General features: G+C 44.6%; 1 protein-coding gene across 1 annotated transcript; it reads right to left on the bottom strand.

Annotated features, from left to right (window-relative positions):
• Positions 1-187,427: 187,427 nt before the first annotated feature.
• Positions 187,428-1,077,238, bottom strand: RPH3A (rabphilin 3A). Its single transcript, XM_085633027.1, has 20 exons — positions 1,076,861-1,077,238; positions 864,866-864,966; positions 719,163-719,309; positions 560,892-561,024; positions 556,490-556,576; positions 531,384-531,549; positions 491,120-491,158; positions 437,317-437,487; positions 375,716-375,799; positions 336,939-336,998; positions 306,784-307,014; positions 298,598-298,677; positions 292,134-292,208; positions 271,121-271,230; positions 266,306-266,432; positions 257,341-257,397; positions 253,794-253,948; positions 237,121-237,202; positions 218,303-218,399; positions 187,428-191,779 (listed from the first exon to the last, which is right to left on the bottom strand). Exons 2-20 carry the CDS (start codon positions 864,940-864,942, stop codon positions 191,649-191,651), a joined length of 2,109 nt encoding a protein of 702 aa, XP_085489153.1. The 5' UTR covers positions 864,943-864,966; positions 1,076,861-1,077,238; the 3' UTR covers positions 187,428-191,648.
• Between the last annotated feature and the right edge of the window lie 76,195 nt (positions 1,077,239-1,153,433).

Below are 1,153,433 nucleotides of genomic sequence, written 5' to 3'. Positions count from 1 at the left end.
ACCCTCGAAGGCTCGGCTGAAATAGTTGACGTACTCCACCCAAGTTGTACCCGGGATCCGGGTGCAATCTCTGAACCTCTGGCGGTACATCTCAGGTGTGAGGCCGTAGCGGGTGAGGAGGGCAGCCTTCATGTGGTCGTAGGACGACATTTGGTGATCTGGGAGCTGCAGCAGGGCATCGCGGCCTTCGTTGACGAACCTCCCCCATAGTCCGGCTCCCCAATCACTCCGGTCGATCCGGTGGGAGGTCATGGCGATCTCGTAGGCTTTGAACCACTGTTGTAGGTCGTCTTCTCGAACATACTCTCGGACAACATCCTTGGGGATGTGGACTTTTTTCTCGGTTGCCCCCGGGGTGTGCGGTCGCTCAGGCATCCCCGGTTCTTTATTCTGTTTCCGAAGTTCTATTTCCGCCAGTTTGCGCTCGTGTTCGAGTGTTATTCTTTTTTCCTCAAGCTCTCTCTGTCTTTGCTTTTCTTCTCGCTCTTCTCGGAGCCGCAGATGCTCTAGATTTATTTTCTGCTCGGCTAACTTGAGTTCACCGTCCATCTTGAGTCGTGCCATTTCCAATTCGTGTAGTCTGGTTCTTTCTCTTTCCTGGATCTCCTCCTGCGAGAGGCCCGTTCCCCGCTCCTCGGGAGCCGTGGCGTTCCCCTCTGGTGCGACACTGTTTTGGTCGGAGGGTCCGGCGATCCCAGTTTCTGTCCACGACTCAAGGGCGTGCTTCAAATCATCTTTGGTACTCAGGCCGGTGGTAGCAATGCCTAGTTCCATGCAGAATTGTTTAAGTTCGCGGTGGCTATATTCTTCCAACTTATCCATTTGGAACTTTTCAGTGGAACCGCTATCTTTGGCTGACATCGTGGTTTTGTCGTGGGGTGAGCTACTCTCTGTACGATTACGCGTTGATTCGGATCCCGCCGCTGGCCACCAATGTTAGACGGACCGGGAGGGTCGGCCGAGGACAAGGGGAGAGGTCTCCGGGGAGAGCCGTCTCCAGCGATCGTACAGACAAATAACTTCCCCCCCACAGACAGATACCACACAAGGATAAGATTTAGCGTTCTTTATATGCACTTCTTAAGGTACGATGAAATGGTACAAGGAGGTCTGGACTCAGGGGTCCCCTCGATTAAGTCTCTCAAGATAGGAAAAAAGGGGTAGCGGGACAGTCTGTTTACCAGTCTGGTAGTTCGGATGATATGGTGGTTAGTTCACAATCCTCGAGCTTGGTGGTTTAGCTGGTACGGGCCGCGGCAGCGCCAGCAGGTCCCGGTGGAGATGGTCGAGGTACGGTCCGCGGCAGCGCCAGCAGGTCCCGGTGAAGGTGGTCGTTACAACGGTCCGCGGCAGCGCCAGCAGGTCCCGGTGAAGGTGGTCGTTACAACGGTCCGTGGCAGCGCCGGCAGGTCCCGACGAGGATGGATGTTGGAGAAGGCCGCGGCAGCACCAGCAGGCAGGACGATAGTTCGCAAGGTAGGGCTACGGCAGCGCCAGTAGTCCGTCAAGGCTGAGTTCTCTCGGTGTCTCTCGACTCCAGGATACAACTGCCCCCCTGCTCCGGAGCTGCCCCAGTTATAGGGCAGGCGCCCTTTGATGTCCGGACCCTCGCACTTGGAGGTCGGAGGGTCCGGGATGAAGGTGTCCAGACACCCAGCAGGGGGTGGAGCCAGCGCCTGGGGGAGCTGGAGGCGATCGGCACCTGGCGGGGGAGAGTCCTTGGCGCTTCGTTCTCCCATTGACCTGCCAAGTGGTCCGCTCACCTCCTGGGTGGATGGTGGTGCCGGGATGTCGGGGCCGGCCAGGCCCAGGGTTAGGGTCGGATGGAGGCCACGGGGCCTCGTGGCGCAGGGCCCAAGATGGCGGCTTGACCCGGCCGGGGGAGCCGGTGGTGGCTTGGGTCCGTGATACATGGAGGTCCGAGGGCAGGAATTCCGTCGGGAGACGGGGTGCTGGTGATTCTCGTGGGTCACGCCTGGTGGGCCTGGGCTGGGGCCCTGTCATGCGGGGAGGGAGCCAGCCCTTCGTGTGGCCTGTCCAACAGGAGTGGAATGGGGGACAGGTGAGGTCTGCAGGGCAGGGGGTGGGGACACGGTCCCCACATCAGTGGCACCAACTGTCTGACCAGGTGTGGAGGAGCAAGTGCTAGGGGGGATGTCCGTAGCATTTTGGGGATGGTGTATCTGTGTGTGGGGGAACCCAGGGCAGGGAGTGGCGGGGGAACCTCTGGAGTGGTGGCCTGGGGGATGGAGGACTTGGACTTTGCCTTGGAGCTGCGTGCTGGTGGGGGGGTCTTGCTCTTCTTGTGCCGGGGGGACTTGCGGGTGGGCGTCTCGGTCTGAGTGCACCTGGGGGAGGGTGTCCGGGTGTGAGGGGCACTCCCTTCTGTGTGTGGAGACTTCCTCTTCCCCTTGTAATCAGGATCTGCTGGGTCGGTGGGGTAGAGGCCAAGGTCACAGAGGAAGAGCTTCTGGGGGGATGGGGATGCAGGTGTGACAAGGGAAGGGGGCTGGGAGGGAGAGGTCTCGGAGGACTGTGGAGTGGTTGTGGATGACTGTGTGTGTGTCAGCAAACCAGCCCCTGTGAGTGTGGAATCAGCCCCCTGTGCTAGCTTGTGTGCACATCTAGCCCTTGGTTTGGGGGTTTCTGTGCTTTGGACAGGTAGTGTGCTAGGAATTGTGGGTGCTGCAGGGGTAGGAGGGGTGTGGGACTGTTGGAGGAGGGACACTGCTGCCGTCAGGGAGGAGGCCACGGAATGGTTGGTCCTCTGTAGGGTAGACATGCCCGAGGAAATGCCCTCCATGAATGACACCAGTTGTGTCAACAGACCTGTGTGTGCATGGAGGACCTTCAGCATCGACGTCTGCCCTACATGCATCTGTCTAAGTAAGTCCACAGACTCCTCACTTAGGGCAGCAGGGGACAAAGGGGCAGGGGGTGCGGTGCCTGGCACCAAGGAGACATGCTCACGAACACGGAAGCCCACAGGGACCTCTGGGATGGGAGCCGATGGGAGGGGGGTGGTGGTGGTGGCAGTGGCGGAGACAGCCTCACTAGCTGGGGTTTGGTGGTTGCTGACACCCGCCTCCACAGGGGAGTCATCCTCAGAGCTGCTGTGGCCTTCAGCTGGGGGGGATGGTGCTGACGACTCCTCTGTGTGGCTCAAATCGACCTCTGTGCCACTGGGTCCACCTGACTCCTCTCCTTCTGTCCCTGTAAGGCTCTGTGGCTCCTCCTGGTCCATGGAGCTGTCCCCTCCTGTGGCCGTGGATGTATCTGGATAGGAATAGGCACCTGCACCGACTGCACACACCACAGTGAGTACATCACATCAGCGGGCAATTCCTGGCATCATCAGCTGAACACAGCTCAAAGTGCCAACACTGTTTAGAATAAGACAATTGTCATTTTCAACATCAACCATGGCACACATATCCCTCCTTGACTTGCACACATATGTCTGTTGCATGTTGGATGCTAATACCCCAATGTGCCAACATGCACCACCCACACATTAGTTGTACATGCAAGTGAACATGTAGGAGTATGTCACTAGACCCACAGCACATCTCTTGCGACTGACTCAGCACAGGTGTCCGGATGAAGGGATGGGCAGAGACTCATTTCACATGCTTGGGATGCATGCCAGCAACACACACTATGATGTACTCATGTCCTGATGGGCAAGGCCACAATGGGGTGCATGGTGCACACTTGAACACAACGCAGGCTCACTCATAGCAAGTTCAATGCCATGGCACTGGGATGCCCTGAACGTCAGTCAACACTGTCTCCTGTCACAGGGGCAGGGCATCCAGACAACAACAATATGCACTGACTCACAATCCTAGCTCAGGGGCAAATCTGACTCTGCAGATGATTGGCGGACGTGCCCATCCCATGCAAACAACATATCCAGAACCCAAAAGACCCCACATCATGAAAATCAGACATATGAGTCTCAGCAAACACAAATCCATGTACATTAACACATCACAGTCTGCCATGCATATAACCCAGCTGCATGAGGGACAGAGTTGCATAGACCATTGTGCGCTGTCGATATGTCACACAGGTCTTGTCTAACACAGTCACATTGCAGAGGTCATCCTGACCCTCTGAATCATGGACACCCCAGTTGTACGTAGCAACAAGCCACACCCTAATGACACAAAGGCACACACCTGAGGGCACATGTCACGAAGCACAACCTGCAATTTCACACACAGGAGTGGGATTACAGAGTGTTTCTGAATGCCCTTGAGGGGGCAGGACTGGGCAGGACTAAGTGAACCAGTGTTTTGACCCGGACAGTAGTCAGGTGGCTAAGCAATTGTGGCATACTTGCTATACCTACTCCTGATGCCCAAAAATTGGACTACGCTGCTGCATGGTTTTGTATTGAATACCCCAGAAACATGTTGTGAGTCAGACCAGCAATTGGTACACATCTCAAGGGCAAACACAGTTCACATGTCAGATCTCAGGCATTGTGTAAACAATTGACCCACCCAAGAAGCACACAACAGAGTCACGGAAACTGATGCTGACTGGTACCTGATACATAGCTGACTGCAGGGACACAGTGCCCTAGTGACACAAGCAAAAGACTGAGGGGCCACACCTGTGGAACAGATGAGGAGGGTGCATCACACAGATGAGGGACCTGATTTGGGGACCACAAGACCTACGTAATGTGGAAGTGTGACCCGGACAAAAGACTGCTATTTGCATGTCAGACATAGTACACAGATCAGGCATGAACTTACCCCCTTCCTGCTGTTGTCTGGCCTTCAGCTGCCTATCCAGGTCCGGGAAGACCACCGCCAGTATCCGGAGCATGTGGGGAGTCAGGGTCCGGTGTCCGCCCCTCCTGCATGGAGGTGACAGCTTCAGCTGGACTCTAGCTATCCTCCAGGTCCAGCCCCGAAGGTCCTGCCACCTCTTCTGGCAGTTGCGGATACGGCGCTTGTAGACCCCCACAGAACGAACAGCCTGGGCGATGGCCAGCCAGATCTCCTGCTTCTGGTGGGCATAAACCTGTGAGGAGGACAAAGTGAAAAGTACATTAACACACATGCCCCAGATTTGTGCAGCACACAATTAGATATACATGTCATCATCACAAAGGGAAATCAATTACACAGGTAGTGCAACCCTGGGGAATGATAACTCACATGCATGTCTAACATGTTAACAATGCCTGGATAGTTTAAGCTGGCAAAAATGCACTTTAGCAGCAGGAAAACTATTCAGTACATGTACCTACACACTTTGGGGGATGAAAGTAGTCAGTGAGAATGCTTGCCACTGCTGTACACACTGCTAGTACTGCTAGTCAGACAACATGCATAATTAGGAAGGTAGTGGACTGCACACTCACCTGTTTCCCTGGTGTCCCATAGAGCTTTCTGTACTCTGGAAGGAGCCCGTCCAGCAGGGACTGGTTCTCCTCCTCAGTGAAGGCTGGGGCCCTCTCCAGTGTATGTGCCATAGCAGGAGCCAGAGGATGCATAGACAGCAGCAGTGGTAGCAGGGATGTGGTCCAGTAGCATGTAGTGCAGGCAAGTGAGCTCCCTGGGGTCCAGCCAGCCTTATATCTGTGCTGCAGAGGCAGACTCTGTGCCATGTGTCCAAAGTGATAGGTCCAACACGGTTGCATTCTATGAATCTGGCCAATCCATTCAAAAGTACGACTCGTACACGCCTTCCGCATCATTCAAATCTTCACCTTCATGGAACACTTGAAATTGCAACATTGTTGTAGGCATCCAACTGAATTTCCAGTGCACAACTCGTACGAATTTTGAATCCGCATCCATCTCCATGACAGTGCTGAGCCAATGGGTGCGCCCGGCTCGTTCAACTGACTGTACAACGTGTATTTTGAATGTACACATGCACCCGTCTCCATACGATTCAATGGCCAAGGCGTACGCCTGTCTCGGACCATGCCTGTCCAACGCGTATGCATGATAGTCACCCGCGTCAGTCCTCATTGCATTCAATGACAAGGCGTACGCACGGCACAGACATGAGCCGTGCAATGCGTACACATTGTCACCCGCGTCGGACCTCATTGCATTCAATAACAAGGCGTACGCACGGCTCGGACATGACCCGTGCAATGCGTACGCATTGTCACCCGCGTCGGACCTTATTGCATTCAATGACAAGGCATACGCACGGCTCGGACATGACCCGTGCAATGCGTACGCATTGTCACCCGCGTCGGACCTCATTGCATTCCATGACATGGCGTACGCACGGCTCGGACATGACCCGTGCAATGCGTACGCATTGTCACCCATGTCGGACCTCATTGCATTCAATGACAAGGCGTACGCACGGCTCGGACATGACCCGTGCAATGCGTACGCATTGTCACCCGCGTCGGACCTAATTGCATTCAATGACACGGCGTACGCACGGCTCGGACATGACCCGTGCAATGCGTACGCATTGTCAGCCGCGTCGGACCGCATTAGTGTGACTATTAGACGGATGCAACACACATATACTGGCCATGGACACCTGCACACACCTGCCACACTATAGCATTGGCCACACAGTGTCCCATGGCATGTGAGGCTGCATTCCCTGGGTGTTTGAGGGGGCCACAGCAGTTTTATTGTCTGGCACTTTGTGCAGCCACTCCCAGGCTGTTATCTTGTACATGGGGGGAAGAGTCCTTTGTGTGTTGTGCACATTAGCACTGTGATGTGCAATTGGACAGTAATTGGCATGAGTGAAGGCCACAGTGTTAGGTTGGATATGTTTGGGGCATGTCACATACACCCTGAGTCCTGGGGGTGATGGCATGTACGTCACAGTGAGACCTGTAGCCCCAATACTGATGTGCACCCACAGTCTGTGTGCATGTTGTGTCTCAGACGTGTTTGATCACATGTTACCAATGGGTGACAGTCTCCACATCCATGTGGTATATGCATCATCCTTGATTGGGTGTGTGTCTAAGAGACGTACATGTAGGGCCGGCATGAACAACAGTGGCCACTACCTGTGGGACTTACACTTGCCTTGTGGTGTGTACGTGCTACGCCATGTCCATTGCTGTGTTAATGTGGCAATACAGTGAGCCTGGGTTTCTGCATGTCAAAGATCTGTGATGCCTGGGAGACATAAGTCCTCATTAGTCACTGGGGTGTTTTTTTTTAACGTTGCAGCAGCACATAGGTTGGGTGACACAGCCAGATGAGTAGCCCATTGCACTACATGGCACTCATGTGGACATGTGGAATTGAGATGTGAGGTGGTGGTCTTGTAGGTGACATATGTGTCCATGACCAACAGCACACACCTCAGTACATTGTGTAATGTCATGAACTAGCATGTGAGAGTGATTATGGTCATGGCCACATGGGGGGATGTACTGACAATCTTCCTTTGTGCATCTCTGTATTTCAGGGCACCAGCTGTCCATCATCCGTTCCCAGACCTTGCAACCATGCAGGAACGAGACAGCATCAGACGGTACTGCTTCACCAGGCCACTGATTGAGGAGTTGGCGGAGCAGTTGGCGCCACATCTGATACCTGGCCGGACATACCCTACAGCACTGACCCCAGAGGTGAAGGTGATGGCAGCCCTGCACTTCTTTGCTACTGGTACCTTCCAGTACACTGTGGCTACTGCTGGTGGGATGTCGCAAACGGTGTTTAGTCGGGTGCTACGCGATGACTTGGAGGGGATGTTGCATTTCCTCGACCTGTATATCAAGTTCCCTAGCCAAGAGGAACTCCCTGAAATTAAGGATGCCTTTTATACACTGGGGAGGATGCCGAACGTCATTGGATCCATTGACGGGACACATGTTGCCCGGATACCACCACAGGCACATGAGCAGGCATACCGTAACAGGAAGCACTACCATTCAATCAATGCTCTGGTGGTCTGTCTTGTTGACATGTTGATCACACATGTGTGTGCACGGTTCCCTGGTTTTGCGCACGATGCCTACATTATGAGGAGTAGTCACATTGCAACGCTGATGTCACAGATGCCAGCTCAGCGTGCCTGGCTTGTCGGTGTGTACTGACTGTTTCTCATTGTGTGTGTTTGTCAGTGTTGTATTCTGCACTCCTACAAAACTCATCTACTTGTTCATTTTTGTGTGTGTAGGTGACTCCGGATACCCCAACATGCCGTGGTTGCTGACACCCCTCAGGAACCCTGTGACACCAGCCGATCTGCGCTACAATGAGGCACATGGTCGGAGCAGGAGGGTGATTGAGCGGACATTCGGCCTCCTGAAAAGCCGCTTTCGCTGCCTGGACAAGACCGGAGGGGCCCTCCCATATGAGCCTGCAAAGGTGTGCAAAATAATACTGGTCTTCTGCATGCTACACAACATGGTGGTGCGGAAGGAGGTGCCTCTCATCCAGGATGAGGATGACGACGACCAACGTCCGTCACCTGTGGAGGATACCGGCCTGGGCCAAGATGCCAGTGATGATGAAGATGATGGTGACGTCCGCTCCCAGCTCATCAACAACTTCTTCACCTGAAAGTGAGTTTCCTGGGTTGTTATGTGAATGTATGGAGGTAGCCAAGAATGTGTTGAGCCAGCTCTGTTGCTGTCTGAGTGTGTCTGTGTGCCACTTGACTGGATGCGTGCTGTGATGTGTCCATTCAGCGGGTGTGTACTCCACAATAGGGTAGTACTGCTAACTAGTGTTTGTGTAGGTGTTTTGCAACATGTTTTGTGCATGTGTATTGCATTTCTCTCCTGTTCGTCTGTGCTTTTGACTGTATCTTGTCTGTCCTTCCCAGGGTCCTTTGCCTGTTGTGTGGTCAACACTGACGCCCAACACCCAGAAGCCAACACCAGTGTTGAAGTTGACAATTCCCATCAACTGATGTACCACACATCCCTGGACTTCCATTCTCCAACACATTGTGAGCGTGTGTCCACTGTTACGTAGAATTACCGTGCAACTATTGTGGAATAAACGTGTTGCTGATGTGTAATGAACCTGTGCTATGCTTTGTTATGTGCGTTGTCTGTCTTCCCACATCTGAGTGACATCTGCTTACCTCACCTGTGGACTTGTTACCACTGACTGTGCTTGGTGTTGTGTCTGTGCATGTCAATGTGTTTCAGGTCAACATCATTGTGTGTGATGAGTAACATGGCCATGGTGAGCATGTTTTGTGTTGCCATAGTGGTGTGTCTCCCTCACATGTGTCACATCCCCATGACTGACCTAACGTTGGTCTCATTGTTGCAGTATTTGGCATGCACTGTGTTGTGTAGCAGATCGACTTCGACCTGAACATGACAAGTTTGAATCACAACAGAGGCAAGTATGGTGTACTGGTGAGTTTATTTACAAACGTGTGTGAGTGAGGTGCACAGGATGGTGGGTGCTGTACAGTGGTTTGGGAATCCAAAGTTCACATTGGAGTTGGAAGTGCTGGTAGATGAAATGTCCAGAGTAAAGTCCACAGTCGTCTTCTACATTGGCCCAACATGAACCCTCCATGTCATGTGGGCAAGTTGTGTGCGATTGGACAAGGTGAACGGGTTGCGCACAAAGAACATTGTCCAGAACAGGTTTAGAGGCCCTGGGGGATGTGCTGGGACATCTGCCTCTCACGTGTCCTTCTTCGGATGACCCCTCTTCTTCCGGGGGGGGGATCCTCATGTGCAGGCCTCTGCGGTGCAGGGGACTCTCCGCCAGAGTCCTCCTCCCTCCCTGTGGCGCTGGCAGATGGTGTTGCGACAGATGTTGTGGGCACACAGGGGGGTGGGGACAGGTTGGTGTTGATCTGATGGAGGCATTGTAGTATGTCCTGATGCACTGCAGTAAGGGCTTCCCACTTTGCCTCCATGCAGGCATGGTGGGCGACCTGCTCATGTTGCATGTCCTTGAGGATCCCCACTACCTGGCCAAATGCTCCGGTGCTATCCTGGTATGCATCTATGATGCGTGCCAGTTGGGGGTCATCATGCAGTCCAGACCCCTCTGCAAGGCGTGACCTGTGCCTCCCACCCCTCCCAGCACCCCTCTCCATACGGGCAGGACCAGCGGCGGTATGCACAGGTGACCCTGGTACCCCTTGGGTGGGGTTGCTGGTGGTGTTGGCTGTAGCTTCCGGGGGGTCCTGTGTCCCTGTGCTGTGGGTGTTGGTTGTCCTTGGTTTGTCCGTGTTGGCGGGGGTGGCCTGTCGGTGTCCAGATGGTGGAGGCGTGGATACAGGGGGGGGCAGATGTTGCTGCTGCTGGTGCTGCATGATGGCTCACACCGGAGGGGTGAGGTTGGTCATCGTCATCCGAAGAGGACAGTGAGAGAGTCAGACCAGAGAGCTCAGTGTCCAACAGAGTCTGGGACTGGGTATCCTCGTCATTTGTCACTGGGTGCCCAGCACGACCTGTGTTTGGAAGAGACACACAATGTGATTTATGTTTCTACATGCATTGTTGGTTTACAAACATGACATTTTCTACTTTTCTAACAGATGCCTGCCTGTACACTGCTTTTTCCCAGCTTGTCACAGACAGAGTTTGATCTTGTTGTTGGCCATTTGCCAACATGGCCTTGTGCTCCCCACAACAGAGCCCAGTGTCAGACATCTTGTCAGTCCCTTCCCACTTCCTGTGAGGCGAGTATGTTTCAGGTTGATTTTGCTGGGCCATGTGGGTGGGTGTAGTTTGTCTGTGACTGCGAGTACCATCATACTCTTGGCTACACCCCCCTTCCCAGCATGCCCATGCTTCCTCCCTCTTGACTCTACTTCCCTGTGAGGGGGTGTGACAGCAATGGCAAGATGGCTGACTGTGAAATCCTGGTGTTTGTTTGGCTAGCAGGCCCAGCATGGCCTTGTGCTCCCCACAACAGAGCCCAGTGTCAGACATCTTGTCAGTCCCTTCCCACTCCCTGTGAGGCGAGTATGTTTCAGGTTGATCTTGCTGGGCCATGTGAGTGGGTGTGGGTTGTCTGTGACTGCGAGTCCACGCATACTCTTGGCTACACCCCCCTTCCCAGCATGCCCATGCTTCCTCCCTCTTGACTCTGCTTCCCTGTGAGGGGGTGTGACAGCAATGGCAAGATGGCTGACTGTGAAATCCTGGTGTTTGTTTGGCTACAAGTCTCAAGTGAGCCCCTGTGCTTCACACAGCAGCACCCAGTACGGGGTATCTTTTGCTGATATTTGAATGAGGTGTGTGTCAATGCATTTTACCCGGTGAGTTGTGTGGAGTTTGTGTTGGGGGGGTAACTCCCCATGCTGATTAGTATGGTCAGGGCTGTCAGTCCTCCTTTCCATCATGACATGTGCTTCCATTGTAGGACGTGCAAGTTGTCTTTCAGGATGTCAGTCAGTGGTGTCCTGCTTCTGATTTGCGCACATGCCCTAGCAGGGCCTTGTGCTCCCCACAGCAGGACCCAGTGTCAGCCATCTTGTCAGTCATTTTCCACTCCCTGTGATGTGGGCATGTTTCAGAGAGGTCTTGATGGATGGGCCAATCAGGAGGGGGAGCATAATCTGTGACTACAGGCCCCATCATGCTTTTGTCTACACTCACTTCACCTGCCTCCCCACTATTCCTTCCTGACAGTCAGCTGCACTGTGAGGTGGTGTGTTTGTGGTGGCAAACTGTCTGGCTGGATGTATTTGGCTTAGTGCCAGTGGCTTGCTCTATGTGGTTGTAGGTTGGTGCATGTCATGACACAGTCCCCCGGCACTATGAGATGGCAGGTATTGTGTTTGTGTGACTGGCATACACATCTTGGGTTGATTATCTATTGGTTAGTGTAGGTTTGCTTGGGGTGCATGGTTTCACTGTCCCCTTGCCACACAATCTTGGGTATGTTGTTTGTGTACTCACCAGTCTCTGGGATGTCTGTTAGGCCATGGACGCTCTCTGGTGGTAGGATGTCCCGCACCTTCTCCTCCCAGGTCCTGAAGTAGACTGGTTTGGCAGGAGGGCCACCGCCGGTGCGCTGACTCAAGGCGTGATATTTCTCGATGAGCTTCTTGACCCTCCTGCGCACGTCATACCACCTGTTCTGGATATCGTCCTTTGTGCACAACGTTGGTGCTTGTGGGTTCACCTTGTCCACAATCCTCGCCCACATCTTGGTTTTCTGTGAGATGGGGGTCCTTTGAACCAATGTACCAAACAAATGTAGCTCTACTCTGATGATCTCGTCTACCAGCACTTCTAACTCACTATCTGTGAACTTTGGATTCTTCTTTGGGGCATGGTGATGGGGGTGGTGAGGGATGTGTGTGTGAGGGTGCAAGTGAGGGTGGTTTGGTGTTGGTTTTGCTGTGTGTATGTGTGTGTGCTTTTGTATGGGGTGCTGATGGTGTGTGAGTTGTGTGATGGGTGAGTTGTGAGTGTGTCTGTGGTTGCTGTGTACTGGTGTTTGCTGCTGGCTGTGTCTCCTGTTTGCAAGGGATGATGGTAGTGATTGTAGTCCTTTATATAGTTGGAGTTCTGGGTGTGTCTTTGTCCTATTAATTTGTGTTTGGTATTTATTGGCTTAGTCATTGCTTGTTTGGTCCTTTTTTTGTGTTTTTTCCTTTGTGTCTTGTAGGCATGTAGGAGACGTTCATGTGATGGAAACGGACGCTGCTGTTGTCTCGTGCGGGCTTCTCCGCCTTGTTCACGCTGCCTGTCTTCTGTGTTTGGTAGGCGTCGTTCGCGGTGGTCTCTATTGCTTGTGTGCCGGGATATCTGTGCGTGTCAATCGTACGGCTTGGTCTCCGTGCGAGTCGGTCTGGTTTTACACGCATTGCATCGTACTGAGTTAATCGTACATCGTGGGTACGGGTCGGTCGGGTTGATTCCGGGTTTGTGTCGGTCGGTGAAAATCGTGTCGATTTTCCGGCCGGATCACTATTTTCCCTCCGGCTCGGTCGTACGCCTTGTATGCCATACGTGTCGGTTGTAATTCACTCGCGTTGCATCGTACTGCACGGGTCGTACGGCGCTGGTACGTGTCGGTCGGTATTCGGTCCGGGGCCATGTCGGTCGGTTCGTTTTGCGTCCGGAATCGGAATCGGCCGCAAAGTGAGCAAATAGTACATTTCTATTTATTTTGAAAAATCTCTGTAACATCAATAATTCTAACGGATGAAAAAACAGAGTTCAACCAGTTGTTGTGCCGCAATTTTGAATACTGTTCAAGCGCAAGAAGACTAGTGGCCATGCTTACAACAGACTTATATCCATAAGTCCAATAGAGACAGATTAGTCAACAACCATCACTGAGACCTCCTAAAGCAATAACAGTTTATTAATTTGTAGAAACAATAATGATTGACATCCTACATCTCTATCTACTGACTTTATTCCATTCAATTGAATCATTTAATCCCAGTTGGTCAGCTTTCTCAGAAAAAAAACCGTGCTTCTTTTATGGCTAGTATGTTGTCCAAACAGTCATTGGCGGCTATTACTCTTTCCAACACAACCCACTTTAATGCTCTACAGTTGTGTTTTTGTTCAGAGAAATGCTGCACCAACTGTGTAGTCAGTTTCCCTGCTCTTTCTTGTTTCCCATAAATTCAGACTGGTCGCGCTGCCCTTCGGTTAAGGGGCCTCATTTTGCCCACACAACAGCAGGTAGAGAACTGAGCAAACTCCTGATTAGCCACAACATGGAACATACCATGGATATGATGGCTATGGGAAGTGATGGCTCCCTTCCCCCTACCTTTAAAGGTAGAGGGTGCTCGTCAATTATTGACTATTTTTTGGTGTCTAGATCCCTTAAGCGCATGGTCATAGCGGTTGGAATAGAGTAGAATCCATTCAGTGATCACAATCCCCTAATAATGAAATTACAGTATCAGGCAGCAGCCAAGATAGGCACAGTGGTCGGGGTTCATGAGAGGGCAACAGACCAAGGAAGGCGGCTCAGGTGGGCCAAGATTGAGGGTGCAGCATTCTATAGAGATCTGATTGACCAAGGGAAACAACCAATTGAAGATTGTCTTGATCTAGCAGCTGAGGGTCCTCAACTATTGTGTGCATTTGGGAAGATCACCAGCCTGGTGGATAAGCTTTTGACCACACGATCTGTAAAAAGAACCCCAATTCAACCGAAATGGTTTGATAGTGATTGCTCTCGTGCACTCAGAGAGTTAAAAAGCTGTTTAAAACAAAAGCCCAGGAATAAAGATAGGGTTACTGAGTGTAGAGCAAAATACAAGGCTGCAACTAAAAGAAGGAAATTAGCTTTACAGGGGGAAGTGTGGGCTGACTTAAGGGAAGCGGCTGAATCCAGGGATCTTTCTAAATTTTGGAGTATTATTAACAAACCCTGCTTTCATGAAAGCCACACACCAGAAATTAGTGCAAACATCCTCCCGGAGCAGTGGGTCGCACACTTTAAGAGTTTGTACAATCACGAGAAGACGACCACTGTCATTGCGGAGGATGTCACACTACAGACCCAGATGGTCGAGTTCACCTTAGCTGAAATTACCACAGGAATCGAGGGCCTATCAAAAAATAAGGCTCCAGGCCCCGATGGGGTTCCCCCTGACTTGTTTATCAGCAAAGTGGAGTTGTGGGCCCCCTTAATGACCAGGGTAATAAATGCAGCAATTATGTTTGGCCTGCCGCGATCATGGTCAACTGCTACCATTATTACCATCTTCAAGAAGGGTAACAGGGATAACCCCCAGTGCTACCGGCCCATTTCTCTCATCGATGTCTCCGCCAAGATCTTGGGAAGGGTAATCCTTAACAGACTAATTGAATGGACCGAGGACAATAACATTGTCTCGGACATCCAATATGGATTTAGATCTGGGAGATCCACTAGTGATCAATGTCTCAATTTATACATGCTAGTCGCCAAGTACACCATAACAAGTAACGAATCCATTTATTTAGGATTCATGGATTTGGCGGCTGCCTTTGATCATGTAAATAGGGAGAAATTGTGGCTAATGATGACCCAACTTGGTATTGATCAGGGACTGATCACCATTCTTAGGGAGTTACACAGAGACACCACAGCTAGGGTACGCTATAACAACAAAGGGGGCCTTACTGAAGCTTTTGGGTGCTCAAGCGGGGTAAGACAAGGGTGCATTCTTGCGCCCTTTTTATTTTCCCTTTATATTAATAAGTTAGAGCAGACCCTGATTGCTTTAAACACTGATTGCCCGAGAATCGGAACGCGTCAAATACCAGTTTTACTATATGCTGATGACGCTGTATTGTTAGCCCGCACCCCGAAAAGCTTACAGATTTTAATCGATGGCTTCGTGAAGTTCATGGGATCCCTAGACCTCTCAGTAAATTTGGGCAAATCATTCGTGATGAGGGCAGGGAAAAAATCATGGACCACATTTATACATAGAATTGGGTCCCACACACTGGAAAGAGTACAACTCTTCTCCTACCTAGGGATATTGTTTGATGAGAGATTAAAGTTTACATCCCTGGTAGGAGAGAGATGTGGGAAACTGATATCTTCAAATGGCGCAGTGACCAGCTATGGGCGCAGACTAGGTAGATGGTCCCCAGAACAAGTATTGCATTTGTATAACTCCATCTGTTGTTCTAAAGTTCTGTATGGAGCTGAAGTTTGGGGCTTTGTAAACACCACAAAACTACAGCGGGAGGAAAACAAAATACTGCGGTCCATACTTAAAATCCCGCAGAGTACCCCAGCGATCATCGCCCATAGAGAGCTAGGGAGACCATATATTGAAGACACGGTCAAGCTCAGACCGATCCTGGCGTGGCTCAATATTTGGTTAAACACAGAAGCTAAGTTAAGCAGACTAATACTGAGCGACTGTCTAGGAAGAGAGAAATGCATGAAGATACCCTGGTTCAAATATGTTATGGTTACTTTAGAGAAGTTGGGTCACTTAGAACTTTTCACCAACCCATCAGTGATTAGAGCCCAGGACAAATTAATGGTAAAAAGTCTGTTTGCGGCCCAAAGGAATACAACCAGAATGATGGAAGAAGGGTCCAAGAGGTCAGTGAATTTGCACAGTCAGATCAAGATCACAGTGGGAATGGAACCCTATCTCTGTTTATTGTATAATGCACAGGATAGATTTTTAATATCCCGTTTTAGGCTCAATCTTTTACCTTATTTATTGGCGGGCCCACCAGGGTACACGGTACCGATTGAGCAGAAGGGTGCCTGCGGCTGCGACAATCGGTCTCCGCAGGACACCCTTCATTTTGTACTTTTTTGTTCTTATTATTCAACACCCAGGCGAAGTTTTTTAATTGATATTCTGAAAAGGGCTAAATTGACTCAGGCATACTCAGCATTATTGTTCTTACAAAGGGCAGCTGACCCACTGACTCTGTGTTGTATACTGAACTTTATCAAAATAGCACTGAGACTAAGATTAACTAAAGATCAGGTTTAAACTGCGTCCGTTTAGAAGTGGTGTTTCTGCTAGGTGAGACGACTGTTTTATTCTGTTTTATCTTTATCAAATGTTCTTCTTGATTGATTTAATTGCTTTTTTTTAAAAAAAATGAATGAGATTCTGTATTGTGCACACGTGCTTTTATGGTGTTTTTAACATCCGAATAAAGAACTATTGATTGATTGATTGAGTTGTGAGTGTGTCTGTGGTTGCTGTGTACTGGTGTTTGCTGCTGGCTGTGTCTCCTGTTTGCAAGGGATGATGGTAGTGATTGTAGTCCTTTATATAGTTGGAGTTCTGGGTGTGTCTTTGTCCAATTAATTTGTGTTTGGTATTTATTGGCTTAGTCATTGCTTGTTTGGTCCTTTTTTTGTGTTTTTTCCTTTGTGTCTTGTAGGCATGTAGGAGACGTTCATGTGATGGAAACGGACGCTGCTGTTGTCTCGTGCGGGCTTCTCCGCCTCGTTCACGCTGCCTGTCTTCTGTGTTTGGTAGGCGTCGTTCGCGGTGGTCTCTATTGCTTGTGTGCCGGGATGTCTGTGCGTGTCAATCGTACGGCTTGGTCTCCGTGCGAGTCGGTCTGGTTTTACATGCATTGCATCGTACTGAGTTAATCGTACATCGTGGGTACGGGTCGGTCGGGTTGATTCCGGGTTTGTGTCGGTCGGTGAAAATCGTGTCGATTTTCCGGCCGGATCACTATTTTCCCTCCGGCTCGGTCGTACGGCTTGTATTCCATACGTGTCGGTTGTAATTCACTCGCGTTGCATCGTACTGCACGGGTCGTACGGCGCTGGTACGTGTCGGTCGGTATTCGGTCCGGGGCCATGTCGGTCGGTTCGTTTTGCGTCCGGAATCGGAATCGGCCGCAAAGTGAGCAAATAGTACATTTCTATTTATTTTGAAAAATCTCTGTAACATCAATAATTCTAACGGATGAAAAAACAGAGTTCAACCAGTTGTTGTGCCGCAATTTTGAATACTGTTCAAGCGCAAGAAGACTAGTGGCCATGCTTACAACAGACTTATATCCATAAGTCCAATAGAGACCCATTAGTCAACAACCATCACTGAGACCTCCTAAAGCAATAACAGTTTATTAATTTGTAGAAACAATAATGATTGACATCCTACATCTCTATCTACTGACTTTATTCCATTCAATTAAATCATTTAATCCCAGTTGGTCAGCTTTCTCAGAAAAAAAAACGTGCTTCTTTTATGGCTAGTATGTTGTCCAAACAGTCATTGGCGGCTATTACTCTTTCCAACACAACCCACTTTAATGCTCTACAGTTGTGTTTTTGTTCAGAGAAATGCTGCACCAACTGTGTAGTCAGTTTCCCTGCTTTAATGGTACTCTAATGCTCCTGAATGCAGACCTTAATTTTTCGGGTGGTTAAACCAATGCAACGTAGCTCGCACTGGCATGTGAGTCTGTATATCACATTCATCGTATTACAATTGGTGAACTTGTTTAAATGCCAAGTCTTTCGACTCCTTAATTGCACACTACTGGTCTTCTCAGTCAGTTCACATACAGAACAACTACCACATGGGTAGTGTCTGGACGGCATAGATGTACTTTTAAGTTTTTGCATAGGACGTGTATGCACCAATTTATCTTTCAAATTGCATGCACGTTTTAATGCAAACCTGGGCTGTGGCATTTTAAACTCGGCAGTGGACAGCAATGGCCAATGTGTCCTCATCACTTAGCAAATTTTTCAAGCTAGGGGGTCGAAAGTCCAGACGACTGGCAAGCAATCGTCAGATTGTTTCACATTCCTTTCCAAGAGGGCGTCGCGACTCGCGGGGAGTGTTACGGGCTCTTTTACGTGCTCTATTGACTACCCTTTTGGGGTAAGCCCTCTGTATCAGTTTGTCTGCAAGGTCTTCAGATTGCTGCATGAATGCATTTACAGTGGAACAATTTCTTCAAAATCTTAAAAACTGACCTACAGGTAAATTGTCCCATAAAGCTCTCGGGTAGATTGACTGATAATGCAATAACTAATTTCTGTCCGTGGACTACTGATGCACCAATGTACAAAGTTTGTTGTCCATCACTGAAATGTCCAGGTCAAGGTAGACTGCTCGTTCATTGCTTTTTGTCCATGTAAATTTAAGACAAACATCTAACCCATTCAGCCATTCCAAAAACTCGAGAAGAAGACTCTGAGCACCAGTCCAAATGCACAGCACATCGTTAATATACTTCTTCCAGAGGCAAATGTGTCTCTGGAAGGGGTTTGACGGATGGTATATATAGTGCTCTTCAAACTGGCTCACATCTATGCAGGCATAAGTCTCCAAGTAGGTATGTGACTGGCTGCAAGAATCCTTCACTAGGTCTATAAGTGGGTGCATAAGTCTCTGAGTAGGTATATGAATGGGCAAATGAGTCTTTGAGTGAGTTTGTGATTGGGTGTATACATAAGTCTCTGACTGGGTATGTGAGTGGGTGTGTGAGTGTCTCTGTGGGCATGTGAATGAGTATGTGAGTCTGTGAGTGGATCTATGAGTGGGTCCATAAGTGTCTGAATGGGTCTGTCTATCAGTGGGTGTGTGAGTGAAAGCATAAGTGTCTCAGTGCGTCTGTGAGCCAGTGAATAAGTGCCTGATTGGGTCTGTGACTAGGTGCATGAGTCACTGAGTGGGTCTGTGAGTGGGTATATAAGTCTCTGACTATGTATGTGAATAGGCGCATGAGTGTCTAAGTGCATCTGTAAGTGGGTGCATGAGCGCTGAATTCTTATCTGAGTACACACATGGGTTTCTGACTGAGTGTGAGTGGGTGCATTAATATCTGAGTGGGCATGTGAGTGCATGTATCAGTGTCTAAGTAGATATGAGAGTAGGTACATTAGTCTGTAACTGCGAACAGCGAGGGTGTGTATATAGGTTTCTTGTGCTATATTTCCACCAATATTTGCGATGTTGCCGCGATAGTCGTGACTACCCCACGACGGTACAAGGAGGCCACACTGGCAGTGGCAACAAAGCCACAAATATCACACACAGATTAAAAAAAAGCAATTTTTTAAACATAACATCTCCCTTACACCCCCATTTCCCAAATACGGGGTCAGAGTATCTCCACCCTGACCCCTTATGTTAGCTTTGACACACATTTTCAGCACCAGGAACCGTTCCTGATTGATAAAATGGCAGGCACAGTTTTCTATTCTGGTTGAGCCCAACCAATCACCGCATTCCCAATGGTGCACGCTTTTGCGATTCACCGCAAAATCATCACAAAATATCTGCAACCATCACAAAATCCCTATGAAATATCCACAGCCAGAGATATCACCATAAGGTTCGGCTCTAATTTCTTAAAAACTACTGAACGGAATTTCTAGGATTGTTTAAATTGTATTTCCTAACTGTAACCTACAATAGGTCAGTGAGTCTGTGTGAGAGTGTCTGAGTGGGTCTGACAGTGGATGCGTGAGAGTGGGTCTGGGAGTGGCTGAATACGTGCCCCATTGGGTTTGTGAGTGGGTGTGTGAGTGTTTGAGTGGGTCTGTGAGTGGGTGTTTCATTCTCTGACAGTGTCTGAGTGGGTGTATGAGTGTCTAAGTGAGTCTGTGTGTTTCTGTATGGGTCTCTGCGTGAGTGCATGAGACTATGGGTGGGTCTCTCAGTGACTGCATGAAAGTCTGAGTGAATCTGTGAGTGGATGTGTCAGTCTTTGAGTGGGTTTGTGAGTGGGTGTGTGAATATTTGAGTGGGTCAGTGAGTGGGTGCATGAGTGTCTGACTGGGTCTGTGAGTGGGTACATGAGTCTCTGAGTTGGTCTGTGAGTGCATATGGGAGTCTATGAGTAGTCTGTCAGTGGGCGCATCTGTTTTTGAGTGGGTGTGTGACTGAGTGCATACGTTTCTGAGTGGGCCTGTGAGTGAGTGCATCAGTGACTGAGTGGGCCTGTGAGTGGGTGTCACAGTTTCTGGCAGGTTCCCTGTGTGGCCGCATGAGTCTCTCAGCAGGTCTCTGAGTGGGTGTATTAGTTTCTGAGTGAGTCTGTGAGTGACCACATCAAATTATCAATTGATCTTTGAGTGAGTGTTTAAGTGTCTGCATAGGTCTCTGAGCGAGTGCATGAGAACATGAGTGGGTCTTTGAGTTGGTTCATGAGAGTCTCACTGGATGCATCACTTTCTGAGTGGGTGTGTGAATCTCTGAGTGGGTCTGTGAATTGATGCATGAGTGTCTCAGTTGGTCTGTGAGTGGATCCATGAGTCTCTTATTGGGTCTGTGAGTAGGAGTTTCTGAGTAAGTCTGTGAGTGGTGAAAGTCAGAGTAGGTTTGTGGGTGGGTGTGTGAGTCTCTGAGTGAGACTTTGAGTGGGTGCATATGTTTCAGAGTGGGTCTTTGAGTGGGTGTGTGAGTATATCGCTGGGTCTGTGAGTAGGTGCATCAGTGTCTCAGATGGTCTTTCAGTGGGTGTGTCCATCCCTGACTGGGTGCGTGAGTCTCTGAGTGAGCCTGTTAGTGGGTACATCTGTGTCTCAGTGGGTCTGTGAGTGGGTGTCTGAGTCTCTGATAGGATCTGTGAGTGGACACATGTCTGTATGGATCTCTGAGTGAGTGCATGAGTGTCTGAGTGCATCTGTTAGCGGATGTGTCAGTCTCTTTGTGGGTCTGTCAGTTGGTGTGTGAATCTTTGAGTGGGTCTGTGAGTGGCTGCATGACTGTCTGACTGGGTGTGAGTGTGTACATGGGTCTCTGAGTACATCTGTGAGTCATGCATGAGGCTCTGACTGGGTCTGTCACTGGGCATGTCCATCTCTGAGTGGGTGGCTGACTAGGTGTGTGAGTGCCTAAGTGAAACCGAGGGTGTGTGTATAATTGTATATATATTCACTTAAAAAACCATAGGTTTCACACATGTTATAGTTAGCTGGACATTTCACTCGTAAAAACCCAATGAAATTCCCCCGTTATAGTTACTGCAGGCAACTATAACTCACGCGACCGCAATCCTCTGCTGATGACGTCAGATATTACATCACTGTATTTAGACACTTATTTACCCATGGTTTTTCAGCGTTCCTAGCAGTGTGTATGTGCCCTGAATGTGTATCTCTGACCACAGGGGAGGAGACGCAGCGTCCGCCTTTGGGTTTGAGCACCGTGCGAGCCAGCTGAACTACCACCCCCAGGAGCCTGAGGGGCAGCAACGAGCAGCGAGGTCCCGCCCCCTGACATTCGGGGCCAGTACTTCTTCACCTTGCGCCTCCCGCTTCGCGGGAAACGCAGCGTCCGCCTTTGGGTTTGAGCACCGTGCGAGCCAGCTGAACTACCAGCCCCAGGAGCCTGAGGGGCAGCAACGAGCAGCGAGGTCCCGCCCCCTGACATTCGGGGCCAGTACTTCTTCACCTCGCGCCTCCCGCTTCGCGGGAGACGCAGCGTCCGCCTTTGGGTTTGAGCACCGTGCGAGCCAGCTGAACTACCAGCCCCAGGAGCCTGAGGGGCAGCAACGAGCAGCGAGGTCCCGCCCCCTGACATTCGGGGCCAGTACTTCTTCACCTTGCGCCTCCCGCTTCGCGGGAGACGCAGCGTCCGCCTTTGGGTTTGAGCACCGTGCGAGCCAGCTGAACTACCAGCCCCAGGAGCCTGAGGGGCAGCAACGAGCAGCGAGGTCCCGCCCCCTGACATTCGGGGCCAGTACTTCTTCACCTCGCGCCTCCCGCTTCGCGGGAGACACAGCGTCCGCCTTTGGGTTTGAGCACCGTGCGAGCCAGCTGAACTACCAGCCCCAGGAGCCTGAGGGGCAGCAACGAGCAGCGAGGTCCCGCCCCCTGACATTCGGGGCCAGTACTTCTTCACCTAGCGCCTCCCACTTCGCGGGACGCGCGCTGGTGTGCGTCGGGCGAAGCCCGGGCAAAGGGCGGGCCGTCATCGGCCGTCCAAGGCCGGTAAAGGCTGGGCCGGGCCCCCCTCTGTCATTTCCGATTTGGTCACCTCAAGTAAGTGACCCCAAAATCACGTGTTTGTACCTATACAATGTTTTGTCCCAGTCCCATTGTTCTATCCTGTTATATTTCTTCTAGGGTTTTGTGAGTTACTATTCATATTCCCCATTCCAGTCAGTTAGTCTTTTTTGTTTCTAAATACCACGATACATGCCTCCAATGGGTAAAACCCCCCTGGTAAAAAAGACCACCAATGGAACTCTGGACCACTTTGTTATTAGGACACTTCCTGACCCAGATTGGGAGGACTCTCTCGCTGCGCGGCGAGCTGACAGACGCCGCTCGATTGAGCATATTAAGACCATGCGTATGTCTCAACAACCAAGCACGTCAGTTCATGATGGGTCACATATAACTCCATCAGCTTGTGAACCCTCTAGCAGTGAAAGCACTCCACTGCTTCTACGGGACAGATCTCAACTGATATACTCTATTACGGACCATATTGTTGATTCTATTAACGAATTAAGCGACATTATCTCTACCTCTTCCCGTGACCTTGTTTCACCCGTTAAGTCCCGGGCGTCTACCTCGTCACCTGTGGTAGTGATTCCCCAAAAAAAGAAACATACTCGGAAGCACAACCCGGATCCCCCCCAAGGTCCCCCACCAACAAAAAGAAGGAGAAAGTTAGGAGGTAGAACTCCAAGGGGTAAATTAAGTAGGCTCATGCAAACTTCACATCAAAATCTTGACCCTGTTAACATTCCCGCATTATTTACCCCGCAACTGCACATGACATCTCCTTTGCCTATCCCTCAATCCTCTTTATCTAAGGACATCCCCACTATCAACATCACTGGGTCCATTGAGCAAATAGTTCGATCTTTTATTCTCCCAGTAATAGAGAGATTGAATACTATCACTCTCCAATTAGGGTCCCTAGAAGAGCTAGTTAGGGAGAACATAGTAGCAAATAAGGCCCAATTCAACAATGTTTCATTATCTGTTCCCCTGGTAACGGTAACACCGACCACCCCACCTGTTATCTCGAAGAAAGGGATATTACCATCTTTGACATCTGTTCCATCAAAGCTCCCTTTTGCCCCCGTGGAAAAAAGTTGTGACATAAATAAGAATCGACTTTGCCCTCCCCAAAAGGGAGAGGTAAAAAACGTTAAACCTTCTATCCCAAAACCTTCCTTGCTAAATGCGTCTTGTATATCACGTCCATCTTTTGAATCCAGGGCAAACACACAAGTGGGTGGGAACTCTACAAACTTAAATTCGGCTCCTGTTCCAGGTAACCATTCAAAACTTGATGTAAGGAGAGAGCCTAGGACTAGGTTAGTTGACCTCCCCCCTGAAGCGGCTCCATATGTAGTCATTCTGACAGGTGTTACGCCTTTAGAAGAAGGCAAGACGGAAGATTTTTACCAACTAAAAAACAAAGTCCTCTTTTGGCTCAGTCAAAATCGGCCACCCCCTCTGTATTTGAATGGCGCAATCATCCATGTCAGGCGACTGCCTTGGCTGGGCTGTCGAACGAAAAACCTATTCGGTGACACTATTATTGTTAATTTCTCAGACCGAAGAACTGTAAGATACATTCTAGATGAATTTCAGGAAATTGGGTCAGGGGGTATCATGACACGTGATCTGTTATTTTTTTACCCTAGATCAGCTGTAGAACTTACACCTAATCTGGGACTTTTAACTAATTACCCTAACGAGCGTTCTAGGTTTAGCCGTAATAACTGTTTGTTTCACACCGATCCTTTTAACGGTTGTAATCCATTTTACGGCCCCAAACTCTTACAAGCTCCCTATAGATTTGACCATTCATCAGGTCTGGACACAAATGATTGACTGGTTCAATCTTTGCAGTCTTTAGTTTGTCCGAACTGTCCACTTCCCGAAGAAGAAAACCAAGTACTCCAACTTTCTTCTTTTAGCAGGCCTACGGAGGACCATCAACCCACACCTCAGGGTATATTGAACATTCAATTAGATTCAGGCTCCCCAAAGAGTATGACAAAACCCTCGGGCGGCGTTACTCTATTTGCGGGGGGTTCGGTCAACCCTGCCCTTTTCTCCAAAACCAAATTTCTAGGCGACGATATCCTATCCGGAGGGGGCCCGGTTAATTCTGTCCTTAATCCTGACCTTTCTCTCACATTAATTTTCTGGAACGTTGCAGGCTTACGCTCTAAGGCAGACAATCCATCATGGTTCTCTGTCATTAGGGAGCATAATATTGTTTGCCTGCAAGAAACGTGGTTGACTGCTCCCATTCATCTGCAAGGATACAAAACCTTCAACTCATCTGCCCAACCTTCTTCATGTGGGAGAGCGAAAGGTGGCCTGGTAATATATTTCTCAAATGAACTCCCAACCTTAGATACTAAAATCATTAATAGCAATCCCTATTCCCAGATCCTTATGATAACACTCAGTAAAATACAGTTGTTCTATATAGTTAACTTCTATAACAATTTGACCCCAAAGGACATACTCCCAGTCCTGGAAAATATCTATTGACTCTTATCAGAGGAGCGTCTTAAATATTCTAACATTAGTATTACCATAGTCTGGGGTGGAGACTTCAATCTTAATCTCTGCAAGGGAGGCGACATAAACATCTGTGGTATTGTGGACGACTTGGGTTTTAATGTAACGCATTTCCCTCATACCAAACTAGGGAACTTTCTGACTGAGATAATATTCAACTTAGATCTAGGTTTTACTAACGATCTTGCTTCTCCCCCAGTTCCTTTCACTTCCACATTCAATGGCAGGGGATTATCTAGTCTGATTGACTATGTTTTGGTTTCACAAGCTTCCAAAGACCAGCTACATAGCGTTCGAACAGGTACCGATCCCAGCAGTGATCACTTTCCCAATACTCTCGCTATCACTATTCCGGATATGCTAGTACCATCCACTAAGCAAACTCTCTTAACACAAGAAACTTTAAGGGTAAATAAGCCGAACGGGTATGCAATTAAATGGAGCAAAGTTGATGCTGATAAGATTACCTCAGCAGTCCTGAGTCGCATACTCCCACACATCGAAACGTGCTTAAATTCACATTCTCTCCCTGATCAGGTACTGGCTAGCTTTTCTCTTATCACTTCTGAAATAAAGAGAGAGTTGTTCCGTAAAATTTCGGGCGTTAATCAAACAAAAAAGGGTTGGTTTAATCCCGCAACAAGACGCGCCTATCTCTCACTAAAGAAAGCCTTGACTAACACCGTAAGGGATAAAGTGGAAGTGATAAGATTAAGAAAATGCTATAAGCAAGCACTCAAATCCTGTAAGATAGACATCAAGAAGGAATTATGGGCCAAGTTACATCAGAGTTGTTCTCTTAAGGATTCGGCCTCCTTCTGGAAAATAGTAAGAACACCTTTTCTAACCGACCAACAAGAGATCCCTAGGATCGAGGTAGCAGTGGGTGAGGCAGCCTGGGTTGGTCATTTTTCAAGGATTTTTGGTATTTCGGAGGATTCTATGTCAGAGCCCCCTTCAGATAGCTTAGGGATGTTGACTACCCAAAACTATAGTAGACCACCCCTCTCCCCTAATGTTAACCTTTATTTTGACCATGATGAGGTACTTATGGCACTGCAGGCTTCCAAATGTGGTAAAGCCCCAGGCCCTGATGGGGTTCCCGTGGACCTATTTAAAAATAACTTAGAATTATGGTCCCCTATTCTCACTAAGGTCTTCGAAGCAGCAACTAAAATCAGCCCACCAGAGTCCTGGACAACTTCCATTCTTCTTCCTATTTTTAAGAAGGGCGACCGTAATAGTCCTGCCTGTTACCGTCCCATCTCCCTCTTGGACTCTACTGGGAAGGTGATGGGTCGGTTACTTTTAAAAGACTCCAGGATTGGGCTGAAAGTAATCAAGTGGTTTCTGACCTTCAGTATGGCTTCCGAGAGGGACTTGGGACGGTGGAGCAGGCATTAAACCTTTCTTTATTGATAGGTAAATACGTATGGGCCAAAAAGGGGAGGTTGCACTTAGCCTACGTCGATTTATCAGCGGCTTTTGATTGCGTCTCCCATAGTAAATTATGGAAACTCCTTTTGGCTATGGGGGTTGATCCTCCCTTGGTGAGCTTTATTCGGAATCTTTATACAGGGGCCTCAGCAAAAGTACGGTATGGTTCGGGGGGGAAGTTACAACATCATTCCCAGTACTCAAGGGTGTCAGACAGGGATGCGTACTGGCACCCTTTCTTTTTAATTTATATACAAATGGCTTAGAGGCTGCGATGTTGGTTGGAAGCCAGGACCTGCCCATGATTGATCACCGTCCAATACCCGCGTTGCTTTACGCGGATGACGCGGTGATCATGGCCAGGACCCCACGCCAACTCCAACTTCTCCTCGATAGATATTGTGACTTCATGGCAGCCCTTGATCTAAAAGTAAACATAAAGAAGACGTTTGCCATGCATCTGGGGAAACGCCTTAGACTTTCTGGCAGTATCCGGATAAATAATACCACTCTGGAGACCGCAACTTCATACCCCTATTTAGGTATTCAGATAGACAATACCTCTAGTTGGGGTTCTACCCTCCTGGCCAGAAAGCTGGTGCTCCTCAGAACTACAACAGCTTTGGTCACATTTGCGCAAAAACTAGGCCAGCGCCCCTCCCGGGAGTTGATTCAGATCTACAGGGCCAAGTGCCGCCCAGTGGCAATGTATGGGGCCGGGGTTTGGGGTCACGTTAACTCGGAAATTATCCAAAAAATAGAAAATGCTTTTTTGCGGTACCTTTTGGCCGCTCCCAATAGTTCGCCAACTTATGGTTGCCATATGGAGTTGGGGGAGGATTATATTTCTGATCTTATTGCAATCCAACCAATTCTTTTATGGCATCGACTATGGGTTACTTTAGAATGTAAACTGACTCGTTTGCTTATTTCTGACTGTCTCACTCTGGAAGGTTGGAAAAATATCCCGTGGCTGCTGTATGTCCATAAATTCCTGAGAGATGTAAACCTGGAATCTCTTTTCATGCTCCCTGAGTCCTTAGCAGATATTTCACGCAAAAAGCTGAAAACCGCGTGCCTATCCCATTTACGTGAGCTTCGCTTAACATCTGAGATTTTAAAGCCTACAAATTTCCATCTAGCCGCGGTACAAGTCTCATTTGGGATTCAGCCATATTTACTATCCAGTGCTAATCATTATGAAAAATATCTTTTAACACGATTCAGGTTTAATACTTTTCACCGGTTGTTAACTTTCCCGAAGACAAAAGATTGGTCTAGTAAACTAACTCCTTGTCCATGTGATGGGCAATCAGAACAATCGCTATTGCACGTAGTCCTCTTCTGTAGTTACTATGAATTTCCACGCCAAAAGTGGATTTTACCTTTATTAAAATTCATAGGCCTACGCCAGTGTCGCCCGGCCCTCCTTGCGTTACAATGTTTGGACACTGAGTACAGCATCTTACCAACAGCCAGTTTTTTAAAAGCTTGTGTTAAATATCGTGCAAACTATGACCTTTCTTAAATCGCCAGATTGTAATTGTGATTAAGACTGAAAGAAATAATGTGTTATATACTAGTTGTTGGTACAATCCACGTATAAGAACCTTTTTATGATCTATATGAATTCCCATGATTTTAAAGATTTGTTTTTAACTTTTGTATACTTTTATGGACACAAAATTTGTATCCGAATAAAGTTTTAATTGATTGATTGATTGATATTTACCCATGTCTTCTTCCATTAATCTTTAGCTATACATATATTACAAATATTTATTTTTCAGAAAGACACATATGCCATCAGTGATGTATTATCTGACGTCATCAGCCGAGGATTGCGGTCGCGTGAGTTATAGTTGCCTGCAGTAACTATAACGGGGGAATTTCATTGGTTTTTTATGAGTGAAATGTCCAGCTAACTATAACATGTGTGAAACCTATGGTTTTTTAAGTGAATTTGCAAGGTTTTTTAAATGCTAATTCGTAACTATAACGTGTGTGAAACCTATGGTTTTTTCAGTGAATTTGTACGGTTTTTTAAATGCTAAGTTATGTTTTTATTTTATTTTTTATTTTTCAGGTTTTACACCGTACGCGCAGACATATATTTTTTTTTTCTGAAGAAAGAGAGTTGGGTCGCACTCACTAGGGGTTTAAGATAATACCTTTTATTTTCTTATTTTTACAGGGCGAAAGGCAAATCGTCGCGTTTCGGTCTACACAGAGACCTTGCTCACGATAATAATTACGATGTTCAAACCAGCCAATTAAATACATTGTATCTGCAGTTAGGTCATTTCCTAACTAGCATTTTGGGAGATGTAGTGATATTCCACCAAATTTTTCAGTTTTCAATTTTTTTTGTGTAAAGTGGCAAATGAAAAAAATAACAAAAATAATGTGATAGTGTGTAATTAAGTGAAATGGACATAGATTGTTTCATTTGTCCGGATCCTTGATACTATTTTGTATTTAGCTTAGATTCATTTTACAATTTTATAATTTCAATTAATTCATTGATATAACTTCTGCCCACAGATTTCGCCCTCCATTGTTTTTTTTTGTGTCATTAACTATTTTTTGCTGTTTTGTTCATTTACGCTTGAAAGGATCAATTTTAAAGTCTCTCATGTAAAAAAAACATAGTTTGTGGTTTCTTTTGTAAAAATATACACAAATAATGGGAAGCAAGTTTCATAGTTTATAAATGTATGTACAGTTCTCCGCTTTGGTTCAATTGTTGCAGGGATTCGGCACATACACAGAACTATACACAGGAAACCAGGACCTTGGTGTGTAGTGGTGTACCAAAAACCCCACCTCGGTGCCCAGAACCCCAATCCGACTAGCTATAGTGTCTCCTTCATTCTCTGTACTACAGCGAAGCTACCAATGATTAGACATCCTACTAGAACATGTCACTCCGACCCTCTCAGGAATCATGGGAAGAAGAACACTCTTTCGTTCAAACACATTGTCCACAATGTGAATATATAGAGACACCGTATAGTTTAAAATGTTTACTTTAACGAATGTGCAGTACACGAGCCAATACTAGCAGCAGAATGTATAAAAACAATATAATCAGCATTGTCACAATTCCATAAAGCACAAAAGGGGAAACCATGTTATAATGACAGTGGAGACAGGACTACAGTGCCTTACCACCCTCCCCGTGCTAAGAGCTAGTTTATTATAATTATAGAAGACCTCAAAGCTTTGTCAGGGGGACCCCATACCTCCAAGTTTAAATGCAAGGATTTACATCCCCGGACAAAGACAGCTCTTGTTCGTTGGAATGATTTTCTCCAAGTGCCTCTTCATGCATGTAATGCCATATTAAAAGCACCCGAGTTTCAGTAGTGCAGCTGCGTTCCATGTTATGTCAATGGGTGTGAGACTGACCAAAGTGAATCAACAACATACATTGTTTTTCGACCTTGAACACGCTGTGCCGACGAGGAGCACAGTGTACAGCTAGATGTGTGAAAGGCAGACAGTTCTCATGTGAAAAAGCGCAAACAAGAACAGAACCATGTAGGAAGGCGTGCAAAAAGCAGCAAATGGCGGCCAAGCCTATACTAACTTATGCTAACTTTAGCACTGTCCGCATTTAATCCCATGTCCTCACTGCACCCTCCCCTGGTCATGCCGTCAGACAGAGGTTTACGGAACACAGAGTTCAATCATGTGTGAGCAAGAATCAAGAGCATCTATATCGACGTGACCTCAAATTTAGTCAAAGAGAATCAATTTGAAAATCTTGCACAAATTGCTGAGAAAGGAAGGAAAAAAAAATCTTGTAAAATGGTAATACATACAAAACAAAAAAAAGTTTCAGCAGATGATGGACGCCAGCCAAGTTAATCCATCAGAGTGTATTAGCAGTAAGTTGCAACAGCTTCCAAGAGGAAGTCATTGTTATCGTCATATAAAAGAGACGCCATCCAATCAAGTAAATAGAACGAACATATGTGTTCTTCAATGATGGGTGCCTGCAGCACCATCAGAGGACAACTTGCGTGATACTTGATGTAATTCTGTTGGAGGTAATTCTGTGCAGCCGCACAGATATCCCATTGAGCCAAAACTCCAAGTGCAGCCATAATACCAACACCAAAACACTCTTGCTCATGGGACACTAAGGGACTCATTAGCAGATCAAAATCCGGTGCAGGAGATATCGTATTGGAGAGGCAAAGATCCAATGCCCATTCAAATGAACATTCCAAGCAGCTGAAGACTGGCTGCACACAAGTGTAGTATGCAAAACGAAAGGATAATCCATAAGCCACGCTGAATGGGGCCAGGGGCAGAGTACCATAGCATTCAATCATATGGCTACAAAGCATTTGCAGTCGGTCTGGGCTGTGCAGGGCCACAGGAGGAGCAGCCATTTTGCAGCAGGCAAATCAACAGCAGAACTCCATCAGCTAAGACAAGTAATAGTTGCAACCCACTGAAGACGATGGAAAAAATAAAATGAATAAATGACAGTATCACACCGAATATAGTTTGGAAAGAAGTCACAAGGCCAGAGCACAGAACTTCAGAAAAATGGGCCAAGCCTGTAGTATGAGAGGCATTAAAAATGGTATGAATTAACGCACTGAAATGCAGTGGGAGGTCAGTATTAAGGAGGGCTTGCACCTCTGTCCGGGTGTTAGCTACATGAAGGACGAATGTCTCCCGGGCAGATGTGAGCGAAACTTATGCCTTCAAAGACGGAATGGAAGGCCAAATCGAGTTATTGAGCCGCCCGTGTGGGGGTGGAAAAAGTACATTTTTACAACAAATGACACGTTGTGACACTGTCACAATGCAGGGGCGTAACAAAGGCCCCCGCAGCCCCCGTGCTTCGGGGGGCCCCCGCGCTCCAGGGGCCCCCTTCGCCAACCAAACAAGCACACATCACTGCGCCCCTGATATTGATATGTTTAGGTTATGTAACTTACGTTACGCTTGCCATCATTGCACCTCGTAAATGCCTCCGCCCTCCGCGCACTTCACCATTAGGGTGGGTCTGTCATTGTCATGCGCATTGCACAATTAAAAGTGCGCGCATGGACGGTGAGGCATCAATCAATCCGAGACGGCTGAGACGGCTGAGATGGTGCGGCGACTGCGGCCATGATTTAATTATTTCTAGCCCCTGACTAGCTTTACCCGGTCTTCTGATGCTTGCGCCTTCCACTGAAGCTGCAGGCAAGGCCTCAGATGAGTCACAGAGGGTGGGGTGGGTTCTGGGCTGGGCAGCATACTGGACATCACATGCTTCATGGGGCAGGGCGTAAAATGTAATATAGGTCCACAGCCCCCGTGTTCCAGCCTCTATTTATGTGAGGGGCTCCATCGGCGCAGTAATTGTAGCCCACACAGGCAGCAGTGCACTATTCATGAGGTAACTGGTGCAACCAACGCCAGCGAGAGACGCAGGCGTTGGTTGCACCAGTTCCCTCATAACAGTCCTGCCTCCTAAATTAAATGGTGTGTCATGCCGCGTGTGGTAGGTACAGGTGACCTGAGCTCCCAGGCCCAGCTGCAAGGTTGTTGAAGGCAACTGCCTCGAGCCCAGAGATCTCTACTGAAAGAGGTCAATGTCATCATGTATGTCTTCTCGGCACCCTGAGTTTTGCATGAGCCAATGTACCACTTTGGACCTTATTTAAAATGACCACAAACCGGGTGCAAGACAGAGGCAAATGTATATCAGGCTCCTTTCTATTCCAGTTAGCCAGGGGGGGTTTACAGTCTCTGTGCCCAGATTAATAATTTACAGGTGTGGATTAGTGCTACTGCAAGGGGTTTGTTCTGCACAATCTTTACCATTTAGCCCGTCAAAACCCTGTTAACTTTTTTAGGAGCAGCCCTTTTATTTACCACTCATGCCGGAAATGGGGCTGATGACTGACGTTGAACTTGGTCTGTGTGTTGTTCAACCAGAGTTAATTCCGTTTTAATTGCTTCCATTTCCGTAGGAATGTATGATGTGATAGACAGTGTTGCTTGGAGGGCATTTGAAGGGACACCTTTTGCAGAACCAGCTTTCCTTTTTCCCATTCTCGCTCGTTATTGACAGGGCTATTGCACTGGTGAACACGATAGCCAGGGACCGCCTCCTAGGGCCCTGAGAATGTTGGTTTTGGCAGTCTGTCTCTGACAACACAGTCACTGAGCTTCCTCATCTGAATGGATTTACTGAGAACAACATCAGTGTTGGAGAGATGGATACTCATAGAACCAGCTGTAGGAAAGACAGAGGACAACAGGTGAGTATGATATACTAGCCGGAGATAAGTCATATAAAGTACAAGCATTGGGAGGCTTACCAGTTTGGGCAGTAGGTATTGCTGTGCTGAGCCTTGTGCAGACCGGAATACTAGCTGAGGGTCCCAGGAGCCAGTGCAAACCAAGGCGGTCATCACCAGATGCATGGGCATAACAAAGGCCCCCGCGGTGTGGGGGGGCGAGCTCCAGGGGCTGCCCAAGCGCACAGCCACTCACAGACCAGGTATGAGCTCTGGGACCTAGTTTTAAAGTTAAACTCGTCCCTCAATGCTCATAAATTTCAAGGTGCATGCTGCGCACAGTGCAGCTGTGTTGTCGTCAGCCTCAGGGTGGGGCATCAGGTGGACAGGCCTGGGCTTACTGAATTGTCATGCGCAGTCAGTGTAAACTGTACGTGCGGATGCGGTGGGTTCGAGTCCGACACTGGGACCGAAATGTAATTGCCAGCCTGTGCCTGCCACCGAAGCTGCAAGTCTCAGGTGAGTCGGTGAGAGATGATACGACTAGACAACTGGTAGTAGTATTACTAGTCCAGTCGTTCACTATATTGTGTTCAGTTCAGTGGTCGAAGTGGGTGGGCATGGCGTGCCCCTAATTCTTTAATTTAATGTGATCCGTTCCCCTACTTTTTTATTTTCAAAATGCGTCCCAGAATGCCATAAATAGCCAAGGCCTGCTGGTGTTATACTATTCAGGATCGGTCAGACGTTGTAGCTTGACATTGTCCACTGAGACGTATTTGTTTTCCTTGCGACCAGGAAGCAGTGGTAAAATGACTGTACGAGTTCCCTTCACGTCAAGCACTGGGACAGGTGCATGATAAGAGGGGCCAAACTCTTTTTGTTCTCCACCTTCTCTCGGACCAGGTCTCCAACTTTGGGTAGCCAGCTGACTACCGGAATCTGCAGTGCTGCATCAGTGGCAGAGGGTAAATGTTCCTTTGCAAGACTGTCTCGGGTCTCTTGTAGGTTCTGTAACATAGAAGAATGATTATCTACGTCAAAGGATGTGGCAGCCGCCGCCATGTCTAGACCATCAAGGTCTGGCACAAACATTTTCATGCCAAAGAGCATTTCGTATGGGGTCCGCCCACCCAGAGATCTTCTAGAAAGATTATTAAGTGCACGTTGTACGCTATACAAATGGGCGAACCAGTTCCTGCCAGTACCTAACACCCTAGCTGTCAAGGATTTCTTAAAGTCACGGTTCATTTGCTCCACAACTGAGTTGCCCTCAGTCCTGTATCGAGACGAAAATTTGACCTGCACCCCCAAAGACCTCATGGCATCCTTGTACACCTTAGAGGTGAACATGGTACCCTGGTGTGAATAAAAGGTGCCACATGCAAAAATTCCCACAAAGACATGCAAATCCCTGATGACAGTTTGTGCGTCAACACTGCGTTTTGGCCAGACCCAAAGAAAATGTGTGCATGAATCAACTGCAAATAAGATGAATTTATAAGCAGTATCAGAAGAAAATGGACCGCAGTGATCTAGATAAACACATCCAAAAGGTGTATCAGAAATGCACAGCTGCGTTTGTGGGGGCTGTGTTACCGTAGATGGTTTAATCTGCTGACAAATGTCACCTGAAAGCACATAATTACGAGTTTGTTTATATAAACCACGCCACCAGTAACGCTGCTGTAAGATAGACACTCCAGCATGCGCCGAAGCCATGCCTTCGTGTGCGGCGGTTATCAGAGATAGTCTGCGGTCTGCGTTGTGAATCAACCTGTCACCAACGTCATGAATTCTCACATAAGGAACCTTATCAGGACTTAAATATTAAGAGTATTTTGAAGGGAAACTGTGCGGGTAATTGACACCCTTCTCTGTAGCAGCTATTGCTGCCAATATGTCATTATCAATCTAATTCATGGATCTTGTAACTGCTGCAACCGAACACGTGGCTACTGACGATTTAGCTGCTTCATCAGCTAAACTATTGCCTACCGCGTGCACTCCTACGCGCTTGTGGCCAAGAGTATGAATCACATGTGTGAGAGGCAGATGTTCTTTAAGATCTGCGACTCGAACCCAAAGCACTTTATGCTTAATTGCACTGCCTTTAGAATCATAATAGTCATTTTGAAACCAAAAGAATAAGTTGTCATTGAAAGACTGAACACAATAGTCACAATGAACACTAAGTCTCTAAGTCTCTCTGCTTCTGGTCGCCAGTCTCGCCCAGCACTGGGATGCTCCCGGGTAGCCATGCGCTATACAAGTATCTTTTTCATTTCATTTCAATAGCAAGAATCACTTATAATTAAAGTAGTCACATTCATGTGTAAACTCCAGTGCAAGCACCAGAGCGCACAGCTCTTCTAATTGGGCGGTGCAGTCACCTAGTGCCTGTGTGTGTACAACACTGGACTTGAACTCTCCGTTCACTATGGCACTTGCCACAGTCGCGCATGCTGCTGAATAAGAATGATTCGACCTGGTCGCCGGTTGCACGGAACCGTCGGTGTAAATGATCCAATGGTACTCCTCCAAGGGACGCATAGACAGAGGAGCAGGATGATCAAATTCATACTGTAAAAACTCCTGTGTTTGCAGTGAGGAGTCGAAGATAAAGGTGACATCTGGAGATGTCAACAAAGTAGCCCATTGTATCCAACGTGGATGCAAAGCCTTGGAGTTTGGTACACTCGCTTTTGTCACTGCTTCTAGAGCAGGATATGGTGTCACAACCAAAATGCGTTTTCCCTGCGCCAGTGCGAGTTCCTTCAGGATCGCCATCTGGACAGCTGTCAACACTTTTTCAACAGTGGAAAACCGCAGTTCAGCTGAAGTGTACAAATGTGATTTGTAAGCAATAGGCACTGTGTCACCTTCATTAAAAGTCAAGTAGGTGAAACCCACCACGCCTGGCACTATAAGTATCACCAGGTTTGTGTGGTTATCACATGTCAACAAGTATTTAGATTCAAGAAGATCAGACTGCAAAGATTACAGGATAGCTGAATTTTCCGCAAGCCAGCAGGCTTTAGAAAATGTAGGTTGTATCAAAGCATACAATGGCCTGATACGCTGGGCATATTCGGTAATGTAAGTTCGATCGAAATGTAAAAATCACAGCAAAGACTGTCGTTTTTTCAGGGTTGTAGGAGGGCGCAAACGTGTGCATTTCTCCAAGAAGTGAGGTGCCAAGCCTCTACCTTCATTATTGAGCTTGTAGCCCAAGAACAACACTGTGTACTCTGCAATGTGTGATTTTGCAAAGTTTAATTTATAGCCTTAGTCCACAAATAAAACTATGATGCGGTCCACGCGACAAAGATGCAGCTATAATTAGTCGTCCATGAGATAAATATCATCAACGTACGAGTATGTATCAGAGTCTATGCCGTCTAACAAAGAGACGACATGGGCGGTGAATACGCCCGGGCTATTTTTATAGCCCATGGCCAAATGCCAGAATTGTTTTTGATTTCCGCCGGCGGTAAAAGTGGTCCATTGACTGCTTTCAGGGGACAGGTTGTGATTGAAAAAGCTTTTGGAAATATCAAGCGTAGTTTTATATCTTTTAGAAACAAGGCTATCTACTAGAGCAGAACTATGGGTATTCTGAACCATAAAGATGCGACAATGAGAGTTCAAATGCCGGTAATCCAAAACTAAGCGGTACGACCCATCGGATTTGGTTATGGTAAAAAGAGGGTTTTTCATCGGTGACACACATGTATCAATCACTCCTTGATACTCTAATTGATCTAGAATCTCAGAAACGGGGGCCTTTGCTTCCCGCCGGAGGGGATACTGGGGTTGTGGCTATGGCATAGACCATAATGGTATCTCATGCGGGGGAGAATCTTTATCCCAGCCCACCTGAGTGCGGCACAGAACCGGTCCAAGCACCAAAGCCCACTCTTCTGCAAAAGCCGCCGCCTGCTCCTTGGAGACGTTATGTGAAAAACTTGGGAGTATAACCTTCTCTCCCAACGGTGCTGCCAGAACAAAAGGCGGGGACCAATCTGCCTCTGCCAACAAAATGTCACGAGAAGAAGTCAGGTTTTCCAAAAAAATCCCTTTAATTACATGCTGTATGTCACCTTCAATTATAAGAACTATATCATATAATCTGTCAGGGGGAGCCACTCTGGTGTGAGCCGTTTCAACTGTGATGAAAGTTTCAGTTGGTGTCGCCTCCAGAAATGGATGCTGTGATTGCCGCACTATGGTAACTGTCTAGCAGCGTTACTGCCCATGATAGGTTGAGGAGCTGGATCCTCAATGTCTGTGGCATATCTCGCTGTTAAAGCAGCAACTTTCTTTTTCTGAAACTGTGGGCGTTGACTAGGAAAATCGTCTTTCTTCTGTTTTCCGTCAATCTGACGAGGTTGCTCACGTCCTTGCGGGGCACCTTGACCTCTGCCGCGTTCCTGGTGTTCCCTGCCACCAGCCTGTGAGCCTGATGTTTCCTGTGAAGAACGAGGAGCACGCTGATCAGGAACCTGAAACCTGTCAGCATACCTAATTCTAGCGCGGTTGCGCAAATCATAATTGCGCTCAGAAGACTCAGGTACCGGTGACGCTGCGCGCGACCCTTGTTTCTCTTGTTGCTTCCCCTGCTTTTTATTGTTCCAAATCTTTTTAGGAAAGATAGGATGGTCGTCTTTAGTAGACTGCGTTGTCTGTGTTTGCTGTTGTGCTGGTATTCTAGCAAAAGGCTTATGTTACATAGGCCACATGTAATTCTGTGTATATTTCTTTAATTAGTCTTACTGTATTGCTAGTCACTGCATGATGATATGTTGTTCTTTCAATGGGGTTCTACATTCTGTGTGGAGCTTCAGTGAAGGAAATAGGCAGTTAAGGCATTACAGCTTGGGAGATGAAACGAAGAAGATGATTTTATAATGCTGCCAATAAAGGATTATCTTTATTCAATTTTATGGAGTAAATCAACCTATTAACAGCTTAACACCCAAACTATTGCGTCCAATGGTCTTAAAAGCATCTGCAATAATGTTTGGTAATTCGCTGGGTTTCTCTTCCGCTGGGACAAGGCGCAAAGCGTTAGACACTTGAAAGTTAACTGCATCTCCCTTGACGTTAGCAAGGATCAGATCAGCAAATACGTCAAACACTCCAACTAACCTTATACCCAACTCCACAGCCACCTCCGGGCCGTGCTCATCCTGAACACGCTCAATCACAGATGGGAGCACAGTCATAGAAGGTGTGCCAAAACACTTTGCATACACCGCCACGAACACTTTACCCCAATTTTCACAATCGGCGACTTCGGGTATTAAGTCTTTCTGCAAACTAATTGTTAAAATCCTGTGTTTTTCCACAGGAGTGGTATTCGGAAATACCGCTTCCAGCTGGTCAAATTTCTCAGCAAGCCAGTAAGGTAAATCATCCTTATTCTGTGGACACTTGCCCATAACCGACTTAATCATGACAGGACTAATAGTCAGTCCACTAGGTCCAGCTGGATGCGCAGCAACCTCAGATGCTCCCACCTGGAGATTGCGTGAGACGTATTGTCCAAGAGCCCTATGCACCTCAATTAAGCAGCTGTGCAAGACACGCAGTTCATCTACTGGGACTGCTAGATAACGTGGATGTGGTGTGTACCCGGACAATTCTGGCCAGGTGGCCCCTGGAATTGATAAAGGGCCTAAACGTACCGGAGTCACTGAGTGGGGTAGGGCGCCATTAAACCAAATACGGTGTTGCCATGCTGAATCGGAACTTCAAGAGTTCTATAAGGCCTATATACATTAGGTGTTGCAGTGTGAGTTTATACATGGAACAAATTATCCTCTCCATTCACTGCAGGAAAGAGTAAAACACCTCAAAGTGGAAAGCTGGATCAGCTCCAACCACAAAAATAAGTGCGATTCCCGCGTCACGGACTCCATAAGTAGTCAAATGACGACGGAGCGGAGTGCGGCTATGTGCCGCAATATCGACATCAGACATAAGGACTAAGAAAGAACAGCAACTCAATCTGTGGCAGCGCAATAGGGTAGTAATTCAAAAGAAGAATAAAACCATTTAAATGTATCAAACTTGAAAAACCTATAAAAACATCAATATACGTAGGTTAAGCCGTCACAGCTGTTTTTCCGGAAAACAGAAGTGAGGGTATCGGGGACAAGTGCAAGTACTACTAAAGTGCCTCGTACATAAGTACCAGACCAAACATTGGGTGTGCCATTTTGCAGGGATTCTGCACATACACAGAACTATGTGCAGGAAACCAGGACCTCGGTGTGTAGTGGTGTACCAAAAAACCCACCTTGGTGCCCAGAACCCCAATCCGACTAGCTATAGTGTCTCATTCGTTCTCCGTACTACAGCGAAGCTACCAATGATTAGACATCCTAGAACATGTCACTCCGCACCTCTCAGGAATCATGGGAAGAAGAACACTCTTTCGTTCAAACACTCATACTTGTCCACAACGTGAATATATAGAGACACCGTATAGTTAAAATGTTTATTTTAACTAACCTGCTCTATAATGCAGTACACGAGCCAATACTAGCAGCAGAATGCATAAAAACAATATAATCAGCATTGTTACAATTCAATAAAGCACAAAAGGGGAAACCATGTTATAATGACAAATGGAGACGGGACTACAGTGCCTTACCACCCTCCCTGTGCTAAGAGCTAGTTTATTATAATTATAGAAGACCTCTAGGCTTTGTCAGGGGGACCCCATACCTCCAAGTTTAGATGCAAGGATTTACATCCCCGGACAAAGACAGCTCTTGTTCGTTGGAATTATTTTTTCCAAGTGCCTCTTCATGCATGTAATGCCATATTAAAAGCACCTGAGTTTCAGTAGTGCAGCTGTGTTCCATGCTATGTCTATGGGCGTGGGACTGGCCAAAGTGAATAAACAGCATACATTGTTTTTCGACTTTGAACACGCTGTGCCGACGAGGAGCACAGTGTACAGCTAGATGTGTGAAAGGCAGACAGTTCTCATGTGAAAAAGCGCAAGCAGAGTGTTTACGAGAACAGAGCCATGTAGGAACGCATGCAAGAAGCGGCAAATGGCGGCCAAGCCTATACTAACTTATGCTAACTTTAGCAATGTCCGTAGTTAATTCCATGTCCTCACTACACAATCCATATGAAGTGAATGTTCTCAAGTTAAGAATCTGTCGTGATTCCCTTTGACATAGTTTCCTCTCCATGGTTCCACCACGATCACTCCTCGCTACTGTTTTTATTGCATAAAATCTCAACAATTTCCAATCGCCTCTGTGATGTAGTTCCATATGTTTTACTACTGCATTTCCTCAATCTTTATTAATAGTAGCACGGATGTGTTCCAAAATCTGTGTTTTGAGCTTGCAGATTGTGCTCCCTACATATTTCAGGGGGCAGGGACATTCCATCACATAGACTACAAATTGACTTTTGCACATGATTAACTCTTTGATTTGCCACATTCTGTTATTTGCCATTTTTATTTCTGTTGTTTGTTTAGCTATTTGGCACACTTTACAATTGTAACATTTCATGAATCCTTTGGTTTTTAACCACTGATTTGGTTTATTTATCTTTGTTTGAAAATGACTATGGATTAACTGGTCTTTCGAATTTCCTGATCTCCAGAATGTTACATTTGGGTGTTTACCCATGATTTTACCCACTGTAGAGTCCAATTGGAGTATCACCGAGTTTCTTCTCAGTATTTCCTTAATTTCCTTTGATTCTCTTGAGTAATCCATGATTAGTCTAATTATTTCAGAGTCTTTTTTTTCTTTTGTCGGTTTCGTTTTTAATGTTTCTTCTCTCGTTTTTTTATTTGATTTCATACAGCATTTGTTTATTATACCTTTATTGTAACCTGTTTGTTTAAATCTCCTTGATGTTACTGTACTATGTTTATTCCGGCGGAAAGCCGGGAGATCTCTTGCTGCATTCTCTCTTTCTCTGTTGTGGGGGACTCGGTTCTTACCTTTGGGGCAGTGGAGTAGTCTGCTGCTGCTCTTGGGGTCACGCCGCTCTTCCCCTGCCTTCCTCCTGCTGTGCTCTCCGGGCGACCCTCTCACTGCCGATTCGAGCAGCGGGACAGACGCACTGGTACGGCGGCCATCTTTGGTGAGGCAGGCTTGCTAGTCGGCGGACTAGGCTTGCTGCCTCACGGGCGGGAAGTATAAAGTAAGACGGGGATGGCTCCGCGCAGCGGACGCGTACAGCGGATGCGCCTTTCCCGCGCCAAAGGAGCGCCTAAGGAAAGCCCGTCTGCGCCCGTCAGCGTCCCGGATGCGGACAGAGGCAGACGGGTTGGGGACCCAGAGAGACTTTGCCATGGGGGAATCAAAGAGTACACCGCCCTACAGCTACTAGCTTTAAGACCGCGTAGTAATAGTGGCTGCAGTGTCCATGACCTCTCTGTTCGGGGTAATTATCCTTGCATTGGTTGTTGGTGGTCATTGAAGGGTGGGTGGACGGAGACAGACTTCACAAAGCCTAGCCAACATGTTATCGCAACAACGGTGCTGAGCTCAGCTGAACGTTTTTTCAGCTGCGCCCTTCTGAACACTCGGTCTGCGAGCAAACATGCTCAGGATCTGTTTAAATTTCTCTCTGATTTTAAGCCCGCCTGCCTTTTCCTTACGGAAACGTGGCTTGGCGAAGCATCAGGCCCAGATGTAGTAAATGCCCTGCCCTCTAATTACTTTATACTAAGGAAAGACCGGAGCAAAGGCAAAGGAGGGGGAGTGGCACTGGTGATTGACCGACGCTTTGAGTGTTCCATCATACCCACTGATGACATTCGTGGGGTTGAAGCATTGGGTTTTTGTCTAACACTTTCACCCGCTCAATCTTGCGCGGGTTTGTTGGTTTACAGACCCCAAGGCCCTGTTGGATCATTTAACGAGGAGTTGGACGCAGTGATCTCGGTTATGAGCGTTCAATTTAAGCATTTCATTCTTCTGGACGATTTTAACGTTCACTTTGATAATGCGGATGCTGCAGACACTATCAAAATTTTAGATATTACCACTCCTCTGGGCCTATCACCCTACATAGTGTCGCCAACTCACAACAAAGGGCATACATTGGATCAGATTTTCTCCACCTCCTCTGTTACAGTTGCGCCCCCCCTTCCTGTGTTATGGTCCGACCACCTTCTGGTGACTTTTAATATCCAGTCTAAAATTACTATGACTAGTAGAGGTGACGGATGTCAACCCCGGATGTCGCGTCCTTTCCATCGAGTAACACCGGAAATGATCGATCAGTATCGGCTAACCCACCCCTGCTCTTTTACGGGTGATTTAGAATTGGACCTAGCCCGTTTTCAAGCATGGCTTGTGCAGTGTTTAGAGGATTTGGCCCCGCCGAGGCGGTCTTATAAGAAATCCTCGCGAGCGTCTGTCCCTTGGTTCATGCATGTGCTTAATTCCAGCAGAAGGCTTTGTAAGAAAGCCGAAAGAGCATGGCGAGCAAACTACCTGGATCCTTTGAGGGAGGCCTATAGGTGTTGCACCAAGGCCTATCATAAGGAAATGTATCTGGCCAAAAAAGCCTACTTTGCTCAAAGTATTGAGGAGGCCGCCAACACCAGCAAAGAAATCTTCGCGATTGTGAAAGAATTCACATCACCAGCTGCCATCACTCCTAAGTGCTCTTTTTCGGAACCTTGGATTCTGCAATTAGCCAGTTTTTTTGCCAATAAAATCAAGAGCATTCAGGCTACTTTTCCATCTTTTGTGCTGGGGGAAGTGCCCTGTCCTGAAACCCAGTCCGTTGTATCTGACCCGGGAATGCCCAGTTTGATGAGTTTTCCACCTATTGAACCTCAAGTCTCACTGGAACTTCTCTCTAAAATGAGATCCGGCTCTCCACTGGACCCCTGTCCCGCGAAGTTTCTAGCTAAAGTGGCTCATGCTATTAACCCTATGGTTAACCCAATTTTAAACTGCTCACTGGAAACAGGTATAGTGCCGCCTGCCTGGAAACAGGCGATGGTCATTCCTCTTCTGAAGAAGCCTTCCCTGGACCATGCCATTCATGCTAATTACCGACCTATCTCTTTCCTCCCTGCCCTGGCTAAAGTGGCAGAAAAGCACGTTCAGTCCGTCCTCTCACATTTTGTTGAGTCCCATGGTGTTTTGCACTATACCCAATCCGGCTTCCGTGCGAATATGAGCACGGAGACGGCTCTGCTGGAGGTGGTTGAGGCCATTAAGGAAGTTCAGGACTCCGGGGGGAAGGCACTGCTGGTGCTGCTTGATCTCTCGGCGGCGTTTGACACCGTTCCTCACGATCGCCTATTGGTGCGTCTTGCGAAGATTGGTGTTGGAGGAACGATGTTCAAATGGTTCAAGTCCTTTCTGACCAACCGACAATAGACAGTCTGGGCTCCTCCGTACTCCGCGGCAGTGCCGCCTCTGGAAGTGGGAGTTCCTCAAGGGTCAATATTAAGCCAGACTCTCTTTAATATCTATATGTCCTCTTAGGCGGCGCTGGTTGAGTCTTTTGGTGTCCAGATTGTCTCATATGCTGATGACACCCAGCTCCTTTTCACATGTGGAAAAGATATGGACTTCAACGGAGATCGCATTAAAAGCTGTCTGGGTGCGGTTTTTACCTGGTTCCAATGCAATCAGCTTAAATGCAACTCGGATAAATCCGAGGTTCTTTTCTTCGGTTGTCCTCCGGATCCATGTTGGATGTCCTGGTGGCCGGCGGATATGTTTCCCCCTTCCGACGTGGCCTCGGTGGCTAAAAATCTCGGTGTTAAGATGGACAACTGTCTTACTTTTAAACCACAGATTATGAGCCTAGTTGGTCAATGCTTTGGGATTCTAAAAATGCTAAGAAAACTTCTTCCTTTCCTTTCCATCGCCCATAGGAAAATTATGGTGCAGGCCATGATAGGATCTAGGCTGGACTATGCCAATGTCCTTTATCTGGGTCTTCCGAAGCTCCTTCTCTCACGCCTGCAGGTTGTGCAGAACTCGGCCGCGCGGGCAATCTTTGGCCTTGGCCACCGCTCCCACGCTACGGGACTGCTGCAGTCTCTTCACTGGCTGCCTATTCAGAGGCGCATTGAATTTAAGGCGCTCACTATGGCATTTAAGACCCTTTATGGCACCGGTCCCCTCTATTTGAGGAAGAGGATCGGTTTTCATCTGCCGGCCAGAGCCCTGCGTTCTGCGTCACTGTCTCTCACCACGGTCCCGGCAATTAGGCGCGCCCGGATCAGAGGGCGGTCCTTTAAATATCTTGCGCCCCGAGCCTGGAATGCCCTCCCACTGTCCTTAAGAAAGAGTGAGAGCTTGATGGCCTTCAGAAAGAAGCTCAAAACATGGCTGTTTGGCCAATACGTTTTCTCTCCCCTGTTGGAGCTCTACGGTTATGGGTCTGACAGCGCCGGGACACTCTGCTTGAGTAGCTGAGCGCTTAACAAAACCCCAGATAACATAACATAACATAACATTCATCCTCCTCCGAGCAGATTCGCCGAATTCTTAAAAATTTGCCATATGGTATGTTCTGGATGAGTCATGGTTGGTGAAATCTTTCCGCATTGAGTGCGGCATTTGTTGCTGTCAATTTAAGGTGCAGACTTGTCTGGATTTGATTATCTTTTATATAGATTTCTGTGTCCCGGAATATCACTCTTTCTTTACTGATGGTATTAGTGAATTTAAATTTAGCTGCTGTCGAATTTAACATTTTGAAATATTCCTGGAACTCTGTCTCTCTTCCGTCCCAGATGATTAAAAGATCATCGATAAATCGAAGGCACATCACTGTCTTGTTTACAAAATCATCATTTTTTGTGTGCAATTTGTTGTTCCCACCTCCCCTTCGCTAAACATGCGTAGCTGGGGCTAAAAGAAAACCCCATCGCGGTTCCTTTATTCTGCCTGTAGATTTCTTCTCCAAATAGAAAGATGTTTTCAGTTAAACATATTGGGATCATTTCCAGTAACATTTCGTTATGCTCGGTATAATGTATGTTCCTTTCTTTTAGGAAGAACTCACAAGCTCTGACTCCTATGTTGTTCTCTATGTTTGTATACAAAGTTGCCATGTCCATTGTGATGAGTCTGTATGATTACTGCCATGGTATTCCCTGTAGGCGTCGCAGTAGGTCACTCGTATCCTTAATATATGAGTTTAGACTTGAGACGAATGGCATTAAGAAGTAGTCGATATAGTTTGCAATTGGTTCCAAGAGTGAACCTTTGGCCGAAATGATCGGTCGGCCTGGTGGTTTTATCAGATCCTTATGCAATTTTGGTAGGAAATACATGGTTGCTGTAATTGGAAAATCTGTTAAGTATTTCCTTTGGTCGTCATCGAGAAGATTTGATGAGAGACACTTCATCAGTTTTTGATCTAAGTCCCTTTTCAAATTTATTGTAGGGTTGTCTTCCAATTTTTGGTAGTATTCAGTACTTAATTGTCAGTGTGCCTCTGTCACATAATCATTTTGATCCCAGATGACGATGTTCCCGCCTTTGTCGGCCATCTTGATTACTATTTATCCTGAGTCAAGTTAAAAAGGGCTTCCCTCTCTTGTTTCGTTAGATTATCAGAATATTTCATTTTTTGAGTTTGTAGATATCTTGAATTACTGCCTCGTGGAAAATGTCCATTTTATTTCCCCGTGTTAATGGAGGGTAAACACGTGAATTTGGTCTCTTTCCACTTAAGCCAGCTCCCATTTGGGAGCAGGCCGTTTGTAAGGTTATATTGTCACTCTTTTGTTCCGCATCCAGATTGATCAATGTTAGTAGGTTGTTAGACTCTTTTGCCATTAATGTAGACACTGGTTTTGTGATTTGTTTTGTATATTCCTGCATTTCCCTATTTTCTGTATATATATATATATATATATATATATATCTCAAAACCATTGACGCGGCACTCAGGGAGGGAAATTTCAAAAATGTGTTTATTCACAGCTCAACCAACGCGTTTCAGCCTTCACGGCTTTGCTCACGGTCAGTGAGTCCTTTCTCTGTTGCACTATATATATGCCCATGTGGCCTTAATGTGGCATTGTGGGAGTTGTACTGCATTGAAATTGCATAGTTATACTTTAACATGAAATGTGACATTACATAAAAATAATACGAAATTGTTTGGTACTATACCTCGATTTACAAACCCTCCAATGAATGATTACCCTGTAAATAACAGCAACATTTTACTTTTTCTCATGTTAAAGTATAACTATGCAATTTCAATGCACTACAATTCTCACAATGCCACATTGAGGCCACATGGGCGTATATATAGTGCAACAGAGAAAGGACTCACTGACCGTGAGCAAAGCCGTGAAGGCTGAAACGCGTTGGTTGAGCTGTGAATAAACAAATTGTTTAAATTTCCCTCCCTGAGTGCCGCGTCAATGGTTTTGAGAGGTGTTTCGTGGCCAGGATCCGGCCCGTACGCGGAGCACCCGCTGTGAGCGTGCACCAGAATTTGGGATCACTTTGCTGAAAATATATATATATATATATAAATATATATATAAAGCAAAAAACAAGACATCTCTGCACTTCCAGGTCGGCGAACAGAGACGACACGAATCCCAGGAATCAAGCACAGGTAAGTGGTTACAAATCTGACGCGTTTCGGGCCGTTGCCCTTGCTCACTATTTTTTTTAAATATGCTTTAGAAAACACCCCGTGATGTAATAAACAGAAACAAAACAATATGCACGAGCTGTTTGTGTTACAAATCAGTTAGTCTGTTTTCCAAATGGTCAAAAGTCATATTTAAATCTTGCCGGTTATTGCAAGAAAAAAGCATATTAAAATCCAAAACCATAAATGGTTTATGCGCGCAAATGCAAATGAACCCAAATGAAATAGTTTTATAAATAGGGATACAACAAATGGCAAACAAAATACTTGAACATTTTGTAATTCCTATATAAATATTTGAACTATTAGGCAATGCATAAAAATATACCCATAGTGGTCAATTATATTTTAGGCAGAAGGGCAATATGACGCATATTTTGGTGCAAATAATGCACAGGTAAATGTGCAACACTGAATGGAACTATATGTGCAATATCCTGCAATCAATATATAGATGTGCAAATACCGCTTAAAGCTGTTATGTACATCAAAATAACATCTTTTCAAATGTGCAACTTACGCACATTTTTCAAACCAGCATTTTTGAATATCCCTATGTACATACAGCATGGTTCTAATGTGCAAATTAAGCAAACAATTTGTAAACATGTGAAACATGTGCAAATTAATGCAAAATTTTTAAAACCACATACAGTTTTGTGCCAATATCGCCTCATATACAGCCAAAATTATTGATATAATTCCCTATGAACAAGTTCTAATTAGATGTGCTGATAACCACTATATGTAAACAAGATTTGGGTTTGTTAAAACCATTGTTTGCCTGACCACCTGTATTTTACTGATGTAACTTTATGAAAATGAATGAACCTTAGTCCTATCATCAGCTTTTTAGACGTGCAAACGTAGTGTGTAAACAGAAAAAAATCCCATAAAGAAAAATTGGTAATTAAAAAATTGATTTTTTGTCTATGTTTATGTTAAAAAATACGACGACGCAGCAGGGAGGCAGCTTAAGAAGTCATGATCAGTGATAAATTCTCAGAAAGCAACCAATGTATATGTACAATATTGTAATTCTGTATTTATAAGAAATTATACAGATCCTCTGTCGTGTTTAGTCCAATTGGGAATTTGCTGTATAGTTCTAAAATTATTTTGGATTCCATCCTTCTCAGCATCTTGTCTCTGTCCCCACCTCTGCGTGGTTTGGGAACTGCAGCTATTACGAAATAACTAAGACACTGCAAATCATTCTTGTGTGTTAGCTTAAAGTGTCTTGCGACTGGATATGAGCTGTCATTATTCACGATTGCTCGAAGATGCTGGAGGATTCTGACATGCACCTGCAGCTTGGTGCAGCCCACGTATTTTAGGCCGCAGGTGCATGTCAGAACATAGACAGCATATTCAGTTCTACAATTGTAAATCCCTTTGATGTTAATCATTTGTGGACTAAAAGGGGTGGCATCTTGGGTGGTGTTGGTTCCAAACTTGCAAGCCCTGCAGCTGGAACATTTTACAAACCCCAGCCGGGGTTGTAGCCACATTTGATCTTTACTGAGTTCTGGAAAACTTTTAGTGATTTGAGTTCTCATAGAGGGCCCTTTCCTATATGTGATGGTTGGGGTGGAGGGGAGCCTTGGAGCCATCACTCCATCAGTTAATAGTATGGGCCAGCTTTTTGTTATAATGGCTCTGATCTTCCTTTCTTGGCGATTATAGGTTGTTATAAATCTAGGAACAGATTCATTGTCTTTTTTATCAGGATTAATACCATTCGCCTCTTTTTCTCTTAAAAGTGAATCTCTGGGCTTGGCATTCATTTTATTGACTGCCTGATTTAGGATAATGTCCTTGTACCCTCTCTATTTAAATCTCGTAAGGGCCCGAGTTGTACATATGGCTAAATCTTCTTCGGTGCTGTAAATACGTTTAAGCCTTAACAGCTCACCGTAGGGAATATTGTTGATGACATGTTTCGGATGAGCACTGCTGGCATGTAGTATGGGATTGCCAGCAGTGCTCTTCCTATGGAGGGTCGTAGCTATTTGTCCCTCACGGATAAAGATGGTTACATCTAGGAAGTCTACCTGTTGTCTGTTTATATTGCATGTACATTTTAAATTTTCATGATTTACATTGATCTTATCAACAAATTCAATGGCAGTTTTCTCATCTCCTCTCCATATAATAAAAACGTCATCAATATATCGCATCCATTTTAAAACATGATCAGTAAAAACGCAATTGTGAGTGCGCTTGAGGACCTGCTCCTCCCACCGTATATATATATATATATATATATATATATATATATATATATACATTTTTCAGTGATATTTGCGAATTTGTCATGACGTATATTCACAAATTTATTGAGATGTTACAGGGCGGGCTGCACTGATGGTCGCAGCGAATGTCGCAAGCAGAAAATATCACTCATAAGGGGTTCCCCAAGCACCCCTTTATTCCTCTTATGGGGTCAGGGCAACGGCAACCTGACCGCTCATACAACTTTCTACCATTTGTTTTGCACCCCAGAGACATAAAATAGAGGCCGCAACTCTCTGCTCAAGGTGCAGCTAGCCAATCATGGTATTCCTATTGGTGCGCGCATTCTCAATTAATCACAAAATCGTCACAAATTAGCCAGGATCACAGATATTCAAATTTGATTTCCTTAAATTCCTCAACAACTACTAAATGGATTTATACAAAATATCAGAAAGCGTAATCTGTGAACCACAATCGACCTTCCTGCCAAATTTGGTGTAATTCTGTCCAGCAGTTCAGGCTGCAGTCGTGTCTAAAGCTCCAATGGGACTTAACATGGGAAACGCACTTTTTTTGGTCCCCATTTGTAATCAGCCCCCACTTGATGGATTACCCTGAAACTTTCTATGTGCAACAAGAATCAGTGGCACCGGTTTTTGGCAAACGTTTGTGAAGACTCATCAAATGGTGCCAAAGATATAGGCATGTCAAAAAATGCTTTTTCTATGGAAACACGGTCCTAACTATAACTACCTACTTTATGTATGTTTATGTGTGTGTGTGTGTGTGTGTGTATATATATATATATTCACTGAAAAAACCATAGGTTTCACACACGTTATAGTTAGGAATTAGCATTTAAAAAACCTTAGAAATTCAGTGAAAAAACCATAGGTTTCACACATGTTATAGTTAGCTGGACATTTTACTCGTAAAAAACCAATGAAATTGCCCCGTTATAGTTAGTTCAGCTAACTATAACTCACGCGCCCGCAATGCACTGCTGATGACGTCACATATTACATCACTCATGACATGGTCAGTGACATCACTCATGACATCACTGATGACATCTCAAATGACATCACTGATGACCTCACTGATGACATCATCCAGTGAATGTGTGTTTTTCTGAAAATTAAATATGTTTTATATATGTATATCTCAAGGTCGATGGAAGAATAAATGGGTATATAAGTGTCTAAATGGATGATTTGTTTTTAAAAAATTGATTGTGTAACTGACTGATTAAGTGTATCTCTCACTTTGTGTATAAGTGGCTGCATGGGTTGGTGAGTAGCTACATGGGTGTCTATATAGGTTAGTAGTTGTTTTTTTGAGTATCAGTCTGAGTGTCTGTATGGTTCGGTGGGGGGTATTACGTAGTGCATAGGTGCATGAATGAGTGACTCACTGTTTGTATGTGTTGAAGACAGCATGTGTGCAGGACTGTATGGGTGGATGAGTGTGTGTATGGGTGTGTTAGTGAGTGAATGACTGTCCCAATAGTGTCTTCAGGAGTAACTACATATGTTTTAAACTAGTATATGTGACTATTGGTGTATATATGTGAGTATATGTGAGAGGGAGAGATTGAAAGAGTTCCTGTATGAATAAGTATGTGTTTCTATAAGTGATTGTTTAAAAGACTAAGTATGTGTAAGTTTCCGTAGAAGTAAGTGTGGTGGTGTGTGTATAACTGTATATGCAGGTGAATGTATGTTTGATTCTTTATTAGCATGAGTGACTATGTGTGTGAGTAACTCTATGGATGAGTGGCATTATGTAACAGGATGTATAGGTGTATGAGTACATATGATGAGTGAGTACATGTATGAGTGACTGTATAGGACTGTTGGTGAATGAGTGGATGTGTATGTGGATCTTAGAATTACTGAAGAGGTTGTTGTAACTGGTATTGGTATGTCCATTGTTTTGAAAATTTTAGTCTCTATTTTTGAATGTGTGTATCAAAGCTTATATTAAGGTGAGAGGAGGTCTGCCACTCTATCACAAGGATGATGTCATCAGTGAGGTCATCAGTGATGTCATTTGAGATGTCATCAGTGATGTCATGAGTGATGTCACTGACCATGTCATGAGTGATGTAATATGTGACGTCATCAGCAGTGCATTGCGGGCGCGTGAGTTATAGTTAGCTGAACTAACTATAACGGGGCAATTTCATTGGTTTTTTACGAGTAAAATGTCCAGCTAACTATAACATGTGTGAAACCTATGGTTTTTTCACTGAATTTCTAAGGTTTTTTAAATGCTAATTCCTAACTATAACGTGTGTGAAACCTATGGTTTTTTCAGTGAATTTCTAAGGTTTTTTAAATGCTAATTCCTAACTATAACGTGTGTGAAACCCATGGTTTTTTCAGTGAATTTGCAAGGTTTTTTAAATGCTAATTCCTAACTATAACGTGTGTGTAACCCATGGTTTTTTCAGTGAATTTGCAAGGTTTTTTAAATGCTATTTTTTTTTTTTATTCTTCATTTTTTTCAAACATATTTTTAATTTAATTTTCTTTCATTTTATAAAGACTATGCTTAAATTTTTAAAATCCTTAAATATTTTTTTTTAATATATTTTTTAAAATAAACGTAAAATTTATTACCAGATTTATTTATTTTTTTTTTTGTTTTTTTTATAGTACGCGTACCGTAAGCTCACGGTAAGCGTACGGTTTACGCAACGTCCGTAATCTATCTACGCTGCTTGCGTATAGTTACGCACTTTGCGTAGCCGCGCGTACTGCGCGTGGGACGCGTGCGTGCTTACGCCACACGCGCACGTTACGCGGAAGTGCCGGGGAGTGACTGTTATGCGCATGCGCGCAAGCGCGTGTCTTTTTTACGCGCACGCGTACTTTTTGCCGTAAGCGTACCGTAAGCGTACCGTAAGCGTACGGTAGGTCATGTGATCTTGAAACACAACTTTTGATTGGTTGAAACTACTTTCAGTTCTAGAACTCTCCTACACCACACCCATTCCCCTCATTTCTGCTTGTGATCCCTTGGGAGAAGGAGCTGGTTTGTCTTTGGGATACGATGGCAGAACAGCAGAGCTCTTCTGAGAGTGAGGCTAGCACCAGCAGCACTGTCTTGAGGCAGAGATCGAGGAAACAAAAGCCTTCTTATGTTTGGGATTATTTTACTTTTCCAGAAGGCCAGCAAAAGGTGAATGCACCCTTAGTTACTTGCAAGCTGTGTAAGCGTGTACTTTCTAGAGGTAATCCTAACAGGAAGTATTCCTTTGGGAATCACACCATGAAGAGACACCTCCAGGATGTACACAGAAGGACACATGGTCATCTTTTTGGAGGTAACTCTTCAGAAAGACGAGCCAGTACATCCACAGCAGCTCAGCCTGGACCATCATCTGCAGGGCTGACTCCTTCTTCTGCAGGTCAGGTGAGCCCTTCATCTGTGGGGGGAGAATCTCCTTTTGCTGGCCCTCTGGAAATGAACCTTCGATTTCGGAAGGTTGATATTCATTGCACATTTTGTAAAGGTCTAATTTGTCATAGGGAGACCAGTGTTTCCCTAGTGAACAACAAAATAGATCAGCACATTTGTAGCTTTGAATGATTTTCCCATGCTTCCTTTCCTCTGTCCCTGCATGAACACAACGGTTCTTTTAAGAGCCAACCTTATCTTTCATCTTTTTTTTACATATGTTTTTTAAAACCTTTTTTTTTTTTTTTTTTACCGTACGCGTACGGTGCGCGTACCTTTTTTTTATTTTTTTTAAAAAACACTAAAAATCAATTATCACATTAGAAGGTCCATGAGAGACTACAATTATTATTATTGACTTACCATACTCACTCAAAAAATATTTATTCATTTGTTTTTTTAAAAAATAGTTTTAAAAATGGTTGTAGTTTTCGAAAATTTTCTATATCGATCTGAAAAAAAAGAAAAAAGTATTAATATTTTTTTAACAATTTATAATACAGTATACATATTTACATTTTTTTCAAAAAAATATTTTTGCCTTATTTTTGCTGTTTTCAGAATATATTGCATTTCACTATAAATTGTGAAAGCAATTTCATTCATCATTTTACAGCGGGCAAAAAAAAATAACAATCTCAAAGATTGTATTAAAAAAGCCCAGAATCTCTTCTCACTTAAACTTATCATTACAGAAATGCATATTATTCTAAAAAAATATCATCTAAAAACAATACTTATTTCTTTAAAATACCGTCTGATATGTTTGTTTCAGAAGTATAATCACAATATTATATCTCAAATAACTCCAAAATACATCTGATTTCATTTCCTTTAGGCCAAATAGTATTTTTTTTTTTTTTTTTGGAATAAATTTCCAAGGGAAATCCATTAAAATTCTAAAGTTTAATCTGTCCAGATCTCACCGATTCTCTGTAACATTTTGGTTCACGAAAATTTTTTGAATAATTTATTTAGTCCACAATAGAATTGCTTACTTTTCCACATGGCCAAATAGTAATTTTTTAAATCATTTTTGAAAAAATTTCCAATGGCAGTCCAATAGCATTCCAAAATTTAAAATGTGCAGAAGTTACCGATTATCTATAAATTATTGGTTTTTCAAAATTGCATTAAAAATTAAAAAAGTCCACATTACAATTGGTTATCTTTCCTTTAGGCCAAATGATAATTTTAAAAATATTTTTTCTACAAAATTGCAATGGTAATCCAGTAAAATGGTAAAATTATTTTGTCCAGATCTTGCCAAGTCTCTCTAAAATTTAGGTTTCAGGAAGATTAGATAGGAATTTGCTAAATCAAAAGGCAAACGTTGTTTGAAAATCAATTGGGAATCATTACACAGTGTCCAGCCTTTTTCACATTTTAGATAAACTGTGTAATGTCCAGAAGTAACAGTAGGTCCATCATGGAAAATTATTGCAACAGTTACAAAAGTTTTTCCTGAAATTGATAATTGCTGTCCTGTAAACTTCTTTATTAAAGTATCCAATTTTGAACCCTCAGCTCTACATTGTTGCATCATTAAAATTACATACTGTCCGTATTCCCTTAAAATTAATGTTGAAAACATGTCAGAATTACACTCACCACATTTCATGCTATGATTAGCATCTTTAACTAATTTTGCAAAAGTGACTGTTTTACTCTCTGGCAATGTCAAATAAATAAACCTTTCATTATCAACAATAGAGCCACATATATTATAACAATTATCACAACTATGTTCCCATTTATAAGAGAGACCAAAAAAAATGTCAATGGGAACTCCTTCTTCTTCCACTACCTGAAGAAAATACATCAAAAATTCGTGTGCATCTTGCTGTTCATTTTGAGAAAACTGTGTTCGTCCTGAACATACATCTAAAAGTTTTCTAATATCAGTAGCACTTTCTATTTGAGTTTTATCTTTACTCCGCTTTTGAAAAAGGAGACTCAGCTCTGAACAGAATCTTTTTCCCTGATTTACTATTATCTGCTCTTGCAAACTTTCCAGATAAAATGCAACATTCAGCACTACATTAGCGTAGCAGTTGACACCAGAGCTATTTTCAAAATGACATCCTACAACCTGTTCTTCATTGTCCTTTTTCTTTTTGCTTGCAATTACATCACTCCTCTTTTTTTTCCTCTTCTCTATATCTTCATTACAGATATTCTCATTTCTCCTTTTACGAGAAACTACACGTTTCTCCAACACAGGATACTGACCTAAATGAGGAGCATAGCTTCTTCTTAATCTATTATACTCCTTTACACAGTTTGTATCAGCACTAACTTTTGAGTCATCAAAGTCTATCATGAATAAACCTGATAATGTTTTGACTCGTGACAAAGCTACATATGCCATACCTTCTTTGAACACAGTTGAACCAATGTTCACAAATGCACAATCTACAGTCAATCCTTGAGACTTGTGGATAGTTACAGCATATGCTAGAGAAAACGGAAACTGCTTCCTACGTACATATAAGTCTTTCACAAGCATAAAACGAACTGTACAACGACAAATATCTTTAACTTCATCTATCTGATCAAATTTTATCTGTAAACATTCAATTCCTTCTTTTTTCTGATAATTAATAAAACCCACAACTCTTCCCATCGCTCCATTCACTAAGCCTTTCTCAACATCCAAATTTCTCCTTAAAAATACTCTACAGTTCATGCAAACATATAGATTTTTTTCTAATCCTGCTGTTTTGGAGATGTTCTTCTCTAGTGAGTCCAATTTATTTTTCAGTTTGCCTGTTACTGTGACAGTAATTCTTCCATCCTCAATTTTGTCCACTGCTTCCAATTTCCTGATCTCTTCCTTTTCCAATTTCAAAAGCTCCTCATTAAATATTGAGCATTCACGTAGAGTTGGCATTAAGCAGATGACACTTTTGTTTTCTGCAATATTCTTGTATATTTTCTCTGCAACTATTTCTTCCTTTGGAAATAAATTATGTAGCAGCCGACTCTGTAATGCTTTTTTCCCAACTTCTGTGAGTAGTCCAATTCTGATATCTTTCAGAATACTTCCATATTCTTCATCGTTTGCTTGCCTCATATTAGTTGTAAGTTCCTTGTACTCAAAGAAGGACCAAATATTTGTATTACCAATGCTTCCCAATGACTTCTTCGTGTCTTCATGTGTCACAGTATTAAACACTGGTTGTCCTTTAACTGGAGTAAGTTGCAAAAGATCCCCAAAAACTATGACGTGTTTTCCACCAAATAACACGTCATAGTCTGTCTTCAAAATTTGCTGCATTCTTAAATGCACAAAGGCAAGCATTAAGTTTGATACCATGCTCACCTCATCAATAATGAGAACTTGCATCTTCTTCAATACTCTTGAAACTGAGGAGGAGCCTAGCGCGCAACCAAGATGGCCGCGTAGGTGCGAGGCTCCCGAGGACCTCCGCGACCTCCTGAATTAATCCTGGCGATATCCTGTCCTTGTTGAGGGGACTGTGTCGGTGAACCCGAGCTGAGGCGCCACCCGTTTTTTGGGCTCGAATCGGACCCCGAACACCGGTGGGAGCATCGATTGAAGGTTGCGGCCTTCTCCTCGCCGGCCCCCCGGATTGGAGTAGTGGGGCGATCCGGGGACGAAGTGAATAACAGCGGCGAGCGGGGCTGGGCGACTCGCGTACCCCGCACTTTCACTTTCGCTTTTGCGCCCTCCTTGCCTCAGGCGGGGTCGGGCTGCGGAGCGGGGTGCGGTGGTGTTGCCTTGTCCAGGTGCCCGGCTGACCCGCCGGCGGTGGGTTGACCCGCGGCCCGGTGGTCGCCCCCGCCCCCCCCCCCTGACACCCGTGATTTGGTGTGGCGGCCCGTTTGGAGATCTTGGCACGACGGTGGAAGGGCCAGCATGTCCACCAAACAAGATGGCGACCGGGCGAAGATGAAGACAACCCGCCGTGGCACGGCGCACCAGGCCAATAGTATGGATCGCTACACGCTCCAGAAGGGTTCTCCGGAGACATCGCGGTCATCCCTGGTGGGCCCGACGGAGGCGCCTGCCCAACCGGTGGATCTGACCCTCCGGGACGTCATGGGCGCCATCGCAGAGATGAAGGCCTCAGTGGACCAGCGTTTCGATACCTTGGCGCAAAAAATTGACTCGGTCCTGGTGGATGTGGGCCTTGTGAGGGCAGACTTGTCAAAAACGAACGACCGAGTTGACTCCCTGGCCCACACCACAACGAGCCTCACTACGGACGTGGTGGCCCTCCAGAAGGAGGTGCGCCGGCTTGGCCAGGCGAGCGCCCTGATGGACCGGCGACTGGAGGATTCCGAGGGTCGGGCCCGGAGGAACAATGTTCGCATTATTGGTGTGCCGGAGGGCCGAGAGGCGGAGGCGGCAGATCTCTTCGTGGAAGAACTGATCCTGACCCATCTCCAGCCCCGGGGGCTGAGTAAGCTTTTTGCGGTGGAGCGTGCCCACCGGGTCCCTGGGGGCCGCCCTAAGACCGGTGCACCGCCGCGGCCTATTATTGCCCGGATTTTTAATTTCCGGGACAGAGACGCCATCCTCCAGACCTCCAGGCAACAGGGACCGGTCAGGCTGGATAACATGGATGTACACTTCTACCCAGACTTTACTCCGGCGGTCCAGAAGCAGCGACAGAGCTTTCTTGGTATTAAACGTCGCCTAAGGGGCCTAAACCTCAAGTACTCAATGCTCTTTCCGGCTAAGCTGAGGGTGGAGGTGGATGGCCGTACGCACTTCTTCGACCGGCCCGAGGCGGCTGGGGACTGGTTAGATACTTTGCCTGGAGATCGGGGTGGGGGGGGCGCGGCTGGCGGGGAGGGCCCGCCGGATCAGAATTGAGGGGTGACTGTATAGGCCTTGCTCTGGATATTGTTCCTTTACCATATATTGCTTTCGTATGTTCCCCTCCCATGGAGGTCGGGTGGGGTCTGCTGGGGGCTTCCCTCCTCCTCGGGGGGACTAGTTAGTACTTAGCTATGGGGCGACAGGCACACTGCACTTTGGGGGGGCTGTCTGGGCTCATGCAGGGGTGCAGGGAGGGGGGAGTTCTGTTGGGACCGGGGGGTGGGGGGGGTGTGTTGTTTGTTAGCACCGCAAGGCAAACCCGCAACTGTTTTGTTGTTTTTAAGATGCTCGGTGGGGGGCGACCGATTGTTTTGACGTATGATGGGGGGTAGGGATTTGATTGTGTTGTCATGGAATGTTAACGGCCTGGGGGATAGGATTAAGCGTGGTGTGGTCCTGCAGTATTTAAAACGTATTTCTCCAGATGTTGTCTTCCTGCAGGAGACACACCTTATAGGTAACACCTTTCATGCAATGAATCGGCGGGGATATCGTTTGGCGGCCCACTCCGGCTTCACTTCGGGCTCGCGGGGGGTGGGTATTATGGTCAAGAACTCGCTCCCGTTGGAGATTGACGAGGTGCGCCATGATGAGAGGGGACGCTACACTGTTCTGGTGGGGCGAATGGAGGGTAGAGTGTTTATCTTTATATCAGTGTACGTCCCGCCTGGGTTACAAGCCACTACATTTGCGGACCTGGGGCGCCTCCTTTTGGACCTTCCGGGTGGCCTGTTGGTGGTTGGAGGGGACTTTAACGCGGTTGCCTCTGGGTCTATGGATCGCCATCCCCCTAGGGACCTCCCCCGGGCACAGGCGTGGCTGCCCGGCCTTTTAGACACGCTGGGCCTGGTGGATTGCTGGCGCTTAAAGCATCCCGTATTGCAACAGTACACCTTCCACTCGGGGGCCCATGGTAGCCTCTCGCGGCTTAATTACATCCTTGTCCCGGCGGCCCAGGCAGGGAGGGTGGGGGAGGTGCGCCATCTGGCACGGGGTATCTCAGACCACTCCCCATTGTTGTTGCATTTCGATGTCTTCCCGAGGGGGGATGGCAGGGTGGCCCCGATCAATGCATGGTATTTGCGCGACCCCACCATTCGTGCCGACTTGATCAAATCCTTACAGCGCTATTTCGATGAGAATGTGGGGTCGGTCCCGTCTGCCATCTCCCTGTGGGAGGCTTTCAAGGTGGTTCTTAGAGGGGAGGCCCTCTCCTTTATTTCCAATGCCCGGCGGCGCGAGCGGGAGGAGGTGACCCGGGTTGAGGCCGAGATTGCAGAACTGGAGGGTGACCTGGGGAGCGGGGTAACAGACGCCAAGTTGCATGCTTTGCACTTAAAGCAGGCGGCCTATCGGGCCCTCGTCACGGAGGCGGCCAGGGGCCTCAGTAGAGAGCAGCAGGGGCGATTGTATGATGTGGGTGACAAGGCTGGCAAATTGATTGCGTGGTTGGACAAGAGGGAAAGAGCGAGCCGCGTGGTGCCTCTGATTGAGAGCGTGGATGGTGTGTGCGTCACTGAGCCGGAAGCCATTGTCTCCTGCTTCGCGGATTATTTCCGCGAAGTCTACTCCCCGGTTTCTCCCTGCTCGGAGGAAGATTCCCATGCCTTGCTTCGGGACATCGCACTGCCCTCCCTTACGGTGGAGGACAGGGATTCGCTGGATGCCCCGCCCACCTCGGACGAAATTGCCTCGGCTATTCGCTCGGTTGCATCCGGCAAGGCCATGGGCCCCAATGGTATTCCCATTGAGCTATACAAGCTACGCCCGGATGTGTTGGCGCCCCACCTGCGCGCGATGTTCCTTGCGGCCCACTCGCAGGGCTCCCTCCCGCCGGACCAGCGTCTGGCTACAATTGTGGTGATCCATAAGGAGGGGAAGCCCCGTGAGCGGGTCACATCCTATAGGCCGATTTCGCTTCTGAACGCGGAGCCCAAAATCCTCGCCAAGGTGTTGGCCAACCGGTTGGTTGGCGTGGTGGGCGATTTGGTCCACCAAGACCAATCGGGCTTTATACCACACCGCAACACGGCGCTTAATCTGCGGCGCTTACACGGGGTGCTCGCGCGTGTCCCATTTGTGCGGGAGCCGGCCATCTTGGCGTCCTTGGACGCCACCATGGCGTTTGATACGCTCGAATGGCCATATATTTGGGCGATGCTGGCGAGGTTTGGGTTCGGCCCGGGTTTCGTCAGCTGGGTCAAATTGCTATATTCGGGCCCGTTGGCGCAGGTGGTGGTGAATGGGCGAGTATCTGCCCCATTTGCGCTGGGGCGGGGCACGCGACAGGGTTGTCCCCTGTCGCCTCTCCTGTTCGCCCTGGCCATGGAGCCCCTGGCGGAGTGGTTGCGGTGGCACCCTTCTATCCGTGGTCTCCGCTGGACCCCCGAGCATGAGGACCGCGTGTCCCTCTATGCTGACGATATCCTTTTGTATCTCGCCTCCCCGCGCAAGTCACTGATCGTCCTGGTTGATGTCTTGCGCTCCTTCGGTCGCAACTCAGGCCTGGTCATCAACTGGGCGAAATCCTGTGTCTATGTGCTCTCCGGGGAGGCCCCGGTCTTGCCACGGGACTGTCCGATCCAGATTGCCTCCCAGGGTTTCCGGTACCTGGGTATATATATCACTCTTGACCCGGAGGCCCGCTATGAGCGGAACTTGCTGCCCCCCCTCCAGCGTCTGAGGGAGGACGTGGTGCGCTGGCGGCGTCTGCCGCTCTCGCCGCTCGGCCGAGCGGCCTTATTTAAAATGATGTCCCTGCCGCGCTTCCTCTACGCCCTCCAGAATACCATGGACCTGGTCCCGGCACGCTACTTTCGCGAGGTGGAGGGCCTCCAGCGGCGCCTGTTCTGGGACGGGAGGCCGCGTATTGCTCTGGCTAAATTGACGCTCCCGTGGTACGATGGAGGGGTCGCCCTCCCGGACATCAAACGGTATTACTGGGCCTCCCAACTAGCTGCAATTAATCATGGCCTTTACGGGCCCGCCCTGAACCCGGCATTTGAGATGGACAGGACGCTTCTGCCCGGTGGCGATTATAATCGAGCGCTCTACTCTGGCGCGCCCGACTCCCGTTTGACGGGACCGACGCGTGTCATGGTGCGTGTCTGGCACGCGGCTAATGCAGCTATGGGGTGGAAGGACCGTTTGACCCGAGCGTCTCCGCTGTATGCATCTGAGAGGTTGGGCTCCCTGTGGACGTCGAAGGGCTTCGAGAAATGGGACACGATCGGAATCAGCACGGTGGGAGATCTCTGGACGAGGGGGGGATTCAAAACTTTTGAGACGCTGCAGGCGGAGTTTCAGCTGCAGGGCAGTGAGTACTTTCGGTACCTACAGGTCCGCCATGCGCTGGGCTCCGTCTTCCCGGATGTTGCATCCATTCCGGAGTCTTCCCCCCTGGAGGACAGAGTGCTAGATGGCCATGTCCCGGACAGCACGATCTCCCTCATATACAAAAAATTGATTAACGATAGATCGTGTCTGCTGACTAGTCTCCGCGAGGCTTGGGTTGCCGACGGGCTGGAGCTGGACGACGAGGATTGGATCTCCGCGGTGGCCTCTCCGAAAGAGGTGGCCATCCCGGCTCGCCTTCGTTTCGTCCAGCTCAAGATCCTTCACCGGGTCTACGTGACGGGGCCAAGGCTTTTACGTATGGGTTTTGCCGGTGATGGAATGTGTAAGCGTGGCTGTGGTGCGTTGGCGACTTTCATGCATATACTGTGGGAGTGCCCGAAGGTGGAGCGATTCTGGCGTGGTGTGCATGAGGTTCTAAGAATGGTTACGCGTGTCGCGCTGCTGCCTGAAGCGAGGAGATGCTTGCTGAATGTCTGGGAACCAAATGACTATTCGGTCCCGCAGGCGCGGTGGGTGACTCTGGGATACATGATAGCCAAGCGTGATATTGCCCAATTGTGGGGATCCCAGAGGCCCCCTGCGGTGTCGGCCTGGAAAGAGCATATGGATTGGTGTATGTTTCGTGAAAAGGTGGTGTATGTGGCGAGGGGTAAGCCTGGGGCGTGGATGAAACTCTGGGGCCCCTGGAACGCCTACCGCGGGGGTATTTGTGAGCCGCCGCTGCTACCGGCGGCCTCGCCGGCTCCGTCTCCCTAGATGGCGCCCCTCCCTTGGCCGCGGGCGCGCGGTCCCCCAGTCCCTGATCTACTCCCGTCCCCCTCTTCAGAATTTTGCTGCTGGTTTGGATCCCCCACTTATGGAGCACGTGTTGTCACTTTGGATCGAGGGTTGCCTTGCGGTTGTGGTTTGTTTATGTTGTTTTGCGTCAAGAAAATGGAACCGTACTGTGGGCATGGAGCTGTGAGGCCTGCACCATTGATCACTCCTGTCTTCCTACTGTGCACCGCTGAGACAGCTTTTTGCTGTATGTATGTAATATGCTTTTGATGCTCTAGCGGCCGGCCGTGTGGTTGTAGGCCCATACCTGTAACTTCTATAAACTGCAATAAACGGTTTCAAAAAAAAAAAAAAAAAAAAAAAAAAAATACTCTTGAAACTTCCAAGGATGCTTCTCCAGTTAGCTTGTTGAATTGTATTTTGTTCTCATGCTCCACTGGTAACATTAGCAAACGATGTAAGGTGATTCCTTTTATGTTATATGCTGCTAACCCAGTTGGAGCAGTAACCACACAAGACAAAGTAGAATCCGTTTTTTGCTTTAGGTAGCTTCTGATGACTTTAATTAGGAAACTTTTTCCAGTGCCAGCTTGTCCGCTTACATACATCCTGATTGGATGAAATGATGTGCATGAGCACTCTTTTTTTATATGTAGAAATCCATGATCAATTTTGTTTTTGATCTCTTCATAAATGTGTTGCTGCTCTTGATTCAGTTGTCTTTCCAAATTTTGTAAGTCTATAAATTCTTCTTGAGCTTGATTCATAGCCGTTTCCACTTCATTCATGGCTATTGATGCTTCATTTTCAACGATTGGTTGTCCTAGGGGATCTTGACTGTATGTTCCTGAACTTTGGCTGTCCTGAGAACTGTCTCTAGCTATTTCTGCTGCAATTGTAGTTTCCTGTTCAATTTCTTCATTTAACATTTGCAGATAAGTTGAGAATGTACTGCATTGTATGCTGTCTTTGCAAGCATTAAAAGAATCTTCATAGCTCTGGAATTCTCCCAGTAGTTCATCCTCTGTACGCCATGGTTTAAACAACTGTAAAAGAGCCAAGTAGTAAAATTCTTTCTTGTCGGTTGTGTCGCAACTCAGCTTCCGGTGATTTATCAAACTTCCTTTGGTTTGCTTCACCAAACATCCTTCTTCACCAACAACTTTATATTTTCCACTGTTGATGTCTTCTGCAGCTTTCCGTGAATAAATGTAGTTCTGCAGCACTTCATAGAGACACATGTTCTCCAGATGATGACTTCTCTTGGGATAATATGTGTCCAACATGTTTGTTTTCAATATATCTGTACTTTCTGGGTCATTCTCGGCCAAATATTCAATTTCTCCAACAGATTTCAGTACCCGATTTCTCATTGCTGCAAGGCCTAAACTTGCCCAAATTATTCTTCTTGACTTCGAGTAGAGACTTGCAGAAGATAACCTATCTGAACATTCGTAGGATCCAATTTCTCGATGCGATAACATCTTCAAACTGAAACTGTACAGCTTCTTACTGACAGTCTTCTCGTGAGAAATCTCTTCCCACATTTCCTTCAATTCTGTTTTTTCTGATTTCGTAATGTAAGACGTTACATATCGTGCAACAGCAATGGAATTGTCAGCTACATACTGTATATCCATGTTAGCGTTCCACATGGATAAAATGACTGGGTTGTAGTCATTTATATTTTTTGATTCTTCTTTTCTTTTAAGGTTGTAGGTATTCTTAGGTGATTTTCTTGTGATAGTATGTCTCACAGCTGACATAAAACTGTTGACTCTTCCATTTGAAAGAACAGGTCTAGGAAATCCAAATCGACATTTAGTGTAGTATTTTTCTTTGCTCTTGTATTTCCGTCGACAGTATTTTCCACACCGATGACTTTGGAAACGTAGAACTTGCTCCTTTAACTTGTTCTCTTCTTTGCTTTTTGGTATACCACATGTTGCATATTCTTCAATGTAAGATAACACTGCTTCATCACTATCTGTTCCAAACTTTGGGGCATCCTTGATCCACAGCAGCATATGAATATGAGGAGCACCTCTTGCCTGGTACTCTTTTCTCCAAAAGAAATCCACTACTTCTCCAAGGGGTGGATTTTTTTTATTGCAGATGAAGGACATCATAGCCTCAAATCTATGATTGAAATATCTGCAAACATTAACCGGATCCAATGAGCACAGTTCTCCTGCTGTCTTGTATTCGATGTTTTTAATGTTTGAATTGGCCTCTCGTAGAAAATCCAGTAAATCATCCCAAGCGTACTCGGCACAGCTTAGGGTAAGGAACCATGTTGGTGTTCCTAAATTGCGTAACATGCATTTTAGTTCACCATGGCGTCGGTACCAATATTCATTTGTCCCACGCTGACAAGCCATCAGATTGATCAGTTGTGTTTCCAAATGATCATCTCGGTGCTGCACTTTCTCCATAAAATCCTTAGCAGACACATTTTGTAAATGTACTCCACTTTTTAAAATGTGATTTACTGCATAAGACAGTGCAGACAAGTCGCTTTCAAATAAAAGATGGAACAAATAAGGAATACTTTGTCGAAATCTGGGATCTTCAGCATATAGTCTTGTAGTCCGATACTCTGAAGCTGGAATCTGTTCTGGACGTTCATCGTATCGTCCTCCTTTTCCTTTAGGAAACAGCTGGGGAAAACATCGAGCTTCCAAGCTCTCCTCCCATACACTCACGGGATTTCCTTTTGCTTTCTTCATCTGAAAGAGATCAATATTGTCTCCCATAACTTCTTTCGAATGGAGAGGATGTATGCTAAAATGTTCATAAATTTCTTCTTCCTTTGACTTGTCCACTTTTTCAATTTGTCCAGTTGGTGTTTCTGTGTGTTCTTGAAAATCTTCTTCTTCTTCTTCTTCTTCTATATAAATTGATTCATACCATTTGTTATTTTTTTTCAAATACAAATTTGCTCTTTGTACTTTCCGCACATCTACCAGCTCCTGCCAAATCTTCTTATTCTTTGTAGGTACACCATTAACCAGAATAATTAATGGTTCAGTTTCCAAAGTATCCGCATCAATAGTTTCCATATTTTTTTTCAAATCCAAGGGCAAATACACCACTCTACCTTTTAAACCTCTCAGTAAATCTGAAGGAGGTAATTTACCAGTTTTGGGCTCCATACGTACTATGGTCTGGAACGGATGAACACATTGAATGAGTATAGACTCATATGTATTTAATTCAGAAAGTTCAGCAGGAATAGCATCCAATTCTAAATTATTATGTACAGCTCTGGTCGGCATTCTATTTTCCTCTAACTTGTTGTAACAGTATTTACAAATACGCTGATCTTCACCCAATTCAAAACAATTTTCAAGAAATAATTTGTGGCAAAATCCATCCACTTATAATTATCTTCATTTTCACTCTTTCTGTAGAGATCAACATTCCTAGTTTGTTTTCTATAATGAGTTCTGCGGCAACAAATACAAGTAACATTTGGTCTTTCATTAGAGACTATTGCAAATTTTGTTATGCGATCATTAAATGTGTTACTTACAGAGGGTTCTACATTCTCTTCCACTTCTGCCTCATTTACTGTGTCCTTCTCTGCACTGTTTTGTTCAGGACCAAAGTAACAAAACTGAATTTCATCAACAACCTTCTCTACATCTGATACCGTTCCTCGGAACAGAGCCCTATTCAATTGATTTAACTTTATTGCTGGACTTTTGGCAAAATACAACCGTCTCACAAACTTTCTCATTTCAGTATGATGAACAGCCAGCATCCTAAAATGATGGAAAACACTATTGCACACTTTTCTAGATAGACAAGCAAGAGAATGACCCTGCAAACCAGTATTCTCTCTCACTCTGCATGGATCCAGACTTTGAAGCACCTTAATCTTTTGTTTTACACTTTTTTTACTATATTCTCTTAGAAACTCTCGAAATCTGTCAATAGATTCCTGACGCACAGTGCAAATACTACTACAATTCCAAGTGTACACTGGGGCTTTAGGACGTCTCCCCATTGCCTCATCTGCCATCACTTGTACCTCATCTCTTGGAACCATTATCTCCTTCTCCATTATGCAACCATTTTTTACTTCGTATGAACGACCTCTGGTGTCAACTGCATGCAGCAAACTATTACTTTGAAAATAGCTCTCTTCATTAAAAAAAGGTTCACTACTTGAACTATGCATCCACTTTCCTAAAAACACTTTACAAAAGTTTGTTCTGTTCACTACTCTTTTGCTTTTGCTTTGTGATTTCAGTACATTAACCATTTTATCTAATGTACGCATCCTATTCAAAATTAATATGAATAGTTTCCTTTTTAATTCTAATGCTTTTGCTGCAATGGCTTCAATTTCTTTTTTTCTCTTGTAATATTTTGCCTTTTGCTTATATTTCTTTACATCCTTTATCAAATTGGACATAACTCTTCTCTGAAACATTTTTCTACGTATCTCTTTAAACGCTGTTTTTCTGTTTATGTTAAACTTTTCAATTGCAGAAGGTATATTTGCATTAACTAAATTCTCAATTTTTTGCTGTTCTCTATGTTTTGTTACATTTTTCCGAGGACAGACATTTTGTACATTTTTCTTTGTTTTGAATATTTTGTTAAGAAATTGTTTTTTCTGCTTACCAGAAGATTTTTTCTTTTTCCCAACATGAGCATCTTCTACTAACTTTGGTCCTCCAGTTGTCTTCAAATATAGTTTTTTTTTTAGCGTTTTTTGAGCTCGAGATTTTGTAGGCATCTTAAATTTTGTTCACTGTTCTTCAGCAATACCTGAAAAAAACTAAAAAAAAAATCCTTTATTGTATTTAAATATATTACTACATTTGTTTTCACAATAGTCATAAAACAAAATTTCTTTGCCAATTTGAATGCACACAAACTGCTCTTTTTTTTGGGCAAGTGAAAATCTCTTTTACAAACTGTCACATTATGAAACCACTTTTCAGATTTTTTAAAAAGCCCATGCCCACAGTGCTACACTCCAGCAAGGGCAACCAGCCTTAGTGAAGCTCAATGTATTTGCATTACAGACTGAAACCTGAAAACCCCACTCGCTTGTAAATACTTTGCATGACTATACACGGCAAGCACATGGGTGTGTGCTAAGACTCTGCTTCTTCCCCCAAAAATTCGCTCCCCCTTTCCATCTAATGCAACTGTGAAATCACCAGAGCAAGACGCAATAAATCTCTGCCTATAATTCCTCTATGCACACAGAGTCATGTTTTCACATTAGTCCCAAAACGAAATTTCTTTGCCATTTTGAAAGCACACTTACTGCTCTTTTTTTTTCGGGCCGAGTGAAAATCACTTTTACAGACTGACACATTATGAAACCTTTTTTAAAAATTTATTTAATTGCACATGTCCAAGCTGTTTTTTTTTCAGACCACCACCATGTGTATTCTCTGTGTCTGCCTACACTCTAGCAAGGGCAACCAGCCTTATTGATGCTGAATGTATTTGCATTACAGACTTAAACCTGAAAACCCCACTGGCTTCTAAATACTGTGCATGACTATACATGGCAAGCACATGGGTGTGTGCTAAGCCTCTGCTTCTTCCCCAAAAAATTTGCTCCCCCTTTCCATCTAATGCAACTGTGAAATCACCAGAGCAAGACGCAATAAATCTCTGCCTATAATTCCTCTATGCACACAGAGTCATGTTTTCACATTAGTCCCAAAACGAAATTTCTTTGCCATTTTGAAAGCACACTTACTGCTCTTTTTTTTTCGGGCCGAGTGAAAATCACTTTTACAGACTGACACATTATGAAACCTTTTTTAAAAATTTATTTAATTGCACATGTCCAAGCTGTTTTTTTTTCAGACCACCACCATGTGTATTCTCTGTGTCTGCCTACACTCCAGCAAGGGCAACCAGCCTTAGTGATGCTGAATGTATTTGCATTACAGACTTAAACCTGAAAACCCGACTGGCTTCTAAATACTGTGCATGACTATACACGGCAAGCACATGGGTGTGTGCTAAGCCTGTGCTTCTTCCCCCAAAAATTCGCTCCCCCTTTCCATCTAATGCAACTGTGAAATCACCAGAGCAAGACGCAATAAATCTCTGCCTATAATTCCTCTATGCACACAGAGTCATGTTTTCACATTAGTCCCAAAACGAAATTTCTTTGCCAATTTGAAAGCACACTTACTGCTCTTTTTTTTTCGGGCCAAGTGAAAATCTCTTTTTACAATTTGAAATCACTTTTACAGACTGACACATTATGAAACCACTTTTTTTTCTTTTATTTAAATGCACATGTCCAATCTGTTTTTTCAGACCACCACCATGTGCATTCTCTGTGACTGCCTACACTCCACCAAGGGCAACCAGCCTTAGTGATGCTGAATGTATTTGCATTACAGACTTAAACCTGAAAACCCCACTGGCTTCTAAATACTGTGCATGACTATACATGGCAAGCACATGGGTGTGTGCTAAGCCTCTGCTTCTTCCCCCAAAAATTCGCTCCCCCTTTCCATCTAATGCAACTGTGAAATCACCAGAGCAAGACGCAATAAATCTCTGCCTATAATTCCTCTATGCACACAGAGTCATGTTTTCACATTAGTCCTAAAACGAAATTTCTTTGCCAATTTGAAAGCACACTTACTGCTCTTTTTTTTTAGGGCCAAGTGAAAATCTCTTTTTACAATTTGAAATCACTTTTACAGACTGACACATTATGAAACCACTATTTTTGATTTATTTAATTGCACGTGTACAAACTGTTTTTTTTTTCAGACCACCACCATGTGCATTCTCTGTGACTGCCTGCACTCCACCAAGGGCAACCAGCCTTAGTGATGCTGAATGTATTTGCATTACAGACTTAAACCTGAAAACCCCACTGGCTTCTAAATACTGTGCATGACTATACATGGCAAGCACATGGGTGTGTGCTAAGCCTTTGCTTCTTCCCCCAAAAATTCGCTCCCCCTTTCCATCTAATGCAACTGTGAAATCACCAGAGCAAGACGCAATAAATCTCTGCCTATAATTCCTCTATGCACACAGAGTCATGTTTTCACATTAGTCCTAAAACGAAATTTCTTTGCCAATTTGAAAGCACACTTACTGCTCTTTTTTTTTCGGGCCAAGTGAAAATCTCTTTTTACAATTTGAAATCACTTTTACAGACTGACACATTATGAAACCACTATTTTTGATTTATTTAATTGCACGTGTCCAAGCTGTTTTTTTTTCAGACCACCACCATGTGCATTCTCTGTGACTGCCTACACTCCACCAAGGGCAACCAGCCTTAGTGATGCTGAATGTATTTGCATTACAGACTTAAACCTGAAAACCCCACTGGCTTCTAAATACTGTGCATGACTATACATGGCAAGCACATGGGTGTGTGCTAAGCCTCTGCTTCTTCCCCAAAAAATTTGCTCCCCCTTTCCATCTAATGCAACTGTGAAATCACCAGAGCAAGACGCAATAAATCTCTGCCTATAATTCCTCTATGCACACAGAGTCATGTTTTCACATTAGTCCCAAAACGAAATTTCTTTGCCATTTTGAAAGCACACTTACTGCTCTTTTTTTTTCGGGCCGAGTGAAAATCACTTTTACAGACTGACACATTATGAAACCTTTTTTTAAAAATTTATTTAATTGCACATGTCCAAGCTGTTTTTTTTTCAGACCACCACCATGTGTATTCTCTGTGTCTGCCTACACTCCAGCAAGGGCAACCAGCCTTAGTGATGCTGAATGTATTTGCATTACAGACTTAAACCTGAAAACCCCACTGGCTTCTAAATACTGTGCATGACTATACACGGCAAGCACATGGGTGTGTGCTAAGCCTCTGCTTCTTCCCCCAAAAATTCGCTCCCCCTTTCCATCTAATGCAACTGTGAAATCACCAGAGCAAGACGCAATAAATCTCTGCCTATAATTCCTCTATGCACACAGAGTCATGTTTTCACATTAGTCCTAAAACGAAATTTCTTTGCCAATTTGAAAGCACACTTACTGCTCTTTTTTTTTCGGGCCAAGTGAAAATCTCTTTTTACAATTTGAAATCACTTTTACAGACTGACACATTATGAAACCACTTTTTTTTCTTTTATTTAAATGCACATGTCCAAGCTGTTTTTTCAGACCACCACCATGTGCATTCTCTGTGACTGCCTACACTCCACCAAGGGCAACCAGCCTTAGTGATGCTGAATGTATTTGCATTACAGACTTAAACCTGAAAACCCCACTGGCTTCTAAATACTGTGCATGACTATACATGGCAAGCACATGGGTGTGTGCTAAGCCTCTGCTTCTTCCCCCAAAAATTCGCTCCCCCTTTCCATCTAATGCAACTGTGAAATCACCAGAGCAAGACGCAATAAATCTCTGCCTATAATTCCTCTATGCACACAGAGTCATGTTTTCACATTAGTCCTAAAACGAAATTTCTTTGCCAATTTGAAAGCACACTTACTGCTCTTTTTTTTTAGGGCCAAGTGAAAATCTCTTTTTACAATTTGAAATCACTTTTACAGACTGACACATTATGAAACCACTATTTTTGATTTATTTAATTGCACGTGTACAAACTGTTTTTTTTTTCAGACCACCACCATGTGCATTCTCTGTGACTGCCTACACTCCACCAAGGGCAACCAGCCTTAGTGATGCTGAATGTATTTGCATTACAGACTTAAACCTGAAAACCCCACTGGCTTCTAAATACTGTGCATGACTATACATGGCAAGCACATGGGTGTGTGCTAAGCCTCTGCTTCTTCCCCCAAAAATTCGCTCCCCCTTTCCATCTAATGCAACTGTGAAATCACCAGAGCAAGACGCAATAAATCTCTGCCTATAATTCCTCTATGCACACAGAGTCATGTTTTCACATTAGTCCTAAAACGAAATTTCTTTGCCAATTTGAAAGCACACTTACTGCTCTTTTTTTTTAGGGCCAAGTGAAAATCTCTTTTTACAATTTGAAATCACTTTTACAGACTGACACATTATGAAACCACTATTTTTGATTTATTTAATTGCACGTGTCCAAGCTGTTTTTTTTTCAGACCAACACCATGTGTATTCTCTGTGTCTGCCTACACTCCAGCAAGGGCAACCAGCCTTAGTGATGCTGAATGTATTTGCATTACAGACTTAAACCTGAAAACCCCAGTGGCTTCTAAATACTGTGCATGACTATACATGGCAAGCACATGGGTGTGTGCTAAGCCTCTGCTTCTTCCCCAAAAAATTCGCTCCCCCTTTCCATCTAATGCAACTGTGAAATCACCAGAGCAAGACGCAATAAATCTCTGCCTATAATTCTTCTATGCACACAGAGTCATGTTTTCACATTAGTCCCAAAACGAAATTTCTTTGCCAATTTGAAAGCACACTTACTGCTCTTTTTTTTTCGGGCCAAGTGAAAATCTCTTTTTACAATTTGAAATCACTTTTACAGACTGACACATTATGAAACCACTATTTTTGATTTATTTAATTGCACGTGTCCAAGCTGTTTTTTTTTCAGACCACCACCATGTGCATTCTCTGTGACTGCCTACACTCCACCAAGGGCAACCAGCCTTAGTGATGCTGAATGTATTTGCATTACAGACTTAAACCTGAAAACCCCACTGGCTTCTAAATACTGTGCATGACTATACATGGCAAGCACATGGGTGTGTGCTAAGCCTCTGCTTCTTCCCCAAAAAATTCGCTCCCCCTTTCCATCTAATGCAACTGTGAAATCACCAGAGCAAGACGCAATAAATCTCTGCCTATAATTCTTCTATGCACACAGAGTCATGTTTTCACATTAGTCCCAAAACGAAATTTCTTTGCCAATTTGAAAGCACACTTACTGCTCTTTTTTTTTTCGGGGCAAGTGTAAATCACTTTTACACACTGTCACATTATGAAACCACCATGTGTAACTACAACAAAAACAATTCCCATTTCTATTATTCATTTCTTAAGTTACCACATACATCCCCTCTCAAACTCTAAACTCACCTTTAAAATTAGTTAGTTGTGAAAGAAATGTGACACTCAAACAGCAGATTATCAGAGCCAGGATCTCTGTTGTGTTCACCTCTCTCCTCTCAGCAGAACCAGATAATGGCATACTTTCCCTCTATTTTTCCACACATATACATGTAAGTTTCAAATCTCAGTGCTTCCCCCTTTTTTTCAAATGTAATCACACATTTCTATTGGTTGAAAACCAACCCTTTTCCAAAAGTACCCTGCCCCCAACTTGACTTCTGCCTAGTACCCTTCCTCCAACTTGACTTCTGCCTGCTACCATAGCAACAGCTCATGGAACACTGCTGTGTGCAGTTAGGTCAGAAGTTCGACACACAATGTTTCAATTCCACAGAGCAAGAGTGCTTGACTTTTCAAACCTTACAGCAAATCCATAGTACTGTTCTTTGGTTACACATTTTTTTGTACCAATACAAAACATGCTTCTATTAATTTTCACATACAGCTTAGTTTTTATTCTAGAATGGTATGAAACAGCCAATCAGTTCTTTTTGTTTTAAAAAAATATGTATGCCTCCATTTCCAAACTGTCTTTCTTTTCATATTGCCATTCTACTGAAAGACACCTCCTGAGTGCATCCAGTTCTCCTTTGAAGATGTTCACAGTGTGGATTGTAGGGCACAGCTATGTCTTCTGGAGTGAAAAGTTTGCAGAGAAAACAGATATGGTGAGAGACCTTGCTTTGCCAAATGTAGACATTAAATGGATTGGTCAGAGAGGGTTAAAGTGGCACCAATTGATGCCATTGGTGAAATCCTTCATTCAAATCCAACACCCTGACCTCATAATAGTGCACTGTGGTGGCAATGACCTAGGCACTTTGACTGGGGTAGGTCTGGAAATGCTTATGAAGGACACCTTTGCACAACTGTTTACACTTTTCCCTAAAACTGCCTTTGTGTTTTCCAACATATGCCAAAGGCAAAAATGGAACTGGTCCAATCATTTCTGTCCACAGATTGACAAAGCAAGAAAGCACGTCAACAAATCTGTTTCTGCTTTCCTCCGTGACTATGGTATGGGTGCCATTTACCACAACAACTTGCGTTATGACATGCAAGACATTTATAGAGGAGATGGTGTGCACTTCAATGATGAAGGGAACAGAGTCTTCCTTTTGAACCTTAGACTCTGCATCGGTACTTACTTGTAGGTACCACTTAAAAAATGACTTCATAAACACAACAGTTCTTTTTAGAGCTCCCTAATATCTAAACTCTTAAATCTGCTTTTCATTTATTTTTTTTTATTTTTTTTACCGTACGCTTACCGTAAGCTTACCGTACGCGTACCCCGTGATTTTTTTTAAAATCAATAAATGTTTTTTTTGTACTTTTCTGTCCTTCTTTGACCCCCTTACAAATGTTAGGGGGTCTGTAACTCTCCTCATTGCCCCCTTTCCTTGTTTTCACTCTTTTTTTTCAGAGTGAAATACACAAAATGGCGGCCGCCGCTTCCTGGTTTCAGCCGATTCGAATGTTTACTAAGATCTAACAGCCAATCAGAATCGCGCTCGCGCACGCCGCCGTACGCTTACCGTAAGCGTACGGTAAGCGTACCGTAAGCGGACTCAGATATATATATTGATTTAAAGGCTATTTTCTCAGAATCTACTGAACAGATTTACACCAAACCTACAAAAGGCACTTCCTTGACCTAGGGACTACCTCTCTGCCAAATTTTGAGTAATTCTGTTCAGCCGTTCGGGCTGTAGCTCGTTCTAAAGGTCCTATGGAAAAATGCATGGGAAAAACGCGTTTTGGGACCCCCCTTTTATCTCTGCCCCCGCTTGACGGATACCCCCGAGACTTTCAGGGTAGGAGCGGAGCGTAGCGCCCCACCTATTTTGAGAAATTCGCGAGGATTCGTCGACCGGCGCCAAAGTTATTCAAAATAGAATGTTGAGGTTTTCCTATGGAAACGTGGTCCTAACTATAACTACCTACTGGCGACCGCCAGTAGGTAATATATATATATATATATATATATATATATATATATATATATATATATATATATTTATATATATGTTTATATATATATTGAATGGAGGTGCACTGAACATAGAAACAAAGTCCAAAATTATTTTAAGCTTTTCTTTGTTTAATTTTTATTTCAAGTAGATAGATACAAAAAACCACAGCCAACGCGTTTCGTTCCTTTCAAGATATAGTTTCTTAACGGAACTTCTTCAGGGCTGTAATAAGAAAATAGAAAAAATATATATATATAATACAATCATTAAAACTGACGGACATACACATATATTTACATACATTTAAAACCACTTTTAGTGTCTTTTCTATCAATCCCGTTATACCAAGATTAGATTTGTATTTACAAATTATGTACACATTTTTCATTTTTCTTTGTTATGCACGTCCATTTGTACTACATAAACATGGAGATTCCAAAATTTCATGGTTGACTATTATAAGAGAAAGGAGCTCCAATGTATCAACACAGTATTCAAAGACTCCGTATGACATGATTTGGATAGTCTCGACAATCTTTCATTTTCCATCTATTTAACTAAAGATGAAACTCATAATGTTCTAGCTATCATCTTACCTCAAAGTGACAGCAGATTAAATGCAGGTTTTGGAGTTTCAAATATTGAAGAGTAGGTAGTTAATTCAACTTTTAATTGTAACTTGTCCAGAGATCAGAAGATATTCTAAAGGAGAAAGTGTGACACGAAGACCAAATTCAGAACAATCTAGATTAATTATTATGATGTTTAAGAGTTGAGCGGAGAAGAGAGGACATGGATAAAGTCTCACCGGATAGGTCGTGGAGGGTCTGTTTAAAATTACAATACCATTCGTTGAAATGTACAATTTTTAGATCCATTTGAATGTTGATTTACCCCGATTCATATTGAGAATCTAAAACAAGATGCAGAATAAAAACTTAATATATAAAAAAAGAAACACATGAAAATTATTAATATGTTAGTTACTTTTAGTTTAAGATGTTGGGGGTGCACTGCTTCAGGTGCATAATAGGCTCAACGATTTATGCTAATACTTTTATGACAAGAGTTGATTCATAAATATAAGAGCTATTTGTAGGAGTTTCTAATTCCAGAGGGCCTCATAAATAGCCGAACTGCTTAATATGAAAAAGATTGTCAAGAGAGGAGAACATTTGGGTAATGTTCTCCTCTCTTGACAATCTTTTTCATATTAAGCAGTTCGGCTATTTATTCGGCCCTCTGGAATTAGAAACTCCTACAAATAGCTCTTATATTTATGAATCAACTCTTGTCATAAAAGTATTAGCATAAATCGTTGAGCCTATTATGCACCTGAAGCAGTGCACCCCCAACATCTTAAACTAAAAGTAACTAACATATTAATAATTTTCATGTGTTTCTTTTTTTATATATTAAGTTTTTATTCTGCATCTTGTTAGATTCTCAATATGAATCGGGGTAAATCAACATTCAAATGGATCTAAAAATTGTACATTTCAACGAATGGTATTGTAATTTTAAACAGACCCTCCACGACCTATCCGGTGAGACTTTATCCATGTCCTCTCTTCTCCGCTCAACTCTTAAACATCATAATAATTAATCTAGATTGTTCTGAATTTGGTCTTCGTGTCACACTTTCTCCTTTAGAATATCTTCTGATCTCTGGACAAGTTACAATTAAAAGTTGAATTAACTACCTACTCTTCAATATTTGAAACTCCAAAACCTGCATTTAATCTGCTGTCACTTTGAGGTAAGATGATAGCTAGAACATTATGAGTTTCATCTTTAGTTAAATAGATGGAAAATGAAAGATTGTCGAGACTATCCAAATCATGTCATACGGAGTCTTTGAATACTGTGTTGATACATTAGAGCTCCTTTCTCTTATAATAGTCAACCATGAAATTTTGGAATCTCCATGTTTATGTAGTACAAATGGACGTGCATAACAAAGAAAAATGAAAAATGTGTACATAATTTGTAAATACAAATCTAATCTTGGTATAACGGGATTGATAGAAAAGACACTAAAAGTGGTTTTAAATGTATGTAAATATATGTGTATGTCCGTCAGTTTTAATGATTGTATTATATATATATATTTTTTCTATTTTCTTATTACAGCCCTGAAGAAGTTCCGTTAAGAAACTATATCTTGAAAGGAACGAAACGCGTTGGCTGTGGTTTTTTGTATCTATCTACTTGAAATAAAAATTAAACAAAGAAAAGCTTAAAATAATTTTGGACTTTGTTTCTATGTTCAGTGCACCTCCATTCAATGTAAATTTTCTGTCAGGATTTCGTACTGAGGCATCACTAGGTGAATGGTGCTGGAGAGTTTGTGCACTAACAGCCTGACAAGGCAGCAGCTTATTGGAAGTGAGGTGCTACCATTTGAGTCCGTCACCTTTTGTTAGTTTGGATATGTTTATATATATACATTAATATATGTTCATACCGCACATATGCTGTTGTGAAGTGCCCTCCACAAAATCAAGTATGAGACAGCAGATGTCTGTGGTTTTCTGATAATTCTTGAAATATTAGTGATTGTTTCTACCAGACAGATGATTCGAGGTTAATATCATCATGGATGTTGATTCATCCCAAAAGGAGGGGGTAGAATTTGTGATATCACACATCCTTTGACCTTTGATGACAACACAGGGTTGATCTCTTGTGCCATCCTTCATTCAACAGAGTTCTATTTGCTGATAAGGGGCTACAGAAAGGGAAGTACATGTGAGCCATAGACAGTAGCTAGGGCCCTTAGACTCCGTTTTTACTGTCTGATCCTTACACTGTCTTCATGACTCTGAGACCAGAGGCAGCGGGCTGGGTTTCAATGAGAAGAGCAAGCCAAGTTCCTCAGGGAACTGGAATCATTCAGTACACCAACTGGAATCATGCAGTACAGCAACTCAAATCATCCAGTATGCCAATAGATACACACACTTATTATGGAGGAACAGAATATAAAGCAATTTGCAAGCACTGAGTCAGTAATAGCCTGCTTACCTACCCAACTGAGTAATCTATCTATTTTTTATACAACGTTATTTGTGATACCAATGTCATAGAAAAAATATAGTTGTAAACTCTTTTCCTATCATGGTCAGTCATTGTAAATTGTAAAGCATTTAAAGCAATGTGTTCAGCTTGCAGTCACACATGTTAAAACAGGCAGCTGCCTTCCAGACCACTTAGACGTCCAGGAACACAACTGAAATCTGTAAGAAAGTCCATTCTTCGGTTGGATTCTGGAGCTCAAGAGTTAATTTACTACAGTGTTAATGTTAACAGTTGCAGGTAGGAGGTAGTCAGTGTGTCATTGCATAAGAGGATGAATCTAGCAAGGATTTAGTCTGGTCTACTCTAAAGGGACATGCCAGAACTAAGCTAGCAGAGCTCAGCATCTGAGTTATTGCTGTTTTTAATTTCCGGAAGAAAAGAAATACAGCTACCTGTTAATCAAAAAACAGCTGGTAATTATGCTATACATGGTTACAAATTATGTTGGGACTTGCCCTCTCTGCAAGGTCACCCCCAAACATTTTGCCTTCACGCCTCTTGTTTTGATTAATATGTACTAGACCATTGCCAACCAGTGTTTAAATGCTTGTGCTTACTCCCTAAAACATGGTATAATTGGCTTACACCCAATTGGCACATTTAATTAATGTATAAGTCCCCAGTACAGTGGTAATACTTGCACCCAAGGCCTGTAAATTTAATGCTGCTAGTGGGCCTTTTTAAACATGTCTCAGGCCTGCCATTGCAGCCTGTGCACAGTTTTAAATTGCCATTTCAGCCTGCCAAAATAAACCTTTTGCCAATCCTAAACCTTTTTGAACACATACAAGTCACCCGTAGGGTAGGCCCTAAACAGCCTGTGGGGCACAGTGAAGTGCATTTAAAATCTTGGGCATGTACTTTTAAGTTCAGCATGTCCTGGAAGTGAAAAACCCTTGCATTTGTTTTTCACTAGTGCAAGGCCTGCCTCTCCCATAGGATAATACTGGGTTACCTTATTATGTTTAATAAGCGATGCATTTTGATTGGGAGCTGGTAGGAATATCATTAAAATCCTCTTTAATGGTAAAGTAAAATTGTAAGTCACAGTTCTGAAAATACTACTTTTGGAAAGCTGCAAAAACAACAGTTGATGGACAGAATGCCGAACAATGTCATACATTCACCCCAGTACAGAGATCTGGGCCTAAATCCATTGCTTTTTGCTCACCATGCCATTCCAGTTTGAACCCCGCCATATGCAAATCAGTCTTGACCCTGTGCCTCATGGGAACAGTACAGCCCGAACTGCCAAGCCAGGTCCTCCCTGGACTGGAAACAAGCATCCTAGGACCGGTTTTGGGGTTTCACCCCTCTTCAGCCAGGATAGCTTGATTCCAGTGGCATGGAGAGCACGGGACCCACGTCTGAGCATATTCGTCCCACTCGGGGTGACAAATGCAAAAACAACAGTTGATGGACAGAATGCAGAACAATGTCATACATTCACTCCAGTACAGAGATCTGGGCCTATATCCATCGTTTTTTTGCTCACCATGCCATTCCAGTTTGGACCCAGCCATATGCAAATCAGTCTTAACCCTGTGCCACATGGGAACAGTCCAGCCCGAACTGCCAAGCCAGGTGCTCCCTGGACTGGAAACAAGCATCCTAGGACCGGTTTCGGGGTTTCACCCCTCTTCAGCCAGGATAGCTTGATTCCAGTGGCATGAAGAGCATAGGACATGTTCTAGCATACCCGTCCCACTCGGGGTGACAAATGCAAAAACAACAGTTGATGGACAGAATGCAGAACAATGTCATACATTCACCCCAGTACAGAGATCTGGGCCTAAATCCATTGTTTTTTTCTCACCATGCCATTCCAGTTGGAACCCAGCCACATGCAAATCAGTCTTGACCCTGTGCCTCATGGGAACAGTCCAGCCCGAACTGCCAAGCCAGGTGCTCCCTGGACTGGAAACAAGCATCCTAGGACCGGTTTCGGGGTTTCACCCCTCTTCAGCCAGCTTAGCTTGATTCCAGTGGCATAGAGAGCACGGGACTCACGTCTGAGCATACCCGTCCCACTCAGGGTGACAAATGCAATCAAGCATTTGCAATGCAATAGGTCTCGCATTACTTAAAGTTTGAGCTATTGGTGTTGCAAGTAATAAAGCAACGCCACTAGCTCAAACTTCCAGTAATGCGAGACCTATTGTATTGCAAATGCTTGTTTCTTTCTGGGCCAGGCAAGGTGAAGCAACCCAGAAAGGTTGCGGACAGCAATACGGAAAGGCGGTGGGAAGCAAAAACCATGGCACGGAAAGCAACATAGAATGCCGGGTTGAATGATGCAACACCGAAGGTAGGTAGGTCGGAAGCAACACCGAAGGTAGGTAGAGCGGAAGCAGCATGGAGGGTGGGGAACATGAATAGCAACATGGAGGATGAGGTACACAGATAGCAACACAAGAGGCAAGAGCAGAAGCAACACAGGGGGCAAGAGCGGAAGCAACACAGAGAGCGGGAAAAAGTATACAACATGGGCAGCATGAAGAGAAAAGTACCACACAGGCTAAAGAGCAGGGCGACAAAACAAAGAAGGGGCATTAACACATGAGGGTGGGTGCAATACATAGGGGGTGGGAGAAAAGTACACATACAAGAGCTGAGTGAGAGCATTACGGAGCACAGAGGGCTAGAGAAGTACATGAGGGAGACAGCTGGAAAACACTTGCACTGTCATTGAAGACTTATACAGAAAGATAAAATTAGTGCCTGGAAATTTAACAGTGAAAGGACACGAGTAATGAGGACATGATCCAGGGTTGGGCGAAGAACAGAAGGCAAGTCAACACAAGCTAATGAATACAAAGTAAACAAATGAGAGTGAGGCCAAAAAAGCAAACCGTGGGTAAGCAATGGCGAGCTCTAAGCTCACGGTAAGAGGACAATAGATCTTTTCGCACACAGCTTGAAGTGACTAGTAGGCACGACCTAAAAAAAAGCAATTGTAGGGCCATTAGGGGATTACATGGGATGTGAACAATCACTAAATGAGGAGGGCATCGCAATACAGACTATCGACTAAAGAAAGACGAGTGATAACTCGGAGCACAAACACGAAATTAAAGTATACAGACCTAGATGCACACGCCTTGCTCTTAAAGTAGGGAGAACAGAGGACAACAACATTGAGCTAATAAAAAGGAAGAGAAAAACGAAGGCACAGACCACCTACACTGTAAATATACATTAAAAGGGGAAGTCCAGCATCGCTTACCCTACGCTGAAGGTAAAGAGGGTTAAGGGAAAACACAAGACTCACTAATGAGAAAGTAAAATTCAAAAACAATTGTATCAAAGACGACCTCACTGCGGATATACAATTTACCTCCCCTCGAAAGGAGGTTAGGATAAATGTCTACAGGTAGCAGGAGCAATGATGCTGATGGTCCTAGAGACATAATGATCACCCGGCATCGGAAGCAGGAAGAGGACCAATACAGCGGTGCACTGAAACACCCTGCTCCATCTCCCTATCGCCTCTGCTGTCATCGTCCTAATACTCCTAGCAGCCATAGTTGAATGTACTTCCGGCTTCGAAAACCCAGTTCCGGAAACAACCCAGCTTCTGTTGCTCTCTGGTGAGTAGGCTGAACACAAGCTCGTCTTTTGTTTCAATGAGCACTCTGCTCTTTCGTCCCTTTTCTATGTCAAGAACCGAGGAACTACATGGAAATAAAGAGACCCTGGAAACAGACAAGCTCTGAAGGCACAGTTTTCTTTTTGACTAGTCTGCGATGCGGGCGTCCATCTTCCATTGGAGTAGATTTATACTAACTACCACCAAGCTTCACATAGAAATTAAACTTTCCAAAGACTTTTTTTCTATGTGCCAAATTATATATGTTATAAATAATTATAATTGTGATTATAATGTGTATTTTACGATTCTTGATCTTCTTTAAAATCGAGCCCATATAATTTACACGGTGCGTACATTTTCAGAAACAACTACTTTAGCGATTGTTTTGAATTAAAAACGTCGCAAGCAAATAGGTGTCATTGTGGCTTAGGTTACATTAGAGTAACAAGCAAAAGAGAAAGCAGCTCCATATCCGGGCCGGGGAGGAGACCTGCCAGGGAGAGGGCTGCCTGTGCATGCGCTGTACCTGTAACTTTCGCGTGTTCTGCGGCTCGTGCCCAGTGGCGGCATGTGCGGACTTCAAAACCGCCGGACTTTAATGAGTGCTGCGCGACTCGTGCTTCCCAGGGAGGTGGCCGCCAAAGTGCCCAAGGCAAAAAAAAAAAACACAGTACAGGAAGTCCGACGGGAGCCCACCCCGCCTTCGTGAATGGTGCATGGTGCAGCCAAAGCAGGATTTCAGGCGGGCGCCTGTGAGCAAAATGGAGCCCCACGTGTTGCTGCAGTGACCGGCAGGAACAGCAGAGGAGCAGCGCAGAGTCCCAACAAGAGCTGGTAAGTGCTTGGAGCGCACGTGCGCATTTGAAAAAAAAAGAAATTGCATGAGACTGCTCAGGACGGAAGAGGACAGGAGATGTGCACACCGCGTGGCTGTACGTGCGCGTACACCAACTCAAATCCGCCAAAGCCTGCGCGTGTCCATCTCCTGTACCACTTCCAAGGCAAGTCAGCAACAATAGACCTTGCTGGCGACAGCAGCGCTTCACGCTGCGTTCGCCAGGCGAGACCTAAAAACAACGGTTGATGGACAGAATGCAGAACAATGTCATACATTCACCCCCGTACAGAGATCTGGGCCTAAATCCATTGTTTTTTTGCTCACCATGCCATTCCAGTTTGAACCCAGCCATATGCAAATCAGTCTTGACCCTGTACCTCATGGGAATACTCCAGCCCGAACTGACAAGCCAGGTCCTCCCTGGACTGGAAACAAGCATCCTAGGACCGGTTCCGGGGTTTCACCCCTCTTCAGCCAGGATAGCTTGATTCCAGTTGCATGGAGAGCACGGGACTCACTTCTGAGCATACCCGTCCCACTCGGGGTGACAAATGCAAAAACAACAGTTGATGGACAGAATGCAAAACAATGTCATACATTCACCCCAGTACAGTGATCTGGGCCTATATCCATCGTTTTTTTGCTCACCATGCCTTTCCAGTTTGAATCCAGCCATATGCAAATCAGTCTTGACCTTGTGCCTCATGGGAAGAGTCCAGCCCGAACTGCCAAGCCAGGTCCTCCCTGGACTGGAAACAAGCATCCTAGGACCGGTTTCGGGGTTTCACCCCGCTTCAGCCAGAATAGCTTGATTCCAGTGGCATGGAGAGCACGAGACTCACGTCTGAGCATACCCCTCCTACTCGAGGTGACAAATGCAAAAACAACAGTTGATGGACAGAATGCAGAACAATGTCATACATTAACCCCAGTACAGAGATCTGAGTCTAAATCCATTGTTTCTTTGCTCAACATGCCATTCCAGTTTGAATCCACTCATATGCAAATCAGTCTTGACCCTGTGCCTCATGGGAACAGTCCAGCCCGAACTGCCACTCCAGGTCCTCCCTGGACTGGAAACAAGCATCCTAGGACCAGATTCAGGGTCACCCCTCTTCAGCCACCATAGCTTGATTCCAGTGGCATAGAGAGCACGGGACTCATGTCTGAGCATACCCGTCCCACTCAGGGTGACAAATGCAAAAACAACAGTTGATGGATAGACTGCAGAACAATGTCATACATTCACCCCAGTACAGAGATCTGGGCCTAAATCCATTGTTTTTTTGCTCACCATGCCATTCCAGTTTGAACCCAGCCATATGCAAATCAGTCTTGACCCTGTACCTCATGGGAATACTCCAGTCCGAACTGCCAAGCCAGGTCCTCCCTGGACTGGAAACAAGCATCCTAGGACCAGTTTCGGGGTTTCACCCCTCTAAAAACCAGGATAGCTTGATTCCAGTGGCATGGAGAGCATGGAACTCACGTCTGAACATAACCGTCCAACTCGGGGTGACAAATGCAAAAACAACAGTTGATGGACAGAAGGCAGAACAATGTCATACATTCACCCCAGTACAGAGATATGGGCCTAAATCCATCGTCTTTTTGCTCACTATGCGTTTCCAGTTTGAATCCAGCCATATGCAAATCAGTCTTGACCCTGTGCCTCATGGGAACAGTCCAGCCTGAACTGCCAAGCCAGGTGCTCCCTGGACTGGAAACAAGCATCCTAGGACCGGTTTCGGGGTTTCACCCCTCTTCAGGCGGGATAGCTTGATTCCAGTGGCATGGAGAGCACGTGACTCACGTCTGAGCACACCCATCCCACTCGGGGTGACAAATGCAAAAACAACAGTTGATGGACAGAATGCTGAACAATGTCATACATTCACCCCAGTACAGAGATCTGGGCCTAAATCCATTGTTTTTTTGCTCACCATGCCATTCCAGTTTGAACCCAGCCATATGCAAATCAGTCTTCACCCTGTACCTCATGGGAATACTCCAGCCCGAACTGACAAGCCAGGTCCTCCCTGGACTGGAAACAAGCATCCTAGGACCGGTTCCGGGGTTTCACCCCTCTTCAGCCAGATGGCTTGATTCCAGATGCATGGAGAGCATGGGACTCACTTCTGAGCATACCTGTCCCACTCTGGGTGACAAATGCAAAAACAACAGTTGATGGACAGAATGCAAAACAATGTCATACATTCACCCCAGTACAGAGATCTGGGTCTAAATCCACCGGGGCAGATTTACAAGCCCCTTGTGACACATTTACGCCACCGTTGCGTCACTTCTGTGACGCAGCGGCGGCGTAAACCATGCGCCATGTTGCGCCTTATTTACAACGTGACGCATCTAGGGAGATGCGTCACGTTGTAACGCCCTGTGCCACATTAAACCTGCGTCAGGATTAATGTATGCAGGGTGGGCGTTCCGTTGGAAAAAGCCTCAGAAAAGTAACGCAGCGAAATCTACAAGATTTCCGCTGCGTCAAATCCCTGCGCCTGCTTGAAGCAGGCGTAAGGCATGACGCAGCATGTTAGGTATGGGCAGCCCCTGCGCATTGCTGGAGTTACGTTGTGCTTGCGACACGACTCCAGCAATGCGCCGCCCTTACGCCATCAGATGCGTCACGCATCTGTTTATCCTTGTGCCACGATGCGCCGCATCGTAAATGCGGGTCATCTGTGGTGGCGCAATGGTAAACTTGCATGATGCATCTTACCTGGCGCATCCCTGCTGATATGCAGGGATGCGCCAGTCCTTGTAAATCTGCCCCATCGTTTTTTTGCTCAACATGCCATTCAGTTTGAACCCTGCCATATGCAAATCAGTCTGTACTGGGTTGGTGGAGTGAGCTAAAAAATTATGATGGATTAAATGCAGATCAGTTGACTGGGGGTGAGTGTTTGATTTGGTCAAGCGCTCCGTCCATCATCCCCTTTGGTATCGCTTTGTTCGCCCTAAGATGGCAGCCCAGACGTGGGTCCCTTGCTCACTTTGCCACTGGATTCAAGATAGCCTGGCTGATGAGGGTTATGAACCCGAAACCGGTCCCAGGATGCTTGGCTTGGCAGTTCGGTCTGGACTGTTCCCATGAGGCCCACGGTCAGACTGATTTACATATGGCCATGTCTGAACTGGGGTGGTGGAGTGAGCTAAAGAATGATGATGGATTAAACACAGATCTGTTCACTGAGGGTGAGTGTTTGATTTGCTCAAGCGCTCCGTCCATCATCCTCTTTGGTATCGTGTTGTTTGCCCTAAGATGGCAGGGTATGCCCAGACGTGGGTCCCTTGCTCACTTTGCCACTGGATTCAAGATAGCCTGGCTGATGAGGGTTATGAACCTGAAACCGGTCCCAGGATGCTTGTTTCTGGTCCAGGGAAGACACGGCTTGGCAGTTCGGTCTGCACTGGTCCCATGAGGCACAGTGTCAGACTGATTTGCATATGGCCATGTCTGAACTGGGGGGGTGGAGTGAGCGAAAGAATGATGATGGATTAAACCCAGATCAATTTGACTGGGGGTGAGTGTTTGATTTGCTCAAGCGCTCCATCCATCATCCCCTTTGTTATCGTTTTGTTCGCCCTAAGATGGCAGGGTATGCCCAGACGTGGGTCCCTTGCTCACTTTGCCACTGGATTCAAGATAGCCTGGCTGATGAGAGTTATGATCCCGAAACTGGTCCCAGGATGCTTGTTTCTGGTTCAGGGAAGACATGGCTTGGCAGTTCGGTCTGGACTGTTCCCATGAGGCACAGGGTGAGACTGATTTGCATATGGCCATGTCTGAACTGGGGTGGTGGAGTGAGCTAAAGAATGATGATGGATTAAACCCAGATCAGTTGACTGGGGGTGAGTGTTTGATTTGCTCTAGCGCTCCGTCCATCATCCCCTTTGGTATCGCTTTGTTTGCCCTAAGATGGCAGGGTCTGCCCAGACGTGGGTCCCGTGCTCACTTTGCCACTGGATTCAAGATAGCCTGGCTGATCAGGGTTCTGAACCCGAAACCGGACCCAGGATGCTTATTTCCGGTCCAGGGAAGACATGGCTTGGAAGTTCGGTCTGGACTGTTCCCATGAGGCACAGGGTCAGACTGATTTGCATATGGCCATGTCTGAACTGGGGTGGTGGAGTGAGCTAAAGAATGATGATGGATTAAACCCAGATCCGTTGACTGGCGTGAGTGTTTGATTTGCTCAAGCGCTCCATCCATCATCCCCTTTGGTATCTCTTTGCTCGCCCTAAGATGGCAGGGTATGCCCAGACGTGGGTCCCTTGCTCCATTTGCCACTGGATTCAAGATAGCCTGGCTGTTGAAGGTTATGAACCCGAAATCGGTCCCAGGATGCTTGTTTCCGGTCCAGGGAAGACATGGCTTGGCAGTTCGGTCTGGACTGTTCCCAAGAGGCACAAGGTCAGACTGATTTGCATATGGCCATGTCTGAACTGGGGTGGTGGAGTGAGCTAAAGAATGATGATGGATTAAACCCAGATCAGTTGACTGTGGGTGTGTGTTTGATTTGCTCAAGTGCTCCGTCCGTCATCCCCTTTGGTATCACTTTTGGAAAGCTGGCATTTCCTTGTCCTAACCGTTTGGTGACTGCAGCCTATATCTTGGGTCACATGACTAGGTGTAGCTGGCAGTTGGCCTTTGCATACTCCTCCCTGACAGCATTACGAAGGGGGACTGGGTGTTGGCATGATGGCCCATCCTGACCTAATGGGAGATGCAGAGCTGTCACCTACCACACTAGTACTTCAAAAGGGCTACCTCAGCATACTAACAAAGCATTTCACACTATTTTATTGTCAACCCATTCCCCTTGGAGCCAGGGCAGAGGAAAAAAGGGATTTCCAGAACTAGATGGGGGTAGGTCTAGAGGTTTATCCCAATTCAAAGCTGGCAATAGGTATATCTCCTTGACCCTCAGACCAACTCTTCAGATCACTTCTGGACCTGTGGAAGACTCCGAAGAAGGACTTCTCTGCTGCCCAGATGCTGGAAGGACAACCCTGCTGCAATGCTGCAAGAAGGACTGCTCTGCTACCTGAAGAAGGAAGACTGAACATGTTCCTTGAACCCAGAACCACCAGAGTGGCTCAGAGGGTTAGTTGACTGGCCTCCTATTCTAAGCTACAGGAACATAACATAAGCTCCAGAGACTTGTTCGGCATCTGCCCAGCTGCCGAGACACAACTGGACCTGCCAGTGCCCTGCTGCTGGCTTCTGCTAAAGTGAATTCCCATCCCCAAGAGGGGACCCCACGATTTGGATGTTTGACTGGCATCAGAGTTTACTCCTCCTTGCCCAAATAGGGGTGCCCTCAGATCTGACACAATTTGAAGCTTTGCAGCATCTCGCAGTTCCTGATCAGCAGCCTTATCGGAACCAATGCAGGGCAAGGCATCTCGATGTAGGACCATGCTTTGCTGCATCCCCAACCTCCTGGTCAGCAGCCCCATCGAAACTGATGCAACTCAATGCAGCGCAATGCATGACCTCTCATCTCAGTCAAAGTACAACCAGATACATTGCCCAGTGGGCCAAACTCTATCATGTAACAGGCCGTGCTCACCACGGCTTGACCGTGTGACTTTGTCCCGTTCAAACGCTACCAGATAACCCTATTTGGCGCTTTGTGCTTTTTGGTGCTACTCTTCCCTAAGAATTTTAAATTACATATCTCCAGTCCTACTGATTGGATTTTTGTCATTCTGGTTTCATTTCATTTATTAAAATCTAACCTATATTTCTAGATTCATGTGTGATTTTTCTTGTGATGTGTTTTTACTTTGTTACTGATTGAATGCTACATCAGTACTTAACACATTGAAACTGATAGAGTGGAGATCTCGTATCTGCATTTTTACCCAATTGTAGGGGTGCATCATAATCACGAGTAGCGCGCACCAGCTTATAATCAGGTTTTGTGTAAATGTGAGTGTTAGAATTGTGAACCGTGTTAGCGTATTATGTGACGTATTAAGTTTATTGACAGTTAATATGAAGAGTTAATGTAGGAATTAAATGTACCTAACATGAAGAAACTATGATGTGCAGACTGATTTCACTTATGTGCTAGAAGTGTTTGACAAAAATTATATTTTTTCATAATTAGGTATATGTGTTAGTTAAAATGCAGATCTAATGATGCACCTTGTAATGTTTAAATAATGTATTCTTATGTTAGCTAAAGTCGTAGGCCTGAAATGCAGACCGCTGATAACTGTCGCTTTAGAATTAACATCCTGAATTGCATGTGCTCTGTTATCTTTTTCACTTTTTTTTATTTCAGGTGGAAAGGCGTTCTTTTAGGAAGAGTAATGCCTTTGTTTTAGCAGCTAGGCAAGGAGAAAATAAGTTACAATCGGGTGACTTCGGCCGATAAAGAAAATACATTTATTTCACATGGGAGAAGGCATGGGAATCAAGGACGAATTATTGAAAAGGATGTACATGGAGAACACCGTGGAAAGGTACGCTTGTGACTGTACTCATTGTGGAATACATGCAAATCTGTGCATCATGGGAAAACTACCTGCGGATAACAAACTGTTGGAACATCTTTCTTGCCTTTCGAGAGGGAGCATCCTGACGGTGGAGAGACTTCTTAGGAAGACTACATGACTAACACCTTTCTCCTCTTGACCTTAATTGCCTATCCATTAATGAAGAGATGTCATCTTAGCGATAGTGTAGGGATAGATTTGATGATTTCCATTTGCCAGTCCTCAATGCAGGGGAATTTCGACTCCTAATCATCTATGTTTTCTTTCTTGAATTAATTGTTTTACACGTTTCATCGTCTGAATTGGGTGCGCAGATTCGGCTTTATGCTGTTTCCTTTGTATTTCTATAATCTCGTGTTGAGGTGCGTTTATGTTCAACTATTCTTGGCCTTGTAATAAATCCAACTAATCTTCCTAAATTTTCCTGTGGTGATTATGTATCAGTAGTCAGCGTTTCTAAATTGACAGTGTTCTAATGATTTTCTCCCCTTCACACATTTATGCTGCTAAAAAGATTCAAAGAAGTGTGACTATAGAGAGATTCAGAGCGACTGGAATTGGCCCTTTCACATCTAAGGTAAGCCTTACTGCTTTTATACCAAGCTACCAGCAGGTTAAGTACAGGTTAATTTAGTGACTATTTGTGGTTAACCCTGACAAGCATTGTGGTTGTTGCTTGAGTAGGGTTTGACCCTTCCTTATCCAATACCCAAATTGGCATAAATGGAAACTGGAATCTTCTTGTTACTAATCTATCTAAGTCTGCTTCTGAAATAGTTTGTTTGTTAGGTAGAGGAAAGCCAATAAATCTTGCATAACAAGCATTGGTAAAGCCAATAGGTCTAGCCTATAAGAGAGTTATTGGCTTTGTAGCATTACCAAGTAAAATATAACGGTATGACATTGCCAGTGCGGGATGCGTCATAGTTTTTTTTTTTAATGCTGGTGGGGCGCGAGAGGAAGTATGTGTGGTGGGGCAACATGGACAATGGAGGGTGGGAGAGAGGAATGATGCAAGCAACAACATGGACAACAACGGGAGGGAGGGTAATGGTAATTATAATTGCATCTGAAACTGAATTTTCTTCAAGGCTGTAATTATGGACTTGGACTTGAGGAATGTTCAGCTGCAAAACACAGTGCAGAAGAGAGGGAAAGGGACTCTTTAAGGAGACCACAGCACTTGTGTAAGATAGCGTGGTAGGTTAAGCCCCTGCTACTGTGATCTGTGTACAACCTGCAAGTCATTGCTTTGAATACTAGTAGATCTGCACAGCTTTCTGTTGTTGCGAAACTAATTATGATTGGTTTGAAGTAACAGTAATCAAGCGCAAACACTATTTACAGTGATATGAACTTCCAAGCTATTTTGATTTGACGATATAACTTTTGTCAGTGCTTCAATTTGAGCTAGCGGTTGCTGGTGGGGCCCACCGGCACTCGTTTTGGGACCTATGTGGCCCACCTGCATTTATTTTTCCATATCAGACATTCCCCGAGAGCTGCAGAGGCGAAAACACGCAAAGGGGATAGAAGAGGGAAGAGATGGTGGAAAATATGTCAACAAGGGAGAAAGCAGGAGTCTGCAAGACTGAGATACAGGGGCAGGGAGCATCTGGCAGTGGATTAAAGAGGCCTGAGGTGGATTCCAGACTAGACAGCCTTGGTATTGGGCCAGGGGACATTTAATAACACAGCCGCTGTCTTTTGAGCAGCGCTTTGGACACCAACACTCATTATGTTACAAAATGAGCACCAACTCTTGTAGTTTGTAGTAATGGTTTTGGAAAGGTCTTCTCACACTATTAACTCTGAAACTGAGCTTTTCTATTAGAAATGAAACTGTTCCTTGTGTAATAAATAATTTTACGGTGGTATCTTGTGGGGGAGAAGGTCACAACTAAGTGCATTCAGATTTGAAGACGTGTTCCAAGAGTTCAACAAAGGGTGCTGCTGTCTAGCGATGATAGGACCTTTGGAAGCTGGTGCACATAGTAGTCATACGCCTGCCCCTTAAGATTCCATCCTTGCACTTTCATCAGCAAAGATGAAAGGCATGGTTGACATTAACAGGGATGAAAAAGCCATGCTCACCTTACCCACCCCACATTAGGGAGTGACCCTAGTTATCTAGTCAGAGGCAATTAACCGCAGAGCTGTCTCTCAAGTAAACCAGACACACCAAGATTAGATGCCCAGACCCTCAAGCATCTACCAAGGAGTTTTTAGTAAATAGCTCAAGAGCAGGGTAGCTATTTTTAACATGAACGTTTCAAAGCAGACTCTGCCTTTCATCCTTTTGAAGTCAATGATATCAGTAAGCTTGAGTTTTGTAAAGAAGAGGTTGCAGGGCTGCAGCTCAATCCAGAGAACTAGACTGCTTAGCAGATTTATGTCCGCGCTTTATAGACCTGTGCGCGATGCGATTGCTTTGTATCCCCCTCAACAGCAACAGCCTGCCATCTTTCTGCAGTCAATAAAACAAGACTTTGAGACAGCCATTTCATTCAGTTTTATAAACCTGCATTTATGAATAAGTGATACATTGTCAGTCAACCTCCCATCCTCCACACTTCTAAGAGCTGCATTTTTGTCAGCAAATGGCTCCCCTTCTCAGTAGGGGGCCACAGACCAGACAGCAGGACCCAATGCTGGTTAGACAGGGCGATTGCAAAGCGACCAAAGTGTCTCCGGCCATGGGTGACACACCGGGGTGGCTCCTCCACTAGGCTCCACTTGCACTGCAAGAAAGCAGAAGTGGTTGGTTGGGGCGGGTCTGCTCTAGGGCAGGGTAGGAGTGGCTTGCCCACTGCTGAGGGCGCTGACTGTTTGGTCGGCCCCAGGGCCGACCAAATCAGTCATACGCACTATGCCCTTTCTCCATGTAGGCTGCCTGGGTGGTCGGCGTCCCGACCAATCACAACTTTGCCATTGCAGTATTGTGATTGCTTTGGGGAGGGGAGGGCTTCCTGTTCCTGCTGGAGGCAGGACAGCAGGAGAGCAGGTCAGAAGCAGAGATGGCGTGGGATCACGGAAGGTAAGTATATTTTAATTTTACATTAACCCCCCGCGTGCGAACCCCTGCAAGAACCCCCGCGCAACCCCCTTTGCCCCCCGACCCACGAGTCATGCCGGCCGCGACTGGCGACACATCTGGCCAGCATTCGATTTACACCCCACAACACACCGCATGCTGGGGTTTTTAACCCCATACCTGTAGTGTTGAAAACAAAACTGTCCAGCACCAGGGAGAGATATGTTTTATGGCATGGGCAAAGTGGGTTCTGGCCCAGGGCCACTCCGTTTCGGGGGTAGGGGGTTCCGTGATAGAACTAGCTCTGTTCTGCAGAAAGTCTTGCCCTGATGAACTTGAATAATTCTTTAATAAATTGCTTTAAATACTGTTTTCTTTAAATTTACTTTTGTGGTGTGTGATGTGTTAGAGTCTATCACAGACATTCTGCTGGGAAATGTTGCGTTAATATTTCATGCAACTTCCAAAAATACGTCTAGCCTAGAGCTCCCAAAATTCTTACGGAAATCCCTGGTCAGGGAAGTCTGCTGTCTAATGTTTCCTCCATTGAGTGCTCTGCTACCCAATGACAACGATTTTGCTGCCACTAACCAAAGATATGTCCTTGCGAAGTGCAAGTTCCTCACGTGCACAAAACGCATTCGATAGGCAGCGGCATTAACCTCATCATTCGGTCGGAGAGCTTTGAGGGCGCCCGTGCCGTGGCTTGGGCGAGTGGGCCGCTGGATCGCGAGCGGGGCCGTTTGATCGTGTGGTGAACGAGGGCTTGTTTGCGGAGCCCCTGCTCCGGCACTGGGTGGGGTGGGCGAGATGGGCTGCTTGACGCGTGCGTTCGATGGCCCTGGGGAGCGCCCACGTGTTGAGAGGTGCAGCTTTCGAATGCCTGCGCGGTCGCTTCTGTGTTGCTTGGGCGAGTGGAACCGCCAGTGCGCTGCCTCGGACGTTGGATCACGGCGCCCCTGCTCTGGTACTGGGCGGGGCTGGGCGGATTATACTGGTCAATGCGCGCGCTCGGTTGCCTTGGAATGCGCCCACATGTTACGCTATGCAGTCCTTTTTAAATGCCCGCGCGAGCACGGTAATTAATAGTGAAAGGAACTCGCGCATGCAGAGGCGGGGTGTTTGCTTGCTGTTCTGACTAGGTTCGTTGTGCCTAACCCGGCGGCGAAGCCTGTGTGAGGCAAGACAGCACCAGCGCTCCAAGCAGCATTTTGCGAATAGGATTACTGTTTCTGCCCCAAGCACAGGGAACAAATGCTTCCAACCTATGCTAGTGGGGACTGCGCCTTAGCTCGGGGAGAAAGGGTGGTGGGGCACGCGAGGAGGCTGGGCGCCACACTGCCAGATCAGGTGGTTCAGTGGATTAATGTGCCCATGCAGGGCCCTGTGCCGACCTTAGGGGCACAGGTCCAAGGCCCGGCGGGGCCTCTCAGCCTTTCATCTAACCGCGGCCGATAGAATGAGTAGGAGTCAGATTGGTTAACAATGAACATCTGTTATGCCGCGTCAAGATATCCGCTTGGGGTGAACGTGTTCCCCCCTTCCATGCCTCACATTTGTTTGTTTTACAGCAGCCTTGAGTGGAAGGATTAGAGTTGGACGAGGAGCCCAGAGGGACTCTTGTGAGCTGCATTACCGCTGGCACGACTGCTGGTCAGCACGCCCATCGCCCGTGCCCCGCTATTTGTTGAGTAAGTACGGGTCGGGTGGGGGCCAGAGCCGGTTCCCCGGGCCAGGGCGTGTGACGAGAGCACCATGGGGGGAGCAAGCGTGTGGTTTAAAAATGTGTTTTCCTTCTCCTTCCAGATTGGGAGGCACACGCTTTGAATCAGATGGATAGTCAGGGATCCCCACCGCTTTTTACGATGAGGTCCCAAGTCGAGGAGACCCAGACAGGCATCTCCAAGGATGCACGGATTGCTGATTTACTCGACTTGGCCAAGACCAAGGGATTGGCTTGGGCCACCGAACTCTTGGGAACCAACAACCCCGCAGACTCTGGAATCGCCAGTGAGGTCCTGCCCGGAGAGCGGGAGCACAGTGACGAAGCAGGCCCCTCTAGGTCCAAGAGGATACGTCGCCCCACAGTCAAAGACTTTCCGGCGGAGCAACCGCCGGCGAGGGGCAAGGTCGCTGCCCCCCTCCCCGGGCCGCAACCCCGCTCCAGGTGCCCCTGGCTTTGGGAGCTGGACCATCGCCAGCACCTCCCAGCTCCCCTCACCCGGTGGCTTTCGCAAAATCGGAAGACCTCGGTAAGCTCTCTGACACTTTGAGGAGCTTCATGTCTGAGCTCAGAGCGGGCTTAATGCTGGCCAGACCGCCCGCGGGTGCCGGGCCCATCGCTCCCACACTACCCGGGAGGTCACGGTGCCAGCAGCGTTCACACAAGTTTGGGGGGAGGTGGGCAGCCCGTCCAGCGCTACCTTGGCTTAGGGGGGAGGACTGGCACCCGCAATCCCTCTGCCCTTGGGAGGACAGCACACAGTTGTGGGGGTTCCCCCGGCGACGACTCCCCCCGCAGCAGACACAATGTCAGACTTGGCGCCGAACATACCCAACCTACCCAAGGTGGTCCCACCGGTGGGGCCACCAGCAGTGCTAACCCTCGCAGTGGTGACTAAGCCCTTGGTAACTACTGCACCGCTATTATCTGGCCGCTGCCCCCTGGGGTGGCAAGTCCCCTTGGCAGCCAAGGAGGGTATCTGGCGTAGGGAGTTTATTGATATTTTCACTCTACTTATGCATGGGGCTGAGGGGGTGGACACCAGGAAGATGGGCGCCAAGGAGGATGACAAGAAGGTGCGCTTCCAAAACTGGCCCGAAAAGAACATTGTCACATGGGGCCAAGTCTTCGCCATACTGGCAGCGGTAATAATGGAAAGGTTCCCAGACCAAGGGCCAGGGCTATTTCAGTATGCGAGTGTCATCACGGAGGAGGCCGCTAAGAGTGGGGGCATGGGCTGGTACCGGTATGACTGCGACTTTAGGAAAAAGAGGGCAATCTGTCCGGAACTAGAGTGGGATCAGCTGGAGGTCAGGTTTTGGGTCATGCATATGGGTAAGCACGCTGTAGAAGCGGCAGCCAAGCCAAGCACCTCCAATAGTGACAAGAACAAAGAGACTAAGCAGGAGGGGAAGGTGCAGACAAGGAAACCCTTTCAGGGTGGCCAGGGGGGGGCGTAAGCCGGGCTTTAGATCACAGTCCAACGGCACCTGCAGGCTGTTCAACGCCTGGTCATGTTAATGGGGCAAGGCGTGCCGGTTCGCCCATAACTGCAGTAAGTGTGGGGCCTCCCACTCTGCCGCCTCCTGCTCCAAGCGAGACAGCCCGGGCCAACCCACAGCCAGACAGGACAAGAGAGCACCGTCAGGTCCGAGTCCCCCCCCACAACACCCAGTCCCCCCCTTGCTGCCCAGTGGTAACGCAGCCCCCAGCGAACTGGCCCTTGCCCCTCACGACCAGGGCAAAGGCCCCTCCCCCATTAGCATTGCCAACCTCCTTCCCCTTCTCCATGGGTACCACAATAGCAAAGACGGTACCCTCATTGCGGAAGGATTTGTGGAAGGTTTCCGCATCCCATACCAAGGCCCCCTAGTGAGCAGGGATGCGGAGAACCTCATATCCGCAAGGGACCACCCCAAGATAGTCCTGGCCAAAATATTGAAGGAGGCGGCCCTGGGCAGGGTGGCGGGTCCGTTCAGCAACCCTCCCCTGCTGCATTTCGTAATCTCCCCCTTAGGGGTAGTGCCAAAGAAAGAGCCTAGAGCTTTCAGGTTGATACAGCACTTGTCGTACCCGGAGGGGGATTCAGCAAATTTTTGGCTGGAGGAAGGGAGGTGTTCGGTGTCCTACTGCTCCCTAGACCTCGCAATAGACATGATCAGGAGGGCAGGCAAGGGAGCGTGGTTGGCCAAATCAGACATAGAGTCGGCATTCAGACTGCTGCGGGTCCACCCCGAGAGCCAACACCTCCTGGGCTTCAAGTGGCAGGGCAAAGTTTTCTATGACAGATGCATGCCCATGGGCTGCTCAGTGTCTTGCGCGTACTTCAAGGCTTTCAGCTCCTTCCTTCAATGGGCCCTAATGAGCAGGTATGGGGTAGAGGGAGTGACCCACTACCTGTACGATTTCCTGTTCATCGGGGGGCTGACACGCAGGAGTGTGCCAGAACACTGCAGTGTTTCCAAGACTTGGCAAAACACTTGGGTGTGCCTCTAGCTCCGGGCAAGACAGAGGGTCCGGCGCAGGTCTTGATATTTTTAGGCATCGAGTCGGACACGGTTAAGGGCGAGTCCAGACTCCCTGCGGATAAGGTACAGGCCCTGAGTCAGGCTATTCACATTTTGCTCGAGAGGGACAAGGCTACCCTGGGTGACATCCAATGCCTGTTAGGAAGATTTAACTTTGCAGCCAGGGTCATCCCCATGGGGAGGGTTTTTGCTCGACGATTAGCAAGGGCCACAGCGGGGGTGAAAAAGAAGCACCATTGGGTCAAGCTAGGTACAGGTTTGAAGCAGGACCTCACCGTGTGGGGCGACTTCCTCTCCCAGTTTAATGGAACGGTGATATGGCGGGAACCTTGGGTGGACAGTCAGGAGCTGTGCCTATTCACGGATGCCTCTGGTAGGGAGGGCTTTGGGGCAATCCTGGGTAAAAACTGGTGTGCTCAGGAGTGGCCCAACGTGTGGCGCAGGCGCAAGATCACAAAGAACATCACGGTACTTGAGCTGTTCCCCATCGTAGTTGCTTTGCACCTCTGGCCCGAAACCCTGTCGGACAGAAAGGTCCTATTCTGGTCTGACAACATGGCGGTCGTCCAGGCCATCAATGGGCAGACAGCTAGGTGCCGTCTGGAACTATGCCTGTTGAGGGAACTGGTTAGGATCTGCCTGCGCGCCAATGTGGAATTCAGGGCTAGGCACATTGAAGGTGTAAAAAATGTGGCAGCTGATGCTCTTTCTCGTTTTCAGTGGCTCCGCTTTAGGGAGGCCTGGCCGTGGGCGAGAGCACAGATGACCCCATTCCCGGCGCGCCTCTGGAGGATCCTGCAGTGGGACAGCGACTGAGAACCATGGGGGAGAGAGCACTGGCCCCAGGCACCAGGAAACGTTATGGCACACACATGGCCACCTTCAGGACTGTGTCCCTTGCGCTGGGCATTTCAGGTGCAACAATGGAGAGGAGAGTCAGAGCATTTGTGGTGTGGGCAAGGGAGCAGGGAAAAAGCCACTCATGGGTGGGTAGCCATCTGGCGGCGGTGAGCCACGATACCAGGCTGTCAGGGGGGGCAGACCCAACCAATTCTTTTGCCATAAGGGCTGCCCTAAAGGGGTGGGCTAGGGACGAGCCCAGGGTGCCGGACAACAGGGTCCCCATTGATTTTAACATCCTCAGGGGCATGTTGGGCGCGCTGGAGGGGGTCACCTATTCAACATATGAGGCCACCCTTTTCTCTGCTGCTTTCTGCTTGGCCTTTTTCAGCGCATTCCGTATTAGTGAGCTGGCGGCCAGGTCCAAGACTGACAATTCAAGGGATGCCTTAGCCATCTCAGACGTGTCCATCACGGACTCCCTGACCATTCAGCTCAGGAGGTCAAAGACCGATCAGACTGGGCGTGGGATTGACGTGGTTCTCAGGCCCCTTGGGGACCCCAGGTTTTGCCCGGTCCACTGGGTCAAGGAGCTCTTGGTGTGTCGCGCCCCCCCCCCCCGCCCCGGGCTACCTGCTGGTACATATGGACCAGGCCCCGGTGACCAGATATCAGATAGAAAGAATGATCAGGGCCAGCTTGTCCAGGGCAGGTTTGGACCAGCCGGAGAAGAGATACTCCGGCCACTCATTTAGGATTGGGGCAGCCACGGCAGCTCACACGGCAGGCTTGGAGCCCGCCAGGGTGAAAAAGGTGGGGCGGTGGGAGTCAGACTGCTACAAACGGTATGTTCGCCCGTGACGTGTTTTGCTAATTCTTTTGTGTGCAGTGATTTGTAGTGGCATTCATTATTGCGTGTATAATTTACAGTTTTATTAAATGACCAGGAGTGTAAACCGTGTCTCTTGTTTTACTAGGGCGACTGGTGTGGGTGATCGGGCATTCATTTATCTCCAGGGTGGCACAATGGGCGTCGCACCGGAACTGGATGAGGCACTTCCCACAGACACATTTTGAGTGGATGGGTTTCCCTGGCATGAGATGGTTTGAGCTCCGGAACAAGCTGGAGCAGAGACTGGTCGCACAGGGTTTACCCCCCCACACCTTAGTGATTCACTTGGGGGGGAATGATCTCATTGCCCTGGGTAGGAGGCTTCTGCTGCAAGCCATGAAAAGAGACCTAGGGGAGATCTGCAAGCACGTAGGGCAGTGCGAGGTCCTCTGGTCAGCGATTATCCCCCACAGAACCTGGCGGGGGGCCAAATCAGCAGGTGCAGTAGAGGATTCCAGGAGGCGCCTTAACGGCGCAATGCGGAAGTTTACAGACCAAAGGGGCTTAGGTTTTATAAGGCATGAGATGATCAAAGAAAATATGAAGGGGTACTTTGATAGAGATGGGGTGCACCTGTCGCCAGTGGGCATGGATCTATTTCTCCTAGACTTGAGCGAGGTGTTAGAGATGAGGGGTTGCAGGTAGGCTACTGTGTGGTGGGGGACCCTGGCGGCGACGGGGGCCACCTCTAGGGCTGTGGCGGAGTTACAGGGCGATCTGGAAGCAGGCCGGTACCAAGGGTACCTCTGCCCGGCACCATAGGGGGTGCCTGAGCCAAATCCGAGGAGCCTCAGGGGAGGGTCCTGGAAGCCGTGTCGGCGCCCCGCTAGCCCTGAGGGCGGTTGTGGGCCTGAACAACCAGGGGTTTGCTATGCGACGCTCTGCCCCGGAAGGGACGTGCGTAGAAGTTACCAACGGCACGTGATTCTGTAAGAGAATCACCTGGACGGCAGCAAAGGCGGGGTTTGCCCCAGTGCTGCCCGGCTCATCAGGCGGGCAGGCGGCCCAGTTGGTTACCTGCCCTTGGATCGCCCGTGAGATAACCCACTCATTACATATTGAAGTATGTAATAAACCTGCAGCAATTTTCACCCAACCTAACAGTCTGTGTGTGTGTTATTCTGGGTATGTATTCTGGGGGAGGGGGGACTGAGGGGTGCCAATGGCGATACTATGCCACCGACCGCGGCCCCCGCAGGGGGCCACTAGAGCGGTCGGTGCCCTAGTGTCGCCTGGGCACCGGTCACCCCTCCCCGCCCCCCCTCCAGGGGGCGGGGACGCCGGCCGGTGTCTCCCTCCTCTCTCTCCCACCCTGAAGTGACGCAAGGGGTTGTCACTTCCGGGCCTCTTTGGCGAGGGGGAGGCTATATAGCCTCCCCCCACCTTGCTGGCGACCTCTTTTCGCCTCGCACGCCGCATCCCTCCCTACCGCTTACCCGGCGTGGTGGTCAGGTGGGGGTGAGAACATTGTAATGTTTATTTTTTCGTTGCAGGCGGAGTTACAGGGCGATCTGGAAGCAGGCCGGTACCAAGGGTACCTCTGTGCGGCACCATAGGGGGTGCCTGAGCCAAATCCGAGGAGCCTCAGGGGAGGGTCCTGGAAGCCATGTCGACGCCCCGCTAGTCCTGCGGGCGGTTGTGGGCCTGAACAACCGGGGGTTTGCTATGCGACGCTCCGCCCCGGAAGGGGCGTGAGTAGAAGTTACCAACGGCACGTGATCCTGTAAGAGAATCACCTGGACGGCAGCAAAGGCGGGGTTCACCCCAGTGCTGCCCGGCTCATCAGGCAGGCAGGCGGCCCAGTTGGTTGCCTGCCCTTTGATCGCCCGTAAGATAACCCACTCATTACATATTGGAGTATGTAATAAACCTGCAGCAATTTTTACCCAACCTAACAGTCTGTGTGTGTGTTATTCTGGGGGAGGGGGGACTGAGGGGTGCCAATGGCGATACTATGAACGAGGCACAGAGAGGCAGCCAGATCAGGCAATTTGGCGTTGAAGTGACAGTCCGCAAGTTGATGCCATGGGCGTGCGGTGCACACGAGTGTCACTCACACACGGACACTAAGACATGAATGAGCAGCAACAGCGGTAAGAGGGAGGATGGGGGTAGGCAACAACGGAAGGACGAGGGCAAGTGAGTGGATGAGGGCCAGCAACAACATGACAAAAATGGAAGGAGGGAAAGCGTGGGGCAAGCAACATGGACGGGGCAGGGAGGGACACAGAGGGAGAAGTACAGGAGGGTGCTAGCTGAATAAGACGGACTCTGATAAAGTACTTAAACACAAAGAAAAACGTAGTGCCTGAAAAAAAACTGACCAATAAAAAGCAAGCAAATGAGAGTGAGTATGAAGACAACCAATGGTAAATAATGTGTGGACCCAAGCCCACAGATAGAAAACAAAATGGCTCAAAGATGTGCTGTTTAGGAGAGACTTTAAAACGAAATGCTCACCTTTTTCTTAACACTTCACTTTGTGCTATGGTGAAGAGCTCAGATACATTTTCAGTTTATCAACATATCTAGATTGGCCTATATTTTCCAAATATTCATCCTCCTGTGATTTTGCCCGTTTTGGTGCTACATCGTGCTACGTTTTCCCGAGAAACACATCTATAGTGTCAGATTCCTTCAACATGTCGTGCACGAAGACGGTGAATGAAAGCCTTTGTGCAGTACTCTTATATTGCTCCCGAATTATTTTTTATTTTGCTCCAGTTTGGGGGTCACCTGTACATCCAAATCAGACCCTATGTTGATCCATTAAGCAGACAGCACCAACATTGTGGATTTATTGCTTTTATGATATTCATCCCAAGGAGTAGAGAAGAAACACTTCATCCTTAGTTCTGTGCAGTTTAAAAAAAAGTTAACAAGCATTGGCATAGCCAATAGGTCTCGCCTTTGGAACCGTATACGTGTTTGCCATTCAACACTTGATGTTGTTGCACCAAGGATATTCTGCTGCATACCTAAATAGTTATAAGGTCCCAAAGGTGAGACCTATTGGCTATGCCAATGCTTGTTCTTTATCTGGCTTTCCACATTTGGCAAGCAAGTTCCTCACACTAACACAGAAACAATAGAAATGTCACACAAAAGAAACCAGAAAACCTGGCAGCTGTGAGCATATCAATAAGTGCTGCTACTGCACTGCGTTTCAGTATTACAAAAAAAAACAACTAGCATTGATTGCTATTGAGCGGCATCACAAAGCTGAACTCCCTCTGGAAGCACTAGTGATTTCTTTATGCTACTGTGTTTTCCTCCTGAAAGCCCCTCTGAGCTCAGGAATACCCCAGGAACCGGATATGCCCAGTGACTCCACTTTAAACAAACCCCTAACCCCCACATTCAGAGCATCTCCACGATTCACCTGAGAAGCACCCCTGAAAGTTTTGCATGTGCTCAATGCTGGTAAACAGAGCGCACCGGGGTGGCCATCTTGGAATGGGCGGAAGTGTGTGGGATCACTACAAGTGAAGTTTTCAGCACATCTCTGCCCAGCCTGTCCATACTCATAGCAAAACGGCGTGTCTAGAACAGTCAGAGGGCCACCCACTCGCACGCATCAGTCATTAGCTATTGGCAGGTAGTGACTCCTTCTACACATACCACCACCGCCCATTTCATGATGGCCACCGTTAAACATCCATATTCCATTCTTCGTTCACATTAGAGTTTTTTCTGCGGCGGCCACTATCCGGCGCTTCTGTATAGAACCTCCGTGTAAGTCTTGGTTTTCTCCGTGTTTACGTCTGTTCCACTATGTTGCTTGGATCACAGCCCATAGCCTGTCTTCTTTTTCGCTGACAGCAGCGCAGACGCCACTATGATGGCGGCTAATCTGCGCCATGACGTTGAATCGATCGATGAGGTATTGTCAATAGAGTAGTCAGTAGGAGCGCTGGGCTTCAGCTGGAGGAGGCTGGGTGGGGGTGGAAGGGGAAACCTCCCGGAACATCAAGGGTGCCGGCGCCTGCTGAGCAGCAGGAAGGGGCGCTAGAACGTCAGCTACGAGGTGAGTGTGAAAAAGCCTCCATGTAGCTCTGGCGCAGGCAGCCAGCCAGCCGAGGGGCATGCTGTAGTCTATGCTGTACCCTTCATTTATTCTGACAGACTATCGGAGAGAGCTGAAGCTAAGCACATACCCGGTATGATGTGACTGACCTTCAGATAGCACCCAGTTCCTTAAATGGCAATATAAAAGTGCAGATGTTTATTATCTCTGAACGGCTGTATGTTCCTGAGCTGTGCCTGTGCTCTCCCATTAAATGTGTTGCACATCTGATGACAAGTGCTACTCTAACACTTGAGTTAAAGTTGTGCAGCACCTGTCCATTTAAAGTACTGACGTTGATAGCAAAACAGCAATAAACAAAAAAGCCAATAGTATCGCTCTTTGGACCTATAGGATTTGCCAATGCTATGTAGCATTGACAACAAGTGCGCGCGCCGCGAGCGCGCGCGATGGCAAAAGTAGGCTGGCGAGTGGTGTGCGATGCGGTGCTGAAAGCTGACGGAAGCGCGCGTGCACTCTCGTGTGAACGCAAGCGCTAGGCCAGCCAGCAGCACTTTGAAAACTCACCTACAAAATGTCTCTCTGAGCAGGGCATGCGCGCTGACTCAGCGAGACCTAAAAAGGGTTCAACCCATGCATGTTTCATCCCTTCCCGAGCAATGCTGTGTTCTTTGTCAAGGCTGCCCTTGCAATAGAGATCAAATACATCAGCTGCTGTAACCTTTTCCATAGCAGGGTTACCATGAGGGCTTATGGTGCCCTGGGCACAGAAATCTTTTGAGGCTCTCATCCAGAATGATGATGGAGCTCATAACAAATCATGAGGGATTTTGATGTGATAATACAGTGCGGTGTGGTATATGCCAGGTACAATATTAGCACTTTACTCAGAGGTGAGATTGCTTATATTTAGGGCTTCCAGTTATATGGTATTTATTTTTGGGGAATTACCATTTGTATTCATACATATTTATTTTTTGCTAATGTTATCTGTATTTATAAATATTTATTTTGGATTTTGTGAAAAAATGAAGTTGAAACTAGTATATTTACACATTTATGTAGCCAATAAATGTTCATTTAAGCTTGAACGGCTGATAGGTTTCAATTATTTGAACACCAACAGAAGATAAATCAATGCACTAACATGAAAACATGAACTTTTCAGTATCAAGGTTGTGCATATCTGCTGCTGTTTAAGGCTCTTTACTAACATTCCCTTCTGCTTTTTTAACCCTTTACCTGTAAATCTGTACAGCTATTGGCCCGGCAGTCATGACTGACAGCATTTAGAATCACTTAAAAAAAAGAATTTCCATTTTTAGTAATAATTAAAAATAAATACATAGAATGAAAGAAATGTTTTGCTGTGCGTATTTATCTGTAAAAATCGAAAACAGGGAACCTTACTTATATTACACTGGCCATCAGTGCATGATTTCCTACTAATTAAGAATACATTTTGTAGACTTTGCATTGTTTTAATAGATAGATGCTGCTACCTCCAAATTATGAAGAAAAAAAAAGAAAATGACACCTGAAACAAAATCTGTTTACGCACCTTTTGAGATTATGAAATGGGAGTTGAAGTAGGAATATAGAGACTCAGGCAGAATAAAGACGAGCTTCTTACATAAGAGCCCCCATAAATGTTGGGCCCCTGGGCAATTGTCCAAATGCCCATGCGTTAATACATCACTGCTCAATCGGATTCAGTTCATTAGAGTGTAATATACTTCACAAAACCAACAAGGGAACAGCACAACGCTACACTCACAACAAAGTGTGTGTGGCGCACCTCTCTCAAGGCATCACACCTACCCTCCCAAAGTAAGGCTGATATGCGAGCTACTAGCTCTCACGATGTGCACTTCCACTACCCCCGCTGTTCCCAAGGGGCAATCCCAATGATCAATATAGACTTTACCCCACTGTGGATTGCACCACCCAATACAAATATCCCCAAAAAAACAATAAGTTGATGAATGTCCATCCAATAGTTGTCTGATTCCAAATTTTCTTTATTCTTCTTTAGTTATGCAAAAACACCGGGCAGCCAACGCGTTTTGTTCTTGTAAAAAGAAATTCTTCAGGGCAATTCTTCTGGAGGTGATTATAAACTAATGGTAGAACTCGTGTCCAAAGGTGTCTCAATTGCAAATTTCTCCTGGCACTCCTTTTATTTCAAGACACCTCTAGCGTCCTTACCGATTATTGTGCCTATAGCTTCAAAGTTATTTCAAATGTTCCAACAATGTATCTCGATAAGCCGTGACACGGGCACAGTAGCCAATTACTAGGAAGAAGTCACAAGACCATTGGAACACTTGAAATAACTTTGAAGCACAATAATCGGTAAGGACGCTAGAGGTGTCTTGAAATAAAAGAAGTGCCAGGAGAAATTTGCAATTGAAAATTTGGACACGAGTTCTACCATTAGTTTATAATCACCTCCAGAAAAATTGCCCTGATGACTTTCTTTTTACAAGAACGAAACGCGTTGGCTGCCCGGTGTTTTTGCATAACTAAAGAAGAATAAAGAAAATTTGGAATCCGACAACTATTGGATGAACATTCATCAATTTATTGTTTTTTTGGGGATATTTGTATTGGGTGGTGCAATCCACAGTGGGCTAAAGAGTCTAATATACTTATAATCAGAAGCAAACTTTGTCACTCCACAGTGCAATAATAGTCACTGCAATTTTTACATGAATCAAATGATGCCAAGGAACTTAACTCTGTTCTAAGGGAAACCTAATCATTGCCTCAGGTGTCAATTTGATAGCTACGCTTCAACTAAAACACCACCTGAAACCAAGTCCACCGTGGTGATCTGAGGTACTCAATGTTAAATTAACAGTGATACGCATGGCATGCTTGAAAATCCCCAAATGCTTTACAAGAAATTGAAAACCCTGACAAAATTCTATAAGCAGTCCATCAACATCTACTTGAGCCAAGGATCTTAGAGAATACATTGATTCAGCCTTCAATTCAGCTAAATAGCTTCTTCATTACATCCACTGTAATATTACACCTTACAACAAATCCTTACCTTGCCACCAGGAGATAAATGAAACACATTTTTAATCTTCAACGATAATATTGCATCTATTAGAGACCTGTCCTTATTGGTAACACCTTCTCTGAAAAAAAACATGCCTGAGAAGCTTTTAACTTTATTTCTACCAAGGAACTTACTTTGACCATCATACATCTCAAACACATCAGCTCTCGCTACCCATCCTGGAGAACATCAACTTCGACCCCAAACTATAGAACTTTCTCGAATCTACCCTGGTCCAGTAAAACCAGTGGGAAATGTGTATCCTTACAACTCCTTGACTGCAAAGAGCAGGTACTTTCAGACCATCAATCTGACTTCTGTTTCAGGTGTAGCACTGAGACACCACTCAAAAAACCTTAGATGATGTCCTTCACATATTGGATTGAGGGGCTCTTTTTCTTGTGGTACCCTGTGTCTCTGCAGCATTAGATACAGTAGATTAAAATAGAGCTATCTTGCATCTTTAAACACTGCATGACCTTTCAAGGCCAGGTTATGAGGTAGCTCTCCTCTTTTCTAACCAGTCACACTCAGTTGGTGAAGACTGAAAGCTGTTTTTTCAAAAGTTAAAATGTCTGTGTTGTTCCTGACAGCTGTATCTTGTACCCCAGGTTAACCAATTGTCCAAAGAATTGGAGATCTCCCTACACCCATGTGTGTGTATAGCACCCAAATCTTTCTGAAAATGTCCTCCATCACAGTTATTCTCATCCTGAATACCACTCTCACCAAATTTCAAGCATGGATGGTCAACAGCCTTTTGATATTTAACCCCCAGAATCAATCAATCAATCAATCAATCAGGGGGTTTAAAGCACGCTACTCACCCGTGATAGTCTCAAGGTGCTGGGGGAGGGGGTGCAGCTCCAGATCAGCTGAAGAGCCAGGTCTTGAGGCTCTTCCTGAAGGCGTGCAGAGTAAGGGAGCATCTGATGCTGACTGGGAGTTCATTCCAGGCTTTGGCTGCGATGTAGGAGAAGGCCCTTCCACCCGCTCTGATTCTACAGATGCGCGGGGTTTCTGCCAGGGCAAGGTCAGCAGAGCGAAAGTTCCTTATGGGTACATGGAAGGAGACTCTTTCTTTGAGGTATTTGAGCCCACAGTTGTGGAGGGATTTGTAGGCTTTGGTGAGTATCTCTTTTTTCGATGGGGATCCAGTGGAGGTCTCGCAGGTGTTGGGTGATGTGCTCATGCCGTGGGATGCCGAGGACGAGTCTGGCTGTGGTGTTCTGGATGGTCTGGAGTTTGCATAGCAGGGATTTGTTGATTACAGCGTAGAGGGCGTTTCTGTAGTCCAGTCTGCTTGTTATGAGTGCGTGGGTGATGGTCTTTCTGGCTTCAGAGGGGATCCACTTGAAGGTCTTGTGGAGAATGCAGAGGGTGTTGAAACAGGTGGAGGCGACGGCATTGATCTGTCGGGTCATGGTGAGGGAGGAGTCAAGTATGATGCAGAGGTTTCGGGTGTGGACCATAGGGGTTGGGCGGGTGCCCAGTGCAGAGGGCCACCAGGATTTTCCCTTGCGGAGGGGGAGGGTCCGAGGATTAGGATTCTGTCTTCTCCGAGGTGAGTTTCAGACAGCTGCTGCTCATCCAAGCTGCGATGTCTTTCATTCCTTCTTGGAAGCTGAGTCTGGTGGTTTCGGGGTCCTTCATGAGGGCGAGGATGAGCTGGGAGTCGCCGGCGCAGGATACAATGCTGAGTCTGTGCTGTCTGACGATGGCAGTGAGGGGGGGCATGTAGATGTTGAAGAGCGTGGGACTGAGCGATGATCCTTGTGGTACACCACAGTTGATCTCTGTGGGTTTGGAGAGGAAAGGCAGGCGTCTGATCCTTTGGGTTCTTCCAGCGAGGAAGGAGCAGAGCAAGTCGAGGATGGTTTCCTGTATACTGGTGTCATGGAGGCTGGCTGCGAGGGTGCAGTCGGAGGCGGTGTAGAAAACTGCAGAGAGGTCGAGTAGGATGAGGGCTGCAGTGTGGCCTTGGTCGAGGAGCATGCGGATGTCGTCTGTGGCAGTCTCAGAGGGCGGTCTCGGTGCTGTGGTCGCTGCAGAATCCGGATTGGGAGGGGTCGATATGGAGTTCTTTTCGATGAAGTATGTCAGCTGCATGTTGACAATCTTCTCGGTGAATTTGGCAGCAAAGGGAAGGATAGAGATGGGTCTGCAGAGGGTTTCTTGAATAGGAGCTTAACTTCTGCGTGTTTCCAGTCATCTGAGAAGGTGCCGGATTCAAAGGTGGTGTTAATGGTGCATTGTGCCTGGGGCGAAATGGTGGAGATGGCTCTGTGCAAGATGTGCGGAGGGTAGGGGTCCTTGGGGGCTCCTGAGTGGGTGCTCTTCATGGTAGTGGTGGTCTCTACGGTGGTGACTGGGGTCCAGGTGGTGATGGTGGGCCGGCTATCATTGCTGGAGGGAAGGGTGGTTTCCAGAGTCTGCTCGCTGAAGTTGTAGCACAGGGATTTGATTTTCAGGTGGAAGTAGGAGCCAAGCTTGTTGCAGAGGTCTTGGGAGGGAGTGACGTCTCTGGCTTCGCTGTGGGGCTTGGTTAATTGCTGGATGATGTTGAGGAGTAGTTTGATTGAGTTGCTGGAGTTGGTGAGGTTTTTGTTATGGATGAAGGTCTTCTTTGTGGATCTTATGTGTTGGTCGTAGTCTGTCATGGCGTTCTTGTAGATGGTCAGGTCTTCCATGATTTAGTTGTTTCTCCATCATTTTTTGAGACGTCTGCAATCTCGGGGGTCAGTGGTGTACCAGGTGGCCTTCAGGGGACATTGTCTGTTGGTGGTGCAGAGGGGTGTGCGCTTGTCTGCGCAGTCGGTGATCCAGTGGTGTAGCTCATTGGCTGCAGAGTTGGCGTCGGTCGAGGCAGGTGGGTCGTGGCTGAGGGTGGAGTTGACGTGCTCATCTGTGACCTAGCTCCTGTTCCTTCGTGAAGGTCGAGCAGTGGGTTTGGGAGCGGTGGCGGTGTTGAAAGCAAAGTGTACACAGTGGTGGACCATCCAGAGAGGCTGCGTTGTGTGGCTGAAATGGATGTTGTTCCCACCTACGAAGATGGGGTTGAGAGTGTGTCCTGCCTTGTGGGTAAGGGTGGTGATGAGCTGTTTCAGTCCGATGTTGGCGAGGTTGTCCAGGAGGGCGGTGGAGTTGGGGTCGCTGAGGTTGTCGAGGTGGAAGTTCAAGTCTCCGATGAGTATGTAGTCCATGGAGGTGATGGCGTAGGGTGCGACGAGGTCGGCAATAGTAGTGGCGAAAAGAGCACAGGCTGGGAGGTCTGTAGGCAAGGGTGCAACGAAGAATGCTTCTAGGACTGGTCTGGACCTGGAAGTGAAGGTGTTTGGTGGTGGTAGAGGAGTCGCCCGTGGTGGAGGTGGAGAGTCAGAGGGAGCTCTTGTGTTGTGTAATGGCAAGTCCTCCTCCTGGATGGTTGGGGCGGTCCTTCCTCTGTATATTGTAGCCATCAGGAATGGCGGTGGCGATGTCGAGGCTGGAGGAGGCATTCGTCCAGGTTTCCGTGAAAAAGGCGACGTCTGGCGAGAGGGTGTCGAGGAGGTCCCAGATCTCTACGGCATGTCTGTGCAGGAAGCGCATGTTGAGGAGGATGCACTTCAGCGCTTCCGTGGTGTTGGAGTCTGGCGTGGGGGCAGTGGCCGTGGTGGTGGCGAGGGTGGTGAAGGTTCAGCAGCAGTGGCAGCAGGAGAACTGCCCATGGGTGGACTTTGGCGTGTACAGCTGGCAGTTGTTGTTCCTTCGGGGTTGAGTGCGAGAAGGGCAGCTGAATCATACCGGTAGGTGGCCGGGGGACCAGGGTCTCTGGCGCTGGTTGTGGTCGGTTGTGGACAGGCGCAGACAGCCTTGCCTTTGGCACGCATTTGGCACACCAGTGGTGCACCCGCTGCACACGTCCACTGTTGCTATTAAATAGGGGAAGGGGAGGGAAGCGCAGCTGGGAGGCGGGAGCGGGAAACCGGCAGGGGGGAGGGGCCACGGGGGTAGCAGTGGCGAAAAACGGGCATGGAGGGCGCAAACAGGAAAAGCGGATTAGGGGGCAAGAGGAAATTAAATGAAACTAAGGCAAATAAAATACAGAAGACACAACAAAAGGACACAGGGACACCAGGCAGACTCAAACCCCTACCAGCAGAGAGGTAGAAGGGGCAGTGGTGGAGGCACAGTCAGCGTAGCTGCACGGGCGGAGAGCTGGGTCACTGACCAGGGGGTGAGAGGTCCTGCTCAGACATCCGTGCAGCGGCCGCGATTAAATAGGGGAAGGGGGAGGGAAGTGCAGCTGGGAGGCGGGAGTGGGAAACCAGCAGGGGGGAGGGGCCAGGGAAGCAGCAGCAGCAAAAAACAGGCACAGAGGGCGCGAATAGGAGAAGAGGATCAGGGATCAAAAGAAAATTAAATTAAACAAAGGCAAATAAAATACAGAAGAGACCACAAAAGAACACAGGGACACCAGGCAGACTCGAACCTCTACCAGCAGAGAGGTAGAAGGGGCAGAGGCACAGTCAGAGGAGCTGCACGGGTGGAGAGCTGGGTCACTGACCAGGAGGTCAGAGGATGAGGAGGAGGAGGAGGAGGAGGAGATCAGTGGTCCTGAACACCAAGTTCCTTCCTATTACCCTAAAACAAGAATAAAAAGGACCCTTTTGCCTTGACAAACTTAAAGCAATAGACTTCTCCCCACCAAAACTGAAGGTTTTAGGCTTTAATCTGGAGTTGCTATTCCATTGGAACATCACAAAAACAATGATGCATAATCTGCTTTATTCAATTTCAATGTTCTCAAAACCAGGGATCACATCCACAACTAAATCCAAGGAGACATGCAACGCCCTTGGTTTTACTAATAATTTCCAGACTCCATTTTTTTTCATAGCTCTAGTTCAGCAGTGTGAATTACTGATTGCAGATTGCTGAAATCCTTGTTACTCGTGATCTTAACTTGCTTGTATTTATTGATACATGATTTAATAAAACATCCCATTCTATTATGGATATTCTTCTCTTGACTGAGTGATTACTCCATTATAAATCATGATCTGGAGGATAGTTGTGGTGAAGGCCTAACAACATTACACAATAATTCTGTTCAGCACAGGAAAATAGTTAATGCATCTTACCCTCTCCCCTTCCAATGCTTGAAATAAAATGTAAATAGAAAGATTATTTTCCCATTATACTCAATGTTATCTATCACCCTCCTGGAGATAACTCAACCTATATCATTTTACTTATTTATTCATCTGTCTACGGTCATTTGTTGAACAAAGTTGTCACTCCACAGAGTATCTCTTGATGGTAAGAAAGCATAGAAACAAATATGACTATATGAGAATCTGGACATTACCATTCAGTGCAAAGCGAGGTTTGGATGGCCTTCCTAAACTTGATTATGTATGCCAGCACAAGAATATCTGGAGTGATTTTGATCCAAAAATTGAGAATGCAGTAGTGGCTTGTAACACATTGGTTTACTGGTTAACTGGGGTGTGAGCCCTGGTCAAGCAGCAACCACAATCCTAGTCAGTGTAAGGCACAATCAAACCCCAAATTAACCTGTGCTTCCCCTCTGGTAGCTTGGCACAGAGCAATCAGGCTTAACTTGAAGGCAATGTGTAAAGTATTTGTGCTAATATCAAAGGGAGAGAGAGGAACATGAAAGCCAGTTCACTTCCCCTGAAAATAAATAGGTAATCAACAAGAACCAGCCTGTGAATGACAGCGTTATAAGTGTTTCTCAAGTAGAGGAAACATCTGTTTCTTATGAAAGCCCTCACCCACTAACCTAGTTGGTGGCATGCTTCATCATCGGGCCCCACCCAGGGCACCGAGTGTGCCCAGGGTATGCTATGACGCCTACTTGAGAAACACTTATACCGCTTTCATTCACAGGCTAGCTCTTGTTGATTACCTAACGTATTTGTAGAACACTAACAGTAAAACAGTGAAAACATCACACAAAAAGATCCACATTAGAAAAATATAGTAGATTTTAATACATAAAACAAGACAAAAATAAAAAAAATCTAATCAGGGAAACCAGAGATATTGAATTTAAATGTTTTAAGGTAAAATAGCGCCAAAAAGCAGAAAGCGCTAACAAGGGATATCCGGTCGTGCCGGTCTGGGACAAAATGACAAATTCAGGCTGACTGCGATATAGAGCGGGCCTGCTGCAGGGACCCAGGTAGAAGAAAGTACCTTAAATCCTGGTTGCAGAACATTGTGTGGATCCGAGGCAATGAAGCGTTGTTTAGTTGAAGAGATGTTTCGGTTCTGAGATGCGATGATGCTGGGGTGTGAGGTCCTGTTATGTCTCTATCGAACATCCCATCAGATGGGGCATGCAATTTGAAGTCTGGGCAGTGAGGATGCAGCCTCGCAGCTGGCAATGCGTCGGTTTGGAAGAGCTGCAAGACTGCGATGCAGAGGCCGGCGTCATAGTCAAGCTGCCACCAACGAAAGATACAAGCACCTGAATCAGGTATGCGCCACACTATCAGCGCTGCATCGGTATGAAGATACGAGGGTGATGCAGACCTTCTGTGCCAGGCATAATCCACGCAGCAGCGATGTGTCGGTTCTGCTCGAGGAAGGACCGCTGAGCTGAGGAGATGCGTTGGGTTGGCTATAGAAAGTGCCGCTCAGCAGTTAAGATACATCGGTTCTGCTGGTAAACACCTGAGGCCCACTTCCAAAGGTCCAGGACTTGGGTGGCACCAATTACAGTGACAATACATTGGTCATTAGGCCTATTGTTTGGTGACAGGACACAGCCTATTCAGCTGTAAGTGGGGCAGCACTCAGCTCCACCCCCCAATCCTGCCAGTTGGTGGCCCATTGAGGCACACCTAATCCCACTATTTTGTGGCTGTCTGGGAGAAATTTACAAAGTCTGTCATCTACACACACTCATGTGGCCCAAGACAGGCTGCGGGCACAAAAGGGCTAGGGGCAAGACAGTAACTTTCGAAAAGTGGCAGCTTCAAAATTGTAATGAAAAATCTGACTTTATCTTAAAAAAGGGTTTCTCATTACAATTCTATAGGTACCAAATATGACATATCTACCTTCTCATATTTAGGAATTACAGTTAATTCAATTTAATAAGATATCCCTAATGTCATCCTATGGCAGAGGTAGGCCTCACAGTAGTAAAATACAAATCTAGGAGTTTTTCACTACCTGTGCATGTAAAACTTGAAAGTACATGCCCCCCCCATTTTTTTTTAATCACACAGCACCTTACCCTATGGGCTACCTAGGGCCTACCTTAGAGGTGACTTATATGGGAAAAAAGGGGAGTTTATGGCTTGGCAAGGGGGTTTAAATGCCAAATCAGGGCTACTTAAGTGGGTGGCACAATAGGGGCTGCAGGCCAACTAGTAGCATTTCATTTACAGGCCCTGAGTATATGATATACCACTCTACAAGGTACTTACAAGTAAATTAAACATACAAAACAGATTTATGCCAATAATACCATGCATTAGGGAGAGAGCGCAAGCATTTTAGCACTCGTAGCAGTCCTAATGCCAACAAAAATGAATTCAGCAAAAAGGTGGATCTAAAAGACAAAACATTTGGGAATGGTCCTGCAGAGAAGGACATTTACAAAATGAACCCCCTCCATCCTAAATCCAGGTGAGACTAATCAATACTTTAATAGACGTCCCTGCTTAGGTGATAGAACATGGACAATGGCCCTCCACTGTAGGGGTACTTATCAATTCTATGTCACTCTGAACTCAGTTGGACCCCTCTGTCTATATTCTCCTGAGCCACTGAACTGACGTCATCTTTGGAGCCCACCTGTAAAGCACCTAACAATAACTTGCACACAGATGCACACCAGTAGGCAGATAGTACCACCATGGCCAACAAAGCGATGCAGCCTGTTTCCCCATTGGATCAGACTTCTGTCCTCAACCCAAGGAAGACTCTACCCATAAGGACAGCAGCCAACAGAGGCCACTGATGGGTATCAATAGCAAGAGCCGGGTCCCACTCCTCCTTGGGATCTCTGACCTCTGAGGTTTCTCAGAGGTTGGGGCAGCAGCCGCAGGTGTTAGTCATCCTTTTTCAATTCTCCTCCTCACCAGTCCACGGTTGGTATCCTGAGACTGGTCACTCAGTCCAGGATCAATAGTCTGAGGCTGAACAGGAGTCAGGGTGAGTCCTTCCTTCAATGCCCCTTCATCTGTGCCTTTGTATCCTCCATTGGGAAGTGGTATGCCCAGATGTCTGAGCCTTCATGGCACCCTGCTTTAGGGAGAGAGCACAAGCAAAAAGGTGGAGGGAAAAGGCAAAATGTTTAGGGTTGACCTTGCAGAGAGGGCCATTTCAAACAGGGTCCTGGAGCAACTAACAAACCAATTCAATCTCTTGTACACCAAAGTTTTTCTCAGTGACTTCAACCTCATGGCAGTGACATTAACAAACTTCGGTTAATATCTTCATAAAGTTCCTCAGTAGAATTGGCCTTACCGATCATGGTTAAAAAACTGAAAACTTCAAGGGTCTACTCTGGACTTCAAAATTGCTGAGGATGGTTTGATTTAATTTGGTTATCCATTTCCAGTAGCCTGGTCTGATCACCAAATCATCCAGTTCTCAGTGGTGTTCAAGCATAATCAAATCTTTGGTCAAATAAATAAGGAATTAATCTAAACATCAACATCCAAAATCAGGATCTTAATTTCTTTGCAGGGGCTTTGAACTCCTTGATCTCCTGTGAATCCCAATAGTGATGCAAATACATCCGCTTCCAATTTTAATTAATGTATAATGAGGATTTTCAGGATGTAGCCCGTTAAGCAAAATAAACACAAAAAGCAAAATGCCCAACCTGTCTGCTCCTAGATTATCCAACGATCTCTTTGAAGAAAGAAATTCCTGAATATTGAAACATAAGTGGACACAATCACCTTCCTCATTCAATCCGAAACACATTAGGGCAACTAGAAACACTTGAAGTGAAATATTTTCAAATTTACAAGAAGGAGGAAGAGTATCTTTCACAGCTTTAACTACATGAAAAGATATGTTGGTCAATTCTTCACATAATTGATTTTTGATATGAAGATGAAGAGAATAGAGCAAGAAGACACAACACTGGATTTCGCAATTGAGAGTGCTTACAATACTTAAGGCATGGATAGCCGGGCCTTTACTCAATCTGTCTTCAGCCTCATTTTGAGACTTAAGGTGAAATTGAAAATAGGAGTCAGGAGATCACACTAGGTGTGATCCAGAAGACATGGAGAGACAGCTAAACCTAGAGATATTGTGCCTAAAAGGAAACTTTTGCCATCTTTGCAGAAGGATGACATTATGAGAAGGGTTAGGAAATTCTTCCCAGTAAATGTTGGGAGCAATACACTGATCCTTTTCAGGACCTTGCAGAGAGAACCCTAGAAAAATACAAACCACTGACTGATGTCAGAACATTTGACTTATATGGCGATTTGCATAAGGAGTGTTGTCACATTCACATGGATCAGAAAAGTCTTAAAGTACTGGACAAACAAACACTGAGGGTGGAGGAGGTCACTGAAAGGACAAACCGATCATGATGCAGAGATAGAAGATATTTCCCGAAAGACAATTGCCAACTTACCAAGCTCAGGAGAAGACTAAGCCACCAACTATTTGACTGTGGCCATGGACATTCTCAACAATGCACTGATTACTTGGGATCAGCTGCCTGCGCCTCATATCTGGTGGCCAGTGGTAGGCCGTAGGTAGGTTTGTCTCACTGCAATTGTAGTGATTCTTATTGTTTTTTGTAATTGTATTGCCTTATTTGTATGCTGTTTCTTCCTCCTTGTTCCCCGTTTCTAACTCTGTGCTCTGTGCCCTTTGCCTTCTGTTCCCTTTGTAATTGTATTTCCTAATTGTCTAGTGCTTCTTCCCCCTCTTTTTTTCTGTGCCCTGTGCCCTTTTGCCTTCTGTTCCTTCACCGTTCCTGCCACCGTTTTCCCGCCGCTGCATCCCCTGTGGCCCCGCTCGCCCATTCGTCCGCTCCCTCCTCCCAGCTGCCTCCTCCCTCCCACCTCCCCTTCTTATGGCGGCCGCTGCACAGCCATGCCGCTGGCGTGCTGAAGGCGCGTGTAAGGCAAGCCCATCTGTGCCCATCCGCGCCTGGACCGCGCCCAGCGCCAGAACCCCTGGCCCCCGCGAACGCCACGATGCCCGACACCGCTACAATGCCAGCACCCTCCACGCACTCAACACCGGACGGTCACACACCTGCTTCCTGGCCGCCCCAAAGTGCAACCAAGGACCCTTCACCTGCAGGAACTGCAGCTTCACCAGCATCCGATCTGCCAAGCCACCCACCGTGAAGGAAAACAACCACCTCAGATGCATCCTTCTTAACACCCGCTCCGCCTGCAAACACGCCGTTGAACTCTGGGACCTACTCGACTCAACCTCCCCAGACATCGCCTTCCTGACGGAGACCTGGCTGAACCCCTCCTCGGCACCCGACATCCCCATAGCCATCCCGAACAGCTACAAGATCACCCGCAGGGACCGCACCAACGGAGTAGGAGGAGGAATCGCCATCGTCCACAGGAACACTTTTAGAGTCTCGACCAACACCGACAACACCCTCAGCACCGCCGAACACATGCACTTCCAGTTCCACACCGAGCCCAACACCACCCTCAGAGGAACCCTTGTCTACAGACCCCCCGGACCCCAACCACAGTTCAACGACTCCATCGCCGACTTCGTCAGTACACATGCCCTCGCCTCTACAGACTACATCCTTCTCGGGGACCTGAACTTCCACCTCGAGAACAACAACAACCGCAACTCCACCACCCTGATTGACAACCTCGCCAACCTCGGACTCAGACAACTCATCACAACGCTCACCCACACCGCAGGCCACACGCTTGACCCCATCTTCTCTGCAAGCTCCCATGTTTCCTTCAACCACACCACCGAACTCTACTGGACCGACCATCACTGCATCCACTTCACCATCCAGAAACCCACCATGCACTACCGCACCCAACAGACCCCCCGCCGCTGCTAGAGCAAAGTCACCGAAGACCAGCTAACCATCACCCTCGCCTGGAGACCACCCGCCGACCCCACCGACCCCGACTCCGCCGCCCACAACCTCAGACAATGGATCGCTGACTGCGCCAACACCCTCGCCCCAATCAAGAAACCCTCCAACAGACACACCAGCAAGAAAGCCAGCTGGTTCACTGAAGACCTCCAGGCCTCCAAGCAAACCTGCCGAAAGCTAAAGAAGAAATGGCACAGTGAACAGACACTGGACAGCTACGCAGCCCACAAGAACACCACCCGCAGACACCATCACCTCATCAGATCCGCCTAAAGGGCCTCCTTCAAAGACCGCCTAGACAACAACACACACAACAGCAAAGAGCTCTTCAACATCGTGAGGGAACTCTCCAACCCCAACTCCAACACCAATAACATCCCACCTTCGCAAGACCTGTGCGACTCCCTTGCCACCTTCTTCCATCGCAAGATCACAGACATCCATGACAGCTTCAACGCCATGACCGTCCCGACAACCACTGAGACCTCTGTCCCCACGGCCACCATCCGCACCGACCCCCTGCTCTCCTGTACCAACATAAACGATGACGACACCATCAAAATCATGAACACTATCCACTCCGGATCTCTGTCAGACCCATGCCATCACCACACCTTCAACAAAGCCAGCACCACCATCGCACCCCACCTCCAGAAAGCCATCAACATCTCCTTTGAGACAGCGACCTTCCCAGAGAGCTGGAAGCACGCCGAGATCAACGCCTTACTCAAAAAACCCAAGGCTGACCCCAAGGACCTCAAGAACTTCCAGCCCATCTCCCTGCTCCCGGTCCCGGCGAAGGTCATCGAGAAGACCGTCAACAGGCAACTGACCCGCTACATCGAGGAGAACAGCATCCTAGACCCGTCGTAGTCCGGGTTCCGCAGCAACCACAGCACCGAAACTGCCCCCATCGCTGCCACCGATGACATCAGGGCCCTGCTGGACAACAAAGAAACCACGGCCCTCATCCTCCTGGACCTGTCAGTCACCTTCGACACCATCTGCCACCGCACCCTACGCACACGCCTCCACGACGCTGGGATCCGAGACAAGGCTCTGGACTGGACCACCTCCTTCCTCTCCGGCAGAACCCAGAGCGTCCGCCTCCCCCTTTTTGCTCCGAAGCCACCGAGATCATCTGCGGCATACCCCAGGGCTCATCCCTCAGCCCGACATTGTTCAACATCTACATGGCACCGCTCGCCCACGTCGCCCGACTACACGACCTTAATTTCATCTCCTACGCCAACTACACCCAGCTGATCCTCTCCCTCACCAAGGACCCCCTCACCGCCAAAACCAACCTCCACAAAGGAATGAAAGCCATCGCCGAGTGGATGAAGAACAGCCGACTGAAGCTAAACTCGGACAAGACGGAAGTCTTCATCCTCGGCTCCACCCCCTCGGCCTGGGATGGCTCCTGGTGGCCGACCACACTGGGAACAGCTCCAACACCCACTGACCACGCACGCAACCTAGGGTTCATCCTAGACTCCACTCTCTCCATGACAAAGCAGGTCAATGCCGTTTCGTCCTCCTGCTTCAACACCCTCTGCATGCTCCGCAAGATCTACAGGTGGATCCCCACTGAAACAAGAAGAACGGTCCCCCAGGCCCTCATCAGCAGCAGGTTGTACTACGGAAACACCCTCTACGCAGGAGCCTCGGCCAAACTCCTGAAACGACTTTAACGCATCCAAAACACCTCTGCACGCCTGATCCTCGACATCCCTCGCCGCAGCCACATCACACCTCTCCTGAGAGACCTGCATTGGCTCCCCGTCAACAAGAGGATCACCTTCAAGCTCCTCACCCATGCACACAAGGCACTCCACAACACCGGAACAGCATACCTCAACAGACAACTCAGCTTCTACACCCCCAACCGCCAGCTCCGCTCCACTGACCTCGCCCTCACCACAGTCCCCCGCATCCAAAGAGCGACCTCCGGCGGCAGATGGTTCTCCCACCTCGCTGCCAAGACCTGGAACTCCCTCCCCATCCCCCTACGGCAGACCCAGGACCTGCTTTCCTTCAGAAAAATCCTCAAGCCCTGGCTATTCAAGCAGTAGCAGCACCCCCCCCCCCAGCACCTTGAGACCCTCACGGGTAAGCAGTGCACTTTACAAATGTTCTTATTGATTGATTGATTGATAGGTACCACATGGGACAAGTCATGTTCTAGGTAGTTTGTGTAGGCTGACAGTTGGGGCCCTGAATCTTCCACAGCAAGATAAGTGGAATTCAAGCCGGATTGAGGGCTGATTTTCACTCGTTTTGGTTGATGTGTTACCTTTGTTTTGTTGTTGGAGTGATGATTTCTGTGTTCTCTGGATTGGGATGGCATGAGGGTAGGATCAAGCATGAGGATACATATGACAATGTAATGAGTTTATCATTCACTGTTCTTTTACTTAATGATATGGGACTTAATTCCCCATTTAAAAGGGCAAGGATTCAGATTTATTTGGCATCTGAAAAAGCAGAACTTGTATCGATACAATAATTCCACTTGTTCAGTGGTGATTCGAATAGATTCAGAAACACGAGTCACAGAGCCCAGGTTTCTGTTTCTGCATCCTTTAAAACTTGTGGTGTGGCAGGTCTGACTTCAAGGTATTTTATCTTAGTTATATTAGAAATATTGACACAGAGAGAGGGATGGTATGTTATTGTAAAAGGGGGTGCTGTGATAAAATGGGTTGATTCTAATAATTGTCACCATCTAAACTTGCAACCAGGAGCAAGAACAATTGTTTGAGAAAGCTTTAGGTATAGTGATCAGATTAACTGAAGCTGTATGTATCCTGCTAAGAGAATAATATAGTAATGGATGGGATGGATAAATCAATTGCTTAATGGGAGGGTAGGGAGGTCCACTACTGAGGTGTCAGCAGAGGTTAAATGAGAGGCTCAAGTAACTAGGAATATTGAATTTCAACTAAGTAAACAAACAGGAGAGAAAGAGACTTCACTTTCTGTTCCCTGGTTCATTATACACACTTAAGAATAGACATACTTTTTCTATCAGGAAATATAATGATACAAGTGAGGAAAGTGGAAATAGGTTAAGTCATGGTATTTGACCACACACCTAAATGTTTGATGAGTACATGAAAAAAGAGAAATCTGAGACTAGGCAGGTATGTTCTTCTGGTTGCAGCTAATAGGGCAGAGTAAGTAACATTTATTGCAGTTAATACAAACCAAATATTGCAGTAAAGGATATAATTCAGGACAGTTTAAAATCAAGCAGAGGCCCTATTTCATCATTTGGCAGATACATTCCCCGAAAAAGCTAAAATCCAGTCCAAAGGTCTGGGCCCATAAGTTCAAGACCTGTTATAAAGTCACAATCCGATGGTTCTTTTTCGCAGCATGAAAGTGTAAAGGGGAGCTAAATCATTTGGAGACCAATCAATCAGTCAATAGATCTCTTGGACACATAGTAACTACGGATGACTACTTAAGGTTAGTTTGATTTATTACAAAGCCAAACATAACTGAACATGAACTCAAATTTACGTATCCAATTTAGACAATGTAGCATAAGCAACACAATTAGTTCAAGAAGTAAAATACAGAAGATCAGAAAGCATGAGCCCAAGTTTCCCTGCCTCGAATGGTTGGTGAGTGAAAAGCATTAAATCCACCCCTACTCTAACACTAAATTGACATCCTTAGCTAAGCATTTTCAGAAAGAAGGATAAAAAGGTGTCAGCATGTGGAGTCTTCCTAAGAAGTTCTCCATGATCAATAGGTCAAGTAGCATAAAGCTACAGAGCTGGTACCATGATGCTCTCGCTCTGAAGACAAAAAGTGGGCACTTTCCCTACTCCCAACAAGTTATTCGTAGGTAGCATTCTGTAGATTCAATGGGAGTCATGCCATCTGCTCTGGGTAATGACCTGAAGGTGATTTGCATGGGACTATGGTGTTCTTTCCTTGATACAATTTTTCCTTTGTTCCCAGGCCTTCTCCTGTGTGAAGCAGAACGACCTTCCTTTATCGACTCAACCCACACGATACCTAACTAATAAAACTAAGACATTATTCTTACTACTAAGAGCTCTTCTTCACCTCCAACAGAAACTGTGAGAAAGAACAAATTCCACAGCACACATGAAATTTAAACTGTTAATTCTAAAGCAAGAGTTTTTGGGGAACTGAATTTGAGGTATGCAACATTCAGCTAACATAAGAAAGCACCACACAAGCTTCACAAATTCACAAAACATTAAGGCCCTTTCAATTATTGCATTTACCCACATATGAAATGACACAATTAATATGCATGTTGAATACATAAACAATAGTCACTTGCACAACACGAGTTCATGTAAACATTTTCCTGCTAGTTACATACATTTTCTACATTCATTCTCCAGACTACTTTTCAATGGCCTACAATACATCACGTTTCCATGTTAATGCATTTCATGATTCTAACACTTTACGTTGATACAACAAAGAATTATATGCAGGCGTGGTCTACATGTGATTATAATGTACCCCTACAAATAAAATGTGGTTTCCACTCTATCAGTTTCCCCTCTGATGACGATGAGTCATCATAAAACACTCCAAAATCCCTGCAGAATAGACCAATCTAAACAGATGTCGTAGCTAATCTCCTCTGTCTCAACTCATCCAATCTCTTCAAATTCTCATAATGAATGTCCTGCAGTCTTTCCACCCTTCTCTTTCTTTCCCTTAAGGATTTTCCACGTGCCTCGCCCTGTGCCATTTGTATGCTCTTATCATCCCTATCAAGATAATAACACAGATGACAACAATTATCGGCTTCATGATGTAAGGAATCCGCTTCCTAAGTTTGCAATCCAACTTCCAACTGCGCCAATCCTTTTCCAATCTTATCCCAAACTCCCTCAACTGCCAAATCTTGTATCTCATGATGTATATCAGTGATATTGTTTACATATGCCCTCAGATATTTACTTCTATTGGTGATATAAGTACAACACTGATGGACCTTCAGCTTTCAACAGACTCTGACTTCCTTTGCAAGTAACAATCGCCCTTATTGAAACCATTTCCCCATCTATAAATAACAACGACTGAGCTGTGTTGACTGATAACTAATCCACAATGGTAGACAACTTTCTAATCTTGATGTCTTTCAAAACCACTCCTAAACTCAGGGGCCCATTAGGATGGCGGGTGGATCGCCCCCACCGGGCCGGCAGTAGTCACCGCTGGCCCCGCTGGGGCGATCTGCCCGCCATCCTTGCCTGATTGACCTCCTGCCATATTAGTATGGCTGGGGGAGTCCATGGCAGACGGAAAGACCGTCCGCCGCTTTTCCCCCGGTCGACGAAAAAAAGGCATGATATGGTGGCGGTGTCTGCAAGACACCGCCATCCATATCATGATGTTGGCGGAGATGTGCCTTTCCACGGCCGCAACGCATGCGGTTTTTGCTTTTGGGGGTCTGTTGCGGGCCCACAGAGTGTTTGGGGGGTGGGAGGTGCACATGGGGGGTACCTATGGTACCCCCCTACATTGACAATGCACAATGTGCATCCACAGCATTGTGGCGGGCGGTGGTGTGAGCACAGCCCGCCACAATGTTGTGGAAGGGGGATGCCACCACCATGGTGGAGGTGGTATGCTAATGGTCACAGCGGGACCGCCGCACCTCTGGCGGATGGTCCCGTTCACCGTTACGTGGCGGGCAGATTTTGTCCGCCCGCCATCGTAATAAACCCCAATGTATCAAAACTCCAAATATATCTCCCACAACCTACCCAGTCCACGTTTCTCCCTACTGTTTGATTTTCCTTCTAAACCCTGCAAATTCTCCACATGATATATATTTGGAAAAACGACTGCCACATAACAAGTACCATACCAATTGCTCGGGAGTTGAACATATGCATTCTTGCCACAACCAAAATACACTCCTGGCACCATTCTTACGGACTCTTGCAGAAACGTCTTCCATGGTCTATTGACTAGAAAGATATGGTCACACACAAACTGTCTCAAAAATACAGTATCATAGTGACTGTGGACTTGACGAATGCAAAGCCTGCCTCGTTGTTCCCAATCTAAAGCTATAGATCATGCTGCATGGTACACCGCAACTCTCTGTATTCAAGGTTAAGTTAGGAACTGCTGCTAGGTTTGTATCGCTGCTGCTATTAATGTGCCTATATATCACTGAGGGATAGGATTTTAACTTTACTTTCTCGTAATCTTTTTAATTGCCAATGACAAGAAACTTTACTTTTTAATAATTTTGTACAAACATCAGTTGTTCCGCACTACTCCTATCCAGCCCCACTCACCTGTGTCTTGTTTGTGGTTGGGTGGGTTTCCTGTGTCCCGGGTCCGCCGCAAGCAGTTTTTGGCTCGATTGATGCGGTGGGAAACAGGATATTCAAGACACTTCCGGTCTCGGAGAGGGGAGGCAAACACCTGCAGTTAGAGCTCTAGTGTCTCATAAAGGACTTCTACCTAAACCTCATGAAAACGCGGGGGTGCACCGCTGGCATGCCGAAGGCGCATCAAAGGCAAGCCCCTCTGCATCCGTCCGCATCTGGACTGTGCCTGGAGCCCAGAACCCTGGATCTTGTGCTAGGAAACAGGTAGTCCGCATTAGCTACTCTAGAGAAATCCTGCTTAAGGTCATGGAAACTGGGAATACTCTGCCCTTGCGCTACAATGCCCACTGATAACCTCTTTGACCAGCATCAACAGCAATGCGTCTCTTGTGGCTACAGTCCAAACACCAGGATGTGTAGGGTCATTAAACCCTCCAGAAACCTCAGTAACTCCTGCCCCGAAGGAATGACATAGTGGCCTTTGTTTAAACACCTGTTCCCTCATCAAACACAAGTTGGAGTTTGCTATTCTTTTAGCAAAATTGGAACCTGATTGGGTCCTTATTACTGAAACCTGGGTCAACAACGCATCTGGGCCAGACCTAGCAGATGCAATCCTGGCTAATTACACTATCCAGAGGATAGACAGGGTGGGACGTACGGGCGGAGGCCTGGCTATTGTTTTTAAATCTTATCATAAATGTCTGATAAAATCAGACTTTAATCTACACACCTGCGAAGTCCTCCATTTCAAACGTATTACCTCAGCCACCTGTTGTTTGGTAGGCTACTGATCTACAGGCCCCCAGGCCCCAGACCTCCGTTCCTCATGGAACTTAAACGTCTGCTTGAACCTTTTTTAGCGGAAAGATGGTTGACCATCGTGGGTGATTTTAATTTTCATTTAGAAGAGGCGAACAGCCAAGATACAAGCACCCTTCTAGCAACCCTTGCTAATTTTGGAATGTCACAAATAGTATTAGCCCCTGCACATAAGGCAGGCCACACTCTGGATGGGATATTAAACAATGACACCAGAGTAGTTTATCAAAAATTCATTCCTATCTGTTGGTCAGATCACAGCGCAGTTGCCTTCGAGTTTGCCCTCCTCTCGGCAACCAGAAATAACAGAATTCCTCGCCCTATGGCTAAATCCAGAAACTGGAAAGGAGTCTCAGCCGAGACTCTAGCCAGAACATTAAACAGCATACCCTATGTAATCCAAGATGACCATGATAGCGGGGTGGAGGCCTTTGCCGTATGGCTGGAGACTGTAGCCAATAAACGTGCTCCTCTGAAGACAATCGTTCATAGAAGACGCTTCCCTTCGGTACCTTGGTATAATGATAGACTCAGGGTGCTCAAACAAGTATGTCGTCGTCAAGAACGAGCATGGAGAAAATCGCTAGATGAACAGGAAAGAATGGCTTATAAAAGGGATATTAAAGAATATAAGCTTGCATTAATGGAAGAAAAATCCAAGTATTATACCCACAAAATCGAAAATGCCCCCTCCTCTAAAGAATTCTTCAAGCTAGTGCAATTGCTCTTGGACACGCATCACAATACGGAGCCAGAGAGCTCTCAAGTATTTTGTAACTAACTAGCAACTTTCTTCCATTCCAAGATTATGGACATTTACACAGATTTTTGTCTAACTACTACTATGCCTACACAGCCAATTTTACTACCAGTTGGCCTCTGCCCACATCTAAAGGGCGGCTGTCAGATATAACCCAAGAGACTAAAGGTCTCTCAGTGTTCCCTCTACTCTCTCTCGAGCTGGCTTAACAATACCTTCTGAAAAAAATTTCAGGATCACCCATTGATGCCTGCCCTCCAGCAGTCCTTCACATGGTGGCAAATACTATAGCAAATCCACTCTGTAAAGTAATGAACAATGCAATTCTATCTGGATCCTACCCTCATTGCTGGAACCACGCCATCATCAGGCCTCTTTTTAAAAAAAAAATCTGGATAGCACTGATAGTAAGAACTACCGTCCGATCTCTCTGCTTCCTATTCCAGCAAAGATTTTGGAAATACACCTTAATACCCACCTGATGCATACTGTGTAATTGCAACACTGGTTGGATGACTCCCAGTTTGGTTTCAGGAAACAGCATGGGACAGAGACTGCTCTAATCTCAGCCACGGACTGTATTAGGCGTCGAGTTGACGAGGGACAAGGGGTAACGCTGATACTCCTGGACCTATTAGCAGCATTTGATACCATCTCTCCCACCCTGTTGTTGAATAGGCTCCAAGGCCATGGCATCTCTTGTCAAGCACTAGTTCTCTTGTCCTCTTTCCTCAAGGATAAATCCCAAAGGGTGAAGTTTCAGCATTTCTATTTAGAAGCTTTCTCCTTGCCCTGTGGTGTGCCCCAGGGCTCATCTCTGAGCCCGACTCTTTTTAATCTTTATGTAGCACCCTTAGATACAATAATCCACTCTTCTGGATTGGAGGTAGTGTCATATGCAGATGACACACAGATCATAGTGTCAATCCCCAAAAAATGAAGCTCAATAGCAGAGAATGTCTCTAGTTGCATGACCAAAGTTGGCAGAGTGGATGTCATGTAATTTTCTAAAACTTAATAGGGACAAGACGGAAGTAATGATCTTTGGCCCAGGAACACTTAGCTGGAACAGCAATTGCTGGCCACACTCCTTGGGAACATGACCTATCCTGGGGAAAAGGGACAAGAATCTTGGAATATTGATGGACACAGAACTTAACTTTATTGCCCAAATAAATCGTACCACAACTACCTGCACATGGATTATCAGGATGCTCAAGAAAATCTTCCCATTCATTCAACAGTCCGCTCGCAAGCGGGTTGCCCTTGCCTTGGTAATGTCCAGACTCGACAATTGTAACTCACTGTATCTGGACTCAAATACGAACACACAGCACAGACTCCAGGTTATGCAGAATGCGTTGGAGAGACTGGTCCTGGGCATACCCATGGGACAGTCCGCTGCAAAGGGACTGGAGTCCCTACATTGGCTCACAATTAATAAATGCATTAGATTTAAATCTCTCTGCATGGTCCATGATGCCCTTCACCTACAATACCCTGCAAGATTGAAAACTAAGTTTGTCCGGTATCTCCCATCCAGACCCCTTTGTTCTTCGCTACTACTACAGCTCACGGTACCAAGAACTAAAAGAAAAAGATGGGGTGATAGAGCATTTTCTGCGGCTGCGAGTAAACTCTGGAACACCCTTCCAATAAACATAAGAGCCATTCCCCATCTCCTTCCCTTCAGAAAGGCTCTTAAGACATGGTTATTCCCCTTATAGTTATCTTCTTATGGACTATGAGCTGGTGTTTCCAGATGGTGATCTATAGCGCCTTGACGTCTTTTTGGTAATTGCTGCACTTTATAAATTTAAATTCAAATCAAATCAAATCATAGGACCAGAACTCCCTTTAGCCTTGTGAGCTAATTACTCCTTGGTCCACTCGAGTTTTGTCCTTGTTATTCTACTTGATCTATGAATTTCTTCTCTATGTCTGTTAATATGCATGTTAGGTTATGTCTATGCATGTAAGCAGTGTACGTGCAACATACTTCTCCATTCTTTCTATTTTCTTATAGTAATCATATTTGTTCAGGTGTTTATAGACTGGTTTTTCTGAGAACACCACATCATAATTTGAGAAGCAATACTAGCAATGGCCTTTTCCATAAAACATACTAAGGAGTAAACTACAGCTAATGCCATAAGTCAAGGGAGGGATGATGGTAGCAAAACCCACCTCAACCAAAGCAGGTAATTGCATGCATACGTAACAATCTCTCACCCCATAGTATCAACGTACTCATACAGCAGCTTGGCATAAGCATTCAGTGTGTAATCTCATTTAGACAAATCTACATGAAGAAAGCGAATAGTTTGCTCTATTAAGCCTTTTTCGGATCCTAATCTACCTTCTTTTGAGGCTGCAGTGGTAGGTGTGGCTGTCCCATGCACCCCCAATCCATTTTCCTCAGCCTTGTGTGCACTTAAAATGGACTCAGTAATGACCACAGCTATTACTATGATTACTCCTACAATGAGTGTACCTAAAATACATTTGTGCCTACATACAGTCAATGACAGAAGGGCATTAGCTTCAATTCCAGGACCTCTCAGCAAGATCTTGAAATTCAGAATTGAAATCTCGAACCTCGATCTCCCCAGCATTTGTAACCAGATAAGTCAACTCAAGAGAGGAATGTCTCTGACACCGCACTCAAGCTCTCCTGGGCCTTCTAGCACTTCATGTGGCTTGCTCAGATTCACTCAGATCAGACTCCGAAGATTCACTTATTGGTGCAAATTTTCTTTTGGACGCAAGTCTCAGGTTTCTCCTTCTCTGTCTCACAGGCCACGTTTAACCTGCAGTATCTTTCTTCCTTATCTGCACACAACCATTTTCCACACCAGTTTCTTCTGCTGAGTCAGATGCTATTCCACTCGCAACATTACCATCTCACTCAGAGTCTATACCAGAGTCATGTGTAACTTGACCCCCCTCAGATTGATCTGGTGTGTACCCAGCCTCTTCATGAACCTCTACAGCTTGGCTTGTCCTCTCCAGTGGCCCCTCAGTCACGGCTGGAAATACTTCTGGGAGAGTAGCTGTTTCATTGGAGGGACCTGTGACTTGGGTATGGGAAGTGTGAACCCAGTTCCAGGCCCACGCCACCCAGAGTCACGTGTTTTCTGATGAGCACCCAGTCCTCTGGACTCAGGTTGTGGCAGAGGTCTTTTGATGTCTGTGTAGTCGCTGCTTCAACCTGATGAGACACAGAATGAACCACAGCATCCAATCCGTTACAGTAATCAAGGACCACAGCAGGCAAGCGCATTGCTCTTCCCAATAGTATCTCATGTGGTGAGAACCCAGTTCTCCTGCCAAGAATGCTGTACAAATGCAGTAGAATTAAAGGCAATCCATCAAGCCACTTCAGAGATGTCGAAGCATGCGCTTTAGCCAATCTCGCTTTAAGGTGCCGTTGATCAGCTTCACCATGCCTGATGCCTCTGGTCTACAATGCAGTCTTTGATCCACATTCAAAGCGGTGCACGACAACTTCATGACTTCTTTATGAAACTGTGTTCCTCTATCCGATTCTAATGTAGTTGGAAATCTGAATCTAGGAATGAGTTCCCTGAACAATAACTTTGCTACTGTGAGACTATTGCACCTTCTAGTTGGATAAGCTTCCACCCATAAAAAAAAGATGAGCACAACAACCAGGATGTATCTCAACCCATTACACACAGGCATTTCAACAAAATCCATTTGGATCTGATTGAAGGGACCCCTTGATCTGCCAATGTGACTCAAGGCAACAACAGTCTTCTTCCCAGCATTCATTTGTTGGCATGTACCACATCAATGACATACTGCTTCTGCAATCACTCAAAACCATGTCTGTCGAAAAAAATCTCACCACTGCGTCTCTTCCTATATGAGCTGCTCCATGAATTTGCCTTGCCATCGGGTGTAACTGATCATCTGGTAATACTGCCCTGCCATCAACTGAAGCCCATATGTCACTTTCTCCTTTTTCACAACCTGATCAGATCCAACCAGCTTGCTCCTTGTCTGTGGCTTCCATCTGCAAATGTCTGACTTCATCCCATGTGTCTGCAACAGCTAGCATCACACTCATTTTGGTCTTCTCTGCACTCTCGCCAGTATATTCCATAATGAAAACACATGCATGTGTGGCGCAAAAAGGAGCAACTTCATCTGTGTATCTATTCCCTGTTGTAAAAAAATCATCTCCCCTTCCATGGCCTGTGCACTTAATGACAGTCACTTCTCTTGGCAATTGCAAAGCTTCCAGCAGTTGTCTCATATAATCTCCATTCCTGATCGGAGAACCTGATGACATTAGGAAACCTCTCTGCGACCATAGCTGTCCAAAGTCATGAACCACACCAGCTCATATCTTGTCATCCACGTCTGCTTCTACATATGGTCCACTCTGTTCTGCCTCTAAGACTGCACCAAGTGTACAATCTGCCTCCCCCTCAGGCACAATCATAAGAATGGGTCTGAATCAAATCTCTCCGGGGATTCCATCAAGGGCATCTGATGGAAGGTTTGATTGCCCTGTGAGATTCTCGGAGGTTGGGGCACTTGCACTAACTGGTTCTGATTCCCTCCACTAGCGTTAAGCGATCTTGGCCTAGTCACTGTCAGTAACTGATTTGCTCCACCTGTCACCTGCAAGAGTTCTCCTTCCTGCATCAAATTCGCAGAATTTAAATGACACTTGCACTTCCAATGCCTGATCTTCTGACAAAAATGACAAGCAGTGGTCCTTTTCAGGGTTGTAACGTCTATCCTTGTCTTAGGATCTATGGGGACACCCCTTCCTCTTTCTTGTCCCATTGACCCTGCAACCAAAATCAGCTAAAAATGGAAAGCAAGCTCCTATTCCCATTCTTAAAGATCTTCACCCAAGATACTCGGTGAGCTTGACCCTGTGGATGGTTTGGTGAATGAGGTGGGCATTAATGGCTGGAAGACCCACACATGGCATTGCTGGCTATACAACCCTAGTAGAGTGGGCATGCCTTTTGCCAAAAGAGGTTATATTACATTTTGGGGAATGTGGCCTTGTTTGCCAGTAGGCAAGACAAGCACCACACTTTAGCCCGGGTGGAGGTCAATGGTAGGATATCCACTGTAGATGTAGGGGTTCTGGAAGAACAAAGAGTGGCTTGCTTTCTCAGAGCTAACCGCTTTAAAGTGATTTGATACCTGGACTGATTGTATATGTACAAAAAAAATGAATGTGTCCTCATGTAATGTAACTCGTGTTATGTAAAGCACTCTGATACCCATTCGGGTCAAGTTCGCGCTATATAAAACTCCAAAAAATAAAATAAATGTGACTTGGACGCCTCCTGCAACATTCCCTTCACTACAAGCTACCGCTCACACTATTGCCTGTACTTGCTTTTCCGTCTTAGCATTCCGCATTTGAATCAGTATCAATTTCTCCTTTATCCGCCAATGCATTGAATCCCCCTCATCACTCCAGTACCTGGTGTTCCGTGAGATTTCATTTACAGATTTGTTTTTTCAGCAGATTAAATGCTGTTGGATCATGATGCTGATCTCTGGCCTCAGTCCAGTCACAAATTTGGACACAAATTGTCCCATGTCTTTAGGGTCGAGTGTGTCTAACCCACTGTACTGCTTAAAGGCTTGAAGTAGCCTTTTGTAATAAGCATGTACTGACTCTTTAGGTTCCTGGGTTGGTTGATGTATCTTAACCCAAGAGATTTCTTGGACTACAAACATGTGATCACCTGATCGTACTTTTTCATAACCAGTGGCGAAGGATCAAGGGTTACTGGGTCCCTCTCCAGCTCAGCGGCAGGCCACTCAATAGGGATCTTACACGCAGTCCATAGATCACTAGGAACCACAATTTCAAACAAGGTATTAAGTCAATCCACAACACCTTTGAGATTTTAACAGTGCGCTCAACCTGCTTATACCACTCAGCAGGTTTCTCCCTCAACCTGGGAAAATCATTTGGGAACGCAGCAAGGTCCCCCCCACCCCAGGGAAGATGTACATACCTTCCACTAGGCTCTTCTCATAATAGATATGCCTCAACTCGCTGCATGCCCCCTCCTGGAGGTGGTGTTTCTCCTGTCACCTTTCCCACACTCTTTTTCTTGGACCATCTTTTCTCCCAACTATCCAGCATGCTCTAAGCCCTCATGCATATAACCAACTCTCGGATATGCATTTTCAACCATTCTCTTCTCCTCCAGCTCCTGGTTGCTGTAAGTGAGCCTATGATTTCCCTGTATAGTTTTAATTCGAGACAAGTCTACTCCTTACCTCTGAGCGAACTCTGACAACTTCTCATGTGCCTGTCTTGCTCTTCGGGTGACATCCTTTGCAACAAATAACAGATCATCGGGCTCATAGGTCTCTATTCTCTCCAAAGGTACATTCCCAATGATGATCTCATCTACCTCAGCCTTCAGCCTCACCCCATCCAATAGTTTTGCCTTCACCGCAGCCTTGATGGTAACCCTGACTCGGTGTACTGCTCTGCCTCTCCTTACTGTTATTATGGTCTCTCAGCCAGGACTCCAAATCTGCAAAATCTAGGACATGCTGGCTTCCAGAGGCTCCCTGACTAGTGCCTGCTCCTAAGGTCACACCACTTGGTCCTCTTACTGGAGTTTTCCACATTTGTATATCTGAATTAGTGCATGCCAAGGGTATAGACCATATAGTGCTGGAGCCAATGCGTACTGCAGAAGGATCAGCTGTATCCACTAATGGAGTACTGGATTCAACAGGCACTAAAGAGGGACAATTCCCATGTATGCTTCCTGTTCTTCCCAATCAGTCCCTTCAGCCTTAATGGGCTGTCACTGACTAAGGCTTCCCACTGAGCTCGGATCATACACATGAACAACAGGAGCAATTGTAACCGATACTGTAATAGCTTTCGGTAACAGTGAAGCAGCGTTAGCACTATTCTTTTCAATGCCTCCCAAGGTGGACACTCTTCTCTCCCCTACTCCTACGGATATCCTTCCCATGACTCCTGAACCAGGACCCACTTGAGCTGCTGTACTTCCCACGCTCTCTGCACCTCCAGAATCTCACCCCCTTCTTCTGATTGTGGACTATAAGGTGGAGGACGCTCGGCTAACAACCCCTCCAACAAGTTGTCTTTGTTGTCACTACTGTCACTTCTGTCCTGGGATCATCCATCTCCTACCTGCACTGGGTACAACCTGTCTCCTTCTAAGGTATCCACTCTCCATTTCTTAAGCTGAGCATCCCACTGTGCGTCCTGATATGCCCTCACAGTTTTCCTCATCCTCCCTTGGTATTTCTCCCTCTGCTTAGCATGTGCTGCACGCATCCATGCCTCCAACGCTTCTAACTGTGTTGGTCTAGGCAAAGGTCACAGCGCAAGCATTGCTCCTCTTAACCGATGCAAAACATACAACCAAAATGAACCAAAACGTGGAAATGACAATTCACCCTCCTTTTCAGTGATTTTATGCCAATTTTGACGCCAAATTATAGTGTACAGCCCAACCTTTGTCGCCATAGAGTGTGCTGGAGTATCCTCGGATGCAGCCTCTTCACCCACTAGAATAACCACCCCTTCATCACCCCTGAAAAGATCCTTTAACACCCTAAAACATTGCATATTTTAAAATTGCAATTTGTGGATCAATAGATTACTACTGACCAATCTTTTTCAATCACAACTTTCCGATGACTGCTAACCAATCGCAACATTACACCAACTCCTCGTAGCGGCTCACCCTCCTTCACAATTTCACCATGTCCACTCACTCACACAATGTTATTAAATCTTTAATGGTTTGCCATCTAAAAGATTAATAGAATTCAAACACTCAAGAACATTCACACAGGATGACCTTCGACCAGTGCTGATCACCCAAATCAGTATAGTCAACCCCAGTACACAAGGTCCACTAGATGATTCCCATATGCCCCGTTCAAACAAAGTTCCCATCTCTTAAGAGGAACTGCTGATAACGTCTCACAACAACTCCTCAGTTATTCGGTCAGACAGTCTCAATCTCGGTGTCTTCTACACCTTTAATATATCCCAGGATCTTAGGCCACTTTGGGACCTGCAACTCAAATCTCAATCCTTGGACCACGGCTGGCCCGAAACCAGATACTTTCGACTCTCACTCCGACTCCGCAAGACATCACACAATCAAATAATTACCGCAATCTAACACACCACATACACCCTGTTAATACTCACTCCTCCGTCTGCCGCTGAACTCACTGCACCATCAAACTCTGTCAATCTCCACTGGATTCCGTCACCTTCTGTTCTCAATCATTGTGCTCTATTTCGGGGCTTTGGGGTTATAAATTCCACATATTCTAGACTATTCTAGATTCCCCCTTACTTCATGTGCGAATCATCCTACACTGCTAACAACTGAAAGGGCTGCCCCATTAAGTTCTAGCCCTGTTCTAAAGTCACAATCAGATGGTTCTTTTTCACAGCATAAAAGTGTAAAGGGGAGAAAAATAATTAGGAGACCAATCAATTAGTCAATAATTCTCTCTGATACATAGTAACCACGGGCGACTACTTAAGGTTAGTTTGATTTATTAAAAAGCAAAGACTAACTGAACAGAAAGACACCTCGATACTAGAGTATAGAAATACATAGGAATTAGCATGAAGACAAATCTGCGTATCCAATTTATACGATGGAGCATAAGCAACTCAATTAGTTTAGGAAGTAAAATATAGAAGATCAGAAAGCAAGAGCACAAGTTTCCCTGCATCGAGGGTTGGTGAGTGAAAAACATAAAATCTATCCCTACTATAAAACTAAAGTGACATCCTTAGTTAAGAATTTTCAGAGAGAAGGATAAAAAGGTGTCAGCTTGTGGAGTCTTCCTAAGAAGTCTCTCAACGATCAATGGGTCAAGTAGCAAAAACCTACAGATCCGGTATCATGATGTTCTCGCTCTGAAAGCAAAAAGAAGAAGTGGGCACTTTCCCTACTCCCAACAAGTTATTCGTAGGTAGCATTCCCAGGATCCAGTGCGAGGCACGCCATCTGCTCCGGGTACAGTCCTGAATGTGATTTCCCATGGGACAACTGTGTTTTTTCCTTGATACAATTTGCCCTTGGTTCCCAGGCCATCTCCTGTGTGAAGAACAACAACCTTCCTTTATTGACTCATCCCACGTGATTGTATCTTCTTCTCTCCTTGCATAACTAATAAAACAGATATTATTCTAACCTCCAAGGGCTCTTCTTCACCTGCAACACAAAACGTGAGAAAGAACGAATTATACAGCACACATGAAATTTAAACTGTAAATTCTAGAGAAAGTTTTCAAACGCACTGCATTTTAAGCCTACAAGATTCAGCTAACATAAGAAAGCATCACATAAGCTTCGCGAATTCACAAAATATTAAGGCACTTTCAATTAATGCATTTACCTACATATGAAATGACATGGTTAATATGCATATTGAATAAACAATAGTCAGTTGCACAAAACGAGTTCTTCATGTTAATGTTTCCTGCTAGTTACATTAATTTTCTATGTTAATTCTCCAGACTACTTTTCAATGGCCTACAATATATCACGTTTCCATGTTAATGCATTTCACGATTCTCACACTTTACGTTAATACAACAAAGGATTATATACGGGTGCGGTCTCCACGTGATTATAATGTACCCCTACAAATAAAATGCGGTTTCCACTCTATCACAGTGCAGACTGAAATAACAAGTCACAACAGTCACGGCAGTGATAACCTTCTATCTCACATTTTGCAACACGTTGATGAATAGTGCAGCAATTCTAGGTAACAAATCACTAAAGTGCTAAGTGCTGGTAAAGTCCTTTAAAAGCGACTTCTTGGGTGAGCCCTTTGGACTAAAGTGCTAGTAGGCAGCTGCATTATCTATAAAAGCAGATTAAAAAACATTATAAAATTAGACACTGCAAGTAAATAACTGATTAGCCCAGCCATTATGTAATACTTTCAGATGCTGCGGATCTAGCCCGGCTAACAGGGGCTGGCATTTTCTTGGGCAGCCGATAACGGGCTGTTGCCAGATAAAAGTCTCTTTTTTTCCCATGAATTTAATGGAATTGGCTGTCACCACAGGGAAGCAGCTATTCTATATTATAGTATGTTTCTTTTAGTATCTTTGCATTCGTTTTTTCGTATTCATTTGATGAGCTTTAAACTATGTTGAGCAATTGTAAATCAATCCAAAAAAAAGGAGGCATTCAATCATACAAAAAAATTTGCTTGCCACAAATTCTAATACCAAAATGAATAATCAACGGTCGTAGCCAGTATCGCGTTTGATTAAGAGACTGCAACAAATGCAGGGGAGGTGCAGTAATGTTTCTTGGTGAGACGAGCACAGTCTGCATATTCTCTGGGGCGAACTTACCACCCATTTTGGGAGCAAGTCTTGCGAAGAGCACAACCCAAGGCGTAATCAGTGGCGGCTGGTGACATTTGAAAGTGGTGGGCGTAACATTAGTGTTGTACTGCACTGTGGCGAGCGCGCATAGCGCGCACACCCAACCAATCTACGGGGGGTTTGGGGGTGTTCTCCCCACAAGAATTTTTTTTTAAAAGAGTGAACGAACAGTGCATTTTCAAGCAAATTTGAGGAAGCAGGAAGGTTAATAAAGCAATTAGTGCTGGGCCTAATACACATAGATCCATCACTGCATAAGAAAAGCTACTGGAGGCTGCGCAGTTGGTGAACAATTATTGCAGGTGGCTGAAATGACAATGTGTAACTGCAAATACCAAGAGCAGCTTTTGCAAATCTCCAGGTCTTATCTCTCCCAAATTCAGTCCCTCTCACACTTTTTTATCCATACATTTGCTGCAACGAAACAGCTTGTCAACCTAGAGTAGAGTAAATTTAGCAGCAGCGCAGTAGAACGGACCCTGTAAGTATGCATGGCCATATCACCTGAATGCAGAATACCAGCCACAGATTGCATGCTGGAAAAAAAGGGCACTTTTACAACCATAAATGCTCATTCAGAGACTAATTTGAGGCAGTGTTTGTCGGTGCTCGGCACCGGCACTTAATTATCAAAACTGTCTCTTAAGTCAATACCCCGCAAAATGGTGATATTAAAATATATGTGAGGTAAACAGTTTCGTAGAGAATTAGGCACTTCGATATACATTAACAATTCATAATACCAACAGGTGCAGGCCATTCTTACAGCTTTGAGCGGAGCACTGTAGCATACCCTCCGGAAACAGTGTTAGCACCTGGACTAACAGGCCTTAAACTACTTCGATGTTCCTTGAAGACCACATCAACGAGGCGCTTGTCCATCGCACGTCTGTCATTGTTTTGAAATAATGGGACTGAAACGCTCAGGGTGGCGTACATGACCGTGCAACCTTTAACTAAGTCTGCAGTCCTTTTCAACAACACACACGAGGCACGCGCGGCTTTTTGTTTGCTTCTAAGAGTGCCGGGTTCCCAATACATGCTGTGTTTCGTGCTAATATGGTGCTTTAGTGTTGTGGGAGTTTGTGTGAGTTTCTGTCTGCAAGTAACAATAGTATCGGTTAAAGTAAGTGTGTGGTAGATGTGCCTGGTGAACGGGAGAGGCACTGGTTGTGTGATATGGACTCGTGCGTGTGCACATGTGGTTGCGAAATAGGAACTGTTTGCACTGCCACAGACTTTGCAGGCTGCTCGTCGGCGGGTCTGAGCTCTTGAAATGTGTGATGCTCACACGTGTGTGCCCTGGTGGGTTTGTGTCTCCCAAAGGAATGTGCGTTGACGGGCGTGTTTCTGCACCACACATTTGCTAGCTGCAGGAGGATTTCAAACGCCACAACGTATAATATCCTATGTGAGGAAACCATTTACCTGAGGTTATTGCGGTATCAGATTGACTGGAAAAACGCATCAGTGCTTTGAATGGACGGGATTGCCTTGCTCATAAATACCATTAGTACTTTTCAGGTTTGAATGTGAGGTGCGTGTGAAGGAATGCCTCTGAGTGAAAGATGCCAGAAAGAGGCGAAAAGCAGAAACTCGGAACAGAAAGTGAAATTGCCTTGTAACAGTGAAGTCGCGCTGCTACACTCGTGAGGGTAGTGAGTCAGAAGAGATAACCGAGAGACCCCGATGTACAGTTGTGCGCAGTCTAGTAGTTGAGGGGGCGGAGTATCGGGAGGAAGGGGAAAAGGAGGAGCGACTGCTGGGGCAGTTAGAGTAGGGACGGCGAAGTGTGAGGAGAGAAATAAAGCTCCGTAGATAAAGACCACGGTGTCGGTCGTTATTGGGGGGGTAACACGACACGACAGCTGGCGACGAGGGTGGGATGAGCGGCATGCTCCCCTGAACCCCGAAGAAGAACGTGGTCTGTCCCCTGGGCGAGGCGCAGAGAAGAAGCGTGAAGGTAGCGCTGTCCACGTTGAAACCGGAGCCTGTGCCGGATCAAGTGCCCTAAGAAAGCGGGGCGAAAGCGAGACCCTGGCCCCTGCCCTGACCCCTGCTGCGTGGACTAGAGTGCAGCGTCGGTCGGAGGCGAAGAGTAATTCGCCGTGTGGAATTCAAGCCCCCCCCCCCACCCAGCGCGAAGCCAGAGACACGTGCGTGCCGGGAGAAGTGGCAGCAACAGCGTGCGCCTACCCTGGGGTGAATAAGGTCCCACGGAGCTGGTGAGTGAGGCCGCTGATGTAGCGTGATTCATGTGGGGAGGAATCCGAGGAACTGCTGAGCCTCGTGTCAAGCCCCGTGTGTGGTGCCGGTCCGGCGGCCATCTTTGAACCAGGTGGCTGCATTGGGACACCCCTCTGTGAAACAAGTAGGCGGCCATTTTGAAGTCAGGCACCCAGGAGATTAAACAAGCCTAGGCAAAAACAAGACAGAAACAAAGAAACAAACCCAAGCGAAGGCAAGAAAAGAATTAAACAAGCACAAGCAAAAGCAAGAAACGAAGAAACAAACCCAAGCAAAGGCAAGAAAGGAACTAAACAAACCCAAGCAAAGGCAGGAAAGAATTAAACAAGCACAAGCAAAGGCAAGAAACAAAGAAACAAACCCGAGAAAAGGCAAACTAAAAGAAAACAATCAAGCCCAAGTAAAGACAGGAGAGTAAACAAGAGAGGAATTGAACGAACGCAAGCGAATCACGATGTCAAACCAAGGATCGCCCACACGTCAAGAGGTGAAACCCATCGTGATGGGACTGTCACACTTGCGCCCTCCAGAGCCTCTGGCGCTCATGGTTGGGAGTAGCATGGGGCCTCGATGGGAGGAATGGATTGAAGATTTTGAAGACTACATCAAAGGCTCCAAGGTACTTGGTGATGAAGACCAACTAATAGCGCTCCACAACCTTGTGGGAAAAGACATCAGCAAAATGATCAAGGAGATTCCGGCTGCGGATGCAGGGACGTACGCCAAGGTACGGGAATGCATTGGACAAGAAATTTCTACACAAAAAGAACGTAGACTACGAGAGGTATGTGTTCCAGCGGGCGCACCAAGAAAAAGATGAGATGGTGAGTACATACATAACTCGACTACGCCGGCTAGCACGCCACTGCAACTTTGAAGCGTTTTCGACAGACGACGCCATCCGGTTGCGCGTCATCGACGGTTGTCAGTCTGAGACACTCCGAAGAAAACTGTTGAAGAAAAGTTACACCCTTGACGAAATCGAAGAAATGATGAGAGTGCACGATCAGGCTGAGGAGCAGGCCAAGACCATGGAAGCAGGGCGTACGGAACGCAGAGAACAGGTATGCCACGTGCGAGCTAGCCACTCCCGCCGAGGGTCCAGGGAGCGAGGGCGGCGCCCCCAGCCATCGTCGCGCCACCGTCATTCTGGACACCGTCGGCCGGAATCAAGGAGGAGAAGCAAGCGCCATGATCATGCGAGAAAGGCGCCAGCACGGAAATGCTACAGATGCGGGTATGACTTCCCGCATACCGGAGCGTGCCCAGCTATGGGACAGCAGTGCCGCACGTGTGGGCGGAGCAACCACTTTGAGGCCATGTGCGGCGAGTATCGCCGGGAGAAGGAAAAGAACACACACGGGACATCGCGAGGCAACACCCGCCAGCACCACGTGCGAGCGGTGCATGATGGCCCAAAGTCCTCGTCTAGATCCTCCCACTCCAGCAGGGAGTCGCAGACATCGTGATGGTCAAGGAGGTCACCATCTCGGGATTCCAGATCACCATCGGACGAACGAGAATATTTGATTGAATACGCAAATATGATTGCTGACCCAGATCAACTTAAGAAATACCCCCGACTGGACATCAGTGTTGGCGAGCATAACACAAAATTTGTAATGGACAGTGGTGCATCGCTGAACTACATCCCTGTGACAGAGTACAAGAAAATGAAACCTCGTCCTCAACTAAGTCCAGCACATGTCCGGGTTTACACCTGGATGTCCAGGAAGCCACTTCCTTGTCTCGGGAAGTTTTCAACCATGCTGAGACACCAAACGATATCAGTTCCTGCTGTGATACATGTCATAGAAGGGCCGGAGGCTGACTGTCTTCTTAGTTTGCCGACGGCCGAACGACTGTGGTTGGTGGAAATCCTGTATCGTGTCAGCAATGACAGTAACATTGTCCACAAGTTCCCAAAGCTGTTCATGGGACTTGGCAAAATGAACAGGGGCCAGATCCGTCTACACATCAATGACCAAGTCCAGCCGGTTGCCCAGCATCCTCGGAAGGTGCCGTTCCATCTCCAGCAGGCCGTGGAAGATGAACTGCAGGATCGGCTAACGGCTGAAATCATCGAACGGACGGAAGGTCCCACACCATGGGTGTCACCAGTGGTAATTGTTCCAAAGAAAGGGACTCCTGGAAAGGTGCGGTTGTGCGTGGACATGCGGATGCCCAACACCGCCATTGAGAGAGAGCGTCACCCAGGCCCCCACTTGAGTAACATGATAGCCGCGCTGAATGGTGCTCGAGTGTTTTCCAAGCTCGACCTCAACAAAGGGTACCATCAGTTGGAACTTCATGAGAGCTCTCGGTACATCACAACATTTGCAACGCATCTGGGGCTGTATCGATACAAAAGACTGAACTTTGGCATCTCCTCAGCCGCCGAAATATTTCAAGAGGCCATTCGCCAGACCATCCATCACATCCTCAACACACTGAACTACAGTGACGACATCTTGGTGTATGGGGCAAATGTCCAGGACCATGACACTGCCTTGGACCGAGTCTGCCATGCACTTCTGGAAGCGAACTTAACGCTTAACAAAGATAAATGTGAGTTTCACCAATGGAAGCTGAAGTTCTTTGGGCACGTCTTCTCGGGGGCCGGGATGAAGCCCGACCCTGATAAAGTGAGCACGTTAAATGACACCAAGAGCCCACGAGACGTCAGCGATGTGCGGTCCTTCCTGGGAATGGCGAGCTACTGCTCGAGGTACATCAAAGACTATGCCACCCTCAGCCACCCACTCCGAACACTGACCAAGCAAGGACAGCCATTCGAGTGGACTCGTGAGTGCGAGCAAGCCTTCCAGGAGATTAAACAGGCTGTGGGAGCAGCTGAGAGTCTGGCATACTTCAGTCCTGACCGCAAGACTGAAATAACGGTGGACGCAAGCCCTGTCGGCCTAGGTGCCATCCTAGCTCAATACGACAACGACACGGATCAACGCCACATAGTGGCCCATGCCAGCCGGAGTCTCTCCGACACGGAGAAGGCATACTCCCAACCAGAAAAGGAGAGTCTAGCGGTAGTGTGGGCCTGTGAACACTTTCACGTGTTCATATATGGAAAACATTTCACCATGGTGACGGATCACCAAGCGCTTGTCACCATCTTTGGGAATCCGCGCTCCAAAATGCCACCTCGCATTGAACGCTGGGGACTGCGTTTGCAAGAGTATACGTACACCATTGTACATAAGCCGGGAAAGTCAGCCAACCCGGCTGACTACATGTCGCGACACCCCAGGGCATCCCAGCTCTCCAGACCGTCTGTCGCCGAGGAATATATTCACTTTGTGGTGGATCAAGCGCGACCACCTTCTGTTCCTCTGGAGGTCATTCAACAAGCCACGTCGCAAGATGAAATGTTACAGAGGGTGATTCGCAGGGTACAGACACACCGATGGCGGCACGAAGAGCCCCAGGAAGGGAGTGATCCGACGACGCGCCAGGAACTGCAGGCGTTCAGAAACATGAGCGGAGAGCTATCTGTCACCGCAGAGGGTCTGCTATTAAGAGATCACCGAATTGTCATTCCCAGCCAACTGCGCCAAGGAGTCATTAACCTGGCTCACGAAAGTCATTGAGGCGTGGTTGCAACAAAGAGGGCTCTCCGAGAGCGTGTCTGGTTCCCGCTTCTTGATAGAATGGTGGAGCTCACCCTGAAGGATTGTCCGCAGTGTCAAGTGGTAGGGCACGGTGACCCTCCAGCCCCACTTCAGATGACGCCGCTACCACCTGGGGTATGGCACGAATTAGCCATGGACTTCTACGGCCCAATGCAATCGGGCAAGTATGTTCTCGTAGTAATTGATGAATACTCACGATTCCCCATCGCCCAGTTCGTGCCATCCACCAGCGCTGCCGCCACCATTAAAGTGTTGGACGAAGTCTTTGCAGCCTGGGGTGTGCCCAAGGAATTGAAAACAGACAATGGTCCACCTTTCAACGGACAGGAATTCAGTGACTTTGTGAAGTTAATGGACGTTCGACACCGGAGAATAACACCCCAATGGCCGCAAGCTAACGGCACCGTTGAAAGGTTTATGGCCACCCTAAAGAAGACATTCCAGCAAGCCACGCTTGATAAACGAGACTTGCAAACGGCTCTCAACGACGTGCTCCGATCATATCGAACAACACCCCATGCCACCACTGGCAAATGTCCGGCTACACTCATGCTGGGACGCCCCATTCGAACACGGATACCCACCTGGGAGGGAGCCCTGCGACCAGTGTCCCCAAGCCGCATCCATCAAGAAGTGATGATCGCTGACAGAGCCGGCAAGGAAAACATGAAGGCATATGCTGACTGCAGGAGACGAGCCAGATCTCTCTCCTTTCAGGAAGGGGACTGTGTTGTGGTCAAGCAAGAACAAGGAAGAAAGACAGACTGCAGGTTTAGAGCGGAGCCCTTAACAATCACTCGACAAAAAGGCACCATGCTGACTGTGGAATCAGAAAACCGGCGCATCACTCGGAACGTGTCTCACTTCCAAAATTGCAGTCCAGCCCTGCAAGAAGCACTTGCGTCGGGGCCAACGACGATTGGAACTGAGCGCTGTGAAGAACAAGGTGAGACTACCACAAATCAGGAATGGGACGATGGAGGCCCCTCCGGAAATGTAGCTGAAGGCCGGTCCCTCTGACCGCGACAGACAATCCAACGGTCCAAACGGTTAATAGAAGAATAAACTTGTGTCACATTGTTTTGTTAACAAAGGGGGAGATGTACAGTTGTGCGCAGTCTAGTAGTTGAGGGGGCGGAGTATCGGGAGGAAGGGGAAAAGGAGGAGCGACTGCTGGGGCAATTAGTTAGAGTAGGGACGGCGAAGTGTGAGGAGAGAAATGAAGCTCCGTAGATAAAGACCACGGTGTCGGTCGTTATTGGGGGGGGTAACACGACACGACACCCCTCTCCCACACACACACACACACACACAGACACACACACTCCGTACCATAACAACTCCCTCACAACCCTCACAAATACGGCAAGGACTCGGGTGCGGCCCTGGGACGCATTAGCATAAAAAGTACATTTTTGGGGAGGTGTAGTAGTCCTCGTAATAACCGCATTTACTGCAGTCGCTATGTCTCTGTTAGACGGCGACCTCAGAGGAGCCCGGAAAGGGGGTCCTGACTACCCTGAGACCCACCCTCAAAGTATCGTAGCCGGGCACTGGCGGGAGATTCCCCAGGGGGAGGACTCTCGCAACTAGGATCGTACTTCTGGCACCACACAACACAGAGGGACCACACTGGGTATTCTCAGAACAAGCTTTATCAAACAGGTATCACTGCAAATATGTACAAGGTGAGCACGGGCTCAAGAGTCTCGGAAAGGTAGGGGGTAGCGGGACTGTCTCTGGTAACGGTTCAAAGCAGGGACGTACCCGGCGCACAGCTCACAATCCTCGAGCTGGGGGATACGTGGTCGGAGTTGGGGTCCGGCGGGACCGTGAGAGTCTGGGGGAGCCGCGAGTCACTCAGCAGGGCTCAGGTACAAGTTCGGAGGTCTTACGATCTTCAGGGAACCGCGAGTCACTCAGCAGGGCTCAGGTACAAGTTCGGAGGTCTTACGATCTTCAGGGAGCCGCGAGTCACTCAGCAGGGCTCAGGTACAAGTTCGGAGGTCTTACGATCTTCAGGGAGCCGCGAGTCACTCAGCAGGGCTCAGGTGAGTTCCAGTTCCAGGAGCCGCGACCACGTCAGCAGGCTCTCGTTGTTCCAGCGTCGAATCTGCCGGACAGCCCCAGAGCACCCCTTGTTATAGTTCGACCCCTCTTTGATGTCCGGAGTCTGTGCAGGCAGGGGTCTTGTCACCTGGGGGTCGCTTGTCGGGATTTCCTGCTATAGTCTTTTGATCCTTTCAGGGCCGGGTCGGGAGGAGTCCCAGACACCAAGCAGGCGTGGAGCCAGCCCTCAGGGAGGCCGGAGGGCCGATCGAAACCCATCGTCCCGGGGGAGTTCAGAGGTGCGATAGAAACTGCTCCTCCCTCTCTCATCCCCTGGAAGCGTGATGTCCTCCAGCCGGAGTGGCGCCTCTATGCCCGGGTCGCGCTGGGGCCGGGCGGCCATCTTGGTGCATGAAGTGGGCACGCGGGCCCGGGGTGGCCGAAAGGGGAGAGGCCAGGGACGGAGATGTCCGGGTCGGTGCGTGTGTCCTGGTGGGGAGGTTCGGCCGGGCCGGGGGCTTGGGCTGTAGGTACCAGGTTTCGGTGGTGCGGGGGCACGGAGGGCCATTCTACGAGGCCGGGTCCAACACGCGTCCCCCCCAGCTGAAAGCCGGAGAGAACTGCCCATCAGCTTGGGGGGTTCTCTTCGCTGAGGCGGAAGAACCGGGAGAGGCCGTCAGCATTGGCGTGGTCCGTACCAGGGCGGTGTTCCACGGTGAAATCCATCCCCTGGAGGGAGATTGACCACCGCAGTAGCTTGGGGTTTTCTCCTCGCATCTGCATGAGCCAACGTAAGGGCCGATGGTCAGTTTGGACTCTGAAATGGGTGCCAAACAGGTAGGGTCGTAGCTTTTTGAGTGCCCAGACCACGGCAAAGGCTTCGCGCTCTATGGTGCTCCATCTTTGTTCTCGGGGCAACAGCCGCCGACTGAGGAAGGCGACGGGCTGGTCTAGGCCTTGGTCATTTACTTGGGACAGGACGGCCCCAATGCCATGCTCGGAGGCATCGGTTTGGACTATGAACTCCTTGGCGTAGTCGGGAGCCTGGAGGACGGGGGCAGTACACATGGCCCTTTTTAGGGCATCGAAAGCTTCCTGGCAGGCAGCCGTCCACTGCACTTTCTTTGGCTGTTTTTTAGACGTGAGTTCTGTGAGAGGGCCGACAAGGCTGCCATACCCCTGAATGAATCTTCGGTAGTAGCCCGTGAGTCCCAGAAAGGCTCGGACCTCCGTCTGGGTGATGGGTGGTTCCCAGGCCAGGATGGCGTCGATCTTTGGCTGTAGCGGGGCGACCTGGCCACTCCCGACCTGGTGCCCCAAGTAGAACACGGATCCTTGCCCGATCTGGCACTTGCTGGCTTTTACTGTGAGGCCTGCCTGGCGCAGGGCGATTAGCACCCTTCGGAGGTGCTGGAGGTGCTCACTCCACTCTGAACTGAAGACAGCGATGTCGTCCAGGTATGCCGCGCTGAACTGTTCTAGCCCGGCCAGGACTCTATTCACCAGTCGCTGGAAAGTGGCCGGGGCATTTTTCATCCCGAAGGGCATTACGCGGAAGCGGTAGTGCCCATCGGGGGTGGAGAAAGCGGACCGCTCTTTGGCCCCTTCGGTGAGCGCAATCTGCCAGTATCCGCAGGTGAGGTCGAATGTGCTGAGGAACCGGGCTGCCCCTAGTCGGTCAATGAGTTCGTCGGCTCGTGGAATGGGGTGGGCATCGGCTCGGGTAACGTCATTGAGCCCCCGGTAGTCCACGCAGAATCGGAGCTCGGGGGCGACACCGGGGGCCGCTGCCTTCGGGACCAGGACCACGGGGCTGGCCCAGGGACTGTCAGAGGGCTCGATCACCCCCAGGGTCAACATCTTCGAGACTTCCGCTTGAATGCAGGACCGGACCCGGTCAGGAACCCGGTAGGCTCGGTGTCTCACCGGCGGGCTGTCCCCGGTGTCCACATCATGAACACACCAGTTGGTGACCCGGGGGGTCAGGGAGAAGAGGTCAGAGAATTGTCTTAGGAGCTGGCGGCAGTCCGCTTGTTGCTGGGCAGTGAGGGCTGGGGAGAGGTTCACTCCTTCCACGGAGCCATCCTGCTCCTTGATACACAGGAGGTCCGGGAGGGGATCCGACTCATCTTCGGCCCCGTCATCGGTGGCCAGCAGGAGGCTCAGTTCTGTCCGCTGGAAGTGAGGCTTGAGGCGGTTCACGTGCAGGACCCGGAGGGGATCCCGAGGCGACTGGACGTCCACCAAGTAGGTGACTTGGCTCTTCTTCTCGACCACTTTGTAGGGCCCAGTCCATCGGTCCTGGAGAGCGCCAGGCTTCACTGGGGCCATGACCCACACCTGCTGGCCCGGCTGGAACTCGACCAGAGTAGCATTCTGGTCGTACCAGCGCTTCATTTCTTCTTGACTCGCCTCCAGGTTGGCCTCGGCCAGTTCTCGGAACCTCCTGGTCTGGTTCCGGAGGGCCAGGACATATTGGAACACATCTCGGGGGGTGGTCTGGGGTGCTGCCTCCCACCCTTCCTTAACTAAACTGAGGGGACCTCGGACGGGGTGCCCATAGAGTAATTCAAACGGGCTGAACCCTAAGGACTTCTGGGGGACCTCCCGGTAAGATAACAAGAGGCAGGGGAGCAGGACGTCCCACTTACGCCGGAGGGGCTCTTCTAGGCCAGCGATCATCCCTTTCAAAGTCCTATTAAACCTCTCTACTAGGCCGTTCCCTTGGGGATGGTACGGGGTGGTGAACTTATAGGACACCCCACATTGTTGCCACAGGGACGTCATATACCTGGATATAAAATTAGTGCCGCGATCGCTCACGACCTCGCGGGGGAAACCCACCCTGGAGAAGATCCCCATCAGGGCCCGGCCCACCACGGGGGCCGTAATGGTGCGTAGGGGAATAGCCTCTGGGTAGCGGGTGGCGTGGTCCACTAGGACCAAGATGAAACGGTGACCTTGGGATGTGGGGGGGTCCAGTGGCCCCACGATGTCGATCCCGACTCGTTCGAAGGGGGTACTGATGACCGGGAAGGGTTGGAGGGGAGCCTTGCACTTCCCCCCACTCTTCCCACTGGCTTGGCACGTGGGGCAGGACTTGCAGTGGGCCTCTACCGCTGCTTTCATTTTAGGCCAATAAAAATGGGTCACGAGACGGCTGTAGGTCTTGTCCTGACCCAGGTGACCGGCGAGGGGGACATCGTGGGCTAAGCCCAGGAGGAAATCCCGGAAGCGGAGAGGTACCACCAGTACCCGTCCGGATCCCAGCTCCACTGATTTCTGCTCACTATACAGGACGTTATTCTCCCAATAGATTCGGTGCGTTACGGTCTGGTCACCTGCGGCTTGGCCCTCGGCCTGGCGCCGCAGCCCGACCAGGGAAGGACAGGTGGCTTGCTCCCGGCAAAATTCTTCTCGGGTGGGCCCGCCCTCGTGGCGCCAATGGGCCAACTCGGGTAGATCCCCCAACTCGGGGACCGGACCGGGGCGGGGTCGGATGGTGCGGGTGCGTCGCGGGCGACGGACCCTTCCGATGGGGGAACGGGAGGACCCTCGGCGGGGACGGTGCTGGCTACTTTGACCGGGGTGCCCTCAATTTCTCTCCGGGGAGTGAGTCGGGCTGTCATAGATCGGGTGGTGGCACACACCCACTCGGGGAGTCCCATCATTCCTAGGTGGGCCTTGCGCTCTACGTGCTTCCAGGGAGAACTCTCCAGGTCGTTCCCTAAGAGGCAGTCGACCGGCTGGGAGGTTCTTACGGCCACCTTGAGTTTGCCTATCACCCCTCCCCACTCAAATGGCACCAGGGCCACCTGACACATACTTTCCCTATTGTCTGCAGATATTACGGGGCAAAAGACATTGGGGAGGATCTGCTCCTCGGGAACTAGGTGCCTGAGGACACCGGTGATACTGGCCCCGGTGTCCCGCAGGGCCTCTACCTGGTGGCCATTGATCTTGACGAGCTGCCCATATTTCTGTGTGTTGGACGGTAGGAGGCTACCAGGGATCATTTCCCTATCTCCCAGGGATACTAGGGCCATCGCGGCTGGTTCCCACTCCTCGGCTTCCTCAACCTCCTCCCCTAGGGCTACGTTGGCTATCTGTCTCGCAGGGGTGACTTGGGTGGCCATGGGGCACTCTGGGTCATTGGCGTAGTGCCCGGGTTTCTGGCAGCGGAAACATGTGACGGTCACCCGGTGTCCCCGTCTCCCAGGGGGCCCTGTTACTGGTGGGGGGGGCGCCGGGAAAGGTGGAGGTGGTGTCTTCGGGGGGCTAGGCTGGGACTCCCTCGGCCCTCCCTGGTTCCCTCCCCCTCTCTGGCGGGGTGGTCCCTGACTGGTTCGGGGGTACTCTCCTACCATGCCCCGGGAGACCCGGGTGTTGGTCCAGCGGTCGGCCTCCACGGCCAGCTTCCGGGGATCTGTGAGCTTGCTATCCAGCAGATGTTGGCGTAGCTCTACGAAGCAGTTCGCAGCCAGATGTTCCCATAACATGAGGTCAGTGAGTTCGGCAAGGGTGGTGACTTTGCTGCCCTTGACCCACCCATCGAAGGCCCGACTAAAAAAGTTTACATACTCCACCCAGGTGGTGCCCGGGATCTTCCTGCAGTCCCGGAACCGTTGGCGGTACATTTCTGGGGTGAGGCCGTATCTTGTGAGGAGAGCCTCTTTCATGTGGCTGTAGGAGGTCTGCAGGGAGAGGGGTAGGTCGAGCAGGGTGTCCCTTCCTTCGCTCAGAAACCGTCCCCACAACCCCGCCCCCCAGTCCTTCTGTGGAATCCGATGGGAGGTCATGGCGACCTCGTAGGCCCGAAACCATTGCTGAATGTCATCGTTTTTATAATATTCTTTGACCACATCCTTGGGGATGTGGACCTTCTGTTCCGCTGGGGGGGCCGTCTCTCGGTTCCCCGAGGGCCTCCCGTCCTCATTTCGGGCCTTGAGCTCGAGTTCCTTTAAGCTCCGTTCGTGCTCCAGTTGGAGCTTTCTTCCTTCGTGCTCCCGTTGGAGCTTCTTTTCTTCCAGTTCGCCTTGTACACGCATTTGCTCTACTGCTAGCTTCTTCTCCGCTAACTTCAATTCGCCCTCGATTTTGAGTTTGGCTAACTCGAGTTCATGACTGCGGCTTCTCTCTCTGTCCGCGAGCTCTTCCGGGGATAGGCCCCCGTCTGGTACGATGCCTCGCACCTGATTGCTACTGCTTTCATTTTGGGGGGGTTCGGCTTCGTCGGGGCGCTCCCCCGTGCCTTCCGGGCGGGAGGCCCCGGTCTCCACCCAAGTTTTCAGTGCTTTCTGCAAGTCTTCTTTAGTGTTGAGGCCAGTGGTAGCGATTTTAAGTTCTTTGCAAAATTGTTTTAGCTCTTTGTGTGTGTATTCTTCCAGATGCTCCACCTGGAACACTCTGTTGGCGTTGGTTTCTGCGGAGCTCGTGGCGCTTCCTTCTGCCATCTTTGTTGGTCGTGCGTCCGTCGTTTACTGTACGATCTCTAGGTGATGGGCCCGAATCCCGTCGCTTGACACCAATGTTAGACGGCGACCTCAGAGGAGCCCGGAAAGGGGGTCCTGACTACCCTGAGACCCACCCTCAAAGTATCGTAGCCGGGCACTGGCGGGAGATTCCCCAGGGGGAGGACTCTCGCAACTAGGATCGTACTTCTGGCACCACACGACACAGAGGGACCACACTGGGTATTCTCAGAACAAGCTTTATCAAACAGGTATCACTGCAAATATGTACAAGGTGAGCACGGGCTCAAGAGTCTCGGAAAGGTAGGGGGTAGCGGGACTGTCTCTGGTAACGGTTCAAAGCAGGGACGTACCCGGCGCACAGCTCACAATCCTCGAGCTGGGGGATACGTGGTCGGAGTTGGGGTCCGGCGGGACCGTGAGAGTCTGGGGGAGCCGCGAGTCACTCAGCAGGGCTCAGGTACAAGTTCGGAGGTCTTACGATCTTCAGGGAACCGCGAGTCACTCAGCAGGGCTCAGGTACAAGTTCGGAGGTCTTACGATCTTCAGGGAGCCGCGAGTCACTCAGCAGGGCTCAGGTACAAGTTCGGAGGTCTTACGATCTTCAGGGAGCCGCGAGTCACTCAGCAGGGCTCAGGTGAGTTCCAGTTCCAGGAGCCGCGACCACGTCAGCAGGCTCTCGTTGTTCCAGCGTCGAATCTGCCGGACAGCCCCAGAGCACCCCTTGTTATAGTTCGACCCCTCTTTGATGTCCGGAGTCTGTGCAGGCAGGGGTCTTGTCACCTGGGGGTCGCTTGTCGGGATTTCCTGCTATAGTCTTTTGATCCTTTCAGGGCCGGGTCGGGAGGAGTCCCAGACACCCAGCAGGCGTGGAGCCAGCCCTCAGGGAGGCCGGAGGGCCGATCGAAACCCATCGTCCCGGGGGAGTTCAGAGGTGCGATAGAAACTGCTCCTCCCTCTCTCATCCCCTGGAAGCGTGATGTCCTCCAGCCGGAGTGGCGCCTCTATGCCCGGGTCGCGCTGGGGCCGGGCGGCCATCTTGGTGCATGAAGTGGGCACGCGGGCCCGGGGTGGCCGAAAGGGGAGAGGCCAGGGACGGAGATGTCCGGGTCGGTGCGTGTGTCCTGGTGGGGAGGTTCGGCCGGGCCGGGGGCTTGGGCTGTAGGTACCAGGTTTCGGTGGTGCGGGGGCACGGAGGGCCATTCTACGAGGCCGGGTCCAACAGTCTCTCAGCTCATTTGCTGCTAGCCGTATAGTCGTCTTCCTTTCTTTCCACAAGATACCGTGATTCCCCTTGCCCTAGTTTTGAATATTGGTCACCGTTAAAACACACAAATAAATTCCAAGGACAGACCTCCTCTGTTCAAGATGGCATGGGAATCACTACCAGTCGCAATACTCGCGGATTACTTAAATTCAGAGACGCCGAGGGAGCTGCAGTCTCAGGCGGCTTGTGAGGCAACGCCCCAGCACCCTAATGGACGCACCGCCACCGGGCGGCTCCTCCGCTATGGCGGAGGAGCGTCGCTCTACTGCTTTTAAGCAGTGCACTGCAAAGGAAACATAAAATGGTTGCTTTGCAGGCACAGTTCTGCTCTCTGAGCAGGGCAGGGGAGGAGTGGTTTGCCCACTCCAAGTGCCCAATGACTGTTTGGTCAGCCCTCTCGGGCCACCCAAACCAGTGGTGCACTTTACCCGTTCTCCATGCAGGCTGCATTACAGCCTACGTGAACAAGCCCAGGCCCCCATTCCCTGGTTGAGCGTTGTGAGTGGTCAGTGGAGCCAGTGTGCTTACCAATCTCAATGCTGGTCAGGGGAGCCTTTTCTGTGCTTCTTGCCCCTCGGAGAGCAGGAGCAGAGACGACGGAACGGCGCAGCAATGTAAGTGTTTCGTTATTATTTATCTATTTTTTTACCATTCTACCCCCCACCGTCCCTCGCGACCCCCTCTCAATGCGCGTGCACCTGCCCAGCCACCCGCGAACCATGCTGACCGCCACTGGTAGGGAACCACCTGCTTTAGCAGCTTAAGTGAGGGCTCCCACTGGGCCTGATAAGCTGGTGAACTGGGCTCTCATCAACATTAATTAATTGTTTATGGACCTCTTATGTCTGCAGACACTGCTACCAAATACCATGCGACAGGGTTGTGAGCTTTCAGATGGCATGCTCAGGGAAGGGAACACATAATGAAAAAAAGTTAAATAGTAGAAAATACAGAGAGAGGAACACATTGGAAAACAATGAGCATGACAGAGAAAGATAGGAAAGAAAAAAGGAGGATGCGAGAAAAAAGCTGGGTAGATACAAAGGGAAAAATTAACAGATGGCAAAGGGTGACAGGAAGGAAGGAAACGTGAAGGTAAAGATGGAAGAAAGATGAAAGGTAGGATGAAAGTGTAAATGAATGACTGGATGGAGTGAGAGGAATGACTGGCGAAAGTGTGCACGGATGGGAGTACTGAAGAATGCACAGATGAAGAAGAGTGAATGAATGGATGGTTAAAAGATAGATGGATACATGAACATAGTGATGAGTGGATGGGTGAAAAAGATGGATGGGCAATGGGTGGGCATATGTAAAGGTGAAAGTATGTGCAGATGGATGGATGAATAGATAGAAAGATAAATGGACGGATAAATGGAAGTCGAGTGAAAGGAACTTTCTTAGGAAGCTTGAATTGGGTCGCTTTGCGCGCTTGGTCTGATTTGAGATATGTTTCAAGTGGGGTGTTTTAATTTTCTGGCTACTCCCTTGCATCTAGGTGTAAAATGATATGCAAGGGAGCACTGGTCTCCAGGCAGAAAGCTCATGAGAGCAAAATCTACTGCAAAATAGTTTAAAATGACTGTTGAACAAGCAAGTGAACAGCCTCTCTTTCCTTGGGGACAAAGAACAAATTTCAAAAATAATTGACACTTGGATGACGATTAACTCCTATAAGCGGTTACAGCACCAGAGCTGTCTGGCTGTAAGCTGCAAAAGCTGTACCCTACGCCCCTGCCTTGATGCATCCCCTTCCAGACATAAGCTTTTAGTGTTTCTGCTTCTGCGTCTCTCAAAAAGAATGAATACTTAATCAGCGAAGCCTTCCGGTCCAACTATTGTTCACGAAGAGCCTGAGCTTGTGATGCATTATTGAGGGACATGAAATAGCAATCAGTACACTTTGCTGTGCGAGACATTTAGGAAAGACCCTAATGTGTCAGGATATGCTATGGAGCTGAAAGTTAGTGCTGGGATGACTTATGCCTTAATAACCTGCAGCAAAGGTGTTATTGGTGGGCTGGACAACTTGTGAAAAAGCACCTTGAATGCATGAATCACTGTGGCCAACTTAGGTTTCAGTGCATTGAGTTGCAAAACGTGCGCGCCACATTCCTGCAGCCATAACCCCAGGTTCTTATAGCTGTTGCACCTCTTAATTGGCATCCCTCCCAAATGCCAAAACCCTTTCTTATTCACCTTTTTGCTAAACATTTAAATATTCATTTGATCAAAATGTACAGACATTTCATTTACTTTGCAACATGTATTCAAAATATTTAAAAGTCTCTGGATGCCTACACCAAGCTGATTAACCCTTTCGCCGCTAGGCCTCCACCCCCCGCCTTTTTTGTCTATTTGCGATAACCTTTTATCCACATAAGGTATCCACATCAAATCTGCGCCCTTTTTTTCCAATACCCTGAGGATTCTAAAGGTACCCAGGGTTTGTGGATTCCCCACTGGGGAACACAGAAAGTAGCCAAAATGAAACAAAATGTAGTTTAAAAAAAAAATAAAAAAAATGTTGCTGCAGAAAAAAGCACCTGTTTTCCCCGGTATATGGCATTACCAAAGGGCTTGTGGTGCTGAAATCCCCATCTTCTCAGCTTTCAGGGACAGACAGACTTTGGCCAGAAAACCAACATTTTCTATACAGTTTTGGTATTTTACTGGGACATAGCCTATTTTTCCTATTTTTTGTGCTTTCAGCCTCCTTCTAGTTAGTGGTAGAAATGGGTGTTAAACCAATAATGGATCCCAGAACGCTTTACATTTCTGAAAACTAGACGCAATTCTGAATTTAGCAAGGGGTCATTTGTGTAGATCCTACAAGGTTTTTTGATATAAACTGTTGAAAATAGAAAATATTGAAATTGAGTTGAAAAAAACAGACATTTGCGTCAATTCTTTCACCTGTAATTTCTTCTCAGTAGAGTAAATAACTGAGCTGCATCTTGCAGTGGTTTTTCATTGTGTACCTGGTATATAGCAATTCATTTGGTAAAATATGAAAAGTGGAGAATAGGTACGAAGGAAACCAATATATTTCCGAAATGGGAACAAAATATAGAGTTTAAAGGCAGTGTTTTTTTGCACATCTCTAAAATTTTGGGTACCCATACAAGTATGTGAATTAGAGGTCATTTTTCAAAATACTTCTTTTTTTTTACAAATTGTCTTACATATGGGAGGCAGAAATGCAAAGAAAGTCAATCGGTAATAACACTTGCTCTTCTCTTCTGTGTTCCCTTGAGTCTCGTGATAAAAACACTACCTCACTTATGTAGGTAGGTTAAGTGTCTGCAACAGGAAACGGCCCAAAACGCAATGTGGACACATGAAATTATTCCAGTGAAAAAGGACCCTTTTTTTGCAATGTGCCTAGCTGTGGATTTTGAACCCTAGCTCAGCCGCCACCTAGGGAAACCTAGCAAACCTATACATTTTTTAAAACTAGACACCCATGGGAATCCAGGATAGGTGACTTGTGTGGCTCTCACTTGGTTCTGTTACCCAGAAACCCTTGCAAATCTCAAACATTGTAAAAAAATAAAAAAAAACATTGTCATCACATTTCTGTGATGAAAAGTTCTGGAATCTGCGTGGATCCAGAAAATTCCACCCACCCTCCATTCCCCAAAGTCTCCCAATACATTTTTGTACCTCACTTGTGTGGGTAGGCCTACTGCCCGTGACAGGAAACAGTCCACAACGCAACGTGACACATCAAATTTTTACAGCGAAAACTGATCTTTTTTTTTCAAATTGTCTGGCTGTGGATTTTGAACCCTAGCTCAGCAAGCACCTTGGGAAACCTAGCAAACCTATACATTTATGAAAACTAGACACCCAGGGGAATCCAGGATGGGGTGACTTGTGTGGCTCTCACCAGGTTTTGTTATCCAGAATCCCTTGCAAATCTCAAACTTTCTAAAAGAAAAACACATTTTCATCACATTTCTGTGATGAAAAGTTCTGGAATCTACGTGGATCCAGAAAATTCCACCCACCCTCCATTCCCCAAAGTCTCCCAATAAAATGTTTACCTCACTTGTGTGGGTAGGCCTACTGCCCGTGACAGGAAACAGTCCACAACGCAACGTGACACATCACATGTTTACAGCGAAAACTGACCTTTTTTTTTCAAATTGTCTGGCTGTGGATTTTGAACCCTAGCTCAGCCGGCACCTAGGGAAACCTAGGAAACCTATACATTTATGAAAACTAGACACCCAGGGGAATCCAGCATGGGGTGACTTGTGTGCCTCTCACCGGGTTCTATTACCCAGAATCCCTTGCATATCTCAAACTTTCTAAAAGAAAAACACGTTTTTCTCGCATTTCTGTGTTGGAATGTTCTGGAATCTGCGTGGATCCACAGAATTCCACCAATCCGCATTCCTCAGCGTCTCCCAATAAAAATGATACCTCACTTGTGTGGGTATACCTAGTGCCCGCAACAGGAAACAGGCCAAAACGCAGCATGGACACACTACATTGTTACAGTGAAAACGGACCCTTTTTTTGCAAAGTGGCTGGGTGTGGATTCTGAACTCTAGCTCTGCCGGCACCTTAGGGAAACCTAGCAAATTTATACATTTTTTAGAACTAGACACCCAGGGGAATCCAGGATGGGGTGACTTCTGTGGCTCTCACTAGGTTCTGCTACCCAGAATAATTTGCAAACCTCAAACTTTGTCAAAAACTACACATTTTCCTCACATTTCTATGATGGAAAGTTCTAGGATCTGCGTGGATCCACAAACTTCCACCTACCCCGCATTTCCCAAACTCTCCCAATAAAAATAGTACCTCACTTGTGTGGGTGGGCCAAGAACCCGCACCAGACAAGAGCCCAAAACGTATTGTGGAAACATTAAAATTACCTATCACAAAATGGTCTGGTTTTGCAAGGTGTGGCACATGGGTTTTTGGCCCGGGGCTCTGTGGCCATCTAGGGAAACCTACAAAACCCACACATTTCTGAAAACTACCCACCCTGCTAATAAAAAGCACAACTACCGCTTTTGTTACTGGGGGCCAGTATTGCAGCACTGCTGCAAAACCAGCCTCCAGTGACAAAACCGCCCCCATGGCCAGAAAACTGCCTCGACCCCTCTGGCCCACCAGGGAAATGACCGGTGCCTCCTACGGCCAGGCCACACCTGCAGCCAATCGCCATCCATGCACAAAGGCAGTCAAGCACCAGTCCACATACACCGCCAGCCAAGCGCCACTCCACGCACACTACCAGGCAAGCACCAATCTACACACTCCATCATCAAGTGCGAGTCCACCCACACTATAAGCCAAGTGCAGGTCAACACACACCGCCAGCAAAATGCCAGCTAAAGGTTAGTACATGCAGACCGTCAGCCAAACTCCAGTTTATACACGCACAAACTCTCCCTGATTTCTAGTGGTTTTCTGCCCCCGCTTGGGTGCAGATGAGACTAAAAATATCACTGAAACAGCCAAAATGTGTGCCGAACAAAAAGGGAGTGACCCTTGCCTATGGGGATTCTCACTGGCATGCCCATAGAGATACCCCTGGTACCTAGTGGGCTTTCTGCCTCATCTGCCTCCTGTGGGGGCAGAAAGACTGTGGATTGTTTTGGGGGGGCATTGGCCAATTTGGGCAGCCCAACTCCAATATACATTAAAAAAAATCCCTCATGCTAGTGTGCTTTCTGCCCCCCGGGGTGTACCGGGGGCTATTGCTCACCCGCCTCAGAGGGGAGGCAGAAAGGCTGTGGCAATTGTTTGGGGGACTTGGGGCATTGGCATGCCCATTTTGGGCAACCCCATCCCTATGCATAAAAAAAATCCCTGGTGCTTAGTGGGCTTTCTGCCCCCCCAGGGGGCAGATCAGGGGCTATTGCACCCATCTGCCTCCTGGGTAATTTTTTGGGGTGGGGCCATTGGCATGCCCATTTTGGGCAGCCCCACCTATACCCATAATTAAAACAATCCTTGGTGCCTAGTGGGATTTCTGCCCCCGGGGGGCAGATCCGGGGCTATTGCCCCCCTCTACCGCCTAGGGCAGGTAGAAAAACTGTGGCAATGTTTTGGGGGTGGGGGCATTGGCATGCTCATTTTGGGCAGCCCCCATCCCTACGTATAAAAAAAACAATCCTTGGTGCCTAGTGAGCTTTCTGCCACCCCAGGGAGCAGTTCAGGGGCTATTGCACCATCTGCATTCCTGGGGGGCAGAAAGACTATGGAACATTTTAGGAGGGGCATTGGCATGCCCATTTTGATCAGCCCCCAACCCCATACACATAAAAAAATGAATCCCTGGTGCATGGTGGGCTTTCTGCCCCTCTGGGGGGGAGATCAGGAGCTATTGCCCCCATCTGCCTCCTGGTAGGGCAGAAGACTGTGGAATTTTGCAGAGGTGTGGGCAATAGCAACCCCATCTTGGGCAGCCCCGCCCCTAAATATGCCCTAATAATAAATCCCTGGTGCCTAGTACACTTTCTGCCCCCCCAGGGGGGCAGATTGAGGGGTATTGCCCCTATCTGCCCCCGGGGGAGCAAACAGACTGAATATGCCTAAATGTAATTGGGGGGAGCAAAGGCCCTTGCCCAAGGGGCTGCTCCCCCTCCCTGGTGTCCAGTGGGTGGATTCCTGCTTGAGGATCTACTAGGGAGGAGAGATTCTTCCCTTTCCAATGATACTTCTCCTGTCTTTCTACGTGCTCGGGGGGCTGAGATAGCCCCACGAGCACATAGAGAGTGAAACTGAAATGAGCGTATCGGCTCATTTCAGTTTCGGTTTCACTGAAATGACGTTAGCGTGACGTGTGTGCTGATCGTCATTTCAGGGAAACCAACTAAACAGCTTCTCCCAAGGCTGTTTAGGGGGAAAGTGCAAAAAGAACAATTCATGGACAGAATGCAGAACCATGTCATACATTCACCTCAGTACAGAGATCAGGGCCTAAATCCATCTTTTTTTTATGCTCCCCATGCCATTTTAGTTTGAACCCAGCCATATGTAAATCAGTATTGACCCTGCACCCAATGGGAACAGTCCAGTCCGAACTGCCAGGCCAGGTCCTCCCTGGAGTGGAAAGTAGCATCCTAAGAGCGATTTCGGGGTTTCACCCCTCATCACCCAGGATAGCTTGACTCCAGTGGCATGGAGAGCACGAGACTGATGGAGCAAGGTTTCACATCAAAAGACACTGGCTCGTATGCAATCCTCTCGAATAACATGTAATACTGTAACCAACTTGTCCGTGAGTACTAAAATTGCACCACATTTTACATAATCATATCTAGGGGAAGCTTTTCTATGTGCTGTCTTAATAAGTAACTCAAGTGTTCTAAAAATGGCCGCTAAAACGCGGGAAATCTTCTGCGCATACGTCAACCACATCACGTGGTGTGACATTCTTCTGTCGCTTGAGGGGGAATTTTTAAAGCTGCGCAGTAGTTTCTAAAATGGCCGCTTAAAATAACATACTAGTGCCCATGCCGAGCTGAAACTAACCTATGCACGTACTACTAAGCTATTAATGCGAAAGATGTATTAAGTAAATGGGGTTAGAGTAGAAGTAAGTGGTATACAGTAAATTCATTTAATTTTGTATTCTAACATGTCTTTCTTTGACTTTATTAATAATTCGCATTTGGGCCTTGGAGGGTGACTGATGTCCTCATCCTTTGTGGCAACCACGCATGCGTTTTACCTCCCTGTTCTCAAGTCCATGAAGTCATGGGACGACTGCCAAACCCAAAGCCTAGCAAGGACATGGGAACTCAACTTGCTGAACTCTACGCGAGGAAATTAAAAGAAACATTGTACCATAAATTTATCGATCAGAATATGAAATGGTTGTGGGAATAAAGCTTGTGGGTATTAAAATTAAGGGGAGGGGAGTTAGACAGTAGACTAAAGAAAAATATTGTATTTGGTAATGGTGTGATGTCCTCACCCCACTGCTTGGCCCAATCAAATTGCGGGGGCACATGGAATTGAAACATTTGGGGGTGGATCATACACTTGAATTTGGTATAACAGAGGTAAGTCATAGACAGTTAGACTCACTTGACACTTGATGCTGAGATGCTGATGCTATGCTGAGATGCTGCACGATTTGCTGCAATCTGACTGAAGAATCCTACACTAGGGAAAATTTGCGGAACAACCGAGGAGGCACATCTAGGAAGGGGTCTGGACGTGCCCGAGCCGGAGAGAGTAGCACCAGAGAGGGGTGTAACACTGGCGTTGCACTAGAAGAGGTCACCTTACCTTGTCCCGAACCTGTCCTGAATCCTTGACTCTTTGATGTCGGGGTCCTTACACCATTCTAGTTAAATATATCTGTAGGGTAAATGTTCCGTACTTGCTCTCTGTCCCTTCTCTCCTCAGGTGCTGTCATTGCAAGAACTTATTAATGCAAACTGATTATAAGCTAATTGTACTATTTCCCTGAGGGAGATTTCTGGCCTATCCATGTGTATTTGATTTGACTTACAAAATTATTAATTCAGATAAACTTTTAAAACTCCTTCTGAGTCTGTGGTTCTTTAAATCAAAAGATACATGCATTGTTGTATTTTCCTCCCTAATCTAATCTACCACTAGATCCTTTGACAGTACATTTTACTCAGGAGACAGGATTGGTAAGAATACTGGTGTAAAGGTTTCCTAGGGTAAATAACATTGATGGATAATTGCCAGCTCATGGTGTGTATGAATGTATATGGGCCCAAATGAGTGTTGTGTGTATGAATGTGCAGAGCTGGTAAACTCCGCTGCATCAGTTTTACTTGGTAGCAGAGGCATGGTTAGTACAGTTAGTTAGGTGAGGATTGTATTTGATTTTTTATTTTTTATTATTGATTTATGTCTTAACCAAAAACCCGTTATGTGCTGTTTTATGTTGTCTGGAAATTCCCGGGAATATTGAATAGCGGGTGGTGAATGGAAGCCACACTGCAGTGAGGTTATTGGTCTGGATCGAGAAAGTGCTGAAAGTTATGCAGGACCGGAAGCACTAAGTTAGGGAACATTTCTTGTATGCTATTGAGAATAATTTATAGCGAGGAGTTCGCTGGTGAAATTTGATATTATATCACCTAGAAAGGGTAATACTGAAGGAGTAGCAGGTTCTCTGAGGCGTGTGTGAAGAGTAAGCGGAAAGGTTTTACTTGTAGTGTGTGAAGAGCAAGCGTAAGGGTTTTACTCGTAGTGAAAGAAATCTTACTATTCTTTGAATTAGTGGGTCAGACACAATAGCGAATGTTTATACGTTGTTAATGAATGAAATTGTGTGAAAAGTTGGTGAGAAAATAAGTTTTCGCTTTAACTTGTAAAGGAGGGGTCAGTTGCGGGTGCTGAACTGACGTCACTGAGAGCCGAGCTGGGATTGGTTGAAACAGCGGGCGTGTAGTTGATGCGAAATTGTAAAGGAGGGGTCAGTAGTAAGGAGTGAAACTGACGTCACAGAAAATCCGTGCAAGCATTGGCTGAGCGAAGCGATTGGTACTCAGAATAGAAAACGCGCTGGTATTGGAGAAATTTTAGAAATTAAAGCAAGCTTTTGATTGGTTAACAAAATAGAAATTCTGAGAATAATAATAGATAGAAGAGTTTGTATGTATGATTCAACCTTAACAGGAACTCGAACAGATAGAAGATTATTAGGGTTTGCTTACGAGCAGTACCTTAACCAGCATAAGCACGCAATGTACGGAGAAAAGAGAAAAATTACTTTCATGCAAAAAGTTAAGAATTATTTCAAAAAGGACAAACACATTAAGAGTAGAGAGGGGATTCTCATTCCTCCTCCAAATATGCCTGCATCATACATGATGGTGGAGAGAGGCTATCATACTTGTGTGTGGTTGGAAAATTGGGTAAAATACACAAATGATGATGGTATATTAGCATTTCCTGAGTACAGAAGCTTTAATGGAAGAATACTGTACAATTTAGGAACGCGAATGAATGAGTTAGAACCCAGACCTAGATTGATTCAATATGAGGCTTTAGAAGAATGGGAAATGGAAGCCTTTGAACGTGACAGACCACAAAGTAACAGACATTTAAGCAAATATTACCCGAATTTTCCCCGAGAGACTAGAGATAGTCAAATGAAACAATGGAGACAGGCCATGGTGGCAGAAGGTTTATATCCTGTGTTAACATCAGGAGAGCAGATGGGAGGTAAATGTACAGAGAAGAGTAAGCACTTGACCATGATAGATAGCAGTGAAACAGAAGAAGGGTATTTAGAGGACGTATTGATGAAAAGTCCTCCACCCTATAATGATGGATTTAATAGAATGACCCCTAGTGCCCCGATGATAGGAACACCCTTGGTTCCACAGATAGTACATGACACAGCTGACAGGGTACTTCAAGAGAAAGAAAAGGAAGCAATAAATAAAAACAGAGATGAATTGATTCAGAGGATACCTCAGCTAAACACACATCCTGAAGCATTGACCATACCAGCTACAATAGGTCCAGTGGTTCCATTGAATGGAGAAAAATCAAATTGTCCTAAAGCTCCTGTAATGCCTACTCCAAGCATAGAACCTAGAAAAGAAAGGGTAATAATAGATGATCAAGCAAGTGAATGTGAATCAGTAATATCATTGATGGATTTGTCTATAAGAGAGCCAATAATGGAAACCCCGAAAAGAAACTTGCCCAGTTGTTCAAAGGAAGTTAGATTAGAAACATCATCAGGAACTAGAAGTGCCTCAAAAGTAACCCCAGAAGATATAGAGAGATGGTCTCAAGAAATAGAGAAGCCAAAGACACAGCCTAAAATATTAGACATTTTTAAATTGAGAGTAGAATTGGAAGAAATGGTGGGTGGAAATGTGGGTCTGGACAGGCTAAACACATACAGTGAAGAAGAATTACTGTTTATCTGTAGAAGTATTACATGAAATACCAAAGTATTCCATGAAAAGCTGACTCATTTGGCATCGAAAATGGGAATTGACATAGGGAAATCAAAGGTGTTGCAGAAACCATATAGAGCAGAATTCTCTGATAAAGATTTAGAAAATATGAATGTGTCTGGAAGAAAGTTGCAGATCAGGGAATTGTTATTTCTGTTACAAAAGTGGGGAGATCTTGAAAGATGGAGAGTGAGATGGGCAAAGAAAAAGGAAAAAGCACAGGTAAATCGAACATCTGAATATGTCATGAAAGAAACAGAAAAGGCTGAGAGGTTGTATCCAATGAGAGAAGTGCCCGGAGGGGGATACGTACATGTGCCATGGACTAGACAGGATATTTTGTCTTTTACGAACGATTTCCCATAATTGAGAGAAAAACCAGTAGAGTGGTGCAGACAAGTTGAGAGGTTTGTGAAAGTTTCAAAGGTTTTATTGAAGGATCTGGATGGTTTGTTTGATATAGTAGTACCTGCAGATCTGTGGACAGAATGTAAAATATTGTGGATTGGCCTAGTGAGGAATATCCAAGAGTTTCTAAAACAGGTGCCCCATCAGAAGATGTAATGAAAAAGTATCATCAGGTAATCACCTTTCTGAAAAGTAAAATTCCCCCGAAAGAAACTGATTGGGTAAAGATAGACAGAACAACTTAAGTAAAGGATGAGTCTGTACATGCCTACTATGAACGACTTTTACAGGTGGTCAAACAATATAGTGGGTTTGAAAGTTTGGAAAATAAAGACATGACTCATTTTGTGTACCGATTTGTGTCTGGGCTGAGTTTGGATATATCTCAAATGATTAAGCAGCACATGCTGTGCTGGCAGTCAAAGCCTATTGATGAGATTCTAAAATATGCAAAATATTTTGGGGACGAAATTGATAGCAAACGAAAAGCCTTAGAAGAAAAAGTAATGTGGGCTCAAGTGAAATTAGCCGAACAGCAAGAACTCCAATTAAATAAACAATCAGAATGACAATAATGGAGGAAAGCCACGGGGAAGATTACATCGGGAAGAGGCAAAGAAAAAATTCCCTTGTCACGGGTGCGGGAAGTTGGGACATTGGAAGAACGAGTGTAAAGCCATACAAGTTAATAATGCCCCGAATTAAAATTTAAATCCACAGACGCAGAATGAGGTGTTAATGAGTCATCAGCAACAGGGTATAGATCTTCAGAGTCAATTGCCACATGCCCCTAAATCAAATTTTGTGAGGCAAGCCAAGTACAGTGTGGACACCAGATTTCCAGAAGGAAGTGGTAAGAAAATGTTTATAACATCTCAATTTCTTTTGCAGAACCCACAGATTGATTATGATTGAGAATGACGGTGCCCGAGGGGGGAGGAAGGGAGTGCGTACTTGGCGCATCCCTACCGGTAGATCAGTCAGGGCCTTACATAGAGGGTAAAGTAAAGGGAAATGATATTACCTTCTTGTTAGATACTGGTGCTACCAGGTCTACTGTGAGAACAGCAGACATTCCTAACCTGCCCCTCTCGGGAGAAGAGATTCAAGTAGTAGGCATTTCAAATAAGCGGATTAGCACTCCAATCACAGAACCCATGGAAGTACGAATCGGAAAATTTAAAGAAATGCATAAATTCATGGTCTGTGATTCAAGCCCTGTAAACTTGCTTGGAAGAGACCTGTTGTGGAAAATGAACTATATTTTGCACACCGAATGGGGAATACAAACCCCAGATGAAGATGGAGTTTACAAGTTCATGTTAGCTAAACAGGGAACAGAAGTAAATGAATTATATATTCAATGATCTCTTAAAAATCTGTCGATCTGTGAAGTCGGGTTCTCCGCGGGACCCTACTACACCAAAACATTTAGCGGATAGCCTAGTGGTATTGGAACCTTACATTAGACATCTATTAGACGTGTCCTTCAGCACCAAGACCGTGCCGAAAGACTGGAAAAAGGCGGTGGTTCTACCCCTTAGGAAGAAACCCAATATCAGTTTTGATAAACTAGAGAACCTCCTACCCTACCTGGCCAAAGTGGCCGAAAAAATGGTCAATCTGCAATTGATGGATTTCGTGGATAAGTCTGCCTTATTACACGATACTCAATTTGGCTTCCGTCCCCGCCATTCAACGGAATCCGCGCTCCTGATGGCCGTGGAGATCTTACGCCAGGGGGTGGATGAGGGTCATACTATGGCTCTCATCCTATTGGATCTGAGTGCAGCATTCGACACTGTAGCTCACACCACCTTGCTACAGTGTCTGAATGGTGGAGGAATATCTGGAGCTGCACTTCAATGGATCCAATCGTTCCTGACTGGGAGAAGCTTCCAGATCCGCCAGGGTGACTACTACTCCAGGGACATAGGATTGGGCCAGGGCATTCCCCAGGGATCTTCCCTGAGCCCCACCCTTTTTAATCTCTATGTTTCCCCAGTGGCTCCGATTGCTATGGGCCATGGGCTGCAAATTGTGTCCTACGCAGACGACACGCAACGGGTCATCTCCCTCTCACGCGCGCCCGGCCTTGTCATGGACAGTTTCAGGGCTTGCATGCAAGATCTTGCAACCTGGATGTCCACTAATTGTCTTAAATTAAATGGCAACAAGACCGAGGTACTCGTGGTGGGGAGGAGCCCATCTGTTTGGTCGTCGGCGTGGTGGCCCCCATGCCTAGGTGAGGTCCCTACACCCCATCAAGAAGTCAGAAACCTTGGAGTCTGGCTTGATACCGACCTGTCTTTTGGACCCCAGATAGACCGGGTGGCGGGTGTCTGTTTTAGCGTTCTAAAAAGTCTACGGAAGGTCCTAGCTCTCCTCCCCACGTCCGCCCATAGAACGCTGGTGTACGCCCTCGTCACATCGCGTCTAGACTACGGCAACCTACTGTATTTGAAAGCATCCTGTAAGGCAATAAATCGCCTTCAGGTGTTACAGAATGCGGCAGCCCGTCTCATTTTAAAATTCCCCAAAAGATCGGCCCCCAAGGCAGCCCTTCAGACCCTCCACTGGCTGCCAGTAAGGAGCAGAGTTGAATTTAAAGCCCTTTGTACTTGTTATCGCATCCTCAAGGGGAAGGCGCCTGCACCACTCCAGAACCTAGTCATCAGGCATGTACCATCACGCACTTTGCGCTCCTCATATGGAGGCCTATTAAAGGTCCCTAGGGTGAGAAGGGCCCGAATGGGAGGAAGATCCTTTCGGTATTTGGTGGCGAAGAGCTGGAATGCTCTTCCTCTTAACCTTCGCATGGATCCATCTGAATCTAGTTTTCCGAGGAAACTAAAAACACATCTATTCTCTAGATAATCCGGGCCCACTCCTCATTTCTGTCTCTGAGTCTTTCAGTTTCAGCGCGGGGACACGCTTCCGAGCGTAACCAAGCGCTTTATAAAACTCCCTTAATAATAATGATAATGATGACCAAAATTAATTACCTGCAGAAGTCAAATTGACTGTAAATGCAGAAATATGGGATTTTACTGGAAGAGAGATAGGATTAATGGCAAATGTAGATCCCGTAAAAGTGACTGTGAAGGAAGGTGCTGTTTACCCGAACACCTGACAATACAAAATGAGTCCAAGAGGAAAGGCAGGTGTCACAGCAGAAAAGAGCGATTGGTCGAACAAGGCAATCTGAAGGAAATAATGAGCAGCCCGTGTAATTCACCCATAATTGGCATTAAGAAACATAATGGAAAATACAGGGTGGTTCAAGACCTCAGGAAAATTAACAAAATTGTTGTACCATGCTGCACAGTACTGCCTAATCCAGCTGTGATTCTTTATCAGATACCATGGAAAGCAGGATGGTTCACAGTGATTGATTTATGTCATGCATTATTTTCCATTCCACTGCATCCAGATAGCCAGTTTTTATTTTCGTTTAAATTTGAAGAGCACGTTTATATCTGGAATCGTGTGCCTCAAGGGTACACAGATAGCCCTTCAATCTTTAATCAGATTCTCAAAAGAAGCCTTGAATCTCTTGTATTGCCCAGAGAGTCAGTCCTGGTGCAGTATATTAACGAGCTATTGGTGGCGTCAAACACTCGAGAAGACTGTGTTACTGATTCAACTGCATTGTTAAATCATTTGGCAAAAGGTGGACATAAAGTGTCCCCTGAAAAACTCCAGTTCTGTAAAAATTCAGTTAAATACCTGGGACATCAAATAGAGAGAGGAGTTAGAAGGGTGACTTATGAAAGAATCAGAATAATAAGTCAAATGCAGTTGCCACGAACTCAAAAAGAAATAAGAATGTTCCTTGGAGTTGTAGAGTACTGTAGGCAGTGGATCATGGGGTTCGCGTTACTAGCTAAACCTTTGATACAGCTGACCAGAAAAAGAATGAAAGATCTCATAGAGTGGGATAATGAAAGCATGGGAGATTTTAGAAAATTGTGGGAATGTTTGTGTGAAGATGCTGCTTTAGGAATGCCTGACTATTCGAAGGAATTAGCATTATTCTGCTATGAGCGGGGTAATTGTGCACTTTCAGTCCTAACACAGAGGCACGGATTAATGAGAAGCCCAGTGGTCTATTTTTCTGCGACCTTGGATCCTGTGGCCTGTGCATTACCATGTTGCCTGGAAGCTGTGACTGCAACTTACGTATGCATAGAGCAGAGTGAGTCAATTGTGATGGGACATCCTGTCAAGGTGTACGTTCCTCATGCAGTGGAAATTTTACTGACCAGAACCCGAACACAGTACCTAACTCCCAGTAGGCTGACAAAATATGAAAGAATAATACTGGGGGCTGAAAACGTGACAATAGTAAGGTGTACTGTTCTTAACCCAGCTACCTTACTACCTGATCCACATGAAGAGGAAGTGAGAGAAGAGGTTGAGCATGAATGTCTTGATGTGACTGACTTGGCACCAAACCACATCCTGATATACAATAAGAACCTTTGAAAAATACAGAACATGAGCTGTTTGTAGACGGCTCCTGCATGAAACACGAGGAAGGAGGATTGAGCGCAACTTATGCTGTATGTACATTAACTGGAATAGTCGAAGCATCCTATTTACCAGAAGTCAAATCTGCACAAATTGCTGAATTGATCGCCTTAATTAAGGCATGCAAAAATGGGAAAAATTGGAGAATAACCATATTTACTGACAGTCAATATGGTTATAGAGTTGTGCATGATTTTGGCCAACTGTGGATGCAGAGGGATTTCCTGACTTCTTCAGGGACTCCTATTAAAAATGGAATTTTTGTGAAAGAATTACTAGAGGCAATTCAATTACCAAAAGAGGTAGCCGTGGTTAAGTGTGCTGCTCACCAATCAGGAAATGACTATGTGACAGCCGGTAACAGATATGCTGACCAGGTTGCCCAACATTGTGCAAGGCATAAGATTGCCTTAAATAAGAATATTGAAACTTGTGGAATCAGCTGCCAACTTATGCTACTTGCAGGAGTGGGGACCTGGGAGGAGGTGAAAGGTCTGCAGGATGCAGTAGATATGAGAGAAAGGGAAGAGTGGGTGAAAATAGGATGTCAAAGAAGGGCAGAAGATGGTGTGTGGGGGGGATTGTTATGATGGTAGACCAGTCATGCCAGACAGTATGCTTGCACCAATGGCTAGAATGTACCATGGAGACACACATGTGGGCAGGGATGCATTGATTCGACTCTTTAGACAAGGTTGGTTTAACACAAGGTTCAGGAATGTAGCAGAGAGCCTTTGCCAGAGATGTATAATATGTCAACAAATGAACCCTGGCAGGAAAACTGTGGTCTGCATGGGAAAGATTGGAAAGGCAGAAGGTCCTTTTGTGAGACTCCAATTAGATTTCATTCAACTCCCTGCTTGTTGAGGGCTGAAATATGTGCTTGTCGTAGTTTGTTTATTTTCAAAGTGGGTGGAAGCATACCCGACCGAAGAAATGACAGCTTGACAGTGGCCAAACTTTTATTAAGAGAACTCATGCCTAGATTTGGTTTTCCAGTAACGATTGAATCAGATAGAGGGTCACATTTTAATAATGAAATAATTCGACTAATCTGTGAAGCATTCAAAGTCTAACAGAAATTGCACTGCGCTTACCGTCCAGAGGCTTCTGGAGTGGTAGAACAATTGAATGGCACAATCAAGTCAAGACTCGGAAAGGTGTGTGCATCCATCCCACTGGAAAAGCCTGATGCTTTGCCCATTGTTTTGATGGGACTCAGAAGTATTCCAGACAGGAATACTGGATTGAGTCCCCATGAAATACTCATGGGAAGAGCAATGAGACAAGCACATGTAGCAGGACACAAGCTGTTGAATATAACTGATGACTTGGTTTTGGAGTATTGCAAAGAGTTGGCTGACAAAGTGGGTTCTATCTCTCATCAGGTTGGGGAATACGCTTTCAACAGACAGCTGAGCCACTCACACAATCTGAATCCCGGTGATTGGGTAGTTGTGAAGAATCACACTTGAGAATCATGCCTAGCACCAAGTTGGGATAAACCGCATCAAGTTATTCTGACTATCTCAACTGCTGCAAAATGTGCAAGGTTGCCTAATTGGATTCATGCAACATATACTAAAAGGGTGCCAGCTCCTGAAGAAGAAGAGTTACAAGTGAAACAAGAAATCGGTGGTGCTGAAGGTTGTGCAGCTGAAGAACCTCCTATAGAAGATCCTGAAGTAGCTGCCCAAGATCAACCGAGCACTTATCAGGACAACTGGATCCCAGTGGTGGACATACCGTAAGTATATATAAGAACTAGAAGTCAAACACAGTTAGATAGACAGGAAGAGAGTGAGGTATAGAAGAAGTCGCTCAGGAAATTAGGGACACGACCGTTAGGGAACCTGAGCAGGAACAGATAAGGAGAGAACAATATACTCAGACAGAAGAAAGCACTGTTCCAGAGTCTGAGGAGGGACAGTCAGGAATTAGAGAAACCAGTCAGGCAGAAGAAGATAAAGAGGTAAAAAGACCTGAACAGGATCAGATAGGCATAGAAACGCAAGTTCAGTATACAGAAGAAAAACCAGACATCACTAATCCTGAACAGGGTCAGATAGGGGAGATGAACCCATCCAGAACAGGCTGAAATATTAAGCCCTGGACAAGGTCAGATAGTGAGGAAATCTGAAGACGAAGCTGATCAAGTTGTGCAAAGATCTAAAGAAAATAAAAGGAGTCTTGAAGAACCTGGTAGTGCAGTGAAGTTTAAGAAAAGTCGAAAAGGTAATAATTGGCCAAGAATTATCAGGAGACTGAAATATCGACTTAAGACAATCAATGAAGAACCTGATCAAGTAAATGAAGTAACTAGTCAATCTGGACCTTCCAAAGTAATACCAAAACGAAGGAGTCAAAGATTGAAGACTTTGAATAACAAGTTCAAGTGTCCTGAATGGACATTTGTTATTCTTGAAGACTTTGAAAACCTCGATTTAAATGAAGAAAGTGATGAAGAACTGAATATTGAACAAGTTAAAGAAGAAGTGAGACCGACCTGAAAGAAAAAGGCACCTAAGGTGTTATCTCATACAAAGTTCTGAAGTTAAGAAGATATAATCTTCTTGCCCAAGAGGTCTGATAATAATGTTGCCGGAAAACCAAAACAAAGCTGCATAAAGAATTGCTGTAAGATTTGTATATGTAGTTTAATATTAGTCCTCATAATATGGGTGATATTAGCAATAGCTATTCCCTATCTGATGGTTACTGACAAACAAAATAGTACTAGCATACATACAGAACTTGCAAATATTAAAGGAGATGGAGTAGACTTAGAAACATCAGATGAGCTAGAGTTACAACACACTATAGATAAGAATGAAACTGATTTAAATGTATTTGCAAATCTCTTAGTACATTATGTAGGAACTATGGAAGTTAGTGATGCTATGTCTGCATGAAATTGCCAAGCTCAGTAGCTGAAGGAGTAACTTATCATCATTTACCTTTGACATATGGAATTTCATGTAGTGTACTAGCTAGTTTATTTTATAGAAATGGAATGCTGTAGTATTACTATTCAAATGTAGATGTAATATTTTCAGAAGGTCTCATGCGAAAAAGCATGAACCCTGTCCTTAGTACTAGTGTCTCACAATTCATGGGTGAATATTTTCTGACAATTAAGACAATAGATATAGCTGATGCACATAAACGCAACTTAACCTGTAAATTGCACGAAGAAGAGAAGATATTTTTTAATCTAGTAGAAAATAGGAGACAGAATTTCCAAAGAAGAGCTTCTGAACCGAAATCTCAGATACCTAAATGGGCTGAAAGGGAAGACCTTTTAATAACTGGCAAGACTCATGCTGCTTTGTCCCTGGAGTTTGAAAAGATAGGGAAAATCTGTCTCCATAGGCTTAAAACAGAATATAACAACGTATTTATTGGTTCCAGTGAATGTGAACATAACTTCTTAGTAATTGGGGGTCGGAGAATAAAAGGAGGAAGTGATCCAGTATTTCCTGGAATTTATTATATTTGTGGAAACAAAGCTTATTTTAGGTTACCTGATCACTGGTATGGGAGTTGCTATTTCAGAATAGTATTCCCTAAAGTCTATCCTGTTAAAAGAATCACTGGAAGCAATAACGACAGAAGTCTACTAACAAGATATAAAAGATCTAGTTCTTCTGAAATAGTAGGTGATATATTTGGTGCATTGATACCTTCAGTGGGGGTTCTGCTAAATTCTCTGAAAATGTGTCAACTGTCAACAGTAGTGGAACGGTTATCTACTAACACTGCTGGAGGATTTCTGCTGATCAATGCAGAATTGGTTGCTGTCAGACCTATGGTATTGCAAAATCGACTTGCCCTTGATATCTTATTGGCAAAAGAGGGTGGAGTTTGTAAAATGCTGAAAGCGCAACATTGTTGCACGTATATACCTGATAAGAGTGTAGAAACTGGAAGATATATTAAAAATATTACACATGTTGACAGTGTATGGAAGAAAATAACAAATAGTTTTTCCACCATCAGTAGTTGGATTTCTAACATAGTTAAAGGTATTTTAGGTCAAATATTATTGCCGATCATGGGCATCACTTTGCTAGTTCTAATGATAATGTGTTGTCATAAATGCAGTGGGAAAAAGAAAAGGTACGAAGGGAATGAGAAAGGTAGGAAAAGAAAATTAGAAGAAATACGACTTGAAGAATTGAAGGGAAATATCTACAAAAGAATGAAAGGATCACAATTTAAGAAAGCTAAGGGAAGGAATGAAGGATTTGAAGACATCGATATGGTAGCATACTAAAGTTGGCATCTGATTTAAATAGAATTTAGTGATGGCATAAAATTCCATCTGAGAGGGGATTGATGGAGCAAGGTTTCACATCAAAAGAAACTTGCTCGTATGCAATCCTCTCGAATAACATGAAATACTGTAACTAACTTATCCGTGAGTACTAAAATTGCACCACATTTTACATAATCAGATCTAGGGGAAGCTTTTCTATGTGCTGTCTTAATAAGTAACTGGAGTGTTCTAAAACTGGCCGCTAAAATGCAGGAAATCTTCTGCGCATGCGTCAACCACATCACGTGATGTGACCTTCTGTCGCTTGGGGGGAAATCTTTGCAGCTGCGCAGTAGTTTCTAAAATGGCCACATAAAATAACATACTAGTGCACATGCCGAGCTGAAACTAACCTATGCACGTACTACTAAGCTATTAATGTGAAAGATTTATTAAGTAAATGGGGTTAGAGTAGAAGTAAGTGGTATACAGTGAATTCATTTAATTTTGTATTCTAACATGTCTTTCTTTGACTTTATTAATAGTTCGCATTTGGGCCTTGGAGGATGACTGATGTCCTCTTCCTTTGTGGCAACCACGCATGTGTCTTACCTCTCTGCTCTCAAGTCCATGAAGTCATGGGACGATTGCCAAACCCTAAGCCTAGCAAGGACATGGGAACTCAACTTTCCGAACTCTACGAGAGGAAATTAAAAGAAACATTGTACCATAAATGTATCGAACAGAATATGAAATGGTTGTGGGAATAAAGCTTGTGGGTATTAAAATTAAGGGGAGGGGAGTTAGACAATAGACTAAAGAAAAATATTGCACTTGGTAATGGTGTGATGTCCTCACCCCACTGCTTGGCCCAATCAAATTGCGGGTGCACATGGAATTGAAACATTTGGGGGTGGATCATACACTTGTATTTGGTATAACAGATGTAAATTATAGACAGTTAGACTCACTTGACACTTGATGTTGAGATGCTGATGCTATGCTGAGATGCTGCCCGATTTGCTGCAATCTGACTGAAGAATCCTACACTAGGGAAAATTCGCTGAACAACCGAGGAGGCACATCTAGGAAGGGGTCCGGACGTGCCAGAGCCGGAGAGAGTAGCACCAGAGAGGGGTGTAACGCTAGCATTGCACTAGAAGAGATCACCTTACCTTGTCCCCAACCTGTCCTGAATCCTTGACTCTTTGATGTCGAGGTCCTCACACCATTCTAGGTAAATATATCTGTAGGGTAAATGTCCCGTACTTGCTCTCTGTCCCTTCTCTCCTCAGGTACTGTCATTGCAAGAACTTATTCATGCAAACTGATTACAAGCTAATTGTACTATTTCCCTGAGGGAGATTTCTGGCCTATCCATGTGTATTTGATTTGACTCACAAAATTATTAATTCAGATAAACTTTTAAAACTCCTTCTGAGTCTGTGGTTCTTTAAATCAAAAGATAAATGCATTGTTGTGTTTTCCTCCCTATTCTCATCTAATACTAGATCCTTCAACAGTACATTTTACTCAGGAGACAGGATTGGTAAGAATACTGGTGTAAAAGTTTCCCATGCCATTCCACTTTGAACCCAGCCATATGCATATCAGTCTTGACCCTGCGCCCAATGGAAACAGTCCAGCCCGAACTGCCAGGCCAGGTCCTCCCTGGACTGGAAACAAGCATCCTAGGACCGGTTTCGGGGTTTCACTCCTCATCAGCCAGGATAGCTTGACTCCAGTGTAATGGAGAGCACGCGACCCACGTCTGGGCATACCCATCCCACTCGGGGTGACAAATGCAAAAAGAACAATTGATGGACAGAATGCAGAACAATGTCATACATTCACCCCTATATGGAGATCTGGGCCTAAATCCATTGTTTTTTTGCTCCTCAAGCCATTCCAGTTTGAACCCAGCCATCTGCAAATCAGTCTTGTCCCTGTGCCCAATGGGAACAGTCCAGCCCGAACTGCCAGGCCAGGTCCTCCCTGGACTGGAAACAAGCATCCTAGGACCGGTTTCGGGGTTTCACCCCTCATCAGCCAGGATAGCTTGACTCCAATGGCTTGGAGAGCACAGGACCCACTTCTGGGCAAGCCCGGCCCTAAGTGCATTGGGTTTGCCCAGACGTTGGTCCCAGGCTCACTGTGGGGGGGCATGGTGAGCAACAGAATGATGGATTTAACCCAGATCTCTTGACTGGGGGTGAATGTTTTGATTTGTTCTGCATTCCGTCCATCAATTGTGTGTCTTTTGTTTAGTGGGGGTTCAGAGGGATTCCCTGTGCCATGGCGTTGGATGTGTGGGAGCCGTCAGACGCACATGAGCACTTTTGCGTCGGACGGCTCCCGCGGCTCAGACGCATGGAAGGGTTTAAGAAGCACTACATCATCTGCATATTGTATGGATATCATACTCTGGCCATCTATGTTTGGCGAATGAGAATCAGTAATGTCTAACAGGGTGCTCAAAACAGATATAAACAGGTTGAAAAGGGTGGGAGCGAGCAATAGCACGTGATTTTTGACCAAATTAATTTGCACCCAGTTGGAGTAAATCAATTGAATGGCCGACAGCAGAGTAACTGTGATATACCAGGAGGTGACTTTCTGCCAGGACAAATTTCTGTTGACAAAGTCAAATGCCTTAGTAAAGTCAAGGAAGCAGGTGTAAAGTAACTGTTTCCTCTTAATTAACTTCTCTATTAACATTGCCAAACAAGCCATATTGTCCACTGTGCTTGATTTCGCCCTAAATCCAATTTAATTTTTTCTTGGATGCCCAAGCTTTCAAACCAGACAATAGTAGGCTTGCAAAGTACTTTGATACTACCTCCAGTAGAGCTATCAAACAATAGCTATTCAGGCTTGAATAAGCCCCTTTTTGTATATGAGGTATAATACCAATCTTTTCCATGAGTTAGGTACAGAATCCATGGACAGGCAATGATTAAACAAATCATAGAAGGTAGCCGGTTAGTACTCCGGATCTTGTTTATAGATCATGGCAGGCAGACCATTCTGGCCGGGGGTGCCGTCTCCACGGCATTTGTTGATTTCCATTCTTGTTGGGAATGGGTCACTGGGGTTATTAAGGGACCATTTCACAGCCTGAGTGGCTCATCATCATTTAAATATTACATCTCCTTGATATGTGCTAACTCTATGGCTTGGTCCACAAGGTTGCGTGATATTTGATTCTGATCTCTTTCGAGTCAGTTGATATAGAACCAAAAGACCAACTGATTCTTACTCTTGCAGGCTAGAAAGTGGTCGAACCAATATTGATCTTCTGCAATTCGTCTAGAGTCTGTTAGAAATGGGATTCCTAGTTGGCTAAGCCAGCCAGCAGGAACCACCAATCTAGTCAGGGTAAGTTAGTTTCACACTAAAGATAACCTGTGCTCACTCTCTGGTAGCTTGGCGGCAGGCTTATCAAAGGAGGCAATGTGTAAAGTATTTGTGCAACACACACACAGTAACACAATGAACACACCACAAAAGGCCTCCACAAAGGTTTATAAAAAATGTGTTTCTCTATTGTAAATAAAAGACCCAAAATGACAAAATACAACATGTACTAAGTGCCTTTCCAGGTCTCACACACATGTACAAAGGCAAATAAAGCATCCTCACATCTATTAGGGGCTTTAAGGTAGTCCTGTTAGTGAGAATGCAATGATCCCGGTCAGGGATCGCCAATAGAAACTCTTGAAGTGGTCATATTAGACCAATGAGGCAAAGCACACCCCTTCCTGGGGCCCTCCACTGAGGTCCTTACCCCGAACAAGCAATGCCCCCAAATTACAGAGTATCCGAAGCCCTCTGGGCCACCTGAACCATTACTCTTAGTGCAACTAGAACTGCCAAAGAAGGAGTGCGGGACAGCTACACTGCCTTGTACAGGCACTCGACAGAAGCAATGCTCCCTCGGTCCCTCGAGACTGGTGCAAAGGAAGGTTCTAGCCACCCACTACACGCAGGTGGGCTGTGGAGACCATGCAGGTCCAATGACCCAGAAACGGTACCTTTCTTGTTTGGCAAAGAGGAGGCAATGCATCAAGAGGCCGCACTGGCAGTTCTGGAGTGATCAGGGGAGACTCAATGGTCCACCAAGAACAAGTGAACACTGACAAAGCGGTTCCTATCTTGGTCAGGTTCCTCCCTCCAGGATTGTGAGGATTGATGGCTGCGGCCATACCATGTTGGTTTCCGCCCCCTAGAGAGGGTGGGTTGAGGGGGCACTGATGTCAGGAATGCAGCTCGGGTGCGCGGCATGCACTGCCTAAGCAGCGCGAGTTAGGCAAAGAAAGTGCCGATCCTTCGTAAGGCACTCAACCTTGCAATGTGGTAACTCTTGGCTCTCGCACAAATAGTTGATTAGCTACACACTGATCGTGGCAAAAGCCCCACTGATGGACTCACTCATTGCAGAGTCCTAAGGCAGAGGCAGGAAGGTGGAATCTTTGATGGCCCTGAGATTGTAAAAGAACAGGGGACAAGCAAACTAGCCCTTGGAGAACACTCATGTTAGGGCCCAAAAGAAGGTAGCAGGCAGCAGGCCAGCACAACAAGACAGGTGGCAAAGTGTCAGCCCCTCCTGCACCCCAGCAATCAGCAGGCCAATGGAGCAAAGCAGTTAGCAGAGTGGCAGTCCCTCCTAGCAGCACTGCAGTTCTTCTGGCAATGTGCAGATCTAGTGCCAGCAGCATCTGGTTACAAGTCCCACGCAGTGTCTAATTAGATGGGGTCAGAGACCCAGTACTTGTACTCAAAAGTGCCTTAGATAAGTGGGTGACTTCAAAAGAACTCTCTGAAGTGGACCCAGATCCTTTTCAGCCCAGACCTTTCTGCCAGCCTAACTATAGGGGGTAAATCAGCCCTTTGTGTGGGGACAGGACACTACCTATTCAGTGAAGTGTTAGCCCCTCCCATACATCCTGACCAAGGAAAACCCAACAGTAACAGATGAAGTTGAGTGTCCTGTGTGGTGGGTGTCTAGAGGAATGCACAAATGTAGCTGACACCCAGCCCACCCCAGGTGTGTACTGGAAACAGGCTGCAGAGCACACACAGCTATAAGCACAGATAAATGTCCACTTTCTAAAAAGTGACATTCCTAAAACAGTAATGTTAAATCCAACCTTACCATTAAAGAGAATGTATCATTATCAATCCAAGCTTATGGAACATCAAACAGCTACTCCTCTCTGATCAGGAATTGCATCTTAAAAGTATATTAAGAAATTCCCAATGCTAACCTATGAGAGGGGTAGTCCTCACTGTAGTGGAAAATGAAATAAATAGGTTGTTTGTCACTACTAGGACATGCTAAAGATAACAGTTCATGTCCTACCTTTTACTTACATAGCTCCCTACTCTTTGGGCAACCAAGGGCCTACTTTAGGGGTAACTTGTAAGTAATAAAAGGGACATTTAGGACTGGGCAAGTAGTTTTAAATGCCAAGTCAAAGTGTCAGTAAACTGCACATACTGGCCCTGCAATGGCAGGCCTGAGACAGGTTTGAAAGACTACTTCTGTGGGTGGCACAATCAGCGCTGCATCCCACTAGTAGCATTTAAATTGCATGCCCTGGGTACATGGTGTACCACTTTACAAGGGACTTACAAGTAAATTAGATATGGTAATCATGTATATACCAATTACACATGTTTGGAAGAGAGAGCACATGCACTTTAGCACTGATTAGCAATGGTAAAGCACTCCTAAGAGTCCTAAAGTCAACAAACCGAGGGTCAGAAAAAGAGGAGGAAGAAAAGTCTGGGGTAACCCCTCAGAAAGGGCCATTTCCAACAGAGTCCCATAGTGTTTTATTATTTGCATTTCCTAGCTCTTTCAGGCTCTTTGAATGTTTGATTCTCTAACTTTGTTAAATGTTTGGGATTCCTCATCCAGTATTTTCATTTGGGAGCTTAGCTCCTTTGAGTACCATTTTTTGTGATGTAATCTCCTGGGGCAATTACAGAGATCATCATGGCTTCTGAGGTAGGTTCTTAACTCCCTTTGTGCTGTATACCTGTCAGGTATAGGGTCTTCTATCTCTCCTGTGGTCGTGCCCACGGTCTGCTTCAAGGCAGTATACCTAACCAGTGACCCGCTGTTAAAGTAGATTCCCTTTTATTGATGTATAGTTGATACTGACCCAACCGCAAGGAGAAGTTCTGCCACAGTATTGGAATTTCCAATAGTTATAAATTGAGCATAGGGGTGGCTTTCACATTTGGGGATTATAGTGAATTTGGGGATTTTATCCAACAGAATTATAGAAATAAAAGTGTAGTCCAACACTGAGCTCTTTTTAATCCTGTTGGTGAAGGCCATAGGAACATCAGTCAGCCATTAAGGCCATTCAGTGCTCTGAGACCCAGACGCTCTAAAGTTGGAAGAAGCAAATTATCTAGTTTTTCCAGATTACAGTACCTGGAATGTTGAATTAGAATTCTGGTAGTGGCATCTATTTTGCGGAAGGATCCTTTTCTCCATTGATGATGGGCTACATTTAGAATAAAACGGCCAATGATAATCCAGGGGTTGTTACTTTGTGCAGCTGACAGTTCTACTAGCTTGTGTTCTACCGAATCAATGATATTTTTCCGGTGCGAGCTTGGATTAATATATACATTTATTAACAGCATAGGGCCAGAACTCTCTTTGAACATTCAGTTTTCAATTCTAATCCCTAGCATGATGGTGAAATAAAGTTCTGTTTTCTAACTACAAAGGTGAGTTTAACAGAAACATAGATAGATAGGCCCCCTTCGGGTGGCCGTTCTTATTTGCCCTGCTTGCCAGAGTATAAAATTCAGTGAAGCCCCTTAGTAGTTTTTCTTTCTCCTTCCACATTTTCTATAGACATAGCAGTGCACAGGAGGTGACATAGGTTTTTATCAGTGTATCCATGTGAAGCTTTTTTAGGTTGGCAACATTCCTAATAGGGCACAGATGGTAAAGACAACTACATTGCAACTAATGCTATGTTGTCCATGTTGATACGCTGGGATGCTCTAAAGGCTATAATTAGGGGTCTTTTGGTAGCCTAGTGGTAGCTGCATAAGGCCTTTGGTGCAATCATGTCTTGAAGCAGACTTAAAAGAAGCAGAGGAGAAGCACAGGTGCTTTTGAATGAAGGCAGAACCTAAGACGCTTACTGCAATCAAGGGATAATTATGAATGCTTCTTGTTAATAAACTAGAGAAGGCACTGCTGCCTGTAAAGAAAAGGATGTATGGGACTGGAGACAAGATTCAATGTTTCCTGGCTAACAAGCTTAAAGCTGAACATAGTGTAGAGGAAATGTATGCTCTGTGACATAGTAAATGAGACCTATCTATTATGTGAGGAAAAAAGCTTACATGTTCAGCTCATTTTACACAACACTTCAATCCAGAGAAAATGGAGAGGGGGTGGGCAGTGAATCCTTTTGGGATGGCATGCTTTATCCCTAATTGTCAGAAGAACAAGCTGAGGAATTAGGAGCCTCAGCAAAGGAATCAAAGATCCAAACAGCTATCAAAAGCTTTAAGTCAAATAAACCCACAGGCCCTGACTGATTCAGTGTAGAATGATCTTCCCCAGCAAGTTGGTGCTGATTCTCAAAGAAGTATTTCATTTTTCCCCACAGGTGTTGGAGGAGGATTGATGGCATCCATGGATGAAGCCAATATTGTGGTTATTACCATGCCTGAGAAAGAACATTTAAACTGCTAGGCTTATAGGCCTGCCATGTAATTAAACTTAGTAGTAAAGCATAGGCTCTTGACCTTACTCCCCTCCCGCATACCATTAGGATCAAACAGGGTTTGTGGTGGAAGGCGGATTTTAGATAATGTTCCCAGACTGGTCCATCTTAAGGAGATGAAGTATCCTCACAGCGCTTCGATATTTTAAGGTAATTAGACATGAACACTCCTTATCTTCTCTATTCTATGTTTTAGTGTAAAAGTCTCTTGCCATGAGGATACATTTATACGGTAATATCAAAGACACCACCATTATTATAAGAGATTTATAATGTGCACAGATACACTGAAGGGTCTCCCGGCGCAGGATAGAGGCAGCTGACGGAGACCGTAGCGGGCAACTAGAAAAGCCATGTCTTCAGATTCTTACGGAAGGTAATCAAGGAGTGCCAGTCCCTAAGAGAGGCTGGGAGAGAGTTCCACAGTTTCAGACCCAGTTAAGCGATCGAGTGTCCCTTCATGCGGACAAGAGGAAACCTGGGCGTGGCGAACAGCGAGAGGCTGAATGATCTAAGCCGACGCATAGGCACATAGGGCGTTTCCAGACCTTGAATGTATAAGGTAGCTAAACCATGTCTAGCCCTTAACATATAGCACAGAGCCTTGAATTCAATGCGCTTAGCAATCTTGAGCCAGTGCAATTAGTGAAGCAGGGGAGATGCAGCAATCATCAGGAATATAACACACAGGCTGCTGTACGTTTTCACACCCCACTGGTTAAAGGCACAAAAGAAAATACTGGACATCTTCCAGAATGCTATGTTGGAATTCGCGTGGCAATGGAAATCTCCCAAAATGGCAGGGAAAATTTCAAAGCCCCAAAAAGTAGATGGGGGTCGGTGTTCCTATGTGTACTTAACTGTTGCATGGCAGTCTAACGATGTATAATGGGAGAATGGTTAAAGAAAGAATCAGACAATCACTGGGTCCATCTGGACTGGGACCCTTCACATAAGGTGGTAATCCCCCACCTTCACAACAAGCTGGATAGAGGTGTTGGATGCTATAAAGAGTTCTCAATAGTGCAAAACCTAGCTACCACAATTTTGGGTCGATGCCCTACTGATTGAGAGGAGATTACTCCATGTTATGTTATGTTATGGGATTTTGTTGAGCGCATACTTCACCTGAAGGTCTCAGAGCGCTAGCCTATCACCGGAAACGGAGAAGGGAAAGGAGAGGAGGGAGGACTGAGAGAAAAGACTTAAAACAGCCAGGTTTTGAGCACCTTACGGAACTTTCTGTGGTCGGTCTGAGTTCCATAGGGTGGGGGCGAGATAAGAAAAGAATCTGCCATTCCTGGCAGTGCAGATCTTAACTGGAATGAGAAGATGTTTATTTGCAGATCGGAGGGTTCTGGAGGGGTTATACCTTTTTAGTTTATTAGCAAAATAGTGAGGGCCGTGTCCGCAAAGGGTTTTGTGGACCAAACAGTTGATTTTGAATATTATATGTTTTCTCATAGGGAGCCAGTGGAGAGCTCTCAGGTTGGGTGTCGAGGGGGATCGAGATGGTAGATTTAATACCACTCTGGCCGCAGTGTTTTGGAGGACCTGGAGTTTTGTTGATGGAAGCCACGAGAGCATTGCCATAGTCTAGCCGGCTGATGATTACTACTTGCACCAGCGGCATTCGAGATGGCAGTGGAACCCATTTAAAGATCTTACGGAGGCAGCGCATTAGTCCGTAGCAGATACTGGCCACATGGTTGGCATGATCTTACATGGAAAGATGATTGCCAAACAGCACTCCTAGGTTGCGAACTGCCGACTTGGGTGAAGGAAAAGTGCTGAGATTGGGAGGCCACCAGTCACTTGACCACAAAGCTTGTGCTTTGCCGAAGAGGATGATTTTGGTTTTGCTGGCGTTAAGTTGCAGATGGTTATTTTGCATCCAGCAGTGTATATCAGACATAAACTGACTGAATCGAAGTTTAGTGTCGGAAGGGTCTGGTCCTAGCGTGATTAGCAGTTGAGTATCGTCAGCGTATGATACTGTGTCAAAGCCATGTGATCTAATCACGCTGGCTAGGGGTGCCACGTACAGGTTGAAGAGTGTGGAGCTCAAAATAGAGCCCTGAGGGACACCCTTGTCTATAGGTTGGCTGCTGGAGACGAAAGTGCCCATGTGAACTTTCGAGGTTCGATCTGTCAATTAACTCCTGAGCCAGTACAATGCGGTGCCACTAACACCCATCTCCCACAGACGGTTCAAGAGAATGCTGTGGGAGATGGTTATGAAGACAGCCGACAGGTCGAGAAGGACCGGGATCGATGATTGTCTGGAGTCGAGGGAGAATCTGATGTTATCCACTATGTCCAGCAAGGCGGTTTCGGTGCTATGTGAGGCCCGGGAACCTGGATTGAGAAGAATCCAGCAGGTTGTTGCTCTCCAGGTAGGTAGTAAGTTGTTTATTGATTAGTGACTCTAGGACCTTCCCAAAGAAAGGGAGAAGGGAGATGGGCCGGTAGTTGTTAGGCTGCTTAGGGTCTAGGGTGGGCTTCTTTAGAATGGGTTTGACCATGGCCGCTTCCCACCTTGTTGGGACAGTTGACTGTAGTGAGGATTGGTTGAGGAGCTTGGTAAGACCACGAAGAAGGGCTGTCCCAAGTTTAGACAGAATGTGAGGGGGAACAGGGTCAGCAGGGGAGCCAGATTTAACCTTACAGAGAGCGTTTATGACATCCTCCTAGGTGAATTCAGTTAATTCATTGAGGGAGGTAGAATTCGGGGGATGATTGCTGGTAGGCCCCCAGGTGGTGTTGGTCCCCGACCTTGTGAGGGAAAAGACTGTGAATGCTGTTAATTGTGTCCACAAAAAAAAGAGGACAAAGTGTCTACCCACTCTTGCGATATAGGCTGTACTGGCTGGCATGAGATCGGGCTGGTAAGTTCTTTTACTATTTTATACAGTTCTTTGTGAGAATTGGAGGCCTGATTTATTCTATCACCTAAGTAGTTATATTTTGCTATGGCTATATGGTTAAGATAGCGTCTGTGGGTGAATTTATAGGCCCGTCTGTCGTCTGCACTATTTGAGTGCCTCCACTTGAGTTCTGCCTTCCTAGCGGTTAGCTTGTCTAATTTTAGGTCAGCAGTAAACCAAGGTGATAATTTATAGCGACGTTTAACTTTTATTACGGGGGCGATTCTGTCTAGGGTCTGGCTGATTGCTGCCTCTAAAGACTCAGCTCCGGAGTTAGGGTTGGGGGGGTGGTGAAATAGAGAGAAAAAGTGGGTAGGTGAACTTTATTCCATGGTCTACTCAATGTTGGTCCTTTATGTGGGTTGCATGAGGTGGAAATTATCTGTAAGGAAAATTTTAATATATTATGGTCTGACCAGAGGACTGGTATTGGGGACTCGACCTTCATATGGGACGAGTTGGTGAATAGGAGGTCTAGTGCAGTGGTCTTCAAACTTTTTGATATTGAGACCCCCTTGTAAAACCTTTCTAGGCGTAGGGACCCCTTGTGACACAATTTTCTAGAAACCTGTTCTCCTCATCATCAACATGCAACAGTGCAAGTGCTCCTATTGTAAATTGTATCATGGATTGGTGTTTCCATGATACGCATGGTTGACTTACTAGTAAGTCCCTAGTTAAGTGCACTTAGGGTACCAGGGCCTGTAAATCAAATGCTGCTGGTGGGCCTGCAGTACTGTTTGTGCCACTCACCCACGCAGCCCTGAAAAGAGTTAGAAGACCTGCCACTGCAGTGTCTGTGCGGTTTGTAACTGCCATGTCGACCTGGCAAGTGCACCCACTTGCCAGGCCCTAATCTTCACTTTTCTTAAATGTAAGTCACCCCAAGGTAGGCCCCAGGCACCCCTGTGGGCATGGTGCCGTGTATATTAAAGGTAGGACATGTCCTGGTAGTGAATTACAGTGTGTTTCATTTTTCACTATGGAAAGGCCATCTGTCCCACAGGATAGAGTGGGAGTTTACTTATAACATCTTATAAGCATATCTTACCATTGGGACAAGATAGAGAAATGGGGTTTAGTATGCCTGAACTCAGAATATAAAAATGCATCTATTAGTAAAGGTGATTTTTATGTTCTGTGTTTGAAAATACCAATTTTAGAAAGTAGGTATTTTCTTGCTAAGCCATCCTGTGTGCCTCTGCTGGGTTGTGGATTGACTGTCTGGCTTTGGATTGACAGGGGCTGGGGACGTGCATTCTCATCAGACAGCCACTGGGGAGGTCAAGGTATGTCCTGCCTTTCCTGGGTGAGTCAGGGCTGGGCTGAATAGACCTGGGCTGTATTTAGAGTAGTGGGATGAGATTTCCTTGCATCTGAATGGGCCTGGTCTGCCTTGGACAATGCTGTCTCCACCTCCTGCCAGGAAGCTGGGCCAGCGAGGATGGAACTGGTTTGGGCTGGGCACAGGCACTCTCGGTCCACAAGCACAAAGAGAACTGAGTATAAATATTGGGGTCCAGACCCTAGAACTTTATAACTCGCTGAAGTTAAGGAACCTGCCAAGAAGAAGAGCTGGAAAAACTGCCAAGAGTACTGCAACTTTGAGGTGTTGTTGCTTTGTTGGTTTGGTCTGCTTCTGCTTTGGGCAGTAAAAGGGCTAAACTGAACTTTCTTTACTTGTTGCTGAGTATCTCCAAGGGCTTGAAGTAGAGCTTGCCTCCTGTTCTGAAGTCTCAGGGACCGCAAAGACTTCGCCAACCTCTGGGTACTGCCTCTGGAACCGTGGTTTCAGTTGCCACAGAGGGAGAAAAGCAACCAACTCCATCACTGGCTCCATGTCCTGAAGGCACTGCAGAGGGTACCGCTGCATCTCGCACCGCAACCCTGGTCTCACTGACGACGGCCGCTGAGCTGTTGCTTGTGCCGTGACCTGTGCGCACCGCACTCCACACCGCCTTGCTTCACTTCACCGCCCTGCTCTCACCGACGTCGTCGCTGACTTCGACAACCGTGACCGCACCGTGGCTTGCGACACACTGCCCCATCCTACACCGCAGTCTGAACCGACCGACGCCAGCTCCCGACGCAACCGGCACTGTCATGTGCACTGTGATTTGTCAGCACCGCAACGAGCACCGCCTTGACTCCGCAACCCAGCCCTGGTCTCACCGATGCTCCTGGATGACCGTCACCGAGCCGCTGCCTGCACCGCGACTTGAGGGCACCGCAAGCTGCACCGCTCCGCTTCACACCGCAACCAATGTCATCGGCCGCAATGAAAAGGTACTGTTTACGAGTCTGCGAACACCCCAACCGACTAGGTCAGACGGAAATTTTGGACTATGTTCTTCTCAGTACTACGGTAGCACCGGACGGAGCTACCAACTTCAAGGGACTGCATTTTTAAGGTTTCTCTTGCAAAGTGCAAGTACTGTATGTTGAATTTTTATCGTTTTGGTCTTGTTTTGAATATATAAAGTATTGGATATTTTTCTAAACTGGTGTGGTGTCCTTTTGTAGTGTTTTCACTGTTTTACTGTTGGTTATTTGCAAATCCTTTACACACTGCCTCTGAAATAAGCCTGAATGCTTGTGCCAATCTACCAAGGGGGTGAGCAGGGTTTATTTCAATAGTGTATCCCTCTTACTCTGACTAGAAGGAAGGGTCCCTACTTGGACAAAGGTGAAAAGCATTGCCAACTAGAGACCCCCATTTCTAACAGACCACCAATTACCACAGCAAATATTTTTTACGGTGGGGAAATGATATTAAACAGTGTTTAGCACACCAGAGGTCATTGAGCATAGGGTTGTAGCCAAAGGTGTAGCTAAAAACAAAGGGCCTCATTTATGAGGAATTGGTGTAGGGCAGCACCACAAGTCTTATTGCGGTGCTGCCCTATGCCAGTGTGACAGGGCAGGAATCCACCGTATTTATAAAATACGGTGCATTCCAATCCTTTTCCCTTCGCAAATTGCTGCCTAGCACCAAGGGAGGCAGAATTGCTTTTATACATCAAAACAATCCTGAGGGGTGTTTTCCTATTTCTCTGTGAGCTGTTGAATACAGCACACATGGAAAGAGGAAAAAACGAGGAGAAATGAAAACATTTCTCCTCGTTGCGCCTCCACTGGGGAGGCGTCCGTTTTAGGAGCTGCCCCAGGTTTACGTGATTGTAAATATGGGACAGCATCAAAATCCATGGGCTTCGCGTGGGAAGCCCATGCAAAGCCCATGGAACACCTCCTTGACGCGGAGTAAGGCAACGCAGTGACTTGCGCTACTACGTCTTGCTCCATATCTATGATGCAATGCAAAGCCACGCAGGGTAACTTCGCACTGCCTCATGGGAATGGTTGAGATGCTTGCGCCACAGGAGCATTAAAAAAAGTGATGCTCTGGAAATGCAAGCCTCTCATAAATAAGCCCAAAATATTCTGTACGTTTTTTAGGTCTTTCACCTGCAGGTATCTACATATAAAATAATGGGTAGCCTAAATGTAAATTTAAAAAAATTATTGCTCAGTGGGAAATGCACTGTAGTACATTATGAAACCTCTAGCAGTTAGTGCACTGCAGAGGTCTGTGTGCAACCAGAGAACCACAGAATTAAATCTTGATTGGTGCAGTGGAGAATAGTGATGTGGATTTTTATGCTACGAAGTCACAGCCTGTGACAGGAATCACTGTGAATATGTAAGTAAATTTGTTATACTTGCATTACACACAGGGTAAGATAGAATGCTGCAAAACGTGCAAATAGTTTTACAATAAAATGGTGCTTTCAAAACGTAGGTTTTAATAATACCAGAGCGTATGTAATGCAGTTTTCTTTTTTTACATAACTGTCCCTTCAACACCTCTTTAGGGGCACTAAGAGCTGTGTAAATGCAGTTAAAATTAAAAGCAAAAAACTTCCCAGCCCAGTTGTTAACTCTTGGCACGTCCACTCTAAAAACACACGTTTATCTTCACAAAGAGCCATAACTGCCCCCAAGCATCCTTTTCACTTGCAGATTAACTGATAAGGCACGTTTGCCCTTCATTCAGACAAGCAGCTGATAACGATCTCAATTAGCCGTCCCAGGATGGCTGTCTTTTTGCAGGGACAAGTGAAGCTGGGAATCTGCGACCCCCTTCCCAGGACTCCACGACCCCCCTGGGGGTCGCGCCCCACAGTTTGAAGACCTCTGGTCTAGTGTGTGGCCTGCTGAATGGGTGGGGCCGACTACTATAATAAAGTAATTAAGTTTAATGTACTCGATAGAGGCATACTGACCTTAGTCCTATGCAAAAACTATAGTGTATATTATTCCAATGTGCAGAGCCTATAAGGGAAATAGGAACTACACTACACAGGTATGGACCCTTGGAAGCGGACCTGAAGATGCTCTTCCAGCCCAGCTGTGGTCCCAGCAGAACCAACAGTGTGACGCATCGCCTCCCGAACTTTTGCATCAGAACCTGTGCGATGCATACCCGACGGAAGACTTCACATCCCTGCCCACAGTCTCCTCTGAACCTCTGCTGTGCGACACATCCTCGATACAGGTCTTCACATCACAAGCCCCTCGTCAGCGTCATCCTCAACGACGATGCAGGACTTCGCATCACAAGCCCTGTAACTTCTTCAGAACCAGCCGGTGCACGACATATCTTCGATGCAGTACTCCACATCACAAGCCTCTCATTAAGGGCATACTCAACGACGGCACAGGACTCGCATCACTGTCTCGCAGTATCCCAGAACCGCCGCTGCACAACATATCTCCTCACCAGAACCTCTCATAGCCTCAGCTGCACAATGCATCCTCGATGTGGGACCTCGCAACGCTCCACAACTTCCAGGATTTAAGGTACTCTTGTTCAGTGGGCCTAACTTGGTCCTTCTGTCTGGGCCACACTCCATCGCTATCAGCCTGAACTTGTGACAATGTTCAGTTCTGGCACAACCTTATAACCACAGTTGGCTTATCTCTGGCTCTACTGATTGGATCTTTGTTATTTTGTTCTTAAATTATTTACTACATCTTAATCTAGTTTTCTAAATTGGTGTGGGATTTTTCCTGTGTTGTGTTTTCACTTTAATACTGTTTGTGAAGTGCTGCATGAATACTTTACACATTGCCTTTTAAGTTAATCCTGATTGCTTGTGCCAAGCTCCTAGGGGTTTAGCACAGGTTAATTTGGGGTTGGTTGTAACTTCAACCTGACAGAAATTGTGGTTGTTGCGTGACTAGGTTTTCTACTCCCTCAATTAATTACCCAATTTCCCACAAACATGCTTTCACTAAGTGCGGTGAGTGTGCGAACAGTAGTATGGAAAAGATGTGTAATTTATCATGATTGAGACGTCTTATGTTCTAGATGGGTGTTTGGTGGGAGAGGAGGGATATGGTGTTGGAGTCAATAACCACTCCTTTGTTCATTAGTTATGTAGTCTACGGCTGATTACAACATGAGATGCATTTATTAAAGACATTTAAGTATTGCACTCAACTGAGTCAATGTTGACAATTTACTTATCGTTTCTGTATTTAATTGAAAAGGTCTAATAAAATGATTTTGCCAAATGAAACAAACTCCGGTGTCCTGGAGGTATTTCAAGTTTTTCATTGAGGTCAAATCTGGTGGTAACACCCTTCCAGTTAGCTTTCCTAAAGTAGCCGAAATGCAGATGGTGATAACTGACCAGAGAAGACAAACCTTGGGCCAGGAGGATACCGAATACTTTCCCTACAGAGACTCTACCAGGGTGCAGACACACTTGAGCATGGCATTCATCGCCAACTAATTTCTAGGATTCATCAAGAACAATGGAAACAACTTTGATTAATTACATCTTTTTTATATATATGAAATAACATTCACATAGAACTCAAATTATTAGAGCAACGCATACCAAACACCCTTTCTTTTGCTTCCTCTTGTTCTTATCTTCAGGAAGTTAGTTTCCATAGACTGCAATCTGAATAATCTGGCCAATTTTGGAGCTTTCTAGTGTCATCTACTCTGACTCTCTGAAAGTAGGCAAAGATCACGCTTGCTCCAGCTTCCTCGTCAGGTGGCTTACATGGAACCCAAGTTGTTGTACCCTGCACATAGAGACACTGGCAGCCATGTTGTATATTTCAAGTCTTCTTTATTGGTTCCATGTCAGGGTAGTATCAATCTCTGTCCAGCCAGCTCTAGTCAGGTACTATCCATGTACCAGCCCCACCAGGAGCAGCCTGCCTAGCTGCTCAGCCCATCTCCAACTGTCACCACTCATTCACACAGGCACCCAGGCATTCCATTCATCACAGTCACACCAACATTCCGTTACCATCTCTCATTCTGGCTGAGCAGCTAGGAGGACCTAGGCTGATTACATATAAATGTAATACTTAGGATATAACACAAGTGCTCTAGCGTTAGGAAGGTTTATGGTTGCAGGAACCATTCACCTGGTGTCAATTTGTCTGACTTTTTACACATTCTTTCAGTTCTTTCAAGGATTTTCCCTCTTGGCTACCCACAAAACTATAGGTTTAATGGCCTTGAGCATTTCAATGAATCCATGTTTATGTGTTGGCAATGATGCAAAGTTTTGTACATAAGATTCCATATACTAAATACATTAAAAGAAAGAATAAGTATCAAAGGCACTATTCTGAATGGTCCATAAGGCTCCATACACATAAATTAGCGTTCGATGCATCACTCAACAACTCAAAAATGGCATATCACCTCAGTGTGAAAGATACTCAACCCTGCATGAAAATATATTCACCAAAAGCATTGTTGTAATCTATTGTTGTGGAACTTTACCCATGTCATGGAATGCCGTGATGCATGGCATATCATGAATCTGGCATTCTGTGGCTGGGCGTCCTGCTGAGTAGTCGGTGCTGATGTCCGTGGAATAAATCTTACTCCACCAAACTGTGTCAAAGAAGTCTTATTTGTGAAGTACAGCTTTACACTGGCGACGAGCCGTCTCATGCCAGATTGGGGACAGGCCTTGCCAGCACTGATTCCCCTGCCTGCCTACTCTTCACTTGGCGACTGACGTTTTGTCATGAACCCTCGCTGAACCACGCTCTGGGCCCCATGGACTGCACACCCTTAAATTCTCTTCTCGGATTTTACAGTGGATATTTTTGTTTCCTTTTCTTAAAGAAACAGTAAGTTTTTTAAATTTGCCTAAGAGCGTGAGGCTTACCTTCCAATGGCCGTGTCGCGAGCTTCTGTAACGGCTCGTCCGTCATTGCGCTGGCCTCACGAGCTCTTGTGTCTCTCGCGCACTTGCTGACGTGCGTTAGGGAGTTTAGCCTCTTCTTGGTGCCTGGAGCTGGAATGCACGCTGTGCTACAACGCGATCACGTTGTCGTTACGTGGCGTCTAGCCATTTAGAAAGATGTTTCAATTGTACCCGCAGTGTTTACGTCGTCACAACGCTTCAGAGAAAAACGAGAAGTGCTGATTACAGACTATGCCTGTTATCTTACGGTGAGAGTTGGCAGTGATAATTTTCAGACATTGTGTCTAGGATCACCCAAATTTGTTATTCTGAATCTACAAATATTATCATCATTTTTATCTTGAGACAGTTTTGCCACACTGTACAATCTATATGCATTATTTTTGCCTGTTACTTGAATAATTTGTCATGAATCTGGCATTCTGTAGCTGGGCGTCCTGCTGAGTAGTCGGTGCTGATGTTCGTGGAATAAATCCTACTCCACCAAACTGTGTCAAAGAAGTCTTATTGGTGAAGTACAGCTTTACACTCATCGTACCCCAGCACAAATAATACTCAAAGAAATGCAAGTGAATATGCAATTTTTACAGCAAAGTCTTTTAAGCATAAGATTAGCAAGAGCCATCCATGCAGAGCAGAAAAATGACAAATGCCTGTTACCACTCCAGTCATAGTATTACAAGTTTGGATTGGTAAAATACCATCTAAGCCAACCTGGAATGAATAAAAGCAACCCCTGTCATCAAGGTCATTGTGACCGAAACACGTCATGAGTTTTGGGCCAATCATCTATTTTCAGCATTGTATCTGCTGAGTGAGCTCTATTCATATTTTGCATGAATATATGTTTCTTTTGACTAGTGCTTTTCTCCAGTCTAAGCAAACCACCCCAAAGAAGCAGAGGGTGCAACAGAAGCCGAAGTTCAATCTATCTATCTATCTATTTTTTTATTGTGAGTGATATAGCATTGCCGGCTGAACTATGCAAAGTGTTTGGTCTCCTCTTTTGGTCTGGTTCATGGTATACAAATGCAAAACTATGAATAAATAAAATTGAACTTTCTCATACTCCTCCTCTATTTTCCTGCATTCTTCCTCTTTTATGATGCCTGACTACAGCATTTCTGATGTAATGACCCAATTAACATATACAAAACTCAGGCTTTATTTATATGTTTTATGGCACTTCCTTTCCGAAATAAACATTTACGATGATGTTAATGATTTATATAAACAAAAAGAGAGAGACACTGCTTCTTTTAGATTTTTACTTTATTAGATACACCACAGAAATAGAGAAAATGTTTGTATCTGCATGCAGTGGAAGACAGGAGATTTCTAATCTGTTGCTTGTTCGCGTTTGTACACAAACAGTTTGCTGTTCACTGCATGCTCATTAGAATGCAAACATCCCTATTAGAGGCACTGCACCGTTCCCAGTCCATATGTTCATGCTTTATTTACAATTAAAGATAAACTATTATTTAAAGTCACCTATGTCATACATGTATAGAGTAAACCAGAAAAACGCGGAAGCATGTGTCAAATATACATATTGTCAAATGATTTGCACAATACTTAGGAAATGGCATTGAAAAAGATAGCTTTTTATCAATACAAGACCATAATATGCTGTGCTCTAAAGTCATGTTGATTGTCTAGAGGAAAGATCGTGGGTGTGTAGAGTGAAAGAAGTTGAAAATTTATATGAAGTCAATCATTATTTCATTGTTCTGTGCTTCCCTGTAGGTGAGTGTTTTGTCACATTGTCAGTTTTTAAAAGATCAACCCTGACTGAGTCATAGGAATCTAACAATTGATATTCCTGCAAGCATCCAGAACAGTCTATTAAATGCTTTACCTGAAATACAAGGAGAATCAATGTCTCCAGTCAACTAATTGGATTTTCATGTTCTGCAACATATGTTCTAGTATGGCACAATTACATTCTCATCTTCCTACTACTGTGTATAAAGGAAACGCTGAGTCTGTTCAGCAACCTACTGCCATGAAAATTACCAGTGCTATATTATGATACAAATTTACAAAACTTTCAGCTTAAATGCTGAGAATGTATTTTCAGTCATCACAAAGTAGCTTCTATGATTTATCAGAACAATGCAAACAACATTGATGATTTAATGTTCGTTTTTATTAGATATAACACTGCAAATAACACTTAAAATATTAAAGCAACAAATACCACACTAAAACACCTAGGTTCCTTAATAAAGGAATCACACAACACAAGAGTACAAGAAAGAATCAGTCATTTATATAGCTTCCCTAAAATATTTCATGCACAGGGTCCGCAATTTTGCAATGCATTTATGGGTGCTTTCATTCTTTTAAGAAAAAGTTGGGGTTGTGCAAATGAGACTGATAGCTGAGCGAAGACTGCACAACATTTATTCTACTTTTAATGAATAAATGCACTGTCAAGAGCATAGTCATCAGATGGTGATACCTTCACACAGGAAAGGAATAAAGTTCTCTGGCTGTGAAAGGTAATTATATAATAGGGATGTTACTTTGAATATATTAATATTCTAGTGAAAGGCAAGAACAGGAAAAACCCTGACAAAATCTGTATTGAAAACTAAATAATGAACTGCGTACCACAGAAAAAAAAGACTAAAGTAGATTTTTTTCTTAGAAAAATGACAGAGGTTAAAAAACAGATCATAACATATGTGTCTATGTGCCTGGCATACATTTTTTTTTTCTGAAGTACACAATGGTAGAAATAGTCAGATTGTTTTCTCTCTACTGCCCATTTCCACCCAACCTCAAAGAAGGCATAAATAGCAATGCAGTTACAGCATCAAACCGCATTACACGGACCGATATCATTCGTCACATAGTTGATGAGTTTACCACACCGAAACTGAAGTCATGCTTAGAAATTAGGTGTTCCTTTATAAGATGGCTGGAAAAGAGCTTGGTACCCCCAAACACTTAACAGTACCATGGGCATTGGTAAATATGGTATTTCATATGGACATGTCATTTTATTTCAGTTTGAGAAATGTTCAGGTGAAACACTCCTAACTGTGGTCTTCTTGAACAACTTGTAATCCCAAATGGGCCCACAGGGCTATTTATTCAGCTAATGAGGTAATACGTGAGGCCTTTCATTTTTTGAGGCTGGGTGCATTTTTTAAATGTGATATTCAATGTATATTTTCAATTAAATTAATATAATTTGCTAAAGTTCAAGACACAAGGGAAGCATATTAAAACTAAACAAAAACACAAATGTGTGATAGTTCAGTTCTTGTAGAATAATAGAGTAATCACCTGCTACTGAGTGCTGTGTCATGCATTAATTACTATCTGCAATATCACTGCCTCTAGTAGAGCTCCCAGTAGTGCCAATTGCACATGAGGCATATATTTTCAATCCAACTCACCACCCAGTTTCCTGGTGGGTCTCTTTAGAACCTAACAAGCACAACAAAGGGGATGGGGAAGGGAAACGAACAATGTTGTCACCCTCTCAGGGCCTCCTAGGCAGGGTCATGACAGCATAAGAGATGATAGGGGAATAATAGCTCCATACTATCTCATGGAACATTTTTAAGCCCGCCTAGGAGGCCCAGACCAAACAGATAGGGACACTCCTACTGTATTTTTAATAAGACATTGCAGGATGGATAGCTTTGAATGTTTATTTAAATATTTTTTTTAAAACATTGCTCCACCCCTAACATTTGGCATTGCAGGGGTTGTTGTAGCATGCCCTATGAAGAGGCATGCCACTATTAGTGAGTGAGGGATTTTTTTTTACCCAAATATAGGTTCCAAGAGAGGGTGGCAACCGTTTTAGTCTTACTTCCTCTTCCTCTTTGTTCTGTGTGTTAGGCTTATAGTTTGGGAGGATGGTTGAGGAGTTGTACCTCTCGTCCCTTTTTTTGCGTACAGGTCTGTTTGGAAATCAGACATCATTGTGACACAAACGCCAGCTTGCCCTTGATGGGCTCTGCAGTAATGCCATTAAGATATAACAGGCTATGTTATGAAATATGCATATAGCATTATCAATCTAGTAATCAGAAATATTCTTAAACACAACACTTGTCATATTCCTAGAATCATAATAAATATGTTTTGTTACAGTTAACTTTTATAAATGTTTTATGGCCATTTTAACAGTAAATGAAAACTGACATCAATTTTAACATAGGAGCTACCTGACTCTTGTTTCATTGATTTTCAGTAAACCAGAACAAAAAATTGTACTGATCAAAAATAAATGTCTGCTGTGATTCGCTGCACATCAGCACCATAGTGCTGCCTGGATTTTAAGGAAGCCACAGTTATCTTTACATTTTGTAGCATAATGCTTGCCATGTAGTGCCATTGTATATTTTCTGTGCAGGTGTGTTAAGCAACATTGCTTCACCACTTGGTGAACTTCCTGAAGCTCAGATACATTATGTAACATAAAATGGAGTTCAGCAATTGGTACATTCATTGTGAAAACAAATTGTGGTAAACTGGAAAGGTTGTGTTATTAGCTTGCGCATTTATTCAGTTTATTAATTGAAATTAATATTGAACTACAGTTTCTTTCTAAATGAAAAGTTATGGTGTGCTGACTTTTAACTAACAATGTGTCTGGATGCTACTGTACTGCACCTGGATTACTGTACTGTAACAGAATTATGTATTCCAGAATACAACTGAAGTGATAAGTTGTGTTAATATGGCAAGACTGACATAATCCTGAATAATAATGACTAATTAATCTACAAGGACAGTAATTTCATAAGAAACTTGAATTGACAACAGCTAAGCCAGAGAACAATTGGATGTCTAAAGGAATTAAATCATTCATAAAAGAAAGGATATTGAAAGGTTTATGAAGTATTTATATTGTGGACGTACAGTGATGCTCTGTGAACATTCATATCCCTATTCTACATGCAGATTTAGGGAGAAGGAAACAATTTAGAATAATCCTCACACTGTGCAAAAACAATGGTCAGCTAAAATGCACATATTTAATTTAAAAAGATGTTTAATCTTTAGTTCTTCAATGTCTACAATCACTTTTGAACAGTTGATGAAAACTCAGTTCATGTCACTGGTAAGGTTTTAAAATTAACAATTGAAACCGATTGCTTTTTAATGGACTAAATGCGAGTTGTAAATAATACAATGACCAGAAAATGAGATTAACACCTTCAGTGTCAGAGTTAAATGTATGTACTTGTGTGTGTGAAATTTGTCTCAAATACACACACCCTTACTTTACAATAGAAAAGGATATATTATGCCCAGAACCTTAATATTGAAGACAAAGAACATACATTAAAAGAAACGCATATATCTATGTTTGTTGTCTGAAAAAAGCACCTCTATGGTGTTAGAAGGTGCACTAGATTTCTGATATTCATTGTATTAGAATAACTGTTGATCAGAAAAAGACAATCATAAACATTAGAGCAGGCACACTACAAGCACCTGGAAAGTTTTTGTGAGAATCTAAGGCTTGATTTACAGTTAAGGGTGATGGAAATGTCTCCAGTATCCAGAGGAAATCAAAATTTGATCGAGAAACCATAAGGTGATTTTTATCCACTGTTTTATCAATAAGGTGGAGAAAGCTCTACCAGTTAATTGTAATCAGGGTTGAGCATTCCTCTAGAAATTGGACTCAATTTGAAATCAGGCCACGACCAAATATTCTGACAATTTTATGCCATTTCAGATCATGCAGTAAACCTAGCTTCCACATTCTCTTGTAATTGCTAGTAAACAGAGATTGGCTTGAGGCAAGTAGCTCCTCCCATCCTCCTTGATAATGCACACAAAAATGGAAGGAAGGATCTAAGTGTTAGGAGAGTAGAGATGCACGTATGTGCCAGATAAAACATCCGACATGCACTGACAAGGAAGCAAAATTGGGCAAGCAAAAATTCTGTGAAATTCTTCTTGCATATGCACATTACACCTTTTGGAGAAATATGCATTCAAAATATTACGATAATTCAAAATACATTTTTGAACTTCAAGCATCTATCATTATCAAAGTATGAATATTGCTCAACTGCTCTACACTGGATACATACAAAATGCAACATTATATTCTTTCAAATCATGTTGAATTTTCATTCAGACTTTCTTACTGGTAACAATTACATTTTAAATGTCCAAAGAAAAATATGCTGGTTCTATGAAATTAAAATAGGTTAATTTACTTTAAGGTTAAGACCAACATAATTTCTTCTCGATTTAAGGGAGAGTGCTGAAAAGTGGGAACAAACTGGAAGACAAGACACCAGAATTTACAGTGAGGTGGTACAGAATACTGTATGGATTTCCTATAAATACTCATATATTTCTTTAATCACTTGGCACATGGTTTTCATTGTGTAGGTTGTGCCAGCGTTCAATTTTCTTATCCTTGTTCTTAAGACACTCATACCAGTGTTTTAAGCGTTCTCCTTTTCCTGTAATTCCCAGAACACACCCACCTGTAAATAAAAGTAAGAAGGTGATTAACATTTTTTCAAGTGGAAGTTTATTGCATTTTTTATGCTTCTGTTGCTGCAGAAAAAAATCTTTTATTGGCTACATGAAATGGCATAACCCCTAAGTTTTTGCTCACAACTGGAAGACGCAGGGACGGGGTAGGTGGACAGGTGTCAGCATCCCGGCAAATTTCCCGACAATGTGCGGGCGCCCATTACTCGAGCCAGAGAAGAACCACCATGACAGTGGGAGGTATCGACCAGGAGCGGTATACACCATGCAGTTGCAGCCAAATTATAGGTATCGACCAGGAGCGGTATACACCATGCAGTTGCAGCCAAATTATAGGTACACAGGCTCACTGCCCGCCCTGACTGATTTAGAGGGTATTTTAATTGGTTTTATTTCACGTGCACTTTAACTTTATAGTTTTGGTCCTGAGGAAGCGCCAACGACCATTAAGGCGACGCAGGCGCGAAACATGTCGACCTATGACCTTTCTGACACCCAGGCATAATGTGCCGCAGGGGCAAGATTTCACACATCAGTTTAATTTGTGAAGGGTATACAATCTAATACATTTGCTGCATGTTTACCCTTTATGAACTGATACATCACTATGCACGCACTATTTTTACCCTCATTTGACCCCCACCCTACACACCCGCATGCACCATCCGGCAGTCCAAAAAAGATCTCCGATAAAGAGACCCTTCGGGGGACCCGTGGGGAATTGCAGGCCCCACGAGGAGCAAACGCCCGATGATGAAGCATGACACTCCTTGGGGTGTGTGAGGGCAACAGAGGACTATTTGTGTTCCTTCATTTCACTTGTGGGTCCTCATCACCTAGAGTCTCTCTCTCTTTTCCTTCTTTTTCTTTCCTTTTTAATAAATGGGTGACTTTTTGCACCTTTATGCATTGGTGACTGTTTGCACCATGCAATAGGAACAGTGTCCTTTTGTGGTTTTGATATTGGCATATGGAGCATGGACACTGGACCTTTATCAGCTCCTGGGTCCCCCCTCTTTGTTTGTGATAAATAACCCCTAAGTTAGCCTGTTTCTCTGGTTCGAACATTTGCTGAGGGCAGTGATGAGGCTCAGGTAAATGTGTAAGCTTTATTTCAGCTATCTAACTATTGGTTTTACGGATATCTTGCCTTTACTCAGGGTTAGGCTGTTCTCTTTCTTTATATTGTCAAAGAGAAAACAGTTTCTATCAGTGTGGGATGGAAATAATGAAGGTATTTATTCAATGGTTCATAATTACCCATTCAAAGTCTGGTATTTTTGCAGGCTATTTCACATACTGTGACCGGAGTTTCAGTCGCTCAATTAATCACTTAATATTGGCTTAAAATGTGCTAAAAAATAATTGTAGTAGACAGGATCACATGAAGGAAGTGAGCAGGTAATCTGGATAAGGATTAAGTAAGTCCTACTGAATTTTAGACTATAGAGTCAAGGCATAGTCGCTTCACGCGAGAGGCCACGAAGAACAAAAGAGACATTTTGCTACACTATGTGAGGTCCTCAACCTCGAGAATATTGTAATTGTGAGTGAAATTGCACTTATATAGTGCTTTCTAGCCCTGATGAGGCGTCAAAGTGCTTTTAGGTGAGTAGCACGCTCAGGAAACCGAAAAAGTATTAGTGGTGAATTAGTATAGGGAAATATGATATTCATTTGAGGGGTGGATGTATTAGTCTGTTATTTGGATTGAAAGGGATAGAAGGGAGAGTGGTTTGCATTTATATAGTGCCTGGTACCTCTGATGAGACATCAAAGCGCTTTGAGGAGTAGCACGCTACTCCGGAACCCAAACAGGATTAGTGGTGATTTAGTACTGGGAAATATGAAATTAATTTGAGGAGTGGACATGTGAGTCTGTTAGTTGGATATGAATGGGATTGGGTGAATCCATCCAGATAGTTAAGTCACCACGAATGAGAAGAATAGTGAATTAGTAGGCAAGTTGAGAAAGACATGCAGGATAATAGCACATTATTGTTTTGATGCAAGAACTAAAAGATCGGCAAATAGATATGTCTTGCAACATCAGTGGTACGGGCAGTGATGGGAGTGTGGCTGATAGTGAACACGGGCTGGTTTGAAATGTCTAAGGTGATAGATAACATTTTGTTAACATATAGTCTATTGGTATATTGACAGAGGGTGTCTCATTTCGGGTGTGTGGAAAGATGACAAGGTCATGTATAAAGGGGCAGTGAATGACTCAATCAATCAATCAAGGGTTGGTAAAGTGCAACTACTCACCCGTGAGGGTCTCAAGGTGCTGGGGGGAGGAGGGGAGCAGATCCATCTAAGTGCTGGAGTCATTGACTGAAGAAAGGTATTTCAAGAGTTTGTCCTACAGAATTTTAGAAGCCTTGAGGGTTGGTGGAATGTTATGGTATTGGGTTTAGAGAGTGTGAAAATAGCCCAGAAGACACCCTGGCACTAGCAGGCATAACTGATTTCATGGTCTGGGTTCAAAGGTTCAATAGATTTGGACCTCCTATTTTGTGGGTGACAAGAGTTGGATCATTTTTGGTTGTTGACGTTCAGCAGCTGCTCTATGGAGTTAATGCAGATGCTGTGCACAGTGATTTGGGTGTAGAGTGGGCTTACAACACACTGGTATTTGAAGGGCTCTCTGTACAGTGCAGGTGTCTGATAACAATGTGTAGGAAAGGGCGAGGTCTCATACATTTTAGAGGTAGTAATGACGTCAGTGACATCAATACTATAGACTGGTCTGTAATCAGCGCATCAACACAACCAGATGTTTGGTGGGTGGGGTGATTAAAGTAAGAGAAGTACCACTAGGTGTGAAAGTGAGGTGAGTTGGCCGACGTCAATGGTGCATGCTGATATGAGCAGGGTACCAAGGTCCAGCAGAAGCAATGAGTGCCTGAAATGGATTGGACAGTGGTTGGGGACCAACCTTTTATACAATTCAGTGTCTAGAAAGAGAATAAGGGCATTGATGTGCATTTCGAACCTCCTATGTCTTTGCTACAAGATATTTACTTTAAGAAAATGGGGCGATAAGACCACTAAAACCATTTGAACAGTGAATAGAATACATGGGTCTGCATATTTTAACCTTTTAAATTGATGCACATTAAAATCAACAGGTTTTTGTGGTGCACCCCACAGGAAAGGTGTGAGCATTTTCACTGCCTTCGGCAAAATGTTATTTTGCCTAGGAGTGCTTCCCACACATAGAAAAAACAACACATTTCAGATATGTTGTTATAATTTGTTGCCACCACTAGCTGGTGCCCACGTGCTCCTGGCTAGCTTTTCCTTAGGGAGTGCTGAGACACGGCACCCCTCCCTTTTATCATCCTATTGCTATAAATGGAATTAGGGGGAAAAGAAAATGCATGTCATTTATCAGCATGGGATGCAGTACATTTTGCACATCAACCAACTGGTGAACAGTCCACCTCGCTAACTAATCATATTCTGAGACAATCTAGACATGGATTCGCTTGGATGACTTTATGTCTTTCGAGAAGGTTGATGGTTTATTTCCTCGGGGTACCTTCATCTATCGGTTTGAATTAACATTAAGCTCGAAGAGGTGTCTATAAAATGAGAGCGTTGGAAATAGTAATGATCCTTTTTCATTGTGTTTGGGAATTCATTATTCTCAAAGCATAGGTATGGTGTTTGTATACTAGAGTGACGAACTTAAATGTTATATATACTTTCCTAACTATCCACTAATTAGCTATCACCAAACATAGCCTCACGCACTGATAAGTAAGTGCGCACACGCTTCAAAGGAAACCAACGTATACATGTGATAGCATGTTAAATACATTTCTGCATCTAAGGGTGGATCTGGACCTTCCCACACATCTTCGCTCCTCCATCCAGGAGTAGAGCCAGTCCATGCTTGGAATATTGCCTTGCTGCTGTTCATATGCATCAGGGTTATTAGTTCAATATTCCTCGATTCGTGCATATCAATCAGTAGGCAGTAGATCCGTATTCATTGCATGCGTTGATATGAGACGTTTGTCTGAAAGATCAGCTTGATACTGATCAACAATGATAATAAAATAATATTTTTTTTGATGTAGTGCCTTATACCGCTCTGATGCAATTTCTAAGCACCCTAAGTAGCAGATGTTACTATCAGCCTAGTTAATGCTACCAACATTTACCAACAGTGGAAGGAAAGAAGGCAGATGTGGCCTTGAGGGCATTCAAACATGTGGCCTGCAGATCACGAGAGATGTAAGCTGCGATCATCTCACTCACTGAGCCATGCTACAGGGAATGCAGTTGTGGCCTAGGGGTGTTTGCAGTTGTGGCCTAGGGGTGTTTGCAGTTGCCTCAATTACGTCAAATGATGGCGAATTAGTAGCACATTCAGTTCTTGTACTTCGTATTATCTTCCAAAAGGCAGCCAAATCATTGTCATCTAAGAGGGGTCTTAGATTATTTCAAGTTTTATCTTCAAAAATTATCTTATATTCTTCAACTGTGCCCTTATACACAGATCTACAGGTCGAAACATCAATCCACATTCTGTGGTGAGTGCTTCCGGGCACAAAGCAACTTCTTTCTGTGAAACCATTTCTCTGAATTGCATATAAGATACAGGTGATTTGAAGACCTTGAATACATCTACAATAACAGTGAAGGTAATCTGAAAAGCTTCTATAATTGCATCTGCCCCAAACTCGTCATCCAAACAAAGCAAGATTTCCTGCAGCGAGGCAGTAACTACTTGTTGAGTTACCATGGTGGGATTTATCATCCTCCAGCTAAACCTTAAACCATTATTTTACCTTCTTCATTTGTTATATGAAGGTCAAATCATATAATAGAACTTTGATCACTAAATGCACTTAACAAAACTCTATAATCAGTATCTTGTCGAGGCATGATAGAACACACAAGTATGTAGTCAATAGTACTTTGACTAACGCTGGCCACACAAAGGATGTAACCTGCTAGATAAAGAACTAGCATTACATAGATACCACTCATTGAATAAACCTTGGGAGGGGTGGGGTAATGTGGGAATCTACTCTTCCTCCCAAAGGTTGATCAATACTTGGATTAACTATCCATGAAACTAGTGTAAGCAATTGAGTACATAAGTCACCCAGTTTCAAGTTAAAATCTCCCACAAGAATAATTTCGGGTATTTTCTTATTACAGTGTACCCCATCGATTATCAGATTGGTCAGTGCAATAGGTCGTTTTTTTAATGTTTGGTGTCATTATTGGTCTGAAATCATCATTATTGAAAATTAATAAGTATATAGTCCTAACATTTCCCGAAATTCAGTCCATGAATCTGCAAAGGGGGGAAACTCACTTCATTTAACAATGACCTCACAATTTAAAGTGGCCCATAGCTCTTCCGGAGGTAGAAGGTTTAGCCAGGACTACAGAAGTAGCATACCCAAGGACTATTTTTATGCATTGTGAGCATGTTCACCACCACCATCTGACCTTAAAATGCCCCTCCCCCAGGCCCTCGGGATGGTATTGTGAGGAAATTGGGGGTGAAATTTGATGTCCATCTGTCATTTAAGCCACAAATACAATCAGTTGTGGATACATGCTTTGGGGTTTTGCGATCCCTGATAAGGTTTATATACTTATAGTCTACCTCTGCAAAGAGAACAGTCATCCAGGCTAAATTATGGTAACGCGCTTTACCTGAGCTTGCTGGAATATCTTTTAGTAAGATTGCAGTTGGTGCAAAACACGGCAGTCCCCTTCTTTTAATACTGCCAGTGAAAGTTCATATCTCTCCACATCTACGAGATCGGCATTGGCTTCTGGTTAGGAAAATAATTGTGTTCAAGGCACTGGAGCCGACATATGGGGATCTGTACCAATCAGGGGCTGTATACCTTAGAGCCCGGTTCAGCTTCCATCCTCCCACCCGAAATCAAAGATCTGCCAATAAACTATCGGCAGTGATTCCTAGAATGGGGAAGACTAGAACAGGAGGCAGATCATTGGCTTTTCTGGGTGCTACCACTAGGAACAAACTCCTGCTAGATGTGCGGGACGTTTCTAATCTGTCAGCCTAAAGGATGAAAGCTTGGCTTTTTAATCAGGCTTGAAATACGGTTGTTATCTTCTGATCTCCGGCTACTGTGCCGGGACACTCTGCTTAGCAGCTGTGCGCATTATAAGTCTACTTTCACATCACCTTCACCAGAAGCCACTGATACTTCATAGAGCTCAGTGTTCTATTATCTTGGCTTGAGGATTTTTATATGATTCATATGGCAGAGGTCTGTAGCTCTTGTAAGATTTGTATGAAATACCTACCCTGCTGTGCCACAGAGGTTCTCTAATTCACTAATTTTCAGTCCAATCACTCTCGCAATAAGTGCTCCCTGAGAGAATAAAGTACGGATCTGTTGTAACTGTTTTTAATTTAAAATGAAAGAATTTAACATTTTGGTTGTGTTTCCTAGCCTGAAAAATGGAATGGAAAAGCACCGATAGTTTATCATTTTATTTTGTGCATCAGAGATATTTTTGATGGGACTAAAGTTACTGTGAGAGTTGAAAGGCTGACTATGTAGCACTCTTCGTGATTGAAAGACTTTGAGAAGTATGCTATTCATCCTCACCACTTTCCATCCACCCTTCTCGAGCTCTCTTAAGACCCATAACACATTAGACAAACAATAAGGAGAAGAGAAATATTGGGAAAATGGATATTATATGTTGGAACTGAATCTAAAGGGGCCGTGCTGACATGAACCAATGAAAAAGAAGCTTACACTCTATTGACTATTTGACGTCACATTTATAAGATCATCAGAGCTACCCTGGTCACACAACATTCTGTCCCATGGGGTTAGTCACTATGCAGATTTGCTGCCATTAATCCACCAATGCCTTCAATGGTGAGTTGGCGCCACAAAAATGCAGGCAATTACTGTTTCCATAGAAATCCATTTACCTGGAAGGTGACTTACCCATGCTTTGCCGCGTCAGCGCCTTGCTTCCTCAGAAATAATGGAAACTTATATTTAATGATGCCGCCTTTCATAAGGATCAGGCAAGTCCATCACAATTAAAAGACAAATTCTTATTTAAAGTCCTGAAAAATATGTCTCACACCCAGGATGGTTGTCTCACTGCCCCTATTGAGTCTGAAGGTGGATTTGCAGCATGCCCAATATCCTATGCTCCTTCACAAAAGCTGTAACTATGCGACAGTCCCAGATTTGGAGGACAAAAATGAAATTGACACTTTATCAGCAGATAGTCTATCCTCTTCTTCTAGATGACCTGGCCAGCAGGTACAGAAGGTGCAATATGCAACAGATGGACTTCTCCTAATCTTCACCAGTGCAGAGCCTTTTAGGTCTGCTCTGCATTTCATGCATTGGCTTCCGAGTGGGCGCTGAGCGTTCCCTTTATCTAGTGAATGGGTTTCCATAGGAACCTAATTGTTTGTAGCAATTGCTATCTAGAGCCATCTTTCTCACTCAAATAAAATCTGTAAAGGTGTACACCCTTTATAAAACTCGGACACAATGCTTTCGCCAAGTGTTTAAATTGGGATAGGACTCTGTCTAAGCTGAATGTAAACACTAACTCAAGATTTCATGGGGTGAAGTCTGTTTAACACTCTAGCACTGTTATTCTTGCACAAGCAAAGCAACTTGAAGCCCTTTTGAGGCACATAGTTCCTATGTGGATTGTGCTCTCTAATCACACCCACACACCTATGTTGAATAGATGAATAGCAGTGGTGAGAGATGAACAGGCGCCTGACTGCATAATAGGATTAAGGTGGCATAGGGCAGCTTGTGTGAGCATGAGGGACATTCTTGGGGAAGTAGGGTAGACTAAGGGATCATTTAGGAAGGAACAGCGAGGGGAAAAGGAAGGAAAACATGGAGCAGTGGTGGAAAACAATCAGTGAAGTATTATAGAAAGAACGGGAGGGACGTACTTTGACAGGGAAGAATATGAAAGTTCAAATTGAAATAGAGGTGGTCTGAGTAGGAAAGAGAGAAATGCAGTGTGCCAGGATGTCAGTGCACACACAGGCTCTGTCCCTGTGTCCCAGTGCATGCAGTTTGCGTTTTTGCATCTACCGCAGCACAGAGCCTGGGGGATCTCTACATGAGCTGTGCACACCGAGCCTTACACGTTTTAAATGGCATTAGCACTAGCTATCGGGCAAGATACAGCGAACCCATAACTGTGCCCAGGCCCTGCTCCCTTTAAGTATGTTGCTTTCCTCCTCTACATTACTCCTGCCCAAACTGCTGAGTTCATGTCTTGAGCTCATGCCTAATCCATGCTTAAGACAAGTTGGACAACACCGCATTTAGGAGGCGTACATAAATGCACACTTGTCTTAAGTGTTGCGGCAGCCCGCTTCGCCGAATTCGTTAAATATATTAGTCAGAGCAACATAATCTATTCCATTGCTGCGACTTTGCTCCAGTTGCTAAGTAGCACATAATGCTTGGTGTTTGTATGACATCTCTTTGAAATCTATGATCAACACACTGCATGGGCTTCACACCCGAGATTCGTGATTGCCGCACAGTTTTTTTAGCTAAGAAAAATCACAGACAAAGATGCCTATTAGTAGAGGGGAAAAGAAGGTGATCTCCTCATGTTTTCCCCACCGGGACTACCTACTCTGAAACTTTTATTGCTACTCTTCAGCAGGCTTCACGACTTGCGCTGGTGCTTGTTACAGGGACAGGGACAGGGACCCTGTAACAAGCGCCAGCACAAGTCGTGAAGTCTGCTGAAGAGTAGGCATTAAGCTGTCAGGAGCCCCGCTGAAGCCCGAATTGGGACTTCAGATGGTACTATCGACCTTTACCTCAGAGTATTAACTCTGACCCATTAATATTGGACAACACCCAATTGTCACACTGTTCTTAGGTCCTGAAGAAAGCCCAATGACCCTTCAGGGACACATAGGGGGCTGAAACATGTCGACCAATGAATTGGACTACGAAAGTGCGGTGGACTTCTAACCAGTCCATTACTGCACGATTATCACCTTTTTTATACAGTCCTTCCATACACCAAACGGAATAAATTTTTTATCTCTAGGTAGTATTAGGATCACTTTTTAAAACACCACTTTTCACTTGAGCACTTCTCACTCACTATCAATCTCTGATCACTACTGTACAAACCAGTGGTTCCCTCCAGGTGGAGGAAGCATATACAAAAAGAGACCCGATGATGATGCTGTCACGCACCTAACAAAGACGGAAAACCAAGATAAACCGCCACATGGCTTACCTGCGTGAATGAGGGTTTTTAAGTACTTCTTGAAGTACTGACGGATAGAACACAATGGACCCTGGCTGCAGGTACAAGTGGTCATTTTACACCCCCATCCCCTTTTGAATGGTATGCACGCGCTGCATGTGCACCGACTGTGTTTGAATAACTAAGCAGTAGCAGGACCTTCGTCTGGTCCGTTGATAGAAGTGACGTCGCCAGTCGTTCCTATTGACCAAGCATGCTCCTCTGTCCCATACCGCCCCATGTTGTGTGAAATCTGTGCTTTCCTTTTACAGGTCCTACAATACAGTTTAGGTTTGTTGAATAAATGATTACGCACTGCAGCTTCAGGCGTACGCTGATTTGTTCCATGTAAACCCGCACCCAGAAACCTGGCTGACACACGGACGAGCATACCCTCCAACCCCTATTATACCGGAACGTGGCATTGTTCAAATTCATGGTGGGCGCAACGTGTACACAGCGTGTGTGCAGACAAAATTAGTTCTGCTAGAACAGGGGGGAACGATCCTTCGGGTTAACCAGGATTTCAGTCCAAAATAGGTTTGTACGCACCGTTTCAGCACAACCCATTTCCCGTTTCTAATGTGCATGGCGGTGCCTCTAGGGGACCCTCAGCAAATCAAAGCAACCTTGTGCATTTAAATAAGGTTATCTAGAAGACAGCTCGCTGGCATTAGGTCTGAGGTGTACATTTTAAAATGCATTTGTTACGTAACAGCCAGATGTGATGTTATTCAAGAAAGGCTCTTGTGGTATCTTGGGTGGAAACGTGATGTGGGTTCGGGCATGGGTCGCGAATCAGGATTTCAGCCAAGACAGTTTCTTACACGTAGCTTGATGTATCATAGACAAAACGAGTGGTGCGCGTGCGTGCCACAGCAAGCGATCTGTTTTCAATTATTGCGCCCGCGTCTGGGCACAATAATTGAAAACACGTGGCGCCTGTGCGGGTAACCGCAACCAATAGGCCATGGGCGGAGCAATGCTCCCGCCTTTGACCAATTGGGTGCTGTCTCTGGTAAAAAGACGCATGCAAACGCCAATAGTCGGGGACAAAACAAAAAGCACATGCACAAGCGTGTGCAAGCGTGAGGTGAATTTAAAAAAGCCCTTACATAAAGTCTTCGCCAGAACAGCGCATGCGCTGTTACAGGCTCGACCTAAAAATGGTAAAATTGGCTACACTCAATTGCCACAGTTAATATACTTGTAAGTCCCTATTAAAGTGGTACTGCATGTACCCAGGGCCTGTGAATTAAATGCTACTAGTGGATAGATGCAATTTTTGCACATTTTGTTTTACAGTCTACCTCCTTAAACGAGACCTGGGTTATTTGGAATTGTTTTCTCCTTGGTGTGCATGCTCACAATGCATGCGCTGTTCATCTACTTTAAGGTACCTCCGGTCACAGTAATCCTTAAATTACATCAATACACCCCTACCACACCCCTCTTGTTTTTTCCATTGTCCATAAAGGATGTCACTACACTCTTAGTCTGATGAGACCCCTCCATTTCCTTTGGGGTCGAATTACTGTTGACAATTCTATGTAACAGATAAACTTGTTTTGTTCATTTCCCAACAAGATATACTATGAATTAATTTGAGTTGTTGTCTGTTACTCAACAAAAGCTCTCTTTCTTGTTCATTACTGTATGTAAATGGTCATCGTTGTTTTTGTGCTTTGACATTAGGGACTCATTGAACACATTTGAACGATTACAGGTTCTGCCAATGACATTTATTGGGAGTTCTAGGTGTGGCCCAGTATGCCTAACTGACCTTTTGTTATTACACTACTGCATAACTCATAATATAAATTTATATATATACATTTTCATTTTGCACTTGGCGTCCGTTGTAATTTTTTATGTACCTTTTTTATGTGTGCCAGTACCTCATTGGGTCTGGTTTGTGTGTTGTTAACCTTTTATGAATGTCTTTGAGCAGTCATTTCGCTCATAATTGTATTGTATTACTATTTTTCAAATTGATACCTGTGAGAACCACTGTAGCAAAATATAACTAGTGGCCCTGCAGCACTTATTGATCCACCCACCAAAGTAGCTGTTTAAAACTTGGCTCTGGCCTGCCATGGCATTCTATGTGCAGTTTTAAACTGCCATATTGACCTGGCAAAATAAACCTTTTCCTGGGCCAAAACCTTCCTTTTTAGTAAATATAAATCACTCCTAGGGTAGGCTCTAAACAGCCCATATGGCTGGGTGCAGTGCATTTAAAACGTAGGACATGTACTTTTAAGTTTTACATGTCCTGGTAGTGAAAAACTGTTAAATTCGTTTTTCAGTACTGCATAGCCTACCTCTCCCACAGTAGAACATTGGGTTACCTTATTACAGTTAACAAGTGTTAACATTTGATTGGGAGAAGGTAGGAATATCAATTTTGTCTCAAATTAATAGTAATTTAAACCTCTGTTTAACCGTAAAGTCGGATTTTAAGTTACAATTCTGAAAATGCCACTTTTAGAAAGTTGGCATTTTCTTGTCCAAACCATTTGGTGCCTGCAGCCTGTGTTCTTGGTCACATGACTAGGTGGCGTTGGCCTTTGTGCATTCCTCCCAGAGTGTTACAGAGAGGAACTAGGTGTTGGCAGAATGGGACATCCTTACCAAATTTGTGGGATGGAGCGGTCGCAAAGTACACATATTTCAAAGGAGCTGCCTCTGCACACACACAAAGTACTACACACTAGCATTTCGTTGCCCCAGACATCCTGGGACCAGGGCATGAAGGAGGAAAATTCCAGAACCATCCGTGGGGGAAAACTCTAGAAGTTTCCCTCACTTCAAAGCCGGCACCCTCAGACCCCCTCTTCAGTACACTCATGTACTGTGGATACTACAGAAGGAGGACTACCCTGCTGCCAGAGGACTGCTCTGATGCCTGAGTCCTGTCCTGCTTGAGAAAGAAGGTTGGATGTGCTCCATTCATCCCAGGCAGAGTGACTCCAAGGGTCCGCTGACAGGCCTACAGGCCTCCCTGCAACTACCAAGCTGCCCAGCTGCCCTGGACCTACCTGGACCTGCAACTGGCCCTGCCTGAGCCCTGCTGGAGTGAGTTCCTGATTCCCAAGAGGTGCCTCACAGGTCCTGGACCCTTGGTTGGCTTAAGTTGAGCTCCCATGAAGAAATTGAGAAATCCTGAAGTTTGGGCACTTCACCACCATGGAAGGGCCCGTTCATGCCATAATCTTGCCATATGTGATGACCGCCACCTCTAAGCTCTAATGAACCAAACCATTCATGCAACAGCAACAGCCAGCAACAACCGGAAATGCAAGATCTGCTTTACGGTACAGCATCGACAGCCCACGGTGACCACCAACTTGAAGCTCCAGCAACGACCGTATACGATGACTGACAGAATCTTCACAATACAGCAACGACGATCCATGGTGCCCAGCCTGCTCTTTGTGCTATAACGATGACCATCCATGACGCTCTCCCTGCTCCTCGTGGTCTCCTTCACTGTGTACTGGACCGTTCGCACCTAACTTTGAGAAGGTAACTTTTTCATCAGGACTAAACTGCTCCCTATGTCCGGCCTGTGCTCAATCGAGGTCAGCCTGAACTTGTGACTTTCACCCGGTAGTGCACGAGCAGGTAACCGCGAGAGGCACTTAGTGCTTTTAGGCACTATGCTTACTTTAAATCTGTAAAATTCTATATCTACGGTTTTACTAATTGGAATTTTGTTGTGTTGGTGTCAAATAATGTTTAGCAATTTTCTAAATTGGTGTGAGATTTTTCTTGTGTTATGCTTTCACTTTATTACTGTTTGAGTGCTGCATAAATACTTCACTAATTGCCTCTAAGTTAAGCATGACTGCTTTTGTGCCAAGCTACCAGAGTGTTAATTATAGTTTAATTTAGTGACTTTTGTGGTGTCACTTACTAACAAGGCATGCAACTCTCTCAGCCCGCTCGGATTGGCAAACGTGTCTAACAAATATAGGTAAGAAAAGCGGTGTTGAAATACTTGCTTCTTAAATTAAAGACAATTGTTTTAAAAGTTACATTTTCAGAAATATGGTCAACTGAATAATACTTTTTCAGATTCAGAAAAGCACTCTTGTTTCCTTTTCTGGGTGCTGAGAACATGTGGCTTTTTGCCTAGCCTCACTACTGTGCCAGGCAAAGAAGTAATGAATTAATTTTTCTCTTGGGAATGACAGGTTATAATTTACTGTGTGAAAACAAGACTAATAAAATTGTAAAGTATGATGACGCCCATTTCATCCTCCACGGAAAACATTAGGTTGAGTTGGCCCCCTAGCGATGAAACCTGTTAATGCAGGCTGCCTACAATGCCATACAGTGGGTTTGCAAACGATGTAAATAAGCGTACCTGCTCCTAATAACCTGCACCTCAAAAACAGAATGAGAGAATCTCTTCTATGGACTCATGCTCCTAGAACATTTGCTTGTGACGAGGGGTCTGGGATAAAGTAGAAGAGTCCTAGAGCAAACGCCTTTGCTGTGGACTCATTCATCATGCCTATCTGCCTTCCTTTGGCTAGCCATACTGAAAGGATACACATATACCTTTTTCATACTTTTTATTACCAGCTTTCTGTTGCTACTCACTTGACCACCTCTGTAGCATAATGCATGAATTACTTCCATTCGGTCCGCTGTATAAAGAGTGCAGGATATCCCCCAGAGCACACTGTAAGTTGCTGTTTATACTGTGATACAAGCACTGCGAAAGCGGGAGACTGCTCTGTTCGAGTCATACGCTCTCTCCTATCCCCCACTTTATAAGCAAGATTTTTAGACGTTCTAGGCAGACGCAACTTCATAAGCAAAGTGTTCCGTTAAAAAAAAGAAAAGTGAGCTATTTGTAGTCATTCCTTGAACTAGCCCATAGTTATCTATAATTACTAAATAGTATTTTACCCTTGGTCATTCAATTTGGCACTTTGTCATGCACACATCCAGTACTTTGGTGTTTGAGATGCATGTCATAGCAGTCAGCCCAAGTGCTCCTTGCATGCGTCCATCACAGACGATCTTGACTGGTACGCAGTGCATCATTATCTCCTAGAGAACCCAGCTTCTGAAAAGCATACTAGTTTAGGAACTAGGACATCAATTTAGAAGGTCCATCATTTGTTGATCATGGGACTAAGTACAGGAAAAGTAGGACATTGTTTACTGTCCTCTTTTAGTTCCCCATTTAGGAATAAAATTTTAGGGAAAGTTGGTAAGCGAGGGGGGGAAACATTGACATAGACAGCTAATGAGGAGATTGGCCCTGGTTTACCCCTCGATCGTCACCTACCCAGCCGGACATTAGTCACAGTTCCTCCTCGTCTCCCTACCATGGCTCCTTCCTCCCCTCCTTTTCCTACAAATTCTCTCAACCTCGTTGTTTGTTTACTGTACCTTACTACGCTATTTAAACTGATGCAACTTGTAAAGCAGTGTTCCTCTGGGATAGCGCTCTGATACCTTCGGGTCTAGCGAGCGCTATATAATCCTTTTTAGATGTACCTTGTAATGCAACGATGCTCTGGTTAAGCGCTCTGATACCTCCGGGTCTAGCCAGCGCTATATAAACTTCTGAAATCAAATAAACTTAAAAATGGTTTTCCTGAACGCTGAGACCTGAGCAACATGGCTGATGCCCGGTGGAGCTGCTAGACAGCTAATGAGGAGATTGGCCCTGGTTTCCCCCTTGACCGTCACCTACCCAGCCGGACACTGGGTACAGTTCCTCCTCGTCTCCCTGCTATTACTCCTTCCCCCCTCCCTCCTACGAATTCTTGCAACATTGTTTATGTGTACTCTACCTTACTATGCTCTTGTAACTGATGTAACTTTAAACGTAACAATCCTAAATGTAAAGCGCTCCGATACCATCTTGGGTCAAGTTCGTGCTATATAAAACTTCATAAATAAATAAATAAATTGTGGATTAAGTAAATTAGCTGCATGTCTCGTGTCTAGCTAGACTTCAATGTTGAGCATTTTAATGAAGAAGAGAGATGAGGAGGGCAATATCAAATTAAGCTTCCATTATAGAAACTGGCACGTGGCAATACAGATTAAAATATGTGACAAGGTGTTGTAGTCGCTATACATCACTCTGATAAAGCAGTGCAGAGGTCTTCACACTGTAAGGTGTGACGTCTTATTAAATCATGTGCACAGTGGATGCTTAACTGGGACATGAAGGTTACAGAACTGGGTAATCCCCACTGTGTAAATTGTTTGATAAACCTTCACGCTTAACATCATATGTGCTAGCCTACATTTCATCCCCTGTACACCGAATATTAAGAGAGCAGGGCCTGCTGCAAAATATTGCCCAGCGTTAGACATTTGAAGATCACTAAATGTGGGCACGCAGTTGTATAGATCATATATCTGAAGCTCATTTACTCTTTTTGAAAACATGCAGTCTCAGGAAAGATAATCTTCTTTTTGCATATTTTTTTTCCTGTAAATTTTTGCCATACGTCTTTGTGTACAGCTATCAACTTCTGTAACTTTTTTGCTGCCTGACCTTCTAACTGCATTAAATCTCAACCGTTACAATGTGTTCATTGCTTCACTGCAGGGAGGGATTGAGTCAGAGCTGGTGAAGGTTCTGGGGCAGTTGCCCTTTGAGACTTGATTTTCAATTTACAGCTGCTGTGCATTTGACATGCTGTTTTTTTTTTAGATTCTGCAGTTAAAAGTGATTTAAAACGATGTGTTTACTCCCAGAAGATCTAGCCTGCTTCCATTAAGGACTCGCCGAGAAACTTCAGAGAAAATATAAAAGTTTGTCCAGGTTTCTTAAAGAACATGTGCTGTGTGAACAGAAATGACAAATGCATTAGCTGGCAAACAAAAAGTACACTTTGTTAAAATAATTGTATAACGTATGTATGGTACGATAACTTATTTGTTTAAAGATTATTTTTCCTCAATTGCAGAGTGAGGAAGGGCTAAAATACAACAGACATCATTCACAAATTTAAAATTTTTTTGACATGGAATCAGTGGAAGCTGGTGAAGTTTGAAAGTGGTGTGCCCAAAATGGAAGCATAACTTTGCCTGAGTGAGGGCACTGTGCTGAGAAGTATTATGTGTGTATGTGGGGGGGGGGGGGGATCTTCCCCAAATAATTTATTTTCTTTCTAAAGAAACTGTGCACACTTTGCTTGCCAAATATTTCGAAGACTCGGGTGGTGTTGAGGCTCTTGGAGCCAGTGTCAACCCCTGGCTGCCCTGGCTGTTACATTAGGGTGACCAGACGTCCCCGTTTTCCCAGGACGGTCCCCGGTTTTGGAGAAGTGTCCCCGTGTCCCGACACTTTTCTCCAAGTGACTCAAATGTCCCTGTTTTCAAACAGTGTCCAGGTTAAACACAGAAATGTCCCTGTTTTTCATTGGTCCGGTTGAGCATGCGGGCGCATGCTCTCTTTGCACTGTTTACGGCATGTATCGTCACTGAGGTGAGCGCTGTAGCAAGAAGGAAAATCCTTTGAAGAGAGACATTTTACACGCAGCGCCACCTACGTCATAGTGCCAGCCAAAGTTTCTACTTTGGATAAAACAATATTTCTTCGTCCTGTAGCTTGTATTCATAGCCATACAAACTTTTCAGTAGCCCTTATGCATACCGTGCAAGGATTAATGCATTGCTCATTGCATCTTTTATTCATAACCAATTCTTGCATGCTCTGTGTTCTCCATATCAAAGCTGACTTGACCTTTTGACTGACCTTTCAGATCATGCCAAACTGTTTAGCTGGAAGGACTTAAAGGAGCAGTATTGACGCCTGTGGGAGAGGCGAGCAGCGCTGCTCGAGATTTTTGCTTAGGTCTTCACACTATTGCACTATGAGATGATACCAATTGCTAGAGTGCACTATACATACCCCAGTAAGGTAACATGACATCCCAGAAGTGACCACGCAAATGTGGGAGGACTGTGTGGTCGGCCAGCCTTTGACACCCTTAAGACCCTAAGGCAGTAAGTAATACCCGGAGAGGTGTTTTTTTTTACATTGGTCCATGGCTGCCATTTGGCCATTTAGCATTCCGCAGTTTACCTCCCATGCTTTTCTGTCATGAGCAACTAAGCAACATTGGTGAGTTGTACTTTACGTGGTGCTGACACGCAGCTATAGAAACGAGCATTGATAAAGCTAGTAAATCTGGCGTTTGCTAGCCTGTGATGTTTTATTGATTTTCGGCAAATATATGCTATAGTCCTTAAAAGTGTAAATGTAATAAAAAGTACTAATGCTGCTGTGTAAAGGAGAGGGGTGCCAATAAAAGACTGCAGATTTGTTGTCTGTAATGTTTCATCTTGGTCTGTGGAGGGAGCTGTCATTGTAGTCCTTTTTCTATGTCTATGACAGCTGTCAAATAGTCCTACTTTTATGTCGATGGTTACTGCAAACCGTAGTCCTACTTCTATGTCTATGAGCTGTCCCCGTTTTTTGTTTTGAGAATCTGGTCACCCTATGTTACATGCCTGCCAAGTACCATGCATCACGTGGGATGCTAACGAAATTTGAAGATGTTTCCGCATCCCTACATATTTGGAATTAATCACGCATGTTTTGGAGACAGGACAGGTCTTGACTGGTAATTATCGGGCAAGTGTATCCCTAAGATTCAGCTGGTGCTTCAGGTTGTCACTGATCGTTACAGGGCAGGCTGGGTTCAGTATTTACAGGACAGGCTAGAGTCGGTATTTACAGGCATGCTGGGGGTCAGCATTTATAGTACAGGTGTAACCTATATCTGTGCTGCAGGTTGCCTCTGATTGATATAGGGCAGGTAGGGGTCGGTATTTATAGGACAGACTCAGGTCGGTATTTACAGGAAAGACTCAAAAATGAATCATTACTATTTCTGATTGTATTAGGAAACAAGCATTTGCAATGCAATAGGTCTCGCATTTGCAAGAGTTAGAGCTATTGACATTGTAAATGACAATGTCTTATCTATGTGTTTTGCTTTGGAGTGGATGTATGCTCGGAGTGGAATTATGTGGGTTGAATTGGAATTGTTAGTTGAGGAATTGTGTGGTGTGGCATGGATTTGTGTAGAGGAAATACAGGACATGGTGAACGGATAGGGATGAGAGCTGCAAAGAATAGATAGAAGGAAATTTGAGAGGGATAGGTAGTTTGTGCACGAAATAGCGAATGAAACCTAGATAAATGAGCAGAAAGAGTGTGTGATAAAGAGAGAAAGAAGGGGAGAGTAGGCCACAGATGCATAAAGAGTGTATGCAGAAGAGACCATTAGGAGCAGAGGAAAGCGTGGGTTTGAGGGACAAAAGTTTTCAAATGGCACAGGAAACAAACTGTACTTGAAACCTAAAGTGAACTAATATGATAGTGGCGGGAAGAGTGCATGAGAGAACAAGAGAGAGGTGTCAGAGGGATGAGAAGGAGGGGCACCCAGAGGTTGGGGGAGGCAAGAGGTGGACTTTAGCACAACGCAAGGTGGTACAGGAAGGTATCATGTGTGTGCAGGCAGAATAGAGAGGAGATAGGGAGTGTGATGGAGGGATGAGAGGGGTAGTGGAATTGCGAGATGAGAGGTGGCAGTCTTGTCCCCCCACACTCTTCTGCTGGGGACCTTTGGCAGAGTCTCCCCGATACACCTTCTTGTGGACCCTGGTACTCACCCAGCAGTCCAACACCATAGCAAGCTTCCTGGGGGCAGTCAGGTTACTACCAGTCAAGTGCTGGAGCAGGTCTGCAAAACATAGACTAGACAGGGGCTCCCATGCGATTAAATTGTAGAGCCCCTGAAAATCTGTCACATTACTGCCCTTCACCCAACCATCCAGTGACCTGCAAAAAAAATCCACACATTCCAACCAAGTGTTTTCATCAGTTTTCCTACTGGACCTAAACTGATCCCTGTACTTGTCAGGAGTGAGACCATACCTGGTGAGAAGGGCCTCCTTCATGTCAGCTTAGGTGAGACTCTGCCCCTTACCCAAAGCCACTAAAGAGTCCCTCCCCTCTTCTGGAAAAAGTGGCCACAATCCTGCTCACCAATTCTTTTCAGGGACCCAATTCATGTGCATCAATCCCTCATAACCCTGAAATCACCTTTGTATGTCATCCCCCTTCTTGAATTCCTTCCCTACATTCTTGGGGATGTGCACAATTCTATCTGCCTGCACTAAGGAATTGCTGCCACCATCCGTGCAGGGCCTAATTCTTAGGTCCAGCTCCTTAATACTACACTCATGCTCCAAGATCATCTTCCTTTCTTCCATGGCTATTATTTTGTCTTCCCTCTCATTCTCCAGCCAGAGTTTTTCTAGTTCAAACGTCCTTGCCTCCTGCCTGTGTTCCAGCTCCTCTAGGGACAAGACACTGCTGCCTGGCCTGGAGGGTTCCCCCCTGCCAAAAGCACATCCATCCTAGGAATAGGGTTCTCCACCTCCACACTGAGCTCTCCAGACTGCCCACTAGCATGTCTGGCTGCTACCCAGGCCCTCAGCACCTTTTGTAGTGCCTCTTTCCTGGTGAAGCCCATGATTTGGACTTTGAGGTTCTTGCAAATTAGCCTTCAACTCCTTCATGTTGTAGGTTTGCAACCTCTCCTCTTCAAAGGCCACTTCCAAGGATGCAATGGATGATGTTCTTGACTCAGGCATGATGCAATAGAAAGTTCAAGTTCTCAACAAATGGCCCGATCAAAAATAGGCCAAAAAGAACCAGTATGTGGTATGTAGTGGTCTGCGATATAGTAGTAGTGTACACCAATCACTGTAGGTCAAGTGCAAACGCAAATCCTTACCGCTGACTACCAATGTTAGAAATGGGGTTCTCCAGTTGGCAGTGGGTTGCACCTTTGTCCAAATAGGGCCCCTTCCTTCTAGTCAGGATAAGGGAGATACACTACTGAAATAACTCCTGCTCACCCCCTAGGTAGCTTGGCACAAGCAGTCAGGCTTATCTCAGAGGCAGTGTGTGAAGCATTTTCAAAAAACATACAGTAATGCAGTGAAAACACTACAAAAGAATGCCACACCAGTTTAAAAAAAATAACCAATATTTATCTGTGCAAACAAGACCAAAACGATAAAAAATCAACATACAGTAATAAAAAATATGCACTTTGCAAGAACGACTTTAAAATGCAGTTCCTTAAAGTCGGTAGCTCCGTCTGGCGCTACCGCGGTGCTGAAAACAACAGAATCCAACAGTTCCAGATGACCACATCTTTGCGGACTGGAATCAGTGTCAGCACACTCGTAAAGAGTACCATTGGTTCTGGTTCTGGCCGACCGTGTCTGTGCGAGCCGGTTGTGGCAACCATCGCAGTTGCGATATGAAGCATAGCAGTGCGGCGTGGGGTGTCCTCAAGTCGCGCTGCAGGCAGCGGCTCACTGACTGTCATTCAGCGGCATCAGTGAGACCAGGGCTGCGGTGTGGAGCGAGGCGGTGCTCATTGCGGTGCTGACAGATCATGGTACAAGCGGCAGTGCCGGGTGATGGGAGCTGGCGTCGGTCAGCCGAGACTGCAGTGTGGGACAGGGGCAGTGTATCGTGTGACTTACGCGCGGTGTCCCCAAACCACGGTGCAGTCACGGGTGTCGGGGTCAGCGAGCTGCGACGATGTTGTCGGTGAGACCAAGGTGGGAAGTGCAGCGGTGCCTTCTGTGGTGCCTTTAGGACATGGAGCCAGCAGCGGTGTTGGCTGCTTTCCACCTCTGTGGCAATTGAAACCCACTGTTCCAGAGGCGGTACCCAGAGTTAAGTGAAGTATTTGCTGTCCCTGCAACTTTGTGAACAGGAGGCAAGCTCTACTTCAAGCCCTTGGAGATACTCAGCGACAAGTGAAGAAAGTTCAGTCCAGTCCTTTTACTGCCCAAGGCAGAAGCAGCAACTGCAGGCCAACCCAACAAAGCAACAACATAGCAAAGGGGCAGTACTCCTCCTGGCAGTTCTTCCAGCTCTTCTTCTTGGCAGGTTCCTTGATTCCAGCGAGTTCCAAAGTTCTGGGCCACTATATTTATACTCAGTTTTTCTTTGTTCTCTCGGGCAGAGAGTGTCTGTGCTCAGTCCAAACCAGTTTGGTCCTCTCTGGGCAAGCTTCAAGGCAGAAGATGGAGACAGCATTGTCCAAGACAGACCAAGCCTCTTCAGGTTCACTAATCTAAATGCAGCCCAGGTCAATTCAGCCCAGCTCTGACTCATCCAGGAAAGGCAGGACAAACCTCGACCTCCCCAGTGGCTGTCTGATGAGAATGCACATCCCCAGCCCCTGTCACTCCAAAGCCAGACAGTCAAACCACAACCCAGCAGAGTCATGCAGGATGGCTAAGCAAGAAAATACCTACTTTCTAAAAGTGGTATTTCAAACACAGAACATAAAAATCATCTTTACTAAAAGAGGCATTTCAACATTCTGAGAACAGGCATACTAAACTCCATTCCTCTATCTTGTTCCAATGGGAAGATATACTCGTAAATGGTTTACAAAGTATTCACCGTTCTATCCTATGGTACAGATATCCCTTGAATAGTGGAAAAACGAATTACACTGTATTTCATTACCAGGACATGTCACACGCGAGTACACGTCCTACCTTTTAAATACACTGAACCCTGCCCATAGGGGTAGCTTGGGCCTAGATTAGGGGTAAATCACATGTAATAAAAGGGACGGTTAGGGCATGCAAATGGGTAGACTAGCCAAGTCGACATGGAAGTAATAATGGCGCACAGACACTGCAGTAGCAGGTCTGAGAACCCTTTGCAAGGCTGCTCTTCTGGGTGGCATAATCAGTGCTGCAGGCCCACTAGCAGCATTTGATTTACAGGCCCGGGCACTCTCAGTGCACTTTACTAGGGGCTTACCAGTAAATCAAATATGCCAATAAAGGAAACACCAATCCATAATGCAATTTACAATAGGAGCACTTGCACTTTAACACTGAACAGCAGTGAGAAAGTGAGCAGTGACACTAAACCAGCAAAAACAGAGTAAAAACCAGGAGGTCAGAAGGGAAAGAGACAGGGGAAACACGCCAAAAGATGCCAGGTCTAACACAGACGTTAAGGTATTGGCAAAGGTTTTGGCACACGCTTGAATAAAGTAATCACGGCTCTTATACATCAGTCACAGGTGAGCTTTGTCCCCGGACGCTCCTCAACCAACCACATGGACACTCTCCCCCAATTATTTAGCAGGTGAGGGGCCGAAAAGGCTTTCATCCGTGTTACATTTTTCTGACCATTGGAAGGATGGGCATAGGTCATGACTTTCACACTTGCCAGAGGCATGTAACATGCTCTTACTACATCTGTTGAGTGTGGAGTGTTTTCCTCCCCGTATTTTGACAACCACCACTGTACCAGACAGGGATGTCCCTTATTCTAGATGTTCCTACTGGCTCTGGAGCAGATTGCAATATGATCTAATGACAACATTAAGGACATTAAGATAACAGCGGGTGAAGTTAAGGCCTTTTACTACGCTGATGACATCTTCAAGACGTTATCACACCCCTCGGCCTGAGCAACCTCTTTTAAATCACAACTAGACTATTTCTCCCACTTTTCTGTGAGGCCCTAACCATAACGACCACCACCAAAAGTGCCTCTCTGAACAACCTCCCATTTGAGTGGCTACAGTCCTATTTGAAATATCTCAAGGTACATGTTAACCAGGGCCTGAGAGATATGATACTGGACAGTGTGCAGCCCATAGTGGATCATATGGACAGTAATTTTAGAAAGTGGCCTGCTCTGAATCTATCTGTTAGAAATGGCGTTTCTGGTTGGCTAGGGTATGCACCTAAGCCAGGCAGAATCTGCCCCTCTAGTCAGGACAAGTTAGTTGCATCCCAAAGATAACCAGTGCCCATCTCCGGTAGCTTGGCACAGAGAAGTCAGGCTTATCACCAGAGGCAATGAGTAAAGCGTTTGCACAACTCACTCACATCAGTAACGCAATGACTACACCAACAAAGGGACCCTGCACAGGCTTTATATAAAAATATATAGTATATTATGCATATAAACATAAACCAAACAACATGAATTAGGATTACTGTGCATATTATGCACTTCCTGACACAAAACCCATTATTCTGGCAATGCAAGAAAAAACATATAAACTGACATCAGGGAATGAAATGCAACAGTTAGGTAAAAAGGGCGAATTATCACACTAGAGCAAGAAAGCAAATCAGGCTATGAGAAGGCATCTGTATTACCAAACGTCACACCTGATAAGTACTGTACTTAAACTCTGGCCAATGTAAGGCAAAAATCACATAAATCATGTATATACTTTTTCACATTATACCATCACTTATATCGCATCTGCTATCCTGAACATAAAAGATACCAGAGAGTATTTTGGGCATAAAATGTGGCAGTTTAGTTAGGGTCAAACACATAAAAATGTCAGGGATCCCCACATGTACCTGACTACCAAAACTGTAGCCATGAACAGAACTGAACTAGCAAGTCCACTTGAACAACACCCTGCACTCCTATCAGCGGCGTTACGGTAATGTTCAACACTCAAGTCCTCAGGGCAGCCTTGTAGACTTGTGAAGGTAGCCAATTCAGGGGATTTTCCAACTTTCCCAGGAGATGTGGAGGGCAAGAGCAGAATGACCAGTCTCAACATGGTGGTATCCTTGAGGCTGGTCGCTGTCTGGGATATCGGGCCACCGGCATGGACCACACGAGATAGCTGAGCAGGGAACCAGGGTCCTCAGAATCAGCAGGCCTCACACACACACATACCGTACTTGCAGAATGGCAGCAGCATTGCTCTCACTCTTTGGTGGCTGCACCTACAGGAAGTGCCCAGCACGAGCGGCCATTTCCTGAGCACATCGCTTCACGATCATTCCTGGATAACCTGTGCTCACAGGAGAAATAGGTGCTCCTCACTCACTCAGGGGTATAAAGCGCCGTCCGTGTGCTAGCTCAGAGTGCTCCCTCTTGAAAGGGGGAAGCACTCAACACAAGCTGGCATAAAGGAACATAAAGTGCTCACTGCGCGCAAAGTTGCAACCATGAGAGGAAACCAAGGAGCAGAAAACAGCACTGCCATGTGATGGGCTTTATGGCAACTTATCCTGGTAACTGATCAGGGCTCAATGCACCCAAAGAGCAGCTGGCAGGAAAGAAGTCCTCTAGGCCACCCAGCAGATAGCAGGTAGCAGGGCAACAACAGAAGAGCAGTCCAGATGAGTCCTTTGTGCAGCACAGGCAGTCATTCTGAAATAGGTTCCGTCCCATTTCCAAAACTGCACTGAAAATATGAGGTCAGAGCCGCTGTACTTTTACTCAAAATGTCCTTGGTGTACAGGTGACTTCAAAATAAACCTTAGAAGTGACCAGCACTTCCTTTCAACCCCAGCCATGGCTCAAGACATAGTGGTGATAAATGAGCCCTTTATGTGAGGGCAGGACACAGCCTACACAAATGTAAGTGCATCCCACCTCCCTCTCTCCCAACCCAGGAAGACTATCAGTATGCAGATACCTCTCATCACACCCAGCCTTTCCTGTGTTGTGGCTGTCTGGAAGGAATGCACAAAGTGTAACTGTCGCTCTGCCCTAGATGTGCATTTGAGTCAGGCTGCAAAGCACAAGAGTTACAAGTACAGAGAAATGCTCACTTTCTAAAAGTGGCATTTCTAAATTAGTAATAAAACTTCACCTACACCAGTAAGCAAGATTTTTCTGATTTTTCACTACCACTCGAAAAATACCAAACATGGCAGCGCTACTCCTTTCAGATCAGGAACTACCACTTAATCATTTATAAGGGAATTCCCAATGCTAGTCTATGAAAGGAGTAGGCCTCACAGTAGTAAGAAACAAAAGAGTCTGTTTGTCACTACCAGGACATGTCACAAAATAAAATGCGCATGTCCTATGTTTTACTTGCACAGCATCCGGCCCTTAGGGCTAAGTAGGGCCAACATTAGGGGTGACATATATGTAGTAAAAGGGAGCTTTCTGGCTTGGCAAGTAGTTTTAAATCGCATAGCCCTTCTCGGCCAGAGCCTGCTTCCTTTCCCCGCTGTGGATTTTTGACTTCCATTTCAGAGACTAAGCCAGAAGGTAAAACTTCTGACTAGATCGAACCTAGTTTATGTATCTGACCTGTGCTCCATCGCATCAGCCTTAAATCTTGTGTAGGTCCCGGTCAAGCACAACCAAATTACCATGATTGACACTTATAGCTTTTTGGTGCTATTTTTATTTAAATCATAAAAAAATTGTATTACTGTTTTTTTTTTGTTTTGTTATCCTTTTGTTCATTTTTATTAGCTGCAATGGGATTTTTATTCTGTTGTGTTTTTGACTTTTTTGCTGTTTTGGTACTTTTAAATGCGTTAGACTTCTTTTTTTTAAAGTTAAGCCTACCTGCTCTGTGCCAAAGCTACCAGAGGTTGAGCTGAGGTTTAAATTACTGACACCTTTATCGGGCCTAACAAGAACAATGCCCTTAATACTTTAGGTGGACTGCCATCCACCCTAACTAATAATCAACTTTCCCAAAATAAGCATGACTGAGCTGCTTGAAATGGCCGATGATCATTGACACATAAAAGTCTATTTTGGAATTTAGTATTGCGTGTTTGTAGAGGAAAGCCAGATTGTTTTGCCTATGGCCTATTCAATGCTAGATATGGAGTGAATAGCCAGGACTTCTTTAAACTACATGTCAAGTAAAACTAGGCATTACAAGTGAATATTGTTTTTTAAAGAATTTGGGTTTCTTTAGTTTGTGGTTTTAGGTCGAAATGGAACAACTTCTAATACTTTAAAATATTCAAAAGTACCAAATGAATTTTCCCCACAAACATCAAGTTCCTGATTTGTATGGAGAAGGAATAATAAGTTTGTAATTCACAAACAAATGTAAACACAGACAAAGCCCATAATTTGTGATTTATGAGATGTGGTAGCCAAGTAGGCGGTCAAACTGTCACCATTTTTTTTATATAACAAAGCCTATAAAGAAGGAAGCATTGTTTCATGTCTACAGGGAGTGTGGTAATTTCAGAGCAAAACGTCTGCCATAATAATTGCTGGAAATGTAAACAAAAGGAATAGAGAGTATTTAATAAGCTGTTAGGGCAGTAGAGAAAGATCAAACATTTTTTAATGAAAGTGTTGTATGGAGGGGTGAATACAAAAGGAAAATACAAATTGCAGCCAAAATAAAAAAAAAGACAATTTTACTCACCAATATAATCATTAGATTTTCCAATATCGTAATCCCAGACTGAGATGTCTAGTTGCTTCTTTGCAAGATCATTATGTTTTATTTCATAGAAAAACTCCTGAAAAAAAAGTCAGAGAAAACATCACTCATACTATAATCCCACTGTAGAAAATATATAAACTGACCCATTTCACTGAATTGGGTAAAGACAAAATATGCATTAACTAGGGAATGAATAAATAAAATATATCGTTAGATTTGTAATATACTAGTAATCAATGAAAATACTCACATTATCTTATTTGAACAACATGCACGAGTAATAAAAAAATACATTTGTGTTAAAGTTCCAGGCTATGAATATCTTGGAAAGTGTTATTAAAGTAGATGCCCATAGTATCTGTACCAATGGTGGGTGAAGTGCCACACTGGTCCACCCTTGTGAAGGGTCTTGAAACCCTCAGTGTGCAAAGATGCACTTACCTTCAGCACAGACCCAGCCACCAGTCATGTGTACAGGGCCTAAACCTGTGCATCTCCGGCAGTATTCTGGAATGCGGTCAGGCCCACATAGTGGAATTTCATCTGTGCATATCATATACCACTTCCACAAGGGGGCACTATATTTTTACCACCTCACTGTTTGCAGACTTTTGTGACATTTCCAAGGGTCTGAGTTTGCCCACGTGCATGTGATTTATTAACAACCTGCTTATAGGTAAGGGGATTACCTTGTATGCAGGGGGATATGGTTATGCAAATGAGGCAATGTCATCCACTACAATAAGGGGTGCACATCAAATGTTGCAGAAGAGGCTTTGTGGTCCCCATACTGGCACAAATCTACATCCCTGTATTGAAGGTTGCTCTGTGGACTCTGGATGGGGCACTGATTTTATTTGTATATATTCTTTTTATTAACAATGAAAGAATTTCCTACATTAAAACAGAAAGAGAAAAACAATGGGGAGGGTTACAATCTAGTGAGATATTAATATCAGACATTTACTAAAAGGTCTTCTGCTTGTTGCACATATATCGTCCAGTTTCTGTGACTGAATCACAAGAGTAACATGTTATTTAACATTTTGCTTGCAAGTGTATTCATGAATCCAGTTGATACATATCAACGAGAACGAGAAGAAAGAATAAGAACCCCCCACATGAAGAGGGGGAGGATGAGGAGGGGTCTAGCATAGTAGGCATGCTAGTGAGTAGGTGGTGGTCTGTCTACAGGGGGTATCTGACTAGCAGTAGGAAGACCGTCTTCCAGTATGGAGGCATAGTCTTTAAAAAGTTGCAACGACCTAAGTTTGGGTGGATTGAAGCAAGTGTACTCCAATTTAAAAAAAATGGTTTAACAATGGCTGTCATATGGTTGTGAGTCTATTTGCCGTGGGAGTGATGCCGGCCGTGAGGAGTTCCATGGCCATTGTATGCCAAAGACGGGTGGACCATAAGGCAATGGGGGGAATGTCAGTTTTTTTCCAATATAATGCTATAGTATGTTTGGCCGCACTGAGCATGTGTTGTATTATACGCCAGTCAGCTTGGATCATGGCGAGAAGAGTCGTGGGCTTGAGCCCCAAAACGATGACCACTGCTGGATCTTCGGGTATGGGAAATCCAACAGCATCCTTTATGTGGCTAAGGATTTCCTTCCAATAGTTGGTTAGTAGAGGGCAGTGCCACCATATGTGCAGGAAATCCCCAATTGCACTGTTACATCTCCAACAGTTGGGCATGGTGTTGGGGAACATTTTATGTAGTTGCTGGGGAGTATACTACCATTGTGTCCTGACTTTGTATGCCGTCTCTCGCTGAGCTATGCTTCTATAAGTGGTAGGTATATCCCACCATAGTTGTTCCCACTGTTTCGAAGATAATTCCGTCTCGCTATGCAATTGCCAGCATGTTTGATTGTTATGGGAGTTGCTCAGGGCAAAGTGCCGTAAAACATAGTAGGTCTGGGAAATTAGGCCCCTGGATCCATCATAGGACCGGGCTAGTGATTCGAATGGAGTAAGCGGTCGGGTCGCCCCCTGAGTGTTAGGGTGTGCATGCAAACAGTGCCGTATTTGGAGATATTGCAGTTGGGCATGTTCCGGGATACGAAATTCCTTTTTGCATTGTTGGTAAGATTTGAATTGGTCGCCCTAAAAGAGGTCTCGAATTACACAGCAGTCCCCATCTGACCATGCCTGGAAGGAGTGTGGTTGTAACGCTGGTGGGAAGCTTGGATTGCGTACCAGGGGAGTGTTAGGGGAGGAGAAGGAAGTTAGACCCTTAGAGATCGAAATTTTGTCCCAGATTTCTACCGCTGTTTTTGTGGGAGTAGCTATGTATGCGCTGCGGTCTGGAGCTTCGCAGGAGCCATGGTAAATCCCATATGGGTCTGCAAGCGACTACCCTGTCCATATGGAACCAGTGCTTTTCACTCTTGCGGACCGTCTATTCAGAAATATACCGTAGGTGTGCCGACCAATAGTATTCTAAGATGTTGGGGCAAGCTAGTCCCCCTCTATCACAAGAGCAGCATGAAAAGTTTGTTTGATAAGCGTGGTTGCTTGCCCCCCCAAATAAAGCTTGTTATTTCCCGTTGTAGATTTAATATGTGTGATTGCGGTACAGGTGTAGGCAATGTTTGGAATAAATATAACATTTTTGGTAGCACTGTAATTTTGATCGTATTTAACCTACCTAGCCATGATATCGGCAGGGACCTCCATACCCGTAAGACTTCGCGGATTGCTCTTCTATAATTCTGGCAGTTAGCCTGAGTCCATGTGTTTACCATGGGGTTAGATTGAGTCCGAGATATCAGATTGAGTGAGTGGCCCATTAGAAGGGTGTAAGAGATTGAAGCTCTAGCAGCTCCGCCGCAGGAATAGTGAGGTTCAGTGCCCAGGACTAAGCGGAATTTATCTTGAGGCCTGAAGCTTCCTCAAATTGCTGCAGAAGTTTGAGGAGGGCTGGAAGTGCAGTAATTGGCTTTGATAAGGTAAGCAATAGGTCGTCAGCGAACAATGCTATTTTATGTTCCATTCCTCCAAAGGGGATAACACTAATGCCGCCAGCTTGTCGTACTGCCATGGCTAGTGGTTCCACCACAAGGGCAAAGAGCAAGAGTAAGGGGGAGAGAGGGCAGCCCTGCCTAGTGCCCCTATGTATGTGTATCAGACTTGTGAGCTGCCCATTGACTGTAACCTGAGCTTAAGGGGAGACATAAGGTATCATTATCTTAAGAGATCATGATGAGGCCCAACCTGATTTTTTGTAAAACAGCTCTTAAAAAGCTCAATTCCACCCGGTCAAAGGCCTTTTCCGCATCTAATGATAGTAGACAGACCGGGATGTTCCAGTGGTGTGCCTTCTCTACTAGGTGCCCTATTCGCCTAATGTTATCTGTGCCCTGGCGGTGTGGAATAAACCCCACCTGATCCAGGTCGATAAGCCCCAGCAAGTGTCTCTCTATACGGTTGGCTAGGATCTTGTGTATATTTTAAGGTCTGTGTTAAGGAGCACAATGGGGCGGTAGGAGGAGCATTGGATTTGGTCTTTGCTGGGTTTGGGGATAAGTGTGATCGCTGCCATATTTATTGGAGGTGTTGGGCCCGTTGTTTCTGTGAATGAGTTAAAAAGGTGCAGCATCAGGTCTTGGAGTTGTGGTAAAAATATGCGGTAGAAGTGTACTGGTAGTGCATCTGGACCCGGTGTTTTGCCTCTCGGTAGTCCTTTTAGAGCCAGTTTAATTCTTCTAGTGTAATTGGATCGTCAAGGAGTTGCGAGTGTTGTGTACTTAAAAGGGTCCCTGAGCAGTTGTCCAAAACTGTCTGTATCTGTGTTGGTTGGGGGGTGTCTTGGGTGTAAAGGTCTGTGTAGTATGTTTGAAAGGCTGTCAATTTCTCTTTTGCTGCTGTGGCCCAAGTGTTATTTGCAGTTTTGATTTTGGAAATGTGCACCGTTGCTGTCTTTTGTCTCAATCGGCACGCTAAAGTTGGTCCCACTTTATCCCCTCCATCACAGTGTTTTTGTTTGAAAGTCAGCAGCGCTTGTTCCGCTTTAATGGTATTAAGTACCATTAATCGTCCCCGGAGTATGGCCAGACGTTGTTTGTGGATAAGGGGTTTCCTCATCGACCCTCTCTAGAGATTTTATGTTGCTAGTAAGTTTATTTTCTACCAATCGAGCTTCTCGGGAACGCGCTATCGCGATCGATGTAATTACTCCCCTAATGGTCGCTTTGAAGGCGTCCCACACTATTGGGTAGGGTGTTTTGGGTAAGTCGTTGGTTTTGAAGTATGCTAGTATAGCCTTTTTGATTTCCGCTAGATCTACTAGGTCCCGCAAGATATATGGAGGGAGACGCCAGCTAGGGGTAGGCTGTGTGGAGTGAGTGTGGTTGCGCAGCACCAATTCTCCATGGGCATGGTCTGAGATGGAGATATCTGACATGGAGACAGTCATTACATCTCGCACTAAGGAGTGAGAGACGAATATATGATCTATCCGGGAGCAAGAACGGTGTACGTGTGAGTAGTAAGAGTAGCCGTGCACGTCAGGAGAGTGGTATTGCCATGTGTCGATCAGGCCTAAGTCATCGAACATGCGCTTTAGCGCTGCCAACATGGCCCCAGTTCCCTGGTATGAACTAATGCTACGGTCATGTTCCGAGCTCCAAACCAGATCCAAGTCCCCCCCCCCTAAAATAAGCGGGTGGTCTGTGTGCTGTATCTGCTCTTTCAGCAGGCTTCTGAGGAAGAGTTCCTGCATCTGGTTGGGTGCATACACATTGAAAAGGGTGAGCGTTTGCATCCCCAATTGGACTTCTAGCTTTATAAAACTGCCCTCTCCACCCTTTTCCACCCGGGCTGCGCCCTTGTTGATTCCACCCTTGCACAAAATTGCCACGCCAGCCGTTTTCGTTAGCGAGGATGCCCAGCATTGTGTAGGGTATTTTGGGAGGGCCAAGCAATGGGTGTCTGCTCTGAGGAGGTGTGTCTCTTGCAGAAATATTATATCAGAGTCTTGATGCAATAGATAGCGCCAAATTTGTCGACGTTTTGTGAGGGCATTGATTCCCTTCATGTTTAGGGAAAGGATCTTCGGATGGGGGTCAGAGGTCATTATCAGTGTGTATTACAGTGTTGTGCATAGCAGCATTATGTTGGAAAGAGTATTCAATAGACCTAGCATATGACTCGGCCCTGTCAAGGTAGCTCCTAGGGTGTTGGTCGAGGAGAGTCTCTTCCGTACCCAAGGATTTGTATGGGAGTGTGACCCTGTAGCTCAGCTGGCGAGGTGCAAGACTCTGACTACTCAGAGTGCAACATCTCTTTGGCCCTCCAATGTGTAAAGGGAAAAAAGAAGGGAGACTAAAGATAATAGAAAAAAAGAGGAAAAAACAACAACAATTAGGGGCCAACCAGGCCAACAAAGTCTATTTCAGTCTCGGGAGGGGTCGAGCGCAATTGCTCATGCCATTCCAGAGGTGTCACTCTCTCTGGAATAGGATTCTAGGAGGGCGGGTCCTGCGGGTCTGGTTCAATTTCTGTCCGGGGGTTCTTCCGTCCAGCCGCCAGGCAAGTGCCGGGTCGGGGGGTCATCCAGCCAGAGCACAAAGAGATATATGCAGAGGGGCATCTACACGGGGGGCCAAAGTTGGCCAGTTCCTTTTCAATCCCATTCAGCATCACCATCATTCAGTTACTTCTTCTGCTGGTGTCGCCCCATCGTCCATGGAGTGGAGGTGCTTTATATTGTCTTGCTTGGCAATAGTCGAGGCTCGGCCCTCACCCCTGGTTCCCCGATGCTGTCTGAGGACTTCAGTCCATTCGGGAAGCCCGGGCTGCCTGTCTGATTGCTGGGAAGTGGGCACATCTGAAGTCTCAGGAGATCCTGGAATTTGCAAAAGTTGTTTGGCTTCCTGGAGGGAGCGCAGTGCCCGCAGTTTGTTTTCCCCAAGTGAAAATTAGGGCAAAAGGGTGACCCCATTGGTATCTGATGCCAAGTTCTCGAACTTATCCGTAAATGGTTTAAAGTCTCTATGCCTATTGAGTGTCACTGGGGAAAGGTCCTGAAAAAGTTGAATGGTGTAGTTGTTGTATGTCAATTCAGTTTTGCTCCAAGAGGCCTGCAGTATAGCTTCCATCTCTGTAAAAAAATGAACTCTAGTTAAGATCTCTGGGACCAGTTCAGGGTGACCCGGAGGGGCCGGGATCCTGTGGGCTCTATCTAAAGCTTGCGGGGAGGCGTCTATTGTCTCGCCTGATGTCTTGCAGCAGCTCGGCGACAAAGGTCATAATGTCTGATCCCTCCGCTCCCTTGGGAACACCTCTAATTCGTACGTTGTTTCGCCAGCTTCTATTTTGCAAATCTTCTTGCTTCATCTGAAGCTCGATATGTTGTTCCTCAAGGGCTGACAGGCGAATCATTCCCCTATCTCTCTTATATCCTTCTTCATCTCCTTGAGGCATGTCTACAGGATATGACTCCTTCCGCTGTAGCTTCATAGGAAGGGTCCCCCACCCAGAGGCCCAGCAATAGTGTTGGGAGGACTGCATCCACAAAGTCGCAGCAACTCGATTTTGGATGGGAAGGGGTGCGCACCATGCCTCTGCATGTCTCAAGCAGCCTGACACTTGCTAGGGTGGCTGTATAAAGGTCTATTAAAGTTTTCTGCAAAGGAAGTTCAGTGCCTTACAACAGGAGGGGCTCCAAGTGTCTGTGTCGCTTTGCCCCTTGTGCCAGCCGCTACTGCACCCCAGGTAATGCTTTCTGCATACTCAGTACTAGGACCCCCGGATCCCTCCCCCATTGAGCTTGAGTCGGTTGTGCGGCCCGTGAGGAATGTCTGTACACCCCGGGTATGCTGTAGGAAGCGCCAGAAATAACGGTTTCAGCCACTTCACCTCTGCTCCTCGGAATGCTGCCAAGATTGGAGGAGATCCACCTGTGAACAAGCCGGCCTCCACAGGTCGCAAGTTGTTCGGGCGTGGAGCGGAGCCGCAGCACTGGAGACAGGAAGAGGGGACGAGGGCGAAGGATGATCCCTATGCCACAACAGGTCTCTGCCAGCTCTAGCACAATGCAGGCCGGTACCTTCAGTACCGCATTGGTGTTCCGTCCGGCCTACTCCACGCCCAAGATGGCGGCCTGCGAGTGCTCTGTAAACAAGCCGGCCTCCACAGGCCCCACGTTTTTAGGATGGGAAGTGGAACCCCTACACTGGAGACGGAGAGAGAAGGCAAGGGACGCTTCCTGTCCCACAGCAGATTTCCGCCGACTCTGTCACCATGTAGGATGATGCCCGCAGCGCCGCATCGGCGGATCGCCAGGTCGCAGTTCCAGTGGCGATCCGTCCTACCTCTTCCACGCCCAAGATGGCAGCCCGCGAATACTCTTGAAGCGGTCACCAAAGAACCAGGCCCGTCCGCGCTCTCCCGTCTATGGGATCGTTTGGTGCAGCGCAGATTCTGCAATCCCAGATTCTCCGGGCCGTCCACCGGCCACTAGTCGCCAGGATCTTCTCCGGCAGTCTGTGTGAGCCCAAGATTGGAGGCCGCGGGCTGAGCCGCAGGTGAGATCGGGCTCTAACGGTTGTGGGAGGTGGTAGCACTATGTCACATATACCGCTAGCTCCGCGTCATCTCCGGCTGCAAATGGGACTGTCTGGATTGCCCCCCTACACCACGGTGCCAATTAAATTGCTTTGAGAGGTGGTGGTGGCACGGAGCTCCCCGGGCACACGTCTTACTCCATGCGCCGCTAGACCACGCCCCGGCACTGATTTTATTATCGGAACCTGGTATGTCACAGTACTTCTGCATGCCTCTTTCATTATAAATCCAATGCTACTGTTCTTGTGTGTCTACGTTAACTGCATAGTGCTCTATAAGACTGATGTGTACATCACATAGGGCATCAAGCACTGCATTAAGGATTGCCATAACAATTTGAGTTGTAATGACCTGACAAGTGAAACAATATTCTTACTCCACCGATACATTACCATTTTTAGGCTGAAGCAGAATTATACATTTCAAGATTTTACCATATCTCACCCCAGCCCACCAAAATCTAGGCACAGTTCCACTTGCAAAAAGCATATGGAATTCATGCCTGGTAAATGGCTCAGTAATGGGGAAAGCATACAGAGACATGTAATTAAACCTTCTGCGTGTTCTTCTCCAGTATCAGGTCATTACGTCAGAATTGCACAGTAATGGTGGGGTAATACCACAATGCACCAATAATTCTGAATGCACGGTTATTGCCCGAAGTTAAAGTGCAACTCTAGATGGACTCCTGAGGGCGGTAAAGCTAAAGGCTCTGAATTTCTGTTACAAGTCGAGAAGTGAATCTGATGAATGTATATTAAATAAATGAGTGCTTTAATCCTGAAATCTGATGACATGGGTAGAAGTCTCAAAGGAAATTCCACTGATTGCTCTACTCAATGTTATTATTCTCTATGACTGTCAAACCTAACTCTGCTTTGCATAAATGACTTTCTCAAGAAGACTTTCAATACCAAACTATTTCCCAGACCATTGAAACTGTTCATAGCCTTCTGGCTAGGGAAGCTTGAACTCAGTGGCAGCTGGTATCCGGGACGAGTGGCGGGGCAGGGGACAGTGAGAAAAAAAAGAAAAGAAAACCACTTACCTTGCGCTCGCCGCATCACCCACTTGGTGCTTCTTCTGCTGCACTGAACAGGCTCCGAGCCCCCCCTGCGGCCAATCCTGACACTTACGAATATTGTTGTTATGCAAATATTCTTCAGCCAGGATAGCTTGATTCCAGTGGCATGGAGAGCACGGAACCCACGTCTGGGCATACCTTTCCCACTCAGGGTGACAAATGCAGAAAAAACAGTTGATGGACAGAATGCAGAACAATGTCATACATTCACCCCAGTAGTTATAATGGCCTCAAATGTCTCGGCTGAGTGGTCAGTTGAAGATGCAGGGCTCTGATGCGTATATTAATCATTCCGAACCATGGAGATGAAAATGGCGAGCGTATGTTGGCGTACAAGGCTTCAAAAAGCAATTACTGAGAATCCAATAGAGATTAATGTATCAATATCGAATATCAAAGAGGCCAGCGGCATTGATTAGCCAACGACACTGGTTTGCTGGATGTACTGCTTTATCAAAATCCAAGGAGTAAAGAGAAAGGAAAAGGATGGAAGAAGTATTCAGGAGCTAATATAATAGCTACAGTGCAATCTTTTGATTTTTTCCAGTATTGTTTTTGTACATCCCATTTCTTTTCTACTTTTTTTTTAAACTTTATTTTTTTGGTATATTATACTGAGCCCACGACTTCTGCTCTATATTATCTCCAATAAACTGTGTATGATAAGTTAAGATTTTTAAGAAGTTGTGGTCTTGGGAGGAGATGTGGTTTGATTATTTTCCGAGCTATGGCACGAACTCCAGCAATACTACAAAAATGTATACATGTATATCGTATATAAGTGAAAAAGGAACTCTATCAGCTGTTGCATATTCTATACTAATCAAATCTGAGTTTCTACAATCCAGCTTCAACAAAACCCTCACGTACAAATAATAGTGTATTCTATATATCACCCCATGCATGAGAATTTCCTACTCCAACGAAATAAATTCACCGTAGAGCGCTCCACTACCCTTAAACTAGAATGCTGCCATATCAAACAATACTCTATGAACTATCACATCAAATTTTGGCTCAGAAATAAAAGCTTTCGTACACCATCAAAAACAGAATATGGGAGCGAGAGAACGAGAGCGAGAGCAAAAGAACGAGAGCGAAAGAACGAGAGAGAGAAAGAAAGCACGAGAGAGAGAGAAGAAGAACGAGAGAGAGAAAGAAAGCACGAGAGAGAGAGAAAGGAAGAACGAGAGAGAGAAAGGAAGAAAGGAAGGGAGGAAGGAAGGAAGGAAGGAAGGAAGGAGGGAAGGAGGGAAGGAGGGAAGGAGGGAAGGAAGGAAGGAAGGAAGGAAGGAAGGAAGGAAGGAAGGAAGGAAGGAAGGAAGGAAGGAAGGAAGGAAGGAAGGAAGGAAGGAAGGAAGGAAGGAAGGAAGGAAGGAAGGAAGGAAGGAAGGAAGGAAGGAAGGAAGGAAGGATGGATCGATCGATCCAAGGTTTTAAATCTGCAAGCAGTAAGCTTTCCTTGATGCTGGAAATTGAGCAATCTCTGCTCTCACAAGAATGGGTGCAGATGATAGTACTTGCCAATTTTCTTTGCAACCTCAGCGGAAGGCTTATTAAAATATTATTATAACATAGTTCTGCTCTTCCTCCGGCCACTAACGGACCACATTGATCTGTAAATCATGAAATATCGCTGCAGTTCTTAACATGGAGTTTGCGGTCAACTTGGGTTGCATGAAGCATACTTAGAGGGCCTTCAACTGATTAGAAAATAAATAATATTACCTATAATAACTAATTGGGTATATATTCATAAAAAATGCAAAATGCAAATTTTAAAATGTTAAAACACTCAGAAAATGGATGCTAAAAATTAAGTTGGTATCTGTAACTTGATTCGTGAGAGCAGTGCATTCATAAGCAAGCAGAATCTAGTGTGGATGATTTGTGGCCTCAACTGAAACTGTTATGTGCTGAGAAAGAGAGCGTGCATGAGGAGCAAAAAAGACAAGGTGATGTACGAGAGTCTAGCATATCGCTTCGGCTTTGAGAAAGAAAGCCAAATTTAGAAAAGCTGCAACCTTATTAAAAATGTAATTTATATTTTTGTACCTTTTTTTGAGCTGTGAATTAAATGACAAATTTAAAAAATGTGTGTATGTTCAACGTATACCTGTTTTTATAATTTTGTGTATTGCTTAGGGGTTCATATAGTAGAAATTGTCTTTGTGTGGGTCCCCGGCTTCCACTAGTGACGACTTGAGGGTCCCAGAAGCCAAACGGTTAAGAACCACTGACATATGACGTGTAATGATGCTGACATATGACGTACAATGATGCTGACACGTGACGTGTTATGATGCATCTCATTGGAGTTGCTTATTCTGACCGTCACCTGTGATGTTGGTGCTCCATCGCATTGACAGAAAAATCTATTTCAGAGGACAATATGATGTTAGAAAGAACTGAGAAAAGACAATATGGCTAAAGCCATATTGGCACACCTCTGAGCAACATGGAATCATTTCAGAGTCTCATATGAGCACCATGTAGATCAATATTGGAAAAAACACTAACTCCGTTTGTCTAATCCTGTGGGAAATAACACAGGAAAACACCGGTGCATCTCCTGTCGTGGGATCAAGTTAGTAATGTTGTTACCACAGAGTTACCATAAGGAAAGACTAATCTTAGATTAGCAGGCCTACAATCCTTCTGGATGACATGTTAATTTACTTCTTTCCTAGTTATTACATTTTTTCTTTAGAAACAACGTTTTCGACCAAACACCTTCCAGGCAAACATGATTACTACATGTTTTATTCCATCAGCCCTAAGAAAGAAAGACGGCCTTAGAAACTGCAGTATTGCTAGAAAGAGCAGCAGATGACAGGGATTATATCATCAAACAATGCCAAAGTAAAATGTAAAGCATGCAGCAGACAGAAATAACATTAATGACAGACCCTGGATGGATGGATGCTTTCATTTTACTGACCACCTGCATGTGCTATATCCAATTTTAAAATTCTCGTTTGGTTTACTATGTTATCCCTTAGACACCTTGGTTTATATCCAGAGACTCTCCTCATAAAATATGCTAAAGTCTCTAGGTATTCTTGGGCGAGTTACATCTCGAAAACCCTAGGAAAGGAAGCGCATATTTTGGGCCTCATATTTTGCAGAACTGTCACTCGGACGAACAATTCAGTATTGTGGGGCACCTGCTATCCCACCCCACACCATAATCCAGAATATTGCTTCAGTTGACCTGGTAGTTTGGCACTTGCTGAACTAGCCTCTTTGGCCACCAATATCCTATGGAAGACAAGATTGCAGGAGACCCCCATTTTTGCCTACTCCACCCCTAGAATCTAGGCCTTGATGATCGCTGGAAGTTCACCCAGAGCCTGAACTCTGGTAGCTCGTGACAGCACTCCACCCCAAAAACAACGGGGAACAGTTCTAAAGCATGTGCAATAAAGTACCCCTTTTACTCAACTTTTCTATCAAATGTCACGAATACTACTAACAATGGCCTACAAAATGGCCGGAGTAAGGTACTAATTATGTATTATATTTTGAGGCAGATGTAACTTCCTGTATGTTTTTGAAAAACCTGCTTGACGTTCTTAAAAACTCTTTGTTGGTCAACTTCTAATTTTTCTTTCAAGCCATCTGAAGGCACCAACTTCTGGAGTTCAGCAGCTCAAGGAGAAGCTTGCAAATTCTGGGAGTCTAGGGAGCAGATTTACTAAACTTTTGTGCCGGGGTTGAATAGTGCCACAAAAGAGACATAAACTGGTGCAAAATGTTTATTTGGGATTTGCTTACCTGCTTAAAACCTCAATCGGCGCTGGAAAGTTGCATGACAGTAATGCAGAGCAGTGCTTTGTGCTGCTTGCATTACCTAGCATAAAGGGAGCATTCCATGGATGGTACGTGGGCCTTCCCAGACAACCACCCATGGTTTTTGATAGAAAGTCCTATCTAATAACAATGATAAACCAGGCTTTGCGTCCACAATAATGACTAAATCAGACAGACATTAAAAGGGAGCAATGTTTTTATTTCTCTAAGCTTTTCTGACTTTGCAGGTGTGCTGCTCTATACAGCACACATCCGAAGTGGGAACATTTCTAAAATGTGTCTAAACATAGTATTTTTCACTCAAAGAGTACCCTTCCAGTGCAATCTTTATGTCTAAGACATGGTGCAGATACTTTTGCACAAAGGTGTGTGTGACGCTAGGGATTCTGATGATGCCGGACTGTGCCCCAGCACTAGGGAAGAGACCAGGAGAACCATATCTGGGTAGAATTGCAGATCGGCCATCATCAAAGGACTTGGTACAACAGACCCTCAGTTGACTTGTAAGTTGATGAAATTTGTATTACTTTATGAACAAATCAAATGGACAAAGGAATCAGACACCTCCAATCCAGTAATGTCTAGCAACCTTATTAAAATTCTAAATGCTAAATGTTTTTAATGCTAATATGTGATGAAATACTAATTCCTTCAACAATTTTATGATACAGAATTATGATTTGCTTTAAATTGTTAACATGATAAGGATACTGTGTTTTGCTTTTAGGATAAAATAGGAAATAATTTTTATGTTTGTAATCTGTTGAACCTCCGCTTCTATCATGATATTGCTATGGTTTTTATTAACTTAAACAATAAAGTATTGATTGATTGATTGATATCTTGGCAGAATTGGTACTGCCCTGCTCGCTCCCTTTCACGCAATGCTGGGCAGCAACATTTCAAGTAGTAAATCTGTTATAGTTGCTCCCTGCAGTAACATTCAAAGGCATTAGGACCGCAATTTCCCCTCAATTAATTGATGGATTAAGTACCCAGTGTCACACCTGTATAGGTATCAAGTAAACCTATGTATTTCAGAAATGGGAACAACATGTGGAGTTTAGAAGCAGTGGTTATTTTCCACATCTCTGAATTTGTGGGTACCCATACTAGCATGTGAATTAGAGGTCATTTTTCAAAATGACTTTTTTTTACACACTCCCTTACATTTGGCAGGCATACATGCATAGAAAGACAATTGGTAATAACACGTGGTCTACTATTCTGTGTTCCTCTAAATCTCCCAATAAAAATGGTGCCTCACTTGTGTGGGTCAGCCTAGTGCCCACAACAGGAAACAGCCCCAAAGCCAATGTGGTCACATTCCATTTTTCCACAGAAAACGGAACCATTTTTTGCACTACGCCTAACTGTGGATTTTGGGCCCTAGCGCAGCTGGCACCAAGGGAATCCTAGCAAGTCTGTACATTTTTGAAAATTAGATACCGGGGGGAATTCCAGGATGGGGTGACTTGTGTGGCTCTTACCAGGTTCTGTTACCGAGAATACCTTGCAAACCTCACAATTTGTCTAAAACAACAATATTTTCCACACATTTCTGTGATGGAAAGCTCTGCAATCTGTTGGAAGCCACAAACTCCCACCCCTCCAAACATTTCTCCAAGTCTGCCAATAAAAATGGTACCTCACTTGTGTGGGTAGGCCTGCTGCTCACGGCAGGAAACAGCCCAAAAGGCAATGTGGACACATCCCATTTTTCCACTGAAAACTGAACCATATTTTGTGATACACCTAGCTGTGGATTTTGGGCCCTGGCTCAGCCAGCACCCAGGGAAACCTAGCAAACCTGTATATTTTTGAAGACTAGACACCCAGGGGAATCCAGAAAGGGGTGACTTGTATGGCTCTCACTAGGTTATGTTACCCAGAATCCCCGGCAAACCTCAAACCTTGTCAAAAAAGCACATTTTCCTCACATTCCGGTGATGGATGGCCCTGGAATCTGTAAGGAGGCACAAACTTCCACCCACCCATCATTCGGTCAAGTCTTCTGATAAAATGGTACCTCACTTGTGTGGGTAGGCCTAGTGCCCATGACAGGAAACAGCCCAAAACATACAGTGGTGACAAATTATCAATCACAAAACGACCTGATTTTGAGAGGCAGACACCGGCATTTTTGATCCCGCGCTTGGCGGCCATCTAGGGAAACCAACCAAACCCAGGCAGTTCTGAGAACCAAAGTTCGCCCAGGTTTCCCAATGAAAATGCTACCTCACTTGTGTGAAAGTGAAATGATCTCATTACACTTTCACTTTCAATGTAATTACGTCAGCGTGCCATGCGTGCCGATCGTCATTACATTACATTTAAAAAATGCCTCGGCAGCTGGTGAAGCTCTTACTCAGCTCCCAAAGCAGAAAAAGCAAAAAAAGGAAATCCCGCTGCTGTAAACTGCAGAGGGATTTCCTGGTTGTGTGCCGAGGACGGAACGGTTCCTTCCTCAGCACACGACCTCCGTTGCTAATATAGGACCGTTTTGTCGTCAGCACAGAACCGGTTGACCCCAGGCACTCTCCTAAAGGATTTAATAACCTGAGTAGTACTGGCAGGAAACAGGCCTACACCATCAGCAAGACTGTTAGACCTCACAGCCTTATGAGGTTCTTCCCCCATACGTTTTGCCTTCCTCCTTCATTTTGGCTGATCTTGTTTTTGTTGGGTTAGGACTCTGTGCACTTTACCACTGCTTATCAGTGCTAAAGTGATTGTGCTCGCTTCTTTAAACATGGTAGAATTAGCATATACCCAATTGGTACATTTAATTTACTTGCAAGTCCCGAGTAAAGTGGTTCAACACGTACCCAGGGCCTGTAAATTAAATGTTAATAGTGTACCTGCAGCACTTATTGTGTCACCCACTTAGGTAGCCCTGCAAACATTTCTCAGGACTAACACTGCAGCCTGTGTGTGCAGTTTTAAACTTCCATTTTGACCTGACAAGATAAAACTCCAGCCAGGCCCAATCATTCCTTTTAAAATATAGGTCACTCATAGGGTAGTCTCAACAAAGCCAGAGGTCATGGCGCAGTGTATTTAAAAAGTTGGACATGTACTTTTCAGGTTCCCATGTTTTGATAGTGAAAACATCTTAGATTTTTTTACTACTTTACTACTGAGAGTCCTACCTTTCCCATTGGATAACATTGGCTTAACTTATTACATGTGATAACTTTCAATTGGGAGCAGGTAGGAAGGTCTAAGTTGTGGTGCCCTCTTTAATGGTAAAGGCGGACTTTAAGTCACACTTCTGAAAATGCCACTTTTGTTTTGTACTCAAATTGATGGTTTTTATCACTCTATTAATTGCAGCATGTTTTATTTGCCATTTCTTCACTTTTTTTACACATCTTTGCACGATGCATCTTTCAATATGGCTGCCTTAGTTTGTTCACGTAGTCCTCTTTCCACTCTGCTGATTCTTACTTAGACGCGCATGCTTCACACAACGCTACACTTGCTCCTCCCTTCTGTGAGAGTCGACACTGTGGGTGAAGAATCGCTCGTTTCATGGCGATGGGTAAGCGGCAGACGGCTTTCTTGTAGTGTATTTCTGACCAATCAGTGCCTATGGCGTTAAACTTACTTACTTGATGGCGCGGTTTTCGTATTTTGCAGCACACCTTCTGTTTTTGGGCCACCGTCGTACTTAGCATCAATCTACGTGGTAAGATGCAAACACAATATATGGTGATGGTCATCTTATGTAAATATTGCGTTTCCGCTCACTTCATTTTATTTTATTTATCGTTCAGGTTCCCCAACCTTGTTAGACGTCTGTTTGGTATTCATCCGAAATCGTGTTTATGACCGTTTCTCGGTACGATATTATGTTTCAGACCTCTTGCAGTTTACCAAGCACGGTGTGGGGAGAGGGTTGTTTCTCCACCAGAACTCGTGTTGTTTTTTCACCAGCACTCGTGGTGTTTGGAATCATTTTGTTTCACAGTTGATTTTTGATTCACTGAAACTTTATTGTTTTTCCTTTCTCTATTTTCGTTTCATGTTCCGTTTCCTTCATCATCACGTACTGTTGGCATGTCGTGATTCCTGTCCACAAATGGGCCTGAATGTAAATATTCATGTATATATATGTTGTTATGACAAACATGTAGACTGTTGTCGTTTATGTTTCACAGATTCCCCTGACGAAGGGCTTTGCTTTATCAGCCCGAAATGCATTGGGAAACTCAGAAATTGAGACGTTTGTTTTGATCATCTGTCAAATGCAGTGTGTTGCTGCATCAATCATGAACATTGATCTTCCTTGACAGTAAAGAAGAATTGTTATACAATCGACATATGATTTCGCTTGGACTCTGTTTGATTCATTGATACATTTTTGGATTCATAAATTCGCAATGTGTTTCAAGTGATACATTTGATTTAATATTTCATAAATTTGAAAGATTTACACTGGATAGTGTTTCTTCGTAGTGCACTAGGTATTCCCAGACACACCTCTGGGCTTTTGTTGTACTTTTGTATTCAGTGGTCCGCAGAGCCACTTAACCTGGTGCACACACAATTGTAACGGTTAGTTTGAGAATTTAAAGTTCTTGTGTATTGTTTTAGCTTGATTCTTGTTGAGTGCATCACAGCTGTTTTTTCTCCCAGACTTTTAGAAAGTTGGCATTTTCTTGTCCTAACCACTTGGTGCCTGATGCCTGTATCCTGGGTCACATAACTAGATGTAGCTGGCAGTTGCCCATTGTGTATTGCTCCCAGGCAGTGAGACAAAGAAGAATAGGTGGTAGCGGGATGGGTCTTCTCTGACTTGATGAAGGGGAGGAGCTTTTACCTACCACACTTACACTTGGGCTCTGCCTGAGCACACGTAGAAAGGATTTGACACTAGTGTATAGTGACCCTAGACAATCTGGCACCTGGGAAGAGAGGCAGTAAATTCCAAACATCTCTGGAACCTTCTCTTACTTCAAAGTGGGCACCAGGTATAAATATTGGACCCTTAGTTCTAATTCTTCAGCACACCTACGGACTTGTGGAAGACTCAGGACTGCTATACTGTTCTGCAAGAAGGACTGCTACGCTTTCCTGATGCCTGCTGCCTGAGTGGAGGACTGGACCAGCATCTTGAACCCAGGACTACCAGAGTGACTCTAAGGGCCAGTTGGTTGTCCTCATGATCAGAAGCCTCAGAGACAGAACAGGCTTTCACCATCTTGAACCCAGCACTTGGACTCTGTCCCCTGTCCTGGACCCTTGGATGTGGACTTGAAGATGCTCTTCCAGTCCAGCGGTGGTCTTGTGGGAAGAACTGACATAGTGCAGCTCATCTCACCGCATTTTTGCTTTGGAACCCATGCATGGCGACATCTCCTTGCAGCTCTGCTTCAGAACCACCGATGCTCAAGGCATCCCAGATGCAGGACTTTGCACCGTAGTCTCTTAGAAGTGCAGATGCAACACATATCCTCAATGAAGGACTCCGCATCAAAAACCCCTCATCGACAGCATCCTCGATGATGACCCAGGACCTCGCATTGCAACCTTATAACTCCTCAGACCTGCCGTTGTGAGACACATCCTCGACATGTGATCTTGCAACGCTCCACAACCAGGATTGAAGGTACTCTTGTTCAGGAGGCTTAACTAGGTCCATGTAGCTGGCCCATGCTCCATCCCAATTGGCCTGAACTAGTGACTTTGTCCCGATCTGGCGGGGCCAGATAACCACAGTTGGTGCTTTGGGGTTTTAGGCAATATTTTGACTTAAATCTTTAAAAATGCCTATCTTTGGGTTCTATTGATTGGATCTTTGTTGTTTTGTGTCGAGTAATATATTGGTGTTGGATTTTTCTTGGGTTATGTTTTCATTTTATTACTGTTTGAAGTGCTGCATAAACACTGACGCATTGCCTCAAAGTTAAGCTTGACTGCTTTTGTGCCAAGCTACACGAAGGTTAGGCACAGGTTAATTTGGGTTTGCTTGTGTTTCACCTTGACAAGAATTGTGGGTGCTACTTTAGTAGGATTTCACCCCCTATCAACCAGCAACCAAATTTCCAAAATAGACCATTACAAAAAAACACGTTTCTTTTACTTTAATGGTTCTTACTGAAAAACATTTTTCTGGAAAATTCAAATCCCACCTCATTAAACTCTGGATTCAATGTTTGTGTTTCACCTTGACAAGAATTGTGGGTGCTACTTTAGTAGGATTTCACCCCCTATCAACCAGCAACCAAATTTCCAAAATAGACCATTACAAAAAAACACGTTCCTTGTACTTTAATGGTTTTACTGAAAAACATTTTTCTGGAAAATTCTAATCCCACCTCATTAAACTCTGGATTCAATGTTTTCTTTTTGATCTGTGTCTTAAACTTGGATTTCTTCCCAGTGTCAGGTTTCAGCCACCTAGGATATAAAATAAGATATTTTAGAATTTGAAACAGTACGTAGGTAAAAAAAAATGTTGAGAGCAAACATAGGAAACATTCTAACAAAAATTTAACAGGAAACCAATTTCAGAGTCAGTAAAAATCATGCAGTGAAACAATTGTTTTAACAATAGTATCCAAATAAACCATTGAATTCTATTTAAAGTACACACAGTACACACAAGGGTCACTTAAATAGCCTACAAGTTCAGTGAGGTAATACTCTTATCATTATGGAGAACACTATATATCTATTTAAATTAGCAGTGCACCGAAATTTCAAAATTCTAATACATGTTGTGTCTTTTGCTTTCACGCCGGGTATGCCCAGACGTGGGTCCCGGGCTCACTGTGCCACTGGATTCAAACTATTCTGGCTGAAGAGGGGTGAAAGCTCGAAACCGGTCCTAGGATGCTTGTTTCCGGTGCAGGGAGGACCTGGATTGGCAGTTCATGCTGGACTGTTCCTTGAGGCACAGGGCCAAGCCTGATTTGCATATGGCCAGGTCTAAACTGGGGTGGCATGGTCAGCAGAAGAATGATGGATTTAACCCAGATCTCTTGACTGGGGGTGAATGTATTGATTGGTTCAGCATTTCGTCCTTCAATTGTGTGTCTTTTGCTTTCTCGCCCTAAGTGCGCCGGGTATGCCCAGACGTGGGTCCCGGGCTCACTGTGCCACTAGATTCAAGCTATCCTGCCTGAAAAGAGGTGAAACCTCAAAACCGGTCCTAGGAGGCTTGTTTCCGGGCCAGGGAGGACCTGGCTTGGTAGTTTGGGCTGGACTGTTCCCATGAGGCACTGGGCCAAGACTGATTTGCATATGGCAAGGTCTAAACTGGGGTGGCATGGTGAGCAAAAGAATGATGGATTTAACCCAGATCTCTTGACTGGGGGTGAATGTATTGATTGGTTCTGCATTCCGTCCATCAATTGTGTGTCCTTTGCTTTCTCGCTCTAAGTGGGCCGGGTATGCCCAGACGTGGGTCCCGGGCTTACTGTGCCACTGGATTCAAGCTATCCTGGCTGAAGAGGGGTGAAGCCTCAAAACCGGTCCTAGGAGGCTTGTTTCCAGTCCAGGGAGGACCTGGCTTCGCAGTTTAGGCTGGACTGTTCCCATGAAGCACAGGGACAAGACTGATTTGCATATGGCCAGGTCTAAACTGGGGTGGCATGGTGAGCAAAAGAATGATTGATTTAACCCAGATCGCTTGACTGGGGGTGAATGTATTGATTGGTTCTGCATTCCGTCCATTAATTGTGTCTCTTTTGCACTCTCACCCCAAGTGTGCCGGGTATGTCCAGACGTGGTTCCCGGGCTCACCGTGCCACTGGATTCAAGCTATCCTACCTGAAGAGGGGTGAAACCCTGAAACCCGTCCTAGGATGCTTGTTTCCGGTCCAGGGAGGACCTGGCTTGGCAGTTTGGGCTGGGCTGTTCCCATGAGGCACAGGGCCAAGACTGATTTGCATATGGCCAGGTCTAAACTGGGGTGGCATGGTGAGCAAAAGAATGATGGATTTAACCCAGATTTCTTGACTGGGGGTGAATGTATTGATTGGTTCTGCATTCCATCCATCAATTGTGTGTCTTTTGCTTAGTTGTATTTATGGCATGTGTGATTCTGAAAGCAGCCGGCGCTTTCTGCCTCCTGGCATCAGCGTGTGTTGAGCGCGCCTGGTTTTGCCCTGCCAGCCGTTCCTTACGCCATGACGGTATCAGGCACTGCTGGGAATCAAGTGTAGCGCGTGAAAGCACTTGGATTCCCTTCTCCCCTTGCAATCAGTGCCCCCGGTGAGCGGCAGGCATCCACTTTGGTGTCCCCTTCGTGGAGAGGAATCCCTGTGTTGAAGGAATTCCCCAGGGGCCAGCGCACCTCCCAACTGCCGCACCAGGAAACGGAAGCCGGAACCTTGTCCTTGGCCGCCCAAGCCGCATCGGGCCGAGAGGCAGCCAGGGACCCTAGGGAGAACTGCGGAAGTCGAGCCGCACCCTCACAACCATGGTGAGAGTGAAGCGGGGACATTTTTGGAGCCTCAAGGAGCGTCTGACCGGTGACTTGCGCCTCCTGCTACTGAGAGCAGCGAGGAGCTGTTGAGGCAGGTGAGAATCCACTGAGGGCTGGTGCAAGGACTGGACCAAGCGGCTACCGACGTCCCAGTGAGCGGGAGACCCGGAGAAGTCTTCCCACCCCACCTCAAAGAGAGTGCAAGTTACTCATGGGGACTTGCGTTGAAGGGCATCCCTGTGGGGAATTGAGCCCCCCCCCACATTGCAACCACTTGCAGCCGCGCCGCCGGATCAAGGCAGCTTCGTGATTACCTACCATGGGGGGGAGGGGCACCAAGTGGCCATACTAGCATACCTCTGCACTGCATTCGGTCACTGCCTTCCCGGTCCTGAGGGGCCATTAGTGAAATGCACATGGCAGGTGCTTTTGCAGTACCAGGCAAGGTTACTGTATTCCCTGCTGTAGGTGGGCTGGTGGCCCAGGAACCTACATGGAGAGAACAGAGACTTGGGATACCCATACCAGGCAAAGCATTTATGGTCCTTCTGTAGTGTACGGTACATTCTGTTGCAACTCAGGTCCTGATATTCTAATATATATTGTTTTGCCTTACAGTATCAGGATACTGATTATTATTTCAGGAAGTTGCATTTATGTGTAGTGATGGTCGCTTTATGATGTGTGCACTCTACAAGTATTTATGTTAGTGCATTACTGGTGTTGTTATGACAATTGCCCGATTGGCAACGTGATTGTGTAATCCATGCGATGTCATGACAAGTGCCTAATGGCACAGTGATTGATGTGATTATGATCTAAAGTATTTTATGTACAATACAAAGGATATTTTTATATATCCTTGTGTGGAGTCTCTTTTTGTGGTGTGCCTAGTGTGTCGCTTGTGTGTGTTGCACAAACGCTTTATACATTGCCACTGGGATACGCCTGACAGCTCTGCCAGGCTACCAAGGTGGTAAGCAAGAGTTATCTTAGGTGTATAACTCCCTTACCCTGACTAGAGTGGTGGGGTCTGTCTAGCTTAGGTGCATACCCTAGCCAACCAGAAACACCATTTCTAACAGGAAGATATAGTAAGTAAGTATGGGAAGGAAATACATGCAATTCCATAGAGTACTGAAAAACAGTTGAAAAAATGTTTTTACTGATGTCAGCAGTGGAAGAATACAACTCATCCAATAAACATGGTACAGAAGAAATATTCCAGGAGTGGGACCAACACAGGAAGAGGGAGGAAAGCCAATGAAAAATGAGCAAAGAACTGAGAGAAAGCCCACACTCTCTACAACTTTTTATACTTCTTTTTAATGCATTGAAGACAAGAAATCTCTCAACGTAAAAAGGGGACTGTGAGATGAAGCTGCGAAAACGTAAAGCACAGTAGTATTGTATGTTAAACTGTTTATTCCCTGAGGAAATTAATACCAACCTAAAACCGTTTGGTCTTACATGATGAATTTTGGTGCTTAACATTGTGGCTAAGGCTATCATAATGAGGTGTGCTATTTCAACTGGAGTGATGACTCCGGATGAAATCACGTGAAACAAAATTATAAGTGCGTCAGGGCTTTGTAACTCCAGACCTAATATTTCCTTGCTTGGAGACACTGGGTATTTTATAAGAGCTGTAGGGACTGGGGTTGCAGGAAGCATTATTAAGAGAACTATCTTAAGGGTGCACTTTAGCTGTTTGCACCACGGTGCACCTTTGTTAAACCTGGCATCCCTTGAGTGCTTTTCCCCGGTCTTTTTGCCTCTGCCTCCTGTATTTTTGCTGTGTGCTGGATTTCGTTTTGCTGGTCTAGATGCTTTGGGCACTTTGCCACTGCTGATTCATGCCAAAGTCTAAGTTCTCCCTAAGTAAATTATGTTATGGATTGGTGTTTCCATGATTGGCATGTTTAATTTACTGGTAAGTCCCTAGTAAAGTGCACTAAGAGTGGAAGGGCCTGTAAATCAAATGATACTAAGTGGGCCTGAAGCACTGATTGTGCCACCCACAGAAGTAGCCCTATAAAGGTACCTCAGACCTGACACTGCAGTGCCTGCGTGCAGTTTTTACTGTTGTGTCGACTTGGCAAGAGCACCCATTTGCCAAGCCCTAAATTTCCCTTTTATGACATATGAGTCACCCCTAAGGTAGGCCCAAGGTACCCCTGTGGGCAGTATGCATCTGTATGTGAAAGGTAGGACATGTACTTGTATGTGTGAGACATGTCCTGATAGTGAAATACAGTGTATTTCGTTTTTCACTATCGAAAGGCTATATGTCCATTAGGATAGAATGGGAGTTTACATATAACATCTTAGGAGTACAATGTTCCAATGGGACAAGGTAGAAAGATGGAGTTTAGTATGCCTGAACTCAGAATTTAAAAGTGCATCTTTTAGTAAAGATGATTTCTATATTTTCCTTTTGAAAATACCACTGTTTGAAAGTCGGTATTTTCTTGCTTAGCCATCCTATGTGCCTCTGCTGGGTTGTGGATTGACTGTCTGGCTTTGGAGTGACAGGGGCTGGGAATGAGCATTCTTTTCAGACAGCCACTGGGAGGGGCGGGGGTTGAGGTGTGTCTTGCTTTTCCTGCATAAGTCAGGGCTGGACTGAATAGACCTGGGCTGCATTTAGAGAAGTGGGAGGAGATTTTATGGCATGACACGGAGGCTAACATTATGCAAATCTCCTTTATTGCCACACAGCTCAGCAGCAACAATTGAAGAGTATAGAACTTCAATGAACATTCCAATATGGTATAAAGTCCCCCTACAGGCAGCCATCCTCCTTCTTTGTTGCTGCTGCTCACAAATATAAGTACTATAATTTTACAAGCTTAGATTCTTTCATATTACTTACATAATTAATTTTCTATTGCATGCTGTTTCATTATACAGTATTTGTAGTCTTAAAAGTACTACTTACAGTGCCACGTGCTTTCCTATTCCCCCTTTTCATATGTTTTGGCATGTGAAATGTTTCTATTTACATTTTAGTATGTAAAATGTTTATCTTTCTATCCTAATCCCATCATTTAAACCAAACCTCCGGTTTTATTCTGAACCGGATTTACCCCCTTTTCTTATGGATAGCTTACTTAAAAAAAAAATCACTTGAGTTACCGGCCTTACGTGTGCCACCTCATGTGCTGGCATGTTAGACACGAATGCCCTCACAGGTTCAGTCACACTGACCCCCTCACACTCTAAATCCCGCTCTCCCTGCTAGGAAGGCGGGGAGTCGATCGGAGTGCTAAACGGGGGATCGGGACCAAGCCTGAGCCTTCAGTGCGATTGAAATCGCAAGAGGGACGGCTACAACACACATAACCCATTAGGGGAAAGGGCTTTAGGAGGTGGCCACGCACGCCCAATACGTACGTGGCCGCCATTTTAGACGATTGAGAAAATACAGCAGTCCCCAATACATCCTCCATTTTCCAAGGTTGTGAATAAGTAGGATGACAGTTACCGGCTCAATCCCCCGAGCTCTGTTATCTGTTTACTATTAAACGAACAGCTGATTTCTCGACTCGTCCCTCAAGCTAGGAAGGAAAAGAGCACAAAAAACCTATTTAAGATACAAAAAAAAAACAATTTAAGATCAATTAAGGATACCCATACCTTACATTACAAATTGGTTATTTAGCTAATCCTCCCCATTTATAAAATAGTTATTTTAAGTAACTTTACCCCTGTCAACAATATGTCTACACCCCCCTCAAGTAAATATTGAGGATAAATTGGAGGGACTAGTTAATAAGGCACTAGACAAGGTTTTGGGTTCCCTTGATGAAACTATTAATAAAATAATTGAATCTATCTCCAATAAAGCACTGTCATCTACTGGTGGCCAAGAAGGGGCAAGTAAGGCTCCAATAAAGAGGACTTCTGGAGGAAATCTACCTAAAGGGGCAAAGAAAAGTAAAACCTCCAACCCCTCATCTTGCTCTCTAAGTGGTGACAAGAACGGTGCCTCGGGCACCCCAGATGGGCAAGAGAAAGGACCTGAGCTCCCTATCGCCATCAACAGTGATGATAATTTCAAACCAGAAATTGAGCTTTCTTGCTCTTCTGAGTTCGACACTGATGTCGAAGTAACAGGAATGGGAAGCTCTGAAGAGGCATCTAAGGCCTGTGGATCCGTTTGGAGCTGAGATGTTCGATCCATTGATAATTCAACACCCATTAGCACCAGAGTGGATACCATCACAACATGTGGCGGACCACCTCTCTTTTTGGTTGAGGAAGGAAATTCCAAAGGAAGTTAGGTCCACACTGCATTCCCAATGCCCCCGACCATCCCTACCCGACAAAGTGGCTATGACTCCCGAATTAGACCATAAGGCCAAAAATGCAAAAGATCCTAAGAAAGGCATGGATAAGGGGCTGTAGTCCTGTAAGGACTGCCTCCTTGATAGTATAGGCCCCCTTACAAAACCTTTGGAATGGCAAAGTCAGCCTACCTAGGGGAAACCCCAACCGACCCAAAGGAACTTAGAGAATTGGTTCAAAGGGCAATTTGCCTCATAGGCAATGTCAACACCGTGATCTTCACGGAGAGAAGGAAAGGGGTTCTACTTAAAATCAACCCTAAGCTAATTGAGTTAGCCAACAAAGATGGAGGGCCTAATTCCCAGGGTCTACTATTTGGTGAAGACTTCATTAAGGAAATGGCGAAATACGTTGGAGTGTTCAGCTCCATTCACAAGTCGCAGAAAGAAATTAAAAAGGTGTTGCACGATAGAGATTTTGGTAGGGCCGGGAGAATGCGGGGTCGATTCCCCGGCCGTGGATTACCTCCCTCCAGACCCTTCCTGGGCAGTGATGGAAAATTCCAACATACCTACGGCACAAAGCAACATTTCTACCCACAAAGGCAGAGGAACTGTGGAAGACCCTTCAGAGGCAATCGGAGACAGCGCTCCTTTTCCTCAGGCAGGAACCTCGAAAGACATTTCAGATACCCCTTTCTGTTAAAAAAGAAGAACAAGGAACAAAGACCAGTTATAAATCTCAAGGATTTAAATCAATGGGTAATCTTCCACCACTTCAAAATGGAAGAGATCCATCTGTTAAGGGACGTTCTAAGGAAAGGGGACTGGCTGACAAGACTAGACCTGAAAGATGCCTATCTGACAATCCCAATTTGGGGACCACACCAGAAATTCCTCCAATTCATGTGGGAGGGAAAAGTATACAAACAACAAAAAAGGAGCTTTTCCAGAAAGGATTACTGCTTTGTATTAGCTTGAAAAGGAAAAAAATCCTTTTTAAAAAGAACCCTCACTCACCAGCCTAGTTGGTGACATGCTTCATCATAGGGTTCCCACCCGAGGGGCTGAATGCCTCCCGAGTCTGCTGCGACATCTGAATACAGCGGAGCGGGGTTTTTTTGTGTGAAAAGTGAAAAGTGAATTAAGATGGTCTCTATACACCCAGAAATGTTAATGGCGGGGTCATAGGACAAGATTAAAAACATAAGTGGATGTCCTCTATGGTGTAAATACCCATAGACATCCATGGGTTTTAGTGACAAGGTCTACATGTTTCAGCCTTCTCATGCGTAGTCGCAAGGCTTTCTTAAGGACCAGTGAAAGTAGTGTGTGCACTCGCTAAGGTGCACACTTGTTAGGCAAGCCTGACCACCAATTTACGGTTCTGCTCGTGCTTTTTGATTTCTGAAAGACAAGACACTGCATGAGGTTAAATACGTTCAATTCCACTCACGCAATACTTTGCACTATTACCACTCATCAGCGTAAATGGTGAGAAATAATGATCCATGTGCCTGGATCTCAGTGATTGTATCTCATCACCCGTGTCACTCAGTTTGCGTGACGGGCACTCATGGATTCAAGTTGCCCTTCTCAATCATACGACAAGCGCATGCTTATCTACACACCAGTGTGACAGTGCCGTGAGGTGTTCGTGCTGGTTCTGGTGGGGTATTTTTTGAAAAGTGAATAAGTGTTCTAAATTCACTTTTTAACAAGGGAGGGTCCGTTAATCTCGGGCTCCTCTGTCGTTAGTCAATAGACTTATGTGATCAATAAAAACAGAAAAGGTGATTCCTGTTTATTTTATAAAAAACATAGTGCAGGCTATGTTAAGTTAACAAACATGGCGGAGACCAAAAGGTATATAAGCTTACTTATAAAGCCAGTATGCGGAACCTCATAGATCCTGCAGGGGGGGTGTTGCCTATTGTCAAACCCTGGGAGTAAAGGAGTAAAGGTATCACACAAGCCTAGAGCATACAAAGAGAAATGGAGTATAAATATTGGGGCCCAGACCCCAGAACTTTAGAACTCACTTGGATCAAGGAACCTGCCAAGAAGAAGATCTGGGGAAGCTGTGAGGAGAGACTACCACTTTGCTGTGTGTTTTGCTGTGTTGGCCTGCAGTGGCTGAATCTGTTTTGGGCAGAGAAAGGACTGGACTAAACTTTAAGTAAACATTTTCTGCTGAGTGTATCCAAGGTCTTGAAGTAGAGTTTGCCCCCTGTTCAAGAAGTTCCAGGAACAGCGAAGACTTCAACTTCCTCTGGGTACCACCTCTGGGAACGTGCATTCCAGTTGCCACTAACGGAAACTGCATTCTGAGACAGTAACCGACACCGCTGCCAGCTCTGTGATCTGAACACAGCACAGAGGGCACCACCACACTTCTCACCGCAACCCTGGTCTCACAGACGAGGACCGCCGCCACTGAGCTGCTGCTTGCACCGTGACCTGTGGGCACTGCACTCCGCACCACCTCAGTTCACTCCACCGCCCTGATCTCACCTACGATGACACTGCAAGCTGACATCGCCACCACTGCCTGCACCATGGTTTGGGGCACCGCTCCTAAGTCACATGACACACCACCCCGTCCCACACCGCAGTCTGGGCCCACCGATGCCAGCTCCCATCGACTGGCACCACTCGTAAGTCACACAACACACCCCCCCATCCTACACCGCAGTCTGAGCCCACCGATGCCAGCTCCCATCGACCGGCACTGCTGCCTGCACCGTGACCTGTCAGCACCGAAACGAGCACCACACTACTTCGCACCGCTGCCCTGGTCTCACCTACGACGCTGGACAACCGTCACCGAGCTGCTGCCTGCACTGCGACCTGAGGGTATCACATGCTGCACCACTCCACTTCACACCGCAACCTCGATGGATGCTGGGACCGGCCCGCATCGATGCAGTCGACCAGAACCAAAGGTACTGTTTACAAGGCTTCTGATACCGATGCCGGTCCGCACCTACACGGTCGACCGAAACTGTTGGATTTGATTGTTTTCAGAGCAGCGATAGCACCGGGTGGAGCTACCGACTTCAAGAAACTGCATTTTTAATGTTATGCTTGCAAAGTGCATATTTTGATTATTGTATGTTGGATTTTTGTCGTTTTGGTCTTGTTTGGTTTAGATTACCTATTTCATTTCTAAACTGGTGTGGTGTCCATTTGTAGTGTTTTCACTGTATTATTGTATGTGTGCACAAATGCTTTACACAGTGCCTCTGAGATAAGCCTGTCTGCTCATACCAAGCTACCAAGGGGTTGTCTAAGGGCATAACTCCCTTACCCTGACTAGAAGCAAAGGTCCCAAAAGGTGTAAACCATTTCCAACTACAGACTTCCATTTCTAACAACCTTCAAACAGGTGCGTCGTGCACAAACAGGGAAATTGCGTCCTGTTATTTTGAATGTGGTGCCATCAGGGCAGCCATGATTATGTGCTGCCCTGGAGGCATTACATTCAATTGAAATACAGAGCGGCTGCTTCAAAGTCGCTTCATGTTTCACAGGACAGGTGGCAACCAGACTACAAAGGGATGGCTGGTGGGTCCATGGGACCCCTTTCATCCCTCCAGAGGACTGCCCTCGGGGGGTGCACTGACAGTGTTCCACCTTTTTGTGGTGCACTTTCAGTGCGCTTCCTGAAAGCTTTTTTGCCTTTAAGCACATAATTTGGCATGGGTGCAAAGGCAAAGAGATTCCCTCGTTTGCATGGGGCCACGCCCCCATGCAAGGAAGGGAACGACCTCTAGAGGCAGCACTGGCGCTAAATTTCCACTAGTGCCATCAGTATTACAGAAGGGGGTCACACACATGTCGATTACTCCTTTTGGAATACCAAAGTGCCTTGGGGAATAGAAAGTGGGCGTACATGCATGTTGCACCCTGGGGCACTTTCTGTAATACGGCCCATCTGGTAAAATTAATTCCGGCTCACCAGAATCTCCATTGAGAAGCCAAGCCAACTCATAATGACAGCCTGGTTTTCAAATCGATGGAGTGAACGTTTACAGATTTTTCTGAACTTTTACTTACAAAGGCAGTGTTTAAGATGCATTGAGCACTACCTTATCATTCATTTTGGATTGGGGGTGTCCATAAATGTCCAGGAGGGCCAGATCCATGCCAGGTTTTACGGATATTCATACAAGGTGCATTTACATACAATTCAACTACGTGTCTATTAGTTGCATGGACTGGGTATTGGCTAAAGATCTTGCCTGTATCCGTTCCCCCTTGGCCGATCTTGCACACTGCCTGGATTCTATGTTACTCACTGTGAAACACATCTAACCTTGTTGCAACTAATACTCTTGTTCTCCAGTCCAGGCCTGCTCTTTGTTCACCCACGATCAGAAAATGGAGCGGCAAGGCCTACTTCGTGTGCAACAAATATGTGTGATTAAGTTAGAAGTAATGATAATTTAAATGTTGATACAAGTCTCTAATCCAAAAAAAGACATGCTGATAATGTTCTAAGAGTCCCATAGGTTATTTTTTAAGCTGCGCGGATAAATATTGAGCACTTTTTCAAATGTGAAAACATAGCTTTCTGAGCGGAACAGTCTTCAGGAATTTAAGTCAGGAAGCAGTATTAAATTTGAACCAGTGAATGATGGTGGGGGCCACCGACAGTTGTTTTCGGGGACTGGCACTTGTTTTTAATCTTCAAACATTTACCGAGCGCAACAGAAGGAAAAGCGCATACAGTGGAAGAAGGAAGAAGAGAAAGTCGGAAAAACTGTCGCAAAGAGAGAAAACAGAAACCCACAAGAGTGGGGCAAAGAGATATGGCCTGTGTACAGTGGATTAAAGAGGCCAGGGGTGGGTTCAAGACTAGGCAGGCTTGGTATTTGACACATTGAACATTTAACGGTGCCTGCCATGGGCTTCTCAGCAGAATGTTATATTATGTTGTGTTATATGTTGTTTTGTGTCATATGTTGTTTTGTGTTATGTGTGTTGTTGTACTGTGATGTGTGTTGTTGTGTATTGTGTTTGTTGCAATGTTTTATGTATGTTGTGTTGTGTGTTGTGTTATGTGTGTAGTTGTGTTATGTGTGTGGGTTATTGTGCTATGTTATGAAGATTTGCATGCTGCAACTAACCAACTGTATCCAGCCATTGGAGCAGGCATGTAGGTGTAAGACAATGTATGTTGGGCATCAGACCTCGCAGAGTTATTCGAAGAGCTAGGTTTTAAGCTTCTCCAGCTTTTAATCTTTCATAGATTCACATGCTTGAATCTTTCCTGTTGTCATTGTGGGAGTCCCACAGTTCATTAAAACAAGCAGTACTATAAAAAGTACATTAGGTAGCATACAGAAAGCAGGTGAATTTGTTAACCAATTCACATAAATCTTAATAGACCCAAACTCCAGCCAATCAGAGGCAAGACCCTAGAACACTTCTCCCCAGCAGAGCCACCATACCTCAGATTTCTAACCACACGTCGTGTGTGAGTCTCCCTAAGCTCTACTCGGTTGGTTACAATTGATGAACATTTGACCCTCTTTTTCCTCTCAAGGAATATAGCTTTGGACTAAGCTCTACGATACTGTGTTTCTTCATCTACATTACCTTTCAAAATGTCAGAAGGATCTAAGAAAAGACTCTCTAGACCTTGCAGATCTTGTGGAAAGGCAAGGCTTTTTTCTGAGGATCTTCATAAGGACCGCCTATACTGTTTACATCCCAAACAAACACTGCAGAACATTTTCTGCCAAAACTCTTAAGGACAGAGAAACTAGATTATTACTATGGCTCCAGAGGAAAAAGTCCAGAGCTGAATCTGGTTTAGAAGATTAGGAAGGTTCTGAGTCGCTCTCCACCTGAGCGAAAATGCAAAAATGAGGGCTCTAGCTCATCTCAAAAGGACCCTAAAAGAGTGAAGGTTGTTGAAAAACCATCCACATCTGGCAAATCAGCCTCTAAAGATTCCTTTGCAGGTTCTGGTCAGAAGAAACCATCTACTTCATCTTGTTCTGTGCTTGTCACTCCTCGAGAGCAGCGTCGTGAACGTAACAGCCAGAGACGGCTTTTCCTCTTACAACAGTGATGGCGGTCACTCCAACCACGCAACGACAACTACAATGGCATCGTCGATGAGAGGTGTGATGATGACCACCTCGTCGAAGACCATGACGACGGTCCTACCGTCAATGACTTCATTGATGACCTCGTTGACCCATTCCATCGACAACCGTGTCCTAATCACCATCGATGAGACCAGTGTCGACAATCATTACCATTAAGAAGAGGATTTCTTCGTTGATGACCTTGTTGACGAGCCCCTCCACAAGACCGAAAAAAGAGACATTGTTTGCTGAGAGTGCATATGCACAGCTTGGGCCAGACCTGATGGTACTCAGCAAGGTATCCCCGCTCCCCCCAACCCACCTTCATGACACAGAGGAGCTAGGAGATGAGAGGCTTTTTGGACATGCTTACAGCCCATCACAGTTAAGGGTGAAGTGCCATGAAACTGATAAGGACAATTCAAGTTATATTGAAGGAGATTTTTCATTCATGGCTCACCAGTAGCCCAAATCTCATAGATATGACTATTCCCAAGAGCATTATCCCTACGAGGAAGGTTATGATGAACCACAAGCATCAAGAGGAGATACCATAGCAGTGCCCATCTCACTGGTTACAGATCTGAGGCACATTCTCAATGATTATTACAAGTATTTTCCTGAAACGCATGCACTGGTCTCTCTCACTCCGGAACGTTCTGAGGCACCTGTTACAGCACCATTGTCTGCGACTCCTGTGCTTCTGTAAACACAAGAGGTTAGAGCTGCCATTCCTACCATCACCATAAGGGATGCTTACATTTACCGTGATCCAGATGATCAGCCGGAGGAAGGAGAGTTGATTAAGGACCTGGATCTATCAGGTCGGGAGTGGGATGACTATATTGCACCATCTTCACCATCACCTTCACCATCCCCAGCTAGTTCTCCTACTGAGGATATTGGGGGTTCCATAAGTTGATGGAACGTGCTTCAAAGAGATTTGATTTGTCTCTCCCTATAAAGCAATCAGAATGTTTCCTATATGATTTTAAGGACTCTGCACGAAAGTCTGTGAGGTCGATCCCTATAGTAAGCTACATATGGGAAGAAGGCTTAAAATAATGAAAAACCCAGCTTCAGTCACAGCAGTGGTTCCTAGAATGGACAAAAAGAATAAGGCCCCTAATTCTTCTCCAGGATGCCTGATCGGCTTGTGGCCTTCCACTATTCACTTTTGGGTAATTTCTTTTTACTTTTTGGTTAAGCACTCCATTAGACTGCATGTATTTTCCAGCTCTTTATCTCTTTTGCTCTCACCTGCTGCGTGTTGCACTCTACTGTGTGCTTCTCCCCTCACCCTAATGTGCTTCCGCTCCACCCACTGTGCTCCATGTTGCTTTCTCGCTCATATTGCTATCTCCTTCCCCGGCTTAAAGTTTAACTTATCTGCTCGCCCACTAACTGTCCACTTAAGAGCTCCTCCGTTTCCTCTCCATCCTGCGGTAAACCTACATATATTTTTGGGGGGGCAGGGAGAGGCAGCACATTGCTACTCACTCTCCCCTTTAGTAATTCAGTGCACTTAAAATTAATTTTTTTATTGACTGGCCTGATTGGCTCTCACCAGCTAGGACTGGTCAACAAAAAGTAAAAGAAAATTGCAGCCACGTTGTTCTGTAGGCACACACATTTGTGGTGACATAAGCGTTATGCCTACCAATGACACAGCCTCCAACACTGGCCTTGTCACTGGGTCATTTGCTGATTTTTAAGGGCTTTTTACTGATTATATACAATGTTGATAAAAAGCACTGACGGAGTCATTTTGACCCACAGGCGAGACCTATTTACTTTACCAATGCTTATTTCCCTACGTCTTGGGTTTCATTGAAGTCTTCTGAATGAATATTGAGATTCTCTGAGAGAAGCTTGCAATTTTGGTACTTCTAAATGCTATGTTATACTTAAAGGTTAAATACGAATATTAGTAATGAAATTATGCATTATCACTTTAGAGAAAAAGGAAAATTACAATTTCTTCTAAGAATTGTTTCAAGGATCTGAGGAGATTTGCCTTTTTTTGGGTCAATTATTCTCAGAATGCAAAAGTCCCAAGTTAAAAAATATGGGGAAACAAAAACATTTAAAACACAAAATTGGAAAGGGAACAGGTAGATACTTATTCATCTTTATTAAGAACATGGCATAGTTTAAGACAAGGGTTCGTTTTGAAAGGAAAGGGTAAGTAAGGTAAATGGAAGGCTGGTATGGGACCCTCGCCATTAAACAAACAAGAAGAGCAGCACAAGGTAGGCTAAATTGTTAAATTAAGAGAGGAGTGAGATAATCCCAAAAATTCAGCAACGAAAAAGATGAAAAGGAAATCTGAGATTAATATCAAATTTCCTGAAATAAAATGAGGTAATTGACAAAATGACACTTATAATTATAGGTGGGTAATAGTGAATAACGGGGATGTTTTCCACTCATAGGTTCCAAGTGGCATCAAATAGACAACAAGACGAGATAATAAGAGAGAAGCTCTTGCTGTTTATAATATTACTCAGCTATGTATGACCCCCAAAATCATCTGGCCCGGATTCCAACTGCTACCCAGTGGAATAATGGGGGAACCATACATAGCATGGCATATCCACCCTCTTCTAAATAAAAAAAAATGGCAATCTGCCACCCTACTCCAAGGTCTTCTGTGCATTTCCTCCTTTTCCCTCCCAAAGCTGTGCTCACCGCTCTCCATCGTAGCAGAGAGCACTGCCCTGACAGGCCTCAAAGAGAAACCTGAAATTCCCTTATGAGGAATCAACAGTGGGAAGCACATTTTGTTAACCACTTTTTATACGTCAAAGTAGTAAAATTTAGATTTTGAATCTGATGTTCAAGCCAGTGGTGCTCAGTGAGAGACATAACATATATAATTAGAGATGGGCAATTGTGAATAAAGGGATGTTTTTCACTGAGAGGGTTCTGAGAGACATCATAAAAGACAATTCAGAACGGCTATGTGTACACAGCTCCCATCGTTCACCGTTACCCATCTGCAGCTCCGTGTTATATATGTGTTCCAAATCCGTCCACTATTGAGAACAGACTTTTTATACAAATAAACATGGACTGACGGATGATGGCTCCAGGTCTCAGTATTGTGATATCACGGCAGTGCGAAATCAGCATTAGTAAGTTTTACTACTGTGACGTAACTGCAGTTGAGAACAGCACTTTGAAAAGCATGCTCACAATAATGGATGGCTATGGGTCCCGTACATAACAATAACAATAACAACAGGAGTCGGATATTACTCACTTGTGACATTTGCACACCACTAATTACTATGGGCTGATTCACAAAAGTATGTATGAGTAGAGGAAGCATTTATGAAGTACTACAGTAGTACTACAGGTATAATGATTTACATACGTACTCTCATACTTTTCCAAATGGGCACCAAATCGTCCAACTCCTTATCAGTAAAAGTGCAATGAGAGCACATTCCTTTCTCTTTCTACTAATTGCATATAGGTAATCCCTGACTATTCCCATTTCAGATGTTTTGGGGCCCATTCACCAAGACATGTAAGAATAAGTATAAGTAAAAGATTACTATAGGAATACTTCTTCCATTCCTCAAACTGCCTTTTTGAATAGGCCTCTGACTTGCTATCAAAATCAGCCATTCTCACTAACTCAACAGGCAAATTACTTCACTTTTACTAAATAAGAGTCATTGCATTACAAATGTGGAAGTTGCGAATGTCAAGGCCTTACTGCCACTTACAACCAACTGTGTTAATAAAGTAAAGAAAGTTAGTGTCACCAAGTGATGTAAAGAAAAAGCATTGACTGATGCTTGCAAAGGTTTGTAAATGTCAATCATGCTAGGTGCACCATTGATATAAAAAGAGTGATAGGAAGAGTGGGTGGTGGTGGCGGGTGGGATGGCGCTGAGGGGGTCAGTGCCTCCCTACTGGCTCCAGCTTTCACTAAACCGTAGTGTCACCCGATTTGAAGAAAATACAATTGCACTCATAATATTAATTGAGTTATTTTGTTAAAATAGTTGCTGCTAAAAATGTTTTCTGTACGTAGACTTGGACATAATTGAGTTTGATGGATTAGGTGGTCTGTGTACGTCCAGGATTGACAGGTCCATAACAAATTCTCAGAGTAACCACTGACAGCGTAAAGGAGGTCCACAATATTAACTCACAGTTTTACAAAGGGGTCAGAGTAGCCGTTGGCATCCATAGCTGCTAAGTGAACACAGCGTACGACTCCAATAATGAGGCCTCCCTGCTGTGTGCTGTACATGAGTGACAGGAGAATCTTCCCGCGTTCCTCCACATCGCCACCACGGTCCGCCGTCTGTGGAAAGAAGGATACTAATGAGGAACGAGAAGGGAAATCGCAAGCTCGTGAGGTGCAAGGCATCCACAATGTGCTGAAACCAGATGCATGAGCTTCACACACTGTATCATTCAAATCATATGTTAAGCAGGTACCATTCATTCAAGATTAAAACCAAATACATATTTATGGAGGAAATGCAAAGTATAGGAAATTTAACTGATAATTCCGTAATCAATTTTGTTTTGTTTTAAGCAATTTGGAGAAGGTAAAGAATTGAGGAGTGTAGTATTCAGCAGGATCCCTAAGTCAATGCAGGTACAATATTTGGAGGCACACTTTAGCCCATATTCAGAATTTGTATCTTGTTACTACTAAAAAAGAGGTAATTGGTCAAGTCCTTGAGTCACTGCTGACATCTAAAAATCATGAGCTAAAATTCCAGTAAGGGCACCACAGCCTTTTGTTTTTGTGAGGTCGGTAAGCTAAGTACATGAAACTGGGCCAGATGTATCCAGGCCGTTTGCGACCGGAAAATGCATTTTGGTATATATTATTCCCAAATTGCGATTCAGTAACATGTTACCGAAACACAGTTTGGAATTGTGAAGGCATACCAATTTGGTTTTCGAAAGGGGCGTATTTAGGGCATCCCTTCTTAATATCGAATCGCAGTGGTATGCAAGAATGTTTAGCAACCGAAATGTGGCCGCTAAACATTCACATTTTACCAACTACTTCGTCCCCAAGAGACCCCTTCCCCTTTGTGAATGTTTGTAAAAAAAAAAAAAAAAAAAAATTATTTTCTTTTTTAAATGCAACCCATTTTCCGTTAAGTAGAATAGGCTGCATTTAAAAAAAAATGATTGCTTTATTTAAAAGCAATCACAGACATGGTGGTCTGCTGACCCCAGCAGGCCACCATCCCTGTGATTGTAGGCATTCCTAATGGGTAGCAAATTGTGACCTACCTCATTAATATTCATGAGGTAGGTCAACTTGTGACCCACTCAAATCACTAAATGAAACTCTATTAGAATCGCAATTAGGTAATCGCTATTCCCAATATTGATACATCTGGCCCTATGTTTTTTACTGTACAGGCAGTGCAATATGTCATACGTTTTAAATAATTTGGCTACATACAGGATGGAATGTATTTCTATCTTTCATAGAAAGCAATAGCTCTCACCGACGAGACCCCTTCTCAATGAGTTCATTTCCTCCATTCCTCTACTGTGGCAAAGACAAGAAGGTTATCACGAAACATGGTAAATATCATGGGTTCGAACCTGATGACCAGTTGTTTTTCAGATCTTCCAATCATAAAAAGAGGAGTGAGAGGTCTGTGCAGGTCCAAAACACCCAACAGTCCTTAGAGGTTAACATGTGTCATTTCACTCTATTTTAAAGCATCTATAACACTGAACTATCCTTTGTAGACATAACAAACATGTATTAGACATTCAGGTGTATAATAGTAATGAATTAATTATGGAATCCATTGGGACATGGTGATATTTGGTCACACCTTTTAAAGTGGGCTTTGCACTAAGCTTATCGAACACAAATCACTATAACTGATGATTACAGCTTTTAAGCTATGCCCTGCTGGCCTCTGCTAGAGTGAATCCCTGATCTCCAAGAGGTGTCTCTCCAGGTCCTAGACCCCTGTCTGGCATAAGAGTGAACTACTCTCCAAGAAAAGGAAAAGTCCTGAAGTTTTGGGCTCTAAGTGACCCATAACAGGTGCATTTGTGCCAAGTCTCTACTGCCTATGTCGCCAGTCAACTTGAAGTTCTGATGTACCTGACTTTGCCTTACAGCAACCACCAGCGACAATCAGCTAAGTATGATCTGCACTTCAAACTACAGCAACGACAGCCCACGGTGACCGCCAACACGAAACTCAGCAACAACCATTCACAATGCCTAACCCGCTCTTCGTGCTACAGCTATGACAGTACATGCCACCTGGCCTGGTCTTCACACTACAATGACGACCATAAGCGATGCTCACCCTGCTCCTCGCGGTCTCCTCCACGGGGAAATGAACTTTTTACTCCGGACATTGTAAAGGTACCTTTTTCAGCGGGATTAACCTGGTCCCTGTATCTGGCCTGTGCTCCATCGCAGCCAGCCTGAACTTGTGACTTTCCCCGGGTCTAGCACGAATAAATAACCACAGGTGGCGCGTTGGGCTTATAGGCACTATTTCTACCTAAAACTTTAAAATTAAATATCTCCGGTTCTACTGATTGGATTTTTGTTGTTCTGGTATAATTTTATTTATTTAAATGTAATCTAGTTTAGGATTTTTCTCGAGTTGTGTTTTCATTTAATTACTGTTTGCGTGATGCATAAATACTTTACACATTACCTCTAAGTTAAGCCTGACTGCTTGTGCCAAGCTACCAGAGGGTTAAGCACAGGTTAATTTAATGACTTTTGTGCTTCACCCTGACAAGGACTATGGCTGCTGACTGAGTGGGGCTTCCAACCCCCTTCACCAATATCCTGATTGAGTTTTAGATCCTTGACTCTTTCCAGAGTGGAAAAGATCATAAAGGAGTTCATGAATGCCAAGTGAAATCAACTTTGTGGGTGTTCACAAGCTCTCAAGGCACACCATACATATGGAGTTTACTACTGCATAATTGTACAGAGTCATGGTGTATAATCATGCAATAGTAAATCCATTTGCCAGGTATCCTTTTGCGGAATACGTGCACATGGGAATGAAGCCATTTTCAGTTTAAAGTGCAGATTTAGGGATCTAAATAGCTTTGTGGTGAATTAGGCTCAAAGTGTAAAATCTGGAGCAATGAAACAGCTTGAACCTGCTTTCAGGCTCTACCCGAGGCTGTATTCATAACCTCTGAGAAACGGGTGGTAAGTGCACTGTTCAGCTACTAAACAGCAAGGCAGGCATAGCAACTGCCAGCTCAGATTGGAGTTCTTATATACACTGCATCTCATAAAGCTTTGATTGAAGAGGTTATGGGTTAAGGAACTGTAAAGTAGTGACTAGAATAGAATCAATGCAAAAAGTACCATCCCCAGATCACTGTCCCATAAAGGACACCAAAGAAATAAAAGGTAAGAGTAGGCCATGGAACAAGGACGGTAAGTGCTCTGCAGAAGAGCCCGCATTAAAGGAACAGGATTCAAACTTGTGACCCTGGGTCTCTGGGACTTACAGTTGCTCCTCTCACTACACTAATTGGCTACGCTGCCAGTCCCAGGGAGCCACACAGGGAAAGTGTCAATTCAGACAAGGCTCACACTTGAAAGAGCGGAAGAATGCCTTTTATAACTGCAAAGCTGGGATGTTCACACTTTATAATGCACCACAGAGAGGGGCAGAAGTTCAGGCGGTGATGAGCCTGTGATCTGAGGTGCTCGCTTACCTCATCTTCGTAGAGCGCCATGCCACGAGAGGACCCTGTGGTTCCAGCACGCTTCATCTGAAAATATAATCATAAAGGTGAACTTGGAACAGGAAGTTCAATTGACTGAATTAGCATCTCAATAAAAATTAAAAAAGGATTAACAGTGCATAGAAATTAAAGGGCAACACATTTCACTTGAGAATACAGGCACAGACCCAAGGTAAGAAATCCTTAGTGGTTACAAATTGAAATTTAACGTGCCTTGTTATTTTTTTCCCGCTGCACAGCCATAAATATACATTTTCCAAAGCAACAGAAATAAACATATTACAATTATGATTGCTGTTGTCTTCATTACAATTGCTATCATAGCCCTGTGAAAGCTCATATAATTATGACATTTTGAAAATGGCTCCATTCTAACTGTCTAATTCAGACGTGACTATTTTCTGGTTGTCTTGTATAATTGATGTTTGAATTCATCTGTACCTTGATATACGTCTATAATCCTGTATAGGATTGTCTCTTCTGAGCTCACCATCAGGGCCTCTAAATTGATAGGCTTAATTGTGGCACACACCTTTGGTGTCACCTGTGTCAGTTTGAAAATAACTTACAAAACAAAAGAGTCAAGGGGAATTTTGGACCAAGACATGCTTCAATTCACCAGGGATTGAAAACACAAAGAGAGATGCAGTCGTTCATGTATTGCTTGAGGTCAAAATCTAATGACTCAAGCAAACATCCAATAACTCAAGAATTGTTTTATTTTAGAACGAAAGCCCTCGCCCTGAAAGGCTGTTTTCCTCCTCTCTCTAATGCCCTTTTCACAACAGGGCAGGGAAGGTCTCTTTACTGGCATAGCGAGGGTCCCCAGCCCCTGAGATCTAAGGTGCATTGACAAGTGTGGCTTTGAATGGAAGCAGCTGTAACTAGAAGAAATGACTGCAGCAAAACTGCAGGACATAACAACAAAAATAGCTATGGAGGTAACAGGAGAACTCAGAGTAACTGCAGTAGGACTTTCAGGATATAACAGAAAAATCACTGACAGCATTGCAAGTGAAAGCAGAAAGTGTGACAGCTTGTGTGCTGAATGAGTGGTAGTAGCATTTGCATTTTCACTCACTCATCCACATGTACCCCCAGCCTAGTGTATTAATCACCGGCTTTAGACATCTGTTTAGAGCATACATGCCACTGATGCCTTAACTATACATGCTCTGTGAGCAGTAGACGTTTTCACTACTGCTCCTATGCAGTATCTGTTCTGCCAGGAAAGGAAACTTGCACTGCTGCTACCTTCTATGAAAATGAGAACCTTGCTTGCTGTTACCAAGCTGTACTGCTACTTGATTTGTATTGGCCATGTGAATGAGGAAAGCTTGCACTGCTGCCCAAGCTGTGTCATTGGTGTGAGAGTGGGAAGCTTGCACTATTATTGCTATGCTGTACCTGTTCTATGGCGATGGGAAGCTGCCGCATCTATTGCCCCAAAAGTGCTTTAAGCCTCACTAGTGGTATTGAAACATTATATAAATACCAAAGCAACACAATCTGCACCTGTTGTGTAAGGGTGATAGCTTGTCCAGATGATGCTCAAGTTGTACCTACTTGTGAGCTGGAGTTTTGTCTAGTGGAAGTTTTGACTAATCTAAGGTACAGTAGAGGGTAAATGTACCTGCTGCAAAGAATGTGTACCACACGGTAAACAGTGTTTACTTTGCATGCCAAACAACGCATGCCATAACAATGCGGTTGTTACAACGACCGCGTTGTATTTTTGCATACCGTTACAACACAAGTCGAAACAATGACTTGCGTTAGGGAGCAGAAGGTGTTGGATTTAAAATCCAACACCTTCCCTAGTGTCCGCACAGACTGGAGTTGGAATAGTAAATTATACTATTCCAACATCCAGCGCCCCCTAAAAGCAAGTCGTGGTTCCGACTTGCGTTGTAACGGTATGCGAAATAACAACGTGGTCGTTGAAACGACCGCGTTGTTATGGCATGCGTTGTAAACGCATGAGAAAAAAGGCCTATATTCATACCACACAGATCACATAAGGGTATTTTATATGCATAGCTCTGTGTGTTACTGCTTTTGTCACAGAGATCCTTTTGTTACTGTGAAATTCATAAATTACAATAGCAATCTATCACAGTGAGCTATGAACTGCATGAAAACTGTATGTTATAGGTTAGAAAGGTATGTTTTTCCAAGTGTTTCATTATCCTAATGTTACTAAAAAGGGTTTGTTTGGGTAGAAATAAATTCTTATTAGTAAATGTACCCATACCACTGTGTTACGTTTTGAATCCTTTCAATCCTGAGTCTATGATTCTCCATCCCAAGGACTCTTAAAAAATGCCTACACCTCGTAGTGCCCTTTGTCTTATGTAACATTTTCTATACACTGGCTTACACATGAATTATTCATTGTCTCTATGTATGCTCGATGTATAGTGTTCCAACACCATAATCTGGTCTAAGAGGCACTATAAAACAAATGAAATACATGTGAGAGAGGGGCTATGGAGAGATGAGGGGCACTGTTGGAGCGTGAAAGTGAGGGAACCATTGAAGGACCCCAGTAAAGATGGTTATATCCTGGTGCAGTGTAAGTCCATCATTTACTCAAAAAGCACATACAATAGAACATATAATGAAAAATGTGTTGTAGAATGTTGAGTATTGATGAATCTTAAGCACCTTTTTACTACACAAAGGAGAAACAATTGCCATTGTCAACGTTTATTTTAATGTAGAATGCAAATGAAAGAGTGAACCCTTACAAAGCATAGGAAGCAAGCTGACTTTACGAAAAGGACTAAACCACTATGTAAAATTCTAAAACATAGTTGCCAAAGAGGACTATATGATGCGATACACCTTCAACCAGTTGACTTCTTACTCAACAATACGTCATGTTTAGTTTTTGATTCCCATAGTGAGGGCATAAAGAGAAAAACTACATTCCCTCGAGTGGAACATGTCAGCTGCCTAGCTGATGGCATCACATCACTGAGCCGACTGGCAGCTTGTGCAAAGCACAGCAAAATTAGATGTGTGATTTATTAACTTTTATTGTCTTGAGACAATGTGGGGTTAAACAGTCCAGTGTGGGTCGAGGGGATGGCCTTTCAGCTGCAGATGCAAGTACCCATTTGTACTGGGCTGAAATTAACACTGCTCTAAAAGAAAAGAGCACGCTGAAATGACTTTATTGCCCAGAACAGTGAGAGTCCAGATGGGGTTTGGGCACTTGACATAACAGGATGGCACTTAAACATAACTGGAATGACAAGCTCTTGCCCGCCTCTGCCCCAGAAGCTTAACAGGTTAAATGAGACAAAGGAAAAGAAAACCAATGTGTAGGCACTTCTCGAGTACAGAATAAGCCTATGGTCTGATGCTATGCATAATGCATTTAAAACACCTCTGCTAAGTGCACTAACGTGCACAGGTGCAACACATGCCCCGCCAGAGGTTCCTGTGCCGCCTAGTTCTCGCTCAGCCTGTGACTGCTCATTAGGGCACAAGCTCTGTCCTGCAATGCACTTGTTTTACTACACAGAACGCACTACATACCAAGCTGCAACAAGGCGCGCAACACCCATTCGACTCAAAGGGCTTCAGCCCCCCCCCCCCCCGTCGTGTGTGGCAGGCCGGGATGAGACAGCTTCCCGGGCAGACACACAGCCACAGGTCTTTAAAAGACCATCTGCATGTTAATGAGGCCTCGCTGTTGTTTCACCCCTTCTAAGAGCCCCTGCAGCTCCACTCTGCCTATTGGTTAAAGATTCAGCCCCCCCCCCCCCGAAATTTTTTCTTAGCCCCCCCCCCCCCCCCCCCCCCAAAATTTGGCTCTAGTTGCGCCTCTGGCTGCAACCATCCAACTGCCATCTCTATCTCAGCCGGACATCCTCTTCACAATAAAGAAGCCTTATTTCAAGTTTCCACAGTTAACTCGACTACATTTAAAACAAGCACAGAAATCATTATTGAGGCTGGTATTGATTGCCAACCTATTGACTTTGGCAATGCCTGCTTTTTAATATTTTGTAAATCTTTATCAAACCCACCCCCCCCCCCCCCAACAATAAATGGCTGTCTTTGTGTGTGCACACAGAGACAGGTGTCTTTGAATATTTTTAAAATAATGCTTTTCTTGCCTGCTCTCACGTTGACATGCACACACAAGCGGCGATATTTACATAGATTCAAAGCCCATTTAAGGGAGGCCGCACAAGCACGGGCGTGCAAATGCATCAACACAGAATGTGACTCACATTTATATGTTTATCCTGTTTGTCTACCTTTTTATCTCCCTTTGTATTACAGGTCCGGTGCATGTATGGGGGATCATTGGTCCTCATGCACTGATGACGTTGGCAATAAGTTTGGGGTGGCAATGAAAAATGTCGGCCTTTCATATTAAAATGGTCTAAACATGGTTGGTTGTCTTTAATCATGAATGTGGACATGAAAATAAAGACGGTTTCTAAATGCCACACAACTTACTTTTAATCCTTTTTGGCAGGAAGAATATTCTCCTTCCTTTATGAGGACCTAGCGAGGTCACAAGATGTACAACACACCTGATAGAGACATATACACGCACACACACACACACACACACACACAACATTCTTTTGATTGTGTCTGGGTGTTGGTTCTTCCATCATTTATAGGAAAACTGCCAATGATGATAAAGTGAGCAAATTGGTGAGAAACAGCAAAATAGCTCCTGGTTGGTTGCTTATGTGAGGCACTATATATTTTTTCACACAATCTATAGGTGGATTAATGCAATGTTCACTGGGCACCGGCCTGATTTGAATTAGAACACACATAGGGGTTGTCTCTGGAAGAGTAATAGGACAGAAATCCCTACAAACAAGAAAATCAAAGTGATTGGGGCCCCCTACATGAGAAATAAAGTGTGTGTTTTTTCCACCAAGGTCTTTATTGTAATTTATCCGTTTGAGCTGAGGGCGCCCTTGGTACAGATTCCCTCTCTAGCGTCTACTTTTGTTGGATAAATAAACTGTAAACCAAGGGTGGAGCTGGTAGTATAGACAATTCTGTGTTACTCTTTTACCCAAAGGGGGCATGAAAAAAAAAAAATAATAATTCGGCAAAAACGACTACAAGAAGTATTCTACTAAGGCACCACCGTTAATGGAATTCCTTTGATTCTATCATTCCAGGAACCCCTCCTTGCAGTACCCATTCTAATGCCCTTCCAGTTGCCTGGCCACTCCGATCCTCTGGTGTGCTTCAACTCCGGCACAGCCAGATGGTGGGCCTCTCAAGTGCACTGCTCCCTAGGAACCCAGTGTCTTAGTAGGCCCTTCTTAGATCCCGGCATGCATGTACTCTGACGCATAAGTACTATTGGAAGATCTAGCAGAAAGCCAATATGGCTTGTGTTGATTGCAGGCCTTTTGACTTTGTCAATGCTTGTTTTGCCATAGATTTGTAAAAGAATAATTATTAGAGAAACTGCTGAGCCCTCATCAATATTAAAAAAGCAATGGCTAAGAGCAAAAAAAAAGCACAAATTGGCCTTGTAGTCCCTAACAATCAATCAATCAATCAATCAATCAATCAGGGGGTTTATAATGTGCGCTACTCACCTGTGACGGTCTCAAGGTGCTGAGGGGGGGCGAGCTCCGGATCAGTCGAAGAGCCAGATCTTGAGGTCCCTCCTGAATGAGTGCAGGGTCGGGGCACGTCTGATGTTCACCGGGAGCTCGTTCCAGGTCTTGGCCGCAATGTAGGAGAAGGCTCTCCCCCTGTTCTGTTCCTGTGGATGTGGGGAACCTCTGCCATGGCGAGGTCGGCAGAACGGAGGTTCCTCTCGGGTATGTGGAAGGAAACTCTCTCCTTGAGGTATTTGAGTTCGATGTTGTTGAGGGATTTGTAGGCGTGGGTGAGGAGCTTGAAGGTGATTCTATTTTCGACGGGGAGCCAGTGGAGGTCTCGTAGGTGTTGGGTCATATGTTTGTGATGTGGTGTCTCGAGGACGAGTCTGGCTGCGGCATTCTGGATTATCTGGAGTCTGTGTAGGGAGAGTCCTAATGATTCTGGCATATAGGGCATTGCAGTAGTCTAGTCTGCTGGTTATGAGCGTGTGGGTGACGGTCCTTCTGCAGTCGGAGGGGATCCATTTGAAGGTCTTGTGGAGGATGCGCAGGCAGTTGAAGCTAGTGGAAGCGACAGCGTTGATGTGGCAGTTCATGGAGAGGGAGGAGTCAAGGATGATGCTGAGGTTTCGTGCGTGGTCTGTAGGGGTGGGTGGGTTCCCGAGGGCGAAAGGCCACAACGTGTTCTCCCAGGCAGAGGTGCAGGGTCCGAGGATGAGGACCTCGGTCTTCTCTGAGTTGAGTTTCAAACAGCTGTCTTTCATCCAGGCTGCTATGTCCTTCATTCCTTTCTGGAAGCAGAGTCTGGTGTCTTCGGGATTCTTCGTGAGTGAGAGGATTAGCTGGGTGTCGTCGGCGTAGGATACGATGTTGAGCCCATGCTGTCTGATGATGGTGGCAAGGGGGGCCATGTAGATGTTGAAGAGCGTGGGGCTGAGCCATGATCCTTGGGGTACTCTGCAGTAGGTATCGGTGGGTTCGGAGAGGAAGGGAGAGAGTCTGATCCTCTGGGTTCTGCCGGAGAGAAAGGATTGGAACTAGTTGAGGGCGGCTACTTGTATCCCTGCATTGTGAAGTCTGGTTGCGAGAGTGCGATGTGAGACGGTGTCAAAGGCTGCGGAGAGGTCTAGAAGGATGAGGACCGCAGCGTGTCTCTGGTCAAGTAGCATGTGGATGTCGTCGGTGACGGCAAGGAGGGCGGTCTCAGTGCTGTGGTTGTGGCAGAATCCGGACTGGGGGGTGTCTAGGATTGAGTTCTCTTCGATGAAGGTAGTCAGCTGGGCGTTTACGATTCTCTTGGTGACTTTGGCCGTGAAGGGGAGGAGAAAGATGGGTCGGTAGTTTTTCAGGTCTGTAGGGTCGGCTGTTGGTTTCTTGAGGAGGGGTTTAACCTGTCTGTTTAACCCAGTCGTCTGGGAAGATGCCGGACAAGAAGGAGGAGTGGACGGTCCATCCTAGTTTGGGTGCAATGGCGGCCCTGTGGAATATGTGTGGTGGGCAGGGGTCCATGGGGGCCCTGAGTGGGTTTTCCTCATGGTCGCAGTGATGTGTTCGACGGTAGCGGGGTACCAGGTCCTGATGGTTGGCTTATCGATGTTGTTGGGGGGGGGGGGGGGGGGTGGTGTTAGGCGTCTGTTCGCTGAAGTTGTCGTAGAGGACCTTGATCTTCAGGTGGAAGTAGGCACTGAGCTTGTCACAGAGTTCCTGGGAAGGTGTGACTTCCGTGGCTTCGCTGGGGGTTTTGCGAACTGCTGTATGACGTTGAACAGTTCCTTGGCGTTTGTTGCGTTGGTCTGGACTTTGTCTCTTATGAAGGTCCGTTTGGAGGTTTTCTGGTTTAGCCAGGTTTTCTCTAGGTGTCTGCAGGAGCGTCTGGCCTCTTGCAGTTCCGTGGTGTACCAGGCAGCCTTTAGAGGGCGTTTTTGGGCGAGGTGGCGGAGGGGTGCGAGCTTGTCGGCAGAGTGGGAGATCCAACGCTGAAGTTCTGTGGCAGCGGAGTTGGTGTTGGTAGTGATGCTGGGGCGGTCTTGGAGGAGGGTGGTGTTGAGGTGGTCCTCTGTGACATTGCTCGAGTTCCTTCGTGGCAGGTGCGGGGCGGGTTTGGGTGCAATGGAGGTGTTGAAGGTGAAATTGAAGCAGTGGTGGTCCATCCAGAGGGGCTGGGTGGTGTGGCTGAAACAGACATTTGTACCTCCCGCGAAGATGGGATCAAGGGTGTGTCCAGCTCTGTGAGTGTGCGTGTTGACCAGCTGTTTCAGTCCAAAGTTGGCGAGGTTGTCGAGGACTACAAGACTTAATATGAAGGCACGATCAAAGGAGAGAGAGTAATATGCAGGCACAATCAAACCAAGCAACAATGAAGAAATAGAGCAAGCAGCATGCAAATGAGGAGAGACCTGAGGCGCAGGGACTGGCTGCCGGCGCAAACCCGGCTCGTGAAGGGCTCTGAGTCAGGAGCGGAGTGGCTGTAAAGGTGGAGCTGCCAGGGAGAGTGATGGCCTGGGCCAGAGGTCAAGGCTTCACACGCGCTCCCCGGCAGCGGTGGCCATTAAGTAGGGGAGGGGGGCGTGACCAGGGTAGGGAGGCAGGAGCGGGGCTGTGTCGGGGTGCGTTGCTGCAGGGGCAGCAGCGGGGGGAAGAAGGGTCCAAAATACAGCGAGGAACCAACAAAATAATACAAATACAATCAGTAGAGGACTAAGAGACTTAATATGAAGGCACAATCAAAGGGAAGAACACAGAGTAATACGCAGGCACAATCAGACCAAGCAACAATCAGGAAATAGAGCGAGCAGCAGGAGAATGAGGAGAGACCTGAGGGGCAGGGACTGGCTGCCGGCACGAACCCGGCTCGTGAAGGGCTCTGAGTCAGGAGCGGAGTGGCTGTAAATATGAAGGCACAATCAAAGGGCAGAACACAGAGTAATACGCAGGCACAATCGGACCAAGCAACAATAAGGAAATAAAGCGAGCGGCAGGCAAATGAGGAGAGACCGGAGTACAAATGAGGGCAAATTATTCTCTATGTAATAAGTGATTAATGTGAGGTATATTTCAATTTGTTTGCTGTTGTCCAAAGTTGTATCACAATCCCATAAAAAACTATACAGGCAGTATATGGCCTCATGGCCTAACATACTGAGATTAACAACTCACGATGTTCTACCATTTGACTATTCACTTCTTTAGAAATAAACCACTGCATGTGTACACATATGTTCAATTTATGTTCATGAAAAACATGTTGATGTCCACATTGGCTGTGAATGGCTTTAAACTACATGGAACACAGCAATATATAATGTCGGCAAAGGCAATGGCAGACTCACCGGCACCACTCTCTCCAGGCAAACGCTAAAGTTCTTCTTTACATTCGGTTTAAGTTTTTTCAGGGAAAATCTTGTCTCGCCAATGAATTCATTGTGACCAAACTTGTCTTCATCACATACTGAAATCCTAAAATGTATAACATAAACAAGTATTACAAGCAATGATAGTTCCTATGGTATTCTACCATGAAAATGGCTAGACCTGGGCTATCTACTGAGAAACGTAAGCTTCCAGCCTTCGACAGAAGTTCCCACCTATACATATGTTAAGGTGCTCTTTGAACCATCTCAATATGGCGTCCTTATGTGTCTCTCCTCAACTATCTGTTTGATGAATGTGCATACTTATTGTAGTTGTTCTTGTACCTCAATTACATAATGTGTGTTCTACTACATCTCTACTCCCTCCTAGACCATCTCAGCTACTTCCACCACTTGATATTGTATCTTTACTACTTTGCACAAAGCAGCTACCTGCTGTTACTGTGACTGAATGTAACTGAAACCTCCGCTAAATGTGGCTGATGAGTTACTTTTAGAACTGCCAGCCTTAGGGTGGTCTTCCCCCAAGCGGTTTGCCTTACTCCTCCTTTTTTTCGATGATCTTGTTTTTCAGACGTAAAATGCACATGTTCGCTCATGGCCACTGTGTTAATGAAAAAGTACTGCAGTGCATGTCCCACTTCTATGAATCATTTTCCTATATTTTTTTTTTTATATTTCTTTTTATTAAACAAATAATAAATCGACATCATAAGGTACATCACAGTTCAGACCAATACGTAGTTCCTTACTGTTTCCTTCAAATCTATGCATGAGTACTTGCTTATTGGTTGTAACAACATTTATGGTGACGGTGGGTCATTATGAGCGGTTATGTTCGGGGGGTGCAGATTTCTCCTCGATATATATTCCAATTGTTCCAGATATGTGACCATTTATGTGGGCACCCTCATGCTACATACACCATCTTTTCCCTAAACATGCACCAGTCCATGTCCCTTTTCCAGGTCTCTATTTTTGGTGTGTGCGTGCGTGGCCCCCCATAATTGTGCAATATTTCTCTTTGCTACCATAAGACCTAGTGTTACCCATGTGATGCACCTATCATTCAGATCTGGGGGCTCTCACACATTCAGGAGACATCTCTTGGCTTTGGGGCGGAGAGTGAGTGAGAGAACTTCACTAATAGTCTTGTGTATGCTACTCCAGTACAGTTGGATGTGTTTGCACTCCTACAATATGTGCATGAAGGTTCCTACAATTCCACAGTGTCTCCTACAGGTTCCGCCCTCTGCTGCCCCCATTTTCACTAGGCATGGTCCTGTTATGTATACTCTGTGTAGTATCTTCAATTGGACAAGCCTGAGCCTAACTGAGATAGCCACTTCCCGTGGGGATGCCGTCGCCTCTACCCACTCTTCATCGTCTATTACTATATCATCTCTTTCCCATTTCTCTTGTGTGTCCCGGGGTGGGTCGCCGGTGTGATTGATCAGTTTTTTGTATGTCAAGGAAATGGCCTTTGACGGCAGGTAGCCGTCCAACAATCTATCCTCGAGAGGCGAGGATTCCGGAGGAGTGACCTCCTTCTGTAGTATGGATCGTGGTGCATGATGAATCTGCATATATCTGAAATGTTCTGTGGCAGCCAGATCATATTCTTGTTGCAGGATGGCAAACAATTTGATTTCTCCCTTAACCCATAAGATCCTAGAGATACCTATGAGGTCTCATTTATCAGGGGGCCGCCAGCATTAACTTGTGTTCCCATCCCAAGATTCTATTGGCAGCGTGCCAGACTTGCACTGAGTGCTTGGTCAGCCCCGTAAGAGAAGATGGTCCGCATTTGGAATAGAGTGCTCTGTTGTAATTGCCACCTGGCAACATCCACCGATCCATAGCATAGCCTGGGTCATCTATCCGGCGATAGGTACCATGACTGATGGTGGCCAAGTGCGCTGCCCAATAATATTTTTTAAGGTCGGGGAGGCCAATTCCCCCATCATACCAGCTGAGATGAAGTTTGTTGAGAGCTATACGGGGTTTCCCATTCCACAGTAAGTTTCTTTGCAAGCTTTCAATTTCCCTAAAATAGCTGGCAGGAACGCAATCAGGGGAATTCTGCAACACATACAAAAACCGGGGTAAGGACATCATCTTAAAAAGAGATGCCCTGCCTAGCAGCGAAATCGGGAGCACCTTCCAGTTCACCGTGTCCCATTTCAACCTTTGAAGGAGGTTACTCTCAAAGCAGCGTGTGCGGTCTGCTGTGATGAAGATGCCCAAGTACTTGAAGCCTACCATCGTGACCTGAACCGGGCACCCTCTTGGAAGATTAGGCGGGGGTCCCTTGAGGATGTATATTATAGATTTGTTCCAGTGGATCGGATAGCTGTAGTATCTTTAGAAGGCTGTGAATATATCTAGTACCCTTATGAGCGATGCCTTAGGGGAGGCCAGAAAAAGAAAGATATCGTCAGCATACAGTGAAATGCGGTCCTCCCAGTTTTCCGCCCATCTTAGTCCTCGTATCACTGGATCCCTGCGAATCCATGAGGCCAGTGGTTCCAGCGCTAGCACGAACAGAAGGGGGGAGTGTGGGCAGCCCTGGCGAGTCCCTCTTCTCAGTTTGAATATTTCTGACTTTTTGTTATTGACGACCACTTGGGCTAGGGGCTCCGAATAGAGCCGCTTAATCCATTGGGTAAAGTGAGGCCCAAAACCCATTTTCGCGAGGACCGCTAAAAGATACGGCCATTCGATCGTATTGAACACCATTTTGGCATCAAGGGATACAATTATTGTCGCTTCTTGGATAGTGGCTGCCCTTCCCATTACCCCATGCACCCTGGTCTGGGTGAACCAGTCTGCCGATTACTTTGACTAAACGGTTGGCGAGGAGTTTAGGTAATTTCTTGGGATCTGCATTCAGCAAAGAAATTGGCCTATAAGAGGTACAGTCTGTTTTTGGATTGCCCTCCTTGTGTATTGTGACCAGTAGCGCGATTCTCTGATCCCTTGGAAGAACTCCTCGTTCCCTGCTCTCCTCATACATCGCTCGCATGTACGGGGTCAGTTTATCTGGTCGAAGTTTGTAGAGCTCGATTGACAAGCCATTCGGGCCTAAAACTTTCCCTGATCGTAGACTTCATATTGCCTGGGCTATCTCGTCATTAGTGAGTTCACTTTCCAGCAAGTCTAAGTCATCAGCAGAAAGGGTCAGGAGGGTAATGTCTCTGAGCAGCTGTTGATTATCTTTCACCGTGTATGTTGTCTGTGAGTGGTATATCTCGCTGTAATGTGTCGCGAATGCGTTTGCTATTGCCTGTGGATCGGTGACCGATTGGCCCGCCTTATCGATCAACTCAGGCACCAGTCTACTCGCTAGTTCTTTTCTATCTAGCCATGCAATTCATTTCCCCACTTTGTCCCCCATATTGTATACTCAACCCAGTGTCTACCTTCCCATAGCTTTGGCCCTTTCCGTCACTATTGCCTTGTAACTGTCCTTTTGAGTTGTAAAACATGAAGTCTGTCCGGCGTTATCTCCCCATCAAGATCTTCCTCCAACTGGAGGATTTCATCCTCAGCTGCAACTACATCTTTCAATTTTTCTTTCCGCACTCCGGCTATCTGGGAGAGTGCCTTCTCCCGTATTACAGTTTTAAACGCTTCCCACATTGTCTGGTGGCAGTGTACTGACCCCTCATTTTCCTGGAAATAGAGCTTCATTGCTTTGTGCAACTCTTTCCGGATCTCAGGGTTACGAAGGTGCCGGGGTTAATGGGGGCAACCCCACCCACCCTTCGTTGACCAATAACAAACTGGGCCCATACCGGGGAGTGATCTGAAATGCCCCTCGCCATGTGTCTAACTTCCTGAACCTGAGTAATTTGGGACGCCGGTATCAGCAGGTAATCGAGTCGTGATAGGCTATGGTGTGCCCCTGAATGAAAGGTGTGATGGATCCTGTCAGGGTGGAAAGACCGCCAGACATCTACCAGTCCCAGGGTCTCCAAAAAATCTGGTAACCACCAGCTCGAGGGACCCATGTCTCGGGGTGGGTGACGATCCAGCGTGCCCGAAACCACAGAGTTAAAATCACCTTCCACTATCAGGAGGCCATCAGGGATTGATAGTGGTATCTAGCCCAGATCTTTAAATGCCAGCCCCTGTAGACCGGGAGGGACACATACTGACATCAGGTTCAGTGTCTGCCCTTCCCATTGTCCCGTGATTCCTATGTATCTACCCCATGTGTCAGTCCATGTTGAAGCTACCACATTGGAAAGGAGTTCTTCAGCAATATACCCGAACCCCTAGAGCCCGTGGTGAAGCCCGAGTGTGCTACCAGCTTATATCCCATTCTGTTGAGGGCCTTGCAAGTGTTACCTACCAAATGCATTTCCTGGAGCAATACCACATCTGGGGCGTGTCTCTTAATATGTTGCAGTATTACACATCGTTTGACTTTGTCCCCCAGCCCATTTGCATTCCCGGTCATCAATTTAATACTTTTTTCCCATTGCATACTCTTCAGTATCTACGTGTTCCCAGTCAAGCATCTCAATAAATCCACAGTACCTTGTCGATTTAACATAAACAAACAATGCAACAGCCCCATTCAACTACCCCCCTCCCTGCTTCCCTGCACTCCGGGCTCAAAACTGCCCATTACTCACTTAATGCAGAGTGTCTGTTGCCCAACAACTAAACTAATAGAAGAAAACTGGGGGAGAGTATGGTGTCCCGTCCCCACTCGTTTTCCTATATAGAGAATAAGTGCATGTGGGGCAGGAGCTGTTCACTTACCTCAACGTCTTCCTCGTCATGTCTTCCTCTGTGATGCCATGATACACAAGTGACTCATTCCATATGGGGTTCCGCGTGTTCCGTAGGGTTTTAGTGCGCAGTTTGTTTGCCTGTAGAAAAAAAAGACATGTACAGGACATAACTTTAACCAGATCTCTCTTTGCAGGTAGCTCACCTGAGCATTTTTCTTTCTTCTGCATTACACTAATCATAGTTCAAATAAATGGCCCTTTGAGCTACTCTAGCTGGTTGAGAAATGCTGAGACCATCACAGTAATTTTTCATTATTTGCAAGGTCTGTTTGGTCCTTTGGTGTTTTTCTGGTTTTGCACATGTATGTGCAAATCAACAAACCAGGAGAAGCGGAGATAATGTTTTACTGCCACAGTGCATTAAAGCCAGTTTTCTTGAATGAGCACAAAAAGTATAAATGAAGCACTTTCCCAAAGCTCCTGCTCTCCAAGATGACATTATCAATGGAGAATTGAAATTTAATGTGAGACAAGGAAGGTGTTTTTTTCTGTATATCTCATAAACTTGGCACCAGCGCTCTGAGGCTGGGCATGGATCTAGGGTTGCCCCCTCACTCCACCTGGCCTGGACTCCATGCTTCCAGTCCTGGGCCTTTCTGTTACAAACATTGGTAAAAGATGTATAAATGCAATTATTTCAATAGAAGCTCATTCAGACTACATCTCCTAAAATGCATTAGGATAGTCCATTTATTTCAACCAATCCAACACCACTAGACGATCATGACCGTGCGTCTAGACATGAACAATTTGAAGCCTGTTTACTTGAAAGATCTTAAAGTACACAAGATACGCGAAGTCTGAATACACCAGTGACAAACTGATGGCAACTCTATTTCAATGGCTCCAGAAGTATTATTCTGTTAAGACGAAAACCCTCACCCACCATTAGGTGGCATACTTCATCGCGGCCGGACTGAACATGCAAACCAGCCCTGGCACTTAAGTTGGACAGGTGGGGGGGGAACAGGGGGGGGCCAAGGGGAGGACACTGTTGCTGCTTTTGTTACAGGGGGCCGATATTCCAACAAAAACGGCCCCCACCGCTCTAGAATCGCCCCACCATTCCGGCCCACCGGGAAAACAGTGGTCCGCGCTTCAGCTAGCCCGGCCCTGTACTTTATCAATGCCGACTTCCATGTGCTTGCCAGAGGGGGCACTTGTGAGGCTCCAGACTCAGTGCCCATGATGATACAAACGTGGTAGGGGCAACTTTGGCATAAAAAGTCCACTTGATAATGCACAGAATATCTGGTAGCCTCACTACACGGGCTCTCCTGCGTCCTTCCTTTTTGAATGCTTTTGGCTTGCATTGCTCAGGGCTCTGATCCTCCACTTGTACGGCCAATGGATGCTCATTGCTCTGAACCATTTGTCAGTATTGATTTTTCTTTGAGTCTTTATTTTCTGTCTCCTTCTGTCTCCTTCCACCTATCGGTCTTAGTACAAGACACAAGCCTGGGTGAGGATAATTGGCCATAAAAACAAAAGAAATTGGCTGGCCCTGACCTGTCTAACCCTCCAGCCAAGAAACAGAATTCAATTTTGTGAGAGATAAAAAGGTTACCTTCACTACATTCTGTAAGAAACACAGCCTTCAAGGTTCAGGGCTCCATGGACACCCCTGCAGCCATGTAGGATTCATAGAAGATGCTACTTAGATTTATACATCATAGAAGTATTTATTTTGCTTTATTCATTGGCATGGTAACTTCAATGAAAGAGGCACACTAGTACACATGCAGTGTGCCAGACTGGTGCACAAAATAGGCCCAGGCACCAAAATAAAAGTGGACCCATTAGCGAACCAGATAGCTAAAAAAGTGGCCCATGTTTGCAAACTAGGGCCATTTTGAAGTTGTATAGACAAGCTGTATTTGTGTTTCGCAAGGTATGGAAGACTGCCTGGGTTGGAGCTTGCTGCATGCAATGTTTGTTTTAAAATGGATATCATCAGTAAAAATAGGCCCGCAAGACCATAAAACTGGCCTACAACCAGTCAAAAAACTGGCTAACAACCAGCGAAAAAATAGACCACATACTGACCTGTCAGACCAGACCATTGGGCACTGCCAGATTGCCCTATAGGCCAGTCCGGCCGTTAGACCTGGCCCTTTTTGCACGTTTATCCCCAAGCTTTTTGCCTTTTACCTCCTATTTTTCTGACCCTGTTTTTGTTGGCATTTTACCACTGCTGATCAGTGCTAAAGTGCATATTCTCTCTGTGTACATTGTGATTATGATTGGTTATCTATGATTGCCATATTTGATTTATTGGTAAGTCCCTAGTAAGGTGCAAGAGTGTGCCCGGGCCTGTAAATCAAATGCTACTAGTGGGCCTGCAGCACCGGTTGTGCCACCCACATGAGTAGCCCTATAAATGTGTCTGAGACTTGCCACTGTAGTGTCTGCACGTGCAGTTTTAAACTGCCATGTCGACCTTGCAAGTGCACCCAATTACCGTGCCTTAACCTTCTCTTTTCTGATATGTAAGGTACCCCTAAGGTAGGCACAAGGTACCCCCATAGGAATGGTGCATTGTATTTGAAAGGTAGGACATGTCCTGGTGTGCGTTACATGCCCTGATACCGAAATTCTGTGTATTTCTTTTTACACTATTGACAAGCTGTCTGTCCCACAGGTTAACATGGGAGCTGCCTTATTATATCTTACAAGTGTAAGTTTACATTGGGAAAAGATAGAGCAATGGAGTTTAGGTTCTGAAATCAAAATTTACTCACACACCTTTTAGTAAAGGTGGTTTTTGAATTGTGTGTTTGAAAATGCCAGCCAGTTTGGACCCAGCCATATGCAAATCAGTCTTGACCCTGTTTAGAAAGTGGGAATTTTCTTGCTTTACCATTCTGTGTGCCTATGCCTGTTTGTGTATTCACTGTCTGGTTTTGGAGTAGCAAGACCTGGTTGAAGTGTGTCCTGCATTGCCTGGGTGACTCATCGCTAGGCTGAATAGAGCTGGTTTCCATATTGAGTGGTGGGAGGAGTTTTACTAGATCCAGAATAGGCTGTGTCTCCTTTGCACAATGCTGTCTCCACCCCCTGTGGTCGAGCTGGCCCAGGGAGGACAGAACTAGTTTGTACTGAGCTCCGAGACTCTGAAACAAAGAGAACAATGAGAAAATGAGGTATAAGTATTGAACCTTAAACACCAGGACTTTAGATTACTTCTGGAATCACAAGGAACCTCTGCCAGGGAAGAAGAGCTGAAGAGCTGTAAGGAGGAGTACTGCCCCTTTGCTGTGTGCTGCTTTGCTGGGTAGGCCTGCAGTTGCTGCTTCTATGAAGGAGAGGACAATGACTGGAACTTTGCTGTGAACCTGCTGGTGAAGAATCTCCAAGTCTGTGTGTGCTTGCCTCCTGTTCTGAAGTCTCAGGGACACAAAGACTTCACCACCAGCTTCCTTGAACTCCACTGTTGGGAGGTCTGACCTGCCAGGAGGTGCCTGTTCCAGTCCTGGGCCTCTGGAGGTTGTTCCTGTTGCTAGTAGCTGAAAAAATATAAAGAAACCAAGAAAATAGATGCATCACCTTTCCAGCACCTGTTTTTCTGACACAGCACTACTGAGCGGGAAATTTCCACGTTCCACCGCTGTGTGGCCGAGGAATCAACACAGCGCCTGTAAGCGGCTGAAAAATACACTGCACTCTGAGTCCCTTGCACCGACCTCCGAAGTCCGAGATCACCGCACTGACTCCAACGCAGGCTCTGTTGTGCAGCTGAAAGATTCGACACATCGGAGGACCACTGCTAAAGAAATCAATGCAGCGCCTGTTTGCCGCCGCCTCGACCTCCAGCACGTCACGATTTCCACACATCGCACCTGTGCGGCAAGTTTCCGACGCATCCCCTGCAGACCAGCACCGTCTTGGAATCGATGCATCACTTTTCCCTAGAGTCCGGATTTGACGCATCACTTCTCCTGCGTGCAGCAGAACTGTTACATCGCCTCCCCAGGACTCAGGAACTGACTCATTGCTGTGTTTTTTTATGCTTCCCTTCTCTGCGGCTGTTTGGCCCTGTGAATTTTGACACATATACATTATGTAAAACACGCATCCATAGATGTCTATGGACAGAATTGCGTGAAACTTTTTTAAAGTCATATTTTGAATTGCGTATATTGGATTTTTTTCGTTTTGGTCTTGCTTGGTTTAGATATAGATACTTTCTTTTTCTAAACTGGTGTGGTGTCCATTTGTAGTGTTTTCACTGTGTTACTGTGTGTCTGGGTGCAAATACTTCACACATTGCCTTTGGGATAAGTGTGTCTGCTTGTACCAAGCTACCAAGGGGGTGAGCAGGGGTTATCTAAAGTGTGTAACTCCCTTATCATGACTAGAAGCAAGGGTCCCTACTTGGACAAGGTGCATATCTCTGCCAACTAGAGACCCCCGTTTCTAACACCGACCCTATTGATATTAATAACGATTATTTGGCTTGTGTGTGGCCACATAACAACCTTGGTCATGCTACTGTACTAGTATTGAGACACATTTCCTTTAATCTAAGCAAGCAGTTCCTCCATCCACAGCCACATACTGCAACAAAACACAATGTGCATGTACGTTGAAGTACCATTTTCTGAGTGTCTATCATGCCCAGTTGGGCCTTACCTTGGTTTACTGTTAGGAGATAATATTAAAATGTAACCTTTTTAAGAGGAGAATGTAAATGTTAAGCTACTTAAACAGAGCTTTATAACTGCATACATGTTTTTATTACCACTCACAATATTTTTTAAAGTAGGAGTAGGGGCACAGGGAGAAGTAATTTTCCCAGGACCACACAGCATAGCAAACTGGAGAAGACGTGATTAGAGCCAAGTTCTTGTGGGTCCAGTCAACAATGTATCTACTAGCCCATGTGTCCCAACAAGTCCATAAGGTTCACTTGTGTCTGTTATTCCTTGTTGCTGATATGGGACTGTCTTCCATAGCAGGTAATTGAAGTGTGATCACAGGGTATACTGAGAGTGATTACAATAGGTGCACTGTTTTTTTTTATTTTTATTTTTAGGAACATGCTTTTTTAGATCCCTCCATGAACCATCACTGGCGTAACGAAAAGTGAGGGGGCCTCCCTGCACGGTACGTAGAGGGGCCCCTGCCGGGCTCAATCAGGAACTCTCCGGCCAGAGTACAGTGGCGAGGGGGCCCCTTGGAGCTTGGGGACCCCCGCACCACGGGGGCTGCGGGGGCCTGTGTTACGCCTCTGTGAACCATAGTTAGATTACATGGGAGAAAGCAAACCAAAGTCACTCTGGTCAGAAAAGCAGGATGTGCTAAGTAGGTGTGCCTGAAGTCACGTCACATGTGTATACAAGGCCAGGAATTATCCAGGAAGTAGACCACCTCAAAGAAGCCACTGGGTGAGGCATTTATGTGGGATGGGTACTGGGGAGCCCAGCTAGGCCTTGACCTCTCAAACCCTGGAATGTATAGCAGGAACAAAGTAGATCTTCCTTTGGGGATGACCCTAGGAGCCAAAATGCCTCCTCCTAGGACCGTGCCCTCTGGACCAAAGGGCTAGTGGTTAGACACTATGCTAAGCCAGAGCCACCGGCATGCACATCTTCCAGGGCCATTCATGTCTAAGACCATCTTCAACACCACTAAGCAAGCACCAGAACGTAGACTTACTGATTCCTGTTTTGGCAATAAGTGGGTGATATGCTGTGAGATGCCAACGTGGAGCTAGCGACCCAAGTGGTGAGTTGGAGGTGCTGGCTGGGTCCCTGCTTCATCGCACTTGGGTAGGACCTGGTCACAATATTGGCAACAGCCAAAGGCAGAAACCTCAAGTTTTTTGCAAGAGACTTCAAGGCCTAGTCTGTATATAAACTGGCACAGAAGATGAACTAATTTCCCACCTTCTCACAGGTACTTGTTGATGCCTATATGTGTATTACGCAACAACTCAAGAGTAGGCATAGCACACTTCTGGCGATTTATCACTAGGGTGCGAGGAGGATGTCCATGGTAAAATAACTCAGGAAGATTACCTCATTGGTGCATGCATGGTAAACAAGAACATTATGCACGGTACACAGAGAATAGGTGTTTTCCACTGAATTAGTTTCTTTATGTTTACTTGGCTCTTCGTAAAGTCATTGCTTGCACATAAGTTATGCTGGTTCTTTTCTGGTGTGGCATTGCAATATTCTGTCAACAAGCCTAAAATGTTTGGCACCAAGACTGCGGTGTATATTTTGCATTTACCAAAAGAGTCGAACTGCAGTATTTTCTGGACTCTGATGACCAGGATGGAGGCACACAGAATGTTTATGTCTAAAGATAGCTTATGGCCCTGAAATACATGCAGTTTAGGCTGGACTGCTCCTATTGCATTGCTGATTTACATATGGCTTGGTCCTGTCTGCGGTTGCATGATCGATAAAAAATGGACCGGGATGCGGCTCAAGTAATTACCAGCATCTATGGTTAATTCAAGCATTCCACCCACCACCTTTTGTTTTGCTCAGTGTGATGATCTAGGTGTGATGGCTATGCCCAGATGTGGGTCCCATGCTTACTGTGTCTCTCCAGCCAAGCTACGTCCTACTGAAGAAGCCTGATAGGTCGAAACTGGTTAGGGGTTGCTTGTGTTCTGGTTCAGAGGTACCTGACCCTTCACTTTTTTATATTCCTTAAATACAGGTTGCCTAGGCTGGAGTAGGTATCACTAAAACAGGGAAACCGGGGCAACAGTGCGCTACATTACCAAGGACTTGAACTGTAACCAAGTGGGTGGGCTTGTTTTTTCGTGTTATTACTTTTTCTACTCCTATCCAGAAACTGCTGTTAACATTAAATGTAGAGCTAAATATACAGGAAGGCAAGAGCACGAGGAAGTTCAAGCAAGCCAAACACTATAATTTGAAGTACTTAGAAACCGCAGGGATTTTAGAGTGATTGCATTATTGAAAACAGTGTTGTGAAGATTGTGTAACATGGAACCAGGACTCCATAAAAGAGTCTTGACATAAAAGATATTGTAGACTAAGTGATGACTTGATAAACCAATCATAGGCCATTAGTAACTGGGGAGGACATCTGAACGCTGAATATCTTCAAAATGATGTAATAGGAAGTGATCACACTGCTGTCCAGTGATTAAGTTGGATTTAGGATGTAAAAGATGCCTGTATGTCAGAATACCCATAGCAGAAACACCTGCAGATATAAACATAATGGCCTAAATGTCATTTACAAACGCATTGCTCCACTGGGTGCAGATTTCCAGTTTTTAACTTCAATGAGGCAAATTTTGGGGTAAATGATATTTAGGACACAATATTTTTGTCAGACAATATTTAAGCTACAATATTTCGGTACCATACCCAACCCATTTTGTACCGTGTATATGTGTGTTGTTCATTGGAAGTTGTTCATGGGTACATAAATCTATTCACCGATATGACAAGATTGTAGTGTCTCAAGACCTCTAATACCAATATGCTAGAAATAAGTGCAATGAGCACTTCTGCGTGTCATCTGGTGGTGAAATGGCAGATATAAATCTGAGCAGTCTCTGCCGGCATGGCTCGCACGGTGAGGGTTTAAGTTAATGATAATTTTTTTAAAATGTAACTTATATTTCCGCCGGCCGGGTCCCGCGTCTTCTCTGCTCCGGCAGGAACAGGAATCAGAAGCAGGCAGCCAGGCTCCCTCCCCTAAGCCAATCACAATGCTGCAAGAAGCGTTGTGATTGGTTGGGATGACGCCCAACCTGGGGCTTATGGGGAGGCAAGGGCAGAGTGCACATGACTGGTTTGGGCGGCCCCAGGGGGACGACCAAACAGTCTTTGTGCACTCTGGAGTGAACATGCACACCACTCCTGCCCTGCTCTCAGAGCAGCCCCGCCTACTCACCCACAATCAAACATAAAATGGTAATAACTGAAAGTTATTACCATTTTTTTGTTTCTGCTTCTCACACTGCGAGAAAGCAGTGGGTGACGCTCCTCCGCCCTAGTGGAGGAGCCGCCCCTGAATCTGAGACCTACTTTGTCTTTCCTTTCTATCCCAAGTCTTCACAGAAACAAGGTAAGAGATGGAAGGGGTGTGCCCCATGGTGTACCACCACCTTCTTTGCCTACTGTGGGTATCTATGGTATGAATTTAATCACCTCCCCAGGTGCATTAGAAATCTGGCGGGTACGCTCTTGCTCAGTGTTCTTCTAGTAGAGCCCTGCCCATGTTGTTAATAGGTCTTTCTAGATGAAGGAAGACTTCCTGGCAAGATAGGTTCCTTATTTAGTGCACATCCTCTGCGACTGACAGGTGCACATCCTCTGCGACTGACAGGTTAGCAAGAATGTTTGTGTGATGGAGGTGTATCTATTGGAAGTTTGGTTCATCCAGATGATTATTTGAAGCATTGCGCTCATGTGCAGTGATGAAGTCTTGGTTACATTCTCATTATAATTACTTGTAATTACTTGTTCAGCACCGACCTGTTGGGCAATTTTCTTCCCAATTAATTACTGTATTTTTCTTCCACTATATATAAGCACTATAATGTGGGCCACTTGCGCATCTGATCTTCCTGGGTCTCTGTTTCTTTTTCGGTAGCTGTCAAGTGCTCCAGGTGGCTGTATAATTTACTCCAGTCCTTTACGTATATAGTTATTCTGGATCTATCATAGGAGTATCTCAGGACCAGCAGTCTATCTCTACTTGTGGGTAACTTGGTCCCCTGCATTGCTCCAGTTTGCATGACTGGGGTGCCTGGTTTGAGGCTGGAAACTGGTTGCCCCTGTCATTTCAACTTGTACTGTAAACTATGTCATTTTCTAGCTATTTATGTGTGCTATTTTAGGTCGAAGCCTACCAGACAGCACATCTGTCTGGTTGTAAAAAGACTGTCTGTGGATATTCTGAAAGCTTCCCTGGGAATGCATTCCACCCATTGCTTAACATTGACTTTGTGGTTTTTAACTCACATTTTCTGGCTTTTTATTTGCTTAATTTATTTGTTTTAGGCTATCCAGCATGTCTTCATCCCTTCTGTGGAGCAAAGCATGTTAAATACGGTTCATTGTATTCCTCTACCAGTCCTTGATTTCTGCAACAGACTTTCAAATTGTGTTCTTATCTTGTCAAATTTGCTGTATGTTCAGAGACAGAGGTCAAATGTCAGGCTCTGTCTTCCTAGTGAACTTAGGGCCATATGTAGGTAGAACGTGTTTTGCGATTCTCTAATTGCAATTTTTAGGGAATCGCAATTAGAGAATTGCAAAACGGAATGTAGGTAGGATTAGCAAATAATTTTGCGAATCCTACATATTCCTTAATTGCGAATTGCAAATTGCAATTCGCAATTAAGGAATACCTCCCCATTCATTCCTATGGGCCTAGAGGCCCATAGGAATGAACGTGAAGACATTCTCAATTTGCTATTCTCAATTAGAGAATCGCAAATTGAGAATGCAATTTCAAGTGTGCCAGGGTGTCAAAAGGACACCCTGTTGCACCCCTGAAATGAGCATGGGTGCACATGTGGCACACATACATGCCCTAAGGACATGTGTGTGCACCACATGCCACTTTGAAAAATGCAAAAATATGCATTTTTGAAAGAAATCGCAAATTACCACCAACCTGTAGTTGGTGGTAATTTGCGATTCCTTAAGGCCAAATTGCACTTTTTTGGTGCTTCTTACATTGCATTTAAGGAATCGCAAAATTTGCGATTCCTTAAATGCAATTGCAAAATAAGGAATCGCAAATTTAGTGAATCCTTATTTTGCACGCATATTTGCCTTCCTACATACCACTTAGCAAAATTGCGATCGCAAACACCGAAATTCGGCGAATTTCGGCGTTTGCGATCGCAATTTTGCTTTCTACATATGGCCCCAAGTATTTGCTTTTCTTTCTCTGACTTCAAAGTGAGGGGATTTATGTGACAATCTTGCTGGGTACTGGGAAAGAAGGTTTTGTTCTAGCACATAACAAAATGTTAATGTCTGTAAATTAACTGTACAAATATTTCAGAATATATCCGAATTAGGAAAGAACAAATGAGTCACATTTATTTGTAATTCGGAAGTGTGGAGGAAACAAATATTAATATAATTAAAACAAATCAGTACACTAGGTGATGCTATCTCCACACATCATTTGTGCACTGTATAGATTTATCAGTATAACTGTATGTGCAAATGTCCTGGTCATTTCAATTGAAAATGTGTTGTCTTTAATGGCAGTGGCAAACGCACAGTATTCCACTCTAAGCCACTCCACTGTACGACACTCTACTCTAAGTCCACTATGCACCACAACACTCCACCACGCACCGCTCCACTCTGTGCCACTTCACTCTACACCACTCCATGCCCCTCCACTCTATGACACTCTATTTTGCACCACTCTACTCCACTCTACGCCACTCCACTCTATGGCACTTTACTCCACTCTACACCACTTCATGCCCCTCCACTCTATGACACTGTATCTTACCCCACTTCACGCCACTCCACTCAGACACTCTACCCGACTCTACTCTACTACACTCTACAAAACTCTACTCCACTCTATGCCACTATATGCCCAGGGACTCAGTGTTGCTCAGTGGGTGCGCTACTTGGAAAGGAACAGCCCCATGACAGCAGCATCATGGGAGATGGTGAAGGCTCACAAGTGCTCACCGGGCTGATGCAGTGGAGGAGCCCAGCAGTTGCATTAGGGGAGACAAAGGGGCTCAGAAGGGCTCTTACGGTACTCTGTGTGGAAAAGAGCATGCCAACAGCATAAGTGTCCTACAACAAACCAGCAAAGCAGGAGCACCACTTACAAAAATAATAAAAGTCATGCTGCCAACGCCAAAACAAAAAATAACAAAGTTAATTTGCTGAAAAGTATAAACACAACGAAAGGCCATGGGCTTAAACTAAACATGAATGGCAACCCAGGAAACCAACGCTTGAAAGGGGGCTCTAACATTAAGCTAATAGCTAAATGGGGTGGACACAAAGAACACTTATGTTGTCATGTTTTGTATTATGCTGACAGGAGGTCTGCCCTTTTGTACAGCATTGTGTAGTCATTATCTGTGTCACTAGAAAACAAATCAAGATTAAAACTATCCCGTCTTAAAAAGATGTGCAAAATATTTGGAACTGTGAAAAATTCTGAATTCCCTCACTGAACTATTGCTCCATTGCGAATATAGAGATGTACACTTTGCATTAACAGTGGAACAAAACGTGTTAATGGCAAAGCATGAATAAGCCCCTTGACATTGTTTGCAATGGATTTAGTTCTGCAGGGTCTCGGTTTCTTGCTGCAGCCAAAGCTAAAACACCTTCCACAGCTGTGCAGGGATTGGAGTATGTTAGTGATATTGACGTCACCTGGATGACAATTTCATTTATTTTACTCCTGAAGGCAATAAATAGATGAAAACAGATCAGATCATCTTCATGAAGTGCCCTACCTGCTCTATAGATTTCATTTTTAGTTTATTTACTTTTTCTGTCCAAAGAGGCCTCAAGAAATCTTCCAGACCATGACAACTCTTAACTGGTTGCTGGTCAAACCACATATTGCCTGGATATACTGTTACTGACCCACAAAGCACTGGTGTTGTTTCAACTCACTAAAGTGCTCAAGCTCTTTGAGCCAATCAGGTGCCTCCTACCAGCAGTCGAAACTTGATAGTGATTTCCTGGCCGAAATGTATTTTTGGGGGTTTGGGGTCCGCCTTTTCACGATTCCTCCCACTAAAATTCTCTCCCCTGTATCTCTTTCTGGAACCAGGCAATTGAGTAGAGGAGCCATCTGTTTTGTGTACATGGTCGTTAGACAAATTACATTGCTGTATATTACTGTCTTTTCCTACCCGTCCTTGCGTCCCCCAATGCTCTGAAGCCGCATGAGCGCACTACGAAACAAGACAAACAAGCATAGGCAAAGCAAAATAATCATGCTTGGCAGACCTGTGAAATAGTTAATTCTGTTGCTACATTTATTGGATGTACATGGCACAAAAACTAAAAATATGATGCAAAGCCTAAAAGTTTCTGTCATACGCTTGCAATCAAAGCTTGAAATTGAAAAAGTAACCATTGCATATTATTCTAATAGAACAGTGCAAGTGCTTCATTTATATTATGTTTTAGTTTTAAATCATATCATAGCAACTTTTGATCCTCGTTGATGGAAAGAAAAGGTACTCTCAGCTTTGAATACTTGTAACTCAAAAATATAGTTTAAACACACAAGAATAACTACAAATAAAAAAAGAGCTATAGAATGGAAAGAAAACATTTTGGCAAAGCAAACTATTGGCCCTCCCAGCGAAGTCATTGAAGTGCACATTTTTGAGGTAATCAGGCAAAATGCCCTTAGTTACAATGCAGTGGAGCACATGGATGACGAGGGCTGACCCTTTGCCCCATGTTGTGGTGACTGGAAGCAACTTGTGAATGAGAGCTGGTCAGATCAATGAATTCAGAGGGCTAACCCACACCCCCTCTATAAATATATATGAATATGCCTCTTCACTCTGCATACCATTATCCCGCATGCTGTTACAACGCGGTCGTAACAACGACCGCGTTGTGACAACGCATACCATTACCCCGGGGGGCACTGGATGTTGGAATAGTAAAATTTACTATTCCAACTCCAGTCTGTGCGGACTGTAGGGAAGGTGTTGGATTTTAAATCCAACACCTTTTCCCCCCTCTGCAAGTTGTTGTAACGACTTGCGGAATAATGGTATGCGTGGTCACAACGCGGTCGTTCTTACGACCCCGTTGTGACAGCATGCGGGTGAAGGTAGTTTAATACATATATATATATAAATAAATATATATATACACATGTTTTTTCTATTTATGATTTTTTTAAATTGAGTTAAAGCAGTCTCTAAACCAGAAGTACAGTGAAGTACCGAAATTGGGATCTGTGTGTCCACATCACGTCTGAAGTCCCAGGAAAATATGCTTCAACACCTTTCACCTTTATCTGCTGGAAGCACACTCGCAGGGCAAGGTATATCCCTTTTGGAGTATTCCAAAGGTCAGCATGTACACTAGTCATGCTTTGCAAAGATGTCAGACATGCTCAGCCAGGACCTAAACACAATGCATTTTCCAGTATCCTAAAAGGCTTGTTTGTCCAGTTGCATCTTGATCATTGGACCGCGCCCTCTTGGGCCTTTAGAAGCTTGGTGCTGGACCTCAGCATGGTAACGGTAAGCACATAAGACTATGAAGGAAAGTAATAAAATAGTAACAACTCGCCATAGGTTGCTTTCAAGAACAAAAGGCCCCTGCTCTCTCTTTTTCTCAAAGATAATGCACAGTTGCATGGAGGGTGCTTGCTGCCCTGACCGTACATACACTATAGGATGTGGTTTCATTTAGAGACACTTCATTATGTGTTGACTGTTGCCATAAAATAGAGTATCTTATGCTTCTCCAGCTGTCACCGCTGGTACCCTGAAAATGTCAGACTGCTGGAGATGCTATTTGCTGATCAAGACTGGCACTTGATAATAGGCCTGCAGCCCTGGATTGATTCGATGTTATTTTTCCTCATTTCTGATGCACCCGGGTGTTCTCACACTTGAGATTCTTCAAATGATAAATGGCGCAGGCACAGCTGTGTTGTCAAATTGCAAACCCTTCTGGGTATTTGAATGCCAGCACTTGTGTTTCTTCATTAGAAGATGCATACATTACTGCCTCAAACAGGCTTCTCCTTTCTGAAATGAAATTGTGTCCCCATTCTACTAGTGTGTGGTCGTGGGGAGGTGGCTCACAATGCAATTACCATCAGCCGCGCATTGTTTTACAGCATTACATTACTTTACAGAAGAGTGATGAGCAGAGTACATTTAAAAAGTTGACGATCGCAGAGCTCAGCTTTGATTAGTGCCCTGAAGAATTACCATATGTGCAGTAACACCTGCTACTGCATGTATGGGGATTCAAAGTACTGAGGCAAGCACTGCACCCGCCCAAGATCAATTCACGCAGGTCAGACCTGCCAATAGTTAGTGGGAAAATATCTGTTAAATTCCAGGACATGGGGATTCCTGTGCAGTATGCAATCAAATATGGAAGATATGCCCCATATTTGCAGGCAGACTCAGAATAGGAATGTTTAAAACCATTTTCTTGGATGAGGAATTAATATTTCATAGGACGTTGAGGTGAAGGTTCACCTCATACCAAAGCATCAGTGTTTGCTTGCAGATTCACTTTGATTTTCAAGAAGCACACTCTTTTGCACATTTCACAATATTGGGCTAACATTTCAGCAACGAGCATTTGTTGAACTAGGTTTGGCCCAAGATGGAGCAGATTGGTTGAAAGATAAGAAGAAACTCTGGGGTCGGTGAGTTGTGTTAAGCTGATGTAGCATCATCCGTGGCTCGATAGCAGCAAAAAACAGGGCAATCATTTTAATGTCATTAATAAATCGCTCAAAAAGGTGTGGGAGGAAATGGATAATGGCCAGTCAATGTTTTTCAGAAAGGGAAAGGTTTGTCCATGCATTTTAGAATTGAGCCTTGATAAGGCCATCCAGAAGAGTGTACCTCAGAGGCTAATCTGTCTGAGTAGCTTTTGGAGTATGAGTTCAAGGATATGGGAGACTGGTTTGGGCTAGCCATGGTGGTATTTCTTATTAGGACACTATTTTGAAGTTCAACTAAGTGAATTTGGGTTTCTGAGTAGTGTCACAATTATCCTTGACCAAAGATAGTGGTGATAGAGAGATTTTGAATATTTTTAGAGTTATCACCAAAACAGGTTTATAAATTCTAACCTATGTTGGTACTTCTGACAGTCTGGACCATGCCTGAGCACTAGCCTAGCATATATACTGCAGTCTGAACCACCACTAATACTTATGTTGTGATAATTAACAGCAGCTCTCAGGAGACCCATACTTGAATATACCACAGCTGCAACATTAACTCACACCAACTAGTCCAATTCTATTACCTCCCTCAATAACCATCATGGTACCCCTGTCCTTCTTCATCCACCTTTTCTACCTTGTTATCACCAAACCTCAGAAAACCGCATGCTTTCACAGTACCGCCACCACACATTGTCACACAAAACTATCTGCACACGATCTCTTCTCAGTTCACTTCTCACCGTGCGAATGGTTAATCAGTGTGTGCAATTATGACCTACAGCATTACTTTGTCTTGCTCAGACTCACAAGGCTCTTTTTTGTAATTACAGAGAATTGGCTCAATCCAAATGACTCTTCCACACCAGCATCTCTCTATACTAACTTGCGGACCTTCTTACACACACATTGTAACAAACACAAAGGTGGTGGAGGAGGTGTTCTTACTTGCAAGGCACTCTTGACCATTCCAGCTTTAACCTCATCATCATCAACACCATCCTCATTTATTGTCAACATTGTGGCCCGCTATTGCACTCCAGGTACTACTGGGTCTTTCTTTGATGACCATAATAATGTCCTTGAGTCCTTTTCATACACTGCATTATGCTTGGGAACTTTACCTACACCTCACTAATCAATTACACAGATTCTTACTCACTCAGCTCTTATCTGATCACTCACTTTTCAATACGCACTCTATACCCACATATGATCAGGGTAACCCTCTTGACTTAGTGCTGCTATGTGATGCATTGTCCTACTCCTACTATTTGTCGTTTTCCATCTGTTTCCCCCATGATAACAATCCCCGTTAATGTCCCTTCTTCCTTCTACTCACTGCTTATATTCCCATTTCCAGAAGGAAATACACTCCAGGCCTCCTTCCTGCCTCCAGAATCACATCCAGATTGACATCTGATCTTTGAAACACTGCACAATTCACACAATATACCAATATCCTTTAATATGAGTATGTGTCTATGATGAACTTATTACAAAGAGTTAAAGTGAGGCAATATAACGCTTTCTTTTTCTTCTTACTCTAAATGAAAAAAACACAACGCAAGTGTAACTTGAAAAGGTGGGTCTTCAGACCTTTTCTGACCTTCCATGGGTCTACTAATGTTTTAACTGCACTCTTAGGGAGATCCAAATGCTTGAGGATGCACCAGAGAATGATTTTTTATGTGCTTGAGTGGTTTGGAATTTAGGCCCAGATGCATGAAGCAACCGTTTTGCGATTCCCCAATTGCGAATTGCGAATTGCAAAATGGCATGCATGAAAGTGTGTTAAACACTTTTTGCGATTCCTAGGGGATCCCAAATGACCTACCTCATGAATATAAATGAGGTAGGTCGCAATTTGCAACACCCTAGGTATCGCAAAAATAACAGGGATGATGGCCTGCTGGGCTCAGCAGACTACCATGTCTGTGATTGCTTTTAAATAAAGCGATTTTTTTTTTTAAATGCAGCTTGTTTTCCTTAAGGGAAAACGGGATGCGTTTCAAAAACAAAAATAAAAAGTTTTCTTTCCTTTTTTTTAAGAGTAGATGGGACCACTGCCTGCTCTTTAGAAACGCTGTAACAAACATTCACAACAGGGAAGGGGATCCTTGGGGACTTCTTCCCATTTGCGCATGGGTTACCACCTACTTCATGTAGGTGGGAAAATGCAAATGTTTTGCAACTGCATTTCAGTCACAAAACATTCCTACATACCGATGCAATTTGGTAATAGGAAGGGATGCCATAAACATGCCCCTTCTTAATAGCGAATCGGCCCGTTTGCAAAGACAAAACTGCTTGATGCATGTGCCCCTATGATGCTTCCAGGTGAAGGGTTTCTTACTCCTGAATTCTCTTGCCCCACTAAAACTCATAATTAGGCATGTCTGTCAAACAAGGCATGTTGCTTTGTTTGTTCATTGTTTCCTTTTTCCTCACCTTACTTCTTTTCTCCCTTGTCGGTTCCCTTGGCTTTTCGACTGTTTGGCATGTATACTATTGATCACGATTCCTGGATGCTATTTGTGCTTTTGTGTTTGGTTTTGGCTTGTGGCTTCTATCCCTTCACTTACAGGAGGTCTACTGCAAGGCCTACCTCTCCCACAGGATAACATTGGAATTACCTTATAATATTTTATGAGTGTATTTTCCAAATCGGAAAAGGTAACCTCTTCATGTTTGGTGTCTCTGGAATCACAATTTACAATTCTAACGTATGGGAAGTGCGATTTTGAATTGTAATTCTGAAAATGCCACTTTTGGAAAATTGGCCTTTTCCTGCCCAAACCATTTAGTGTGAAACCTCTAGAAGCTTCTGCCCCACTTCCAAGGCACAACTGGGTATAAATACTGGACCTCAAACTCCAACTGTTTAGTACACTTCTGGACCTGTGAAAACTCTGCCAGGAAGAAGGAATGCTGTGCTGCTACAAGAACTGCCACTCTGCTGGACTGCAGCTCTAAAGGAACTGCGTCCCTGCTGTGCTGCCCTGCTGCCCTCTAACCTGAGGAAGAAGAACAGGACCTGCAACTTCATCCTAAATCCGGGATCCGAGAGTGACTCCAAGGGATTGTCTTCTGACCTCCTGATCTGAGCCTCAGGGACATTAAAGGCTCCTCGCCCAGCTCTTGGATCCAGCTGCAGCAAGTTCCTAACCCACAAGTGGTGCCCCTCCGGTCCTGGACCCTGTGTGGCTCAGCACTTTTTAAATCAAGTTTTTAGGCTCTTCGCATCTATGAATGAGCCTGTTTGCACAGAGACTGAGCTGCTTGCACTGAAATTCAGTGTGATCCACCAGCAGTCTGACGCTTCACTCAGCAGCATCAATAGCCTGTGGGGGACTTCCAACGCAAAGCTCCAACCCGGCTGCCCATGACATTTCAACACTTTGTACCATGCTGACCACCACACACGACGCTCTTCTGGCTTTCCGCGACCCTCTTCAACGCGAATGGCACTCTTGACACAAACTTTGTGAAGGTAAAACGTACGCAGGAGTAATCTGCGACTGTATCTGACCCACGCTCCATCACAGTTGGCCTGAAATGTTGACTCTGACCCGGTCCAGGTCAACCAGATAGCTGCAGTTGGCGATTTTGCTGTTAGGCGCTATTTCACTCTTTATTCTTGAAACATTCATAATTCTGGATCTACTGATTGGATTTTTGTCGTTTTGACTTGTTTTAGTTATTACATTTTGCTCTATTTTTCTAACTAGGTGTTTGATCCTTTTCATGTGGTGTTTTCACTGTTTTACTGCACAAATACTTTACACATTGCATCTAAGGTAAGCCTGACTGCTCTGTGCCAAGCAACCAAGCAGCTGAGCACAGGTTAATTTAGAGTTTGCTTGTGCCATACTCTGACAAGGACTGTGGTTGTTGCTTGACCAGTAATCCAATTTCTTACCTCTATCATCTATTCTAATACTCTTTGCTCAGTCTACTCTTCTGCCCTTCTGTCAACTCCCTAGGTATCACTGGTTTGTTTATGAGCTCTCTAAAGACTTTTTCATTGTTGACTGGGATTCTGTGCCATCCTCACCCATGACATGACTAATTGGTACCTTGTTAAAGCTCAATCCTAGTTGTTTTCTAATAGACAACTTCCCTTAGTGATATAACATCTTCTTTTGGTTTCTCGTGCCACTTCTACAGCGACCACATACAAATCATTGTCTCCTTTCAGAATATTTCACCCGTCCTCCATATATTGATATCAGATTATCCCAGGGCTATTCACCTATGGATAACATTATAAAGCTTCAGTCAAAACTCATCAAAGACTGAGGTCATAAATTTCACATCCTCCACTGTAGCTACGTCCTCACCTTATCCTGCTCTTGCCCCTCCTGACACTCTGATCGTGCCCCCCTTTTGTTTTTTAGACATCTTGGTGTCTTCTCCAGTTCCATCACGTGAATACAATCCTTTATCAGTAAGTAATACTGTAAAACCTCCAATGCAGCTTGAGCTCAAGTTCGAAATATACACAAGATATGTACTTACATCTCTTACCATAAAGCCAAAGCGTTGATAAATTATCTAGTCTTAATCTTCAATACAAGAACATTTTACAATCCCGAAGGCACACGCCCACCTCGTCCTACCCCAGCAGGGTCATAAACAAATCAAGAAATCTTGCTTTTAAAACAGTGTTCGCATGCGGCTGGATATCGCTCCACTATACTGACCAACTATGACAATCTGTTTTCAGTAGTAAGCCCTTCACAATAAGGAGCTTTAGGGGGAACACACCAGGCCGCCCTCCTCTCACAAATCATCAATACACTAAAGGCCTGGTTGTCAGAGAGTCAATACATTTTCACTCTTAGGACCTGCTTCTGGCGTGAGGATACCTGTCTCCACCCACTCTCTGGCACCCTGTCCAATATACTGCAGTCCCAGAACTCTCAAATCAATTGTCTTAAAAGAAGAACTGCTATCAGTCAATCCGCAAAGCTATACAGATCCTACCCCACAGCATGTGAGTGAAAGGCACTTACTGAAAAATAAGTGAAAGAGTGAGAGGGCACCTCACATATGCAACACCAGGGAGGCTACCAGCAGGTTCTCGCCAGTATGCCCACGTATATCATCATCGGTCACAGAGACAAAGAATATATAGTGTCCAATAGAGAGACAAAAGAGCAGAAAGAAAGAATTAACTGTCCCAAAACATAAACTAGTAGTTTGCCCCCAAAGAAAACAGACTCACTCAACCTCCCCTGTACTCCGTTGAGATTCTGGTCCTTCTACTTACTGGGCCCAGGTCACGGGAGGATACTTCCAGCTTCCATTAGACCGGACACTCAATTCAGTAATTGAAAGCAGCCCTTAAAAACATCTTCTGGCACTTGAAGGCTAACCTCTTCTGAATCCTCAAACAATGTATATATGTAAACGGTGGTCAGTTTTGTCTCGTTAGCTGTAGTTTTGCTTCTATATAAATATGCCACTACGTATGTCAAATGAACCCTAAACATGGTATGAGTTAACCATACCAGGTTTATTAATAAAGTTGGTCCTTTAAGACATGGCGGATCATCCACCACCACCCGCCCACCATGCTTTGGCAAACCCACGTTAGACCACCCACCTTACTTTAAGATGTTGCAGAGCATCTCTGCTAAAAGTGCTTCATTAATACAGTGGAAGCACTTTTGGTAGATATGCCATGCTGGTCAATCTACCCTGTTATAACGACCCACTCTGTTTTTGCTTCTCAGGAACAAACTTCGAAAATGGGGTCATGTTTCTGAGAACATTCAGTCAATGGTCCTGATGCTCAGGCATGGGGGTCATTTAAACAGGTACTGACCCAATGGTCCTTTGGCGCATGGGTGGCCGGGTCAGAGGGTTTCCAATGGATGAACAGCTAAGACTCTGACGTCAGAAACCTAGCGGTTTTAAAAAACACTAATTGAGGTGGGAGTTGCAAGCTATATGGAGGTGGGAATTCCCCCAATTTACAGTGTCTCACACTCTGCCATATTCTAAATGACCCACTATGTAGCATTACTGTTCCTTTGTAAAGTGCTTCTGTTAAAAAATGTAATTTTTTTTTTTTTACAGTTTCCAAAAAATACATACATGGATAAACACATAAATAAATAAATAACTAAAACAATGTCCTTCTTGAAAAAACACATGAATTACCTCAAGGGAGGACTCTTTCAAACACCCATGTTCGTGCGCTGAATTAAAGATGCACAACATTTACTCCAATAAACAATCAATAAAAGGACGCAGGGCGGTGCCAAGCAAACATGAACAGAGAATTCTGATCACAATTCACTTCGAGATGAAAAGAACCACTAAATAGTATGTATAACTCTTGAAAATCTGGTGGCCCCTTTGATTTCAGTAGTGCTTAATTCTGATATGTTTTACTTGCCATAAATCTAATAACAAATCGCAACAGCTTGCAGGAGATAAATAAGATACATCTATAGGCTATGTTTGTTTGAAAGGGAGCACACTTAGGGTTCACCTTAAAGCAGTAGCTACTCATAGTCATGGTATCTGGGGCATGCTCAAAGGCACGACGCTTGTGTATCAAGGTAGGTTACCTTACTAGCTCCTGGTAAGAGGTGCAGCTTCACATACGGGTCAGCTAAACCATTGGAATCCATAGGTTTCAGGCCCTAGGAGGGGGAAATGCAATTTCTTATGTTATTGGCTCACCTTGAACAGTCACAAAGCACAGTTAAACGTATGGAACAAAGCAAACTCAATGGCTGGAATGAAATGACAGAGACAGCCCCCAGGCTCCCCGGTCAGGCAAAGCCCTGGGCAGGGGCCATATTGCATTCCCATGGTCAGTAGCAACACTAATGTTAGTGCAAGGGGAGCAGAAGGATATATTTCATCCACAACCGCGAGACTAGATGTGCCAATATATTTACGCACCTAACAGGTGTGGAAACACCAACATTTACAACATGGCAAAGGTATTGATTTTATTTGGAGAATAAAAACTTCAAATGCATTTTTGCACTTCATTTCAACATGAAGAAATATGGAGTTGTTACACTGCCATGTGTACTATAAACGCCTATGCATTGTGATTGTGAATACGCCTGGGAATCTGTCAGAGTTACTGCTTCCTCATGAAATTGTTCCTGAATACCGGGAAGGTTAAAATATGTATGATGTGTGCTAATTGGAGGATTAGAAATACCAGTGTAAAATGTTAACCCTGAGCTCTGTGATTGGTACTCAGCGCATTGATGAGAACAGCTGAGGTTATTTGCCAGCTTGCCACTGGCAATCCTCAAATATGAAATTGGATTTGTGGTTAATTGCTAGAGCACCTGAGTCGACATCCAATTTCTGTAAGTGTTTTTTCTATCAAAGATGGATTGAAACACAGATGCAGTAATTCAGTTTTCACTTACCTACAGTAAACAGAGAACAAGCAATGAGCTAAGTGTGCTGTCAATCAAAGGCCCTTTCATTTTAAATCAAGCAGGAAGTGTATTACGTTTGTCCATAGAAATATAATACAGAAGAGTATATGTTCAGTTTCACAAAATATATAGCACATCACATAGTCGGAAGAGTGATAATTTCCACTTTGTGGATGTTAAAATATGAGCACATAGTTTAGGTTTGTAAATAAGAACTCCAAAGACAATACATTCCACAATCAAGGAAAGTAATGGGATTTGTACAGCACCCAAAAGAGAAAATCAACCTCTCCTTCAGCTTGGTGATAGCACAGCACCTCCTTAACTCCACAAAGACGGTGACCTATAAAATGAAGCTAGGGAAATATCAAAGAACACTTTACCCTAAGTGGAAATCCTTTGTGAGTCAAGTAGTAGGGTTATCGGTTGACAGCAACCCGCTGAAACCCCTGAAAGAAGTTATATTCAGAAAAGTGATCCCCAAGCACGCTTTTGCGGTCTTAGAACTAAACACAGTAGCCTTATGTTTTTTTCCTTGTGGAGATGAGAACGATGGCAAACTACACAACACTATTCAGAGAGTTTGCAGGGGTTCCACAGGAGATTAAAGGGGTCACCCAGTGAATGATGCCACAACAGATCTCAAAGCTCCAGATGACTTCAAACCAACTCGAGGATGCCTATTGATGGCGACTGTGAGAAATGAAGAACTGGGCACAGAGAACATTTTTTTTTGAGTGCATTGGATGGGTGTACAAGGCGTAAACATCAAGTTGATCAATGGCCCATTTCAAAAATAATTATTTTATCTCACAGTTAGGTGGGTCCATCTTAAGGGGATCTTTGGTTGGCAACTTTACCGATCAGAAGCCTATACTAATCAGAACTGAAAATGTGCCTCTAAATGTGTCAGTTGTATGAACATAAAGTCTGAATTTGTATTGGAACTTAGGTTTATTATTGTGTTTCAACATAACTAAATCATGCAAACTATGCATATTTACTGACATGTTAAAATAATAATATATACAGTTAATACAAATCATTAAATACATCACATGTATATCCATATTCATGTACTTTCAATCTATAACATTTATTTTTTTTAAACGATTTTTTGAGAATCGCTCACAATTTTCTCTCACGTCTCTCCTCCATATTGCTTACCTCTTGAGATTGAAAGCAATGTTTACTTTCGTTTTCTCTGAGCCTATTCACGTTAGAACATTCGGAAGCCATGTGTGATCCTGCTTCTAATGACTCATGGCACAGTCAAGAGAGACCTAGCAGGGATTTGCACGGGCTCTTTCAACTTCTCACACTGTCATTTCGATAAAGCTCCCAGTACAATTGGGCTGAAAGAAGACCGGTTATGTAGGCTGCGATGATGCATATAGAAAAAGGTTGGGCCAGGTTCATTAAAAGAAATGAAAGGGTGGGCGGAGAGTTAAATTTCCACCTGAATGTACTTCTATCTTTTTTTTTTATTTTCAATGAAATAACTTTCCCAGTAGTACCTGAGGAAAGAGGTGCCTGGCGCAGGTTCCAAGGTATACACCAGGGAATGTCACGCAACACATTTTCCGCGCTTCTAGGAGCTGGCCCTCTTGATAGAGTGCAGAGTTAGTGTGGATGGAGATATAAGGAGCTTTGAGATATGGGAGGGATGTAACAATCACAAAAGGGCCAGGTTGTCTTATCACGCTCCTTGTACACATGACCTTGGATTGGCATGTTCAGTTTTGGAGGCCTCATCCCCTTAAGGATGAAATGGATACGGAAGTACGGTGCACAGTTCCTAAAAATATGTAAGTGGCTTAGGAAAGGAGGGACACATTGGAGTTACATTAGAGACAGCCAAACTGCTACAAATAAACAGTGCAAAAGGGAATACATTCAAGCCGAAGGCCACCTTAAAAACTAAAACTCATGAAAAAGAAGAAAAGACTCCTTAGTTGCAATAGTACATGGGATTTTGATCTCAGAAAAGGCTGCTGATGCCTGGAATATCCCAGCAGCACCGGTGGCATGGCTATCATTAAAAAAAGAAAAGAAGTATAGCACAGACACCAAACAATAAAAAAAAAAACTCAAGCATAAGTATAGAGACCATCCACGGTATATAGCACAAAGTATCCTGGGAAAATGGAAGACCGGGCAGGGAAGGTCTAACTTTTCTGCTGTGCAATTCTGCAATGCTGTTTGGCAGCCGCGGCCTGTGCAGGTAAAAGCGGTGGGGCAGTGTGGACAGCTGGGTGGGCGGTGGGGTGAATTTGACGGACGATGACAAGGGAGAATTAAATAAAGAATTAATTTTCTCTCGTCATCGTCCGTTGAAATCTCCCCTCACCCGGCACCTCCGCTCCGCGGCTGCAGTATGGTCATTTGTGATGTGTGCTTTTATGCATATCTCGGTCAGGGAGCTCCTGCAGCGCAGGGGGTACCCAATTCCTTAAGGGCACCCGGCAACCATTCATGGGACCCTATCAGACCAAGGTCAATAAATATCTCTGAGATATGGGAGACTCAGGGGCCCCTCATCACATTCTGCAGTGGGCCCATGATTTTAGTTTACACCACTGCCCTATTTGTGAAATCATAAATTGCAAATACCAAAAGTCAATAAACAGTCATGAATTCAAATAGTAAGACCTATTAACTGCAACACGGCAGGCCACCAAGACTAATTAATAAGGGCCAACAACTCCAACATCTGCTAGTTTGTGGATGGAATTTAGTTTCAGTATTGAGTTATTTGGCCTGGAAGTTCTGCGCCTGGGAACTAATTCTAATAAAGCAGTGCTCTCTGCAGCAGGATGTAGGAGTGGGTGATTCAGCCTTTTCTGCAGCTCTGATAAGTTCACAGATGACGCTGACACGTTTCACAGCACGGTGGCAGGATCTGACTCAGGTTTTCATTGAGGCACTGTGGCAGGTCGCCCTGTGATGCTTGGACACACGTCAACAGCAAGAGGTCAGATGCTTAGGCGACAGCATAGCTTTGCGGGTAGTCCCCACTGTCCCAGCACCATTGATTCTAACAATTTAACATCTAAAACATGCTAAACTACTAGATCTTTTTCCATTCGTAAAGCACTGCGAGGCATGCATGTTTGAGAATGTTGCACCCAAGGAATGCATGTGCACTCTAAACATCAGACTAAGCGGGAAAGGAAACTAGCCCGAAGGGTCTACCTGGAGTAAATCCTCGCCTTGCCTTACCAGAATAAGCTCCTCAGTACAAGAGAGTCGGAAACACCTGCTGGTAATATCTCATCTTGAGAATACATAACCCCACAGCCTTGTATCAGGCACAACAGTATTTACACAACATCGCGGTACTTCCAACCGACTCATAGTAAAAGCCCACCAGGGTAACATAGTAAAACTACCTACATACAAGACAGCTACTGGGAGCACTTGAGTATTTCATTCAACCAATGTTCGGCTGACACTCAGATGAAACATGACCATCAGCAGATAGGATGTTAAAGAGGAAAGGTGTGGCTTGGAAGACAACAACAAAGTAATGGAGGAGATTTAAAGTATCAAGGCAAACAAAGGAGCATCTGGTCTTTATTTGATATGATGCTGAGCGTGCCATACTCAATGGTACTCCATGGTTGCATTTTCATCTACTGGAGTGCAGATCTCCATTGAAGATGCTGACATTTCTGAGGAAAGGGCTCATTGAAACATCCTGTCTTAAGTGCTTGTTGGTGCAGGAGTCCCCCTGGTGGTGCCAGGGACTTGTGCATAGCATTCCACAGGAGTGGGTCTTGGACAGATGTAGATCTCTCTCAATTGCAGTGTTTTCAAATGGGAATTTTGAAAAGCGTTACCATTTTGACAGAACAGGTTTATTTGTAATGTAATACTGAGACACCCTACAGCTGATGTACCCAGGTCCTCGTCAGCCCCAGAACTGCAACGGGTCTGATGTACAAAGCCATTTTGTGGTCACAAATACTGTGGATAGAAGAATCACAGGGGTTATGACTGAAAAATTGCTTTTTGCAACCTACTAAAACCATTTTGAGAGTAAAAAAGCATTTTCTGCTAAAAAACTCAGCTTATCGACCGTTACCAAATCGTAATGAGGAATGGGCACGAGGTTCAGTATGGTATGTATCAATGGTTTGCGTCCACAATTACAGTAACAAACCAACAAACAGTTGCTTGCTCCCCAAGGGAGGTAGTAACTGTTATGCAAAAGGGAAGCTTTACTTGTTGGACAGCTTCGCCTTTGGCAATCTCACCAGGGATCTCTGCAGGCTCCCTCCAATGTACTCCCAAAAGAGACTTTTTGTTTTTTAAGCCGCACTCTTACTGCTGAGCATAACCCTGTATAAAAAGCACTTTGCACAACCTAATAGTGTAAATACCCTTCTTCATGCTGTATCATCTGCAGCCATGTTTGTAGAACTGTATTTTCTGCTCAAATGTCATATTGTGCCATTTCTTTGGCAGGGGGCACAGTTTGTTACTGTAGCAGGGATAGGAAAGCTCAGTTTGTAATAGGGAAACCATGCCCACAGCTGTAGAGGGAATGTATCGAAAAGAGGGTATTACCTCATATGCATGTACGTGGGCCCAATGAAAATGAGGAATCCCCTTTGCCTGTGTACCTGCTTTCATTACAGAAGCGTGCACATGGAAGATGGAGCCTTTAACTCACAGGTCATTGGGGATTTAGCATGGTCCCTGGAGCCAACACTAGGAAGGGGCATGAAGGGTGGCATGTACTGCCAGTCCCAACCTTTCTCAGATGAGGCGGTGCAGTCATGCGCTGCACATTCGTGCATGGAAGAGGGAATCCAGGATCCCTTTTCCCCCACGCTCTGTGCTCCATGGGTGCGTGATGGCTGAGACATGGTTGGGTGTCACCTGAGACGCACTCCACCCTTCAGTGGCCACCAGGGCCACGAGCAAACAGGAACCACAGTTCCAGTGGGCCTTTGGGCTCTGTGTAAATGTGTGCTTATGTGCACAATACAAGCTGCCATTTGCCCACTTTTCGACAGAATCTATCCTGATGTTTATATGTACAATGTTATGATGCTGCATTTATTAAGACTTTGTCAGGCTGTCAAGATCTGCCCTCCAAGAGTAGGCCTGCACCACATGAGTATCTTTCTGAAATGATGTGCTACTCTGGCCTTGATAATGAGGGGTCCCCAGAGGGAGTAGGGATAAGAACTGCTTCCCTAAAATCCTATCACCAGGTGATCGAAATGTATTGGGGGCAATATTAACAAGTATAGACTTTGAAAGTGAGGCATAGCATGCAGATTGTAGTGCCTTCTGCATGAACAAACCTGGCATTTTTCTCAGATATACGATGGCAGGTTGGATCTGCTGATATGTATGTTTGGAACGTGCGGTGGAGCAGACTTTCTCACCAGATAATTGCCGAGTACTGTAAACTCCACACAACTCATCATTTTGACCCTGTGCTAATCCTGCCCTCTTGTAATAAGGGCATACAACTCAATACCTCTACCAGCTTTGTGGATATACTGCAATAACCTACCTGGAAGGCTGTCACTGGGTAAAACTCACTGCATCCATGCCCTCCACCCACCTGTAGAGCTCAGAAAGTACAAGTTAGTAGAATTACTTACTTTTGCTTTGATGATGGTGCACTGCAGAGAGCTGTTGCTTTGGTCAAATAAAAGACTGAACTCCAGAGCTCCCAATGTGGCTAATTAGAAAGAAAGCAAAAGAAGAGGTAAAGTCACTGATGCCCTCTCCAAGGATCAGTTTCAAAGAAGAAAGTTGACATCCACAATAAAAGTAGGTCATTGCTCGCCCCCTCATTTAATCCAGTGGACACGGGTGAAGCTGTCAGGGAAGAATCACACAAAGTAAATTATAGACACAGAATTTCAATTCACACCAGGAACTGATTACGGTATCTAGATTTATCTTTTCAGTACAATTAGTCATATTGGCAAGGATATTACCTAATGATTACAGTCTGAGGACCAAGTGTTTGCTGTTAATAAAGTACATTTTATTCAACACAGTAATTGTAATGAATTGAAGAGCTCAATGTTGCACAGTCCCTTCAGCAGGGCCGAACCGGGTACCCAAAGCAGCCCTGGCAATTTTGTCAGACCAGGGCCAGCTTCAGCGCTGAGGGGTGCCCTGTACGCCAATATGACCTCCTCCTCAGATTCCCTCACTACCACCTGGGCAAAAGAGCACTTCATCTCTCCATAGCCCCTCTCTCACATACATTTCATTTGTTTTAAAGCACTGGTAATACCTGGCTTTACTATTCCGCTCAGCTATCCACATAAAATACACATCTGTTCTTTTCTGCAGCCGTATTTACCCTCTGTACTACTTTATGGTGAGTCAAAAGTGCCAGTAGACAGAACTCCCATCTCTCTCTTTAGCACGAACATTAATCACAAGAGTTATCATGCCTTTTTTTGCTGCTTGAAAGCTGGGCACACAAGCAGCAGGTGCTATTAAATCGAACGTTATTGCTAAACACAGCGTCCCCCATGAGGGCAGTACCCCCCTCCTGGTCAGCGCCAGTCATACCGCCCTAAACCCGGCTCTGTGTCAGACTCCCGGAGGAGGGGGTGGGAGGCCTGCAAGTGTAAAGCACTGCTGCTTTTGTTACACTGGGATGATATTGCAACACAGCCGCAAAACTGGCCCTCGGTAATAAAACCAGCCCCCACCACTTCAAAACCGGCCCCCAGCCTCTCGGGACATGCGCGATGTCTGCTATGGCCAGTCCGGCACTGCTGCCCTACAGAGGGCCTCCATAAGAAGACTGTATTAAATCAGGAATACCACTGTAATGTGGTATGTAGTTACCACAATCAGCAGAGTAGCATCGGCCCTTATTGGGTGTTTCATTTAGATCCCAGTGGATGGCCCACAGGCGGGCGCAGCCAAGGTCGCGGAGGCTCCCTTCACAGCACTGGAGGATTGCGAAGCAGGCGCAACGTTCAAAACACCCGCTTACAAACTCTTTTGTATTGACAAAATAAGCTCCCAAAGTGTGAGTTTCTTTCCTCAACACAAACCATAGAAGCCCCCGAAGCACAAGGAGTTTTCTTCCTGCTCGTGGTGGCCCTTCTGCATCTTTCCTGCCTGCGTCCACAAGGCTTTGCCTCGAGTGCCATGAGTGATGGCCATCCACCGTTTCCTCTCCTCTTTTTCTTACATAGGTTCTTTCTCTACATATCGGTCTTTCTTGGCCACTTTCTTCCTGAGCCCTAGTACATTTGGACCATAACTGTGTTAAAGGGTCTTTGCCGTGACCTGTTGGTCCTTGGAGCACGGGCACCTGGTTAGACATTTCCACAGGCGAGAAGCTGAGGCTCCTCCGGTGTCAACCTGTAATTTTCCCCAACACTACACAGAATGCGGTAAAAAGGAGTTTTAAAGGCGCGTGAGCACGACGATTTACGGCTGTGCTTCCCCTCCGCCAAACCCTACAAAAGGCCCTTATTCTTCTCCACTCATGAAAATGGAATCACCAGTAGTGATGGCAAGTTTTCACAATTACGTGCTCACTTTTTACCAACATTCTTTTGCGGCACAATTCGGTATTACCAGACGATTAAGAGATTTGAAGAGCAATTGTGGCACTCACAACCACTGCATTACTCCTAGCAGTATTACTATTAATGTCTAAGAACATGTGTATGGGATGAAAGTTTGATAACCAGGTAAGATTACATTGTTCCTGCTAAATCAGGACATCACAGCATTCTGAAAGAATCTGCAAAAGAAGAGCCAAAGCGTTGTATTTTCTTTTCAAATCTTTTTAATCAATGCAGGCACTCTGAGGATGTTTTCCTCACTGAAAAATACAGATGAATCAATCATATTTGGCCCAGTGTGCGCAATGCTAGAATAAAAAGAATGTATTACATAAACTCCGATTCTTATAAGCTGTAAGAAGTCGAGCCTGTAGGGCGCCATCATATAACAAATTCACTTTCCTTTTCCCAGAAATGTTTAGTCATTGCTGGGAATGTGAGTCAGACTGCCATAACATAGTGCCTACTAAGATATAACATAGTGGGCACTAAGATATTTGCAGTCTTGTGTATCCTCTTACAGACCTCCAGTGTGCTGGGTGTCTTAAATGTATGCATTACTTTGCCTATCCACTGTGCATTTTGTTCCTTTCATTGATGTTTTAACATCAGTCGCGGGTGCTGCCAATCCGACGGGGTCGGGTGGGGGCAGCATGGGAAAAAAAAAATGTATGCTTACATTTCGCTGCCGGCGATCACATCCATGATCTTCTGTTACCAAAGCACGGCTCGCTGCTCCTCTGCTCCTGGCACTGCAATCCCCATGAGCACAGGCTTCCATACTCCCCATGCAATCATAAAGCATCTGTCAAGCTATTACCCAGCATGAGAGCAGTGCTGAGATTAGGCGGAGCGGGCCGGTTTCACGCTCCAGCAGGGACTGGGAACCTGTGCTCCTGAGCACTGCTGATATCGCCAAGGAACAGCCTGGAAATATCCAAGTGCGCATGTCGGTTTGGCTGTCTTAAAAGGGCTGGCAAAACCGACATGCGCACTTTCAGTGCCTACCACTCCCCCTGCTGCTGACACTGCGACATAGCCCCACCCTGCACTAGACTCGGCAGACTGGAAGTGAAAAATAAAATGATAATAAAATAGTTTTGTCATTTTTTCTTCAGTTGCCATAGCGGAGGAGCGGCCCCTGTTTAACATGTATCCTAGATGTGGTATTTTGAAACTGACATCAGTCCACTTGCAAACATTTATAGGCACCCTTCTATGCACGGATGACCGTTCTATGTGTGATTATATTGTACATTAATTTAACGGACATCGATTTGTGGCAGCTACAAGTTGCTCTACTACCCATAGCTTGATCTTTGGCACCCCTGGCACTACCATTACCGCCCCTTCATTTCAAAGGGTCATAAAGGCAGTGGCAAGAACAGCAAGTAAGCAAGATACCTATTCACTTTATGTAGTACCACTCCTAACCCTTCACCTAAACCTGCCATCGCAAATATAAGCTGGTTGAGACACTAAGAACGGGAGAAGAGGTCAACCCTGCTGGGTCAAAGAAAGTTGTCAATACCACTACCCCCGGGATTTTCCTGAATCAAGATCCTGCTTTTGAATTATTGAGAATTAGCATTGGACTTTGAAGCACTTACTTGTCTTCCAATACATTGTATCCAAGGAACCGCCCCAAAAATATTCAAATAGGGTAATTGTTAGAACTGGGGGTCTCTAGGTGGCTGAGGTAGGTACCTTAGTCCAAATAGGGACCCTTGCTTCTAGTCTAACGCAAGAATAAGGCAGTTCGTAATGCAAGAATCAGGCGGTTCGTAATGCAAAAATAATGCAGTTCATAATGCAAACATCAGGCAGTTCGTAAGACAAAAATAATGCGGTTCGTAATGCAAGAATCAGGCAGTTCGTAATGCAAAAATAATGCGGTTCGTAATGCAAGAATCAGGCAGTTTGTAATGCAAAAATAATGCGGTTCGTAATGCAAGAATCAGGCAGTTCGTAATTCAGGGAATAATGCTATAAGCCAATCTGCGCGGTCAACTCGGGCACCACTAGGCCCCAACAACAGAGACAATGGTTGCACGCTTCACGAGGCGGCCCGGTACTGCTGGGCAGGTATGGGCCGCTCGGGGACTCGGTGCGTCCAATGCGGTGCAGCGGGAGAGAGATTGGAGCACTCCTGCACTCCTACTGCATGCCTCCCCAGGCCATACAAGCTTGAAGCTCCTGACCGGAGTCCAAGCCTTACCTGGGGGTGTGCGCTGTCTCTCTCTTTCTCTCTCTCTCCGCTCATCTGATGTCCTGCTGGGTGGCCCCAGCGATGTTCAGCTCTGTTGCTAGGTGGCGCTGTAGCCGGACGGGTTATGGCGCTGCCTTCTCCTTCGTTGACGATCTTGGGCAGATTCCTCTCAGCGAACAACGATCACGATCCCTTTCGCCTCGCAGCTTCCTTAGCTTCAAGAAATCCTTTAGCACGTTGCGGCTCAGGCTGGCGATCCTCACTCACAGTCTCAGTTATGATGTCGGCTCGAGCCACAAACACCAATGGAGCAGCGTGGATGATGTTTCAAGCTGCAGGGGCAATGCGGTCATGGGGCACCTGGTAAACAGTACCACCGACCACACAGCAGTCTCAAGCGTGCAAAAGCACATGCACTAAGCGTCGCTGAGAGGTGGTCGGAAACGTTGATGTTCCTGAGTTTCCACAATAGGGAGCCAGCTCTCCTCGGGCCCTTGGAGACTAGTTACTTCAGGACACAGCAAAGTCCTCTCAAGCAGGGGGACACAGCACACAGCAAAGTCCCTTGTCCTCTCCTCAGTCAAATCAGCAAACTTCAGGCCAGCCCCAGAATACACAGCAAGGGCAGTCTTTTCCTTCAGTCTCTTCAGCTGTTCTTCTTTGGCAGAGGTTCCTCTTGATCATGAAGTAGTTTCAATCCTTTTTCAGTCTGGATTGCAGTCTTGAGTACAGGGGTTTCAGCTCTTACATTTATACCCCTAAATGCCTTTTAAGTCTTTTTGTTCAGGGGGCTCTGAACTCGGTCCAAACCAGTTCTGGGTGTCTTCCTGCCAGTGCACACCTTCTTCCTTTGATAGTGGGGGTCTGGTCAAAGACACTCTGCAGGAGGTGGAGCCATTCCTTTGTGGCAGCAGCACAGGCCTCTTCGCATCAAAGCGGCTACTCCTCCACCTACACCAAATGCAGGCCCACCTGTGTTGTCTCACCTACTCTTCTCTAGTGTCAGGACACTCCCCAGACCCTGTCACATCCAAACCCAGACAGTTAATACCCAACCAGGCAGAGACACACAGGATGGTTAGGAAAAGAAACCAGCCACTTTTAAAAGTGTGCTTTCTGAACACACAATTACAAACCATCTTCATAGAAAGATGTGTTATCAAATTCTGAATTCAGGCACACTAAACTTCACCTCTCCATCATATGCCTATGGGAAGATATGCTGGAAACATGTGACACAGCATTCCCCATTCTGTCCTATGGGCAAGATGGCCTTGCAACAGTGAAAAACGAATCTTGCAGTTTTTCACTGTCAGGACATGGTAAACAACTCAGTACATGTCCTACCTTTCACATACACTGCACCCTGCCCAGGGGGGTACCTAGGGCCTACTATAGGGGTGTCTGATGTGCATAAAAAGGGAAGGGTTAAGGCCTGGCAAGTGGGTGCACTTGTCAGGACAACAAGGCAGTTTAACAAACTGGACGCAAGCACTGCAGTGGCAGGCCTGAGATCTCTTTTTAGGGCTACTTATATGGGTGGCACAACTAGTGCTGTAGGCCAACTAGTAGCATTTGTATTACCAGCCCTGGCACACATAGTGCACTTTACTAGGGGCTTTACTAGTAATACAAACATATCAATTATGCACAACCAATTACCATAACACTTTATACAGGGAGCATTTGCACTTTGACACTGATCAGCAGTGCCAAAGTGCCCAAAGCATCTAAGTCGGCAACACAATCTCAGAAAAAAGTTCTAGTAGGAAGGCGAAAAGTTTAAGAAACTTTAGCCAAAAAAGGGGCAAGTCCAACAGTAATCAATAAGAAATTATTTTGCAATATTAAAACTAGAAGCAGATCTTTTATAACACAAACTTTAAGACAAACCTTAAGACATGCTAGAGTGACGAAAATATGCAGACTGTAGAAGTGAGCAAGAGGGAGTATGGAGGCAAGAGGAGGATTAGCATTGGAGCGCACTGACTGACCTGGTCCTTGTGTTGAAATGTCAATAACAAGAAGAGATGCTAGTCTGGGAGGTTGCATTGACCCAAGCGGTATGCGTCTTAGGCAATAAGAAGATTATTTATTTTCCGATGATTAGGGCACCGATTATTTATTTTCCATTCATACATCATTTCTCCAATTTGAGACCATTAATCAAGAGTCAGAACTTTCTAGTAAATCTAACTTATAACAACTACAAACAACTTACCATGCAATCCTACTGCAGAGGCAGGATGCATGCAATGTTTATGAGATTCGACTCCATCATATAGACACACTGGGAACTGAGCCTAGGTACCAGGGTCACCTTTACCCATTCTCTGGCACTCAAGTGTCTGGCTCTTTGAAGCTGACGAAGGACATCCATGTACAATGGCAAGACGAAGGACATCCATGTACAATGGCAAGCTGTAAACCACCACTTCCGACACCTTTGACTCCCACAGCTCCCCTTTATAACTGAGGAGCTATTTTGCTTGTGAGCACTAAGGGGATGAGATTGCTTCCCCGGCTGATCTGCTCGCCCCTGGAACACACACAGGCACACTGGAACCATCTTGTGTAACTGGAGTCATGGTGATGTCTTGCGCACTAGGCTCTGCAAACCGTGCGAAGCTCTGAATAGACCTGGGCTTGTGGTCTGGGTCATCAGGGAACATTAGTGAAGAACTTGGAGTACATGACATCTTTTAGACATCGGGCTGGTCTTGAGATCGAGCACTGCAGCTGTACTTGATTTTTGAGGATAAGTGATAATGATTTGCTTTATTAGAAGTACCTATGGCTTAGATGGCAAGAGGCTTTCATCCATAAATGTGCCAAAGGCGCCGTAAGGGTTTGTAGCCCATTTGCTGTTCTTGCAAGTAAAACGGTGTCGTCCGCGTATAAGAATACAAGGACTGACCGGGTCCCCAACTTATGCATATCTTTCCCCACAGAGCACAGAAAGTTCTCTAAGCCATTAATGTAAATTAGGAAAAAAGGGCCCCCTCACAGCCCTGGCAGACCCTTGAAGTCGAATTTATTTTTGGAGAGAGTGCACCATTATTACCAAAACGAATCTTGGCTGGTGTGTGCCAGTGTAGTCACAGAAGATAGATCAAAGATTTGTTATGTTCCATAATTGAAGTGCCGCTCCGCTTTCATTCACTTCTGCAGCGAATCCATCCAGAAAGAAGCATCTCTTTCACCGAACACCTTGCCAGCAAAAACACCAATTCATAATTCCAAACTCTTAAATCAACAATATTATATTACAAAATAATAATAATAATATTAATAAAGGCATTTAATGAGCGCGCAGCTACCCCAAACGGGGTGTCCCGTCGCTATATAGTTAGTTAAAATGCATCGGAATGAAAATTTGATGAATATCCAATTGTTACACTGAAAACGTAAATGTATTGAGAGCCGTCTACAAGTCTCTATCATGTCATGTAAGATAACAATTGCGCTTTTTCCTCGGTAAACCTTAGCTTACCAAGTTTCCTCCTCGTCCAATTTAGGTACAAAATATACACAACTACCCTTTCTATAAACTTTCAATGAAAATTTCAGTTCACTTTCTTTTACTGTCCAGATCATATTTCCTTACCCTAAATGTAATTTTGTGTTTTACTGTTAATCATGTTTATTTCCATTTTGCTTACTGATGTTCCTACTTGACACGTATTGTGCTCCGATGCTCACCTGGTCTTGTAAGCACTAGATTGAACAAGACAGTAAATTAAAAGTAATAGTGCGTGGATCCTTTTGCGCTGTTTGTTCCTGCTTGACATATATTGTGCTCCGATGCCCACCTGGCCTCGTAAGCACTATATAAAACTACAAGATAAATAAAATAAACGCCATACACCGGTAGATTGTTTCTATTTTTTACACGACTTGTACCTGCATGGAATCGTTTGCACTCTTTTGCCGTAATATTTTAACCCACAAAATAATTAAGTAAAATAGCTGCAGTACTGTGATTGAATCTTTCACGCGGTTTGTAGTGGAAGTGTGACACGTGACATACTTGCTTCATCGGAGTCATAGCTGTTGGCCTCGTCTTCGTCTTCATCCATTGGCTGATGCTGCTGCCGTGAAGCCGGCGCGGGCACGGACGCAGCTGACGTCAGCGGTGCAGGCTGGCGTGAAAGCCTCTCTTCCCTGGCTGCGGGTGCCGCGTAACCACCGCCTCTCTCATCCCTTGGCGCCGCGGCTGAGTAGTTCACATCTGCCTGTGCTGGAGCGGCAGGCTGGCTCACTAAAGGAACAGGAGACCGTGTTTATAAAGCAGTCTACGATCAAATAAACAATAAAGAAAGCCAGAGAATCATTTTGACAGCAGAGCCATGTGGCAATCATGCGGTACGACTGTAATGCCAGCTGAGACCAGTCCCATGTGGTACCCAGCCACCTGAATTTTGCTGGATGTTTGCAGAACACTGACATTTCTGAGATGAAAGGTCAGCATGGTTTTATCCACCGCCTTAAATGCCACTGGATTGTGTGCCTAAAACCCATGGGCGCAACTAGACTTAAACTTTGGGTGGGGGATGGGGGGGGGGGACTAGCACATGGATTAGCGGAGACAGATACATCATAAGAGCTGAATCAAAATTACTTGTGGGGGGGCTCCTTTCGCTTTTCAGATGTGGTGTGTAAAACACAGAGTCATTCCTTGAGGCTACATGTGGCAAATAAATATTTTACAAGATATTTCACCATCCTTCCACTAAAGGAAGGTTTTGAAAATTGGAAGCAAATAATGCAGTTTAAGGCCATTTATTTAGTTACTGCTCTGTCCTTGCTTCATTTACCTGCACACAATATGTTTATGTTATTTTCTGAATATGATGTTACTATAGTAAACAGCTTTATGGCTGTTTGGGGGCAGCTGCCACCTATCCTAGCTCTATTGCACAAAGAATGTTGAATATATATTATTTGGTACTTTGTGACTACTCCCACCAAATATTTTTGAATTTGAAATGCTTGGGTAGTCATTTAGCAAGAAACACAACCCATGTTTGATAAGATTAGCTCTAATTACGTACACAAAGGATAGAAACTGAGCACACAAGCTTGATTATAGAGGATACCCCCACATCACAGATGGTGTCAATCTGGGACTACCAAGGATAAGAGATGTTGACCTAGTTTTCCATTTGGCACGCATTACACTGCATTCCGTTCCCCTTGTCTAAGTGAAAGGATCAGAAAATAAACAGAGCTTTAAAAGTCTTATGCATTTTTTACATTTTACTCCCTCTACCAAGCCACTGGGCAGCAAATAAGTAGCTGTTGTGGAGCTAAGCATGAGTAAAGGGATCAACCTTTGATGCCACTACATCCGTTGCTGCCATTTTAGTGAATAAATGCCATGGCAGCTCAGGGCTGACTTTCAAACATGCAACGTACCCCTAAACACAAATGGGAACAGATTATTAAATAGCAATAACATTCATGAAAATAATTTGCAACAGTGCTCGAAGAATGAGCATGTATTTACTGATAACAATGTTTGCAGATTTCTATTGAATTCTCGTGTGAAGCAAACAAAGTATGAAATAAGACTTCTTGGGGTGGAAGCTTAGTAGCAGTATGACAAAGTAATCCCAGAAAGAACTTTGGATGCATGAGTCTGTCGTCTAATAAGAGTGAAGGGGCTTCATTAGAACACTTGCATAACATTTTGGAGAAATCCTAGTGTGAGAAAAAGACTGGACTGCAGACATACTAGTCTCTGCTTTGTTGTGGCAGGCAGGAAATTAGGCACAATCACTAGGCCACGCAAACCTAATCCCAACCTCATTTCAGTTAATTTATTGGCTCAACTGAGCAGGAAGCAATTACTGCTGAGACAGAAAATACCTTCACGAAGTATTATCCATTTTAAGCACTGCTCCTCCTGCTAACATAGCCGTCTGCCCTATAAACTTCTGCAGAAGACAAGACAACCATGCTGGCCTCTGTCCTCAAAGAAGTCATCTCTCCCTTCCACATTCCCTCCTGCAGTCTCCTCAGCTAAATGTAACTGTTATAGCGAGGATCATGAGAGGTCTGCCTTCAGGCCCTATGTAGAAGGTGGGCAGCTGCTACTTCCAAGGGGTTCTTCTTGGCCTGCCCTAGTATCTCCTGCTCTCAAAATACTTGGTCACTTTTTCCTCTTTCCAATCTCTTTTCATTACCAACAGGGGAATCTAAACCAGCCCTCATTCATTTCCTCCAGGAAGCTGCAGACTGATGGAACTTCCTTCTCTGGCCACAAAGCAGCATTTTAAAACTCACTCTCTGCAAAGATAAGAAACATCCAAAACCACCTCAGATTCATGGATGCAGTAAAGACCTGGCTATTCCGTAAAAGGTGACACCCCTACTGCAAAGCAGTCCCAAATCCTAACAACCCCACAAAATTGAGTCAGTCACCTATGCACTGGTGGTAGGTATTCACATCTCTCACTCCTCTTGGCTCCACTCCAAGCTTAAGTGTATCTAATGATATTGCATGCATATATCTTTTCCCAAAAAACACTGAAAATATGCTCATTAGAACTGCATAATTTTGTACTGTGAACTACGTAATTCTGCTTAGGCCCTGATTACAAATGCCTTGGAGGAAAACAAGATATCTATTGCACATGTTAATTTGGATACTAAGAGGGGAGTCTGAATTTATCTGGTGTGATAAATAGCATCAATGGTGAGTTTTGTCTGAAAATGGGACGCAAGATACAGATTTTACTGTTCTTTGCACCAAAACCTGCATGCTCTGTTATTTACAAGGCACGTATGCCCCAGCAAAGTTTTCCCAGGTACATTTTGGCAAGGGAAAACTGTTGAAATTTACCTGGGAGAAATGTTGTGGGGCTTTTGATGTGGATATATGCTATACCAGGAGCTACCATACATTTCAAAATAAACTAGGGCAAACATAATCAGTGGCTTTAACCACTTAAGTTCATATAACACAAAGTTTTAAGCACTGTACAAAGGTGGGCACCACAAACTACAACATTTAAAAAATATATCTCAGACTTTTCTGAAAAGCATCAATGATGGGGCTTTTAAAGCTGTACCTAATTCTGAATGACTAACCATTACTCCACAGCACACAACATAATTAGGATATCTGCAAGTGTGGTGATTTAAAATAGAAAGCAACATAACTGATGCCCTGGACTTTTGAGACTTTTAAGCTATAGGGGTTCTAGTATACAACACATTGTAAATTTAGCATTACTTGAAAACTGTTTAAGTTAAATATATAGATTTGTGGTCTATATTACACAGGCTACATGATATTTTATAGTTTTGCAGGATTGGTTTAGCTATTTTATTAATCCCATAAGGATGAAAAGGTAAGATGCCTTTGTTGGAATTAAAGTTCAAACCCATGTCCAGCGGGCTTTAGAGTTGGTTGAGTGACTGAAGGTTCAAGCCAGGCTCGAAACAGATGCCTTGCTCTGCCTCACCTTGAGGTCCTCTTAGACCCTTAAGACCAAAAAGAACCAAGTTTGCTTGAGACTTTTCACTGACACTCTAACCTTATGCAGCAAGAATTAAAAGCAAAGCATTGACCTGTGATGTAACACAAGAGAAAGTAATAGCCATCTAGTGTCTGAAATTCACAATGAGAAACCAGAAAACAGCGTTAAATCTGGTCTTCTTTGCTTGAGTAAATGGTGTGATCCTAGGCAGTTTTTAATTTCACCACACCTCCTTTTATTATTGTACATGGCAGCACCTTGAAATACGTGAGCACTGTATAAAAACGTCTTGCATTTGATTTAATAGTCTATAATGCTTTTACACGTATAATAAGAATCTAGGCCACATTTAGGGTGCACATGACAACTGTCTTGCCTTTTAGTGCCTTATTTATGGGATTTTGGTATAGGGCAGTGCAACAAAACACATTGCTTTACTGCCCTGTGCTACAGTGAAAGGGCAGGAATGCATCATATTTTTGCAATATGGTACATTCCCATTCTTTCACCCTGTGCTGCTGCTGTTTCTGCAGCCTAATGCCAATACAGGCACCCTCGCACCATGGTGCAAGGGGGCCTCTGTTGCATGCAGGATTGTTTTTGTGCAGGAAGGGGCACCTTCCTGCACAAAAACAATGCTAATAGGGGTTTTCATTTTTCTATCTGTGGAAATGAATATATTTCTCCTCGTTACGCATCATCTTGTGAAGCGTACGGATTTGGCACTTCCCCAGGTTTACATGATTTTGAAAATCTGGGGTAGCGTCAAATTCCATTGGTATTGCGTGGGAAAACCCACTGCAATGCCCATAGAATTCCTCCGGGGCGCAGAGTAAGGCGACACAGCGATTCGCGGTGCATCGCCTTAGTCATGATTTATGAGGCCACTCAAAGCCATGCAAGGTGGCTTTGCGTGGCATCTACATTGAAATGAGAGCTCCTCATCCGAAGTATGTACAGCAGGGTGTATTACATGACACACATAATATATGACAATGACTCAAAAATGTGAGTCAGGAGATGTTACTTAAGACATTGAGGGCTACAAGGTATAAGAGTCAGATGTCATCCATACTGGTAGGCAGTGGCGTAGCGTGGGTGGGGCTACAGGGGTGGTTGCCCCGGACACAATATTCTTAGGGGTGAAAACTTTTTAAAGAAAAAAACATTTATGGTGGATGGGACTAGCGTCACCTCAGTGCTGTTGTCTGCAGGTGCAGGTTATGCTGTCTTGCCCACCTTTCCCCTCCGAAGGGCTGCACAGAGCTGTGCCCTCATGCATCTCTCATGGCCTCGGGCAGGTGGGAGCTGCTTGCGCTGTTTCCTGGTGGCAGTAGAGCAGTGCCAGTGGCACAACAGTGGAACATCTCTTGTGGTATCATAGCACCGTACAAGGAATCAGTTCCTGTTTTTGGCAGGCAGAAGGAGCATTTCAAGAACGAGTTCTGCGCTTGCTGCCTGATGTCATGTGTCGGTTTGGGATGGTGGGTTGAGTCACCTGGAGGACCAAAAACTTGACGCAAGTCCAATACTTTTCCTCTTGATCACAGAGTGTCCAGCAGAGAGCAGCAGAGAACCGCAGAAGCGTCGAGCGAGCGAGCACCAGAGCACCAGAGCACCTGAGAGCCACGGAAGTGGAAGTGGTGAGAGAGCTGAGCCCGGTCAAGCTACAGACCTATTCCGACCGGGTGCCTGACCCCCCCCGGACCTCGTCGGGGACCTCCAACCCCAGAGGCGGCGCAGCATCCGAACGAGAACAGCTCTAGACGTGAGCAAGCTCAACCTCCACCGAGCTCGCACCTGAAGCTACGTAGGGGCGGAGACAGTGCACGGGAGCTCTGCTGCTCTGAAGCTCTGGCCCCGGATCAGCCGCATCATCGGAAGAATCTCTGCGGCTACCTGGCTACCTGCCTGCCCGCCAGCACCCGCACTGAACCCTGACCCCTGACGGCATCAAGGGAGTCTCGGTGGTTTGCCAGGATCAGGCACAAGCCCATTGTCTTATAAAAAAGAGCCAAGCGCAAGGTATCTGCCCGACTCACTGAGTCCTGAGCTAGGACCCGGCGACTTGTGATCCGCGCATCGGGATTGCACCCACTGCCTCCAGTAAGTACAGCCAGCCCGTCCAGCAGCAGCAAGAGGTGAGGAGAGGAGCAGAGCTGATACCTACTAATTTACTGGTTCTGACCCAGCTAACGCTCCCCTGACCCCAATCCCCCCCAGGAAACCTAGGGGGGGAGCCAGAGCAGGCTGGAGACCCTGAAGACGCGACGCGATGCACGGCAGGCAGGCAATCTAGGAAAACTGCAGAGAACCACAGAGAGCCGCCAGCAGCGATCCAGCGAGCTAGCAGGAACAGCCGGGATAGCCCGGAAAGGGGCAGCAGGACAGCAGGTAAGCCGCGAATCGCGAACCGAGAGCTGTGAGGGGAGGCATCGGGGGAGAGAGGACCAGACCCCGGACCAGGACCCAGGACCCGGGCTGAGGTTGAGCAGTTGAGCAATTCAGCCCACAGAGGCCCCCACAGAGAACAGATAGCTTTGAGTCGCTAAATAATAAGAGCACAGGAAAGCATAAGCGGCGACCGCAGAAGGCAGGTTAGCAGAGCAGTAAAAACGTGGACAGTCCACCAGTAGCAATCAAAAGTAACACAAGCCACAGGGAAGGAACGCCAAGAGTTGAAAAGGAGCCCAACAAGGCACAAAAGCAAGGGTAAAGGACAACAGAAGCACCGGCGCAGATTATTAGTTGACAGAACAGGACAACGCATACAATAGGACAACATGAGGTCAGGAAGAGAAAGAAAACCCCCAACTAAGCAAACAGCGAAGAACAAAAGGAAAAACACATCCTCAAGCGTAGGACCATTAACAAAAAACAAACGACTATCCAATAGCCCCAACGACATAGACTTACAAGGGAGTCTTAACACTAAAATTGACTCCTTCACAGATGAAAAACAATCAATAGAGACAGACCAAACCAAGACCTTAACTTCCGATCTACCACTAACCAAAAAAACGAGAAAGAGACAGGATCTAATCAACTTTGCAGGTCAGCATCCAACAACTAAATATGATTTCCAACCAAAAATCTACAGCAAATTCACCTTTTTAAAGAACCCGGGAAATGAGATTACTCATCAAACTATACTGCAACAGGTTTGCAAACCCCATTGCAACCCGCTGACGCAAGTAAACCTTTGCCCCAAGCCTATAATCAAACTGTAGTCGAACTACATAAGCCTCCAAGTCTAAGGGAGAATAAAGATCAAATCATAGATAAAACCGGGGTCAGAGAAGAACTGGAACCAGACGACATTAACCTATCGCCGAACGAAGGCGTAACTATACCAGGTGACATCAATCCAGCCCCGTTAACGGAAGGTCAAATCCAGGAACCAATTGCACCCCGTAAAATGCAAAAAGATGTCACACCAGGCAAACTTGTTTCAGAGCTGGATGACTCACCAGGACCTCCTGGCAACCGTACCCCAAATAGAGAGATCTCCCCAACTCAACTTCCAACTCTCAGTTCCGCACCTACAGAGATAACGGCCAAGATGTATGCAAAAAAAGACTCAGAAATCAATCCATCCAGCGCCCACGAATTTTGTTTTGAGTCAGAACTAAATTACCCCTTTGACAACAAGGGTCAAGTTCCTGAGGAAAAAGTAACATGCCCAAAAAATTCCTCCCCCATCAAAGCAACAAGGGACTCATTCTTCTCGGAAAAAGATATGACCTTCCTGGTAACACAAGAATGGAACGATCTAGTGGCCGCTTATAACGCAAAACAACCCGCGAACCGTTCAAGAACTGAGAGCATACACCAGTCCCCAGAAGGGACAAGAGATCCCACTGACATCTTCTGGACAACTTTACTTAATACAATTCAACTATCATCCACAGCCCTCCAGTATCAATCAGACAAATTAGACTTACAACTGATAGTTTTACACAAGCTGGCGGAGGCTACAACGGGGATCGAAAGAAAACTCGCCGATCTTAACGGCCTTATCAAAAGAGGACAAGAGTCAGCAAAACTAACTCAAATTGAAAGAACTAATTGCGTATGCTCACCGATAATCGACAAACTATCTTCATTACCAACGATGCTAGGAAATCTCTTGGAGGATATAAAATCAACAACAACAAAGCCATTAACAAACAATGCAAGGTTGGAAAGCCCATCTTGCGACATAGTTCTAACTGTACAAGAAAACGACTTAGTCGGCGCCACACAGCAACGGCTCCAGCAGCCAAACCTCGCAAAAACAACAGAAGCGACCTCAGAGAACAACTCTGCAAAAGGTCAAGTAGACCTAGTGCAGGATTTAAAAAACGCGCGCGCCCGAAGAAAACAAATAAGGAAGGGTAGGTATAATAAACCAGCTAACCAACCGCCCACACAAGAGATCGACCCGGTAACCCCACCAAAGGTGCAGGATCAGCCGGGAGCTACATCCCAACTTATGGAATACAAAAATCCCTCACCTCAACAGATAAATCAATCAGTTAAAGAGTCTCCATCCAAAACAAGAATAGGAACTTTGACCATTACTAACAACGAAACCAGGGAACAATCAGGGCAGGAGTTACAGTGCCACCCAAGATCTCCAACCCACAAGACCAATAAGGGCTATAGCGCACGCCAAGCAGAGGAACCACCAGCGGACCCAGAAGCCGGCAAATATACCCAAGAGGAATCTGAAATCTCTAGAACATCGGCCACAGTAATCGCTCACCCAACAAACAGCACACATCTCACAACACAGCCAAAAACCAAAGAACCGAAAGGCAACTTGCAAGCAGACATCACAACAGTAGAAGATAGCAGCACAACCAAAGAATCAAAACATAGCACAAGAACAATCCATAGTTCAAAATTACCCAATACCCAGAGTTTACAAGAGAACCATACAATCAACCAACAATCACACCAGGAATCGCGGCCCCCAAGCGAATCTGAATCTGATATAATACTTTTTATACCCGAATTTAAATCTAGGGGAAGAGCAGACACCCTAAATAGGGGTAATATACTGAAGTTAATTAATTCAATTGACAAATTAGAAAATATAAACACCCTCGACTTGCTCGCCATCGAATTCCATCCAGCCCAATCGCCCAATGGAAATGAAATAACGAAGACCTTCTGGACAACTAACAATATTGTTAACCAAATAATGCAGGAAACAAGCAGATTCTCCCATTGCGGAATCAAACTCCAAGCAGTAAAAAGGCCAGCATATCCTACTCCGCTACTCGAAGAAAGCCACCGGGGACGCCATCAAAATGTCAAATCGATTTTGAAAGGTGCTCTCAGTCGATCGCCGGGAGCAGGAAACCACCAAACTAATCTTCAACGACTAAGCCCTAATCAACTAGCTCTATGCAGAACAACTATAACACGGACCGTAAATTGACATGCAGCACCAGCACCAACTACCAATTTAGGAGATACCTCAAGATCTAATCTTAAAATTTGCAGCTGGAACATAAACGGTCTCATGGACAAACTAGAGGACCCCGAAATAATAAATTATTTTAACACCTTCGACTTGATACTCCTACAGGAAACATGGGAGACAAACAAAATATCACTACAAGGCTATACAAGTCAATCCCACCCGGCAACCAGTAGCTCCCCATTCGGACACAGGTCAGGAGGATTGGCAATATTCGCTTCAATAACAACAATAGGTGAAATAAAAACAATTACAGTAAACCTAACTCCACCAAACGCGATACAGGTATTATCATTAACACTTACATCCAACTCAACCACTAAAGAGCTATACATCGTCAATCTATATATACATCCAAAGCACAGATACTCCGGTTCAACGGAACTCGTCAAAGTACTAACAAAATTAATGGAAGACAGGGATATGGAAAAGACGTTTATAGCAGGCGACTTTAACCTTCATCTCTTTGGCGACAAAACAACAGACGATATGACCAAGGAAATGGACAAAGTTTGGGAAATTCCAAGTCAATCTTTCCCGACCCGAAGCAAACCTACAAAAACAGCTTCCCAACTGTTGAAAGAGCTAGAGCAACTAAACTTGAGAGTACTCAACGGTCGCCACGAAGAGGACATTCCACCGGCACCAACATTCTTCTCCTCAACAACCACCTCATATCTAGACTATATGTTGGTGACTCTTCCACTTTACGAGAAAATAAGTAAATTTAGAATAGGAGAAGGCTCTCAAAGTGACCACCTTCCTTTGGAAGCCAATCTGAGCTTGACTTGTGAAAACAAAGCAGAGGTGCAAAAAAGCCAAACTGGCATAGATTACACAGTAAACTACAGACGAATAAGGTGTAAAACGTCAGATATTGAGAAGTTAGCGGCCAGCGCAAAAGCCATCATACACCTAACACCCAGCCCACATTTTAATTTAACCAACATCTGGGCAAATTTCACACAGACATTGGGAGCTAAACATGGGACTGAACTAAAAACCCACAAAGGACACACCTCACGGTCAACCTTCGGAAAAATAACAACGCCAGAGATAAAAAACATAAAACGAGGTATAACAAAGATCCTCAAGCGACTCCGGAAAGACCCCAACACCGATACCCTACAACAGGAGCTTCGTACTCAAAAAGCTCAATTAAAAAAGAAAATTTGGGCAAGGAAAAGACAACTGAAAGAGGATTTCTGGGTAAAAATCGCCTACAGTTCCAAACAAAAGAACAGCTCTAACTTCTGGAAAATAATCCATAATCTTCAGCACCCGGGCCACAAAGGAATAGACTCTAATATATCAGAATCTGACTGGGCCAATTTTCTAGAAGCACACTTCAATACAGTTGCTCTGGAAGAGGAGACCTCCATCGGCGATGATCGGCCTGATGATACGCATCTGAACCTAGAAAAGGTTAGCACATCCATTAAAGTAGAAAATTCACTTTACATGAATAAGTCAACTCACCACCAAGCACAAAAGGAGTTCAGAGAACAACCATCACCATCTGATCTAATAGAGTATAAGGAGGATACCCATTACCCAGAAATAGCGTACAGAATCATATCCCAAATATCTAAAGGTAAAACAGAGGGAGCCCCCGGTCCAAACGGGATACCGCCAATATTGTACTAAAACGATGCAGCATTTTGGAGCAAAATTCTAGCACCAGTCTTCTGTGAAATTAGAACAACAACTATAATTCCACCATCTTGGAAAGGATCAATCATAAGCCCGATCTACAAAAAGGGGGCCAGGAATGATCCTAGAAGCTATCGCCTGATAGCACTTATCGACACCGAGGCGAAATACTATGCGGGCCTAATTCTGGAGGACTTAACAGCTTGGGCAACTGGAAAAAACATCATCACAGTAACCCAAACCGGGTTCCGAAGCGGCCATGGAACTACAACAAACATCATGGCGCTAACCCTTTTGATAGAAGTGGCGAAAACCACCAGAACCTCCCTATTTCTAAGCTTCATCGATTACTCCGCCGCCTTCGATAATGTAGACCGGCACAAGCTTTGGCAGAAACTGGATAAATGGGGACTTCCAGGACCGCTTTTACAGCAGTTGGTAGAACTCCACACCAACACTTGGGTCAGGATCAAACTAGGTTCTGGGAGACTTCTTTCCAGAAAAATACAGACCAACAAGGGGCTGAAACAAGGCTGCGTCTTGGCCCCAATGTTATTTAATCTTTTTCTAGCAGATCTTCCAAGAGAGCTTACAACAATTACATCTCATGCACCACGGTTGGGCGACATATTATTGTCTAACCTCCTTTACGCCGACGACTTGGTCCTCATCAGCCGGTCCCCTATTGGCCTTCAACATCTTCTAGACAAAACAAACGAATTCTCCAAAGTTAATTCATTAACAATCAACCTAAACAAAACCAAAATAATGACAATAAATTATCATAAAAAAAGGAAATGTCTATGGCGTTTGGATAGTCAGAAACTAGAGCAGGTGCTAACCTACAAATATTTAGGCATCATATTAGACTGCAATGGATCCTTGAAACAGCAATTAGAAGCCATTCGTCGGAAGGGCACAACCTTCTCCATGTCGATAAAGCCACTCCAGAAAGCCCTTCCAGACCGGTCCCTCGGCCCTCTCTTGCAGGTAATAAAAGCTCGCTTACAACCAATGCTTACCTATGGCTTCGAATCAATGCAAGGCAAAGACGCAACAATATTGGATAACATCATCAGTCGTGCATATAGGGTAATATTCCACCTTACAACTTACTCGTCACCAGCTCAAATTCGCCTAGAGTTCGGCTTACAAAAACAAACAGTGGAGAGAAGAGGCGCATACATAAAAAGCTGGTGGAAAATTAGAAAAGCTGAACAAGGAACACTAAATGCACATCTCTGGATTGAACTGATAAAACGAGACAAATCCCCAGCAAGGACCTATTTAATGGAATCACTGGCCATCTTGGGTCTAACAGAACTGTGGGAATCTCCAACCGATGCCGGTACCTTCAAAAGAGTGGTAAGAAAAGTCACCAAGGCGATCTCATTGAAAGAGGACAAGGCAACTTTAGCCAAGAGAGAGCATGGATGGGGAGTTTTGAAAGATTACACAACTCTCAAACCACAACAGTACCTAATAACGGGTCTCACACACAAAACAAAAAATAAGTTCCTTAACCTCCGCCTAGGAAATATACCCATTATGCCACACTTAGCACCCTGGAAGAGGGATAAAACAAAAATTCTTTGCAGACTATGCCTCTCTGGCAAGGAGGACCTAATACACATTATCTGTATTTGTAAAAACCTTTTGGACATAAGGCGTTCCCTGCTCCGGACCCTTTGGAACCAGAGGAGGATAACCAGCTGCAGACAGGCCGTGTTGCTCTGTTTTAACCCCACGGAAACTCAATTAAATTGCAGAACAACAACATTTTTTGAAATAGTTGCGGACAGACTCAAAGAAAAAACCGGACACCAATAGACTCAAACTAAGATTTTTTAAAAATCTTTTAAAGACCTCAAATAAGCTGATATTCTCCTTTTAATCGGTTGTTTTAAATCTAAACTTTTTAACAATGAAACTATGCTATTAAATGTTGTGAGTTTTTATTAACTGTGCAATAAACAAATCTTAAATCTTAAACCTGGGGGTGTGGCATTCATTTGTTCTTTAATCTATTATTCAGTCTTTCACCATTCATTCTGTCCTTCCATCTGTATGCCCTTCCATATCCAAACCTATTCAACCATTTCCGAGCCTATCCATCAACTATGCTTCCATCCATCCCTCCATCCACCCTTTCACTCTTTCATCCATCATCCATTCATCCTTTAACCCATCCAACCATCCATCCATCCATTCACTCATCCATCCAGCCATCCTTTCACTTACTCATCCTACCAGTCACTCATTGGTCCATCCATTCACAATTTCACTCATCCATCCTTTCATCCAGCGCTTCACCCCCCTTTCACTCATCTATGCATTCTTTCATTCCTCCATCCTTACATCTTCGTTTCACTCATCCATACACCCATTCGCCAATACACCCTGTCAGTCATCCATCCATACTTTGACTCATCCATCCTACCTTTCTCTCTCCATCCCCCTTTCACTTAGCCATCCTTTCACCCATCCATCCACCCAACAAACAATCCATCCACTCACGAACCCATCCATTGACCCTATCATTCATCATACATCTTTTCTCTTATCCATCCACCCTTTCACTCATCTATCCATCCTTTTGCCCATCTATCCTCCCTTTCACTCACTCATCCAACCTTACATCCACCCTCTCACTCATCAATCCATCCATTCAACCATTCAACCTTTCACTTATCAATTAATCAATCCATCCATCATTTCACTCATCCATCTGCCCATTCACTCACCCATCATCCACCCTTTCATTCATCTATCTATTCTTTCACTCATCCATCCACCCTTTTACCCATCTATCCACCCTTTTACCCATCCATCCACCCTTTTACTAATACATCCACCATTCCACCCATACATCCACCATTCCACTCATACATCTATGTATTTACTCTTTCTCTCATGCATCCTTCCACTCACTCATCCATCCATCCATCCTTTCATCCATCCATTCACCCTTTCACTCATCCATTCACCCTTAAACTCATCCATTCATCCCTTCAATAATCCATCCAGCCATTTATTTACCCATTCCTTCACTTACTTACTCGCCCACCATTTCACATTAAGTATGAGCTGAGCCTTTGTCTGCAGAGTTGCAGACAAAAGAGGCCCATCAAGAACTTTACCCTTGCTGTTGTTCCCAAAGCAAGGCTGGGGCGGGGTAGGGCTCACTATGCCCCTGCACTTAGGCAATCTGAAAACTTGGAAGTCATGAGTCAAGCATGATGCTCAGTGCCGGGACCTGAGGTGACTGCAACATGGTGTTTCCAGGGCTTTAAGTGGGTTGAAAAAACTTGGGGGTCTCTCCAAAAGGCGTGTCAGATGTAATTAAGGCCGTGGCTTAAAACAAGTAGCTAAAAATCTGTGCTTAGAATAGTGTGCTGCCTGACTGGTATTCTGCTACTTCTGTTATGGCATCCAGATATATAATACATCACACCTAAAACAAGCCCAAAGTATTGGCTTTGTCAATGGTTGTTAGTTGCATAGAATAAAAAAGCAGCAACTATGGCTTCATTGTATATAATATTGAAAATGCTCATGTTCTAAAATGATGAGACTGTGAAAGACCCATAGCCCCTTCTTTTCACTGTCTTTCGCTGGCTTCTTTTCATGAACTGGATTCTGCCCATTTCTTTCATTTCATGAGGTGAAATATTTTTCTTTATATACTGTTAAAACAGAATTCCCTGCCCTAGACCGAGGCAGGAGGAGGCCCACCACATGCTTTAACAGCCCAGACTGGCCCAATGTCATTCTGTATGTGACAATCGGCCGGCATACAGAATGACAATGGGCAGGGTGGGCTGCTCTTGTGCTCAGAGGAAGAGTGCGAGGCAGCCTCATCAGGGAGTTGAGGCTTCTCGCAGGGGAACAGCGCTGTTCCTCAATGCCCAAAATTACGGACAAGAAGCGTCCGTTAAAGGGATCATCATGGACAACCGACGTGAGCTCCAAATCAGGGACGGTCCGTGAAATTTATGAACGGTTGGCCACCTTACTTGAAGGTCAGGCTGCTAGGCACCAGCTCCAGCCCGGCCAGCCCAGTCGACGGCAGCTGACCTCTTGTTTTACCACTATAGATAGTTATACAATAAACCAGTTCTAACTTTACCAAGCTGGCCCTGAGTAAGGGTAGTATACCTAATTGCATTTGGTCCTGAAAAAAAGCCACAGATCCCTCCTGGAACAGCAGGGCATGAAACATGTCAACCCAAGGTTTCATCACGGATGGAACAAAAAGATATCCGTCAAAAGGGCACGTGGGGCATTGCAGCTCCGTCCCCATGAAGAGCAAAAGCCCAATGATGAAGCGTGACACCCATATAGGTGTGTGAGGGCAACACTTTCTGATAAGAAAGTCACCCCCAATTTGTATATTCCAACTGTTCCCTCTACTCTCTTTATAGGAACAGCTACCCCTTTCTGTTGATATAGAGTTGGTACATGTTACACGATTTTACATTTAGAGGCAGATGCAATAGGAGGTCATAAAAAGTAGTGCAAATTGTGCTCTGACGTTTTGCGTCCCGTCTCTAATTTTATGATGAGACCTATGTACTAAAAAGCAGCCCATATTCCTTAAAGGAATTGTTGCCATTTAAAAAAAAAGAATTCTGGTTTGGGAACACTTAAGGAGAGCAGACACTGGCCCTCTAAATCTCAGTTTGCCCTCCCAAAGCACATCCGATACCAAATCACAAAGAGGAAGGTGTCCCTTTGAAAAACTTTCCATGGGATCCCCCCCCTTTATAAATTAATTACCATCTTCTTTGAGGGGTTGGCAAATGATCAATGGTCTATGTTTGTAATTGTGGCTATCAGCCCATTCCTAATTGCGATTTGATGTAGGTCGCTAAACTTGTTTTGTGGGTTGGTAAAGCTTTTCTGACATGCTAAATGGGTTTAGTACATCTCTAAAAGCTATTTTGTAGTTACAAATCTTGTAATTTTGTAAATCACAGGGTTTGCGACAGCAAAATATCTTTGTACATCTAGCCCTCAGCTCCTTATGCTTTATCACAATCACCACTTTAAATGGGGAAGTGAGGAGTAATATAAACAGGAGCTACATGGCTAAATTGCACTGAAGGGGATTGAGCTGGAAGCATTTCTAAACAGTAAATACAGCAGGATATTGCATATGCGGTGATACATCTTATATAGCTCTGGCCAATACATTACTATATAATTCATGACGGATGGTCATTTTGATCCAAACATTTTCCATTAGCATGACAGATGCATTAAGGAGATAATCTACAATGTATTTTACATGTAGAACCATTCTGTGAATTTCAACATGTCTTTGACACATGGGACATTGTAACCCATATTGCTGAGATACACTCTTGGACTTGGATGTTCATTTAATGTGAAGCTTCTCTTTTTGGGAACTAACATGTTCTGTTATATATTTGACTACAAGTAGAGCTATCTATCTATCGTTTATTCTGTGGCTCGGTATTAAGTAAGTATGCCCCATAGGCTAGTTACTAATATATTTCCCTCCTAAGTGCACTGATCTCATCGTTACAAATAGTTCCCCAGGGACACCATAAATTAGTACTATTATCATGCACTGTTCATGAAGCCAACACTTGGAGGTATTCATATTCAAATCATATTACATTTTCAATTAGAAAAAACATCTTAATACACATGTCCATATAAACATTATGTACAAGAATAACATATAATCATATTTCTTAAAACAAGCTATTCATGAGCATTTTATAGAATGTGATATACCAATGCAGATTTTATGTTTCAAACATGAAAAGTAGTTCAAATGCTTTATAATTAGTTTTAATGCTCTTTTGATCAAACAAATGCTTTAAATAAACCTTTTGCTCTACAAGAAAGAAATGGCACAGTAAAAATGTATGAGTCAACCCATCAGAATTTAATTAGACCATTCACAACTAAACCTATAAGCTTTTTCATTTGGCCTATCGATTGTCAAAGTGATAAGTCTATTGCCCCGGCCCTACTAAAGTAATTCTCCAATGGACCATATGGTGAGTTGCAAGAAGCAAAACACTTGAAGCACAGTGCTCCCTTCTGAACTTTGTAAAATGCTACAGTGTGTTTTGACAATATATAACTTTTATCATCAGTCAATGATACATGCTTCACTGACTACATTCAAGAACTATAAAGGTTTACATTTGACTAAATCCTCTTCACAAGATACAACATATTTAACAAATCGATTCATTATGTAGGCTCTGTTTCAATAGTGGTCTAATTTTCATACTTAAAGATGTCCCTCCGACAGAAATAAACGACAGACTAAATCTCCCTGTTAAATAATCCATTTATGAATGTTATTCCTAATAATGTGTGTCCTAGTTCAAAGCTCATAGCGCCAACTTCAGCGTAAAAGCTTCTACTGGTAATGCAGTTGGATTACATAATAACTTCTTTATTGTTCTATTTTGCATGTCCTTATGTAGAGCCCCAGGTTTCATAATTAAGTCTGCTGCCCCATTTTATTTAATCGGGACTGTTTCCTGTAAATAAGTGTGTTCTCAATGTAGTATTAATCCTCCCTATACAAGTTTCAATCTGCATATGTTATTGGCAAAGGCAATTGAACAGTATGGTGATCCTTTCAAAGAAGCATAAAATGTTATACCAATATATCTATAACTTTTGTTTTTGTTGATTCCACTACTTGAGTTTTAATAATATCAAATGTTAAGTCCGAGCATCAACCTTTGGTGGGTTACCCTGAACTTCAGTAAGAATACATAAATATCTTCTAAAAAAAATGTAAATAATAAAAGGGCTAAAACCCAACATTGCTTAAGAATGCTCCTTACTTCGAATCCTTCTGTAAGATAACCATTGAAGCCTAGCCAAACACTAGCCCAGGTTTTAGTGTGCAAATACTGATTGAATGAAGCGTGAACGTCTACAAAACAAGCAAAGTGGTCAACTTCAGTATGATCTTTCACACTAAATAACTTGAGGTGATTATCTGATGGTTTGTGCCAAGACATGTCCTATGTTTTCACAAGAGGAATCCATGTTTTAGATTGAACGTATTCCTCAAGGAATTCTATTCTAGGACAAGCCTTGCAAATATTCATGATGATGAATCTAATAAGGAAATAAGCCAAGAGGCATAGGGACCCTTTAAGTCCCCACTGTTTTTTAGAGATGGGTGTGATCATAGTCCCCTCTAGGTTGGCATGTCACCTGTTTTTTTGACAAGTATGAAATGGGGATAAAAGAAGACCTTGGATAAACATGTACAATATATGTTGTTGAGTTACATCAGATGTCATCTCTTCCTCACTAGACAAAACCCCAATCTCTGGTAACATCCAAAATCTACATTAACGTTTTTCTTAATGAGAATTTATTTTATCATTCAGGCTTTAACAATATCTTCCTTCATCTTCCTTTTGAGCAGACATTTATATTCCCTCAATTCCTGCTTATATCTCACTAATTTCAGGAGGAAAGGTGTTTAATATCATTTCTTAATAATGTTTTTACACTCATCCCCACACTGAAACATTCCTCATCAAACCACAATTCGTTTTTGTCATATAAAATCCATGGTCGTATGCAAAGTCACTCTACATTATGCTAGAATCACTCAAGGAGGTGTCAGACATAAATTGTTTTTCCACTAAGGCCGAGTGTCATACCCTATTGCATTGGTTTGTAATTATTTCTCTTTGAATAAATGCACCTCTAAATCCTTGTTGGCAATTATATTTCTATGATCTTGCTGAAAAACGGATTTCAAATGAACAGTTACCAGAATGGGCAGATGATCATTACCCACCCATAAAAAACAGTTAGAAAATCATTAACTCCATGGCTGTCCATTGGCATATGATCAATAGGCCGCACATTTAAAAAAAAAATATTTTGAGTTTTACATTAATCACTCAGTAATACAGACAGTGCCATTCACTGACAGCTCAGCATGAGTATACCTTTAATTTCTTGCTCAATCTAACTTCATTTTTAACACTCCCCAACCTACTAAACTGTCCCCCAACCCTCCTTTCCATTAGTTGTGTCCCAGTTTAATATACACTTCATTTAGGTAAGTTATTTGCAAAAAACAGAGTCCCAGCTGTTGTAAAGTGCATGGAGAGGCCCCCATTCTCTCACATATTTGTTGGGGTACTGGTATGCATGGTATCAAGGATCAGCCCCTTTCTTTGTTTCTCCTTCAATGGGGAATGGTGGGGTAGGGGATACCCCCCTGTGACGGAACCTGCAACTAGGGTTCCTGCATTTTTATCTTTTTAGCAGTCCACCATTGCCTCCCAAGCACGGGCCATGTCCATCGACCCTATTCCCCTCCTAGCATCGCTCAACAACACTCCTCCCTCATATACAGCCCATTTATCCAGCTCTTTGCACCATGCGGTCACTCATGGGCCGTCTGGGTCTTTCCAATGTCTGGTGACTTCTAGACCTGGGCAGAGTTTAAGTGATCAAAAAACTCTGCCACGCTATGTGTAGTTCTGCAATTGGAGGAGATTGTTATGTCACACACGTTCGCATTGTTTTTTACCCATCCGCACCATGCGCAGTGCAAGAGAGCGCGGCTTCTTTCTGCCACTCGTCTAGCTGTTCCACAATAGTAGCAGCGTCCTCAATGCAAATGGATTGTTTCTCAACTCGAGCAATTGCGACCATCAGTGACCGCTCGCGTTGAGAAATATCACTGGGAGGTGGTCTAGCGTTGGATTTTCCTCACTCACGCTTGCAAACTGTGCTCCGTGCGTGCTCCACAGAGCGTGGAAAACTCAGCAAACTTCACGAACGGAGTGGAGTTCACTGCCCAGGCCTAATGAATTCCCTCTTCACCAGTATGAATGCCAGATCTTGAAATTTACTTGTTGCTGTCCTTCGGCCTCGTATCGCATTGTATTATAACGGTTCAGTTTGCTTTGTAAATTTCAATTGTATCAATGGCAGTGGTGATAAATACTAATTTTCAGCATCATTACTGGGAACTTTAGTACTCAACAATAAGCCAACCATCTTCATTTCACCCTTAGCTGTCACAATTGGAACTCCAGTTAATGGAGACAAAAACTTCAACTCAGTGACTTCCCCTACATCCTTGTCGCTTAAAAATTCTAGATATAATATTATCAGTAACAATGGTACCCAGCACTGATATAGAAGAAAAGAAGAGTGATTTGATGCAATCACAGATTTTTGAGCAATATGGCCATTTGAGGATATAGCCAAATGTTCAATACAGATAATTAAAAGGTATTCAGTTGTTTTCATTTGTCTAGTAAGTTGATCACAACATTGTAGGGATTATCATTTCCTAGATTTGTGTTACTTTTCGTCTCCAATATTCAAATGTTGTTGCTATTACCATGTTCATTTCCACAACTGTTACCCTCATGTTTCAAATGTGACTATGAATTTTCACATTCTTTCAAGGCTCATTAAATCATTGGATGGTGCATTTAATGGCTTGGCCTCATTGAATATTCCTTTATTTTACATTACTGCTGATGATACACAACTCTACTTGGAAGTCTCCTCTGCTTCAGACATCCAATGCCTCAAACACTGCTTGCATATCCTCTATACCTGAATGTCCAGGGCCTATGTTAACCTCAACCCAACCAAGACAGAATTCCTGTATTTTTTCCCAAAGACAATGAATAAGTTACAGCACACACTTGGCTCAATGGCATGAACCTTCATGGCTTCGATCCCCAACTTTCACCATATGAAAAGTCACTTGGATTCACCCTGGACACCAACCTCATCCTCAGGGAACACATTTCCAAAAAACAACGCCAGCCTTATACTAGCTAAAGATAAAGTCCAACCCTTTCTTTGTGTAAGCAGCTTCACCACTGCTTCTGAAGCCCTCGCACTCTTGCATTTAGATGGTGGTAATACCCTACTCCAGGGCCTCATAGACTCTACACCGGCACCCTTTAGGGGCATCCTACAAACTTGCCCTGAATGATCTCATTCAGGGCCTGAACAAATATGGCCACATCACCTGCAACCTAATTGACCTCCATTGACTCGTCCTTAGAAAGCTATAATGACTAGCACCCTGCTTGACTCGCAGACAAACAACCATCTCTGATGGATTTCAGCACACCCTACGATGGAAGCGTAAAAAGAAAGCAAGACAGCAGACCTTTTCCATCCATGCACTCAGGATCTGGAATAAAATCCCTATCACCATCAGGACAACCCCAAAGCTGCTTAAATTCAGGAAAGAGTTGAAGACTCACCTCTTTAAAGATTACTATAAATATCCTTAATGCCCTTTGTGAATACCGAAAGTCGTAAAGTTAGGATTTTGTCTCAGTTTACTTTTGTGAATCAGGGCCATTGTGTTTAGTTGTACTGCCCTGCTATCTATCCTAATTTCCCTCGCTGTATTAATTACATTTTTGATGAAAATGTATTTTTACAAAGGCTCTTAACAATAAGTTTACTTCTGGTAACTACGACTTTAGTGAGCTTTAGACCTCTTCTATGAAACCCTAGATACATACTTACAATGCATGCCTATAGCCAAATGTACTGTTTGATAGCATTTGTTTGGCCTATTAGTATATTTTTCCCATAGAGTTGTATGCTGTAACTGCTCTTTCGATTAGCAAAATATCCAGTATAGCTTATAACGTGGGCCAAATCCTTTACAACACTAAGGAAAGCTTTAAAAAGCACAGTGAGCTGATGTCACCTCGGCACTCCCAGCTGTAAAGAAGTTATCCGAACAGTTTGGTATCCATTAAATATTGAAAAAACACAGATTCTTTGCTCCGGCTCTGCCCCATCTGCTGACCTCCCGGCTGTTCAGGAGGCAACCTATCTGGGGGTAAAGACTTCAGCGGACGTAGATAAAATCCCGTCTTGAATATCAACCCAATAATGGGCAATGTGAGTAAAAATCTAGAAAGGCTACATCACTTACACCTCTCTTTATTTGGGCTTCGCAATGTTATTAAAATGTCGATCCTCCCAAAGCTTTTATATACTTTTAGAATGATTCCTTTGGACTTCTCTTCGGCCTTCTTAGCAAGGATGGACAGGATCTGTCAGAGATGTTTATGGGGGTACCGCAAACCTAGGAAGGCAGGCAAATGGCTGGTCCTCCCAAGACAGCGGGGGGGATTGGCCATTCCCAGCTTTCTTTTTTATTACTGGGCATCTATTTTCCAACATATGGGCATTCTATTAGTCGAGGATAAGGTGGAAGTACCAGTAGACGCTAGGCCGACAATATATGAAATAGGGATGGGTACTGGAGCCAAGGGATGCTTGGTTAGAATATTGGAACCTAGTTATTATTAAAAAAAATGGAATTTAAAATACTGAGAGCTGCTTATAGAGTATGGAGACGGTACAGCGTAAATTGAAGATCCCAAATTTGAATGCTTATACTCCATTTTCTGCCAAGGGGATCCTTCCACCGATCTTTTAGAATTAAGTCACTTTTAGATGGGGGAGAAAGGAGATTAGTTCTTTGGGAGATCTGTGTGGGGGAGGGCTACTTCTGTCATTTATGACTCTGCAGGAAAAATTTGGAGTGGATAAAAGAGAATTCTTCAAATACTTACAGCTACGGAGTTTCCTTGGGGGAAAGAAGAATAGGGCAAATTCGATATAACAAAAGATACCCTTGGTTGAGACAGTGAGGAGTTAGTCTAGGATTGGGAAGATCTATCAAATTCTAATTCAAGCTTCCCAAGATGATATTGATGCACAGAATGTAAAATGGGAAAATAAAATTGGCATGGAATCATTAGATATTGAGGATTCACTGGAGATGGCGAGTCAGGCGCTGCTAACTGGGAGTCTGAGGAGCCAGCATTTTATGTCTGTCTTCGATCTTTATTATACCCTAGCAAAGGTAGCAAAATGGGATGGAAGTGGGGGAGGGAAATGTAATAGATGTGGGTTACATGCTGCGGACACCGTACACATGTTTTACTCTTGCCCCAAAATGGATATCTTTTTACAGGAGCTGGAGGCTTTTTTAACCAGGATTATAGGTTCGCCTGTCCCAATTACCACAGCACTTTTAATTCTGAGATTATTAGATAGCTCAGGGTCAAATTAAAAGAGTAAAGTCAGAGATAGCCTTCTTATTCATTGCAATGGCTTTTGCCCGCCTATGCATTACTTCTCAGTGGATAAGTCCTGACCCTCCTACCTTCTCTAATTGGCGATCTAGAAAACTGACTATTAACAACATTGAATCTTCAGTTTACAAGTTAAGGGGTCGACAATAAAAGGAGCTAGGGCAAAGAATTTGGGCCCCAATCGCAAGATTGCTTAACGGTAATCAAGGCTAGTGGCAAATGGGGGCTCCGCAACTCATTCCTTTCAGTTACGATGTCAGGTTGCAGACATGCCTTTCATGGAAGTTTATTACTATTTCCCTATTCCTTGCACATGAACTTTTCTGCAGATAGATATTAACTTATGAATTAACTTGAGCGGCTATCATTTATGTATATGCTGAATCAATATTTTATTTTATCTAATGTCTCTCCAAATACTGAATGTATTTTGTAAATATATAAGAAGAAGTGATCACAACATGTATTAATCTTTGTGGAATTCAAATAATAAAAAATGTAGTAAAAAAAAGCAGAGGGAGGGGTTTAAGAGACAGGGAGCGAGTGATATTAGTTAATCAGCTGTCAGGGTTCTTATTTTATTGTTAGAGCTATCGCTGGTCACACTTGAAGATCAACCCTTTTTTCCCCCCTTCACATGCAGATGCAAAACAGCTTTGAAGTTATGCAGTAGTCTTCAACATATCCCTCTGTATGAGCTAGAAAAGCTTAATGGAAATGGAGGAGGGCATAACGAAGGGGGCTCCTGTACTGAGAGTCAGTCCATTGGCAGGAATCTGCTTTGATGTTACAGCAGGCTCTCACTAGCCACCCTTCGAGTTCAGCAAACACTCCTCTTCCTATCACAGAGTGCTGGTGCAAAACAACCAGAGGGATAAAAAGCAGCAGTCTTCTGTAATTCATATTCATTTAAATACATGTGATATAGAAGTATTGAGACTATCTTCATACTAATAAGCTGTTTATCTCATCCGCATACTATGCAAGACATTCAAGTGGATTCTCCCCATCCCCCCCGACTCCAGGAAAACAGCCACTCACGCACTCAGCACCAGCAGACTGGACTACAGCAATGCCCTCTATGCTGGAATCAACAAAAACTGCCCCCCAAACTCCAGACTGTCGTCAATGCCACAGCCAGACTAATCCTCGATATCCCACAGCACAACCACATCACCCAACACCTCCGTGACCTCTACTGGTTCCCCCGTCGAAAGAAGAATAACTTTCAAGCTGCTCATGCACACCTACATGGCCCTCCACTACACCGGACCCCAATACCTAAACAACAGAAACTCCTTCCATGCCACCAAGAGAAACCTCTACTCAGCCGACCTCTCCCTAGCCACCATCCCACGATTCTACAGGGCCAGAGCAGGAGGAAGGTCCTTACCCTACCTCGCAGCCAAGACTTGGAACAAACTCCCCCTACACCTCAGGCGACGCCCGACACTGCACCACTTCAGTAAGGACTGCAAGACCTGGCTCTTTGAATTACCCCAACGGAGCTGCTCACACCCTCCTGCAGCGCCTTCAGACCCTAACGGGTGAGTGGTGAGCTTTAGAAACCCTTATGATTGATTGATCCTCTGCAAAATCCAGAACCTGGAAAAGTAGATCATTGAGCATGTACTTTTATACTATACATATCAATTTCTGCTGAGAGGAAGTAATGTCTTTAGACTACGCAAGTATTATAAAAGGGAGCACCTGTAACACCTACAGTATTAGGTACAATAATTCACCAATAATTAAGAATTGACCACGAGAGTCTACACAAAAAGGACATGGATAACGTGAAAGACTTGCAGGGCTAGAACAACAATCAATAAATAACCAACATACAACCAGCTCTACTCTATGCAACTATTGCAAAAAGACAGAGAAAACATGACATGTCTTGAGGGCTAGGTGCAGCAATCAAAAATAATTAACACCATCCAACGCCACCCTCCACAAGAGCACAATAAATGCTGCTTGCTAGTAATTATGGCTCCCAGTTTTCAGTTTTTACTGATTCTTACAGATAAATACAGGCAGAAAACAATGTGCTTCCTGTCTGCGTTTATTTTTATAAATGGAAAAATACAGAAATAAGTGCTTCTTTTGAGTGCCTTTCCACACGGTCTTTCATTAATTCCAGGCCAACAGCTGAGCAGATAGATGGCTTTGGGAGTTAAAAAACAGGATGAGGTTTCATTAAATGAGGGCATATGTGAACATAAAGTCCCAATCTTTACCTGTGTGTGTATTGTAATGTTATATTTGGCTGCTTAATTTGGTAAAACACAACAGACGTTAAATTATGAGCACATATTTATTAGTTAAATAAATGTGGAAATATACCATATTACAACTTCATCTATTCAGAGAACACAAATTAATGTGGATAAATACTTACAAGTTGGGCAAAAACTAAATATGAATAAATCGAGACAGAAATGTTACAAAGATAAATACTATAAAACCGGGAGCCCTACTTATGATGCAGTTTCTGTCCTCAATACATTAACTAACTTGTCTCCACGTGGACTCATTTTTCTCCAAAACGAGGCCAATGGAACCCTAAGAAAATGGATAACTCTATCACGTTTGTAGAGTAAAAATGGTTTATTTTGAGCTTTCTTCATGTAGCATTTAGCTTGTTTGCATTTGAGTTAGGTTTATTTAAAGTTTACATATTCCCATTGGTGCATTTGCTTGTTGTCTGATTATATATAAGTTCATTTGCATCCCAGCTGGTTCATTTTCAGTCCAGTCTACTTCTGTAGAGCACAATTCATCCATCATAATTAGATCGAACTGATCATTACCGCTCCAGCTGCTTCATTCGAATTGCAGCTTTATCTGTCTCATCTATATGGAACATTTGCAAGTGTCTACAAGTCTCAGACTGCACACACTTTGTCACCAGCTTTCTTTGTTGTCAATCTTCAGCTCATGTTTGGGATACTACCATTCATACGATTGTCTCAAATCAGGAACAAGGGTAGAGCTGTCCAAAATATATTAATAATGGTCTGAGTGATGGCAGATGTTTAGTATATCTATTGTTAATGATTACCATTTGCATTTATTGCAGTCAATTGAATCTCAAGAGTATATCCTTAAAGTCTAGCAGGACTCCAGCCTAAAGGAGCAGTGTCGCACCCTCTTTTCGCACATGTAGCAAGAGCTACAACTCCTGCAATCTGTTTTATGGTCTGCTGAACCTCTTTTCACTGTTCATCTCACTGATATTTAACAAACATTGCCTGCAGCAAGCTCAAATCCATACAGTCTTCCATACCTTGCAAAACACTTTTTCGACGTGTGTTTGCAAGTTTAAAACTGCCCCAATTAGCAAACATGAGGCACTTTTTTTAAGGTATATAATTAGCTAATATGGGATACTTATTTTAGTGCCTGCGACTATTTTCTGTCCGAGTCCAACCCGTTGTATCTCCATAATGGAAGCAGGGCAAACCTTCCACAGATGGATTCATAGAAAGGTCTTATTGCGGCCCAATAGTAGGATTTCAGGTCACACCAGTAAGGTTCTTAACAGGGGAGGATGTAGCCTTACGGCTAGAGTGGTCGACCTCAAAGCTGGGGAACCGGGTCCGAGTCTCGGCAACGACGCTCAACAGCCTGTGATTCTGGGCAAATCACTTAATCTCCCCGTGCCTAAAAAAATGAATGTTTCCATCTGTAACAAAACTGGTTCAAATGTAAAGCGCTCTGATACCCGATGTCTCGGGTCTAGTTCGCGCTATATAAAACAAAACAAAAAAAAGAAACTCACATATGCAAATACCGTACAAACCTTATGCTTGATATTTTCAATGCTGTGTGGTAGTCAGAGGCTAATACACAACAGGTACGGGGTTTCCTAATCCGGGATTATCCTACTGCGTAATCTCCTGTCACATCACAGATATCTTAGTTTATTAGGAGAAGACTCCATGCTCTCAAATAATAGTGGAATGCTTCATCATAGGTGCCTTCTCCTCACCCGAGTAAGGTATGTACCATTTGGATGGGCTTAGCAACTTGTTGGGAGCTTGTAACAAAGGATAGACGGAGGCATACCGTTATTTAGGCAGAAATGAGCAGGCTGAATAAGTATTCTCAACTCTTAAAATCCTGTCAAACAATCCAGCCAGTTTCACATCACGTGGCTTTCTTCGGAAAAAGTTGAGCTTGATTACCTTCGAAATTAATGTTTTAGCAAAACGCACTATGCAGACATTTGTAACTTTGTTGCTGTCAAAAATACTTAGTCCAGCTAATTAGCAATTATTTCCATGTGCAAAATGCCTATAAAGTACAACATGCATGGGATTCATGGGAAACATGAACATTCACCAGAGCATAGGCTCATCTTGCACCTGTCCCACTTTGCGCCTGCGCAGGATGAAGAGGGGAAAGGCCTTCTGAACAGTTTCATTATATTTTCATTTTTAAACAGTTTCCCCAAACACTATTTCCCCTGTGAAAGAGATAAGCCTTGTTAATGTTCTAGTTCTGTTTGGAAGAAGGGTAGTTGGGGAATCACCCAAAATAGACTCTACTATTAAAAACAGGAAATCATATGTGGGCGTGGCCTCCTTGTTGCTTCTGCCCCTCAATGACTTAGCCTTTATGTAGCCATCCCTTTGACACTTCCGTTTTGCAAAAGTACTTGGGGTGATTAGAATATGGTTTCTTTTTTGCACAGGCCTTTTTGTTCCTATCTTCATTGTGCACAAGTTTCACCTGTGCACTACACTGTTTCTTAAAAGCACCAATCACTCTCTGAGATTTGTCAATATTGCACATTTTATTCCTATGCAAAACATTCCCATGTTCTAGGCACAGGTGCATTTTGACGAGAGACGACTCAAGAAAAAGTCAGTTCATTGCCTTATTCACGATAATAATTCTTAAGGTGACCTCCTTGCATGAGATGTCTGGAAATGTCTGTCCGTAATGGTGAAGCAGCGTGTTACAATTTACATGAAAGAGTTTCAAAACACTATAGCATGTCTAACAGCTAGAAGTGTAACATAGCTAGTGTGTGCATAGAGCAGGCCTCTGCAGGGAATGCTGATGCATCCTTTCCCCATTCCCAGCCCCGCCCCCACCCCCAGCCCCACCCCCACCCAAGAAGCGCTTGTACAGCAAGGTCATCTGGTACATCAGTATTTGCACCACATTTGCCACCACTTGTTTTATGACAGGTGCCGAACAACCGCCTAAGTGGGACATTAAATCAGTTTGATATGGAGGCCCCCAGGAAAATGGTTTTCATAAACTGAACTGCCTTTTCGCTCATTATTTAATCTCCACAATAACCTGGGAGCTCGAGAAGGTCAAGATGTCGGAGTCAAGTTATTCGTGGAAACTGCTTTCACATGACAGATACTACTTTGCGATTCACAACGGCTGGGGATATTTTAATCTGAAATCATTTATTGGAAAAGAGCGGAAGTTCCCAGCCCAGTGGTGAGAACTGGTGATCCCGTCAGTGGTACCACCGTTTCATCTCTCAGATATTCCTTGACATTTCCACTGATGAAGCTAAGCCAGCCTGCGGCTTGTCCTCACTCAGACGGTATGTCCCATTCACTTCATCTTTGTATTTATTATTAGACTAAATGCGGTTTAAAACACACCTAATCATAGAAAGCCGTCCACTCACGACAGCACTTACCACGCGGTCCATTAGACGGGTACTTCATGCTAATAAGCTATTAGTCAATACTTTCCATCCGGCCAGACTTCACATTAAAACTTTCCCAAAGCTCACAGACTGCTTAAATGGCATCAATATTCTTTAAAGTTTATGAGTGCTTTTGCCACAGCATCCTCGGATATGCTGGCCTTTACTAAATAAGCAGAGCTAGGAATGTCCTCTATCTGAATAAAAATGGACACTTGAAAAAGATGTGCTTTTCTGTTTCTAATGGTGGGTGCTTAAAAAATGTACAGGGGTGGCCCCTAATGCCCATCCTAGGCTACTCCTGCATTACATGTCCTCAGACACCCTAAACGTGCTTAGAAGTATTGCCTCCTGATAGTGGTAAGAATGAGTCGGACGGCATCATCTCCCTGCTGCTTCATTCTCCTCGAGCACCGGCCACGGGACTCATTCTCCGTGAATGTGGGCACTCGTCCTACAGAGACATCCCTTGGAAATCTGGGTCCGAGCATTTAATTATTTGTCCCATCAAGACTTGCCACCGTCCAACCATTGGTTGTTCATAATTCCTTGCGTGGCCAATATATACCCCATTATTGCCTCAGGGCTCTTCCTGCCGCCCCTTATCAACGTTGCGCAACGCTGGTACCATGATTCATCGATTCCTTGTGCACAACAGAGGCTTTCAAGGCCTACGCCTCAAGAAGATGATCCCTGCATTCCGTAAAGGATCAAAATGCCATCAACTCTGTGCACGATGACATAACTGAATAATTTTATCAATATGTGCTAGGATGTGCCAATATATTCCGTACTGGCTTAAATGTTTAAATTGGTTGGCCACAACTTTCAGATGCCTTAAATCTTTGTTTTGAATCTGCTCCCACTTGTATATACTTTTTTCTGTTCAGCCTTACATTAAAATACCATGTCCATTTGGACATAAAATAGTCCTCATTGTATTACTATTCGTATATACTGTGTACTAATAAATTGTTTGTTAGGGACCATTGTTCCTTAACACTGACTAAAGCTTTGAAGCAGATATATCTAGGAGGTTCTTTACAGACTGCACTATGTTTTACAGGCTTAATTCTCCTGAAGATGAGGGGCTACACTATAGGGTATGCTTGATCAGCCTGTGACTAGGCCACCCGTAATTCGTGGCACCAATAATACTGCTTTTATTAACTACAAAAGTTGAGAATATACACCTGATATTAGCCAGAACGACTTTATGCTTCTTGTTCAGATCCACATAAACCAAAGAAGGACATTTCTAAATATACAGTACCTCCTCAATCTACTGTATATGGTGAGAGATAGTTTTTAAACACATCAACTATCTCATCTTGTAATTAAACATCTTCTCTCAGTCATCAATTAATAAGTACAAGATCTTCCTTTATATATATGAATGTGGCCTAGCCAGTCCACCTGCTTGATAATGGCCCAACCCCATTCTATGCATACATCAACCAAGGAGAACATGGCCGCTATATCATACATAAATTTCTGCATCATCACCTGTTGGCGCACACGTTCTAGGACGAATTTTGAAGGAATGGTCTTAAAGGGGGTAACGTTTGCTTACTGTGACCAGTGTATGTTGAAAGGGGACATTTTAGAATAATGGGTAAAGAAACAACCTATTGCATGATCACTATTTCAACTGCAAGAAACTCTGTCAAGCCAACAATCAGATTTTTTGGGCAAGAAAAGCGAGCAACCCATTTCGAACCCAAAGATGTAAGTGCCCATTTTCGATTCACATTTTCTTACTTTGCCTTTCTGGATATCTTCCAGCTGTGCCTGGTCCAGGCCTACCACCAGCAGGAGGGGCTGGAAAATAAAAGGGAACTTAGTTACTCTACAGGTCATCATAAGAAGTTAGAATAAGATGCTGTGGAAAAATATATTTGAACTCAATTCCATCTCCTTTATTTATACAGATTGTAGGTTGAAAGGGTGCAACAAACCAAAAGAAAGACCCAACTCCCAGAGGATCTCTATGTTCGTTCGGGCAATATGGGTAGATCAAATCCAATGCCAAGCTGCAAGGAACTAAATTACACTCATATCCACATGCACTGTAGCTTATCTCCTCTATATACTTTGAGTAACATGTATGTGTGACCAAGTTATAGTCCAAAGGAGTAGGGTTCTTCAATTTGTTTTACATTCACAAAAAGCAAGGACATGTCAGCCAATGGGTTTCGTCCCAAGATATACTGGGATTCTTCAGGGTAAATGATGTGAGGTACTCTGACAGCCTCAAAGTCTCCCACAAACTCTCAAGGTCATGGTCATATATGCTTAATTTGACAATTAAAGCATGATCCTAGTGCAGACCAAAGATGAAGTGCAAAGGGTGTGCAGTAAATAGGAAGTCATATGCAAAGAGAAAAGTGAGGGCAGTAAATCACAAGTATACAATTTCACAAGATCTAGGTAATTTTGAAATGCAGGTACCATTCATACGATGAGTACCATGATGTCCAATGATCATCTGGTAAAATGTCTGTAAGAACTACAGTAAGCTGCAAGATTTTGGTAGGTGGTATCAGTATTCCAGTCAATAATAAAGATCTTACACAGTTATTGTTCTTCCTCACATACGGTGCGATGCTGTCCCTCCCTCCTGTAAACAGCACCATATTCATCATGTACGTTTTCAATAAGGGTCGAACCCATTCAGTTTTAGGTGTTGCTCCAATGTAGTTACCGTGATAACAGTTGAGCTCGATACTAGATTTTGTAGGGTAGGCATGTGGAGTTTATAGGAGTAACATAACATAACGTGTATTTGTAAAGCACATGTTCACCGCGACGGGTATCTTGGTGCTGAATAACAGATGCTTATTGTTACCCAACTCAATGGAACTCATTTGATCGACCTTGCACGGATGAAAGGCTGAGCGGACCCACCAGGATTTGAACCTGTGACCATGAAGTCAAACACAGGCACTTCTCTGGAGACATTAGTCCACTAAGCCACCAGACCCTCCACGTGGGACCATGTCCTGCAGCTAACTCAGCCTGAGTCCGATAGGTGTGGTAAGCCTGTGCTCCTCCTATTATCTGTAATGTGAGGCTGGACATATAAAATGCCAACACATCCAGCTTATGTGTGGTGCCTGCCACAGCACTAAAAATAAAGACAGTCTCATTTGCCTATTGGTACAGATAGGGAAAGTGGAAAATTCCATCACTCTTGATGGCAGGCGCTACAAATACCAAATGGCTTTCCTTTCGGCTGATACAAAATGTGAATGACACTTTCAAAATGAATGAATGAAGGAGGCTGACCCACAGCACCACTCTAAGTATTATTTTTCTTTATTAAATAAGCTCTGGCTTACTGGTGGGGTTATGGTATTTACCACAACATTGAACTATCAAAAGCTGACAGCAAGAATGACTTCTGTCTCTCTATGCCAAAATATTGAGGCTAACATGCTTCCTCTCTCTAGCCTTCAATTAGAGAGTATTGGTAATGGAGCTAAAGTGCGGAAATCGTGTTACTGGACAAGTCATAGCATTCCACAGATTCCGAGTGATGGAGGAATACTGCCTTACAAGGCGGTCATAATGCATCTCCTCACTGCAATAACTTTCCGCCTTCAAGTAGTACACCTGATGTATTACCAATCTCTAAATGATACCATCCGTACAAAACCACTACCTAAAAAGAAATACGAGTATTTTTGCAGAACACGACCCCCACATCAAATTTTTTGACCCAAACTGCAATAGCAATTGGGAAATTGCACATCTTGCGAAATGGTGTTTCACAAAATTAACTTCTGTAAAAAGTGGAAACCCTGCTGCTTTCCGCCAGAGGGGCCTAATTTCCCGAGATGTTTTGAAGCAATTTGGAAAAATTGTTACTGATGTTTCTCATCATTAGAAAATATGTGGTTTCTGAACAAAATGAAGCAAAGGAAGCTATTGTATGTCCCTTCACTTAAAAACTTTATCTGAAAGGAATTTGACTTTCTCAGTTTCTGAATTATATTATAATGTAACTATGGATTTCTTATATCAGTGCAGTTCCAGTCTATGAGCAATGTGCTCTCGCCAGTCCCTAGATCTCTCTAACAATCTTCCCTTCCTGGCACATACAGACACGTAAGTTACATTCCTGAATGGTGGATCTATACTAAAGTTATGCACAATGTTTACAAAACAGTATAATACCACAATGGAATTTCAGTCTGTTCAAATGGATTCAAGTGTATGGGATTAAATTCAATTCAAATGTTGATTCCTTACATTACTCAATTTTCAGAGAACACATATGGAGTAGTTTCCCCTGATTTTTTGCTTTCAACTGCATTTATTATGGTATACTGAATTTAGTTTTTGCTGGCTTATTTGCTTTGGGCACTTTGCCGCAGCTGATCAGTGTCAAAGTGCAAGTGCCTCCTGTATAAATTGTTCTTATGATTACGAATCCATGACTGGCATATTTGATTTACTGGTAAAGTGCACTGTGTGCGCCCACGGCCTGTAAATCAAATGCTACTAGCGGGCCTGCAGCACTGATTGTGCAACCCACACGAGTAGCCCTGTGAAGATATCTTGGACCTGCCACTACAGTGTCTGTGCACAGTTTTAAACTGTCATGTCGATATGGCAAGTACACCCACTTGCCAAGCCCTAAGCATCCCTTCCTTTATATGTAAGGCACCCCTATGGTAGGCCCAAGGTACCCCATGGTCAGGGTGCAATGTATGTGAAAGGTAGGGCTATTGAAAGCCTATCTGTCCCATAGGATATTATGGGAGTTGCTCTGTAACATCTTAGAAGTATAACTTTCATTAGGGACAATATAGAGAAGTGGAGTTTAGACTCTCTGAACTCAGAATTTAATAACACATCTATTTAGGAAGATATTTTTTCAAGTGTGTGTTTGGAAATGCCACTTTTAGAAAGTAGGCATTTTCTTATTTAATCTTTCTGTGAGCCTCTGCTGTTTAGCGTATTGACTGTCTGGTTTTGGAGTGACAGGGGCTGGGGATGTGCATTCTCTGCAGACAGCCACAAGGGGGGTTGAGGTGTGTCCTGCCTTTCCTGCGTGACTCATAACTGAGCTGAATCACCCTTGCCTACATTTAGAGTGGTGGGAGGAGTTTCACTTGCACCAGAATAGGCTGTGTCTCCTTTGCACAATGCTGTCTCCACCTCCTGTGGTCATGCTGCACCAGAGAGGACAGAACTAGTGTGGACTGGGTTCAGAGTCCCTTGCCACAAAGAGAAAAAGACACAATGGGGTATAAGTAGTGGACTTTCAACCCCAAAGAATTAGATCACTTCTGGACTCAAGAGGAACCTCTGTTAAGGAGAAGAGCTGGAGGGCTGTAAGGAGGAGTACTTCCCCTTTGCTGTATGTGCTTTGCTGGGTTGGCCTGCAGTGACTGGTTCTGCCAAGGGAAAGACAAAGACTAGAACTTTGCTGTGAACCTGCTTGAAGAAGATTCTCCAAGGGCTTGTGTGTGCTGGCCTCCAGTTCTGAAATGTCAGGGACACAAAGACTTCACCACCAGCTCCCCTGACCTCCTCTACTGGGAGTTCTGACCTGCCAGGAGGTTATTCCGAATGGCGAAGGAGCGTCACCCCACTGCCTGGTTTAGAGCCAGCAGATGTAAAATAAAACAATGTTCTTGCATCGTTTTATTTTACATTTGCTGGCTCTTAGCCAGCGGTGTTGGGAGGGGTGGGACCGAGGCTGGGGAGGGGGGGGGGGGGGAGGAGGAATGCACGCCACTCCCTAAGTGCTCATGTGTGTTTGTCCGGCTGTTTCAGGCTGACCAAAACACACATGCGCACTTAGGTTTTCTCCAGCCCAGCTGCATTGAGCAGCCGGGCTGGAGAAACCCCACAGACTCCCTGGTCTGAGCAGGGTGTCTTTTCTGCCCACTCAGACCAAACCCCGTGGGGACAGGGGTCTGTCCCAGAGGCTGCTGGGACAAGACGTGAAGCAGAGAGCGGCGCGACGAGACGAGATGCTTGAGGCAGCCGGAAGCGAAAGGTACTTTAAAAAAACAAAAAAAATCGTATTCCCCCTTCGTGATGCGTCCTGTGCGATTTCATCCGCCCAACCACCCTTTGTTTATTGCAGCCACCGCTGGTTATTCCTGCCTTTGGGAGCTGCAAGAAACTTAAAGAAAGCAAGAAAAACAACTCTGCCATCGCCATTGACGCCATGACCTGCACAAAGGACAGGGGCACTGCTTGTGAAGTGCCTGTGCACTGCTCCGCCTACACCGCAGCTCTGATGCAGTTCGGCGCTTGCAGTTATCGGCCTTCCTGACGCAAGCGCTGGTACCAATGCAATCACCGCCAGCATCCCGATTTCGCGGAGCCGATAACTGACGAGGATGACTTCACAAACTCTTCGACTTCGCTTCCCCTCACCGGAACTGACATCTCATCGCCGACACAGCCACCCTCTCCTGTCCTAGACTTGACAAATCACCTCCCCCGTGGCAACCAGGGAACCGGCCTCGACCTCTGCACCAACGCCTCACCTCCACAACATTGTGCATCGTCCATACTGTTGTTTGGGGGTCCATGTGACTCCGTGCCCGAAGCTGCGCACCTCGTGGTTGGTGCCGTACTTTGGATTTGTGCCTGTCACAACATAATAATAGCCCCAGGTGGAGCTATTTGTTTCCTACAAGCTATCTTTTGGAAATACATGTTTTTAAGTGCTATTTTGTTCATTGTATTTTGGATTTTTGTTGTTTTGGTCATGTTTGGTTTAGATAAAGATACTCTTATTTTTCTAAACTGGTGTGGTGTGCATTTGTGGTGTTTTCACTGGGATACGGTCTGTTTTGAGTACAAATACTTTACACATTGCCTTCGGGATACGCTTGTCTGCTCGTGCCAAGCTACCAAAGGGATGAGCAGGGGTTATCTAAAGTTTGTATCCCCCTTACCCTGACTAGAAGCAAGGGTCCCTACTTGAACAAAGGTACATACCTATGCCAACTAGAGACCTCAGGTTCTAACAATATATTTTCCCATGCAGTCCTTCTCAGCACCTAACTCAATATGTCTTACAATTCTGCTATGAATGGCAGCCCTAGCTGAATTTGAATCCAGAAAAAGTCCATTACACTGCAATGAAGTGAAATATGGTAAGTAAAAGGATTTTCTTTTGCAAATGTTGGAAATGTTTGGTGATTTTTTGCACTTTGCTACACCATTGAAGAATCCCCTGCCCTACATTTTTGGTGCACTGAAAAATCATTTTTTACGGCATAGTGAATTAATTTTTACTGTACCTGAACCTTGTCAAGCTGCAAACAAAACTATTCTGAATTTCTTTCTGTAATTTACCATTTTCAGGATTTTTCTGTGCACAATGCTATTGTCCAGGGGAAGAATGGCAACTGTTTCCTGTATTTAGTGATGCGTGCTATAAAGAAACGCACTTAGCTACATGTAAAATAAATGTTCTCAAAAGTTATGATTTTCATTGCAAAATCAAAAGCTTTGCAAAGTTACAAAGTGTTTTACATTTATCTATGAAAGCTGCAAATAAAATACCAAACTTATCACATCCCTAAACATGAGCTTTCCCTTACTGAACAAGCATTGTTAAATGCAATACGTTTCACCTATGGTATTAATAATAAGCTTTTTTGTTGTTGTAAGCTTTAGTTTGTAGAGCAGTTGTGCATTATGAGTTACGTAAACTCTGTAAAAGTTTTATGACTTTATTGAGAAAAGTAATATATTGTGCAGTAACATCAATTTTGTTTAACATTTAAGCATTTTATTGAGGTGTCTCCCGTTTAATCTCATTTGTCACCTCTCCCTGCAATGAAGCGCGGTAATTATTGTGCTCCAGATTTCTCTTTTACCTATTTTAAATTAAACCATTCAACAGTCCTGTGTGACAATTAGTTTGATATTTTTTTAATCAGCCTTTTCTGTGCCAGACTGCCTATTCTTAGATACAATTTCAGCTGTCTGCCTGAGCTGAAGGCACAGCAAACAATTAAAAAAAAGAGCTATGATACAGATAACGTTTACCATGCCATACTGCTTTTATTTAATTTAACTTTAAGACAGGCTGCTATGTTGCATGTCTAAAAAACATTGACAAAACCAATAGATTTCACAGAGGCAAAACATATTGGGTTTGCCAACATTTGTTGTGTTTTTGCATTTTTATGTAGTGAGCTTCGCCTGAGCCTTAAATGCTTGCTATCAGGTTAAGCCTCAATTAAGCCCAGCTAATTGAAAAGCTGCTCTGCTGGAAGTCATCTGTTAATGGGAGGAAAATGTGAACGTGATTTCAAGCATTGTTGAAGATTCCCATACTTTCCCAGAAGCTAAAAAACGCCATCTGCTGAAATCTGTGCACATGTATGACGCTTCTATGATGGCAGGGCCGCTTTCTATACATGAGACGGTACCAGGGAAAGGTTTAGATGTTGCCAGTTCCAGTGGCAATGACACTGACAGGAACTCACACACCTGCCACAGAATTATCTCAAAATTCGTTCCAGTGGCTATATTTAAAATAAGAAACGAGAAGGCACCAACAGAGAGCAGTAAGTGCAAAGCAGCAAGAAGGCAGTGGACTGCAGGCGAGCTGGACAGGAGACCAGTCGCAGGGGGAGCTGGCACGAGCACCTGCTCGATGGAGTCGCGTTGCGGTCTCCATTAAGAAGTCCTTGAGGGGAAGGAAGGATGTTGGGCGGCGGGAGGAGGGAAATCACGAGAAGAGGGTAAAAAACGATAAGAAAAAAGCAAAATAAAGGACAAGAAATGAGCAGAAAAGGCAAAAAGAGAACAAGAAATGAGCAAAAAAGCCTGTGCAGGTGAAGCCTATCACAAGCAAAGCGCAAGCGCTCTGCAGACGAAATCTAAAAAGGCCACATAGGAGTTTCACATTTAAAACTGCACAAAAGCACAAACTGAAAGAAACCAAGGTAAGGTGATGCAAAGGGTGATGAGACGAAGCGTGATAAGCAAAAGAGAAAAGAGTGAAAATCAGGAAATGACATGTGGAGTTAGCACTTGATTACATATAGACAAGGATTTAAAAGGGAGGCGAGTGACACCCAGAACCGCTGAATGCGAAAGAACTGCCTGTGATACAATCAAAGAGCCAAAAAAGCTTGTATAGAACTCAAATTAATGTTATAAATAAATAAAGCTTGCATCTGAAACCGTTTACGTGGAGGTGCAATGAAAAACATTTGATTAATAATGATAAAAGCTGCTCGTGCGGAGTATTCTTCCATTAACATTATAGTTTATGAAAACGTGGAATGTGACATCGATTTGTAAAGTGAAAACAAAGTGAACCAAATATATAAACAAACATTGGTAATGCATCAGTTTTGCCTATGTAATAAATATGGAGCTGTTTTCATCAATCATTGTCCGGCAGAAGGAAACAGCTCCTTGACAGATAATACAGAAGTGGAGAAGATGTGGTGCAGTGGCCAGAGCTGCTGACTAGAGAGCTGGGGAACCCAATTTGAGTCTCCGCGGCGACGCGCAACATCCTGTGATTGTGTGCAATTCACTTCATCTCCCTGGGTGATAAATTGTTATATAAATATGCTGCAAGAGTAAATATAGTTCCACCAAAGCAGATGTTAACAGTATTTCGTGGCAGGAAACTGATAGGAGAAGCAGATGAGAAACAAGCATTGGTAAATGCAGGAAAATATGCTACGGCCAATAGAAATGGAGGAATGGTAAGTGGCACACACAGGAACAAATGAGAAGCCAGGAAACAGAGGAGTCAGAAAGTAAGTCCCTTTTAGGCTTGTATTAAAAACAAAAGATTTCTCAAGCACAGCGCAAGCGATGCGCAGGGGAAACCTAAAAAGACCACCAATGCAAAGTAAGTGAGACTTATATAGGGATGCAGGAATAAAACAAGTGGAGCGGTTTGAAATGCGACTCCCATACTGAAATTAAAATCAAAGGTGCTCTTGCGGCAAGAAAAAGTGGGAAAATAAAGTTTACTGCCAGAACCCAATGTTTTTAACAGGCTATGAATTAGACAAAAGTACAAATGCTGTTTTATAGAGTATTAAGAATTGAAACAAGTTGTCGGTGTATATAGGGGAGACCAGCATAGGGGTGCAGTGATTAAAAAAAAACGAGAGGGTCATAACGCTACTAATATGCCAAACAAAACAACAGAACTACTATTGCCACATGAAAAAGAGGGTATATAAAGGTAAATTACAAATACATTTGAAATCAAACCAGGAGCCAAGACAAATTTGAGTGTATTTCAAATTGAAGCATGCGGTCCGTAACACTATTATTGTAAGCAGAGGAACAACAAAGGCATCGGTGTGGCACATAAACTGAAAAACTTAAATGACAAGTAAATAATTCTTTTGCAGGCAATATACTTATTAAGGGAAACGCTGCTCACTAAAAACATGCAATCAGAAGCCTACAGGCATGATATCTGCATCTGCGTGAAATTAAGAGAAGCGCGTAACACCATTACTCCCATGAATAGCTTGTTAAGCTCATTAAGAGAAGTTACATGAGTAGTCATGTGACCACAAGGTAAATAAAGCTAAAAGGCTGACTCTATAAGGCTGTAGATCTTGTGGTGACAGCAGGGGTAATGACACACTTAAAATAAGTTCCACCAAAGCGGATGTAAACAGTATTAGGGCCACAGGACACTAATAAGAGAGAAACACGAGGAAAAACAAGAAGTAGTATGCTACAGCCAATAGAAACGTAAGGAAAAGTAAGTGGCAAGCACAGGAGCCAGTTAAAAACATGGAGGGCGGAGTGTAAGCCTCTTTTCAGATTTATATTAAAACAATAGATTTCACAAGTGCTGTGCAGGCGAAGCCTAAAAAGCTGTTACATACAAATACATTGTCATGAGATATTCCCCAAATGCAAGAAGTGCATTACAAATAGTTGACTGAGGTGCTGAAACTTATTGGACACCTTGCCATACATTTACTCAACCCATTGTTCACATCAATGCATTTATTAGCATGATTTATTATTTCAAATCCCTTCCAAAAATCCATCCCTCTTATGAGCATTACCATATTTAACCCTATTGGATCTTGCCCTTTCTGCAGGATCGACCCAGATTTTTTTGCTTCCTTTGATGAGCCTGTTTTTTGTTGGCTTTTCTGATTCTGCACATTTTACTCCTACTAACCGGTGGTTCAGTGCTTGTGCTCTGCCTTCTTAGCATGTCAAAGATGTTAGAAACCCAATTGGCACATATAATTTACTTAAAAAGACCTTAGTAAATGGCACTACATGTAACCAGGGCCTGTACATTAAATGTTATAAATGGCCTTCAGCACTCAATGTGCCATCCACTGAATTAGCAATGTAAAACATGCCACTGCAGCCTGTGGTGCACTTTTAAATTGCCATTTGGACCGGGCAAAATAGACCTTTTGCCAGGCCTAAGCCATCCTTTTAAATTCTTATAAGTCACCCCTGAGATAGGCCCTAAAGGCTCATAGGGCAAGGGACGTGTTATTTAAAAAGCAGGACATGTGTAATCAAGTTTTACATGTCCCGACAGTGACAAACGTCTTAAGTTATATTTCACTGTGGCAAGGCTATTCTCCCACAGACTAACACTGGGTTACCTTATTACACTTCTAAGTGAGAACTTCAGTTTGTGAATAGATAGAGAAATAATGATTTCACTCATTTGAATTGTCATTTAAAATCCCCTTTAATGGTAGAGTCGGATTTTAGGCTACTCTTCTGAAAATGGCACCTTTAAAAAGTTGGCCTCTTCTTGCCAAAGCCAAATGTGCCTTTCTGCAAGTGTCCAGTGTCACATGCTTGTAAATGGTTCTCCTGTTGTGTGATCCTACCATACATGGGGAGTAGGTTCTCCTGACAGAATGGTTGGGAAAGATGTGTGCCCTGTCCTGATTGCACTTCAGAGGACCCTGCCAGCAGCACGTACAAAGGAACCTGACACTAGGCCTGCCCTTGCCTTTGTCACCATAGACAGTTTGGAGCCAAACCCAAGGGAAAAGGAAGAACTGAGCATAACCAGTTTGGGAGTAGGTCAGGGATTGTCCTCCACACAAAGTCTGGCACTAGGTATAAATGTGCCACCTCTCAACGGAACACTCCAGGAGTTGTGGAAGATTCAGAAGAGGGGCTACCCAGCTATCTGAAGGAAGCAGACTGGACCTGCTTGTCTTGAACCCAGGACCCCCAGAAGTGACTACAAGGGTCAGTTGGCTGACCTCCTGTTTGAGATACAGGAAGACAACAAGCTTCCAGAGACCTTACTTGCAACTGTCCCACTGACCAGTGCTAACTGGACCTGCCTAAGCCCTGCTGTAGGTCTCTGGAGTGAGTCCTGATCCTCAAGAGGTGCCCCTAGGACATGGACCCTTAACTAGCATCAGAGTGTACCACTGTCTCAAAACCAAGCTCTCGGTGAAAATCCAGAAGTTTGGTGTTCGTCGCGACGATAAGCTGGCCCCTCAGATCAACAACAGTCACTGTGTCTCCTGCTAACATGAAGTTCTGATGGCAACCTGCTCTTCACACCAAACAGCAACCACCTGTGTCAACCACCAACAAGAAGGCCCAGTGAAGGGCGTTCCTCACGCCAACACCAACCTCCATGTGAACCCCGCAATAGGAAGCACCAGCTGTGGTTCTTCAAATGGACTTGGTCCCTGTATCCAATATGCACTCCTTTAAGGTCAGCCTGATCTTGTGACTTTGACATGGTGCAGTACAACCAGATACCAGCGAGTGGTGCTTTGTGCTTTTTGGTGCTATTTTCACACAAAACATTTAAATTTTATAACGTTGTGGTAGGTGAATGCTACACATTGTGCATTCCCTCTAGACAGCCACAAACACAGGAAGGGTACGTGTGGCAGAACTCATCTGAATTCACCTGCATTCTGGGCAGGGAGAGGGAGCTGACATTTACATCTGAATAGGCAGTGTCCTGTGCCCCACATAAAGGGCTGATTACCCCCCACAGAACAAATAGGACTGGGATGAAAGGGAACCTCTGCACTTCAAGGGCTAGCTTTGAAGCCACCCCCACTTTAAAGGCACATATGGGTATAAGTACTTGGGATCGGACCCTACCAAGACAGTACACTAGTGGACCTGTGAAAAACTCTGCCTGAAGTAAGGACTGCTGTGCTACAAGGATTGCCACTCTACTTGACTGACTGTTCTGAAGGAACTATTTCTCTGCTTTGTTGAGCTGCCCTGCTGCCTGCTGATCTCTGCCCTGCTGAGGACAAGGACTGGACCCAATCTCACCTTAACCCAGAGTGGCTCCAATGGCTTGCCTCCTGTTTCTGAAGTCTCAGGATCATCAAAGACTTCCTACAACCTCTGCTGCTACACTCTGCCATCAGTGAGTTCTCCCTTGACTAAGGTGTTAATCCAGTCCTGGGCCTCAGAAGTGGGTTCTGCAGCAGTTTCTGTATCAAAATGTACGAAGTGCCGACTTTGAGGCAGTTGGAACCGATGCATTGCCCTTTGATGCTGGAGCCAATCGTTAACATCACCTCATTGGACCATGTGGTTGGAAGACGATTGACAGCACGGCTCAATGACAACGCAGTGCCTGCATTGTAAAGGGGTTCATCGACGAAGCCTTCATCGACTGCGTGGATCGATGCCGACGCTGGCCTCCATCTGCGGGATCAATGACGGCACGGCGCCTCCTCTACTCCTCGCATCGAGTCTCTGACATCGAAGCTTGTTCCATCCAAGGTACTTTGTCAGTAGGAACTGTCTCAGTCCTGTAGCTGGCCTGCCCTCCATCGCGGTCAACCTGACCTTTGGATTTACACCGGTCTAGCCCGACCTCAAGTAACCTTACAGTGCTGTTGACTTCTAAGCACTATTTATGGTTTATTCTTTAAAAATGACATAACTCCGGTTCTACTTATTGGATTTTTGTTGTTTTGGTCCTGTTTTATTCATAAAATGATTCTCTATTTTTCTAAACCTGTGTGGAGTATTTTTGTGGTGTTTTCATTGTGTTACTGTATGTGTGTGCATGTGTTGTACAAATGCTTTACACATTGCTTCTTTAGAAAAGCCTGCCTGTTCTGTGCCAAGCTAGCAAAGGGTGAGCACAGGTTATCTTTCAGTGTGTAGCTTACCCTGACTAGGATTGTGGTCCCTACTTGAACAGGGTGCATACCTCTGCCAACTAGAGACCCAATTTCTAACATTCACACTAACAAGGATTATGTTTATTATTGGACTGGGGCTTTTACTCTTCTAAACTAATAACCTAGTTTCTTACAAGCCCCTTTAATGATTCCACACCTGGAAATGAATGGCAATAGTAGGTATACTTTTGGAGGAGGGAAAGACATTATAGTCCCTGTATGGCCCTCAGTGATATGCCCTGGTGCCAATCCATCCCAAAGCATGAAGAAGATAAACAAGAAACAGATAAGCAAACTAATAAACCTGCTTGCTAACATCTACTGCAAAGCCAGGACAAGTACAAAATTGAAAAAAATCTTGTTCTTCACATCAAACGCAAACCATGTATTAATTCTTTGAGGAACCAGCTCACAATTACAAATACAGTTCAAATACATGGAGGATGCACATATAGATGCAGGAGGAACAATGCTCAACCCCAAGAAATATCAATAGTCTAGTCACAATCAGGATCCAGGCAAGAAATTAAAAATTTATCTAGAAGAATTTAAAGTTTTATATAAAACTGTAAAGAAGTTTAGGGTCAGATAAAGGGTTAGAATCAAACCAGCAAAGCCAATCACTAATGAATTGCACATTGTAAGAGCTGCAGGCGGATCTAACACAGAACACACTCAAAATCGAAAGAAGAGGAACTCAACAATGCCTGTGGGCAAGGTATCCAACAATAAAAAATGGAATTTACCCAATGTCCTAAAAAATACTCATTACTTAGATTCAAAAACTGAATTCTATTTAATGTTTATATGCAACAGGGAGTTAAAATACACCAAACCAAAGTTAGTCATATACATAGTGCAAGAAATCAGGTTTTTTAGTTGTAAAGAATGTGGGTCATTCAAAAGCAATAAACCTGCAATTTCCCTTTACTGGGAAACAAGTACCCTCTTTATAATACTTGACTCTCTCATGGTAGCAAGGCAGAGCAGTCCAAATTCAACTTAGGGGAGGTGGTGAGGGCTAGAGTCCCAGTTTCTACTTTTACACATGCTGCAAAGCAGTCTTACAACTACCCAAAAAGGGTCCCTTGACTCTAGAACTATCAGGTTAAAAACCTAGTGCCAAAAGTGCTTGGAAAGTGAAGGAAAGTCTCCCAAAGTCAGTCTTTCTACAACACTGAACACTTAGGGTGATTTAGGGAAATCTGTTGAGAGGGCTTCAGTGGTTTTAAGGGAAATGACTGCTATTCCAGGGTGTCACCCTAGAATCATGCAAGTGGCATTATGGTGCCCCTACCCTTCTTGGCAAACCATGCTAAATATACTAATGAAGTGGGCCCAGTGCATTCTGGTGTGTACCTTTGGTCAACATTTTGAAGAGTGTGGCCCTGCGCTGCGAGAAAATGTTTTTGAGGATCTTTTTATTTGTTTTTATTTTGGGTGCCTGGCCCCGATTGGGCATCCAAGTATAGCCAAGTTGTAGAGTGGGGGGAGTCCCTCACCCCTCCAGACTCTGCAGGCTCCTGGTGAAATGCTCCTGTGTGCTGGTGTGGGAGCCGGATTATTTCCCTGCTCGCCCACCCACCTGCAACCAGCACAGGCAGAAGCAGGTATCCACAATCCTTTCTGCTCATGGTCAGCATGGGTGGGAGGCTCAGTGATGGGTGTCCCTGACACTAAAACAGGCAGAGGACTACATGGAGTGGAAGCCATGCATTCCTCTCCCATGAGAATCTGCAAATCCTGTGCCGATGCCTCCAGCCCTACTGACAACTCTCCCATGGAGGAAGACAACAAATGTATGACCCCTGCTGTGCCATTTTTAATGGGGAAAGATGTGATTTGCTCCTGGCGGTCACTTTTAGGTAGTGAAAGCATGTATTTCAGGCTTCTAGTCTCTAAAACTGTTCCAAATTTGTGGGGAGCCTGATTTGGACTGTTCTCACTCCTTACACAGGACCGGTTTCCTGTCTTGTTGGCTGGCACTTCCCCTAGGCCCAGCCTCCTTTGGCACTTGCAGGATCCTTGAGTCAGTGGGAGTCATGAACTCCCTCCTTCTGGAGGTCACACTTCTGCAGGACCACTCCACAGAAGATCCAGGGTAACCATCTAGGTGGAGCAGCACTTGTAGATTCCTTCTCCCTTTCCTCTCCCGGGAACAGGCCTAATATTTGGTAAATAGCCACAGTGTGTGGGGAGGCCTTTGATAATCCAGCTGGCCAGCAGAGTAATTAGCTCGGCCAAGCAGGGCAATTTAAAGGGCAGAATATAATTAAGAGCGGAAACAGAGAACAATTACAAATCTGCCACAAGGAGGTATACATTTGGAAATCTGCAGTAGGCATCCCGATTTCCCATAATATGGGAGCTTCATCCTAGCCTCTTGTGTAACTGTGGTGAAAATGTAGATTGGTGCCACATTCGCTCATACTGTACAATACAGTAAAGCACTAATTAAGTGAATCAATATAGATGTAGGCATTTACACTGTTAATGCCCACTCATAATATAAGGCCTGTCCAAGTCTGCATCAACTCATAAGGGGTCCCCTTTGCGACAGACTAACTGTGGTCAGATACTTGGCTGAGTTAAGTGGCAATCTAGCATGTTCAGGCCACACACACATGCGCACATATTCATGAGCAACCAGCACAGAGCCTCTTACTCTAGCTGTGCAGCAACAGAATGTATCTTTAAAGGCGCTTCCAAACCATCTTAACAAAGTTTATAGTGAGACTCAATGAGATTCACAGCAGGAGTCCAGAATCCGGGTAGTCCAAAAAGCAAAAAATACAGAGGGATTCAATGGAGTGGGGCACATTTCTCACATGTAGCATTTTAAAATATTTTTATGTTGGCATATATCAAAAATATTTTACTCTTCTTATTTCATTTATACACATTTTTAATAGCAAGCATATACACACATCATATACAATAGGGACAACCTATTTGCTAAATTCATTCACTCCTCTCATGCAGTAATAGGAGTTAATTTGAAAGACATTTCAGTGTGTGGTCCTGTGTTTAAGGTCGTGAGGAGGACCATGGCAGTACATCCTCATTTAGTCTCTTCTAAGTCTGATACAGTGGTCCACTCACTATGATACAGTGCTGCTTCGGAAGTTAAAAGAACTATTGATGGACAGAATGCAGAACAATGATCAGCCAGGATAGCTTGATTCCAGTGGCATGGAGAGCACGGGACCCACGTCTGGGCATACCCTTCCCACTTGGGATGACAGATGCAAAAACAACAGTTGATGGACAGAATGCAGAACATTGTCATACATTCACACCAGTACAGAGATCTGGGCCTAAATCCATCATTTCTTTGCTCACCATGCCATTCCAGTTTGGACCCAGCCATATGCAAATCAGTCTTGACCCTGTGCCCAATGGGAACAGTCCAGCCCGAACTGCCAAGCTAGGTCCTCCCTGGACCGGAATCAAGCATCCTAGGACCGGTTTCGGGGATTCACCCCTCTTCAGCCAGGATAGCTTGACTCCAGTGGCGTAGTGAGCACGGAACTCACGTCTGAGCATACCCGTCTCACTCGGGGTGACAAATGCAAAAAGGACCATTGATGGACAGAATGCAGAACAATGTAATCTTGTGTGTTTTGCTGTTCGCCCTATGTGGGAAGGGTATGCCCAGACGTGGGTCCCGTGCTCACTACGCCACTGGAGTCAAGCTAGCCTGGCTGAAGAGGGGTGAAACCCTGAAACCGGTCCGCTATCCTGGCTGAAGAGGGGTGAAATCCTGAAACCGGTCCTAGGATGCTTGATTCTGGTCCAGGGAAGACATGGCTTGGCAGTTCTGGCTGGACTGTTCCCATGAGGCACAGGGTCAAGACTGATTTGCATATGGCCATGTCTGAACTGGGGTGGCGTGGTGAGAAAAATAACGATGGATTAAACCCAGATCTGTGACTGGGGGTGAATGTTTTGCCAATGTGCAACATCCGTCCATCATCTTGTGTGTTTTGCTCTTCGGAAGTTAGACCCTTATATCCAACCTTCCTCAAGACAATGTTAGCTTAAACTCTGGTAACAGGATGGAGCTATATCCAAATACCTAAATCTAAGGTAAGCTAAGATTACATTTACATACATTAGGAGAAACATGATGATAGCATTTTGATCTCTTACCCATCTACTATAGATACACAGATAAAAATAAAGAGTCTCACCTGTTTCAACAGAAGGGGAGTTTAGAAGAAAAGAAAGTATGAGAGGGGGGATGAAGTCTGTCAGGTCCCTTATTTCCTCCTAGCTACTAGGATCTGCCGGAAATGAATGGATATATTCTGGACAGTCACTTGAGAATCGGGTGTTAACGTCACAGATGTTCGCCACACATGCTGCTCGTGTCCTGAATGTGCGAATGCAGGTCAAGCATTGCACGTGCTCATAGATGTGGTTGTGAGGCCAGTAGGACTTGCCTTACTCACTGGAATTAAGGTCAGCAGAATATCTACATAACTATGTGGTTCTGAGGTTAAGAGGATCAGCACATGCATCCTCTCATCCTCCAGGACATGGGAGAGTTAACCTGGGCAAGATGATGGCCACACAAATGTAAAGGTGGTATATGTGCTTGATCTAGAGCAGAATTACACCTGCTGCTGGAGGTAGGTTGCACACAGACCAATCCAACCTGACCACCTGTACACTTCATCATGGTGGCAATTTCTTTCCAGGTTACAACTGCAAGGATTAGCACTGGAACAAGTATTTAAGTGGAAATATTATGGTTTTTATTAGCATTGCATGGCTTAATAGACTTCTTCTATCGCGTGCCTCGCTTCGTTTCAAATACTTTGCATTGTTTACTACCAGTGCATCAACTTTATGTGCTGTTTTTCAAACTTTTTCTTGCTATTGTGATTTTTCTTCTGTCTATGTGGCTTGCTAGCACTTGGTCGATCCCTGGAGGCATTTTATTCTTCGGAGAAAGTTTTGAAGATAAAAATGTCATATTTTTTCTTTTTGTTTGAAACTCATTCTTTTGTTCCATGCAACCTCAATTCCACAGTGGAGTAGGTCAGAAGGTGCCAGTGGATGGTTATCGTCCTTTCATACCTTGTGAGAATGAGGTAAGAGCTGAATTCAGACCCCTTAACATCAGGTGTCATTTAAGGAAGAATTTAAAAGAACACTATGCTTAGTATCCTGCTGTTGAAGAGTGAATACCGGCAACTAATGTGAGCTTCCACTGTACCCCTTTTAATGTTTTACCTTGGAGATTCTCGTAATCTGATGTAAACTTAATGAGGGGAGCATTAGCTAGTAATGCAGTCTTTTATATAGTCTGGCAACCGTGTGCCTTTACTGAGGATTCACTCCAGCTTGTAGAGTTTTTTCATTGGTTAACCATGTCAGCAGATGTCTCCATGCTCACCCTTTAGTTAACCCCTTCAGCGCTGGGCGAATTCCGCCGCGGTGCTGAAGGGTTCGAGCGCGGGCGGGCTCATGACGGAACGGTTCCGTCATGAGCACAGCTCAACCGTGGCTCATGACGGAACCGTTCCGTCATGAGCATGGAAGGGGTTAAACATAAGCTAAGAGACTTCTATTGAGCTTTTTGGGACGTACCCCTTGAGAGAAGTATAATCCATGAAAGTTGTACACACAGGCCTAAGTTTTGGGCCCTGACAAGACAAAGATTTCTATACCTCTGAAGTTTACTCAGTCTCTCCCAAAAAGGGACATTCCTTCTTGTGTGTGGATAAGAACTAAGTCCACTGAGTCCTAAAGTCAATGGTCCTCCATTGTGCCCCTAAGCACCATACATGACAATCTGTATGTGTCTCATGGTTCAACCTATTGAAGTTTGGGTTTCAGATGTAAGCCCATGGCGTGAAGAGACATGTCAGCCAGGAGATTAGAGCTAAAGAACAGGCAAGATAACTGTGTCCGGGCCACAGCTATACTTGAATCTAGGAGAAATGTAATGTCTTCTGACTAAAAATGCTAGTGATGGACTCCAACTAGGTAAACATATAGCCAATGAACTGACCACTATACCTAGGACCAGTCGTAGCCCAGAACATGAGACGCTGATAGAACAGACTCAACTTATCATTATCTATGTTATGGTCCTACCCCTCTCCTAAACAAACACCAGCTGAAGCTAACAAGATCCCTTATGATGGTGTGGTTAGAAGATTGCTGATAGTTTGCAGTGGGCATGGAAACATGTAGTAAGCTGGATCAACAAAGATGGGTTTTCATTGTAGGTTTAGAAGGGCCAGTGCAAGTATGATTTCAGGATTCCCTCTAACTATGCAAACCAGTTCAATTTAAAAGTCATTGTAAGTAAATGTGTATTTTTGTATACATCCTGCATATCCTGAAAATGTGTCTCGGATCTGGCCCTCCAGGACCTAGATAAGACACCTCTGACCTGCAAGCCTGCGCTTGAAGCATTCTATTTGCTGGACCTTACAATTCGGGATCAAATGTACAATGTACAATGCATGAGGCATTCTGGGACATGTGAGTGGGTTACTTGCCTAAGCTGGTTCCACACCACTCATAAACCAGTAACCCTCACTGCACCAACTGAAGCAATGTAAGTTAATAAACAATGCAATCAGAAATGTTAGAAATCAATATTCTTGAGGGTACACTACCCTAGGTATTTGAACATGCTAAACCTGTGAGCCCAGCCAAACTAGATCGAATTGTTCACCTCCCCCCGACCCCCACACCACATCCATCAACTTGCAATTGACTGATCTGCTCTACTTGCTGAGCTTGAAAATCCGAACTTCATCTATGGAGTCACACTCATTAACACAGCATATACCCCTTATATAACAGTTAGTGTTATATTCCATATAGGTACCCTATATCGGCGCAAGTAACATTGCAACCTTTCACCTATATTCTTCCCTACATTACATACATAACGGTTCTTGGGGACAGACCTTTTACCTAGATACGACACTGCATTCAGAACGCAGGTTTTTCCCTAGTTCGAATCTCATACATTATGCATGAGGCTTCTTAGAAGCACAGCAGGACTAACATCTCCTGTATAGTATCTCTGTATAAAATTCAGGCCCAACGTCACCTTTTAGGGCGACACAGTAACACAGCAAGGTAGGACCCCTGGGGAGACCTATGGGTATATATACATCACATCTTGCTTAGAAGTAGAGAGGAGACCGAGACTTCCCAGCTGACACACGGACCAGAGACGCTGAGGTTCCTGCATGCAGACGCTCCAGCTCGCAGTGGTCGAACATCCCTCATGGGGTGTCCAACTCGAGACCAGGACGGGGTCCCATATTCTCTCATTCTGTGGTAATGGAGTTGACTAGATCCCAGAGGGATTCTTGGCTTACCACATACACAGATGCTGGGTACATTTAAGTACATCTAGTTAGGGAGGCATCATAGGAGTGCGCACTTTTTATCATGTATTTTATGTACTTGTATATATTCAAGATTACTACAAGATGGTAGAACTTTACCATCCCTTTACGTTTATAGTACTTCTAATCATATACCTCTGCTAATGGTTGTTGCAGCTCATCTATTCTACACTAGAATAACAACTGTTCAATAAATTATTATTGAAAACGCACAGCGTGTTTATTCTGTGTATCTCTCTGAGACAAACTAAGTGAGCACGAGTGACTGAGCAAAAGTAGTATTTTGTATCCACGATTCTGAGGGATCAGGGTTGTCATGTTCTGAGGTTGCCAGAATCTTTTCTCTCCTTGGTAAGAGGAGATTATAGTGGCACTGTGAGCTAGCTGATACAGACAGGCTAACATACCCGGTGGGGCTGCACGGAATCAGTCGGCCACCAATCCCACAGTTTATGTTATCCAATTGCGCAGATCCTGTATAGGTTATATAGGAACTACACAACATGGCGCCGCCAATGTTGGTTGGGTACTTATTTAACGTTAGAATCTGAGTAGTTCAGTCGTGCTATTCTCAGAGACCCCTACTCACAAAACCAGAGTCGTCTGGAGTGGGTGGGCACAAACTCCGCCACAGTAGGCGAAAAAATCCTATTAATTTGCCGTTGGTTAATGAAGCTTGAAGGACAAATTGTTCCTAAATTGTGCATAACACCTTATCTTAGCTCTCTTGGAAAACTCTTCTTTACTAAAAAAATGACTGAGGAAAGAGATAACGTAGTACAAGATCTACACCTCTCAGCCAGAGAAGAAGATGCAGACGCAATACTGTCACCCTGAAACTGCTAGAGCATGGCTTAACACCTAGGTGTGGTATGGTAGTATTCGTGATTGAGGCGCATGAATCATACAAAACAGAGGTATTTTATTTGTGGGTTACATTCCCAGCAGCAAGTGCAAGAAAAAAACATTTCACTCCTAGTGAAGGAGATGCACCAGCGGAATATTGTGCGTTTAAGGACATTGAGGTTCTGCTCACGTACCAGGAACACTTATACTGGTTTAAAGGTGCCCTACCCCACATCAGAAGAGTGAGACTCGGCTCGCTTGGAAGAGAAGGGGCAACATGGCCGATGTTAGCGGCCTACACACCACATCCTGACATTGAAACAATGCCACCAGGAGACTTACTCACACAACACAAGGAATTGATAAAATCTACAGAAACTTGACGCAATTTGTCATGAGGACACTTACAGTACAACCAGCAATAGTTGCAATAAATGGAACTCAAACTCGGCGTACAGCAACAAAAATCACACCACAAACATTACACACAGTGATTGGTAAAATGCCCACAAAACGTGTACAAATGCCATTCTGGGTAGCTCAGAAAATAACATAGCTAGAGGCCAGTGGCGGCTGGTGACATTTGAAAGTGGTGAGGCGTAAATACTGCACTGTGGCGAGCGAGCGTAGCGAGCGAGCGAGCCAGAACAACCTACCGGGGGTTCACTAAGCCTGCATTCACCCATCCACATAACTCAAACTCACCCTGGACTCACACAGGCACACTGCTCAACCTGCACGCACGCAGACATCACTCACCCTTCGCTGCACTGTACTCAAAGATGCACACTGTTTCATCAGAGAACTATATACCGAAAAACAAATGAGTGTGAAAGCTAATGAACACTTTACAAGTAGCTGCTGGTTGCTTTCTGGACATATGTGAATTCATTCATAGCATCGAAAACAACCTCCTCACAGAAATTAAAATCTAATTAACATAGAGTCTGAAGACCTGTACGTGGCCCAATGGCATCCCCAGGCATCACCACGACGAGAGAGAGTCCGACAACGCACATGCTCATAGCCAATGTATATTAAAACTAAGGGGCCAATGTTACCAGACTAGCTCCACCACAGTTCCCTTTCTGGCAGTGATGTCCAATGTTGGTCCATGAAGGTTGGGTTCATATCAGATTTTATTAAATACATATATGACAATCATGCATAAAGGTATCTAAATTGTATCATTTACATATTCTTTGGTTATCCTGAAATTATGGCTAAATTCAAGCTCTTGTGAAGAGAAACTCGGGACATCCCTGCTTCATACGATCCAAAATGACATTATATGACATGGCCACAAAACCGCAAATATTTCCAAACATTCCACATTTCAAGCTGTGCGAGAATGCAATAATAAATTATTCTCATAAGCAGAATTCTCAATGATTTTTTACACCATTCCGGAAAGTAATAATCGAGTTTCCTCACATCCAGAATTAAAATATAAACAGCACAAACCTACCCTCAGAGTCGGGGTGCCGGGACTGAGCCGAGGGCAGCGGGGAACAAAGGCAGGGGGTGAAGAAGAGAGCCAGGGTCACTTATCTCATCAGCCACCCTCCGATGGGGGCAGGAAACAGGCGGCTCCGAGCTGGGCACGGGGCCAGGGCTGGGCACGGCCATCTTCCTGCCGCCACAGGCACAGGTGACCCCCGAGGCCAGCGCCGGATGGAAAGACGAGTCCTGGCTTTCCATTGGCGGGCCAGCCAAGTCTCTGTCACTGGACATAAACACAGCAGGATGATGTGGTTTTCTTTTTTCTCACATGAGATGTTGGATGAAAAATGCCAGACTGACAGTGTGATGGGAAAAGGCTTGGATAACAAAATCCTCTGTTTATCCTTGGACGTCTGCAGGCGCCATCTGTCGCGGGTCACCTGTTTCCTGACAGCCCCGCTGTGTGATCTGGGACCAGTTGACTCCAGGTTACCAAGGTGCTTTGGTGCCAGAGATTAGCCTAATGTATGCTGGGACTTGTAGTCCTGGTTCATTAACATACCTCAAAACAATGAACACAGGGTTGGTGCATTGGAGCTCTTACATGGAGGCATCTGGTTAACTTACTTGTAATTTTATAAGTCAAAGCATGCAAAGTGCCAAGGGCTAAAAAGCCTGAGTGTCTGAAAGTGCCACTTGTCTTTAAAAAATCTGCGTGCCCCACTACCCAGGGCCCGATCTCCATGTGCTGAGAGGATGGTTTAAAAAAAAAAATGATATAGTGTGAACTCGACCCGAAGGTATTGGAGGTGTTACATGAGCACCAGTCACATTGCACAAGGCCACATTCATTTTTTAGGCACAGGGAGATTAAGTGATTTGCCCAGAATCACAGGATGTTGAATCGACGCCGAGACTGGGACCTGCTTCTCCGGTCATACAGTAGGGAGCTCTAGCAGTTAAGGCACATCCTCTCTGTAGGAAGGAGACGGAGTTTCCTCCTCGTGCCCATTCATTCTTGGGCCTCTTATTATGGGGATCACGTTTATGTAAAAAGACTCATGGCCATGGGAAGAGACTCCAAATCTGCTAATGCAGGGGAGACTCTCCCACCCTGCCATCTCTCTCACACTTTGCTTGGCACTCTGATAAGTGCTCTGGGTAAGGGCAGTCCATAGAACAGCTTAGAAGAAATAGGGTCTTTTTATTTTTGGGGGGCACTGCTGCCGGACCAGAAGGAGGCTCAGATGCTGGTAGCGGGGGAGGCGGTGGCCACACGAGGGTGGTTTGTAATAATAAACCTCGGCCCGGCTGCCGCACCAGATCACACACAGATGGGACTGGATTTTGGTGTGTGTATTTTATCAATATTGGGGCATGAGAGGAGGGGGCGATCTCTCCCTGCGGGGGGGATGTTTTCATTGGCTCGGCCCTGGCACTGGAGGGAATTCTTGGCGTGTGTGCATGTACGGGAGAGGTTATGCTGAGATCTCATACCAGCAGAATCTGGTGTCAATTACTGGCATGAAAGAATTCTGTAAGATAAATGGCAGGGCCTGTGTTTCCTGCACTATTATTCCAGGGGCCGACAGCTCATCACCCCGACCATGTCATTTTAGTTTTCCTGAGGCCGGGGCAGGAATTTTGTGGAGCAAGGAAAGAAGTCCGATCATTTTTCTGGTCAAGACGCAGACCCCCCCTCTTTCAACTCCCTTGCCCAGGACTCTGCAGGCCTTGGGTTTCAGCAGCCCCTGTGTTTGTGGTCACACAGATTCTGCAATACGAACTCTGTTGTTTTTCTTGTTCACGCTGGCCTTTGCATGGCTGATTTAAAGTTATAGGTTTGTTATTTTACGGTATGGAAGATTTAAAGGGCACTTGCACTGCACCCAGATGCATGAGTGCTGTCGCGGCTCGTGTCGTGTGGGGGGGGGGGAGGGGTGTCACGCGGGGGTGTTTTTTTTTACATAAAATCCTACCTGTCCTGAGCAGTTCCGGGTCCACCGGCCGCGCCGCCTCGGGTCCGTTACTTCTGGCGCCTACTCACTGGAACAGCCCATCAGTGCTGGCATTGCAAGACCCCTCTCAGCCAATCCTGGTGCTGGAGCAGCACCAGGATTGGCTTAGAGCAGGCTTACGCTCCGCCCGCCTACCCATTAGGAGACCAAGGTTTGAGCCTTGGCTCAACCCTCGCTCTCCTAATGGGCATGCGCCAGCCTTTGGAAACACTAGTGCGCATGACTGGGCACGGTACAAAAATCGCCCTCCGTCCCCACTCATGCGCACTTGTGTGCTGCTGGCTGCCTGTCAGTCAACATGACGCCAGACCGTCCACCCCCTTCAGACTCTGAAGGGGGTGGGCGGTCCAACGTCATACTGACTGACAGTTCTCCCTCAGCGTCTCTGAACTTAAGTAAACTGAGAGTTTACTTAAGTTCAGAGACGCCGAGGAAGCTGCAGGCACGGGGCGCGGGCGGGGGGGGGGGGCAACGCCCCAACGACCCCAATAGATGGACCGCCACTGCTAGAGGCAGTATTCCCGAATACTACCCCGTATGAAAAACACAGAATGCTAACAATCTGGTTGCCCATGGGGATAACACCACAAATAGAGGATTGCACCACTTTGGGTACAGTCTTTGCTGCCATTTATACCAGAACTCATGGTATCCCGTCATTAGCAGTAATACCAGATGTATTGAGACAAATTCAAAACGAGTACGGAGTAGAGCCTGCTCTGAACTTAGGTATGAAGTTACTAGGTAACTATGCCCAGGGACCAGCCATAATATTAGCTAATATTAACGGGTAAGCAGCTTCAGCGGCTATCCGCCAACGCCTAAGGGAGTTCAGCCCTTTAGAACAGGAACACGAAATACCAAAAATAATTGAAACTGCATATGCAGAATTAGGCAGAGACAGTTTAGGTGGGAAAGCTTTAAAACCACAACTGATGGGCAGTCCTGAAAAGGACACTTCCAAGCAGATACCTGCTTCAACTTAGAAGAAGTGGGACAATAAAAACCAACAAATCTTTAAAGGAAAATCTCAATCCAGAGGTAGATCTCCTCCACAGGAGCCCTCCGAAAAGAGGTATAACCTTAGGAATGGGGATAATATTAGGAAACCCGACAGGTATCAGGATACTGATACACGTTTCTCTTGTTCCTTTCAGGGTTCATCGAAAAACTCTGAGAGGGAAGGACGGTGAGACAGACAAGAAGAGTGTACAAAGTCCAGAGACAAGCAGCACGCTCAAGATTACACTTTTAAAAAAGAAGAGAAACCAAAGCAAAAGCCACAGTTCAAAAAGAAAGAGGTGGCAGGTCTAAAGATCCGACATGCCCAGAATTCCGAGGACTTGACTACTGAACGGGGAATGGGCTCTGACGATGCTAGACAGTGCGGCAGAAGTAACAATAGTTCGCCGGAACCTGTTGGAATTTCTGGTGACAGCGGACTTGAATGAATACATCACGGTGGAAACACCTGATACGAGGGTAAGTGTCCCGCATACGTTATATGAACTAACACTCCAAATGCAGAGGGACATATGTAGGACAGTTAGAGGTCTCTTTTGGGAGAACCTGTCGTTTGGCTATGACATTTTATTAGCTGAACAAGATTGGCCGCCAGCGTTCATCATGGATTGCACTAAAGGGGAAACAGCAATTTTATCGGCAATCTCAGCCCATATTCCCAGGCACCTGAAACACACATATGCGCAGGAGTGGGCAGTAGCCCAAGCCCCTGCATTATACAAAAACCATGCTGGATGGGATGAGGATTCAACCCACCACATTATTCCTTTAAAAAATACTTCAACTGTACAAAGGCAGTAGCTAATAAAGCAAGAAGCTAAAAAACAGGTTAGGGAGATCTTAGATCAACTTGTATACCAAGGGGTGATCGAGAATTGCACCTCATCGAAGAATAATCCTATGTTTCCGGTCATGAAACCTGAAAATTCATATTGTTTAGTGTTAGATTACAGACATTTAAACACTTGCACTAAGACATTTGCAGTCCAAAATGCACACAATGCCGCATTAATGAATATTATTGTGGGAAAAAATATAAAATGACACATGATATCTCAAATGTACTTTTATGCCAAAATATAGCACCTGAAAGCAGGTATCTAACTGCATTCTCAGCGCTGGGGCCGCAGTGTCAATTTTGTCGACTCTCCCAAGGGTAAAAGAACAGCCCAGGTTTGTTTTCAGCCAGAGTAACTGAGTTACTTCAAAATTTGGATGAAGAGGCATTGTCTTATGTGGATGATATTTATCTAAAGGACGATGACCTAGAGGAGCACTTGAACAGAGTGAATACCATAATTTTGGGGTTTCCATCTGAGGGCTACAAATTCAACTTTAAAAAATCTAAAATTGCCCACCATAGTGTCCTGTTTTTAGGATATGAGCTTTCAAGCGAAAGGAAGAGCCTGTAAGAAAAATGCACGCTGCTCCAACTTCCAAAATCATTAAAAATGTACAATCAATCCTGAGATTCCTACATTTTGGTAGAACATACATTTTAGATTACGCAGAAAGAGTAAAACCTTTCTACGATTTGATAAAACCTGATTTTTCAGTTAGACAATCGAGACAGGAACACACAGATACACTTCGTTCCTTACAAGCTGACATGATAGCTTCCAAACACACTCCAGACACACGTTAACGTACGCAACCTGGTGATCTGTATAGTTGCGGGTCAATCTTGGTACACCTATCTGACATATAATGAAGGTGAAACACTACCAATTGCATACAAATCACATTTGTAAACAAATGCTGAGATGCGCTTCACATCTGCAGAAAAGATTCTGACAGCAGTACAGACTGCTGTACTGAAAGAAAGAGCACTGGCTTAGGGGAAGCGAATAATAGTAGTGACTCCAGTTTCAGCCTTAGAGGTTGTGACAAAAGCAAGTGTTCCTAACTCTAAAGCCTTACATCCAAGATGGATACAACGGGCTAATTCTCTCACTGCAACAGATGTAGAATACAGGTACGACCCAAATTTAAAGACACAAGCATTTCTGCAATACGAACAAGAATATCCTCTACCAAACAAAATAATGCCTCTAGATCAGTATGAATATATAATTTACACTGACGGATCTGCTCAACCGGCCATAGAAAGTAAGCAACAATATAGCGCGGCATGCGCAATCGTTAAAGGTCGCATGCGGGATGGAGAGTTAAAAGCCTTGATACTAGCACTGGTAAATACAGGTCGAGAATTCCCCACACTAATTGTGTGCGATTCATTTTATTGTGTACAGTCATATAATGAATATTTGCAGCACTGGGTTCAAAACAGGCTCAAAGATGCAAAAGGTGGCACAATTAAGCATAAAATGCTATGGAAACATGTAGTAGAGTTAAAAACCGAACTACCGAGAGCTCATGTGATACATACACTGAGTCATCAGCGTGATGGTGTTCATGTTGAAGGGAATTCATTGGCTGATGAAGCCGCAAAGGAGGCTGTAGGCACAGCTTTCTTAGCTGCAATCACTCATTCTAAAATGAGAATAGACGGTGAGATCATGGTGGCTGTCATTGCTTCACACAAAAACAGCAAAGCAGTATCAAAAAGGTTTGTACTCCTACAAGTTAGATGCCAATAACATTCCATTTGCTCAGATTCCTGGAGTGGGGGATAGAGTAATTCCAAACATGGATCGTAGGTTAGGTTTAATTCTAGCAGCACATGAAGGGATAGGTCCTGCGCCTGCAGAGGTTACGGCGACTGTTTCTTTATTGAAACAACACTATTGGTGGCCTGGGTTAATAAAGCAGACTAAAGGCTATGTTTTGAAATGCGACATCTGCCAACAGATGAAAGGTTCCACCGTAACACGCCCAGCGCAGATACCATTATTTATATCTGAAAAACCACTAGCGTGTGTTTACTTGGACCACTGCGGCCCCTTACAAAGAGATGGGGCTTACAGGTATATCATGGTTTTAGTGGATTCCTGCTCAAGATTCCTATGGGTGTGGCCTCAACGCTCGGCTGACGCTCGAACTGTTATAAAAGATTTGCGAGTCTTTATAGGGACATACGCAATTAGCACATTACATTCTGACCAGGGCCCTGCATTTAGCTCTCGGGCTTACAAGGAGGCCATGCGAGGATTGGGTGTAGCATTGCGGTACTCCTCTCCATACCATCCTGAGGGAAATTTGGTTGTGGAGAGGAAAAACCAAGACTTAAAGCAGTCTTTAACAGCTAGAGTATTAGGCATGGGTGAGAGTTGGGTAAAACATCTGTATGGAGTGCTGCGAGCATCGAATAAAATACTAAGAATTTCTCTAGGGGGGTCACTCCATATGAAGTCCTATTTGGGACAAGAATGTGAGTACCTGATCTTGATTGTGAAGGCGCAGTGGTGGATGAAAAGCCTTTTGACATCCATGATCGTTTGGCTGTTTTACAGGATCTAAATGAATCCAGGACACAACAAAGTAATGTCCATACGAAGCAGACTGCCAATGGGGATGTCAAAATAGTCACGGCAAGACCTGTCTGGATCCCAAAAGTCCGGGATCTGATAAGAGAGAAAATAGTGGACAAGAAAGAATTTGGGCCATCATACAGAAAGCCTGAACAGGTCCTAGCAGTTGAAGGAACAAGAACTGTATTCTACCGCCTCTTGCCAGAAAAAAGGAGAAAAGATTTGTCTCAATTGACCTAATCAAGCCACAGTATGTGGCCGATACGGAGTAGTAGGCCACGTGGACTCCAAAGTAGCAGACGCCCTCCTCTCACTACAATTCAAGAAGTTCAAACGGAAAGACTCATCACGTTCGAAGAGTCTCCAGCACGGAATGATGGACTATGCAATAATGCAATGGAACTCGTTCCCCTTGAACCTGAAGTTCAAATTCAGAATCAAAATGAAAGACACATTTCAATTCGACCAAATACAGATGTCTACATCAACAGCTGCAAAGCGGGCGCACAGCGGACGCATGCAGCGGGTGCGCCAAAGGCGAGACCATCTGCGCCCGTCCACACCCGACCTGGCCCAGGGTCCAGGGACCCTGCCCATTTATCAATAATACATTATTCCAAGGAACAGCTCCTCTCGCTCGGACAAACTCCGATGCCATGCAAGGAAAGGGGGGTTACTGGAATGGCAGGTCGAGGGACCACAATTATGCAAGCACTGTAATTGCACAATAAAGATTTGGGGACAAATGAATTCAAATGAATCAAAATGCCAATCAGACAAAACCTCACTGACCCTGGGCCTCATCAACTGTCGCTCGCTCCCCAAACATAAAATACAAATTAATCTACTTCTGGAGGAGGGCAGGTTTGATGTTCTGTTTATTTCTGAAACCTGGCTTAATGACAACTCAGCCCCAGACATTCTGATGGCCCTGCCCCCTGGGTCTCATATTCATAGACTCGACACAAGGGGAAGATTGGAGGAGGACTTGAAATAGTGGCTAAAGAGGATTCAAATGTACTCTCCAACACCTCCCCGTCCCAGACTGTAAATGCGGTCCACTTACCATTACGTTCACACCTACCCATACCTTTTCAGTGCTAATTTACAAGCCTGAGGCGGAGTTCTTAGACGGATTTATAGACATAGCCTCCAGTCTATTGATGAAGAACACCTACATCACCATCCTAGGAGATCTCAACCTGCACTTCAGGGATCTGAGTATCCCCAACTGCAAGAGGCTAGAGCATGAACTGGACAGCTTAGCACTATCCCAATTAATAACAGCAGCCACTCACATAAAAGGTCATATACTTGACCATGTGATCACCAATAACCCATAAATTTCAATACTCCCTCATGTTCCAGTACCTTGGTCTGACCACCATTTAATTTTACCTGCACTAGATAAGGGTGAGGTAGCTAAGACTAGCCTCCAACCTATTAAGGCTGCCCCCTCTCCCCAAGCGAGAAACTGGGCTAAGTTGAATGTAAAAGCCTGGGTCGATTCCCTGCTGTCCTCTGGCTTTAATACATCCGGTAGCATTGATTAAGTATATGCTAACTGGGAAAGGTGGATTCATAAGTCTCTGGAGAAAACGACACCCAAAATTAATCCGAAACCAACTAAAATCAGCAAAAAGGCACCTTAGTTTAATTCTCAGCAACCATCATTAAAGAAATGGTGTAAAAAGCTGGAAAGGGAATGGAGAAAGACCTACGATCTCCAACTCAAAGCTAAATATAAGAACCTATCATGCCCAAATGAGAGAGGTGCAGGCAGGGTTCATTAAGGACAAGATCGCACAGGCTCAGAACTCTTCCAAAGAGCTTTTTAAAGTGGTGAAATCCCTGACCACGATTATACAAAACGCCCCCGATCAGCAGGCCTCAAAGGAAAAATGTGACTCACTGGCCACATATTTTCACAAACAGGTGATAGACATTTATAGCTCCCTCCATGTTGAACTGAACACCTCCAGAGGCCATGAAATAGATTAAGTGGTGGGGGTAACCCCTGCATTTACTGAGTTTCCCGATTTGGACAAGAGACGGCACAATCTCTCATGAGGGAAATCTGATCAGGCTCCCCTCTTGGTCCCGCCCCCCATTCTTGCAAAGGCCATTGAGGCCCTTCTGACATCTATTGTTACATGTCAAACCTCTCCCTACAGTCAGGTAGAGTCCCCACAGTATGGAAGCAGGCAATAATAAAACCTTTGCTAAAAAAAACTAGCCTAGATGCTGCTCAGCCAGAGAACTTTGACCAATATAACTTCTCCCATATATTGGGAAAATTTTGGAGAAACATGTTAACAGAATATTGTCACAATTCTTGGAAGATCATCTTTGGTTACACTCCACACAGATGGAGTTCCACCCCCAGCACAGTATGGAATCCGCCCTGCTAGCGGTGTCCGAAGAACTTAAAATAACCCTTCATCAAGGTGGAGCAGCTGCAATACTACTCCTAGACCTAAGTGCAGCTTTCAACACAGTCGACTATGGCTTGCTGGCTAACAGACTCCGGGAAATCGGTGTTCAGGGCAAAGCCCTGAATTGGTTGGGGTCCTTCCTGGAGGAGAGGTCCTTCCAGGTTATGGAAGCTAACCTCTTCTCTGATATCAAGCCACTGACTTGCGCTGTGCCACAGGGCTCATCGTTTAGCCCCACATTGTTTAATATCTATATGCGCCAGCTGGTGGACATAGTTCAAGGATATGGCATCTCAGTGATTTCATGCGCTGACGACACCCAGTTGGTGGTGTCACTTGATTCCAGGGCCAATGGCGAGTCAAGCCAGCTGGAGCGCTGTCTTGAACGGGTGGTTAAATGGATGACAGGGAGCTGTCTGAAAGTAAATGGGGACAACACCAAACTGATGGTCCACGGCAACGCAGGGGTACCCAGGCCCCTGGCCAGCTGGTCACACTGCCTAGGGAGCGCTCCAGTCCTGAGTACTGCTATTAAAAATCTCGGCTTCTGGATGGATAAGGAGCCTACCATGGAGACCCAAGCAAGGAAGGTGGCAGGTACTTGCTTTGGGCTGTTAAGAATGCTCCGCAAAATCCTTGACCTAATTACTTTACAGCTAAGGAAAACAGTCATACACTTCCTGGTTACGTACCGCCTTGACTATGGTAACGCTCTCCTTTAGGGCACTCCGAAGTATGTCATCAATAAGTTACAGCTAGTTCAGAATGCAGCAGCCAGACATCATAACATGTGTATTTGTAAGGCGCACGTTCACCCAGAGGTCTCTTGGCGCTGTATAACAGATGTTCATTGTTACCCAACTCAATGGTACTCATTTTATCGACCTCAGATGGATCAAAGGCTGCGTGGACCCGCCGGGATTTGAACTTGTGACCATGAGGTCAAACACAGGCCCCTGCAATGGACGCAATAGTCCACTGAGCCACCAGACCCAGCCAATGAAGGAATCAGTGAAGAAGAATCGCAGACAGCTACATTGGCTCCCGATTGAGGCTAGAATCAATGTTAAAGCACTTTGCCTTACCCATAGCGCCATAAATAACACAGGGCCCAGCAAGATCAAAAATCTGGTAGGCCTGTACCTCCCTAATAGAAGCCTGAGGTCAGGCTCTGAGCAACTGTTAAAAACAACCAGAATAAAAAGGGCCAGATGGGGGAGGGAGAGCTTTTTCCCACCTTGCGCCCACGCTATGGAACTCTCTTTCTAGGGAGATAAGATACACAGCATCAGAATCCACCTTCAGGAAAAAACAAAAAACCTGGTTGTTCAATGAGTGCGATTAACCTCCTCTTTTCTCGCTTCTCTGTGTTCATGCTTAGCTCTGGGAGGCCTTTGGGTAGCCATGCGCTCTACAAATCCTAATAACATAACATAACATGCCTCAACAAGAGCAAACTACGATTTCCACAAATCCTGATGCAATACCAACAATTGATCGAACTGCTTCTGGCTACTTCATAAACTTTGATATGTTTTCTTTGGATCCAAGTGAACCTGAAACGATGCCAGCCCAACAATCACACAAGCAGCAAGTTAAAGACTTTCTGAACTTTCTTAAAAAGACTTACCTGGTGTCACCTTGGGTAGAACTATGGGTAATCACAGGGATACTTTTATTTATGTTCTGGTTAGGCTTAGTAATAGTTTTTAGCATGCTTGTTAATGGAAAATACCTTCGACAAGGCTCTGCAGCCCAAAAGGTGAATTTAATTTTAAAACCCCACCAATCATCTCATCGAGAACAAAGAGACTTGTCATCAGTGAACATTACAGCAGCTCCTATACCTGATGGTATAGTATGGGAAAAGGTTGATTTCGATACTTTTGGTCCAACCGAACTTTTAAGAATTCCTCATTTATGTAAAATATCGTTGAGTGATATCATTACCTCAAGTACATTTTCTGATGATTGGGACTTTGAAACTGTAAATAATATGTTGTCTGACTGCATTTTCTAATAGTGAAACATTGGAAAGCACATCAGATTTTGAAACAATGTGTTGTTATCAACATTATGGTCATCACTTACTGCATAAATCTGCTAATCCTAGAAATGTGTTCACATACCACCAATGGGAACATTGTCCAACACCACCGAAAGGCAGTTCAAAAATATTTACACAAAAGTTTCCATATTTTTCAGGGTGTAATATGTCTGACCCAGCCTCATATTATTATAAGGTTGCACCAACATCAGCACAGAAAAATATGTTGACAAACACCAAACAGATTTACTCTGCTTCCTTTATTGCCCAGTTGTTCTGAACAAGGTTTGACTTATGGAAAGACAACATAGACTTAAAATCAGTCTGGAGTACTAGAGAATGGAAATTACAGGGAATGGAAGCTTTGTTTAGAGCATGCCTTATCCCTCAACAGATCATGTTTTTAATGAGACAGTGCAACAGACGTCTTGCCTTGGACTAGCCAAGAACAAAGATTTGAACACACCTTAGCTGCCATCTCCATCACACACCGAGGGTAACATAACATCACAGAAAGAGATTACAGTGGATGACATTATACAATACAACAGATCAGACCCCGATTGGAAGAAATGGTTGATTTGGGCCACATACACCAATAGTTGTCAGGCGAGATTCATGGGTAAAACCAAAGGGTTCAGTATCCATAGGCCAGATCCACGTTATGTACAGAGAGAACGTCGAGGGGTAACGACATCCTACAGTGTTGGGAAGTTGTGCCTTGATTGGCTAAAAACCTCAACACTCACAAAGGTGAAACAACACTTATCCTTATTGTCACAGGATGTAGATCTCAGGGATTTTCTACTAGGTCCCAGGAAGCCACGTCAGAAAAGTTTCATTTATGCTGTCTACAATGAAATATGGAAAATATCCCAACAAGAGGCCGCAGAGAGATTACGTGAACTAGGCCGTATAAATCTAGGAAAATCTCTAGCAGTGGTAGACAATGGGTTAACTACATTGACCTCCAGGATATATTCCTTAGGCAACATTGTATCTTCTGCGATAGACATACTAGAGCAAGATTTGGCCATTTTACAACACGGGCAATCTCAATTACGTTCTATTATGTCATTAAGCTGGACGCTGCAATCGTTGCGTGCAGGCTATGTGCCTTGACATTATATTAACAGCACATTTCTGTTCTCTGAATACAATCTAACAGATAAACAGATAGAATTGGCACAAAGGAGAGCAAAATATACAATGCTGCGTATCGAAAACCTGGATAGATTAGCATTTACAGTGGCAGAATTACCGTCCACAGAATCGCTAATCCATGGCCACATAACTCTACCGGTCACCACTTTTCAGTTTTAGTATTGCCTTGAACAAAAGCAAGCAGGCAGATATGAAGAAATGGGTAAGGAATACATTAAGGAATCATGGGTATTACCATACAGATTTGGATGCCGGAGTGGGGATCGAGAAGTGTTTCTAAGCGGTACAAACTGTGAGAACGCTTTAAGTGGATCACTCATATGCCAGGATATAATGCTGCGCAGGGCTTGTAATGGTTGTGTAGCGAACCTGTCCTGCCATTTGAGGAGTGCCCCAGCTGCAGTGATTGCTCTAGCATTTAGGTAACTTTCAAATGGGATTTACTTGATTCTGAACAGTCAAGGCTGCTGCGTAATGCTCCAGGGCATCGCATATCTGGTAACCGTGAGCTCCAGGGTTACTTGTTGTAAACAAATATTGTTTCCACCGACACATACAGTCAGGGAGGCACTGTTATGGCCTTCACTGAATGTTTCTTTAATGCGGTTTGATACTCTAAGCAGAATGAAAGCCATGCTTTTACAGAAGTCTGTGCCCTTAACCTCCGCTCGAGAGACTTTTGATCTCCAGATCGCAAGGTCTTCGGCAGAGATACAAGCGCTTATCCATACAAAATGCCATTTCCATTTCGCAGAAATGGTAAATCGAATATTTAACATGTCTGATACGACAGGCATAGTCCACCTATTTAAGAACTTAGGTTCTGGACCTCTGGGCACCTTTCAGACGGTACTTGGAGTTATACCAAACTTCATACACTCCGTATTCGGAAGCATCTTTGGAGGACTTCTGCTCATCCTGTTTCTAGTAGCGGGTATCCTGATTGTTTTGCATCTGCTACGCAATGGACATCCCAGTCACCAAGGAGATGGAAATAGCACTCCTGGAGCGTAAATACCGTGACCGCATGGTACAACATCTAGGCATGCCTCGCCTAAGAGAACTACGTGCATCTTGGTTCTTGTCATTTCGACCAGTCTGGATGGACTGCATCTTACCTGTCCTCCGATGCCTGTTTTGCGGAGAAGAATGCATGTTAGACCTTTGTTTGACACTCCCATCATGTGCGCAACCGGAAGTGAATGCTTTACTGGACCCGATAACGGCCCATGTTCTGCAGTGTCCTCAGCGTATTCCAATGTTGATGGTGGCATTCTTTGAGCCCCCACAGGCAGTAATAGCACCTGTTGATATGGACACCAGCTCCTCCTCTGACACCCAGGCTTTGGACGGCGCACAGACTGCCCCAGCACCAGCTGCGGACAGTGTGGAACATCATCTGTGCTCAATTGACATACTCTGCAAGGTGCTACTGCCGAAGTAAGCAACAAAAATGTTGCGTCTACCAGTCAGGACACAAACATTTGGCTGATTTTGGCTCATCGTGTGCTGGAAGAAATTTGCCCTTTTTTAAACAAGCTCAAATTTGGAAATCAAAAACAAAATTGACATTCTTTTCATTTATTGGGCATACATGGCTTACTAATGCTTACAGTGGTTCAGACTAGAACTACGGACACTTTAGAGCTATGGCTTGCAGACATTTTCTTTTAACATTTTTACGTTTTTTAGAAGTTTTAAATATTTTAGCAAAACAAATGTTTTTATGAACTTTGTGCATACCTATATCTAGTTAGGCTAGTGGTATGGTAATAAGTAGGGGTGGGCGGAATTGGCAGAAGGCACTTCCGCCAATTCTCGCGAGAATGCACACAATTTCCGCGATCACGCGATATTTCCGTGATCGCGGAAATTGGTGCTTCCGGCCTGCCGCTGCCTTTACAGTGACCATGTGTGTCTGTAACGTTGACACGGCGCCGACGTCCCTGGGGTCCCTCGAGTCAGCTGTCCATCAGTGGGGGAAAGGGCGGAAGACGTTGCCCACCGCTGGTGTGTGGGGCGGGGCTTCCATGCAGTTCACATGCCTTTTGTTTATGGGCCAGAGACCGAGCAGAGCAGCAGATGAGGAGACTGAACCTCCTGGTGTCAGAGACTACGCGGGGATTGCGCTAGAGACTGAGTCATGGATGCACAGAGCTCCATCACGGATCGCAGCCTCAGGAAAGTGACGACGACCTTATGGGGGAAAAGCACACCTGCCCAGCCTCGACCTAGCTCCCGAATGTTTTGTGCTGATTAAAGCGTTACTGAATTTGAGCTTCCACTCGGGCCCCTGCTTTATTTATATCTGTAAGTGCTTCCTGTTGCGGTTGGCCAGGCAACAATTTCCGTTCCCTCCCGGAAATTGCGACAATTCGGCATTTCCGCGTTCCGGTCGGAACGCGGCAATGTCGAATTGTCGCAATTTCCGGGAGCGGAACGGAAATTGTCGCCCACCCCTAGTAATAAGTTATATATGTCGTCCAGTCGGAAGAGGAGTGGGTGTTATAGGTACCCTATATAGGCGCAGGTAACATTGCAACCATTCACCTATATTCTTCCCTACATTACATACATAATGGTTCTTAGGGACTGACCTTTTACCTAGATACGACACTGCATTCAGAATGCAGGTTTTTCCCTAGTTTGAATCTCAGACATTATGCATGAGGCTTCTTAGAAGCACAGCAGGACTAACAGCAGGACTAACATCTCCTGTATAATATCTCTGTACAAAGTTCAAGCCCGACGTCATCCTTTAGGCCGACACAGTAACACAGCAAGGTAGGACCCCTGGGGAGACCTATGGGTATATATACATCACATCTTGTTTAGAAAGAGAGAGGAGACCGAGACTTACCGGCTGACACACTGACCAGAGACGCTGAGGCTCCTGCATGCAGACGCTCCAGCTCGCAGTGGTCCAACATCCCTGGCGGGGTGTCCAACTCGAGACCGGGACGGGGTCCCATATTCTCTCATTCTCAGGTAATGGGGTTGACTAGATCCTAGAGGGATTCTTGGCATAACACCTACACAGATGCTAGGTACATTTAGGTACATCTAGTTAGGGAGGCATCGTAGGAGTGCGCACTTTTTATCATGTATTTTATGTACTTGTATATATTCAAGATTACTCCAAGATGGTCGAGCTTTACCATCCCTTTACTTTTATAGTACTTCTAATCATATACCTCTGCTAATGGTTGTTACAGCTCATCTATTCTACACTAGAATAACAACTGTTCAATAAACTATTATTGAAAACGCCCAGCGTGTTTATTCTGTGTATCTCTCTGAGACAAACTAAGTGAGCACGAGTGACTGAGCAAAAGTAGTATTTTGTATCCACGATTCTGAGGGATCAGGTTTGTCATGTTCTGAGGTTGCCAGAATCTATTCTCTCCTTGGTAAGAGGAGATTATAGTGGCACTGTGAGCTAGCTGATACAGACAGGCCAACATACCCGGTGGGGGTGCACGGAATCAGTCTGCCACTAATCCCACAGTTTATGTTATCCAAACGCGCAGATCCTGTATAGGTTATATAGGAACTACATGACAGTAGATGCGCTGCCTGCCAGCATTCACCTACTCCATTTGAGGTAAACTCAAAATGTAGACAAAGGGCGCATGTTAAAGCCACAGAAAATGCTATGTATTCAATTATACATTGTATTCTAACCTCTGTGCAGTCTATTGTCTGAAGATAAAATTTCAGGCATCATTCAGATGTGGACCAGCCCGATAAGAAAACTTTTAATTGCCTTTATTTCCTTATTATTAAAAGCCATAAAGCCCAAGCAAAGAAAGTAGTCCCAGTGACAGGCTCTCAGCTACCCATGGGATGTCTTTAATTGGCGCCCGTCCACATACTGGCCACCAGCAAAGGGATGTCAGAAGCCATCCTATTTAGGGCAGGCCTTTCAACATTCCCGCCAGGGACCACTCCGTGACAAATTAACTCAGCAGCAAAAAGCAGAACTGGGCCTGTCATGTTAGGAACCACATCCCAGCTTGTTTGATTATTTAATGTTGTTTATTAGAAACACAACCCTTCCACACTCTATTTTGGGGGTTTAGGTCTGAAAAGAAAAAATAATAATGTCGAGCAGGCTATGACTCGGCAGCCCGCTTGACGTGACACAAAAATGGCCCATTAGTGTAGTAGGAAAATGATAATACAGTCCACAGGCTGTCACGGTGATAAAGGAGGTGGCGCCTGTATCCGTCACCCCGGTTGTCTGGCACCCCACCCGCCCAGCTCAAAATGATCCCCCTAAGTTTGATCACAAGATGTGAGATGCAGCTGTGTGTGAGTGAAAGTGTGTGTGAGTGTGAGAGAGTGTGTGTGTATGTGTTGGAATATATTCGAGAGTGTTTATGCGTGAGAAGAAGAGAATGTACTTCTGTGTGCATGTGTTATGAGAGAACGTGTGCGTGTGTGTGTGAGGAAGAGATAGGTGTATTTATATGACAGTATGTGTATATAGAACGCGGTATGGGATGTTACCCCATCTGATTTTCACCCAAAATGATTTGTTCTAATAGAATTATCTGCCTCATAAATTGGGGGAAATGTCACAACGAGAACCCCACATACCTTGCTGGGCAGCCTGAGCGTTGGGGGTCTGGTTAGAGTTGGGAGGAGGCCTTGACGGCTGAGCTGAACTGGCCCGCTTAATGCCTGCAAAAAAAACACACAATGAAAACGACCCTGTGTCAATGCATCACGTACACTGCAAAACAATAGCAACATCTTCGAATCACAATTTTTGACATTTAGGGCTCATGTTTAAGGAACATCATAATGAAGTTGATCTAACGGGACACCAAGAGGGGAAACAAGGGACTAGGAAGAGAGAGTGATCATTCTAAAAGAACGAGTGCACATATGTCCATCTCTATAGAAATATTAATGAGGATCAGGAGACTCGTTAAAGGGCCAATGAGTCCACCCCACGCTGCAGGGCGCATGAACACTGAATATCTGAGAATAGGAGGAGACTGAAACTTACCCCGAAGCTGTCACCATGGAGAGAAGCAATGGCAACGCCGATCGTTTTGGCTTTGTTTATTGAAAGGGTTTTGTCAAGCTTCGCTATCTTAGACAAGGTGCAGACAATCATAGTAAAAGTAACATATAATGATCAAGTAATTCCCGAAACAATACGATAAAAAGTGTACCATTATATACCATTATACAAATGAACGATAAAGTGCCTAAGTGCTTACACATGGTCTATAAGGTATAACCACACCAGTAGCTAAAAAACTGACCACAATAGGATCATAATGTAGCAGGTCATAAAACAATTCAATAAAGCTATGAACATTATATACCATCCTGCAGATGAACAGTAGAGTGCCTTGGACGCAGGACAGGTAATGGTCAGTGTCGCCTCATGGAAACCTTCTGTGATAAGCGCATTATTCCATCACAGGGCTTTAGGGGAGAGGCAATGCCTGATGCACACTGCCCAGAATAATATCCCACTATGAGTCAAAGAGAGGGAATGCTATGCTTACTGGAAAAACCTAATGTAATGAAATGTAATCTGATGAGCAAACTATTACTTTCTCGCTCCAGTCAGGCTCCTCCACTGAGCTTGAGGTGGTGCTGGGGAGATTGTAGTGAAACCTTTGGTTTAATTTATTTCCATACTGGCTGAAGACGGCTGAAATGCCAGAAACCGGTCCCAGGAAGCTTGTTTCCGGTCCAGGGAAGGCATGGCTTGGCAGTTCGGGCTGGACTGTTCCCATGAGGCACAGGGTCAGACTGATTTGCATATGGCCATGTCTGAACTGGGGTGGCAGAGTGGGCTAAAGAACGGTGATGGATCTGTTGACTGGGTGTGAGTGTTTGATTGGTTCTGATGCTCCATCCATCACCACCCCCTTTTGTACGGGCTTCGATAAGATGCTGCTTGGGTGGGAACTGAATGCTAAATGTCTTGATTTTCATATTCCAGCACCAACCCTCAGAATTGAGATGTGTCTTTAGGTGGTATTAGGTTGACAACTCTATTTTGGGCAACTGGGGCAATCTAACCCCTTTATTCAGACTAATGAACTAGTTCAGCAGTTTTGCCAGCCTATGTGGTGCTTACTGTGCATCCCCTCTTGTTCTTTCGGTGGTGGTTTTGAGTGTTAGATGTAACCTTAAAATTAGCCCCCCACCCTAAGCAGGTCTGTCGTTGCAGATGATGCCCGATACCCTGTTCCATTCAATTCCATAACTGGGATACTGTTAACACAGGAAATGCACACAACATCAAGATGCTGCGGGCCTTAATTAAAGATTGGGGGACAGGGTGCTCGGTCACAAGTTTGGCAGATGTCCCGTCTGCCGTATTACAAGTGCATTATAGTCTGAACTGCGGATGGGATATTCGCCACGTTTTGACGGAGTATTCTGCTCCTCAAACCCTATGTGTTTGCAAAGACCTGATGATCCCACAGTACACAGCACTGATATAAGTGCAGGTCTGTATTTAGAAGGAAGGGCATTTCCCCAAGACAAGTAATCTTGGCACTTGATGGGCTCGCCAAAAATGGAATCCCCAGAGAGACGGCATTAAGGAAGAGCAGTGGCCACTGAATCACCAAATGTCAACCTGATTGTTGGCACATGTCATGAGGGTGCCTTTATCCACTACTGGTTTGGGCGTTAACAGCTCTTTGCATGCTATTACACGTAGTTCCAAACTGCTGTATACAAAAAATTCAGAACTAGAAGAAGATGAACTGCATAAAATAAGAGCCTAATATGGCTGTAGCAGCTATTGCCGAAAATTGACAGTACATCTTGTAATTCGTTTTTTGAGCTCTTACAGCCACTTTGCCAGTGACAGTGTGTGTTGGCAACTGCAAGGTTTCCAAGATGTACTATGCGGCTTGAAAATGACATGTACAACAGCAGAAGGCATATGCCCTCTAACTGATGATTGAGAATTTGTTTGATTAGTGGTCATGTCTAGATCAGGCAAAATACATTACTTTACAAGGACTTGCAAGAAGTAAGGGACAAATCCAAGAGACACTAATACAGCTGCGACCAACTAATCACGAGGCAAAAGCCAATTTGCATTACACAGGATCAGGGCACCAAGCTGATATCAATTTGGAGCATCTTGTGATGCACATTCAACGACGTAGTGCAAATTATAGTAGACTGGGCATGCTTTCCCTATACCTTCCTTATGCCATGTAATGTGCTATATGAATTGGCTCAGTGGTGATAATGTGCCACTATATTGAACAAAAAAGTATACAGTCTATATCTACCACTTGTGGCAGCATGTTAGGTATCCTCCCTCTTGCCTCTCTCTTTCAACTTTCAAATTTATATACTCTATTTTCCATGCACTTTTCCATGATAAATGATAATGACCATCGTCAAGTATTATCTAGAGAAATTCCTGTTTTTGCCCATTATTTTAGCTTTGGACATCAGCTATGCTGACCTATGCAATAGCCGTGATCTATTCAAGAATCATCGACATGAGATCTGTTTATATGAACAAATCTTTTTTTATCTCCAACAGTCACATCACTCTCATAAAGTAGCTATCTAAGTGCACTGCTCTGTGCACCAGCCCCAGCACAGATATGATGTCTGAACAATATTATCCAATGCACACATAAAAACAAACAACAATCTATACTGCATGTCTTACTCAGCAGCTTAGGCTGCAGGGCATCATTCTTATTAGACATGGGGGTCTTTAGTTGGCAATGGTTTGCACCTTTGTCCAAGTAGGGACCGTTCTTCCTCGTCAGGGGGATACACTTCTAAAATAACCCCTGCTCACCCCCTTGGTAGCTTGGCATGAGCAGGCAGGCTTATCTCAGGCAGTGTGTAAAGTATTTGTGCACACATACAGTAATACAGTGAAAACACTACAAATGGACACCACACTAGTTTATAAAAATACATAATCTTTATCTAAACCAAATGAGACCAAAATTACAAAAATCCACAGTACAGTAATTAAAATGTACTTCTTAGAAGATTAAAACAGTTCTGTCGGTAGCAAACTGTAGATGTGACACTTTCAACACAAAGTACCTTTGATGCATCAAAATCATAAACAAAAACAGCCACAGGGAACATGATGTGTCGGTTCCTTTAGCCCAGGTAAGGTGATGCATCGGTTCCTTACTCCAGAGAAGGTGATGTGTCGGTTCCTTACTGCCACGCAGGGGAGGTGATGCGTTGGTTCCTTACTGAAGGGGAGATGATGCGTCGGTTTCTTACTGTGCGCAGAGGTGATGAGTCGGTTTCTTACTGTGGCCCGGTGTTCTTGTAGATTTGGCACCCTGGTGCTATGCGTGAGGATGGGGGATGCGCCAGTTCTTGATGCGGCAACAGCGTTGGTCTCTCCAGCCGCGGTCCCATGAGATGTTGGTTCTTGCAATTGCACTGCAGGGCCTGCGTCGGAATCAGTGCGGTGATCTCGGACTTCAGAGATCGGTGCACAGGATTCGGCTTGCGACGATTTCTCCAGCCACGGGCAGGCACTACGTTGGTTTCTTCAGCGATGCGTCGGAAAAAGGTGCGGATGCAATGTGCTTCTTGTAGTTGTGGCCCTTTTCCAGCTCCCAACAGCAGGAACAACCTCCAGAGGCCCAATTCAGCAACAGGCACCTCCTGGCAGGTCAGAACTCCCAGCAAGGAAGTTAAGGGTAGCTTGTGGTGAAGTCTTTGTATCCTTGGGACTTTAGAACAGGAGGCAAGCTCTACTCCAAGGCTTTGGAGATCTTCCTCAAGCAGGAGACACAGCAAAGTTTTTATCCTCTCCTTGGCAGAAAGAGCCACTGAAGGCCAACCCCAAACAGCACACAGCAAAGGGGCAGTACTTCTCCTTCAGTTATCCCAGCTCTTCTCCTTGGCAGAGGTTCCTCTTGAACTCCAGAAGTAATCTGAAGTTCTGGGCCCCAATATTTATATTCCATATCTCTTTGTTCTCTGGTGTCAGAGAGGCTCTGTGCTCAGTCGAAACCAGTTCTGGCCTCTCTGATGCAGCTACCTGGTAAGAGGTGGAGACAGCATTGTGTAAGGCAGACCAGGCCATTCAGGTGAAAGAAAATCTCCTCCCCCTACTCTAAATGCAGCCCAGGTCTATTCAGTCCAACCTTGACTCATCCAGAAAAGGTAGGACACACCTCAACCCCCACAGTGGTTGGCTACAGTGAATGCACATTCCCAGCCCCTGTCACTCCAAAGCTAGACAGTCAATACACAAACCAGCAGAGGCACGCAGGTTGGCTAAGCAAGAACATACCTACTTTCTAAAAGTGGTATTTTCAAACACAGAATGTAAAAAAACATCCTTACTAAAAGATGCATCTTTATATTCTGAGTTCAGACATACTGAACGTTACCTTCCTATCTAAGATGTTATGAATAAAACTCCCATTCTATCCTAAGGGCCTTTCAATAGTGAAAAACAAAATTCCCCGTAGTCTAATATCAGGACATGTTACACACATCAAAACATGTCCTACCTTTCACAGACACTACACCCTGCCCACAGCGGTACCTTGGGCCTACCTTAAGGTTGATTCACATGTCAGAAAAGGGAAGGTTAGGGCCTGGCAAGTGGGTGCACTTGCTAGGTCGACATGGCAGTACCAAACTGTGCACCGACACTGCAGTGGCAGGTCTGAGAACCTTTTGCAAGGCTGCCAATGTGGGTGGCACAATCAGTGCTGCAGACCCACAGCAGTATTTGACTTACAGGCCCTGGGCACACACAGGTCACTGTACTAGGGATGTAGGAGAACGTCAAACAAGCCGATCATGGAAACACCAATTCATATTCACTATTTACAGAGGGAGCACTTGCACTTTGGCACTAAGCAGCAGTGGCAAAGTGAACAAAGCATCTAGACCAGCAAAAACAAAGTCCAGCACATAGCAAAAACACAGGAGGGAGAGCCAAAAATACAGTGGAAAACCACGCCAAGGATGCCAGGTCTAACAGTTGTCTTATGAAAAAATATGAAATCCTTCAATATATCGTTCATTTGGAAAGTAACAACAAAACTATGAGAAACTAGGACCTGTTTGCAGTGCCCCCCCATTTTGGCTACTAGATGCTGGTTTTCTAACTCGGATTGTGCTAAAAACACCCAGGGCCAGTGCACTGTTTAAAAGTAAATGGCTATTAGGTATAATTACAATTGGTACTGACAACCTTCCTTTAAGTCCCTAGTATATTGTAGGGCAGTAGATTTAATGATCTTAAGTGCGCACTACTGTGGTGCTCCTTCCATGTTAAGAGACAGTCCTGCCTTGCAGGCTGCTTTTAAACTTAAATTATAAGCAAATTCAACTTTAGAATTAAAGGTACTTCCAAAGTCAAACTACCATATTTTTTATATATATATATATGGGAGTATTGCTGAGTAACTTAGATCCCTCCCTGAAACAAGAAGTAGAAGAAGGACTGCCCTGCTGGAACTCTGATTTGCACCCAAAGGATTGCACTCTGAAGGACTGCACCTGCTGCACAATTTGGAACTACAGTCCTAAGGACTTTGCTTGGCTTCACAAGGATTAAGGAGTGGCCCTCCTGTAAGCAACAGGTTAAAAGAGCTCTCCTGCACCATCTCCACCAAGAAGCCTCCAGCCTGGAGTGCGTCCAGTGGACTTTTAAGGATTTGGACAGGTGCATTGTGGGAATTGTAGTCCCAATATCCATACGTCCATCTCAGAGATTCTAGACCCTTGGATTGGTGATATGGAAACTTTGAACCCTCAAGTAGACCAGAAGTTTGGAGCAAGGTTGGTAAAAAGCTCCTTAGGTGGACCGACCTGTTGACAGGAGTCAAGCTGCCAACGTCGAACCACAAACTGGCCTGGATTTCAGGTTTGTAATGCTGAAAGCTCCGGAGCTCCTGTTATCGACAACACTTTCAGGATTTCACTGAGGCTTCATGCTGTGCCAAGCCGCCTGTCTTCGACTCGGATCCCGGCCTGAAGAGGAGTCTCGCTAGACGTCGAGAGAAAAAGCACTGAAAAAGTCTCTAAGTGCGAAAGTAAAATTTTGACAGAGGCCTCCTGCTTAGTGTATCCAAACAGGTCTCCATCGCAGTCAGCCTCAAACTTTGACTTTGTCCTGGTAAAGGGCGACCAGATGTCCCAAAGTGGCGCTTTTAAGCACCAGAAAGTGTTTATTCTTGAAAATTAATATCCTATGTTCCTTACATTGGATTTTTGTTGTTATGGTATCATTTTAAAGATAAAACTATAACCTATTTTTATAAATTGGTGTTGGATTTTTATTGTGTGTTGTGTCTTACTTATTTAATGTATTGGTGTTTTTAAATGCTTTGTACACCTGTCTCCTAAGTTAAGCCTGCCGGCTTGTTGCCAGCTACCACGGGTTGAGCAAGAGAATAATTTATTGTGACCTTGACCGAACCTTTAATTGTGATTATGGCCTTATTACAAATTGTAAGTCCCTACTCATCACCCTCTTTCGGACAAAAACCAAATTAAGCATGCAGGTTTCTCTGGGTTGAAAAGTCCAGGAACAAACTTACATTCATACAAGAGGTTGTCCCACACTCACTAAGCTCAGCACTCAAAGAAGCTTAGATCAGGAGTTGGCTGAAAGAAGGGAATTGATTGTAAATCTTAGTTGGCTCACCTGGGAGGGCCAGTGATGGAGTTTGGGGTCAGCGGAGTGCTTCACACAGCTGAAAAAGGGGAACACCACCCTTGTTTTGTGTTGATGAAACTCTTCGATTTTTTTTGTTGCAAAGCATGTTGGCAGTAAAGGAAATGCATTAGACCATTGAACAACTTGGAGTAGTTAGCCTGAAAATTTCATTATGATTGTTTAGGCCCCATCACCAAACCAATTTACAGTTTAGAAAATATGCTTATCCTTCTTCACGGTGGGACTGTACATGAAAGTAAAAAAGAAGGAATAATTCTCTGCCTGCTGCTCGTCTAAAGTATTCCTTCCTACCTCACTGAGTAGTAGGTCCTGAGACAGAGTAAGCTACTGCCTGCCAGGGAGAATTTTGGTGGACTAGTTAGAAATGGACATTTTCCTGTGGATTTAAAAGTGAATTTGTTCATATGATACCTGCAACTAGAAACCATGAATCTGGGTCTGAAGACTCAGTCCTGAAGTATTTGAGAAATTTTCTACATGGTGCTGCTAGATTGTAGACAGCAAATTTGGAACTTAGAAATAACACATCCAGGAAGCACAGGAGCAAAGTGCAAAGCTTAGCAGAAACAAATAACCTTAGTATACTTCTCCCTAGATTTCAACACTCACATCATTTTACCAGATAGACAGTATGTACAGAGAGGAATCACTTAAACAAGGTATTCAACATTGTGGATCGTGGTCCAGGTGCAGCTTCAAGATTTGCCTTCAGAAAAGTCTGAAAGTAAAATCTTTAATAGAAAGCAACAATCCTCTTATCCCTGGCTGCGAGCTTGAAGAATCCGCTTCACAGTGTGCTTTGTTCCCAACTAATTTATGGAAGACACAGTTGTTTTCAAATGTTTCTTTGGTATTCCCCAAAGAATATTGATTACATGTTTTAAAGGGGTGGTTTTTGTTACTTTATGTCTTATGATCCCCTTATCAGATGTTTTCCCTTTTGTGGCATTTTTCTCATTAGATTCCTGTTTTTGCAAATGCCCAGGTTTAGACCTTTTGAGATCATAATTTCATAACTGCATTGCTGTTTCGGCAGGTTTTTGTGCACAAACCATATGCTTTTATCTGTGTCAGTCGTTTCTGCTTGCGTCAAGCATTCCATCATTGAGCCTGGACTTCCTTCAAGATACTACTTTAACTCTGTGGATGAGCTTGTTAGGACCTAGTCAAATTGTAGTTAAATCTCTTCAACAGTCTTACATTTCATATATATATATATATATGTTTTTGTGTATTTTATTTTCAATATGCTATGGGATTAGGCTCCACTGATAGGATAGGTACTTTAGGTGCAAATTTATCAACTTGGTGCTTGGTTAAATGCTAAACAATTTTTGCAGCAAAATGTAATGTGGCTTGCAGTATTGATCAAGTTCTATACGAACCATGCGCAAATCTGAGTAATGCCTGCAAACATTTATACATACTTCTGTTGTTTAAGTGTGATTCACAATGTGTTCAACATGTTTAAATATAGGTGATAATAGCATTTCAAAGTGTACAGATCCATGGGTACACCACACACGAAGACCAGTGGACATTCCATTGGAAGTGTCAGAAGGAGTCATCAGAGAAATTCAAGCAAATGAGGTGAAAACTCCCATACTTTAACTCTGTAGATATTCACTAACATTTGTCAGTCGAATTGCCATGCTCCCCATTCACGTCTAATCACATTAATCTGGAGCAGGAGTCGCAGGAACTATACGACAAAGTGTGCCAAATGAGGTGCAGTTCATAAGGTAGGAAGACAAAGGGAAGACATTAAAGACTGGGGGTGGGCACAACTTGCAGTGTTTCATTCTGTAAAATTTCTGTGGTGTTACATAAAAAAAATGCTATAAGATTCTGCAGAGTTCTATCACTGGGTGGGAAAATATGCACATAGCGCTGCTTGCACTGCAATTTAGTGCTGCTAGCACGAGCAACGTAGGAAAAAAATCAGCACGAACACCACATGTGGTGCACAAGAGCTCCTGCCATTCGAGTTGATTCTGCTGCCGCTCGAGTAGAAAATCTACTCGAGCAGCAGCAAATCTACTCGTGAACTAGCCCTCTGACTGCGACTGCCCCCATTAGAAAAATCACATTCGAAATGCCAAATCTCATGCTGGCTCGCATTTATGGAGCCGCGCAGGAAAATAATTCAGCCACGTGGTGATTGGCGGTATTTATCCAGAACTCTGCATTGCAAGAGTAACACAGAGTCGCCAAATTCCATGCGTAGAATTAAACATTCCACCAATGCCAGATAAAAACATTGAAAAATAAAAACAAAATGATTCAAATTTCCTCTGTATGGGCATAGTCGTAGTACCAGTGAGTAGATAGTGCAGTGGATTGTTAGACGCATCTTTTGCTGTTTTAAAGGGAAAGTACCTAGACTGAGACCGCAGTTTGACATATGTACTCTCTGGACATTAACATTGAGCTCAATGGGGCTCTTGGTCTTAAAACCAAAATATTCATGAGCCCATGTGAATATAATTGAAGCCGGGGCATCCCGCCAAACCTCCGCAGAGAAAGTACATATTCTTCCAAATGTCACCTGCAAGCCAACTGTGGCAATTAAGTAATGGAGAACCTGGCATCTGACCAGAGTTGATTTGAGGACAAGGCATTGCTATGATACAAATCTGAAAAAGAGTGTCACTGTAAGCGAATGGCAAAATTACACTTCTCTACAGCTAGAAAGAAGCCCAGCCTTTGCCATTCCTCCAAGCAGTGCTTCAATTTTATAATTTTTAAAGTGTTGCTGTCCAAAGGTTTTCTTGGGAGCCCACTGCTGTGGTTGTAGAATGCTAGATTTGTAAAGAACCACAGCTGTCTAGCCTTGATTTCATCTAATGTCTCTTTCTTCCACTGCCACACATCTCATGTATCTTTATGTCACTCTTGCAGGTGGATCTTTCTATCCTGCTGTCTCTGTTTGTCACTGTTGTAATTTTCACCTCCTCATTGTCACTCTTTTCTTCCTTTCTGTGGGTCAAAGTCTGATGATGAGACAATAAGTCCCCAAAAAATGAGTCGGAACCCACCACCTGCATCCATTGGCAAAAAATGTGGAATGCCTCCTGGCTTCCATGGATGTTTTTACCCAGCTAATAAAATTGCAATTTTCAGCCATGGGCACTCATTTCTTTATTTGAGATACACTCTAAATGTGGATTGCTGAATGACTCCTTTAAAAAAACTGTTCACGGGCATTCAGTTGGCCCATTGGTTAGGGACACCGCTAACACATTGGCTCTCATTTTTCTTTTTTAAGGAGTTTGCCAAAGGAAGAAACATTTCTCAATCCATCACTATGTTTTACTAATAGTATTCTTAAATATATTGTGCTGGTTGGTTTGCTAGCCAAGCGCACCATAATGGACAGAGAGATGAAGAATATCCCTTACCAAACTTATGTTTTCACTGTTAATTATTTTTTACATAAGTGTCAAAAATCCCTGGTGAGTGTTAGTGAGCATTTTCCAGATGTATAAAAAGTGGGCCTTTGACCATGATACTGGACTGTAGGGTGCGTGTTGGATTTTTTAGTGTCTGCTTCTTTACGCCATGCGTGTCAGATATTCAATCTATGCACATGGAATACGTTTACACACAATTAATCTAAAGGGTAATTGCTTGAATAGGCAGGTCTTCTTAAAAAATGATAATATTGATATTATGACAGTAATAATATATTTTTATGTTGCACTTTATACCTCATTTTTGCTATCTCTAAATGTTGTAGATAAAAGAAGTATTTGGCCTCATTTAATAATATTCAATTTACTCTGCTCGAAAATATAGAAGTTTGAGCTGGCCTTGCCACTATCCGAACTCATGACCTGCAGAGCACAGCTGGCTGTATCAACTCACTGAGCCATCTTGCTAGTGTAACCTAAAACCAATCAGTGTTACAGCTCAACTCTGACTCAGCTCAGCTCTGATTCTTTCTGACACCCCCAAATTCTGGCATTTATAAATGCTGTTCTCGTAATGAAGAATAAATCAATAGACTTCTAATGCTTGTTTATTCCTGATGCCAGAGACAAACTCATTGGCATTTACTGTATGCTTAGAGCAGGCTGAAAATATCAGAAGGAGTGCCTCTGGAGGTTGGTAGTGGGGACTGAGGTCTTGGGAGAGGGTAGGGCAGACGAAGGTAGTCCCTAAATGCTGTAAATAAAAGACAGTTTTTTTTTTTTTCAATTTCTTGCTTTATTTCGATTTTGGATGCAAATCATAAAAGCGTACAATAAAAATAATCATTCATAAGAAACATACAATGAGAAATACCAATCTTAAAAACATAATATTTACAAGTTAATAAAAAAATGTATACCCCACCTCACCTATTATGAGGAATCTGAAAGGGCATATACACGGCAATTATTTGATTCTTGGTTAAAACGATTCACAACCACCAAAATACATCCATTAAAGGTAAAATGACATTGGGTGATCTCCGTACCATGTTAGTCTAAATTCCTATGATAACGGACAATACATTTCAGAAAACTAACTATTATAAATACCAACTGTTCACCCTCCAGCATCTGTAAGAAAAGTAAGGCTGGACGGCATTGTCTATAACCAATACGCCTCAGAAACGGAATAAGCCATTTTTTCCTTGGTTCTGTATAAAATTTACAAAAAAGAATAGTATGCAGAGTCGATTGTGGAGAGATGTCATCACAGGGACAGGAAGAAAGTACCTTAGCCCAGTTATTTCGCACTGGAAATGTAACCATTCGATTAAAGAAATTCATCCTAAATCTTACCAATAGGTAACGCTCGTAACTCGTGATATTTAAGTAAGGTACGGCTGTATTGTAGGCACCAGTTGTACCATTAAACTGTGGGTAACAGAAGGTTTGGGAATTTCGCTCATCAGTCTCAGCTCCTCCAAATGGGCGAGACCTTTATTTTTTAGAACCTTGCTCGAAACCTCACGTATTGAGGAGGGATTATGATAATATTTATCCCAACCCAGGTCGTGAAAGAAGCTCGCAATGTACCACAGCCACCTGGACCTACGAACATTATCCATGGTTAGACAATCAGACAAAATAGACAGAGAGGGTTGCTTTATCTGAAGACCAAATCCTACGCCATAATAAAAGTGGTTCAACTTTGGCTAGGTCCGTCACATGAACTAGACCCAGCTCTGTATGACAAGCGAAGGTACCCGTGCTCCCAGGAACTGCAAGAAGAAACCTCAGAAACGAATTTTCAACATTCTGAATGGTATCTATACCCACAAAGCCCCAAAGACCCGCCCCATACAAAGCCACAGATAAACATTTAGCTTTATAGATCGCAATAATTTCAGGGGGAGCTCTATTTCCCAACTTCCTGGTGAAATTGGCAAGGGCTGTAGTTGTTCTTAAAAAAAGAAGTTTTCTTGTTTCTACAGCCGATTTCCAGGATAGTTTGTGATCTATTGTTATGCCTAGATAGGAATATTTTTGCGTGGTAGCTATTTTTTCTTGGTTCAGATAAATACCCCTCATTTTACTTGTTCTTTTGTGGCAAGAACTTGCCCTCATGCAAAGGTTTTACTGATATTTATCTTCAGGTCGAGGCTTGCCATAAATGTGGAATATCTATTCAGATTCTTTTGAAGTTCACGGGGGGTACGGGCTAAAATAACGGTGTCGTCTGCATAAAGGAGTGCAGGTATTGGACGGTTGTTCACCATTGGGAGATCCTGAGAACCCTTCAACATCTCTCTTTCCAGCCCATTAGTATACAGGGTAAAGAGGAAAGGGGCCAGGACACACCCTTGCCTAACCCCTTTTTCTACTGGGAAATCTTCCGTCAACTCCTCCCCCACCCCATAGCGCACTCTTGCAGTGGCATTTGCGTAAAGTTCCCTCATAAACTTGACCAAGTTCAGTGGAGCCCCCATATCAGCCAATAGAGCCCAAAGTTTGGAATGGGAGACGCAATCAAATGCGGCTGATAAATCCACATAGACCATATACAGGTCTCCTCCTTTGATATAGACATATTTGTCTATCAAAAGTGAAAGGTTTAAAGCCTGTTAAATGGTCCCCAGGCCCTGGCGAAACCCGTACTGTAGATCTGAAATATTCCTGCCATCATCCGCCCAATCTTGTAGTTGCTCTAAAATGACTCGTCCTGCCAGCTTTCCCAGGGAGTCTAAAAGAGAGATTGGACGATAGCAGGTTACTGACTCTCGATCACCTTTTTTAAAGATGGGAACTAATACGGATTTTGACCATGAAGCTAGCAAACCTATGTTACAGGATGCATTCAGGACTCTAGTTAGAAGGGGAATCCAGAGGTCCATTTGAGCTTTGAATAGATCGATAGGCACGCCATCAGGGCCCGGTGCCTTTCCATTTTTACTTGCACTCAGGGCCTGGGCGGTTTGTTTCAATGAGAACTGTAGGGCAATGGGATAGGTGCTATCTAGGTCATTCCGGGAGTTAGAGTTCTGGAGTTTTGAGTCCTGTGGTTTAACAGACTCCGTACCAACTGAAAAGATCTTAGAAAAATGAATAACCCATTCCTTTTCTTCTATTGCTAGATCTAACTTTGCATGATTAGTGTTGTCAGTTAGAAAAGGGGACTTGACCACTTGCCAAAAAGCAGCAGAGTTTTTCTGGGAGCACGTTTCATGCAATTGGTCCCAGAGTTGGTTTTTAGTTCTTTTTTCCTGTTTTTTAGTGCGGTGTTATAAGCTTTCCTTAATGATGTTATCTCATGTGGTACCCTAACCAGTTTTCTCAATGCAGTTTTTAGATTTGAGTAAGCGACTGTGCAGTCATGATTGAACCAGCCCGTCTTATTTTTTGGCTTATGTTTTATTTCTACCCACAGAGCCTCATTGATCGCTTTAACGATCAGTTCAAAATTTACAATGACTTCAGTATGGGTAGTATCTAAATTAAGACATTTCAAAATAGAGGAATAGGCCCTCACTATCACTAGCTTTGTTATTTCCATGGGGTCTACTTTCCCCCATTTAAACGCATATCCATTTAATCTGCTTAATGCCAGATTATTTTGTAGTAGAATGGAACCCAGACCACTCTTTGGTTTATAAGTCAGTGACAGGGAAATACTAAGGGGATAGTGATCACTTAGCGCAATTGTGTGTCTAGTGAATCCTGCATCTAAAGTCCTTTCACCATTTGAGACCAAAATGTAGTCTATAGTTGTTAGGTGTCCTCTGCCATGAAAAGTAGGGGCCAGTATTAGGTTCTTGTTGTTCCGGGTATTTGCCTGGACCAGGTCTAGCTCGAATAGGGTTTCGTTTAAGTAATTACCTAAGATGGAATGAGTAAAGTGTGGGATGGGATTTCCAAATTCGTCCAGGATACCACAGATATTATTATTAATTATTATTAGTAGTAGAGCATGGTTCCAGGTTGAAATCCCGCCCCAAATAATTACCTCTTCATTAGTTGACTTTCCTTATTCTAGTTATTACTATGGACTGGATCAAGGATACCAGATTCATTGTCTCAACGTCAGAAAGGTTATTATAGAAATTCACTATTAGGAAGCTGTCCCTATTGTTTAGAGTCAACCTAAGAATCTGGAAATTCGGATCCAGTTTTATAGGTACTACTTCCTTTGTATTAAGGAGGTTTGAGACAAATTGTTAAGCCTCCTTTTGCTCTACCTGAAGTGGAGGGTTGGGCGGGTGTAAAATAGGTTTTAAAACCCTCCATATGTATCACATCAATCGCCCACGTCTCTTGGAGTGCTATGATATCAAATTTAGAGCTAAAATCCATCCATATGTCATTTGTGACCTTGGATCGTTGGCCTGCTACATTCCAGAATAAAGCTACAATTCGAGGTTTGCTCTCCTCCCCTATACGTTCCTGCATATCTAGTACGGGTCTTGTAATGGAGTTAGAATTTAGGTCCCGTTCTGAAACCGGGATGGATTCAGCCGGATTCAAACCTATGGACTTGCCTAATAGGTCAGTGGATATGGCCTGGTACCGGTTAGGTCTTGAATGGAAAACATGAGAGACATGCACAGTGTAGTTAGAGTTTACTTCTGTGCTCGTAAAAGGCACCTTTTGTGGACTATCGGCAGCATCTTTTGTTATACCCCAAAAATCAAGTCAGTGCACTCCTTCCAAGCCTGATAATGCCGCATAGCGGTTGTGAAGGGGTAAGGAATGATCATCCTGATGACAAAATGCAGGCCCAAAACGATCCTCCTGATATTGTGATAGGGACCTGAAACGACCATCGTGATGTTGGGGTGGAGGCCTTAAGTGACCATTCTGATATTGAATTAAGGGGCTAGGGCGATCAGCCTGAGGGTAGAATTGTGGAACAGGGCAGTAACTCTGATTTGGAGGTAGGGGCCTAAAGACGTCATTCTGGTATTTATATAGAGAATTATAGTAATAATTCTTCTGACCTAAGAATAGGGGCCTGAAACAATCCTCCGGATGTTGAAGTGAGTGGCTCAGCTTGGTGTTTAGATGGGGGCCTAGAGTGCACATCCTGATGTTGGAATGGGGGTCTAATGCAGTCATCCTGATTTTGAAATAATGGCTTCAAGTTAGTTTCAGAGGTCAGCACTACTCTAGGATAAAAGTAGGGCAATTCATGTGCTTCAATTGTATTACTGGCATTAAAAGGAAACCAATTTAAAATATATCTAGCTGCCCTTTTATCTCTTAAATTAATTATAATAATGTCCCCCATAATGTCTTTTTTTCTGCGTCCTAGCCAGGGAAGACGCCTAACATGTAGAATTTCCCCATTTATGTCTGGAGGAAGTGGGCGATTCTGCTTAAGCCAAAATATGACCTTATTTTTTAGCTGGCTGTGGTCTTCTCTTTTTCCGTCCTTTAGGACAGGGACTCCCGTAAGGACCACCACGAGGGGAGCTGCTTCCGGAGGCAGATCCACGTTATGGCTTTTAGGCATGGATGTCCTTACCGAATCTTCATTGTCATTTAGTTTTTGGGCACTTTGTTGAGAATTTAATTTCCCACCCACCTCCAGCTCTGTTTCTCAAATTTTTACTATTGAATAAAGTTTTTGTGGAGGCGTCGGATTCGTAGCTTTTGCTCCCTTTTGGACAGTAGTGTTTGGGGCTGATACAATAGTTAGGGGCACTAATGGGGACCTTAATAGATCCTTAGTTCCCTCTTTGATCTCCCCAATTGCCTGTTCTAAATTCCCCAACTGTAGGGCTATTCTTTTTAGTCTCTCTAGTAGTGGCGATATGAAAGATCTCATCAATTTTTCAATAATTTCGATATGTCCCAATAGTTGAGTATCTAATGCTTCAGGTGTTGGGAGGTGTAATGGAGTAGCCAATGTAGGTAGTATGGATACTTTGGATGAGGAGATCTTGGAGTTATAAAGATTAATTAATTTGGTCTTATCTCTCTTTGGTCCACTCCCCCTCTTTCTTCTTTTTTTCGGTGGTGGGCCTTGTAGTCGAGAAATTTTCGGAGTACTGATAGTTTTTTGTACGATCTGTGGAGTTAGTGACAGTGCGTCTGGCAAAACATCTGGCTGTAATGTTGAGTTACTAAAGGAAGGAGATAGGGTTATAATTAGATCATTATTTGGCCCAGATGGAGGGCATCTATATCGAAGGAGTAAAGGTACGTTGTCACAGAAAGAAGCATCAAGGCCCTCGCTTTCGCGAGGCGCACTAGATTGCGATGACATGGGTGGCTGTGACATGGCCAGAGATGAACGTTTGTTCTTAAAAAACTCAACAGAACGACGTCTCTCGACCCGTCGCTCGTCAAGAGCGATATCCCTGTCAATTCCTGTGGTGGGCCTGATAACATAATTATCTAATGTTCCTCGGTTGACAACTCCTCCTACCGAGGATTACTCTTTAGAAACAGGTAGGGTCATGGTACGAGCTACAAAAGATATAAGTGGCAAGTCAGATCACTCTAACAGTTAACACTTGACAAATGTATTAATACAGCTAACAGTTTACCGAGAGGCCAAACAAGGGGCTATAAACAGATTTACAAATACTGTGTACGTAATAGTCATACTCAACAATGGTTTGCAGGCCGAAGGGGGGGAGGCCCAGCCCAGCCTCCTCTGGCCTCTGAGGGCCACAGAGGGCCCGCCCTTTGCCCGGGCTTCGACCGGCACCGCCCGCGCGCGTCCCGCGACGCGTGGGCTCTCATCCGATTTAATGCGCCTCCGGGGGCGGAAGAGGCGTGAGCGGCTTCCTGCCGCGAAGGATACTGGGAGGTGTAGTCCACACTGCGGCCGCGCGGGTTTGCAAATGCGGCGGCAGTGGCAGGGAAGATAGCGCCGAGAAGATAGGCCAGGGACGCCCAACAGGTATGTCAATAGCACAGCAAGCAGCAGACAGAGCCCCCGCTCCACCGGGGCTCTCCTCTGGTTTAATGCGCCTCCGGGAGCGGAAGAGGCGTGAGCGGCTTCCTGCCGCGAAGGACACTGGGAGGTGTAGTCCTCACTGCGGCCGCGCGGGTTTGCAAATGCGGCGGCAGTGGCAGGGAAGATAGCGCCGAGAAGATAGGCCAGGGACGCCCAACAGGTATGTCAATAGCACAGCAAGCAGCAGACAGAGCCCCGCTCCACCGGGTCTCTCCTCCGGTTTAATACGCCTCCGGGGGCGGAAGAGGCGTGAGCGGCTTCCTGCCGCGAAGGACACTGGGAGGTGTAGTCCTCACTGCGGCCGCGCGGGTTTGCAAATGCGGCGGCAGTGGCAGGGAAGATAGCGCCGAGAAGATAGGCCAGGGACGCCCAACAGGTATGTCAATAGCACAGCAAGCAGCAGACAGTTTAAATACTGGTCTTTAATTATATTCAATTTATGACTGAGAAGTAATGGAGATTTGACTGGCCTTGCCACAATCAAAACTCATGATCTGTAGACCACAGCTGGGAGCATCTGCTGGAGTGAGGGTTTCTTTAAAAATGGTATACCCTCTCCATTTTGCATGTTTACATTAATAAGAATAATTAATTAATAGTAATTGTACTAATTGTTTGCTGTGTGAATTGATCAACACTACTAATATAAGAAATACACGTGGGAATTGCATTTGCATGGCCTAATTAATAACGTAAACAAATTTCGTATGCATATTAATAATAGACAATTAGAAATTGCATGATTATATGTTGTTTTCGTGATGTATTCGTGATTTGTGTTTTATTAATATGAATATAACCTGCATTAAGTGTTGCTTCTGCTAGATATATACACACACATATGGGTATTAGTAAGGGGATAACATTTTATTAGTCATTTCCATGTATTAATTACATTTTTGTGTTTCTTTGCTTAAGTTGACCATTTGGTGGCCATAAAATGGCTGACATCCCTATTTGACGAACACGATTCCATTATGAAGGTTTTTGGGTGAAGTGCGCATGCGTCACCATCAGCTGCAGTAGCCTTTGGACGACCCTAAATCAACTGTGCCACCCAAGGACACAGCGGGCTACCAGCCAGCTGCTCTGAAAGAAACAATGAAAAGATACTATTCCGAGGAGAAAATAAGAACTATATCTAAAGACACATTATCCGTATGGGAAAGCTATGGAACCATTTTAAACGGACCAATTAGAAACGTTCAAAATATCATTTTTTACTCTTTGGAATGTAATTTTACTATAAAAATGGTAGACTAGAGAGGTTGAAAAGCGAGGCCCTTCAGAAGATTTTCGATTTCCTGACGTTATGCTGATGGAGAGGACGGTGACACTGCAGGACAGCTGTTTCCTAAGACTCTGATAGTATGAACTGATGACCAAGATTTTGACTTAGAGGACGACTTTTAGCCAAATTAGGTAAATATGATGGTCTACTGCTTGATTAAACCAGAGACTCAAATTTGATTATTTAGATAAAAATTTAAGATTCATTACAAGAACTGTGTTGGGTCGTTATTATGAGAAAAATGTATTTATGTAAATAATGTTATAGATTTCGTTATCACTCCAACCTGCAGCTAGCTGATCCATGGCCTATTCATGGGAGGAGTACTAAAAGGTGAAGTTTAGGCCTTTATAAATAGGCATTTATGAGTATTTCCTTCCATTACAGCGAGTGGAACAATCGCCTCCTTGGAAACAGGTTATTAGAAGGATGAATGTTGGTGTTATGGGCCCCACCAGCGAATGTAGCGATTGTGTGTGATCCATGATTTGTGACGAAGGGAGGGATTTTGCATTCCGCGCTGCATCACATCAACTTACTGAGCCATCTAGGGGAAGTAATCTAACACCAAGTCAGAGTGAGAGCTCAACTGGGCAAAGATAATGGCCATTTCTAGAGCTGGTCCTGCCGCAGTGACTGCAAAACCATGGTAGACTCTGTCAGCATGGTAAGCGAGATAAAAGTAGGGATGGGCGAAACTCTCTGAGTTTTACTCCGCAGAATCCTGCAGAGTTACCTAAAAACTTTGAGATTATACAGAGTTCCGTGAGTGGATGAATCTCAGTCCGTTGCACTGCTCGCACGGATTGTTAGCACCAGGAGCTTGTCCCACACTGTTCAATCAATGCAAACAGAACCAGGCACCGTGCCAGAGGGCGCTGCTTCTTTCTGCTGTTTGAGGTGATTTTCTACTTGAGCGGTAGGTTTCACAAAGCGAGCGTCAACTTTGTCGATGCGAGCGGTAGTGATCTTCCACGACTGCCCAATTTGAGAAATCTCGCCGGGGGGCGGTCTGGGCTATTTTTCTCTAGTTTGCCAACTCAACATTGGCGAGCTGCGCATGAGAACAACTCTTCTATGTGGCGGTTGATGAAGTTTTTGCTGAACTCTTGGCTCCAAGCGGAGCACGGAGTGGGCGAACTAAGCTGGCGGAGTGGAGTTTAACGCCTATCCCTAGATAAAAGACAACCAATTTAAGCAGAACTAAGAGTCCAAGATCATTTCTAATGAAAAAGATCTAAATACTGCAGTAAAAAATGTGCATCCTTGAACAGAGCAGCAGAAGAAATCTCGCACAAATGCACACATTTCACATAAATAGAAAACTTTTTTAATATGATAACCAAAAAACCTATCCAGCTGCCCAAAAATAATGACATCTGAGCTAACACCGCAGCATTTTCTCTGGACCCCGTGTACATTGGCCCTCTGGTATGATGAGTTTCCCAGTGCTATCAAATGCAGCATGTATGACGGAAACAGAAATCAATAAGAGTTCTATCCGTGACCCAGTTCTGCTGCGAGAGGACCACAAGGGACACAAGCCTGGGGCTTTCTGATTATTTCAGAATTGCTGCAAATTATTTACTCTGTTCTGCTAGCCTGAGAGACCCAACCTCCCTGGTGGGACTCAAACGGGCTTCGTGCTATTATGGTTGATCACACATCTTGCCATCAGTTTGTCATTGTGCTTCCTAATCCAAAGGTTAGAATTTGTGTTTAGAAAAAGTGCCACTGCTAAAAAATAAATTAGGTGCGTGGATGCATCATAACTAGTCATGACACTGCTGTAGCTGTGTTTGAGAACTGTCTTCTTGCTGTGCTGGTAGTTCTGGTGGACCCTTCATCAATTGATTTGCTGACAGGGCATAGGAAGGGGATGGGAAGGGGAGGGTAGAACTTGATGAGACCATCAAAAGAAACCTCTGACGTCCCAGCTCCTCGTCTAGGGGTCTGGGTGGGGTTTATTGTTGTGTTCGCATACATGGCCCACAATGCTGGTGCTTTCCAAGCAAAGAGCACCCTTCTGGGACCACTGACAGCACGGCTAAACAGAGCAGTGAAAGGAAAGGGTGGGCCCTGCCCAGCTGAGCTGCTCCACACACACATCTCTGAAAAGACAGCCAGCCCCCGTTCCCATTTATGTATCAGAGCCTGCTGCCAAAAGCAATAAGCAGTGGCAAAGCCAATAGGTCTCACCTAGGACAGTAATTGGCTTTGGCTATATTTTGTAGCCATGCTATACAGCAGCAGCTCCGCTGCTGTGCAGCATGGCTAAAATTAATTTTTTTAAAGTGCCTTTAAAACAACAGGCACTAATGTGTTTGTTTTTTCAAAGTGCATTAGCGCAGGCAGTGTCTTAAGTCTTTCTTTTTCGTTGGAGCGGTTTGCTCCTGTGGGAACACAGAGGGAGGACAGGAGGGGGAGAAGCACTCTGTTGGGTGAAGAGGACAAATGATAGTAGAAGGGAGCACACTGACAACGCAGCGTGGGTGGGAGGTGTCGGTGGAAAGCACATGGACAGTGAGGAGTGGGAGGGAGGGGCTGGGGCAATCAGAATGTCTATGGACGCTGGGGATGGGGCAACCACATGGACAACAGAGTGAGCGGAAGAGGCTTCAACTAATGCAGCAGGCTTCTGTCCAGATGTTTAAATTAACCTCAACCAATTGCATAGCTATTAATAATTCAGCAGGTGCAGGCGCACAAGGGCCAAAGGATGGAGTCCAGTTTCCTTCCTTGCTTACTTGAGATGATCAAATGACTGAATGTTCATCGGGACAAAATATTCCAGACAACGGTTTGCTATAACCCAATGCATTTTAGGACATTATCCTTCCTGAACCATGACTACAAGCCTCCCTAAAGCAAAGAGTTGTTAAGCAAAAGGGAGATTAGGGACATGAAGTCCCTCATGAAATGAAATAATCTGGTGGCCCTACAAGCACTGTGACCTCAGATTACTTAACGCATATGCAATGATACAGATCAATCTGCTCACAGCTAGACATTCCATCAATGAATGACACACCATCAATGAATGACACACATCATTATCCAACACAACATGAGAACAGAACACCTCACACACATCCAACTCTACAGAGCCATACCACTTAAGGTCGGATTACCATATTTCTGGGATTTCTTGTGGGTATGGGGGAAGGGGGACCAGAATCTCTGGTCACTGGTATCCAGCACCAAATTCTTAGAATTCTAAGTGTTTTTCCCACTAAAAGGAGTAAATGCATGGATGTAACCGCACGTCTATTTCCGATTCCAGGAGGGGAAAAAAACAATGACACTTTCTGCCTGCTTGGAATAGGCCAACAATATCAGTAGGAGGGATGGTGGATGTCAGAGTTGGCAATACGAGTTGGGGGACAAGACCGACTAGACTAGTCTGCGAGATACATTGTCTGCTTGTCTGATGTGCACTGGTGAGAAAGGGGGACCAACACACACAGTCCTTGACTCTCCCTATGTCTATGGGGCTGTCCTTCCTACTGGAAAGGGGTGGGGGTGAGTGTGAGTTTAAGGGATACCTAAGCCTAGTATGAGCCTAGTCTATTTCCCCCATGAAGGTGTTGGGGTGGGTGGGACACTTGCTGCCCATAGCCTTGGCCACATGTCCAAGGGCGAAATACCTTTTGTATGGGGTCCTGGAAAGTTATAGGTCTGCCCGGTAGGAGTGTTCATTATATGGTCCCACACAGTGCTGCAGGAGTCTGGTGGGGGATAGCTGTTCCCGGTGTAACTGGGCTTGGAATTCCCAGATCTTGGATCAGATCTGAAGATTGAAGTGCTGGGATTAATGGTTCCAAATTTGCAGACCTGATCATTTTTGACCTAGAGACACCCGGCCACTCATGATGGTAATTGGCAGAATTCCAACCAGAGTCTACCTCTCTGTGAGGAAATTCGCCGCTAGTAATCAAATCTTTAGGGGTGTATCATCATGACCACAACAGCATTCATTTTAAATATCGCCCCACCCCTATCATACATTAAACAAAGTCTGGCTAAAAAGTTTGATGCTCACTAGAGCTCACTAATACCAAGCAGCAGTGGCCGCTGCTCTATTAGGGCAGAGGAGCGCCACCCCCCCTGCCACCACCAGTACATAAAACAAAAATAAAACGGGCTTAAATTCGGTTTATTATCGTTTTATTTTAATTCCCTGGACCCACCCCCAGGACTCTGATGAGTCTTGTGGGCGGGTCCAGGGGATGACACCGCTGGTGGGGGAGTGGTGGGCACTCCCTTCACTGTGTATGAGGTGTTCGGCGGCTGTCTCAGGCGGGCCAAACCCCTCATGCACAGTGAAGCTCTGTCCAGCCTCAGCTGCTTAGCTGGGGCTGGAGAGAGCAGGCACAGGCTCCCAGTCTGCCTGGGAGCGCAAGTTGCCGACGATCAGGCCAATCCTAAATCTGCTCGCATGCAAGAACAGCTTCAAGATTGGCCGCAGGGCAGGCTCGGAGCCTGTGCCCAGCCCCAGCAGCATGAAGAGCCGATGCGTGGGAGATGGCGGCGGCGGCAAAAGCATTACAGTAGGTTTTTTTTCTTCTTTTTACCCAAACCCTCCTCACCTCCCTCCTCTGGCCCGGCCGCCACCCCCGACTTTGGCAGGGGACAAGCCGCTACTGATGCCTCCAATAAATACCAAAACTTATAGTTGCAAGGGCGTTATGGACACCTCTGAAGGCCCTGCAGTGGGGGCTGCCCACACCTCATAATCTTGAGGGGGGCCCTCAGCATCGCTTGGGTTTGTTTGCTGTCCTGGACTATCTTTTTAATGGTCTGTGTGCTTCACGTATTTGCACAGCTGGTTAAAACTTGAAAATTAACCAAAAAAAAGAACAAACATTTTGGAGAAATTAACAAAAGACCTCATCAATTAGCGAATGGGACCACATGTCTACAGAACAGTCGATTCCTCCATGGTGTATACAGGATGCTCTGATTTAAAATTTTTGTTCAATTTAAAATAGTGCCACATTGACCCAAATGTAGTGCTTAACATAAATACCAGTTACATTACACAAGCTCAGATTAATTTTTTAGGCACCTGGAGTTTAAGTGAATTGCCCAGAATCACAGGATGTTCAGCCCTCCAGGGACCCCAAAAGCCTTCAGAGGGGCCCCATTCCACCCAAGGCATATGAATATCTGTGAGACCCTGGAGCCTCCGGGCCCCCTCTTCACATTCTGAAGGGGGGACCCATCATTTTACATTACGCTACTGTATAGTTGCTGTGAAATGTGGCCAAATAACGCAGCTACCACGCACGTTTCTTCGCTAGACGATGGGCCACACCCAGCAGATTTCTAACACAAGTTATTATCAATAAGAAGACATTGATTTTTTTCAAAGTCTTCTCAAAGATTTAAACAACTTCAGACCTTGGTCGCGATGGAATCTCTAAACCATAAAAGTACACACAGTAAAATCAAGCATAAACATAAAAATCATAATCAATAAATAAAGAAATAAACCTCCCCTAAAATCTCAATTATAAAAATATAAACAAATTGTACATAGAGCCCATATTTACACATGTTTAGACAGCCTGTCTTTTCCTCCTCCTAACAGTGGCATAACACAGGCCGCTGCAGCCCCCGCGGTGTCAAGGGGGGGCCCTTCAGCATAATACTCTCCCCTAATGGGTCTGGAGGGGACCCCTCCACGTGCATTGCAGGGGGCCCCCTCAAGTTTCTCTATGCCAGTGCCTCCTAACCGCCACATTTAAAATATTGAAATACTAAAACATTCCAGAGGACTAATCATCTGGAGATATATTAATGATTTGGTTTAGGATTTGATTCGATTTAGGATTTATGAAGCACCTGAATCACCCCCCAAGGGGTATCTCCGCGCTCACAAACTGCTTAATCGGTCAGATACAGGGGTATAGGTTAAAACAATGTAGTCTTCAGAAGCCTACAGAACTGCAGGTGATCAGAGCATTCCCGCAAATGGATTGGAAGTTGGTTCCAGAAGGTAGGGACTAAGTGGAAGAAAGCTTTCCCACCTACCCAAGCTTTTTTGCAGCGTGAGACCACAAGTAGAGATTTGGTCCCTGAGCGCAGTGTCCTGGGAGGCTGATATTTTTAAAATGTATCTGCCAGATAACTGGGGCCTTTGCCATTTAGAGCGTAATGCGCAATGCAGCAGATCTTAAAGCGGATTTGCTTCCGCACTGGCAGCCAATGCAGTCTCTGCAAGAGGGGAAGGGAGGGGGTAAGGGCTGATGCATTGGAGATCAGTCGGGCAGTGGTGTTTTGGACCACTTGCAATTTGTTCAGGGATACTTCTTTGGCTGAGATCAGCAACGCATTGCAGTAGTCTAGTCAACTTAGTACTAGTGCCTGTATCAGGGTTATCGGAATGGACAAGGGGAGAAAGGGAAATACTCTTCGTAACTGACCTAGAGCATGGAAGCAGGCGCCAATGGTGGTAGAAGCCTGCTCCTTCAAAATTAATTTCTGGTCCAGATGGACCCCTACATTTTTAACCACAGTCTTGGGCTCAGGTCCCAATTCCGTTGGCTACCAGCTCGGGAACCATCTCAAAGGAGCATCACCAAACAGCATAATTACCGCTGTTCCCGCGTTGAGCTGGAAAAAGGGTAATTATTCCTTCTGAGAAGATGGATTGAGCATTAGGGTCATGTTTATCAAAGAATAGCTGGAGCTGAGTATCGTCAGCAAAGGAGATGGGTATAAAACCATTGTTTTTGAGACCCAGTAGTATGGTAAACACCATACTACTGGGTCTCAAAATAGTAATCCAAAAATAGTACATCCATGTAGTAGTAGTGACTTTATTCGATATATTAAAAACATATCATAAAAGTTTGGTAGAATAAATATAAAAACAGTTTTAAAAAACCCACTACAACTATATGCTTTAAACCTTATACAATTAAAAGCAGTAAAAATGGCAATAAATATGCATGTACAGTGTAAACAAAGACCCCCATTTGTCAGTACCTTTGGCAATGATATTCTTTATGGGCAACAGGGATAAGTTTATATCTTAAATTTATTGCACCTTAAGGAGCTTGCGTCTGATCCTCCAGGCCCAGCCCAGGTATTTAGCAGTCCCACAGATGACACTAGGGACTGATGTGTCATAGATCAAGATACGCAATGCCACCCTGGCGGACCTGGTCCCCATATTTTTACAAACCGGTGTCAACCATCTCGCTCTTGGTTGCCGGTATGCTTTGCATGCAAACAGAAAATGACCAATAGACTCCAAGGGCGAGGCACAACCGGGACAGCCTTTCGAACTTACGGGTGCCGTGCTCCATCTAGATTGAACCTCGAAGAGTGGGAGTGTACCATATCTCATCTTGAGATAAAGGGACCTATCTTCAGGAGATTCAATAATGTCCAGAAAGGGTTCCATGCTAGGTGCAGGTTTCACATCCAGGAATTTTAAAGTTAGCTCACCTCCCTGATTTCTTAGGGTATTAATCATAACCCATTCCCAGTAAGCCTTCTTTATCAGAGGTTTGGGTGGGGGGAGCTGGGTTACCCAGGCCTCTTCCAGACCTATCTTCTGGAGCTCCTTTTTCAAATTTGATACCCAGGGGATCTTACGCTCAGCTCCGAGTTTTAATAGCTCGTCGAGGGCAGATGCATAGTGGAGGAGTTCAGGGGTTCTCCGTAGCCTTGCCCAGTATAGTAATGGGCGCAGCCTGGCTACATTGCTAAAGTTTTGTCTGCCAAGATCATAACGGAGAGGAACTAGTGGGGTAGACAGAGGGAGCGACAATAAGTCTCTGAAGAACTTATTCTCAGATCTAAGCAGCTCTGTTAGATTATCGAACCCCCACAGTTCTGCCCCGTATAGGGCCGCTGGCATTGCCTTCCCCTCATAGACCTTAACTGCCGCGGCAATGGGCCTGGTGTAGGAGAGTCTCTGGTGTTTCGCTATTGCCCCTGAGGCTCTCTTATGGGCAAGAAGCATTTTCGATAGATGGGGAGCCCATTTTAGCTTATTGTTTACCCTGACTCCAAGGTAATCAAAAGCCTCAACTAGCTCAAGAGTGGTGTCATTAAGCTTAATGTTATTCCTAAAATTTCTAGAGGGTGATAGTGCCATTAACTTGGTTTTAGAAGTGTTTATTTTCAAGCCCCTGGTGTCACAAAAATGGGAGAAGCGGGAGAGCAATCTTTGTAGGCCCATAGGGCTTTTAGATATCAACAGAGTGTCGTCAGCAAAGAGCAGGGTGGGTGTTTTTTCCCCGCACAGGGTTGGTGCATCGACCGTGTCCTCTCTCAAGTGGTCTGCCACCCCATTTATAAAGAGAGAGAACAGGGTCGGGGCTAAAACACAGCCCTGGCGTACTCCTTTCTCGACGGTGATCCTCTCTGTGAGCTGTCCCTGATGCCCCCAACGGACTTTAGCGAAATTCCCTTCGTGAAGGCGTTTGAGGAGGTCCAAGATTAGGGGGGGGATGCCCAAGTCATACAAGACCTGCCACAGCTGTAATCGTGGGACCAGGTCAAAGGCCGTTTTTAAATCAATAAAAGCCAAATACAGGCTGCCTTTTTCGATAATTACAGATTTCCAATGTATGGTACAGAATCTGAAGACCTGGTCAATGGTGCCAACCCCTTCCCTAAAACCGGCTTGGAAATGGCTCAGGATACCCTCCTCATCTATCCAGGTCTTGATTCTAGTGAGGAGGACTCTGCCAACCACTTTTTGTAGGACATCGATTAAACTAATCGGTCTGTAGTTGGCAGGGTCCCCCCTGTCCCCTTTCTTATAAATGGCCACCACCTCCGCCCCCTTCCAAGAATCCGGAACCGGGCATCCCAAAGCTAAGTTATTTAAAATGCGTAGAATGAATTCTGCCCATAGATCTTTGTCATGTAGCAAGAGATCGCCAGGGAGGCCATCAGGTCCTGCTGCTTTTCCTGGGGCAATCATATTAATTGCAGAGAGGACCTCTGTTAGGCCAAACGCGGCCTCTATCTCCAGGGGTGCCAAGTTCTCAATTACCGGGGACAGATTCTCTGGAGCCATTTTTTCCCCAAAAGAGTAAAGATCAGAGAAGTGCTGGTGCCATTGACTCCCCGTTATATGATTGGGGATTGGGTCAGCTCTTCCCTTGGACCGGACATTAATGAGACTCCAGAAGGGAGTTGAGTCTTTTTGTAAGGCTGCGGCCTTTAAATCCTGCCAATGGCTTTCCTCCCACAGTCTCTTTGCCTTCCTGATAGTTTCGTAATAAGTTTTTCGGGCTTTAACAATGGCCGGTTGAACCTTATGTTTGATGGCTTCGGATAGAATCTGTCTTTTTTCCCTGCAGTCCCGTGAGAACCAAAGGTTTTCTGATTTGGGGGGAGGGCACTTATGGTCCCCCTTTTCCTGTAACACAAAAAAGTTCCCCACCCTTGTCACTGTTTGATGATATACCTCTAAGAAATATTGGGGAGAAGGGGCCTGTGGAAGACAGCCCCTGGGCGTATCCAGGGCTATAGAACCTTCTTCCACTATCCTTTTTATTTTTCCCAGGTCCAATTCGCGTTTTACCACCCTTGGCCACTTAAGACGCCTATTACAATTAGTCGGGACAGCCTCTCTTGCCCCAGGCCTCTGTTTGTTGGAATACTCGATGGAAGTAGTAACAGACTCACGCTTGAGCTTCATGAACAGGGGGCTGTGATCGCTCTCACACCTATTGATTACTTCCATGTCAATAAGATCTGGCCAAAGCTCGATGCCCAACAGAATGTAATCAATGCGCGAGGGAGCTCTAGTCCTTGTGAAAGTAGGGGCTCCCTGGCCATCTGAGCGAGTTCGTCCATTTGTGGCCCTCAGATTGAACTCCAATGTTAGCGCATTAAGTTGCAGAGCCCTCTTAGACCATTTCTTTATTGGCGGAAGAGTAAGTTGGGGTATGCCCTGCTTAGAGTCGGCATCTCCAATGCCCAGGATGTCGTCGCTGCTCAGGGGCTCAAAAGTGCAATTAAAGTCCCCGGCAACGACGACATCCACCTTGAAAGTGAATGCTGTTAATTCGGACTCAAGAGCCGATACAGCAGGGCTTTCCCGTGCTCCAGGGGTCCCCCTAGCATAGATGTTGAATATTTCAAGCGGGGGTTGGTCGTCCACCCCGTTGATGGATAAATGGAGGAGGTCATGAGATATAATTACGTGCCTCTTGATTGCCCAGTTCAAGTTGATATTAATCCAAATTAGGAGACCCCCCGATGGACGTCCTCTTATGGATCTAATTGCGGGGACAAAATGAGTGATGAACCCTGATCTATGCAGGGGTACCAAACTCCAGGTTTCCTGGAAGAGGATAACATCAAACTTGTCGATGAAATCGCTCCAAACAGGATCTGCAAGATTCTTCCCGAGCCCCGCAATGTTCCATGATAAAAAATTGATAACGCTCGAGGGAGCAGGAGTTAGGGGGGTCCTCAAGTCCACCACCTGACTATCTTGGCATCCCTCATTGATTACCAGAGTATCAATTGTTTCACCCAAATCGTTTGAGGACAGGTTGGAAATAAGGATAGTGTTCGAATCCAGCCCCCCAATGGAATGAGATGTGGAAATATGTGCAGGGGAAGTCATGTGGAGATTGGTTAGTCAATCCACCTGTCCTAAGCCTGAGTCCTGTCCCCCCCTCTGTTCAGACCATGCGGGGAGCCTACGAACCTGGATTGAAGAGGGAGCGGGAGGAGATGACCTAAACTCCAGGAGTAATAAATTTTCTGCTAAGACAGGGTCCCCAAACACAATCTCGATACAATCTGAAGAAGCATCCGCCCGTGATAGCCTTTTTGCCCTTATGATGTCCTCTCTAATGATTGATCTACACCCTCGAACATGTCTCAACCAGTGTATGACTTTGTTATGAAGAGATACACTGTTTTCGAAGGTGGACCTTGGTGACAATTTTGGAACATAGGTCATAAGGACAGAGGGGTTGGCGTGCACAGGTTGGGAATTTGCCGAATTGGCTGGGGAATGGAGTGGTTGGTTGTTATTGCCCTGTCTATGAGATGGAAAAAAACGAGGGGGGCGTCTGTTAAAGGTCTTAACATTCGGTGTGCTTGCTGGGTCAGGGCATCTTGTCATGTCCGCATATGAATCAATCTGGCCGTTTATTCTGGATGTAATATCCGCATTATGAGCCCCTTCCTGTACATGACCGGCATTAGTTTTGGCAGGAATTGGCTTTGGGGGAACAGGCTTCATCCTGCAGGGAACTGCTCCGGAAGATGGAAGAGGTAGAGGAGAGATCGTGGGGGGTGCTTGACCTAAACTAAGACTCTCGACCCTCTTGGTAAGGGCCCCCACTAACTCCTCTAATTTCTTAATTCTCTCCAAAAGAGTCGCTAAGGAGTAAGCATCAGGTGTAACTGGGGCCTCGGAATCGTCAGCAAGTATTGTGACAGAGCTAGTTACTTGGAATAAATCAGGATCAAGGGGGGCAAACCTGTTAGAACATAAGATGGATTGGGGGGCACAATGAGGAGTGTCTGAGTCTCCTTCTGTGCCATTCATAGTGCCCACGGTCTGTTTAGGTGATATTTGAGGGTCAGAGGTGATTGTATCGGGGGGTGGGATAATACTTTGCTGTTTATTCGAGCACTGAATATGGAACATAGATGGAATCGTGCGAGTTGAGTTAGAAGGTGTTTTAGTTAACTGATCCTCCACCTGCCCATCAGCTAGCGAATCCTCACAATCATTAACTATCCCCTCAATTCTTGTCAGGACGCAGTTTATGGCAGAGTGAATACTTTTCTTCGGTTTTTTACCCTTTTTACTACTGGCCATGGATCCTCCTTCTACAGCTTTCCTTTTACCCATGGTACACGATCCACAGCCGGAGGAGTTACCACAAAACAGAGGAAACACACACTAGTTTATGGAAGTCTTAATAATAATGGAGCGTAAATGTCACAAGCCCCCACCAAAACTGTAAAAAGCCTTTTAACGTAGCACAGTACCTCAGGTCTCAGTCAATACGATATCCTCAGTGCACTCGAATTTGGAGGGGTGGCCCAACCCGACCTCCAGCGACCTCGGACGGCCTTAGACGGCCCGCCCTTTGCCCGGGCTTAGCCCGGCGCACACCCGCGCGCGTCCCGCGAGGCGGGAGGCGCGAGATGCAGATGAAGGTGCAGGGGTCAAGGGGGCGGGGCCTCCGCTGCTCGCACTGCCGCTGCTACTCCTGGCGTCTCCCGGGCAAAAGCTGAAACTTGCTGCTGCCAGGTATGTGCTCCCCAGGACGAAGCGTCTCCCGCGAAGCGGGAGGCGCGAGGTGCAGATGAAGGTGCAGGGGTCAAGGGGGCGGGGCCTCCGCTGCTCGCACTGCCGCTGCTACTCCTGGCGTCTCCCGGGCAAAAACTGAAACTTGCTGCTGCCAGGTATGTGCTCCCCAGGACGAAGCGTCTCCCGCGAAGCGGGAGGCGCGAGGTGCAGATGAAGGTGCAGGGGTCAAGGGGGCGGGGCCTCCGCTGCTCGCACTGCCGCTGCTACTCCTGGCGTCTCCCGGGCAAAAGCTGAAACTTGCTGCTGCCAGGTATGTGCTCCCCAGGACGAAGCGTACATCCATGTGAATAGGGATGCATATTTACCCAGTAGTCCAACAACTGCACAATTACGTAGACAAAGCGATGAAAAGTAAATTGTAAATGCGGTTGCTGCTGTTTAATCAAATCATTTGACTGACTTGTATAAATATTGCTTTTTTGTATGCATTTTATGTATGTCCGCATGTACTGCGCTATAATTTTCTTTCAATTTCTGTTGAATTTTTGATATGCATTGATTTTGGTTTGTTGTGTGTCTTTCAGAAAGACACTGTTTAAAATCGACTAAACTTTTGAAATGGTTGCATAAATGTAGTATTTAAATTACTGAGACAATTCGAAACTGATAAAGGTCTAAGTCTGTTTACTAGTTGAAACAGCAGGTTATTAATAACAGTTCAGGTTCTTCTTTTTACAAAATGAACATTTGAGCAGTTCCCAGGGCCAGGCTCATCCTATACATGGCAATCGTTCGGACATAATGCACTTTAGAATCCCCAAGAATTTTAACCAAATTAAAAGTATTTTGCTTGTTCCTATAGGACTCTAAAAAAGATTTTAGGCTGATAAAATGCTCATTCAAAGAAATGGTAGGTACAATTGTAAAACTCCTTTCCCCTACTTTGTCCATTTCCGTAGAATGTTGAGCAAAATCTGTGTCACCACAAAGTTTGTGAAACAACACTAACATATCTAGAACTAAGCGCGGGTGATACATTGTCAAAAAATTACTCTTCAGCCCTCATTATGAGTGGCTTGATCATTTCTGTGATGTAACCGTATAAGAGGTATGAGATTTGCTGTTTTCATCGCACCAAGTATATACTGAGTGCAATAAAGAACACCTTCCATTAAATTTCAGGAGGCCAAACCTGCCAGAATTTAAAGAGAGAAAAAGCCCTTGAAAATACTGACATGTGGATTTAGATGCCTGAGGCACCAAAATCCTCATGTTATGCCCATTTTAAGGAAAAACTCAGGATGTATGGGATAAAGTGCCGCCTCTGTACATTATAAGGATATTTCAAGTCACAGTGCAAATAACAGACCCCATGGTATGTGGAATAGGGGCCACTCATAATGTAGGATGAGTGTGCAAACTTCATAGCAAAATCATTCTTATAGAAATGTTCATATTGAAACCCTTGTTGCTAGGCGAAGTTATGTAAACTAATCAAACTTTGTACAAATGAGCAGTTCACTGAACTTCACAATCCGAATTCCGATTTCATACACTCCTTTCAACTATTGGTTACAGAAAGGATTTTAATACACATAGGGGGGAGGAGTTGGCCTAACGGCTAGGGCGGTCCACCTCGCATCTGGAGAGCTGGGTTGGAGTCTCGGCAATGACGCTGAACTTCCTGGGATTCTGGGCAAATCACTTAATCTCCCCGTGCCTAACAAAAATAAATGTGTCCTCATGTAATGCAACTGGTGCTGTGTAAAGCGCTCTGATACCCGATGTGGGTCAAGTTCGCCCTATATAAAACCCTGATAAAATTTTTTTTTTAAAAAGTGTACACTGCTAACTTGGTAGTATTCAAATATGCCCCTCGTCAGCCTTGGCGTAGGGCAAACTGAATTTTTATTGAACTGCAGAATAAAGAGGGAATGACCGGAGATATTTGGCAGGTGAGTCAATGCAAAAAGTCTCCCGCACCTTAACTCATCCCCTTCAAAAAGAAAACACACATTCTCCTTCAGCCCCAAAAAAGAGAAACAATTGTTCATTACAAAATCTTTGCCTTTCTAGTCCACTTTAAATTTGAATCGAAGTATTTTTTTTTATCAAATACATGTTTTTATAGTGTTGACGATAGGTCTGGAAAAGCAGCTTCTGGGCATGGACTTTACACTTAGGTGCACAAAAACATTGTTTGTCTTCTGTGATCAATGGTAGAGTAACCGTGGTTAGTGGACTCTGAGCTGCTGGACACTGCACAGCCATTGCTGGCCAGCACCCTTGTTGGGATGTGCCGGTGCTCTAAAGGCTTGCCAGGACCAAGTTGTTTTTCTGTTCTCCTTGATGGTTTGAATTGTTTCAGAGAGATTTCAGAGCCGGGCATCCTGAGCTATAAATTAACTTAATTCTATTATGATTTGTTTTGGTTTGGTGTGTGTACTGTACAAGGAGTGGCTAGGTCATAGGTGTGCGGTTCAGTCAGACACAAGTCCCTGAAGATAAGCCCGGCTTTTCCCCAGTAGACTTTGTGCCTCAACATTACTCAGTTAGACTACAAACCATAGTGTGGAGGGGGCACAAGGCGGTCAAACCATTTCACACCAAGAAATTCACCTGGTTCTGAGGAAGCAGAGGATTTTGCAAATGTTTTTGGAAGACTTGTGAGGACAATGTTTTAACAATCCACTTTCAATCAAAAAAGGGCTCTGCAGAGTTCATTTGTGGTTCATGTACAAGTAAGTGCTTTCTTCATTGGAAGGTACCCTTTAGCGATGACAATAGCATGAGGGGTGAGTGGGAGACCAGGTAAAATTACCTCATAGCTTTTGGAGCAAGGGACTCAACACAGGGGTGCTGGTCTATGACAGAAAGAAGGTGTTTCTAGTTTAATCCAATCAAAATGGTTACTCTCTTATAATACTGCAGGTCCAAGTTAACAAAAAATCTCAATATTAAGTGCTGAGAAACTGGTGTACGCTTACCACTGTGATGGATTGAGGAGAATTGTGTGACACAAGAGAGTGAACATTTTCACCCGTGCACTTCTATGATTTTATATATTGCTTGCATTGGTTTACAGCTTAATTCACAGACAATTCAAGTCTGATGGAAATCATGTGAGCTGAAGTACAGGGAGACAAATTAATTTGAATAGAAATATTTAATCTGTTGTCAAGTCAGGAAGGCAGGTAATAAACCCTTCATAATGGCTGCATGTTCACCCTTATCTTTGTTTATAAACACAACTTCTAAATGTTGCCATTGCATAAAGTGGCTTCTACAGTTGGGCACTCAAAGCTCATTCGACAGACAGTGATCCAATCTTTGGCATCCCAAAATCATGTATATACTAAGACGACTTTTTCAAGATATTTGATTTACCTATTGAAAGTTTCATTCATAAACAAAATCTCATTAATCACACACTACTATAAAATGTATTGCCACATGACACAAGTCAATGAGTAAAGAAAGACATGACCAGAAACGTATATTTTGATGCTCTTTTCGTTATTTGCCCTGATGATGATCCGATGAATTATGGAAGGTCGAAACAGCTTTGATAATATACTGGCAAAGATGTGGATTATTGAGTTAGCATACAAGCAATGGAATTACTATGAACTGTTGTCTTTAAATTTTCCATGCACATCATTGAATTGTCTTTAAAATTTCCATGCACATCATTGAATTGTTATTTCTTTTTGCCACTTCTTTCTTTTTATTTGTGTTCACTATTTTGCGCCGCCTGCACAATCCTGAACGCTTTGTGTCCACCTTGCACCTTGCCAATACTCATAACACTTTCAACTAGAGACTGAGCAAAGGGACATACGAAAACAAATCAATAAGACCCATATTCATTAGGTGAGATTCCAAACAATCCTTCGCATTTGAACCCCACTGTTTTACTCAGTTCAGGACTCAAATCTCCTTCTGCACTTTATTTCCTTAGAGTCCGGCAAATAATTCCATAAACTAGGAGAAACAAATCAACAGTGCTCTGTCCACTCCTACCCGCATCAATGTGAGTACACAGATATTCTATAACCCAAACACTGTCAACTAAACTGACGAGATAAACTGTACAGTTTAACCTAGATTTGCCTCTTGAGTCTTTTTCGGTTTTCTTTCTCTGTCCTTCCACAGTATGTCTTTGAAGAGAAAGTGTGACTTCATCCTTTAGAGAGGACTAGATCTCTGTATGAAAGGTAAGCAGGCGCCATGGAGACAGACACACTGGAGGGTGCACTATTAATTAAACTTTCACGTCAAACATAGATATGTAAGAGAATTTATCTCTTTTCTTTTACAGCTTTTCGGTCCTGAAGAGAACCCCTTAAACACGCGTTTGAAACGTGTCGACCTTTTTTGTTTCACCAAACAAGTGTATCAAAGAGTCATTTCTGCCCCGTTTAAATTAAGCTCTGATTTTGTATATTTCCTTATGATGTTGGCAGGGGTTGCAGTAAAATTGTTGATACCTTTACACTGTTTGCGCTTGCCTAAAATATCTTTGTTGATAGCAGTCTAAATTTATTTTGGTACCATTGGCGTGGGTAAACTTTAATATACATTGTTTATATATGTTTGTCTTTGTCTCACATTGTATGCATGTATTGCAGTGTGTGTAAGTATGTGTGGTAGTATGGCAATGAAAGTTTTCACTGATGTCTAGTTATCTTTTTTTGTAGAAATCCTGGTGATACTCTGTTTTTTTTTTATGTGTTTGTAATTATTGAGTCATTTGTTATTGATTAAATAAACACCTAATCAAAATGGTTAAAATAATTAATTAAGGGTCTTATTGATTTGTTTTTGTATGTCCCTTTGCTCAGTCTCTAGTTGAAGGTGTTATCAGTATAGGCAATTGTTTCGGTTTGTTTGATTATGTAGGCTCAGCCTTACTGATTGGAGCCATTACCCATAGTTGTTTCATTGCACCTTGCAACTTGAGCATCTATCACTTTGAATTAATTTTGATGCTGCTTAATATCATTAGTTATATATTACTAAATATATATGGATTCATTTCTGATAGTTTCGGAACACATCTTTCTTTACTTATTGACTTGTGGTAAAGAACAATACATTTTATAGAATTGTGTAATTAATGAGATTTTGTTTATGAATTATATCTTCAGGAAAGTACTGAAGCTGCCTTTAAAGTTTACGGGTTACTCCTGTTATATGTGTTGACATTTAACTGTTGAGGCAGATAGGAATTGGAGTGGATTTACCAGATTTGTGGTGCAATTTCACCATCTCTATTCACCCAAACACAAGTATCTTCACATTCTTTACTTAACCTTAGAGACCCGCAATGATGAAAGTCATCAACTGATTATGCTACCAGTCCCATTCCAGTTACTTGTTCAATGTACCTAAACTACTTTACATTTTATTCTTTTTGACAGAGTTTGAGGAGCACACCAAATTGAAAGATCTAGTGCTCCCTAGGGGCTTACTTGGAGTATCCTAGTGCAAGGGAGATGCTAAACTGGTCTTCACAATCCCTAGTCTTGAGAGAGTACTCCCCACCTCTTTACCAAATCCAAATAGAGGTATAAATACAGTTAAAAATTGGCATAAATAACAATAAAGTGCAATGGTAGAAGCAACCAGTAAGGCATGTTCACATAAAAATGACAGCTGGCTCTTCTCACTATGTGAAGCTGACACCAACCGATCAACTAATACATGCTGCATTACACCGATCAAAATGGAAGCTTACCAAGGTAAGCATAACGTGCAGAACATCTTGTAAAGTGCATATAAAGTTAATAATTCATATTGTCAATCCACTTTGCTACAGACCAAATCCTATCTCCCTGCCTCTGCAACTTCCGCCCATTAAAGGCATACAAGCTACTCACCATATTCTGTATTGCCAAGAACCGGGACCTCCATTCCGGAAAGGTAGGTGACTCTGGGCTTAGCCATCCTGATGCAATGCACAATCGTACAATGGCCATAGAAACAAATACCAGATACAGCTCTTTTTGCAAAGGGCCACTGCTGTCCATTCTACCTTTAACTCCCAATAGCATCATCGCAGGGGTGATTTGGAACTGAATAAAATGGTTAATAACTACAGGACATGCAAAGAACATATCATATGTACAATCTCTGCTTGCTCTGCCCCACACCGATGGCAATTATTGCCGGACCTCCTACCCCATATATGCAACCTGGCCAGAGTGTAGTACAGATCAAATATTGTTTTAAAGTGTTGAATCTTTAACCCAGCCGTCAGAAAGACCTTCCCACCAATATCTAATGACTCCTGAAGCACTGCACCCTGTACCCCAAACCTAGTTCCCCATTTGCGATTTTGGGCCTCTAAATCATCTGGCAGCACTTGAATCAATATGTTTTACATAGCTCCAATCCTAGCCTTGTTAATGCTTGCGTCTATCAGGGGGTTTTGAAGACTGAAATCTGACTCTTATCTAATTTACAAAGTCTTGTATCTGTAGAAATGTAAAGAAAAATCTCCCCAAATGAAACCATTAAAATAATGCAACTGCCCCTCCCCATAAAGATCATCCAACAACATGATGCCATTCCATGCCCATTTGATGCTAATTCCATCATGAAATATGGATGGAAGTGCCGGTGAACCCCATAAGGGACGTATAGCGATACAATTTGGTGACTGCAACTGTCCTTGCTATCTGTCTCCATACAATAAATGCGCCTCTTACAATCCTAAATCTGGTCTTCTTATAGTAAATGGGTTTGAAATTCTTTAAAAAACAACCCCTGGCCTCTGTCCCTAAAATTAACTCATAAATTGTTGGCGCTTCTGCAGTGTTTAGCCCAACTGTCCTATCTGTAATAAGAACCCCTATATGCTGAAGCATACAGACCCAATGGTAAAACATGAGGTTGGGCAACCCCCATTCCCTTCTAGCTTTAGGGAGAACCATATACTTAGCGGCCCTTCTAGGTTTCTTAAATTCCTACAAAAAAACTATAGCAGACTCTTTCAAGTTTAGTCAGCCAGGATCTGTTAATCTCCAAGGGAACAGCCCTGAATACAAACATCACCTTTGGCAAAATCGTCATTTTTAACACATTACACCTCCCCACCAATGAGAGGTGAAAGTGGCTGATTATCATAAGTTCCTGCTCGATATTGTGCAGCAGTGGGACTAAATTTGTTTCAATCAGATGATCCAAAGTCACAGTTATGCTAATCCCTAAATACACCGCTTCTTCCACCACCCGCCAATCGTCAAATCCCATTTCTTTAGAGCAAATCACTGGAGTCTTCCCCTCGTTTAGTCTGTACCCCAAAAAATCTCCCAAAATACTTAGCAGCTTTATCTATTTCCATAAGGGCGCTTGGGGGGTCCATTGCAACCACCGCTATGTAGTCCACATAAGCTCATACTTTTTACTCTAACTGCTCTACCACTACAAGCCTTATTAGTTGGTTTCCTTCTACTATTGTAATAAAGGGCTCAATATAAAGAGTGAACAACAGCGTTGAGCAAGAGCACCCATGCCTAGTATCCGTGGTAACCGATATACGATCAGATTCAGCCCCTGATTATCCACAGTTTTGCATTTGGAGCTTGATACAGCACTTTAACAGACTTGATAAAACCCGGGCCAAACACTTTCCAGGCAAAGACCGCCCACAAAAAGTCCCATGAAACCCAGTTAACGGCCTTTTTGGCATCAAGTAGTACCAAACGCATAGGCATCCTAGTAGCATCAGCAATATCAAACACAGCTATTACCCTCCGAACATGATCCACCGTCCCATGCCCAGGAATAAAGCAGTGCTGCTGTGATGACACCAAGGAGTAAACACTTTTGCATACGTTTTAGCATCAACATATTTTTATAGAAATGGGCCTATAAGACCCAGGGCTAAGAGGGGATTTGCCTTTCTTCGGAAATATAATGATGTTAGTTGTTTCCCATGAGGGAGGATTTCCCCAGACTGTGCCTTTGAGAGGACAGAGAGCAGATCTTTTCAGAGTACGTTTAAAAAAAAAGCTTTACTGAACTCCAGGGGCTAATTATCTGGCCCTGTGGCTTTCTCCTGAAGAAAGTGAGTTAATTGATTCTGATATTTCCTCAGAGGAAATTGGGACTTCCAAAACGGCCCGCCCCTCTGCACTCAACTTGTCTTTATCTAAAAAGTCAAATAAGGCCTCATATCCATCCGCCGGAACTGATAGGTGTAGGCCACGATGAGAGCTCAGTGTTCAAATACTCAAAAACCATGGCGTTGTCCAGGTTAGATCCATAAATGGCATAGAGGGTAAATCTCCCTACACCAACACGGCATTCTAGGGTAACCTACGGGCCCAATTAACAGCTGTGCATCAGATCGCTGAGCATCTAGAAGCTTTATTAGCCAAAATCACTACCCCACTAGAAGCAGAGCCTTGATGTGTAGAGCCAAAAAGTGATAGCCCAAGATCAGCCAGAAGTCCTTCTTGCCCCAAGGGATATGCATCTCCTGTACACACACTACATCTGCACTCATAAGCTTCAATCCAAATGCCACCAGACGTCTCTTAGCCCTATCGTTAAGACTACATATATTAATTGTACAAATGCATAATTTTTGATCAGTTATTTATCCTCTTGCTTGGTCTAACCTCAAGGAGCCACCCACCATCTGTCAGGCCATACACAAACCACTCAACCTCACAGTAAGAATAAATTGCAAAAAAAATCCCTTCCTGCTATGTTTAGATGATGATGATTTAACATACCTCCTTTGTCTGCTGAAAATCCCTAACTCTTCCTCCAAACCCCACCTCCCAACCAACAGGCCCCCAAACCCCCAGCCAACCACTAGAAGCAATTGGATCAACCAGGTCTGTGGATGCTTATGTACCCTCTTCCAAAATCTGACCCACCTCAAAAAAGAAAAAAAACATACAGCCCCTATCCAACCCTCATGCTAGCCCATCATGTAGGCCCATCCCACATAATAAACAATCAACAAATTCCACCACCCCACTCCTACTAAGTAAGCAATCAGATTCATAATTGCAATCAGAATGCATAAACAAGAACCTTCAATATACTGCAATATACATCAGAAAACTATCATACAGCCCCGTCCAGTCCCGTCTTATACTTGATACACAGACCAATCCCGAGCCGGAGTCCAAGCTCTCCAAAAATGATTTTGCTTTAATTTCCAAGGTGAAAAAAGAGGGCCTATCCTGAATGACCACCTTTAATATGGCTGGGTTTATAAAGTAAGACTGGGCCCGTGGTTCTGAAAGTGTTGTATCAACTGCCTCAAGCTCGTTCGCTGCTACACAGTGGCATGACAAAAATCGAGCCAAACAAAGAGTGAGCAACCTTCAACAGTATGTTGTTAATCTGGGCAAGCGAGTTCAAACATTGCCTGTCTGAGAAGGAAGATTCCCCCCCAAAAAACAGAATCGCCTTCGGTTTTTCGCCCTTCTGCTCCTGCACATGCCAAGGGCACTGTTTGAATGGAAACCTATAGGCCCGTTGAATCTCAAGGTCCCATTCCAGCTGGTCAGTTCTGGGAAAGCCGCTCTGAATAGCTCCACTATATATTTTCAGGTATTCGTCCCTTCTAGGTCTTCTGCCATGCCCAGCACTCTAAGGTTATTGCGTCTGGATCGATTTTTCAGTTCTTCAACCTTCCAGTGGGTATCAGACACATGCGACTCCATAGTTTCACATACTATCTTTTGTGCTCCCAGTTTGCTCTCCAGCGTAACTACCCTATTTTCCACTTCAGTAGTCCTTTTGGAAAATTCAGTACATGTTTTGACCCCTCTGCGAATGGCCCCCTGTAGCTTCCGATTGGCGTTCTGAGCCTTGCGACTATCAGCCCATGTTTCCTTACGGTGTGCCATGATACCTTGATATATCGGGGTGACTCAAGCGGACTTCTTTGCCATCCCCAACACTCCCACCCAGCAAAAGTGATGTAGTGTAGTTCCATCTGAGGTCACACCTTGAGCCAGTCTCCTGCTGTGGCTCCTTTTTCCTAACCGTCAAATATGGATTGTGCAAGTCCTCCTCAGGCGATGGGACACTGCCTGTCCCATCTAAAATGCTTGAATCGCTGGATATGCTGCCTTGCAATGTTCTTCTTTGGCGATCCCCAATATCTCCTAGATGCTCCTTATTTGACCATTCCGATTGATCAGATAAGGGGAAAATCTTTCAGCTTGCACTTCTGCCTAACAAGGGCCCGTTGTATTTTGCAGTTAGGGTGTGGCCCCCCCGGGTTCTTCGGGGTTGTCCTCTGGGCCAGATTCACACTCAAGAGCTTTCTGCCCCGGCTAGCCCCCTGGCTCAGTTCACCCTCCCTCCATCTCTTCATCCATGGGGTTTGCAACCCCTTCTCTGACTAGCCCAACCTGAGTGCTCAAATCCTGCAAGGCAGTGGGTGAATGAGCTAGGTACCCAGTCCAGACCTGCTGGGTGAGCCAAATCCATTATTCCCTGCTGCCGCTTGCCCAGCAAGCCATCCCCCCACAGGCTTAATCTCCTCATATCGTGGGGCAGTAATTACAGTTATGATATCCCCCACTGGGTCCTTCTGAGGAGCAGTATCAATCAAGCAGGGTCCGGCAACAACCCAGTGGGGGTCTCCAGATTGCGTTACCGTTAAGGAGTCAGCATTTTCCTCAGCCACCTCTGCCTCAGATCCCCATGCAGCACGTTCACAAGCAGGTCTTTTAAAGAAATCCTCCACTGTTGCTGCCAAACTTGTTCCTGCACCTGTTTGTGTAGGGCCACTCACAGCGTCATCAAGGCTGCCCCTCGTTCCACAACTTCCTTTACGAGGGCTGCATCGCTTCACCGTATGCTATATTTACTGGCTGCCGTACCTCCTGCAGCACCTCCAGGAGGCTAGTGAGAATGCCCCGGCTTCGGTGCCATCCGGGCTGTAGCAGGGGGCCAGGCTTCCCCACGTCTTCTCAGTCCGACTGTATCGAGGGCCGCTCGCCACACCAGCATCCTAACAATGTGGTATTGTACTGCTAGTATCTTATGTACTGCAATGCACCCATACAGCAGGCTGTCCCGCGATTCAGACAGCGTCCACATCCGCCAGCCGATGGTCAGCAGCCAGGCAAAAATCTATGCCCTGCTAGGTAGAAAGGAGGGTCTGATCTACTGTCCTCACAAGGCTGCCATCTTGCCTCAGTGGTCCCCCTTAGCTGGTTAAAGCTTTTATGTATTTTTGAGGTACAGTAACTTCTCTCAGGGGTAATGCCTTTTGGTCACCCATATAAATTAGGTCCAGGGCCAGTCCCGGTCTGTGTGGTTTTTAATAAATGGGAATGTTCACAAATATTATGAAGAAGGTGTAATTATGACAGTGAACATACAAACAAGTGAGTGCAGATGGGAGTCTGAGCCTGATCAATGTAGTGCACTTGCCCCTGAGATTACCTTTCATGATCACAAACATATTTTTGTATGAATGGGCAAGCTAATGTGGCTGATGGTTCTTGCCCTCAGTGAAACAACAGGACATGCTATCAGCCACTTCTCCCTACCTCTTCCTCCGTTGTCACCAGGTCCTGTGAGAAGGGCATATACATGGTGTACATGCCTTTTGGTGTGCTGATTAGGTCTACTCTACCCAGCATCATCTCTCAGAGGAGAAAATCTGCCCAATAAGGCTGATTGGATTTCGAAATTCTTGGAATGCATTTGAACTGGTTGACAGTGGACTGCTGCCTAGGACTGAGTATATTTACAGCAGCATTAACCGCCATCCTGAACCTCTCCTTCACTTCAGCGTGTGTACCTTCTGCCTGGAAGCAAGCGTGGGTTTCGCCTATCATCAAGAAACCCACCCTAGATCCATCTAAACCGGAGAATTTTCGTCCAATCTCCCTGCTCTTATGGCTATCCAAACTCGCTGAAGCGCATGTCAACAGCACTCTATCCCAGCATATGGTCAAAAACAACATTCTGGACCCATCACAAAATGGGTTCAGACCAGGCCACAGCACTGAGTCTGCTCTCTTAGCCACCACAGAGCACCTCCGCACGATCTTAGATGCCGGTCAAAGTGCTGCGCTGATCCTTCTGGATCTCAGCGCGGCATTTGACACGGTATCCCATGTCATCCTTCTTAAACGTCTGGAGACTTTTGGAGTAACTGGTCATGCCTTGGAGTGGTTCAGATCCTTTCTCGAGAACAGGTCTTTTCGAGTCTCTGCCCCCCCCTTTCTATCTAAACCCCACCCTATTGAACAGGGAGTCCCGCAGGGCTCTGCGTTAAGCCCCTCTCTTTTTAATCTTTATGTTCAGCCTCTGGCGGCAGTGGCCAAAGAATGGGGCTTGACATTAGTATCGTATGCTGACGATACACAACTGGCCATCGCTCTCTCAGATGGTCCTTCCAACTTTTCCTCTAATTTCAAAAACGGACTCTCTGCGGTCGCCCAATGGATGACAACGAACTGTTTACAACTTAATGGCGGAAAAACAGAGGTGCTTCTCCTTGGCAAAAACACCAGCCTTTGGAATGAGCACTGGTGGCCGCCCTCCCTTGGTACCATCCCTCCCCCCAAAACCCTAGTGAAAAACTTGGGTGTCTGGATGGACGACTCACTCAATTTTCGAGCCCACACCAAAAAAGTTGCCGGCACCTGCATTGGCCTACTGAGAAGCCTCAGCCACATACTAGGCTTCTTCGACGCAAAGACCCGCCAACTCATCATCCAAGCCACCATCCTCTCGCGTCTAGACTATGCCAATGTGCTCCTTCTTGGTGCCAACAAATGTGAGTTAGCACGACTCCAACGCGTGCAGAACTCTGCGGCTAGAACTTTGGTCGGCCTTCCCCGCAGATGTTCAGCCAGAGCGACCATCAGAAAACTGCACTGGCTCCCTGTTGACTCCAGAATCAAGTTCAAGACCCTCATTATGACCTTCAAAATCCTCAAACTCAATACCCCCCCTCTGCTTCAACCCCTTCTCACTCCCTACGCGCCGTCACGGAACCTAAGATCTTCCAACCAAAACCTTCTATGCGTCCCACGCATAAAACTCTGCCGCATGGGCGGCCGCTCCTTTAGGTTCCTGGGAGCCAAGATGTGGAATGAACTACCACATCATATTCGCTCGATAGACAACTTATCAGCTTTCCGGAAAGCAGTGAAAACTTTTCTATTCCCTTGCCTGTAACCCTTCCTCTGTCCATGGACTCTCCACGCTTAGGATCTGATCTGGGTTCCAGCGCCGGGACGCCTCATTGCCGGGGCAGCTGTAGCGCTTTACCAAAACAATAAGATAAGATAAGATAAGATAAGAGAGAGCAGCTCCAGCAAAGGATTCATAGCAATAGTCTTATATTTGATTGTTTGGAACATGCTGCTCTCTGTCCATTAACAAGTGCAAATTAGAAGAAGAATAACACTACCTGATATTCGCATCCATCCCTATGCTCACATTTTATTGACCTTCATGAACCCCCATCCCTTGCCCTTTCCCAGCACACATTAATGGCAATTTTGTGGGACATCAGTTTGGCCTGCCATCACTCTGCATGATATCCTAATCCAAAGAGGCAACAGTGGTACAGCAGTTGCACATCCCTATCTTTAGAGCAGTACAAGAAGAGTAAAACAGTGGTGCTCTGAACACTATAACACGATGTGTGTATCTGGATCAGAGAAACAAGTTCCCAGCCCAGGCAAGTTCTGGCTGATGGAGTATCCCTAAGATAAACATGGGGATACGCTGATCGAGCATCCAGCTGGCTGGCATATAATTGGATCCAGAAGCTCAATGATGTCCTGCCTGGTGTCCATAAGTGTGTCCCTTAGGCATGTAGATCAACACTCCAAGGTTTCTTGAGGGTGAGACGCATGTCTGCTCTCCTAGACGTAAAGTCATTGACCCTGTATTTCTAGAGCCTACAGGTTATGGGATTTCTAGCTTTAAAGGAATTGTGCAACCCTAACCCTAAGCTAGGAGACAAAGAAAGTTTTTCTGACAAATAACTTGAATTTATGATGCACCCTGTTGTGCAATTGTGTATGCAGATCAATCCTGCTGGGATTTGCTGCTTACTGCAGCTTGTTACTCAGTCTCTTTTACTTAAAAATGCTTTCTTTGGAGCACCCTCCAATTCTAACCGTTTGCTCTCATGAGATATGGTTCCAGGTTGTGCTATGTTACCAGTGAAACCAAGCAATGTATAAAGCTCTGGGGGCTGGTTAATAAATAATCTAGCAGCAAATTCACTTGTGTTGGGTTTAGTAAACACATTTGAATGCAACCGTGCTGGATAATGGCTGGGATTAAGATTTGACCCTTTTCTGGGCCAAGCTGTCGTGCAAAAAAATATGCTGCATCTGTTTATCATGGGATGTCTAACAGCAAGACGTGACTGGATAGCACTGGATGTAAGAGGATTATTCTTCCTGTTTAACCTGCAGATTAGAAACATACTCTTACCCCTCCTCCCACCTTGTGCTAATTTCCTGCAAAGGCTACAGTATTAAGTAAACACTGATATTCTAAGCAATTTCGATCTATAACTGAGAAGTGGCTTAGCCAGAGAGCATCACAAAAGGGCTTGGGGGGCAACCAATCGAAGGGAGGTGTGCCCCCAATGGATGTGATTGGGGGATTTGGGTAGCCCAGATCAAGGTTGGGCTATTTTTTGGGCTTCATAGTATATGGAGTCCAACAGTATAAAACTGTCCATTTTGTCATTAACCGCCAACATTAGCGAAAAGGTGACAGTGGCTGGTGATCCAGAGTAACTTTGGGTCGGGAGGGCATTTTGTGTAGTTATCGATGGCAGTGGTTGATGATCGTGTGAAGCAGGTTTTGCGCCTGCTACATGAGGGGGGCTCTAGCTCGCTCAATGTGCAGAGCATCCTGCGGCGTTTCCAGCGCGGCCCTGGCCTGTTCACAGCCATGCGGCGCAGCACCTTCTACTGTGTCCCAGGTAGGGCAGAGGGGCCGCTCTATGGAGAGGAGAGCAGCCCCAGGCTGCTCTATGGGGAGGAGAGCAGCCCCAGGTACAGGGCGTAGTATGCGTGGCGCTTGGTAGATGGCACTCCCGTTCATTGAGGGGAGGGGCTGTCACTTGGGGGCGGGCAGCAGAAACAGCAGCTGTAACTGGTGCAGAAGCTGCTGGGACCGGGACTGCAGCGGAAAAGAGGATGGAGTCAAATTCCCCTCCCCCGAAGGGATTGGAGTGCAGGAGGCATGGGGGATCCAAGGGGCCAGGATGACAATAAATGTTTGTTGTCTGAGGTGAGGTGCCGCAGGACTCGGTATCAAGGTCTAATTTTCTGCTGCAAAGGAAATCTCGAGGATTGAGCTGCATTTAGGGGCCAGCTACTAGCCCCCTAAGGTCAGATGAGGCTGGGAAGGGTTTGGGCAGAGGGTGGGGTTTAGGAGAAAGCAATGAAGTGGGGTACCTACCCAGGGGTGGTGGAAGAGGCAGGTGCAGGCCCCCTGATGGAGCTTGATGCCCTCATGGGAGCTTCGGGTACTAAAAAATGGCTGTCAGAGTCACTGGCATGCAATGGTTGGCTAGACAGGACCGCTGAAGGACTGAGGTTGTGGTGGTCCATGGAGTCGGGTTGGGAGATGGGGATCTAGCAGGCTAAGGGGCCCAGGTGATGGATGAGCATACCGGGGGGGGGCTTCAAAAGGGGACGAGGCAGGGAGGGAAAGGGGTGGAGGGCCAGCCACCTCTTTGTTTGCACCCCTCATGGAGTGGAGTGGTGGAGAGGAAGTGATGGAGAGAGGGAGGGATGATCAAGCTAAACCTTCATGGGAAGGGTCAGGATGCCCCCAACAAAGGTATATACCCCGGGGTGGCCTATGGATGTTTTGGGCCCCTCGGCATTGACCTTAGGGGGAGGTGCTCAACAGGGGAAGTGGTATTGGGTGCTGGAGGGGCAAGATAACGGGTTTGGAGAAGCCAGCATTCTGGGCCTTTTCTCTCTCCCTTTGCAGATGTACAGTGGTAGCAGCGGAGCAGACTCGGAAGAGCCCGGTACGGCTCCGCGACCACGAGGTAAAGAGAGGGCAGGGCGCAGTGCGGCCAGCCAGATGGCCTCGTGGGAAGGCATCGCCACTGCCAAACGAAGGTCCGGTGTGTCCTCGGCAGGGCACCAGGACAGAGGGTACAGTATGGCCCCAGGCACAGAGATTGACAGCGCTCATTGGCAATCAACAGCGGCATGGCTGGGAGAGTGTAGTACAACCCCTGGGCAGCAAGCTGAGATCAAGGGCCGCTTCAGTGTTGCGGAGCCCAAGACAGGTATACACAACTTGACACACAGTTCAATTTGCATGAGTTGGGGACCAATTACTCTCAGTTATATTATGATGAGATGAGTTTGGAAGAAGTTGAGTTGGTGGATGAGGTGGCTCCAGTGGAGGAGGAACGCCAGTAGTGGCGGAGTTGTGCATGCAGGGGTCGGGTAATGTGGTCGTCCCTCGTATCTTGCAGGACCTATCCGCTGCAAGGAAGAGGCATGGTAATGATGATGGCCATGGTAGACCCTCGCAACTGGTTAGGCGACATACCCAGGAGTGGAGACGGACCTGGACACCAGTTAAGGGCAATAAGGCTAAGATAGTAATGGTTTCCAAGGGTGTGGATGCAAAGGGTGACACACACAGCGGTTGCATGCGCCTCAGTAAGGGTTGGTATTTAACAGATACTGGGGTTGGTATGGAGTACATAGCATAGGAAGGTAAGACCGAGGTCAATACTGCCCGACGCAACTGACAAAGGACAGAGCCCAGTCAGGAGGGGAGGAGAGCCCGTGGGGGAGGACACTTTCGAAGAAAACTCAGGCTGCACAGACCGGCAGGAAGGGATTGGGTCAGGTAGTGGGTACACAGACGGTCTGTGGGGCGGAAAGCAAGGAACTTAAAATAGAGAAACTACCATCCATGGGAACCACAAAACCACTGGGCACACACCTGATGCTGTCCATGAAAGAAAAGATATGGAGGGGAGAATATGTAGAGATGTTTAAGCTCCTTCACAGGGTACTTAGGGTGAAGAAAGGGTCCAAGGAAGAGGAATACGAACTGTCTAGAAGACCTGAGGTGCTTCCTGAGTTTTGCAAGTGTTTATTGTGAAAAGTACCCAGAGTGGTCTGTAGCGCTCTTTAAATACATGGATGTAATTAGGAAATCACAGATCATGTATGGGGGTTACGGTTGGGTGCAGTATGATGACGAGTTCAGGGCATGTTTGGCCCTGAACGCGTAGGTGAAGTGGGAGGGAGACCGATTCTGACTTGCGCAACACACCATGGGGTCAGCCAAGTTTGGTAAGACAATATTTGCTGCGAGTTAGCCATATTGCACCACCCCTTTCAAGGGCGTCCCACCCAAGGTAAGTGAGAGCAACAACAAAAATCCAAATTGGGGAACTCCGAGCTTGCTGGGACTTCAAAAAGGGGCTATATACCCGAGAATATTGCAAGTTCTGGCCTGATGCTCCAAATGTGCAGGGAAACACTCCCTGGTCGAGAGCTCCAGAGCAGCAGGCGTGGGGTAGGGCCAACAAGGGGGGCAGTGGCTCAAGGCAAGGGAACTTTGGAGGACAATACAATGCTCAACCCTCTGGTTTTCGGGAAGGCCAGGAACAATTGGAATTTTGGCTGGCGCACTATGATCTCAGAGAGGACGCTAAATGCTGCAGGAAGGTTTTCAATGGAGTTTTAAGCTGGCATATGAGGGGCCCAGGATACACAGGTGTGCTGGGAATTTGAAATCTGCCAGGACAAACAGGTAGACAGGGATGAACTGCCGAAAGAGATCAAGGAAGGTAGGATGGCTGGGCCTTTTGCTGATTGGCACCTGGAGAACCTGATCATATCACCCATAGGTGTGGTTCCCAAAAAAGAGAAGGGGCAATTACAGCTCATCCGGCATCTCATTGGTCAACTACTTCATAACGACGGAGACAGCATCAGTCTCTTATTCCTCTGTGGATGTGGCTATGGCATTAGTTGAGGAAGTGGAACAAGGGGCTAACATGGCCAAGAGTGACAAAGTCTGCTTTTAGACTGTTGCTGGTACACCCTCAGAATTTTCAGTTGTTGGGCATTCAATTGGATGGTTTCTGGTATGTGAACAAGTTGCTGCCCATGGGGTGCTCAATTTCATGTGTGCTGCTCAAGCACTTTAGCTTCCTCCTACTGTGGTTGTTCACAAGGTGCGCAGGCAGTGACACACTATCTGGTCAACTTCTTTTTCGTGGGTCGGCCCGGTTCCACAGACTGCCAGCAGCAGCTGGCAAGTTTCCAGGAGCTCAGGGGGGACATGGGGTGCCACTGGCACCAAAGAAAACTGTGGGCCCTAGCATGGTGTTGTTCTTTCTGGGCATCAAACTGAATTCGGTAGCTATAGAAGCGAATGTGCCACTGGATAAAAAACGGACGATGTATATGCGGGTGGACTCAGTAACTGTGCGGGAGGTGCAGATTTTACTTGGACTCTTGAACTTTTCATGCAGGGTGGTCATGGCAGGGCAGGACATTTCGCAGGCACCTGGGCTTGTACCGGACGGGTCTTTCACAACTGCATCAACACACGCAGGTGTCAGCAGGGGTGCGCTAAGATTTGCAAATGTGGAGGCTTTGATGACTTCAATGGCATCCCATCGGCAGTGCCACAGGAGTGTGTTTGGGATGTAATGATCAATTCAGATGAGGCTAGGGTCTTTGGTTATGGTGTTTACTGGCAAGGGAAGTGGTGCACAGAAGAGTGGCCTGAGGGTTGGAAGCATGGTGGCAGGATCATCGCATTTTTTGGGTTTTCCCCCTCATAGTGGTGGTACAGCTGTGGGGAAGGGACCTGGCTCACAAGAAGTTCCTTTTTCGGACTGCTAACCGGGCGGTGGTGCACATTGTGAACAGACTATCCATCTGAGCAGTTGCTCAAGCTTTTGAGAGTACTTCTACTGAGTTGTTTGCAGAATGACATGTTGTTTCAGGCTAGATACGTGGTAGGAGTGGACAATGACATTGCAGATGATTTGTATAATTTGCAGTGGGAGAGGTTCAATGGGCTGGCTACGGAGGAGGACAGGCATAAGACGCCAATGCCGGCAGACATGCAGAGAATAGGAGACAGAGGCTGTTCCAATTGGTGGTAGCTTTGTTGGCAGAGTCTACTAGGCGTTCGTACACGCAGGCATGGGAGGAGTTCCTAAGTTCAAGGGCGAGCTGGAGATCTCCGGGTTGAAAACTGGAAGGAAGATGTGGTTCAATTCATCCTGACACTGATTCAGAACGGTCTGACAAGAGTCACTATAATGTGGAAGCTGACAGGAATCTTTAAGTGGGCCACTGTTCTGGGGCTACGTGTCATCAGCAGGGGAGCTGGGGAGAAGGATGCTGGAACGATGGATCAGAGAAAGGGGCCCTGGGTGCGGGAAAAGGACACCTTTGTCCTTACATTTGTTTGGGGAGGTGCTAAGGGTTTTGTCATCGGTGTGTGATGGGTAAGGTGAAGTGGCCCTCTTTTCCACATTAATGTTGTGGATGTTTTTCAGGGGTTTTCCGGTGTCAGAGTTATTGGTGAGTGCCCGGGGGTTGGACTTGAGTAATGTGGGAAGACAGGGATCGAGCTGGGTGCTGGGCCTCTAGTAGTCTCAATCCGATCACTGTTCAAAGGGGAAGACGGTAGACCTACAGGACTACCCTGTCCAGAGACTGTGTCTGGTACAATGGGGTGAGCAATTGAAGGTGAAAACGGGGGCCCTGGTGCGGGGGTTACTATCATGCCAGTGGGGTCCAGGTGACATTCCTCCAACTATTGGCGATACTGGGCAAGGCATTAGTGAAGCTGGGTGAAAAGCCAAGGACGTTTGGCACACACTCTTTTAGGATTGGGGTAGCCACAGCAGCTGCATATAAGAGTTGGGACAGTACATGGATCATGGGGCTGGGCAGATGTTCTCAGATTGCTCCCGGTGACACGTGAGCTTGGACAGGGGGATTGTTGATGTACGAATGTGGTTGTGGGTCCTCTTCTCACATATCTGTCTTTTCAGGTGCCGTGGCTGGTCCGCACACCTCGGACCTCTCCATCTGGAATCTGGGCCATTCCTTTATTGAATGGGTCCAAAGGCATGTGGCACAGAGGGGTCAAGATACCAACCCGGACTTCGGCGAAAGTTGGTTTAAGGTGTCATTGCACAGAAAGGGTGGCATGAGGTGAGGCGAGTTACTGGGTAGAGTGAAGCACCCAGAACAGAGATACGACGCAGTGGAATTCTTTTGGGGGATGGGGCTCATCTGTCACACTAACGGATGGAACTGTACCTGATATAGCTGAAGGAGGCTTTGGCTCATGCGTTGAATATTCAGGAAATTAAATTAAAAAAACACTTGTATAGCGCATGGCTGCCCGGAGACCTCCCAGCGCTGTGCATGACTAGCAACCCGTGACAGAGATACTTAGGGAAACAGTAGTGTTTTTATTTGCTTTCGAAAGACAGGATGGCTAGATTCCCTGCAGTGATGGAGCGGCAGTGCGTTCCAGAGTTTGGCTGTGTTATGAGAAAAGAGTCGGCCACCACTTCTGGCCCTCTTAATCCTTGGTACTTCAACCAAGTGAAGTTCATCCGAGCGCAGTTTCCTAATCGCTTTGTAGGGCTGGATCATGGTCGAGATTATCGGTGGCCCGTTCCCCTGCAGGGACTTGTGGATGACGGAGAGGGCCTTGAAGCTAATTCTTTCTTTCACTGGAAGCCAATGAAGGGAGCGTAGGGCAGGTTTAGCTGAGAGGCGCTTTGATATTCCCAAGAATAGTCTGGCCGTGCAGTTTTGGAGCGTTTGCAGTTTTGTGATTACTGCAATCGGGGCCCCGAAGTAAAGTGCATTTCCATAGTCTATCCTTGAGAGTATCAGTCATTGGACTAAGATTTTCTTGGCTTGGGGAGGAAAGAGAGGAAGCACTTTTCTGACCATTCTAAGCAGGCCATAACTAGTGGCGACTGTCTTCCTTGCTTGCACTTCAAATGTCAAGTTCTGGTCTAACCAAATGCCAAGACTCTTTATCTCGGTCTTGGGGACCGGGACTGGGCCCATGCATGCTGGCCACATAGTCCTCAGTGTAACATTTGAGGGGTTGCCCAGGATCATGACCTCCGTCTTTTCACCATTAAGCTTCAGGTGGGACGCCCCCATCCACTTAGAGACTTCTTCTAGGCATGCAAAAAGGTAATTAGGCTGCTGCATTGCTTGGTTAAGCGCCACGACCAATTGGGTGTCGTCGGCGTAGGTCACCATATGGATTCTGAAAGGGGGCCATGATCGCCGCCAATGGGGCCATATACACATTAAAAAGAGTCGGGCTCAGCTGAGGGACACCACACAACAAAGGCAAGGGTTTGGAACTCATGTTCCCTCCAAATATCTGGAAGAAACGTTCCTCTAGAAAAGAACGCAGCCATTGCAGTGCCGTGTCAGCTACTCCTATATTCCTAAAACGGTGAATTAGGATGCGGTGATTCACCATATCAAATGCTGCACTCAGGTCAAGGAGTATAATGGCTGCTGACCCTCCTGAGTCCAGGATCTTTATGCTTTCTTCTGCTACCGCTAGCAGAGCAGTTTCAGTACTTTGTCTTGGGCGAAATCCTGTCTGGGAGGGGTGTAGCAGATTGTGGGATTCCAAAAAGTTTGAGAGAGTATGGTTAGCATATTTCTCAGCGATTTTGGCAATCCCCGGAAGAAGGGAAATGGCGCGGTAATTTCCCAGATCCGCCGGGTCCAGATTTGGTTTTTTCAGAAGTGTCTTTACCATTGCCCCTTTCTAGTTGGGGGAGGGACTATTCCTGTGGCCAGTGAGGCATGAATCACGTCGGCGATGGTGAGGCCAATTATGGGTGCTACCCTTTTCAGGACGTTCATAGGTGCAGTATCCCTAGGCGAGCCACTTTTCACCGAGGAAAGCAGAGTCAAAATTGTTTCCTGGGGAAGAGGGGGAATAGCCTCCAGCAAGTGTCTGGTAAGAAGAGGACCCCGACCTACGTGCTCATTTGAGGTGTCATACTCGTCGTCCATTTGGGGCAGGAGTTTAAGAATGTTTTGAACTTTGGTGGTAAAAAAACTCTGCCTGTTTATTGCATCATTGACCCGAAGTATCAGGGGCAACAGGTGGAACAGGGATTTTGAGGAGTTTTTTTATGATAAGGAAGGTTTCTCTGGGGGAATTAGCGGGCGACAGAATTTTTTCCTCATAAAAGGAGGCCTGTGCCTTTTTTTAATTTCTGCTCTATACGTGCCGATGGCTCTCCTGTATTCGAGCTTTTTGCTAGGTGAGAAATCTTTCCTCCAGCTTCTTTACCGTACCTTGCAGCACTGTTTTAAAGAGCGCAATTCCGAGGAATACCAGGGAGATTTATGAGGACCATTCTTTTTTTAATCAATGTTTTAGGGAGGACAAAGTTCAGCGAGTCCTCTATCCAACTGTAGACGTCATTGTTAGTTGCAACTGGACTGGGATCAGGCTTTGGTCTGGTCTTTTCCAGTTCTTGGACCCATTTGTCCAGAGGGAGCTTGGACCAGGGCTGGTTCAGGGTGAGCGAGGGTGGAGCATGGGGAGTGGTGATCTGAGGGCACCATGAAAGGGGGATGAGGAAGTGATCAGACCATGGGATAGGGGTGGGGTCATTTCCTATCAGGTTCTCCAGATTGGAAAACACAGGGTCGAGGCAATGTCCTTTGACATGGGTAGCTCGCACAACCTTTTGTGACAGCTGACAAGACGCAAGATCTCGTGCTAATTCGACTGCTGTTCCCAAATCGTCAAAGTGCAAGTTAAAATCCCCAAAAAGAGTAAAATTTGCTGCAGTACTGGCTAGGTTAAGGACTGTTTCCAACAAAGCTTTGCAGAAGGTACCTGCCACACCTGGGGGCCGGTAGATCAGGATGCCTGTGAGCGAGAGGGGTGGGGTGAATTCTATCAAGAAATGGACATTCTCGCAGTCTAGGAGTGGATTCCCAAGAAGGCGACGGGTGAGGTGGTCTTTATATAGGATAACAATCCCACCATCCTTGCCTGTTGTTCTGTCCACCCTCTGTATCAGGTACCCCTGGGGGAGTGTTTGAACAATGTCCGGCTCTGAGCTTGGGTTGAGCCAGGTTTCTGTTAGGAACAGGACCTCTGGGTCATAGTCTTGCAGAAGCATCGAGATCTCTGTAGTGTGTTGGGGCAAAGATCTGCAGTTCAATAGCAGGAGTTTATAGGCGCCCGTGGATAAGGAGGGTGTAATGGTCCAGGAGGAGAGTGTGAATGGGTAGTATGGGCACTTTTTCGTTGACTTTTCACACGAAATAGAATGATAGCAAGTTGCTCCTAGTGCGCTATTTAATTGATGAAGCTGTGCACTAGAGTAATAGTAGTGATCTGGCGGGAAAAGTGCAGGGGTCCTGGCCCCTGGCCTGTTCTGGCGCGGACGGGCGCAGACGGGCTTGCCTTAGCGGCACAGTCGTGTCATCAGACACTTTTATGCAGCTTATCCAGCGCCGAGAACAGCAACTAGACCGCTGCCCCGGGTGCCTAAAGTGCAGCAAGCGGACGTAGAGAGTGAAACCCCCTACCCCCAGTGCATTGAACACAGCTCTTTACTGGGCAGAGGAGCGGGACAGTAAAAACAGGTAAAACAGTAAAATCACTTTCAATTAGCAGCAATATAATATTTAAAAAAAGAAGCAACTGGTAGAACCATTCTGCCTCTCACGAGTGTTCTGCTCGGGTTGTAAGTCAGCCTGGAGAATATTCAGGAGTGAAAGGGTCCAGCCTGGTCGGGGGGGGGGGCAGAAAGTTCACGACTCTCTCTGAGTGGAGGTTGGCCAATAGTTTGGCATATTTTAGAGTTAAGTTTATTGTTGTTGCCATCGGCGAATCAGGAAATAAATAGGAGGGGTCAACGAGGGCACACTTGGTTGAGGCAGAACATAAAATGTTACACTGTAAGAAGTTTAGATAGCTAGTTGATAATAGATGTGAGTTACGTGTTAGAAGATAAAGGTCACCATTAGGTTGGTGTAGCATGGTAAGAGATAGACATGGGCTGGATAATTATGTTGGGGGGAATTTAGGGGTGGGGATCTGTGACCATAGTTAACATGTTGTCTATTGAGGTTTAGTTTTGTAAAGGTGTGAAAGACTGGGGGATGGTTTGTGATATTCACCTGTTTCAATAAAGTGGCCTTTTTCACACTCAAGATTGAGTACATGATCTGTGCTGCTCCCCTGTCACCCAATTCAGAGAACTGACTATAGCTCTGCATAACGAGTGTCAAATGGAACAGAGAGAATGCTAAAATGAAACTAGAACATGCTTCTTTATTGCACTTTATACCGCAAATATGCTACTGAGAAGTGTTGTACACAACAGGCATCAGCTTTGCCCAGTGTAACAGTACTCAATTCACCAAACGTGGAAGAATGGAAAGCTGAGTTGGCCTTGGCAGGCTCACACCCATGACCTGAGATGAAAGATGTGGGCAGTCCATGTTGAACTAATAGAGACATCTTCCACCTGTGTGCCTTTGCGACCTCATACTAATAACAGGTCAAGAACTTTTGGCAGTGATGAATGTTTTACAGTTTCTTCCATGAGATGCCCAGGCTCATCTTTTAGTGAGATAAGGGCACATTGCCTTTCATAGCCAACTTCATATTGCTACGTAATGCTCACTGTGCAATCAGCTGTGCATGCCTCAGTAGAGCTTAAATTAAGAATGTTGCTTTATTGACCCACATTAGTATAGCAAGTTTTAATTAATACCTGTTATTAAGCCCAAAGAGGTGATTCTGGTTTTGATGTTGGTGATATGAACTTATATTAGGTTCAGTGCACTTAGCCAAGTATCATCTTGCACTCTATCAAGGTGCATCTTGCATTTTATGCCACACCTACTCAAACCCACTAAAGCCCTCAATTCGAGCTGTACGGTACTGGGTGGCTGTATCTGTAACATCCCGCCACTATTGTGCAATTATGGGTTAAACTTCATGGAATGAGGAATAACTGCATGGAACCGGTTTTAAAAGGTGTAAAACTGCAAGGAATTCCCTGTTGTGTGGGGGTTGACCCATTTGCCACATGCCTCGAACGCGTGGTAAATGTGTGCTGATGGAGACAGGTACTAGGTGGGCGCGGAGGGAGCAAAGTTGAGAGCATAGGTGCAAAGGGGAAAAATTGACCCAGGCAGGTCTTGTAGCTCCCCCTCCTGTAAAAGAACTCTCAGCAGGTAGAGAAAAGGGGCCTGGCTGCCTTTGCAGCTAAAGCCTCAAGTGATTTTACCAGCTGGTATGATCAGGTATGGCATTCCCGTACCTGGGAAAACTGGGTGTGTAAATGCGATCCAACTTGTCCAGCTGAGCGGAAATTCCGCACTGTAACTCTGCTCCGCCCAGCGTGTAATGAGGATCTAAATGCGAAACCTTGTCCTGAAGGAGTTCATCAAGTAATAATGATAAGGCAATGATTAATGGCAGCATATTACTAGCACTGTTTGTTGAGACATCCCTCATACGTAGGCAGAGAAGCAGTCGCTTCCAAGTGTAGAGCCGCTGTCAGCCATGACACTACAGCTAACACTAGACTGATGCAGATGGAAGCCGGCCAGGTTTCTTGGGCTTGTGGCCAGCACGGAGTGAATAAATTACAGGTCAGCAGGGCTCTGCTTCCACAATGAGGCTGCACCATATTGTGTTTTTCAGCGCGCTCACTTGCCAGTCAATCTTTGCCAATTCGCAGATTCGGAATGAGATGCCTGTCTGTGTGTAAAAACGAGTAGCGCATTGTGAAAGTCACCAAATAGTAATACAGAAATGGAGAATGAGTGGCATGTTCCCAAGAGAACACAGTTCAAAGCTAATTTTGTAAAATATAAACCTACTATATTTCTGTGGGACTCAACATGTTTTCTCGTCACATTTTAAGCGACATGTGACATTGTTCGGGCAGTAAGTACGCACACAAACATGATTTACAAAATGAGTACATCATATGTTAAGAATATAGTTCCATGATTAGCTTGTAATGAAAACTACTATGACTTTCTATCTATAGTTTATAAGGTTCATTTCGGTTACAACCAAGCCCCAGGTCAGTAGGGTACAATTTATTCAAATGGGGGCTTTCATTTGATAACCTCAAAAGTTATTGGAGTTTAAATGTTTTGGTTTACCTGCATGGAACCCCAAGTAAAGTGATGTGTCATCATAGCGTAGGACTATCAACCCTGCCAAGCCCATACTGTCATATTAAAAAGTATTAAATGAATCAGAGTTAAATGTCATTTCTTTTTTCAACCAAACCTAAAGCAATACAATTTGGAGTACTACAGGAGTCTCTTCTTGCCACAGTACTTTTTTAGGTCTCGCCTAGGCAGCGCATGTGCTGTCTCTGCTGTATGGGCTTTCAGCACGCCTATTCATTTCGATTAGTTCCTTAATGTGCCTTTCGAAATTCCTTTGCTTTTGTTGGTGAATAGTTTAAATTTCTCTCTCCTTTTGCTATTTTGGTCACGCCCTCGAGACTAGTCCTGTTACATGGATCACTTTACTATCGGCCATATGAATTTGTTTCGGCGCACTACTTTTTCTTTTGCCTGGGCTTGTTTTGGCTTTCCGAACGCGCTCAGCTGAGTGCTGCAAATCATATCTTTAGCTTGTTTTCCACGGTCTTTGGTTTCACAAGCGCTTTTTCAGCCAGTGGCTGTTTTTCATCCTAAAACATTTTTGGTTTCTGTAGCTGAAATGACCAGACTTTAAATAATATACTTTCTTAATGGAAGACTAGTTTAAGAAGACAGTCGACAGTAGGATTTACCTATTTATATTATGCTTTTGACAATGTGATTATTTGGATATGATTAAAGAGGTAAACATGTTACCGCTCCGTTTTAAGAAAGTGAAAGCAGCTATAAGTTGCGTGCTTTCAAATTCTGATGCTTTCTTTAAGGTTTCAATCGTTGGTGAAATAAAACTAATATCAAGGGATGCCTTCTTGTGCTCTCCAAACGAGGCATGCAACATGAGGTTATTTAACAATATGTCCTGCAAGTATACAATACAACTCCACCTCAGCTTCAGTGCAGCACCACTTCAGCACCAGTCAGCGTCACTCAGCACCATGTCAGCAGCACCACCTGAGCATCACTAAGCAGCACTTAAGCAACACCAGCACGGCACCACCTCAGCATTACTCAGCCCCAACGCAGTACCACCTTAGCCCCAGCACAGCACCACCTCAGCCCCAGCACAGCAATACCTCAGCATCAGGGCAGCACCAGTACAGCATCACTCGACACCACCACAGCATCACTCATCACCAGCGCAGCATCTCCTCAGCATTAATCGACACCACCACAGCACCACCTCAGCATCAGCACAGCACCACCTCTGCATCAGTGCACCACTACCAGCGCAGTACATACTCAGCACCAACACAGCCCCACCACAGCATCAGCACAGCACCACCTCCGCACCAGCGCAGCACCACCTGAGCAGCAACTAAACCCCAGCACAGCATCACTTCAGCATTAGCACAACACCACCTCGGCACCAGTGCAACACCACATCAGCACCAGCATAGCATCAGCGCAGCACCACTTCAGTATCAGCACACCACCTCAGCATCAGCACAGCACCATCTCAGCATCAGCACAGCACCACCTCCTCACCATCAGTGCACCACCACTGCAGCACCAACGCCGCATCAAGGCAGCATCACCTCAGAACCAACGCAGCACCACCTCAACATCACCACAGCACCACCTCAGCACCACCTCACAATCAGCACGGCACCATCTCCGCATCAGCAAAGCACCACCTCATCAGTATACCACCACCACCAGTGTAGCACCACCTCAGCACCTCCTTAACATCAGCACAGCACCATCTCAGCATCAGCACAGCACCACCTCCACATCAGTGAACCACCACCAGCACAGCCCCACCTCAGCACCAGTACAGCCCCACCTCAGCACCAGTACAGCCCCACCTCAGCACAACCTCACAATCAGGGCAGCATCATCTCAGCACAGCACCAACTCCGCATCACCAACTCAGAATCACGTAGCACCACCTGAGCACCAGCTCAGCACCACCTGAGCACCAGCACAGCACCACCACAGCACCACCTCAGCATCAGCACAGCACCACCTCCGCATCAGTGCACCACCACCAGCGCATCACCAACTTATCATCAGCGCAGCACAATCTTAGCATCAATGCACCACTTCAGCATTAGCGCAGCACCACCTCAGCACCAGTACAGCATCACCTGAGCACCAGTGCAATACCAAATCAACATCACTCCACACCACACCACCTGAGCATCAGCACAGCAGCACCTGAGCAGCACCAAAGCATCACTCAGCACTCCCTCAGTATCATTTAACACTACCCGAGCACCACCTCTGTAGAGGCACACCACCACCTTAGCAGCACCTCAGTATCATTCAGCACCACCAGTGTAGCACCACTTTAGCACCAACACAGTATCAGCGCAGCATTGCCTCAGCATCAGCACAGCACCACCACAGCACCACAACACCACTTTAGCATCAGCACAGCACCACCTTCTCATCCGTGCATCACCACCAGTGCAGTACCAACTCAGCATCAGCGCACCACCACCTCAGCAGCAGCAGCGCAGCACCACCTCAGTACCAGCACCACCTCCGCTTCAGACATTGACAAAGTCAATAGCTCTTGCTAAACACTTGTAAGGTAGCAAAGGCAAGACCTATTGGCTATGCCAATGCTTGTTTAATATCTACATGTGTCAACTCGCACTGCTTTTAAGCCATACGAGAGCGGAGTTCTTCGTGCACACACTGACACTCAGCTCACACGGACTCTATATTTGAAAGCCTTATAGTTATTAGATGATGGGCCTCTAACTTCTTGAAGTTAAATTGAAGCAAGACAGAACTTCTACTTCAATTTATTAATAACAATGTGAATGGTGTCTACTGGTGCAGTTCCAAAGGCACTTTTACTCTTCACCTCAGCATTCCCTTTGACTCACATCTAGGCACAGCTCCACATATTGCGTGCATCAGAAGTATGCTTATTCCTCCTCAAGATATTCCCTTTTTCGAATTCCACAGTGAGATGCCGATTGTTACTTCCCTCATAAATCAATAATTGATTAGAGAAATGCCATTCTCCTCGGAGTTCCTAAGAAACAGCAACCCATCTTCAATTCGTTTGAAACGCTGCTGTATGTCTTATATGTGGATTAAAAACACACGATTCAATAACAGTGGTCAAGAAGCATCTTCATTAGATTCTAGTACATTCAAATGTGATATATTTAAGGCCATATGTATTGTGTAAAATTATGTTTATTCTCATAAACCTATCTTTTTCGAAAAAACATTTAGATGGGATGTCACACAATGAAATCTCAGATCTAATCACCAATTCTTGCTCCGAGTTCATAAAACCCGACCTTAAGAAAGGGAGACAGCAATTTCTCCATGGCTGCAGTCAAAAGTTGGAATTCACTCCCAAATCATCTTCGCACACAGCCTCACCAGCCAACATTTTGAAAGGCTTTAAAATCCTCTCGTTTTGAGCAATAATACATTTAATACAACTTTGGTTGTCCAGCACCAGGAAACCTCTCAAGATGAAACCTGTGTCCTACAAATGTTCTACATCAGATCATGAGCAAAACAGAACAAATTAGAAGTACAAACCATGATGTAGTGTTTAAAAGGGGCAGAGGTTTCGCCTGAATTCAATATGGCTGAAACCTGGCTGCGCCGACATTCCAGCAAGCAGGATGATAATCACGTGATTCCTCAGTTCATTCCCATCCGGCAGAATCTCAGGCTATCTGCCTTCATGAAGCACCCAAAAGGCTTTTTGACTGCAAAGCATGCCCAAGACGGAAATTGAGGTACCAACTAATCTGATGACCAAAAAGATTGGTCTCAAAGCAGAGCCAATTCTGGTTGGCTGTAGGGCAGCCAAACAAGATGACTGACACCTCTGGGCTTTTCAAACAGGTTTACTGCCTAACCTTTGACCTATCAGATTGGCAATTTCATTCATTTCTTTTGACTACAGGTCAGGCAGTCAGATTGGCTGGAACATCCTGCTGTTTTCACAGGCTGGCTTTGTGATTCAAGAAGGCTGGGGAATATGCCACACAGAGAGCAAGGTGCCGGCAATCCATGACAGCATTTGACCTGTGGCATTGGCTTCTCAATAGCAGGATGGCATCCCACCTGACCGGAATGCAGTCAGCTAGAGGAAAAAGCAAGTCATTTCATTGTGTTCTGGAGTGGCAAAAAGGCCATCTTGCCCATCTCCAGTACAAGGGTGTACTTCTACTATACTTACACAAAATATTTCAGGTTTTCCACTGTCAGGCAATTGTTTTAAAAATAGGTCTACAATGTTAAGAATCATGTTAAATCTACACATTTAAACTGAGAAATCTACAGCTTATTATAAATGCAGAAATATTGTGGCCGAGGTATGATTATGCCTGACATAATACTGAAAAAATGTTCTTGCATGTACTCCAAAGTAGCAAAAATGTCAATAAAATTTACCTCCGGGGCTCCGGTTGATGTCATTGTCCATATTGCTATAAGAATAGTCGCGGCTTTCGGCGTCTCCTCCGGGATATTCGCTGCCACTAGGAGCCATTCTTGACTCTGATGGTTTTCGATTAGGCGGTGGGTAGCTTCCTCTGCCAGAAGGGTTCGCATTCGGTTCATTTCCTATAATGCAAGAATTAAACGAGGTTTTGATGTATGATTCATAAAACATAACCTCTATCTGTGCTTAACACAATGTAGTTATGAAGCGGTGAGACTCAGTATGCCAGTAATTTCTCAGTTTCACTATACTGTTTATAAAGGTTGTTGTGCTATGATGTTGAACATTCACAAATCGATGTTCTGAAGCATGATTTTTTCAAAAATAGACTATGCTGTTTTCAACAGAATTGTCAACTATAAAACTAAATGTCCTGTAAGGGTACTGGCTCATTAATCACACATGAGAAACATATATATATATATATGAGGGAAGAACATTGTGAAACTATGGGAACCCAAAAAAAGCACTTTAGAATAGCTTGAATGGTTTGCTTGGGGGTAAAACCCCTTTTGCTATTTGTACAACACATATGTAAACACGCATTTGCAAAGCCAATAGTCATGGTGAACGCTGAAAGACACTAAATTAGGATGAAGTTAACAACCTGGTAGCTATAACACACATCAGACAAGCTTCACTTAGGGCAATTTGTAAAGTTTTTATGCAGTACCAAAACAGTAACAAAGTCAAAATGCAAAACAATAAAAGTCCCTAACTGAATTTGGAAAATACAGTAAAATTAAATAAACAAAATTACAAAACTCCAATAAGGGGAACCAAAGATACATTTTAAGTAGGAATAGTGCCAAGAAGCACAAAGTTCCAGACCAGGACCTAGGCACAATTCAAGGCCAGCAGTAATTGGACGGTGGTCAGATACACCAACAAGGTTTGCCCTGGAAAAAGATTTTACCTTCTGACTTGATCCTTTAAGCCCAAAATCCATCATAGGAGTACACTTCTAAAGCCCCACAGGACCTCAACAGAGGCAATAAGAGACTCCCAGAGTGTCAGGCACAGGCCAATAGCAGGGTCCAGTCTAGGTCCTGTTGCCACTGGTCAGCTGGGCAGTTGCAGGAAAAGTCTCTTGCAGCTTATTGCATCCCTGTAGCTTAGATAGGAGGTTATCCTTATGACCCTTCGAGTTCCCATGTGTTTGTCCTTGGTACAAGATGGAGCAGGTTCAGTCAATCAGGGCCCCTTTCAGTTCACAGACAGTAGGTCTAATGCTCTTCAGGTCCAGAAAGTGTTCTGAAGTGGGCGTCTGGAGATGCTGCATTTATGCCTGGCAAGTGGTAGTGAATGGGAATTACTCCTCTGACCAATGGGGTAAAGGTTCCTGCTCACCTGTGGCCAACTCTACCCACTATGGACATTTTCAAAGCCCAGTTTGAAACAGCATTGAACTCACTATAAACCCAGAAACCGAAGTCTGATAGGAAAAGCAGGGTCCTTCACAAGAATGGTCTTGGCATCCTCCACTCAACCTTTCAGGGGCATGTCAAAAATGACTTTTATGCATCAAAACTTTGCCTTGCTTCTATTTTTGATATTATCTTTCTCAACAAGGGATTAAAAATCAAGGGTGCAAAAAGCTATTGGTTAATAATTAGGACTAGGGGGCGTGGTCTGGCCACGCAGGAAGATGGCCGCCTGACGAGTGAGCTCCGCCACGGGATGGGCTCTTAACGGAAATATTTTACCCCATATCGGCTTTGGAGTCCTCTTCACGTGCCCTGTGGTTGCCGGAAGGTGGGGGGCACGATTTGAGCGTGTTCCAGGGATGTGACGGCGTAGTCTTCCTGGTGTTAATCGTCTTGACGAGATTGTGTGGCGCTGCTTGCCTGACGCAGCCCGCCTGACATACTTCCTTCGGCTGCCTCATCCTCCCCCTGAAGCCGCGCCTCTGTTGCTCATGGAGTGCGCCTGCCCCCTCATGAGGCCGCGCCTTTGTTGCTGTTGAGGAGCGCTTGCTTCCTTATGAGGTCAAGCCTTTCTTGTGGATGTCGAGCGCCCGCCTCCTCATGAGGCCGCACCTTCGCTGCTGCTGTCAAGCGCCTTCCTCATGAAGTCACGCCTTCGCTATTACTGTTGAATACCTGCCTCCTCATGTAGCCGCGCCTCCTTCAATTTTGTCTGCTGCATTATTTTCCTCAGAAATATTACCTGACAGGAGTCATGGTTCTTGTTGTGCTGCTGGTCTGCTACTGGTAGGATTAACTCCTTTTACAATTTCATTGTGGCGCTTTTGTCATTCACCTCAGCCAGTCATCTTGCGCCTCACCCTCTGCAAAGTTAGCGATCTTCTTGCAAGAACAATTCACGATTTGTCACTCAAAACTGAACTTCCAAATTTAACTTTTTCACCCTTCTATGAGTGGCCTCACCTTTGATAGTTGCAGTTTTGCGCCCTTCGACTTTGATAACGACTGGTGCTGCACGGAAATGACTCTTTTTAGCGCAATTTGGGTGACTCACATAATAGCTTGCCTTAATTCAATGTCATTATAGTGTTTTAGCCAATCTTTTCAGTCAGGTTGTGTATTCTTTGCTCTGATATGGCTCATGATTTCCCTGCATTTTGCAGTTCTGTTCATTCTGCAAATACAACTGTGGTTATTAATGTCATAAGCACGCATATGTTGTTTCATCTTATCTCAGTTCTATTTATGCGCCTTTGAGCATGGCGACAGTTACACTATCTTCACCAATGCCTTAATCCTTTGCTTATGGTTTTGGGGACCACTAAGCAATGATTTCCCATTCATGTGATGTACTTTTGCATTTTAGTGTCTGGAATTGCGATATATTATTACCATACACCAACTGCTATTATTGGGCTTTTGTATGTCCTGGTATTCCACTGTATTTTTGTGATCATATATAAGCATTGTCTACCGGCAAGACGCCCTCACGCATTTTCAAAGTTTCTGTCAAATATTCTCCTCAAATGCCTGCTCCTAAGCAAGGAAATAAGTCTTCTAAGCCACTTCTTTTTGCAGAAGCTCTAAAGCAGACCATCAACATGCCAACAAAAGGTACTGCCTCCTCTCCTCCCGTTTTACCCCCGGCTTCGGCCTCTAACGGGGAGCAGGCGTCGGCGGCAACTCTACAACGTATTCTGCACGAAATATCTGAGGTTAGTCGTCGATTAGATGACATGAACCTTACAATTACATCATTAGCTGAGGAGACTAAATCAATTAAAACAGAATTCACCAGCTTTCATGCGAAGATTGAATCTCTTGACTCTAGAGTTCAGACGGTGGAGAACCGCTTGGACTCCCTTCCCAACAAAGACCGAGACCTCTTATTCTTCCATAGCAAACTTATTGATTTGGAGGACAGAAGTAGGAGGGATAACGTTCGTTTTTTTGGTTTTCCAGAGCGCATTGAAGAACAGAGTTCCAGTGCATTTCTGTGTCGTATACTTCCTAAGATGACTGGTATTTCTTTCACTCCACCTCTGGAGATACAGCGGGCTCATAGAATTGGTCCTCCACGTGGTGATCCTGCTGCGCGCCCACGGCCGATCATTGCCTGTTTTCTCCGACATGACCAAACTAGACAACTACTGTCTGCTGCTCGGCTTCAAGGTTCCTTCTCTTTTGAAGGCCATCGCATCCATATGGCAGCCGATTTCTCCAAGGAAACCAATGAACGGCGGAAGGCCTTTCTCTCCATGCGACCTCAATTACGTCAGCTAGATATCAAGTATGGTCTATTTGAACCTGCACGTTTTCGTGTTACCAAAGATGGAGTCTCTAAGGACTTTTTTGATCCAGAACATCTTCAGCAATTTTTGGACTGCCTTCAACCTCAAGATATGGAGGTTCTCACTGCATCTTCGCAGCAAATCCCGTCCCAATCACCCTCTAAATCTTCTACTCCAATGTCAGATCGTAGCAGGCGCCCTCCCAGTAGCCCTAGACCTCGGGGTAGGGATCTTGAACGACTTCATCGCTCACAAGAAGATAGGAAATCTGCATTACAATCGGTTTCGGCCGCTACATTCCCACAAGACTTGCAAAGAGACAAGTCCCGCTCTCCTCTTAAAACCCCTTCAGATGCGGACTGAATAATGCTTCCTCCTGTGGAAATAGTTATCTCCAGTCCTATTGGCAGTTAATGGTAGACTCCTTTTCCTTGCGAGTCTTGTTTCTATTGTTAATTCATCATTATATTTTGACATATTTTGCTGTTCTTATAATATTTGATTGCCTTTTTTCATCTCTTTCTCACTAGCTTCCTATCTTATTTCCTTTCCCTTTCACTATGCCTTCTGCTATTTCTCTGCTTTATAATGCTATTCCTTTTTCTCCCTGCATTTATTACTCTCCATGTTACAATTTTATTGCATATTTCTAACTGGTTTTGCAGTTACTTGGGTGCCTTGGCGCCTAATTGTTTGATTATAGTTGTACTATTTTATTTGCTCACATGCATATTGGTATAGGCTTTTTTGATATGAGTATGATATGTCTTATGCTCTTAGGTTACCTCACATTTAATTATTGTTAGATTTCTCTTCTTACGTAATGTCGCTTCTCAATTTCTATTTTGCTTTCTCTACTTTTCTTCTGTTCTCTTTTACAATGCTCTTCTGGGCTTCCCTTCTATATTATTAATGCATTCCTAACTGTTTCTCTCTTTCTGTGGGGTCTTTTCCCGCGGCGGCGCTCTAGTGCGCCCAGACCCGCGGGTAACAGTCTACGGTTTCTTGTTCTTTACTTGCTACTATTTAATATTTTATAGTTTCTTTATTACTGTACTGCTTTTCTAAATCTTATCTCCTTTCGTCATTACTTCTTTTATTGTTTCCTTTATGTATCTCATCTAAATCAGAGTATCGTTTCCACTTATTTTCTTTTTGTTTCCCCCTCCTTTTGTCATTTCTTTTCCTTTTTTCTTTGTCTGGTTCAACACGTTGTTTTGTGCTTCATTTTCCTGTTTCTGATTTTTGTTCTATTCTACTATGGCACAGGCACATTCTCTTAATGCAATTACTTGGAATGTACATGGCCTCACCCATTACATAAAACGGAAGAAAGTACTCTCCTATCTCCAGACCAAACATGTAGATGTGGCCCTGCTTCAAGAGACCCATTTGGATGCTCTAGAATCCGATAAACTTTGTAGAGACTGGGTGGGCAAGGTTATCCATAGTAGTGTCCAACAAGACGATTCCACAGACACAGGCCCCCTCCGCAAGTGTGGAGTAGCAATCCTTCTTCGCAAATCCCTTCCGGTCACTGTCTCTAAAACATGGTCAGATGTAAATGGCCGTTATGTATTTGCCACACTTAAAATTGGAGAGTCTCACATTTGTGTAGGGTCTGTTTATGCCCCTACGGGTACCAAAAAAACATTCTTTCTTCAATTATCCCGCCTGCTGCTCGAAATTAATGCATCGCAATATTTGATTGGCGGAGACTGGAATGTAACGCAAGATTCCATTCTAGACAAAACTGGCCCATTAGATAGGGGCAATGCGTCAGACAGAGCTTTGTTAGGGGACATCATATCAGATATTGGATTGGTTGACCATTGGCGTTTCAGCCATCCAACGGATAAGGAATATACTTTCTTTTCATCGGCTCATGGTACATTTTCTCGTCTTGATTATTTCCTCATCTCACATAGCACAGTTCAATTGGTTACAGACTCCTGCATCCTGGAAGCGGCCTTGTCTGATCACTCTCCGGTTCTCCTTTCCCTTGATCTGGGTCTTTCTAGGCCTGGACGTAAGCCATGGCGAATGAATATCCAACGCCCCAGGACTCCTACTGGTAAGTCCCAACTGCAATCTCACCTTCAAAATTATCTTTCTACTATTCAGGGGTCTGTCACCTCTAGCAGGACTCTGTGGGCTGCGGCGAAGGCTACTTTGAGGGGGCAATTAATGCGTGATGCAGCAATTGCTAATAAGCAAAATGCAAAGAGACAAGGTGAGCTCGAATCCGACATACAAACTTATTCTCGCCTATACACCACATCTCCGTCTTTACAAAACCGTAAATTACTCGAGCAAGCTCGAATGGCCTTAAATAGCCTTTTTACATCTAAAGCAGAATACGCTTTACAGAAAATGAAAGGTCGACATTACGAGCAAGGGGAAAAGGCGGGAAGGCTATTAGCCGCGCAGCTGCGTCAGAGGGAGGCGTCTATGGCCATTCCGGCCATTAGATCTGCGCAAGGACACTTGTGCACAAAACCTCAAGACATTGTTAATGAGTTCGCCTCCTTTTACGAATCTCTTTACACTTCCGATAATCGAATGGATTCGGATAAAATGACAGCATTTCTTGCAAAAGTGCATCTTCCTTCTCTTTCGGCGGAGGGCAGAGCCATTCTCGAGGGTGAAATAACCAGAGATGAGGTTTCTGGTGCGATTGCTGCCCTGCCTTACCACAAGGCCCCTGGAGAGGATGGATTTCCTCCTGAATTTTATCGCTGGGCAGGTCACAATATTATTGATACCCTACATGCCGCATTCCAGGAGGCGGACAGTGCATCTTCACTAGGACCCCTTTCTAACAAGGCTATTATTGTTGTGCTTCCAAAGCCAGGTAAAGATCCCCAGCTTTGCAGTAGTTATCGTCCCATTTCTCTATTGAACTCTGATATTAAAATCTTGGCCAGCATTCTTGCTTCGCGTTTGCGTAAAGTCTTGCCTTCTTTGATACACCATTCTCAAGTAGGCTTTGTACCGGGCCGTTCCTCCCGGAATCATCTGCGTTCTCTGGCCCATGCATTATGGTCGGCTAAACATCTTACGGATGATGCGTTAGCCCTTTCACCTGACGCAGAAAAAGCGTTTGACCGCATCGAATGGAACTATCTCTTCAAGGTCATGGATAGATTCGGTTTAGGTACGAAATTTATTGATAAGGTACGCTTACTATACGATCACCCTTCTGCTCAGGTAAATTGTGGTGGGTTTCTATCTGACGCCTTTACGATTAAGAGAGGGACACGCCAAGGGTATCCACTATCCCCCCTTCTGTTTCTTCTGGCTATGGAGCCTCTGGCTGCTACCATTCGTCAATCTGATGAGGTCTCTGGTGTCCCCCTCCCAATTGGACATTCTAAAATATACCTGTATGCTGATGATATTCTACTCACCCTTACTCGTCTTCCCCGGTCGATTCCTTCTCTTCTTCACATTATTAATGATTTCTCTTCTTTTTCAGGTTACAAGATTAATTGGGACAAGAGTGAGGCTTTGCCCATCTCTAACGGTACCACAAAAGCAGCCATTTTTGGATTTCCTTTTCACTGGCAGTCTTCACGCCTTAAATACTTGGGTGTCCTCGTTAATAAAGGATTGCAAGACATGGTTGCAGATAATTTATCTCCTCTTATATCCCAAATGCAACGGGATTTTGATAAATGGAAGGCTTTGGGTCTTTCTCTTTGGGGCAGAACACAGGCGGTTAAAATGGTTACCCTTCCGAGATTTATATACATTCTAGGTATGCTTCCTCTACAGATCCCCTTATCTTTACTTCGATCTTTGACTTTCTTCCCATCGATGCCAGAAAGACGGTGACAGTAGCACTCATAATCTCGCGACTGGACTACTGCAACGGCTTGCTCGCAGGAGCCAAAAAGAACACCATCCAAAAACTGCAGAGCGTACTACACACAGCTGCCCGTCTTGTCCTGGGCCTTCCCCGCAGATCCTCTATTTCTGCAGCACTTCGTTCACTTCACTGGCTCCCCCTTCACAAAAGGATTCTCTTTAAGATCCTGATTATAGCCTTTCGTGCCTACAACAAAACAGGCCCTAAATACCTCACCAAACGCTTCCCCCACTACCTGCCCAGCCGTCACCTTCGCTCAACCAACGACAACCTCATTCTTCTCCCCAAATACAATCTGAAAACGAAGGGTGAGAAGACCCTCAGCTTCCTTGCAACTAAAGCCTGGAACAAACTACCCAAAACCCTCAGACAACAAACCCAGGAAAAACCTTTTCGAAAACTGCTAAAGACCTGGATCTTTAATCTCCCGGACGATCACTCCAAAGCTTCCATCTAATCCTCTTGGACTGGCTCACTTAGGTTCCCTAGCGTTAAGATGCTCCCTCCGGAGCGAACGTCGCGCTCTATAAATACCCCACAAATACAAATACAAATACAGATTAAAACTTTCATTTGGGGTACTGCTAAGCCTCGCCTTGCTATCACTAAGTTAAAGGCTCACCAGTTATCTGGCGGAATTGGCCTTCCATCTATTGAACACTACTCTTTGGCGTTACATGTTTCCCAAATCTCATATTTTTTACCTGGCATCAAAGATTTACCACAATGGGTTCAAATAGAAAGACATCTCCTATCCTCAGAATCGAACCTCTCTCCTCTGTATGGTAGTGGCACTAGTCGTCTTGACCCAAAAAACCCGATATTATCTGCCATGCATAAATCCTGGCAGAGAAGTCATAGATTATTAGGCTCAAACTCAAGAATCCATGCTAAGGCTCCCCTATGGAATAACTCGGGGATCCGTATTAATGGTCGTATGTTATCCTGGCCTGAATGGCGAGCTGCAGGTATTCTCTGTCCGGATCAACTTCTGCATGATGGGGATTTTAAGTCATTCTCTCAGCTTAGGGTAGAATTTGATCTTCCCCTTCATCATTCTTCCAAATATCTTCAACTTCAACAATGTTTGAAGACCCATATGGGATCATCACCATGGCTCCTGCAAGATTCCCCTATATTATCCTATTTGCACATTTGGGGGAAATTTAAGGGTGTTACTTCTGGTATATACAAAAAATTTTCATCTCATCTTTTTTCTAAATCTCTTTCACACGATCTTCAGCGTAAATGGCAATCTCGCCTCTCAATTTCCTTTTCCGATACTGAATGGGATTTGATTCTAGAGAATTTAAACAAGGGAGCCCGTGAATCAAGGCTCAAATTTTGTCTTTTCAAAATTCTGCATGATTGGCATTGGTCTCCTGTCAAATTACACCAAGCTGGCCTTCTCTCTCATTCTAATTGCTGGAGATGCTCCAATTCAGGTTGTGATATTACTCATATCATTTGTGAATGTCCTAGTATCCAATCCTATTGGACTTTTATTGGTGTTACTTTGAATTCCACTATGCCCCTAAAATTGCCACTTACATCTACTAATATTCTCTTGCATGATTTACGTCACTCCCCAAAGCTCACGAAACCACAACTCCGCCTTTTCCATACCTCAATTGCTACTGCCAAAATATGTATACTGCGTCATTGGAAATCAACTTTACCTCCCCCCCAGGAAGATTGGTTGGTGGCAATGATGCAAACTGCCTCCCATGAACGCACAATCTATAATCTTCAGGATCAAGCTGACACCTTTCTCCGAATTTGGTCTCCATTTCTTAAATCAAATGCTGCTGATTCTCCGGCCTCCACTTCTACCCAAACACATTAATCAGCTTTCACTCTTTCTGTCCTTTGTTTTTTCTCTTCTCTTTGTTTTTCTCCAATCCTTTGCTTCCTCCGTTGTTGTGTTCTTCTGCCTTGATCCAATTACCTTTTCTTCGTTTTATTTCTTTATATTTTCAGCACTTTTTATTCTTCTAGGTCTTTCCCCTCTTCTTTCCCTACAGCTCATTTTTATTACATTTCATTCTGTGTTTTGATCTCATTGTTGCATTAACTAGTATTTATTTATTTAAACGCATATTTATATCGTATTTATTTATCAATATCTTAGTCCATGATTCCTTTCAACATGAATTTATTTTCTCTTTATTTATTGCTGTATATGCTCTAATGTATTCGCCTTATAAAACTCAATAAAAAATGTCAACACTAAAAACAAAAAAAAACAAAAAAAAGAATTAGGACTAGCTGAATGTATAATAGAAGACAATGGAAAAATGTAGGTGCCGTCCAGGTCAGTTTGCATTTTAGATGAATATGTCTATGTATATCAGCAGGGCCAGACTGGCCTTTTATTCCATTGGTCATTTCCCGGGTGGGCTGAAGCCCTTAGAGGCCAATTTTGAAAGCCTAGGGCCACTGTTCGTGCCTCTTTCACTTTCCATTCCGTCTCGAGATGAATTGAAGCAGGAACAGAGGACTTCAAGAGAGAGTGATAAAGAGAGAGAGGGTGGAGAGACCGAGAGATGGGGGAGAGGAAGCGAGAGAAAGGATAGCTGGTAAGAGAGCAATTGAGTGAGCAGAAGAAGGCCATGGGGCTGGTCTGAGCATTTTTGCCATGGATGCTTTTGGTTTCCCTGTCCGTGCCCTGTACACCAGTCCCTGAATGCATGTTAATTGTATGCCAGGATGTGTGCTGTATGGATACCTGCGTGTGTAGCCTTCGAGTACATCGGTGTTTGTATTTGTTTCTGTGGTCCTTGCATTTTTTCCTCTTCTGTGCTTTTATGTAGCTTGTTATCTGTTTCCCTCCTCTTAAGTGGCCCACTCTGGGCATTGAAGTTCCATGTCTTCGGGATCATGTTCTATTGGTGGATAGCCACTTCATCCCCTGTGTACTTCAAACCCTTGCCAATGGAGGAGTACAGATCCAACCAGGATGTGTGCTGCTCATTTATGGATGTGTTTTGCTCCAACAATGTTTTGGTCAGATGCCCCCTGCAATGACTCTCTGGCATAGACCAAAACTGTTTTATTAAGTGAGACTTTTTGGACATTGGTAGCCATCCAGCTCAGCTCTCTCTGTAAGTAAGATATGCAGAATGTTTCCAAGTCCCACACTTCGCTTTATGTTCTTTGTTTGGGGCAACCCCACAGGATGTCGTAGTAGTATAATATACAGCTTCGAAGGCAGTCCTTTTCCTACACTCATCTCTCTGGTACCATTGAGAAAGAAGAAGTAGCACATGAAGCTGCAGGTGGACTGTATGAACCAATGCATGGATGGTTTTCAGTTGTCCCTAGGTTTACCACATGCAAGAATAGTGAAATGTATCCATGAAGTGCAGGAGAGGAAGGGAAGGGAGTCAGAAGCCTACAGAACATGCCAAACTATTCAGAGATCCATTCACCTGAAAGACAAACTCCTGATGAATGAAGCGCTTTGTTGTAGGTTTTAAAGGTTTAATCATTTCTCTTATCTCAGCTGGAAATAAAGACAGCCTGCATTTGCACATCAGCGAATTCATGATATGTCCAGCTGATGACATAGTAGACAAGTGCCTATTGCACTGGTGGATAAGGGGCACACACAATTTATACAAATGGCCATCAGCTGGCAAAACATGCTTTAGATGCCCTTAGATCATACTGTTTGAGACCCACATCATGTAAAACATAATCATAGATGACGTCAGTGATATAATTAGTATGTAAGCTATGTATTGAAACAGACTTCCAACATCTTTGACTTGGAGGATGATCTGGTGGTTTACACCATGTTTCGTGGATTACGAAATCGACATTCACCCTTAGGTAACAGTTAGTCAGTCTGCAAATGTCATAATTTGCTGAAATTTGTCGCAGAATGAGTACAATATCTGGTGTTTCGCTATGTTTGTAACTTATTTTATAGGGCAAACCTAGCTGGGCGGTAACAGAATTCCGCACATTGGCGATATCCCAAGAGTAAACCATTTAAAATGAAGCAGCAAGACTTTACTTCAACCCACCTTCATCAAAGGAATCTGCTGACAAAGGGGACATTACGTTTCCTAATCAGTCACAAGGAGCTGCAGCGGTCTCTGTTGCTACTCATGAGACTGCTTGATTCAGTTCCTCAGTGGAGGTCTGTCCAAAGAATATAACCTGTGGGGTTAACAGAGGGAATTGTAGCCATGAGCTGTGAAGCTCCAGGGTACCACTCCCCCAATAACTTTTAGAGCTTAAGTCAATGGGAGTTCTCCCAGACTTTATAAATGGCAGCGAGTTTATGATTGATGTATATGGGGGATGTGTCTGCAAAATGGTTTAAATCTGCGGACTTGCACAATGAAACCCCCCAGGCTCCGAAATACTCAGATAATGTTAAACATTATTTCCTTTCACCCTTCCTACATCCAGCATAGCTTCAGAAATCACATAAATGTATAGTAATTCTGCGTATTCGTTCACACTTGCAAGTTTTTTTTACATGTAGTAATAAAATTGGATATAATTACACAAATCAGACTTGCCTTCAGATCTGATCCCCAACACATATTACAGATAGTGTGAGGACAAATATCCGCAATGCTTCATCGTAAAACAAACAATTGAATTTCTGTGAATTATCTTAAGATATTCAAATATAATTTTATAGCACCCCATGTCTCTCTGCTCAATCACTTGTGTGTGCTTATTGATGATTATTTTGAACATCAAACAACAATACAGTCCATGCAAAAAAGACACATCATTAACAAATTATAAAACAAGGAAATTCATGTACATAAATACACAGTAACAAAAATAAAACCTAATGTTGTTTATACATTCTTGTATGTTATATTTATTCCTTATCTTTCCAAATATCCATTTTAAGTACAACAGATGGTTCATCAAATATATTTTGAGTCCATGATCCACCTAGAGGTAACAAGATAGCAAGGGGAAGGTCAGAACAATAAAATAGTCCATTCAGTAGCTCAGACCCTTCCACTAGAATTCTGTATCATAGTTCATCTTATAGCAACTCCTCCATTGCATAAACCAGGTTGACGCGTTTCGGCCTTTACAATTTCAGGCCTCTTCAGGACCAACGGAAAAAACAAGAAATCCCATTCTAGGAATCAAAAAATATAAACTATCAAATTATTTTTTAACTCATTCTTTTTAAAAGAAAACACCTTAATCTTTTGTCAATATTTCACAAAAAGATGCCAGTGTTGCCTACATAAAAATACATGCTACAGAAGATTATAACAGGATGAGTAATACACCTAATCATAGTTATTGCGAATACCACACCTTATTAATACATATTATCCAGTGTCACATTCCTACTACTTAAGGAGACACAGGTACTATTATGAGCCCCAATGTACCCCAATATAGGCCAAGGTAGCTGCATGACCTTTTACCAACATTTGTCCTACCTTGCTCTACATAACGCCTCTGGCGCTGACGTTTGGCCTAGTTATGTGCTGAATAAATGTTGTTTGGTTTTCTTCAAAAACTAGGCTCATTAATTATGAACGAGGATTCTTAGTGTCACACTGCAGGATTACCATCTCCTGTATAAAACTCTGTACAAAAGTCACTGCTCTCACCATCCTTGAACAACAGGCCCACAGTATCATTACAGATCTAGGTAGAACCCCTGAGGGTACCTTTTGGGTACATAAGCACCACATCTACGCTGGGCAAACCTGAGGAGAAACCTCAATGCTGACACAAGACGCTGAGATTCCTGCATGGAGAAACTCCAGTACGTAGTGGTTTGGCATCCCTTGCGAGGTGTCCAACTCGAAACCAAGACGGGGTCCTTCATTCTTTCCCATTAGGTAATGGGGTTGGCTCTTTCCTAGGGGGATTCTTGGGTTCACACCTATATACATGCTAAGTACACCTAGGTACACTTAGCTAGGGTTTGCTTCTTAGGAGTGCGTGTGATTACTGGCAAGTATCTAAATGCCTGCATATATTCACTGTTTAAGCACCATGGTAGAATTCTACCTTTTATTTACTCGGTCGGTGCTTGCAATCGTACATATCTGTTTTTGTCTAATGGTTGTCGCAGCACACATATATTATACTAGACGCTGGTTCAATAAATGCTTATTGAAAACATACCCATAGTTTATTCTGTATATCTCTCTGAGAAGAAGTGAGCACGAGTGACTGATCCAAAAGTACTGTATCCACAATCTCTGAAGGATCAAGGGTTGCCATGTTCCATAATTGCCAGAAACTAATCACTCCTTAGTAAGGTTAGGGTGCTTATAGAGGCACTGTGAGATAGCTGGTCTAAAGGATAACATATCCTTTGGGGATGTCTGGAATCAGTCTAGACACCAATCCATTAGCTTATGTTGTCTAAACGCACAAACCCTATATATATTTTTATGAACTACACGGCAGAGTGTGAGGTCAGTGTGCAAATTCCAGACTAAACATAATGTACACTAGGAGGATCTTTGCAAGAAGGATGTGAAAATCAAAGAATTAATGGACCTCCTGCATACTACATACTTGCAACTTTAGTGAATCCTGTACCAGATCTCCTTGTGTAACATCAAGAACATAGCCTTACGTGCTTTTACCATTTTCGCTAATACAGCCTCAATAAGTGATGAATGGCCAAACTTCATTTCAGATTCAATCAAACAGAATGCCATAGAGTTAGGTTTCAGACGCTGAAAAACAAGTATGGCATACGAGTGATTACATGCCAATAAGTTCAAAGTGCCCCATGTATAAATAACAATAGCTGACTCTTACCAAGGTTTCCAACCAAAAAGTGGTCCCTGGCAAAGTAACCTCTGATGCAATCTCTAGGAAATAAATCCCAAACACTCATTAAGTGCTCAAAGTCACCCTGATACATTCAAATCTTATCAATGAAAGCCGGAGTTACAACTCACCAAGCTGTGTTGAAGAGCCCCGTTCAGGTGGATATGAGCAGGGCTGGAACTTATCCAGGGCTTCCAACAAAATTGCAAACTGTGAGTAGTCTGCTGATTGCACTATTCAGACAGATAAAGGAAAAGAGAGCAGTGCTCCCTGGGAGAGTTAGTCCCGCTCTTCCTGCTAGGAGGCGAACTTATGGTGAATCAAATACATTTACAATCATGGAGATGGCTTACTATCTAAAATCTCTTAACAAGTTAGCCTCTCATTACCATGTCGGGTGGAGTTTCCTCTGCCCGACATCGTCTCAGTCATGGGACCGACCGACACCCGGCTGGCGGACCCGATCGACTAATTAGGATGCGACCGAACACTGTTCGGTAGCATTACTATACTTTACAATGGGAGCTTGCATTACGGCCATTAACCGGCCAGAATGCATGTTTGCATTGTAAAATAGGAGGTGCAGGTCATCCCTGCACCCCGTGACAGGCCCCTTGAGGTGCCTGCCTTGTGTGCAGGGATCAACAGGGGGGCACTATAGGTACCCCTCGGCATCCAACTGGAGCCGTGCACCCAAGGAGGCCCTGCTGGGGGCCCCCAAAATCGAGTTCCAAGAGCCTTTCTGTGTCAGAAAGACCGGCAGGGTAGGCTGCTGAAACCAGATAACGTAATCCAAAGGGTGGAAAGAGCCAAGCCAATTGGAAGCCAGTAGGAATGACTGTTCGGATTACTTTCCGACCAACTTCATCGTAATGAGGCGGTAAGAAAGGAATCCAACCGGCATATTAGGATGCGGCCGGAAAGGCTCTGACCAACCGTTGGAGCCTTTACAGGCCTCATCATTATCGGCCCCTTAATATCTATTTGAAGTGAACAATGGTGGAATATATACCACACTAACATATTTATCGTAATGTAACAGGAATCAGTTCCAATTCTATGTTAGCCAGAAATTATAAATACAAAGTAAGAAGCCCTCCCTCTTAAATGTTACAAACATCTTATAAGAGAAAAGATCATAAGGAAAAATCATTATCTTTCCATTTTCATTAATTAATACAAATTTACGATTAGGCGTCCCAATAATTCAATAAAAACAATGTGCGAAAAACAAATTAGCAAGACGTGTCAGAGGAAAATCACCATTTGAAGGAATCTATATGCAGAGCTAAGAACAACATTTAAGCCTGAGAATATCCACGGTAATGGTTAGAGGTGTTACAAAAAATTTAGCTGAAGTTGTAACAGATTTTTTAAACATTTGTCTGAAAACAAAGGAGAGAGCTATTATGGCTCCGGAAAATAAGTGTCTAATGGTAATTGTCTTCCTGAAACAGGGCAAGGAGGACTCCATAAGTAGAAGTGTTTTCCTTCTCAGGTTTATTGTAGTCCCAAACATTTTCAGTTTTTATGCCAGATATTTGGAGGTGTTCAAATGTTAGGCTTTATTATTAATGCATGCTATTTCTGAGGGCAGCCACAGGCAGGATTTCAAGAAGAGGATGATGTGAAGACATTTCTTAGTGTTTGAGGCAAGTGAAGCAGTAAAGTGCAGCACAGAGTCCCCAGACGTAGTTGGGGAGAGCCCGGCCATATTAATGTGAGGTGAGACAGTTTTAAAATGATGATGGTTCAAGTCCTATCCTACAAGTTACTGAGTTTATGCCTCAAATCAAAGTCATTATTTAGCAGCTTCAGGTGATTGAGGGGAATAGGGCTAGCAAAACGTATGTGTAAATGCTCGGACCAATCCGCAGTTATAGAGTTGAGGATCTGCACAGTATCTTGTTTAGCAATAATCAGGTCTAGAGCGGAGAGCTCATTATAAGCAGGTAATATTTAGTGTTGAGGAAAGTCATCTACTGCTTGGAGGAGTTCAAGTGACATGCTGAGGCATCATCAATTTCCCTTTTAAGATTAAGCAACTCAAAAATGACATTCTTCCAGGTTGTGAGGAGGTGGCCTTCTAGGTGCTCGATGCACTTCTCCACAAAAAAACAGGTTCTTTCAAGTGGATAAAGGACAGCATTTAGCTTGAGGCACTTTGACGGCACAGCTGTCAATCTCAAGCATTGAAAGGATGAGAAATTGTGGAGCTGTTGTAACTTGCAATAAAATGATCTATACATGAGTGCCCCAACCCTCACTGTCTTTATTGTTCCTTCCTTGGGCAGTATTTTATAACCATGGGAAAGTGTTAAAGAGGAAGTGCTGAACCAGGATTCTGTGAGGAATGTTAGCGCAGTGTCCTTATTTTGTATTAGATGTGAGAGGTCAGCAAAGTAGGAGACTGCACACTACACTTTTGTTATGTGCATCAAACTGCAGTTTGTGTTCATGAGGATGACGCTTTGAGTGTGGGTTATAGAGTGAGAGTGTTTAAGTATTCCAATCGAGGACTATTGGACTGGTCGAGTTTGGTGAATAGTTCTCCGTCCATCAAGTTGGCAGAGGACACCGTCCAACAAATTTAGAGGAGACCGCCGACCCAGCAGTCATTGATGTACATTGAAAGGAAATTCCCTCACGGTTGTTCCCATCAATATACAAATTGTTTGGGGGACGATCACTGTCTGTTTAGATGGCCATTCATCAAACATTTTCCATTTCTTTTGTTTTTTAGAAACAAATCTTTAAATCAGGCCATAATCCTAGTTTTCTAGGTCGTTTTGCAATGTGAATAGGAAATGTACTCTAAGTGGTATGTGGTAGATCAGAGAGTATTGTGTTTTGATAACAGGTGAGGAAACCATTGCCATATATAGAGTGCAAATGTCTATGCAGAGTACTTCATAAAGGCACTTAAGTTTACAGTGACTTAAATCATAATTGTATTGATGATTGTATATTATTCTACATAAATTACATTGGTATTCTGATTTTGAAGCAGTTAATAGAGCCCCTGAAGTTGGCAAACATTAGCTAGTGTTTAGGAATGCTATTTTTTTTATTTTCTGAAGTGCAGCGGCATGAAAGCAAATGTACACAATATTGCCGTTTCATTAGCCTGTAGGCTGAAGTGCTCCTCACTGCGTTTCTTTAGGTTTGTTGTATATGGTTCTTGTACCATTCATGCAGAACATATTGCATGCTATACTTTAATGGGTTTTGAGTCAGCCTCCTTCAGTCATCGGATTATTTTACTCTAGAACATTCAGTCATGGCTCGAGACATTGTCAATCACATCTCAGATTAGCCTCAACCAACATCTACTGGCTGTTTGATGTGTCCTTCCACCTCCGTTGGAAAGCAGGAAGGAATATTTTACACCTGAAATCATCCATTAGCTGTCCAGTAGTACTGGGGAGCATGTACTGACAAAAGTATCTAAAAATGAATGCATCAGAAAAAACGACTCTTTATTTTCTGTAGCACTCATTCTGAAGATGCTTTTGTTTGCGCTCACTCCCCAGGTCTGCCAAACATTTACTGAAAATCTAAATACATCTGATGTTTCGAAGTCATGTGCAACCGTAATGCCATACAAACGTCAAAAGCTATTGCGTTTGCCAGTGCTTGTTTCTATTTGCAAACATGGCTGCATTGGAGATGCCAGAAGCGCACTGGAATTAGCAGGAGCACAGTGTCGTGGTCAGTCCATTTGGTGAGTGATTTTAAAGTGTATTGGAAGGGACAAGGTTGGCTATCCAGTTTTCTGTATGTCTCACAGAAATGAAATCATGTTTTGAGGTGAAATCTGTCCTTATGTATTGGGGATGGCAGGAAGTACAACAGATGCGGGAAGACCTGCCTAAGTGTTCTCTATCCTAGGTGATCACCTAACTCTCAGAATATTGAGATATTGGATAAGACGGCCTCACCCACGTAATGTGGCATGCTTCATTGCTGGCCACTTCACCACACCCTAGTGAGATGGTGCACCAGGGCAGACTCAACCTCAAGGTTCTGAGTGAGTTCTCCAGATATATTAATCTTCAGGATAACGTTCCGGGGATCCAGTGATAATCGAAAAATACTTTAAAGTATGCCACAAGGATTACCTTTATTAGGTGCTTCCTTAGGTATAGATAACCATAACATTAATATAAAGTATAATTAGTGGATACTACTGGGTGCAATGTCCCCGGTATCCCTCTGGCTTGCCAACATGTTTTTGGCTCTCCGTAGCCATTCATTGGTCTTGAGGATTCATCAGGGTTCAAAAAAGATCCCTCACTTATTCTTAGTATGAAGAAATAAAGGCACGAGCCTACCTTGCCCTTTCCTGTAGGGTTATCATATATAGCATAGTAAGAAAAAAAAATTGGTAGACAATTCTCATATATGAAATACCATTCTTATTGCAGCAATTGAAGTCATATCGTCCTTCATAAAATGGCACACATGATGATAGTGACATTGCAACAGCATACAAATTAAGGTGTACAAACAAACATGTGGGGCATTCATTCAACATTCCTCCTGACCCTATTTGGACTATTATAAGACTTAATGGTATGAGTAGGGGTGGCGCCTCCTGTAGTCCCACACTGAAAAATGTACGTCGAATTTGTATTAGCGCTAACAATATTATGTAAGTAGATTATCATTCTAGAATATAAGTTGTTTTTAGGTGAAACACTGATACTAGCAATATATTATATTGCAACCAATATATGACTAGGAAATATGAAGAAAGGTTATGGTAATGTCTGGAAAACCAGAACTGGCGAGTCTTTAGAAGTGGTTTATAAATCTTGGTACCAGAGGTGCTAAGAGATAAGTTGCAAAAAGTGGTCACAGATTAAGCGATGACTTTGTGTCTATGTGGTGGTTTACCATCCGCACCGGAACAGCCCGACCTCTCCAACATGGTGGATGAGGTGATCCAGACCGAAGGGGACTCGGCAATCTAGACCGCAACACCAGAATCCACATGCCGGCAGCAGCAAGCCACGGAGGTGGGGCCGAAAAGGCCTGTTTAAAACTGGAGACTTCCATCACCGGCGGCGCGGAGCAAGGGAGACCCGAGAACGCGGATCCAGACGAAGAGGAGAATGAGCCCTGCATCCAGTGGAGAAGAGCCCAGGAGACACCGCACACCAGGAACCCGTCTCGAAGCGAGAAGGAAGACAGCAATGTTGTCCGCTCTTGGAGCAGTGCCCCCGAGTCCGGTACTCCAGAAAGGGAAGCGGAGGCTGTGACTCCCCTCCCCGCAGTCCAGGAGGGCCGTGGGTTCAGGCAAGTGCCTGGTTTATTTTCATTTTGAGGATGGTGGGCGGGATTACGTGGCACCACACTGTAAAGCACCTCACTGGAGTAGGGAACAGGCGAAGGGAGCACTATTCCCTTATATATAACGCCAGGACGGGGGCCTGACTCGTTTTTAGGTCTCGCCTGGCGAACGCAGCGCAAAGCGCTGTCGCCAGCGAGATCTATTGTTACTGACTTGCCTCGGAAGTGGGACAGGAGATGGGCACGCGCATGGTCTCGGCGGATTTGAGTTGGTGTACGCGCTTTCAGCCACGCGGCGTGCACATCTCCTGTCTCTCTTCCCTCAGCAAGTCAGTATCCAGTTTCACTTTCTTCCTCATTAGTGTCTGTGAACACTCATACATAGGCCCCAGCATTCAGTGACTCACATCAGCGTTTGCTTAGTTGACTGTTTTCGCCACGTTAATTTGCCTCTTGCGTTGCTACATAATTAGCATAGCTCCAAACACATTTTTACTCGTATTTACCCATTTGCGCTCTCCTACTAACACTAATATTTAAATATAGTCTATACTCCCCTGCAACCTAGCACTTAACACATTTTTACTCGTATTTACCCATTTGCGCTCTCCTACTAACACTAATATTTAAATATAGTCTATACTCCCCTGCAACCTAGCACTTACTCTATCTGCAATACATAAACACTACACTACCAACGCGGTTACTACGCCATACCTTTTCTCTTCTTACAACATTCAATCCTTTTACTTTAGCATTCTTACAACTATTTCATCATGCTAGGATTCTACGCTCCTCTTAATGTAATAATCTTTTAAGGTACTTACAGTTAGCAGCATTTAAAATAGCCTCGCTACGAGTTTCCGTGTGCCCATCCAGCTAACGTTTCCATTGTGCCTGTGTATAAACGAAAGCAAAATGCTCCCAGCAGCAATGTGCACGAGCACGTGATATTTTTTTCCCAACTAGCATACGTTCAGCATGACGAACAGTTTTAAGATAAATGTTAGTTGTTATTAAAAATACTCTATAAATAAAGATATATTTTATATATTGCTTTTACGATGTTGCTCTTTCAGCAACGCACTAATTATATGCATATTTGAACACATATTGTAAACACGTGTATACGTGTTTAAAGTCTTTACTTAAAAGTGAAAAACCATAACACAAAAGCATTAAACAAGCTTTTACAATGCAAAAATCTCGGCATTGGTAAACTTACAGCTATTACCTTGCTCATAACATTATTTTTGCTTATGTTTTTTTTTAAATTCATTTTCAAAAACGTACATAGCTATCAACATTACACTGTGCATTAAAAAAATAAATGTGTAATATTTACCTTATTATTAAAATGTTTTCGTAACACCTACTATTCAACAAAAACTGATTAAAATGCAAAAAAAATAATTAAAAATGCTTACTGTTTTTACACATACTTTGCATAATATTTTTTTTAAAAGGGCTTAAATTACAATGTGTATTAATATAACCAAATAATTATTAATGTTATAACAGAAAATGCATGTTTACCAAATAAATTTAAAAACCTATATTCTTAAGATATGCATTATTAAAACAAAAAATTAGCTGCGCAGCTCACACTGATGCACGCCTCACACTGCTGCACGCCTCACACTACTGCACGCCACATACTGCTACACGCCACACACTGCTGCACGCCACACTGCTGCATGCCACTGCACAAAACACACTACTGCATGCCACACACTGCTGCACACCTCACACTACAGCACACCACACAATAATGCACACTCTGCTGCATTACACAATGCTGCACCCTTAACTGCTGCACGCCACACACTGCTGCACGCCACACACTGCTGCACACCTCACACTGCTACACGCATCACACTGCTACACGCCTCACACTGCTGCACAACGCACACTGCTGCACATCGCACAATGCTACACAAAACGCTACTGCACAACACACACTACTGCACACCGCACCCTGATGCACGTCACACACTGCTGCACACTGCTGAAATACTCATTGCTGCATGCTGCACGCTACACACTGCTGCACGCCACACACTGCTGCACGCCACACACTGCTGCACGCCACACACTGCTACACACCACACAATGTTGCACATCACACACTGCTACACTCCATACACTGCTTTTATGCAAGTTTATGCTACTGACATTGTAAAAGACAATGCCTATTTACAATGCCAATAGCTCAAACTCTATCATTGCGAGACCTATTGCATTGCAAATGCTTGTTTGTGTTGTCCCCTTTTTTTCTGGTTCCCATTCCGCAGAGACGGACAAAGCCCTGATGCAAGCCGACCCAGACCTGGGATACGCCAAGCAAGGACAACCGGAGGAACCTGATTGCCTTACTTACCGAAGCCTTGTTTTTTCTTTACCCCTTAATTGCCTTTCTCGTTCCAAAAAAGACCCTGCCCTCCCAACCTGAAAAGAAAGTATATACTCTGAAAGTATTGGGAATACAAACAACTGAAGACTAACAATAAAGAAAAAAAACCCTCTCCCAAACCTGTCAACCTTTTTGTGTCTTCTTGAGTGGGAGGGACGGTGGGTGCCCGGCACAGACTGACTTCTCACAGTGGTGTCAGAAGTGGGATTTGTGTCTAGCCCAACATGACACAACTCCTCACCATGGAATCCATCATATCTCAACTGGCGGAAGGTCAATGCCACCTTCAGCTCGTCTTTGAAGAACAGACTAAACTGGCCCAACGCGAACGGGAAGCCCTACACCTTGGCTTGAAGGACCAGGCATCCCTCATGGCCTCGAACCAATTCCAGGATACAGCCATCCTGCATCTGACAGATCCCATTGCCAGTGTGCGGGTACATCCCAATGTGAACGGCACCATTTTACAAACGTTCCAGGAGGGAGATAACCCCAATTTCTTTTTTGTGAATTTTGAACGGGTCACCTCCACTGCTGCTTGGCCCCAGTAAAGGTGGGGACAATACACAGCCCCCTTGTTATCCGGAGAGCTGCAAGCAGCTTTTCAAGCAGCCAACCCAGCCGGAAACACCCCCTACAGGGACATAAAAAAGGCCATACTGGAGAGGCTGGGCTGCAACCAGGAGTATTATCGTAGCCGGTTTCGCAAGGACCAGTGGTTGGCAGGGGACAACCCTAGAGCCGTAGACTACCGGATACCTGACCTAGGGAACCGGTGGTCACAACCCTCCACCTCCACCATGGACAACGTCATGGAAAAGATATACCTGGAACAATACCTTGAAGCCCTCCCTCTCAACACCCGGACTTGGGTTAAACAGCATCCCCACTTAACTGTTACTTTAGCTGTGGAACTGGCATGCGCCTTTCATGTATCCCCAAATTTAAAGCCCAGCCCCAACGTCAACCCTTACACATGCCCAGACCCCTAGTCAGGATCCCAGAAAGTAGGACTCCAAAACCAGTGAGACCTACACCCGGCCCACCCAGGGTATACCAGCCCTACAGGGTCCTCTGTGTTTCCACGGTGCTGAATGGGGGCACATAGCCTGACAGAGCCCTACACGCAACCCTCCCCAAGAGCCTATGGAGGTCGGGTACACCCAAGGTCGCGTTGTTATAGCAGGGGAAACTCCACAACTCTATAAAAAGAACATATGCATAAACGGGAAACCAGTAAGGGCCCTACTAAACACCGGGTGTCATCATACCGTCGTCAGCAAGAACCTTATCCCCGATTCCCAGCTTCTCGGGAGAGACTTCTTACAGGAATGTGTGCACGGGGAAAAAAAGATGTACCCCCTTGCTGAAGTGCTGTTAGAGATAGACGGGGAGTCCCAGTTAGGGAAAGTAGGCGTAATGCCCTCTCTCCCTTAATCCGTCCTCCTAGGCACTGAACTTCTATGTTGGGGTGGTTGGATCATGCCCCATTCTCCCAAGCAAGGATAGAAGGCGCCAAACCCAAAAGAACAAAATCCCGTAAAGAAAGAAGGGAAGAATGGGCTTTATACATTAAGAACCATTGTACCCTACCATCTCCTGTCCTTCTTTCCCCAGATACATCCCAGATGCCAGGTCAGAACTTCCGTGCCGCACAGAGAGATGGCGATACACTGAAGCACGCCTGGGACCAAACCCAAGAAGATCAGCCTGAAAAGGTAGGCCCGCTGTTCTGTGTAAAACGAGGATTGTTGTATAGGGTAACCTGAGAGGCAGGACAGGTAAAGGAACAACTGTTGGTCCCAAAACCGTTCCGAGACTAGGTGTTTGACTTAGCCCATAGCCAAATAGGTGGCCGCCACTATGGGAAGGAGCATACGCCGAGACATCTCTTAGAGAAGTTTTATTGGCCTGGAGTTTATCATGAAGTAGCCAGATACTGTGCCTCCTGTATCAGGTGTCAGCTGGTCAACAGCCCCTCACTTCCCAAAGCCCTGTTACAACCACTCCCAATTATAGACGTTCCCTTTCAGAGGGTGAGAATGGATCTAGTTGGACCCCTTATCCCCTCCTCTCGTGGGCATCAATATCTGCTTGTGCTGGTGGATTACGCCACCCGCTACTGAGGCGATACCCCTGACCGGCATGTCCACCACAGCTGTAGCCCAGGCGATGATCTCCTTTTCTATGGTGGGATTCCCCCGGGAACTGCTAACCGACCAGGGTACCCCGTTTGTATCTCGCCTTATGAAACAAACATGCGATCTGTTAGGTTTCAAACAAATACGCACAGCCGTGTACCACCCCCAGAGAGATGGCCTAGTTGAGAGGTACAACCGAAGAATCAAAACTATGCTAAAAAAAAGTAATAGACAAAGCAGGAAGGGACTGGGACCGACCAATGCACAAAAATCTACAGGTTTTTCACCATTCAAACTGCTGTTCGGGAGGAAACCTCGCACAATTCTTGACATGACGATTGAACAGTGGGTGGAGGAAGAGGATGAAAGCAAGCAAGCCCCTCCTACAATACAGCCAGACACTACAAGACACTCTGGCGTCACTCTGGGAGGAGGTCCATACGAACATAGAAAAAGCACAGACCATGCAGAAAGCTCAGTATGATAAGCACACCAAACTCAGGGAATTCAAAGCAGGAGACTACGTCCTGATCCTTCTTCCCAGCACAGATAAAAAAATGTTAGCCACATGGCAGGGCCCATATAAGGTGCTAAATAGGATCATCCCAGTCTCTTACTGCTTAGCAGTCCCCCACAAACAACAAACAGGCCAGACTTACCACGTGAACCTTTTGAAAGCCTGGGAAGGCCCCATACCTGCGTCTCCAGGAAAATAAAAAACGGTATTGCATGTAGCCCTTAACAAACCCCTTGACGTTCCTCTAGTTGCTCCCTCTTTCATAGGGGACGAGTCTGTGCACTTAGGAGAACAGTTGTCAGAGTCACAAACACACCGACTACTTGCAGTACCTATTAGGACGTCTTGTCAGGAGCACCTGGCCGAACATCCTTGGTAGAACACATGATTGACACAGCAGGGGCCCGACCTATAAAACTGAAACCATACCGTATAGCAGCCTCACGGAGACAGGCCATAGACCAGGAGATAACCGCTATGTTGGAGGCAGATATTATCAAACCCTCCCATAGTGCCTTGTCCTCCCCGGTGGTCCTTGTTCCCAAACCGGATGGGAGCATAAGATTTTGCATCGACTTCCGACAGCTTAATGCCATATCCAAGTTAGATGCGTACCCCATGCCCTGTGTCGAACTTATAGAATGACTGGGAGACGCTAGAATCAGGTCTACAATCGACCTCACAAAAGGCTAATGGCAAATTCCTCTTGCTGAGGAGTCCAAAGAAAAAAACGCCTTCTCTACCCCATCAGGCCTCTTCCACTTCAAAGTCCTTCCATTCGGCCTTCATGGCGCCCGGCCACATTCTAAAGGCTGAAAGATGTCCTCTTGTGGGATCACCACACTTACGCTGTAGCTTACCTGGACAACAAAGTCGTTCATAGCCCAGACTGGGAAACCCGCCCCACACATCTACACATCTAGAGGCAATTCTAGACACTCCCAGGAGGGCAGGACTAACAATCAACCCCAAAAAGACCACTTTCGTTACGAATCATATCGAATATCTCGGGTATGACTTAGAGGCGGAATAAATCAGACCCCAGCTAAACAAACCAGAGGCCATTACAAACATTCTCCGTTCCCTTACCAGGAAAGACGTCTGCTCCTTTTTGGGTTTTGTTGGGTATTATCTGAGGTTTATACCCCACTTCTCCAACATCGCTAGTCCTCTCACTGACCTCCTGAGTAAACCCACCTCAGGGAAGCCCCTCCAATGGTCAATCAATCAATCAATCAATCATAGCATTTGTAAAGCGCACTACACACATGTGAGGGTCTCAAGGCGCTAAGGGGGGGGAGGGGAATGCTGCTACTGTTCGAAGAGCCAGGTCTTGAGGAGTCTTCTGAAGGTCAGAAGATCTTGGGTCTGCCGTAGGCGGATGGGAGGGTGTTCCATGTCTTGGTGGCAAGGTGGGAGAATGATCTTCCGCCGGCGGTCACTCTTCGGATGCGGGGGACAGTGGCGAGGGTGCGGTATGCGGAGCTGGCGGGTGGGGGTGTAGAAGCTGAGTCGGCTGTTGAGGTACGCTGGTCCGGTGTTGTGGAGTGCCTTGTGTGCGTGGGTGAGGAGCTTGAAGGTTATCCTCTTGTTGACAGGGAGCCAGTGCAGATCGCTCAGGTGGGGTGTGATGTGGCTGTGGTGGGGGATGTCGAGGATCAGGCGTGCGGAGGCGTTCTGGATGTGTTGGAGCGGTTTCAGGAGTTTGGCCGAGGCTCCTGCGTAGAGGGCGTTTCCGTAGTCCAGTCTGCTGCTGACGAGGGCCTGGTTGTCGTCTGCGTAGGAGATGATGTTGAGGTCGTATAGTCGGGCGACGTGGCGAATGGTCTTCTCCCCAAGTACGCAGTTTTTCCCTCCTGAAAAAAACCCTAAGGATGGATTTGGGCATTCTCCCCATCACCGAAGTGATAGCCTTTCGCCCACTATTGTATTGGCGACGGCTATGGAGTACCCCTGAGCTGGTTATTTAGAGAGAGGAACTAAAATCAGTCATGACCATCCGGGGGGCGGGTAAAATCCCTTGGCTGTCCCATATTCGGGATGCCTTCCGTCAAATTGGGAGGAGCGACTTGTGGTCTTCACCTGAGTAATCATGTCTTGATCTTTCCAAACAATCACTAACTTCTGCTCTTAAAAAATATCGACTGATGTGTATCAATAGGGCGACTGAGACATCTTGTCTAACCTCTAGGTTTTTAGATGTTAAAATAGTTTATAAATTGGAGCCAGCCCTAGATCTTATTCAACCCTTTTTAGCCAAGAAACTGTTTCTCCAATTCCGATACGGGACGCTCCCCCTTTATGCATTTACTAACAACTGGGCGGGGGCCAACAAATTGTTATGTCCTGGATGTAATGAGTCAGAAGAGACAGAGACCTTTTTTTGTCCTGCATACAAGGTTGTTAGATCTAAATGGGTTCTTCAAGTTAGTAGGAACTTGGGAACCAGAAATTTTAGAGAGGTTTTTAGGCTACTAAAGTGTGATACACATCCGGTCTTTGTTGCTGCTATATCTAAATTTCTCTTTGCATTCTGGTGCAAACGCAGATGTTTGGTAAAAAGTTAGGGTTGAGACCTGGATGGTGTTATTTCAACCGACTATTTTTCCCTTGATCTTAAATGTTATTAAATGACGTTACATTTTAAATTATGTTTGTTAGTTTATTTATGTTTTTTAAATGAATTGTGCCTGAGGATGATATTTTCCCTTACGTGGATAAAAATTGCTTTAATTAACATATCGCTCCATGCTTAAAGCTTTTTTTGATTTAATAATCTGTGGGAGTGAGAACCTTTTTTATTGTTATTTTTCTGTTAGCTGGGTCTAAAACGTAAAAAGTACCATTATTTGTCTCTACTCCCTCCTAATTTTTAAGCTATATCATGATGCTGTATTTTTAATGTTATTTTATTGTGCTTTTATGGCAGTAATTGCCGAAATAAAGTTTATGATTGATTGATTGATAAAACCCTATGCAATGCCCCTGTCCTTACTTGTCCTGACCACAATAAGACCTTTATCCTCCAAACGGACGCCTCTGGTAGAGGGCTTGGGGCTGTCCTTTCCCAACCCGATGACAAAGGCGATCTACACCCCATCCTTTTCTTGAGTAGGAAACTGTTCCTCAGGGAGACAAAGTATGCCACCATAGAAAAAGAATGTTTGGCCATCAAGTGGGCAGTAGAGGTTCTGCAATACTACCTCCTGGGACGGCAGTTCCTTCTCCTGACAGACCATGCCCCCTTAACCTGGTTTTCCCTTCACAAAGACTTAAACCCAAAAGTGCTCCATTGGTTCCTTGCCTTACAGCCTTTTTCCTTTCATACTTTACATGTTCCGGGAAAACAGCAGGCCAATGTGGACTTCCTCTCCCGGTATCCAGTGTCCGAATGGCCCACTTGTCAATTCCTGGATGGAAGGCAATGTGGTAGCTTCCCTTCCGCACCGGAACTGCCCAACCTCTCCAACATGGCAGACGAGGTGATATAGACCGGAAGCGGACTTGGTAGTCTAGACCGCAACACCGGAATCCACATGCCGGCAGCAGCAAGCCACGGAGGTGGGGCCGAAAAGGTCTGTTTAAAACTGGGGACTGCTATCACCGGAGGAGCAGAGCAAGGGAGACCCAAGAACGCGGACCCAGACAAAGAGGAGAACGAGCCCTGCATCCAGTGGAGAAGAGCCTCGGACACACCGCAGACCGGGAACCCATCTCGAAGCGAGAAGGAAGACAGCAACGTTGTCCGCTCTTGGAACAGTGCCCCCCGAGTTCGGTACTCCAGCAAGGGAAGCGGAGGCTGTGACTCCCCTTCCCACGGTCCAGGAGGGCCGTGGGTTCAGGTAAGTGCCTGGTTTATTTTCATTTCGGGGCTTGTGGGCAGCATTACGGGGCACCACACTGTAAAGCATCTCACCCCTTCCCACACTTAGGCACCTCACGGGAGTAGGGACAGGCAATGGGAGCACTATTCCCTTACATATGACGCCAGCACAGCAGCCTGACTCGTTTTTTGTGTTTTCTCCGTTTTTTTCTACAGTTCCCATTCCACGGAGACGGACAAAGCCCTGCTGCAAGCCGACCGAGACCTGGAATACGCCAAGCAAGGACAACCCTAGGACGCTGACTGCCTTACTTACCGAAGCCTTGTTTTTTCTTTACCCCTTTATTGCGTTTCTTGTTCCAAAATGACCCTGCCCTCCCAACCTGAAAAGAAAGGATATACCCTGGAAGTATTTGGAATACCAACAATTGACGACTAACAAAGAAAAAAAACCCTCTTCCATACCCGTCAACCTTTTTGTGTCTTCTTGAGTGGGAGGGATGGTGGGCGCCCGGCACAGACTGACTTCTTACAGTCTGATTCTACAATGCGAGCAAATCTTCAGTCACAAAGTGACCTACCAAGTGAACATTATCTAGATAGGCCACTATCTGCAACTCCTTGTGATTGGCTACAACCACATGAATGGTGGCCTACAAGAAGAGTAGACAACCATCCCTGTGTCTGCCTTTAAATTGAGAATTCATTTTTTTAAGCAGTCTGTGTTCCTTAAAGGAGCCTGTAAAGCTTTAAAAAAATATCTAGTTCGGAAAGACTTCAGGGGGAGCAGGCAGTGGACCCCTGGACCAGTGCCTATTCCCCTCCAGATCACCCAACACCATCCACAAATAGGACCTTCCCTTTTTGTGACCTAGTTAACACCTCTTTTGAGGCATCAGTAACCGATCAATGGTTTGCAACTGCAATTGCAAACCTTTGATGCATGTGACACAGTTTCACATTTAGGACTAGATTTGTCTTTCACGCCCATTCCAAACTACAATTTGGTATGGGTTGCTAAACGTGTGAGTTTGTGGATCATAGGGTTTGCAGTTGCAAAACGGCTTTGTGCATCTGACCCATAGTCCTTTAATTTTTAATTGTCACCACAACAATACAGTTGAATATTTATTAGAACAATAAATGTTAATTTTTTTTAACAATGGATTTAAGGTGATGACAAAACTCACAATATCATTCGTATCAGGTGATAATATTGTGTAAGTTACGCGACAAATGTGCGTACTGGAGGCGATCCTGTGATGAAAACATTAATAATGAATGATTGTCAATTTGCACAGGGGATTATTCAAAGCTATCTTTAGGGGGGCGACAGTCTTTCGTCCTTCAAAGTAAGCAGGACTTCCTGACACAAAAACTGCAAAGTGAACAAACAATTCTATGCATGCTTTAAAAGTCACATGTTTAATGTATTTGTCATTGGCTGTATTGCTTAGGAATACCAGCACTTTGGGGTGTAAATGCCAGGACACCAGGCATTTCAGATGTCTTAAACTTTTGGGATGAAAAAAAAACGTTTCTGGATGACCCTGTGATGGGTGCCAGCTTTTGGGGCACATATTAGTAGACCTGAACCACGTCGAAGAGCACAGATTCGAAACTTTGATTGTAAACAATTACAAAAGGCGCCTTTCTACCTTTTATTTATTTGCAAAGTTTTATATAGCGCTGGCTATAGACCCGGAGGTCATGTAGGTAAAAAACTGTAGCAAGTGGATAAACATACATCATAACGTATGCCCAATGTAAACCATAAATGTAACCACTAAAGTACCAATCAAATAGACAGAATCTTTATACACGATTATAGTTAGAAAAATAATTTTATTTCTTCATTTGATATTCTTTTATGTATATTATTTTCTATCTTTGTTTGATATCATATATAACAATTTAATATATGGTAATATTTACAAGTCAGTGAGCAGAAAAATACAATAAAAATATTTCATCAAAAAAGACACAAATGACTGTGATATCATAAGGACAGGTAACAAAAGACTTTATAAACATGTAGATGATAGAAGCAATGCGGTAGATGTGAACTACGCGCGTTTAGACCCGGAGGTATCAGAGCGCTTTACAGGAGGATCAGAGCGTTACAGGTTACATACTTACATCAATTGCAGGCATCAAGAAGTAAAGACGTAGGAGAGAAAAAACAAACATGAGAAGCTGGGGAGGGAAGGAAACACAGCGGGCGATGAGGAAAACAATGTCAGATGTCTGGCTGGGTAGGTGTCGTCCGAGGGGGCGAACCAGGGCCAAAACTCCTCTATAGCTGCATGGCACAGCTTCACCGGGCATCGGCCAAGGATGCTCGGGCCCGAGGTAAGAACACACAGTTATTGTATTCGCCCAGGGGGCATCGTCAAAGTTCCATCGAAAGGCACCGGTCCTGGTGTTACTGGGAAGCGTTGTCCGCTAGGTTCTCCAGCTGGTCCCCAGGGTGAAAATGGTGAGAGGAGAGGTTAAAGGGACAGATTCCAGGGTCGGCAGATTGTAGGACAACCCATCGTTCATGCCTTCAAACCTCATTGGTGGGAGTGAAGCTGAAGAGGGTTTGTGCCTAGAGACCTGGTCCTCATCCGACTTTAGTCCTTCATAGCCCCCCACTGCGACATTGTAGATTTGTTCTGGGCGCCATTTTAGAGTCAGGCAAGCCCGGGCCTGGTTTTCTGAAGTCTTAATTTTGAGCCCACTCAGCGAGAACTATCTATGTGTCGCTAAGTGACTGAGAGGCTCTTGCATCATTTTTGATTATCTGAGGGTTATTCCCCTTCAGTGCTGGACTCCTCCCTGATCAGGCCGTTTTTCCTTTTCCAGTTACTCTACATCTGATGTGTATTATACCTGTGCCAAGGATTGCTGGTTCCTTGTGGGGACAGGTTAAGGTTGCATCTGCATCACCTTTAATTTATTGCTTCGTCCCCTCACTTGCTGTAATTGGGCCCGTGAACTGTAGGAGCGTCACGATCGGGCGCCATCCTGGGGTCAGGCAACTGGCTCCTCCCCATCGGACCTCTACTACTTGGGGCCCCCTGCCAGATTCCCTCGCTCCGATCAGGTATTTTGTGCCCGTTTCAGTGTGGGCTGACCCAGGGTCATCACCTGGCTCTCACGCTGGATCCCCTGCTTTATTCTGTAAGCGGGCGCCTTATGGACTCTGCATGGTGCACAGCGTGCGGCTCGCTCTCTCCTCTGTCCCTGCAGGATGGGCCCACACTATTGTCTGTTAGTCTTTGTGCGGAAGTGGAGGCTCTCGTGTACCCAGCTCCTCACCCTGTTCAGGGCACCTCTTTCGTTGGAATCTGCCCCGGTCTAACCGCCAAAGCTGTGGGAATCTCTCTGCGCCTCAACCAGGCCGCTCCCATTTCTTCGCAATTGGGCTCAATCAGTTCTTCTCTCTTCACTTCTGACTCACAATTTCATCTCTCAGCAGGTACATCGAGATGAGAGCCGAGGGGTGGGGGCGTTGTTTGTAGAATAGAATGGAGGTTGGCTGCAACACGGTGCACTACATTCGGGATCGGGCGCGTTCTCACAGCTCCCCAGGCGCCATCTTAGAATATTCACCGGCGGGGACGCCACAGCTGATATCTCAGCGATGCTCTATCTGAGAAGAGCGATATTGCTCTCCAGGTGATCCGCCTGCATTCCGGTGGCGGAATCGTTGTTTTGGGTGGCCTTTTGAAAGTACATAGGTGAATGCTATTGCTAATATTATATTATGGCCCTCATTATTTGTTTGTTGGAATAGGGTGGGGTATTTAACACACAAGGTAAATATCACTCCGAATTCCAAAATGTTGCCTTTTTTTTGGGTTCTTTCCTCCAATAAATTTCGGCTGGTTTGACCTTCGGAAATTTATCAGGAAAAACTGAGTGTGTGATCATTATGACAACTCCTAATTCTAATTCCTATCCCTGTGTTAAGGGCCAATGAACATTGCCTGCACTTTTGGGATCAGGCCCACCATTTGTCCGGTGAAACAGAACACCCTACTATATAAATAAGTAGCAGCAGCTGTACTTTTACACTAGTTCAGAAAGAAAACCCAGGAAAGAGATGCCAGAGTGTTAATTTGAATCACAAAGAGGTCGATGGTTTACAGAGAGGGCAGAGTTAAGGATTGGCCTTCAATATATGGTCCAAGGTAAACAGTGTATACTGAGGCTGCAGACAATTCACAGAAACACTACAGGTACATAAGCATTCTTTTCCTGCAACCTGTGGTGACCTCTTCTGGGTACTGAGGCATATGTATTTGGCTCAACTACCCCATGTGCTTTAGTGTATGGACTTGTTTGTTCCTATTCTTAAAAAAGGCAGTTTTTGTCATGTTAGACCCGCTTTCATCTTTTTACAATTACTCTAGAGGAACACTGTATTATATGTTCTTAGTTTTTTAAGGGCCTACATCAGACTTGGGGCCAGTTGTAATAAATTCTTCATGGACAAATCTCAGGCACAGGGGTGACTAAAGATCTTTCTTAATTAGAGTTCCTGCTATTTACTTTACACTTTAGCGGGCCAGGGTGGTTGGTTTTATGGTTATGATATGAGATCCCTTATTTGCTTTGCACTCTATGGGGCCATGAGGGATAGTTTTATTGTCTTGATGAGATTGTTTCTAATATAGCACCTGTTATTTATCCTGCATTCTATGGGGCTCTGATGAGCGATTTTACTTTGGTTGATATAACATTTTGTGTATTTTGCATTTTTGGGGGCTGCGATGATGTCATATTCCTTTATTTCTAGACTTCGCTTACTTCCTGATACAAGTTTTGGTGAAATGATGGAGCCACTGTATTGCCTCTTTTAGTCCTTGATGCTAATTTTGTACTGGGTTTGCTATGCGTTTATGGTTTTCTTTGTAAAAATTGATAACATGTGCATATTCTAATTATGCATCTGACATAATGTCTCTGTAATTCACTACTTTTTAAAGAAACACACAGAGAAAAATTGGTATTTCTCCTTCACAAGGCCTTGTATGCCAGGTTGCTAGGTCTTAATTAGCACATGTGCATAAAGAAGGCTCACTGACCCTGGGTTGCAAACCCTTGATGACATGAATGCAAGCATTTGTTTAGATCTCATTAGAGGTAGATGCCATTTACCTGAAAAAGCCTAGATGTATGTACCTTCTTATAAAATGAGTAATTCTGCAATGAGATTTAAGACATATGTACACATAGTATTTTATACCATAAGATAAATAAAAAGTTTCATCCCGTTACGACCATCTGTGCCCTCCTGCTTGATGACCACCGAAGTGCAGTTATCGTGTTATGGGAACTAGCATGCAATGAGATTTAAGACATCATATGTACACATAGTATTTTATACCATAAGATAAATAAAACATTTCAGCCTGTTACGGCCATCTGTGCCCTCATGCTTGATGACCATCGAAGTGCAGTTATCGTGTTATGGAAGGTAGCATGTGGCAGTGTGGTGGATGACTAAGTGTGAGATACAGATGCACAGTTTTGTGGTTTTCAGTATGCTGGTAACTGAACAGATCTGGAGGTCCCTGGATGGGGATTTTCTTATGATATAGTCTGCTTGACTTGTTTGTGTACTTGGCTGTTCAAGCTAAGATGTTATGTATAGTTGTGGTCCTGATCGGCATGGTTGGAGGGAGAGAGAAGTGGAGAGGTCTGTTGGGGTGGGCATTTTTATTATCCTCCCATATCTCAGTGTCGTTGTGTGGTGTAAAGAATAGATATTTGGAGACTGCAGTGGTGGACTATATTAAAGTCCTCCGAATAGTCCATGCATGTGTGACAGATCTCTTTTGCTATTACATTCCTGTTCATTTGGTGATGCTTATTATTTTGGCTGTACGGCGCTGATGATGGAGGGCCCAGCACAATTGTTCTGAGCTATGAAGAGCACCTTATGTTTGGGATTCTCCAGTGTTAGACCTGGCCCTTTGACAGGTTTATCCCCATATGTTTTGGCTTTTCCCTCCTATTTTTCTGACCCTGTTTTGATTGGCTATAAGATTCTGGGCACTTCACCACTGCTGAGCAGTGTTAAAGTGCATATATTGTGATATGACTGGTTATCCATGATTGGCATATTTGATTTATTGGTAAGTCCCTAGTAAAGTGCACAATGTGTGCCAGGGCCTGTAAATCAAATGCTACTAGTGGGCTTGCAGCACTGGTTGTGCCACCCACGAGTAGCCTTGTAAATGTATCTCAGACCTGCCACTGCAGTGTATGCACGTGCAGTTGTAAACTGCCATGTTGACCTCACAAGTGCACCCACGTGCCAGGCTCAAACTTTCCCTTTCCTTACATGCAAGGCACCCCTAAGGTAGGCCCAAGGAACTCCCATGGGCAGGGTGCAGAATATTTGAAAAGTAGGACATGTACTGATGTACAGTGTATTTTGTTTTTCACTATTGAAAGGCTATCTGTCCCATAGGCCAACATGGGAGTTGCTTAGTACCATTTTAAAAGTTTCACAGTTCATAGGGACAAGATAGAACAAGCATTGGCATAGCCAATAGGTTTCGCCTTTGGGACCTTGTAAGTGTTTAGCCAGAGCTATTGGCTTTGCCAATGTCTTTAAGCTGTGTTGTGCAGCAGCGTGCCTGCTGAGAAGCATGTTGAAAAGTTATAATAAAGTTTAGAAATGCACTAACCCCCCTCCCACACACCAGTAGTAGCTACAAATTTTAAAATATCATTTTTGTGAGCTATGTTCATTTAAACCTTTTAAAGTTTTTCCAAGCAACAAAATATATTAAGTTTAGAAAAACGAACAGATAAGGCCTACAAAGTGACCCCTGAAACAGGATTTAACGCATGATTTGCAATTGGTATAGATGCCCTAAGGCAAAAGTATGTACTTTACAAAAGAAAGTAAAACGAGAGTTGGAGCTATTGGTCTTGTAAATGTAAATGTCTTATACCTATATGTTATCGTGTGGAGTGGAGTGGATGTATGGTGTGTAGTGGTTTGGATTGGAATGGTTAGTTGTGGGGTTGTCTGGCGTAGATTTGAGTGGGTGCAGTGGATTTGTGTAGAGGAATTATGTGCATAGTAATTATGTGGTTTTGAGGGTATTGGAATTATGTGGAGTGGTATTGTGTGTCATGGAGTGTAAATATGTGGAATGGTATTTTGTGTTGTGTGTTGTGGTTGCTGCTGGGCCAGGGCTCACACCCCAGTCAACCAACAGCACAATTTCTTACAGTTGGCCAACACGAATAGCACATCTGAGTGGCATAATCTGAATACACTTATATTGAAAAAGACAATTCATAAGACTAGCACAAAGGGGCAAAAAGGAACTTTACAAACCAACGGGCAGCCAACAGAATAAATACAGAAAACTTAGTAAAGCTAAAATTTCACAGTCACGCTATTAAAAATGACAAATGAGCAATAAAATACCAGGTTAAGTTACAAGTGTTGAGACAGCATGTAAGGCTAAGGTGAAAACTGGCCAGCAATAGTGCAGAGCGGATCATGGTTGTAGAGAACAAATAAACGACTACTACGTTCCGTGAGAACATTTCCAGCACAGGAAGGACATTGAGGTTTGTTTTCCAGAAACACCCTCAATCCTACTGTGCTTGGTTTCTTTTGTACAAAACTGCCCCAGCCATGCCAGCTGGCAAACAAAACACACACAAAACAACCTCCCGCCCAGCGGTTCTCTCTGTGTATGGTGGACCAGCCACTACTGGGCCAGCAGTCCTTGCCTCTGTAATCCCAGACGTTTGGTGACTGTAGCGCCAAGTTCCAAACAAGCCTCTGATCCTTTCAAGGCAATTCACTGGAATTGTGTGTTTAGAAAAGTAATGAACTCTCTGTAGATCACTCATTATGCTCACTCACGCAGCGTCTTAAAATATTATCTAAACTGAACAGTTTCCCAGTCGGGCACTGGTGAGGTCAGGGCCGACTTTTTGCGTGGGCGAGCTTGGCGTAGGCCCACAGTGGAAAACTTCAGAAGGGCATCCAGAGCTGTGTGATTAAGGTTTTGCAGACAGCAGCGCTCCTCTCATATTGCTCCAACCTTGTCTGTGTCTCTGCGTGCTCGTTTCTGACAGGTTTGCCATTTGAAAGTCGTTTTAATCCTTCATTATCACTCCATAGATGAGGTTTTTAACACCTCGCTAGCTCCCTTCCTTGTCCTCCCGCCACCCTCTCACCCCGAGGCAGCAAAGCTGTGGGTGATTTAAGTGAGCTGGGGGCAGTCCGGAGACTGTCGTGTTCAGGAGCCAGTCCCTGCTCATCTAGGGACTGACCAGTGAACACCCAGGGCTCCCCTGCTGCCTCACTGTATTCACCTGCATCAGCATGGGTGCAAGTTTCTCTCAGCCCAGGGTGCTCTCCTCGCAAAGGCCCTCTCTGGGCGCGGTGGATTGTCAACTCAGCATTGCCAAGCGCTTCATCATGGCAATTCATGTACCTGCCCTGAGCGAAAACAGCACAGCTCCAACACGACAGGTAAACACTCACCCTACGCTGCTGCTTGAGCCTGCCTGCAAGTAGCAGGACTGTGCGCCAAGAAGCAGGTTGCCGAGTGTGCGCCCACAAGACGTGTGAACGCCTGTCTACTGGAGTTAGCGGCCTTTGGCCTTATCCATACAGAGACTCGTTTGTCTAGTTACTCAGAGCAATAAAGGTAGATGGTCACAAAACAAATACAAGTATTTGCATAATGTCACCGGAGTGACTGCTCGGCAATTCCCACAACCCCAACATCTCCCTTCTCACGAGATTGTCGAAATAATGCTGACTGACGTCAGTGTCAGTGGAATGTGTGGCAATCCCTAGACACACAAACTACCCTTCAAGAGCAGGAACACAGAGGCAGAGCATTGGCAGCCCAGGATCCTGACTCTGGAGTGCCCTGGACCCATCCAACTAAAAACAAGCAGCAATGAAAACAAGTGGGAGGGGTGGGGGTTAGTGTGGCCGAGAGCAGGGACACACAACGTTTACCTTGCGGGAGTGAGCGTGATAATTGCTAACAGATGGCACCGCTCGCTTCCAGCAAGGGAATCGCCAAACGTGCATGCGTTGCCATTTAAAGCAATGCAATGCATGCACGTTTTTGGCCTCAAAACTTAATCGATTTCTAAAGGTCTTTTTCCTAAGCAGCGCATGAGAGCTGCGTAGGCGAGACCTAAAAATTGAGTTTAGGCTCTCTAAACTCAAAATGTATGAACACACATTTTGGTGAAGATGTTTTTTAAATTCTGTGTTTGAAAATTGCACTTTTAGAAGGTGGGCATTTTCTTACTTTACCATTCTGTGTGCCTCTGCTGTTTGTGTATTCAGCGTCTGGTTTTGGAATGGCAGGAGCAGGGGATGTTCATTCATTCTAGACAGTCACAAGGGGGGTTGAGAGGAGTCCTGCCTTGCCTGGGTGACTCATCGCTGGCTTGAATAGACCTGGTCTGCATTTAGAGTGTTGGCAGGAGTTTCACTTGCACCTGAATAGGCTGAGTCTCCTTTTCACAATGCTGTTTCTTTCCCCTGTGGTCATTCTGCACCAGGGAGGACAGGACTGGTTTGGACTGGGTCCAGAGACCCTTCCCACTTAGAGAACAATGACATTTTGGGGTATAAGTACCAGACCTAAAACCCCAGGACTTTAGATTACTTCAAGGAACAAGGGGACCCTGACAAGAAGAAGAGCGGAAGGACTGTGTGAGGAGGGCTGGCTTTTCTGAGTGAGGGGTAGGTTGGCTTGCAGTTGCTGCTTCTGTCTGTGGTGGGGGAAAAGGACTGACTCTTTTTGCCATGCTGTGGTATCCTGCTTGTGAAGAATCTCCAAGGGCTTATGTGTGCTGGCCTCCTGTTGGAAGCCTCAGGGATACAAAAGACTTCAGGAAAGATCCTTGTTGGGTCTAAAAGTAGCCTGCCTGAAAGGAGGGCTAAGAACTGAGTGAGGAATGCTGCCTCTGATGTGTGTGGGGTGTGCTGGCCTGCAGTTACTGCTCTGGTCTATAGTAGAAGGACTAGACTGTTCTTCGCCCTTTTATTTTAAAGAAAAGCGTGTGAGGAGTGCTTTACTGGTCAGCCCAAAGCATGGGGAGTGCAGTTTCTGCTCCTGGGCTCTTTTTGGTACTTAATTCGCGAAGGAAGCGCTTATTCACCTAGAGTGTCTGTTAAAACTGCCTGCCTGATCGCAGGCCGATCACCCTACTCAGTAGGGTGCAGAGAGTGATTTGCCGCTACACCGTACTTCTTTGTAAGGTCCAGAGGGAGAGACGGTATGGGAAGCTCAGCCAGCCACTCGTCGGCTTAGCAAGCATTCAGAGAAGCTCCAGGCATTGCCTGGCAACCAGTCTGAAGCCGCAGAGAGAGAAGCGGCCACTGCAGCATCACCGATCAGCCCCCAGCCCCACCCATAGCTGGACGGAGCCTCGCAGGCTCGGGTGAGCTGGGGAAACAAAGGAAGGACCACAGTAGCGTCTTTCTGCCGGGCCGAAACAGCCCCCTTTGTTTGGACCCTAAGGCCCTCACGCCTGTCGGATGTGAGACCCAACAAGGGCTCTCACCACTGTGGTGGTGTTCTGCCCCTCTCCCTTGCAAAGATTCCAACTGGGAGCATTGTGATCTGGCTGTCCCACCGCTGGGCTTAATCAGGGATGGGCTGGCATTAAGAGGATCAGTGCGAGTGCACCGGGATGGTGTACTCGCAACCAGCTAACCCGAGGTGTTGGTCCCAAGAGTAAGGACCATAGGCAGTTTCAATTTGTTTGCCCACATTGCACCTGTGTGATCTGTGCCCCTTGTCTGTTCCGTGGAAACCGGTAGACCGTTTCCTGGTGGCACGGGCAGCCTGAACAGGGGTGCAGGGGAAGCCTCGTTATAAAAGCAAGCTTACCTGCGTTTTCAGTTTATGGAATGTTCGCACTATATCGTTTAGTTATCAAAGCAATGGTGATCTAATGCCTGTATTTACAAAGTGATTAATAACATGTGCAACTTCTAAGTAGGTGCTTAGTGCACTACGTGGTGTGTGTCAATCGCCCTATGGCAGGGTGACCTATGACCTATACCAGGATATTTACGGTGTCATGCTAAATGTATTGTTATGTCAGTTCATGCCCTAATGCTAATAGAGGATTTACATGTTTGTGGGCATTATTTCACGAGTAGCATATCTATGATCAGTAAGGGTGTTTTGATGACATCCATATAAAAACCTTTCTTTTAATGCAGGAATTGTAATGTTTTGACAATTGCCTAGTGGCAAAGTGATTTATGTGATTGTGGTCTAAGGTGTTTCATGAATAATACAGAGGATATTTTTATATAACCTTGTGTGGAGTCTTTTTGTGGTGTGCCTGGTGTGGCTCTGGCATAAGCCTGACTGCTCTGCCCAGCTACCAAGGGCTGATAAGGGGTTCTCTTGTGCGCGTAGCTCCCTTACACTGACTAGAGTGGTGGGTTCTGTCTGGCTTAGGTGCATACCCTAGCCAACCAGAAACTCCATTTCTAACATCCAGCTACAATAAAAATGTTCTCTGTGAGGTGGGAACAATGTGTTAAGCAGAATGTGAAAGGGGTTTGCTAATTTGGTTGCGAAACTACACATTCATGGTGTACAATCGCATTGAAAATAAACAACAGAATTTGCTTGGATTGGTCGAGCACTTAGTGTAGCACACAATTATGTGTGTGAATTTAATGCTGGTTATCATTTTATAAAACTAAAATAAATATCTTAAAGAATCAACAAAAATGAAAGTCGTAAATAGCCCAGTGGCTTCCACACCAAAAAAGTCATTCGAAGCACAGTGCTGACAGACACACATTTTCCTACTGGATTTAAACCTGGGATAACCTACAAAATCATACAGTGAAACAAACAGTGAAAAGGAATAGCGCAAACTGTATTCCAGTTATAAATTATGGCCCAATGGGTGGTGTCTCATGAATATTTTCAGATGACTCATGAAACTTTTAAATTCAAATGGGAAAATTACATTTCCAAGAAAGATACCAGAGGTACATGCATTTTACTTGCAAATGTTAGTAGAGGCATTTCTAAAACATATTTCCATGTTCACCCCTTTGTATACAAATAGTTGATGGATGTGCATCAAAATGGCCGCCAGTAGTCGGATTGCAGTAACGTAGGAGAACTGTCATGGCGAACGCATGGCTCAGTTAGGGCCCACCCTCATGATACCCTTCAAACAAGGAAAAACATTTGGTGCTAAACAGGTGAAGTGATCGGAAAAGAGCTGGAGACATAAGTTATCTGAAACGAACATGCTACCTTATGCTGGCAGCGCAAGGTAATAGCAGTAGATCACAAACTGACTGCGGAGGTATCTCATGGTTACAGTTTGCGAAATGCAGCTGTGTTTCCCTTCCAGTGACAGAGGCTTGTTTGTTGGTGTTTTGCAGAGCAAACATTATTGTCCATCTATTATATTACAAGTTGATTGATGGCATGACAGTGGTTTAATGCAACAAAGCACAATGTAGGGCCATATCTGATAAAGCAGCCGTCCATCTTCATCATTAATCTAGGTAATAGGCATTCAGGTGATATTTATTGCAGTGAGTAGAAACACAGAAAGCACTTAAGCTTCTGAATTGCACAGAAAATACCATCAGCCAATCTTTTGCCGGCAATACATATAGACATTTTGTCAGGTGCTGCGTTGCAGTTTGGTGCATCTATTTTTCATCAGCAAACACTGCAGTACTGCAGTGATGCAGCCATCTTTTACTGGTGTAAAGCGGAGGTGTCCAATCCCACAAGGCAGCATCCATTTTGGGCTTTTCAGTATAATCAGCTATTATATACATGACCCCCACTCAGCTTAATGATATGACATTTTATCTTATGTGGATAGCCTAAACATGGAGCATGGATTCATCCCTTAAGAACCAACATAGCACATCCCACTATAATTCTGGGAAATAAAAATGATCAGCCTGATGGATAAAAAAACATTAGATAGCAAATCATTGATGGCTTTGTAATGCCATTTCGCAATGCCATCTTTTTTTGCACTGCGAAGTCCGTGCCGATTCATCTGAGGACAAAAGTCAATTTGCAGCGATTCACAGAATTCTAGACTGGTGTATATTATTACCTCTGGTCTTTACATTCACCTTCACTAGATGTTATGATTGCAGCCCCTGTCCTTTAATTCACAGGGACTAAAAAAAAAGAAAGTTTCAAGAACTGAATGGGCATCGGTGGAGATTGTAGCAGTCCCCTAGACCACTGTCTGTTCCACCACCACAGCCTCCCCCACTGTTGCCTAAATCCCCCATTCACCAACAGGCAGCTGTACCTCACAGACAGCTTCCCCTTGCTAAAAGAATACCACCATTTTTCAGGCTTCGTAAACCATTGATACCTCTCTTTCCGATTCTCAAGTACGTTGGGATGTTCCTTCATGCCCCCTTGTATTTATGCCTCCTTGTCAGTCAAAGAGTTGCAATCTGGACACCGCAAGGTACAGACCCCTTTGCATCTCATAGTTTCTCATCTGTACACAGAAACTGGGGATACAGCCATTACAGTCTGGCTGTTTCCACACATGCCGTTACAAGGCATGCTCCATTACAACACTTAGCATTTACTGTATATTTTTTCACTACTAAAGGTATGTAGTATGTATGGTGAAGGCATATGCGTGGAAACAGCCGCGTTGGTAGGCAATCCACGTCGTTGGAGGAATGGAGAGACTCTTCCGCTTCCTCATGATGTCCACCGCATTTCAGACGAGCTGCCTGCACGAGGCGAAAGGTAAGGGGGATTGGGCCTGGGGAGGAGGGCTACTATTTTCGGGGTTCGGGTTAAAGAAGGGCTGGGGGCAGTGGAAGGGCGGGGGGTCATGCAGGGGTAAGGGTTTAGCAAAGGGGAAGGGTTTTTTTTTTAGAAGGGTCGGTGACCGGGACTGGAGTGCACCAGGGACCGAGATTGGGGTTTACGGTAGGGGTCAGGGAAACATGTCACACATATGCCTTTGACATACATGCTTTTACAATGAAATTCATTGAAAAGGCATGCGTGGTGAAGGCGTATACGTTGAAATAGCATTTGTGGTAATGCTTTGCGTTGTAATGGCATTCGCATTGTAATGCATGTTTAGTAAAGGCATGCGTTGCAACAGAATGCAATGTAATGTCATACATCCCGGTAACTTCAATATTTGCACTCGCAAAGCCTGCATAGGTTATGAGAGTGGCAAACCTTTCAAACATCTGGAAACTTGAGAGAAGATACAGAGTAAGCAACAATTTAGGAGGCATACACCTGGCAATGTCTAGACAATCTTTTATTTCATATACTATTTTGAATCACAATGTTTAGGGAAAATCAGTCTACCTTCTGCAGTTCCCTCTAATTGTTCTTATTTGGTTCTCATTTTTTATTTATAATGTGGACAACCTGGAAAAAGGGGTCCACCGGATGTACTCTGTAGAAACCAGGTGTTTCAATGTATAAGCAGGGACATCTTAAGGATTTTGGGGGCCCCCGAGACAATCGTATTTTGAAGGCCCTGTTCAGAACAGCTTTTAAGTTATGATCCTGTTTCAGCTCTTTCATGCTTTCTTTGGCCAGGTCACAGGCACAATCGTCCAAATTCCAAAGGCGTTTGCATCTGATATTCAGCGATACTGAGGTGTGCTTTCAATATTCAACACAGCAGCAGTTCATTAACATTACTGCAAATACTTGTGACACCTTTCCAATTCTCATAAGTGAGGTCCTCTTTTGATCTAAAATAACTTTAATTATAGATGTTGTATGAAACATTAACACGTTTCTCTGCAAAATGTTTGTAACAAGCTCTCACACATTAAAAATAAATTAAAGAAAAGAAGTAATTAAAACAGTTTGGCTGTATCAGGGGGTCCCCTGAAAAGCTGGGACCCTAGGCGACTTTGCCCATGCCTTATAAAGTCTCTGTGTATAAGGGAGTCAAGAAGTCACCTATAGCAGTCTCTTCTGGGGGGCCCCACATGCCCTCCAATGCCTGTTTGCACATGTACAAGGGAGTCCCCTTATATATGGTGACAATATAAATTACTTTTTGTCTTTTCAGTGCCTTCCTAGCGAAGGTGGGCCTTCACTGATGCTTCAAGGCACTAGACTACCACCCGGGAGAGAAGCAGAATGACTATGGAAGAAGGAAAGAAAAGAGAAGTAGATTGCTGAGAAGGAAGCAAGCGATCATGAAGGGGCGTCAACCAATCGTATGCTGCAGCAGATATGAATGTACCATCTTCGTAAAACCGCAGGTGGAAGCGTTGAGGAAGGGAGAGGCTAGAATGGAAAGATACTCAATATTGTGCTTTATTATTTTTTAGAGGTATGATATAAATAAATCACACAATCCCAACTGAAGCCTCAAGACTTCACATATACAAACATAAGTTTGAATATAACCATCTCTATAACACAGAAAGACACTAAATAGCAGCAAAACAACTATTTTAAATTCAACCAGTTGCGATCAATACAAAGTTACAGCCCTAAAATGGTCTCCCTCATTACAGAAATTCAACATATTTAATCATAATGCAGCAATAATCAATACGTAAACACAGTGTACTTTCTCAAACTCATCCATTACTGTGTAAAGTGCCATATGAATGGCGGATATGATGGAGCAAGATTTTGGTCGAATAAACCTGCTCGGATTATACCTCCTACGCGTGGAGTTATCAACAAAAAGTTGTGAAGTTAACCGATGGGGCTTTTAGAGAAAGATAGTAAATGTACAGGAGAAAACGAAAAATAATTTCTGTAGGTCACAAATGCTTTTCGGCACACGAGGTAGCATGAGAAATAATGATAAGAGTTTGGGTTTTTATGTATAAGAGAGAAGAGATTTATTTTCCTTTGTTCAACCTGGAAATTGCACCATAAACGTGAAGAGTGCAAAGCGAATAAAAGAACATGTTTATAAACGAGTTTAATATTTAATGCATAGAATACATGTTTAGCAATAATTGTGTTTATGTTAGAATAACAGTACTGAAGCATTTATGTGAACCAATAATTAAAACCTGTCCTGTTTTTCCTAGAGAATGCCACGCTTTACAAAGAGGGCCTCAAACCACTGTTGGGATCAATTTTCTCTCTTTTTCTTAACGTAGGCTGCAAAAAGAAATGTTTTTGTCCTTGTAATGGATTTTGTGTTATTTTTCTTGTCGAATCCTATGTGAAATATAAACAGTGGAACTTCCTCACTGTCCGGAGAAATGTTTCATTTGTGGATAACGGCGTTAACAAAATGTTGCGAAGAGGTGAAAAGTGTGCACGGGATTCAGGAGGAGGATATTGTGGTTTCCTCTGCTGAAAGACCATGATGACATCCTGGCTCTAACAAAGAACTTTTGAAAGTTGGGTGTGATGGAACATCCTATGCTTTTGGACCAATGAGAACTGTGGAATGCTTGGCGAGCGCATCTTTTTGAGTGCGTGCACACCTTCGAGAGAGCATCTTCCATGAGTGTCGTGGCGAGTGAAGCTGTATCCTTCAGCTTCCTCTTTGGCTGCTGCCAACTGATTCCTGACTCTTTAACTTTGCTCCTCATATCTTCGTGAGTTTGCCCAGCTTTCCCTTCCGACTGGAGGAATGGCTTTTCAGACTATTAGCATGCTGTGCTATAGTACTCCTCTAGGTTCGTATGAATGTTTGCATTGATCTATTTACAATGCTCTTTTGTCTTTTCTCCTATCCACTCACTCATACTCGTTAAATGAGATGTTATTGTGAATCGCTTATTTCTTTTGTGTGATAAACTGTGATTCAATGCTGTGTTTGCTGGTTGATTATTTATATTCTTGAGAAACAGATAAAGCATATTCAGAGTCTGTAATTTTTGGGTGAGTGTTATTAATGCGATACATATATGGTGAGGTTTAAGTTTGTTAGTTTGTTGTAGAAATATTTCTCTCAATGTAGGTCCTCATAGGGGGGAATATTACGTGTTATCAATTTGTCAGTCCCTGTCAACTCTCCAAAGATTCATCAGGGAACCCAGTAATTATGGGTCTGGGACAAATTTAGTTTATGTGGGGAAAGATAGGTGGTTATTGAATTTTGTTATAAATGGTAAAAAAAAAACACCTCCCTCTTCCGCTGCATCACAGTACTAGTTGAAAAGTATACAGCAATGCAAACTGATCTGAATTTTAAAAAAATCCTGTAGTTCAAGTAAAATTTGGAACAGCTAGGGTTGTGACATTATGGCCTCAGCTGGCTCCTCCATTGGAAGTGTTTCCAAGGGGTTCTGCTGCTCTGTGTATGCCACCACATTTGGGGCCACCCTCCTAATGCACTCTCTTCCTGCCTGGGTCTACCATTCTCAGATGGTGGATCCAGGCAGCAAAGTTAGTAAGGGACAACACACATAGGTTGCAAACTCCCTGAAGATCTTCTGTATTAATTTTTCTTTTTGCAGAAATAAACCTTGACCTCGGCCTTTGTTTTTGCCAACAGAAGAAAAAATAGCAGCCGCTGAGAATTGGCTGCCAACCAAGATGGCATTTTTTGTTAAAAGTGCTTTCGCCACCTGCTTTCAACAAAATGATCCCCAACGAAATGGTGAGATCTTGAGTAGGCAGACCTCCCCCAAGATAGCAGAAGAGGTGAACTCCGCTTTTTCAGGGCTAATGGAAAACACAATATCTCATACACACGAGATATGGGACGCCAGTGTAAGATTCACAGTAGGTTGGAAAATTCCTTAGAGGAGGTCAGTTTCATTGATTAACTTGCTGAGTGCTAATCTAGCGAGTTATGTTCAGGTCTGTCCTTCCTCTTGCCATGTGTCACAAATTTCTGTGCTGAAAGAAAAGAGACCGTCATATCATGACTCAATATTCCAAAATAGTGTGACTATCTATGTCTCTTTTGTTTACTTATCATCTGAGTTTTTTGTAAAGTGCTGGATGACTACTTTAGAGCGCTTCTGGGATTAAATTTGAGAGGAGGATAGAGTGAGGATGGTATTAAAACCGGTTCAGAAGCTGATACTCCTTAATTCCCAAAGCAATTGTCACCTTTCCCATGAGGACAACAGCAAGAAAAGAAATACAGGACACCTATCTGGAAGGATGTTTTATTGTTTTGGAGAGGATGTTCCTCAAGTTCAGAACTTTATTTATAAATACAATTGTTTTGATTCTGTACTCAGCGTAAAGCTTGACCAATTCTTCAATATTCAGCCATATGCTAAAATATGTTTTTGTGACACTCTTCACTCAGGCACAACAACATGGTTCTTATATGCGAATTACTTGGGCTCTGACAACGAGCAGCTTCTTAATTCCTTTGGGGAGAACAAAAATAGTCAGAATCAGAATTATGGGATCCAGTGGAACATTGAGGATTTGTTTTGTTTCACCCAGATATTCCATCTTCTGAAAGCTGGGCAAAATTAAGAATATCTAGGGAAATTGGACCTGTAATTACGAATTACTTTGACAATTCCTAATTTTAAGGAGTCATTCAGGGCCCCACTTTTAATCCCCCAGTCACTGTGGTGTCAGAGTTAGTGGTACCCCCAGGTGTAGAGTTACAGGGAGGATTATCAGACAACTCCTATGGACATGGTGTATATCAACCACACATAAGAAGTGAACCTTTACAGAAAGGGGGGCCATAGATGAAACCTAAGACAACAGTGCAAATTCTGCAACTTCTAGCTTTCTAAATTATTTTCACACCCAACTTCTGTTAAAAGCAAATCAATTAAATTAGTTGGGGTGCAATGCCTTTCCTGGGTCTCCAGCGTGCAGAGGACAGGTGAAACATAGATCCACCGCCAGCGTGTTTACAGAGGACTGTCATACGTGCTTATTTCAGTGCTTAATTTGTGTTGGGTGGTGAGCACCAACATTCATTTTTGGGACCAGGAATTATTTTTCAACATCAGAATTCGACCAAGAGCAGCAGAGGGATACACAGAAAAGGGTGAAAGGTGGAGCAAGAGAAAGATAGGAAAACAGTGGCTGAAGGAGACAGCAGGGATGAAAAGAAATCCTAAAAGTGAGATAAAAACTGAAGTGTAGGTTGGTGAAGAAAGAGGTTTGAGGCAGAATCACAAGTAGGCAGCATTGGTATTCGGAGGTACTAGCCTGTTAAAATTTAAAAAGGGCTTAAAAACTTGCCTGTTTAAGGCATATTTCTCATGCTTAGTCCGTCCTGACCTGTATGTGTTAAGGGCAGCGCCTAGATACCCCAGGGTATTTGTTGCGCTTTATAAATTTCTCATCATCATGCTAGCATTCGGTGGTGTTAATAATTGGCTACGAAGGAAATTTTGGCATCATTCACTTTATTTTACAATTTAGATACAGGTCTACTTGCATTCTTGTATTTTTTTCTGAAATTAGCTACAAAGACTTCTAAATATCGTGACACCAAACCAGTGCTTGATTTGAAAATAAATATTGCCGCAGCCAGAAGTTCTGCTGTTAAACATGCGGCCGGTACAATTAAATGTGGGTGCTCGAAATCCCAAGGCTGCCTACTCCTAAATCCCCCATATGCCTCCTTAAACCACTAAAAGACACCCCTTTCCTCTTAATATATCAATCCTGCAAGTTCCTGCTTTCTCCCTTTGAGACGCTTTTTCTGTCTTTCTCTTCCTCCCTCTTTCCACTTAAATTTTTTTTTCTCTCTTGCTCTCTATAAATGTCTAATGCAGACGAATAAGTGCTGGTCCCCAAATATAAGCACCGGGACCCACCACCAGCAGCAACCAGCCAGTGCTTAATTTGAGCCGGTGCTTTCGGGTGCTGAGCACCTGCACTTAATTGGTTTCAGGTGCTCAGCACCGTCACCTAATTGTCAACACCACACTTAGGGCAGTCTGCCACATCGTGGTGCTGCTTATGTAATTTAGAGATGAACAGTATAACAGTTGTTTAGGAAAACAATATACAGTAAAAAATTGCTAATACCTGCCTCACCAGCCACTCCTTTAGCTTTGGGGACCTGGAATAATCTGAACTGTCGCATTTACATGCGAGAGAGATGGTTAGTGGTTGTTTTGGCAGCGATGACAGGGGCGATGGGTAGTGCAAGCTGCAGTGGCCTCCTGGTAAGAGCCCTGGCACTTAATATTTTACAAATTAAGCACTGTAACCAGCTAAAATTAAGCACTGCGCCAAAAAATGTATTGTACGAACCAAGGGCCCCTTTTATCTTGCCACAAATATGGTAGAAAATCTAGCATTTTATTTGAAGGCAAGTACTGCATCTCTTGAAAGAAAAGCTTGCAATGGGCTTGGTGACACTGTAAGGCAGTGAGTCACTTAAGTTGCCAGGAGCAACTGAAGCAGCGCTGACCTTCATCAACGCAAACCTTTCATCCTACGGACGATGCAATTAATGCGTGCGCCGGGCACTGCAGGCACCACAGGGGAGAGTGGGAGGAAGACAACGTGAAACTGCACCCCCTCTACCTCTGGAGCGCCTCACCGACTGCTCTTCAATTCATTTGAGTCACTTTGCTTTTTTATGAGCATGCTGAAATATGCAAAATAGTATTCATTAAAATAGGAACTCAACAAGACTTAAGGAGAAGAAAAGAACACAGTAGCCGGATACTAGCTGCTGTGTTTAAATCTCACCCAGGCACACATTGAAAAGTTAAAGGGTATTAACCGGTGCACATATGTTTGATATGAAGAAATATTTCATTCAGTCTAATTGGGCTTGGTCTCAGGGGACCCATTGGAGCCTCATTTCTTTTACCACAGTGAGCGGTGAGCGGTTGGTAAAGTACATGGGACACCTCCTTGCCTCCCCCCTCCAGCCTGGTGCCTTCTCCTTGCACTTTCTCCTTCGGTAGCTTCCTGTGGACCTATTGAGGTCCTGCCTTCCAGGAGTGTCACAAGCCCACTGAACCCCACCATGGAACCGGGGGGCAATTTCCTTGCTTGCACTGGGGCAGCTGCCACCCTTGCGTACCACTGCGGTCCATTAGAGTTCTACGCAGGCTCTATATTTTCTAAATGAAACTGCTGTGAAGGCAAGATGGTGGAGGGGGCAGATACCAACCCCCCTCCCCCACAGCAATGCCAAAGAATCATTTACTCTTTGGCATAATTTATTACACAGATAAATACTTCTTACACGTAGAAGAAATTGTGGCATTGAAAATGATTGAAGCTCACTGCCACACCGGTACCTCCCCCTACCCTCCATCCACACTGGCGAGAGAGACACTTCCCAGTCGCGGAATTTCAAGAATGCGCTTCCATGCACACCATCAATAGAACGGCCTTCCGCCACCTTCAGGAACAAAGCCAAGCTACATCCTCTTCTGCAGGGGTGAAACTCCTAATGCCTTTCATCCATCCAACCTAGGGCAATACGCTCCCCCCACAATATGATGTGTCTCATGCATAGGGAATGTGTCTATGCCAACCTGAATACCCTCCCCACTAAACAGCCCCACCCCCTTTACTTCATGTGCAATCTGGCACCGTCAACGTTTTGAGCTGCATAGGTAGTGAGATAGAGAGAGAGAGAGTGTGCGTGTTTGTGTGTGAGAGAGAGAGAGAAAAGAATGATAAGTGAAAATAAAATAAATAAACATATGCTTCCTAATATCAGTGAAGTTGGCAGGCTGGCACCGGATACTGTCTTGATATAAAAAATAGTACTCATTTAATTTGGTTACAAACTCGGTAATATATTTGATCTAATGTGGTTAGTTATAATCCGAACACATACTAAAATAGGTTAAGATTGGGTCCTTAAAAACCTTTCACGAAAATACATTTGAATAAAAAACTGAGATATGGAGAAGAAAGAGGCTGCATCACTTGTCCCCTGCAGGCTTTTGTGGTTGTCGCTCACCATCTCCAAGAGGGATCATGCAACTAATTCATATCCTCAAACTAATACAGAGCCTCCCTGTGGATCTGAACAGATTGAAGTGTCTTTGGATAGAGATTATGGGGCGCCCGGTTTTATCTGCCAGAGAAAGCATATCTGGTCTTTATGTCAAAACGTGATTTTCTAATTGTATTGGAAGGGCCTTTCAGATCTGCAATTTTAGGCTGTACATATATTTTAAAGAGTATTAAAACACAAAGGTAGATCCAATGTCTGTTCCACCATCTCCTGTAGACATATTCATTCTTATCACATTTTTCTGTCATAGACGCCTTTGAGGGCCAGATGTACGACCGTTTCTGCATGCGAAAACTGGTTTGCAAACCCGTTTGCGCATGCAAAAACAGTATGGGCCATGTACAAAGCCTATTTTGTTTTTTGCGACTCGCAAAATAGTGTTTTGCGACTTGCTAGTATGAAGGGACGTTCCCTTCCTAATAGCGAGCGCAACCCCATGTATGAATGTTTTGCATCCGCAATTGCGGGCGCAGAACACTCGCAAATTACAACCCTCTTCAAGAGGGTGGTAATAGACTCGCAAAAGGGAAGGTGTCCCATGGGACCCCTTCCCCTTTGCAAATGCAGGGGAAAATATTTTTCAAGGGCAGGCAGTGGTCCCAGGGACCACTGCCTGGCCTTAAAAAATGAAACAAACACATTTCTATTTTTTTTTTTAATGCATCGAAAACGGGCTGCATTAAAAAAAAAACCTGCTTTATTTAAAAACAGTCCCAGACATGGTAGTCTGCTGAGCCCAGCAGGCCACCATACCTGGGAGGGCCTGCCATTCCCAATGGGGTTGCAAATTGCGAGAGGCTCATTAATATTCATGAGCATCTCAATTTGCGACCCCATTGGGAATTGCAAACAGTGTGAAATACACTGTTGTACATAGGAAATAGCGCCTCACAAATTGTGAGTCGCAAAAAACTCGCAATTTACGAAGTGCTATTTTCTTGGTCATACATCTGGCCCTAAGTGAATTACTACTTCTCTTCCCAATTTTTTTGTTTATACTTTGTTTTATAACCGTGGGCTAACAAGGGAGTAGACACAAAAATAAAATACCTCCCTCTTGGAATTATATTGCACTAGAGGATGAAGTGAAACTTGTTATTCGGCTATTTTAAAGTTAGGTCACTGGATTTGGTGCCCTAATCCTTCCATTCTTCTTTCCATCTTTGTTTCTTTCTTTGCATTCTTCTTGCACACTTCCATTCGCCCAAGACTTATTATTTTCTTTGCATTTTTCATCCTTTCTCTTTTTAAAAAAAATAATGTTTTTGATTCCATTGCCACCCTTCGGCCCCCACCCCACAACTGTGTCATAAAATCGTCGTTCTTGCAGTGTTATTAGCTTCTGTTTCTGTCTTGTACCTTCGAGTCACAGATCAAAGTTAAGAAGGACCTCCATAACTATTTAATCTGTGCACGGCCACCAGGGCCGGACTGGGAACCAAAACCGACCCTGGCAAAGTGCTCGGCCATCCCCTCTGGGGCTTGGGGGTGCCTCCGAGCTCTTTACCAGGGTCGGTTTTCGGCCGATTTTGTTACAGGGCCGATTTTGCAGCTATGCTGCAAAAACGGCCCTGTAACAAAAACGGCCCCCGGGGCCCAAAACCGGCCCCAACCCGTGTGACACACCGGGGGATTGCCCGGTGCCCGCTACGGCCAGTCCAGCCCTGACGGCCACCCCTGTGGAAGCTGGAGCCGCGCTGTGCCCTTGTGCCCTATCCCAGGTGAGCAACGTCAAGTGGTGAGAGCAGCCCAAAGGAAATAATCGAATCAAATCAGTAAGTGGATTCTACTGATACAATGATCATTACCGCCGAAGAAACAAGACAGGCACGTCTGTCAAAGGATAGGGCCTTGATGCACAAACAGTACCTTCATTCCAGTTAAATATGCGTTAAGACAGCAAGGACTCTGGCGGTCTGGCTTCCTTTGGAATCTAAAAGACACACAATTGATGGACGGAATGCAGAACAAATCAAAACATTCACCCCCAGTCAAGAGATCTGGGTTAAATTCATCATTCTTTTGCTCACCATGCCACCCCAGTTTAGACCTGGCCATATGCAAATATGTATTGACCCTGTGCCTCATGGGATCAGTCCAGCACGAACTGCCAAGCCAGGTCCTCCCTGGACCGGAAACAAGCATCCTAGGACCGGTTTCGGGGTTTCACACCTCTTCAGCCAGGATAGCTTGAATCCGGCAGATTTGGCCAACGAGGGGTAAAGCATGTGTTGGGTTATCTCTGCTTTGTTTTACAAACAGTACAACTGGGTATCATGAATAAAAGTGGTTTGTTCTGCGCTTCGTTTGCTTGATTAAAAAAAATCCTGGACTGAAGCGGACTCCACTGCTGGCTTCAGGTTAAACACTTATAAATACCAGAGCTGTCCCTACTCTTTGGTAGAAACCTAATATTTAACTCTTTCAGAAATATGTCATAAAACGTGAGCATCATTTACGTCCTGTGCATTGAAATTCCAAATACCACATAGCTTCATCTTAACTGAGTATAGTTTAGGTAATGGTATGAGAAAGATTTGTGGCCATGGCTAAAGGAAGAGGGCTAGCAGGACAAAGATGTGCCTTTCTCAAGAGAGAGAGAGGACTCTGCAGAGCAGGGCCAGCCTTTCCCCGGCTGGAATGGGGATCCTTGGGTGAAAGCAATGTTGCACCCCCTTACAACTCTTGAGGAACAGTACTCCACCCACCAGCACACATCTCTGCACCAGTTACGGCACGACAATCAGTCGAGATCTATGTGACTTATATTGCATGTTTACTAAAACAAACTTTGAGATGTTGGGCTTCCGAAAAAGAACTGGTTCGCAGCGGGTACACAAGAAGGTACTCCGTTGGAGTATCCAGAGAACAACCCTCACCCAACCGAGTGAGTACAGATTAGTGCGGAGGGCTGGGTTTTCCCACAGGGATGGAGTTGCCCGACCTCCGGGCCAGAACACACCAATGTTGCAGTAAATATTTCCCATAATTTCACTCGGCGAGGAGGTGACACTCAAAGCAGTCATTATCCCACAAGGGGCAGGGTTTTATGAAACCTGAGACTATACTAAAAAGAATACCAAGTGAACATTTACATTAGAGAAATATTTAATGAAGCAAAATCTTATGCTACTGAAACTATGCGTAATCACAAACATTAACAATTCACAACTAGCAGCCATGCCTACTGTTGAGCATGCAGATAAGCACAAGGCACGGGTTAATATCTTGTTGACATTTCCTTTCAAATTTCTTACCATAGGAGTCTTGATCAACAGGGGGCCCAGCCTCTTGTCCTTGAAAGGAAATGGAAGCAATTAAGACATGTAGAAAACATATCTGTTGTCTTCAAATTACAACACTGTACAATTCTAAACTGTCAGTCATTAAGACATTTCACCAAGGACATCTGAAAAGCATTAGCACATGTGCAAAGCAGGATCATTTATAGTTAAGAGAATATTCTCTTAGTAGTCAACATGCAGTACATTTATTTCTGATCAATGACACTGATTTACATTTAAATTGACCCATTCTCAGTGGTTGACATACTTGGGAACATAAAGGAAGAATGTATAATGCTATTTAACCCTTTCAGGGCTCATGACGGAACCACTCCGTCATGAGCCACGGGTGCCGTGTGCTCATGACGGAGTGGTTCCGTCATGCTACGGCCGTTGGCCGCCGCTCCTCCCACGCTGTGCTGATTCCCTGCCTGTGCGGGCGATTAGCGCAGTGGGCGGAGTCATGACGGAACCACTCCGTCATGAGCACAGCTCAACCGTGGCTCATGACGGAGTGGCTCCGTCATGAGCACAGCGCCACCACGCTGCCCCCAAACCCCCCCCCCCCAGCGCTGCGGCGGAATTCCCGCCACAGCCAAGGGGTTAAAGATGGATGCCAGTTTGGTGAAGGGTGTTTTATGGGGTCCAAAATAGAATCCCTTCAGTGTCTAGAATATCACTTACTGGACACTGTCAACAAACCATGGGCTACTCCTATTTTTCCTTTTTTTGGCACTTGCACCATCCCAAGTAAATCACCTGCGTTTGCCCGCCCAGTAGTTGTAAGGGACAACACCAACAAGGCAGGATCAGCAATGAAGGTTGGTTGGAGAATATCTCCACAGAATGTATTGAGTGGAGAGTGGATCTGCGTCTGTGTGCAAAACACGCAGAAAGTAGACTGATGCTAAACTGAGGAAGAGGAAAGAAGCAGGTATGGTGAATGTAAAATCAAAAAGTTGACATTGCCACAAACCCAAAGTTGTGGAACTGAAATTATGAAAACAACATTATAAAAATCCATTCAATATAAAACAATATAGTTATGGAGCAGTGAAAAATGCATTCTTTATAACCTTTATTAATCATATGTGAACCCATGTGTTGATGTGTGGATAAACACTGTTAGAAATGGGGGTCTCCAGTTGGCAATCGTTTGCACCGAAGTCCAGGTAGGGACCCGTCTTCCTAGTCAGGATTAGGGGGATACACTTCTGAAGTACCCCTGATCACTCCCTTGGTAGCGTGGAACGAGCAGTCAGGCTATCTCAGAGGCACTGTGTAAAGCATGTTCACATAACCAACAGTAATACAATAAAAACAGTACAAAAGGACACCACACCAGTTTAGAAAAATATCCAATATTTTTATATATGAAAAACAAGACAAAAATGATAGAAATCCACCGTACAGTAATTAAATATATGCACCTTTCAAGAATGACCTTAAAATGCAGTTTCTTGAAGTCAGTAGCTCTGTCCGGTGCTGAGAACAACAGAATCCAACAGTTCCGTCTGACTGTGTCGGTCGGAGCGTAGGCAGACTCGTAAACAGTACCTTATTGTTGCAGCCAATCACGTTGGTGTGGGCCAGTCGTGGCAACGGTTGCGATGCACAGCATAGCAGGGCAGAATGTGGGGCCCTCAAGTTGCGATGCAGGCAGCGCTCGTGACGGTCGTCCAGCAGCATTGGTGAGACCAGAGTTGCAGTGCAGAGTAAAGGCGGTGCTCGTTGTAGTGCTGACAGATCACGTGCAGGTGACAAAGCCAGTTGCAGGGAGCTGGCATAGGTCTGTCCGGATTTCAATATGAGCCGAGGATGTGTTTCATGAGACTCACGAGTGGTGCCCCTAAGCCACGGTGCGGTCACAGGTGTCGAAGTCAGCAGGCAGAGATGGCGTCGTTGAGACCAGCGCGGCAAAGTGAAGTGAGGTGGTGCAGAATGCGGTTCCCACAGGTCACAGTGCAAGCAGCGGCTCGGTTGCCGCAGTCGTCTGTGAGACCAGGGTTGTGGTGCGAGATGCGGCGGTGCCCTCTGAGGTGCCTTCCGGACACAGAGCCAGCGACGGGGACGGAGTCAGTTGCTTTCCTCCGTCTGTGGCAACTGAAACAACGGTTCCAGAGGCGGTACCCAGAGGTCGGTGAAGTCTTTGCGGTCCCTGAGACCTCAGAACAGGAGGCAAGCTCTACTTAAAGCCCTAGGAGATACTCAGCACAAGTAAAGAAAGTTCAGTCCAGTCCTTTCACTGCCAAAGGCAGAATCAGCAACTGCAGGCCAACCCAACAAAGGCAGTACTCTCCCTAGTGCATGCACTTACCATGTTGACATGGCAGTTATAAACCGCACTCAGACACTGCAGGGGCAGGTCTGAGAACCCTTTACAGGACTGCTTGTGTGGGTGGCACAACTAGTGATGCAGTCCCACTAGCAGCATTTGATTTGCAGGCCCTGGCACCCTCTGTCCACCTTACTAGGGACTTACTAGTAAATCAAATATGCCAATCATGGAAACACCAATCCACAACACAATTTACAATTGGTGCACTTGCACTTCAACACTGAACAGCAGTGAGAAAGTGCACAGAGACACTAAACCAGTTAAAACTGGGAGGTCAAAAAGCAAAAAGACGGGAAACAATGCCAAAAGATGCCAGGTTTAACAAACACATATAAAGAAGCCACAAGTTATGTGATTGAAGTATCATCATTTAGCTTATAGTACATTCACGTTAATCAAATGTGTATTCTTAACTTTGGCCTAACTGCGAGTAGGCCTCAGCTGCTCAAAAGCATTTCACTGATAAAGAACTCTGATTTCAAAATGTGCTTTCACGTTTTCCTTTCTGTTTCAAGAGAAAGATAACCTATCCTAGTGAGAAGAGTAGCTCATTGTTCTGCTTTTAGGTATGTTAGAACAGACAGGATTATTTGGAAGAAGTTGAGGTTTACACCATGAATGGGGATTAGAAAGATCCTCTTGTACCATCCAGTCCGAACTGTTGATACATCCAAGGTTGTGCAGCTGTGATGTCTTTTGTTTGATGATGGGAGTGAGGGGAATTTACTTATTCCAAGGAGATGGCGCAACCTGATTGGCCTCATATCTGTGGATTCGAAGGGAAGATGTTCTGGGAGAGGAAAAGCAATGTTTTAACTGTGTGTCTTTTAGAATAGGTGTGAGGAGATCAGGGAAGACCTTTCCATAACACTGCTAATATTTCATATTCCCCTTTCATGAGTTAGACTCTTTAAATCTTATGTCTCTTACTTACCCTGAACCTTAATTGGTTTCACTTCAGACTGACACCTTCTGCTTAGAATTCCCCCTTGTCATCTTTGGATGCTTTATTTAGTTTAGGGATGTTCCATTATGGGACTGATACTGTCTATGCTTCACATCTTGTACTCTTTAATGATTTATGTTACCATCTTCATGATCTTACTCTGTTGGATTGATTGACTTCATGGAATTGTATGCTTAATCTGACAAGTGACCAATTGAATGAATAAAGACTAACTTTGACTAATCTGTTAATAAACCTTCATGCTTTGGAAACTATCCTCTTGGTCATTCTTTTAGAGCCAAATGGGTTTCGTGTAATTGGACTATTTGTACTGATGTTAGCTCCCGAATACACTTCTAGCTGATATCTAAAGGTCCATATGACCAGTGGCGCAGTCTGTTTGATGACTACACCAGAGACCAAAGGTATAGAAAATTGGTCTGGATCAGTTGTTAATCACATGAAAATAATGCAATCGTAAATGAATTTACAGGATTTTCACAACTAGTACCCTATGATGTGCTTTTTGGCAATCTCACCCAAGCAGACGAAGTATACTGCAGTTTTACTAAGTGTTTTGGGGTTTATTGGCATAAAGCAGAACATTCTAACAATCAAATAAATGATTCATGTGACACTACAGGAGAAGCTAAGTTTTGCTGTAAGTTAAAACCAAGGTTATATGATACATTTAAAATGATTACAAACTCTTTGCGACAAAAGATTTTGGTATCTTGTATTTTTGGAATAAAAACTATTTCATGGTAAGCAACACGATTGGTTATGTAAACAGGATTCTAAACAAAACTGTGTGCACACAGGGCATTGATATTAAATGCACTCTATTATGAACATGGCAGGGAGCTTTCAGGCCCTGCAGCAAGTAACATGAACAACATCCATGGATGAGCGTGTAATAGGTAATTTCTGCCCATCGCATGGGGGTAGTGGGGTCAGAGCTCCCATTTCTTGGAGCATTGCCAACACTATAGGTGCCTCCAAAAAGCCCGTTTGAACTACAATTTTTAGGACAGATTAGGTGGTTTACAAATAGCACTACCCTAGGAGGATCCCTTCTCCCAGTGCACAGTTTCTGATCTCAAATGCACTGGGGGATGGTTCAATCCCACATTTGGACTGCAAGCTGCCTTCTCACCTTTGTGCAAAGGAGCACCAAGAGATACACACCTTCAGTACTAGCATCACAGAGAGAAGCATAAGATCCTGGAACCTATTCACAGAGGCATTCTGGAGCACTGAAGTAGTATTCCCGCAGGACTCGTTTACGTTCTTTTACATGCATGTGTGAATTAAACCCAAAACAAGTAGCATCAAGAGTAATTTAATTTCCTACCCTGCTTAGAATAATCTTTGGCCACTGCAGGCTCAAACGTACACCTTTTAGCGTAGCTGTGCCACAGATTTGGGACTATGATGGGTAGCTAGGGGCATGGCAAACCACAACCCCCCAGCCGCACACTAAGGCCTCGGTGGACTGCTAAGGGCATGTTAGTTCCCTAACCCACCTAGTTGAGGTTGTTGTACAAATGCACCTGACACTTTATGCATTGTGGTCACCTTGCTGTGAATAGGCCATGGTTGGGTGTTTAAGGTAGGTGTGCCCAGATCGATAATGTCCCACAACCTGGTTATGATCTTGGGGACTACATTGCTGGTGGACCACGGGCAAGCGTCATGCACTTTATGGGTATTACCTGTGCAAGCCTCCTCTAGAATCTTTTAGGGAGAATGAGGTTTTTATCATGAAATGTCCTGTTGGCTTTTATAACTGGCATACAACCAAATCTCTCTATTGATATACAGAAAAAGTGTTTTCTTTACAATGCATGAAAGGTGAATGGTCCATTCAATGCAACATGGACAAACTAGTATTGCTTATGCAAAACCTTCACAGCACCATCTAAGTGTGGAATGCACTGTTGCTGTCAGGCAGAAGTGATGCTTCATGTGGCACTGGAACCACTCACAGACACCACCACTAGCTCAGGTAGGTGTTGAGCTTTCATTAACAATGTTTCCTCCCTCCACCTACTTCCCCATTCCACTCCATGGCTCACTCCCTTACAGCTCACAGCTTGTCCACACAACACCCCCTTGCCTTGTCACAAGGAGCCCTTTTGCAGTGGCTACAGATGTCTCCATTAGAGACAGAAACTAGAAGAGACAGGAAACGTGCATGATTCCTCTCACTGCCCCCTTGGCAGGTGCTGCCAGGCTTGCTCCACGCGTTCACCAGCCGGCTGACTGTAGTCAGGGATGTTTTTACACAAATGGTAGCAGCCCTTCAGCCTCTCCTCCAGGGAAAACACTGGCAAACTCATCATAATTGAGAGGAAAACAGTAGCCTCACAGCACCCCTGCCGAACTGAGTGACACCTGGCTTGCCCAGTACCCTAGGAGTAGAAACCAGCTGGCACTTGCCATGAGAGGTGTCACTGAAACTGCTCTGAGACAGACCCAGAGTCCCCCTGTGATCTCATTCTCCACCATGCAGCCATGTTCCTGCAAGTTGCATGGAAGACCAGAATCTAATACCAAAGTTCCTATAAGCTGATTAGAGGGACTCTGGATATATGCTAACCACCCTATTATATCTGACTGAGGTGAATTTCTTTATTTATATTTCCAGTGGACTGTATAGCTTCAGCTGCACAACATGACCTTCTGAAGCATAGATCCATTTCTTGGCCAGGCCAGCCATAGAACACTGCAATCATGCTCTATGCACACACCACTCACTGCCTTCTCTAGGGTTCCCACTTCAGAGGACTGCTCTGCTACAACAATCTCTGGGACCATACATAGCCACAGTAGTTTAAAACCTCATGGCCGCGTACATATGATTGGATGAAAGCCTCACGCTATCATAGCCTGTCAACCTACTTGTGGCAGTGCACCATATGAAGGAGGTGTGGTGCCAGATTATTGTCTGACTAAAAAGCAATGTTCTAACAATCATGTACAAAAATATCACCCCATTGGAATAAATGATAGAAAACCTACCACCTAAGGGGGCAAGAGTATATTTATAGCAGACGATAGTTCAGTATCTGACATGCAATTTAGAACGGGCCACTATACTGGGCAGAGAATCACTTTTAAAAAGTCAATTGCACTGCTATCCCTTCGAGGTACTGCTTCCTCCAAAACCAATAGGTCAGGCTGTATTAAAATGAAAGTTCTGCTTCATAAACTGTCAATTTTGTATGCGTGATTTGGACAATGTTCAGTGGGCGAATGAGAAAATTAAAGAAACGGGAGAGTGAATCGATGGACAAGTGAGTGCATGTGTGAAATAAGGGTCAAGCAATCGGGTGCATGCCTTCCCTGAATGAATGAGTACACAGATGAGTGAGAGAGTGTATGAATGCATGAGAGTTGGGAAACATTGGCTAACACACAGAGGCATGGGGACTTTTGAACTTTGGGAGACACAAGAGAGGGACAGGGGTGCATGCATGCATGCACGCACACACAGAGTGGGAGACAGACATGAGGATAGGAAGACATGGACACTGGCGAACCCATAAATAGAGCTGTAGACAAAGTAGTAAACTGGAGTAACATGGGTAAGCATTTGATGACTCAGACACTAGGAGACAACCAGACTGAAACTCAGGGGAGACACAACTTAGGGAGACAAACGTCGCTAGACACTGATGAGACTTAGACATAGGAAGACCATAAAGGCAGACCGATACAGGATAACACCACCATAGGAAGACATGGGAGTGTCATGGCAAGAAATCAGGCAATATAGACTTGGGTAAGCAGACTTAATTGTATACTATAATGTATACATTCAGTGGTATACTGGGGAGACACGGGCAAACAGAGATGAAGACATCCAAGGATAATGATGAGACACGGGCATGAGGAGAGACAGATACGAGGCAATAGGCAGGGGAAGATGCTGGGGAGACAAAGGATAACATTGTGGGATGGGGCACTAGAAAACATGTGTTTAGAGGCATGGCTGTTCCCATAAGGGTGGAAAACAGACATGGGGACACTGGTGAGATGGAGAGTTTGCCAGGTAGATAATGGGCACAACACAATGAGCAGACAAGGGAAGACCCGGCGAAGCAAAGGAAGAAACTACAGAGATATTAGAAGCTTCAGGGTCAACATTATAAGCTAAATACGGATTCAGAATTACCAATGTGTCCGTAATATAGGTTAGAAAGTTTCCTGTAACTTGGGGTATTGATGGAAAACGCCAAAAGGAAGCAACATGTAACCTTCTGACTATCTGAGTAACTCCCAAAGTGGTGCCTCTCCAATGTCCTATCTGAGTTTCATCTTGATCCTCTGTGAATTCACCTTTGGGTAAAACCTTACAACTTAATGTACAAGCCTAAAAAGGCTAATGACGTAAATTAGAGCTGGGTGATAATGAAAAATCTTTTACTTTTTGGAGGAAATGCTAAACTCTGAAGGAGATTGGAGTAACTGCACTTCCTCTGCCGCATTGGTAGAATAATTCCTGAAGTTGTGATTGCTTCCGGGATATAGTATTTGTTCCAGAACAGAGATTTCCATTACAACACAACTCTAAAGATCACAACTACTGGAACTCCTAGACAGACAAATTGAACTACTCACACAACTCTCCTGAGACCTCTAAATACATTGCTTCACCCATGTAGGGACCTGCTAATTACTGCGGGAGGGTGTTACGGTAGGTGAGAGGCAGTTGATCATATTGTCAAGCAGCAAGGCCTTCCTCAGATATAATGCATGTGATACACTGCAACATCCAGCCCAACAGCATAAAAGGCCAAATTCAAGTTAGTTGAAAATGCAAAATAATTACTAGGAAAATAGCACACAAATGAAGAAAATTACTTATAGAAAAAACCACCAACAGGAAAGTACCCATAAAGGCACTCAATCAATCAAAAGGACTTTATTTTCGATCACTGTGGATCATAAAAGTTCACCATATAATTACACACTTACAGACACACAGTACAAATAAAACATCTCATTATGAATAACTATTTACAAATCAATATACAATCACAATAAAATGAATCGGTCAAAGTGCATCAGTGTATGTGCAAAAGGGAATTCACTATAACAATAGCAGTAAATAAAATGACTAGTTATTTACAATTTCAAAACTTCATCAAGGTGTATTTGGGGAGGGAATGGAACAGGATTAAAACTAGACTCTTATTAAAAGCAAAACATAGAATAATTAAAAGACCTTCACAGCCTATTTACAGTACAGCAATATAAGTTGACCAAAATACATATTAAAGTGCTATGTGCTTGTACGATGAACCAGGACCCCCATAGAAACTTTACGGCACCTTAGTAGTTGGTACACCCTAAGTCCAAGATCCTAGAAACTGACAGGGGAGTACTTTGTGCGCCTGACCCACACAGCCATTAAAAACTTAGAAATGCAGAATACAATCATAAGTGTTGTGTTCGTCTTCAATATTCTGTATACCTCCTTATATCTCCTAATGCCCAGATTTCTGCAAAGGGGGGCAATCTATTTCAAACGTGATCGGGAGTACAAAGGACAAAAAAAAAACTGACTCTGAAACTCTGAGGCAACAGGGACAGTAGTCTTCGACGCTCTCTCCAGTTACTTTTAAAGTGATTTAGGGGTAGGCAGCCGTACCTAAACTGTAGGTATAATTTTCTCGTTAATGGGGGTTTGATTTCATCCAGTGTAGGCTCAAATAACAGGGTCTGCTTAAAATTCATAAAATCATTTGAAAGTGATCCATTACAATTCATTATCAGATCTGTTTCAATAAAACCCTAATACACTTTTTAAGACTATGCTTATTAATCTGACAGAGAGTTTCTGGTTCTTGCCAATAAGCAACCAATCCTAGCTTAACTAGCAAATTCTTAACCGCAAGCATCCAGGGTATCTTAACCACACAAGATGCTATCATCAGCTCACGAAGACCAACCCTATAAGGGGTGAGTGCTGTTGGGGTCCATAATCGATGCCAAAACATAAGTGACCTCAATTTAATTTTATGCTAAATCCTCTTCTGACCAAGATCTAAATAGAAAGGGATCAACGGAGTAGACAACGGAAGATTAACTAGGGATCTTAGAAATTTCTGCTCAGTAACTGAGAGGTTATTACCAATAGAACAACCCCAAAGCTCAGCACCTAGGTCTTTAGTATTGTAAATTTTCAATGCTGGAGCAAGCTTTCTAGAGCTACTTCTCTTATAGATTTTCAGTATACTTGCCGTTTGGTGGATCAGAGTTAACTGCGTTTTATTCAGTTGAGGGGCCCAACTCATATTCTGGGTAAGTTTAATGCCCAGATAATCAAAATCTGTCACTAATTCTAGTGGCTCACCACCCACTTAAAGTTGTTTCTTACATGTAGTCATTGAATTAGATGAGAACAGCATGCATTTTGATTTGGAACTATTTAGCTCCAGCCCCCTCCCCGAGCAAAATTTCTGAAAATCATCTAGCAGCTGCTGGAGCCCTTTAGACATAAGAAGTGTTGTCTGCAAAAAGAAGAGCAGGGGCCCGTTTCCCTCCTATCCTCGGTGCATGAAGGCACTCAGTCATATAGGAAAGAAAACAAATGTGAAAATAACAGTGTGTTTGATCAGGATAGACACTCTATGTGGGTGACCCATGATTCAATGTAATTGAATACAATTTTGTGTTTGGACTCACTGATTTTTTTTTAACGTTTTCTGGCAGTCAAAAATCTTTAGCAGGACATTCATGGGAAATGTTTCAAGAAAAGACTCCACAATGTCAGATACATTGGTTGTACCATCCCGCTGGCCCAGCACATCCCACGAAAAAAGTTCACAGTGGGAAAATACACTAAGTGGAAGCCACAGATTGTTTTATTTCCCAGTATGGAAGACATGAATATTCCTCTCGCGTTGATATGTTTTCTATGTATAAAAGTATGCAGGAGTTCAGAGAGCACTGCTACCTTCAAGAAAAGTCCTTATATTTGTAGTGCTAACTTTTCTAATTCCTTACACTTTCCCAGTATTAGGAGATTCTGAACACTCAGTCTTCAGTTTCACGAGGAATTGCCCTGTTTCAACTGAGCCAGTAGAAGTCTTATGGGATGGCACCGTCTTTGTCTGTCCAGGACCTTCCACATCTTTCAGCATCAGGCGGTAAGTTGTACATGGGTACAAAAATACATTTTCGGTTCCAAATTGGCCACTGAAATTCTTCTAGGTAGCAACCATCTTCATCAATCTTAGAAATGTCTACAATTTCCATCTACAGGATGGAAGTTCCAGAAAGATGAGCATGCTTCCTTAGCATACCCTACACACACTTTTAGCTCTATGTAGCAGCAGGAAGCAAGTATTACCAGTCACAGACAACATTTTGGAAACATAAATTCATGACAGGGCAGGAGAAAGGTCTCCGTAGTGCATTGGCAGGCACACCGAAATTCTCAGCATAATCTAATCTAACATTACATAAGATAAATTGTGCACTTCTAAAGCACATGTTCACTCTTTGGGGCATTGTGGTGCAATAAATAATTGTTGTTTACTATTACTTGACTAATTTTGTTGACTCCGAAAGGAAGAAAGACTGAGTGGACCTACCAAGGTTTGAACCTGTGACAATGAAGTGAACACAGATCCTTGAAAGTCTGTACACCTATATTATATATGTGTATAAATTTAGTAAAATCAAAAGTTCTTGGATAACGCCAGACCTAGATATGAGCATCTACAATGTTGCTTTGCTTGAGGACATCAGCTAGGGTTTTGAGATGTTTTGTGACATTATCCACTGTTTGGGCCCTTTAAATCACAAGTTTCAAACAAAGGAGGAGGCCCACTTAAAATACATTTGGGGTGATCTCAGTGATTTTTTACCATAATTATAGGTCTCATGAGATAGTGGTTTGGGTTGCTTAAGTGAGACAGTAAGAAAGTTCCAATCCAAGGGAGTTCTATGCGAGACGTGTTATTGTTGAGGCTGCTGAGATAGTGCAGGTACAGTTTGGTTTGTGTGGTTTTAATGTGGTACTATTGCTGTAAAGGCCAAGGTGCCAGGATGGTGCTGATGGGGTGTGACGCTGATGCTCTCAAAATAGTTTGATGCACCACTTCTGTCGGGTCAGGATTGACTCGGAACCAGTCTTTGGTCCTTCTGAGTTTGTGGATGATCTATGATTTCTTATATACATTTGTGGCTGGCCGGGATCATCTCTCTACAGTTGGTGGAAATTTGTATTAAGTGTTTTACTTGGACTTTGGAGTTGAGAATAGGGTCTGGTTTGTAACCCTTGGGCAGGCAGGAACAGAGAGGTCGGTCACGAGTGTCTCTCTCCTCGGTCCTTGGGTTTGTGCAGAGATAATGCAAATGGTGCACTGCGAATGTGTCTTGTGGAAGCCATTTTGTGGTCGTGTCACGACTGCAACCGATGTCTCTGGAAATTTGGTATTGTTGCATTCTTCCGTATTGTGGTCACAAGGAATGGTAAGGTGGGTGTCATTAGGTCATATTCACAGACAAACAGAAAGTCAGGTAAAAACAGAAATGAAGGTTCAAGTGAATTTAGGTCTCCGTTTGAGAGAGTCTGTCCCATCAATCATTCGTACAAATATGTGCAACACACTGTATTTCCGACGTCCTTTGCACACCCAAGGACTACAAAAATGTCTTGATAATTATCATTTAAAAAATAAATGCACATAAAGAAACACCATTTATGTTAAGAAAGCACTGTCAACAGTTACTTTCTGTTTTAATTCCTAAGTGGTTTCACTTAGTTAATGGCTTTATAATAAAAACAGCAAGCAAGTCATGTTTTTTTGCAAGACTGCAACGCAATCTACTGCTGACATTTTGCTTTATGCTTTCTGGCCGCAGCCCAGGCTTTTCAGGTCCTGTTGGGACACCAGGCAAGCTTTTTTCTAAGCTGAATTATGGAGCACGTCAGTGCCTGTGTGAACATGTTCAGCAGCAATCTGGGAGGCATGCGGGGCTGACCTAGAACAGTTAATCGTTTTGCTGTCTTAACTGCGGACAAGAGCCACCAACTCAGGAAACAAATATCTCCTCTCTGTTCTGGAAGTAGGAGCATGAAAGCGTTTTGCAATTACATTAAGTAGATAAACGATAATGTTCTTTGTAAGAACCTCTTTCATAGGGACATCGAGCACGTGGGAGCTACTGGGCCCAATTGTGAGGGTTGTGGCCTTTTACTCCTGATGTTCCGGGGATGGACGTACCATGGGTCATGAGCCACTGGGCCAAGTACTACTCTGTTCCGCACGTGACTCTCAGTGGTAGCGCGGGTCGAGCAGTCAAAGTCTCATCAGTGGAAGTGAGGCATACACAGCCTCACAACTCAACTTACAAACTGTAGCAGCAATACGATGGTTTTCCAGTCAAATGATATCTTTTTGGAAACACAGGAGTATTTAATGTAAACACACAAAGCATGTATGACACACTAAATAATCCACACAGCCCTCTTTCGATCAGCGTACTAGCGCGATCAGGGGCTTGATCCCCAAGTCCCTTTGTGCCTTCTAGGGTGTGTTGGGTGGCGGGGGGAGGGGCATTCGCCATTCAATAATGGAGGCCTCTGCCAGCTGGGGCATGAGCTAGTCCCACACGCTCCAAAGTCTGCGCTTTGCCTTGAGAGTTTACTAGCGCCTCAGCATGAAGTTTGTGCAAGTCCTCAGCAGTCCCAGGGGCCCTGTACAGTCTTTCCCAACCCATTGGCTGCCAGCAATCCCAGGGCACTCCTTTGCAAGTTCAAGCGTGCCCTCTCTGAGGTGCTGGGAACTCTTTCCCCAGTGATGCGCAGGGCCTTCTCAGTCCCAGGGGGTCCCTCGTCAGTGTTGGATGTCATCTTGCGGTTCCAGCCGCAATCAGTGAGTGCTCTGTACAGTATGCTTGCACGAAAAACCAGTGCAATGGCCCTGTTGCAATGATGGCCCCTCTAGGCACACAGGGGTGTGAACTGCGGCTTCCTTGCGGGTGACTGCCTTGCCTTCACGATGGCTCCCTTCTGGCCCCAGGGTCACCTACAAAAGCGAACACACTAGTGACAGCCATCAGTTTACAATGGCCCCTATTGGTACATGGGTGCGCACACGGGCGATGACCTGCAATTCACAGTGGCCCCCTCCTGGCAAACTGCATTCCAGACTACAGCACGTACATGGGCAATGGCACCTCCTGGTACATGGGGTAATTACTACAGCATGCACACCAGGGCGACTGCCCTATCTTCCACAAGATCAGTTGGATGGCTCACAGTCCTGCAACAGTCCTAACTGTACCCGGCGTCTGACACTTCGCCTACCGGGATCCACTCGGCAGGATAACCGCTGGTCTTGCTCCCTCCGGGAACTCTCCTCCTCACAGGAGACTCTGGTCATGGCAGGCGGGCAGAAGGCTGGTGCTTGAGACTCAGGGCAAGTGGTCTTAACTTCCTGGGTGATGGCCCCCACCCAGCAGGGAGACTTTCAGATCTTTGTCTAGTAGGGGTACGGGTCTTGGTCCCCACTCCTGGTTCCAGTAGGAAGCAATCCTCCCTCTCTTGAGGAGACTGCGCTGTTCAATAAAGTATGGGGCTAGTGCACCCATCTTCTTTAGAGTTCAAACACATATGTGATTTGGTAAATAGCCTTTGAAATTAGTTTTGAGTCTGTCAACTCCTTTGAAGTGCTCTCTTCTCAGCACATACCTTCGTCAAAGGGACAGCCTTCCACAGTAAAAATGGCTCCAATTCTGGGTGATCTGAAACACAGGTCAAAGGAGTAGCTGGGATCACACCTGGCTGTCAGCCTCCACTGAACTATGCTCCATAAACCTTCAAAGGACTAAGGTTCTCCCTCAATCGAGTTTCCCAGGTAGTGTGAACCTTATCAGTCCCACTATCTTCCTGACATTGAGCGCCGGCCCCACGGACCAGTGACACACTTCCTGGACTCAAAGGGCCCTTTGATGTGCATAGTGAATACTGTGCTCCTCTTCCTTCAGTGTGTGCTTCCCACCTCATCCCTTAGGAATGTTAATACACATCTCCATATGGGTGTGTAGTCCTCACCAGGTCCTTGGTTTCATAGTGAAATCCAGAGGCCTCCATGTTATGTACCATCCAAAGGCACACACATGCAGACCTGTATACTCACACAGGTAGTCTGCTCTGTCCAGTTCTACACATAATACATGCAGGTCAAGAGTGAAATAAGTATACAGCCAGAGAACTTTACATGAGTGGCCAGTACGCATCACTTTGGTGACACAGGTAAAAAGGCATGTTCACATTACCGATTCTACTGAACACAAAAATGGGTATGCTGTCTCCACCGTGCTCGAGTCAATTAACTCCAGGTAAGGGCAGTAGCCCTTTATCTTCACGAGGGTAGTGCTGTTTGCACCCCTTCTGGTCTAACCAGATCACATTACTGTGAGGCAGAACTAGGTCATGGCACACACGCATGATCCATGTTCGCTCATGACCAAAAACCAGTACCATGAATCTAGATATCCATGCAGCTAGAACACTCCGGGTAGGGATGTACGTCAACTATCATGCAGGTGACTTTTCCCTTCCAATATTCTTTTAAACATTTGCAAGTGCATTTGCTTAACAGATTTACTTTTTCCTCACTCCACTGTGTGCTTTAGGGCAAGACAAAATTGCAACACAAACAAATAACATAAGAGTATATTATATATATATATATATCACAAAATTCCTCCAACTGCAAGAAGAAGTCTGCACTCGGGGCGCAAGGTATCCTTTTCTTTATTATTTGTGATCATAAAAGCTTGAATCTAGTACGCGTTTCAGCTGTCTCATGCAGCCTTTATCAACAGTTCAGAGTGCCGGTTTGTATGAATTTAAATGGTCTGCATGTGAGTCAAATCTGACTGCAATAGTGAAAATGCTTCTGCTCTCCACACCAAGCTCCATTTTGGAATAAATCTTTGACCAGTGTCACTTTAAATAAATCACAGACCATTGTCTTTGAGGTGTGAGCAAAAGTAAAAAAGTCACAGTGCAAAATAGGCCATTATTATTAAAACCAGCAATCCATTTCAAGTTGCTGCTGTTGTGACTTTTTAAAATCAATTTCAGTTCTACTGACTTGGATGTTATTTGTACCATTGCACCTCACCACTGGGCAGCTGCCTTTTGTGGCCCCAGCTCCGAAGGTACCACTGTCATCAGGACAAAGAGCACTTCATTTCCTTCCATCACAATACTTCGGGGGCACTCTGGTTTCACACGTTGTGACCCTCTGAGTGGGGGTATTGCCTGAGTGCTCCAAAACGCTGGGGGTGCAGATGAAGACATTACCACTGGAGTCTGTTTAAATTACACAAAATTCCTCCAACTGCAAGAAAAAGTCTTCACTCTGGGTGCAAGGTATCCGTTTATTTATTATTTATTATAATAGCAGCTTGAATATAGGACGCGTATCGGCTGTCTCATGCAGCCTTTATCAACAGTTCAGAGTGCCGTTTTACATTAATTTAAATAGTCTGCATGCGAGTCCAATCAGACTGCAAGTCGCCAGTAGGTAGTTATAGTTAGGACCTAGTTTTCATAGGGAAAGCATTTTTTGGCTTGGCTATAACTTTGGCGTTGTTTGACAAATCTTCATGAAATGTTCCCAAAAAAGTGTCAGTGAAGGTTCTGGTTGTCATGAAAAGTTTGGGGGTGATCTGTGCAGTGGGGACCGAGAATGTGGGGCGTGAATTAAGGGTGCGTTTGTAATGTTAATTCCCATAGGAACCTTTAGCCACACATACAGCCCGAACTGCTGAACGAACTCACACCAAATTTAGCAGGGAGTAAGATGTTGGTTCAAGAAGTGCCTTTTGCCTATTTGGTGTAAATCTGTTCAGTAGTTTTTGGGAAATGTAAGCTGAAAATGATAGTGATATCTCTGGTTGCGAAGTCTTCGCGAGCAAAGACGAGCTTGTGCAGGGAAATGCACTGCTCTGATTGGCTGCCAACACTTCAACCAGGAACTATTGGAAGCCATCTTGTGACTCTGCTTCACTAAGTCCCCCCCCCCCAAAAAAGTGAAAATAAAGAAAAGGGGGCAGGGTATGAATACCCTGAGCCCGAAGCCATGGTCTTGGGGTCCAGGGCATAAAAGCATTTTTCTAAAACAATTCCGCGAATAACCCCTAGGTGGGCTAAGTCCTGGGGGCATAGGATTAATATAGCAGTGAGGTGCACAGGCCCCCTTCCTAGTGCTTAACAAAGCCCCGTGTACTGCCACTTCCCTGGGACACTTTACATTATTAATGCGGGCAGGCTCACTGGGCTCGCACGCAGCCCCGGGGACTGCCACCACCCCAGGGCGATTAAAACAATATGAAGGGGCCTAGTGGACCCCCCCGCCCCGGGGACCGCCATCTCCCAGGGCAACTTTCTATTATATGGGAGGGGCTCATGGTCCCCCCTGCCCCGATGTCAATTTACATTATATGGGGGGCCTCCTGGACCCCCCTGTCCCGGGGAACACCACCTCCACGGGGCACATACTTTCACAGAAATAGAAATTGCGGGGGAGGCCATACAGCCTCCCCCGCAGCCCAGGGACCACCACCGCCCCCGCCGCTATATGCCATAATAATGCGCAGGGGCTCTGCCCCCCCAAGCAACCTCGGGGACCGCCTCCTCCCTGGGGCACACACACACTAATGAAGGGATTCTGTTGCGGCCCCCCCGGCCCCGGGGATCACCACCTCCACAGGGCTACATACAAGATGTGAGTGGGGCGGGGCAGGGCGGCCCCCCTCCTGGAGCCCTGCATGGCCCTGGGGACCGCCACCCCCCAGGGGCCAGCTCCATCAATGTCCCGGGGTGCCTTCACCGGGACATTGCGGTTTGCTATGGTTTGGCAGGAGCATCGCATGCCATAGCAAACTCTGCTTCGCTTCGTGGAAGCGAGAGCATTAAAAATGCTCTTGCCACATGGCCCCTCTGCCTAAAAAGTAAAAAAAATTCAAAGCTTCAACTCGCGGGAGGCCAGCCCCCTTTCTCCAATACCCTGCAAATGCACCTCCTGGCGCACTCATGGTTGGGGGATGAAGTCCCCTTGGCTGCCGAGAGTCCTTAAGGGCCAAGAAGACCTCCTGTTACCTCCAGTAAGCCCCACACAGTGGAATTGCTGAGATGCTGCGCCCCTTTCTCCACCACTCTGCAAACGTACCTCTTGGCACCCTGCTGGTGAGGGGATGACGTCCCCTTGCCTCCTGAGGGCCTCAGGACTAAAGTGAATTTCTTCCCCCAAGCAGCAGTGCGCCCGGAGGCGTGGAGAAAGAGGGCATGGCCTCCGTCCATCTCTCTTTTTCCACCACTCTACAAACGTGCCTCCTGGTGCACAACTAGTTGGGAGATGAAGTCCCTGTGGGGTGCATAAGTGGCTGTATGGGTGACTGAGTGGCTGTGTATGTAGACCTATGAATCAGTGAGTGGGTGTGTATGTACTGGTATGGTTGTGCCAATGGTTTTGAGAATGGTAGTGTAGAATTTGAAGTAGATGAATGAAAGGTTATATTGGGGTATGAGTGGGAGATTCTGTGGATGATGTCATCAGTGATGTCACTGACCATGTCATGAGTGATGTAATATGTGAGGTCATAAGCAGTGCATTGCGAGGGCTTGAGTTATTGTTAGCTCCGCCAACTATAACTGCAGAGCGTCTCTGGTTTTGTACGAGTGAAACCTGAGCCTAACTATAATGTATCTATAAGCTTTAGTGTTTTCAGTGAATTCCTAAGGTTTTTTGTATTCTATTTCCTAACTATAACATCCCTGTAACCTTTGCATTTCTCAGTGAAAAAAAAAATATATGTATATATATATATATATATATATATATTTATTTATATACATATATATATTCACTGAAAAAACCATAGGTTTCACACATGTTATAGTTAGCGGAAATTTTACTGATAAAAAACCAGTGAAATTGCCCCGTTATAGTTAGTGCTGGCAACTATAACTCACGCGACCGCAATCCTCTGCTGATGCTAATACTGTATTTAGACACTTATTTGCCCATGTCTTCTTCCATACATTTTTAGCTATACATATATTACAAATATTTTTTTTTCATAAAGACACATATGTCATCAGCAGAAGATTGCGGTCGCGTGAGTTATAGTTGCCAGCACTAACTATAACGGGGCAATTTCACTGGTTTTTTATCAGTAAAATTTCCGCTAACTATAACATGTGTGAAACCTATGGTTTTTTCAGTGAATTTGCAAGGTTTTTTAAATGCTAATTCCTAACTATAACGTGTGTGAAACCTATGGTTTTTTCAGTGAATTTGTACAGTTTTTTAAATGCTAAGTTACTTTACGCCATTCGAGGCGTGCGCGCCCACTTAACGCAGTTCGTTCCGTGCACGGTTTTTATCAACTCTAATAAGCCCTGTACATTTGGTGGCCTTCGGCCACCAAAAGCACAGGGGGTGGGGTCAATGTGGATAGTGTTTTTTTTATTTCGATTTTATAATTTCATGTTGCCAAAATTTAGTTTTTTTTACCTATTAATAAGCCCTGTACATTTGGTGGCCTACGGCCACCAAAAGCACAGGGGGTGGGGTAAGTGTGGATAGTGTTTTTTTTTTTTTTTTTTTTTTACCGTACGCTTACGGTAAGCGTACGGTAAGCGTACTCGGCGAAATTGCCGAAAAAAAAATAAAAACGTTTTTGCTCTTGGGGGATGTTTGGGGACTCCCTCAACATGACTATGTGGGAGGGAGTTGTCAAAACAGCCCCGTAACATGTTTTTGGCCATCTTGTTTGATAAACAACACTCAGTGCGAGAGACAAAATGGCGGCCGCCGCTTCCTGGTTTCGGCCGATTCGAATGTTTACTAAGATCTAAGAGCCAATCAGAATCGCGCTCGCGCACGCCACCGTACGCTTACGGTAAGCGTACGGTAAGCGTACCGTAAGCGGGCTCAGATATATATATTGATTTAAAGGCTATTTTCTCAGAATCTACTGAACAGATTTACACCAAACCTACAAAAGGCACTTCCTTGACCTAGGGACTACCTCTCTGCCAAATTTCTAGTAATTCTGTTCAGCCGTTCGGGCTGTAGCTCGTTCTAAAGGTCCTATGGAAAAATGCATGGGAAAAACGCATTTTGGGACCCCCCTTTTATCTCAGCCCCCGCTTGACGAATCCCCCCGAGACTTTCAGGGTAGGAGCGGAGCGTAGCGCCCCACCTATTTTGAGAAATTCGCGAGGATTCATCGACCGGTGCCAAAGTTATTCAAAATAGAATGTTGAGGTTTTCCTATCGAAAAGGGGTCCTAACTATAACTACCTACTGGCGACCGCCAGTAGGTAATATGTTTATAAATAAATATATGTATGATCAAGAAGGTCGTGACTTATTCAAAGCCAGGAGTGCCTCGCCATATGACGGACACCCGCAGTAAGCCAACAGTTAAGATCGAGCGGCAGGCGAGAGGCGTTGTGACACAGCGAGAGTGAGAAGAATTGCCTAGAATAACTATGTGGCAGGACACGAGTGGCATTAACCGGGACATTGTTTTTTGCATAATCTGACATTGGTCTAAAAGGTTAATTAGTACCTAAAGTGAATTGTAATACGGAATAATACCACGTGGAAAGGAGTCCTCCCATTGGCCGAAATTCAACCAATCAGGCCGTACATTGGTTTAAAAGGTCTCTCGCTGTGCTAAAAAGAATGACTTTTAAACGCACTGACGAAGGCAAATGCTGAAACGCGTATGCGAAAATTAAAAGCCTATTCACAATACCTCGTGAGTGCACCTTCTCTTTGGTAGTTGTTGTGTAACAAAACAGGTCTCCACCCCCTGTATTTATGGATGCACCCGCCGTGTGTTCGGCAAGCTCTGGTGGAAACGACGCTGGAATATATATATATATATATATATATATATATATATTCACTTAAAAAACCATAGGTTTCACACATGTTATAGTTAGCTGGACATTTCCCTCGTAAAAAACCAATGAAATTCCCCCGTTATAGTTAGTGCAGGCAACTATAACTCCACGCGACCGCAATGCTCTGCTGATGACGTCAGATATTACATCACTGTATTTAGACACCTATTTACCCATGTCTTCTTCCATTAATCTTTAGCTATACATATATTACAAATATTTATTTTTCAGAAAGACACATATGTAATCAGTGATGTAATATCTGACGTCATCAGCAGAGGATTGCGGTCGCGTGAGTTATAGTTGCCTGCACTAACTATAACGGGGGAATTTCATTGGTTTTTTACGAGGGAAATGTCCAGCTAACTATAACATGTGTGAAACCTATGGTTTTTTGAGTGAATTTGCAAGGTTTTTTAAATGCTAATTCCTAACTATAACGTGTGTGAAACCTATGTTTTTTTAAGTGAATTTGTACAGTTTTTTAAATGCTAAGTTATGTATTTAATATTTTTTTTTCAGGTTTTTCACCGTGCGCGCACCGTGTGCTCAAAGTGCGCTTCGCGCACCGAGCGCCCACGATGCGTTGTGCGTGCCGTGCGCTTTTTCGGCAAAAAAATAAATGTTTTTTTCATCCTTGGCGGTCCTTCAATGACCCCCTGACAAAGGCTAGGGGGTCAGAAAATGTCCACCCTGCCCCCTTTTCACGTTCTCCACCTTTGTTTTTCACTGCCTCAGACTGCGAGAGACAAAATGGCGGCCGACACTTCCTGATTTCGACCGATTAGAATGTTTACTGACATCTAACAACCAATCAGAATTGCGCTCGCGCACGTCACCGTGCGCGCACAGTGCGCGCTTATAGATATATATGTACTTTTAACTGAAATTTTCTCAGGAACTACTGAACAGATTGACTCCAGATATTCAAAAGGCACATTCCTGACCTGAGGACTACCTATCTGCCAAATTTCAAGTAATTCTGTTCAGCAGTTCGGGCTGTACCTTGGACTAAAGGTCCCTATGGAAAAATGCATGGGGAAAACACGTTTTGGGACCCCCCTTTTTTCTCGGCCCCCGTTTGACTAATCACCCCGAGACTTTCAGGGTAGGAGCGGAGCGGAGCGCCCCACCTATTTTGAAAAATTCGCAAGGATTCGTCAACCGGCGCCAAAGTTATTCAAAATAGAATTTTCAGATTTCCTATGGAAACACAGTCCTAACTATAACTATCGACTGGCGACCGCCAGTAGATAATATATATATATATATATATATATATATATATATATATATAGATAGATAGATAGATAGATAGATAGATAGATAGATAGATAGATAGATAGATAGATAGATAGACACATAGACATAATCAGTATTAAAAAATGAATTCAGCATGTACAAGAAAAGGACAGTTTGACGTGGAACAATATGATAATTTAGATGCCGTTCATTACAAGCAAAACTTGTCTTGTGTTAAAGAACTCAATAGCACAAGTGCAATAAAAAAATGAACGTCTAATTTAGCAATATCTGTGCATGGCATAATCTAAGTCTGGATACACTTCTACTTATTTTCAGGTGAAAAGATTTAATTAAGTAAATAGTGTTTCGCAGTATAAACACAAACATTTGGGGGATTTCTAGGAAACAATGGGCAAAATGGTTAAGTGTCGATTTCCCGTTGGATCTTTGTTCTCGGTTTGCAGGCCCCTTTCAGACTGCCCGGAAGATTTTTTTTTTTTTAAATATTTTCATTTGCTTTTAAAAATTTACACATAGAACAGTAAAATCAAGTGCACGAGACTAAGCGATCAACGGATACTGACAGTCTGTTTGAGACAGAAAACAGTACAACACTTCCTCTGAAAGAGAGCACGATCAGATTTCGCAGTGTATACATATATACATGTGCTGATGGTCATACCAGAGGCAACCATCGTTTCCCACATTAGGTCGGACAATACAGGTTTCAAGGCTCTTTTCCCGGTTCTCCCAATACCAGATCTGGTCCCTCCCCTTCTGGTCCTAGTTCCAAACCATAGTACTGTAACCATGGAGTCCATATCTTGCGAAACTTTCGAGCGCACCCCGTTGCCGCATACATCACTTTCTCCACTACCATGTGCAGATTCAGACAATTTCTCCATTCCTGTAGTGTAGGGAGTTGGGGTGCACCCCAATAGTGAGCTATATCTCTTTTAGCCGCTACCAGGCCCAGGTTAACCAACATCAGCTTTTGTCGCGGGAGATCCACCTCAGTTGGGATTCCCAGTAAGAGGTATCGAGGTTCCATCTCAAGCTGAGCCCCGGGTATATTATTTAATTCCTGCACTACCATATTCCAATTCGTTTGAATCCTGTTACATTCCCAGAGGGTGTGTATAAATGTACCGCGTTCTGTGTGGCATCTAAGGCAATCCGCGTTATCCACCCTACCCATAGCGTGTAGTCTCGCTCTATCAAAGTAGGTCCTATGTAGGATTTTGTATTGTATAAGTCGCAGTCGTAGCTTAATCGCCACTTCACATGGGTGCATAAGGGCAGCCTTCCAGTCGATATCCTGTAACGGGCAAGTAGTGAGTTCCCATTTAGCGCGAAGTGGGCCTAGTTTGTCAGGCATATTGTTTATTTGTGTTTTGTATGTTAACGAGATTGCTTGGCTCGGGATCTCTTCCTGTAGGGGTCTTTCCTCTAAGGGGACATATTCCAGCAGCGTCTAATCCTTCAGCTCGCCAGGCATGTTGCAGCCGAAGATAAGCATAGGATTGAGTTTGGTGAAGTTGATAAGTGGCTTGGAGTGAGGTGAACGGGGCCAATGTACCTTTTTCCATAACATCACCCACCTTGGAGATTCGTATCAAATCCCATTGCTCAAAACCTCTGTTTTCCTGTTTCCTTCAATCTAGTTCCCTCCCATAAAGGAGTTTCCCTTGTGGGTTTCTTATCCCATTTCATTTGCTTTTCCGCGTGTTTCCACGCCTTTACTGTGCGTTGGGTGGCTGGGAGGAGTCGGCTACAGCCTTTACCACCATAAAGGTAATGTAATTGTGTATGGTCTCTAAATTGCAGGCGCTCCAACATGTAGGTGGGGTGGTCCCTTGGTGCGTGATTCCATTCATTAATTATAATGAGGTGAGCCGCCCTATAGTAAGCCCTGATATCTGGTAGGGCCAACCCACCGTTGTATGGGTTGCGCTGTAATGTTTGTAGCGCTATACCGTGTTGGGCCCCGTCCCACAGAAGCAAATGGAGTTCGGTATTAAGGGTTGTTAATACGGTCTCTGGAAATTTGCAGTAGGAGTTTTGCAAAATATAAAGCAACTGTGGGAGTGTGATCATTTTGTACATAGCTGCCCGGCCCTTGATCATTAGAGGGAGTTTCCTCCACCTCTTAACATCTTCCTGAAAATTAAAAAGGATACGCTTAACAATACGGTCTAAGTTAGCCACTGAGTTAGTAGTAATATAAAGTCCATGGTATGTAAACCCTTCCAGGGACAATCTTAGGCAACTCGGGTAGGTTTGGGGTTCTACCATCCCCGCCACTGGGTATAGGGTAGATTTATTCAAATTATTCTTATACCCCGCATGGCAGACATTTTCCTCAAAGATTTGCAGAATTTTGGGCAATGTCTCGGCAGGGTCAGTAATACATAGTAAAATATCCTCAGTGTACAGAGATATGTGTTCGGGCTCTAAGTATCGGGAGTCATCTATAAAACCACCCAGTCGTTGGCCGGTTCGAACCATCCAGACCAGGGGTTCCAGTATGAGAGCAAATAATAGGGGAGATAAGGGACAGCCCTGCCTAGTGCCTCGTTGAATCGGCCAACTTGATGACATTGCCCCATTGACTCGAACTCTGGCCTCGGGCGCATTGTAAAGAAGCATCAACCATTCCCTAAACATAGGACCAAATCCAAATTTTTCTAGGGCGCATCTCATAAAGGGTCAATGAACGGTGTCGAACGTCTTCTCAGCGTGGATAGAAAGGAGCAGGTGGGGGCTATCTCGGCCATCCAATTAGCCAGGCACCTTAAGTTAAATCGGGTGGCTCTTTGTGGCATAAATCCTGATTGGTCTCTATGGATCAGAGGGGCAATGACTGTTAAAAGGTGCATGAAATGTTCAAAGAATACTAATAATACATTAATATGGTTGATTGAGAGGTTTATTAACAAACACCTCATCCATCTGCTACCTTGGAGTAACTGACCACAAGAACCCTCAACATCAAACATTCCAAGTTCTGATGAACTTGTACAAACAGGGAGACCTGTGGAAACACCACACATCTCCATTCTTTTAACAAAAGGAAATACCTTACAGTCCATAGAAACATGAACACTACATGAAAAATCTTCATATACAGGATTCACAGAAAGTGAATAATAAAACACAAATTCACATTAAATAATCACTTTACATAGTCTTTCAAATATCTAGGTACAATTTTTTTCCGAGTACTAATCCTCAAATGAGAATTGACAGGATCACCTGAATGAGCAACAACACTTTGATCAAACTCACAGTTGGAATTATTTTTTTTTTAGAATAGTAACACGGTTCAAATTCCAGATTTTACCATTTTCTAATTTCACAAAATTTTTAAAACATTTAATGGCACGCATGGGAAAAGCATATTTAGACCAAGAAAAAGCTCCGACAGGAGCTTTTACCCGCACCACATCACCTATATTGACAACAATTTCTTTGACTCTTTTCCTTTCATCGTAACTTAATTTGGATTTAAACCGTAGTTTTTCCTCTCTAAGTCTCCACGTACCAATGCTGTTACCACAGCGCACTGCAAGAATAGTGGGCAGGATCTTCGTTTCAATGTTGAGCAGTGATATGGTCCGATAGGACCCACAGTCTTCCGGTGGCTTCCCTGTTTTGTTGATTACCAATACAGTGGCCGTCTGGAGATCTTGTGATAGAATTCCTTGTTCTTTCGATGTCTGATACATCCGCAATAAGTATGGGGCCAGTAGGCCACTTTTTAATTCAAAAATTTCCCCGGGAGTCCATTTGGGCACGGGGATTTCCCCGACTTTTGGCGGCCGATGGCATCTGTCACTTCCTCAAGAGTTAGGTCCTCCTCCAGTCTGTCACTATCCTCTTGGGAGAGAGAGGGCAGTGTCATTGTGTTCAAGTAGTGGGTGATTTATTCCACGCTCGTCTGTGGTTTAGCTGTATAGAGGTCTTTATAGTAACGGGCAAAGGCCCCCGCGATGTCTGCAGGTGTGGTGTATGTGCGTTGATGTTCCTGGATAGACAATACCCATCTCGCCTCCATTTCCTTTCTGCCCAACCACGCAGGTAGTTTTCCTGCCATATCACCTGTTTCGTACAGTTGATGCTGAACTGCCAGTTGCTGAGCCTGCACCTCACGAGTCGCTAGTGCCTGGTATTGTCTTCTAGTTATTTCGAGTTGACACAGTGTATGGCTATCTGGTGTAGCGGTATTCCTTCTTTCTAGGCGTAGGAGTGTATTCTCTAGGGTAGCCAATTCTTGGGTTTCACTTTTCTTTTTGTGGGCGATACTATTCTGTCCCTGAGTACCGTCTTGTAGGCCTCCCATAAAGTGGCCTCTGATTGTACGGAGCCGGTGTTCTCCTTAAAGTACAGCTCTGGCTCCACCTTAAGCTCTTCTGCAACTCTTTCATCTTTCAAGACCCAGGAGTTCAATCTTCAATTCCCTACCTGGTTGCCACTCCTCCCTCCCACCGTCAACAGAAGTGGTGAACTATTCTATTTTCTCCACCTTTGTGACCTCCCCTGCTGGAGCAAAGAAGTAATCCAACCTCGAGAACCCCCTATGAGCCCCTAAGAAATAGGAATAAGCCTGTTTAGTCGGATGGTGTTGGCGCCACAGATCGGTCATTCCGAGGCTGCTTTGGAATTGTGCTAATGCTGTGGGCCCATGGGATCACGTTCGTGTTTGTGTTCGATCTATCGAGGGCTCAAGTACGTCGTTAAAATCCCCCTATGATATGTGTGGGAGGCCCGGATCATAGTAGGAGCACTGCCAGTTTATCCAATGTGCGTTGCTGCAGTCGCGGAGGAGCATAGACACTTGCAAGGAAAAACTGTTTCTGCTTCCATCTGCCCTGCACTGCTACATAGGTCCCATCTGGGTCTACCCATTGGTGAATGACATGAAAGGGGGGAGGCTTTTTAAGGAGAATCGCCACCCCTCTCAAACCCTTAGTGAAGCCCGCATGTGCAAGGGTAATGTAGTGTCCTCTACCCAAGAAAGAACAGCTCGAGCCCAGCAGATGTGTCTCCTGTAAGAATATTATGTCGGGTTTAAGCCTTTTACTCCCCGAGGAGTGTCCCTGTCCATCCCTCCCTCCCCAATCCTGGCACCAATGTAAATAAACAGTAAAAAATAATCGCCCCCTAGTATTAACCACATCCCACAACAGTTGGCCACATTTAGCATGCCCCCACCCTACGCTCTTCAGGCACCAGCGCCACCCCCCAATTCGTCAACATGACAACTCTGGCACAGGTAATCCACTAAGAAGTGTGTAACCCTCCCTGTCCCCCCCTACAATTAACAGGTGATAGTGGCTATACACAGTGTACTTCCCTCTATCAGGCTAAGCTTTTACAATGTTCAACCAGCCTTAGGGTCGTCTTACTGTCTGTTATTGCCCGTCTGGCCCTGCAACACGTTCCTCTTCGCCATTGCTGGGTGGCTGTAGTTGCTGCGTCCCGTCATCGAGCAGGAGTGGGCCTGAAGCTTCTAGCCACTGAATGTGCTCAAGCAGTGGGTGTTCACTGTCTGCATCCGCTGATTCGTCCCCCTCAGAATTTTCAGTGTTTATGTTGTCGCTAGATATCAGCAGGCGCTGTGTCCTATGCTCCCGAGCAGTATCCTCATCTGAGTCTGACACCTGTGACTTGTCGTCCTTGAGCTTCAGGGATCTCCCCGGTATCCCTTTGGCTGCATTCCGAGCTTTCAGGGTACGTCGCTGTGTGACTGGAGTTCACCCTCTTCTCTGTGTTTAACCCCTGCTTCTGGGGCATCGTGCGTCACAGTATGGGGCGTTCTTCAATCCATGCCCATGTCTCCTCTGGAGTCTGGAAGAACACTGTGGAACCCTGGAAGATGACTTTGAGTTTGGCTGGGAACAACAACATGTACTGGATCCCAAGCGTGCAGAGTTTTGCCTTGACAGGGTCAAAAGTTTGCCTCTGTTTTTGTACATCACGGGAGGACCCGCTGTCGTGGGAGGGAAACCCTCACAGGGCTCTAACGTGCCAAGCAAAAGAGCTCTTTGATGTCTTTTTTTGTGGCATACTAAAATTGATTAGAACTGTCCAGGGTGTTTCTATCATCTATTTATTTAAAGGCACCTTGGCAAAGTTAGAAACAAAATGGAAATGCTAATTGAGTGGAATTACTAACTCTAGCATCCTTTGGTTGGCATTTTCCAGCCACCGGAGTTCTCCACTATTATATTTGGCTTTCATCTGGACCTCACTTGGATCCCTGGATATTCTTCTTGTTTCAGAAAAATAAATCTTTTTTTCAACAACTCCTACTACAATTTGTGGTTTCCCCAAAGACAGACATGCCACACATTCTTTCAGGCATACCTACATATACAAACCCTCCTTAGTCTTCTCTTGGTAGGGTATCAGTGGATTCGAGAGATATATAAAGTGTGTGCCGGATAATGTAATCATAACTGTTCACATTTTCTGGTGTCACACGGTGAACACAGCACCGGAGAACCACCATTAATGTTAAATCTTCAGTGACTGTCGTACAAGAGTAAACGCCAATACTCAGTACAAAAAAATTGGTGAAAATAACTTTTGGATAGATACCACAAGTTGTGGCTATACGGAACTATAGTGACACCATTCCAAATGAATAAGTTCCAGTGCTAAAGAGAGCCCCTTTTTATTAGATAAATTCACCACAGTCTACCCCTGTACAAAGAGTAGGTAACCTAACATCAGAAAACCCAGGCCTCTCTTATTCTGATGATGAGGTGGATTTGATTCTCTCAGGCCCTCTGCTGATGAGCGACTTAAATATTGTATAAACCATAGAGCAAACGGAAGACGGGGACAGTCTTAAAGAGTTGAAACACACACAAATAAAAAAAAAATTACAAGGGTCATCATAACCAAATATTTGATGCAGCCTCAAGGGGACTCATAGTGAGCAATGCTTCTCAAATTTTCTTAAACAACCCACAATAGAAAAGATTGGGCTGCAATACCAAGGGATTGGCCTATATTAATCATAAAACTGTGAAGAGATTGTCAGACTCTCTCAGAATGAAAAGATAAGCAAGTGAAAACCATTTAAAAGTGAGCGTTCTAACATCAACCTTTGAGAAAAAACTTAAGAAAATTAATAAAGAAATGACTCACTAAAACAACTTCCTTACACACTTAAAAATGCAGAGATTACAGAAAGACGTGAAACGATTCTCTCAAGCAAGAATATATCCCCACTCAGCTCAGGATAACGAACAAAAGAAAAAAGTGGAGATAAGATTGAGTTTCAGTCATCGGACAGTGCATCGTCCAACTCTGGTGTACCAATGAAGACAATGTGGTAGACACAAGGGAGAACGTTGGAAGAAACCTTTGGGACAACCAATGAATACCTATGGGAACTTCCCTCCGCTCCATCTATGCCAACCCTCATTACCACCACCCCCACAACCACAGTACTATGGTTGGATGAATCCATACAGCTTACACTCATACAACTACAGACCACCTTTTTAGGCCAAGCTTCAATCAACCTGTTGTATCTGTTCTGTGGGGTTTGGCAAACCCACCAATTGCCATTGGTTACTATCTGTGGCATTCCAAAATGCTGGCTTATTATTGGTGCCTTTATGTAAATGCCCCTCCTTTGAGTGCCTAGTACAATCCCTGGCGATTTCACTCAGAAAACGTTTTGTTTGCCCATCACACTGTACAGCGTGTGATGGCCCCTCCTCCTTGTTTTTGGTTTTCATTCCTCTGCTAGTTTCATTTTTGACCACTGCCTGGTCCCCTTCTCATTCCGTCTGGGGAAAATACAACCAAGTGGTGGATAGTTACATCCTTTACCAATCCTTCTGCGATGGAGGGTAATTTACAGCCTTCCCCATCCCTGTGCATGAAGTTGTCGGACTTCTTCGAGGAAAAAATACAGAAGGTATATACCTCATTTACGGCAGGGGGTGAGACGGTAGAGCCACAATCACAGGGAATCCTCAATGCCAAGGGCACCCTCTCAGATTATCTTCTTATCTCCCTGCAAGAATCATTGGCTGAAATCCTGAGATGTAAGTCTAGCTCTCCGGAGGATACATGTCCCCTCACTATCCACCTGCATTTTCCCTGATATTTGGAAACATGCTCTGCTACTGCCCCTATTCAAAGAGCCAAAAGCCGACGCTGCAGAGCTTAGCAACTTCCACCCGAACTCACTACTGCCAGCGCCCACAAACATGCTGGAAAAACTGGTGCAATGCCAAATCGCCAATTTCATGGAAACTCATGACATCCTGCATGACGCTCAGCCCGGATTCCAGTCGGGATTTAGCACGAGACTGGACTTGTGGAGGTGGTGGATTCTGTAAGAATGACTGTAGACGCAGGGGCATCAGCGATGCTGGTCCTTTTAGATCTGTCTGCAGCATTCAACACAGTTGCGTACCCAATCCTACTGGACAGACTCAAACAGCTGGGCTTGCGGGGAGTAGTACTCTCCTGGATCCAGTCTTACCTTAAAGAACACTCTCAAAGGGTCTTTACCAACCTCATCAATCAAAAGCTAAGCCACTGTGGTGCGGGGTGCCTCAGGGCCCTGATTTGAGTCCATTGCTCTTTAACACCTATCTAGTGCCACTTTTCAATCTCATTGCTTCTTGGGAAGTGAAAGCAGTCTCCTATGCAGACGACACCCAGCTGGCATTCTCTTTTAAGGATCACTCTCCTGATTCTTTCAACCAAATTTAAGTGATGTCTGAAGGACATTTTGAGCTGTATGAATAATAACAGCTTAAAACTTAATGCGGACAAGACGGAGGTCTTGTTCTTCAGGTCAGGCATCTCCTCCCCCGCTGGACTTTGGTGGCCAGTTGAAATGGGATCGCCATCTTAACCAGGAAACACAGCGAAAAACGTGGGTGTTTAATGGGAAATGGACCTCTCTTTCTCTGCCAAAGTCTGCCATATATGAGTCTCATGCTTTGGGAAGCTGAGAGGTTTAAGGAAATTCTTGCATCTATTGCCAGAGGATAGTCGATTGGTCATTGTCCACGCTATAGTGACATCTTCTCTGGACTACGCAAACTGTCTCTACCTGGGGCTGCCTTCCTATCTGATCAATAGATTACAGATGGTACATAATGCGGCAGCGAGATGAATTTGTCGAGTCCCGTTCCGTCACCACATCTCTCCTCACATCAGACAATTTCACTGGCTACCTGTAGCTAAAAGGATAGAGTTCAAGTCCCTGTCTCTGGCCTTTCGTGCTTTGCAAGATAGCTGCTGTTGGTGTTATGGGCCCCACCAACGAGTGTGGCCAATGACACCAACACTGCCCGGGATGTCTCAGGCGTATGCTTTGCCTATATCAACAAAAACGCACTCTGAGATCCAACTCCCAGCACCTGCACCTCGCTATGCTAAGTCTCAAATAGGAGGCAGGACCTTCACAGTGGGGACAGCCAGACTGTGGAACTCCCTGCCTTCCCATATGCCCTTGCTCAAGTCCGAATGTGAGTTCAGGAAGACCTTGAAGACTTGGCTTTTTAGTTAAGGCTCGCACCAATTTTGGACCTCACCTGCTGTGACCGCGAAGCACCGGAAGACCTCTGCTTGAGGTAGCTGTTGCACTCTACGAATGCTATTATTATTATTATTATTATTATCCGCTTGTTCTGTTTGAAGTCGTATGCTTGGCTGGTATTCTCTAACCACAAGCGCAGAGGAGCTCTCTAAAATTCTCAAACATGCACGTGAACGCGCAGAAATGCAATCGCAGTTCTGAATGAGAGCACCCCTGGCAAATCAGGCAACACTTTAGCAAGGCTGCCAGGGGCTTGCAATCTTTCTACTGCCTCCCACTCTATATATATATATATATCCACTGCCTCGTCTTCCCCTGTCAGGGCCCCCTCCCTCTGGACACCCCTTCTCAGCACAAGGGGCAGAGCGCCTCACCCCAGCAGAGAGGTTTCTGAGATGGGACTGAGGCAAGGATGCTGAAGAGGGCTGCTTCGGTGTCCGGCTTTCTTTAGGACTTGGAGACTACTGACTGGTGAGGATGTTCCGCGCATTTCCTTGCAGCGTCAGGGTCCTGCAACCAGGAGGCAGCATAGGGGTTTCCCTGAACACCCCCCACTGCGTTCAGCTGGTTTAAGGGCAGGGGAGTTATCAACTTTCAACCTGTTGACGATTGCCTTGGAGAAGCGCCAAGATAAAGGTCTCGCTTTGCTTGGGGGCATTTTCTACCTGGGCTCATGCTTCTGAAGATCAGTGGAAAGCCCCTGCGCACTGGAGCACCCCTTACTCACTGGAGATGGAAAGTGACATTGGCAAGTCTGTTGACAACCAAATGGAAAAATATATGTAAATATGGTTTTCCAAATTGTTTTAAGACATTTTTTCTGTATTGCTCTTTCCTTCCTTTCTTTGACTAAAGACAGTTTTCAACATCGTTCTTTAATTTATTTAAAAACACGCATCTCTTTGCTAATTTGTCCTATTTGGTCTTGTTTCCTAATATATCATCAGCAATACACAATGTGTTGATGTCTCCTCATCTTGCTTGTCTCCTCATCGTTCTTCTCTCAGCTATTTTGCCTTCCCTTCTTTCTGTATTCATGTTCTTCTCCCTTACTTCTTCATTCCTTTCCCGGGTTCCTTCACTCTTTCTAGTACCGTCCTTCTATTCTTTCTCTTCTTTCCCACTTTGCTCCCCCTCTTTGGAACTCTGCCTCTCCTTCATTCCTTCATCACTTCTTCTACATCAGCATCCAAACCTTGAATTCCTTACTCTTACTGCTTTCCTCCCTTCCATTCTTTACCCCATTAATCTTTCTCATCATTCTTCCTTTTTGCCTAGCTCTCTTTCTCTCACTTCTTTCCTCTCCTTCCTCCTTTCTTACCCTTATTCTCCTTCACTTTTCTTCTCCTTCCTTTTTCATCCGTTGATGTTTTCTTTCTTTCTTTCATCCTTCTCTTCTTCCATCCCATTTGCCTTCCTTCTCTTCCACTTTTCCTCATCTCCTCCTTTCTTCTTGTTCACAAGTTCTTTCTTCTGTTCTGCTCTTCACCTGTTTCCTTCACCTTCCATTCATTCAATTGTTACATTTTCTTTTACCTTAGCTTCTGCTCTAATTTTTTCATTCTTCCCTTTTTATTCCTCCCTTTCATCCATTTCTGCATCATTCCTTTATCTACTTCCTTCACTTTTCTCATTGCCTCCGTTCCTTTTCCCTATATTTATTTACTTACTCCAATGTTCTTCTTCTTCCCACTCGCTCGTCTTCTTGTTGCACGTTTCTTTATTACTCGCTTTCATTCCATTCCTCCCATATGTTTGTTCTCTTTTCCCTTCATTTACCTATAACCCTCTCTCCAACACTTCTCTACTTCCCTTTATCTTTCTTTGCTTGTTTCCATCCCTTCCTTTATTTCTACCATATTCCTTTCTTCTCTGGTAGCTCCTTCTCTCAACCCCTTTCCTCCTTCCCTTTCTCTTAACGCCCCATCCACCGTTCCCATTCTTTGTTTCTTTGAATTCCTTCTCCACCTTCTTTCCCCTTTTGCTGCTTCACCATTCTCTTGTAACACATAGCTCGGTGACCAAGCCTACTGAGCTTGATGACCTAGCTGCAACAAGAACATATTCATAATCAAAAGCAACAACTACTGTAACTCAGAAAATAAATGATTTTGCTTATTTGAGTGATTAGTGCTATTAAATTAAATGTGAGCCGTGTTGCCATTGATTCTACTTTTCTCTAAATACAATTATTTTGCTGTATTTATTTTCATAATAGTACATTGTGTAAATATGTTTTGTAACATGATTGGCAAGATTAGCCCACATTTTTTTAAAAACAGTCCTCAATTGATGTAACGTCCAGATCTGCCAGCCTGAGAACCAGGTTCGAGTCTCCACGTGGCCTCGACATCCTGGGACTCTGGGCAAATCACTTAATCTCCCAGTGCGTAAAAAAACCCAAAAATGAAGTGTCCTTGTGTAATGTAACTGGTGCTCATCTAAAGTGCTTCAATACCTTTGGGTTGAGTTTGCGCTATATTAAACTGAAAAAAACTTGCCCATACTTGTGTCTGGGTGTAAGAGAAGGTCGCATTCTCTGTGCCTCGATCTGTGGCCGCCGCACAGCAGCCTGGATTATGTGGAGAGAAAATTCTGTTCAAGATATCTGATTCCTTAAATACGTGCATCATTCTGACAGTGTGCTCAGTGTGAGATCCTTGCCCACACTCCACAACTCTTGTCTGAAGTTGTATTAAAATTAATATTTGTTACTGTATGTGGTGTTGCCAGCTATGAAACAGCCATTCTTTGGCAAAGGAGCATCTCTGATAGCGCTTCCGAATCAGTCACTCTTCAAAACACTAGGAAAGGAGCTCTTCGGAGTGCACTGTGCCAAACTGCAGGCTCTCCGGATGCACAGGTGCACAACATCTCACACACTGAAGAGATTGCTGTGTCCCTTGGCAGGGACCAGTGTTCAATGTTTTGTAGTGCAGACGGTATTTTCCAGAGGAGGGAATATGTGCGATGGTGTGCAGCCTTACGGTCAGGAATGCCCTGCCCACGGCGAGCACGAGGGAGCTGTGAATCCCGTCAGATGGCATCACCGATGAATCATCGCACCCCTGTAAATCCTTAAGCCACATAAATAATATCATGGTAACTGGATGGAAAGATTTGAAGGGTAGATTGTTACTAGTGGTTTTTCTTTAGCGGTGGAAGGGGCATGGGCTGGCATGTGCGGTTGTACTGCAGCACACCGACATATACCCTACTTTATTTTATTACCAATCTCTTTTTTTATGCAATGGCATCGCTTTCAATGCTAATGTTTAAGCGAAACTGTGTAGGCACTTCATATAAAATCCTCAAATCAGCATTAGTATAGCAGTAGAGCTGTAAACATTCAGAAAATATTCATCAAGAAACTTTATTTCGGTCATCTTGACCATAAAAGTGCGTGTGCAATACAATACATTTCATTAAAAAACAGTCCATCAGAACACGGGCCTGAATTGCTAAAAAAAAAGTGCATATGCATCACAATAATAATCCATAAAAACAGTCTATAATGGCACAAGCCCAAGCCCAGTAACCTGGGATTGGCTTGGCAATACAAGGGCCATTAAAGTGTGTGTGCAATACACGTGCAATACAATAGCATAAAAATGGGCCATATGGACACGAGCCCAAACCCCTATGGTCCTCGGTTGGAGTTGCTCGTGAACAGTGCATGTGCCTTGCAATACCATTTCATATAAACAAAGTGAATAGGCATACACCCATGCCCAGAAACCAGGGTTTAAATTGCTAACACAGGGACCATCACAGCCATGTCAAATTAAAGAGGATGCACAAATATAAAAACATTCATAAAACCAAATATGCATCATATTATAATTAGTAAGAACATGTTAATAATCATAAAAATTGTATATAGGTTAAAATATTCCATGTCCTATTAAAAATATTGTGGGATAATCAGCCAGTACCTATGGACTAATGTTCAGGCACGCTCTACGTACACCCCACATAGAAGGAAAAAAACGTGATACAGAAAATACAATGGGCAGATTGGCGTTATATTTCAGTATCCTAAAAGCCTCTACACACCGCTTGGTTCCCAAGTTTCTGCAAAGCTGAATCAACCATCGATGTCTGGCCTTCTTATAACCTGGACAGAAAAACATTACGTGGTAATCCGTCTCCCCTGCATTGCTGCAAGCTGGACAGCCCAAAAGAGGTGAACCCACCCATTTATTTGTAAAAGCAATCAGCGGGAGTACCTCATGCCTAAACTACAGGTATAACTTTCTTGCAAGGGCTGGTTGGATGCTCTAATCTTTACTGATCTTTGATTTCCAAAAACACTGCGGTAAGCATGCCAGTTGTAGAGCTCCCCTGGAGGAAGGTAAATGTATGCTCCCTATAGGTCCCCATCAAGTCCTTCCTAGATTTTGTAGGGCAGGTTACTTCTGCATTATACCAAAGGTTGGCCCTTCCCATGGCCACAAATGTGTCCCAGACAAAGACCAACCACAGTCATTTTCCCGCCCCTGGGGGCTCAACACCTCTCTCAGCTCTGCCCTATATTCAGCCAGCTGTGGGGTAACCCACAGCCGACGCCAGAATATGAGGGGTCTGAGAGCAACTTCATCTGCAATTGGTCTGACCCCAAGGTCCAGGCGAATCAATGTAATGGGGGAGCTAGGGGGAAGGCCAAGTAGCTGTCTGGCATAGTTATTCTTTATTTTTGCTATGTTGCCAGAAGGGCGATGGACCCAGATTCAGCCCCATACAGGGCAGCACCCCTGGCTTGCACTTTATATATTTCAACCACAGGGCCAACAGGTTTATGGGTGGAATTCCTGAATTCCTTTGTCAGGCCCCCTGTTGTTTGAGCCAGCTTTAAGCTAGCTTTCTTGATTTGGGCACCCCAGTCCATTTTTTTCATGAGCGTGATCCCAAGATACTCAAATACGGACACCCTCTCTAGGGGGCTGCCTTCTAAACAAGGATTTGGCTGAGTGCTACTACCAGCATTGAACACCATATATTTGGTCTTCTGAATGTTAATCTCAAGCCCCCTGCTTTTACTAAAGGCGTTGAAGTTGTCGAGGACCCTCTGTATGCCCATAGGTGTTTTTGAAAGCAAAAGAGTGTTGTTGGCAAACATCATAGCCGGTACTTTGCGATTCGCCAGCTTGGTCGCATCTATGTCCTTCCCCGCGGTCAAAGCCTCAACAAGCCCGTTTATAAAAAGACATAAAAGGGTGGGGGCAAGGACACAGCCTTGTCGAACACCTTAGTCAACAGGTATGAGGGCAGTAAGTTCCCCATATTTGCCAAATCTGATTTGGGCCGTTTCAGCTGGTGGCAGAGATAAGCTGGAGCCCCCAGGTCCCTTAAAGTTGCCCACAATTTGCCTCTCGGCACCAAATCAAACGCGGATTTTAGGTCCACGGAAATTAGATAGAGGCTGCCACCCTCTACAGACACTGTTTTCCAACGCAAAAGTTGGAGTCTAAAGATTTGGTCCGTTGTGGACATTTTCTCTGTAAAGACGGCCGGAAATGGGCTAAGGACATTGTGCTCCTCCATCCAGCTCTGGAGACATCCCAACTGTACAGGGATGAATATTTTTTGGCTAACATCGATGAGACTTATAGGTCTGTAGTTTATGGGGAGGAGTGGTGAGCCCTTTTTATAGACTGCAAACATTTCTGCACCAGCCCAAGTAGCAGGTATTGCCATTCCTTGTAAGATAGCGTTAAACACGGTCCACATATAGGGGGCCCAGAAAGTAGGTTCACTTCAGAAGAGGTCCCTGGGGATCTTATCTAGTCCTGGAGCTTTAGATGGTGCTACTTTGCTCAGGGCGTCAGTTATCTCCTTGAGGGTTATCATGGGGGCCTTGACGCAGTTTTTCTGTCGGGTGGAGGCTCATTTGCTATTACGCTGCCCTCATCCTCTACCCTTAAATAGAGGGTCTCAAAGTGAACCTTCCACACATCTGCCCCTATGTTAGGTTCTGTAGCCTGTTTTCCAAACACTTACCAGAATTTAAATATCCTGATATGTCAGTGAGGCTACATTGCAGTAATGTGCGATAATGTGGTGCATGGCTAAATACTTATAAGGTCCCAAAGGCGAGACCAGTTGCATTGCAAATGCTTGTTTTAGGGAGAGGCCAGGTACAGTAAAAGGGCAGAAAAAAACAATCAGGTAAAGTGGGAGGATACTCAGCAGAGCATACAGACATGTAGCATCACCAGATCAAGAGATACATTTGACACAAAAAGGTCTAAGTGAGAAACAACTCCAGGTAACTAATAAGGGCCTCTGTTTTGATCCCTCTTACAGCCTGGATAAATTCAGACTCCTGTGTGAGTAATCAGTTTTTTTTTAAAATGAAATTAAAAGCTTACTTTCAGAAACACCAATGGTAACAAATAAGGGTGACGCTGGATTACAGAAGATTACAGAAGAGATCAGCTTTTGCCCATCAACACAAAGTGTACCAGTGGAAATCCTTACCTTTGAATAGTTTGTTACTAAGAAAATTGATAACCTTGACCCCACCGAGCTAAGAACCTTCCACAAGATGTAAAGGGAAATAAAAATAGCTCTCAATGAATTAAGAACAGACACTGAAATGATATTAAAGCCAGAAGACAAGTAATAGGATAGTAATACAGACAAGAAACAACCACAGAAAAGGGTGCCAATGGCTTTTAGTTGAGGAAAGAAACTATAAAATTCTGACTGCGGATCCCACACAAAAGCTAGGTAAAGAAACGAAAGACATGGTAGAGGCAGCAGAAACTGGAGACTGGATAACAAGGAATGAAACTGAATTTCTTGTTAACCACAGGCTGATGACCCCTTATTTTTACACCCTCCCGAAGGTACATCAGAACAATCTATTACCCCCAGTTGGACCAATTGTGTCGAGTATTGTTCCGGTGTTAGAAGAATTCTCACAATTTTGTGATTTCTCTTTACAACCTCGGGTACAAGGAGCACCTATTAACCTTAAGGACGCGAAGGATTTCCTGACCCTCCTGAAGGACGTAAATGTTGATCCAAGTAATAATCTGCTTACTGAACAGGACATAGAAAGCCCACTCCAAAAGGAGAAACTTGTTTCAAAAATCTTGTTCAGTGAAATATGGGAATAATCTACCCTCTGACCTTTTGTTCTGGAATATGTGAAGTTGGCCCTAACGCAAAACATTTTTGAATACGAAGGTGACCTATACTTACAGACCCATAGAAATCAATGGGGAGTACCTTTGCTCCAAGTGTGGTGGGTGTGTATATACACAAATTTGAAAATAAACCTGTCTCAAACACTACAAATCAATTCCTAAATCAGATAAAAATTTGGAGGAGATATGAAGGTGATACCTTCGTAATCTGGGAGGGTGGTACAAATTCGACCATTCCTTTTTTGTATGGCTGAATAACTACAATCAGTGGTGGTCGCCACACCACGAAAGTGGGAGGGGGGAGGATGAGGGGAGGAATTATGGGTAAAAATAAAATAGAAAGAAATAACTCACCTCTCGCTGCTGTCAGCCACCTCGGTGCTTCACTCCTGGCAGCCTTAGGGAAGGCACAGGCTGCCTAGACAATCCAGACGCTGCTCTCATGCTATGAGAGCAGCACCAGGATCGATCTGAGCAGCCTGGTCTGCCTCTCAGACCCTGCCTGGGAGACTGCAGCTTTTCTCCAACCCAACTGTGAACACAGCTGGGTTGGAGAAATAGAAATGCCCATGTCTGTTTGGCTGGCCTAAGACGAGTGGCCAAACTTACATGTGCACTTCAAAGTGCCCACCACTCCTGCCTGTCATGGCCCGGCCCTGTCCTGCATGCACCATCAGCCATAGCCCCTCACAGAAAAATAAAATGATACTATTTTTTTAATATCACGTTATTTTTCTGTGACAGATTCTACCAGTGGGGCGACGCTCCTCCGCCATTATGGAGGAGCCGCCCCTAACTACAGTGCCAATCTTAAGTTCACACATACAACAAGTAGTGAAAAACGTCTGTTTCGAGATGTGAAAATCACACTTGATCAAGGACATCTTTGAACAATAACTTACAGCAGAGTTCTTAACCTTTTGACTCCTGTGGACCCCACTTAATCAATTCTGGAATCCGGGGACCCCCACAACGAATCATTATTGTATTTTTTGTGGAGCTCCACTGAGTCATAACAGGAAGTCAGGGGCCCCATCCTGATCAATTTTGATGATTTGATTTGCAAAACAATGCACATAAATGCAGACACAAGTATTAATGAAAAAAATGCATAAATCATTACATATTTTATTTAATAAGAAAAACACATATTACAAAAATCCAAATTGTAACTTTTAATGGGAAGGTTGGGGATTTTCTAGATTCAAATGAGGCCACTTATCATCCATATTACATTCTCTTTGATGCACTTCTCCCACAAATCAGTCAGAGGATACCAACTTAATTTTATTGCCTCCAATTTCAAATTCCTTCACATTTACTGAACTTTTTCAAATTTTCATTTTGTTTGTTCATTTATGTACACTTTATTTACCTTCTAATGCTATTTAATTTTTTAAGCATGCATGGACCTTGTGAGTAGGCATCACGGACCGCCAAAGGTTCCCCGGACCACAGGTTAAGAACCACTGACTTATATAAGCCTACTGACAAGAACAACTTTTTAAAATACAACAGCTTCTATCCCAAGCCATTGAGAGAGAACCTCTCCCTGTGGCCAATGTTTACGTCTGAGGAGGAACTGCAGTAAACTAGAGGATTATTAAAAAACAGGCAGACACCCTAAAGGTTAAAATAAGAGTAAGAGACTACATCAGTTTAGAGAGATCATTTAGCACAGCTAGGAAACAGAATCGAGAAGGCCTGTTTGAATCCACACATAGGACTGAATAGGATCGAATGTTGGTCTGTGTGACCCAGCCTCAGACCGGGTGAAGACAAAAATGGGCACATACATAATACAGGCTCTCTGATATGGGAGAAGTCTTTGTTTTCACATAAACTGTGTTTTAGCCTAAGGAATAATCTAATGCACTCAAGAGAATAAAAGAGGTTATCAACATTGGACTTGCAAATGACCACTAGGTTGTGAACACATTTTTTTGCTATAAACATACAAATGTTCGAGATTTGTTACACCGTATTTGGATCTGCATGCATAGAAAGGCCATCCTACCTCGGCTTTGATTCCGTGGGTACGGTCTTGTTTCTGAAGCGGGAGGCTCAGAAGAGGCGGGATCACTTGGTGGTTGCTGTGGCTTGGTCTTCTTCACTGCCATTGGTTGAGGAAGGAAGGTCTTTGGCAAACCTTTGAAAAACCAGGCCCCTGAACGCTTCCAAACCTGAGGAAAATAAAAGAGTACAAAGTGTGTTGTGAGTTCACATCCCTTTAATATGTACACTTTTTGGAAACAAATGTAGGCACTGATTCACCAAGATTGGCAAAACCAAAAGATCTGGCCTTTAAACTGGGAGGGTTAAGCTATTGATTTTGCCAATATCTATATGTAAAGCATAGTGAAAGAAAAAAAAAGAAAAAAAATCAAATGGAAACACACTGGTGGTCATCTTGGAACGTGTTGTCTTTATGAGAAAATCATGTTGGCCGCAGGTGAGTCATAAAGCATGCACACACATGGGCGAGCGGCCATTAAGAAATTAGTTTTCAGAAATGAAAACCTTTTCAAGATGGCAGCAAGTCTGTGCACGTACATCGTGAAGTCACAACTCATGCATTGGCATCATAAAGCACCATTGTCTATTTATGAATTTAATTAAGTGTTCCAAGACGGTAGGCTCCCACTTACAAATGGTAAAATTATATATAAAATAAAAAGTATGTCACCAGAAAAATAAAGGAGCAAGTGGTCCAGAAGCAGTACTCAGACAATGGGTTCTTGCAACAAAAACAAAAAAATTAAGACGAAATAAAAATAGGCTGGGGAGCAAAAACGAGGAGCTAGAGAATGGTGGGACAAAACATGCCGGAGGAATGGGAACTGGCGGAGGGGCAAAAAACGATGTTAGAGCAGATAGAGGTAACAGGAAAATGGGATACCTGGTGGAAGGCAAAGGAGTGTAGTTACCATTTGTGCATCAGGTGCAGTGGCAACAGGGCCTTGTGGCCTTAGGGTCCATTTGAACCCCAATAAGTGCTGTATCTACTACTCAGGTGCAGTTTAAGGGGGTATTTTCCTTGCTGGCACCAGGGCCTGGGGCATACTCGCTAAGCTACTGGGTGGAGGAAGGGCGAAAAGCAATGGAGAGGCGGGAAGCAGTGGAAGAAGTGGGGGAAAACGATTTGCTCAAAGGGGGCCATGGAGAGCGACAGAAGATGTAGAGGGGTGGCTGAGCAACCGAGGAAGTGGGGGACAACAATACGCACAAGATGAGCAACGGTGAGGAGCTGGAGAACTAGTAGTGCCTGAATCTATTGCTTCTGATTTCCACCAATATCCCACGTTAAGGTTACAATGATCAAAATAAATCAGCATTTTGTGTTGTCTTTTCATTGCTAATTTAAGGCAGAGTTATCATCCTTTTATGGATATGATAAAACAGAAAACATTTCCTCAGTCTAAAAAAAATGTGGTGGCACTGTTAGAATAGAAGTCTGTGAAATGACATTTAAAATGTAATATGATCCGCATAGCTGAAGTAATCGGCAATGTCACGGCTGATTACACCATTCCTGCGCTCTGTGATCCGATGACTTCGGTTCCCATGGATTCAATTCATTTGGTGTATCCAAACAGCAGGCAGGATGACATCTGACACTTTTGCACGAAGGGGGATATAGAAATGACCCGGAATTTAACTAGTACAGGAAAAGGTTCCGGGGAAATGCACATGTTAACCTCTTTCACCTTGCAGTGCTGAAAAACTGGTTGTGGCTGGACTTGCATTAAGGTTTCTGTGTTCTAATGGACGAAGGAGCTGGGGCGCCAGGACACTCCTTAGTGAGAGGGCCTGCAGTACAGAGGTAGTTATGACAAAGGCAGGGCCGGGCTGGGTTTTAGCTCCACGGGGCATTTCCCCGACGGGCTGACATCCTGCTTAGAAAGCCCAGGGACGTTCCTGGTGCATCTGTCACTTTCCCACAGCTCTTCGAGATTTATTGTAGCAGGAAGAGGGAGAATTCAAAAGAGAGGGAAAAAGAGGGAGTGAGAAGGAGCCTGGGCCGGGGAAGGCACAGCCGAAGCCAATGGAGGCCTGGGCCAAACGCCGCCCGGAGGCGGGAAGCCTCCCCCCACTCCCCCCGGCCACAAACTCGGAAGAAGGGGCGACCGCGATTGGTCGCCCCAGGTGTAACTCGGCCTCCCCCAATCAGGGGGAGCAAGCGCAAGCCGCGGAGGGGATTAAGAAGAGGTCAAGCAGCCCCCTCGAGCATTCAATCCCCTCCGACGGCAAAAGACGATCTGTCTGAAAGCAAAACAACCAAAAATGGACTGAATGAGCCACAATGGCTAATGGTTAAGCGAGGCAGCAAAATGTTATGTATAACCACGAGAAACAAATGCATAAAATGTTGAAGTGTTTAATAAACTGCGACCTTTTTTGGCACAAAGAAAGTTGTCCACGATGTGGTCAAAAGGGCGCAGTTGGAAAAGGACTAAGGGAGGGGGAGGCAACTCGCCGCCTGGGAGGGGTTGGAAGGTAGAGAGAAAGCGATTAGAGAGAGAAAAGGATAAAATTGATGCATGGAGAGAGAGAGAGAGAGATAGTGTGAGGAGACAAAGAAAAAGGGTCTGGTTTAATCAATTTCCCAGGGCTGGTTTTAGTTCGCCAATACGGCCCTGCTTGTCCGGTGGACAGGGAGGCATGGCAGAAATGAGTCTGATATTATTATTATATAGTATAGGAATACACCGAGAACAAGTTTGCGCGCAGCTTAACAATACCAACCCCGCCGCACTTTGGGACGTAAGAAAAGAAAAGTAAAGAACGAGTTTAAATGTAACGCGATTACATGTAAACTCCTGGTTTTGCCGCAATAATGCTGCCCTTTGAAAAAATATTTAATTTACAAATTGCATTAAGTTGGGGCATTAGCTGTCCCGGAAGTTGTACTTCTCCACGATCCTCAGATGGGTTTTTTGAAATCACTAAAGTACATACAGAAACTGTAAATATTACACCGATGGGCCGTCAGTGGCACGGGCAATTAATATGTTGTGTAAGCCCCTGATGAGTAAGGTAAATAAGTGATATACCACATGCTCCGTCCGACTGTCTATCCCACATGGATGGAGAATTGAAACTTCTCAGACACTCACCCACCAATCACAGATCTGGCCGGGGGGCAGCCTGTATGTTGACAAAGAATACTTGTTAGTGCTAGGGGTGTGCAGTACATCTATTGTGGCCTTTGATAGCACTGCCCCAGGTGCACCAGGTACTTGGAAAGATAGGCAAGCACTGTTATTTGGAGATATGTGATTATTTGTTTTCAAAAGAAGTAGAAGAACTCAACTTTACTCACAAATAGCAGCAAAGGATTTCTGAACAGTTAATGTAAAAAAGGCGAAGGTTATCCACGTGAATGATGTAGTTCCTGTTTCATTTTGACATGTTTTACTTAATCGTGCATTGCCTAGAGTGCTAGCTGCTTCCAATATTGTGTGTCTGTATTTTTCCGTGTAGCAGATTACTCTTGCATAGCGCATACCCTGAACTGAGTAGCTTGCAGGTGTTTATAACTGCTACGATTGAGAGCTCTGGAGTTGAGGTTGAAGCCAGTGCGAGTTTCTCAGTCTCAATGGGTCAAAAAAGGTGTTCAGAATACATGGACATCCAATCCTTGGCCACTTGCAGAGAGCACAGAGCATTGGTCATGTATCCAGTTGCATGTGTGTGAAGGACAGGGCAGGGCTGGAAACGCAAACCGGCCCTGGCAATGAAGTCGCACAGGCCGCGCACTGGGGAGGGCGGGGAGGCTGGCTGGTACAAAGCACTACTGCTGCTGCTTTTGGTACAGGGGGCCGATATTGCAGCCCCCTGTACCAAAAACCGCCCCCACCGGTCCAAAACCGGCCCCACCCTTCCGGCCCACCAGGGAAACGCCCGTGCCCGCTACGGCCAGTCCGGCCCTGGCGAAAGTAAAAGAAAATACAGTGCTTACAGCTGGTTCGGTGGGTTGTGTTTTTAGGGGTAGTTTAGTGAAGGAGATGTGAGGAGGTGCATTCAGGACCAAAAAGAGAGTGCTGAAGGGGAAAGAGATGAGGTGCAAGATATAAAGATTGGCGAGATGTGGGGATCAAAGGGTGTAGATATCTAACACAGAGTGAGCATAACAGGAGTGATTGAGACACTCCACGGGCCTCAGCAATGATTAATTTACAGTTTCAACAAATGTCAGGATTGACCCATTTAATCATTAATTATTTACAACAAAATTTTATGGATTTTATCTAGTTTTAAGTGTATGTAAGTTGTTGTGTTATATCTGGATGCAATAACAGAAAGCTCAGAGAGGAACCAAAATACTGGTCAGGAGGCACACTATGAGAATCACAAATTTAGTTTATAGATTTAAGCCACACCCTTAGTTACACAGACCACGCCCCTTTTAGAAACGCTCCTCCCACACTTTGTTCGTCCAACATAAAGCCCTGGGTCTAAGTGTAGGAAGTGACATACTTTGTATGAGCATTACATCCAAAAATGCTTGTGTTCTCTTGATACCGACTTTTCATCAGGCGAGTAAAGACATTCTTGGAGATATTGGCATATTAGTCTTTTAATTATGAAGGCATACAAGGTCCTTGTTTCTGCTATACACGTTTTTTAGCACACTGAAGTTGGACTTCCTTTTTCAGGAGTGTGGTACCAATGAGGTCCTTAGTGCAAAAAGTTCTGGTGAACTCCGCATAGGAAGAGATGCTACACTGATACAAGCATGTATGCTAGCACTCTGTGAAGCTTTGAGAGGGACATCTTCTGCTATATTGATGGAGGTGCCTCCCAGTGACAGACCTAGGTAAGGATCCATGGCCGCTCTCAGATCTGAGATTCACGAGCAGTGTTTCTCAAATTATAAAAAAAAAAAGCAGCAGAAATTATTGCTTGGGGTTATTCCTCAACTTTGATGTTGGTCCCTGCTGTTGCCAGAGTGTTTGGCAAGCTGTTCCAATCTCTCACGGGGGTTCGGGGAAGCCTACATCAATGAGCATGTTACATCCATGTGATGCACACACGTTGCCATCCCTCAAATCCCATATGAGGTGCAAGTGTTCACAAAGGGATTAAAGAGGGCATGAGTGCAGCATGGATTGTACCGGTTTTGTATGCACACTGTGCACACACCTGCTGCACTTGGGCACCACTCTAGCCTGCTGGGGATAAGAATCCGTATTCCTTTAGATAGGAACAGCTGTTCAAACACACACATAGTGCACCAGAAGAGAGCTAATTAGGAAACATATAAAGAAAGCACAGAGAGGCACCACCCCTCTTTTAACAATTCTTTTCTTGATCAATCATGTCCTAGCAGCAAGCATGGAGAAAGGGGACAGTAGTTCAAGCCTGCAGCAAAATTCTGCTCTGATGCCACTATCCCTCCTCAGCCCCCATCAGTTGGAAATCATCTTTATGCAAAAGAGGAGTGAGTGGAGCCTTTAGTTGAGGCAGCTAAAGTCAGAACAAAGACTCTTACAGATGTGATCTTTGGTGCAATCTATGTAGAAGCTGAACGCTCTCTTCTGGTCCAAGCAATGGAATCTTTCTTCCTCTTTCGAGGGATAAGGCGGGGCAAAGAACAGGGGAAGAGTAATGAATTGTCCAGCTGGGTCCTGAGCATCCACTTGTTTGGCATGCAAGTGGTGTATGTAGGCTAAACAGTGATAACTTAACGCTCACTAGCTCGACAGGCTGACGTTATTGCAATGAGAAAAAACACCTTCAGGGTCAGTAAATGAAGGGGACAACTGTGCAGTGGTTCACAGGGGCTCCATATAAAACAAGCATTGAAAATGCAATAGGTCTCGCCTTTGATTAAGTTAAAGCCATTTGCTTTGCTAATGGTATTGTATAGCAAAGCAAATGGCTTTAACTCAATGAAAGGTGAGACCTATTTGCTATGCCAATGCTTGTTTACATTGCTCTGTCGCTAAGCCCCACCCTAGTGCACTCGAAAGAAACACAAAGGTTAATTTCCTTGCAGCAACTATAAACAATGGTTATGTAGCAAAACAATATCCAAGAGAATTAGTCACCCTTTGCATTATTTTAAGCGTGACACATAAAACAAAGGACACACAGATGATGGATGGAATGCAGAGCAGGGTGTGTCTTCCTGCTCACAGAAATGTCAAGAGAAATGGTGGGGGTCATATGTGCCCACTACAAATTATATATTATTTTTAATAAGAATTTTTTTTGATTTGGATATTTCTATACACTTGTCTGTTTTCATTTTGAAGGTTATTCTTTTATTTTATTTTTTCTTATTTCTTATTTCAAAGTATTTTAATAGAAAATGTTAGCCAAGAACCAATAACCTATCCACATCCTACCATTCGATGAAGCACTTCATGCACAAAGCATGCAAATATTTATTTAATTATTTAGCAGTTTTATAAGGCGCTATTATTTAGCAGTTTTATAAGGTGCTATTGTGCATCATTTGGTTATGTCAGAGTGTTTTACAGAGTGGTGAAACAATAAAGTTGTTTTGTACGGTGGAGAGCTTAGAGCCCAGATGAACAGATGAATGACTAGATGCGTCTTAAGTCCTTTTATTGCAATCTCTGTTCTGTGTTGACTTTATTCATTTATTTATAGTTATATATGGCATGAACTAGACCTGGAGATAATAGAAGGCTTCAACTAAAATAAGATAAAATAGTTCAATACAATAATCGGGGCCACTGGAATTCTGTGATTTTGGGGCTGCAGCCTTTTTTGCATAATTATGGATGTATCCCATTTGCCACATAATCCATCATCTGCTGCATATTATGCAGATTTTAACAACGACAAAAAATGCTCCTGGCTGAAACGAATCAAAAGTTACTAAAAACGCACCAACACGTGTTCCTGTGCAGTGGAAGGCCCATTGCAAAGGTGGACTGGTCAGCTTTCAATAGCTTACCGCTGTATTCGCTGTAATACAATTCCCCCATATAAAATAATTGGATAGATTTTCACAGTTAACACAGCATCGAACCCATGGCAGAACACCCTTCCCCCCAACATAGATGTGCAAAACGCACAGTGCCACTAGCAGTACATTTCAATCTATTCTTGATCTGTATCATATGAGTTCGTGAGAGTTTTGGCTCACAAATCACTCTATATACGTACACACACACTCCGTGACCTACACGATCTCCTTATCTAGTTGCCAGGTGGATCTCCGCTTTATTTGACCAAATTAATTTTTTTTGTTTTAGTGTAATTGATAAGTAAAGCGTTATCAGAGCTATATTTTTCCGAGTCGTTGTAGCTGTTTTCGGAGAATCCCCTGGGTCGTCGAGATTAAAACAAAATCTTCAGTGTAAATTAAGTGTGTAATCTTGTTGCCAAATTTTGGAGGATAATTAATTAGTAACCAGGGGCTCCCATGACCCAGCTCAACTGCTGGGGGTAAATCTGCACCCCGCCTGCCCCTCTGCTTCACCAGAGCAGCTGCACGAGCTGCAGGGCCAGTCTGCCTTTCAGAGAGCTAGGGGCGTCGTGCAAGTGGGCAGCTCCCTTTAGTACAATACGAGCCTATATATAAACAGTACACCGATCAATTCTACCACCAAACAATATCAGGAAATCAGCTAACACACTCTCTCATGGCGTTGGGAGCAGGGGGTGGGGCCTGCTGCTTGTGTTCCCCCTCAGGGACACCCTGCTGATGCTGTAAAGTTCCCTCCCACCCCCTGCTGCCCCTCAGCAGTCTCCTATGCGCAAGGGGATATCTGAGGAAGAAGAGGCGGGAACTTTAAAAGTGACATTGGCTCTCACTGAGCCCCGTTCACGTTTCTTCCCCTGAGGTGGCACTGCGAAGTTCGAGCCAGAGCTGTCCTGGCATCTGAGCAGTGTTGGTCACGTGGCGCACGGCACGTGGTGGTTTCCATTTCTTAGGTCTTGCCTGACCCATGCGCGAGACTTTTTGTGAGGGCTCAAAAAATGCTACCATGGCCAGCCTAGAGCTACAGTGCATGTGCGCGGGCGCGCGCTCGTCATGCTCATTAAGCAGCCGCAATCACTTTCACTTTCGCTGCGCCCCTTTGATGTTCTCGTTCAAAGAACAAACATCAAAGAACATGTTGTTGTGTTACTGCTTTGCTGCGCCCGTTTGACTTACAATGTGCTTTCTCTTTCCACAAACTCGATGTTGGTGTTCCTTTTTTTTTTAGATGCTTTTAGTATTACTGTTTTGTGACTTAAAGAACATTAAGGAAACGTTACTGTGAAACTGGACAATGTTCACAGTGTTTATTTCTGATCGCAGCGGCTGCTTCATGTCCGTTGCACCATTCAGGGAGTCCTTTCGTTGGCGCGTTCATGAGGACATGATGAGGAAGCTGGAAACTTTTGGCACATTCTCTTTAAAAGCACAGCATGTTGGCGACTGGTTAGTCGATTAGACCTATGTAGCGCTTTAGATCTCAAAGCGCTATGGTGGGTGCAACAGTTACAACTCATGCAATATGGGGTGCAACTCACAAGGAGGGGGCAGGTTTGAGTGCACATTGGCTGCAATCGAACTCTTAAGATGATGGGCTGTGTGTATCCATTATCAGCACTCAGTCTTCGCCAAGTGATCTTGTTTTTTTTGTTGTTGTGTTAATGCTTTGCTGCGCCCGTTTGACTTACAACGTGCTTTCTCTTTCCACAAACTCAATGTTTGTGTTCCTTTATTTTGAGATGCTTTTAGTATTACTATCATACACACAACCACAACCACAACCACACACACACACACACAACCACACATACAACCACACACACCCACAACCACACACACACACACACACAACACACACACACCCTCCCAACCACACACACAACCACACCCAACCACACACACACAACCACAACCACACAACCACACACACAAACCACATCCACAACCACATCCACAACCACACACACAACCACACACACAACCACACACACAAACACACACACACACAAACACACACACAGCCACACACACATAACCACAACCACACACACAACCACACCACACACACCACACACACACAACCACACCCACAACCACACACATTCCACAACCACACACACACACAACCAACCACACACACAACCAACCACACACACAACCATCCACACACACAAGCACACACAAGCACACTTGCAACCACAACCATACACACAACCACACACACACAACCACACACATCCGCACACATAACACACACAACCACACACACAACCACAACCACACACACAACCACACAACCACACACGCACACAACCACACACAACCACACACTCCCACACACAGAACCACACACACAACCACAACCACACTCACAACCACACACACAACCACAAACAACCACACACACAACCACGTACACAACTACACACACACACAACCACATATACAACCACACACACAACCACACCACCACACACACAACCACACCCACACAACCACACACATACCACAACCACACACACAACCAACCACACAAGCACACACACAAGCACACACAAAACCACAACCACACAACCACACACACAACCACACACAACCACACACACACAACCACAACCACACACACAACCATACACACACACAACCACACACACACACAACCACACACACACAACCACACACACAACCACAACCACACACAACCACACACACACAACCATACACACACACAAACACACACACAACCACACCTGCACCCACAACTGCACCCACACACAACCACACACACAACCACACACACAACCACAACCACACACCCAAAAACACATACACGCACAACCGCACCCACAACCGCACCCACAACCACCCTCACAACCACACCCACAACCACACCCACACACACCACGCACAACCACACACACCCACAACCACACCCGCACCCACAACTGCACCCACACACAACCACAACCACACACACAACCACAACCACACCCAGAACCACACACACACACAAGCACACACACAAGCACACACAACCACACACAACCTCAACCATACCCACAACCACACACAACCACAACCACACACACACAACCACACACCCAACCACACATCCACACACACACCCACAACCGCACCCACAACTGCACCCACAACCGCACCCACAACCGCACCCACACAACCACACACACACACACACACACACACACACAACCACACACCACACACACACACAACCACACACACAACCACACCAAACATTGGCATAGCCAATAGGTCTCGCCTTTGGGACCTTATAAGTGTTTAGCCACGCAACAGTTGATGTGGTTGCACCAAGGATATTGTGCTGCATAACTAAATACTTAGAAGTTCCCAAAAGCGAGACCTATTGGCTATGCCAATGCTTGTATTCTCTGGGTGTCTGGCGCCCCAGTCTACAGCAACCCTACAGCCTGCAGCTCAACACACAGTCTGTCGGTCACTGGAATCCAGAAATCCAGGGCATGCATGTACTCGCTCAGCAGAGAGCTGCGATGCCACACTAAGGGCAGTACAGCGCTATACAATCCGTTAACATGACAGAGGTGGTTGAATGTCTTACATTTTACCGATGCTCTTTACATCATTCGATAAAGACTCTGGTTTAAATCACCTTGCAATCCCTTGCTTTGTGACGCAGCGATAATGTTTTATTACATCACCTGGAGAGACAGCTCAGTGGATCAAGGCTCCTGCTGCAGAGATGTAAGTTGTAGGTCACTAGTTTGAGTCCCGAGTGGACTGATTCGACCGCTGCTCAAGGGCGATTAAGTCGGCACATTAAGTTTGGTACCAGTAGTACCTGTTATGTCTTCTTGAACTCCCTCGGAGTCTAGGCGCTATATTAAAAAGAACAACCTGTTATAAAAGAGAGGTGGCATCTACATCTTAATTCGGACTCTTGTATCAGTAATGACCGCAGTGGCATTTATAAATCTCTAAACACCAGGGTGCCTTAACTGATAGTCACCACGTGATGTAGCTGTGGGAACTGCCTCGTGCGCAGCACCATGCAGTTTTTATCTGCATCAGATGGGGACTTACCATCTGGTCCCTGCCTCTTGACTCGTGATATAGTAAAGAGAATCTTTATGGTTACGGCCCAGTTCTGAACCTGACATTTTTGCTGCGGTTCTAAACATTTTAAGCTGGTGCCACCTGTTTTTTTTTATTACTGCTTTAATGTGCAGGCTAGTGCTGCAAGATGTGATGGGGCGCCGGCAGGTAGGCGCATCCTCCTCTGTGGCTAAGGGTCGCACTGGCATTGCTCTCCATCTCTGCCGCCAGCCATCCTAGCTGGCGCTCTTTGACCCTCGCCTTCTAAAGCCTGCATCGTGGGAGGGGTCTGCGTGCATACATTGTGCGCCCCGATCGGAGTTCAAAGATGGGGAAGGGACGGTGATAGCTGAATGGGCCACAGAACCTCCAGTCAAACTTTGTTTTGTTTGGAAGAGGAAGGGTTCCGTTGTCCTCTTTGTGCGTGTCTATTTGTTGCGGGTGGTGCAGTTGCTGCCGGGTCGGCAGTTATCACGTCTGCTGTGCTGTTCACCCCCCCAGGACGGTCTCAGTTTGAACTTGATGTTCACACTGCAGTATTTCTCTTGGCAGCCAGACTCACGTGGGTCACAAGCAGTTGTATTCACTCTTTCATTTCCGAGCCCGCTGTGCATCAAGGCAAACCCAGGCGATTGCCTAGTGTGCCACTCTGCCACCAGGGCACACACTGCTTGCGGTGTGGCACCTCTGTCATGCACGCAAATCCACATTTGTTTTTTGCGACTAAGAAATCAACGTTCCTATTTTACACCTTGTAAACCTCTGAGCGGGCGCCTCTCGGGCCTCAGACTGGGTCACACATTCTCACAAGGAGGATGTCTTCGTGAAGTAACCTCAATGCACGGGTCGTTTTCGAGGTGCTTTGACGAATATTGAGTCGTACATCCTAAGTGTCTGCTCGGGGAGAGAGAAAGAGGGAAGGGGAAACAAATAGTGCTTCCCCAGTAGTTAAGGGCCACAGTATCATGCCACCAGTAAAAGATCGAATTCCGGTGGGTGGGGCCAAAAGGAGACAAGGCGGCAACAAGGAGGGACTAAGAAGCCTCCTTTTCAGTCGTAAGCCTGCGTTTTGCATGCAGGATGAAGCCAGCCAATGAGGAAGATGGGCGGGGCTTCAACTCCGCCTCCGAGAGCTTCGGAATCCGATCGATTCCAAGAAGCTCTCGAATGCCGAGAGCAACGCATGCGCTGCTTTTGACAGCCGAGGCCTAAATATGAAGGACCTAGTTAAGGTTTCACTGTGGCATCACAAAGTGTTTGGGGGAATCAATTGGACCAAACCTTAAACACATCACAATGGGTGATTTTGACGATGGACAGTTGGTCCGGCAACCTACAGAAATCCAACAGGGCTTACAAATAACCCTTAACAATACCCACTGCAAGTCATTGCTGGGCCAAAGACAAAACAAAAAGTAGCAGATCTGAGAGTTTGACCTGTAATAGGTTCATATCACATATACAACACCAAGATACTTACTTTTCTCAGTGTCCTGAGGGAATGCATTTCATGGAAGGATGCCAGGATAACATCCAATACCTCTGCAAGGAGGTCACAAGCAGCCAACTGCTGTCATATAATCGCCATGCATGGAGGTGTCGATTGCAAAGGACGGGGTAAAAGGCTCTGTCCTGCCACTGCGACAGAAGATCCTTCCGAAGCAGTAGATTAATAGGAGTACATATGCTCATGCCCAGAAGTTCTGGTGTAGCTGCCATTGGAGGTCTGCTAAGCATCGCGGGTGAGCTTGGCTGCTCTGGAGTTTGAAAAGTCCTTCAAGTGGCTCATGATCAGGGAAATGACATGACTATTAAGCCAGTTCCAGAGGTGAAGAACCTCCTAGCACAGGACCCCACACTACCCTGCTTGTTACAGTATGACATGGTGGTAGTGTTGTTCTGGAGAACCTGACACAGCCCCCCCCTTGATGGGCAGCAGGAAGGTATTCAACACCAAGCAAATCATCCCCAATTCCAACGGGTTGATGTGGAGGCAGGTCTCCATCAGAGATCAGAGTTCTCTGATCTCCATCTCTACCAGATAACTTCTCCAACTCAGTAGTCATTCAACCATTACCACTGTGGGTTCTCAGTGAGGTAACAAGAGGGGTCTGCAGCTGGTCCAATTGTGACCAAGCATCCACCACCGAAGATCTTTTGCAGTCACCTCTGACACCCAGATGAAATCCTATAGGTTCCCCTGCTGCTTAGTCCACCGAGACTTCAGATCCTCCTGCAGAGCCTGCATATGCCATCTGCATTGGTAGATAAGCAGGACTCACGATGACCAAGGCCAAGAAGCAGAGTCCGTTTACGGAGGGGACCGATACAGAGGAGGATGTGTGCCTGATATTCCCGACTGAGTTTGCCCAATAAAAACAGAGGGAATTCAGTGCCCATCATTGTTATAAAGATACATCGTCTTCCAATATTCTGGGAATAACACGGAACGTATTTAAAAGAGATTTGTGTAGACTAAAGTATTCCATTGATATCACAGGGGATCTAGTTACAACCCGGACTTTAGATGCACGACCCATCAAATGTCATTTGAGAATTGAGGATAGTTTTGTCCCTTTTTCCTTAAAGACACCACAAGCGGACTCCCAGGAGCCCAAGATCCTTTAAAATATTTTGTATATCATCATCATTTCTCCTTATCAAATTGGAGAGCAACAGTCCGTTTCACACTTACCATACAGGTTTCGTGAATTTGCACCAGAAATTAGATATTAAGAGAGACAGTTGTCATCCTAGTCCTGATGAAGGTGGGTTCTGAATAATCTATTGCCACCGAAATGCGTCAACGCCCCCTTTGTGTCTTTTTGGGTATATTCACAGAACTTTCCATATCCAATCTCAATATTCATTGATGGATCTTTTTGAAATTGATTGATTCACTCGAAATAACCATTATATGATGATTTGAATGTTCTTCACATGTTTTACTGTCTCTTGTGTATTGTAATTTTTAATTGTGATTTTTTTATCACATCATTGTGTTTATTTTTGTATGTTTCAAGTAATAATTCTTTTTAATAACCCTGGGCGTAGTTTGCGTAGTAGCGCAATGCGTAGCTATGTGAAGTGCACTTCACACTATGCAAGCCACCCGTAGCTACACGAACTTCGTAGTGCACTGTGCAAAATGCTGTTTGCACTGATTGCACAGTGCCAGATGCTTGTCCGCACTGTGCAATCATCGCAAACGGCATCTTGAAAGCGATCGTTTTCTGCCACTTGAGTAGATTTGTACTCGAGCGGCAGCTCTCTCAAGGCGGACTGGTTGTTTCTCATCGCGAGCGGTTGCGAGCATACGCGACCACTCGCAATGAGAAACCTGACCTCCCCACATTGAGAATCTCGCCGGGAGGTTTATTTTCCACGCTCGCGATCAGCAACTTGATGTTGCTGATCGCAAACGAGGAAAAAGTCTCGCCGGGATGTTATTTTGCTCGCTCGCGGTCGCCAACTTGACGTTGAGGGCTGCGAGCAAGCAAAAAATGCCTGCTATGCTACGCATTTTTGCACTGTGATATACATGCAATTCGCGTAGTGCGTAGTTGCGCAAACTAGGGTTACTTTTTAATAAAATCATATTTTTATAAACTTTTAAATTTGTTCACCAATGTGCTTGTAATTGTTCCTTGGGGCCCATACTTGGGGTTATGCGAGATCCTTGAACAAGTGTATGTCTTAAAAAGATTTGAGTGAGAATGAATGATATGTGGTAAATCCTATCAGTTCCAACCAGAGTTTCTCTTTATTTTGTACAAGAAGCCACAAAACCATCCTTTCTGATATCAAGGTTGAAGTTGAAACATTGTGATTGTAACCCAAATATCCTGGACTTGTTGGGCTAGATGCAAAGCTTGAAATGCACTACGTCCAGGATGGCTCAGATAAAGGTGAGGCTCTGCAAAGGAGTTAGGTATGACTTTGGCACATTGATTGTGAGCCCCAAAGATATAAGGAGGTTCCTCATCATATGGAGGTGGCCAGTGACTGACTCAGGCAAGCCAGCCTTCAGCAGCTAGTAAACGAGGTAAGGGACAATTAGTATTTCAACCTCTGAACATACACTGCTACCACCACCATCACCTTCGTGAACACCCAAGAAGCAATGGTTAGGCCAAAAGGGAGCATGCCAAACTGAAAGTGCTCATTGACCCACTTTGAACCACATATAGTACATATAGACTTGCAGGATGAGAACATAGAAATAGGTGTACTGCAGGTCCACCAGCACCATCCAGTCTACTGGGTCCAGGGTAGAGAGAACCTGGGGTAGAGTGTGCATCTTGAATTTGAAGTTGAGAGGGTGAAGATCTAGGATGGGGCAAAGGCCTCAACCCATTTCGGCACTAGGAAATATCGAGTCCAACAACCATTTCCAATTTCTGAGGCTAGAACTTTCTCTGTGGCTCCTTAGGCCAAAAGAGCCTTGCCATTCTGCAGTAAAATTGACAAATGGTCCTTTGAGAGCTACTCTGATGAAGGTGGAATAGAAAGCAGGACGGAAAGAGATGGCAGGGCATAGCCTTGTTGGACTGTCTGCAGGATCCACATGATGGACATTATTATTTGCCACTCAGAGAATAATGAGCGACCCTGCCTCCCACAGTGTGATATGTGACGCTAAGGACAGACTAATGCAGCTTTGAGGCTGTTGCCATGTAGGATGGGGACTGGAAATTTAATTGAACCTTCTCAAAAGCCATTGGCTGCTAGTTCCCCCTGGGTGGCTTTGAAAGGAAAAGGGGTACCTGCTGCTGCTATGGACCATTGTCTGAATGTGAAACCCCTAGAAATGCTTCAAAAGGGATACAGATGTCAGGAGTATTGCCTTGCAGGCAAAGAAAGGCAAAAGGAGTGCACAGTTGCTCTACTATCTTTAAAGCACTCAATGGCAGAGCCAGCCTTATCAATACAGTAACTAGACCTGTCCAAGGGCATATCCATAAGTGATGCTTATCACCTGAAACTCCTGTAGCTCTCATCAACATGTGGCTTCACAGCACCCATGTGTGTGCCAGCTTCTCATCTTAGATGGTCAGTTGTGTCTAGTCTGAAGCTAATGGCTTATTTAGCAGCATCCTGGCCATCCTGAATGGTCTGCGCCTGGAATTCATCTGGGGCTGCCAGAAAGGTTTGGTCCACAATGTTCTATTAGGCATGGGAGTGTCCCAGCAAACAGCTGGCATTAATGAGTTTGAGGGCCAGGCTGTTCGAAGAGAACATTCTCTTTCTGAAATGTCTCCATTCTCTTTGGCTCCCTATCTGGTCGGATGGTAGGAAAGGAGTTTGGATTGAACCTGCTGGTGGAGTCCTCTACCACCAGGCTTTCTTGAGTAGGATGCTAGGTCCAAAGGCTGGGTTAACTGGAGCTGGCCTGTGGTGACATGCCACTTTTCTTCTGACTGGATGGCAAGTCCATGAGGGTGTAATAAGTGCCTCATTAAAAGGAAGCAGAAGCTCTGATGATTGCTGCTGTGATTGCAAACCCTCCATAAAACACATTTGTTTTTACTTCAAATGAAGGAAATTCCAGGTCTAACAACTCAGCTGCCCTTCTAATGAGCATGGCCTCTTGTGGGTCCATGTACAGGTTGAAAGAGCCTAAACATGTGCTTCAAAATGTAGCACTACTAAAGGAAAACCTGCCTGGGCTTCAGACATGAAAAACTGTATTCAAAAAGTGACACACATGCATTTTGTGCTACGAAGTGAAAACATGAGCTTTGAAATTCATATGTTTTAATCAGACGCTTTTCATTTAACAATTTATGTAACCCATGTGCAAGCAATTCAGAGCTTGATTTAAATGTGTTTAGTTAGATTTTGTTCTATGAAAATGTGATTCTAACTTGTGAAAGTGTTAAAATGTGCATCAGTAGAATAAAACTTGCATTAGAATTAGCACTACATTTTATAATGTAGAAAATAGAACTAGCTCGAGATTCAGCTCTTGCTCTCTTGGCCTTCAAGATAAGCAAAGGAATTTTTCTCTCTCCGTGTGAAGAAAAACTGGCATAATTTACAGCTGTGAACTCCATTGGAATTTTTATCTCTATAGTTACTGAAAGGTTTAAACAAAGTCTCATTTAATTTTTTGCTTTAGTGAGAATAGAAAACACACATATTTTAAAAGTGTATTGCCATGTTTAATGTTTCTTGCTTAATTAAGAAGGTTCCTTTGCAGCTCATGTTATGTGTTGAGTTAGAAATGAAATTACTTTTTTTGAAGGAATGTTAGGAGATTAAGTTGTATTAAATAAGATGCAGAATGTGTCGTGGGAAGGATCTTCGCCGGTCTGAGAGATGACGTATGAAATTTGCAGATGGGTGGAGGCATCCTTTTGGAGAATGCTGGATTCCAGTTGGAGGAAGACAAAGTCACGCTACATGCTTTGTAACATTACTCTTTGATAAACACGTTCCTAGTTAGGAGTTTCAGAACACTTTTCAGAACACTTGCAGGAACTCTTTCGGAGCCCTTTGAGAGAGACAGACAGACCGATTTAGAGACACAAGGCTGCAGAGGAGTTTCAGACTCCGACGCAGAATTTAAGGGAGGAGAGCAGAAGTGATTTGCAGATGCAGGGAAGGAGAGGGCGGACCTTGAAGGAGAGCAGAACGGAGGCAGACGAAGGCAGATTAAATGTAGGTTTAGTTCTATTCTGACTTTATTAACATCCCCAAGCTTTGTGCTTAGACTAACTGGCTCAGCCAAGGCTTGTTTGCTCTATGCATTATTTCTCTTCATGGGAGATTCTGCAATTATTAATGATTGATATAGCTTAAATGCAAAGCTCACTCTTGCTTCTAGATCCCTTCATGAGTTCTGACTGACCTCATTTGTTCCTCATGGTCTTAGAATAGGAATTCTTTCCTTCATGGAACTCGCTGATTGCAAATTATGATGCTTGTACTTTTTCTGTTATGAATTCTGTAACCTGATTGATACCTGACTACTGAAATTTAATTGGAAAATAAATCCCTTTAAAACTACTCACAACTCTCGTTATTGGCTAAAATGTTTATTTGCATTTCATTAATTGCTCATGTTTATGTAGGAGCTCTCTGGTCATAAACGGTGGCAAAAGTCTATCGACCTTAAGTGGAAACAAGGGTAACAGTAATCAGAGGTAATGGTGCCACATTTTCTAGATTTTCCAAAGAGAGATTACCATGGGATTTCCGCTCCAACAGGATGGTAGCAGAGGTAAGGTTATACACCTTGACCAGAAGGAGCAGAGTTTAGGTTTATGCCCTGGAAGGAGCTACAAAACAAAATTTCCCAAGTTAGAATAAGGCCCAAGCCCCAAAAAGTCCTGATTCCTGATTCCAATGCCCAGAACTTGATGACTGGCAAAACGGTATTATAAGGCGGTCCAAGAAGGCGGTACTGAAGAAGGTGTGAGCATTAATAGGAAGCAGCGCGTTTCGGTAATTTCTGAATAGCGGTAACAATTGTTGAGGTAATTGCATTTGCGGTAATTGCGTTGGATTAGATTGTGGTATGCGGTAATTCCAGTTGCAGTAATTTCAGTCGCGGTAATGGCGGTTGCAGTAATTGCATGGAATGTGTTAGATTGCGGTGATGATTTGATTGTGTGATGTCTTGCGGAGTTCGGATGAGAGTCGAGTGATTGTGATTTGGGGCCAAATGTGCGCGGTCCATGTGATACGATTTGTTTTGTTTTGATGTCAAGCTCAATGAGTAGCCTAAGATCCCGGCATAGGTTTGTGGTGTACAAGACACCCAGTGCTGTAATTGTCTGACCAGTGATTGTGGGAGTCATGAAGCGCTATCTACGAACCCACAGGTGATAGGGAAACATGTGTGAGAGAGCTTGATAGAGTCGTGTGGGAAGCTAATGCTACAAGAGCGGATCACAGCAATTCGAGTAACCAACGCAGGTCGTGGGTCACTGTGTGTGAATGGTTTTGAGCGAGGGATCCTATCGATTAGTTTATATGACTGTCTGGCCATTCGTGGGCAGATGGTCTGAGGTGACTGTCCGATCGTTTCGCAGACAGACGGTTGCCAGTGGTGAGGCAGACAATTACTTGTGAGACTGTCCGGTTGTTTCGTGGACAGACGGTCGGTTATGTTACTTGTTTCTATGAATGAGGGCGGTGAATGTGTAAGGAAGAGACTGTGAAGGAGGGTGAACCGCTGTGAGGGGGAAAAAGTGACAGAGTGCGCTGTGCTGTGATAGGTCCATTGTGTGATTACCATATTGAGATTGGTTTAAAGTCTTCAAAAATTTAAACTATAACAAGATTGGAGGTAACATTTTGACGTTTACAGAACTGAATCAAAACATTGGACTGAATTATTGCAGAAATGAAATTGTTTAAAGGTTTTAAGACACTTCTGAGATGTAAATCGCCAAATTCGATTTGGGTCGGTGACAAGACCTCACCTGATGGAACACCTGCACATTTTATGTTAACGAATTTGGGATTATTTTCATGTTTGTGGATTCGCCAATGGTGCAAGGTTACTGAGAAAGAGGGTCCTTTGAGTTTTACAAAATATGGTACTTTTGAACTGCAAATATTGACAATTTAAAAGAAATGTTATCTGAAATAAAGTCACCATCTAGAGCTGCACAATTTGAATCCTTAAGCTTGTGGGAAAAGACAGCAAGAGACAAGGAAAGAGGACGAAAGGGTAAAGGATCAGATACAGGAGAAGGAAATTATGGATGATGAAAAGCCTCAAACCAATAGTGATTTAGGAGATGAAAAATTGGATTCATTGTTAACTGAGTGTATACCACCTTATGTGGTCCCCAGTACAAATTCTGATAATAGTGTACCAGTAAGTACTACAGTGGCTACTACTTCTGTTGAACCAAGAGAAATACAGATTAAGAGAACTTTGCAGACATTTCAGATTGCCCCACCACTTGTTGACTCGATAAATACAGTGATACCTCCAGGTGTTACTACTTTAATTGTGACTGATTCGGTACAAATACTACAAACCTTAGCTGCACAAACAATGCGTATACAAATTTTGACTGTCCAAATTAATATGGTCTCAACTCAAGAAGCTCAAAGAGCTGTAGAAGGAGTAATTGCATCAGGGTCAATCTCGACATCTCAGAATTCACAGATTACAGAACAGAAACTGCCCCAGACAGTTCAAGCTGTGAAAGCTAGAGGAGGGATTGTCTTTAGAACAGCAATAGCAAAGGGAGAAACACATTTATTGGAAGATGGGATTTTTCGACCATGGTTTGAGGAAGCAGCGAGCAATAAAAGGATAGAGAACATGGCAGAACAAATTGACCCAGAACCCGAAAAAGAGAGACCACTTAATGTTTCAGATTAAAAGATTGAACTTGGAGAAATTATCAGGGAAGGTTTAGATCTTGGGAATTTGAACCAATATCAGGAAAAATAATTAATTTACATGAGTAAGGAAATTACAAAATGTGCAGAAACGTCATGTGACAGACTGACTGATTTAGCCTGAAAATATGAAATTGAGGTTTCAGAAAGTTTTCCATTTCAGAAAAGTTTCAGGGTACAGATGGATGATGAAGCAACTGAGACAACGCGTTCTTCATGTATGCGATTACACATTATAGAATTGGTGAAATACATTTGTAAATGGAAGGGTTGTGAGAAATTAGGAGACAAGTGGGAAGGAAACATGAAAAGAAAAAAGAAACCACCAGAACTAGCGAGGAAATGGGAGAAGAAAAAGAAGCCACCAGACCTAGTTGAGGAAAATAATAAACAGGGGGAGGGAGAAGCTTCAGCTTATCCATTGAGAGAAATAGTGGGAGAAGTTCATGTTCATGTACCACGGGACGAAAGTGAACTTGCAGCATTTGTGAACACATTCCCAAAGTTGGGAGACAAGTCTGTGCGTACCGCACAAGTTGATGGATTTATTGAAATTTCTAATGTGTTATGGATCAATTTCAAAATATTCTTTGACACTGCAAAGCCAATTGAATTGTGGCCTAAATGTAAGGTTGTTGTGCAAGGGCCTAGTGAGGAGACAATGAGAGAATCTTGCACTAATGCACCATCTTTTGTAGTTATGGAGAAAAATGAAGCAGTGATAACTTTTCTGAAGGGCCGAGGGCCACCAAAAGATCTTAATTGGATAAAGATCAAAAGAACCTCACAAGAACTAAAAGAACGGTTCATGAATTTTGTGAAAGAGTGTGTCGATAGTTTCAACAGCACAGCAGGAGAGAGTGTACTGATATCAGTGTCATGAGATTCTTCGTGTCTGAATTTGTTATTGGATTAATGTTTGTTCAGATCGGTTTGCACATTCAGCAAAGTGTGGTTGGTTGGCAAAGAGAGCTGATAGATGGGATTTTAAGAATGAAGGTGAGATACAAGGTGTGGTTCCACAAGCAGGTAGTTACATTAGAGGGGTACCATTAGCCCTCTAAATTGTCACGGGGGGACCGCTTCCTATTATATTAAGAGTCACGGCTATGACTTAATCGTCAGGTATGCCCTCTTGATTGTGACCTCAAAAGGGAGCTAACAGTGCTCCATGAGCTAAAGGCGTAGGGTGCCCGCACCTTCTTGGGGGTTTAACTCGGGTGTCAGCACAAGAAACCTGCCCCGTCCAGACGCCAGCTCGGCGTCTGGACCGTGCCGGTTTCTTGTGCCGACGATTAAGTCATAACCACAACTCTTAATACAATAGGAAGCGGTCCCCCCCTTGACAATTTAGAGGGCTAATGGCACCCCTCTAATGTAACTACCTTCGTGCACTCACATCACTCCCACTTCACCCCTGGTCCTGATGAAACGCCAGGGATCTTTCAGACCAACATAGGTGTGAAACATGTCGACCTTATAAAGTTACCCGGGCACATTACGTGTCTGCTGGTAACTCCCAATCTATGGGTTTTTTTACCCTGCAAAGGGTACCTCTCCATTATACTCTTTTTTGGTAACCCTTAGGCAGTTTTAATTCCTTCACAGAGGACTTTACCCACATGCACCCATCAGCAGCTCTCTAAAAGATCTCCGCTAAAGAGACCCTTTGGGGGACCCGTAGGGCATTGCACCGCCGGCCCGACGAGGAGCAACTGCCCAATGATGAAGCATGACATCCTTTGGGGTGTGTGAGGGCAACAACAGACAATTTTTGTCTTTTCCCCACTTTTCTCAGAGAGTCCTTGACCTAGTACCCTTCCCTCTCACTCCTTTCCGTCTTTGTCTTTCCGTTTAGTGAGGGTCTGACTTTCTGCGACACTCACTCTGGAACAGTGCCCCCCCTTTTGATTACTTCATGGTCTACTTTGGAGCACGGGCACTGGACCATTAACTAGCTCCTAGTCCCCCCCTCTCTTTTTGACTTGCTCTTTAATGATATCACATGGGGAATGAACTTGGTGTGATGATTAGAAATCCTCAGAGGCGTGATGATTTTAAATCATCACAGGGAGGACTGAAAGAGTCTAAATAAGTATTTTAAAATGTAGCACCATTAAAGGAAAACCTGCCTGGGCTTCAGACATGAAAAACTGTATTTAAAAAAGAAAAACAGGGATTTTGTGCTACAAAGTGAAAAATGAGCATTGAAATTCATGTTTTAGTCAGATGCTTTTCATTTAGCAATTTATGTAACCCATGTGCAAGCAATTCATAGCATGATTTAAACGTGTTTAGATTTTGTTCTCACTATAAAAATGTGATTGTAACTTGTGAAAGTGATAAACTGTGCATTAGTAGAATAAAACTTGTATTAGAATTAGCACTACATTTTATAATGTAGAAAACAGAACTATCTCGTGATTCAGCTATTCCTCTGTGAGATTTTGTTGGCCTTCAAGATAAGAAAAGGAATTTTTCTCTCTCCGTGTGAAGAAGAACTGGCATAATTTACAGTTGTGGCCTCGGTTGGAACTTTGATCTCTGTAGTTGCTGGAAGTTTTAAACAAAGCCTCATTTAATTCTTTGCTTTAGTGAGAATAGAAAACACACATATTTTAAAAGTTTCTCGCTTAATTAAGAAGGTTCTTATGCAGCTCGTGTTATGTGTTGAGTTAGAAAGGAAATGTCTGTTTTTTAAAGGAATGTTAGGAGATGAAGTTGTATAAATAAGATGCAGAATGTGTCGTGGGAAGGATCTTCGCCTGTCTGAGAGATGACGTATGAAATCTACAGATGGGTGGAGGCATCCTTTTGGAGAATGCGGGATCCCAGTTGGAGGAAGACAAAGTCAAGCTACATGCTTTGTAACATTATTCTTTGATAAACGTTTTCCTAGTCAGTAGTATCAGAACACTTTACAGAACACTTGCAGGAACTCTTTCGGAGCCCTTTGAGAGAGAGACAGACAGACAGATTTAGAGGTGTGAGGCTGCAGAGGAGTTTCAGACTTTTACGCAGAAATGAAGGGAGGAGAGCAGAAGTGATTTGCAGATGCAGGGAAGGAGAGGGCAGACCTTGAAAGAGAGCAGAATGGAGGCAGACGTAGGCAGATTAAATGTAGGTTTAGTTCTATTCTGACTTTATTAACATCCCCAAGCTTTGTGCTTTGACTAACTAGCTCTGCCAAGTCTTGTTTGCTCTATGCATTATTTCTCTTCATGGGAGATTCTGCAATTATTAATGATTGATATAGCTTAAATGCAAAGCTCACTCTTGCTTCTAGAACCCTTCATGGGTTCTGACTGACATAATTTGTTCCTCATTGTCTTAGAATAGGAATTCTTTCCTTCATGGAACGCCCTGATTGCAAATGATGATGCTTGTACTAACTTAATTTTTCTGTTATGAATTCTGTAAGCTGATTTATACCTGAATACTGAATGAAGTGTCAGAGATTCTTAAATTTGATTGGAAAATAATTCCCTTTAAAACTACTCACAACTCTCATTATTGGCTAAAATGTTTCTTTGCATTTTATTAATTGCTCATGTTTATGTAGGAGCTCTCTGGTCATAAACGGTGGCAAAAGTCTATCGACTTTAAGTGGAAACAAAGGTAATGGTAATCGGAGGTAATGGTGCCACATTTCCTAGATTTTCCAAAGAGGGATTACCGTGGGATTTCCGCCCCAACAAGGTTATCATATTGTGGGGAAAAATGCTCCTTACCATCCCCATCAACACCAAATATAGGTCAGCTTTGGCCAACCATCCCAAATCAATGTGGATTTGGGTGACTTCTAGGGCGAGGCATTGTCTTATCATTGTTTGAAGGGATGGACGTGAGGTGTACAAGTACTGTACCGCACATGCAGATTCATCCCAGGTTGGGATGGATTTGGTCCCAAATTGGACAGCAGTACAGGTTCGATGTCCGGTGGCGTGGGAGCCTGTTCCACATGCCAGGAACCAGCATGGATCGAGACACTGGTTCTAGAATCAGCTCTGGATTTGGAGATCAACCCAAAGTGGGTTCAGAAGGAATAACTGGCAACAAGGCTGAGCCACCAGCAGTAACCTGGTTGGTGGCTCCGGTGCATCCTTAGTATGGTGCTGAAGATGAAAAGCACAGCATCTTTAAACAATTCGCTCTGTTGTGGTTACACCAATGGGCCTGGAATCTCAGATTGCATTGGAATTAGTTGCAGAATCGGTTCCTCGGTGGGAGACCAGGAAAGAGAATGCAGTGCACTGGGATGTCCTTAGGACTCCTCCGAGGGAGAATGGCAAGGCTGGGATGAGGTTGGCTTTGACTCATTGTGCTTACTTCAACTAGGACTTACACAAAGACTTGGAATGTGACAAAGACCTATTGCAGGACCATTTCCGAGAATGGCCCAAGCTCTAAACTCCGAGTGGAAATGGCCTTTATATGATTTCTGGCAATGTTTGGTGATGTACAGCTTGGCTTCAGGATCGCGAATGTCCTGCAGATTCGCCAAGGCACATTCCCGGCACGATTCGGAGTCGTAGGCCAACCCCACAAATCAGTGGAATACCTTGCAGGGATATGCAACAGACATTTTTTTTGCAACAGTCCATCTGATACTCTTGCAACTAGATTATCTGCACAAGACATGCTTCTGTCTGCCAAGATACCTGTACCAATTTGCAAGGTGAAGTGATAGAACTTACCTCCCTTTGTTCACTACAGATTTTGCACAGCCAAACAGAATGGGGACGGTTATTTGGAGTCTCAACTCCACACTTTTTGCAAACATTCTGTAAAAGAATCAAAATTTGAATGTAAGTGTTAATGTCAATTGTTGGTCAGTCACATTTTAACATCACAAAAGTCATTCAGAAAATAGCTTTTCATGTTCAATACTTTTATAATGCTTTTTCAACATTAGAACAAATGAATCGCAGTATTTGGAAAATCATGGAATTACATAGGTTAGGTGTTCACAGTACAAAGTAAAGGTCTAATGCATTTAACAATCACCTTTATACTTAAAAAAACACTACCTCATGGATTTAGAATTAACATGATAGCCTAGCTTGAAAATACTTAAAGCAACATTCAGGCAAACCTACAAATGTAACATAACTTGAAGTATCTCACTAAACACAGAAACATTTAGGATGACCAGACCTAAAACTAAAGAAGAAACATGATCATGAGCTTTCCTACTAAGGATATGTCCTATCACAACAGCCAAACTCAATTTTATAAATAGGAGCTTGTGGAGTCTAGTTCACAATCCAAATGGTTTGTGGTCAGTTGTGCCTAACAAGTAGGATGTTTTTTCTGCAGAACGCGTTGCTGCCTCTTTAATGAGCCTTCATCTTCACGTTTACGTTTCTTTACTTTGCTGTTCTTTATCCTTCATTTTCTTGTTTTGATTATCTTAGAAGAGCTTCCTTTTGTCCTGAGCGTACCTGTCTCTCTATGCTCCTGACCTTTGAGGCACTGGAAGAACGAATAGGCAACTGAGTCTGTCCGGTGATATGAGCCTGCTGTTTCTGATCTCACTACATGTCTTTACTCTCTCCTTGAGTGTGGGGGTGTGGAAAAGTCAAAGCTCCTGGTGCCATCTGAAGGATCCCACTGACAGGGCCGTATAGTGATGTCAGGTGACTCCTTTGGGATGGCAGCTGGGGAGATTTTTGGTCCCTGGGATGCAGCATGAATGAAGGGTGCAGTGTCACTGGTGCATCATCAGTTCCTTTCAATCTTCTCCTCAACTCTCCCTGCTTGCTCAATGGCTTAATAAGGTAGGTGAAGCAGTCTGTGATTGGTGAGACACCTACCCAGTTTAGTGGTGCCATGTAATCACTCCATCATTGACACCCAAGGAATGAAATTTCTATCCATCTCTCCTCTGTAAAGCAGTCTGGTTCAAATACAACATGGCAGCCCTCCCCAAAATCAGCGTTCCTCATTCTCTGAGGTTGCCTCGGCCCATGCAAACCTGGCCTCCACTCTCTAAAATCTTCAAAGGGGTCTACTGGCAGGCAATAGAGACAGACAGGCAGAAGGCCCAAGTGGGGCATGGGGAATATGTAATCCAGGTGAGTTTCTCTTCATGTGCTTGGTTCTATTTCTAGAATGACTGTATTTTTGCTTGCACATATTTAATAACCAATCTTCTGTACTCTAAAATTTGAGCTATTCTGATTTTGCCCATGCATTGGTCATACTAGATTCTCGTTTTATTTTTCAAAAACGAATGGAAGAATATTTGGAGATCCAATTTCAGTTCATTGAAGGATACATAATTTATTTCTAATTTTGAATCTTTTAATAAATACTTTTTAATTCACTCCTATCATAGATACCAGTGTAGAAATCACTTTTACGTTTAAGGCATCCTCTAAAGATTTCATATAAGAAAATTTCTTTGAACTATTCCAAGGACTTCCTATTAATAATTAAGTCTTTGAAACATGTTCTTTTTTCTTCCAAATCAAAGGTTGCACTTAAATTGGTTTAGAGTGAACAGACTTTAACACGAACACTACAGAAAGTGTTAATAATCTGTTCAAGGCATTGCTACATTTTCACCTATGTATGTGAAATTGAATTGTGGTCAGAGTAAGACAGGTAAACTATTAGCCAGTTATGTGACAATTAGGAAAGAGGATCTCATTAGTTAAGTCATTACTCTGGTCTCTCCTATACCTACTATCACATGTGATTTGAAGGTTTTTGATAGGGTGGGCATTAGATTGGAGGTCTCCAACATTTCCTTTACTACGAGCCACTTATGCTCAATATGAATTGTCCGGAGCTACTAGTTTATATTATTAGTGTTGTAATAGTGACCACATCAGATGCGATTAGATTAGTGGCCACCTCACGCAAAATTGCCAGCAGTGATCACCTCAGTGCACCAGGCAGGACTGCCAGCAGTAATGTAAAAAAAGCCTTAATCAATTTAGAATGCCTCTGTATGAGTAATACATGCCAGCAATCACTCCAATGCCCCAGGCACCAAGTCAATCATATAAGAAATAAGACTTTCCCAGACCCCACAATTTATTACTCAAATATCAACATTAAATATATTTTTGAATTTCAACCATTTTTCTCCAAACATCAAGTGTTGTGTTCTAGAAATACACACATTTCGAATCCACAATTTCCTATTTTCGCACACATATATTTATATTATTTCTACCAAGCAAAAGCTTCTAATTAAATAGAATGGGTTGCACACAGATGAGCTACATAGAGGCAGTTCCATAAGCTTGAATTAGAATGTTGAGTCATTAAAAAAGTGCAGCATTGAAACCAAATTCCCAAATTAGCTTTCATTATCACATAACTCATCCAAAGTTTCAGTATTTGACGCTTGCTTTACTTTTCTCTTAAAATAAAATTCACCAGAATAACCCCTTATAACCATTCTTACTTATCAGTAAAACCATTTTTAGTAAGGATCCGAAAAAAATACAAATATTACATGTTTTCAATTTGGGGATAACGAATTACATTTTTCTGCTCATGCTAACAATATTTGAGGTATATCTCAAACCATTATTCTACATTGCCACCCTCTTTATAAACCAGGTTATACATTAAATACTAGTGAGAATTTTCAGGAAGATACATTTGCCTTCTTTCCATGTTTAGGGATTATAATTGGCTTGACACAATCCACAGATCAAATATTTAGTTTTTCAGTATTGAAATTCAAATAAGGAAACAGTTAAATTACAGCTTCATAATATTAGCTATAAACATGATATTTAGAAAATGAAAAACTCTCCTTTCTAAACACCAAGGTAACTTGCACAGTTTGATGATTACAATCAACTATGCTAGACACATTTCCAAAGGTATTGGCTGATCGCTTTCTACATTTATGCGAAATCTAGCAAAGGTCAAGTGTCATGCTTTCAAAACGGAAGTGCTCTAAACATAATGATTGTGTAAAATTTCCTGATTTATATAACTAGATCACAGCATTTTCCATTCAACAATTTTGTTATGGCTAATTAATACAAAGGATTTGTTCTTGCCACCTAGGGTTAATTTTGAAAATTCTTGTACCTCTCCATTTTCGTTTAAAGAGCTTCTTATCGAAGGCAAAAGAGCAAAAATACAAATGGAAATAGTGACTGACAGAGCCAGATGAAGTGTTCAGGGTAAGGAACAGAAGTGAAATAAAGAAAGGATATGGCTGGAATGAAGGTAATGATTGAGGGAGCTAAGGGAGAGCACATAAAGAAAACGATTTCAAAATAGGGATAGTGATGGGAAAAAAGCAAAGATAATGTAGAAGGCCATTGAAGTAAATATTGAGAGAGTGGAAGAAGAGAGCATATGCGAAACGAAACTAAAGAAATAGTGATAGGAGTGCCACAAGGTAATTCATAGAAGTAAAATTGAAGAGAGGGGTACATGGAGGAATATAGTAATGTTTCAAAAGGTAGGGGGCACAAGGACTAGAAGTAAAGATGAATACCTAGAAGGGGAAGTAGAACAAACATGTCAAGGGGTGCTGCCAAAAATGTACTGAAGGAAGCATAGGGTGAATGGAATTACAAATTAGGAGAGCTGAAGAAATGATCTAGGAGGTAATGGAGGTAACAACTGAAAGAAAGAAACACAAGTGGGATAGAAGTCTTGATTGAGAGGGCAGGAAGAGTGGCAGTGAGGAATAGAACTAAAGGTAAAAAGTGGGATATCAGGAAATAAAGTAAGCTATGGCAGAAGATGTGGGGAAATAAAAGTAAAGATAAATAAAGTGCTTGGGAGAGTGGAAAAGAAAACTGTGAAGAAATAGAAGTAAAGACAGTTAAGTCAATTGAAGGAAAGAATGCGACAGTAGGGAAAAGGGCACAGGGTAAGATATGGAAGTAAAGAGAGGCCCTGGAGGTTAGGATAAAGAGAGTGAATAAAAGCAAAAATGAGACAAATTGAATGAAGACACACAAAAAATGAAGACACAGTTGGAGAGCACAAAGCAAGGAAGGACAGAGAAAAGAAAGAACAAAGATGTGACCAGCATGGGTAAGATTTAAAATGGACACATTGGAGTGAGGCTGTTAATGCATAGGAATTCTTGAAAATATCTTTAGGGCTTACCTTTTTACAGTCCTCGCAAACTACACATGTTGATGATCCCGGCAGGCCAAGCTGTTCTCCACACAAGATGCAACGATTCACCCCATCACCAGCCACGTTTTTACGCATGTCTTCTAATCTGCCCACCAAACGCCTAAAAAACATATGCAGAAGTCTTAGACACTAAAGAATCATGTGACATCATATAGTGAAAATAAATGTGAAATGTACAATCAAATATGATGTAAAAATTGCAAAAATTGATTTTTGTTAGAAATAACGTCCTATTATCATCTGTTTGTGGAATACATGAAAAATATTGATTCCATTTTTTATCCATCGGTTTTCGTTTTATCTTAAAGATATAATACAAGGCTTCTTGGTATGCCCTTAAACCTTGGGATATTTGTAAGCTATATGATGTGTCAGCCCCAAAGAACAAATAAATGTGGGTGTAGAAATACATTGTTTAGTATGGTTTGGTGGTGCACTTTTTTGCTGTTAGGAACATTTTTAGTATTTCCTTCACTAACATCTCATTACAGAAAATGAAACAATTGTTAATGGAACAAAATCGATCTCCCCAAACCACAACATGAAGGTGGGTAGCCTTCAAATATATAGTCCAGGAGCAACTGAGCCCCATCAGTGGGCCGCTGGGACCATCCCCTCGTCAGCTCAAGGGGGCGATACTCCCCTGGTGTCTCCATGGGACCCATATTCTTCTCTTCTGTTTGTCTACACCACTCCATATTCCTCATCCAGTGCCAAACTTGGTTGAGTCAGGGTGTCCCATAGACCATACTATGTCTCTCCTGGCCATGACGAGGATGATGTTAAACCATAAGAGGGCACATTTATGCACCATTTTATCCCCTCAGATGCCCAATGTCACCGGAGTGGTGTGGTTTATTTTTTTCCCTGTGACTCCCGCTATCCATTGGCGCACCCTGGACCAGAAGGGCTGAATGCATGGACATTCCACAATATATGCATTATTATCCCGGTGCATCTACATCTCCTCAAACATGTTTCATCTCCTACTTTACCCTTGCGGTACAGCCTCGTCCTGGTATAATACGCTCAGTGAAGAATCTTAAGTCGAAACAAGTGAATCACTGCCCTAATGACTACTTCCCAAGGATGTCTGCATTCATCTCCCTGCAGCAGCCTAGAGGTTCGAGAGTATAGCAGAGTCCCACAAGAGTGTCTCCAATGTTAGCTTACCCTTCTTTCCAGACCCTGATCAGTGTTGCAGTGGTGTCAGAAGGATGGACCCTCCCCATCCCCTGTAAAAGCTTGCTGTATACACTCTCTCATCCATCGTTTGCTTATCCGAGAGTATGGACGGTTTTTGTTAGGTGGACAATGCCCATTCATTTACTGTGAATAATTGGGCCACCAAATAATAAAACTGTAAGCTGGGCAGGTGATACCCACCTTGTAAGGACTCCTGGTGAGCATCTAGAGTGCAATCCTTGCTGGACCCCATCCCAAAGGAGTTGCAGGGTCACCCCTTCCACTGCTTGACAGAACCCATCAGGCACCTCGAATGGAGTATTCTGTAGCAAATACAGGAACTTGGACACAACTATCATTTTGAATAGCAAAGCCCTTCCCAGTAAAGTGATGGGAATGGGAAGTCATCTACAGTGATCCATATCCATTCTATGATCTTTCAAAATTCTTCCTAGATTGGCTCAATGGAACGTCACGGAGTACTTTGTTACATCGATTTCCAAATATGTAAAACCCTCTGGGGACCACTTACATGGAAGCTACAAGCCCTCCTGCTGTGCCATCTTCTTGGTCAGCAATGGGGTTGATTCATGCCAATTAATCCTTATGCCCGAGTACCTTCTAAAGATTGATACGATTTCTTATATTCAGGGAATCGAATACTCCATATTAGCCAGGTATAGCAGATCATCTGCATGTAGGGAAATTCTGTCCTACCATTTGAAATCCCTAATGCCCAGAAGTTAGACACCTATTATTTATTTTGAGTCTTGTAAAGTTACTGAATCACCCCCTAAAGCGTATATCCACGCTGCGGGAGTGCTATTGAGGGGCAGGGAAGGAGATCAGAAAAGTACCGGTTTTCAAGAGCTTGCGGAATCAAAGATAGTCAGCACAATTATGGAGGTGGCTGGGAAGTGAATTCCACAGGGAGGGGGCCAGATGGTAAAAAGATTCCCCCCCCCCCCCCCAATGCGGGATTTCTTACCACGGGGCAGAGGAGGAGTGATTTGGAAGTACGGCGTAGAGTTCTGGAAGGTAAATAGCGAATGAGTCGGTCTGCTAGATTGCTAGGGCCATTACCATGGGTTGCATTATGCACTATACAGCAGATCTTTTAATGAATTCGCTTGCGGATAGGCAGCCAGTGTAGACCCTGGAAATGTGGCAAAGAGGCGGTCCTAGCAGGTGAGTTGGAGACTAAGCGGGCTGCAGTGTTTTGGACCACCTAAAGTCTGTTAAGAGAAGACTCGTTGGCTGAAATCAGGAGGGCACTAAAATAGTCTAAGCGACTAATTACTAGTGCCTGAATGAGAGTTTTTCGGACTGTCATGGGGAGAAGAGGATAAACCCTTCTCAGGAGGCTCAAGGCGTGGAAGCAAGAGCCCGCAATGGTCGTAACTTGTTCCTTCATCGTTAGTTTCTGGTCTATATGTACTCCTACGTTTTTTACCACTGTTTTCGGGACAGGGGCATCACCCAGGTCAGTGGGCCACCAATCAGGGGACCAGAGTAGTGCTTCTCCAAACAGCATAATCTCCGTTTTGCTGGCATTTAGTTGAAGAAAATTGTTCCACATCCAGGCCGATATGACTATCATGCCTTCAAAGAAGGTTGATTGGGTATTGGGAGAATTTTTCTCAAACGCCAGTAGGAGCTGGGTGTCGTCACCGTATGAGATTGGGATGCAGCCCAGATCCCTTAGTAGATTCGCCAAGGGAGCCACATAAATATTAAATAGAGCGGGACTGAGGCAGGATCCCTGAGGCACACCTTTAGTCCGCTCCCATGTTTGGAAGCGGAAGGTGCAGAGATTGATGGTTTGGGTGGGGTGGGTTAGGAGGCTGGTTAACCACTGGAAAGCCGAGCCCTGGACTACGATGGTACTTAGTCTATTGAGTACGATGGAATGGGATATCGTGTCAAACACCGCTGACTGATCCAGCAGCACCAGTAATGCTGCTTGGCCATTATCCAGGGAGTGCCAAAGGTTGTCGGTGACTGCAATCAGAGCGGACTCCATACTAAACCTGGGTCGAAACCCGGACTGAGAGGGGTCTAGACATGCTGTTACTTCGGTATACTCTGAGAGATGCTTGTTGATGTGTTTTTCCAGATGTTTGCACAAATAAGGTAACAGGGAGATAGGGCGGTAGTTGGACAGATCATCCTGAGGGGCGTTAGGTTTCTTCCGGATGGGGATTACCTGGTCAGCCTTCCAATCAGATGGAAGAGATCCCTTATTCAGGGAAGAATTGAGAATGGAGCAAATAGTGGGTGCCAACTGTTTATAGAGTTGGGAGGATATTTTAGCAGGTAAAATATCCTGAGGGGAACCTGATTTGATAGTTTTCATTAGAGACTCCACAGTATCTATAGAGAGTGGAGGGAAGCAGTCCAAAGAATGTGTAATGGGAGAGAAAGCTAGATAGGGGGTAGAGATGTTGTTAGGAGGGTCCCTGTCTTTAATGATTCTGTCGTATATGTTCTCAATTTTCTGGATAAAATGATTGGCTAGTTTGTCACAGAGTTCTTGTGAGGGGGCTAACTCATTATGACAGGCTTTGGGATTAGTGAAGGAATTGAGAATACGATAAAATTATTTAGTTGTGACTCAATGTGTCTTTTGCGTGCTATATTTAGGCTTTTGTGATATAGGGCAAGAGAGCTCACGTAAGTTGTTTTGTCAATAGCGGTGTGGGAGAGGAGCCAACGCCTTTCCTGTTTTTTGCATAGGGTTTTTTCCTTCTGTAAATCGTGAGAGAATCATGCCACCTGTTTGCCCGGTCCTGGTTGGATGAGGTTTTAATGGGGCTAGCTGTTCTAGGGTAGCTCCTACTATGTTGTTGTACCTGGCCAGGCAGTTATCCATATTATCTGAAGCCAGATAGGTATTTGTTGGAAAGCTATTCGCAAAGCGTTCAGGTGTAACTTTATGCCATTGTCTTTGCAGACTGTGGGTGGTTTTAGCAGGGCTAGGAATGGCCCCTACTTCGTTTATTTGAAATCGAAGTAATGAGTGGTCTGACCATGTGAGTGGGCAAGGAGCCTCATAGCAGATGTTGGGGGAAGTGGTCCGGATGAGGTCTAGAGTGTGTCCTGTGAGATGTGTGGGGCCCATGTTGGACTTTTCCAGCCCTAGGGTGGCTAGATCTGCCAAGAGCGTTGAGGCGTCCACATTAGAGGGGGTTTCACTATGTACGTTAAAGTCTCCTAATAACATAAACTGTTTGGAGGAGATAATGTGGGGGCCAATTAGCTCCATGAGATGTAGCGAGGCGTCCTGAAGGGGACCTGGCGGTTGGTAGACAAGTGCACCTTTCCAACAATAAAGGGGTTGGGAATCAATTCGGAACACGAGAATTTCCAGTTTGTTGCCACAACATTGTTCCAGGATTGTAATCTTGATGGAGTCCTTGTGAACTATAGCTATGCCTCCACTGACCATAGTCAGCCTATCAAGTTTTTGGATGCATTAGCCATTAGGAATAGCCATCGTAATCGTCAGGGTGGAGCCAGGTTAGAGCCATGTTTCCATTAGGAAACCAATGTTGGTATGTCCTGAGGAGAGCAGGTCCCAAATTTCAGTAGCGTGCTTAGGCAGTGATCTGACATTGGCCAAGAAGCAGTTCCAACCCCATCTAGGATTAATGTTGGAGGGGTTAGGACGAGGAGGGTGATCATTTGTTTCCAACAGAGGGTATCCCTTGCCTACGGTGGGGTGGTTCCAAAATTTGCCTGCAGAAATTCCAAGCTGTGGAATTGGCAGTCTCTACAGGCCAAAGGTCCTTCCATTACTGGGAGGGCCTTGGGAGTGCATTTGGGGGTGTTTACCCTTCTCAGACCAATAAGCTCCATACTAGTATAGGTGTATTTCTGGCTTGGGCTTCGACCTAGGTTGAGAGGAGCAGGGCTCGTGGCGACGGCTGGATGCAGACGGGCTTGCCTTTGGAGAGCCAGCGGTGGGGAAGAGCATTGTTTTAAATAGAGCAGGCCAGGAAGCAGCTAGACTGCTAAACCTGGGCTCCCTCCCAGCCAGGAAGTGAGTGAGTAAGGGGAAGACACCACTGCTAACTCCCTCCACGCAATCGGGAAATCCCGTGGTGGACCGGGGAGGAAGCGGTTAGTCACAGCCTGGCGGGAGAGCAAGAGCAGGAAGCCTAACTGAGGTGAGGAGATCTCTGTTACAATGACAACGCTAAAAGTAATGTTTGCAAATAAAATTATTAAAAGTAGAGCCACAATGTAACACATGATTATAGTAAAAGAATACAAATAGTTGCAAGCGAACAGAAGTAGCAGCGTGTGAATAAGTGAGGTGCCTTACTCTAAAGCGCGTCCTCATCCAACACGCCAGAGGATCCACTGGCAAGGTGAACAGCAGAGGAGACATCTGGCATCCCTGCCTGGTTGTCCAGCTTAATGTGAACTCAGAGAATGCCCCATTGATTTTGACCTATGCCACCGGGTTGATGTACAGTAATTGTGCACAGGAGCGAAACTCCAGTCCAAACCCCATCTCCTCCAAAGTGGCATGCAGATATGGCCACTTGAGGGAGTCAAACACTTTTTCTGCATCCAACAACAGCAATGCGGTAGGTTCTTCCATCGTATCACTGCTGGCCAAGCCCCCGAGAAGGCACCTGAGCTTATGCTGGGTAGCCCTGCATGGCATAAAACCTGACTGATATGGAACAATCAATTTATTGATAACCAGACAAAGGCAAGATGCTAACACCTTTGCCAACACATTCGCCCCAAAATATTCAGTAACAAGATCGGTGTATAGGAGTCACAGTACTCCGGTGGTTTACCCTTCTTGTGGATAAGAAACTATTGTCACTGTCTGAACGTCTTTCGGGAGGCTACCTTCTGCCACGCTCCATAATAGATGCCAAGCAATGGTTCCCCCACCTTACCCCGTACCCATTAAAATAATTTTTGGGGAAGCCATTGGGCCCAGGTGACTTTCCACTCTCAATCTGGTTCATTGCTTCCAGTAGTTCTCTAGTTTCTTAAGGGAACTTGAGTGGAATTCTAACACTGTCCTCTAGCACTGGGTAGGGATATCCTCTACAAATCTTCACCAGGCTCGAAGAATTGCGACTGATACAGACCACTAACAAAGTCACGAAAAGGCCTGGAGATACCTTATCAATTCTTTGCAAATCTGTTTACAAAACCCATACCGATGGCTGTGCCAATGCTTGTCTATTAGGAAAATAAATTTAAGCAGCTTCCATTTTCTTTTCTCTATGCTGTCTTTTTCACCTATTACAGGTGGTGTGTTGCTGAGTACATGCCACTAGGCATGATTCACGAAAAAGACACTCAATTTTTTAAGCCCAAAATTGCATTATCGTGGCTGTCTTCAACCTGAAATTGCCTCTTCATCAATAGAGGTCAATAGGGAAAATGTTCCATTATGGTACATATATTTGTAAAGGGGACTTTCACCCATGAGGATATCCTGGCGCTAAGCAAGTGTGTGTGCCCAGCTCTACCCATGGTATGTTGGTTAATTTAAAGTCAGGTCTTCAGCTTCTTGCGGAATTCAAGAAGAAAGGAGGCAGCTCTAATGTAGAGAGGGAAGTCATTCTAGGTTTTAGAGCAATGTAAGAGAACGCTCATCCACCTCCTCTGGTTCTGTGTATGCATAGGATGATGGTGAATAGGAGACCTGCGGAACAAAGGTGTCTGGATGGATGGTGGAAGGAGATGCTAAAGTTCAGGTAGGTGGGACCTAAGGTTGTGGAGTGCCTTGAATGTGTATGTGAGGAGTTTGAATTGAGCGTGTTTGTTTATTGGAAGCCAGTGTAGTTCCTTGAGGTGTGGCATAATGGGAGTTCTGTGTGGAAGGTTGAGGGTGAGTCTGGCTGCCGAGCTCTGGTCTGTAGTCTTCTAGTGAGTTGCTGGGTGATCCTGGTGTAGAGGATGTTGCCCATAGTCCCTCTTGCTGGTGATTAGAGTGTGAGTGACAGCTTTTCTTGTGTTGCATGGGAGCCATTTGAAGATCTTCAGCATCTTCAGGGTGTGAAAGCAGGAGGCAGTGATGGCGTTCACTTGTTCAGTCATGTCAAGTTTGATTTTGAAGATTATTCTGAGGTTCCTGTCATTGGTTCTAGGTGTTCATCTGAGTTCGACCAGCCACCAGTTGGAGTCCATTGAGGTGTTCTTGGCAAAGATCACTACTTCTGTCTTGTCTGCTGTGTTGAGCTTGAGACAGTTGGTTTTTGTCCAGTTAGTGACTTCGCTCATGCAGGCAATGAACTTGTTTCTTGTGTTGGGGGCCTTATCTAATAGGGTGAGTAATAGTTGCATGTCACATGCGTAGGAGAGACTGTAGATGTTGTGTGCATGGATGATATTAGTCAGAGGGATCATGTATGCTTTCAATAGGGTGGGACTGAGCGGTGAACCTTGAGGAACTCCGCAGATGAGTTTGCAGGCTTCCGAGGAGTAATGTGGCAGGCTGACAGCTTGTGTCCCCCGATATATCCCTGAGGTGAGGGTGCAGTAAACAAAGAAAGATGCCAATTGCTCTAAACTGGGGTCCTCCACCATTGTTTGATTCTCGCAGTAAACACCGCCAATGTCTAGTAAGTATTGCAATACATACCACTGCATATAAATAATTATTACTGTGGTAATAGTTGTGTTACTATTTTATATTTGCAAAAATTTTGTGATTAACTGGTCTAATTAATTTTTAGGTCGAAGCCTTCCAGATAGCACAGCTGTCTGGTTTGCTAAACATTAGGGACATTCTGATAGCTTCTCTGGGAATGCATTCCGCCCGTTGCTTACCACTGGCTTTGTGGTTTGTAACACATTCTCTAGCTTTCCCTTTGTTGACTGTATTTGTTTTAGGCTGTCCACTGTGAGTTTATCCCTCCCTAGGAGCAAAGCCTTTTCCCACTACCTTTTCCTAGTATTCTTCCATGAGGACTCCTTTCTGTAAACAGGACTGCAAATCCCGTTCTCATCTTGTCACATTTGCTGGGCATTCAAAGGTAGAGGTCAAATGTCAGGCTTTGTATTCATAGGGAGCTTGGCGTTGACTTCGAAGTGAGAGGATTTATGTGACAATCATTCTGGTTACTGGGGGGCAGGAAAGGTTTTTTTTCTAGCACACAATAAAATTTAAATGAACTGTGAAGAGTACTTCTGAATATATAAGAATTCGGAAAGCACAAATGAAGCACGTTTTCTGGTAATTCTGAAGTGTGTTGGAAACAAATACTTCAATATGATCAAATCAATAAACTAGGTGATGCCATTTCCACACATTATCTGTTTAGTTTTATTAGTAAAACTGTATGTCTGTGCTATTGTAATGGTCATATCAGTTGAAAATGTGTTATCTGTAATGGCAGTGTGGTACCACACCATGCATACTCCACACTACGCCACTCCACTCTACTTTGCACCACTCCACTACACTGCATTCTACTCTGCTTCACTCCACTCCACAGCACTGCACTCTATTCCATTTCACTCTATCCTGCACCACTGTACTCTGTCAATGCACTCTATGCCAGTCTACTCTACATCATTGAACTCTAAACGACTCCAGTCTAGGCCACTCCACTCTACTCTGCAACACTGCACACTATGCTACTGCACTCTATGCCAATGCGCTCTGCTCTGAACCACTCCACTCTACACCCCTGCAGTATACACCAATCCACTGTATGCCAGTCTAATGTGCTCTGCACCACTGCACTCTATGCCACTCCACTCTACTTTATGCCACTGAACTCTACCCTGCACCACTCCACTATACACCACTTCAATCTACTCTATGCCACTGCATGACTGTACTCTATGTCACTGCTCTCTACTCCACTGCACCATATGCCACTCTACACCACTGGACTCTACCACACTCTACTCTGAAACACTGCACTCTCTGCCACTGAACTCTATACCACTCTACTCTGCCTCATTGCACTCCGCACCACTCTACACCACTGCACTCCACTATACACCACTCTAATCTATGCCACTACGTTCCAAAATGCTGCATCGTATGCTGCTGAATTCGATGCCACTGCACTCTATGCCACTATACTTTGCAACACTTTTCCCATATCCAATCTTTGCTACTACACACTACTCTGCGCCACTGTAAACAATGCATTCTACTCAACCCACTCTATGCTATGCCACTTTACACCACTGCACTCTGCCACTCTACACCACTGCATTCTACACCACTCCACTCTATGCCACTCCACTGTACTATGCACCACTCTAATCTACATCACTGCATTCCATGATGCTGCATTGTACACTGCTGAATTCTAAGCAACTACACTCTACACCACAATACTCTGCAACACTCTAAGCCACTGCACTATACACTACTATACTCTGTAACATCACACGCCAATGCAATCTACACTACTACACTCTACCCTGCGCCACTGCACTCTTCACCACTGTAGTCAACGCCACTCTACTCAACACCACTGCACTCTACGCCACTACACTCTGCAACACTCTACTCTGCACTACTGCATTCTATGCCAATGCATTCAATGCCCCTGAACTAAACGCCAGTCAACTGTACGCCACTCTTATCTACTCTGCATCACTGCACTCTACGCCACTCTATTCTACTTCACTGCACTCTACCCTGCACAAATCCACTCTACAACACTTTACTCTACTCTGAAACAATCTGCTCTATGCCACTGCTCTCTACGCCACTCAACTGTGCACTAGTGCACTCTATGCCAATGCACTATAAGCCACTCTACAGCACTACACTCTGTATCACTCTATGCCACTGCACTCTCCCACTCTACTATACCCCACTCTACTTTCCACCACTGCACTCTAGACACTGTACTCGCCATCACTGTACTCTCTGTCACTCCACTCCACTCTGCATCACTGCACTCTACGCCACTGCACTACTATGCATCACTCGAAGTTGTGCCACTCAATTCTATGATGCTGCAGTGTATGCTGCTGAATTCTATGCCATTGCCCTTTACGACACTATACTTGGCAACACTCTACGCCACTACACTACTGTACTCAATGCCACTGCATGGACCCACTGAACCTCCACCTCAGGAACCTCCACCTCAGGAACCTCCACTGACTCCACGTCCAGAAAATATGCCAATTCAAGATGCTGATACACGCCTACAAGGCCCTCCACGACCAAGGACCAGCATGCATCTCCCACCACCTGAACTACCACCAACACTCCAGACTCCTGCGCTCTGCATCCCACGCCCTCACTCAACCTCCCCGCATTCATCAAAGCCACAGCAGAGGTTGCTCCTTCTCCTACCTCGCCGCCAAGGCCTGGAAAGACCTTCTCCCTCCCCTTCTGAACAGCATCCTCTCTCACAGAAGTTCAGAAAGGGACACAAGACCTGGCTCTTTGACTGATCTCAGCAGGATCCTAGCGCTTGGATACCCTCCCGGGTGATTAACCGCACTCTACAAATCCCGATTGATTGATTGCACTCTCCAACACTCTACTCTGTACTACTGCATTCTATGAAATGCACTCTACACCACTCTACTCTGCATCACTCCACTCTATGCCACTATACTTTGCAGCACTCCACTCTTTGTCACAGCACTCTATGACACTATAATCACCTCTGCACCACTCAATGTCAATGTGTGCTACGCCACAGCACTCTACAAAACACTACTCTGTACTACTTCATTCTATGGCAGTACACGACATGCTATGCCACTCCACTCTATGACACTCTACTCCACTCTTTGCCATTCCAATCCACAACACTCCACTCTCCTCTATGCCACTAACGTTTACCCATGCTGAACAGCAGCCACACTGAGGTACAATATAGGTAAAACACATTGGCAAAGCCAACAGCTCTTGCATAGGGGAGACCTATTGGCTTTGAGGATTCTTGTTTTCTATGCATTCTGGAACTTGTAGACCTCTTGTTTATTCTGTTATGAAGTCAGGATTAGATGTGAGAAAATGAAAAGGAGAAATATAACCTGGGAATCCTGAGAGCCCCACAAACTTTGAAAGATTGTAAAAATCAGTTTCAAGAAAGCCAAAAGGTGGTGGTTTGTTTAGTGAGGGCGTCCCAAATGATGACCTTAGTGGCTGAGCAAGTTAATGTAAGCCTAGACGACACTCAAATAAACGGTAACATAATTAGATGTGAAAGTGGCATCTGAGAAAAATGTCCGCTGGGAGTCTGAAGAGGCAAGAAGGAAAAGAGATCATAACACAAGAAGACATGTTTAATGTGTTAATGGATCCAGTCTGTCAGGAAGCATAATTAACAAGTATAGCATTGACAATGAATGACACTGACATCGAATGGGGCTTAGAAGGCCTGATCCCAAGATGATCCGGAGTCACACTATATCGTGAGACAATTTCCCGAAGGCTTGCAAGATCACAACAAGACTACGGAGTGGCCATCTTGGAGTAAAGCTGTGACAATGCAATAAGGTTGCTATTCTAATGTCAGACTCCCACACACAAACGAGTCCTGACAAAAACATCAAAATAGAGCCTGGTAGACCAAACAGCCAACAGCATGTGATGACAAGACGCCAAACCCAACTGCCTGTATATGTTGAAGCATTATTAAACATCACATCATGTGATCAGTGTGCTTTCGAGTCGAGCCTAAAAATGCAGAATTAGCGACAACACATTTATAGAGCAAGCAACTAATGAAGAATTGTCATTAAAGTAAAATTCAGATTCCAAGTTTATAGTCTAAAACATATTCCTCATTTTGCATACAGACCTAATCGGGTAGCAATGGCTAAGGCACATAAGAAGGCACAAGAGTCCAGGTACGAGGTAGGGAGAGGATTCAGGATTGTATAAAAAGGCACAAAGTATGTACTTTACATATAACATCAATTTTGAAATTCTTTCTGCAAACGGATGATCGGGCCAGAATTATACTTCACACAAATTATGCAATATTATGCAAACAGAATGGAAAAATTACTCAAACTCAAGCAAAATGACATGAAGTTACACAGTGCGGTTCGCTGATATCGCCCGTGACTTGTGACCTGAGGGCACATTTTGTATTAAAAAGTGTCTCAAGACACTGTCAGGATGCTGGTTCAAGCAGAAAATGTCTCTCCACCTCAGTTTTATCCTTTCTGGGAGACATTTTGTGTTCGACTCCCACATGTGAAAATTATGCAAAATTGCCTAACTGGAAGTTTCAACAAATTGTACTTTGGTCTCATCATGAGTTGGATTGCCAACACTTTCAAGACACCCTTTGCTACTTCGAAGGTTGATAAATTGAGTATCATAAAATAGGGAAATAGTAAAACCTTTTAGTTGCAGTGTGGGTGCTGTTGCGTATCCTACTTTCTTCAAGGAAATCGCTCCTCCATCAAGCTACACGTGGAAGAGGTGTGGCGCAGTGGGCAGGGCAACTGACGCCAGAACCCGGGGGCTCACGGAAATCGCTCCCCCATCAAGCTACAAGCGGAAGAGGTGTGGCGCAGCGGCCAGGGCAACTGACGCCAAAACCAGGGGGCTCACGGTTCGATCCCTGGTGCCGGCGGCAGACCAGCCCAGCACCATGTGACTCTGGGGAATAGCTCGCTTAATCTTCCCGAGGGCCCCCAGCGCCTTGACACCTTCGTGTAATTGTTCGCACTTTACAAATACTAGACATTTACAATGATAGGCACACTTTTTTCCTTAATATTGCCAGGTCTACAGATGTTTTAGGAGATTCCTTCAATCTAACACGGTACAGAAAGCTCAGAAGAAACTACCTCAAAGTTATGGTTTTTTAGTGGGCTCACTCGATTAGCCGGTTGTTCGTTGTCAGGTGTTCAGAGAAAATTAATGAAGAAAGGTGCAAACTACAAGCAGCCAAATCCTAGATACAATTCAGGTTCCCAAATTATCTTATCTTGATTTCGAATGACATTAACACTTGCCTTTACAAGCTATATCTAAAAGACATTTCGAATGAGACTTCAGCAGAATGACCACCCTCATGGAATGGCCCACCGAGGTATATGCGTTGTCCTACCTCCTGCCCCACTAATAACTTATTTCAACTTTTCTGGGGATTTATCCCCAATAGGAATCCACTCGGAACTTTACTCGAGCAGGTGTCACCAGTTTCTTTTGATTATAGTATCATCACTTAACAAAGGTTTTATTCACATACAATTTCAAAAAGTACTTCTTTAAAACGCTTTTTTATACCCTTATGAGCCAGCAAGTTTCTGGTCAATTTGCATCCTGCCATATTTATTAAGTCACTCAGGAAAACAAGCATTTCCAATTTCTTTAAGAAGGAGCGTAGACTTGGCACAAGTTGACTTTAAACCCAAGATGCCATCAATGTCTTCACCTTAGTGATGGACAGATGACCCTGGAGGAGAAATGCATGTTGACCGTGTCAGACCCTGATCCTTTTGGATTGCTCACAGGCCTTCAACACCATCAGCCGCCACCTTCTTTCAAACAAGGTCAACATATCAGTGCAAATGGTCTGGCTCACTGGCGGACTGGATATTCTTTCGCAGAGTACAGCTGGGCATATGCCACGCCGTCTTGTAAACAGTGCTCTGAACTCTCTTTCTTGATATGCAAAACATAACTGTCTGAGATTAGCAGGATAAACAGTTAGCATTTTTGCAATCGTGTGATGATGCTCAAATGTTCATTAACTTGGCCAACCAAGCGCCCTGCCAACAACATTTATTAGTCACCTTTAATCCACTGAACCAGGAGTGTGTCACCGTAGTGTGAAAAAAACCTAAGCAGGATGAACGTCGTGGTCGTAAGATAGACAATCCTCATTTTCACAACAACTTTCACCACACGTAAAGGGTAACCACCTTAGGTCAATGGGCCTCATGAAGAATCTCTTCTAGTTGCCTCCTCCAAAAGAATAGTGGTAGTTGCTTTGATTATATCCTGGATGGAGCATTCTAACAGCATTTAAATTGTCCTGCTATTAAAGGTACTTCAGCATTTGCAGAGGCTGCAGTCTAGGGTGCAGCAAGAGTTCTCTTTCAGAGGGGACATGGCCTTGTAGTTCAAGTTTGCAAATGTACTCCAAGGAAACCCTACTTTTTACCTTCAATAAAGCCAACCTGAAATGCAGTCTACCAATTTAAATGTTTTAATTGCAATGCAATTTAAGAAATGTAGAAACACATTGAAGTCTATAATACATTCAAAGTGGATTTACTTCCTACAGTATTTCAGAGCAAAGGGTTTTACAGACCATAATGACCTCCTTTATTTGTCTTTTCCTAGATAGTTGATAGTCGCCGCACACAAACAGCGAGGCCTTTACAGCGTAGCAAGTAAAAAAAAAATGAGGTAGGCCAGAAATAGGGCAACCCCCAGCTTTCTCGCTATCAGCAAGCATGGCTTTGATCTTAGCCCCATTTAGTGACGGCATTCTATGCCTCATGGATTCCCAGTTACCAATTGATGCTGATAAGTGGCAGAGAAAGGATAGAGCCATGGGGTACACCCCATCTGACAGATCTGAGGGCTGTATAATAAATAATAGAATTAACCACTATTAAAAAAGCCGTTCCCGTGGGCTCTGGCCATAGCAGGGAAATTGATGAATCTCTGTAGATGAGCCAATAACAAAGAATGTCCCACTGTTTCAAGGGTGGCCGACATATGTAGAAAATCAGCACTGCTGGCGGACCACCATTTGTGTATCCCACAAGAGAGCTCCTTGATGCCCAGTAGGGTTAACTGAGGTCCATGGCCTGGCTAAGAGCCCAACTACTTGCCACCTAAGATTTGAAAAATAGGCTGATGTGAATAACCAACATTTTGAGAAACATTTCAAGTCTATAAGTAATGAATAAAATCACAGAAAGGTTGCTCAGCTGACGTACACCCAATAGTTGGAGATTATAAATTAAGAATTTATGATGAAGCCTACTTTGAATATCCAGCATGTTGCTTCCATTTGTGTCAACAACTGGAAGCTCATTAGAGAGTACTATGCCAAGACCGAACAGAGAAATTGAGACACTTTTTAACAAGTTGAATGACTAAAGCGCTAGATTGTATCAGTTACCCAAAAGTAACAACCATTGCTGCCCTTCTGCTAAAGAGATGTCTTGGAGCACTGACTTTTTAGGTCAGATGGTAACTAATGAGCAAAGAACGCCTGCTTCAATGCCTTTATCACCAGGCAGAGGCAATAAACAAACAAGGAACATGGCCTACAGGCACATTGTAATTGTATTTATCTAGCACGTACTACCCCTGATGATGCGTTGAAGCAGTTTACGCTGGGCAGAACAACCATATTTGAAAATAAATAGTCAAATTTTAAGCACAGTAAAAGCATGAAGAATATGTGTTAGAAATAAATAAGCTAGCTATTGTTCTTTAAAGCCCTTTGAAGCAAATTAAAAACAGACAAAGCTTATGCTGGCACAGATGTTCACAAATATGCCAACGGTGCACAACCACAACTAAAAGTCTTCTTCGCTCTGGATATCTTATGTCTCAAACAATGCCTGTACCACTTCCAAACCTGGATGGGCAGCACCCATCTGAAGCTTAACCCCACCTAATCACTGGGATACAACAAACTAGTCCAAATATGGCTCAATAACATTGGGCCTAAACTGATTCACCCTGGACACCATCCTCTTCAAGGAACACACTGCCATGAAAAAAAGGATGGCCTGGTTCCCGCTCTTCAGTAAAGAATGCAAAACCCTTCCCCCAGAACGTGACTTCAGCATTGCTGTTCAAGCCCTTGTTCTCGTGCATCTGGAAGGTGGTCTTTCAGATTCCACATAGTCCCTATGTTAAGGCATCCTACACACTACAGCAGATCTCAACAAGGGCCTGAAGAAATATTAACACATCACGTGCATCCTGATGGAACTCCACTTGCTCCCAGCGCCAGCCCCCATCATCTTCAAAACCAGATGCACCACTTACAAAACCATCATGACCAACACCCCGGTATATCTGGCTGACAACTCACCGTTTCCCATAGATGCAAAGGAGGCAAGGAGTGCAAAGAAAGCAAGACAATAAACCTTCTCTATCTGTACACTGAGGATCTAAAACATCATGCCTGTGCTAGTCAGGACCACCCCAACGTTGCTCCAATTTAGGAAAAACATGAAGACATATTTTTTTTAAAGAATACCACATCGAAATGCACTAACAGTCTACTTCTGTTCCCATGACTGTGTTTGCGCAATACATACAACACATATAACATTATTAATCCATTACTAAATTCCTGAATGATCAACCCTGCAACAGAAATAGTAACCATGTCTACCCAAGTCACTTTCAAGAATTCAGTCTCATAGTGGTCCCTTGTACGCTAATTCTCTGAAGTAGCAAAGTAACCCATAGGCTGAAAGAAAACACTGTAAATGTCTAAGCCCATACAATCAGTTACTTTATAAAATGCTGCTCAGTAATGTAAAAATGCCCTCTCATTATCTAAAAGGAATTTCTTGTTGATGCCTGAAGTCCGCTATCTTGGACATTTAAAGAAGTCTCCATGGCGACTATAGAGTCTCACTACTCAACATACTTTGCAGTCTTTTGAGATTCTCTAAATCCCCTCTTTTAGTAAGACACAATCTTTCAGTGACTAATAAGTAACAGCACATGTACTGATTTGCCTAGTTTCCCATGTGGATTTTTTCCAGTCATCTCCCACCTTTATAGCAAACATTATCTTGTTCCTAACACAGATGATACCCACTGGTCACTAAACTGGGACCACATGATATTCCTTCTGCGATATTCCAGACTGAAGTCTCTACTTTGGATGCCCATATGTCATGCTGAGTTCTTCATTTTACGTATTTTGAACCTCATGAGTAGTTTTTTCCCTGAAGTGGAAGCACCCTAGTATCTGAAGGATGGATTAGTATTTCTGCTATTAAAACAACCTAACCTAGATATCACCTTGCTGCACAACATTGAGAAAATCATGGGCAATTCTACTTGGTTAGCTCCATTATGTTCTGGACTTTCACCACTGTCCACCACCATTCCGGTCCTGATTCAGGCCAAGCTTTTGTAACAAGACAGCATTGGTGGTTTCTGGGAAGCAGCGCTCAGGTTTACAGATGATGGCAACTAAGTGTTTTCAAAGCTGTTGGATATGAGCACTGTGGCCATCAACTTCACTTAGAGCAGTCAGCCTCAGTAGCTAACGTCATCTTTAAGGATAGCCATATTGTTTGAGGCTTTTCTGGCTAGTTGGACACAGAGATACATTTTTCTCCACTGTTTAAGAAAACATTTTGATTTGCATGAAGACCAATTGAGCTCTCCTGTATCACTGGTCCTGCTTAATATATACCATAGTTAATTATTCTGCCTTCCGGCACAGTGTGGGGATAGTATTCAGACATACAGCTGCATAGTTTAGGAATGGTATTAAGACATACAGCTGCATAGTTTAGGAATGGTATTCAGGCTTATGGCTACATCCAAGATGCTTTTTAAGATAACAGTTAAGGAACACAACTTTGATGGTCCTCACCTTTGACTATCTATAGTGTTGCCTATTGGCTATCCAATTTTGAATAAATATGAATTTGGTTCATGGTCAAGTTGAATGTGAGAAAAAGTGATGGTATTGTGTGAGGGTGACAGTAATATAAATCCACCATCTCGTTTTGACCCTCAAAGTAGGTGTAAAGTTTGGGTTTGAGGCTTGGTTCTCATATGTCCTTGGGTCACAAGGCAGGTCTATGATATATTAAGGTGTTTCTTTCACCTACACAGACTGAAACATACACCATTCTATCTCACTTTCACACACCAGTCCTCAAATTCAGGTGCTGCTATTAATTCATGGCTTGAATCACAAGCACCAACTTGCTCAACTCTGGGTCTGGGGATGGACGGAGCGCTGAAACTTTTCAAACACTCACCCCCAGTCACAGTTCTGGGTTGAATCCATCATCATTCTTTATCTCACTTTGCCACCCCAGTTCAGACCCAGCTATAGGCAAATCAGTCTTGACCCTGTGCCTCATGGGAACAGTCCAGCCCGAACTGCCAAGCCATGTCTTCCCTGGACCGGAAACAAGCATCCTAGGACGCTTCAACCCAGCTCTGTGACTGGGGGTGAGTGTCTGAAAAGTTTCAGCGCTTCGTCCATCATCTCCTTGTGTTTGCTCTATGTAAGACTGGCCATATCACCAGAGCAAGACGGTATTTTCAGTGCTTCGCCGCGAAAGTAGGAATACTGCACACACTGAACTGCTTCACTTTGCGGTGTATTCGGAATACAGCACCTGGTACATAAACACATTGTGGGTTCCGCACAAGGACATCATGTACAAGCATGGAAATGATGCCTCCTTCTGTTAACTCACTCATACTTAAAAAAAACAAGGAGAATTATGGGTCTGCTCAAATCCTGCTGACTTGTTACGTTTCCCTGTTACAGCTTCAGAACCTCCCTCCCAGAGTGGAGATTAAGCTGCACGTTAAGATAAAGTTCCTCCAAACTACAGGGCTGTATCTGAGTGCTTTGGAAACGTACTCTTAGCATCAACCACTTTATAGTAAGGGACATACTTACCCCATCGTGACACCCCCATATGTATGGGGATATCATGGCCTAAGCATTGACGTGTGGGTAGGCACATAGCTTCGCGGCATGCCACCCTCCTGGCTCCTCCCGTTTCCCTGGGAAATGCACAGACCCTTCCGATGGGCACTAAAGAACCTTCTGCTCTCAGAATGGGGCTGATTCACAAATGCATTTACGATTGCAAGAAGTAGTACTACAGGAGTCAGGAGTGCTATTTTACATACTTGTACATGCATTTTTGATTACGTACCGAAACGTCCAACTCCCAATGAGTAAAACTGCAAAGAAAGCACAGTACTTTCAATTTGTACTAAATGTAAATGGATATCCCATTTTAGATGATTTGGGGGCAATTTACATCTACAGAAGAACTCTTTTACATACTCTGACATGCCTTTGTGAATTGTCACCAGTATCCCCAAAGGTGTTCTCATGATCCACAATATAAGGTTTTCTGTTGCAAAAAGACCTTGTCAGGCTATTCCCTTTCCTGTGTACGAGCACATTTTCTATTTTTTATGGTCTAATATTATGCTAGTAGTTAATTGGTCAAATAATAATTGCAAGTGCCCAACGCTTTTCTCAGAAGCCTGCAGCCAAGTGTTGGGGGAGACGAGTGCCAAGGCTGAGTAGTCCTGACTCCACCACATTTCTCTCCCTTCCACCACCATCCACTTTCTGGCTGTTTGTGTTTTTTCACTATTGCAGGGTCTTTTCCAAACCTGCTTGCTCCGTTTGCCACTGTTTTTCTGTCTTTTTCTGTCTTTCTGTTCCTCCTTGTTTCCTCCTTTTGTGTTTTCTTTCTCTTGCTCTGGGTCAAAAGTAAGTGCCAGACCCAAAAATAAATGCTGGTGCTTACCACCTGCAACCACCGGCTGAAATTAGGCACTGTGTATGGCCCACTGTAAAGAATAAGTCAAATATGTATCACCAAATGTAGATAATTCCTTGCTAACTTGTTTCTGTCCAAGAACTATGGGGTATATTTATGAAAATAGTGGCGCAGGGCAGCGCAGTAAGTCACCGTGCTGCGCTGCCCTGCGTCCCTGGGAAACGTCAGGAATGCGCCATATTTATCCAATACAGCACATTCCTCTTCTTTTCCCATGCGCCGTTTTGGCAGCCTAGCGCCAACGCAAGCACGCTTGCACCATAGTGCAAGGGCGCCACAGTTGCATGCAGGATTATTTTTTGTGCATGAAGGGGCACCTTCCTGCACAAAAACAATCCTGGTAGGCTTTTCCCTCTATGTGTGCTGAATGCAACACACATAGAAAGAACAAAAAACCAAGAGAAATGAAGATATTTGTCATCATTATACCTCCCATGGGGAGGCGTAAGATTTTGGCACATTCCCAGTTTACAAGTCCTTGAAAATCTGAGAATGTCTCAAAAATGATGGGAGTTGTTTGGGCACACCCACCGCAATGCCCATGGTACGCCTCCATTGCGCAAAGAAAGGCAACGCAGCGATTTGTGCTGCGTTGCCTTACTCCAAATTATCGAAGCCGTTCAAAGCCACGCAAAGGACATTTGTGTGGCACCATAAATCTGACAGAGGCTTGCGTCACGCATGTACCAGTTTGCGTGGTGCAAACGTGACGTAAGCCTCTCAAATGTGCTCCTATATTCTGTTATGATGTACCCTCTGTTACTAAAGCACTCAGGTGCCCTAAATAAATAACTACATTATTATTCAGTTGAAAGTCTCCTTTGACTAATCAGAAATCTATTTATAATCCTTTTGTCTTTTTTCCAAATTCTAGCTCCGATTCCTGCCCCTGCACCTTATTAACTTTAATGTCTGCTTCAATAGCATCTAAGTATATGCACATTTTAATCTCCCCTATTCAAATTACAGCAAACACACCATTATACAATCAGTTAAATGGTGAAAGAGAAACTTGGTTCAAAAAAGTAAAAAATAAAACAGCTTATTTTACTTTCTGAGAAAAGGCTGCCCTACTGCAGTGAAGGTTCAATAGGAAGGCCCCGGGGTCTCTGCATGCACAACAATCACCCGGCGACCTCATTCTGACAAAGCAGTTTATGAAAGCCGCAAGCAAGAGAAGGGATGCGGGGGTTTTGTTTTCATGGTTCATCACAGCTATAACTTTCAGCTGGATGCGTGCCTAGTGCAGAGGTAGCCGCAGTCATCAGACTGACATTTATCAAAGGTAGGAACCACCTCAACTATGGAAGATAAGCATCTTAACAAGGGCAATACAAACCCTTGCTTTCCTGCATGTTGAGTTCAACAGTGGAAGTCCTGATAAAATGCTGCAAAAACTATACGCAAAATCAGCGGTTTTTACTGTAAATGTCATAAGATATGGACACTTACACCATGTTCATAGAATCAATGTTCCTAATTCCATTATTGCAACATGGTCTACATACCAGGTCTTACATAGTTCTTTGCAGTTGATGGTATCAATGTTATTCGCCTTTCGAAACAGTTGCCATTCCCATAACTTGAACTCTTAACTTGTAAAAAAAAAAAAAAAAAGTGCAGGGGCAAAAGTGTTATTAAGGAGTCAGGTCACCGCCACCGCTGTCAAGTGCTAGGGTTTGCAACATAACAAGACTGCCTAGTTTTGAATCCACTTCATGACTCTTTCTTCATCACCCTGCATTTCCAGTCTGTCTGTCTGTCTGTCTTTCTTGCACTCTTGCAGGTGTTTTTCCATTCCTGCTTCTTCACAGTTTTTTTTATCTTTCTATTCCCCCTCCTAGCTCCATGTCCTGCCTTTCTCCCTCTTGCTCTGAGCTAAAGTCTAATATAGCCTTAGAGCCCGATGTAGCGTGCTCTACCAGTCATTAAAGGCCCGCTACATCGTTAAAAGACCCGAGCTGAAGGCGAGGGCCTTTAACAAGTGAGCGGGCCTTTAATGGCAGGTAGAGTCCGCTATGGAGGGCTCTAAGTCTATTAGAACATTCCGCCCCCAGAGGGCAGAATATTCTAATTTGTAAAACAAAGTCCTCACGGAGCCCAAAGGAGGTTGAAATCCCCTCGGGCTCTGTAAGGCCTTTATTAAACATTGGAATGTTGATGCTCGGGGCTTCTACCGGCCATTAGAAACCCGAAGCACTCCATTGTCTTCAATGAAGTGCTCAATATTCCAATGAGGAAAAAAATCGTGTTTCCCAAAAAGGCATCCCATAACCTCAAGCCATTATTCCATCACAAATGCATAGACTGTTTTAGTCCCAAACCACTCTTCTCGAAAGATACTTAATGCAACGGTTATACTTTTATGAAAGACCTCTTCATTGTTTTTCGTCATTTGTAGTTGAATAGAACTGCCTTTTACAAATATGAATATCAATTTTTCCCCCCAAACAATCATATTCCAGTGCACATGTGGTTTGCTTTCTGGGGGCTTATTGTTTTATTTACTGCTGCTTTGTCAGCTATCACTTGTCAGTGCCAGGCAGCTTCAGAGTTACAATTGGGAAATGGAAAAAGGGGGCGTAAAAACTGTAAAGTAAAAACGGATATAGAAAACCATCCCATCCCCCATTCTGTTCCATTCCAGTTCCTGCTGTCCCAAGACTATTCGCAGTTTCTTCCTCTTATTCCACAGGAGCAGGCAAGTTAATTCTTTCCAAAGGTGTTCTGTGAAGTGTTTAAGAACTTCTCAGGTATTAGGTATCTGTTACCTAATGGATCCCCTTGGTCACAGGGTTGTCCAGCATTCTGAGGGACCAGATAGGACCGGAGAGTGTTTAGCCTCCTCTCAAAATTAGAGTGGTCTTCAGGTTGGCTTGAGGCATGATCGAGTCGGCTCCAGGCTTCATAATCCCTGTATTCTCAGGATCATTCATGTTGAAAGTGACATGGGTGGCTCTATTTCCTGATGCTAGCCTCTGGCTGCAGGTTGGCTTGTAGTGCTGAACTAGTTTGCTCATGTATTTCAGACAGGCATGCTCTATGGGTTATGCAGGACAACTTGAATCTAATCTGTCACTGCACAGGCAGCCTTTGCCGGATCTAGAGAGCTAACATGATGTGTCTGTCTTCTTTAAAAATAAGGCCAGTCTTGTTGCTCTAACTTTAATCTACCTGAAGTTGTGTTAATGTATAAAACTTGTTTACCACTCTCCTCAGAAGGATGCGTGGCCAAGTGGAACCGCCATGATTCAAACCTGTGGCTACGTGGTCAAACACTGATCCATTTGATGGATGCAATGAGTCCACTGAGCCAACAGACCTAAGCAAACTAATCTGAAAGATTACTAATTCCCTTCTGCTAATTTAATATCAAGTTTAGTACATGAGCATTGGGCTGTGAATATTCATTTGCCAACACCTAGGCGTCCTACACAGTGCAATCATTGTTAGACAGTGTCCAGACATGATGACAAAGCTGTTGTGGTACCAGTCCCCATGGTGGAGTTTTGGTAGGAGTTCCACTTCAAACTGCTTGTGGTCCACAAACTTTCAGGGGCCTTCTACCCTGGGCCTGCCTAAGGGGGATTACCACATGCCTCATCTACAGGCCACCCTACCTCTTTCACTTGATAACCCCTCGGCTACCAGAATAGCCCATCTGGAGAGATTAGACATTCTGGCCCTGCTGTGATGTAGCCCTTTGCATTAAACGGTTGAGATGGCCTGCCACCATAAGGGTTTGTTTACACCTGTCATTGGAAGACCTTTGTGACCCAGTGTAGGAGGATATGACTTCCTCTTGTGACCTTGGGAGGGTTCCGTTTTGGGTGTGCAATGGCTTCCTGTTTGGGCTGACCATTTCTACCTTGAAGGGTAAATAGGTTGGCAGCTGCGCTTTCAGGGTATCAGTTTCAGTTGGTGGAGGGACTGGCTTCCGGGTTCTTGAAAAGTGTTTTTCCACACAAAACCAGTGATTCACGTTCTAGAACGTTACTAAAACACCCCTGATCTCGCTGGGATTGCAGGATGGTCCTTTTGTGCTGCTGGAGTCAGAAGGCCTGAAATACCTGTCAGTCAAAGTTGTCTTCTTATTGTCCATTTCTTTTTCCCATCATGAGCCTTCCCTTAACTGGTTGTATTTCAGAATATCGTGGACAAAAATATAGACTTGCCAAAATATTGTGGTAAAAATGTCAACAACTAACACATTATGACGGTATGTAAAAAAAAAAATGGGACAATGTATTTACTATGCTTAGCTTGACATCTATGTACCGTGACAATATATATTTGGAAAAGTCACACATATGAGCAGTTAATTAGGGTGAAACTGTACTTATCTGTATATACTTCTCTTCACCATATCGTGGTAGTCAATATTTTTATTAGAACTTTTTCTCAGGTCGATAATAAAACCTAAGTATTCTGACTGTAAAGCCCTATTCTTCTTTCCTAGCACAGTGGCTCTCAATGCGGGTCCAAATTTCCATCTTCATTCTCTTGCTCCCAGTGTTGGTTTCACCTGGCACAGGGGCCCATGTCAGTGGGTTAAAGAAGCCACACTGACTCCCTAACCAGGGATACCACCGCCAGAAACAAATCAGGCAAGGTCACCAAAAGGCGGGCACGGAAAGACCATTGTGAAATCCCACTGAGATGGTGAGACCCATCTTGTTTTCAGCCTCACCCCTCAAGCCCTCTAACCATGAAAGGGATTAGAAGCTCCTGGACACATAGAATGGGGTCACTAGCAACGAATATGTCCCTATGGAACTCGGACTGTGGGCGGGCCAGAGGTCAGGTTGCTACAGAGGCCTTTAATCCCTACATATTACTACATTCTGATATGTAGAGAGCTAGCTCGATGACTTACCTAAATGTTCTAAGTGCTTCTGTCTACTTTGACTGCGATACCCAGGCGTCTCTGAAAATGTTGTCACCAGAGACCAACATCCTCATGTACAAGAGAATTCATCTACTCCCTTGGCGGCTTTCACTCTGAATTATACTAATGCATAATGATGCTTGATAACAGCGAGGGATGCAGCCTGAGTTGCTTTGTGCTGGGCTACAGAACATGTCTGTGCAGTGATGCTTGTGAAGCAAGCAGCAATACAGTGGGCACGCTGCCAGCGACCGCAGGCCTCTGTGACGTCAGCAGACCAAAGACACTTGACGGGCACCTCCGGCTAATCAGCAGCGGGTTAAGGCAGGGCCATCTAAAAAGAAGCTTCCGTTCCACGTTTTCCCAACTTGAATTGTATTTATGCTCGATTACTTAAAATCATTACATGTAAACGACAGAAAACATCAGTTTCCTATATGCAATAAAAAGCAATATTTGAAATGTTATACGAAAATGCAATCTGTAGCATTTCTTAAAGGCAAGCAGCATTTGTGAGCAGCATTAAAATTCATAAAAGGAAGGATATCCCGAATATTGTCTCTTCTAGTCTTACATCCGGATTGCGCTAAAAAAGTGTGAGGTGCTTGTGTTGCAGCATATAAGGCCACAGGGACCTGGCTAACTTTGTTTGTGTCCCTCAGGGTAAAAGAAAAGTGCATGAGACACCTAGAAACTAGCCCACTGTCACCTTGCTAGTGTGTTAACAACTTTAAAATTCTTAAATGAGAAAGCGTCATGGGTATTGTCTCGCCTGGTCTTGCGTCCCGGTTATTTTCTATAGAAAGTCCACAGAGTTAGTGCAAGAAACAAGGGGACAGCAAATTGTTCATGTTGCAATGCACCTAACCGCCAGGGCCAGACTAACTTTACTTGGGTCACTAGGGATAGTCAAGGTGAGCTGTCTCTAGACACCTGGGAAGGAGTGAAGAAAGTGCACATAGCACACACCCTTCATCATTCTGTTCAGAAGTCGGGATCAAATAGCGTCTGTGAATTGCCCCAACCTAGCTAGGTTCTTTGGGAAGTTAGCGGAGAAACATAGGTCCGAGGCTTTTCTGCAAAATCTATTACCATTGGCCTTGCATAAAGGGCCGCGTAGACGGTGGTGATCACTAGTGAGTTTGGGGCAACAGCAGAATAGGCGGAGCTAGAATTCGCTGTGGTAGTTGCATAATATGCAGGATGTTGCCTCGTCCTGCCTCTCTCAGGCATGGTTAAAGTCCATAATCGGTAGGGCAAGGAGCCTCATGAAAAGTCTCCCGTGTTCATGAGCTGAGAGAGCTTTCTGAAAGTAAAGCTGGGCCTCCCCTGTGTGTAAGACGGATCACTGACAGAATATCGAGGAGCAAAATATCGACCTGTCAAAATAAAGATGAAAAAATATAGAATGACAGAATATTGACTTCCTATCTACAAACAGGTAAGTACAAAAATATCAAATCCGAAATATCGTTGTAAATACTATAGTTTGTTAAAATATCGAGTTTTTTTAAATGTCTTAAAAGTAATGTAAAATAATGAAATAATGAATACAAGTAAAACATACTTTAAAATACTTAAATAACCTTAAAATTAGTAAATAATCCACATTGAAAAAAAAATAAACATGCATTTTTTTCATACATATATATGTTAAATTAATATTATTAAAAAACATTCAATATTTTTAGTGTTGGATAGCCGGAGGGTAAAATTTACTATTCCCACTCCCGTGAGTGCAACAGTAGGGAAAGAGTTGGATAGCGGGAGGGTAAAAATTACTATTCCCACTCCAGTGAGTGCAACAGTAGGGAAAGCGTTGGATAGCGGGAGGGTAAAAATAACTATTCCCACTCCAGTGAGTGCAACAGTAAGGAAAGCATTGGATAGAGGGAGGGAAAAAATTACTATTCCCACTCCAGTGAGTGCAACAGTAGGGAAAGTGTTGGATAGCGTTGGGGTAAAAATTACTATTCCCACTCCAGAGAGTGAAACAGTAGGGAAAGTGTTGGATAGCCTAGGGGTAAAATTTACTATTCCCACTCCAGTGAGTGCAACAGCAGGGAAAGTGTTGGATAGCTTGTAGGAATAATTTACTATTCCCACTCCAGTGGGTGCAAAAGTAGGGAAAGTGTTGGATAGCGTTGGGGTAAAAATTACTATTCCCACTCCAGAGAGTGAAACAGTAGGGAAAGTGTTGGATAGCCTACGGGTAAAATTTACTATTCCCACTCCAGTGAGTGCAACAGCAGGGAAAGTGTTGGATAGCTTGTAGGAATAATTTACTATTCCCACTCCAGTGGGTGCAACAGTAGGGAAAGTGTTGGATGGCGTAGGGGTAAAAATTACTATTCCCACTCCAGAGAGTTCAACAGTAGAAAAAGTGTTGGATAGCGTAGGGGTAAAAATTACTATTCCCACTCCAGAGAGTGCAACAGTAGGAAAAGTGTTGGATAGCGGGTAGGAATAATTTACTATTCCCACTCCAACAAATGTAACAGTAGAGAAAGTGTTGGATAGCGGGAGGGTAAAAATTACTATTCCCACTCCAGTGAGTGCAACAGTAGGGAAAGTGTTGGATAGCGTAGGGGTAAAAATTACTATTCCCACTCCAGTGAGTGCAACAGTAGGGAAAGTGTTGGATAGCGTAGGGGTAAAATTTACTATTCCCACTCCAGTGAGTGCAACAGTAGGGAAAGTGTTGGATAGCGTAGGGGTAAAAATTACTATTCCCACTCCAGTGAGTGCAACAGTAGGAAAAGTGTTGGATAGCTTAGGGGTAACAATTACTATTCCCACTCCAGAGAGTGCAACAGTAGGAAAAGTGTTGGATAGCGTAGGGGTGAAAATTACTATTCCCACTCCAGTGAGTGCAACAGTAGGGAAAGTAATGATTCAATAATTAAATATATATAAATTAATTAACAATACCAATAGAAAGTTATTAAAAATTAATTACCAATTACAAATTATTTAATAATTAATCATAAATACCAATAAATATTAATTATTAAAAGTGAATTACCTATTAATAAGTAATTAACAAATTATTTTCAATATCAAAAATTGAGTAATAGAAAAATTACCAATTAATAATTAGTTAACAGTGACTTAATCATCAATACACAGAAATAATTTCAATAATTAATTACAATTAAAATACTTCCCACCCTATTCCCCTATAAACCCACAACCCGCTACGGAATTAAATTACGCAAAAATTAAATAACATAAAATTCATTACTTTAAAAAAATTCAAACATACATTTAAAAAATAATACATACTTTTAACACATATACTAGCACTTAAAACACTATAAAACATTTTTTGATATTTTTAACTATATTATGACTGTTGATATTACAAAATTCGATATTATAAAAATACATATTTCTTACCTGAATTTCGATATTCTGCACCATTATATTTTTGCAATTCGATATTCTGTCCGTTCTATATTAAAAACTCAATATTCTGTCCAGTCGATATTTTGTTTTCGATATTGTGAGTAGTTACCGTGTAAGACACATCAGGGCCAAAAAGGAGGAACTGCGAGTTAGCCAAGGTTGTCTTTTTATTGTCTTTTTCTTCAAGCCATCGACTCGGTATGTGAGCCTTCCTTTCACTAGTTGTATTTCAGAATATCGTGGACAAAAATATTGACTTGCCAAAAAATGGTGGTAAAAATATCAATAACCAACATGTTATCACGTTATGTGCAAAAATGGAAGTATATATATATATATTTTATGCTTAACTCGACAGCTATGTACTTTGAAAATATATGTGGAATTAAGTCACTATTTTCTCGAAGCCGATATTTTTTGGGGAAGTTTTTCACAGGTCGATAATAAAATCACAGTTTTCTGGCTGTGAGCCCCTTTTCTTCCCTAGCACACCAGTTTTCTAGGCGGGACCAAATTTTCGAGCAAGTTTCTATCTTCATTCTCTTGCGTCCAGTGTTTGTTTCACCTGGCACAGGGGCCCCTCTCAATGGGTTAAAGAAGTCACGCTGACTCCCTCCCCAGGGAAAAACACCCTCAGAAACCAATCAGGGAAGGTCACCAAAAGGCAGGCACAAAAAGACCATCCTGCAATTCCACTGAGACAATGAGACCTGCCTTGCTTTCAGCCTCAACCTCACCCCACGCCCTCTAACCATGAAAGGGATCAGAATTTCCTGGACACATTGAAAGGGGGTCATTAGCAATGCTGCTGCTGCTGTAAAATCTTTATTTTGGCATAATAGCCATAAAAGAAGAACATATATAAAATAAACCCCAAAACTAGTTATAATATTAAAAACATTTAAAAATGTGGGAAAGAAACTGTACATCCAGATTAACGATTTATGCAATTTTCAGTAGTACTCGTCGCTTAAACCACATAGCAGCCAGGAATTTTGAAACAGCGAATACAGTAGATCTCGTCACATCTGATTTGAGTATTCGAAATGCATACATGCAATGAGCGAACCCCAGATTTTTACACAAAGGTACGAGCCAATACCTTTTAGGCTTACTATAAACCAGGCAAAAAAATAAAACATGAAGTTCCTTTTCATTATCACAATTGCAACCGGGACAATTCATTGGAGAAGAGGTAGACCACCTGGTCGTAAATGCTCTAAGCGGTAGGGTTCCATATCTCCATTGCAGATACACTTTCCTGGCTAAAATGGGGTAGATGTCATCTAAAAAAGGTTCAAAATTATATACATGTTTAATCTTTAAAAAAGATTCTGTGAGAGTGCCCACCTCTTGATTATGGAGGAGAGAATCCAACTTACTATCATAAAACAATCTAGAGAGGTGTTTGCGAGAGATCGCGTTACAACTATTCAAAGGGTCGTTCCAGAAGGCAGGTATGCCCAACCTACCACATTCGCTCTTAACATACATAAGCCAGGGTATTTTCCATATCTTGGGCATACATAGTATTTCTGCCAATTCCAGCCTGTAATTTGATAACTCAGGAGTTGCCCAGAGCCTACGCCAAAACCTTAAGGGTTTGACGCCAAGCTCATGGGCAATCGGTCTTATACCCAGATCTAACCTCAATGGGAGGAGTGGAGTGCTGGATGGTAGGGCCAATAGTTTTCTTAGGAATTTATTTTCAGTCATGCTAATGTCAGACTTACAAACATGACCCCATAGTTCACCCCCATACATCACCGCGCCCCTGACTTGTGTTTTATAAATCTCTAATGGTGGTCCTATTGGCTTTATGGTCGACTTGTTAGCAAGCTTTAGAATGCCCCCTGCCAACTGTGCCAATTTCAGTTGGGACTTTGTTTGCTGGGGGGGCCACGTCATACTCTCATTGATAGTTACCCCCTAAGTAATCAAATATCTGGACCCTCTCCAGTCTTGTAGTGCCTATTTTTGGACTGGGGCGAGTAGTCGCTGGTGGATTGAAAATCATAAATTTAGTTTTTAGTGCATTGATCTCCAATCCCCGCTCAAGGCAAAAGGACTCAAATCCGTCCAGTATGCGTTGAATCCCCATTGGGGATTTTGAGAGCAGGAGGGTGTCGTCTGCAAACATAACTGCAGGCACCCGATTTCCCGCCAGCTTTGGGGCATCAGTGTTTCGAACCGTATTCAAATGAGTGATCACTCCGTTGACATAGAGGCAGAACAGGGTCGGTGCCAGAACGCACCCCTGCCTTACCCCCCTGTCAACGGAGAATCGTGTTGTCAAGGCTCCATCCTTCCCGCACCTTACCCAGGCAAAATTTGCTTCATGGAACCTCATCAAAATGTGCAAAAGATGATGCGGTATACCCAACTCATAGAGCACAGACCACAATTTCTGGCGTGGGACCAGATCGAAGGCGGCGCGTAGGTCCACAAATACCATGTAGAGGCTGCCGCCCTCCAGCGTAACCGTCTTCCAGAATAAAAGAGATAGACGGAAGATCTGATCCATGGTGGACGTGTTTTTCCTAAATCCCGCCTGGAATGGGCTCATTACCGAATGCTCATCAATCCAATCCTGCAGATGAATTAAAATTAACCTCGCAAAGATCTTTTGCGGGACATCTATAAGGCTGATGGGCCTGTAGTTGCCTGGGAGCAGAGGAGAGCCCGTCTTAAATATAGGGACTATCTCTGTGCCCAGCCAAGTACAGGGCACCTCCGTGCCTCTCAGGATGGCATTGTACAAGATGCACAAATATGGGGCCCATATCCTTGGTTCGTGTCTAAAGAGGTCACCCGGGAGTTTGTCCAATACCGGAGCTTTACCAGGTATAACTTTACCAATTGCTTCATGGACCTCTTCTAGCGTAAATTCGAACACCACCTCGGATGAGGTGGATATAAACATGTTCCTAACAGTCCGCCCAGATTCAAAGCCCTCAACTGAGCTGTACAGGCTCCGGAAATGCTCCTCCCAAACCTCCGCTGCTATATTAGGTTTGATTGCCGACACCGGCTCCCCAGAGCCAGTGTTGACGATGGACCAAAATTCCCGGTGGTTTCTAGTTGCGAGGGCAACTGTCAAATTTGTCCATTTATCATGGTCCCACTCAGTCTTTGCACACTCAAGCAGTCGTCTATATTCAACTCTCCTTTCTTTTATTAAGAGTTTATTATTGTTCGGCTTGAGTGCCTGTATAAGCTTTGATTTAGACTTTCTGCAGGAGGCATTGTACCAGGAGGACGGATAAGCCCTCTTGGTCCGTCTAGGTACCGGAGGGTTCAACACTTCAGCCAGGGTACTTACTAGGGCAACATGGAGTGCCTGGAGTTTAAGGTGGTAATCAGTGGGGCAAGGTTGAGCAATTAAGGCGCTTACCTCATCAAATACGTGAACTATCCCTAAATATAGATTGTATAGTTCTTCCGGGTGGGCTACCAAATTATCCCACCTGACTCTGCGCCTGTTGTTAGAAATGGTCAGCCTAGTGCCTAAGTCCACAGGGCTCGTGCGAGTTTCGTTCTGAAAAACAGCCAAGCTTAACTCCAGAATCAGGGCGTTGTGGTCGCTCTCAATTCTGGGGGAAACAGCAAAATCGATAACCCTGGGCCACAGCCTTGTTTCAACCAGGATGTAGTCCAGGCGAGACTCGTGGCCCACTTTGTTAAATGTACACTTTGCTGGCATGTCCGAAGACGTGCGGCCATTGCAAGCCCTGATTGAGTGATTCAGGGTTAGAGAAGTAATTTGAATGGCTAAGGGAGACCATGGCCCCGATACTGGGGCCTGGGGTAACGGAATTGCCCAAGGGTCATCCTCTGCCATTGAGACACCACCCCTTAGACCGGCCAGTGGCTCATAATGGCAGTTCAAGTCACCCCCCACCACAAGGTGTACATCACTAGGAATAGTGTGTAAAAAAGACGACAATTCCTCAATGGTTGGAGATTCCTTAGCTCCACTAACCGGCCGTGCATATACATTAACAAGAGCAAGTTTAGATAAGTTAGACCATTCAAGCACAACACATTGTATATCTTGAGAATGAGTGGTGATTGGTGTAGCCCTACAACCCAAATGTGAACCCACCCAGATGATGAGGCCCCCTGACGGGCGCCCCTTCCCTCCCCAACTTGCCGGCACACTAAAAGAAGCAAAGCCCCTACGTAGCTGGTTATCTCGGGCCCATGTCTCCTGGAAAAGACATACATCGCTCTTATCAATAAAGGACCCCCATTCCGGGCACATCACTTTATTAGGCAGCCCCGCTACATTCCAAGACAGTATTCTGAGTAAAGAACATGAAGTATCCCGGGGGGAGCTAAGAATCCCTGCCCCTTCCCCAATGCTCCCTTAGGTCATAGCTTCTCCTGCCGGAACAACGCTTGGGTCGGGTGTTTTATCGACTGGGAATAGATCACTAGAGTCCAGATTAACATATAATGGTGGGGTTTCCAGAGATGTAGAGTTTGTGATCTCTCTACTAAGGCCCATATAGCTGCCTGCTCGATTGTATCCTAATGGTCCTTTATATGAAGTTGATAGTTTGGACCCTCCATTATTGCACCCGAGCCCCACACTGACCCCCTGGTTGGGGTACAGTCAGTCCACCAAATCCAGGCAGCTGTACCGATTGAAAGTCGAAATGTGGGGAAATGTATGTGGTTGGGTCAACCCAACCCGGTTATTCTTAGCCTTACCTCTATATACCTCTCCCGTCCAATCAGAATCCCACCCGTAGTTGTGACATACGGAGTTAGAAGGGTAAAAATAGGTCAAGGGAAATGGTTGTATGGTGGTGACGGTGTCACTATGGGCCCAACCACATATGTGGGATACTGTACGGGGGTCCCTAAAATTTACCAAAACACAGTCACCTTTGATGGTCTTTGGACTATGACCCACCCAGGAAACCCTGCGGACCATGATTATCTCGCTACTAGCATAAGGTGGAAGCGGTCTGTTCTTATTTAGCCAGTCCGCAACTTTATTTTTGAGAGAATGAAAAGATTCCCCGTTTGAGTCTATTAACTCGGGTACCCCAGTAAGAACAACTACATAGTCACTGGATTCCGGAGGTAGATCCATTCTGATCTTATGAATTAGGACCGAACCCTGAGCAGGATGGAATAGCTCTTGTGATTTGTCCTTAATAGTCGTAGTCGTAACTGCACCCTTGTGATTATGATTATGATTTGGAAACACAAGTATCCCGACTACCTACCTCTATTGGGAGGGGCGGGGGTGGTGGCGCTAGATGGTTTGGTGTTGGTAGCCCTCCCTGGGTATTGCTTGATGTAGCACCCTTATCTACAGGAATGATAGTTTTTGGGCAGTTTTCTTTTACTGAGGTTGCCTTCTCAATATTCCCTAGCCTAAGCTCTATCTGGTGAAGTCTCGACTCGAGGGGGTGAATAATGGACCTAAGGAGATCTCCCATTTTTTGGATGAGTAAGTCCTCCCTAGCTGGTGCGGCTACGAGGGAGGTCCTTTCTCTTAGATTAGATGTAAGTATGGTGTCTGGTGCATTGATGTCAGGGGTGGTGGGAGCCTCCATATCCTTATCCAAGACAGAATGATCACTAGTATTGGAATGTTTGGGAAGCTTAGACAGCCGTCCACCACCCTTTTGTGGACCATGTTTTCTCTTAGGGACCGCCCCCTCCCGATTCCCCCGTGCCTGTCGTGTGATAGGCCTGGGTGGAATATCCGAAACCATCATGTCCTCATTGACTATAACTGGGCTGGACTCAAGAACAGTTGGTAAAAGTTTTGCACCAGTCACTATTGGTATGACCAAATTCGGCAAGGGTTCAGAGCATTGGGAGGTGCCCAAGGTATCAATGATGTCAGTAGCCAGCGTGATACATGTACGGTCCGGTGAGCGTACATTTGCAATATGGCCCAGTGAGGATCTTTTGGCTGCGGCAATGTCCAAAGAAAGCCGACGCTCCATCAAAGTTATTTCGTGGCCTAGCAAAGAGTTGGCTCTAATTATAAAATTTCCAAGGTCCCAGTCACATGATCACCTGAAGTAGTGGCCTTGCTCCTTCTTTCTCGTGCTGCCATTGGGAAAAAAAAATAACGGACTAACAGGCAATTGAAACACCTTCTAAATACCACTGGCGACTCATGATACAGGGATACGGGATGTGGGGACTGTATGCTAAAGGGGTACCCGGTCCCGGTACCCATTCCAGTCTCCTCCGGTCTAGAACAGGGCTAGAACGGAACCTTGGCAGCGCGTAAAATCAGTGTGTCTCGATAAGCTACAGCCGGAGAGCGGGAAGAGAAACCAGCTGGGGGTAATTATCAGGCTGCTGATCCTTGCAGTCCCGGTCTCAATCGGCACACAAAGAACAGAGGAAAACAAAACACCAATCACCACCAGGGCAATCCGTAACCAGTTTGTCGCCGCTAGCGGGAGGCCGAGGCTGAGGCAGGTCACGAAAAAGAGCGCGATCTCGCACCCCCCTTCAAGACACACACCAAGCCGACCTCAAGGGTCAGCCAGGTCAGCCGGGCAAATGGAACGCAAGCCAGCACGCAGTGGCAGCGGGTCCACAGCAACCTGCAGCAACAGGAAAGGGGAAGCACCACTCGCACCAGACACTGCAGGAAAAAGTGGCAGGGCCTCCCAACGAGCCACAGTGATCACTGGAACTCACTCACCGGCGGTGGTACAGGCAGTCCAAAGAACGCACCCCCCGCATATCCCTAAGCATCGGACCACAGAAGATCTCCAGGTCAACCAATATCAGTCCACAGACAGTCTATGCTGCCACTGCCACTGTCAATCCCCAGGAACACAGGTGGTCAACGAGCGCTGGTAGGTACATGCGGAGTGCAGCTGTGTCAGACCGATCTCACCATGAAAAGCAGATCCAAAGGACGCTTCAGCCGGCGGGCCCCCCTCGTGGAAATGCAGTAATACAGCCGTGCTCCTCAGCAGGCCCCCCGGGTCAACCGATGTCCATTACAATGTCTCCTTGTGGTCTGAGGGCCTCCCGGGGGCCTCTCGGGGACTCTGTCTCCCCCCAGTCGCAGATCTCGAAGTAGTTGCCGGGCCGTGACATTGCACTTAGTTTTATTTTGCAGGCTCTTGCGCATCCCACCAGAAAATGCTCACTTCCTGGACTCTGCTCACTGCAGTCTGGGGCACAGGTAGGCTGCAACTCACAAGATGGAGCAGATGAATATGTCCCTATGGAACTCTGACTGTGGGCCGGGCCAGAGGTCAGGTTGATACAGAGGCCTTTAAACCCTACATATTACTACATTTTGATATGTAGCGAGCTAGCTCGATGACTTACCTAAATGTTCTAAGTGCTTCTGTCTACTTTGACTGTGATACCCAGGCGTCTCTGAAAATGTTGTCACCAGAGACCAACATCCTCATGTACAAGCGAATTCATCTACTCCCTTGGCGGCTTTCACTCTGAATTATACTAATGCATAATGATGCTTGATAACAGCGAGGGATGCAGCCTGAGTTGCTTTGTGCTGGGCTACAGAACATGTCTGTGCAGTGATGCTTGTGAAGCAAGCAGCAATACAGTGGGCACGCTGCCAGCGACCGCAGGCCTCTGTGACGTCAGCAGACCAAAGACACTTGACGGGCACCTCCGGCTAATCAGCAGCGGGTTAAGGCAGGGCCATCTAAAAAGAAGCTTCCGTTCCACGTTTTCCCAACTTTACGCCATTTTCTTTGCTGTTACTGTGCTCTGGGGTGTTCCTTAAATGATGGCAGCCACGTTAGAAAAATATTTGTCTCAAGTTTAGCAAGCGCTGGCAAAGCTGATAGGTCTGGCGTTGACTTCCATCCTATTGGTTTCGGCAGTGATGGAGTTTTAAAAGTGATTGTAAAACCTTTTTTTTAACGAAATAACATTAACAGATTGAAGCCTGAGCGTGCGTGCATGCATGTGCGATTGAGTTTTAAAAATGAAAACAAAATATAAAATCATTAAAAGATAGCTGCCCATCTTTACATATTTTTGTAAATAAAGGTGTGGGTCCAAACAAGAACTAAGGCCCGGTGTCACACACTCTACACAGAAAGTTCCTATTAGTTCAATGTCGTAGGGTCCCTGTAGTAAAAACGGGTTCTAGGGAGCCAACCTGCTCTGGTGAAACTCAGGGTCAGGCGAGATACAAGGGTGTACGTCAATAAAAGAGGACCTGGTGTCAGCACAACGAACACAACACAATACGGGATATTTCGTAAAAAGATAGCAAGTGCCTCATGGTGGCAATCACCGGGAGCATGTTGGCCAGTGCTTGCCAAAGAGCTCACTCTAGCCTCATTAGCACGCTCCCATTGCGTCAGGAAGACCCCATAAAGTGTGTGTATCATATCTATAATGGGTGTATGTAGTAGATTCATCTAACTCCCAACCTTTGAATCAAACTCCTGCACCCTTATTGTAAAAATGTCCCCTAAATTCCGACTATCAATATCTTTCTCCTCGGTACAAAAACACTTAAAAATGAGTCCACAACGCATACTTCAATAAACGTTGTCATGGGTTTGGCATTAAAACCGCACTAACATGCTTTGGCCAAGATAGGAAGAAAGCCCAGCACGTTTCACTGTCAGATAACATACAGGCTAATTAATCAGGGCACGAGGACCTAAAAGTCACCCAACTGTGCACTATTCCACATAGCCACCGGGTGAAAGCCAACCAGTGGCCAATGCCACTCTTTTCAGGAACAGGTAAGAACAAAGAGCCGCCTTCCTTCTGTGCCAGCAGTCAATGCTACCGCAGGACGTACACCAAACGAAATTGGGACAGCCCTGAGCTGCCCTGTGTTGTTATTTTCATTACCTCTTTCAGCCTTGGGCAAGCAAGTAGGTCATAAAGGTCAATAAGCACAGCACACTGCTGGTCAAGATGGGGGCATGCAACTTCTATCCACAATCTGCTTCATGATTGGTCTTTTCATTCCTTCCCTTTGGACAAGATGGCGGCAGCCGCGGTCGCTGCAGGTGAGAGCCGTGGGGCCGGCTCAAGGGGATTTCAAGAGACGACCACAAGGAAAAATGAAATAAATAATTCATTTCCCCCCTGTGGACATCTCTTGATATCCCCCCCTGGCCCCCCAGCTGGCCTCACAGCCCCACCGCTCTTACCTGCAGTGGGCGCGGCTGGATGGCGGGTGTCACCAAAATCCTCATAGCTCTTATAAAAGGACAAGAACGCAAGCAAATGAGCTGCACATCATTTGGCAAAGAAGGGGTATTTTAAAAAGTCAACTAACTCACTTTGACAAGGCAGTGGGTACCACATCACCCCCTGTGACGTGTCTACTGTTGAGCTGCCAACTGCCCTACGCCTCCTTCGTATGCTTAAAACATGAGGCCGAAGGAGGGCCAGTACAGCAGACAACTGTTCCAGCACTCTGTCAGCAAAACAAAGGGGGTACATTCATAATGAGGGTCATCTCAAAGATTGGAAGAACCACTCCTCTATGAAATCCAAAGAAAAAAACGTTAGTTAAAGGGAAGTTAGGATAGATGGGATTTTTTATAATGGCTACATCACAAAAACATAAAAGAAACGAAATCCACTAACTCAGCAGGATAACACATAAAACACCCCTCAAGTAGAATGTGCCACTGCTTAACCCCGCCGCACTTGCTCAATGTCTAAGCCTTTGCGTAATGCAGTGCTTTGAAGATACTGCAAATCAGCACAGCCAGCACTAAAAACACCATAGAGAAAGACAAAATAAACACACCCATTAAATGAAGAAGGGCTTTACCTTTTTCTTACTGTAATAGCTGGTTCTTTGTGCCGGTTATCATTCACAACTCATTAGCACTGTCGATATTTAAGCACTAAAATATAATTGCCCGACTGAGGTCAAAGTGCATTTCATGACCGTTCCTGTGATGATTTCTGAGCTCCAAAGGCAGGGGGTGGCATTTTAGTCACCTCATTCATTTCGATGGCATGGCACCACAGCACTGCTCAGTAAACATGACAATGTGTACAACTCGTTGCACATAATGCACTAAGAATATTTAATAAGACGTCGGTGGCTCATGCCAGTGATGCAAAATGACAACATTTGCATTGCCCTGATTATGTCTCACCAAACTGCAAAGCACTTGAAGATGGACACATGACAGATGTCTAGCAAATGATGTCCCTAAACAAGCAAGCTGGAGAGAGTCTCTCCATATAAGGGATTCATACGAATTTAGAATGTAGAATGTAAAAGGATGAGATTATAATTTGGAATTGGCCGGTAATGCGGACTAGGCACACACGAGTTTTAAATCCGATTTGGCATATCAAAATGTTTGCAAATATCACACTGACCCAGTATTTGTCTCAAATAGGTTTCGTCAAGTAGTGCCTGGCAAAGTTTGCACCTGAAAAAACACCCCAAAAATTTCGAAGATTTGCAGTTTGGAAATGTGTGTTCTTGTATTATCCCATTTGGGGTGCGTAATTGGGAGGCAATAGTACAAGGGGCAAAAACGCAACCTGCTGTACCAGCAAACCCCCCGGAGATATTACTGCCCCCAAATAAAGGATGATTAGAAATGGCGGCCTAAGGCTTGGAATTAGACATAGGCCCTCATTCCGAGGCTGCCAGATTTTGGTGCAGGAATACCAGGGTGTGGGAATGTTATGTCAGGCAGGGTCTGGTCAGTAACTAAAATCTGCCAGGACAATTGGCTTTGTCAATAGTTGTTAGCCGTTTAAGATAAATAAGTAAAAGCAATGATTTTTTTTTGTAAAGTAAAATGTTTCATTTCTGAAATTGTGAAACTGTGACTTAAACATTACTGAGTCCTGTGAAAGGGGTAGTGTTCCGCTATGTTCACTCTGTGTTAGACATCTGCGCCCAATTTCTCTCCACATCTTGTCCACCTATATATCTAACACCTCATTTTTTCCTCTTCAGCACCTCTTTCCACTCTCTCCTGAGTGCCCTTCCTCGCATCTCCTTCCAGATGCGGCCGTCACAGGTAAGAGCAGTGGGGCAGGGTGGGGAAGTCTGGAGAAGTTAAATACATAAATAAATAAATAAATAATAACCACTTACGTCGTGCTCGCCCCATCCCAGAGTTGGCGATGCAGTAAGCGCAAGGTAAGTTGTTTTATTTTCTTTTTAATTTAACTTAATCCCATCGTATGTCAACTTCCCTGACAACCCCCCCCCCCCCCCCAACACCACCGGCCCCACTGCTCTTACCTGTGCCGACCGCCACTTCGCTTCACCATCCCCAAACACACAACGCATCGACTCACCTTTAAGCAATGCCTTTTCTTTTACTTTCGCCCTGACAATATTTTCACAACTGTGTATCTCCTTCATGCACATTTGCACAGAATCACAATTGCAACTGGAATATGTGACCTTTGCTCTGTGTACTCTACAAATTTGCCAAGAATTGGATGACCATGTATTCTGAAACCCTTTTTGACCCACTGATGGTCACTGTAAGAAAATTACACTGCTACCAAATTCAACACGGGAATTCTAATAGCGGCAGTTTTATTACCTAGTGTGCATCTCAGTACACAGTAAGACTAATATGCTGCACAGATATAATAATGAAATACAACACCCTGCAAATAGCTAACACTCTTAAGGAATGCAAGATTAAGTAAAACAGGTAAAATACTAACAGGACCTAGCTCACTGACATGGATTACCTTAACCTTGGGGGCGCCCAAGCAAGATGACCACACATCTGTTAAGCTCCCGCAGCCCGGATGCCAAATCTGTAAAAATCTTGCCCATTACCCACTGCCAGAGGCCTGTTGTAACAAAGATATGCCCTGTTAAATGAGGACCCCGCAGGGAGTGAACACCAGTATACCGTAATCCTCCCCGGTGACTAGAAAACAGCATGGGCAGCATTGGAGGCCTTGCAGACTCGTCGCGGCCTACGTCGACACACTGACAAGGCCGGACTGGGAACCAAAACCGGCACTGGCAAAGTGCTGGGCCAGCCCCCCTGGGGCTTGGGGGTGCCACCGAGCTCTTTACCAGGGCCGGTTTTCGGCCGATTTTGTTGCAGGGCCGATTTTGCAGCTATGCTGCAAAAACGGCCCTGTAACAAAAACGCCCCCCAGGGGCCCAAAACCGGACCCCACCCGTGCGGCGCACCGGGGGATTGCCCGGTGCCTGCTACGGCCAGTCAAGCCCTGCACACTTAGCCTAGGGGGAGGCCCCTACTGCTGGAGCGGCTAAGTCGGCGAGAGCGCGGAGACATTGTGCTGCCGCCACGACCCGGCCTTGATAGCTGGAACGGGCAAGAGCGTCAGTGGAGATGCCTGCGGCCCTAGAGGTAGCAAGGGCGTAGCGGGCAGAGGGCTGGTCGCTGCAGAGTGGAAGACGCCCGGTACAGCAAGTGAGCCGAGTGACACAGAGTAAAAGCCTGTGGTGCCGGTGAGACGTGCCTAGGAGTGAGTACTGAAGAAGGTGCAAGCGGTAGACCAACGAGATATCTCCCGCAGAAGGTGAGACTAGAGGCTGAGGTGCAAGGCGGGTGAGGCAGCAGGCAACATCAAGGAACAGGCAACCCGCTCCCCCGCTAGGGGACGAGGAGATGCTGGGAGCCAAACAGAGCGAGAAATAAATGCCCAGCAGGCAGTCTAGTAAAGCGAGCATCGACTGCTATGACGTTAGGTGGAGGACCCCCGGAGGCTGGCACAACAAGCATTGAGATAGTCAATAGGTCTCGCTTTTGGGACCTTCTAAGTATTTAGTTATGCAGCACAATATCCTTGGTACAACCACATCAACTGTTGCCTGGCTAAACACTTATAAGGTCCCAAAGGCGAGACCTATTGGCTATGCCAATGCTTGCTGTGGTTGTGTGTGTGGTTGTGTGGTTGTGTGTGTGTGTGGTTGTGTGTGTGTGGTTGTGTGTGTGGGTGCAGTTGTGGGTGCAGGTGCGGTTAAGGGTATGTGTGGATGTGTGTGTGGTTGTGTGTGTGGTTGTGTGTGTGTGGTTGTGTGTGTGTGGTTGTGTGTGTGTGGTTGTGTGTGTGTGGTTGTGTATGTGTGTGTGGTTGTGTGTGTGGTTGTGTGTGTGGTTGTGTGTGTGGTTGTGTGTGTGGTTGTGTATGTGTGGGTGGTTGTGTGTGTGTGGTTGTGTGTGTGGGTGTGGTTGTGTGTGTGGTTGTGTGTGTGGTTGTGTGTGTGGTTGTGTGTGTGGTTGTGTGGTTGTGGTTGTGTGTGTGTGTGTGGTTGTGTGTGTGTCTGTGGTTGTGTGTGTGTGTGTGTGGTTGTGTGTGTGTGTGGTTGTGTGTGTGTGGTTGTGTGTGTGTGGTTGTGCATGTGGTTGTGGTTGTGTGTGTAGTTGTGTGTGTGGTTGTGTGTGTTTGTGTGTGTGGTTGTGTGTGTGTGTGGTTGTGTGTGGCTGTGTGGTTGTGTGTGGCTGTGTGGTTGTGTGTGTGGCTGTGTGGTTGTTGTGTGTGTGGTTGTGTGTGTGGTTGTGTGTGTGGTTGTGCATGTGGGTGTGGTTGTGCATGTGGGTGTGGTTGTGCATGTGGTGGTGTGTGTGGTTGTGTGTTGTGTGTGTGGTTGTGTGTGGGGTTGTGGGTGTGGTTGTGGGTGTGGTGTGTGTGTGTGGTTGTTGTGTGTGTGTGCATGTGGTTGTGGTTGTGTGTGTAGTTGTGTGTGTGGTTGTGTGTGTGTGTGGTTGTGTGTGTGTGTGGTTGTGTGGTTGTGTGTGTGGTTGTGCATGTGGGTGTGGTTGTGCATGTGGTGGTGTGTGTGGTTGTGTGTGTGGTTGTGTGTGGTTCTGTGTGGTTGTGTGTGGGGTTGTGTGTGGGGTTGTGGCTGGGGTTGTGGATGTGTGTGTGTGTGTGTGTGTGGTTGTTGTGTGTGTGCTTGTGGGTGTAGTTGTGTGTGTGTGTGTGGTTGTGTGTGTGTGGTTGTGTGTGTGTGGTTGTGTGTGTGGTTGTGGGTTTGTGTTACTATCCTTGTGGGGACTTGGGTGTGATAACACACTCACGCTGTGGGGACTTGATTGCACTGTGGGGACCTGAACCCAGGTCCCCACAAGGCAATATCTTCTAAATGGTAAAAAATGACTTCAGGAACATCTGTGCCAATTTTTACAACTTTTTAAAAAATTACCTTGTGGGGACCTGTGTTTCATCAAGTGTGTTTATATTTCTGCTCAGCTCTGCCCCCGTAGACAGGAGGCGGTACTGCAGTCTTAAACACACTTTGCATTTAAACACACTTTGCTGACCAGAAACACCCAGTAGCAGCAGAAAGGACAGATATTTCAAAGGAAAAGCTCCATAAGTTGTGCTTATCCAAATATTTTTCATCCAAATTAAACTTTTCTCTATTTATTTAAAATAAAAATGTATTTACATGAAGCTATTGATGTTAGATTTTTTTGTATCTAAAAATTATTAGTGGTTTTATGAACATCGCTAAAAGTAATTTGGGTCAGTTTCAAATCCCAACATTCTTTGCTCTTGCCATTTGATCCTTACTTGTAACTAAACAATGATGGTGCACTACACTGTGATTCAGTATAAACTGAATTGATCATTTTTGTGCACATAACCTACAGGCATCAATGCCTATTGTTACAATTCTGAATTCCTGGTACAGACATTAAAATGTATGTTGCTTTTCCTCAGTTTACATATTTATATGCACACTAATATGTTTTTTTAGATGATGGCTAGATAAGCGAGTGACTAAGCTTCCACTTTGCTATGGGTTACGTTCTTTCAGACAGTGAACTGAAGTATGTTCTTATAAAATGAATGAACTTCTTAGAAGATATATTCTATTATTATCATATTATGCAATTACATTTAAATTGTTTGAATTGCTTAATTTAATTTAAAAACTATTCCTAAAGCTTTACAAATAAGCATTGGCAAATCCAATAAATCTCACCTATGCAATTGCTATTGGCTTTGGCAATGTGTTTTAGCCATGTTGTACACCACTGCGGCTGCTGTTCAGCAAGGCTAAAAGTTCATGGGGTGGGGTAGGATAGACTGGAGAGGGGTAGATTGGGGTATAGTGGATGGTAGACTGCCATACATTGGAGTGGGGTAGATTGGGGTAGAATGGAGTGGGGTGGATTAGGGTAGATTGGAGTGGGGTGATTGTAGTGGGGTAATTTAGAGTGGTGTAGTTGGGTAGATTAGCGTGGTAGATTGGAGTGGGGGCAAATTGAAGTGGGGTGGGTTGGGGTGGAGTGGGGTGGGTTGGGGTGGAGTGAGGTAGATTGGGTGGAATATTGTAGACTGGGGTGGAGTGGGGTTGATTGGAGTGGGGCAGATAGGAGTAGGGTCGATGGGTTAGATAGGGTGAATTGGAGTGGGTAGATTGGACTGGAGTGGGGTAGATTTGAGTGGCATGTGGTAGTATGGAGTGAAGTAGAGTGGGGTAGATTGGCTAGAGTAGAATAGAATGTGGTATATTAGGGTAGACTGGTGTCAAGTAAATTGGGTGGATTGTAGTGGGTAGAATGGACTGAAATGGGGTAGATTACAGTGGCATTTGGTAATCTGAAGTGAATTGGAGTATGGTAGATTGGGTAGAGTAGAATTGAGTTTGGTTGGTTAGGGTAGAGTGGACTGCAGTGGGGCAGATTGGATTGGACTACATTGGACTGGTGTGGGGTAGATTTGAGTGGCATGTGGTGGTATGGAGTGAGGTTGAGTGGGGTAGATTAAACTTGAGTGTGGTTATTGGAGAAGAGTAGAGTGGGGTGGATTGAGGTAGATTGGAGTGGAGTTGGCATGTGGTAATATGGAGTGTGGTAGATTGGGGTATAGTTGAGTAGGATAGATTGGGTGGATTGGGGTGAGTGAATAGGATTGGAGTGGGGTAGATTTGAGTGGCATGTGGTATTATGGAGTGGAGTGGAGTAGATTGGGTGGATTGGAGTGGGTTACATTGGACTAAAATTCAGTAGATTTGAGTGGCATGTGGTAGTATGGAGTGAAGCGGAGTGGGGTAGCCTGAGTAGAGTGGACTGGAGTGTGGTAGATCGTAGTAGAGTGTAGTGAGGCAAATTGGATGGATTGGAGTGGGGAAGACTGGACTGGGGTAGAGTGGAGTGGGATAGATTACAGTGGGGTGGAGTGGAGTTGGATAGATTACTGTGGAGTGAGCTAGGTTGGGGAAGAGAGGAGTAGAGTAGGATAGACTGGCATTGAGTGAAATGGGATAGATTAACGTGGAGTGGAGTGGGGCAGATTGGGTGGATCAGAGTAGGGCAAATTGGAATGGAGTAGGGTCGATTGGAGATTGCCAGACCTTCACTTGACCAAGACTGGTCCTACCCTTGCAGTGGGACACACACTGGACCTCATTTTCTCTACTCTCCACTCTCTTCAAGCTAACACCCCAATTTCCCTAATCTGGACCGACCATTTCCTGATACGTTTTCAGATTCCTACCAGGATCAGATCTGCCAAACCTACAGTTCAGAAGGGCATTAGTTTGAGACAATGGAAGCAGATTACTATGGAAACTTCCCAATCTGTTTTTACTGCTCCCAATTTAGACAACTCACAGGACATAAACTCAGCTTTAGCCCTATTCCATGACACCTTTTCAGGAGGCACTTGATATCGTTGCCACTTATAAGTAACTTCCCGCAATAATGTCTAGGCCTAACGATTCGTGGTACACAGCTGTTGTGAAAAATGACAAAAAAATGCATGTAAATGGAGAGCTACTAAAACAAATACAGACAAACAAACATATAAATCTGCCCTTCGAACCTACCACTGTTAAAGATCAGCCTGAAGGCATTTCCTTGTCAACCAAATAGAACAAGCAGGCAATTCCTCCAAAGAATTATTTAAAATCTTAAACAACTTTGCTAAACCTCAAGCCTGCTTAGCGGCCATCCCTGCTTCTCAACTACTCTGTGACACCTTGCAAGACATTTTCGCACTAAAATGGGCAATATTCACAATGGTTTTAATGCACCAGACCTTTCTCTAACCAATGGGTCACCTCAAACGACTGCATCAGTAATATTGGAAAGATTTAACCCTATCTCTAATACACAGACGCATGACCTGCTGCATAATGCAAAATCTGATTCTCCTTCTGACCTCTGTCCCCCTTATATCATTGCCACTCTCTCTTCTCGCTCCAGTTATCACAGTTCTATGCAACCAGTCCCTGACTCAAGCCTCTATTCTGCAACATTGGGAAGCAGCCCAGGTTACATAAATTCTGATAAGAATAAATGCAGACCCGAGCAATCCAGCTAACTATTGCCCGAAATTCTTCCTCCCTCTATTGGGTAAAGTTCTGGAGACCCACATCAACAAACAATTGTCCTCGTATTTGGAGACTTATGGCCTGTCGGATGCTTCTCAAACAGGTCACAGACCTTCCCACAGCAAGGAGACGACCCTTCTTGACTCAGCAGATACTGTCAGGCTATCCCTTAATGCTGGAAATCCAGCCATGTTGGTTTTGCTTGATCTGTTGGCGGCATCCAATACCATCTCACATTCCATGCTAACACAAAGGTTTTGAACAGATTGGCATCAAGGGCGCCGCACTCAACTGGCTAAAGGGCTTTCTTATGACAGGGTCTAGACTGTCTCTATTGGCCCTTATCACTCTAAACCACCTGCTTGGACAAGAGGTCCCTCAGGACTCCTCCTTGAGCCCCTCACTTTCTCACAATCAATGTGGTCCCACTAGAAAAGTTGGTAAATTCCTGCGGGTTTGAAATACTCTCCTATGCTGATGACACCCAACTAGTTATCTGATTCGGGTATGACATCAAGAATGTCAAACAGCAATTTGTTACTTGTATGAGGAATTTGGATGTCCCATAATTGTCTCCAACTGAAAAAACTGGCAAAACTGAGATTCTTTTGTTTGGTAAAGCCCAACTTTATTGGTCGAATGACTGGTGATCGGCTGAACTCCCCCTGAGCCCAGCAGAATAGCTAGGAATTTGGGTATACTTTTGGATGACACTTTGTCCGTGAAAGACCAGATCATCTCCATCTACAGTACCTGCTTTGGTACGCTGGTCCTTCTTAGAAAAGTCTTCCAATGGCTTCCTATGAATTCTCAGAAGACACTCGTCAGGAATTAATCATCAGTCGCCTAGATTACGGCAATTTGTTCCTTTGCATAAACGAATCTCTGGTAGCTAAAATGCAGGTGGTTAAAAAAAATCACTGTCTGAATGGTTAACAACCTGCCTCCACACACTCCGTCAGCCCTCACACTTAGAGCACTCCACTGGCCAACCATAAAAAAAGAGCACTGTTCAAACTCCTTTCCCTCACCTATAAATCTAGGTCAGGATTAGGCCTAAAATATCTCCAGGAATGATTTACCCCATACCTCCCTGACAGTAAACTAAGGTAACAAAATCAGCTTCTGCTACAACCTCGATGCATTCACACATCAAAATATGAAGACCAGGCATTTTCCGCTTCACTGGATTAAACACCCGCTGTTTATTTGTCCGTTTTAAAAAACATCTTAAATGTGGGTGTTCAATCAAGATGATCTTACAACGCCCTCTCATTTCCTGCCTGTTAAAGTGCTGAGATGTCCCTTCTCGGACAAGTTGCACACTATATCAAAACCCAATTAACATAACCTAGGTTGAAGAGGGATGACTGGCGCGTGGTAGTTTGCAGTGCGGTTGATTGGAGTGGAATAGATTGGAGTGGAGTAGATTAGAGTGGGGTAGGGTTGGGTGCGATAGAGTGAGGTTGGGTAGATAGCAGTAGGATGGGCTGGAGTGGGATAAAGTCAGGTAGACTAGGGTAGAGTGGGGTAGATTAGAGTGGAGTGGATAACAGCTCTACTGTCCCGTACTTGCTACAGCATGTCCACTTGGGAGGCCCTGTCCCTTGCAGTGGCTAGCAATACAAGATGATGAAAAGAGTGCTGAATCTTTTCAAACACCCACTCCCAGGCAAGAGCTCTGCATTGAAACCATCTTTCTTTTGCTCACCATGCCATCCCAGTTTGGACCCAGCCATATGCAAATCAGTCTTGATCCTGCTCCCATGGGAACAGTTTGTTCTGAACTGACAGGCCAGGTCCTCCCTGGACCGGAATCAAGCATCCTGGGACCGGTTTTGGAGTATTACCCCTCATCAGCCAGGCTAGCTTGAATCCAGTGGCACAGCAAGCAAGGGATCTACATCTGGGCATACCCATGGGCAACGTCATCTGTGCATTTCAGCACCTCGCTGCCACATATGACATGCATAGAATACATATCTACCAATGCTTGCAGTTGTGTCATGCCCTCAAAACACCCCTAGTGCAACAGCACACCTTACCTGATTACAATCCTGTAGAGGCACGCATCACTATGGAAACACACAACAAGAAGGTGATTTTTCAATTGTGATCAATAACACTATTGACTGCATGCTAATGTTTGTGAGCCTTTTATAAGCCGCTTCTTTATATTCTAATGGTCTTCATTTTCTTATAATTCTTGTAACATTTTGTTCCCTTCATAAGATCACCTCATGAGCAGCGTTTCTTTTAGTTACAACTTTTTCCAGTGGACTGGTCTTTCCATATCTCATGGTGAACTTCTCCCAAGTCAATGACATATAATTCTACATTAATAGGCAGTATCCCTGTCTGTAAACAAAGTGGTGCATAGCAAAGAGTTCCTGCCTATATCCCACTTGTGACTACGGACCAGATGAAATCTTATCTATATTTTCCTCTGCAGCACTCACAGCACTCACAGAGAATTAATTTAATACGGTCCAGATTTAATATAGTGCACTTCCTGGTCTCATATCCTAGCAAAGCTTTTCATGAATCTGAGCTCGTGTCCTTGTGTCTCAAGCTCTCCCCATAATACACTTACTTTCTTTTTCTTTTGCTAGCGAAAGGTTTTTGCTCCCACTCTTGAGCGCCCAAAATGTTAGATTATGTCGACCCGCTCTGCACCAACTGCAGATGCTATCATCCCAATACACATGTTTGATGGTATATACATTTCTCTCTGCAGCTTTTAGACTGTGAAAAATGATGGGGAAGTTAACTGCCTATTATACTCTGGTGTTATGTGTGTGGGGGGATGTTGATTGGTTATCGGTGAAACGTGATAAAATTGCACCCTTTTGTATATTAATTGTGGTATTTTTAACATTTGCACAAGCATGTTTTAATGGCAATTTCTTTTAAGTTATATGCTGTATCGTATTCTGTATTTTAAACATGAATCATGGCTTTCGGTGTCTTTGCTTTTATGCTCATATGTTTTTTTTATTTTCCTATCAATCAAATAAAGCTTAATATGACTACGAAGAAGTGACACACTTCTGCGCTTTCCCTGCACTGGCACAATTTCAGCAGGTATGCACCAATGCAGACACCCTAACAGTGCAAGGGTGTCTGCGTTGTGGTCAGCATACTTTTTTTGTGCAGGAAGGGGTCCCTTTCTGCAGAAAAAAATATGCTTTAAGGTAATTTTCTCTTTGTATGTGTGCTGCAGAAATATTTCAAGAGACAGTAACTCATTATATTTAATCTTTTTTTTTTTTACGAAATGGGCACCGCATTTCATTTATAAGATCATTTTGTGCTAACAGCGCACACCAGGTACTTAACAGAAAATAGTAACGTTCTGTATGTGTTAATCTCTAAGGATGGCACTAGTTGAGAAGGATAGAGTAACATTACCCACAGTTAACTGAGTTGGGATTAACAATGAGCAGTTTTATATTTATTGTGAATATGTGAATAGAAAATAAATAAATACACTGATCCTACCTACAAAAATGTAATGTGCACTTAAGGATATTCTCCAATAGCATTGTTTTCATACAAATATATATGCACGCTCTCTTTCTCGGGTGCCTTCTAAATGTTTGCATTCATTTTCTTGTTTATCGTGACAATCACTTTGCCTTGTGAGAACTTCGACACATAATATTGGGTTATCCATACTTTGAAATCAGATTGGCGTTTTATGGGTAAAAACCAAAGAGGCATAGATAAGGAGGCGCAGAGCCTGTGTGGGCTTGGGAAGGCTCTCACTGCCTGACATCTTTATGAATGGTATCCATGGTAGGTCATGAATGCACTGCAATGCAGAGATGGGGAAGCTGCCATGCCTTGAACCAGAAGCAAAGAAGAAGCTGTGTCAGACACAATACTGTGCGGTTCTTGTTTGATAACAGTAAAACAAGCTGCCATGCAGTGCATCCTGTATGTTCTCCAATACAGCAGTGCATGCATCAGTCTGCTGCTTTGTTGCTTTCTGTTCACTACAGGCCGAAGCAACAGGGCCAGGCTTATTTGCGTGCTGGATGGGTTTATTGACACTCTGCTGCAGTGGTCTAGGATGCTATCTTACCTTTTTAGCCCGCTTAATGCCTCAACTTTAGAAGGCGGCCACCCAATGAGAATGAAATAGACATTTTAACTAAAGCAAAAACAGTAGTTCTGTACAGTTCAGTACAGCTGAATATGCAGGCCAGACCGATTTGCTTTGCCAATGCTTGTTGCATTCTAAGGCTTATTGTTCTGCATTTAAAATTGGAAAAGCTGAACTACAACTTGCAAAACTTTAAGGATAGTACCAGAATTTTATAGGAGACTCTATGAAAGCCCATCCTGTATGCACTCAGCTTCCCATTTCAAAGGGAGAGACTTGCTACAACCCAGTGGTGAATCACACAGACAGCACAGAATAAAAGCCAAACATATTATCGGAGATAAAATTCAAGCCAGCGAAAAATTGCAAGCGCATCCAAAGTGTGTTGTAACCTCTTGCAATAATGCATGCGTACAGATTGTCTTTAAAAAAAAAATATCTACAGATTTGAGATGAGACATTTTGTATTTCGCTCGAAATGTAAAATGTTGACAGAGATAGACTGCAGTCATTGTTTAAAAATCGTTTCTTAGAATGTGGTGAAATTATGCTTTTCAAAGACCTGAGACTGGGGGTCCCCTTTCTCCATCTCTGCATACAGGACAGTATTGTACTTCCAAAGAGAAGAGCTTCGTCAGTGTCTCTTCTCTGAAACAGCCCCTTCCCCCTCCTGTTGACGGGCGACTGCCGGGCTTCTTTTGTCATGCCTAAAGCTGACGAAGAGGTGTGAATGCGCGCCGTCCCAGGCAGCTCTGAATGTCAAAGGGCCTAGACCTTGACACTCCCAGCTCCAGCCGAGGCACGTTCACCCACTGGCACCGGTGTATGTGCATTTCTATTGAGCAGCAGCACTTCTCAACAATCTGGAGTCACTTTCTTCGAAGTCAGCACAGCGCACAAGCTTAAAACAAGACATTCTGAAAATGCTAACATTTATCAAACATTTATCATCCTTTAATTTATGTGAAAAGGCCGCCACACCTGCTACAAAGACAAAAGTTGAACACAAGAAAAGTATATTTTAATACGATGTGGTGATTTCTTTCCAGATTCAGTGGCAAAGCCAACAGTCCTGGCCTTAACATGCATCCATGCGCCGATGCAAGCTGCATGCCAATGTTTGTGCTATTTCGAAGCATGGTTTAATGTTCTTGTTCTTCATTAAAACATACCCTTACAAGATCCTTAAATATGCATTTATTTTAGTGACAGATTTTTTAGTTGAACCTTTCATAGCTCATGGTGTTCTGCCTAAAGTAAATGAGTATGATTTCACAGTAGTAGACAGAGGAATGCAGTCTTTACTCCGCAGGACGGCTTAACACAGTTAAGTACTATGCAAGACATTTTTGGGAACTTTCCCACACAATAGTTTATCACGAAGATAATTATTTTTTAAATGTCACCAATATTATGTGATTAAAAAAAGGGGATTTTAGGGAAATGGAATGGGTAAGTGTTCAGGGTGATACAAGTCTTAAAGGGGCTTTTACGGTCCCAGGGTGGGTTAAGGTACAGGATAGTAAGTATAGTAATAGGGTTTTTAGGGTTCAGGGTTGGGTAAGAAAACAGGGAAATAAGTTTTTTTGGGGTTCAAGGGCAGGTAGAAGGAAAGGGAAGTAAAGGATTTATAGAGTTTGGGGATAGGTAGAGGAAATGAGAGGTAAGGGTTTTTAGGGTTGAGGGGCAAGTAAAAATACATTGAGGTAAGTGTTAGGGTTCATGGGCGGTAAGACGTAAAGGGAGGTAAAGGGCTTACAAAACGAAGGGATGAGGGATTACCGCAAAAAAGAAAACATTCAAAAAAAGTAACAAAAAAGAGGATGTTGGCGGAGTAACCCCCAATATAAAAAATATTTACATATTTTCCCCAATGGAAAAACAAGTGTGTGTGTATATGTATATATACATATATATATTTATATAGGAATATCAGAAAATACCATTGCATTGTGTGGTAAAGGAATGGGTGGTAAAGCCCTGTATTACACCATGTTGTTAAGGCCAATCCATTGTAAAGCTTGCGAGATAAAGGCCTGTGTGGTAAAGAATGTTATTTGCAGGAAGTTTCCCTGCCTTTACATGAGCAATGGCAAAGCCAATAGGTCCAGCATTCAATGGCAGCCTTTTAACTTTGTCAATGCTTGTTTTTTGGGAAACCCATTGTTGGGGTAGCTGCTAGGCAATGTCCTTCATTAAAAAAAAAAAAAAAAAAAAATGAGGCTAACAGTAGAATGAACAGATTTTGAAATCCAAAGCTGGGGATTACACAAACAAAGAAGGACTACAATTCTACATCGGCCACGCAACATAGAATGACTTATCTGACAGTGCTCAACAACACAGAATGTAGCACCAAGGGAACTAACTGGGATCTTTAAACATAACATTATCTATGTTAACTAAATTGATTTCTGCTACGGGATTCTTCAATTTCTGTACTGCAACACAAGAAACATGGGGGCAGATTTATGTCTGCTGGCGCATCTCTGCTAATCAACAGAGATGCGCCAGAAGAGTTGAGACGCATCTGCCCACCCGTGTGCCACCACTGATGCGCCGCATTTACAATGCGGCGCACCGTGGCGCTCGGATGGCCAGATGCGTGACGCATCCCCCGTCGGAAAGGCGGCGCATTGCTGGAGTTGCGTCGCAAGCGCGACGCAGCTCCAGTAAGTCTCGGGGGTGCCCTATCCCTAACATGCTGCGTCAATCCTTACGCCTGCTTCAAGCAGGCGCAGGGTTTTGATGCAGCATGGCCTTAAAAGTGACTGGGGGAAATCTTGTAGATTTCACTCAGCCACTTTTAGGAGGCGTTCCTGCGCCGGAACGCCCCCCCCGCGCGCCGGAATGCCTATATGTGGCGCAGAGCTTCATAACGTGACGCATCTCCCAGATGCGTCACATTATGAATACCCCGCACCATGGTGCAGGGTTTACGCCGCCGCTGCGTCACGAAAGTGACGCAACGGCGGCGTAAATAAGGCGCAAGGGCCTCATAAATCTACCCCATGGTCTCCCTCTGAGGTCTGCCAGCCCTGTCTGAAAACAGCAAGTGGTATATTTAGAGAATTTTACCTGGACAGGTCATAATTCTTACTGCATTTGCCACATTGTCCATCATCTGCTGCATAATCTGCAGATTTTACCCCCTCCAAAAAATCAAGTTGCTCTGCACTGAGCACAAGAAATGATAAAAGTACCTTACTGGTTGCTCATGGACAACACTGAAACGCTTCCACATAGGATCATAACAAATACAGCACTCTGTCAACCACACACACACCCACTGTGTAGCATGCTGCCATCTAATAATGTGCTTCAGAACCCCTTATAGGATATGAAGCACTATCTATGTGTTATAATACAATACAACAATAGCAGCACCCCAGTGCTTTGCGCTGGGAGCAGTCTGCAGTTGACTTTTAATTCGTTTGGGCAGCATTCCCACTGTACCAGCTGTACTAATGTTAGCAATGCTCCTGTGCTCTCTTCTGAGAGCCTATCTCACAGAATACTAACCCTTATGTAACCTGGGAGCAGTTTGCAATGGGTCCTCCGGCCCATGTGCCCTCGTGGAGTGCTCCTGGAGCACTAATGGCTGCTGTGGTCTTGTGATCCATGCTGGGAGGAGGATGCAGTGGGCTCCTGAAGAATATGAGGCCCTGTGCTCCCTGCACCTGCTCAATCCTCTTTTCTGGATTTTCCAAGCATTTCTCTCAGTAGAATATATTTTAGTATATTCAGCAAGTGAGTGTCTTTACCCTGTGCAATGCACTACAGCATTATGACGAAGCCCAATCGCACCTCCAGTCAACAACTGGAAGATGAGAGTGAGCCACACATTGACAATGCATTTCACAGTTTCCATTATAGCACTGGAGTACACAATATCATAAAATCCGCTAGTTGAGGATGTAAATTCAAGATATGGTGACCATTGTGACTGTGTGACTAGCTAAAATGAGTGTCTGCTTATTATCAATGATCCATTTTATAGCTTATTGTGAAACACTGCCTCTGGTCTTAAAACCACCAGTGATGGATGGCAGGTCTAACTTGGTTCCACTGTACACAACAACACTTTACGCCAGTCTAGGCTGTTCCACTCTACGCCACTCCACTCAGCGCTGTTCCACTCTAAGTCACTCCACTGTATGCCTTTCTAATCTACGGCACTCCATTATACCCTACTCCACTATATGCTATTCCTCTGTATGTAGCTAAACTCTGTCACTTCACTCTATGCTATTCCACTCTATGGGACTCCACTCCATACCACTCCACTATACTGTATACCACTGTACGCAACTACATTGTATGCCACTCCACTGTATGCTATTCCACTGTATGACACCCAACTCTATGCCACTCCTCTGTACACTATTCCACTGTACGCCACTCCACTGTGCCCTAGTGTGTGCCACTACACTCTACACCGCTCCACTGTACAACATAGTAGTGTACACCAATCCACTCTATGCCACTACACTCTATACCAGCTCACTCCACGCTACACCTCTAAACTCTATGCCACTCCACGGTAGGCCACTCCATTCTACACTGTTCCACTCTACTGTATGCCACTCTACTGTATGCCACTCTACTGTATGCCACTCAACTGTACACCACTCAACTGTACACCACTCAACTGTACACCACTCTACTGTACACCACTCCAGTCTCCGCCACTCCAGTCTATGGCCCTCCTCTCTATGCTATTCGACTGTACACCACTTGACCGAACGCTATTTGATTCTACGCCACTCCACCTAGGGCACTCCACTCTAACTTATTCTACTCTATGGCACTCCACTCTAGGTATTCCACTCTATTCCACTCCACAGTATGCCACTACACTCTACTCTATTCCATTCTATACCACTCCTCTCTACGCCACTCCCCTCTATGATATGCTACTCTAAGCTACTCCACTATATAATATTCCTCTCTACGCCACTCCACTCTACACCATTCCACTCTGTCATTTCACTCTATACCACTCCACCCTGCAATACTTGACTCTACTCCACTCTACGGTATTCTGCTCTAAGCCACTCCACTGTACGGTATTCCACTCTACTCCACTCCACTGTATGTCACTCCATTCTATGCTGTTCCACTCTTGCCACTCTTTGCCACTCACCTTTACACTATTCCACTCTATGCCACTTGGTCAGCCGAAGGTGGATGGGGAGGGAGTTCCAGGTCTTGGCTGCCAGGTAGGAGAAGGATCTTCCTCCGGTGGTGGCTCTGTGGATGCGTGGTACGGCGGCGAGGGCGAGGCTGGTCGATCGTAGCTGGCGGGTGGGCATGTAGAAGGTCAGGCAGCTGTTGAGGTACTTTGGGCCCAGGTCGTGGAGAGCCTTGTGTGCGTGGGTGAGGAGTCTGAACGTGATCCTCTTGCTGACGGGGAGCCAGTGCAGGTCTCTCAGGTGGCCGGAGATGTGGCTGGGTCGGGGTATGTCCAGGACGAGTCGTGCGGAGGCGTTCTGGATGCGTTGGAGTTTTTTCTGAAGTTTGGCTGTGGTTCCGGCATAGAGGGTGTTCCCGTAGTCCAGTCGGCTGGTGACGAGTGCCTGGGTGACCGTCTTCCTGGTTTCGGTGGGGATCCATCGGAAGATCTTGCGGAGCATGCGAAGGGTGTTGAAGCATGATGATGAGATGGCGTTGACTTGTCTGGTCATCGAGAGGGAGGAGTCCAGGATGAAGCCCAGGTTGCGTGCGTGGTCCGTTGGCTTGGGAGTGGCGCCCAGGGCAGGGGGCCACCAGGAGTCGTCCCAGGCAGAGGGCGATGATCCCAGGATGAGGACTTCCGTCTTGTCTGAGTTTAGTTTCAGGCGGCTGTTCTTCATCCATTCGGCAACGTCTTTCATCCCTTCCTGGAGGCTGGTTCTGGCGGTGGCGGGGTCGTTGGTGAGGGAGAGGATCAGCTGGGTGTCGTCGGCGTAGGAGATGATGTTGAGGTTGTGTTGGCGTGCGATGGCTGCTGAGGAAATAAAAATTATGAGGCCTATGTGTCCCCATGTGCCCCCAACGTTTATGTGCACATGCATGTAACCCATGCATCTCCCCTCCATGGCCTGTCTATTATGATGCTTATACTATAAACGTGGCCTGCCATCATCCAGTCTCCCATGAAAGAAACGACAAATCTGCATTGAGGCCTACACGTTTTGCTTCATGTTTTCCTGCATTTACATGAAAACCCATGTTTGTGGCTCAGCCAAAGCCGAAAAGAGGTTTCAGGCCTCAGACGCTCTAAGAGCTGCAGCTGCGTATCCTTGGCCTTGCACACTTGGGCCTCAGCCAAAGGGGCCCTGTCAGAGGTGCCGAGACAGTATTGAGCACGGTTATCTGCTGAACCACATTCCTGCCTGGAGAAGGAGGAATAAACATAACCCATCTGCAAAGGAGAAAGCCTAGCCTTTCTGTCTCTTTTTGTGTGATTGCAAAGCTCACGTCAGTAAAAAGCCCATAGCCCCCATGTAGGGCCTACGCAGTAAATGAAGAAATAAATGCCACATTGGCTCTTGGTGATGGGCAACATATGTCACAAATCAGTCCCTGCTCCAGACTTTAGATATCAGATAATACAAGATGTGCTGGTCGTCCTGACACTGAAGGCCTCACTTCCAGACTCCCCGGTTGCACAGCAACCCTTCCCCACGTCAGTTACACGTCATGCTCGAGTTGAGCACAAGTAAGGCAAAGTTCCAGTAAAATTCCAGCTGATCACGCAACCCCCTCCAGGTATCCACCCACCTATGACATTCACCAATGATCATCAAGTGGACGCCCACATGGACGCCCACCTTCACGCCTACTTACACGCCCACATGCTCTTATCTCATTCTCTCTTGCTCTTCTGCTTACGTATAATATCAAATGTATATATACTGTACTCTGTGAATAAAGTTTGAGAATATTCTGAGAATACTTTGAGACCCTTCCAGATCCCTTGTGGTGATGGAACTATTCTCCCTATAACTCGAGTTATTGGAATAAAGCCCTTTTGAACCTGATACCACAGACTCAGCCTCTTGCTTTATGCATGATCATATTGATAAAGAAATTATGAGTACGTAATACTTTATTTACGACACTGCGAGGGGGCTCATGTAGATGTTGACGAGGGTTGGGCTGAGGGATGATCCTTGAGGTACGCCGCAGATGACTTTGGTGGCCTCCGATCTGAATGGGGGAGGCGGACTCTGAGTTCTTCCGGCGAGGAACCAGATGATCCCCTTAGGTGCCTTCTCTTGGATCCCGATGTTGCGGAGGGGCTGTACTAGGGTGCAGTGGCAGACAATGTCGAACGCTGCAGAGAGGTCCAGGAGGATGAGGGCTGCTGTTTCCCCGTTGTCGAGCAGGGATCTGATGTCATTGGTGGCTGCGATCAGTGTGGTCTCGGTGCTGTGGTTGGCTCGGAAACCGGACTGCGAGGGGTCGAGGGATCCGTTCGTCTCGAGGAAGGCGGCGAGCTGTCTGTTGACGGAAAAGTGAGGAGCGAGATGGGGTGGAAGTTCTTGAGGTCGGTGGGGTCCGCTGTTGGTTTCTTCAGGAGGGCGCTGAGCTCGGCGTGCTTCCAGCTCTCCGGGAAGGTGGTGGTGTGGAAGGAGGTGTTGATGATGTCCCGTAGTTGGGGTGCGATGATGGAGTCGGCCTTGTTGAAGACGTGGTGGGGGCAAGGGTCGGCAGGTGATCCGGAGTGGATGGTGTTCATCGTCCGGGTGGTGTCTTCGGTGCTGACCGGGGTCCAGACGCAGAGGGTGGTGGTGGGGGGCGTTGGTTCGGCGGTTGGGTGCGTGGTTGGTGCGCCGAAGCTGTTGTGTATGTCGGCGATCTTGCGGTGGAAGAACGAGGCGAGAGAGTCGCAGAGGTCTTGTGAGGGAGTGATGTCATTGTTTCCGGCACTGGGTTTGGAGAGCTCTTTGATGATGCTGAATAGTTCCTTGCTGTTGTGGGGGTTGTTGTCCAGTCTTTCTTTGTATGCTGTCTTCTTGGTGGTGCGGATCAGCTGGTGATGCCTGCGGGTGGCGTGCTTGAGGGCGGTCATGTTGTCTGCGGTCTGGTCGTGGCGCCAGGCTTTCTCGAGGGGGCGGCAGTTCTTCTTGGAGTCCTTGAGTTCGTCGGTGAACCAGGGGGCTTTCTTGCTGCCGGGTCTGCTGGGAGGGTTCTTCAGTGGTGCGAGGTCGTCGGCGCAGGCGGTCAGCCACTGTGTGAGGTTGCTGGCTGCTTCGACTAGTGTGTTGGAATGGAGAATTTGGGCAGGACTGTCAGACCATTCCCATTTAACCTTGATATATGAATTAGTGAGAACTCGGCCTAATGTACCCAGATGATGACTCCGAGTTGAGGCCCTGGGGGATTGAGCCTTCCAAACAATTCTTAATGAGGAGCGGAGTGTACATTTTTACATGAAAAGTAATAGGGTAGGGTAGGGTACTAAAATATCATAATTACATATTGTCCTATCTTAGTATTGAAGCACAAATATGGACAGAAATATCAAAAGGCAAGTATATATAGGTAATTATAGGTTTATTATTCTTAACTCTACAGTTCAACTAAATGTATGGCAATTAAAAATTATAAGTACAGTCACCTGCCCATAATCGGGGTTTTCAAGACTTTTCAGACACTGAATTTGCACCAATCACCCCAAAAATCATTGATTATTAAGATAATCTAGGCAAAATCAATCTTCATGGCCTCATGGGTGAACAGAGAAATGTTAGATTCCTGGCTCATGATGGAAGAGCTGAATGCCTCATTAAATTGGCCTACAAATAGTCTTCTATGTGGATAGATTTGAATTCCCTATGTAGGAAATCTGATGCTATTAGATCCATCACCCATTCAGAAACTATTCGTTCGGTTTGTCACAATACCCCACTGCAACCAAAGACAGAGAATGCAAGCTCCCATTAGAAGGTAGTTTTAAGTCGAAGACAGGAAAATAGGCCCGGGGCATGGCCACAGATCGGCGCACTAGATTGAACACTACTAAACATATGCTACTTTTGATTCTTAGACATGTATATTTTAGAAAGATTTTGTCAGAGTCTAAACAGCGATCTCAAAATAATTTGGTTAATTTTTCTAGCTTCCCCCATGTAACTTCATGGCCCACCCAGGCTTCTTCATAGCCTTCCTAGATGTAGAATCCTGGAGCTGGGCCTGATGCAGCAGCAGAATTGTCACGCCATACCATTCCTGTGGTGGACTTATTTTCGCTTGAAGATTCTCTACTGGCAGCCAATCCCCAAAGTGCATATGAACTGGTCCAGAAGAAAATATACCCCATGGGGCAGATTTAAAATAAATACATGAAATGCAGCGCAGCACCCGAAGAGGTTGCAGTACGCTGCGTGACAGGGAGGGAGCAGGAGATCTCCATATCTTTTATATGGCTATTTCCTCCCCTCTCCTTAGCGCCGGCACTGATTTTAGCTGCCGAGTGCCAAGCACACACCTCAGCGCCATAGCACGAGGGTGTGTGCATGAGTCTAGCATAGGTTTTATACAGGAATGGTACCCTTCCTGTACAAACACCATGCCTAGACAAGTTTAAACGTTTTCCCCACTGTGTATGTGTGCTGCACAGTGCAGCACGTATGCAAAGTCGGAAAAGAAGATATTAAAACATTTCTCCTGTTAGCGCCTCCTATGAGGTGTTCTTAACTTTTAGCGCAAAACCCTGTCTGCAATTATTTGTAGATAGGGTTTTGCCTCAAAAGGCATTGGTGGTTGTATGAGAATGCCCATGTACCCCCCATGTAACGCCCTGTTGGGGCTAAGTAAAGCTAAGTAGTGCTTCTCGCGGATTTGCACCACTTTTAGGGCACTTTCCAGCACATACCAAGTTTTGCGGAGGAAAGTAAATTCCCCCCAAAAAACTTTTGTGCTGGTTAGCATCACTTTTGTGATGGTAATCCAGCCCAAAATGTTTGAAAATTTGGCCCAATGGAGCAAATGTTTTAAAACACATAAGCAACGCAGTACCCAAAGAGGCTGTGCTGCGTTGCATGACAGGGATGAAGCAGGAGAGTACCATATCTTCAGAGATATGTCTCTCTCCACCCTCTTCCTAGCACTGGTGCTGATTTCAGCTGCTGAGCACAACGCACATACCTTAGCGTCATAGCGCTAGGGTGTGCGCCTGTGTCTAACATAGGTTTTGTATAGAAAGGGTACCTTCCTGTACAAAATACCATGCATAGACAAGTTTAAAGGCTCTTTCCACTACAAAGTCGGAAAAGAAAGGAAAAAATAAAATTAATTCTCCTGTTAGCGCCTCCTTTGAAGCTTTTGGTGCAAACCTGTGTCTACAATTCTTTGTATGTAGGGCTATGCGTCAAAAGGCATGGATGTTTACATGGGAATTCCCATGTACCACCCCTTTAAGGCCCCCTTGGCGCTAAGTTACGCAAAACAGTGCTTTGCACATCTTTCACTTCTTTTAGTGTACTTTCCAGCACAAAACAAGTTTTACGCTGGAAAGTAACTTTCCCCAAAAACATTTTTTGCTGGTTAGTGTCAATTTTGTGATGCTAAACCAGTGCAAAATGTTCTATCCCTATGGGAAGATTTTCAAAAAATACACGCAATGCAGCACCCAAAGAGGCTGTGCTCCGTTGCGTGACAGGGAGGGAGAAGGAGAACACAATATCTTCAGAGATATGCAGGGCTTGAAGTGGGATGAAATAACTGGGGTGTCCCTTAAAGGGGCGGGCCAAGAACGTGGCTTAAAAGACTTAAGCTTAAAATCTGTGCTTAGTGTAGCGCCCGACTTGTATTTTGCTGTTTCTGTCATTGCAGCCAGATATATGATGCAATAAGTAACATCACACCTACAACAAGTCAGGACTATTGGCTGTGTCAATGGTTGTTAGTTGCATAGGATAAATAAGCAGCAACTATGACTTGTATATAATATTGAAAAACCTTCCACTTAAAGCTCTGGTGACACCACAACAATGTTGCTGCTCCCGAGTTTCAAAAAGAAAAGGGAAATCCAGAGAGAAAATGACTCTCTTTAAAGGATTTCCCTTCCCCAACAACGCTCACCTGGCATGACATCATGCTGTAACTTCTCCACTAGTGAGCAGTTTGAGCACGCGCACATCGATGTGCTGCTGTCACTGCAGTCCGGGAAAAACAGACCGCCTGTGCCAGAGCACAAAACAGAGACTGATAGAGACCCGTTTCGAGCCCCCCTTTAAAAAACTGCAGGTGATCAGCACCTGTGAGACACGGCCAACTTAAAGCCCTGGAGATATGGCTGATTCCTCCTCTCTCCCTAGTGCCAGTGCTAATTTCAGCTACTGAGTGCTACGAACACACTTTAGTGCCACAGATCCAGGGGGTGCGCGTGAGTCTAGCATAGGTTTTGTATAGGAAGGATACCCTTCCTATACAACCTACCAGGCTAGACATTTCTCTTGTTAGCGCCTATCTTGGAGTGGTGTTAACTTTTGGCGCAAAACCCTGTCTACTATTCTTTGTGGATAGGATTTTGCGTCAAAAGACAGGGATGGTTGCACAGGAATGCCCATGTAACGCCCCCTTGGCGCTAAGTAATGCGAAACAGTGTTTCGTGCTCCTTTGCGCTACTTTTAGGGTATTTTCCAGCGCAAAACTACTTTTACGCTTTCAAGTACATTTGGAAAAAAACATTTTGTGCTGGTTAGCGTCACTTTTGTGATGCTAACCCACAACAAAATGTTTGAAAATCTATTCCTAAGTGTCCTTGCAACACAAAAGAAGAGCAAACCACTTGTTAAAAGGACAGACAAAAACTGAATGTAGTGATAGTGACGATACACTGGCCTCTAACAGATAAAAATCACTATTTAAACAGAGTTTTCGTTTATCGTGCAATGTAATTGTAGCAATTTAAGAAACAACCTGTACAAAACCATAGTTAAAGATAAAAAGCTATTGAAAAAATACCCAGCATGTCAAATAACTGAAAATTTACAATCTGAGAAGGGCTTAAAAATATCAGACCCTTCCTGTGCAGCGTTTTTATTATTCTCTGCAAATGATTGACAATATATCCAGATATTCGGTTGTTTTGCAGACATTTAGTTTAAAATTACATGGTTCTTTCGATTCCTGTTAAAAGAATTCGAAAGGCTCTGCCCAGCCTTCCTGTGCAAAGAAAAAAGAAAGGGCTCAGGGCGTTTCCATGGTCAGCCAAAGATGTGCAGATTCACATATCTGCATAACAAAGGGCCAAGTAATCAACGTTGCTGATACCTGCTGGCCGTGACTGTCGGAGATTGGGGGATGGGCGCTCCTGCAGCCTAATACACACACCTTAGCTGTGTGAGCAGACAGAGCAGGAGGCCAAGAGCAAGTAGCAGTGGGTGCGCCTTGCTGAAAGGCTGAAGATCTTGTCAAAGCTTTTTTCTCTCTGCTCACAGTAAAGATGCATGTCTGTGATTACAGCAAACACGTTTGTCCAAGCTCACGAAAAACACGTAAAAAGTATTGTTTTCAACTGCAGTAAATGATGAGCAGTAGCATTCCTATAAAGGCTACAGCAGCCTACTTTGGACATTAGTATCCTGGTTCGAGTCCCATGGTTTGCTAAACCGCCCATGATTATGGGAAATTATATTTATTCTCTTGGTAGTGAAAGAAACACAGCCCAGCCATGTAATGTCCTTGAGTCAAGTTCGCGCTAGAAAATAAAAATGCCAATAGCTGAGGCACCCTCGTGATTTAATAAGGGCTAAGCACCTTGTACAACTGCATTTATTGAACGGAACAGCACAGGGATTTCAGATGCACAGGCATGCAGAAAGTTTAACACCAATCCTTGTTTTGTTTTTATTAGAAAGCACCAATGCTTTCTTTCGTTTTAAATTCATATTTCAGCTTCTAGCCATTATTTTTCCTTGAGCATTTCAAATCCTCACCATCTTCTTTTTTGGGTCTTTTTGAAGGGGGATGATTTTTTTTTAAATTAATCAAACTCCTACTTGCAAAAATGTGCTGCTATTTCAAACAAGCATTGGCATAGCCAATAGGCCTCACCTTTGGGACCTTACGTTTAGCCAGAGCTTTTGTCTTTCCCAATGTCTTTAAGCTATGTTAAAGAGCAGCATAGCTGCTGTGCAGCATGTTGAAAAGTTATTATAAAAAAGTGTTATAAGCATTTGAAAGTTATTATAAACAGTGTTATAAGCATTTTTGTTCCCTTATATATAACCAAGAAGACATTATGTACAACTGAACACCATATTAAAAAAAGAACTAACATAAAAAAGTCTTCTGTTTTGTTTGTCTTTGGAATGCTGCCAAATTTTTCCTGCCTGCTCTAAAGTTGGTTTGTTATAGCTTTTTTTGTTGGGGGCGGGGGGGGGTCAGAAACACAAAAAGGCTTAATGAGGATAGAGAATGCTGCTGCACCAGCGAATGTCATGAAGCCCTGTGCGCCGAGAGCCGGAGCACAATACTGAGCAGGCACTCTAAGGTAGTCAGTCGAGCCCCGGCAGGGAGATTTATCTCAGGGGTACACATTTTTCATATATACACCCGCCACGGTATGAGGGCTTGCGTTTCACTCTTGCACAGATTGATACCTTTATAGCTGTGAGGTGGAGTTGCCACACGTGATGCTTTCACCCAGTGCTTTTAAGATACAAACAGAATGTTTTGATTACTAATACTTGTAGAACTATTAGAAGTAATGTAACATTTCCTGTAATTATTGTGTAGTTGTCTGAAAACAGCATAGCAAAGGTGTTGTTAAACATGACATTGAACCTTGTAGGGACCTATATTTTGGTGATGGAGGCTTGCCATTGAAGGCCCCTGCTCAGGATACCGCACCTATCATACACACGAGGGCACCACTGAAAGAGCAGCATTAACATATAATTGTGCCAGGGCACCACCACACACAGTAACACCCAGGACACACTATAACACCACCAACCCCGTACTAATGGGCACGGTTAAACCAGTGCCACACCAGTGTTCTACCAAAAGCAGAGAAGTTCAAATACAGAATAGCACGAGCCACTACCAGACACAGAAACACCCATAGAAACCTACCATAACACTATAGCACCATGACACAAGTAGACCCTGTGGATTGCCAGACCCAGTGCAATAACTGGGCACCACCAGAAACACTGAAGCAGAAACACAGTAGCGCCAGTTCACATACAAACCGAGCAGCAGGCTAATCCTGCAGTATCTGCAGGGCATTGACAGACCAAAAGTACCAGCAAGGCACGGCCTGAGCACAGTGGGACCCTGAGTAGCATCAAACCATAACCATAACCAAAACAAGGCAGTGCTTGGCTTTAACCCAGAACGATACGATGAAGCTGACAGAATTGGCAAAAAGGTAAACCAATAACAGCACAAAGGCCGAACGTCACCCAAAACTCCACCAGGGCATGGCCAGAGCTTCACCAGGCCATGGCAGAGCTCCACTGGGCACGGCGAGGTGCAGGGTGCACCAAGCATACTGCCATACTACCCTGTGATCCAGACCTGCACCAGTGTAGGGCCAGCACAGCAATATGGCACAGCGGAAAGTAAAGTTGCAAGGCACAAGCCAGTAGTGCCAAGGTAAGGCAGACCCAATACTTGTGAGAACCTCACGTGATAGCAGGGCAAAGCAAGACCTAGCGCAGGGCAAATCAAGAACTATCGCAGCACCAGAGCAGCCAGATCTGCCAACAAACAGATCAAGGGAAGGGCAAATGCCACAGGTGGCAGGGAGCGGGCAAAACACTAGCAGGACAGGACCTCCTGGGTAACAGCAGCTGGGTGCTGTGACCATTGGCAGTCCGAGGCTGTGTGCGGCTGGGGAAGGCTGCCTGCCATTCATTCTCAAGAGTGTCCTTGTGTAGGGGTTGGGGGTTGTGGTCAGTTTCTACTGCTCTTCACCATCCCTTCTAGCTGTGCTCCCTCCAGAGCTCTTAAGCATTCCCAACGCCATGCTTGGCAGCTGCATCAATGCACCTTCAAGTGTCACATTTTATCCATCTGTACAGCCCCTGAAGTCTGCCATCCAGACCGACCCCGTGGCTCCATCATGCACAGCTCACTATCTGCCGTGTGATCTCGGTGGCCGCCATAATGTTCAGGCTCAGAGGCCAGCAGCAGCCACAAAAAGAAACTGTTCCAGGGGGGTTGACACCAAGTCAGTAGCTGGGAGGGGCCAAGCAGGGGTTGGGCTGTGTGTAGTGAAGAGCAGCCTCACAGGCCTCAGTGCACAGTTGGACTGCACGCATTGAGCCTGTTTTAAAGTCAAAGGAATGAGCTGTATGTCTTTCTTTGATCTCTATAATGATAAAAGAAAGGCACCTGTCCACCTTGCTTAAATATAAAGCAGGTGCCATCTGATTAAGGTGTTCATGACCATGTCATGAATGATGTAATATGTGCAGTCATAAGCAGTGCATTGCAGGGGCGCAAGTTATAGTTCTCTCAGCTAACTATAACTGATGAATGTCTCCGGTTTTGTATGAGTGAAATGTCAGCCTAACTATAATGTCCCTGTAACCTTTGTTTTTTTTCAGTGAAAATATATATATAAATATATAATCTACTGGCGGTCGCCAGTAGATAGTTATAGTTAGGACCTATTTTCCATAGAAAATCCGCAACATTCTATTGGGAATATCTTTGGCGCCGGTTGATGAATCTTCGCAAAATTTTCCAAACTTTTGGCCAGCTCCGCTCCGCTCCTACCCCGTAAGTTTCGTGGTGATTCGTCAAGCGGGGGCTGAGAAAAAAGCGGGGTCCCAAAACGCGTTTTCCCCATGCAATTTCCCATAGGATCTGTTGTCGCAGCTACAGCCCGAACCGCTGAACGGAATGACACCAAATTTGCCAAAGAGGTAGTCCTCAGTTTGGACTCGTGCCTTTTGCATATATGGTGTGAATCTGTTCAGTAGTTTCTGAGAAAATTAGGGTAAAAAAGTTAGTGACTAGGACAGTGGCGTACCACATGCACCCGCAGCCCCGGTGGTGCGGGGGGCCCCGAGCTGCAGGGGGGCCCCGAGCTGCAGGGAACCCCCTCAGCACAGTACTCTGGCCTGGGAGCTCTGGAGTAAATCCGGAGCGGGGCCCCTCCATGTACCTTGCAGGGGGGCCCCCTCAAGTTTCATTACCTACGTGGACTAGGATTGATTGCTGCTTGACCCCAGTCAACCAGGAACCCAATTTCCAACACACACACATACACACACACATAAATATATATAACAAGTATTGGTATAGCCAATAGGTCTCGCCTTTGGGACCTTATAAGTGTTTAGCCATGCAACAGCAGAGGGGTAGAAGGGTGCAAGGCAGAGCATGAGGAGCGTCTAGCAGCACGGGCATGTCAGCATTTTTTACGGACCCCTATACAAACAACTATGCTGGGCCCCAAGTCACAAGCGCCTGTTCTGAAGTTTTAAAATAAAGTGTTATGGGAAAGAAAAAACACAGTAGCTCCAGTCTCCGCCACCAACTAATGATTTCAAATGCATCAGCTGAGATGAAAAAACACAAAATGCTAGCTTCGAAACCTATGCTTAGATTTTATAGCACAAGCACCGGTGCTGTCAAAGCACAGGGTCTGAGGAAAAGAGTCCCTTTGGCAGTCCTAAGCATTAGTGCTTTCAGTGGGATGAGAATGGTAAGGGTTATCTTTAAAAGGGGCATGGTTAATGAAGCTTTATCTCGAAATCCTTTACAAGAGACGTGGTCTTAGATGAGCAAAACAAATCAAATAAAAATTGGAAATATCTATGTACGTGAGTCACACAGAGCACCAACAGAAGTGTCAAAGGAACTTCAAAAAAGTCACAAAGTACCAATTATCGGAGTTCCCTAGCTCAGAATCCTCTCCTAACTTGGTAGGTCTGGTCTAGAAAAATTCAAAGCAGCTCATATTGCAGTGGGCTGGATTTTTCATCTTCTCAGGATGAGGTCAGCAGCCTATGAAAAGAGAGCTCGGTGAAAGACTACACCACAGCCGGCCCAACTGGGACTTATAGTCTTTCCAATGTCCTTCATTTTGAGGATGAAATTCCTCCAAGCTTATTCAAAGAAAAAAAAAAAGCTCCCTGCACAGATTCGCAGGGCGGAAAGCTCCATGCAAGGGCATGAAATGTAATCTCGGTCCCTGCCAGGCAATGCAGCCCTGGTTACACTGCCTGAAGGTCACCAACCTAGTGGAGAAGTCAGATAAGCTTGGTGAACTTCCAAGGCAGACGAGTCCGATACTGTGAGCGCGGGGCACACAAGAGTTCTCGAGCTCACAGAGAGGGGGGTGACATTAGCTGTTTATAGCGCAGGTGGAAATGCTACGAGGTACAGTCGAGTTATTGTGATCTGCGCACAAGCTGTAGATACTGCCTGTTCTCACTTTAAATTAAAAAGAAAAAGGCTGGTAAAATGTCATCAGGTAAATGTCAACTACGGGATACATAATAGAATATTTCCAATGGTGCATTGAAAGAAACACGTTTTGCCTCATTGGATATTAATTATATATTTTATTATTATATAAACTGAAGCAGTTTGTGCTTTGCCCAGGAGTGAATATCATTTGCTAAATTCCTGTTACACAAGCAGAAAAACCAGGAAACAAATGCACATACACAAACAGCATATTTAATAAGTGATATTTTAAAAGATAGCCGTGACCTGATTTCCTGCACTTACACCGATGCATAACACGCTAGGTTGGGTCAAAACGGTATTGGACTTTTTCACCGTTATAGGTGTGGAATTAAAAAACAAAGCATGTAATGGTGGAGTCAAAGAAAAAAAACAGGGCTAAGCAAAAGTGTCGAAAGACACCACTGACTTGAAGGCATGAATAAGAGGCATTGCTGCAGAAGTACCTTCTTTCTTTAAAAAATAAAACCTCTTAATATATAGGGAAAAAAACAAAAAATCAATGTGGGACTGGCGCATTAATGGAGAGGCAAAATGAGAGCGAGTGAGTGGGCGATGAGAGAGGCACGTGAAAGTGAACGCGATCGCGTGCTGTAAGGGTGCCCAGGAGCAATGCGCCTAATGAGCCATGACGAGAAGAAAGCCAGATGGCACCTGTGCGTGTAACTGTGCACGTAACCGCACGCTCTAGGCCACACAAAGCGTGTGGTGAGATTTTTGAAGCCCACTTACTAAAAGTCTCAACAGTACAGTGCATGCGCTGGCTCAGGCGAGACCTAAAAACAAGGTTAAAGGGACATTAGGAATTGTAATTATATCTTACTTTACATTAAAAAACGAAAACCTTAGAAATTCACTGACTAAACCAAAGGCTAAAGCTACATTATACTTAGGTGAAAAAGACAGTTCACATGCCATTTTAAACTAAAAACAACACTGCAATTCACCAGTTATAGTTACCTCAAGTAATTATAAGTTGAGCTGAGTGGAAACACCAGGATTCAAACTGTGAGTGGGAGGTCAAACACTGATCCTTCAAGTGAATACATGAGTGTACAGATCCATCAGACTAATATAATCTGTTTGGTATCTTCAACATAGCATCATTGCACACATTATTGTGGAGACTTGAATTTGACTATGGTCACACACTATCAGGGTGGGGACCGTGACATCCCTATAATCACACACCATCTCTCTGGGGACCTGAGCATCCCTATCTCTGTGGAGACCTGGCATCTCTATAATCACACACTATGTCTGTGAAGACCTGGCATCTCTATGATCACACACTATCTCAGTGGAGACCTGAGCATGCCTATAATCACAAACTATCACTGTAGAAACCTGGCCATCAATATAATCAAATACTATTTCTGTCCGGACATGGCATTCCTATAATCACACACTATCTGTGTGGGGACCTGGGCATCCCTATAATACTGTAATAACACACTATCTCTGCCTGTGGAGACCAGGCATCTCTATAATCACACACTATCTCTGTGGAAACCTGACCATCAATATAATCACACACTAGCTCTGTGGAAACCTGGCCATTCCTATAATCACACACTATCTCAGTGGGGACCTGGGTATCCCTATTATCACACACAATATCTGTGGGGACTTGAACATTACTATAATCACACACTATCTCTGTGGGGACTGGCATCCTTACTATCACATACTATCTCTGTGGAAACCTGGCCATCAACATAATCACACACTATCTCTGTGGGGACCTGGGCATCCCTATAATCACACACTATCTCTATGGGGACCTGGGCATCCCTATAATCACACACCATCTCTGTGGGGACCTTGACATCCCTATAATCACACACTATCTCTGTGGGGACCTGGGCATACCTATAATCACACAATATCTCTGTGGGAACCTGGGCATACCTATAATCACACATTATCTCTGGGGGGACCTGGCCATCACAATAATCACACACTATCTTTGTTTGGACCTGGGCATCAATATAAACAATCACGTGCTATCTTTGCAGTAGGACACTGCACCTGCCTTCTCTATGGGGAACCTGGTAACACCATTCTCACACACCATCTCAGTGAGGACCTAGACATCCTCAAAATCACACACTATCTCTGTGGGGAGCTGGACATTCCTACAATCACACACTATCTCTGTGGGGATCTGGACATCAATATCATTCATCACACACTATCTTCTTGAGGAATTGATCATGGCTATCATCACACACTATCTCACTGGTGACCTTGCCATGTGTATAATCACACAGTGTCTCTATTGGGACCTATGCATCAATGTAATTACACTACTGCTTTGTGGGAATTTGAACATTATCATCATCACACACTATCTCTGCAGGGACATGAGTGTGTCTCTCATATAATTTTTCCATAGAGAGACTTGTACTTGACAGTTGTCACACACTTTCGCTGCAGGTCTACAGTCACTATTGTGGGGATGTGGGCAACCCTATTATCACACATTATCTCTATGGGGGCCTAGGCTTCATTATAATCATACAACACAACAATCCCTGCAGGACTTGAGCAAGACTATAATCTGTGCACACAACTGGGTATGACTATAATAACCTACTATCACTACAGGGACCTGAGCATTACTATTATAACATTCTCTATGTGGGGACTTGAACATAACTATGCTCACTCACTATCTCTGTGGGGTTTTGAACATAACTATAATCACACAATATATTTGAGGGACCTTCAATGTGAATATACCCACACACTATCTCAATATGGTCTTCAAGGTGAGTATAATTAAACGCTTTATTTGTGGGGACCTGAGCATTAATGTAATGACACACTATTTCTACATGAACATCAGTATGACTATTATCGTATCCTATCTCTACATGGACTTGAATATGACTATTATAACATTTTCTATGTGGGGACTTATGACACACTCTCTCTGCACGAACCTGAACCTGACAATCTCACACTATCTCTGGGGGAACTTGAACATGCCAATAATCACGCACTATCTCTGCGGGGACTTCAGCATGACAATCACACACTATCTCTGAGGGGACTTGAACATGACAATAATCACACACTATCTTTGCGGGGACTTGAACATGACAATAATCACACACTATCTTTGCGGGGACTTGAACGTGACAATAATCACACACTATCTTTGCGGGGACTTGAACATGCCAATAATCACACACTATCTTTGCGGGGACTTGAACACACCAATAATCACACACTATCTTTGCGGGGACTTGAATACACCAATAATCACACACTATCTTTGTGGGGACTTGAACATGCCAATAATCACACACCATCTTTGTGGGGACTTGAACATGCCAATATTCACACACTATCTCTATGGGGACCTGGGCACTTCTTGAATAACACTCTATATTTGCATGAATTGCAGCATGACTGTCATTGAACACTATCTGTAGAGGGACCTGAACCTGACTATAATCAAACATGATTAAAATCAAACACTGTTTTGGAGGATTTCAACATGTCTATAATCACACACTATCTGTGTGAGAACCTGGCATCCCTATAATGACAAACTATCTCACGTGACTAAAACGGAACTAGCATCAAATACCACCTCATTGGGGACTTAAGCATTAGTAAAACCACACATAATCTAGGCAGGACTTGAACATAAATATAAACACACACTATGCCTATAGGAACTTGGGACTGACTACATTGAAACACAATTTTAATAAAATCACGCCCTATCTCTGCAGTGGCTTAAAAATGATTATCATCAATTACTCTCTCTGTCAGCTGTAGAACATTACTATAATACCATACAAAATCTTTGGGGCTTATCATTGCATAACATGCAAAGAAAATGATGCCTAGTGGTGAGGTTGATGAAAATGAACTAGGTAATCTCAACTTGACTTTCCTATCCAACCACATTGCAGGATGTTTGGCCTCTAAATAATCTTAACGTTGTGTTGTTTACTTATTCTTGAAAGTTTGTGAGCACTCAGTAACAGGCTAAATATCTGTAAATCTCTTTCCAGGGACTTCATATGCTATAGGCCTCCGCTGAGAAATTCATTATCATCACAGTCCATGTTCTGTGTGCTCGTAGGACACAATGAGCTATTTATATATGACTAAACTATCATGTAATTTAAGTAGAGCATTGAAAAATTACATTTAGCCATTTGTTTATGAAGGCATTCAATCACAAATGATAATTATTGAGTAAGTTCCCACAAGGATGGTAACACATGTTCAAGACCCCACAAGGATGGTTCTGTGCGCACGATTAAAAAACAATATTTTTGCAAATTTGAAGCAGGATCCTGTATTATGAATTTTTTCTTAACATATTTCTGTTATTGGTATATTTTTAAACCATTGGGGAAGGTTAGTCCCCACAAGGCAGGTGTTCACACATAGTCCCCACAAGGATGGTAACACGTGTATGTGTGTGTGTGTGTGTGGTTGTGTCTGTGGTTGTGTGGTTGTGCGTGTTGTTGTGCGTGTGGTTGTGGTTGTGTGTGCGGTTGTGGTTGTGTGTGGTTGTGTGTGTGGTTGTGTGAGTGACAGTAATACTAAAAGCATCTCAAAATAAAGGAACACAAACATCGAGTTTGTGGAAAGAGAAAGCACGTTGTAAGTCAAACGGGTGCAGCAAAGCATTGACACAACAACAAAACAAGATCACTTAGCGAAGACTGAGTGCTGATAATGGATACACACAGCCCATCATCTTAAGAGTTCGAGTGCAGCCAATGTGCACTCAAACCTGCCCCCTCCTTGTGAGTTGCACCCCATATTTCATGGGTTATAACTGCTGCACCCACCATAGCGCTTTGAGATCTAAAGCGCTACATAGGTCTAATCGACTAACCAGTCGCCAACATGCTGTGCTTTTAAAGAGAATGTGCCAAAAGTTTCCAGCTTCCTCATCATGTCCTCATGAACGCGCCAACGAAAGGACTCCCTGAATGGTGCAACGGACATGAAGCAGCCGCTGCGATCAGAAATAAACACTGTGAACTTGTTGTCCAGTTTCACAGTAACATTTCCGTAATGTTCCTTAAGTCAAGTCACAAAACAGTAATACTAAAAGCATCTCAAAATAAATGAACACAAACATCGAGTTTGCGGAAAGAGAAAGCACGTTGTAAGTGAAACGGGCACAGCAAAGCATTAACACAACAACATGTTCTTAGATGTTTGATGTTCTTGGAATGAGAACATCAAAGGGGCGCCGCGAAAGTTATAGCGGGCGAAAGTGAAAGTGATTACGGGCGCTTAATGAGCATGACGAGGTTTGCCATATGGTGCCTCTGCTCCTAAGCGGGTGCCCGCGCACATGCACTGTAGCTCTAGGCTGGCCATGGTAGCACTTTTTTGAGCCCTCGCAAAAAGTCTCGCCAGACCAGCGCATGCACTGGGTCAGGCGAGACCTAAAAATGAGCTGGGGCAGCAACATGGGTAGAACAGAAGGCAAGCATTCCAGGCTATCTTTTGAACCCAGAAGAGCAGCAATGACTTAGTCTACAGATACAGAATGAGAACTGGCAGAGGGGACCAACTCTGCTCACAACCCTGAGGAAGACGATGTAAAGGCTCTATTGAAAACCATGAAACATAGCCTCACATCCATAGAAAGCAAGATGTACTCTATATGCTCCTGAGTTGACTTCATGGCTCAAAAACTGGAAAAACATGATGGTAAGCTGCAGGAAGAGGAACATAGGATCTCTGAACTAGAGGACACATCTGACAGTAGCAAAGGGCAGCTTAATGTTCGCAATATGGGGGTGCCGGAGAGTTCCAATTCAGGGCGCACGGAAGACTATGTGGAATGGATGGTGAAAACGCCGTTCGGGGTGGAGGCCTTTTTTGAACAGCTTGCAGTTGAGAGTCATCGCTCGTTGGGGCCTCGGCCTCCTCAGGGGACACTGCCGCAGTCTATAATCACGAGGATCGTAAACTATCGAGACCAGGACACTGTCCTTCGCATCTCCAGGGAATAGTTGCAGCTTGAAATTGAGGGGAATAAAATTGCATTCTACCCAGATTTCATGCTGGCGGTGAAGGAAGCCAGGAAGAAGTTCCTACCGGTCAAGCAAAAAATTAGGAATGCCCAAATAGACTATGCAATGCTATACCCAGCTCGCCTATGGATCACTCACCAGGGAAAATAATTCTTCTACACTAATCCACAGCAGGTGGAAGATTACCTGAAACACACCTCCAAGATGATGAACAGCAAGGACACTGAAACATTGTCTGGGAGGTCCCCGTTACCCGCATCCTCACATGGATAAAAGGGGTTGGGCTGGGGTGGGCAGAGTATCGGCCTGGAACCAGAGGGCACAACTGGAGGGAGAGATGCTGTGCCCCCCTAGGAATACACAACCCAGAAAGAGATCCCTACCGAACGTCTGGAAGAACCCTTTTGGTGCTCTGTTGTCTCTATAGCTCTTTATTCTATTTCTCTTAATTCTGGTCTCTTTCACATTCTCCCCCTCTCTGTAGGAGGCAATTCACTAGTACTATGGTGGTATAAGTGTTGGTTATTGTTTAGTTTTCGCCTCGTAGTAGGGACATACTTCAGTCAAAATCCCATATGGAACGCAGACAGAGTGGGATCCAGTGACATCTGTTTAAAGTATGGGAAGCGGACAAGGCCTGGGGAGAAAGACTTCAGACATTGTCAGATCAACCACTGAGCGTTAGTTTATGGGGAGGGAGGGATCTATGTCTTCGACAAGTTGGGGATGTCGATGTGGGTCGGGGGAGGTGTATCTGCTCAAATGTACAGTGCATGACCACAAATTGAAGCCCTTTTATGTCAGGGGGGTTGGGACAGCAGGTGATGGCAGCCCTTTGTTGAAGCGCCTACTGCAATATACTTTTTCTCTTTCAAATGACAGAGCAGCAGGGTAGGATGGGACTAAATCTACTAACATGTAACATCAGAGGGCTGGGAAATCCCCACACACGCAGACAAGTTCTTGCTTATCTGGAAAGGCATAACATACACATTGCCATGTTACAAGAAACGCACATGGGGCCCAGGGCAGGCTCTGCTTCTGCGTCCCGTTGGGCGTCACATATAGGTTTTTCTGCATACTCCACATATGCCAGGCTTCTGCTTTTGGCCCCGGGCTATTTGTCCTTGTGGTGCAAGGGGGTTGAGTCATCAGATACAGGCCTTGCCAGTGATCAGGACTTTGTCCTTTTGCTAAGGGTGGACTCTCAGCTATTGGATTGGGAGGTGGTGGTCAGCCTGGTTTGCGTGAGGAGAGTGTAGTCTGCACCCCCTGTGCAGCTGCAGGGGCCGGTGGGGGACATGTCAGCCCTGGGCTAAAGCCTCCGACCTGAGGCTCTGGATGTTTCCAGGTGTACATTTATACCCAGCCTTGTTGATTGGGGCAGCAGGAAGAGGGGAGACCAGAGAAGTCCTGGGCGTTGCCTGGGGAACATTGTATGCTCCACATGTGCTGCAGTGGTTATGGGAGTTCCAGGCTGTGCTCTTGCATTCAAGCCTTACCCTGCTACCTTAAGTGGTTTCACAGGGGCTTATTTGCCCTCAGTGAAACTGGGTCCAGTGTCCCACGTGTGCTTTCTGGCCCTGGAGTGCTCGGAGAGGCCTGTGGCGGGATCCTATATGGAGCTGGTGCACCACCCAATTACTGCCACCCGTAATGAGGGTCCAAGGATAAGAATTAGACTGTAAGACTGCAACAGTATCGAATATTGAGCTGCAAGCCAATGCCGCAACTCGTATTAGAGAATGGTAAGGACTGCTGTGACGAGGAAAGCAACATTACCAGGCAGAGAATTTATATATTTGGACATTGATAGGAATGTGGCCCACAGAGACAGAATCGAGGCAAGTGCTAACCACAGCACATGATTAAAGCCTTTTCCCTCTTCCTGCAAGCCTTCTTTCTCCGACACGACTTCCAGCCCACGGAAATCCTCAGAAATGCCGGCAGCATCTTAAACCACAGGTTGTTCAAAGGCAAGGCCGCCTGCACTGCAGCCTGACAACTGGAAGCTGTCACAGAGGCACTTGCCAAGTAGAAAGGCGATTGCTTCTTCTGCTGGGTTAAGATGTCCTGAGCACTCTTAAGGACAAATGGCAGCATTTGGCGTCCAGCAGGCTGCAGGCGTCCACTACTGACCACAGACGCCGGCGTGCATTACTCTGCTTCGGCTTCCGCTAGATCTACTGGCGAGATGAGAAGAAGGTTCAACTACCAGATGGGTAAACACCGCGAGGAGGTACTCTGCTCAAATGAAGAGCATTTTTTCTTTTCAAAGATCTGTCCATGTTTTAGGAGCTTTACTTCAAGGTATGCAGTCCCAAACAGAGGCCAGTAATCGCCCAAATGTTTGCAGACGTCAATAAGGTGCACGACCGGAAAAACTTGGATTTAAGGACAAAAATATCGATATTTTTTAACACTAGGTTCTACCAGTATGATGGATTTCCCCTGGATTCAGAAATGAGAGCACAGATGTTCCCTGAGGCGAGGATGTTCATTGGGAAAGTATTAACTACCCCCAGAGTGGTGGTTTTGTGAATATTCATAAACTTTAGTGAGGGGAGCGTGCACATTTGGTGAGAAACTTTCCCAAACACCTCGACATTTTCAGGGAGCATAGAAGAAGGCTTTCCTCCACATGGAATTATGCTTTTAGCATGGAGAAGAAAGGAAAAACGATAAACAAACGTTCTTTTCCACCGTACTTATTTGTGGGAATTGTCCTCACAGTGGAGAATCTGCAGAACTAGGTACCAAGTAGCATCAATATGCATACACATCTACAGTCAATTTGAAAACGAGTACTTTTTCGGATTGGTTAATGCCTAAAACCAGATGCCATTTCGAAGTAAAAGCCTGCAACCCATAGATTGCAAGATTGGTTTAACACATCAAAACTCTCACCTTGTAATGCCTCTGTAAATCACAGAAAATGGCACCACTGAACCAGTGAAAAGGTCCCTTCCTGTGGGGATGCATTGTTCTCCTAGTGTTTTAGGACTTTATCTCACAGCACGACGGAACACACATATCCTGGGCATCCAAGATGTGAAAGACCCAATGCATTTCGGACCAGTTGGCCCTTCCTCAGGGGTAACTAGAATGCAGAAACAAGCCATCAAAAACAACAGGAATCTGCTATGTAAAAGTACAAGCCTACATCTACCATCATGCACTACTACGGCTAACCAAAGTGAAAAGTAAAGACCAAGTGCTTAAAAAGAAAGAAAACGTGCTCAGTACACAAAAAAGAAAAGAAAAACATGCTTACAAATAAAATGTGTACTCTATGTGCAATCAAAATCAGCATCAAAGAAACCCATTATGTACCCCACCACTATTCAATCCCAAGTACTCCCCCTCGCTCACCACACTCATTGCACCAATAATTGAAACCCACCCCCATGCCGTACTATATACTAAAAAGCTCCATGTCATTGCATCGACCCATACCAGCCTCAAAAAAATATATTCAACTCCTATGTGCTCTGCCAGGCCCAGACCTTTCTTTTCAGCCCAGAGGGCAGAGTGCAATGTATTTAAAACATTGGGCATGTACTTTTGACTTTTACATGTTCTAGTTGTGAAAAACTCTTAAAATCGTTTTTCACTAATGCAAGGCCTTCCTCTCCTATAGACTAGCATTGGAGTTACACTATTACATTTAATAAGCTGCAATTTCCAAATGGGAACAGGCAACCAGTTCATGTTTGGTGTCTTTGGAATTGCAATGAAAAATCCTAACCTAAGGTGAAGTCGAATTTGAAATTACAATTTTGGAAATGCCACTTTTTGAAAGTTCAAAGTATACAAAAAAGTAATAGATGGAATGCTTGAAATAATCTCAGCCACTGGTAATTACACTAGCCGCATCCCAATCCATTGTTATTTTGCACATCATGTCACCTCAGTTTGGTCCTGGCTATATGCAAATTAGTCTTGACCCTGCTCCAATGGGAACAGTCCTGCCTGAAATGCCAAGCCAGGTCCTCCCTGAATCAGGACACAAGCAACTCAGGACTGGTTTCTCCCTAGTTATGGACTCATTAGCCGGGTACAGCTTGGTTCCAGTGACACAGTGTGCATGGGACCCACGTCTGGGCATACCCATCCCACTAGGGTGGCACATCAAAGCATACAAAAAGTGATGGAGTGCTTGAATTAATCTCAGCTACTAGTAATTACTCAGGGTCGCATTCCAATCCATCATTATTTTGTACACCATGCCATCTGTTTGCACCTAGCTATATGCAAATCAGTCTTGACCATGCTCCAATGGGAACAGTCCAGCCCAAACTCCCGCAACAGGTTTTGCCCTAGTTATGAGCTCATCAGCCGGGAACAGCTTTGTTCCAGTGACAGTGTACATTGGACACACATCTGGGCCTACCCGTCCCACTTAGAGCGACACATCAAAGTATATAAAAAAGTGATGGATGGAATGCTTGAATTAATCTCGGCCACTGGTAATCACTCGGGCCGCATCCCAATCCATCATTATTTTGCAAACCATGCCACCTCAGTTTGGACCCAGCTATATGCAAATCATTTGTGATCCTGCTTCAATGGGAACAGACCAGCCCAAGCTGCCAAGCCGGGTCCTCCCTGAATTGGAAAACAAGCAACCCAGGACCGGTTTCGCCCTATTTATGGGCTCATCAGCCAGGTACAGATTAACTCAAGCATTCCATCTATCACTGTTTACTTCTAGAAAGTTGGCATTTTCCTGCCTTAGCCATTTAGTGCCTCTGGCCTGTGCATGGGTCACATGACTAGGTGCAACTGCTGACAGTTGAGCTTTGTGTATTCCTCCTAGATAGCCACACACAATAGGGAGCTTAGGTGTACCTGAATGGGCCACCACTGGCAGAATCGGAAGATGGAGTTGGACACAGCCCCACTTACACCTGAATAGGCTGTGTCCTGCCTCCATACACAGAGCTTCATACGCTCTATAGTTAGTCTAGAGCCATGATAGGGAAGGCGGGATGCCTGGGGACTTCAAAGGGAAACCTCAAGAAGCTTCTCCCCCCACTTCAAAGACACAACTGCGTATAAATACTAGACGTGATACACCAACTCTTTTGTACACTTCTGGACCTGTGGATACTCTGCCAGGAAGGAGGATTTCTTGCTGCTGAAGAACTGCCACTCGGCTGGACTGCTGCCCTGCTGAACTACTGCTGTGTTGCGCTAAACTGCTGCCCTCTTGCCTGGGTAAGAAGGACTGGAACTGCATCTCTTGAACTTAGAACTCCAGAGTGATTCCAAGAGCTAGTTGGCTGGCTTCTTGATCTGAAGCCTCAGGGACACAATAGGATTTGAACAACCTTGCATCTGTACCTGACTGTCTGCTGTGAGTTCTACTCCCACCCCACCCCAAGTGGTGCCACCCCATTGCTGGACCCTTGGAAGTGGACTTGAATGTGTTCTGCCAGTCCAACTGTGGTACTGTGGGCAGAACCTCCGCATCATGATGCATCTTCTTGCAGCTCAGCTTCGGAACCTCCACAGCGTGACGCATCCCAGGAGCCAGACTTCACATCGCAGCCCGCAGTCACCTCAGAACCGTCGTTGCGTGATGCATCCTCGATGCAAGCCTTTGGACTGCAAGCCCCACATCGACAGTGTCCTCAAAGACAATGCAGGACCTCTCTTCACAGCAACCAAACTTCTTCAGAATCGTTGGTGCACGACACATCTTCGGCACAGGTCTTCGCATTGCAAGCCCCTCATCAGCGGCATAATTGACAACGACACATAACTTGTGTAATTCCATGTACCGTAATGATGTGGAATTACCTAGGAATTTCACAAGATTATGAGGAATTATTCGAAAGGTGCAATTCTGCGTTAAGCGCAAGGAAGCATTTTATGCTAAGAAGTAGAGCTAAACACAACAGAAATAGTGAGCAGCCTATAGTGCTCACTAAATGTGCTCTTAGGGTAGGATTTCCCCCCAACGTACTCACAGCGTTTACTGCTATTTTCACGGCACAAAATGCCTTCTTGCATTCAAAATGCATTTTGCATTAAGAAATAGCTCTAAATGTGACAGAACCCAAATATTGAGCAGGAACAGCGGCTCACACTCACTAAATGTGGTTTTGGGGTATGATTTTCCACAACTTACTCCCAGCAGTTAGCACTACTTTCTTAGGGCAAAATGATCCCTCGCATACAAAATGGATGATAATGCAATTTACGCTAAGAAACAGAGCTGAATGCAGCAGAACATGCTAAATGTGTTCTGGCTGTACAATTCCCCTCTCCCCAATTACTCTTAATTATGCAAGGAGACTTAGCATAATTTAAAGTACTTCTGCATCAAAGGGTAATGCAGAATTGCTAAAATTACTCTGATTACTCCTTCATAATTGATATTCTGCCCAGGTCTTCTATTTAGCTGCCAGGTGACAGTTGATGCTCATGCAAATGGACCTCCTGAGGATGTATGCATTGAAAATTGAACTTTCTAATAGTATCTTTTACAAAATATTTATTACAAACCTGATTTCATCATTGAATTGGACTTATAATAAATATTTTAAAAAGTTAAAGAAAGATATTACTAGGCATTTCCAAGGTGGAGATAGCAGTATTACATTTAATATTGTATCCCTATGTTTTCCTATCGAACAGCCAACCCTACTAGAGTAAAAATAGTTTTTGGGGACTTTTCATTGTAAAGACTTGTTTAACATTAACCTTTGACATGTTCTACTTTTAAACACCATACACCCTACCTTATGTGCAATAGGGACTACTTAGGGGTGACTTATCAATATTTAAAAGGATGGTTTTGACCTGTCGAAATGGGTTATTTTGACAAGTGCAATTTTCTGTTTTAAAACTGCACAGCCAGGCTACAAATTGTAGGCCTGCAGTCATGTTTGCACTGTCACTGCAGTGGGTGCACAATGGGTGTTGCAGCCCACTGGTGATATTTAACTTAAAGGCTCTAGGTAGACTTTTGTACCATGTATTTGGTACTTATAGGTAAGTGAAATATGCCAATTAGGGGCCATCAAATGTCATCTTGTTGAAAGGGGCTCACAGGCACTTTATCACTAGTTGATAGGGGTGAAGCGCACAGAGTACCAACATGTTATACTGCCATTACAGGACTCAGATTCTAAGTCCATGTGTCCCAAAACTGTTTACAAAATAAGGTATAGGAGGCATAGTAAGGACACTCTGATCCCTGCCACATGTCTGCAGGGATTCAGATGGACCCTGCAAGAGGGTGTAAAATAATGTAAAAAAAACTTTATGCCACAGGTACCACTGTACTCTCACGAACCCCTGCGCAGCTCTCCATGAGGTACTGCACTATTACTCAAGAAGCAGCCGAACAAGCCTAACCCCCATGGTATCATGCGAGCTTCTCAGGCGGAAGCTTGCACTGTACCACTCTCGTGATGCTTGACTGTTGGTACTGATGGAGTACCTAAATGAATATGACAGTGATATCATCAATGATGCCATTTAACATGTCATGATTTAATATGTGAGGTTGTAAGCAGTGTATGGCAGGAGTGCAAGTTATAGTTCGCTCAGTAAACTATAAATGGTGAACTTCCGTTTTTTTTTGTTTTTAAATGTTAGCTTTGTGTTATTTTAACACAACTATATTTTCACTTTAACCATTGCCTTTAGTTTGCAAGGATTTCTAGTTTTTTTTAATGTAAGCTAAAATCTTATTACTGTACCTGTTAGGACCTGTCAGTCTAGGGTGGTCTTCCCCAAACCTTTTGTCTTCACCTCTTCTATTTTTGCAGAGTTTGTTTTTGTTAGCCTCAGGACTCTGTGCATTTTACCACTGCCAGCCAGTGCTAAAGTGCTTGTATCCCCCCCCCCCCCCTAAACATGGTAGTATTGGCTGATACCCCATTGGCTCATTTAATTTACCTTTGATTCCCTAGTAAAGTGGTACTCCATGTACCCAGGACCTGTACGTTAAATGCTACTAGTAGGCTTAAAGCACTGATTGTGCCACCCACTTATGCTGGAACAACACAGATGATCCTTTAGTATGCTCCTTTAAGGCCTTCCTCTCTGATCTCAATTCCTCCCAGGTCTGTAAGAGACCTACCCACAACAAGGGGGCCACCCTCGACCGTATCATAGCTAAAGACAACATCAGACAATTTGATGGCATTTTACCCTGTGACTGGTCGGATCATCACCAAATATACTTCTACATCCTGGAAAAGGTCATGCACAGACATGGCCAACCACTGAAAACCAAACAACTGTCTCGTAATCTGAGAGACATCAACATTAATGATCTAACATCCATTAGCAAGAATGGTCTTCGGCTACCCCCTAACATGATCAATCTGGATGACCTTACTGATCACTACATTAACTCTATGACTAGTATTTCCGACACTATTGCTCCCGAAGCAACTCAAAAGGATTCCGATCAAACAATCCAAACCCTGGTTTAATAGCTCCTTAAATGATGAACGTCGCAAACTTAGGCTTTCAGAGAGAATCTGGAGAAACTCTCCCTCCACTACATTCCTCAAACAGTTAAGAAAGATGAGAAGCGCATACAACAAATATATTCGCAATAATAAAACCAATAATTTCGGGGCTCAGCTTGACAGCGTTAAAAACAGACACAAGAAACTCTTTGAAATCATCAAGCAACAAGCTAACCACACTGCCAACACTATCTCAGAACCTATGCCCTCCCTTCCTAGTGGGGAGGACTTCTCAGCACACTTCTCTGAAAAGGCAAGGAGAATTGAACTTGAGCGGCAACCTACAACTCCAAAATTCCAGCCTTTCAACTCTCTTGCATCATCATAACAGAACGTTCAGTAGCGAGTGCACCGTCCTACCACAATTTCCGCTCCCCAAAACAACACATCTTGGAATTCTTTTCTTCTTCCAGATGACACGGAGCTGCTCCAATCTATGGCATCCTTAAAACCTTCCGATCACTTCAGCAATCCACTTCCAGTCAATTTTTTTAAAGATCTAAATTCGGCCATTCTCCCACTTTGGTTCCAGATCATTCAAGAATCTCTCTTACGTGGGGGCATGGCCAACAAGATGGCCAAGTAAGACGTGTCTGCTCTGAGCTACTCCTGAGGAACAGGGAGATCCGGTATTATCCTGCGGTGCTACTCATGCATCGACCTCATGATTGCTGATGAGTCTGAGCGCTACCCTCGGGGGCGATGAGGAAGCATAATTTACCCTGCTGGGACCCGGGAGCAGACGACGGCGCGGGACGCCGGGGTGACGAAGGCGCCATTTTGTGCCGATGCAGACGACTCAGTGGCTGGATCCGGAAAAGGGAGGCGGTGTCTAGGGACCCTTTATAATGCCACGGTCACTCCAATTGTGGAGTGGTCAATCCTGTCTCTGACCCACAAAACACACAACCCTGGCACGGGGCTCGCCCCTCAGCAGCTGTCGATAGAGGTAAGGCCCCCAATGCATAATGGGCGGACAGAAAAGTGAGCGACCGGCAACGAGGAAAAAGGGGAGCAGATACCCGGATTCACTCCCTGGCCCAGATTGCAGCCTGCTGACGGGGGGGCTTCCAGAAATAGGTGAGACACAGGGACATGCTGCGCTGTGCTTCGGTTTGGCCTTGCCCCCGGAGGCCGTGATCTTCAGGGAATCGGTGGAGAAACCGCGGCCTGCCGGGCTCTGCCGAGCGGAGAGCAGACCTGCCCGGGGGAGGCCTGACATGGTGAGTGAAGCTTCACATTGCGGCACAGACTTATCGAGGCATCCTGGAGCCGCAGGTGAGTGTCTTGGGATCCCGAGATTGACATAGAGGCCTGCACCCCAGTTGTCTGAGGGCTTCCCCCGCTCCCCGGGGCTTGTCGACACTGGGATTGGCCTCCTGCACCATTGACGGAGACTTGGCTGCCACGGGTGACGGCCCGCCCTGCACGAGACGCCCAGAGGGGGAGGTGCAGGAGAGGGGCTATGCCTGACAGATTGGACCCCTCGGAGTACAACCTTATTTAGGTGGGAGGGACTGCTCCGGTTGTTGGATGCGGAAACCCAAAGGCATTTGACTCTCAGGGGGGACCCCACGTGGGCAGAGTTAGCAAGCGTGGTGGAGAACACCAACGCCCACGAGGGTAGATTGACTTACCTGGATCCTGTGAGGTTATCGAGGACAGAAACAACATGGTGAAGGTAAAAAACAATCGGGCACAGACCTACAACCCCTGCCTCAGGTGGCGGACCAGCAGGAACTGCAGGAGGGTGACAATGCTGAGGATGACCCAATCACACCCCACCGAGACCCTTCACTAACTGAAATCTTGGCGTCCATACAGTCTACCAGAGACGACATGCTGAACAGAATAGATGCAGTGGCCATCGATGTCAATCTCCTGCGATGTGATTTACGCAAGGTCTCTTATAGAGTCAGTACAATGGAACAACATGTAGAGACACTTCATCGGAAGTGAAGTCACTCAGGGAAACAGTAATGGGCCTGCAAAAAAAGACGACTTAACTTGAGGATCGGGCTGAAGATCAGGAAGGTCGATTGAAAAGGAACAACCTACGCTTCGTGGGGTTTCCAGAATGGGTGGAGGGCCCCACTGCAGAACATGTTATCCGAGGTTCTTGCACCTGGGAGAACGTCCAAGTTCTTTAACATCGAGAGGGTCCACAGGGCAGTGGTCCCTGCACCGTGACAGGGGGTACCGCCGAGGGCTATTATTGCTTGGTTTTTTTAACTATCGGGACCGGGACGTGATTTTGCAGGCCACCCTCAGAGAGGAAGTCCCGCTTTTTGATGGTCACTCAATCACAAGCTACCCTGATTACATGCAGCAAGTCCAAGACCAAAGGAGGACATTTATGGTGGTCAAGAGACAATTGCGGGAGGTTGGGATGAAGTATAGTCTCCTGTTTCCAGCCAAACTACGGATTTAATACAAAGGCAGAGCACTGTTCTTCTTATCTGCAGCAGAGGCAGCGGACTGGTTAGACACTACAGGGAAGCCACCAGGCACCTCCCGGAAATCACAACCCAGGCTCACAAAGACACTGGGAATACCAAACCCTACCGCTGGGCGAGTCCAATTGTCCGAAGACATCGGCAGGTCAGGACGTGTCAGGGTGTGCACAGATGGCAGGCTACAAATGGCTGAGGGGTTATCTGACTCTGATATGACCTCATTGGATATAGTACCTCATTCTAATGTTTCCTAAGTTGAACTGATTAGAAAGAATACAAGGACAACTACTGGAACGCTCAGTTAAGTACTCAATGGAAATTCACTTTAAATGTGTATTTAGTGGGGGAACTATAGTGTATTAATCCCCTGTGACTTGGGGGGAACCACACTTCCCAGTCAGAGGCGGAGTCTTGTCCGGGGAGCTAGAGGCTCTGACCTCACGTCCCAATGAGTGCACAGCCACTTGCAATGCATGTCTTTCAAGGGACATGGCTACTGCACACAGAACATCTTAAGAATAACTAGCATACAACTATGCTTGATGATGCAGTGGACTGCTATTTTGCAAAGGGATACTGGGGGTTGGAACAGGGCAGGGGAACCGGTTGCTAGCTCCCCGAAAGATCGGGAGGGATGGACCTGCATCAATGCCCAGTGGGTGGGGGATGGAGTTGGGGGTTCAATCAGTTCTGTTTGTTGTATCACGAGTTGGGGGTAGTGTGGAAATTCCATGTCTGGAATATAGTCTATTACTATGTGCCCAATCACTGTGGAGGATGGATGGACGGGAACCGGGAGTCCCTGTCAATCACGAATCATCATGGTTTCCCCCACAGTGAAACTGCATACCTGGAATGTATGCTATGTATGCGGGTGTATGCTTATTTACGAAGATATAGAAGAGCTATAGATTGCCTCCAAGAAACCCATATCTGGGGGGATGCACTGCCTTATATAAAGTGTAGATGGAGAGGGCAGCTATACGCCACTTCTTATTTGGGATTTGCACAGGGGGCTCTTATCTGGGTGGCTCCTGGGATCCCGTTTCAGCATCTGCATCATGTGGTTGACCCAGGGGGGGCATTATGTAATTCTCCATGGCAGGCTAGATGGCCAAGAGCTATGTCTTATTAATGTATATGCCCCTAATTTAGATAACCCGAGCTTCTTTCATGATGTAGTGGCTGCAGAAACTCCATATCTGAGTGAGGGGGTGATCATGATGGGGGACGTTAACTGTGTGTTGCGGATGATACCCTAGTGTATATCCGACACCCCGTTCAAGTAATTCCTATAATATTAAATGTACTACAAGGGTTTGTGAAGGTATCGGGGTTGCAAATAAACCCTGGAAAGTCGAAGCTGTTCCCGATTGGGCTTTCGGCCCTGCGACCATGCGGGGAACTGCCAGAGGTGGGACTCCCGTGGGTAAAGACGGAACCCAGATATCTAGGGATTAAATGAGCGGTCACGCCCAAAAGATACCTGGCACTTAATATAGAAAAGGTGATTGAGGGAGTCAAGAATTCAGTGTGCTTCTGGCGGGAGTTTCCTCTGTCCCTAATGGGAAGGATAGACATAACGAAGATGATCATATTGCCCAAATGTCTTTACGCGATGCAGCATTCTCTAAACAGAATACCACAATGCCTGATTAAAATATTAGATGGCCTGCTGGTTGACCTACTATGGGGCGGCAAGCGCAAAAAGGTAGGCTTGGCCACATTGAAGATTACATGGCAGAATGGGGGCTTGAAGGGGTCATGCCTTAAATATTACTACATGGCATCCCAGTTGCAGCATGCAGTCCACTGGTTGGATGAGACCAATAACTGGGAGAAGAGCCTACTCACGGGAACCTACACAGAAGGCTCACTTCCTGGCCTCCTGATGTTGGGAAGGAGGGCACCCCCTACATGCCCCTACATTATCCATCACATATCTGAAAAATGGGAATACACGGTCAGGAAGGAGGTGGGGCAAGCACCGTATGCCCCAGACATGTCACTATGGGAGCAAACCTTTCTAAAATTGTGAACTCCATGTCCGTCCGTAGATGGAGGGAGAGGTGATGCCTACTGATGGGAGATCTCTGAAAATGCACAATATATAACACGAGAGCGGGCGGTGGCTGCCTTTGACCTAGGGAATGGACAGTTCCTGCAATATGAAAAGATTTCCCAGGTGGCACGGGAGCCGTGGCCCTCATTCCCGGAGGAACCTCCAATCACAAATGTACTGCACGAAATACGAAGCATGGCCCGGGGAAGGAGACTGATTTCATATTTGTACAGGGCAATCCGGAATGATAAGAGAACTCCGATACTCCCTGTGCAGACAAGATGGGCAATAGTGGTGAAGGATCCCTTAACAGCAAAGGATTGGATTAAAATCCACAGAGGAGTCAAACAAGTGAGCTTGAACACCTGATTCAAACTGATACAGTAGAATTATGTCCACCAAACTTATCTTACCCCCAAAACATTACATAGAATTAACCCAAATCAACCGGGGCAATGCCCCCAATGTGGTGAAACGGATGCAGATTTTATACACCTGTCCTGGTCTTGCTCAAGCTTGGACCCTTATTGGACCGACATTTTAGCCAAAACAAAAGGGGCCATGGGCCGGCTGGTTCCTAGAGAGATCCGCACGGTCCTGCTGGGTTTACTCCCTCGACCTAAAAATAAAAACCTAAGCAGGAAGTTTGTGCTGCTGGGTCTGGTATTTGCAAAGAGACGAGTGGCCATATCATGGATGAGTCATTCTCTGCCCAAGGTAATGATGTGGGTACGGGATATGTATGAATGGGCAACAGCAGAGGTGATCCGGATGAAACAAAAGAGACAGGATGAAAAGGTAGATGATGATGTACGAGCATGGAAGGCAATGATACACAATATAGAAGAGGCACCATCCTCAACGTTCCAGAATACGATTGATGGGAATACCTCGTAGGGCACCCGGCGGCAACATTAGGATGTACAGGGATTAGGACACGGGATATGGCACACCCAGAATCTCAGACCAAGAATAGTGTAGACACTCAGACACGGAAAGGGATGTGTGGAGGAGGGGGGACACAAGGAGGAGTTAAAGTTATTGGATATTGTTAAAGAGGAATTCCTTAAAATGATGCACCTTGTATTCCGGGGGAAGGGCTTACGGGATAATTTACTACTGGATAAACTGACAATGAAAATTGGAATTGTATGTTTATTATTTCTTTCCCTCTATGCAAGTGTTTGAATATTTGTCTACAAGATATTCACATCTAGTATAGTAGGAATTTCTGTCCTAGGATAGAGTACTAAAGGTGATACTCCTTGACGGTTAAGCTACAAAACCAGCTACAAGCATTATTTATTACATGAAGTCTAGTTCCCTTAAAAAGTGGTGCGTCTGAGCAAAATGTCCATCCCAATCATGTGACTACTGAAACCTTGTACACATTGTTAATAGGCATTAAGCCTGCTTACCTCTTTTTTTGATCCAGATTATTTTGCATTTTAAAGGCTCATGCTAATCATTTTGCCTCTGTGAAGTTAAATCTGATTAACTAATTATTCTCAGAGGAAGCGCTCCCAAGAGCATTATTTCAATCTGTTGCCAATTTAATACACGTTAATACAGTCTGGGCATACTTTTCTCCTCAATACCAGTTCAACACCTGACTACAGCAAACAGCAGCTAGTTGATCTTTGCAAAGGGTCTGCCACTGTCTAACACTTTTATGGTAACTTTTGATCAATTTAAGCTGGATGCATTTTTTGTTGAAATCTGCAAATTACTCACTCATTCATTGCCATTCTAAGGCTATGCCTCGGTTTCCACACAGAATGCTCATTTTAAAAAGAAAAACAGTCTTACAGCGACTAGAAACAGTTATATCCTGTTTGAAAAGATCAGAAGCATATGTTTTCCAGCAAAATTCTTCAAAAATCGAAAGATCAAAATATAATTGGCACAAAATCAATAAAGCAGAGTGCAACAAGAAGCCCCTTCTGAACTGATGGTAAAATTGCCATCTTGGTCAGCTCACCAAAGGGAGTCCATTCAGATCTAAGCGAAGAACTCCATTGTTTAATATAATAGCAAAAAATAGAATTTTCTTCAAAAAGGGGCTTATTTTTTGCTGGGGAGCAGTAAAAAAAAGGCCAATTTCTGGATAGTATTTAGCTCTAAACGGTTCTCAATGATTTTGCTATGCACTCCCAGTCGGGGTAAATATAAACATTCTTTTAAAAGAAATGGAAAGTTTGAACCGAATCACAAAAACTATTGTGAGTATGGGAAATAGCACCACAGGAGCATCTTTTACATACTCTTACATGACCTCGTGAATCACATAATACACAATTCCATATTAGTAAAATTGCAAAGAGGGCACAATGCTATTTGTACTAACTGTATTTGAATATTAGGTGAATTTTAGATGCTTTGAGGTCAATCTACAAAGCCATGTATGAGTCCTTAATAAGTATTTACATAGCCCAAAATGCCTTTGTGAAGAGGTCTGTGTTTTTTCCCGTTTATTTTAATCAAGCCCCAGACCAAATGTACTACTTTGTTTTATGTTCTGATTTCAGTTTGTGCATCAGATTATTTAGGAGGCAACAGTAAGGAGAATGTGCATGATCCAGGTCTTAATCAATACCATCGAGGGCAGTTATGGCTTTATACTTGAGAGAGAGTAGAGGGAGGATATGTTTTTTATGTTTATTAGTTGAAAAAAAAAACTTTTCAACACTAAGGTAACTCGGCAGTGGACTGGTATGTTGATGTCAAAAAACACCAACATTCTTCACGTTTTGTGGCTCACAGCGATGATAGATCGAACGGAGAAAGCAAGTTGATGGCTTTCACTTGAGATCTGCCTTTAAGACAAAACATTGGCTCCATTTGGGTTCCTAAACTGTACGTAATTACTTTTGGGATCTTGGAATCCAATGGGCAGCCATGCGATTGCCAGTGGCTGAGATTAATTCAAGCATTCCATCCATCACCTTTTTTTAGCAATTGTTGAAAAGAGGGGCATACCCAATGAAAAGTGTGGGAGGCAGGGGAGAGTTATGGCACACACCTCAAACTAGCTATGGCTCTCACTGGGATAAAAGATCTGAGTTTGGCTTGCTGAACCCTGGCAACCAGAATAGCAGTTTCCTCTTAAGTGAGAGGGATATCATTTAATACTGTGGGCATCATCATCTGCGTGGCTGAAACCTGCAAAAAATCTATCATCTTCAACCACATGGTTGATTCTTGGTTCCAAATAAAGAGCCATCTCCCATAATCTCGTTAGGCAGTCTCTCTCCCTGGCTGAAGCAGGGACAGGCATCCATGGGAGGTGAGAAACATTTTAAGGAGATCCTCAGCTAATAATTTTGTCACCACCGATAATGCGGTGATAGAAGAGAAATTGTCAAGAATGGAGGCATCAAAATTGGGCCATTTAAATATAGGGTTACAAAGTCTATCTTCAAGTCGCATAGGCACTAGGATTTCTGTAAGTGAACTATAGATGAACTTTAAGATCATAGGAATGACTATGATGATTTGTCGCCAAAGCAAAGAGGCTTGGGCAGATTCAGTGGGAAATGTGTGACCTTAAGTGGTAGAGCAGCATGTGAAGGCAGATGCAATATTATTAGGTTTATTGAGTGCTGCATCTGACATATCTGGAAGTTTATCTGTCACGTCAAACAAATATAAAAAACTTTGAGAGTCTGCCACTTGTGCCTGTGACATACATGAATCTGGTACATGACCATCGACCCCTGAAACCTTGAAGTGCTTTGTGCTTCCTATTCCATCATTCCAACTGTATTGGTGGTGTCTCAAAGTCTAAGGTTGGGCTGGGTAGAGTATGGGTGACTGCTGTCTCAGCATGTAGTCTGCTGGTGTGGAACTGTATTGCAGGTTGTCTGCCTTTATATACATCATGCTGCTTGCTCCAAGCTTCCTTTCTTCGCTACCCTGACATCTTATTACCCCTTCTGCTGACATTACCCTCAAGTAGGCCCACTCTCAGTTCATATGCCAGCCAGTGATCCAGTATTACAGGGTTGAGAGAACAGCATGAGCCGCCATCCCCAAACTAGAAACTTGCACAGGCTGGAAGGAATAGCATGAGCTATCATTTATGGCTTGGGGTGACACCCTAATGAGTGCTTGTTGGTGGAGTGTGTGGCAATTATTGTGTGTAAGAAATATTTCCTATATGTGCATGCATGGTGGCATGAGCCATCATCCATGCAATGGACTGTTGGTCCTCGCAATGTACTCTTCAAAACTCTGCATTAATACATCTGGCTATTTCCATGCATTATGGAGAAGGACTACTGAGTGCAAGTGGTGTTCGATACATGCTGACAACACAGCTATCTCTGGGTGTTAAAAGTGGTAGCTGCTAGAGGGGCAGGAGGAACGGGATACAAAAAATACACTTACCTGATCACCACAGATTCTCCTCAGTCGTCGTCTCTTAGTGGCTCCCAGCATCATACAGGCTCCCCTAAGCCAATCACAATGCTGCTGTCATCTGTATGACAACATTGTCGTGATTGGTCTCAGCTGCTGGTGTGGCTGCTCAAACAGCGCCTGGGAGCCTTGGGACTGTTCTCCTGAGGGCTGTGAAAGACAGCCCAGTGGAGAAATTCCAAGTGCGCATGACTCTTTGGCCGGCCCAAGATGGCTGGCCAAACAGTCATGCGCACTCATGGTGCACAAACCAATCCTCCCTGTGACCCCAGCCCCGCCTTGCCCTAACATAGCCCAGTAGCCAGTACAAAAAATAAAATGATAATAACGTTGGTATTATCATTTTATTTTTCCTTTTTCCACTGCTCTGAGAGCAGTGGGGTGACACTCCTCCGCCTAAGTGGAGGAGCCATCGCTGGGTGTTCCTGAGGTGAGCACAAGGACTGTAGGACCATATAAACTGGCAGAGAACATTCACCAGTGGCAAGGGAGTTAAATGTCATATGTAGGTTGCAGTGTGCTTTTACACCATCTATATATAATGACAATAGTAATTGGCCTCTAGGAGCACTAATGTGCTCTTACTGGGTGTCATTGTAAAGGCACTGCAGGAACAAAGAACAAGAAAATAGGTTTTCAAACATTGCAAATGTGTTTTTCCTTGCTATTTTACATATTAATGAATGTCTTCTAAAGTGTGCTTGTAAGCCCACAAGGCAGGGTGCTGAATATATAACAAAGTGGTATACTACATAGTTAAAAACTGTGCCCTCACAGTGACTGTAGGCCTAAAAGCTTTTTCACTGTATAGGTTAAGCTATATTTTCCACTGGACAGGTGTAGATGTGATCAAAACTATATTACAAATTATATCTCCAAATAGGAAAATGCTAGCAAAGTCAAACAAAGCGGTCTCCTAATTAATTTTCAAAATTTGACTCAAAACCAAAATCAGATTTTTTATAAAGTAACTTCAAAAGTAACTTTATAAAAATCTGCCTTGATAGCGGAGGAGAACATGGCGGCCGGCTGAGAGCCTAGGTCGCGAGCACCGCAACCGATGGCAACCTGATTTACGCGTTTTTTTTTTCAAGAGGCTCAAATTCATACCTGTTCTTTTTTGGCACGAAGGCAGTTCTATTACCGCGACGTGATGCGGGCTGCAGGGCGTGCTGTGGCAACCCCCCCGTGGTGTTCGTGTGGAGGGGTGCGGTGTGTCGAGGACGTTGCCGGTGAGCCGGGAACCTGGGACACCGGGAGTACTGGGAGTTGATTCCGGAAGCTGATCTGAGGATGGGCAGGCTCTGAGCGGGCGCGGAGTCTATCGTCGGCCCGGCTCTGGCTCTTCCGGTTCTCGGCTCTCGACTGGAGTACTGCTGGGAGTGTACCGCTGCTGGTGGTCGGGGGATCGGGGGATCAGACGAGAATTTCCTTGCCGGCACTTTCTGGATCTCGGCCCCTCCGGCTCTTCCTGCTTTCAACTGGAGTATTGTCGGCGCTTCGGATCTCCTCGCTTCGTGAGCGGGGGTGCAAGAGGGGGCTGATAGACGTTGTTTTTGGTCCAGCTGCTGATATATGCGGGGTCATTGTGATAAAGGGGGCATTGCTGATGACCCGGGTCCTGGTGGTGCTACTAAAGGCGGGTTCCCCTTAGTGAACCGTTATTTAGTAGACAGAAGTGCTAAATATCAAATAAGGAGGGGGTTTTGGTCTAAAGCAGCAAACTCTTACCATCAAGTACGAGTTTCAGTGTTTAGACAAACGTTTAGGGGTCCTCCCCATAAAACTCATGAAATTCCTGAGTATTACAATAGAATTCCCTATACCCAGGGTGTACATATTCAAGATACTCCAAGTAACCTGGAATTAACTAATAACTCTCAACTTGCGGATTCTTATGACTTCCTACTTTCTCCCAAAAATGAGCTAAGGGGCATTGCCTGTATGAATTCAACTAGGAAAAAGGGTCGTGGCAATAAGAGGGGTCTCTCTCTATCGAAATCACTGGTATCGTCCACACAGGATAAAAACTCTAGCTTGGACACTAAGCCAATTTTAAAGCCCAAAAAGCTTGCAAATTTTGATCCAGGTGACCCCTTTGAAGTCAACAATAATTATAGTGGCTCTGCTTTATTGATCCCAGTATCAGGTGGGGGTGCTCCTATAGCCTCGGATGAGATCCTTGATCTCCTTCAAAAACAAAAACAGGAGGACGACTGGGACATATTACATACAAAGTGCCCGGTCAAACACACCAATAAAAATCAGAGGGCTCAGAATACGGAAAGAACTAAAGTAGCGGTAGTTTCTACAAGGGCTGCTAAAACAGCAATAAAAGAACAATTAAAAAAGCCCATACATTAAAACCACCCCCTCACTGCGCTCCTTCTTTAAAATACAAGAGAAGCCACTATTAGGGACTGTGCCGTCTACAGAAACATCTCTAACCATACCATCTACTTTTCTGACCTCAATGGAGTCTCCCAACAAATATCAAGCACTTTTGTTAAATGAACAGGAAGAAGACAAAGAGCATTCCACAGGAAAGGAGTTAGAAGAGCTCTCTCAGACGGAGGGCCATATATTTCCCTCAACTTCTGAAGCTCCCTCCTTAGCACTAGATAGTGATCATTCTACGAATAGTGCTGTGTGGGGGGCGACATTGGAGGCCTTGTGGCCACACTACTAAACAAAATGAAAGCGGGTTTTGCCAAATCTGAAAAAAACCAGCAGAAAATCCAGGCCACATGTGAAACTTTGGAGGTGAAATTCAACGCACTATTAGAAAGGGTAGTGACAGTGGAAGCGGCCCGGGAACAAATTAAGGAGGAAGTGAGACTCTGCCAGAATAAAAATGAAAAAGCCTCGGTCACTGAGAGAGAGCTCCGAGATAAAATCGAGATTTTAGAAAATAACTCCAGGAGAAATAACCTGCGCCTAATGAACATCCCGGAAGCCATAGAAGGACAAAATATAAGGTCCTTTGTAGTAAACCTCTTAAAACAATTTGTTCCTGAAATGGATGAAAAAGAACTGGATGGTGATATACAGAGGACCCATAGGGAACCATTCAGACTAAACAAGGATAGGAAAAATCCGTGGAGGATTTTAGTCAACTTTAAATCCTATACAATAAAAGAATGCATTTCGAATAAAGCCCAAAATTCTGGTATTTTGACTAAAGATGGCTATAACTATAAAATTCGCTCGGACATCTCAAAGGCTACGTCTGACAGGCAATGGGCTTTGGGGAAATTCATGCAAGATATCAGGGCAGAAGGTGCCACTGTGCAAATGAAATTTCCAGCACTTCTTCGCATATGTGGTGCAATAAAACGTATAATATAAGAGATCCACAAGAAGTAGAACTGTTCTTGGAACGCATGAAATCTAATAGAAACAAATAGTTTAACGAGCCAATTCATCATAAACAAGGCCTCGGTTGCGGTTCTCAAACAGGGCAACTAGGATTGCTCATGATAGTGGGGAGGGTTCTCCAGGGTGGGCACACTTATAGGTTTGTTTTTTCACTTGATTTGTTTTTGTTTGGTGGGTAGCATAGGGGAGAAAATAAAAAATAAATACTTGTCCGATATGCAAAAAGTATAGCAATTAGGGTCAAAGCCCAATTCAGCAAAAATGTAGTTCAATGTCTGATTTGAAAATATTAACATGGAATGTGAATGGCTTAAGAACGAGGGGGCGGAGGCATATGATTTTTGAGTATCTTAAACCCTTAACTCTAGATATAATTATACTACAAGAAACCCACCTTCTTAGGGAAGAATGGCTCGAACTTATAAAATCTGAGAGCTGGATTGGAGAATCAGTCTGCACAACCCAATCATGTAATACCAAGGGTGTTTCTATCATAATAAAAAAATCTCCATATTGCACGTTGGTTACACAAATCGTAGATACAAGAGGAAGATGGGCCATAGCGCTAATATTAAGTACAGAGATTGTGCTTTGTCTATAGTGGGTTACTATGGTCCAAACATAGATGATGCCGAGCCCTTGTTTTCTTTGTATGCTCTGTTGATAACGCTACATACACCAATTATTTTGGGAGGAGATTGTAACATCTTACTAGATCCTAAAACAGATAGACACCCCCCTAGTAAAGTTCTTAACCTACCCAAAATGCGACAATGCTTGACCACGCTTATGGAAGACTTGGGTTTAGTCGATATATGGAAAACTAGGGGTAATCGACTTAATAAATATACTTATAGGAACTATAAATATGGACACACCTCTAGAATAGATTTCTTTTTGGTTGACAAAACTTTAAGCAATAGAGTCAGTAAAGTGCAGCATAACCCTGCACACCTCTCAGATCACTCTTCGGTCCAAATAAATATAAAATATGAGTCAGCTCAGAGCGAAAAAAGGTGGACCTTAGATCGGACACTCTTATTAGACCAACAAGTTATTGATATTTTAAGAACAACAACTGAAAACTACTTTAAGGAAAATAGTGGGGGTGAAGTCTCAGACATAATAGTGTGGGAAGCATTTAAAGCAGTCATTAGAGTTACACTAGTTGGCATAGCAGCGGGTAAAAACAAAATGAAGAGATCTAAGATCTTGAGGCTAGAATCAGACCTATTAGAATTACAAACAAAAATAGACTGTTCAACTTCAGAAGAAGACCAAAATAATTTAAAAAATGAGAGTCTGGAAAAGAAGCAGGAATTATCACTTTTCCTAGAGGAAAGGATAAGAAAAAGATGGCAAGCTAGTTCCTTGTCAAACTATGAATGGGGGGAGAATTGTAGAAGACTCTTAGCTTGGAAGCTTAAAACTGATTCCAACCGAAGTAAGATAACCGCCATCCACAAGGGAAACAGCACCCAGTTAACTGAGGATAAATCAGGTATAGAAGAGGCTTTTGAGGTTTTTTTCAGACACTATATGAGGAGGACTTGGCACCTCTGCAAACAACAGTTGAAGCCTATCTGAATAGGTCACAAACCCCAAAACTAGATAGCGTTTCCTGCAGTACTTTAAACGCTGAGATTACCCAGAAGGAGGTCCTAGATATAATGAACAATCTTAAAAAAACAAAGCGGCAGGCCCGGACACCCTACCAAATGAAATCTATATTGTCCTGAAAGATCTTTTAGGTCCTATATTGACAAATGTATTTAATACTATTTTTCTTGAGGAGGTATCAATCCCTAAATCTTGGAATGAAGCAATAATTAGTCTCATTTTAACACCTGGAAAAGATCCCCCCCACTGCGAATCACATAGGCCAATTTCGCTTCTCAATACAGATTATAAAATATTTACCCAGGTATTGGCTATAAGATTCGTCTCTCTCTCCGATAAATTAATACATGAGGACCAGAAGGGCTTCATCAGAGGGAGACAGTTGCATGACCTTACACATCAACTGATAGGAGCCATAGATGTTGCAACTCACGAGAAGGTACCTCTACGCGGCCAAGGCCTTTGACCGAGTTAACTGGTCTTACCTACACCAAGTCATTATATACAACAACTTAGGTCAACACTTATCCAGGGCAATAGCAAATATCTATTCTGCCCCGACTGGAAAAATACTGATCAATGGTTCTACAACAAATAGCGTTCAAATTAAAAGGGGCACAAGGCAGGTGTGCCCTCTCTCCCCATTACTTTTTAATCTATATATAGAGCCCTTGGCCAACACGATTAGAATCTCAAATGATCTTACCCCCTTTAGCTTTAACAACTGGGAGATAAAAGTGGCATTATTTGCTGATGATTTGATGGTTTATTCGAGCAATCTAATTGAGACATCTAATACCATGAACACATTGCTGGCAGACTTTGGTGAAATATCTGGGTACCAAATAAACCACTTAAAAACCGAGGTAATGCAGTGGAATATACCCCTTTTCCAATCTGACCCCAAGAGGGAAATACAATACCTTGGGATACAAATTTTAAATAACATTGATGAAATTGCCCAGGTGAATTTGCAATTAAAAACTAAAGAAATTAGGAAATTATTGAAATCATGGTCCTGTCTATCTTTATCCTTCATAGGGAGAGCTAATGTAATAAAAATGGCTATTCTACCCAAGTTTACTTTTGTCTTTAATGCTATCCCCTTGGAGTTCAACTCATCTCAAATAAAGAAGATCCAAAGTGAGTTGAACTCCTTCATTTGGTCGTCAAAAATGTCTAGGATAGCTTGGAAGAACCTGAGCCAGAAAAAACACTGAGGAGGGATAGCTAGCCCGGATCTCCTGATGTACTATAAGGCTTTTCATTTCAAAAACATAAGGCATCTTTTTCAAGAATGTGTTTCATACCCCTCCTATTGAAAAGCAATAACAAATCATAGTAACTGCCTGTATAAGTTTGGGCATCCACAATTAAAAAAAAAAATTAAATTAAAGGTCCTAAGATCTGCATTTAAACTTTGGGCTGATATAAGGAGAATTTGGAGGTACCCATATTATAGTTCGCAAGCCCCGATATGGAATTCGCCCGGTACTCCTGAATGTTTGCAGGATTCTTTAGCTCTTCCCTTGAAAAGAGCCGGAATAACAAAATGGGGAGATCTTCTAGAAAATGGTAATTTAATATCATGGGAAGACTAAGTAGTGTTAACTGCAAATGGATTCTCGAGGTTCAAATTTTACCAGTTGGCTAACTGGGTTAAATCTCAAACTATTGGGCCAGAGGATTTTTCAACTGCAGGGGGCGAACTACATAACGCCCCTGGCAAAAAAGAAGTTGCGAAGTGGTATTGGTGTCTGGTGGAGAAGAAGAAACTAGACTATGATATCCCAGACCGTAAATGGAAGAGGATCTTTCCGGCTGAAGACTTGCAACAGGCTTGGTAAGTATCTTACACTTATTTATGGTACACTACAATTTCTGCACCTCTGAGGAAAAATCATTTATTTACCTTGTACAGATCATATTGGACTCCTGAGAAGCTTTCTAAGATGAACATCCAGGTGACGAAAAAATGCCCAAAGTGTGGTGAGAAAGAAGCAAATGATATTCATATATTTTATTCTTGCCCTCAACTTGATCAGTTCTGGAATGAAGCTGGTAAGATCATTGGTAAAAGCTTAGATTTGACCTTTAAGGTAAGACCTTTCACTGTTATTTTTGGCATTCTGGGTACTTTTGATTATATAATTAATTTGACTAAAAAACAGAAACATCTTCTATTTATACTTATACTTGTAGCCAGACGAGAAATTTATATAAAGTGGATACTTCTTTTTCCTCCACTGATTCATGAATGGGTGGGGTCTGTGCAAAAATTCAGGAATATGGATAAGTTTAGGGGGGTATGTAAACGCACAGAGTTTTGGGATTTATGAGATAATGCTAGGCGGCAGGGCAGGGACGGATGTCCGATGATTTAAACACCGCGATCAAAATCGATGGATCCATGGATGCAGTAATTACCATCTTTGGTTCATGGAATCGGTGGATTTAAAGCAAGGCCTCTATCTCTGCTCCAAGGGCGCCCAAACTCAAGAGGACCCGATTGCAATTTGTTTTTGAGATCGCATAAATGAGGACAAAAAAAAATATGTAAAAAAAAAATCTGCCTTAGGCTTCCTGAGCCAGAACTGGTTTAAAACCACATCGGCTAATCCTCACACCTCAAAAGCTGGAGTATGTGGCATTGGGTGGGATAGTCATTGATCCTAGTTCAGGAGACAATGAACTGCTCTGAGCCCAGGGAAGACAAGGAGGTGTTAACTGCTGACCACTCAGCAGAATTACCTATCTGGGAATGGAGAGGAACAGCTGGTGGAACAAAGGATAGCATTAGCACTACCTCTTTAGACTTGGAGATGGAAAGGAGGGCTTCTTCTATTCATTCCCAGACCATCCTAGACAGCCAAGCTCCAGTCACTGTGGCGAAGAAAAACAGATTGAACCTATTGATTATTGCCTGAGGTTAATTCCAGAGTTATTTGAAAGGAAAGACATTTGTAAGTCCTTGGTAAATTAAGAAAACCATGCATGCTTGTACATACGTTATGACACACCCGTCCCAAGGCATGTGCACATGTGCTTTATGAGACGCATGCCAGCCATCTTGGAATGGGCTTCCCTTAATAGAAAAGCAATTTCAAGATTGCTGGGCATGCATGCACATACACCTTTAAGAATGCATGTCTAAAGAAGTATTGGCAAAGCCAATATCTTAGCTATTTAAAGTTGAGATCTATAGGCTTTGTTTCAAAATACTCATTTTAACATGTCATGTGTAAGAAATTGGGTTATTGGCTGAATGGGAGGAAGCCCTACTCAGGTAACAACCACAGTCCTTGTCAGGGTGAACCAGAAAAGTCACTAAATTAACCTGTGGTTAAACCCTCTGGTCAGTAAAGCTTAGCCATGAGGCAATGTGTAAAGTATCTAGACAGCACACAAAAAGTGATAAAGTGAAACAACAGCACAAATTGTTTTTAAACCAATTTAGAAAAATTGTGTTTAAAAAAAAAAAATGACACCAGAACTACAAAAGTCCAATCAGTAGAACCGGAGATATTGTTTTTCAAAGTTTTTAGTGAAATTAGCACCAGGAAGCACAACTCACAGTCGTGGCTGTAGCGTGACAAAGCAGACATCGCTAGAGCTTCACGTTAGCGGTCAGCGTGGGCTGTCCCTGCTGAAGTGTGAAGAGGAGGTCTTTCATTGCTGGTCATCCTGAACGGTGGCTGTGGCGGGAACAGCAGTTCTTACTGGAGCGTCCCATTGGTGATCGTCACGGAGGCAGAGTTTCTTCGGGAACAAGCCCATTCGTGATCACGTGGAATCCAAGCTTCAGGATTTTTACCTTTTTCAGGAGGAACTCTCACTGATGCCAACCAAGAGTCTGAGACCTGGGGGAACCTCTTAGATCAGGATTCACTTCAGCAGAAGCCAGCAGCAGACGCAGGCAGGTCCAAGTTGGTTCAGTTGGAGCTGGCCAGCTGGGCACTTGTAGGGAGGCCTCTGGAAGCTTATATTGTTCCTGTAGCTCAAACAGAAGATCAGCCAAATGACCGTTGAAGTCACTCTGAGTAGCCTAAGATCAAGGCAAGCAGGTCCAATCATCCTTCCTCAGAGAGCACGTCAGTCCTTCAAGCAGCAAGGAGGTCCTTCTCGCAGCATGACAGTCCTTCTGAATCTTCCACAGGTCCAGGAGGGTTCTGGTTTGGGGTTTGAGAATGCCAGCATTTGTAAGGAGGAAATTCCTGACCTATCTCCAAAACTGGTCTGGTCAATTCTTCCCCTTGCCCTTGTCTAGGCTCCAAAGAGCCTAGGTTGACAAAAGGCAGGGCAGGCCTGATGTCAGACTCCTTTGTGTGTGCTGTAGGCAAAGCCTTTTGAAGCATAAGGCTGAGGAAAGTGAGGCATGGTAGAGTCCCTCTCCAGCCATCATGGCAGTATGGCCTAACTTGTCCACAGCTAAGCCCATTTTTCTCACTGTTTCACTGTCTGGAAGCAATACACAAACCCCAACAGCAGATCCATTCATAGTCATGTGACCCAGGACAATGGCAGAAAGGCACAGCTGGTTGGGGCAAGAAAATGCAAACTTTTTAAAAGTGCCATTTTTAGAATTGTAACTTAATATTCGACTTCACCAGGAAGAAGGATGTTGAATTACAATTCATTTGAGTTTAAACATAATTTCTCTATATGCTCTCTATCTGAAATTATCACTTATTAAATGTAATAAGGTAACCTAGTAGAAGTCAATGGGAGAGATAAGCCTTCTGACAGTGAACAATGACTTTAGGAGTTTTTCTACTGGCATGACATGCAAAGCTTAAGTACACCTGTCCTACTGTTTAAATGCGGTGCACCTTACCCTATGAACCATTAAGACCTATTTTTGGGGTGATCTATTTGTATGTATTAAAAAGGGAAGTTTGGGCATGACAAAGGTTTATTTTGCCAGGTCGAAATGCCAGTTTGAAACTGTACTGCAGTAGCAGGCTTGAGGCATCTTTCAAAAATCTACATTAGTTACATTAGTGGGTGGCACAAGGAGTGCTGCGGTCCACCAGTAGCAGTTAATGTACAGGCCCTGGGTACACATGGTGCCGTTTATTAGGGATTAACAAGTAAATTAAATGTGCCAATTACGTTTAGTCCAATTTTGCCTTGTTTGAAGCAAGGAGCACAAGCACTTTAGCACTGGTTGCAATGCCAACAAAAACGAGTTTAGCAAAAATCAGGGAGTGAAGGTTCACCTGGTCAGTGTGACTGCTCTCCCTCTGCTCAGCTCCACCAGTAAGTGCTGCCCTCTGAGCTCTCCGTTTTGCTGAAGGCTTGAGGCCCTCCTCCACCCGCAGGCTCCTGCCTGCACCTCATCCCTAGTGGTCCAGTGGGAGAGTAGTCTGCTTTTCTGCTGTTCCGCATCTCTTGACTTTTTTCTGTGCCCTCTTTACTCTTTTTGCTCTCTTTTCTCTCCCTGCTCTCTTTTCTCTCTTGCTCTCTATTACCTCTTTTTTCTCTCTTCTCTCTCTTTTTACGCTCCCCGATGCTGCTGCCCCGGTGTCCCTCCCATTCCAGTGTAGCCTTCCCACCTCCCAGCTGAATGCCCTCCCCGACCCCTACTTAATAATGGCTGCTGTGTGGCCACGCAACGGGTGCAGCACTGTCACGCCAAAGGCGTGCCAAAGGCAAGCCCATCTGCTCCAGACTGCGACCCGACTGCAACCAGCGCCAGGGACCCTGCACCCTCTGTGCTCTCAAACCCGGATGCAGCAAAACTGCCAGCTTTGGACACTGAGCAACACCCAAGGCCCGATGTCCTGTCGACACTGTTGCTGTGCCTTCACCCACCTCTGGGCCCCAGCAGCAGCCCCCAACCTACAGGACGTCACCGCTCACAAACCACTGAACTGCATTCTCATCAACGTGTGCTCCCTACACAAGAACGCCATAGAACTTTTGGACCTTCTAAAAACCCATGCGCTTAACGTCACCTTCCTCTCAGAAACCTGGACCACTGCCATCTTTGCGCTCGACATCGACACGCCACTGCCGACGGATAGAAGATCCTACAAAAAGACTGCCCCACACTCACAGGAGGAGGCATCGCTATCATCCACAAAAGCTTCCTCCGCATGACAACCACCGGCCCGTACGATACTATGACCCTCATGGAGCATCTTCACTTCCAGATCCAGACCAACCCTAAAACAACTCTCCACAGAACCCTCATCTACAGGCTGCCTGGCCAGCGCCTCTTTTTTCAACACAATCGCCGAGCTCATTGCACCCCACGTCCTTGCCTTCACAGACTACATCCTACTCGGAGACCTAAACTCACACCTAGAAACCCACAATGACACCAACACCACCGCCCTTCTAGAGCACCTCGCCAACATAGGACCGAAGAAACTTGTCACGGTCCCCATGCACACAGCGGACACACCACAGAACACCTCTGGAAAGACCACCACTGCATCCACTTCTCTTTCAGAAAACTCACCATACACAACCATGCCCACCGCCACTTCCGTAGTAGCTGGAACAAAGTCACCGAAGACCAGCTCTCCTCACCAGCACCCCACCACAGACTACCCGGCTAATACCGTGGCACGCAACCTCCACCGCTGGATCACAAACTGCACCAACACCCTCACCCCCTCAAGAAAGTCACAGGGCGACACTTCAAGGAAGCAAGCTGGTTTACCCCTGTACTCCAAAAATACAAACGCTCCTGCCGACGACTCAAAAAGACATGGAGGGACAACAAAACCCCAGAAACACGCACCGCCTACAGAGCAGCCACCACAACACATCACCACCTCATCAAATCCACAAAAAAAGAACTTCCTTTAAGACAGAATCCTCACCAACACCCACAACTTCAAAGAAATCTTCTCCATCATCAATGAATTCACCAAACCCGGCAGCGAAACAACAGATGTCCCACCCTCCCAAGACCTCTGCAACCAACTCAGCACCTTTTTAACCTCAAGATAAAAACCATCCACGAAAACTTTGACAACCAAGACCTCTGCACAGCCCCAGCTCCCACCCCCAGCGAGCCACCCAACAGACCCTGCTCACTTGGACCCAGCTCAAGACACCTTAAAGACTATGAAGATCATCCACTCTGGAGCACCCTCCGACCCCAGCTCACCTCACATTTATGACACAGCCACCACGGCCATGGCACCCAAACTACTCCAGAACATCAACTGCTTTCTCGAAACTGCCATATTCCCCAATGACTAAGGCCGTCAACACCCAACTAGAAAACTTCATCGAAGCCAACAACGTCCTGGACATCTCCCAATCTGGATTCCACAGTAACCACAGCACTGAGACCACCCTACTCGCCACCACCGACGACATCCGTTCCCTCCTCAACCAAGGCCAAATGGCAGACCTCATCCTCCTGGACTGCTCAGCTGCCTTCGACACCATCTCCCACCACACAACAGCCACTAGACTACACAATGCCAGCATCTGCGGAAAGGTCCTTGACTGGATATGCAAATTTCTCACAGGCAGATCTCAACGAGTCAGACTCTTGCCCTTCCTCTCAGAACTAACAGAGACCAGCTGTGGAGTGCCCCAGGGATACTCCCTCAGACTCACCTTCTTCAACATCTACATGGCCTCATTCGCAACCATGGTCAGAAACCACAGGCTCAACATCGTCTCCTATGCCAACACCCAGCTCATCCTCTCCCTTACCAAAGAACCCAACATCAGCAGGCACAACTTCCAAGAAGGGATAAAAGTCTTCACCACATGGATGAAAAAGAGCTGACTGAAACTAAGCTCCGAGTAGACAGAAGTCCTCATCCTTAGCTCCACCCCATCTGCCTGGGACAACACCTGGTGATCCCCACCCTCGGAAACCCCACCAACCCGACGGACCACGCACAAAATCTCTGCATCATACTAGACTCAGCGCTCATGATGAATTGTCAGATCAACGCCGTATCCTCGGCCTGCTTTAACACCGTCCGAAAAACGCTTAGATGGATCCCCCAAATCCAGAAAAAGGGTCATGCATTCCCTCATCAGTTTCAGATTGGACTACAGCAACACTCTCTACCCCGGATTCAACAAGAAACTACTTCGCAAGCTCCAGACGTCCAGAACACAGCAGCCAGACTGGTCCTAGACATCCCCCGTCAACACCACATCACCCAACACCTCTGTGATCTCCACTGACTCCCCATTGAAGGAAGAATAACCTTCAAGCTCCCCACTCACACTTACAAGGCCCTCCACAACATCGGACCAGCATACCTAAACGACAGCCTCTTCTTCCAACACCTCCGATCAGCTGACCTTTCTCTGGCCACCATCCCACACATCTACAAGATCAGAATGGGAGGAAAGTCCTTCTCCTACCTCGCAACCAAGGCCTGGAACGACCTCGACCTCCGGCAAACCCCCACACTGCCCCAGATCAGGAAGGACCTCAAGACCTGGCTCTTCGGATGCCCCCAACACTCAGCGGAGCCTCCCAGCGCCTTGAGACCCTCGCAGGTGAGTTGCTGCGCTGTACCAACCCCTGATTGAGAGATACCATGCCAACAATGTTAAGTCTAAAATCATGCATGAGCTATTTTATCATGTGCACTTTGACATTCCATTTCATTTTACATGCTAAAAGTATTTTGCATCATAATAGGATTCTGTATTATCCTAAAGACACAAAGGATTCCTTTGCACCAGAATATATTCTTTTGATTGGATAGTAAGGTGGAGTAATTGGGCAATGCCTCAGCTCGATATTGCTTCAAATTAAAATAAAGTTAGCCAGTGCCATACTGGAAGCTCTCTGACCCACTAACTGGGAACGACCAGAGTCACTCTTGGGATTCTTCCAAGTAAGGCCAAATTTGTACCCAGCTTTGCATCTTTAGCTTAAACACAAAAGGAACTGGTGAAGAGGTGGGCTTTTGAACTATGAGGCTTAACTGCTGCCTATCATTACCAGCCTATGCCTTGGATCAGCCTTATTGTGTTGCATTTATTGAGAGGCTGCTGATGCCAATTGGTAAAAAGATGCAGAATGTGCATGTTTAGACTTTATATGTAGGAATTGTATCCAGACATAACAAAATTATTGTGTTTTTAGAAATGGAAATGTTAGGCAGCGTGTGGGCACTAGATCATTATAAATCATTATAACTTCTTTATTTGAGGGTTTTACCTTACAATCCAAAGGAAGCACAAACCTCTTGTATGTTCCCACCGCTGGCAATCCCTCCAACATTAGTGCTTGTTTAGAACTCAAGTCTCAAAACTGCATGAATTTCATTGACAGTAATCTTGTTCTTGGTTGGAGAAATGTCAGGGTTAATTGACTCCCTTACCTCTCATCTACGCAAGCTGTGAGCAGGTGTTGAAATTAATGAATGTAAGAGTCCATCCAAGGATGCAGTGGGGAATGTTAAGCCGGGTGATGGATGATCAGGGATGTAAACTGTAACTAGCACGGTATTCATTCATCTAATTTTATTGTGGAGAATTGGCTGAAGGAATGCTGCGCGCAACCTGAGATACAGTCTTTTGTGAAGGCTCCAGATGAGCAGAAGGTTGCTATGAGCCCCTGTGAGAAGTATTGAGGTTCAAGAGGCACGTGCAGAGCACCTACTCATGGCCTAGAAAAGAGAAGGCAGTGACATGATACTGGTGGTTGCTATGGGCAATGATATTGAACTGGTGAATGGAGTGTGCATGGTGTGTCATTCAACCGCATACCAGCCTCCTTCCCTCCCTCTTTCCTTCTACCTTACTCTCCCTCTCCCCCTCTTTATCTCTCTACCTCTCCTTGAGCACCAGAGCAAAATATTACTATGACGTTTATCAGTTCTTCTGGGGGACAGCATTTCATATTAGTTCACATATGATTTTCAAATTGGATGGAAATCTGTTTTGTGCAGTAACCCACTTTTTGATGCTCTTTTCAAGTTTTTGTGTATGTTTTTTAAAGCGTCTTAGTTATCCATAATGGTGCACAATTTACTTCTGTATAGAAATGCATGCTTTTATGACTCACTGTTCTGTTAAGCAATACAGTTCTGCGTCAACACTAGGTGAGTGGCTTACTTACAACCTTAAATGGAATAACAAATATACCCAATGGGCCGCTGTCTATGACTTACCCGTCATTCTGATTTTAATAGCCATTCTGTTGTGTCACACTTTTGTAAAGTCTGTGTTTGTGATGCTGGGATCCCATTACCATTTTTTGCAGTAGGAGTGCCAGAAATCCCACAGGGATGTACTGCTACTTTTACGCACACACATGGCATATAACCAACAAGGACAAACAGAATTGCAGAAAACCTGCAATGGTGATAGAAGTGAGAAAATGTGATCTGGTTTGAGTTTACAGATCCAGTAACATCAGCTCCAAATTTTATCCAACGACCAAGTAGTGATGGGGAAACATGGCTGTACAAGTGTTGGACCTATTGATTTGGAGCATATGACAATGATTGCTCCTGGGAGGAGGGAAGGAGAGAGTGATTGGGCCTAAATCTGTTTTCACATTGAAGATGGTCTTTGGCTTGGTGCTATGTGCGAGTCGCTTGATGCCATTCCTGATGTCTTCTCGGTTAGTGCATAAGGATACTTTCTTCGAGTCCTTTTACACCAAACCTGATTTTGATTTAGACTGTGGCAGTTCCTGGGCATGAGTGAACTGGTGATGCAAATGAACATATTGTGTTTGATGTGTAGCTCTACATTGGTGCTGTCCTACGTGTTCTGATGTGATATGTGTTAATCTGTCCTTTTTCTATACATGTGTTTTATTGTGAAGGTAAAGATGCATAGTGGTCTGTCCATCCCTGTCTGGAGTAGGGTGCATTAATTGTAGAGTGTTATTTGAATGTATCTGTGCAATGGAGTCTAGGGATTCCCAGTAGCAGCTGCTACAGGGCAGTAGTGGTGGACAAAAGAAGGGGGGAGGTTAAAAAAAGAAAGGAGCAGCCTCTCCTCTGTACTCTTCTGTCGACGCAGGAAACAGGAAGAACACAGACTCCACTAAGCCAATCACGACGCTGCTCTCACCAGCATGACAGCAGTGTTTTGATTGGTCTGAGCGGCCTGGTTAAGTGCTCAGACAGGAAGTGGGAGGCTATGCATGTCCTCCACCCAGCTGTGCAATACAGCCGAATGGAGTAATGCTAAGTGTGCATGACTGTTTGGCTGGCCAAGACGGCCGGCCAAACCATCACTCCTCCCCCTGCTCTGTGGGCAGCCCAGCCTTGCCCCACACCTAAACAGAGTCAGTACAGAAAAAATAAAATAATAGTAACAGGGTGATATTATCATTTTATTTTTCCTGTGGGGCGACACTCCTTCGCCTTAGCAGAGGAGCAGCTCCTGGGGGTTACAGCTTTCACCATAGGCGATGTTTATGTTTAGAAAGCACCTGTTGTAAAGCATTGAGGATGGAATTGATTATTGCTGCTAAATCAATCATATTTCTCAGGAATACAGAGGCGAAAAAGTAATTTGAAGATGAGCGTATGCTTTGGTGATTTTTTAACCTGCAGATGGCTGTTCTTTCTTATTTGGGATTCTGAGATATTCAAGGGTCAGGTAGACAGAATCTTGCACATGTTGGCTCAAGTGAGAGACGAGAGCAGCCACAATTCAATTGGAGGTGCTGTTTTGGTTGGCAGCCATTACATTTGGATCTGGGATGTTGAAACAGAGTGGGAGAAAAAATGAAACTTTGTTGCTCAGCTGCAGATTGTTCTTGCAATGACTTTTAGAGGCTTTGGGAGATTTATGATGGAAGTAAATGGAAGAAAGTAGAAAAGGGTGAAAGGAAATTAATCTCACCAGTCAAACAGGAAGATGCTATTAGGAGAGTTAAGTTGGAAAGGAGCAAGTGAGTCTGAAAATTCTTCCTTGTTCATAGGTAAGCAGAGACCTAATGGGTAAGACTGAAGGAGGTCAGGAAGTTTTGAAAAATAAGTGTTTTTGGGGTTACCCCTAGTGGATTTTAGCGGTTCTCAGATATGTGTTAAATTAGTAGCTGGAGAAAACGTTGGCTATGAAGCCAATGTCCGGAAGGAGATTATAGGTGGGGCTGGTAGATGAGGAGGAACGGGGAAATCAGATCAGTTAGGAGAGAAAAAAAAAATGGAGTGACATTCAAAGGCAAGAAACAGCTGAACCGCGCTCAAGAAGCTTCAGCCAGGGTGTGGGGAAGAAGGCTGAAAAGAAAAGGGCCAAAGTGAATTAGGAACAAGGTGCTATGCTTTTTCGCGTGGGAAATGAAGCCATAGGGTAGGTGAGCTGCGATATTTAGGGCCGAGATGGTCAGGTTATTCATGTTATTCATGTTAGAATACTGTGAAAATGCTACAGTCATCTCATTCACTTCTCCCTCCCTCCCTCCCCACCACCTCAGAAAAATGAGAATGCAGACTACGAAAAGTGGCGAGTTTTATTTGATTAATTTTATTATTTATCAGATTTATATAGCGCGAACTCGACCCAAAGGTATTGGAGCGCTTTACATCAGCACCAATTATGTTACACAAGGACACATTCATTTTTTTTGGTAGGCACGGGGAGATTAGGTGATTTGCCCAGAATCACAGGATGTGGAGTTGACCCCGATGCCTCAACTGTATCTGTAACTGATGTAACTATGTAACAATGTTCTGATGCACTGTCTTATCTCATGTAAAGCGCTATGATACCTCAGGGTCTAGCCAATGCTATATAAAACTTTTCAAATAAATAAAATAAACAAATAAATAAATGAACCTTGGTTTCCCAGCTCCAAAGTCGGCAGTCAAGCCATGAGACCACATCCTCTTGTCTAATTGTGACAGACGTGCAAAGGGTTAATGTGTGAAGACGCACAGCACCATTTCATTACACATGCAGCTGCGGCACTGTGTGAAATGAAACAGGAATGGCCTTTTATTCAGAAAACACAGCTAAAGGTACAGCACCCCAACAGTGGGCAATCTTGCTTACCGCCGCGTCTAGTTCAGCTAATTAAATCGGCGGTTTGCCTCTGTTATTTTATCTCCCTGAATAGGGGGTACTGAGAATGCTTGGCAGTAAATGGGTCATCCGTGTTCCTTTGAGCAATGCTGTTCAAGACCACGCATGGCTTAAATTGGTCATTACTGTATTAGTGAGATGCTGCTATTTAATGAACCGTTTCCACTGTGTTCAGCACAACATGTCATTAGCAGCCGAAGAATTCACAGTGCAATCCTGGCCCAAGACTACAGCGTTCCTATATTCTTTCTGGATATTTTCATTGGTTGGCTATGGGTGTATACCATAAATGTCGAAAGGTATGTGCATAGAGGGATTATTCTTAACTCCACATCTATGTACCTTGAAGATATATATATATATATATATATATATATTATCTACTGGCGGTCGCCAGTAGATAGTTATAGTTAGGACCGAGTTCCCATAGGAAATCTGAAAATTCTATTTTGAATAACTTTGGCGCCGGTTGACGAATCCTCGCGAAATTTTCAAAACTAATGGGGCGCTCCGCTCAGCTCCTACCCTGAAAGTCTCGGGGTGATTCGTCAAGCGGGGGCAGAGAAAAAAGGGGGGTCCCAAAACGCGTTTTCCCCATGCATTTTCCCATAGGACCTTTAGTCGAAGGTACAGCCCGAACGGCTGAACAGAATTACTTGAAATTTGGCAAAGAGGTAGTCCTCAGGTCAGGGATGTGCCTTTTGCATATATGGTGTCAATCTGTTCAGTAGTGCGCAAGCGTAATTCTGATTGGTGGTTAGATGTCAGTCAACATTCGAATCGGTCGAAATTAGGAAGTGTCGGACGCCAATTTGTGTGTGGCAGTGAAAAAGAAAAGTGGAGATCGTGAAAAGGGGGCAGGGTAGAGAGTTCCTGACCCCCTAGCCTTTGTCAGGGGGTCCCTGAAGGACCCCGAAGGGTGAAAAAAACATTTTATTGTTTTTCAAAAAAATCGCGGGTTGCACGCACCGTGCGCGCACGGTGAAAAACCCTTAAAAAAAAATTAGCCCTTCCATATTACAGGATACAGTTAATCTATAACTATATACATAGGTAGTTTATTGTAAAATAAATATATAAAAAATATAATAATACATACATAAATTAGCATTTAAAAAACCTTACAAATTCACAAAAAAAACCATAGGTTTCACACACGGTATAGTTAGAAATTAGCATTTAAAAAACCTTGCAAGCGCTAGGTGGCGCTAGCCAAGATGGCCGCAACTGAGTGAGGCTCCTGGCTGCTGGACCCCTCAAATCCGCCCCGCATCCGCGTATGCCGTCCTAGGTCAGATCTAATGACCGGCGAGTGTGGGGGAACCGCTGCCCTGCCCTCGGAGCGAGTTTGAACTGTCCTGCCATCGCTGGAGCTGAGTTAGGCGGCCGTGGGCTGCGCAGGTGCCTGAGTCGCGTCCATCTGGTTCCCTGTGCGGCGGCGCCCCCTGGGAGAACCCCCGGCGCGCCACGAGGGGTGCAGGCCGCAAGCTTCTCATCGGCTGCCGCGGGACTGGAGGACATGTGATCTGCCTGATCTGCCTGTGCCGCTCCTTGCTGGTGCCTGCCCGGGGGTGAAAAGGCTGTGCTCGGCGGGCGGACCGGCCTGCTGCGGCCTCCACAGCACGGGTTTGCCTGAGGGCCCGGGTCGCTGCCTGTCCCCACTCTCTTTGGATGCTTGGCCGGTGTTGCCTCTTGGGGGACGGTGCGTCCTACCCGCCCCGCCGTACCCTTCCTGTGTGTCCCTGGCTGGCCGAGTCCGGAGGTGGCGTGGGCGGGGGACTGCTGACGGCTGCCCCGAGACCGGAGGAGCTTTGGCCCGGGCCTACATGGGATCTGACTCCGAGGTGAGCTGGGGGAGGCGACGGTTGATGGGCGCTCCCCGGGGGTGGTGAAGCCCTCATCGGCGGGTGGATCGGCCCGCGCAGTGAATCCAGTTGAGGAGACGGCGCTGCTACATCGCTGCTGCCTGCGTTGGAGGACTCCTCCTGGCCCCCCCTGCTGCTTTACTCTGGAGCCCCCCTGGTGAGGTGACCTCGGGAGGGGGTGCGACTCCCCGGGGCCCCACGGGCGGCCGCCGCGCTTGGGGCGGAACAGTACTCTGGGCGCTGCCCTGTGCGGGCTGCTGTGGTGGCCCCCGGGGCCATGGACCACTAGCCTGGGATCATTGCCGGCGGAGAGGGGTCCCCCTGCCGCACCTTTTCCAGCGCTGTACCTGGCCCTCGGATCCGGGGGGGGGCTCGGCTGCCGGCCTTGGGGCCTCCTGGTGTCTTGATCGGCCCGGCGGATTGGGATGGTGGACAGTGCCTTGGCGGCCCTCCCGCAGTTAATCGCTGGGCACCGGCGCAGGTGTACACTCTAACGTGAGGCTCACGCCTGCTGGCCCTCCGAGCCTACTCTCGTACCCGGCCTGTGCTCCCTCGGTCCGCCATGGGTAAGGAGAGGGGCTCCAAGCAGCCGAGTGCGTCCCACCAGACGAGGATGGACCAGTTCACCAACTCGGACCCTCCGGGCTGGGGGGGGGGGTCCCGGCCCCGAACAAGGACTTGGCCGTCATCCTTCAAGCCATTGATGCCTCCCGCACCTCCCTGGAGGGGATGGTTGGGGAGGTGAAGGTTGATGTCGCGCTCCTGCGGCAGGATCTCCGCAACGCCACGGCTCGCATTACGGAAGCGGAGTCCCGGATCTCCACGGCGGAGGATGACATTCACTTACTGCAGGATCAGGTCAGGGCGCTCACAACCCACTCCAAGGAGCTGCACAGGCGGGCAGAGGATGCCGAAAATCACGCCCATCGCAACAACCTTCGTCTGGTGGGTTTTCCGGAGGGAGTTGAATCTGGCCGCGCTGATGACTTCCTGGAGCAATGGTTTAAGTCCTGGATACCGGAGACCGGGCTGTCGACCTGGTTCGTGGTAAGAAGGGCGCACCGGTCGCTGGCGGCCAAACCTCCGGTGGGGGCTCCCCCGCGCCCGTTTATCCTGCGGATCCTCAACTTTCGGGATAGAGACGCTATCCTGCGGGAGGCGCGAGTGCGTGGTCCGTTGACTTTCCATAACCACAACATTATGGTCTTCCCGGACTACACCCGGGAGGTCCAGGAGCAGCGCCGCTCCTACACGGAGGTGAAGCAAAGGCTGCGCTCCCTGGGTCTTCAGTATCAGCTCCAGTTCCCGGCCCGCCTCCGTGTTGTATTCCAGGACAAGACATTGTTCTTTGATACCCCCCCGGGCAGCCTGGACCTGGCTCACTGAGGAAAGGCCTCTGCGCCAACCCGCGGGGGTGTCGTCCGCTGCGGGGCCCCGGGGCCGAGAAGTACCTGGATCCCGACGACCAAGGCGCAGGAAACGCACGCAGTCCCGGCTGCGCCGAGGAGTGGCGATGGTCCGGACCCGGTCTGCCAACGCTTCTGAGGGACATGTGAGGGACTCCTCGGCCTCTTCTGGCACATCGTCTCATGCAGCTGGGGTACCCCGACGCTGCCTGTCCCCCAGGCCGGGGGGGATCTCCTGCCCCTATCACCATACCAACTGACTTGTCTGACGTCTCCCGGAGTCCCGCCATATAACTTACGGTCTGCTCCATGTATTCACAGGCGGAGGCGACGGCTCTGCTCGGGGGCGGGGGGAGGGGACTTTGCACTCTTCAGCTTCCCTGCCACACCAAGGACGTATCACTGAAATCCGTGCTTCTGGAGGGGTCCACTACGCTCTTTACACCCGAGCATCTAGGCTTGGGGTCTTGTAACTGTTGGGGTTGTTCGGGCGACAGATGCTTCCGTTCTTGAAGTGTAGGGTGGGGGGTGGGGGTCTGGGGTTGGGGACCTGTTGGTTGTTCCTTCTTGGGGGACTGTTTTGTTTGGGTTGGATTTGTTTTTCATTGAGCTTCTTCTACCACACCACACTCCGTGCATCGCCGTGCCTCTCCGCGCGGGCCCCGCCGCAGCTCGCCCTCATGCGCTGCCCACTGGCCTTCCCTGGCCTGGGGCCCGTGGTCCTGGCTTCTTCTGGCCACTTCCTCCCTAGCGTGCTCTGCTCCCATCGCTCCCATGGATGACCCCACCTCCAAAGCGCAGGTGCGCATTCTGTCATGGAATGTGAACGGCTTATTGGACAGACTCAAGTTCACTGCCGTTCTTAAGTATGCCCAGCGCGCGGAGGCGGACGTGCTCCTTCTCCAGGAAACCCACTTGCTGGGTGAGAGGTGTCCCTTCTTGGCCAGATATGGGTACGACCAGGTGTGGCACTCGGGATTCTCCCGTGGCTCTCGGGGGGTTGCCGTCCTGTTGCGCCGCTCCGTCCCCTTTGTCTTTACCCGGGTGGTCCGTGCTCCCCAGGAGATGGGGATCGCTGTCAGCGGCACGCTGGAAGGTCGGCCGCTCACTTTTCTCTCGCTCTACGTGCCGCCCACCGGGTTGTCCCAGGCGTTATCCCATGCCACGTCCCTGCTGGCTGCTCTCCCGCCGGGTGCTATTGTTTTGGGTGGGGACTTCAACGCTGTCTCTGCCCCACAACTTGATTCCTCCGGCCCGGTCTCGACGCCCCGCGCTGCACGGGCTAAGCAACTGGCGGGGTGGGCAGAGGCCCAGGGCGTATGTGATGCTTGGCGTATCTGGCACCCGCGCACACGGCAGTACACCCACACTTTGGCCGCTCACCACACTCATGCGCGGATTGATGCGATCTTTGTCCCGTCCACCGACTGTGCGGGCATCCAGGATGTCCGCATCCTTCCCAGAGGAATATCTGGTCATTCCCCAGTCCTCCTGGGTCTGGGTCCCCCGCCCCGAGAGGCCCGCCAGATGTGGCGCTTCAACGCCTGGTTTCTCCGGGATAAGAAGCTCTGTAAGGAGGTAGGGTCCGCGTTGACAGTACTTTGGCGATAGCGATGGGTCGGTTTCCTCGGCGGGAATCCTCTGGGAGGTGGGTAAGGCCACCGTCAGGGGGGCCGCCAAGGCTCTGGTGGTGCGGCACCGCCAGACGCAGCTCCAGCAACTCACTGCCTGCGAGGCCCGGGCATTACGTCTGGAACAATCTCTCTCCGCGGTTGGGGACCCGGCCGTGGATCGGCAGTTGCGGCTTCTGCGGGAGGAGATCCGTCAGCGGTCGATGGATGCGGCTAAGCTCCTCTGGCAGTCCTTGGTGGCGAGGGTCTACGGATGGGGTGATAAGAATGGTACACTGCTATATCGGCTGGTTACCTACCTGGGGACGTCGCGCATCATCCCGGCGGTCACCGATTCGGAGGGTCGGCTTCAGTCCTCTTCTGTGGCCATGGCGAACGCCTTTGCCCAATACTACTCACGATTGTACCGGGCTCGGGCGTCGGACTTATCCCTAGCTTCGCTGCTTGCGGCTCATAATTTGCGGCTTCCTTGTCTTCGGTCCAGCGACTGGGAGAGTCTGGAGGTGCCCATCTCTCTAGAGGAGATCGGGGAGGCGATAGGCCGCACGTCCGCGGGGAAGACCCCGGGACCAGACGGATTCCCCCAGGAGTTTTATGCCGCCTACAAGGATCTTCTGACCCCTCAGTTGCGTGCCCTCTATGCGGCGGCGGTTAGAACCTGTTCTTTCCCTCCAGAGGCCGACATGGCCACGATCGTGGTTCTGCCCAAATCTACGCCACCCTCTTCTGATAGGTCGGCGTATCGGCCGATTTCCCTCATTAATACGGATATCAAATTCTACGCGGCGGTCCTGGCACAGAGGCTTCGGCCTTTTCTGTCAAGCCTGGTGCATCCGGACCAATGTGGCTTCATGCCGGACCGGGGTACTCGCCACTGCCTCCGTCGCCTTCACGTGGCCCTGGCTCACCGCCACCGCATATCTCCATATCTCACGCTCCTCCTGGCCGACTTCGAGAAGGCTTTTGACTCAGTTGGGTGGCCCTATCTATTTGAGGTCCTGACCCATATGGGTTTCGGCCCCAAGTTTGTCGGCATGGTGCGGGTCCTTTATGCGCGTCCCCGGGCCAGAGTGCTGGTCAATGGGGCACTGTCGCGGCCGTTTCGGATCGGCCGGGGAACACGGCAGGGGTGCCCACTGTCGCCCCTTCTTTTTGCCCTTGCTATGGAGCCCCTTGCTGCCCTGGTCCGTGCGGATGCTCTTCTTCGGGGCTGGGAGTGGCCAGGTCTTGCGCCGGACAGAATAGCCCTTTACGCGGACGACGTTTTGTTGTACCTTAGTGATCCGGCCCGCTCTGGCCCCCGGGCACTCCATATCCTGGGCCTTTTTGGCTGTTTGTCTGGCCTTTATTTAAACCCGCACAAGTCGGTCCTTGTGCCTCTGCACCCCTCTCGGGAATGCTTCGACTGGCAGGACAGGATTCCCCTCCGCCGGCTGTCCTTCAAATACCTGGGTATTTGGGTCTCCCTGCTCCCAGAGCTGAGCTGGGCCCTTAACGTGGCCCCCCCTGGTCAAGAAGGCCAAGGCGGACCTGGGGCGCTGGCAATCGCTCCCGCTTAACCCGCTGGGGAGGGTGGCACTCTACAAAATGATGGTTCTCCCCCGGTTCCTCTATGTATTACAAAACACTCCTGTGTCCTCTCCGAGGCCTTGGTTCCGTGAGATGGACGGGTTGGCGACTCGATTTCTCTGGGGTGGTGGGAGACCGCGGCTGGCCCTGTCGACGTGTCGCCTGCCCACCTTTGATGGAGGGCTCGGTATGACTAATCTCTACCTCTACTATTTGGCCACTCGCCTTCTTGTCGTTCATGATTGGTTCGGAGGGGGATGGTCCGACCCGGCCTACAGGGTGGAATTAGCTGACTTGGGTTTCCCCTGCATTTTGGATCGCCTGTATGGTGCTCCCATCCCCGCTTCTTGCCCCGGCATCACTAGGGCGATCTTCTTGGCCTAGCGAGCGGCGCTTCGCCATACCCGGTGGACCGGGCGGCTGACGCGCGCCACTCCCCTTTGGCACGGGACGTGGTTACGGGACGTTGCTGCCCTGGACGGTTTTCGATCATGGGACCTGCTCGGCATCTCCCAGCTGGGGGACGTCTGGCGGGGGGGACGCATGTGCTCATACGCGGAACTGCAGGCGCGCTTCTCCCTTCACTCATCTCAATTTTATAAGTATCTCCAACTGCGCCACGCCATACGCATCTATACTCCTCTGGATGTTCGGTTGGCCAACCATAGTCCCCCGGAGGCTCAGGTCTTGCTGGGTAACCTAGGGAGGGGGGGTATTTCCCGTATACACCGTTCTCTTGTTAACAATACCCCCGCGACTCGGGCGACTTGAGGGGGAGGTGGGAGGAGTGGGTGGGACCCCTGGATGAGGTGGACTGGCGGGATGCCCTTATGGCCCCCCGGCTGGTGACGGCCTCCGCCAAACTGCGGCTGATTCAAGTCTACTATCTCCACATTGCCTACCTCACACCGGCCCGTCTACACCGCGTGGGCCTCTCTGCTGATGCATCTTGCCCCCGCTGTGGTTTTGACCCGGCCGACTTTATCCATATGGTGTGGTCCTGTCCGGGCCTGGGGGATTACTGGAGAGGTATAGAGGCTGATCTCACAGAGGTGTTGGGCTGGGAGGTGCCACACGATCCTCGACACGCCATTCTGGGCATCACTGACGGTCTACAGGGCACCCGTGCAGAGAAGCTGTTCCTTATGACAGCGTTAATGGTGGCAAAAAGAGATATTGCAGCGGCATGGAAACATCCACAGCCGCCTACTTTGGCCAAATGGAGTACTGGTGTGGACTGGTGTGCGGCCCAGGAGCGGACTCTCTATCAGGCGAGGGGCTGCCCCAAGAAATACCGTAGGGTATGGGGGAAATGGTTGGGCAATGTATTCTGATTGGGTGTTTTGGGGGGGTGGGGGCGGGGGGCGGGGCTTCGTGTGGGGGCGGGGGGGGTGATTTTCCTCCGTGCAATTGTGAAGTGGTGATTTGTCAGGCTCAATGTTTCTCTTGCAGTGTTTTAAAATCCAATAAAACTTGTTTATCAAAAAAAAACCTTGCAAATTCACTTAAAAAACCATAGGTTTCACACACGTTATAGTTAGGAATTAGCATTTAAAAAACCTTGCAAATTCACTAAAAAAACCATAGGTTTCACACATGTTATAGTTAGCTGGACATTTCACTCGTAAAAAACCATTGAAATTCCCCCGTTATAGTTAGTTCAGCTAAATATAACTCGCGCGATCGCAATCCACTGCTGATGACGTCACATATTACATCACTCATGACATGGTTAGTGACTTCACTCATGACATCACAGATGACATCTCAAATGACATCACTGATGACATCATCCAGTGAATATGTGTCTTTCTGAAAAATAAATATTTTTTATATATGTATATCTAAAGGTTAATGGAAGAATAAATGGGTAAATAAGTGTCTAAATGGATTTTTTTTTGGTAAAATTAATTGTATAACTGACTTATTAACAGTATCTTAATGAATACAGTGATGTAATATGTGACGTCATCAGCAGTGGATTGCGATCGCGCGAGTTATATTTAGCTGAACTAACTATAACGGGGGAATTTCAATGGTTTTTTACGAGTGAAATGTCCAGCTAACTATAACATGTGTGAAACCTATGTTTTTTTTTGTGAATTTGCAAGGTTTTTTAAAAGCTAATTCCTAACTATAACGTGTGTGAAACCTATGGTTTTTTAAGTGAATATATATATATACACACACACACACACACACACACATACACACACACAAATACACACACACACTCATACTTTCTTTACACTGAAAAAACAAAGGTTACAGTAACGTTCTAGTTAGGTGAATAAGTCAGTTGCAACATTAACGTTTTGAACTAAAAAAGAAAATACAAGAATTCAGAGCAGAGCTAACTATAACTTGCACCCCCACCACACACTGCTTAGGACCTCACATATTACATCACTCATGACATGTTCTATGACATCCTTTGTGACATCATTGATGGCCTCTCAATTGGCATCATTGATGACATTACTGGTGACATCATTGTTGACATCATCCAAGCTTCCTTTGTATGCATTGCTCTATAAATGGGTATAGCATTAGAGCTAAGAAAGTAAGTGCAAAGCTGCTGAGTAAAATATGAAGCATCATTACTGCTATCATACATACAACCTCCATAGGTAAAGCAAGCTGTGCTATGTGCAACATTGACCCTGTAGCATACACTTCATGGGTAGGCGAGTTTATGTTGATTATGAACCACAGATGAAAGGGTAACCTATCCTGCACAAAGTGTTCAATCTGTATACAACTGTTCAGGTAAAACCAAGTTCTTCCAGATATTCAAGCCCTTTTACATAACTAATGCCCTACTACAGACAGTCTATACCTGTATCAAACCCATGACAGTCAGTGAACCTACATTGAGAGATGATGTTAATGTGAGTAGAAACATGGGTACTGTAAATGTTGTTTACTCTAAGGAGAGAGATTACTCTGTAAAATACTTTTGCAGACAGTAAACCTCTCATGAGAAATACACCACAGAGTATTAAAAAGTATCTACTAAGAACAGTGTACACTCTATGCAAAACTTGTCTGAAAGAGTGATTATGCACTTAAACTAACCAATGTCTGGAAGTACTAAAGATCATATTACCTGCAGCCTTCATACTATGGTGAAAACGTTACAGATAGCCTATCTTATAAAGAAAAACAAGCACATGTAAACAGTCTCGCAAGAGTCGCTCAAACCCAACCATCCAGATATATATCTCTGTTTTAACCTTAATATCTCAAAAACTATTGAACTGATTTACATCAAATTACAAATAGCACAATCTGCATACAAAGATGTAGCTTCCTGCCAAATGTGATGTAATTCCATTCAGCAGTTTTTGATGCATCCCTGCCTAAAGAAGTCTATGGAAAATGCATGAGGATTTTGTGTTTTGGACCCCCCTTTTTTCTTCGTCCCAGCTTGACGGATCACCCCGAAACTTCCGATGCACAAACTAGTCAATAAGTAAAACCTTTATGGAAAGTTTGATGGAGATTCGCTAAATAGTGCTAAAGATATTACCAACATAAAACACTTTTCCTATGGAACAAGAGACCTAACTATAACTACCCACCATGGATATGGTTTTATAATTTTATATATATATATATATATATATATATATATCATATATATATACCCACACACACACAATAGCTCCCGACTTCTGAATGAACAAACAAGTCAGACACAGACTCCTCAAAAGCGTGCTTGTTTATTTTAAGGTTAGTAACAGTCCATATGATGTGTTTCACATGTGCGCTACGTAGTGCTAACGTCTATTTAACTGCTTGTTTTACCCACTGATTTCGTTTATGTAAAGTGCTTTTTTAATAAAATTTTAAACATGTGATTCTGACTTTGTGACATGGTGACTGTAAACATTGAAAAAAGACTTTACATTTGTCACAGACAAGTAGAGAAAGCTGTTATATAATGGTGCTACTAGTTGCTAAAATTAAGACATTTATAGAATGAAAATAAAATGCAAAAATAATTAAATGACAACGTGTTTCCAAAGTCTTGCTGCATAGTCCGTTAATTTATTCAACGCTGATCCTATCTATTGACTGTATATCTAACTAATTGCTGAAATATAACATAGGATCGAATTGCTATTTAACAATTTGAATCATACTGTTCTAAATAAATGCAACAATTATAGCAAGCCCACTGTTGTATACATTCAATAAAGACACTTTCTATGGTATCAAATATGCTGAGCATGCTTACAATGATGGTCACAATGATATAAATGTCAGGAAAAATAAAGTTGTTATAACTATGCCACAAGCTTTAAAGTGCAAACCTACAAAGTGCTTCAGTGTAAAGTGCTAGTGCTATACATAACATATAAATTTATTACCTCTACAAACATCACCTTAAACCTTAGTTAATGTGTAAATAGTGTGTAAAGCCATATATATTCAATAAAGTGCAACTTTTGTGCTAATAATTACTTTAAACCGGATGTTGTTGGAAGTTAGCTCTCATACTACAAGTCCTACTGTATGGGAAAATCCCTGTTTGACTTGTGTGAGCATGGGGTCATAGTGATTGTATGTTGATATAGGGTCATGGCCCTCCATATCTGCACAGACCAGGAGGAAGAATCCTAAGGAACCTGATATATGTATTGAAGATAGTAAATACTATATACAGCAAAAGGGGTGACAATAAAGGGGACACTGAGAGATGTATAAACATATCAGTGAAGAGAGAGCTTGGTGTGAGAAACAACCCACGATTATGAACCAGACAGTGGCTAGCATATACTCATTTATAGATAGTTGTAAAGTTCTTCACTCATATTTATATGCCCAAAGATTGCAGGGATGTTATAGTTAGATTCAGGTTTTACCCACACAAAACCATAGAAATTCACTAGTTATAGTTATACTTATGTTATGTTACTTAAAAGCACGACTTGTATGTTTCTTCAGATAAGTATAACTATAACTGCTGAATGGTTTTGTGTGGGTAAATCCAGAATCTAACTACACTGTCCCTGTAACCGTTGTTTTTTCAGTGAATTTGTATGGTTTTTTATTGTTAAGTAATATATAATTACCATACATTAATACAACCACCATTACACACAGCCTTTGACCATGTGTGGCAGAGGTTGGCCGCATGCACCCAACACTACACTGGGCAGGGCATTCAGCAGTTCACGGTGGGGTGTGGTGTTTTTTTTTTTCCCTTGTACTTTGGATCTGCAGATCCATCGCAAAGTTACACCGGGGGCTGCACTAAGAGCCGCGGTGGATTCGTGTATCTGAAAAGTGGGCCAAAAGGCAAGTTAGAACCCCTCCATGCGTCCTATGGGGTCAAGATGCCTGTATCCTGACCTCTTATGTGTATTTTTCCCTACCACAGTCCAAGCAGCAAACAAAATGGCAGCTGCAACTGTCCTGTTCAGTTGCAGCCAGCCAAATCAAGGCCTTGCTTTTCTCCTGGATCCTTGGATCCCCCGTGAGTGGATCTGCAAAGGAGTCACGTCCCTTGAAATAGAAATGTCTTTTTCCTTTAATAACTCCGGAACTACTGAACAGATTAACACCAAATAACAAAAAGCACTCTTTCTGGACCAAGATCTATTTTTCTGCCAAATCTGGTGTAATTCCAGTCAGCGGTTCGGGCTGTAACTGTTTAAAACTGCAAAATCCTCATAGACATTGCATGAGGAAAAAGCATTTTGGGACCCCTCCCTTTTTGCTGGCCCCTGCTTGACGAATCACCCCAAAACTTTCTAGAAAGCAGTTGAACTAACTTGTGTACTAGTTTTAAAAATGTTGTGAAGAAGACTCGTCATATGGCCCCAATTAAAACAAAAAATGCTTGTTCTATGGGAAAAGTTGGTCCTAACTATGTTAATGTTCAATTAACTTGTTAAGCACTCGAAAACCAGTAGGTGTCTTGGCGCTGGCTGCTGTGAGCATACAAATAAACCTGCCAAAAATTAATTAACTATACAGAATTAAAAAACCATGTTTTAAGAACATTTCTGAAAGCTAGAAGATCTGTGGATGATTCAATGTGGAGGGGAAGCATGTCAAAGTTAGTGGAGGCATCCAGCACAAACCTGCGGCCTCCCTACAATGCATGTTTATATTTAGGCACAATCACAGATTTGGCAGTGGAAGGAAGGTCTTAGAGGCCTGTTGGAGCTGTATCAGTTAAAGCTATTCTTCAGAATGGGGGGCCCTTGATCATGGAGGGCCTTGTAGGTGATGTAGAGCGCCTTGAAAATGATTCTGGGCCTGATCAGCAACCAATGAAGTTTCCTTAGATGTTTGGACACCGTTTGGTGTTTTGTAATATTAAGTAGAAGTCGGGACGCAGTGTTTTGTAGCATTTGTAGCTTATTGATTACGTGTTGATGAGCACTGAGATAAAATGCATTGCAATAATCAAGTCTTGGAATTGCCAAAGAGGTAACACATGATTTTTGGAAATATGCCAGAACGAAAGTAAAAAGCTATTTTATCATCTTCAAAGTATAGAAAACTTTAGAAGAGACAGCATTAGAAGAGAGTTTATCGCGACACCCAGACTGCGGGCATTGCTGACTGGTGTGTGTGGGGGGGAAGTCCAGAATGAAGAATTTGCACCGAAGAACAGGACCTCAGTTTTACCTGAATTTAACTGAAGGCAGTTGTCAGACATCCAATTACTAACAGCCTGCATGCATCTAGAAAAGCTGGTAACTTGTTTGGTCCCATCCTTTCCAAGGGAGATGATTTATGGGTCGTCTGCGTAGGAGGTAATAGCAAAGCCGTAAGATTGAACTAACTCAGCCAGAGGAGTCACAAATATTGAATAATGTGGGGCTAAGCAGGTACCCCTATGGGACTAAAACTACCTACTGTGTATTGCTATATAAAAACAAAGGTACATAAATGTGGAGTTAGTTATAGAAAATCTATCCTTAACTTTAAATATTTTGGATTCAATATTTTTCCCTTGATATTCTGGGTCTGATATTCAGGGTGCACACCGTGTTATGCGCTCTTCAGTATTAGTCTGTGAAACATAGGAATCCTTGCCACAATGGGGAGTGACTTTTAATTAAGAGCTCTCAAATACTTGAATTTATTTGTGCATCCAATTTTTGGGTGCTCTGTATTGAGCTTCAAGGCGGCTTTATTGTTGTATATTCCGAAAATATCCTTTAGTAAAAGAATTCCATGGACTTTGATTCACCAAAATGTCAGGGATAGCTTTAGTGGCATCATTCAGCCTTTGTCTCCCTCCCCCATTTCAGACTGATGACTCCACCCCTAGTTCCTTGGTAATCTCCTAAATTATATCGAGATTAGATGAAGACCTCATGACAAACCCGGGATGTCTTTCTGCCCAAGTCCTACATGGTATGTTATGTTATGTTACTAGGTATTTGTTGAGCGCACGGCTACTCCCAAGAATGTCCCGGCGCTAGACATAGGACCCGTTACTCAAAACCAATTCAGCTGAAGAAAACACAACCAGAAAACATTAAAACAGCATTGTCTTTAATTTACGGCGGAAACATAGAAGGTCCTTTTCCTGACGAAGATCAATAGGAAGTTTATTCCATAATGAGGATATCAGAACCTGAAAGGAGCGGCCGCCCTGTCGTGAGAGGTAGAACCTGGGCGTATGAAGTAGATACGCAGAAGAGGACCGCAACAAACGTGTAGGCACGTAATGTGAACAGCGAGCTCTTAAATATGGTGCACCGATATTATGAGAAGCCTTAAAGGCAAGAACGAGTGCTTTAAAGAAAATCCTTTTACGTATTGGCAGCCAGTGTAGTGTTCTCAGAAGGGGGGTGGTATGTGTGCGACGATCAGCAAGAAAAATCGCCCGAGCAGCAGCATTCTGAGCCACCTGGAGACGATTAAGAAGATATTCCGGTAGACCCAGGTATAGAACATTAATATAGTCGAGACGATACAGGATCAAGGCCTGCACGACTATCCTTCTGTGAGATTGAGATAGCAGAGGAAGAAAGTTCCGTAATATCCTGAGTAAACCGAAGCATGTGCCTACCACCGATTGGACCTGGGCATTCATGGAGAGCTTACTGTCCAGTTTTACCCCTAGGTTCTTTACCGTGGTAGCCAAATTGGTAGGCGGAGGCATGTTAGGTGGCCACCAATCCCGCCAGTTTACATCCGGTGCTCCGCCGAAGAAAATCATTTCAGACTTATCGGAATTGCATTTCAGATGATTGGTGTTAAACCAACTAAAGACTGCTGAAAGGCAGAGCTTGATATTGTTCCCATCTAGGACTTCATCCCTGGCACATGTGAATAGCAGTTGAGTATCGTCTGCATAAGAGACGATGCTAGCGCCGAATGATTCAACCAACATTGCCAGAGGAGCCACAAACACATTAAAAAGTGTAGGGCTCAGGATGGAGCCCTGGGGGACTCCAACATTCATAGCTTGAATGCGGGCCTCAAAAGGAGGGGACCAGACAGTTTGCTGTCTATTGGTGAGATAGGACCGAAACCACTGGAAGGCAAGATGCCCGATACCGCACCTCCAAAGACGATCTAAAAGAAGGTCATGGGGTACGGTATCGAAAGCTGCCGATAAGTCAAGCAGGACCAACACTGCTCGTCCGCCCCCATCCAAAGTAACTTTAATTAATTCAGAGACCTCAAGGAGAGCGGTTTCGGTGCTAAAGTTAGCACGGAAACCAGACTGGCTAGAGTGTAGAATGTTGTTAGATTCTAAAAAATCTCCGAGGATATGATTAACATACTTCTCTAAAGTTTTGGATAGGGCAGGAAGCAGTGAAATAGGTCTGTAATTACTCGCTATCAAGGGGTCAGCGGAGGGTTTTTTCAGCAAGGGGAGAATTTTACCCAGCTTCCATTGCTCCGGAACAGACCCCGTGGAAAGTGAAAGAGTCAATAACTTGTTGACAGCTGGATTAATTATCTCAGCAATTGATGCCAAGATTTTTGCAGGACAGGGATCGATAGGGGAACCAGATTTTAGGGCGCGGAGAAGATGTAAAGATTTCCCCAAAGGGATGGCAGGGACATGTGTGAGATGATTTATAGTGGGGGGAGGTTGCTGGAGCAGCCAGTCCAGCTTTGTATCATAATTAGAACTTGCAGCATCAAAGGAGGCTTGTAGAACGGAGATTTTGTTGAATACAAATAAAGCAATGTCATCAGTCCAGGCTTTGGTAGGGGAAAAAGGGTTTTTTATGACATTAGGCGAAGTAAAATCTTTCACAACTCTAAAAAGTTCAGCGCATTTGTTGCCTGCTTCCTCAATTTTTTGGTTAAGGAAAGTCCTCTTGGCTGTGCGAATTTTGCAATAATATGCTTTTAATGCATTTTTATAAGTTTGCTTCGCACAGGAGTCATAGCCATGTCGCCATGTCCTTTCAAGATGTTTACAATGGCTTTTGATTTTCCTAAGAGCAGCAGTAAACCATGGTGCGGTTGGTCTGCCTCTGTTAGCCACACGAATTTGGGATGGGGCCAGGTTATTAATACAAGATTCAAGCCAGTTATCAAATGAAGATACGTCAGCAGCCAGATTGTCGTTAAATGAGAGGGGGGTGTGTTTGCAAAAACGTTCCTACAGCCGCCGGGGTCATTGATTTAAAAGATCTGAAACTACTGGTACGAGGTGTATAAGACTTAGCTGTTGTGGCGGAAGATTCTTTAATGCTAAAAGTTAGTAGGTAATGATCGGACCAAGCTACGGGAGAGGGAACATCCATTTCAATCGATTTATTAGAAAAGACTGTGGTTCGATCACTGTGCCCAGATCTCTTATAGTACAGTGGTAGTGAAACCTTTATCCCATATGGTGTCATATACATAATGCAGAGCAGACCCATAAGGAACCTGGGTGTATTTGACACAAGACAAACTGGTTCCTAGGGTATGGCTATAATCATAAATGTATTAATTCTAACAAATGTACCCAAACTATCCGCTCAAGCATTCATGGGTACAATTAATAGCTGACCAGCTAGAGCCCTGAGGCGGAAGCCGGGGCTACTAGACTGCAACGTAACCTCTACTGTGTTTTAAAAATTGCCTATTTGCACACTCTGTAACTGCTTTTAAAACTCGATCTTTTCTCCTGTGTAACAGCTAGCGTCGCTGTATCACGTGACACGAGGCCACGCCCCCCTCGCTAGCCACGCCCACTCCAGGAAGCTCTTAAGCGCTGTGCCTGCCAGAAGCCAGTGCTGACCAGCTAGAGCCCTGAGGCGGAAGCCGGGGCTACTAGACTGCAACGTAACCTCTACTGTGTTTTAAAAATTGCCTATTTTGCACACTCTGTAACTGCTTTTAAAACTCGATCTTTTCTCCTGTGTAACAGCTAGCGTCGCTGTATCACGTGACACGAGGCCACGCCCCCCTCGCTAGCCACGCCCACTCCAGGAAGCTCTTAAGCGCTGTGCCTGCCAGAAGCCAGTGCTGACCAGCTAGAGCCCTGAGGCGGAAGCCGGGGCTACTAGACTGCAACGTAACCTCTACTGTGTTTTAAAAATTGCCTATTTGCACACTCTGTAACTGCTCTTAAAACTCGATCTTTTCTCCTGTGTAACAGCTAGCGTCGCTGTATCACGTGACACGAGGCCACGCCCCCCTCGCTAGCCACGCCCACTCCTCTCTCCTCCCATAACTATGCTCACTACCCGACAGCGCAGCGGTCGAGCGCAGCGGGCACACCCTCAGCACACCGAAGACACGCCAAAGACTAGCCCGTCTGTGCCCGTCCGTGCCAGGACGAGGCACGAGGCCGAGGCTCTCCCCCCAACTGCACCACCCAGATTGGTAAGAACGTCCTCTGCTCTGAGAGCACTGCGCCCTACCCCTAATCCGAACTGCTCACTACCCAACCTACACATAGTTGGAACCCATGTTTGCTCGGAGTGCAAACTATCCACTGACGTCCATAAACCTTACTCCGACCCACCTAGGAGAAGCAGGAAATGTAAAATCCTACGTTATAATGTACAGCCAACATACGTATTTTATAGTACTAACTGCAGATCACTGCCCAAGCACAAGCATGAAATTTTTAATCTTCTCACTGAAGAAAGCCCCAGTGCTATCTTCCTAACCGAGACCTGGCTACATGACAGCGCTGGCCCAGATGTTGCTATTGCCCTCCCTGACAATTATGCCATTGTCAGACTCGACAGGGAAAAACAGGTTGGGGGTGGGATTGCCATCATTTTCAACAGAGAACACAAATGCACCCTGGAATCCGTTCTAATTCCAGATTGTGAAGCGGGTCTTTTTAAAATAACCTTAAACCCCAATTTCACTATGTCAGGCCTTCTAATCTATCGTCCACCAGGTAACCCCTCTCAATGGGTATCTAACTTCGCTAATCATATTACCCCCTATTATATGTCATCTAGCAACTTCTCTCTGCTAGGTGATCTTAACTTACACCTGGAAGATCCCACCATCCCATCATGCTATAATTTTCTGGAAGATCTAGCTGTAATGAACTTATCTATTATCAACTCCGGCCCTACCCATATTGCTGGCCACCTGTTGGACCCCATAATAACGAACGTCAGTGAACTCACGTACATTGCCACCGTCCCTTCTGGATGGTCCGACCATCACCTCATCAACTTTAGCATCTCTTTTCCACCCCCCCCTAGAGTAAAACAAAATACTATTGCTACAAATAGAAGGAACTGGAAGTCAGTTGACATAGGTGCCTTAAATGCGGCACTCAAACATAACCCTCCTAGCTTAAACCCCAACATGGACCACGCAGCAATTGAGACGCAAAACTGGCTTACAAATGCTGCCAACAGCTGCCTGCCTTCTATTCACACCAAAAGGAGTAGGCATCGTCCCCCGGCTCCATGGTTTAACGATAGCCTCAAAACTGAAAAGTCAAGATGCAAAGTATTAGAAAGAAAATGGCGTAAAAAGTACGACCCTTATGCAAAAAAATGCTACCATGAAGCCAGAAACAAATATCATACAGCGTGCACAAAGGCAAGAGCTACCTTCGTCTCAAAAACAATCATCGAAGCAACTAATATGCCCAAAACCCTCTTCTCTACAGTTAAGGAATTGGCAGGCGCAAATACTGCAGCCGCTGCACCCCCTTTAAGCACTCAACAATGTCAGGCATTAGCTTGCTTTTTTACTGAGAAAATTGACAAAATTATCTCAGACATCAACACCAAAATATCTAACGCTGACCCACCCCTTCCCTCTTACCCCTGCCTACTTCAACCCACTGCTGCTGACAAAAACCTGCTGGAATCCTGGCCGAATCTCTCACTGGAGAATCTTAAAGGAATCCTTAAATCTGTCAAGTCTGGCTCCCCTAGGGACCCCATCCCTACTAAAATTATAAAACAATTGGATGACCAGTCCCTGAATATCATTGCTAACATTTTAAATTTGTCCTTCGACCTCGCCACTGTCCCGGCCTTATGGAAGCACGCTATGGTGACACCCCTCTTGAAAAAGCCTAATGCAAACCCAGAAATACTGGCCAATTATAGGCCTATATCTCTGCTCCCTGCTTTCTCTAAGTGCCTCGAGAGACACGTACATTCCACGCTAGCCACTTTTGCAGAAGAAAACTGTTTACTCCACCCTTCGCAATCTGGTTTCAGGGCTGGTTTCTCGACGGAGACCGCCCTGTTAGGTGTCACCGAAAATATCCGACAACTCCTTGACCAAGGCCAAACGGTAGCACTTGTGCTATTGGATCTAAGTGCGGCGTTCGATACCATCTCCCACGAAACGCTCCTCAGAGAACTACACACAAATGGCATAAGAGGAAAGGCTCTGGAATGGATTAAATCCTTTCTGGCAAACAGAACTTTTCAGATCGCATCAGCACAGGCCGAGTCAGACTCTCTACCTGCAGCTCATGGAGTGCCACAGGGGTCCATCCTGAGCCCTCTGTTTTTTAATATTTATCTAAAACCATTAGTAGAACTTGTTGAGAAGCTAGGGCTAACGCTCATGAACTACGCCGATGACACCCAAATCATTTTTTCCCTGTCTAACTCTTGTCCCCACTCCCCGTCGCTACTCAAGGAAGGACTACTAAAAATACTGAACTGGATGACAGCAAACCAGTTAAAACTGAACGGGGACAAGACGGAAATTCTGATTTTGGGAAAAGACAACGAACTCTGGAACCCCGCGCACTGGCCAGAACAGATGGGCACCCTTCCTACCCCGGTACCCCATGCTCGTAATCTGGGCTTTTTACTAGACAACGCCTTATCCATGGATAAGCAGGCCAGCAAAGTTACCGGATTGTGCCTCACCATAATCAGATGGTTGAGGAAAATCCTGTGGATGTTGCCTTCGTCAACACAGAAGACCGTAGTCAATGCCCTTATTACATCTAGGCTTGACTACGGCAACATCCTTTACTTAGGCGCAAATAAATCAGTCATTGGACGCCTGCAAGTGGCACAAAATGCCGCAGTCAGACTCCTATGCAAGATTCCCAGGAACGCTGGAGTCTCGAACCACCGCCGGGACCTCCATTGGCTCAGGATTGAGAACAGAGTTCGTTTCAAGGCTTTGAACTATATGTTCAAAATAAAAACTGGTGGAGTCCCAAAATACCTCCAATCCCTTGCCTGCCTCTACACACCAAAGAGAAACCTTCGGTCCCAGACAGCAGCACGGTTCTGTATACCTAGGTTCAAACGTGCAAGATCAGGGGGCAGATCCTTTGCCTATCTTGGACCGACCTTATGGAACTCTCTTCCTCCAAACATTCGGAAGGAAGTTAACCACCTTAGCTTCAGAAAGCTTGTAAAGACCTGGCTATATGAACAGTAACCACTCAAAATCCCCCCCCGTCTTTTGCCTTTTCTTTTCTAGCTGCGTCTAGGCGCCGGGAAACCCTTCTTGGGTAGCTGTCGCGCCCTACAAATTGACAAAATAAATAATAAATAAAATAATACTTCCAAGCAAACCAGAGACAATGTCGTCATAAATGCATATGAACTCTATGCAATAGAAATATGTCCAATATATAATATTTAGATATATTTTGTGAACAGGGAGTGAGAATGAATGTCTACAAGGAACTGTACAATCCAACTACACTGATTTAGCAATTCAGAGAGCTTCAGAGTAGACTCGTCCGTTGAGTCTCTTATGGTTAATCTTGGTATTGGGGAGAGGCAACATTTTGCCCTTTAAAGAAACAATCCAGGTGTCTTGTCGGGACAATGCAACCTGTTCATGGCAACAAAAATTTATGAATTGTAAGCGGTCCGAAATTAATCTAATAAGCATAACTTAGATGAATGGGGATATTGTCCCACATTTTTGTGCCTATAGCTGGGAGGGCACTACGTTGGCATAAGGGTTTATCACTCTGACAAAGCCATCCTAGATGGCAACCTGTCCAGGCAGTGCTGTCCCTTCCCTCCCAAAAAGCATTCTAAAAATCCCTCCCTATATCACCAATTGGACGCAGTACGCTATCAAAATGGCAGTCCTCCCTTACCTAGCTTTATGCTAAACTTGCTCTTGCATTACCTTCTTAGTTTTTCTCCGATCTAAGTGGACTCCTTGGCGCTTACTTGGAGCGTGTGTAAAAGAGCAGCATTTGCAACAATTGTTTTCCCACTGACACGGGAAACTTGAGAGGCCCTCAGACTACTTTACAGCCCAGCTTCACAGGTTGAGCAGATGACATTCAGGCCTCTCCCTTGAAGAGACAGCCATGCAAACACCACCTTTAAGAGTTGAGAACCTGAACTTCCCACTACAAACTCCTGCTGCTCTGATTTGCAACCGACTGTGGGTGGCTTTGCAATGCGACACACAATCCTTGGACCTCACAAAGAGACCCTTCCCATACCCCGGCATTCTCCTTGCTGAGCCTACCTACCTCATCTAGTCCCATTACCTTACCATTCCTTAATCAATGGCTTAAGTCCAACATATCCAAATTAGGCGACCTCTCCTGAGAGGACCGCTTACTTTCCTTTGCAGAACTTATGGATAAATAGGGCTTCCATAGGGAGGCTTTGCACACCGGATACCCAAGCTGTGGAATGAGCTCCCTCTTGGCCTAAGAGCAACGCAAAATGAACTGTCCTTTAGGAAAAAAACTTAACACCTGGCTATTTCCCTTAGACCATTAATCTGCTTCATACAGATCTTTGCACGCATCATCAGCGCTGGGAAGCCATACGGCAGCCCTGCACTATACAAATCCCAAAATGAAATCAAATACCTACTATATAAAACACTACGTTCGTTCTGGCACATTACTGATTCTCCTCCAGAGCTGCACCCATTTATCCAAGCCCTATACAAAATGGGTCTTGGGTGCAGACATATCTCATGGTTTACAGGATTATTATCCCACATGCTTCCCCGGTGTTAGCTCAATCGAGGGACAGATGGGAAGTTGAGCCTGGCAGAGCCTTTCATGACAAAAAATGGCCCCTAACACTTGAGATGCCTTGGTCAATTTCCCAAAATGCTAAATTCAAGTTAATTCACTATTTCATAATGCACAGGGTATACCTATCCCCTCAGGCCATCAGCAGATGTTTTCCATGAGCAGTAACCTCTCGCCTCTGTTGCTCGGGCTAAGTAGCTGATTTTGTGCACATGCTTTGGAACTGCCTCGTCCTCAGCCCTATTTGGAAGTATATAATTTATCTACCATCCTCCATTACATCTAAACCCATTCCTCTAGTTTGGCCTACAATTGCACTGGGAATATACAAGGATGAAAGAAAGAGTGAGCAGCTTCTAGACTTGCTAACCTGGAGCTCCTATAACAAAGCATTTGATTACTTCCCAAAGGAAGTCGAGATACATGCCCCTCCATATAAACTTGGCTCCAGACCCTTTTAAAGTGCGCTAATGCTGAAAACATTATGCTAGGTAGAGACGAGGCCAGAGGTATCCACAAAAGCCCCTTTGCAGCGAATTGCACCCTCCTACTTGAGCAATTGAAAATGACAATCTCAGAGACTGGCCCATACTGAGACCCCAATGTCCATTCATTCCACAAGATGGCCTCCCTTCTTACCTCAACAACTTCTCCAAGGATTTAGGTCATACATTCTTTAATGGGGTTCGTCATATGTAGTTCAACAAACCCCCGCTTCCAAGTTACTCCCTGCCTGACTCATTAAAGGTCCTGCCCCTTTTCCAATTCCTCTCCTCCCCCCTCCTACTCTTGTAACTTTACTTACCAGTTCCAATAGTTTTCTTATTACTGACCAAGAAGACATCAACGAACATGTGGTCCAAGAAGTTGCAGACATACTTGTTGATGCCCAACATTTGCTCCTCATGGACGTTTTTTCCATATTAGTGCAGTTACCCATAATTGTTGCAAGCAAAACATTTATTTACAAAATGTGATAATGCATAATGTGTTTGGAAATAAAAAAGCAAATAAAGTTGATTTTGTTGAACATGATAGTGCTTGTTGTGGTAGAGGAGACACGGGGCAAAACATTCCAAGGGTTCAGTCTCAGAGCTTAGAAACATCTAAAGCAGTTGCTACATTTGGAATCAAGCCAATGTTATTACAGTCACCCACTGGATCCGTCATCGTGAATAACACCCAAGGCTTTGACCTTCTCCATGATCTGAATGATAGGATTGTTTAGTCAGATGGGACCCTTTAAGCGACTCCTACATTGAGTTACTCACTGCCAAGAGTAGTTTAGTATTCAGTGAGTTAAGCTGCAGCCAATGTTCAACCATCCTTTCTTTAATAATCTCTATAACAATATCATTCTTCCATTTGAAATAACTTTTGTGAAAAAAACAAAAGCATGAACAGTAATCAGCAACAGAAACAAACAACCAGATATTACAAGTAACAAAAGCTAAAGGCAGATGAGATTAGGGCAATGAATAACGGATTACTTATTGCCACAAGGGGAGCAGTAAATCTACTGATGGGGCAGCGCCTCCAGGAGGCGGGAGTAGGTGATATACACAAAACTGTCTCTCCACAAACATGTGATTTAAAGAGCAGAATGGAGAGTTTGCCACTGGCCTGGTCATTTTCAGAAGCAGAGTACTGGCCAACCAGTGAAAAATGCCTCCACTGAATTCAGGAAGTGTGGTAACAACCTGCCCCAGAAGTGTGATCTTTGTCCGGAGGATTGTAGGGTGAAGAGGGACCACGCTCAAGCCCTGGGAGATTCCTGGGATTCTACCATTGCACACTAGCATCACTACTTAGAACACAACCAGAAAAATACTGGCCTCATTCTGGATGGGGCTTCTCCATCCATCGATAACCCTAAGTAATACAAAGGTGTTGCGGCAGTGGTGGTGAAAGGAGGCGGGCCTCATTTACATGGACCATGCCCACATTCAAATCAGATTTCTCTAGTTGCATGGCTTTGCTGCTGGCGGAGTCTTCTGCACGGTGCTATCTGCTGTTCTGGAATGACTAACATCTACCTCTGAACAGTTGCCAGGATTGCTGCCAAGAAATGCAATGACCTCCCAATCTCCACTAAGGCCTCTGTAGTTCAGAGTTGTTAAATCACAAAGGTTAAAAAGAATCCATAGAGCCTGCAAGCACCAACATAAGGGTAGACATTTATTTATTTATCTAATCCACAGAACCTTTTAAAGGATACACACTTGATGTGCTTTGGGTGTCTTCTAGTAACGGGAGAGTGACGGGTGATGTACTGAGGTGTCTCCAGCATTATCAGGCTGTGATTGGGACTGTAGATTTAAATAGCGCAGCTTATCACCCATGAGGGTATCCAGGCGCTGTTCAAGGGCACGAGGAGATTAAGTGATTTGCCGTAAATCACAGGATGTTGTGCCGATGCCGAGACTCGAACCAAGATCCCCAGCTCGGCAGCTCTGTCCACTCTGTCACACCCTCTCCACAGCACGACTTGAACCATTTTCAGTAGCCCATTACTTTAGCAATACTTAACTATCTTGAATTCCATTGTGGTTAGTGTGACAGGCTTGCACTGTATCAGTTGGGCGCCCCGAGTAAGTTCAGTGAGCTTGGATCAGAATATAATGTCTTTGAATGGAAAATAAGTAGGTTTGGTTCTACTCTCAATGGTGTGAAGGTTAATGGTCGGAAAAAGAAAGATAAGCAGGCAGTTAGGGTCCATGGAAATGTTAATGTTTTAATCATGTTTGAAACCAAATAATCACACAATTTCAAAAATCGTTGTAGGTCTTGGCCCGTGTGTATGAGAGAACAAATTGAGTTTCCAACCTTCACTATAGCGAGAGCTATTTCTGATGATTGAAAACCGTTGTGAGCTACTGACTTGGAAGGGATTCAACAACTGCACAGAGAGGCCAAATCAATTAAAACACTGCTCCTAGAGTACCCCAGTCCTGCTACAGGGAGCATACAGTATTAGTGGCACAGGATCTCTATGACAAAAGGTTTACATTTTGGGTCTCTATGGATCAGTTTTGTTCCTTTGCTCTTATGACAGTAAAAGAGAGAAACAGAAAGAGACAAACCGAAACAAAAAGTGAGGGAAAAAAGGAGAGGGGGAGAGAAGAGTGAGAGAGAGAGAGAGAGAGAGAGAATGAAAAGAATGACAGAACGAGTCAAAAAACGCATGAAAATAGTGAAAATAAGAAAGAAGGAGAGAAAGACGGGGAAAGAAAGACCAAAGGAAAGGAAGGAAAATGAGGTGAAATAGAGATTGTCAAACGAAATAAAAGAGAAGAAGGAATAAAGAAAATTAAGTAGAAAATGAAAGGGAGAAATAGAAAGAAACTGTTAAAAGAATGAATGAAAGAGAAGAAAGAAAGAACAAGGGAAGAAGTAGAAAAAAGAAGAGCATGACAGAAAGAGAAAAGAAACAAAGCAAACGAAAGAAACCGAATGATAAAAAGATCAAAAGGTAAGGTAAAAAAATAAAGATGAGAAAAAGAGTAGAAGAAAAAACAAAATAAGAAAAAATATCGAGGAAGAAAGTAAAGAAAGAAAGGAAAAAGTGCAATACATAAACCCAACAAGAAAGACTGAAAGACAGAACGATTAGGAGAAAAGTTGAAGGCAGAGAAAAAAGATAAGACTGAAAGAACGGAGGGAAATAAGGGAAGAAGAGGAAAGAGCAAGTAGAGAAAGAAAAGTAAGATAAACTAAATGAAGTAAAGAAGCAGGAGAAAAATTAAGAAAGAGGAAAGGAAAAAAAAATGGAGTAAGACAAAAAGGCGAAGGAAAAGAAAGAATGAAAGAGCAAAGGAAAGACATATTTAGATAAAGAAAGATGAAGACGAAAGAATTAGAGAAGAATAAGGAGAGAAAGAAGAGGAGAAATAATGAGAATTAAAGGGTAAAAGAAAGCAAAAAAGTCAAAAAGAAACAGAATAGGAAAATGGATTCAATGGAGAAATGTAAGATAGAAATGAGAAAAAAAGTACAGAAAACAGCAAAAGTTAAATTAAAACAAAGACAAAAAGAAAAAAGAAAGATAAAACCAAAAGAAATGGACAGCAAAGTAGGTCTGGAAGAAAGGAGTAGTGCAAAAAGACAGGAAGAACGAGAAAAAGGAGGCAGGAAAGGCAAGAAAGAAATGTGAAAAAGAAGTAAACAAAGAATTTTCAGAATAGGGTAAGCTGAATCACCTTGCACTGTGAGTTTCCAAGCTCTCAAACAAATGGGCGCAGAGTTTGTTTTAAATAGCGGTCTTATCAGGAGGGCAGCTGTGCATTCTCAACCCTGCTTGCACAGGCAATTATCATGTGCGAGTTCAGAGTCAGTCTGCCAGCTCCCGGTAGCTCACGATCCACCTGTTGGAGTCCCATTTATTAGAGCATGTGACGCAATGTTTCGAATTGCACGTATTCAGCAGTACAACGTGTCTGACATGCCCTCTTGCAACAAACACACCTGCAGTGCAATGGATAATAGTGTTTACTCACTGGAGACTAATTTGAGTAGAAAATGTCTTGACAAAAGACGGAAACATTTTCTCCTCGAACCATTCTCCAGTTGGTTTTTCAAAGGACTTTTTCCAGTTAATCATTCACCCATGGAGAACAATGATTCACGATATCGGGGAAAGGTGTTTCGTGTGACAATTTCATGCACATTTCAAACACTCCTACTGAGAAACCGTGAGGTGGTTCCACATCGATCGTGGGAGGAAAGCATGAACCCTTCATGTGGGACTAGATAGGGAATATTAGTGAGTGTCTGAGCAGCTGAAAGCCTGGGTGGGAGCAAAATACATCAATTTAAAGGCTGAGCGTGCTCCCGTCACAACATAATAGCACGGAGGCACTTATCAAAGAATGATAAACCGTGTAAGCGATACTCCAAAATTATTGGCTTTTACATGTATATAGACTGCACAGAACTTAGACTCTTATTTAATGGGAAGTCATCCATAATGGAAGAGGAAACCTCACACACTTTTAGTGTCATGCTTCATCATAGGAATCCTCTCCCCACCCTGGTAGGTCAGTGCCACCAGGGCGGACTCAACCTCCTCGAAGACTGGCTAGATAGGAGGGAGTTCTTGCATAAATCTTACTGTACAACACCAAAGAAATGGGGATCCAGATGTATACTTAAAAATACCTTAGTGGACCTGGGGAAATACCTATATTCAATGGGACACTAGGTATGATTAAAAATCAAAACTGGGTGGGAACCTGGAGTGTAATGACCCACACCATCCACTACCTGCCAACATGTTTCTGCCCGTTGGTAAATAGCCTAAAAGGTCAGGAGCATTCATCAGGGCATGTGGCTCCATAATTGTGATAAGTACATAAACAATCTGTCTTTTAGACTGTTTAAGTTGCTCAGGGAAGCTGCCTAATTAGGCTCTACCCATCTGTCCTACCTGTTTGTTGAGTGGAAATTTGAGACCCTAGATTTTAGAGGTTACCAGCATCGTGGTCACAGAGGGGGTGGGGTCCTATGTAGTCACACATTCATCAAAAGGAGCACCCATCCCTATTACCTACTCCGTTCCCTTCTCTGTGCCAACGGTTTTGAAGAGACGTATGGTGTCATACCCTTCTCCTGTCCCTGATCTGTGTTTCCGTGAGCATGCTCCTGCGACTGGATAAGTACCAAAAAACCCTAGAGACATACCCTATGCCAAAAGTGCAAGTAAAAAGCAACCTGCAAAATGGCTCAGCAAAGTAGCACTTGCTGCCAACATTTGTGGTGATCTACAAATCTCAAGTTTGAATTCTGGCACGACCAATTCATACTTTTATCCTTCTGGAGTTGGTACATTGAGTACCGTTAAGTAGGACATTAGTAACATCTATTAGGAAATTACTAACACCAATTATTGACAGCTCTTAAATGCTGTGAAGCAGGGCATAATTCACAGTGTAAATAGGTAAATAATTTGCATAGAGTTTTATCACGTCCCAATTCAACATTTAGGGAATCAGCGCAATTAGGACAACAAGATCATGTGCAGGACTCTCATACCTGTGGCCTGGGGCTTCAGCTCACTGACCTTGAAGTCAAATGAGTGGGATAAACAGTTGAATAGTGTGCTGCCAAGTTAATGGTAAGTGTTCTAACAATTTTAGATGACTTGTTTGAGCAACTGTAGGTTTTTAGTGGGTGGAGGAGAAGTTTTTAGTTTGTGTAGCGTTGTGTTAATGATGGACGTGCAGCCACAAACTCTTTGATAACAGCTTGCCCGTGAATCGGCTGAAGGTTGTTTTGCTGAAACCAGTTTCAAAAATGTATATTCTATATGTTATCTTTATTAATTATTTTTTATTGTCAGCAGAGCTAATTTCCCCAAATGAAGGCCTGAGTCTTAAAACTTTTACAAAAAAGCGTGCCATTTACTCCCGTATGGGTACTCCTCCGTTTTAGTAAATTTTTGTATTTTTTTTGACTACTCACAAAATTCCAGGATCACTCACGAACATCTAAGAAAGCTGTAGACATTCAGGAGAAGCCACATGCACAGTTATTTTTGCAGGCAGAATTCTTCACTATGAAAATATTTGCATACATTTTCTCTACCAGTGCCCACTGTGAAAATGCACTTACTCCTCCTGCACTTGCCAGGAGTAAATTTTCTGTTTATTTCCCGTGTGGAGAACTACTTGCAAATTGCGGTGAAGAGAGTCACAAACATATGTACACGCTAAAATATTACCATACTGGGGTCATTTATGTGCCTGCATCTCCGAAGGGCAAATACTCACAGTATCTGGTTCTGTAATTCAGGAATGGGATTTTCCTTTGCACATTACATTGTTTCCGCACTTAAGTAGTAGCTAGGTGCAGTAAAATGAGTTAGTATCAGCCCCGCAACATCAGACTAATATAGATGTAGAACCTGCAGTTGCTCAATGCCGACAGCAATATTTTGAAATATTAAATCACTTTACATTTCAATTATGTGTTTTCAGAGAGCGGCGCTGTATGCTGCATTAAGCACACTTCTCTCTGCTTTCTTCGGTTCATTACTCCTGCTTAGATAATCTGTTTGTATGGCATGGCAATACATATTTAAATACTAAAACCTTTTGTGTGTGCATTTTCTCATGACCATGACTGTAAAAAATTGCAGTCAGCACTTCATGTCAATTGCTTTGTGTTCCTATTGGTTATTCATTGTTTCGGCTGACTGTGGTTGGAAGTGAGCCTGTGAATGTTTAGAAAGAGGAAGGGGGTTTATTGGTCATGGAGAGCGGTTTATTGCGCCACGATAGGCCCAATTTCAATTGGGCTGGTGTTCCTGTTTCTGTACAAACTCAGGGTTTTGGCCCAAACGTGGTTTACAAGTGCCTCACTATTTCCAGAACCCATCTATCAGTTAAATTGGTTGAAATATGCCTTGAAATTGTGTCTAAATTTGAGGAAAGCATGCAGACCACAAAAGTTGTTACAAGTGGCCTTCTTTTGTAACATGGCCCATGGGGACATTGTCGTCTTCTTTAAGTTAGCATGAGCTCGCTACAGATTGCCCACTGCTTTCCGCACGTTACTACAAGACTTCATTTTTTCAACTGTCTCTATTGCCGTTTTCACATGAGAACCCATTGCTGTGTTCACACTCTGCAGGTTCCTGAGATTTTGTCTAAATATTTTGAGCAAGGTCGAACAACAATGCCCCTTGTTATTTTGTTCTGGCCAGGCCTTAGCACCTAGACAAAACATACTAACGCAGCTGTTTGGGAAAACGTACTTTGGTCTTATTGGAATGCACGTATAGGTAGCACTTGGAGAGGGACATTTCCAGGGAGAAGAGCGAGATAGCACCTATGATGTATATCTACCATCTATAGGCTGAGGTATGGGGTCTGCAGACAAAGCCCAGAGATCTACTAATATATAATAATAATACTTGTATGCAAGGGGAGGGAGGTTAGGCTATACTGTCATAATGACATCTCCTTTCATGATTTATGGACTAACTGCTATGCTGACCGTATTTGTATTATACATTTTTCTGCTTGTTGTGGCACCTATACTGCATATTAGAGCAAGTTAGTTTAAATAAACATTTTAAACTTGTTTGTGTCTCTGTCAGATCTTATTGTGGACAAGTACAAGAGAGTGAGCAAAAGGGTGTGTCTTGCAACCGCGATTCCTGAGAGATTCAGGAGTGTTGTTTTCTGGGGAGTCTAATCATGTGTTTCTCTGTGAGTGAGTAGGAGAGCAAATGAGACACTATAGCTAGTCGATCCTGGTCTCATGGGTGCTAAGGTAGTAGGATGAGTCAGTCCTTATACACTAAGGTCTCATAATCTTACGCATAGTTCTGTTTTTGGGCAGAATCCCTGCAATACTTTTTCCAGACTAAAATACACTTGCAAAAAGTAACTATAGGAATGCCCAAAAACAGGTCAGAATTGGGGCAAAATTATGTGGAAGTTGGTCCAGTGATACCGATTTTTCAAATGTTGTTCCAATTCCAGGTGTCAAAACACATCATATAGGAGATAAAGTACCCCATCAGTACATTGGAAGGATATTGTTTCAAATCACAGAGGAGTTCCATAACCATATAGACGAATGAGGTTAAAAGGCCAAGTTCCTTTATAAGGTTATGAAACTCCGAGGTGACTTGCAATATCCTTATCATGTATGTCAGGGGGTACTTTATCCCATATAGTACAGGGTCACCCCATCGCCTGCCCCACAATCTATTTAAAACCTTGGTGTGTGGCTCTTTCATATGAAACAGCAAGCATGTTCGTAAACATGAAGAATAAAAAGAAGACCTCTAGAGCTAAATTGAGCGATCAAAAGCGTGTTAGATATTTGTTGCAAACAGATATTAGAAACAGTTCAACACAGGTCAATTGTTATAAAAACAAAAGCAGCAGTAGCCCAGAATTTGTAGAAACATACAGAAAGATTCTAGCTTTTCTCTGTCTAAGTAAAACAAATAAACATATTCACTCTGCTGGTCATTGTAGACTAATAAAATAGAGCAGAAGAAAGAAAAGCAACGTCCCGTTTCTTGCTTTAAACAGTTGCATTATTTATGCTCTGTGACCAGACCTGCCTTTCCCCTTGGCTGCTGGCTCTGACAACTGGCATTGTGACAGCAAAACTCGACTGTAATTACTTATGATAGTCAAGTTCCGACGCCTGTTCTTTATAATCAGCGACTAGATGCATAGCCAATTATAAAACAAAATAGTGACTGCCATCTATCCAGGGACTGCAGAATCCCATGTATTATAGCTCTATAATGCTGCCCAGCATAGGGACAGCCTATGCACTTGTAACTGTCCCCAAACTCTTATAGGTTGAATAAAGAGCAAATCAGTCAAAGCTTTACGACCTACAGATCTGAATATATAAAGTCACATTTGCTGTGCGTTCAAAGAAAGAGGTCGCATGTCAGGCTATCAACTGCTGCTTTTTCATTTAACATGGAGATTGGTGTTTACTTTTCATTCTCGGACTACAAAGTGAGAGGATTTTTTAAGTAAGCTATGTGACCATCTTGCTGGAGAACAGGGAGAGTGAAGTGTTTATTTTTGTAACAATCATGGCACCGGTGCTTTAGCATTAAATATCTCAAGCTAAAGTGCCAGTGCGGCAATTGCTTCAAAAGTAAATAAATATAAAAAAAATGTTTTTTGATTTGCTTACTTTTAAAGCAATTTCAGCACCCACGCTTTAGCTTAAGACGTTTGAAGCTAAAGTGCGAGTGCCGCTGTTGATTTTTAATGCAATAGATCTGGAATTACGGAAATTTGAGCTATTGGTGTTACATTATTATTAGCATCGCCAATAGCTCAAACTTACACTAATGTGAGACCTATTGCATTGCAAATGCTTGTTTTTAGTGTGAGGCTTGGAATTTTTGCAATCCCATTGTCTTGGGTGATGTAACGACGATGGCAGCACCCCACTTTGAAACGTTTTCCAGCACCACTGAATTAGGTGGCCTATCACCTCAGTGCATTTTGCACGTTATACAGCAAAAGTAAACCGCATATAACCCAACTCAAGTAACAAGTGAAAGACCGAAGCATGCCAGACCAGAGTTTGGTTTGATGGTCACATTTTTAATAGGTTCCACTATCTATACAGTAGTTATTTGATTAATTGATTTAATTGTGCTCTAGACTGTTACGAATTGTGTAAAGTGTTATTTACTGTGGAAATGGCCTGTCTCTGGTATAAAAAAAGGTAGCACGGGACTCAAGGTCCCATGCTAGTGGTGATACTGAAGTGTTTCTGGATGGATTTGCCTCACGCTGTTAGCTGGAATTAACAGGACATATTAAATTAGTAGGTAGGCTTTTCGCGCCTGAGATATTGTTTGTGGGTTCAGAATTGGCTTGGTGGAGTTTTTACTCGGTAAAATTTCTCTTCAAAATGGGGACCATTTTAGGTTGCAGGATGCAGCAGCGTTAGTAATGAAGGCCACTTGGTTTATTAGAGCACAGTTTAAATCCTTCTAGGAAGTACAACTTAAAGTTTCATAGTGTCTCTTATGGATACGTTTGCAAAGGTTTCACATGCATGTAAGGAAAGAACAATGTTATTTGGAAATGTGATGACAGACCCAAATCAATATAATGTGGGCTCAGTATTAATACATTGTGGTCGCTCTACGAGTTTTTTGCACTAATCTTTCCTATTCATATTATTAACTGATGTCGTAGTTCAAACTCCAGTCTCTGTAGGATAATGATTTTTAATTAACTGATATTCTAGCTGTCAACTCCAGGCCTCTTGTAGAAGTAATCCCTGCCTATAGAGACAACTCCAGTTTTTGTATGTTCTGAAGTAGCTACAATAGTCAGTCAGTCAGTCAGTCAGTCAAATTGGCTTTATTTCGATATAAAACATATCTTTAAAAGCAATACATTACATCATTCTTTAAAAAACTAAAACGCCAATCCATAAGAAAACAGTTATACAGCATCAAGATACGAATGGCAAGAATAAATTACATAAAAATCCAATTTTAAAACCATGATTAAACAACACACAAAAGCCTTTTTGTTCTGATCAACCATGCCCAGTTTAAAAACTTCGCCAAACCACAGACAAATAGAGGGCGAGTGTCAGATTTTAAAATACGATAGGCCTCACTACATTGTCTTGTGCCTAGCTCTTTACAGAGGGGTTTCAACCACCTAAGGCGAGGGGCTTTATATGCAGGGCATTCGAATAAAAGGCGAGGGACCGACTCAATCCTGGTCTCGCAGAAAGGACAAAAAGGAGTAGTCTGAACTGGTACCTTCCATCCAGCGGTCAGCTCACACACGGGCAGTGTACCTATCCTGAATTTAAAATATAAGGCCCTATCTCTAGATTTTGAAATAATATCGAGATAGGGCTCGAGTAGTGCCACCTCCTTTACTAATAAGAAATCAGCAGCACATCTACATAGATTAGGATTAGTATTTCTGGAATCCATTACCCATTTCCAGTACAGCTTTTTTAGGACAGACTTGGGCGGTGCGGTCCTGGACTGCCAGGCCTCTCCAAGACCCAACTCGCCCAGCAGTCGTTTAACATCCCTCAACCATCCTATTTTGTACCAGCCAGGCATTGATAAAACCTCATTTAGCCCCTCCCCATAACTAACAAGCTCCGGAACTCTCCATAAGCGACCCCAAAGAAGTAGAGGGCGCAACCTTGCCTGGTCTTTAATAGGGCAACAGCCCATGTCAAGGAATAGGGGAAGGGTGGGGGTACTATAGGGAAGGCCCATTATATCTTTCAAAAATGTTTTTCTCTGAACGGGTAAATTGATCCACATTCTGCGCCCCCCAAAGCTCTGCTCCATAAAGCGCCGCACTCACCCCTCTTGCCTTATAGATGTCAAGTACTGGGGCAATTGGTTTGAGGGTGGAGGACCGTTGTTCTTTTAGCAGAGCCCCCACCACCCTTTTGTGGTTTAACAGTATTTTATGGAGGTGACAATTCCACCTCATGGTGTCAGAGAGGCGAATTCCTAGATAGTCAAACTCCTTGACCCTTTCTAGGGGCACCGAGTTCAGTACAGGTGGCCTGCCCCTTTTCTTCGGGGGATTCAGGACCAAATATTTGGTCTTTCCCGTGTTAATTTCTAATCCCCTCAGATTGCAAAACATTTGGAACCTATCAAGAAGGCTCTGCAACCCAACTGGGGTCTTGGAGATCAAGAGAGTGTTGTCTGCAAATAATAGAGTAGGTATTCTCCTGCCCGCCAGGGATGGAGCATCAGAAGGATTTTGTAAGAGATACTCCACCACTCCATTGACGTATAATGAGAACAGAGTGGGGGCTAAAACACAGCCCTGGCGGACACCTCTATTTACAGTTATTCGGGCAGTCTTTTGACCCTGGTTACCCCACCGGACCTGGGCAAAATAATCCTCATGAAACTTAATTATCAAAGATAATAGGTACGGTGGCATACCCAGATCTGCCAACACCCTCCATTGGCGGCTGCGGGGCAATAGGTCAAAGGCAGTCCGTAAATCTATGAAAGCAAGGTACAGACTACCTTTGCCCAGCACCACCACCTTCCAATATAACAACAGCAGACGAAATGACTGCTCAATGGTCCCAGTACCTGACCGAAAGCCCGCCTGAAAATCAGAAAGTATCCTATTCTCCTCTGCCCACTGGAGTATCCTCCCTAAGACCACCTTTCCTGCCACCTTTTGCGATGAATCCAATAAGCTTATAGGGCGATAGTTAGCTGGATCGTCCCGACTCCCTTTTTTAAAAATCGGGACGACCTCAGCGCCCATCCAGGAATCTGGGAGAGGGGCATCATAGAAGCTTGCGTTGAGCAATGCTGCTATGAGCTTTCCCCATTCTAATGAATTCATACGAATCAAATCCCCGGGTAGCCCATCCGGCCCCGCAGCTTTATTTGGGATAAGGCACGAAATCGCATCCTCTACTTCCTTCCCTGTAAACAGGAGATCCTCACTCAACCCTGAAGAATCAACCAAAAATGTTTCGACTGGATCTATTCCAACCCCCGTTGTCACAGTATAAAGGTTGGAAAAATGGTCAAACCATGACGCCTCAGGGATATTACATGTTATAAGGGAATCCATGGGTTTGTCCCTGGTTCTTATTAAATCCCAAAAACCCTTTGAATCCCTCCCAGCACTTGCCAATTTTAGGTCACTCCAGAACTGGTTCTCCCATTCTTTCTTCGCCTTGCTAATAGCACCCTTGTACAACTTCCTGGCTATACTAATCAATACGGTATCCTTGAGTTTAACTGCGATAATTAAATCCCTTTTCGCACTTCTGCAGGGAGCAGAATACCAGCCAGGGTTACCCTTGGGGCGCCCTGTCTTGTTGGCCCTATGACCTGGGTTTCGCATAGTGAAGAGATCACCTAGTGCATTGGTAGTATGGTTAAAAAGAGTGGAGATCTCATGGTCATTTGGCATAAAGGAATCTAGTCTGAACAAGGAATTGGTCATGATTGATCTTATTTCCACGATCTTGCCTTCGTCAAGAGCCACATTTTTCCATTTAAGGCGCATCCTGCAATTCGAGGGGCAAACGTCACTTGTTGACTTCCACACATGATGGGCTTGCAGTTTCTCCACAACTGTCCACATAGGGGACAGTGTCAAAGACAGCGGATTGTGATCGCTGTCAGATGAGGGGAGGACTGCCATATCCAACAGATGACCCCAGAGCTTGAAATTCAACAGGATGTAGTCAATTCGAGATGAATGTCCTACCCTGTTGAAGGTATGGGCCCCACAAGAGTCCGACTTTGACCGTCCATTTACTGCCCTCAAACCATATTCCAGGGTTAGGGCATTTAAATGGATAGCAGTTTGGGTCCAGCTCTTGATGGGTGGAATTGACAGGGATGGAATCCCTCTCCTAACATCTTCTTCTTGGGTGCCTAGTATGTCATCCTCAGCTGGGGGTTCAAAAGTGCAATTGAAGTCCCCTGCTAACATGACATACGAATCAGTCCTACAAGATCTGAGTGCATCCTCTAAGCCCAGTAGGGTCAATGAGGGCGTGCCCCCTTTCGGGGATCTAACATAAATATTAAAGATCTCTAAAGTCCGCCCCCCGGAAGACCCTCTAACCACTAGTCTCTGCAAGTCTGGGGACTTAATTTCTATGCACCTTATGTAATACCCTAATAAGATGCTTACCCAGATTAATAGACCGCCTGAAGGTCGACCTCTCCCGGCGGACGAAGGAATTGCAGGTACAAAGTAGGTAGTATAGCCAACCTTGTAACGGGGTTCCAGACACCAGGTTTCCTGGAATAAACATATCCCGAATGACTCAATAAAAGAGTTCCATTCCGGTATGTCCAAATTACGAGAAATGCCCGCTATGTTCCAGCTGACAATCTTCAAAACCTCGACATCAACTGCAGCCTGTACAGGAGGTAGCCTCTGCACAGGTAGACTATCCTGAAATGCAGAGATGGTTGGTACATCGCTCGCCAGTTCCACCTGGTTTGGGACATCAGAGGCAAACTAATCGGGATTTGAATAACCTGTTAACTCCACGATAAGGGACGGAGCACTACCCTCAAAAAGAAATGGGTTATGACAGGGTGGGTCCAAAACTACCCCTTTACAATCTATAACAACACTCTCTTTTTCAACATATACGGCAGGTGACTTCGTGAGAGGTCGGTCACTCTTTTGTCAACAATTCTGCCAGGGCCAAGTGAGGTATGGGCATGAATTTTGACGAAGCAGGCTGGAGTGGTGGGGATAATAAGAGGTATGCCTGCCATTCCATATCTCCCAACTAGCCGCTCTAGCAGACCGTACAGGGGCTGCATGGTGATTAAAAAAACTAAGGTCACGTGTACCAATTCCTATATTGGAGCCCATACTTCCCTCACTATTATTAAAGCTGCAAACATAGGTGGCTACCCTGGGGTCTTCAAAATTGACTATAATGCAGTCCCCCATTATATCTTTGGGCCGGGTGCCTAACCAGCTAACCCTCCTCACATGGATAACCCGACCACCCAGTGAACTAGGGAGAGGTCTATTTTCTTTCAGCCAAAATAAGATTTTATTCTTGAGTTCGGCATAAGACTCCTGTTTGCCTGGTTTCAGCACAGGGACCCCAGTAAGTACTGCCACAAATGGTTGGCAGTCAGGGGGTAAATTAGGAATGGGGACAGGCACGATGCTTGGGGCATTTCTTGGTTGAGAAGTGTGAATTGAAGTTATTTTGCCAGATTTAGTATTACTAGTACCAGTACAGTTATTATCGCTAAGTTTATTTATCATAGTGGTACCGCTTGTACTTGGGCCCACAAACCCCGCAGTCATCACTGGATGGGCAATGTTACCCAGTGCTGCGTTAGATTTTGCTGAGACCCCCACTGTGGCCGCCCCAACCTTTGGGATAGCCCCAGAGGAGGCCGCAGTTTGTACAACAGGGCTATTTTATAAGTCTTAGCTTCAAATGGTTGGAGTGTGTTCAGACAAGATATGAGGATGGGGACGCCGGCTGGTATGAATTAAAAACTGCCCATGCATGCTTGCATTTGGCTGGTGTTGCTCTGTCTGCGTGGTAGGACCAAAGATGGAAATTTTTCTTAATGCTTAATTTGCAGGCCGATTGACTTGGATTTAAGTCCCACAGTTCATTCACGGACAGTAGCTGCACACAATCATTTAAGAACAGATGGTGTGACCTGGCTGGCCCACTGGAGCTGATATCGGCCCATAGTAGGGCCTCCAGAAAGTGCACTCTGGCCCTTCTCAGCTCATGACATAGATTGAGGAAAGCTCTGGCACCTTCCGCTTGATGGTCAAAAAGGACAAGTTCTATTCTGATCTGAGCAGTGGACAAGGTTTTTGGCAGCCACAGCACTCGTATATAAATCTTTATTGCATGTTGGTTCAGTGCACTGCTGAGCAATTGTATACACAGGATTCAGGAATCTCTGAAACCAACATGGATACCTACTTTAATTCAATTTCAACAGTATAATACCCATATTTAGATCTATCTCTGCCGAAACAGGAAATAACATTAAATAAAGCTATAAAGGCTACATAACTGTTAACAAAAATTATAGCCCCTGGACCACATGGATTTCCCCTTTACTCTTAACACTTTCTTTTTTACACTGTGTACCTTGTCTGTTATTTTATTTCTTTTACATCTTTTTATCTTCTGGGAATTCATTTTAATCCTTCACTGAAGCAGGTACATGTTTCTTTCCTAAGTTAGACAAGGATGTAACCCCTGTAAAACCTTTCAAACTACAAATATGGATTGAAAGGTATATGCAAAGAATGTGGACCTGCAATTGGAATAATTTCTAAATTGTGTGATTAAAAATGAAAAAACAGGATTTATTGCGAGCAGATTATCTTCTGTAAATGTTCGAATGCTTTTGAATATTACAAGTACAAATTTCCTTTTGCAGTAATCATATTAGATGCAGAAAAGGCTTTTGACCACTTGGGTTGCAAATGTATGTTTAAAGCTCTTCAATGGCATGGAATTGGATGACATTTATAAATATGATTCATATAGTGTATTCCAATTCCAAAGCTGCTCTATCAATAAATGGTTGACTGTCACCTTTTGTTCATTACATAGAGGTACTTGTCAGGTACTCGTCTTTCCCTGTTACTTTTTATTTTGGCTCTAGATCCTTTTAACCCTTTTTAGCCAAGGTAAATCAGAAGATTTTTATTGGAAGTTTTTTTTATGAAGCGAAACAAATTAAATACTTTGCTTATGTGGATGAAGTGTTCATTTATTTGAATAATATAAAGGATTTTGTGCCTTTTTTTTTTTAAAGAATGCTGACATTTTTTCTAAAATATTAAATTATAGGGTGAATAGGGATAATCAAAAATCATTCCCTTAAATAAATATTGTTTAACAGATGAATGTAATGATTTTGGAATACTTTGAAATAGGAATAACATGAAATACCTTGGTTCATGGTTTACTAGTAATGTTAAAGATACAGTTAAAATAAATCAACAAGTTACCAAAAAGAAGATTGAGATGTTAATTTAAAATTGGTCTCCATTATTTCCTTCCATAAGGGCAATTAGATAGTTTAAAAAAAGTGTGTTTCTCACTGTTATATTGTAAAGCTTTTCTATATTACCAAGTAAAATTCTTGATAGCTTTCTTCAGAATATTGATTCCTGCCTACCAAAGTTTCTCGGGAAGTGAGGAAAACATAGGATTCAATTGAGTAAACTGAAACAATCTAGAGAACAAGATGGTGTTCAACTTCCCAATTTGTTTCTAAATCACTTAGGGCCTGATTAAGAGTTTGGCGGGCCATAGGACTGCTAAACTCATGGTGGAGGTGGGGTGGCGGTCGCCACACCAGCGGTCCGACTGCCATATTAAGAGTACGGCGGTCAGAACTCCGGGGAACTGGCGGTCTGGGGAAGCAATATGCTTGGCGGTGCTCCAGCGGCACAGCCAAGCATATTACGAGTTTCACCAACCTCAGCCTTTTCATTGTGATGAGCCCGCCATGAAAAGTCTAGAGGTGGGAATACAAAGGGAGCCCTATAGGGCACCCTGTTGCACCTGTGCAAGGGGATGCATTCCGGAGGGCACATTTTGTGCCCCCCTTTCTGCGTGCACCCCCCCTATCCTGCACGGCATGGACTGCACAGACCATACCATGCAGGAACAGCCTTAGGCGCTCCCATTGCTGCAGCTTTTCAATAGGCACCGCAATGGGACCTCCGCGCCGCCAACCAGACAACGAGGAAACTCGTAATCTGGCAGCTGGCGGTCAACTTTGGTGCTCTGGGAGCGGGAAGCTGGCGTGGCAGCCCGCTCCAGGACCACCAAAGTCATAATCAGCCCCTTAGCTTTTGTCTTTCAAACAGGCTCAGTATTGGTTGTTTTCCTCTAATTTCAATTCGGCTATTTCCTTAGGCGTTCTAAATAAATCCCAATTTCTTGAATCATCTTCATGACATAATAGGAATATTAAGAACAATTTTGGGGGAAGATTGGGAGAGTAGAGAAGTTTTTCTGGTTTCCTAATTGTATCAATATAACATAATCTCATTTCTTGAGTTACAAAATATTTATGAGCTTCCTCCTTTCTGTAAAAATTATAAATTGGTTATAGTATTGATTGGCGTACATCTTCCTAATCTTGATCATACTTCTTGGGATGAGCTGTACCTTAATTTAATGCATTATTCTATATCTCTTTAAGTTTCAAAGATTTATGTTGCATTATGCAACAATAAAAATGAAGGAATAAAAACTAAAAATTAACAATTATGGCCATCTGATGTAAATGTTGATTCGTCAGTTGCGCCAAACTCCGTATGAAAGAAAAATTATTCTGCCCAAGATTGGCTAGTACATCTAAAATGCTGTTTTTCTTTATACAAGGGCCTTTTTCACACCTTCATTGTTAATTAAACTACAGTTACCTCCAGATGATTACGTTTGTCATGTAAAAGAATACTGGTACATTTATTCTTTGATTGTCAAAATGTTATAACATTTCAGTTGGACGTATGGGAGAAAATGTAATTGGAAATACCAATGTTTCATTTTGTTATAATAAAAATGTATTGCAGTTTATTAGAATTATGGAACAACCTCTTAGGCAAAGAGAAAATCCCAGATTTAAATATTGCAATTTGAATGCAACAAATAGTAGAGAAACCATATATCTGATAAATGGAATTGTTAAAATAGACAAATGGATCCAAAAGAAAAGATAGAGGTAATGTGGCCACTATTCATTATTTTTTAGATTGAACCTTCTAGACAGGGCTTGTGTTGTGCGTTCCATATTGCGAGGTAGTAAAAACAAAGGGGTTTGAAGTCGGCCCTTTGCTTAATATTGTTTGGCTTTCCTGTCACTCTCATTTGCCTGCTTCTTATTTGTATCCTAGCTTGTCAATCTTGTGGTTGACTCTCCCATGATCCATTGCCTCTTCACCATTGCTTCAATTGGCTGGCACTTCTGCTTGCACTGCTTGCTTTTCAAGCACTATTCTTGTTTTTGTGTTAAGCACTCCATCAGAGTGTCTGTGTTTTTGAGGCATTGCTCATGTGCTTCCCACACCCTACACTTTTAGCTACACCACACAGCATTGCTGATGCTGTGCAATATGGCAAAAACCATTGGCATAGCCAATAGCCACAAATGCAAGACCTATTGGTGTTGCCAATGCTTTTTTGTAATAGATCCTGTGTGAATGGTTCCCAAAGATTACTTACATATAAAGAGATTTCTAAACCTACTTTAAGTACTATTTTCATATTAATGTGCAAAATATACATAGGTATTTCTATAGTAAATCATCATTATTTTACACATTTCTCTTTACTACTTCTGCTTTCTCGTCTTCTATCCGTTCCTCTCTTCTACTTTCTTATTCGTTTGCTCTTTATCTCTTTATGGTTTATCTAAAATTGTTCTTTTTCATCTAAAAGGTTACTAATATACTAACAGCTTTATTTTATACGTGTTTTAATGTTTTATATTCTTCCATATTTAATATTAGTGATATTATTAGAGTTCCCTAATGATATATTGAATATTTTGATTGTATTGGTGGCATATACATTTTTTAGACAAAAATTATTCAACTTAAGAAAAGTGGTTGTTATAAATACGGTTTTCCTAAAACATATGTAGGGAGTGCAATTAATTGAAAGTGAACTTGTTTTTTCTAGTCACAAATTAGCGATGCTCAATACATTAAACTAGGTTTTCTCAAGAGAAGTCACAAAACATGTTTGCTCATAGAAGAAACATTCACGACTCCCTTATCCTGCTCATGATACTAGCTGCACACACTCTGCCTTCTGGGATCCAAGTTACAAGAACAGTCCTTCGGGGAAGCCCTGCTTGGACGATTTGGAGACAGTAACTGCAAGGAAGCCTGAAAGCAAATGGGAGCTACAAAATCAAATACTACCTTAGATTGCAGAATATTTAAAACATCACTTCCTGCCAATTTTACTTCAAAGGTTCTTTCAAATTGGCGGACAGTTTCTTTTACATTATTTTTATATTTTGTGTGCTTAAAAACAGTATAATAAAGGCAAGTTATTAGCCATTTCTCTGACAAGCCACAGCACACGTTCTAATTACCAACATGTGCTCTCTGCTGGCTTTGAACGTCTCCCTGAGCATTTCCCTTGACGTCCTCTACTCAGATTTGGCACTCTTACAAACCCTTTCAGTTGCTTTGCTTCCATTCAATTACCTCTCTAATAAAGTCAAACAGCATCTCTCCTAACACATAGATTTAACATATTTTTGCCATTGAAGTCATTTACTCCCTCAAATATAAGCTTAACAAAGATGAAACCTCCAAAATATGAAATAAATTCTACAAATCTATATTTTGAATTCTAGGACTTTCCCTCCCATAAAGTAGTAGCAAGTTATTCGCCCGCTTACCAAATGATGAGTGGAGTTAACAACATTCACCTCTTTTTTTCCAGTCACTCATCCCTATCTTTTACTGCCTTAATTAATTTTCCTGTATGGAGTTCCTACAAAATATCTAACTGTAATTTCACTTGCTCCATATAAAATTGGAATAGTGTGCCTGGGTTAGTACTGCAAGCAGGGATTCTAGGATCTCACATCATGCTGACCAAGAGAGATGGGCAGTAAACTGTGGCATAGATGAAATGTGTACATGTTGTGCTGTGGCTTGCGAAATGGAACATGCGAGTACAATTTGCTGTAGTGGGAAGGATCTGGTTTAATACTGCTGTTCTGGATTATAGATAGGAGCGGTTTAATTTTCTACCTTTGGCTCTAAAATGGGATGTTTGTTGTTTTGTTTAAATTGACATGGCGCTGAGACTCACAATTTTCTAAAATAAATCTGACAACCCGTTTGTACAAGCTGTACCTAAATTTACTATGCTAATTTGTCTCTCCATAGGTGCCTACAAATTCCTGTCTTTAAAACTCTGTTCTCCTTCGACACACCCCTGATTATCTGTTTTGACTTACCACCTCACTTAGCTCCATCACACTCTTTGCTTCTCCTCTTTCTAGCTTTGCCACCTCACTTCACACTTGGCCCACTTCATCCTGATGTACACAGATGTGTTTAAGCTCTATGTACAGGTGTGAAGAAGGTCTTGGAGGGTGGCCTGTTCCCAGCTAAGCTGTTTCTACTTACAATAAAAGAGGAACTCCCCTTAAACAGACTGGGATATTTCCTCATTTCAGTAAAACAATCCCTGGTGGGCATTCAGATTGTCAGTATCTGGTACGAGAATCCGGCCATCTTGGAAGACCCAAGAGCAAGTTTTCCTGTGGTTGCTCACAGTACAATTGCACAAAGTGCTGCAAATTAAGGCCGACTAGTATGTGGGAATTTCCGTAGGACTAGATTAGGAGTTATCACCACTCACTAGCTAGTGGCCACTCTAAGAAAAGAGTCCCATATTGAGCACCTCAAAACACTACTCTACTTGTAGAAAGAACAGAAAAGGGTGAACCCGTTGCTTTGCCTGCCTGGAAGAGGACAGTGGTCTGGACCTGCTCTCCCTTGTATCCCAGCTCTAGGCGTGCTTCACAAGGGTCAAACCAGTTGGCCTATTGTGGCTAAAAGGAGATAAAAGGCAGAAAAAAAGGATTATTGGAGTAAGAAACAATAGACCATCTTGCACTAAGCCTTGTGCTGAAAGCCCTGGCTGGAATAAGCATTTGAGTTGGCTCCCTCAACATCTCCTCCCCCAATGACTGAGACATAAGAAACTAGATGTCTCTCCCAGTCATTTGGGAAATTAGGAGTGAATTTATATAGCATCTACAGTGAGGACTGTACAACTGGCTGTGGTCATGAAGGATGGGTAGATGAGTCTATCTCTACCTCGATACATGTCCTGGGTCCCCTATAAGAGTGCCCCAAGTTTGGGAGCATTTGAATGCCATCAGCCTGGAAGGTAACCCATGCTGCCCCTACCATCCTGGCCTGTGCTGGACAAAACAGTAGACTGGTAACTTCTGCTGGAAGTGTGCCTTCTGGTGGTTGCATCTGGCAATGCACATAGATTAACTTTGACTACAACATTCTGATTGTTCCTAAGGGCATCTATGGCAATTTTTTCAAAAACTCATTTGTCCAGAATGCATGCTTATCTAATTATTTAATTGTGGTCATTTTTACTCATGTTTTTCTTCCTTTTCTCAAAATTGGGGATTTTACTTTTTGTTTCTTGACTTTAATATTGTTTTGTTGTTGCTTAAATGCTTTATTCATATTTCAATCCTGTTGGTTGTGAGTCATGGCCATTGGGCTGAGCACATTTTTCTTTTTTTAACTTGTCTAAACATGTACTGGTTGACTGACTTTGTGGGAATTCAAGATTTGACCCCTTCCTTCCCCTCTTCAGTTAATAATTTCTGAATCTCATAGGGCAAGTGCTGTTTTTCATTGTCTACGGTTATGGGGAATAAACGTAGCATTCCAATGTAGCTTCTTTCTCACATCCAACTACATAGAAGTAGTCTAGGTTGCAAATAGTCCAATCTCCGGCTTTGCATAAACTCGTAAGATATTTGCTGATTAAGTACATATGCACTTGTTAACCTTTTCTGCTACAGCCACACCAATGTTGGGGCTCTTCCAAGCCACGCCCCTCTAAAAAATGGATGTACTCCTCCCCCTGAGAAAAATCTCAAACCATTTCCAGTGTGACATTGAGTCAAGAAAAAGTTTCTGATTACCCTCAAAGTAACAATCTTGTGAGTGTGCACAAAACGTACTCTAGTAATATTACAGAATGCTAGTGTAATATTGCATGCAAGTAAACTGATGTTTGTCTATATTTTATAAGTACCAAATGTGGATTTGCACTCCTAAATCAATTTATTTTATCTTACACCTGCAAATGGCTTTGTGAATTAGACTTGCATAAAAAAGTTGCACATCTAAGTAGACCTTACATGCACAAAACTCTCATCTGTGGGTGTAAATACCTTGATCCTGAATGACAGGATCAGTAAACCTTTCCACTTGCCGACAGGATGACAATCACAAGCACAGCAAACCTTCTGCAGTAGTATTAAGGGCAATAGACAGAAGTTGGTAATTATTATTTTTTATGCGTGGATGTTTGAACTTGACACAAACGTCTTTGCATAACTGTGTTACAGATGACCGCATTGATTTTCAGTCAAACCGCTTTAGCCCTAAGCTGACAACCATATGTCACAGTTGCTATTGCTGCTTGAGGTTTCTATCAAAAGACTGGTGGCAAAAGGCCAGAAGCTTTGGCAGAGAGAAACTGGAAGGAGTTTGCCAGGGACAGTAGGTAATTTGACATAGTGACTTGATTGCTGCTGGAACACAGCTCTGTGTCAACAGGCGAAAAGGTGAATTTGTAATGTCTTGGACTACAAGCCTAGGATTTAGCTTGTGGAACAAAACACATTTTCAGTCCAGTTCAGGAAGGACCTAAAGACCTGGCTCTTCGGATGACCCCAGCACTCAACGGAGCCCCCCACCCAAATCCCTGCACCTTGGGACCCTCATGCTTTACTAACCCTTGATTGATTGATTGATTGATCTTCTTACTGTGTTCCACAAAGTGATAATCCATGGGGACTCTGATCCTACCACCTTGTTCATTGACAAAGAAGCACCTCGAGGTTGGACAAGTCGAGAAGGCACTAGAAAGGACACCGGATATCCAGGGACATATGAATTACTTTACTTCCTGGGTGATTAATGACAATTTGTAGAACACAATTCAAGTCAACATTGGCTGATTATGGGCTATTTTAACTACTTGTGTAAGGTGATAGGGTTTTTAATGGCAATCAGAATGAAAAAGCAAACTCTGCCTAATAACAAAAGGCTCATTAAAAACTGACAATGTGTGACAATGAGAGTTCTTGCCTAGCGTAGGACCTTAAGGCTTAAATTCAAAAACCCGCTGCAGCGAAGACCCTCTCCAACGTGGTATATGCGAGCGAATGAATGCTAATGCAAGGGGTGTGGACCACTTGCTTCATTATTCACGAAGGGCAGGGGCTACCAGAAGCTTTTCTCAAAATGCATTGCCAATCCAGCCTTCTTTCTGCATGCAGGTCTTATCTAAACACAGAAAAAGCACAAATGAATAGGAGATGCGCCAAACATGCATCAAAAAGTCATTGCTTGCCTTAATCTTTCTTGCCAATTAAAAAAATTACTGCCACACTAAAATGTATTGTTTTTGTCCATTGGCTCAAATGATTATGTTCACGCCACACGTGACCGATGCACAAGGGATAGCAGGAACAGTCTGTTTGCTGACATTTTTCACTGCACCAGCTATAGATTAAAATGTATATTTGTAAAGCACACGTTCACCCCAAGCACCCAACTCAGTGGTGCTCATAGTATCGACCTCAGTATGATGATAGCCTGAATGCCCCCACATCCCCAATTCATGCTATGAGCTTTAAACCCAGACGCCTGCAGTAGCAGAATGTGTCTACTGGGCCATCGGGCCTGTCTGTCCTATTGTACTGCACCTGAAGAACAATGAAAGGAAAAAAAACCAAGGATTGCCGGTTTACTCGAGAATTCCAAATAATTAATCACCGAATATTCAAGGGGCAGCTCAGAAAACGAAGAGCACAGTGGCTGGGATTCTTAAGCAGCTTCCTCTGCATTCTCATCCCCAGTCTGTGCAGGGCAGATAAGGCGCAAGGAGCGAGCGGCATCTTTGGTTATGAAAGCGCATATTAGAGAAAATGATTAGAAAAAGGTTGGAATTTGCATTCATTTGCATCACTATATGGGGGGGGGGAGGGGGGGAGCGGGGGTGATACGCACAGACTCCTTCGAGCAGAAGTGCGGGGACGATGGCGGGGAGGCAGGAGTGAGATTGAGCCTGCAAGAGGTTTATTTCCATTCCTAAATTTCTTCCTGCCCATTGAAGCTAGTTCACGCGCTCCCCGCCTGTCGGTTCCGGTTTCCTTCACCCGGAAGCACTGCAATGCAGTGGCTGCTGGCTAGGAAGCTAGTCATGCGACGGCCTCCCCCTTGAAGCAGCCAGTGGCGTGCTCATTTACAGCACAGGGTTGGCGAACTGCGAGGCAAGGAGCTACATTTGCGAACACCAATCACGTAACTGGGAAATGTGCAGTTACTGCTGCATTGCACAAAAGAGCGATGCAACCACGCGGCAAAATGGGTGCTAATATTTTATGCCAAAGGTGTCCAGAGTGTGTCAGTGGGCCGGAGACATGGCACAGCATTAAGATGTTCATGTAAGATTAAAGTACACACCGTGCGCCTTATTCAAAGAAAACGTTGAAAAGTACTGCAGTACGTATCACATTTCTTTCCAAGTTGCTTAGGAGCTTGACTCTGAAGCTGCAACAGGCACAGGTGTCCAAGTCTACTCCTGGAATTATTTGATGGAGTGATATGTATGGCTAAGGGAATTTTTCGCATGCATACATTCACATAATGTGCATTCACATATGTGTAAGTCCCCTATATTGGGAACATTCCATTTACACCCCGACATAGATTTACTACTGCTCTCAATACGTGTAAATGCACAATTGTGTGAGGGGGAAATAAACTTTGGAAAGGTTTGCAAACACCCCCAAACATGACATTTGTGAGTGTGCACAAACTTATCAAGGCTTTCCCGCCCTGGAATGTCCACCTTGGCAGAAGATTTACTCTCATCAAAGGTAGGGAAGTTAATAATTCTAAAAGTCCAAAACCCTGTTTTAAAAATCATAAACTGAATTAAAAAATGCAAAACAATCCATTTGCACCTTTAGATTACAGATGTATATGCACAAAACAATCCATTTGCACCTTTAGATTACAGATGTATATGCACAAACCAAGACATTTGCACCTTTAGATTACAGATGTATATGCACAAAACAATCCATTTGCACCTTTAGATTATAGATGTATATGCACAAACCAAGCCATTTTCACATTTGAAATGTAAGTGTACATATGACTAAGAAATGGAGTGGATGAGCATTTCTGAGTATCATCTGTGCTTAGTTGTAGAATCTATTGGTAGAACACAGGAGTATCGTGGAACTGCCGCCCTTCCGGAACGCATTAAAGACACCCCTCTTCCCAAAAGAATCCTACTGCGCATTCTCTAGTGCTTAGATGTTTTTTGAGATCGGTGGCACTCTACGACTTCAAAGATCGATTGATAATTTGTTGCTTGACCTGCACCATAGTTGCATTTATTGTTTATAGCTTCTAAAGTTCAGAAAAGGCACCCGGTCACACTTCAGAATTACAAAACGCATGTCTTCATTTTTGCTTTCCTAACTGCTGAATGTGTCTGGGTAATTTACAGGTATTTACATTTTGTTATATGTTAGGAAATGGTATCCTACAGCCCTTCTTTCACCCTTTTATGTACCCCATCAAGATTTTCCCATTTTTTCTTTACTTTTCTTTCTCTGCCTACAAAGTGAGAGGAGTTTGTAGACATCAGTCCCCGTGTTAAAAAACATAGGCAGCAGAAGACATAGACTGATAGTTGACCTCTGTCTTAAAAGCGCAGCAAAGGTGACACGGTAAATACAGAATTTAGAGGCATCTTTCGTAATTGCTTGGAATTTCGTGACTCACCAAAAATCCGCTCGACGCACGGTTTGGGGGACACTGCTTTATGGGATTCTTTCTATGTTGGTAATTTTACTTGAATTTGGTAAAATGCAATATATTATCTTCCTACATCTTCTGAATTCTACAAACAGCTCACCAGGGGCCGTGTTACAAAAGTGGCCTGGGGTTACAACAGCGCTAGTGCCCGCTTTGTGTGCCCCCCGGGCACTGTGGTATTAGACAAGGAGCCACAGACTCTTGTGCGGCCCCTTCTGTAGTACAGATAGCGCTAGAGCACATATAGCACCAGCACTGACACCAGAGGGCCTTCCCTCACGCCCCCATGCAAATGAGGGAATCCCTTTGCCTCTGCGCCCGCGTCTTATTATTATAGACGCGTGCACTGAGGCAAAAAACCTGTCAAGAGGCGCACTGACAGTGCGTCACCTAAACGTTGTGCACTGTAAGTTCGCCCCTGATGGCAGCCCTCTGAAGGAAAGAAAGGGGGTCCTTTGGACCCCCCAGGCACTCCCTTGCAGCCATGTGCAGTCAATCACTGCACCCACCTGCAAGGGGATCTCTGTATCCTCTTAAATGTGCAGGGTGGTTGCCGTCTGCACAGTGAAACACGGAACAGCTGCTTCAAACTTGACACGTATTTTACTTGAATGCGCTGCCCTGGGGGCAGCACATTCAATGTAATAGGGCACACCTTCCCGGCTTGCGCCCGGCGCACCTGTTTTAAGGTGCGCGTGGCACAAACAGGGAAAGTGCGACCCATTCATAATACCACCCCAGGTGCACGTTATTATGCATCTCATTCCAGGATACGGTGTGAAACAACCAATCTGTCTCCCCCAAAACGCCCGCCAAGCCTCTGTACCTCTACACAAACCTCAATCCTTCAGCCTCCATTATTCTCTCACATAATTCAAGATTTTGTACATTTCAATTATTGTCAGTCTCACTGAAAATAATTCTATTTGAAAAAACGTTGCGGTACAGAACATGGAGAATGACATACCACATACTTGTCCTCCTTCCGGAAATTTTTCAGAATTTTTTTTTTTGAATGTCAAAAAGTATTTCACTATTATTAAGAACCTGATTCCAACTCAAGTGAAAATACTGAATTGAGTGCCAGCTCCAATTTGCTCCATACTCAGATTTAATATGCAGGCACAAATGCACATTCCAGGGTGTTTTTTCACTGCTAATTATCCCCATATCACACTTAACACAACGCATTGGGTATTCTGCATGGTTTGAAAATGCCCAGAATATACATTAGCATTGCATTGCATACCATTTTTGAACGTTTGTAGACAGAATGGGTTGCAAATGTTGGCGACCAGACATTAGCTAACCCGAGCAATCTGTATATACTGGATGCGCAGTTTACTCCCGGGAGGGCGCGCATATTGCCGCCCTCATGAAAACAGCACCTTAGACATTCAGATTGCGTTTCATGATTTATTCCTGTCAACTAAAGGCTATCTCTTTATGCGCTGCAATAAAGCAAACAACATAAACTGAGTTGCAGGTGATTTCCTTACCCAATACGCTCCTGCTCCATTTCTTCCATTTTCTCTGCTCGTTCGATTACTCTGTTGATAATCTCCTTTTCCTCGTCTGTCAGATCCTCATGTTTCCTCTGTCTGTCTGTCTGGTTGGCGGGATGCATTGTCCATCCGCTGGCAAGTCTGTGGATCAATTTAAAGACTATTAAACTTTTTATATGCTCATAAGATGCAGAGAACACCATATCCCCGGGCAACAGAGCAACACTTCTCAAGGTTCTGCAGATGCCAAACAGCACATTAAGGGCCCTATTACGATCTCAGTCGTAAAGCCTCTGACCTTAGGGCGGAGGCTTCATGACCGAGATCATCAGTTTCAATTCAGACTAGCTGATTACAATACAGCCGGTCGGAACTGAAACTGGCCAGTCATTCCGGCTGCCTTCCGACGGGTTCCAGGAGCCCGGCTGCCAGTCGGAGACGAGCCTGTAATCCAAATGGAAGGCATTTCCGCCTTCTGGATTACGATGCATGGTTTCCGGCAGGGTTTGTATGCTGGCTTTTCTGACATGGAAACCATGTCGGAAAGCATGTTTGGGGAACTGTAGCAGGGCCCCCTTCTGTCTGCGGCCTCCGATTTGGGGCCGAGGTGGCACCATAATTGCCCCCTTAGTGATCCCTGCACCTTGAAGTGCCTGCCACGGGGTGCAGTGATGAACACAGACTCCCATTCCTCTATGGGAGCTTGTGTTACGACGGTTTACGGCTGTAACACGAGCTTCCAGCGAGTAATGGGAGTGCAGTTGCATCATGATTAGGCGGTCAGGACCGCCCACCCGAGATCAGTCCCGTTGCAAACAACATTGAAATAAGCCCCTTATTCTCTATTCTTTATTCAAATTTTGTGATCATACAACATTTTAGTGATAGAAATTGCATTTTAGAGTTGAAGAAAAATGAAGGGTTCCCTGGCTTAGACGTTTCCTCTGTTGTTCTTCCTGCATTTCACGACTTCCCATACACTGACCTGAAGCTTAAGGCTCTCTCCTCTCTCTGACGGTCCAAAATTCAGTATTATGAACTGCCCTTTCACTGATTTTGTGCATTGTACAAAATGCACTCTGAATTGTGCAAGCTCTGGCATATTATGAGGCTTGCAGTCACAGTGACAGCGGGCATCCTTCCTTCCACTACAGACCTAGTGATGCCAGCATGCAGAATTCTCCTCTGTATAGCCTCGTCACTTCATGTCATGTTTGCTAGACATGATTGCTTCTGCAATGAAGGCTTGTGTGGTTCTTTTTAGAATTCGAGATATTAGAAAAATAATGCATGGAGGAAAAGTTTTTATTTTGATACTTTTATCCATAGTCTCATAAGGATACAGTGTTGCATTTTAGAAACAGTAACACATGTGGAAATGGGTCTCACCGGAAATGTTATGAGTATGAGCCGGGGAAAATATAAACATATTTCAAATTAACAAAGACTTTCAAGTGGGTTTTGTCATATTCCAAAAAATGGTCTTTGGAGCAAGTGCACGTCAACCAACAAAAATACACCCACAATTAAGCACAAAAACACCCGGATGACGCAAAGATTGCCGATAATGATTACTTAAGGCTCACTATGTTCCGGAGTTTCACAAGATCCAGGGAAGAAACCTGCAGAAGGCCAGCGGTGAGCGCTAATGACCAGCAGCGCAAGTGTGGTATATATGAGGTAGCATTTGACACCAAGGTGTCCATTTGAACTGTCAATGAGGTTATTTCTGATGGGATGAGTTGACTCCAAGTGTGAGTAATGCTCTGTGTATGGGGCTTTATGGATCCTTGCCTAGATTAACAGCTAGATTTAAGTGGTTTTTAAGCTTTCAATAATAACCATCAGGTTTCTTCAGACTAAGTTTATTTTAGGTAATGTGTTGGCTGAGTTCCATAACTACCCTTTACTGTTTTTACTACAATATGCATTGACGCACTCATGTCACGCGGCTACCTGGGAAATGACACAAATTATTCTTTGTTGAAACTCAATTAAAACCATTCTAGTAGTAAATAAATATTCTCTTGCTTACTGTCATTTAAGAGTTTAACCAATCAAAATCACTGAATGCAAAATAGAAGGCTGTAATTTATAAAGACAAATCAGCCACAATGGACCTAGTTTAAATTTATGTTTGACAGTCAGTTCTCCACAGATTCATGAATTGAAACAATCGGCACAGGAGCGGCCAATCTGTGCAGTTAAACAGGCATGGTCTGACTGGCCGTAGTGGGCACCGGGCGTTTTCCCAGATGGCCAAAAGAGATGGGGCTGGTTTTTGACCCGTGGTGGCCGGTTTTGTTACTGGGGGCCAGTCTTGCAGCAGTTCTGCAATATCGACCCCTGTAACAAAAGTGGCAGTGGTGCTTGACACTAGCCCCCCCCCCGAGGGGGGGGGGGCAGTGCTTCTTAGTAGCACCTGCCCCTCCCCTTTATAATGTAAGCATGCACAATGAAATTGATTTACTCTTATTAAAATGACTGATTCAGTCAGCAGATATTGTTTTACTGAAGTCTGATTTTTTCAAGTAAAAAAGATGCAATTTAATTTAGAAACTATTGCTTTGAGACTACCATTGCTTGTACTCTATTCACAATGAAAAGCATTTTTCATTTATTTGGCCACGGCTCCATTAGTGGATGAAATTCTCATGTTCACTTTTATTGAGTCCAAGTAGTATTTACTCTCAACAGAAAGCACAGGACATGGGGATGAGCAAGCAGCCTTTCTGCAAGGTGTGTGTCTTTGGCCAAATATCCTGGCCACTGTCATTGTTGAAGTGTTTGCTGGAACTGGTTCAGTTTCAGCCTAATAAAACAAAGGGTTCTTCCTCAGGAGAAGTTGTTCCCAAACATTTTAGAGCCACAACCCACTTTTTGGAATGACAACCTTTCATGACCCGCCTGATTTTAATGGACATAAGGAGGGGTGATTTTTTTTTAATGTAACTAAAACATTGTGTGGTAGCGCACTGCCATTTACAGACGGCTTAGTTTCTATTGAATTGGCCACAGATTTTGCACAAACATACTTTTATATGAAAATACTATATTGCACACAAATGAGGTTTGGAAATCGGGTTTCTGTTTAAATTTATCATTTGTGCATTGTCAAGTCTTCATTTATTATGTTCATATTAAAATCTGTGTTGCAAAAACAACTCCATCACACTTTTCCTGTACTCCAGCAAGATTGTCACATATTTTACTTTAAAAACCCCTCTCACTTTGCACTCAGTGAATGACAAGTAAACACCAATTTCATAAGCAGCAATTGTCAGAAGACATATAGCCTGTCATTAGACCCTTGTTTTGGAGTCTAAGGAGTACTGCAGGGGTACATGCAGGCAGCAGGGACACAGGTACCTCTGGATAACACTAAATATACGGAGAACCTTATAACTTTAAAGGCTACATGGACAAGGGGCAAACACAAGTGCGCAACCTTAAATGTTACACAATAAATTACTGACACACTTCACATAGAACCAGGGAAACGAGGAACTCCAGTAATGAACTACTGCATGGGTTTACCATGGAGAGCCAGTGGGAAATCCCCCCACAAACCACAAGGAGCTCCCATTAACCTCATTAGTGTTAACCTAGACAGGAGTCCAGTTGTCACCCACACTTAAAGTACCCCAAAACAGCCAGTAGAGTTTAGCAGTTTGCCGGTGAACAATACACCACAATCCGAGAACTGATCCGGAGACTCTTGACACCGGTCTCCTGCTCCAGAAAAAAACATCCGGTCTCCCGGAATAATACAATGAGGAGAAGGTTGTCGTGCTAACACTGTGTCAAGTGACATTTGACCATACACAAGTCAAGATATGTTCAGACCAGATCACTCCATGATGGTCCAAGTTTTAATATGCCTTTTTGTCCGTGATGGTCCCCCGAGATGTGTGGCCTGCTCTAGTTCTCACATCCATTAGCGCACAAGCAGGGGTACAAAGGTGAGAGGTCATTTCCTTGAGTATACCAGCGTGCTCACCTTTTCCTTATACCATCATCTCTTGACCTGTCTTTCAAAATGTTTCTTCTCTCTTGGTTCTTGGCTGCTGATTTATTATGATTGTTAGCGAATCACTCCTTAGCCTGTGACCTCCTTGCAGGTATGAACTATTTGTTCCCTGTTTTCCAGGTGCTAATTGGTTGTTTGATGATGTGTGTTAACCAGAACTTACTTCCCGCGTTCTTGTAAAGTGCGCGAATGCCTTGGAGGCGCATCTGTACTATATAAACATACCCAAAAATACATGAATTAATAAAATCAATTCTCTTGCATCCCGCACATCTCCTCGATGAAATCGCTTTGGCCTGGACAGAACCTGGTTTACCTTTCTCTTTCATTATATTAGGACAACCCAGGCAAACTCTGATGTCCATCTCCCTTTGGGCAACAAATAAATCCATGCAATAACAAATGTCGACTCTTCGTGTTATCAGTGTTAGGGGGTGCATATTCCACCAGTGGCTGAGCCAGGAGCTCTAAACGATCAACCCCTTCATAGACGAGCAGTTTCCTGCTGAGGGTCTTGGACGGTGGATTCAAGAGCACAGTGGTTTCGTATGAATAGGGATTCGTGCCTCCTGTATGAATACAGTCATTATACTAACCCGTTTTCTCGCTCTGTGTCATTCATCCACACGGAGTATCATTCTTTTCTTTAAACCGGAACTAAGTGTTAAACGTGTTTTATTTACTAAAACTGGAATATCAATGTAAAATTCAGTATTTCCTCGATTTTCTGCACGCAAACCCACTATGTGAGCTGCTACTGTTCCGATTCTGAAATTGTGCTGTGTAAAAATAAATGGTTTCGCAGAGATACAAGGCATCCTTTTATAGATTTGACGCGGTTGTTATTTAGGTCTTATTTCCCCTGAGTGTGTCTGCTATTTACACGTGCTGCAATTAGTTTTCTCTGTTGTGCAGTCTTCTTTCACACTCCTCATTGGAATCTGGACTGATTATTACACTGAGCGATGCAAAGCATGTCAGATGGGAAATGCTGCACCCAGGGGCGGCTCCTCCGCTAAGGCGGACGAGCGTCGCCCCACTGCTCTCAGAGCAGTGGGAAAGGGAAAAATACATTGATAATAACATAATCATCATTTTATTTTTTGTTGCTGCGGGGCTGTTACAGAGGGGTGGAGCTGGTGGCACAGGGAGGAGGAGTGATTTATGCACTTAAGTGTGCATGACAGTTTGGCTGGCCAAACAGTCATGTGCACTTTGCATGTTCTCCACCAGGCTGCATTACACAGCCTGATGAGGAACATGCACAGGCTCCTTGTCCCTGTCAGAGCGCCGAACCACGGCGCTCAGACCAATCACAATGCTGCATTGCAGCATTTTGATTGGCTTAGGAGAGGGAGGCAGCCTGTGTTCTTCCTGCTTCTTCTGGACTCGGATTCCGGGAAAGAAGCAGAAAGACAATGAGGGGAGAAGGCTGAAGAGGTGCTGTTTTAATATTTTACAAGTCCCCCACCCCCGCTCTGCCCGGTCACCCCCGTTCCCACCAGCCAGGGTTTGTTCGAACTGCTATAGTTTGGTTTGTTGAGTCACATGCTTGCCTGATGCTGCTTCGGTGGGTACTGGGAGGGAAGCACCGGGTGGGATGCCTGCTGCTCATTGCACGTGAGAATGCCGTTTGCTTATTGGATGACCCAGCCCAATAGTAATGCAGTGCTGTTCCTTTCTTGGAGCGTCAATGGTTTGGGTTATAAAGGGAAACAGGCTTCACTACGTGGCCAGAACTAATCAGTACCATTACAACGCGGGCAATACAACAAACGCGTTGTTACCAAGCGTTCCATTAACACGTGTTCCAGTACCATGCCAATAGTTACAATGACTTGCATTAGGGAACGAGTTGTTAGATTTCAAATCCAAGACCTTCCCTACTGTTGCACAGACTGGAGTTGGAATAGTAATATATACTATTCCAAAGTTCAGCGCTTCCCCAAGGCAAGTTGTTATAACGGATTGCGTGGTAATGGAACGTATGGAAATAACGTGTTGTATTGCTCACTTTGCAAAGGCATGCATTGTAAAAGCATGAGTGATTGTGTCATACATCCGTTGTAAAATCAAACGGGGAGTGGTCATGCAATACATCCAAAGAAATTCTCTTGATTTCATGCTCTTCCAGGAAAGACATTTATTTGGAAACATGTGCTGTTGCCTTCAGACAGGTAAATACAAAGTATTAGCGCATGTGGTGTTCACAATGGGCTCCCATGGAGTGGCGATCCTGGTCAAAAAGTATCCGCCCTTTGTGAATGAGCATCAGTGGGTGGAACCGGAGGGTTGTTAAGTGGCGGTGCATGGAGAGTGGGACAGGAAATCCCTCTTTATAGTTAATGTATATGCCTCACTACGGCTCCTGTATGGGGTATTGAGGCTTTCGACCCCATCCTATTGGATGCAGCCTGTGATCTGCATCATATTGGGGGTGATTTCAATGCAGTTATGGACTGAAACTTTGAGATGCATCCTCTCAGTCCATCGCCACCAGGGCTGTCTGTGTTGGCGCCCTTTGTCAGTACCCTGGGGCTCGGAGATGTTTGGCAATACCTACACCCTGCCGAGAGGCAATATTCTTTCCTTTCCTGGGTTCACGGAACACTGACCCGCCTAGACTATATATTCCTCCCACTGCCAGAGAGTGAGTGGGTGAGAGAGGCTCAGTATTTGGCATGTGGGATATTAGACCACTTGCCCCCATTGCTGTGACAAGGGGCTCGGCGGGTGGCTAGCTGCGGAGTTGGTAGCTTGTGGGATGCAGAGGTCAGTGAGGCCCTGAGTGTGGATACTTGCATATATTTTGAGGAAAATGAGGGGTCAGTGGTCTCTCTGGTCACCCTATCAGAGGCTTACAAGACAGTGCTCAGGGACAAGGCACAGAACAAGATTGCTCGCTAGAAAAGTAGGGAGAAGCGGACGCTTCAGTTGGAGCAACAGCTCCTTTAGTTGGAGACAGCCTGGGCCATGGGGGGCGAGCAGGCAACTTACTTAGTACCAGAGGCCAAGTGGCGGCAATATCATAATTATGTGACCCAGGCAGTGTGCCAGCACAATTTGGGGGTTCAGTGTAAACTGTCTGATACAGGGGACAAGGCGGGCCACCTCTTAGCCTGGTTGGGGAGGAGAGAGAAGACTGTGTGCTGGGTGGCTTCAGTGCGGACGGAGGGAGGAGGTCTGGTGCAGACAGATATAGAGATAGCTCAGGCATTCATGGACTACTATTGGGCGTTGTATACCCCGTCACGACCGCTCAGAGGATAATATTGATGCTTTCCTGGGAGAGGTGCTAGTCCCGGTTATAGATGAGGTCAGCCGCGAAGCCCTGGTGCAGGATTTCACAATGAAGGCGATTAGGGTGGCGTGCAGATGATGTCACCCGGTAAGACTTCCTTGGCGAATGGTTTTCCGGTCAAGCTGTATAAACGTTTGACTCACTACTTAACCCAAATCTTCTCCAGTTGTTTGAGGCTTCGTGTGATGAAGGGGCACTGCCTCCAGACCTTAATCATGCGATTATCGTGGGGATCTCTAAGGAATATCAGCCTATCTTTTTGCTTAATACGGAGAGTAAGATTATGGCCAAAATTCTAGCCACCCGACTCCTTGGGTGATTGCAGGCGTAAACTACTGGGACCAGACAGGCTCATTAAAGGGCAGGTGATTCCGTTAAACCTGCAGCAACTAAAGTTGTTGTTAGATAGGCTTAAGGCAAACAGTCAACCAAGAGAAATACTGATTTTAGATGCAGAGAAGGTGTTTGACACCATTGATTGGCAGTACTTGCTGGGAACGCTAAGGCGGTTTGGCTTTGGGCCTCGGTTCTGTTGCTGGGTGACCTTTCTGTATAAGTTGCTTACTGCGGTGGTGCGGATGAATGGAGTTGTTTCAGAGCGATTCGCACTTAGGTGTGGGACTAGACAGGGGTGCCTGTTCAGGGTCTCGCATCTAGTGGGATAAGTCAGTGCTTTATCAGCATCGACGGGGAGGGTGGGGAGGAGGGGGGGGGGTCGACATGTCCCGCCTGCCCCAGGGAAGACTAGGACAGGCTGCCATTACTTGGGTATAGAGGTCACAACTGATGTGGAGTGTTCCCTGGAACTTAATTTGGGGTGAGCCCTGGGAGGTTTCTGAGCGGACACGGACCCGGATGGGCCAAGCAGTGTTATACAAGGTGAACACTCTGCCAAAGCTGCTTTACTTGCTTCAAAAACCTTCCTTCATGTCCTGGAGTGCTATTATCTTAGCCCTGACAGGATGCTACAAACTCTCCTCTGGGATGGCGGCACCCCCAGAGTGGCGCTGTGAACACTGGACCACTCTGCCTACAATGGAGGATTAACACTGCCCGATATGAGCGTGTGCCATAGGGCTGGGCAGCTGCAGGTTATTAATGCATGAGGGCACATCCCACAGAACGAAACAGCATATGGTGTGGAGAGGGCAGCCAGGGAAGGGCACCTATCTCCACTACGTCTGTGGAAGGTGGGCCTGGCGGGTTCTGCTGGGGCCCACAGTGACGCTGGGGGCATGGGATGAGGCAGTGAGGCAAGGGGTGGCAGGGGAGAAGCACCTGGTTACTTCTTTGTGGAGGGGCACAATCTTGACCGAGGTGGGCAGGCTCACTAGCTTCCATCAATGGGAACGGATTGGAATAGAGACAGTGGGTGATCTTGTGTCTTCTGGGGTGTGAGCTCAAACATTCAAAGCGCTACAGCAGGAGTATGCTCTGGCCCACACTCAGCAGTACCCATGCTTTGGGGCAGTGGGGATCTAGGGGAAGCTGTCCCATTGGGCAGCCCCTTGGAATCCTGGGTTCAGGGAAGGGAAATTACAAATAAGGTGGCGTCCCAGCTATACCGAGCTGTCCTGAATAACACCCCAGATACTCTCGGGAAGGTGCGGAAATGGTGGGAGGCAGATGTTGGGCCCCTGGAGGATGCAGACTGAGAGGCGGCATTGATGCACCCTAAGGAAGTTGCCATCCCTGCTAGGTTGAGACAGTTCAATATCCTTCATAGGACTTACTATAATCGTCCCATTTCCACAGGATAAGGAGGGCGGAAAGGGTTATGTGCATGCGGTGTGGTGTGGCAGTGGGGACCTATATGCATGCAATGTGGGACTGTCCCAGGGTGCACTCTTATTGGGTCAATGCCTACTCTTAAAAAATTAAACTGAAACATTTAATTTTTCTTTATGAAACACATCCCATTTTCCTTTAAATAAAATGGGCTGCAATTCAAAAAATAAAACGTTGCTTTATTTAAAAGCAAACACAGTCATGTTGGTCTGCTGTCCCCAGCAGGACACCATCCCTGTATTTATAGCCATTCCAAAAGGTCGCAAACTGCGACCTACCTCATGAATATTAATGAAGTAGGTCAAGTATGACTTCATTATGAATCGTTAAATGTGTCAAAGACACATTAGTACATAGGTGTTTGCGATTTCCTAATAGTAATAGTAAATCGCAAAACTTCACTAGTAGGGAATCGCAAAACGTTAGCTAAGTACATGTGGGCCATAATAAATTAAAATCACTGTCCAAAACTTGGCATGCCTACTATTTATAAAAACTCGGCATACTTATACAAACTGTTGGTAAATTATGACCTAATGTCTACCTCATTAACCTCTTCACAGCATGTAAGTATAGAGAGGTCATCCCAGGACATATCAGTTTCCATCATTATGAATTTCAGCCCTGGCCTGCCAAGTCAACAAAATTATTCTTGGTGTTGACCAGGACTCCTTCATCCATCTTGTGGCAATAAATACGTATGCAAAGGATTCCTCAATTGAGATGTAGGAAGTAGTAGTATTAGGACATGGGTCACGCCCCCAACTCGAAGCCACTCTTTTTTTCACCATCAACTAAAAAATTGCTGTGAATTTGCGTAGTGAGTTGGGCCTTTCACTCATATGTCCAAATAAAGAAAGGTTTCAAAATCAAATTCATCCTTTCCGAAATAGCTCTGTGCAAACTATACAATATCCGGTTCAGTCCAGGCTCCATTCCAAAAGTGCTCCCTCCGGAATTGGCACCGCTTCCAGTCTCCACACCAAGTTCCATTTCCGTCAATGCCTTTGTGAAGTAGTAGAAACTATGCAAGAATCTAGAAGGCAAAAGTCAATGTCTGCTTTTGAGAAGCATTGCTTTCATTTGGGAGCAATAAAAAGGCTGCTAAGGCCCACTTTGGATATACATATGACACATACACTGCGCTTTGATAGTGGCTCCAATATTGTGCCCCAAGTTTGTGATTCCAAATGTATGCACCCTGCGCCGGATATTAAGTGAGAAAGCACAAGCAGTGAATTCAGCTCCTTTAAAAAGAATAGGTATAAACGCCTGATGATTCCCAGTTAATTATGGCATAAATAAATGACTAAAGGTGATCAAGCACAATATTTAAAAATCAATATTCTGGTAATATCCCATGCGCTCCAGCACCATTTAGTGCAGCTGAGCTCTGTAAAATGTTCTTTTCCTCAACAACACTGTTCCTAAATCCATCTGTTTCACCAATCAATTATCATTATTAGTTCATCTGCAATGTGACAATAAGCATCCTCTGGACACATCCTACATTTTCGTTCTTAGTCAACCTTCTTCGATATATTTTACCACGTTGGCCAACACTTGCTCCTCAACCAAAGCCCGCCTTCACTCTACTGCATTCAACTCCCATAACATGACCACATTCAGCTAATGTACCACAATCTCATCATGCTGAAAGTACTTCATACTCTCTCAACCACACTCCTCTGCACTACTAATACCAAAAAACAGGCAAGACAGAAATTAGCTATAAACATTTGCACCCCAGATATGTACACAGTCTTGTAACACTACTCCTTACTACAATACTACTTCACTCTGCTATACTGGGTACAGCATATCCCCCCTCTCTGGTGCTAAAACGTCAACAGTTTGTAATCAGTATGTAAATTATTCTAAGTTCTGACTAATAGGTCTAAAATAGAGTGTGGCCCCTAGCGTTTTAGAACCTCCCCCTCTACATCTGAGCATCTTCTCGTAGGGATATAGACACAAAAGGTAAACAACGTTTACCCCAAAACTTTTAAAACGCAGGGAATCACAACACGGTCGTTACAACGACCGCGTTGTGATTCCACATACCATTACTCCGCAAGTTGGAACAACGTCTTGCGGAGGGGGGGGGGTTGGATTTAAAATCCAACACCTTCCCTAGTGTCCGCAAAACTGGAGTTGGAATAGTAAATTATATTATTCCAACATCCAGCCCCCCCCCCCCCCGAAAGTTGTTGTTCCGACTTGTGGAGTAATGGTATGCGGAATCACAACGCAGTCGTTGTAACAACCGTGTTGTGATTCCCTGCGGGATAAAAGGTGGCGGAATAACATCATACCTTCGACACAAAAGCCACAACTGCAAGCCTATTGCTCTCTTGTACCAGCACAGCATACTGACTACTGCCACAAATATCACAAAACTGCAGCAATCATTGGCTTTAAATACTTTCAGTGGTGAAGCATCCACTCCAATAGTCTTCTGATGTTGGAAAGCTTCCCAGCACTCCTCACAACATGCCAATTTAAAAGTATTTCTTTAATGGCATATGTTGAAATGTTGTCTACATAGCAAGATGCAGAATAAACGTAACCAACAATCCAGTAAGAGCAAGAAATGGTCCTGGTTACCACGTGTTGGGTAGAGAAGGTAATTATCTAACCCCCAACTGCATTTTGGTACTTTTCCCTCATTATCTCTCAAATGTTTCAAGACCTTCTACTACAGTCTTGCTTCAGAGCATCCTACCCAATAAATGAACCTGGAAATGTGTTACCCTAATTATTCCCTTAAACACAGTGTGCATCACTTGCTGAAAAACAGCTGAGCTAAGGCAATTCAGAAACGTGTCCTCCTGAATCTTAAAGCCCCTTCTTGCATCACGAAGGATGTCAAGTGAATTCTTATGAAACGTCACCTGATGAGAGGCAGACGACCCATAAAGAGTTATGAAAACTGATGCCTCTCTGAGTTACACCAACACTTCAGAGACATTATGTAGGATTGGCATCCCATCCAGATGTTGGCTGTAGGGTCGGATTACCTACCATATTAGAGGACCTTACCTTGGATTTCCTCAACCTCATCTCAAGCAACTACCACATACACCCTTCACCAATCTATACATAGGAAGAACCAGAACGTGCCATCATTCTTAACTCCACTTTATTCCCCTTTATCTAACAGTAGGGAAACATGCTTTCATTACCATCTACATGACGGACACACCACTCTTCCTGTCTCTGACCTTGTCCCATCTAGACATCCAAGCCTATTTTGTCCCATGAATAAAAGATGCAAATGTGATGTGGCCTGTGCAATCATTTATGTTATGTTATATAATTTTATAAAGCGCTCGAATACCAATCAGGTGTCTTGGCGCAAGCTGAGTGAACAACCTGAACAAAAACTGCAGGAGCTGAGGATTAATGCAGAGTGAAAAGCCATGTTTTGAGAGCCACTAAAAAGAGACATATTCTTTAACAAATACATTTAGTCAGTAACAGGTGAGAATAACCAGCAGGACCCCAGGCAAAATGCAACTGCTGATGGAGCAAGGTTTCACATAAAAAGAAACTTGCTCGTATGCAATCCTCTTGAATAACCTGCAACACTATAATCAACCTGTCCGTGAGTACTAACAGTGCACCACATTCAACATTATTGTATCTATGGGACGCTTTCCTATGTGCTTCACTAATAAGTAATCCGAGTGTCCTAAAATGGCCGATAAAATGCGGGAATTCTTCTGCGCATGCGTCTACTACATCTACGTAGTATGACGTTTTCTGTCGCTTGGAGGGAAAACTTTGCAGCTGCGCAGTAGCTTCTAAAATGGCCGCTTTAAATTAACACACTAACGCACATGCTGAGCTGAAACTAACCTCTGAAAGCACTACTAAGCTATTAATGCAAAATATTTATTAAGTAAATGGGGTTAGAGTAGAAGTAAGTGGTATACAGTGAATTCATTTAAGTTTGTATTTTAACGTGTTCTTCTTTGACTTTATTAATAGTTCCTATTTGGGCTTTGAAGGGTGACCGCATCTCTGTTTCCATGTGACTTCCAAGCATGCTCAAACGTCTGGTTATTCTGAACAAGTGAACTAAATTGACTGTCTGCCAGTCTCAAGCCCAGCAAGGACATGGGAACCCAACTTTTGACCCTACAAGAGGAAGGAGAAGAAACATTGTAAATTAGACTTACCGATCCACATATGAAATATCTGTGGGAATAAAGCTTGTTGTTATTAAAATTAAGGGGCGGGGAGTTAGACAATAGACTAAAAAAAATACTGCACTTGGTATGGGGTGTGATGTCCTCATCCCACTGCTTGGCCCAATCAAATTGCGGGTGATCATGGAATTGAAACATTCGGGGGTGGATCATACATTTAAATTGGTATAACAGAGGTAAGTTCTAGATAGTTAGACACACTTGATGCTGAGATGCTGATGCTATGCTGAGATGCTGCCCGATTTTGCTGCAATCTGACTGAAGAATCCAACACTAGGGAAAATTCGCGGAACAACCGAGGAGGCACATCTAGGAAGGGGTCCGGACGAGCCCGAGCCAGAGAGAGTAGCACCAGAGAGGGGTGCAACGCTGGCATTATATTAGAAGAAGTCACCTTTCCCTGTCCCGAACCGGTCCTGAATCCTTGACTCTTTGATGTCAGGGTCCTCACACCCTTCTAGGTAAATATAGCTGTAGGGTAAATGCTCTGTACTTGCTATCTGTCCTTTCTCTCCTCAGGTGCTGTCAATGCAAGAATGTATTAATGCAAACTGATTATAAGCTAACTGTACTATTTTCCTGATGGAGATTTCTGGTATATTCATGTGTATTTTGATTTGACTCACACAATTATTAATTCAGATAAACTTTTAAAACTCCCTCTGAGTCTGTGGTTCTTTAAATAAAGTTAAATGTATTATTGTCTTTCCTCCCTATTCTAATCTACTACTGGATCTTATCAAACGTTCATTTACTCAGGAGACAGGAATGGTAAGAATACTGGTGCAAAGGTTTCCTAGGGTAAAATAAAATTGATGACCAGTGGATATTTGCCAGCTCATGGTGTGTATGAATGTATATGGGCCCAAATGAGTGTTGTGTGTATGAATGTGTAGAGCTGGTAAACTCCGCTGCATCACTGCCAAGGGTGAAGTTTAGATTAGCAAACAGGTTAGTTAAATATCAGAATTTGCAGAACACTGAATTTGAGCTGAAATCAGCAGGATAGCCAAACTCAGTTACTACTCAGGTGTCGTTAAACTCTGCCTCTGTCTGGCTGCTGCAGTGGGACAATAAATAAGGCTTACAATAGACTACCACTTCAGCAGGGATGTCATCGATTTGTGAAGTTATGACACTGCCCTAGAAGCGTGGACAAACATTCTAAGACAGGAAGTCAATTAAAGGCTGACCTTTGAACAACCTTTCACACAATCAGGTGTGATAGGGTGTTAGGTCATTAATTCCAAACTCGTGTGGACTTGTGAACCACAGAGTCAGTGTCAACTTCTGAGTGGAAATGCATCACTTACGAGAGGCTTAAAAAAGCAATTACAGGCGAATACTGGGGCTCAAGTACCGAGGAACACAAGATAGCGGTTGCTTAGCAACGTGTATCGCCTAGAAACTGCCTCACTCAGGCGTCTCCAATATGAAAATGCTAAACTCTGCTTCTAAAGCAAGGGATGCAGAGAACGCAAGCATAGGTTTTTATTGTAAGCCAGCATGATTATGCATTAATGGAAACAAATGAGTGGGTGGAGTCTTTGTGCCCCATAGCCCTTGTTCCCAATACTTATTAGAAAACAAAAAAACAGGAACTCAGTATTGTTTGAATTGAAATGTTGAACAAAACATTGAAACTGTTTAGGAGGCTGTATAGGTAATTACAGGTAGCCTTACCAGAGCATGATCTTTTATTGCCATGCTAAATTCGCGTAATTATGCAAAATTTCAGAAAATGAAACTAAATTACACAAAATGCAAATCTGGCATTGAGCTATATTTTAGACCGAAATGCATCATTGTGTCCAGTTTGAACACAGGCGCTGATCTTTACCTAAAACAATAGTGCAAAAAACGCAAAAGCAACAAACAGCTGAAAGCCCCCCCCCCCTCCCCCCGCTTGTTTTCTGCATTGTTCCACTGCAACCACGATAGGATTTTTACTCGAACAGATTTAAATTTACACAACGCAGCATAAATTGAGAAATTGTGTAACAATTGTAACACGAAATGCCAGAAATTATGAAGTATTGGGCTTTCACCCAAGATCGACTTTAGACTGTTTTAATGTAAACACCTCTGAAAAAGACAGCATCCTACAGTGATGGAGGCAGGGCCAGGAAACAGGCGAGTCAATAACGCACTGCAGTAATTGGGCAAAAACTGTGTCTGCATTTTCAGGCTCGGCACAGGTAGGCGAGGCACAATTCGAGTAAGAGAGGGCGTCATGGTCCCCTCTAAAGCAACCCAATGAAATGAAGCAAGCCTTGAAGACCCTTGTGTGCACAAGTATTGATTTGCTATTAAACACAAATTCACACAACTCTTGAAAGGCACACCATCTCAAGAAGTCAAACTCCAACTTTGGCCAGATCATTTACATGGCTTATTATAAATGTGCTAAATAAAGTTGTGGACATCGAATGAGTATGGGCACTGATAGCAGGGTGCGCAATGATCCGCTATGCAAAACATGGCCTCACTGCATCTCATTCAGTGCTCAAGCATGTTCTGGGACTGTGTACACTGCAGTAAAACCATGCAGAGGCTGCCACTGAAGTATCACACAGAATACACACCAAATCGAAGACTTCTTTAACAATGAATATTTGGCCCCATTGTTGGTCGGAGCGGTATGTGGGATAAAGTACCCCAAACCACGAATTAAGTTACCAGTGATTTCTGAGGCCACATAAAGGCCCCACGGCTGCATGTCAGTTGCCTTTATAAGATCATAGACTACGAGGTGACTTCAATATTCTGTTCTGGTACTGTTGAGGGCATTTTACTATTTGGAATATATATAATCCCACTCTTTCCACTGCTACCAAGTGGCTCGCGTGTTTGACACCTTCACCCACTCCTGGATTTTTAGCCAAGAGTACTTTGCATTACAGTTAACACAAGAGGAAGGGGTAGCAGTGGTGTTTTTTCCTGGGCACCATTTTTCTGAGTGTCCTGTAGGCTGTAATTAATTTACAGACAATGGTAACAAATTGTTAATGGTAAAAAAATATTTATTTTGCCCACACCTTGGCCTCTCTTGGACAGCAATCGGATTAACCTCAGAATGCATCTTTGGGCTGTATTTTGACATGGACCAGACTTGTAGATGCCACGCACTGTTGAGAGATTTGCTAGGGTAGTGTTGCATTGTGCATGATTGAACATTTGTGCCTCGTTGCGAGGTCCATCAAGAGGGGCATGCCAAGTGCCTTGAACAGAGCCAGAGTGGCGAGTCAAAAGTAGGCCTGGGCGGTAAATTCCGTTCCGCTTGCGAAATTTGCGTAATTTGCGTAATTTCGCGTTCCACGGAGAACGCGAAATTGCTAAAAAGTCTGCTTTCCGCGATTTCGCGAAATATTTGCTTGTTCGCGTTCTCAAAATGCGTGTTCGCGAGATATTTCTCCCCGAGCACGCAAACAGCAATTGTGAACAGGAAAAAAGCATCGCGAACAAGCAATTCCGCGTGTTCGCGGAATTTCTGCGTGTTCGCGGAGATTTTTTACCGTTTCGCGGAGATTTGCGTAACGCAATTACGCAAATTCCGCCCACCCCTAGTCAAAAGCATCCTGACATAAATACTCAAGCCAGCCCCACTCCCTTCATCTCCTCACGTTAACACTTTCCATCCATCAATTCTCTCTTCTCACTCTCTGACCACTTTCTCTCTACCTTCCCCCTCCCCACTTTCTTGAATTCTCCCTGTGACTGCTGCAATTAACCTTGGGTAGCTGGGGAAAGTGACATCGGCACCAGAAGCGGTCCTGGGCTTTAAAGATCAGGCTCTGTTGGACATGGCCCTTTTTGCAGGTTTATCCCAAAACTTTTTGCCTTCCTCCTGCTTTTTTCTGACCTGTTTTTGTTGGTTTTATGACTCTGGGCACTTTACCACTGCTGATCAGTGCTAAAGTGCATGTATTCTCTCCGGTAAAATTGGTAAGATTGGTCTAGAGCTGTTTGGCATATTTAATTTACCTGTAAGTCCCTTGTACAGTGGTATCCTATATACCCATGGCCTGTAAAATAAATGCTACAGGTGGGCCTGCAGCGCTGCTTGTGTCACCCACAGAAATAGCCTTTCAAACCTGTCTCAGGCCTCTGCCACTACAGGGCCTGTGTGCACAGTTTACTGCCACAGTGACCTGGCATCTAAAGTTCATGCCAAGTCTAAAACTCTCCTTTTACTACATATAGGTCACCCCTAAGGTAAGCCGTAGGTAGTCTTATGGGCAGGGTGCTGTCTAGGTAAAAGGTAGGACATGTGCCTTTGTTGTGTGGCATGTCCTGGTAGTGACAAACAGCCTATTTGGTTTCTCACTGCTATGAGGCTGCTCCTCTCATAGGTTTGCATTGGGAATTCCCTGGTATGTGTTTCAGTGCTGATTCCCGATATGAAAGGGGTAGCGCTGCCATGTTTGGTATGTTTGGAATAGTGGTGATAATTCCTGCTTTTTGGTGAAAGCAGATTATTTTATTACTATTTTAGAAATGCCACTTTTAGAAGTGCAAAAAGAACTATTGATGGACAGAATACAGAACAATGTCATACATTCACCCCAGTACAGAGATCTGGGCCTAAATCCATCTTTCTTTGCTCACCGTGCCATTCTAGTTTGAACCCAGCCATATGCAAATCAGTCTTGACCCTGTGCCCAATAGGAACAGTCCAGCCCGAACTGCCAGGCCAGGTCCTCCCTGGACTGGAAACAAGCATCCTAGGACCGGTTTCGGGGTTTCACCCCTCTTCAGCCAGGATAGCTTGATTCCAGTGGCATGGAGAGCACGGGACTCACATCTGAGCATACCCGTCCCACTCGGGGTGACAAATGCAAAAAGAACTAATGATGGACAGAATGCAGAACAATGTCAGACATTCACCCCAGTACAGAGATCTGGGCCTAAATCCATTGGTTTTTTGCTCACCATGCCATTCCAGTTTGGACCCAGCCTTATGCAAATCAGTCTTGACCCTGCGCCCAATGGCAACAGTCCAGCCAGAACTGCCAGGCCAGGTTCTCCCTGGACTGGAAACAATCATCCTAGGTTGTAAGACAGAATAGCACACTTTTAATATTAGGGGATATAGTAAAATGTACTGGAGCTTTGGCCTATTGCACCTCAGGATACCACAGACCCCTTCCCTTTTCCCTCGTGTCCATTCTACATGAGTCTAAAGATGTCCCTCTATGATTAGGAGTGTCTTTGCATCATGAATGAAGGCTAAGGTGCAAAAATGACAGTACTCAGTTTAGTACAGTCCACTCAATAGAGTCGCACCAGAATGCAGGCCGCCATGTTCTCTCTGTGGCCAGCGGGGTAACTGGCAGTACACGTCTCTGCTCACTCCCGATTCTGGAGCGCTCCACCAACAGGAACAATCTCAGTCTGGATAGGCTGCGGCAGGGTTTAGCAGCAGGGGCCACTGCCTGAAGCTCCTTGGTGAACACAGGTGCTGGGCACTGGTGGGGCACACTGCAGGTGTTTTGTTGCTCAACGATGTGTAGCAGGTGAGCCGCCACATGAGCAAGGGTCACATCAACATGAAGGCAGTGCAGGGCATACTTACGGAATGCAGTGGCAGTGACTGCCCCAGGCACAGCACCTTTTCTGATTTACTTTTTGTTCTGACAAAAACGACCAATTAAGGTGGGATGATCTCTGGCAGCAAAAGCTTGGTGTGAGCGTGAGGAGAACTAACTCGTGCACACCCTCACACAGCACTAGTAGAGGTGACAGATTTCAATAAATAAATTGAAGATGGCTTAATGGAGAAATGTAGTGAAAATGTGGCTGCTCAAATCTAATGCAAGGATTTATTGTTGGTGGATAGCAGCATACCACTGCTTTCCAAGGACAGCAACCCTTCCCAAATCCACCCCTCTGGGGCTTCAGCAGGCTGGTTATCTACCACTGCCCCTTATTCTGGTTAGGCCACTGCTACGGTTGGTGGCAGGAGGCTTTAACCTTCAGCTGCGGGCTTGGTCCAACTTCTTTTACAGTCGCAGCAAAACCCACCATACTACATACCCATATGACAATATGGTTATTGTGCCTGTGCATTGTAAATCTTCATGTTTTTGTTTAAGTTTTAATGTGTTGGAGATGGAGCCACAGGGGATCTGACAGTTTAGGTTCTAAAAATCAACCAAGAAAATATGCCCAGAAGAGGGGGCTTCATGACAGGGCTCTGCTGAAAGTGACTGTGCCCCAATATTTCCTGGAACAGTTGAAAGTCTGAGCAGCTGGGGGGTGCCTTTCATCACTTCGTATTCAATCTGAACTACTTTTTCTACACACTATGGTCTCCAGATGTGTGGAAACTCACTTGAAGTCATCTGACGTAGTGCATTGGCTGTATAGAGCTCTGATGCTTGTTGATAAACCAGGCTGCCAGGAAGGTTAGGTTGTATCATCACTAGCTGGTTTTTAGATCACCTGTATGTTAACCCATTAAACTATTAAATAAACCTGCAATATAATTTTCTTCCAACTAAAAAAGTAGTGACCTGCATCTTATTTTGTTTGGTCTGCGTATGTTATATGCATTCGCGTACTTATGATAATGAGTGTGAGTTGGTTGCTTGGAGCTGGAGGGTATCAGTGTTAGGTTATTGAGTGAGTTCACCATGCTGCATGTTCAAATAAAACCTAGAAATATATCTCGAAACAAAACGTCTAAACAGCTCCTTGAATGCAGGTAATTATATTCTGGGCTGTGCTATGTGGTTCTGGACATTACTACACAACACTAGGAGTTTGTGAAGTTTTGTATTTGTTTTGCAGCCATCACAAAAGTCTATTGAAAATGGTGTCAGTTTTTCACTTCATCACTTAAACCTGAAAAAACATACATTTACACCTAGTTGTGTAGCAGGTGTCCCTTTTTGACTCGCACAAAAACAGGTCTTTGCAGATTAACTTTGTAGAAAACAGTGATATGTTCCCGCTCGATCAAACTCTACATAGAAAAGTGCTTAAAAACATTAGCCAGTGTGAACAGAAATGCGTTGCACAAGGACAACTTGCAGAGGCACGATCATTCATTTTTAAGGGTTGTTTCGGTTAGATTAGAATAAAAATTAACTTGTTCTAAATTGAAAATCATCTCGAAAAGCCATTATTCAGGCGGACGTAAACTAGGATAGCGTTCGATAAGGACGAAAATTGGAACTTTGCCAAACATTGCTATTACAAAATGCAGCCTCCTACTTAACAACACTCTGTCAATGCTCAAAAACGTAGGAAAATAATGCCCAATGCACTTTTGTTCGAAGCGGTCTTCTGATCCATTTCCTCATTAGAAGGTAAGTGATCAGGAATCGGTGCTGATGCCATAAAACATCTTTCTGAAATTGGCCAGATCATGAACCAGTGACGTAGGTACGCTACACTTTACTTTAGGCTGTATTTTGGTTCCCTTCACTTGGGTTTAGGTTTTTTCCTGGATTGTTCCTCCTTGGCGCATTTTTGCTCACATATGCCACCCTCCACACAGTGGTACCGGGTATTAAACATGCGCCCTGGTCTTCACCCGAGGTGCTGCCCCTGTGTTTGGGGCATGTCAAGTGCTCTTTATGATGAGGTCATTGAGTTGTTTACAGTGGTGTAATTGATCGGCACGTTGTGTTTCACAATGAAGACGGACAACACACTTTTCCCACTCCATGCTCAACCAAGCATGTGTGGCCTTGCTTGGTCTCCGAGTGTATCTTCCCCTTTCCTGTTTCTCTGGTCAATATTCACACCCAGTTTCCCTCTAAGTAAAGCTCCAGAACGGGAAAGTTACAGAGTTCATCTTACATCCAGTATTCTGTTCATGTCTAACCTGTTTCCTGCTGCAATAAGCGGTCTTTCCCCCTTGGTGTCGTCAGTCAAACCTTCATGTACACAACACGCTTCATTGCGATGTACAGAAACTAATCAATATTAATTGGGATTCATCCTAATGTGTTGCACAATTCTCAGTGCATTGTGCATCTTTTTCTGGATACAAGTTGCGGAATCTTTCTTATAGTAGACAGGAGGATAATAAAATTTCTCACAGTTACAGCGGCACCTTGTTTTCTTTTTATGTTCCCAATTGTACTTCACTACCTGTCAATCACCGCCTGCAGTTATAAGATTTCTGATGGAGACCCTGCTTGGTTTGAAAGAAACAAAGTGACAGGATCCAAAATGTGCACACTGTCAGCGCTGAGGAATGCTTGAGTTGGCAAATACTTAGGCTGTCTAGTCTTGATTCCACCTTATGCCGCTTTCTTCTATCGCTCCACAATTTCTGTCGCTATCTTCACTCTTGCAGTTTCTTTTTCACCATGCGTCTTCCCTTTGTCACAGTTTTCATATTTTATCTTCTACACATTGGCCTTGTCTTTTGACCAGTGTGGCGTTTGCTCCAGTAATCACAGTGACGTTTAAGAGTCTAAATGGCCCGTGAAAAGAGTGGGCTCTGAAAATTCTAACATTTTCAGAGTTTTTGGAGCACTTGATGCTGTGGCGAGATGGTGCAGTCCTCAATTTCCATTGCTCAAGGCAAGGGGCGGTGGAAAAGGCAACAACATAGTCACGATGATATTCTGTACTCCACACTGGGCCAAGAAAGTGGGACAGGTCACACTCCAGATGGAAAACAAACCCATAGGTGATGGTGATGGTGATGACTCACGAGTGGGGGAAGAGTGGTTCAACAAAATGCTAAAGCAGTAGTAACCATCTCTGTGATGAAACGGTGGAGTGAAGTAGTAAACCTGGGCTTAAGCCCCAGATTAGTGGGGGGAAACTCCAGAGGCTTTCCCTACTTCAACAACCCACTCTACAGTACACTCCTGGACACAACAGGTCTGTCCTGCTACCAGAGGACTGCCCTGCTGCCTGAGAAGTTAGACTGGACCTGCTCCCTTCGTCCCAGGCTACCCGAGTGACTCCAAGGGCTAGTTAGCAAGCCTCCTGCTCTGAGCTACAGGGACACAGGAAGCGCTAGAGGCCTCCCTGCAACTGCCCAGCTCACCTGCTACACTTGATCTACAACATGATCAGCCTGAGCCCTGTTGGCCTCTTCTGGAGTAAGTTCCTGACGCCCAAGAGATGCCTTCCAGGATCTTGACCCTTGGTGTGGCATCTTTTGAGCTCTTCCTTGATAAAAAGGGGAAGTCCTGAAGTTTTGGGCTCTTGGTGACAGCGAATGGGCATGTTCGCCCCCAAGGACTTGCCGCCCCGCCAACCTAATAATGAGCAGTGCTCAGTCAGATTTATGGCCCAGGCTGGGGCACAAAAGTGCAGAACTGAAGTACTGAGGTATTTAACTCTTAAACAGAAGTCCTTGTCAACTCAATATGGGAGCATGACAACAAAATGATGTTTCTGAATGCTTTTAAAAGGGAAAAAATTAAAATGAAGAGTTAACTTAATGATTAAATTAACTCTTCATTTAAATATGCTCCCAGTTTAAAGCAGGCCCCTTGCTCCCAGTGACCAGTAGATACTGTGCCATATTTATAACTGAAAAATACAGTCATTTTTGTTCAAATGGGATAAAGTGAAGAAAACTATTTCTATGAAACGTTAAGTCTTAATGTTTTTCTCCACTTTTAATTAAGCCAATTACGTCTTAATAGTTTGTGTAGCATGTTTGTTCACTTTGAATTCTTCCCATTTAAACAAATGGCTGTATTTTTCTGTTATAAATATGGCACCATGTCTATATGCCCCTGGGAGTAAGATGCCTGCTGTTTGTAAATGTGACATTTGGAAATGGGAGAAAAATGAAATGATGAGTTTTATGAAATCCATATACACAAAGTTAACTTCAGTTTAATTTTCTCCTATTTCAACGTGTTGCCTTTAGACACAGCAGGCATCTTGTTCCAGGAAGCTGGTAGGCATGGTGCCATATCTGTAACTGAAAAACACAGCCATTACTTTAAGTGGGAAAATTTACCGTACAAAAAAATGTTCCATGTTATGAATATTTTTCCAGAACATTTTTCTACACTCTAAATTTCTCCTATTTATAAAAATGATTGAATGTTTGTTTTATTCATGTAAAGGTGCACATATGGCGAAAGTTGTCCTGTGCCACAAGTATATACAATGCAGGCTCTCAGTCAGCATATGCATATGTCCTATTCATGCACACACGTTCATACATCCCAAAAAGCCACGCTCTCACTGACACACATGGCAGCCCTGTCATAGTGCTACTAGTCAAAGTATTTTGTTCAAATCATAGTATCTGTCTCTATGGACATTAGGCTTAAAGTCAATTAAGCTGGGTGGGGGGTGTCTGGTAACAATTCATGAATTGCTTGGCCTTCTGTAGCTCACAATGATTTTCACTAATCAGAAGTAGCTCTTACTACAGAAAAGGTTGGATACTCCTCCTTTACACATTGCTTCTAAGTTAAGCCCAACTGCTTTCGTACCAAGCTACCAGAGGATTTAAGCACAAGCTAATTTGGCAACCTTTTATGGTTCACCCTGACAAGTAATGTGGCTGTTGCTTGAGAAAGGTTCACACCCCCCTTAACCAACTACCCAATTTCTCACAATCATTTTGTGTCATGTAACTGGTACTCATGTAAAGCGCTCCAATACTTTCTGGTCAAGTTCACACTATATTAAATTGCAATTAAAAAAAGACCACTTTAGGTGTGCAATTCTCATTCAGGATTGGGAAATGGGCTATGTCCTATTTAGGTAAACATCAGACACTTTTCAAGTTTGTTAGTATTCTTAAACTTTTGGTAGGAATATTTTGGCCATGATTACAGCAGATGACTCCTGCATAGGTCAGGAATAAATCTGTTTGCCTAGTGGCAATAGTTGCAATGAATAAATGAAAGGCCATTTGTTGAGTGCACAGCTGCTTCCAGGGAAGCATCCCAGTGCTGAGCTAACCAGACAGACTGATTGACTTGAAGTTAGTTATCCCTGAAAAGGAATTGGTCTTGCGTAGGCTTCCTGGTAAGGCATTCCATAACTTTGCTGCCCTGACAGAAAACATTCTTCCTCCAGCTCTAGCTTTCCAAGTCAGATGGATCCGCATCAATCTTTCGCTGGCTGAGCAGAGAGTCCTCTGGGGTTCATAAGCTCTCACTCCTTCCTGCAGATACCAATGGCTTTTTCCGTGTAGAGCTCTAGGAGTTAATATTAATGCTTTAAATTTGATTCTTTGTTGAATCGGAAGCCAGAGTTATTTCTTCAGCCCTTTCCTGACAGATTGTCTTATAGGAATGTTCAGAATGAGATGGGCTGCTGCATTTTGAATCAGACCCTCCGTCGCCCCAAGCTACAATGCATTGGTATAGCCCAGCCTGGCTGTAATCAGTGAATGGACAATAACTTTTCATATGTAAATTGGGAGAAATTTGAAGACGTTTCTCAATGATTTCAAAAGCATGTCGCCAACACTGTCCGCACTTGAGGTAGAAAGGATATACCCTTTTAAAATTTGATCCCTAGATTTTTTGCTACATCCACAGCTATGAAATGAGGATGAAACACCCCAGAAAATGTGTTTTTTCAAGAGGAAACATGATTTAGTAATGGGAATAAATAATAATAAATGTAATGGCACTAGTTTGGCACATGTATGGATTTCTCCTCTCACCTCAGGCCCTCCGTTGAGATATCGGAGGCTTATACAGTGGGGAGACCAGACACCGTATCCTCAGCAGTTTAGCCGAAGGCCCCCAACTAAAGCCAATAAACACAGGCCCATGCCAGCCCTCCACGCCCCGCCAGGTCTGGATTCCAATTGAGGATTCAATTGAGTGGGGGATATTAATCCTGAAGCGGAGCCCGGCAGAGGATCCTGTCCTGGACACTCATAGTCCCAGGTGCGGCAGCAACCCTGGAGAAAGTGGGATATCCCAGAGCAAGCACCTTGTCCCCCCGCCAGAAGCTGTCCGGACCTCCCTCTGTCGGAACTTTGAGAGCACTCTACGAAGCACTGCTCTGTGGGACGTCGTCACTAACCCTCCGAGATGACTGCTGCCAGAAACAAAAAAAGACCGTAACCTGAGAAATGCTTTCTAGGCCGATGAGGTGCCCATCTGGGGACCAGCCCCTGGTACGGGTCACACAACACACACAAGAGGAAGAAGAATCGGAGGAGCCGGTGACCCGCTTGTTTCCCAAGTCCTTCTTCACAGACCTCAGAGACGATCTGAAAGACATTAAGAAAGACCTCTCTAGTGACATACGGGAACTTATGAGAGATATGGACTCGCTGGGGGACTGAGCATCAACGCTGGAGGATCACTGCAATAGTCACGTGGAGGACATCGAGGCGCTGCAGCAAGAAATCTTACAGCTCCGTGATCAGCAACTAGACCTACAAGCCCATACTGAAGATCATGAAAACCGGTCCCATCGCGATAATGTTCGGAAAAGAGGAGCACTATCCAAATCAGAAGGCAAAGATCTTTGGTGCTTCGACACAGATCTCTTCCGCTTTGTCTACATGCCCCCCAACTCTTGAAATAAAAATGGACCGCGCACACATAGTCGGCCCCCAGTGGGCAGAGAGCGCTCCACCGGCGTACATTTTGGTTTGACTGCACGATTTCCAGTTAAAGGAGGACATTCTATGGAAGGCCAGAGACAATACCCTATTACCTTTCGAGATAAAGCTCACTCTCTACCATACCTAGCTGCATCCACCCTGCAAAAGTGACGCACTTTCCGACCGGCAACTTCACACCTCCGGAGCATGGGGGTACCATTTTCCTGGGGGCATCCTTTCGGATTGATCTTTCGCTGAGAAGGGAGGCTTCTCCAACTCTGCTCTTTCGAAGAAACATGCAAGGTGACCAGCATAGATCCAGCAACAGACAACTCCACCAACTGAATAGCCCCGCTATGCTTGCCCTCGTTGGCGAACCCGCAGACTGGTGAAGGATCACCAGACTGGATCCAGACACTATTGCCAACAGGCAGCCTTGGGAGGCGTTCCTGGGTGCACTAGCGAAAGCTGACCCCTCTTAACGTAAATGGGCAAGTAACTCAGTGGACTGCATCGCCAGCGGTTTTTTGGCGGGTAGAGGGGTGGGGGAAATGGCCCTAATTCATCCCCACAGTGGATGCCTGGGACCATGGACTATAAGTTCTTTAAACTCGATTATTCATGTTTCTATTCACATCCTTGCCTGTTCATTGGTTTGGGGTTTTGTTTTATTTGGGGACATACTCGAGCTTAAAGCAATCACAATCTCATATGTTCACTATAGCCGCAAGCTCTTGGGGCAACTGGTCGCCTTTCGGCCAGGCACTAATTTTCGAGTCGGGAAGGGTACAGCTCTCTCAGAATACTCTAGATGGGTAACCCAATAAAGGTTATTACTCTAAATGTCAAGGGCCTCACAATCCAATCAAATGCAGAGCAGCATTGTAATATTTGGAAAGTACAGGGGCAGACATATGCTTACTTGAAGAGACACACCACCTTCCACAAGATTATCAAAGGCTTCGATCATGCATATTCCCACTCCAATTCTTCTCGTTCACACGTACCAAGACAGCTGGAGTGGCTCTCCTCTTTTCACATACCTTTAAAGGTAACATAGACTCTAAATTGGCAGAGGTGAAGGGCCGTCTCCTTGCATTGCACCTGACCCTGACCTTTGGTGGTGACATCTATCTATGCACCAAATGAGGATCAAGAGGCATTCATACAGACCGCACTCACAAAGGCGCTGTCTCCCCAAGAACTACGTGTTCTCACAGGTGGGGACGTTAACCTGGTCCTCGACAACGACCTCAACAGGTCCACATCCAGATATTGGCAGGTGGGAGCATTGTCAAGGGAGGGACACCGGGGACTTAGAGATATGGGCCTCCAAGATATCTGGAGAATACTTCACCCTGAGGCCCATGAATACTCTTACCTTTCACATGCACACAAAACATATGCTCAACTGGATCTTTTCTTAGGTACAAAAGATATCCTCAACCTCACCTCAGATGCTGCAATACTTCTGGCTGCATTGTCAGACCATTCAGCAGTCCTACTGACACTTAGCCTCCCACCCACACAACGTCCTACATGGTCCTGGTGGCTGCGGGACACACTACTGCAGCACCCCATGGTGGTGAACCAGGTTAGGCAGGCTATCTCTGACTGTGCACTGAATAACAACCCCCGAAGTCTTTACAGCTACACTCTGCAAGGCTTTAAAGGCGGTCATTCACAGGGAATTCATTGCTATCTCAGAAGCAGACAATAAGGCTCGCAAAGACAAGAGAAACCTCTTGACTAGATGGGTGATAGAACTAGAGGGCATCCACCAACTCACAGGGGCATCAAGGATGTGGCGACAGCTGACAGCTGCACGTGCACAGTTAGCAAGCATTGACCTTGACAGAGCCAAGCATGCATCGCTTTGGTTGCGCCATGCCTTTTACGGTGAGGGAGATGAGAGATGCTGTCTCATGGCCAATAAACTGCTGGCGAGGTAACAAAACCTGGGAGTACAATCGCTCCGGGACGCTAACGGGGCGAACATTACTCACAATGTCTCAATCTCGGAATCATTTAAAGACTTCTATGCAGACCTATACACTAACAAGCAACTAGATTCTGAGGCTAGTTCGTATTAGCTAGAAGGGTCCCACGTATCACCTCTCACTCCAGACCAGTCAGAGGTTCTGGAGCAAGACATTAGGATAGAGAAGGTCAGTGCAGCGATCTCTCAACAAAAGCAGGCAAAATCCCCAGGACCGGATGGGTTCTCGCCTCTCTTCTATAAGACATTCTGCTCGATTATACAACTCCTTCTTGGCTCTGGGAACTATCACCCTCTCAATGCTGACTGCCCTAGTAGAGGTGATTCTCATGCCCGGTAAAGATAAACAGCAGTGCAACTCATTTCGCCCAATATCCCTTTTAAATACGAATCACTAGTATTTAGCAGCTAGATTGGGCCCACACATGCAATCAAATGTAGACTCGGACCAGACTGGCTTTAACCCCCAGTGCCAAATGATCGACAATACAAAACGGGTTCTGCATATTATGGAAAAGGCTTCTCATACGTCGGGCGAGTTCATGCTCTTAGCCATTGATGCTGAGAAAGCGTTCAACAGGGTCCATTGGCCCTTTCTAGAACAAGTGCTAACCCACTTCGGGGTGTCTGAAAGATTTCATACTTGGGTATTGAACTGTTCTCTTCCCTCAGCATTGGTGAGGGTGAATAGTCATATATTCACTCTCTTCCCCATTAATAGAGATACACGGCAGGGGTGCCCGTTGTCCCCACTGCTGTTCGCTCTATATATGGAGTCCCTTAACCAGGACAACCCTGAGATCACTGGCACCATGCTCTGCGGAGAACAACATACGATCAGCCTAAACTCTGACAATGTGCTTGTGACCCTGGACAAACCGATCTCAGCCCAATCAGCTTTTCTCTCTGAGATAGAGGCTTTTGGCCTCAACTCCCGCTTCCGAATAAATGTCACTTAACCCCAGGCTCTGAGTCTTTTTCTACCCCCTGAGATAGTTTCCCACCTTGCAACTCAATACCCAATAGAATGGGATAAAGACGCAGTCCCCAATCTGTGGATTCGTCTGGCACCCTCTCTACAGAAGACTGCAGTCATCAACTACCGATCCCTATACAGGCATGTCAAACTAGAACTGGCCCGGTGGGGGTGCTTTCCCGCTATCGTGGCTTGGAAGGGTTGCGGCCATCAAAATGACTATTTTACCCAAAATCCCATACTTATTTCAAACACTTCCCCTGATGCCCCAGACAGGGATACATAGGTTACAAACTGAACTTCATCGCTTTGTGTGGGCCGGGAAGAAACCTCGAATGCGGAGAGAAGTAAGCTATCTCCCCACCAACTGCTGGGGGACTGGGCATCCCAAACCTCCAACTCTATTTCCATGCTTCCCAACTACGATATTTGGTCGAATGGCATAACGAAGAATCAGAGCGACATTGGCTTTTTCAAGACCAAGCAGCAGCGGGAACCTCTCTATGAAAGATCTCCTTCCTAAAGAGGTCGCATAGACCCCTGCGCTTGTGCCTCTCGCCTATTACCAAGACGCCCATGGACGCCTGGGATCAGTGCAGTACTCTCTGCGGGTTGTCATCCTTTCCTTCTCCGCTGACACCTTTATTCGGCAATCTGGACTATATGCCAGGGCATTCCCTAAGTGGCTTCCGGCTAAATGCTGCTCCATGGGACATATGATAGATGAGGAGGGGGGGGGGTAATCCCCTTTCCACAACTACGGGTCGACTTCGACCTTACATAGACTGAATGCTTACAGTTCTTGCAAATTCAACACTGGCTACTTCACCTAGACAATAAGTCCACCACCCAGAGACATTTCACTGCGTATGAAAAGAGGCTGATCACAAAAACCTCCAACCAAAGACTGATCTCTCAATTGTACACCTTCTTGATTCAGCCGACGGAACATACACATAAGCCTAACCAAACACATGGAAGAAGGAACTGGGGAGGCAACTGTCTACCAAGGATTGGAAGAGTATTTACTACAGGGCTCGTCACACCGCTCGTCACACAGCCCTCACTGAAACATTTACTAAAGTGGTGATATTTTGGAACCTCACTCCAGAGCGGCTACACAAAATTGATCCAACCAAAAGCCCAGATTGCTGGAGGGTGTGTGGAAAGGTCGGGTCCTTGGTGCACCTCCTCTGGGAATGTACACGGATACAAACATATTGGACACAAACACTAGACGACATTGACGGCCATCCTGATACTGCGAAGTAAATATAACAGGGACGGGGTGCAGTGCCTTGCTATGTCTAGGGGCTACTCTAGCTACGAGGTATTTTTGGGAGAAGTGAGCTTGAGATGATGATTTTGTAAGGCAGTCAGTGCAACATCAAATTTTCTGCAAAGATACCTGAAACAGATAACAGCACAGGCTGCTTATATACCCAAGATGCCAGTGTGGTGTCTGCCTAGATTTAGATCAACTGCAGCGGAACATAATAGGCATCCCTGGTATGAAGCAGGCATACATGAAACTGGAAATGTATATGAGAGTGGATCTATTCACACTTATGAGTAATTAAAAGAAGAATACGGATTAGGGCCAGGCGAGTTCATTACTACCGATAATTTATTGAGGACCACTACACTAACATGGGGTATGGACTATAAAGTGCAAAAAGAGTAGCGATATTAACAGGAGTGGTTCCTCTATGGGGGCGTAAGGGCATTGCCCCCCCAGCCCCCTAAAAAATTGTTTTTATTTTGTCAGTGCAGCAGCAGTGCTTTAATGCAGTCTCTTAGATGCCTTAACTTCCTGAGTTAGGGCGGGAGTGGGGTTTTGCAGGCTCACACGGGTCACTCTCTTGAACAGTGGTGAAGTGTGCCTGTCGGGTTGGACGGGTGCCTTTCACCATCCAGGTAGACATGTGTACTTGAGAGACGGTCTCTTCCTACCTGCAATTAGTTGACCAGTCTAGGGAAGGATCACAGCCGCAGCTCACCCAGTCTCCAAAGGACCATTGGGTATACCTGCAGTAGCTAATCCTGGTGCTTTTCATGCGGTTTCAAACAAACAGCAAGGGAGCAGCTTCTTGATTGACTCAGGAGCTATGGGTAGTCCTCTAGTCTTGTGCTGAACATGAGGCAGCACGGGGGTAGGAGGCTCAGGTTAGGTTCCCAGAATATGGCCAATCACTGTATGGTTTTATTACAAAGCCATGCAGTGATTGCTCTCTTCCCTCTCTGTGCCCAGCGTGGTTAACGACATTGCACACGAGGCAATGGAAAGAGATATTCTCACCTGACCTCGCACCCCAAGTAGTCCTCATCCTCCAGCTCCTGCGGTGAATTAACCAGTGGTTGTTGTCCCATCGCCCTGAACGAAGTCAACGTGGTGGAAAATAAATAATACGAGATAAAATTGCAATGTCTGTTGCCAATTCATTTTCTTTAAAAAAAGACCGTTTGATTCCAGCACAGTTGATAATACGAGTAATCTGGATAACATAAAAAATAATCATGCCTTCAGCGACAGTGGCCCAGATAACCAAATAACCAGAAAAAGGGTCTACCCTGAGCACACTATAACACTTGCAGTTCAATGTAGAATCTTCACACGTTGTTCTGAAAAGTTCATATTCTTTTATTTCAAATTATTCTGGCAGTATCTCCACAGTTTATCGTATAGTACTTCACAAAATTGGCCTTGTAGTAAGTACAATACTTCACACAAAGCAGCCAACACGGGTTTCGTCATATGCAAATATGCACCATTGACTTCTTCAGGGCTGTAAAACCCAAAAGAAAGTATAAACATGAATAACATATATTTTTTATACCATGTCTTACAAACTAACTGAAGCCATCACCAGTAGTAAGGATTCACAGACTCAATCACCAAGTGAAGTAATCGAGTTAGTACATGAAAGAGAGAGCAGAAACACTGTATGCCCAAAAAGAAAATGAAGGTCAATAGCTGTGTGACCAAGAACTAGAATTGGTGAACTGAACTAAAGTAAAAGAAGGGGGTTAATCACCAAAACTTCCTATATTAAATATAATTAACGTCACCTGATAGAAAATTATAGCGCTCCATGAGTAATGCTCCATAAACGATAATCGTTCCTCCCCTTTTTCTGTTATGCGTTTAGCTTATTTACCGCTAGTATACAGTATATCCAATTGTGGGTGAACTTCCCCTTATAATGCTGGATGCGGGAATCTAGATACAAATGTGAGGATGGTTGCCCTATTATACTGTTATAGCAAGTGAGGTGTTTTCTTTTAGGTCATGAACTCGTGACTTGACTATTCATACATACTGGTTACTCTTTAATAGAAATAGAGGTGGATCGACCCGAAGACGTTACTCTACGTCATCAGGTGAACTTCAACAGTTTATTTACAGTAGTTGTAGAGATCGTAATAAATACTATTCTCTACTTTAACTCTCTACGTATATTTTATTTCAGTTTTGGAAGTGGATTACGGAGCCTGGTTTAATTTACTTGCAATGCTTGAATCAGCAAGTGTGAAGGTATTTATTTACATCATCATGTGAACTCTTATAGTTCATGCACGGTAGTTTTAAAGAGATCGTAGTATAATTATTCTTTGTAACTCTCTATGTGTATTTTATTTCAGTTTCGGAAGTGGATTACGGAGTCTGATTTAATTAGACAAATCTTCACTTGCAAAGATTGACTTCGCAAGTGTGAACGTATATAATAAATAATAACTTTTACGTAGTTCAGGATTTGTCACGAATAATTTCAGTTAAAGATAACGGGTTATGCTTTTGCCCTCAGGTACTGACGAACGATTATCTTTTAGGGAGCATTACTCGTGGAGCTCTATCATTTTCTATCAGGTGACGTTAATTATATTTACTTTAAGAAGTTTTGGTGACTTACCCCCTTCTTTTACTTTAGTTCAGTTCACTAATTCTAGTTCTTGGTCACACAGCTATCATTTTCTTTTTGGGCATACAGTGTTTCTGCTCTCTCTTACATGTACTAACTCGATTACTTCACTTGGTGATTGAGTCTGTGAATCCTTACTACTGGTGATGGCTTCACTTAGTTTGTAAGACATGGTATAAAAAATGTATGTTATTCACGTTTATACTTTCTTTTGGGTTTTGCAGCCCTGAAGAAGTCAATGGTGCGTATTTGCATATGACGAAACACGTGTTGGCTGCTTTGTGCGAAGAATTGTACTACAAGGCCAGTTTTGTGAAGTACTATACGATAAGCTGTGGAGATACTGCCAGAATAATTTGAAATAAAAGAATATGAACTTTTCAGAACAACGTGCGAAGATTCTACAATGAACTATAAGTGTTATAGTGTGCTTAGGGTAGACCCTTTTTCTGATTTGGGCTTTCCTCCAGGAAGGAAAATCTATGAGGTTGAAGTGGTAACCGACCTCTCTCCCCTTTGTAGCACTCAATAAATTGTACGTCCGTATTAATACAGCCCGATACGTCTGTTGTGCGCCCGTTTCTCCTTTTCTATACCTGGTTACCAAGTAGCTTCTAACCAAATAACCAAACGCCATTTCTGACCTGGTGATTATGAAAGAACCGGGACTCCTTTTCTGAAACTTTTCACTGCCTGTCTCATTTGTTCCTTTCCTTATTAACCTAACCCTTTCTCTTAACCGTTATTACTTTTCCTATTCCTGTTTTAATTTTTCGTTATTGTAAATTTTTTTATTACCATGTTTCTCCCGATTTCTTTTTGTCTCCCGAAATTTAGTTATCGATTTATTCATGTCACAGTGACGTAACTGGCACACAATGCCAAAAACTGTTTAACTCCCTTACCACCTTTGCCGGCCTTAGAGCTGGCGAACAACTTGCTGCGGTGAGGTAAACCGTTTGAGACAAGTTGCTGATGAATAGCAGCGTTTTGTCCTTTTGTGTTTTTTGAGGCTATGCTCATGCCTTTTGAACTCTTCAAGAAAAGCTGCAATTTTAATTTTACAGCTGAAGAGCTGCGAATCACAATCTATTTGATTTGGCTACATCATGTGGTGACATGTGCTTCACAGGGGAACAGCAGTTGTAAATTAAAGCACTTTACTACAATTCAGGCTTCCTCGGAGCAGGTAGATTTGTCATAGTGGGTAGAATAAAGGGTGTTTGTCACAGTTGTCATTTTGTAGTTGGTCCATCCGGGAATACCCTGGGGCAGAACTGTGCTGCAAAACACAGCCAGAGGAGAATTCTAACTATGTAATAAAAAAATTCCGCAAGTTCACGTTCTACTTGACCATGGATAATTCCATGGGAGTTTGGAAGTTGGTATTGGCACAGCTGTCCCTGATGAGGAAACAATGTTATCCCCCCAAGTCAACACCTTCAAATCAGTTGCCATCTACCGGTCTACCATCAAGTAAGTCCCTTACATGCTAAGGTGCCCTGAAACTGACTGAATCATTTGCCTCCCGTTGTTAGACTAGGACATGGAACATATGTAATGCAAATCTGCTTAAAAAAGCACCATTTACCACTGTTTTTTCAAACATTTCTTGAAGGGTGAACCCAGCCCACCTTTTTTCAGCTGTGCTTGTTTGCTTTGCTCACTCGCAACAGAACACTCATCCCTAGTCTTTATGTCTCACCACTTTCCAAACTCACAAGCCGCCACTGGATAGTAACCATGATCTTGACACATGGAAATACTAGACATGCAGTGCCCATGCTGTACAGAGGATTAGCCCCAGTTTACTGCTTAGACACTAACACACTGCAGGAAAGAATATTGGTAAAGAATTGATGAGCGGTGAATGGACAGTGAGTCTTGAACATGTTGAAAAGGTAATGAGTAGGGGTGGGCGGAATTTGCGAAATTCACTTTCGCAAATTATCGCGAAAATGTAAAAAATCTCCGCAAACACGCGGCAATATCGCGAAGATGCAGAAGTTTTTTCCCGCCCGTTCGCGGTATTTTCTGCGTGGTCGCGGCTCGCCAACTTACCCATGCGGTTGCTCACGGACGCTGCCATATTGTTTTCACTTGTCTCGCGGTGCATGATCGCGAGAAGAAAGACGTGATCGCGCAACGAATGACGTTACTGCGGGCGCGAACTGTCGCGAGACAGCGCAAATGGCTATCAACAACATCTCGTGGAGAGCGCGACCGGATCGGGAAAACTTGTCGGCGAACGCGGGGATTCAGGTAAGGCGATCGCGCGCACGCGAGAATGTATTATTTTACAGAACGAGCAATCAAAACATTTCCAGTATAATGCGGATTGCGGAAATTTTGACATTTTTCGCGCTCTCCGCGGAACGCGAAAATGTCAAATTATCGCAATTTCCGCGAGCGGAACGGAATTTTAGCCCAGGCCTACTAATGAGGTGCCCACGATTAAAATATACACGGTTCAGTTACCTACACCAGACTTATCTAGCCCCTTCCAAGGTAGCCTTTATATTCCAGAACATGACTGACCAGTGTAACAGAAGTTAATTAGCACATGCCATTTTTTTCATGTGGTATCAAATAGAAGAATATCGGAAAGGAAATTTCAAGGTGATAAATGAGATGGCAACTAAAAGATTTGCGATATCCCCCAGGATGCAGGCTTAATTTTGTTTTAAAAAAATGAATATATATAAGGATTTGCTGACCTGGTAAAACATTGCTAAGCGATACTTTGACATAAGCTGGAGAGCCATTGAGCCCTCTAGATTAGATTCATGCCATAAAGATATGATTAATTGGATAAGAGCAGAAATAGCAGTTCTTGATGCCCCAAGAAGTGTAGGGGTGATACATGCAGGCACAGGGATGAAATATTGTTTGATTTGATGGCTAAGTCATTTACTAGGCCCCCATGATTCCATATATAATATTGATTGACAAGATACATGAATGTCCCTAAATGATGTAGTATCAAATAAAGCGAAGCATTAATAATAGCAAGAACTGGGAAACGTCATCAAAGGACAGTGATGATATGCCGGTTCGAAAATTACCATCTATGTTTAGTATAAAGCGCTCCTCGTGATAATAATAGGATGAAGCGGCTCAGCACCGACACACAGATCATGAGACACCTCATTATGCATAAAGGGTGAAGAGGTTTGGTTAGGCAACATAGTGAATTTTGTGTTACAATTTTGTTTAGGGCTCATGTATACCAATAAGTTCCAAATGTTGTTGTTGTACACATTAATACTGCAATAAACTAATAAAGAGCAATATAAAAACAATAGTGTACTATTGGGTTTAAATAGGTCTGGAGAAGTTTGAAAAGTATTGCACCAGACCACAACTCTTGACATAGTGTTATCCATACTGCACTGCCGGAACTACATTAATAGGCCACTGCATCAATATCATCACTGCAGAGAAGGTCATTACATTAATTTAGGTAAGAACAATAAGACTTAATTAGATTTAAGTGGAGAAAACAATGAAACTAAGGGAGAAGCGCTATTTTAATGTTCTTTATTAAAATGAAGAGAAATCCCGGTTTATTAGTTTAATTTAAACAGTTAGGGTTAGTATTATTGTTTGTTGACAGATGATTTAATGTAATGTAAATAAAAAACTAATAGTACGCGCACAACGAAACACTCAGACCCCTTCACTTCCGACACCCCTGATCGCCCACTGGGCCCAAAAATATCCAACAATCAGTTATGTTGTCCAAGGCGTAGACTTTTATTCACATCAAATCATATAAATCTACACAACCACTACGGGAGTAAAGTACTACTTACATATATATCAATATTCCCAGCAAACAGACTTTTTGTGACATCCACATGTCAAAGGCAGTAAGAAAATTAGGCATAACATTATAATTGATTTCAGCTTCGCCATCCACATGTACTTAAATTTGTTGGCCGACTCGGCCGACCCATTCAGCTGCGCACATTGTGCCAGCAGGCCCCAATGCACTACAGCAAAGATTGCATTATTTGAAATACAGGGCACTGCATAGCGCACCGGCCCACTGAGGTACCTGAACACAGGCAGCCTCCCAAATAGTCCACACAGTCCATACGTTGTGGGATAGGGCAGTAGAGATAGGACCACCGGCAGGTCAGTCTCCTACCTGCGCCTACCCTCGGCAGTAGAATCGAGGACCACCAGCAGGTCAGTCCCCTCCCCGCCTATCCAGTGCAGAGTTCCATCGTACCCCCCATGGGGTCCAGCCAGTCCCTGAACATCCATTGCTGCGCATGCCCCCTTTTGTGTTAACTGTCAGCATTCTGCCACAGGGTGAGAAGGTCCCTGGCGCACTCGCACTCCCCCCTCCCCTCCACCTGACGCTGACTATGCTCCACAATAGCCCCAAGAATAGTGTGGCTAAAGATCGCCATCCCCTAGGTAGACAGATGCACTCCATCCTCATGGAACAACTCTCTCATCCCGGGATGTAGCAATTTGGGCCTAATAGTGCCCATGGAGGACTTTGCTATAATGCTTTTTATGGAATGGTTCAGCTTCTTTACCGAGTCGTTCATGGCTTTTACCGAAACCCCACGTTCGTGGAATCACCTCCGACCACAATATTGCTGCCTTTGGTAAGCATTGTCACTACTTAGCCATGTCTGAAAACAAGGCGTCTCGCACCCCACGCCTGCCCAAGGACACCATATCATTCCCGCCAGCGTGGATGACTAAAATGTCAGTGTGGGAAAATGCAACGGATCTTAGCGCTTGTTCAAAATGACCAAATATATCCTGTAATTTTAGACCCCCCACCCAAACCAATGGTGCATAAACTCTGCAGCCTTTTGTGATTCCTCCAGACTGGAACCGCAGAATTGCTGCTCGGCTCTGCAAATGAAGGAATGGCTACACCAACATATGTGTTCTGGTCTACTGGCATCAACTGAAAGAATGAGAGAATTGCTATTATCATCAAGACTGTTGCGCCCCGTGGGCATTTCTCTCCATCTACACGAGATTAGGCCTCACGTAAGGCTGAAAACATGCTGATCGCCATCGACCTACCCTTTTGACAGCTTCTGGTGGCAGACCAATTGCCGCCGCAGTGGTGACTGCCCCTCTACAAAAGGAATGGGAAGAAAAATGAGAAGCATCGTCCCCTAGGCAGGCTAGCGCCCGTTTACACACTTTAGTGAATTGGTATCGCGTCATTTGTACCCCATCCTGATGTACTAGAAGCTGGGCTGAGGCCACCACCGGGCGCCCTTTGAAATATTCGTTTGCTAGTGCCACTGGACAGACAGCAGTGTTGTGCGCCGCAAGCAATTTCACCCAAGTTCCTTTCCCCAACTGATCTGTTTTAGACCTACGAATCCTGAGATGAAGTGCTTCAACTTCCAAGCGAAAATCCGTTATACCTAGACCCCCTTCACTCACTGCTGACTGGGGAACCAACTCCGAAATGTGGAGGGCCCCAAAGAAGGCCAGCACGTAGGCGAGACTGAACAACTTAGTTTCATAGTGAGACAGGCACACCCGGTGTAAGACCCCTAAATGCTTCCCCAGCCTCTCCATGTTTATGGGACGCCAACTGTCTGGTGCACCAGGTGCCATGCGTTCCCAACCCCTGATGGCCTTTTGCACCCTAAAGCCCTTAGTAGGATCTGTTACGCCCTCTAACCCAACGAAGGAATCAATGGCGGACAATTGCCGGCGCACTAAGGACAGGGATTTTTCCTTGTCTTTCTGCCGCACCAAAAAACCGGTCCTAGGATGCTTGTTTCCAGTCCAGGGAGGACCTGGCTTGGCAGTTCGGGCTGGACTGATCCCATGGGGCACAGGGTCAAGACTGATTTGCATATGGCTGGGTTCAAACTGGAATGGCATGGTGAGCAAAAAAACGATGGATTTAGGCCCAGATCTCTGTACTGGGGTGAATATATGACATTGTTCTGCATTCTGTCCATCAATTGTTGTTTTTGCATTTGTCACCCCGAGTGGGAAGGATATGCTCAGACGTGAGTCCCTTGCTCTCCATGCCACTGGAATCAAGCTATCCTGGCTGACGAGGGCTGAAAGCCCAAAACTGGTCCTAGGATGCTTGTTTCCAGTCCAGGGAGGACCTGGCTTGGCAGTTGGGGCTGGACTGTTCCCATGGGGCACAGGGTCAAGACTGATTTGCATATGGCTGGGTTCAAACTGGAGTGGCATGGTGAGCAAAAAAACGATGGATTTAGGCCCAGATCTCTGTACTGGGGTGAATGTATGACATTGTTCTGCATTCTGTCCATCAATTGTTGTTTTTGCATTTGTCACCCCGAGTGGGAAGGGTATGCTCAGACGTGAGTCCCTTGCTCTCCATGCCACTGGAATCAAGCTATCCTGGCTGACAAGGGCTGAAAGCCCGAAACCGGTCCTAGGATGCTTGTTTCCAGTCCAGGGAGGACCTGGCTTGGCAGTACGGGCTGGACTGATCCCATGGGGCACAGGGTCACGACTGATTTGCATATGGCTGGGTTCAAACTGGAATGGCATGGTGAGCAAAAAAACGATGGATTTAGGCCCAGATCTCTGTACTGGGGTGAATGTATGACATTGTTCTGCATTCTGTCCATCAATTGTTGTTTTTGCATTTGTCACCCCGAGTGGCAAGGGTATGCTCAGACGTGAGTCCCTTGCTCTCCATGCCACTGGAATCAAGCTATCCTGGCTGACGAGGGCTGAAAGCCCGAAACCGGTCCTAGGATGCTTGTTGCCAGTCCAGGGAGGACCTGGCTTGGCAGTTCGGGCTGGACTGTTCCCATGGGGCACAGGGTCAAGACTGATTTGCATATGGCTGGGTTCAAACTGGAATGGCATGGTGAGCAAAAAACGATGGATTTAGGCCCAGATCTCTGTACTGGGGTGAATGTATGACATTGTTCTGCATTCTGTCCATCAATTGTTGTTTTTGCATTTGTCACCCCGAGTGGGAAGGGTATGCTCAGACGTGAGTCCCTTGCTTTCCATGCCACTGGAATCAAGCTATCCTGGCTCACGAGGGCTGAAAGCCCGAAACCGGTCCTAGGATGCTTGTTTCCAATCCAGGGAGGACCTGGCTTGGCAGTTCGGGCTGGACTGTTCCCATGGGGCACAGGGTCAAGACTGATTTGCATATGGCTGGGTTCAAACTGGAATGGCATGGTGAGCAAAAAAACGATGGATTTAGGCCCAGATCTCTGTACTGGGGTGAATGTATGACCTTGTTCTGCATTCTGTCCATCAATTGTTGTTTTTGCATTTGTCACCCCGAGTGGGAAGGGTATGCTCAGACGTGAGTCCCTTGCTCTCCATGCCACTGGAATCAAGCTATCCTGGCTGACGAGGGCTGAAAGCCCGAAACCGGTCCTAGGATGCTTGTTTCCAGTCCAGGGAGGACCTGGCTTGGCAGTTCGGGCTGGACTGTTCCCATGGGGCACAGGGTCAAGACTGATTTGCATATGTCTGGGTTCAAACTGGAATGGCATGGTGAGCAAAAAAACGATGAATTTAGGCCCAGATCTCTGTACTGGGGTGAATGTATGACATTGTTCTGCATTCTGTCCATCAATTGTTGTTTTTGCATTTGTCACCCCGAGTGGGAAGGCTATGCTCAGACGTGAGTCCCTTGCTCTCCATGCCACTGGAATCAAGCTATCCTGGCTGACGAGGGCTGAAAGCCCGAAACCAGTCCTAGGATGCTTGTTTCCAGTCCAGGGAGGACCTGGCTTGGTAGTTCGGGCTGGACTGTTCCCATGGATCACAGGGTCAAGACTGATTTGCATATGGCTGGGTTCAAACTGGAATGGCATGGTGAGCAAAAAAACGATGGATTTAGGCCCAGATCTCTGTACTGGGGTGAATGTATGACATTGTTCTGCATTCTGTCCATCAATTGTTGTTTTTGCATTTGTCACCCCGAGTGGGAAGGGTATGCTCAGACGTGAGTCCCTTGCTCTCCATGCCACTGGAATCAAGCTATCCTGGCTGACGAGGGCTGAAAGCCCAAAACCGGTCCTAGGATGCTTGTTTCCAGTCCAGGGAGGACCTGGCTTGGCAGTTCGGGCTGGACTGTTCCCATGGGGCACAGGGTCAAGACTGATTTGCATATGGCTGGGTTCAAACTGGAATGGCATGGTGAGCATAAAAACGATGGATTTAGGCCCAGATCTCTGTACTGGGGTGAATGTATGACATTGTTCTGCATTCTGTCCATCAATTGTTGTTTTTGCATTTGTCACCCCGAGTGGGAAGAGTATGCTCAGACGTGAGTCCCTTGCTCTCCATGCCACTGGAATCAAGCTATCCTGGCTGACGAGGGCTGAAAGCCTGAAACCGGTCCTAGGATGCTTGTTTCCAGTCCAGGGAGGACCTGGCTTGGCAGTTCGGGCTGGACTGTTCCCATGGGGCACAGGGTCAAGACTGATTTGCATATGGCTGGGTTCAAACTGGAATGGCATGGTGAGCAAAAAAACGATGGATTTAGGCCCAGATCTCTGTACTGGGGTGAATGTATGACATTGTTCTGCATTCTGTCCATCAATTGTTGTTTTTGCATTTGTCACCCCGAGTGGGAAGGGTATGCTCAGACGTGAGTCCCTTGCTCTCCATGCCACTGGAATCAAGCTATCCTGGCTGACGAGGGCTGAAAGCCCGAAACCGGTCCTAGGATGCTTTTTTCCAGTCCAGGGAGGACCTGGCTTGGCAGTTCGGGCTGGACTGTTCCCATGGGGCACAGGGTCAAGACTGATTTGCATATGGCTGGGTTCAAACTGGAATGGCATGGTGAGCAAAAAAACGATGGATTTAGGCCCAGATCTCTGTACTGGGGTGAATGTATGACATTGTTCTGCATTCTGTCCATCAATTGTTGATTTTGCGTTTGTCACCCCGAGTGGGAAGGGTATGCTCAGACGTGAGTCCCTTGCTCTCCATGCCACTGGAATCAAGCTATCGTGGCTGACGAGGGCTGAAAGCCCGAAACCGGTCCTAGGATGCTTGTTTCCAGTCCAGGGAGGACCTGGCTTGGCAGTTCGGGCTGGACTGTTCCCATGGGGCACAGGGTCAAGACTGATTTGCATATGGCTGGGTTCAAACTGGAATGGCATGCTGAGCAAAAAAACGATGGATTTAGGCCCAGATCTCTGTACTGGGGTGAATGTATGACATTATTCTGCATTCTGTCCATCAATTGTTGTTTTTGCACCAAAAAACCCAGCACCCCTTCCTGGATGAATCTGTCTGTGTCTGAGCCTGATCTGAACGATGCGGTGTACACCCCCCAAGCTTTTTCATACATACGTTTAGTCTTCGGTGCAAACGCTGCTTCAATTAGGTCTGTGGCAATGGGGCACCAAGCCTCCACAACTCCTCTGGGAACTCCCCCATCACTTTTCCGTCTGCGGCCACCATGCCCTAAACTCTGCCAACTTAGATCGAGACAAAGCATCAGCCACTGCATTATCCACCCCTGGTACATGTTTGGCAGAAAAATGCACGTTATGCAACAGACATAAGCGAATGAGATACTTTAGCAACCGCAGCACCAAACGACATTTGGCGTTTTGATTATTTATGGCCATTACCGCAGACATCCTATCTGACCAAAAGATGATTTTTGCGTTAGCAATTGATGCCCCCCAGATGTGCAGGGCGACAATGATGGGGAACAATTCTAAAAAGGTAACCTTGCGTGTGAGCCCAGACGCAATCCAGGGACGCCTCCTTATATAACAACGTTCGGGTAAGTTTCAGTTTCCAAACGTGTACCCTTTCGTCATCAGGAATCTGACCACCCACCCCAGCCCCTCAAACCATAGCTCGGTTTCATGGCGCAACTAAGGGCACCCCTCCTTCTAGGCGAGGGGGGCCCTTAGTCATTAACTATTATGGTTGGCATACGGTTTGAGCGAAAGTTTAATTTAGATTAATTACATTTTTTACGTAGGGATAGTGTTAGAATTTTATAATTAGGTTAATTAAATATTATAATTAAATATGCATTTAGTAAAATATTTTTCTTTTCATTTGAAAAAGGTAGATGCTGTTGTAGAGTAGGAGTAGTGTGAGGAAACATCTAAAACGTACATTAGCCGGGGGTTGGCATCAATGTAGATGGCGCCTACCTGTCCGTTCACAGTTTGGGTACACGTATTTACGTTGTAGTGGGTAGCAGCACTTTTTTAAGTTGGTGGGGGTAAGTTACATAGGGGGGGGACATCTCCAGCCTCTGAAAGGTTTTTAATAGACTCACGGCGCATCTAGACTCAGCGCAAGCACATTCATGCCCCCTCTCTGCAGGAATATTGGCACAACAGCTCCAACTGCAATCTGTTTCACCATGTTCTTGGATTAAATGTCTTGTATCTATTCCAAGAAGCAAAAGTGTGTGTCGGGGGAGCATCTGCCAATGTGTAAATATTTTCAACATGCTACAACCAAGCTTAAATAGAAATCCTTTACACCTTCAACATTGAAGCGTGAGCGAAGTTGAGGAAAGTCTGCCAACAATTTACACACATTTTCATTATTGCGAATTTATACAAAAGTATCTACATAAACTAATGGTATGCAAACTAATATTATGAAAAAAATTGAGTTTATGTTATATAACCAAGTCACTTCACTTTGGGTGAAATAATTGAGTGGGCTAATGCACCCACTGCAGAGGTCCCTGTGCAACCTGAATATGGCATGTTTAAATCTAGATGATTTGACTCTGCCTTTCCCTCTTCCAAGGTTAATAAAATAAGTACCACTCATTGGATAGCAACAATGACATGTTACTACAACCCAATTTATGATACTGGATTTACTAACCTGGGAAGGATGGAAGGCTGAGTTTGCCTTGCCAAAATTCAAACATGTGATCTTTAGATCAGGCGACTGGAGTAACAAGCAGCTCATCGGCCGGGGGGGTGGTTATATCCTGCCCTACCGGAAGTAGGTAGTAGAGGAATCTCACTCAATACCTTGTTCCTCGGAGTGAACTAAGGCCAGTAATGTCCCTATCTCTCCATACCTATTCACCCGTCCATCGTTCTGAGCTGGTTCATTAACCTTTGTTATGGAAAACAGAACTAGGAGCCCTAGGTGATTCCTATTTAGAGGAGGAGAGATTTTTTGTGGAATATATATTACCCAAAAAGTATATATTTCATGTTTGACATTTTATACAGCGCAAATATGGTCCATGGGCGTAAGATCTCATTACAGGCAAATGGGCACATTCAGTAGAACAATAAAGGGCATAATTAGAAAAAACTTTAAAATAAAAACGGTATGAATAGCTGTCGTTGCATGTTCTGGAATTAAAATACATACGGAAGACATGGAACAAGAAAAGAGGACAAAATATGCAGCAATACTAGAGTAGTTACAGAATTACAGGAGGTAGCCTTAGGTTTAAATGAGTGAACTGAAGAAGCCTTTCCGCTCAATTTAATAACCACATTGAGAAAGAGTCTTTCTCCCATTATAGATACAAACAATAACATTATTGGTGCATAAGCAACTAAACTTGCATGATAAATATTAGCTATGGGGGCGTGGCCAGCAAGCTGGCCGACTAGCAGCTCTAGACGCCGGCTCTGCCAGCCCACGTCAGAATCCGACACCCAATCCAATGAAAAATCCACATTTCCATCAAGAAACTGTACCCCCGTACTGACTGCCGGGTGAAAGGACCAAATGGTGTACCGGGCTTACAGCGGAGCCACCTACCGGTTTGAGTGAGAGCAGGGTCTGCCACAAGCCCTCCAGGGCGGAAGGTCTGAAGCTAGGAGACGACGTGCGGCCTCTCCACCTCTTCATGGAGAGTGCCAATAAGCGCTGTGCCCGAATGATGGCCTGCTGATGAGGCCGCAAAACGGTGGGGAGAGCCCTTGAGTTTACCGGAGATGGAGTGCGGCAGGCCTTGAGTGTAGTGCCCAGACGACAGCGGGTGCGGCACCCGCCTCTTGGGCGGAGGAAGTCAGAGGGAGAGGCGCCGAGGCGCAGCGTCTCCCATGGTGAGGAGCACCCTTGAAGGGACCAGAGCCGTGCACGGACAACCCAGGAGTGCAGAGCCTGGAGGAGGACAAGAAGAGGCACCAAGCCACGACACCCCCTGTGGGGGGGGGGGGAGAGAAGTTTGGACTTCAGTGATCCTGAGGGAGTGAGGAGAGTGACGGGTCTCTCCTCCCCTCTTTCCCCTGCGGCCTGATCCCAGGGCATCCCAGGAGGAGACCAGAGAGAGCGGGCCTGTAGACACCAATGTGGTAAGAGAGGCAGAAAGAGGTCAAGCAAGTCAGGCCAGGCAAGTCAGGGAGTGCCTCTGAGATGGAGGGGAAGAGATAGAGGCGAGAATCTCCTGAGGCAGCAATGACTGACCCTAAAGTGCTGAGGGCACCCACATCTGCAGGGGGTGTCCCTGGTGTTCAGGAGGGCAGTGGGCCCAGTGATGCCCCCAGGGAGCCCAGAGAGGGGATGTGGACGTAGAGACGTGGCACCCGGCCCCAAAGAGACAGGCCTTATGACGACTAAACAGAAGGTTGGTGCAAACTGACCTAACAGACAGGCAGAGATCCGCTAAAGGAGTCCCCAAGAATTACTACATTTAACTGCTATTCACCCAGATATTAGGTGGGAAATCAAGACAGAACAACAACCCCCCTACACGGAGACCTATGTTGAGAATACCAGAAACATAACCAAACTCAAGGTTAAATGCGGATAGAGAAGGAACAGAGAGCCTCCACAGTTTCATCCCTGGACCACACAGTCCTAAATACCAGTGCCAACAATCAAAGACATGACAAAAGATAAGGAACCCAAACTGCAGCGGCAAGGCAAACTAGATAAATACGGCAAGCCTGTTGAGACAGCGGCGGACCTTAGTGGACCACAAACTCCCACCGCCAACAACGCGGCGCTCCTAAAGGCCATAAATGCCTCTAGAGAAGCCCAGTAAGGGAGGATAGGTGAGGTGAGGTCAGAGGTAACACTATTACAACAAGACCTACGACAGGTGTCCGAAAGGGTAACGTTAACGGAGGGCAGGATCTCAGAGGTGGAAGACACGACCATCAAACTGCAAAAAGAAGTCCTCGACCTGCATGCAACACTGAAAGAGGTGGCCTGGAGAGTAGACTACACAGAAAACTGGGCGAGGAGAAACAACGTTCGCTTTGTTGGATTCCCGGAGGGGGTGGAAAGCCTAGACACAGGGGCATTCCTGAAGAACTGGATACATAACACATTCCTCGCAGCCCATTTCTCAACCTGTTTCGTAATCAAGAGGGCACATAGAGCCCTTAACACCAAACCAGCGGAGGGAGCCTCACCACGTCCACTTATAGCCTTATTGCTAAACTATCAAGACAGAGGCTTAATTCTGCAAAAAGCGAGGAAAACAAAGGAACTTCAACACACACAGGCAAGAATCATGATCTTCCCGGACTACTCCAGAGAGGTGCAGAAGCAAAGGTGTACTTTGACTCAGTTAAAGCAAAGCTCAGGGCAATGCAGATTCAGTACATGCTTATTCCCAGCCAAGCTTAAAGTCATTTACAATCAGAAGACGTTCTTCTTCCAGACCCCTAAGGAAGCCCAAACATGGGCAGAAGAACGCCCACCGCAACGATCAGATGAGATAGAACCAAGGGAAGCTGCAGGGAACTGGAGACAAAGGATCAACCCAACGCCAAGGCAGACAGAGGGAAAGCTCTGGAGATTCTGGACCCAGGCCAAGCGACAACGCCGGGGGGAGCTACTGGCAATAGGGACACTCCCAGGAGGCAGAAAGTGGAGCCCACACTCATAAAAGGGGAACCCCTCATGGAAAGGACAGAGGATGAAGACACGGAGGCTTCGATCAGTGTTCCTTCGACTGGAACACCCCCTGTTGACCACAATTATGAACCAGGAACAATCTCCCCACACACATCTGGGACAAGATCCGGGACACAAGGCTGAGAGGGGGAATGTTGAATACACCAGGGGTGGGCAGAGCCCGGCGGCAACATGGGAGACGGTGAGCCCCCACAGATACAGATCAGCGCCTGTGAGAGACTGCTACCCCACAATCAAGTTAAAGCCTAATCGTTTGCTTTTTAACTGTTTCACATGCCTTCCTATTGCTGACTATAAATACGTTTAACTGGCATTATAAGGGAAGGATAATAGGATAGTAGTTTGGGGGAGGGTGGGCGACAGACCTCTCAAACCACCCACAACATAGTTGTCATGTTGACACACAGGGGAAGGTGCGTGGGGGGTGGGGGAGAGTTGGGGGAGTGGGTGGGCAGTTTGGGTACAGCGGGACACACAAAAAGTACTGTGATACCAGCGGACAGCAACACAGATATGGGCCCATACCTCAGATAGGGCAAGAAAGGACCACCCAAAGCAATACTACTCGATACCCAGATGAACAAAGGGGGGTCACATATCTACAGTAAATACTCCATCCTGTCTTGGAACGTTAACGGACTGGGAAGTAAGGTGAAACGAGGCCTGGTAGCTGCTTACTTCAAACGGCTGAAACCCGAGGTGATATTCCTCCAAGAGACACACTTGAGAGGAACGCAATGTGGATTCCTGGGTAGAGGGGCATACAAAACATTTTCATTGGTGCACGGGGACTTGCAATCCTGATCAGGAAATGCCCCCATTTATGGTAGAACGCACTTGGATAGATCCAAACGAGACCCACGTAGCAGTCAAGGTGTCATGTGACAGACACGACATGACACTGATCAGAGTTTATGCACACCCACGCCTACAGACATATGCTAACAAGATTGACAGAAATTCTGCTGGAGGTGGGCGCCTGCACTCACCTAGTGGGGGGAGACTTTAACAACGTGGTAGATCCCCAGCTGGACTGTACCACCCCTGCAACTGATACGCAGCTCAAGCCACCTCACCACAATGGGGCTGACAGACCTTTGAAGATGACACCACCTTCAGGCACAGGCCTACTCATACTACTCGGGATAGAGTCTTCTCAAGGATAGATTATGTCCTGGCCCGGCGGGCGAAGTGTCAGAAATAGACAAAGCAGAGTATTTAGCCAGAGGTCTTTCGGACCACTCCTCCCTATGGCTTTCCCTGGGAAAGAGAAGCCGTACGGCTAAACCGGGAAGGAAACTCAATGCCTGGGAACTTAGAGAGAATAGGGTAGCTCAGGAGATTAGAACAGATACAGAGTTGTATTTCAAAGAAAACGTGGGCACTGTATCATCAGTGGTCCTACTCTGGGAGGTATACAAGACAGTCCTCCGTAACAGGGTAAAGAACATAATAGTTTATAAAAAAAGTCAGGAAAGGAAGAAGATGGAGGAAGTAGAGGCACGTCTTCTCCAAATTGAATGCCAGATAATGGCACCCAAGGACACCTCACAATTACGAGCCATGATGATCCTTGATAAGGAATATCAAGCCTTGGACCATCGCGAAGAGTAGGCACCAATTCAGGTCACACACCAGCAGGTTTATGATGCTGAAGATAAGGCAGGAAGAATGCAGGCATGGTTGAGTAAAAAAGAAGCAGAGGCATGCTTGGTAAAACACATAGAATCGGGGAGGGGCCAATCCACACGACACCTACAGACATAGAAAACAAATTTGCCTGTTACTACGAGGCCTTTTATGAAGCGCGCCCATTTGCAAGTGCCCTACAACTAGAAAACTCTCTCTCTGAGATCTCCGCCCCTACCCTAAACGTGACTGCCGTTCAGCTACTGGAGGAGGAGATTACATTAGGTGAAATAAGAGCAGCTGTAGGTAACCTGAAGCCCGAGAAAACCCCAGGCTCCAATGGCATACCAGCGGAACTCTATAAGCAGAATGCAGATTTGTTGTGCTCACACCTGTTAAGTCTATTCCAGTAAGCAAAAGAAACAGCTACCCTCCCACAGGATCTTAGAAGCGCCATAATCATTGTATTCCTCAAGCCAGGCAAGCCACCCACTGAATGCAGCTCATATATGCCAATCTCCCTGTTAAACACCAAAACCAAAGGGGGCGTGGTCTCGCGCCGCGAGGAAGATGGCGGCTCGTCGTTGAGCTCCGCTTTAACGTGGAGCCGGTTCGAGGATTTCGGCCGGATTTCTGCCTTCCATGAGGAATTCAAGGCAGAATACCGGCAGATGAAGGGTCGGAACGGTGATTGAGACCGCTCTGACCGTGTTTCCTGCATTCTTTGAACCAGCAGACGCAGCGGTGTTTTTTCCTCAGAAGAAATGCGAGAGGCAGCGGCCATTTTGCATCGGCTGCCAGCTTCTCACCTCAATAAGGTAAACCGGCGTTTCTTTCATTGAAATGCGTGGCACCGGTGTTTTCTTCATCTTCTCTTCCTGGAATATTGCTTAATGACTTTCTTCTTTATTTTTAAAAAAAAATGAAGCTCTATTAATGGCTGACTACATTTTGCCTTTTTTCTATCCTGCATCAGTTAATACAAACATGCATATCTCCTTCTTTATTTAAAATGCATGGATATTTCTCAGAATGATGCTGCTCTCTACCTTTTTGAGCTTCTAACCTTTTTGCTTTGCAAGGGCTATCTTAATGGGTTTTTTTTTGCTACAGTCTAGCAGTACCTCCTAGTCTCTTGTTAACTGGACATCTGACCTTACATAATATATGTCGTTTTTTATGTTAACCGAGTGCTGACTGAGAGTGTTGTAAATTTTTTTTTTTTTATGTACCTCACTAATTAATGAGGTGTCCTCATTAAGCATTTGGGCAGATTGAAATCTTTATTGAAAACCACTTCTCGTCCGCCACATCATTTCAAAATGGCTAATGAAGCTCCAATCTAGGTTAAACCCTCGTCTTCAGGTACCAAACCCAAGAGAGCCAAAAATGACCCCCCCTCACCCATCTTATCCTCTCAAAACCCTGTTCTTGACAGCATTCTAGATGAGATGAGGGGACTTAAATCTTTTATGTCCACGACTAACGAGAAACTTCAGCAAATAGAAGATAGATGGATCACTATGGAAGCCAAGGTGTTAGATATGGAACATCGTATCAGTGACCTTCATGATGTCTCTACCAAAATTCCGTTTTTGGAACAGGAAATTAGTCGTCTCAAGCTCCACACTGAGGACCTTGAAAATCGTAATAGACGCAACAACCTACATCTTTATGACCTGCCAGAAAAGTTTGAAGGTCTGGATTTGCTTCTCTTCCTAAAGAAATTCTTGTCAGAACTTTTAGACCTTCCACCGGAACCTTCATTAAATATTCAACTAGCACATCGACTTGGACGTCTTCAACCTCATGCTTCCAAACCTAGAGGAATTATTATGTTGTTTCTGGAATTTACTGATTTATTGCAAGTTCTTGCTGCTGCCAGAGCGAAACGTCATCTCAAATGGTCTGGTCACAACATCTTCTTATCACAGGATCTCTCTAACGCTACTAATGCACGAAGGAAATAATTTTTGGCCCTTCGTCCTCAAATGAGACAATTGAACATTCTATATGGTATTCTTCATCCGTGTTTATGTAAAATTACTCACGATGGTTACACACGCTCTTTTGATGATCCTCTTAAATTGAGGTCTTTTCTCCAGACCCTTTCTACAAATTCTGCAACTGATTCTCCTTATCGTCCTTGAGTCCTTGCCACTTTTATATATCATACTTATTCGGCTGTTTCATAATTCTATTCTTTTTTACCTTTTTCTCCGTCGTTTCTTCTCTCGTCGGTACTGTTGCGCCACATGCATCAGTTACTGTTGTTGTCGCTTAGATCTGGATGTCTTTCCTTGATCTATCTTTTCTTTCTTTTTTACCTATCTCCTTTCTCTATTGTCTTTTCTTTCTTTTTTCTGTTCATCTGTTCTTTCTATTCAATGTTGTTCAAATTATTGCATGTGTCAATTACTGCTGACTGTTGTTCTATAATGTATTTCTTTTATTTCTCTCATCCATGGTATTTTTTTCATTCTAGCTGTTTCTCTGAGGTGTATCAACGTTTTACTTGCATTACCCCCCTAATCCCTCATCATGTGTAATATTGTTACGTGGAATGTTCGTGGTCTTGGAAATCCCGTCAAACGTCAAACTTATCTAAACTTAACTCTCAGGTATCTTTTATTCAAGAAACGCATTGTAATGAAGCGGAATCGCTTAAGTTAAAACGACAGTGGGTGGGTCAAGTTGTTTACTCTCCTGCCTCAAGTAAGAAAGGGGGTGTTGCTATATTGTTTCATAAGTCATTGTCTGTACATATTTTATGTACGCAAAATGATGCTGATGGACGATGGGTAATGGCCAGGGTTGTTTTACAAAACAAATAACTGGTTTTATTGAATATTTATAGCCCGGTCAAACCAGATCCTGATTTTTGGAATGACATTAAGATTTTACTTTCCTCCATTGAATGTCCTAATATTATTATTGCTGTTGATTTTAACCAATGGTTGGACCCCTTTTCTGACAGACAATCTAAGTGTAAGTTTAACCCTGATAAATCCCATACGGCATTCCAATCGGCCATTGCCCTCTCGTTCATTATATGATGTTTGGAAGACTTGTAATCCTGACTCTCTCGAGTTTACATTTTTTTCTAATGTTCATCAAACACGTTCCAGAATGGATTATATTTTGGTTAGTAAATTACTACTCCCCTCCATTCAATCATCGGAGATTGGATCTATTTTTATCTCCGACCATGCACCAGTTCTTACTGTTTTGGACTTTTCCTTAAGCTCCTCAAAATTCAACCGCTGGAAGCTTAATAATTCTTTATTATCAGATAATGTGTTTATTACAGAAGCCACTGCTTTTATTAATGATTTTTTTCAGTTCATATTCCCTCTGACACCTCCATTTACAATAACTGGGATGCCTTCAAGGCTTCTTTTCGTGCCTTCCCTATTTTGTATGTTGCAAAGAAAAAGAAAATTACCCGAAATAAATACGCTGCTCTATTACAACAGCTTAAATTATTGGAGCATAATTACTTCACTACTAAATCATCTTTGGCTCTTCATGAGCTGATTAGGGCCAAATCTGAACTTAACAAACTTGCTACAGTCGAAGCATGCAATATCCTCCTTAAGATTAAATCTAAGTACCATGGAGGACAAAATAAAGCTGGTAAGATGTTAGCCAAATACTTGAAAATCAAATCTGAACGTAAAAATATTGGACCCATCTTAAATGAGTCCACTAAAAATTTAGCGTCCTCAGATGAAGATATTGCTAATATCTTTCATGAATATTATCAAACACTCTATTATGATGATACAAATCCCTCTAATCAAAATCTAGATACTTTCTTCACTGGTCTTCCCACCCCTCCTTCCATGCCAGTTGAATTTGAATCATTAGAGGGAGAGGTTGCTGTTCAAGAAATAAATAATGCCATTAAATCTTTAAAAAAATTAAAAGCACCAGGACCAGAGGGCCTATCTGTTGAATTTCATTCTACCTTTTCCTCCATTTTTGTTTCCAAACTTTTGGATCTTTTTAATTCCTTTATTGATGAAGCTAAAGCTTCTGGTTCCTTTATGGACGCCTTAATAATTCTTATTCCTAAACCTGATAAAGATCACTCCCTGTGTAAAAACTACCGCCCTATCTCAATAATTAACTATGACTGTAAAATTTTTGCTAAAATTCTTGCTTCTCGACTTGAAAGTATTATTCAATTTTTGGTTAAGACTGATCAAGTTGGATTTGTTAAAGGCAGGTTGGCTGCAGATAATGCTCGAATGTTTGCAAATGTTATTTCTTGTGGTAAAAAGTCTAAGTCTCCTCTTGCAGCGCTGTCTCTGGATGCAGAAGAGGCTTTTGATCGTATTAATTGGCAGTATATGTTTAGAACTCTCCAATGGTTTGGTTTTGGCCTCACTTTTATTTCCTATATCAAATAAAGTATTATATTCCAGCCCCCGTGCTAGTATTTTTGTAAATAATCATTTCTCCAGATTTTTTTCCTTATCTAGAGGTACTCGTCAAGGTTGTCCCCTTTCCCCCCTGTTATTTGTTTTATGCCTTGAACCCTTCCTTGAACGCATCCGTGTTAATTCACATATTTCTGGCTTCAAGCTCAACTCCATCAAAACCAAAATATCAGCATATGCCGATGATATATTAATATACATGTCCAATCCTCACACTTCACTCCCTCCATTTTTGGACGAGGTTCGTTTATATTCCAATATTTCTGGTTATAAGTTAAATCTTTCCAAAACAGAAGTTCTACCTCCGAACTCTTTATGCTATCAATGTATGTTTAATGACACAAATTTTGCATGGTGCCCCACAAAAATTAAATACCTTGGTATTTGGTTCTCCGCTTCTCTGTCTACCACAATTAGATACACGTTTAATGCACTAATTACTAAAATTCAATCACTCCTTCTTACCTGGACTCCCCTCTATCTTTCCTGGTGGGGTAGGTTAGATACTGTCAAAATGATGATTGTACCCCACATCCTCTATACATTATCAATGTTGTCCATTCGAATTCCTATTTCATATTTTTCACAAATTAATTCCATCTGTACAAAATTTTTATGGAATAAGAAACACCCCCGAATTGCACTCACAAAACTTAAACGTCCTAAATCCGAGGGTGGCGTACGTTTTCCTCATTTTAAAGCCTATCACTCAGCTTTTTTGATTAAACAATCCTTTGCTTTATCTTTTGATTTTACTGATGTTCCGATACCCAGATGGATTGTTTTTGAACGATCCTCATTAAAGGATTTTCCTTTTCATAATGTAATATATATATGTCCAACTGTACTTTCATAGCCAATAACCCTATTTTAAAATATTCCCATAATTTAATGTATAATATATTCACTAATGGTCTATCTCCATTTCAATGTTTTTTATCCTCTACTATTTGGTATAATACATTTCTCAAATATAGGGGTAAATCATTCTATTACAAACACTGGAAGGAGAAGGGTATTATTTTTGAGTATCAATTGATTTATCAAAATTCTGTCATTCCCTTCCTTGAATTACAATCACGTTTTCATTTACCGAATACATTTCTTAATGAATACATCTTAATTTCAAACGCGTTACAATCACAATTGGCTTCCCATGACCTTCCAAATGTCGCACCTTCTCTTACTCCACCTTCACCATTATATAGTGTATTTCGGATGCACAGACCTAAAGCCGCTCTTGTTTATAAATTATTGTCATTACCTGTTATTGAAAGACCTAAATCTCCTATTGAAATTGCATGGGAAACAGACTTGTCTTTGTCACTCTCTATTTCTGCTTGGGACAAATTATGGTCTAAGTTATTTAAAGTTTCTGCTGCAGCTCGTATAACCCAATATTTGTATTTTATATACAATAGAGCAGTTATTACCCCTGTCTGTACATCCAAGTTTTCCCCTTCCTCTTCTCCTTTATGCTGGTCCTGTTCTAAATTCACCGTCACTTTGACACATCAACTTTATTCCAATGTATTGAGTTTTTGGAAATCTGTTTGGTCTACTTCCATGAAAATCTTTAATTGTGATATTATATTATCATTACAAAATGTTTTTCTAGGTTCCTCCTCACCTGACTTTGATGACTCCACTTATATCTCTTTATTATTCAACCTATTTATTGCATTAGCGTTCAAAGTTATTTTGTCAGCTTGGAAAGATAATTCCAAAGTATCTTCATTGACTTGGTGGAACTTTATTTGTGATGAACATAGAATTGCTAATGTCTCTTCTTCTATACTGTCTCAGAAAATCAAATCTGACCTCCTTTGGCTACCATTCACATCTTACATTTCTACACATGCTCCTATCCCTTAAATTTCTTTTCATTCTATTCTCTTATAAGGTTCTTAGAATATTTTGTATCCTTTTTCATTTTCTCACTCCTCCTCTACTTTCCTTTTCCTTCTTCTTTCTCTTCTCTCTCTTTCCCTTTTCTGTTTTGTATTTTGTACTTCCATATTAATTGATTAATGATTGTTTGTAATATGGTTTTTTGTTCTGTGATTATTTTTGCTCTTGTTCATTCTTGATAATTCAATAAAAATGTCTTAAACAAAAAAAAACACCAAAACCAAAGTTCTGGCCCTCATTCACGCCCATGGATTGACGAATATTATATCTCCTCTTGTCCACCATTATCAGTCAGGCTTTATGCCCAAAAGGTTGGCCAGATTAAACCTGCTTCGCCTGCATAACTGGTTGGAAGCTACAAAATCGAACGAAGACCCCCACCTGTGCATTTGACACGGTACACTGGCCCTTCTTGAAACTAACCCTCCAGAAATTCGGGTTCAAACCCAAATTCAGGGCGTGGATAGACCTACTATATGAAATCCCAGTTGCCCGAGTTCGAGTGAATGGGGCATTGTCAAGGGAATTGCCTATTGGACGAGGTGCAAGGCAGGGGTGCCCCCTATCCCTGCTACTATTTGCACTGATACTACAGCCCATAGCGTTTATATTCCGTGCACATCCCAAGATTACAGGCTTCCAAGAGGAGGCACAAAGACGGAAGACGAACAAATATCTCTCTACGCCGATGACATCCTCCTTTATGTAACCAACCCTCGATCAACTCTCACATTCATATTTACCGTATTTGAGATGTATGGGGCATACGCGGGCTCCAAAATTAATTGGGAAAAATTCAGCCTATACAAGGTAAACCCAAGCTTTGACCAAACGATATTCCTGGGCAACTTAAAATACAAAAAGAAGGAATCACGTATTTGGGCATGTACGTCTCCACGAACAAAGTAGAGAGCCTTAATCATAACATTCACAGGGTCATCTCAGAGTTTAATGAGGATGTGTAATGGTGGAAAACCCTACCATTGACACTCCTTGGGAAAGCAGCAATGTATAAGATTGTAATGCTACCAAAATTACTGTATGTCCTCCAAAATACATACCACTCCCGTAAGAGATCTTTACCAAGATAGAAGGGACACTCAGAACGTTCCTATAGAGTGCCACTTAACACACTGCAATGAAACCAATATAATTGGGGCCTATCCCTCCCAGACATCAGAGCTTACTACTAGGTGGCACATCTGATTGTTGTCAATGATTGGGAAGACCTGCCAAGAGACCACCCCACATATGCCCAGGAACGTACCCAATTTGGTTCACACCCTCACACACACTAACTATATGGAGGCAAGAGCATGAGAAAACTTCTGCTGGCGACACATGCCACATGGAAAGGGGCAGATAGGCATATGCGATGGAATGACTAAGTAACACGGGAAATTCCTTTGTGGGTAGGATCTCAACTGCGTGAGTTTGCTAAGTTGAGAGGCTTTAGGGCATGGGATATGCTGGCCATCTCAAAGGTGGGGGACATACTGGAGGCAAGGGTCTTATCCCTTTCACCTCCCTACAAAAGGAGTTCAATTTGCATAGAAAACAATATTACACATATCTCCCAATGGCACACACCTGGAAAGCACAGGGGTTAGACATGGAGGAACTACCGCAGTATGCACCATTGGAGGGGAGACTCCTTATGGGGAAACTGGAGAGAAGGCAGTCTCATGGACTTACAGAACACTTATAAATAACAAGCTGGACACCCTAATAAGACTAAGGGCAAAGTGGGAAACAGAACTAGGATCTCTATAGAACCTTGATTGGGAGGCGGCTTTGATGCATACTAGAGAGGTCGCCATCAAATCATGCCTCCGCTGAATACAATTCAAAATACTCCACAGGGCATATTATGACAGAGTCCGCTTATACAATATTGGGAGAGCAGAACCACCTGAATGCCGTCGCTGCAAGATGGAGAGGGGGACTTACCTGCATACACTGTGGGAATGCCCTATTATCCATGGTTATCGGGATACTCTAACGACAGAACTTAGTGAGATACCTATGGACCACAAATATGTGCTATTGGGAATACCCACAGAAGTAGACCTCCCTAGAGCCAAGCTACTTTTGCAAACCTAGGCATGATAGTGGCTAAACGTGATGTGGCAAGGCACAGGGGGGCACCGGAACCGCCCACACTACATGAGTGGAGAGGGGGGATGGATCTGTACATGACAGCTGAGAAGACAACATATAAGACTCGAGGATGCGCAAGCAAATTTACCAAAATATTGGGCCCCTGGATGCGATATTATGGACTCCCCATGGGGGAGGAAGAGACACTGACCCAAGACAAGATGCAAGCCACAGTAGCAGGGAAACTTAGACACCACGGGGAAAAGGGTCTGGTCAGACACACCAACACAATCTGGTCCATTAATAATCTATACCAATGTCTCATGTCAATTGCTCTATGTTGCTCCTTCAATTATCAGTGAATGTGATGCTGTAACTGTACTTCATAAAAGCACGAATTAAAAAAAAAGAAAAAGAAAATAGCTACGTAATTTAGGTGCATTGCAAACCTGCCCCACCCCATCGTCAGAGAAGTGAACTACACATGTGCCGCACCAACAGAGCACACGCGTATCCTGCTCATGCAGAGTTATGGAGGGCCATGTCTAAGTGAACCGTCTGCAGCGTTACGCAACAATGCAAATGGGTGGTGGGCACTTGGCTCATAAGGATATCCAAAGCAAACACAAGGAGATGATGGACGGAGTGCTGAAACTTTTCAATAACTCACTCCAGTCACAGATCTGGGTTGAATCCATCATCGATCTTTTGCTCACTCCACCACCCCAGTTCTGACACAGCTAAATGCAAATCAGTCTTGACCCTGTGCCTTATGGGAACAGTCCACCTCGAACTGCCAAGCCATGTCTTCCCTGGACCGGAAACAAGCATCCTGGGACCAGTCCCTTGCTCACTTTGCCACTGGATTCAAGCTAGCCTGGCTGATGAGGGATGTTAGCCCAAAACCGGTCCCAGGATGCTTGTTTACGGTCCAGGAAAGACATGGCTTGGCAGATCAGGCTGGACTGTTCCCATGAGGCACAGGGTCAAGACTGATTTGCATATAGCTGTGTCTGAACTGGGGTGGCGGAGTGAGCTAAAGAACGATGATGGATTAAACTCAGATCTGTGACTGGGGCTGAGTGTCTGAAAAGTTTCAGAGCTCCCTCCATCATCTCCTTGTGTTTGCTTCATAAGGATATCCACCTGTCCAGAATAAATGTTGCGATGGAGAAGGATCCCCCTTAATGAAAAGCTGCCACCGTATATATATGACTTCTTTTTTTATTGGAAAATCACTCGCCAACCCGTCCATTTTTTAAGTAATTATTATGAAAATAAATATTTTGTTTTGGGGGAGGGGTCCCTCCCAGACCCATCCCCTTTCTTGTAACCTTGCCACCCAAATCCCTTACCCACCCCTAAACCCTAAAGCACCCTTACCCACCCCTAATCCCATAGATAGATAGATAGATAGATAGATAGATAGATAGATAGATAGATAGATAGATAGATAGATAGATAGATAGATAGATAGATAGATAGATAGATAGATAGATAGATAGATAGATAGATAGATAGATAGATGGATAGATAGATAGATAGGGATAAATATAGATATATCATACATACACACAGTTACCTTATATATTCTTACCATTTTGTTGTAAAGGCATACACATGGTTAAAACGTATAGTAAAGGCAAAGCGTTGTAATCGATGTGTGGTAATAGCATGGCGTAGCAATGCCTGTGTGGTAAAGGCTGTTTCGCTCCTTGGACACGATGGAGCCTAAAGAAAGTTATTATACCCAACTATCATTGTTTCCACAAATCTCAAATCAATAACCTTCACAAATAAAATGAGTGGGTTTTTCTTCATAGCAGCACATGTGTTTAAAGAATGAAGAGCATCAGAAGAGCAATTATACAGCTACATGTGACTCCTAACAACCCTGAAATAAATTAGTATTACAATGAAAGCTGATAGCATTGACTGTGGCTTATTACACTAAAGTACAGTATGTATGTTGTGTCATTGTGCTTATTGCACATGATAGAAAAAGGCAGGTGTTATGTAGGGAGCCAGTGATTCAGTAAAATTTCTGGCAGGTACAAAGGGCCTCATCATTAGATGTTATTTTTATAGGAGAGGTACCTGCTTAAAAGGCAACAGAGATAAAGGAACCTCAGCCTATTGCTGGGTGAGAGTCCTGGTGAGGTGTGATCTTCACCACAAGATGGTCAGCACTTCTGGTATGAAGCATTGCCCACAAAGATTCTCTTTAACCACTTAGGAGCAGACTCCAATTTAATTTGCGTGTGGTATAGTTCTGTCTTTGAAAACCACATTTTTCAGGTTTTGTTTTCTTGTCACAGATAGAGAAACATTCTCCTGAAGTGTGCAGTTTTACTCTAGTTTTGAACATTAGATAGTTATATCTTCTCTGCTTCTTCCATTTAGTTGTCCCTGTAATAACTTGACTGAAAATCCGAATTTTCGCAGAATTGGTCATATCAAATCACTCTTTTCAACCGCAGGCTTCAGTCATGAATTTCCTGTTACTGATTTTTAGTCTTTTCTTGGCACTAGTAGTGACCTCACAGACCCTCCATTCCTCATGTGCTGCTTGGAATGTTACCCCAGAATCTAGATCTTTAACATTCTCTGTGCTCCATGGTAATTCTCCAGGGGTTTTAGAGTTTTGCATCCAACTCATTTGGGATGGCTCATGCCACTTTTTTAGGTCTCGCCTGAGCCAGCGCTTTAGCGCTGCGCTGGCGAGAGCTATAGAAAGCGGGATTTGGAAGTACAAACTAGTGCTTTTCAGGCCGCCAACTACAGTGCATGTGCGCCGGGCGCGCGCACCATTTGGCAGCCTGCCTGATCACTTTCGCGGCCGCTTTGATGTTCTCAGTGAGCCGCGCGGCCACTGAGAACATCAAAGCGGCCGCGAAAGTGATCACCATTTGCCACCCCCTCCCTTATCCCACTTCCTGTTTGTTATATTTACCATTCGTCATCACGAGGCCGTTCAGTAGCCAGCTCCCGTGCGTCTTTTTAGCCATGTGTGTGCTGGTGCAGTCTTCTTGAGTCCCGCGCTCCCGGAAAGATCTCGTGGACACCCAGCCACCCATTCAGTGAAACAAAAACGTGCCCAACACGAAGAAACTTAAATCAGTGGTGCGCCACAATTTCTGTACGCGCTTTATGGCGAACACGTGGATCAGTAAAGGGCACCGGGGGATACAACAGAACGGAGAATCCAGGGGCACTGATGAATGCAAACAATGTCGACCCTGTTAGACTAATGTAGTCGCCGCACATTCTCTCATCAAACCTTTACCCGCCGGCGCCGGTGTACATTTCCCTACTTGAACTTCGCCATAATGCGATACAGATGTGAAATCCACAATGAGGAGCCCACAAGGCAAGCACTGCTCCCGATGCCAGGCGCCAAGAAGTACGCGCGGGATGTATGCGTATTGGGTTGAAATTCGGAAACGCTAGATGGACACCTGCGTGGACTTTCATTCTTCACACCAAGGCCAATGGCTCTTAATGAACTTCTAAGGACATGCGTCATACTTCCTTTTTCAAGACTCAATAAACAATTACCAAGTAGGGAGGCCCTGCTAGGTTCAAACGTGCTTGGGCGCCAACTTCTGTGGGGCACAGGGGATACGCTCCAGAAAAAGTTTAGCAGGGGGCGAGGATTGTGAAAAAGCACCAGAGACAGGATTCGGGGATACCCTAGCAGTGAGGCTTTGCTCTCATCATCTCAAGTCAGAACATATTCGGTTTCTGCTGCTGGTACACACCGTGACCACAGGAGGGCTGGGGGTTGCAAGTGGTACTAGGATACAAAGCCTCGACCCAGTGGAGTGTAAATGTTCGCACATCAGCTCTGGGATTATATAATCTGTACGTGAAATGTAATCTTCGTGAATTCACCGCATCACTAATTAATATGTGACTGCTTCAGAGAATAAAAGTGGAAAATAGTGAATAAAAATATTTTTTGAACATTACAGAAGTTGCTAAGCGGCTCACTGCCATGTATGGCACCTTCAGCCAGTTGTGACATTTCTGGCGCCGCACTGTTTCATTTTCTGACAGTTTAAAAAAAAAATGTACAAAGGAGTTGAAATTGCCAGTATGCTAAACGCTGCTGTCTAAAACGTCAGATTGGCCTCAAGGAGCCACGAATCATGGCATAAAATCACTTGAACTTTTAGATTTTACAGTGTCTTGTCCATTTAAAAAAGTGCTTGATCTGAAAGTGAAACGAAATGTAAACCCTTTAGTCCTATTTTATTCAAATTCACTATTTCAGTAACACATCATGCATGAAAACAAGCATTGATAAGGCCATTTGTTTTGACATTTGAATAGTGCATAGAGAACATGTTTTATCTTTCTTCAATAATAGGCAAGATAAGTATAGCAAAAGCAGCAGCACTGCAACCTATTCAAACAACACATATATTGGAACAAGCATTGGCATAGCCAATAGGTCTCGCTTTTGGGACCTTATAAGTAGTTAGTTATGCAGCACAATATCCTTGGTGCAACAACATCAACTGTTGCATGGCTAAACCCTTATAAGGTCCCAAAGGCGAGACCTATTGGCTATGCCAATGCTTGTTCTATGTGTCTGTTAAACCTGTCAGCCGTAGGATGGTTTTACTCCAAACTTTTTGCTATACTCCTCTATTTTTGTTGATCTGGTTTTTGTTGGCCCACTGCCAACCAGTGCTAAAATCAGCGGCGGACCCCCACCCCGAGAGCCAGCTGAGGGAAACTGGAAAAATGTCATTATAATAAATTGGTTTTATTATCATTTTATTTTTCCCATTTCCCTCTAGAGCCAGACAAGTCAAGGTGGAGTGGGCTTGGCTGTCATCACAGCCAGCAGGGGAGGAGTAGTGCATGCTGTAATATGGCCAGCCAAACCATTATGGCAGGTATCTTTCTCCAACCCGGCTGTGTTGCACAGCCGGGTTGGAGAAACAGCACAGACTCCTAGGCACTGAGCGGCAAACCAAGTCGCTCAGACCAATCCTGGCACTGCTCTCATGCTTTTGAGAGCAGCGCCAGGATTGGGTGGGGAGTCATTGCTGGTGTCTCAGGTACTGCTGGGAGAGCACCAAGGTGTCTGACAGCATCGGAACAGGAACGTTAAAAAACAAATTATAAATTATTTTCCTAATCCCCTGTACCATCTCCCCCTACCCCATCCCCCCACTTGAGCTTTGCGGCAGCCGCCACTGGATAAAGTGCTTGTGCTCTCGCCTTTAAACATTGAAAAATTGGCTTACACCCAATTGGCACATTTAATTTACTTGTGAGTCCTTAGTACCCATGGCCTGTAAATTAAATGCTACTAGTGGGCCGCCAGCACTTATTGTTCCACCCACGTAAGTAGCCCTTTAAACATATCTCAGACCTGCCATTGCAGCCTGTGTGTGCATGTTTAAAATGCCATTTCAACCTGGCAAAATAAACCTTTTGCCAGACCCATACCTTCCTTTTCAATACATATAATTCACCCCTCGTGTAGACCCTAAACAGCCCATAGTACAGGGTGCAGTGTATTTAAAACATTGGCCATGTACTTTTAACTTTTACATCTCCTGGTAGTGAAAAACTGTTAAATTTGTTGTCCACTACTGCAAGGCTTATCTCTCCCGTAGGATGACATTGGGTTATCCTATTACGCTTAGCAAGCAATAACTTTCAATAGGGAGCAAATAGGAATGTCGAGTATGGGGTCTACGGAATTGTAATTTAAAACCTTGTTTGATGGCATAGTCAGATTTGAAGTCACAATTCTGAAAATGCCACTTTTAGAAAGTTGGCATTTTCTTGTCTTGTCTGCAACATGTATCCTGAGTCACATGACTAAGTGTAGCTGGCAGTTGATCTTTGTGTATTGCTACCAGACAGTGAGACAAAGGGGGAATATGTGTTGGCAGTATGAGCCATCTCTGACTTGATGTGGGGGAGGTTCGCTCATCTACCACACTTGAACATTACAAAGGCTCTGACTGAGCAAGCTCACAAAGGGTTTGATACTAGTCTTTTGTGACCCCAGACAAGCTGGGGCCAGGGCAGGGTGACAGGGACTTCCAGACACCTCTGGGGTTGGAAACCTCCAGAACTTTCCCAACTTCGAAGTGGGCACGAGATATAAATATTAGACCCTCAGACCCAACTCCTCAGTACACCACTGGACCTGTGGAAAGCTCAAAAGGACTGCTATGCTGCAAGAAGGACTGTTATTCTGCTGCCTTTCTGCCTGAGTGGGACTGGACCAGCATCTTTAACCCAGAATTACCAGATTGACTCTTAGGTCTTATCGGCTAGCCTCCTGATCAGAGCCTCAGGGACAGAAAAGTCTCCAGCCACCTTGAACTCAGCACTTGGACTGTGACTGCTGTGAGTCTTGCCCACCAAGTTGTGCTTGTCCCAGTCCTGGACCCTTAGGGTGGGGCTGAAGGCGCTCTATCAGCCCAGATCTGGTCCTGTGAGCAGAACCAATGAAGCATCCTCTTGCTGCCGCATTGGATCCAGCGATGTATGATGCATCCCTGATGTAGGACCTCGCATCACAGCCCGCAGCTTCCTTGGAACCGCTGCTTCGTAATGCATCCGGGATGCAGGTCTTCTCATTGCAAGCCCCTCTTTGACACAGCATTGTCGACGATGATGTAGAACTCCACATCACCGCCCAGCAACTTCCTCAGAACTGCTGCGGTGCAACGCATCCTTGATGTGGGATCTCACAACGCTCTGCAACCAGGATTTAAGGTACTTAGTTCAGCGGGCCTAACTTGGTCCCTGCATCCGGCTCATGGTTTGCATGAAGTTGTGACTTTGTTGTGATCCGGTGCGACCAAATAACTGCTGTTGACGCTTTGTGCTTCTAGGCACTGGTTCCACTTAAACCTTCAAAATTTGCATATCTCCAGTTCAACTGATTAGATTGTTGTTGTTTTGGACTTAAATTATTTATTAAACTGTACTCATTTTTTCTATATTGCTGTGGTAATGTTTTTCTGTTGTGTTTTCACTTTATTACGGTTTGAATTGCTGCATCAATACTTTACATATTGGCTCTAAGTTAAGCCTGACTGCTTTCGTGACAAGCTACCAGAGGGTTAAACACAGGTTAATTTGGGGTGTGCCCGGACAAGAAATGTGGCTACTGCTTGTGTACAGTTTCACCCCCCTCAACTAGTAACCCAATTTTCCACAGAATGGTTTAAATGTCCTGTTCATTTTTGTGTGAATTCAGTGTTAAATCGATATTAAAAACAGACAAGAGTTTATTTCTTTGCAGTGAAATGTTTGTGGTGCCTCATAACAAACAGTGTTCTATTTCATCCCTGAACTGTGCCCTTGGGCAGCATTTTCTGCAAATAAAAATAAATGCCTTTTAAACCTTCCTAAAAATACTTCGGGAATTTATAACTTTCCCCAAAATATTTTAGGGTTGGAGTTAAATTAACAACTAAGCCTCATGGAATATCTGGGGGAAAGTTATCCTTTCCCCAAATATTCTAGGACGGGAGTGGAAATTTCCCTTTCTGACCTGTCCTCTGTAGATCAAGAACTCCTCTGTCGTTATCTCTCCCACACTCATTCATGTACCCTCCCCTTCACCTCTCCCATACCTTTAGCACATTTTGTATTATTAAACCTAGGACAGAGTTTTCCCAAATACTAAAATACTGCAAATGATTACCATTAAAAGACTTCGTGAAATGATGATTATTTAAACATCATAGGGGGCATGAACTATGCATTTTATTATACAATACAATATCACCATATTTATTGGACTTTTTGATCCAGAATGTCTCCTTTACAATTATGGACTTTGTTTAGAATTTGGCAGGGCATCTGCCAAAAAGTTGCAGATGCCTGGGACGCCCTATGTGGCATATCCCACACCCACTAAACCCTAAAAAGGCCCATTATTTCTAGTCCCCAGTTACTCAAAACTTACAAAAGTTAGAGCAAGTCTAGAACTTGTATAATATGTCAAACAAAAGGCTCTGTGGCCCAACGAGCTAAATCCAGTGCTATCAAAAATTGATAGGTGAATAACAAAAACCTACATAACCTGAAACAAAGCAGAATGAAGAAGCTTTCCTTCGAATGGGCATCTTTGCGGTTTGCTCTCCTCTGCCACAGTATGGCTTTTCTGCAGTTTTAAGCCTCTTTCTGAAGCCCCAATGATATCCTGTACTTATCGACCTCATACATTAATGGAAATGTCACTGCCATTCTTCTTGTCCAACGGATGCAAAAAAGAAAGGGGCAATCTAGCGGCAAATGAGATGCTAAAAATGATTTATTTTAGCCATTTATCTTTCCCTCTACACTGCGCGTTTCAGTTGCAGGCAACCACGTGAAAGTATTTTCAGCCATTTTGGTGAGCTCGCGTCCAGCGAGTGCCATGCCGAAAAGATCTCACAGGCCACGCTGCAGAACTGAAACATAGATTTCATTGGAAAGCTTGAGACTTTTTTGGAAATGTCCTACTCATGACTGCATTCTTTTTGACCTTTTACCTACAAAGTTAATATGATGTATTGCCTTATAGTAGTGTCCAGCCACATGAGGAAGCAATCAACAAGGTTCTTTCTCTTTCAAGATGGATTGCAGACCAAACTGACTGCTAGTTCTGTTCTCTTCTGACTGCACCATTCCTGCAAATCAATCCATGGCTCAGTGCGCATCTTTCATCGGAATCTTCTACATGTATACATTTTTTTCTCCAGTTTTGATTAATTAATTGCTCTCTTGTCAACCATTTTCAATGTATTCTTTTCAATACTGCAGCCCTATGTGCATTTGCTTTGCCTCTTTTTTCTTGCTTTATGCCTAATGTAAAATATCTAACACTTATGCTTGTGTTCTGGGCTCCACTGGTCTTACAGAGCTCAGCGGATAAACCCTAGAAAAACTCCAGATACACTAGAGAGGCTAGGGCCCATTTTGAGTCTGAATGGGCAAATATTTGGGCTAACTCGGGAGCCATCTATCAGTGAAAAAAGAACACCTGGAAAATCAGCTCATAATTTTGTTATAGGCACAAAAGTGATTTTTTACTGCAGAAGAATTGTGCTCGAGTACTGTGTTAGGGTATGAGTGAACTGCCTGGAACAGAAGACAGGAAGACACCCCTGTTCCTGATTGCTGCCTTTCGCGTGTCTGAATATTGAAGAGCGATGTCCGCAACTCCAGACCTGAATTGCAAGGCTGAGAACAGGGTGTAGTGCCACTAGGCCCCAGCTGAATCCAAAGGACATACAAGTCTAGATCCTGCCAGTGAAGCCAGCTTGGCACGTGGAACTTCTATCCTGAAGCTCAATAGAGTATAGAAGGTCATTGAACACAGCAAGCTGTACCGGCCTACTGCAAATAGTACATAAGTCTTAAGTAGATCAACATTGATTGTTGACTTCACTTTTAACAGTTTTTGTTTCTGAAATAACTCCTGAACCTTCTATCCGATTATTGTAGTTTATATCTTAACGTTTTGTTGTTTTGGTTTTGATATACATGTAGCACATGTATTTTCTCTGGGGACACCAAAGGTGAGAAGGTATTCCTCAAAGAAACTGATTTACATAGCATGAAACAGGTTATTTTGACATTGAAAGAGTGTAGCCACAGGTCACGCAAAGACTGACCTCACCCCAAAAGATAAACAATCTTGTTTCTCACAATATGGATATGGCCATCATTGGGAAAAGTGGGAATTGCCAGTGGACTTCTGCAGTTAAATGCACACACATTGGCACAAAGCGTCAGATGAAATATATCTTTGATGGAGATTATAATTACTTACAGACTCCTATAAGAGTGTACCCTTGCACATTTAAATTTAGGCTCTGGGGGATTTACCGAAGGTATTAAAAACTATACTCTGTGTCCTAGCTAAAATTGACGCCCGAACATCCAAATGAACAAAGATCAGAATTATATGCAGACAACTATGAGGTGTGTGATAGAAGGTAAGTGGAAAGACAGGAACTGATTCATACATTAATGAATACAAATATTTAACTCACATTGACGCAACTCACTCAAAGTAAAAAATATTGACTATTAGATGGAAACAAATGAGAAAAATATTTAAATGTAATCTAGTTGGCGTTTACCTTGAAAGAGTGAAAACCTCATGGTGTAGATTTACTAAAGAAAATGTTTGCACTCCTGTATGAACTGGAATCTCAAGCTATCTCTTGCAAATGAAATATCATGCTAATCTGAACTGGCCTAGGATTATGACAAATGATGTCCCTAATTTCCAAAACAGGTTTAAACAATAAGGAGAGGGTGCTCTGAAACTCCATGTTGCCCAGGAGGGTAGAATCCTGTTTGGTTTGTATCTTAAAACATATTGCTTTCTTGTCTATTGTTGGGGATAACTGCCTCGGCAAAAGGACAAATATTTGTTTACTGCTGCAATGGAAAGGATAGCTGCATTTGCTTTTAATAAGATGGCAAAAAAGATGGAAATCTGAGGTTCCCATAGCTCAGCAGTAAGGATAGAGATGAACATATGGGGGTTTGATCTCATGAACACATATGAGATACACTGATCTATGTAATAACAATTTGATTAAAATTAGCTGAAACAACTGAAAAACTTTGCATTACCTCTGCATCTGTAGTTTACTGGTAAGTAGTTATATTATTAAATGGTGCACAGATTTTAAGGTTTTATAGCAATGATAAGAAATGCTGGGATTGGCATGATGGTAACCGAGAAACATTGATAAATTGTATTCAATAATGTGTGATGAGCATGATGGTATGAAAAATATGAAGAGGTTACATTTAATAATTTTACAAATGCCCTTTGTTTCACTGTCAGAGAGCATTATACAAAAAACAACTGCCAGCTACACCTAGTCATGTGACCCAGGACCCAGTATGCAGCCATGACAAGAACATGCCAACTTTCTAATTCAGAATTGTGAATTAAAATCTGACTTTACTATTAGAGGGTTTTAAATTACAATTCATTAGACACCAGACTCAACAATCCTACCAGCTCCAAATTGAAAGTGATCAATTATTAAATTTAATAACTTAGCCCAATGCTATCCTATGTTAGCGTTTGCCCTCACAGTAGTAAAAATGAATCTAAGAGTTTTTCACTACCAAGACATGTAAAACTACATGTCCAGCTTTTCAAATATGGCGCACCCTGCCCTATGGCTTTTTTTAGCCTATCCTAGTGATGACATATGTTTTAAAAAGGTGAGCCTCTCTAAAGGTTTTTTTTTGCCTGATGGAAATGGCAGTTTAAAAACTGTACACAAAGGCTGCAAAGGCAGTCCTGAGACATTTTTAAAGGGCCCTCTTGAGTGGGTGGCACAATGAGTTCTGCAGGCCAACTACTAGCATTTCATTTACAGGCCCTGGGTACATGAAGTACCACTTTACTAGGGACTTACAAGGACATTAAATATGATAATTGGGTGTAAGCCCATGTTACTATTTTTAAATCAGAAAGAACAAGCACTTTGGCACTTGTTGGCAGTGGTAAAGTGTGCAGAGGAGTCCAAAGGCAAGGAAAAACCAAGTCAGCAAAAACAGGGGGCTGGAAGACAAAATGTTGGGGGAAATCCACACCAAGAATGTCAGGTCCCACAGGGGCCTTTTGTTAATAACATTCTGAGCCAATGATAAACGCCAGTGCAATGGACAATCTTTGATGACTTCAGGTTTCTGGTCATGCCTGCAATTTTACATTGATTTATGGACCCTACTCTAGTTCTCCACCTAATGTTCTTGCTTTGTTCTGTTTGAGGTCAGCATTCGCACAGCCCGAAATAGAGGTGGATTTGCCGGTGAATTGCTTTCACATACTACGCAGTGGAAAAGAAGAAACTGCCCAGCCATACACATAAATTATGTATTTTAAGCATTCATTAGCTTGTTGATGTACATAAAATGTCTTCTGTGATTTATTTTGCCAATCGTACATAATGGCATAAACCCACAGAATCTTATGAATGTTAACTATTTGCGGTTATAATAAAATTGTGTTAATGAGCGGATGTTTCTCTTTACAATAAAGAATACTCTGTGGGATATTAACTTCACATTTCATCAAATTGTGCCGCATTAGTTGACCATTTTAGTATGTGAAATGTTGGTCAACACACTTTTTCTGTATGGTAAAAACAGAGCAAGAAACAGTTTATATATTACTGTGAATGTTCGTGCCTTATATTTCTAGCCCAAGAAATAGAAGCAAATTCCTTCGCTCTCAAATTAATGAAACTTGTTTGCTGTGTGTTTGCTAAATCTTGGAGAAGAGCATGGAGGGTCGGCTTTTCACAAATGTAATCAGGAATAATTCAACCGTACTATTCCCAGCAAAATGAGGTCAGGTAATTTCATTACTTGATGGGTTGGAGTGGGAAAGTCTTCGCAGATGCTGCTCATGCAGACAGTTGTGAAACTTATGCAAAACCTGTTGATTTAATCAGCGGGCTGCAGAGGGAGCGCAGGTTCAAAGGGTCTTCACAACCCTTCGGACCACTCCATTCTTTCCAATTGTCTTTCATCCTTCACACTTGGGGAGCCAATGTCATGATTGGAAGAAAGACAAGTGCCTGACATTGCATTACAATCACATAAGGGCACAGCCTGTCTTGTTTATAAACTAGGAAACAAAAGCAAACAGTAAAACCTAGCAAAGATGTATTCACTACCCACACTCAGTTTTTAATCCTTCCAGTAGTGTCTGCAGAAGTCAAAAGACTAAGAATCGTAGGTCTAGAATGTCTCCCAGAAACCTTGAATTCTTTAGAGAACAAGCATTTGCAATGCAATAGGTCTCGCATTCACGCGAGTTTGAGCTATTGGCATTGTAAATGACAAAGCCTGTTATTTATGTTTTGGGTTTTAAAATATGAATAAAAGGCTTTGTCATTTACAATACTAATAGCTTAAACTATCACAAATGCAAGACCTATTGCATTGCAATAAAGGGCCTTCTTGACCGCTTGTTACATTGTACATATCAGAGGAAGAGACCGGCCGGCGATGTGATGTGATAAATAGTGCAGTGAAGAAGATGTGTAAGTGTTGTAAATTACACAGACACAAAGTGTGAAGTGAGAGTTACATATGATCCGAGCTATAAAAACTAACAAAGCGCTCTTTTGCTGTGTGATTACACTGTTGCGGCTCAGGAGTAAGAGCGAGAGGGGGGCTATTTCCTGCCCTCTCTGTGATTTGAGTGTGTAGTGTGGTATTGCGTAATGTAATTGCTATCTTTGGCCTAATTAAAAAACACCAAAACACACAAGATGATGGACGGAATGTTGCACATTGGCAAAATATTCACCCCCAGTCACAGATCTGGGGGTGAATGTTTTGACTGTATGACATTGTTCTGCATTCTGTCCATCAACTGTTGTTTTTGCATTTGTCACCCCGAGTGGGAAGGGTATGCCTGAAACCGGTCCTAGGATGCTTGTTTCCAGTCAAGGGAGGACCTGGCTTGGCAGTTCGGGCTGGACTGTTCCCATGAGGCACAGGGTCAAGACTGATTTGCATATGGCTGGGTTCAAACAGGAATGGCATGGTGAGCAAAAAAATATGGATTTAGGCCCAGATCTCTGTACTGGGGTGAATGTATGACATTGTTCTGTATTCTGTCCATCAACTGTTGTTTTTGCACTAATTAAAAAACATTCCAGCTGTAGTAGGGCCCTGGCTTCACCTCCTGGTGCAGGGTGGGATGTGCTTTATGGCAGGCATGGAGGGAGGGAGCAATGGTCTCGGCTGCAACTCAGGCCTTGTACAGTGCCCCTGCTACCACCTCATTCACTGAGATGGTGGTATTGGTGGTGGTGGTGGTGGAATTGGTGGTGGTGGTATTGGTGGTGGTGGTATTGGTAGTGGTGGCACTGGTATTGGTGGTGGTGGTATTGGTGGTGATGGTACGGGTATTGGTGGTGGTATTGGTGGTGGTGATATTGGCAGTGGTGGTATTAGTGGTGGTGGCACTGGTATTGGTGGTGGTATTGGTGGTGGTGGTACTGGTATTGGTGGTGGTGGTGGTATTAGTGGTGGTATTGGTGGTGGTATTGGTAGTGGTATTGGTGGTGGTAGTGGTATTGGTATTGGTGGTGGTGGTATTGGTGGTGGTATTGGTATAGGTGGTAGTGGTGGTATTGATGGTGGTGGTATTGGTGGTGGTATTAGTGGTGATGGAGGTGGTGGTGGATGTGATTGTGTTGGTGAGGGTATTGGTGGTGGTATTGGTGAGGGTGGTATTGGTGTTGGTGGTATTGGTGGTGGTTGTGGTGGTAGTGATATTGGTGGTAGTGGTATTGGTGGGGGTGGTGGTAGTATTGGTGGTGGTGGTATTGCTGGCGGTATTGGTGGTGGTGGTGGTATTGGTAGTGGTGGTATTGGTAGTGGTGGTATTGGTGGTGGTGGTATTGGTGGTGGTATTGGTGATGGTTTTGGTATTGGTGTTGGTATTAGTGGAGGTATTTGTGGTGTTGGTATTGGTGATGGTAGTGGTATTAGTGGTGGTAGTATTGGTGGTGGTGGTGGTATTGGTGGTGGTGGTGGTGGTATTGGTGGTGATGGTGGTATTGGTGGTGGTGTTGGTGGTGATATTGGTGGTAGTGGTATTGGTGGTATTGGTGTTAATAAAACAGGCTTTTGAAAACAACACATCAGATGGCTTTAGTACAGATGACATGTAACACAGATTTGCTGTTGTCAGCTTCAGCCCATTAGCACAGGATTATGTGCTACCTGGAATTCACATGACTTAATTTGCTGATCATTTCTAAATCCGTTTTACTTGGGGGATTGAAACAGACACGAGACAATGCTGGGTTAAAGTGATTGAAACCAGGCACCCGTGTTATGTGGCGGCTGTGCTGCTTAAATAAACACAAGTGGTTTCAGCTGAAGCAGCGCATGTCCGGCCTGCAGTAAGAGAAACTCAAGAAAGTAAATAGTGCTTACAGACTAAATAACAGGTCCTGTGTAACAACTGAAGTTAAAGGGGCACTCACTATGGGAGGGTATAAATAAAGACAAGGCCGTAATAAGGAGGGACTAGCAAGCCTATTCATGAATCGGAAGGCAGCATTTACGGAAGACAATGACACAAACCAATGAAAAATATGGGAGGTGAGTGGGCCTGGCTTTTCTCCCATACTCTACTACAGCAGTCTCGCAGAGCGAGCAGTGCATGCGCGATGCCGCTAGGCTTGACCTAAAAACAACTTCTTTATAACGATGCACAATTTTAAACAGTGTCTCAGGCATAGGTGTTTAACTTGAGCTGTGTGGGTGCTGCTGCACCCCCAAAATAAGCATACTGAAGTTCAGAATGTGAAAGCGCAATAAAGATGTCTTTGAATGTCGTTTTGTATCCTGTCACAATTACTATGTGGTTAAAGACAGAGGTCAAATGTCAGGCAATGTCTTCTGACAAATTAGTGCTTATATTTTTTAAATGGAGTGTGGTGTTTACTTTTCTTTCTCTGACTGAAAAGTACTGTCAGACACTCGTTCTCTTATACGAGGAGTGTGAAAGAAAAGGCCTTAGTAGAAAGTGATTTTCGTCTAACACACCAACATTTAAATACATTTTAAATTAACTGTGCAATTATTTCCAAATATACACTGTTAGAAAAGCACAAATAAAGCACATTTTTGTAATTCGAAAGTGTGATGGAAGCAAAGATTTTAATAGGATAAAAATAAATCAACACTTTACTTGTTGGTGTTCAAATGATAAAAAATAGCTAAAAACCAATTTCTAAACATTATCATTTAGGCACTCTATAGTTTTATCAGTAAACCAGCATGTTAGTTCTAATTTTGCCTTCATTTCAATAGAAAATATACAGTCTATAAATGACAGTGCGCTACCAAACCATGCTTTAGTAAACTGTTATTCACAGTGTCCTCCATGATGTACCACCGGCTACATGCCAGACCCTTACCACTCCAGTGGCTAATTTGTAAAAAAAACAATAAGTGCCGGGGCTCTTGTCAAGAGCCAGCTTGCACCAGCCCATTTCTCCTGTTAGCGCTGCCTATAACAGAACCAACTACGGACCATGAAAGTGGGGAGAAGATGTGGCGTAATGACCAGAGTTGCCGACCTCGGAGCTGGGGGACCAGGTTCGAGTCTCGGGGTCACCTCAACATCCTGTGATTATGGGCAAATCACTGAATCTCCCTGTAAATTAATGTGCTCTTAACTGGTGCTCAGGAAACGCACCGGTGTTGATTATGTGCGGTTCTGAGCACCAAAAACTAAGGGGTGAAATTAAGCCCTGCCACTCCCCTGGTGAATAAGCACGACTGATTTTCTATACTTGCTCTCTGCGTGACCTTTGCATTTTTCACAATCAGTATGTATTTAGTGGTGTAACAGTGATGGCAGTACCCCCTCTCTGACAATTGTTACAATTAGGCCTGGGCGGTAAATTCCGTTCCGCTCGCAGAATTTGCGGAATTTGGGTAATTTTGCATTCCGCGGAGAACGCGGAAATGCCAAAAATTCCGTGATCCGCTGCTTCGCAGAATTTTTTCGCTTGTTAGCGCTTTCAAAATGCGTGTTCGCGAGATATTTCCCCCCGAGCACGCAAACAGCATTCGCGAACAGGAAAAAAGCATAGCGAACGGGCGGAACAAGCAATTCCGTGTGTTCGCGGAATTTCTACGTGCTCGCGGAGATTATGTGCCATTTCGCGGAGCTTTGCATAGCGCAACTACGAAAATTCTGCCCCGGTCTCGGGTTATAAATGGCAGTATACCTCTGCCATTGCAAACCGTTTTTGTTTGCTTCAGTACCAGTCCCTTTCCATTTGCATCTATCCCACACCCCACATGTGACAGTGCGTTCTATTAATAAAACATATCCCTGCACAAAAGACGAATGACTGAATGCTCTGAGTACCTTCCAAGGCTCGGAGGCGTTTTAAGTCATTGCCTTGCATTATTTCTGAAGATATACTGAAAAAAGAGGTGTGTGTGATGCAAAAGAGTGAACTGTACAGTACTCTGAAGCTGTAGTCGGGCAACAGCTAAGAACACAGCCTGCACTCACTCAATTCGGGAACACAGTGCCCAAAATATTGACATTTTAAACAGTGAACAGTACAGAATTGCATTACAATCATTTTATTTTGTGATGTTATTAAAATAGTAAATGGCATCATTATAAGGAAATGTCCATTAACTATGTAACCCAGAAAAACCTAAATTGCTAGCAATAACCGGTGCAACTCTTTTTAGCTCTCTCGCTTGCAGAATAAGCATTTTCCAATGCAACTAATTGCCTAAAACCTGACAGGTTTCACAATTTCTGCTTTGCAGTTAAAGTGTAGTGTCTGCTAAGCCGATACAGTGTTACGCCTACTTACCACCGCGAGCCTTCAAAAATACCAGAGTGAAATACTTCACCCTGGAATCCTGGGTCCATACTGTGTCTTCTATGTTTTTAGGCGCCGATTATAGGTCGTCGAAGACGCTCTGGGGCAATCAAGAAATGGCCGCAGGCACGGGGATGTTGACTAGTCCTTTTGTAAATGGCGAGCCACTTGATTAATCCCAAACATTTAATGAAAATGGTTTTTTTGCGTCATTATTTGACGTTCTCCCTCACAGACATTGACAGAATTCACAACATATATTCTACTACAAAACCAACACCATTGCCATAATTTCGCACATGAGGCACACATAGTTGTACACTGTCACTAACAATTTGTGTAGCATCTACCAACTCAATGGCACTCATTTTATCGACTGCGGAAGGATGAAATGACAATCTGGTGGAGAGTCTAAAACCGCCAACCACTTCTGCCTCGGTCTGTGACCAGGGTTGGACTGGGGAAAAAATAATAGACCTAGCATGAAAATAAAAGTGGCCCCCATTGGCGAACCTGAATGCTAAACAAAGTGGCCCACATTAGCAAATAGGTTAGTTTTGAACTTTTATAGTCAGGCTGTACAGGTGTTTTGCACGGTATGCAAACATTTGTGCTTGCTGCAGGCAATGCCTATGGTGAGATCAGGAAAGTTAACAATGAAAATCGGCCACATCAGAGGAAAAAACAGCACACGCACGGACCAATGAGACTAGGTCATCGGATAGTGCCGGATTGCCCTATGTGCCAGTCAGACCCAGACTCTGGCCAACACACCCACTCATGCATCTTAGCTCCATCCCTTGCCACGTCACCATGAGCAGCTTCTTGCGGGTCCACTCGCGCTCTACCTCACCGCCAGGATCTCAACCCAACCAACAAGCATCCACAGACAAACCCTCCAGGACTGCCAGCCAGTGATTCCAAGGGCCGCCCGGGCTCAGTTTGCAATCGAAGATGAATGAGGGTACCATTTCTATGTACAGTCAGGAGGGAGGCCAAATCTGCAGAACAATATGTGAACACGAATGAAAATATTTTAAAAGGTGTGACAAATCCCAATAATGTTTCCGAGACCAAAGCTAAAAATTACGAGAAAAAATGCAGCAAACTGTATTCAGTGTTTTTATTTTCAAATTCTTGAATGTTTAGAAAACAAGTAGGGATGTGTGAAAATCAGGTAATTTGCTGTTGCGTAATTAAGTGAAATCTCAGAAAAATTGAGTGTAATTATGTGAAATGCAAATATGGCATTTACCACTATATTTTACGGTGGAATCAATTTTAAGATGCAGGAATGTAAATCACAGTAAAAATAAAACACAAGCAGCGTAAATGACAGTCACTGTGCGCTTACAACGTGCAAGTCGCTGCCCTCCCCCCTCCCCCACCTGAAATGACTCCCAAAGAGAGAGACATCATCTCTTCACATGGTTCAGCATGGTGGAGAGAAAAAGAGGCCAATCACTGCCTCTCAAAGCCTTAAATGCACCTGTCCCAGATGCCCCCTGAGGACGCCCCGTCCAGCCACCCTTCGCTTCATTGTGACCGAAACAAGGGACTGCGCACTAAGGAGACACTAATGGTGCCCCTCCACGATTTGCAGGGGGTGCCTGGCCATTTGCCTTGTTCCCACCCTCCTGTGCCACAATTTTGCTGCAAACACATCATAACTATTTAATGTGGTGCAATTTCACCTAACAAGTGTAACATGAAATTCCTAAAATAACGCCATTTGCTCCAGCGTAATTGAAATTTAACATGGACCTAAAACAAACTATTTGAAATGTGTTGGGTCTCTGCACACCTACAACTCTTTCCAGCTACAATTTGTAAATCATGATGGCAAGGTTAAGTCCCAATAGCACATCTCCCTCTACAGACAATTCCCGACACATTATCCGTGTGCTAATGCCAGGCTATCTGCACTCCCAGTAATTGTTTCTCATCCCCCCACCCCCGCTTTGCATATTTATACAGCAAACACAGGGAGATGAGGGGAGTTACACCAAAACCAGTCCCAAGATGCTTGTTTGTGGTCCAGGGAAGACCTGGCTTGGCAGTTCGGGCTGGACTGTTCCCATAAGGAACAGGGTCAAGACTGATTTGCATATGGCTGATTCTGAACTGGGGTGGCAAAGTGAGCTAAAGAACGATGATGGATTAAACCCAGATCTGTGGCTGAGGATGAGTGTCTGAAAAGTTTATGTGCTCCGTCCATCATCTGCTTGTGTTTCCTTTGTTTGCCCTAATTTGGCAGGGTATGCCCAGACGTGGGTCCCTTACTCACTTTCCCACTGGATTCAAGCTGGCCTGGCTGGTGAGGGGTGTTACCCCTAAATTGATCCCAAGATGCTTGTTTCCAGTCCAGGGAAGACCTGGCTTGGCAGTTCGGGCTGGACTGTTCCCATAAGGAACAGAGTCAAGACTGATTTGCATATGTCTGATTCTGAACTGGGGTGGCAAAGAGAGCTAAAGAACAATGATGGGTTAAACTCAGATTTGTGACTGAGGGCGAGTGTCTGAAAAGTTTCAGTGCTCTGTCCAGCATCTCCTTGTGTTTCCTTTGCATAATTATACAGCAGAGCGCTCCTGATTCCTGCATTCCATTACAGGGAACAAGGGTCACTCTGTGTGATGGGCTAGATCTCATTGCTTCAAAGACTTTCTGCTCAGCCTAAACTGCAACTCTGCTGAGCTGCTATTAAAATTAATACCTACCACAGTGATTTCCTAGTATCCCAGGCACTAAATAAAAGTTCACTGGCTGCCTGTTGAACACCGCATCACCTTTAAGGCTCTCTGCATAGCATACAAGGACCTTCATGGAACTGGCCCCGGTTACCTAAAGAATAACCTTAAATGTACTCTCCAGGTAGATCCCTACACTCTAGCCACTCCAGAAATCTGGTGGTTCCTTCTTATAAGCGTATGTCTGGGGAGGCAGGAGCTTCATTAGATGTGTTGCCCTTAAATGGAACTGTCTTCGCCAAATTCTGAAATCCACAACCACTTTCTTAAATTTCAGAAAGTCCTTAAAAATGTGGCAGTTCTCTAACTAGGTCTCTCTTTTACCCTTGATCACAGATAGTGCCAAGATGCCTCCAGGTATACGTTGCACTTTACAAGTTCGCTCAATATCGTTATTCATACAAGGTTGCTTGTTTTTTGCTCATAGCTGCCACAGCAGCCCACACTCTTTGCCCTGGTAATTTCTCCTTCCTTTCTGATATTTGCCCACACAGTAACTCCACCTGTAAATTTAGGCACAAGTAGGAAATGTATAGGTGATTTCTATAATTTCAAAGATATGTGGGAAATAAATCCAGAATTCGAAGGGATGCACGAAAGCGGTCTTATGCAAAAAGGTCTGTGCCAGAAATTGGACTAGTCCCTAATTATAACCCTCCACAATTCCCTGGAGCATTGCTTAACGCAAATTTTTGGAAGATGACCCAGAATACTGTGTCACAGTATTTACTGTCCTCTATCATAAAGCCCTCTTCAATGATGGATTAGCAGATTCATGGAAGGCAAGAGCAACTCATTTCACCTCTGAACTGTCCAGGGAAAGTTCCTACCCAAGTATTGTTGAACGATCCAGAAATATAAAGCAGAAAAGGATGCGATTTCTTTCGGAAAGGTCGCTTGAGAAAAATGTATCCACCCTTTGGCCATAATTTGCTCCTGGAAGGTATGGGACCAGAATACCATCGCCAACATTGCGCCCGACAGAAATAACGTGTACTAAATGATGTTTGCAAAAATATTGTCCCACTGAAACTACTAACAGAAAAATCCTGCCAAATATGATAATATTTTTGCGAAGGTATTATTGACATGATATTTCTGTCAAACCACAAGTTTGATGATGATATTCTGACATACAACCCTCCTGGATGAATTAGGTTCAGAAGAACGAAGACAAAAGAGTAGAGGTTTGTATTGCTGTTTTATAGGTTTCAGTACTACATTTATTATAGTGGCTATAAATACAGAAAAGAGATATGTAACTGGGGGATTGAGAGCTTATTGTATCAGTTATTAAGGCTGCATAGAGGAGGGGTAGTATCGCATAGAGATTGTATACGGGAGGCATGGTGCCATATGATGAACAAAACCGAAAATAGATGGATTATTTTTTTTTAAACGAAATATAAACAAAAACTGTTTGAGACCAGCGTGTGTATTAGCACCACTTTTAATTCAGCCTATTTTGGCTGACCTTCAATGTTCAATAGTAGAATTGGTAAGGTAACCATCACCCTCCATCCCAAGGGTGTTTGGTCATGTCATCTTGATGCGCCTATATGCAGATGCCTCATTTATCTGAGAATGCAGATGATGCACATGTCTACTTGAAAGTCTCCTCTGGCTCAAACATTCAGTGCCTCAAACACTGCTTTCACATCTTCCAGACCTGGATGTCCAGCGCCTACCTGAAGCTCAACTCAACCAAGACCGAAATACTTTTATTTCCAAAGAAGAACCACGAGATACAATACAAACCTGACACATTGACATGAACTTGGACAGCTTCGAACCCCTACTTTCACTGAAGTCTAAGTCACTTAGATTCACCATAGACATTAACCTCACACCAAGGAACACATTGCCATAAAACCAAACACAGCTTGGTATCAGCTCTCGTTTAAAGAAAGTCAAACTGTTTCTTCCAGGGAGTGACTTCAGAACTGCTGCTCAAGCTGTTATACTCTCGCATTGGGATAATGGCAATCATCTACACCCAGGCCTCCTAGCCACCACACTGGTACCCTTTAGGGAATCCTACACGCAGCAGCACATCTCATCCAGGGCCTGAAGAAATATGATCAGATCAACCCCATATTGATAGAACTCCAATAGCTTCCCTTGCCGGTTTGCACCATCTTCAAAACCAGATGCATCATTACAAAGTCATTGAGACCAGCATCCCCTTCTTATATTACATACAATCTCACCATCTCTGGTGGCTCTCAGAACACCTGAAATCATCAGACTGCAGACTAAGAAGAGTAACAGAGAAAAAACAACACAGTAATGTTGTACAATCTATGCACCCAGGATCTGGAACTACATGCCCATATCCACCAGGACTATTCCAACGCTGCTCCAATTTAGTAAAGAGCTGAAGGCTCACCTTTTCAAAGAACACTAGATCACAATGTAACCATCCACAACCCAGCTTCCTCTCCTATTACTCATTGACTTGTGCTTGTCCTTGAGCACGTAGAGCACTCTACTACCTTTTGGCTATGTTACCACTTTAGAAATACCAAATATATGCATATATACATACTGAATAACTACTACAAGGCTACAGGCAAAAGGGGGGAAAAAGATGTGTCATATAAGTGAGAGCAAGATTCCACAATCATTGGCAAAGCCAGCAGTTCTCACCTTTTGGACTTTTTGGCTTTGCCAATAGCTTTTGGTGATGCTGTATAGCACAACGGCACTATGCAGCATCATCTACTTTTTTGTTTTTGAAACGAGGGCACAATGATAGTTGTATCATTCCACTAATGTGTGCAGAACACATGTGAATGCCGGGGGAAGGATGAGAACACCGTTTGCTTTAATTTTTCATGTACAATCCAAAATGATGAACACTACTTGGATTGCAAATAAAAAATATACACTAAAAACGTCAGTTAAACAAAAAAAGTTTAGAGGACTGAGGTGCTGGATGAAATTAAGGAGTGGGTGGGGAAAGACAAGGGAAAAGAAGCACAATGAGGAAGAAACACCACAGAAGCACATGGGCAAGTGAGATCAACACACAGTGTAGGGTGGGGGGAGTAGCATATAGACGAGAAAGAGCAGACAGGAGGTGCGAAAAACACATGTCATTATTCGTCAAGACTAATTACCAACAAGACTGCGGCTACCTGTGCTGAATTGAACATTTCACTGTTGCCATTTCATTAATCCCATTGTACTATGTAATTCAGCCATAAGGACTATTGGGGAATGCATATGGACAAAATCATTGTTTGTGTCTGGACTCCAGCTCCCAGAAAACTAAGTTCTGGTCCTCTTGGTTGGCTCCCGTTATAAAGTATTTCATTTAGAGCGTTTCAGTGTGAGGGGGAATGCCCTGTGCCCATTTTGTGTTGGATTGTTCTCAAGGGTTAGAGCCCCCCAAGAGAGGTTACCGCTTTCCTTCCCAGATCCAAGGAGTGCAAGAAAAGGAGGCGGTTGAGATCTGTAGGACAAGCTTAAGATAGGGTTGGTGGTCTTTTTTCAAGGTGAATCCATAGACCAGGCAGAAGCACGGATACGCGCTCTGCAATACTTGGACTATTGCCTAAGTAGAAAGGTCATGACTCAAAAGACCATAGGTATAAATCCTACTAAGGAGGTAGTACTATAAAAAGGCTTCAATGTAATAACGTACCAAAGAAAAGCTCATTAAAGCCAGAAAAGTGGCCCTCATGTTCAGACTAGAATCCTGCTCCTACCCAAGCAAAGAACACTTCAATATCGTCCAAGAACTCACCAACCTTACAGCAGCCTCCAACACCATCATACCCTCACAGATCCTCTTTGATGACCTTTCTGACTTTTACCACAACAAAATACTCAAGATCTACACCAACTTTGCACCGCAACTCACTGTAGAGGACATCACAAAACCACCCACTACCTCCAAGAGCTCCCACCTCCTAACAAACTGGAACCCCCTCACCACAGAGGACATCACCAGAACCAGACTATCTACTCAGGGTCCCACAGAGACCCCTGCCCACACCACATGTACAACCTGGGAATCACACTGATCACCACCATCATCAACTCCTCCATTCCCAGCAGAAATTTCCTGGACAGCTGGAAACAAGCATAGGTCGCAGTTCTCCTGAAGAAACCCTCTGACCTCTGGAATGAACTAAGCAACTTCAGGCCCATCTCGCTCCTGCCCTTACCTGCCAAGGCCTGGAGAAAGGGATTAACATGAAACTTTCCACCCATCTTGAACAGCATCACCTCCTGGACTCCACCCAGCCAGGTTTCCGCAGCAACCAAAGTATGGGAATTGCCCTCCTGACAGCAATGGACGACATCCAATCCATCATGGACGGCATCCGATCCATCATGGACAGAGGAGAAACCGCCGCCCTCCTCCAGCTTGACCTCTCGGCAGCGTTTGAGACTGTCTCCCATGCCACCCTCATTATTAAACTCCAGGACCCAGGTAGCCAAAGGCCTGCCGTGAGCTGGATTGCTTCCTTCCTCTCCAATAGGACAAGAGTCACACTCTCCACTTACACCTACGAACACAAGAAGCTAGTTTGCCGGGTCCCCCAGGGCTCCTCCCTCAGACCAACCCTGTTCAAAGTATACATGGCACCTCTTGCCTAGATCATAAGAACCCACAGCATCAACATTGTCTCCTATGCCGATGACACTCAGCCCATTCTCTCCCTCAATAACATGGACAACACCACCAGGACCAACTTCACCACCAGCATATCCAATGTAGCCAACCGGATGTGAGAGAACTGCCTCAAACTCAACACGGACAAAACGGAAATCCTGATCTTCGAAAATAAGCACTCAACCGGAACTCCTCCTGGTGGCCACCCGACCTATATCAAATGCTGACCCCCACATGCCACACCAGAAATCTCAGCACCACCCTAGATGACAAACTCATAATGAACAAAGAGCTCAATGCCGTGAACGCATCCTGCTGCCACATCCTTAGCATGCACTGCAAGACCTTCAAATGGCACTAGATGCATGTTCACCCAAGCCCTCATCACCAGCAGACTCGACTGCAGCAATCCACTCTACGTTGGTAGCTTCAACCATCTAAAAAAAAAAAAGACTTTAACCCATCCAAAACACCGCTGCCAGACTCATCCTAAGCGCCCCACACCCACATCACTCCTTACCTCACTGAACATCACTTGCTACCCTGCTAGAAATGCTGCAAGTTCAATCTGCTCATCCATGCCTACAAGACTCTCCACAACACAGAACCTGCTTACCTCAGTGACCAACTCCAACTCTACTATCCCATTAGACAACTACGCTCAACCGCTCTCTTCCTCGCAAGAATACTGTGCATCTGCAAAAGCAAGACAGGAGGGTTAGCCTACTCCTACACATCAGAACTGCTACTCCACTCCTCAACTTCCACAAGATGCTGAAGACCTGGCTGTTCAACTAGGAGTGCTGTCGGGCCCCGTTCCTTCTCCAGCACCTGGATACCCTAACGGGTGATAAGTTGAGCCATACAAATCCACCTAACATAACAAAAATATTTTGTAACAAAGAACGGCAGAGAAACCTTGCGAACTGAAAGATTGATGTGATATTTACAAAGACCCTGTGAGGCAAGAAGATGGCATAATATGTGACAATCCTTACAGATCAAATAAATATTAATAAAGCTGGAGACTGAGAGAAGAAATGTAAAACGGACTGTGATTGTGTATAGTTCTTTGATCTTTCGAGAAGCTTTGAGTCCATGATGTTCAATGTGATGTGCTAATTTCATACCGTTTGTTTTTAGTCTAAAAAGAAATAATTCATGCATATGCAGGAGTGAGTCTGACACTAAGGAAATAAATCAACAGTTTCCTCTCTGAAAGGTATATTTATGCATATTAGATTAAAACAAGAAGACCCAGATAGAGTCTCAAGACACTGTGTTAACCTACGCATTTGCTCTATTGTTCAGGAGTCCCTCTCAGGTGTTTCACGTCTCTAAAAGCTCTACCCCTCATCTGGCCTCTCTAACACCCTGTTTCCTCTCAGATGGACTTTGCCAGGGAATTGGCTCTGTCTGGAGGTGGGACCCCATTGAGGTGCTCCTGATGATTGCTACCTGATGCCGTGGCAATAAGAGAGAGCAACACTGAGAGGGAGGGGGAGATAACCACAAAAGGGAGACAGCTGGAGCACACACCCAGGCCTGGAGTGCTTAAGCAAAAAAGAAACTAGAGAGAGCAGCGTGGTCGGGGAACAAAAGCAGATAGACACAGGAGGGAAAAGCATCACGGAGCAGGATGGGGAAAGAGAAGCCCATAAGGGAGTCAACAGGAAAACGTATGCACTGTGATGGAGTGCTAAAGCACAAAGAAAATTGTAGTGAGCAATAGAAGGGCAAGCAACAAAACTATGCTCTAGGCCAGGGAAAAATACAAAATGGACAAGACAAGCCATTGAATACAAATCAAGCAAATGAGTAACAACAAGCCAATCACTGGTAAGCAATGCATGATCTTTAGGTCCACTGTATGATCTTAGTGATCTGATAATAGGTTGTTTGCAAGCAGACAGCTTGCACCGTCTGCTAGCCTCCACCTAATGATCGAAATGCAAAGTCTCAACATGCATGCAGTGGTGTAAAAGCATTAGAGATGTGTGATAATACTCCAGTAAGCCAATTTTCAGCTTCTGACTGGTAGAAAAAAGAGAATGCACATGAACTTATTCACACATGAGGACAGGTATTAAATATGGCTGAAGTCTGGTAAGTCAATGCTGTATGAGAATCAGAAAAGATGTGTCTTTTGCCTGGGCTGAACTTTAGTGAGTCTTTTCCCATCTTAAATGGCTGAAGGAAATGTTTCAAAGGCAAAAACTGTGCACATGTAGCGATCTACTGACAATTTTTATTAGATCAGTCTGATAAGAGCCAGGATTCTTGCACAAATATGATCTTAAGCAACTAGATTGCTGGTAAGGCTTTACAAGTTTGGTCAGGTAGCCTGGCACATGGCAATGTCAAGACCTGTGTACAATGCATAGCAGGTTTTCTCTTTAATCATTGGATAACGCAAAGATCTCAAAGCAGAGGTAAACTTATCTGCCCTTTGCTATGAAGAAGTGGAATGGTGCACCCGGAAATATCACAATTCATAAATTCTCAATTGTGTTTCTTCAGAAATATTCTTCCTTTATTTGATATTAATATATAAAATCCCCGTGAAATGAACATTCAGCCAGCACGTTTCATTCAAACAAGCATCTGAACTTCGTTAGGCCTCTAATATCTTAATGTTCTGTAGAATCTTGTTATGAGTATTAGTGAAAGTAGTCTTCTAAGTCATTGGTCAAATCAAACAAAAAATTTCAATTGGGTAGTCACCATATTACTGAGCCAAATCTGCCAGAAACATATGTCGCTGCTCCAATGATAAATGGGGCAATAGTGTCCCCCATATGATACCTGAATCCGTATCACGTACAATCCTCAATGCTTCTCATCTGGCCTTGGTGCCTGATATTGAAAATTTGTCTTGTGACATATCTCATGACAGTTTGTGTTTTGACTTTTTGGGGAAGCTAGCAAAAATGCTGTTGTAATAACCAAGGCAAGAAGGCACCACAGCGAGGACAAGTACAATCTCCTGTGGTAACTGGAGGAAAAGTAGACTACCCTGACATAGACATTGATGATAGAAGGTGCATTTGTTCACAGCAGAGGTGAAAGTAAAGAGACTGTTCACATATGTTCATTTTTAAACAGGTGGCAATGCCAATACAGGATACGATCCTCATTTGAAAAGTTCAGAGGCATTTTAATATGAAATGTGTAAATGGACAGCTAGCCAGCTAGTTAATGGTTAGGTAGGTAAGATACATCACTTCATAAAGATATCCAGTGGATAGTTTTTCAGAGTTTTGATGGAAGATGCTTAGTAAACATGGAGTTACTTCATCAAAAAACATCAGAAAAGGTACAAAAGTTCAGGTGCACATTGGAATTAATGTAGTTAAATATAAATATTCAGTATCTATGTTAAGTCCTATATCTACTGTAAGTATGTGTATGATCCATATGCTTTCCCAGAAGAATGTTTCTCAGAAGAATGCATCCTCTGTTTCGAAGTTTACTATGATTAATTGCACAAAATAGGAGTTTGAATGTGTGCATATCTTTTTCGTGATCGTGCTGAACCAAAGGGTATTTGAAATCCTGGTTTTGTAAATCATTGCAGTATTGTACAACTACTAGATCTTAAGCACAATACACATTTTGTTACATAGGCCTAATGAAGTACAGAAAAAATATTGTTGTACAGTTTATCTAGTTTGGGACTGTGAACTGTTTGGATTTGTTACTTTGATTATACTTATTCCTAAATTGTAAAGAGAGTATTTGTTGCATGTAACAAAACTCTAGCATCTCTAGTGTGGCTCTAAACATTTTTTCCTCACTGTAGTTATTGAGATTTCAAAAAGTTAGCCACTGGACTAAAAATCCTCCACCTCCTTTTCATATAATGAATGTGCAGGTATGCAGCAACATTAAATAATTAATTCTCTCCTACATACTATCCTCAGCTTGTAGTAGTTTTTACACACTTATGTGTGCAATAAATGGCCTCATTATTTTAAAAAGCAAGACAAAATGCAGTCTTTGAGGTTCCAGTCTGCCATTTCATACCTGAAGTATTAACACAGTCTCATTACATGTTTTATAATTCAGTGTTTTAGACACCTCATATAATGTTAGATAAATGTTTCATAAGTGCACTGTGAACCTGGTTGGTTTTTAATAGAAGGGTTACTCACAATTATCAAGCACATCATAAAACAAATTGAACACATCTGTTGAGATTTGCTACATTCTTTATTGCCAGGGATGACATTAAAAATGTAACACTCTTGCTCACATGCAAGGATTGTTTGTGGACATATGTATGGAGCACTTGAAACACATGTGAGAGGCATTCTGGGAGCATTTGAGAAGCATTTGTTGTAAGTGCAATAAATATATATTTGAGTGCAAATGTATCAGTCAGATGTCTGGATTGACATTCAAAAAACACCTTGCAACACAACAGTTGTTTTTCAACCTGGATAGTAATTTACCCTCTGCACTGGGTTTCACCTCCTTTTCACTACCAAGACTAAATCTGCAATGAATTCTAGATTGTATATACGTTGAAACATTGAACTGCATTAACTAGAACTCCATTCCTGTTGTGTTACTACCATAAGTTGGGTATCTGCCCTTTAAAAGACAATTTGTGGGAGAAAATAAAAATATGAAACTACCATGAACAAAATGCACCATTATGGACCTAAAATAATGTGATGATTTGATGTGTTATGCAATTCTTATAGAGTGTACTGTCCCCCAAGTGTCTCCTGGAGCTAGAGGTAAGTACTTAGAAGTCTAGAACTATAAGTCATGTCATGTTAATTTGTAAAGTGCACTATCACCCATGAGGGTATCCTGGCTTTGTGCAGGTGTGTGCGGCAAGCCTGACTATGGTAGGTGAGTTAATTAAAAAACAGGTCTTCAGCTTCTTGTGGGATTCAATAAAAGAGAAGCAGGCTCTGATGTGGATTGGGAGACTGTTCCACGCCTAAAGAGCAATGTAAGAACGCCATTCCTCCTGATCTGTTCTGTGTACGTGTGGGATGTATGTGAGTCACATTCTATTTGTTCACATTTTTCTTGTTCTCCTGTGATAGTTTATTTTGACTCAAAAGACATCTCAATTATCCAATGTGGCATAAGGGCATAATGTTAGGCATTTAGCATGATAATCATAATGCAAAATGCCAGAGATTACGTTACATTATGCCATCATATATGACATTTTGCCCAGGCCTACATGAAACTCCTGCAAGCACTACTTTCAGGGAATAATTATAGCAATATAGAGAGAGATAGGTAGATAGATAGATAGATAGATAGATAGATAGATAGGTAGATAGGTAGATAGATAGATAGATAGATAGATAGATAGATAGATAGATAGATAGATAGATAGATAGATAGATAGATAGATAGATAGATAGATAGATAGATAGATAGATAGATAGATAGATAGATAGATAGATAGATAGATAGATAGATAGATAGATAGATAGATAGATAGATAGATAGACTGAAGAAAAAACAAAGGTTAATGGGATGTTATAGTTAGTAACTGTAATTATATCTCATTTAAAAAAACAAATTAAGTAACGTTATAGTTAGGTGAAAAGTCAGTGACGACATAGCATTTTAAACACAAAAAATCACTGAAATTCATCTGTTGTAATGGTCTCTAGTAAGTAGAACTGGGTGCCCCTGCCATGCACAGTATTGTCATCAATGATGTCAGTTCAGTTGTCATCAGTAATGCTATCACTGATATCATAGATCATGTCATGAGTGATGCAATACTTGGGGTAATTAGCAGTGCATGGTTGTATACATTACCCAGCATCAAACCACTTTGCATAGCTGCACAATTATCCATGATGTAATAAACATTCTAGTCATGGAAAGTAACCATATCATTTTAATTCCATGTTGTGCCAACTGTTAGCAGCACTTTGCAGAGAACAGCTTCCACAATCTCTCCCTTCTATAGACAAATGAATTTTGTAACAAAGTAACTTTTTTTATTTTAAATTATTGTACATTTTAACTGCATAACTAAGAAGTTTTCTTACTTTTTTCTAAAGAAGAACAAACTATTCCTATATGGTCCAGTATTTACCTTACTCTTAGCAATATCCACTTCTGAGTTTGGAAAACAACTTTCTCAAGATTACTGCCCCAAACAAGCATGTAATATAAAAAAAATACATAATGGATAATTTGTAATATTGAACTCGTTTGCAATGTCAAGCCTCTCGTGACAATTACAAATCCTTCAGTGGTCTAGTACGTCGCCAGACCATCTCTATTGCAATATAGGACTATTTACAAGCTTCCCATTGTGGACCTTATTCTAAGTCCCCCTCTGTTATCTTAAAGGGTTGATACTGAAATGCGCATGCTCCATTGCGATTATGAGACGTGGTACTTCACCCGAAGGGATCACCTCCTGAAAGCAGCTGAGAATAGTTGGATGAAACATAGGGGAGGGGAGGGATTGACGGGTCAAATTCCTACCCAATTTATAATTCCACCCTATGTATCCTCTATAGATTTGTAAGATAATATGATAATATATATTATGCTGTGGGGATTTCTATTAAATAAATATACAGCTCCACCAGCAGCAGCCCGTGCAGGTAAGGGCGGTGGGGTCGGGTTGGGGAGCTGAGGGGGGGGGGGGGGGGGGGGAATTCGACAGAGGACGGCAAGGGAAAATTAATTATTTCTCTAATTTTCCCTTGTGGTTGCCAGCCCCGACCCACCACTCTTTCCTGCACGGGCCGCTGCTGAGCTCCACGCTCCACTACTACCTTTTTAGTTTATACAATGACAGAGAAATATCAATAGCACAGGTACAAAAGAATAGGAACTGCATACATGCCACGCAAAAAAGTCCATCTTAAAAAGAAATATGCATGCACTTTCCAAATATGTTGATAAAGAAAGAAAAGAGAGGAAAACTATAGAAGAGATTGTGTGAATGTCTCCAAGCAACTATGTTTTCCTTATGTTTAACCTTCGTTGATAAATGAAAAGTGGCAACTAACAAATCATATGTCACTTATTGTTGCATAATAACATGCAAACCTCGTGTAGTACAAAAAGTAAATATGCCAGTACTTACTGTTCCTTATCACTTCACGCAGCCACAAGAAAAACAGAGGGAAAAGGTGAGATATTTAAGTTACCATGAAGACATAGTTGCCATCAAGAGAATAAATGATAATGCAATTTTTTTGCATGAAGAAATATTGTGTAGAAATACAACGCAGCATCTACCACTTCTTGCGGCTTTTTGCACACCCTCGTAAACGTGGGATGAGCAAAAGGTTTTATGGACTGAGCCCTACATTGCCTTGTCTAGCTAGCATGAATCCCGTTGCCAAAACATCATAATGTTGCAAAGATAGGGAAAAACCCCTGTGTTTTACTTGGCGGTGTATGCAATACTGAATGGACCTAACACATATTGGCCCAGTCCATATTATATAAAAGGTTTTTGCAAGGGAGCAAAAATAAGAAAGTGGATTATGGAACTACTGCTTAATATAGATGACAAATGCAGTGACAAATGTGGTTGATTATGCATCATTTTCCATACGTCAGATTTTAACAAAAGACCCTCGTAAATGGCCAGGCTTTTTAAAATTAGAGCAATGGAGCAAACTGAATTTTCGCCGGTTTTGACATATATATCCTATAAATAAGCAAACTTACATGGAATAAAACTTTCTCATCGTTCACTTTTAAAAACTGGAAAAAATTAATTTTCCTTACTTCTTTATGCAAACACAGCAGAAATAATGTGAAATCAGTGTGTCACAGGTGCCTCTCTATGCCAAGAGCTACCTCTGCTATGCTAAAGAAAACAGCAAACTTGCAAGCAGAACACACACAGACACTACCAGACACACTCTCTTTCATTCATAATCACTTATATTCATTCATTCACACTCACCTACCCATTCGAATTAATTTTTTCTCAGCCACTTGTGTGCACTAAGTCATTCATTCTCACTCACCCTCACTCACTCTCAACTCTTATTCATTCAGATTCACCCAATTACAATAAATTGCACTCTTACTCACACTTTCAGTCACAGTTCCTTGCACTCACCTTTACTATCATGCATTCATTCCGACCTAGTCTAACCTATTCTCACCCTGTGTCACCCATTCTCACTCACAGGTCTACTCAGTCACTGCTACTCACTGTCACGTATTCTCACTAACATTCATTCTCACTCACACTCACTTTCAGTCCCACACAGCTTCCTAATGCCACAAGCAGCACTGAAACAGGAAACTGAATGCTCGCAGGCGCACAGTGCATGTGCCAGCCCTCAACATTTTGCTGTCTCCTCTCACCCTTTGCCACCCCTGTAACGGCTTGGGAAAGGGTGAGGTGGCTGGCTGATTGCTTTGAAGCCAGGGTTCTGCAGGGTTAAAGTGCCAGTGGGTATCATTACCAGTGACAAGCGATGAGGATTGGAGGGCCCCTGAGGCCAGGGCTGGCTCTGTGCCAGCCCTGCGCACTCCAGCTAATGGTTGGAAAAGGCACTTTGATGGAACGGTGCCAGCCGTGACACAGATTTCACAGCCTGCCGCAGACTGCTTCTTGACCCTCTGCAATCTTTGTCATACTAATATAGTATAGACTGATATTCACTATTAATAAAATGAAAGAGAGTCAGGAGAAAAGGGAGAAGCTCCGATGCTTAAAAGGGTGAGGCGCCCTGGTGAGCCGCTGAGCATGGCCCCCCAGGGCCATGCCCGCCCAAGGGTGCACGTGAGGACCAACCAAGCCCAAAATGCATCAAAATTATTAACTGGAAACAAGGGCTTTGAAGGGGCTGCTAATAACACCAGGCAACAAGAGTATGTGCGGAATTTGAAAATGATTAATGTAATAAAAGAACATTATAGCGCCGCGCAAACAATTGTTTCCATCTCTGTGGATTGTGAAGTAAAACGTTGCCTTCCTGGTAACAACTGAGGTGCGACATCCTCATTTTCCAGGTTGCAACCTTGTTAACCAACCGTTGAATTTAGACAATGCCATTGGAGTTTTTCTTATTTCTTTTCTTATTTTTTAGTTTTTAGTTTTTTATAGGCCAACTAGACCCGAAGGTATCAGAGCGCTTTACATGAGCACCAGTTGCGTTACAGACGGACACATTCATTTTCGGGGAGACCAAGAGATCTGCCCAGAATCACAGGATGTTGAGCGTCACTGTGGAGACTCGAAACCGGTTCCCCAGCTCCAAGGTCGACCACTCTAGCCGTTAGGCCACATCTTCTCCCTTTAACCTTTTAGCCTTTTAACCAATGTATGTATTCTAAGCAGGATGTCACGTGACTGGTATTTTACCTGTATAAGTGGTCATAACTCTTGGTGCTGAGGATAGCAATGAATGTATACCAGCAATGACTGCTGAAATTATTAGATTTTTCTTTTTTGTCTTCAAAGCAGCAAGTGCTATCACCCTTGTTCTTGTTTCTTTGTCTCAGGTTACTTGGTCGGCGCTTTACAGGTGGCTTGGCAGTGGCCACAGTGCTAGAGCCATTTGTTTACAGCTGAACTGGCCATGAAGGACTTTACTATCCACTTCAGTGTAGTTTAAGTCAGAGGATGTTCATCTTGTGAGCTTGATAAGCTGCTGCTCGTTGCCTCACGCCGCTACTAGGGTTGTATGACATTACAGCGCATGCTTATACCCCGCATGCTGTTACAATGCAAGTTTTTACAACGACTTGTTGTCGGGGTGCACTGGAGTTTGGAATAGTATAATTTACTACTCCAACTCCAGTCTGTGCAACAGTAGGGAAAGTGTTGGAGTGGAATACAACAACTTATACCCCCTACAGCAAGCCGTTTCGTTGTAATGGCATGCGGGGTAAAAGCATGCGTTGTAATGGCTGTTTCCCCGCTACTAGATCTCAGGTGCTTATATAGATGTATGCGGCGAGACGGGAGCATGTTCCACACACTGATCATCATTCTTAGTTGCTGATTGGGCGAGGGCCTGACAGGTCTTTTATTCCACCGGGCATTTCCTCGGTGGGCTGGAGCCCTTGGAGGCCTGTTTTGGAAGCCCAGGGCTGTTGCTTATTCCTGTGTCACTTTCCCCGGCTCCCCAAGGTAAGTTGAAGACGGAGCGGGAAGGCTTCGAGAGAAAGATAGGGAGACAGGATCAGTGTAGAGAGAAAGAGATCAGAGAAGGAGAAGAGAGAAAGAGCATGACAGAAGGGATGGATGGATTGAAAGAGAGGTTGAGTAAGGAGACGGTGTAGGGTTGGTAACAGAATTATTGCCAGGGCTGCTTTTGGCTCACCAGCCCAGCCCTGGATGGAGCCCCAATGAGGAGCATGAGGGACAGCTGCAGTGGTCTCTGTGCATATCTCAGTGGATTAATGTTTCTACGGCGGATATCTGGTGGCAGTGTGAATGTTAGGGAGCTGGTCCTAACCTGTGAAAGCCCTGCTTTTTTTTCTCTGAATCTCCGGCTTTTGGACCAGTCCTGTGAGTGGAAACCAATAATGAAGCCTTAGCTGGTGTCAGCTTTGTGATAAAATGGATCAGAGCTGGAGCCTCCAGTGTCACCTTTTATAATAAGATCCACTTCTGTGCATCTAGAGTAAAATATTCTGTACAGCTCACTTGTGAACATGCATGCTCACGAATGTGCACATATGCACAGGCTGAGTGAGAAGGGCAATTGCCTGACTCTGCCTGGCTTATTTGCACAGGTAACTCTGTTACAGATGGTATCCGGATGAAAATGTTTGTTGCCTGCTAAGGCCTTGTAATTCAAATGAGAATCCAATGAAAAATGTCTTTTTGGCTGAAGTGTATCTCTCTTATGCTTCAACTGATAAGGGTACTGTAATACACGGGATTCTGTAGTCCCTGTATAAATATCTGTCTCTAATTTAATTATAATCAGCGACTTGTGACACATGAAGTCCAGTCACCGATTATAAAGAAAAGATGTCAGAACTCGACTATTATAAGTGATTACAGGCAGTTCCGACTTCAGAATGCCTGCTGCCAGAGCCAGTAGCCAGGGTGAACGGCAGGTCAGGTCAGGTAGCCTAATTGAAGCAGCTGTTTAAAGCAGCAAAAACAGAAGGCCGCTTTTCTTTCTTCTGCTCTGTCTGTTTTTTAGCTGACAACGAAAGCGGAAGAATGAAAGTGGAAAGAACAGGTTTATTTTTTGCACTTCTTAGCTAGTTTGAGAAAAGCTATAATCTTTGTACATATTTCTACACATTTGGAGATAGTGAAGCCTTTTTTTTTGTTTTAACCTACTTGAATTAAACTATTTTTAATACCCGTTTGCAAAAAATAACAAGTTTTTGATATATTTACTTTTGCACTAGAGGTTTTATTTTAATTCTTCAAGTTTGCAAACATGCTCACTCTTTCATTTGAAAGAGCTATGTACCAAGGTTTTAAGTGCTTTGTGGGAAAGGTGGTGGTGTGATCATGTGTTTTATGGTATACAGTACTCCCTGCATACATGATAAGGCTATTGCAAGTCATCTCATAGTTCCATAACCTTATAAAGGAACTTTGCCCTCTGGCTCATTTCTCTATATGGTTATGGAACTCCACAGTGACTCGCAATATCCTTATAAAGTATGGCAGGGTGTACTTTATCCCTTTTGTATCAATTGGTAGAAATGGTGTTGCGTGCCGATAGCAGTTATTCTCCTGATGTACCTAGGCACTATATAGAAGTTAGTGAAATGCAGGCTTCTAATCCACAAGTATTAGACCACACCTTTATTTTTGTAAGCCACACCGCTGCAAAGGGATCTTAGCTCTTAACCCATGCCTCAATTGAGATCCTGCCATCTTTGCCATTCAACTTAAATCACTATACCCATGAAGGCCCTGCGCCTACACAGCAGACTAGCACAGCATTTCCTATCACTGTGCAGTCTGGGACTAAAACCACACACAGTTGTTAATTTAACGCTGCACTGCAGCAGGCAGTCACCAGGGACTGTTGCCACATCAGAGGTGCACAATGCACGTTGAAATGCACCACACGCGGTCTTCTGCATGCGTTTAATGACTCAGAAATACATTGACAAGCCATTATAAGCACGCTGGGGGACTACTGCACTGCTTTTCACTTTCAAAACAACACCCAACATCAATTCCCCTGTGTGCTGTGTAATCAGCAGGCAGGAAGGTAGCAATAGCATGCTTCATTATGTGAGCCAGAGTGAAACTGGACTGTCCATGTATCAGGCAACAGAGAATCTCTTGGGTAGCATATACTGACCGATATCTGTGCTCTCGCCACCAGCCTCTATCACTGTAGTACAAGACAGGGAACCATGGTGACTGCCTCCCGGTGTGATGAAACCATCACTTAGAAAGTATTGATGTTAAATAAGGTAAGGAGAAGGAGCGAGTGGAACAGTCCCAGATTACCAAATAGGCAAAGTAGGCACCAGCCTATGGCCCCACTCCTTTTAGGGGCCCGCAACAACGGATACAAATAATATTGATTTGATCTTGAAAGAAAATTACAATAAAGCATTCTTAAATATTGTTTCCAAAAGATAGAACAAAAATGAATCAACTCAAAGAACCATAAACTTTACATTAAAGACTCTGTAGAGAAAATACTGTATTAATGCAATGTACCCATTAACAACTTATGGTGCGGGCCGGGAAGGCAAAGCCTGACCCAATAGGGGCCCGCGGGGAACGCCTAACAGCAGTGGGAACACCCAAGGCAAAAAAAGAAACCTCAGAAAAAGGGAGCACCCGGATAGGATGCGTCCTTCGAAACCACCAAGGAGGGAATAAGGGTGGAGGGGACTAAGGGGTCAAAAGGTGGGCACGGGCCACCTATTACCCACAAAGAATCTCACCTTCGCCTCAGTGGATGACCTTCATGGATCACAAATACCAGTGGGAGAATCGACCTTTGCCCCAGGAAGCATGTGGACGACGCTTCAATCTATCAGGGAGAATCATGGTCAACATGGAAAAGTCTGCAGATCACCAGGAGGGTACCAAAGCGGTATGGAGGAGCAGACCAGGCGTTGCGGATTCCCCCACCTGCTCTGAGACAGTGACCGGGTGCTAAAAGGACCTGCAGCAGTGGGCCAGTGCCTCAGTGAGTGGGGCGGGTAACTCAGCAGGGTCGTGACCTCTTTCGCGGTCTGCCCAGGGCTGAGGAGCGTGCAACTCGAACCCCCTGGCAACCGAGGCAAGGTGACAAGAAACGGGCATGAGCGGTGAGGAGGAGCAGCCCCGAGCAGGGCGGAGAGTGCTCAGCTGTGATGCTCAGTGGTACAAACAGCAGTGAGCAGGAACGCGGCGGGGAGGCCCCACCCACATGAGGGATTTCAGGCGTATAAGGCGTGGGTCAGAAAAAATGGCAGGAAGGCCGAGGGAGGCCGTTAGGCAGAGAAAAAGGCCTCCCTGCTTCCGAGAGGATGCCGATCAAGAGGAGGAGACGGGTTCAAGGCAGAGGAAACAGGTCAGGCCTCAGGGGAGGCTGGCCCGGAGCTGGATGACAATCTGCAAGCCCTCCTTGAGAAAACCAGGGCTTTGTTGGCCTTGAAAGGGATGGTGTGGCTGGATAGGAAAATCACTGTGGGCCTGGTGGGAAGGGGCATGGGGCCAGAACAGCTACCCCCACCAAATTAGGCGAAAGGGGGTCTAGGGCGAAGAGATGGTAGCCCACCCAATCACAAAAGAGGAGCAAAGCAGGCCTGCCTACAGGAGGACAGGATGGGCGCGGCTGAAGCACAACACCTTCACCAGTGGTTGAGGATGAGGAGAGCAGCGAACCAGAAGGGTATCGCAGTGAAATCTCCAGCGGGGGGGCCTGTGGCCACAATGGCGGCCCCAAGGAGCACAATGAACTAACAATGGTGAGCAACAAGTGCAAAGCAAAGGGGCTGGGTTGCATGCCAATGTGCGGGGCGATCCCAGGGCAGTAAAGAGGCGCCAGGGAGCATCGCTAACTATGGTACACAATTGGGGATTACCAACTACACGGCGCAGGGGCCGTTGGGCCTGCAATACCCCAGGCCACCAAATCAGAGGGACAGACAGGGAAAAGGAAACTTCCAGGGGGAAGCTTGGGGTACGTCCCCTCCCAGCTGCAGCCTCCTACGTGGATGCCATGGTGACCATGGGCAGGGCCCAGTTCGCAGTTCAACGCGGGGTTTAACCTGGGTATGATGGGCCCCCACGAGGGCGCGGAGTTTGGCAAGAAAGGATTGAACCAAACCTTACCCAAAAAGAAAGGGACCAGCCGGGGCACTGGGATCCCCGGAGAATCAGGGATTTGGGACACCAGATATGAGGGGGTGGTGGACCAGGGCAACCCAGGTAACACAAAGGCGAACGGGGGACTGTAGTGAACAAAGCAAAGACAGGCAAAGGGGTGCAACTAATCAGGGGCAAACCCGCGAGCGAGTACATTCGCCCATCCGTTGGTGACCCTCCCATTACCACCCACTTAACGGGTTTATCCAACTTGATACCACTGGTGCTAAAGGAAAGGATATGGCGGAAGAAGTACATCAACATATTCTCCTCATTGGAGGTGCGCCAGGAGGGGTTGGATCTGACAGTGCAGGATAAGAAGGAGGAGGACAGGAGAGATAGGTGCAAACCCAGGATAGAGAGGTCAATAGAAAATTGGTTGCGGGCCTTTAGGACATTGGCATGCACCTTCATAGAAAAGTTTACGCACGGCGCAGCTGCCTTGTTCTTGCATGAACAGAAAGTGCATGAGGCTCAACAGAAATACCAGGGGGAAGCTTGGTTGCATTACGATGAGGGCTTCAGGGAGAAGATGCATACATGGCCAGTCATAGAGTGGGATAATTAACACATAGAAGGTTTTACGAGTCACATGGTCTTGGCCAGGAAGGCATAGGGGCGAGCGAACACAATTTTCATCCCTCAGGTTTTAAGGGGAAATTCGAATGCCAGGGGCATGATAACAAAGCAAGGAGCCCCCCAGGTGAAAAGACAGGAAATGGGTGCACGGCGACGTGCTGGAAATATGACAAAGACGAGTGTAAGTGGGGACACACCTGCAGGTTTAAACACAGTTGTTCTAACAACTGCGGCAGAAACCACCCAGCACCCCACTGCAAACAGGCAAAAGGAGCAGGGGACAACAGGGAGCATGGTAACAGGAAATAGCATGGGGTGCAAGCAATCGCAGAAGGAGGGGGAGCGAGTGAAGGGAAGAAGGTGCATTGCCCACCCTGATCGGAATCTGAAGATTTGTGGCGTTAATGAATAATTACCCAAAAGAAAAAGAAATGCAGCTACTGGCGGACGGCTTAACATATGGGTTCTCCATACATTACAAAGGAACACTGGGCCCACGGGTTAGCCACGACCTAAAATCCATAGGGGAAAACAAGGAGGTACCCAGGCAGAAGGTAGGGAAGGAGGTCCAGCTGGGCAGAGAAGCTGGACCGTTCAACGTCCCCTTCCCCTAAAAAATATCATTGTGGCCCGCTGGGGGTGGTGCCTCATACACCATTTATCACACCCACAAGGAGAGTCAGTAAATGACTGGCTGGAGCAGGGCAGCTGCTCGGTGGCCTATGCCTTGCTGGATGATGCAGTGGACTTGATTAAGCAGATAGGAAGAGAGGAGTTGTTAGTCAAGAAGGACATAGAGTCCGCTTTCCGCCTACTGCCGGTGCACCCACAGAGCTACCACCTACTGGGCTTTCAACTAGATGGGGCATACTACTATGACAAATGCCTACCTATGGGGTGCGTGATATCATGCGCTTACTTTAAGTCATTCAGCACTTTCTTTGAGTGGGTGTTGGACTTGGCCCTTTTTGCAGGGTCATCCCTAAACTTTTTGCCTTCCTCCGTTATTTTTTCTGACCTGTTGTTGGCTGTTTTATGACTCTGGGCACCTTACCACTGCTGACCAGTGCTAAGGTGCATATGCTCTCCCTATGGTAAAATGTATACATTGATTGATATTCATGATTGGTTTATTGGATTTACTGTCAGTCCCCAGTAAAGTGCACCAGGAGTGCCAGGGCTTGTGAATGCCAATGCTGCTAGTGGGCCTGCAGCGCTGGTTGCGCCACCCACCGAAGCGGCCTTGTAAAATGTGTCTAGGGTCTGCCACTGCAGAACCTGCGTGCAGTCTGGGACTGTCGCGCTGACTGCGCAAGTGCCCCCACTTGCCAGTCCCTCAACCTTCCCTTACTTACATATTAGCCACCCCTCTGGTAGGCCCAAGGGCAGGGTGCATTGTAGGCGTAAGGTAGGACATGCCCTGATGTGTGTGGCATGCCTTAGTAGTGAATTACAGCCATTTTCGTTTTTCACTATTGAAGGCTACCTGCTCTCCATAGGCCAGAATGGGCTGCTGGAGTCACTACACGCTGTGACCCCAGTGGACTCATAGAGCATGGTAGGATATCAAGTTTAGTATGCCTGAACTCAGAATAATAAAATACTTCTTGTAGTCAAGTTTATTTTAATATCCTGGGTTTGTAAATACTACTTTTAGAAAGTTAGTATTTACTGACCTAGCCATTTCAGTCCGCCTCTGCTGTGTGTGTGTTCTGCCTAGCAACAGTAAGGAGCAGGGTTGGGGAATCCCCAGAGACAGGTTGGCTGCCAGGTAGTGGGGAGAGAGATGACACCAGGACGGGTGGGAGGAGTACACCTTGACTCTTGAATAGACCTCTGCTCTGCCACCAAAAAGCCGGCGCCGCCCCCTGTGGAGCGGCTGATGTCTCTGCCCTGCTGCTGAAAGGAAAGAGCAGAGTCACCATAACAAAGTGCTCCAGAACTGGACTGGGCCAGGCCCAGGCCCCCTGGCGCTAAGGAACAAAAAAATCACGGTATAAAAGTAGGAGCCTGGCTCCTAAGAAATCGGAATCCTGTTTTACCACAAAGAACCTCTGCCCGACTAGAAGGAGAAGAAGACGCTGGAAGGACTGGCCTGCTGCTTGCCTTGCTGAGAAAGGAGAGGAAGAGACTTGCTGTAAAGACTTTGCTGCTTTGTGCTTTAAACATTCTCCAAGGGCTTGATCTGAGCATGCCCCCTGAACAGAACCCCAGGACCAGTGGGTTCCTTGTGCCTTTGCTCGTCCTGAAACTCGAGCCGTGTGTGTATCCCGCTTGAGGAAGACTGCGCCCCTCATCGCCCCTCCTAGGGCTGTGACACTCGGGAGCCTGCCTGCCTTTGCCCCCCTTGAGAGCCTCGCTCCGACCGGAGTCGCCCTCTACCCCGGGCTAGGCCGCCGGCACCTCTGCCACCGTCTGCTATTGGAGCGCGCTGAAGCGCTATCACCCCTCCCGCCGGAATTCTTGTCCGACGATCGTGATCCCCGCCGGGTCCCCAGCTGCACGGACCATGCCCTGTGACCCCGCTTCGCGATCCCGCCCTGAGATCAGGCCGCGCCGCCCCCCGCTGAGGAGACCCCCGCACTGCCGTGCTGAGGGTCGTGGGCCGCGCCTGCCTGACTACACGCACCTGCTCAAGAGGATCCAAAGGTGCCCCATCACTGCTGAGTCGCATCCTCCCGTGCCGACTCCCAAAAGCAACTACACGTTCTTAAGAATTCCAGTATCGGGCTCGGGGCCCGCAACGCCTTATTTCCCCGTTCGCAGGAGCCGATCTCTGTAAGTACTGGAACCACAAGTAACATTTGCGAGAGACTACGAAGTATCTAATTTGAACCTGCAAACAAAGAACATTTGCCTGCTTTACAACCTGGTGGCATAGCGAAAACGTTATTGGTCTTGTGATAAGTCTGCTGAGATATATATACCTATTTTTACATAAAGAAGCGTATTTTTCTACATATCCAAGTCTGGTGTCCGTTTCTGGGGGGATTGATGTATTTACTGTGTGTGCGATTGTAAGTGCTTAACCAACAACGCCTGAGGAATCGCCTTGGCTGCTCACGCCACGCACCTAGAGGGTGAGCAAGGGTCATTCAAAAGGGGTTATCCTGCGCCCTGACGTAGAGGAGAGGGTTCCTGCTTGACACAAGGGCAACCTTGCGCCAACCAGAGACCCCCAAGTCTAACAGTGGGCAATTGGGACACGTCACCCGGAGGGAGGGCGTATATACTACCTGGACGACTTTCTGTTCATTGGCAAACTATGTTCAGGGGAATGCGCAGAACTACTAGTCAGTTTGAAGGGTTGGCAGAGGAGCTGGGAGTTCCATTAGCGGCAGGGAAAACGAAGGGCCTGGTCACAAGGCTATCATTCTTGGGAATTGAGCTGGATTCAGTAGAGGGCATATGCAGGCTGCCTAGCAACAAGTTAACAGAGCTGCGTGCCATCATAGTGCAATTGCTGCAAAAAAGAAAGGTGACGCTGGGCGAGCTCCATGAGCTGCAAGGAAAATTGAATTTTGAGACCAGAGTGATCACAGCTGGGAGACCTTTCACAAGGCAGCTAGCGTGGTTAACCAAAGGGATGACAAAGAGGCATCATACAGGGGTGAAGAAGGACCTAGAACAATGGGATACCTTTTCTAGCCGGGTTCAACTGCATTCTCATGTGGCGAGAACCCTGGGTAATGTCCAAACAGCTGGAGCTTCGGGGCCATCTTGGGCAATGCATGGTCAGCATCACAATGGCCAGACAACTGGCACAATGCTGGGGTCACACTCAACATTACGCTTTTAGAGCTCTTTCCTACTATAGTGGCTTTTACAATATGGGGTGACAGATTGGCAAACAGGCAGATTACGCTGTGGTCAGCCAATCATGCAGTGGTACAGGCGATTAACCAAGGAACAGCAAAATGCCCAGCAGTGGTGAGGCTCCTGCGACACTTAGTCGGCTGCCAGTTGGGCACAAACATAGCAGTGAGGGCCAGGCACATAGCAGGGGTGGCAAATTTGACAGCTGATGCAATTTCTCATTTTCAGTGGGACAGATTCAGGGAGCTGACCCCCCCACGCAGACCCCTGCATGACTCCAGTTCCTGGACACCTATGGGACCTCGTGGACAAGGGATAATGATGCTGGTCCCCAAAACGGAATTGAATAATCGTATGTGCTGGGAGGATTTTAGTACCAGGACTCACCCACCTGACATACACAGGGTGTCCTCGGCAGAGGTTACAGCTTTCATCGATTGGGCATTTCAGAGCTGTAAGACCAAGTCTTGGGCCCAAGTGCATCTTAGTGCAGTGGCAGACTGGCCACAGGGAGGGGTCCAACAGGGTAATTTTTCTGTAGGACAGTGATGAAAGGCTGGGGAGGCTTCAGCCCAGGGCCCGGGACAGGAGAAGGCCCATTGATTTTGCCATGCGGGACGGCGTACTGGGCACGCTGACAGGCTTATGCACAGGACATCACGAAGTGGCCCAAAATTTGCACGAGCCTTACTTGGAGCTTACAGAATCAGTGAGCTAGTAGCCCAGCAAGAGGGAACCCCAGGGTGGCATGTGTGCACACAGAGGACATACACACAGGACAGGGATCCATGGTAGTTCACCTAAGGCAGTCTAAGACGGATCAGGCGGGCAAGGGAAAGTACACAAGGATCGACTGTAATGAGGACAGGGCATGCTGCCCGGTCTGCATCATGTGGGAGTACATGGATCAAGGAACTCCAGCCACCAGGCCCCTATTCTCACAAAGGGATGGGTCATGTCTCAGCCAGCATCAATTCATAGCAGTGTTGAGGATAGCGCTGGAGCAAACCGGGTTGAGACCCAGTGAGCTCGGGCCACATTCGTTCCGGATAAGGGCGGCGACTACCGCGGCCCAATGAGGGCTCAATGCCGAGCATATTAAGACACTGGGCCAGTGGGTATCGGATGCTTTCAAAGGGTACATCCACTCCACAGGAATCTGATCTTTGGGATTTTTCTACCTACAGGCCCGCAAGGGGGCCGGTGCAAGGTGTAGCTCATGGGACACTCCTACATCACACGGGCGCAACAGTGGGCAGTGGCGCGGAAGGACTTCCAGGGGATATGGCTTCAGAACATGGCAGTAACTTGGCTGGGGCAATCAGGCATGAAGTGGGCCCAGCTGCTCGCGGCTGTGCAGGTGGCATGGCAGCAGTGCGAGTGGCCAGATGCAGTGGTCATTCACTTAGGGAGGGAACGACCTGGCGAGCAGTGGAGAAGAGAACTGGTAGGGGAGATGGTGGCTGGGTTGGCTACACTGGCGAGGCTGATTCGCACGGCAGAGATCATATGGTCCGAACTGATTGCTTGCCGGGCCTGAAGAGGGGTGATTAACAAGGCGGCAGTGGACATGTCTAGGTGCAAGCTAAATATCACCATGGCTAAGATATGTAGGGCAAACGGTTGGGGCTTTGTGTGACATGGGCTGATCAACCTTAGGACACCGGGCTACTACTTAGAAGATGGGGTACACTTGACCGGGGTAAGCATGGATATGTTCCTACTCAACATAGTCGGAGTCGTAGAACAGTTGAGTTTCTCAAGAGTGAGAGCTACGAGGGGAACTGCCACCAATCGGTAAACTGGCAGCAGCGTGGCAGAGGCAGCCCAGAAAGTTACTCAGAAGAAAGAGTAACATAGGTAGAAGAGCTGCTCAGACTGTGTCTTTGGGATGCCACATGGCAGGGGCACGGGAGCAGGCGGGCGGTCAACAAGGATCCAGGGTGAATGGTACAGCATTGCAGCCCGGGCCCTTCCTGATGGCCGCCCACAAAGTCAGTAGCTAGTGAAGCCTAGAATCCACAGTACACTGAGACACCTGCTAAAAGGACCCTCGCACAGGGCCTGTACGGTCAATCAGAAAGAAAAACAAATCCGTGGATCAAAGTTTGCTACGATAACAGTGATGTGGAATAAACATAGGTTTTCTAATGAACAACCAAAAGTTGTGAAATGTATGATCCATGATTGTTAAAATAAACTGCGGCCTTTGATGCACCATAACATGTTGTCCCTGAGTATTTCAAGTGGGAGGATGCTGAATGGGAACTCACATGCCTGGGAGGGGTTAAAGTACATAAACCAGCGACATCAGATTCACAAAACAGCTTGACTCTTAAGAGTTCATCTTCTGGCAGATGCCAGTTTGTAAAAAAATCCGGTGCATTGGGTATTAGGAGATCATTTGCAAGAGGGACCCCGAAAATTCGACTGCCTAGGGGCCACCACAGGTTCCATCCGGGACTGCAGTGGAAGACAAAAAATAAGATGCGAGACATCTGCCTGTGCTTTGGGAGAATTATAAAGACTTCCAGAAGTTTGTGGCAAGCTTCTACCTCATGGACCATTCCGTGGAAAAAAAGGCATGAGCGCTGACTCTCCGGAAGTCAGGTCAGACCCCTAGAGGGCGCAGAGGAACAGGAAGGAGTCTTAACGAGCTCTGGGTTCACCTTGCATGCCTGAACCCTAACCTTCTGCCCACCGTGTGGGTGAAGGTCTATGCGAGCTGAGTAACAAATAGGCCAACACACAAAATCTCTTTTGTCAGTTTGTGGAGAAGGGTGTATTTTAACCCTTTTGTATTTTTTAGAGCGCTTTACATGAGCACCACTTATGTTACACAAGGACACATTCCTTGTAAATAATTATACCTCCTGTAAATACGGGTGATATTGACATGCAGTTCTGTAGCGTGCACCTACTGCGCTGTAACGTAAGAACGGAAGCAAACAAGCACAGGCCACTAGGCCTGGCTTGCACTACGAGATATGACTTTAAAGTAAAAAATACTGCAGTGGACAAACTACAATACGATTGATTTCTGTGTAAAAATACATTATAGAGATAAATACATGTAATACTGAACGATTCACTGCACGTTTGAGATGTAAATAGCCCTTCATGTATTGAAATGCAAATACTCCATCCGAGGTGGAATGATACGCCAATCAGCCAATAGCATGGGGTAAGTGGGTCGTACTCTCTAGTGAGTCGTAGCCCAACCTCATCCCAGGCATATTTTATTTAAGAATTGGCAACAAAAGGTGTGAGGCTAGCTGGGTTGTCAAGCCGTGCCTAATTAGATTCCCATGATCATCCCTTTCTGGACGCGGGTCCACATTGATTTGTTGTGACTGCTTCTGTCTCTTGTACTTCAAGCATCAGCAGCTTGTGTGGGTGTTAGATTAGGAGGAAGCAATGTGGAGACTTTAACTTCCCCATTCATTCGAAAGGGAGTCGAGGGAGTCAAAGTGGGAGAAGGCTAAGAGCAATCGTCTAAACCTGGAGTGATGGTTTTTATGGGGTATGGTCACGGTGTCTAGGAAATGTGGAAATGATTTTCAGGTATGCAGCGTGTGGTCCTTTGTCGTTTTTCAGATACGAGCAGGAATTCATCTGATGTGCCTGTAGGACCATGAAACTCCATCCACCTACGCCTGTGAGCGTCTCTATAGTGTTTGCATAAAGCCACAGAAGAGGAATCCGAGCATTCTCGAGAAAGAATGATATTTGTCCCCGAGCCTGCCGACTTCGGGGTATGGGTGGGTTTGTGCGTGGAAGGGGGGGGGGGGGGGTGCAATCTAAACGCGTCTCCGGTGAAGCACAGCTAATGTTGAGAGAGTTACACCTGACTGCTATTAATTATTCAGATAGTAAGATGTGTTACATTGACTAAGAAAAAAACTTCACACATGGTTGCTGTAAATTCTTCCTGTAATTTCTGGAAGTAAAGTGAGGTTTAATCATTTCTTTGCCAGACTATGTGTGTCAGACCCACGTCCAGAAAGCCGCGGGGCAAGCAGGGGTTACTGGGCAATACTCATGGGGGCGGACACTTTTCACCACTCCTGTATCGGGCCTGTCTTACTAGGGCTCTGAAAACTGGGCCTGGGCTGAGGGGGGGTGCAACTGAGCTGTTTGCTGGGGCCGGTTTTGGCCGATTTTGTTACAGGTGGCCGATATTGTCGACCCCCGTTAAAAAAATGCCCCCCAGGGGCCCAAAACCAGCCCCCACCCTGGCGGCTCACGGGAGAAACACCCGGTGCCTGCTACGGCCAGTCTGGCCCTGGGTGTGCAGTCAATGCTGCTCAGAGAGGAAAGTGTGGGGATTCCTCACGCTCAAGAATCAATCCCACCCCATGTCCCTGTAGTACAATTAGATCAATGTCCAGCCAATGCTTCTCTTTGTATATACTAAGTACCTTAGTATATAGAAAATATAGAATTCCACTACACAATCGGGAATGTCTGAATACATGGTTCATGGGTGTGAGCTTTATTGCCCTAGGGGCTTCTGCCGAATATCTCTCCATCTGCCCGTGTGGGTGCCCCTGCCTCTGGGCTTATACCCCTCCACCCTCGCCCCCAGTTTTAGCATTTGTAGCTCGGTGGGTGCAGTTCAACCTCTCCCCTGCCTTTTGATCTAGTTTTAGCACCCAGTCTCTGAGGACTAGGCTCTTTTAGTCTCTCACCAAGTTCGTAGTAGCAGCACATGGTTGCATTGATCCCTCCACAGCTGCAGGATCTCAGCAGCAAAAGGAGCCTCTAGGCATCACAGGGCAATCTCCTCAGGAGCTGCATGGAAGCTGGCCATATGTTGCTTGGAGGATCGTTGCAGGAACCGAGGCTTCTGACTAGGATCACAGCAGAATCCGGAGCTCCAGTTGGCACTTCATTCTAGGCACAGCTCACTCCAATACTCCAGTGAGCACTTGGTACTTCTTCTTGGGTGTGATAATCACATGCCGGCAGATGATGGTTCTTCAGCAAAGTGGATGCCAGGTGTTATATTCACCACACGATGCCTCGAGGCAATGACATTGATTCTTCACAAGGCGCCTCCAGGGAACCTATTGGTTCCCTTAATCTTCCAGACTAGCTCTAATCCGATCATGTACTCGGTGTTGCTGCAGTCACACTGTCCACTTCTGGGGAGCATAAGCCGCCAGCAACAGCTTATCCTTGCTTCAGTCAGGCCTGCAACACAGACACATGCTCCTGGTGCTCGGTGGCTTCGACAGGGATGAATGAAAAAGGTTGTACTGTGCCATCTGGCAGTACCCAGAGTTCTTTGGTGCACTTGCTTATCAAGTCTGTCAGATGGACCCTATGCCACGGTCGATTACAGCAATTTCTTCCATGATCCATGTGTCTTGTAGGGTTGGCACATCTTTCCCTCACTCACAGGTAGCATATTTCGGCACTGTTGGACAGTGGATTATTAGTAGGGGCAAATGTATATCTGCCACTGGCAATAAGCCCACTAACACATTATAGGGCTCAGAATAGGTCTTAGAAAATTATTCCTATGCTCAACCCTTGGTAGCTTGGCTGCGAGCAGGCTTAACTTCAAAGACAGGTTTGTAAAGCATTTAAAACCACCAATTCGTAAATAATTAAGACACAACACAAAATAAAAATCCAACACCAATTTATAAAAGTAGGAAACATTTTAATCTTTTAAATGACACCAAAACAAAACAATCCACTGAAGGGAACCAGCGATATGAACTTTTAAAGATAAGTCACTTTCTGGTGCTTAGAAGCCAACAGTGCCCCTTTTGGTCATTTTGTTGCCTCTTACAGGGACACATTCACATTTAGCAATTGTTCTGGAGGATTTCTCACCAGCCTTGTGCAGCCCCATCCAGCAGGCTGGATCCTGTTAGAACTCCTTCCTGAAGTTCCTCTTGCGGGTCCCAAAGTGTCCAACACACAATCCAAGGTTCTAGAAACTCCACGAGGGTCCTTGAAAGTGTGAGACTTCAATTCCCACAATCCACTTGGACAAAACCCTTACAAATCCACTAGTAGTACTCCAGGTTGAGGATTCTTGGTAGGGATGTTCCAGGTGAGCTCTGTTAACCGGTAGCTTGCTGGGAGTCCCCTCTTTAGTCCCTTCACAGCAAGGTAATCCACAGGGCTGTAGTTCTAGATGGTGCAATCTTCAGAGTGCAGGCCATGCACATCGACCTTCTCAGAATGGCCCGTCTTGCTTTCTTAATTTTCAAACACCAGATCTAAGGGGCTCTGCCCTTCTCAGGTACTTATTCCAATTTCTCTGCGTTAAGCAGGGGGTCACTCCTGTCCAATGGGCTGCAGGGTACCACCCAAAGGTCTGACCAGTTCCTGCAGAGTGTGGCACTATTTTGTCCCAGTGTGCACCAATTCTTCCAAACTCATAATGGCTGATTTTCCAGCAGGGAGAGAAGAGCGGGCTAAACACACCCCTAGGATGGCTAATCTCCACAGTCTCTCCCCCTTGTATCTGCTCATTCCTTCCTTAATCCTAGCCTCTGGCTGGGGGTCAAAAGAGTGGAGTTGTAAATGATACTGATGTCTTCCCCTTCCCTTGAGGTCTATTGTTTACGACTCCTCCACCTGCTCTTGCATTCCTGTGCAAAACAATGGATTTAGGCCCAGATCTCTGTACTGGGGTGAATGTATGACATTGTTCTGCATTTTGTCCATCAATTGTTCTTTTTGCATTTGTCATCCCGAGTTGGACGGGTATGCCCAGACGTGAGTCCTGTGCTCTCCATGCCACTGGAGTCAAGCTATCCTGGCTGATGAGGGCTGAAAGCCGGCAACCGGTCCTAGGATGCTTGTTTCCAGTCCAGGAAGAACCTAGCCTGGCAGTTCGGACTGGACTGTTCCCATTGGGTGCAGGGTCAAGACTGATTTGCATATGGCAGGGTCCAAACTGGAATGGCATGGTGAGCACAAAAACAATGGATTTAGGCCCTGATCTCTGTACTGGGGTGAATGTATGACATTGCTCTGCATTCTGTCCATCAATTGTTCTGGCATTCCTGTGCAACAGGAAACTGCCCTCCCAGCAGAGCTGATCAACCCCAGGGGCTCTTTATCACCTCTTCAAAGAAGCCTGGCTAATCCACTTAACTCTGACCAATCAGGACACACCACAGAAAGGCTAATCTGGGCTTACAAACAAGAAAGTCTTATAACTTGGGGTATGTACCTTTTAGGAGAAATTCAACAATATCATATTGCTGAGTTTATTACTACCATTCTGGAAAGTCTTTGAATGGGACTTTTAGCCTTCTCCTATCAAGAGTTAATAAACCTACCATGTTAACCTTTGTGGCATGGGATTTGCAATGGGAAAAAGTACTTGGGACATTTTTCCAGGGCTTATAAAAACATATTTTAAAAGTACTCTACATATATCTACAGGACCCCCACCCCAGGAACACCTAGGGAAGACTTTAGGGGATCTGAATTTGTAAATAAAAATTCAGATCCTCCCCCCACAGTGCTTGTACCACCAAAGTCGATTTTGGGCAGCACTTTATCACAATGTGGGGAGTGAAATGTGCCATTTCACTTAACCCAGGGCATATAAAGCTCATTTTTATAAGGATCCTCCTAATAAATACCTGACGCCCACCCCGGGACACCTATGGGATACATAATATCCCCAAACATTGTAGGTTAACCATTCTTAAGTGCCCCAAACACCAAAGTCGAGTTTGGGCACAATGTGCATTTTAAAAGCAGTCCTGCAACACAGGGCTACTTTTAAACTGACCCCAGGCTTCAGCAGTGTACACATGCAAGTGCAGAAAGGGCTGCTGGCCTCTAAACTGCCATGCCCTATTATATACTAGGGACTGATAGGTAGTTTCAATCCCACTGCCCTATTATGTACTAGGACCTTAGAGGGTAGGTCATGCCAATCACAGGGGTACCCCAACTCATAGTGTACTCTAGTGTATGTAGGTGTTTTCACTGTATTCTAAGTGTGTCTCTGTCAGCATAGCACTGGCCCTGGGTCTGGTTAGGTAGAGCCCAGGGTCAGTCAGAGTCAGTTCCTACCAGTACCAGTCAGCAAAACATTGGGGGGTGCCCAGGGCACAGGATGACTTTCCAACAGGCACTAAGGTCCATCCAGTTATTCCTACTTTTGATTAAACTCTGGCAATGTTCCTTCACCTCTGGGAAGTCGGCAATCAGTGCAATAATAGCCTTTGGCTGCATAGTCGTCCCTGAATACACTACGGAGTACCCCCTCTTCAGTAAAAGAGAACGCAATAATGTACAACAAAGAATCTTAAGCTCTCTTCTTTATACTGGTTCGCAGACGGGGGATGTGTAATCCAGCCCTGCTTCCTTGGAACGGGTTTGGGTTAGTTTCCCTTTGATGTATACTGGACAGGCCACCTTCCAGGTCTGGCCTCTGTCTGAACGGACTCTCCGCTCATAAGGACAGACTCCAAGTGGAGTGCCCATCACAGCAATACAAATGCATGAGAGCAGGCTGTATCCAGCTATTTAGGATACTTCTTCAGATATCAGGAAGATAGACAAGAATCTGTGTCCCTTCAAAGGGCTCCTTTCCCTAACCATAGATAATGCAGGCCTCACTCTGTACCCCATGCCAGCTACCTAATGGCAGTGCAGTCAGAGTTATTTACAACTCAGTGTATCAGAAAGGGCCCTGGCACATCTAAGGAAAGCCCGTCTCATCTCTCCTCACTAAAGCATCAGGTGCTCACTCCTCACAACCAGGAGATCTCAGTAATACACATGTGCTTTGTGAAGAAAGCAACCTCTCATCCATCTTGTACTCTGGTCCTTGCTGTGGGTTTCTAAATTTGAACCCGTAGGCCTGTAATACTCATGCATAGCATACCATCACATCTAGCACTCAAGCCCAACACACAAGATGTTGTGTCATGAACAGCAAAACTTTATATGAATGGGTGTGTAAGGGTGGGTGCATCCATGTACAAGCCTTTAACTAGAATTCATCTTCCATGGTATTCTGCCTCCAACACGCTCAATGCATGAACCCTGCAACAAGGACAGTTGCCCCTTGCATGTTCTAGGTGTGCGCCTTCCGATTCAAGTCCACGTCCAGAACCTATCAATGTCAAACCACTAAGCCTAGGTCAATCTGCACACATGGGATGTGTGTGCGGCATGACCAAAAATAAAGAAACAGGATCACAGGTATGCAGTTCAGGTACCCAGGGGAGGTGACATGATAGTATATCATGCAGAAGATATACCAGTCCCAACAATGTGCAGAACATAATCAACTCCGACCAAACATTTAAAATTAATTTGAAAATATTACTATTAATTAGAAAATTGATCCGCCAGCATGCCTTTGTGCATTTGTATAAGTCATGTAGGAGAAAACATAGCCGCGTAACACTTTTACCAGCAATCTTAAATGTGGTCGATCCCCAAATTGCCTCAGATGTTTCCACATGGTTTGTTAATGCACCTGCTACCGAGGATGAAGGTGTGTGAGTGTGTGTCCTGGAGGTGACACCTTCCAGATAAAGAGTTAAACTATCCAGTCATTTTAGGACTTATTCCTTTAAATTGCATTCCAAGGCAACAATAAGGATGACTATTGTGCGAATAGCTGCAATACGGATTTTTTATTTAGTAGTTTATAACAATTTAAAAAAATGTATAACTAGTTAGATTTGGTAATAGGTGTAGGTTTAGAATGACTGATTTAAATTAATTGTAAATTAATTATGTAATAGTTACACTTCTGGTCACTAATAGTTGTTAAATTACAGAAAATTCAATAAAACAATGTATCTTAATACAAATAATTATTGAACAAATATTATGACTATGTTGACAGCCAGTAGAAAGACAATTCAGTAAATGTAAGAGAATTAAAAAATAATATGGATGATGTAAGGGTCACATTAAAAGTATTAATTAAATAAACTAACATTAAAATCATAGTTTGAAAAAGTAATAATTAGACTTTAGGATAAATAATTTTCAAAAATAAACTAAATACAAAATCCGAGGTAGTTGTAGGGTTAAGTCGGTGTAGGATTGTCGAGTAGTGATAAAAAAAATGAAAAACATACCTGGACAGTGTAGTGCCTGGTCAGCGGAGTAGTAGGGTTGTAAGGTTCAGTATGTAAGAAGTCTGATTCAGTCACTCAAGCTCATTGGCTTCATTGTCGCACATGTTTTCCTCACATCACTTTTGAGGTGCTTCAGACCACCTCTCAACACCACTTTTCAGCAGCCTCCCAACGAATCAAAATTGTGCTATAATACTTTCTCAGCTGCTTCGCAGCAAAAATATAGCATCAGGCCGAGCTTTTACAAGCATGTGCTGCAAGGCACACATGAGAACAAAACATTTTACATGTTAAAAAAATGTACTTGCTACATTAGCTCATTCACCTGCAAGTAGTGCCTTGGAGGTTACAAGGTCTGAGAAGTTGAGAAAGTGAGGCATTCCAAATGAAATTGGTGGGACCCCACTAACTGAAATCAAAAGCTGTTTTACTACATTAGACTGAAGGAAGGATTCCATTTTGCCCAAATCTGCTTTAAAGAATCAAATTCACTTCTTCCTATATTGACTGAGAAGGTCCAGAAAAATGATCTGTGCAGCACTGAGAGTTATCAAAGACGCAATTCACTGTTGAACATAGATTTTTGGTTAATTAACATGCCACAAAGATGCTTTCTTTAAATAAGAGTTGTTCATCTCTGCCTGAGGTTTGGCCAGTCCCCAAACTAATTCTCGCAGACTCTCCCTGCTGCACTGGCAGTAATTAATTTTGTACAGTTCAGCAGAAAGGTGTGATGAGTCTCCCAAAAAAGAAGGAAGGACGTTTCAGAGTAACTGGCTTGACAGATCTCTTGCAGAAAGGCAGAGGGAGGGTAATTACAGAAATATCCGCCAGGGCGGCTCCTCCGTGTGAGTGGCGAAGCATCGCACCACTAACCAAAATGCCCAAAAAAAGCCCCAGAGAAGAAAAATAAAATGGTGATATAGTGAAGTTGTTACCATTTTATTTTTTATCCTCCCATCCTAAACCGAGCATCAGTACGGGGCAGGGTCTGCTGAATGACCGCAGCAGGGAGGAGGGTGGGATGCCTGGGCACAGGGCACTTCTGTTCAAAGTGCACGTCTCTATGGCCGGCGGTCTTGTGACGGCCAGCCAGATATGCGCACTTTGACACCGCTCTAACCCAGCTGTCCAAAGACAGCTGGGTTGGACCAAGCCCAGGCCTTTGGTGCCCTCCGGATGCTGAGAGAGGCTGCTCCCTCCAATCCTGGTGCTGCTTTCATGCTGGTTGACAGCAGTGCCAGGATTGGATAGGGTTGTTGTTGAGGGTCCCGTGCTGCCAAGACCCCACTGTCACTGTCCCGGAGAGAAAGGGAACAGGGCTGGATCTGAGGCACTTGCGTGATTGTGGAGCCTTGAAATACTTTATTGGCACAACATGGCAGGCCAGTGCTTCGCAAAGGCCTCAAGAGCAGGGTGAGGTCAGTCGCTCCTATCCAGGCAGGCAGTGCCTCATGTCTGGCTGCGGTGCCGCCCTGCCCCTGTGCTGTGGTGCGCTGCAGCGCTGTTCTGACAGCAGCTCCCTGGCAGCACTGCGGTTACTTTCTTGTGATCCCGTGTCTGTCTGGGAAACTCCCTCTGCGCTGGAGGCAGAGCCGAGAGGAAGCAACCGGACTGGAGCAAGGAGGACGTTCGCCAGGTAAGTCCATATTTATTTATTTTCTTTGTTGCATCATGAGAGCCTTCACCCACCCACCACCCAATTGTCCGCCCCACCACTCTCAAGTGCTGCCAGCCACAACTGATATCGACCCCAACTTATATTGGAAAGTGAGGGTAGAGGAAAGCACAGATGATGACTTACACAAGATAGGCAGAAGCGTTGAGGCAAACATGTTCATTGTAAATCTGGTTCAGATGTGAGATCGAATTTGAAACTGGCCTTCCCCATTGCCAGATTGACTCCTGTCAACCCGTCCGGCTCAGGGTCAAGAACAATGTTGTCTTTGCTCAAGTGGAAAGAAAAGTTCAGCTCTTATTTTAATAGGTTGGCCACTGGGACGTCTGAAGGAGCTCCACGCTATGGCCTTTGGGTTCTTGTACTTTGGTAGACCACAAGAACACTGTTTTGTCATATTGGTTTGCAGTCAAGTTTGCAGTAGTGTCGAAAAGTGGAATGACTGAAGTATGGGAGCTTTCTTACAATGGGTTGAAGTCTTATCATTAATCCCTAGTCATGGATTACTAATAAAGGCTCAAATTAACTTGAAGAAGAACTTTCTTCCTTCACCCTCTCCTTCCTTCATTCTTTCCACCCTAGGAAGCGCCTCGCACCAATCAGACCAGTTGAACTCCTGTGGTCCCATGGATTTAAAGCCCATTATATCTATGTCCTGGACCTTAGAAGACAGAGCCCTTAATAGCAAGACCATGCAGCTAGGTAGTTTCAGGAGTGACCAGGAAGAAGAGTTTCAGAAAAGAAAGAAGTTGAAACACAGAATATTTTTGACCTGTAGAGCGATGGGCCACGGTTAAACAACCAACTCTAGCAAGTAAGATTTGCGGTTCATCTCCTTTGCAATCATCTTGCTTTCATATTAGTTTGAGGCTTCATCAGGACAGTTGAAGCCCAATAGGTAGCTTAATGGCGTCCTTCCAAGCTTCATTTTTAACCTCTTCCCAAAGGAGGATTTAAATCAAGTGTCAAAGTCACAATGTACAGAACTAGAATAGGCCAAGGTGGGAAAGTATCCAACAGATGAAAGCAATGGGTTAATTGAACTCAAGGGGGCCCGCTGCAAAGTACACGGAGGGGACCGCCCATGCTCTGAACCCAGTCAGGAGCTTTCCATGCACAGTGCCTGGGGGCCCCTGGAGCTCGCCTCCCCCCCACCCCTCCACGCTGCAGCGGCTGTGGGGGCTAATGTTATGCCACTGGATGAGAGGACTCATGGTTACAATATTTAGTTGGTCTAGCTCAGAGTTCTCATCAAGATCCTGAAGATGTATTCAGCCTTCTAGAGCCATCACTGTCTACAGCAAACAGCCTTGCTCCGCACAGGCATTCTGAGTTACAGGAAAAAGACTTAAGGCCTTATTTGGACCCTGGAGGATGGTATGCTGGTCAAACAAGAACACAGATTCCACAGTTTGGTGATGTACTGTGGCCCTATAAAGAGATCCTTGCCTACCTGGCAAGAATCCCTATGCTATAAAGAGAGCTGCCATCAATGCAGGTTTGCTGCGCGGGCACGATGTTTAAAACACCTGCTAGTCAGGCATTTAAAAAAAACAAAACTACCAAAGCAGAACCTTAAACAAATGGCCCTGGCACAAGGGGATATTTATCCCCATGCGAGGGGTCCATTTTTCAATCCCTCTATCTGAAATGTCTTGCATGACTGACACAGGCAGAGGAAAGGAGTGATGGTCGCCCAACCCTCACTAGGGCCAGCTGACCATCACTGGGATCTGGCGCCCACTATATGGACAGGCTGCCAGGTCGAGGTTTACGAAAATGGACCCGGGAGTAAACCTGATGCTCCACCCCGACTCTAAACAGAGCGATGGAACAACGAGTTTGGCAGGCAGGGGCAAAGCTGATTTGCAATGAGTGCTCAAACTGTGGCAAACTATCAATAAGTCCCAGTGTAGTAGAAGACGGGGTAAAAAGTTGGAAAAGTCATCCCTGCTTCAAATTGACTCCACTGGTTAAAATTTCCAGTTGGTCCCGTTCCGACCTTTTTGAGCCAAAACTGAAGCCATCAGCAGGAATTTAATGTTATCGTGTCTAGCCCTGTGGACTCCTTGGTGGTCAAAGTTTCCTACCTTGCACTTGACTTCTATTCTGAAGGCTATGTAAAGAGGTCAAAACTGTTAACTGGGGCAGCTCACTGAGCTTAAATAACCTGCACTCCATCTGGTGCAGCCCAAAATGGTGCCAAGTCTTTTATTGACTTTTTTGTGCTTTTATTTAAATGTCGAAAATTCATACCTTTCAATTCACGTAATTGATTTTCGTCGATTTGGACTGGTTTTACTTCTTTAAGATTTATTCTTTTTACTATACTGATTTGGAATTTCACTGATTGGGTTCATGATTTGCATCTTCTTTTAATACTGCTTAACCCCTTCGCTGCCAGGCCTTTTCCCCCTCCTGTGCCACGCCCTTTTTTGGCTATTTGGGGTAGTGCGCGCTGAGGCCCCTGTAACTTTTTGACGACATAAGGTATCCACGCCAAATTTGCGTCCTTTTCTTCCAACATCATGGGGATTCTGAGGGTACTCAGGGTTTGTGGATTCCCCTGGAGGGGTCACAGAAATGAGCCAAAATACAGCAAAATTTAGGTTTTTTGGGGGAAAATGGGAAAAATGGGCTGCAAATGAAAGCATCTGGGTTTTTCCCTGCAAGTGCTATCAAAAAAGGTTTGTGGGGCTGAAATCACCATTTTCCCAGCTTTTAGGGGATATCAGACTTTTGTCAGAAACCCAACATTTTGTACACAGTTTTGGCATTTTTCTGGGACATAGCCTATTTTTGCTATTTTTTGTGCTTTCAACTTCCTTCCAGTTAATGGTAGAAATGGGTACAAAAGCAATAATGGATCCTGGAAAGCTATACATTTTGGAGAAGTAGACCAAATTCTGAATTCAGCAAGGGGTCATTTGTATAGATCCATCAAGGTTTCTTTATAGAAACTAACAGTTAAATATAGGATAAATTGAAAATTTGTTGAAAAAAAGCGCCTTTTGTGTCAACGTTTTCACCTGTAACTTCTTCTAATTTTGATAGCTCTTTGAAAGCAATATACCGTTACATCCGCTGGACATTTCTGGTTGTGGGGATATATAGGACTTGTAGGTTCACCAAGAACCCGACGAACCCAGAGCCAAAACCTGAGCAGCAACTTGCAATGGTTTTTTATTATGTACCGGGGATATAGTAATTATTCTGTAAAAATGTGTACATGGAAAAATCGGTATGAAAGACACCTATGTATTTCTGAAATGGGAACAAAATATAGTGTTTAGAAACAGTGGATATTTGCACATTTCCAAAATTGGGAATACTCATACTAGCATGAGAATTATCAGTCATTTTTTAGAATGACTTCTTTTTTACACAATGTCTTTCATTTGGAAGGCAGAAATGCATCGAAAGTCAATAGGTAATAACAGTTCCTTTACAAATCTGAATTACCCTAAGTCTCCCGATAAAAATGGTACCTCACTTGTAGGGGTAGGCATAGTGCCCACGACAGGAAATGGCTCAAAACCAAACGTGAACACACCACATTTTCACAATGCAAAATTACCCTTTTTTAGCAAAGTGCCTAGCTGTAGTTTTTTAACCCTAGCGATGCCGGCACCTAGGAAAACCTAGCAAACCTATACATTTTTTAAAACTAGACACCCAGGGGAATCCAGGATGGGGTGACGTGACTGCCTCCCACCAGGTTCTGTTACCCAGATTCCCTTGCAAACCTAAAAAATTACAAAACAAAAGACTTTTTCCCCACATTTCTCTGGTGGAAAGTTCTGGAATCTGCGTGGATCCACAAATTTCCACCCACCCCACATTCCCCAAAGTCTTCCGAGAAAAATGGTACCTCACTTGTGAGGGTCGGCCTAGTGCCCGCGACAGCAAACGGCGCAAAAAGTAACGTGGACACACCTCAATTTCACAGCGAAAAATGACCCTTTTTTGGCAAAGTGCCTAGCTGTAGTTTTTGAACCATAGCTCTGCCGTAACCTAGGGAAACCTAGCAAACCTATACGTTTTTGAAAACTAGACACCCAGGGGAATCCAGGATGGGGTGACTTGACTGCCTCCCACCAGGTTCTGCTACCCAGAATCCCTTGTAAACCTAAACAATTGCCAAAAAAACACATTTTCTCCACATTTCTCTGGTGGAATGTTCTGGAATCTGCGTGGATCCACAAATTTCCACCCACCCCGCGTTCCCCAAAGTCTTCCGAGAAAATTGGTACCTCACTTGTGTGGGTCGGCCTAGTGCCCGCAACAGGAAACGGCGCAAAACGCAACGTGGAAACACCTCAATTTCGCTGTGAAAAATGACCCTTTTTTGGCAAAGTGCCTAGCTGTAGTTTTTGAACCATAGCTCTGCCGGCACCTAGGGAAACCTAGCAAACCTATACATTTTTAAAAACTATACACCCAGGGGAATACAGGATGGGGTGACTTGACTGCCTCCCACCAGGTTCTGCTACCCAGAATCCCTTGCAAACCTAAATAATTGCCAAAAAAACCACATTTTCCCCACATTTCTGTGGTGGAAAGTTCTGGAATCTGCGTGGATCCACAAATTTACACCCACCCCGCGTTCCCCAAAGTCTTCCGATAAAAATGGTACCTCACTTGTGTGGGTCGGCCTAGTGCCCGCGACAGGAAACGGCACAAAACGCATCGTGGACACACCTCAATTTCGCAGTGAAAAATGAACCTTTTGTGGCAAAGTGCCTAGCTGTAGTTTTTGAACCCTAGCTCTGCCGGCACCTAGGGAAACCGACCAAACCCACACATTTCTCAAAAACTAGACACCCGGGGGATTCCATGGAGGTATGGCTTGCGTGGATCCCGCAACGTTTCCTTACCCAGAATGCCCTGCAAACCTCAAATTTAGCTGAACAAAATCACCTTTTTCACACATTTTTGTGTGGGAAAGTTGTGGCATCACCGGGCTGACACAAATTTCCTACCACCCAACGTTCCTCCGGGTCTCCCGATAAAAACGGTGCCTCACTCGTGTGGGAGGCACAAGTACCCGCGACAGGCAAGGGCCCAAAACGTATTGAGGCGACTGGAAGATTGCCTACATCAAAACGACCTGGTTTTGCAAGGGGGGTCACCAGGGTTTTTGGCCCGGTGCTCGGCGGCCACCTAGGGGAACCTACCAATCCCACACATTTCTGAAAACTAGACACCTGGGGGATTCCAGGGAGGTATGGCTTGCGTGGATCCCCCAACGTTTCCTTACCCAGAATGCCCTGCAAACCTCAAATTTAGCTGAAAAAATTCACCTTTTTCACACATTTTTGTGTGGGAAAGTTGTGGCATCAGCGGGCTGACACAAATTTACTACCACCCAGCGTTTCCCCGGGTCTCCCGATAAAAACGGTGCCTCACTTGTGTGCGAGGCCCAAGTACCCGCGACAGGCAAGGGCCCAAAACGTATTGAGGCGACATGAAAATTGCCTACATCAAAACGACCTGGTTTTGCAAGGGGGGTCACCTGGGTTTTGGCCCGGTGCTCGGCGGCCACCTAGGGGAACCTACCAAACCCACACATTTCTGAAAACTAGACACCTGGGGGATTCCAGGGAGGTATGGCTTGCGTGCATCCCCCAACGTTTCCTTACCCAGAATGCCCTGCAAACCTCAAATTTAGCTGAAAAAATTCACCTTTTTCACATATTTTTGTGTGGGAAAGTTGTGGCATCAGCGGGCTGACACAAATTTACTACCACCCAGCGTTTCCCCGGGTCTCCCGATAAAAACGGTGCCTCACTCGTGTGCGAGGCCCAAGTACCCGCGACAGGCAAGGGCCCAAAACGTATTGAGGCGACATGAAAATTGCCTACATCAAAACGACCTGGTTTGGCAAGGGGGGTCACCTGGGTTTTTGGCCCGGTGCTCGGCGGCCACCTAGGGGAACCTACCAAACCCACACATTTCTGAAAACTAGACACCTGGGGGATTCCAGGGAGGTATGGCTTGTGTGGATCCCCCAACGTTTCCTTACCCAGAATGCCCCGCAAACCTCAAATTTAGCTGAAAAAATTCACCTTTTTCACACATTTTTGTGTGGGAAAGTTGTGGCATCAGCGGGCTGACACAAATTTACTACCACCCAGCGTTCCCCCGGGTCTCCCGATAAAAACGGTGCCTCACTCGTGTGGGAGTCCCAAGTACCCGCGACAGGCAAGGGTCCAAAACGTAGTGCGCCTCAACAGGCAAGGGTCCTAAACGTAGTGCGCCTCACTACGTTTTGGGCCCTTGCCCGTGGCGGGTACTTGGGCCTCCCACACGAGTGAGGCACTGTTTTTATCGGGAGACCCGGGGGAACGCTGGGTGGTAGGAAATTTGTGTCAGCCCGTTGATGCCACAACTTTCCCACACAAAAATGTGTGAAAAACGTGATTTTTTCAGCTAAATATGAGGTTTGCAGGGCATTCTGGGTAGGGAAACGTTGAGGGATCCACGCAAGCCATACCTCCCTGGAATCTTCCGGGTGTCTAGTTTTCAGAAATATCTGGGTTTGGTAGGTTCCCTTAGGTGGCCGCCGAGCACCGGGCCAAAAACCCAGGTGACCCCCTTGCAAAACCAGGTCGTTTTGAGTTGGGCAATTTTTAGGTCACCTCACTACGTTGTGGGCCCTTGCCTGTCGTGGGTACTTGGGCCTCCCACATGAGTGAGGCACCGTTTTTATCGGGAGACCTGGGGGAACGCTGGGTGGTAGGAAATTTGTGTCAGCCCGCTGATGCCACAACTTTCCCACACAAAAATGTGTGAAAAAGGTGAATTTTTTGCCTAACTTTGAGGTTTGCAGGGCATTCTGAGTAAGGAAACGTTGGGGGATCCTCGCAAGCCATACCTCCCTGGAATCCCCCGGGTGTCTAGTTTTCAGAAATGTGTGGGTTTGGTAGGTTTCCCTAGGTGGCCGCCAAGCCCGGGGCCAAAAACTCATAGGACCCCCTTTGCAAAACCAGGTTGTGTTGTGATAGGTAATTTTGATGTCTCCTCAATAGGTTTTGGGCCCTTGACTGATGCGGGCACTAGGCCTACCCATGCAAGTGAGGTACCATTTTTCTCTGAAGACTTTGGGGAACGCAGGGTGGGTGGAATTTTGTGGACCCACGCAGATTCCAGAACTTTCCACCACAGAAATGTGAGGAAAATGTGTTATTTTGGACACATTTTTAGGTTTGCAATGGATTCTGGGTAACAGAACCTGGTGAGAGCCAGTGAAGTCACCCATCCAGGATTCCCCTCGGTGTCTAGTTTTAAAGAATGTACAGGTTAGCTAGGTTTGCCTACGTGCCAACTGCGCTAGGGCACAAAATCCACAGGTATGCACATTGCTAAAAAAAATCTGGAGCCCAGTGGCCTTTTTGCCGCCCTGGGAGGGGAATCGGGGAAGGGGGTTTCATCCTGATATGCCTCTAAAGGGGCAGAAAGACTGTGGCTATTTTTTGTGGGGGTGGGGGCACTGGTATGACCATTTTGGGCAGCCCCCACCCCCACGCATAAAAAAAGCCTGCGTACTCGCAGGGGCCACTGCCACCATCTGCCCTTCTGGGGGGGGGGGGGCAGAAAGACTGGAATTTCTCTGGGGGTGGGGTGGGGTATTGTCATGCCCATTTTGGAGAGCCCCTACCCCATCACTAATAAAACAAAAAAATCCATGGTTTCTAGTGGGCATTCTGCGCCCCCAGCGGGGGCCAGATTGGGGGCTACAGCTCCCATCTGCCTCCTGGGGGGCAGAAAGACTGTCATTTTTGTGGGGGGGAGGGTGGGGGCATTGGCATGCCCGTTTCGGGCAGCCCACACCCTAAAAACAATTGCGCAAAAAAAATCCCTGGTGTTTAGTGGGCTTACTGCCCCCCCCCGGAGGGGCAGATTAGGGGCCAATGCCCCATCTGACCCCTAGGGGGGGCAGAAAGACTGTAATAATTAGGGGGTGGGGTGGCGGCATGGGCCAGCCCATTTTGGGCAGCCCCACCCCCATTTATTTTTTTTTACAATTCCCTGGTGTCTAGTGGTCTTTTTGCCCCCCCCCGGGGGCAGATTGGGGGCCAATGCCCCATCTGCCCCCCAGGGGGGGGCAGAAAGGCTGTAATGGTGGCGTGTGGGTGGGGGAATTGGCGTGCCCGTTTCGGGCAGCCCCCACCCTAAAAAAAACTGAAAACAAATCCCTGGTGTATAGTGGGCTTTCTGCCCCCCCGAAGGTGTAGATTAGGGGCCAATGCCCCATCTGCCCCCCAGGGGGGGGCAGAAAGACTGTGATAATTTGGGGGTGGGGTGGGGGCATGGGCCTGCCCGTTTTGGGCAGCCCCCACCCCTATTTTGATTGTCAAAAAAATTCCCTGGTGTCTAGTGGGCTTTTTGCCCCCCCGGGGGGGCAGATTGGGGGCTACTGCCCCCATCTGCCCCCCAGGGGGGGCAAAAAGACTAAATGTGCCCAAAATTATTTGCGGGGAGCAAAGGCCCTTGCCCAAGGGGCCGCTCCCCCCTCCCTGTTGTCTAGTGGGTGGACCCCTGCCTGGGGATCGCCCTCCTGTGGCGATCCCCAAGCAGGTATCCACTGGGGAGGGGTACCATTGGGAAGGGGAGATTCTCCCCTTTCCAACGATACCTCTCCCGTCTTTCTACGTGCTCAGGGGGCTGAGATAGCCCCCTGAGCACATACAAAGTGAAACCTGAAATGAGCCTCTTGGCTCATTTTAGTTTCACTTTCACTGTAATGACGTCGGCGCCAGAGGGATTCCCTAGGGAATGCCTCATGACGAGCTGGACTCGTCATGGGCACAGCGCGACTGTGCTCCATGACGAGTCCAGCTCGTCATGGGCATACAAGGGGTTAAATATGCTACTTCTATTTCTCTAAAAGACTCTTGCTTCCTGCCATAACTACCGGGATATTTTCATTGAAACTCTATTTGCTGAGCATGCCACTGGGTGAACATCTTTGCGGGAGTTCATACGTGGCTCTCCCTCTTTAACAAACCAGTATCTGATACTCAGGATTTCTGGTCACGCTGTAGAATATTGTTGGATATTAGCCATATTTTGGGATAAATTGTGGAACGAATAGGCCTTGCTCAAGAGAACAAATGGTGGGGCAATAACAGAAGCCTGGAACACAACTGAGGGAGTTAAATCGTCAGAATGCACTTTTCAAATGTTGGCTACAAAAAAGAATTAGGATAGAGCTTTAGCTGAATTGATGCTATGATTTGAAAAAAGCTTGAGTGCATCCAGAAGTAAATTTCGACGGCCTCTAGAAGAATATAGAAGGTTCAGAAGCAGAAGAGGATCTTTATTTTCATTAGGCCCAGTGCTCAATCAGACACAAGGAGATGATGGATGGAGCGCTGAAACTTTTCAGACACTCACCCCCAGTCACAGATCTGGGTTGAATCCATCATCATTCTTAGCTCACTGTGCCACCTCAGTTCAGACCCAGCTATGTGCAAATCAGTCTGACCCTGTGCCTCATGGGAACAGTCCAGCCAGAACTGCCAAGCCAGGTCTTCCCTGAACCGGAAACAAGCATCCTGGGACCGGTTTCTGGGTAACACCCTTCATCAGCCAGGCTAGCTTGAATCCAGTGGCAAAGTGAGCAAGTGCTAAATAACATCTTGAATGAATGAATTAATTAATTAATTAATAAGATAGTTTTATAAAGCATGCATTTACCCGTAGGTGTCTAAGCACTAAGGGTAGGACAACAAAACCAACCAGCCAGCTGGAGCACAGCTGCTCTGACTGCAGCTTATCCCGCGGCTTCGGTAAAAAGCCAAGTTTTAAACTGCTTCCTAAATTGTAACAGGGTAGGTTGGTGGCGTAAAGTAAGAGGAAGTGAGTTCCATAGTTTTCCAGCAGAAATGTAAAATGCTGTTCCTCCCCATCTTGCTTTGTTTATTCTGGGGTTAGTGACCGTTCATTAACAGCTGGATCTGAAATTCCTATTAGGAGTGTACCAGGAGAACCGTTCCTGAAAGTACATTGGACCAGCCCAGTAGAGAGCCTTATGGACCGGGCACATTACCTTGAAAAAAATCCTTTATCTCACTGGTAGTCAGTGGAGACCATGCAGTGATTGGGATACTGGAGCAAACATGGGTATTTTCAACAACAGGCTTGCGGCCACAATCTGTAAAGACTGTAATTTCTTTACCACGTGTTTATGAGTGCCCAAATACAGAGCATTACAGGAATCCAACTTCGAGAAGATAAGAGCCATCACCACTGTCTTTTGCAAATCACAAGGAATAAGCGGGAGGAAGAAAAAAGTAGTACCTTCAACACAAAGAAACCTGAATAAGTGATGAGTTTTTTATTCTGAGAAGAATTATTTTGTGTCAAAAATGACTCCCAAGTTTCTTGCTTTCTGAACCGGCACTGGTAGTGTGCCCAGACCCGAGGGCCGCCCAGACTCATTCCAGAAGGTAGTCTCCTTTCCTAAAAGCAAAACCTCGGTTTTTTTCGGAGTTTAATTTCTGACAGTTACCCTGCATCCAGCTTGCAACGTGAGACATGCAGCTGCAAACGTTCCTTGCCTCTTCTTTTACGTCTGACGAGATAGACACCACTACCTGAGTGTCATTGGCGTAAGAAAAGCCAGCTAAGTCAAAGATACGAATAAGGTTGATCACGGGGAGTGACATAAATGTTGAAAAGCGTGCGGCTGAGGGAGAACCCCTGGGGGGACACCACAGGGGAGGGAGAAAGACGAGCAACTTGCGCCCCCCATTTCCACACAAGGTTGTCTGTCACTTAGAAATAAACTCAGCAGGGCCAGTGCAGAGTTTCCAAAACATAGCGAATGGAGCCTGTCTATGACGAGTGATTGGTGAAACGAATCAAAAGCGGCAGATAGATCCAATAAAATAAATGCAGCTTTCCCGCACTTGTCAATTACCATTTTCAATTCCTCTGAGGCAACTACCAAAGCCGATTAGGTGCACTGGTTTGCTCTGAAGCCATACTGTGAGGATTCAAGCAGCTGGTTGGCATATAAAATTGCTAGCATTTCCTCATTCTTTTTCTAATATTTTGACTGGGGTAGGGAAGATATAGGTATATAGCTTTCCACCGTCTTTTGGTCCAAAGAGGGTTTTTTCACCAGAGGAAGGATAGATGCCTTCTTCCATATCTTCAGAAACTGCCCTGTAGTTAGTATTTAATTCAGTAATTCCATAAGAGGACCGGCGACTGAGCTAGCTACTTGATTGAGAACCTGAGGGGGGCAAGGATCCGACAGAGCCCAAGATTTTATAGAATTGATTAAAATGAAAGATTCTCCCTTTTCACCAAGGAAAAAATAATCAAATTGTGGAGAGTCTAGAGGGCTGAAAACTTGCTGTGAGTCCATTTCCTCAGCGTGGATTAAAGCATCTCCTTTGCGCAAAGCGTTTTAAGAGGGCAAAAAAATGTGGACGATGGAATTGACTTTAGACTGAAAAAAGTCGGCCAGCTTTTCCAGAAAGATTCGTCAGGACTAAAGGTATTACTGTTTCTCCATTTTGACAGAGATTTGACTGTTTTAAAAAGCTCCCTGGTTGTGTTTTTTGCTGAGCTTATTTTTTCAGATATTCTTTTTGTTTTAGCAACTTTGTTTGGTGCCTTATACTTTGCAAGTAATTTTTTATATTTGACCTTTTCGTTCGGACAATATTCCTTCCTCCACTTGCGCTCTTGATACCTGCATTTCACCTGAATTGCTTTTAATTATTGGAAAAACCAAGGGGCTGATGGATTTTTCCTGTAACTTTTAAATATTATTTCCACCACCATTCTGAGGGCTAATGAATTTAGCCAATGGGTGTAGTTGATTGCTGCGTTATTCACGTTGCTATCTGGAACAGATAGATGTGTGAACACCCCTGAGGCGGAAGCCGGGGGCCGTGTGAGTGCAACGTTGTGGTTTTTTTTTAAATTCTTGTGCTGTGCGCTGCGTGTTGTGTTACTGTCAGCTTCTTGTAAACCTTGCACACGCTCGCTTATTTTCTCTGTTTTAAAAACCTAAAGCGCATACTTTGTGCATTGTGCACCTGGCATTACTGACATCCTTGTCATTCCGCTCTGCTCCTACCTCAGTTCCCCTCCTGGCCGGATTCCCTCCTCGCTCGGGAGACCTGCCATTGGGTTGAGCCGAGGGTGGCCGCCATCTTGGGAGAAGGCAGGGGTAGCGCTCTAGTTGCGGCTGCCTCCCACCCTCCTCTCCTCCCATAAAATGATCACTGCTCCCAGACGGCGCAGCGGGCGGGCGCAGCAGGCGCGCCTAAGGCGCACCTAAGGCGCGCCAAAGGCAAGCCCGTCTGCGCCCGTCCGCGACTGGCCGGGACCAGGGGCCACAAACTCTGCCCCTATCATTAGGTATTCCTCCAGCCAGCTACTTACTCTTCATGGCACCTGGCCCCTTATTCCCTCTACGCTCAGCCGCATCCCGGCACTCAACATTGCCACTTCTCTTCTGCCTAGTCAACCACTGCCTGCTTCCCTTGCACATTCCCCCCCTCTCTCTCTTGCTCCCCGATGGCGGCTTCCGCCTACCTTCTCAATACTCGCTCAGCTGGCAGGCATCAGTTGGAACTTTATAATCTTCTTAATACCGAGTCACCCGATTTTTTATTTCTGACGGAAACTTGGTTTTCCACTGATTCCCAGCCCGATGTCCTATCTGCTCTCCCCGACTCTTATTACATTCAACGAGCTGACCGCCCAGATGGGAAAGACGGTGGGGGTGTAGCATTGATAATTCGGTCCACTCTCCAGTTCCAGCCCCTACCCTTCCCTCCGATACCTAAAATCGATTACATTGTGGCCCGCTCGGTGAATATTTCCATCCCCCTCACCATAGTTCTTGTCTACCGTCCTCCTCAAGCAATGCCCCACTTTCTACCTGCTCTGCAAGAACTCTTGGCTACTCTTGTAATCAACAATACGTCAGTTCTTCTGCTGGGTGATTTCAATTATTGGCCTGGCGATCCGAAAGAAGATCTGGCTTCCAAAGACTTCTCTGACACCCTTCGCTGCCTCAATTTTATCCCTCACATTCATGTCCCTACCCACACTCACAGCCACATTCTTGACCAGATCAGGTCAGTAAGCCGGACCCTTTCCCCGACCACCATTCTCCCTTGCACCTGGTCGGACCACTCGCTTATCTCTTTTTCCATCGATTTAGCAGTCACTGATAAATCCTCCCTGCCTAAGAATGTTTCTGCGCGTAACTGGAACCGGGTAGATTTCAACTCCCTCCACTCCTCATTGAGGACCACCTCCCAGGACTTATCTGTCCTTCCCCTCGACCTTCAAGCGGACGCCATTAACACCTGGCTTTCTACCTCTTGTGACCGGATAGCTCCGCTCAGGACGGTCAAAGCTTGTCGCCTCCACGAAGCCAATAAATGGTTCTCGAGTGACCTCAAAACCCTCAAACTAGCTCTTCGCCATTCTGAGCGTCAGTGGAGACGCAACTATTGCCCTTCCCTGAGGGATCAATATAGGTCTCTCCTCAACAACTATAAGAGAGCTATTCTCTTGGCGAAATCAGAATATTTCTCGGGTAAGATCTTATCAGCAGCTAACAAGCCCAAGGAAATTTTCTCAGTTGTTCATAACCTAGCTTTATCCGATCGAGTCAACCTCCACCCTACTCCTTCTCTTTCTCTCTGCCTTTCTCTCAACGACTACTTCTTTGAGAAAATTGCTAACATTAAGCGGAACATCCCCTCACCGTCTTCCTACCCTCCTCCCTTCTCCCCCCCCTCTGCTTTCTTCCCTCACCCACTTCCCACCTATCTCCAAAGAATCTTTCTTGGCTCTGCTCAGGAAAGTCAAATCTGGCTCGTCTGCTGATTTTGCCCCAGCTCGAATCCTCACGGAGCTATTTGTTGGCTGTCCCGACCCCCCTTTGTCCTTTCTTAACTTATCTATCTCTCTGGGAATGGTTCCACCTCAGTTCAAATCAGCCACTGTCATCCCCATTCTAAAAAAGCCTGGCTCTGATCCAACCCTCCCTGTTAATTTTAGGCCTATCTCTTTGCTCCCCTACTTAGGCAAGATCCTAGAGAGCCATATAACCACCTGCCTGTCAACATATATCGAGGAAAACCATTTGCTGGCCTCCCATCAAGCGGGTTTCCGCCCGGCTCGTTCAACCGAAACTGTGGTCCTCTCTGTCCTCAACGAGCTTAAGAGTAAGACGGACTCCAACTGCCCCCAAGCCCTGGTGCTCCTTGACCTGTCCGCTGCCTTTGGCACGGTCGATCATTCCATCCTTCTGGACCGTGTCAGGGCAGCGGGCATCCAGGGCACCGCCCTCTTATGGCTCACGTAATTTCTTCAAGACCGGTCACAGGCTGTCCAGCTCTCTGGTTTCTCTGCCCCGTTTTACACAGTCTCTTGTGGGGTTCCCCAGGGCTCCTCCCTTTCTCCCCTTCTCTTCAACCTCTACATCTACCCCCTTATTGTCTCCTTGCTTAGAATGGAGGTATCCGTCTACAATTACGCGGATGACCTTCAGCTCATATTCAATCTCTCCTCTTCTACTGGTTCTCTTCCCAAATTTCAAACCACTCTCACATTCATTTCTGATTGGATGAGTCTAAATCATCTTAAACTCAATCCCGACAAAACCGAGCTGATCTTAACTGGCGGCTCTTCCAGCCCCTGGTCATCTGCTTTTTGGCCTGCCAGCTTTGATCCTCCCCGGCTCCTTCTACATCAGTCAGAATCCTCTGGATCAAAATCAGCCAGGACCTTTCCATGCGTCCTCAGATCAGCTCCGTTGTTTCTTCCTGTTTCTTATCCCTACGGATCATCCGTAAGATTTGCCGTTTTTTTACTTTTGATGCCCTTAAAATCATTATCTTAGCCATGGTCCTTTCCTGGCTGGACTATGGGAATTGCCTGTATGTTGGCATTCCTGCCTATGAGTTGCGGCGCCTTCAGACCATTCAAAATCAGGCGGCTCGCCTAATCCATCGGCTTCCCAAATTTCACCATTCCTCTTTTCTTCTAAAAACCCTTCACTGGCTTCCTATTCTGTATTGTACCCTCTTTAAAATGGGATGCATAGTTTATGTCTCGTGCTCGCACAGCCCCCCTCTTTATCAATTCCATCGTCTCTCACTACCTTCCTAGCCGTCATCTTTGCTCCTCCAGTCAGGCTCTCCTTACTGTCCCCCGTTTTTGCAAGTCCCGAGCAGGTGGCACTAGGTTCTCCTCCCTTGCCCCTCGCTTCTGGAACAGTCTTCCTCTCACCATACGATTAATCCCCTCCTATCTGCATTTTCGGAAAGCGCTCAAAACTCACTTGTTCGCCCAGGTGTTCCCCCCCACTTAACCCCCCTTGCTTCGCCTCTAGTAATCCCTTAGCGCCAGGAAACCACCCGGTCACAGTGCGCTCTACAAATACTTTTAACTTCTTCAACAAAGAATTAGAGAGGATGTCCTTCAGTTCCTCAACATTAAGGTTTTTCCAGGGCCGGTATTTGATGGTTCTGGGTTTATTATTACCAGGGACTTTGTTTGGGGGACCTTCATTGAAAAGATTATGGTCTTGTGATCTGACCATGCTACTGGCAGGACGTGCTCTGCTTTTAGTTCCTGATTATTTGTATATATTCCATACAGAGTGTGGTTGGCAAGATGGGTGGGTTGTCATATTAACTGATTTAAGTCGAAACTCCTAAGAGTGTTGACAAAATGATCCATGTTTGTGTTATTTAAAAGCTCCAGGTGAAAATTGAAATCATCCACTATCGAAAAGCTGGATTAATTTACACAGGATTCCATGAAGCCTGAATAATTTGAATAAAGTTGGCCCTCGGGCCAGGTGGTCGATAGATTAATAGTCCCTGAAAGGTAAATGTGATATTCAATTTCAAACTAAAGCCCTGTGCTTCAAGTTGGCATTAATTGAGCTGCGGTACACAATCGCAACTCCCCCGCTTTTCTTGTCTATTCTGCCTAGTCGTTTGATATTGTAGCCCGCTGGAATGGTGACTTTAATATCAGGGTCAGAAAAACGATCTGCCCAGGTCTCTGTGAGAAAAATAATATCTGGATTGTGTTGGATCATGAGTTCTGCAAATTCATATTTATTTTTAATAATGGACCTTGAATTAAGTAACATACCAGAAAACACCCTCCCTGAACCTTGCCTCTCTGTTTTCCTTACAGGGGCTTCTGGGAGAGTAGCATGGCCCTGCTGATCCTTACACATTTTCTTAAGATCAAAGTTGCAGGCTTGACATCTATGACAATCTATATTGGCGGACAAATTATGGGGCCGACAAAGAATCAAATTACCGACATTCCGTATTGCTTGAAGCTCTTTTTTTGAATATCTTGCCAATTGAGCAGGGATCCTGGCGCAGACGGGCTTGCCTTTGGCGCACCCACTGCGTGCCCGGTCTTCCATCTAAATGTATCCCCTAGTACAGGAGAAATGCTGGACTGCTAACTTCTAAGAACGGAAATGGGACCCCTCACCTTTGGCTCTCTCCGCTCAAACAGAACAAACAGCCGCGGCAGACCAGAAAGTCAAGGGGAGGTTGGCAGGTAAGTTGCCTTTATAAAAAGTAAGTGAAACCCCTATTTTTAAAAAAACGTTACTGTCTGGGATTTTTGTTAAAAACGATAATCTGCGAATAAATATTCTGGCAGCCAGCATGCTGACAGGGTGAGAAGTCTTACATGAGGTATAAGAGAAAGATTAGAAAAGCAGCTCCTTACTGTGTCTGATGCAGCTGAGATAGTTGGATTAATGACAGAGTGCTCTGTGAGGATTAAAAAGATACCAAGAGTGAGCCATTCCCCCTTTCTTAAATGTAATGAGCAATGAAACATAGAATTTCTGCCAGGTGCGAACTATGAAATGGCAGAAAAAAACATTGCAGCAAAAGATAATTAGAAAGAACTTTAAAGTAGAGACACATTACAGGAAGGCATGGCAAAAATTGTACCAAAACAACTGTACAACATACACACCCTTCCTGCCCATTAGAGATATAAACGCTTCATGTAATATGTAGAAATACTAGCAACTACCACGTTACAAAAACACTTTTTTTCATTGGAAGAATTAAGTGATTTGCCCAAAATCACTGGGTTTGTGCCCCCCGCCAGACTTGAACCTGGTTCCCCAGCTTCAAGGTCGGCCACTCTAGTAATGTAATGGTAACTTGTAATGGGTAGGCGTGCAGACAGAGCATCAGTGTTGTTAGTCTTTCAACTAGGTGTGAAATGGTGACCTATCTTAAGAGTCAATTAATCAATCAGTGTTTTTGTAGAGTGCACTACTCACCCGTTAGGGTCTTAAGGGACTCGGGGGTTTGTGCAACTCTGTTGGGGTCATTCGAAGAGCCAGGTCTTGAGGTCCTTCCTGAATTGGTGCAGTGTCGGGCTTCGCATGAGGTGGAGGGGGTACTCGTTCCATGTCTTGCCTGCAAGGTAGGAGAAGGACATTCCACCCGCTCTGTTCCTGTAGAATCGTGGGACGGTGGCTAAGGAGTGTGTAGTATCCTCAGGTCATGTTATTATGTTCCCTTCATTTTGTAGCTGCTCCTGGTGGGGTTAATGCTGGGGCCTATGTTGGGGCCTATTGTGGAGCTTGTTCTGGATTTACTACTTCTACACCTATGATCTTAATAAACTACATCTACTCCTACCTGGCCACGTCTACAGCGTCTACTTGTCATCCTGCACACGTGGGGCCAGCCCACTACAGAGTGGTTGGCTGAGCAGAGGTTTCTGTGGGTGCGTGGAAGGAGAGGTGGTTGTTGAGGTATTGAGGTCTGATGTTGTGAAGGGACTTGTATGCATGGGTGAGTAGCTTGAAGTTCTTATTTTGACGGGGAGCCAGTGGAGGTCGTGGAGGTCTTGGGTGATGTGGTTGTGTTATGGGATATCGAGGATTAGTCTGGCCGCGGCATTCTGGACGGTCTGGAGTTTGTGGACGAGTTTTTTGTTGATTTTGACATAGAGGGCATTGCCCTAGTCAAGTATGCTGGTGATGAGGGTGTGAGTGACCATTTTCCTGGAGTCAGAGGGTATCCATTTGAATGTTTTGCGTAGTATATGGATGGTGTTGAAGCATGCAGAGGAGACTGTGTTGATCTGGCGAATCATAGTGAGCGATGAGTCCAGTATGATGCCGAGGTTACGTTCGTGATCTGTCAGGGTGATTGGGTTTCCAAGGGTGGGGGGCCATCAGGTGTCATCCCATGCGGAGGGTATGGAGCCGAAGATGAGGACTTCAATTTTCTCTGAGTTGAGTTTCAGGCAGCTGTTCTTCATCCAGGTTGCAAAGGCTTTCATCCCCTCTTGGAAGTTGTGCCTGGTGATGTCGGGTTCCTTGGTGAGGGAGAGGATGAGTTGGGTATCATTGGCATAGGAGACCACCTTGAGCCCGTGGTTTCTAGCGATGGTTGCAAGGGTGGCCATGTAGACACTGACGAGGGTGGGGCTGACAAAAGATCCTTGGGGTATTCTGCATCTGGCCTATGTTGGTTCCAAGAAGAATGGCTGGAGTCCTATTCTCTGTGTTCTGCTGGTGAGGAATGAGCATATCCAATCTAGGGCCTTGCCTTGGATGCCAGCGTTGTGGAGTCTGGTGGCTAGTGTGCAGTGGGAGACAATGTCGAAGGCTGCTGATAGGTCCAGGAGGATGAGGGCTGTTGTTTGGCCTTGGTCAGAGAGGAGCAAGGATGTTGTCTGTGGAAGTGAGGAGGGCAGTCTCGGTGCTGTGGTTGCTGCGGAATCCAGATTGGGAGGTGTCTAGGATGTTGTGGGTTTCGATGACATGTGATAGCTGGGTGTTGACAGCCTTTTCGATGACCTTGGCTGTGAAAGGAACACAAACATCCAACAGCCGACATGTGTTTCGTCTGATTTAGTCTATTTCAAGGCTAAAATGGAAACAAAATAAAAATTCAAGTGTGGTTCCTTATTGTATATATTTAATAATTTAACGAAAGTATGTTCATATCAGCTTAACGTCTTGATCCAAGTCATGCTTTTTTAAAAGGGGACACCAAAAATTGTGCTACCATAAGAGTAAGAGTAAGTAACCATAACGATAGTAAGAGCCCGGTTGCTCAGTTCATCTATTTATCCTAAAAAATAAATAAATTCCAAATATACACTCCCAATGGTTAATTATGTGCATAATAACTATACACAGAGATGTGAAAAGCAACCCAAACCCGATGTGATTGCTAGAGAAAAGAAGAGATCGAAAAACAGGAGGCAGCAATGGCAAAATGCTAGCACCATAACAGAGTACCTGCATATATCTTTTATCTTTCTGGACAAATGTAAAAAAAAGTATAATAGAATATAGAACAAAAGATGCCGGTTCTAAACAGTATTCACACGACATGTATCAATTAAATCTGGTTAACCTCCCCAAATGCACCGCTTACCAATCATGTAGGACACTGCAGAGAAAATAAGCGCTTCATGTGAACTTGGCAAATAATCTATTACAGCTTGCATAGTTCCATACAAAGAGGTCAGATTTGCCAAATCGGTGAAGTAATTCATTAAAGTGACTAAAGTACACTCTTCCAAAAAGCATAATCCTAGTCATGATAAACTGTAAAACAAATAGAAAGAAACTTTAAATAAATAGATTCCACTCTGTATTGTGGGAAAAATAGTAATAGGCCACGGGCATTTTTTGGAGACCATCAGTACTAAGCTCGTGTGCATGAACTGACTCCCAAAATACATTACCGTCATGGCGTTAGGATGTGTGACTGAATGCAAAAATATTGTGGTCTTTGCAAAGGGACAAAGACGATTCAGCATCCGATTCTGTTCAACCAAACCAATTAGTCTGCAATTTTCTAATGGTGGAATGCCTCACATATTCATGTTTCAAGATATCATGTGGAGATTTAAGTATTCCAGTAATATTACATATAACACTGAATACCAATAATATAAAATCTTTAATAATAGTAATGTTTTATAAGTGTAGTTACTCCAGAGAGTGGCAGTCTCAATGGAAAGTTATGCGTTCGAGAACCCGCCCAAAAGTATACATGCAGAGATTTAAAAAATGTTAGACCTCAAAAAACAGATGAGGTTACAATTTGTTAAACTTAAATAATTTGTCATTGATATTAAACAAAGAATTCTCGTATTTTACAATGATAATGTAATCTGCTACATTTGCCATGTGTCGGAAAACTAATTGTTTACAAAAATATTACATCAAACCATATCCAGCCTGGAAAAGCTATTTGTTATTGCATCTTCTGTTTGAGTGCCATAGATGTTTTAATAGTATTCTTTGTATTTTTGGAAGGGTGTAAATGCATGGAGCCTTAGGAAACGGGTTGAATATGTACTTGAATTCCAGGTCAGTAATAATATATTAGTCCTGCTTTTTAAATAAATGTATGTTCTATCAACGTAGTCCTTTCTGCCATAGGGCTATGATTCAATTTCTTGTCAGCCTGACTATTAGAAAGCTGTCAATCAAGAAGGGGTTGAAAAGAGTGGCCTTCAGGGATCAAAATGATTTAATCAGACATCCTTCACTTTAAAGGATCAAAGTGAGACTGCTGACAAAACAAATATTTTAATCATTAATTTATCGGACTATACATATATATACTATACATTAATCTATTGGACTATACAATGAACCAAAACCAAATAAATGTATTAATGAATAGGTCTGTTCTTTCCTCATTGCAATTGTGAGTTTTACTCAAATGCGCATAGATCTGAATCAGTTTGTTCGCAAGACTAAACAAAAAAAAAATACTTCAGCAAAAAACCTATGGACAGCAGGCTTATATGCATTCCCTCGAAATGTAATAAGTTGATTAGGGATTTAAATGACTTGCAATTACTGTTGTCGCTGATTAACACAGCTAACCACACTATTGATACCTCAATCGTTTTGTTAATACAATTGGATATTGCACCAAACCGTAACATGGATAGAGGCTTAAGACCTAAATCCACTTTTGTCAAACCGTTACCGCCAAATACTGTTGACACTTTTTATGAAATGATAACTCAAGTACTTCATAAATTGGAAGATAATATTTTATCAAAATCAAGACATACACATGAAAACCTAACATTGGAGGAACGGAAAACACTAAAATACCTTACATAGGAACTTTTGCTATTAAAGTTGTAAAAAAAGGGGGCAAAATAGTAGTGATGAACAAATGTGATTACATATGGGAAATTAATCAACTGCTTACAAGAAATTAGATCATAATCCTATTACAAAGATCACTAAATTGATTTAGCATTTACATTTTTCCACAAATACACAGAATACAGTTGAAGAGTTCTTTGGCACTCGACTGGAAGATTTAATAACACATAGCTTGTCAAGGCTAGATTTAGTTTGATGGATTCTTTTTGTAAAGAAAGTTTTCAGACATTTGACACATGTAGCAGATGACATTATCAATGTAACATATGTAACTTGTTTGCTTAATATCAATGACAAGTTCTTAAGTTTAACAAATTGTACCCGTTGTACTTCTGGATACTGCCGCCATTTTTACCGCCGTCATTTTTCATATCTTTAACCTTTCTTTAATCTCTGCATGTACACTTTCGAGTGGGTTCTCTCACGTATTTCTTATGAGACTGTCACTCTGGAGTAACTACACTTTAAAAAACTACTATTATTAATGATTGTATATTATTGGTATTTTGCGATACATGTAATATTCCTGGAATATTTAAATTTCCACACAATATCTTGCTCATCTAGGCATTCCATGATTACAAAATGGTGGACTTGGTTAAACAGAATTGGATGCTGGCTTGTCCATCATCTTTTCTGAAAGACCACGATATATTAGCATTCGCACAGCATGCCCCCATTACGGCAATACGCTGTGGGAGCCAGTTCAGGCACACAAGGTTATAACTGGTGCCTCTATAAAATGCTCATGGCCTGTTACTATTCTTTTCCACATTATAGAGTGGAATCTATTTATTTTAAGTTCCTTACTATTTGTCTCACAGCTTGTCATGGCTATGATTACATTGTTTTTAAAATGTGTACTTCACTCCTTTTAAGGAATTACTTCACTGAAGTGGCAAATCTCACTTTACTCCTCATCTGAAACTACAGAATCCATTACAGATCATTTGACAAGCTTACACAACAAGTTTATTATAACTACCAGGTCCTAGGTGATCGGTAAGTGGTGTGTTTAGCAGGAGTTGACCAAATTTAATTGATACGTCTTATGTATATACTACTTAGAACTAACACCTTTTGTTCACTGTTACAGATCAGTTATTTGGTTTCAATATCATTTTTTGACATTTGTCCAGGAAGATATGATATATGAAGGTACTCTATTAATGTGCTAGCATTTAGCTATTGCTTCCTTCTGTTTTTCAATCTAATTTCCACAGATTTCACATTTTATCATGGCACAACACTGGTTCAATCCTCTTCTTATCCTCAGCACACTCATCAACTTTAGGTTGATGTTTACATCTGTAAGAAATAGAGTTACTGGTTAAATTGGTGAAACCCTTCTCAAGCAGCAACTGCAATTCTTCTCAGGGTGAAGTCTGAATCAAACCCTAAATTAGCCTGTGCTCAACCCTCTGGTAGTCTGGCACAGAGCAGGCAGACTTAACTCGGAGGCAACGCATAAAGTATTTATACAACACTACAAACAGCTACACAGTGAAAACAAAAGGTTCTCACACAGAGTTTAAAAAAAAACAGGGATTTTTCAATATTTAAAACAAGACCAAAATTTAAAAAAATCCGATCAGTAGAACTGTAGATATGCATTTTTAAAGGTTTCAGTAAAAGTACAGGCAAAAACTGCAAAGCAAAAACTGTGGCTATTTGGTCATGCTGGACCGTGACAAAGTCACAACTGCAGGCTAACCACGATAGAGTGTGGGCTGGCTACAGGGACCAAGTTCGGCCCACTGTACAGAGTACCTTAAATCCTAGTTTGTGGAGCGTTGTGAGGATCCACTTTGGAGATGCTTCGCGCAGCCAACATGATGTGTTGGTTCCAAAATTTGACAAGGCTGCAGTGTGAGGTCTTGCATTGTCATCGAGGATCCCATTGACGTGAGATTGCAATGTGAAGGATGCGTCGCACAGTCAGTACGATGCATCAATCCGAGGAGCTGCGAGGTTGCAATGAGGAGCCCGGTGACGAGGTTGCCGTATACAAGTGATTAGAGGCCCTGCTCAAAGGATGCATCTGTTCCGATGAGGCAACAAGATGCAATGCAGGTCTTAGTAACAGTTCCAATCCATGCAGCAGCGGCGATGCGTTGGTTCTGCTCGGAGTTGTACCACAGAGCAGAGGAGAGGAGTCAGTTCCATTGGAGTCACAGAGACTGACAAGCTCCTTAGGCCCATGTCCAATGGTCCAGGACTGGGGTGGCACCACTTGTCAGGGTGGGCTCACAGATGGCACAGTCCGATGTAAAGTTGTGGAAAGCCTGTTGTGTCCCTGAGGGTACAGATCAGGAGGCTAGCCAACTAGCCCTTGAAGTCACTCTGGGTGTCCGGGGTTCAAGAGATGCAGATATAGTCCTTCTCACCCAGGCAAGAGGGCAGCAGGCAGCACAGCAGGGCAGTAGTCCTTCAGAGCAGCAGTCCAGCAGAGAGGCAGTCCTTTCAGCAGCACAGCAGTCCTTCTTCCTGTCAAAGTATCCGCAGGACCAGAAGTGTACTTTAGAGTTGGTTCTGAAGTCCTGTATTTATACCCTGTTGTGCCTTTGATGAGGGGGAGAAGCTTCTAGAGGATTCCCTTTTAAGTCCTCAGGCATCCTGCCTTCGCTGTCCTGGCTTCAAACTAACCACAGGGGGTATGCATCCCTTTGTGTGGAGGCAGGACACAGCCTATTCAAGTGAAAGTAGGGCTGTGATCCGCTCCACCCTCCCATTCTTCCAGTAATGGCCCATCAAGGCACACCTAAGCTCTCTATTTTGTGAGGCTTTCCAAGAGGAATACACTAAGCCCAACTGTCAGCTACGCCCTGTCATGTGACCCAGGGACAAGCTACAGGTATTAAATGGCTAAGGAAAATGACAACTTTCTAAAAGTCTGCAAAAGTGTGAGGGGTTGGGCCAGTTTACTGTCAGCAAGGCTAGGCCACTAAAAACTATACAATATACAAATGCCAATACTAACTTTACTTTCACAAGATCAGCATTTACCTCCGTGATCATGTAAATGAATTACCGTGATCACCATTTATTTTCATCACAATCAACAACACTTACTATTTTTAGAAAATAGTCGTAAAAAGTGTAACAAACAAACAAAACATACATTACATCAACATTTTTTGATGATGATATCCCACATAACATTCAACATAGCATGAAAATATCTAATGAAATTCACATAGAACACCGATAAATTGTTTCACTTGTGTATCAATAACAAGTATGTCCCAGTTCTGAAGTTAAATGCCCAAAGGGAGCTTAAATCACTTAATCATTACTAAAAGCCCCTGCCTATTGGGCGATAACCAGAGGGTACAAAAACAGTCTGTCTTCGGATTGGCTGCATCAGAGATTTGTCTTTTGTGCCATACAACGCAAACATTACCTGTGTGTCAGTAATGTCTTTAAAGTGCACTCCCTGGTTCTTAACACTATCAACGCGTTTTGATCCCTACATGAATTTCAGGGTTCTCCTAAGGACCCAGAACCTCTGGGCAATTCACTTCAGGTTTGTGATATCCATTAAATCCATTATAAAATGAATGTATGAGCTCTGGATTAATTCAATTCATGAAGCAGCTGGCACTTTGTTCAATGTATTCTGTGTCAGATCAGTCTCTGTACTTTCAAGAGATTAATGTGCCTTGTTCAATAAAAGATAGTCTTTTGCCTGTTAGCCTTGGTTGAATTGTGAATGCCGTAATTAATTTGCGTGATCCAGAAGGTAAATGCTGATCTTGTGAAAGTACTGGCATCTGTATATTGGATAACGTTCTAAAACCTGCTTTTTCAAAATTGTAATTTAAAACCCAACTTAAGTTATGATTTTTCATTACAATTCCAAAGACATCAAACATGAACTGGGTACCTGCTCCCATTTGTAAATTGCAGGTTATTAAATGTTCAGTTCATAAAGTATTTATTTCGATTATAAAACCATAAAAGACATTGCATCTATTAAAATTTAGCAGTTAAAAAAGAATTCTTTAGTTAAAATGATTGAGTCATAGCAAAGTAGCATTGATGTAGCAGACACAATGATACAATTAAAATAAGTATTTAACCATGGTTCATCTTAGTCTCATATTATAAAACAATTGTTGTAAAAAGATGCAGGATATAAAATAGGGTAAACCATACGACATCTACCCCTTTATACAAAAAAATATATCAGAATTAAACTGCCCCACATCCCACAGACAATTTTAAGCAAGTCAGGTCAGTGTGCCTTAAGTTTGTTAGCCCGAATCACCCATACACAACTCAAAAATTTTGCAATAGCAATAACAATGGGTTCCTGGGTACTTGTCTGTAGAATTCTCAAGGCCTCAATGGCGTCTCTTGTGCCAAAATTAGTACAGATAGGTTTGAGCCATTTCCTCCTTGGTGATCGATAGGCCGGGCAAACAAATAGTATATTGGGGATGGATTCTGACTGGACCAAACACGAGGGACACAATTCTGTTGTGGGCTTGTGCCATCTACTGGTAAACGCTCTAATTGGCAGGGAACCTGCCCTGAACTAGTGATAGAGCTTCCTGTCCATTGGTTTTAAAATAAGATCCCAATAGGTTTCAAACCCGAGCTCATGCTTTAATCAATAAAAAGTCCCTGGACAGGGTAGGTCCTGTGATGGAAGAAAAGCGCTTCATCTTCACCAGATCCATATAGACAACCTTAAGCTCTGTTTTTGAGGGGAAGGGGGTCGATTCGGGATTCTCCCACAAATTACCCATCCCCATTTCTATTAAGGTTTCTTTTATATTCTGGAGCCATCTGATCTTACTTAGGGTCCCCGTCCCCCTGAAATCCAGAAGGGCTTTAGCATATAATAAGAGCTCGGGGTGGCCCATAGTCTTCTCCAGAGGGCTATAGGCCTAAATCGAACTAGATCTTCAATATGATGACAAACCAGATCCAAAAATAAGGTCACCAATGGAGTAGATTGTGGCAGACCTGTTAACGCCCTCATAAATTTATTTTGAGCGGTAACCATGGGTCTGATGTCCTCGTGGCCCCACAGCTCCGCGCCATGTAAAACGGAAACGGAGCTTACAACTTTGGTGTTATAAATTTTGATGGCAGGGACTATAGGTTTGGTATGTGAAAGCCTGTGTTCTTTTAGAAGGGCCCCAGCCAACTGTGCGTGCTTCAGGGCAAGCATATTTGCTGTTTAATGTTATCCCCAGGTAGGTGAACACTTACTTCAGTCTGCTCTAAAGCAACACCATTCATATGAACTTTGCCCTTTGTAGCTTTAAATTTGTGGAGAACCATGAATTTTGTCCTGTCCACATTGACCGCAACTCATGATCGTGGCAGAACTCCTCAAAACGGGACAGAGCCACCTGTAGGCCGGATTGAGTCTTAGATAAAATCAAGGTATCGTCGGCGAACATGAGTAGGGGGAATTTCAGGCCCCCTAGAGTTGGCGCATCAGTGGGACATGTAGAATAGTATTGCACTACCCGGTCAATAAATAAAGAAAACAGGGTAGGAGCGAGAACGCAACCTTGACGCACACCCTTTAACACCGGAAATTTATCTGTTACCTCTCCGTGTGTACCCAATCGGACCTGAGCGTGATTGGAATCATGCAGCTTAACTAGCATGGCTAGCAGTTTCAGTGGCATCCCCACTTCTAAGAAGGCTCTCCACATTTTGTTTCGGGGAACCAAGTCGAAGGCGGACTTTAGATCAATGAAGGCCGCATATAATGTGCCCCCACCTACGATAACAACCCTCCAATAAATCATCACAAACCTGAGCACCTGGTCAATTGTGCTGGTATGGGGGCGGAAACCTGCCTGCAGAGGTGATAGTATCTTAGAATCCTCTATCCATGATTGGATTCGGCTTAGAACTAACCTGGCAACTATTTTCTGAACCGAATCTATGAGGCTAATAGGCCTATAGTTACCAGGTAGTGCTTGATCTCCCTTTTTATATATCGGGATAATGAGTGCATCGGCCCACGTGTCAGGGATACTCGCACCGCTAGCAATGGAATTGGCAAGTAAGGTTATATAAATCACCCAGTTGTCCTTATCGTGGGTAAATAAATCTGCTGGCACACAATCGGAATAAGGGAGAGTACTGTCTCAACCTCGGTGTTGCTAAATAATAGGGTAGGAATCGGGGGGGGGGTATTTTAAATACATCCAGATTATTATCAGTAGTAGAGAGCTGGGCCGTGAAGAACAGGGCCCACTCTTCTGGCGGAACATAATTAATTGGTTTGTGTGGTGTCCCGTCACTCCCACATTTCACTAGCTGCCAGAATTTTGTCATACTCTTCTCATTACTAGCTAGGAGAAGATCGTGCCAGCGGTTATCATCCCACTCCTTTTTAGCTTTGAATTGGGTTGCTTTGTAATTTGCCCCAGCATGTTTAACTTCTCCCATGTCTTTGGATCTAATAGCCCTTGACAGTGAGCGATACGCCACTTTGCAGGTTTTGTTATACCAGGGGGCCTTTGATGCCCCTGCCTCTGGCTTCTTTTTACTGGTCTTAATGAAAAAGGTTTTAAGGTTGTAAAACAGGTCTCGATGAACCAGATGAGCTAGTAAATTAATATCCGCCTGGGAGGCACAGCTTTTAAGGCACAATATTGAATAAGCAACCAGGGCCTTCATTGCACCTAAATCCCCTTCGTTCTCAACAAGCCTGGTCCATTTTACTCTCCTCATGTCATTTGAAAGTGATACTGCGGGAGGGAATTCACCAACCGCCTTTTTGGAGGGGTTCTGTGGAGGCGGGGCCGCAATTGTCAGAATCAACAGGTCATGATCGCTTTCCGTACGTTCCTGGACCTTCATGTCAATTAGGGAATGCCATGATTGAACATTAAGAAGGATAAAATCAATACGGCTGCTCCTAATGCCATTATTAAAAGTATGCACATCCTTCCTATCCGATTGGGACCTCCCATTCACTGCTCGCACACCCCTACCCAGGCATAACCCCTTGAGTTGCAGAGCAGCTTCTGTCCATTTTCTGATTGGGCACAAGTCTAGGGTCGGAATGTTCCACTGCAGGTCCTCATCTGCACTTAAATTACCATCCTCTAAATCCAACGGTTCGAAGGTGCAGTTAAAGTCCCCCAAAATTAACAAGTTGCACCCATCCCTCTGATTGTCTAGAAAACTGTCAAGGTGGTCGATCGTCTCAGATCGTCTCCCACCTGGTTGCCCTCTGGCATAAACAATAATTAACAAGGTATCAAGGCCATGGTTCATCTGAAGCCGTAGTGCCATAATATCTGGGCTGTCGATAGGGACCTCTACAACCCTAAAACCAGTTTGCTGTCTCACCCAACAAGTGAGGCCACCAGACGGTCTACCCTTCCGCCCTCCTTGTGCGGGTTTGAAAAAAATTAAAAACCCAGGTAGTAGACCTGTTCAGTAGACCAGGTCTCCTGGAATGCCATGAGATCAAACTGTTCAATAAACACTGCCCAGTCACCTGATGCAGTTTTAGGTAGAATACCTGCAATATTCCAAGAACCTACTGTCATAACAGACTTGAGATGACCTTGAGGAATACTTCCTGGAGAAGGAGGGAGGGGGGCTATCTCCTCCATCAGCGTGTCAGGACCCTGAGGGCAGTGCTGTATTATGGGGTCCAATACATTGGCCATGTCTTTCTGCGTCTCCCTTCTCTGTCTCGCTAGGATGGGATAGGCTCTCCCGAGGTGCTCAGGTTTGTTGCATGAAACATTTCCCTCTGTATGGGTCACTCTGGTCTTATTAGAGAGATCAGATATAATTTGAGAGGGGGAGGCATTGCCACAAACCTCTAGGACCCCAAAAATACTATGCTCAGAAGAGACAATACAGTTGGAGGCTATAAATCAGTTGATATCTTCAAGTGAGGCCAGGGCATAAAATCGATTATTAAGGGAGACAGGGTAGCTAAGTTGATCATGTATTTGAATAGGCCATCTCCTTCCAGCATATCTGGGAGTAACCATGGGGCGGTAAAAATACCCTAGGGGAAGGACAGATATGTCGTCTCTAGTGGCAAGATCCCCCGCCCTCTCCACGATTCGCTGAACCAAACCGGGGGACCCAAAGCTTAAAACCACACAATCACCCCGGAAAGACTTGTGAGACTTCCCTAACCATGATACTAAATTAAATTTAATAAGATAACTCCAATGTTATCCTATGCCAGAGGTAGGCCTTGCAGTAGTGAAAAACTACATTAAAGTTTTTCTCTATCAGGAAATGTAAAACTTAAAAGTACATGTCCAAATTTTTAAAATCACTGCTCCCAGCCCTCTGGGTTTTCCAAGGCGTGACGTATGTGTATTAAAAAGGAAGATTTAGTTCTGGCATAAGGTTTATTTTGCTAATCAAAATGGCAGTTTAAATCTGCATGCACGGGTTACATAAGTGGATGGCACAATACGTGCTACAGAGCCACTTGTTGCATTTAATTTACAGACCCTAGTTACACTTTACTAGGGATGTATAAGTAAATTGAATATGTCAATTGGAAATGTCAATGTTACCATGTTGTAAGGATTGAGCACATGCACTTTAGCTTTGGTTAGCAGTGGTAAAGTGCGCAGAGTCCTAAGTCAAGGTCAGCAAAAAATGGAGAAGGAAGGCAAACGTTTTAGGGGGGGGGGAAGACCATCCTAAGGCTGACAGATTTAACAACATTCATTTGTGTATACTTAGTACAAACATAATTAACCAATAGGTGTGTGTTTCAGGAAAAAACTTTTCTCTTTGGGCTAAATGACTCTACTAAGCAACTGGGCTTTTACTATTGTGACAGCTACTTTACTCTTTCACTTATGGGAGCACATTTTTCGGGGTCCCCTTTTAAAAAATTGTGACTTCTAACAAGACACTAAGGGCCGCTGCTGCTATGAGCACACTTTTGTAAAATGTATATATATATATATATATATATATATATATATATATATATATATATACAGATTTATATATATATATATATATATATATATATATATATATATATATATATATATATACACAATAATGCACAGTACTTGCTTTTTATTTTGTGACGATAACAGCCTTGAAAAAGTCTACGTCAGATGAAACGTGTCCGCTGCCATATGTTTGTGTAAATATTGACCTCACTATGACTTGTTCAGGTACAGGAAATATTGACAATAAAAGCAGGCAAGCAACACAAAAACATGGATAACTTTCTTGATACAATAGACTATATATATATATATATATATATCAAAACACAAAGTGTGAGGCCCAATGCAGGAAACAAGGCTTTATTCCGGCACACTTTTAGCAGCACAGCGTCCTTCCATTCGCTAACGTTTCGGCGATTGCCTTGCTCACAGCTGGAAGTTCCACCAATTAATTTGCATAGTGCGTCAGTGCGTGCTTTTAAAATGTTAATCACGTGACTGAATGCTCGAAATACATATCCCACAGTGCATTGTTGATCAAATTGCATAAATGTCATGAAGATTCTCGTTATTATTGACCATGATTAGGGTTAAGAGTTCTTGCTTGACAATGACACTGTGGTAGTTTAAAGTCATGAATCAGAGTAGCCAGGCGATGTTGCTGTTGAAAATTCAAAGTGCCTGAAAACAAACCTCATTGTCGAGCATGAACGTAGAAGGAGAAATCCCTCACGTATCCCTTCCAACATGCGCTTACTTTTTTTGCTGCAATAGCTATCCTCAGTAGGCTGGGCGCATGAGTGGGTCAAACTCCTCAATTGGAATAAACAGAAGCATTTCCCCGATTCTGGAGCCCCTGACCCTTCAGGGCGGCCTCACGGAAATGGGCTCGGAGTGACCCAAGTTAAACATCAAAACACAAAGTGTGAGGCCCAATGCAGGAAACAAGGCTTTATTACGGCACACTTTTAGCAGCACAGCGTCCTTCCATTCGCTAACGTTTCGGCGATTGCCTTGCTCACAGCTGGAAGTTCCACCAATTAATTTGCATAGTGCGTCAGTGCGTGCTTTTAAATGTTAATCACGTGACTGAATGCTCGAAATACATATCCCACAATGCACTGTGGGATATGTATTTCGAGCATTCAGTCACGTGATTAACATTTTAAAAGCACGCACTGACGCACTATGCAAATTAATTGGTGGAACTTCCAGCTGTGAGCAAGGCAATCGCCGAAACGTTAGCGAATGGAAGGACGCTGTGCTGCTAAAAGTGTGCCGGAATAAAGCCTTGTTTCCTGCATTGGGCCTCACACTTTGTGTTTTGATGTTTAACTTGGGTCACTCCGAGCCCATTTCCGTGAGGCCGCCCTGAAGGGTCAGGAGCTCCAGAATCGGGGAAATGCTTCTGTTTATATATATATATATATATATATACACACACTGATTAATGGTGTTATAGTGGGTTTATGTTTTGATTGAATAACTATTTATAAAAATATTGATTAACTCGTGTTATAGCTTGAAATCCACTGTAATACAATTTACAATCATGTGGTTCCATGATGAACACTATTGCTCTAATTCTATCAATACTACACAATAAATGTGAAAACTTACTTCAGTGTGAGGGGCAGTTTGGCTGGGACGCAGAGACGCAAAGAAAAGGGAGATGAAGTGCCCGAGTGCAAGAAGTTGCTTTTTAGTTAAGAGTGGAAGTAAAGAGGGAGTGGAGAGGGCATTTTAGCTTTAGAATTTCTGCAAAGGTGCGAGTTTCAAGAAGATCCCGCTAGACCTCCATCAGCATTAGAATAAAACATTAACATATATGTTGGCCATGCTATTTAATACGATGGTGGCATGCTCAAGCATTCCAGGTGGAAACCCACCTCCTTCATGTTATTACCTTTGCCAGTCCTGGATTTTTGTGTGATAGGCTAATGCATTCGGGGTGTTGTAGACTTGTTTTCCTTCCATTAAAGTAATTAGACTAACCCACCAGAAAGCAATTATTTGTAGGTGAAAAGTTGAGGACGGGAGCCAGTGTCCTTAATGTGAGATGGTCACCGTAAGATCCAGAGCCATGAAGTTTGACTGTGTGTACAATTTGATCCATCAGGATTATACATTAAAAACATTAGCATCATATCACTCTTTCATATTTGCTACTCACTGTGCTAATATGCTTTTTACATCTCAGAATATTCATTAGATATGGAAGTGTGAAATTGATGAAAGCTGAGAAGTATGAGAACCGCTCCTGTATCTTTTGCATTCTGGTAGCACGTTGTCTCCACTGAAAGATATTGAATTCTACCCTGGTCTGGAACAAATCAGTATCTCCTCTCCCCATTATCAACTCGACCATGTACCTGGATAATTCAGCTATATTTCATTCCCCGAGGGATCGCTCCATCGGCCACCTTCCAAAGTTGGATTTACCATTCTGCTGCAATGGCATTTCACAATAGGCTGCAGGCTGGGGGACGGCCTTTAGGTCAGGTTATGCTGCCATGACCCAACCATGGCCCCACCAGTGCTTAATTTGAGAGATGGTTATAGGGGAGGCCCACCTGCACTGATATTTGGGAACTGGCACTTATCTTTCCTCAACATACTTTGATACAGAGCAAGAGAGAGAAAAACACAAATTAGGTTGAAAAAGAAGCAAGAGAAGCTCGGAAAACTCTAACAAAGGGGAAAAAGCAGAGAAGAAAATGAACTTTCATGAGCGAGACAAAAAGGCAGAAAGTGTGGGGCGGGTGGTAGATTAAAAAGAAATTAGATGGAACCAAACTAAGCAGGCTTAGTGTTCTGTATGCTGACATGCATTTGTGCTAGCCATGGGCTGCTAAGAAAACATTAGACCTCTGCACTTATTCTTTTACAAATTAAGCATTTGGCCCCCCTGTTTTTGTGGTATCCTGCGGTGTGGGCTGACTTTACAATTTTTGCTAGAAATGATTCTAGTTTCTGACCCAGCTCTACAATCTTCTCCCATCTCCCAGGCCTCGTTTACTTTTTAAAATATTAATTACATGTTATGCAAGACAAACACATTTAACTTCAAAGAAGGCATGTGCTGGGAATACACAAACCGGGACACATCCTTAGAGGCCCTTGCCTCTGATAGACAGGAAGGGCTGGGCCACAGTTAGGCACGTGTCATGTCTGACACTTTAGGCACACTTTCCCAGCACTCCCGGCTTCACAGTCGCCAGTCAGGCTGAACATCTCATAACTTAAGTCTGTTACTGGTTTCAGTTGTCACGTGTTGCCCTCATAATGACAATCAACCGACACCAGTTCCGGATTACCAAATAGGCAAAGTAGGCACTGGCCTTTGGGCCCCACTCCTTTTCTGGGCCCCGTGACAACTGATCAAAATAATATTGATTTGATCTTAAAATACAATTATAATCAAGGTTTCTTAAATTATTTCCAATTAATTTTTGTTTAATAACATTAATAATTGTTAATGTTTCGTTTTGTGTTCTAAAATTGGTTTATTAAAATTGTTGGTTGGTAAAATTAAAAACATATTAGGAGATAATTTGCGAGGAGGGCCCCGAAATTTCGAGTGCCTAGGGCCCTCCACAGGGTGTAATCCGGCACTGTTTTCAGTTAAAGCAAAGTCACAGAAAGGGCTGGTGAAGGCCGTGTGCTTGGCACCAAAATGTGTCGCTTACTTGTTCCGGAGCGCCATTTGCCTGTCGTTCGGACACATCCAGCGATCAGTACTGTTGCCCAAGACTGTGTCCGTCATCGTGGAATCCTGGACCTACAATATCTGCAAATAAAATCATAGTTTGTCAATTAACAGCTGAAGAGAAATGCCAGTGATTTTCAAGTGTGATTAGTTCATGCAAATGTAACCACGTGGTGCTTTGGCATGTAAAAATGAGCAGGTGTGAATTGTTTGACACGAGTAAAAGCGCTAAATCCTTTCACCCTTGCATTAAGAAATGCAAAGCATCTTGTTGCACCTGCGCGCCTTCCCATAAGCACCTTACAAATGCAACAATGATGTTGTAGAAATAATCTGCAAACATGTCTATGCAAGAATGAGGCATTAGCTTAGACTTTGCAATACTGTAGATGCGTCCACATCCTCGGGTACCGAACATGTACAAATGTGTGTTTTTATCCAACAATATCATTGACAGTTTATCCCATAGCACACCTCCAGGACACAGCAAATGAGCGTTTTGTTACAAAAGTCAAGACATTCGATCACATCAGCCCGATTCTGAGGGACCTTCACTGGCCGTCCCAGGAAACTGTAACACACTTCAAGAAGGCGTGATCCGTTCACAAAGCCTTAGCTCCTGGGCTTCCAGCTCCTACTCACTAGAAGTAAACCTAGCCCAAGCCTTAGAATTCCAAGAGGAAAAGTCTAAGCAGCAAGACTCTGGAATGAACTTTCAGATAATGTAAGACTTGGCACCAACTGGCTATCCTTCCGAAAAGACTTAACATCCCACCTGCTCTGACTGTACCTCGCGTTTAACCGAGTGCCTTCCCAGGTTTCTAGAATCACAGCCAAATGTTTAGAACAAACTTCCACAACCCTCCTTGCTTTAATGGACATGAGAAGGGGGCGATTTGTTGATGTAGTAACAGCAATTGTTTTTAAACGTAACAAACTTGACCATGTCTTTGGTATCGGACTCTGACCAAAATATTGATTGGCACACTAAAGTGGCCGATGGTGAACAAACCGCACAGGAGTCTGGAGCTAGAACACTTTTCAGAGTGGGGTGCTGGCTGTGGCATCTGTTTACGAAAAGCACTAGGCTTCTGAAAAATCTTGGTGTTGATACCATTGATATTAGCAAATTTGAGAAACCCTTTCTGCAGCCATGTATGGGGTAAGGCCTTGTATCCATTTTTGTGCTAAAACGAGGCCCAGTAGTACATTTTGAACTCTGTATTACAGATTTATAGCATGATCATGGCCCAAGGGTATTGGTGTACATTACATGAGCACAGATGACATTACACAAAGTCTGATTCATTTTATTATAAGCACAAGAGATTTAGTAATTTGCCCAGAATCAAAGGATGTTGAGCTAACGCTGGGTCTTGATGCTGGCTCCACAGATCCAAAGTCAACAGCTCTCGCCATTTGGCCACATCCATATTTCTCAATATAAAAGTATAAAAATCATACACAAGTGGGATGCTTGTGTATGATCGCATATAGTGAGCATATTCTCAGTTGAAATTGCACCGTGAAGTAACAAAACATCAACAACAGTTTGTGGAAGATTCACCCAAATTGTTGTTTGGAAACATTTGCAAGTGTTTAAAACTAGTCTTATGGACAGTGTTCAGCACTGTGGCACTGGTCCACACACTGGGCTAATCAATCAAAAAACTCTTTATTTTAGCCACCAGGGCCATAAAAGAAGAATTCCTCACACAACAATGTGCACAGTGAAACAGTTAAAAGAACGCAGACATTTTCCTAAAATCATATAAGATATATATGTATATACAGTTATCAACAACATTTATAAATCTGACATGACATATTAAAAATGCGGTATCAAAAGAAATAACCCGGTTAGGGCACATATAAGACAAACGGAGAGTTAAATCGTTAGACAGGTGATCAGCCTTGGACTTTCTTGTGTAGCACCCACATTGCACCCACAAATTTACCAACAGAGATGATCAGTGGTATAGAAGAGTCTGATCTGAGAATGCAGAGGGCGACCTGGTGATTCCGTATGCCTAGTGACCTACATATCGGTGCCAGCCATCTATGCCGGGTGGATAAACAGCCAGGGCTAGCAAACAATACGTGCGAAACACTTTCCTTCTGATGGTCACACGAAGGGCAAGTGCTACCTCCTTCACCCTTCGAACCTGCTGTGAATGACCTAAGGGGTAGGGTACCTATAAGAAACTGGAAAACAGGGCTACTCATTTAAAATAGAATATACATATAGACCAGGACTTTTGCTACCCAACAAAACTCTGCTGCCATACCACCAGTGGATCCCACCCACAGTTTGGGAACCATTGGTCTAACTGGTTTATCCCTTCTTTCATTCTTTGCCCTCTTCAAGTTCCTCTCTTGTATGCAGTGTTGCATTTCTATGTGAATTCATTTGTTGCCTCAGTGGCAACGGCTGCACTAAACAAATTACTTAAGTAAATTAATAAAAACAAAATATAAGGGATGCCCCTATTTCTTTGCCATACATTAACAAAGTGAGCTTGAATATAAAGAAATTCAGATTCTTTAGCTTTTGCTTCGTTGTATGGGTCCTTTCTAATCTATAATCTTGGTGCTATCTCAAATTTACTTCTCAGTTATTTATAAACTGGCACAAACATGAATCAATCTTTATGTAATTCCAGATGTAAGAATTTTTTTGGCTTCTCAAATGTGGTGGAAATTGGTTCAGAAGTGTAGTTTTTCCGGAATTTGGGTGAAAAATAAACTGTGTCTCAATGGTTTAGACTGGTTTTATGATGACATGTATCACAAAAGTGACTGAACAGTTTGACGCCAAAATAACAAGGTCCTTGGAAATTGTCATTGTAGCTTTGCGGTGGGCAGCACTCTCATCCGGAACCCAAAGTTAATGGTTAGTTCAGTGTTCTTGGCTACCGTTAGTTATTGGGATTAGTCTTGCGCACTCAAAGCAAACTAGTCCATGCAGTCATTTAAGCTTTTCTTATGCTGGACTAAAGTAATAGTGGTTGGTTGCAATCATTAGTGGGAGGAAGAGGGGTGAACTCAAAAACATGGTTGGTGGGATAATACAGGAGTTAGAGATGTTTAGGTATTGTTAGGTGGCACAGGTATGCCTTTCAGCGGAAGGAGAAGAGATTGAGATCTAGTAAACGAGTTGTGGGAAATTTGCTGAAATAGAGACTAGTCAAACTTGCATGTGGCAGAGTATGTTGTGCTCAGAGAGAGGAGGCATGCGACAAACATAAATTTTAATTAAAGGAACTTTTTTAATGCCAGATTTAAGGGATTTGAGAATGCAAGAATTTAGAAATAAACATTATTTACCTGTGAAGATTGAGTTATTTAGGGAAGTTTTAATAGGTGCTAGATTCTGGTAACCCATCCGGCCGCTGCATGGCTACTTCCAGACCAACCATCCAACTAATTCAGTTTATCAGCTCAAGGGATGAAAGTGAGAAGTAATGGCTTGACTTAAGTTGAGAAAATGCATGGGAAATAATGTACATGTTGAATAAGACATTCTGGTGTTCATCCTCAGATTGGACTCAGTATCAATTATACGGCATAGTGGGATACATTTAAATGCCTCTGGTTTGCATTGGCACTAGATGGAAGATGAGGACACCTACCCAGACAGTCGAAATGTATTACCTGCATTCCAGTGGCTGGAAGATAGGGGATGCAAACACTGGTGTGAGTGAGGAGATGGTGAAAGGGTTCCTATACAAATCCAATGAAAACGTTGTTAGCAAATGGCTGCTGATTAGACTTCCTGAAGCTCTACCCTTTTTTTAAATGCTATGTGTGAGTAGGGGTGGAGTTACAGGTTGAAGGGGACCATTTAGGGGAGGCCAAGCATTTGTTTACCTTGAGCACACTTCAGTGGAGAGTTCTCACACCTCTTTGTGCTTTTGTTGGGGGGACTCCTGCTGGAGACAGTCCTGCTGTGAGGTGTATCACTACGCAAAGGCTGTGTCTGGTGGGCAGCCTGGAAGACATTTGAAATGTAAATGTGTTGAAATTTACCTTTCCTTGTCAGAAAAGGTAATTGCCTCCATCCTGGTGTTTTGGGATATGGGATTTTTTTTTTATTAATCATGCCTTTTGTAAAACTGAATAGAAAAGATGCAAGTGTATGTAAAAAAAGTGGTTGATTATATTCGTCCTTTAGGCATACAGACTCACATTCAATTCAATTAATTTATTCTATGGCAACTTCCTTTATTTAGAGAGCCCTAAATCTTTGATAAAAATGCTCCATGTGGTGCAGAATGCCGCTGCCAGAGTCATTCACAAAATACCTAAACACCAATCAGCCAGACCAGCCCTAATAGCCCTACACTGGCTCCCAGTCCAAAAGAAAATGAATTTCAAGGCTCTTTGCATCACGCATCGGGCCTTACACGGAAAAAGCCTACTCATCATCTGGAACCTACTCACCTCATATGTTCCTGGGAGGTCTTTTTAATCAAGTAATCAGGGACTCCTGGCGGTGCCTAAGATCAAAAGAGCGAGAAACAGAGGCCGCTCATTTGTATACATGATTCTCATGCTTTGGAACGCCCTTCCAGCCTCCTTCAGAAGTCAGCATTCAGATGTCTGCTTCAGAAAAATTCGATAAACTCTCCTTTCCTGAAGAGTGGATTTCAGTTAAGGGTTTCATCACGGTAGCTTAGTGGGGTTGCTTTGCAACTAGCTCTGGGAGGCCTGGTTGGGTAGCCATGCACCATATAAAAACAACTCAATTGAATTATCTTTGCCCTTTAGGCATACAGACCTACATACTAAAGCATTTTTGAATAACTAATAATGTTTTTCCTCTATCACAATCAATTTCAGTGGTCACAATGTAAAGATTCACCTACTTATTCTTTCCCAGGAGCTCAAAATAATTTTTCACCAGTCAAGGCTTTTGCCCAGCTTTTGTTTTGTTCTCAGAAGACTCTACTTTCTAACAAGAAAGTAATTGGAAAGACAACGAGAAAGTAAGCTAGGCTCTCAAGAGCTAATTTACACCATGTAGATTGGACATTCCAGTCACACCTGTGTTGGAGGTATCCTAGACACCAAAGTAACTGAAAAGTCAGCCGTAGTCTAATACTGCCACCATTTCAGCTACTTTTATTTTAACACCAAGTTCTCGGTCATTCGAGTAGCTGCTGTGGAAGAAACAAGTCTACAATGGGATCTCCACCCTTTCCATGATGTCCTAATCTATGCCGTCACAGACAGATTGGCATAGCAAAATGCCCTCAATCAGGAAAAACTGGTGGGTGGTGCATGAAGAGGATTCCATTCCCTTTAATTGGCATATTAAGTGCCAGACATAGTGAACTGTTGTGAATAAGAAAATTCACCATGTAGTAGTACAAGGCACTTCTGAAGACAGTAGGAGAATTAGTGTTAAAGTGTGTTAACATTACATCAGAGTTAAAGGGCAGTCTTTCACGATTGACTCTTTGGTGAGTGCCAGAAGAATCATAGCACAGGACAATTTCAAGGTTAAGAAAGTTGCTCTGTTCCCACCTGTACCTAATAAGTTTCTGTTACAGTCATGTTTTTTCAATAATGCTTGGAGGATTCCGCCAAATGATGAATTCTGCACAGTGCTTGTGAGAGTGCTTACGTCAGCTTGAAACTTCTTCTGTGGTTCTGCATTTTAGGCAACAACTGAGTGCATCTTGCAGCACATTTGATCTCTCTATTTATGATTTATTTGGCAATTGTTCCTTCTTGCAGGGCTACATGGACTGACATACAATGCCAACTAAGTACTAAGTCTACTGGAAGACAAGTACTAAGTCTAGTGGAGAGCAAATGTTTACAAGCCCTCTCCAACTGAAAGAGGGCTTCCAAACACCTTTCCAGTAGACCTCAAAGTCAATCGACTCAAAGGGCAACGTTGAAGGTCCAGTGATCTTTAACTGTACAGGTAGTCTGTTATATAGTTCACACTAGAATAGCACTAAGCAGATGCCTCTCGCTTCGCGCAGCGGACGGGCTTGACGAGAGACAGACCCTGTCACTATTGTAAGAGGAGCGCCTGGTAAAGGGCTCCTACCTCGCTACTTCAGAATCACTCGTTTTTGAACAATTATCAGCAAACTCTTTTGGATATTGCACTTGTTTTGAAACTGTTTTGTACTTGTTTTTAAAGGGCTCACAGCCTAAATTTGCATAGTGTCCCCCCCGGTCCACCGCCGATTGGTCAGTTTGTGTGGAGGGACCGCAACATGCTACAGGAAGTGATTGAGACTTCCATTTTTTTCCCACCAATCAGCTGATCTCTCACCCTCCTTAAAGCAGATGCCTCTCGCTGCGTGCAGCGCGCCTAAGGCAAGCCCGTCTGTGCCCGTCCGTGGCTTGATGGGGCCTGGGGCCAGGACCCCTGCCCAAATCCATAAGGGTCATCGTATTTATTCCTGTAAAACACTACAGGCCCTTCGGCCCAAGCCCGGTCCTAGCTGTTCACCTCTCATTCTTGACACAGGTCCCTCAAACTGCTCCTGTTGTGGATACACCTTCACACCACAATCCCACTCGAAATCTACTTGCCATAAATATAATTTGACGCCTATTTCGACTAAGAAGGATACTGCCACCCATACTGAATTCACTTTTTTTAGTCTCAACTGTAGGTCACTCCTAAAACATAAGGGAGATATTCATGACCTTCTCGCCGAATCTCAACCTGACGCCATCTTCCTAACGGAGACTTGGCTAAATGAGAGTTCCGGACCAGATATTGCTCATGCACTACCCCCAAACTACACGTATCTTGGAAAGAATCGTGCAGTTAAGAGTGGAGGAGGCACAGCAATAATTTTTAAAACCTCCTACACGTGTAAATGGGAAGACTTATGCTTCTACTGCGAAGCCGGTCCGTTTAAACTTTCGCTGTCCCCAAATTTTCCCCTTTCTGGTACCTTAATTTACCACCCCCCGGGACCGGCCGGTCCATGGGCAACTGCTTTCCCAAATCTCATTGCCCCCCTATTACTAGCAGCCACTAATTTCATGATTTTGGGTGATTTGAATTTCCTTTTTAATGAAGCTTCTTGCACTACCAGCTCCACTCTCATTGCAGATTTGGAAGCCATGAATGTTTCTCTTCATAACTCAGGCCCTACTCATAAGGCTGGACACTTATTAGACCCCATTTTTTCTAACCTAACCACTGTCTTGTGTAAGACTGCTATTCCTATTCCTTGGTCTGACCATTTTCTGGTGGAATTTAAGGTCAAACATGAATTGTGCCTTAAGAATTCCTCTCTTCTCTCAGAGTCAAGGAACTGTAGAAATTGGAAAAATCTAGATGTTAACAGTCTGAACCTCCTTCTTAATAACACCATGCCAGTTACCTCGATAACTCACCTAGATGACGATGAGGTCATCCATAAATGACTAACTTCTTCAATTGACACATGTCTCCCGCTGTCCAACAGGAAATTGGATCATCATCGCCCTCCAGCCCCCTGGTTCTCAGAAAAACTTAAAACGGAAAAAACTGAACGTAAATATCTAGAAAGACGCTGGCGGGAAATCTACGAGCCGACAAAAAAATCTACGTATAAATTAGCTTTAAAGAGCTATCACTCAATGTGCAACGCTGCTCGGGCTGAGCACGGCAATCACACTACTTTACATTCACAAAACTGCCCCAAAGTTTTGTTTAAAGTAGTGAAGAAACTACCTGGTGCCACTTGTGAACCTGAGCCTTCAGGTCTTGACTCTAAACAGTGTGATGATTTGGTGGAATTTTTTGTTGATAAAATTGATCAAATCTACTCTGAATTTAATAATACTACTACAATAGTAAATTTGCAATCTAATTATTCAGCACCACAATGCCTCTCACAAGAAATCCTTCAAGTTAACAGTGACATCCTGCTCAATAAATGGACTCCACTTGACATCTCTTCCTTTCGTAGTATTCTTACTAGCATCAAATCTGGTTCTCCCAAGGATCGGATTCCCTCTTCCGTGCTTCAAAAACTTGACCTCCCTATACTCACTATCATCCTGGAGCTCCTCAATACATCGCTACGCGAAGCTAGGGTTCCTGCGGCCTGGAAACATGCTATGGTCCTCCCGTTGCTTAAAAAAAGCTAACTCTGACCCAGAGGTCCTATCAAACATTCACCCTATCTCCCTGCTTCCTGTCTTCTCCAAGGTTCTGGAAAAACACATTAACCTCCAGTTGACGAAGTTTGTTGAGTCACAAAACATTCTGCACCCGTCTCAATCAGGTTTCTCAGTCACTGAGAATATTCGTCAACAGGTCGACAAAGGAGATACTGTGGCACTAATTTTATTGGATTTAAGTGCCGCGTTCGAAACTATTTCCCACACTTCTCTTTTAAAAATCCTACAATCAAGGGGCATTAGCGGCACGGCACTCAAGTGGCTGTCCAGCTTTCTGTCTAAGAGGACCTTTCAGGTCTTCTCCTCAATTGCTCACTCCAAGACTCAGGTTTCCCCATATGGAGTCCCTCAGGGCTCCACACTCAACCCATTGCTTTTCAACATCTACGTCAGCCCTTTGGCTACGATAGCAGAGGAAGCAGGGTTAACAATATACTCTTACACGGATGACACCCAGCTTATCTTTTCGCTTTCCTCCAAGGAGACTTCGAAAACACCATCTCTCCAGCTGGGGCTAAAAAAGATAGCTGACTGGATGGAAACAAACTAAATGGTGGGAAAACTGAACTCCTCATCTTTGGTGGAAATAAAACTCTCGGGGGCCCCCAACATTGGCCGCCGCAAATGGGCGATCCTCCCCTCCCGTCACAATCGGCCTGCAACCTTGGCATTATTATTGACGACCAATTGTCTATGAAGCAACAAGTGGTTAAAGTTGCCTCTACCTGTTTTGTTATTCTAAAGTGGCTCAGAAAAATTCTCTGGATGCTTCCATCCTCTACGCAAAAAACTGTCATCCAGGCCTTGATTGTGTCCAGATTGGATTACGGAAACGTGCTTTATCTGGGGGCTAGTAAGGGAGTGCTACGCAAGCTGCAAGTAGACCAAAACTCAGCGGCCAGACTGCTTTGCCAACTCCCCAGAATGGCCTCCACTTCAGGTTCACTTTGCGAACTACATTGGCTGAGAATTGACAATCGGGCTAAATTTAAAGCCCTCTGTTATATGCACAGAATAAACATGGGCTCAGCTCCCCATTATCTAAGTGCTCTGGTGCACCATTACCATCCCTCACGCCTACTACGATCCTCTAGTCAATTGAAATTCCAGGTTATCAGGATCAAACGAGCCAGAATGGGTGGACGCTCTTTTGCCTATCTGGCTCCTTCCCTGTGGAACTCTCTTCCACTTCATTTACGATTCGAAATGCACTACCTCAAATTTCGCAAAGATTTGAAAACGTGGCTTTTTAATCAGTAGTGCTTTTAATCAGTAGAGCTTTAGGCCCTCTGTCCTTGTTATGCGTGTCCGTAGGTGCCGGGAAACCTCCGGACAGCTGCGTGCCATATAAATGTAATAAATAAATAAATAATAAATAACCTGCATATTAGGATGACAGAACTTCAGAATGCAGAGGCTATGTCCATCTACACCATCAGATACTATAGGCCCAATTCCTAGCAAGCTCACAGTACTTCACCCGAACCCCTAACCTTCCCGGGGTGGCAGGTGACTTTGACAACTTCAACATTGACCCTCTGATCCCCAAGAGAATCATGGAAACAGATCTTCCCCTTTTGCAGTGTTTACTTATGCATTCCCATGGTAAACACAAGAAAGATACGAAATGTGTTCAATACATTTATTGAAACAATTGTATTCTTGCATAGAAAGAATGAGCTGTGATTATTATACAGATAAAACAAAGCAATGTAACCAGCATAATGATCATGGTGAAAAGAATAAACAGTCCAACAATGGAAGTTTGATTTCTGCATATTGCTACCTATTCCGAGAGCATAGTGGGTGTACTCTCTGCCCGATTCCTAAGGTAAGCCTCAGCCCCATACCTGGATAGCTGGACCAGGGGATCAGCCTGGAATAGGATTGGCAATCCCTCTCTATAGGATGAAAGATCAGCGTAAGCAGAGCTGCATGTTGAACACAAATTCATTCCAGGACAGTGCTCCTCTCTGACCTCTGAAGGCCAATATAACATTCATATAATAAAACTCACTGTGTTACAGGTACAGCTCTGTTGCAATGATATGTCTAGATGTTAGAAGCTATCTCTGAACAGGCAACACAAGCACTAGAATATCTTGTTCTGTGTTCCTAGCCTTGAACAAGTGTACAGATTACATGACATGAAAAGCTTTCTAAAAACAGGCAGCATGTACGGCATCTTCTCAGAATAATATTGTGCAAGCAAAACTTGTCAAAATACCATTGCTAAAATCATGCCAACCTAAAACGTGTAAAATATAAAACTACAATGGAGAACCAGAGTGAGCACAAGAAGGCCTCACGACAAGTCACGATCTTAAAGTTCCTCTTTGGTTCTTGGGTGAAGGCTATAATCAAGAAGAAAAGCTAACTCTTCAGCATGCAGTTCAGCTGATGTCCAAAAGAGTTTTCTAAGAAACACTTGCACAGTTTTGTGCAATGTAGGGAAATAAAAAAGGTTATTGGTGAGTTACTAGAGCTTAAGCTTCACAATTAGCTAAAATTTTAGTACGGCAAATATCACACGGTTAGCCTTTCAGCCTATGAAAGTTCCATTTTCAGTTGTGAGAACATGACTGACTGTACTTATTTGTAAATAGTGGTTTCACTACCGAAGTGATATACCAAGCTTCAACATGTGACCACACGATCAAACACATGCCCCAAAAGGGAATGTACTAGGCTACTGATCTAACAGACTCTCATCCCAAGTTGACATTTGAGGTGCAGAAGTAAAACTAATAGGGATTGTTATTTAAACTGATGATATTGTATTCCGGCTTTATTAATATATTTTTGATGTCAAAAATGAGGTTCTGGAAAAAGAACAATTTTATGGTTTAACAAATCTCCTACATTAAAAAAAAAGTGTGGCACTTTCTCCTTGCAACTAATACATGCCTCTTCTATTCCTTTAGTCGCATCATCACTATTATAAAATGGTTCAAAATATACATTTTGGTGGCATAGAAAAACCATTATTAATGCATTTGTGGGTAGGATGTAAGACTTTGCTCGCTCATTCAGTGGTTTTGAGATATCTTGGTGAACCGTGTGGGCGCGAACTCTTGTGGATAGGTTACTTTATTTAAAGTGCTGTCCAAAGAGTGCTATTCACAAGAGCTTTATGCATATTCAAAATCCGTGCAGGTGTCCAACTTTGGTAGAGTATACAAAGGTGCACTACACAAAATAACTAAATTTCTTAACTTTTGATATATTTTTCTCAAGAAGCTACAGTAATTAGTAGGTAAAGTGGCTATTCCATCTTTGTCTAGGACTGAAACATACTGACCCCTTTCTTCAGAGATAAAACATTGGAATGGATCAGCAAAGTATGAGGTAATAGACATTGAAAAGAGCAGAAGAATGAACCTGCACTGAATAAGAGTCTAGTACTTGTAAAGAGCAGAAGCAAGAACCAGCCTTGCTTGGGACTATAGGAATGGACTAGCACTGCATACTTCCATGGGCCTGATTAAGAGTTTGGCAGATTGGATGCTCCAACACTAACTGATGGTCCACCCTCTCTATTCAGAGTCTGGCAGACCATCATTTTGTTGTTTTAAGTTTTGCCTCTGCTGGCCCCATAGGTAGAAACCCTACATTGATGGCCCCATTTTAGACCAGAGGGTCTGAATTATTTATTTTGTTCATGACTGCCAGGAAAAGCCTGGCAGCCCCAAAATGAACCCCACATCCAGGGAGAACACTCTCAGGGTCATTTATTTTTTTGTTTTTCAAAAATAAGCACTGGAAATTGTTTTTGGGGAAAACATTTGTTTTTTTCGAAGTGGCTGCCTGAAACATGTTGGTAGTACCCAAAACGTTTACTGCTTTCAGAGATCCCGTCAGGGCCAGCGGCGAGCTCTAAATTGCTAGAAAGTAATCGAGCCACAGTGGCGGTGGGCATCACTTCGACCACCCTGACGGACAGTGGGCCACCCACCATACTCTAAATGAAGAATGATTTCCATTGTAAAGAGCAGTGGAGTGAACAAGGACCACATCCAACTATAATCCTTGTACGGAGCAGTGGAATGAAGTAGCACTGCATGGGACTACATCCTCAATAGGGAGCATGTATGTGAAGCAGCACTGCATTGAACTGTAGCCCTTTTGAGGAGCAGCGGTGTGAACAGCACCACAAAACCCTTGTAGGGAGCAGTTCAATGAGCCAGCACTGCATGGGGACCTGAACCTTTGTAGGCTGCAGTAGATTGAACCAGCACTGAATAGGTCTATGGCCTTTGGAAGGAGCAGTGGAATGAATCAGTCCTGCATTGGACTACAGCTCATGGAATACCAAAAGCACTTAAGACTCCCGAGTTAACTATACTCCTATATACAGTAGGATTCTACTGAAGTGAAGTAACAATGATTTATTAGTTTAAAACCACCAATGTGCTATTGTCCTGCATTAAAGGTTACTTGTCCAGTTATTGTACAATCCGTGATCAGAGGTTAATCTCATAAACAGTGTACTGTATACAGTGTACTGTATACAGTCTGAAAGCATCAAATCATGCCCTTATGTACATGCACCACTGGCATGTGCTGCAAAGTAGCAAATTAAAATTGCTGTTTCTTAGCAAAATAACCACTGGAGGCTGAGGCTTGTTTTATTGGTCAGTCACTAGGTGACAGAGTGCACCCCCAAAACACAAAATAAAGGTTTTATACCGTACTACAAAAAGCACACGAGCTGTGAGTTTACCACTTGAAGTCATAGATGACATGTAAGACTGGCCTTTGAAGAACACTGGAAAGAGGGTGATGGTGGCCTTAAGTTTTGCTGCCATCTCTAACTTTGGGCCACACAGGAAGCATATCCACTTCTGGATGTGTTTTAAAGCATTATGTATCTTTTTAGAGCTATGGGAATAGGTGAAGATGCATGAAATTTTTGTCAGTTCACCTCACACTTTAGCAGTCATCACAGTGGGGCTACACATCCCATTTACGAGTAAATTCGCCTTTCAATGGTGAAAGCAAGTAGCACATATATGCAGTAATGCACATTGGTATCGGGAATACCATGTGCTATTGACATGTTCTTCCACAATTTGTGGTGTTAAACTCTGAAACAGGTGCATATTGCCCACCTGCTAACTAGCATGGGCATGTTACTGAAACATACAGGGGCATAAGTGTCACTACCATTTTGTGGGTTCTTTGTGATCGGAACCCTATATGTCCATAAACTCTGCAAAGGGTTAGAGGAAGTACATAGTAAATCTTACAAGACATGACTTCAGGAATGTCAAAACTACATTGTTTGGCTAATCCACAAATTGAGTCTCGTCATGGTGCCTATGTGCCACTGCAGGTAAAGTAAATGCTGCACCATTGCCTTTGACCCCGTCTTCAAACTATCCACAGCAGAAGAGGTTTCACACAACAGAGCACTGCTTTCACAGAATGTAGTTCTTTTAGAATGGATGAATATGATGTCAATGAATACCATGATATGTGCTGGCCCTACAACGGCAATACCAATAAATGCAATGTCAAAGTATGCCATAACCTGTGCCTGCACAACAGTGTTGATACCGTAAGGAACAATGTCAGTGTATGCCATATTTCAGTCACACATAACAATGTTGTTACCAGTAGAAACAATTCCGATGTACGGCATGATCTAGGCATGCATAACTATGTCAATATCAGTAAAGACAATGCCAATGTACACGGTGACAACTGTACGCACAATGTTGAGAATGCAGGTAAAATTACTGCCATATTATTTTCAGAAGTTCTGATGAACTTATATAATTGCTGTCGGATTCACCCTAGGTGACCTCCCCATCAACCCCAAGTCAGATATATGTGGTCAGACAGGTCCTACGACCCCAAACCAAGCCTATCGAGTGACAGGTCACAGGTGGCATCACACTTAGCTCAGAGACAAACGCTCACCCAGAAAAAACCCTGATCAATCCCCCAGATAGATTGCTGCACCACAAACAGGTCCAAGGAAATTGACCCCAATAAAATATGTTTGGCCAAAGGTGCACATTCCCCAAAATACCACAAAGCTAGATTCCACATGTAGGAAGACACACTCAGCCAATCAGAACACGATATGCACACCACACATAGTGATCATGAGCTCCCCCACACCGGACATACACACTAGCTCTCCCTGAAGTCATGAGACATCAGTGTCCTTATCAGATGCCCAAACTTGTTCATTTATAATTGAGATGCTTTTTCAAGAATGCAGAATTGGTTTATTGTCCCTCTCGAGATGTATATATTGTCAGCTGAGACTTGTACAGAGTAAGACTTTACTCAGACGCACTTTGTCAAGATTCTCCCAGCCACTGCATTTAATGAAACCAATGTATTCCTGTTTTTCCAAATGCCTTATCTTTTCGTTTATTTAAGGTAAAATCATATCCGAGCAACAGTTCAATAGCTCAATCTATTCTATCTGCTGAAAACTTAGAGTAAAACCCATACATTAAAAACACAAACTTGAAGAACAGGAAGACATTGAAAAAAACAAATGAAGATCAGGAGAGAAGGAACCTTTAAGGGTGCATATCCATGGAGACGCCACCTCTACACGTGCACATTAAGGGGAGAAGGAAACGCTTTAGCTGCACATCCAGAAGTGGGTAAAAAAAAAGACGAGTGGATGGTACAGCAGCGTACTGCTAATGAAGACATGGCATGGCACCATCATTTATTTATTTATTTTTACGATGGCGTATCATTTTAGCATCAATATTTAATTTTTAATATAAGTATGAGCGAATCTAAATTGAATTTTATGCCTGCTGACAAAATTGGTGGACTAGACAGTGATAGATTTCATTATTGTGTACATGAGTAATGTTCAACAACGGGAAGTTAAGAATTGTCTGAATTGTTCCACAACTTTAGAATTTAGATTCTACAAATGATTCAAAGCAGCCCTAATCCTCCAGAGGCAAAGGAGACTGTGAAAAACAGTATCATGTAGCACCCAACATGTCTGAACTTGCCTCCAACTAGCATTTCTATAAGCCGTGATGATCAAGAAATATCACTAATTTAAATAAAGCCAAGCCATCTTTGTAGTCTTCTGGTGTTATCTTAGCATGGGCATCGCCCCACTGCTTTTAAGCAGTGTAAAGAAGAGAAACATAAAATGATAATAACTTTAAGTTATTATCATTTTATGCTTCCTGACGTGTCCTGCTGCTTTGCGGCGGGTGGGCAGGGCTGCTCTGCTGTCCGAGCAGTGCAGGGGAGAAGTGGTTTGCCCACTCCAAAGTGCGCAATGACTGTTTGCTCAGCCCTCTTGGGCTGCCCAAACCAGTCATGCGCACTTCCCTGTTATCTAAGCAGGCTGCATTACAGCCTGCATGGAAATTATGCCCACCCCTCCAGCCCCTGGCTGAGCGCCGTGTCACAGAGCTCAGACCACTCACAACGCTGCCATTGCAGCGTTGTGATTGGCTAAGGGGCGGGAGCCTGGCTGCAGGTTTCCTGTTCCTATCGGAGGTAGGAGGCAGGCGAGCAGGAGCAGAGAAAACGCGGGACCCGTCGAGGTAAGTCTAACTTTTTTTTAAATGATTATTTCGCCCGACACCACCCGTGACCCCTCTGAAGCCCCCCCTCGTGAAACCCGTGCCCGCCCTCCCCACTTGCTAGTCATGCCGACCGCCGCTGTATCTTAGCACATCAAAACAGGGGCATGGGGGCTGTCATTGGGTGCTGTTCCAAATTTGCATAATTTGCATTTGTGTAGTTATGCGAAATGTGGGGAAAATTGTGCAAAGTTTCACATAATTACTAGCAATACAAAACTGACATTTGGTGCTATTTCTTGGAGCGAAATGCATCCTGCCATCTATTTTGTATGGCACAACCAATTTGTCACAAAATAAACAGTGCAAAAAACATAAGTGCTGCAAACTTCAGACGCTTGCATTGAGGTTGTTCTCATTGTACCTGTGCTCTTGTGATAAATGGCATTTAATTACACAATGTGCATAATAGCGTAACTTCTGGAATTTTGGATAACAAAAGTAAGATGGAATTACTAAAATTATGAGAGATTATGCCGATGTAATGGAATTTCACCCAGGCCTCATCAAAATCAGATACGCAACCAACAGATGCCACTTCGTGAGTACAGTTACCTCACTCACATCAAAAGCACCAAAAAGTGCCAAAAATAAAATAAGCCCTAACAATGTGCCCTAAAAACAGGATGTGCAAATTTAAAGTGGTAATTCCAAGCAATACTGAAGTTTAGGACATATGAAGAGAACCTATGACCTTGAGTGGAGTGAGATGTGAGTTCACATGACTACAAAGAGTCTTAGTAAATAGAAGAGAATTCCTAAATCCATTGATCTGGCTAGATTTGCAATGAAGGGAGTAACAAACAAGATTCGACCCACCCAAGCTGCACACTTTTCTCGCTGTTGCCAAATTGGGTAACTCAGACAAATTAAAACGAGTAAATGTTGGAAATTGGGTTACTGGTTGAGGGGGGGATGAAATCCTACTGAAGCAGCAACCACAATTCTTGTCAGAGTGAAACATAACCAAACCCCAAATTAATCTGTGCTCAACCCTCCGGGTAGCTTTGCAGAGAGCAATCAGCCTTAACTTAGAGACAATGTGTAAAGTATTTATGCAGCACTTCAAACAGTAATACATGACACAAGAAAATAATATTCAGAAAAATTGAGTAAATTAAATACATTATTTGAGACAAAAACAACAAAAAACCATTCCATGGAGCTGAAGATGTGCAATTTTAAAGATTTAAGTGAACATCGTGCCTCAAAGCACCAACTTTGGTTATTTGATCGCACCAGACCAGGACAAAGTCACAAGTTAAGGCCAACTGCGATGGAGCGTGGGCCGGCTACAGGGACATAGTTAGGCCCCCTGTACCTTAAATCAATGGTTAGCGGAGCGTTGCGAGATTTCACGTCGAGGATGCGTTGTGTAGCTAGGGTTCCCTGGAAGCTGCAGGGCTGAGATGTGGAGCCCCTCATCATCATCGAGGATGCCGTAGATGAGCGGCTTGCAATGCAGAATCCTGTGTTTAGGATGCATTGCGTAGTGGCCGTTCCCAGGAACTTGTAGGTTTGTAATGCGAAGTTCTGAGTTGTCTTCAAGGATGTTGTCGAAAAAAGGCTTGCAATGCGAAGGCCTGGGTGGAGGATGCACCACGTAGCGGAGGTTCTGAGGAAGATGCAGGCTGCATTGCGAGGTCTTGGTTTGGGGATGCGTCGCACGGCTGCAGTTCCGAAGGGCCTGCGAGGAGATGAGTTGCATTGCATCTGTTCTGCTCACACAACCACAGCTGGGCTGGCAGAGCACTTTCAGGTCCAATTCCACAGCTTCAGGAGTGGGGCAGCACCATTTTGGGGAGTAAGACTCACAACAGGCAAAGCTCAGGTGCTGGGATCAAGGTGGTTGGGTCCCTTTCTGTCCCTGAGGCTCGGATCAGGAGGCCAGCCAACTAGCCCTTGAAGTCACCCTGGTAGTTCTGGGTTTAAGGTGAAGGTCCAGTCCTTGTCACTTGAGGAGTACGGTAGCAGTCGCCCTTGCAGAGCAGCACAGCAGTCCAGACTCGTCCACTGGTACAGAGGTGTAATGAAGAGTTGGGTCTGAGGGTCCAATATTTATACCTGGTGCCAGCTTTGAAGTAGGAGAAGATTCTGGAGGTTTCCACTCCCAGAGGTGTTCCGAATTTCCTTCCTCCCTGCCCTGGCCCCAGCTTGTCTCGGATTGCAAAAGACCAGTTTCAAAATCCTTGTGCGAGTGCTCAAGCAGAGCCTTAATGATAAGCAAGTGTGGTACATGACAGCTCCCTCCCTCATCCCGTTCGAGATGGCCCAACCTGCCAACACCTATCCCCCTTTGTCTCACTGCCTGGGTGTAATACACCAAGACCAATTGCCAGTTACACCTAGTCATGTGACCCAGGATACAGGTAGCAGGCACCAAATAGTTGGGACAAGAACATGGCAATTTTCTAAAAGTGGCATTTCCAGAATTGTGACTTAAAAACAACTTTACCATTAAAGAGAGTTTAAACTTTCAATTCCATAGACACCAAACTCAAAATTACCATCTGCTCCCAATTGAAAGTTATCACTTATTAAATGTAATAAGGTAACCCAATGTTATCTTATGGGAGAGCATTGCTGTAGTGAATGACAAATTTAAGAGTTTTTTACTACTAGGACATGCAAAAATGAAAAGTACTTGTCCAACTTTTTAAGTACACCCTGCCCTATTGGCTATTTAGGGCCTACCCTATGGGGGACTTGTATGTAATAAAAAGGAAGGATTAGGCCTGACAAAAGGTTTACTTAGATGCGTCGAAATGGCAGTTTAAAACTGCACACAGTGGCAGGCCTGAGACATGTTTAAAGGGCTACTCAGGTAGGAGGCATAATATGTTTTTCAGACCCACTAGTAGCATTTAATGTACAGGTCCTGGTACATGTAGTACCACTTTACTAGGGAGTTACAAGCAAATTAAAAGTGCTGATTGGGTGTAAGCCTATGTTGCATGTTTTAGGGAGAGAGCTCAAGTACTTTAGTACTGATTAGCAGTGGTCAAGTGTGCAGGGTCCTAAGGCCAACAAAAATTAGATCAGAAAAAAATGGAGGAGTAAATCAAAAGGTATGGGGAAGACCACCCTAAGGCTTGCACATCTAACAGCAAAGAATAAAACCTGCAGGCACCATGCTTATTTGCATGCTTTTAACTAATAAGAGACGCTGAGTCAACTCAAAACCAGGCTCGTATTCAGTGACTGGAAAACACCGGTAGTTGCCTTAAAATTGCTCTTCATGTTAGAAATGTGTGTGATAATCTTCATGAGGATAAAGCAGCATGTTTAAAGTTCTACAACAGATTCTGGGTGCCATCCTTTTGAGGATAAACAAACAGAAATCTGTAAAAAATAAAAATTGGAATTGATGAGAAAGAGTTTACATATATTGTTCTGGTCACAATTTGTGTTTTGTGCATTTTTCTTTCTGTTCTGGAAGTAAGCTCTCAAATGTTGTCCTGATAGCATCCATATGACCTCAATTTTGTATTGTCTTTGCTATTTGGCCCATTCCCTATTTCTTAAAATTGTTTTGCATTCAAATGCCACAGGACACCAACTTTTTAGAGTTAACAAAAAAATTCTACTTTGCTTACATTTCACACCACTTAGTTTTATTTTCTCTCTTTTTAGTTTCAGTTTGTCACTTTATGTTAGCTTCTGTTCTGCAGTATTAGTTAACTACCACAGTTCCCTATTGAATGGGTCTATAGTATGGAGCTGTGGAGATTGAAGTTAAGTTGCTTAAATTTTCCATGGAAAGTGACTTGCAACATCTTGTACTTCCGGATGCCTCTTCAATCATTATGGTTGTGAAACATTAACTGGGGGGCTGCGTTTCTGCGTTTCCCAAAGGCCAGTTCTAACAGGCGTTTAATGCATTGCACAGTAAGCATATCCACAAGTCTCCATTAGCTAAAAACAAACGATTCATAAATTCATTGATTTGCAACCAGGCAGCTCTTTCTTTAAAATGCTCCTCACTGTGGGGACAGTATGTTGCTAATTCCTATGATGTGGTAGTACTGTTACACTCATCTTCTGCTGCATGTACCTCACTTCAAGAACCTAATTTAAGGCTGCATCACTTGACTCCATCGTTTTACATTCATCACCCATCGCAGCCACGCAGCGAACACTCATAATTAATGGAAGCCAAGTGAGCAGATGTATCAAGCCGTGCTGGCGCTGTCAGACTGGGCTAATAGCATTACATAAGTACGCCCATTATCTTCCGATTACTTATTCCTGTGGTCACAGATGTCCTCCTGGTTAGGAAAAGACCATTCACATGATTAAATGCAGAAAAATAACAAGATTTAATGTCCTTAGAAAATATGTGTCCCAAGATCAAGAGATCTGTTTCAGACTGGCGCGTCTCAATTTTCTTTGGTCAACATAACTTTTTTTCAGAATATTCATAGATGAGCCCCTACCTTGGTTGTCATTTGTTCATAACATTAGCAATTCCTCTGTTTTGTCTTAGGCAATCGTTTGAATATAATATAAAGATATCTGGGCGTAGGTGAATATTAAGGCTAATGGACTATGAAGCAGTGTTGATTGATCTAGGAGATTGGAAGTTCACTGGCTTCTTGTGTTATCAGGATACAATGGGTAGCATTGTAGTGATATCAGCTTTTTTGTAGTGAAGCATTGCACACAAAATGTCAATCACATGACCCTGCACCAGGAAGAGTAGGGAAGCAGTCACTGCAACCAGCCAATTTAGTGCAGTTAAACAATGACCATGGGGTCTACAGACAAAACCCCACACCCACCGAGGACACCACACTATGATGGGAACAGGAACAAATGCCAAGCTGGCCTGTGGCATAGCCCGGGATATAAGGGAGAAATCAAATGCACACCACCAGCCTTTCGTGGTACCCAAGATGTTCTCAGCAACACAGGGCATCAGGAGAAATTGAGGAAGGTCCATAGAGGCCTCACAACTTTAGAATGTTGTAATTAGTGTAGTAATATTGACAATCTCATGAGATCCTTCACTCACACAGATACAGGAACAAAATGTGAAGGCAGGGAAGGTGTCATGAGTGATTTTGTCCAGTTTTCTCCCCCACAGACTTGAATAATGAGCACTTCCTGTAGAGTGACTGACAGGCAGGAAGATGCTGTGATCACTGAGGTGGGTGCGAACAAGAAAGGATATTCCTACCAAAGGCAAACTAACAGTTCCATATAAGAGGCAACTAAAGTAGAACGAGTGGGCGAGACAGAAAATATGAAAGCTGAACAGCCCTTTAAAGTGCGAGAGCACAATCATGCTAAGAAATAACAGCACTTTTAAGCATGGCTGTAAGGATATTCCATAACTTTTAAATGCATGCCAACAGGGTAAATGTGACTTATAAGTATGTGTATGCCATCAAGATGTTGCAATGAAGGGTGTGTGGGATTTCTAAAGTTTACTTTTTGCAACTTAAAATTTTTTTTTTATTCAACTTTGCCAGTTTACCAAAATTGACAATTTTAACAATTTTAACAAAAAAGAGCATGAGAAATATCCAGAAAGAATAGGTTTGATAAGCAGTAAGCCCACCAATAAAACATACTGTTTGGGAGCTATATATGAATAAGTAATTTTATTGGCGTCTGACAGATTTTCAATCGCATTAATTCTGGATTACAGGGTTTAGTATTTTTTCGTTTACAGATTTTGGTTTAAAGTTTATGTCTTGGGGGTTGTGGCCAAGATGGCGAATGGGTAAGACGTGACTTCCTTGTCTCACCGCTCCCGATCACCTGCCATGGCCGAAGCCCAATCGGTGAATGCCCAAAAGGTCAGTAGACAGCAGAGGGGGAGAGTGCTGACCATCGAAGCCCAAGCCGGAGCAGGTTTGCTACCCGCCCCCCCCTCCAGAGACCAACAGCCAACAAAAATGTGACAGGCCCAGCCGCGAGTCCATAAAAAACTGCCCAGCTGTGAGATACCTGGGGCGGATAGAGCGCCCAGAGATCTTCAGAGGAGACACAGTGCTCAACTGTGGAGATGACCCCCGGACGGTTAAACATTGGACACCTGCCAAGAAGATAGACGACGGAGGATAGTGGGGAAAGTGAGCAGAGGCGGTGCCTGAGAATGGAATGGTGGCGCAGCAGCTCCCCTGACTCAGCACCGCTGTGGGTAAGAGGATTGACACTGGCACACAGGATGAGGCCAAAATGATTCCGGAGAGTGGTGGAATCGGCAGAATCTGGGGAACAAAGCTGTGCCTGCTCCATGCTGCCAAGAAGCCCCATCTATAACTCCTCGGAAGATTCTTGAAAGACGAAGGCCCTGAGGGAGACTCTCCCAAACCAATGGTAGACTGGAGAAGGCCATACACGGGTGGCAGGTGGAGGGACCAAAGAAACACTTAATATAAGGTAAAACGCCCACGACGGTCCGGCCTGATTGCCCAGGAAGGAGCCTAGAGGGAAGCCGGCCTTGAAGGAGGGGCTCCCAAAGGAGAGCTGAGGTAAAGGAAGCTCCGGACAATTAGCCTGAAGCGTGAGGAGAAGACTATGTGGTATGCACTCAGGAACAGCAGCCACACTGCAGAGGTTAATCAATAGTGGAAGAACACCTGTTTTGACCCCCTGAGCAACGGCCTACCAGCATAGGTGGAACCGAGGCTGAGGAAGCCTGCCCAGGTATGGCATAGAACCAGCGAAGTGATGGTTCGCGGGCCCCGACGGGACCTCGCGATCCCGTATCACTAGTGGCGTATCCCTAATAGCGAGAGAACACCAGACGAACCACAAAGACACAAGTTGATCAGCAGTTCACAGAGTAAGTGGCCATAGCAGAGCTGGTTGTGGGGCGCTGTTACTGCTGCAAATGAGGTACGGCAACCCCCATTGAGCCAACGGGAACCGCAGAAGACAGCTGAGGTACCCTCTGAGGTGTGGCCACAGGTGAGGATCCTAGAGTGTCTGTTAAGAGAGAAGAGAAGACGAGAGAGCCTCGCACTAGCAAAGTATCTGAGTAAGGGTCCCAAACGTGAAGAGAGCCTCGAGACAAACGCTAAAGGAAGTCTCAATCTTACAGACACCTGGGATGGTAAGAAGACTGGGCCTCTTACAGCAGGTTGCCGAGTGCAAGCACACATTAGATCCACCACACACGTCCATCAGTAACACATAACCCTGACTGGGAGTGAGAGTCCCCTACTGCCACAGAGGCTCTCTCAGGGAAGAGAAGTAACCCACATTTTCCAACATGCCTTCTGCAAGGGGGAAGAAGAATCACACACTGAAAGACATGCTGACCAAATCCCCGGCTGCAACGGGAGGACATGGGCAGGTGTCACCCACCACCCACGCTGGGCAAGAGACAGAAAATACAGAAGAGACAGTCACACACTCCTTATTAGAGATGCTGTTTTCCACACCGCGTGAAGACCTACAAATTCTCAGAGGGGAATTAACCAACGATATTAAAGAGATTCGCCACGATGTGGATTCAATAGGGGATTGTGTGGCGATCATAGAAGACCAGGAGCACACTTGCAAAACGGAAGTGGAGCAGTTACCGCAGGAGGTGATTAATTTACATGAACGACAGATAGACCTCCAAGCATCTGCCAAGGACCTCGAAAATCGCTCTTGGAGGAACAATATTTGCATCAAGGGGGTGCCATCTCAGGCAGAGCGTTCGGACATAAATCCATACTTGAGATCCCTGCAGATATATTTTGGAGCCCCCCCAGAAACTGAAATAAAAATAGACTGCGCACATAGAGAAGGCCTCCAGACGCGCCCCACAGCACCACCTCCTGATATTCTGGCCTAGCTCCCAGATTTTCAATTGAAAGAGCTGATCTTGCAGAAAGCCTGAAAAAGACAACCCCTATCATTTCAAGGACACACTCCCTCTCTATGTCAGGACTTAGCCTTGCTACCCTTACAGAAAAGGAGAGAATTTAGCCCAGCAACGCTTCATCTGCAGAACATGGAAGTTGCATACTCTTGGGGCCAGCCCTTCAGGTTGATCTTCAGATGGGAGGGTAAATTACATCAGGTCAGATCACTCCGTGTCACTTGCAGCATCCTCGGAATTGAATACCCTCCGGGTGACGATCCTGAAAGAGGAGAGCCGGGGGCCTCACGCGTAAAGTGGCAGTGGTCGAGGAGAAGGCGTCCAACGGAGAGCAAGGTGAAACCTGATCCTGCCATGATAGCGATGGAATGACAGGCGGTCCTGGAATCGCTGTCTAGCGACAGGAGAAGGGAGAAGACGCGCAAGATCTCTGGGCAGACATTTAAGTTCATAGCAGAGCTGGACCGGCAGTGGGAGGAAACCTTTTGGGAGCGGGGAGGGGATTTAAAGGTCACAACATGCACCCAACAATTCTAACCACTGGGGTCTCTTGGACTCAACCTACGGGTCTTGGACTCGGACAGACTATAATCAAGTTTGCAGTTTAGTTTGTTGTTAATTTTTTGGGAGACTAGTACTCATGGTAGCAAGCTGTGGAGGGGAGGAGGGAAGCACCAAGGGGAGAGATCGAAAGATGAGGAGAGGGTAGAGATGGGAGGAATGTAGATATGGAGGATTATAGATAGATACATCTGCACTTATCTGACATGACGTTGCATACTATTAAGGTAATGCTGAGGCGGATATATGCCTCCTAAAAAAACTCACCTCCTGGTGGCAAGGTATTTTAGGGAGGAGGTGGCCCCTAAAGGGGCTGAGGTGAAGGGCAGGCTATTAGCCCACACAATACACATCGGGAACACTCCATAGTGGTGGGTACTATATATGTACCCAATACAGGGCATTAACGATTTCTGCAGGTGGCAGTCTCAGAAGTGATGACCACACAGACATGCATGACACTCATAGGAGGAAATTTAAATATTGTCCTTTACGCTGATAAGGACAGATTGAACAGCTGCTTTGTTCAATCAGGGGTTCTGTCACAGGGTTGTGGCCGGTGGCTGCAATGGATGTGGTTGGTGGACCTTTGGAGGGAGGCACCCCCGCTAAACCCAATATACTTTCTTTTCTCATGCCCATAAAACGTATGCACGCTTAGATTATAGATCAGGGATAAAGGGAGGTGTGTAATATCATGGAAGACATAGATATAGTGCTGGCGGTGCTTTCAGATCATGACGCAGTAACCCTTGCCCTGCATTTCCCCCCCCCTCCCCCACCCCCCCGAAGAAACTCATTGGGAAATGGAGATTAAGGGAGACTATGCTCCTTCGACCAGCAGTGACAACAGCTCACAACGGCTCTACAAAATTACCTTGAACAGAACGATAACTCCAACATTTCTATTTCCACGTTGTGGGAGGCACTGAAAACAGTTGTGAAAGGGGAATTCATACCAATATCAGCTGCTGATAACAAAGCATGTGAAGAAAAGAGGGAACAGTTAATGGCCCAGGTTAGGGAATTTGAACGGGTACATAGCCGCACTGGAGCCCCTATAGTCTGGCGCCAACTTCGAACAGCGCGGGCCCAACTTGCGGGATTCCATTTGGACAGAGCAGAATATGCCGCTCTCCGGCTGAAACATTCATTTTACGTTGGTGGAGATACATCAAAGCGGCTTTTAGCTAATAAAATAAGGGCCCGAAGACAGAATTTAAAAGTTCAATCTCTTAGGTCCCAAGGGGGTGACATACTGGTAGATGATGAATGCATAGCGAAAGAGTTCCGGGACTTCTATGCATAGCTATATGCGAGACAAGATCTAGATGCCCAGCAGATAACCTCCTACCCTGAGGGAACGCATACCCCCAAGATTGCTACAGATTAGGAAGCTTCCCTCAATGCTCCTTGTCAGGATCGAGGCGGTGATAGTGGCCATCTCTCACATTAAGCCCTATAAATCTCCAGGTCCTGATGGCTACCCAGCAAGCTTTTACAACGCGTTTTGTCAGATTCTGGCCCCTATCCGAACCAGATTGTTTAACTCTTTTGTGGGCCCTGGGTTGATTCCATCCAATATGTTAGCGCCGTCTATCGTGGTCATCCCTAAGCCGGGGAAGGATAGGCAATTATGTGGTTCCTACAGCCCTCTATCATTGCTAAATGTGGACATTAAGCTCTTTACAAGCATACTTGCGGATCGGCTATGCCCCCTGATACAGGGCATTATTGAACCAGATCAGGCACGATTTATACAGAATAGACAGAGCAGCGATAATACAAAAAGAATATTATATCTGATTGAGAAGGCACATCACACGGACATGGAGGCCCTCCTTCTAACGGTAGATGCCGAAAAGGCATTTGACCAGGTACACTGGCAGTATATGGCGCAAACCCTCTCCCATTTCAGTATCGGAAACCGATTTCGGGCTTGGGTGGCAAGCTGCTACAGCACCCTATGGCCTTAGTCAGGGTGAACGGCATTTCCTCACACTCTTTCTCCATCAGTCCAGAAACCACACAGGGATGTCTCCTGTAACCTCTTCTTTTCACTTTATACTGGGAGCCCTTGGCTCAATGAATTAGGGACAACCGAGAGGTTATGAGCATACAGTTTGGTGGAGAGAGACACTCGATCAGTCTTTATGCAGATGACATCCTGGCCGCATTAGATAAACCAGACACATCCCTCCTGGCTTTTCTTAGAGAACTATCTACCTTCGGCTGGCTTCAGGGTTCCAAATAAACTTCAGTAAATCTCAGGCCCTCGCCCTGTCGAACACACAAGACCGCATACCAGAGCTTGATGGACGATTCCCAATGAAATGGGCTACAGAATCTCTCCCTTACCTGAGGATCCGTCTCGTTCCCACAATTGCGCATACCACCATAGTAAATTACAATAACCTACATAGACAAATTAGAGAGGACCTACATAGCTGGACACCTCATCACCTTTCCTTACTAGGGCAAATTGCCACCATTAAAATGTCAATTCTCCCAAAGATCTTGTATTTATTTCAGACATTAACGATTTCTCCTCCTAGAGGGATGCTTCAAACATTGCAGAAATAGTTACATCAGTTTATGTAGGTGGTAGATCGACCACTTATGAGACGGTAATTGAGCTATTTAAGTCCAGATGAAGGGGAATTGGGAATCCCAAATCTACAATGTTATTTTAAAGCGGCGCAGATGCGTTATCTGGTAGAATGGAGTAGAGAGGAATCCAAAAAACACTGGTTATTGCAAGATAGACCATTTCTTAAGAAGGCTGACAGGCCACAAAGCCTACAGAAGTCCTCCATCACGAGGACAGTGATTGAGGTATGGGACAGTGTAGCTTCTAGTAGAGGGATCACTACATTCCCGTCCCCTTTGAAACCACTGCTTGAGAATAGAGATTTTGCTCCGGGCCTAAAAGGAAGAGCATTCAAGGTAAGGTGCCAGATCCATAGTTGTGCAGCAGGCCCAATGTTTGATGAAGAGGGTATAGTTCACTTCCCACAACTGCGACTACAAAATAACCTGCCAGAGAATGAAAGGTTACGCTACCTCCAGGTGCGACACTGGTTGCTGTATCCCTCTAATCGTCCCACAGTCAACAGATGGCTAACAAAATACGAGAAGTGGATGGTTACAAAAACCACTGATAAACAATTGATCTCCAAAAAATATACACTACTGCATAAACCTGCCCCTACACAGGGTACACCCAGTCAAAAGCGTTGGGGGACGGAATTGGGGAGAGAATTAACCAATAAAGAGTGGGCAGAGATTCATTATAGATCCAGACACATGGCTCGGAATACATCCAGTATTGAGAATACATCCAGTATTGAGACAGCTACTAAGATAGCCACTTACTGGTATTTGACCCCAGTACGCCTTAACAAAGGGAACCCAGAGCATAACCCTAACTTCTGGCACAGTTGCGGAGCAGCAGGCACATTTCTACACTTGTTATGGGACTGTCCAATCCTGACATCTTATTCGACTCGGATCTTAGATTAAGTGGATGCACACTTTGACACACAGAGACCCCAGTTCCCCGCATACACTATTCTGGGCTTGTCTAACCCCTCTACCCTATCTACTCAAATCTCGCAAAGGGAGACAGATGGGTTTGGCGCTCGGTGCTGCGCTCCAGATCATACTCACACATTGGGGAACCTCTACTGTGCCTAGACACCTAGCCTGGCTACACAGAATTTAGTTCATATTAGGGAGGGAAAGTAAGTCTGCCACCCTCTCGAATACTAAATCCACTTTCAGCGAGATTTGGTGCCTGTTTTTTGCCCTCCTATCCATTGTATTTAGAGAACTCACGTACCCTACATATCTACGAATCCTCAGACTATCGGAGATGGAGTAGACCTTGCGGAAAGCAGAGGTCACATAGATTAGACCCACCTTTACCACAGCTGACATACTTTAAGCCTGTTGAAGGAGTACGAGGGGAGGGAAGGAAGGTGGGAGGGGAGTTTGGGTTTATTTTCTATTACTTTGTTTTGTATTGAAAATACACATGACCAGTGATGTGACGCTCATTGCTGAGGGAGGACCTGGCTTGGCAGTTCGGGCTGGACTGTTCCCACAAGGAACAGGGTCAAGACTGATTTGCATATGGCTGGGTTCAAGCTGGGGTGGTGTGGGGAGCAAAAGAATGATGGATTTAACTCAGATCCTTGTGACTGGGGGTGAATGTTTGCATTGTCCAGCATTCCGTCCATCAGCTGTTTCTTTTTCATATGTCACCCTAAGTGGGAAGGGTATGCCCAGACGTGGGTCCCGTGCTCACTACACCACTGGATTCAAGCTAGCCTGGCTGATGAAGGGTGATGCCCTGAAACCGGTCCCAGGATACTTGTTTCCGGTCCAGGGAGGACCTGGCTTGGCAGTTCAGGCTGGACTGTTCCCACAAGCAACAGGGTCAAGACTGATTTGCATATGGCTGGGTCCAAACTGGGGTGGAGTGGTGATCAAGAGAAGGATGGATTTAACCCAGATCCTTGTGACTGGGGGTGAATGTTTGCATTGTCCAGCATTCCGTCCATCAGTTGTTTCTTTTGCAGTAGCAACATATAGACAGTAGTGAGTAAGTCGCACACAAAATGTATTCTTATGTTATTGAAATATGTGAATAAAAAGATTTAAACCATAAAGTTGGCTACGTAAGTGTTCACTGTTTGTGTCTTGTCTGTGACATGAATATGGAGCTCTCCATGGCAAGTTAAGCTTTTAAAGCTGGGGTGGTATAAAGTTATGTGTAAAAATAAAAATGTTCCTTCATTTGCCTAGCACAATACTTACATGAGTGATGACCAGCCTAGGTCAGGACTGCTGCTCGAGGACTTATATATATTTTAATTGAGATGACCAGTGCATGCAGTCAAACTGTTGCTGTACAACAGCTTGACAATTTCATAGTGCACTCTGTTCTACCTTCTCTCCATATAACATTTTCAGTTTTTGTATTGGCTCAGGGCAAACTCTTTTATACATTGGATGACTCAAGCCATTTTGGACAAGGCTCAGCATGCACTCCATGGTTATGGTCATGTACCTTCTCCAGTATTTCCTTGTAGGCACCAGATACCCGAGAACAGAGCGAGAGGGAACTTTAACAGACTTTGAAGTTCCCTCCATCATGATTCACAGATGTTTTATAAATCTTGCTAGAGGCTTTGAAAAGAGCCAAGGAGGGTGCAAGTAAAGCCACCTTAACACCTGTCCCCCTCTAAGTGTTGGAGTGAATTAATAGCTCCCATCCAAATCCAGGCCAGAGGGAAAATGTGGGAAAATGTGCGCAGATCTGGTATGCAGGACGGGGGCATCGTAAAGTTTTGCACTTAGGTGCTCCGCACTCATTCTGAGAAGGTGACAAGAGGGACACCAGAGACAGCGAAGGTTGTAGTGAACCTAACCTCACTTAGCGGCATATCAGCAACACCCAGCGATAATTATCGCTCAGCGCTCTTAGCGTGAGGATAATTATCGCCGGGTAACGTGGATTTTTATCGCTGAGATAGCGTGCTATTAGCAACGCTCCTCTCCTCAGCGATAAAAATCCTCACGCTAACTGCCTAACGTGAGATTATCGCGATAATCTCACGTAGTGTGGCGTTAGCTTGCTGATAGGGACTCACAAACTTAGCCATGATATCCACCTTCCATAGGATATCATGGCCAAGTCAGTCCTGAAGCAGGCATAAGGAAAGTAGCGATAACAGTGGTTATCGCTACTTTTCCTGGCGCTATGCTTCATAGCGTGGGGCTTGATAATAGGAGAAATGTTGCTTAGCGACATTTCTCCTGTCATGTTAGGTCAGGAACAACCACTTTGCATCTCATTAGAGATGCAAAGCTGCGCATTAGGAATCCCCACGCTAAAGCAAAGTTTCACGCGTCAGCGTGGCCTTGCTAAGTAGGCGATAAAATTATCGCCGCTATTCGTCTGAAAACGGCCGCAAAAGCGGCAATAATTTTTTATCGCCAGCTTGTAAATATGCCCCTTATTGCTTAACAGTGGTCTGCTGTGATTGGGGCTGGTTTTAGAGCTGGTGGCGCCCAGGGCGACACATTTTTGCACCCACTCTCCACCATGATCTCCTACTCCTATTCCCTCACTACCACCAGGCAAAAGTGCCCCTCTTCTCTCCATAGCCCCTCTCTCACATACATTTTAAAGCGCTAGTAAAAACTGGTTTTACAAATAAGAATTTATATATACCCAAGCGAACACTTTTTAGCAACAGGAACAGATAATGAGAGCCTGGGGGAAAAAACCAAACTTTGAACCAAACAGTGCAGGGACTATTAAGTGTATGAGAGTCAGGGTATTTCTCCCACAGCAAAAATGTTAACTGTATGAAAAGCAAAACAAGAGGATTGCTTCACAGTGATCTCTACCGCGTGGCAAAAAGAGCCACTACGTGGAGCCCATGTGGCGCGCAGCCCCTGGGTGCACCAATTAGTAATCACTAATGTGATGTGCATTTCACATGGGAGTCAAGGTGCGCCACGAGAAGCTGCACGGGGCTTTTTTACCGGGTCTTTATAGAGGTAAAATGTAGCTGTGGTCCCCTTCCCAAAAGAATGTGTATAACGGTAAATCTCACCCTCTTAAAAACAGAGATGTGGGTGACCCTGTTAAAAAAAAAAAAAATCTCGCTCTTTCAACACAAAGTGTGTGTGAGGAGGGGTGTGGGGGTCCTTCCTATAATGACAGAAACAAAGAGCATGTCAAGATAAGTGCAAGGACAGGGACTCTCCTAACCCTCCTCCCTCGACCCTCACTCACCGGCGCGGGTGAGTTGTCCATGCAGCCGGCTCCCCCTGCCTCTGCTCGGCTCTGTGTGGTTTGCAGCACCCACTCTGTCTCTGCACCAGCTCCGCGCAGCGCTCAGTAGGTGCGCGCTGCCGCATGAGAGACCAAAAGCAGGGTCGGCAAGGTGGCTTTGCCCCATGACTGGGCTTCTTCAGGACAGTACGCCCGGGTCAGTGCTATCCCACCAAAGTCAGTTAACGTGCTTCTTTAGACATGTACTCAGGGGTCCATGTATGCCCAGCTCGGTCATGCTAGCACAGTGAAAGACAGAGCAATACTCCCTGAGGCTACGCTTACAAGGGGCAAGCGTGCACTGGTACACTCCGCTCCGCCAGCAGTTGATGGAGTTTTACCGAACTCCGCATTCCAAGAGGAGCACGGAGTGGACAAAACTCTACGAACTCCACTTGTGCAGCGGAGTTCACTAACCAACCCCAGTGCTAACCAATTTTATGCAGTTTGCATGAAGCTCTTTGTTGGCAGCTCGTAACAGTCACTGTTCTATATTAGAGTTGTATCTTGTGAACTGCCGTAACAAATGGATCTCTGTGACAAAAACCGCAATACACTCAGCTATCAACATAAAATCCAGATCTGTGATATGCATGGTAGCGTTCCTTGCAGCAGGTATATTCAGCCGCGGCCCATGCAGGTCAGAGCAGTGGGGCCGGGTGGGGGATTTCGACAGATGACCACAAAGGAAAATTAAATGAATAATTGATTTTCTCTCGTCTGTCGAAATCCCCCCTCACCTGGCCCCCGCCGCTCTTACCTGCACTGGCCGCGGCTGCGCATATTAACCCTCTGTGCAACTTTATGGGGAGTCAAAACTGCCACGAGACAAAAGCCCGATCCTTCACTCTAGCAGCAGCATTCATTTCAAGACTTATCTTGACATTTTCATTGCTGCCTGAGAGCTGGACGTGCAGGGAACTCTGCAGAGGTGTTTTTAAATCATACGTTTCTTTTTTTTTTTAAAACAGCGCCCCCCTGAGGTCAGCGTCAAGTGCAGCTACACCGGTCGACCTGCCTGATAGTGAATGCCTTTATAGCACACCACTGAAAACTGTCTGAGACCAAATGCATCAGCCTGCGACATGGCCAAGGTTTCATGCACGTACTCAGACGTGTGACATGCACAGTTTACCTTACAGGGCCTCGCATGTCCTGAGTCAGATTTTGTAAGACCTTCAGACTTACTGCAATTCCCTGAAAACTAAAAATGTGTCTCATGTTGCCAGAGAACCCCAAATACTCATCCTTATTTTACCCACTCATCTGCTGCAGAGTAACACAGATGGCGAAGAATTCATCTCCTGACACTTTTCATCACATCTAAAATAAAATGGTCTTCATTTTAGATATTATGTAATTTATATTACCTGGGCAAACATGCAAGTGATTTACTAACAGGTTCATGGCAGGCGCAGATAATCAGTAGAAATGAACTATATCCTTTGGTTAATTGTCAATATTTAAATTCTGCCTCTGAAAAGTCCAAACACTAGATTAAAATAGGGAGATTATAATTATTATATTATTATAATTTAAAAAATTCTTATTCAGTGGGTATTGGCATTTTTTAAATAGGATATGTATAGTGCCTAGAAATGGCATCCAACTAAATGTATGAGCCACTCATTTGGTATGAATGCACTAGCGATACAAATAGTAGTTTTGCAATCTAAATAAAATTGTAAAATTAATATAAGATATGTGTGGGTGCATTTTCAGTCTATCCTTGCAGAAGATTTTAGTCCGCTGCCAAGGCAGCAGAGGAGTTCACTGTTATCTATCAGGACAGTTGAGGTTCTGTTTTTGTCCGTCTTGGAAGAAGCCACTCAGCTGTGAGTCCACCAGCTAAAAATGTGTTGATGTCTAGGTCTGATAGTGAAATTTGCACCACCAAATATGGACAACCCCCCCCCCTCTGTACAAAGTACATTTACAGTGCCAAAATATGTTGCTGCTCTTATATGCTTGGGGATGATTCCCAGTATGTTGGGAATACCATAATTTACTTTTCCTTCTGGCCTGCCACCCTTTCCATGAATGTCTTTCACAGAAATAACTCTTCCAGACATTCTGTATACCAACCACCATAAATTGCGCAGTTGATCCTCCACCATTTCCGGTGGGTCACCTCCATACCTTGGCAAAGCTGAAGGCCGATCTACAAGAGTATTCACTGGTGTGAAATGCTCTATCTTCTGACCTCTAAATTGAGCAATTTTGCTGCCAAAGATGCAGATGTGAAAAAGGTTCATTGTGTGTGGCTTCCCCATCACTGCCATCCTCTAAACCTGGTCCATACCTTAATATTTTAGACTGTATCTTGGTTCCTACATTGACTCATAAGCCAGAGGACCAGGAACATGTACCAGTCCTTAGGTCTTTCAACATTATTGTCGAAATTTACCTTATCTTCATGGTCTCCCCTGATTTTGCCACTTTTGCCGCTGTGATGCTACAATCCAGTGCCACAGTACATGTGGTCTGCTCCTAAAATGATATTATAAAAATTGTAAACAGTGTTTTCCTCACTATCAAATGGTTTCACCCTATGTACTTAAATTTCCTGTGAGGTCATTTTAAATTGGCATGTAAATTGCACAAGAGGAGTGGAAGTTAAATGTCAACTGTGGATGTAGTGTGTATTTACACCCTCCACATATATGACAAAAGTATAAAGTTGCTAAGAGCACTATTAAACCCCGGCTGGGTTGTAGTTTAGAAGTGTTACATTGAGGCATGGCAAGGAAATGTGCCTCTGCCAAGAAGAAACCCTATTTTCTTTATAAATTCAGTGTCCCTAAAGTGTGCCTTGTAACCCCGCGGGGCTTGTGTGCTTAATATGTACAAATGCGACATCCTACATGTTGGGAATAGTGAAAAACATACTCCAAAATGGCTTTCGCTGCACCAATGAGGCTAGATCTTCAATTAATATAGACAGGTGTACAAAAAAATACAGATTTATAGCTCCAGGTGGGAAAATGGCAGAAAACAATGTTATTTTCTATTTAGTTCCAAAAATCAAATTCAATAGTGACAGACTGTTGATAAAGTTAGTGAAATAGTCAAAATAAGGCGTATTCTGTGCTGCCTGAGAGTAAACTGGTTTAGAATGAGTTTGCCTCTCATCCAGACTGTAGAGGCTCAGTACAAATTCCGTTGTTGGGAGTTAATGACCTGGACACAATCATTATGTGGATGCCCAGACATGGCACATATTTTATTCACATTTCTTGGGCTGGTTGTTACGAGAGAACAATATTTGCTTAGGTTTTTTTAAGAGGCAAGGTATTATGAATTAAACAATGCAATAATTGTATTATATATGGTGGATACTGTTAAATGTTTGCTATAGACTATTGAAATATTTTATTTTGTTTTAGTTTCAAAAGGATTTATCATCAGATGATGTGATGTATTACATTGTCTATGTTGAGATTATATTGTACTTTTCACATAATACTGTGGAAGTGAGTGTCTAAATAAATAAGTAGACGAGACTGCTCCTACAGGACATTTGCTTGGCCGCTGGACACAAGAAGCAATAGTGGAGAAGTGTGGCTCAATGGTTAGAGCGCCAGACCCTGATGCAGAGGTCTGGCCCGGGACCAGGGTTCAATTCTCCGCCTCGGCGGGTCTTGGGCTCAAAATTCCACGGACCTGACAATTCTCACCTCGGTGCATATTCCAATCATGGAGTCCCACTCTGCAACTCTGGGCAATAGCTTGCTTAATCTCCACAACGGCCTCCACAACGCTAAGGATGCCTGGCCTCCACCTTGGGGGTGCCCAGGAGTGGACACCTCACAGGGAAAGCCAGGATGGGTTCCACAGCGGTATTCGTACAAGCGCCTTGAGACCCTTGCGGGTGAGTAGTGCGCTATACAAGTATCAATTTACATTTTTGTTGACAACTGGCCACTTAATAGGGATTTTCCATCAGGGAGGGAAGCAGAACAGAGGACTACATTCGCACTTCTTCTTTAGACTGTCAATACCAAATAGTCAGGAACAGCTGCTTCTGCTAATTTTCTGCCCGCTCCAGACTTACTGGCTCCAACCCAAGCTGGAGGGAAAGCCAGTTTAAACTCCGACAGAGGGGAGGGCACTACATCTGAAAAGGGTAGTGGCTAGGGAAGGGCCAGCACTCCTCAAAAAGGAATAAGGGGATAATCATTGTGGATATGCGGTTCTGGGAGTTTTGGTAGTAAACCAAAGAGGTGAGAATAGTGTGAGAGAGTAGTCAGGACTGGGTTTGGGAACTTCTCAAGGCACTGGCTAGTGTACAACATAAGACTGACCCTCCTCCCTACCTCAGAACATCATACTGCCTGGTGATAGAACCTTGTGGAAAATTTGGTTACTGTTTGACGGAGGTAAACCCTACTCAAGCAGCAACCACAATTTGTTTCAGGACGATACACAAGCAAACCCAAAATTAACCTGTGCTTATCCCTCTGGTAGGGTGGCACAAAAGCAGTCAGTCTTAACTTAGAGGCAAAGTATTTAAACTGCACACAAACAGAACTAAAGTGAAAACACAACAGAAGAAAATCCCAGACCAATTTAGAAAGTGTAAGATTTGATATTATTTGAGACCAAAACAACAAAACTCCAATGAGTAGAACCAGAGATATGCAATTTTAACGATTTAAGCAGAAATAGTGTTTAAAAGCACAAAGCACCACCAGTGGTTATCTTGTCATGTTGAACCTGGACAAAGTATCAATTTCAGGCCGACCGTGATAAAGTGCGTGCCAGCTACAATGACTAAGTTAGAATCGCTGAACAAAATATCTCAAATCCAGGTTGCAGGGCATTGCAAGGTCCCGTATTGAGGATGCATTGCACAGTGTTGATTCGAGACTGCGATGCGAGGTCTTGCATCGAGGATGTGTCATGCAGAAGTGGTTCAGAGGAGCTGCATGGCTGTGACTTGAGGTCTTGTATCGAGGATGCGTCGCCCAGCAGCTGTTCTGAGGAGCTGCAATGTGGAGTCCTGTGTTGCGCAGTGGGGTGCCGAGGAGCAGGTGGGCTGCAGTACAATGTCCTGCATTAAGGATGCATTGTGCAAGATCTTGCATCGGGGATGCATCGTGCAGCGGCAGTTCTAATGTGAAGCTGAAAGACAACGCATCAGTTCTGCTTGGACCACAGCTCGGCTGGCAGAGCACCTTGAAGCCCACTTTCAAGGGTCCGCGACTGGGTAGCAACATTGGGGGGGCCAGACTCAAAGCAGACAGAGTCCAGGGGCCTGGTTCAAGGTGGTTGGAGCCTTTTATATCCCTGAGGCTCTGATCAGGATGCCAGCCAACTAGCCCTTGGAGTCCCTCTGGTGGCCCGGAGTTCAAGATGCAGGTCTAGCCCTTCTCACTCAGGCAGCAGATCAGCAGTCTTTCTTGCAGCAGAGCAGTTCAGCAGTCCATCTTCTGAGTCTTACACAGGTCTAGATGTGTACTGAATAGTTGGGTCTGAGGCTCCAATATTGCTTGCTTTTTGAGACACGCATTATATGTATGTCTTCTTTTAAACATGACTTCCAAGCACAGTCTCAGAAGAAAGACGGAGGGACTAATATACACCCAAAAAATCAAGATGGATCCATGATGACGTAAAGGAAGCCAAGCAAGTCCTGCTAACAAGAATGCACTCTTACATGCTAATGCAAGACATTAGCATGCAGGAGTTTTACAACTCTGCCTTGCAAAAGGATTTGGAAAGTACTGACCTTTTAAGATAGCCACAGAATAACAATTACCACTGTTTATCTGGTACAATTAGAGTTCAAAGTAGTATGCATGCTAATGGGAGAATCTCATGGGTATTCAAAGCCTGGCCGTCTCACCCGGCCATGCACCACATACATTTACCCGAATTGATTACTGTTAATAATTGAATACGTGACCAAGGAAATACCGCCTCAGCATCTGGCTTTTAGGGTTGCGACAAACATCAATGTATGCATCTTTCAGCACATTCTGAGAGACTGTCTAGTCCTCCAGCACCGCCACTCATTCCAGAAGCTCCGATAATCCAATTTTGTCGAACTGCAGGAGGTGCAAACAAGCTGTGCTTCCATTTTTTCCTTCCAGGTGTTTCTGTTTCTCGTTAGTATGTTTAGTGCTTGAAAATCGGCTGTGCTCTCTTTTGCTCGCTGTGGTGGAGCTAAACTAAGCTCCAACAGCCTCAGTTTGTACTGCAATGCAGCACAGTTTCCCACACACAGAAATCCCCCACACACATTTACGGCAGAAACTAATGAGCAGTCACTGCTCCTCTCCGAGAAAACGAAATAAAACAAGGCTATGAAATATTTACATAGTATGCAAATGATGTTTTAATATGAATAGCCAAAACTCCTTGGCAGATGAAAAACTACCCTCAGTTCCACAGTCTTTAATTCTAGTAACTCATCATTGGAATACGCTACAGGCTTCAAAGACCCAGACCGCTGACCATCACAGCATTGACATACATCATTTACAGTTCCAAATGTATGCAGATGACACCCAAATCCTTCCCAATGGAGGAGACATCTGGAAACCAGAGCTCTAGCCCAGCACGCCTGGCGCACATCCCTTTCTGGATACAGTAGAGCGGGTTCCGCCTGCTTGGGTCAATCACAGGGGTTCGGATATAGAAAGGCGGGGACGTCGCTGATGTCTTTCTCAGGGCTCCAGCTGCTGGTGATGTGTCGCAGTCCATGACCGCGGCCAAGAATGTGGGTCTTTAGTACAACTTGTGCTGGGATGGTGCAGTCGACCAGTGTGCACTGCCAGTCTAATATGCGCGGACGGTACTATTGAATGGAGCTGCGCAGATCACCAATTCTATCAAGACTGGACTGCGGCAACTTCCTGGGCACAGGCCTCCCTAAGAGTCAAAAAAGAGCCTGATGTGTGGTGGGGCTTGTCACAAACACTGGGTTCAAACTGTGCACCAAATGTTTCCCATCTGCCCAGCACTTTGGGATGACAGATCGACTTCTCAGTTACATCGAAAAATGTGGATTCACAAGAAGACACAAAACCTCCTAATCAATATCAATTAGGCAGGAGGCATTTTGTAACTTCCGGTTGAAGCTTGCAAGCCTCAATGGACATTTCTGCGATCACATTCAAGGCAGGAAAACAAAAAAGCTGTCCTGCAAGGACTGACATTGGGGGGTCCTGCCGTGGCCCCGCACCAGCCCCTCCCCCCAGAGGTCAGCAGTTATGCTTCCCAAAAGAGAAGCTGCCAGATACCACCCCAAACGAGGGTCAGTACCTGGTCCATGATGTGCGACTGCATGGGGTCGCAAACCATTCATACATACCATTGCAACTCTCTGTAGGAGGGGAAGAAAGTTCTGCTTGGGGCCATCAGGTTCGTTACAAATAAACAGTTAACTGAGAAAATAGCAAAGGGAATTAAATGCCTTGCACCGACATCTGCAGTGATTTTGTAGTCACAAGTTTGAAAACCAGAAGTGCCATTTCTACTTTTACTTCTTTCGAGATTGGTAAATTGAGTACAGTTAAATCAGGTAACAGTAAACTCTGTTTCTAGCAGTGCTTTGATATTGAAACAATTATGGAATGAAGCATTATATACATAAAGAAGTACATTGTCAAGTCAATTCAGAAACAATTTTAAACTTAACTTGGAGTATCACAGAAATAACTCCAAATTTAATTGATGGACCCCTGCAAAGTTTTGTGCTACTTGGAACTTTTATGAAGATTCCAATCTCTTAATATTTAGAATAGAAGATCTGACGTGCAAGCCACTTTTCACGTTTGCTTGCCTGGATATAGATTACTAAATGTATTTTCGTTAAAACAAATATTTTCTATTTGACGCCCATATCTATTAACATTTGCAGGGATGTATTAAAGCCACAGTTATCTGCCCCATCCCTGTGACGTTCAGTGAGGCCCCCTGGTACAGGCACTTTAATTTCCAAAAACAACACAACAGCATTTAGCTTTGCTCACTGAGTGGGACTAGCAATTGTTCACGAGGCAGGATACTGAGACTCAAAATGCAAAGGGGCAGATATGCAAAGCACTTTGCATTTGTAAAGGCCATTTGCGAAGAAGTTTGAAGTGAAATTACAAAAGCATGCACTGCAAACCCTTGCGAATGGCAAGCGTTAGAGAGCAGCGGGTGGGTCTTCCATCTTTGTGACTCACTAGCTCATGTTCAGATGCATTGTGTCAGCTCAAGGGGCTACAAAGAACAGTCAGGTGATAGATGATAAACTAAAGCAAATGAGACTTTATTTCTGATTGATCATAGGACTTTCTGATCAGTATTGGGGAAATCCCCAGCAAACAATACAGGGGTCTGATGATGGCGCAATATGGTATGTTGGTTGAAGCGCCCACGTGCATGTGGGCAAAGATGCCCGTTTTGGGTATTTGTCCTGAAGCCACAAGAATGATTCCCTCCACCCCCTCTCGACTGCTTTAAACAAAATTCATTTTCACGCATAAAGGGGGCGATCACTCCCACAATTGGCAAGGGTGTATTTTGTTTATGTATTTTATGTATTTATAAAACACACATGCACTCTCAGGGAGTCTCTTGATGCTACCTAGATGGAAAGCTCTATCAAAAACATAGAAATAGAACAATAAAAAAGAGAAAATGCAAAGAAAAAAAAAAGAGAATAAAAGTGCCTTTATTCGCTACCGTAGTAGAAAAATACGCAGGTTTCTTTTCAGCCTTTTCTTGAACCTCAGTATTGATGGCTCAGATTGAATGCTAAGCGGATGTTGCTTATGTAGTGCAAAGCGACTATTGACAAGGAAAATATTTCCCTAGCAGAGAAACAAAAAACATTGTAATAAAACGTTCAAAAGACAAAACATGTGTGCATGCACAAAGGAAGACCTGCTACATTTCCGCGTGTGTGCGCATATTTACGCCTGAAAGCACTCCTAGAAAGCTGCAGAAGACGCTGCTTCCAGGACTCACCTGGAATTCTTTGTGAATTACTAGAATGCCAGAAATCTACTCAAAGGATGGCAGAAACCTGCTCAAAGGATGGCAGAAACCTGCTCAAAGGATGGCAGAAACCTACTCAAAGGATGGCAGAAACCTACTCAAAGGATGGAAAAAACCTACTCCAGGTAAGGCATAAACCAGTGTTTTTAGGAAGGTGGCTCGTTTTGTGAGACCGCTTTAATTAATATATGAATGCTTGGTGTGACATGCCCTGCAAGCAAATATTCCAGTCGGGGAGACAATCCCTGAGGCGACGCCACTGGAGGTTAGACTCCTCCTTAGGTGCATGCCCAAAGAATCAATATACCTGACCTACCAGAAATTAATCAACCACTCTCCCAACCCTCTCACACAGCTTTGTAGGAAATTGGAGGCCGACCTAACAGAGCTAGACGAGGATTGGTTGGAGGCACTGGCCTTTCCCGTCCAGGCTCAAACTTGTACAATTAAAAATACTCCACAGAGTATATTTTTCGGGACCAGCGTTTGTCAGGATGGGATATGGGGAGGACTCACGATCTAGGCGACAATGTTGACAAGAAGGCACATTCCTAACATACTTTGGGAATGCACCTACATTAGTAAATGTTGGACGGACGTCCTCCAATGTATGGAAGAAGTTTTGGGGCTAAGCCTGGCCCTAGACGTCAAAAGGTGTCTGCTAAATATTTGGCAACCATCAGACTTGAGTAGCAAAGAGAAAATGTGGGCATCCCTGGGTCAGATGGTGGCGAAACATAACGTTGCTAGAATGTGTGTGGGGGGGGGGGCGCAGGAGGCTCCAGGTGTAAATGTATGGAAGAAATATATGGACTGATGCATGTTTCGTGAAAAAACAGTGTGTCTCTAGGTGATGTCCAAAAAAGTGTACACAAATATGGGGTAAATGGAATACTTACAGAGGGAATATTTGTGCTCCCCTCTTCTTCCCCCCCTTCCCACGATGAACTCGAACCTACTGAACATTGTACTAATTAACATGCCGTACTGTATGTAACAAGAGCGATTACCCATATCTCTTGTGGATAGACAATTGTATTCCCCAACTGCCCGTAAATTTGTATATAATATTGTTAAGCTATCACCAATAAAAAGATCTACAAAAAAAAAATATGAATGCTTTGAGGCATATTTTCAGATATATATATCTGGAACGAAAGTGATGTCAATGACATGTTAAGAAATGTGCACTGAAATATCTCAATAGTCCCCTTGCATATGTATGTTAATTCCTCATGTAGGGTTAGTAGGATATCTGAGGCTCGTAATAAGTCGCCGGTGGGGCCATAACCTTCACATTCACACAGTAAAATAGTGACAGACATAACCTGGCGATTTAATTCTGATGCAAGATCCATTTATACCCCTGCTCCAAGGCTGGTTTTCCTACTGATCAAGATAAATTATCCAGTGCATACCCTGTTTTTCAAAGTTCATCTGGTGCCTTATCTTCCCAAATGGGTTGTTCTTGAGGCACGCAAATGTCAAATTATTCAAGATATAAAATCAGGATCCGCATCGATACAGCTACGAAGAGTAATACGCAATGTGGTTTCTTGGCTTCCCTGTGGTGAAGATGCATTACCTGACTTAATTCGCTTTATAATCGTAAGCATGTTCCCTACTTGGAAGCTTTGTCTTTAGATGGATTTTGGCTAATGAGAGCATTAATATTGTTAATTGATTGATTGCATCTCATGGTGTCAGAATAAATCAGTGGCCCTGTTTTTCATTTCAAACCTCCTCCCCAAGGAAGGGAAACTGGAGCGCATTGTTTAATTTTTTAATCCCGACATAATGGTGGTTCTCTGATGGCCTCCTCAGCACTGATAAAAGGGTTGACTGTAGGCAGTGCGCGGACTAGAAGCAGAGAGTAATGTCTGGCTGCCTGCTGCGGGCCCCCAGGGGTTCTTGGGAGAGAAGCTACCTGCAGCAAGATGCCGCGCGCCCCGGGGGCGCTGAATAATCCCATGCGCGCATAATGCGCTTTGCTACCAATGCTCACCTTTATGTACAGATGCGTGTTCTTTACAATGTTACTTAATGTTTTTCACACTGTTTACAGCTCATTGTTATTGTAGGCGAAAATCCAGCGGTTGTGTGGATCCCTGACGGCATTCGCAATGGTTCAATTAAATTTGCTGTTCTATCACTTGGTATTCAGAGTGTATCTCCGTGTTGACCTGGTCCTTCATCCCTTGATGAAACAAACAGAGCCTCTCTTCTTTACAGACAATGTGCAAAGTTGGGTTTCTGGGTGAATGGCGTGAAGGAGAAACAACAATTCTTAGCAGGGTGAAATACAAGCAACTCCCAAATTAACCTGTGCTTAACCCTCTGATAGCTTAGCACAAAACTGAGAGGTAATGTATAAAGTATTTATCCAGCACTTCAAAAAGTAACAAAGTGAAAACACAATTTACAGGCTGCAGGCACCAAAATGGTTGAGAAAAAAAAATGTTACTTTCTAAAAGTGGCATTTTCATAATTGTGACTTAAACCAATTGAAAGTTATCACTTATTTAAACATCTCTCAAGCCTGCTGTGGGGTGTATCTCAATAACATGATCATACAAGTAATGTGGGCTCATCATCACCAGGGGCACCACATCAACTATTTCAAACTCCATGCTATACATCTCAACCTCAAAGCTTTCCTTCCAGTCATTCAGGCTAAGATGGACAACATGACAGCCATGTACAAACTCAAGAACTAAGACAGTATTCACTTTGTGCCCTTGTCACTACTGACAGAAAAGTTATAGCATTGGGCACTCTGCCTCCACATCCACCTCATGGTATAATATCTTCCGGGAGTGGACAACAACTTCGCCAAACCGCTCATCAGGGCACCTCAACACATAGAACTATTCTCCAACCCCAAAATGCACAAACTTCGCTCCCAGGGACTCACACCCTCAGTCCAGGAGCAATGCACTTTGGATGAATTTCCACTCGTGGTCCAGAAGATGCAGCAAACCTCTCAGATGCTCATTCTCATAGCCAGCAGGCAGGACCTTCTCATCAGGAGTTAAGGCCTGAGGACCTAGAGTTTGGTTACCTACATCTTCCACAAGAATGCATGGGCATCTTATGAAAGTCCCACAGGCCTATCACATGAGCCTGCTAAACAGTAAAGTGGAAAGGATTTGTCAATTATCACATTCCCTAACATCTTGACCTACATTTCCATACAAGTCCATTTGGCAGCCACTGCCGCGTACTTGCAAAAAGGGAACATTTCTCCATTTTCCACATACCAATAGTTAAAGCATTCATGAAGTGCCTCAAATAGTTATCCCTCCTAGAGTTACCCCTGCCCCGTTCTGGAATCTCAATATAATTCACAAGACTCATGGGACCCACTTTTCAGTTTTTGCACTCTTGCCATCTCCAGTATCATTCCTGGAAGGTAGCTTTTCTTGTGGCCATAACATTTCTTAGGCTTTTTAGCGAACTGCAAGCCCTCCCACTACAAGGACCCGTCATTCAGATTCATAAAGATAAAGTGGTATTCAGGACTAACTCAAAGTTCCTTTCCTTCCCCTTTTCACCTCAATCAAACTATGCGGCTCCCAGTCTATTTCCCATCAGCCAGACTCTGTAACAGAAATAGCTCTTCAACCAACTCACAAGTACTACATTGACAGGACCTAGTCCTTTCACAAAGTTGACCAGTTGCTGATAGTTTTTGCCAGCTTATCTCCAATGCTTGTATCTACAGATGGATAGGTAAGTGCCTACAAACTTGTTATCATAAAGCTAAAAGAGCACTCCCTGTTACTCCCAGGGAGCACTCTATATCTGCAAAAAAACAGAAACCATGATTTTTCTGGGAAATATTCCCATAGATGATATATGCAGGGCAGCCACTTGGTAAACTCTACACACTAAACATTATTGTGTAGATATCTTGGCCGCAAAATAAGCAATGGTTGACCAAACTGTCCTCGGGACACTATTGCAGACATGTGCATCTTCGCATGAGAACTGTCCCTTGTAGAGGGTTACTGGTTTGCAGTCTATGCAGAGCATGTTTATCCACTGAAACCTTAAGAAATGTCATGCAAAACGTTTGCAAACATATCACAAGATAACTGTGCATATCAGACCATGTTAAATATTACTGATTCTGTGCGCACATCGTTATTTTATACTGGGAAGTTTGCTACAGCCAATACAACCTTACCAAGTGTCATGTGCATACATGTATGCCTAAGTTAATTTTAGTTTTTAATAAGAAAAAAAATCCTTCTTTCAACCTTTGCCCCATCCTCACTCTCTGTGACTCATCCCAAACCTTTTAATCTATTAAGAACCCGCAAACATCCTTCTCAAACTCTCCCCACCCTTTTTACCCATGTCTATTTACAAAAACAACCTACTACTTCCACTGTCAAATCCAATCACATCATTCCATCCCTACTCTAAACTCTACTAAACACACAAGAAATCAAGAGCACAAATCTAACAAAACTAAAGCACATGAAAAAAAATTGGAAACATAATAACTATTAACCTCTTATCTTTGGCTCCAGAGGTACGCGCTACTCGCTGCACAGCGATTCAATGCCGCGTCATGGGTGGTAGGCGCTATGTAAATACAATTTACAATTACAAATGTAATAAGGTAACCCAAAGTTATCCTATGGAAGAGATATGCCTTGCAGTGGTGACAAGCAAATTGAGGAGTTTTTCACTGCCGGGACTTGTGAAACCTAAAAGTACATGTCCAACTTTTTAAATACACTGCACTCTGCCATATTGGCTGTGTAGGGTCAGCCCTAGGAGTGCCCAATATGTACGAAAAAGGGAGGTTTAGGCCTGGAAAAATATTTATTTTGAAAGGTTGCAATAGCAGTTTAAAACTGCACTCAAAGGCTGCAATGGTAGGCCTGAGACATGTTTGACAGTCTACGTAAGTGGGTGGCACGATCACGGATACAGGCTCACTACTACCATTTAATTTACAGGTCCTGGGTACATGTTGTACCACTTCACAAGGGGCTTATAAGTAAATGTTACTATGTTTTAGGGACTGAGCACACGCACGTGACTTTTGATTCCCAAGGTGAACAAGAATGAGTTCAGCAAAAATGGAGGGTCGGGCAAAAAGTTTGGGGGAAGAACACCCTGAGGCTGAGAGGTCTAACAGAAAATTATTTTAAATTCATTAGAAGATTATTTTGACAGGTTCAATGAGTGTGCTGGTACATTTGCCTCCTCAGAGGTGTTTTTTAGGTCTCGCCTACACAGCATATGCACTGTGAGATGTATTGTTTACAATTCAGTGGTCTTACAACTAACCCACTGCATACCTTTAGTTGTTTTTGTTGTCACTCTTATTTGAGATCTTTAAACTTTCCTTCCTTTCTTGTGTTAGCTCCTCTCTAGAGCATGGACCAATTACATGTGTCCTTCAAAGCCTTTTTTCTTCCTCGTCTTTTCAAAACACACTTTTTTCTAAGCATTTTAGTAATATTCCTGGACGCGCAATGTGCATTCCTACCTTTAACACTGACATATGTATTATTTGTTATGTTGCTTTCATCCTATCTTCCATATCTAGACGCTTTAGTTACTTACTCCCACAACTGTACTACTCTATGCTACCTCACTCCGTGCCATTCCACTCTGCTCCACTCCACTCTATGCCACTTCAAGCTACTCTACTCTGAGCCACTCAACTCTGTGCCACTCCACGCCACTCCACTCCTGTGCACTCTATGCCATTTCACTATATTCTATGCAACGCCACTCTATTCCACTTCACACCTCTACCACACCATGCCAGTCTACGCCACTCCACAGTACACAGTATGGCACTCCACTGTACGCCATTCCATGCTGCTCTACTCCACTCTACTTTATGCCACTCTGCACCTCGCCACTCATTTCCAAGTATACCCCTCTGATCCTGGATGAGATATGCAATGCAAGGCTTCAGACGTTATTCTTGCAACCTAAATATTTATTGCACAATGCACTTAAAAAGAACGCCTTCACCTTCTTTCGTAATGATTTAATGCACAACGTAAAGTGACTTGAAGACTCACGGTTGCTGTTCAGGGAACAACAGTACATGTTGAAAGATCAGAACTGGATCAGTCAAGAGAAACAACAACCCTTTGTCTTGAGAAGTTCCACACCTGTCAACTCTTCAATATCTATGAAGGTCCCATAACAGAGTTACTTAGGGCCTTATTACGACTTCGGCGGTCTATTGGACCACCTAGTCGTGATGGCAGTCCATGGACCGCCAGACTGGCAGTCCACCGGCCATATTCTGACTATGGCAGTTGGGCCACCACAGAATCACTGCTGCTGCCAGGAATCCGAGATCCCTGGTGGTGTTGCAGCAGTGTGAGGCTGGTAATATGCTGGCAGTGACGCTGCGGCACCACCGAGCATATTACTAGTTTCCTCACTGCCACAGTTTTCATGGCGGTGAGCCCATCATGAAAAGTGTGCCAGTGAGGAAACTAAGGGGGCCCTACAGGGCCCCCTGTTGCCTATGTGTAATGGGGTGCACGGAAGGGGCACATTTTGTGGACCCTTGTACTCATGCACCCCAGTTCCTGCAGGACATGGACTTGATAATCCATGGAGAAGGGGGGGTGCAGCGGCCAGGGCAGCTGACTTCGGAGCACAGGGCTCACAGTTCGATCCCCTGCTCCGGCGGCAGATCAGCTCAGCACCATGTGACTCTGGGCAATAGCTCACTTAATTTCCACGACGGCCCCCAGCGCCTTGAGACCCGTAAGGGTGAGTAGTTTGCGCTTTACAAATACCGGATTTACAATTTACGATAATCCATACCCTGCAGGAACTGCCATTGATGCGCCCATTGCGGGGCCTATTTCAAAGGCACAGCCAAAGAATTGCCCCACAGAGACTTCAAAAGTCGTAATCTGGCAGGCAGTCTATTTTGGCTTTGGCAGACTCGGAGTGCGGCGGCAGCCCACTCCATGACCACAAAGTCAAAATAAGGCCCTTAAACAGTACAGAGTGACCATCCAAGTGTAAGCAGTTAACATACAAACCTACTTCCAAACAGACAACTAATCAAATGTATCATCCAACATCATATTGGTCTTGTACCATATGCTCCACTGGATGAAGGAAAGTTTCCACTGAGACCCCAGAGCCCAAACTGAGATTCTAGTGCTGTACGCAACCGAGCCTTACTCATTACCTTTTGATGTGCCCCAAGTTCTGGAACGCCTTGATCAACATCCCTGAAAGGAAGGAATCTGGGCATAATCCTAGTCTCTGAAATTTTGCCTAATCCTCAAGCCAATGCTGCTTTAGTGGCTGTCAATCTCCAACTCTCTCTGCACCAAAAACACTACTACTATTCCTATTACAAACTGATCTGATTTGAATTAATATGAGCTTCTGTTATGGCATGGCTGTGCTACTGTAATATTAGTTATAGTAATCTCCCCTAAATAAAAATGCTGCAAAATGAAGCTGTCAAGAACTGGTTGCAACTGATGTCACTAGCTCTGTGAGAGCTTGGCCCCTAGGAAGGGGTGATTCCTTTCTGTAGCTGCAGTACCTACTGATGTGAGAAAAACAGCTGCAAGCACGGGTCCTTAGAAAGAAAACACTGATTAGTGAGGCAAAAGCCAATGGCATAAAAACTACTTTAAGCAGGGCAGAGCGATAACGCCAATCACTGGAGCAACTGCAGAGGAAGGAATCCTAAAAGAAGGTAAGAACACAAATAAGCCAACACAAAATGATTCAAGATTAAAAAAAACAGCCAACCCCACTAGGAAGTAGCTAGATTGTTGTCATGCACGTTTCCTAGTGACTGCACTGTTTATATAATGAAAAATACTCCAGAATCATAAGAGGTGAACAGAAACTGCCCACTTGCAATCTTAATTTGGACACAAGTACCTCTGTTACAAGAAAGAAGTGCCGTCTTGGAATGGGACAAGGGTTAGAATATCGCGCACACCTGTTTAATCTCTGAGTGTGGTATAATTTTGACAAGTAGTGGCGTGCTGCGCAGAGGAGCGACCCCTAAACCAAGGTCGAAGAAATGATGAAAGTTGCACTGTCCCATCCAGGGTGGTGTCCCTCTATGCGCACTGCATTATGGGGTAACAAAGTTACCAATTTTCACACTGGTTAAATCAAAGTTCATTTATTCATGATTAGAAATTCATTGTGCTGTGTAGCAAATTGTCACTTTGTTACCCCATAATGCAGTGCACATAGAGGGACACCACCCTGGATGGGACAGTGCAACTTTCATCTTGGAATGGGAAGCATATAGAAAATACAAGATGGCGCCTGCGTCTGTCAGAAACTGACCACTCTAATGACTCACCAGCTCCCCTCCATGGCGACCTGAATTGGGAATGCCATCAGACCCTACTTGCTGATAAACTAACCTCAGGCGAAATTTCTAATATGCTGGCATAATCTTGCGTAATTTTACAACTCTTGCGTGACACCTGTTATGCAAAATTTGTGAAATTAATTACACCTTTAATCCACATGGCACAATTATACCATTTTCATGACAAAATGTTAGCACCCGAGTACAGGAACATTGTGAATGACCACAATGTGAACATGCGTTGTTCGAGGCACTTGTGCTTTGCTTTTAGTGCAAAATATGTGCTTGTACGGACACGAGCAAGCACTTCATACTAAACATATAGTGCTAAATGCCAGTTTCGCATTTCACACAATTTCTCATAATTTTGGGGGAATTTCATGTAATTACACAAAAACAAATTACACAAATTTCTCGCAACCCCTATAACAAATCTGACTTGAAAGCACTGCACTGACCCCCAGTAGATGCCAGGATCAAATTTAAGATTCTCTGAAATGTGCATAAAGGTTACTGAGACAAAGGTCCAGCCTATTTGTAGAAAATAGCACCTCAATATGGACCAACCACAAAGATGACCCAAAGTTCCTTGAGGAGGATGGACGTTCAAGGTCCTAGAATGTGGAATGCACTAGTGCAGCAGGTGCGGTGGCACTGAGGCAAACAGCCCTGAGGGGCCCATTGAACTGTGATAATTGCTGAATTTTACTACCACCACCCACTGTCAAAAGGGCAATTGTGCTTACTTGCACCAGGGCCCATGTGCAACTGATTCAAACCCAATCACAAGACATCCAGGAAACCTCTGAAAACATTACACATTTACACCAGCTTTCAACCAAACCCTCTATATATCACATCTCCTGATTGAAGGCAGCAGGACTACTTCCCCCAATCTACTTTGAACTCATCTTTCAGTGCCATTCCACAAGCTCTGAAAGTATACATGCAGTTGTTTATCAAACCTCTTAATAACGAAATGGTGAGAAAAAGCTATATTGATGTAAAATCCTCGATTTAAATGAAACAGAGGAGTAAAAAGAGTTGAGACTCTGTTATTGAAATGCAATACCTCTTCTTCCTGTCTTTCTTTTTAGCTCATGGGCAGTTTAGGACAAGTCAAGAATTGCTGAGCATCTAGACAGCTCATAGAACCGTGGTTCAAGATTCAACTAAACACCCAAGAGAAGAGGGACTGAGATTGTGAAACATCGGAAACGGTGACTCACTTATCCTATTGGACTCTTACTTTCCACAAACTTTTCATTGCCCTGCTTTTTTCATCACCATTCCTATTTTTCTTAAATAACCAGTAGGCTACATTCAGCACTTAAAATACATCTTATTAATGAAAGTTGGATCTAGCCCTCTCTGCAGGGTTACCCCAAACTTTTTAACTTTACCCTCCACTTTTTTGATGAATGTGTTTTGTTGGCCTTAGGACCCGGTGAACTTTATCACTGCTAACCCGTGCCAACGTGCTTGTGCTCTCCCTCCTCTAAACATGCTAAAATGGGCTTACCCCCAGTTGACATATTTAATTTAACTACAGGCCTATAGTAAATTGGTACGAAATGTACCCTGGGCAGGTAAATGAATTCTACTAGTTGCCTGCCACCAGCTTAAGAGAGCACTTTAAACATATCTCAGGCCTGCCATTGCCGCTTATGTGTGCTTTTTTAAAACTGCCATTTCGACCAGGCAAAATAAACCTTTTGCCATGCCCAAACCTCCCTTATTATTACATGTAAGACACCCCATGGTATACCATAGACAGCCCATTGGGCAGGGTGCAATGTATTTGATAAGCAGGACTTCTAATTTTAAGTTTTACATGTCCTGGTAGTGAAAAGCCCTTAAATTTGTTTTCCACTACTGCTAGGTCTACTTTTCCCATAGGATAACATTTGAGTGAAGTTCTTACATTTAATAAGCTATAATTTCCAAAGGTGAGCCGGTAACTAGTTCATGTTTGCGGTCTTAAGAATTGTAATGGAAACTCCTCTCTGGTAAAGTCGGATTTTAAATTACAATTTTCAAAGTGCCACTTTTAGAAAGTTGGCATTTTCCTGCCTAAGCCATTTAGTGCCTGCAGCCTATCCGTGGGGCACATGACTGGGTTCAGCTGACAGTCGGTTGGCTTTTTGTATTCCTCTTAGACAACTACATACAATGGAGGGCTTGGGTGGGCCTGGATGGGCCATCACTGCATGATGGGAGAGCTGCACCCAGCCCTACTTGCACTTGAATAGGCTGTGTTGTGCTCCACACAAAGGGCTGCATACCCCATGTAGTTAGTCTGGAGCCAGGGAAGGCAGGATGCCAGGGGATTTCAAAGGAAAACATCTAAAAGCTTCCCCACTTCAAAGGCACAACTGGGTATAAATACTAGACCTCAGACATCAACTCTTCAGTACACTTTTGGCTTGTGAATACTCTGCCAGGAAGAAGGACTGCTGTGCTGCTGAAGGACTGACACTCTGCTGGATAGCTGCCCTGCTGACATGTTGCCTGCTGCCCTCTTGCCTGGGTGAAAAGGACTGGACCTGCATCTCTTGAACCCAGAGTGTCTCCAAGGGTAGTTGGCTGACCTCCTGATCTGAAGCCTCAGAGACACAACAGGCTTCCAACAACCGTGCACCTGGACTCTGCCATCTCTGAGTCTACTGTGCCACCCCACTCTTAGAACCTTGGAAGTGGGCCTATGTTGCTCTGCTAGCCTCTTTAGACCCAGCATAACCAACGCATATTCTCTGCTGCATGGTGCAACACTGAGCATAAACGACGCATCACAAACCATGCGTGGATCAGAACCATTGCCAACACCCACATCGCAGGCCGTTGCCGCAGCAAAACTGCCTCTGCGCAACGCAACCTCGGCACAGGCCATTGCATCTCTTGATGATGGCAGTTTCGACAATAACAGCGGATTCTGCATCGCAGCCTCGCAGCTCCTTGGAACCGACGCATCACATCCTCGACGCCAGGCTTCGCAGTCCCTGTCAATGGAATCCTAGACTACACCGCAGGGCCTCGCACCACAGCCCTGCCATATCTCAGAACCGATTCATGACTTCAGCTGCGCTGCACATATTCGATGTGGAGCCTCGCAACGCTCCGCAAACCAGTATTTAGGGTACTCTGTTCTGCTGGCCTAAATGGGTCCCTATAGATGACCTACGCTCCATTGTGGTCGGCCTGAGCTTGTGACTTTGTCCATGTTTGGTGCAACCAGATATTTATAGTTGACGCCATTTTCACTAAAATATTCAAAATTACATATCTCCAGTTCTACTAATTGGATTTTTGTCATTTTGGTCTTGTTTTAGTTATACAAAATTACTATATTTCCCTAAATCTGTTGGGGGATACTTTTGTGGTGTGTTTTCACTATGTTACTGTTTAAAGTTTTGCACAAATACTTTACACATTGCCTCGGAGTTAAGCCTCACTGCTCTGTACCAATGGTTAAGCAGGGGTTAATTTAGGGTTCGCTTGTGCTTCTCCCTGAGAAGAATGGAGGTTGCTGCTTGACAATTGTTCGCCCCCCCTCAGCCGACAACCCAGTTTCTTACAATGAACAAAAAAGAACTGAGATTCAGTCATGGAAATGCAACAGCCCTTTTTAGGTCTCGCCTGACCCAGCGCATGCGCTGGTCTGGCGAGACTTATTGATAGGGCTCCAAAAAGTGCTACCAGGCCAGCCTAGAGCTACAGTGCATGTGCGCGGGCACGCGCGCCGCGCTTTACCGCGATTTACTTTCACTTTCGTGGCCGCACGGCCTCTTGGCATAGCCAATAGGTCTCGCTTTTGGGACCTTATAAGTATTTAGTTATGCAACTGTTGCATGGCTAAACACTTATAAGGTCCCAAAGGCGAGACCTATTGGCTATGCCAATGCTTGTTCTCTCTGTATACCCGCGTGCATGTGCACTTTACTGAAGACAGGTGTTCTGATATTTCAAACAAACCTAGCATTTATATGTCTTGCGGTACCTCTCAATAACTTTACCGGGCTATTAACTGGATTCTAGCTCCAATCAGGAAAGAATGCTGAAGTAAACACCTTCACGAACTCGCCATGTAGCGAGACCCACCATCATCCTCCTGAGATCAGTGACCCCCCGAGGGGGTTCTCCAATCACCCCCCTCTGCTTCCGCGCTGCTGCGGGACTCCCATTAGTCATTGTAATTTCTGCATCTTGGTCGCGCTTTTCAATTTCCTACCATTTCCGCCGGTTCCCCATAAATCAAACATTTCTCCAGCTCTTTAAATAATGCATTGTGTGAACATGGTCCCACGGCGCGCGCTGGCGCTGCAGAGGCATTTTCATGTTGCCTGTTTATGTTTTATGCACACTAATACAACTCGGATTTGGATTTCCAGAGGTTCTGCCGCTCTGAAGAAATATAGATCACACACCATATTTTTAAATGTGCTTTATATGCATTGTTCAATAATGAGAAATAATGAATTCCAGGAAACGAAACACAAATGCACACCCTTGTCGACTCAAACACCATACTTGGCACATGCCCTCTGTTGTGCAAATCCAGTTGTCACTTTCCAAATAAGATTAGTACACTCAATAAATCTTTAACCTCAAAGTCTCTGCACTTTATGCAGGTTAATGGTTTATTTGACGGAGGGCAACTCCAGGCCACAATCCCCGTCAGCCATAGCTCCGTTTCAATTTACCTTCGGGGTTACGCTGGTCTTCAATCTGTAAAATGTGGACATACATCAATGAGCCCTATATCTCAGCCAACCTCCTGCCAGACTAAACCAGTGCTTAATTTGAGACGGTGGTTTCCGGTGCTCTCGACGGAAACTTAATTGGCAGCACAAGCACTTATGACAGGGTGACTCATGGTGGCCTGTTTGCCTGGTTTAGAGTAAGCACAACAACAGTGGTTTACTAATTCAATACAAGTTAAAAATGACAAATACCTGCTGCCCATGCTAATCTTATAGCTTTGGGGGCCAGGAATAGTCTGAATTGTCACACTTGTAGGGTGTGATGGTTTAGTAGCTTGTTTGGTACTGTCATTGGTAGTGCTAGGAGGGGCAATGGATGGTGTAGGCGGCAGTTGCCTCCTCATGAGAAGCCTGGCACTTACTTTTTTTTACAAATTAAGCACTGCACTTAACATTCCCACTGCCATGTCAACACGTGCAAGGTCTACTGATACATGTTCAATATAACAGAACATGTGATGTATGTGGTGAAACCCACCAGAGCCTGCATGTTTTGCCCCCATTTTCTTAAATCTTGACCTCTGCTATGTGTAATGGCCATCTAAGCAGGCTGGCTGCTCTCTTGAGTGGCATGGCTTTGTACCCTTAGTGCAGTTCTTGCTACTGTAGACCAAGCGTGACTTCAGCAGCACAAATATAGATAACTAGCCTTCGGTAACACAATAGCAGTAATGCAGAACACGCGGACGCGTTACCCACTCTGTATGAAAAATATACAGCAGGTCAGATCGTTCTCAAAATGTTGTGTGCAAAAGGTGAACTTAAGGATACATTGCAACCTAGCAACTATTTTGCAGAAGGCATGTAGCACTCAAATAAATGTAAATGCAGTGCTATATTGGATCGAATTTGGTAGATGAAACCAACGCTAACATTATTGGATAACTGAATATTTGCCCTCAGAAGCTCACATCAGAAACCCAATCTGAGGACCCTATTTAAATGTTGCTATGTTTGAGACATGCAGTCCTCTGCCTACGCCCACTTTAGTGCCTTAATTTGAGCGAACCTTAACACAGATGATGCACATCCTATATTATCATATAGAATAAATATTCATCCCACATCTTCATCCTTTCAGAATAGTAGATTTGATGGACTCTTGTTTCTAGTGCCCTACAAGACATGCCAGTAGAAGGGGATGGATTGTCTTGGCAGTGGAGTGGACTAAACTGGTCAGTGCAGGGAGAAGTCTCCGGAGACGGGAGAGCTGGATGTGAAGGGAGGAGATCAAGGACTGAAAGTATAATGAACACCACAGAGGTATTTTTACTAAAAACTTTATTTTCTTTAAGCTTTATAAAAAAAAATGAATCGGATAATGAGGAAAGGAAATTCAAAAATGGTTGACTTGGAAATATTATCTATACATTCTTGGTTGAGCATTAAAGCGTCACTTAAATTAGAATTCCTGCCTAATACGAGCATAAAGATATTCCCTCCCCACAGTAAAATCAAATTTAGGAGCTTGAGATCTTGATGAAACAATAAAAAGTTTAGAAGCTGATGGTGCAGAGTGCCCGGATCCATCATCTTCTCTCCTACATACCCTTCCTCTGCTGACTGAGGAGGATACACATGTGTATATATAACTGCTTGAAAAAGCTTTTAATATCAGAGGTTATTTCAATGAATGTGTTTGTGGTATATTTTATATAGGGAGCTCTGGCACTGCAGTCAGTGGTTGCTGTAATTTATATCTGGTGTCCCAGGGCCAGCAGTAGCTGTGAACTCCAACTAGATAACCAAGTGACATCCTATAGATAGGCAGAAATGGTGAAGATGAAAGACAAAGCTAACTTTTTGAGGTGGAAGTGGGCTACACACTCAAATAAAGCATGCCACACTAATTAAGACAAAATGAATTCAAAGACCCTTGTAAGCAATGCTGTTGTCTTTGTCATGGTCACCCAACTTTTTCCAGACTCGTTTTGCTGACGATAGGGTTCTGTGCACTATGCCACTGCTGAACAGTGCTACAGCATGTGTGTTCACCCCTAAAATATATACTGTGCAATGGTTTCACCACACTGGCTTATTTAAGTTTACTGTAATGGCACCATAAATGGCACAAGAAGTGAAACAATGGTTTCGATGTTAAATAGAATATGGGGGCTGCAGGGTACAATTAACACCATTTTGCTCTTGATGGGCTTCAGTTCAAACTTTAAAGGCACTTAAGTAATACATGGAAAGAAAGTGCTGTGCCATCTATTTTTATATATTAGCTAAGACACCCATAAAGGTGGACTTCCTATTGGGGATAGTATGGCCTCACAGTAAGCAATTCTCTAAAAGCTGTTTTCACTGTGGATGTAAAGCTGCATTTTCAGGCTCTGGCAGCAATAACATTACAAATCATGATTTCCTACCATATAGTCACTCACTGAAAGAGATCTATGCCAAACACAACCCGATTTATTTTTCTGGTCCTCATTTACGAACAAATGTATTCAACATGGAGATGGCTTCTTCATTCTCGGTGGTGATTGTAACCAGATTGTAGACCCCTTTCTTCATCGTAAGTCAACTGTTCGTTTCACACCTCACAAACCTCACAAACAATTTCTGGACACAATTTCTCAAGCGCATCTTACTGATTCTTGGAGACTTTCTCACTCTGACACTCTTGACTACTCCTTTTTCTCTCCTCCTCATGCATCTTTCTCTCGCCTTGATTACATTTTTCTTTCTCCATCCTTATCTCAAAACCTATTTTCTTATTCTATTGAACCCATACTCATCTCGGACCACGCCCCTATTGTAACGGATCTTGACTTACTTCTCCTGCATCCCAAGTCTTCTCGTTGGCGCTTTAATAATTCTCTCCTTACTGATCCTCTTTTCTCCTCTTCTTTTCGCTCTTTTGCTAACGATTTCTTTTTGTTTAACGGGGATCCCAGCATCCCTCCCCACCTTCTCTGGGACTCTTTTAAAGCCACAGCATGCGGGTTTGTTATTGACTTTGTTTCCAAGAAGAAGAAACATTTTCTTCAGAAGCAGAAGACCATATTAGCTCGTATTAAATCTTTGGAACACAAGTTCTATATTTCTCCTAATAATTCCATCTCTCCGGAGCTTATCCGTACTAGGTTAGAATTCAATAAAACTACTACAGATAATGCTTCATCGATACTTCTTCGTAGTAGTGCTCGTTACTATGGTGGACGCAATAAAGCAGGGAAACTAATAGCTAACTACCTTAAGTCACGCAAAGAACGCTCCTGTATTGATTCTATTTACTCTTCTGATAATACTTTACTACATAAAGATCAGGACATTCTTAACCAGTTTCAGTTATTTTATCGTACTCTCTATACGCAAGAATCTTCTCCCACTCCCTCTCTTATTCAAGCTTATTTTGAGAAACTCCCTAACCCCTCGACTTCTCATCTTAATTTTCCAGAGCTTGAAGTCGACCTTTCACTGCATGAACTCTCTGCTGCTTTGAACATTCTCACCAAAGGTAAAACACCAGGCCCGGATGGTTTTTCAGTTGAATTTTATTTACATTTTTCTGATCTTTTACTTCCCAGCCTCTTAACTCTCTTTCAATCGTTTTATTTGTCTAGTAAGGCAGAGGGTACATTTCAAGAAGCTACCATTTGCCTCATTCCTAAAGATGGCCGTGACCCCAAATTTTGCAAGAACTATCGCCCGATCTCTTTAGTTAATGTGGACTATAAGTTATTTGCTAAAGTACTTGTTTTGCGCTTAGATCCCTTTATGCCCCACCTCATTGGTAAAGAGCAATGTGGATTTGTTAAAGGCCGACTTACCTCTGATAATTCTCGCCTCTTCCTTAATGTTTTGAATAAGGTTTCATCCCTTTCTATTCCTTTCGCAGCTATCTCTGTTGATGCAGAGAAAGCCTTTGACAGAGTTGATTGGTCTTTCTTGTTTGCTTCACTGCGTTGGCATGGTTTTGGCCCTCATTTTATCTCTCTTATTTCTCTGCTGTATTCTGTTCCTAAAGCTTCGGTTCTGGTTAATGGTCAGGTTTCCTCATATTTTCCTCTCCAACGGGGTGTTCATCAAGGTTGCCCCTTATCTCCACTTCTTTTTGTTTTAGCCCTTGAACCTTTTGTCCTCTACCTGTAACAACTCCATTTCAGGTTTTCCTTATGGTAATAGTCAATTGAAACTCTCTGCGTATGCAGATGACATTCTTTTATTCATTTCTGCTCCAGAAACATCTATTCCTCCTTTACTACCTGAATTTGACTCATTCTTGCAGGTCTCAGGATACAAAATTAATTCAGATAAAACTGAAATTCTTCCTCTTACTAAATGTTGCCTCCCCCCATTTCTTCTCATCTACTGGGTTTGCTTGGAACAGCTCAAAAATTAAATACTTAGGTATCTGGTTTTCTAATTCTATTTCCTCTTCAATTAATCTGAACATGTCCGCAGCTTTGTCTCGAATTGAACAATTATTCTCCTCCTGGAACCCCCTTTTTCTCTCTTGGTGGGTACGAATGGACTCGATTAAGATGATGATAGCCCCTATTTTAATATACATCTTTTCCATGTTGCCCGTTCATATCCCCGCAATTTACTTTAAACGAATTGATTCTTGTTTGTCAAAATTTCTTTGGAACAACAAGAAATCTAGAATCTCTTTAGCACTTCTTCGCAAATCCAAACCTAATGGTGGTGTCAATTTCCCAGACTTTCGTCTCTATCATAAATCCTTTTCTCTATGTCAGGCGTCTAGATGGCTTGCGTCAGCTTCTTCTCCTTTCACTCCTCTTTGGCTTCTCATAGAACAAGCATTGTTGTTGCCTTTTTCCTTTGGAGAAATCATACGCTTCTCTGCCAAGGCTCCCCACATTTCATTTCCCTTATTTAAATATACCTCTTCTCTTTTAAAACCTCTGGTTAGTCCTACACCTACTAGTCGTAAATCCTTTTTGAATTCCTCTATCTGGTACAATTCGCTTATCCTTCTAAATAATAGAGCCATCTTTTGGAAATCTTGGAGGTCAAAGAGCATCATATGGGTTAATCAGCTTTTTGACGGATTGTCTCCATGCTCCTTTCCCCAATTTCAGATATCCTTTCATTGTCCTCGCTCCTTTTTGCAAAAGTTTGTTACTCTGATGACAGTTATTCTTGATCTTTTTTATTCTCTTCCTTCTTCCCCCTCTTCTGTTTCCCAAACTCCTCTTCTCAAAATCCTTTCTACCCTTCCCAAAGCTTCTCTCATTTATAAATTCTTTTCATCTCCTAATCCAGATCGTCTTAAATCTAAATTGGAACTATCTTGGGAGGTGGATTTGGGATGTGTTTGAGCCGTTGCTCTATGGGACAAGCTTTGGTCCAGATCTTTGAAAATTTTTCGTTCTGCTTCTCTTACTAAATCTTGATTATATCTGTATCACAGACTTTATCTTTCTCCGCTTTCTCTAGCCCGTTTCTCTTCCTCTTCTGAGCCTAATTGTTGGACATGTGGTTCTCCTAATGCTGATCTTCTCCATCTCTTTTTTCTATGCCCTACAGTTTCTCAATTCTGGGGTACTGTTTGGCTGTATATCTCTCGTATTTTCACACTCTTCACTCCGTACTCTATACCTACTCTTTTTCTTGGCAGCTTATCTGATTCTTTAGATCTTCCTCTACACTCTCATGGTCTCTTTGACCTCATGCTTGCTCTTGCATTTCAACATATCACCTCTAATTGGAAATCCCTTACAAAGCGCTCTATACGCTGTTGGTGGAATTCTCTATGTCACTTTCACAGGCTAGATATTGCTTTTGCTTCCTCCTGCAACCCCACGCATAATAGGGATCTCTTCTGGTTACCTCTTACCTCATACTTAGATCGGTTGACCCTGAAGAATTTATCACACGTCACCTCGGAAAATCTTAAACCGCCTTGAGGGAGATTGCATCTTTTTCTCCTGTATTAATTTACAGGACTTCTATCTTATCATAGTCTTCCTTTTAAGCTGAACATTGTTTATTGTTTTGTCTACAGCACCCATTTTAATGCATAGTTTATATTTTTTTATATTGTAGTGCTAAATTTTCTGCCTTTTCCCCTTTTATTTCTTTATTTGCCTCCACTCCCTTCTCTGCCCTTTTTCCCCTCTCCCTAAAAATTTTACAAAATGCTTTTGCCCTTTTCTATATGATATTAGCTTGATTAATGTTCTACCATTTCTATTTTGTTTATTCCTTATATTTCTGCTGAAGTCTCTTTGTATTAATAAATTCTTTAAGAAAGCTTTTCAAACAGAAAAGCAGCAGATAGGAAACTTTACAGTAGACAGGGTACCCACCTCCTCAATCTTCCCACATAAGTCGATTTAAAACATTTTGGCCAAGATATCCACAGTAATCCCTGACTCCAGAGGAAGCACTGTAAAAATGTAGTCTATTGTGGTGAAGAAGGAGCATGGTAGCTCAAAGGGAACATTTTGTAATTGATAAAGAAAGTGCAGCAACAATACCATTTTATAAATCGCAGATCTGCCCAAGAGTGACAGGGGAGCATCGACCAATGTTTAATATCTGCTATCAATTTATCAATCAATGGTTGGATATTCTGTTCCCATGCTGCGGTCTTGTCCAAGATCACGTATAACCCAGATATTTAAATCCTCGCATGACCAATTGCAGTTCACCGCAATGTTCTTGACCTTTGTGTTTAGGATGGAAATAAGGTGGTAGGAAGAGCAAAACGTCTGTAGATACCCAGGCTTCAGAATCACCACAATTTCAGCTGTTCCATGCTAGAGAATGACCCCGCAGTATGCAATGTATGTGTCAGTGTGTTTGAATTACCCGGGGCAATCCATCACAACACTGTAGTCATTCTTTCACTTATTTTGTTACACAGCAAGTTGTAAGATAAGCACTAAGGACCTGATTACGAGTACATTGGTCCATAGGACCGCTGTACTCATGGTGGAGGAGTGGTGACGGTAGGGGACAGCCGCACCTGCAGAGAATTACGAGTTTGGTGGTCGGACCAGCATGGGACCGCTGCAACCGCCAGGGATCCGCAATCCCCGGCAGTCGCAATCCCTGGCAGTTGCACAGCGGTCAGGGAAAGCAATATGCTTCTCGGTGCCACTGCAGCACCACCAAGCATATTACGACTTTCCCCACTACCAGCGTTTTCATGGCTGTGAGCCCATCATGAAAAGTGTGGTCGTGGAGAACGAAAGTAGGCCCTACAGGGCCCTCTGTTGCCCCTGTGCATGGGGATGCATGCAGGGGGGCACATTTGTGCCCCCTTTATGCATGAACCCCCCAGTATCTGCACGGCATGGACTGTACAGTCCATGCCATGCAGGCATGGGCTGTGGTGCTCCCATTGCAGTGCCTTTTGAAAGACGGCGCCATGGGACCAACGCGCCGACCGCCCACCAGACTACAAAACAACTCGTAATCTGGCTGGCGGCCGACTTTGGCAGTCTGAGAGAAGGGCGCTGCTGTGCTGGCCTGCTCACAGACCGCCAAAGCAGTAATCGGGCCATAACGATCTTTGCAGCTTGTCAGGTAACTTGTGGAAGAACAGAACAGGGTGCTATGCATTATATACAGGGCATACGTAAACCCACCTGTGACGTTCTCCAAACCAGATCCGTTCCACTGACACAAGGCAGAGTTACATGGATGGAACCTTGATTAATATTTACTCTAATCTACTCAATTCTCACACAAGGCTCATCTCTGAAGTAATAGCAGAGTCTAGGCACCACCTTATAGGTTTATGATTTGTAATTTAAGTCTCACCTCAGCAACTACAGAAGGCAAAGTGTCTGAGTACATCGTACTTGGTGGTCATTCAAAGGTGGGACCCAGGGCTTAATTTGAGCCGGTGGTTTCCAGTGCTCAACACTGGCACTTGATCATCAACCCTGGCGCTTTTCATGAGCACCAGTTAAGGACACATCCATTTGTGGCATGGGGAGATTAAGTGATTTGCCCGGAATCACAGGATATTGAGCCGATAGCCGCTTTGACCATTATGCCACACCCTCTCCCTACTTTCATTGTTAGTAGTTGGTTCGTTTGTTAGGTGGTGCTAACAGGGGAAATGGGCGGGTGCAAGCTGCCTCCTGACCTCCTGACCTATTCCGTGGTCTGTCGACTTCCTCCCCTGCCACGCCCTGCTCCACCCCATCGCCCCACCTCGCTTACCTGTGTCAGTCGCCGCTGGAATAGAGGTATTTGTCAAATGTTAATTAAGCCATGTTCAAACAGGAATTGTTTTGAAGAAAAGGATATGCAGGTAATACTGATTTGCTTCCCATTGGCGCGCGGAAAGTTTCCCCAGTTGTTGTTTACAAAACCAAAACTGTGTAGTAAAATCAAGAAAATAGGCCTTCCACATGGGCGTGCTGCATTTACACATTTACTGAATGAAAAGTGCGGTATTAGTGCTCAATATTCTCATGTCTGGCTTTCCTGTGCATCTATCCTCACACTGTTTCACTCAGGGTCCTCATAGTGGCCCCAGGAACTTTCGAGTGAAAGTGAGGTACGAGGTTTTGGGCACTTTCTCTCCTGCAGTTGCTGAGATGAGACCTTAATTACAAATCAGAAACTCATCGGTGCCTAGACTCTGATATTACTCCCTAGATCATCCCTGTCGATTAGAGTAAACATTTGTTAAAGTTCTATCCATCTCACTTATTGTTCGCTGGGACACCTAAATGCAATAGATCAACCACTTCTACCATAACCTCATAACTAAACATGATAGTTTATGGTTTGGCCATAGGTGTGGATCAATTAAATATTTATTATGCTTCCAATTGGGTTTCAAAAGAAATCTTGATTCGACACCTTTTCCTTGTGATGGGAGATCAGAGCAATGCACACGGCACTTTTTATCATGTTGTGCCTTTCACTCAGTGTACACCCAGCACTTTTTACTCCCCCCTATAAAAAGACGTCATATTAATGATCATGAGGTAGCTTTTAATATGTTGTAGCCACTTTCTGATGAAGAGGTCATTGTTCATGCAGGCATGTTTTTGTTAGCACGGCAGTGCGAGCCCGTAGTCCTATGAATTCTGAATAAGTTGGACCCATTGACCGCGCTGCCAAGTGTTGTGACTGCACAGAAGGGAGTGACTTCTTTTTAAATTATTGTTTTTATGCATTACATGTTATTCAGAATGTATGATATTTTATGAACAAGAAAGAATGACCTGTATTTCATCAAATAAATTATGGATTTTTCTCCTTGAAACCTCGTTTTAATTATTGATGTGTATTTTGTCTAAACATGTATTCGCCAAGTTTCTGTGATTAAAACTATTTGCACAATCAAAACGCTTTGCCATTTGCTTGATCGATGTTTAAAAAAACAGAAGGTGAATTGTTAATGCAACATAAGATGCAAGAAGAAAATAGCAAAATGTTCCTTATACTAAAATATAAAAAAATGGCCTAACACAGATAAACAAATAACAGGGTCTCGTCGGGTCTCGTCAGGACACTTCCCTTTAAAAAGTAGGAAGTCCATAGTTCCATAGATAAATATGAACAAGGCAGAAATGTCCTAAAACACTAGGGGTGTGTCAGAGAGGCCTGCACCGTGACATGTTCACTGTGACGTGCTTTCCTTCTGGTGCAGCCTGCATCGGGCTCTTAGCGCATCCCCGAGCCCTGCCTTGCAGCCTCTTTAAATATTCAATGTCCTGTCTCTCCTCACTTGTCTAGTCTTCCAGAGGCAGCAATAAGGTGCGCAACGAGCAGCCTCATTTGCGTTCCTTATTTCCGCCGCGCAGGCAGCTAGTTAGACCTCTGGGTTCCTTCAGGCTTCAGCAGGGGCCGCCGGGCAATTAACGCCGTTCTAGCGGAGGCTCCCAATTAAAGCGCCTCGAACTGGGGAGATGTAACTGGAGTACCACACATTTCTGTTATTGCTAATACCGCATAACTGAAATGAGATCATGGAAAATTCCACCGGCCTATGATGTTCTGCGGTTGTTTACCTTTGAGAGAGCCTAGATTGTGGACCTCTGCTGTGCCTCGAGGTCTGCTGACCAGTTCTTAAGCCGCTAAATGCCTCATTGTGAGGCTCCATAGTAATGGCCTGTAACTGCACCCGTCCCTCAAGGAGATGCCAGGGTTTACATGTGGGACCACAAGGGTCCAGTGAGAAATGATGAATTACCTGGGGAATCCGTTCTTGTGGTCCAGAGACTCTTGGTTATTCATCATTTCCCCCCAGAATTTCACTTGGAAACTCCTAGTTTCAGCAGATGGCGTCTCCGTCAGTGGCGTAACGAAACGTGAGTGGGCCCCCCTGCAAAGTACATGGAGTGGGGCCCCCCCACTCTCCAGACCCAGTAAGGAGCTTGCACGCCAGGTGTTCACCGCCCCTGTGCAGTGCCGAAGGGGCCCCCTGGAGCTCGCCCCCACCCCCACACCGTGAAGGCTGCAGGGGCTATTGTTACCCCACTGCTTATTGCCAAGGTTTCTAGAAAACCGAACTCCGTGTTTTAGACTTATCTAGAAAATGCTAATTTGTATAGTAAAAGAGAGGCCTAATAGGAATGCAGTAACCCTTATGTCCCTGGGTCCTGGTGCCACTGCTGGATGGCCCCCCTCTGGTGTGTTTGGGCAGTGGTGGTACAGATGGAGAGGTACTATGCCTCCTGGAGCTTGCCCATCCCTAATGACTTGCCATCGATCATGGCGACAGATAATCCAGCCACCAATTGACTGCCCTTTGGGCTGTACAAATATGTGAATGACATTTCCAGCTAACCAATGACTGTAGGTGGCAGGCCCATTGCCCCAGGGGCATCATTGCACCAAGAGTGCTTACAGCATGTTAAGATTTGCTTCCATTATGCCAGAGAAAGCATTACGGAGGGCACCATTGTGCCAAGTATTCTAACATAATGTTCAGAATTACCATCATTATGCATAATTAGATTTTCCCCATCATTCATTAATTATTAGTATATGTTTGAATATGCACATCCCTCAATAATCCTTAATGCGAGCTCAGAGTTGCATCATCACTCAGTAATCCTAACTGCATACCCAGATTTGCACCATCGCCCAGTAGTAATCAGTACATGCTGATGTTTTCACAGTCATCTAGAAATGTCGACTGATTAGCCACATTTGTAGCATCACTCGAATTCTATTTTATGCATGGATTTAAATCATCACTGAAAGCTTGTGCATGATCAGTTTTGCAGCTTCGCTGAGAAATATTGACTGAATGTACGCTTTTCAGAGAACTAAGATCTTTACTCACTGCCATAAGAATTCAGCTCAAGCCTGGGCTTGAGCCATTTGATTCTACCAGTACAAGTTTCTAAGGGACTATTTAAGTGTCACTCGTAACCCCCTAGCACCTCTGCACTCAGAGTTACTGATATCCCGGATATTAATAGCTTGGGAGAGAAATAGAGGGTGGGATGTATGTATTTTGCTTTATTTCTTCCGGCACAAAGTTAAATCTTAAAAACAAAAAAATTAAGACATTTACACATCACCGTGACTGCTTTTCTTGTCTCTGTTTCTAATTGGCAGCCATCCGTACATTACTGTTGCCCGTTATTCTGCCTGCACCGTGTGGGTGTTGGTAAATGAATGCTTTTAAATGGAATGTACCATTTCATTGTTCTCTTTCCAATGTGTTTCCATATGAATTATGGAAAGTTGTTTTGTCTGTTCGTCGTCCTTCAAGGGTTCTGTCGACATATACTATCCCTACAGCTACAAGGAAGTGATGGTGTTTAAATCCAATCATTTATGTTGGTGAAATATATGCAATGTACATTTCACAACTGAAACAGTAATTCCTGATGCAGTGTGAAACTGCATGTTACTTCAATCAAAAGGAGTACTAAAGTGGTGCAGACTGAGGTATGTCGTGAGCTGAGATAGAGTTGGGCGAGCCTGCCTCGAGCTTGAAGCCTGGATCTGGCTCAACTCGAGGTCCCACTGGAACCTTGAGCCCATAACCAGCCAAGCCTTCATGTGCCTTCTGCCTGCCACCCTCGCTCTACCTTTATCAATCAATCAATCATTCATTGAATTTGTATAGCGCACTACTCACCCGTAGGGTCTCAAGGCGCTGGGGGGGGGGGGGGGAGGAGAAACGTTACTGCTTGAACAGCCAGGTCTTGAGTTGCTTCCTGAAGGCGAGGTGGTCCTGGGTTGTCCGGAGGTGGATGGGGAGGGAGTTCCATGTCTTGGCAGCCAGGTAGGAGAAGGATCGTCACCTGGAGGTGGTTCTGCGGATGCGTGGAGCGGCGGCGAGGGCGAGGCTGGCGGAGCGGAGCTGGCGGGTGGGCGTGTGGAAGGTCAGGCAGGTGTTGATGAGCTTGGGGCCCAGGTCGTGGAGGGCCTTGTGTGCGTGGGTGAGGAGTCTGAACGTGATCCTCTTGCTGACAGGGAGCCAGTGCAGGTCTCTCAGGTGTCCGGAGATGTGGCTGTGCAGGGGGATGTCCAGGACGAGTCGTGCTGAGGCGTTCTGGATTCGTTGGAGTTTCCTCTGGAGTTTGGCGGTGGTGCTGGCGTAGAGGGTGTTTCCGTAGTCCAGCCGGCTGGTGACGAGTGCCTGGGTGACCGTCTTCCTAGTCTCGGTGGGGATCCACCGGAAGATCTTTCGAAGCATGAGCAAGGTGTTGAAGCATGAAGATGAGACGGCGTTGACTTGTCTGGTCATCGACAGGGAGAAGTCCAGGATGAAGCCCAGGTTGCGTGGTCCGTTGGCTTGGGGGTGGTGCCCAGGGCAGGGGGCCACCAGGAGTCGTCCCAGGCTGAGGGTGATGATCCCAGGATGAGGACCTCCATCTTGTCTTAGTTCAGTTTCAGGCGGCTGTTCTTCATCCATTCGGCGACGTCTTTGATCCCTTCGTGTAGGCTGGCTCTGGCGGTGGCCGGGTCATTGGTGAGGGAGAGGATCAGCTGGGTGTCGTCGGCGTAGGTGATGATCTTGAGGTTGTGTTGGCGTGCGATGGGTGCGAGGGGGCACATGTAAACATTGAAGAGGTAGGGGCTGAGCGATGATCCCTGTGGAACACCGCAGATGACCTCGGTGGCCGCTGACTGGAACGGGGGGAGGCGGACTCTTTGGGTTCTTCCGGCGAGGAATGAGATGATCCACTTCAGGGCCTTCTCCTGGATTCCAGTGTTGTTCAGGCGTTGCACTAGGGTGCGGTGGCAGACATTGTCGAATGCTGCGGAGAGGTCCAAGAGGATGAGGGCCGCTGTTTCCCCGTTGTCCAGTAGGGCTCTGATGTCGTCTGTGGCCGCGATGAGGGCGGTCTCCGTGCTGTGGTTGGCTCGGAAGCCGGACTGCGAGTGGTCGAGGGATCCGTTCGTCTCGAGGAAGTCGGCTAGCTGTTTGTTGACGGTCTTCTCGATGACTTTGGCAGGGAACGGGAGGAGCGAGATGGGGCGGAAGTTCTTGAGGTCGGTGGCGTCTGCTGAAGGTTTCTTCAGCAGGGCACTGATCTCGGCGTGTTTCCAGCACTCCGGGTAGGTGGTGGTGTCGAAGGAGGCGTTGATGATGTCGCGAAGGTGGGGTGCGATGATGCCGTTGGCCTTGTTGAAAATGTGGTGTGGGCAGGGGTCCATGGGGGATCCGGAGTGGATAGTGTTCATCGTCCGGGTTGTGTCTTCGGTGCTGACCGGGGTCCAGGTGCGGAGGGTGGAGGTGGGGGGCGTTGGTTCGGTGTTGGGGTTCGTGGTTGGAGGGCCGAAGCTGCTGTGTATGTCGGTGATCTTGTCGTGGAAGAAGGCGGCGAGTGAGTTGCAGAGGTCTTGCGAGGGAGTGATGTCGTTGTTTCCGGTGTCGGGGTTGGAGAGCTCTTTGACGATGTTGAAGAGTTCCTTGCTGTTGTGGGTGTTGTTGTCCAGACGTTCCTTGAAGGCTGTCTTCTTCGTGGCGCGGATCAGTTGGTGGTGTTTGCGGGTGGCGTGCTTGAGGGCAATCATGTTTATGGACAAAGAGGTGTAAACAGAACCTTAACATTTGAGATAAAAAGGAGAGACAAACAGATACCCATTCAGTGAATGATTTGTACAAAGTGTAACCAGAACACTTGGATTCATTGCGGCTTCCCCCGTATCTAAATTGTGTGATCTTAGGCAGATATTTCTTTTTACCTGCTTTTTCTTCACTATTGCATATGAAAACACCTTCAAAAATGTGAAAACTGTCTTGCCTCTTAGTTCATTAATAGCACTGTTGCCAGGGTGGGGCGGGGGCAGAAATGGTTATAAATTCAAGTTAAAAACTATCACTTTTGATAAGTACGTCTCAAACAGTGTTTCCATGTGATTTATAATGCCACAGCTTCCACTTGTTCAAGAAGTATGATTTATATGGCGAACGTGTTCACGGCTCTGCTCGCGCACGGGCTCTAAGAACCACCCAGACCCTTGGCTCGGCTGTCTTGGCTTGCCCTGTTAATTTGTGGGATTGCTCACCTCCAAGTCGTGGATTCGTCTACCTACCTTCCGTGAGATCAGACATTCAGTCATAAGTTATTGTCTGTTTACTCCATCCAAGCTCCATGTTTAACTTTCCAATGATGTGTTCCGAGGGAATAGTCCCATTGTTTCCCAATCCCCAAGGACTGAGCGCGCGCTCCAGCCTTCCGTAGGTGACCTTAGGCCTGACTGACGTGCGCAGTGGTTGCGCTGTGCTGTTCGATTCCCCTACTACATTCTATGACGTTTATCACCAACAACATTGTTTGTTTAATTTATGGAGCAAATGAAACTTCGAGTGAAAGAAAGGTAACAGATATATTTATAGGTAGATGTGAAGAACTGTGTCATGGAGGGCCGCCCTCTGGAATTCCTCAGGAGCTGTCAGGCAAGGATAAAGTGTTGAGGGGGCTCCCTGGGGCTCGGGGGCCCCCCCACACCGCGGGGTCTGAAGGGGCCTTTGTTACGCCCCTGGTCTCCGGGTGAAATACTCCTGATCACGTATCTGGTCATCGCAATTCGGGCAGCATCCCTATTCACAGGACAGAATCGAGATTATAGGAAAACTTGTAATAAGGCCCCATATGTTCAGTGTAAATATGCGTGGAAGGGAATTCTCTTCACATCCCAGGGGTACCCTTGTTATACATGGTCTGTCAGGACACTGTGCTAAGCAATCAGGATAACACGGAGGGCTGTCAAATAACAAAATCTAACACGTTATAATGAGCCAGTTGTGGTAGTATAGCCAACCAGATCAGTTGCAAATCAGTACACTTCCTTGACGAAGAGTAGGATAATTATTTTACTGTAGCTATGCCATATAATATAGATACGCCGTTTGTGACAGTTTCTATTCATGGCAAATTGATGAGGTGATTACTCATGTGCTGCATAAGAACAGCATTTACCAATACTAATGGCCATTCTTTGAACATCTGGTCTCTTGAGGTTTCACAGGATTCACAAAATGCGCTTTCAAGTCCCTTGGGGTATGTGTGTGCTGTACATGTGCCTACTTACGTTTTTGGGGGGTGCCTCAGGGGAGATTTAGGCCCTTAGGCACCCTTGGATTAGCATTCGCAAATTGTGATTACCAATTTGGTAATCGCAAATTGCGAATGTATTCCCTTTCATTCCTATAGGAACGTAGGCCCATATGAATGAATGGGAATGCATTCCCTAATAGCTATTCGCAATTTGGGAATCGCTTTTGGGGGATGTTAAGGAATCACAAGATTAATTGAGGATCCTTCATGCATAGGAATTTGTGATTACCAAATAGTGAATCCTTAAAATTCGCTATTTGGTAATCGCAAATGATTACCTTGATGCATGTGCCCATTTGACTTTTAAAGTTAGTAAAAATAGCACCAAAAAGCACAAAGTGCCAACTGTGATTATCTAGTCGCACTAGACCTGGACAAAGTTATGAGTTTAGTCCGACCGTGATGGAGCACTACACCAATTATGAAGGAGAGCTGCGAGGTCCTGCGTCAAGATGCGTCAAGCTGCGCTGATTCCGAAAAGACTACCTATCAGGAGCTGCAAGGTGCCTCGATACAAGGTACTGCATCAAGTTGCATTACACTGCACTGCATTTGATGGAACCCACAGTTGGGCAGGGGGGGGCAGTCTCCAAAGCCAGCCAAGTGCACGAGGGGAGGCACCTCTTTGCAATCTGGGACTCACTCCAAAAGAGGCCAGCAGCAGTGCTAAGGCAGGTCCAGTAGAAGGTAAAGGCAGGTCAAGTGCAAAAGTTCAGCTGGGCCGTTATAGTTGTAGGGAGGCCTCTGAATCTTGTCGTGTCCTTGTAGCTCAAACACATGGTCAGCCAACTGACCCTAGGAGTCACTCTTGTTAGTCTGGGATGAAGGTAAACAGGTCCAGTCTTCGTTCTCAGACAGTAAGGCAGACCTTCAAGCAGCAGGTCAGTCCTCCTTCTGCATCTTCCACGGGTCCAGGAGTGTTGTGAAAACTGGCTCTGGAGTTCCAACATGTATACCTGTTGCCAGTTTTTGTGGGGGGGGGGATTTCCTGTCCACCTGCAACCCCACATCTAGTTCTGGAAAGGTATTCCCCTGTAAAGGCCCAAAACAGTCTGGGGTGACAAAACACAGAGCAGATCTAGTGTCAGAATCATGTGTATGTGCAGAAGACAAAGCCTTTTGAAATGTAAGTTGGTCTGGGTATATCTCCTCCCAGTTATCCTGTCCACATCCAAGCCCCTTTTGTGGTACTGTCTAGAAGTAATACATAAACCCAAAAGCAGAGCCATTCACCGTCATGTGATCCAGGACACTGAGAAAATTCACAAATGGTTAGAACAAGAAAATGCCAACTTTCTAGGAAAAGGGTGCCAACAAGGGAATTTACTTCATACACAATTATAAATGTATACATTTATTGGGATGCTCTACTGTAGCATCATAAATTAATTTTCAGAAGCATATTTAATTTTCATCAAAGAAATCAATACCAACACAACCTGGTGCATTTCTTACTTTTATACTTATAACCTCTTGCATAAGATTTTACGGTAAGAATGATTCTTCAAGCACATTGGTGACAGATGTCTCACCTTTGTCTATGACACATATTCCTAGTCAGCAATGCACAAAACCCATTTCTCTAACAAATAAGAAAACTGGCCTTTACATAGTGCCTAGATTTCATCCAACAACAATTCTTGGACAGCTATTGAACAGAAAATGGGTTGATGTGTCGACGTTTCGGTCTTTCTTGTGGTGAATCTATAAGACCATCTTCAGGACAAAGCAATCTTGTGAAGTTTAATGAGCATATAACAACCCTACTGTGTCTTCTGTCAACAGTGACTATCTTCACCTTTGACAGAAGACTTTCAGACTTAGAAGACATTTTTAAGAAAAATGTCTAACAAGGTAAAGTTCAGCGGGGCAAGGCAGCTGCCAGTGTACGAAGAAGAGGCCTCATCGCTGGGTAGTTGCTGGGCGAAGACACGGTGAAGATTTCTTCGCTCGCACTTAGTCACTTTTTTGGAAGTCAAAGATTTCCAGCAGGATGGAGCTGCAGGCTGTAGCTGACAAGGATTTTTATCTCATTCATACCTGCAACTCTGAACGCTCCAACAGCTGCCGGTTTCCTGCCAGGAGGTAGTGCTGCTGGCATAGTCCCCGAGTCCTCCCTCTGCCCGTGAAGCACACCGAGGGCGAGGACCGGAGTGGGACTCCAGTTCCCAGCGTGCCAAGCGGCGCGCTTCCCAACAACGTCATCGCACGAGCCAGGAGGCGCTTAAGTACAGACAAGGACTCCCACAGCGCGGGAAGTGCGGGGAGTGCCCGGGCCGCACCCGGGCGAAGCCTGGGCCACACCAGGGCGAAGCTCGGGCCAAGGGCAGGCCCGTCTGCGCCCATCAGTGACAGGAGGAGACTGGGCTGGGCCACCCCCTTTGGGTGTGACAAAGGATCTCCTATAATATACTGGTAAGGAGTATTATAAATTGCATCATCATATACACCTGATCTCTTCACATAAACCACAATGCAAGGGATATACCCAATCTGATAATACACCTATAACCAAATATTTAGAGACAGCAGTGGGAATGAAATGATTGACAGCGAGATTGTCCTGGTGAAAGAACAGCTGGTAGCAACAAAAACTGCTCTAGATGCTGCCTTAATGGTACCGGACCCTGAGGATAAGCAAGAAACACTGATACCTGAAGTAACTGAGTTTGTATCGGAATCAGAGATAGCATTATCGGGTAGCAATATAAGTAAGGGGTTGGTGCCATGCAGAAGAGACAATCCATGTGTTCTAACAGCATCATTGGAGATATCATAGTCAACAGACAGTTAAACAATAATTTCACCACCAGCAAAAAAAGTTAAGCAACCGCCTAGAATGAAGAACAGTATTGATGAAGTTACCACGATAAAACCTAGTGCAAAACAGAAGATAAAGAAAGGGGGAAAACTAGCAGGAACATCAAAAAGAGAGACCATTGTAACTGATAGTCAACTTGGGATGTCTAATTATGAGACATTATTTAAAAAACTGCATTCAAAATTGGATTGTATTGAACGTCGTCTTATGTCTGAAATAAAGCTAGTTCAAAGGGAGGTAACCTCATTAACTGACCTGGTATCAGGCCTCCTTGTTTCCAAAAATTCGAGTAAATCAAGCATTGTGGAGAATTTACAAACTAGGTTAACGAATAGTGGTGGAGGTAGAGCAGTTCATGAAACTAAACAAGTAGATGACTCTACTAAGCTTGCATTAGGGGGCCGTATGTCATCTACACAAAGCCAAAAGTTGGCTATAGAAAATAAAACAAGCTCTAGTGCAGTGGAAGAAACAGGTAAAATAGGGACAATAAACAGACCTAAGAATTACGAGAATACCTGTGAGAATATGATAGATGAGCCCTTACATCTACCACCCCAAGTGACACCCTATGTTATTGTACTTAAAAACGTCCCTAGGTTACAAAATAAGCTCTTCGAACCATATGGGAAGCTAAAGAACCAGGTGATCCACTGGTTAAATGCAAACACGAATATTGACACTACTGTTCTACAACAGAACATCAAAATGCTGAGAAGAGTGAGCTGGGTGGGGAGTTCTAAGAAACACTGCGGGAGATTGTGTGGTAGTGAATTTTCGTAGTAGAAAATTGGTAGAAGACTTGTTAGATACTCATGAATAACAACATGGAAGGTAATTTTGCGAGGACTGAATATATTACTGCTGTTCCGTTAGGATATTTTTACAGGTCAAACGAGGTTCACCCGAAGTTTAATGTTGTTATGCCTCGTAAACCATTTTTAAATATCTCTATACACAATAGGTATGAACCGCTCAGATCATGTATTGAGATTGATTGACATAATAGAAACAGTGAGCGTGTTGTGGAGAGAATTATTGATGATATTCCACCTATACGTAGGAGAGTAGGTAATGAAAGAGTAAATGGACTGATTGAATACATGAGCATGCAATCATCATTTAAGGATTGCAGTAATATGGTAGAGTATGATATATATAAAGGGCTGCATTCCTATGCTAAATAGATTGCTGGTAGTCACTGCCCTTAAACTATTTGTGGGCATCACCATGAAAATTTAGATAATACCAGTGATATTGTGGATTGCGATAGAGAAGTAATGGCCGCACAATGCTGAACTATCATAGACTATAGGTCCCTGACTATCACATCCTGGAATATAGCAGGAACTAAGAATAAGTAAATAATGATGCATGGCTTAAATCCCTAGAAAAGTTTAGTATAATCATGATTCAGGAAATATGGAATGTGGAGCCCTTTTTTGTAAATGGTTTTAAAGTAATTTGCACTAACGCTAAACCATCAAGAAGAGGGAGAGCTAAAGGTGGTTTAGCAGCATTAGTAGAGCTTACTGCTCCGCTGTCGGTAAAAGTCATCAATACTAATTCACAATTGTATCAGTTGATACAGCTATATTCAGAAAGGAAACAAATAATCATTTTGATTAATTTTTATAATAATGTTTTTGATGGTACTAGATCAAGGGTGATCAATGATTTTGAGGTTGATCTGGAGAATTTTGTGAGAGAACTGGATGGGTCATATATAATTTTGTGGGGGGGGGATTTGAAATCTGAAATTTGTGGTATCCCAATAGGAGAACAACGTGGATTTATTGATAGTTTTGGGGATCGGATTCCCCATTTTCCTCATGAGTCGTATGGTGAAGCTAGAAATATTATTATCTCTAAATATAATTTAATTGTCCGGGAACCAGAAAATGCAGAGGGTGATATTGCTATTCCAACCTATGTAGGCGAGAGAGGTTCGTCAAATATAGATCACTTTATTATAACAGCAAATTGTAAAGGCTTGGTTGAGAATATTATAATTAGCAAAAATTTGTTTAGTGACCACCACCCTCTTAATCTGAAACTTAGAATTGGCTTGGGTCATCAACAAAGGGGTAAGCCCACACAAACGGACATAACACTACAAGGAAATAATGGCGTTTCCATTAAATGGGCTGGTGTAGATCCAACACTATTTTTGAAAAATCTAAAAGGGAAAAATCAAAAGGATATTGATATCTGCCTAAATAACTCGACCTCAGATTTGCTTATTGTCAAAGCTTTTCACAGTATTACATCGGAAATAGCAGAAGATCCAACTAGTAAAAAGAAGAAAAAACTCTGCGATAATAACCCTAGATGGTTTAATGAAAAATATTCAAGGTTAAATAAGGCTTTAAAAATGGGTCTTAAAGCTAAACCTAGGAATTGCAGTAAAATAAGAATACTGAGGAAAGAATATAAAATCCGAGAGGATGCCTGGGTGAGCCTTATCCAGGCAGCAGAGAGTAGAAACACAAGTTTATTCTGGCATACTATTGACCATCCTTATTTTAAAGATAATAGAACACCAAAAATTGAAATCGCGGTCCCTCCGCACGACTGGATTACACACTGAGTCCATTTTTAATCCAGGTGCTTGTAAAGCTTCATTAACGCAAAATAGAACCCTGATATTAGTAGAACCTATAAACTTGACATCCATCACATCGGCAGAAATTAAATTAGCCCTTTCGAAGAGTGCCAGCGGGAAAGCGGCTGGACCGGATGGTGTACCGATTAATGTTTTTAAAAGTAATATGGAATTTTGGTCCCCGATCTTAATGAATGTTCCAAATGCTGCTATGGGAGGAGTCATACCCGCATCATGGTCCCAAAGCATTATTGTACCCATTTTTAAAAAGGGAGATAGAGGTAAGGCCAACTGTTACCGTCCAATATCTCTTTTGGACTCTACCCTAAAATTAATGGAAAGGATTCTCCTGGGGAGACTAGAAGACTGGGTGGACGAGAATAACATTCTCTCAGAAGCAAAGTTTGGGTTGAGAAGAGGTAATGGAACTGTGGAACAGTGCCTAAATTTGGAACTCCTTATTGGAAAGTATAGATTGGCGAAGGAGGGGGTCCTTCACCTCTGCTTTGTGGACCTAACAAGCGCGTTCGACTTTGTCAACCACACGAAGTTGTGGCAAACTCAAAGAGTTAGGAGCACCAAATGAAATTATCACATTCCTATCCCACATTTATACATTTTTAACCTCAAGAGTTCGTTTTGGGCATAAAGGAGAATGTACACAGGATTTTATGGTTACAAGAGGCATACGCCAAGGATTTGTATTGGTTCCATTGTTGTTCTCCCTATATATTAATAATGTGGACTCTTTTTTGTAAAAGCAAAAAGCTGATTGCCCGAAAGTAGGAAGTCGCACTACTCCAGTACTACTCTATGCGGATGACGCTGTCCTTTTGTCAAGCGAATGGATTACAATGTTTAATCGAGAAGTTCGCTCAGCACATGACAGAAAAGGACTTACAATTAAACCTCACTAAAACCTTCGTCATGCCATGTGGTAAGACCAGAATGAAGAGTAGACTACACAGTGTGGGGGGAGTAGTTATAGGTAGAGTGCCAGACTTTGTCTACCTGGGCCTCCGTTTTAATAGAATGGTCAGCTGGAGACCACATATCGATACTAGTAATTTGAAATTTTTTATGAGTAGTTGAGGGAATTTTTAGATTTTCATCTAAAATGGAAAACAAGCCAGTCAGGGAGATACTAACTTTATATAGAACAAAGTGTGTGACTGGGGCCTGCTATGGAGCTGTAATATGGGGAAGAGCAAGTACTGACTCTTTACAAATAAAAAGAAAATACATTTTTGAAAAGAGTGCTGGCAGTAGCTAGCTCCACAGCCAACTATATTGGACATAGGGAATTGGCCGTACCATACATAAGTGACACTATTAGAATAGCTGGTATTACTTTCTGGCGAAGGCTGTGGGCAAAGGATGAGGCAAAATTTACGACTGATATAATAAAAGATTGCCTGGCCCTTGACAATTGGAAAAAAATCCCATGGCTTGAGTACATCCAAAATTTATTGAGGGATTGCAAGATAGATTTTAACAAAGGGGATTTAATATCCATACGAGATACTAGTAAAAATTATTTGAAGCTGAGATGTATCTCGATTATGGATTGTGTTAGAACTGATGAAGCTAAACACAAAAATAGCATTACTGCCCATTGCCAAATTCCCTCTGTGCCGGGAATACAAAGATACCTTATAATGATAGCAAATGCCCAGCACAGATTTTATTTGACTAGGTTAAGAATTGGGACTGTACATTATCTTGTAGCTTTTCGTGACAGGGAAAAAGGTTTCCATAAGCTACCAAATTGCCCCTGTAATGGGAAAACACCTCAGTCTACGCTACACTTTATATTATTTTGCACTCTGTATAGTGATATAAGAAAATTAATTATAAAACCCCTCTTTCATGCTAATAGATTGTATAATTATAAAAATGCTTTTAATTATTTATGTAGCTTGTATTAAATGAAGTCTATGTGCACCGTTGTACATTTTATCGTATGTGCAATTAGGAAACACAAGGAATTGGTGCATTTAGGCACATTATTATATGAATGCACTGTTGAGGACAATTAGAGCTGTTATAACGTGTGTGTGTAAATTGTATTTTACAGTGATTTTATTTATATGCGATTTTTGCACATTATGCATTTGAGTTGCACAAGACTTACCATACTACCTAATTATTACACTCTTGTAAAAACTTATAATATGAAATCAGACAGATTGTAAATATGAAACATAGACTTTCACAATTCCCTAGATTAACATATTGTATAGATTTGTTTTTAATACACAACGATAATGCTTGTATCTAATAAGGTTTTAAGAAAAGTAGTAATTTATTTTTTGTAATTTGTCTCCCGCTTATCTTGGTTATTGATCAGGTGGTTTCTTTGTAAATACTAATGGAAATTGTTTGAATTTTTAAAATTTACATATTGTACTTTGGATCAACTCAATCATGGTTTGTGTTAAAATGCTTTTATGGATGTATATTTTACTCCGAATAAAGCTGTTTTGAACTTGAACTTGACAAGGATTTCATGAGACGGAATACCCCTTCTACGAGGAGCCACTGAACAGGTTTTGCTGCTGCACCTTGGGTGGATCAGCAAGCTGGTAGGTTCTGGTCTCCTTTCTGTTCTCACAGTACTCATTAGCTGAAAGGTTTTTAAGTCCCAAATTTTGACTTTAGGCTGTTTAAGCACCTTAAGCACCACATCCAAAAATCCAGGCCTGGGTAAGCACCACTTGGAGAGCAGGACTCGCTTCAGGCAGGGTCCAGGTGCAAGATTCAAGTTGTTGTAGCTTGTTGCGTCCCTGTTGCTCAGAACGGGAGGCCAGCCAACTAGTCCTTGGAGTCACTCTGATAGCCCTGGGTTAAAGCAGCAAGGCAGTCATCCAGCAGCAGGCAGTCGCGGCCAGCATGACTTGCGGGTGAGGGCCAGGGGAGGTCACAAGCGGTAATTTAATTTAAAAAAAAAAAAAACCTTTCCTTATCACCGCTGGCCGGGTCCTGCATCTTCTCTGCTCTCCTGCTCTCCAGGAAGAGGAAGCAGGAGCAGGCAGCCAGGCTCCCTCCCTTCCCTAAGCCAATCACAACGCTGCAAGCAGTGTTGTGATTGGTCTGGACGCCGCCCAGCCAGAGGCTTATGGAGAGGCCATTTTCTCCATGTAGGCTGCATTACAACCTACATGTAGAAAAGGCAGAGTGCACATGACTGGTTTGGGCGGCCCCAGGAGGCTGACCTAACAGTCTATGCGCACTCAGAAGTGGGCAGGCACACCACCCCTCTCCTGCCCTGATCTCAGAGCAGCCCCGCCCACCCTCCCGCCCGCAACCAAACATAAAATAGTAATAACGGAAAGTTATTTTATGTTTCTGGTTCTCGCACTGCAAGAAGCAGTGGGCGACACTCCTCCGCCCTAGTCGGGGAGCCGCCCCAGGCAGCAGGGCACTCCTTGGAGGGTTCAAGGCAAGCTTGCAGCAGCAGGACAGTCCCCTGATGGTTCAAGGCAGGCTTTAAGCAGCACAGCATTCCTCTGAAGTAAAAAGCAGGTCTTGAGGAGCTCTGCAGTCCTTTGCACTACAGGGCAAGCCTTGGGAGGGTCCTTCGCTGGTCCAAAAGTGACTTAAGGTCCTATTTTATACCTGGTGCCAGCTTTGAATTGGAAGAAACTTCTGGAGTCCCCCCCACTCCACAGCTGGTTTAAAACTATCCTTCTTCCCTGGTCCTAGGATGTCTGGGTGACAAAAGGCTAGTGTGAAGTCCTTTGTGAATGTGCTGAGGCAGCTTCTTTCAAATGGAAGTAGAGCTCTGCACAGCTCTGCCACCCCCATCTTGGCAGGATGGCCAATCCTGCCAACACTTAGTCCCCCTCTGTCTCAGTCAGTGTCTGGGAGCTCTACACAAAGGCCAACTGTCAAACTAATCAGAGTTATGTGACCCAGGATACAAGATGCAGATATTAACTAACATTAAGGAGGATTTTAAATTACAAATCTTTAGACACAAGACATGGGATTTCTACCCGTTTCCAAACAAAAGTTATCACTTATTAAAAGTAATAATTGAACCATATGTTATCCTATGGGAATGGTAGTCCTCACAGTAGTGAAAGCATATTTGTGTATTTTTTTCACAACCAGGTCCTCTAAAACTAAAAGTACATGTCCACATTTATAAATACAATCATGGCAACAGATAGTGGTTGTTTAGGGCCTACCTCATGGGTGACATATGCATTAACAAGCACTGTCATAGCCAATAGGTCTCGCCTTTATGACCTTATAAGTATTTAGCCATGTAGCACATTATCCTGGGTGCTGTGCCAACAGGAATTGAAGAGCTATACAATTACTACACCCTGGGTCATACAGTGTAATTCAGAAAATACATGCTTGCCTTTGGAAATATTTATAGACACATTCCAAGACTTTTTAATGCACAGATAGAAAGACAAGTGTTTCGATTCACTTTAACATTCGATGTGTGACGGCAAAGTACTATCAAGTAATACATTATAAAATCATGTACCTTCCCTCTTCTGCGTCACTTTGGATTGTTGAAGCAACAGAAAAGCAGTAAAAATGTGCCCAAGCTCCAACACAAGGCACACAGAAGAGTTGCTATATTGTCAGCTTATCATTGGCCAAGACGCAGCTTTATAGCATCTGCAGTTCATGGGTAAATTGGCATTACACACAAAAGAGAGCGTTGATGATGGCGCTTTATGTCCGACACGAGAATTACACCAATGTATATATATGCTGTTTGGTGAACAAAGCTAAAAACAATGCTTCCCCTTGAAGAAAATATTCTTATAATGTAACCAAAGAGCTGACAGCATGAAGGAGCGGGAGCTGGTCTCTTTGCGGTGGGACCGGCATGGTCATAGGAGATGGACTGTCACAGCAGCAGTGCTGCTCGGGTAGAGAGTGGCTCCTCTGAGCCCCGGGCTGTTACAAGCTGAGAGCGTGGAGGAGTGGGAGCTGGGCGCTGTGCGGCGGGACCGACATAGGCATAGCAGACCGGCTTCCACAGCAGAAGCGCTGCTCGGAGAGACAGTGCCTCCTCTAAGCCTGGGGCTGTTATAAGCTGAGAGTGTAGAGAAGCGTGAGCTGAGACCTGTGCAGCGAGACTGGCATGGGTAGTAGAGATGGACTTCCACAGTAGCAACACTGGTTCAGCATGCAGCCCTTTCACTAGTGCGTTGTTGTAGAGGTCCATCCTGTACAATCAATTCAAACAATTGTAATAATACAACAAACATGTTCGCATGTGAGAGTAAATGGAATAGAAACAAAATACTTCAGCAAGGTATGAGCACGTACAGGAGTTGAAAACACGGGCAGAAACAACATAAAACAGGCAATAAGAAGAATGCTATCAAATGAACGCGTTTTGGTCTCGAGCCAAGCCGAAATAAAAAAAAATAGGTGCCTCAGAAAAGCCACAAATAAGCAAATGATGAAGACCACATATAACAGGGGCAGTCTTCAAGGGAGGGAACGAAACACCAAAAGGTGGGCAAAAGACAGCAAAGGGACCATAGAAACATAAGATTTTACAAGGGGCACTACAAGGATCAGGCGTGCTCAAAGCCCATAGAATGAATACAGTATTTCTTGAAGGTAGAGCATGCCTAGGCGTGACCTGAAATGGGAGTGTTAGGTCTGGGAAAAGGTTTATTTTGCCAGGTCGAATAGACAGTTAAAAACAGCACACAGGTTGCAATGGCAGGCCTGAGGTAGGTTTTAAAAGGCTACTTAAGTGGGTGGCACAATAAGTGTTGCCAGCCCACTAGTTGCATTTAATTTACATGCCATCTGGGTGTAAGCTACGTTTACCATGTTTTAGAGAGTAAACACAAGCACTTTAGCACTGGTAAGCAGTGGTAAAGTGCAGAGCCCTAATGCCAACAAAAATGAAATTCAGGAAACAGGACTGGTGAAGGCAAAAAGTTAAAGGGTGATCCTGCAGAGAGGGCCAAGTCCAACACTCATGGGTAGTTTCTTGCGTTCCAAATGTTCATAAAAAACAACTGGTGAAAATCATCATCACAAAAATATTGCAACAAATTTCATTCTTGCACTTGATAGCCGTCATGCATCAACCACCATGCAGAACATACCAAAGAGTGAGTTTTTACATGAGAAACACAATTGCAGTACGCGCTGTCTACCAAATCAAAGAACAAGAAATAATAAATAGACCATCTACTTGAGAATATAAGGTGAAAACATTTCAATACAAATCAAGATAAATTGAAAATCAACACATCCAAAGTTCTTTCCACTACCAAATCAAGTATACAGAGCAAAAAAAAACATGTAATCCATTGCAAAAAGTCCATGGTGGCCATCATCTAATCAGGACAATACTCAGAAAACACTGGCATCATCTTCATAATATTGCTTTTGCCTGTAGTTTATTACCGCCTACACAGCAACTTGGATTCAAACCTATGGAATCTTCTTGGTTATTCTGAATTAGTATATCATAGAAAAATCCAGAAGGCCTTCCTTGACAAATCCAAATTCTATAGAGCTGTACATCTCAGTAATAAACATATACACTTTCTGCAACAAACTCTTCATAAAGAAAAGAATAACCTCAATTATGTAAGTTTGTTTGCTGAAACATTGTTTGTTGCTAATATAGTGATTGTCACAGTGAAACTGGGTGCATACATTCTACCTTACCTGTGTGAATAATGTCTAGACTGGATAGTGGGCCTTACCCAGCCTTCTAAGAATGTAGAAGGCACCATGAATAAGGATGTATTTGTTTAAGCTTATTAACTATATAACCTAAGAGGATGGTGTCTTATACTCCCTTTCTTTAGACAACCAAGCATACTAATGGCACCAAGGACAGCGACAATAAGACAAACCTATCTGCCTTTCAACAATGCCTCAAAGTAGACCCCTCCAAAGACCAACACAGACAAGCAAAGAGGGTTTTGAAGATGGAGAATAGTTGGAAGGAACGAACGTTCAGATGTTCAAAGAAACAGGTTGCAAAAAGTGGACACAAACATCACACCGACTTTTGCAAACTGTCTCCTATTTTACAATGCGCCCTATGTGTAATAGGTCGCATTGCAAAATCTGCAGTCACAGGAAGGTAGCAGAGTGACTTGCTTAATGAATGTTCGTTAGGTAGGTGACTATTTGTGACCCCCTGTGATTGGCAACAAACACAGGGATGGTGGCCTGCAAGGAACAACAGACCATCATCCCTGTGTGTGCATTCATAAACAGTAATTGTTTTATTTATTTTTTAAGCAGCCCCTTTTCCTTACAGGAACCAGTCCTGCTTAAAAAAAACAGCCAGGGTAAGTGTCCTAACTGTACACCTTCAGCTTGGCAAAGCAACTGTCATCTCCTCTGAGATGTTGGTAACTGAATAATGGCTTCCGACCAAAATTGTGGTTGTAAACCAATAATCCTTACCTTACTGGATTGCAAATAGGAGGGAATGTCCCCAAAACATGTTTAATACATATATAAAAGCAATATTCTGGTGATAAAGCGTCTTGTCTGGTTTTGTGAATTGCAGGGTTTACAGTCTCAAGATGCCATTGGACATCTCCCTCGTCCAGTGCTCTACTTTTGCAAATTACAGTTATATAAGATATCAAATGGTAAGAGGTCAGCAGCCTGCACACTTAACAGTATTCTTAAGCGCCGTACTGCATGCCTCTCAGTTACTGGATTATTACTGCAGAGTGAAATATGCTTCACCGTTTGAACTGGGTGCGTAGATTTGGCTTTATGCTATTCCGTTGTATTTTTATTTTTATACTCTTGTGTTGAGGTGTCTACATGTTCAGTTATTATTGGCTGTGTAATACATTAACTAATCTTACTCAATTGTCCTTGGTTATTATGTATCAAGGAGTGAAGCTATTAAATTGATTGTGCATTGTTGATGTTCTCCCTTTTACCCTTCTATGCTACTAAAAAGATTATTCGGAGGGGTCTCTAGAAACGTCCAGAATGAATTTATGTGTCCACCTTTCAATTTAATTGCATATTGCTGATCTAGTAAGATTCATATACCCCTTTCTCCTCTCTAGAGACTAATATCTTACTTTGCTATAGCTCAAATAGTTAGACACCTGAGCAAACCCACTCTCATTTATCTAACTGAATCTTCATTGGATTCTGCCTTTTAGAGGCTACACACTGACACCTTCTGCTGGACTTCTCTAATGATTTCCACAATTTTCTTAGCTTAGCATATTAGGGACTTGCCCTTCATGGGAAACTGAATTTGCTAAAGTTTGCTCTAAGAGAACTCTACTATATTTAAATCACTTTGAATTCTACTGACCAATGGAATTATGTGATTATCATTAAGTTAATTGAATGCTTTGAGCTTTTAACTTTACTAATCTGTTGACAAACCTTCATGGTTTTGAAATCTACTACTCTCTGTCATCCTTCTGGGGCCTAATATGATTCACGGTTACTGAGGTCTTGCTGATTTGTTGATGTGAAACCTCAGCCCGGGACTAAAGGTCCATCTCCTTGAGTGCAGCTTGTACTTGCGTTTTCACCAATGATTTTGACAGTTCGAATCCTATCCCCGTGGCAACACTCTCATTCAAAAAGGCTTGTATAAAAGCTGGTCAAAGAATACGATGGGTAGGTGAGCAGGTATAAAACATTTTTAACCCTAAATCAACTAGACATTGGGGCAAATATCTTTCTAGATACAGACTACTTGCATCCTTTCCCATTGCAATTTATAGAGTGTAAACTTATCAAGGACCTAAATGTTGAAATTTGCTCTGGGGACCCAATAGCAATTACTGCCCATGGGTGTGATTAATGTTGCCTGTAGATATCCAAGGGTCTCCAGTTTGTGCGTTTTCACCATCTAAGATACAAAATGATGGTCAAGCCCACATTTTTCTCTAGGTCAGGTGCTGCATCTTATAGATTGTCTGAAACGGAGTTCAGGATTATCATATGATTAGTAGAGTGACAGTACAGAAGAGGGCTCTATCTCCCAGAGGGCTGGGTGGGAGCATGAGATGCCAGGTGTAGGGTCAGTGGGACTTAGACTTTGACATTGCTATGCTCAGGCTCAGAAAGAGTGGCATAGCACCACAACCAGTGTTCAGCTCAAGCTGGGTAAATGGGAAATAAGAGAGGTTGAGTTTGATAAGTCCATTGGGTTTAGCTAGATAAATACAATGTCTGAACTGTGAGGAGGTAAATGCTTTAAGTCTTTACAGAAACAGTCCAGGGGTAATTTCATGCTAGGTTGGAGATCTCCCACAAGACAGCCTATCCGTGGCAGTGTCATTTAGAATACTTAAGGCTTCAAATTCTGCAACAATGTATGAATGAAATATTGAATGAATTATTAAGCAGACTTGAAAAGCACACACTTTAAATCAAATTATGTTAAGGTGATTCTCCTCGACTGAAAGGAATGGGCCACAGCAAGTACAGAAAATGGCTCCTTCAAATCCTTTGTCAGTTGAAGAAATGGTTTGTTGCTGAATGTTGATCAAAACATGCGCCATTTTAGGAATCAACAGGATGCAATGCATCTTCCGCATTTTCACTTTTGCTGTGTTCTCCTGATGGTTGAAGGCTTTGTTTAGACGACACCAGGAGTATCCAACACTAGAAGAGGAGTTGGGACTGGGAGAGGAGTTGGCCTAATGGCTAGGGCTGTCGAACTCGAATCTGGGGAACTGGGTTCGAAACTCGGCAATGATGCTGAACATCCTGTGATTCTGGGCAAATCACTTAATCTCCCCGTGCCTACCAAAAAAATAAAACAACGAATGTGTCCTCATGTAACGCAACTGGTGCTATGTAAAGCGCTCTGATACCCGATTAGGGTCAAGTTCGCTCTATATAAAACTCTGTAAAATAAAAAAATATATAGAATGTTTAGTTATTGTGTATGTGTGAAATATGTGCTTGCGTGGGAGACAGATGGCTTTAAAAGTCACCCAGAGGTTGATAGAGTGTCACTATTGGGAAGCTATACAGTGGTAGCATTGTTTGTCTGTTCAAGATGGACTGTTCCCATTAGAGCAGGGTCACGGCTTATTTGCATATAGCTGGGTCTAAACTGAGGTGGCATGGAGGGCAAAAAAACATTGAATTGGGATGCAGCCTATTGTAATTGCCAGTGTTTGAAATTAAGTCTAGCATTCCATCCATCAGTTTTTGGAAACTTTAGTGTGTTACCTTAAGTAGGACAGGTATACCTAGACGTAGGTCTTGTGCACACAGTTACTGGAACCAAGCTATACCCGGCTGATGATCCCATAACAAGGCTGAAATCAGTTCTGGGTTGCTTGTGCTCCGGTTCAGGGAAGACCTGGCTTGGATGTTCGCGCTAGACTGTTCCCATTGGAGTAGGGTTAAGACTGTTTGCATATAGCTGGGTCCAAACTGAGGTGGCATGGTGGAATGGATTGGGATGCGGCCTGAATAATTACCAGTGGCTGAGATTATGTCAAGCATTCCATTCATTACTTTTTGTTTATTTTAGGGAAGTGATATAGTGACAACATTGTTTGGGACTAGTAATAATCTTATAACCAATGACAATTCGGTATCTATGCTTGGAATAGACCATGATACAGCATGTCAGTAGCTCTGACCTAACATAGGTCTAGGTGTTCTGGGAAGAACTTAATTTACCAGATTCCTCCGGTTTGATCTCATCAGTTCTGTCCTAAATACCAAGGAGGTGATGGAAGTAGCAAACCAAGGGATGAGCAATGCTGGCTGCTCCTTCACCACAACCTAAGGCTGTGCTTCCACAGCCATAACTTATAACATGAGTTTATCACTCTGCTCAGCTTTCAGGTCTTTCTTTGTACAACAAAGAAAAGAGTTCCCTTGTTTTTATCACAGCCTGACTTTGCTGTCGTCTTCTTATACTCTTCATTAGCAAAGCCTTACTTGCTTCCATTGGTATCTAAAGTCTATATCGGCACCTGATAGGCAATGTCCGATTTAGCCTACTTCCTGTGATTGCCTGACACTGCCTGTTTGCCTCTCCCTCTGTGTGTCTAAGTTGGAGAGCGCTTCTTTTCTGCCGGATTCCTACTATATGCCTCTGACACATATTTTCTGGCATCCTCTCAAGCTGCAAATGTCAGCTATCTTTGTTCTTGAGCATTTACTTGAGCTCTTTCTAGACCCGATTAATGATCACCACTTGTTTGTTGACTTTCTTACTGTTTATTTCATTTGTTTGCACAAGTTCATCTATTTTTCTAAAGGCCTTCTTGTATGTTTCCTATGATCCACTATATGAGCTGATGGAAATTCCATTGTAGACTTCCAGGTCACCCTCACTTTTGATCCAACTGGCAAGTGTTGCTTTTGCCTTTATGCAAGTATTCTCCATTGTTTGTCGCTGACCAAATGTCAATGATGTCACAGTAGAGAAAGAATCGGCATCGGTTATAGAATAAACCCCGCTGCCTTTATGCTGTGCAATGCATAGACTGAGTGACTGTTACCCATATACTAGTTGTGCCCTGACATATTAAAATCTCTATAAACCTTGTGTTCTTTACTGTGACGGTTTGATACCCATACGAACTTGAGCCGCTGAGGCTTGGCAGCTTCCTGCGTCCCATGTACATTGGCTTGTGAGATTTGCATCCTTAGTAGTCTGTGCCCTGTGTTGAAAGTTTGTTTCCTCATTACACCGTGGCGTAGTTTAACCCCTTCGGTGCTCATGACGGAATGGTTCCGTCATGACCCACGGTTGAGCTGTGCTCATGACGGAACCATTCCGTCATGACCACGCCCGCGCAAGATTCCGCCAGCACAGCGGCGGAATCTGCGCAGCATCGAAGGGGTTAAAGGTGTGCTGGTCTTTGAGATGTTACACTCCATAATAAAGGTATTCTCAGGTTGGTTTTGTGTCTTTTGAATTTTCCCTGGTATAAAAATTACCCGGCAACAAAACATATATCCTTCTGAGCCTTGGAAGATCTCCTTTACGACCCTCCTCTACCCACCACAAATAATCGGTTGCATGATGTTACAACGCATTCCGTTGCAACGCATGCCTTTACCACGCATGCGTTACAACGCGAATGGCATTCCCACGGATAACCTTTACCATGAATATTCCTTTACCACGCATATTTTTACAACGATTTTCGTTGTAAATTCATGCATGGTAAGGGCATACTCTTGGTAAAGGTTATTCCCCCACCCCTAAACCCTTCTTACAAATACCCCTTCCCTGCCCTTAACCCTGAAATCGGACCCCTGCGGTTTTTTTAAAATCTAAAATTCCCCTTCCCTCTCCTTGTCGTCTCATCTGTCCTCTCTTCTTCATGATCTTCCTTGTTGACATTGCAAGTCATAAAGAGGAAATGGAAGTGTCTTTCCGTTTCCTCTAACAACGTCTATTGCCTCCCGACTGCCTCCATAGAGGTGCGTTTTTTTGGGGGGGGGGGGAGACCGCCCCAAGCCCCCTTTTCTTTTCACATGCATTTGTTTTTGGGGAGGGGAGGAGACCCCCCCAAGCCCCCTTTTTTAATTTGAGCCCTTACCACACATGCCTTTACTACGTATCTCATAGTAAAGGAATGCGTGGTAAAGGCTATTCGTGTTAACCACGCATGCGTTGCGTGGTTAATGTTATGCATGGAAACGGCTGCGTTGTAGTGGCCGTTCGCCAAATAATCCAGCAGGTGAACCAAATAAGAGTACTCAACACAAAAAAAAGACTTGGTAACCAGCTGATGCCAGGAAACCTTTTACTTTTTACAAGTATACTCAGTGTCTCTCTTGCATTGTGAAAAGTTGTTCTCTCTTAAGATTTTTGTTCCATAAACCAGGTCACTGGTTCAGTCTCCCACAGGGTCTTATTATCCTCCTGTGTCTCTCTTCAGACAGCACTAGTTTCCTTGGCAATGTTCTTTCAGCAATCTTAGTTTAATCGCAAATTAAAATAGGACATAGCACACTGGCAAGTCCTTTTCACTTCAAAACTAATACTAATTCAATCAGGGGTGTAGCTTGGTCAGTAAGATCGGGGAGGGGGTGTGAGCTCCGGATTTTCAACTATCATGTTTGCATTTTATGTTAAAATAAATGTTATGGCAAGCAGTGCGCAGAGGGGGGAAACAGCCATTACAAAGCAGCCCTTACCACTCATTGACATTACAATGCGGCAGTTACCATGCATTACCAGTATCACGCATAACCTTTACCATGCAGGAGTTTACAACGCACATGCCTTTACCATGCTTGCCTTTACAATGAATTTTGTTGATAGCAAACAGCAGTGTCCCGGGGATGGGCACCCCGGGACACTGCAGGAGCCGGCCCTGGGGGGTGACAGTCCCCAGGGCCATCACAGGCTCCAGGAGGGGGGCCGCACGGCCCCCCTCCACTCCCATTGACAAAGGCCAGGGGAGGTGGGGGTCCCCGGGGCTCAGGGGTCCGTAACAGACCCCTTAATTTACATAATTAGTGACCGGGGAGGTGGCGGTCCCCGGGTCATGTGGGGGGCTCAAGCCACCCCAAACAGGTATCTGTATTTTTTTTTTTTAAAAGCTCCAGGGGGGTGGCGGTCCACCGGGCAGCGGGGGGCCATGAGCCCCCCACAAAATAATTAATAAAAGCCCGGGGGTGGCAGTCCCTGGGGCTTGGGGGGGCCTTGGAGGCCCCCCCACACATAAAAAAACTAAAACCCCGGGGGGTGGCGGTCCCCAGGGCTGCGGGGGGCTATGAGCCCCCGCAAATATTTACAAAAAAGCCCCAGGGGCCCCCGCTATTTATTTATTATGTATTAAATGCATATTTTGGGCATGCCCTCGGGACTTGGCCCACCCGGGGGCCAATTAATAACGAAGCGCAGGAGCCTGCGCTTCGTTTTTAAAAAATGTTGCCTGGATCTGCTGATCCTCCGCGTATCCCGCGATTTTTTAAAAATCCTTGTAGGACCCCCTAAGCAGGCCTAGGGGGTCAGGGTGTTTCTACCCTGCCCCCTTTTACTGTTTTGCGCCTTAGATTTTCTGTTTTCTTGTGCCTCGGTTCTATCTATACATATATATACATACACACACATATATATATATATATATATATATATATATACACACACGAAAACGTGTTTGTACCTACCTGTACATTTTTTTGCAAGCATAAACCTTTACCATGCATATGCCTTTAACATTCATGCTTTTACAATGAAACTCATTGTAAAGGCATGCGTTGTAAAGGCATGATCGTTGTAAAGACATGTGTGGTAAAGGTTATGCATGGTAATGGTATTTGAGTTGTAACGTCCGCATTGTAATGGCATGCGTTACAACGGAATGCGTTGTTCCGTCATACATCCATGAGGGGGGCAGTAGAAAGGAAGAGTAATGTGGATTGAGAAGGGGTCCCAAGTGTGAAAAACCACAATATTTTATAAAATAAATATTTTTGAAGACTTTCAGAACAGAGAGAGGGCAAGAGAGTGTCTCTGTTTTGGTCTGCCTGTGTAAATATTCCTGGTGAAATATGACAAACATCTCACCATACCCGACTGAAAGCACCAGTACCCAACTATTTATCAGAAAATACATTTATTAGGCGGGGTGTAACAGCCCAAACACCCCTCGGCCCAAAGCTTTGCCTCTGATTTCTATAGTATCTCAATATACATCCACAGTCCTAATAAATCCACGGATACAACATCCCCTTAACATTTAATAATCTCACCACTGACTATAAGACTGCATTTACTTGAAGTGCCAATTTGCTCAGAAGGGCTCACTGATTTTAAAAATATATTTTAGGACACTTTATTGCATATTTTATGAAATTACATTTTAAAATACAGAACATATACATGTAAACCTATAATCATATTGACGCATTGAAAACCTACATGCATAAGTAAATACCAACTTTGCAGATTTTTTAAAGTCATAGATTCAGGACTACTACAAGTAGCTTCTTAAGTAAAGGTTTTTTCTTTGCATCCTTCTATTGTAGTGCTGCTTATCCCATCATAAACTCCTGACTACACGTAAAATAACGCAAATAAGAACATAGGATACATGGATTTGAGAAAGCATGAGGTTTTGAATACACCGATTGGTTAAATGAAAGCTCCGGACTAGGGAAAAGGTGTTGCAGTACTGACATGAAGAATTCTAGTAACCAGTGATGTGGAACATTTTACCACCTTCGCAAAGGTCCAAGAAAGTTTTTGCACAGCATGCAAAGGTTTTTTCCTTTATGACTTCTAAGATAATTATGTTGCATATATAAGTGGATTATAAAAAATGGTTCTCCTAGATATGCTTTGCATAAAACAGTTCGAGATAGTCTCCTCCACAATGCCATGAAAAGGTCTGCCAGGGTCGGACAGGCCGAAAGACCAATCTAGCAGTGCCAGAAGGGCTGGTCTGAAAGGTTGTTGTTTTGGACAGTTTTTCGGGTTTCTTGTGGACCAGTTTTGTGATCTGCTGGACCGTTTTTTACTGTTGATTTTCCTGAATTTACCGCAAACATTGCCTGCAGCAAGCCACCCAAATTTGCAATTCTGTGGTCACTTTTTTAGCTCTCTCATGCACCTTATTTTAGTGCCCCAGCCTATTTTTTTATCCCAGTCTGACCCGAGCTGCATAATGATGTAAAATTAAATAGAATAATTCTACCATACTCTTTTTAGCATGGAATTATGATGCAAGTATGCAAGGCGCTTATATCATGGGTCGTGTTTGGCTGGGCTGTGTTATACTGCCATGAAATCCAGGACACTGTAACCCCTTGTGAAAAATTGGGTTGTTGGTTGAGATGGGATGTAAACTCTTTTTAAGCAACATCCAAAATCTTTGTCAGGGTGGACCACAAAAACTAACTAAACTAACCTGTGCTTAACCCACAGGTATCTTGGTACAAAAGCAATCAGGCTCAATTTAGGGGCAACGTGTAATATATTCATGCTTCACTTAAACAGTAATAAGGTGAAAACACAACACAAGAAACATCCAACTCCAATTTAGACAAGCATTTGCAATGCAATAGGTCTCACATTTGTGAAAGTTTGAGCTATTGGCATTGTAGATGACAATGCCTTTTATTTATGTGTTTTGAAAACCTGCAAGCAAGTGGTGCTTAAACACACACTTTGTACTTACAGTCATTGCTTATGAGAAGCAAGGTTGGCAGTAACTGCGCCTCTTTTACTGCCAGCCTCGCTTCTCGTAAGCAAGGACTAGAAGTACAAAGTGCGTGTTTATGCACTGCTTGCATGTTTTCAAAACACATCAATAACAGGCATTGTCATTTACAATGCCAATAGCTCAACTCTTGCAAATGCGAGACCTATTGCATTGCAAATGCTTGTTATAACAGGTATCCTACTGTGTTGCCTAACTCTGATTGCCTGTATTGTTAGATTAAGTATTTTACTGAATTTCCCCTGATTAAGGTGTAGCAAATGTAGCTATTTGGCAGATTGTTTTCTGGTTTCAATGGCCTCCGTGGCGTTGACCATTGTCATGAATAGGCAGAGATATAACTCTTATGGACTTATTAGTCTGCTGGGATTGATCTAGGTGGTTATTATACCACTGCTTTTGTTAAATACTGTGTAAACCTATAAATTATGTTATGGGTTTTGAGGAGGCGGTTGTGTGAGCGCCCACCTGGTGAATGCCCTTGGGGATGAAGGGGTGTGCACACACCAATAACCTAAGAGGTGTTTCCTCTCAGCCTTTGATTGTTTTATGGCACTTTGAGCAGTGGTGTTGTAGGGTTGATGTAACAGAAACCTGAGGAGATATGAGTGTTTGAGATCCAGCTGCCTGCTGACTTCCTGGCTGCCACTTAAAAGGGTTTATTGTGAAGGAATGGGGCTGAGAAAGGATTGAAGGATACGTCACTCTTCGCACACATGAGGTTACCAGGTAAGGGATACAGGTAGGCCAGAATCACAAATGTGCCGTAGACGGAAAGTATCATAAAACTACAAGGACAAAAACACACAAGCAGAAATATTCAACTAAAATAAAACAGTGCCATCACGTAAGCTGAAAAAAATGTAAAAATGTTAAATATGTATTTGATTTTAAAAGAGCCATGTGGAAACATCTGTATATGTTTATAAGTCGCTGACTTCCCCACAGTGAAATCCTTGCCTAAGCTTTTTCATTTATGTATTTTTTTTTTTTTACAAGGTGTCACCCCACTCTGTGTTGCCGTGCCCATTGTGACTTCTCCCTACCCCCTCTATCTACTATATTTATGTGCAACCTTTCACCCAGAACTCTTCAATTAGATCAAAGAGGAGCCCTCCATGGCTTCTGCAGCCTGTTTTGTGTTGCAGCTCTCATCATTATTCCCACATTGAAAACTTTAGAAGGTGGTGAGGTGCTAGGATTGAGGCAAGAGAGAGGAAGTACTCATCCTGGGCCCACACCCCGATCCCTGGAATGACACCTGGTGGCCCCCCCACCCCAACGGACCATGCACGCAACCTTGGAACCATCCTGGACTCCGAACTCAAAATGGACCACCAAATCAATGCTGTCTCATCCTCCTGCTCCTACACCCTCTGACTCCTACGAGAGACCTTCAGATGGATCCCCCTCGAACACAGAAAAAATGCCACCCATGTCCTCATCAGCAGCAGACTCGACTATGAAAATGCTCTCTACACCGGAATCAAGAAGAACCTCACCGCAGACTCCAGAACGTCCAGAATACCTCCGCCAGACTAGTTCTCAACCTACCACACCCTGACACATCACCCAAACCTGCGGACACTACACTGGCTCCATATCGAGAAGAGAATCACCTTCAGCTTCTCACCCACACCGCCCTCCACAACACCGGACCTGCATACTTGAACTACCGCCTCTCTTTCTACGCACCCCAAAGACCCCTCAGCTCAGGCCAGCTCTCCCTGGCAAAGATGCCTCGCATTAAGAAGACCAGAACAGGAGGTCGCTCCTTCTCCAACCTAGGCCAAGGCATAGAACACCTTCCCACTCCAACTCAGACAGACGCCGGCACTCTCCAAGTTCTCGAAGGACCTCAAGACCTGGCTCTTTGATAGATCGCCGTGAACATCTGGGACCCGTGCCAGCGTCTTGAGACCCTCTCGGTTGGGGAGCTGCACTTAACAAACCCATGATTGATTGACGGGGAAGGCGGTGGAGGGAAGAGCAGATGGAATGTTGGCATGAGGGAGCTATAGAGGTTTAGAATATCATGGTGTGCCTTAGGAAGGGCCTGGCCAATACATCAGATGAAGAGGTTGTAGGGGAAGTATTGATGAGTGAACGTAGAGGAGGGAGGGGTGGAGAATCAGCAACGCCACACAGGCTACAGGGGAGAAAACAGCCCAACAAGCAGGAGGGAGGAGGAGGCAGCTTCAGCCTGAGAGCAAGCGAAGAGCAGCTGTTTAGAACAAGCATTGACAATATGTCTGAAAAGGTAAAGTTCAGCAGGGCAAGGCAGCCAGGGGTGTCCGAGGAGAAAGTGTCAGAGTAGCACAGCACTGCTCAATGTTGTGGTGAAAATTTCTACGTCGAACATAGGCCGTGATTATGAGCTTTTCAGTCCATGGACCGATAAACCCACGGTGGTGTGGCAGTGGTGGTGGTGTGGCTACCGCCGCACTGGCAGTATGACCGCTGTACTCTGGTGGTCCGACAGTCATAGGACCGCAGCAACTGCCAGGGAACTGCAAGCCCTTTTGGTGGAGCGGCGGTCTGAGGCTGCAATATGCTTGATGGTGCCGATGCGGCACCGCCAAGCATGCCATGAAAATGCTGGTGGTGAGCAAAACTAAGGGGGCCCTAAAGGGCCTAGGGATACATACAGAGGGGTACATGGTGTCCCCCCCTATGTGCAACCACCCCCTTTTCTGCACAGCATGGACCGCACAGTTCATGCATACAGGAACAGGCTTTGGTGCTGCCAATGCATTGCCTTTCTAATAGGCACTGCTGTGGGACTGCCATAGGACCGCCCACCTGACCACAAGGAAACTTGTAATCTGGCAGGCGGCAGGTAATCGAGTTTGGCGAGGCTCCACAAATACCCCTTACATGAGGCATGTTGAACAGGATTTGCTGCTGCAGAGAAGACTGTAGCAGGAGCACAGCGAAGTCAGGCTGACCAGTGATGCACCTTGGTCAACTGTGAGCAAGTAGATTCCTATCCCCTCTCAGCACTCGGGTCACGTTTTGGCTGAAGACACAAAAGTTTTGGATTTGGGCTTTCTGGGCCATTTTAGCACCACTTTCAAGGGTTCAGGACTGGAGGGGCACCACTTGGAGGGTCAGGACTCATTGAGGCCTTTTTTGTCCAGGCTGAGTTCAAAATAGCTGGAGCCTTTTCTGTCCCTGAAGCTCTGATAGGGAGGCCAGCTAACTAGCCCTTGGTGTCACTCTGGAAGTCCTGGGTTCACACAGAAAAACAGCAGAGCAGTTCTCTGATGCTGCAAGGTAGGCAGCAGGGCAGAAGACAACTGACAAGTGTGTCTGAGGGCCCTAGTTTTATACCTGGTGACAGATGTGAAGTGGAAGGAACTTATTGAGTCTCCTCCCCACAGACGTGTTTGGAATGTCCTGCCTCCTTGCTCTGCTCCCAGGAAGTCTGGAGTCACAAAATGCTAAGGTGAAGTTTGTGTGTGAGCTGAGGCAGTATCTTTGAACTGCAAGTACGGCTGTGCGCAACTCTGCCCCACCTGTTCCTGCCAGGATGGCCTATCCTTCCAACAAGCAGCCCACCTATTGAGTGGCTGTCTGGGAGGAATACACAAAGGTCAACTGCACCTAGTCATGTGACCCAGGAACAGGCTGCAGGCACCAAATGGATAGGACAAGAAAATGTCAACTTTGTAAAAGTGGCATTTTCAGAATTGTGACTTAAAACCCGACTTTACCTTGAAAGAAGATTTTAAATTATAATTCATTAGACTCCAAACATGACATTTCTACCTGCTCCCAAATAAAAGTTACCAGTTATTAAATGTAATAAGGTAACCCAATGTTTTAATATGGGAAGGGTAGGTATTTTAGTAGTGAAAATTGAATTAACACGTTTTTCACTATCAGGACATGTAAAACGTAGATGTACATGTATACAATGCAGCCTGAGCTATGGGCTACTGATGGCCTAACTTGGGGTTGACTTATATATATTAAACAGGGAGTTTTATGTCTGGCAATGGGTTTATTTCATCAAGTCAAATTGGCAGTTGAAACTGCAGACAGGCTCTTAGGGAAGGTCTGAGATGTGTTTTAGGGGGCTACTTTAAAAAAAATTATTTATAATCCCTCATCTTCAGATCACAAAAAAGGAAACATTCATTACACTGATAGGAAAAGGCATCTGAACATAATCAATACTGTCGATTCCGGTTTATGGCAGTTAATAAAGTGACAGTGCAACTACAGTACTATGATATATCAAACATTAAATAAAGTAACATTATAATATTGAACTCATTGCCTCCCCATTTTAAACATTCTGAACTGTAGACAGATTCAAAGGTAAACAGCATAATAATGCTAATAAAGTGCATACACCCACAGCCGAGTTAGCTATTTAATAGCCTTAGGACTACAGTGCAGAAAAAGAATTGCATTTAGAAAAATGACAAATTATAAAATGGGACTGTGAGAAGTTGGCCTGGTACATGATGTTCACTAGTTAAAGTGACCACCTTGTACCATGCCAAGCAACCCTTATGGTGTGGTTGTAAGTCAACCTTTTCGGACTAGCTGCTCTAGTGGTAGCGTAGGCTAAGCAGTCTTTGAGGCTAAACTCGTTAAAGCGTGTTAAGCAAGCTGTTTTACCATATGTAACCCTCTTTTATACCAATGAAAGGACACCACACAGATATATATTCAAAATATATATGTATTTATTACTCAAAGTATCCCCTAGACTCTTTATGAGCACAGGAGCACAAATCGTTAAACAAGAAAGTATTACAATATACAGAAGTTGCACTTTATATGGATAGGCCCTGGTGGCCGCTCAAACCATATACTAAAATAGTGGTATAAGTACCACAAACAGGAAAGGGAAAAGGCCTAGGGCCTCTAGAATCGCTGGGCCTACAAGGAGCTAACTTCAGTTAGTGACCAGGAGGTCCACGGGTCGCGTGTGCAGTGAGGAAAGTTGCATGCGGGCTCCCATAGGTTTTCAATGGGTGCGTAAAAGTTCAAATGTTACTGCTAGAAGGGTCTTCTGGATGGACAACGAACTTAAGACTTAAAACACAGACACTAGAGATGTTTCTCTACACTTGGGCACCGGAGTGCCAGCTTTACCTCACCCACAGGAAGCGGGTGCATAGGTCTCGAAGTGCGTCGGGTTTCGTCTATCTGTTCAATGGAGCCTGAGGACAAAGATGCTGCAGGCGGTCGGTCCAGAAGAGATGCGGTGGATCCAAGGGTGGATAAGAGTTGTAGAAGACCTGAGAGCAGAGGGGACAGTGTTCACAGTCACTAGCCAGTGACCGGCGTGGCACCAAGTAGGTACCAGGCGATGTCGGGTGCAAACAGGTGATGAGGTGTAGCTTGTCTCCGCAGCCACGTGGTCCCTGAAGGTCGACGACGTCCAGGAGTCGGTTCACGAGCTGTCCCACGCAGGCTCTCGCTGTCGGCGGTATCGGCGACTCAAAAGAAGCAAACAAGCCTTGGCAAAGGCAGGAATTGTAGGAAATGAAGAAAGCTGATGGTTCTGATCAGCAAGGTCAGAGGGGCTGCTCCTTTGGAGGGCAGCAGGGGCCAGTCTGGAGCAACCAGACCAGCATCATAGTTTTCAAGTTAGGTCGCCAAGATGGCCACTAGCCAACGGGCCAGGGTCCGGTTAGGCGCATCGAGTTGCAAAGTGCAGAGGGGCCCCACGCAGATCGTGGAGATGCTGGAGGGCTCACCTTTGGTGCAGATGCTGCTCGGATGTTGGGCTTCTCAGGTCCCAAAGCACAACTTGGAGGGAGCCTCTGTTGTCGCGCTTGCAGCTTGTCATGGGTCTTTCAAGATGGCTGGCTCCACGTGTCTCGGTGCCTCCACGGGTTCCTTCTTTGCAGGGACTGTGGATCGGGCTGTGAGAGGTCTGGAGGTCCAGGTCTTGTCGGGCTCTGGGCTCGGGCTAGCAAGATGGTCACTCCCTGACCATAGGGGAGATTTCCTTCTGTCCTCTGTGCAGCAGAGCATCGAAGTTCCCATCTTCTTCTTTGTAGTAAGTTGATTCCAGGATGTGTGAAGTCTTAGGACACAGCTCCTACCTTTAAGCGGATTCTAGGGGCCGGACTACCTGCTAGGTCCCTCCCTAAGGGTGGGACCAGGAAAGGGGGTGGCTACACCCCAATCCTTTGTCCAGCTCGCCCCGGGTCCGGGGCTGGTGTGCCCCAGGACCGGTTTGAACTGGCATATGCACCGAGGCTCCTTGTGAGCCTCAGGCGTGTCTGATTCCATTCAAGCCCTACCTGACCAATACACAAAATCCTGTCTGGGGTGGTGCACGCACCTCCCCTGGCAGGAAACCCTTTGTCCACGTCTCCCAAGCTGGAAGGACTCCCAGCAGCAGGAGGGCAGACTTGTGTCTGTGGTGGCAGCATCCATTTTGTGGAGCTGAGGCTATGTCTGATTTTACCCGGGTTTCAGGTACTGTACATGTCGTGTCCCTCTGGAAGGGTGGAATGCTAACCCCGTCGCCAGAATTGGCAAGGGGTTAGTATTCCAATTCGTATGACACCTTACTCGACATGTTTTAATAAAGCCAAACCAAAGATAGCATTTAACCGCGAGGTTCATAATGCACTTAAGAGTATATGGTATGACAATATCTGGAAACGGTAGAAGGAAGTTGTTCCGACCACTGCAGACAGGCTCAGCTCATGCCAGAGCACCATCTCACATGGAACCAAGCACTCTGCCTTCAGGATTGTTAAGGCCTGCCATAGGAGTGACTTATAGGTTAACATGTGTCCCATTTAAGGTTAGGTATACTACACCTAAGTAAGAGGTGGTTACACCAACTTACCCCAGCTGAGTGATCAGCCAGTTGTGTCAAATTTGTTTAGGCCAGGCCAGGGGTGGCACAATACATGCTTCAGCCCCTGGTGGGCCTTAGATACACCAATGCCCTGGGTACCTAGCGTACACTGGTACAGGAGCTCACAGGGTGATCCAATTCCAATTGGTTATGCACCTAGAGTGCATAGTGTCAATTTAGTAGAGAGAACAGCAGGCTGGGGGTCTGATTAGCAGGCCCAGAGCCTCAATATGTCAAAAACCAGTGAAGCAAAAAGCAAAACTTTGGGGTGACCATAGGATAGCAGACCCTACTCTCCTACACAACCCCCCCCCCCCAAACGCAGGGACATTAAACTAGCCTTGACCAGTCTCGTCTTCATGTCCTAAGTGGAAGTACCTGGAGAGACCATCTGCATTCCCATGGTCTGTACCTGGCCGGTGCTCCACTGTAAAGTCCATCCCCTGTAGGGAAATGGACCACCTAAGCAGTTTAGGGTTTTCACCCTTCATCTGATTTAGCCACAAGAGGGGCTTATGGTCGGTCTGAATCTTGAAGTGAGTGCCAAAGAAGTATGGCCTCAGCTTCTTCAGGGCCCACACCACAGCAAAGGCCTCCCTCTCAATAGCTGACCAATTCTTCTCTCTGGGGGTCAACCTTCTGCTAATAAAAGCAATGGGTTGGTCTTGACCATCTACATTAAGTTGTGACAGCACAGCTCCCACACCCAACTCAGAAGCATCTGTTTGGACAATAAACTCTTTGGAGTAGTCAGGACTTTTCAGGATAGGTGCAGAGCACATGGCCTTCTTCAGGTCATCAAATGCCTTTTGACAGCTTACTGTCCACTGAACCTTTTTGGGCATCTTTTTGGATGTCAGATCATTAAGAGGAGTCACAATGGACCCATAGTTCTTAACAAACTTCCTGTAGTACCCAGTCAAGCCCAAGAAAGCTCGAACTTGAGTCTGGGTGGTTGGAGGGGACCAGTCCTTGATGGATTGTATCTTACTCTCCAGTGGTTGAACTTGGCCTCCACCTACAAGGTGGCCCAAATACACAACCTTACTCTGCCCTATCTGGCACTTAGTAGCCTTGATAGTGAGGCCTGCCTTTTGCAGAGCCTCAAGTACCTTCTTCAGGTGGATCAGGTGATCCTCCCAGGTGGAGCTAAAGACAGCAATGTCATCAAGATATGCTGCACAAATGTCATCCAACCCAGTAAGGACTTGATTCACCAACCTTTGGAAGGTGGCAGGTGCATTCTTCAGACCAAAGGGCATCACCACAAATTGGTAGTGCCCACCTGGGGTTGAAAATGCTGTTTTGGCCTTAGACTCCTCAGCTAATCTGATTTGCCAATAGCCAGCTGTCAAATCAAATGTGCTCAAAAACTTAGCAGAAGCCAGTTTATCTATGAGCTCATCTGCCCTTGGAATAGGATGTGCATCTGTCCTAGTGACAGCATTGAGTCCTCTGTAATCCACACAGAACCTCATCTCTCTCTTGTCATCTTTGGTGTGAGGTTTGGGGACCAGAACCACTGGGCTAGCCCAGGGGCTCTCTGAGGGCTCAATGACACCCAGTTCCAGCATTTTGTGTACCTCAGCCTTTATACAGTCCCTGACGTGGTCAGGTTGTCTGTAAAGTTTGTTCTTTACAGGGAGACTGTCACCAGTGTCCACCACATGGGTACACCAGTCAGTTTGACTAGGTATCAGTGAGAACATATGTTGAAATAATTGTAGAACCTGTCTACATTCAATCTGCTGGTGCTCAGTGAGGTTGCCTCTAAGGGTCACTCCTTCAACTGAACCATCTTCAGGGTTCTGAGACAACAAGTCTGGGAGAGGGTCACTCTCTTCCTCCTGTCCCTCATCTGTAGCCATGAGCAAGCCCATGTCTGCCCTGTCAACATATGCTTTTAACCTGTTAACATGGAGTACCCTGTGGGGACTCCTGGCAGTGCCTAGGTCCACCAAGTAGGTAACCTCTCCCTTCTTTTCCAGGATTGTATGGGGTCCAGACCATTTGTCTTGGAGTGCTGCTGGGGCCACTGGCTCCAACACCCATACCTTCTGTCCTGGCTGATACTCAACCAAGACAGCCTTTTGGTCATGCCAAGCTTTCTGTAAGGCCTGGCTTGCCTCAAGGTTTTTGTATGCCTTCTCCATATACTCAGCCATCCTGGAGCGGAGACCAAGTACATAGTCCACTATGTCTTGTTTAGGCTTTTTGAGAGGTAACTCCCATCCTTCCTTCACTAAACACAGTGGGCCTCTCACAGGGTGCCCAAACAACAATTCAAAGGGGCTGTAGCCAACTCCTTTTTGTGGGACCTCTCTGTAAGCAAACAGAAGGCAGGGTAGAAGGATATCCCATCTTCGCCTGAGCTTTTCAGGTAATCCTTTGATCATACCCTTTAGGGTCTTGTTGAATCTCTCAACAAGCCCATTGCATTGTGGGTGATAAGGGGTGGTGAACTTGTAGTTGACACCACATTCCTTCCACATAGCTGTCAAGTATCCTGACATGAAGTTGGTACCTCTGTCAGAAACCACCTCCTTAGGAAACCCCACTCTGGAGAATACTCCCAGCAGGGCCCTGGCCACAACAGGAGCTGTAGTGGTCCTAAGGGGACTTGCCTCTGGATACCTGGTGGCATGATCCACTACCACCAGTATACATCTGTGCCCAGATGCAGTGGGAGGATCCATGGGACCCACTATATCTATTCCCACTCTTTCAATGGGGACCCCCACCACAGGTAGTGGTATTAGGGGGGCCTTTGTTGTGCCACCTGATTTGCCACTGGCTTGGCAGGTCACACAGGAGCGACAAAACTCCTTGGTATCTTCATTCATGTGAGGCCAGTGAAAGTGAGGGACAAGCCTGTCCCAAGTCTTGTTCTGGCCTAAGTGTCCTGCTAGAGGAATATCATGGGCCACGGTAAGAAGGAAGCCCCTAAATTGCAGAGGTATAACCAACCACCTGGTGGCACCAGGTTTTGGGTCTCTAGCCTCTGAATAAAGGAGCCCATCATCCCAATACACTTTATGGGTACCCTGAGTATTCCCAGCAGCCTCAGCAGCAGCCAGCTGTCTGAGGGGTTCAAGAGATTGACAGGATAACTGAGCCTGCCCCAAGTCAGCCCTGGAAGGTCCCCCTGTCCCCAGAAACTCAACCTGATCAGGTTCAAGCTCTTCAGGGACAGTTCCTTCAGGGTTCTCTAGATCATCTTCCTGGGAAGGCTGATCATCACTTGGAGGCAGGGGGGAAGGCACAGCCTTAACCCTCCTGTTCTTCTTCTTGGAAGGTGCTTGGTCCATTGTTCCAGGATCCAAGACCTGAGGTTCAGTGAGGCACTTTTTGGCCTGTGACCTGGTCACAGCAAGGACATGTGGTGATATACCTAACATCTCTGCATGTGTCCTGTACTCCACTTCTGACCAATCGAGAACTCTCTAGGTCATTGCCCAACAAACATTCTACTGGGAGGTCTGCACTAACCACAACCCTTTTGAGGCCAGTTACCCTTCCCCATGAGAAGTTAACAATAGCCACACTCTGAGAAGTAGTGGCATTGCTGGCATTGGTCACCAGGTAATTCTCACCTGGTATGTACTGTCCAGGATCCACAAAGCCTGGTGTCACCATAGTGACACTGGCACATGTGTCCCTGTAGGCTTGAGCCACTTTTGCATTTATTAAAGGAGTCTGTCTGTACTTGCCCAGGTTACTGGGGCTCACAGTCAGGGACAAATCCATGTCCCCATCACAGATCAAGACTGCCTGTGTCAGGGTTCTGTCTAAGTCATAATCTCCTTCAGTTCCCATAGTGATTCCCACTACACCCTTTGTCTGGGGACCAACACTGCTAACAGTAGTACTGGGAGCAGGTGCCTTAGGGGCAACAGTGTTGGGGGCTCCACCCTTCTTACAATCACTAGTCCAGTGAGTTGTATTCTTGCAAGATTTGCACCAGGGTTTCTTTGGACCTTCTTTCTTCTTCCCTTTAGGTTGTTGGGACCCACCCTCGTTAGTACTAGTTTGGGGCCCTGTTGAAGACTTCTGGTCTTTGGATTTCTGATCTCCACCCTTTTGGTCTGTTTTCTTCTGATCACCCCCTTGGTCCTGGTTCTGGTTCTTTTGCTTAACCCTGGTTCTTACCCATTTGTCTGCCTTCTTTCCCAATTCTTGGGGAGAGGTCAGATCTGAGTCAACCAAGTGTTGATGCAGTTGCTGGTTCTGACAGTTATTTAAAATCTGTTCTCTCATCATCAAATTGTACAATCCTGTATAATCAGACACCTTACTTCCCAGCAACCAACCCTCCAAAGCCTTAGTGGCACATTCAATGTATTCAGACCAGTCCTGAGTCTGTGTCTTCTGGGTATCTCTGAACATTAACCTGTACTGTTCAGTGGTTAAGCCTAACCCATCAACCAGGACACTCTTCAGGGCTCTGTAGTTTCTGACATCCTCCTCTCTAACAGTGAGGAGTCTATCTCTTCCTCTACCTTCAAAGGAGAGCCATAAGATTGCTGCCCACTGGTCTTCAGGAACCTGCTGCACTTTGCAGGCTCTCTCAAGAGCAGTCATCCACTTGTGGATATCATCCCCACTTTTGTAGGGGGGCACAACCGTGGACAGGTTCCTATTGTCAAAGACCCTATCTTTGTCCTTAGGGACAATGCTGCCACCAGTGGGTATAGACCCACTCTCTCTAGGTTGCCTAGCCTTGTTCAGTTTCTCTTCCATCAGGGCTACTTCTAGCTCCTGTCTCCTGATCCTCAGCTGAGCTTCCTTCATTCTGGCCTCATGCTCCCTCCTCTGAGGGCTGGTCATCCTTCTCCTGGAGTGACCTTGAGAGTCTCTAGAGGCATGAGAAGCATTAGAGTCACCTGAGTGATTCCTCTGCCTCCCAAACCCCTGGTTAAGTCCACTAGGGAGATCCAATGGGGTGAACCCATTGTCAGTCCCAAGTAGCCTTAAGTTAGCTGAGCCAGGTCCAGCACCTGGCACTGGGCTATCTCTCCCATCTGAACTACTACTACTGTCAGATTCACCCCCTTTGTCATCCCTGTCCCTATGCTGATTCTCATCATCTGTAGTCAGATTCTCAACTAAGGGGCGACTGTGGGAAAGGGGTACTTCAGTAGCATCTTCAGAAGGAGGGCCTCCTGTTCCTGTCCCTAAGGGGTCTAACTGGGAGGCTTTCATGAGAGCTCTCTGATCTTCATCAGCTTGTAAGAGTTCTCTGAGTTCAGCAGAGGTAGGGTTCCTGGGCTGTTTAAGGCCCCTGATATTTGCCAACTGCCTGAGCTCATTTTGATTTAGGGTAGCAAAGATGGTTGGTGCCCTTCTGGGGGTCACTCTCGACAGAGATGGGTACATTGGACCCCTCTGCCCCAGCCATTGCTCTTAAGTGTGGGTGGATGTGTTGCAACTACCTACACTTGGGTTTTCCTACTAAACCTATCTAGTAGTTGTAGTCAGGGTGTGCTACTCCCTTTGCTCTACAACAACTAAGTTCAGTAGAACTTAAGTATATAACTATTCTTGTTTTATATGTACCTAAAGGTACCTGTATGATCTTTCAATTGGTAACAAAGAGATTACAGAGGTAAAACACAGCAAGCTCAAATCCAACCGCTGCTCACCAATGTGAGAAGTTGGCCTGGTATATGATGTTCACTAGTTAAAGTGACCACCTTGTACCATGCCAAGCAACCCTTATGGTGTGGTTGTAAGTCAACCTTTTCGGACTAGCTGCCCTAGTGGTAGCGTAGGCTAAGCAGTCTTTGAGGCTAAACTCGTTAAAGCGTGTTAAGCAAGCTGTTTTACCATATGTAACCCCCTTTTATACCAATGAAAGGACACCACACAGATATATATTCAAAATATATATGTATTTATTACTCAAAGTATCCCCTAGACTCTTTATGAGCACAGGAGCACAAATCGTTAAACAAGAAAGTATTACAATATACAGAAGTTGCACTTTATATGGATAGGCCCTGGTGGCCGCTCAAACCATATACTAAAATAGTGGTATAAGTACCACGAACAGGAAAGGGAAAAGGCCTAGGGCCTCTAGAATCGCTGGGCCTACAAGGAGCTAACTTCAGTTAGTGACCAGGAGGTCCACGGGTCGCGTGTGCAGTGAGGAAAGTTACACGCGGGCTCCCATAGGTTTTCAATGGGTGCGTAAAAGTTCAAATGTTACTGCTAAAAGGGTCTTCTGGATGGACTACAAACTTAAGACTTAAAACACAGACACTAGAGATGTTTCTCTACACTTGGGCACCGGAGTGCCAGCTTTACCTCACCCACAGGAAGCGGGTGCATGGGTCTCGAAGTGCGTCGGGTTTCGTCTATCTGTTCAATGGAGCCTGAGGACAAAGATGCTGCAGGCGGTCGGTCCAGAAGAGATGCGGTGGATCCAAGGGTGGATCGGAGTTGTAGAAGACCTGAAAGCAGAGGGGACAGTGTTCACAGTCACTAGCCAGTGACCGGCGTGGCACCAGGTAGGTACCAGGCGATGTCGGGTGCAAACAGGTGATGAGGTGTAGCTTGTCTCCGCAGCCACGTGGTCGCTGAAGGTCAACGACATCCAGGAGTCGATTCGCGAGCTGTCCCACGCAGGCTCTCGCTGTCGGCGGTATCGGCGACTCAAAAGAAGCAAACAAGCCTTGGCAAAGGCAGGAGTTGTAGGAAATGAAGAAAGCTGATGGTTCTGACCAGCAAGGTCAGAGGGGCTGCTCCTTTGGAGGGCAGCAGGGGCCAGCCTGGAGAAATCAGACCAGCATCATAGTTTTCAAGTTAAGTCGCCAAGATGGCCACTAGCCAACGGGCCAGGGTCCGGTTAGGCGAGTCAAGTTTCAAAGTGCAGAGGGGCCCCACGCAGATCGTGGAGATGCTGGAGGGCTCACCTTTGGTGCAGATGCTGCTCGGATGTTGGGCTTCTCAGGTCCCAAAGCACAACTTGGAGGGAGCCTCTGTTGTCGCGCTTGCAGCTTGTCGTGGGTCTTTCAAGATGGTTGGCTCCACGTGTCTCGGTGCCTCCACGGGTTCCTTCTTTGCAGGGACTGTGGATCGGGCTGTGAGAGATCTGGTGGTCCAGGTCTTGTTGGGCTCTGGGCTTGGGCTCCGGCAGTAGGCGGCGGCAAAGCAGACGTCGAGTAGCTGGTTGGTGCTTGCGTTAGCAAGATGGTCACTCCCTGACCATAGGGGAGATTTCCTTCTGTCCTCTGTGCAGCAGAGCATCGAAGTTCCCATCTTCTTCTTTGTAGTAAGTTGATTCCAGGATGTGTGAAGTCTTAGGACACAGCTCCTACCTTTAAGCGGATTCTAGGGGCCGGACTACCTGCTAGGTCCCTCCCTAAGGGTGGGACCAGGAAAGGGGGTGGTTACACCCCAATCCTTTGTCCAGCTCGCCCCGGGTCCGGGGCTGGTGTGCCCCAGGACCGGTTTGAACTGGCATATGCACCGAGGCTCCTTGTGAGCCTCAGGCATGTCTGATTCCATTCAAGCCCTACCTGACCAATACACAAAATCCTGTCTGGGGTGGTGCACGCACCTCCCCTGGCAGGAAACCCTTTGTCCACGTCTACCAAGCTGGAAGGACAGCAGCAGCAGCAGCAGGAGGGCAGACTTGTGTCTGTGGTGGCAGCATCCATTTTGTGGAGCTGAGGCTATGTCTGATTTTACCCGGGTTTCAGGTACTGTACATGTCGTGTCCCTCTGGAAGGGTGGAATGCTAACCCCATCGCCAGAATTGGCAAGGGGTTAGTATTCCAATTCGTATGACACCATACTCGACATGTTTTGATAAAGCCAAACCAAAGATAGCATTTAACCGCGAGGTTCATAATGCACTTAAGAGTATATGGTATGACGATATCTGGAAACGGTAGAAGGAAGTTGTTCCGACCACTGCAGACAGGCTCAGCTCATGCCAGAGCACCATCTCACATGGAACCAAGCACTCTGCCTTCAGGATTGTTAAGGCCTGCCATAGGAGTGACTTATAGGTTAACATGTGTCCCATTTAAGGTTATGTATAGGTATACTACACCTAAGTAAGAGGTGGTTACACCAACTTACCCCAGCTGAGTGATCAGCCAGTCGTGTCAAATTTGTTTAGGCCAGGCCAGGGGTGGCACAATACATGCTTCAGCCCCTGGTAGGCCTTAGATACACCAATGTCCTGGGTACCTAGTGTACACTGGTACAGGGGCTCACAGGGTGATCCAATTCCAATTGGTTATGCACCTGATTAGCAGGCCCACAGCCTCAATATGTCAAAAACCAGTGAAGCAAAACGCAAAAATTTGGGGTGACCATAGGATAGCAGACCCTACTCTCCTACAGGGACAATGCAAGATGTAGGTAGAGAAACTCTTCCAACCAAATCCCATCCCGAACTAAAAAAATATTAGTTGAAGTGGCAATGAAAATATTATACTTGATAAACTGTACTTTTAAACTTGACCGCTTCAGTACTAAGATGAAACGTTGTGTATTATTCATGCAAACATGGTACCAATATTCTCTAATGCTAGTTTTCCTCATCTTGCATAACCACTCCTCAAATGTGGGTTTCGCAAAGGACTTCTAATGACTAATAATAGAATGCGCCACTAAGGTTGAGATATAAATAAATTGAGAACATTGCACCCCAAACTGTGATGGGACACTGAGGCTCAGCAGAATAATTTTAGGAAGGGGTTTAACCTCGCTGTGTACCTTTTGTGAAATATGGAAGATCTGGGACCAAAACTGCAAAATTGGCTGCATTACAAAAACATATTTCCCCAATCTCCAACGTCCTTACACCTAGGGCAATGTTCTGGTAGAAGTGCGAAACATTTTGTTAAGCCTCTATGGGGTGTAATAAAGCATCCGGATATTAAAAAACATCATCCTATGAAAATGTGCCCCCCTCAATAATGGGAAGCTGTACTCAAAGTACTTCAACCACAAATCCTCATTCATCTCTGTCTCTGTTCATTCCCTCCATTTCGCCCAGATATTAGTGGGAGCGTTGGGAGCTGTTTGGCCGAAGTTCCTGGTACCAAAAACTCAAAGAATCATTCACCTTTTCAGGCTGAAAAAGTTTCCCAACCAGCACGGCTGAACAGTGAACTTCAGATAGAGACAAACTATTAAGAATATAGACCATTTGTCTATATGAGAAACGGAGGGACACGTCGGGAGTAGTGTCATAGGTGCAAAGGTTGGCCACCAATTTTACTCTGTTCTGGTCTAGAAAGGCTCTGATCTTAAAAAAACAAATCTTTTCCCTCTCCTGAATAGCTATGGATGAAAGGGAGGGAGAAAGATGAGAGCAGCATCGCAAGGGAGTTTCCACATGAATCACGGGTATCTTAAATTTGCAAAAGAATTTTGGGTTTTTGGATGGCAATTGGTAAACTAGCTATACTGCAATGATCAAGCATATATATGATCGACTAATTATAAAACTGGGACCCCTGCTTAGAGAGGCAGTGCAGCTGTACTGCGATGGAGGCAAAGTAATAAGATCTGGGGCCGGAAAGCGCCAAGCCGTCCTCTGATTTAAGTAGTTGGAGAATTCGTAAACTAGCTGTGGGAGATTTGCTTCCCCAAATAAAAAATGAAAAACTACTCTCTAACCTACAAAAAAAAGGATTCTAATTTGTGGGGGACCTTCATTAAAGGAAATAATATTAGGGGTAAAATCAACATCTTTATTAATGATATCCAGCCGATCACGGAAATAGGGAGAAGTTCCCAGAGAGTAAAAAGAGAATGGATTTTAGACGGTAACGGGGCAAAATTTATGCTGTAGCTATCCAAAACTGAATCAGAATAAAACATTCCTAAATATGATCATTATAATTACACCCGACATCTGGTGGGAGCACCCTGATGGGGATATTAAACAGTAATAATTCAGTCTTGGGTTCATTATTTTGTAACCCCCTCAACCTAGTGTAACACAGAACTGCTTGTTAAGCTGTCTCGATATTCTCCCTTTCCGGGAGTAAGTACAACGCAACATCATCAGCGTATAGTTTTATTTTTGCAGCAACCGGAAAAGGTGGTTGAATGCCGGCATGAAGGTGAATATATTGGGCCAGTGGTTCTATAAATAGGGCGAATAGGGTAGGGGATAAGGGGCATTCCTGGCATTTCCCTCTGCTAGGAAACTGTCCCCACCACGCTTGAGTTATTTATTATAATTTGACCCAAAGTGTTCTCATACAGTCAGGCTATTGACCCTGTGAGCTAGGATGGAAAATTAAAGTTCTCCAAGATTTTAAACAGGGAGTCTCAGCTCCTCTGGTCAAAAGCCTTCTCCACATCAACAAAACTACGGCCGCTGGAGTGTTATCAGTACTGACCAGGTCAATAAACTCAGCGAGGAAATAAGCATTAGGCCTCAGGCTGCAACCTTTAATAAAACCACATTGGCCAGTGAATCAGCAACTTCATTACAACACTAATACAATTCATTAAACTTTTTGTGAAAATCTTATAAATTAGATTTAAAGGTGCTATTGGCCTATATGAGGATGTCAAACTCATCTTTCCCTTTGTTTAGAAAATTCACTAAAGGCCTTCCTTAAAAGAAGGTGGAATAGAGCCCCCCAGCCAAAATGGAATTAAACGAATCAGAAAGGGAACCTCTAATAAAGAGCAAAAACATTCATAGAATTTTGCCCCAGTACCATCTCCCCCTGGGGCTTTAGACCCAGGTAGCTCTTTTATGACCCTTGTCACCTCTGCAGAGGAAATTAGAAATATTAGGTAGGCCTGGGTGTGAAATTCAGCTCCGTTCATGGAGTTTGCAAAGTTTTTCACAGTTTGCGCTCCACTTGGCAGGCAGAGTTCTGAACAACTAGGCTCTGCTGAGTTTTTTCCTCACTCGCCAACATTAAGTTGGCAAGCAAGGAATATCTTACTTCCGACCACCTCCCGGAGAGATTTCTCAATGCAGGCAGTCATGGATGGCTGCTACCGCTTGTGTTGAGAAATCTTCTGTTCACGTTGAGGAAGCTTCCGCTTGAGTGAGCATCTACTCGAGCAACAGAAAGCAGAAACGCCTTCTTGCACTGCACATGGTGCCGTTCGCACTGATTTTCCAGCGAAGGACAAACAGCCAGCTCTAAAAATCAGCAAGAATGGCACGACCTTACGCACTCGGCCGCTTGGGGGACTCAGCATAGTGTGGCGGAGTTTTATGGTCACTACGCAGAACTCTGCGAACTCTGCCCAGGCCTAGTATTAGGAGGGCCGCAGCCCCCTATTCAGCTCTGGAAAGGTGCACAGTCTAAAAACATATCAGCTGCAGCCAAATCCCATTAACAATCTTTCCCTGATAAAGTGAATCATAGTATTTTAAAAATATTTGCCCAGTCTTCCCGTCATCTTTTTCGATTTCTCCTGTACCAGTATCTTTTACACCAGTAATTCAATTTTGGTTCATTTTTCTTTAAGCCATCCAGGCCAGGAAATTACCCTTTTTTCCCCCTCTTCATACACTCGTCAATTACTGGCCGGACTTCTTGGTTTTCCTGCCATATGGGTCAGGAATCTGGTGACTGCTCGACTAAAGCTTCATGGTAGGCCTTGTCAGACACTCCCTGAAGTTGATCCTGAATCTCCCCCTCAGTCCTCCATTGAAAGGCCAAGATGGATATCATGGTTCCCTAAATTGAGGCCTTATATGCCTCCCAAAGAGTGGCACCATGCATTGTATGGACATTATTAGAGAAAAATGTTAAATCTCTGTTCGGGCATGGGATTCGAAGCAATGTCTTATCCATTTCCCATCTCCTAGTTACTCTAGGACATAATGAGGGAACTTTTAATGCCAACTACGAAGTGATCTGAAAAAGCCTCTTCATAATATTGGGAGGGTATAGTCAAGGGGGCTAAAAATGTGTTTAACCAGGAAGCGGACCCATATTTCTTAAAATAGCAAGAATAAAATCAGGCTGTAAGTTTCAGCTCCCGCTGTATACATCTTGAATCCCCATTCTAGTACAGAGATCATTAAAAACTCATTCAGTGTTTCTTTTATGTTGTACACAATTTGGGTTAGAGGAGTTAAGCCCCGGTGAGTGCAGAAAGTTAAAATTGTCCCCTATTATGGGTATCTCATTGCATAACTCCCATATCAATGCCAGAAACAGGGGGGGGCAGCTAACCCTAGGTTTACGACTAATCACCACAGCAGTCCCTTTGTGGGCTAATTCTACAGATGAAAAAATAAACACCGACCTATATGAAACAGGCTTGTCTATCTCTAGTGAATCCTGCAAGACAACCGATACAAGTGTAGACCAAATTTCGGATTCCGGTAGCTCAGATTTTTTAGAATCGGATAAACCAACTACTTCTGTGCAAGGTTTGAACTCAAAGCTAAGACTTGAAAAAAGGTGGGCGAAATTCAAAAAACAGGGTCAAGTCATAAATGAAGAAACCATTGAGTTGGTGAGCAACTTGGAACAACCTGGCACAAGAACTAAACTTGCTCGAAAAAGCCCCAATATTAAATCAAAAAGGAGATCTGAACACAAACAACTTTACGAAAACCAACAGCAAACTGGCCATAGAACTGATACAAGCTTATTGGCAGAACCCTCATTAGCCGCAGTGTTAAGTTCCATTAAGAGTCTCCATCAAGATACAAAAATGGATAGTCAAAGGAACCATTCTGCTATCCAAAAGCTACAGGGAGCAATTCAAAAAGTAGATAAAACTTGCACTGAAATTTCTGAGAGAATGGCTACAATAGAAGCACGTACTGACCATGGGAGATGAGGGGTTTTGGGGAGGGGGGGCTTGCGGACCAAGGCCGAACCAAGAGTAGAATGTAATGGTCCACAACCAGGGGGAAAAATAGAGACCAAGCTATATGGTAAACAAGAGGGCATATCTACAGGAATACGGAAATATATCTTTAATGAATAGGATAGGAATTATTTCATTAAATATATGCGGCCAAAACGATCTAAAAAAAAGACAAAAAGTTGCTATCGGCTTACAAACAATGGAACCAAATATTATATGTCTACAAGAAACCCACATTGAAGGTGGACAACTATATATCTTAAAAACGCTAGGGTATAAACTGATAATCGCTTCTACACAACCTACTAGAACTAAAGGGGTTGCAATTTTAGCTAAAGGGGGAGATCTTCAATTTACAAAGACAATTTCCGACAAATTTGGTAGATGGGCCATTGCGGAATGTCTATATAATAATGGGGAAAATAAGATGACTATCTGTACTGTATATGGCAATGTAGGTGATGACCCTGAAGCCTTGAACTACATTACTAACGAATTGGTACATTGGCCATTGCCCTTAATTATTTGTGGCGATTTTAATTTAAATCTTCCGGGGCAATGGTCAACAAATCCGAAATTTATTTATCAAGGGAGAAAACCTAGGGTCTTCAGGGCATTTAAGGAGTTGTGTTCACTGCATGGGTTGATTGATACTTGGCATATGAATCACCCAGGTGATCATGGATTTACCTTTTATTCCTTCCCCCACTCACGCCATGCACGCCTTGACTATTTCCTCATCTCTAATTCCCTGCAGAATAGGTGTACAATCAATAAACTACCTAGGATACTCTCTGATCACAACCCGTTAGCACTTAATCTGGTATGCAATAGAAGCACACCCACACGGAGGAGTTGGACGTTTGAAAGGGCTTTTCTAAAGAACGAGGGCTATAATAACCATATGAGGGATTGGATCTTGGCTTTCTTGGAAGTAAATATCGGTAGTGCTCCGATAGAGATAGTTTGGGACGCATTGAAAGCTGGGATTAGAGGAGAAACTCTCCAGTTCTCTGTTAGGTCCAACCGAGAAGGAAAGGCTCAACTCGATAGATTACAACAGAACCGGAGTATGACAGAGGCGGAATTAGCCAAAGCATCACTAAGTGGGCAGGTAACTGATGAATTAGAACGGGTGGCTGTGGCAAGAAATCGGATATTGGAAGTGTTTATTGAGAAAGCTATTAGTAAAGCTACGATTTATGAAAAAATAAACACTGGCTGACCCAAGGATAGCAGAGTTTTTTGCCCTTCTTCCCCTGTACAAAATGTGCCTCCTGTAGAAGAATAATGGAGGGATCAGGCTGCAACAAACTAAAAAAAACTGCGTCCCTTTTATGTTTGTTGTTTAACCCATTCACATTATGGCAAACTATAGTAAATTCCATTCCCTTATTATCCATATGTAGATGTTCTATCGCATTCATAACCAATTTCTCCACCCACCTAAACCATACTTGTGGACAGTTCCCAAGCACATTTTCTTCCCCCATGCAGTGCCCCCCACCATCACCAAACCCACCCCTAGATCCAGCTCTCCTGCTCCATCCCCCACCCCCAGAACCCCTATTGGAGCCTTTACCCATCCACCCACCTCTTTATCCCCCAGAAGCTGGGAACTAACCCAGCAATTAACATGTGGTGCATTTCTACCTACACGTAATGGCGGCCTGAGGCCCATTCAACTTACAACTTGGGGTTACTTCAAATTTGAGCCTAAAACTTCACAACCCCCACAGGCACAAATCTTTTCATTTAGCAGGCTATAGCAACTGCACCTGGGCTCCCTTGTCACACATCATCTCTGACAAGCATTTCAGTTCACGTTTCTTGGAGGGTTCGTAGGACATATCCAAAAAAACTTGAACGAAAAATCAGCCTTCACTTTTACGGATTTCAGCTTAATCACTTTTGCAAGTATCTCTTCCACACTCTAATCCTGAAAACAAAATAAAATACTCCGTGGTCTGGTGGTATTCTTGGAAGCCATGGGAGAAAGTCTATGGGCCCTTGCAAAAGAGAGATCTGATCGTATATTTTGAGCCCAGCTTGGTAATCTCATTAGATAAAACTCAGTTCTGACCAAAGGTTTCGAGAAACTCAACAAGTCTAAGATTGGAGCACCTTGACGGTTTTTCGGGATCCTCTACTTTGTTTTTCATTAGCTGCATGTCCTTGACAAGCCTAGCCTAGATGTAGTTTCCGAATGTTGTTTTTGGGCATCCTCCAGATTAGATATCCTTTGCTCCGCTTCCAAGCTCCTGGTATTTAATGTCTGCAAACCCACATCTATGAGGTCTAACCTCCTATTTTCTCAGTCAAAGCTTTATAAACAGCCTTCATATCCTGTACTTCAGTCAACCGTTGTTTAAGGAAAGCGAAAAGTGGAGCATTAGAATTTTCAGAATTTCCAAGAGTTTGCTCAGTAATGCCTGACGCTACCAGGGACTGAGGGGAATCATCACCACAATTGTACATGCGCTCCATATTGCTTCTTGGCTGGGGTGAGGAGGCTGCCGGCATCACCTATAGACTCACTGCTTGCATCCACCACATCCGATTTTGCAGGAGGGAGGGATGTGCCCACAATTGCCTCCGGTAAGTCACACCTCAGATTCTTACAAAATATAGGATATGGAAGTGCACAAACTGAGGCTGCTTTCAGAAGGATTCATTGTCAAGACAGTTATATTCAAGTTTGCGACAGAGACAATCTCCTCTAAACTGCTGTTTGGAATAGACATAATGAAGAATGGCCTTTAATCCCAATTTACTGATAGGACTAGCCAACAGTTCTATCTGCAGACCCTCACAATTTCTCAACTCTACTACACCTGCTGCATTGGGCTGAGAGGGTGCTTCTTGGAACTTCTGTGGTACTGGCTGTAAAGTCTCAGAGTGAAAAAGGAGATTGGCTATTCCCACTGCTGTCTCTTCTTGAGACCCCATGGCCCCAGGAGACACATTTATCTGAAGGCCACCAGCCAGTGTACTTTTACTAGAGGAATCCTTCGCCTTAGTGTGGGGCAGTTTATTGTGCAGTTTTGTGGGTGAGTTAAGGCTTTGTGCCAACTGAGTTTTCCTCCCACATAAAGACTTCATGTCGGAGAAGCAAATGTGCAAATGTCCAGAGTAGCACGCTCTGTCCAAGGCTAAGATGGGTTGGGGCACACAAATACCAAGCCACTAAGAAAGAGACAAAAGGATGGGAGTGGGAAAGCCAAAGCAAAAGCTTTCTCACCCATTTAACAGACCAAGTCCATCAACTCAGTCTGATACACGGCCCTCCAAGGCCGGACGACAATACTCCTTGGTATTCAGAAGGCATTCACATCACAACAGGCTCACCCCTCTAACCGCTTGCCGCAATGGTCCAACTGAATTCAGGCCACACCTAACCTTCCAGAACCAGTCAGCGACCCTACTGGGCAGCTGAGACCAAACAAAGTCTGCTTCAGCGTAGATGATTTTATGGCATCATAACAGAGGGCCCATGCCGTGTACAGACGGGTGCAGGTCTCCCCCCCTCTTCGACTCGTTCAGGCACAGTCTGGCGCAACAAGCAAGCATAGCCCCTGGCAGTCCAGAGGCAGCGGGAGAGAACCACTGTATTGGGGTACATACAGACAACTTCAGGGCACCATGATTGGAGCAGGCAGCACGCCTTCAAAGCACATCTCCCATCATGCTCACCTTCCTTTTAAGGGGCTACTTAAGTGGGTTGCACAATAAGTTCTACAGCATTTAATCTACCAGCCCTGGGTATATGGCATACCACTTTCATTGTGATTTATAAGTAAATTAAATATTCCAATACGGTTTGAGCCACTTTTACCAGTGAGCCCAAGGACTTTAGCACTGGTTAGCAGTGGTAAATTGCATACAGTGTAAGGCCAACAAAAAGGAATTAAGCAAAACAGAAGCAGAGAGGCAAATAGTTTCAGAGAAGACCATCATAAGGCTGCCAGCATCAACAACTTTGCACACCTAGGGCCAGATGTACGGCCTAGACAATTTGCGACTCGCAAATTAATTGCGCTTGATTTCAAATCTGAGACACTGTTTGCTATTCCCAATGGGGTCGCAATTTGCATGCCTCATCAATATTCATTTGGCACTTGCAATTTGCGACCCCATTGGGAATGGCTGACCCTCCCAGGGATGGTGGCCTGCTTGGCTCAGCAGACCTCCATGTCTGGGACTGCTTTTAAATAAAGCAGTTTTTATTTTTGTTAAATGCAGCCCGTTTTCCTTAAAGGAAAACAGGATGCATTTTAAAAAAAAAAAAATTAAACTTTTCAGTTTCATTTTTTAAGGGGAAGGTAGTTGTCCCTGGGACCACTGCCTGACCTTATAAAATATTTTTAGCGCCAGTCACACAGGGGAAGGGGTCCCCTGGGAACCCCTTCCCGTTTGAGAGTGGTTTACCACCCTTCTGTGAAGGGTGGTAAACTACGACTGTTTTACGGCTGAAATTGCGGTTGCAAAACAGTCATACATGGCATTCGGGGTAACTATTAGGAAGGGAACGCCCCTTCCTAATAGTGAGTCGCAAAACACTATTTTGCGAGTCGCAAATTTTTGCGACTCTCAAAATAGGGTTTCTACATGGCCAACAGGATTTTTGCATGATTTTTGGGTCTTAAACCCATTTGCGCATGCAAAAGTCCATCGTACATCTGGCCCCTAATCTTGTATAATTGCAAAAAATCTAATTAAACTGAAGCTAAGGGTCCCAGGTCACAAAGATTTGCCTGGCACCCAATTGTGGCTTAAATCCTAAAATTAAGAACACTGCAACACCTATTTCAACAGTAAAGACACAACTACTGAAACAGAAGGCTGCATGGATAGGGCCCATGGTTACCAGTTAACACCAGGTGATCAGAGAACTGTTAACTGGAAATTAATTTACGCGTTATCGGATTCACCACAATTTACCCAAATGGAGTAAATGTCTGGGTTACAATTGAAACACTAGACTGCAATATGGTGTCTCTAATGACATGGAGTCGTCTTAATTGTGCATCATAATGAAAAGCATTGCAATAATAATTGGGAAGATTCACATATCATTTCAGGGCAATTGTACTTTGCCCTGCCACACAGCTCAATCTTCATGTTTTTCTACTTTAATTCCATCGTTTTGGTAGTTTGGTTTAGTATTCTACAGATAGATACAAGGCAACTCAGAGGCATTGATCACAGTCTACAATGGTGCTTTTCATTCCAGTGCAGGCTTCAGTAAACTGGAAATGTAATGACGAAAATTGATTGTCCTCAGGACAATAATGGAGTTGCATTTATGGAATGTATTAACAACATTTTGTGGCTTGCATTTTGCTGCAGTGTTTCAGCAGCAAAATCCCACATCATTTCCAATTTTGTCTGCGGAGGTTGCCTGTAATTTATATTTTCAGTCGTGTCCTCGTCTCATTCATATCTGTATTCATTTAATTATTTGCATTGAGATAACCGGTGGGGCTTGGGAATATTACATTGGTTGGACTTTTCACCAAATTAAAATGTTCAGAGTAGAGGCATATGTTTAATAAAAGTGCAGCATTAGCCGTGTTAGGGCAAGGGACCCAGGACGGTGTGTGTTTGTCTGCAACACTAGGTGAGTCCTCCACTGCTAACACATAACTCCGTTTTACTAGAGAGAACAAGGTTCATCCCTCTGTTACAAATCACTGCAGCCCAGAGCAATGTCCTAGATCCATGCAAGAATAGCTTCTCCAGTCTAGGTTTTTTCTTTGCATTCTGGAACTTGTAGTTCTGATTATCCAGTTATTAAAGCAAGACCACTAAGTCTAAGAAAGCAAAGGAAAAATGGTCTGGGGCAGCTTGTCATGCATGTAACTGGAAACCTGTTTGTTATATCAAATTACCAATGATAGTACTTCTGGTTCGATTAAAAAGAACCACGACTGCAGAATGCATTAGGTTTGGACTGGAAAGTGATGTTCCATGGCTTCTGTGGTAACCTTACCCAGGGCAAGTATGGATTCATGGGGCATAAACCAAACAACATTATAAACAAGTGTACATGCACAACACCATGGTATTCTACCCTAATGCCTTCACTGTTCCCCTTTAGATTCAGCCCTGTGAGTGTAAAGAGCGTATGTGGCAGACTCCGCATTATGTTGCTAAACTTTTACAAGATCCACACACGGGTAGCTTAATCTTAGTAATCTGGTATCGGCAGTCCTGGTTATCGCATTAAAACATCTGTAGAACGAGTCCCAAAATGAAAAGGACAAAACCTGGACTGAATTAGCTACTCATGCATGCACTTGGGAAACTTGCAATCTCAGGATGTTTGGCTCTGTGAGGTTGGTCCCTGTTCCCCTTACAGTTGGGTGTCTGCAAGACACCCCTTCGATAGACATGCAATTGGAGTTCAAAGTTGAGGCAGAGATTTATCATCGGCCGACATTGCTGGACTATTAGCATCATCTTCCTTAAATAAGAGGTTAATTCAGTAACAGACTTTTCACATTTCCCGGTCCCATGTGTGAGTAGGTCATCCAGTCAGATTTTGTTTTGTTGTATAGTATGATGTGTACTCCTGTATAACTTGTTAGAAAACCAAGACTACAATTCCCAGAAAATACCAGGAATGGATAGCTTTGTGCGCATGGAGCCAGGAGACGTGAAAGCTCTGCATTAAGAACCTTCAGATGTCCCAGTTCCACGTGTGATTAACTCATCCAGTGCAGATTTGCTTTTCGCTTTGGGATTTGTTATCCTGTAGATCCCTCAATAGAACCAAGTCCCAGAGTTAAAAACCCTGGTCTCGATACTCTACCCAGGCAAAGAGCTGGGCATCCAGAGTACACTTTCATTACAATTTAGAAAATAAAATAATCGTAAAATACAATCCAAAATATAGAATCATATTCTCATTCGAATTATTAGCAAAGATTAGTTTCCAAGTATTTATAACGTTACACTGCAGACTCATAAGCCGGGTAAGCATCCTTTTCACATCATTCATTCCTTTGCAGCCCACAAAGGGTGTAATAGGGTCTCTGGAGTGCCCTCACGTAGACAACATACCAGTTCTTCTGGTTTCTCCCATCAACCCTCTTGACGGTAGGCTGACCAGTGTCTTATGTGGCCTACTTAGAGAAAGATGATAGCAGGAGGGTGAACAATTGGCTCTGTGTAAAGAGAACACCTCACCTCGTGACCGGGTCTTTCCTCTGACTAATTATTGTCATTAAGTGTGCAAGTTCAATGAACTATTGAAATATACCCAATGCCACTACGTACATATGACCTATTTGAACATCCCACAGAATACAGGTCATTTTTGGTGGGGACTCCAGTGCAGCAGGCAGGGGGTTAATTTATTCGGAGCTACACAGTGTTACAGGAGAACATTTATACAAAGTACATCATGACTCAAAGTTAGCCCTGATAGTAGATTATAAAAACAAATGTACTGGGGGGCATTAAAAGAGCTCAGCGCGTTTCCCTCCCCCTAAACGTTTCTTCAGGACAAAGATGCGCAGAACGAATTAAACAAATCAGGGCCATTTTCATGCAGATCAATGTAATTTCCAAACAGTCAATCAAACAGTACAGTGCCTTAAAAGAAATTCTCGCGTAAACTGGTATGTAGACTACTGTTCAAGACCCTCATGCAACAATCAACCATACATTACCATTCACCACAAAGGAACTGTGAGGAAAACCAGGGGTAGCTTCAGGGGGAGTGCATGGGCTATTACACCCCCGAAATAAATGTATTCTTTAGAAAATAGTTTGGTAGAGGTGTTTTAAGTGGGGTATGGTGGGGTGCTTGACGGATTTCACTTTGTATTTTTACATACACATGCAGACAAAAAAACACACATTATAGTAAGTTTTAAAGGTCTAAATATATAGTTTTAAGTACCTCTCATAATCCACACTCCTCTCCCATCCTACTGCTCTTTAATCCCCCCTCCTGTCCTGCTTCTCATAATGTATTTAGGGAATGCTGTTTTAGGTTTAAACCTATATTAATTGATAAAACCCCACTAAAAGGGAAATAGCCCTCACCAGTGTAAACATATAAACACTGACAAACCCCTGCACAACCACAAACTAAATGCCATTCAAAGAAAGAAAAAGAAGAGTGAGAGTAATTTTTATTTCTTCCTCAAGGGGCCAATACAATGTAACTTTTGTATACACGGAAGCCACAAGAAAGACTGGTGTACCATTATTCTGCTTGAGTTGTGTTGTTTGAGATGTCACTAAAATATGGTTTCTTCTTCCTTTTGCTTTTTCAGGTTTGTGGTCTTTGTACTAAAGATGCAAGGTCTAGAAGCATGTTTTAGGTCTTATTTATTAATTTTATAAACTGTAGAGAATCAGGAAATATCAAAATCATATTTGATATTTTGGCTATGTTTGATTTTTTCACTAATAAGTAAAATGGCTGGTTTCATAAGAATCTTTCAAAGATGTACCATCACATTTACCTACAGACAGAGAATAGGTGAAACCCTTTGATACACCAGCCCCTTTTTTCTAGTGAGTCGGTAATGATAGTAGGGGAATTGCCAAACACACCAGGCTTTAAACATTCAATACAAAATGTAGTGACAGGTATATGTGAAAAGAGCGCTTTCACCAAGCATCAGAGATAGTGGTGAAAACATGACACTAGACTTTTGAAAAACATGGAACACAGTGTGACTTGGAATGCCTCTGCAAAACGTTCTTACCAGGTTAAACAAAGATCGGAGTGATGTTGTTTGTATTTGCCGTGATTCAGCTACATATATGAAAAAGTTGTATGATGACCTGTCAAAATTGATAACGGAGCTGAAGTGTTTCCCTGTAAGCGTTCCTTGCCACTTGCTAGATGGTATGCTGAAAGCATCTTTAAAATCTTCAGAGTTAATGAAGAATGCTATTGGCTTTGTAGTCCATTCTGGTGAACTGTTTCGTTATGCGTGTGAACTGAAATGCAAATATTTCACAATTTGTGCTTTGTGTTGCATCAGAGAAAGAGTCATCCAGACTGACATTTAGCCGGTGATGCTCAGTCCTAGAGGCCGTGAATGCTATATTATCCAGGTGGCGACCGTTGACAACATTTTTGCTTATTGATGATGCCAATGGCAAGAAATGTGAGGATCTCCGGTCGCATATTCATAGTGATGTGAAAAATGTACACTCTACTGCAAAAACTAAGTCTAAAACACCCTTGTCTACCAAGTGTCCAACGTTATTCGTGTAGATGTGAAACAGCTCCTTGAAAGTTGGCTGGATGACACTTTAAGTGACTTTGGCACTGCAACATTTTATTTTACAATGCATGGGAAATGGCTTGCGAGGACACATAGAAATGTCTCTTCACCAACCATGGCATTTAAAGTCAATGAAGCCTCAATGGTACTCTTCACAAGTTCTAGATCCCTTCAGTAAAGGGGAATTTTCTCCAGACTTTAAAAAAGTACTGCTTCATGTATGACTGCTTCAATAACACTGAGGGCATACGCACCAAGTTCAACGCATATGTAGCATATGAAACTTGAAAGCTCTATCCATGTTAGGCATGAGTAGCTTACCCAATCCTATTTTTATTCTTTGCACGCTAATATTTGCAGATGTGAGGTGGTGGGTCAACTTCTTAGATTGGGATTTGCACGTGGAGGAAGGAGAAAATGGTAATGCTTTTGGAAACTGGGTTTGCTCAAGCTTCCAAGCTACTCAGATTTCTTTTGAAAATGACCCAGTTTCAATCATGATCTGGAATTCAACAAAGCCCTACAAGTGCATGATGGTATTTGTAGTGCTATTATGGTACTACTGAGCATTGATCCCACTTCAACCTCGGATCCTGCTGATGTACTCTGGTATTGCTATGACTTATAACAGTGTCTTTATGGTGGAAACGAAGGCTAGGACATTGAAGCTAATCTGAACTGCTCTATTTACAATATGTTCCAGTCATCCCTCCATTGCCCCTCATTCACATACATTTCATTTGGTTTAAAGGGGTAATCATAGCATAGTAGAGTGTCAAAGCACTTTACATCCCATACATATTATACAGAGACAATGATTCATGTGTGTGTAAATCAGTCTATAGGAACTGTTACATTAAACAATGAGGATAAAAAGGAGTAGGACTCACATATCATCCATACAAGTAGGCAGTATATATTAAGAGTGTTTGCTTGGGAGAAGCACAAACTTAGAATTTAAAACGTGCCACTGTTGTTGGAGTTGGCTTTACTAGAATGCATTTCTACCCAAACAAATCCTTTTTAGCAACACAAGAATTTTGAGAGACTGGGGAAAATCATACTGTTATAAACTACACCATGCTGTTTGTATGTCAGATCATAGGTCACTGTGCTAGGAATAAACATATGAAATGCAAGTAATAAACGGATCTCTGTGACAAAACCACTGAGCTAGCGCCATAAAGTACAAATCTGTAATCTGCATGGTACATGTTACTTGCAGCAGGCATATTAACCCTCTCTTTTACTTTATGAGTCAAAACTGCTAGTTGAAAAAACTCCATCTCTCTCCAGCAGGAAAATTAATCATCAGTTATCTTGACATTTTTATTGTTGCCTGAAAACTGCTGGACACACACAAGCAACTCTGCATGCGGTGCTTTTAAACCCATAAGTTATTTCTAAACACAGCCCACTCCCTTCGCAAGGGACACATCCTCAGACAAAGGAGTTACCTTTAGTACAAGGGAACACTTTGGCAAAACATGCTCTTGGAAACGAAACAATATTTTTGTTTTTAGCTTTTTTTTAACATTGGCAAAGTTAGAAATTGGGTTACTAGTGGGCTGGAGTGTAAGACGTGGTCAAGCAGCAACCACAATTGTAGTCTTGGTAAGGCACAAGCAAACCTCAAATTAACCTGTGCTCAACCCCCTGGTAGGTTGGCACAGAACAGTCAAGCTTAACTTTAAAGCAATGTGTATTTGTACAACACTTCAAACAGTAAAACTGTGAAATTACCACACTAGAAGTATCCTACACCAAGTTAGAACAAAATAGCAGAATTTCATAAATAAAACAAGACCTAAACTAAAAAATCCAATCAGTAGAACAGGTGTTATGAATGTTTAAATAATAAACTGCAATATAGTGCCTAAAGCCCCAACTGTAGTTATCTTGTGGTGCTGCACTGAGTCAAAGTCAAAAGTTCAAGCATCAAATGGAGCGTGGGCGGATACAGACCCAGATTAGTCTGGCTGAAGTTTAACCTTCTTGAGTTTTGGGCCAAGTGTCCTGTGTACATTGGAGAGGGTTGTTGGGAGACAGGAGGGTGTCGCTGGCAGTGGTTGGCATGGCACGAGGAGTAGGCCGGGTGTCATGGATGGGCGGACTGGACCTTCGTATTGGCAGTCCTCTGCGGTAATTGATGTTTGCTGTGCAAGAAGATGGGGTGGTGGAGGCTTGTGCTGAATTTCTGTTCAAGCGGCATGGTTCCGGTGCAAAAAGGCCCATTTGTGGTTGTGAAGAGCCCAAAAGTTTGAATTTAAGAGTGCACGAGCCACAACAATGGTCCAGGACCTGAAAGGCACCCCTTAGGGGTCAGGAACTCGCTGAAGATGGGGAGCCTGTTATGTCCTTGATGCTCATATCAGGAGTCCAGCAGACTAGCCCTTTGAGCCCCTCTGGGGTATTGGGTATTGGGTTCAACATGGGTTCCAGGTCTTGTTCTTACTCCCCAAACAAGAGGGCAGCAGTTCAGCACAGCAAAGCAGCAACTCCTTCAGAGTACCGGTCCTTTTAGCAGCACAGCAGCAGTTTTCCGTCCTAGCAGAGAATCCACGGGTCCAGAAGTGTACTGAAGAGTTGGTGTCGGAGGTCATTCTTTCATACCATGGTGCCCTTGTTCTGGATGGTGGGAGAAGCTAATAGACAGTGTTTTTGAAGTGCAGGAAATTCCCTACCTCATCTGTCATGGCTCCAAACTGGCTGAAGTGAAAATGTAGGGCCATTAAACCCTTTGTTTGGAGACAGCCTATTCATGTGTAATTGAGGCTCGCCCAGCTCCTCCCTCCCATCCTGCCAGTTATGGCCCATTCAGTCACACCTAAGCTCCTATGTTGTGTGGCTGACTAAGAGGAATACACACAGCTCAACTGCCAACTACACCCAGTCATGTGACCAGAGACAAGCTGCAAGCACCAAATGGCTATGGCAAGAAAATGACAACTTTCTAAACGTGGCATTTTCTGAATTGCAATTAAAAATCCAACTTCAACATAAGTTAAACATTTTCATTAGGATTCCAGAGACATCAAACATGAGCCAGTTATGTAATAAGGCAATTCCAATGTCATCCTATGGAAGAGATGATAGCCCTTGCAGTAGTGAAAAACACATTTAAGAGATTTTCATTACAAGGACATGTAAAACCCAAGGGTTTATGTCCAACTTCTCCAATACACTGCATGTCCAGGGCCTACCCTATGGGTGAAGTCTATGTATTAAGAAGAGGTTTGGGCCTGGCAAAATGTTTATGTTGCCAGGTTGAAATGTCAGTTTAAACGGCTACTTAAGTGGGTGGCACAAACAGTGCTACAGACAGAATAGTAGCATTTACTTAGATTTCAGGCCCTGGGCAAATGTAGTGCCACTTTACATGGGATACATAAGTAAATTAAATATGGCAATTGGGTAAAAGCCAATTCCATCATGTTTTAAGCAGAGAGCACAATCACTTTATCACTGGTTCGCAGTGGTAAAGTGCAGAGAGTACTAAGGCGAACAAAAACAATTCAGCAAATATAGAAGGAGTGAAGGCAAAAGGTTTGGTGATGACCCGGTAGAGAGGGCCAGGTCCAACAGGCAAGGACCCAGCAGCTCCCCCAACAATGAAGTTTTACTAAACTGCCATGACAAAACACAACAAGCTTTGACAAAGTCAAAAGGTTGGCAGCCAACTCTAGATGTAATGGTTTTGCCAATGCTTGTTAAATACTGGGGTTTAGACGATTTGTGTTCTAGGTGTTTTTAACTGATTTTTAAGCACAGTTGCCAGTGGACTATTGCAGCAACTTTTAATTTGGTGGTCATTTCGTTAGCTCACCCTGTCATTGGGGTCATCCTCTGCACCCTCAGGACAGGCCTGTTATACCTAGAGATCTCTCTCTGCCTGGATGCAATGTAGGAACAGATTAAATGAATGAGCCACGCTTTTTTCATCCACCTTGCACAAATACCCACTTCAAAAATCAGTCTTTTTTTCTGAAAAGTAAAATAACAATGGCCCTGACATGCATGGAATGTTTTTCCTACAATGTCAGGACTTTCCTTTTAGCAATGATTCTTGTTTTGCTCTACTGATTGGGTACTTCTACCAGTTAAGGGATATTATTTCACTTCTGACTATATGTGAAAATGTTTTGTTCCACAAACATCATAGGCCTTTCTTTTCAGGCCATTATGTAACATAATATGCACTTTTGTCTATTTGTGTTCTACAGCATGGGGCACCATACCTAATCTTGCTGTTTCTTTCTTCAAAGGTACTTAACCATAAGTGGTTAGCGCCCACCTGAGGTGTTTACTTGATACATCTAACTTAATTCTATTATATGCACCCAAAGTAGAGCAGCAGTTCCCTCTTTTTGATCTACATCATGACTCACTCATCAGCAATCATTTCTTTTCAACACGCACTGTTCTGAAGAAGGCGTTATTTGTAGCATAACTCTGACTTAGAGACAGCTTTAGCTATTTTTGAGCACTGTGTTTGAAAAAAATATTATAGTTACCTAAGCCAACAATAGATTACTCCCCTGCAATTCCCTGCTTATGGCCTCACATAGTACATCACACAGGACATGGTCAGTGATGGCATCACTGATGACATCATCCAGTAAGTGTAAGTATTTTGTAAAGGTTTATGAGACTTGAAGATATATACTGAGCTACTGCATAAGTTAAATTACAATTCTTTTTGTGCAACTAATGAGGGGCACTATTTGTATAATATGGCATCTGATCTATATTCCTGTTTTTGTACAGCAGGTGTACTATTCATCACTACACTGACATCTTCCCTGTTGATGTATGTGTATGGTAGTGCTTTGAGACAGTCTAAGCTGTTCATTTAAACTTCACTCTACAGTGATGGCTGAGTATAGTTCTATTTACGACATACTGACCACTGTGCGTAGACCTCTCTCCTTTATGATGAAAGAGTGCAGTAGTAGTTTGCAATAAAGTCATCTGTTCACTTCACTAAATCTTCTCTCGAGTGTGAAGGCTCAGTGTAGTAGTGGTTCACAACAGACTGAGCTCTCTTCTGACACCTTTCTCCAAGATCAAAAATAATTTCACTAGTGGTTTGTGACACAGTGACCTTCCCGCTAAGACCTCTTTACTGGCTGTATGTTGTAGTGATTTTGGTAAATCTGAAATTTGTTGTAAAAATTCTTTCCAGGTTCACAAACAGTGTTGTTGTGGTTTGCATTAGACTAGCCTATACGGTTAGACATTTTACTTTGGTTGTTAATGTTTAGAATAGTGGTTTAAAAGAGACAGGAACATCTGCTGAGAACTGTCCATTATGTGATAAGTGAGTGTAGTAGTTGATAAGGTTACATCGAGCTCTGTGCTGTATGTCTCTCACCTGTGTCTTATTGTTTAAAAAAACTGTAAATGGTATTTTGTGAAGTACATTGAAGTTTATTCTGCTGGATGATGTCATCAGTGATGCCATTTGAGAGGTCATCAGCGATGACATAAGTGATGTCACTGACCATGTCATGAGTGATTTAATATGTGAGATCATAAGCAGTGCATTGAGGGGGCATAAGTTATAATTTGCTCGGGTAACTAGAACTGCTGAATTTCTATGGTTTTCTGTTTATAAAATCTGAGGCGAACTATAACGTTCCTGTACCTCTGCCTTTTTCTGTGAATTTCTAAGGTTTTATAAATTCTATTTTATAACCATAACGTCACTGTATCCTTTGTTTTCCTCAATTAATTTGTAAATTTTTAATGCTACTTCCTAACTATAACATCCCTGTAACCTTGGTTTTTTAGTGAATTTCACCATTTTTTTAACAAAAATTGTACCACGATTAACACATTCATTCTTATTACAAAATGTTAAAAAAAGTTAAAATTAAGGTAATGTAACTTATGTAGTCTTTCTATAAATGCAATGCACCAAGTCTTTCTGTTTTTTATTTAAATTCATTTTATGGATCAGCAGATCCGTCCTGAATCCTCAGACAAATTTGGGGTCTGCCGGTTATAATGCGCACTTCAGTATTAAAATAACACCACATTTAATAAAAACATAATGTATTGCAATTTCTTTAAGTTTATCAATGCAGGTGTGGGTTTTTTAGTGGTTGTGAGAGTGACTGTGTGGGTGTGAGTAGCTATATGGGTACATGAGTGGGTGTGTGTGTGAGTGGTTTTGAGGGTCTGTGAGTGGATTGTGACTATGGGTGTGTGAGTGACTATGTGGGTGTGTCAGTAGGTGTGTGACTGACTGCATGGGTGTCTAAATGGGTTTATCAGTAGTTTTGCTATATGGATGTGTGAGTGGGTGTGTAAGTGGCTGTGTGGGTCTGTAAGTGGGTGTGATACTGGCTGTATGGCTGTATGAGTGGGTGTCTGTGTGGTTCTGTGGTGTATAAATGTGTGTGTGTATGTGTGAGTGAGTGTGATGGGTGTGTGAGTGTGGTGGGTGTGTGAGCATGTGGTGGGTGTGTGATGAGATATGTGAGTGGCTGCGCAGGTCTGTAAGTAAGGGTATAACTGGCTGTATAAGTGTGTGCATGGGTATGTGCGTGAGTGCCTGTATAAGACTGAGTGGATGTGTGACTACTCCTGTGAGTCTGTAAGTGGTGTGTGAGTGACCATATGAGTGTGTAAATTAGAGTGTGGGTGGTTTCTGGGTCTATGCCCAGGTGTGTGAGTGGCTGTATGGGTATGTGGGTGGGTGTGTGAATGATTGTGTGGGTGTGTAAGTAGGTGCATGAGTGAGTGTGTAAGTGCCTGTGTGGATCTATGAGTGGGTGTCTGAGTGGCTCTATGTGTCTCAGAGTGGATGAATCTGTGATGGTATGGGTGTGTTAGTGGGTGTATGAATGGCTGTATGGACATGTGACTGGGTGTGTCAGTGGAAATATGAGTATGTAAATGGGTGTGTGAGTGGTTTTCTGGACTTCTGACTGGGTGTGTGAGAGTTTGTGTGGATCTGTGATTGGGTGTGTAAGTGGATCATGGAGTCTTTGAGTAGATGTATAAGTATTTGTATGGATGTGCGAGTGGCTGTGTGGGTGTATGAGTTAGTGTGTGGGTGGTTGCATGGGTGTGGACGTGAGAGTGTGAGATGTGTGGGTGTATCTATTAGCAAACAATCTTGAGCAAGATATTTTTCATATGTAGCTGCAGACATATAGATATCAAGTAAACATATCACGATGTAAGATAGTCAAAAATGTACAGTGAAATGACAGTGCTGCTATTCAAAGATAACTTGATTAATTGTCATTATTTATATATTATTCCAAAACATGCTAGAGTAAAAAATAATCAAGGGTTTGTTAAATAACAAATTGTCCTAAACACCAAGTTAACATAGACAACTAGCACATGATGAAGCCAGGTTGATGAACATACAATGAATAAAACAATATCTTCAATTGGCAATGAGTTTTTTTTTTAAAACATAAGTAACTAAATGCGGAAAGCATTCATTGGACATTCCATATTTCGAACAGAACATGACTCCTATTGTGGGAGGCTTGAAGATAATGTGACTGCGAGCGTTGCAGCAATAGTGCCTTCATCAGGAGGCCGTCACACCAATATCTTTCCAGGAAACTAGAAGCTGATTGAAATAGACCCAATGCTTCTGAAAGGCCGGTTTAGGCTTAAGGGCTAGAACAAACTCACTGATTTGACAATGAGAAGAAGTGCACAAAAGTTGATAGTGTCCCCAGGATTTGTAGATCAAGATTGAATGATTCACTTGTCATGGATAATAAAGTTAGATGCCTGGAGAGCGTTAGCAGAACTCCTGAAATCCATAGATTCTGATATTGAGGAAGGATCGGAGATTAGCGATCCGCAAAACATGCCCTCCTCTGGGCCTGGTTAGAATGATTCTGGGAGAATGGATGGTTGTTCTAGTCAGCTTGTCAGTAGTCCTGAACTGGGAAAGTTTGCAGTGTACCTTACAATTGTAACAGATGTAAGTATGAGCAAAACCGAAGACCTTATTCTGTATCCACTCAACAAGTCATGCCAGGGGAGTTGTGGGAATGGGGTAGGAGAGAGGAGGGGAGGTAACATGGGATAGGTTTTAGGATTCTATGTACTTTTCTCTTATTGAGATATGGAACTTCCGAGTGCACTCACTGTTATTAGCATTGTTACGTTGCATCTTGCTATGAAAAGAAGATGGTACAGTTAGTGGGTGGTATATCATAGGATGTTACAATGTGTAAGGACAACGTTGACTGTAAATCATAGATCACGAAAAGTCTTGAGTGTACAAGGAGTATTGTGTATTAGGGTACTGGTATGTGAGCGAAAGCTCCTGATTGAAGTGCTCCTGAAGTATTGTACAAGGTTAATCAATAAACATATTTTACAAAAAAAAATGGATAATAAAGTTAGAAATGGACTGCCATAAAGGAATGATGAAATGTCCTGTGATCAATAAGGGACATGGTTTAACAAAAAGGAACAGATGGCAGGTTCTGATAGTCTTGTATTGGTTAACTAGCAATCCAGGATGTATACGGTATTTCGATTAAGTCAAGCCCAGTGAGGTAGAACTATTATGGGCTTGTGCTCACAGAACAGACTCTCCACCGGCCACTATGTGTCCATTCTAAAAAAAAGATGTGTGGGCGTACACATGGGTGTGCAAGTGGCTGAGTTGGTCTATGAGTTGTGTGTGAGTTTTATATGTGTGTGTGAGTGGGTGTTTCAGTGGTGTTGCTGTGTGTGTTTGGGGTGGGGGTGTAAGTGGTTGTATGGTTGTGTACGTTGTTTTCCTTTGTGCCTTGCACACATCCTGTGTTTTTTTTGTCACAAAAAACTATTGTTTGAAGTTGTCTAACTAAATAATTGAAAGGCAGTATTGTTCAAGGGGAATAAACCTTCGGTAGTAATTGAGGTGCAGTCACAAATATTGCTTAAAGTTATCTTATCTAACAAATGAAAGGCATCATTGACTGAGGTGGAATAAAGGTAAATTTAAAGCTGAATGTAAATAATGCACTCTTGGTTGCTTTTTGTACACCCATAAGCTAAAATAAGTGAAAGGTAACATTTTCCTGTGTAACTTGCACACATCCTGTTTTTTTGCAGTCACAACTATGTTTTAAGCTGTCTAAAAAAAGAATTAAAAGACATCATTATTCATGGGGAATAAAACTTAGGTTATGGTTGAGGTGCAGGTGCTACATTTTTTAAAGCTGTCTAACATAACAAATGAAAGGTAACATTTTCTGACATGGAATAAAGGAAAATTAATAAGCCCTCACTTGCAAGGTCCATTATGTTTTAAATACGAAAATGTGCTCCACATACTGCTTTCACTTCAATGTTAAGGGTGGGGGACTGAATCAATCTTTTTTTATATGTCCACATTAAATAATTTGCACCACAGTCACAAGGAGTTGTGGCGCAGCAGGAAATTGAATGAGGTTCCCTGCTTCAAGGGCCACAGCTATGCACACAACAAAAAACATAGCAATGCAGGTCTCCTTATCTGCAGAACAGTGGCCTTTGAAGCTGCAGAACCCGTAAAAGTCGAGCAGCAGCATTGGAAGGATATTTTCTTATCTCAAAGAACATGGAATGTGCCTGAGGGTGTGTATCACAGGCAAGTAGTTCCCCCAATTTGATAACATGTGTGCTTGAGCAGAGAATAAGCAAACACTCATGTGCAAGGTCCCCACACAGTCATATGTTCAACACAAACTCAGGCACAAATTGTTTAAAAAAACACAGCAAGGATGTGGCCAAGATGCAGTTGCAAACAGTGGTGAAAGCTAAATAAACAAGCGGGCACAGTCAATAGGAGGGTTTGGAGGTATGTAGATGACAGAGCCTGCTATAAAAGATGCACTTTGTGTAGTGGCTCAACAAAAAAAAGAAAGTAGCTCCCAAAAATGCTCGTAGTGAAAGTACTTAAGCCACGCTCTAGGGAGGGTTGAATGCAAAAAAAGTGAAGTGCCGACTGCAGAGCTGACCATCAGGAATCAAGCAATTGAGCATAGCTTTGAGGCCCACCAATTGTGAGTAATGGGAGCGCTCCAATCTCACTAACAGTAAACAAAATGTATTCAAGAGACAGCGCATGCACTGTCTGCCCGAGACCTAAAAAGCACGATTTCTGGACCAAGATCTAGCTTTCTGCAGAATTTGGTGTAATTACATTCAGAGTTTGGGCTGTAGTCCTGTCTAAAATCTCTACTGGAAATTGCATGGGGAAAATGGGTTTTCGGACACTGACTTTTTCTCAGCCCCGGCTTGACAGATCACCTCAAAACATTCCATACAGCATCTGAAGTAAGTGGCACACTAGTTTTGGAACTTTTGTGGAGATTGGTCAAACAATGCCATAGTTATTAGCAAAATGAAAAATTGTATTCTTATGGAAATAAGGTCCTAACTATAACTACCTATTGGCGACTGCCAGTAGGAGATATTTATATATATATATATATATATATATATATATATATATATATATACACACACCAGTTGTCACCTGGTAGCTATAGTTAGGATCATGTTTCAATAGAAAATGCCTTTATGCCTTTTCTGTGTTGATAATATTTTTGGCACAATTTGACGAGTCTCCGCAAAACTTTCCAAAAAAGTGCTACTTTATCACTAGTGTGTGCATGAAAAGTTTTGGGTTGATCTGTCAAGCAGGGACCGAGAAAAAGTGGGAATCCCAAAACTTATTTTCCCCATTTATTTTTCAATAGGAACTTTAGACACAGCCACAGGGCAAACCGCTGAACCGATTTACACCAAATTGGGCAAAAAGCTAGATCTTGGTCCAGAAAGAGGGCTTTTTGTGATTTCTCGTAAATCTGTTAAGTAGTTTCTGAACAACAAATGCTCAAAACTTTGTATAGATAGGGACGCAAAGTCTCAGTGGATCCGACAGATCTCCTACTGAGATCAGATTAGCTGCCACCACATCAATCAGGAAGTGGTGGCAGCCATGTTAGGACTTGGCACTCAATCCTAAAAACACTCACAATAAAAGACATGGGGGCATGGTAGAGCTACCCTGATCTCCTAGGCCTGGTGGTTGCCCCCCTCTAACTTGCACCCTTGCCATGCACTGCTAATTACCTTGCATACTACTTCACTCATGACATTTTCTATGACATTATTGATAAAATTGATGCAACTTTTGCAGTGAAATTATTGATGAGAAAACTGTGCATGGAGCAGATACGAGCCTAATAGGCTCTGCGCATTGGAATAATATATCCTATAGATTTGGCGTAGGACTGAGGTCAGTATGCCCCTATCGAGTACATTAAACTTAATAGTTTTGTGCCAGCTAACTCAGAGGCCGCTAGAAACTCCTTGTAAACAAGAAGAGAGTAGTTTCTGGCAACCGCATAAACATGACAACTTTGTTTACCTTTAGAATCGGAACAACAGATAACAGTTTCACTCAGCTAATTGTGCATGCTTAGTTTCTTCAGAGTTGCACAAAAAGAATAGACGGGTGTTTCAATAAAAGGATTTATTGAACAGTCTTGTTTCTCATGTAAGAGATATGAGCTGTTACAATTGTAAGACAGTATGCAAGTTATATTATGTACAGCATAAGCAGTAGAAAATAATAATACTGCGCTAGCATTATCTTTTAGCTATGACACATATATTCATATACATAAATAACATAGGCTAAAAATGCGAGTACTCGTAAGATGCTTCTCTAACTAGTACTACCCCAGTGTACCTAACCTAAGTGTAGTACAAGGTAAGAAGTAGGTGATGTATTCTATAATATGGTATTCCATAGTATGGTATTCCATAGTATGGCATGCCAAGAGTCCCTCTAGGTTCTAGTCAGCTCCATGCCTTGAGAATGAGAGAGGTGGGAATCTCTTTCTGGGTCTCGAACTCTAACACCCCACAAAGGGAGTCAGAACACTGGAAGTTGGATTCTCTGTGAGCAGGGATGACAGCGTCTCTTGTCAGTGCGTCAGGCCGGGACATGGGCTCCTCTAAAGTCGAGGTCTCCTCCTACTTGCTTGGGCAAGGGAAGGTATATTTAAATCTGGTAGGTGCCTTGGAATGTTAGCATTGACATAAAGTCGGGCAGAGGAAGTCGTCAGGAATGAACCCTTAAGGAATAGTGGTTCATGCATAATAAAGGAGTTCTTGGAGAAATCAATAATCCTGTACTAGGGGAACTCCCAAGAGCTTAAGGGTCTGGTTTCTAAGAACTCGTTGTGACGTTGGGATGGACGGATGTAGGTGACCATGCCTGTATTTGGATAGCATGGCTAATGCCTAAATAAGGACTGGGATCTTATGCCTATATAAGGGCAATGCGAATTGTGCCTATATAAGGACATGTTTCAGGAAAACCTATATACGGACACCTAAAGCGGAATACAACAATGTTACTTTAGGGCATGAGCTCTAGTTACTTCAGATATATAAAACGATAACTGGTTAGTTGTTGTGTTTTTTAGAGTTTAAAACATTATATTGTTACTGAACATTTCACCTAGCTGTAAAGTTACTTTAACCTTTGTTTTTTTCAGTAAAATATATATATATATATATATATATATATATATATATATATATAACCTTGGGGGCCACGAAAGTGGAACAGCAGCCGTATATAGGATCGAGGACGGGCCCACTTGCAGGGTCCATACAGGAGTAGATTATGTGCTTTCCGCACCACACTTCCCATAATGCACAGTCTCATTTGAGCTTCCCATTGGTGGGTGTGTCATATGTTAATGGCGAAGTGGGTTAGCGGTTGTGCACACCGTTTCCGTTAAAGCCTCTGAAGAGAAGCATATGGAGCTTTGAAACGCGTCAGGCAAATCCACTACGGAGCGGCTCCTACAAGCGGATCCCCGTCCCTACCTACACATAAATCAAGCTGCTGGTCGAGTGCTACTTACAGGTGGACAACCTTGGAGCAGAAAATATATATATATATATATATATATATATATACACATACACACACCAACCTCCTTCTCATTCGCAAAGAAGACCTGTCACTCCAGGGTGGGCGTGGCTTAAAAAGAACTTTATTTGCAACTTTGGCCTCAGAGACGCGTTTCGGGAATCACATCCTTTGTCAATCTTAACACGTTTGTTTGAAATTCATGCAAAGATCAAGTTCATTTTCTGTAAGAAATGAAAACACCACTCTCTGCCTTTTTCACAGCCAGCTGGTTTATATATATATATATATATATATATATATATATATATGTGTGTCTGTGTTTATATTTGTGTGTCTGCTCAAGTACCTTTCATATTTTGCTTCTGCTACCAAAGCACACAGCTTAGGGCAGAGGGCCAGCCCACTTCAGCCTTAACTTTCTTTACTCTGAAATCTTGGTCACATGTTCCCATCCACCTAAAAAAAGTAGTCCACTTCAGGGCCAAAGCTGGTAGGATAATCACTGCTTTTATTGCGGCTTTCATTTCATTTATTATTTATTTTTCTTTTATTATTGTGCTGAGTCATTTTACACTTTTTTTGCTAATATGCTAATGCCAGCTTTCGAATTAAGATATTATTAGTTTAGACTTGTAATGCTTATTTAACGTGTTTGCAAAGCCTACATAAAACATGCCAGGTTTTCCAAGACCAGCCTTTTGGCTTTGCTAATGCTCATTTCATGGTGAAACCTAGGTCCAATTAGATTTAGTTAGTTGTGCTCTTGACAGTCTTACTTTGGAAATCTACGTTCTGTATTCTTATTTGACACTGTGATAATACAACTACGATGGAGAATTGTGGGTGTCAGCATCATCACAGAACATAGTGATCCACAAAAGCAAAGACTGATCTTAAGGACTATGTTATCAGCATGCTCGCTGCCATTTGTGACTCAAGGGGTTTCATTGTGCAATCAGAGTACCTCCAGCATACAGCATTCAAGATCACTTGTCCAGGAGAGTGTACACGAAATGGTATTACAGAAGGTGCAGCACAGACCTCTATATTAAACGGAAAGGGTTGAACCTATACGAGTGTACAATCACATGTGGGCCTTCTGCCATTTGAATAGGGGTGTGGCCTATGTCAATGAGGTATTCCCATTCAGTGCACTCACAGCGATATCAAAGTATGCACTTTTGTTTGTGGAAATTATGCGAAATTGCATTAAATGTACTTGGCCTACAGTTCTCCTAGTATACCTTGTATAAGAGAGTCACAAAAGATAATAAAAAGGAGACTGACACGAGGAAAAAAAGGGCTGTCTGGCGTAGTTTCACAGTCAAAAAGAGAGACGCTGTTTGCTCGAAACAGTAGGTCCACGTAAAAGCACAAGAAATCTTAGAATATGCATAGTGTGAAAATACACAAATTTTTACAAGGGTTTTCACAGGGTACTGCACATTTAGCCACGGCTTGGGGCAAGATGTATGAAACCATTTTGTGGTCCCAAATGGTAACATTTGTAAAATGTGGCCGCTTGCGAACACAAATTGGCCTTTCCTTAAGTATGAAAGGCTTTGTATTCACAATTTAGGTAACTGTAATTTTTTTGTTTTTACCTAAATTGCACATGGAAATAGGGAATCGCAATTTGTGAATCCGAATGCACATGTAAGAAGCCTTTCCTAAATGCGAACTGGGCATTTTGGAAACGTTAATTTATCATCAACTTCAAGTTGATGATAACCATGTGCAAACTTTGACAAATGCACAAAATTGAATTTTTTAAAGTGCAAAGTAGCATACACAGGCCTCTAGGGCATGTGTGTGCTTTACATATGCACACTTTCTTTTTTTGGGGTGCTTCAGGGCACCCCCTCCTTCCTGGGCACCCTTGACTTTGCCTTAGCTAATTTGCCATTACCAATTTGGTAATGGCTAATTAGCTAATGCAAAACCATTCACAACTATGAGCCTTTTGGTCCATAGGAACAAATGGAGTAATATTACCTAATACCAATTCACTATTTACCGAATCGCTATTAGGTAATATTAAGCGATCGCTAAATCTTTGGCGATTCCTACATACATAGCATTGCGATTACCAAATAGCGATTCAGTAAAAAATCGCTATTTGAGAATTGCAAAATGCTTTTTTGATACATCTGGCCCGTACTTTCTATGAATGTGTAATATGATGATGTGGTTTGCAGTGTTACGCTGAACATCTTACACAATTAAAGCTTTTACTTGGGCTACAGCATTATTATTAAGTGTGTCCATATGCAATAAGGTATATTTAAATTAATGTATTTGGTACACTCACAGAATCCGGTAACAAGAGAGAAAACAACAAGCATTGGCAAGAAGCATGGCTAAAAGTTAGTGGCATAGAGGAGAGTGGCATGGAGTGGACAGGAGTGTCGTGGATTGTCATAAAGTGGAGTGGAATGTCGTATAGTGGAGGGTTGTGGAATGGCGTAGAGTGCACAGTAGTATCATGGAGTGTCGTAGAGCTGAGTGCTGTACAGTGGAGTCTCGTGGAGTATCAGACTAGAGTGGAGTTAAGTGTCATGGAGTGGAGTGGAGTAGAGTGATGTGAAGTAGAGTTGAGTGGTGTAATGTAGTCTTGTAGAGTGGAGTGGCATAGAGTGGAGTAGAGGGTTATAAAGTGGAGGGGCATAGATTATAGTGTTTTAGAGTAGAGCGGCATAGAGTGGAGTACAGTGTTTTAGCGTGGAGTGGAATGTTTTAGAAGTGGAGTGCCGTGGAGTGGAGAGTCTTGAGAGAAGTGTTGTAGAATGCAGTGTCATACAGAAAAGTGCCTTAGCGTAGAGTGGTGTGGGGTAGAGTGGTGTAGAGTATGGTGGAGAGGTATAAAGTGGTGTGGTGTGAAGTGAAGTGGCATGAAGAGGAGTAGAGTGTTTTAGAGTGGAGTGGTGTGGAGTGGGTTGATGTGGAGTGTCATACAGTGCACAAACATTAATATGTAGAAATGGCATCACCTAGTGTATTGATGTGTTTTGATGGTAATGTAATATGTGTGTCTACCACACTTCAGAATTACAAACTGTGTGCTTCATTCCGCTTTCCTAATTCTGAAATATTTGCACAGATGATTTACAGACATTTTTCAATTGTGCTGTGTGCTAGAGAAAAAAACTTTTCACAACACAGATTGTCTGATAAACCCTCTCACTTTGAAGTCAGACAAAATGTAAATACCAAGCTCTCTCGGAAGGCAGAACCTGACATTTGACCTCTGTCTTAGAATGCACAACAAATGGGGCAAGATAGGAACAAAATGTATAGGCCTGTTTACAGAAAGCGAGCACTCGTAGAAGAATAACAGTAAACAGGCTATGCTCAACGGGAGGGACTAAATCTAGCTGGATAGCCGAAAACAAATAAAGCCAGAAAATAGAAAGCAAGCAACTGTGAGAAACAGAACACAAAGACAATGGTATGCAGTGGGCAAAATGCATTCCCAGGGAAGCTTTCGGAATGTCCCCAAGAAGTCTTAAGCAAATCAGACAACTGTGCTGTCTGATAGGCTTTTACCTGAAAGATAAAACTTGTAGGAAGGCATGTTTGCAAAATGGGACACAACTTATCACCCACAGTGCCATGTTTCGGTCATGGCAAACTTTGGGCAGAACATCACCTGTCAAGTTTACCTTTTACTGCATCATGGCACTGCTCTAGATAGAAGAGCGCTAACTATTTCCTGCAAAGCAAATCTTATGTAGAACAATTTAATAGTGTTCAAATAAGGATATATGCTGCAAATGTTAAAGCAAAAGTTACAATTTTCAGGCTGATCAGGTAAAGCGAAAAACATGGTGAACTTCACAACCCCTTCCAGTTTTACATAGACTTTATGTTATGGATACAGGGCAGCAACAGGCACAGATGTAAGTAGGAAGTTTCCGTTCAACTCTTCTTTAGTGAAATATATAGCCTTATTTTGAGTTTGTTGAACAGAATACATCAAAATGTTGTAGGTATCCTGCCCATCATATTACATGTGCCATAGGCAATAATGCATTTATAATCTGCATCGGCCATCTTTGTGATGGAGCATCCCGTCCTACAAACACTAAATAAGGCTCTTAATTCTTAGATAGCTACCAACCAAAGATTCCTTTAGCGACAGTAGAGTGCAGGGTGGAAGACCTAAGTGGAAGCTAGCATAATCCAATCTTCTGTAGACTAGCTAAAATATCTGACCACAGGGTGAAAGTCCAATATACAAGACAAAAGTGAATCTGAGAGGGAGGAGAGTAACAAAAGATTGCAAGTATAATTGTGAGTAAACAATGTTTGAAGGGGAAGCTGTTAATATTTATGTTACAATATTTTTATAACATGCAGGCAGTGTGGCTGTAGGCACAACAAAAAATGCCACAACACAGCAGTGAGAAGCGAGAAGATGGTGCAAATAAAAGATCTTTAAGACATTTTAGAAAGTAATTGAAGAGCGACAGCATACTATCTCAAATGGAAGAAGAATCCACTCCAAGGGCATGTGAACACTAAATCACCAGATACCGCAATGTTTAAGCTGGATCCAACCATCAACAATAGGAGTGAATTACACAGAGGGCTGGATTATATACCTTTTTTGCACATAGATGTGAAATAAACACAAAATATGTTGCATATGTACAGAATTCTAAGACTTTTATCAATTGTTATACTTGTTTTTTTCACCCGATTCTCTCCCAGACTTTTTGGCCTCCTGTTTGTGACCCCATTTTTGTAGGTTTTAGGACTCTGGGCACTTTGCCACTGATAATCAGTGTAAAGTGCATATGCTCTCCCTGTAAATTGTGTTTTTGAATTAGTGTTTCCATGGTTGGCTTATTTGGTTTACTTGTAAGTCCCTAGTAAAGTGCACAAGGCCTGTAAATCAAATGCTACTAGTGGGCTTGTAGCACTGATTGTGTCACCCACATGAGTAGCCTGTAAAGGTATCTCAGACCTGCCACTGCAGTGTCTGTGAGCAGTTTTTACTACCATGTCAAGCTGGCAAGTGCACCCACTTGCCAGGCCATAACCTTCCCTTTTCTTACATGTGAGGCACCCCTCAGGGAGGCCCAAAGTAACCCTATTGACATGGTGCAGTGTATGTGAAAGGTAGGACATCACTGGTGTGTGTGACATGCCTTGATAGTGAAATACAGTGATTTTCTTTTTCACGATTGAAAGGCTATCTGTCCCATTGGATAGAATGGGAGCTACTGTGTAATATCTTACAAGTATAACTTCCGGTTGGGACAAGATGAGGAAGTGGAGTTAAGTATGCCTGAACTCAGGATATAAAAATGCATCTTTTAGTAAAGATGTTTTTTATATTGTGTGTTGAAAATACCGCTTTTAGAAAGTGGGTGTTTTCTTGCTTAGCCATCCTATGTGCCTCTGCTGGTTTGTGTATTGACTGTCTGGTTTTGGAGTGATAGAGACTGGGGATGTGCATTTACTGCGGACAGCCACTGGGAGGGTTGAGGCGTGTCCGGCCTTTCCCAGGTGACTCACAGCTAGGCTGAATAGACCTGGGCTGCATTTAGAGTAGTGGGAAGAGTTTCACTAGCACCTGAAAAGGCCTGGTCTGCATTTAGAGTGGTGGGAGGAGGTTTCCCTTGCACCTGAATAGGCCCGTCTCCCAAGCACAATGCTGTCTCCAACTTCTACTAGGAAGCTTGGCCAGAGAGGACAGAATGGGTTTGGACTGAGCTGAGAGACTTTTGCCACAATGGAACAAAGGAAAATGTGGTATAAATATTGGGACCCAGACCCTAGAACTTTAGAACTCTTTTCGATCAAGGAAACTGCCCAGAAGAAGAGCTGGAGAAGCTGTAAGGCAGAACAACCAGTTTGCAGTGTGCTTTGCTGTGTTGGCCTGCAGGGGCTGCTTCTTTCTTGGGCAGAGAAAGGACTTGACTAAACCTTCTGCAACTTCTTTGTTTGAGTTTCTCCAAGGGCTTGATGTAGAGCTAGCCTTCTGCTGGAAGTCTCAGGGAAATCAACTTCTTCTAGGTACCAGCTTTTGGAACTGGAGGTTTCAGATGCCACAGAGGAAAAAGGTAACCCGACACCGCAGCCCACTGCCACCACCGAGCCGCTGCTTGCACCACGACCTGTGGGCACTGCACTATGCATCGCCTCGGTTCACGCCACCCTGGTATTCCCGATTATACCACTCCATGCCGGCATCAACACCGCTTCTTGCACTGTGGTTTGAGGGCACCACTCGTAAGTTACATGACACACCGCCCTCATCCCGCACTGCAGCCTTGGCCTACCGATGCCTGAGACTCCAGTTCGTCAGCCGGCGACAATGCCTCCGCACCGTCGACAACGCCTCTTGCTCCGTGACTGCAAGCACTGGAATGAGCAGTGCATCACTTCACACTACAGCCCTTGTTGCACCGATACCACTGGACGACCGTCACTGAGCTGCTGCCTGCAATTGCAACCCGAGGGCACCACATGGTGCACTTCTGCACTTTGTACAGCAGCCCCGATGCCTGCCGACACCGGTGCTCCCGACTTCACCGTGAGGAGTTCGATCTGTAACAGGTGTGACTTCAAGCGCCCGATGTCTCCTACACCGATCTCCAGAACAAACGCCAGCTCTTCTGAGCTCAATGAGCTGTCTCTGATGCCCTGCATTTCTAACAGGTACTGTTTTGCGGATCTCCCTGACCTTGTAGCTGGCCCGTGATGCCACAGTCAGCCAGAACGGTTTCAATTGTTTGGTCACGACACTGATATACCCGGGCAGAGCTATCGACTTCAAGTAACTGTATTTTAAGTCTATTTTTGATTATTGATATTTCTGAGAACTGCATGGTGGATTTTTATCGTTTTTGGTCTTGCTTGCACAGATAAAATATTGGATATTTTTGTATGGTGTTCTTTTGTACTGTTTTCACTGCATTATTGTTGGTAATGTGCAATTGCTTCACACACTGCCTCTGAGATGAGCCTGACTGCTCGTGCCAAACTACCAAGGGGTGAGCAGGGGTTATTTTAGAAGAGTGGCCCCCTTATCCTGATGAGGTAGAAGGGTCCCTGCTTGAACAGGGTAACATCCTGCCAACAAGAGACCCGCTTCTAACATCCACAGATTTAGGAACTTTTTGAGCACAGATTATATTCACAATGGTGACAGGGGGTGTACACTACTGCTGTCGTAGGTGCTTTCCAGGGGTGGAAATAAGGGAGTGCTCATTACCAATGTTGGGAATGGCCACAAATGCACACTCTTATGGGCATCCTCTATCATTTGCAATGCTTTTATCACTGTAGCTACTCCTCTAAACTTGTAGGTAGGTATAGCTCGGTGTGTTGACCAATCAAGAGTGCAGCGGCCCAGAGATTTGGCCCTCTGCACCCCAGTCAGTGAGTGTTTCTTCCTAACAAAACATGATGGATAGGGAGGTGCATCATCCTTTCTTGCATCAGTTCCCATGGCACAATTGCTTTGCCACTGTCTCTGTATTTGTATTGTGTGAACTTAGCTCGCAAGCAACTGAGGTGTAAAAAGGCAAGAGCTCTGGGCTACGATTTCAGAAAGTACACAAAAGGTAGGCCTCTATTAGGTTCCTAAGTTGTATATTTGAGGAGGATTATAGCACTTGAAGACGTTTCTTTCTGATTTGCAGTGGAATTCGGTTACCAAAATGTACCAAACGTAGTAGAATTTGCCTGGGAAAGTCTCCCAAACACCCCCTTTACTTAGGGGTGCATAAAGGAAGCAATATGTGAATATGAAAAATGTAAAAGAAAAACAATGTGTGCATTTCATCTAACTGGAGATTGCTTGTTTAGCCTCCAAATTGGATCTGTGATTCTATCATGAGTCAGCCCTTCAGCACCTGTGGATTCAGTCGATGAGTGCACTTATGTGCCAGCCAGGGTGTCTTAAAATAGACCCTGCGCCACTGGAAGCCAATAAGGTCATTTCTTCACCTGGATACACGTCTCGTTTCTAAGACCCAGACATCAGACGGGCTGATGCCTTTTCAATTTGCCACAGGCACTGTACTTGGAAAGCTGGATTTTACGCATACAACATGCTCGCGTCACCGAGCTGATGAGATCTCGCTACCACCTCATGCTATTTGGGGAGAATCAATATCAGGGCTTTTGAAGAAATCTCCCCTCCACAACTGCACCAAACTGTGCGTTTAGTCAAAGCTCTGCAGCCCAATTAGTGCTGACAATTGTAAATGTCTTACCATATGTGGACTTAACGTCAAAGAGGACAAGGGTGCTGGTATAGCATTTTTATTAAGCGGAGGAGATGCTGAGAACCTAAATGCAAAGTGGCCGTTTTGTCTGCATTTCCTTTTTGATTGCTGCTAGTGACAAGGAGCTGGAGATAGAAGGGCACCTAGGCACCAAGGAGAAGCAGGCATTTATGAGTTAAGTGATCCTGGGAAGTCCTGGGCTACTGATGCCCAGGCTTGTAACAACAGCCATGAGTATATTGTTGTCAATGTTGTCAAAGGCGGTGAAGAGTTTCAGAAGGATAAGGATGGAGGACAGATGCAGGTAATGGGCACGAGTGGTGAGTACAGTCTCTGTAAGGTGCATCCGGTGCGCGGGATTTCAGGGGTTGCAGCAGATGTTGGTGGCAAGGTAGTGATGAATTAATGCTTTCGCTCGTTTGTTGAAGTAGGAGAGAAGGGAGATGGGGCAGTTGTGGCAGGAGGACTAAGGTGTACTTTTCACAGGGTCGAGAACAGTTCAATATATGAGATAAAAGAAAAGTGTAAGAGGCGAGAAGCTACAGTAAGAAGCCAACGCATGAAAATAATGTGTGTGGATGCATTGCTCGCCTCATATGTATACCAAAAAGGACCTCCTGCTGATAAATGCCAGTTCCAAGACCAGGGAAAAAGCCAATGTGTTGAAAAAATCCCCTGGAAACTATACAACAAATACAAATTCACAATATATATATATGGGCCAAGTAAACATGACTATGTGAAAGAGACATTTTATTGTTATACCATCAATTGTCTAAACTATGATTACAAATCTAAAAAGTAGTGTACAGGTATTCATAATTCCATCCTAATTCCTGGTAATTTAAAATCATTGTGCAACAAAAACAAACATACCTTCAATCAGACAAACAATCACACAACATTTAGAAACATATGAAAGCAATAATGACTGTACATTAATGCATCATGCAATATAAATCAAGAATAGATTCAAGAAGACATACAGGAAACATTTACGAACAAATAATTTCATAAAGTTACATTGAAGCATACACTTCAAAACGGAGGTAGTGGCTTAATATGTTAACATTTTCATTACGAAATCAAGTCCACATGTGTTTCGGCGAACCATACGCCTTCATCAGGATAAATGCTTAGCACAAAAGCATACATCTAGATGGTTATTTAAAAACGGGGTAAAAAAATCCTATTTAGAAGTTTGGGAGCATCATCATTACACCCTTTCCTTTGTTAAGCACCTACATTTGTCTGTTTTTGATTTAGAATTCATCGTTTCAGAGGGCCCATACGAACCCTTTACATCACCATTCATAGACTTGCAACATCGAGTAGGTCTTGACCCGTCGACCTCGCGTTAAATGTCTTCTGCTCAGTTTAACAAGGTATATCACAAATACTGTTCATCTTTCATGTTTATTTTTACTGATTGGCTCAGGAGTAACTATCTGTTTTTGCCTATTTTAAGTTTTGTCACATTTTATCTTCTTAACTGGTGACAGGGCATCGGTTCCCGGCAGCTCAAAGCTAAGTTTCAGTAGTTTTACCTTTACTACTAGATCGGTAAGAGTGTGATCTAGTAAAGCTGAAATATCCCAATTATGATTGGATGATATGCACCTTGTGGATTCAGTTACTTTTTCTCCATTCCCCTTTACATCTCATATTATTTTCTTTCACCAGCTTGAAACTTGGGGTACTGAAGTCAGCTGTAAGGTGTGAAATTCAGCATGACACGCTTTCTTTTTATGTCATTTGTATCAGACTTTTCCTATTTGGGTGACAGGTGTCAATTTTTTTCCTTCATGTAATTGATTGGATTAAGCTTGGTGAAGGGTCTGATCCCATATACTAATCTTTTTATCCTGTTTTTAAATAACCATCCAGATGTATGCTTTTGGGCTAAGCCTATAAGTAATATATTTAAAGTTATTTTCCATAACAGCTTGTGGCTTTCCTGGGGAAGGCGTATGGTTCGCCGAAACACGCATAGACTTGATTTTGTAATGAAAATATCAACATATTAAGCCACTACCTTTGGTTTGAAGTGTGAATGAAAATGAAATACCAGTATTTGTAAAGCGCAAACAATTACCCCTAAGGGTGTCAAGGCGCTGGGGGCCATCGGGAAGATTAAGCAAGCTATTGCCTAGGGTCACATGGTGCTGTGCTAACCTGCCACCGACGATCAAACCATGGGCCCCGGTGTTCCGGAGTCAGCCGCCGTCGCGACTGTGCCGCACCTCTTCCATGTATGCTTCTATGTAAAGTTATGAGATAATTCGTTTGTAAATATTTCCTGAACGTTTTGTAGAATTTATTCTTGATTTATATTGTATGATTCAGTAATGTACAACCATTATTATTTACATATTTTTCTATATGTCGTGTGATTGCTTGTCTGATTGAAGGTATATTTGTTTTGTTGCACAATGATTTTGAATCACCAGGAATTCTGAGGGCATTATTAATACCTGTACACTCCTTTTTTAGATTTCTAATCATTGTTTAGACAATTGATGGTATAACAATAAAATGTGTCTCTTTCACATAATCATGTTTGCTTGGCCCATATAAATGTATTATGAATTTGTATTTGTTGTATAGTTGCCAGGGGATTTTTTGAATACATTCGCCCCATATGTATAACCATGCCAACAATAACTAGGATTCCCCTTATGCTAAAATGAGGCTACTATGAGGTCATGAGTCAATAACAGTCCATGATGCACAGGGAATAAACTGGAGTGAAGCATATTGACAGCAACATTTTCACGGCGTACACACTTGCGTCACTCCACTAGCACGGCTTTTCATCTGTCTTGACCAATTACTCCATCGTAATGTGCCCATTGGGGATATATATAAACTAGCGGGAAACCGCCTAAAGGTAGAACATTTTCATAAGTATGCACAAGCGTCCCTTTGTTGATTGAAATCAGTGTTAAATATTGTAAAAGACAGCACATATCTGGCGAAGGAATATAAAATATTATATATAATATATTCAGTGAACCAGATCTATGCCAGTCACTCACCAGACATATCACTTATGTATTGAACTGTGGCTTAAATTATAGCATGTTTAGGGAAATGCCCACCATGAAATACTACTATAAAAATATGAAGTTCTCAGTGACGGAAGTGACGTCTCCATGGTTCCTATATCCAACAAACTCTTTCTATTGCAGTGTACCCGATACATCCCTCTGCAGCTTCACAAGCTTAAGATGGCACAGCATGTCCTTGACAACAGACTTCCAAGGCCAGCCCAATTACTTGTTGACAGTTCTAAAACCTGCAGCTCTGGGGACTGCACCCTTCTCTTTAGAGGCAAAGGGAGCCTTGTGCATTATTAAAGCATCTCTGTGCTCTGTGAGAAGTCTTTGGTTGTGTCCAGATCAGCAGGAGCACAATGGGTACATTAAAGATGAGTGCTGTTCTGGCAGCAGTAAAAATATGTTCTCTGGTGAAGACAGAATTAAGGGTAGAAAAGGAAAAGCTGCATTAACAAAAAATAATATGACATTAGGGATTTTCAGAGTGAGGGTACAAATTACAAAGAAAATTGGATATCTGCTCCCATAGAGAACATACCCAAGTTGTGGTAAATTTCACATTTTCATAGAATTCTCAAACACTTCGAAGAGTACGACTTGGCAAGCTCTGGCCAGTGCACTATCCCGCGAGTACTCATCTGTAAACATTTATGCGCCTAAAAATGTATAATGTGTATATCTTCTAAAGAGTAAAGCTATGCAGAAGTATAGCGGGGCTTTACCTTTTGACTTCTGTTGATCCCCAATGAATCACTTCTGGAAGCCCGGTACGCTCGTCTAAGCAATTACTATAATTTGAGTGTCAAAATAATAGAAATACAGAAACAAGTCTACGTCAAACAAATGCACACATTATGTAAAAGTTTATTTACTTCACACATATTCGAAATTTTGGCGTGAAGTCTGCAGCTTTTAAATATTTTGTTTTATTTCTTAAAGCAAAAGCAATATGCTAGACTCTAGAATAGAACTGTCTTTTTTGCTCTTAATGCATGCTTTTTTTAGTGCATACAAGTGTTGCCCCAATTGAGGCCACCAATCAAGATAAGGATACTAAGTTAATTTTTAAGGGTCCAGTTTCAAATTCATTCACGCTTACAGAGGGGTTTAAAACTTCAAGTTTCCCATGTTGCTTTTTTTTGTATAAACATGTAGTTCACCAATCTGTTAATATTATTCGAGTATTTCCACTTGGGAACTTCTTCACTATGGGGACCTCGTCTCCTAAATGGCCTTTGATTTGTGAGTAATTCTTTCGAATTTCTGATCCTGAAAAGAGATTCACTCTTGCCCTTCAGAAGAAGGTATACTGCTGCACCATTAAAACCTACACCACCACACTGCATAAAATATGTAAAACCAAAACATGCATTTTGGGAGTTCAGGGAAACTCCCATTTAAGATGAAGAGTATTCAAAGTTAAGCACATGATGTCACGAGTGACATCCTATTTTGCTCATTTATATGCTTGTAGTCTTGTTTTAGTATGGCACAGTACTAACCAATATACAAATGACATAGGCGGTCATTATTTCAGGTAAGATTTCCAGCTTTTGAATTTGCATTCTGGAAGACCCTTATTTTAAGTGGATAGCATTCAGACAGCAGCTCAAGTTTCTTTCCTTGGCCAAGACATTACAATACCTGACTACCTTTTTAGGTCTGGCTTAAGAGAGTTTTAAACATGTGCAGATCTAATAAAACCAGAGATGAGGATTAGCCAGAGAGACTCAAGGGTTGCTAGTCTGAAATTCACAAAGAATCGCTTGGTGTGTCTATTGAAGAGGATGGTGCACTTCGTGATTAGAGTAGGAGTGTTTTGATGGTCGGGAAGTAGGGCATTGGACAGGGCCTTCTAAAGTATGCCTAGTGATGGTGGATAATATTCTGAAAGCAAAGAACATTTTAATACCCTCATATTTAACAAAGTATTGAGGACTCTGTGGGTTGTAGAAAAATAGTTTGCGAAAAATTGCAATAGATAAGTGAGATGAGACCATGCAACAGAAACTATGTCACCTGCAGGCTATAGGCTCCAATTTCCATGCAATAGCTCAGGAGGTTGTATGTCTGCTGCAGTGGTCTGTGTATAACCTGCAGGTCGCAGGTTCCACTACCAGTAAGATCAGTTAGTTAGCTGGGAGGGAGGCGGATGCATATGTGTTAACTGTATGTGCAAAAAGTATGCATAGACATGAATCCCATGCTCACCGTGATACTAGAACCACACTGCACTCTACTGAAGGGGCCCAAATAGGCCGAGACTGTTCTGGGATTGCTTGTGTCTCGGTTTGAACAGAACAGGCCTGGCAGTTCAGGCTGAACTTATCCTATTGGAGCAGGGTCAAGATTTGACTTGACTTGTTTCTGTCTGAATGGGCATGGTGGGCAAAAAACGAAGAACTGGAGTGTGGCTCTGAGCTAATCTCAGCCACTGATGATTACTCACACATTCCACCCATGACTGTTTTCCTTTGCATTTAAGCAGCAAGAGCATCTCAAACCTAGATTCTGTACATGGAACTGTAATGTGTTTGTGTGGTCAGGATAAAATCAACTGAGGAAAATGAGAATTTCATGAGTAGGCAAGAGATTGTAACATTATACAGCAATGTTATTTGCCAGAATGTTGTACAGTTTGTTTGTCACATTATTTGTATGAAGAATTTGAAAACATGGGCATGCAGCCATTGCCTGCAGTAACGCTAATTTCGGCCAAACGATGCCCAAAATTCCAGGATCAGAACCCAGGTCAGCAGGTTACACAAAAGAACCCAGGGCGGCAGGTTCCAAGGTCAGAATGAGTATTTGAAAAGGATAATAATAAAATGTGTTTCTTTCATGGAGAGGTAGGATGCAGTAGCTTGTGCACCTTACCTGCTCCTCTGCTCTACACGCCATTAATAGAAAACAAGCATTGGCAAAGCCAATAGGGCTTGGCAATGTCAAAGCTATTGGAGTTGTTAATGTGAATGTCTTTTAACAATGTTGTATAGCAGCACATCTGCCGTTCCGCATGGATGAAAGTAACAGAAAAAAGCGTTATGACGCTGCCAGTGCTGGCCACGTCATAGCGCTTTTTTGTCTGGCAGGAGGAGCGGGACAAGGAATTCAACACAGGGGGCGAAGAGACAGCACACGCGCTCTGTAGCTGAGACCTAAAATGTGTGCATGCTCGCGTAATGTAACTGTTGCTCATGTAAAGTGCTCCAATAGTTTCATGTTGGGTATGTACTATAGAACTCCGCACACAAAAAAGCAGAAGGGGGGAGGCCAGAGAGCCACCTTGGTTCTCGTCCCTGCGTTTCACAGTCTAATAGTATCTGGTGTGTGTGAAGAAAGACAAAGAAAGAGGGGGAAGGAAAGGAGTTTCAGCAAGGGGGAAGGGATGACTTTTTAGTGTAAAGGGAGGGACAACCCTTTATATTACAGAGCTTCAGGTCGTAACATGAACATGGGATGGGTGGGAGGATAAAAGAGCGATTGAAAGCACTCATGTGGAGCGCATAAACACACATAAAAAGTAGCTTAAAAATGAGAGCAGAGGATGAACACAGGTACTTAGTCCATGCTCCAGGGGAGGGCCATACACAAGAGAAGGCATGTTGCATGCATACCATGGCAAAAAGGAATTAAGGATATGAGAGTGACATTGAAGCTAACAAATGATAAACTATGGGTGGGCTGTAAGCTCAGGGATTGTAAACAAAACGTCTTGGAGAGACACTGCATTCACTGTCTAGCCGAGACCTAAAAAAGCATCTTCTAAAATGCAGCAGAATAGAGTTTTAAGAAAAACAACAGAAGTAACATGCATACACATTTGCACGCATATAGGTTTGACTGGCATCACTGTCTTACAAAAAAGAGACAGCTGGAAAGGATATATGTATTTATAGTGGTTCAGAGCACATTCTGTATGTCCACCTAAAAAGACTACAAAGTGGGGTGTAGTTTAGTGATGCTCTCCCTCTCCTCCCAACTCCCCTTAAAGAAATGCTGCTGATCAGGAGACTATTGCTATTTCTTATCCTCTTACAATGCACATGTTAATTTGTGTGTCTGTGAGCTTCCATCTAAGTAGCTGATGAAAGACTAAATAAACAAACATAATTTCTCTCAATAGTGTAGAGGAAAGATGCATACGTGTAAAATGTGAAAGGTTTCTGAACAACAGCTGGTCATAATCTTCTGGTAGTATATTTGCTCCATTTGGTTCCCTAGCTGAGTCATGGGTGTGATAATGGTGCAAGGGGTGGGTCCAAAGGTTGAGATGAACATTTCTGCTGTCAAGTGATACTGGTCCCACAGAAGACCCAACACAGACATTGCCTCAGCTGACTTGAAGGTATTGGAGCTAATTACCAACCTAAAAAGATAAATAGAGGAAAGGATGTAACACATATCTACTGAAGCTATGCCCAGAGAACAATCTACATAGAGAAAGATGTGCAAGAAGGTGAGTTCCTTTCAGTTCTTGAATATTGTAAGTGTCAAATGCATATTGATCAGCCCACTTTCAGCAGTCATTTGCTGACTAAAACTATCATTCATTATGTATGGTAATTCACCAATGAACAGGCATATGGCAATTTATTGGTGTAGAGGTAAGGTGGACCGTAGAAGGAATGTGTATCCTCTTTTCTTACATCTTTAGCTCCCTTTGAAATGTATTGATGAGGAAGGGAGATTCATTGCAGTGGAGGCACTTTCATACACGTTATGCAAATAACACTTACAGTGGGTGGTGGCTTGAGCATTGCTTAATAAAGGAAAGGTGAAGTTGCTGTGGCTGAAAATTATGCTGTGAGCAGCACTTTCATCAGACATGATGAATGGCACACAGTGCAGAGATGGCTGGTTCTTATTTGTCCTATATTTCCAAGAGGCAAATCATAGTCTCTCCTCTCTACAGCATGTATGTTTATCTAACTCTATGCTCTGCATCCCCCATTCTGTCCACAGTTTTCATTCCTAAACTTCTCTAGTGTAAGCAAAGGCTATCTTCTTTGATGGTGACCTGCATTACACTCTGCGTCAGATTGAAAGTCAAAAATTGTGGTTATGTGGACACTGAGGCCCAGGAATGTAATAAAGTGATAGTGGTCAGTGGCATTGTGCGGCTGGTGAATACCCTGTATCCCCGGGATCATGGACTTCCCTCAGCAGACTGCAGCAGTGGATGCCTGGTGCCCTGATACTCCTTTCCAGCGCATTGCTGATGAGGAGAGATAACAGCACAAGGACCTCTACACTGGCTCACGAGGCTCCTATGAGGCATGGAGGGCTTCTTACATTATCATTATCAGTGGCGTCGAGGAGAGATGACAGTAAGTTCACATGTCATTATAACTGTTTGGAACTGGTCACAGTAGATGTTCCTACTTCCATTATAAGAATGCCAAGTTATCACTGACATCAAGAGTGTCCTTATGCCATAGTCTTGCTTTATGTTTAACCTTCCATTGTAATGCATGGGCAATACAATGCCTGTTCACTCCAGTACAGGTGCATCCGCCATCTTGAAATAGTAGCCAGAGTGTTGGATAATTTTAAAGAAGGGCAGATCTAAGATGTGGACTGAAGAAAAGCGGTTTATTAAGTGTAAACAGGAACGACCCTAGGGAAACCCCTGCACCTGCAGCAACTGCTGCCTTCTGCCCCTGAGGTTCAACAATCCTGAACCCAGTGGAGATTACAACCAGAAAGCTGGTGAGGTTGCAAGGATGAAAGAGATAACACCAAATGTACTAGTTGTAGGCATGACAGGTGTTTGCTGCTGACCTATCATATGTGCCCACCCCAAAGCCTAAGTGCAATTCTGCTCCATATGCTATTGTGCCAGTTCCTCCCCCAATTCCTACTCAGACTTATCTCGTCCCCTGAAGGGCAAGTTTCAAGATAACTCCATGTTACTAAGGATACAATGCTCAAGTGATAGAGTTATCTACACTCCAGCAAGAATATGACCTTGCAGACCCTATTTCGATATTATCAAATCAGACACGCTCTGCAAGCATGACTTAAGGAAGGGACGACGTTACCTGAGGCCACGCCATTAGAAGACAGATTACTCGATGGATATATGCTGGATAAATCGATATCCCTCACGTATCGTGAGCTTATCAATCATGCATCCGATCCCCTTATAAAACTCAGGGAGGAATGGACAGAAGACTTACCAGAATTAGATGACGAAGACTGGGTGGAGTCGCTTGCCTCTCCAAGGGAGGTTGCAATCTTGTCAAAGGCTTAAATTAGTGCAATTAAAGATTTTGCACAGGATATATTATTCCAGAACGACCTTGACCCGTATGGGATATGGGGAGGACTCTGAATGTAGAAGAAACTGTGGAAGGGAGGGCACCTTTATCCATACCCTGAGGGAATGTCCCAAGATTTGTGCATATTGGACGGAGGTTATCAAATGTATGTCTGAGGTACTTGGTCAAGATTTGAATCGGGATGCTGGGCAGTGTTTATTAAATGTATGGGGACCAACAGACCTGAGTAGCAAAGGGAAAATATGGGTGGCCCTGGGCTGTATGATTGCCAAATGTAATATCGCCAGACTGTGGGGAGCGAGGGAGACCCCTGGCTTGCAATTATGGAAACAAGACATGGACTGGTGTATGTTTAGGGAAAAGACTATATATTTCCAGAGGATATCCCCAAAAATGGACTCATATATGGTCAAGGTGGAATGAGTGTCATTGACATATTTGCGCTACCTCCCTTACTCTCCCTGTTCCCCTCCTGGAAGACCCTATGCCCGCCGAGCAATGTGAAAATTGATTGTACATAATTGTGTTACACCTGCGCCACACAGAGAACTGTTTTCTAAACTGCTATGTAATCAGTACTCGAAAATTGTGATTGTATCTACCTTGCGGTCTTTAATAAAAATATTTTTTTTTTAAAGAAGGATACAATGCTTTCTAAACCAGTGGATTATTTTAATTGGTATCGGTGATGAGAATCAAGGATTGAATTATCAGAATGTGGAAGACTGTTCAATAAAAGCCCATGGCAGGAATATTGCGTTTTGGTGAAATGTAGCATTTGGTAACCTTACTCTAGGGTGCTCAGACACCAAAGTAAACATTTTTATGGACTGTACCAGTATCCTGACAGCTGCTCAAAAGAAACACATAACACAATCTGGGTTCATTCACAGGATGTCAGCTTAACATGTGGCCTCACTCACCTCCTCTCTATGTTTGTCCTGCGTTGTGCCAGGAGGCTGCACAAGAATAACAGGGAAACCATCCGTCATATAAATATCTGCCTCTAAGCCAATGTGTGAGCTCAACATTGAACTCCAGGAAAGGACTAGTCTGTGAGTGGCTAGTGATTTGGATTCACCCTGTACAAAAACCTCACCCACAAGGAACACATTATGAAAAAAACAAAGAAGGTCTGGTACCAGCTCTCTTATAAAGAAAGTCAGACTGTTTCTTTCCAAAAGCAACTTCAGGACTGCTGTTCAAGCCCTCGTACTCTTGCATCTAGAAGGTGGTAATGCCCTACTGCAAGGCCTCTTAAACCCCACCCTCGCACCCCATGGGGGCATCCTACATGCTTGCAGCATGTCTCATATAGGGCCTGAAGAAATATGATCACATCACCCCCATCTGATGCAACACCACTGGCTCCAATTGCTCGCCTGCACCGTACTCAAAACCATTTACAAAGTCATAAGACCAGCACCCCGACTTATCTTACAGAGAAGCACACCATCTTTGATAGATCTCAGCACACACACCGTCAGGACACCACCAAACTGAAGACTGAGAAGTGTAAAAAAAAGTAAAAACAATACAGCAAGCCTTTTCCATCCATGCACTCAGGATCTGGGACAGCATCGCCGTATACACCAGGACCGCCCCAACAATGCTCCAATTTAGGAAATAGTTGAAGACTAACCTACTTAAAGAACATTGCATCACAATGCATTTCCCATCCTGAACCCAGCGATATCTCCTGTTGCTCGTCTTTGACCATGTACAGCGCTTCGCCGCCTTTTGACTAGGTTCGCTCTATAGAACTACCATACGCATGCCCTCTCACTACTCTCTCTCTAATAGATTGGTGGGTAAGGTGGGGACAGAGTGCACAAAAACATGGCTATCCATAGTGCAGCAGATTCAGAGACTGTACGGCCAAGTCTTGCTGTCTTGCTAGCTTTCAGCCCTACGCCACCCTTGCTAACCTGATCGGGCCCCAATTACTGGTTGCACAGTGGAGGGTGCAGAAATTACTATGTTGGTAATCACCAGATCCAGTTTGTAATTGCATTCCCACTCTGTGAAATCACAAGGCTTTGGCCTCAGTATGGAGAACAATGTAAAGCCCAGGAACAACCTAGCCCGTTTCTACATGTAGATTTCTTGCCTCACAATTCCACCCCCATTTACCTCCTCATCAGATGATAAATGGATAAAGGGGGGTAGACAGCCTTAACAATGCAGACATTACATTACATTATACACACACCTTACATTGTAAAGGCATGTGTGGTAAAGCCTTGTGTCTAAAGGCAATGTGTGGTAAAGGCATGGCCTGGTAAAGGATGCGTGGTTAAGGCATGGGTTGTAAATACATGCGTTGTGATGTCATACACCCGAGTGGGGACCAGTGCTAAGCGGTGGTGGTGAAGGGGTGAGGAATATGCCGATACAAGGGAGGCTATTTTCAGGCAAGAGAGAGCCAGCCATGCCTTAAGAGGAAGTCAGGCAGGAGCTGGGTTACACTTGTGCCACTGTACCCTGTTGAACCCTTATGTACTTGTACCCTACCCGATCCTTATGTAATTTTACTGGAAAGTATTTGCTAATGGTAAAATCGAGCATTCTCTTCCTGCACCCGGAAAATCTGGATGCAGAAACACTTGTCTGTTATGATCGGGTTAAATAGTATCCCACCCGGTAAAACTGCTCCTCCCTACTCACAATGGGCGCCTTAGAGTGCGATAAAAGGAAGGAACGGACAAAATTCAGCAACCATAAGATGGGAATGGAGATATACACAAGAGATCATGGAAAAGAGTGACAGATGAATAACTGAGTGAAAAGCAGCAACAGAAGATGTCCGACGAAGTAGAGTAAGAGTGACAAGAGAACTGACTAACCATAAGCAAGAACAAGCATTGGCAAAGCCAATTGGTTTTGCCTATGTGACATCTATTTGGCTTTGTCAATGTTTTTTTTACATGTTATTTAACGTGGCTTAAAGTAAAAAACAAAAAAAAAGCCCTATCAGCAACAAGTTCTGTGGCCTTCTGCAATGTAACTAGTGCTCCTGTAAAAGCGCTCCAATGCCTTTGGGTTATGTTGGCGCTATATAAGACAGTAAAAATCAAAAAAGCATGGACATTGGGGTAGGGTAAGCAATTACAGGGTGGGTAAAGCATACATGGTGCTGGAACCTGTTCGCTTGGATGTGAACCATTGTATGATGGATGGCGAGTGTTGACTGAATGAAACGTCTCGAGAAATGTTGTACTGATTGGCTTATAAATAAGAAGTAATTCGTCCTTCTATAATGCAACTGGTGCTCCTGTAAAAGTGCTCTAATACTTTTGGGCCGTGGTCTATATATTGGAACTGTTCCTTTAGAGACCCTATGCCTGTACTGAGCACTCTGTTATTTTTGCATGAGACAATTTCTGTGGTATATAATATTTGAGACCAAACCCTCTGTTCCTTTGAGGAAGCATTAACCGCACAGCCACATTTATCAATGCAGATTGAAGGACCCATTCAAGCAAGCATGTCCAATGTAGGTGCAGGGAAGCCAGGCCCATGCTACATTTTCAGGATAAACATCTATTAAGTAAATAAATTCCTATTATATTATTTATATGTCTATTTATTTTGTGTGGGTACCCTAAAATCCTGAATGAATCTCACCCTCATGGACCTACGTTGGACATCCCCTGGTAGGCTTTTGGCTACGCTTTGCATACAGCAGTATCTTGGGCTGTGGAGCAGTGTAGAAAAATGAAAATACCCCCTTCCTGCAAGACCTGGAGAAGAGTGTCGTAAGCAGTGATGAATTAAATGAGCAAGAACCGCACCTTTGGTTAATTTTCAAAGTGTTTAGTTCTGTAATGAAAGGAGAAATAGATTTTCTCAGAAATCTGTTATATATGTTTGCAGTGTTGTGTAGCACAAACGCGACCTGAGGTATTGGAGCACATTTTATGAACACCAGTCACATTACACCGGGTCACCATTCGTTGTTTATAGGGATGGGAGAGATTAAGTGATTTGCCCAAATCACAGGATGTTGAGCCGACGACGAGACTCGAAGCTGGTTCCCCAGTCAGCAGCTCTGGCTGTTACCTCACATCTTCCTTGCAGAGATCTCTTGCTGAGGAGGGCAGGTGTGAGTGTTAGCTGTAAAACTGGGGGTGTTGCTCTGAAGCCACCACGTCACTTAGAGAGATTCGCGTACAGGCTGCATAGGTGCCTGCTGATAAGAGTCTGCAGCCACTGCCCACAACACAAGAGTGTGTAAGGGCTCCTCAGACTGGTACACAAAGGGAAGACGTGCACTCAGCCAACAACGGCGGATGCTGGGTGAGTGCTTTATGCAACGAGCACTCCTCGTTGAAGTGCCGATGCAACATCTATCGGATGCTTCTAAGCGCTGCATCAGTGGGCACTCCTGTCACCCTGGGAGCTAGAGTTTCCCACTGGGAGAAAAGGGCCTTCCTGTGCTGAGATTTAATTGTAACAGATGCACCAAGCGACTGTAATCATGAAGCCACCACAGCAGTTTGGAAGCCCATTCCGCAGCAACACAGCCCCAGAATCTCGGCTTTCACCAGCCCCAGGTGGCTGGGGGAAACGGCTGAGAAGGTGGGGTACGGCTGAGAAGGTGGGGTGCTGGAGAAAGGCGAGGGCAGAGAGTGACAGGGGGGACATGCAGGGCCAGACTGGGAACCAAAACCAGCCATGGCAAAGTGCCCGGCCAGACTCCCCGGGTGGTGGGGGTGCGGCAGTGCTGTTTGCCAGGGCCGGTTTCGGCCGATTTTGTTACAGCGCCCGATATTGCAGCTATGTTGCAAAAAAGGCCCTGTAACATAAACAGCCGCCTGGGCAGGTGGGCGAGAGCGCTCCTTCTTGATGTGCCAATGCAACATACATCGAATGCTTCCAAGCGCTGCATTAGCAGGGATTCTGACACTGAAATGGGAGTGGTGTCGTTTGAAAATGCAACAGAGAGTGGGAAGGGGTGTGGAGTGGTTTGAAAAGGCAACAGTGCGGGAGGGGGGTGGAACTGAAAACACAAAGGAGAGCAGGAGGGGTTGAAAACACAAAGGAGAGCGTGAGGAGGGTGGGGAGGTGAAAACACAATGGAGTGGGAGGTGGGTCAAAGGACAACAGCGGGCAGGGAGAAGAAGAGAGACTGCTCACAGAAGCACTTGCAAAAGTAAACTAAAAACAAGCATTAGTAATGCATCAGGTTCACCTATATAATGAATACTAAGCTGTTTTCATCAATCACTGCCCGGGACGAAGGAAAGATCTCCCAAACACCCATCAAGGGAGTGGAGAGGATGTGGCACAGCAGCCAGAGCTGACGACTCGAGAGCTGGGCTTACCGGTTCGAGTCTTGCTGGTGCAACATCCTGTGATTTTGGGCAAATTACTTAATCTCTCCTAGTGATAAATTGCAGCCATTAAAGCTGCTGCAAGATGAAAAAGCAGAAAGAGGCAAACCTTTATTTATGAAAAATGTATTCCACAGATGTTAACAGTATTTCAGCGGCAGAAACCTTATCAGAGAATTTGATGAGAAACAAGCATTGGTACATGGAGGAAAATATGCTACAGCCAATAGAAATTGAGGAAAAGTAAGTAGCACACACAGGAACCAATGAGAAGTGTTAGGTCTTACTTTGTTGTTATGTGCACATGCCACCGTGACGACTATTTCCAAGGTGGGACGTGGCATGTGGAATGTTGGGGGCGGTCTGAGGCAGTTGGTCCTTGTTGCCTGCCCTGACCGGCCCGTCTGCTGTGAACTCAAATAAAATGAAGAAACCACTTACCTGCAGTGTGCACCTGCACTCCTGAAACTGATCAGAGAATTAGACGAGGAACAAGCATTGGTAAATGGAGGAAAATATGCTACAGCCAATAGAAATTGAGGAAAAGTAAGTAGCACACACAAGAACCAATGAGAAGCCAGGAAAGAGAGAGAGGATGTAACTCCCTTTTAAGTTTATATTAAAAGCAATAGATTTCTCAAGCACATCACAAGCACTGTGCAGATGAAACCTAAAAAGGGAGGGAGAGACAGCAGCAGAAGTAAAATAACAAGGAGGGTGACACCAAACGAGAGGGAGAGACATGTGAACAAAAGCTCAGAAAAGGTTCAGCGAGTGTGCGACAAAGGAGGGAGAAACAGCATTGTGGTTTCAAGTGTAACATGGTTATTTAAATTAACGTGCCGTTTGTAAATTCAAAAAGGTGCCTTTAGGTTATGTCAAAAGAGATTTGTATAGCAAGGCCGCACAATACACTGAACGACCTTAAAAAACCTCTGATGTAGGAAAGACTTTCAGAATAAAACACAATGTTAAACATTCAGAGAAGAGTCGTTTGGCAGAAAGAACTACTATTGTGGATCATATGTTTGCATAATCGTTTCAAATCATCAGTGCCAAACACTGCTCCATTAATTCACTGATAAAACAAGGTGAGGCCAAAGCTGCCAACATTCTGTAATTTGCCAGGATCACTTGTAGAAAAACAGGAAGTCTCCGATACAGTAGTGTAGACAACCTAAAGGCACCTTTATCGATTTAGAAAATTGCATTTTAATTAAAATAACCATGCAACTCTTAAAACCACACTGCCGTTTCTCCCTCTTAGTAGTGTAGATAATGTGTCAACGTGTAGCATGCTTTGCAGCCATTTTATTTATTTCAAAATTGTTTTAAAGCGCCAACACTTTACAAACACCTTTCCTCGGGATTGGAGGTGCTGCCTGCTCTTGCCACCTTGCTACGTTGAAGGGTGGGAGGTGTGGCGTGTTCAGTATGATGCTGTTTTTGTCTTTACTGTCAGGTGTGACACCTCCAGTCGTTACACACCCGAAGCTTGCATTCTGGGATGTTTAAGCTGAGGAAGGGACACTTGCGAGTTATGAGCAATAGCAGTACCATCTGTGAGGCCGCCTATATGCTAATATGTCGTTCTTCTAGATGTTTGGAAAACAGAGCAGCCTTTCCCAGTTTTCACTTTTGAAAGTTACCCAACTCTGTCCTCATCATAGTACAAAAGTCTAGGCAGCTTCCACACAGACATCTGCCTCCCAGAGAGCCTGGCTGCTGAACCCCTCCAGAGAGTAATGGCTGCTGAACCCCTCCCAGAGAGACCTGGCTGCTGAACCCCTCCAGAGAGACCTGGCTGCTGAACCCCCTCCCAGGCAGACTTGGCTGATGAACCCCTCCAGAGAGACCTGGCTGCTGAACCCCTTTCAGACAGATCCGGCTGCTGAACCCCTCCAGAGAGACTTGGCTGCTGAACCCCTCCCAGACGGACCTGGCTGCGGAACCCCTCCCAGACGGACCTGGCTGCTAAACCCCTCCCAGACGGACCTGGCTCCTGAACCCCTTCAGAGAGACCTAGCTGCTGAACCCCTCCAGAGAGACATGGCTGCTGAACCCCTCCCAGACAGACCCGGCTGCTGAACCCCTCGAGAGAGACCTGGCTGCTGAATCCCTCCCAGACAGACATGGCTGCAGATCCCTCCAGAGAGACCTGGCTGCTGAACCCCTCCCAGACAGACCCGGCTGCTGAACCCCACCAGAGAGACCTGGCTGCTGAACCCCTCCCAGACGGACCTAGCTGCTGAACCCCTCCCAGACGGACCTGGCTCCTGAACCCCTCCCAGACAGACCCAGCTGCTGAATCCCTCTCAATCTGTCTGGCATTACTTGTTCATGCACCCATAAACTCATTCATTCACCCAGGCACTCATTCATTCCCCCATTAGCTAACTTGTCTATTCACTCACCCACCCATCTTTAAACTAACAGACATTTATCCATTTATGCACTCTCGCACTCTCAGCCATTCATCCATCCGTGAAGTCAAACATGAATCCACCCTGCACTCTCCTTAACCCATCCACTTATCCATCCACTCATTCAAATAGTCCAGCCTCAAGAATCCATTCTTTCATCCAAACATTGACACATTTTCGTTTTCAATCAATCAGAATCTTATAAAGTACGACTACTCACCCGTGAGGGTCTCAATGCGGTGGGTGGGGGGGGGGGGGGGGGGGGGCATTGGGTCTGCGGTTCAGTCGAAGAGCCAGGTCTTGAGGTCCTTCCTCAATTGCAGCAGCGATGGTGATTACCAAAGGTGCAGAGGCAGGGAGTGCCAGGTCTTTGCAGCGAGGTAGGAGAAGTATCTTCCTCCAGCCATGGTCTTGCGGATCCGTGGGACCATGGCTAGTCCCAGATGGGGGAGCAGAGATGTCTGGTGGGAGTGTACAAGGAGAGGTGTTGATTGAGGTGTGCAGGTCCGAAGTTGTGGAGGGGTTTGTAGGCGGGCGCGAGAGACTTGAAGGTGATTCTCTTGTTGACAGGTTGCCAGTGAAGGTCTCTCAGGTGTCGGCTGATGTGGTTATGGCGTGGGATGTTCAGGATAAGTCTGGGGGAGGCATTCTGGACGGTCTGGAGTTTTTTTCTGAGTTTCCGGGTGGTGCTGGCGCAGAGTGCATTGTCTAGTCGAGTCTGCTGCTGAAGAGCACATGGGTGACCGTTTTTCTGGACTTGATGGATATCCACATGAAGATCTTATGAAGGAGGCGGAGAGTGTGGGAGCAGGAGGATGAGACAGCATTGATTTGGCGGTTCATTGAGGGCAAGGAGGGGGGCGGGGCTGGCAGAGTAGGGAGAGAAGTGCGCAGGACTGCTTGGCCAGACATGTTGGGCCGCCCCAAGCAGCCCTGCACACTGCTTTACACAGCCTGGTGAGGAACATGCAAACTCTACCAGTCCCAGTCTGAGCACCGATCCACAGTGCTCAGACCAATCACAATGCTGCATTGGTAGGGCGGGTGCTTCCTGCTGCTGGCCAGGAGTGCAAGAAGATGTCGGAGGGATGGAGGACGAAGGAGAGGCGGCGGCCATTTCAGGTACGTTTTTTTTTGTTTTGTTTAGGTTTTCTTTTTTTTTTGGTCCACCCCCGCTCCACCACCCGGGTCCGGTAGCAGCTGCTACTGGCTTCATGAACAAGTTAAACAAGGCGATCCAGGAAAGGAAACGTTCTTATGAGACTCAATAAGAGATCGGCTTCGAGTAACAAGCAAAGTTTTTAATTCTGCAATTTGCAAGGTAGGATTTGTGACAACTAAGGACTTTCTCACTGAAGTGCAAGTGGTTTTCAAGGATGAGGAGCAGCCTCTTATGGTTAATGGTTCTTAAGGACACAGAGACCTAAACGGCCAACAGACAAGGCATGTCTTTTTCAAGAAAACAATAAATGTCATTGAGAATTGATAGCGTGGATGTTCCTGTAATACAACCCTAACATAATCTGGATTGACGGGGTGTTAAAAGACTCTTCATCAATGACTGTAATAAGCTGATATGCAACAAATTGCTCAGTGATTTTGCTAGGTCAAGGGAGATTGGTGAGGGGTCTAAAGCTGGTGAGTTGTGAAGGGTCCACCTGAGGTTTTTATTGTAAAGGAGAGAATTAAGCCTGTTTTTGTGTGTTTGTAAACTCCTCTTGTGAGGAATCAATTAAATTAACACCAACGTTTAAAGAGTTTCTGGAAGTTCCTTGTGATTAGAAGAGGGAGAGGTAGGTTTCATTTCTTTGCTGATCTTACGTAATTGTTCTTGAGACACCAATGAAACATATTTTATATTACATCAACACTGTGCATGGAGGGTTACCGACAAACGTCTGGGCAACTAAGGCAATCATATTTTTCAATTGTGGCTACTGTTGGTTTCTGTGAATTTGAATCAGAAGTCAAAAAGCTCTGCACTGCATTTGCTAACATTTCTACCTGTACCTGCTGAGATTTCTAAATCCTTTATGAATCAAGTTTTGATTAGCAGGCCACACAGATCCTGGTCACACTTGAGTTCAATCAGAACTGCGCATTTCTTGGACTGGCTGAGGCTCAAATTTTCCAAAGCAAATGGATTCCGATCAGCCGTGACCATTACAATTGACACATTATAAATCCGATATATCTTGAAAAACCTTACAAGTTTTTCTTTGCATTGGGTCTCTTTTGGATAGTCTTGACTGTTGAATGTTTTCAAGACATTAGGCTTGAAAGCTGCAAAGAGAAAGGCTAATGCAAGAGAAGTGGAGGGGCGCAGCTTGGACCCACCACAGGAACTGGTGTATAAAGAAAAATCAGCCATAGAACTAGCAGAGGGCGACAAGCTCTCCACTCTGCTGCATCGATTTGTCACAAGACGTAGAGTTCAGAAGGACAAATCCTGCAAGTCATTCTCATTTGTTGTAAGCAGTCCGAGTGCCGCTTCCGAGCTCTGCCGCATAGGCGCGTGGCGAATGTGGAATAATCATAAATATGGAACAAACCTCATTTGCTGCATTTCTGCAAACTAGGTAACTGGGTGGTGTTGCATATAAAAGGGATGGGAATGCAGGTAGCAATGCAACAATGCACTTTCGGTTGGTCTTCTATGATTATTACTTGTGGAGACTATGGGGGATGCACAATAATCTCTCCCACTAGGGTGACCTCAATTGCAAGCCACCATTTAACGTTTTGAAGCTAAGTAGATAGGAACTTCTATACTGAACAGATAATGGCTATTCATTCCTCTGTATCCATGCGGCAGGGGGTATAATCGGTTACAAAAACCCATTTCTCATCCCATTCAGACTAGTGTGATTATAAGGAGATACTGAGCTCTGCAGCTCTCGGCCTTTCTGTTTCAGACATGTGATAAATTGCTGGTGAGGGAGCCATTCTTTTTGGAGCATTGTTTTGTTGAAAAGAGAAAATGTGGGACTGGGAAAAACAAGAGCACAGAAGACTAAAACTGACGTTTTTTTAATACTTCGGTTTGTATAAATCAGTGGAATATAGTTAATTTATATGGATTGGGATACATTCAACAGCAATAAGAAAGGCATATTAGAATGAATTGGTCATTTTATTTCAGCGCAGCGCATCTGAATGGGGCGAACACAATCACAGTCCTAGAGGTAGAAATTCGCAATGCATTAATGTAGGAACTTGAGGATGAAAGGCATGTTCACCAGGGCCGGACTGGCCGTAGCAGCACCGGGCAATCCCCCGGTGGGCCGCACGGGTGGGGGCCGGTTTTGGGCCCATGGGGGCCGTTGTTACAGGGCAGTTTTTGCAGCATAGCTGCAAAATCGGCCATGTAACAAAATCGGCCGAAAACCAGCCCTGGCAAAGTGCTCGGCGGCCCCCCCCCTCCCCTTCCCCCTTCCCCCACGAGGGGGTGGGGGCCGCCGAGCACTTTGCCAGGGCAGGTTTTGGATCCTAGACCGGACCGGATGTTCACCCTACTAAACTCTCGCTCTTGGTCGAAAACATACAAAGCAACGTGTTACTGGTTCTAAAGTGGGCACTTCGGTGCCTCATCAGGGGGGTGAAGTGCTATGTAAAGGCAATATGAAAGCAATGCAAACAAAGAGAACTGAACACAGGCGATTCTTAAATGTATAAGGAACTACTGGGTCAACTAATGTTGAAACGTGTTCACGGCCTGTACTGCCTGAAGGAGCCTCAGAGTGCTTGACTCAATAACTGATTACAGTGCTTAACTTATGAAAAGATGAATGAATAGTTAATTAAATAATTTTAACAATTACATTAATCATGGAGAAAACGAATAATACATGGAAATAATAGTACATGAAACTAACAATACATGGACCTTTAACACTAGATTTATTTTATTTTATATTTTGGTCCTCTGATCTCCTCTGACTGTCCTTTTATTAAAAATATAATTTCATCGAGTCCAACGAGCCATTTTGTCTTTTCTACATCTTTGTTCAGTTTGATTTACAGCAAAAATGCAGTTTTTGGCCCAATGCGATCCAAAATTAATTCCCACTCTAACTGGAAGAAAAGCAAGTTTCACACAGTAGAAAGGCTCACCCCCCTTTATTTTGGTCAGAGTGGAAAGGGTGCTGATAGAGCACTGCATTTATCATGTTTAAGCCACTTCTATACTGTGCCTCGTAAAAAGTGGTCAAAAGGTTGAATGTAATTCTGAATTCAACAGCTAAGGAGAGCACTTGGGAGAGATGTTTCGGGGTCTTTGTCGCAGTCTTCCGCGTGACCGGTAGTTGGTGTAGCTGGTGCTTCACCCAAAACGATATCATGGAAGTCTCACATTGTTCCTACAATAGCTCTTGTAGTTGTGCACTAAGCTCTATGTAGAAAAGGACTGCTTCACCATGGCATTGGTAATTACTGACACACAAAATACAAAAAGATCTATTGATGGACGGAATGCAGAACAGATCAAAACATTCACCCCCAGTCAAGAGATCTGGGTTAAATCCATCATTCTTTTGCTCAGCATGCCACCCCAGTTTAGACCTGGTCATATGCAAATCAGTCTTGACCCTGTGTCTCATGGGAACAGTCAAGCCCGAACTGCCAAGCCAGGTCCTCCCTGGACCGGAAACAAGCATCCTAGGACCGGTTTCAGGGTTTTACCCAAAATACAGCATCTTACGAGTTTGGGTATTAACACTGCACGTGACCCTTCGCCAGCAGAGAGCAGCGCATCGACCGAATGGTTTTCTCTGTTCAGGGCAATCTTTAGTGTTTCCCCTTAGACTACCTGGGGGGTTTACATATATATTATACCCATAAGTGCTGATGTGCGTTGGTTTAGCTAAGCGCCATCACGTTAAGGCTACTATGCACTTAATAAACATCCAAATACATTAAGCCAGTCAATCAGAAAGGTTTATGAAACAGTAAAACACTTGTGAATTAATAATCACTAAGCATCAGTCTCAAGTGAACTATTCTTGATTTAAATGTTTGTGTGGCATTTAAAGCTGGTACAAAGATTCCTAAAATGTGCTGTTTGTGTCTCGGTATGGATGTCTGTTCATATGAATTCCCACTGTGTAACTTTCTAAAAATTTCTACATTATTTTTCATGTAGCAGTGCGGCAAAAACCCTATAACTAGCCCCCTTTTAAAACCGGAAGGAGCGGAATTCTGTAAGTGTCATTTCTATTTGGTAAAAAACTTCACGGACAATGAAGCAATGTATATCCACATACACATGCCTTTTTTATGTATGTGTAGTTATGTAAGAAACATAAGTCTGTCTGGGAGCAATGAGATGCTGGACACTGGGGCGAAGGCGTGCATGGGTTGGCAGAGGAGATGGTTTGAAACTCTGTCAGTAGCCAGAAGAGGTGAAAGTGGTGTCACACACGCGGGAGACCAGGGCGGAGCGGACCTCCATCGGTCCTCCAAGAGAGGTGTCTTGAGATCACCAATGACTGAGTCAGGTGTGGGCCAGTGCAGCACAGTCATTATGCACCAACACCCGGCATTGCCAAGTTTAGATCTTGCTTCAAGCATAGAAAAATCTACGATTGTAAAATATTGAGAACGTGAGCCTGGGTGGGGCTTCTAGTTCAGAATCTAAATGTCATTGCAGACTCCAGGTCAGTGTCTGGCAACGTCTCCAAGTTGTTTCGGCTGACTTCACTCTCAAAAATGTGTCGCTTGGTTGCATTGTACCGTTACGTTTGTTTTGTTTGCCCTCTTGGTTCCTGTTCCTATTTCCCCCTTCTTTATCCACCCCTTTTGCTCAACCCTATCTTTTGCAATTTCTCTGTGTCATGTTCTTCTTCTTCTTGTGCGTCTGTGAGCTGCTGCAGGTGCTACTGCTCAGCACTCAATTGGCATTTACCCTTCATCAGCAACCCTCGTCTTCATCCAATCGCCTTCTCTGAGAAGCGGCATTCTCCATCCCAGCAGTCCGTGAGCCTCTCCTCAGCTATTCAGCTCCAGGCCCGATTCCTGGCAGGATTGGTGCTTGTTGCAGTCTTTCCCTGTCGAGCGAGAGATATCAGAGTAGTGGTTCTGAGACGAAACTCAGCGACCTCTGACCCTGTTTACCAGGCAGGCCGCTCCCCTCACCGCCACGCAGCCCCCTGTGTGACCACTGACCGCTGCTGCATTGTGTCTGCCTGCGTTAGAGTGACTGTGCCCTCCTTCTCTTCTGTACCCACGAGTGAGTGATTCTCCCGCACTGTACCTGTGTATTTTGCTGCCTTGATTGTCCCCCTCTCCTTTGGTGCCCAGATTGTGTCCCTTTTTTTTCTGTCATTCCCCGCGTCTCCCCCTCGCCATCCGTTTCCCGCCGCCGCGTCCCGTAGCTCCGCCCCCCTCGCACCCCATTGGCCGCCCCGCTCCCACCTCCCAGCTGCTCCTCCCTCCCTCTCCCTCTCCCACTCATATGGATGCCGCGCAGCGGCCGCGCCGCTGGTGCGCCGAAGGCGCGCCTAAGGCAAGCCCGTCTGCGCCCGTCCGCGCCTGGCCCGCGCCCAGCGCCAGACCCCCTGGCCCCCGCAGATGCCAGCCCACTCGCAAGACCTACAACGCCGCCACTCTCATCGCACTCAACACCGGCCGGAGCCCCGGCTGCTGCAGAGCCACCCCAAGACGCACCCACGGACCCTTCACCTGCCAATCCTGCAAGTTCTCCTGCATCCGGACCCGTACCGCACCCGCCAAGCCAAGCACCAACAGCAACCACCTGAAGCACCTGAAGTGCATCCTGCTCAACACCCGCTCCGTCCACAGGCACGCAGTGGAACTCTGGAACCTGCTCGACGCCACATGCCCAGACGTCGCCTTCCTCACGGAAACCTGGATGAACGCCTCCTCAGCACCCGACATCGCCATCGCCATCCCGGACGGATACAAGATCACCCGGAGGGACCGCGCCAACCAGAATGGAGGAGGCATCGCCATCGTCCACAAGAACACCATCCGCATCACGACCAACTCCGAAGACACCCTCACAGCCGCCGAACACCTGCACTTCCAGATCCACACCGACCCCAAGACCACCCTCATCTACAGACCCCCGGGACCTCGCACACAATTCAGCGAAGACATCGCCGACTTCATAAGCCCGCACGCCCTCCCCTCCGTTGACTACATCCTCCTCGGGGACCTCAACTTCCACCTGGAGAACAACAACGACCGCAACACCACCACCCTGCTGGACAACCTCGCCAACCTCGGACTCAAGCAACTGGTGACCACCCCCACCCACTACGCCGGCCACACGCTTGACCCCGTCTTCTCCTCCAGCAAGGACATCACCTTCAGCCACACCACCGGACTCCACTGGACAGACCACAGCTGCATCCACTTCAGCTTCAGAAGGACCACGACTCACCACCACCCGCAACTGGTCCCCCGCAGAAGCTGGAACAAGATCACTGCCGACCAGCTCACCACATCCCTGAGCCAGAACCCCCCCACCAGATCAGCGAACCCCAACCAAGCCGCCAACAACCTCACGAAATGGATCAGCAACTGCGCAGACGACCTCGCTCCACTGTAGACCCCCCCCGCCACATCCGGCACCAAGAAAGCATCTTGGTTTACCGACGAACTCAAGAGCTCCAAGAAGAACTGCCGGGCCCTCGAGAAAGCCTGGCGCAGAGACCCAACTACAGACAACATGACCACCCTCAAGCTCGCCACTCGAAGACATCACCAGCTGATCCACGCCACCAAGAAATCCGCATTCAAGGAACGACTGGACAACAACGCCCGCAACAGCAAGGAACTCTTCAACATCGTCAAAGAGCTCTCGAACCCCAGCACCGGAAACAACGACATCACGCCCTCACAAGACCTCTGCAACTCGCTCGCCTCGTTCTTCCACAGCAAGATCGCAGACATACACAACAGTTTCAGCACACAGCCAACGCACCCTATGACTGGAACAACGCCCCCCACCACCACCCTCCGTGCCTGGACCCCAGTCAACACCAAAGACACCATCCGCACGATGAACTCCATCCACTCAGGATCTCCAACTGACCCCTGCCCTCACCACGTCTTCAACAAGGCCGACTCCGTCATCGCACCCCACCTGCGGGACATCATCAACGCCTCCTTCGACACCGCCACCTTCCCAGAGAGCTGGAAGCACGCCGAACTCAGCGCCCTACTGAAGAAACCATCAGCAGACCCCACCGACCTCAAAAACTACCGCCCCATCTCGCTCCTTCCTTTTCCGGCCAAAGTCATCGAGAAAACCGTCAGACAACTGGCCGCCTTCCCCGAGACGAACGGATCCCTCGACCACTCGCAGTCCGGCTTCCGGGCCAACCACAGCACCGAGACCGCCCTCATCGCAGCCACCGACGACATCCGAGCTTTGCTCGACAACGGGGAAACAACGGCCCTCATCCTCCTGGACCTCTCCGCGGCGTTCGACACGGTCTGCCACCGCACCCTAGTGCAGCGCCTCAACAACATCGGTATCCAGGAGAAGGCACTGGAATGGATCATCTCCTTCCTCGCCGGAAGAACACAGAGAGTCCGCCTACCCCGTTCAGATCCGAGGCCACCGAAGTCATCTGCGGCGTACCACAAGGATCATCACTCAGCCCCACCCTCTTCAACGTCTACATGAGCCCCCTCGCAGCCATCGCACGCCAACACAACCTCAACATCATCTCCTATGCCAACGACACCCAGCTGATCCTCTCCCTCACCAACGACCCCGCCACCGCCAGAACCAACCTACACGAAGGGATGAAAGACGTAGCCGATTGGATGATGAACAGCCGCCTGAAACTGAACTCAGATAAGATGGAAGTCCTCATCCTGGGATCATCACCCTCCGCCTGGGACGACTCCTGGTGGCCCCCTGCTCTTGGCAGCGCACCCAAACCAACAGACCACGCACGCAACCTGGGCTTCATCCTGGACTCCTCCCTCTCCATGACCAGACAAGTCAACGCCGTCTCCGCATCATGCTTCAACATCCTACGCATGCTACGTAAGATCTTCCGGTGGATCCCCACCGAAACCAGGAAGACGGTCACCCAGGCCCTCGTCACCAGCTGACTGGACTACGGCAACTCCCTCTACGCCGGAACCACAGCCAAACTCCAGAAACGACTACAGCGCATCCAGAACGCCTCAGCACGCCTCATCCTGGACATTCCCCGACACAGCCACATCTCCGTACACCTGAGAAACCTGCACTGGCTCCCCGTCAGCAAGAGAATCACGTTCCGACTCCTCACCCACGCACACAAAGCTCTCCACAACCAAGGCCCAAGATACCTCAACGACCGCTTGACCTTCTACACTCCCACCTGCCAGCTTCGATCAACCAGCCACGCCCTCGCCGCCGTCCCCCGCATCCGAAGAGCCACAACAGGAGCAAGATCCTTCTCCTACCTGGCTGCCAAGACGTGGAACTCCCTCCCCATCCACCTCCGCCTGACCCAAGACCACCTCTCCTTCAGGAAGCAACTCAAGACCTGGCTGTTCGAGCAGTAGCGGACCCCCCTCCCCCAAGCGCCTTGAGACCCTCCGGGTGAGTAGCGCGCAATACAAATGCTTGATTGATTGATTGATTGCTTTGGGTAACATTCTGTACCGGTGCCAGTGGTGTCTTCTCCTATGCCCCATTATTTCCCGGGTACCAAACAAATGTTTTATTATTGAGTCTCTGCTTCCAACAAGTGGAGGATTGGGATTGCCGACTATACTTCTACTGGGCAATACACTAATATCCCTAGAACAGTGACAAGAATGTGTAAGGCCCATGTGTGGGAAAGGTTCATGTTCTGAAAATGTTTTATTTAGAAGTGTACGTGATGGCATGCATAAAGTGGATATTGTCCATACATTTCTGGTATATGAGGTCATGGCGTATTTATGCAATTTTATCTTTGCCCTTCATTGTTTTTATATAACATTGTTGATGATGCTATTTTTACTATCAGATGTAGCTCTAATATATAAAGCTTGAATCCTTGAATGCAATGCAATGTAAGTATTAGTTGCCCGCTAATGGCAAACTCAAGTGCAGTAATTTCTCAATATTATTTAATTTTTACGTTATGATTTAAAGGTTTATCATATATCACATTCACACTGAACAGCAGTCTCAGATTGCTAAAACCATAATATAGCCTTATAGCCCGCCGTAGCGGGCTATACCGGCTATTAAAGACCCGCTCCAGCGTTAAAGGCCCGAGCCGAAGGCAAGGGCCTATAACAAGGGAGCGGGACTTTAATAGCCGATATAGCCCAGCTACGAAGGGATATAAGGTTATTAGGACATTCTGCCACTAGAGTGCAAAATGTTCTAATAAATAAAACAAAGACCTCTCGGAACCTGGGGGGATTTAAATCCCCTCGGGCTCTGGGAGGCCTTTGTGAAAACAACATTGGAATGTTGCTTTGCGGGCCTTTACCGTAGAAGCTCGGACCACTCTATTGTATCCAATGGAGTGCTCCACATTCCAATGTTCTAATAACTATTACTCAATAAAAAAAAAGAACAGTGATCGAGGCAATGCTTTTATTAATAGCAATCACGGGTAATTACCCTGGACCTCATTCTATGTATTCAGCGTTACATTATTTGTGTCATTACAGACAAGAACAGACTATATGCAAATCAGGCGTCACCCCAGCTCCAAATGGACAGTCTAAGGTGGACTGTTAGGCCATGAGTCCTTATCAATTGAAATGGTCAGTTCAAGTCTCTGAAGAATTCCACAAAACCTAGAAAAGTCTGAAAATCTCTCCACATTTCTGCTCCCATGCTCAAAATATGCATCTAGACAAGGTCAGGAATACTGTGACTCAGAAGCGCTTCTGTCCCATCAAAAGCAGGACCCGTCGGGAGGAAGGCGATGCAAGGTCTTCCTCGTCATAGCGGTTGTTGCCCGTGAGCTAACTAACGAGATGGTTTGACAGGTGCTACCACGATCAAGGTATAGAGCAGTATATGGTGTCGAGTAATGAGAAAGAGAAGAACGTGCATGGACTGGGGAAGGCATGCAAGAAGTGGCATGCTTAAAGGTGTGGTGATGTCATTCGTGAGGGTGTAGGAAGAGGTGAAATGCCTAAAGTTATGAGGCATAGGGATGAATAATAATGTCAAATTCACCTTACCAGCTAATGAGCGCATACATGCTGATAATGATTGGCTTTTGACGGGATGACACGTACACAGTTGCGTTACAAGAAACAAATGATGGACGGAATGCTGACAATGCATACATTCTCCCCCAGTCAAGAGATCTGGGTTAAATCCATCGTTCTTTTGCCCACTACACCACCCCAGTTTAGACATGGCCATATGCAAATCAGTCTTGACCCTGTGCCTCATGGGAACAGTCCAGCCCGAACTGCCAAGCCATGTCTTCCCTGACCGGAATCAAGCATCCTAGGACCGGTTTCTGGCTATCAGCCGTCATCAGCCAGGATAGCTTGACTCCAGTGGCGTAGTGAGCACGGGTCCCACGTCTGGGAATACCCAAAAGAACGATGGATTTAACCCAGATCTCTTGACTGGGGGAGAATGTATGCATTGTCAGCATTCCGTCCATCATTTGTTTGTTGTAACGCTTTTCGCCCTAAGTGGGATGGGTATTCCCAGACGTGGGACCTGTGCTCACTACGCCACTGGAGTCAAGCTATCCTGGCTGATGACGGCTGATAGCCAGAAACCGGTCCTAGGATGCTTGATTCCGGTCCAGGGAAGACATGGCTTGGCAGTTCCGGCTGGACTGTTCCCATGAGGCACAGGGTCAAGACTGATTTGCATATGGCCATGTCTAAACTGGGGTGGTGTAGTGGGCAAAAGAACGATGGATTTAACCCAGATCTCTTGACTGGGGGAGAATGTATGCATTGTCAGCATTCCGTCTATCATTTGTTTGTTGTAACACGTACACAGTTGCAGCACATAATTGAGGGAGTCATGCACAATACAAGCAAATGGTTTGTTTAATGCACAATATTTGCCTGGGGTGTGACTCATTCACAGAATTGTGAGACAATGGTGTGTACTTTGCACTCGCATGGATTTTGAAGTAATTCCTGGACAAACCAGGCCTTTCATTTGGGAGATTTGAGCACAACGCTTAATGATGGGACTAATTCTTGAACTCATTTAGATGAGGATGGCGTGTCTCCTCCACAACACTGAGTGGGGGTGACTGATTATTTGAGAATGAAGAAGTTCCAGCCACAAATGTAATGGTGGGAGTGATCACTATACATTGCTAACTTATTTCTCCAAGATCAATTTTCAGCAGGGGATATAAAACCTCCATTAATATTTCTGAAAATAAGGATTAATCATTGTGACTAGGTCTGGTGCGAAGCAAACTCTTAAATATTGAATATATAATACTGGTCCATTTACTGGAATCTAATGTCAGCAGCAATGCATGGCAGGTTGGTTTTGTGGGACCCAAGGATGTGCAGTAAAGTGCTATCTTCAAATGTGATTAGTAAATCTGAAGTATGACCTGATCACATGGAACATGTGAAGCCATGTGAGAAGTAGGACCTGATCACATGGAACATGTGAAGCCATGTGAGAAGTAGGACCGGATCACATGGAACATGTGAAGCCATGAGGGCCATGCTTTCAGATCTCCAACAAGCTAACGTTTTGCAACTCTTGTTGCATTGTTTCTGCCCCATGGAGCCTCTCATGAGATAAGGAAGGATGCACCTCTTAAGCCTTTTTAGGCACAAATCTTCTTAAATCTTGTGATTGTGCTAGCTGGCCATGTATACGACGCATAACGAAAGGAGGGGGTCGCCAGGTGAAGCCCTAGTGAGCTGCAGCTGGGTTCTCCCATGGCCATAATACAGAAAGGTTTGCACTGGTGCAATAAATATGGAGCAAATACATTAGCACGTTATTTGCAAGCGGTGTCACACGGAATGGAGCGCCGCACAGATTAGTTTCCAGAGACCATGTGACAGAAAGATTGTAGCTCCAGGGCCAACATGAAGAAAATGGTTTGTGAAACCTGTAATGCGTGTATGCTTACAAACCATTTTCAATGATTGAACCATTTCGAATGATTAGTACACATTAGAGCATGGAAACTATGAAACATGAATAACCATTAAAAAGCATACTGTTTTTTCACTGCTTATCAAACCATGTGATATGAAACTGTGCAAACCGATAGTCCATAGTACAATCGTTCATACTTGAAAAGTGCAAAAAACATAGAATGTTAGATGGACAGCTGTCAACAAAGGGGTGCTAGATAACAACAATGACCAAAGTTTAAGTTGTTTATGGTGTGATTAGGTGCAAAGGCCCAGGCATCTTTTGATAACGGTGAGAAGAGTATAGATAATGGGGACGAGGTTAGGCAGCCACGCAGCCACTTGTTTTCTAGCGTTTGATTGTACTCTGGGACATGTTTACCTATGCTGTTTTCTATCATATTTCTCCTAGTAGTCCAGCAAGGTGCGGGCGTCTCACGCTCTCAGCCATTGGAGCAACTCTCGGTTAGTCGGGAGGTAAGATTTCTCTCGATAGAGCCCTACCCACAGACTTGATGTGAGAGGTCATGAGATTGTGTGGACCATTGTGTTTAGGGGTACTGTCATCCATGACTATGTAGAGCATGAGGACTATGGAAGCAGGATGTTGTGAATCTGGGCTTCCTGATTACTTTGCCCAACATCTTGATCTCCGGCAACGTAATATGTCCGAAGTTTATTAAGGGGAGTTTTTATTTCCAATTGGTCTCGTGTCTTCTCACTCCTCTTTTTCACAGGTCTGTTGTGCACACGATTGTGGCACGCTATGTAGCATTAAGCTAGTCTAATGCACATCCTGTGTCTGTGTCTTTTCCTTTCTGTTCTAGGTTATGATCAGGAGCAGCACATCGGCCCGCCGTGACATGCATTATGGGTATTTATTACTTTTTAACCACTGTCCCATGCACTTCACAACAATTCCATAATCCTGGTCCTGAAGAAGCGCCAACGACCTTTTGCGGCAACAGAGGCGCAAAACATGTTGACCGTTTTGTGACAACAAGGCACAATATGCCCTTTTGGGATTATACTCCATTTCGGAGTCTTTTACTCTGTCAAAGGGGGAAACTACCTATTTTTACCTTTTCTAAGGTCACCCCTTGCCAGTTTTAAATCACTATGCACGCACATTTTGTGTTACCCCCATATAGGACCCACACCCCACACACCCTCATGCACCATCCGGCATGCCTCAAAAGATCTCCGATAAAGCGACCCTTCGGGGGACCCGTTGGGTATTGCAGCGCCGGTCGCAACGAGGAGCAATTGCCTGATGATGAAGCATGACACCCCTAGGGGTGTGTGAGGGCAACAAGAGGCAAGATATGTTCTTTCCCTTGGTGGATGGGACCACTCCACCTAGAACTTTAGTTCCTTCCTCTATTTTTGAAGGTATATGGATGACTACTTACATCCAACCTTTGGAACAGTGTCCTCTATTTGTTTTGATGTGATTTGGAAAACAACATGCTATTGTCAGCTACCCATGTACAGTTTTAAATGGTGTCTGGCCCCATAGGTCTCGGGGGAGCAATGCTTAACATAGCTTCAATCGTGAATCCTTCCCCTTAGTTGTACTACAAAAATAATATGCATTTGATGTCCTGCTACTCACCGCCAACACCTTCTGGTCATCTTCCTCACCTCCGTTGCGCAAATATTTAAAAAACACAAGCATCCTGACGTGCGCCCCTGAAACCTTAAGGAGTTCTCTCTGCTCTCCTCTCCCAAATGCAGAAAAAGTAGCTGGCGTCGTGACACCCTACCACGCTAATCTTAATCCTACCACCCCACCTATTTAAAAACATACCCAGCCTGTCACCCTTCCAGCGCGTGCTCGGTAACTCCCCCCCCCCTCCTAGTATTTAGAAAATCCATACGTTGTATCCTGCCAACCTCCCCCACCACCACCTTCTGCTTCTTCTCCTTCCCCCACCTGAAGCCGCACTCTCCGAGACCAGGTAATGTGCTGCCAGATGTGGGAGAAACTCTCCAGTGCAGACTGGAATCGCCTATCAGTTAGTACTTAATTTGTAAACAAATAAGTGCCGGGCCCTCGTCAAGAGGTCACTGCACCTTGCAGCGCTCATTGCCCCTGCCAGGGCGGTCAGTGACAGTACTTACACAACTACTGCCATCACACACCTACAGTGTGACAACTGAGATTATTCAGGCCCCAAAAGCTATAAGAATGTCTTGGGCGGCAGGTAGCAGTCATTTTTAATGCATATTGAATTAATAAAACTGTTGATGTGTTAATCTCTAAATTTGACAAAGAGCGCCACCATGTGGCACACTGTCATTAGTGCCAGTGTTGGCAATTAAGTGATGGCGCCGAGCACCGGAAACCACTGGCTCAAATTAAGCACTGCTATCAGTGTAGTTTACACAGACCCCACTACTGGTGGGAGGTAGCTGTGTATATTCAGACTTTGGAAGAAGAGATGGCAAACTGTTAAAAACCATTCCACTACTTCTTTCAAGTTCCTAGAGACCTCCCCACCAGAACACAGGCTTTAGAGCCCTGTCTACCTATGCTCCGATTTCACAGCATTGAAGACCTGTCTTTCACAACCTGTGTTCTCAATATGGCGTCATACTGAAGTCATACGGAACACAAATCCTTTCCAAATCAACCTACAGCATGTTCTATCATCTGGTGCAGCTACCAATTGCTCCTTTCTCCATAACAGCAGCACTACTGCATACTTCCTGTAATAAGGAATGCAACGAAGGCTAGCATGTGTTCTCAATAGTAAGCTATTTTTATGTATAGCTTAGGGTTTGCAATTTCAAAACGCTGTAAAGAAGAGCTGTTACATTCACCACCTTGATTGGTTCTCAGTTTATCAGCTTCTGAAAGACAGAGGGCTGGACTCATGACCTTACAAGCAGTCATAAAAGAATAAATACATTACATTGCAGATTCCAAGGCTATTCTCATGTATACCATTAGTTATAAAAATTGGTTTCTCAATAAAAGATTCTTCCCCAAAGGATAATTTAAAACAGTATTTTGATTTATGGAAATCTATCTTACTGCAAAGATTCTTGCTTACATCCTTGTACACTAAGTGATTTTCCTACTGATTAGAATATATTTCTGACATAACACATTATTGTCAGTCTGAAGCACCTGATTACAGTGTTGCTCGAATATGAATTTACCTTTAAAAAATAAAAGACAAGAGTCATTTGGCAAAACAGGAACAGTTGGTTTAATGAAACACTTTGGCCGGGGGCACAGTTACAGAAGCGGGTCTGAAGATTGCAGGGGCGGCTGGTGACATTTGAAAGTGGTGGGCGTAAAACAATTGTTGTACTTTATTGCGGCCAGCGAGAGTAGCGAGCGAGCCTGAACCACCTACGGAGGGCTCGGGGGGAGGGGGTTTCCCCCGTGAAAACTTTGAAAAAATAGTGGGCAAATGGTGCATTTTCAAGCAAATTTGAGAAAGCAGGAAGGTGTCAACCACTTTGAGGTCTGATGACAGACAAGGCACCAGAGCCAGACAGCAGGCAAAGCACTGCAAGCTCAACAAACAGTACGTGTCCTTGACCAAACCAACTTAAACAGGCAGCTCGAACATGATGTCACCCATTTTGTGGGACAATAGTGCATCACTGCCAGAGAGACTCGGCAAGAGATGCCGTGGGGAAAGTACCTGCAAGGGCCGGAAATGGACAACTGACCACCCAGCTAAGCAACAACAACACAGTCCTGTGGAGCGCTCATCCTTACACACAGCAAAAAACAAAGATGTTTATCTGGGACGACCTTCTCTTAATTTGACATTAACAATCATGATCCATTAGCACTGTTGATAAATTGCCCAGTTCCGAGTGAAAATGTGTTCACTCATTGTTACAATGCATTCAATCTGCCACCAAAAGTTATACGACTTTTCTGTCACTTTGGAAGCAGCAATCCATTGTATCCAATCAGCAATGCACAAACAACCTTTCAATAAACAAATGCCTTATTTCATTTAACTGCAAGTAAACCGCTTGGATTTCATGGGGCAGTGAGCAGACATCATTTGACTTTCTGTTGGAAGTTTATAGCAGATTGTAGACCTATATGGGGGGTTAGATTGTAGGTTATGCGTGTAGAATTGTGTCTGGTGGTATGCAGAGAGCGTGAGGTGTTTGTGTGCTGGGGTGTAGTGGCAATGTATATAGTCTTAGCTCTATGCATCCTGTGTGCATTGGGTTTGGCTTGTGCATTTGTTTGCAGGTCTGTGCACGGTGCGTTTATCGTGTGTTTGTTGTTGGTAGGCACAGGTTGGGTGAAGCTGCCATGGGCATAACTAGCATCTCATTGCATTGCAAATGCTCGTTTCAGTTGTTATCAACTAAAACAATGTATATCTTAGGCATTGAGCAGGGGGCATAAAGGAATTAAAAGAAAACACATAACACAGTACTAAACTCTGTTCACGGCCTGTCAACAAGGAAGCCATCTTAAAATAAAAGTGTGACATCTCGGTTTTCGAAGTTTTACACATTCCTCCATATTGTCACTAATCATTCCTGAGTGGACAGCTCCTGAAGCGAACTATCTGCATACAAGCATATGTGTGCTTAATTCTAATCATATGCACATATATATTCATAAATTAAATGGTGCACAATAGCAACTGCTCACCAAGATGGAGATGGAAGGAATATGATGTGATCTATATTATTTTGGAGACCGCACAGCTTTAATAACTACCACCATTAGCCTAAATGTGCTATATTTTGATATGGTAAATCGAAACTAGACTCCAAAAAGGCACCGAAAATATACATAAAAAACAGAGGAGCACGCACAATTGGCAATATTAGCTGAGAACATTTTTTATAGAATAGCACTGAGTAAAACCCATTTATATAGCACGAACTCGACCCGAAGGTATTGGAGCGCTTTACATGAGCTCCAGTTATGTTACACAAGGAAACTATCATTATTTGGTAGTCGCGGGGAGATTGAGTGATTTGCCTAGAATCACAGAATGCTGAGCCCACGCCAGGGCTCAAACCCGGGTCCCCAGCTCCAAAGTGCACCCTCATCCTAATTAATAGCACAGTCAACGTCGTGTACCCCAAAACGAACCAAACGCACAAGTGCTTGTTGAATATCCAGGAGCTGGCCGTGCTACTCTTTTGCCTCTATAAACAATTGCAATTAAAATTCAGAAGTCAAATATAGATCAACCGACAGTTTCCTGTCACGTTTGTGTGCCAGGCAATTAGGCAAAACCTGAAAACGCTGCGCCACAGCTGGTACATGCTAAGGCTTAACACATGCATAAAACTCTAGGAAATCTGGGCAGACACAAGCCTCAGAAATAGTCGCCGCTCGCGGGGGGCAAGGGGGGGTTCGGGGTGTCGCGCACGGGGGGGGGGGCATGAATTTTTTTTTTTTTAAACGTACCTCACAGCCAGTCCACGGGTCCACGCGACCTCCCAGACCTCTGATCCCCTGGGCGCCTTCACTAACGGTGCTGAAGGGGCCTGCTAACCCCTCTCAGCCAATCCTGGCGCTGCCAGCAGCACCAGGATTGGCTGAGGGCACAGCTTACCTTACGCCCGCCGCCTGCCCATTAGGAGACCGAGGGGCTCCTAATGGGCATGCGCAAGGCAGTAAAAACACAAGTACGCATGACTGGGCACGGACTAAAAATTAATCTCCATGCCCACTCATGCGCACTTGTGCTGCCTTTCCCTGGCTTGTGACAATGCATGCCAGTCAACATGATGCCGGACCGCCCACGGTCCGACGTCATGCTGACTGACATGCATTGTCAGTTAGTTCTCCCCACCCTCGGCGTCTCTGAACTTAAGTAAACTAAGTTCAGAGACACCGAGGAAGCTGCGGGCGCGGGCGGGGGGGCTACGCCCCAACGCCCCAATGGACGATCCGCGCCTGGAAGATTGTCTTGAAGTGCAATCAATCTGAGCGAGTCTTTATACATTTTTTTGGGTATCATAAAGTACTTCTGATTATCCTTTTTTGTTAAAAGAATGTGGGCCTTGTCTGTGGAGTCGTTAATAAGCCAGCTGATAACAAATGTAGTTGGGCCTCGACTTTGCACGGACACAAAGGGTGCCAGTGGGTAACGTGTCCAGATGTACGGGATGAAGTGCACGTGATCACTGCTTGTACTGTGTGTGCTGTGTCCTGATTGGCTGTGTGTGTTCCCAATTCATGTGGCATCTGACTTTATGGTGTTTTGGGAATGCGGAATGCACATCCCTCCGGCCATATGAGCTTCATTGGGACCAATCTCCCTGGACTATTGTGGTGTCACTGCGCTTATCTGGAGGATTGACCCGAGATTCCTGTTCACGCATTTGTCTGCCAGCTACATGCCACCCCACATGTGACCTGTCAATCAGTAACCTCAGGCCTAGGTCACAGAGCCTACCTGACCACGTATTTCTGAGTCGGGTAGATGGAGAGTTTATGATGGGCAAATTTGAAAATAGTGATGCAATTTCACTTGTATATGAGAGTGTATCATTATACCATTGACATTGATTTGATCAATATTAACAGCAGCTCAGGCCATGCACCCTGGTCTGTACTAAAGGGTATCCTCACTCTACAGACCCAGTGCTGATCAGCGATGTGAGGTCTACTTTTCTCTCTTCCGTAAATTGTATTTCTCTGAATTAACACACGCATTGGAAAGAGCAGAGCAGTGAAAGGCAGTGCAAACCACTGCTCCATCTTTCACTAAATGCGGACCTGAACTGCCTTTGGAGCAGTACATACTAGGAGTGCTGTTCATCACGGATTTTAGGAACAGACGGTGGTTAGGTTGCTTACCATTTGAATCCTCTTTCCCTTGCACCAGCCTTACTTGGCACCAGGGAAAGCACACCTCTTCTTGTATAAGCGAGCAAAGAATGGAATGAGTCCACCGCCGATTGTGAGTCTGCACCCCCCCAAATGGATTTATGGATTCAAGAGTTTAGGACTAGATGTATTAGGAATACATTTGGAAAAAATGGTTGCAATTTGTGCACTGACTTTACCCAATGCATATGTATTTTGTGAACCGATTTATATATTGATAGGTCTGTTCACCATTTTGTAGTGGGTTACAATTCAACCTACCTCATTAATATTAAAGAGGTAGGTCGCAAACTAGAGGTAGGTGCCATCACAGGGATGTTGGCCTGCTGGAGTCAGCAGACTACCATGTCTGTGGCCGCTTTAAAATAAAGCAATCATCTTTTTTATGCAGCTAATTTCCCTAAAGGAAAATGGGATGCATTTTGAAAAATGTAGAGCTTGGCAAACTTTTTTTCAGGAGTAAGTAGTGGTTTAATGGCCCACTACCTGCTCCTAAAAATGTTTGTCAACATTCACAAAGGGGAAATGGGTGCTTTTGGGACCCCTTCTCATTTACGAATGGGTTACCACTTTCTAGGAGATGTCAGTAAAATATTAATTTTTGTGAATGGAATTCAGTCTAAAAACATTAATACATAATAAGGAATTGGTATTTGAAAGGGATGCCCTAAAAACCCACCTTCCAAACACTGATTTGGTATGGTTTCCTACACCTGTTTAACAACTCGGATTGTTTTTTGGGAATAGTTAAATGGTCTTAGTACCTTTGAAGAAGGGTTTTAGCACGCGCGAAACATAGGATTTGCTGAACAAGAGGCTTTGTAAACGCTAAAACCCTTTGTACAAGAGGCTCGTAGTGTTTTGCACAAATCCACACTTTTGTCTGGCCCCAGCAAATTGTGAATGTGGCTGTACAGATTTTAAAGTAATTGCATATACCAAGCAACAAACAGGATTGTGTACTGATTTATTTCACAGAGCAGTATGCACTGCCTTTTAGATGTGGCAGAGGATGCTAGCTTTAGCGCTTCTAAAACACTAAAGCCTGATTTAGAATTTGGTGGACGGGTTACTCGGTCACAAGCATAAATCCAGTCTCAACTTCTTTTTACTTTTCTTCAATTTTGTAGAAGGAAATTATTCATAACATTTTGTTTGTATTTTTGCTCTATATGACAGTACTCCCCAAAACAGATTTATTTGACTGATCCTATTATTTTCAAACTTCTGCCTGTCTTGCCCCGAAGGTTGGGAGTCTTCTTTAGGGATTTCTATATCAGAAACAGTGAACTTAGCTCAGTTAAAAATAACTGCAGAATCCCCCAAGGCCAGAATTGCTGTAGGAATGATGAACGTCAGGGTTCCTTCATCTCGCCCCCGCATGATCCCGCCACCAATCTACTGTGTTTTAATGTTGCCCACTGGGATACGCCAATTAGTGCCCGAAGGAATCTGATAGGATAGCGACCAGAGCAGGTGACACCAGCATCCATCATCCACATCACAGCACATGTAGTTTATCTTTAGTATAGGTGTTATGTATTTGACATAGCACAGACACCGGAGCAATTTAATGAGGACATTTTCATTGTAAAAGAAATGTGGGATGTTGCACATAAAACAATAAGGTACCAGATTATTTCCCCATCGTCATGTTTTTTCATTAGAACAGTACTTACTTGTAAATTAGGCATTTCTACCACAAACTGTGTACATTGAAACAGAGCAGTGCCTTCGGTCATAGGCAATGGCAAGGAAAGGGTAGGTTTTGCTCCGGTGCGAATACTCTTTGCTGTATTCCTTACAACAGAAGCAATGAAATGATGCAAAGGAATTTGCCATTTTTTCACTGGTGCAAAGCTTAATATAGCCCCATGTGCCTACATTCTAAAGTCGACAAATTAGCCACTAGGGGGCATATGTATCAAGTTCCGTTTTTGCAATTCTCAAATAGCGATTTTTAGGGAATCGCTATTTGAGAATTGCAAAACGGGATGTAATAAAAAATTCGCAAATGTTTTGCGATTCCTTGGCATTCCTTAATTGCGATTAGCAAATTGCTAATCGCAATTAAGGAAAACCTTCCCATTCATTCCTATGGGCTAGGAGGCCCATAGGAATGAATGGGAAGACATTCTCATTTTGCGATTCGGAATTTTGAGAATCGCAAAATGAGAATGCAATTTCAAGGGTGCTAGGGTGTCAAAAGGACACCCTGTTGCACCCCTGAAATATGTATGTATGCACATGTGGCGCACATACATGCCCTAAGGGCATGTCTGTGCGTCACATGGCACTTTGAAAAATGCCAAAAAGTGCATTTTCAATGAAATCGCAAATTAACACCAACTTGAAGTTGGTGGTAATTTGCGATTTCTTACGGCCAAATTGCAATTTTTCTGGGCTTCATACATTGTATTTAAGGAATCGCAATTTGCGATTCCTTAAATGCAACCGCAAAATAGAGAATCGCAAATTTTGCGATTCTCTAATTTGCGATGTCCTTTTGGGATGATACATCCCAAAAGGCCTTTTCCCGTTCACAAACGGGCCGATTCTGAGAATCGGCCCGTTTGCGAACGGGAAAAGGGTTTGATACATATGCCCCTAGATCACATATCCTCTTAATAAGCACCAATTTGCTCGTTAACAGCATACTTTAGTGTGTGTTCCTTTTCCTGTTTCCATTTTGCAAGGGGCTATGCTGCTGCCCCAAAATATACAAATGGAAATAAAATGGGTATATTCAGAGAATATTCTTGTAATGGTAGTACACAAAGAAAGGACTATTCTCTTTTTCCACTTTTATAAATAGGCAGATGTTTCAGTGGCTGATTCACAAAGGCATGTAAAAGAGTACTTATGTAGAACTACTTCCCGAAATCATTACTCCTTTTGCTAATCAGCCCCAAAAGGTGATGAGTGTCCTTATGCAACCTATTGCCAAAAGAAGACATTACAAACAAGCATTGGCATAGCCAATAGGTCTCGCCTTTGGGACCTTATAAGTGTTTAGCCATGCAACAGTTGCATAACTAAATACTTATAAGGTCCCAAAAGCGAGACCTATTGGCTATGCCATGCGGCCGCGAAAGTGATCGCCATCAAGCATCAAAGCGGCCATGCAGCCGCGAAAGTGAAAGTAATCGCGGTATAGCGCAGCACGTGCGCCTGCGCACATGCACTGTAGCTCTAGGCTGGCCTGGTAGCACTTTTTGGAGCCCTCTCAATAATTCTCGCCAGACCAGCGCATGCGCTGGGTCAGGCGAGACCTAAAAAGGAATACAGAGGGGACATTGGGTCGATCTTCTTCAGCCATTGCATATTGGAAGCGTCTATTATTATCTTACTTAGTACATGTAGAGCAACTCAGCATCCGATTGGACAGAAGATTTGTCCACCTAGGGAGTGATCCCATTGCAGTGCATGGACGTTGAACCATCCATGCTCAGCAATAGAGAACAGTCCATTCTCAGCATTAAAGGCACAGTGTTGTCATGTATTTCCCGGTCAGTCCACTCCACGCCCAGCAGCAGTAGTACCTGCTGGCAGTCATGTGCAATCTGTCATCCTTCTGAGGTGGCTGCTGCTATCCATACACAGCTGAGACCACAACCACCAAATACACGCCTGTCCTTAGTCCAACTCTTCCCACACAGCCTTGTCGGTGCCTGGCCAGCATTGGCAAGGGGCATCCTTCTGGTGGACATCGTATATGACAGTGTGCTTAGAATGTACAAAGAGAAAATTCCAGAGAATGGGCAAGTGGGGGGGGGGGGTTAAGGCTTGCTGCGCTTTATCTGATAATGCAAGGGAACTGCCCCCTTTATGTCTGCATGCATTAGCACAGCCCCTATGCTCCACTGGTACATGGTCAAGGTCAGCCCTCAGCTCATCTCCCTCTTATCTCAGAGGAGAGTGAACATTTCATATTGACAATGTCCTGCCATTTAAAGTGGTTCAGACAGCTGTCTGCTTGAAGAGCGACCTCTAATAAACTTCTCATCACAGGTATAATGTTTCATATTTAGGATTATTATTGTTGTAAGAACTAGATCAATTTATATGGATGTGTTAATAATGTGGCTCAATCTTGTGGTGAACCAGCTACTGTACATATCATTAATTCATGGGGTTCACAATTCAATGAGCAGGTAGACACAGCACATCAGCCCTTCCGATGAATGATTTTAAGCCTTGCCGAGGGGTCGCGGTGTAATGGGGATCGCAGAGCATTGATCAAGTGACCAGGCCCCCGCCCTCATTTAATGAGCATCTGTGACACCACAAAATGAACACACTTTATTAGAAAAGGGGGTTACGTTTTACAGCATGGTTCTAGAAAACCATATTTCTGTACGAGGTAGGAGTAGATGTAAAATAATTATGTTTGTCTTTGCTCAATATTCATGAGAAACCTAGCAATTTTCAAAAGTTGAAGCACATGAGGGACAGATTATCAGAAACAATACACAGATCTATGCATCATAAGCTTACACGTGTGAACGGCTTAGATTCGCATATTTGGAAATTCACAAAATCCCTGCAGTTCAATGCATAGAGAGACCTTTTCCTCTTCTGAATTGTCTGTCGGTGGAATTTTTACTTTTTTAAGGATTAGAACAGAAGGCAATTTCATAGGTTTGGAGGTAGAGAAAAGTGTGCAATTGGCCATGTGTGTGTCCCATGCAGTACCCCGAACAAACTGGTGGTTTGGAGAAATTTGCAATGCTAATTTCACACTTACTTCAACCCTTTTCTCAGCTCGAGCCGAATAGCGTGGGAAGCCATTGAGAATGACAGTGAACACATACTACGCTCTGATTGCCAGGAGGCATCCGGCATCAAGTCCCCACTGGACGCTCTCCAATGAACTACCATATTTCCAGCCCTAAATAAACCTATGACTGCAGAAACATAGGCCACCCGGGCTTTCCCAGGTGTAGGTTTTATCTGCACCGCCAAGTATCTGTAGATAATCATTTTATGAATCAGGGTATGCCATTTACAGACAATGAAGACAGTTTCTGCATATCCAAGCTTTGCCTAGGTGCGAAAAAAAAAACTCAGGCGCCATGTGTCAATTCTGAATGATTCCTAAATTCAAAAAACATGATTTGTCCTAATCTAGCTTGAGGAAATGCAATGGAAATGCACACTTTCATCTTCAGGATTCCAGCAGACCTCCCTCTCCCAGATATGCTGCAGAGGGGCTCCTTCGATGGACGTCAATCAGAGCCCGTTGCTGCCCTTAGCTTGGCCGTTGATTGCCCCTGCACGGTCTCCGCTACTGGGAATCTCAGGGCTGATGGCTGCAGTAGCAGGAATGAACAGTAAAAAGGGTACCAGGAACCTGGTTAACAGTTTCTAGTTTCCTACACTTGCCCTTCCCCTGGAACTCTGCAAAAAACAAAGTCAGTTGAGAGCTAGCGGTGGGCAAGGGGCCAACCCTATCATGGCATCAGAGTGGGCAGATACTACATGTTGGCAATTCTACAAGCCCAGAGTCACATTTCCTTATTAATTTCCCATGCGGACTCATTGGCTGGCCTTGGAAGTGTCTTAGCTATATCTGGACTCAGAGGCCATGAAAGCAGTGGCCAGAAAAGGAAGTAAACCGAGATCTAGCCGCGTGATTTACTTCATTGCCCTGTCCATGACCCCCAAGAAGCACACAGGAGGCCGTGGAGAGGCTCATCCTGGTACATTCGTGCTTTCCTTGGCGTGTTGGTGAATTAGTGTTGGCAATTCCAGGTAGTACATGTCCAAAGACGTGTGGCCTACCTTGGTCTATATCGGAGATGTTTGAACCAAAACCTCATACTGAAAATATATATATATATATATTTTTAATATCTTTATTGACAATTTTATATTTTGTGGCGTTCACATAGCATAATTGTTAAGGAGCAATACATATTAGTGGGCAATATCCTCAACTCACAACATAGTGCGTGTAGTTAATCTTTACAAAACCTGGTGTATAATGTGAGTGTAGCCTTGCTCCTCTCATATCGATCCTATACCGTATATATGGCGGAGATTCAGGTCGGTTTACACAGAACGACAGAGCACTTCCAGAGATATTGTAAGGGCCCTATTCTTAAAAGGACCATTTTCAGGTATTTTCCTAGGCAAACTCATCTTTTTGTTTTGCAAAGTATTCCTTATTTATATAATATATTCAAATATTTCCCAACATGCATCGCTCCACACAAATACACTGTAGGACAGACAGACTTTAAAGGCAACTGCACTATAATGGGATTTTTCCTCTTATCATAAATACACACCTTAGGTGATACAGCCTCGGAAATTGCAGACCTTATCTGAAAAGCTTGAAAATTGACGGGAAACGTGATTGGTTGGGTGCAAAAATGTCGTGGCTTTCTGCACACGTGAGGCTGATATAGGAGGACTTACTCGTGCTATCTGCAAAGGAATGATTGCCTGTGCGTGGAAGGGAAGTCAGGAGGTTGCAGGCATTCAGGAGTAACAATGTGTTACATTGCTGAACTATGTCAATGACTCATGAAAGGTGCACTTTTTAACCCCATGTTTCCCTACACATTTTTTCAAAGTCACAGCAAAGACAGATGAAAAAAGTGGTCGAATTATTTGTGGGAACCTTCTCAGAAGCAGAAATATCTGGAGGTGACAGGCATCAATCACAACATTGTGCACCGATGCGCCATGTAGGTGTTGCACACATTTACAGAATAATGCGCAAAAAAATACACTATAAATTTGACAAGTTGATTGTTGGAACTCATACTTTGTGGTTGGCTGAGGCGGTTCCCAAGCCAGGCAGAAGCTACCACTCTGTCAGGGTTAGGTGATTACACTCACTGTATAACCTGCCCTCACCCTTTGGTAGCTTGGCACTGAGCAGTCGGGCGTATCACTGAGGCAATGTAAACCATTGGCACAGCAATCACACAATAAATACACTGAGCGTCACAAAAAAAAAATTACACATGGTGTATATAGATAAATATTGCATTCACCACACACATTAATTAACACAAAAATTAACATCATGTATTTCTGGGCATAAAACACACTTGGAAATATTACTAGCAGTACTAGGCCCAACAGTGTAAAAATGTCATCATTAATATGCGCACTTGGGAAAAATCCTATTTTACCCCCATCACCCTTATGCGGTGCAATACATTGACAGAACTGGGCCCACCCTGGCAAATAAGGCAATTCAAATCCATACATTTCTAGGGTGCTCCCCAGGTCACAACGATATCAGGAATGTGTAAACAAAGGAATTTATAACAATATTTAGCAGCACCATGGGCCAAGGACAGACGAGTAAAACTAATGTCAAAACAGAGTATTTGTTGGGTAATAAAACTAATAAGTAAAACCACACTGCTGCAACGATTAGCAGGCTGTTCTCATGCAGCACACTCTCCCACACACAGCACTGTAACATGCTGCAAAGGATATCGGCAAGTATATATGAAGCTCACTTGCACACACATGTACTCAGCACCATAACGCAGTAAAAATGACATTCATTTGGTCAATTGATAATATGAAGGCGGACCCTGTGGCTCATTCCCTCCCACACCTCTCAGTTAACCCCCACTAGCTGCCCACAGGTTTGAGTCAAAAAACCCCACCCCTTACTAAACTAGTTTAAGGTTGGAGTCGCACTTAGTCAGAAGCCATGGAAGAAGTCTGGAGTAACTATCAAGGTAACCAGGCAACAGTTGACAAATGGGCTGACCACCAATCGGGAAGTTCACCCACTTTATGCTCACCAGTTCAATCAAGAGGACCCACCATTCGCCTACCAGAACCAGCCCAGTTCTGCGAAGCATGGGGAGAGGAGTCACGCAGTCTCCTGGACTCACTTCTGATCGCTCTCGGAAGTGTTCCTCAGCCCAGTCACTTACTCTCACCACCCAGGCCCAATCCGGGCAATACCACCTGGCAACATGCAGTCACTGGGCAGGGTGAGGAGAGGGCAGTTAATTTGCCGCACTGAGGGCAAGACAGAACAATCAGTGAATGGGGGCGTTCAGCTGTCCCTGCGCCCCAACGGAAATGATACACAATGTCTGGTGCGTATTTATCCGAGTCGCAGAAGACAATCTGGTAACAATGAACCACGAGTCGGGTTCTCTGTACCTCCCTGAAAATGAGGCACACGGTCAAGTGCGCAATAATACGAGTCGCACCAGACATTCTGGTCACAATGACCTAAAAGTTGGGTTCACTGTACCTCCCTGGAAATTGGGCACAACATCTGGTGTAGGATGATACGAGTCGCAGTAGCCAATTCAGTCCGAATCAACCCAGAGAGGTGTTTGCCGTACCTCTCTGGAAATGAGGTAGTCGCCTGAGTTGTTAATACGAGTTACACCAGACAATCCAATCCCACAGGTGCAGTTGCTAGTTACGTAGTACTGCGTGAAGTAGAATGACCAATACTACAGGTGCACCCTCCCTCCCAGGGTCGCAACTTGTGAATCAAACACCACATGCGATAAGCATGTGGGCGGCATGCCGCATGAAAGAAATGCTGCACGGACGACAGAGTGGGCCACGCGGACTCCCACAACCGGTGAATCCACTCACCACCGAGACGCTTGTGCATGTTGAGATGCCACGATGCAGAGGCCACACTCCTTAGATGCGGGCACAGTTTGGGGGCTACGCACAAGGCAATCTAGTCTCAAAGCACTATACTTAGTTCCATGCTCACACCGCATTGCAGTCAGAATCCAGCAGATGAATTAAGCACCTGAGAGGCCACCGCTCTCCAGGTGGAAAACAGACATTGTAGGTCCCTCACGGGAGGTCTTTGATGTCCCTGAGACCTCCACAAAGAACAGGGGACAAGCCAAAAAGCACTTGGAGTGCACACTTCAGGGCGTCACACAGAATCAGACCTAAGCCAGCCACTATTTAGGCAGGGTGCATGGTTCCTTCCAATGGAATTCTCCTTCTTGTCCACAACGGGTTCCTCTTGCAGTGTGCACCATGCAGTCCAGGATGTCTGGACCCATGTCCACACAAGTGTATCTCTCCCCTGCTTAAGTATGGCACCAGTAGTTATACTGTAGTGTGACTTTGAAGTTGGTGGTGGTTCAGAGGGTTCCCCTTTGAACCACGGATCTCCCCGCTAAATTGCAGTTCCCATTTGCCATGATGCCATGAGGCCATGGAATGCAGATCTTAATCTTTAGTGAGACCATGATTTGGCTTCCCAGAGACCAGGTGCCAAAACCTCTCCCCCAATCTATCCAGCCAGGTCCTCAAATGGCAGAGGTCTATTGTTTCAGTTTCATGACCAATGTTTATGGCTGTCGCTGTTGAATGCACATATGTGCTCCCCCAGCATCCAGTGTGGGCTTGAGTCAAACTAAAAGGCACACAAAAAAATTTCGCGCAGAGAAATGCCCACTTTCTAGAAGTACAAAAAAGTGAGGTATCTAGCGGACTATTTAATTTTGCTGTCAACTATTTAACAGACTCAGACCAAAATCCCGGATAAGATAGTCTACATCATTTAATGATTCCTTATTGAAAATTTGTTATACGTGTTTGTTAGAAGTACTCCTTGGTGGAGATGGGCAACACTTCACCATTTACACAGTGTAACACTTTAGATTAAAAAAGTGAACAAAAAAATGAAAAACGATACATTGGTGATTTCACAAAGAAAGACTTCACAATACAAAATCAAGTGAGGACACAAATACAAATATCAATTGAAACTATTACCAGTCAAAGGAAAAAAGGCAATATGGTACCCCATATAACCAATGAGACTTATTTAAATGGTACAAATTTGGGAAATTAGTTTTTATGCAAAAGGGAATATACATTTTGAAGCCGCTATTCTCCTTAATTGCTATACACTTTTTATATACAGCAAACTGTTCCCCTGTTGGTACAAATAGTTCTAGAAGTGGCATTTCTAAGCTATTAATGACAAATCCAATCCACATTTACCACAAGAGAGGGTTTGTGATTGTGTATCCAGTGATCGCAAATGTTCAAGATGACAAAGGGTACAAAGAGAGCATCAGAGGTAAAGGTAAGGAGCGAGGGCGAGAGGTTTATATGAAGAAATAGAAAATACAGATGTCAAAAAGAGAAATTCTCCCCCCCCCACTCGGCTTCAACGCATTTACCTGCACCGGCCGCTGATGATGGTTGGTCCTACCCCACCTCCACCTCTGCACTGTAATTGGTTTTGGCCGACATGTGACAGGACGTTGGCAGAGGCAGGCAACTGCATCCCTCTGTCAAGGTTTAAATACCTATTTGATTTGCTACCTTTGAAACAAAGCTACTGTTGCCCAATACACTGGCGTAACGAAAACTGAGAGGAACCCCCTGCAAGGAATGGGGTGGGGCCCCCTCTGGACTCGATCAGAAGCTCTCCAGCAACAGTATTGTGCTGAGGGGGCCCCCTGAAGCTTGCCTCCCCCGAACAGCAGGGGGTGCGGGGGCTTGTGTTACACCTCTGGCCCAATAGCCGCTGAACTTCTTTTTTTACAGCGTCCTAAGAATAAAAGCCTGAGCACGCTCGTCAGAATTCTAACCCATGTCACCCTTCTACTTAGGATCACACGTATCTTGAACCTCATTCGTTCAGTTACAGTGATAACCTTTTGGTGAAATGAACTGACAATCCTGGTTAAGCCAACTATACACACCAGGAAAATCAATGCCCTCATGTGCATTTAAAATTACCTCATCAATTCAGAGAGCAGCACACAGGGTGTTTTGAGATTTAATTGCTATTAGGTAGCTAGGAGGATCAATGTGAAAGTTGTATTGTGTAAAGTTGTCCTGCACAGAAAATCCAATATTTTCCTTGTCAGAATTAGCTTTTCTTCCTTATCTACTCTTGTCAGTCTGCCAGCAGGCGACATTGTGTCAGAATGTGTCTTTTTAAAGGAAATTTGCAGCTAACCTCAAGCCTCCATCCGCATCTCCCAAGATCCATGGTCAACAGGTAACAACGTGCAGACACCACCTTAATCACGGCATGTGTGTCTCTAATCGCCACTCGATATCGAATGGAATAATTGAGTTTGGAAATGAAGCGGGCCCCTGCCTTGAATCGCCAAAGCGTACAGAATAATATGGATATCACTTTCAAAAGCTGCTTGTCTTCAATGGAGAAGATTCGCCATCAAGGCACTAGAAATCATTGCTAGGTCAGTCCCGACCGACCCCTATTAATACTGCGCTAATTGTATGTACATTTATCTTATATGAATATCCTGAAACTCCAGGACAAATTTGACCCTCATTGTCCTGTGTTTCACACGTCTGATTTAAAGAATCTCTTCTTGGTGATGTTCTCCGGTCTGCAAACATGATGCAACTCTCATAGTTCAGGTGTTTACAAGACACTTTAAGTTACATTTAGTGCATAATTTGTAAAAGAATAAGTGCTGGGGCACCACCATTTGCTCAAAAACCAGCGGCCAGGGCTACAAGGTTGCATAATCTTGACTCCTCCTCCTGCCTCTTTACAGTACCACCTGTCAGTCCCTGCCCCTTTATCTCACTCCTACAGGTTCCTGCGTTCTCCCTTTGTCACACTTTTTCCATCTTTCTCTTCCTCCTTCTTCTTTCTCCCATGTATATTTTAGTCTCTCTTGCTCTGGGTCAAAGTCTGATAAGGAGCAGGAGCAGCCCGTGCAGGTAAGAGCGGTACGGCTGGGTGGGGGGATTCAACAGACTATGACAAGGGAAAATTTATTTAATTTTCCCTCGTCTTCATCTGTCAAATCCCCCGCCAACTGATCTTACCTGCACAGGCCGCTCCTGATAAGAATAAGTAAGTGCCAGTCACCAAAAATAAGTGCTGGTAGACCCCCCCACCTGAAACCACCGGCTCTAATTAAGCACTGGTTTCATTTGAAACTGATTAACTTGTGAGTGAAATCTTCAAATGTGCATTTTACAGTCTAGTCAACAATACCTTTGAAGTCAGGAAGTGCCATTTTTTTTCTAAAATGCCTTTCCACGAGTTTGATGTTAATAGCACCTAAGGTTTAAACAGCACCAGTCAATTCATTTTGTTATGCATGGCTTACCTATGAAGACTCGATCATTCACATCAGATTCTAAATGTGGTAATTCATTGCTATGTCGTTTCAACAGTTGATAACAAAACCTGTTAGCCACTATGGCTACCTTCCTGGCAAGCCTGACAGGGCTCACTCAGAGCCTGTCAGCACTGCACTGCTTGCCTGCTCTGACTGAAAGCAGAAAGCACAGCTGCACGGGGGGAGGGAAGTCAGGAAAGGTGGTGGTGTTGGTTAAAGATGGGAGGCAAGTAATTTTTTCATATTTGGGCCAGGGAGGAGAGGGCATGCTATGTATGGCTCTCCTATTACCCCTCTGCCTCTAATTTGAGAGCAAATGCAGAAGAGTTCAGGGGCCATACAGAACATAACATTATGTGAGTTACCAGGATATTTGTCACCTGTGGGTTTTGAGCACCGTCATAGAAAACTCAAGCTTCGCTCTCATTGCCTATTTGGTGTCACTCAGTACCCCTCAGTGAAAAACAGCACCATAACTCAGTTATCCATCTATATTTCTATATGTAGTGCTTGCTTCAGGACATGAGATTTCATTTTCACAAATAGCGGAGCATCATTAATGCACGAGGCATGTTAATATGATCAGAGGCATAAAGCCCCTTTCGGAGTTATCGGCTTAAGAGGTAGGCAAGCAGTGCTCCACTTTCTTTCTCTCCTTGCTCTGTCCCTCTCTTTCCATCCATCCAATCTCTATTCGCTTCTTTCCTCCTCCTTTTTAGGTCTTGCCTGACCCAGCGCATGCGCTGGTCTGGGAAGACTTTTTGAGAGGGCTCCAAAATGTGCTACCAGGCCAGCCTAGACCTACACTGCCGCTTTGATGTTTGATCGCGATCACTTTCACGGCCGCACAGCCGCTTGGCATAGCCAATAGGTCTCGCTTTTGGGACCTTATAAGTATTTAGTTATGCAACTGGTCCCAAAAGCTAGACCTATTGGCTATGCCAATGCTTGTTTCCTATCTCTCACTATCTCCCTCCCAAACTCCAATTGCCTTCTGCAATTAATGTGTGGAAGCTGGAGAAAGTGGCAAAAGTACCAGCGGTATCTCTGGGATTTCAAAACTGATCTCCAATGGCTCCAGCCCGCCAAGGAAATGCCCAGTGGAATAAAAGGGCATTTCTGATCTGCAGGCACACACCTATAATAAAGGGTGAAGGGTTGTTAACAATTGCTTTAGCCGGGGGCAGAAAAGCTATAATTCTACATTGTAAATAAACAAAGGGAAATAGAAAGGTAAACATTGGAACATTGCAATACAAGTCCAAAAAAAGCCATTATTGGCCCTCTGCCATTCCATACTTTCTTATGCCCTTCCCTCTCACTTTGCAGCTATGCACTCTTACTTTACAACACTCTTCACATTAGGGTGGCACCATTTTGATCAACTTAGGGCTGACCAGGTCGGCTCTTGAATGATGTGATTTGAATGCTTGGTCACTTAACCTATTCAATCTACCATAGCAGCCATGCTAAGTCATTCAAATGAGACGAGTTGAAGCCGAAACACATCATCTAAACCAAGGTCTACTGTTTATATATTTCGGACGTTTTCTATAGCCACACCTATATGGCTTAGTGCCCTCGTGAGAGGGCTTTTCTCCATGATCACATTAACATGGAAAATAAAAGATTGATTATACCAGAGCATGGGAATGCAGTTTTCAGAGAGCTTAGTGAGGGCGGCAGCATAAAGGTCTCTGGCACATGCAGGTTTACTGCTGGGGTGAGGACTGCATTTGATGAGGCTAGGGGGCAGTAGAAGGGAAGTTTGGAGGGGATAGGAAGGCCCAATGGGTCCTTGGTGCTGCCTGCTGCCCAAGTCTGTCTTCCTCTTCTTTGTTAGTCATAACTTGACTAGCACCTACTCAGGAGCCCCCACAGACCCCTGCCCGCCGCACATCTACCACAGAGCCGCCGCCACCATAGCACCTGGACTATGCCGTACCATCAACGCCTCCATCGAATCTGGCATTTTCCCCGACGACTGGAAGCGGGCAGAGGTCAAGCCCCTCCTCAAGAAAGCCTCAGCTGACCAGATAGACCTGAATAACTACTGGCCCATCTCTCTCCTCCCCTTCGCAGCCAAGTAACTGAGAGATTCATCAATGCCCAGCTGACCATCTTCATCGAAGAGAACGCCATCCTCAACTCCTCCCAGTCTGGATTCCGCAGCAACCACGGCACCGAGACCGTGCTCCTCGCCGCCACTGACGACATCAGCATGCTACTCGACCAGCACCATACTGCGGCCCTCATCCTGCTAGATCTTTCTGCAGCCTTTGACACTGTCTCCCACCACACTCTTGCAGCCATTCTTCACGACGCGGGCATACGTGGTACCGCCCTTGACTGGATCTGCTCCTTTCTTGCTGGCAGAACCCAGAGAATAAGTCTCCTTCCCTTCCTCTCCAAACCTACAGAGAACAACTGCAGAGTACCCCAAGGATAATCGCTCGGCCCCACGCTCTTTAACATCTACATGGCCCCCCTCGCCACCATCGTCAGACAACACGGGCTCAGTGTAGTATCCTACGCCGATGACCCCCAGCTCATCCTCTCCTTCACTAAGAACCCTGAAGACACCAGGCTCAGCTTCCAGGAAGGAATGAAGGATGTTGCAGACTGGATGAGCAACAGCTGCCTAAAACTCACCTCGGAGAAGACAGAGGTCCTCGTCCTTGGGCCAGCTCCCTCCGCTTGGGACAACACCTGGTGGCCCCCTGCCCTAGGAAAATCCACCCACACCGACGGACCACGCCCGGAACTTCAGCATCATCCTTGACTCCTCCCTCACCAAGACCCGCCAGATCAGCGCTGTCGCCTCCACCTGCTTTAACTCCCTCTGCTTTCTCCGCAAGACCTTCAAGTGGATCCCCCCAAAGCCAGGAAGATCGTCACCCAGGCACTCATAACCAACAGACTGGACTACGGTAACGCCCTCTACACCAGAATCCACAAATCTTTCCTCCACAAACTCCAGACCATCTAGAACACCACGGCCCAACTCATCCTCGGAACCCCACAACACGAGCACATGACCCAACACCTGCGAGACCTCCACTGGCTTCCCGTCGAGAAGAGAGTAACCTTCAAGCCAATCACCAACGCCTATAAATCCCTCCACAAAATCAGACCCAAATACATCATCGATAGAGTATCTTTCCACGTACCCAAAAGAAACCTCCGCTCTGCCGACCTCGCCCTAGCAAAAACACCATGCATCCGCATAACTAGAGCTGGGGGAAAAGCCTTCTCCCACATAACTACAAAGGCCTGGAACGAGCTCCCAGTCAGCATCAGACGTTCCCATACCCTACACACGTTCAGAAATAGCCTCAAGACCTGGCTCTTTGGTTGAACCTGAGCTGCACCCCTCTACACCCACCCCCTAGCGCCTTGAGACCCTCACGGGTGAGTAGCACGCTCAATAATCCCAGATTGATTGATCGATCTTTGCCCAAAATGATGAAATGTGTGATAATCAGCATAGATGGTTGTAAGCATGTTGATCTTGGTTTGCTAAGGAAAATGAGGTAGCATCAATGAAAGGTGTGACGAAGTCTGATCTTCTGCAGGCTAGGTTAAACCTTGGGCTTTCTAATTGATGTAAAGGTGGCAACTTTTTAAATATAAAGTAGTGTAAGAACGAATTAGGTTAAAAAGAAACACACTGGAAGTCAGATCACACCTACAAAAACAGAGGTGCTTTCCTAGCTATAGGTAGTAGCAAAACTCCTAATATTCAAGGATCATGGAAAAGAGAAGATAATGTTATTCTCAACCTTACCCTTAGGCCTCTCAATTGTGAATATAAGAAAACTGGTATTAGTTTGGAATGGTGGCTTCGAAAGTCAGCTGCGACCCCTGCAGGTAAGAGCGGTGGGGCTGGGTGAGGGGGTATTTCAACGGACGATGATAAGGCAAAATTGATTATTTAATTTTCCTGCATCATCGTCTGTCGAAATACCCCTCCTCCCACACCCGGCCCCACCACTCTTACCTGCATGGGCCGCGGCTGTTAAAAGTGTGACTTGAGGGATATTTTATCCAAAGGCCACAAGTAGTTCACAGCATGTCTGTGAGATACCAACATTTACTCACATCCAACATAAGGTTTGAAATGCTAGCACTGAATGTGATAATGTATCACCAACATCGTGAACATCTGATGAGTTATAACTCGCTTGAACACATCTACAAAATATTATGCGCCACCCATGCATATTTCCCCTCTTGTACGACACCATGTAAAGCTCAAAGTGTAAAGAGGAGTCCGATATTATCTATCCGTTTCTTACGGTGTTAATAAAAGTATCTGGTCTGAATTGTTTTTGTTAATGGTGTGTCTCAAAGGGTATCATTGTATCATTCCTAACATGGGTGTGGCTAGCGAGCCAAGATGGCTGACGCACTCTAACGAGGCTCCACAACCTAATCCCATTATCCGCCACTAATTCTGTTCAAGCTCAACCATCCACTGCACAATCTAAGCAAATATAATTGCAGGGCTGTTGCCTGCCATTACATCTATTTGGGGAGCCGATTAACCTGACATTTTCGGTGCCTGCAGTGGAGTTGGTTTGAGGCCTGAACTGGTGAGGTGGGAAACTGCTGTGGAGTGCGACTGCTGTGCTAGTCGCCCTGTGGGGCTAGACCCAGCTGTCCTGGGCCGCCCCCACTGACCTGCTGGTTGCTTGCTCCTGTCAGGTGGGGACGCAATCGGTCATGCCGACACACCAGCCAATGCACCAGAGTGGAGTGCCTGCATTGCAAAGAAGGGTCCTTGGTGGAGTCTGATCAAAGGAGGCGAGAAGAGGTGAGTTACAGCTCAAGACATTGACCTGCTTGGCAGCCCGCCCTCCCCTAAACTGCAGCCTGAGCAAGAGCCCGGAGGTTGAGTCGGGCCTAGGCTGGACCGCGGGGGAAGGGGTGGAGTTGGGAGCCACAGCACTGCACCGCTCATTGCTACTGGCCTTGCTCAGAAGCCTACACAGAGACCGGCCTCACTCGAGGGACATTGCACCTTTGGCCCCGCCACCTTGGCGGGCAGGCAGACTAGCAGGGGAATGGGGTGGTGGTATTGGGCCCAGGCCCCCACTCCTGGAAGGGCCACAAAGCTGGACGTGAGACTTCAGACACGTGCGTCTCATCGGTAGCTCATACCTGCCAGTCAAATACATTAATGTTAATATTAACCAACAGACTCCCATTTTTTGGAGATGACTTTCACCAGCTTTCACACAAACACTGGTATTGTGGGCTCCTGACTCAACTACAGTCTGAGGGGAGTTGTGCAGTGCCTGGCCTTCGCCCCAGCATCATTCTTGCAACCTACCCAATGCTTAACAATGCCATCTCTAGATTGATACTCTTAGGTGGGCAAACCCGAAGAGGATTTGGTGATAATGTGGTGATTACTTGCTGTGCAGGGTCCTTGGCTGGTTCCCCTGCATACCGATACACTTGACTTTATTTGGATGTACCACTGTCCAGCGATCAATGATTTGTGACCAGGAAGCTCATCCCTGATTTGAACACTGAACAGCTGGAAAATCAAAATTTTTCCCCTCAAACATTCATAGAAGGGTCCATATAGCATGAACTACTCTGCATCACACCTGGGCCTGGGAGCAGTGCTTTGGTAGCCCTCTTGTTCTACGGACGTCCGCATCATGTGGCCTATCTTCCCTACTGTGCCGGCTCGGGATAGGTGGAAGAACTGCCTGGGCAACTACATGGGGAGAGGTGCCCCGCTTCTCTGTGCAACTGTTGCAGCAGTTACTAGACACCGACGGTGTTGTGCAATGACTCACTAGACTAAGGGCCAAGCATCTGACTGACTGGCCGAAGCCGTGGGCCCCAGACAAGACCCGGACATACACTGGGACTCCCTGATGCCTAGTGCCCAACAAATAGTCATGGGTCATTTACGCTCGAATACACCACCTGCACAGGCCCAGTCTGCAACGGACCCAGAGCAGCATACTGGGAAAAGCCCCAGAGACAAGCTGCTTTACCTAGATATGGCACTGAACGCCAAATTTGACACTGTACTACAGACAGTGGAGAAAATTGGAACCACCCTTGAACAGACGCGCACATCACTCGAGAAAAAGATAGACAAAGTGACTGCGGACTTCACTCTCCTACATGAAGACCATCCCAGACTGGCTGACAAAGTACACAACAATTAACTTGTGCTAGGAGAGCTGCAGCTGGCAACCCATGAGAACACAACAATAATACAATCATTGCTATAACGAATAAACATCCTGGAGCATAGAGTTGAACACACTGAAGGCTGCTCACGTAGGAACAACATACGGGTGGTGGGCCTAATGGAGGGAGAGGAAGACCAGGATGCGGTGGCCTACCCTGAAAGCTGGATACATGAGCAACTGCCTGAAGCTTCATTGTCACCTTTCTTTACAGTCGAACAAACTCATAGGATGCTGGCATGTAGGTGGCCACCATGCGCTAGTCCTAGGCCTTTCCTATTTCCCCTTCTAAACTACAGAGATCGAGAGGCACGTAAATTGAAAGAAGTCAAGGTGGATAACACCTTAGTCATGTCCACTCAGACTACACCGTATCTGTACAAAAGTAGAGAAGCTCCTTTCGAGTAGTCAAGCGCCGCCTCCGTGAGCTGGATATACTTTTTTTCCCTGCCCGCTTTGGCGTAATAGTAAAGGGTACCACTCACTTCTTTCATTCTCAGAAGATGCCTGGGACTGGATGGAAGCCACTGGCCTCGCAGTTTCTCACCCCCCCCCACCAGAACAGAGTGGATGCGCAATGATCTGAAAGGCTGCTGTCATGGTCGCAGCAGACAGGTCAACCGCCCTACTCCGCCGAAAGACATACCGAAACTGGAGCAGATTATCTCAGAGCAGCAGCAGGCCTTACATGTAGTAGCTGCAATACAAGAACATACTTTAAACTCAGATGCCAGCTGCACATAATCCTTCAGTGACCATGACTCCACAAATGTTATACTTGGTGGGCTGGAGCAGAGTTGCTAACTCCGCCAGTGGTAACACCACAGAGGGCTGATGAAATTATATAAAGCACACAATGATGGCCGGGGCTGCCGTATTGCTGATTCACTAGGGGCCTGTGGCTCACATGTGACAGCCCCTATTATGTACACTGACCACCCCAGAACAGAGCCTAATGGACACCCTATCCTGACACCAGAACGTTCGAAGCATCACGCTACCAAAATGCAGGAATACAGCACACCACAAAGTAACCCTCTTGCTAAACGTAGCTAGTATATTACACATTGCACACCAGGGGTTCTCTAAAGATAGTTTTTGCTGCTCATGTTCTCTTTGATCTTTGATTAGCAGACACACTCCGTAATTGCCAAAGTTAGGCTGAATGGTTTCGGCAGATCCCTGTTACATAGCTGCTCGAATAATGTTACAAGTGTTGGGATTACTATCCCACCACACTTTTGTGGGGTGGGATCTCTTGAGTTGCCCTGAACTGCCTGGCCCCTCTGCATGCCCTCGCTCACTAAAACAATGGGCTCTTCCAACTGCACACGCAATTGGTGTAGTCGAGGCAAATGACACAGCCTTAGCATGGTTCACACTAACATTATCCCACGGAACGAGATGGGCATGCCTTTGCGCGGCTATTCTGTATACTCCTACCTACAGCTCCCTGAGGCTGAATGTCTTTGCAGGCGCTGCCGCTGCCATATGTTTGCCACCGATTATTCCAGTTATGCCAGTGGGGTGCTAACCTGGGTTAGGTCGGGGACCCCGTTCTTGGCAGATGAGGTGGTGGTGAACAAGGACGACATGTATGTGCTTCTAAAAGGCCGCTTAAAAGGTTAACAACTCTTGCTGGGGGCAAGCTGTCTGGGCTACTAGCTAACTGGAGCGAGATCCCATGGTTGCTAGGGGGCGATTTTAACTCTGTCCTCAACACTACGTCAGATCGCTCATTCCCACCCCTTTCATGCAAACTATTGCCACGTCAAACACCCAGGTATTGAGTAAATGGCTCCATCACTGGTCCCTTATAGACATATGGCACAGACATAACCCATACACACTCATATACTCATTTTACTGTTCGACACCCGACTTACACGTCAGCAGAGATCGCATTTGAGGGTCACCCGCACTCCTTCCCATTATCAGACAGATTAACTATCTGAGCCGACGCACTCAGACCACAACCCTCAATCCCTGCAACAAGCATGGGAAATATGCCCATCAGTCATACCAATGTCGAGTCTCCAACAGGTGGCCGTGGAAGAATCATCATTCTGGGAGTCCCTTGGTGCTGCAACAATGGAATACTTTGACCTAAATACAGGCTTCACAAACAATAAGCTGATTGAATGGGACACCTTTAAGGTGACCATCAAGGGGCGCAGCTTGGGATTCGCGTGGAACATCCGCATACAGCTAGACAATGCCATAAACAGGGTTGAACGCAAGCTTTTACAGCTTGAGACCCAAGCAGTGACACAACCAGGAGGCATACAGCAATTAGATGAAGCGTGCAGTGAACACATCGCATTATTTGAGTGTCTACAGTGCTTGATTCATGCAGTACACTCCACTCAAACACATGCTGCATCAGATAGATAGACGTCTACTAGCATGGCTGATACAGCAAGAGCAGCCACGACACCCTATCTACGCCTTGCGGGCCCAAGCGGGACATCTCCTCCACACACACACACACACAACACCAATTCATACTGAAATGAACAGACATATGTCCATCTACTAATCGACCACCTACTTCTGCCAGCCTCACTTCAACAATTTATTTTCCCAAATTCCTGTTGCCCACTATCACTCCTACACAGTGAAAAGAATTAAATGAATCAATCACACTCTTTGAGATCTGTAAAGTCATCAGAGCCCTAGCGATGGGAAGAAGCCCAGGACCCTATGGCCTACATGACGAATGTTACGAGGCTTACGCCCGATACTGGCTCCACAGCTACAAGCCTTACACAAGGATGCCCTTACAGCTTCCACTCTTCCTCTGTCATTACATGAGGTACTGCTAATCTAATTCCCTTAGCCTGGTAGAGATCTGCCTGCACTTGGTTTTTACTGCCCTCTGGCCCTATTGAACACAGATTGTAAAATACTAGCCAAATTCATTGCTGATCGACTGGCGCCGTTGGTTCCATCCCTGGTCCACTCCGACCAGAATAGCTTTTTTCCAGCAGGCAAAACTTCACAGAATTAGAGATATTTTTTCTGGGTCTCTGCTTATTTCACACTCTAATGGCATTACTCTGGGTGCTTGGTACTTGACCTTGAAAAGGCCTTTGAGTCTCTGGAGTAGGAATTCCTTTTTATTGTTTTATCTCGAAATGGAGTCGGGGCAGATTCATTTGTCTGGTCCGTTTACTCTACACAGCACTGACAGTTTGGGTGAAGACGGGCTCTTACATCTCTGGTCCAATCCCAATCAATCGTGGTACCCTTCAGGGCTGCCCACTCTCTCTGTTGCTCTTTTCTCTGGCCATATAACTCCTAGCAGCCGAACATCACTCGTTAGAACGCATCGTTTAAAACACAAGTCGTTACAACAACGCGTTGTTACATCGCATGCCATTACAACGCAAGTCGTTACAACGACTTGCAGTAGGGGGGGGGCGCTGGAGTTTGGAATAGTATAATTTACTATTCCAACTCCAGTGTGTGCAATACTAGGGAAGGTGTTGGATTAAAAATCCAACAAATCCAACACCTTCTGCCCCCGACAGCAAGTTGTTGTAACGACTTGCGTTGTAATGGCATGCGATGTAACAAAAAGCCTTCAACTGCACAACCTGCAAGTTCTCCTGCCTCCGAACCTGCACCACGCCCGCCAAGCCAAACTCCAGCAGCGACCTCAAGTGCATCCTGCTCAACACCCGCTCCGTCCACAGACACGCCGTAGAACTCTGGAACCTCCTCGACACAACATCACCAGACATCGCCTTCCTCACTGAAACATGGATGAATGTCTCCTCAGCCCCCGACATCGCCATCGCCATCCCGGATGGATACAAGATCATCAGGAGGGACCGCGTCAACCAGACCGGAGGAGGCATCGCCATCGTCCACAAGAACACCATCCGCATCACGACCGACGCCGACGACACCCTCGCCACCGCCGAACACCTCCACTTCCAGATTCACACCGACCCAAAGACGACCCTCAGAGGCACCCTCATCTACCGACCCCCGGGACCATCACGGACTTCATCAGGCCACACGCCCTCCACTCCGCCGACGACATCCTCCTAGGGGACCTCAACTTCCACCTGGAGAGCAACAAGGACCGCAACACCGCCACCCTACTGGACAACCTCGCCAACCTCGGCCTCAAGCAACTGGTCAACACCCCCACCCACAACGCCGGCCACACGCTTGATCCCGTCTTCTCATCCAGCAAGCACATCAGCTTCAGCCACTCCACCGAACTCCACTGGACCGACCACAGCTGCGTCCACTTCAGATTCAGAAAAACCACAACCCACCACCACCCACAACAGGTTCCTCACAGGAGCTGGAGCAAGATCACCGCCGACCAGCTCACCACCTCCCTCAGAAAGAACCCACCTGCCAGCACATCAGACGCCAACGTAGCAGCCCGCAACTTCACGCAGTGGCTGACCGCCTGCGCCAATGACCTCGCACCATTGAAGAACCCTCCCAGCAGACCCAGAAGCAAGAAAGCCCCCTGGTTCACCGACGAACTCAAGGACTCCAAGAAGACCTGCCGCACCCTCGAGAAAGCCTGGCTCCACGACCGGACCACTGACAACATGACCGCCCTCAAACACGCCACCCGCAAGCACCTCCAGCTCATCCGCACCACCAAGAAGAAATCACTGAAGGAGCGACTGGACAACAACGCCCACGACAGCAAGGAACTCTTCAGCATCGTCAAGGAGTTCTCCAACCCCAGCACCAGCAACAACGACATCACCCCTTCACAAGATCTCTGTGACTCCCTCGCCTCGTTCTTCCACCGCAAGATTGCCGACATACACAACAGTTTCGGCACACCATCCACGCACCCAACCACCGAACCAACGAACCCCACCGCCACCCTCCACACCTGGACCACGGTGACCACCGAAGACACAGCCCGCACGATGAACACCATCCACTCCGGCTCTCCAACCGACCCCTGCCCCCACCATGTCTTCAACAAGGCCGACTCCACCATCGCACCCCAACTCCGGGACATCATCAACACCTCCTTCAACACCGCCACCTTCCCGGAGAGCTGGAAGCATACCGAGCTCAGCGCCCTACTGAATAAACCAACAGCGGACCCCACCGACCTCAAAAACTTCCGACCCATCTCGCTCCTCCCTTTTCCCGCCAAAGTCATCGAGAAGATCGTCAACAAACAGCTTGCCGCCTTCCTCGAGACGAACGGATCCCTCGACCCCTCGCAGTCCGGTTTCAGAGCCAACCACAGCACCGAGACCGCCCTCATCGCAGCCACCGACGACATCCGAGCCCTGCTCGACAACGGGGAAACAGCGGCACTCATCCTCCTGGACCTCTCCGCAGCATTCGACACGGTCTGCCACCGCACCCTAGTCCAACGCCTCGACAACACCGGCATCCAAGAGAAGGCACTAAAGTGGATCATCTCATTCCTCACCGGAAGAACACAGAGAGTCCGCCTCCCCCCGTTTCGATCCGAGGCCACCGAAGTCATCTGTGGAGTCCCACAAGGATCATCACTCAGCCCCACCCTCTTCAACGTCTACATGAGACCTCTAGCCGCCATCGCACGCCAACACAACCTCAACATCATCTCCTACGCCGACGACACCCAGCTGATCCTCTCCCTCACCAGAGACCCCGACACCGCCAGAACCAGCCTACACGAAGGGATGAAAGACGTCGCCGAGTGGATGAAGAACAGCCGCCTGAAACTGAACTCAGACAAGATGGAAGTCCTCATCCTGGGACCATCACCCTCCGCCTGGAACGACTCCCGGTGGCCCCCAGCCCTGGGCACCGCCCCAAGCCAACAGATCACGCATGCAACCTGGGCTTCATCCTGGACTCCTCCCTCTCGATGACCAGACAAGTCAACGCCGTATCCTCATCATGCTTTCACACCCTTCGCATGATCTTCCGATGGATCCCGACCGAAACCAGGAAGACGGTCATCCAGGCCCTCGTCACCAGCCGACTGGACTACGGAAACACCCTCTACGCCGGAACCACAGCCAAGCTACAGAAAAGACTCCAACGCATCCAGAACGCCTCCGCCCGACTCATTCTGGACATCCCCCGACGCAGCCACATCTCCAGCCACCTGAGGGACCTGCACTGGCTCCCCGTTGACAAGAGGATCACGTTCAGGCTCCTCACCCATGCACACAAGTCTCTCCACGACCTGGGCCCCAAGTACCTCAACGACCGCCTGACCTTCTACACGCCCACCCGCCCACCCGCCAGCTACGGTCTACCAGCCTCGCCCTCTCAACCGTACCACGCATCCGAAGAGCCACCGCCGGAGGCAGATCCTTCTCCTACCTGGCGGCCAAGACATGGAACTCCCTTCCCATCCACCTCCGGCTGACCCAGGACCACCTCGCCTTCAGGAGACAACTCAAGACCTGGCTGTTCGAGCAGTAGCGGACCCCTTCTCCCAAGCGCCTTGAGACCCTTCCGGGTGAGTAGCGCGCTATACAAACGCTATGATTGATTGATTGAACGACTTGTGTTGTAAAGGCATTACGATGTAATGCCTGTGTTGTTATGGATGTTTTCCCTCGAAGCCACTATTCAAACACCAAGCGCAGATTGGGGCATCCCCCTAGGAGATGGCACACACACAATTTCAGTGTACGCTAACAACATTCTGCTATAATTCGGGATGTAAGGTCAATTCCCCGGTACTGGCTCAAACACTTGATGATTTTGCTGCCCTCTCTGGTCTGCGCGTTAATTTGAATAAATCATCCCTCTATCCATTCAATCAAATGTGCCCAGATCCTGGTTTCACACTTAACGACATCTCCGTAACATGGCAACCTGATACTTTCCGCTATTTAGGGATACGAATATATCACAAACAGGCAGATCTACTGGATGGTAATCTTGGGAATGCGATAGCGGCTCTTCGCTCCAAAATGTCCTTCTGGCGCAGGGTTCTCCTGTCTGTCATGGGTCGGGTGGCCCTACTTAAAATTGTGGCCCTACCAAGGCTACTTCCGGAGCAGAGGTGAACCAGTGCCTGTTCCCCACCCTAAGCGCACCTGCTTCATGTTCTTTCCAACGGCGGACCCGCCGTTTACCGATTTACAGGCACTCAAGTTTGGGGATCACCGTTACACCGGTGGTTCTGACATTGAACGTGGACCGTTTACTTAAGTCCCTTTTACATCGCCTTTTTGTACTGAGATCTCTGGCATTCCGGAGCTTCGTTTTCCACACTTTTCACTATTACAAGGACTTTCCATTGGTCCCATCCTCGCCACACCAGCCGGGTCGGAATTATCACCGGCGGAGTGACCTCACCTGACACCTATGCTTTACGTACAGCCCTGAAGAAGTCATGGCATACTTCCCACTGTGACAAAACACGTGTTGGCTGGTTGTGTTCATAAAGATTAAACAATTTGAAGAGACCATAAACAACTTGCGTGGATCTTATATGCTAACATTTTGAATACAAGAGACTTTGGCAAACAGTACATTTACCTAGTAACGTGTGCCAAGGACATTGCTTTTCAAAGCTACTATACTATTTCACTAACTTGCGCTCCTCTTCCGTACACATGAAGGTACCATGAGGGAATTCATTTGGAGCAACTCTCACTGTTGTGTAGCCCTCTTTAAGCTCTACTTGCCTACTGACCAGGTTGGACTAGCGTTTACAAACTAGAACAATACTACCTCGCTTCACAGCTTCAGTGGGTGGCAAGGCGGATGGCAGGACTCCAGCTACCTGACAAGGCCACACTCACACCATCCTGGTCACTTTTAGCACTAGACTCTGAGAACAATGACAGTAAGGGAACACAATGTGCACAACTAACACATACAGTACCACCCAATTGAAAAAATGTTAGATGCTCAACTTCCTGTGCTTCACTGTCATCCAAACCACAATCAATAAAAGAGTACAGCTAGGAAGGAACATCAAAAAATAGAGTCCATGAAATCTTTCCTTCAGGTTTCAGTAACCTTTTATTTTTTCAAATTTGCTGATTCTTCAACGAGTTGCTTCAATCGCAAATACAAAATCGATTTGTAGATCACAGTTGAAATTTCTATAGATCAACAGCCTTTCTGCCTATGCGTTTCGTCCTTCCCTTAGGACTTCATCAGGGCTTGTATTTTAGAGAGAAGAATTCTCTTCTTTTTCTAAACATCGAATACTTTGTGTCATTCACCGCTTGGGATTTACTCACTTTTAGCACTACTTCAGTTGTTCCACCCTTGGGCTAGGGGGGAGCCACCAGAGTCCCTGCTCCTTAGAGTCACGTAGCGATGTGATCATGGAAGCCTAGATAAGACACGAGCGTCGGTACCATATGTGCCAGTGCTACCTCTGCTGTGCACACCTAGGGACCGAGCTGTCACCACTTCCACAAAACTATCCCTATGGCAAGAGTTTGGACTCCACACTCTAGGTGAACTGTTCTGGTGTGGTGCATGGATACCCTACGACACACTGTTGGAGAAGGATGACCTGCACCCAGGCCAGATCTTATTAAATAATTTGCTGCTTGTGGCCCTAGGAAACAAACGGGGGGACTTGACAAGAGAACACCAACTAGTAGATGCATATCATGGGGCAGGGATGGCATCTTACCAAATGGTTTGCTGCCTCACTCCGACATCACATTGCGGTGTCACTGTTGTCCCCGAGGCGGAATTGGGAGACAGACATGCTGCGTCCCTATACAGACAAAGAATGGGCTGCAATATTAGGAAGCCCCAATCATATTCCCCGCAACACCCAATTCCGCCTTATACAATATTACATAGTACAGAGAGCATACTTTATCCCAGCTGAAATTAATAGATATTTCAATCGCACAGATGCTGCCTTACCAAGATGTCCCCTCACAGACGCTGACCTCTCCACATGCTATGTCTTGCCAGACACGTGACACATACTGAAAGTCACTCATACCCACATTATATAACTGCATGGGCGCACAATGCCTCATATATGGGAAGTATATGTGCTACACCTCTTTCACAGAAATAAACGGCAGAAAGTCACTAACCGTTTCCTCGACCTGGGCATACCAGTTATGTTAAGTTAGCAGGTTTTGTAGAGAGCACAGGTGCCTCAGCAAAGAGGCATCCTAGCGGTAAGGCAGAAACATGGAGGCTGATGACAGGAGAGAGAACACTAAAACGAAGGGAAAAGATGAGTTTTAATGGCCTTAAGGAAAGCCAGATAGTTCTTCATGGCACAGATGTATAGTGGCAGAGTATTCCAAAGTTTGGCAGCCAATAAACGAAAGGAGCACCCGCCCGACCGAGCCCTTCTCATGCGAGGCACAGTCACCAGGTGTTGTCCCATCGAACGAAGTTGGCGCGAGGGAGAATAAAATGAGAGCAGGTTTGACAAAATGCCAGGAGAGGAGGATTTCAGAATTTTAAACGTCAAACAAAGGGCCTTGAATTCCACTCAATTGGCAACAGGCAGCCAATGTAGCCGCCGAATTGCACTGGAAGTGGGACAGGTTCTAGGGAGGCCCAGAAGAGTTCTGGCCGCAGCGTTTTGAACTCTCTGAAGTCTCAGGACTTGTCTTGTAGACCCCTAGAGTACATTAGCATAGTCCTGTCTTGACAGGATAGACGCCTGAATATTCATCTGCCTGATGGACGAGTCAAAGAACCCCAGCAGTGGTTTGAACCCCCCTAATATGCCAAAGCAAGTCCCTGCAACTTTCTTAGTTTGAGGCTGAAAGCTGAGGGCAGAGTCAACCCAGACACCTAGATCTTTCACCACCTGCTTTGGGGTGGGTGCACAGCCCAGTATGGCCGGCTACCAACGTTGCCCCCATAGCACCGGGTCTCCCCCTACCAGCAGAACCCCCTACTTACTCGAATTCAGATGGAGACAGTTGGCAGTCATCCACTTGTCAACAGCCGTAAGATCGTCCTGAAACTTAGAGATCTCCCCCATGGTGTCATCCGAAAGCGCGACTACCAGCTGTGTATCATCCTCATATGATACAATTGTGAGCCCTTTGCTCCTCGCCAGAATTGCCAAAGGTTGTACAGTACAAGGTTAAAAAGCGTGGGGCTCAAGGCAGAGCCCTGAGGAACCACTGGTTTGTTGGAGTAGGTCGTGGAGGCGAATGGAGGGGCCACCACCTGGAAGGTCCTATTATAAAGAAAGGAGACAAACCAATCCAGGGCAGAGCCCACAATACCCACCTCTTCCAACCTAAGCAGCAGGATCTGGTGAGAGACCGTATCAAATGCAGCACTGAGGTCTAAAAGAATCAGAGCCGACGTATGACCCTCATCTAGAGCAAGCCTAAGATGCTCGATGACAGCTAGGAGAGCAGACTTCGTGCTATGACCTGAGCGGAAACCATTCTGAGAAATGTCCAAGCAATTATTCTCCTCTAAGAATCTAATGAGAATAGAATTGATGTGAGTCTCAGTGATCTTAGCGATCCACGGCAAGAGTGAGATGGGGCGAAAATTTGCCACTTTGGCTGAGTCCGGGGAAGGTTTCTTAAGCAGAGGAACCACCCTGGTTTGCTTCCAAGTACTGGGAACAACTGCTCTGGACAAGGATAGATTGATCACCTGGCTCTGAGGTGACAAGAGCACTGGTAGCGATTTCATGAATTGGTCGGGCTTGAGTGGGTCAGCAGGGGAGCCAGATTTAATCTTATTACATAGCAACCCTAGCTCCTCCAGAGAGACCAGCAGGAACGCAGCCAGTGTATCTGTAGGGAGTGGTCCAGGCACATGGTCAGGACTCATGTAAATGTCCAGTATTTGGAAAGCACGAACAATTACCCAAGGGTGTCAAGGCGCTGGGGCCATCGGGAAGATTAAGCAAGCTATTGCCCAGAGTCACATGGTGCTGGGCTGATCTGCCACCGGCACCAGGGATCAAACCGTGAGCCCCCGGATTCCGCAGTCAGTTGCCCTGGCTGCTGCGCCACACCTCTTCCCTAACTCATGGCAGCATGAGCAAAGATCTTATAAATATTCTCCAGCAGTGACCAAGGGACGGATTGCAAAGCGGTGGAAGTCACCCGAACTCCCTAACTTAACAGCCTGGAGACGCTCACTACTGCTATGGGCCAAGGCTGAACGTTTTGCACCACAGGAAGAAGATAAACTGGGCCTCCGCAAAACCCCCATAGCTGCTAACTGGGACGCCATACTACATGACTTACAGAATGGGCTGCTACCAGAAGCAGATCTCCCAGACACCATGACCCCGCAGAATCGAGAATAGTAGACCCATCAACCTCAAACATACTTGGCGAGCTGACACCAGGCTCGGAGCCGGGTGCTTGCTTCCCACAACTGCTGCACCTGGGTCCAACCGTCTTTGCGCTACAGACTGCATTCACACTTATTACACAGGGGGCGTAATCACTTTAGTTGGGCCGAGTGCTTTGTCCAATTCATTTCCCTTCCACCTCCTGTTTCTAAGAAGTTGAAGCAGGCCTAGTACTCTCCTAATGTCCCGCAGAGATGACCCCCAAACATATCAACTGCCACCGCTCGCCACACACTATTGCCCCGGATGCATCCAGCGCACCCACCCTCGCGGGCCACTGCTTGGGTGTTTGTCGCTGAAATTGAACAGGAAGCAGAAATGTAACCATTTTGAATGTCAGGCACAGCCGTTACCATTGTACAATTGATACTTGAAATGTAACTGTACAAATAAAAACAGCTTTAAAAAAAAAATCACTGTATCATTCCTAACTACATATAATCCGGGCTTTGAAGGTTTCCTAAAAAACATATTTGACTTTACTGAAGCAAAAAAATCACAGTGGTTGCACATTTAGATCACAGACGTCTTAGGTGACTCACTCTTTCCTAGTTATGTCTTCGACGCCTCGTCAGAGGTAGTAAGCGCTATATAAATGCAATTACAATACAAGACAATACTTTGCCTCTTATAGCCCATGATGCCCTGTCACCCATATCCGAACATATTTGATCGGCAACCCCCCACACCTCACTTTTCACTCATACTTCTTTGACATGCGTGAGATCTGTGTGGAAAGAAAATCGGGAAAAAACATACACAGACCAAAGGAAGTTTGGAATATTTGACATTAAAAAGTAACCCTGAACTGCAGTGAAAGAAGGTCTCACCTGGCTAGAATTTAAGGGGGGGCTTTATTTGTGAACTGTGGGTAGGTGTACAGGCCCCGCTTAGATCATAAAAAGGAGGTAAAGGAAAGCCGTTCGATTGCTTCCGTCACAGTTCAGCATCCAATAGGGCGCACCGTGCTTTAGAGGTAGGTAGCACATTGGACACTGGCACACCAGCTCATTAATATTCATGAGCAAAACAATGCACTGTGAATTTCACTTGGACTGTGGTCCACCTTGGTCAAAAAGCCTCCACCGAGTGAAAGATCATAGCCAGTCCCCCCAGTTCTGCAGGCGCCACGATGCAGTTGTTCCAGCTGCCACAGCAGGGGTCACAGGTTCAGGGCAGAGGGCAGAGAGGCCTACTGACCTTAATCAGCAGAATCCATTAGCCCCAAAGAGGAGGAAGCAGCCCAGTGCAAACTTGTAAATGTTTCATGCCGAGGCTGGCTGGGAGGCATTAGGTACAGTGCACTGAGATTATATACTCTCTAAATCCTATTGCAAATCAATAAAAGGTTCTATAGAAATTCCATGTACGCACTTCACAGCGCTGTGCCACAATAGCATTGTCGGCACTGCCCCGTCCATCGCACTGCTGCTCCACGCACCATGCTGACACATAACATATTGCGACATACAATTACACATTAAGCACTGAATGCCCATAGTGCCTAGAACCAGCTGAAGAGTGTCCCCAAACGTTTGTAAACAGCTCCGCGCACCCCAAATCAGTGAGAGGCATTGAACTGGCCACATTTACACACTGAGCTCTCTGCAAACTGAATTTCCTTTTAGTGCTGTAGTTCAGCGACCCTACAACCAGGGGCCAATTAAAGGGATCTTTGGTGCCCTGAAGATGCGTTTTTAGCATTGCATTTTAAAAGATAACTCTTGTTTGTAAAAGATAGTAAGTCCGATTCACCAAAATGTTGTCATAAGTTAGTGTGACTTACTTGTGTAGCATTCTCAGTGATGAATTTATAAAAATGTAAGTGAAGGGGAACAACGTAACCCTTAGGAGTCTGCGGCTGGAAAGCGGGGGCTGCCAAACACCAAGGCCGCCCAGCCTTGATTTCACTCTATGCCTCTTTCTTCCATCACCCTCCGCTTCCGGTTTCTTTATCTCACTCGTCCAGGTTCTTTTTCAACCCTGCTTTCTGCCTGCTTCCCCACCTTTCCCCTTATTCTGTCTCCCTCTACGGCCTTTGTGTCTGCAGCTCGGGGTCAAAGACTGAAGATGCGGAGGAGCCCCCAGGTAGCCACATCCGTGGTCCACCAGCTGAGCTGGTCAGAGAAGGGTCTCGAGAGTAGGTGGGCCAGGAGGAGGTGTGCTTGGGACTGTATCCAGGGGCTGCGACTAGTGAAGCAGAGGGCGCATCACCACTTCCTCATCTTCAGAGATGCAGAGAGAGAGCCTGTCCTCAGCTAACTCACACTGGCCAATTCTTTGTACCACTGCCATGTGCTAGGAAAGCCAATTTCCGAAGCATCCTTTCCCATCGCACTAGAATGGTTCGTTTAATTGAAGAAGCTAATCCTATCCGTCGAAGAGGGAGGGCTGAATGTATGGAAACAGCCTGCGGATCCATCTGTCTCGTATATATAAAAATAAACATTAAACGCTGCCAGTCAGATCTGCTTCAGGGAGTCTGCGGAAAAGGTTTCAGTGATTTGCACCAATAGGGATCGAAGCCATACGCTAATTGCTTGTTCATTGTAAGTGATTTCAGGTCAGCCATACTCCAGGTCGCGCGTATGCATCACTACAGTCTATGCAGGGCTCGCCTTCTGCTATTGGTGGGGTGGGGCAGTGGGAGTGGACCAATCAGTGCTATTCTTTGCTGATGGAGACCCCGGAGGAGCGCGCAGTCAGTCCACTGCGCTGCTCACTGCACTCAGATCTCTACTTTCTAAACCATCCATCATGTTCACCCTTGGTCTATCAGGCCACCGTACCGTAGGAAAAAGAATTTAAAAAAAAAAAGCATTTGCTGAATCTTACTCAAATAAACCGTGCTCTTTTCTGTTTGACATAGATAACAGTTACTAGAAGTAAAACTGATACAGGAAGGCAAACTAGACATCTCATTTCCATTGACGCTTGTAATTCTTTTTTCATGAAAATCTCAAATTGTAATGTACCGGATATAGATCAGACCTGGGTCCGAAGGTGTGGGGGGGGTGAGGTGCAGAGTGAAAAGTGGGAGTCCCAGATGAAAGCAGATTAGAGAAACTGGGATGCGGCAGAAAAGGGAGGAGAGTACATAAACCATGAGGTACTTTTAGGTGTTTTGTTTTTAATTTTATTTTTTACATTATACATGCACAGAGTTAGTCAAGGGCTGAAGATGGAAACAGAATCCAGATCACCCAACAGAAAGATCAGCGAGGCAGGCACTAGATCACACATCCACCGAAATCCGCGCAATGTACATCTGTTCATCGAATTCACACAGACTGAGCTCTTATAAATGATCTCTTTCTACAAAAACTGGGAGTATCCATGCCAGGCTGCCAACTCTGACCATCTAGTGGGACTGGGGCAAAGTCAACCACGTCTAAGACGATTGAACCAAGTCAATCCTAGCCTATGACTGCCTCTGCCCCGGCCTTTAGAGGTGACGGCCTGTTGGCAAATCTCCAGGTCTGCCCATCAGCCAGTCGGCCTCTGGGAACAAGGCGAGCCATGGGTCCAAGTTGAAGCAGCCTCAATCAGTGTCTCCGCTGTGGAGCATCTGGGCTAACACCAGCTTACCTTTCAGTTTTCCAACTGCACCATTAGATTGTACTCTGAAATAACGAGTACAAGAATATTGCGACACACCAATATCGTAGACAACATTTCGAGAAGGTAAATGCATATGGGAAAGTGTAAATTTCCTATTCTTAACTCCACATCTATGTACCACAACTTAACTCCCATCTATGTACATGTGGTGAAAGGACATTTCTGTGGAATTTGGTATAGAAAATCTATACATACTTACCTTTCCATATTATGGTCCTGGGTACTTTGTCTATGGTATTATTAGTGTGTCACGATATTTCCCACTCCATATTCAGGATGCACACCACGCCATTATACAGTTTTCCCCTGAAGCCCAATTAAACTCAAAAACATAAAGAAACACAGTTCAAGGAGCAAGCAACCACAAACCAAACTTGATGACAAACCCACTGAGCTCTTATTTAAATAGCAGCATGATAAAAACACTTTGCAAATCAAAATTAAAAGAAAATGCCAAATAAACCGATCTTCTAGTGACATAATTTCACACCTCAATATATAACACAAAATAGTAATCTAACCACAGTTCATCTGTAAAAAAAACCTGCACTGTGAACCGCACCACCACCACCCATGAAAGGACCTACTGCTGATCCATTACACACAAAAAATCTAAGAAGAATAATGTTAGCTCTTGGTGGAAATTGAATTGCACAGCTCTGCACCCTGTAATGCAGCTCTGCTCTACATCAGATAGGCGTGGACTTCTTCCTTCAAACACAACACGGTGTGCCAGATGAATCGAACACATATATGTGTCATTTTCCCCCCGCTACTTCCCACTTCTTGGAGATGCGGACAGCGCCAAGCACCCAATGTGGCACGAGCAATGCAGATCCCAGTCTTTCCGACAAGTTAGAGTGCTCAGCTGCCAACATCCAACAGGACTGGACTCCACAAAACTACGCATAGCAATTCATCCTTGGGAGTGCTGGGCCATCAAGTCATGCCAATGCGCACTCAAAGGTCTTTTTTCTCCCTACTGAGATGGAGTTCCATCAAATCTTGTCAATAGCAAATCAGCCAAAGCGAAGCATGCATACATTAGCTGAAATGTATGCAAAATGCTCATTCACCAAAGCATACAATTATACCAACCAAGCCCCACGATTGCAAGCAGACAGCTACAGCTGTTCTCCCGCACAGTCAATAAAACACCCATTCACACTTTTGGACCCGTTTCGCGGGGATCCGTTGGAATCCTCAATGAAACCTGGTTGATTCAGCAAAGGGAAGCAATGCACGCATCTAATGAAAGAAAAATGTAAAGGCGCGTTCCCCGAACCATGCTGGTACACCTTGGCTGTAGCAAGCACACAGCTGTATCTGGATTCAGTATAGACAACATTCGTGCACTGATTTTTTAAATCAGATTTTTTTCCCAAAGTTTAAGGTTCGCAGTGATCTTTGAACCCCTTGGCTAAGATCTCATGCAGTGTGACAAAAACTCTGCAGATGAAGGGAATGCGAGCAGCCCATGAACACCCTGGCCAGCGGCGCACCGGGCAAACGTTACCTTAAGACTGGAGGCAGATGGGGGGCTTTAGGCACAAATCCTTGCGCTCTGTGGAGTGGACCCTTCGGTGCTGCCGGCGTCCCTGCGGAGTTCTCCGGAGCTGGGAGTCGGACGGGTGGAAGGATGCTCGGCCGGCGCTACTCTACATTTCTGGAGAGGCAGTGGCACACACGGCGCAGCTGTCAGCGCGCTGATGAGGGAGAGAACGCCTCTCCCCTCGTCCCTCCTTGTGCAGCCGCGCAGCACTCACTCCGAGCAAGCAGCCTGCGCAGGCAACTCTCGGGGGCTGGGGAGCAGCAGAGAAATCAATAGCGCTCATCTGCCTGGAGCCTGCCAGCCAGAAACGCTGCTGCAGAGCATGCTTGAAGGGGGGCCGTCTCTCTCTCTCTCTCACGCGCACACACACCAGACGCACGCACGCGGAGGCTTCCCCGCTGCTCCCGAACTACGTTGTATCACAACGCACAGCTTCTCCTTGTTGGCACTAATTGCTGAGCTAAACATGGTTAATTTATACGCAGGAATTCCACAGAAACATTCCTAACCTCTCGCTATGCTTTGCTCTTCACACCCCCACCCTTACACCCCCTGCATCCCCCCCTTTGGGTGGTTCATTTATGGCAACCATTAAATGATAATCTGAGGGAGAGGCCGCTTCTCGGTGCATCCATTTTCGTGGCTGAAAAGGGCTGTTTTGCTGAGGGGGTCAGTTTGCCGTAATTCCCCTTTTAATTAAAAAAAATGCATTAACGCACGCCTTCTGGAGATGAAATGAATAGGTGGGGTGTGTAAAACGGGAGGCCTGCCTTCCGTTGCATAACTGAAGAGTGAATACAGAAGAGAAGCTTTGCACCTCTGTGCTTGTGAGGCATGTGTTTTCTTCCAGAAGCTTGAAGTCCTCAATGGATGAATGAGTTGATGACATCATTTTTTTACTGCAAATTTCATTTGGCCTCAAGTGACACGATGGCTGTTGGAACGGAAACGTACCTCGCATGTTGATGGGCGTGTTCCTAGGCCCTGAGAGTCAGTGAATGCCCCAGCTGCAGCGGCAACTGATAATCTGATTTTTGGTCATGAGTGAACACAGATCGTGTGTGCGTGTGTGCGTGTGTGCGTGTGTCCGCGTCATGACCCAGTGGCACACACTTGGACCAGGAGGGGAGTCCAAGACATTAGTCTTAGGAGTTGTTAGCCTAATGCCTTCACTCGCCGTGGTGGCAGCAGGGTGTTTTTAATGGTCAGCAAAGTAAACAGGTCCTTTTTAGGTCTCGCCTGACCCAGCGCATGCGCTGGTCTGGCGAGACTTATTGAGAGGGCTCCAAAAAGTGCTACCAGGCCAGCCTAGAGCTACAGTGCATGTGCGCGGGCGCGCGCGCCGCGCTTCACCTTGATTACTTTCACTTTCGCGGCCGCACGGCCGCTTAGATGTTTGATCGCGATCACTTTCACTTTGGCGGCCCCACGGCCGCTTGGCATAGCCAATAGGTCTCGCTTTTGGGACCTTATAAGTATCTAGTTATGCAACTGTTGCATGGCTAAACACTTATAAGGTCCCAAAGGCGACACCTATTGGCTATGCCAATGCTTGTTACAGGTGTCACTAGGGATCTGCCTGCTGGTCCACCCTGGTAAAATTCCACGTTGTGTGCTTAACTCAGTCCTTGGCCTGAATTGAGTTGTGTGTCACCCAAGGATGTATGTGTGCTTGAGAGATGGTACAGTGTAGGAAAAATAGGACGAGCAGTTGTGTGAGGATGTACGGGTGCGTGAGGCATGGTACAGCGCAGGAGAAATAGCGTGAACAGCTGCATGTGCACTCTGGGATGTGCGTGTGCCTGCGGGGAAGAAACAGCACATAGAAAATATCGCGTGATGCATATTGAGCGAGCAAGGATGTGTGAGTGCTCAGAAAAAGGTACAGAACATTGGGGACTTTGACTGTCTGAATCTATGTGTAGAAAGGAGTACATGTGCACTGGCGAAGACCTCATTTTTGGGAGAGCCAGGGTTTGCTGCGGGAGCAGGGAGAGGTGGAGATTTCACACAGACAGATTTGTGGATTGTTGCCTTTCTGAGAGCTGGGTGGGACACACATTGGCAGAAGGAAGAGTCTGGCTCTTTGGCACTCTCCAAAAGGAGGTCTTTGATTCTGAAAGAAGGTCACTGGTCAAAGGGGCATTGGCACCTTTGAGGAAGGAGATGGAGCTGAAAGTGAATCAAAAAGAGTAGCGCTGGGGCCATTTGGTAACTTTTTGAAGCCTATAGGCTCCAAGCACTTGGATGCTGACGTTCAGGTGTGAACCTCTAGTCACTCCCTTAGCCTGTGCTTGGGGCTGTCAACATTGGAGACTGTCCTGCTGTGACAGACTGCTTTCTGGAGATAGAGCACAACAAAGGAGTGGGCACTTCAAAGTCAGCAACCCCCAGAACACAACTTCAAATACAGAAGTACTAAATCACAAGTGTGTCTAGAAATGGATTATAAAAGGGGAAGCTTCAGACTCCCAAATTATCAAAGTGAAGCAGTACATCAGTGTGGAGATCAGCACGAGTTCTGCCTGCTGTGACCAGGACTGGAGACTACGCATCTGCCAGTTTCCCATGCTGGATGAAACATCACAGAAGAGAATCAAGAACATTCACCTGGAGCCAATAGAATTAGCTTCTGCCTGACCCAAGACAAGGAGGACATGTGAGATGAAGGAGATCTCTTGAATGGAGTGAGATCCAATGGGGATCCGTTGCGTGGTCCCTGGGAGCAGAGTTTGAGATTCTGGTATGTTGTGGCCATTGTACTGATCGCGATGCCAGCCGCGAGCCAAAGTCAATGACCAACCTGCCAGGTGGGTGTCGATGCGAAAAGTAAGGGTTACCGCTTTTGGTGCTTAGCTATGAGAGATGGAGGGCCATTGCCTGATTCAGCTCCCTGACCCTAAGAGGGCTGCCACTTTGATCGTGCGCCAGTGACCACCATATGCCAGGTGGGGGCCAGGGTGAAGAGAAAGGGCCATCACACTGTGTGTGCTGGTAAAACCATACCTTCATATCAGGAAGAAGGAGCCATGATAGGAGGAAGAGGGCAATTGCCCTGACCTGACGTGCAGCGGAGATGACATCAAAGCCCTGGAGAGTAAGAGCAGTGATTTCAACTACCCCATTTGGGAGTTTCGACATCCTGCCCCTGGATCCCAGGAGAGACTTACCACAATGGACGAGCGCCAAGGACGGTGGCCACCACAAGCGCATCATCCCATTGTCTGGACACCATGGGTGGCCGATGGACTCTGACCACGATTCCATGAAAGCGCGTACGACTGAAAAACGGGTCACTGGTCCCTGGGGAACTTGCTCTGAATGAATACGCTCCAGCCAGGGACTTCGGGTTCTTGACAAAGAGCCCCCTTCAAGCTTCTGGGACTTGAACGCTTTAGGCGGCCTAGCTTGGATGTCACCATCAGCTATTTATTTATTTGGTTTATTTATTTTATGCGTTTTTGTGTAGCCCAGACTTTACCCGAAGGTGTCAGAGCGCTTCACAATAGGAACAGTAATGATACATGAGGAGAAAATTACAAGTGAGCATGTTACAAAAGCAAACGTTACGTTACATGAGGCAATAGTGACAATTGTGCAAGTATCAAGAGCAAACAAAAGACAAGAGGTAGCAAACGATACGTTACAAAAGGAAAAAGTGACGTGTGCAGGTTACAAAAGCATACAAAGAACAAGTAGAGGTAAAATACTGCAATAAATGGCAGACACTAAAAACACTAAAACAAACGTTACGTTACATGAGGCAATGGTGGCAATTATGCATGTATCAAAAGCAAACAAAATACAAGAGGTAGCAAACGATACGTTACAAAAGGAAAGGTGACATGTGTGCATGTTACAAAAGAGTACAAAGTACAAGTAGAGGTATAATACAGCACTAAATGGCAGACACTCAAAACACAAGAACACACTGGGAAGGCACTTCTATAGGCATGGAGAACAGAATTTCCTATACTGAAAGGACTTCCTTCAGATAATAGAGGGCATGAATTAAGTTTGGAAGTGTCTTTGAAGGAGGAAAGCTTTGAGGTCAGTTTAGAAGGCCTGGGAAGAGGTGGTGGTCCGGAGCTGAGGCAGAAGTGAGTTCCAGATTTTCACTGCGTTGCCTGAAAAGGATTGGGCCATCGATCTTTCCTTCTTGAAAGTGGGAGGTTCAAGCAATACATTTTCTGCATTACGTGATGGTCTAGAGCCTCCAGAGAGTTTCAGTTTATTCGCCAGGTAGCGAAGGGAGGAGGAGTGCAAGGCTTTGTGGGTGATACAGGCAGTCTTGTAGATAGATCTTGCCTCGATGGGAAGCCAACGGAGGGTGGATAAAATGGGTGTGATGTGGTCGCTTCTTTTGGCCCCATATTTGAAACGAGCTGCTGAATGGAAAACAGACTTAAGTGGGGACAGGTGGGATTTGGGGAGGCCAGTAAGAATAGAAATGCAGTAGTCCAATCTGGAGAGAACCAGCGATTGGACCAGGGTTTTAAGGTCTTGCTCTGGGAAGAAGCGACAAATCCCTCAAAGAAGGCGCAGTTGGTATCGAGCAGACATTGCAATGGAATCGATGTGGGAGAGTAGATTGAGTTTTTTGGTGAGTATGACGCCAAGGGATTTTGCGCTGTCGACAATGATGGATTTATTGTTAAGTAGATTCATCTGATCCATCCATGATTGAACCGGGGGAGGAGAAAGTGAGGAGGAGAGGAGGAGGAATTTAGTTTTGGAGGGATCCAGAATCAGTTGATGAGTTAACATCCAGTTTTAAATGGAGTCGAGGGTAGAGCTTAGGATGGAGAGATCGTGAGTGGAGGCCACCTTAAGGTAGATTTGAGTGTCGTCCGCATAGAGATGATAGTGGATCCCGGATTTACTAAGGATATTTCCCAATGGTTCTAAATAGAAATTGAACAATGTGGGTGCAAGTATAGAGCCTTGAGGAACACCTTGACCGACTGCCAAAGGAGATGAAAGACTGTTCGCTATTTTGATCATTTGGGATCTATCAGAGAGGAAGGAGGCAAACCATTTAAGCACAGTGCACTCCATGCCCATTCTCTGTTGAAGAGTGTTAAGGAGAGTGTTGTGATTGACAGTGTCAAAGGCTGCAGAAAGGTCAAGGAGAATTTGAAGACAAGACTCTCCCAAATCGAGTATCCACAGCGCGCCATCAATCACTTGCAGCAGGGCTGTTTCAGTGCTGCAGTTTTGAATGAAGCCGGACTGGGAATTGTCAAGAAGATCATTGTCCTTGATATGATGAGAGAGTTGTTTCACTACCCATCTTTCTGTGATTTTCGCAAGAAAAGGTAGGTTAGTGATAGGGCGGTAGTTGTTGAGGTCGTTCGCATCAGCGGTGGGTTTTTTAAGCAGAGGGGTGACCTGCCCAGTTTTGAAGGAAACAGGAAGGGAGCCTTGACAGAGGGAGAGGTTGACCAGAGTGGTCCAATAGGAAAGGGAATGGGTATGGAAGTCAATGGCAATGGCACTAGGGATGGGGTCAAGAGAATGGTTGGAGGGCTTTGTTTCGAGGATGCATTTGAGGAGGGCATCTTCAGAGATGGGGTCAAACTTCTGCCAAATGGTTAAGGATTTGCGCTCTTCTGTAGGGGTAGGATGAATGACCTGATCTACAATTGATTTCACTTTTTCATCAAAGAATATAGCGAATTCCGCTGCTTTCTTAGTAGAATCCTCCAACTTGGAGGTTGGGGGAGAGCAGTTTGGGTTCTTGAAGAGGTTGAATAGTTTTTTGGGTCTATTTTTGGCTGAGTCGAGGAGGGATCTGAAGTGCGACGCTTTTCCAAGGAAGATGTGCTTGTGGTACTTGGATCTTGCTGAACGAAGCGTGGCCAGATTATCGGTGGAGGGCACTTGTCTCCATTGTTTCTCAAGGACTCTTAGGTACTTCCTTTCTTCATAGAGGGATTTGTTGAACCAGGGTGCTGAGGGAGTAGGCCTTTTCTTTTTGCTTTGGAGAGGAGCGACATTATTAATTTCGACTGCAAGGACTGTGAGGCATTGGGAAGTGAGTTTGTTAATATCTAGGTTCGGGTCTAGCCTTGGAAGTGATAGCAAAGCAGAATCACTGAGGGTACTGAGGTCAATATTTAGTGTCACGGAACTAGGAAGGAGCCCTCTTAGGTTGGCCGAGAGTTATAGAGTGTAATAGGTGAAGAGAGAATGGGATGAGGAGGTGGTCAGACCAGTCTACATGAATAGGGGTAGCGATAGTCAGCAAGCCTGCTTTAGAAATAACAAGGTCCAGGATTGAGCCCTTAGAGTGTGTTGTTTCTGTGCAGTTTTGGATAAGATTGTTTGCAGAGAGGAAGGTGGCCAGCAAATTCGCAGAGGTGTCTTGAGGCGAGCCCCAGTGGACATTGAAGTCACCCACGAAGATCTGATTGTCACTTTGCGAGTATTGGTCGCTGAGGAAGTCAGTGAGTTCCTCCATAAACGAAGGGCTGCTACCAGGCGGGTGGTAAATAGCATGGAATCTGAGAGGTGAGCGGTGGTGCAATTAAAGCTCAAGAGATAGGCATTCAAAAGTGCGGAAGGAGCTGTTAGGAAAAGCCTTAAGTTGAATGGTATTTCTAAAGATGACTGCAACACCTCCCCCAACTTTGTCAATTCTGTCATTTCTAAATATAGAATAGCCTGTGGGTAATAGGAGATCAAACATAGAGTGAGAGGTATCGTTGAACCAGGTCTCTGTGAGGAATAGCATGTCAATATTGTACAGGATGATGGTATTGGAGATTTCAAGTTTCTGTTTTATTGCAGATCTGCAGTTGTGGAGCTTACAGCGCAGCTCTGTCGAGACTGTTTTGGTGACTGGGGCACTTGGACTATGAGGGGTGATGGGGATATTGTACTTATACGAGGGTGCTCGGGAGGGTTTAGGTGGATGAGTGGTTCTGACAGAGGAGATGGTCGGAATAGTGTAGATAGTAGGGTTACTTGGAGATGAAAGTGGAAGAAGGGTGGCGTTCGAGGGCTTGTGTGAGTTTGCGATGTTTGTAGATGACAGGTTGTGCTTGGCTATTATGGGGTGTGGGGGCGAGGTGGAACTCGTGGGAAGGTGAGTGTTTTCCAAAGGAATTGAGGTGTATGGAAAAGTGGAAATCTTGGAGCTTAAAACTGAAATGGTAGCTTCAAGTTGGGAGATGGAGGTGATAAGAGAGCCTAGCTTATTTTCCAGAGAGTGTCAGGCAGAGCACGGCATGTTTGGTGGCTCGATGGAAACAGGAGGGGGTGCACTTGGCGGTGGCAGGCAGGGAGAGGTGGGGGAACGGGAGGGGAGTAGGGGTACAGAGTTCAGAGGTGGGGAAAGGTGGTGGATGAGAGCAGGCGGTGGTGCACCAGAGGTGGAAGGAGAGTTGTCTTTGTTGGCGTTGCAAGAAGGATAGGAATTAAGGACATAATTAGGGGGAGAAAGGAGAGGAGCGAGGCAGTGGGGTGGAAGGAGAGGGGAGGAATGTGTGGAGTCATAAGGATGAAGGAGGTTTGGGAGGAAAAGAGGGGAGGGGGTTGGAGAGGTCCTGTCAGCTAGGTGAGGTGGCTGGGAGGGAGCGGGCATCTGGCAGAGTGAGGGGGGTTGAGAGATAGGGAAGTTGAAGAAAGGAAGTGGATCTGCTAGGCCCGAGGGAGGGAAAGGATTACCAAGGGGGGAAAGGGGGTAGCACAGCATTGCTGGAGAAGTGGGGGGAAGGAGAGAGATGCAACGGGTTTGTGGAGAAATCTGGGTACATACCGAGGGGAGGAGGTGGTAGAAAAACGGAGAGGAGGAGGGAATAAGGGGAACGTAAGGAAAGTTAACTAGGGGAGAAGGCTGAAGGAGAGGTGAACTAAAAAGGGGGGTGGCAGGTAGGGATAGGGGGGAGGAGATGAGAATGGAGTACCGGGACGGTGCAGATTGGACGAGGAGCGTGTTAGCTAGAGGTAAGGCTGAAGTGATGAGTGGGGGCATACTGTGAGGGGAGAAGAATGGGAGGGGAGGGCACAGGGGAGTGGGAGGGAAGAGGGTCTACCTGTGCCTCCCAAGGGTGCAGCCTATTGGAGAGTGGGGGGGTCAGGGGAGGAGACAGGGAGTAATTGGTGGAGCTAGATGAAGAGTCAAGGGATAACCCGGTTGCAGGGGAGGGGAGTAGGGAAGGGAAGAGGTGGTCAAAGAGAAAGAGACAGGTGTCTTTGGCTTGGATCATGACAGTACCGTTGTTATAGAGTGAAATAGTGAGGGGGTCGTTGAAACACGCAGAGGGGGACATTTTTAGTTGTTTCCCATGAGGGATAGAGGAGGAGGTGGTGACGTTAAGGGAATTGTAAAAGCTGGTGGACCAAGAGGAGATGTCGTGAGTGAAAAAAATGAAATCGTTTTGAGCCTCCCATAACGACCATTGTAAAATTGATCAACAAAAAGGGAATCAGCGAAACATTCAATGGTGTTATGCTTGAAATGTTTTGCTGAAGCCTTAGTCAGGTTAGAAGGGTAAATGATTTTGTAGCAATTAATTGTGGAAACGAGAATAATTATCATTGCTGCAACATGTTCATCTCGTCTGGTTCCAAAACCATTCTGTCCATTTCTAGACAAATAATCAGGAAGTCACAGGGAAAGTATAACAACTGATATTTTTTACACTTGAGCGGGCACAGGTCTGTACAGCCTCCAGGGAGGGTGTACAGGAGTGGGCTAACATTAGATATCTGAGGGTTACATTTATACCAGTGAACAAACACGAAAGCGAGAATAACCGGCTGAAATCGGCTTGTACAGGCTAATACATGAACAAAAGAAACTTGCAGATATGGCAAAACATAAACGTATCATTAAAAATCTCTGCGGTCTGGGAAAGTACAGAACACACCCCAAACTGAGGCCCAGCTGTGTCTTTGCATGAAGGTCACATGATTTTCAAAAAAAGCTGAAACAACTTACATTTCACCGAGGACAGAAACTTATGAAGAACGGAACCTAACACAGAGACAAAATGGAGTCAATTTACAAAATCGAAGAGCAAATGTTCAAATAAAGAAAAGCTTCAACAAATGCATTCTAACAAACCCTCCTTTTAAGCTTTGCTCAAACATTTTCTTCATCTATTGTGCTCTCAGAAGAGACTGAGTTGTAGGAGGAAGACAGGCTGTCTGTATCATTAGTAACACCAACTAACATAGTGGTACCATCGTCCATGACGCAAGGAGCATACGTTATTACAGGATACTGAAAACATTTGGGAGGCTCATACGTGAGAACCTTTTCATCAATGTTCATTAGATCGAATACTTCCTGTTGCTGCAAAAGCATTCTATTTGTTTCTTTAAGAGAAACAGAAGGCGATCTACAGTCAGTGAGACACATAGAGCAATGCATAGGTATACATTGAACACATGAGCAACACGCTAATATGCTGCGTCCTATTGCTGCTGCAATTAACAATAACTTCCATCCCCATGTTGTTAGAGAGTGTCGAGAGACGCTGACATGAGAGGCAGGGCAAAGCCAGTCAACGAGGAGAGCAGCCACTCCAGCTCCCGCAACCGCAAACTCTGAGCTCTGGGCTACGAAATCCGACCTCCCGACCTGAGGCTCTACAGCGAGGCCGCGAGTGGAAGTAAGTGCTCAGGCGAGTGCAGCTGCCCTGATCAAGCCGGGTGAGTTAAACCATATGTGGGGGATCCTGAGAGGCCGCCCCGCCCAGGGGGGTTAGACCATCTTCTCCCCCTGTTCTGACACAGGCCTTGGTGGCATTTCTGTTGCCGAATTGAGCCCCCTTGGACAGCAGCTGCACTCCCCAACACTTCCCAATGAGGGAGGCCAAGCAAGGTTTCCCGCCCTTCCCACCGTATGGGCGATGAGAATCAAAAGTACGGAAGCGCTGTGCCTCGGCAGTGGGATGATTGGTTGTTACCTCACGGGGCACCGGTGACATGTGCAACTTATGCGTGTCTACTTTAGCACACCACAGGTGACATAACGACAAAGGCCTAATTGATAAAGGTGTTCATGATAAAATGCAACATAACTATGATGTTATGCAAAATTTTACCAACATGTTTTTAGGACAGGTGAAACCTATAAGTAGTTTCTTTAGTGACCTAATTGATGTTATGACGATGGCCTTCTGGCAATGGGATTTATTATCTATGCCATATTGTGTGACAGCTGCGTAGTTGGCGAAGTGATGATTGATTTATGTGAGTGATTATGGAGTTTCTTTTGTAGTGTGCCTAGTGTGTCGCTGCTGTGTGAGTGTGTGGCGCAAACGATTTACACATTGTCTCTGGGATAACCCTGACTGCTCTGCCAAGCTACCAAGGGGGTGAGCAGGGGTTATCTTCAGCATGTAACTCCCTTGCCCTGTGTGAGTGGTGGTTTCTGCCTGGCTTAGACGCATGCCCTAGCCAACCAGAAATCCCATTTCTAACACTGTTCAACACAGGAGCAGAGGCTCCATCAATTCAACAAAAGTGAATCATGCTTTCAGGTAAAGAAAGACCACCTTTCCACTGAATAAGGAGGAAAAAGAAACTCCAAACTTCAACAATTTTTAAAAAAAGTTTAGGCTAAAAATGCAGAGGGGTAACTATGATGTTATGCAAAATTTTACCAACATGTTTTTAGGACAGGTGCAACCTATAAGTAGTTTCCTTAGTGACCTAATTGATATTATGACGATGGCCTTATGGCAATGGGATTTATTATCTATGCCATATTGTGTGACAGCTGCATAGTTGGCGAAGTGATGATTGATTTATGTGAGTCATAATATATGTGACGTCATGACAAGCGCCTAGTGGCACAGGGTAATACATGTGATTGGGTTCTAATGTGATTTTATGGATAATGCAAAGGCTATTTTTATTTTTAATTAACCTTATGTGGAGTTTCTTTTGTAGTGTGCCTAGTGTGTCGCTGCTGTGTAAGTGTGTTGCGCAAACGCTTTACACATTGTCTCTGGCATAACCCTGACTGCTCTGCCAAGCTACTAAGGGGGTGAGCAGGGGTTATCTTCAGCATGTAACTCCCTTGCCCTGTGTGAGTGGTGGTTTCTGCCTGGCTTAGGCGCATGCCCTAGCCAACCAGAAATGCCATTTCTAACACTGTTCAACACAGGAGCAGCGGCTCCATCAATTCAACAAAAGTGAACCATGCTTTCAGGTAAAGAAAGACCACCTTTCCACCGAATAAGGAGGAAAAAGAAACTCCAAACTTCAACAACTTAAAAAAAAGTTAAGGCTAAAAACGCAGAGGGGTACCAACCACTAATTTCACCGGTTATTTGTATGTTTGAAAAATCAATGAAAATTCCACACAAATTTGACTTCATTAAAGATCCAACAGGAGGCATGTTAATGCTACAATCTGATTATTACAACCTACAAACGCCAATCAAACCAGTTAGTAATTCACAAGTACTACGTCAGGAACTTGGCATAGTAGTCATGAGATGGTGGAAAATGTGGGATCTCAATGGGGACAAATAACAGACTTGGAGATGTTATCACTAGCCCCAATGAGACAACTTTCACAAGAGGTCCCATACCCATCAGAAATACCCAAGGGATACCCTCAAAATTTACAGCTATTAGGGGCACCGTTCCCTTTGGAGGTAATGGTTTAGATTCAAAAGTATAAAATTGCAGCGGACACTACAATGAGTACTCTTCAAATAAATCAGATAAATCAAGAGGTATCCAAGGAGGATCATATGAAATATTAGCTCAAAATGTTAAGGGGAACATTGAACCCTCCTATATCAAATTCTGAAGTTAGGCAAGACAACACAAATGATATATGGTCTCGTGAGAACTTAAAACCAAGGTAAAGAGCACCAAGAACGCAAGGAAGAACCCCTATTGAAATCTGATAATCTGCAGCTCTGGAGCACATCTTGCGACAAAAACATTAGCCTTCTGTTCTCCCAGCCAAAAAGGAAAGATGGAGAACTTCTAAGCCTTTTTTACCACTATAATGTCCCTTTTGTAGTATAATGGTTACTTTCTCTTAAATTAGGTCAAGCAACGAAAGACAGACCAATATTGGATTGGGGGTTCCTAAGTGTGTGGTGGTGATTCTCTCCAGAACACAGTTCACAAGAGAAACAAATTAAATATACACAACACTCTAATAGTGACATGCTTCATCATAGGGCTCACCCTGACTGCTAAAAGTCGGGGTGGTCTCAATCGTGTTTCAGGGATCACTTAAGGATATTATGTATGGGGGCGTACTATTAAAGATAAAATTCCTCACCCACTCCTAAAGAATTCTTTAATAGTGGAGTGGGAGGGAAGGTTAAAATATATACAAAAGGGTGTTTAGGATGTGATGGTCCTATGACCCTAACTTTAGCACCAACATGTTTCAGCCCTTCCTATCTGGCCTAAATAGGTCCTGGGCTTTCGTCAGGGTGGGAAGTAAAGAAGTTACTTCCCCCAAAGATGTGAGTGCGAGTGAACTAGTTGGTTTGGGCACTTCTAAGTGATTTAAAACTGGAACCTCGCCTAATACTTGCCACTGGTCTCGACAAGGAATTACTTATGTAGAGAAAAAAACATATTATATGCATTTGTTATCATACATTTTGTGATAAATATTAGATCACCAGTTACACACCGATCCCCCTAAAGGCGTTGTTGTGGTGGTGCAGGTGTTTTTCACCCTATATCCCTATATTTCAGCATCTTGCTGTAGAGGTTGTATGCTATGGATTTCAAGTATACAATACCATGCATATTCTTGTGACTTTCACATGTGCTATGGGTTTGTACAAACATGCATTTCTTCATTCACAATATGCTCTCAATCTGTTCAGTCAATTGTTTCCCAGTCTGCTTCACATTCATTCTCATATCTGCTGTTATGTAACACTTATTAGGGCACTCACCCCTATAACTCAGGGCAAAGGATTCCCAAAGGTAGTGCAGGAGGGAGGCCTTGTTGTCACACTCTGTGGGTGACAAAGATTTGTACTAGAACATCTAATCTCTTCACTCAAGAATAAGAGTGGAACAAAACGTAACTCGGAGTGCTCGCAAGAACAACATTTACCGGTATCTGTAACGCCCGACATAGGATCAATATGGGATATTTTTGACAGAACTTCTCATTTAACATTAGAAACTCTAACATACCAATCCGAAGCTCTAACATAGCAATCTAATAAAATGGAAGTACAAATCGATCTTCTTAACATTATGGCAAATTCTGTGGCAGGTATCCACCAGAAGTTGGCTACCCTAAACAACCTGATATTACAAGCTCAATACCAAGCAACAGCTCCATATAGTGATTGCACATGTGCTCTACTGACTAATCAACTGGCCACAATTCCTAACGTTTTGAGCACTGTGTTTGACGACTTAAGAGTGAGTCTACAATCCTTAAGGGCCAACAACTATTCTAGGCAGTAAGAAAAGGAGGATATAGGTACAAGCAAAAAGACAAACTCACAAAAATATAGACTCATTGGTCCGACTGAGCGAAAAAATGGAAAACCAAAGCCTAATGACAGAAAAATATTCGAGACAGAAGAAAACGGAGGATATCAGTTATAATAAAAATATAATCCGACAAAAAGATACTACATGCCCATTAAAGGAAAGAATAGAAGATCAAGTAGAAAAGCAACCAACTTCCCCCCCCCCCATTCTTACTTACAAAAAAACAGAGGAAAAACAAAGGTAAAGCAAGAAATAAGACAAAAAGTATGACAATATTAAACTCACCCCTAATACAAAAATCAACAAAAATGGTGTGTAATATAAACAACCCTAATCAAGACACATGAGTAATCCAGTACTGGCCCAGTAAAATCACAGAAAATACGAAAAAGTACCCCTCGTTATTTTACAAAACTCAGTATGAAAACACTCCTGCCAAAGAATGTGAAAAATCAAGTATACAAATGAACAATAAGCTCCAGAACCTTCGGAAAAACAAAAACTTGATTCACAATACCATAGTCTCAAAGCGAGACCAGAAGGGATAAACAAGAACGGATCAAAGAGAGAATTCTCGTTGTACGTAGCTTGTAGACCATCAAAAGATGAGATCTACCCCATGTAACATGATTCTTTGATTCAACTTGACAAACTAGGAAGATCACAAGATCAGCAAAAAACTGAGTATGTACACTGTGAGGACTTGAACGGCCATAATATTGTAGACCCAATTCAAAGAACAATTAAGATTCATCAGTCTCCCAAACATCGTTATAGGAATTACATAGTTGACACCCATGCGGAACAACCTCAAATATTAGAGTCTACAAACCAGCGATTGAGCTCATGAAAACAAGAGTATACAACCTTTCCAGTAGGCAGAGACCAGAGAACATCCAATGACTATAATATTTTTAAACCAGAATACAAGTCTAGGGGCAAGCACAACACCTTGAATCGGGGTAACATCCTAAAGCTCTTCAAAGCAATTCCATTGCTTGCAAAGATCACAAGTGAAAGCATAGAATCAATTGAATTTCTGCCTAACAAAGAAGATAACCAAGAACTGACATTGGTAACTTTGAATTCTGTCTGATTACCATAATGAATCCTCCAGAAATACAAAATCTTCCTAAACTTGGGAATAAAAATCAGCAGGCCCCCCACAAACTGTATATCCAAGCCCATTTACCTTACCAGTCCTGATTACCAATAAAAGAAAATCAAGCATTTTCAATAATGAGAAACTCTATCAGCAAGACAACCGACCTACCAACAGTAGTTACTACCCAAACCCAAAAAAGAAAAAGCTGTAAAATTTGAGGAAGGATGGGTGACAGCAGTCCTGCATGGAGTAACAAATGTCTGACAGGAAAAGCCCATGTGCCCAAGAGAAAAACAACTTGATCGAAGGAAAATAATGAGAATATTTTTTGGGAATATAAATGGGGCAAAAGCCAAGATTCAAAATACGTACTTAACGTCCATGTCAAGAAAGTTTCACATTATATTGCTGTAAGAAACCTGGGCAACCCAACCACTGATGTTAGAAGGTTTTGCAGGGTATTTTGCACTGGCAAGTAAACAAAGTAAACACAGGGGACCTAGTGGGGGTCTTACAACCTTTATTGCAATAGACTTAAAACTGTAGAATGACCAAGTTCTCACAAGTCACAACAACATACTGATTGTAAAAATACATTATAAGGAAAATAACATAAAAAAACTTCTGTTAATAATAAACATCTATATAAATCCTGATGCCAGAACTAGGAAGTCGATGGCCACCAACCTCACAAATATTATACTACATCAATTTAATGATGAGGAATACACTGAAATGATTCTATTGGGTGACTTCAACATGAACCTGATGTGGTCCCACATCAGAGAGGAAGAAATATTGTAACAGGACCACCTATGGGCGATTACTCAACAAGCATTAATCCCGGAGACTCAAGCATCAGGAGGAGTAGTTGGTAAGAACCTTTTAAAAGATCTTGAATCCTTGGGAATGAAAGTATTATGGGAGATTCTCACAAGACACACCATCAGCATTGGCTTACCATGCAAATGACCATAAATCGAGTATCGAGTATTCAATAGTATCAGTGAGCTTATTCCAGAGGATATCATGTTTTCGGATTGCAACAACTAATGGTAGCGATCATGCCTAACAAATAATGGATATAGAGCTATAATGTACAAGCCACCAGAAATTAAAATATTTTCCTGGGGAGATTGGAACGGTAAACTATAAGATTGTACTGGACAGAAGCTTCCAAAGCTCTGATCATGAAAGAGGCACTTAAATTGGCTCAGGAAAGTTTTGTAGGGAACATGCTCACCACTCCTGAGGAATTCTAACTTTTTATATAGAAATTAATTTCCACCTATGCTTTAAAAAAGTATAAAAAACAACATATACATAGTATTAAACTATATTTTTCAAGTCGTCTTCTAAAAAGAAATTGCAACAGAATACTGAGACAGTCAAAGAAGTGGCTGGATAATACAGTCCTTCATTCCCATTTAAAAAATATTACCTATGAACTAAGGAAACTGATTTGGGAAGAAAAAAAACAACTAAAACAAGCACTCTGGGTAAAAGCACACTACTCAAGTAAAATGAAGAATTCATGAGAGTTCTGGAAAATGGTAAATTACCTATCAAGAGTTAGCAAGATGACTGTAACTCCTAAATTAACGGAAGCCATCTGGTAGGATTCCTAACAACCCTCTTGAATAGTAACCTGGAAGTCAAACAAAGTGAAAGTACAGTCAATTACATATGAAAAGAAAAGATGAATCCTGATTTCAAATTAAATGTAACTGAAGAGCAAGTATGCAAAATATTCGGAATCAAAGAAAAGATGGAGCTCCAGTCCCAAACGGGATACCATTTGCTCTATACGAAGACAACCCTATTGTTTGAGCAGAATGGTATGCAGACAGAATATCGAGTTGGAAATGGCGACTTACACAAATATCAAGTTGGAAATATTGTGACACAGAAATATTGCCAGCAAGAATATCGAATTTAAGGTAAGAAAAATCATTTTTAAAAATATCGAAGTCATTAATATCATTTGCAAAAATATAGTTGTTTAAAATATCGATTTTTTTCATTGGTGTTATGTATTTTAATACATATTTTAAATATATGTGAACTATTGTTTTTGTATAAGTATTGTTTTTGTTTTTTAATATATGTGTTAAATTTTTAGTAGTTATCAATTTTATTTTAATTAAATGTTGTGTTTTGTTGTTCCGTAGCGGGTCGTGGCTTTATAGGGGAATAGGGTGGGAAGGAAATTAATTAAAATAAATTAATGATTTTTTTTATTCAGTAATATTTACTACATTTAGATTTTATAGTGTTAATTGTGGGAAGTAATTGATTATTAATTAATTATTATTTGGTTATTAATTAATATTAATGTATTACTTTAAAATTGATCATGGAAAATGTGTAATGATTTTTAGGTGTGGGTGTGGGATTTATAGGGGTAGAGGGTGGAAAGTAATTTATGTTGAATTAATTAATAACTAGTTGATAATATTAATTTATCAATTGATAATTAATTTGGGTAATTGTTTATTTTTGTGTGTGAGTTTTGGTTTTATAGGGGTAAGGTTTGAGGAGTAAATTAATTTTTATCTGTTATCATTTGTTTTTTAATTCATAATATTTCTTTAATTGATAGTTAAATATGTTAATTATGGAGGTCATTTTTTTAACTTTTTGGAATTTGTGTTGTGAATTGTGCAGTGTTATAGGGTAGGAAATAAAAAAGATTAAATGTATGTAATGATTAATGATTATTTCTTTATTAAAATTTCTAATTAAAAATAGTTATTTGTTTATAAATAACTTTTAAATTTACTTAATATAATATTTCTAGGTATTTGTCACATCTATTTAACATAATAATATGTTTCTATTTTTTAGATTTTTAAAATATTTTTATTTATTTTTCATTAAAAAAAATATTTTGTGTTGGTGATATTTTGTTTGTTTTTAATTTTGAACTGACTAGAGTAGGAATATTAATTTTTACCCTTCCACTATCCAACACTTTCCCTATTGGTGCACTAACTGGAGTGGGAATAGTTTTTTTTACTCCTCCACTATCCAACACTGTCCCTGGTGTTGCACTAACTGTAGTGGGAATAGTATTTTCTACCCCTCCGCTATCCAACACGTTCCCTACTGTTGCACTCACTGAAGTGGAAATAGTAATTTTCAACCCTCCGCTATCCAACACTTTCCCTACTGTTGCATTCAAGGTAGTTGGTTCAGTCATTTTTATTCCTCCGCTATCCAACACTTTCCCTACTGTTGCACTCACTGGAGTGGAAGTAGTCATTTTTACCCCTCTGCTATCCAACACTTTCCCTACTGTTGCACTCACTGGAGTGGAAGTAGTAATTTTTACCCCTCCGCTATCCAACACTTCCCCTACTGTTGCACTCACTGAAGTGGGAATAGTAATTTTTATTCCTCCGCTATCCAACACTTTGGGCATCAAGTCTGCCCGCCATCCTGACGTAAAAAGGGACCATCCGCCATACGTGTGGCGGTCCCATGGGGGAGATTAGTATGCGCCTGCCACACTGGCGGGTGCATGCTGCATTTTTAACATTGAGGTGGGCGGTGCTTTCAGCTTCACCCGCAGCAATGCCAAAAATGCTTGTCGTGCATATGCATGCACAACATGGCAGGCACCGCGCGGTGCCTGCCATGTTGTGCATGAACATGCATGGGGGTACCATAGGTACCCCCAATGTGCCCCCCCAACATCCTGGGGGCCCGCAACTGGCCCCCAACTTCAAGATCTGCATACCTTTCGCCGCCACGGAAAGGCTGCCCCCGCCTGCATCCTGATATAAATGGCGGTGTCTAGCAGACACCGCCACCATATTAAACCCTTTTCCGCCTGGTCAACTCGTCGACCGGGTGGAAAAGCAGCAGACGGTCTTCCTGTCCGCTGCGGTCCCCCCGCCATACTAATATGGTGGGGGGGAACTGGGTGGCAGGCGGGAAGGATATAGGGCGGATCGCCACCGCCATGCGGGCAGTGGCAATCCGCCCTACATCCTAATGGACCCCTTTCCCTACTGTTGCACTCACTGGAGTGGAAATAGCAATTTTTACCCCTCCGCTATCCAACACTTAACCTACTGTTGCACTCACTGAAGTGGAAAATGTAAGTTTAAAGACTTAGAAATGGTTTAATGTTTTAAGTTATAATATTTTTTTTATTAGATGTTATGTTATTAGTGTATGTATATATATATATATATTTGTACATTTTAATATATACAATCATAAAATAAATTAAAATTAATTTTAAAATAAATATATATATTACATTTTGTATACGTATGATTTAAATTATATTTATTTGTTATATTTGTTAAAATGTATATTAACTATATTTTTTAAAGTTAGTTTTATTATTTAATATATTTAATATTATTTGTATACATATATTAAAATCAATATTTTTACAACTATATTTTTCACATCAATATGTTTTTCTAATATTTTTGTACTTACCATTATAATTATAGGATGTCGATATTTTTTACATTAATATTTATAACTCAATTTTTGTGTATGTGGATATTTTAGGGGTCTTTATTCTATCAGTAAACTGGGCAGAATACTTAACAAGAGCATTTAAGAAAGCAGTTCAGTCTTCATCAACACTGGAATCATGGAAATGCTCCGTAATATCTCCCATTTATAAATGTGGCAATTGGACACATCCCGCCAACTATCGACTAATCACCCTACAAGACTCAGAAGCTAAACTTTTAGCAGGAGTTCTATTTACAAAAGGCATGATTCACAAAAGCAATCTGAGACAAAATACTAACTTTACGACTTTCGGTATTCGCAAAAGGCATTTAGGAGTAGTAAAGTTAGGATTTTGCCTCAGTTACACTTAAGTTTGTTCTAAGTTTAACTTAAGACCAAAACTTGGACAAAACAAATATAGGTCTCCAGTGTCTTATCAACAGATGATCAAATTACTCCTTGGTAAATGGCATGGGTAATAAACGACACCAAAACCAAAGTAAGCGAAGTTAATAACAATTTCATTACACAATCTAAAAATGAATGGTACCTCCAAACTGGTAGCAAGTAAAAACTTACAATTACCTGGGAGTATTGTTTGACGATAAGGGATCATTTCAACCACACAATCTAGACTTGCAAAGTCGAGGAAACATCTTACTGGCAGGTTTTTAATCTCTACAGAGGTCCCTTGTGGTACCCAGTTATCTTCCACTCTTAAAAACAATAAATTCAAACCTATTGCTGAGTATAACTTACCGCAGTGAAGCACTGTGCGGAATGGACTCTACAACCACAAACAATGCACTTACTAAAACCTTTAAGTAACTGTTCCGACTCCCATGTAATGCATCGCCAGCCCAAATTAGGATGGAATTTGGGTTAGCTAACCAGATTATTGCTGGGAAAGACCAATTCATAAAGGTATGGGAAAGAATAAAAACAAACATAATGAACCTAATGTGCCATCTGCTGTGGCAAGAAATACAAATAAACAAAAAAGCACAATTCTGGAAGTACTTACAAATATCCTTAGATGAGTACTCAGCGCACAAAATTTGGGATATGCTGATAACATCAGAGTCTTTAAAAAAATGGTTAACAAAATAACAAAACAACCATCGATCCTGAAAGACAAACAGTGAAGTGAATCCATCGCAAAAACAACACACGCAAGGATGATCATGAACGACTACAAAATGGCCAAACCACAAACCTTGGTCCACAGAATCAAAAAAACATCTTTATAAAAGCATGATTTGGCCTTCTCCCAGGATCTTTCCACGCAATGCCATGGCCGCGCACAACTGAACTGACTCCCTGCCGTTTATGCAAAAAAGGAGATGAAAACATCATCCATCTCCTTTGCAGATCCCCTGACTTGAAGGAAGAAAGAAGGGGGACACTTAAGAGCCACTTTAACAAACACGGATTTCGGTCTTGTAGACAAGTGGTTATAAGATGTCTAAAATTAACAGATATAGTTCTGAACTCTGCTTTTGTAAAATTCATACTAATGGTAAAAAACAAATTGTATGCCTGTGGCTGGGCGTTAGTAACCCTGCAGAGGAAAATTGCAGAACATTTATCAAGAAGGGTACAAGTCAGATATGTCCAATAGTGAAATTGCTTAATATGATTTCACTTTTCCAGATGCCGGGGAAGTCAGAATTTTATAATTATATTTCAGGAGAGATACATCATGATGAGAAGTTTAACTCTCAAATGATGAATTCCTTACCTGTAAAATGACCACATGTTTTTATGCTTAACTGTACAATTTCTAATATAAATCTGTCTTTTATAAGTATATCTTTGTACGATTTTAATTGATCAAACAATAAACTTAATATATATAACCCATGTTGTTACAGGCTCCAAACCCAACCAGACCAAATCCATGCACCTTTATCTACATGTATTTCTGCTGCTATTCTGTGCAATTTCTGTATGGCCAAATGGACATTGAGGGCATTGTCAGGTATGTACACACAACAGGAATTACCAATTAAACGGCATACTCCTCCCTTCTCAGCCAGCAGAACGTCTAAAACCATCTGATTTTGCGAAGTCATAAGGCGGTTAGCTTGCAACTCCACAGTAATATTGGCTAAAACACTCAGGGTGCAATTTACGGTGTCTTCCTAAACCCTAGTAAAGCGTATTACCTCTCTGCCAATAATTGCTGCGGCGCAAAATGGTAGTAGACATTTAATAGCATCTACAGATTGCTCTGCAGAAGTATCAGTCTGATCAATGATATCTTCTACCTGTCTTTTGGTCAGCTGATGTGTTTGATGGTAATTCCCTGAAGTAATAAACGGAGGGGGTGTCAGAAAGTCAATATAGCATGGTCCAGCCCATTCAACAGGGAGCCATACATACGCATTTTCTCCACACACAAAATTGGTATTTTTTAAATGTTACCAGAGATGGGGTGGTGACAAGAGGTGAACAGAAAGGACATGCCATTGTTATGTTCAAAGTAATCATTTCACCACAAGTGCTATTTCCTAGGTCTATTGATCCTATTCACATCAAACAGAATTGTGCCTGGACTCCATATACTTGAATAGGGCATAAGTTATCCTTCCTTACCATTCGTTGTCGAAATATGGAAACCCACCCAGTTGTATTAAAAGGCTCACATTTTTCATCTTCTAGCTTGGAGCCATTGAGAGGTGCTTTCATGTTGAAAGCAAAAAATATATCATACACATCCCTGTGATAAATATTGTTTGCCAGCGCATATTTCAGTTTCTCTTTGTGATCTAGGTACTGCCATTTGTTTTCCCACAAGTTTACCTTCCATGCCCCCAAACAAATATGGAAAAGGATTAAGGGGCACCCCCCCCAATGTGTTATGGACAGTAACATCCCACAAACCCCACAATTTGTGATGTTTATGGCATTATGCTTATTATGTAATGTCTGTATAAAAGAATCATTAAGATATGTTTGATGATGATGAGCTTTCAAGGGAGACAAAGTAAAGTGGTGATGTTCCTGCTGAGTAGGTGTTGGGGAGATAGAGGAATGTTCTGGAAAACTTCTTTCCAAAAACCACGATATGCCAAATATCCCTGCTATTATTAACAGTAGAACAAAGCTAAGGTCAACTTCTCCTTTTGGGACCACCTACCATTGGGGGCTGGCCTAACTATCGGTGTACCTTCCTCAATATCTTGCGGAGACATGTTTCGACCAAACGGGTGCAACTCCATTATGTATTTTAGATCCCTGCCTTGGAAAATCCCTTAAAAGAATCTGCACTAACTATTTCTATGAAAGCTTAATAATATGTCTAAAATGTAGCGGGAATCCAAAGACTTACAAGCATAATTACTATATGTGCATAGGTATCATAGGTATCATATATTAAATCAAGGAATCCAGGGGTGTCATCAGCAGCAACCGCTAGGGGTATGTACAAAACTGAAGATGGGATAGAAAAAGGAATGTTCTCAGCATACATATTTAACTAAACCCACTGATCAAGTTAGTCCATTAAAGTTGGCACTCTTGACCGCCTGGCAGTAGGAGTTTGCGCCATCCTAAGCTCTTTCCTAACTAAATCCCATGATGATAAAGGTGGTGTCCAGTAACACAGCGGACACTTTGCTGCACTAAGTGTTCCGGAAAGGAGGCTTCCTCAGCCTTAAATTGTAGTGTTAAGAATCGGGCTGTTGCTGGTCTTTGAACAGCGGGAGGGCATCATAGATCTTCGGAGGATCTTCAAGCCTTTTTTTGTTAACCTCTCTGAGTTCCACATCATTGACCAGATCTCCGTCACTGAAGGGGATATATTCAGCAATCCTTTCAAACTCTGCGTCTGAATTACCGTCCGTCACTCACTGGTCATACAGCAGCGGCAAAGATACCTTCTTGCAATGTGTCACGTGAATCCAATTCATTCTTCCAGCTGTCTTTACAGATGTTTGCGTGTTTAAAAGGACCTGTACAGGACCCTTCCACCCAGGATGAAGACAATTAGACTGCTGGAAGCTCTTTGTCATGATCCAGTCACCGGGTCTCAAACCATGTCCAGGACCTTCCAATCAAGGCGGCTGACTGGACCTGACCTGTTGAGTTCAGATATTTTCCTAGGTGTCAGCACACCCCATACATTTGCTGGTTGGCCAATCACCACTTCGTATGGTGGCAGTCCCATTTGAGTATGCACAGTTGTTCTTATAGATAAGAGAGCTATTGGTAAGGCATCAAGCCATTTCAATCATGTACTAGCACAACTTTTCCCTAGCTTTGCCTTCAAAGTCCTATTGACGTGCTCAACACGGCATGCTGATTGAGGGTGGCTAGCAGATTGGAATTTCTGTTCTGGATCCAAGACTTTCTGAATTCCCTTTGCACTAATATGAGCTGGTCCGTGGGCCATGGATACTATGGCATGAACATAGCCATATGATAGCAACCATCTCTGGTGTTCTGTCCGATCTACCCAACATTCCTCATCATCTATTTTATCTGTTTCTTTCCACATTTCTTTATCCTCAGAAGGTGCATGTTCTTGTATATCTTGCACACTTTCCATGGTTGCCTCACACATTCCTACTTCGGGTACTCACCTAACTGATCCTGCCATGTACATACTGCTATGATTAGTACTACATTTGACTATTGCTACTTATTCAGGCAGGTTAGGTCCATCCAATAGATGTAGATCCAGATCTTAAAGTTGTATTCGTGTACCATGTGAAGTAAGAAACTTGCGCTCTGTCCAAAGCCTTCAAAAACTTATGAGCGACCCTGAACGCATATTGTAAATCTGTGTATATGTTAACTCTAAGATCTTTGCTCAGCTCACAAGCCCGGATTTGACCTATCAATTCCGCTGCCTGTGCAGAATTATGAGGTATCCTTTTAATCTCGACTACTGTATGAAGTGTAGTGATGGTGTATGCCGCTGTTGTCTTCTCATCAGGGAGTTTGAAATATGAACCATCTCAGTGGCAGCCCGTGCAGGTAAGCGCGATTGGGCGGAAGCCGCGAGGGTGTGGGGGTGAAAGGGACAAACAACGGGATAGGGAATGTAAAATAAATAAATAAAACCACTTACCTTGCACTCGCCGCATCGGCGACGTTTGTCACTTTCATCCACCCCAGTGCACTTACATGCATGGGGAGCTACTGAACCATTTACGAACAGCACACACTGGGGGTCAGATAAGGATGTGTCTGTTAAACCTAGCTGTCCTTTCGTTTCAATCGTGATCAACCTTTTCTTCATCCGAAGAGAGGGATAGTAATGTAGCTGGGTTCCTAATGTTACACCATTTTAGGGTAATAATGGGACTAAACAAGGTGAACTCCTATCCTATTAGACGTCCACTGGTGAGGTGCTGTGTCTGTGTTTTGTTCAATAAGGTATCCACCAAATGGGGTACCATCACTGTGAGATCATTACCTCCCACAAAACATTCACTTTGCTTTACCGCTGATGCAGCTGAAGCCACTCCTCACAAGCAATTCTGCAAAGCCTTAACAACCGGATTCAAGGTGGAGGAAAAATATGCACAATACCTTTTTATCCCTCCTTGTTTCTGTGTCAAAACTGACAAAGTGCATCCCCTTTTTAATGCACAAACAAAGTGAAGGGCTTGCAGTAGTTTGGATTTCCTTGTGCTGGATCACTACATAGGGCTGATTCAGCTGTACAAATGCATTCTCACATTCATCGGTCCAAGGAAAAGGCTCACTTACATCTTTGGTTGTCAAGGCCAACAGGGGTTGAATAATTAATGAAAAATGTGGTATACACTGTTGACAAAAGGAGTTATTCCCATGAAACCTCGTACTTCATGAGGAACTTCGATTTTCGATCGTGATCGTATCGACCCGCCATTTTGTGCTTTTCCTACAATAGTGTGTCGAAATAACCTTGTGCCTCTGTTTACAAAAGCTGGTGTAGGAGACTGGCCGAGTACACTAATCCCTGTCTGGTTTTCCTAATCCCTGTCTCAACTATCTGTTGGTTCACACTATTCTCTTCTGATTTTATCTTATCGTCTGGCCTTCGCTGTCCTCTGCTCATATTCTCTTGTTTCACAACTATCCTCCAAAACACACAAACATATCTCCTCACCTGCAAGACAGCTACAAGTCAGTTAATGAATTAGCTCGTGGGGAGGGGTGACAAACACAGTTAGAAGAGAAGCTTCTTCGAGTTAGTCAATACTTTATTTTCAAACCTTTCCTATTGGTTCTGTTCTGTTTTCCAACTTTTCTTATTGGCTCCTTTTATATGTTTTAGGTGTGTTCTTAGTTAATGTATATGTCACCTATGTACTATATAAGATTGTGCGCCACGGAGTGAAGTGGCAGTCTCCTGAGAACATACCGTGTGTACTTCTAGGACAACTGTACCAGCTACAGCTAATAAATCTGATCTTTTACGCCAACAGAGTGTCCCCGTGTCTCTGTGTAGCTAAGCAGGAGAACCCAGGAGATTAAGGTGTACCCTGCGCCGCCAGGTCCAAAAGGTTCTGGTTCTTCAAGTGGCACCCAACGTGGGGTGGCTTCAGTGGTACCGGTTCTGCCTTAGGGTCATGAGGAACCCCGCAAGAAAATTCTGGAGAAATCGCGAGCCACGTCACGCGACCCCTGTATGTCGAAAGTGGTCCGAAGGTCTTTTTCAGCGTGGTTACTCCTTCCTGACGGCTACTAACGACTGCTGCCCTGACTGCCGCCCTGCTTTGGCCCTTCTTTTGGTGATGTATGGTAAGGCGAGACGATAGACGGGCCTCTGTTGGTGTAAGAAGACGTCCTTAGTTAAGTATTTGGTGGGTCGCGCCCACAATTTTGGTTCTTTGTTCCTTAGTTTCTTTGGTCCTTAGATTCGACTATTGCAATAGCCGAAGCCGAGGGTAAGTGCATTTGTGCTGCGTAAACTGAGTTTTACCCCCTTGATGTTTGTGAACAGTCCGGTGAAATCGCGAGATGCCTGGTCTGACTAAGTTTGGAAAACTTTGTTGCTTTGGTTGTAATAGGGATTCCCGGCTTGAGGACTCTTGTCCGATTCTTTCGGTTGGAACTCCCACATATGAGCTCTGTTCTAAACATGGTGTTGGCCCCATTGCCTTTAACGAGACATGGACACGATACACGAAGAAAGATGGTGTTTTAAAATGGCCAGAAAATGGTAGTTTCGATTCTGATGTGCTAGATAATTTGGAAGCAGTTTTATTCAAAAGAAAAGCCCGGCCGGCAATGTTTGACTCTTTCCGCCTTTGGCGTAAGGAAGCCAAACAGAGAGAAATTAAACAAGCAAAACAAGATAAGAAAGCACAGGGTGTGACAATTATACAGGCTGCCCAACAATTCAAAGATGATGAAATTATTAATGCGATGGAAATTTCAGAAAGACAACATCGTATGGCGATAGATAAATGCTATCCGGTGTTGCCTGTTTCCCCTTCCGATAACAAGAAAGATTTAGAAGAAGATCCCCTAATGTCCCATTTATTGAGATTGCCTCCGCCCTATGCACAAGGTGCTAATGCACCCCAGTTGTTACAGCCTGTTCAGCCGCCAGCAGTACCTTCGCCTGTTCCGGCTCTTCCGCCTTTGCCCCTTTTAGTATCTCCGCCCCTACCAGTTTTGCCTTTAACTTCAACTTCTTTGCCCTCATCTCCTGATCTTCGATCTCCTTTGCCTTCTGCTCCTTCTGCAATTACCGGTTCTCCTTTCGTTAGTTCGCCCAATACCTTGTCCCCTATTCTTATGTCCAATTCTCCGTCTGTGCGTAAGCGTCTCACGGACACCGTCACTGGTATTCTATCTCCTTTCTTTGAAGCTTTAAATGTGTCTCCGGCTTTTGCTCGAAGACAGTCTCGTAGTCAGTTCCCAGATTCTGAAGAACGAGAAAGGTTGGACTCTCTCGCACGTAAATGGATCAAGAGGGGTCCCCAGTATAGCGTGCCCGATATTATGTCTACCTTCTCACAATGGAATGCGCCTACGCAAAGATATGTTTTTAATGTAATGTGTGATACTCTCATTAAAGAATGGGAAGATGTGAATTCGAGTTCGATTCCACAGGGTCTGTTAGATGTTCAGACTGATTTCGACAAAGAACTTGTTGTGGGTTCTAAGGTTGAGAAAGCTGTAAGGACACTTATTTCCTTTAGATCCTTGTTGTCCTCTCAGACTTTCTCTGATTCTGATTCCGATCCGTCGGTTAGACTGACACTGAAAAATTATCCCATGAGAGAGGTTCCTCCAGTTTGGAAGGAAGAAGTTGCGGCTCAAGGTAATAATCCAGCTATTCCTGCTCATTTCCAACGTATATGGGTACATGTTCCATGGAAACGATCTGAAGTTTTAGCCCTTAAGCAGACTCTACCGGATCCTCGTAAGAATCCTGCGGGTTATTATAAAGAATAATCACAGACGGTTGATGCTTGCATTATGAATCTAGCTGATATCGATATGTTGATGCGAAATGTAGTTCCACAAGCATTATGGGCTAAGATTCGTAGAGAGAATCATGCTCAAGCATTAGGTGGTGATTGGGCTGCTATAATTGCCGCGGATGCAGCTCAAGTGGGTGGTGCTAAGCCTGATGTTTTGGTTTCAGAACTCCCTGGTAGGATTATTACATTAATGAAAACGATGATGCCTGCCTTGAGAGTTAACTGGGATAAATTAGCAGCATGCAAACAGAAGAAAGATGAGAGTGTCTCCGATTTCTTTACTCGTTTCGAGGAGACATTTATTGATCACAGTGGTCAAGATATGGCTACAGAGGGTGGTCAGCGATTATTTGTGGACAAATTTGTATTTAATTTGCTTCCCGAGTTGTCACACAAATTGAAAGATTCTGAAAGTTCATGGGCTGTTTCTTCTTCTGCCCAGATATTGGCTACTGCACAATATTATGAAAATAGAGATAAAGAAGAAAGAGAAAAGCAAGAGAAAAAGACGAAAGAATTGAAAACGAAGGTTCTCTTGCAACAAGCTTATCCTCCTCGCTATGTTCAGCCTCAGTTTCAACAGCCTCCGCAGTTTCAGAGGTTGTATCAAAAACCTGAGTCATATATTCCGCGACCTTTATTAGGACCTAATCAATGTGCCTATTGTAGAGAGGAAGGTCATTTTAAGAATAGTTGTCCGATTTTATTGCAGCGCAATGGAGCATTATCTGCTCCACGAGGTCGTGGTGGCCTCCAGTCAACAAACAGAGGTAGAGGTCAAGGTATGTCAACTCAAGAACAGCATTCCCTTCCTCTTCCTAATTCCGTGAATTATTTTGATCAGCAAAATGTTAGGTCTACACAGTATTACAATGAGGATTGTTATGTTGAAGGCGAGAATGAAAGTCTTCATACTAACTAGGACAGCCATGGACAAAGTAAGGGAGTTGTGTCGATTCGAGTAGATCAGAATGGACCCTATGTTAATGTCACTACAATGGGTGTTTCAGAGCCATTTCTCCTAGATACTGGTGCGATGAGAAGTTCTATCATTCATTTCAAACTCCCTGGGGCACCTTTGTCTGGCTTAACGAATGTTTCTGTAGGATTTTCTGGCGCCCCTGTTCGTAATCCGGTTTCTTGCCCTTTGCCTATTTCAGTTGGCCCTTATGGTCTGGAAGCTCCACTTCTTCTGACGAATGGTTGCGGTGAAAATCTGTTGGGTTTGGACTTATTAAAAAGAATGCATGCTACGATATATTGTTCTCCTTCTGGTGTACATCTTACTTTAGGAAAGAAACTGACTTCTCCAATATATTTGTCCAAAGATCAGTTTCCACCTGAATTGCTTTCTCTTCCGGCAACTCTTTGGGCCACGGGTCCGAACGATGTGGGCTGTCTGGAGATTCCACCTTATGTTGTCACTCTCAAGCCTAATGTTGAATTGCCACATATTCCACAATATAGAATTTCCACTGAAGGTGAAAAAGCGCTTTTGGAAATCATTCATGATTTGATTCAGAAGGGTGTGATTGAGGAAACGAGAGGTAACATATGCAATAGTCCTATTCTTCCTGTTCTTAAACACACTGATCCTTCTCAGCCTCCTGTATATCGTTTCCTAATTGATCTTCGGGAGGTAAACAAAATTGTTGTACCACAATTTCCTGTAGTCCCAGATATCACCGCTCTGTTGACGATGATACCTTCCACAGCGACTTGGTTTTCTGTTATCGATCTAAAGAATGCCTTCTTTAGTATTCCCATTGCAGAAGAGAGTAGGGATATTTTTGGCTTCTCTCTTGGAGGCCGAAGCTTCCGGTTTAAGCGCGCACCTCAGGGCTATTGTGAAAGTCCCTCTATTTACAGTCAAGCTTTAAAATGTCATCTTGATGCTTTTCATTTGCCGTCTGGTGCTGCTCTTATTCAATACATGGACGACTTGTTGATTGCTGCTGATACAGAAGATATTTGCAAAGATGTGACTGTTTCATTGTTACACCATCTGTTTAATCTGAATCATAAGGTTTCACCTTCTAAACTACAATACGTTTGTCGAGAGGTTACCTACTTGGGTCATCTCCTATCAAAGGAGGGACGACGATTAACCCCAGAACGAATTCAGGTGATTGCGCAAATGTCTGTGCCATCCACACAAAGGGAGGTACGTGCCTTTCTGGGTATTACTTCTTATTGTAGGCAGTGGATTCCGAGCTTTTCTCTGTTGGCTAAACCTCTGTTGGCACTCACTTTGAAAGATACGCCTCAGCCCCTTCCATGGACTGACAAATGTCAGAAGAGTTTCACTGACTTGCGTACTGCGCTATGTTCTGCTCCTGTATTGGGTTCTCCCGATTACAGTAAGCCTTTCACGCTCTACGTTCATGAAAGAGAGGGTTGTGCGTTGTCAGTTTTAACACAACGATTTGGAGATAAACAGCGACCATGTGCATATTTTTTGGCTACGTTAGATCCAGTAGCTAAAGCATTACCTAGTTGTCTTAAAGCAACAGCAGCAGCAGCAATTTCTATGCGACAGTCTGCTAGAGTGGTGCTAGATAATACTCTCATTGTTATGGTGCCGCATGCAGTGGATACCTTATTAAACCGAACGAAAACACAACATCTTACGAGTGCTCGTTTGTCTGGATATGAGTTGACACTTTTGGCTAGCCACGTGCACATCAAACGATGTAATACTTTAAATCCAGCTACTTTGTTGCCTCTTCCAGTAGACAAAGATGACCAAGAACAACATGATTGTTTCCTCCGTACTGAGGAAGAGACAAAAGGAAGAATTGACTTGAAAGATACACCGCTAGAAAATCCAGATGGAATTCTATGGGTGGACGGTTCTTGTTTCAAGCTTCCTAATGGAGATACAGTTTCAGCCTATGCTGTTACTACTTTACATACAGTTGTGGAAACAGCACGCATTAGACTTAATTCAGCTCAAGCAGCAGAACTGGTAGCTTTAACAAGAGCATGTGTGTTGTTCAAAGGAAAAAGGGTGAACGTGTACACTGATAGCCAATATGCTTTTGGTGTAGCGTTCAATTTTGGGCGTTTATGGAAGGAAAGGGGATTCCTTACTTCACATGGCACTAAAATACAACATGGTCAGTTGGTGACTGACCTTCTTGAGTCACTTTCTTTACCTGCTCAGATAGCAATTGTGAAGTGTAGTGCACACAAAAAGATTACTGACGATGTTGGTCGAGGAAATGCATTTGCGGATGAAGTAGCAAAAAGACAGCGAGAGATGCTACAAGTCGAATGTATGTTGCGGGTCCTGTGAATTAGGTTAGAGAGAGAGGAATGTATGAGGATACAGTAGAAAGTGTAAGGTCGATTCAGAAATAGGCTACAGAGAAAGAATTGAGCAAGTGGAAAGAAAGTACAGGAATGTTGGATGAGATGGGATGTTGGGTGGAATTGTCTGAGCACCAACGTTGGCTGTTACCAGACGCTTATTTGCTGCCAGTAGTCACTATGGCGCACGGTCCAGCCCACTTAAGTGCGAAAGGAATATGCAAGCTTCTGGCTCCAGTGTGGCAGAATGAAGGAATCCCAAAGTGTGCAGACAATGTAGTGAAACATTGTATTGTTTGTTTGATGTACAATCCGGGAAAGGGAACCACAACTCCGGCAGGTCACTTTGCTCCTCCGACATATCCTTTTGAGGTGTTGCAGATCGATTACATTCATATGGAACGATGCAACAACCTCAAATATGTTCTGGTGGTAGTATGCGCCTTTTCTAGATGGATAGAAGCATACCCTCTAAAAGACAATACAGCCTTATCCACAGCTAAAGCTCTACTAAAAGAATTTTTCCCCAGGTTTGGTTTGCCGCGCATTGTCTGGAGTGACAATGGGAGCGAATTTGTGGGCCAAGTCATGCAAAAGTTCTTGCGGGTCTTGGTATCAAGCAAAAGTTCCATGCGGCAAATCATCCACAGTCAGCGGGTTTAGTAGAATGTTACAATGGAACTTTAAAACTAAAACTAGCGAAAGTTCAGGCTAGTACAGGACTTAGTTGGCCCGATGCTTTACCATTGGCTATTCTGTCCACCAGAACTGCAGTACACTCTCGTTTGGGACTTAGCCCTTATGAAGTGGTTTTTGGACGCCCAGCTAACATCTGGGGAGTCCCTCGCCCTAAGAAATACTAAGACTTACCATTTCCAATGTTAATTGATTACTTGCATGACCTTACGACTAAATTGCGTGTTCTCCATCATCAGGTTCAGAGTGCTTTGCCGGAGGTTTCCACAGACCCAGGTCATTCCATCCGGCCAGGTGATTAGGTCTGCATAAAGAACTTCCAAAGGACGAAAAATTTGGAACCCAGCTGGAGAGAGCCCCGAATGGTTTTGCTCACCACGAGAACAGCAGTGAAAGTCGAAGGAAAGAAAAATTGGATTCACGGTGTACATTGCAAAAAAGTGCCTTTGCCTCTTCCGTTCGATAAGTGGGTACGTAAGGGCATTAGAGACTCCGAGAGCGAAAAGGTTCCACAATTTGTACCTTTTAGTGATGCACGCCTGAATGGAACATTGTCTGAGAAAGAGGACGACGACATTCTTCAGGAAGCAATACCACCACATCGTCGCTTGAATACGACCAATCCGCGAACATTGTTCCGAGACCCAACTACACCTGATAAAGAACACTATAACCTAAGACCTAGACTAAAGAACACTTAAGATTTTTCTCTCCTCTGTAGTATTCTATCCCGGTTGCAGGGTCACGGTAGGAGTCTTAGTTGTGACCTGAGTAGTGGCAATAGGCCTGCAGGACTTGCAGTGTCATAGGACGGCAGATAATCATAATTAAGTGATTGAGGAAGATTGCCGTGAGCATCCACTTAGAAAGATGGAGACTACATTAGGCAAAAGAGAAAGTAAAGATAAAATGAATCATTGTAAAGAAATGTATAGTCGTTGTGGTATAGCTTTATGTATTATTATATTATTGTGTATTCTTTTGGCGTGTATAAATTGGATTGTTATTGCTCTCCAGCGAAAAGTTGTCTCTCCTTCTACCGCTTCTTCTTCTTCTACTGTCTCTCCACATCTATTTCATACACTTCCTCAACATGAACTCACTAGAAGAACTGAATATTACAATAACTCCTTTGTCCAGTTGTTACATCAACATCAATTAGTGATCAATACAACTGACTGTTGGGTGTGTGGACTTATGCCACATTCCGTAGAAAAAGGGATGCCATATTTAGTTCTTCCGTTCTCTTATGAGGGTTCTGCTTGGGCTTATTTTGTTATCTTCTCCACTGCCTATCAAAGCAAATTCAGACGATCCGTTAGTTCATATATATTTTTTTTTTATTTTTTTTAATAGAAACCGTTAGCACACAATAAAAGACAGACAAGGGCCTACAACCACCAGGGCCGGCCGCTATAGAGCCCGAGGGCCCGCGGTGTAACGCAATACATTCAAATGAACCAGAGGCAAAGCGCCCGGCAGTTCGTAAGCACATATAACAGGCCGTGGCCATAGGCCAGGAGCAATTGAAAACAACAGTTTCATTTTTTATTAAATATAAAACACACTCAAGGCAATGAGAGTCCGAAATAGCAGCGTGCTCTTCCCAGAACGGGGAATAACCTACAGTGTCCAAAGCAGTTCTTGTCCGGAAGCGGTAGAGGGGGGCAATGGGAAAACAAAGCATGGAGCACACCTCACACCCTCCCGGTTAGTTCATATATTGGTGGTCCGGATTTTAGTCATAGTTCGTTGATAAAGGGGATGGTAGCTACGGCTAAAATCATGGAAAATAGTAAGATTTCCATTGACGAAAGAAAAGCGTACACTAACTGGAACGTCACCCATTATGTCACTAGACTTAGTGATAAAGTTAAACAAGGAAAATCTTCACCGATTTGGACTATACCACATCAGGGCAATTTCTGTCTACAGATAAATGGTCAGTCTGCTGACACCGTACAAAGAAAACGCTGTTCCCACACATACGTTTACTCCTCTCAGAATTCACCGCCTCTAGTACCATCTCAGGGTACATATTTCATCTGTTATAATAGGGCTTACACGTGGTTGCCAAATGGTTTTTCTGGTACCTGCTATATAGCTTTCCTTCTTCCCCCTACATACACCGCTTCTGCAAATCATCATCGAAACAGATATGGCAGAGGGATTAATAATTCCAAGGACACAGCAGGACAAGAGGGAGGAGATTTCCTCAAAGGATTTCTTCCTTTTTGGGGTCCAATGGCCAACAGCAGAAATATAAGGCAACTGGTTCGTGTCGTAGAAACCACCATAGACATCACTGTAGGAGCCTTAAGTAATATCACGGCAGAACTATAGGCAGATCGTCTTATGACTTTACAAAATCGAGTTGCCTTAGACTTTGTTCTTGCAGACCGTGGTGGAGTGTGCAAATTGATCGGGTCAAGTTGCTGTATTTTCATACCTAATGACGCTCCGACAGTATACCAAGCTATCTCTAAGTTACATATAATCTCTGAATCGATTCATCAGGACGAAGGAGATCGGTCATTATTGGAGTGGGGACTACTGTCCAAATGGGGTTGGAAGGTATTGACATTCCTTGGAGTAATTTTAGCCATCGTATTCTCCTGTTGCCTTTGTATGCACTGTGGCCCCGCCATCTGCGGCATTTGTGCTACTATGTGCATCCCTAAACCCAAGTCACAACGAACAGAGAATATCAGAAGGATGCTACAGCAACAGTTCAATGACCTCATGGCCATCGACTTTGACTCAGATTAATGTGAGTCTGTGTATCTTGCCTGAGTTCTGGCAAAAGGAGGGTCTGAGGAACTTCGATTTTCGATCGTGATCGTATCGACCCGCCATTTTGTGCTCCGCCGCCATTTTATGTTGCCCTCACTCAGGCAGCACGACAATCAAAGTCTTTTTCTGCTTTTCCTGCAATAGTGTGTCGAAATAACCTTGTGCCTCTGTTTACAAAAGCTGGTGTTAGAGACTGGCCGAGTACACTAATCCCTGTCTGGTTTTCCTAATCCCTGTCTCAACTATCTGTTGGTTCACACTATTCTCTTCTGATTTTATCTTATCGTCTGGCCTTCGCTGTCCTCTGCTCGTATTCTCTTGTTTCACAACTATCCTCCAAAACACACAAACGTATCTCGTCACCTGCAAGACAGCTACAAGTCAGTTAATGAATTAGCTCGTGGGGAGGGGTGACAAACACAGTTAGAAGAGAAGCTTCTTCGAGTTACTCGATACTTTATTTTCAAACCTTTCCTATTGGTTCTGTTCTGTTTTCCAACTTTTCTTATTGGCTCCTTTTATATGATTTAGGTGTGTTCTTAGTTAATGTATATGTCACCTATGTACTATATAAGATTGTGCGCCACGGAGTGAAGTGGCAGTCTCCTGAGAACATACCGTGTGTACTTCTAGGACAACTGTACTAGCTGCAGCTAATAAATCTGATCTTTTACGCCGACAGAGTGACCCCGTGTCTCTGTGTAGCTAAGCAGGAGAACCCAGGAGATTAAGGCGTTAAAAGATTCTGGTTCTTCATTCAGACTGTGTTTTTGGCTGTGATATTGACTGAATCAATTTTATTCTGTCTGGATGTATATGTCTACCCTCCTTCGACAGGAGGTGACGTAGATAGCTGACCTCCTGTTGACAATATTGCAGTTTAGAAAGAGATACTTTTTTCCTGCATAGAATAAATGTTGGAGAAGGAAGACTGTATCTTTTTTGCAACTTTCTTCAGTATGTCATCAATGTGTTGTTTAGGGGCCGACCCGACTGGCAAGGATATTTCATCAAGTTGTCATTTTAAAGCCTGACTATAAATACTGGAGCTTTACATATATCCTTGAGGGACGCGCCAAAATGTAGATAAGTGACTGCCAAGGGAGAACGCGAAAATAAATTGGCTTTTCTCAGCAATGGGAATGCTGAAGAAGGCATTTTTGAGATCACGAAAGTAAAATATCTAGCTGTGGGAGGAATCATAGTAAAATGGCATTCATATCGGACACAACTGGAAAGTAAGGGACAACTATTTTATTAAGGGCTCGTAGGTCAATAACTAGGCTATAAGTATCCGCATTATCTGGCTGTCCTTTTTTAACTACAGGGAGGATAGGGCTATACATACAGCTATTTCTTTAACTATGCTTGTGTGCACTAGGTCAGAAACCACCCGTTTAAGTCCTTCCTCTCCTTTTTGGGATATTTTGTATCTGTGAGAATTTGACATTTTCTTTTATCCTTATTGTAATCCGGTCTTTGTCCATCCTGAGAACGCCATTGTCACCCCTTGCCCAAAGGTCTGTATTTACTTATACGTAATTCAGGTGGCAGAGAATCAGGTCTAGAGAACATACATTTGGAATAATCGGTAGCACCCATGGTAACATAAACTCCATCCGGAGTGCAGTAGATTGTAGCACATAACTTTATCAACATGTCCAGTCCAAGTAAATTTTCACTACAATCTGTTGTTAGAACAAAGGTAATTGTATTTGTAGTAAAGGGGCCAATGGCCGCTGTCAGGGGTGCAGAAATGGGGCTTCGAATGGGGATTCCAGAGAATCCCACAGATATGTTTGTTTGCTCAGAAAGAGGAGCCCCCAGGACGAAGTGGTCAGCTACTGACGTTCTGGTGGCCCCGGTATCCAGCAGAAACTTATGCCGCTGTCCCTGTACTGCCTAGGCAATATAAGGTCCTCACTGGTCAACAGGTATTTTAATCTGACCAGTACTCCTTCTGAGGCTGTCCTAACAGTAGTCATCTTGGAAATAATCATCATTGTAATATAGCCTGTTGTCAAAAATGTTTGCTTTTCCTTTGTCTAAAACCATATCTTCTGTATTTTTTTTGGCCACGTCCTCTTCCTCTCTGCACTGCCTTACCTTTGCTCTTGACTAACTGCGGGTACTCTGATCTCCAATGACCTTCCTGTTTACGGTAGACATAATGATTAGATCCGAGTGTCTGCCCTGTAGGGGGAGCTGAATACCCCGACCTCTTCCTTTGCCTCAGTTAATACCACTTCCCTTCCAGGGAACGCTTGTTGCAAGTGTAATTTTGTCTTTAAATCTTTTGTCTTTGTCTCTGCCCTCTCACGTTCATCCTTCTTCCATTTTTCATAATACTGTACCATATACAGACTCTCTGCAGGTGTTTTGATAGCCCAAGAACTTTCTTAATGAACTAATTTGTCATGTATTTTTACAGTATACCTCCCACAAATCTGTCCACAAATAATATTTTACCAGCTTCTGTCATCACGTCTTGACCACTAAAATCAGTAAAAGCATTTTCAAAATGAGTAAAATAGTCAGAGATGTCCTCATTCTGTTTCTCTTTGCACGCTGCTAACTTATCCCAATTTACTGTCTGGGGAGGTATTAGTGTCTGCAATTTCATCAAAATACGTTCCGGCAATTTAACAGTGTCGGCATCTGGTGGTACACTGGGGGGTCGGGTTCTGTCTAATTCACTAAACTGGGCCCATATTTATCCCACAGTAGCCATATCATTAGTTGACCTAATAGAGTTTCACAATTCAGTAGGTAATAGACTTTTTTTTTTTTAAATAGTCCACATCTCTCAAAGTCATTGTCGTCATAGAAATCAGCATCCTAAGTTCTTCATAAAATCCGGACGGAATCTTCCAAGGATCAGGGAGGTCCCTTTTTATGGACATGACCTCCTCACGTTTCCAAAATGAATAAACTGAGGCTTGCTCTGTTTGTCTGCGTCATTTGCAGCACCAGGATCTCCTGGGAGAGGCAGTACTTCCCTCATTGGGCATTGTCTGACTTTCTCGGGAGGGGTATTAGTCTTTCCCACTTCTCTATATTTGTCGAAACATTTATCCCGGTGCCATATTTATTCACCCACCATTTGTTCTATTTGACCCAGAGTTTAGAGACAATCACTAGCTTGCCTCCATATCTCCCTGACTGCCTGAGGGCAATATTCCCAAAAATTCTTCACACCTTCCCACGTCCTCTCTATTCTGGCTTCCATACATTGAATCACAAAATGTTGGGACGCTAAAGACAAACCTTCAACTGTCTGCATAATATCAACGACAGTATGAATATCAGAGTCCACCTATTTGTTAGACATGTCTCTTCATCTATCTCTTTCTTGCTGGGATATTTTGGACCTTAGCTGAATAGCTGAGTCGGGCGATTTATCCGACCTCATCTCAATTGTCACTTGGGATGCTGTTAAAGGTGACATAGCTATTTCCGGAGTTCCCATAGCAACGGCAGTGGAAACATTTGGATATATTTGGGAGGGGATAACCATTGCAGATGGGGGTGCTGTAGCGTTGGGCGCACATGGTGTTGGTGGAGCAGGGGAAGCCAACAATTGCTCCATTAATTCATCCTCCTTAACCTTTTTATTTTTGTTTTGATCAATAGAAAGGTATGTTTTGTTGGTGCGCAATTGGTGATTCCTATCAAAACTCTCTATATTTTGTTATTAACCAAATCCCTATCATACGTCAGAGTCTTATCACTTACAGATTTATCATGCTCTTTCTGCATTTGTTATACTCTCTATTTTGTCGACGTTGTGCTTTATTTTCCCGTTAATGAAGTGTTTCGATCATTGCCTGCTGAGCTTTCCTCTCAAACAAACAGTGTTGGAGATACGTTATTTTATCTAAAAACTTCCATTAATTGGTCATTGTAATTCACTGTTTTTCTTTGTGTATTTATGCCATAAGCACTTAAACAATACTGCATTGTATCCCTTATTTTTGTTCATATCCCATGCCAGAGATCCCTCTAAGGGAACTGGCTACATTTTATCCAACCTCACACTCTCACAACAACATTTGGAAAAACATTTATGTAATTTACTAAGACTCGGCATCTTCAAGATACACTTTTCCAATCCAATCCCAATATTATATTTTCAATGCCACTCAAATGTCTATTTAACTCAACCTATGCCCTGAGGACTTTTACCAAAACAAACCAATACTTAGGGGTCTTTTATCAAACAAGTATCACCAATGTTGACTCAGAACAATCTCACCTAGTTATGTCTTCTGATATTTCTCTCCATCCGACCACCTGTTCTGGGACCAAACAGCTTCTGTTCCAAGTTCACTAGTTCAGGACCCCTGTTGGGATGACCCAGTGCCAAAGAGCCTCAGTTTGAAACTTCGGATGTCAGATGTGAGAAACTAGTCTCTTCATATGGGGCCCCTATAATCCAGTCGCCTCAGGTCGCTGCTCGTCCGCTTCAGTCAGTCTCTTGACTCATCTGATGGATCATCCTCGGAGAAGTCTCTGTTCGGGCACCATTTGTGGTAAATGAGAATAATTATCATTTCTGCAACACGGTCATCTCGTCTGCTTCCAAAACCATTCTGTCCACTACTAGACAAATAATCATGGAGTCGGAGGGAAAGTATAACAAGTGATATTTATTACACTCGAGCGGGCACAGGTCCTTACAGCCTCCATGGAGGGTGTACAGAAGTGGGCATAATATCAGATATATGAGGGCTACATTTATACCAGTAAACAAACAGGACAGCAAGAATAACTGTCTGAATCCGGCGTGTACATGCTAATTCATGAACAAAGGGAACTTGCAGATATGGTGAAACATAACCTTATCAGTCACAAACTCTGCGGTCTGGAAAAGAACAGAACACACCCCAAACTGAGGCGCAGCTGTGTCTTTGCACAAAGGTCACATGATTCCCTAGAAATGTTGAAATATAACTTACATTTCACCAAGGACAGAAACTTATGAAGAACTGAATTTAACACAGAGGGACCACATGCAGTTAATATACAAAATGGAAGACAAAATGCTCAAATAAACAAAAGCTTAAACAAATACAGTCTAACAGCCACAAACAGGAAAGTAGGTCTAGAAATCTGATCCTGGTAATGCCAGTAAGCTTGCCTCAAGAAGGCTATGTATATTGTTTGCAGTAAGTTGTATTGTACTTTGCATTAGTAGATAAATACTCCTTTTAACATAAAAGCAAGTATTTGACTGGACACTGGTTTATTGGGGTCAATGGATGTATTCTGATTTGTGAGTTTGTGCTTGCCTTACACCTACCTCCTCCCTAAGAAGCCATGGACTGCTCAACCCATGCTACCACTGAGAGTCAATTGCTTAAGGGGTACTTAGCCCAGTTCAGTTGCTTGGAGCCCATAGTAGGGTCAGACATCAGGAGTAAAAGGCCTCAACCACCACGGTTGGGGCCCAGTAATTCAAGCTTGCTCCCCTGAGTGGGGTTCTGACAATGGCAATGTTCAGAAGTCCCATACATCAGGGAATAATGTTAGAGTGGGTTAATGTAAGATTAGAAATTCTAGTGGCTCTTAACTCTGAACTAAGGGAACATTTGAGGATTGATGAGGAGTCACCATGACACAGAAGCAGATGAATGACCCCTTACTGACATGGTTATCTAGGGGGGCACTGTCTAACTTGCCATGATATCGTCGGGTCAGATGTGTCAGTGGTCCACTCCTGGGATCATCAAGCAATCTGCCAGGCTGACTGCAATCTGTCAAGTTCCACCTCTAGGCTAGGCTAACCTATCTCGAGCCATCAAACTGCCCCCTGGAGTTCGAGTCTTTGCCTCTGGGTTTGAGTGAAAACTTTACACATCTGTCAACATTTCACCTTGCATACCGAGAAACACGCATGGTTCTTTATTTGATTTAGCATTTTTGTACACAGTTCGCACTCAACCCCATTCTGTACTTAGTGCATAGAAAGCTCAACATAATCGTGTTTCCTATCATCCTAGAAGGACCTCATTTAAAGTCTGCTGGGAGGCCCACCAATCCTCCAGGCAAGAGGAGGCTATGACCACTGATCCCCTGGTGGGAACCGCCTACCAGATTTAAAGGGGATTTCCTTAAGCATTGTGCATTGTCCATACCTAGGACTCCCATACCTCACATGGCAGTCTTGGCTTCAGAAAATGCCCTAAATAGGGGGAGCAGCACTGTGACCAGCATAGTATCACACCAACAACTAGGTTGAAGATCTGTGCCGGTGGAGCCAGCTGAGGCTCACTCAGTGCATACAAAGCACATCCCCTACTCTAACTAGTGTGGGAGAGGCACAAATTCAGTAGGTTGGATTACTGGTGAATTACAGTGGTACACCTCCAACCTCTAAATGCCCCACTGAATCTGTGATATCTGTCAGAGAGCAGAGGAACACGGAAGCCAATTGAAAACTTAACAGTTCCAAGCAAGTCTCTTTGGCAAGCCAACTTCTTCTTTGAGGCACTACCTTAAGGTAGCCCATACCCTTACAAGTACAGGCCTATGCCTGTAACAACCTAATTCTCATTTGATTACTGTTAGACCTGGCATCATTTGGTGTTGCTTTCCCTGTCGTTTTGTCTTTGACCTCCTGTTTTTGACGGTGTACTGGATTTTGTTTTTACTGGCTTTAGGACTCTGGGCAATTTACCACTGTTGACCATTCTTAAAGTGCAAGTGCTTCCTGTCTAAAATGTCATGGCATTTGGTGTCCCCATGATTGACCTATTTGATTTAATAGTCAGTCCCTAGTACACTGCCAAGATATTTGGGCTGGGTGACTCTGTGCGCAGCCCCGTAGCTGCAGTCGGGGAGATGGATTGATTGTCTCAAGATGTGTAAATAGTCTTGAATCGTTTAAAGCATTCAGGAGCAATGTTGAAATGAATGAAAATGCTTGTTAAACAAAATCCCTTGTTGGCACTCTTACTTAACAACTTTTAGAAAGGGACCATGTTCTTATTTTAACCATTTTGTGCCTCTGCCTGTCTCTGAAATACATGTCTGGGTTAGGGTGACAGTTGGGTTCTTGTGCATTTACTCTAGACAGGCACACAAAGGGAGCAGAGGTGTGCCCTGCAAATCCTGATCGCCCATCACCAGGCTGATGGGCCTTCCTGAGCTAGAGTGGTCGGAGGAGTTGACACTGACACCTGAATAGGGCTGTGCCGGTCCTCACACAAAGAAATCTCCACCCCAGGTAGTGTGTATGGAGCCAGGGCAAGGAAGGACAGGATCTTGTGCACTACAAAAACCTTTCTTTGAAGTTTTCCTACTTCAAAGGCAGAATTGGGTATAAGTACTGGATCTCTGACACTTTATTGTCAGAGCACTTCTGGATTGAGGAAATTTTGCCAGGAGGAAAGGCTGTATTGCTGTCAGGAGGGACTGCCACATTGCTCTTTGCTTTACTGTGCTGGCCTGCTGCTTGCTGCTTTTGTCCTCCTGGGAGAGAAAGGACTGGACTTTGCTTTCTACATCCTGATTGCTAAGGTTCCCCAAAGGGTTGAGTTCAGGCTTGCCTCCTGTTGGAAGTCTCAGGCCCATCAAAGACTTCATCTGCAAGCACCTGGGCTCTTCCGCTGAGAGCCTTACTCTGCCAAATGATGCCAAATCCAGTTCCGGGGCCCTTGGAAGTGAATTCTGGTGCAACAAGAAGAAAACTCAATGCATCGATTCCAAACTTTCTGCGGAACTGGCGCATCATGGCCAAAACTGGAAGCATCAATGCTGCCTGCACCGAAGTGTGGTCCCCGGTTGACACAACGACTGTGGCTTACAATGCAGGCCCTGACTTTACGCTGTAGCGACTCAGAAGAACTGCTGCTTCATGACTCTCAAGCACCGCATCACAGAAGTCTGTGACGCACCGCTCTGAATCCAATGCAGGGCCTGCTCTGACACTGTGGAAACTATGCAGCGTGACTTGACTTTCAACGCATCTTCAATGTATCGCTGATGGGGGCTGATTTCATCATCGACACCACACTGCAGTAAGGAACCTAGGTATTGTGCTCGCAAATGATGCATCACCTCCCCTGACGTGGATGGCTGAACATTTCTGCACCACCTTAAGGAACCAACACATCTCTTGCTACAAGCAAAGCATCACCTCCTCTGCGCAATGCACTTTCCCCGAGCATCACCGTACCAACGACCTGCATACCAGTAAGGAACCGATGCACCAACTGCTTTTTCAACGCCTCACCTCTCCTGCGCTACGCAGTGTATTTGATTTTTAACACATCTGAAGTACTTTGATCTGGTAAAGGGCAACCATTGATTTATAAGAGCTATAACTTCATTTAATCTTTGAAAATTCATATCTTGACTTGTGTAAGTTGGATTTGTGTCATTTATGTTTTGTTTTAACAAGATAAATATTGTCCATGCTTCTAAACTGGTGTGAAGTCCTTTTGTGGTGTTTTCACTGTGTTACTATATGCGTGTGTGTGTGTTTGAGTACAAATACTTTAGACATTGCCTCTGAGATAAGCCTGACTGCTCTTGCCAAGCTACCAATTGGGTGAGAACAGGTTATTCTGAGGGTGTAACTTACTCACCCTGACTAGAGTGAGGGTCCCTACTTGGACAGGGTGCACACCACTTACAACTAGAGACCCCATTTCTAACAACTACTAACTTGAATCACAAAGTAGGTTCTAAGGTGTTAAATTACGAAAATGGTAGTTGAAGCAGAAGTGATGTTACACTCCCCTTGATAAAATGACAAAACAGAGTTGACCCTATGCACCTTCCTTATCTCTTCAAGTTTAGATTTAGTTTAATCAATATTTGTAGAGTATAAATATGTTCAATTGTTTTTGTAACGCTAAATGTCTTATACTGAAGCTGAAGGACCAACAACCACAAATAGATGAGAATTCATGGATGACCAAAGAGAAGAGGCAAGCAACATATCAAAGGATAAGTGGTTAGAAGTTGTTTGCAGCTCAAATGGGAGGTTGTTCCAAAGCTGAGGGTCAACCACACAGAAACATCATCTTCGATTGCACTCTGCCTGAAGTGTTGAATCATAAAATGATGGAAGATTTGTGCTTTGCTGATGGCAGAGAAGCCTCCCCTCCAAAGACAAAGGAAAAAGATGTGTCCCATGGGTGATGCTCAATGCCTAAAAATTGACCCAAGTAGCAAAAGCCAATGTATGGAGGTCTTTCACATGAAAAGCAGTTTAATCGAAATAGCGAGTTGCTAAAGTGATGTGGGTTGCAGCATTCTCACTATCTGCAATAGTTGGGTCTGTGACTAGACCAATCTGCATCCAACCACGTCTATAACAGACAATATCTGGCATGAAGATGTTCAGGAAGGTAAGATGTGTCCCAATAGCAGCAGCTGAAAAAGGCAAAAGGAGCAAATGGATGGTTTTTTAGCCCCTGATGAAAATTGGAGCCAATCGCAAACCCCAGATCTTTTACCAACAGCATAGAAAATGGGAAATTTCCCAGCTCTGGCTTGCAAAGGAGGATTCCCAGGCCCCCACCACCACCAATTCCCATAACCTCCATTTTGGCTGACTTAAATTTAGAACCGCTGTTGCTCACCCATTTGTGGACTTCCACCGTATATTCTTGGTATTGCAATGCAGATCCTGTATCCCATCTTGACAGAGTAGGCCTAGGTGTCATCTATGTATATGAAATAAGGGAATCCATATGAACTGAAGAGGCAAAAGAGGGATATCGAACATGGTTAGTGACAGATATTCCCTGCAGGAAGCCAAACCTAAAGCTTTGTGGCCGGATAGGAATGGGGGGATTGGTAGGGCCTGCATCTTGTCCAATAAAAAAGAGGAGAACCTCTGGAAAATGTTCTCTGTGATACACAAACATTTTGGGTAAGTAAGATCAGAGCATAGCCTTCACTCCCATTGAGACAGATACACAGATCATCTATGACAGTTAGCAGGACAAACTCAATTCCCTAGTTTAAAGGTAAGCTAGCCACTGCCTGTCCAGTAGATTTTTTGACTCCAGAAGCTACCCTAAATATGACACCAAACAAAACCTTCAGGACCTTGTACAGCGTCTACTGAGACCTAGCTAGCCACTCCCACACAGTGTGTGTGTGTGTGTGTATGTGTGCGTGTGCGTGCATGCATGCATGCTTGTGTGTGTAAAAACAGGTAAATACCATTAAGAAAAAAAACAGCTACACAAATACTATTGATCTATGGTGTTCCTTCTATAAAATGTGCTTTATTGAATGGTTTAAAATGTTAGCAGATCTCCTAGGTGCATTATTTAGCTATTTAACACATATTATTAATTATGTATTTCTAAATCACTTAAAAAAGTTTATTTACGGGGCTTCACATTGGTGGAAATTAATTACTTATAGGAATGATGTCATGCCTGTGAAATATGTGTATGAAATCACTATTGTTTAAGGCACAATAGTTACATATGTCATGCAGCCGCTACGCCCAAGTAGTACTGCCTCCGAAATATCCTTTATTTTACTAAATTTGAGAATTATTTTTTATTTTGGGAGGCATAGGCCTACCCTTACAGATCTTTTAATGTATTTGTTTGCAGATAACATTTGATTTTGAGCTGAAGGTTAAAGGACACAATGCATACCTTGATAATGAAATGCCGGTCTTTCTGCTGATCTTAGCCTCTTATTGCTGTAATAGCATATGCAGTCACTTCCCTAGACAGTGGAAGTGCATTGCCTGAATTCCTGTGGGTTGAAGGTGAAGTCCAGAAACTGAAATAAGAAAGAATGGAGACAAGGATTGAATTTCAATGATGGCCTTGTTAAGAAGGGGCTTCTGATTACTTGTATTTCCTGAGTAATGCAGGTGTGGTAGATGGTAAGTGTGAGGCAAGGGACTATAGCTTCTAATTAAGACTGTATGACAGCCAGATGCAAAATCTTACACGTCTTTTTTTTATTTAAAAAAGATTTTCTTAGGTCATAGTACAAAATTGATAAGCAAATAGGCAGATGCAAACTGTACCAAATTAAACATTAAAAGAATAAATACACTCGGGGAAGATAACATCAATTAGGTCCCAACATAGATCCAAGTCCAGACCACAGAATCATCAATGTGTGACCTAAGGGATTAAAATAAATAACAGAGGCTTGATTTCCTAATGATTTTATGTCATTTGATTAATCCAAATATTCACTACCAGCATTAATAACTCCCCATCTAAAATAGTTCCAGACTCTTTCAAACTTTAACAATGAGAGGGAGCCTCTTACTTTAGCCAAGGCAAATTCTAATAAATAAATTTGCTTGAGAAGCTAGCCCCATTCTGCATCTTTAGGAGCTTCCTCTGAGACCCAAGCTCGGGCTATGCAGACTTGGGCAGATACCACCATAATCATAGCTAATTTCTGCAAACCATCTAGTAATTCATTTTTAACGCCTATCATTTTCTCTTTAGCTGATAATTGTACCGGAAAGCCGAGGCTATGCGACATACCATTAGTCACCCCTTCCCCGAATTTTTGTCAGCAGGGGCAAAGCACAAACATGTGTAGGATATTTGCAGCTGGAATCCTACATGTAGGGCATCTTGTTCTGTCCATCTCATCTACAGAGGGGGATACTCCCACTTCAGAATTACATCTGGAGTATAATACAAAAAGCACAGTGTACACCACTGCTGCAGCTTAAGATTAATGGAATGTACAGAGAGATCTAATAGGTCTGAAGCCATCTGAATCTCTCCGGCTGAAACCTCTGATGAACGCAGGCTACTCCATTTTACAGCTAATAGCTGGGTGTCATCTATAGCACACTGTGAAAATAGTTGATACATCATGCTTATAGTAGGTTTAATACCAGGTTTAAAGTAATATGGGGAAACCTCTGAACTGTCGAAGCCCACCACATGTCGGTGAGCCGTCCGCATATATTCCCTCAGCTGGAGATATTTGAATAGGAGTGATGAGGCAGTAGGTATGCTGCCTGTAGATTAAAAAAGGATCTAAATCCATCAAGATCAAAGAGTTGACCCATTTTCGTGATCCCACAGTCCTCTCAGACCCTACATGTTAGATCTTGAAACAAGAAAAAGCAGGGTTAACCCAAATAGAGGTCTCCTTATTAATAAACCCAATAGAATATTTCTTGCAGATCCCTCTCCAAGTATAGATGATATCCTTGAGTACCTTGAAGCATACCTTCTTGAAATAATTGGGATCATCTAGTCCATAAAAGAAGAGGCTGGCTTCTGCTCCTCAGGCAAGCTGATAGCATAGCGGTATTTTCTTTATTTCGTAATTTATTAATAGGCTGCCCGAGCGACCGGCAAAAGTGGCCCAGAAATACAACTTAAAATCTGGGAGTGAGAGCCCCCCATTCCATAGGAAGATTTCAAAAGTCGGCTGGAACGACTAGCTCATCTATACCCCCAAATGAAGCTGCTAATAGTGCCTTCCAATCGTTTAAAAAAAGGAATTAGGGAGCCTCAATGGAATTGCTCTAAACAAATAAAGAAATTTGGGCAAAATATTCATCGTGATGATATTCACTAGGTCGATTATAGTGGAAGCTTATTTCAAGATTTAAATTTGGTAACTAGACTAATACCTAGATAAACTGTTGATTCAATAGCCCACTGTATTGGAACGCTGGGGGTATAGTTAAAAAGAGCCTGTGTTTTACCAAGATTCAGTTTATACCCCGAGAATTCCCCAAAACTACATGCTTCCTGCAATATCTGGGTAATGGCTATTGCCAGGTTGGTAGAAAAAATTGCAACATTATTGGCATATGCATTCAATTTGAGTTGACGACCCTAAAATGCCCATGGCTGGATATCCATATTCTGGAGCAGGAAATTGAACATAGGGAGGTGCACCGAACAAAACACATTTAGTCCGTTATGATTCTTCTTTAATTTCTTCCTTTATTTCAAAATCGATAATCGCTCATAAAAACAGCCAATGAGTTTCGTTCCTCAAAACACAAACTTGTGGAACTTCATCAGGGCTGTATCGCTGTAAAAAATAACATAAAAACACATATGAGACACAAAGGATGACAGACGGACATGATTCATACTTATACAACAACAACATTAAGATGTCTAAATTACTACACTCTTTACAATTTTACACATGAGGTGGTTGATGAAAGTCATCCTACTTTTCTAGTCGACTGGGGTCGGAGGTGAAAAAGGATACAAAAACAATTAAATAAATAAATAACATAGAACCAACAATTTACCCACAGACACTTACACAACTATGTACACTTTGTATTACATAAATTGGAGACTCTTTCTCCAGATTGAAAAAAGGGAAATAGATAGGGAAAACAGAGGCATCAGAGAAGATGTTAAAGAAAGAAAGCAACCAATAACACCTTTAGTTCAGTTTGTACATTTTATTTTATATTACTCTATGGGGAGTGTATCATAACAAGCAGCCTTACCCGATTGCAGGGCCATAAATGCAGCCTGGATTTCTGGTCTTGAAATGTCTGTCTGCAGGTCAGATGCCTGCTCCTCTGTAAGAGAGGGTAACTGGCAATGTTGTACATATTCCCGATACTTCTCATTATCAAACTTTTGTGATTGACTATGCAGTCAGCCATAAAATTGTGTGAACTGATCCAGGATAAGATCAGGTTCAAAATAAAACCTACCGTCTTATCCCTTGATGGCCTGAATTCTGCCCTTCATTTGTTGTTGTGCAATTTCATATGCTAATACCCGGCCGACCCTCTCCCCATATTCATACTGAAGTTTCGTGTACTTGACAAATCTTGCTGCAACCTGTTCTTTTAATCTGCGTCTAGCACAAGATCACATTAATATCATTTGCCCAAACACTTGGTGCTCATCATCAGCCCCATGTGTAATTTTAGTAGCATGCAAAAGCTCGAGCTGGCGAACATTTTGCTGTAAGGTAAACGCTTCTTCGGTAGCAGCACTATTTTGCTTAATCAGGTATTGGAGCATTGTACCATGAGCACATGCTTTCATAGCATCCCATACTGTTGTAGGGAGAGTTGATCCTCTACTAATAATAACAAATTCCATAAGGAGACCCGAGGAAGACTGTATATACTCACTATTGTGTAGTAAATGGCAGGGGAAGGTGAACCTGGAGCTACTGGGTTTGTTCCACCTCAAGTCCTATGAAAAGTGAAAATAAATGGGGTTGTGAACTGAGAGTACCCTTGGGCAAACCGTCATTTCCATATTATCTATCAGTGTGCTTCTAGAGAAAACCAAATCAATCCTTGAATACTGTTTGTGTGGGTGAGAGTAATATGTGTAACCCGGGTCCAATGGATAGAGGGTCTGCCAAGCATCACATAGACCTTATAGTTTAATCAAACCCGTGAGGGAGGCCCTAGTTCTGGGTTTGCAAGAATTCATTACACCATTAAAATCACCCATAAAGATCAGTTTGTCTGCCCAATCCAGTGAAAGTGCATCAAATATTTCAGGATCATCAATATTTGGCCAATAGACAACCCACAACACAAATTTAACAGAATGTAAGATCAACTGTACCAAAACCCATCTACCTCTAGCATCAGCCAAAGTTTTTAATATCCAACCCGAGAATCTTTTAGAGGAAAGAAAGCCACCCCCCCAAATTGATGTAGTCTGGGATGTACAAGCAACAACATCATAATCCAACTGCCTGAGTAAGGCCCTAGCCTTATATGCCAGGTGGGTCTCAGTCAAAGCTACCAAATAAGGTTTGTCTAATCTCTTCTCGAACCAGTTGTCGCTTGGACCGTGATTTGATCCCTGGCACATTCCAACACATACATTGAATCTGGATCATTTTATCCATCTGTATAACCAAAATTTAACTCCCCTTGTATTGGCAATCAAGTACGAATTTAGCTTATCGATAAAAAAGCTTTGAATAGATCCTGAATAAAGCCCTTGCCTATGACCAATTTATCCCAGCCCCTCCCCCATTCTCAGCCCCACCCCTACATTAATGAGCCAGTTCAGAGCCAAAACAAACTCATTCATTCTCAACCTGCCCCTTCCTCCAACACCACACACCTTTCCAAATCCCGCCCAACCCCTAGGCCCTAAGGAAAGAAATCGCCCCCATCAGGGCCGTTGATGAAAGACAGCCCACAAAAGAGTCCCCCGCCCACTCCCTGATACCCCACCAACCACCCCACCAACCAGTAAAATGAAATTACCTAGAAAGAAAAAAAAAGGCAGGGAGCAACAAAAAGCACAAAAGTCATGAGTGAGACAAACAAGAGAAAAAAAGGCAGTACAAAGGAGTACTATTCTGACTCATCACTAGCCCCCCTTATATAATATCCCCTGACCAGAGAACACCTCAGGAGTCCAACCCATTTCCTTTCACAAAACTTCTCAAGTATGCTTATTAGTCCCCTTTATCCGAGCCTCTTCTTAAGAGAAGCACATCTGAGAGCGTCCATCTTTAATGATTTTTAAGCAGGTAGGCTCTTGTAGAAATACTCGTGCACCGGCGAATTTGAGTGGATCAATAAATTGTCGCACCTTCCATCTCTGTTCCATTGTAGATCTGCATAAATCTGAACAAGCAATGATTGATAAATTGTCAACTGGAGATATTGGACGAGCAGTAAAAGAAATGGCTTGCCTCAGAAGACAATTCCCAATGTATATCGGTATAGGTCGGTGTTTTGCCCCCTTAGCACTATTGGTAATATGGTTAAGGGGGTGCCGATGAGCCCGCTGTATTTGTGAATCCCAGTCCCGATCACTCAGGTCCAGAAAAGCCCTTCTGCACAATTGAACCATGTACTGCAGAGGATCAGCACCTTCTTTCGCCTTCTGGTATCCCAAAAATCCTCAAAATATTTCTCCTATTCCGATTTTTGTTGTCCTGCATCTTCGTTTGCAAGCATTTTTGCTGGCTCTCATGGCTCTCTATCATCATAGTTGTTATGTCGCTAACTTCTCACTGCAGGAAACTCTTTGCTGTAGATCACTCACGTCTGTCATAAGATTACTGATCTGCCCAGATACCACTTCCAGCGACGTTTGCATCTGTGCATTATCTGCTCTCGCTTGATTTTAATAGGCCTGTGCCTCAGCCCGCTGCTCTTGTAAGGCTAACATAATAGATCCTAGAGAGGGTTCCTGCACAGCCTCTTCCATCCCCCCACCGGGCCCCTAGTTGTAAACCCAGTAGATTGATCCAATAAAGCCTCCAAAGATATATCTGAGGGAGAACTGATGTTTGAAGTGGGGGATGTTTGCTGAGGGCATTGTATTTATTGCTCTGAGTGTTGTAATTCGCCAGGAGAGCCCGAGAATGGAGCAAATAGTCAGGTAGTAATTGCTTTAAATTCATTCCCAGCAAACTGCCTATTATCCCACTCTGTCTCAGCTCTAGAATGACTCATTGACACAGCTGGGGCCCTTCCAGGTAATGGGCCCTCATCACCCTCCATATTTCCCCCATAAGCCTGGCATTGTTGGCTGTCAATACACACATCCCTCCAGGGCTGTTGAAAAATATTGAAAACAGTACTTACATGTGATGACTGTGCCACGTCTCGTAGAACCTCCGGTAAGGCTGTTTGGTCATTTGGGGCTCCACTGTCCACAGGTAGCACCCCTGTTTGGGAATGGATCAGGTCGCTAGGAGTGGCCAATTGTGGAGGGTTCAGGGTTGAATTGAAGCTGTTGTGGTCCAGCAGAAAATCCTACAGCTAAATTATTATTATTATTTAGCTGTTTGTAAAATTCTGGAGTGTCCCCATGCTGAATTCCAGTCCCAGCAAAAGACATACTAATCTGTAGGAGGAACATTAAAAGCTAAAGAAAGAAGATTTTTCATAAACAACCAAGTTTTGAGCTGTTTCCTGAAAATGGATTCTGACGACTCCAATCTTAGGGACAGAGCTAAGGAATTCCATTGCTTGGCTGCCCGATATCTTAAGAAGATATCCCCAAAGCATTTCCGGTTACCTTTTGGAGTGCAAACCAATCCAGTTCCGGTCGATTTCAGACATTGTGTAGGTTGGTAGGATTGTATCATTGGGTGCAGATATTTCAGGCCATTGCCCTGCAATATTCTGTGGACATAGCACAAGGTTTTGAAGGAAATCCTCTCCTCGATGGGCAGCCAGTGGAGAGTCTCCAAGGCATTACTAGATGGAGAAAACCTGGGGCTCTTTAACAGCATCCAAACTGCTGCTTTTTGCACCCATTGAAGCATATGTATGCTCTTCTTCGGAGCCCTCAGATATAGAACATTACAATAGTCCAGTCTAGAGGTCACTAAAGCCTGGACCACTGTCTTTTTTGCAGCAACTGGGATTAGCTTGAGAATTATTTTCAACATTTATAAAATCCCATGGCAAGTACCTGAGAGGGTGGAAACCATGTCTGAGAAAGAGAGTGTGGAATCAAACCAGACTCCCAGATTTTTCACTTTGTGTCTCGAAAGGAGTGAAGATCCTAACATGTTAGGCAACCAACTCGATGACCAGATGCAAGGTTGTTTCCCTACCACTAGGATATCTGTTTTATTGGCATTAAGCCTAAGGCAACTGTGTTTCATCCAGTTTTCCATGTCCTCCAGGCAGTGCTTAAAGTTGTCTGCCGCTTTGCCGTTGTCCTGGGTCAGGGTGAGGATCAGCTGTGTATCATCTGCATATGATACCGACCGCACCCCATGTTTGTCCAGCAAGTCTGCCGGTGGTTACATATGCAAATTGAAAAGGGTTGGGCTCAATGCTGAGCCCTGCGGAACTCCCTGTTTCAAGTGTTGGATAGACGAGGCATATGCTTGAAGGAAAGTTTGAAAAGTACGATCCTCCAAAAAGCTCACCAGGCATACCTCCTATCACTGCCTGATGCAATCTATCCAGTAGCAAACCAGGAGAGACTGTATCAAAAGCGGCTCACAAGTCAAGCATGACTAGAGCCGCCGTATGACTAAAAATCCAAAACTCTGGTCCAAATCCTGGGCCTGTTTCCCCTCACGGAGTGATGATACTAAGGGGGTACTTTCCGGAGTGTTGATTGCTACAGCTGCCATTATGGTTTTTGCCAAGGGTGATACTCCTTCCAGGGTCAATTCCTTTTAAGCGCCTTCAGTCAAATTTAGTTCTGCACCTGTTTTGAGCAGTTTCAGAATAGGGGACTGTAGTCAGGGGTGTAGTTGCCAAATTGAATCCTTCATTCTCCTCTTTCTGCAGGTCCCTCATTGGGATTCTTTGCTGCACCTCATAGCCCACTGGCTCTTCGAGAGACATTCGTTTTTGATGGGGCCATTAGGTAAGGCTGGGCAATAGCCTACCAAAGCTGGAACCAGGAGCAAACTGCCAAAAAGGCTTGAGCAGGCCCCCTCTGACCGCAGAGCTGCAGCATCCAAAGCCATGCAGCAGAAACCAGGCAATCTACTAATTTCCATCCATTCAAGGTAGTCTGAGGCAGAGATTAATCAAGGACGCCTTCTGAGCAGCAGCGTTCAGCTTGTTGTGCCGCTGCAAGCCTCGTGGTGGTGGCAGAGAGTGAGGAAACACAGAGCGGATCAGGTCGGAGCTCACAGCGGAATCAGCCCGCCATCTTCTCCCCTGCCCAAAATCTTACACTTCATTGTGGCTATGCAATGGGTGCTCCAGACTGGAGACACCCCCTATACTACGTGCCCTCAGAAACAATTCTTTATACAAATTCCCTAAAACAGACGTTGTTCACCTTTATCCCACCCTGCATATCAGAGAGAAAGGGGAAGAGCATATATAGCAAAAACATTAAAAATACAACATTTCTGTTTTTGCAGTTTCCGTTCACCTGATTTTATTGGAAAATGAAACCATATTTATATTAACTGTATTTACCACTTGGGTAATGGTGAGGTGTGTGCAACTCATGAAAATAATGTTTCTTTCTACAATATTGAATGGTATCTCAAAACACCTCCTCTATATTCCTAAAAGCCCTGCATGAAAACTCACCTTGACTTACAACTGTAAACTCTCCTTTTAATTTCGAATGACTGTGTCCATCGTTCCATTCTCTGCATGCCTCCTCTCTCTGACCATAGCCTGCTCTAAATCACATGCATTTTAGCCTTAAGCCCTATACTGTGTCTCTGTATCTCTGCAAATTGCCCACACCTCATTTCAAAGATCTTAACCACTCTTTTTAAAAAGTCAATAAGCGTGTGTGTGGCCATGATGGCAGAGAGGTGAAAAGCAACTCGTACAGGACAGACTTTTTTCAGCATCATCCATGCCCTTTTCCACGCCACGAGTATTCATGAGCATCTGAGAGCTGGCTGGAGGCATCACAACTACCTTATTTCTAAGCTTTAGACCTGGTAGAGTACGGCCCAAGGAGCTGGGCGGCGCTGGCCGGTAGCCGGACCTGAGTAAGCCTTGGATGGAGGCCTTGATAGGCGACTGGTGGCAGATAGATAAGAGGCTGCACTGATGGGGCACCAGCTTGCGGTGGGTGCAGTGGAGGGTCCTTTGCCAGGAGAGAGATGCAGAGCAGCAGTGAGGGCAGCTTGATGATCATTGGTGCTCATGGGACCCCATAGGCTAAAGATATTGACATGTGGACCCCTCTGAGCTCATAATGAGTGCAGGCAACTGCTGATGACAACTGGGGGAGGGCCCGGACTGGAAAGATTCTTCAGAGCATGGCACCAACCCTGTGAGGCCCTGCAGCTGTGTCCCTGGCACCGGGGACTGCGCTGTGATGTTTATCTGCGGCTTTGGCTGTTGGCAACCCGGTCTGGTGAGTGGAGGTCCCCTTTGCAGGCTGGCAGAACTTTTGATGCTTCAGGGCAACTGACCCATATGTAGAGAGATGCTTTTTGGCAGATTCAGGAGACTTTGTGGTGCGCAGTCACTGTCAGCCAAAAGTGATCCTTTCCCATGGGGAGGCTCACAGGCTTGTGGTGAGCACAGGTGGGCACCAGGTGGAGCCCCCACCCTGAAAGAACTTTGGCGCCACAGCTGCAAGGCCCTACAGCTACGTTGCCGATGCTGAGAGTTGCATCTTGATGTTCCCTGAAGCATTGGCCATGGGCTCCCTGGCCTACCGAGACCCCTGTACAGGTTGGTGGGACTTCTGGTGCTGTGAGGTGGATGACTATTGTGTGGAAGCACCTTTCTGGCAGAGTCAAGGGATTCTGAGAGCCACAACACACATTGTGCAGTCTGGACACTGAGAGACAGTAATATCCCTTGTAAAATAGGGGCCCAAGGGGTCAGTGGTGCTTGGAAGAGAGTGGTGTGGCCCCATCGTATCTCCAAGAAGAAGAAGCCCCCCTGTGGCAGCCCCCTTGACTACCTAGACAGACCTCAGCCAAGACCTGCAACTCCTGAGAGCCATTGGATTCTCCTCTCTCCCAAGCATAGCTCTTCCATGGCACTTACCATACCAGACCTGTTGGAGAGCCTCTGCACCTTTAAGGCCAAACTCAGGGGCAAACTTCGACAGGACTTCACCAAAGGGCTTGCTGACCTGTGCTCAGACCTAGAATCTAATATAGTTGAATTGAAACCTGACATTGACTTAGTGGGCCAGAGGACCCTGGGGATGGAGGTCTGACTGGTGGGTGTGAGGAGGGCCAGTCTACCACCATGGCGAGGTGTATCGCATTGGTGGAGCAACTTAAAGGAACTATTAATAAATTGACGGATCTTGAGAACCACTTGAGGAGGGAGAACCTGAGACTTCAGATTCCAGACTCAAACTCAAAAGTTTTGTTGAGCGAATACACTCATCTCTTCTGTGTGGTGGAAATTCACATAGACAGGCTGCATCATGCTGGTCCTAAGTGACAGACCCAAAACAAAGACCCAGAGATGTGCTTGTTAAGTTTCACCCTTTCTGAAAAAGAGGAAGTTCTGACGAAGGCGAAAGAGATGCGAGATGTCAGTAATCAGGACTACTCCTACACAATCTTCCAGGACGTCTTCCATTGTGCGCTTCCAGAAGACTCATCTCCTATGAAAGGAACAAGGGAAAATAACACATAATGCATATCCAACGACCTACTATTCTTTGGCCCCTACCAAGCAACTTGGGGTAGCAATCTTCCTGAAACACAATTGCTCTTCCTTAATCCCCACACGAATGTGGACAGAAATAGCAGACACCTCATTCTGGTTGGGCAAGTGGAGGGGCGCCCCATCCCTTTAGCCACGGTTTACACATCCAGTTCAGTACAGGACCCTTATCTTTTGCAGTTACTGGAAGAGGTATGCAGAATAGCCCAAGGAGATATTATTTTCACCTGAGATTTCAATATGGTGTGAGACCCACATAGGGAGTGGGAAGGAGGGGCAGGACACATCCGGGAACTTTTTCTAAACTCCTGACTATGTCCCTGGAGGATATGAGCTTAAGTAACGACTAGCCGGAAACACATGCAACAACTGCTGCATAAACATTTTACTCCCATGTCCATTGGACACATTTCTGTATCAATTATAGTTCACTGAGCAATGCCTTAATGGGAATGGTCTGCGTGTCAGAGTTTGGGCCAATAGCAGTTTCTGACCAGGCTCCTGTCCTGATCCGGATGGACCTGGGGGCGCTGAGATTGCACTTGGCAACTCCATCCCTCCTTGTTGATGGACCTGATAATTAGGAATGAAATAGATCAACAAATTAATGAGTGCTTTGAATTTAATGAGGGAGGAGAAGTTTCTATTGGTGGTGTGTGGGATGCCTTTAAGGCTGTCATTAAGGACCCTTTTGTGGTGGCTGCAGCCGAGTGCTCCAGGCTCTGTGGGCTATAGGTACAACAGTTAGAGCAAGAAAATTCAGGAGCTGGAAAGAAAACAACTGAAAAAGCCCTCCCGCCGCATCACCCATGCCCTGGTTACAGCCAAAAGGCCAGCTCTGTATGCACTTCACCAATAAGGTGGAGCTCTCCCTTCTACTCCTCAAGAAATGCTCCTGTCACAGAGGATTGGGAGGCAAAAGGGAGAAGGAATACATTGGAGAGCTCATTGGCGACTCTGGGGTACCTATAGTTGATGATGCAAAAATGGCTGAGGAATTTCAACACTTTTATGCAAATCTCTATCTTCCCCTCTGCTCGTTAGGAAAACGTTCTGGAGAGGTTACAACTCCCCAGGCTCACGGACATGCAGAGGGAATCACTGGAGGGCCTGATTCAACCCGAGGAGGTCAAACAAGCTATTAAATCCCTGAAACTAAATACAACTCCAGGTCTGGATGGCCGCATGGCCCAATTCCACAAAAAATACTTATCTAAGTTAGCCCCAAAAATGCAGCCCTCTGTAACTATTGTGCTGACACAGGCTTTGTAACTTTAACAATGGGGAAGCTGGTATTGCAGTCCTACTGAAGGCCAATAAGGTTGCCAGGCCCTGCACATTCTAGCACCCAAATACTGACGCACAGCTTTTCAGGAAAAACCTGGCCACCCACCTTTCAATGAGGTGGTTTCTACTCTGTTGCACCCTGATCGGAGTGGATTTGTCCAGGGATGCCAAATACACGTTAATATCTGAATGGTTATCCACCTGAAGGAGAAGGCTTCCCTCAAGAATGCACTTGCAATCCTTCTATCCCTAGATGCAAATAAGGCCTTCAACAGGGTGGACTGGGCTTTCCTCCGTCATACACTTCAGAGGATGAGCTTGGGCCCAAAGCTTTTGAGGTTGAGCTTTTTGAACTATGGCCACCCCATGGTCAGAGTTTCTCTGAATCACCGTCTTTCAACCCCTATTTCTCTTTCTAGGGCTACTAGGCAGGGATGCACCCTGTCACCGTTTTTGTTTGCTCTCTACATAGATCCCCTAGCCTGCTTGATTTTGCAGTCTGTAGCCATGTCAGAGATTTGACAGAGATTATGTTCAAACCACAGGACTTCAAAACCTCATTGTTTAGACTCTACTTATCTGAAACTAATTAATCAGTTATTGCTGTCTTTCATCTAGAGGGTAAAGACTCCTAGGTTCTCTCAGAAATTGACGATTCAACCAAACGAGTCGGGGGGAGTCTGGCTGGTCCCAGTGCTCCCCACTGTTATGCAGCAGCTCAGTTACGGGTGTTAGAGGAGTGGTCCATGATGGCATCTGAAAATAACTGGCTAATGGACCATGCCATTTTTAGGCAACCTCTGTGGGACTGTGTGTGAGTGACCAGGAGCTGCAGACCCCCCAAATGCATACATTAGCACCTCAGTGTCCACTACTCTCAAAACCTCTCAAAACATGGGATCTGCATGTACTGTTGTGAGATCTGGTGTCCTATTCATTCCCTTATACTCCCCTTCATCACAATGTGTTTTTTTCCTTTCACAAACAGAGGGACGGAGGATGTAGAATGATTTCTGATATGTATGACAATGCTACCCCTAAGACATTCTTATAATGTAAGACTTAATTTGACCTTCCGGAGTCTGACTGGCCTTCTATGCTCAGATCCAGCAGCGGGTAACACATTCCTTGATTCTTCCCAGAGCTACCAGAGGAGACCCCATTTAAAACCTTGTTCCCTGAACTGATCGGCACCAGAGGAATGATCTCCAGCTTCTATTAAGTGTTATTGGTGCATGAAACTCCACCAACATGGCACCATATAGGGAGTGGGAACGCACTTGGGGAACACAGGTCACAGGTCATGAATAAATGCTGGCAGGATATACACTCTTCTACCATTTAGAATCTGGGATGGGAAATACACTACAAGGTATGGTACGATTGGCACTACACCCCCCTACAGACTATATTTCATGTTGGCAATGCCTCTCCTAGATGCTGGAGAGGGTGCAGAGCACTACGAAAGGTGTTGCATATGTAGTGGGATTGCCCAGTGATCCTTACCTTCTGGGAAAAAGTCTCCAAGTTATTACACAGTGCCTCGGGCTTCCTGATTCCCTCATTGCAAGAGGTGATGTTCTTGGGTCTTAAGCCCACAGGCCTAAAGGCGATGACTAAGTACGAGTGGCACTTTGTGATCCAGTGTGTAGGAGATGCGAAGCTTGCTATAGTCCATACCTGGAAAAAGACGGAGTTTACATTACTCACTCAATGGTATCACAGTCTTTGAACTATACTTACTATGGAATGTTTGATCAGTAATAGGAATTGCCTTCATTTATTATATAAATTCAAACGGAAACCATTATATATTAAGCTGAGTGGTAGCCCTATTAACTTAGCACTTCCACCAAGGTGGAGGGATCTGAGCCTTTTTTTACTGACATACCTGGGTGAGCCATTCTTATATTTTCCTTGGTGCTCTTGTGTTGAGATGTACACTAAAGCATTTATAACAACTCTCATTTTATTCACCAAATATGCTTCTGTAGGTGGACACATGGGGCTTGGTGTCTTTTCCTTCTGCAGTTGGGATTGACAGAATGGAAGGGATAAACGGTGACCCAGTTTACTTGTGGTATGACACATATTTTGCATTGCTTTGAAAATGTGATCCCAGTAACTACCATTTGTATGTTACCTGTTTTGGATTGTAACTTTTATGGCTTCTGCTGAATGTTCTTTTTAAATCTGAAAACTCTCCAAAACGTTAATAACCATCAATAACAAAAAAAAGTAACCTGGGTTCTGGAGTAGCATGCTGCTCAGTGAAAACCTCTACAGCCCCTTGTCAGGGGTAGTGAATGCTATATAAATGCAATTTCAATAAATTACACTATATAGCCCATGCTATTACTAACAACATAACACTCAGCAATCAGGTAATCGATTGTAGTTCATAGAGGCTGCATAATAATTCCCCTCTGTCTGCTTGACACTTTACCCCTTATCCCTTCCTGAAAACCATATACTGCACACCTGTCCCTCACACTTCTTCATTCATCACACTGATGAGAGCTGCGTCCCATAGCATGATAAACACAACTTAGTGGTCATCACACATGACATGGAATCACTTCCCTCACTGGACCAAAACAAAGAGAATACACTTCCAACCTCACACTCTACAGGTGTAGCCTGCTACCCACGTAGGAAAGTGCCACAGTGCCTCAAATAGGGGTTGTTGATGCACCATTTGACTTGCAAGATCAGCACAGACTCCCGTACTATCTCTGATAAATCCTTTGGAGTAATTTTTCTCAACTATATAGGGCCAAACCAAAATGTGACTTGAAAAAATAATTACTGACTATGGTTGACTCATGCTCCAAATTCCTTTGGGCGTGGCACACATGACTGGTACTGCTTGAGCAGCCATAAAAGACTTGCAATGCCTAGTAGCAATTGGAGCAGTTCATACCTTATATTCAGACAATGGTCCTGCGTTTGCCAGTAAGGTGTTCATGGATGTTATATCTACTCTGAAAGTATGACTGCTATATTCATACCATTTCCACCCAAAAACAAGGATGCTCAGAGAACGTTTCTATAGTATGCGTAAACAAGGCTTGGCCTATAGGGGACTGGATCCAGGATTAAGTTGGTGCATAACCTGTATGGAGTTTAGAGAGCACTAAACAAGTTCCCTAGGGGAATACTAGGTGGTCATGCCCAATTACTCTTTGGTATGTGTCTGATATTGATGTACCTGGAAAGTTGGCAGAATCAAAAACACCTGAATCTAGCACTATTTGCTGATGTATACTTTTCAAGAAATTAGAACTAAATTGTCTAACATTGCCACAAACAAAGATGGGATTATTAAAGCTGTTGATGAGTGGCTCCCCAAAGTGGAAAAGATTGTTCAGGGAAAAAAAACCCTGACAAACAAGTCTTCTGGCTGCCCTACAGACAACGTGTTTCAGTTTGTGGAGGTAAAAGGTACTCGAACAGTGATTTTGCCATTGTTGTCTGTAGAGAAAAACAGGAAGGTGATTATCATTCACATCATAAAGAATTATTTGGCCAATTCTGTTCAACAGACGAGAATGCCTACAGAGTAGATCAGCCCATCCTATCTCTAATCTGAAGGAACTACCCCAAGGAGATTACAGTTACTCGGAACTCCTGAGCCCCATTCTAGGGAGACAGGAGCTTAATGTGTTTCCAGCTTTACACCAACTGCCACATTTAGTGAGCAAACCTGATACTGCAATTTCAACCTTTGCAACCTCTTGTTTGGTTTATAATGAGCCTCTGACAGACCCAACCTCAATTGAATAGATACCACTACAAAAAGTGTGCTATCCAAAAATTACTCTGAAGCAGGTTTTGAAAAAGGAGAAAACCCAACCCCTTCTCCAGTCAACCAACATTACTGATGGCTTCTTTCTGCTGTTGGTTTCATAACAGATACCTTCTACCACTATGGTCATACATCTGGATTGCTGCTGGAGTTTTATCTATTTTAATGTCGATCATAATGTTGAGTATTATTTGCTTATTATTCATGGGAACAATATTCCTGATAAGCCATTTTCTGTGATTCTGAAATTGCAGCCATATTCTTCTTCCCAAAGAGAATATCATGCTATGAACATCACTGCATATTGTATGTTGGAGGGGCTTAGGAAATGGTTCCATGTCAGATTATGGTTCTGACAGAAAGGATTCAAATCCCTTATGCTTTCAAAATATCCCTAGCTGACTTTATAATTCCTGGTCCCGTTGTGATTTCATGGGACACAGATTCTTTTAAACAACGAATTCTTCATTTTAATTGTTATGCCTGGATAGGTAATGAAGATCCTTATTTAAATGCAGAAAATCCCCGGGAACTGTTCTGCTTTCATCATTATGGCCACCATTTCATTCATAAATCCCACAGTGCCCAAGAAACATTTATTTATACACAGTGGGAGAATTGTGGGTCTCCACCCATAAATACACCCAGTACTTTTCAGAAAATGTTCTCTTATTTTAATAGTGATTACATGTCTGAACCATCTGCTTTTTATTACTCACAAGAACCACAAAGGCTTAAAAGAGACACACTCCACAAACCAGGATTTAAGGTACTTTTTCAGTTGGCCTAACTGTGTCCCTGTAGCCACCCACATCTCCAGTCAGCCTGAACCTGCGACGTTGTCCCAGTACAGTACAACCATATATCCCCAGTTGGTGCTTTACGCCTCTTGGGGCTATTTTCTCTAAAACATTAAGATTCAATGTTTCCAGTTCACCAAATTGGATTTTTGTTGTTTTGGTCTTGTTTGATCGATTAAATACAACTTTATATTTCTAACTTGCTGTGGGATACTTTTTGTGTGGTGTTTTCATTGTGTTTAACTGTTTGAAGTGTTGCACAAATACTTTACACATTGCCTCTAAGTTAAGCCTGACTGCTATGTGCCCATCTACCAGGGAGTAAGTGCAGGTTAATTTGAGGTTTTCTTGCGCCTTACCCTGACAAGGACTGCGGTTGCTGTTTGACCGGGGCTCACGACCCAGTCAACCAGTAACCGAATTTCTCACAATATCAACTTGAATATGTGCAAATATAAAGGAAACACAGGCATATTCTGAAAGAGAAGCTGCAGAAAGAATTAGAGAAACGGACAAAGACGTACTATAGACCACTTTTAAGGATTTTGACAATGGTTTTCAAACACTCTCAAAACAGGTATACACAATTCCAACTATAATTTCTTGTGCATTTAATATTTTAAAAGAAGACCTACGTCTCCTGCAACAAGAACAAGCTCAGAAGCAAATTATACACAATTAAATAGGGCATTACAAACTTTAAAGGCTGATAAAGTGCCCTGGCAGCTCATAAATAAAAGTGTTGTGTTTAACCCTTGCAATTTGACTTAAAGTAAGAAAACAATGCTTAAAAAAGAAACATCGTACACTCTCTCGTTCGTAAAAGAGACAGATAGTACCCCACTTTCTTATGTGGCTCCTACATGAAGTCATTTATTTGGCAATTCTGGACTACCATTTCTGTGATTGCCTGTAACCCATGTCCTTAGGCTGGTATGAAAAAATGCAGAATACCTTCCTTTTTCAATTCCTGGAGATTTCAATTTGAATTCCATTGCCGGAAAGAAAACAATCCTGTATTTATCAGCACATCTGCATTTACCAATCCACTAGACGATTTACTCTTCTGTAACTCTGTCACTTTGCACAGTGCTTGAAAATATTTGAAGTCTGGCCCTACTTGTAAATTGATCACAGACCATTTTTCATTCATTCCCTCTTATCATACGCTCGGAGGAAATTAGTCTTAACTAATTAGAACAAATGAAAGCTGGTGTGGGATGTCTCATAGTTTTACTTACATGTTAACCAGCCAGAAAGCACTGAAATGTTGTGATGTTACATTGTATCCTCCTCTGAGGAAATTGCTTGAAAGTGTTTCATAGCCTAAGAAAGACAGTAAATATGTGTTTGTTGAACTTTACCCTCTCTAAACAGACACTCCGATTTGTTTGCCATCACTGCCTTCCTTTGCTGAACCTGTTTGTTTTGGCTTTTAGGACTCTGGGCACTTTACCACTCTGCTAACCATTGCTAAAGTGCTCGTGCTCTCGCCTTTAAACATGGTAAAATTAGCATACACCCAAGTGGCACATTTAATTTAACTTGAAAGTCCCTAGTAAAACAGTATATTTACCAGGGCCTATAAATTAAATGCTACTGATGGGCTTGCAGAACTCGTTGTGCCACCCACTTTAAAAGTCTTTTAAAACATGTCTCAGGCCTGCCATTGCACCCTGTAGAACAGTTTTAAACTGCCATGTCAACCTTTTTAATTCATATAAATCACCCCTAAAGGTAGGCCCTAAAGGCTCATATGGCATGATTCATTGTATTTAAGAAGTATAGCATGTGGGTTTAAGTTTTTCGTGTCCTGGTAGTGAAAATCTTCGAAAGTCATTTTTTACTACTGTAAGGCCTATCTCTCCCTTTGGCTAACACTGTGTTACCTTATTACATTTGTCATGTTTACTCTCAAATGAATTGTAATTTAAAATCCTCTTTAAAGGTAAAATCAGATTTTTAGTAACAATGCTGACAATGTCACTATTGGAAAGTTGCCATTTTCTTGTTCAAACCATTTGTGTCTTCTACCATTATCCTAGGCCACATGACTTTGAACTGCTCTGCTATTGGGGGTTTGTGTATTCCTGCCAGAAAGTGAGACAAAGGGGACTGGGGATAGGCAGGATGGGCGTTCCTGCTATGATTTTGTCACCCCAGACTTTTTGACTTGACTGGGGGAGGGAAGAACTTTCTAGAACCAGAAGTGGGGGTAGTAAAGTGAATCTCCCCACTTGAAAGGCTGGCACATGTCTAAATATTGGACCCTCAGAACATCTCTTTGGTACACCATTGGACCTGTGGACTACAGAAGGAGGACTGCCTTGTTCCTGAGAGGCCTGCCCTTCTTCTTGAGGCTTGCTTTGTTCTTCAGAGGACTACCCTGCCACTACCAGAGGACGGCCCTGCTGCTTAAGGCCGGCCCAGCCTTTCTTTGTAAAAGGAAGACGGTACCTGCTCTCTTCATCCCAGGCTACTTGAGTGACTCCAAGGGTCAGTTGGCTTACTTCTTGTTCTGAGGTACAGAGACACACCAAGCTCCAGAGGACTTCTTTCAACTACCCAGCTGACATTCTACAACTGGATCAATCTGGACCTGCAACTGGACCTTCTTGAGCCCTGCTGGACTCTCTTAGACTCTGCTAGAGTGAGTCCCTGGTCCCCAAGAGATGAGTCCCCAGGTCCTGGACCCTTGGCTGCATCAGAGTGCACCCCTCATTGGAGAAAGGAGGAATCCTGAAGTTTTGGCCTCTTCATGACCACAACCAGGTGTATTCACGTCGAGATTTTGCAACAACTGCCAGTGTGAAGCTCCAATAAATCTGACTCATCTCGCTACAGGGACAGCTAGCGATGACCAGCAGCACGAGATTTTCACTTCATACTACAGCAAAAACAGCCCATGGTGACCGCCAGCGTGAAGCTTCAGCAGTAACCTTTCACACACTTTCCCTGCTCCTCCAGGCCTCTTCTACCGCTAATTGGACTCTTCGTGCTTGACTTTAATAGGTAACTTTTTCAGAAGGACTAACCAGGGCCCTGTGCCCAACCTGCGCTTCATCACTGTTGGCCTGAACTTGTGACTTTCCCTGGGTCTAGCATGGCCAGTTAACCCCAAGTGGCAAATTGTGCTTTTAAAACTTTGAAATTGCATATCCCCATTTAAACTGATTGGATGTTTGACCTTTTTAACTCATATTACTTATTAAAATGTACTGTTGTTCTAAAGTTGCTTGGTATTGTTTGTTGTGCTGTGTTTTGACTTTACTATTGTTTATGTGCTGTATAAATACTTTATACTTTGGCTCTAAATTAGGGCTGACTGCTTTTGTGCCAGGCTACTAGAGGGTTAAGCACAGGTTAATTTAGTGACTTTTTTGGTTCTCCTTGACAAGGATTGTGGTTGTAGCCTGGGGGAGGCTTCCACCCCGTCAACCAATGACATAACTGTTTAAAGCTCTTTGATAAGTTGAATAGGTTGTTGCAATTATAACACAGAAAGAGGTGTCTTTAATCTCTGTGGCAGAAATACGCTGCATCTGATTTCTAATGACTACTGCAGAAACAATTTCCAACATATTTTGATTGCTTATTGCACACCGTCTTCCATTCATCAAAATCTTCAAAACCGTAGAAACTCATTCCTTCTTTATTCAGTTCATTGTTTTTAAATCTCGTGAATTTTTAACTGCCCTTCTGATGCTGGTTGTGCAATTCTCGTTTTTAGGTCTCACTTAGAAAGTGGATGCGCTGTCTCTTTGAGACATTTTGTTTACATAAAGTGGGCTTACAGCCCGCCCACAGCTTACCATTTGCTAGCTTCAGCATCACTCTCATTTGCTGCATTCCTGTTTGTCATGGCATGCCTGCGTCATATCCTCTTCTTGTTTTTGGCCCTCCCCTGGGGCATGGACCAAGTACTTCTGTTCCTCCCAAAAAAGAGCCTGAACAGCACACCCTAGTATAATACATTTTCAATCCAGCATTAATGTCGGTTGATCACTGCATCCAAGTCACATGTGCTTGTCAAAAGAAAGTGGAAAAGATCAGTTCCATCAATCAACGGTCTTCATTGGCAAAGGATCCAAACCCCTTCCATTTCAGTTGATTGTCATCTTTATTTTTAATGCAAAAAGAACTATTGATGGACAGAATGCAGAACAATGTCATACATTCACCCCAGTACAGAGATCTGGGCCTATATCCATCGTTTTTTTGCTCACCATGCCATTCCAGTTTGGACCCAGCCATATGCAAATCAGTCTTGACCCTGTGCCCAATGGGAACAGTCCAACCCGAACTGCGAGGCCAGGTCGTCCCTGGACTGGAAACAAGCATCCTAAGACCGGTTTCGGGGTTTCACCCCTCTTCAGCCAGGATAGCTTGATTCCAGTGGCATGGAGAGCACGGGACTCACGTCTGAGCATACCCGTCCCACTCGGGGTGACAAATGCAAAAAGAACTATTGATGGACAGAATGCATAACAATGTCGTACATTCACCCCAGTACAGAGATCTGGGCCTATATCCATCGTTTTTTTGCTCACCATGTTTTGCCATTGTGCAACATTCCGTCCGTCATCTTGTGTGTTTTGCTGTTTGCCCTGTGTGGGAAGGGTATGCCCAGACGTCGGTCCCGTGCTCACTACGCCACTGGAGTCAAGCTATCCTGGCTGAAGAGGGGTGAAACCCCGAAACCGGTCCTAGGATGCTTGATTCTGGTCCAGGGAAGACATGGCTTGGCTGTTCGGGCTGGACTGTTCCCATGAGGCACAGGGTCAAGACTGATTTGCATATGGCTATGTCTGAACTGGGGTGGCGTGGTGAGCAAAATAACGATGGATTAAACCCAGATCTGTGACTGGGGGTGAATGTTTTGCCATTGTGCAACATTCCGTCCATCATCTTGTGTGTTTTGCTGTTCGCCCTGTGTGGGAAGGGTATGCCCAGACGTGGGTCCCGTGCTCACTACGCCACTGGAGTCAAGCTATCCTGGCTGAAGAGGGGTGAAACCCCGAAACCGGTCCTAGGATGCTTGATTCCTGTCCAGGGAAGACATGGCTTGGCTGTTCGGGCTGGACTGTTCCCATGAGGCACAGGGTCAAGACTGATTTGCATATGGCCATGTCTGAACTGGGGTGGCTTGGTGAGCAAAATAACAATGGATTAAACCCAGATCTGTGACTGGGGGTGAATGTTTTGCCATTGTGCAACATTCCGTCCATCATCTTGTGTGTTTTGATCTTTATTTTTAAGATAGAAATCCCAGCACACGAACCAGCCGACACGTGTTTAGTCTTACACAAAGACTTTTTCAAGGCGATTACTGCATAATAATCATCTCTGTTGGTATATGCAGAAAACCATAAACAAAACGCCCAGTCAGTCCAAAGTCCCATTCAATTTAAGAAAGATCATGGATCTTAAGGTAAATCGTAGTATCGAGTAAAGATATAAGTCGTATAATGAAAAGATGAGCTTCAGTCCCGCTCTAACGGTATTCAGTACACCTCCCTGATACGAGTGTACACGCTGCCTGTCCCGTAACGGAAATATATGTATCCGCACTCGAAAAGATCCCGCAAACAAATGAAATGCTGGATGATTGATGGAACTGATCTTTTCCACTTTCTTTTGAAAAGCACATGTGACTTGGATGCAGGGATCAACCTACATTAATGCTGGATTGAAAATTTATTATGCTAGGGTGTGCTGTTCAGGCTCTTTTTTGAGTTTTAATGTATGCATGCTTCTAAGATGCTCGCGATGTCTCTGGGTAGTAGGCGTCATCATATGCCTTGAGCACCCCGATTTAACTTTGAATTATTGAAAATATATACCTTGATAAAATGTGCTCTAATTAACAATTGTGTATTACATTTTGGTGTGCGGTTTTTCCTGTGCAAGGAACACTACTACCTATTAGTTGTCATATACTTCTGTTCTTCCTGTTTTAGTAGCTTCTTTTTTGTGTTCCAGCACTCCATGTGAGTGCGTATGTTTTCAGGCCATGTCCTATATCAGCTTCTTAAACACCACCACAAATGCTTCTTCTTATGTTGCTTGCTTTCCACCCACCCCAGCTCCGTCCATGTTGCTTCTCTTCGCACACCCCAGTCCATGTTGTTTCTTTAAAAGCCCCCGTTCATGTTGCTTCTTTTCCCTCCCAAACACCCTGTTCATATTGCTTCTTTTGCCCTGTCTGTTTCTGATCCCCATAATAGACTGTTACTGTTTCTTCTCCTTACATCAGTTTCTTTTCTCTCTTATCAACAGACAGAAGGGGAAAAAAGCTCTATGATGTGGCGAACGATGGCCACTCACAGCACTTTTCTTTACCAGCCTGCTCTCCACCCCCCCGTCCTTCAGTCCAACACCCCTACTCTCCCTCCCATTCTGAACTTGCACCTTCCCGACAAAGCCAATAGCTCACCCATAGGCAAGATGTGTTGACTTTTCCAATGCTTGTTCTCATAGTAGAGGAATAAAGTCTGAAGAATGGAAATGATTTCTACCTGACTGAACAACAGTGTCATGAAAATATGACAGTCTACTTCGAAGGTGAATTATTGAAATGGTAAAGTGCAAATTGTATTCTGCCATTTTGCAAATTTCAAGCTCCTTGAGGGTGGCCTGCTTTCTGGTGCATGAATTTCTGGGGAGGTACTTAAGGACAGGAGTCTGAGATGACACAGGCCATGCAGAATTGCTTCACCTACTAGTAATAAAGACTAAAGAGTAATAAGATGCACATTCAAACTTCACTTGCTAGGGGTTATCACCCTTCCTTCCGGCGGAGATGAGAAAAGCAGAGTAAGCTATTATATTGAACAATAACCTCATTAATTGAAGCAGAATTGAGAGCATGAACCATCTTTGAAACTCAAATTAGGCTTTTCTTTTGGTGCTAAGTTTAGCTTACTAAGCCAAAGAATCGAGGGTGGAGTTGATATAAAGCTAAACAGCTGATATGGTAGGACATTTTGTGCTGCTCATATTGCTTGTAACTGTTGTAGTTACTTTTCTGTTTGTCTTCGTTAGAATTACAATTCATATTGTGTACACTAGGACGGGGTTTTAATTTTAAACAAATTCTTGAAAGAGTGTTTAGGTTCCACTAATCATCCTTGTGATATTTCACAGAATTAATCATTACCTGAAACGCATCTTACTCAAGTGCTGCTCAGTGGATTGCAGGGTCGTTGCATTGCAACTGACTTTCTGTCTTGGGTTGGCACTTTGAAGACGTACTTAGCACCAAGGGGTGTTGAATGTCTAATTTTCAGGCTGTGTTAAAAATAAATCAAGAAAACATATCAATTACTGTGCTAAAAGGTGTTTTGATATTCAGACATATGGGTGGCAATTACGATCCTGGAAAAAAATTCCCCGTACGACTCGTATCCGGTCTTTTTACCGTACGAATTGTGCAAGTAGCGTACAAACTGCCAAGTACGATTCGCATGGGAAAAACTCCATACGAGTCGCATTGGGAATAATTCCCCACACGTCCTCAGGTCGGAAAATGTGTCCGACACTTCCCCGGACGATTTACCGTACAAACGTGAAAAGTGAAGTCCGACCGCGCAAGTACGATCCATCCCGTGCGTCCGATGTCACAACCGTATGGAAAAAACACCGTCCGCACCGAACTCCCATTGCAACCATGGAGACATGTGCCCGCATACGCGCCTAACCACCCCCCCAGCCCCCGTACGTACGCGCCGAACCCCCCGTGTATGTACACCGGTGTACGTGTCGAACCCCCCGTGTATGTACACCCGTGTACGTGTCGAACCCCCCGTGTATGTAGACCCGTGTACGTTCGAGTCGTACCCCCCGTGTATGTAGACCCGTGTACGTGTCGAACCCCCCGTGTATGTACACCCGTGTACGTGTCGAACCCCCCGTGTATGTACACCCGTGTACGTGTCGAACCCCCCCATGTATGTACACCCGTGTACGTTCGAGTCATACCCCCACCCGTGTATGTACGGTGTGTACCCCCAGCGCTACTCTGGGGGTACGCACCGTACATAAACGGGTGGGGGTACGACTCGAACGTACACGGGTGTACATACACGGGGGGTTCGACACGTACACGGGTGTACATACACGGGGGTTCGACACGTACACAGGTCTACATACATGGGGGGGTTCGACACGTACACGGGTGTACATACACGGGGGGGTTCGACAAAAACATGTTAAAAGGTTCATTCACTCTCATTGAGTTTTCTGGGAGTGAAGGCCTCTCTTTTGCACTGGATTTTTCAGCCACATTTACTTTATCAGGGTTATTGATGTACCGTCCCCCAGGTCCTGCTACTGAATTCAGGAAAGAACTTCCAGGACTAGTGGCAGAACTTAGTCTGAAGAAAGCAAATTTTACATTGTTTGGGATCTCAACATACATTTTGATATTGAGAACAATGAGACTACTAAAAACTTCAATCACAACATGGCTGCCATTTCAATGACTCAATCTGTAAATCATCCCACTCACCAAGTAGGCCATCTTGTAGACCTCATCCTCTCAAACAGGAAGGAGCTCATAGCGGACACAAATATTTAAATATATTGGATGGATTACTGCCTAGTTCCTTTTTCATACGTTCACATCCATATGAAAGCAAGAGCCCCTATCCCACTAAATTAAGGAGATGCTGGTCCAAATTAGTGGCCACAAGCTGGGAAAACTCCCTAGCAAACTCCATGCCTAGAATGGCAGGGGATATAGGGGAGAGATACAGTGATTTAGAAAACTGTCTCAAGAGCTCTCTTGATACTCTTGTTCCCTTAAGATCACAAAGGTCAAGTCGTCCATTGGGACGTGCCCCATGGTTCTCAACAAATCTCTAGCAGCTGAAAAGGAGACAAATAAACTAGAAAGTGAATGGAGGAAAACATATGATGGGCCCAGTAAGGCAGCATATTAGAAGCATGTAAAAAATTTACCAGTATTCAAAAAGTGAAGCAATTGTTTCATGTTTCAGTGATGAAATAGAAAAGTCCTCTAATTCCTCGAAGGAGCTGTTCAAAATAGTTAACAGCCTTATGAAGCCAGCCAATAATCCAACAGGACCTACCCCCTAGGAGGAGCAATGTGATATGCTTGTTAACTTCTCCTTAGAAAAGGTCAACAGTATTCTGCTAGCCCTACCTAAAGAAGATAACCCCAACCCATCCTCGGAAGCAACTAAATCAGTCAAATTTAAGTTGCAATCCTTTCCTTTATTGAGTAAGGAAATAACAAAAGAGATCCTTAAGACCATTAAATCAGGGTTCCCGCTTGACCCAGCCCCCCCCAGACATATTGAGGAAAGGGGTAGTACAATTTTAACCACACTGATGTATATGTTCAACTACTCCCTTCAGAGTGGTTCGGTTCCAGCGGCATGTAAACAGGCCATGGTTAAACCGCTACTGAAGAAACCTACAGCAGACGCTCTCCTTACAGAGAACTACTGGCCCATTTCTCTCCTCTCAGGGATGGGTAAAACCTGAATAAGCCTCTAAAAGGTGGAGAAATATCTGTCCACCTTTTAGAGGCTTATTCCATCTTACATCCCTTGCAAACAGGGTTCAGGTGGGCAGCAGCGCAGAAACTGAACTGCTTGCACCACCAGAAGAACTCAGAGCCATTTTATCCTGAGGTGACTCAGCGACACTGATCCTACTGGATCTGAGAATAGCCATTGACACCGTGTCCCACCCTATACTAATCCACAGGTTAGAGGAGAGACAGGAATCATCGATGACTCTCTCAAATGGCTTATTGCCTTCTTAGAGCACGGAACCGTTCAAGTCCAGGCGGTGGCGGCTCGCTCAGGTAACACTGTGGGGCGGTGAGGCGGGTCGGGGCAGGGTGGGGGTAGTGGAGTTCGACATACGACGGGAAAGGTGAAAGTAAAGAAATAAATAAATAAAACCACTTACCTTGCGCTCGCCACATTGCCGAGCCGGCGATGCAGCGAGTGCAAGGCAAGTGGTTTTATTTATTTACTATAATCTTTTCTGTCATATTTCGAACTCCACTACCTGCCCATTCAGCCCCACTTAACCGCCCCACAGCGTTACCTGTGAAAGCTGCCACTGAATCCAGGAGGACTCATCAATCTCTGCTACATACTCACTGAAATGTGGTGTCCCTCAGGGATCTTCCTTAAATCCCACAATTTCAATTTGTATGTAAGCCCACTACCAGAAACAGTGCAAGCTCATGGACTAGCGTTAGCTTCCTATGTAGATGATAGTCCAGATTGCCATCTTTCTGACAGCATAATCTAACAAAGCTTCCAAATCAACTAAACGCTTGTCTCAAACAAGTTACTCACTGGATGTCCACCAGTAGTTTAGAACTGAACGTTGATAAAACTGAAGTTTTGGTTGCAGGAAGTATACCCGTCACGTTGGTTGGAACTTAACTGTCTGGATGAGCTTGGTCCACTCCCTTTACCCTCCTTAACAGTCAAAAGTTTGTTTGGGGGTCTGGATCGATGATAGGCTTATCATGAAGGTCCAGGCCAAGGAATTGTCTGCATGTTGTTTCGGACTGCTCAGAACCCTGAGGAAACTGTTAAGCTGGTTCCCAGACCCACTCCGCAGAGTGGTGGTACACAGATTAATTATTTCACACCTGGATTATGGAAACTCCCTTTATTTACGGAGTCCAAAATATGTCATTAATCGATTACAGGTGATACAGAATGCTATGGCCACCAGGCACAGATCAGCAGCACTAGCATTGGCAGCTTTGCATTGACTGGCAATACAAAAGGGAATCCAGTTTAAAACCCTTTGCTTTGTTCCCCACACCATCAATAAACAGAAAGGCCCCGTTCATACAGCACCTAGTGACCTCTTACAGGCCAAAAGGAACATTTAGATCAGAGGGTCATAATCTACTGCTGGTTCCTAGAATTAAAAGAACAAGATGTGGAGGGAGTTTGTTTGCATACCTGACACCTAAGTTGTGGAATGCCCTCCCAGCATATCGCAAACTGTACAAATCAGAAAGAGACTCCAGAAAAAAACTGAAAACCCTTCTGTTCTAGCCTAATCTTAGCTCTGAAAGGTATTATAGCAGAGGTTGCTACCAGTGCTGGAAGGCCCATTGTGTAGCCGTGCACTATATAAATCTCTTAGAATAGAATAGGATAGAATAGAATAGAATATCTACATTAGAAGATGAACCTCCAGCCCTCCAATGTATGGTCAAATGTATGGAACATGACTTAATCAGAGTGTGGAAAAAAATGAGGATTTAGACTTGCAATCCCGAAGGAATTATTTTCAAATATCTGCAATGTTGGAGTTCACAGAGTTAGGCTCTCCTAAGCCTTTAGCAGAAACATTGTTTGGAACATTGTTTGATAGAGTTGTGTTCTCAGACATGGAGAGAACACACATCGCTAGGCCCCCATCCGCCTCCAAGTGTCCCGCTGTGCCTGATAATACAACTACTAAATTATCAGGACCGTGACACTGCCCTCTGACCCAAGCCCTTGAAGAGGCTGTGCAGCAATATCAGGGGTTTACCATCTCACTATTCCTGCACTTCATGATGGTGGTTCAGGAGGCCAGGAGGCCATACTTGGATGTTCAGGAACTGCTCAGATCTCACACCAATAGATTTGCACTGCTGTGCCCTGCGGGCCTTCGGGTACAATGCTATGAGCGACTGCAGATCTTTACATCCCTGATCAACACCATGAAATCTGCCAAAGTTGCTATAATTTTCTTTTTTAAATGGCAGTCTGCCGCTCTTGCCATAATTTCCAAACTTGAGGAGTAATGATACCCAATGATTTCAGTGTGGGTGAGTTGTGGGATTGTTGTTTACTTTTAAGATTACTAGCCTGTGTTGAGGCAGCATATTATTTTGTGTCCTTTACCTGAACACTTGTATTCCAGGTATACAGTATTGCACCATACATGCCTATAATAACCTTAAACACCCGACATGGGTTAATTTAAATGCTGATATGGAATGTCACAGGGCTTGGCAATCACAGGAAGAAAAAATGAATCATGGCATATTTAGATGGACATGGTATAGACATAACTCTGCTGAAAGAATACACACTGGTAATCAGGCGCAGAATCCCTTCGCCTCCTTCTAGACATTTGGGGGCTTATTTACAAACCCCTTGCGCCGTCGGTGCATCACTTTTAACATGGGGAAAAGTGACATACTTGCAGAGCACGGGGCTCGTAAATTGGTCTTGCACAGCACATTTTCTAGAGTGTTCACTATTTTAATAAAATATTCCTTTTGGTTTAAACCCTCTTTCACATACACTGACCCTTCAAGTAGAATGCTATTTATTACAGGCAGGCTATATCCTGAGGGGAGGTGACATCAACTTATTAGCCAACCTACACTAGACAGTAACAACCCAAGAAGAATTGAACATTTGAGCTCTGTCAAAGCACTGCGACACATACCGAGCTAGGATGGACTGATAGATATCTGTTTGGACAATAAAGAGACTGGCCGAGCATGCTCTTATTATTCCTCTGTCCATGACACTTATTCACAAATTTACTTTCGACTCATGTTCAGACAGCACTCCCTTGGGTGATAAACTTATGGCCCTCAAGACGTGGCTGTTCGAATGAGCCTCTGGGGCCTGCAAGCAACTTGTTACCCTATCGGGTGATTAGCCGTACTTTATAAATACTGATTGATTGATTGATTGATTGATTGATTGAAACATAGACTACCTTTGCTACACTGTATCAGACCTCTCACCTGTGTTTTTCAACATGGCATTGCTGGAATTTATACATAAACAACGCATCTGATGATTCCCGTCACATGCCCTCAATTACCCAGTATTTAAGTCTGAACTGCAGACAACTATGAATGTTTTCACTTCAACGCGGGCTCCATTGAACACTTAGGTACTGCACTCTCTGAGAACACAAATTAACAAACTGGAAATAACCTTCTCTGAATTATTATCAATTATGTATGTCATCACAACCCACTGTCCTTAGAAAACTTTAACCAGATGCTAGTTGAATATAGAGCATGGGCGGATAAGCAAAGCCTGTTTTTGGGAAAGGAATCTCAAGAACATCAATGTAGTGAGGGTGCGATGCCCAGTAGGACACTAGCTTAGATTTTGGGGAAAAGCATAATGTCATCTCTACACTGAGGGCAGCCTTCAATTAGGAAATTAGCAGCAATGCTGCTGTCTTGCAAGAATTCAAAACTCGACACTATGCATCTTACTCCACCACCACTGTACACATTAAAGACTATTTGAAGGGAGTAGCTTTGGTTTGAATAGAGAGTTGTATATATGCAGGAATCTATTATTGCAGATGAAGCCATGGTGCTATTGAGGGAAAACCTTGGGGTCAATCAGGGCCAGTCAGGTCCGGACTGCCCATGGTGGGCATTTCCCCGGTGGGCCGAAAGGGTGGTGGTCGGTTTTGTGCCCGTTGGCACATGGGGCAGTATCAGCCCCCTGTAACAAAACCAGGAGCAATGCGTTTCACTAGCACAACCTCCAGGGCTGCCCGGGTAGCAATCACCAGGGCTGGTTGCTGTTGCCAATCCGGCCCTGGGGCCAGTAACCTGGATCAGACTGCCTAACAATCAAATTATATCAGGAATTTAAGGTTTAAATAGTTTTCTGACAAGTGCGATTATATGCTGAATTATTAATTGGGCACTGCCTAAATTCCACCACAAGAAAGGCAGTTATCATAGCAATACTAAAACCAGGTAAGGATTGTTTAGGCTGTAAATCTTACAGCCTGGACTCACTTATGAACCTAGACAATAAGATCCTTGCAAAGGTGGTCACTAACAGACTGTCACTTCTCATGTTAAACTTGATATTGCCAGAAAAGTCAGGTTTTCACTACGAAAGATCAAATAATGTACTCACCCTATTCAATTTGATGCACCAGATCAGACCATGGATTAGTGCCCTCTTGCTGCTCTTAGCCATGTTGAGAGCTTTTGACTCTCTGGAGTAGCCTTTCCTGCTTGCAGCCTTACTTTTGATGTGCAATTAGCTCTAACATTATTGCTCTTACCAAGCTCCTCTATACCGAGCCCATGGACTGGGTGCAAATTACCAGTTATACACCTCATCCATTTAGGGTGTACAGAGGCATAAAGTCCTTTGTCTTTGCCATAGCTATTGAACCATTAGCTACATGGCTTAGGGACAACCACTTACAGAGAAACATAACTTTCCAAACTCAAACAATTCTATTGTCACTCTATACTGATGATATAATGCTGTTCGTCAAAAACCCAGAGGAGAACCTATGGGAAATTATCCACAAGATTATACAATTTGGGGAAATCTCTGGATTTCATATAAATTAGGGAAAATCTTAAATGTTCCCTCCCACCGAAGCTACCACTCCGCCATCCTCTCGCTCTCAGCAGACCACATCCACATTTGTATAGCGCAAACAATCACCCGTAAGGGTCTCTAGGCGCTGGGGGTCATTGGGAAGATTAAGCAAGCTATTGCCCAGAGTCACATGGTGCTGGGCTAATCTGCCGCCAGCGTCGGGGATCGAACCGTGATCCCCAGATTCCGGCATCAGTCGCCCTGGCCGTGGCACCACACCTCTTCCTGAACACAAAGACCCCCTTCCACAATAGCATGAAGAACGTCACTGACTGGATGAAGACCAAGTGTCTGAAGCTCAACACTGACAAGACTTAAGTGCTGATCTTTGGCAAGAGAGCCTTCCCTTGGAGCAACACCTGGTGGCCAGCCAAACTTGGACCCATTCCCTCACCGACAGACCACGTACGCAACTCTGGCATCAACTTGGACAGCAATCTCACCAAGAAATGACAGATCGACTCAGTATCCTCCGCCTGCTTCCACACTCTCTGCATGTTGCAAAGACTTCAAATGGCATGAGGAAAACCGTCACTCAAACCCCAGACACCAGCTGGCTGGACTATGGCAAAACACTATATGAATTAACCACCACTGAACTCATGAGGAGACTAAAGACGATCCAGACCTCAGTGGCCAGACTCATCCTCAATATGCCCAAATGAACCCACATCACCCCATAACTTAGGAACCTCCACTGGCTCCCCTTCCAGAAAAGATGCCAATTCAACTTATTCACACATGTCTACAAAGCCCTTCATTACCTAGGACCAGCATAGATCAACCACCGCCTGAACTTCCATCAACCATCCAGAGACCTTCAGTCCGCCACCCTGGCCCTTGCACAGACACTGCGCAGAAGTTGAATACTATTTGAAAGTGGTGCAATGACTTGCTCAGTTATGTGGAAATTCTCATCAACTAGGATAAGAATGCAGTGATACTGGAC

The sequence above is a fragment of the Triturus cristatus genome, chromosome 11, assembly GCF_964204655.1.
Source record: "Triturus cristatus chromosome 11, aTriCri1.1, whole genome shotgun sequence".
NCBI lineage: Eukaryota > Metazoa > Chordata > Amphibia > Caudata > Salamandridae > Triturus > Triturus cristatus.
The sequence above is the reverse complement of the archived record's forward strand: the minus strand, read 5'-3'. Positions and strand labels throughout refer to the sequence as shown.

What these genes read in the sequence shown, in the direction of transcription:
- RPH3A (XM_085633027.1), bottom strand. Translation starts at nt 864,942, where the DNA reads ATGACGGACACAGTCTTGGGCAACAGTACTGATCGCTGGATGTGTCCG. An exon ending in ATGGAGCAGGAGCGTATTGG is followed by an intron (nt 561,025 to 719,162) that starts GTAAGGAAATCA and finishes TATGTTTTTTAG; the next exon opens with GCGTTTGGTGGGCAGATTAG. An exon ending in TCTTACCAGGAGCTAGTAAG is followed by an intron (nt 271,231 to 292,133) that starts GTAACCTACCTT and finishes TTTTTTCTACAG; the next exon opens with GCAAACAAACTGCGCACTAA.